The sequence below is a fragment of the Erinaceus europaeus genome, chromosome 4 (genome assembly GCF_950295315.1).
Source record: "Erinaceus europaeus chromosome 4, mEriEur2.1, whole genome shotgun sequence".
Classification (NCBI taxonomy): Eukaryota; Metazoa; Chordata; class Mammalia; order Eulipotyphla; family Erinaceidae; genus Erinaceus; species Erinaceus europaeus.
The window spans coordinates 91,569,751-92,723,183 of NC_080165.1; the positions used below are offsets into that span (position 1 = coordinate 91,569,751).

The 1,153,433-nt window shown below is 38.0% G+C and overlaps 4 protein-coding genes, 1 non-coding gene and 1 pseudogene across 14 annotated transcripts; 4 read left to right on the plus strand and 2 right to left on the minus strand.

The window, feature by feature from the left end:
* Window positions 1-18,421: 18,421 nt before the first annotated feature.
* MCM3 (minichromosome maintenance complex component 3) lies at window positions 18,422-46,315 on the plus strand. 2 transcript variants are annotated; one of them, XM_007516517.3, is made up of 17 exons: window positions 18,422-18,584; window positions 19,598-19,710; window positions 20,607-20,815; window positions 21,259-21,389; window positions 21,848-22,086; window positions 24,130-24,238; window positions 25,038-25,191; window positions 25,841-25,972; window positions 27,084-27,292; window positions 30,878-31,052; window positions 31,392-31,518; window positions 32,491-32,641; window positions 38,445-38,585; window positions 39,482-39,585; window positions 40,720-40,805; window positions 41,209-41,305; window positions 45,023-46,315. In XM_007516517.3, the coding sequence occupies exons 1-17, from the start codon at window positions 18,507-18,509 to the stop codon at window positions 45,219-45,221; spliced, it is 2,454 nt and encodes an 817-aa protein (XP_007516579.1). In that variant the 5' UTR covers window positions 18,422-18,506; the 3' UTR covers window positions 45,222-46,315. The 2 variants fall into 2 exon arrangements, with proteins under 2 accessions (XP_007516579.1, XP_007516580.1); XM_007516518.3 differs by lacking the exon at window positions 19,598-19,710 and having other exon boundaries at window positions 18,532-18,584.
* A 9,250-nt stretch (window positions 46,316-55,565) lies between these two features.
* LOC132538532 (small nucleolar RNA SNORA26) lies at window positions 55,566-55,693 on the minus strand. The gene has a single exon (XR_009549882.1). It is a non-coding gene; the product is annotated as a small nucleolar RNA SNORA26 (small nucleolar RNA).
* A 15,203-nt stretch (window positions 55,694-70,896) lies between these two features.
* On the plus strand, window positions 70,897-76,765 carry IL17F (interleukin 17F). Its single transcript, XM_007516525.2, has 3 exons — window positions 70,897-70,929; window positions 74,810-75,015; window positions 76,160-76,765. The coding sequence occupies exons 1-3, from the start codon at window positions 70,897-70,899 to the stop codon at window positions 76,422-76,424; spliced, it is 504 nt and encodes a 167-aa protein (XP_007516587.1). The 3' UTR covers window positions 76,425-76,765.
* Window positions 76,766-144,935: 68,170 nt separating this feature from the next.
* IL17A (interleukin 17A) lies at window positions 144,936-148,133 on the minus strand. Of its 2 annotated transcripts, none has more exons than XM_007516519.1 (3): window positions 148,107-148,133; window positions 146,654-146,850; window positions 144,936-145,173 (listed from the first exon to the last, which is right to left on the minus strand). In XM_007516519.1, the coding sequence occupies exons 1-3, from the start codon at window positions 148,131-148,133 to the stop codon at window positions 144,936-144,938; spliced, it is 462 nt and encodes a 153-aa protein (XP_007516581.1). The 2 variants fall into 2 exon arrangements, with proteins under 2 accessions (XP_007516581.1, XP_016040798.1); XM_016185312.1 differs by having other exon boundaries at window positions 148,092-148,118.
* A 150,331-nt stretch (window positions 148,134-298,464) lies between these two features.
* On the plus strand, window positions 298,465-915,865 carry PKHD1 (PKHD1 ciliary IPT domain containing fibrocystin/polyductin). Of its 8 annotated transcripts, XM_007516520.3 has the most exons (68): window positions 298,465-298,634; window positions 301,692-301,734; window positions 303,153-303,279; window positions 305,939-306,016; window positions 307,167-307,311; window positions 310,728-310,836; window positions 317,932-317,989; window positions 321,932-322,010; window positions 323,269-323,343; window positions 324,866-324,930; window positions 325,580-325,619; window positions 326,825-326,895; window positions 331,017-331,118; window positions 332,217-332,312; window positions 336,367-336,508; window positions 343,098-343,212; window positions 344,481-344,759; window positions 345,642-345,731; window positions 345,828-345,918; window positions 347,929-348,071; window positions 349,667-349,797; window positions 351,369-351,544; window positions 367,945-368,083; window positions 373,378-373,505; window positions 378,923-379,107; window positions 379,960-380,082; window positions 382,556-382,661; window positions 383,363-383,638; window positions 386,857-386,987; window positions 389,219-389,354; window positions 400,693-400,888; window positions 402,793-402,860; window positions 404,231-405,838; window positions 409,437-409,580; window positions 424,671-424,890; window positions 433,095-433,245; window positions 494,952-495,108; window positions 519,656-519,868; window positions 556,844-557,054; window positions 558,944-559,101; window positions 562,848-563,039; window positions 570,417-570,542; window positions 573,888-573,944; window positions 575,005-575,135; window positions 584,054-584,166; window positions 585,272-585,377; window positions 590,161-590,295; window positions 600,355-600,490; window positions 605,333-605,579; window positions 618,466-618,643; window positions 620,258-620,453; window positions 646,852-646,917; window positions 652,648-652,776; window positions 707,314-707,451; window positions 729,902-730,015; window positions 734,386-734,473; window positions 747,326-747,480; window positions 748,819-748,971; window positions 750,069-750,947; window positions 752,852-753,020; window positions 754,514-754,671; window positions 859,171-860,185; window positions 878,506-878,641; window positions 880,085-880,172; window positions 886,904-887,011; window positions 891,089-891,247; window positions 893,247-893,369; window positions 915,023-915,865. In XM_007516520.3, exons 3-68 carry the CDS (start codon window positions 303,228-303,230, stop codon window positions 915,475-915,477), a joined length of 12,237 nt encoding a protein of 4,078 aa, XP_007516582.1. In that variant the 5' UTR covers window positions 298,465-298,634; window positions 301,692-301,734; window positions 303,153-303,227; the 3' UTR covers window positions 915,478-915,865. The 8 variants fall into 8 exon arrangements, with proteins under 8 accessions (XP_007516582.1, XP_060046031.1, XP_060046032.1 ...); XM_060190048.1 differs by lacking the exon at window positions 301,692-301,734; XM_060190049.1 differs by lacking the exon at window positions 301,692-301,734 and having other exon boundaries at window positions 605,411-605,579.
* LOC132538183 (zinc phosphodiesterase ELAC protein 2-like) lies at window positions 411,689-420,477 on the plus strand (annotated as a pseudogene).
* Window positions 915,866-1,153,433: the final 237,568 nt, after the last annotated feature.

Below are 1,153,433 nucleotides of genomic sequence, written 5' to 3' on the forward strand. Positions count from 1 at the left end.
CTTTCTGTTGCTCTCTATCTCCCCCTTTCTCTCAATTTCTGGCTGTCTCTATTAAATAAATAAAGATACTAAAATTTTTTTTAAAAAAACATTGAGACACATGCTAGGTAGAGGCTTTTAGTTAAAAGAACAAAATTTAAAATAGCTTATTTAATCTTGTATAGCAACTCTCTACACAAGGAACCCTAAACCCCAAACATGGAGTTAAAGTATATTGATTTTAATTTAGCTTTTTACTTAAGATTAGAGTTGGAATTTATAAAATTAATTAACTACACAGGATTATTTGTTAAACTTATTATTTAGTAAACATGTCAGACTTATAAACTTTCAATACACTTGTTACCCTTAGAGAATTAAGACATCTAATATGGCAATGATTCTCAGAAATTTTACAGTGCCAAACAAAAGTCAAATTTGCTGTGCATTAATATTCCACAAAGAGGGTTCACAAAATGTTCTGTGAACATATCTTATCGAAATATATATAATTTGGATGTCAGAGTTTTAAGACAAAAGATTTGTCATGTTTAAAAAATTTAAGGAATTTGACTTACGAAGAACCTGACATCTATTTTAAATATTGCTCTTATCTACAATAATACATTTTTTACCTTGATATTACCACAAAGTTGCAGTGCTGGAACTGTTCTTTGTTTGTTTGTACATTCCTTTCATTGTAGCTGGCAGAAAACTCATAACCAGCCCAACCCTCTGCCATAGAGAAAAAGGTTAGGAGCTGTTAGCTAAAAGTTTACTTAAGAATGCTCTTAAGGATAACAGACAACCATTTTATGTTATCCCTAAAACTGTTAAGTTTAAAAGTGAAGCCTAGTCATATTTTATGTAGAGTGTCTTAAGACACTAGGACATTTTACCAAAATGGTTTAATTAGTCTTATCATAAAACAAAAGGGAAAGAAAGAAACTTTAAACATTCTTCACAAATTCAAAATTTTAGATGGTGAGCAAATGTGGTGACCAGTCACATGTCTATCAGCGATGGCACTCCCATATGTTGTAAACAAGGGCAGTGAGAGAGACAGAGAAGAGTGAGAAAATCATTTACTCCATTTACTCACATAACCCCCCCCACACACAAACACACCAGAAGATAAACATTTCCCTTTTAAATTCCTGACTGAGCTATCATTCCTGGGCCATAAGCCACTGCCCTCTTTCTGGCAGGATTCTCTTGCCTGGTTAGCCAATCAGGCTACCAGGTTGATCAGTTACCAGTCGACTATAATGGCCTAGGATCTAATTTTCCTGAGGGGGATTTCCTTCTGCATGAGGATCTTTGTACTTACATAGGCCATTTGCTTTCTCACTCGGAACACAGGACTTTTGTCCTTAGAGGGGTTAGGTCCCATGGAAGGAGACCTTGGTATTCTCAAGGGTATGCACTTCTCTGTTCCTGTGAAAAGCCTTTGCTCTCCAATTCTGAAGCCCTGGTCTGGCCCAAATGGGGTATGGCAAGTGAGATCTCCCTGGACCTCCAAAATGTTACAGAAAAACCAGTGTTTTAGCTCTCCAGTGGTACAGCTCAAATGTAGCCAAAGAACAAGACAAAGGCTGAGTGGAGAGCAGGGAGTTAAGTTTATTTCTTGTGAATGGGTTTCAGGTCAATTCTTTTTTTTAAAAAATTAATTTTTAAAAAATTTCTTTATTGGGGAATTACTGGTTTACAGTCAACAGCAAAATACAACAGTTTGTACATGCATAACATCTCCACAGAACAATACAACCACCACTAGGTCCTCCTTTGCTATCATGTTTCAGGACCCGAACCTCCCTCCTCCACCAGAATCTTTTACTTTGGTTCAATACATGAGCTCCAGTCCAAGTTCTGTTTAGAGTTTTCCCTTCTGATCTTGTTTTTCAATGTCTATGAATGAGATCATCCCATTTTCATCCTTTTGTTTCTGACTTATCTCACTTAACATGGTATCTTCGAGCTCCATCCAAGATGGGGTAAAGAAGGTGAATTCACCAAGAATCTGAGACATTAGAGCATCAGGAATAAGAGCCTTTTTGCATAACCACTATGCCATCTATCCATGTTCACATTTCTCAGTTTTCCACATAACAATTCAATTCGCCTTTTGGTCCTCCTCTGTCATCATATTACAGTACCTGAACTCCTCTTACCCCAGAGTCCTTTACTTTGGCGCTATACACCAAAGACCTAGTCCAAGTTCTGCTTTGTGTTTATTGTTCAACTATTTTTTTTTGTAGTTAGATTTGTTTCATTGAAGGTACCTATAAAATTTAGATGGAAAAGAGTTCTGATAATATTTTCCTCTAACTATTTGATAGTTTCTGGCCTAACACCCAAGAGGTATTGAAATCCCCTACTATTACTGTGTTGCTGTTAATAAATTACTGTAGTTCTTTCAGTAGTTGCTTGATTTAGATGGCCTTTCCTTAGGTGTACAGATGTTAATAATTGTTAATTCCTCTTGACTGACTGATCCACTGAGCATTAAGTAATACCCATCTCTATTTTTTAAATTTTATTTACTTTAAGGTCTATCATGTCAGATTGAGAATAGCTGGTTCTGCCCTTTTTTGTGGTCCCTTGGGTTGTATGGTAGTTTTCCATCCTTTCACTTTAGGTCTGTGTTTGTCTTGTGGAATTAGGTGGAATTCCTGCAGACAACATATAGTTGGGTTGTGTTTTCTGATCCATCTTCCTACTCTGTGCCTTCCAATAGGTGAATTCAGGCCATTGACATTTATTGATATTATAAATGAAGATATTTTAACTTCATTATAGAAGATTTTTTAGGGTGTTCTGATATGACATGTTTATGAAGATGTGATTGTTTATAAAAGACCTTTCAGAACTTCTTGAAGGGCAGACTTATTGATTCCTTCAACTGTTGCTTGTCTGAGGTTTTTATGCCTCCATCTAGTCTGAATGTCAGTCTAGTACGATACAATCATCTTGGTTGAAAGCCTTTCTCATTGAGAGCTCAAGATTTATCTTGCCATTCTCTTCTGGCCTTTAGTGTTTGTGTGGAGAGATCTGCTGCTAATCTTATGGGGTTTCCTCTGTAGGTGACTCTATTTTTTCCTTTTGCAGCATTCAAGATCCTTTCCCTAACCCTATTACTCTTCATTCTAAATATGATATATCTTGGTGTCTTTAAGTCTGGGTTAATTCTGTTTAGGACCCTCTGAGCTCCTTGAATGTTTATTTCTTTCATCTTGTCTAGAGTAGGGAAGTTCTTAGCTATTATGTCCTGTAGAATGCTTTCTTCCCTTCCCTCTTTCCTCAATAATATGTATATCACTTTTTAAAAGTCATCCCATATGTCTCTGTTGCTGTTCTCAGTATCTCTTAATCTTTTTGAGATCTCTTACTTCTTTCTTAATTTTCTCTAATTTGTCCTCGATCTTACTAATTCTGTTTGCAGTCTCATTTATGTTCTTAGCTCAGCTATTTCAGCTTTCAGCTCTCTAATTGCCTCAAGATAGTGTTTTCTTCCAGAGTCTCACTTTCCCCATTTCTGATATTACTTTCAAACTCCTCACTTATGTGACTAATGTCTCAATTAATTTCTGGGTTTTGTCTTATTACTGTGTTGCTGTTAATATATTGCTGTAGTTCTTTCAGTAGATGCTTGATTTAGATGGCCTTTCCTTGGGTGTACAAATGTTAATAATTGTTGAGTCCTCTTGATTGATCCGCTGAGCTTCTACCTTTAGGGGGGAGTTATCTGGGATTTTGTCTTGGTTTATTTCTCCAATGTTTCTTCTTAGTTTAACCATTGTCTATGGTGTGTTATGAGGTCCCTCCCTCAGTACTGTTCAACCCACTAATAAGACTTGCCTGGACTGACTTGTGTCTAAGTAAGGTATTTAAACAGTTCAGTTAAGGAAATTAACAGTTGTTTCAATGTTGTCTCAATCCTTGGGGTAAAGCATGGTGGCTGTTAAACCCTCTTTTGTTCTTTATTTTCACTGTAGGCTACGGGAGCCTGTGGGCTTTTTAACTATAAGATTTTTTTTAGCTTAATTACTCACTCCTAACCTAGAGATGGTGGGGGAGAAATACCACAGTGTTTATGCAGAGTCTCACATGCCCCAAGAGTCCAAATTCCCAGGCCCAATTCAGCTTCTCTGACAGCAGTCAGAGCCAAGAAGGGCAGCAGTCCTTGGGCCTGTAAGTTTTTAAACAAATCCTGTTTGTACTCTGTGGGTTCTGAGGCAATTATTCAACATGTCTCTGAATTCCTTAGAACAATGTGGAAAGGCTGCCACTATACAGCCCCACTTCAGACCACTGGGAGTATATGCCTTCTCCTGAGTTGCCCAATCATGTCTCTGTCCCTATGTCAGCACAGAGCTTCCCTCCCTGCTGCTGCTCCAGCCTCCAGGGACAGTAGCAATGGAGACTCACAGTTGCATTTGATGAGCCTTTGGGGATCCTCTCCTCCCATCAGTTTATTTGTTAATAAAACTCAGACCAGAGGTGGTGCCTTAACTAGCAAACTGCAGAACTATTACCAGTTGCTACCGAGTAGGTATGGGTTTTCAGCCCCAGTCTCTCCTTAGGCCCCTCTCTGTCCACAAGCCACACGTGTTTGCACTCACCCATGATTTAGTGGGTTCCCAAAGTATTCCAAGTCTTGTCTTGTTGTGTTCTCAGGTGATCTTCTTTGTCATTCTTAGTTGACCAGGAAAGGAGATGCAGCTGCTCCTAGTCTGTAGAGACTGTCCTCTGGAAGTCAGTTCCTTCAGCTCAATTCCTACTAGGCCTGAACAGCTTTCTACCTCAGCACCCAGTCTTTTATCTTTTTCAAGTTGGGTGAGGCACAGCTGATTGGTTATACACAAAGTCTGCAAAGGTTTTCACTCAGGATACTGGAATGTGAAAGTGAGAGTCTACCACTTGCAGTGGTTTTCTCTCCTCCTTCATTTTTTTGCCTGTGGATATTTTGTTTCAATTATAGCACTTAAAATATAAGATTGGAGTGCTTTGCTACAACAGACTACTAAAAAAGAAGGGTAATGAAAATTTTTGCTTTTTTTATCTAGAGATTCCTACAGTTTTGCAAGAAGGTTGTAAGAAAGTATTGGACATAAATTTGAAGATGTGGGGAGCAGCTGGGGGGGGGATGAGTTGATAAGTGGTAGAGCATCAGACTTGTATACCTGAGGTTCTCAGATTCTCCAGGACCACATATACCAGACTGGTGACCTAGTCACTCTCTCTTTGCCTCATGTGAAACTCTCCTTCATAAATAATAAAATAAATATATATGTTTTTAAAAAGTGGGGGGTGGCAGGCAGTCATACCTGGTTGAGTGCACACATCACTGTGTGCAAGGACCTGAGTTCAAGCCCCTGGTCCCCACCCGCAGGGGGAAGTTTCATGAGTGGTGAAGCAGGGCTGAAGGTGTCTTTCTCTCTCCTTCTCTACCTTCCATTCCCCTCTCAATTTCTCTGTCTCTATCTAATAAATGAATAAATATATTTTAACAAAAAAGAAGTGGGTGGTGATGGGAGAGTTGCTCTTTTGTTATTGTTACAAAGGGCAAATGAGTGACTGACAGAATCATTTCTGCAACTTGTATTTCATTGTATGTCACAAACATCTTTCTAATTCTGGTCCTATATTGTTAAAGGTCCAGTGAGCAGAAGATGCAGTGAGATTCAGTTTCCAAATCTTGTCTTCTAGTCTGTCATACTATGCTATATATAGGAATTGTAACTTCTGAGGCAAATGGGGTGGAGCCCATGGCAATTAATATGCAGCTGACTTTAAAAGCATAGTCTCTCTTCCTTTTCCTTTTTCTACCTCCTTCAGCTGACAAGATTCGATCACAGTAGTTTATTTTCTCCTCTTAGATATTCAAATATAGCCAAAATTTACAAATAATTCTTTGTTAAGACATAATTTATATATAGTTTACTTCAAAATAAAAATTTCCTTTTTCCATACTTACCAGAAAAAAATTACTAAACATCAATCTTGTATTCTTTATCTGACTATTGGTATTCTGAGAGATTTGGTCATCTTTTAAATTTATCTTCCTCCAGGTTATAACAACTGTCTAAGTAAAGATCATCATCATCTACATGCCTGTTGTGGTACTGTGTACAAGGCACAGGTGTTTATTCTATATACAGGTAATTTTTATTCTTCTTTCTCCCAGTTTCTGCCTTCATTTAAATAGTTTTTAGATTTTTTTTTTCTTCTGAAATATTTTATTCTCATCCTTTTTCTTCCTGTCCCTTCTTGAACACCTACACAGGTTTCATTTCTAGTCATCTGACTTAATGAATCATAAAACATCCTCTGGCCAGCTTAATTTTCCTAAAACATAACTCTGATACAGTCTTGCCTTTGTGCAAAACTCACCAATGTCTACCAATTACCTTCTGAGTTAAGAACTGCCTTTTTACTCTGTAGGCCAATGTCCTCCACCAAAAGGTTTCATGCACCTCATTGCTTCTAGTTCTACCCTGGACCTACTTCTCTCCTGCTGACCATCATTCCAGTCATGTTGGTCTCTCACAAAAACTCAGTCCCTGCTGCCTTTATTCTTGCTTAGAATGTCATTGCTGACTATATATATATATATATATATATATATATATATATATATATATATATATATATGTGTGTGTGTGTGTGTGTGTGTGTGTGTGTGTGTGTGTGTGTGTGTGTGTTTGTGTGTTTGTGTGTGTGTGTGTGTTTTTAAAAAAATATTTATTTGTTCATTTTCCCTTTTTGTTGCCCTTGTTGTTTTATTGTTGTAGTCATTATTGTTGTTGTTATTGATGTCGTCGTTGTTGGATAGGACAGAGAGAAATGGAGAGAGGAGGGGAAGACAGAGAGAGGGAGAGAAAGACACCTACAGACCTACTTCACCACTTGTGAAGCGACACCCCTGCAGGTGAGGAGTGGGGGGCTTGAAACAGGATCCTTATGCCAGCCCTTGTGCTTTGTGCCACGTGCGCTTAACCTGCTGTGCTACTGCCCGACTCCCGATAATATATTTAATAAGGAAAATATTGTCCATCTTTGATACTCAAATAAAATAGTATTAGGTTATGGGAAAAGTCATGATATATTTTTTGTGTTTTTTTCTATGCAAAAACTCTTCAGACAACCCAATGTCATTCTTCTTTATAGTTTCCTTGTCTTTCCCATGGAAATTTATATCTTATACATATTAATGTATGTGGTACTTAGTATAGTTCCTAAAACAGAAGTTGTCTTTTCTCATGACTGTTTGTGCCTTATTTTTCACACTGTATTGTAAGCTTTTCATCCCACTCCTCTCTCTACCCTGATATAATGAAATACAAGTAGTATTATTTATAGTGTGAGTAAATATCAACATCCTTAAGCCCTGCTATTTGAATAAAGATAAGCATTTTCATTACTTTGAAGCTGTAGAATAATAAGATACAGTATGCTTCAAAGATAAAACAAAATGTTGTTATAAAATATATAATTTACCTTCTCATATATAATTCACCCACAATTGATTAAATGAATGAATGACCATGTTTATTCAAATGTAGATAGTATACAAATGTTAAACTTTTGTTGATTTTTATATCTTACATAGTGAAACAAAGAAAAAATGCAATGCAATATCCTTTTTTAAAAATTATCTTTATTTATTTATTGCATAGAGACAGCTAGAAATCAAGAGGAGGAAGGAGATAGAGAGGGAGATAGACACCTGTAACACTGTTTCACTACTTGTGAAGTTTTCCCCCTGAAGGTGGGGGCTGGGGCTTGAACCCTGGTCCTTACACATTGTAACATGTATGCTTAAGCAGGTGCACCACCACCTGGCCCCACAATATTATTTTAAAATAAAAAAATTTAAAATACCTATTCACTATTTAAAATATGTTTTAATATTTAAACATTGGTCTCATTTGTCATAATCTGTGGTTACTTATTAGTAGTATGCCATCTGTTATTTTTAATTTTTATCCATTTATTTATTTTAATGAGGGAGAAACAGAGAAAAAGATATAAAATGAAAGAGGGGGAAAAAAAGACCAGAGCACTACTACTCATCTCTGGCTTATAGTGGTGCTGGGGATTGAACTGGGACTGCAGAGCCTAAGGCATGAAAGTCATTTGCAAAACCATTATGATGTTTCCCTAACCCATATCTGTTCTTTTTAAAAACAATTAAAAATTTTTTTTTTAATGAGAGATACAGAAAGATGCAGATAGAGAGAGAGGGAGAAAGAGACCAGAGTATTATCAGCTCTGATTTACAGTGGTGATGGTTATTGAACCTGGGAACTTAGAGACCCAGGCATGAAGTCTTGCAAAATTTTTTTGCTATCTCCCCAACCTTATATCATCTATTCTTAATTTTTAACATTTGATATGCCCATATATGTTTTGCTATGTGATCAAATCCTTGGATTTTTTAAATTATTTTTTTATCTATCTTTATTTATTGGATAGAGACAGCCAGAAATCAAGCAGGAAGGGGGAGATAGGGAGGGATAATGACAGAAAGACACCTGCAACATTGCTTCACCACTTGCAAAGCTTTCCCCTTGCAGATGGGGACCCAGGGCAGGAGCCTTGGTCCTTGTGCATTGTAACATGTGTGCTCAACCAGGTGCACCACCACCCGGCCCCATTTTCTCACATATAATAACAGGGTTAAAAATAGCTACATCTCAGGAGTCAGGCGGTAGTGCAGCGGGTTAAACGCAAAGCGCAAGGACTGGCATAAGGATCTGGGTTCGAGCCCCCAGCTCCCCACCTAGGGGAGTTGCTTCACAAGTAGTGAAGCAGGTCTGTAGGTGTCACTCTTTCTCTCCCCCTCTCTGTCTTCCCCTCCTTTCTCCAGTTCTCTCTGTCCTACCCAACAACGATGACATCAATAACAACAATAATAATAACTACAACAATAAAACAAGGGCAACAAAAGGGAATAAATAAATATAAAAAATAGCTACATCTCAAGGTATTGTAAAGATGAAATGAGATTATATGGTAAAGTGCTCATCATGGTATCTGGCATAAAGTACATGCTCAATAAGTGGTTGCTATTATTGAAATAAGTAAAAAAGATGGAAGACAATTACTGGGTAGACTCACTCATATGTGGAATCTAGAGCACGGATACATGTGAACTTAAAAAACAAAAGCAAGCTGTTTCTAAGACTCTGTAAGAACTGGAAGGTAGAGGTTAAGGACAGGGAAGTTTGGTGGTGGGTGCAGTGTGGAGCTAAATCTTGTGATCTTACAATCCTGTAATCCACTGTCAATCACAAATGAATAATGAAAGGGTCGCTATTACTTAAGTTAAATCATAAGACACTTCTTGAGAGATAATTTTATACTCTAAAGCTATATTTTTAAGTATGGTGGCCACTGGCCTCATGTAGTAACTGAGCACTTGAAACATGGCTAGTCTGCTTTGAAATGAAGTGAAGGCAGGCCTGTTGAAAAGATGAGACAAAAACCTATATATAGATACAAATTTAGATAGACAGCTATAGAATCAGCCCATATTGGTGACCTTGAGAGAACTACTGCAGTTTCCAGTGGAGGGGGTGGGAGTACAGAACTCTGGGGGTGGAAACCATCTGGAAATATACTCCTATTATCTTAAAGTTTTATAGATCAATATTAAATCAATAATAAAAAGCAAAAAAAATAAATAAAACGATTTGAGAAAGTTAGCAGGCTATGAGTTTGGTATACAATGTCCATGAGGTGACATAGCTCTTATGTGGGGTCCTGGATTTGAACCCCAACATTGCATATGTCCGAGTGATGTCCTGGTTATCTCTCTCTCTCTCTCTCTAACAAATAAATAATCTTTTAAATGGCCATTGAAATTAGTGTACAAAAACACAATATGGCCATTTGAATTGAGACACAACATCTGAATTGAGAGTAGGCAAGTGTGAGAAATCGCACTGGATTTTTGAGACTCAGTGTTGAAAAGAGTAAATATTTCATCAATAATTCTTTTTAAAAATTTTTATATTTATTTATTTATTTTCCCTTTTATTGCCCTTGTTTTTTTATTGTTGTTGTAGTTATTATTGCTGTTATTATTAATGTCATCATTGTTGGGTAGGACAGAGACAAATGGAGAGAGGAGGGAAATACAGAGGGGGGAGAGAAAGAGAGACACCTGCAGACCTGCTTCACTGCCTGTGAAGCGACTCCCCCACAGGTGGGGAGCCAGGGGCTTGAACTGGGATCCTTATGCTGGTCCTTGCTCTTTGCGCCATGTGAGCTTAACCCACTGCACTACCGCCCGACTCCCTCATCAATAATTCTTTTATGTGAATGCATGCTAAAGTAACACTTTAGATATATTGGGTTAATAAGGAAATTATCAGCTTAATTTTACTTATTAAAATGTAGGTCTATACTAATAACATTTGAATTATATATGCATCTTACATTATATTTCATTGGAAGGAGGAGATCTAAAGGAGTGAACTAGGTATATAGACACTTATATACTTATATTTAAATGTATAATTAATATAAGTAACTCTTTTCATTTCATTATTTTGTTTGGTGCAATTTAAAGCATAAGGGACAATATATTTCTTAATTATTACTAAATTTACAGGCATCCAAGTTTGACATCCTTGAGGAAACACTCATGAAAGACATGTCTCTGATATCTGATTACTGTAAAAAAATGGCGACTAATCCCTAGCACTGCAAAAACGGTATCATCTGTTTTCCATCTACACCATGCCTCGGCCTCGCGTGAGCTTAATGTGCAGCTTGGCGATACAAGAATCCGGCATGAAGCCCAGCCAGTCTATCTTGGCGTTACTCTCGATCGCACTCTGTCATTTCACGAACATCTCATAAAAACTGCAGCAAAGGTGGGCGCGAGGAATAACATCATTGCAAGACTGGCCAGCTCCTCATGGGGCGCGAGCACTTCCACACTACGATCATCATCTCTGGCATTATGCTATTCCACTGCAGAATACTGTGCCCCAGTATGGTTCCGTAGCCCCCATGTCCACTTGGTCGATTCCAAATTATATTCCTCCATGAGGATAATTTCTGGAACCATCCGTTCCACCTCGGTTTCATGGCTGCCAGTTCTTAGCAACATCGCCCCGCCAGATATTCGTCGGGATGCGGCATCATCTAAGTTCATTTCCCACGTCTACGCTCGACCGGACCTGCCAATATACGCGGATATCTTCGCCCACCCTGTCCAACGCTTGACGTCTCATCACCCAATCTGGTCCCCTACGCCTACACTGAACTTCTCTGTTCCAGACTCTTGGAAACAGAGTTGGCAGTCAGCTGAGGTAAAGAACAAACACCTCATCACAGACCCCTGCAAGCGTCAACCCGGCTTTGATCTAGCACGTTATGATTGGGCCCTCCTCAATCGCTATCGAACAGGCCATGGCCGGTGCACCGCTATGTTCCATCGCTGGGGAGCCAGAGACGACCCGAACTGCCCCTGCGGCTACAGACAGACTATGACCCACATAGTCAACGACTGCCACCTCTCCAGATTCAAAGGAGGTCTCGAAACTTTACATCAGGCTCAACCTGACGCTGTTGACTGGCTACGGAAGAAGGGCAAACGCTAGAAGAAGAAACTAAATTTACACACACTTTCAGTGTGGAGTTACTATTAAAGAATCACATATGCCATATTCATATTCACTCTATAAATGGTTGGTAACTTCCTCTTGTTAATATGTACCTCTAATCACTGAAGCAGAGCTTTTCAAAAAGTGTCTTAGTGAAATCTGTGCAACTAAAAATGGGGATGACTTTTCAGAAATTAGAAACCTGACTGGAGGAAGACTGGCAAATAATAATGAATCACAAATTGTCAACATGCCCAACTACGTTGTTATATTTAATGGGCAAATCATCTTATTAACTCTAGCTCCTTGATTTTTCTGTTCTTTGTAGTGTATCCAAACCAAAGGATTTTAAGAGGCTAAAAATGAAGGCAGAAGCTATGGGACTATCCTGTTGTTTTTTTAAAATATTTATTTATTTCCTTTTTGTTATCCTTGCTTTTATTGTTGTTATAGCTATTGTTTTTGATGCCGTTGGATATGACAGAGAGAAATGGAGAGGGGGAGAGAAAGACAGACACCTGCAGACCTGCTTCACCACCTGTGAAGTGGCTCCCCTGCAGGTGGGGAGCTGGGGGCTCGAACTGGGGTCCTTACGGCGGTCCTTGGGCTTTACGCCACATGTGCTTAACCCGCTGCACTACCGCCTAGCTCCCCAGACTATCCTGTTTTAACAAGACATAGTAGTGGCTAACTTCCCAGCAAGGGGTAGAAGGAGGCTTTGAACTTGGGACTATATAGCTGTATTGAAATTCTGTATGTGCTTGTTAAGCAAAGGACAAATGACTCTGATGGTGTTCAATACTGGTAGAATCAGATTCAACTAATAATTCTGTATAGACATATTTATTAGTCCTTCAACTGGAATAAGGTTTCACTCAAAAAACAGTGTCTGGGCCCAAATAAGGCAGACTCCATAAATCTAATGCTGGTTTGGATTAAAAAAAAAAATGACACTCAATGTTTTAACAACTAGGAGAAAGTCTAAGCTGATAATATAAAGAAAGGACTATAAAAAAATTGGACTGGCTCACTTAATGATGACCTTTTTGGTCAGTAACAGGCCACCCCATCACCTGGGGCCCAGGCAGGGAATCCATAGATTTGCACACAGATTATGAAGAGCTTAGAACTCTCTCCATCATTGGTCACTTTCATCGGGAATGTCATCAGAAGCCCTCTTATGGGCCTCTCTAGGATTTTGTCCTCACTGTTAGAGCAGCAATAGTATACACTGCCCCACTCTTTGAAGGGAGTCTGGGTCAACCTACACTGCCATTCAAGGAAGACTGGTCCTGAAATGAGTGCAGCCTAGAATGTTCCCAGCTGTGACCATGAACTGCAGGGTCAGACCAACAGGGACTCAGAAGTTTCATGGGCTATTGTGTTAAACAAGAATATACATGGGCCCTGGGTCAGATTGATAGCAATAAACAGTTAATTTTATTGACAGTTTTTTTTTTTCAAGTTTGAGAGCTACTCTCTCCCCTAATCCAACTTTTTAGCCCTATTCTCAACTCTGACTACATTTTCCCAGACAATATTTTAGTCCACATGCATGTTAGCTATTAAACTCAAGCAAAAACTATGAAAGTCATAGTTCCCTAGGAACATACCTAAAATAGAGTCCTGCCTCTTTCCACCCTATGATCCCTATTTTCATAGGGATCTATGTTGCTGCTACATTTTGGTTCCTGTTTATTTTTCAGTCTTATTGTTTGTCTTGCTTTGTATCTTGCCACTTTTAAATCACCAAGTTACAGATGCTACTCTGATTTCATCCTGACTTCTGTGGACAGACACCCTCACCAATATGTCCCAGAACCTTATCTCTCCAGAGCTCTACCCCACTATGGAAAGATAGAAACAGGCTGGGGGTATGGATCAACCTGTGAACACCCATGTCCAGCACAGATGCAATTACAGAAGCCAGAACTTCCACCTTCTGCAACCCACAAAGAATTTTGGTCCATACTCTCAGAGGGGAGAAATGATAGGGGATGATGACTAGAGGACTCTGAACTTCACCAGGATCCAGAAAGAAAAAAGGGAAAAAAGGAAGGGTATTCTGAAAGAGTAGAAAGTGTAGGTATGACTTAGAAAGGAAGGGAAGGTTATGCCATAGGGAAAAATGGGCAAATATATACAGGTGGTTATAGAAATAATAGTCAACCCATAGCTACAACCTTGGGAGAACTACTGTAGCTTCCAATGGAGGGAGTGGGCATACAGAACTCTGGTGATGAGAATGGTGCTGAATTATATCCCTGTTATCTTATAATTTTGTAAATCGGTATTAAGTCACTAATAAAAACAGAAAAAATAATGTCTGCATTGGTTCAGTTTGGTAGGAGTGGGGGGGGGGCTTGAATGGGTTTACATTGTTTCCAAATGTGAGAGTGTATCTCTCCTTTTGTCCCCAACATCTCCTGACCCACTCAAATCAGCACTATCACTATCACCAATACCATAACTACCTCACACCCCACCATGGCTAACACTTATTTAATGCTTAGTAACACTGGGTACTTTTCTCAGCATTTTATTTTATTAATTCACTGAATACTCAAACCACTATCTAAACTAGATGATACTTCTGTAATTTTAGTATCCTAAAATTAGGATGTCCTAGCTTTAAAGGTAGGAAACTGAGAACCAGAGTTAAGTTGCCTATAGTTATCTAGCTACTAAGCAAGCAGCCAAAAAGAAAAATGAAATAAACTTTTGTTAATGTTCATGATTCTGGAATACAGCACTAGAGAAGATTCTGACTAGTTCAGAGCATAGAAGAGAACTTACCTGCTTGGCCACGGCAGGCCTACATCTATAACTTATTATTTAATTGCTCTGGCAGTTGGAGGAATTAAGTTTTTGAGAATTTATGACCCTTAAGAGAGTGTCAATCTGCTATAGCATGTTATGGCCCTTTCCTGAGTGTCTAAAGCTAGTTACTGGTTACAGTATTTTATCTGAAATGTCTATAATAATATCATTTACTACTTTGAATAAAGATACTATATTACTTAATATGTACAGATAATACTTATTATATATTTGCATTGTTTTTTGGAACTTTTTTTTTGGTTCCTGAAGTTGTGGAAAAACAGAAACACTACATATATTTTGCAATCTCAAATGTTTCTACCTGTGCTTCTTTAGCCCCCTAGTGTTTGTTTAGCCTTGAAAGTGAACTTGACTCCATTAAGGCCTAGGGCCTGGATGAACAGAAGGAAGGCAAGGACATGAGCAGAAATGATCACACAGACATATGTGATTCATCAAATTACATGTATTTCTTGGTTTTGAATAAGTAGAGGAATGCTAAGCTCAGCTATACTTCATGGGATATGTACAAATGTGCTTGACTTTGATAAAGTAACAATCTGATGAACTGATTTGGCAGTTGGAAGGAGCAGCGGGTAACAAAAGTAAACATACTTTCTCTGCTCTAAGATCTCACTCATTATTAATGAAAGAAGGGAGAAACACCAACTGCGTGTCCTTTATGGCAAATGATGATGAGGTTAAAGTATATTACATCTTTTCTTTCTTCTTCTTCTTCTTCTTCTTTTTTTTTAATTAGGGAGATTAATGGTTTACAGTCAACAATAAAACACAGTAACCAAAAACAAAATACAGCAGTTTGTATATGTATAACATTTTTCAGTTTTCCATGTAACAATTAAATCCCCTCTAAGTCCTCTGACATTATGTTCCAGGACCTGAACTCTCTCCTCTACCTTAGAATATTGCACTTTGGTGCAATATTCCAAAATTATGTCTTTTTTTTAAATCTTTTTTTAAATTTATTTCTTTATTGGGGAATTAATGTTTTACATTCAACAGTAAATACAATAGTTTGTACATGCATCCAAAATTATGTCTTTTCAAGACCCATAGCATGATTAATTTTAAATGGAATTGTTTTCACTTACCAAATTTGTCATTAGTTCAAGGAAAGTAGAGTGGGGGAGAGTATTAGAGATTTTCTAATTTCATTATTATTATTATTATTTTTATCAGAGCACTGTTCAGCTCTGGCTTTTGGTGGTACAAGGGCTTGAACCTGGGACTTTGGATCCTCAGGCATGAGCAGCTCTTTGTATAACCATTATGCTATCTACACTCCGCCCTCATTATTTTTTTATGTGAGGAAACTGATGCCTGTAGAAAAGTGTGCCAGAGACAAAGATTATTTATATTCCCACTCTTTTGGAGTTTCTTGTACAAATGACTTAATTTCTTTGCTTGTTTGAATTAAGCTTACTAGTTCTTGAAATGTTGAGGTTATTTCTAGCAGACGGTATTGACAGTACTCATAAATATATTACTCATAAATTGGTACATAAGATCAAATGAGAGAGGGTGGTGCACCTGGTTAAGTGCTCACATTACATTGTGCAAGGACCCAGGTTCAAGACTCTGGTCCCCACCTATAGAGGGAAAGCTTCACGAGTGGTGACGCAAGGCTACAAGTGTCTCTCTGTCTCTCTCCCTCCCTCATCTCTCTCAATTTCTCTATCTCTATCCAATAATAAATAAATAAATAAAATATTAAAAAGATCAAATGATAGAAATATTCTTAAGCAACTATCTCTTTCTATATAGTTATAAATGGATCCTTATTCTAGCATTTTGTTGCCTGTTAATAGAAACAAAAGCAAGCATTAAAGATTAAAAAAAAAAACTCACCAAAAACAAGTAGTAAGAAGACAGTCTTGGGGTGGTCCGGAGAGTCGTGCAGTGAATAAAGCATTGGATTCTCAAGCATGAGGTTCTGAGTTCAATCCCTGGCAGCACATGTACCAGAGTGATGTCTGGTTCTTTCTCTCTCTCTCCTTCTATCTTCATGAATAAATAAATAAAATCTTTTAAAAAAAAAAGAAGAATGTGTCAGCTTTTTCAGATAGAGACAGAGGGAGAGAGGGCAAGACACCAAGCCTTCCCTTAGTATACATAGATAAACATTCATAGAGCCATACACTTAAAATTTGAGCAGTTTACCATATATGATACTTCAAAAAAAAAGCACAGAAAGAGAGAATAAAAACCTGAACAATGTTCTTTTTTACTTAATTTTTTTTTTTTTTTAATTTTAGAAAGGACAGAGAGAAATTTAAAGAGGACTTAGGAGAGGAATAGACAAAACAGACCTGCTTTACTACAGCTAAGAGTTCCCCCTGCAGGTGGGGAGCTGGGCTCCAACTCGGGTCCTTGGCTTGGTGCTTAACCAGGTGCGCCACCTCCTGGCCCCCATCTTTACTTACTTTTAAAGCTATTATCTTTAAGTTAGTTATAATTTCGTATTTGCTACATAATTACTGGGTGACACTTGGGCAGTGGCTTGCAGCACCTTTTTTTGTTTCTTCATGTGTTATTTTCAATAAACTATTATTTAAAAATACATTTTCTAAGAACCAGCAAACTAGTGTACAGCTCTGTTGTTTAGTGTACTGCTTTACTGTATGCACCACCCAGGTTCCAGCTCACCCCCACCTCAGGGAAGAAAGCTTATTGTCGTTTCTCTTTCTCTCTCATCTTTTTTTTTTTTTTTTTTTTTAACCAGGAATAAGTATATATCTATATTTAAACCGATTATCTATCTATCTATCTATCTATCTATCTATCCATCTACTGCTGGACTCACAAGCTGAGATCCTGAGTCCTAGTCCAGGCATGCAATGTGACAAAATAATGCTTTAGTTCTCCCTCTCTCATTAATAAGTAAATATTTTTCAAGAAATAATATGGCGATCTTCTTATAAAGTAAGAATGTCATTAATTTACTCTTTGTAAGTAAGATGGTGCAGTACGTCCAGAATTTTGTATGAGGTTATGTTTTTTTTTTGTTTATTTGTTTTTTTACCGGAGCACGGATCAGCTCTGGTGGTGTGGGGGATTTGAACCTGGGATTTTAAGAACCTCAGGAATGAGTCTTTTTGCATAAACATTATACTACCTACCCAGGCCGAGCTTATGTTTTTGTGTGAGGTCATGGGAGGAGGGGGCTGTACTATCCTCAGCGCAGCGGTATTTTTATGAGGTAATTCATACAACAGTATTTTTTTCTTTTCTTTTCTTTTTTTTTTTTTTTACCAGAGCACTGCTCAGCTCTGGCTTATGGCGGTTTGGGGGACTGAACCTAGGACTTGCGAGCCTCAGGCATGAAAGTCTCTTTGCATAACCATTATGCTATACCCCCACCCCATACAACAGTATTCTGACCGCAAGTGGATCTCTTCATAAATAAATAAGCGATCCCTCCAATACTATTTTCCCAATCTCAAAATTCACCTTTTTTTTTGTCTTCTGGATGCCACTGGAGGGCATGCACTTGAGAAACATACCCGCTTTGAATATACATATTTTTAATGCGATTAGGTTTGTATCTCTGCGTTACAAACCACCATTCTTTGGAATGCAGTCTACTTTCCAACCAACTCATGGCGTTATTTTGCGGCAGTTTCAAAGAACCCAGCAAAACATCCGGAAAAGGGGGGAAGACTACGTCTCCCAGGATGCAGCGCTTCCCGAATCTCTTGCGCCTCCCAGATGCTAAAGCCCAGGCACCGCGAACCTACTCTCTGTACCATTGGTCATCTTTCCTGTCTGTGAGGGTGGAGCGGGGAAGAGAGAAACAGAGGCCCCGGAAGGCACATTTCCCGCCAGAGCGAGACGTCGCAGAGAAAACCCCCCCTCCACCCTCGCAGAAGCATCACTTCTGATTGGGTACTCATTATTTGGCGTAAGAGGTATTAACCAATCAGAATGTGTATATGCTTTCAGAGACCACCCCCCCCCCCGCCCTTTCCTCCAGGGTGTCTCTGCTGGCGGGAAAAGTTCGGAAGTTTTCGCGCCGGGGCGGGGTCATTCTGGGCCGCTGCCCGCGATTCTGAAGGCGGCGAAAGCATGGCAGGGACCGTGGTGCTGGACGATGTGGAGCTGCGGGAAGCTCAAAGAGATTACCTGGATTTCTTGGATGACGAGGTGAGGGAGGGGCTGGGCCTCGAGGTTCTGGCGCTCGGAACCGGGACGCAGAGGCCAAACGGGTCGCCCTCCACGCGTCTGCTTCGGACCCAGAGCCTGGGGCCCACCGCGCTTGCAAGTTGTGTTGTAGCGGATCCCTACGGCGCTGGAGCCTTTCTTCTGGGTCTTGTAGCTTCCACTTGCGGGAGTCAGTCCTTAGGTTTTCTGTCCGGGCATCTTTAGAGCAAGTGATTTTGTAGTTGCCTTGTAAATACAAGTCATAGCCGGGTCGCCCAGAAAACTTCAGGTTTCTCTCAAATGCCAAGAGAATGGCGAGATAGATTCTGACCTTTTCTGAAATCACTCCCCGCTCTCAATTCTGGGGGAGAGTGGAGGACCGACTTGCTGCTAGAAAATTGTCCGCGTTCTTTTTTTTTTTTTTTTTCGGTATCAAATGAAATTCAGAGAACAGGGGTATGGTGCGCAGATATACGGGGCTTTGAATGCAGTTGAAGATAGAAAACCACAGAGTGGTCGTCAAGTGTCACGACTAGTTGATAATGGTGTCTGTTAACAAATAGCTCAGACTCCCAAGTCTTTTAGGCCCGGATATTAAAACTCTTGTATTTTACAGCACGGGAAGTTAAACATTTTCTCTCTGTACAGTGAAAAGTAATTTAATGTATTTAAAAGTCTGTTTAGTTTACATTTTAACAAGGTGTTTTTTTTTTTTTTTTTTTACTAATTTTCCGTTTAGACATCATGGGACTTCATTTACGTTCCCATCAAGGGTTGAGAAATACCGGATTACATAAAAATTGCTCCTGGTAATAGGAATTGTATGAACCTTGAACAAGTCCTCAGAATTCCTATGGGTGTGTGTGAAATCTGAGGCTAATGAGTGAAAATAAATTAAAAAGTTAGAACCGCTTCTGCTGCAGAGATTGACTTGCTGTGAGAGTTAACCTCTTTTTAAAACCATTTTATTTTGGAACTTGTTCACTGTAATATGTGCACGATATGCTATTTTGCAGGAAGATCAAGGAATTTATCAGAGCAAAGTTCGGGAACTGATAAGTGACAACCAATACCGACTGATTGTCAATGTGAATGACCTGCGCAGAAAAAACGAGAAGAGAGCCAACCGGTGAGTGGAAAGGGTGGAGGGGGTTGGGATGTATTGACAGAGATTGCCCCCCACCCCCATTGAGGGCTTCCTAGGAGATATTAAGATGAAAAAAAAATTTTTTTTGATAGGACAGAAAGAAATTGAGAAGAGGGGGGGAGATAGGAAGAGAGAAAGACACCTGCAGACTTGCTTCACAGCTTGTGAAGAGAGATACCCCCCGCCCCAAGTGGGGCAGCCAGAAGGCTGGAACCTGAATCCTTGCACAGGTGCTTTGTACAATGTGCGCACAACCTGGTGTGCCACTGCTCAGCCCGGGTAATTTTTATTTATTTATTTATTTATTTTTTACTTGTAGACTCTTGCCTTACCTGCTCCTATATGGTAAGACATTTCCTTTCAAGAGCACTGTTTTCTATGTATTGCTAAGTATCATTTTTTTCTTGTATTTCTGATAAGTTAGATTAAAGTTGTCCGTCAGTTCTGGTGTGTATTACGGATGTTAGGACAAAGTGGTACTTTCTTGGTTTTATTTCTTGGTCTTATTCATGTAAGGATGTCCATTTTTGTATTGAGGTATATTTTAAAGTTCTGTTCTTTCTGTCTAATTTTTTTTCTTAAATATTTATTTTATTTATTTACTCCCTTTTGTTGCACTTGTTGTTTTATTGTTGTAGTTATGATTGTTGTCATTGTCATTGGATAGGACAGAGAGAAATGGAGAGAGGAGGAGGAAGACAGAGAGGGGGAGAGAAAGATAGACACCTGCAGACCTGCTTTGTGAAGCGACTCCCCTGCAGGTGGGGAATCAGGGCTCGAACCGGGATCCTTATGCTTTGCACTACCTACGCTTAAACTGCTGCGCTACAGCCCGATTCCCCTTTCTGTCTAATTTTTATTGTCTTACCTATAAACAGCCTCCTGAACAATGCCTTTGAGGAACTGGTTGCCTTCCAGAGGGCCTTAAAGGATTTTGTGGCCTCCATTGATGCCACTTATGCCAAGCAGTATGAAGAGTTCTACATAGGATTGGAGGGAAGCTTTGGCTCCAAGCACGTCTCTCCACGAACTCTTACCTCATGCTTCCTCAGTTGTGTGGTGTGTTTGGAAGGCATTGTCACTAAATGTAAGTAGACATCTAGGAATGGATATGGAATAGACCTAAAGGGTTGGAAAAAAGAAGAAAAGTAGAGTAGAGCTATGTAGTTAATAACTTCTAGGACACTGAAATTGTGAGGTGAGCCTTGGAAGAGCTGAGTGTTTATAATGACTAGGGGGCCTTGAGTGACTTCCTGTGCAAGCAGATTGGTAAATTATGCTGAAAATGGGGGAGTCTTGGTTCTTGATATTCTACCCTTTCCAACCCTGTTTCTCATTCAAGATCAAGTTGTAAAGTTGTACAAGATAGGGTGATGTTTTGTTTATAGGTATGGGACTGAGTAAATAATAATTAGCTTTGAATTAGTTCGAAGCTAACACAGTATTTGGAATTTAGCAGATGTTTGCCTCAGTATCCCACCTCAGTATTGTCTAGCTGGATGACTTTGTATGCATGCTTTTTATTCCTAGGCTCTCTAGTTCGTCCCAAAGTTGTCCGCAGTGTCCACTACTGTCCTGCTACCAAGAAGACCATAGAGCGACGTTACTCTGATCTTACCACCCTTGTACCTTTTCCATCCAGCTCTGTCTATCCCACCAAGGTGAGGGGAATAACTTGATTGAGTAATTGGAGATTGGAGTTAAAAATGTCTTCTACTAAAGTCCCGGGTTAATGCCTATTATTGCTCTTCTAGAAATAGGGTGAAAAGTAAGGATCACTCTAATAGCAAGACTGATTTGTTAGCCAGTGTTGAAGCCCATGGTTCTTATTTAAAATAATAATATATTGGGCCAACAAAATAATTCACATAGATGAAGAAAGTGCTGCTTTGCCTTGCATGTAGTGCAAGTTTGAGCCCAACCCCCCACTACACTGGAGAAAGCTACGGTATTGTGATTTCTTTGTGTATTATGTATCTGTGTGTCTGTCTAGTTGTCTATCTCACCGTTTCTATCTGGAATTACTGAAATCCTAACAAAGACCTATGAAGGCCTCTAAATTTGTGTTTGTTTCCCCACAATAATTGAGATACTCTCTTCTTCTCTGTGCCTTTTCCAGGATGAAGAAAACAACCCTCTTGAAACAGAATATGGCCTTTCTGTCTACAAGGACCACCAAACCATCACCATCCAGGAGATGCCAGAAAAGGCCCCAGCTGGTCAGCTTCCCCGCTCTGTGGATGTCATTCTGGATGATGACTTGGTGGATAAAGTGAAGCCTGGTGACCGAGTCCAGGTGGTGGGAACATACCGTTGTCTTCCTGGGAAGAAGGGAGGTTACACCTCAGGGACCTTCAGGTAATGGGCCATCCTGAAGTCTTTGAAAAGCTACTGGCAGTATTCTTTCTCCAGTTTGCATGTCTAGGAGAGCGAGATCTAATAGATAGAGCATTCCACATGCCTGGAGAAGGGTTGCCTCTACCATCAGATAAAACTAGTAATGTCCTGGGGCCAGGTTCTCCACCTGCAGGGGGGGTCGCTTCATAATCGGTGAAGCAGGTCTGTAGGTGTCTGTCTTTCTCTCCCCCTCTCTGTCTTCCCCTCCTCTCTCTCTGTCCTATCCAACAACGACAACAATAACAACAACAAAAATAATTACCACAACAACGATAGACAACAAGAGCAACAAAAGGAGAAAAATGGCCTCCAGGAACAGTGGATTCATAGTGCAGGCACTGAGCCCCAGCAATAACCCTAGAGGCGCAAAAAAAAAAAAAAAACTAGTAATGTCCTAAACTAAAGGTAGATAAGAGTTATTGGTAATGAATATATATAAAGCCTCATGGCCTACCTCAGTTTCACAACTATTCTCATATATGCTTCTGTCAGAAGCTCTGTGGATTAGCAGGAGAGAAATACATTTCTTTAAATTTATAAAATAAAAAATATTGACAAGACCATAGGATAAGAGGGGTACAATTCCATACAGTCCCCATTACCAGATTTCCATATCCTACCCCCTCCCTTGAAATCTAGAAATACATTTCTTTTTTTTAAAATTTATTTATTTTCCTTTTTGTTGCCCTTGTTTTTTGTTGTTGTTGTAGTTATTGTTGTTGATATCATTGTTGTTGGATAGGACAGAGAGAAATGGAGAGAGGAGGGGAAGATGGAAGAGAGAAAGATAGACACCTGCAGACCTGCTTTACCACCTGTGAAGCGACTTCCGTGCAGGTGGGGGAGCAGGGGGCTCGAACTGGGATCCTTACACTGGTCCTTGTGCTTAGTGCCACGTGTGCTTAACCTGCTGCACTACCACCCAACCCCCGAAATACATTTCTTTTTATTTATTTACTTTTTAAATATTTATTTATTCCCTTTTGTTGCCCTTGTTGTTTTATTGTTGTAATTATTATTGATGTTGTTGGATAGGACAGAGAGAGATGGGGGAGGGGAAGACAGATAGGGGGAGTGAAAGATAGACACCTGCAGACCTGATTCACCGATTATGAAGAGACTCCCCTGCAGGTGGGGAGCTGGGGGCTTGAACCAGGATCCTTACACCAGCCCTTGCACTTTGCACCACCTGCGCTTAACCCGCTGTGCTACTGCCTGACTCCCTTTTATTTATTTATTTCTGTTTATTTATTTATTTTTATTTATAAAAAGGAAACATTGACAAAACCATAGGATAAGAGGGCAGTGGTGACTCTCCACACAATTCCCACCATCAGAACTTCACATCTCATCCCCTCCCATGATAGCTTTTCTGTTCTTTATCCCTCTGGGAGTATGGACCCAGGGCTGAAATACATTTCTTTTCTTTTTCTTTTTTTTTTTTGATGTAATTTATATTTTCTGTACAGAGTTTGTTTTTTTTTTTAAGATTTTATTTATTCATGAGAAATGATAGAAGAGAGAGAAAGAACCAGACATCACTCTGGTACATGTGCTGCGGGGATTGAACTCAGGACCTCATGCTTGAGAATCCAAAGCCTTATCCACTGTGCCACCTCCCGAACCACCCAAAATACATTTCTAACATGAGGCCTCACTGGCATATTTAGGTCATAGGCCAAGAACTAGCTTTTCTTTGCTTTGTCTTCTAATTTGCTATTTTAGATTAGTAGCCTAAGATGATTCTGATGTTAGGAATTGAAAATAGCAAACTTGGGATAAGGTGGTGAATGTTACAACAGTGTAAAGACCAAGGTTCAAGCCCCACCTGCAGGGATGAAAGTTTCACATCTGGTAAAGCAGTGTTGCAGTTGCTTCTTTCCCTCTCTCCATCAGTCTCTTCTTCAATTTTTCTCTGTCCCTATAAAATTAAATAAATAAAGTAAATAGTATTAAAGCCCTCTTTAAAGAAAAATGCAAACTTCCTCTTCCTCTCTGTTCCAGGACTGTCCTGATTGCCTGTAATGTGAAGCAAATGAGCAAAGACATTCAGCCTTCATTCTCTGCTGAGGATATTGCCAAGATCAAGAAGTTTAGTAAAACTCGTTCTAAGGTCTGGTTGTCCTTTAGTGATTTTGAGATGATGAATTTGAAAGGGTTGTGTTTGGCATGGCCTTTCCTAGACTGTATCAGGAGGAAAGTCAGTTTTTTTCTTTGAAGGCATTTGCTGTTAACTTCTAGTTTTGACCTGTTCAGCAAATGAAAGGATGTTTTTGCTACTCTGTATTATTCTGTTTTGCTACTTGCTGGTCTATTAAATGAACCCTATACATATTAGAAAGGGCTGAGGTAGATAGTGTAATGGCTATGTTAAAAGACTTTCATGCCTGTGACACTAAGGGCCCCAGGTTCAATCCCCAGCACCACCATAAGCCAGAGCTGAGTGGTGCTCTGATTTAAAAAAAAAAAAAAAAAAGATGGATTTGTAGTACCAATATTCTGGTGATTCTATAGTAAGTACATTAGTAATATAATACTAACTTAATTTTTAAGATACTTTTTTTTTCTTTTTAAAGACAAGCTGTCCACCTTTAGAAGTGAACAACAAACATATTGTTACGTTTTACTATTAAAAGTTTCTACTGAAGCACAACATAAATATTTATCACACTTAACATGTTTTTTTTTTTTTTAATGTGGGAAGATTAAAAGCTCTAAGCAACTTTTGAGATCCAGATGTCCTCTATGTGTTTTTACAATGGCCTCTTAAACTTATATATATCTTAGAGAAGACATTTTTATAATTGGAAATAGTGCCATTACTCTTTAATCATTTTTTAAATAAAGGATCAAGTGAAGCTCAGCAAAGTATCTAATCTCTAGGCTTTCTCTCTCTTTTATCCTATCTGTAGGATATCTTTGATCAGTTGGCCAGGTCATTGGCCCCCAGTATCCATGGGAATGACTATGTCAAAAAAGCCATTCTCTGCTTGCTTTTGGGAGGGGTGGAACGAGACCTGGAGAATGGCAGCCACATCCGTGGGGATATCAATATTCTTCTAATAGGTATGATGTTGGGGATTTATTTCAGGTTCTTTTATTTCAGGTTCTTTTGTGGTGTGTGGTCGTGGAAAGATACGAGTTGTAAGATTGTGCATTATGATTGTATATTTCAGTTTCATCAGATGGCAAAAGGATAAAGATGCAGTTATTTCTGGTTTTTTTTTTTTTCCCTCCCTGTGATTGCTAAAGGGAAGAAAGTATTTTTTTTTTAATTTTTTTAATGTGTTTCAGTGTGCTTTTTTAAAAAATTTTTTTCAAAGCATTTATTTCCTTTTGTTGCCTTTGTTTTTATTATTGTAGTTATTATTGTTATTCATGTCATTGTTGGATAAGAGAGAGAAATGGAGAGAGGAGGGGAAGACAGAGAGGGGGAGAGAAAGATAGACACCTGCAGACTTGCCTCACTGCTTGTGAAGCGACTCCCCTGCAGGTGGGGAGTCGGGGGCTCGAACCGGGATCCTTCTGCCAGTCTTTGCACTTTGTGCCATGTGTGCTTAACCTGCTGTGCTACTGCCCGACTCCCAGAAAGTAATATTTTTCCAGGCAATTACTTTATGTCTTTTGTGCTGGGAGTTGTTTTAGAATACAAGGAACTTCTTGGGGGTTAGGGTGGATTTCTTGGAGAGTCACCATTGCCTTCATGTAATTATAGGAGATCCATCTGTTGCCAAGTCTCAGCTTCTACGGTATGTGCTGTGCACTGCACCCCGGGCTATCCCCACTACTGGCCGGGGCTCCTCTGGAGTGGGTCTTACAGCTGCCGTCACCACAGACCAGGAAACAGGTAAGGATTTAAGGATGCATGACAAATACCTAGCAGTGAGGCCAAGCATAACTTGCTGAGTTTACTTTAGTCACTGTGTTGAGTTAGGGAGATAGAATTGAGAGGTCATTTGGGGGCAAATCATAGGAGACTTAGTATCTGGCAATCGTGAACTGTGTAAGTCTTTGGGTGGCCTTTTGCTGACAAAAATGTTTCCTTGGAGGTGATTGGGAAGAGAGTGGAAGGAGAAAGCATAGCAAATTGGAAGGGAAATGAAAATTAAAGGAAGAGACTTAAAGGCTACTATAGAAGGGCCAGGCGGTAGCACTCTTGGGTGGCACAAGGTTGAGTGTACGCATTATAGTGTACAAAGATCAGAGTTCAAGCCCCCTAGTCCCCACCTGTAGGAGAGAGGCTTCAGGAGTGGTGAAGCAGTGCTGTGGGAATCTCACTTGAGCGCTCCTTCTCTGTCTCCCTCTTCCCTTTCAACTGCTCTATATCCCTATTCAAAGTGAGGAAATACAATATTTTAAAAGAGCAGATTTAGTTGGGAAGTCACTTGATGATGTCGGCAAGATAAAAATCCTAAGTGAGGGGGTCGGGCGGTAGCACAGCCGGTTAAGTGCACATGGCGCGAAGAGTAGGGACCAGCATAAAGATCCCGGTTCGAGCCCCCAGCTCCCCCACCTGCAGGGGGGTCGCCTCACTAGCGGTGAAGCAAGTCTGCAGGTGTCTATTTTTCTCTCCCTCTTCTCTGTCTCCTCTTCTCTCAGTTTCTCTCTGTCCTATCCAACAACAACATCAATGGCGACAATAAAAATAATGACAACAACAGGGCAAAAAAAAAAAATGGGGGAAAAATAGCCTCTAGGAGCAATGGAATCATGGTGCAGGCTCCAAACCCCAGCAATAACCCTGGAGGCAAAAAAAAAAGTCTCAAGTGATCAATGTGGGTCAAAGAGATATAGGGAAAAACTGCCCACATGGGTAGTACCTTTCAGCTTTGGGTGCTGTTCTCACTGTATTCTCATGTGTGTTAGTTCAAGATGCCTAGAAGGAGATTGCAACCCCTCTCTTAATTTCCTTACAACTTGGACCATAGCGTTTATTTCCATACTTTCCCATTTCCTAGGGGAGCGCCGTCTGGAAGCAGGGGCCATGGTCTTGGCTGATCGAGGTGTGGTTTGCATCGATGAGTTTGACAAAATGTCTGACATGGACCGCACAGCCATCCACGAAGTGATGGAGCAGGGCCGAGTTACCATTGCTAAAGCTGGTATCCATGCTCGACTGAATGCCCGCTGCAGTGTTTTGGCAGCTGCCAACCCTGTCTACGGCAGGGTAAGTGAAATCAACTACCTGTTACCCTCATCATTTGGTTTACTGGAAATCTATGCCAATAAGTTTATTTTAGGTATCTTGGAGAGTAATAGATCAGAGATCAAAATAAAGTCAGCACCTTTTTTTTTTTTTTTTTTTTTTGCCTCCAGGGTTATCGTTGGGACTTCATGCTTGCACTACCAATCCACCAATCCATTGCTCCTGGAAGCCACTTTTGCCATTTTCCCCATTTTGTTACCCTTGTTGCCATTGCTGTTATTGTTGCTGGATAGGACAGAGAGAAATCAAGATAGATGGGGAAGACAGAGAGAGGGAGAGAAAGATAGACACCTGCAGACCTGCTTCACCACTTGTGCAGCGACCCCCCCCTTCAGGTGGGGAGCCAGGGGCTCAAACCGGGATCCTTCTGCCGGTCCCTGCTCTTGGAGCCATGTGTACATAACCTGCTGCGCTGCTGTGTGGCCCCAGTCAGCATCTTCTTATTGTCAGCTTAGAGTAGTGGTCTCTCCCCCATTCATACATACTAGAACCCCCTAGAAAACTCTTTAACATAAATAGGCATAAAAGTACACTGAACAAAACCAAAAGTAATCTGTAGTCTTACAATCTTGGTAATTTGTAACAATATTAAAGTAAAAGTACTGTATGAACATGACAGAAATTTATAAACAGAACAGAGGGATGTGTTAAATTTAAAGCCTTCCTGCTATTCCTTTCTTAAGACATAGGCACTAACAGATAAAATGTGTTTCAGGAAATAAAACTTTTAAGTATGTGCCAGGAATTATACAGTCTTTTTATTAAGAATTATTGTAACAGGGCCTCTTGGTGGTTTATCTGGTAGAGCACATGTGTTCCCATGCTTAAAGATTCAGGTTCAAGGTCTGTGCGCGCGTGTGTGTGTGTGTGTGTGTGTGTGTGTGTGTGTGTTGGGAAGCGTTACAAATGGTGAACAGGCTGCAAGTTTTTTTTTTTAATCAGAGCACTGCTCAGTTCTGGCTTACTGCATTGCTGGCGATTGAGCCTGGGAGCGGAGTCTCAGGCATGAAAATCTTCACATAACCATTATGCTATCTCCTCAGCTTTCGTTAATTACCTCTCTCATTATCTTTTCTTATCTCTCATCCTCTATGAAGTCAGGAGAGTGAGTGATGATCTGGGAAGCAAGTGAGAGATCCTGGAAATGAAGTCGTGCATGCACTGAGCTCCAGGGATAACCCTGGTGACTAATCAACCAACCAAAAATGAGTTAACATAATTTTGTTTTTTAGTGTGACAGTCCTGGGTGTTATATTCTTTTTTTTTTTTTAAATATTTATTTATTCCCTTTTGTTGCCCTTGTTGTTTTATTGTTGTAGTTATTATTGTTGTCGTCATTGTTGGATAGGACACGGAAATGGAGAGAGGAGGGGAAGACGGCGGGGGGGGGGGGGGGAGGGAAAGATAGACACCCGAAGACCTGCTTCACCACCTGTGAAGCAACTCCCCTGCAGGTGGGGAGCCAGGGCTTGAATCAGGATCCTGACACCAGTCCTTGTGCTTTGCGCCACCTGCGCTTAACTCGCTGTGCTACAACAGCCTGACTCCCCTAGGTTATATTCTATCTGATTTGGAATTTGCTTATTTTTATTTATTTTCTTAGCAGCTGTCTAGTATTCTATTGTACGTTTATAGTAATCTGTTTAGTCTTCATTTGATGGGAATTTGGTGTTTTCCCATTTCCTACCTGATGTTTGAAGTTGCAACTAAGATCCTTTTAGTTATATTATTTTGTTATGTATTTGGGAATATATCTCTTATGATAAATACATAGCAATAGAGTAACTAGCTTAAGTGATTTTTATTTTGATAGAGATGAGCAAATTGCCTTCTTTAAGTATTGCACTCTAATAAGACTATTAGTGCTCATAAATGCCTTACGTCTATCCACTTTTATTCTCAAAATAATCCTGTGAGGCAGGTATAAGTAATTATGACCTACTTAGAAATGAGGAGATGGAAGCATACAAGGTAAATCAAATTCTTAAAGAATCATAAGCTAGAAAGTGCAGAACCAGGATTTGAAATGAGAGCTCAAGCTATGCTCTGGCAGTTTATGAGGCCAGAGTCTTCTTTCCCCCCTTGGTATATTACATTATGTAGGTTCCAGATGTACAGATTTCCTTATTAAGATCTGTATATACTATATTGTGCTGATCACCAAAAGTCTGGCTTTCCATCTGTAACCATAGCCATACAATTGATTTCACTGTGTGTGGTCATCCCTGGCTTGGTGGCTATTTTTTTGTTTGTTTTGTTTTAATGAAACACACAGATGACTCATCTCCAGTCCAGTTTTTGTATCTATGGTTCTGGGTTGGGACCCTTTGTAGTTGTGGTTTGGATAGATTCTGTGTTGATTCTAAAGCACAGAATAGTACAGAACCATTTATCTCATCCTGAAGAAATTACACTGGAACATATAGTGAGAAAAATGTCATATCCTGCTGAGTGCAATGAGAATCACTACTGTTGCCCCCTGACTGTGGAAAGCATCAGCCAGAAGGCCCAAGATTGAAATGCCACTATGGGTTCTTGAATCCAAGACAAAATTTGTTTCCTTGATCCTTAAGGTAGCATGTTTTATAGATTACTACTCATTTCCATTGAGATTTTTACTTACTACTTTTTGAATTAGGAGCTTCAATATATACTTTTTTTCTTCTTTCTCCAGAGCCCTGCTCAGCTCTGGTTTATGGTGGTGTGGGAGATTGAACCTGGAATCTTGGAGCCTCAGACATGAGAATCTCTTTGTATAACCATTATACTATCTCCCCCTGCCCAGGGGCTTCAAAGTTTCTAAATGCTTCTGGTTTAGCCATCTTGTCTATAAGTAGGCAGGGAAGAGGTAATTATCTTTCTTTCTCTTCATATTTTTACTTGCCACCAGGGTTGTTATCCTTGAGGCTTTTGCAGGTTATCCTTGAGCTGCTCCCTGTGGCTATCCCCCACCCTTTTTTAATTCTTTTTATTTTTTCTTTCTATTTTATTTTCTTTGATAGTACAGAGAGAAATTGAGCAAGAAGGGGGAAGGGAGAGAGAAAGATTGACAACCTGCAGACCTGCTTCACTGCTAGTGACTCGCCACCACCCCCTCCAGCTTGAGCCCAGGTCCTTCTCGTACATGGTAATGTGTGTACACAACTGGTGTGCCACTGCCTGTCTTCTGCAATTATCTTTCAAGGTTGATTCTGTCTTGGTAATGGGAGCAACAGATTAAAGTGTGAGACATAAAAGGATAATTTTGAGACTTCATATCAGCCTTCTAAAGTCACCTAAGATGGGCAATAGCGCTGTATTTGCTTGGAAGGAAGGACATGGGGTTTTGAATTCACTCATCACCATAGCTTCAGCTAGGGAAGGGCTGCAGATACAAGAGATGAATTCAATATTTTAATAGCTTCAAATCACTTCTTCACTGCAGTGTTTTTTTTTTTAAATATGGTTTTCTATTCTTACATGATTTATTTGGCCTCCATTTGCTGTTAATGTTGCCTCTACTGTTTGTTTATTAATTTATCTATTTATCTTTGTTATGTTCCCCAGTATGACCAATACAAGACGCCTATGGAGAACATTGGGCTGCAGGACTCACTACTGTCCCGATTTGACTTACTCTTCATCATGTTGGACCAGATGGATCCTGAACAGGATCGGGAGATCTCAGACCATGTCCTTAGGATGCACCGTTATAGGGCACCTGGGGAGCAGGATGGCGATGGTGAGGCCATCTTGAGAATACGATGCACTAAAGGATGGGAACCTGTATAAGTGTGATATATCTCTGGTCTGACCTGGTTGATGACAGCTGTTCTAGTGTCTGTGTTGGTACTGATGATACCCTTACCTCCCTGACCACCCTGCTGTTCTTTTTTTGTTTTCCTCATTTATGGAAATGGGAACATTTTTGAGTATCTTCTCAGGGCCAGGTGGTTCTAATCTGCCTTATTTTGGTGGGTCATCATGTCTGCTTCTTTCTGGGTTCTTGCTTTGTCATTGTTACAGAAGAAGTAGTTTTGCACACGTTAAGCACTTTCTTACTCTTCTCTCTCTTTTCTAGCTATGCCCTTGGGTAGTGCTGTGGATATCCTGGCCACAGATGATCCCAACTTTGACCAGGAAGAGCAGCAGGACACTCAGATTTATGAGAAGCACGATAACCTTCTACATGGAACCAAGAAGAAAAAGTGAGCATTCTTCATACCTTTCCATTGAGGGAACCTGATATTTGTTTCATATTAGAGTTCATGTTTATCTGGACTCGTAGTATGTTCACGGAGAGTTCATGTGTATCTGGCATCATGTTTCCTGGCTCAGGATCCAGCTTAGGATCATAGCCAATTGGCATCTTTCCTTTTCTGAATGCTCAGACTCCTTTCCCAGACTATTATAGCTTCGTAAATATAATACTGTCAGTGATCAGATTTTGGATTTGATCTTTTCTTAGAATTTGACAATATTCCTATCTGATAGTGGGTATGTCATCAGGTAGCCATTTGTGAAGAGGTGATAGCAAAAGGTTTGAAGATTGCAGACAGAGAATTTTCAGGTAGATTTAGATAAAGGAGACAGGTCTAGATGCTTAAAACTTAAAATGTGGGTCATATACCTCTGTTTTTGGCCATGGTTCAGTAGAAAGCATAGAATAATCTTCACACCTTGGGGCTGGGTGGTGGCACATTGGCACATCTGGTTAAGTGCACACATTACAATGTGCAAGGACCTGGGTTCAAGTCGCTAGTCCCCACCTGCCAGGGGGAAACCTTCTCCCCCCCCCCCCCCCCCACCTCTCCTCTCAACTTCTGGCTGTCTTTATTCAATAAATGAAGATTAAAAAAAGAATATTCTTCACACCTATTGGTAAGAAGAGAGGATTAATTTAAGTTCATTTCAACTTACCTGAGCTATAGCTTTTCTATGTATAAAATAGAGGGGGCGGGGGGAAGCCCTAAACTTTCTACCTCACCAACAATATCTAATTAATACCTAAGGAAATGGTGGAAAAGTGTTGTGCACACATTATGTAAGTGGGGTTAGAACTGGGCTCTAGGCTGAATCTTCTCTCTGCCATTTGACTTCTTTGAGGAGGGGCAAAGTCACCACTCCCAGCAGGATCTAAGGTGTGACAGGAATTTAGACTTCCCTGTATGTTGTTACAGAGAGAAGATGGTGAGTGCAGCTTTCATGAGGAAGTATATCCATGTGGCCAAAATCATCAAACCCATCCTAACACAGGAGTCAGCAGCCTACATTGCGGAAGAATATTCACGCCTACGTAGCCAAGACAGCATGAGCTCAGACACTGCCAGGGTGAGTCTGCAAAGGGAATATGTACCTGAGAGTTCCTGCTCTCAGAGCTCCGGAGGTATTTTAAGTAATTGCGTAGCTTTTCCTTTCTGATCTAAAAGTCTGCTTGTTAGGCAGTTTTAGTCATCTCCTTTTGGAATGGGAAATGGAATGAGAACCCCAGAGATAGCATGTGTCTCATTTGTTTAAATAACTTCTAGCCTTTAGGAGCTGGATTCAGGCAGAGCTATAGAGCAGTTTCTGGGAACTGATCTTTGTCTGTGTTCTAATATTTAGTTTAAAAATACTAAGAACTGCCTTCAAAGATCTCAGACTCCAAGATCAGGAGGCAGAATAGTGGATAAATAGAAAGATCATGTGTATATTTAAAAAGCAGTGAATGTGAAAGACTGTTGGAATATGGATGAAGAAGCTATTTTTTTTTCTTTAGAAAGGATATAAATGTCCGATAACTATTTCCAGAGCATGATAATTTGAGCAAGAGTTTGACAAATGATTAGGAGCTTCACAAACTGTGATGATTATCCACAGATATCTCTGAAAACCAAATATACATGTCCATGAATTTATCTAAATATTTTGGGAAAGCATAGTTCATAATACAGTTTCACTGCTGAAAGGCCCAAGCTCAAAATCCTCATCCCTTGATAAAGAAATCGACTCTTGATCAACTCCAGCCTCATACCCAGGACAGGAATTCTGTCTTTTGAACATCTTACTATCAATTCTTCAACACTTCCAATGACAATATCCCTACTATATCACTGCTTTTTTTATTATTATTATTACTGTCTTTATTTATTTATTGGATAGAGACAGCCAGATATCGGGAGGGAAGGGAATGATAGAGAGGGAGAGAGACAGAGAGACACCTGCAGCTCTGCTTTACCACTCATGAAGCTTTCCCCTACAGATGGGGACTGGGAGCTCGAACCCGGGTCCTTGTGCATTGTAACATGCACTCAACCAGGTGCCACCACTATATCACTGCTTTAAATATAGAATCTTCTATTTATTGAAGTTAAAAAACTTGTTTCACTATGACTTGAGTCGGATTCTTAATTTTGCTTTATAGAGGTTGTGTTTTTTTCTTCAGATTAATTACTTCCTTTTCTTAGTTGTTCTCTTACCAATTGCACATGTTCCATTGTACCTGTGGTCCTCTGATGCACATTACACTATTTCAGTTGTGGTTCAGTGGATTAAAATACATCCCCTGCACTGTAAAACATTGGGATTGTGGGTCACAGGAAGAAGTGGGTTTTTTAGTTGAGTTTTTTTTTAACATTCCTCATAAATGTAAATTTGTACTATTTAACTGACTATTCTTGGTGTAAAATCTTGTCATGTGTATAAAAATAAAAAAAAAAGATCCCCCCCCCAAAAAAAATAAAATAAAATAAAATACATTCTTCAGCTTGGATTTTGTAGTTCTGATGTAGGCTAATGTTTCATTAGCTTTCTAGTTGATTCCTCCTAACTGGAGTGCTTAAACATTCAAACTCTTGATAGTCTCTTAAATCATTAAAACCTTAAATCATCAGGGAAATGTACTTCTTTGTGAATATGCTTACTTTTGAATGTTAAATCATTCAGTGATTAGGGAAATGTCCTTTTTTTTTTTTAAGATTTTATTTATGAGAAAGATAGGAGGAGAAAGAACCAGACATCACTCTGGCACATGTGCTGCCACAGATCAAACTCAGGACCTCATGCTTGGGAGGCCAAAGCTTTACCACTGCGCTTTTCCCGGACCACAGGAAAATGTACTTCTATGTGTACTTTAATGCTTGTTTTTGAATGTTAGATTGAGTGATGGTTAAGAAAACTTGAAAGTAGCATTGACCAGATTTATTACTCACTGCCTTATAGACTGGGGGTGGGGTGGGGTGGGGTGGGAAGTATGCTAGAAAGAATGAGCTCTTGGGCTGGGTGGTGGTGCATCTAGTTGGCCGCACGTGTTACAATGTGCAAGGACCCAGGTTCAATCCCCCAGCCCCCACTTGTAGGGGGAATGCTTTGCAAGTGGCAAAGCAATGCTGCAGATGTCTCTCTGTCTCTCTCCCTCTCTATCATTCCCTTCCCTCTCAATTTCTGGCTGTCTCTATCCAATAAATAAAGATAATTAAAAAAACAATTTTTAAAAAAGAGAGAGAATGCGCTCTTTGTTCTTCTCAGAGGTTTTCAGCTTACTTTTGAACCTTGTGTACATCCTTTCACCCGTCCTGTCAGTTTCTTTATCTTTGACATATTTTTCCATGCAAAAATGTGTTTCAGCTTTTCCAACAACCCAGTATAAAGTGGGAAGGTTGGATAAAGGATACTTTATTTAAAAAAATTTTTTTTCAATGATACATCTTTAGTTTTTGATGCTTTTTCCCCATCTAGAGTGAAACTACTTCAGAAGTAGAGGGACTATTTTGCCACTAGTCAGATATCTCAGTAGTTTTGTGGGAGGGAAAAAGATTTTGTTGAGGAGATTAATGATTTACAAACAACTGTAGACATTTTGTGAAAACTCAGAGGGACGTTTTAAATTTAAGGTCTTTGGAGCTTCAAATAGTTTTTATAATTTTTACATGCTATACACTATATTAAAATTTAAGATTTAAAAAAAATATGTATTCCCTTTTGTTGCCCTTGTTTTATTGTTGTTGTTATTGATGTTGTTATTGTTAGGACAGAGAAAGATGGAGAGAGGAGGGGAAGACAGAGGGGGGGAGAGAAAGACAGACACCTGCAGACCTGCTTCACTGCCTGTGAAGTGATTCCCCTGCAGGTGGGGAACCAGGGCCTCGAACCGGGATCATAAAGGATGCTTTTTTTTAGGAATACACACTGCAGTTCTTAGAACTTTAAGCATACATGCCTGGTTTTATTTTATTTTTAAAAAATATTTATTTATTTACTCCCTTTTGTTGTCCTTGTTGTTTTATTGTTGTTGTTATTGATGTCGTTGTTGGATAGGACAGAGAGAAATGGAGAGAGAAGGGAAAGACAGGGGGAAAAAAAGATAGGCACTTGCAGACCTGCTTCACCGCCTGTGAAGCGCCTCCTCTGCAGGAGCTTGAACCAGGATCCTTAAGCCAGTCCTTGCACTTTGTGCCACTTGCTTAACTTAACCCACTGCACTACCACCCAAATCCCACATGCCTGGTTTTAAAGGCACAGACGTTCTGACTCATTAGGCCAGGGATGCCATTTCTTCAATCATTATTAGCATTTGAAAAAGACTGAGGGCCCCTACTTTGGTATATTTTCATCCAAAGGAGAAAGACCGTAACACCATATCAGACTTCTGCTCTGCATTTTGTTTTAAACAAGTTTACCCACATTTTCAAAATTGATTCATGGATAACCTCTTTCATGCCCTTCTCTAAACGTGACCTGGAACAGGCTATGTGATCTTTTGAGTCTCATTAAATTCATCTATAAAACTCCAAGTTAAGAGTGTTAAATGACACGAGAATTTTTTTTCCTTCTTTTTTTATACCTGAGCACTGTTTAGCTCTGGCATATGGTGGTGTCAGGGATTGAACCTGGGGCCTCAGGTGCCTCAGGCATGAAAATCTGTTGTGTAAACCACTCTTGTTTTCCAGGCCGCTGCGTTGATTTTTTTTTTTCCCGTAAGTAAAGTTTCTGGTGCTCAGTAGGCCTACAGTAAAGGATTATTTTTCTGTCTTTACTATTTATACTCAATTCTAACCATTTGTCTTTCCAGCTGTAAGATGCCTAGTGATCTACTTTATGATCCCTCTCTACCTGAATACTCTCACACACTTTTTTCCCTGATCATTTTTATCTTTTTGCCCTTAATAAGAAATTTACTTGTTGGAGCCGAGTGGTGGTGGTACATTACAATGTGTAGGAACGTGGGTTCGAGGCCCTAGTACTCACTTGCAGGGGGAAAGTTTTGTGAGTAGTAAAACAGTGTTGCAGGTCTCCCTCTCTTTCTCTGTCTCTGACCCTCTTCTCTTGATTTCTGCCTATCTCTACCCAATGAATAAATAAAGATAATGGAAAAAAAAGAAAGAAATTTACTTGTTTAAAAAATTGTTCTAAATTTTTTAACAGGTTTACTTAAAATTGTTATAGAATTAAACTGCTGAGACTTACTATTTTCTCTACCCAATAAATAAAGATAATGAAAAAAAATGAAAGAAATTTACCTGTTTAAAAAATTGTCCTAAAATTTTTGACAGGTTTACTTAAAATTGTTATAAAGTTGAACTGCTGAGACTTACTATTTTGACTTGCAATAATGCCTTACATGTTTCCTCCTTTATATTAAAAATTCACAAACAAATGAAAATGGAAAAACTGCCAATACTTGATTTCTGTCTGTTTCCCACTTGCAGTTAGATACCTTTGACCCTCATGGAAAAAATATGTAAACATTCAGAACTACCAGTAACAGGAAGAATTTGAAAATGAAATGTTTCTCATTGTAGTTGGATGCCTTTTAACATAATTGTTCCACATTTGGCATTTCTAGCACACAGATTGGTATCTTCAAAAAGGCTAACCAGATAAGGCCTCATATACCTCCAGCAACGCACTAGTAGCTACACTCTGGAAGTACAGATCTGCACAGTCCAGATGTTGAAAGGGGGAAGTTTACAAATCAGAAATTCAATGGACTTCGGATTACATCTGATTTCTCCCTCTGGTGCTCTTGTGTTCTCTCTCTCTTTCCCTTCTCTCTCTCTCTCTGCCTGCAGAAAGAGGGTCATCACAGTGCCTGCACCACAAATCTACGACTCCTGGTGGCCATTTCCCCCTTTCTTCCTATTATTATTAGTGTCAGAAGGAGGGCGGGAGAGAAAGGAAGAGAGACACCTGCAGCACTGCTCTATCATTTATAAAGCAACAATACAGGTGGAAACCCTGGATGGGTCCTTGCACATGGTGTAATGCGTTCTCCTGTGTGCACCTACTGTGTGCACCACTGCCCAGCTTCTGATAGTCTCTAATTTCACTAAATGCTACTGTATCAGTTCTATGATGGTAAAGTTTCTTCACCCCTACAGTTGAGGGTTTATTCTTGTGAGTGACTTTTGTGGCCAGTTGCTTTCGCAGTGCTTTACCATTGGCTGATCTGTGGCTGGTCTGCTTTGTATGATCCATAGTAGAGAGACCTCCTCATTTAGGTCTCTTCCTCCTTTAGCTGAAACTACGTCAGTGAAAGGTAGCTCTGATGTTTGAGAGCAATGGCCAGACCATTTCTGTCTTTCCAGATTTTATATGGTAGTTACAGAAATGCAGATTTCTTAGTCCTTTGCTTGGAGTTCTTACAGCTTTGCTGGCAATGTCCTTATCCTGTCCTGTGTAGTGGAGACATTGGACAAGCTGTTCTCCTTTGTCTTACTTATTTAATTTTAAAATTTTTTATTTATAAAAAGGAAACATTGACTAAACCATAGGATAAGAGGGGTACAACTCCACACAGTTCCCACCGCCAGAACTCCGTATCCCATCCCCTCTCTTAATAGCTTTCCTATTCTTTAACCCTCTGGGAGTATGGACCCAAGGTCATTGTGGGATGCGGAAGGTTGAAGGTCTGGCTTCTATAATTGCTTCCCTGCTGAACATGGGTGTTGACAGGTCGAGCCATACTCCCAGCCTGTCTCTCTCTTTTCCTAGTGGGGAAGGGCTCTGGGGAAATGGAGCTCCAGGACACATTGGTGGGGTTGTCTGTCCAGGGAAGTCTGGTCAGCATCATGCTAGCATCTGGAACCTGGTGGTTGAAAAGACAGGTAACATACAAATCCAAACAAATTGTTGATATTTATTTATTTTTTTACAGACATCTCCAGTTACAGCCCGGACACTGGAAACTCTGATTCGATTATCCACTGCCCATGCCAAGGCCCGCATGAGCAAGACTGTGGACCTGCAGGATGCAGAGGCAGCAGTAGAGTTAGTCCAGTATGCTTATTTCAAGAAGGTGAGAATGGAGGTGCTTGGGCTTCATAGTCCTGTGTGGCTGTTCTGTACATAGGAGTCATCAGTCCAAAATAGCATCTGTCCTTGCTCGGAGACCTCCAGCACCAATGGTTCTCAAACTTAGCTGCATGTGAAAATGAGATGGGAAGCTTTGAAATAGAGGTGTGGAATCCTGGGCCTGGGTGGTGATGCATCTGGGTGAGTGCACATGTTACAGTGTGCAAGGACTGGGTTTGAGCTCCTTGACTTCACCTTGGGGAAAGCTTTGCAAGTGATGAAACAGTGTTGCAGGTATCCCTCTGACTCTTTCCCTGTCACCCCCTTTCCTCTTGATTTATGGCTGTCTCTAGCCAATAAATAAATTAAGGATATCTATGTGATGCAGTACCCTTAAAGGCCCCAGAGATTCTGGTTTAGTTGATGTGTTTAGTCAAGTACATCTCTGACTAACCCTGCTCTTCCTCTGTCTTTAAAAAAAATGTAGGTGGGGCAGGTATAGGTAGCATAATGGTTATACAAAGAAACTCATGCCTGAGGCTCCAAAGTTCCAGGTTCAATCACCCAAACCACCATAAGCCAGAGCTGAACAGTGCTCTGGTAAAAAGAAAAAAAAAAATTTTTAAGTAGGTGTTTCCGACGGATTGACTTTGATAAGCTTCTTGAATTTTTTTTTTCCTCCTTTGTCAATTTTTATTTATTTATTAATGAGAAAGATAGGTAGCAACCCATTTATTCCCTGAGTCCTAGGACTTGGGGTTAGTAAGCTAGATGACTCATCAGACACGTGGAAAAGTCATTTTCTGCAGAAGGTACTCTAGTTGTGAGTTCGCTATTCAGCTCCCTGGCATCAGTGACCCTTCCCACCCACTTGTACCTGGCTACCTGGCTTTGTTTTAGGTTCTGGAAAAGGAGAAAAAACGTAAGAAGAGAGATGAAGATGAATCAGAGACAGAAGATGAAGAAGAGAAAAGCCAGGAGGACCAAGAGCATATGAGGAAGAGGTAAGGTGGGACAAAAAGAAATGAGGTAAAAAATGATTACAGTTAGATGTGAGGAGAGTGCTGGCATGTGGACCAAGTGCAGTCTGTTGACATCAGGTTCTTCAGGGAAGAGGTAGAGTGCTTAGCTTAGACTTGCAAATAGGAGACTGGAGATAATCTGCACAAAGGAGAGAGAGTGAAGCCCCTCCCTCCCTGTCTTTAGATTGATGTTCTTGACCTCTATTGCAAAAAAAAAGAAGAAGGGGGCAGAGGCAGGTGAACAGTAGTAAAACTGGTTAAGTGCACATGTTACCATACACAAGGACCCTAGTCCCCTCCTGCAGGGAGGAAGCTTCACAAACAGTGGAGCAGTGTGGCAGTCATCTGTCTCTCTTCTTTCTGTCTTCCTATTCCCTCTTGATCTCTGTCTGTATCCAATAAAATATTTTTAAAAAGTTAATTAGGAGTAGTTGCCCTCTTAGAGCTTTTTTAAATAAGCACTTGAAAATTCTTTTCCTTGGGATTATTATTTTTTTCCCTTTCATATGGTTGAGTTTCAAAAGGGTGAATGATAGGAGAAAATTATTGGGAAGCAGGACTTGTGTTCTAGTCTAGAGACTTTCATTAAAAAGTAAAATCTCAGACAACCCCACTAATGTGTCCTGGAACCCCTCTCTCCAGACCCCTGCCCTACTTGGGAAAGATAGAAACAGGCTGGGAGTATTGATCAACCTGCCAATACCCATGTTCAGCGGAAAAGCAATTACAGAAGCCAGCCCTTCCACCTTCTGCACCCCATAATGATCCTGGGTCCATACTTCCAGAGGGATAAAGAATAGGAAAGCTTTCAATGGAGGGGATGAAATCCAGAACTCTGCTAGTGGGAAATGTAACCCTCTAATCCAGCAGACTTATTGATCATAATTAAATCAATTAAAAAATAAAATGACCACACTATGGAATTGTATCCCTCTTATCCCATAGTCTCGTCAGTCATTATCAAATCACTAAAAAAATAATTTTTTTTAAAAAAGTGAAGTCTCTGCAAGCCTAACCATTTCACTTTAACTGCATAGATCTACTTTTTTTTGTGTGGACAGAGGCACAGGATGGGGTTCCCCCGGAAATCCTATTAATTTCCATGGGTATTTTCAGAAGGAAGACTCGACGTTCACATGCCAAGGATGGGGAATCTTATGATCCCTATGACTTTAGTGACACAGAAGAGGAAATGCCTCAAGGTGAGTTCCTTTGATTCCTGAGTTTTTTAGTTGCTCTTTGTACTATTTTTCTGGTGGCCTTTTACTTGGCTTCTTGACTAAGGTGCTGTGGCTGAGAGCTTTGTCCCAAGAGAACTTTGGGAAACCCACAGTAAAATTTTTGAAAAGTAAACTTTGCTGAGTTGTTTACTTCCTGCTTGATGTATTGTGTGCTCTTTGTCAGGCCCAGTATTGGCATCCCAGATAGCATATTTGTTAAGGGTCCCTCCCACCCGACTCAGTTATGGCCCCTAAGATAACAGTCATATGAAACAGGTTAGTTGGCTCAGTGAGGAGCATAGAGCAGAGAAGATAATTTCTCTGGTGTTTGTGGAAATGGCTTCACATTGTCCTTTCACTCTTTTCAACCATTTATCTTCGTAAGTGCACACTCCAAAGACTGCTGAATCCCAAGAGACTAAAGAGTCCCAGGAATCCCAGGAGACGGTGGAGTCGCAGAAGGTGGAGTTGAGTGAAGCCAGGTGAGTAAGGAAATGAATTCTTTTTTTTTTTAATTTTTTTATTTAAGAAAGGATTAATTAACAAAACCATAGGGTAGGAGGGGTACAACTCCACACAATTCCCACCACCCAATCTCCATAACCCACCCCCTCCCCTTCCCATTCTCTATCCCTCTGGGAGCATAGACCCAGGGTCATTGAGGGTTGCAGAAGGTAGAAGGTCTGGCTTCTGTAATTGCTTCCCCACTGAACATGGGCATTGACTGGTCAGTCCATACTCCCAGTCTGCCTCTCTCTTTCCCTAGTAGGGTGGGTCTCTGGGGAAGCTGAGCTCCAGGACACATTGGTGGGGTCTTCAATCCAGGGAAGCCTGGCCAGCATCCTGGTGGCATCTGGAACCTGGTGATTGAAAAGAGAGTTAACATATGAAGCTAAACAAATTGTTGAGCAATCATGGACCCAAAGCTTGGAATAGTGGAGAGGAAGTGTTAGGGGGGTACTCACTGCAAACTCTAGTTTACTTCTGCTTTCAGGTATATATTTTGTAGTAGTTTATGGATACGTGTGAACATAAGCTCTCTCTCACAGAAACTGGTGTATATCTAGGTTATGGGACTTTGTTAGAAAGTGAACCACCTGGGATGGAATTAGAGTATACTATAAAAGGAAAGGTCTCACCCGAGTAATGAAGCTGAAGGGTTGTCATTCCACTCGTGAAGTCTCTGGACGCAGTCTGAACTGAAGCATGTTGAGGTGGCAATCGTTGTGTTGGTTAGGTTGTGATCGGCAGATGCAATATTATTTGGTATGGATTGGGAGATGCATACGGGAAAGTGGGCCCTATCCAAGGGTTCCAGGACTGGGGGAAGTAGGGGCTCTATAGTGGAGATGTGAGGTTCCTGCTGTCTTAGGGTTCAAAAAGACAATGGATAGTTAATGTTATCATCACATTATTTGGTAATTGGGTTAACTTTGAAAAGTCCTTTAGTTATGGTTTGCTGTACAGTATCCAGGAAATGAATTCTAAGTGCTGCTGGGGTTAAGGACTTCTTCCTAGGGAGGGAATATGAAATGAGCTGGATTTATCGTCCAGAGGTCCAAGTATTTGAAAACAAATTAATACTTTGATTATAATATCAAACTTAAAAACCAGTTACAAAAATAACAAAGAACGCTTGTATACCCTCTACTCAGGATTTCGCAGTTGTTTTGATTTTTATTATTTACTTTGTAAATAATTTTGGGAATTTCAAAATATACCCTTGTGAGAGCAGGAAGAAGAGTCTTGTAACAAGAGCAAATTTGTGTCTTACTAACATATATTGTATCTTACTATATATGTGTGTAGATAGTATCACATAAGTAGGGGATATACATACTTACTTTTCACTGAATTGTTACTATTTTTTTAAGGTGAAGACTTTGTTTTAGATGTAGGGAGTACAGAAAGAGACCAGAGCACCAAAGCATTCTCAAATGTAGTGGGGGCTGGGCTTGAACCGGGGTCAAGTGCATGGCAAAGCAGCATACCATCCAAGTGAGCTATTTTGCCAGCCTGAAGTTTTTTTTTAATATTATTTCAGAAACAACTTTATCTTTAAATTTATATTTAGTTTTAATTAAACATAAATATATTGAAGTAGCTCCATGGCTGCAGTTTTTTTTCCTTTTAATAATACCTTAAATGCACATGCAATATATATATATATATATATATTGGAAAACACTGAAAAATATTTAGAAAAATAGCATTAAGGTCAGTTGTAATTCTATCACCTAGGGATAACAGTCGAACTTGTGGAGTTCACTTGTTTAATAACCACAAGATTTCCATGTGGATATGTAGCTTTTTTTTTTTTTTTTTTTGGTGCTTCCCAATAATGGATGTTTAGGTTTCAGAAAACTGTTTACTGTAAAGCATTCTTTCATTTATTTTAAGTGTAGCTAATGGCATTAATTTCTAGAAATGGATTTCCTGGGTCTGTTCTTAGTATTTGCTGCTAAATTGTCTCCAGATGATGCAATCCCAGTTTATATTTTTAACAGTTATGTATGGGAACAAAAATTTCCAACATCCTTGGAGGCTTTTGATTTGTGAAATACCATTCTCGATGTCTAAGAGGTTCTATATTACAGTAGTTTAATTTTAAAAGAAGGAAAATCCAGATGTGGGGCAACTGCCAAAGAGCAGGAGTATGTATAATAATACTGTGGACACATAGATTTTACAAAAATGTTTATTATAAAAAGACAAGCATTATACACATACAACATATGCCAGTTTTTCGTGAGTCTCATTTTATTTAATGTGTGAGGTCACTAGGTCATTTCTTATAGTGTAAATCTTTAATCTTTTTTTTAAGTTAATTTATTCCCTTTGTTGTCCTTGTTGTATTATTGTTGTAGCTATTATTGTTGATGTCGTCGTTGTTGAATAGGACAGAGAGAGATGGAGGAGGGGAGACGGGGGGGGGGAGAGAAAATAGACACCTGCAGACCTGCTTCACCACTTGTGAAGCTACTCCTCCTGCAGGTGGGGAGCCGGGGGCTTGAACTGGGGTCCTTATGCCTGTCATTGTGCTTTATACCACGTGCGCTTAACCCACTGTGCTACCGCCTGACTCCCAATAGTTTTGTTTTTTTTAATAGTGGCCCTCAAGAGGGAGCCAACAGATTATTTTTTTTAATTTTTTAATATTTATTTATTTCCTTTTGTTGTCTTTATTGTTGTAGTTACTACTGATGTTGTTATTGTTGTATAGGACAGAGACAAATGGAGAGAGGAGGAGAAGACAGAGAGGGGGAGAGAAAGACACCTGCAGACCTGCTTCACCGCTTGTGAAGCGACTCCCCTGCAAGTGGGGAGCCAGGGTCTCGAACCGGGATCCTTATGCCGGTCCTTGCGCTTTGTGCCACCTGTGCTTAACCTACTGCGCTACCGCCAGACTCCCCCTTTTTTTTTTTTAAGTATTTTATTTATTAATTAATGAGAAAGGAGGAGACAGAGAGAAAGAATCAGACATCACTCTGGTACATGTGCTGCTGGGGATTGAACTAAGGACCTCATGCTTTATCCATTGTGTTACCTCCCAGACCACTTTTTTTTTTGTGTGTGTGTATTTATTTATTGGATAGAGATAGCCAGAAATTGAGAGGGAAGAGAGAGAGACAGACACCTGCAACACTGCTTCACCATTTGCAAAGCTTTCCCCCTGCAGGTGGGGACCGGGGCCTTCAACCCAGGTCCTTGTGCTTTGTAACGTGCAGTCAACCAGGTGCACCACCACATGGTCCCCTTAAATCATATTTTAATAAAAAGTTAAAATATGATATAAGACTCCGGAAGCATCACATCAAATTTTGAGTTAAACTTATATTAAAGAAAATCTGTAATGATGACCGCACCAATGAGTCCTGGAACCCCACCTCCCTAGAGCCCTACCCCACTAGGGAAAGATAGAAACAGGCTGGGAGTATGGGTCAAATGTCCAGGGGAGAGCTCCCGTTCGACGCCCCAGCACCACAATATGCCAGAGCAATGCTTTAATTTCTTCTTTCTCTTGAATGCGTAGATTAAAAAAATTTTTTTTTTTGATTAAGAAAAGACTTTCATGCCTGAGGCTCTGAAAGCAGGAGACATTAGCATGTTGGGTTTTCCTAATGTAGATGTTGTCAGAGAGCACTTGGATGTGTTTATTCCTCCTCACTCACCCTTACTTTCCTTTCTGTCCTTGGCAGGTTGAAGGCATTCAAGGCGGCCCTTTTGGAGGTGTTCCGGGAAGCTCACGCGCAGTCTGTGGGTATGAATCGTGTCACAGAAACCATCAACAAGGATAAAGAAGAGCCCTTTTCTTCAGAGGAGATCCAGGCTGCACTGAGCAAGATGCAGGATGATAACCAGGTTATGGTGTCTGAGGGCATCATCTTTCTCATCTGAGGAAACCTCATCTCTGAACTTTGGGTTCTGCCAAGAACATTTCTCCCATGTTTCCTTCCCCTTGCTTCACCCCCATCCAAGCCTTTGTCTTCATTTCCTGAATAGCAGTGTTTGATTGAACTGAAGTATTGAGACATGTGAAACAGTGGAATCAGGACTTTGTGAAAGTTTGGGGATGGGTAACAAAAAGTATCTTGAGATAAAAAAGAAGAAAGTGGGGAAGGACCAAGATTGCTGCACGTATACTCATTGCAAGAAGCTGCTCATCCCAGAACAAACCAAGCCATTTCTTGACACAGCTGACTTTTGTTTATCTTTTCTGTATTTGTTGGCAGTTTCTTTTCTCCCAAGCACTTTGTTTTAGGACAGATTTGGGGTGGATGCAGGAGGAGGTTTTCTGTGCTAGTGGAGAGAAGCTTTGAATCCAAGAAAGCTTTCTTTGCAGTGATGTCAGTTCAGACGAATATATCATTTAGACCCAAATATCCAAGCTATTGAATAATCCTAGCCTGTCTGTATACTCTACACATGACCTTCATACTGTGTGCTTGTAGACACACTTAATTTTGCTTTCCTTGAAAGCTCTGACCTGCAGAATTTGCTGCTCTCAGATTTTACATCTAACCACCACGAGGTGGCAGCAGACTGCCATGATCGCTGGAGTTTTGGTCTTTGGTCATTCTTCCTCAGTAACACCAGCATTTATCAGGTAAAATTGTGTAAGCCCATAAAATAGTGCAACCATGCTAAATGTAAATGACTAAATGAGTGTAGGATAGGACTTAATGCAAGTCTGAGAGAAGAATGGACCTCCTACTTGAATTTTCTGTGTCCCTTTTCTAAGTCCATTCATGGACTGTAGAAATACCTAACATGGCAGACACCACAAACTTGTGTGTGAATTTTGCCCATCAAGACATCGTCCACCTCCATAGGAATCTTAAGAAATCACTTACAGTTGGAGTCTAGTTCTTAGGATTTGATAGTTCACAAAGAAGTTTGTAGAGGACACAGAAAATATTTCTCTTGTATTATATGCTTTGAATTGCTTCTGAAGAATATTTAGGATTACTTCAATAAAAGAAGAAACTAAAGATGTGTGATTTTTTTTTATGGGAGGCTTGAGTCACATGATGCATGTTCTCAGCAGTAAGATTGATGAAGTAAACAGATTCATCTTTTTAAGTATTTTTTTTTTTATCCTTGTTGAATTTTATACATTAACTGCAGTTTCACACTTAAAAAACAAAGTCTGTTTGCATTGGGTTTGCCAGAGGAGACGATTTGGTTAAGTACTGCTGAAACTGAGTGTCAGTTACCAGGTAACTTCAGGTAAGTGCTGAGATACTTTAAAATATTTTTACTGAGGGTGAGGTGTGTTAATGAATTATAGTACATGTGTTTATACACATGTATGGTTTCTCTGTTCTGTATAACGTGTCTGCTGTACACTTTTATTTCCCACCCCTCCTCAGTCAGGCTCAAATCTTCTTCCTCCAGGTCCCCTATTCCTTTTCCTACCCAGAGACCCTTGCTTTGTTGCAGTACCCTTATTCTGGTCCAAGTTTCATGCGGTGTTCCCCTCTTCCTAGTCTCCCAAGTTCCACTTACATGCAGTTATCCCATATTCATCCTTCTTTTCTTGACTTATGCCATCCAACAATTTCTCTTCTGTTTTCAGCAAAACGAAGGCAAAGATTGGGATTTAATAGTTTCTGTTCAGGGGGACCGGGTGTTAGCATAACGCAAGAACTGGTGTAAGGATCCTGGTTCGAGCCCCTGGCTCCCCACCTGCAGGCAGGGGGGTCGCTTCACAAGTGGTAAAGCAGGTCTGCAAATGTCTTTATCTTTCTCTCCCCCTCTCCGTCTCCCTTCCTCTCTCAATTTCTCTCTGTCCTATCCAACAGCAACAACAATAACAATAAGAGCTACAAAAAGGACAAAAAAAAAGGCCACCAGGAGCAGTGGATTTGTAATGCAGGCACAAAAAATTTTCTGTTGTGCTGTCTAGGCCTTTGGTGGTTGGCCTTGTTCTACTCAACATTGGTCACATCACCTTATCTTTTCTGCCCTCCCTTTTCCAATATGGCTGATCCTTTTTGTTGCTTTTGTTTAAGTTTCCATTTATATTCTATCACAGATCACCTCATTTGGAGTTAAGAGTTCCTTTACTACTTGTAGTATTCCTTTCAATAGTTCTTGCAGGACAGGGTTGGCGGTAAAATTCCTTCAGTTTCTGTATGTTTGGGAAGCTTTTGATTTCATACTTGAAGGACAATTTGGCAGGATACATACAGTGTACGTGGTTAATAATTATTATCTCTTGATATTGTAAAAATGTCTTTCCATTCCTATATTACTTCTTAGGTTTATGTTGAGAAACCTCATGATGATAGCCTGACGTTTCTACCTTTGTCACCTCCCTTCCCCTATGCCCTACAATCTTTCTTCCTTGTCTTTACTTTTGGACAATATTATCCTATGATATTTTTGGGTATTTGTTTAGGGCTCAGTAGCTTTGGCTTCCTTTCAGCTTCTACTAGATCTGGTTTTTGACCATAGTCTAGATGTGGGGAGTTTTCTTCAATGATTTCTCGGGATATGCTCTCTGATCCCCTTTCTCTTCATCTTCAAGGGCCCCTGAAACTTTCACATTCTTCCTTTTGTTGGAGTCTGCTAAGTCACAGAGGATCACTTCATTTTTTTTTTTTTTTTTGGTAAACCTTTTTTCTTCAGTTGCTTTGCTGACAGTGTGGAGGTTTTGTCTTCTAGTTTTGCTATTTTATCCTTAAGTTGTTTTTTTCTAGATGCAAGACCTCTTAGGTAGCTTCTTGTGCTGTTAAGGCTATCTTTTTTTTTTTTTGCCTCCAGGATTATCGTGGAGGCTCGGTGCCTGCACTACAAATCCACTGTTCCTGGAGACTATTTTTACCCTTTTCTTGCTCTTGTTTAGCATTGTTATTATTATTGTTGCTATCGTTGTTGGATAGGACAGAGAAATCAAGAGAGGATAGGAAGACAAATGGGGGAGAGAAGGCTAGACACCTGCAGACCTGCTTCACCACTTGTGAAGCGACCCCCCCCACACCAGAAGCAGTGGAACCTCATAAATGTCACATGATCCTCTGGCAATTTCCTCTATGTTGAGTTCCCTATTCCCTGACTTCACTTCTGGAGGGTTTTTGTTCTCTGCTCAGTGGGGTGACTGAAGTGTTTCTCCTAGGGAGAACTCTTGCCTCAAGCTTGTGATAATATATATTTTTTATTTTCAGAGATGGACTAAGTTTGTCCAAGGTGGGTAGGGTTAACTCAAGTCTTGTGACAGTCCTATGAGATGAGATCTTTAGGGGAACATGGAGGAGGAAGATTAAAGTAGAGAGATTCAAAAACCAGTCAGTGGGCTATTCTCACTTTTCTAGAGTTTCTTGAGGATTCTAGTTCTCATAATGCCAGACTTTCTGAGATGCCATCTACCTAGTGTCTGCTCAATGGAATAAGGCAGGTGTGAGTCACCTGTGTGTTGGTTGGTTCAGCTTCTTGGTTCTCATGTTCTAACAACTTTGTGTGAGTTCTCCCCCTTCTCTTCTATCTTCTCCCCTCCCCAGCTTAGGAGCCAGCTCTCAGCACTTTTGTTTTACAGTAGGCAAATGAAGAGGAATGGTTTGCATCGGATGTACTTGAAACTTTTCCAGAGAAACAAAAGTTGGCAAGAGAAATAAATCTTGTTCCTTTTCTAATAGTTTGTGGTTGAGTTAATGTCAGACTGAACACGCTACATCCCAATAGGGAAGTCTTCCCTTCCTTTTTTCCTCCTATCCTTCCTCCTTTTCTTCCCTCTCTCCCTCCTTTTCTTTCTGCCTCTCCCTTCCTCCCTCCATCCCTCCCACCCTTCCTCCCTCCCTTCCTTCTTTCCTTCCTTCCTTCCTTCCTTCCTTCCTTCCTTCCTTCCTTCCTTCCTTCCAGTAATGGTTGAATTAGATAATCTGTGAGGTGTTTTCTAGTAGTGTATATGACTCCTATCAGTCTATCCACATGATTCTTTTTTTCCTGGCACCACTTGGGGGCAGCCCAGACTTGAATTTTCTCTCATGTATTTAAATAGACATTTTGATAGATCCAAGTTGATGCCTGTACTTGTCTATTTTGTGAGTAGAAGTCTTGATAATTCCACCTATCTCAGGGGATTTTTAATTCCTAGAAAACTTTTGGAACAGCACAAACTTTGTTTTATTCCATTTTATTTTGCTTAAATATATACCTAAGCTCACTTTTTAAAAAAAATTTTTATTTATAAAATGGAAACACTGACAAGACCATAGGATAAGAGGGGTATAATTCCACACAATTCCTGCCAGGGGGACTCCATATCCCATTCCCTCCCCTGATAGCTTTCCTATTCTTTAACCCCCTGGGAGCATAGACCCAGGGTCATTATGGCGTGCAGAAGGTGGAAGGTCTGGCTCACTTTATTTTTCAGGTGTGATCCCCCCAGTGAAGAGAGCTGGTTTCTGCCTGGTTCATTATTAACCAGCATGCAATCTTAGTTCATTCTCTTCAGTCTCTCCCCAAGGGAGAGAATAAGATCTTACATTCTTTTGCTGAACACACACACACACACACACACACACACACACACTATTAAATCCCAAGCATTTTAAACCAAGGATATTAAACCTCTGCTGAGATTTACCATTCTGATAATAATTTTCCCAGCAGGTTCTTTTTGTATCAAGATAAGCCTCCCTACATTTAAGGATCAGTGCTTAAGTCTATAGTGAAAAGATTAGCTCATGTCACCTTGTATGTATGTGTTGTCTATTGATTTCGGTAGATGGCCAGCAAAACAGCTCATTTAGACACTGCACCTGCTTTTGCCATACAAGTGACCTAGATTCGACCCTGATGACCCCCACCACCTACCTCACACTGGAGGAAGCATCAGTGCTTTGCTGTTTTTCATTCTCTTGTTCTCTCTGCTGTGTCTCTCTGAGAAAGCCAGCTGAGAGTGGTGAACCCCCTTTGAAGATATGCTGTCTCCTGAAGCATAGCCTCCATGAGAACTACATGTGTAGTTCTGTTTTTAAAGTGTTAAAAATATATGGACTATTTAGGAAAGCAACACAAATTATGTGACTATTATAATTTACTTTTTATTTGCTTTAGAACAATTTTATAAGTGGCATTTCATAGTAATACCAGAGAAGTATAGATTAGGCACTTAAGAGAGATTGCTCAATAGTTTGTAGGACTTCAGGGACTAAGAGTATTTTTGAATTTTTTTTAGTTTGAAGCCAGTCTTCGGAGGATCCTACTACAGGAGAAATCCAGGTCTTCTCATGCAACATCTTTAATGAGAGATTAAAAAAAAAAAAGAAAGAAAAATTCTAGGCCAATTGGAGTTAACAGGGATATGATACAGATTTGAAGATCCCAGTCAAGCTTAAATTTCCAGAAACATCTTCATGAATTAGTGACTGGTGCACTGAGTAAAAAGTAAATCCTACCAGCAGTTATCATTTGCTAAGTGCTTACTGTATACTGTACACCACATAAATTATTTCACTAAATCTTCCTTACAATCCTATGAAGTAATTTTATTACTTACAATCCTATGAAGTAATTTTATTACTTTTTTTTTATATAGAAGAGGAAATATGTTTAGTGAGATTAGAGACTTAGCTAGGGCTTCATAGCTATAGAAAAATATGATTTAAAAAAAAAAGAAAAATATCCTATGGACATCTAATCTTTGACAAAGGGGCCCAGACTATTAAATGGGGAAAACAAAGTCTCTTCAACAAATGGTGTTGGAAAAAATGGGTTGAAACATGCAGAAGAATGAAACTGAACCACTATATTTCACCAAATACAAAAGTAAATTGCAAGTGGATCAAGGACTTGGATGTTAGACCACAAACTATCAGATACTTAGAGGAAAATATTGGCAGAACTCTTTTCCGCATAAATTTTAAAGACATCTTCAATGAAATGAATCCAATTACAAAGAAGACTAAGGCAAGTATAAACCTATGGGACTACATCAAATTAAAAAGCTTCTTCACAGCAAAAGAAACCACTACCCAAGCCAAGAGACCCCTCACAGAATGGGAGAAGATTTTTACATGCCGTACATCAGACAAGAGTTTAATAACCAGCATATATAAAGAGCTTGCCAAACTCAACAACAAGACAACCCCATGCAAAAATGGGGAGAGGACATGGACAGAATATTCACCACAGAAGAGATCCAAAAGGCCGAGAAACACATGAAAAAATGCTCCAAGTCTCTATCAGAGAAATGCAAATAAAGACAACAAAGATATACCACTTCACTCCTGTGAGAATGTCATACATCAGAAAAGGTAAATGCTGGAGAGATTGTGGGGTCAAAGGAACCCTCCTACATTGCTGGTGGGAATGTCAATTGGTCCAACCTCTGTGGAGAACACTCTGGAGAACTCTCAGAAGGCTAGAAATGGACCTACCCTATGATCCTGCAATTCCTCTCCTGAGGATATATCCTAAGGAACCCAACACATCCATCCAAAAAGATCTGTGTACACATATGTTCTTGGCAGCACAATTTGTAATAGCCAAAACCTGGAAGCAACCCAGGTGTGCAACAACAGATGAGTGGCTGAGCAAGTTGTGGTATATATATGAATACTACTCAGCTGTAAAAAATGGTCACTTGACCATTTTCAGCCGATCTTGGAATGGACCTTGAAAAATTTCATGTTAAGTGAAATAAGTCAGAAACAGAAGGATGAATATGGGATGATCTTACTCTCAGGCAGAAGTTGAAAGACAAGATCAGAAAAAAAAACACAAGTAGAACCTGAAATGGAATTGGCGTATCTCACTAAAGTAAAAGACTCTGGGATGGGTGGGTGGGGAGAATACAGGTCCAAGAAGGATGACAGAGGACCTAATGGGAGATATATATGATTTAAAAAGACAATTTACTTGGTGCAAACAAACTGGCATTTAAAAAAAAAAAAACACGATGGTAGGGCATCAAAGTAAAAACCCTGTGGTGAGGGGTAGACATGCAGCTTCCTGGGACACTGGGGGGTGGGAGTGGGTGGGAGGGATGGTTCACAGTCTTTTGGTGGTGGGAATGGTGTTTATGTACACTCCTAGTAAAATGTAGTCATATAAATCACTAGTTAATTAATATGAGGGGGAAATTAGTTGTATGTCTCGAAGTTTTTCAAAACACAAACTGAATCTTTTCAATATATAGGCTGTGTAATTGATAGGCAGACTCTCAAAAGCCTAGACCAAGTAGATCAGAGGCAACCAGTGGCACAGCTATTTACAAGATACTGGGTACTATACAGCAAACCCTAACAAAAGGACTTTTCAAAGTTAACCCAATTACCAAATAATATGATGATAACATTAACTATCGATTGTCTTTTTGAACCCTAAGACAGCAGGAACCTCACATCTCCACTATAGAGCCTCTACTTCTCCCAGTCCTGGAACCTTTGGATAGGGCCCACTTTCCCGTATGCCTCTCCCAATCCATATCAAATAATATTGCATTCGTCGATCACAACCTAAGCAACACAACGATTGCCACCTCAACATGCTTCACTTCAGACTGTGTCCAGAGACTGTGTCCAGACGTGTGGAATGACAATCCTTCAGCTTCATTACTCGGGTGAGACCTTTCCTTTCATAGTATACTCTAATTCCGTCTCAGGTGGCTCACTTTCTAACAAAGTCCCAAAACCTAGATATACACCAGTTTCTGTGACAGAGAGCATATGTTCACACGTATCCGTAAACTACTGCAAAATATATACCTGAAAGCAGAAGTACACTAGAGTTTGCAGTGAGTACCCCCCTGACACTTCCTCTCCACTATTCCAAGCTTTGGGTCCATGATTGCTCAACAATTTGTTTGGCTTCGTATGTTAACTCTCTTTTCAGTCAACAGGTTCCAGATGTCATCAGGATGCTGGCCAGGCTTCCCTAGACTGAAGACCCCACCAGTGTGTCCTGGAGCTCCGCTTCCCCAGAGACCCACCCTACTAGGGAAAGAGAGAGGCAGACTGGGAGTATGTACCGACCAGTCAACGCCCATGTTCAGTGGGGAAGCAATTACAGAAACCAGACCTTCTACCTTCTGCAACCCACAAAGACCCTGGGTCCATGCTCCCAGAGGGATAGAGAATGGGAAAGCTATCAGGGGAGGGGGTGGGATATGGAGATTGAGTGGTGGGAATTGTATGGAATTGTACCCCTCCTACCCTATGGTTTTGTTAATTAATCCTTTCTTAAATAAAAAAAAAAAAGAAAAGAAAAACAGTAAAATTGGTACTGAACTGATTTATCTATTTTTGTTATTGAATAAATCTCTGTAATTTATTAATATTAAAAAAAAAAGATGGCCATAGAAATAGCTCAACTGGTTGAACACAGAAATTCTATGCCTGAAGATCTTGTTTTGATCCCTGTTGTCATATATGTCAAGATGGTGATCTGGATTTTCTCTTATGTAAAATTCTCTCTACCTCATATCCAATAAGTAAAATAAATTTAAAATAAATCTTAAGGCAGTCTATTTGAAGAACTGCAAAATAAACATGAGATAAGATAGAGGAAAATAGAATGCATCTGATTGACTAGGATTAAAAAGTCAACTTTATTTTGTTTAGATTTGGCCCAGTATTTGGGCATTGACTAACTAGCCTATTCATTCATAGCCTATTCAAGCAGAACATTTACACAAGGATTTGAAAGTTCTCTAATTCCATTCTGCTGGCATGTCAGGACAAGTTTTATTTGAGCCTGGAAATATTTTTTTTCATCTACTTCTAGGTGTGGCTCCTAGATTCAGACTCAGGTCTGTCTCTATTTTAACCACCAGGCTGTGTGCTCTCTTAAAAGTTCTTCAAAAAATTGTTATGCTCTAGGAAGCTAGAGTTGGTCAGAGCTCCATGTCTCAGGGAAAATGTTGTTCTAGGTCTGTCGGCACCAGTGTGCAGAGATAAACCCAAAACTTTCTGTAGCAAGCAATAATCTCCATGTAATCTCAGCAATTCACTGGCATTTGCTATCTCAATTCCTTTCAAAATGTGTTTGAGTTAAGTCAGGAAATTCTATTCCTGGAACCTGTTCACTTAAATGATTGTTTAAAAAGTAAGTATAGGAATTCTCTTATAAAACTTCTTAGAGAAATGCTAAACAACAACAAAAAATTACAAATAAAAGCTCTTATTATCCATTCACCCAGAGAAAACACACCTTATTTTTTCCTTCTACTAAATCTATTGACATACCCTGTAGTCAGTCAGGCATTTTGTTATCAGTTTCTCATGCTTATCAATGCTGAATTCAAGAACCATGTCAATTTTGTGTATTTCACTAAGTTACTGATTTATATTACTACTGATGTATTTGAGGAAGGTCTTTGTTGACACTGGCTATCGCCTCCACCCTTCCCTTATCTGCACCTTACCGAATTGAGTCTGATAAAGATTTGAAGTTAAAATTTCTGATTTCATGCTGTGCACTTTTTTCTTTTATTTTTAAAAATTATTTATTTATTTTTTTGCCTCCAGGATTATCACTGGGGCTCGGTGCCTGCACTACGAATCCACTGCTTCTGGAGGTTATTTTTTCCCTTTTGTTGCCATTGTTGTTGTTATTATTGTTGTTTTTGTTATTGATGTTGTTGTTGGATAGGACAGAGAGAAATAAAGAGAGGAGGGAAAGACGGGGGAGAGAAAGAAAGACACCGGCAGACCTGCTTCACCGCTTGTGAAGCAACCCCCCTGCAAGTGGGGAACCGGGGGCTTGAACCGGGATCCTTAAGTTGGTCCTGTGCTTGGCGCCATGTGCGCTGTGCTACCATCTGGCCCCCGCTGTGCACTTTTTAACAGCACCTTCAGAAGTATTTGTGATTCAGAATTAATGGGGATAGTTTAAAAACTCTTATCATTACATTTAACAAGTGAAAAAGAGACCTTCAACCACTATGTTATCTCTAAGAACTAGAAGTGAAAAGTTGATAGAGTGGGACATCTTTTTCCCTTCTTATACGTATATAATTTACTTTTTTTTTTCTGGGGGGAAAAAAAGTTGATCTGGATCAGTGAAGCCCTGATGACTAAGTCATTCTACATAGATTTTTTTTTCTTTTGTCATCACTGCAGTTTCACCATTACAGACCAACTTTTTCAGATAGAAAGACAGAGAGAAAGACAGTACCAGAGCCTTCTTCTGTGTGGTGGAGGCCAGGTTTGAACCTGAGTTGCGCCAGTAACAATGTACTAGTCAACTGACCTATCTGGCTGACCTCTACAAGTGTCTTTTTGTTGTTGTTTGTTTTACTGTGACTCCAGACAGGATCCAAAGAGGAGTTTTACAATCTCTTCTCTGGGTTTCATGAAGACTTAACTTTACCCTTCTATGTTAACGTCTTAAAGCACTTAAAGCATCAACCCTAAGAAGGGCACAGGAGTGAGACATCTTAAATGCTGTCATCTAACCTGATCTGGTTTCTGTTTACCTAACTAATGTTCAGACAAATGTATATAAGACAATCTCTTCTCATTGTCTTCAGACAATGACACCCATCCAGATATCACCTAGCAGATGTTCACATCGGAGGTCTAGGCCTCTGATGACCCTCACCTTTTCAACATACTCAGGACATCATTGTTTCAGAGTTTCTCTTGACAACATCTGGGGACAAATACTGGGTGTGAATTTCAATACTACTACCTGAAGAATTCTGTGACTTTGATGGATTTCTGTGGATTTACATCTCAGGGTTTTTTTTTTTGTTTGTTTGATATATATATATATATATATATATATATATATATATATATATATATATATATATATATATATACACACACATTTTATTTATCATGAGAAAGATAGGAAGAGAGAAAGAACCAGACACCACTCTGGTACATGTGCTGCCAGGGATTGAACTCAGGTCTTTATGCTTGAAAGTCAATGCTTTATCCACTGTGCCACCTCCTGGACCACACATCTCAGGTTTTCAATCTGTAAAACAGATTTAACATTTTTTTCCCCTCAGAATTGTGAGAACCAAATACACTAAAGCTCATTCATTGTCTTTCTTTACAATGAAAAACTACTAATATCTCTCTCTCTTTTTCCTTACATTTTTTTTTCTTTTTCTTTTGATGGGACAGAGAGAAACTGAGAGGAGAGGGAACAATAGAAAAGGAGAGAGAAAGATACCTGCAGCACTGTCTCACCACTCTCCAAGCACCCCCACACATGTGGAGGCTAGGAGCTTGAATCTGGGTCCTTGTGCATGGTAACTTGTCTCTCAACTCTGTATGCCACTGCCCAGCCCCCTTCATTTCTCTCTCTTGGCAGTGCTTTGTTAGGAATATGGTCCTGACAGTATGGGAGAGGGACTTCAGTTGCAGGAGACTGGAAGGAGTCAAGAGGTCTGGTTCCAGGTTAAGCTCCTCTGCAGGGGTTGTCAGTAGGGAAGTCACTCAGCTTTTACTATCAGTTGAATAGGTTGTACTGGATTATTTCTGAAGATCTGAGAGGCCTATAAAACAAGGATGGAGGTAGACAGCAAAGGTAAAGGGATGCTACCTTACCTTCTGAATAACTTGATTGCTTAGTAAAGGGGTGCTCTGAACACATACACTTGTATGGAAGGGTATATATAATAGGTGTCATGGTTATCTTCTCCCCAGACAGTAATTAGGATCCACCTGCATATCAGATTTCAGGCTCAGGCAAAAACCAAAACAAATAAAAACAAACAAACAAAACCCCCCACTAGTATAGCTACAGGCCTTTTGAAATATAAGTAAAACATGCCTACTAGCTAGCTAGTTATAAAGTGGAGGACCCCCCCTAACACTTCATCTGCACTATTCCAGCCTTTAGGTCCATGATTGTACAACAATTTGTTTGGCTTTGTATGTTAACTCTCTTTTCAGCCACCAGGTTCTAGATACTAGCAGGATGTGACCAGACTTCCCTGGACAGACAACCCCACCAATGTGTCCTGGAGCCCCACTTCCCCAGAGCCCTTCCCCACTAGGGAAAGAGAGAGACAGGCTGGGAGTATGGGTCGACCTGTCAATGCCCATGTTCAACGGGGAAGCAATTACAGAAGCCAGACCTTCAACCTTCTGCATCCCACAATGATCTTGGGTTCATACTCCCAGAGGGTTAAAGAATAGGAAAGCTGTCAGGGGAGAGGATGGGATACAGAGTTCTGGTGGTGGGAATTGTGCGAAGTTGTACATACATCTCTTATCCTATGGTTTTGTCAATGTTTCCTTTTTATAAATAAATAAATAAAAATAGGTGTCATGGTATAAGGAAGTCAACCTGGGGCCAGACAGTGGTGCACCTGGTAGAGTGCACATGTTACAATGCACAAGGGCTGGGGCTCAAGCTGGCTGGCGGTGGAAGGGGGGAAGCTTCACGAATGGTGAAGCAGTGCTGTAGGTGTCTCTCCTCCCTATCTATCTCCCCCTTTCCTATCAATTTCTGTGTCTATACAATAAATGAAGAAGCAAAACAAAAAAGTCAAGCATGGTGTTCTCTGGGTTGTTTCACATAAAATCTGTAAAATAGACATAAAGGTATATAATCTATAGGAAACTTCCTTCCCAACTTTAAATAAGTACCGTAGTCTGCACCGCAAGGAATCTTCTGAGATTCTTTAACATTTCCTTTCTCATCACCTCCCCCTGTTCCATCATCCTCTCCTTGCAGTGCAGCAGGGAGAGAAAAGAGAGCAGGTAAGGGAGCAGTGGGAGGGGAGTCTGCTAAATTGGGAGCACTTCCTGCTCAGCACTTTTCCTTTCTTTCTCCTTTCTGAGACCACCAACTTATAAGTCCTTTCAATCCCTTATCTCTGCAAAGATAAAGAACTGGCCTTCACCGGAAACCTGTTTTGTACCGTCATCCTGTAGTGTTTTTACGAAGATTAGGAGAACCTAAGATTCATCATTCTGAGTCACTCCTCAGCAGGAGTGAAAGTGACACATTTCTGAGAAGTGTGGTTGCTTTAGTGCTCTTTCTGGTTCTTCCCTGCATTTGATTTTCTCCCTAACCTGGATTCCATTGGGAAGTATATAGTTATGGTACTTTGAATGCTTAGCACTTAGAATCATGCTATTGTTTTCTACAGAAAGAGAAAATGGAGAAGAAGGTAGAAGCTATATTAACAACACCCTGCATGTACGGCCACACAAACATAGGCACACATATGCATCCCCCCTCCCCAAACAGAAATTGTAGGTATTTTTAATTCAAATATAAATACTTATTGGGGGGTGGGTAATTTGAATTGGCTTTCAAAGTTCTAGGTGGCATAATTCAACAAATTTGATAGGACAGACAAATCGAGGAAGAGAGGCATATAAAGAAGGGGAGAGAAAGAATACACCTCCAGGAGCAAGGCCTAAAACAGGTTTTGCACTTGGTAATGAGCAAGCTCAAGCCAGTGTACCATTACCTGGCCCCACAGTTGTTTCTTTAAATAGTTTAGGACTCAGTGTTTTAAGCAGATTAGAAATAAACACTTGCAATTTTAAGTAATCAGAGCTCATACAAACAGATGTTCAAGTGGACATTAGAAAAAAGTTATCTCAGGAGCCGGGCAGGCGGTAGCTCTGTGGGTTAAGTGTACATGGCGCAAAGTGCAAGCACAGGCAGTGAAGCAGGTCTGCAGGTGTCTTTCTCTCCCTCACTCTGTTTTCCCCTCCTCTCTCCATTTCTCTCTGTCCTAACCAACAATGACATCAGTAACGACAACAATAACAATAACTACAACAATAAAACAAGGAAAACAAAAGGGAAAATAAATAAATAAATAAAATATTAAAAAATCTTAAAAAAAAAAAGAAAAAGTTATCTCCAAGTAACTGTTACATATAGTGCCATGGAAGTAAATCAGTAGTTCAGATTATTAAAACATTTAAGTGCATTATAAGTCAGAGGAGGTAAGTTTTTTTTTCATTTTTACTTGTGATTAATAGATTACAAGATTGTAAGATTACAATTACAATAGTTCCATACCACACCCATCATCAAAGTTCTGTAACCCTACTCTCCTACCTCCCAAAGATAACCATCATAGTAAGAAGAGATAGTCTTTGAGGATGAGGATGGATTACAGGGAGAATCTGAATGAGGATAAAGCATTGTAGGGCTGAGGAGAAAGCATAATGTTTATGCAAAAGACTTTTGTGCTTAAAACTCTGAGGTCTTAGGTTCAATCCCCAGTATCTTAAACCAGAGATGAGCTCCCCCCCCCATGCTTCTTTCTATATGAATTTTGTCTTGCACTAAAATAAAAGACTTTGGGTTGGGGAGGAGTGTTCAGGTCGAGGAATATGATGACAGAGGAGGACCTAGGGATGGTTAGAGTGTTATGTGGAAAACTGAGAAATGTTACACATTAGTATATAAAATATAGTAGTAAAACCTATTATATTTTATATACTGTCAGCTGTAACTGCTCATCCCCCCCAATAAAGAAAAAAATTAATTGTAACAGTCATTTCAAAAATTAGGACTTGGCCTAAAAAGGATGAAAACTAAGAAATCTACATTGTTTTATGGAGCAGAAGCTAAAAAAAAAAAAAGAGTCTAGCTCATGTGAAAGGTTTGAGATGGTTGGAACCATCCATTAGATTTGGATCAGTGTCTAAGGAATTGATAATCTAGAGATAAGAGTGAAGTGAACCCACTTTTTTGAGACTAGGCTCAATGTGTCATCTGTCACCAGTACCTTTTCTTTGTCAGTATGATGTCAGTATGGTAGGGGAAGTTCAGAAGCAATCAGTGTTAGTTTCTGATTCTTACGTGACTATAATAGAAGCCAGCTGAGGATAAATTTTATCTTATTTTCAAATGTGCTTATTCTATTTGACTAAATAATTTAATCAGAGAGAAGGAAAGAGAACCAGAACACTACTCATATATGCTACTGAACCTGGAGGCTTACACCTGCAAGTCCTGTGCTCTATTGCTGAGTCACCTACCCAGTCACCAAGGATAACTTTTAGTGAGAGGACACCAGGAAAATTCGACACTATTTGACAAACACTCACACGGGCTTTCCCCAGACTTGGGTGCTTTGGTAGTATGTTGACTAATTCCATCCACGTCAATGCAGGAAATCAATTTGACTGCTGAGTAAGTGAAAGTCTGCACGGAACCTTGAGTTGTCTGGAGCTCATCTGTGGTGTGCTGAGACCACACTCAAAGTAACTGTTACTGAATTTTCATATGGAACAACCTTGCATTGCTATTTTCTTTAATAATCTCCAGATCCAGGGACCCTCCAGTGTAGGAGAACAGTATGGCCATTAGCTACCAGTGTGTGGAGCTCTAAAGTTTAAGGCTCCTATATGCTTATCCCAATCCTGAAGAATATTAACTCTCAGTTTCCTGGTTCCAGAAAATTTAATGCACCTTGTGAACCTCACTGTAATTTTATGAGAATTGTTGAATTTTGTTTAAGCTCTAAAATGGTACACTCTTGGTACTGGAACTAAAATAGACACAGACTAATAGAGTAGAATTGAGAGCCCTGAAATCAGCTCCCAAACCTATGGTCAACTAATTTTTGACAAGGGAACTCAAAACATCAAATGGAAAAAAGGAGAACCTATTCAACAAACAATGTTGGGAAAATTGGATTGAAACCTGCAGAAGAACAAAATTGGATCACCAAATTTCATCATATACAAAAGTTAGCTCAAAATGTATCAAAGATTTAGAAGTTAGACTAGCAACTACTTAAAAGAAAACATAGGCAGAAATCTTTTCCATGTAAGTTTTTGCAATATCTTCACTGATTTGAATTCAATTTCAAGAAAAAAAAAGAGCAAAATAGATCAATGGGACAAGATCAAACTGAAAAGTTTCTGCACAGCAAAGCAAATCACAAAGAGACCCCTCACAGAATGGGAGAAAATCTCTGTGACATATGTCATACAGAGAACTGATATCCAAAACACACAGTGAACACAACAAATTCAACAATAAAAAGACGAACAACCCCACTGAAAAATAGGGACGAATATAGGCAGAATCTTATCCTTTCAAGAGATCCAAAGGCCATTTAACATAAAAAAAATGCTCAAAGTCACTGGTGACCAGGGAAATGCAAATAAAAAAATAAGATATCACTTTACACCTGTGACAATGTCTATTACACATTAGAAAAGACAGAAACACCAACTATTGGAAAGGCTGTAACAGGAAAGAGATTCTCCTATATTGCTGGTGGGAATGCAAGTTGGTTCAATCCCTATGTAAAATAGTCTGGAGATTCATCAGAACTCTAGAAATGAATAGACCTGCCCTATAACCCAGCAATCCCTCTCCTAGGGATTTACCCAGGGAAAACAAAAAATACCTATACAAAAAGACCTATGCATATCAATGTCCATAGCAGCACAGTTTATAATAACTCAAACTTGGAACCCAGATGTACAACAACTGATGAATGGCTAAAGACATACTCATACACAATGAAGATGTATGCAATGGTTAAAAAAGGGGAAAAATATATACCTGAAAGTATACAAGATCATGCAGGGAATACCCCCAACACTTCATCTGCACTATTACAGTTTTTAGGTCCATGATTGTTCAACAATTTGTTTGGCTTTGTATGTTAACTCTCTTTTCAGCCACCAGGTTCCAGATGCTGATCAGACTTCCCTGAACAGACGACCCCATCCATGTGTACTGGAGCGCCACTTCCTCAGAGCCCCACCCTACTAGGGAAAGATTAGAGAGAGACAGACTGGGAGTATGGATCGACCAGTCAATGCCCATGTTCAGCGGGGAAGCAATTACAGAAGCCAGAGCTTCCACCCTCTGCAACCCACAACGACCCTGGATCCATACTCCCAGAGAGATAGAGAATGGGAAGGCTATCAGGAGAGGCGGTGGGATGTGGAGATCGGGTTATGGGAATTGTGCGGAATTGTACCCCTCTCATTCTATGGTTTTGTTAATGTCTCCTTTCTTAAGTAAATAAAAAAAATGATAAGCAAGTAGAAATACCTAAAGAAGACACTATAAAGTACTTAGCCAAGTATTTTCTACTTAGACCTAGATACCCTCCTCACATATTTCTATTTCACTTCCCCTAATCACTCTAAACCTAACCTTGTCACATAAAGGACTGCAAAAGCTGGATAAGGACAAGAGGCCAGTACACTTTATTGAAGGCCCTTCTGGTCACTACCAGGCCACCCCATCATCTGCGGCCCCAGTCAGGGAATCTGGATTCCCACACAGATATGATGGCCATATACCTATAACAGACCCCTTTCTCCACCACCACTGGTCATCTCTATCAGGAACAACATCATAAAATCTCTTGTGGGCCTCTACAGGACATTGCCTTCAATGTAGAATGACTGTGGTAGAAATTTTTCCACTTTCCTAAGGAAGGCTGGGTCAACATACTCTGCCACTCAAGGAAGACTGGTCCTGAAATGAGTGTGCAGCCTGGAATGTTCCTAGCTCTGACCATGGAATGTGAGCTCAGAATAACAGGGATGCAGAGGTTACACAGGCTCCTGTGCTAAATATGAATAGACATGGGCCCTAGGTCAGATTGATGGTGTTTACAATTAACGCTATTTATATACTTTTCCTATATTTGGGAGCTTCTCTCTGTGCTGATCTAGTTTTCTAGTCCTATTCCCAACTCTGACACCATCTTCTCATACAATATGTTTAGCCTACCTGCATGTTATCTGTGAGGCTCAGGCAAAAATTAGTCAAGTCTTGGGCACCTTGGAATATAAGTAACATAGACTTCCTGGCTTCTTCCAACATGATGACCCCAAATCTCATGTGCTCTATTCTTACATTTAGGTTCCTGATTATTAAACAATTTGTTCTGCTTTGTACCTTTCCCTTCCTTCCTTCTGTCCTTCCTTCCTTCCTTCCTTCCTTCTTTCTCTCTTTCTTTCCTTTTTATTGATTTAAAAATCATCAGCAAGACTAGGATAAGAGGGGTACAATTCCTACCACCAGAGTTCCATATGCCAACCTGTCCATTGGAAACCTTCCTATTCTTTATCCCTTTGGGAGTATGGGCCCAGGATTATTATGCAGTGCAGAAGGTAGAAGGTCTGGCTTCTATAATTGCTTCTCCTCTGGACATGGGCAGTGGCAGATTGATTTGCTTTGTATCTTAATACTTTTCAGCCACCAAGTTGCAGATGCTACAATGAAGCCATTCTGAGTTCCCTGGGCAGATGATCTCACCAATGTGTTCTGGAACCTCACCTCTCCAAAGCCCTGCCCCACTAGAGAAAGATAGAAACAGGCTGGGAGTACAGATAGACCTGCCAATGTGCCATGTCCAGTGGAGAAACGCTACTGCCCGACTCCCCAGACTCTGTTTTAACCATTCTCCCTGAGGCCGACAATGCTGCTAGTCCTAGAATCCAACTCTGAAAAGTAAGGCCCTCCTAAATAGTGGACTGAGGGTAAAATGCTACTTTCTCATTTTAATTTGTTGCTGGGCCCATTATTGCTGCCTCTCCTGCTGAGGCTATTCTCTCTCTTCATCACTTTGATGCTATATAGACATCTCAAAACTGCATAAGAATTTTGCCACAGATAAAGAAATTGTAAGAAAATTAAATCATAATGTATAAATGGAAAATATTTGAATACTAGGCTCACAAATCACAAAATTTCCTAGGCATGTTAGTTATTAGAAATTATTACTGGTGGGGATCAGGGGGTAGCATAGTGGGTTAAGCACATGTGGCATAAAGCACAAGGACCAACGTAAGGACCGGTTCGAGCCCTGGCTCTCCACCTGCAGGGGAGTCACTTCACAGGCAGTGAAGCAGGTCTGCAGGTGTTTATCTTTCTCTCCCCCTCTTTGTCTTCCCCTCCTCTCTCGATTTCTCTCTGTCCTATCCAACAACGTACGACATCAACAACAATAATAACCACAACAAGGCTACAACAACAAGGGCAACAAAAGGGGGAAAAATGGCCTCCAAGAGCGGTGGATTCATGGTGCAGGCACTGAGCCCCAGCAATAACTCTGGAGGCAGAAAAAAAAAGAAAGAAAGAAAGAAAGAAAGAAAGAAAGAAAGAAAGAAAGAAAAGAAACAAAAAGGAATTCTTACTGGCATCTTTCTCCATTTTGCTTTTCTCCAGGGGAAATTCAAATTCATAATTTTTGTTAATCTCTCTCTGTTTCTAACTGGTAATATGCTTTATCTATGCACTTCTAAAATGACCCTGAGTTCTCTCCAAAGCAAAGGTGCCATGTGCTTTGACAAAAAGTTCGTATCACTTTTGGATGGATGGAGGAAACTGTTGTGGTGATTTTTTTTTAAAACTTTTATAAAGATAATACTTTCATTCTTCTTTCTTCTTCCAATGTTAAATACCCAGTACAGTGGCTAGTACAGAATGGGTGTACAATAAATTGTGTTTTGTTAACAAGGAGATAATACTCTGGTATGAAGCCCATCATGGTCCTGTAGACTAGATCCAGAATTGGGGAGTCACTCTTTCAGCCTGAAACTTTCTCCACTGACTTCAAATTTATTTTACTCAGATTCTCACATGGCACTTTGGGGAAAACTTTTTTTTTAAACTTATTTTATTTATTATTGGATAGAGACAGAGAGAAATTGAGAGGAGAGGGAGGATCAAGAGGGAAAGAGACAGAGAGATATCTGAAGACCTATTTCAATATTCTTGAAGCTTTCCCCTACAGATGGGGACCAGGGACTTGAACCTGGGCTCTTGTGCACTGTAATGTGTGCACTTAACCAGGTGCGCCACTGCCTGGCTCCAGGAAAACTTCTTTGTACATCTTTTTTTCTCTCCTATTTTTTCTGCTTTTTTGGTTTTTGTTCCCTTCTCCTTCTTTATCCCATTCTCCTATAACTCTTTAATAGAGTCTTTTTTTTTATCCCTGTCTTTTCCCTCTCTGGTTCATGGTGATACTGAGGTTTGAACATAGGAAACCTCAGGCATGTAAGTCTTTTGCATAGATATTACGGTACTGGGCGTCTGGTGGTAGTGCAGCAGGTTAAGCGCACGTGGCGCAAAGTGCAAGGCACAAGAACCTGCCTGAGGATCTGGGTTCTAGCCACCAGCTCCCCACCTTCAGGGGAGCCACTCACCACAACTGGTGAAGCAGGTCTGCAGGTATCTCTTTCTTTCCCCCTCTCTGTCTTCCCCTCCTCTCTCCATTTCTCTCTGTCCTATCCAACAACGACAACATCAATAATAACTACAATAAAACAACAAGGGCAACAAAAGGGAATAAGTAAATAAATATTAAAAAGAAGATATTACATTATCTCCCCCACTAAGCTCCTTATTTTTTTTCAAGCTTATGATTTCAGAAATAAAGGATTATATTCTTTGTTGTATGCTTTACATTGGGTTGTTCTAGCTCTCCCCCTGCCAAGAAAATTGGTTCAGTCCTGTTAGTGTCGCAGGCCCGCTTGTCCCCACCCCAAAGGAACCCCGAGAGAGTTCCAGAGTTGGAGAGTTCCAGAGTTAGAGAGAGTTCTTGGTGCCGCCATGGGGAAAGAGGCAGCAGAGTTCTGTTTGGTGATTAGTTTGGTTTAGTTTATGAATCGTTGTTCCTGAATAAAGAAATACAGCTTCCCTGCCCAGCCGTATGTCTCTGGTCGTCTCTGTTACCCACCCGTGAAGCTAGCCTGGCCAGCTAGAGCCTCCGAATTTTAACAACAAATGGCGCCCACGTGGACCTGACCTGCACATTTCTCAGATAAGTGAAGACAATTTGGCTACCTATGTACTATGGCCTTCTCTTCTGCTTGTGAAGAGATCTCCAAAGGCCTCTGCTCTTTCTTCACAAGACTGTTTTGCTGTTTCTGGAACATTTATGTCTTGACCACTCTGTGGTTTCCACTCGCTTGGGCGAACTCAAAACAGCCAGAGGAGTCGGGAAGAGCCAGCGGGCAAGAGGCGAGGTGCGGAGCTGCCTTTTCCACCTGGTGGAACAGCCAGCCAGCCGGCTGCGCCCAGACAACCCCGCACACCACGCCCGCAGCCCCGCAGCCCCGCAGCCTGCAGGAGGCTGACGCCAGCACGCAGGAGCCCGATGCCAACACACAGGAGCCCGATGCCAACACGCTGGAGCCCGGTGCCAACACACAGGAGCCCGATGCCACCACACAGGAGCCCAATGCCAGCACGCAGGCCAGCCCACAGGAGCCAGCTCACCACTGCGTGGCGCAGGGCACTGGACGCGTGATCCCTCCACGCTGCTCGGCCACTGCAAACAGGGCAGCAGACATGGCAGGGCCATGGGGCAGGGCCGCAGCAGCCTATCATGGCCGCCAACCCTGGGCACCTTGGCCTGCGCCTTCTACAAGGCTGGCCCGCCCTCCCTCGTGCTATGAATTCTGGAACGATCTCGGACCTCCCGGATATCCTGGGCCCCTTGCCAAAACTGGACACGCTGGCCGAGATCCTCAGCTCCGGTCTGAAGACAGACAAGCTGGAGTATGCAGAGATTCGTGCAGAGATCGCAACCTGCAATTCCTAGAATTGAAGCTGCCCAAGAGACCACCACTGGACAACGCACCCCCCCAACAACTAAGACAGTACAGATTTAAATTCATGTTTAAAATGACATGTCTTCGTAGCAAAGGTTTCTCTCCTTGTGTATTAATGACCATGTTTATGTGTGTGTTTAAAGTTTGGTAAGCAGTAACTTTAAGGCTAAATTCTTACTAGACAAAGTTAAATGAAAAAGGTTTTCAACGTAATTCTCATAAAGATAAAATTAACTTACATTTAAAGTCTGAGGTAAATATTAGTTAACAATATATTTTAACTAAGTTGGTTTAAAGACCTGCGCACACCTAGGGTGTGTCTCCATCTTGAATGGGTATAACAAAAGGTTAAATAGACTTGTTGATATGTAAAACTCTCCATTATCTTCTCTATTTGAAATGGTAGATTACACAATGGCTATGCTAATTATTCTCATGCCTGAGGTTTCCTTTCCTGCGCACACCTAGGGTGTGTCTCCATCTTGAATGGGTGTAACAAAAGGTTAAAAAGACATTGTTGATATGTAAAAGTCTCAAATTCCTTCTCTATTAGAAATTTTAGATTGTGCTGTGGTTATGCTAATAACAAGTTTTGTTTCATAGTAAGTAAATTGCAGCCAGCTGCCTTTGGGACTCTAGGCCGTTCCCCACCCCCATGCAAATGCCTGTCGAGGCAAGTATGCCCCCCAGAGGCAAGAAATGTTTTTTTTTAAGATGATAAAGTTTTGCCCACAGAGGCAAAAAAATGGCCCCCTCAGGCCTTCCCTTGGCAGCACACTGGTTCTTGTTACTTGCTTACATGTTTCTCCATGTTTGTGCCAGTTTTTTTTTTTAAATGCCTGTATGATAGAGGTTTCTGTTCATCCCACACCCTTGATACTGTAGTCATTTAGTTAAAAAGAAAAGGGGGAATTGTTGTATGCTTTACATTGGGTTGTTCTAGCTCTCCCCCTGCCAAGAAAATTGGTTCAGTCCTGTTAGTTTCGCAGGCCCGCTTGTCCCCGCCCCAAAGGAACCCTGAGAGAGTTCCAGAGTTGGAGAGTTCCAGAGTTAGAGAGAGTTCTTGGTGCCGCCATGGGGAAAGAGGCAGCAGAGTTCTGTTTGGTGATTAGTTTGGTTTAGTTTATGAATCGTTGTTCCTGAATAAAGAAATACAGCTTCCCTGCCCAGCCGTATGTCTCTGGTCGTCTCTGTTACCCACCCGTGAAGCTAGCCCGGCCAGCTAGAGCCTCCAAATTTTAACAACAATTATTATATACAAACATACACAGAGAAAGAGAGGGATGTGGGGAGATAGCTATAGTGAGAGAAGGAAAGGAAGGTTTCTGTGTTTTACTTATTATTTAAACACTAAGTAATTCCTATGACCACAAACATGAACATGAACATATGAAAGCCCTGGCACAGTATATTCATCTGGTAAGCTCATTATAATGAAGTCTCTGCAGATTTTAAACTAAATGTAAATTGTTTTGTCTATTGAAATCTATTCAGAGTTTAAAAAATATTACCCTAAAAGATTAGTTACTATGGAGTATAATTTTTTTCTAGGTTTTTTTTTTTTTTAATCAGAACACTGCTCAGCTCTGGCTTTTGGAGGTGTGGGGGATTGAACCTGGGACTGTGAAACCTCAGACATGACAGTATCTTTGCATAACCATTATGCTATCTATTCCCACCCTAGAGTATAATTTTATTTAGATTCCAGCAAATACATGATGGATTTGAATATTTGACTCAAAAAATAAATAATAAAGCTGAACTATATATGCATATATCATATATATAATTTTTATTTATTTATTGGAGGATTAATATTTTACAGTCAACAGTAAATACAATAGTTCGTACATGCATAAAATTTCTCAGTTTTCCACATAACAATACAACTCCCACTAGGTCCTCTGCCATCCTGTTCCAGGACCTGAACTCTCCCCTGCACCTACCCCAGAGTCTTTTACTTTGGTGCAGTATATCAACTCCAGTTCTGCTTAGTGTTTTCTCTTCTGATCTTGTTTTTCAACTTCTGCCTATGAGTAAGATTATCCCATATTCATCCTTCTGTTTCTGACTTGTTTCACTTAACATGATTTCTTCAAGCTCCATCCAAGATGGGCTGAAAACATTGAAATCACCATTTTTAATACCTGAGTAGTTTTCCATTATGTATATATACCACAGGTTGCTCAGCCACTCATTTGTTGTTGGACATATGGGTTGCTTCTAGGTTTTGGCTATTACAAATTGTGTTGCTATGAACATAGGTATACACAAATCTTTTTGGATGGATGTGTTTTGTTATTTATATTATACTATTTATTATATATAAATACACAATACTCCCCTGCTCATGAAGCTTTCCTCCTTCATGAGCTGGGAGGTTGAACTCAGTTCTTTTTCCATGGTAATGTGTGAACTTTATAAGGTGAGCCACCTCCTAGACCCCTCAAGGGGGCCTTTTTTTTTCTTTAAAGAATTTATTTATTTATTTATGAGAAAGATAGGAGGAGAGAGAGAGAAAGAACCAGACATCACTCTGGTACATGTGCTGCTGGGGATTGAACTCAGGACCTCATGCTTGAGAGTCCAATGCTTTATCCACTGCGACACCCCTCCACACCACAAGGGGGCCTTCTTATGGAAAATAAACTTAAGATGACTCAATAGGACAGTTATTAATAAGAATGAACACATATAGAGAATTAGAAGAAAGCGGATGGAAAGTTCATGATCACTGAAAATCTATCTTGGAGATGCTTTACCATGAGGCCCAAATATAGCTTCAGTTAAAGAAAATTAAGGAAAGTTATTCAAACACATTGTGAAAAACAAAATCAATATTTCCCTGCTAGAATTGCCTTGACTTTCAAAAAGAGAGTGTGTAAATTTAGCTCTTCTGTAGCAGAGATAAAAAAAAATTAATAGATGACCTGGAAGGTGACACAGTAAATAAAGTGTTGAATTCTCAAACATGAGGTCCCAAATTTGATCACTGGCATCACATGTTCCAGTGATACTCTATTATTTCCTCTCTCTCTCTTTAATTAATAAATACATTTTAAAAAATATTATTTGAAAATGTCTATATTTCTAGAGTATAATGACTAGCATATACATGTGCTAAATAAACATTTAAACTGAGATGAATTAAATTAACTTTACAATTACAGGTCAGAGCAGTAGAAGACTAGTCCACTTTTTGTTTTTTAAAAAAATCATAAGCAGAGATGGCCAGAATAAGGGTCATTTATATATTATGTTGATGATGATTAGTCATTAAGATTAGTATGACTCTATTTCTTTGTCTTAGATATAGAAACAGAGAGAGAGAGAGAGAGAGAGAGAGAAAGAGAGATCACAGTATTGAAGCTTCCTTTAATGTGGTGAAGGCTAGACTCAAACCTGGTATGTGCAGATGGCAAAGCAGCACACTATCCAAGTGAGCTATTTCACTGGCCTGACAAAATCAGTAGAAGTATAACCATAGGGGTTAAGAAAGAATTATTACAGGGAGACCTTGAAACTAACTGAGGATACAACATCTGAATCTTTTATGATGTATTTAATTTCTCTGGTTTTCCCATTTGCAAGATGGAGTTAAGGACAGCTGATTCACTTAATACAAAGGCTGCTCTAAGGATGACTTAGCTCCTCTTTAAATTGTGGTTCACATTCGTGATGGGAAATTAGAAAACGTGGTAAATGATGAAGGTTTTTAGCTGCGTGTGGAAGAACATAGAAGATCATGACAGTAATGTGTGATTTGGTAAACCTCTACAGCCAACTAGTTAAGAATTTTGCTATAATTTTAGGGCAATGGGGGTGGAAATGGGGTAAAAGTAAAGGAAGATCTGATTCTTTTTCTGTCATCCCTTCTTAGGGTCCCCCTTTATTTCCCCTTCAGGAAGTGGAATAGAAAAAAAAAACCAAAAAACTATGTTCGTCAGTAATTCTGGTTCAACCACAACATAGACAGTAAGCAGGTCAATTGAAACAAGGGCAGTGATTACTATAAAAACAACAGATACTCTCAGTGACAAAGCATAGGCATATGCAGAAAGAAGTGATTGCATACAGCAGACAACAGGAGCAAAATGACAATGACCATCCTACGTGCAACATCCTTGGTGAGTAGCCTAAGTAGATATAACCAACTCTGAGATTTTAGAACGACAAATTTCTAAGGAATTAACCTGAATTGGATACTTTATTGAGGGTCATTTTTTAAAGAATAATAATAAAATGTGATCTTAATTATGATCCTTATCTTGTAGAGGGAAAAGAAATTAGCAATGACGATATCCAATGGTATAATGCTTTGTGCTTAGTTCTTGTTGTATCAAGACAATTAGACATGCTATTTGCTGTGGCCATCATTATAGAATGAGATTGCTCTCATACTTTTATCTCATGTGGGAGTTCAGTTTACCTTAAATAAGTGTATATAACTTCTCCAAGACTACAGGTAGAGAAAGACAACATATTTTGTATGGTCTCCTTCCTCTTGAGATTGTGACAACAACCAGCATGGCTGGCGAAAATATTCAGTAAATGCTAGCTATTAGTAGCACAATTATTTTTTTTTTGCTACTGAAACTATCAATTCAGTGAGATAGGTTGGAATTACTTTCCCCATTATACAGATAAGCAATAGTTGAATTAAGTTAAAGATTGGATACCTCTGGGTACTGAATACATAAAACAGGGGCATGAGCGTAGGTTTATAGGATATCAGTAAAGTGTGCTTTTCTTTGAATGGCCCAGAGGCCAGTTTTCTGAATTTAAGGCCACCATAACCCCTCAAAATTTGTTGGGCAGTACTATTCTTGAAACCATTTCTATATCTGATTGCTTTGAGGAAATCTGTTGAATCATCTGCAAGAAACATGACAGCAAGGGGCAGTGGGGCAGGATTAGATATTGGGAGGTATAGATAAGACATCCTCAGTAAATAGTGTAATTTTTTTTTTTGAGGCCAAGAGCTAGTCAACTTCTGGATGCCATTTTTACATAGGAGTGAGCATAAGCCACAGATAAGCTTAGAGAGAAATGTGCAGATGGTCTCTTATTAGAGTGAAATGTCAAGCTGAAAAGAGAATGTTGGTGTCCTGATACTGCAAACTTTTAGCTGGTGCTTTCTCTTGCCCTCTTTATAATTCCACAGCCTGGAAGGGATATCTATTTACTTGTTTTGCAGGTGTAATGTTAGAATTCAAGTCTAATTCACCTGTGAATCTCTCAGAGAAGAAGTGGGTATACACTTTTTAAGAGCCAGCGAAGGTTTCATATTACATAACTATAGACTCTATAGTTTCAGATCAAAAATTTCATGAAACAAAATAACATTTACAGCCATCATCTGGTTTCTTGGTAAGAGGCCATGTGACCTGCAATATTCATACAATTCTGACATACCTGTCACATTGCTTAGAATATTTGACTCTTATTGAAACAAAGCTAAGTTATACACTGTGAGTGACTCTATGTTGCTAATAACACTAATGAACTTTAATAGAAACATCACTAACCACAGACACCTAGGTTTGGGTCTCTGGATTGACTTTATCAGGCTGGTGTACACAACTAAATTATTTTTTGTCTTCAGGTAACACCTACACCTGACTAATTGATATAATATTAATTTTTACTTACCCCACTAAGTAGTTATAGGAATCAATGTCTATTAGCGCCATGCTCTAACCAACTGAGCTAACTGGCCCATTGGTAGGAATCAATGTTTAAAGAGGGACATGAAAGTATTTTTCTAAAAATCTTTAGGAATATGGATGAATATATTATATATACTTAGTATATTTTAGCTATATCTGTATCATATATACTTAGAAGTACAAGTGACTATAGAGATAATTTTCACTATATCATATAACGCCAAGGTACAGTTAGTTACTTTAAACCTTTAATACTAAAAAATAGAAGCAGTTCAGTCAAAATATTACAGAAGAGGAAAGAAAAAACACAAAGTTATCAGGGGAGGGGGTGGGATATGGAGATTGGGTGGTGGGAATTGTGTGGAATTGTACCCCTCCTACCCTATGGTTTTGTTAATTAATCCTTTCTTAAAAAAAAAAAAAGAAAAAAAAGAAACCTAACACCTAAAAAAAAAAAAAAAAAGAAAATCACCAGGTCTAATTAATTGTTTATTTTTGAGAGAGATTCAGAAGAGTCACTGAGAGAAACACCAGAGCACTGCTCATCTTTGGTTTATAGTGGTATGGGTGATTAAACCTAGGACTTTGAAGCCTCAGGCAAGAAAGACTGTTTGCATAACCATTATGCTATCTACCTTGCCCTAATTAACTCATAGAAGGTGTCGGCTTTAATAACATTGCACTTAGAGAATTAAGTAACTTGTTGTCTGGGAAGTGGCACAGTGGATAAAGTGTTGCACTCTCAAACATGAGGTCCTGCGTTCAATCCCTGACAGCACAGGTACCAGAGTGATGTCTGCTTCTCTCTCTCTCTCTCTCTCTCTCTCTCTCTTGCCTCCAGGGTTATCGCTGGGACTTAGTGCCAGCACTATGAATTCACTGCTCTTGGAGGCCATTTTTTCCATTTTATTGGATAGGACAGAGAGAAATTGAGAGGAGGGGAGATAGAGAGGGAGGGAGAAAGATAGACATAGGGAGATCTGCTTCACTGCTTGTGAAGTGTTCCCCCTGCAGACGGGGAGCCAGGGACTTGAACCTGGATCCTTGTGCTTAGTACTATGTGAGCTTAACCAGATGTGCCACCATCCAGGTCCCTGTTTTTTTCCCTTTCTTTCCTCCTTTCCCTCTCATTAATAGATAAATAAATACATGCATAAATAAAATATTTTTTTTAAAAAAAGAAAATAAAGTAACTCAGCTTCGACACTTGTTCTGCATTATATTGAATTAGTGATGGGCCTAGTTCATCCCTAGAAAAGGTTGGTGGTGATGGGGGCTGAGCAGGAGACAGAAGGAAGGAAGCTGGAGAGAGTTATAGCACTTCTTGGCTTTAGTTGAGTTTTCACAGAGCACTTTCATTGTGCATGCTGTAACACCAGATAAGCCAGTGTTTTAATGTAAGTATAAAAACAATCTATGTTCCAGAGCTAAAGAGAAATAGTTCCATATTCTTTGTTGTTGTGCATCATTAATGCCCCTGCTTCTTTCAATTAACATGGATAATTGAAACTTTGCTAAACTTGATTTTGCATAATGTTTTTCCTAATGTGGTGAGCTTAGCTATATTGTTAACTGAACTGCATTGTTTTGTTCATTCGATCACCTACTCATTCTTTCACTCACCCAAAAAGCATATTTTCCTGTGGAAACATACAATCTTATCAGTGCATCTCTGACTTGAGCACAAACACTATATTCCCAGACAGTAAAGAAATGCTGTTTGAGTGCTAGCCGATTACAAACTTCTGGTTTAATGATGATTGACATACCTCTACTTGAACTATTGACACTTTAGGGGAAGTTCTTGGAGAGGCCACATCTGAATTTGCCATTGATGGAAAGTTCGAATATGATGAGTACGATTAGGGCAGTATGTTCTAGAAAGAGGAGTGGTAGGGAAGAAGAATTTTATGGAGGATTTAGGGAATACAAAGTTATAAAGGCAAAGGCTTCATTTACTAGTCCTACATTTTTGCTAGACTTACAGGTGCTTCACAGAGAACATTTCATTTAATCTTGTGAATGTTATTGTTAAATGAGTATTAAAATAGGAAAGAAGAGAAACCAGAGTCTCAGTGAGGAGATCAAATCAAAATCAAGCTATCCAGATCCTGATAGCTTTCTGAACCACTGTTCAGTTGCTCTCAGACTGATAGAGGGCTCAGTCAACTAATGAGTTTAGTTTTCAGTTTGGTAACCAGATATCTTCATTTCCAAGTGAAAACAAAAAGTTCAGAATGAAGACCTGAATGTCAAACTAGGCATGGAGTACAGCTCACCAGTAGACAGTGCTAGATTCTGTTAGCCAACTGCAACCTCTATTTTTTTTTTTTTTCAGATCAAGTGCCTTTTGCTGCTTACGTTGGGGCTCACCCACTTGGATGAGGTGACAGCTCGAAAAATCCCCAAAGCAGGGAATACTGCTGTCTGCCCTCCTCTGAAGGACAATAATGTGAGAGTTGACATTCGCATCCTCAATCAAAAGCAGGGTGTTTCCATCTCATCTGACATCCAGAACCGCTCCATTTCCCCTTGGAATTACAAGTAAGTGCCAAGGAGACTGATGCTCATATTCCTTTAAAAATATGTTCATGTATACTAATCATAAAATAGACAACTTAGAGAAAATTATAATTCCCCTCAATTTCACTTTTACAAACAGAAATCTTGCTCGAAAACAACCCACAGAAATAACTTGCATGGGGATGAATGGGAAGCAGGGGACAGGCCGTGGCACACCTGGATGAGTGCACATGTTACAATGTGCAAGGATCCAGGTTCAAATCCCCATCCCTACCTGTAGAGGGAAAGCTTCACAGGGCTGCAGGTGTCTCTCTCTTCCTCTCTACCTCCCCTACCCTTTGAATTTCTCTCTGTCTCTATCCAATAAATGATTAAAAAGAGGGAAGCATAAAGTTCACTTTAGAGAGATGTATCCAGATTCAACATCAGTTTTCAAGTAGTGGGGAACAGGGTAGAGAGGAGAAAAGGTCAGGTGTGGAGTAGAATTCTAGATGGTGAAGTTTTAATATAGTTTGCAGTTTTGTCTTAGTGTTCTTTTTAGGATACTAAAGATTATCTGTATGTTCCAAATATAAATACGAAAATGTAATCCAGGAACAACTAGAAGTGCTTCAACAACTGCCTTCAACACTCATGTTTAGAAGTGTGGGGTGGTGTGTTGTCTAGAACTCCTTCGTGGCCTTTATGAACGCCATTAGAGGGGAAAACTGAGGGAGAAATTGAGAAGGGGTTGGATTCACAGATTTTGAATTTGAGAAATTGAGAAGGGGACATTGCTTTTGCTTTCCAAACAGAGGCACTGTAGACTATGTGCCAGAAGATCCACTAACAGTGTTTAATCTCTAGGCAAGGGATGAATGACAACAACAGTGGTGGTGATAGTGGTAGTGGTTGGTAGTGGTAGTAGTAGTAGTAACAGCAGCAACAGCAACAACAGTAAAGAATCTCACTTTTGAAGTTGTGGAAACTGAGGCTTATGCAGTTAAATACCCTTCAAAGGGGAGTGTGTGAAGCCAGGCCTTCTGGTTGCAGCCCCAGAAGCACTGAAATGTCAGAAATTAGATGGAAAAGCCTCCTGCAGGCAAGCACTCTTTGCCCTGGGGCCCTCATCCTTCCTCAGTCCTCTTTCTTGTTTCATCAATCACTTTACCTTCTCCTCCTACAGCATCACCCAGGACCCTAACCGGTTCCCCTCTGAGATTGCAAATGCTGAGTGCAGATACTTGAACTGCCTCAATGCTGAGGGGCAGGAAGACAGCTCCTTGAACTCTGTCCCCATCCAGCAAGAGATCCTGGTCCTGCGGAGGGATCCTCAGGACTGCCCTCATGCCTTCCGACTGGAGAAGGTGCTGGTGAAAGTTGGTTGCACCTGCGTCACCCCTGTCATCAGTCACATTCGAGGGCAGAGAGCTGCCCATCAGCTCAGCTGAGGAAACCATCTCAATGCCACTCCTTACACAGTACTCTGCAACAAGTCCTGAATGGTCCCCAGTTTTTTTTCATAGATGTCTTAGTAAAACCTGCTTAATAAAACATTAGCTTCTAGGGGTGCTTTTGAATGGTTCCACACTTCTGAGATGTTCCAATGTCCTCACCTCCTGAAAATGGATGGAGGTGATTAAAGGAGCCTTGAGACCACTCAAAGTTTATGAATTTTGGTAACTCCCAAGCCATGAACTGTGATAAAATGCTATTCTCCAGCAACTCTGGATGAAATTGGCCTCTGTTCTACCTGAACAAAACCATAAGAAATCACACCACAGTGAAAGAGTGGGTGAGAGGGATCATGACAGGCAGTGTGGGAAGGATGTGGAGAAGAACCTAGTACACAGTTATAATATAGATGAAGTAGGTTTGATATTTATACTTGAGAAACTGTTCATTTATTTATGATGTATTGGTTATGTAAAATTATAAGATAAAATAAATATATTAAATATTAATATAATAAAATGCTAATAATTGAAAAATACTTTTGGTGTTTGTTTTCTTTTTTATTTATGAAAAGGAAACATGACAAAACCATAGGATAAGAGGGGTACAACTTCACACAATTCCCACTACCAGAACTCTGTATCCCATCCCCTCCCATGATAGTTTTCCTATTCTTTCTGGGAGTATGGACCCAAGGTCAGTGTGAGATGCAGAAGGCGGAAGGTCTGGCTTCTGTAATTGCTTCCCCACTGAACATGGGCATTGACAGGTTGATCCATACTCCCAGCCTGTCTCTGTTTTTCCCTAGTGGGGAAGGGCTCTGGGGAAGCAGAGCTCCAAGACACATTGGTGGGTTTGTCTGTCCAGGGAAGTCTGGTTGGCATCATGCTAGCATCTGGAACCTGGTGGTTGAAAAGAGAGTTAACATACAAAGCCAAACAAATTGTTGACCAGTCATGGACCTAAGGGCTGGAATAGTGCAGATGAAGAGTTTGAGGGTCCTCCATTTTGTAGATAGCTAGTAGGCATATTTTAGTTAAATTGCAAAGGGCCTGTGGCTATACTAGTTTTTTCTTTTATTCCTTTTTTCTTCTTGCCTCTAAGCCTGAAATCTGATGTGCAGGTGGATCCTAATTATTGTCTGGGGAGATGATGTCATGGCTGGGAAAAGGACCAGAAAGCTGCATCAGGGAAGAAACAAATATGGGAAAGGTGTATAGATATTGTTGACTATAAACCCCAATGATTTGACATGATCTGGGGCCCATAGTCAGCTTAGAAGCCTATGTGACCTCTGCATCCCTCTAGATCTGAGGTCACATTCTGTGGTCATGAGTAGGAACATTCCATGCTGCCCCAATATTGACCCATCTTCCTCAGGTGTAGCATAGAGTATGTTGTCCATCATCAAGATGGAACATTCTCTACCACTGTTGATCCAAGTTGAGGGCAAGGTTCTATGGGGGCCCACAAAGGGGTCTATTTTGTTGTTCCTGATAGAGATGACTGGTAACAATGGATAGAGGGATTTATTCAAGGTCTATGCCCATCAGGTCTGTCTGGGAATCTCAGGACTCCTCGATTAGGGCCACAGCTGATAGAATGGCCTGATAGTGACTAAAGAGTCATTGTTAAGGTATGCCAGTCTCTTTCCCTTATTCAGCTTTTGCAGTCCTTGCTTTGATAAGGTTAGCTTTGGAGTGAGTGAGAGAACTGTAATAGGAAGTAGGTGAGGAGGGTATCTAAGTCTAAGTAGACACTATTTCATTATGAACTTGATACTGACTCACTACAGACTGTTGTGTATTTTTGCTTTCAGGTATGTATTTTGCCCTAACTTATGGATACATGTGAACATATGCTCTATCTGATGGGACCTGGTCTATATCTAGGTTTTGGGACTTTGTTAGGAAGTGAACCTCCTGAAATTGAATTAGAGACTACCATGAAAGGAAAGGTCTCACCCGAATAATGAGGGTGAAGGGTGGCATTCCATGCCTGATGTCTCTGGACACAGTCTGAAGTGAAGCATGTTGAGGTGGTACTCGTTGTGTTGATTAGGTTGGCATTGGTGGATGCAATATCATTTGGTATGACTTGAGAGAAGCATGCAGGAAAGTGAGCCCCACCTCAGAGGTTCCAGGATTATGGGAAATATAGGCTCTATAGAGGAAGTGGGAGGATCCTGTTGTCTTAGGGTTTAAGAAGACAATAGATATTTATTGCTATAATCATATTGTTTGGCATTTGGGTTAACTTTGGAAAAACCCCTTTGTTAGGATTTGCTGTATCATACACAACATCACCATATTTTATGTGCTTTGATATTATTTGTATATAGCTGTGCCACCAGTTGCTTCTGTTCTCCTTGGACTATGCTTTTAAGAGAGTCAACATTTCAAAAACTCAGCCTATGTATTAAAAAGACTCAGTCTGTGCTTTAAAAAGTTTGAGACATTCAATCAGTTTTTTCCCTCTCATATTACTTAAATAGTGATTTATATGACTACAACTTAATAGGAGTGTACATAAACACCATTCCCACCACCAAAAGACTGTGTGTCCCATCCAATATCCCCCCCCCCCCCTTCATGAGGCTGAATATCCACCCTCACCCTCAACCCAGGGTTTTTGCTTTGGTGCCCTACTACAAATTTAGTCAGATCCTGCTTTGAGTTTCCTTTTCTTTTTTTTTATTTTATTTTTTTATTTTTTATTTAAGAAAGGATTAGTGAACAAAAGCATAAGGTAGGAGGGGTACAACTCCACACAATTCCCAACACCCAATCCCCATAACCCACCCCCTCCCCTGATAGCTTTCCCATTCTCTATCCCTCTGGGAGCATGGACCCAGGGTCGTTGAGGGATGCAGAAGGTAGAAGGTCTGGCTTCTGTAATTGCTTCCCCGCTGAACATGGGCGTTGACTGGTCGGTCCATACCCCCAGTCTGCCTCTCTCTTTCCCTAGTAGGGTGTGACTCTGGGGAAGCTGAGCTCCAGGACACATTGGTGGGGTCTTCAATCCAGGGAAGCCTAGCCAGCATCCTGGTGGCATCTGGAACCTGGTGATTGAAAACAGAGTTAACATATGAAGCCAAACAATTTGTTGAGCAATCATGGATCCCAAGCTTGGAATAGTGGAGAGGAAGTGTTAGGGAGGTACTCATTGCAAACTCTAGTGTAGTTCTGCTTTCAGGTATATATTTTGCAGTAGTTTATGGATACGTGTGCACATAAGCTCTCTCTCACAGAAACTGGTGTATATCTAGGTTATGGGACTTTGTTAGAAAGTGAACTACCTGAGATGAAATTAGAGTGTACTATTAAAGGAAAGGTCTCACCCGAGTAATGAAGCTGAAGGGTTGTCATTCCACACGTGAAGTCTCTGGATACATTCTGAGGTGAAGCATGTTGAGGTAGCAATCGTTGCTTTGGTTAGGTTGTGATCGGCAGATGCAATGTTATTTGGTTTGGATTGGGAGATGCATACGGGAAAGTGGGCCCTATCCAAGGGTTCCAGGACTGGGGGAAGTAGGAGCTCTATAGTGAAGATGTGAGGTTCCTGCTGTCTTAGGGTTCAAAAAGACACTCAATAGTTAATATTATCATCACATTATTTGTTAATTGGGTTAACTTTGAAAAGTCCCTTTGTTATGGTTTGCTGGACAGTACCCAGTATCTTGTATATAGCTGTGCTATTGGAAGCTTCTAATCTACTTGGTCTAGGCTTTTGAGAGAGTTCGCATATCAAATACATAGCCTATATATTAAAAAGATTCAGTTTGTCTTTTGAGAAACTTTGAGACATACAATTGATTTCCCCCTCTCATATTAATTAGCTACTGATTTATATGTCTACATTTTGCTAGGAGTGTACATAAACACCATTCCCACCACCAAAGGACTGTGACCCATCCCTCCCGCCCACTCCCACCCCCCACTGGCCCAGGAAGCTACATGCCTACCCCTCACCACTGGGTTTTTACTTTGGTGCCCTACTTACAATTTGATCAGGTCCTGCTTTTAGTTTCCCTTTCAGATCTTCTTAGTCAGCTTCTGTTGATGAGTGGGATCATCCCATACTCATCTTTATCTTTCTGACTTAGTTCACTTAACATAATTCCTTCTAGCTCTGTCCAAGATGGGTCAGAGAAGGTGGGTTCATTGTTCTTGATAGCTGCATAGTATTCCATTGTGTATATATACCACAGCTTTCTCAGCCACTCATCTGTTGTTGGGCACCTGGGTTGCTTCCAGGTTTTAGCTATTATGAATTGTGCTGCTATGAACATAGGAGTACACACCTCTTTTTGGTTGGGTGTTATGGAGTCCTTGGGGTATAACCCCAGGAGAGGAATTATTGGGTCGTATGGAAGGTCCATGTCTAGCCTTCTGAGAGTTTTCCAGACTGCTCTCCACAGAGGCTGTACCAATTTACATTCCCACCAGCAATGTAAAAGGGTTCCTCTGTCCCCACATCCTCTCCAGCATTTGTTGCTGCTGTCCTTTTTGATGTATGCCATTCTTACAGGAGTGAGGTGGTATCTTAGTGTTGTCTTGATTTGCATTTCTCTGATAATCAGTGACCTAGAGCAGTTTTTCATATGTTTGTTAGCCTTTTGGATCTCCTCTGTAGTGAATGTTTTGTTCATTTCCTCTGCCCATTTTTGGATGGGGTCATTTGCTTTTTTGTGGCTAAGTTTGCTGAGCTCTTTATATATTTTGGTGATTAGTTTCTTGTCTTATCAGGCTACAAAATCAATGTACAAAAATCAGTGGCATTTCTTTATGCAAACACTAAATCTGAAGAAGAAGACATCCAGAAATCACTCCCATTTACTGTTTCAGCAAAATCAATCAAATACCTAGGAATAAAGTTGACCAAAGAAGTGAAAGACTTGTATACTGAAAACTATGAGTCGCTACTCAAGGAGATAGAAACTGATACCAAGAAATGGAAAGATATCCCATGCTCATGGATTGGAAGAATAAATATCATCAAAATGAATATTCTCCCCAGAGCCATATACAAATTTAATGCAATACCCATCAAAGTTCCACCAGGCTTCTTTAAGAGAATAGAACAAACGCTACAATCATTTATCTGGAACCTGAAAACACCTAGAATTGCCAAAACCATCTTAAGGAAAAGAAACAGAAATGGAGGCATCACACTCCCAGACCTTAAACTATATTATAAAGCCATCATCATCAAAACAGCATGGTACTGGAACAAAAATAGGCATACAGACCAGTGGAACAGAATTGAAAGCCCAGAAGTAAATCCCAACAACTATGGGCATCTAATCTTTGATAAGGGGGCCCAAAGGATTAAATGGAAAAAGGAGGCTCTCTTCAATAAATGGTGCTGGAAAAACTGGGTTGAAACATGCAGAAGAATGAAATTGAACCACTTTATCTCACCAGAAACAAAAATCAACTCCAAATGGATCAAAGACCTAGATGTCAGACCAGAAACAATCAAATACTTAGAGGAAAACATTGGTAAAACACTTGCCCACATACACCTCAAGGACATCTTTGATGAATCAAACCCAATTGCAAGGAAGACCAAAGCAGAAACAAACCAATGGGACTACATCAAATTGAAAAGCTTCTGCACATCCAAAGAAACTATTAAACAAACAGAGAGACCCCTCACAGAATGGGAGAAGATCTTCACATGAGTTTCCTTTTCTGTTCTTCTTTCTCAGCTTCTGTTTATGAGTGGGATCATCCTGTATTCCTCTTTGTCTTTCTGACTTAGCTCACTTAACATAATTCCTTCTAGCTCCATCCAAGATGGGTCAGAGAAAGTGGGCTCATTGTTCTTAACAGCTGCATAGTATTCCATTGTGTATATATACCACAGTTTTCTCAGACACTCATCTGTTGTTGGGCACCTGTGTTGCTTCCAGGTTTTAGCTATTAAGAATTGTGCTGCTATGAACATAGGTGTACACATATCTTTTTGGTTGGATGTTATGGAGTCCTTGGGGTATATCCCTAGGAGAAGAATTACTGGGTCATATAGAAGGTCCATGTCTAGCCTTGTGAGAGTTCTCCAGACTGCTTTCCACAGAGGTTGAACCAATTTACATTTGCACCAGCAGTGCAGAAGGGTTCCTCTGTCCACACAGCCTCTCCATCATTTGTTGCTGCTGTCCTTTTTGATGTATGCCATTCTCCCTTGGATGAGGTGGTATCTCAGTGTTGTCTTTATTTGCATTTTTCTGACAATCAGTGGTCTGGAGAAATTTTTCATGTTTGTTAGCCTTTTGGATCTCCTCTGATGTGAGTGTTTTGTTCATATCCTTTGCCCATTTTTGGATGGGGTCATTTGCTTTTTTGGTGCTAAGTTTGCTGAGCTCTTGTACATTTTGGTGATTAGTTTCTTGTCTGATGTATGGCATATGAAGATCTTCTCCCATTCTGTGAGGGGTCTCTTTGTGTGATGGTTTCTTTGGCTGTGCAGAAGCTTTTCAATTTGGTGTAATCCCATTGGTTTGTTTTTGTTTTAGTGTTCCTTGCAATTGGGTTTGTTTCATCAAAGATGTCCTTGAGGTTGAGGTGGGAAAGTGTTCCGCCAATGTTTTCCTTTAAGAATTTGATAGTTTCTTGTCTAACATCCAAGTGCTTGATCCATTTGGAGTTGATTTTTGTTTCTAATAAGATAAGGTTGTTCAGTTTCATTCTTCTGCATGTTTTAAGCCAGTTTTCCAAGCACCATTTATTGAAGAGTGCTTCCTTTCTCCATTTAATACTTTGGGCCCATTTATCAAAAATTAGATGTCCATAGGTGTGGGGGTGTAGTTCTGGGCTTTCAATTTTGTTCCACTGGTCTGTGTGCCTATTTTTGTTATAGTACCAGGCTGTACTGATGATGATGGCCTTATAATGTAGTTAGAGATCTGGGAGTGTGATGCCTCCATTTCTGTTTCTTTTCCTCAATATTGTTTTGGTAATTCTAGGTGTTTTATGGTTCCAGATATATGACTGTAGTTTTTGTTATATTCTGTTAAAGAAGATTGGTGGAACTTTAATGGGTATCGCATCAAATCTGTACATGGCTCTGGGGAGACTATTCATTTGGATGATATTAATTCTTCCAATCCATGAGCATGGGATGCCTTTCCATTTCTTGGTATTATTTTCTATTTCCTTGAATAGTGCCTCATAGTTTTCAATTTACAATTCTTTCACTACTTTGGTCAGATTTCTTCCTAGGTATTTTATGGATTTTGCTGCAACAGGGAATGGGAGTGATTTCTGGATGTCTTCTTCAGGTTTAGTGTTTGCATAAAGAAATGCCACTGATTTTTGTACACTGATTTTGTATTCTGACACCTTGCTATATTGTCTAATAACTTCCAGTAGTTTTCTGCTGGATTCTTTAGGTTTTTCTATGTATACTAGCATCTATATATACTATCATTCTATGTATATCATCTTCAGATAGTGAGAGCTTGACTTCTTCCCTTCCAATCTGTATTCCTTTTATTTCTTTCTCTATCCTGATTGCTATGGCAAGAACTTCCAATACTATGTTGAAGAGTAATGGTGATAGTGGACAGCCCTGTCTAGTCCCTAATCTGATGGGAAATGCTTTTAGCTTCTGTTGGTTGAGTATGATGTAGGCTGTAGGTTTGCTATATATGGACTCCACTATCTTGAGGAATTTCCCATCAATTCCCAGTTTTTTGTAGTGTTTTGAGCATGAATGGGTGTTGGATTTTGTCAAAGGTTTTCTCTGCATCTATTGAGATAATCATGTGGTTTTTGGTTTTGCTTTTATTGATGTGGTGAATGACATTGATTGACTTAGGTATGTTGAATCAGCGTTGGTTGTGATAAACAATTTTTTTAAATATCTGGTTGGCCAGGATCTTGTTTAATATTTTGGCATCTATGTTCATCATAGATATTGGTCTGTAGTTTTCCTTTTTTGTTGTGCCTTTATATGTTTTTGGTATCAGGGTGATGTTGGTTTCATAGAAGGTGGAAGGGAGTGTTCCTGTTTTTTTTGATCTTGTGAAAAGCTTTAGAAGTATAGGTATTAACTGTTTCCTGAAGGTTTTGTAGAATTCATTTGTGAAGCCATCTGTTCCAGGACTTTTGTTATTGGGAAGATTCTTAATAACTGTTTCTTTTTTTTTCTTCTGTGTTTGGTGTATTTAGGTGTTGTAGTTCTTCTTGGTTCAGTTTTGGAAGGGCTTATATTTCTAGGAATTCTTCCATTTCTTCCAGATTCTCTAGCTTGGTGGCGTATAGTTCTTCATTAAAGTTTTGCATGATTTTCTGTATTTCTGTGGTATCTGTAGTGATATCTTCTCTATCGTTTACAATTATATTTATTTGAATCTTCTCTCCACCCCCCTTTTTTTAGTGAGTCTGTCTAGGGGTTTGTCAATCTTGTTTAATTTTTCAAAGAACCATTTTTTGGCTTTATTGATCTTTTGTATGGTTCTCTTATTTTCGATGTTGTTCATTTCTGCTTTAATTTTAGTTATTTCTGTCCTTCTGGTTGCTTTAGGGTTCCTTTGTTCCTCTTCTTCTAAGTCCTTAAGGTGTGCAGTAAGGTAGTTTATTTGAGCTTTTTCTTGTTCTTTAATATGTGATTGTATGGCTATGAGTTTCCCTCACAGTACTGCGTTAGCTGTGTCCAAATATTTTGATAGCTTGTGTCTTCATTTTCATTTGTTTCCAGGAACATTTGAATTTCTTTCTTGAGTGTCTCTCTGACCCAGCAGTTCTTAAGCAGTATCTTGTCTAGTTTCTAAATTCTGTGACTTTTAGTAATTTTCTGTTTGTTGTTAAATGTTAGCTTTACTCCATTTTGGTCTGAGAAGATACTTGGAATAATTTCAATGCTACTGAATTTGTTGATGCTGTCTTTGTGGCCTAACATATGATCTATCCTTGAAGGTCTGCTGGGTGGATTTGAAAAGAATGTATATTCCAGTTTTTGGGGGTGAATAACTCTGAAAATATCCAGTAGGTCTAGTCTGTCCATCTCTGTTGGTCATCATTTCTCCTTTGGCTAATTCTGCTTCTAAGACCTCTTCTGTTTCTATCTGTATTGGTCATTACACCAGGTTCCCCTGCATTGCTTAACGCTGTGGTCTATTTACATAATCATTGTTTTGTCTGAGACCCACCCTGCCTGCAGGGCATTGGTTTAATCCCCACTGGTTAGATAGAATTCGTGCTCTTTTCCTTCTCTACACCCACTCTCCTAGCCACTTCCTTTTCTGGCTGATCACTTCTCTCTCGGAAGATATAAAGGCAGATTCTTTTCTGATCAATAAACACATTGCATTGCATTCCCGCTCAGCCACGAGAGTTCCTGATTCCTCTCCCACATCGCTGAGTAAGTAGCAGCCTAGGTTGGCTCTAGCTGAGTTGTCTCCAACCCAGAGAGCACGTGCCAGGGAAGAAACACCCTCAGGGTAGCCTGGCACATCTCTTCATTTAATTCTCTTGTTTCTTTGTTGATTGCTTCATTGATCTGTCTAAGTTTGAGAGTGGGGTGTTAAAGTATCCTACTATTATTGCATTAGTATTGATGTATTTTTGTAGTTCTTTCAGTAGGTGTTTGATGTATGTAGATGGTCCCTCACTGGGTGCATAGATGTTAATAATTGTTGAATCTTCTTAGTTTATTGATCCTCTAGTCATTATGTAATGGCCTTGCCTATCTTTTACTACTTAATTTAATTTAAATATATGGTGTCAGAGATGAGAATGGCTGTTTCTGCCTTTTTTGTGGTCCATTAGCCTGTAGGATAGTTTCCCATCCTTTCACTTTAAGTCTGTGTTTGTCATGTTGGGTCAGGTGGGATTCTTACAAACAGCATATGGTTGGGTTCTGTTTTCTGATCCATCCTCCTTCTCTGTGACTTTTGATGGGTGAGTTTAAGCCATTGACATTTATTGATATTATGGATTTAGTGTATTGTAGTGCCATTATTCAATAATTTTTTAATTTGTATTATGGTGATGTTCTTGTTTATAAGAGGTCTTTTAGAACCTCTTTCAGGGCAGGCTTAGTGATGGTTGTTGCCTCCTTTAACTGTTGTCTGTCTGAGAAGGTTTTGATGCCTTCATCTAGTTTGAATGAAATTCTAACAGGATATATTATCCTTGGTTGAAACCCTTTTTCATTCAGGTCTTGATAGATATCTTGCCATTCTCTTCTGGCTTTTAGAGTTTGAGTGGAGAGGTCTGCTGATAATCTTATGGGTTTTCCCCTGTATGTGACTTTTTGTTTTTCTCTTGTAGCTTTTAGGATCCCTTCTTTATCCTTACTTCTTTTCATTGTAACTACAGGTCTTGGATGATTCTGTTTGGGACTCTCTGGGCCTCTTGAATTTTAATGTCCTTTCTATTGTTTAGGTCTGGGAAGTTTTCTTTTATTATTTCCTCTAGAATATTTACTTCCCCTTCCTCTCTTTCTTCTTCTGGCAGGCCAATTATACAAATGTTACTTCTTTTGAGATCATCCCATATGTCTCTGTTGTTGTTTTCAGTGTCTCTCAATCTCTTTTTGAACTCTTTTACCTCTTTCTTAGTTTTCTGTAGCTCATCCTCTGTCTGGCTAATTGTTTTCTTCTTCGGTTAGCCTATTTTCCCTTCCCTTAGCTTCTTTCTTCAGTTCTGTTATAGTATTAGCTTGTTCTGCTAATTGAACTTTTATTCAGCTATTTCAGCTTTCAGTTCTCTAATTACCTCGAGGTATCTAGTATTTTCTTTGAGGTTCTCCTCTCTTGTTTCCCTAATTCTGGTAACCCTTTCCTCAATAGTTGTCTTCATTTCTGTGATTATTAGGTTTACTATTGCTTGCATATTTTTCTTATCTATGGTCACTTCTGACTGATTTGGAGTTTCTTCTGGGCTTCTGTGTTGATTCATTGTGGTTGCAGTTTTATTTGCTCTTAATTTAACCATTTTTTAATTGATGTGTTTTTATTTTTCTGTTCTGTCATTCTTCAGCTGTTGTGTTTTCAGTACAAGCCACACTATACTAAATACCTTTATGACAAATGTAGTCACCAACCTCAGAAATTACAATAGTAACTGAAGCAAGGATTGATGCAGTTTAACCAATACCAGTTAGCCAAGTAACACCTCCCATCCAAGAAGAAATAGCAACCAAATCCAAATGAAAAAGAAAGAGAAAGGAAAAAAGGGATAGCAAGAATAGACAATTATGCAAATCTACTGTCCACTGTAAATTCTAGGGATAGCAAGAAGACAAAGGGAAGTAGAGAAGAGACACATACACATAGAGTCCACTCTGAGTCAGATTTCTTTCCCCAAAATAATTTATAAACATATATAAGTGAATTCAGAAAGCAAAAGAAGGAGAAAGGAAGAAAAGAAGACAGGAACAAAAAAAAAAGTCAGTGAAAGGAAAGACTTTTTTTAATTAGTTAGGAAGAGGGAAAAAGGAGAGGAGAGTGGAGGGAAGAGGTAGAGTAAAACAAATTCTTCTCACAATGAATAGGACACCCAGTCACCTAGCAATGGAAAAAACATTAACAGTTAATTTTGGTCAACCTGAAGAAGGAGGGGGGAAAAGGGAAATGCATATACATAATAGTAATAATAAAATAGAATAGAGTAAAACACCATAGTAGTCAGTCTGCAGCTTGGATGGCTCTAGATCAGGCAGCCTGAGCAAAGACAGCCAATTGTAAGATGTATTAAAAAAAAAAAAAAAAAGCAAACTTCCAGAACTTCCAGGTAGTCTTTCCAGGCAGGGGTGAGGTTCTGATTGGTCAGATATTTTGTTGCTCAAATAGAGCTCCAGTCACTTAGAGAAAAAAAAGAGAAGGAAACAAAAAAGGAAAAGGGTTCGAATGATACCCCTGGTGAGCCAGGAATCTTGGTAAAGAAAATAGCACAGTGGGAGGCCTGCAAGGAGCAATTTTCCAGCCCCTAGTGTCTGGTTCTGTGGTGGGGGAGGGGTGAAATAATCAAAAGATTTCCTTTCTTTTTCCTCCATTTTCTAACCCAAAAGTGAGCTATAGAACCCCTCCTTGGTGTCACACTTAGGACCCCTTATTCACACTCCTGATAACCTCCCAGTATCCTACCCTATCCAGCGAATCCAAGGTCACAGGCTGCTGCTTGTTGGAGCTCATGTCAGCAGCTGCCTCCAGGTTGTCATCTTGGCTCTGCCCCTGGTGTTTGTTTTCTGTCACAGCTTATATTCATACAACTTGTAGCTCTAAAGGTTTTGAAATTCCACATTTCTGCCATTGGTCTCTCTGTCTCTCTCTCTCTCTCCATCCCTTCCTTCCTTTTTCCCCCCTTCTTTCCCCTCCCTCCCTCTCTTTCTTCCATCTTTTCTTCCTTCTCTCTTTTTCCTTTTTGCTACGAGGATTATCACTGGGGCTCATTGCCTGCATCACAAATTCATCTCTTCTGGTAGCTGCTCCTTGTTTTTCTTTTATTTGATAAGACAGATACAAATTGAGAGGGGATGCAGAAATAGGGAGAAAGAGAGACACCTATAACATTTATTATAGCATTGGTGAAGTTTTTCTCTTGGTGGGAAACAGGGACTTGAACTTGAACCTTTGAGCATGATAATGTGTGTGCTCAACTATGTGTACCACTGCCTAATCCCTGGATTTTCACCTTTCCTCATTAACACACTAATATTTAAGTCATTATTTGTGTGTATGATGCTTTGGGGACTATCTAAACAAGCTTTATAGTGATCTAAATGACAAGTCATACTGTGTAACTTAAAGGTGTATAGTGTGATGGCTTGTTATATGCAAATATGAAATGATGACCTTAGTAAGATAACTAGCAGCTTCAGGCAGTTACCTCTCCTTTGTGGTAAGAACATTTAATGTGTACTCTTAGCAAGTTTTAGTATATAATTTTTATTGCTAATGTACATTTGATCCCTAGAATTTATTCATCTTATAACAAATCTTTGACCAACATCTCACTTTCCCCACCTCTTAGTTCTATCACAAACAGAATTCAAGTGTCTCTTTATTGCCTGGCTATGTTATTTTGCAAAGTGAGTATTTATTGTCACTGTGTGGAGCTACAAAAAAAAATTATTAAAAGTACAAGAAATGTGTGAAAGGGCTGCAGTGTTAGAAGTGGTCATTCAAAGAGTTCCTGCTTTCTAGGGTCTTTCAATTATTTTGCATCTTCTTCTCTTTTTAAAAACATTTTAAAAATTATCTTTATTTGTTGGATGGAGACAGCCAGAAATCAAGAGGGAAGGGGGTGATAGAGAGGGAGAGAGACAAAGAACACCTGCAACACTGCTTCACCATTTGCAAAACTTTCCCGCTTTAGGTGGGAACCAGGGGATTAAACTCAGGTTCTTGCGCATTGTTACAGGTGCACACAACCAGGTGTGCCACCACTTGGCCCCTTACTTTGCACCTTCCTCTGGCTTTGGAAACTTTTGGGGCTACTGGTTGTCCATCATCTTCATGCTTTCTGGGGTGCAGGAGAGGCCACATTTTCCTGTGCTACCGTGAGAACTATTTGTTGTAGTTCTCCATGCCACCATGAGAGAAAACTTTGAGGTTTTCTACTTCCTCTTTTACTGACATGGTACCCCTTGCTGTTCCCTAAACACATCAGGTTGCCTATTTTTTCCCTGGTTGATGGGTTCTTCCTTCCTCCCTTGCTCTCTCCTTTCCTTCCTTTCTCTTTTCTTTTAAATGCCTCCATTCTTTTGCTTACAACATTCCCTTTACTTGGGATAGCCTTCCTCCTCTAAACCAACTCATATTTGTATCAGTGCAGAAGCTGCCTCCCTTTTGAAATTATACTTTGTGGTTCCTTAACATTGCATACCTTGATCATCTTACTTTTAGCATATTGTCCTGAAATTACATGCATGACATGGTAATATCTTGATATACTATACTCAGAAGAGTAACTTTTTCACCTCCAATTATTTTTTAATTTGTTTTCCTCTGCAATTTTAGAGTCAACATGGGAACAAGTTGTAAAATATTTAACAATTATGTCTTTAAAATATTTTAATTTTATTTTAATAAGAGAGATACAGAGATAAAGATACAGAGATCCACTGAGCACCTGGACCTCAAAACCTTAGGCATGAAAGTTGTTTGCATAACCATTAGGATATTTCTCAACAATTCCTCTAATATCCACAACTATTTTTTGAAAGACTGGCTGAATTAACATGATAGTAGGCAAAGAGCAGTAGATAAATAACTCGCATACTGGTCATTTTGTGTCCTATTGCAGATATTATAAGAGAATGGTTGAATTTACAAGAAAATCTGGGAGCCAGAGAGAGCTCAGTCTGTTGTAATACTTTTAAGTTTGAGGCCCCAGAGAACAAAGGTTTAAGTCCTGGAACTGTCTTTTGCCAAGAACTGAACAGTGCTCTGGTACTTTTATCCTCTTGTCTTCTTTCTTTCTCTCTATCACAATAAACAAATCTTAAAAAATAATTTTAATGCTGGTGTGTCAAAGGAATTGGGAACCTGAAGCTTTTTATGACACTTGAGAAGGAAATTTCTCTCCTATGGTGAATTCAAACTAATTTTGCTGAATGACCCCTGATGACCTCCTCGTCAATTTTTTTCCTTTTCAGATGAGACCCGAAGGAAATGGATGTCTTAATATCTGTCACTTGAGTAGGTGGCAAAAACAGCTTTGCTAAACTCAAGATCATCATACTTCACATTGATTTCACAGTCTTCTACAGAATTTCCAGTAAATACTTTAGTGCATTTACATTTCAGTAGTTTGACTACTTGATTCAAATGGGCCTTGGGGGAGGGTACAAAATGTGTCCTAATAAATTGCACATGGTGTCCCCCTGAAATCTGGTTCCTTGAAGTATCCTTGTCATTGCAGATGCCACTTACAAAATAACACCACCTCTTTTGCTCACAAGGTGGCACACTGTACACATTGGTTTCTAGATTCCTTAGCGCAGGTCCAAAGGAAATAACATGACTATTATGGGGGGAGTGGGTCCTAGGCTGCAGAGGCAGAATGAGCAGGCTGTGTTTTACTGCTCTTCATTCAGCTTTAAGGGACTTTGGGACCCTTAGTTTGTCTATAAGAGAAATGTTCTTAAGACGAATAGTGCAGTTGCTGAAATACAATCTTAGCATCATAAAGAGGATTTTCTTTCCGTATGGAAACTTGAAAGTATATTGCCTTTACTTTTGCTATGTTTCTTAATTATGAAGGCTTGTCTAAGAGGAAAAATACAGTGTAATTTTATAACTTTCCCACTCTCTCAAGTTGGGATAAAAGACATGTTTGTAAATCTCCATGCTGTGGAGAAAATAACACAATGGGTCAGGCGAAAACATCTTCGTGCCTGAGACAACTACCAGATGGTTTCACTCATATGTGGAATCTAGAGATCTAGAGATACACATGAACTTGAAAAACAAAACAAAACAGGGAGTCGGTTATGAGATTGATAATGTATATATATATTTGTTTCTAATAGAAAAATCCATTTAATATTTTTTAACTTTTTTATTATCTTTATTTATTTATTGGATAGAGACAGCCAGAAGTTGAGAGGGAAGGAGAGAGGGGGCCAAGCAGTGGTGCACTTGGTTAAGCATGTACATTACAGTGCACAAGGATCCAGGTTCTTGACCCTGGTCCCCACCTGCAGGGGGAAAGCTTCATGAGTGGTGAAGCAGGGCTGAAGGTGTCTCTTTGTCTCTCTTCCTCTCTATCTTCTCCTATCAATTACTCTCTGTCTCTATACAATAATACTAATAATAACTAAATAAAACATCAAAAAATTTAAAAAATACCATAAAAAAAGGAGAAAGAGAGACACTTGCAGACCTGCTTCACTACTTGTAATACTTTCCCCCTGCAGATGGGGTCCAGGGGCTCGAATTAGGGCTCTTGCACATTGTATCATGTGCGCTCAACCAGGTGTGCCACCACCTGGCCCCCCAAAATGCATTTAATATTTAGACACCTTTTGGCATGGAATCAACCCTAGTTCTGCCATTTTCTGATTGTATAAATTTTAGTATCAGGCTCAGTTTCATCTTCTGTTAAATGGATGACAATAACTACTTTTAGGAGTTGTGTGTTAAAAGAAATGAAAATGTCGAAGACGTAATGCAAGTCAGGAAATAGCAGACACCCAGTAATGGGTAATCATTATCCCAAAGGACAGAGAATCTGTATTTCTTGTTTTGCTTAATTTCAGGAAACCCAATACAAACCTTTATGCTTAAGTATCATAGTGGTGGGGATAGTGACGCACCTGGTTGAATGCACATGTTACAGTATGCAAGGACTCGGGTTCGAGCCCCTAGTCTCCACCTGCAGGGGGAAAGCATTGTGAATGGTGAAGCAGGACTGCAGATGTCTATCTTTCTCCCTCGTTATCACCCTCTTCCCTCTCAATTTCTGGCTGTCTGTATTCAATAAATAAATAAAAATATTAAAAAAATCACAGCAGTGTTATTTTTCATGCTTATTTTGCACTATCCATTTAATCTATATCTGTACACATGTAATTTTGATGGTTAAATATACTTTAATATATATTTATTTTATTATTAAATAGAGACAGTGGGAATTGAGAGGGGAGGGGAAGACAGACAACGAAAGAGACAGAGAGACATCTGCAGCCCCGCTTCGTCACTCATGAAGCTTTCTCCCTGCAGGTGGTGACCAGGAGTTTGAACCTGGGTCCTTGTGCATTGTAATGTGTGTGCTCAACCAGGTGCACCACCACCCGATCCCTTTAGGTGATTTAATCAGAAAATTTATATAGCTAACATACTACACTATGATTGCATCACTGCTTTACTTACATTACTTCAATTTGAAAAGTCTAGAGGAAGCTATACACTTAGTACAGAAAAACACATTTCATTTTGGCCCAGACATTCATTACAGCCTAAATAGGGAGAAAAATGGGAAGAAAAGCATTTAAATCATACAGGTGATACATATTTAGGAGTATTGCCTTCAGGGCATAAAGGAACACATGTGTTTTCAACTTTAAAACTATTTTTTTTGAGAGGACAGGCACATCTGATAGAGCACACATAATAGAATGAGTAAGGATCCTGGTTTAACTCCCTGGTGCCCACCTGCAGTGGGGGGACTTCATAAGCCGTGAAGCAATGCTGCAGGCGTGTCTCTAGTTCCCCATTTTCTCTCTCTCTCTCTCTCTCTTTCCTTTTCGTTTACTGTCACTGGGGTTTTACCACTTAGGACAACTTTTTTCAGGAAAAAACAGAGAGACACTATTGTACTGAAGCTTTCCCTAGCACAGTATTGACCTAGATGAAACCTGGCATATATACAAAGTAGGCACCCTCCTAGGGTGCTTTTAATGCCCTTCATTTCTTCCTTTCATTCATTCTTTTCTTTCTTTCTTTTTCTCTTTCACTCATTTCTTTCCTTCCTTCTTTCTTTCTTCCTTTCTAACTTTCATTTCTTTCTTTCTTTCTCTTTCTTTCTTTCTTTCTTTCTTTCTTTCTTTCTTTCTTTCTTTCTTTCTTTTCAGTCTCTTACATGAGCAATTTCACTAGTCCCAGGCTGCTGTTTCATTCAGAGAGACATAGAGGATCAAAGTTTCCCAAAATTCCATGGGATTTCCCAAGTAATATTGGGGCTTGAATCTGGACATCAAGCATAACACAGCATACACCCTAACTGGCCCTCAATCACAACCCTTTCAAAATATTACTATATATAATATTTATTTCAACCAGAGCATTGTTCAGCTCTAGATTATAAAGGTCTTGGGGACTGAACTTGTGCTATTAGAGCCTCAGGCATGGAACTAGTTTTTGCATAATCACTATGCTATCACCCAGTCCCCAGTGACAACTTCCAGAGAGTTCTGAATAGTCAAAATGCTTTTCAGACATGAAGTTACAGATGCTACTATGATTCCATCCTGAAGTCCTTGGGCAGATGACCTCATCAATGTGTCCTGGAACCTCACCTCTCAGAGCCCTACCCCACTAGGGAAAGATAGAAACAGGGTGAGGATATGGATTGACCTGCCAATGCCCATGTCCATGGAGAAGCAATTACAGAAGCCAGACCTTCCACTTTCTGCACATAAAGACCTTTGGTCCATACTCCCAGATGGAGAGAAATCCTATTTCATCAGGACCCAGAGAAAGAAGAGGAAAAAAGGAAAGGTATTTGGAAGCAGTGATAAGTGTAGGTGTAACTTAGAAAGGATGAGAAAGCAAGACCAAGGGTAAAAAGGGCAAATATATACAAATATAGATAGTTATAGAAATAATAGTCAACCGATATCTGTGATCTTGGGTTGAGCTCAGCAGATGCAGTGTAAATGGTATGGAGGGAGAGAAGCATGAGGAAAAGAAGCCAAGCCCCAGAGTTGCCAGGACTGAGAGAATATAGGTATTATAGAGAATGAGGAAGGTTCTTGCTGTCTTGAGTTTTTAAAAATTTTTTTAATTTCATGGACCTGTATTCTCCCCACCCACCCACCCACCCCAGAGTCTTTTACTTTGGTGTAATACTCCAATTCCATTTCAGGTTCGACTTGTGTTTTCTTTTCTAATCTTGTTTTTCAACTTCGGCCTGAGAGTGAGATCATCCCATATTCATCCTTCTGTTTCTGACTTATTTCACTCAACATGATTTTTTCAAGGTCCATCCAAGATCGGCTGAAAACGGTGAAGTCACCATTTTTTACAGCTGAGTAGTATTCCATTGTGTATATAGACCACAACTTGCTCAGCCACTCATCTGTTGTTGGACACCTGGGTTGCTTCCAGGTTTTGGCTATTACAAATTGTGCTGCCAAGAACATATGTGTACACAGATCTTTTTGGATGGATGTGTTGGGTTCCTTAGGATATATCCCCAGGAGGGGAATTGCAGGGTCATAGCTAGGTAGGTCCATTTCTAGCCTTCTGAGAGTTCTCCAGACTGTTCTCCACAGAGGTTGGACCAATTGACATTCCCACCAGCAGTGCAGGAGGGTTCCTTTGACCCCACACCCTCTCCAGCATTTGCTGCTGTTACCTTTTCTGATGTATGACATTCTCACAGGAGTGAAGTGATATCTCATTGTTGTCTTGATTTGCATTTCTCTGACAATCAGAGACTTGGAGCATTTTTTCATGTGTTTCTCGGCCTTTTGGATCTCTTCTGTGGTGAATATTCTGTCCAAGTCCTCCCCCCATTTTTGGATGGGGTTATTTGTTGTCTTGTTGTTGAGTCTGGCAAGCTCTTTATATATGTTGGTTATTAAACTCTTGTCTGATGTATGGCATGTAAAGATCTTCTCCCATTCTGTGAGGGGTCTCTTGATTTGGGTAGTGGTTTCTTTTGCTGTGAAGAAGCTTTTTAATTGGATGTAGTCCCATAGGTTTATACTTGCCTTAGTCTTCCTTGTAATTGGATTCGTTTCATTGAAAATGTCTTTAAAATTTATGCGGAAAAAAGTTCTTCCAATATTTTCCTCTAAGTATCTGATAGTTTCTGGTCTAACATCCAAGTCTTTGATCCACTTGGAATTTACTTTTGTATTTGGTGAAATACAGTGATTCAGTTTCATTCTTCTGCATGTTTCAACCCATTGTTTCCAACACCATTTGTTGAAGAGACTCTGCTTCCCCCATATAATAGTCTGGGCCCCTTTGACAAAGATTAGATGTCCATACGTGTGGGGCCTCATTTCTGGGCTCTCAATTCTATTCCACTGGTCAGTGTGTCTGTTCATGTTCCAGTACCAAGCAGTTTTGATGACAATGGCCCTATAATATAGTTTGAGATCTGGCAGTGTGATGCCTCCGGTTCTGTTCTTTTTTCTCAGGATTGTTTTGGCAATTCTAGGTCTTTTCTGGTTCCAGATAAACATTTGTAGCATTTTTTCTATTCTCCTAAAAAATGTGCTTGGGATGTTGATGGGGATAGCATTAAATTTGTAGATGGCTCTGGGTAATATATTCATTTTGATGATGTTAATTCTTCCAACCCATGAACATGGAATATCTTTCCACTTCTTTGTGTCTTTTTCAATTTCTTTGAGTAGTGACTCATAATTTTCAGTATACAAGTCTTTCACTTCTTTGGTTAGGTTTATTCCTAGATATTTTATTGTTTTTGTTGCTATAGAAAAAGGAACTGATTTCTGGATTTCAATTTCTTCTAACTTAGTGTTTGCATAGAGGAATGCCACTGACTTTTGAATGTTAATTTTATAGCCTGACACATTACTGTATTGCCTGATGATTTCCAAAAGCTTCTTGCTGGATTCCTTAGGTTTTTCCATGTATACTATCATGTCATCTGCAAATAAGGAGAGTTTGACTTCTTCTCTTCCAATCTGTATGCCTTTAATTCCTTGCTCCTGCCTGATTGCTATGGCAAGAACTTCCAACACTATGTTGAATAGTAATGGTGATAGTGGGCAGCCCTGTCTAGTACCTGATCTGAGGGGAAATGCTTCCAGTTTTTCACCATTGAGTATGATGTTGGCTGTAGGTTTGCTATATATAGACTCCACTATCTTCAGGAATTTTCCATCTATTCCTATTTTTTGTAGTGTTTTGATCATAAAGGGATGTTGTATTTTGTCAAAGGCTTTCTCTGCATCTATTGATATGACCATGTGGTTTTTGGTCTTGCTTTTGTTGATGTGGTGGATCACATTGATTGATTTACATATATTAAACCAACCTTGCATGCCTGGGATAAACCCCACTTGGTCATGATGAACAATTTTTTTGATATACTGCTGTATCCGGTTGGCTAGAATTTTGTTCAATATTTTCGCATCTATGTTCATCAGAGATATTGGTCTGTAGTTTTCTTTTTTGGTTGTGTCCCTGTCTGCTTTTGTTAACAGGGTGATGTTGGCTTCATAGAAGCTGGCAGGGAGTATTCCAGTGTCTTCAATCTTCTGGAAGACTTTTAAAAGTAGAGGTATTAGTTCTTCTTTGAAAGTTTTGTAGAATTCATTTGTAAAACCATCTGGTCCAGGACTTTTAGGGGAATGTTATGCATGTAAAAAAAAAAAAAGAAAGAAGTAGAAACGCAAAGCAGAAATTGACTGAGTTTGGAGTATGGCACCAAAGTAAGAAAGCAGAAGTACACTAGAGTTTGCAGTGAGTACCTCCCTAATACTTCCTCTCCACTTTTCCAAGCTTTGGGTCCATGATTGCTCAACAATTTGTTTGGCTTTGTATGTTAACTCTCTTTTCAGTCATCAGGTTCCAGGTGTCATCAGGATGCCGGCCAGACTTCCCTGGATTGAAGACCCCACCAATATGTCCTGGAGCTCAGCTTTCCCAGAGACCCACCCTACTAGGGAAAGAGAGAGGCAGACTGGGAGTATGGACCGACCAGTCAACGCCTATGTTCAGCGGGGAAGCAATTACAGAAGCCAGACCTTCTACCTTCTGCAACCCACAATGACCCTGGGTCCATGCTCCCAGAGGGATAGAGAATGGGAAAGCTATCGGGGGAGGGGGTGGGATATGGAGATTGGGCGGTGGGAATTGTGTGGAGTTGTACCCCTCCTACCCTATGGTTTTGTTAATTAATCCTTTCTTAAATAAAAAAATAAAAAAAATTAAAAAAATTTTTAATTTTTTTATTAGGGAATTAATGTTTTACATTCAACAGTAAATACAATAGTTTGTACATGCATAAAATTCCCCAGTTTCCCATATAACAATATAACCCCCACTAGGTTTAAATTTTTTATTTATAAAAAGGAAACATTGACAAAAATTATAGGATAAGAGGGGTACAACTCCACACAATTCCCACCCCCAGAACTCGTATCCCATTCCCCTCCCCTGATAGCTTTCTTATTCTTTATCCCTCTGGGAGTATGGACCCAGGGTCATTATGAGGTGCAGAAGGTGGAAGGTCTGGCTCCTATAATTGCTTCCCTGCTGAACATGGGTGTTGGCAGGTTGATCCAACCTGGGAAGCAGCCTGTCTCCCTCTTTCCCTAGTGGGGCAGGGCTCCAGGGAAGAGGAGCTCCAGGACACATTGGTGGAGCTGTCTTCCCAGGGAAGTCTGGTTGACATTTGGAACCTGGTGGCTGAAAAGAAAGTTAACATATAGAGCCAAACAAATAGTTGAGTAATCACGAACCTAAAGGCTGGAATAGTTCAGATGAAGAGTTGGGAGGAGGGTGTCTCCATTTTGTAGATAGTTAGTAGTCCTATTTTAGTTATATTCCAAAGAGCCCATGATTACACTAGTGTTTTTTTTTTTTTTTTTTTCCCTGAGCCTGAAATCTGATATGCACGTGGATCCAAGTTATTGTCTGGGGAGAGGAAGTCATGGCTGGAGAAAGGACCAGAAAGCTAGATCAGGGAAGAGAGTAGCTTTCTAATATGGGGAAGGTGTATAAATGTAGTTGACTGTAAACCCCATTGATTTGATGTGATCTGGGGCCCATATTCAGCTTAGGAGCCTATGTGACCTCTGCATCCCTGTAGACCCGAGCTCTCATTCTGTGGTCATGAGTAGAAACGTTCCAAGCTACCCCCATTTCAGGACCCATCTTCCTCAGGTGGAACATAGAGTATGTCGTCCAGCCTCCCTTCGGAGGATGGAACATTCTCTACCATTGTTGATCCAAGTTGAAGGCAAGGTCCTATGGGGGCCCACAAAGGAGTCTATTGTGTTGTTCCTGATAGAGATGACTGGTAATATTGGGGAAAGGGATTTATTCAAGGTCTAGGCTCATCATGTCTGTGTGGGAATCTCAGGACTCCCCGATTAGGGCCCCAGCTGATGGGGTGGCCTGATAGTAACTAAAGAGTCATTGTTAAAGTATGCCAGTTTCTTGCCCTTATTCACCTTTTGCAGTGCTTGTTTTGATAAAGTTAGCTTTGGAGTGAATGAGGGAAGTGTAATAGGAAGTAGGTGAGGAGGGTATCTAAGTCTAAGTAGGCACTGTTTCATTATAAACTTTATGGTATCTTTTTAGGTCTGTCTACTTGCTTGCTGCATATACTGACTCATTGCAGAATATTGTGCACTTTTGCTTTCAGGTATATATTTTGCCCTAATTTATGGATACATGTGAACATATGCCCTATCTTACGGGACCTGGTCTATCTCTAGGTTTTGGGACTTTGTTAGGAAGTGAACCACCTGAAATGGAATTAGAGAATCTTATGAAAGGAAAGGTGTCACCTGAGTAATATGGTTGAAGGGCTGGCATTCCATGCCTGATCTCTCCGGATACAGTCTTAAGTGAAGCATACCGAGGTGGTACTCATGTTGATTAGGGTGGGATCGGCAGATGCAATATCATTTGGTATGAATTGACAGAAGCATGCAGGAGAGTGAGCCCCATCCTAGAGGTTCCTGGACTGGGGGAAATATAGCCTCTATAAGAGGAAGTGGGAGGTTCCTGCTGTCTTAGGGTTTAAGAAGGCACTAGATAGTTATTGCTGTAATTAGATTATTTGACAATTGGGTTAACTCTTTTGGATTTGCTGCGTCAGACACAACATCACCTTAATTTATGTCCTTTGAGATTATTTGTATATAGCTATGTCTTATAGAGTAATGCTACTGGTTGCTCCTGTTCTCCCTGGTCTAAGCTTTTAAGAGAGTCAGCATTTCAAAGACTCAGCCTATGGTCTGTGCATTAACAAGTTTGAGGCAGTCAATCAGTTTTTCCCTTCTCATGTTAATTAGTGATTTATATAACTACACTTTAATAGGAATGTACATAAACACCATTCCCACCACGAGAAGACTGTGTCCCATCCCATCCCAGCCCCCCCAGTGAAACTGAACATCTACTCTCACCCTCCACCCAGAGATTTTTACTTTGGTGCCCTACTCCAAACTCAGTCAAATACTGCTTTGAGTTTCCCTTTCTGTTCTTCTTTCAGTTTATGAGTGGGATCATCCGTACTTCTCTTTGTCTTTCTGACTTAGCTCACTTAACATAATTCCTTCTAGCTCTATTCAAGAGGGTCAGAGAAGGTGGGTTCATTGTTCTTAATAGCTGCATAGTATTCCATTGTGTAAATATACCATTGCTTTCTCAGCCACTCATCTGTTGTTGGGCACCTGTGTTGCTTCTAGGTTTTAGCTATTAAGAATTGTGCTGCTATGAATGTAGGTGTACACGTATCTTTTTGGTTGGATGTTATAGAGTCCTTGGGATATATCCCTAGGAGAGAATTACTGGGTCATATGGAAGGTCCATGTCTAGCCTTGTGAGAGTTCTCCAGACTGCTTTCCACAGAGGTTGGACCAATTTACATTTGCACCAGCAGTGGAGAAGGGTTCCTCTGTCCCCACAGCTTCTCCAGCATTTGTTTCTGCTGTTCCTTTTGATGTATGCCATTTTCACAGGGGTGAGGTGGTATCTCAAAGTTGTCTTTATTTGCATTTTTATGGCAATCAGTGACCTGCAGCAATTTTTCATGTGTTTCTTAGTCTTTTGCTCTTTTCTATAGTGAAAGTTTTGTTCATATCTTCTGCACATTTTTGGATGGGGTCATTTGCTTTTTTGGTGCTAAATTTGTTGAGCTCTTTGTATATTTTGTTTATTAATGTCTTGTCTGATGTATAGCATGTGAAGATCTTCTCCCATTCTGTGAGGGGTCTCTTTGTTTGTGTGATGGTTTCTTTGGCTGTGCAGAAGCCTTTCAATTTGATGTAGTCCCATTGGTTTGTTTCTGTTTTAGTGTTCCTTGCAATTGGGTTTGTTTCATCAAAGATGTCCTTGAGGTTGAGGTGGGAAAGTGTTACATTAATGTTTTCCTCTAAGAATTTGATAGTTTCTGGTCTGACATCCAGGTCTTTGATCCATTTGTAGTTGATTTTTGTTTTTGGTGAGATAAAGTGGTTCAGTTTAATTCTTCTGCATGTTTCAACCCAGTATTCCCAGCACCATTTATTGAAGAGAACCTCCTTTCTACATTTAATATTTTGGACCCCCTTATCAAAGATTAGATGTCCATAGGTGTGGAGATTTAGTTCTGGGCTTTCAATTTTGTTCCACTGGTCTGTGTACCTATTTTTGTTTCAGTACCAGGCTGTTTTCATGATAATGGCCTCATAATATAGTTTGAGATCTGGGAGTGTGATGCCTCCATTTCTGTTTCTTTTCCTCAATATTGTTTTGGCAATTCTAGGTGTTTTCTGGTTCCAGATAAATGATTGTAGTTTTTGTTCTGTTGTCTTAAACGAAGCTTGGTGGAAATTTGATGGGTATCACATTAAATTTATATATGACTCTGAGAGAATATTCATTATTCATGTCCAATATCTATGGACATGGGATGTCTTTCCATTTATTGTTATCATTTTCTATTTCATTGAGTAGTATTTCCTTTTGTTTATTGTTATCATTTTCTATTTCTTTGACTCATAGTTTTCAATATACAAGTTTTTCACTTCATTGGTCAGTTTTAGTCCTAGGTTTTTTTTTTTGTTTGTTTGTTTTTTTTAGGATTTTATTTATTTTATTAATGAGAAAGGTAGGAGGAGAGAGAGAAAGAGCCAGACACCACTCTGGTACATGTGCTTCCAGGGATTGAACTCAGGACTTCATTCTTGAGAGTCTAGTTCTTTAACCTTCCTGGACCACTATTCATAGGTATTTTATTGGTTTTGCTGGAGCAGTGAATGGAAGTGACTTCTGGATATTCTCTTCTTCAGATTTAGTGTTTGCATAAAGAATTGCCACTGATTTTTGTACATTGATTTTGTAGCCTGACACCTTGCTATATTGCCTAATAACTTCCAGTAGCTTTCTGTTGGATTCTTTAGGTTTTTCTATGTATACTATCGTATCATCTGCAAATAGTGAGAGCTTGACTTCTTCCTTCCTAATATGTATTCCTTTGATTTCTTTCTCTTGCCTGATTGCTATGGCAAAACTTCCAATACTATGTTGAAGCATAATGGTGAAAATGGGCAGCTCTGTGTAGTTCCCGATCTGATGGGGAATGCTTTCAGCTTCTGTCTGTTGAGTATGATGTTGGCTGTAGGTTTGCTGTATATCTACTACATTATCTTGAGGAATTTCCCATGTATTCCCATTTTTTGTAGAGTTTTGAGCATGAATGGGTGTTGGATTGTGTCAAAGGCTTTCTCTGCATCTATTGACATGATTATGTTTTTGGTTTTGCTTTTATTGATGTGGTGAATAACATTGATTGACTTACTTATGCTGAACCAGCCTTGCATTTCTGGGATAAATCCCACTTGGGAGTGATGAAAAATCTTTTTGATATACTGCTGTATCCAGTTGGCCAGGATCTTGTTCAGTATTTGGTATTTATGTTCAATACAGATATTGGTCTGCAGTTTTCCTTTTTTGTTGTGTCTGTATCTGCTTTTAGTATCAGGGTGATGTTGGTTTCATAGAAGGTAGAAGGGAGTGTTCCTATATCTTTGAACTTTTGGAAGAGCTTTAGAAGTATAGGTATTAACTGTTTCCTGAAAGTTTTGTAGAATTTGTTTGTAAAGCCATCTGGTCCAGATCTTTTGTTGTTGGGCTCTCTTAGAGTTTAAGAAGGCTATAGATACTTATCATTGTAACCAAGCTATTTGGGAATTTGGTTTAATTTGAAAATCTTATGGTTAGGATTTGGTGTATCATACAAGATCTTACCATGATTTATGCCATTTAACGCTATTTACATATAGCTTTATCTTATATAGTGACCCATTAAGTTGTTTCTGGTCGCCCTTGTATAAGACTATAGGTAATTTAATATTTTAAAGAAACAGTCATTTTCAGAAATGTATTTACAATTTAAGCCCACTGTTGAAATTCAATCAGGTTACCAATTTGAAACCTTAAGTTCTTAGATTGAAGGAATATATACTAAGAACTGGGGTCTACATATCAAAAAGTTTGAGACATTCAATCTATTTTTTCCCTCTCATATTTATTAAATAGGAGTGTATATTAACACCATTCCCACCACCAAAGGTCTGTGTCCCTACCCCCACCTCCTCTAGTGAAGCTGAAAGTCTATCCTCACCTTCCACCCAGAGTTTTTACTTTGGTGAATACTCCAAACTCAGTCAAATTCTATGATTTTCACTGTCCTTCTTTCTCAAATCTTATTTTTAATGTCAGGTAAATCAATGCCACAAAAGTGGATTTATGAGTTGATTGAGGGTTGTGGCTGCCACAAGACTCAGTGACTTCCTATTTCCCTTGCTTACCTCTGTGGTTTTTCTTACATGTTTTCTGTAGGTGACACACTGTAGCATGGCCCGAAGGCAAAGACCAGATTTTTATAGTAATGACAGCATCAGAAGCCATGTGATCATTTTCCTAACCACATTCTCTCATGACTTTTGACAGAAACCAGTTCTAGGAGGCAACACTTTGGATGGCAGCTGAACGCAGGAGTGGGGACTGAGTATGAGTGGTTTCTCAGAAGAAATACCATGTTGGGAAAAATGCTTGAAATGCTAATCATGCTGCAAGAATTTCCTGGAGTTCAAGGCTTCTATGGATTCTAGACTCCTGGTACTTTCAATGAGAGAGAGAGAGAGAGAGAGAAATGCTAATCATGCTGCAAGAATTTCCTGGGGTTCAAGGCTTCTATGGATTCTAGACTCCTGGTATTTTCAATGAGAGAGAGAGAGAGAGAGAGAGAGAGAGAGAAATGCTAATCCATGCTGCAATAATTTCCTGGGGTTCAAGGCTTCTATGGATTCTAGACTCCTGGTATTTTCAATGAGAGAGAGAGAGAGAGAGAGAGAGAGAGAAATGCTAATCCATGCTGCAAGAATTTCCTGGGGTTCAAGGCTTCTATGGATTCTAGACTCCTGGTATTTTCAATGAGAGAGAGAGAGAGAGAGAGAGAGAGAGAGAGAGAGAAATGCTAATCCATGCTGCAAGAATTTCCTGGGGTTCAAGGCTTCTATGGATTCTAGACTCCTGGTATTTTCAATAAGAGAGAGAGAGAGAGAGAGAGAGAGAGAGAAATGCTAATCCATGCTGCAAGAATTTCCTGGGGTTCAAGGCTTCTATGGATTCTAGACTCCTGGTATTTTCAATGAGAGAGAGAGAGAGAAATGCTAACCCATGCTGCAAGAATTTCCTGGGGTTCAAGGCTTCAATGGATTCTAGACTCCTGGTATTTTCAATGAGAGAGAGAGAGAGAGACAGAATAGGAGAGAGAGAATAGGAGAGAGAACCCAGATTTCCCACAGACCACTTGTTAGGTGCTTGATTGTCTTCTGTGGTTGACTCAAACCCCAAGTGGGGTCCATTAAGAAAGCAAGGTTTGTTTCTGCCACTCATTTTCTGACGATGTATGCATGTGGGATACCAAACTTCTGGTTACTGTAGTAGCAGACACAGAGAAGACAGAATTAAGTGTAAAAGAAAACAAGTCTTTTATCTTGGGTCTATGTTGGTTAGCTTTGAGAGATTTACTACTTGTCATGATTTGTATTTAGGAATTTGAATGAGACTGGGGGATAGCATTACTTGTATTACAATAGATTGTCATTCCTGAGGCACCAGAGGTCCCAGGTTAAATCCCCTGAACCATCATAAACCAGAGCAAAAACTGGGTGAGTTGAAGTTACCTTATGAAGATGTGTTTTACTGGGTGAAGAGATATTCCAATTATTTCTACTGTACAGAGCATGCATATTATTATCTCTATTATTATAATTACTAATATTCAATATGTCATAATATTTTTTCCTTAATATGTCATAGTGTTGGAACCCTTTTAACAAACTAACTCTTGTTGAAGGGTATAATAGAATAGATGTTCTTCTTACTAGTGGGAGAGACAGAGAAAGGGAGAGATACAAAAGTATAACTTTATCATCCATGTTGCCCCCGACTGCAGTACATATTGCTTCCATGTGGTTCCAGAGTTCAAATGCATGGCTTGCACATGGTAGGGCACATATGCCAATAAAGTAGCTTTCATCCAGTCCTAGCAATCTTCATCTTCAAACTAGAGTTTAGCTCCTTGACATTAATTTTAATTAAATATGTATTTTAACTAAAAAAAAGGAAATACTCTTCTTACTGCTTCACTCATTCAATTATCATAACTTTGTTGCAAGTTAACTTTGTGAACTAAGCATTTAGTGTCGTTACATAGACAAGGAGACTGAAGCACAGTCTGAATTAGAGGTTATTTTGAGATTATAATAATCATCTGGTGGTAGATTCTGGTCTTTCGTCAGTAAAATATATATTTTTTGTAAACCTACCAATCACTTGCATGTATTGGAGTATCAGTATGCAAATAGAGTGACTGAGAAGGGGGATATAGCATAATGGTTATGCCAAAGACTTTCATCCCTGAGGATCCATGGTTCCAGGTACAATGTCTTGCACCACATACATCAGAGCTAAGCAGTGCTCTTGTAAAGCAAGTAAACAAACAAAAAAGCCCCAAACAAAGAATAGAGGGAGGGAGATAAAACACAGCATTAGAGCTTTCCTTGATGTCATGGTGCTGTCATATGGTGCAAGGTTTGTTTGTTTGTTTTTGTTGCCACTAGGGCTATTGAGGTTCAGTGCTGGAACTACAAATCCACTGCTCCTAGTGGCCATTTCTCCCCTTTTTAATTTCTATTTTTTCAAAAAATTATTTTTTTATTTTTTTATTACTGGGTAGAGACAGAGAGAAACTGAGAGGGGAGGGGAAAGTAAAGAGGGAAAGAGACAGAGTAACACCTGCAGCCCTGCTTCAACACTCGTGAAGCTTCCCCCCTGTAGATGGGGTGTTGGTATGCTTCTGGATTCTGCTTGTGAAGCCTTCTGTTTTTATCATCACATTCGGTTCGCTTGTGTTGCTTGCTATGTGTTCTGTTTGCATGTCCACTGTTGGCTGGGCACCCCCCTGCCTCCGGGATATTGGTTTGGTCCCCCCCCACCTCTGCGACATTTGGTTTAGTCATCGCTGGTTCACGCTTCTTCCTTCTCCCCGCCCCCTATCGTATGTATTTCCTTTGTTCTTGACTCTTCGCTGGAGGAGAGAGATGCAGGACAGAATTGGGTTGTGATTGGATTAGATTAGTTTGTTGAACCGCATCCCCACTCGTGAATAAAGATTGAACTGCGTTCTCAGCTCAGCCATGAGTCTCTGGTCATCTCTGTCTCCCCCCCCCCCCCCCCCCCCCGCAAAGCCAGCCTGGCCAAAAATGACAGTGGGAACCAGGGGGTTTGAACCTGGGTCCTTGTGCTCTGTAATTGGAGCCCTTAGCCAGGTGTGTCACCACCTGGCCCATTTTCTTTCTATTTTTATTGGACAAAACAGAGATAAATTGAGAGAGGAGGGAGAGGTAGAGAGGGACAGAGAAAGACAGACTACCTGCAGACCTGCTTTATGGTAATGTGTATACTTAAACCAGGTGTGCCACCACCTAGCCCCTTGTGCCAGGGTTTTTTAAGAAAAATTAAAAAAAAATTTATTTATTTATTCCCTTTTGTCGCCCTTCTTGTTTTACTGTGTAGTTACTATTGTTGTTGTCATTGTTGGATAGGACAGAGTTACATGGAGAGAGAAGGGGAAGACAGAGAGGAGGAGAGAAAGTAAGACACCTGCAGACCTGTTTCACTGCTTGTGAAGTCACTCCCCTGCAGGTGGGGAGCCAGGGCCTGGAACTGGGATCCTTAAGCCGGTCCTTGCACTTTGCACCACATGTGCTTAACCGGCTACACTACAACTCGCTAATGCCAGGGTTTTAACCTAGGCTGTACACATGGTAAAGCACACAACCTACCAGTGAGCTATCTCTCTGACTCTAATATTACTTGAAATAAGAAAGTGATGCGCCTCCACTCCAGGTTGGTTCTTTTCCTGGATTGCCTCAGTTATTTGGAGTATTTTGTGATTCCAAAATATTTCTTAAATAGTCATAAAACATACCATTCTACTCTTGTTAGGAATTGCACTGAGCCTATAAATCATTTTGGATAGTATAGACACTGTATATTCATTCTTTTGATCCAGAGCATTACCTATCTACTTGCTTGTGTCTTCTCCGAGTTCTTTCATTACTGTTTTGTAGTTTATGATATTTAACTCTTTTGCTTGCTTGGCTAAATTTATTCTTAAGTTTTTTTTTTTTTACTAATTAATTTTATCTGATAGGGCAGAGAAAATTGAGAAGGGAAGAAGAGATAGAGTGGGGGAGAGAAATAGAGACATCTGCAGCACTGCTTTACCACTTGTGAAGCTTTCCCCCTTGCAAGTAGGGTTGGGGCTTGAACCCAGGTCTTTGCATATGATAATCTGTGTGCTTAAATGAGTGCAAAACCATCCAGTCCCAGATCTGACAATTTTTATTGGTGGAGTTTTTAGGACTTTTTATATATAACATCAAGTCATGTACAAAAAAAAGACATTTTTACTTACTTTCTTTTTTTCCCCTAGTTATCCTGTCACATCATCAAGAGAGCCAAAATACAGTCAAGACCTAAAAGCGCAACTTTCAACTCTTTCTGGAGAATAGAACAAAAGATAGCATTGGCAGCCAAGGAGGTGGCACAGTAGATAGGGAGGGAGGGAGGGAGGGAAGGATGAAGGGAGGGAGGGAAGGAGGAAGAAACTAAGTAGTGCTCAGGGCACTTCAGCTCACATACTAAAACTGAGCTATAGCAGTTCTGGGTTACCATAATCTGAAATCATTATTCTTAGAGTCTGATGTGATTTCTATGGCTGTGTATTAAATCAACCCAAAATTTTCTGTCAAAAACTATCAAGTCCATAGCTAATGTCTAATTGTAAAAATTTTAAAACTTTTCTTTTAAGATCAGGAAGAAGATATAAGTGATTTGTCCATTGTTGTTGAACATGGACTTGAAAATTCTAACCAGAGAATAAGGCAAGTAAAGATAATGAAAAACGTTTAAATAAGAAAGTAAAACTGTCACAGAGGTAGATACTATAATGTTTATGCAATGAGTCTATAATGCCTGAGGCTCCAGAATCCCAGGTTCAATACCCCGCACCATCATAAGCCAGAGCTGAACAATGTTCTGGTAAAAAAGAAAAAGAAAAAAAGAAAAACCAGAACATCACTCTGTCAACATGCAATGCTGGGGACTGAACTCAAGACCTCATGCTTGAGAGTTCAACACCTTATCTACTGTGCCACCTCCTGGGTGGCCAGTGCTCTTTTTGTTCTATTCTCCAGCAAGAGTTGAAAGTTGTGCTTTTAAGTCTTTACTGTATTTTGGCTCTCTTGAAAATGTGACATGATGACTGGGAGCAGAAATTGAAATTATGTATTTTGAGAAGGAGAAAGAGGACACTTATCAGGAATTTAGCTAACCAAAAACTCACAACCACACTGTATGCTTACATGCAACAGTGCACAACAGCACAGTGCACTGATAGACATTTTTCTACAAAGGACATGATCTGTGAAGGCCACATGGGCTGACATACAAAGGACCTTAAAATCACCTTTTAGGGGGGGGCCTGGCGGTTGCGCAGCAGATTAAGTGCACATGACTCTAAGCGCAGGGACCTGAGCAGGGACCGGCTTAAGAAACCCTGTTGGAGCCCCGGGTTTGAACCCCCACTCCCCACCTGCAGGGGCGGGGGGTGCTTCATAAGCGGTGAAGCAGGTCTGCAGGTGTCTATCTTTCTCTCTCCCTCTCTGTCTCCTCTCCTCTTTCAACTTCTCTCTGTCTTATCCAACAACAACAGCAATGACAACAACAATAATAATGATAACAACAAGCGTAACAACAAGGGCAACAGAATGGGGAAAATGGCCTTCAGGAGCAGTGGATTTGTAGTGCAGGCACCTAGCAAGAACCCTGGAGGCAAAAAAAAAATTACCTTTTAGGGACAAAGAGATAGCTCACTGGTTTGGGTGCATGCTGTCATATGTGTAGCTCAGGTTTGAGCCTCAACTTTATATGGGAGTGCCATGGAGCCTAGGAGAAGCTCTCCCCTTTGCGTGTCTTTTTATCTCAGTGAAATGTTAGTCTAGGAGTGGTGAAATCACAGATGTGTGAGGCCCCCGTTCTACAAATATAAATAAATTCATGAATAAAATAACTTTTTACAAAGAACAGTTTAATCCTCAGATGCTGCAGCTTCCCAAGTTGCTTCATTTTGTTTAAGTAAAGGGCTCAGCTGTATGTATACCTCAGAAAAAATAATGTAGTAGGATACATCTTTGTGCTAGGCAAAACAAATGCTTATTTCCTAGAAAAGTAGATTTTTTACATTCCATTACTTGCACTTAAGTTTCAAAGATTTTGGATCAAAACTGAATGAAAACAGTCACATATCTTGTGATTTATTCCGAGATAAAGTAGAGTAAAATTCTATTTGCACTTATTTTCCAGAATTCTTCCATAGCTGTGCCTGAGCTCTATATTAACAAGTACTTCTGTGTTCCTAAACCATGGCAATGAATTGATATTCATAAAGAGAATAGTCTTAGATGTTCTTTCTAAATTCTCATACTATTATTGTTCAACAGTGTAAGAGTGCTACAGAATATCTCATTGTTCTCTTATTCTTCAAAAATATTTCTCATGCTCCAAAGTCCAGTGCTTATCCAGCGCACCACTTGTAGGTAAATAGTGGTCCCCAAATATATTCACGTCCCAATAGTAGAAACCTGTGACTGTTACCTTACATAGCAAAAGTAACTTTGATGATGTGATTTAAAAAATTATAGAGGTGATTTGTTCTGGTGGCCCTAAATGTAGTCACAAATGACCTTTTAAGAGGGAGGCAGAGGGAGATTTGAGGACAAAGAAGGATAATGTGGCATGATGATTGGAAGTAGAATTTGGAGTGATGTGCTTTGAAGATAAAAGAGGGCGCTGGTCCAGGAATGCAGCTTTAGAAGTTGCAAATGACTAAGAAATGGCTTTCTTATAATCTCTGTAGGGAATACAGTCTTGCTGACAACTAGACTTCAGCTCAGTGACCTGTAAAAGAATAAAAAGTATGCTGTTTTAACTATCAAGTTTTGGCAGTTTGTAACAGTAGTGATAGAAAACTAATAGATTGCTGTGTGTATGTGACTTTTTTTCTTCTTTGCAAACCCTCCCTATGTGGATAAGTCTTCATAAGCTTGGGTTCCTCTTTTTCTTTCCTTTTTGCTACCTAAGCTATTGCTGCGTTCAGTATTTGAACAAGGAACATATGTATTTTTTTCTTTTAGAGACATAGAGAAGGAAGAGTAAGAGAGAGAGAGGGCTCACTTGCAGGATAGTGTGTGCACTCTATCAAGGGCACCACCGCCTGACTCCCAGTTTGGATGTTTGTTTAGCAAAAGTATTGTCTTCCCAGTTTGGAAGAGTATTCACTGTAGGAATTACTAGGAGTGATCTACTTATATTTTTATCTCTAGGCTGCTGTCACTGCCATAGGGTGGTAGTCAAAATCCATTGTGTATAATTTCTCATTTTCTCTTTTTTTCAAGCCTTTTTTGGACAATTTTCATTATTTGGTGACCCGTTGAACAATTTCTTTGGTGATAGGAGGAAATTCTGGCTGGGAAATCTCTGACTCACCCATATACTGGGTCTGAAAGGGTGCAATGCTGTTTCAGTTTGACTGCTGAATGCCCTCTGTGGGAGCCATGCGAAGAGCGTTCTGGGACCTGAAGCCGAATTCTCACATCTGACAGAAGCAGGCATCTTCTTACAGTAACCTCAGAGGAAGGAAGTCAGTGTTTGTGGGATGGTCCTTCCACGAACTTAAACCCAGATGCTTGACCTACATTTTCAGACTCCAAAGTGACTTTCATTCTGCTCATAGCTGTTCAAGGTTAATACATAGAAGAAAATAGTGCAGGACAATCATATTTGATAGAATGATTATCTGAAATCCATTTATTTTATCAGACTCTTTGAATTTGCCATATTGAAGGACAGCAGGCAAAATGGGTCTCTCACTCTTTGTTCTCATCCTCAGCTGGGTATCCTTCAGGAATATCAGCTCCAGTTGGGTTTCACACTGAGCAAGACCAGACTGTTTTCTGTGCTGTGATTTTTATGGGGTTCTGCTGAAATTGGCTCTTTTTTTGGGGGGGGGATAAATGAGCATGAATGCTGTAGGTTCATCTGAAGGCTGTTATAAAGTTGTGGATGGCACATGTGATCACAAAGAAATTCTCTCTTTGAAACATCACCTTTGAGTGCTTTTTAGAAAAATTTATACCTCTAGAAGGTTAATATATTGGGTTGGTAAGGTAGATTTCATTTTCTAGTGTCCCTCTGGAAAGTATCCTCGTGAGGGTCCATCACTGTGCCAGCTACTTGGGGATCAATGGTACCATTATTTCCATTGTATCTCTCTTGTTCTAAAAGAAGAGATAGAAAAAAAAAGTCTGAAAATATAATCTTAGTCAGCTGAAGTCATCATGTCATTGTCATGTCTATTGAAATTGAGACAATGATGTTTAGTCACCTTAGAAATTCTTCTCTTATCCTTGTAGAGATTGTTAGATTTCTTCTATTCTCAGTCCCCCACTTAAATTTTTTTTTAAATTTCTTTATTGGGGGATTAATGTTTTACATTTGACAGTAAATACAATAGTTTGTACACACATAACATTCTTCAATTTTCCACATAACAATACAACCCCCACTAGGTCCTCTGTCATACTTTTTGGACCTGTACTCTCCCCCACCCCAGAGTCTTTTACTTTTGTTCAATACACCAACTCCAGTTCAGGTTCTACTTGTGTTTTCTCTTCTGATCTTGTTTTTCAACCTCACCCCCCACTTTTTAAAAAACATTTTTATTGTTTTACTAGATGAATAATGATTTATAAGATAGTTGTCTCATGAGTATACTTTCTCATCCTCCAGGAGAGTTGTCTACATACCAATCTCACCACTAACTTGTGTCCTCCTCCTTCATTGTGTATTAGGTTCCCAATACCCACTCCCCTTATCCTGATTTATTCTTTTTTTAAGATTTATTTTTTCTTTTCTTTTTTAAGTCATTTCATTTATTTACTATTGGATAGAGACAGAGAGAAATTGGGGGGGGGAGGTAGAGAGGGAAAGACACAGAGAGAAACCTGCAGCCCTGCCTCCCTATTTGTTAAGCTTTGCCCCGCCAAGTAGGGATCAGGGGCTTGAACGTTGGTCCTTGTGCATTGTGATGTGTGTGCTTAGTTGGTGTGCCACCACCTGGCCTCTTCCTGATATATTCTTATTCATGTTTTATCTCCTGCTAGATCTGTTTTGAGGTGACTTGAAAGATTTGTTTTATGAGAAAACACACTAACTATTTATGTGCTTGGCATCTATCCCCAAAGATATGGAATAATGGATGGATATACTTTAGCAACACTATAATACAGTGAACTCAACACCCAATAGTAGGTATTCTTGTTCTGCAGCATGTAGCAGCTACTTGTGGTATTGAGAAATTCTCAGCAACAAATATTTCTCCACAGGTTCCTCATCTTGTTCTTAGTAGTTCTGACAAAGCTAGTCTATGTCTCCTTTCTTCTCAGATCCCACATTACCTCCATTATCTCTTACTTTCTGTTACTACATCATTTTTTTGTAAGATAGTTTAAGTAAGATTTTTTTTTTGTAAGATAGTATTTAGTCATTATGCTCTAAAATATATTCTGGTGGACTTACTTTTTGCACCAAAATGTTGTCTTTCCAAAGTTACTTTGCAACTGTTTCTCTGGGGGAGGAATTATGCCATTCTTTTAGGACAAAGATAATTGGATACACTGTGGTATGAACTATAATTTTCTTGGGGGAAGCGTTGTGGTATACCCGATTAAGCGCACCTATTAACAAGTATAAGGATCTAAGTTTGAGTCCCATTCCCCTACTGCAGGGGGGCTGCTTCATGAGCAGTAAAGCAAATCTGCAGGTATTTATCTATCTCTCCCTCTCTCTATCTTCACAACCTCTCTCAGTTTTTCTCTATCTTATCTAATAAACATTAGAAAGAAAAAAATGAAAAAAATGGTTGCTAGGAGTGTTGTATGTACTGGCACTGAGCCTCAGCAATAACCCTGGAGGCAATTTAAAAACAAAGAGACAGATAGGGGAAGAAAAAAATATATAATTCATTTTTATTGGGGGGGTTTAATGGCTTACAATGTAGCTGTTGGCACAGTGTACAGTTTCTTTTTTATTTATAAAAAGGAAAACATTGACAAATGCTGGGTGTAAAAGCCAGCCCCCCCCACTCTACTCCATTGCTGACACTATGGTCTATTTACATAATCATTGTTTTGCCTGAAAGATCCCCACCACGTTATCCCCTCAGGGTATTGCTAATTCAGTTAAAACCATTGCAACAGTTGCTAAGGACACTTCTACCTTTCTAGCATGCCTTTTGCCTCTCTCCACTCCCTTTCCTAGCCATTTCCATTTCCGACTTGCCACTTCCAGTTTTTACCCTATAAAGCCCGATGCTGTTCCAGTTTCTCTCTCTTATTCTTCTGTGTCCCTACCTGGAGAAGACCTGAAGAAGGGTTGGCATGCATAGAGGGAGGTGGCCATTTTGCTAGTTCCATGTGGCCTAAACCTGCTGTGCTCACACCTGACTCTGGGACATCTGCATCAATAAAGAATTGTATTACCACGCTGCCACGAGTTCCTCCTCTCTCTCTGGCAAAGCTGGCCTGGCAGACAAAACCAAAGGATAAGAGGGGTACGACATCACACAATTCCCACCACCAGAACTCTGTATCCCATCCCCTCCCTAAATAGCTTTATCTCTCTGGGAGTATCGACCCAAGGTCATTGTGAGGTGCAAAAGGTGGAAGGTCTGGCTTCTATAACTGCTTCCCTGCTGAACATGGTCATTGACAGGTCGACCCATACTCCCAGCCTGTCTCTCTCTTTCCCTAGTGGGGAAGAGCTCCGGGGAAGTGGAGCTCCAAGACACATTGGTGGGGTTGTCTGTCCAGGGAAGTCTGGTTGGCATCATGGTAGCTTCTGGAACCTGGTGGTTGAAAAGAGAGTTAACATACAAAGCCAAACAAATTGTTGACCAGTCATGGACCTAAGGGCTGGCATAGTTCATATGAAGAGTTGAGGGGGTTGTCTCCCTTTTCTAGATAGCTCGTAGGCATATTTTAGTTATATTCCAAAGGGCCTGTAGCTATACTAGTTTTTTTCCCCTTGAGCCTGCAATCTGATATGCAGGTGGATCCAAGTTATTCTCTGGGGAGAGGATCTCATGGCTGGAGAAAGGACCAGAAAGCTGGATCAGGGACGAGAGTAGCTCCCTAATATGGGGAAGGTGTATAGATATTGTTGACTATAAACCCCATCGATTTGATATGATCTGGGGCCCATATTCAGCTTAGGAGCCTATGTGACCTCTGCATCCCTGTAGATCCGAGCTCCCATTCTGTGGTCATGAGTAGGAACATTCCAAGCTACTCCCATTTCAGGACCCATCTTCCTCAGGTGAATCATAGAGTATGTTGTCCAGCATCCCTTCAGAGGATGGAATATTCTCTACCATTGTTGATCCAAGTTGAGGGCAAGGTCCTATGGGGGCCCACAAAGGAGTCTATTGTATTGTTCCTGATAGAGATGACTGGTAACATTGGGGAGAGGGATTTATTCAAGGTCTAGGCCCATCATGTCTGTGTGGGAATATTAGGACTCCCTGATTAGGGCCCTAGCTGATGGGTGGCCTGATAGTGACCAAAGAGTCATTGCTAAAGTATGCCAGTCTTTTGCCTTTATTCAGCTTTTGCAGTCCTTGCTTTGATAAGGTTAGCTTTGGAGTGAGTGAGAGAACTGTAATAGGAAGTAGGTGAAGAGGGTATCTAAGTCTAATTAGACACTATTTTATTATGGATTTTTATACTGACTCACTGCAGACTACTGTGTATTTTTGCTTTCAGGTATGTATTTTGCCCTAATTTATGGATACATGTGAACATATGCTCTATCTGATGGGACCTGGTCTATATCTAGGTTTTGGGACTTTGTTAGGAAGTGAAACACCTGAAATGGAATTAGAGAATCCTATGAAAGGAAAGGTCTCACCCGAGTAATGAAGTTGAAGGGTTGGCATTCCATGCCTGATGTCTCTGGATACAGTCTGAAGTGAAGCATGCTGAGGTGCTACTCGTAGCATTGATTAGGTTGGAATCAGTAGATGCAATATCATTTGGTATGAATTGAGAGAAGCATGCAGGAAAGTGAGTCTCACCCTAGAGGTTCCTGGGCTGGAGGAAATATAGGCTCTATAGAGCAGGTGAGAGGTTCCTGCTGTCTTATGGTTTAAGAAGACAAATAGATATTGCTATAATCATATTGTTTGGCAATTGGGTTAACTTTGAAAAATCCCTTTGTTAGGATTTGCTGTGTCACACACAACATCACCTTAGTTTATGTCCTTTGACATTATTTGTATATAGCTGTGCCACCATTTTTATTGGAAGTGGTTAATGGCTTACAGAATAGCTGTTGGCACATGTGTACAGTTTCTTACTTCCCCATGACAGGTATCTGTAAAATATTCTCATTTTTTTTCTTTTCTTTTTTTTCTCCATGGTTATCGTTGGGGCTCGGTGCCTGCACTACAAATCCACTGCTCTTGGAGGCCATCCCCTCACCCCTTGCTGCTGTTGTTGTTGTTGTTATGGTTGTTGGATAGGACAGAGAGAAATGGAGATAAGAGGGGAAGATAGAGAGGGGGAAAGAAAAATAGACATCTGCAGATCTGCTTCACCACTTGTGAGGGAACCCCCCCTGTAGGTTGGGAGTGGGGGCATGGAGGCTTGAACTGGGATTCTTGTGCCTCTCCTTGCATTTCGTACTATGTGTGCTACTGCCCAGTTCTGTCTCATTTCTAACTGAGGTTCACTTCACCATCGTGCACCAGGACCCCAATACCGTTTCCACACTCTTCATTCCCCTTCTTCTCCAGAGTCCTACCTAAGTTTCTTTGCGTTTTCCTTTTCTGTACTTCTTTCTTATGCTTTACCAATAAGTGAGATCATTTGGTGTTTGTCTTTTTTTTTTTTTTTTTTTTTTGCTTAACTCATTTAAAATAACTTTTAAATTCCATTCAAGATGAGGCAAAGGAGATGACTTGAACATTTTAAACAACTAAGTAGTATTCCATTGTGTATACATATCACAACTTTCTTAGCCATTCAGTTGTTGTTGGCTATCTGGGTTGTTCCCAAGTTTGGGCTATTACAAATTATGCTTCCCCTGGCCCTCATATGTAGGGGAAAGCTTAGTGAATGGTAAAGCAATGTTGAAGGTGTTTCTCTTACCCCCTCTCTACCACTTAATATATAAAAATAAATAAATAAATAAATACAATCTTTAAAAAATTATGCTGCTGTGAACATAGGTGCACACAGATGTCTTTGGATAGGTGTTTTTGTTTCTTTTGGATAAATCACCGAGAGGAATTGCTGAATCATAGGATAGGCCTGTTTTTAGTGACCTGGGAAATCTCCAGACTCTGCTACAAATGTTGTACTAATTTGTATTCCCACCAGCAATGTAGCAGGGTTCCTCTTCCCCCACATTCTCATCCACATTTGTTATTTCTATCCTTTCTAATGTATGACATTCTCACAGGTGTAATGTGGTATTTCAATGTTGCTTTTACTTGCATTCTCTGATAATGAGAGACTTTGAGTACTTTCTCATATGCTTGTTGACTCTCTGGATTTTTTTTTGTGTGTGTGTGTGAAGATTCTGTCCATGTCCACTCCTAAATTTTGAATGTTTTTTTTCTGTTGAGTTTTTAAAAAATTTTTATTTTGATCTTTATTTATTTATTTATTTATTATTTCATAGAGATAGAGAAATTGAGAAGGGTAGAGGGACATAAAAAGGCAGAGAGAGAAAGAGGGGGGGGGAGAGAAGCCTTCAGCCTTGTTTTACCACTGGTGAAACTTCACCCTGCAGTTGGGGACCATTGACTTGAACCCAGGTCCTTGCACACTGTAGTGTGTATGCTTAACCAGTTATGCCACTGCCTGGCCCCAGAGTTCTTTATGTAACTCTATTATTAGTTCTTTATTTGATGTCTTTGTAGGGTGTTTTTTTTTTTCTGCCTTGGTTATGGTTCTTTTTGATGTGCAGGAGCACATCAGTTTGATGTGGTACCACTGGTTTATTTTTATTTTCCTTGTTTTTGAATATATTCTGAAGCATTGATCCTGAGGTGATCTACCAATATTTTTTTCTATATATTTGATAATTTCTGGTTCAATGCCCATGCCTTTAATCTGTTTAGAATTGATTTTTGTACATAGTTGATATGTGGTGTTTCAGTTTCATTTTTTTTGCATATTTCAACCCAATTTTTCCGACATAATTTTAAAGAATGTTTTGGGCCCCCTTGTCAAAAACTAGTTGTCCTTAGGTCATAAAGACAATTTTCTCTTTTAGGGCTAGAGAGACAACTTACCTGACAGGGTACATCCCTTGCCAAGAAGTTAGGACCTCTTTGTGATTCACTGAGTAATACTGATAAATTTAATACATGCCTAGCTAATAATATTTGCTAGAACTTTTTTGTTTAGTTTAATTTTAGATTGTTCAAGCATGCTATGTTTGGTTAAAATTTAATGGAAGAAAACAATGAAAATTATATACTTATCCATTAAAAATCTCTCTGTTGAAAACACAAGTAGAATCTGGAGGTGGTGTATTGCACCAAAGTAAAAGGCTCTGGGGTGAGTGGGGGGGGGGGGGAGAATACAGGTCCTGGAAAAGGATGACAGAGGACCTAGTGGGGGTTGTAATGTTATGTGGAAAACTGAGAAATATTATGTATGTACAAACTATTTTTATTTACTGTCAATAGTAAAACATTAACCCCCCAATAAAGAAATAAAAAAGTACCTCTGCAAGATGAGGCATGACAAAGATTTTTGAAATTTGTCATATTTTTTATTGCTACTGACTTGGAAAAAGGATGAGCAAGGAAGACTATTGTGGTACAGCATGCTTATAAAATGTGCAGCCAACAGAAACATGAGTGATAAATTCTAGTGACTCTTTTGGTCACAACATGCATGTTGAGCAGCAGTTTATCCTTGGAATTTCTTTATCCTCTCTTCTCCTTTCTTTTTTCCTCTTACCTCCCATATCCCAGTATTAGAGATATAGAAAAGTTACAAACACAGTGACATCTCAAGTGTATTTCAGATTGAGCCATGAATGATTGTAGAATAATTTACCTTTTTTTTCCAGTGTAGAGATAGGTTTGTTCTGTTTAATTATTATTATTTTTTTAATTACTGTGGTTCTAGGAACAAAGCTGGGGCCAAGTGCTTGTGTGTTAACACTGACTAGGTTCTGTAACCCAACTTTCCATTATCACTTTTTCAGATAGATGGAGAGAGAGAGAAGGACGGGGAAACACCAAGACAGGTGAGACAAATAGCATTGCTCTACCACTCATGGAAATAATGTGGTATCATCCATGGTGCTCCTATGTGGTGCAGGGGCTCATACATAGTATCTCATGTATGGTGAAGCATGTGTTCTACCCAGTGAGTTACCTCCCAGCTCTCCTGTTTAGTTTTTGTTAAACATTGTGCTTCGAAGGCTGATGATTAAGGCAGGCAAAGGGTTTTAAAAAGAAGATGAGAGAAGCTGGGTGATGGTGCACCTGTTTGAGCGTACACAGTGTACAAGGACCCTGGTTCAAACCTCCGGTCCTTGGAGGAAGCTTCATGATTGATGAGGCAGAGCTGCAGGTATCTTTCTCTTCTTTTCTCCCTCCTACTTCCCCCTTGATTTCTCTCAGTCCTATCAAAAATAAGTAACTAACTAATTAAAAACATATTTTAAAATTTTTATTTAAAAATAGAAATATTAACAAGACCATAGGATAAAAGGGGTACAATTGCACACAATTCCCACTACCAGAACTCTGTATCAAATCCCTCCCCACTTGAAAGCTTCCCTATTCTTTATCCCTCTGGGAGTATGGACCCAGGATCATTATGGGGTGCAGAAGATGGGAGGTCTGGCTTCAGTTATTGTTTCCCCGCTGGGCACTGCAGGTCAATCCATACTCCCAACCTGTTTCTTTCCTTCCCTAGTGGGGCAGGGGTCTGGGAAGGCAGGGCTGCAGGACACATTGGTGGGGTCATCTGCCCAGGGAAGTCCGATTAGCATCATGGTAGCATCTGGAACCGGGTGGCTGAAAAAGAGTTAAGATATAAAGCAGAACAGATTGTTGACTAATCATGAACCCAAAGGTAAGAATATTGCAGATGAAGATTTGGGATATTCGTTTTGGAAAAAGCTAGTAGGTCTATTTTAAATATATTCCAAGGGGCCCATGACTTTACTACTATTTGCCTGAGCCTGACATCTAATATGCAGGTGGACCCAAGTTGTTGTCTGGGGAGATGGTGTCATAGTTGTAAAAAGGACTAGAAAGCTGGATCAGGGAAGAGAATAGCTCCCAAATATGGGGAAAGTATATAGATACTATTAACTGTAAACCCCATCCATTTGATCTGGGGCCCATATTCAGCACAGAAGCCTGTGTAACCTCTGCATCCCTGTAGGTCTGAGCTCGCATTCTGTGGTCACAGCTAAGACTATTCCAGGCTGCAGTAATTTCAGGACCCATCTTCCTCGGGTAGTAGGTACCAGTATGTCATCCAACCTCCCTTTGGAAAATGGAACAGTTCCTACCATTGTTGATCCACATTGAGGGCAAGGTCCTATAGGGGCCCACAAAGGAGTCCATTATGTTGTTCCTGATGGAGATGATCAGTGACAGTGGCTAGAGGGATCTGTTAGAGGTCTAGGCCCATCATGTCTATGTGGGAATCCCAGGACTCTCTGACTAGGACCCCAGCTGATGAGGTGGCCTGATAGTGACTAAAGAGTCATCATTAAAGTATGCCAGTCTCTTGCCCTTTTTCAGCCTTTGTAGTCCTTACTTTGTCTGAAAGGGTTAGCTTTGGAGTGATTGAGGGATGTGTAATAGGAGGAAGCTATCTAGGTCTAAGTAGAAACTATTTCATTAGGTACTTTATGGTGTCGTTTTGGGTCTTTCTACTTGCTTGATCATTTATTGAGTCACTGTAGACTATCATACATTTTACTTTAAGTATATATTTTAGGCAGCTTATGGATATATGTGCACATGGGCCTATCAAGGTGAGTGAATCTTAAAAGCATTGTGTAAAGTGAAAGAAGCCAATTTTTGAAAAATAAAAGCTCAAATTATCTTATGTTCAAATTTTATCAAAGGCTATTCTTTTTTAAATTTATTTTTTATTTAAGAAAGGATAAATTAACAAAACCATAGGGTAGAAGGGGTATAACTCCTAACAATTCTCACCACCCAATCTCCATATCCCATCCCCTCCCCTGATAGCTTTCCCATTCTCTATCCCTCTGGGAGCATGGACCCAGGGTCATTGTGGGTTGCAGAAGGTGGAAGGTCTGGCTTCTGTAATTGCTTCCCTGCTGAACATGGACGTTGACTGGTCAGTCCATACTCCCAGTCTGCCTCTTTCTTTCCCTAGTAGGGTGGGTCTCTGGGGAAGCAGAGCTCCAGGACACATTGGTGGGGTCTTCAGTCCAGGGAAGCCTGGCCGGCATCCTGATGGCATCTGGAACCTGGTGGCTGAAAAGAGAGTTAGCATATAAAGCCTAGGTTTTGGGACTTTGTTAGAAAGTGAGCCACCTGAGATGGAATTAGAGAATGCTAGGAAAAGAAACGTCTCACCCGGGTAATGAAGCTGAAGGGTTGTCATTCCACACGTGAAGTCTCTGGACACAGTCTGAACTGAAGCATGTTGAGGTGGCAGTCGTTGCGTTGATTAGGTTGTGATCGGCTGATGCAATCTTATTTGATATGGATTGGGAGAGGCATGCAGGAAAGTGGGCCCTATCCAAGGGTTCCAGGACTGGGGGAAATATAGGCTCTATAGTGGAGATGTGAGGTTCCTGCTGTCTTAGGGTTCAAAAAGACAATGGATAGTTATTGTTATCATCACATTATTTGGTAATTGGGTTAACTTTGAAAAGTCCTTTTGTTATGGTTTGCTGTACAGTATCCAGTATCTTGTAAATAGCTGTGCTACTGGTTGCCTCTGATCTACTTGGTTTAGGCTTTTGAGAGAGTCTGCATATCAAATACACAGCCTATATATTAAGAAGACTCAGTCTGTGTTTTTAAAACTTCGAGACATACAATTAATTTTCTCCCTCTCATATTAATTAACTAGTGATTTATATGACTACACTTTACTAGGAGTGTACATAAACACCATTCCCACCACCAAAAGACTGTATCCCATCCCACCCAACCACCCCCAACCCCCACCGGTCTAGGAAGCCGCATGTCTACCCACTCACCACAGGGTTTTTACTTTGGTGCCCTACTTTCAATTTAGTCAGATCCTGATTTTAGTTTCCCTTTCAGATCTTCTTTCTCAACTTCTGTTGATGAATGGGATCATTCCATACTCATCTTTATCTTTCTGACTTAGCTCATTTAACATAATTCCTTCTAGCTCTGTCCAAGATGGGTCAGAGAAGGTGGGTTCATTGTTCTTGACAGCTGTATAGTATTCCATTGTGTATATATACCACAGCTTTCTCAGCCACTCATCTGTTGTTGGGCATCAAAGGCTATTCTTAAGAAATTTATGTTTACCAGTGGCATAGCTATATGTAAATAATGTCAAAGGACACAAAATATGGTGATGGTGTGTATGATACAGCATATCCTAACAAAGGGATTTTTCAAAGTAAACTCAATTGACAAACAATATCTTTATTGCAATAACTATCTATTGTTTTCTTAAACCCTAATACAACAGGAATCTCCCACTTCCTCTATAGAGGCTATGTTTCTCCCAATCTTGGAAACTCTAGGGTGGGGCTCACTTCCCTGAACGATTCTCTCAATTTATATCAAATAATATTGCATCCACTGATTCCAACTTAATCAACACAACGAGTACCATCTCAGCATGCTTTACTTCAGACTGTGTACAGAAATGTCAGGCATGGAATGCCAACCCTTCACCCTCATCACTCGGGTGAGACCTTTCCTTTCATGGTATTCTCTAATTCAATTCCAGGAGGTTCACTTCCTAACAAAGTCTCAAAACCTAGATATAGGCCAGGTTCCATAAGATAGAGCATATGTTCACATGTATCCATAAATTAGGGCAAAATATATACCTGAAAACAAATATACACAATACTCTGTAATGAGTCAGTATACAGTTCATAATGAAATAGTGTCCACTTAGACTTAGATACCCTCCTCACCTACTTCCTTTTATAGTTCTCTCACTCACTCCAAAGCTAACCTTATCAAAGCAAGGACTGAGAAAGCTGAATAAGGGCAAGAGACTGGCATACTTAATGATGACTCTTTAATCACTATCAGGCCATTCCATAAGCTGGGGCCCTAATTGGGGAGTCCTGAGATTCCCAAACAGACGTGATGGGCCTAGACCTGAAATAAGTCCCTCTCTCAATTGTTACTGGTCATTTCTATCAGGAACAACAAAATAGACCCCTTTGTGGTCCCCACATAGGACCTTGCCCTCAACTTGGATCAACAATGGTAGAGAATGTTCCATCTTGATGATGGACAACATACTCTATGCTACACCTGAGGAAGATGGGTCTATACTGGGGCAAGGAATGTTCCTACTGATGACCACAGAATGTGAGCTCAGATCTACAGGGATGCAGAGGTCACACAGGCTCAAAAGTTAATTATGGGACCCAGATCATATCAAATCGATGGGGTTTACAGTCAACAATATCTATATACCTTTCCCATATTAGGGAGCTACTCTCTTCCCTGATCCAGCTTTCTCGTCCTTTTCCCAGCCATGACATCATCTCCTCAGACAATAATTAGGATCCACCTGCATATCAAATTTCAGGCCTAGGCAAAAAAACAAAACAAACAAAAAAAGACACTAGTATAGCTACAGGCCCTTTGCAATTTAACTAAAATATGCCTACTAGCTATCTACAAAATGGAGGACCACCCAACTGTTCATCTGCATTATTCCAGCCTTTAGGTCCATGATTGGTCAACAATTTGTTTGGTTTTATATGTTAACTCTCTTTTCAGCCACCAGGTTCCAGAAGCTAGCATGATGCCACCAGACTTCCCTGGACAGGCAACCCCACCAATGTGTCTTGGAGCTCTGCTTCCCCAGAGCCCTTCCCCACTAGGGAAAGAGAGAGACAGGCTAGGAGTATGGATTGACCTGTCAATGCCCATGTTCAGCAGGGATGCAATTACAAAAGCCAGACCTTCCACCTTCTGCATCCCACAATGACCTTGGTGGGTCCATACTCTCAGAGGGCTAAAGAATAGGAAAGCTATCAGGGGAGGGGATGGGATACAGAGGTCTGGTGGTGGGAATTGTGCAAAGTTGTCCCTGTCTTATCCTGTGGTTTTGTCAATGTTTCCTTTTTATAAATAAAAAATTTAAAAAATAAAAATAAAAAATAAAATAAATTTATGTTTAAAAACCATATCTGTATAGTAATTCAGTATGAACATAGTAAGCATGTAGTTTTTCCTGAGGGCAAGTTTCAGAAAAAGAAGATCAAAAAATATTTCCATGCCAAAGTGTATTGTACAATAGTTTTTCTGTCTTGAAGTAAAGCATCTACAAAGACTTACAGATGTATTTAATTGTTCTTTTTTTTTTTGTTCTCTGTTCTATTATCATCACAGCTTCCCTGGTCTTTTTTTTTTTTTTATTTAAGAAAGTATTAATTAACAAAACCATAGGGTAGGAGGGGTACAATTCCACACAATTCCCACCACCCATTCTCCACATCCCACCCCCTCCCCTGATCGCTTTCCCATTCTCTATCCCTCTGGGAGCATGGACCCAGGGTCATTGTGGGTTGCAGAAGGTAGAAGGTCTGGCTTCTGTAATTGCTTCCCCGCTGAACATGGGCGTTGACTGGTCGGTCCGTACTCCCAGTCTGCCTCTCTCTTTCCCTAGTAGGGTGGGTCTCTGGGGAAGCGGAGCTCCAGGACATATTGGTGGGGTCTTCAGTCCAAGCTTCCCTGGTTTTTACTGACCTTTTTCAGCTATAGAAAGACAGAAACAGAAAGACGCTACACCACAGCACCAAATCTTCCTCTAAGGCAATGTGAGTCTGTCTTGAACAGTTATGTCTAGAAAAATAAGTGAGCTATTTTGTTGGCCCTAATTTTTTTTTTTTTACCACAGCACTGATCATCTCTGGCTTATGGTGGTGCAGGGGATTGAACCTGTGACTTTGGAGCCTCAGGCATGACAGTCTGTTTGCATAACCATTATCCTATCTATCCCCACCCCTAATTTTTCTTTAATAAAGTGCTTTAGAATATTTACAAATTAATAATTTGTTTGGCATTGTATGTTAACTCTTTTTTCAGCCACCAGGTTCTAAATGCTACCATGAGGCCAACCTGACTTCTGTGGGCAGACGACTCCAGCAATATGTCCTGGACCCCTGCTTCCCTAAAGCCCCACCTCACTAGGGAAAGAGAGAGACAGGCTGGGAGTATGGATCAACCTGTCAACACCCATGTTCAACAGTGAAGCAATTATAGAAGCCAGACCTTCTGCACCCCATAATGACCCTGGGTCAATCCTCCCAGAGGGTTAAAAAATAGGAAAGCTATCAGGGGAGGGGATGGGATATGGAGTTCTGGTGGTGGGAATTGTGTGGAGCTGTACCCCTCTTATCCTATGGTTTTGTCAGTGTTTCCTTTCTATAAATAAATTTTTTTTTAAAAAGAATATTTACCAAAGTTTCTGAAATGACAAAGGAGAACATGGTATAGTATTTGGTTTAAGCTATTGCCCTTGCCTGAGGTTCCAAGGGCCCTGGTTCAGTCCTTAGCCATCAGCACCACCATATGCCAGAGCTAAGCTGTGCACTGGCAAAAACTGAAATCAAATAAAAGAAATCTTCATCACTGTTCTAAATCACCTCAGGTTTATCTCTATATCACATCCCATTCAACCCTCACCAGCCCCCACCTCTCTAGCCTTGTCTGCCTTACAGTTCAGCAAAGCATGTGGTTAACCAAACCACCTACATACTTCAGACTAGTTGATGCCTCACCATAGTGTTGCTTACAAGATGCAATAACCCTGTTGCTAGTGTCAAAATTAAGAAAAGAGTGGAGGCATGTGTCTGCTTTCTTCACTGCAATGTAGTAGAAATTCTTATCTTGAAAAATATGAGTGAATTTAGCACAACCAGAAAGAAAACTAGTCCATTGCCACTCTCTTTGGAAATTTTTACTTTCCATAAGTTAGGGGAAAACATATATCTTTTTTTTTTTTTTTTCCTCCTCCAGGGTTATTGCTGGGCTCGGTGCCTGCACCATGAATCCACCGCTCCTGGAGGCCATTTTTTCCCCCTTTTGTTGCCCTTGTTTAGCTTCGTTGTGGTTATTATTATTGCCCTTGTTGACGCAATTCGTTGTTGGATAGGACAGAGAGAAATGGAGAGAGGAGGGGAAGACAGAGAAGGGGAGAGAAAGATAGACACCTGCAGACCTTCACCGCCTGTGAAGCGACTCCCCTGCAGGTAGGGAGCCGGGGGCTCGAACCGGGATCCTTACGCCGGTCCCTGCGCTTTGCGCCACATGCGCTTAACCCACTGCGCCACCGCCCGACCCCCGAAAACATATATCTTAAAGCAAAAGTGCACAGTAGTTTGCAGTGACTCAATAAATGATCAAGCAAGTAGAAAGACCCAAAACGACACCATAAAGTACCTAATGAAATAGTTTCTACTTAGACCTAGATAGCTTCCTCCTATTACACATCCCTCAATCACTCCAAAGCTAACCCTTTCAGACAAAGTAAGGACTACAAAGGCTGAATAAGGGCAAGAGACTGGCATACTTTAATGATGACTCTTTAGTCACTATCAGGCCACCTCATCAGCTGGGGTCCTAGTCAGAGAGTCCTGGGATTCCCACATAGACATGATGGGCCTAGACCTCTAACAGATCCCTCTAGCCACTGTCACTGATCATCTCCATCAGGAACAACATAATGGACTCCTTTGTGGGCCCCTATAGGACCTTGCCCTCAATGTGGATCAACAATGGTAGGAACTGTTCCATTTTCCAAAGGGAGGTTGGATGACATACTGGTACCTACTACCCGAGGAAGATGGGTCCTGAAATTACTGCAGCCTGGAATAGTCTTAGCTGTGACCACAGAATGCGAGCTCAGACCTACAGGGATGCAGAGGTTACACAGGCTTCTGTGCTGAATATGGGCCCCAGATCAAATGGATGGGGTTTACAGTTAATAGTATCTATATACTTTCCCCATATTTGGGAGCTATTCTCTTCCCTGATCCAGCTTTCTAGTCCTTTTTACAACTATGACACCATCTCCCCAGACAACAACTTGGGTCCACCTGCATATTAGATGTCAGGCTCAGGCAAATAGTAGTAAAGTCATGGGCCCCTTGGAATATATTTAAAATAGACCTACTAGCTTTTTCCAAAACGAAGATCCCAAATCTTCATCTGCAATATTCTTACCTTTGGGTTCATGATTAGTCAACAATCTGTTCTGCTTTATATCTTAACTCTTTTTCAGCCACCCGGTTCCAGATGCTACCATGATGCTAATCGGACTTCCCTGGGCAGTTGACCCCACCAATGTGTCCTGCAGCCCTGCCTTCCCAGACCCCTGCCCCACTAGGGAAGGAAAGAAACAGGTTGGGAGTATGGATTGACCTGCAGTGCCCAGCGGGGAAGCAATAACTGAAGCCAGACCTCCCATCTTCTGCACCCCATAATGATCCTAGATCCATACTCCCAGGGGGATAAAGAAAAGCTTTTTTTTTTTTTTTTAGGAAAAATTTCAAGGGGGGGCAAGGAGAGAAGTTTCTTTCACTGTACAGATTTTTAGTTATTTATAGTCCCATGTGTTTACTTTTGCTTTTATTTTTCTTGTTTGAGTTGAATACCAAAGACACTTACCACCTGTGTTTTATTTTATGTAGTTTGTGGTCTTATGTTCAAATCTTTAACCCACTTTCAATTAATTTTCATGTATGGTGTGAGATAGTGGTCTAGTTCCATTATAATTTTGGATTTCAATTGATCATATACTCTTTCTAAATAAGGGTGTTTCTTTGAGTTAAAAGATTTGCTTGTTTTAAAAATATTATTCAGTACTTAGGATGTGTCATTTCTATTCTTAATATAATAAATAGTACAAATTGTGGAAAATATGAAAATAGTTCAACTTTTGAAACCTGAAACTTCAGACCCCTCTGAAAAAGGAAATACTGGCCACTATGGTAATGGCCCACTGCACCCCCTTGTGGTAGCATGCCTAAGAGTAGATTGAGTAGCAAAAAACTGTAAAGAATGCTACCTACTAAGGGAGGAAAGAAGCTTTCTCCCTGCAACTGGTGACCACTTCTCTCTGTCTCTATTCAATAATAACTATGAAAAAGTTAAGAGTTGGGAGTAGTTTATGAGCCTATCAGTAAATGAATAGATAGAGAAGATGTGTGTGTGTGTGTGTGTGTGTGTGTATATATATATATATATATATATATAGAGAGAGAGAGAGAGAGAGAGAGAAAGAGAGAGAGAGAGAGAGAGAGAGAGAGACTTCTCAGTTATGGGGCTGGATGGTGGCTTACCCGGTTGAGAGCACATGTTAGAATACACAAGGATTTAGGTTTGAACCACTGGTCCCCACCTGTAGTGGGAAAGCTTTGCAAGTGGTGAAGCAGGGCTTCAGGTGTCTCTCTGACTCTCTTCCTCTCTGTCATCCCTACCCTCTCCATTTCTGGCTGTCTCTATCCAATAAATACAGATAAAAAATTTTAAAAATTCAGTTATAAAATAGATGAGATCCTATAATTTGTAATGTCAGAGTTGGAACTAGAAGGTATTATACCAAGTGAAATGTTAGTGGAAACTAAACAATGCATGATTTCACTCATCTGTGGAAGCTGAGAGAAATAAAACAAATGGATAAGTAAGACAAACCAATAACAAACTTGGACTATAAAAATAAATTAAAGGTTACTAGAAGAGAAAAAGAAAAAGAAAAATTGAGTAAAAGGTATTAATTATATGGTGGAGGATGAAACCTAGAGTTTTGGTGTAGAATGCCATATAGTATGTATACATACTGAAACTTATATGTTATACACCAATATTATTCAATAAAAATCAGTTTAAAGAAAATACAATTCTCTGTACTAGTATTATAATAAAATTAGTTTGTTTTTTAACTTTTTAAAAAGTATTTATTTATTTGTTTATTCCCTTTTGTTGCCTTTGTTTTATTGTTGTAGTTATTATTTTGTTATTGATGTTGGCGTTCTTGGATAGGATAGAGAGAAGTGGAGAGAGGAGGGGGGAAGACAGAGAGGGTGAGAGAAAGACACTTGCAGACCTGCTTCACTGAGACTGCCCCAGCAGGTGGGTAGTCGGGGGCTTGAACCGGGATCCTTGAGCTGATTCTGTGCTTCACACTATGTGCGCTTAACCTGGTGCGCCACTGTCTGGTCCCCATAAAAATCAATATTTTATATTTATCCTTCTCATTTTAGTATCTTATTTCAAATAGCTGAACTGTTTTCATAGTCTTATCCTGATTAGGACCCAAATATTTGCACTGCATTTAAAAAAGAGTCTTGTTATATTTTTGAGTAATAATTTTATAGAGAAAAATTTAGTTTATAGATTTTAAAATTATAATATTATAGAAATGTTGTTACTTAGATTAAATAGCACGAACCTTTTTAAAGTTTTTGAAATAGTTCAGATGATTGCTTTTCAGAATGTTGTAGCTATTTCCACTTACTAGCATAGAGAAATTGATCAAGTTGTTACATCCTTTAAGTGCTGCCTATTATGTTTTTTAATTTTTATTTATAAAAATATTGACAAGACTATAGAATAAAAGCGGTACATTTCCACACAATTCCCACCACCAGAACTTCATATCCAATCCCCTCCCTGATGGTTTCCTGCTCTTTATCCCTCTGGGAGTATGGACCCAGGATCATTATGGGGTGAAGAAGGTGGGAAGTCTGGCTTCTGTAATTGCTTCCTCACTGAACATGGGTGTTGGCAGGTTGATCCAAACTCCCATCCTGTCTGTTTTTCCCTAGTGGGGCAAGGATCTAGGGCAGAGGGGCTACAGGACACATTGGTGGGGTCCTCTGCCCATGGAAGTCAGGTTGGCATCATGGTAGCATCTGGAACCTGGTGGCTGAAAAAAGAGTTAACATATGAAACAGAACAAATTGTGGGCTAATCATGAATCTATTGCTGATGAAGATTTGGGGTCTCTGTTTTGTAAAAAGCTAGTAGGTCTATTTTAGGTATATTCCAAGTGGCCCATGACTTTACTAGTTTTTGCCTGAGCTTAACATCTAATAGGTAGGTGGACCCAGGTTATTGTCTGGGGAGATGGTGTCATAATTGGAAAAAGGACTAGAAAGTGGGACCAGGAAAGAAAGTAGCTCCCAAATATGGGAAAAGTGTATAGTATTGTTAACTGTAAACCCCATCGATTTGATCTGGGGCCCATATTCAGCATAGGAGCCAATGTAAAAACTTTATTAAGGGGGGTTGGGTGGTGGCTCATTTGGGGTTAAGTGATCACCATGAGCAAGGCATTATCCCTGCTCTCCACCTGCAGTGGGGATGCTTCACTGTTGGTGAAGCAGGCTTTCTCTTCTTCTCTATTCCCTCCTCCTCCCTTCTCATTTTCTCTGTCTTGTCAAATATAATAGAAAAGATGGAAAGAAAAGGGGTGGGGGAGTGGCTGCTGAGAGTAGTAGTTTCATAGTATTGGCACTGAGCCCCAGTGATAACACTGGTGACAATAAAACAACTGCAAAAAACCAAAACAAAACAAAACAAGAAATACTTTTTAAAATTAGGTTACATGATTGCAAGATTATAGCATATGGTTCCACATCACACCCACCACCAAAGTTTTGTAGCCCCACGCTCCCAGCTCCCAGATATAGCCACCATCATTCTCACAAGTTTTAGAAACAGTTTGCTTGTTTTTGCTTTTTGTTTTCCTTTTCACATTTGTATGTATCAGATTCCCTAGATTACACAATGAGTGAAACATTCTGGTAGTTGTCTTTCATTTCTTTACTTATTTCACTAAGAATAGTCACCTCCAATTCCATGCATTTTGTCCCAAAGGACACAATATAGTCTTCTTAGTTGCAGAATGGTATTCCATGAATATATATCCCATAATTTCTTTAGCCAGTCATTTGTTGATGTAAATTTAGGCTACTTGAGCATATTAAAAATTGCCTAGCATGAGCTGTTAAATTTTTTAAATTATCCTTATTTATTAGAGACAGTCAGAAATCAAGAGGGAAGGGGGAGACAGAGAGAAAGAAAGCTAGGTAGACAAACACTTGAAGCACTACTTCACCACTAGTAAAGCTTTCCCCCTGCAGGTGGGGGCCAGGGGATTAAACCTGGTTCCTTGTGCATTGTAACATGTGTGATCAACCTGGTGCACTACCGCCTGGCCCCTGAACTTTTCTTATTCATTCAGTCAACAAATGTCTATTGAACATCTACTGCCTGGTAGCCATCCTGTTATTCAGGATACATTTCTGAACAAAGCAAATGTGAGTACTTGCCTTCAAGGATCTTTCCTTCCAGTGGAGATAAAGAGCTAGTCACTAAGTGAAAAATTCCATTAGAAGATGGTGAATTCCATGCAGAAAAGAATAAGTCAGGGAAGCTGAAAGGAAATTACTGAGATAGTCAGAGAGTTGCTCATTGGGAAGCTGAAGTATGCACAAGAAATCTAATGAGGGAGAAAAAAATCCCTGGTTGTCCCTGGGAGAATATAGCTGGTGGAGAGAACAGCAAAGTTTGGAGGTGGGATGGTATCTAGTACTCAAGTTAATAGTACCAAGACTCACTACTTGCAGTACTTCTACAAGTAGCTTCTCACTTAGTTTGCTTTTCAGCTTAATAATTTTAACATACTGTATAGTTTTTTTCTTAATGTTTCTTTATATTTTAAAATATTATTTATTTCATTTTAATCAGAGGGCTACAGAGAAAAAGGACACATAGAGAAAGATCAGAGCATTTCTCAGCTCTGGCTATGGTAGAGCTGGTCATTGAACCTGGGACCTTGGAACTCCAGGCACGAAAGTCTTTCGCAGAACTATTGTTATTGTGTTGTCTTCCCAGCTCCAGTTTTGTTTTTTTTAATTTCAAAATGTTCTATCCTTTATTAATGAATACTTAATTAAATCTTTATTTACAGTTGCTATTATTTTGTCATGTGAACATCTAGCACATTTTTCCTAGGATACATTATCTTTTTTTTCATTTATTTATTTACTTTATTTATTTAATTTTTTAAATTTCTTTATTGGGGAATTAATGTTTTATATTACACAGTAAATATAATAGTTTGTACAAGCATAGCATTTCCCAGTTTTCCATATAACAATACAACCCCCGCTAGGTCCTCTGTCATCCTTTTTAGACCTGTGTTCTCACCCTCACCCACCCCAGAGTCTTTTACTTTGGGGCAATATGCCAATTCCAGTTCAGGTTCTACTTGTGTTTTCTCTTCTGATCTTGTTTTCAACTTCTGCCTGAGAGTGAGATCATCCCAAGGCCATCCTTCTGTTTCTGACTTATTTCACTTAACATGAATTTTTCAAGGTCCATCCAAGATTGGCTGAAAACGGCGAAGTCACCAGTTTTAATAGTTGAGTAGTATTGCATTGTGTATATATACCACAACTTGCTCAGCCACTCATTTGTTGTTGGACACCTGGGTTGCTTCCAGGTTTTGGGTATTACAAATTATGCTGCTAAGAACATATGTGTACACAGATCTTTTTTGGATGGGTGTGTTGGGTTCCTTAGGATATATCCCCAGGAGAGGAATTGCAGGATCATAGGGTAGGTCATTTCTTTTTTTTTTTTTTTTTTTTCATTTTTTTTCTTTCTTATATTTATTTAAGAAAGGAGACATTAACAAAACTGTAGGATAGGAGGGGTACAACTCCACACAATTCCCACCACCCAATCTCCACATCCCATCCCCTCACCTGAGAGCTTTCCCATTCTCCATCCCTCTGGGAGTATGGACCCAGGGTCATTGTGGGTTGCAGAAGGTGGAAGGTCTGGCTTCTGTAATTGCTTCCCCACTGAACATGGGTGTTGACTGGTTGATCCATACTCCCAGCCTGCCTCTCTCTTTCCCTAGTAGGGTAGGTATCTGGGGAAGTAGAGCTCCAGGACACATTGGTGGGGTTGTCAGTCCAGGGAAGTATGGTCAGTATAATGCTGGCATCCGGAACCTGGTGGCTGAAAAGAGAGTTAACATACAAAGCCAAACAAATTGTTGAATAATCATGGACCTAAAGGCTGGAATAGTGCAGATGAAGTGTTGGGGAGGTACTCTCTGAAGACTCTTGTGTACTTCTGCTTTCAGGTATATATTTTTTCCTGGTTTATGGACACGTGTGAACATATGCTCTATCTCAGGGGACCTGGTCTATATCTAGGTTTGGGGACTTTATTGGGGAGTGGACCACCTGGAATGGAACTAGAGAATACTGTGAAAGGAAAGGTCTCACCCGAGTGATGAAACTGAAGGGTTGTCATTCAACACCTGGAGTATTTGGACACAGTCTGAAGTGAAGCATGCTGGGGTGGCACTCATTGTGTTGATTAGGTTGTGATCAGCAGATGCAATATTATTTGATATGAATTGAGAGAAGCATGCAGGAAAGTGGGCCCCACCCTAAGGTTCCAGGACTGGGGGAAATATAGGCTTTATAGTGGAAATGTGAGGTTCCTGCTGTCTTAGGGTTCAAAAAGACAATGGATAGTTATTGTTATCATCACATTATTTGGTAATTGGGTTAGCTTTGAAAAGTCCTTTTGTTAGGGTTTGCTGTATAGTACTCAGTATCTTGTATATAGCGGTGCCACCGGTTGCTTCTGTTCTCCCTGTTCTAGGCTTTTGAGAGAGTCAACATATCAGAGTCAGCCTATGTATTAAAAAGACTCAGTCTGTGTTTTAAAAAGTTCTATACTGGTAGGTCTGTTCCTAGCCTTTTGAGAGTTCTCCAGACTGTTCTCCACAGAGGATGGACCAATTGACATTCCCACCAGCAGTGCAGGAGGGTTCCTTTGACCCCACAACCTCTCCAGCATTTGCTGCTGTTACCTTTTCTGATGTATGACATTCTCATAGGAGTGAAGTGCTATCTCATTGTTGACTTTATTTGTATTTCTCTGACAATCAAAGACTTGTAGTATTTTTTCATGTGTTTCTCTACCTTTTGGATCTCTTCTTCTTCTTCTTTTTTTTAATTTAAGAAAGGAGACATTAACAAAACCATAGAATAAGAGGGGTACAGTTCCGCACAATTCCCATAACCCGATCTCCATATCCCATCCCCTCCCCTGATAGCCTTCTCATTCTCTATCTCTCTGGGAGTATGGATCCAGGGTCGTTTGGATCTCTTCTGTGGTGAATATTTTGTCCATGTCCTCTCCCCATTTTTGAATGGGGTTATTTGTTTTCTTGTGGTTGAGTTTGGCAAGCTCTTTATATATTATGGTTATTAGCCTCTTGTCTGATGTTTGGCATGTAAAGCTCTTCTCCCATTCTGTGAGGGGTCTCTTCGTTTGGGTTTCTTTTGTTGTACAGAAGCTCTTTAATTTGATGTAGTCCCACAGGTTTATGCTTGCCTTTGTCTTCTTTGTAATTGGATTTGTTTCATTGAAGATGTCTTTAAAATTTATGCGGAAAAGAGTTCTGCCAATATTTTCCTCTAAGTATCTGATAATTTCTGGTCTAACATTCAAGTCCTTGATCCACTTGGAATTTACTTTTGTATTTGGTGAAATATAGAGGTTCAGTTTTATTCTTCTGCATGTTTCAACCCATTTTTTCCCAACACCATTTGTTGAAGAGACTCTGCTTTCCCCATTTAATAGTCTGGGCACCTTTGTCAAAGATTAGATGTCCATAGGTGTGGGGGCTTACTTCTGGGCACTCAATTCTATTCCACTGGTGAGTGTGTCTATTCATGTTCCAGTACCAAGCAGTTTTGATGACAAAAGCCCTATAATACAATTTGAGATCTGGGAGTGTGATGCCTCCAGTTTTGTTCTTTCTTCTCAGATTGTTTTTCTCAAGATTGGTCTTTTCTGGTTCCATATAAACATTTGTAGCTTTTGTACTGTTCTAAAAAATGTGGTTGGGATCATGTTGGTGATACCATTAAATTTGTATATGGCTCTGGGTAGTATATTCCTTTTGAGGATGCTAGTTCTTCCAACCCATGAACATGGAATATCTTTCCACTTCTTTGTGTCTTTTTCAAGTTCCTTGAGTAGTGACTCATAATTTTCAGTATACAAGTCATTTACTTGTTTGGTTAGGTGTATTCCTAGATTTTTTTTTTTTTTGGTTGCTATAGTAAAAGGGATTGATTTCTGGATTTCAACTTCTTCTAACTTAGTGTTTGCATAAAGGAATGCCACTGACGTTTCAATGTTAATTTTGTAGCCTGACACCTTACTGTATTACCTGATGATTTCCAAAAGTTTCTTGCTGGATTCCTTAGGTTTTTCTCTGTATACTATCATGTCATCTGCAAATAGGGAGAGTTTGACTTCTCTTCCTATCTGTGTGCCTTTAATTCCTTGCTCCAGCCTGATTGCTGGCAGGAACTTCCAACATTATGTTGAATAATAACAGTGATAGTGGGCATCCCTGTCTAGTACCTGATCTGAGGGGAAATGCTTCCAGTTTTTCACCATTGAGTATGATGTTGGCTGTAGGTTTGCTATATATAGACTCCACTATCTTGAGGAATTTTCCATCTATTCCTATTTTTTGTAGTGTTTTGATCATAAAGGGATGTTGTATTTTGTCAAAGGCTTTTTCTGCATCTATTTATATGACTATGTGGTTTTTGGTCTTGCTTTTATTGATGTGGTGGATCACGTTGATTGATTTAGGTATATTAACCCAACCTTGCATCCCTGGGATAAACCCCACTTGGTCATGATGAACAATCTTCTTAATATACTGCTGTATTTGGTTGGCTAGAATTTTATTCAGTATTTTAGCATCTATGTTCATCAGAGATATTGGTCTGTGGTTTTCTTTTTTGGTTGTGTCCCTATCTGCTTTTGGTATTAGAGTGATGTTGGCTTCATAGAAGCTGGAAGGGGTATTCCAGTGTCTTCAATCTTCTGGAAGACTTTTAAAAGTAGAGGTATTAGTTCTTTGAAGGTTTTGTAGAATTAATTTGAAAAATCATCTTGTCCAGGACTTTTATTTTTGGGAAGATTTTGATAACTGTTTCAGTTTCATTAGCTGTGATGGGCCTGTTCATGTTATCTAGTTACTCTTTACTTAATATTGGAAGTTGGTAGGTATCTAGGAAATTGTCCATTTCTTCCAGGTTCTCTAGCTTGGTGGCATATAGTTGTTCATAGAAGTCTCACATGATATGTTGAATTTCTGTGGTGTCTGTTGTGATATCTCCTCTTTCATTTGCCATTCAATTTATTTGAGTCTTCTCCCTTTCTTGTTTTGTGAGTCTGGCTAATGGTTTGTCGATTTTGTCCACTCTTTTGAAGAACCAACATTTACTTTCATTTATCTTTTGTATGGTTTTCTTATTTTCAATGTTATTTATTTCTGCCCTAACTTTAGTGATTTCTGTTCTTCTGGTTGCTCTAGGGTTCCTTTGTTCTTCTTCTTCTAGGTCTTTAAGATGTGAAATCAGGCTGTTTATTTGTGCTTTTTCTTGTTTCCTAATGTGTGGTTGTATGGCTATAAACTTCCCTCAGTACTGCTTTAGCTGTGTCCCAAATATTTTGATGGCTTGTATCTTCATTTTCATTGAATTCTGGAAGCATTTTTATTTATTTATTTATTTAAAAATTTTTTTTAGCATTTTGATTTCTTTCTTGATTTTCTCTTGAATTTGCTGATGCTGTCTTTGTGCCCTAACATATTGTCTATCCTTGAGAATGACCCATGTAGACATGACTAAAATGTGTATTCCAGTTTCTTGGGATGAATGATTCTGAAAATGTCTAATAGTTCTAGTTTATCTATCTCCTCATTGATTTTCTGCCTGGAGGATCTGTCAAGTTGATAGAGTGGGGTTTTGAAGTCCCTTACTATAACTATGTTGCTGTTACTATATTGCTGTAGCTTTTTCAGTAGATGTTTGATGTATTTAGATGGCTTCTCATTGGGTCCATAGATGTTAATAATTGTTAAGTCCTCTTGATTGACTGATCCTCTGAGCATTAAGTAGTGTCCATCCTTATCTTTTAAAATTTTACTTATTTTAAAGTCTATCGTGTCAGATATGTGAATAGTTATTCCTGTCCTTTTTTGTGGCAATTGGCTTGTATGATAGTTGTCCATCCTTTCACTTTGAGTCTGTGTTTATCTTGTTGAGTTAGGTGGGTTTCCTGTAGACAGCCTACTGTTGGGTTGTGTTTTCTAATCCATTTTCCTATTCTGCGCCTTTTAATAGGTGAATTCAGGGCATTGACATTTATTGATACTACAGATTGAAGATAGTTTAATGCCATTCTTGTAGATTTTTAGAGTGTTCTGATGGATGGCATATTTATGGTGGTCTGACTTTTTATAGGAGACCTTTCAGAACTTCTTTCAGGGCAGGCTTGGTGATAGCTGATTATTTCAACTATTGCTTGTCTGAGAAGGTTTTTATGCCTCCATCTACTCTGAATGACACTTTATCAGGATATAGTAGTCTTGGCTGAAAGCCTTTCTCATTGAGCACTTGGTAGATACCTTGCCATTCTCTTCTGGCCTGTAGTGTTTGTGTGGAGAAGTCTGCTGCCAATTTTATGGGTTTTCCTCTGTAGTTGACTCTTTTTCTCTTGCAGCCTTCAGGATCCTTTCTTTATCCTTATTCATTTCCATTCTAAATATGATGTGTCTTAGTGTCTTTAATTCTGGGTTAGTTCTGTTTAAGACTCTCTGGGATTCTTTAACCTTTATGTCTTTTATGTTGTCTAGACTAGAGAAGTTTTCAGATATTATGTCCTGAAGAATGCTTTCTTCCCCTCCCTCTCTTCCTCTGGTAAGCCAAAATGCATATATTATTTCTTTTGAAGTCATCCCATAGGTATCTGTTGCTGTTTTCAGTATCTCTTAATCTCTTTTTGAGATCTCTTACTTCTTTTTTAGTTGTCTCTAAATCATCCTTGATCTTGCTAATTCTGTCTTCAGCCTCATTTATTCTATTCTTTCTCCACTCTACTGTTTTCTGGAGTTTATCTGTTTTGTTAACCTGTTCTGGTACTGTTTTAGCTTGTTCAACTAGTTGTGTTCTTAGCTCAGCTATTTCTGCTTTCAGCTCTCTAATAACCTTGAGATAATTAGTGTTGTTTTCTGCATTTCTGATGACAATTCTTTCAAACTCTTAACTCACTGCTGTTATTATTTCCTTAATTAGTGTCTGGATATTGACCTCATTGTTTTGTGCTTCAGCGTTTGGGTGGCTTTTAGCTGGACTCTTTTCCTGGTTCATTTCTTTAATATTTCTTCTTGTTGGTTTAACCATTTTATGAGGTCCCTGTTAACTTTAACTTTTCAAATTCCTGATCACTCTTGCCTGGATTGACTTATGTCTAAGTAAGGCAATCAAAGGGCTTACAGTTGTGGAAACTGACAGTTGTTTCAATATTATTTTAATCTCTCAGTTGGAGCACAGTGCCTTAAAAGCCTCTTTTGTTCTTTTTCTTCCCTGTAGGCTATGAGAGTCTGAGGGCTTTTAAACTATATGTAGGCTTCTTAGCTTAACCTCTGACTCCTGCCCAAGAGATAAAGCAGGGTGGGGCAGAGATAATCCAGTGGTTATGCAAAGAAACTCTCACATACCCACTGCTAGGCCACTGAAGCATAGATGATCTCCTGAGTTTCCTGGTTAGTTCTCTGTCCCCTGGTGTCAGCATAGGGCCTCCCCCTGGCTCCTCCAGATTCTGAGGGAAGTAGCAATGGAGACTCACAGATGCATTTGGTGAGTCTGAGAGGAGTCTTCTCCATGCAGCCATCTTTTTGTTGGTGCAACAGACTAGAGGTGGTGTCTCAACTGGTAAACTGCTGGACTGTTACCAGCCACTTTATCTCTCCCTAGGCTCCTCTCTGTCCACGAGCCACACATGTTTGCACTCACTGGTGATTTGGTGGGTTCCTGAAGTCATTCTAGTCCTGCTTTGGTGCGGTCCCAGGTGGTCTCCTTTGGTATTTCTAGTTGACCCAGGAGAGGAGATTAGGATACATTATCTTTATGAACTCTCAGAAATCACCTAGATCATTGTATTTATTTAATTTGTTTAAGGGTAAGAAAGGGAATGTAAATATAGCTTGGGTTTCAAACTTTGCGCTAGGATTCCTGATACTCATTCCATCAACTTCATCCTAAAGCTGCTGTCAAATTCTTCATGATATGTCTCATTATTTCCAAGGTCATTCATGCCTATCTAACAGATAAGCTGCTCAGTAACAGACTAATCATGTATATGAAAATAACTCTATTAACAGATGCTGTAGAATACAATGCATTGATCCTAAGTGTAAAATATTATTTTTTCCCTTTCCCTTTATTGGGGATTAATGGCTTAAAGTCAACAGTAAAATATAGTAGTTTGTACATGTGTAACATTTCTCAGTTTTCCACATAACAATTCAAACCCTTCTAGGTCCTCCTCTGTTGTCATGTTCCAGGACCCAAACCCTCCCCCTGTCTACCCCAGAGTCTTATTCTGCTGCAAGACACCAAACTCAGTCCAAGTTCTGCTTTGTGTTTTTTTATTTTTTAATTTCTTTTTTTAAATTAATGATTTAATAATGATCGACATGATTGTGGGATAAGAGGGGCACAATTTCATACAATTCCTATGTACAGTTTTATGTAGCTGATTATATTACCCTTTTCTTTCACATAGTTTTCATATCCTTTAAAATTAAATTAAATTAATTAATTAATTATTGATTTAATAATGATTGACAAGACCATAGGATAAGAGTGGCACAATTCCACACAATTCTCACCACTAGAGTTCTACACTCCATCCCTTCCACTGGATTCTTTCCTATTCTTTATTCCTCTGGGAATATGGACCCAGGATCATTATCAGGTGCAGGGGGTGGAAGGTCTGGCTTCTGTAATTGCTTCTCTACTGGACATGGGTGTTGCCATGTCAATCCATACTCCCAGCCTGTTTATGCCTTTTCCTATTGGGGCAGAGCTCTGGAGAAGTGGGGTTCCAGGATACACTGGTGAGGTCATCTGCCCAGGAACTCAGATTGGTGTCATGGTAGTATCTATAACTTGGTGTTGAAAAAGTATTAAGATATAAAGCAGAAAAAATTGCTTTATAATCAGGAACCTAAAGACAAGAATATAACAGATGACATTTTTCATATCTTTTAAGACATTTTGAGAAGTGCATTATGTATATGAAATGCATAAAATGTGTATGTACAGCTCAAGGAATTGAAGAAAAAGCTCAAGCACCCTTCAGTTTTTTGCTAGAAGGTAAAGATCTTGCTTCTGGAAACTAAGAGGTAACAGAGTATGAGGGTAGGATTTCTCTTAGCATTTAGAACATATGTCATCAATTCATCCTTCTGTTTTATATGGTACCATATAGTCACCTATGATTAGAACAGGTCAACCCTGTTCTAAGGATATAGTATTGTGTCTTTTCCAGAGATAAATCTCCAATTTCCTGTTGAAAGAAGGAGGAGCACTTGCAAAGCTGCTGGGCATGGGAGAGAAAAAGTCATTGGTTACATGATCAATGAACCAGCTTTCAATGCAGGCTTGAGTCCACTTCTCCTCCTTTAGTCTTTGTTCTTGGGGACCCTGCACACCTAGAACTGATGCCTTCTGAAGATTCTGGAGATACAAATCATGTAAGTTTGCTACTTCCTTTCTTCCACTTTAGAAGTTTTTCCTTCCTGGGCCCTTTAAAATTAGCTATCTGCTAAAATTTATTCTCTGCTCCTCTTTTATAAAATTATCATTTATATAATGTCTGTTGGGTTAAAGATAAACTAATAATATAATAATAATAAGAGTTCCTCTGAACAAAAATCAATTTGAGTGAGCAGTGCCAGAGTGGAAGTGGTTAAGAAAGCTTTGCTGACAGGAGCCAGGCAAAAGACATAGAAAAGGTGCAGATGCTATGAAAATAAGTTATTGACTGCTACAGCTTAAAGTTTAGATAGATGTTTGTGACTGGAATTTCTTAGTTTTTGGATTTTGGACTTTATAATTCGGAGGCATTCACAGGTTAGATTTACCACTATGGCATTAAAGTCACATTATTCTAATGATGTCCTTGTTCAATTACTTAAATAGGGAGATCTACACTTATTATTTTATTTTATTAGGTTAACAATCAGTTACAAGACAATTATTGATGTACGGGTATAAGCTCTTATCTTTCTATAATAAGTGTCTACACCATTCCCACTACCAACTGAAGTCCTTCTTCACTATTGTGCACTGGTTTCTCTTTACTGGCTCCTTTTTATTTACATATTTATATGCTATAATTAATTAAGTTGGTGTCTTCTTCAACTTTTGATTCATTGCTGGACAGAATTTTCAGCAATATTAAAAAAACAATAGTGTTACTGAATTTATAAAACTATTGGGCTAACACATTTGGATGTTATCACAATAAATCAGTAATTTGTCTTCTCCATTGTGACAATCAAGTCTATCATATGCAATGGTATTTCCTCCATAGAATTCTCCTCTGTATTTATTGTATTTTTCTGATATTACCCCGATTTTAAAAGATAATATTCATTTCTTATGAAATAAATATATATATATATACATATATATATATATATATATATATATATAGAGAGAGAGAGAGAGAGAGAGAGAGAGAGAAATATAATGAGACCAGAATACTCCTCAGCCTTAGAATACAGGACTTGCATGCCTGAGGGCTCCTGATGATCAATCTTCTGATGATCAATCATCTTCTGATGATCAATCTCTTGATGATCAATCTCCTGATGATCAATCATCTCCTGATGATCAATCTCCTAAATTAGTTGTCTCCTGATGGTCAATCTTCTATACACCAGAGATGAACACTGCTCTGATCTTTTTCATTCTATTGCTCTCGTAAAACATAAATTTAAAAAATTAAAACGAGCAAACCAACACTTACAGACATAATTTAAGCTTAGTTCAGTGTGTATATAGCTTTGACTGCTCATTCTTGAATTCTTAGATTCACTTTATTTCTTAGTCAACTAGAATATCTCTGACTATTGCTTTTTACAAAAAAATGCACATGTAGCATTTTCCAGTTCTGTACATGTTTGAGAATGTCTTTCTGTTGACTTCACAGAAAGTTACTTGAAAAGAGAATTTTTGATTGACTCATTTATTCAACTAATCTTTATTGAGAATTCACATAAATTAAGCACTGTACCCTTTTTCTTAAAATTGTTATTGAGGTATTACATGCATATTGAGAAATGGTAACCAATAAATGCACGACATTGTAGATTTTCACAAATTTATCATCTAGATGTCAAAAAAGACTTGCCTGAACACTGTTGTGCCACCTATACTTTCTATTCCTCAGTGTTTGGAAAAGTTTGCCCATTTCTTCTTACTGTTTGATACTGAAAAGTCTGACATCGACATAGTTTTCATTCCTGATTTGGTATTTTATATTTTCCTTATGGACCTTAGTTTCATAGTCTTTAATTTTAACATTGTTTAAATAACTCAATGTATTTTAGTGTGGTCTTTCTTTTATCTAAACATAATTTGCAGACTTTTCCACCTCAGAATATTATTAACTTTCCTTCCTTCCTTCCTTCCCTCCTTCCTTTCTTTCTTTCTTTCTTTCTTTCTTTCTTTCTTTCTTTCTTTCTTTCTTATTTCCTCCCTCCCTTCCTTCCTTTTATCCTTCTTTCCTCATTTCCTCCCTCCCTTCCTTCCTTCCTTTTTTCCTTCCTTCTTTCCTTCCTTCCTTCCTCCCCCCCTCCCATTTTTTTTTTTTTTTTTGCCAACAGGATTATCTCTAGGGCTTGGTGCCTGCATGGTGTTCTTGGCAGCCATTTTCTTCTTCTTTTTTCCCTTTTATTTGATAGAACAAAAAGAAATTGATAGGGGGAGATGGAGGGAGGGAAGGGAGGAGGGAGGGAGAGAAAGAAAAAGAGAGAGAGAGAGAAGAGAGAGAGAGCCTTTTTTTTTTGCCTCCAGGGTTATTGCTGGGGTTTGGTGCCTACACTATGAATCCACTGCTCCTGTGGCCATATTTTTCAAATTTTGGGGGGATAGGACAGAAAGAAATTGAGAGGGGAAGGAAGATAGCGAGGGAGAGAGAGAGACCTGCTTCATTGCTTGTGAAGAGACCCCCCCTACAGGTGGGGAGTCCCAGGCTCAACATGGGATCCTTGCACAGGTCTTATATGTGCTTAACCCTGTATGCCACTGTCTGGCCCCTGATCCTTGATCCTTTAGCAAGGTACTGTGTAAGCTTTACTGAGCATGCCACCACCTGGCCTCCTGTTAATACTTTCCTACATTATCTCTTTAATTTATTCAGGTCCTTTATTTGACATTTCTATTGTCCACATGTATAATGCATCTTTATTAATTATCTTTAACATTTTCATTTAAGTTATACTTACCATTCACTTACTATTTTGTCTATTTTCATTTGCATTCTAAGAAAGTACCTTCTGTTGTCCCTCTTCAACAATGGTTCTGAAAGCTGTTCTATAGATGTTTGCCAGAAAGGATGAATCAAAATGACTTGGAGAGATTATTAAGAATAATGTCTCAAACTCCACATTCAGAGATAGTAGATCTATTTGCTGGTCATAAAAAATCTAGAGACCAAGAAAGAAAATCCTGGTAAGCAAGATGCAGAGGCAGTGATCCAGATGTGGTAAATCATATAGGTATCACTGAATGTGAGTGGTGGGTAGACATAAAGTAATTCAGAACTATGAGAGGTGGGCTGACCAGCTCATGAAGTACATTTCATGTCTTATGGAGTGTCAAAAAAAAAAAGTAGGTCCTATCTGAAAAATTTCAGAGGTTTCCTGAAGTAGAATAAGAGAGTATGCTGAACCATGGTGAGGGAAAATGGTTATGACTCGAAACTTGAAACTACTCTGGAATTGAATGTGAACAGTTTTTATTTTACTTGGCTGGACTTTTCTCATATTTCAAGTTTGTTTTGCCCCATTGGTTCTTTTCTGTTTTCTGGGGGTGTAAGAGTGAGGTTCCTCTGCTTATGTCTGGTTGTCACTGCTCTTCCAAGGAAGGCTGAGTTGGGGGAGAGACTGGACATTCTACACTAAAAATGTGTCCCTCAGGACTGCTTCCTTCCCATCAAATTCGCGGTCATTTGCTTGGGAGAATCTTTGCCCTCTATGATTTTTATGAATGACATACCATTTTCCCAGGATCATTCTCTGGATTTGCTCAATTCATTTTGAATTGTCTGCATTAAGAACATTGGCCAAGGGCATAAGGGCTGTGTCCACTATTGAGATGAAGGTAAGTAAAATTATGAATTTGGATTTGGGATATATTTAGGGTGCAAGTAAGCAAAAGCAGACATTGTTTTGCTTACTAGGCAAATTTCACATTCCTTCAGATAGAGATGAGCTGCTTTTGCTGAATTGCTTTTAATAAAAAAAGAATAGATATTGCATCAAAGCAAAGGACTCTTGGGAAGGAGGGGTGAAAAGTACCTTGGGGTCCTGTTACATTATGATGTAAACAGACCTAAGTTGTAGGTGAGTGTTCTGCAAAAAATGTTCAGGGGGAGATGAGAAACTGCACGCGTGTGTCACTAAATACACTGTGAACCATTAACTCCCAAATTGTTAAACTACAAAGAAAACACACTTTCTTTCCAGACTTTATAATCCCAAATAATTTTTATTAGTAAAGGATTAACAGAACAAAGAGTCAGACTTGCCATCTCTCTTATGAACTCACAACAATTTATAGAAATAGATTAATAAATATGAAGCTCTGTCATACAATCCTAAGAGATGAAGAGGAGAAAATTCCGTGTCTATATATAATACAAACTTAAAAATTTTCAACCACTACTTAATCCTATCTAGGATTTCTCTAGGCAGAACAGATAATCACACAATTTCATTTTTCTCTAGAGTTTTAAGACATATAAATAGACTCATAAACAATTATATAGAGGTTCTGAGTTTTAAATAATAAAAATCCTTAAATGTAGAATCTTCTTAAAAATGCAAAAATAAGTCAGATAATTTATTAAATTAGAATCTTATGCCCCAAAGTTACAAGGACATATTAAATACATAAATAACTTAAGGCCCTTAGAACTGCAAACAAGACATAAATTACTACTCAGTTTAAACTTTCCTTCTTGAGGAGAGGAAAGATGACTCAGGCTTCATTTCTGGAATACTAACTCTGTGGGGGAGCTTCAGGTCAGGCCTGAAAACTCTTAAGCTGCATAGTGGACAATGGGGGTGACACACGTGCAACCAACATCCACCAGCATTTTCTCCAGCCTGAAGGAGTGGAGGCAGTGTCGAGGCTCTCTTCGAAGGACCAGGATCTCTTGTTTAATGGGGACGGAGTTCATATGATGGTCTACCTTCCCTTCAGCATTGACACAGCCCATGTGGCGGCAAGTGGCTTGCAAGATCACTGGGGGATATCTCTCGGGGTCCTCATCCACACTGCAGAGGAGACAAAAGCCAAATTTTTTTAAATTCCTTGAAGGTAGGAAGGAAATCAAGCAGGAATAAATAATGGGAGGCAAATTTGCAGAGTGATACATTGCAGACATTGCAAATTCTCTAAGTGCTGCTCGCTAGCCTGAAGAAAGAGTCATCTGGGACAAACTTGGATTTTTAAACACATGGAATGCTACAGAAGAGAATACCAATACCAAAAAGACGAGGGATGAGGAGATAATATAGTGGTTACACAAAAGACTTTCATGCCTGAGCTTCCAAAGTCCCAGGCTCTATCTCCCAGCACCATACAAGCTGGAGCTGAGACAGTGCACTGGTTTAAAAAAAAATGTAAATAACCAAAGAACTAGCTGTAAGAGAGCTGTATATCTGACTTAATGAAGTCTCTTGAAATAGGGATATAGGGATAGACTATTTCATTTTTATCTGGTAGCACATTAATGTAGCAATTAAGAAACGGATTGATGCCTACATGAGAAACTTCTTGGCCATACAGTAAGTTGATTTTTAATGCTTTCAGGCATCTTCAAACCATTTTATATAAGGACTGCACTAATTCGCATTGCCATCAGAGGGTGAAATGTACTAATACTTATTTTGGAGAAATGTGAAATTCTAACCTTGTACCAACAAGTGTCCTGTAAATAAACATTTACTCAATAAAGTGATACTGAATTTGAGAAAAAATATAGTAGTGATCTAAGAAATGAAGAAAAAACTTAAAACCCTCTGTAGTTTGTCTCCTTCAGCTGAATGGATGGTTTATTTTGACAATTTTCTGTTGCTTTAATTGAATGATTTCTAATAATGGAAAAAGTCCTACATGTAGATGGTTCTGCAGTTCCACATCACTGGAACTTAGTTCCAAAAATCAAATTATCAAAAAAAAATCTTGCATTTAATGCCTCATGCAATCTAAGCACCAGATGCACTAAGGACATAGTAAAATATGATCTGTTGGGGAATGTAGATTAATACTAAGTTTAAAAAAGGTGAAAATAATCAGCATGACACCTTGTCTTCTCATATCCAAGATATATTTTTTCCCTGTGATAATGTGACTAAAAGATAAAAAAATGCACAAAAAGTGCAGTTAATTACTGGTTTATTTCAATAGCTCTTCTCAATGGTAGCTCTCTAAAGGGAATTCAAGCATTAATTCCCTATGTGAATATATACTTTTGGAATAAGTGAACAATTGACTTCAGGTACTCATAGGTATTAAAATGATGACCATATTAATTTGGTTGACTTTTGGTGTCAGTGACAATAAGAACTAATAGGGTAGATGTTATGGGTGTGTGCATGTCCTGCACTCTACCAGAGAAGTCTGTGGAATAAAGGTTTGAGAACCATTATTATTCACAGTGGCCCTTCCAGGTTTGCCTGATGATTTTGGATGAGTAGAATCATACTAAAAGTGGCTTAACTGGCATTCTAAATTGGCATAAAAAGTATGTACCGGTAATTCCAAGGAGAAGTTGATCGATTGTGATAATCTGAAGCCCTTCTGAAATTTGTTTTCCGGTCAAGGGTCTTTAGGTTAACCATCACATGCTGAGGGGAGTTCTTGTTCTCAGAAGTTGGACATCCTGGATTTCGTGGTATTGCAACTCCTGCTTTCACTACTGCCACCAGACACAGGAACAGCAGCAGTGACTGACATTGAATAGGGAAAGAGAGAGAGAGAAGTAGGGGAGAGAAAGAAGACTGGATTATTATAAGGTTTTGATGAACAAACTGTGATGCCACTGCATTGCTAACTATACTAGACATCCTAGGACAGTCTATGCTAACTTCAATTCAGTCACATGAAAAATACAATTAGATGACTAAAATGTTAAGACCATAGTAATATTTTTTAAAAACTATTCTTGGACATCTTTTTTTCTTTTTTCTTAGAAATGCCACATTATTCATGAATTGACAGTCATTTTCTTAAAAGTGTCAAGTTTTCATCATTGTCAAGATATTAGAATAGTGACCTTGTAGTGCAAATAACCAGCTGTACTCCTGTTTTCTATCCTAGTAACTGGTGAAACCCCATGTAAGTACATCTGATGTGCACTTTAGAAGAAAGGACTGTAGGAAAATTCATAACATGAATTAGTCTTCTTTTAGAAATGTTGTTTTTACCAATGTCAACTGAAAACTGAATCTCGCTTTTGTTTTCTTAGGTATATATCCAAGTTTTTCTAAATTCACATATATTTATTCTTATATAATAATAATAATAATTATTATTATTATTATTGCCTCCAGGGTTATTGCTGGGGCTTGGTGCCTGCACTACGAATCCTCTGCCCGTGGCAGCCATCTTTTCCATTTTGTTGTTGTTATTGCTGTTGTTGTTGGATAGGACAGAGAGAAATCAAGAGAGGAAGGCAAGACAGAGAGGGAGAGAAAAAGAAAGACACTCTCGGACCTGTTTCACCGCTTGTGAAGCAACTCCCCTGCAGGTAGGAAGCCGGATCCTTGCTCCCATCTTTGTGTTTAGTGCCATGTGTGCTTAACCCAGTGCACTACTGCCCAGCCCCCTATTTTGATAAACTTCAGTTGTACAAATACCAAATTAGACTAGAAATTTTGGTATACTAAGGGCATGGTATACTAATACAATAATAGAGAGAAAAGTTATTGCTACAATTTAGTAGTTAGTGACCCTATTTTTAATTTAAGAGAAAAATGCTATTATAACTCCATTATACTCAGGAAGACTTTCAATTAAGCATTCTTTCACAGCATCATATGACATTTCTTCTGTAGTCTATTTTCATAGAGCTATTTTTCTGTTTTAATCTCATCTTTCAACTTTACACATATCAGTTTTCTTGGATCTCTATTTTTATGCCTGTAGTTCAGAAATAGTATCTGTCCAAGTTAACAAAAACATCATATACTATTGAAGAACTCACCATAGATGACATTCTCACACAAGCCATTGTAGTTTCTCCAGATAAACTGGTGATGGATGAGCTTGAGCCTGCTTTGAGATGGATGGCATATAACTCTGTCGTCTCTCTTTTTATAGGACTTTGTTTCTTCTGTGGTTACTACGATGATGCTGGTTGAAGAGGTTTCCACCTAAAAGGAGGTCAGAGGAGGGCTGAGCATTTGTGACTATACATTTTTAGAGAAAGGAAATAGTAAAACAAATAGGAAAAGCAAATCAGGCGTAATTTCCCTGAAGTGTATCACTATTCCCTCCTCCCTTTTTTTAAAATCACTTTATGAGGGAGAGTTAATGTTTTGCTATACAGTTGTTGACACATGAGTACGATTTCTCACCTGTCCTTGATAGATGTCTGCAAAACACTCTCATCCCCAAATTGGGCTCTTTTCAAACATAATGCTTCAGGACTCCCAAGTCCTTTACATCTATCCCCTTCCCTTCTTTCCCCACAGTCCTTTACTTTGGTATAATACACTACACCAAGTTCGAGTTTTTCCTTCTTTCTTTGTCTCTTTCCTCTTTCTTTTTAACTTTATTACTTTAATATAATTATTTAATTGGATAGAGATAGAGGAATTGAGAGGGAAGGAGGAGATAGAGATGGAGAAAGAGATACCTGCAGCACTGCTTCACTGCTCATGAAATCTCTCCTCTGCAGGTGGGGACTGTGGGCTTGAAGCTGGGTTCTTATAACATGTGTGCTCTCCCAGGTGTGGAGCTGCCTGGCCCTTCTGTCTTTGTTTCCTAAGTTCCAGTTATGAGTGAGATCATCTGGTATTTGTTTTTGGAACTTGAAGAAATCATGTTAACTTGGTCACTTTTGGTTTGTTGATAGTTTGGGAGACAGATGTCCTCAATTCATGAGAAGTTGTAAATAGGGAGTTGGGAACTGAGTGAGTTAGGGAGAAGGTGAACAATTCTGGAGTGAGAACTCTGACTAGGAGCCAGATATGAACTTGGAGGATTCATGCTTGTGAGATATATTTGTGGCTTCTTGATAAAGAGAATTGATTTCCAAGATTTAAAAAAATATATTATTAGGGGGGCTGGGCAGTAGCACAGTGGGTTAAGCACACATGATGCAGAGCGCAAGGACAGGCATAAGGATCCTGGTTCAAGCCCCCAGCTCCCCTCCTGCAGGGGGTCACTTCACAGGCGGTGAAGCAGGTCTGCAGGTGTCTTTCTCTCCTCCTCTCTGTCTTCCCTTCCTCTTTCAATTTCTCTCTGTCCTACCACTACCACCACCAACAGCTATAACAACAGTAACAATAACTACCACAACAAGGGCAACAAAATGGGAAAAGTAGCCTCCAGGAGTAGAGGAGTTGTAGTGCTGGTACCAAGCCCAAGTGATAACCCTCGAGACAAATATATATATATATATCATTAGGTATTTTAAATAGAAACTTCACCTCTCCAGAACCCTACTCCACTAGAGAAAGATAGAAACAGGCTGGGGAGTATGGATTAACCTGCCAATGTTCATGTGCAATGGAGAAGCAATTACAGAAACCAGACTTTCCACCTTCTGAACCCCATAAAGAATTTTGGTCCATACTTCCAGAGTGGGATAAAGAACAGGGAAACTTGTAATGTAGGGGTTGGGATACGGAACTCTGGTGTTGGGAACTGTATGGAATTGTACCTCTGTTATCTTATACTCTTGTTAATCATTATTAAATTACTGGTAAACATTTAAAAATAAATTACAAAGAATATTTTCTTTTTTTATCTATGAAAGTATACTGTGGAACTTTGTGCCTTGATGTGCTGCAAAATTTATACTGTTGGTAAAAATGAAATAAGAAAAGTAGTTTTTGCTTTGGTGGTGAATTACTACAGAGATACTATTGTCCTTTTGAATTTTATTTGACTCCATTAATTTTTTTATATTTATATATTTATTTTCTCTTCTGTTGCCCTTTTTTATTTATTGTTGTTGTAGTCATTATTTTTGTTGTTATTGATGTCGTCGTTGTTAGATAGGGCAGAGAAATGGAGAGAGAAGGGGAAGACAGAGAGGGGGAGAGAAAGACACCTGCAGACCCGCTTCACCGCTTGTGAAGTGACTCTCCAGCAGGTGGGGAGCTGGTGGCTGCAACCCGGATGCTTACGCGGGTCTTGCGCTTTGCGCCACTTGCGCTTAACCCGCTGTGCTACCTCCTTTGACTCCATTTTTAATAGAAAATGTTAATGATCTCAGCATAGGAGGCCACAATGTCCCATCATTAGTACTTAACCTGTATTGTACTTTATCACGAACATATAATATATTGTGTAATATAAAGACAACGAATATCCAAAGAAGTAGGTATTGTTTTGCTTAGTGTGGTCCATACCACCAGGTAAGACTCCTCTCTTATCCTGAATTAATTTAAAGAGGGTGAAAGATTTTTTTGTGTGTGTGCCTCCAGGGTTATTGCTGGGGCCCAGTGCCTGCACCATGAATCCACTGCTCCTGGAGGCCATTCCCCACCCCCTTTTTTGCCCTTGTTGCTGTAGCCTTGTTGTGGTTATTATTGTTGTTATTGATGTCGTTCGTTGTTGGATAGGACAAAGAGAAATAGAGGAGGAGAAGACAGAGAGAGGGAGAGAAAGATAGACACCTGTAGACCTGCTTCACCGCTTGTGAAGCGACTCCCCTGCAGGTGGGGAGCCGGGGGGCTCCAACCGGGATCCTTGTGCCACATGCACATCCTATGCGGGTCCCTGCGCTTTGCGCCACATGCACTTAACCGCTGCACTGCCGCCCGACCCCCGAGGGTGAAAGATTTAATACAGAGAGGGTAGGGGCCTGAAAAGAATCCTCTCAGATTTTAAATCTAGGATCAGTATGTTGAAAATAGGCCAACTGAGGGGGCTGGGTGGTGGTGCACCAGGTTGAGCACACATGTGCAACAACCCAGTTTGAGCCTCCAGTCTTCATCTGCAGCAGGGAAACTTGATGAGCAGTAAAGCAGTGTTGCAGATCTCTTTTCTGTCCCTCTCTACATTCTCTCCCTTCTTGATAACTCTCTGTCCTATCAAATAAATTAAGAAAGGAAAATTGGGCCACTGCAATAGATTTTTTTAAAAAAGGATAAAATTTATTTGTAAAACTATGTTAAAAAGGCCAGAAAAATGCTCACTTGGATACTATTTTGCCATGTGCAAGACCCATTTTTTATTAGGGGAATTAATGATTTACAGTAACTACAGTTGTTAATACATGGCTTAATTTATCAATTTTATTTTATTATTTTTATTGGGGTGATTAATGGCTTACAGTAAATACAGTTGTTGGTATCTGTGTAAAATTTCTCAGTTTTCTGGGTTTTGGGTGGCAGTGTGCATGGTTTAGTGCACATATCACCAAGTACAAGGACCCAGGTTTGAGCCTATACTCCCCACCTGCAGGGGGAATGTTTCATGAAGCAGGTCTGCAAGTGTTTGTCTTTCTCTTCCCCTTTCTATATCCCCTGTCCTCTCCATTTCTCTCTGTCCTGTCAAATAGAAAAATGGAAAGAAAACAAAAGGAAAACAATGGCTATTGGGAGCTGTGGATTCATGGTGCAGGCATCAAGGCCAAGCGATAACCCTTGTGGCACAAACAAACAAATGAATATAATTTTCCAGTTTTCTGTAAAACACTCTGACTCCTCATCTAGGTCCTCCTCCACCATCACGCACTAGGATCTGAAAAAAACCCCTCCCCACCAGAATTCTTTGCTTTGGTACAATATACCAAACCCAGTTCAATTTCTACTTTGTATTTCTCTTTCTGTTCTTATTTCTTAACTTTTGTGTATGAGTGGTATCTATCCTTCTTTTCCTGGCTGAACTGAGAAATGTTATGCATGTACAAACTATTGTATTTACTGTTAAATGTAAAACATTAATTCCCCAATAAAGAAATTAAAAAAAGAATAAAGATAACAAAAAATTAAAAAAAAATTCATATGGGCCACAGCACAGACTGGAGAAAGCACTAAAAACCTTGTGGTCACATGCTGTCATGTTTTGCTGCCATGGGCTTGCTTCAACAAATAAAACCAGATAATGAGCCTCCTCTTCCCCCCTCCCAAAAAAAAGAGAAGGCATGCTATTAAATAGAGTATTTTCAATAAAGAGATCTAATTTATCAAGATCTCAATCACCCATACACAACTTCAAGGTTTTAATGGAATTTATGTACCAGAGGCTTGGCTCTAAGATCAAAGTTCTTGCCTTGTAAGAATTTGGACTTTTATATATACAATTAACACAATATATTAAATAGAAAATATCAATGTTAATATCAGCCTAATAGCATCATGGCTCCTCTTCAGTAGAACATTGTTAGTTAAGTATTTACTATGATTGTGACCCCTTCTAAACAATGAATCATTTAAGTGGTATCTTCCAGGTAGTAGATTGACTCCAGAATCCCTTGTGGAGGAATTTTCCTTTCTCATATTGATATAATGGAATGAAGGAATGATTTAACAATGAAAATATTTTAACATTTCTTGCTAATGTGTTGGTGGAGGACTGAGAAACAGGTAGCAGAATCCTTTTTCAACATTTGTATCCTGTTTCTTTTCATTAGTTGTTTGGACTCTTGGTAGGTTACTCATGCCAGGTGAGAGCATTCTATGAATAATTTTCTTTATTTTGCTATTGTCAATGTGTGTTTTAGACCATAACATTTTTATTTGATAGACTTGGGTCACTATACTGGACAGCTTTAAAAATAAATCTAGGGGGTCAGGTGGTGGCTTTAAGTGCTCACATTATAGTGCTCAAGGATCCAGGTTCAAGCCCCTAGTCTCTATCTGCAGGGGTAAAACTTCATGAGTGGTGGAGCAGGGCTGCGGTGTCTCTGTGAATCTCTCCCTCTGTATCTCTCCCTTCATTCTCAATTTATCTCTGTCTTTATCCAATAAAAATTAAACTATATTTAAAAATAAATCTAATTTATATGGATAAAGAAACAATGAATTGTCATTATACTATCCACAGGAGATATACGAATGAAAAGCATTTTAGACATCTTTCAAAGAGTGCAAAAATTCTTTTATCATTTGGATAAATGGAGTTTGCTCTTACATATCTTTTCTAGCCACAAAAACAAAACAAAATAAATAAATAAACAAACAACCCAAAACACGGAGATACTGCCTAGAAGCTATGTTAATAGACCATATCATAGAAGAAGGAAGACATATCACGTAGCAGAAGTAAAAGTAACCACAATCCATCAGTGTTTCCACAATCCTTATGTTAAAATTCGCAGTCAAACAGAGCTTGTAAGCATGTAAATTTCTCCTTTGAGTAATGACTTCTAACATCATGGAAACTTCTCTTACTCTTAGGTGGGTTTCTCACTTCTCTTTTACTGAAACACTGATTTAAAGTAGGTCAGGAAACTTTCCATTTTTTTTAAATAATTAAATTTAGAGTTCTATCCCAATATGTTGGTGGGCAAATGCAAATTTGCTTTATGGTGGCCTTCCCTTGGTAATGCTGACTTCATCTTATGAATCAAGGTCAGAAAATGATTAAAGTTCAAGTCTGAGCGGATGTCACTGAAAATGTAAGGTAAAAAACTAAAGAAGTAAACCAAACCACACAGTGAGGTTGGACCACTAAGTTAGCAGCTGAATTTTGTTTCAGCAAATTTGAATTTGGTATGCTTTAGAGACAACCATGAACTATATTTAAAAATAACAGATATATATATATATATATATATACAGTGTTATATATATACAGTGTTATATACAGTGTTACATATATATACACAGTGTTATATATACAGTGTGTTATATATATACAGTGTTATATATATATACACAGTGTTATATATACAGTGTTATATATATATATACAGTGTTATATATATACAGTGTTATATATATATACAGTGTTATATATATATATACAGTGTTATATATATATATATACAGTGTTATATATATATATATATATATATATATATATATATATATATATACAGTGTTATATATATAGTGTTGCGTATTTCTCTGGTTGGTGTGATCTGTTCACCCAAGAATGGTTGATAGTCACATAAGTCGACAAAGAGAAAGAGAGAGAGCAAGGCTTAGAGGTATTGCAGTGCAAATTTATTAGGGGCAGAGTATCCCTTCCTGGAGGGAAGGGATCGAAGGGAAGAAGAGAAGCTACTGCAAAGAAATGGGGGGGGGGTCCTCAAATGAGGTGCCCACATTGAGAAAAAACTGGGGCCCTTATAAAGAGCTCCATTATCTCTTCAGTCTGGGTGGAGGCTTTACAGGCTGAGCCCATTTTCAGTCAGCTCTTCATAGGATGCCTCTAACGGTTGCATAGGAATCTTGTCCTCTGCACAACTGGGCCTGTGGCATTTTCTGAAGCTGCATGAATTTTATCTGCTTGACTCATTGGAACATCTCAAGCATGGTGTCTTCTGATGACATAGGACCAAAGAGTTCTTGTTCTTCTGCCTACTGTTTCTGTCTCAACAGCATATGGTCCTAAAACAAATTGTGAATTAGTTTCTTTTCTGTAGATATTATAGAGGGTGTTATAATGATTGCTCTGCAAGTTGGACATGTAAAATTAATGCATCATGATGTTAATTTTCCACATTCCAAAATATTTTGAAGGATTTTTAGTAAAAATTAAGGTAATGAAATGGACATAAAATATGAAACATATCCATGCGACATAGGAAAAGCTTCAAAAATCAGGAAATGGGCTTAGAAAATCCAAAGTCACTTATTTGAGAAAATTGGATGTTGGCTAATTATAACATCTGAGTTCTGATTCCAATCCACCAAGATCCTCTTGATGATGTTAAGTGACTAAAATTGTATTAAAAAATAATTGACTGACTAAGTAATCTCCTGATACTCATATCTTCCCTCACTGTTAAGTCCCCAGTGGCTCAGCCTTAGTGAGCAATACGAGTACAGGAAGGCTCAATGGCACAGGTTGAGAAAAAAAGAAAAGAAAAGAAAAATCTAAAGTCATGACCAACGTTGGCCTTCTAGTTAAAGTGTACATTTGTCTCTGAGCTTTCTGGCAGACAAAGGGAAAAAAACTGAAGAAAAATTCAATGACATATTTTAGTGTCCTTAGAGAAAGTAGAGTTTTTCTTAGCATACATTTTGAAATACATATTTTTATTATCTTTATTTATTTTTTATTGGATATTAGACAGCCAGAAATTGAGAGGGAAGGGGGAGATAGAGAAAGAGAGACAGAATGACACCTGCAGTCCTGCTTCACCACTTGTGAAGCTTTCTCAATGCATGTAGATGGGGACTGTGGGCTCAAACCCTAGTCCATGTGCACTGTAACATGTAGGCTCAACCATGTACATCATCACCCAATCCCCTGAAATATATTTTATGTGTTTGTTGGTCTGGGATTTGCAGAGAGCTCCTGTTTAGTTTTTCGGTGAAGACCAAATTTTTCTTTCTTTTCTTTTCTCTTCTTTTCCTTTCTTTTCTTTCCTTTCCTCTTCTTCTTCTCCTTTCTTTTCTTTTCTTTCCCCTTTTGTTGCCCTTGTTCTCTTATTATTGCTGTAATTATTATTGTTGTTGTTATTGATGTCGTCGTTGTTGGAAGACAGAGAGAAATGGAGAGAGGAGGGGAAAGCAGAGAGGGGGAGAGAAAGATAGACACCTGCAGACGGGCTTCACCACCTGTGAAATGGCACAAATTGGGATCCTTACCAGTCCTTGCTTCACGCCACGTGCACTTAACCCACTGCGCTACCACCCAGCCCCTCCAAGACGAAATTTTTGGTATCAAACATTCCTGTAATCAGATCCAAGATCCACCTTAGTAGCTGTATATCCTTGAGAAAATTATTCCATTTGCATATCAGTTTCCATCTACAAAATGGAAATAACAACAAACACACCACAGTACAAGGAATTAATCAAATCATATATGTGACTTAAGTATTGAGGGATCATTCAATGTAATCAATTTTTCTTTGCCATTTATTTTTTTTAATTAGTGATTTAATAATGATTGAGAAGATTGTGGGATAAGAGGGGTACAATTCCATACAATTCCCACCACTAGAGTTTCATATCCTGTCCTCTCCATTGGAAGTTTCCCTATTCTTTATCCCTCTGAGAGAATAGACCAAAGATCTCTATGGGGTGCAGAAGGTGGAAGGTCTGGCTTCTCTAATTGCTTCTCTGCTGGATATGGGCAATGACAAGTTGATCCGTACCCCCAGCCCATATCTATCTTTCCCTAGTGGGGTAGGGCTCTGGGGAGGTGGGGTTCTAGTACATATTTAAGGCCAGGACATGAGAGTTTGTGATTTTTTTTTCTTGAGAAAAGGAAACATTGAATCTGAGAGATACTTGTTATCTAGCCATTAAACTTTTTATTTTATAAGGATGTGTGCATGGAGTGGTGGTGGTGGGGAAAGGTTCTTCAGGTTTCTATATAACCTCTATGAAATAGCCATTCAATCAACAAGTGCTTCTTGAGCATATATTATATGGCAGGCACTGTGCTAAACTCTATGGATGCAGCAGATTACAAGCAGATAAGGCTCTGCTTTCAAGGAGCTAACATTCAGGGTAATCCAGACCCTTTCATAACTATTCAATGTTTATTACACTGTTTGCTAATAATAAACTAAGATTTTTAGGTATTTAGTATTTAACTTTTTAGGTATTAAACTGGAAACCAGTGTTCTGAATATGGCATACTTACTACTGGAAAGGAATATTACCGGTTTTCCTTCAAGTATTTGATTGTTTCTGGTTTAACATCCAGGTCTTTGATCCATTTGGAGTTGATTTTTGTTTCTGGTGAGGTAAAGTGGTTCAATTTCATTCTTCTGCATGTTACAACCCAGTTTTCCCAGCACCATTTATTGAAGAGAGCCTCCTCCTTCCATTTAATCCTTTGGGCCCCCTTATCAAAGATTAGATGTCCATAGGTGTGGGGATTTATTTCTGGGCTTTCAATTCTGTTCCACTGGTCTGTGTGCCTATTTTTGTTCCAGTACCATGCTGCTTTGATGATGATGGCTTTATAATATAGTTTAAGGTCTGGGAGTGTGATGCCTCCATTTCTGTTTCTTTTCCTCAAGATGGTTTTGGCAATTCTAGGTGTTTTCAGTTTCCAGATAAATGATCGTAGTGTTTGTTCTATTCTCTTAAAGAAGCTTGGTGGAACTTTGATGGGTATTGCATTAAATTTGTATATGGCTCTGGGGAGAATATTCATTTTGATGATATTTATTCTTCCAATCCATGAGCATTGGATATCTTTCCATTTCTTGGTATCAGTTTCTATTTCCTTGAATAGCGACTCATAGTTTTCAGTATACAAGTCTTTCACTTCTTTGGTCAACTTTATTCCTAGGTATTTGATTGATTTTGCTGAAACACTAAATGGGAGTGATTTCTGGATGTCTTCTTCTTCAGATTTAATGTTTGCATAAAGAAATGCCACTGATTTTTGTACATTGATTTTGTACCCTGATACCTTGCTATATTGCCTAATAACTTCCAGTGGTTTTCTGCTGGATTCTTAAGGTTTTTCTATGTATACTATCATATCATCTGCAAATAGTGAGAGCTTGACTTCTTCCTTTCAAATCTATATTCCTTTGATTTCTTTCTCTTGCCTGATTGCTATGGCAAGAACTTCCAATACTATGTTGAGGAGTAACGATGACAGTGGACAGCCCTGTCTAGTCCCTGATCTGAAGGGGAATACTTTCAGCTTCTGTCCATTGAGTATGGTGTTGGCTGTAGGTTTGCTATATATAGACTCCACTATCTTGAGGAAGTTCCCATCTATTCCCATTTTTTGTAGAGTTTTAAGCATAAATGGGTGTTGGATTTTGTCAAAGGCTTTCTCTGCATCTATTGAGATAATCATGTGGTTTTTGGCTTTGCTTTTATTGATGTGGTGAATGACATTGATTGACTTATGGATGTTGAACCAGCCTTGCATTCCTGGGATGAATCCCACTTGGTCGTGATGAACAATCTTTTTGATATGTCGCTGTATCGATTGGCCAAGATCTTGTTTAATATTTTGGCATCTATGTTCATCAGAGATATTGGTCTGTAGTTTTCCTTTTTTGTTCTGTCCCTATCAGCTTTTGGTATCAAAGTGATGTTGGCTTCATAGAAGCTGGAAGGGAGTATTCCTGTTTCTTCAATCTTATAGAAAAGCTTAAGAAGTATGGGTACTAACTGTTTCCTGAAAGTTTTGTAGAATTCGTTTGTGAAGCCATCTGGTCCAGGACTTTTGTTGTTGGGGAGATTCATAATAACGGTTTCAATTTCTTTGTCTGTGATTGGTGCATTTAGATTTTGTAGTTCATCTTGGTTCAGTTTTGGAAGGGCATATGCTTCTAGGAATTGCTCCATTTCCTCCAGATTCTCTAGCTTGGTGGCGTATAGTTCTTTATAGAAGTTTCACAGGATTCTCTGGATTTCTGTGGTGTCAGTTGTGATAGCTCCTCCATCATTTACAATTCTATTAATTTGAGTCTTCTTTCTTTTTTGTTTGGTGAGCCTGGCTAGGGGTTTGTCAATTTTGTTTAATCTTTCGAAGAACCAACATTTGGCTTTATTGATCTTTTGTATGGTTCTTTTATTTTCAATGTTGTTTATTTCTGCTCTAATTTTAGTAATTTCTGTCCTTCTGGTTGCTTTAGGGTTCCTTTGTTCCTCTTCCTCTAAGTTCTTGAGGTGTGCAGTAAGGTCGTTCATTTGAGCTTTTTCTTGGTGTTTAATATGTGATTGTATGGCTATAAGTTTCCCTCTCAGTACTGCTTTAGCTGTGTCCCAAATATTTTGATAGGTTGTGTCTTCATTTTTATTTGTTTCCAGAAACATTTGAATTTCCTGCTTGAGTGAGTCTCTGACCCAGTGATTCTTAAGGAGCATGTTGTTTAGTTTCCAAATTCTGTGACTTTAATAATTTTCTGTTTGTTGGTAAATGTTAGTTTTACTCCACTGTGTTCTGAGAAAATACTTGGGATGATTTCAATGCTCTTGAATTTATTAATGCTATCTTTGTGGCCTAACATGTGGTCTATCCTTGAGTATGTGTTATGTGGATTTGAAAAGAAGGTGTATTCCAGTTTTTTGGGGTGAAGGACTCTGAAAATGTTCAAGAGGTCTAGTCTGTCAATCTCTTCATTCAGTTCTCTTGTATCTTTATTGGTTCTCTGCTTTGTTGATCTGTCCAAGTGTGAGAGTGGGGTATTGAAGTCTCCCACTATTATTGTATTACTATTGATGTATTTTTGAAATTCTTTCAGTAAGTGCTTGACGTATTTAGATGGTCCCTCATTGGGTGCATAGATATTAATAATTGTTAAGTCTTCTTGGCTGATTGATCCTCTAACCATTATGTAATGTCCTTGCCTATCTTTTATTACTTTATTTAATTTAAAATCTATCGTGCTTGAGATGAGAATGGCTGTTCCTGCCCTTTTTTGTGGTCTGTTAGCCTGTATGATAGTTTTCCATCCTTTCACTTTAAGTCTGTGTTTATCTTGTTGTGACAGATGGGATTCTTGCAAGCAGCATATGGTTGGGTTATGTTTTCAGATCCATCCCCCCACTCTGTCCCTTTTGATGGGTGAGTTTAAGCCACTGACATTTATTGATATTATGGATTTAATGTATTGTAGTGCCATTGTTCAAAAAAATTTTGTTTGCTCTGATATATTGCAAGTATTATAGTGATGTTCTTGTTTATAAGAGGTCTTTCAGAACCTCTTTCAGGGCCGGCTTGGTGATGGTTGCCTCCTTTAACTGTTGTTTGTCTAAGAAGGTTTTGATCCCTCCATCTAGTTTGAATGAAAGTCTAGCAGGATATATTATCCTTGGTTGAAACCCTTTTTCATTCAGGGCTCAATAGATATCTTGCCATTCCCTTCTGGCTTTTAGAGTTTGAGTGGAGAAGTCTGCAGATAATCTTATGGGTTTTTCCCCTGTATGTGACTTTTTGTTTCTCTCTTGTAGCATTTAGGATCCTTTATTTATCCTTACTCCTTCTCATTGTGACTTGGTGTCTTCAGGTCTGGGTTGATTCTGTTTGGAACTCTCTGGGCCTCTTGAATCTTAATGTCCTTTCTGTTATTCAGGTCTAGGAAGTTTTCTTCTATTATTTCCTCTAGAATGTTTCCTTCCCCTTACTCTCTTTCTTCCTCTGGCAGGCCAATTATACGAATGTTACTTCTTTTGAGATCATCCCATATGTCTCTGTTGTTGTTTTCAGTGTCTCTCAATCTCTTTTTGAGCTCTTTCACCTCTTTCTTAGTTTTCTCTAACTCATCCTCTGTCTGACTAATTCTGTTTTCTGCTTCTGTTAGTCTGATTTCCCTTCCCTCTGCTTCTCTCTTCATTACAGCTATTTCAGCTTTCAGTTCTCTTACTGCTTCAAGATAATCAGTATTTCCCTTGGGGGTCTCATCTGTTGTTTCCCTAATACTGCCATTCCTTTCCTCCAATGTTGTTTTCATTTCTGTGATTAATAAGTTTATTATTGCTTGCATATTTTTCTTATCTATTGTTACTTCTGGCTGATTTGTAGTTTCTTCTGGGCTCTTGTTTTCATTCATTGGAGTAGCAGTTTTATTTGTTTTTGATCTACCCATTTTTTTGATTTATGTGTTTTTTTTTATATGCTCTGTTGTCCCTCAGTTGTTGTGTCTTGAGTACAAGCAACACTGTACTAAATACCTTTATGACAATTGCACTCACCAACCTCAGGAATTACAATAGCAACTGAAGCAAGTATTGAAGCAGTTTAATCGTTACCAGTTAGCCAAACAATGTCTCTAGTCCATGAAAAAATAGTAACCAAATCCCAGTGAAGAAGAAAGAGAAAAGAAAGAAGGGATAGCAAGAATAGACAGTTATGCAAATCTACTATCCACTGTATATTCTAGGGGTAACAAGAGGGGAAAGGGAAGTAGAGCAGAGATACACACATAGAAAGTCCACTCTGAGTCAGATTTATTCCCCAAAATAATTCACAAATTCAGAAAGACACAGAAGAAGGAAGGAAGAAGTGTATGACAAGATAAAAAAAAAAACAAGACAAAGAAAAAAGAAACAAGAGAGAGAAAAGATAAAAGATAAGAAAAAGAGCTGTTAATTAAACAGCAGTGAAAGGAAAGTTTTTTTTTTGATTACTTTATTTTTATTTTCATTTCATTTCATTTTATTTTTTTAATTAACTAGGATGAGAAGGAAGGGGAGGGTCTCTAGAGGAGGTAGGAGTAATGAGACAAGTTCCTCCCACAATAGATAAGATGCCCACTACCCTAGCAATGAAAGATACACTAAGAGTCAATTCTGATCAACCTAAAGGGGGGGAAGATATATGCCTTTATATAATATTAATAATAAAATAGAGCAGGGTAAAAAAAAAAACCCTGTCCAAGATTACCTCAAATCAGAGGTAGCTGATTGCTAAGAAAGAAAAAATAATAATTAAAAAAAATAAAAAAACACACCCTCAGGACTAGACAATGATAGCTGAAATATACAGTTATGCAAATCTACTATCCACTGTACACTCTAGGGGTAGCTAAAGGAGGAACGGAAGTTGAGCAGAGATACTTGCAGTGAGAGTCCACTCTGAGTCAGAATTCTTCCCCATAATAATTCCCAAACATGTATCAATGAATTCAGTGAAAGCACACTGTTTGGTGGTGTAGGGGATGGGTCCTGTGGCTTTGGAAGCTGTAGGATTAAGGAAGAAAGGGTGACAAGAATGAGAAAAAGAAAAAAAGAAGAAAGAGAGAGAGAAAAAAGAAAAAGATAAGAAAAAGAACAGTAATAAAAGAGCAGTGAAAGGAAAGAGTTTTTTATTTATTTATTTTTAATTATTTAATTAGCTATGCTGGGTGGGGTGGGGGGTTGCCTATTTAGAAAGAAAAAAGGCCAGAGTTTTCAGAAGGGAATAGACTTAGAATGAATGATACTCCCTGGTGGGTCAGGAATCTTGGTAAAGAAAGTAGCTCAGCAGGGGCGCCTGCTAGGAGCTGGTCCCTAGGGACTGGTTATGGGGAGGGGGGTAAGGGGGAGGAAGTGCACTTTGGGATTAATAATTTAAAAGAAAAAATAATTTCCTTTTTTTTTTTTTTACTCTATTTTTTAACACAAATTAAGTTATAGTCACCTCCTTGGTGTCACCACTAGGACCCCTTATTGACTGGCCTACTAAAGGCAGAAAATCCTACCGTTTCCAGAAGATGTGGTAAGAGCTCAAGCCACTAGCAGCTTCTCAGTCCGCTATCTTCCGGGAACCCCCAGGAATATTACCTGTTATGAATTTGTTCTGGCTTTTATAATGTTGCACTGAAAAAGGAATTTAAAGTTTTGCTATATATTGTATTGAATTTAAGTTAGAACTACCATCGTTTGTGCGTATTAGATCTATATTAACTATCTTCGATATTTTTATCTATGTCATCTATTTATCTATTTACTATATACCTAACAATTACACACACATACAGGCATATACATACTCATACATAGTATTACTTTTTTCTCTCTCCTCTTTTTTTATTTATTTAAGAAAGGAGACATTAACAAAATCATAGGATAGGGGGGTACAACTCCACACAATTTCCGCCAGCCAATCTCCATATCCCATCCCCTTCCCTGATAGCTTTCCCATTCTCTATCCCTCTGGGAGCATGGACCCAAGGTCATTGTGGGTTGCAGAAGGTTGGAGGTCTGGCTTCTGTAATTGCTTCCCCACTGAACATGGGCATTGACTGGTCGATTCATACTCCCAGTCTGCCTCTCTCTTTCCTTAGTAGGGTGAATCTCTGGGGAAGGGGAGCTCCAGCACACATTGGTGGGGTCTTCAGTCCAGGGAGGCCTGGCCGGCATCCTGATGACTGGTGGCTGAAAAGAGAGTTGACATACAAAGCCAAACAAATTGTTGAGCAATCATGGACCCAAAGGTTGGAATAGTGGCGATGAAGTGTTGGGGGGTACTCACTGCAAACTCTATTGTACTACTGCTTTCAGGTATATGTTTGCCCTAGTTTATGGATACGTGTGAACATATGCTCTATCTCCTGGAACCTGGTCTATACCTAGGTTTTGGGACTTTGTTGGGAAGTGATCCACCTGGGATGGAATTAGAGAATACTATGAAAGGAAAGTTCTCACCTGAGTGATGAAGCTGAAGGGTTGTCATTCCACACGTGAAGTCTCTGGACACAGTCTGAATTGAAGCATGCTGGGGTGGCACTTCTTGAGTTGTATCCTCTATTTTTTTTTTTTTTTCATCAAAGCACTACTTAATTCTACTGGGGACTGAACTTGAGACCTCAGAGTCTCAGAGATGAAAGTCTGTTGTGTAACTACTGTGCTATCTCCTAGACCCTCACATGTAGCATTTTTACTGACCATAAGTGCAATATATTCTCATTTCATTACAAAATAATTCAAGAGAGGGAGACAAAAAGAAGAAAGTGAAATTAACTATAATTAGTTTTTTTTTCACATAAACTTTTGGTACAGGATTCTGTTATTCTATGAAACAGGTATGCATTTTACATGTATTGTTCTATTTTTTATTTTTATTTTTTTTAATTGAGGGATTGATGTTTTACACTTGATAGTAAATGCAATAGTTTGCACATGCATAACATATCCCACTTTTCCATATAATAATACAACCTCCACTGGGTCCTCTGCCATCATGTTCTAGGACCTGAATCCTCCTCATCTCCACCCCAGAGGTATTGCTCTATTTTTAGAAATACATTCAAACTATGTTATTATATAAAATTGGATCATAGAATAATACTTTTTATTTATTTAATTAATTTATTTAAAAAGAAGACATTAACAATACTGTAGGATAGGAGGTGTACAACTCCACACAATACCCACTACCAGATCTCCATATACCATCACCTCCCCTGATAGTTTTCCCATTCTTTTTTTTTTTTTTTTTTTTTTAATTTTTTATTTAAGAAAGGATTAGTGAACAAAAGCATAAGGTAGGAGGGGTACAACTCCACACAATTCCCAACACCCAATCCCCATAACCCACCCCCTCCCCTGATAGCTTTCCCATTCTCTATCCCTCTGGGAGCATGGACCCAGGGTCGTTGAGGGATGCAGAAGGTAGAAGGTCTGGCTTCTGTAATTGCTTCCCCGCTGAACATGGGCGTTGACTGGTCGGTCCATACCCCCAGTCTGCCTCTCTCTTTCCCTAGTAGGGTGTGACTCTGGGGAAGCTGAGCTCCAGGACATATTGGTGGGGTCTTCAATCCAGGGAAGCCTGGCCAGCATCCTGGTGGCATCTGGAACCTGGTGATTGAAAACAGAGTTAACATATGAAGCCAAACAATTTGTTGAGCAATCATGGATCCCAAGCTTGGAATAGTGGAGAGGAAGTGTTAGGGAGGTACTCACTGCAAACTCTAGTGTAGTCCTGCTTTCAGGTATATATTTTGCAGTAGTTTATGGATACGTGTGCACATAAGCTCTCTCTCACAGAAACTGGTGTATATCTAGGTTATGGGACTTTGTTAGAAAGTGAACTACCTGAGATGAAATTAGAGTGTACTATTAAAGGAAAGGTCTCACCCGAGTAATGAAGCTGAAGGGTTGTCATTCCACACGTGAAGTCTCTGGATACATTCTGAGGTGAAGCATGTTGAGGTAGCAATCGTTGCTTTGGTTAGGTTGTGATCGGCAGATGCAATGTTATTTGGTTTGGATTGGGAGATGCATACGGGAAAGTGGGCCCTATCCAAGGGTTCCAGGACTGGGGGAAGTAGGGGTTCTATAGTGAAGATGTGAGGTTCCTGCTGTCTTAGGGTTCAAAAAGACACTCAATAGTTAATATTATCATCACATTATTTGTTAATTGGGTTAACTTTGAAAAGTCCCTTTGTTATGGTTTGCTGGACAGTACCCAGTATCTTGTATATAGCTGTGCTATTGGAAGCTTCTAATCTACTTGGTCTAGGCTTTTGAGAGAGTCCGCATATCAAATACATAGCCTATATATTAAAAAGATTCAGTTTGTCTTTTGAGAAACTTTGAGACATACAATTGATTTCCCCCTCATATTAATTAGCTACTGATTTATATGTCTACATTTTGCTAGGAGTGTACATAAACACCATTCCCACCACCAAAAGACTGTGACCCATCCCTCCCGCCCACTCCCACCCCCCACTGGCCCAGGAAGCTACATGCCTACCCCTCACCACTGGGTTTTTACTTTGGTGCCCTACTTACAATTTGATCAGGTCCTGCTTTTAGTTTCCCTTTCAGATCTTCTTAGTCAGCTTCTGTTGATGAGTGGGATCATCCCATACTCATCTTTATCTTTCTGACTTAGTTCACTTAACATAATTCCTTCTAGCTCTGTCCAAGATGGGTCAGAGAAGGTGGGTTCATTGTTCTTGATAGCTGCATAGTATTCCATTGTGTATATATACCACAGCTTTCTCAGCCACTCATCTGTTGTTGGGCACCTGGGTTGCTTCCAGGTTTTAGCTATTATGAATTGTGCTGCTATGAACATAGGAGTACACACCTCTTTTTGGTTGGGTGTTATGGAGTCCTTGGGGTATAACCCCAGGAGAGGAATTATTGGGTCGTATGGAAGGTCCATGTCTAGCCTTCTGAGAGTTTTCCAGACTGCTCTCCACAGAGGCTGTACCAATTTACATTCCCACCAGCAATGTAAAAGGGTTCCTCTGTCCCCACATCCTCTCCAGCATTTGTTGCTGCTGTCCTTTTTGATGTATGCCATTCTTACAGGAGTGAGGTGGTATCTTAGTGTTGTCTTGATTTGCATTTCTCTGATAATCAGTGACCTAGAGCAGTTTTTCATATGTTTGTTAGTCTTTTGGATCTCCTCTGTGGTGAATGTTTTGTTCATTTCCTCTGCCCATTTTTGGATGGGGTCATTTGCTTTTTTGCGGCTAAGTTTGCTGAGCTCTTTATATATTTTGGTGATTAGTTTCTTGTCTGATGTCTGGCATGTGAAGATCTTCTCCCATTCTGTGAGGGGTCTCTCTGTTTGTTTAATAGTTTCTTTGGATGTGCAGAAGCTTTTCAATTTGATGTAGTCCCATTGGTTTGTTTCTGCTTTGGTCTTCCTTGCAATTGGGTTTGATTCATCAAAGATGTCCTTGAGGTGTATGTGCGAAAGTGTTTTACCAATGTTTTCCTCTAAGTATTTGATTGTTTCTGGTCTGACATCTAGGTCTTTGATCCATTTGGAGTTGATTTTTGTTTCTGGTGAGATAAAGTGGTTCAATTTCATTCTTCTGCATGTTTCAACCCAGTTTTTCCAGCACCATTTATTGAAGAGAGCCTCCTTTTTCCATTTAATCCTTTGGGCCCCCTTATCAAAGATTAGATGCCCATAGGTGTTGGTTTTTTAAAATTTTTTATTTAAGAAAGGATTAATGAACAAAAACATAAGGTAGGAGGGGTGTAACTCCACACAATTCCCACCACCCAATCTCCATAACCCACCCCCTCCCATGATAGCTTTCCCATTCTCTATCCCTCTGGGAGCATGGACCCAGGGTCGTTGAGGGTTGCAGAAGGTAGAAGGTCTGGCTTCTGTAATTGCTTCCCCGCTGAATATGGGCGTTGACCAGTTTTCCCATTCTTATGCCAGTCCTTGTGCTTCACGCCAGGTGCGCTTAACCCGCTGCACTACTGCCCAACTCCCAGCTTTCCCATTCTTTAACCCTCTTGGAGTATGGAACCAAGGTCATTGTGGAATGCAGAAGGTGGAAGGTCTGGCTTCTGTAATTGCTTCCCCACTGAACATGGGTGTTGACAGGTCAGTCCATACTCCCAGCCTGCCTCTCTCTTTCCCTAGTAGGGTGGGTCTCTGGGGAAGCAGAGCTCCAGGACACATTTGTGGGGTCATCTGTCCAGGGAAGTCTGGCCGGCATCATGCTGACATCTGTAATCTGGTGGCTGAAAAGAGAGTTAACATACAAAGCCAAACAAATTGTTGACCAATCATGGACCTAAAGGCTGGGATAGTGCAGATGAAGTTTTGATGGGTACTCACTGCAGACTATTGTGTACTTTTGCTTTCAGGTATATATTTAGCTATCTCAGGGGACCTGGTCTATATCTAGGTTTGGGGACTTTGTTAGGAAGTGAACCACCTAGAATGGAATTAGAGAATCCTATGAAAGGAAAGGTCTCACCCGAGTAATGAAGCTGAAGGGTTGTCATTCCACACCTGAAGTCTCTGGACATAGTCTGAAGTGAAGCATGCTGAGGTGGAACTCGTTGCGTTGACTAGGTTGTGATCGGTGGATATGAATTGAGAGAAACATGCAGGAAAGTGTGCCCCACCCTAAGGTTCCAGGACTGGGGAAAATAAAGGCTCTATAGTGGAAATGTGAGGTTCCTGCTGTCTTAGGGTTCAAGAAGACAATAGATAGTTATTGTTATCATAACATTATTTGGTAATTGGGTTAATACTTTTTAAACCTGTTTTTTTAACCTCACAATATATTCTAAACATTATTATTTTTATTTTTGTTTAGCTTTTTTTAAATCTTTGCTTTCTCTATCTCATCTCATAGTTGTAATAATACTGACATCTTGGTGCTTGGTCAAAATTATTGTATATAGTCATAGCATTGCAAACTGACTGAATTTGTATGAAAAATATTTTCTTTTTAAAAAAAAATATTTTATTTGGAAGCAACCCAGGTGTCCAACAAGAGATGAGTGGCTGAGTAAGTTGTGGTATATATACACAATGGAGTACTACTCAGCTATCAAAAATGGTGAATTCACCTTCTTTACCCCATCTTGAAAAAACCATGTTAAGTGAAATAAGTCAGAAACAGAAGGATGAATATGGGATGATCTCACACTCTGGCAGAAGTTGAAAAACAAGATTAAAAGAGAAAACACAAGTAGAACCTGAGCTGGAATTGGTATATTGCACCCCAGTAAAAGACTCTGGGGTGGATTGGTGGGGGGAGAATACAGTTCCAAAAAGGATAACAGAGGATCTAGTGTGGGTTGTATTGTTATATGGAAAAATGGGAAATTTTATGCATGTACAAACTATTGTATTTACTGTTGAATGTAAAACATTAATTCCCCAATAAAGAAAATAAAAAAAACCAAAATTATCCTATATAGTCATAACATTGCAAAATGACTGAATTTGTATGAAAAATATTTTCTTTTTTTAAAAAATATTTTATTTGGAAGCAACCCAGGTGTCCAACGAGATGAGTGGTTGAGTAAGTTGTATATATACACAATGGAATACTACTTAGCTATTAAAAATTGTGAATTCACCTTCTTTACCCTATCTTGGATGGAGCTTGAAAAAAATCATGTTAAGTGAGATAAGTCAGAAAGAGAAGAATGAATATGGGATGATCTCACTCATAGATAGAAAGTTGAAAGACAAGATCAGAAGGGAAAACACTAGCAGAACTTGGACTAGATTTGGTGTCAATACAATACCAAAGTAAAATACTCTGGGGTGGGGGGGACATGATGACAGAGAAGGACCTAGTGGGGTCTGTATTGTTATGTGGAAATGTTATGAATGTACAAACTATTGTATTTCATGGTCAAATGTAAACCATTAATTCCCCAATAAAGAAATAAAAATATTTTATTTATTTTAATGAGGGAGAGATACAGAAAAACATACACTCAGAGACCAGAGCACTGCTTAGCTCTGGCTTATGGTAATACTGGGGATTGAACCTGGGGCCTCAGAGCCTCAGGCATGAAAATCTTTAGCAGAGCAATTATGCTGTCTCCCTAGCCTGAAAAATATTTTCACTTTTGCATAAAAGTAGAAGAAAGACCAACAGGGAAATATATGGGGATGGAGAGGGCACTGAGGTCCTGGCACATAATGGTGGAAAAGGATATATGTTGGGGGTGTGGTTATTTTGCAGACACCTGGAAGATGAGATATTTACCCATGTGCCAAAAGCTGTACTGTATATTCATTAATACCTCCCAAATAAAATGGTTAAGAACAGAAAAGATAAAGGAAGACAAATACCAGAAGACCTCATTCATGGCATGTGGAATTTAGGAAATAAAGAAAGAAGGGGGAAAACACAGGTTGAAACTTGGGCTAATTCTGGTCTATTGAAGCAAAGCCCAGGACTCTAAAGGGGCTGAGGCAGGGGCTGTAAAGACATGGAGGGACCTCGTGCACAATGCTGGAGGAAGTCTTTAGCTGGTGGTAGGAATAGTGTGTGGACACCTACCTTATGGCAATAAGAAAATTTACTTGTAGTATAACTCTTGTAAATAATTATTTAATCTAATAAAGTAATATAGAAAAGCAAAAAATTAATTTGCAACTGACTTCCCCAGTTACTGAAGGAGAATTTCTGATGGTTTTGAAGTTTCACAGATTTGAAGTCTTAAAAGTTTGACTTTTGACTATGAAGTATCACTTTGTTCACTTTGCATTGGCCTTTATCTTTGTCTTGTTGACAATACTGTTTCTAGTGTGATGACTCTGTCTAGGCTAGGATAGTCTCAGTTTACATTTGTTTTGTGTTCCCCTTACAGTGGAGATTTTCTTTTCTTTTTAAGAAAGAAAATATTTTTTTTTTAGAAATTTTTAAAATTTTCTTTATTTATTGGATAGAAACAGCCAGAAATCAAGAGGGTGGTAGAGGGAGAGAGACAGAGAGACACCTGCAGCTCTGCTTCACCACTTGCAAAGCTTTCCCTATGCAGGTGGGGACCGGGGGCTCAAACCCAGGTCCTTGCACACTGTAATACATGCACTCAACCAGTTGCAGCACCACCCGGCCCCAAGTAGAGATTTTCTTTTATTTTTTTATTTATAAAAAGGAAACATTGACTAAACCATAGGATAAGAGGGGTACAACTTCACACAATTCCCACCACCATAACTCTGTATTCCATGCCCTCCCCTGATAGCTTTCCTATTCTTTATCCCTCTGGTAGTATGGAACCAAGGTCATTGTGGGATACAGAAGATGAAAGGTCTGGCTTCTGTAATAGCTTTACCCACTGAACATAGGCATGACAGGTCAATCCATACTCCCAGCCTGCCTCTCTCCCTAGTGGGAAAGGGCTTTGGGGAAGTGGAGCTCCAGAACACATTGTTGAGGTTGTCTGTCCAGGGAAGTCTGGCTGGCATCATGGTAGCATCTGGAACCTGGTGGCTGAAAAGAGAGTTAACATACAAAGCCAAACAAATTGTTGACCAGTCATGGACCTAAAGGCTAGAATAATGCAGATAAAGAATTGGGGGAGGGGGAGGGGAATCCTCCATTTTGTAGATAGCTAGCAGGCATCTTTTAGTTATATTCCAAAGGGTCAGTGGCTATACTAGTGTTTTTTTTTTTTTTTTTTTTCGCCTGAGCTTGAAATCTGATATGCAGGAGGATCCTAATTATTGTCTGGGGAGATGATGTCATGGCTGGAAAAAGGACCAGAAAGCTGGATTAGGGAAGAGAATAGCTCCCAAATATGGGAAAGGTGTATAAATATTGTTGACTGTAAACCTCATCGATTTGATATGATCTGGGGCCCATATTCAGCTTAGGAGCCTATGTGACCTCTGCATCCCTGTAGATCTGAACTCACATTCTGTGGTCATAAGTAGGAACATTCCAAGCTGCCCCAACATCAAGACCCATCTTCCTCAGGTGTAGCATAGAGTATGTTGCTCAGAAAAATCCAGAGGTTTTCTTAAAAATAAATAAGCGATAGGGTATCACTGAGAATTGAGGTAAGAAAATTTGTACTCAATTTTCTGACTAGATTAGGTGAGCAGTAGTTTTCTCTTTTTCTTTTTTATATTGATGTTATTGATAGTAAAGTAACTGCATCCAAAGTAGTTTTTAAGAATATTTTATTTATTTATTTGTTTGAATAAATAAATAAAATAGAGAGATACAGAGAAAAAGCTACAAAGAGAAGGAGAGAGAAAGAACTGAGCACTGCTCAGATCTGATTTATGATGGTCCTGAAGATTGTAACTGGAATTTTGGAGCCTCAGGCATTAAAGTCTCCTTGCATAATTATTATGCTATCTCCCCAGCCCTCAGTGTAGTTTTGAATAATATTGTAACAGAGAAATTTAGTTAAGTGAGAACATTTGTACCAGGGAAGTTCATCAAGCCATTTAATCAAAATAGCACTTTGGGTGCTATTTGAGCTATAAGCTCACTGTGTTTGAAAGACTTTAAAATGTGTATGGTAAAAGTAGTTTTTTATTATTTTATTTTATTTTTTAAGTTTCTTTGTTTGAAATAGAAACAGCCAGAAATCAAGAAAGAAGAAGGTGATAGGGAGAGAGAAAGAGAGACATCTACAGCACTGCTTCACCACTTACAGAGCTTTCCCCCTGCGGGTGGGGGTGGGGGCTCAAACTCTAGTCCTTGCACATTGTAATTTGTGCGCTCAACCAGGTGCGTCACCACCTGGGCCCAGAAGTAGTTTTTTTTATAATTGTCAACAATACTTGTTTTTAATATTTTCTTGTCAAACTTAAAAATAAAGGTATGAAATTAAAACTTGCTGTTTTCCTTGCCAGGAGAATTGTTTATTTTGTTCTAAACCTTTGGATATCAAACAGATTTTTTAATTTCATTATTTATAATGAAAAAAAGTACAGACTATTTGTGACCAATCTGTAACATGCTCCATCACCAAGCTTTAGTGACAGATTTCTTAGAAGGGTGCTAAAAAGACGATGCAAAGCCTTAAGAGCAACTTATTTCTTTTCCCTTCAAGGATGATCGTGTATAAATATTTCCTGACACCATGAAGATAATCAATATATTTTATTAAGCTTCAGATGATTTTTTTTTCTTAGGCAGACATATATTAAAAACTGCTGGGAAATTGTGCCAATGCAGTCACATCTGCCATGTTGTCCCCTCAGGCTACTGCTAGTTCCCGCGAGAATTGGGACATTCTCCGAGTGCCTGTTCAGCCATGTTGTGCCCTCAGGGCATTGTCTATATCCCTGCAATATTTGGAGTGCTTTGGTTACTCCTCCCCTCTCCCATTCTCACGAGAGTTATTATCCTATCCTGGAGTGCTATGGTTACTCCTCCCCCTTCCCATTCTCGCGAAAGCTACTCCTATAAAAGCCCTTCTTCTGCACCTCGCTCTCTTGCCAGCACTTCACTCCGGTGTTCAGACGCAGGAAAGGTTACTGCGTGAGGCGGCCATTTTCGCTACCTCCATGTGGGCCAACCTGACTCTCTAGCACCCAACTCTGAGGTGCCAGCGCAAATAAAGATTTGTGTTTCCTCTTAGCTCCGGACCCCCTCTCTCTCTTCTCCGCGGCCCATGCACAACAACAAAAAACAATAAGGAGAGAAAGAAAGAGAGAAAGAAAGAGAGAGATACATACCGAGAGGGGGAGACACCACAGCAACAAAGCTTCCTCCCAATGCCATACCACTCGTGTTATCCCAGGGCCTGGGATCTGGCTCACACCCCTAGCAAAGCATTCTCCCAGCTGAGTATTCTTACCTGCCCTTAAATACTTGAATGAAATTCAAGATCTAAGATGATTAAGGTAAAACTAGCCAAACAGTACACTCTTGTTATAGTGATACATGTGACAATAGTTTTCTTTTTTTCTAAAATAAAAGGGTTGGAAAAAAATAGAATTTAAATATGCAACCCACATAAGAAAGTATTATGGTGACTATCGGATAGATTTTCTGTTTGATCTGAAGAGTTAGGACATGAAAGCCATAAGGTATCTTAGCTATGGAGAAAAATCTTACAAGAATCAGCATTACAAACATTAGCTCAGCCTTCAGTTAGATCTTTCATGGACCAGATATCAAGGTAATGACTGTAGGTGGAGAGAAATTAATTTTGAAAAATCTTTGATGTACATATAAATTGAGAATATTTGGCTCTAATTTAATTATATATTTTTTTCCTTTCCTTTCCTTTCTTTTCTTTTCTTTTTTTTTTTTTTTGCCTCCAGGGATCCTTGGTGCCTGCACCATGAATCCACTGCTCCTAGAGGCTATTTTTTCCATTTTGTTGCCCTTGTTGTTTTATTGTTGTTGTGATTATTATTATTGTTGTTGGATAGGATAGAGAGAAATGGAGAAATGAGGGGAAGACAGAGAGGGGGAGAGAAAGATAGACACCTGCAGACCTGCTTCACTGCTTGTAAAACACCCCCCCCCCCGCAGTTGGGGAGCCGGGGGCTAGAACCAGGATCCTTATGCCGGTCCTTGCACTTCGTGTCATGTGCACTTAACCTGTTGTGCTACCGCCTGACCCTCCTAATTTAATTTCATATTAGCTTAGTCTATTAAACAACATATTAATATATTTATTTATTTAAAGCTATTTAAATTTTTTTGGTATTATCTTTATTTATTGGATAGAGACAGCTAGAAATCTAGAGGGAAGGGGGAGATAGGGATGGAGACACAGAGAGCCACCTGCAACACTGCTTCACCACTTGCAAAGCATTCCTCTTACAGATAGGGACAGGGACTGGAACCTGGGTCCTTGTACATTGCAACATGTGTGCTCAATCAGGTGTACCACCACCTGGCCCCATATATTTTATGTTAATTTCTAATGTTTTATTAATATACATATTAATATATATTATTACTGAAGATGTAAATATTTTTTCCTGAGCAAGAGGGAGTGACAAAACACCATCCTGTCTTATGCCATGCTGGGGAGGGGGTGGTAAACCTATGGTCTCATGCTTCCAAAGCAAACACTCTACCCAATCAGTTGCCCCTACCAGCCCCAGTACATATTAATAGTTTAGGATTAATGATATTTTGTATATTTTATGCTTTATTCAGATATTGTGAAGATTGAATGACTTCTTTCTTGCCTAATAGAAACCCATTTAAGCTAGTATATGCAAATTGTAGAAGTAATTATAAAGATATAAGGATGTTTCAAGAAACCAAGGACAAACATCCAGGAAAGTTCTGAAACAATAGCAAAAAACAAACAAAAACCCTAACTAGGATCAGGCATTTACTTTCTCAATCTAACTTTGGTTTCACTTGAATTATGTCACACCTCTCTGTAGATTTCTTTCAAGTTTCTCTGTGCTTCTGGTTCCCTCAAACTCCTATAGCCATGAACTCAGGAGAGCTTGACTAGCTTGAGCCATAATTCTAATTAACTATTGTTGGATAGGTAGGGGGTTAGGCTTTACAGGTAAGTAACCTTGTATTCAAGGAGTCTGAACTGAGATGATATTATTATTTTTTTTTTCTTTTCCTCCAGGGTTATTGCTGGGCTCGGTGCCTGCACCATGAATCCACCGCTCCTGGAGGCCATTTTCCCCCCCTTTTTTGTTGCCCTAGTTGTTGCAGCCTCGTTGCGGTAATTATTGTCATTGTTGACGTTGCTTTGTTGTTGGATAGGACAGAGAGAAATGGAGAGAGGAGGGGAAGACAGAGAGAGAGGGGAGAGAAAGATAGACACCTGCAGACCTGCTTCACCGCCTGTGAAGCGACTCCCCTGCAGGTGGGGAGCCGGGGGCTCGAACGGGAATTCTTACGCCGGTCCCTGTGCTTTGCGCCACGTGCGCTTAACCCACTGCGCCACCGCCCGACTCCCCTGAGATGATATTCTAATTGCTGTGTAGCCTCTTTTTCTTTCTTTCTTTCTTTTTCAATTCTTTGTTCTCAGAGCATCTCTCAACTCTGGCTTATGGTGGTTCTAGGGATTGAATCTGGAACCTTTGGTGACTCAGGCATGAAAGTCATTTTGTATAATCATTATGCTATCTTCCCAACTTAGTATATAGCCACTAAGTGAATGTTCTACTGTGCTAAAGAAAAAAATATATAGAGGGATGGCCAAATAGTTTCTTCTATACCATCAAATATTGGCAAAGATGCCTCCAGTTTTTATTTTTTGAACATATAATTGAAGTAACATAGCATTATAGCATTATGTAAGCTTTGGGTATGTGCCATTATAAGTCAACCTCTAGGTACACTATAGTAAGTTCACCACTTAAAGTCATTACAACCTGGACTGGGCAGTGTACACACTACCATGTGCAAGGATCTGGATTTGAATACTCACTCTCTACCTGTGGGGGGGGGGACTTCACAAGCAGTGAAATAAGTCTGTTGGTATCTATTTTACTCTATTTTTTCTCTGTCCTTCCCTCGCCTCTCAGTTTCTCTCTGTCCTATCAAATAAAATAGAGAGAAAGGAAAAAAATGAAAAATGGTCCCTGGGAGTGGTGGTTTCATGGTGATAATACTGGTAGCAATTAAAAAAACAAAAACAAAAACCCCAAAAAACAGTCACCACAACTTCCATTTCTTTGGATTCTATTGTTCCTCTTCAACCTGAGTTATTTGATTGCTTTCATTTTATTTGTGTCATTATATTTTAATGATTAGATAGTTAGTAAAAGCATACACATATGCATTATGTAATTTATAAATGCATATGTATATATTGACCTATGCATTTTTTTACCTGTTATTATTAGAATTCTTAGCATTTTACAAAGTATATATGGTATATGTCTACTATATTTCTGTTATCTTTTCTTTTTCTTTAGTGATTTACAAAATTAAAAAATAACAGGGATATAATTTCATACTGTTCCCACCACTAGAATTACATGTCCCCTCCATGTGAAACTGCAGTAGTTCTCCCAAGGTCACAGATAGGGGTTGACTATTATTTCTATTTCTATATCTATCTATCTATCTATCTATCTATCTATCTATCTATCTATCTATCATCTATCTATCTATCTATTTATCTATCTTAAATTTTTGCCCATTTCTTCTATGGTCTTGCCTTCGTTTCCTTTCAAAGTCACACCTACACCTATTACTACTATCATCTGCCATTCCATTCCTATAGTCCTCTTCTCTCTTTGAGTCCTGATGGAACTGGGTTTCAGAGCCCTCTAGTCATCTTCCCCTACATTTCTCCCCCTCTGGGAGTATGAATCAAACACTTTTTGGGAGGTGTAGAAGGTAGGCGTTCTGGCTTCTGTAATTCTTTGCTGGACATGGGTGTTGGCAAGTCAGTCCATACCCCCAGCCTGTTTCTATCTGTTATTTCTGTGTCTGTTATCTTTTCATGATGATCTTCCTGTCTGAAAGGCTGGCTATATATCCATTGTCACTTCTAAAAATAGTTATGTTTTTATTTTATTTATTTTATTTTTTATTGGGGGATTAATGGTTTGAAGTTAACAGCAAAATACAATAATTTATACATACATAACATTTCCCAGTTTTCCACATAACAATTCAATCTCCATTATGTCCTCTGCCATCATGTTCCAGGACCTGAACCCTCCTCCCACCCCAGAGTCTTTTACTTTGGTGCAATACACCAGGTCCAGTTCAAGTTCTGATTAGTGTTTTCCCTTCTGATCTTGTCTTTCAACTTCTATGAGTGAGATCATCCCATATTCACCCTTTTGTTTCTGATTTAGCTCACTTAACATGATTTCTTCAAGCTCCATGCAAGACAGGGTTAAGAAGGTGAATCACCATTTTTAATAGCTATATGTTTTAAATACACCTATGTGGATCCTCCTGAACTTACATAGCTTTTAGCTTTTGTTTTTCTTGAAAAAATCTGCTGCACAAAGCCTGGAGACAAAATGTGGTAAACTTAACACATGAAAGTGAGAGATGAGAAGGCAGAGTCTTATGTGGGCTAAACACATTATCTTCTAAACATCATGAACAAACAGTTATCAGGGAAGTGGTTGACAAACCATTTGGCCGAGGTGAGAAACTCTCATCTGCCTTTATGGTTATTGCCAGACGAGATCTTGCAGCTGTCTGTTGTGTACTTAAATTCTAGAAAACTTTTTAATTTTTTTCTTAGTCTGAGTGTCACCAGAAATATATTTTCCACTGGTTGTCATATTCATCAAACATCCTCATCTATCTATACAACCACCTACCCCTCCACTCATCCATGCCATCACCTCTATCTAGCCAGTAAATACTGAAAATTACTACATAAAATGTAGCAAGAATTACATTTTTAGAAGGAGTGCCAGTTGAAATGCAGTCCACAAATTAGTAGAAAAACTTTAAGTTATGCACATATGAATTCACTCTATTGCCTACTGCCTATGTTACCTAAGTTGAGTTATTTAGTAGTGTCTAAGCCTCAAGTATCTCATCTTTAAAATGTCCATAATAGTAATAATAATTATCACAATAGTATTTATATCACTAAGTTATAAATACTGGAAAGGAAAATGTATGTAATATTTTTGGACAGAGGTAGGTATAAATATTACGTATTACAATGTTTGATCAATACAATCATAAATCAACAATGAATTTATATGAGCTCAAAAATTTTATGCAGTGAGGAGTATACAGAAGAAGATAGTTTTTGCTTGCCACAAGCTGTCAATCAGTTGAGAGGCACTATCTCAGTTGGACAATGGAAAGATGTAGTTGTTAAGTGAAAAGAGTCTCTTATTTGCAGCTCTTGATTGATATTTGCTATAGTGCTGCTTCATTCATAGAACTTCTACCTTCAGACATCCAGAGTTTAGCTATCCTTTGACCATTTTCAAATCTCTGAGTCTGTGTATTTATTTATACTGAGCCTGTGACGCATCTCTCAATCTCTATTCCTAGAACAGTGGTTCAGAGCTTTCAGAAATAACCCCCACTATATAGTCTAGTCAAAAACAGTGTGTACAACAAGTTTCAAACAAAGATTTTTGATATGTGCATTAGTCTTCTGATACTCTATTTTTAACATATAATTTAAATATAATACTCTTTTTTTTTTTTTTTGGTTGCTGAAGCCTACAATACGGGTTCATGTTCTGGATCGTCTTCAGTCTATTCTGTTTAATAGAAACTGCACAAGTTTCCTCAGCTCTGATTACTTGCTAGTAGATGGTAATGTCGAATTCACTGCAGACATTTATAGATTTGTGTGTGTGTGTGTTACTGGGACATCACACAGGTGCAATATCACTGTTCCCCCATTTTTCTTTCTTCAGATCAAGAGATACAGACAGAGAAAGAGAAACATCACAGTGCTTCCCCCCAGTGCCATAGTAACTTCCATGTGGTGCCAGGGTTTAAGCCTGGACTATGTGCATGACAAGAAACACACCCTACTAGGTGAGCTATCTTTTGGCTCTGAGATTAATCAAGGCCCTGAACCCCAGCGGTAACCCAGTAACCCTGGTGACAAGAAAAAAGAAAGAAAGAAAGAAAGAGAGATTACATGTAAAACTTAAGTACCTGAAACAATGTACTTTGAAATTCCCCATCTACTAACTATAAAAAACAAGGGACTTGAGAATTTTAACTAAATGAAATTCTTTTAAAAAATATTTATTTATTCATTTATTTCCCTTTTGTTGCCCTTGTTTTATTGTTGTAGTTATTATTTTTGTTGTCATTGATACCGTTGTTGTTGGATAGGACAGAGAGAAAGAGGGGAGGGGAAGATGAAAGGGGGAGAGAAAGACACCTGCAGACCTGCTTCATGGCTTGTGAAGCGACTCCCCTGCAGGTGGGGAGCCGGGGGCTGGAACTGGGATCCTTAAGCCGGTCCTTGCGCTTTAGGCCACGCTATCGCTTGACTCCCAACTAAATAAAATTCTTTTGGGGCCAGACAGTGGTACACATGGTTAAGCACACACATCACAGTGTGCAAGGACCCAGGTTCAAACCCTTGGTTGCTACCTACAGGGGGAAATCTTCACAAGTGGTGAAGCAGGACTGCAGATATCTCTCTGTCTCTCTCCCTCTCTATCTTCCCTCTCCACTTAATTTCTGTCTATGCCCAATAATAAATAAATGAAAGATAAAGAAAGAAAAAATGTGAAAAATCTTTAAAAAATAACAAAAAATTCTTTTATAAACTTGATACCATAGTATAATTATTGATATAAACTATGAGAAGAATGTCTAATAGAGATCAGACAAATCCGGAAACATGAGGGATTATACGCAGTTTCTTTATCAAGAGTCAATATTAAATAATTAAGAGGAGAAAAGTGTATGCTTTCTATCCCATGGCAGGCTATCAGATGTTGCTAACTTATCAAAATAAGGTGATATTTTATTTTAAACAGCTGATTACAACATGTTGGTCTTTGAATGTTAGTAAAATAGATTCAATGAAGATCTTTACAACCTGTTTTCTTTTTTTCTAAATTTCTTACATACTATTTACTTTAGACAGAAACAGAAGTTGAGAGGAGAGGAGGAGATGGAAATGAAAAGAGAGACACCTGGGGGGTCAAGCGGTAGCCGCGGGTTAAGTGCACATGGCACAAAGCGCAAGGACCAGCGTAATAATCTCGGTTGGCGCCCCGGCTCCCCAGCTGCAGGGGGGTCGCTTCACAAGTGGTGAAGCAGGTCTGCAGATGTCTATCTTTCCCCCACTGTGTTTCCCCTCCTCTTTCGATTTCTCTCTGTTCTTTGCAGGTAATGACTAGGGGCTTGAATTTCGGTCCTTGTGCACTACAATCAACCAGGTACACCATCACCCGACCACCTCTGACCTCATTTCTAAAAATAAATAAAGTTTCAGATAAAAATAAAGTTTCATATGAAAATAAAGTTTCATATTTACTTACAAAAGCTATGCAAATGAAAGTGATCATAAGTTAATAATGACAGACTGACGTGATGAGAGGCAGAGTTATAATTTCCCTACACAAAAGATTTTCTGATTCAAGAAAAAGGTATATTTATACATACAAAATTTGTATATATGTTTCAGAGATATTTGAAAAAATATCTGATTGAAAACCTTCATAGACTTGTGAATATAAGAAAAACAATATGTAATGGGAAAGAGATATTGAATAATAATAATCTAACAATTCTGAATATATATCCCCAACAAATTGGCAACTGGAAAATACATTAAAGATAAATGTTGGAAATACAAGACAGAATACAATTATGACTAGAATAGAATTTTTATTATTAGAACACTAAGAATTTTATAATTACTTAAATAAAAAGAAACTTTTAATGTCAGTGAATACAAGTGGAAATAAATATGACCAGAAAGTACAATATACATACATATATATTTCCAAAATTTAAGGGCTTTTTATAGCAATGGATATAATTAATGAGTTTTGTTTTGCAGATGCCTTTGATGTATAGTTTTGCAAAGCACCAGTATACTATTACACAATTATTATACAGTAATTTTTATATTAACAGGCAATTAAATTATACATGAAATTGTTTTACTTCTGTTTTCCTCTACCTATTCTTACTAAAACATTCTCCCACATAGTCAACCAAACGATTTACATTTACCTGTTAGAATTCTAGTATTTCTCTAGTTATTAATTGAACTAAAAATGATAGCAGCTTAAATAAAAAGGCAAGTATAATAAAATAAACAAACACAGGGCCAGGCGCTGGTGGATCTGGTAAAGCATTCACATGAAAGTGCAAAAAAGTGCACAAGGACCCAGGTTCAAACCAGTGGTCCCTGCCTTCAGGGGAAAAGCTTCAGGAGTGGTGAAGCAGGGCTGCAAGTCTCTTCTCTATCTCCTCCTTCCCTCTCGATTTCTCTCTGTCTCTACCCAATAATAAATAAATGAAAATATTAAAAAACATAATAAAAAACAACTATGTTCTAGGCATTGTTGGGATGGGTAAAAATAAAATATGATCAAGAGTGATTCAGGTTCCCAAAACCTTGTACTCTAATGGAGGAGAAAGTTTAAAAAATAAGCATTGAAGAAAGGAGCAAAACTTTGTCAAACTTTAATGTTAAAATTAAAATGAAAAAAATTAATATGGGTGAGGAAAACAACATAAAGGTTATGCAAAAAAAACTATCATGCCTCAGGCTCCAAAGTCCAAGGCTCAGTTCCTCACACTACCACCAGACAGAGCCTAGCAATGTTAAGGCCCTCCTCTCCATATCTCTCTTTCTGTATCTCTTGCTCATTAATATAAAACAAATATGTTTTTAAAAAGTTAGTGTAGATATAAAGAATGAACTAATTTTGATAGTGTTATAGAAACTGTTTTTTAAATTTAAATTCTGTTTTTATTTTAATGAGGGAGAAAAGGAGAGAGAGAGAGAGAGACAGAGAGAGACCAAAGCACTGTCCAGTTCCTGCCCATTGTTTTAAGGATTGAACCTAGGCCTTTGGAGCCCTGGGCATGAAAGTATTTTTTGCATAAGCATATGGTTTCTCTCTTTCTCTAAGAAAAAATTTAAATGAGTTTGTTTTATAGTTATAAATGCACACATAACCAATATCCAGAACAAACTTAAGAAAATCACAATTCTCTTAGAAATTCCTTGTGAGCTAATTCCAGTTTCTTCTCACAGTAACCACTAAGACCACATTCAATCCTGGTTCAATTTTGTTGGTAATTACAAGTGTTGCTTGTGGCAAACGCTAGAAGAAGAAGAAGTGTTGCTTGTATTTAGACTTTGATTAAACAAAACAATGTGTACATTGCATTATTTAATTTTAGAACATCACACTTGATGTATGCATGAAATTTCTTTTTTACTTGTTTATCAATGATTTACAAGATTATAAGTCTACAGGGTTATAGTTTCACATTATACACATCATCAAAATTTTGTGACCCTTTCTCCATTCCACAACCACAATAATTGTCACAAAGTTTGAGGCATTTTGGCTACTTTTCTTTTCTTTCTTGATTCTTTATTTATAAAAAGGAAACGACTAAACCATAGGATAAGGGGGGTACAACTTCACACAATTCCCACCACCAGAACTCTGCATCCCATCCCCTCCCCTGATAGCTTTCCTATTCTTTAACGCTCTGGGAGTATGGACCCAAGGTCATTGTGGGATGCAGAAGGTGGAAGGTCTGACTTCTGTAATTGCTTCCCCGCTGAACATGGACATTGACAGGTCAATCCACACTCCAAGCCTGTCTGTCTCTTTCCCTAGTGGAGAAGGGCTCTGGGGAATCAGAGCTCAAGGACACATTTGTGGGGTTCTCTGTCCAGGGAAGTCTGGTGGCATCATGCTAGCATCTGGAACCTGGTGGTTGAAAAGAGAGTTAACATACAAAGCCAAACAAATTGTTGACCAGTCATAGCCCTAAGGGCTGGAATAGTGCATATGAAGAGTTGGAGGGTCCTCCATTTTGTAGATAGCTAGTAGGTATATTTTAGTTAAATTGCAAAGGGCCTGTGGCTATACTAGTTTTTTTTTTATTTCATTTTTCTTTTTGCCCCTGAGCCTGAAATCTGATATGCAGGTGGATCCAAGTTATTGTCTGGGGAGATGATGTCATGGCTGGAAAAAGGACAGAAAGCTGCATCAGGGAAGAGAGTAGCTCCTTAATATGGGAAATTGGTATAAATATTGTTGGCTGTAAATCCCATTGATTTGATGTGATCTGGGGCCCATAGTCAGCTTACGAGCCCATGTAACCTCTGCATCCCTGTAGATCTGAACTCACATTCTGTGATCATGAGTAGGAGCATTCCAGGCTGCCCCCAAATCGACCCATCTTCCTCAGGTGTAGCATAGAGTATGTTGTCCATCCTCCCTTCGGAGGATGGAACATTCTCTACTATTGTTGATCCAAATTGAGGGCAAGGTCCTATGTGGGGACCACAAAGGGGTCTATTGTGTTGTTCCTGATAGAAATGACCAGTAACAATGGAGAGAGGGATTTGTTTGAGGTCTAGGCCCATCAAGTCTGTTCGGAAATCTTAGGACTCCCTGAATAGGGCCCCAGCTGATGGAATGGCCTGATACTGACTAAAAAGTCATCATTAAGGTGTGCCAGTCTCTTGCCCTTATTCAGCTTTTACAGTCCTTGCTTTGATAAGGTTAGCTTTGGAGTGAGTGAGAGAAATGTAATAGGAAGTAGGTGAGGAGGGTACCTAAGTCTAAGTAGACATAATTTCATTATAAATTTGATACTGGCTCACTACAGACTATTGTGTACTTTTGCTTTCAGGTATATATTTTGCCCTAATTTATGGACACATGTGAACATATGCTCTATCTTATGGTACCTGTTCTATATCTAGGTTTTGGGACTTAGGAAGTGAACCGCCTGGAATGGAATTAGAGAATACTATGAAAGGAAAGGTGTCACCTGAGTAATGAAGCTGAAGGGTTAACATTCCATGCATGATGTCTCTAGACATAGTCTAAAGTGAAGCATGCTGAGGTGTAGGTACTTGTTGCATTGATTAAGTTGGGAGCAGTGGATACAATATTATTTGGTAAGACTTGAGAGAAGCATACAGGAAAGTGAGTCCCACTCTAGAGGTTCCAGGACTGGGGGAAATATAGGCTCTATAGTAGAAATATAAGGTTCCTGCTCTCTTAGGGTTTAAGAAGAAAATAGAAAGCTATTGCTGTAATCATATTATTTGGCAATTGGGTTAACTTTGAAAAATCCCTTTGTTAGGATTTGCTGTATCATACACAAAATCATTATATTTTATATCCTTTGACATTATTTGTATATAGCTATGCCACTGGTTGCTTCTGTTCTCCTTGGACTACGCTTTTAAGAGAGTCAACATATCAAAGATATAGCCTATGTATTAAAAAGATTCAGTCTGTGCTTTAAAAAGTTTGAGACATTCAATCAGTTTTTCCCCTCTCATATTACTTAAACAGTGATTTATATGACTACAAATTAATAGGAGTGCACAAAAACACCATTCCCACCACCAAAAGACTGTGTACCATCCCTTCCCCCCACTACCCAACCCCCATGAAGCTGAACATCCACCCTCACCCCCAACCCAGGGTTTTTACTTTGATGCCCTACTACAAATCCAGTCAGATTCTGCTTTGGGTTTCTGCTGGTACTTGCGTGGGGGGCCTCACAGCAGAGGTAAGCCTTGGTACTGGTCCCTCATGTTAACTCTAGTGGCTAACAGCTGAAAAGGACCAGGAGACCATTTTAATCACAAATTATCTACTTTATTGTACAGAAGGTAGGGTTTAAGTAGCAGAAGGGAATAAAGGACATTTTTCACATGTGGCAATAGTGGTGGGCTTTGAAGGTCAGAACCTTCATGGCAAAAATTCTAAGGAATGAAGAGAATTGATAGTGGTAAAGGGGAGTTCAGGAGTGATTAATGTCAAGAGAGAAGCAGACAGAACAGAGCCTTGAAGGCAGAGAGATAAGATAGAGGAGTTAGACCAAAGTGGAGGAGGTGAAGAGAATAGAAAGAAAAGGCCTTTTTAGTCGAGGCAGAATGGAGTATGTGTGATCAAAAGCAGATGAACTATAGTGAACTTTCAAGCAGGCAGCCATTTGGTCTGCAGCAGGGGAATGAGTTAACTGTGAGAGGTTGCAGGTCTTTGTGAAGCTTGGGAGACTAACAAGAGGAAACTGAGTCAGGAAAACGTTTCCCTCCTAGCTCTATCCCTGAAAGGGAAAGACTGACAAGTGGGGTGTCTTTCCAGACCTCAATCTCAAGGATGGGAGAGTTCCTCTAAGCTCTATCATGCCTTCACAGTTAACCCTACAGGTTTCCCTTTCTGTTATTCTTTCTCAACTTCTGTTGATGAGTGGGATCATCCCATACTCATCTTTATCTTTCTGACTTAGTTCACTTAACATAATTCCTTCTAGCTCTGTCCAAGATGGGTCAGAGAAGGTGGATTCATTGTTCTTGATAGCTGCATAGTATTCCATTGTGTATATATACCACAGCTTTCTCAGCCACTCATCTGTTGTTGGGCACCTGGGTTGCTTCCAGGTTTTAGCTATTATGAATTGTGCTGCTATGAACATAGGAGTACACACCTCTTTTTGGTTGGGTGTTATGGAGTCCTTGGGGTATATCCTCAGGAGAGGAATTACTGGGTCATATAGAAGGCCCATGTCTAGCCTTGTGAGAGTTCTCCAGACTGCTCACCACATAGATTGGACCAATTTACATTCCCACCTGCCGGGCTAGCTTCACTGGAGAGAGAAACTCTGGAACTCATGGCTGAGCGGGAACACAATGCAATGCCTTTATTGATCAGAGAAAACACCTTTATATCTTTTGAAATGGAAGTGGCTGGTCAGAAAAGGAAATGGCTAGGAGAGGGGTTGGAGAGAAGAAAAGAGTGCGAAGGTAGCAAGCTTCCATAGCAATTGTTGCGAAGGTTCTAATCAGTGAGGATTAAACCAATACCCTGCAGGCAGGGCAGGTCTCAGGCAAAACAATGATTATGTAAATAGACCACAGCACCAAGCAATGCAGGGGACTTGGTGTAAAGACCAACAGCCACCAGCAGTGCAGAAGGGTTCCTCTGATTCCACAGCCGCTCCAGCATTTGTTGCCGCTGTCCTTTTGGATGTATGCCATTCTCCCTTGGGTGAGGTGGTATCTCAATGTTGTCTTTATTGCATTTCTCTGACAATCATCTACATGGAGCAATTTTTCATGTTTGTTAGCCTTTTGGCTCTCTACTGTAGTAAATGTTTTGTTCATATCCTCTGCCCATTTTTGGATGGGGTCATTTGCTTTTTTGTTGCTAAATTTGCTTAGCACTTTGTATATTTTGGTTATTAGTCTCTTGTCTGATATATGGCATGTGAAGTTTTTTTATTGAGGTGATTATGGTTTACAGTAGATAGAGTTGTCTTTGTACATCTATTATAAGATGTGGTTGAAACTAGGTTGGATATACAATATTATTCCTAAAATTTATTTTAGTTAACATTTAACTGTATTTCCTACTAAAGGATAAATGAAGCATATTAAAATACTTTTTGTTTATTAGAGAAAAAACAGATTCTATAATTTGGGAAATGCAATTCTATATTTTCAGTGCTTAGCTTTAAATTTTTAGCTTTTTTGCTTTTGCTGATTTTTGTTTTTATGATTTCCTCTGCCTTTCTTTGAGCTTATTGCTTCAACCTTTGGCTTCTCTCTTCTGGTAGTTGCTACTACTATATATTTCTTTTAAAAACATAGCTTCTATATTCCTTTTTAAAATTTATTTTCATTAGTGATTTAATAATAATTTATAAGCTCATAAAATTGCAGGGATATAGTTCCACACAGCTTCCGTCACCATAGTTCTGTGACCTCCCTCACCACTCACCATAACTCTCTCCTAACCCCCAAGATAACCATCAAAGTTTTCAAAAGGTCTTAGTGACAAATTGACTACTTTCTTCCTTCATAGATCCATGTGTTTCAATTCTTTATGTTGAACATATGAACAAAACCATCCCATAACAGCTACTGTATTCTTACCTCTCTTATTCAGACTTATCTCATGTTTTCTCTGAGTTCATTGAAATTTTGTTTCACTGACCTGATTTCAGTACATATTCTTCAAAACATTCTTTTGAAGTTTATTCATTTGTTTGAGAAACACAGAGTGGGGGAGGGAGAACACCAGATCATCATCTGGCACATGTGATGCTGGGGACAGAAGTTGTGGCTTCATACTTTGGGATCAATGCTTTAGCCATTGTATTACCTCCTGGGCAACTACTTTGAGGTCTTCTACTGGCAGTTAATTTCAATCAGTTGAATTTGGGAAGTTATTCTTTTGTTTTCTTTCAGATTGTCTTACTACATCATTGTGAGCAATTTCCTTTCTCCCTTCTTTCTTTCCTCCCTTCCTTCCTTTCTCCCTCCCTTCCTTTCTTACTCCCTCCCTCCCTACTTCCTCTCTCCCTTCCTTCCTTTGCTACTAGAGTTATCTCTGGGGCTTGGTGCCAGCATCATGCATCTACCACTCCCAATGACCATTCTCTCCTTCATCCTTTCCTTTTTTCTATTTAATTTCTTTCTATTTTTATTTGGTAAGACACAAAAAAATTGAGAGGGGAGGAAAAGCTAGAATGGGAAAGAGAAAAATAGATATCTGCACACCTGCTTCATTGCTTGTGAAGTGTTCTTCCTGCAGGTGGGGAATAGGGGTTTGACCCAAGGTCCTTGTGCATGGTAATGGTGCTCAACCAGGTGTGTTACTACTGAACCCCACAATTTCCTTTATATTTTCATTGTGTTTAATGTTCGATCAGCATTTGCTTCAGGGGTTGTGTTTGAGTGACTTTGGACAGTGACTGGAGTTCTTGGTCACATATGCCTGGACGAGACTGTCAGTCTGTGCAGTGACCAGGGGTTCAGGGTTGCAAATACTGATCATTTATTAGATTGCTATGGACAAAGGTTCAGCCCTGAGAGTAGGCTGAGGTCTTCACTCCAGGAAGTAACATTGCAAACTCTGGAACTTACAGGGAACAGAAGGGCGTCAGCAGAGGAGTGGGGCAGGTAAAGGGACCTTTTTGCTAGTTGATTATACTCTTTAATTCTGCAGAGAGACTGCTGACTGTACAAGTGTGAATTGTTTGTTAGCAGTCAGGTGTAAACTGGGTAGGACTGGTTCTGCTTGCCAGGAGTTAGCTTTTTTGATAAATGTCATTCAGACCCCAGTTAACTCTGCTACAATTGGGCTGTCAGAAAAACCATGATGTATGTTTCTATATTTTTCTATTCAAAAAGCATCATGACTTTTCTGAAAACACAATAGCTAGGGTTAAGAACTCTATTTCCACTGGAGTAGGGCACCAAGTAAAAATCCTGGGGTGAGGGTGAGGGTGGGTATTCGGCTTCCCGGGGCGGTGGTGGTGGGGGAGGGTGGGCGGGATGGGACACAGTCTTTTGGTAGTGGGAATGGTGCTTATGTACACTCCTATTAATTTGTAGTCATATAAATCACTATTTAATTAATATCAGGGGGGAAAATTTATTGTATGTCTCAAACTTTTTAAGGCACAGTCTATTTATTTATTTATTTATTCATTTATTTATTTAAAAAAAGGAGACATTAACAAAACCATAGGATAAGAGGGGTACAACTCTACACAATTCCCACCACCAGATCTCCATATACCATCCCCATCCCCTGATAGCTTTCCTATTATTTATCTCTCTGGAAGTATGGACCCAGGGTCATTGTGGGATGAAGAACGTGGAAGGTCTGGCTTCTATAATTGCTTCCCTGCTAAATACGGGCATTGACTGGTTGATCCATACTCCCAGCTTGCCTCTCTCTTTCCCTAGTAGGGTGGGGCTCTGGGGAATCAGAACTCTAGGACACATTGGTGGGGTTGTCTGTCCAGGGAAGTCTGGTTGGCATCATGCTGGCATCTGGAACCTGGTGGCTGAAAAAAGAGTTAACATACAAAGCCAAACAAATTGTTGAACAATCATGTACCTAAAGGCTGGAATAGTGCAGATGAAGTTTTGAGACTGAGTCCCAAAACCTAGATATAGACCAGGTCCTGTGAGATAGAGCATATGTTCACATGTATCCATAAACTAGGGCAATATATATATTTGAAAGCAAAAGTACACCATAGTCTGCAGTGAGTCAGTATAAAGTTCCTAATGAAATAGTATCTAATTAGACTTAGATACCCTTCTCACCTACTTTCTATTACAGTTCTCTCACTCACTCCAAAGCTAACTTTATTAAAGCAAGGACTGCAAATACTGAATAAGGGCAAGAGACTGGCATACTTTAATGATGACTCTTTAGTCACTATCAGGCCATTCCATCAACTTGGGCCCTATTTGGGGAGTCCTAAAATTCCCAAACAGACCTGATGGGCCTAGACCTCAAATAAATCCCTCTCTCCATTGTTACCGGTCATCTATATCAGGAACAACACAATAGACCCCTTCGTGGGCCTTACATAGGACCTTGCCCTCAACCTGGATCAACAATGGTAGAGAATGTTCCATCCTCCAAAGGGAGGATGGATAACATACTCTATGCTACACTTAAGGAAGAGGGGTCCATATTGGGGCAGCTTGGAATGTTCCTACTCATGACCACAGAATGTGAGCTCAGATCTACAGGGATGCAAAGGTCACATAGGCTCCTAAGCTGAATATGGGCCCCAGACCAAATCAAATTGACGGGGTTTACAGTCAACAATAATTATACACCTGTCCCATACTAGGGAACTACTCTCTTCCCTGATGCAGCTTTCTGTCCTTTTACCAGGCATGATATCACCTCCCCCAACAATAACTTGGATCCACCTGCATATCAGAAAAAATTTTTAGAAAAACTAGTATAGCCACAGGCCCTTTGAAATATAACTAAAATATGCCTACTAGCTATCTACAAAATGGAGGACCCCCCCCCCCACACACACACACACATACTTTATTTGCACCATTCCAGCCTTTAGGTCCATGACTGTTCAACAATTTGTTTGGCTTTGTATGTTAACTCTATTCAGATACCAGGTTCCAGATGCTAGTAGGATGCGACCAGACTTCCCTGGACAGACAACCCCCCCAATGTGTCCTGGAGCGCCACTTCCACAGAGCCCCACCCTGCTAGGGAAAGAAAGACGCAGGCTGGGAATATGTATCGACCAGTCAACACCCATGTTCAACGAGGAAGCAATTATAGAAGCCAGACCTTCCACCTTCTGCATCCCACAATGATGTTGGGTCCATACTCCCAGAGGGTTAAAGAACAGGAAAGCTATCAGGGGAGGGGATGGGATACAGAGATCTGGTGGTGGGAATTGTGTGGAGTGGAGTTGTACCCCTCTTATCCTACGGTTTTGTTAATGTCTCTTTTTTAAATAAATAAAAAAATAACTCTATTTCCAGAATCACCCCCAGTGTATGCAATTATGAAGACTGATCAATGTTTTGTTCATTAGTCCTGCTCTTACAAGGTTGTAGAGGTTTTTTTTTTTTTTTTAAGATAGCTGCTGCTATAGCAAAGAATTTCTTACCTCCCACTGTAATATTGTAAGTGAATGATCGTACTTCAGTTGATATGCACAGAGTTCAGTACAACCTGCCCCTTGCTCCCCGTATTCAAGTACTACACTTTTGAAATCTCTTCTCAATTATAGCTGTGTGGTGTCCCCTCCCCACTCTCCAACGTACCCATCTTAGGTAAGGAGACTTTTCTATTTCCTTAGTGCTTAGATGGACGTACACCTTTGTTCTTTGATGGAAGGTTGTTTGTCTTGAGTTTCAGGTCTCTTTCTGAACAGATTGTTCCATGTTTTGGTGTATCTTTGCTCTTGCTACAGAAGGAGGAAAGCATAGATCCTTTCTGCTTGACCATCCTGCTCTCCATTTTGTTACTATAGCCTCATAGTTAATTTTGCTTGTTCATATAAAAAATATTTGTATACCACATGTGAGTGAATTCATGGTGTTTGCATTAGTTAACTATAACATGTAATTCCCTCATGTTGTTGCAAATAACAAGATTTTATTACTTTTATAATTGAGTAGTCCATCATGTATATAAACCACATCACTTTACAGTCATATACCAATGATCAGTTAGGTCATTTCCAACTCTTGATCACTGTAAGTAGTGCTGCTGTGAGGAAGATGGGGGTGCTTGTATCTCTTTGAAAATGTATTTTTGTCCAGAAGTGGGATAGCTGGATGTTATGGTAGTTATATGTGTAATTATATGAAAAGTGTGCATACTGATTTCCATAATGCTAGAATGTTATATTTAAAAGATGTTTTTATTTATTGGCTAGAGAAGGGGAAATTTATTGGGAAGGGAGAGGTAAAGAGCAAGAGGTAGAGAGAGGACCCTATATAGTACTTTAAAAAAAATTTTATTTATAAAAAGGAAACACTGACAAAAACCATAGGACAAGGGAGTAGTAGTTTTTTTAAAGACATTTAAAAAATATATCTTTATTTACTTATTGGATAGAGACAGCCATAAATCGAGAAGGAAGGGGGTGATAGGGAGGAGAGAGACAGAGAGACACCTGCAGCACTGCTTCACCACTTGCAAAGCTTTCCCTTTGTAGGTGGGGACATGGGCTTGAACCCAGCTCCTTGAGAGCTATAACATGTGCACTTAGCCAGGTGCGCCACCGCCCAGCCCCAGGAGTTTTTTTTTTTAAAGATTTAATTTATTTATTAATGAGAAAGATAGGAAGAGAGAGAGAAAGAATCAGACATCACTCTGGTACACGTGCTGCTGGGGATTGAACTCAGGACCTCACACTTGAGAGTCCAATGCTTTATCCACTGTGCCACCTCCCAGACCATGGTAATTTTTTTTTTAAGTAAAGTTTCAATTGTCAGGTATGGGTGAGGCAGGTAGAGCTCCAGATTTGCACATACAAGTTCCTAAATTTAGTCCCTAGCTTTGCAAATCCAGAATGGTGTTCTCGTTCACTCTTTTTCTAAATAAACAAAAAAAATAAATAAATGTATCTTTACAAATATCGGATTACAATCATCAGGCATTTACACTTTTGATAAATGTGTTTTATGGCTATGCCATTTACTGGATGTGTGACCCGTCTTCATATCTCATTTATCTCATCTGTAAAATGAAGATAACAACAGTGTTTTTTTTTTTTTTTTACTTTTTTATTTGTAAAAAGGAAACATTGACAAAAACCATAGGATTAGAGGGGTACAACTCCACGACAATTCCCACCACCAGAAACCGTATCCTATCCCCTCCCCTGATAGCTTTCTTATTCTTTATCCCTCTGGGAGTATGGACCCAAGGTCATTGTGGGGTGCAGAAGGTGGAAGGTCTGACTTCTGTAATTGCTTTCCCAATGAACATGGTCATTGGCAGGTTGATCCATACCCCAGCCTGTCTCTTTCTTCTACTAATGCGGTGGGGGGCTCTGGGGAAGTGGGGCTCCAGGACATACTGGTAGGGCTTTCTGCCCAGGAAAGTCAGGTTGGCATCATGGTAGCATCTGGAACCTGGTGGCTGAAAGAAGAGTTAACATACAAAGCCAAACAAATTGTTGACTAATCATGAACTTGGCTGGAATAGTTCAGCTGAAGTTGGGAGGTCTCTGTTCTGTAGATAGTAAGCCTATTTTAGTTATATTCCAAAGGGCCCCTGACTATATAGGAAGGCTGGACAACATACTCTGTGTTCCAACTGATAACAGCTGTGTTTTATGGGGCATGTTTGAAAAATAAAGAACTGGCTCTTTCTGTGTGAAGGTGGAGAGGTGAACCCTCTCGCTCCTTCTCTCTTTCTCTTTCCTTTCCTTCTCTCTTTCTCTTTCACTGCCCAAATGTACTCCAACATGTGGGTGTTCTCAGTTTTCCTGAATAAAGCTGAAAGTTCCTAGGGGAAAAACAAGAAAAATAACTTATTAGTGTATTTGTCACATCCCCAACTCTCCGAAGGTGTTAGCTATTGTTATGACTAGCCACAAGGAAAATTTATCTCTGATCACCAGGGTTTAGCAGATACTACTTTATCAGCTGTAGATTCTCTGCCTGAACAAAACTTAACATCTTAAAGTTTTCAGTTCATGTTTCACTTCCAAGGGAAGACTTTCATTACTTTTCAAACTAGTTTGGGTTCCTATAGCAACCACCCTGCTCACTTTCATGCTCATCATTCAGCATGTTGATTTGCTTGTTTATGTCTCATCTGTGAAAGCTTATCTCTACTTTTTTAATCCTCTCTAAAGGATATGGCATACAATTTTGTGCAATGAGTAAAAAATAACATTGATAGTTGCAAACATTTATTTAATATTTAAAAATTTTTTTTTTTTTGGATAGTACAGAGAGAAATTGAGAGGGGAGGGGGACATAGGGAGAGAGAAAGATACCTGAAGACCTGCTTCACTGTTTGTGAAGTGACCTCCCTGCAGGTGGGGATCCTGGGAATTCAAACTGGGATCATTGTGCCCATCCTTGTGCTTCCAGGATCCTTACACGTGTCCTTATGCTTCGTACTATGTACACTTAACCTGGTGCGCCACCTCCTGGCCCCTATTTATTTATTTATAAAAACTTAGATCCCATCATCAAAGTTTGATCATATTGTAAATCTAAGATATTAAATGTTTAAGCAAAAGATAATATTTGTGCTTAGGGATATGGTCTAGGCAGTTAGGGAACTTGAGATATAAAATCTACTCCCTCCCCACATGTCATATTACTAGTAATCAGACTAAAATTTTACATCTTTTCCACTACTGAAAGTCTGTGCCCACCCCCTCCCCCCAGGTAACCACTATAGTTTTCCAGTTGAAACATGGGATGTGTTGTGTCTGGTTGTTTATTTTATATATGTGTGTTCAGTTTTCTAAATTCCACATATGAGACCACCCTGTAGCTTTCCCTTACCTCCTTGCTTATTTCACTAAGCACAATGTTCTTGAGTTCCATCCATTTTATCCCAAAAGATGTAAAATCATCTTTTTTATTGCTGAGTAGTTTGCCATTGAGTATATGTCCAATAACTTTTTAATCCAGTCATCTATTGAGGGACATTTTGGTTGCTTCCAAATTTTGGCTATTGTAGATAATGCAGCTATGAACATAGAGGTACATATATCATTTCAAATTAGTGATATTATCTCTTTTGGATAAATGCCTAGGACTGGAGATGCTGGATTGTTAGGTAATTCCATCTGTATTTACTTAAGGAGTCTCCATACTGTTTGTTTTTGTTGATGAAGGACATTCTTACAGGTGTGAGGTGGTATCTCAATGTGGTATTAATTTGCATTTCTCTGGTGATGAGTGAATTAGAGCATCTCTGCATATGGGCCATGTGTATCTCTTCTTTGGAGAACTGTCTGCATGTCCTCTGCCCTCTTTTTTATTGGGTTGTTCTTTTTCGTTTTGTTGAACTTTATGAGTTCTTTATAGATGTTCAATAGCAACTAACATTGTCTGGAGTATGATGTACAAATATGTTCTCCCATTTGTTGGGTTTCCTGTCTATCTTTATGGAGTTTTCTTTTGATGTATGGAAACTTTTTAATTTGAGATAGTCCCTTTTGTTCAATCTTGGTTTTGTTTCCCTTGCCCATGGGTGAAGTCTACAAATTCATCTTTAGTGTTAATGCCATGAAATGTTTCACCAATATGTTACTCTGTGTATTTTTATACTTTCAGGTCTGATATCCAGGTCTTTGATCCATTTTGAGTTAATTTTGGTGTATGGTGTTAATTAGTGGTCTGGTTTCATTTTTCTACATGTGGCTGTCCAATTCTGCCAAAACCATTTGTTAAAGAGATTTTCTTTTCGCCAGTGGGCAGATTTGGCTCCTTTGTATGTATCTTTTTTAAAATAAGTTTTTGATGAAGATATTATTACTTTAATTTCATAACTCATGAGACTATGCACATAAAGGCAAAATAAGTTCTACCAAGAACAAGGTAGCAAATGACAGATCCAGAATGCAATCGAATCAGGTTGTCTGACCTGGATTTGATAATTTTAGCAGATTATCTGTGTACTACATGAATGTTACCCTTCAGAGGAACCTGTGACTTTATTGGAATAGAATTCCTCATTTCTGGCCTGAGGACTCATGAGGCTATTTTTTCCACAGAATCTTATCAACTGTAATTATAGTTCTTTTTTGTATATCAAATCAAAAAATTATTTATTGGATAGAAACAGAGAAATTGAGAGGTATGGGAGAGGGAGAGAGAGAGATAAAGAAAGACACTTACAGCACAGCTTCACCGTTCATGAAGCTTTCCCTTTTGCAGATGGAGACTTGGGTTTAACCTGAGTCCCTGCAGGTATGCCATTGACCCACCCTTGTAGTAACACCTTTCTCTTTTAAACTCACAGGTCTATTGGTATTGGTATTGTCTACTTGATGTAGGTTGGAAGGATTGAGAAAGATCCAGATTTAATCATTTTCAGGGCTTACTCAGATTCACAAAACCCTTTGTTTTGCATAAGCCCTTTCAGTGATCTTTATCTAATTAAAAGTTATATAGGATGAAAATCTATGGTTTCCTCCTTTCAGATGCTTGAGATTTTCTTTTCTTAACAACTGCTGCAGTTGGCCTGGATATAGCTTACTAACTATGGAAATCCATGCTAATACAGAGGCTGAAATTTCTAAAATGTTATTGTCATTATTCTCTTAAAATATACAGCAACCACACGTATTATTAGAGTATGTTATTCTTTGTTTAATGTTTTGTTGTTAACATACACTTTACAGTAGCAACTCAAGAGAATGGAGGAAATTATCCCCTCTCACAGGGATTTGTGAAGGTATTTGCTTTAAAAAAGGCTATAAGGGACATTCTTGCTGTTATTTCTAGTGGAAGAATCATTAATCAACTTATTGCCTGAAGTATCTTTGCTTTTATCACCTGCTGTCACCTGGTGGCAAATTTGAGGAATAGCAGAACTCTTCACTACTTGTGCTTTTTTTTCCATGTTTGGCAATGTGGATAGAATATTTTCCCAAGATCACATCAAATTGATAGAGTTTATGGTCAACAATATTTATACCAGTTTCCCATATTTGGGAGCTATTCTCTTCCCTGATCCAGCCTTCTGGTCCTTTTTCCAGCCATGACATCATCTCCCCAGACAGTAACTTGGATCCACCTGCATATCAGACTTCAGGCTCATGGGAAAAAACAAACAAACAAACAAAAAACTAGTATAGCCACAGGCCCTTTGGAATGTAACTAAAATATACCTACTAGCTATCTACAAAATGGAGGACCCCCCCCCCCCGCAACTCTTCATTTGCACTACTCCAGCCTTTAGGTTCATGATTAATCAACAATTTGTTTGGCTTTGCATGTTAACTCTCTTTTTAGCCACCAGGTTCCAGATGCTACCATGATGCCAGTCAGACTTCCCTGGACAGACAACCCCATCAATGTGTCCTAGAGCCCTGCTTCCCCATAACCATGCCCCACTAGGGAAAGGGAGAGAGACGCTGGGAGTATGGATTGACTTTACTAAATGCAATGTCATTTTTAGTAACACTGCATTGAAGCTCACTAATATCTTTATTCATCACCACACATGTGTGCAAGGAGTATTGGTGTGTGAGGATGCAAGGATATAAAAGGAGGTGCAAAAGAGTGCAGAAAGGAAGATGGAGAAGCACGGATGAACAAGAAAGAGAAATAATTTTTTAATACTTAAATAAAATTCCTGAATTGCATACTTTGCAAATAAGCCATTGCATTTGAGAAGTATCTAACCAGGAAGTAACAACTCCTTCCCAAACTCCAATTCTCAGAACTCTGGCAAAGTAGCATATTTGTATCTTGACTTTGTGTTTATTTTTAAGAAGTTAAAGATTAAATATATTGAGGTGGGAATAATCAGAAAAGCTGAAGTCTGTGTCAGGACCTGGCTCAGTTCCTGCCACCCAGTCAAGGATCAATAACTGTTGAATGAACTTAATCTCTGTTGCCAAGGTGACAGATACAATGTTATCTTTTGGGTTATATAATGTTTATAAAGTGTGTTGAAGGTCCAATATATGTGATATGTATAAATGTTTCTTAGTCATGTACTGCTTAACATTAAAAGGCTAGTCCTAATTATGTAATTATTTTAAATGTTCTCTTAGATCTTTCTTAAAAAAAACACAACTTTCACTGTTTCAAATGACAGAGGGAAAATACATTAATCCATAAGACTGGACACAGAAGATAGCAACACTGCCTATAAATGTTGAATTATGATGTGCATTTAGAAGTGTGTAAATCACACAGATGTCTTTAAATGGCGTGTTACTTTTATTACAAAAGACGACCTGAGCGGGGATAGACTGTTATGTGGAAAACTGAGAAATGTTATACATTTACCAACTACTATATTTTACTGTCAACTGTAAGCCATTAATTCCACCAATAATCTTTTTATGATATAAACATATATATAATAAAAAGTAGCATATTTGTAACTAATTCAAATAGTTCTTGATGAAGAAGGATTCCAAAAAGATCTCTAGGAAAACTTATCTGGATTAGTATGGAGAGGTAGAACTTTAGAAACCAAGAAAATCCAACAAATGAGGTAAATAGGGGGAAAAATTTCTTGTTCTAGAAGTTTCATATTTATTTTTTATTTACTTTATTTCAGCTCTCATTTCTATTTGTCTTTCTTTGTTCCCTTATATTTCCCAGGTTCTGTGGGAGGCCCCCACCTTAATTCTGCATAGCCTCACAGGTTACAATCTTAACAAACAAGACTACATTTATATCTGTCATCCTTGGGCATCCTATCTAGTCCTCAACCCTTCAGTAAATTTTAGGAATGTCATTGTGTACCCCAGTCAGAGATGCCATGTTTCCAATTGGTTGAAATAGTGGAACAAGCTAGCAAATCTTTCTTTTACAACAGCATAAAGGGTCAAAGGTAAATAATTAGATGAGAATGCCACCCCAGCATGCTTCACCTCAGACTGTGTCCAGAGACTTCAGGTGTGGAACGACAACCCTTCAGCTTCATCACTTGGGTGAGACCTTTCCTTTCTCTAATTCCATTCCAGGTGGCCCACTCCCCAATAAAGTCCCCAAACCTAGATATAGACCAGGTCCCCTGAGATACAGCCTATGTTCACACGTGTTCATAAACCAGGGAAAAATATATACCTGAAAGCAGAAGTACAAAAGAGTCTGCAGGGAGCACCCCCCCCCCAACACTTCATCTGCACTATTCCAGCCTTTAGGTTCATGATTGTTCAACAATTTGCTTGTCTTTGTATGTTAACTCTCTTTCCAGCCACCAGGTTCCAGATGTCAGCATGATGCCAACCAGACTTCCCTGGACTAATGACCTCATCAATGTGTCCTGGAGCCCCACTTCCCCAGAGACCCACCCTACTAGGGAAAAAGAGACGCAGACTGGGAGTATGGATGGACCAGTCAACGCCCATGTTCAGTGGGGAAGCAATTACAGAAGCCAGACCTTCCACCTTCTGAAACCCACAATGACCCTGGGTCCATACTCCCAGAGGGATAAAGAATGGGAAAGCCATCAGGGGATGGGATGGGATATGGAGATCTGGTGGTGGTAACTGTATGGAGTTGTACCCCTCCTATCCTACAGTTTTGTTAATGTCTCCTTTCTTAAATAACAATAATAATAATAATTAGATGAGAAATTTCCTTTTTTTTTTTTTTACTTGATAAGACAGAGAAATTAGATAGAAGAGAGAAAGAGAGATACCTGCATCCCTGCTTCACTACTAACAAAGCTTCCTCCAAATAAGTAGGAACCAAGGGCTTAAACCCTGGTTCTTGTGCATGGTAATATGTACACTCAATTAGGCACACAACAGCCTGACTCTCAAATGAGGAAATTTCAAGAGTATCCTAGGTTGATAATTGAGATAAGCATTATTTGAGGACTGACAGTCATCCTTATGTTCCTGATTCTCGACAATGACACATAGGTTTACCACTTCTACTTTCCCAAGAAACACACTTATCTTCAGCATTTGCAGTTTTGACTCTTCATAAATGACTCTAGAAAGCCTATGACATAGTCATTTGTCATTTTGAGAAGACTTAAGAGGCTGGTATGTGACAGTCAGTCATTTAAGAAGTAGGTGAGCCCCAGTGGGCTGCCTCAAATCTGCCCCTTTCTTTTGGGGGTTCTTATTCTGTTTATGGTCTAATGTAATCCTCAAGAAAACTTATCAAGTGAGTATCTTTTTAAAATAATTATTTCATTAGAATGACTTTTTTAATTTAATTTTTTGACTCCAGGGTTATTGCTGAGACTCGTTGCCAGCACTGTAAGTCCACTGCTCCTGTTGTTCATTTTGTTTTCCATTTTCAATGATAGGGCAGAGAGAAACTGAGAGGGGAATGGAAGATAGAGAAGGAAAGAGAGAGATAGACACCAGTAGGCCTGCTTTAACACTTGTGAAGCATCCCTACTGCAGGTGGGGAATGGGAGCTCAATCCCTGGTCCTTGTATATAGTCAGTATCCTCATTTTCATTTTAAAAATGATAAAAATGCAAAATCAGATCCATAATCAGGTTCTTGAGATCTAGGTAGAGGCTTCAAAGGTTCAAGAACTCTAAAGATGGACTCCAATAACATGAGTTGAAATGTGTATGCCAGAGGAGCTAAAACTTGGGCAAAGACATTCTTTGAACTCTAAAGTCAACAGAAAAAATTTATACAAAAAATTTTATGATACCTACGTATGGGGAAACTGGTTTTTATTATTTTTATTAGTAATTTAATAATGATTGACAAGATTGTGGGATAAGAGGGATACAACTCCCATCACCAGAGTTCCATATCCCATCCTCTCCCTGGAAAACTTTCCTATTCTTACTCTCTCTGGGAGTATGAAACCAAGATCTTTATGGAGTACAGCAGGTGGAAGTGTGACTTCTGTAATTGCTTCTCCACTGGACATGGATGTTGACAGGTCGATCCATAAACCCAATCTATTTTTATCTTTCCCTAGTGGGGTAGGGCTCTAGGGAGGCGGGGTCCAGGACTCATTAATAAGGTCATCTGCCCAGGGAAGTCAGGTTATTGTCATTGTGGCATCTGCAACTTGGTGGCTGAGAAGAATTTATATTAAGACATAAGACAAAACAAATCGTTTAATAATCAGGAACCTAAAGGTAAGAGTATATCAGGTGAAATTTGGGGTCTTTGTGTTGAAAGAAGCTAAGAAGTCTATTTTAGGTATATTCCAAGGGCCCCATGACTTTACTAATTTTTGCCTGAGTTCAACAGCTAACTTGCAGGTGGTCTAAAAGTACTGTATGAGATGATGGTGTCAGAGTTGGATATAGGTCTAGGGCAGAGTAAGACCCAAATATAGGAAAAGTATATACTATCGTTAACTTTAAACTTCATCAATCTGACCTAGGGCCCAAGTCTATTCATATTTAGCACAGGAACCTGTGTAGCTTCTGTATCCTTGTCAGTCTGAGCTTGTATTCCATGCCACAGCTAGGAACATTTTAGGCTGCATTCATTGCTCAAGTGGCAGAGTGTGTTGAACCAGCCTCCCTTTGGAAAGTAAAGCAATTTCTACCATTGTTGTTCTACATTGAGGACAAAGTCCTGTAGAGAACCACAAGGGGGTTTATGATATTGTTCCTGATGCAGACGACCAGTGATAGTGGAGAGAGAAATATGTTAAAGGTTTAGGCCCATCATATCTATGTGAAAATCCAAGGATTCTTTGCTTAGATCTTTTATAATGTGTCTTTTTGTTTCCTCTGGGTAAGTCCCCAGAACATAAATTGCGAAGTGATAGGGTAGATCTATTTATAGTATTGTAAGTACTCTCCAGACTTTTCCACAATGGTTGGACCAATTTACATTCCTACCAGCAGTGCAAAAATGTTCCTTTCCCCCCACATCTTCTTTAACATTTGTTATTATTGTCCTTTCCAATATATGACATTCTTCTTTTTTTTTTTTTTTCTATTTTAAATGATTTTATTGGGGGAAATAGTGGTTTAGAGAACAGTTGTTAAAACATGGGTACATTTTTTTTCTTTATTGGAGGGATTAAAGATTTATAGTTGACAGTAAAATACAGTAGTTGGTACATGTGTAACATCTCTCAGTTTTCCACATAACACTCTAACACCCCCCCAACTAGGTCCTCCTCTGCCATCATGATCCAGGACCTGAATGCTTTCCCCCTACCCCTCAACCCTGCCCCAGAGTCCTTTACTTTGGTGGAATAAACTAAATACAGTCCAGGTTCTGCTTTGTGTTTTCCCTTCTGTTCTTATATTTCAACTTCTGACTATGAATGGGATCATCCCATATTCATCCTTCTCTTTGTGGCTTATTCCGCTTAACACAATTCCTTAAAGCTCCATTCAAGATAAAGTGAAGAAGGTGAATTCACCATTTTTATAACTAAGAAGTATTCCATTATTGGTATACACACTAAAACTTACTCAGCCATTCATCTGTTATTGGACACTGTGGTGACCCCAGCAGGAGTTTGAGACTATTAGCATACAAATGGCATCACCCTGAGGAGGTGCTTCAGAGAAGGGAATGTATAAAAGCAAGGGACTCTGAGTACATGAGTCTCTGGCTGGTGCTTCTCCTCCTGATCAGAAGCATCTTGGCGGAGGTGCTCCAGGTATCCCATCATAGCTACTTCTCATGGGAACTGAACACATGTGACTCTGTTAGACGGTAAACTTTTAGACCCCTTTACAGCCATGAGAAACTGAAGGAATGTCTGTAATACAACATGAGAATAATAGTGACAATTATTATTATTATTTATTATATGGTTCATTTACAAGAGAAAAGATATTCAGAGTACCATTCTGGTTCATGCAATGCTGAAATTTAAGCTCGGCCACCTCCCAGGCTGCTTATTATTTTATTAAAATTCCTTTCTTTTTCCTTCTCTAAAATTTGTTTCTCGTGTGTGTGTGTGTGTTTGTGTGTGTGTGTGTGTGTCCACTGCCACAGACGAGAGAGAGAGGTTTTCCTTTTATAAAAATGTAAATGCTGTATTTTAGCTTGTGCCCCTTGCCACTGGGAAACATTCCAGTTGAGAAAAGTCAAGCAGAACAATAGATTTCTGTGATTAGCAGGAAAAAACAATGCACAGGTGGATATCTTTCTTTGAGTAATTTTCAGACTGTAAGGTGCCTGCAGCTGCTGTCTGGAGAAGAAGGCGATGGTGGAGGTTGGAAGGGGAGATAGAGGCCATGCAAAATGGCCATGTCAGGCAGTAATATGAGCACTGTTATGAGCTCAGACCACTAGTCTCAGTTTTTATGACTAGTAGTTCTTTGCAAAACCTAAAAAAGACAGGAAAAGCTGTGTAAATTCTTTAAAACAATGGTATATGTTTTATATACTTGTTTTTCTTTGCCTAGGCCATTGCTGGGATTGAGAACCTAAAAAACTTCCCTGCTCCTTTTTAGACTTGTTAAGTCTCCCCCCCCCAAGAGATAGAGAGGGAGAAAGAAAAAGAGAAAAAGAGAAAGAAAGACAAATAAAAGGAGAGGTGTCACAGCACAGCTTAACTGCATGTAAAGGTTTCCCTGTATGGGAGCTCCCATATAATGTCTGGGGTCTTTAACACATGGTTAAGTGTTAAACTATCTATTATACTACCAAAATGGATACCACTTCTCACTTCAATTGTTTTCTAAGGGCTGTCAAACAACACTGGGACCTCCGCTTTCAGGTACCTCCTAAGGCTCTGGGTCTCCACCTAAGCTTTTGGGTGAGTGTGCCTAAACAGATGACTTGGTAATTAGGAAAACTGAACATTTAAGGTTTTTTTTTTTTTTTTTTTTTTTTTTTTTAAGGAATCCTGAAATAGGAGCTAGGGTGGTTCTGGGTCTGGTCTCTGGCACTCTAGGAAAACAACAGAGAGAACTCCATGGAGTTGCCTTTGCTCTCCCTTTTTTCCATCTTCTGTCTCTATCTCTTTGTCTCTCTTGTTCTTAAACAAAAGTTGTTGTAAGAAGTAGCTTAGTGTTAATAAGCTTGAATTAGAGCCCAGGTTATATCTCATATACCACATTAAAAAAAATTAGGCCAACTATGGGGAAAAGGTCTTTTTAACAAATGATGCTGGGAGAACAGGACAGCTATATATAGAAAAATGAAAGTAGACCACCAATTATCACCATACACCAAAATTAGCTCCAAATAGATCAAAGATCTGGCTATTAGACCTAAAAGTGTAAATATATAGAAGAATATTTTGGAGAAACATTTCATAACATTAACATTAGAGACATATTTGGAGATTCTACTCCATGGGCCAGGGAAACAAATACAAGATTGTACAAATGAGACTATAAAAAATTGAAAAACTTCTATACATCAAAGGAAAAATCTATCAGGATGAACAGGAAACTTAGCAATTGGGAAAATATATTTGCACTCCATACTTGAGACAATCAGTTGATACAGAACATTGATAAAGAACTCATACAGCTCAACAAAAAGAAAAAGAACAACACAATTAAAAAGTAGGGAGAAGATAGGAATAGACAGTTTTCTGAAGAAGAGATACACATGGTCTATAAACATATGTGGAAATACCTGAGAAGGGCCTAAAAAAGGTGTCATAAATTCTCTCATGTATCAGACTTAGACCAAATAAGCTTAGCAATCTAGTAGGAAGGTGAAAAGAAGGCAGATACTATAAAACCAATACCAGTTTGAGTACAACAAATGACACTCAGAGCTTTAACAACTGAAAGAAAGTCTAAGCTTGTCACATATAGGAAGGATTACAAAAGCTGGCTCACTTAATGATGTTTTTTTTTCGTTAATACCAGGCTACTACTCCATCATCTGGTGCCCTAGTTAGGGAATCCTTGGATTCCCACATGGATATGATGGGCCTGGACCTCTAGTAGATCCCTCTCTGCACCGTTTTATCAGGAACATCAATGTGGGTCCTCTCATGGGCCATTCCAGGAACCTGTCCTCCCTATGAGGTGGCAATGATGGGGACTGCTCTACTCTCTTAAAGGGGGCTGAATCATCCTACCCTGATTGAGGAGGATTGGTCCTAAAATGAGTGCAGGCTAGACCATGAACTTCGAGCTCAGACCAATAGTGACTTGGAGGTTGCACAGGCTCCTGTGCTAGATATGAAAATATATAGGTCAGGTTGTTGGGGGCAAACAGTTAATTTTATTTATAGATTTTCTTCAATTTTGGGAGCTTTTTCTTCTTCTAGCATTTGCCCTTCTTCCGTAGCCAGTCAACAGCGTCAGGTTGAGCCTGATGTAAAGTTTCGAGACCTCCTTTGAATCTGGAGAGGTGGCAGTCGTTGACTGTGTGAGTCATAGTCTGTCTGTAGCCGCAGGGGCAGTTTTGGGAGCTACTCTCTGCCCTCACCCAACTTTCTCACCCTATTCTCAACTCTGATTACATCTTCCCAGACAGTGCTTGTGTTCAACTATATGGTAGCTATCAAACTAAAGAAAAAGCTACAAAAGTCTTAGGCCCCTAGGAACATACCTAAAATAGACTTCCTTACTTCTTTCCACCATAAGATCCCTGTTCTCATCTGCTCTAGTCCTAGTTTTGGTTCCTGTTCATTGATCATTTTGACCTGCTTTATATCTTACCACCTATCAACCACCAAGTTTCAGACGCTATCATGATTCCATCCTGACTTCCTTGGGCAGATGACCTCACCAATGGGTCCCAGAATCTCACCTTTACAGGGTTCTGTTCCCCTCAGGAGAGATAGAAACAGGCTGGGGTTATGGATTCAACTGCCAATGCCCATGTTCAGCAGAGAAGCAATTACAGAAGTAGAGCTTCCCACCCCTGCACATTTTTTGGTTAATATTCCCAGCAGGGGAGAAATGATGGGGGGAGATGATCAGAGTTACTCTAAACTCCAACTTCATTAGGACTTTGAGAGAGAAGAAGAAAAAAAGGACATTTGGAAGTAGTAATAGGTGTAGGTGTGACTTAGGAATATAAGGTAGGGCCATGGGGGGAAAAATGGGAAGATATATATAAATATATACAGATAGCTATAGAAATAATAGTCAACCCATATCTTCAAATAAATATTATCACTAATAAAATTAAAAAAATATATGCTAGTGAGATTTCACACTTGGATAATGCATTGCTTTCCCATGTGCTGCAGCCAGGCACAAGCCCAGCCTCTGCCACTCTGATGAAAGCATCTGTGCTGTGGTCTCTTTGACTCTCTCACTGCCTCTATGTCTCTATCTTTAAAAAAAAGTTGAAAAGAGCCCTGGAATGGACATAAATGTCCAAACACCACTGGGATCAAAATAGTTGCCCCCAAATGGCCACACTTGACAAAATGTTAGTCAAGCTAATGTGGGCAAAGGGAGAAGTAAGGGGAATTTTAAAGAGCAGCAGTGGATGAAATAACAAAGTTTTTTTCTCTTATGTTTTTTCTTCTGAGAATTGTGAGAAAACAGATCATACTGAGTCTTTACTAACTGAAAGAAAAACCTGTGGAAAAATTCAAGTTACATCTGGGGGGAAAGACACTGGTTGGGTATGGTTCTGAGTCAAATAGTGGAATATTGGAAAATTTGAAGTGTGCTTCTATACTTTATAAGTTTAGCTCCCTAAGTGCATGTTTTATTTATAACCTTTCTATTCAGAGAATAAAAACACTGATACTTAAGTTGAAAAAATGTAAGTACATGAAAGTCCTTATGTGAAGAAAGAACTAAAAATTGGGGTGGGGGTGGGGGTGGGGGGCATTTGTAAATGCAATTCTTGGTTTCCCTAGAGAAGAACTCCAGAGGAAATGGGTTTAGGAAGCAGTAGGGGGATTTATGTGGGGTAGAGAATCTTTTGCAACAAGGTCTTTTCAAGGATTTACATGGAACTTATTTTTTGGCAGGTAGGATGATTCAAGCAGTGTCCTGATTGGACCTTTAGATGAACTGAGTTCTATTGTAACCCTTTTCCTCTTTCCTCAGACTTTATTGATTTAGGGTGGGAATGGACCTTGTGTTTATATCTGTGTTTCAATAATAGTGACTCTTTTGGGAGTCGGGCAGTAGCGCAGCAGGTTAAACACAGGTGGCTCAAAGCGCAAGGACTGGCATAAGGATCCTGGTTTGAGCCCCGGCTCCCCACCTGCAGGGGAGTCACTTCACAGGTGGTGAAGCAGGTCTGCAGGTGTCTATCTTTCTCTCCTCCTCTCTGTCTTCCCCTCCTCTCTCCATTTCTCTCTGTCCTATCCAACAACGATGACAACAACAATAATAACTACAACAATAAAACAACAAGGGCAACAAAAGGGAATAAATAACATTAAAAAATTATAAAAAAAAAAAAAGCTCAAGGACTGGTGTAAAGATCCTGGTTCAAGCCCCAGCTCCCCACCTGCAGGGGAGTCACTTCACAGGTGGTGAAGCAGGTCTGCAGGTGTCTGTCTTTCTCTCCCCCTCTCTGTCTTCCCTTCCTCTCTCCATTTCTGTCTTCCCGTCCTCTCCATTTCTCTCCCCTTCCTCTCTCCATTTCTCTCTGTCCTATCCAATAACGACGACATCAATAACAACAATAATAACTACAACAATAAAAACAACAAGGGTAACAAAAAGGGAATAAATAAATAAATATTTCTAAAAAAATAATAGTGACTCTTTTAAAGAGCCACCAAGCTCTATTATTATTATTAGCTTTTAAAAGCTTTTTTATTATTAAGTAATAGAGTATCATTATTATTATTAAAGTCTTTTCTTATTATTTTATTGAGGAAATGTTGATTTACAGGATTGTTATTATCATAGTTTCACATATCTTCAAGATAGGTGTCATCATATCTCATCTTCCACCAAATTATCATCTTCCTTCATGATAGAGGACTAGCTTCTTTACCCCACCCCTAAGTTTCCCATGCCTCCCTGCTTTGACTCTACATATGCCACTGTTAACCACAGTCTGTTGAGTTTTCATCTTGTATTCTCTGTTTCATTTCTCTGGTCCCACTTTTGAGGGAGATTATCCAATATTCCCCCTCCTCCTTCTGAGCCATTAAGCTTTTTATCCTAATTTACTCTCATCTTTAGGGCAGAGATACCACATAGTAAGCCATAGATATTTGAGTCTTATTTCTAATAATGATCTGTGCTTCACCACTCGCAAAGCTTTCCCCCTGCAAGTGGGGACTGGGGGCTTGAACCTAGTTCCTTGCACATTGTAACATGCGCTCAACCAGATGCGTCACCACCTGGCCCCATGATGTATGTTCTCTCCCAAATATTTTTATTGTTTACAATGTACTTACTACAGGAAAATCAAAATGAGGGTTGGGGCTCAGACCATTAAGCAACAGCTAAATAGCTTACTGCTAGTTCCACCTTTGTATCCAGCTTGCTTGCTGAGATACCTGCACTTGTTTTGCAAAATGTGTAAGTATGTAACTTCCCGATGCCTTTTGAGTATAAAAGACTATAACTGCCTCAACCTCGGGATAGACCCTTCTGGAGTGATCCGGGTCTACACCCACTAGTGCAATAAACCTCTTTGCTTTGCAGACAAAAAATAAAATAAAGAAATTTATATCTTGTATGCTTATAGCTTTGAGAAAAATAAACACACACGATCCAGTATCACAGTAGACTATTATTCACATCTTTTATTGTGAGAGAGGGAGAGAGAGACTCTATAGTATCATTCTCCCTCTTCATGAGATTCTAAAGATCAAAATCAGAGACTGAAGTATACAAGGCCTATACCCTACAGCTGAAATACCTCCTTAAACTCCACAGCTGCATTATTAAAAAAACCAAATAAATCATATAAATTTAGAAACTTAAATGAAATCAGAGCCTGTTTATGGTCCTAGATGGAGACAAAATAAAATCCTATTATTTGCTTTTGTGACTGAACAATATATCTTAAGATAAACTTCTAAGTCAAAGGGTGTAGACTTGGTACTATTGGAGTTAGAGCACTTTTGTTATCAAATGATCAAATTTGAGTGTTAAAAACCTTATATAAAAAGAGACAGGATATAGAAACTGGGTCTTCGGACCAACTGGGTTTATATTAAGTACGTTGAGGTCTCTGAATCTACGCTCTTTTTTTGTTTATTCAATTCTCTCTCTAACCCTGGGGCTCAGTGCCTTTATGATAAATCCACCACTCCTAGGAGGCATTTTTCCTTTTAGAGGAGAGAGAGAGAGAGAGAGAGGGAGAGAGAGGGAGAGGGAGAGGGAGAGAGAGAGAGAGACGCACTTGCAGACCTGCTTCACTATTCGTGAAACTTACCCTCCAGCAGGTGGACAGCTGGGGCTCAAATGCAGGTCCTCTCACATTGAAGCTTGTGCACTGAACCAAGTGCACCATTTCCCAGCCTCCAAAAACCCACTGGTATGAAATATTAGAGGTAAAGATAATGCCACTTCTTATTTTAGTTCTCCAAGAAAATTTATCTCTGATTTTTACAGACTGCAAGTTCAAATTTCCACAGAACTCACTACACTCACTAGGATTGCTTAGCTTAGGTAATAGTCTGTGATTATTGAATATCTTCATGGAAACCCAGTGAATGGAGTGAAAAGGAGAGTTTAAGAGAATTATTTTTTATTATTGTCATTGTTATTGTTATACTATTGTTGTTGTTACTAGAGTTTCATTGCTCTAGGCTGACTTTTTTCAGGTAGAAGGAAAGAGATACAGAGAGAAGAAAGGACACCACAGCACTGAAGCTTTTCCCAATATATTAAGTTCCTGGTTTGAACCTGTGTTGTGCATATGGCAAAGCAGACACACGACGAAGTGCGCAATCTCACTGGTCCTGGACCTAAGGATTTTCAGAGGAGGAAGAAGTTTAATAAAAACAACCAGGGAAAGGAGACTACACTATTAATAGAGAAAGGGAGTATTCAAGACAAAGAAGATAATAGCACTTTCAGTAGGCTCATGTTGGTAGATTATTTTCAAGAGAGACTACACCAATACTCATTCCCTGAATGAGCTATTACCCAATAGGTGCTGACAGTTAAGATTCTTTTCAAGCCCATATTTGGGAGCTAATCTCTTCCCTGCTTGATCCAGCTTTCTGGTCCTATTTAAAACTCTGACACAATCTTCCCAGATTATACCTTTAGCCCATCTGCATATTAGCTGTCAGGCTCAAGCAAAATTTGGTAAAGTCATGGGATCCTTGGAATATACCAAAAATAGACTTCCTATTTTCTTCCAACATGAAGACCCCAAATCTCTTTTGTTCTATTCTTACCTTTAGGTTCATGATTATTAAACAATTTGTTCTGCTGTGTATCTTAATGCATTTCAGTCACCAAACTGCAGATTCTACTATGAAGCCAACCTGACTTCCCTGGGCAGACAACCTCACCAATGTGTGCTAGAACCCCACCTTTCCAGGGCCCTGCCCCACTAGGAAAAGATAACAATAGGCTGGGAGTATGGATCAACCTGCTAACGCCCATGTTCAGTGGAGAAGCAATTATAGAAGCCAGAATTCCCACCTTCTGAACCCCAAAATGATCCTGGGTCCATGCTCCTAGAGAGATTAAGAATAGGAAAGATTCCAATGGAGGGGACGGGATACAGAACTCTGGAGGTGAGAACCGTGTGGAATTGTACCCCTCTTATTCTACAGTCTTGTCAGTCATTATTAAATCAATTTAAAAATCATTTCAAGAAGAAAAATCTTTGATTAATTATGTCTATTGAGACTTTTCTGTTTGTTCTGAATTCCTGCAAGATAGATAGCCTAGCACTATTTTCCACCAACTCCTCCAGGGGAAGAGTCTCTTCACCACATGCACGTTACTATTTTCTCCCATTTAGAGAGAACACCTCACAATGTGGGGGTGGAATCTATTTTGAAGGTGACCCAGGTCTGTGAGCTTGGCCACTGTGATGTCATATGCTGCTTCTTCCTGGCACAGCAGTGATGATTATACAGGAACGCAGACCAAGGGACGCAACAGAATTAAAAAAGAAAAAACAAAACAAAACAAAACAAAAAAAACCCCACAGGCTCCGCTGGGTGGCCTAACCTAGATTTCTGCCCTGAAAAGAGTCTGTGGCAGGATGAGTAAGAGCAGATTTTGGGCAAGACGCCCTCCTCTTTGAAGTTTAACTCTGAACTACTCAAATGAAAGATTTGGTTTTGCATCTTCTTTTTTTAAAAAATAGTTTATTAATTTTATTCTAGTGAGAGATAAATATCCAGAGAGAGACCAGAACACTGCTAATCTCTGGCTTATTTTGGTACTGGGAATTGAACCTGGGACCTGAGAGTCTCAGACATGAAAGTCTTTTGAAGAACCATTTTGCTATCTCCCCAGCCTCTTCCTCCTCCTCCTCTCCTTCTTTTAAGATTGTTTTATTTAATACATACAAAATAGTTTCATATGAGAGAGAGAGGATGAGAAAGAGGATGAGAGAGAGAGAGAGAGAGAGAGAGAGAAAACCATACTAGAACATGTGGTATAGGCAATTGAACTGGGGTCCTCCAGTTCCATCAGGCACTTTTGCCTTGAAATCCTATATTTGAAGATAACATTCATACTATCAATACTTGGCATTGCTCGTCTAATCATTACCTAATGCTTCTGCTTTCCCTGCTGGAAAAGATTTCTCCTTGTTATGTAGGTCTAGACTTTCACCAGGTCATATTTCTTTTTATTCCATGTATTCCTACTATTCTCCTAGGTATCTGAGGTCTCCATTACTACTTCAAGATTCAGCTGCCTCTGTGCTCAGAAGTTTCTGTGTGATTTTCAGGGAAATACTGTGGAACTGGGAGAACTGAGACTGACTGGCACCCCATCCCTGATACGGATTTCTGTCAGTGTTGTGTATCAAGAGATAAACAGAAATAGTTGAACCAGAAATTACATAATCCTGTATTTGTGTCTGGAGTGAAAACAAATAAAGAGGATGATTGCTTATTAAATAAGTTTTACTGAATAGCAGCTTAGTGTCAAAACATTTCAAATATACTGTCACAGGTAAACACTTTAAAAAGCTTATTCTGTGTCTGACACATTTTTAAAAACATAACTTGACATATTTCTTAATGATAATCTCGTGATGCAGAATGCATCAGTTCTATGTAGAAGAAACCCAGAAACAGAGAAGTCAAACAACATGCCTAAAATGTCATATCTGGTGGGGAGTGGAGTGGGGGGGGGCAGTATTTTAGTTTAGGCAGTGTGGGTCTAATACACTCCATGTGAACTCTGCACTACTGGAATACATAGCCCGTGGGACTTATATACTCACAACAACACATTTGTAGATAATGTCCCAGTAGCATTTGCAAATAAAGGCTTCATAGATTAAAAAAAATATTTATTTTCCCTTTTGTTGCCCTTTTTTTATTGTTGTTGTAGTTATTGTTACTGATGTCATTGTTGTTGGATAGGACAGAGAGAAATGGAGAGAGGAGGGGAAGACAGAGAGGGAGAAAGATAGACCTGTGACCGCCTGTGAAGCGACTACCCTGCAGGTGGGGAGCCAGGGGCTCGAACTGGGATGATGCACTTTGCATCATTTTTTCTTGTTTGTTTTTTATTGCCACCAGGGCTATTGCTGGTTTAGTTAAGGTTCTGGCACTATGAATCCATTGCTTCTGGTAACCTTTCTTTTTTCTTTCTACTTTATTTGACAGAACAGAGAAATTGAGATGGGAGGGAAGATAAAGAGTGAGAGAGAAAGATACCTGCAAACCTGTTTCACCACTGTTGAAGCATCTGTCCCATATACAGGTGGAGAGAGGAGGCTCGAACCTGGGTCCTTGCTCATGGTGATGAGCTTAACTTAACTAGGTGTGTTGCTGCCAGACCCCCAAGACAGATTAGTTTTTTTAAAAAATAATAACTATAGGGGAGTCGGGCTGTAACACAGCGGGTTAAGCGCAGGTGGCGCAAAGCACAAGGACCAGCATAAGGATCCCAGTTTGAACCCCGGCTCCCCACCTGCAGGGGAGTCGCTTCACAGGCGGTGAAGCAGGTCTGCAGGTGTCTATCTTTTTCTCCTCCTCTCTGTCTCCCCTCCTCTCTCCATTTCTCTCTGTCCTATCCAACAACGACAACAACAATAATAACTACAACAATAAAACAACAACAAAACAAGGGCAACAAAAAACAAGGGCAACAAAAGGTAATAAATAAATAAAAGAAATAAAAAAAATAATAATAACTATTAGTCTCATGTATAAATAATTTAATTTTTTAGTAAAATTTACATAGCATACCAAATACATATTATGATTGATCCTAGAATTAATAACAGTCGGAATGTAAAAATACCTTATAATGAGGCTTTATTTTTCTGAATATGTATGTATTTATTGATTGATTATGGCGTCTTCTTTCACTTCCATTTATAGACAAGCTCATAGGGATGCAGCATTATCCCTATGCTGTTGCCACTTATAGCAGCAAAACAGTTAACAGCTGCCACAGTTTGAGGACTTATATTTGGTTCTTTATAAGTATATCCTACTTACGCTCTTAAATCAACTTTGAGCATCATTGTCCCCACTTCAGAAGTTGAAGAAATAAGGTTTGTAGAATATTAACTGAGGCTCAAAATGGATATATCATAGTCAATAAATGAGTGGTACAGGATTTGAACTTAGATCTCCCTGACTGTAAGGCACATGTGAGTAAGTCCTATGGTCACTGATATGGAGACTGTAAATGGCATTAGGCACTTGTATGATCACACTGGTGTCAGAATATGACATGGAAACACACGTTTCTAGAATTTAAGCAACAGATGCTATTTTGCACAAGCTAAGTTCCAAGTACACTGATACGGATCTTAGACGTCAGGCCAGGACTCTCTCTTAACAACTGGTAACAATTAGCATTTTCTAATTATTTTACTTTTATTTTCATCTCATCCCACATAAAATCATGGGAGGATAGCACTATGTTGTTTACCCCCATGCTACAGGTCAGAAGACTGAGTCATATGTATATTGCTTAATGAATAGATATCTTAGGCTCAGAGAGTCAGTAGAAACTTGATGAAATACAAGATATCTTAGGCTCAGAGAGTCAGTAGAAACTTGATGAAACACAATATGTCTTACATATTTAGTGGGAAATATAATAATTGTTATATCTTGGAACTAGTCATGCTCTGACTTAAAATTCTATTGAATTATGCCATATTTACATACTCAACATTGTTATACTGCTATCCCATGCGAGCAGGAGCCTTGTTTTATATGCTGCATAATCATTCTCTAGCCCACCCTCAAGATCATTCCTCACCATTTGTGTCCAAAGCATATAAATATGCATACAGAGGCACAGAGCTATTTGTTGAGCAGGAGAATTTTCTTCATTTTTGAACACAAGACTTTCCTTTTTTTCCTTTCTTGGAGAGCATGAAAATATATGATAAAGACCAGAATCATTTACTTGGGGGAAACACTAGTAAGTCATTTCAACCACCGCTGAATCTTTTCTGTTTCTTCAAGAACTGGGCATTGCCAGCCCTGCTGTAGCTGGTTGAAGGGGACCAAACCTCTCAGGAAGACGGACTTGGTTCCGTTTGACCAGCCAGAGCAAGGGGCGGCTTCCTTGGAAGGTTACTACAGTCTCTAGTCCTTGTTACTGCAGTGTGAATTCCTTGATGCAACTTGAACATCAGTGTCCTGAGTCTGCAACACAGAAAGAACAAGCATGAATTTAATTTCAGTATCTCATTTTGCCTAGATTATTCTTTTATATTAGTTGTGAAAGTTATGTAGAATTTATATTTTTCAATACATGACTGATTTTTTAAATATTTATTTTATTTATTTATTCCCTTTTGTTGCCCTTATTGTTTTATTGTTGTAGTTATTATTGTTGTTGTCATTGTTGGATAGGACAGAGAGAAATGGAGAGAGGAGGGGAAGACAGAGAGGAGGAGAGAAAGATAGACACCTGCAGACCTGCTTCACCGCCTGTGAAGCGACTCCCCTGCAGGTGGGGAGCCGGGGTTCAAACCAGGATCCTTATGCCGGTCCTTGTGCTTTGCGCCACCTGCGCTTAACCCGCTGTGCTACAGCCCGACTCCCTGTTTGATTTTTTTGATCCTTACTCTGTTTAACTAGAAACTCTATATGGAACTAAAGTGATAAAGAATTAAAGAACATAGAAAATAAAAAAAACCTTCCATATTTCTCTCTCCTCTCATTTTCCAAAATAAACCTAATACTTTGATGTCTAGTTTTAAAAATCTTAGGTCTGAAATTAAAAAAAATTAAACTTTACAATGTTTTATCCAAATATGATACAATTACAGAAATATAGCACCTGCATAAGTTATGACATATTATAAAAGCAATACTCAAGAATATTGTTGAAGCTTCCGAAATGTTTTTCTCAATTTATCTGTTTAGTGTCTCCTCAGGCAACTATTACTATGAGTTTCTCCTTTTTTCTTATGATTTAACTGTTTTTCTTTATAGTTTTACCATCTATGCATATATTTCTAGATAATATTGACATATTGCTTGTTTTCAATACAATGACATCATGAAATAGGTGGTCTTTAGTGACTTGATATTTTTAATTAAAATATCTGTAAGATTCATCTACACTTATGTGGCAGGCATAGTTATTAACTTTCAATACTCTCAATATTTTTTAATGTGAGTACACTAAGATTAATTTATTCTCTCAGAGATATCAAAGATGCTTAGTTTGACCAACGAATAAAACTGAATAGCTTCTGAAGGGTGGTGATGGATTCACTGATTCTTAAAAGAGAAATTTGTATTCCTGTATATGGAGACTTATAGATTAATTTTCAAAGAAAAAGAAATATTTTCTAGTCCAAAATGCCTAGAGGTGGAGCCAGACATCTATTCTGTAATCTGCCTTTCAGTTGCTTCTGATGCAGCTAAAATTTGAAAGTCATGATATGCAACAGGTAGGGAGCAGGCACTCAAACCTAGGTCCTTGCATATGGTAATGTGTATGCTTAACCAGGTGTGCCACAGCTCGGCCCCCAAAACTAACTTTTTAGGCCAGATAAATCTTACACTGGTTCTGGGGGTATTGGGTAGGGCTCAGACTTCTCAATAGGGACTTCAGAAATGTCTTTGGCCTGCACCCTGGGTTTTTCTGACTGAAACCCACTGACATGAAGTGGGAAGTTTCCATGCTCAGTCCCACAGCTGTCTAACTCTAAAAAAAAATAAATTCTTAATGTTCTTCTAAATTTCCCTGCAAATGACTAAAGGCATGCTCTCAATGGCTGTTAGTCAACTTTCTTGTGTCTAGAAACATAGGTGGGTGTTGTGACCCTTTGAGAACTCAGCACTTCTTAAAAAATATTTTTAATTTTTTATTATCTTTAGTTATTTATTGGATAGAGACAGCCAGAAATTGAGAGGGAAGGGGGATAGAGAGGAATAGAGACAGAGAAACATCTGCAGCACAGCTTCACCACTTGTGAAGTTTTCCCCTGCAGGTGGGGACCGGGGACTCGAACCTGTGTCTTTGCGCATTGTAACATGAGCGCTCAACCAGGTGTGCCATCACCCAGCCCTGACTCAGCACTTTTCATTCTTCATTTCCAGCCATCTGGTATTCATTTGCCATATGCCTTATAAACACATCTTTTCTTCCTTTCTTCCTCTCCCTTCCCCATCCTAGTCCTGCTTCTCAGGTCCACATTACACCTCTTTCTGCTGCACTTCGGTGTGTACCTAAAATGTGGTACCTCCTTTTTTGGTTATACTTAAGAAATTGTAGTGTTATAAATTTGATCTGGCCCTAGACCTCATCTTACTTACGTAACCTAACAACAAGGAAGCTGAGGGATGCAGGAAATTACCTTGGGGTTGCATTTCAGGAAGGGAGTGAGACCCTTTCAATCTCCCTGCTCATTCTGAAGTGCTGGGTTAGGTGAGGGCATGAGCTTTGGGAGACTAATCTTTCCTCATGGTCAGGATGTCTCTCTATAAACCTAATTCCTTGGTATAGGTTAGGTCCTTCAGAGTCTGGTCCAGGAAAAAAAGGAAATTTAAAGAAGAGGGGATGGAGGAATACAGGCAATTAGCACCCCAGAGGAAGTATTACTTTGTGAAGGGGTTATGATGTGAGTGATAAAACATAGTTGAACAGGGTAAGTACTAACTATCTGACTCTAGGCTGTGGTCTCCTGAGCTTTGCAGCCTCTGCCCTGCTTTCTGGAAAGAAAACTCTTTGAAGTGCTCACACTGCCATGGACACAGATGATTATAAAGGAAAGGACAGAATGATATGAAGACACTACAATTCAGTTTAGTTAATAGAATCATCTTGTGTCAGGAGCAAAATGATGGGAAGAAGGAGTTCAGAGGGCTAGGGCTGATTGTGTGAACATGCTTTAGGTGATGTGGTCATTGTGGTTTGAGAAATTGACTACAAGGGTCTCTGGGACAATAGTTGTTGTGTCTGAACCCTGGGAATGAAGTAGAAATCTCAAGAGGGAGAGAAGGCTGTGTGCAAGGGGAGCTCAGATGAGATTTGGAGGCTTTTTATTAGTGATGAAGGTACCTGTTGGGACAAAGCACAGATGAAGAAGAGGGTCAAACCTATGCCTTGAGTTGGACCAGGGTCCTGAAGAGATGCTTGACAAAACCACACACTTCCTTACATTCCATAGCAAAGTAATCCATATGGGGATATAAAGAAGCATGTGGCTTTGGGAAGCGTTGTTGGCCATGGCCTGGCTTCTTCCATTCTCTAGATACAGTCCAGCATCTCAAATAGGGACTATCTAAGTCTTTTAACCTCTTCTGTGCTGGAAATTCTTAGAGGACAGGACCACTGGAACTTCATCTCAGCCCTTCTATTATTATCCACCTCCCTCCTCTCCCACTTCAGTATCCTGGAGCACATTTTTGGTGAGGAGTGGGAATGCTTTGGACACAATAACTTTCTTCTTTTACTGTATTCAGAAATCAATGGTTACCCAGCTTCACTGGCTTATTTTGGTGCAATTATAATCAAGCCTTTTGTTATTACTCTTAATTTCATAGCTGTTGCTTTATAAATTTCGAGATGACTCCTTAGTTTAGATGAGAAGTCCATAAAGAAAGTTTTTTAAAAGTGAAAATGCAACAAAAAAATATTCTGTGTGTTCACAGAGAACAGCTCATACTTAGAAGAACACCCAGACCCTTTTGCATATCCGTACTGTACATTGTCCTGCGTAGCAGCAGCTGCCAGCAACAATCCAAACACAGCTGTTTATTGTGTGTATGTGTGTGTGTGTGTGTGTGTGTTTGGGGGGGGGGTTCATTCAGTTTCTTCTGCCTCAGTCTATCTCCTGCCTCACAATCTGTGAGGCCTGAGTTCGAAGGAGTGAGGGATGAGGCAGCAGCTGTCAAGCCATTCACAGTCTGGACAGGCCAACTGCTAGAACAAAGCAAGTTTTTAAAGAACAGCGGGAGGATTCAGGTCTTGGAACATGATAGCAGAGGAGGACCTAGTGGGGTTGAACTGTTATGTGGAAAACTAGGAAATATTATGCATGTACAAACTATTGTATTTTACTATCTACTGTAAACCATTAATTCCCCAATAATGGTATTTGAGGCCAGGAAATGGGAAGTTTGTCAAGAGAATTGCAGCAGAAATTAGTGAAAACTGGATGCTTTTTTCAGGCATGTTCTTGATGACAGGAAATATTTTTGCTATTTTTCACATATGATTGTCTTGATTTTGCAGTACTCCAGGAAGTCGTAATTTTCATCTGGTTTTACAAATCAAGGCCACAGAAAGTTATTTATGTATATATGCTAATGGTGGTCTTTAAGAACAATGACTGAGGTTGGAGGAAGAGGCTTGAAATAATACAGGAAAATAGGTTTAGAAGGTAAGAGGAGTTGAGAAGTAAGAGAAGAAAATTCTTTGGGCTTTCAGTCATATAATATTGGGCTTAACTACAACAATAAAACAACAAGGGCAACAAAAGGGAAAATAAAAAAAGAAAAATAATAATAATATTGGGCTTTCCAGAGACAAATACAACTGACAACCAAATGCTGTGGACCACTTTATGGGCACTTGTTAATACTCTCTTGGTTATTTTTCATAATTTCTCTAAGAATAAAAAAAAGAAGCAAATTTCCAATGAAATTATGTAAATTATCCAAGACAGTACTAAGATCATATAACTAAAATATAATAGTTTATTCAAGAGATGCAGAAAAAAATCCCACTTTTAGTTACCAATTGCTTGATCGCTTTTGAAACTGTTACAAACTTAGAATGCACAATAATATTAAACTCACAGAGGAAGTTTAAGATGATAATACTTCTTTAAATTATCATTATTTAGAGATGACTTGATATTATACCTAGAGGACCCCAAGAACTCAACCAAAAATACTGGAGGTCATCAATTAGTTCAGTAAAGTGGCAAGGCACAAAATCTGTGACATTATTTTATTTTATTCTGTTTATTGTTTTATTGCCACAAGGGTTATCATTGGGTCTTGGTGCCAGCACTATGAATATACCACTCCTAGAGGTCATTACCCCCCCTTTTATATTTTATTTGATAGGATAAGGATAGAGAGAAATTGAGAGGAGAGGGGAAGGTAAAGAAGAAGAAAGATAGACACCGGTAGACCTGCTTCTCTGCTAATTAAGTGTCCCCTCTACAGGTGGGGAGCTGAGCGCAAACCTGGGTCCTTGCACAAGGTAGTATGTATGCTCAGCTGGGTGAGTGTGGCATTTCTATACACAAATAATGAGTCAAAAGAAAGGGAATTAAGGGGGTCCGGCGGTAGCAGAGTAGGTTAACCGCACATGACGCAAAGTACAAAGACCAGCCTAAGGATCACAGTTCGAGCCCCTGGCTCCCCACCAGCAGGGGGGGGTTCTTTCCCAAGCTGTGAAGTAGGTCTGCAGGTGTCTGTCTTTCTCTCCTATTTTTCTTCACCTCCTCTCTTCATTTCTCTCTGTCCTATTCAACAACAATGACAATAACAACAATAATAATAACCACCACAACAATAAAACAAGGTCAATAAAAAAGGGGAAAAAAAGTCCTTCAGGAGCAGTGGATCTGTGGTGTGCACTGAGCCCCAGCAATAAACCTGGAGGCCAAAAAAAGGGGGGGGGGAATTAAAGGAAGAAATCCCATTTACAATTGAAACAAAAAATACACAATTCCTGGGAATAAATCTAACAAAGAAATTGAAAGACCTTTTCAATGAAAACTACAACACATGGTTAAAAGAAATTGAGGACAACACAAAGAAATGAAAGACCATTCTTTGTTCATGGATTGGAAAAGTGCATATGTTAAAATAACCATATAGGGGGTCGGAAGGTGGCGCAGTGGGTTGAGCGCAGGTGGCGCAAAGCGCAAGGACCAGCGTAAGGATCCCCGTTGGAGCCCCCGGCTCCCCAACTGCAGGGGAGTCGCTTCACAGGCGGTGAAGCAGGTCCGCAGGTGTCTATCTTTCTCTCCCCCTCTCTGTCTTCCCCTCCTCTCGCCATTTCTCTCTGTCCTATCCAACAACGAACAACATCAACAATGGTAATAATGGCCACAACGAGGCTACAACAAGGGCAACAAAAAAAAAGGGAGAGGGGAAATGGCCTCCAGGAGCGGTGGATTCATGGTGCAGATACCGAGCCCAGCAATAACCATAGAGGAAAAAAAAAATTCAAAAAATTAAAAAATGACCATATTGCCAAAAGCAATCTATAGATTTAATGTAATCCTTATTAAAATCCCAATGACCTATTTCAAGAAAACTAAAGAACTTACCCAAAAATTTGTGTGGACTCTCCTGAGGAAAAAGAAGAAAAATGGAGGGAAGCATCATAATCTCTGACTTCAGTTTGTACTGCAAAATAGTAGTAATTAAACTAGTGTGGTACTGGAACAAAAATGGACACTTGGACGAATGAAATAGAGAGCCCAGAAGCAAACCTGCAGATGTATAGACACCTAATATATGACAAAGGAACAAAACTATCCAATGGGAAAGAGAAGTTCTCTTCAACAAATGGTGCTGGGAGAAATGAATAACCCCATGTAGAAAGTGAAACTAGATCATCACTTAATACCACACACCACGCACCAAAATTAGCTCAAAATGGATCAAAGATCTGGGTATTGACCTGAAATTATAAAATACGTAGAAGAACATATTAGTGTAACACTCCAGGATCTTAACATCAAAGATGTGTTTGGAAATTCAACCTTATGGGCAAGGGAAACCAAAACAGGATTAAATAAATGGAACTACCACCAAATTACAGTTTCTAAACATCAAAAGAAATCTCTACTCACATTGAGGGACAGGCATTATAATACTTCAGATCACTTGGATAGTGTGCTGACCCAGATTCAAGCCCAGCCCCTACTGCACTGAAAGAAGCTAGAGTGCTGTTTTTTTTTTTTTTTCTCTCTCCCCTCTCCCTCTTTGTTTAAACAGAAAAAGGTCCTTTTGAGAATCAATTTATCTTGAAATTCAATATCTTTTAAATTTTATGAGCAATATAGCAACATATATATTATGTACAATAACGTACACTCAGCAAGATCTATGTAATATTCTATTATAAAATACAATAATATTTTTGTAATAAAGTACATGAAAATTTACACTATGGCTGATAAAAAAAGACTATAAAACATTATACATGAGTTTGGTAGTATCCAAGGCTAAATGAGTCAGGTAAGGTTTTGATTTCTTGAAGAATTCCTCTTTTCATAGTTATCTTTTTTTTTTTGCATTTTGTAATTGTAAATAGGAAACATTAACCTATACTATGGTCTGTCTCACCAAGTGAGAAAAATAGTAATGATAAATTGACTGATTCAACAGAACCGAATTTCCACTAACAGAATAAAGACACAGTATGTGCCAAGTTTGTCCCATATAAATGGCACCAGTTTGTTTCCTGTTTTGTGGTTCAATTACAGTACGTTGTGTAACTCAGTTGAATGAAAAAGGCCATGGAAATGAAATATAGGTTAGACTACTAGAATCCAGGTAATCTATTAAGTGATTCATTTGGGGTAGTTGTAAATCATTTTTAACTATAGATAACTTCCAAATTTTAAAAATTTATTTACTTATTTTATAGCACAGAGAAATACCACTCTAGCATCTGTACTGTTGGAAATTGAACCAGGGACTCAAGGATGCAAGGCCTGCACTTTAGCCAGTGAGCAACCTCCCTGACCACAAAAATTTCCAACTTGTACACTCAGTTTCTCAATTTGTAAATAAACTGTTGAGGGAGAAGAGATAGTATAATGGTTATGTTAAAAAAAAAAATCTCAGGGAGTCGGGCGGTAACGCAGCAGGTTAAGCGCAGGTGGTGCAAAGCGCAAGGACCGGCATCAGGATCTCGACCCCCTTGGCTCCCCACCTGCAGGGGGGTCACTTCACAAGTGGTGCAGCAGGTCTGCAGGTGTCTATCTTTCTCTCCCTCTGTCTGTCTTCCCCTTCTCTTTCCATTTCTCTCTGTCCTATCCAACAATGATGACATCAACAACAACAACAATAATAACTACAACAATAAAAAACAACAAAGGCAACAAAAGAGAATAGATAAATAAATATTAAAAAATATTTTAAAACAAATCTCATGCCAAGGATCTGAGGTCCCAAGTTTAATCTCAAATTCCCTGCACCACCTTAAGCCAGGGCTGAGCAATGCTCTAGTAAAATAAACAAACAAACAAACAAGCCACCTCCACAAGGATAAACAGGCAGCCCAGAAAATGGGTGAAGATATTTGCACACCACACATCTGACAGTTGGTTGACATCAAAGATATATAAAGAACTCATACAGCTCAAGAAAAAGAACAACTTACATTGTTTTGTGCAGAGGATATGAATAGGCAGGTATCTAAAGAAGAGAAACACATGGTCCACAAATATATGCTGAAATGCTCTACTTCACTTAGAATGAGGGAAATGCAAATTAAAACCACAATGAGATTACACCTCACACCTGTGAAAATGGCCTTCATCAACAAAACAGGAAAGGTAGGTGTTGGAGAGGATATGCACAAAGAGGAATTCTATTGCATTGCTGGTAGGAATGCAAACTGGTGCAGCCATTATGGAGAACAAATAGTATGTTACCTGGTATTTTGTGTGATGTTATTGAGATCATCCTCTTTTTATCCCTCCTCTCATTGATCTCATTGCACTTAATCTGTAAATACCGATGTGTAACCCATCTTCCCACTCCAGGGTGAACTAAAGATTAATGAGGTATCATGTGGGAGGAGTTTGAATTTCTTCGTAGAACAGGATGATGGGAATATAAAATGTCACTCAATATGTTGTTGAAGATATTTATTTCCTCATTCTCTCTTCCCTTGTAATAAAATAATCAAGGCCTTAAGTTAATAGACTATTCTTTCCCTTGTTCCTGAGAAGAAAATATCACTTTAAAGCATTCAGAATGCTGAAAAACAAGATCAGAAGAGAAAACACAAGTAGAACCTGAACTGAAGTTGGTGTATTGCACCAAAGTAAAAGACTGTGGGGTGGGTAGGGGGGGACAATTCAGGTCCAAAAAGGATGACAGAGGACCTAGTGGGGGTTGTATTGTTATATGGAAAACTGGGAAATGTAATGCATGCACAAACTATTGTATTTACTGTCAAATATAAAACATTAATCCCCCAATAAAGAAAATAAAAAAATAAAGCATTCAGAATGTAATAATAAAGGTGACATTAAGTGTGCCAATAGCAATTTTTTTTACCAAATAGTGCTGTACTTTAATATTAATATAGACAAAATAGAAAAATGAGAATGAGGATATCAGTATTCAATTAATGATCTTTAGAAACCTCTTTGATTTTGGAAAATAATATATAAAACTAAAAAAATTAAAGATGAATTGAAATAGCAGAAGTCTGAATTACAGACTAACACAATATAATCTTCAGAGTCATTAGTGACAGAGGGGTCTAAGGAGAAAGAGCATGATCAGTATATTTGGGAACTCTACTCTTTGATCTGGGTACTCTCTGGGCCTCAGTATCCTCATATCTGATGTCATAATAATAACATCTGCTCTAAAGAGGCATTAGAATATTTGATCAATTTTTCTAGACAGAGATACAGAGAGAAAGAAAGAGGGAAAAAAGCCAAAGCTGCTTCCAGTACAGTAAAGGCTCGACTCAAATCTGGGACATGCCCATGGCAAAGCAGTGTACTATCCAAGTGAGTTTGTTTTGCCAGCTCAATGCACTGGATTTTTTAAAAAAATTTTTTTAGTGATTTAATAATGATTGATAAGATTGTGGGATAAGAGGCATATAAATCCATACAATTCCCACCATGCACGGGATTTTTATGTAAAGTACTGTGAATATAGTATTAGAAATCTAACAGATGATCTCTATTATTGCTATTTAATATAAAAATAAATGTCATTTAATATTGGTGTTAATAGAGCAATGAAACTACGCACTGTAAAGGCATCATGTTTGATCTACATCAAAGAGTGTCATTAACACGACAATACTTATGTAAAAGGTGATTCAAAGATATTTGGAAAAACTTAAATATTACCTAATATATTTTCCCTCAGTTTTGGCTTGCATTGAATTTATTTTGAATTTTATTTTCCTTTTCTCATTTGATAGGACAGAGAGAAATTGAAAAGGGAGGGACATATAGGAAGGGAGAGAAAAAGAGACACCTGCAGCACTGTTTCACTGTCTGTGAAGCTTCCCCCTGCAGGTGGAAACTCAGGGCTTGGACCTGGATTATTGTAGATGGTAATATTTGCACTCAACTAGGTGAACCACTGTCTGCCCCCTAATTCTGGTTTGCTTTAAAAAGACAATTAATTTTTTATGCTTGAAAAGAAGATATTTATCAGTAACCCTTTAGACAAGAATCATAATAGGTTTTGAATGTTCAGGGCTCCAATTACATTTTTAGATCTTTCAGGAAAAAAGATATATGTGGTGATACTCATACTCATACCCATCCTTTATTGATCTCAAGTTCCTTGGCTCTGGTGACAAATCTATTCTCAGTTATCTGGCTCTCTGCTGGATGAGGAGACCAGACTCTATAGGAAAATGACTTGTATATCACTTTGAATTTCTGGCTTAGACAGCTTAATCCATCCTCTGCTCCATAGTTAAGCCTGGTTAAGTGACCAAAGCGGTTTTTTTTTTTTTTTTTTTTTTTTTTTTTACAATTTGGAGATGGAGATGATGGAGATAAAGATAGATAAAGGATTATTGCTTAGCTCTGTCATGTGGCGATGCTGGGAAACTGAAACTTGGATCTTTAGGCTCTTAAGCTTGCATAAGATCCTACCACTGCACACACCCCCCCCCCCCCAGTAACAGATTCTTTCTTCCTAAAAAGTATGATTTATTTACAGAGAATAAGAAGGAGGAGGAAGAGGAGGAGAAGAAAGATGAGGAGAAAAAGCCAGCATATCACTCTGGCATATGCTATACCAGAAATTAAAATCGAGATTTCACACTTTTAAATCTAACACTCTAGTCACTGAGCCCTATAATAGTTTCTTAAATCACAACCAGAATTATATTCTTTTATGGGTATTAGGATACTTAGTGCCTGAAAGAGTGTTCTACACACTTGTACCCACCCAAAAGTCTGAGTACTTGTGAGCTTATTTACTGGCATCACTGGTGCTCATGCTGGCTGCTGATGAAACAGAGGCTATTATGGAGGTCACCATTAACACAAGCCAAATTATTTGGGCCTTACTGTCTTCTGACTGTAGAAGTAGGGAATAGAGAGTCACCATTTTAAGGCAAACATGGGTAGTAAGTCAGAATAGGACTTAATGTTTCCTAAGACTTAGCCAGAATACCTGGCTATTTTTAAAGGATTGGACAGTTCCAAATGTAGATTCAGTCATGGACATGAATCCCATTTCACATTCTAGGGGCAGCCAAGAGTAGAGTCAATTCCAAGAGTTCCCTTTTCTCCTTGTACTGACACCTTTCCCAGAGGAGTTACCTATTAGTGGCATTTACCATTGCAGTTTTCCTTGTCCTGCTTCTCATCAGACATCTCATCAGAGTCCTCAGGGGGTGGGGCTGGTGTGGGAATGGGAAATGGGAGAAGAAAAAGCCATCTTCTTACCTAAACTTCCAGAAACTCTGTAAAGTGTGAGACTATTGCCAGCAGATTAAGTAATCTAGAGCCATAGAGTGGTTAAACAATCTGAACCAAATCACACAGTTGATAAATGGCTGACCTATAATTTGAAGTACCTCTGTAACACAAGCATTCATTTTAATATGCTGTATTCTCCAGATTTCCCGAATTTTTAGTGCCACAGAGATACTTGTAAAAAATAATGTTCCATACCTTTCATTCCAGAGCTATGGAATTGGATCAACACAGATGGTGAGATAATCATAATTTTAATAAGAACACCCAAGTCTTTTCTATGATCAGAATATCTGGAAAAAAACAAATTTCTGGAGGAGCTGCCTTCATATTTGAGTGAACATGTGAATCAACAGGGGGCTTCTTGAATGCAAAGTCTCCTGACTTGTCCTCAAAGAGCTGGAAATGAGTGATTTGGGCAAGGGCCTTGGAATGTGCTTATTTCAATCACTCCTAATTTATTCTGTTGAAAATGCTCAGAGAATTTAGAAAAATAGTGACATAGTAATAAATAGGGCAAAATGTATACTAAAACAACAAAAGTCAAGGAGACGATAAAGGTTATTTATTTTTTAATAATAGAGGATATTAAGTTTGGGCTTAGGAAACATTTCTGCAAACATGGTGACAAACCCAGAAATGGGACAATCCCTCTCTACAATATGATCAGTTAATATATTAGTAACAGAAAATCAGGCAGACACTGCTATTCACATCTAACATTTTATCTTTTCTGTGTTTCTGATAATCAACTTCAATGTGTAATGCTCTTTCTCCTGTGCCCATCTTTAGTATTTGAAATTACTCTTTTTTTTAAGGCTGTAATTCAGAATATATTGTCTTCAGTGTTTTCTCCTATTTGGGTTCCTTCTCCTTAATTCCTTAATTGGCACCTGTACTTGGACACACAATACATCTTACCTTCCAGTTTGTATCCTTGTGTACCTGTAATTCATGCCTCTCCGTATATAGAGGGCAGGAGTCCTGATTCTTTCATTTCTAACTTCCCACTTCACCTAGTGGAGCCCTCCACAGATTTAGGATTAATAGATAAAATCAGCATGGCCCCACACTCAGACGATAATTCCTATGTGCAGATATTGTTAGCAGCACTATAGTAAGAAATGCATACTATAAATATTCCTGTTTTACAGATGAAGGACACAAGGCATTGACCAGAGGTTTTTTAAAAAATTTTTTTATTTTTATTTAGGGATCTAATTTAGAAGTTACAGCCCTATGGGTGATGAAATTATAGCTTTAAAGAAATCTATGCAAAGAGATGAAATTCCATCACTTGCAGCAAATACTAAGGGAAAGGATAGTATTCTTAGTGAAATAAACCAGAGAAAGACAAAAATAATGTAATTTGTGCACATATAATGCACAAAGAAAATAAGTAAACAGATGATCTAAATAAAAATAAAATCTTGGACTATAAGATCAACTAGTGATTACACATAGATAAGAGGGTAGGGAGTGGATAAATCAAGATAATGGGGACAATTGCATGGTGCAGGATAGAATTCAACTTTCAGTGGTGAGTTTAAATTAATATCTATCTATCTATCTATCTATCCATCTACCTGTCTAATTATATATCCTACTGGTGCATGAACTAAATTTATGTTATAATACAATCAGGATAATCAGTAGAAAGTACATAAGAAAAACAAAAATTAAAAAGGTGTAACCTATTTTTAGATATGGGTGTTACCTGAAGGGTTTTCTAAAGAAAAACAAAAAACAATAGATAAGTAGGTCCCACCTCTGGAATTTCTGATTCAGCAGGTCTGGAGTGGGTAGTTGCATGTCTAACACCTGGGTGATTCTGATAACTTCTTGTCTGTGGAGCACACATTGAGAACCACTGCTCTAGTTCCATACTTCTGATTCCCAAGAGTCCGAGGGCAAAAAACTGGCCCTGGCACTCGAAGCTTTGTAAAACTAAGGAGGCAAAAAAGAGGAGTGAAGCCACACAGAAGTTGGTATAGAGGGGCTCTCCTCTAGGGTGTGATTGTAGGGGCTGTCATCCAAGAAGGTGCAGATAATAGTCCTATGAAGTGGGAAGCAATTACAGAAGCCAGACCTTCTACCTTCTGCAACCCACAATGACCCTGGGTCCATGCTCCCAGAGGGATAGAGAATGGGAAAGCTATCAGGGGAGGGGGTGGGAATTGTGTGGAATTGTACCCCTCCTACCCTATGGTTTTGTTAATTAATACTTTCTTAAAAAAAAACATATTAAGTGACAAAGGAATCTCAAAAGTGTGGCCATTTAGTAGCTCAGGAGGCGACTGAGTGGTAGAGCTTAGTACTTGTACTCATGAGACCCAGGTTTCAAACTCTGGACTGCAAGTATCAGAGCTATGCTCCAACCTCTCCCTTTTGAAATAAATAAATGCATCTTTGATGTAAGTTGACAAATTAAAAAAAAAAAGAAGCTAAAACCGTACCTGCCTGCCTAGTTACTAAGTGTTTCAGTTTGAGAAGCTATATGTTAGTGGTAATGAATTGTTCCTTTGGCTTCTAAGACTTACCAGTAAACCTTAAGTGAGATTTTTTGAATAATTCATATAAAGTGAAGTATTTTTCTCGAGAAAATAGTCTGACAGACCGTTTTTACTCACATGACCTTATATCATGTATGCAGAGGGGTCACACTGATGATATAATATTATCTAATAAAACAGAATGATGATGGTATAAGCTTTAGCTCTTAAATATCTTATTTATTTATTTATAAAATGAAAACACTGACAAGACTATACCTTTTTTTTTTTTTTTTTAAATTGTGCCTATTGAGTTGAGTGAGGAATAAGAATTGCTTAAGGTCCAAGAAATAAGTCAGAGAATCTGGTTCTTGTCCTATCTTTTTTTTTTTTTTTTTTTTTTTTTTTTAAGAAATTCACTGTTACGGGACTTAGTATTTTGATTTTTAAGAAAGGAAGTATTACATATTATCTTGGGGGGTGTCTGAGGGTTTATTTGAAACTCACATCAAAGGGTTGATATTAGAGATAAATTATCTAGTAGGAATAAGTTCCATTGAGTTACTTTAGAGAAAAAAAATCACTGTGCAAAATATTTTACCAAGTGCAAGCTGTAAATTCAAGGTCAAATTATTATCAATTGTTCCTAAAGCCCTTGCTCTTCTTTCAGTGATTAATTGGCTAGCCCGTCCAGTGATTACTAAGATCTCTTCCCTTAAACTGCCTTTCATTGTCCCTCTGTCTTTCACACCCACTCTCCTACCCTCTTTTTGCCTTGCTTCAGGCTGCAGAACACAGAAGCACAACCAGTGTCAGTATTAGCCAGCATACAATTGCCAGGCACCAGCCAGTCAGGCAGGGTGATTTCTCATTCATTTCGTCTAGCCTAGTTCTGCCTGATGAACCTGGATTTCAGCAGTCCTCCCCCATCTGTGTGAAATGCAGAACATGGGGCTTCACCTGCTCCTATAAGACTGTGCCTTGCTGGCTTCAGATAACAGAAGCAGATCGCCTGCAGGGCTTCCCAAAAATTCACAAAGAAAGAAAGACAGATGGGCCAGGCAGGAATGGCCAGAGGACAATTAGAGGAGAAAGCAGCATGCAGGAACAGCTCTGTACATACCTGGGGAAAAGTTGCAGCCAGGTCCCTCCTCCCTTGCGTGCCTTCCTCCCTGGCAGGCTTCGGCCTCATTGAGGTGTTTAGAGCATGGATTGTTATTTATTTATTTATTTATTTATTTATTTTTTCAGAGCTGGCAGTGTTGGTTTGCATTTCTATGCCTTCCTGTCAGAATTCTCTCAAGGAAACAGCAGCTGGTGAGCTCTGAAATGTCAGTCAGAATCTTGGCCTAGTTTGGGCCCTTGAAGATTCTTACAGAAAGTTAAAAAGGTTTCTGGGCCAGTGTCTCCTTTGGGTTTTCCCTCTTCTACTTCTCACCTTTTCCATCTTCCATATTTTTATTTTCAATTTTATCTTAGTAGCTAGCTATTTAAATTACCTACCTCTATCTGATAGTCAGTCCCCTCTTGGGTAAGGCTATAGCTTTTTCCTCTATTTAGTCAATCTGGTGATTTTCTAAGCATTTGACTGACTATTACTTAAGCACTTGCTACTGGTACTTTCTAAGTACTTACTCCTGTCTCCTCCACTTCCTTTCATTCCTTTTGATCTCCCCTTCCAGTCACATATAGAAAAAAATTATCTTTGCTTAGTTTTATACATACTCACTATGTTGGTACTCGTATCAATTCTCCTATCATGACAGTTTATCATTTCTCCCCATTTTAACTTAATCAACTATCTTTCATTCTTTTAGTTCTAGCTGTTGTGACCTGGTTTAAGACCTGTCCTGTCTTATCCTGTACTCTCCTCTCCTTTCCTCTCTCCTCTCTTCTTTATTTCTCTCATCTCTGCCCTCCTTCTCTCCCCTTCTCTCCCTTCCCCTCTCCTCCTCTCCTCTCCTCTCCTCTCCTCTCCTCTCCTCTCCTCTCCTCTCCTCTCCTCTCCTCTCCTCTCCTCTCCTCTCCTCTCCTCTCCTCTCCTCTCCTCTCCTCTCCTCAGCAGTCTTTTGCTCTATCTTCTTGTCTCTGCACTGCAAAGGCAGATCTCTTCCTTTTTGTACTCTCCAGTCCCCTGTCCCCCCTCCTGCACATGTTTCCACCTGTCAGTGTCTTTTAAGGGCCTCGGTCATGTCCATGCCTTCTGTCCACCTCAATCACCCCAGTGACAGGCCTCTGAAAGTTGTTAAATTACACCTCTTCAGCTGTCCAATTGCAAGGGTAAATGTCCTCTGCTAAATCCTTTTACAGATAGGCAAATCTATATTAGTGCTTCTGTTTGGGGGATATGCTAGAACAACAAATTTATTAATTTTAAAGGGAATTATTTCTTTTTCAAATGAACAAAGTTCCATATCTTGAAACTAGATTTCTTTTAGTTTATACCAGCTCAGATATAGTCCTCTTAAGCTGGTCTTTAGCTTATTTTAGCCATTTTTCAAGTGAGAGTGTGGAGTTATAAAAACCATGGCTGTTTTGAACCTGAGGGTTAGATACTCGATAAATTATATTTAGTTGGTGTCTGACAGTTTGTAGTGTATAGGGGGCCAGGTGGAGGCACACCTGGTTGAACGCACACATTACAAATTGCAGTTTACTATATTGCAATAGAATTATATATGTATAGTCTATATTCCTCACCTTGAGAGACTAATACAAGTTCTTTTGGGAATATAATTTGAATTCAAATAAATATTTAAAAGAAATAATTGTGATACTTATAAATTGAAAGTTAGCCTATTGGCATTCAGAAGGAGATATTGATAAGTGGTGGGTGAGGTAGAGACTGCTTCATCAAGGAAGTTTACCTTCAGCTGGGTTTTGAAAGTTGAGAGGGCTTATGTACTTATAAAGATGAGAGAAGGGCTTTCCTAGATGAGGGCAATCAGGAAATAACTAACCTGTGACTGGATTCCCTCCTATGTAAAAGAGTTGGCTCTAGGGAAGGCTTTGGGCATAAAGGCTGTAGATATAAATTTTGTTTTTAAGTGACTTCCTTTAGATCTCATATTTACAGGTACACTTCTTTAAAAAAAAAAAGGCATAATGCTTTTTTAGCAGTCATTTTATTTCTGTAACAAATGGATATGAATATAGATTATTTAATAATTGTCATTTGCAGAATCATTCTGTTGTTATTGTCCATAGGAAGAAATAAGCATTCTTTTAATTCCAAATGGCAGACTTTCTTTTCTTTTCTTTTTAAAATATTTTATTTATTTATTAATGAGAATGATAGGAGGACAGAGAGAAAGAACCAGACATCACACTGGTACATGTGCTGCCAGCAGTTCAACTCAGGACCTCATGCTTGAGAGTCCAGTGCTTTAATCCATTGCGCCAACTCCCAAATCACAACTTTCTTTCTTTTTATTTTTTTTTAATATTTATTATTTATTCTCTTTTGTTGCCCTTGTAGTTTTATTGTTGTTATTGATGTTGTTGTTGTTGGATAGGACAGAGAAAGGTGGAGAGAGAAGGGGAAGACAGAGAGGGGGAGAGAAAAATAGACACCTGCAGACGTACTTCACCGCCTGTGAAGTGACTCCCCTGCAGGTGGGGATGGGGGGGTGCTCGAACTGGGATCCTTATGCCAGTCCTTGCACTTTGCACCACCTGCGCTTAACCTACTGCCCTACTGCCCAACTCCCCCAACTTTCTTTCCTTTTTAAAGGTTGATATTTGTTAACAAAGGCCTGCCACTGTAGTTGTAGAAAATTACCAGGCCCACTCATTAATTTATACAGTCTGTCTGTAATTGTGTTTCCATGCAGCCTATCCCAAACTCTCGTCATCACCAATTTCCTTGCTATATACACAGATCCCCACAAATATGCATCCATTTTGGGTCTGCATATATTTTAACACTGTCATTATGCAGTTTAAAATATTTTCTTTAATGTGTAAGCCTAGAATTCCCAAGTCTATAAACTCCTAGATGTCATTCATACTTGCCTTGGTTTCTTCTCTTGTCTCTAGAATAGTAAAACTATATAATGTGATCCCACTTACTGGCTGAAAAATATAACCAGGTACATTTGTTTATTAAAACTCTACAGCAAAATATAAATCCACCAACTGTCTTAACAGGAGAATAAGCATCATTTGTATGTTGCAGCTCTAACTTCCTCTGAGATTTATGTAGGCTCAGGAGAAAATGGTTTATTTATATAGGGTTATACTTGCCATTTTCTTGTAATATTCAATCTATACTTGGGTGTAGGTAAGTGAATTAGGGTGGTGCTAAAACCACAATTTGGAAAACGAGCAATCAGGGATATAGAGCAATGGGTGAGGGGGCCTTGCTGAGGCCTATATGTCTCATTACTGGAAAAACTGGGAAGAAATCCAAGTTCTAGGACTCCTCATCAACTCTTTTCCTTTCTTTTTAGTACATAAGTACCTTTTAAAAAATTATTTATTCCCTTTTGTTGCCCTTGTTGTTTTATTGTTGTTGAACAGGACAGAAAGAAATGGAGAGAGGAGGGGAAGACAGAGAAGGGGAGAGAAACATAGACACCTGCCGACCTGCTTCACCGCTTGTGAAGCGACTCTCCTGCGGGTGGGGAGCTGGTGGCTCGAACCGGGATTCTTATGCTGGTCCTTGTGCTTTGCGCCACCGCCCGACTCCCAAGTACCTTTTTTTTTTTGACAATAATGCTGATTTTCTGATTTATTTAATAAAGGATACCTTTAATTTTTCATAAAGACTGTTGTAGTCTAGGTTAGTTCTTAAAGAAGTCATATAGTAAGTGAAGTTGAAGTGAAAGTGAGGAGTGAGATCTTTCCTAATGAGGTCTTCTTCCCTGTGATTGTCTCCAGAAGTCAAATTAAAAGATAACATTTAGCATTGGCCTGAGCAAGATTATCTTCAGGATTATCTCATTTGGTTATTTTACTTAAGGTATGACTAAAACAATATCCAGTTTGACAATGGACTTTCTCTTGGTTATACAAAGTGGCATCTCCTAGTGTTTAGGTCTATGCCGTTTGTATCATATTCTAATTGCCTCTTTTTGGGTCAGAAGCCCCTTGAAAAATATGCCCTTACATGAAGCTTGATGAGGCAGGATGGTGCTGTTGTAGGGAATAATTATACTTACTTATTCAAGGTTGAAAATCACTTCTGAGAACACTCCAAGAACTCACAACTGCAGGAGGAATGCAGAGGACATACTGTTCCATGGTAAATATGATCTTGATACTTTAGGCTCAGTTAACAAATGTTATCAGGGCAATAATAGTAATAATGATATCACAGAATAATAATAAATCCTTTGAGATGCTGCCAAAACTGCACAGTACAGGCTTTAGACACCAGTGGGCAGCTGCATGGCTAAATGTGGTCCCCAGTTGTCAAGGAGAGGCCTGCCCTGTTTTGGGAGAAACAAATCAACAAAGAGGTGTAGGACACACACAGGCCACAGTCACTTGGAATGAAGGTTTGAATTTTGGAACCTAGCCGTTAAGAGTCAGCAGTTTGAGTATGTGCTCAGCATCTCAAGTTCGACATAAAGGCATTTATGGTCCCATGGACTGAACAACAGGAATTGTTGTTAACATGGAACAGAGCTCAAATAAAATATCATGTGCCTTACTTTATTATCCTGTATTCAACCAAATGGTTAACAGTTGTCAGACTTTTGGAGTCTGGTGCCCATGCAGATACTGTAAGCCATTAACTGTTAACTCTTTCATTTCCAAGATACTTTCGTTTCTGTATAGATAGAAGGTCTAGGTGATTGCAACAAATAATTGATACTCTCCTTGTTGTCTTCAAACATCTAAAAGCTCATTTGAACTGACTCGTATCCTATATTAGACTTGTTGGGAGGATTAAATGAAGTAGTTTATGTGCTACGAAAAATCCCAGGGTGACTTAATAAATAAGGACAGGGAAGGAGAACACAAAGTGAAATGTGGACTGGGAATGGTGTATTGCACCAAAACAAAGGACTCTGGGAGAGGAAAGGGAAGGGTGGAAAAGATCTTTGGGTTCCTGGTGCATAATAGAAATTGTACCAATGTGTCAATGACTGCACTATAAATCATTAACACTCTCAATAAAAAAAAAGAAAAAGAAAAAAGAAACTAAATAGAGGAACTGTTGTTAACAGTTGAAACCAAGTGAAGAAGATTCCTATATGCTTTCAGACTTGTATTGATTTATATATCAAATGCTATGTAAGCCATGCAATAATCAGTTCTTTAATTAAAATAATATCAACAGAACTACATTAAATGTTGATGTCTTCAAAAACCTGTAAAAAACCAAAGATCCTAGGGTGGCTCTTGGTTTATTTCAGTTATTATTTAAGGGGATAAACAGTAAACTATGTGATAAAGTTATGGAACCTCTTTGAAATTCTTTCAGCAATAGATGGAGCTGACTAGAGGAACATTGCTTTGAGGCATTTGCCCATAACTTCATTTAAGTGTGTGTGTGGGGGAGATTGCAAGATCCAATCTTCTCATATTGCAATAAGAAAATGGGGTTCTGGGAATTAAAGTGATCCTCTTCCCCCTTTTAGTTTATAGAATAAATGTCAGAGATGGGATATGAAACCAAGTCCATGGCTTTTACTTTAGGACCAAGATGTTACTGAGTCTGCCATGTTTGTTCTGGAGACCAAATGAGATCAAATAAGATATTGTGAAAATGTTTCATCAATGTAGCAATACTACACAAGTGAAAAGTGTTATTTTAATGAAGTATGTATCCCAAATACAATTAATTATAAAAAAAAAAAACCTGTTTACCCTGGGTGATGGCAGAAAAATGAGGCCTAGAACATCAGCTGTCCTAGAAGGTTTTTCAGCTGCTGCAAATGACAACTCTGTGGTGGAGGAGACTAGGGATGGCATCCCAACAGTGCAACGTTTATGTAGGAATAAGTCAAAGCAGGTCAAAGGCAGAACAGTTGATGTTCTTTGAGAAACAGGTGGGAACAATGGAAAATTCATTTGGTAAAATGCATGTTTGAATCAGTGCAAAAGTTATTCCAGTTGCTTGAATTAAGAAGACAGTGCATGCAGTGTTCGAACTTTCTCCTTCTTCCTTCCTGCTTTTCTTGCTTCCCTTTCTACTCTCTCTTCCCTTCTCTCCTCCTCCCTTTCTTCTTCCTTTTCTCTCATCTCTTTTATCCTTCCTTATTTCTTTTTTTTTTTAAATTAACATTAGTCTGAGAGGACTAGATGTTGGTATAGATTCCACATTACCATGTGCAAAGAGCAGTGTTCAAGTCTCTGCTTCCCATCCGCAGGGGGAAAGCTTCACATGTGTAATGCGGTTCTACAGGTGTGTTTCTCTTTCTCTCCCCTTCACTTTCAATTTCTCTTTGTATTTATAAAAAATAGGGGGAAAGAGGGAAAGGAAAGAAGAAAAGAAGGAAGGAAGGAAAGAGAGAGAGAGAGAGAGAAAGAAAGAAAGAAAGAAAGAAAGAAAGAAAGAAAGAAAGAAAGGAATAGTGGGGGGAAGGAGAAAGAAAATGAGGAGTCATGAATTTACTGTGCAGGCACAGAGCCCCAGAAATAACTGGTGACAAAGGAAAAGAAATAAGGAAAGGAAAAAGTAAAGAAAGTGAACATTTGAGATAGAACTTCAAAGAGATTAGGAAGGTTTTAATTTTCTTTAATTTATGAAATTGATTAGCCCGCTACTCCTTTTGTATGACAAGAGCAGGTGTAATTCAAATTCAGTAGTCAAATTAAATAAAACAAGACAAAACTTAGAAAAGTATAGGGAAACCAAGTTTTATCAGGCCCTTGACCTGGGACAGTTCTGTGCTCTAACCCACTTTTACTCATTGAACTTCACAAACCTGCTGCCTCCTCAATTATGAAACTAGCTGTTGGGTGGCAGTGGTCTCGGCAGACCCTTGGGCCTTTCCCTGAGGGAGCACTGAATCTCTTCCACTGCTTTGTCCTGTCATTTCAGGTGATTCAGGTGTGTCATTTCATACTCCTTTTCCAGTTTGATGTCTGAAAAAGAAGACAAGAGCAGGCCATCCTGCTAATATGGGTGCACCAGGTTTAACAAAAGGCCTCTCCTGTGTCAAGGTTCACATGCTGTAGCACTGAACAAGGTGACATGGGTAGGAGTGGGCATTAAAAAAAAGATAACAGAAGTATAATTTCACACTTTTCCTATTACTAGGATTGCATGTTCCTATTTCCTCCACTGGAAATTGCATTAGTTCTTCCAAGATCACAGACATAGGTTGACTACTATTTCTGTGATGGTAGAGAGAGGAGTCTATTAGAGGTCTAGACCCATTGAATCTATGGGGAAATCCAAGGATTTCCTAACTAGGTCATGAGATGGCCTGGCAGTGACCAAAAAGGCCACCATTAAGTCAGACACTCTCTTAACTTTTTCCAGCTTTCATAGACCCTTCTTTACCTGACAATTTTGGGCTTTTCCCCAATAAAGTGTTGAGCATCATTTGTTGTATCCAAACCAGTGTTAAGTTTATGGGGTCTGTACTCAAGTTAGGGTGGAAATACACCTAGGATCTTAGTGGGGGTCTAAGTTAGCCTTGAATTGTACTTCATTTATTTATTTGATGACTTGAATAAAAGTTGTCCTAGAGATAATACTTGTCCTTTAGTTGACAAATATTTTTTTTCCAGTTTATCTCTTGGCCAATTGTGTACAGTGTTACTTCTAAATATTATCAAGGGGTGACAGTAATGCTGATGTCATCAGATGAGACTAAGTGGTGTCTCTCACTTACTTTGTTTTGTGTAATTAGTTGAGTAGAAAGAGTGATTGAGTGGTCCGGGAGGTGGCGCGGTGATAAAGCTTTGGACTCTCAAGCATGAGGTCCTGAGTTCGATCCCCGGCAGCACATGTGCCAGAGTGATGTCTGGTTCTCTCTCTCTCCTCGTATCTTTCTCATTAATAAATAAATAAAATCTTTTAAAAAAAAAAAAGAGTGATTGAGAGAAGTGAATTAAAGGTTAGGAGAGGAAAGTACCTAAGCCTAAGTAATAAATGTTTGATTAGAAAATTTATGGTGCCTTCTTTAGGCCTTTCTACTAGATTGATGAGCTAAATAGTTCTCAATCTAATCACAAAGTTCTATTAAGCACTTCTACTTTGAGGTAAATAGTTGCCCCTAACTTAGGGATACATGTATACATGCACCCAGTTCCCTAGGTTCCAGCCTGTATCTAGGATCCATAACATTGATAGAGAAAGTTCAATCTGAACTGGAACTAGGTAGTCTCATGTGTTAGGAAAATAATCTCACCAGATTATTGGGTTTGGAAAGTTGACATCTCCAGCTTGGTGTCTCTGGATGCAATCAGAAGCAAAAAGGCAATTGATTTAGTTGAGGTCAGCAGAAGCAATATAACAGTATAAGGGATTGGCAGGAGAGGCATCATTATCTTAATATTTTATACTGTTTGAAAATACTTCTGCTACTGTATCAGATTTTTGTTACAACAAATGCAATCACGGGATTGAAATCATATTTAAGATGAACACTTTCTAAGTAAAAATTAAAATAGTTACAATTTCTATTACTACAAATATGAATTAATTTTTTCAAATTAAATTGTCATTAAAATTGTTAGCAGTAATATTCAAAGTAGCACAAGAATGTTGCAAAATTAATTACTAAATATAAAAGTTAATATTTACTAGAAACATAGAACCTATGAAACTGATAGGGCTTTCACATTTTTCCAAATGCTCATACATCTAGAGATGGATATTATTAATTGTTAGGGTGGAGTTCGGCATAACCTTTCTTCTTTTTTAATCCATTTATAGATAGGAACACTGAGAGCACTTGTTCACATAAGTAAGAAGGGAATGGAAGGAATCTTATGATGGTCATTCCACAAAATTGTTTGATCTTCATCCAGCTTTTAAGCCAAAAATTGTATTCTATTTTCAAAATTATTGTTAATATGTTGCTACTCAGAATTTAATGAGATTTCCCTTCATATTTGCTACAAACCATGACATGGGAACTATAGGGCTTGTATAAGAACTTATTAAAAAGTTATGAGAATATTTTGTTGGGAGAGGGAATATGCCACTGACTTTGAGTATCCCTGCATAAGACTTGCTACTTACTGCCAAGAATGCAAGGCTCTGGCTTCTCTTGATCCAGAGTCTTTTTCAGGTTTCAAGATCTTTACCGTCAGATGTTTGCAACCTACATAATCTTGTTCCTTTGGGGTGGCTTGATCCTGACAGAATGTGGCAAACTTGAGGAGCTGTCACTCTTGTTATTATATTATGTAGGATTTAACTTCCCTTGTGTCAGAAAACTCTGTCTCTCTCTGTCTTTCTCTGTCTCTGTCTCTCTCTCTCTCTTTCCTTTCTCACCACCAGGGTCTGGAACTCAGTGCCTTCATGTCTCCACAGTTGCCAGTGCCCATTTATTTATTTTTCCCCTCTAAAGAGAGGATATATATGGGGGGAAGAGATAATGCAATACCATTTCACTACTCATGAAGCTCCCCTCTTGCTGATTTTCTCATGTGGTGGTTGGGGCTTGAACCTGGGTCCTCACACATGGTAATCTGTGCACTTTAAAGGATGAACCATTTGCAAACCTCCTCTAGCAGGTTTTCTTAATTTCCCATCTCCACTTGCTCACTTTGATGAAATAAACTGTCATGTATGTGAAGACTGTGTTTCAAGGAACTGAGGAGTCTCTGCTCAGTATATGAGTTCCCAATCCAAGGGAAGAATGCTGCCAACAACCACATCGGGAAATCAGAATTGGATCCATTCCTAGTTTAGTCTATCCATTCCTAAACATTCATATGTGTGAGACTTTAATGATAGTCTCACACTATGAAGTAGAGGATCCTTATTTCCTAACTCACAGAACTGTGGAATTAAAAGCATATCTGTTCTTTGAAGTCACTAATTTTTGTGGGTAATTTGTTACATTCTGATAGGCAGATAACTAATATACTTTCATACTCCTCCCTTCTAGAACATAAACTCCCTGTAAGTAGAAATCTTTGTTTAGTTGCTAGTATTGTCCAGCTGCTTTTAATAAAAGTTTTAATAAAACTTGTTGGAAGAAGGAATGAATAAATTGTTAATAAATGGTGATCTTGGCATCTGGCAAGAGTGCTATCAACTTTGTAGTAATTGACAGTGCACTAGAAATTAGCACTTTTCTACAACCCCAGGTCAAACATGGTGAACTATAAAAAATATTAGTTACTGGGTCATATGGAAAGTCCATTTCTGGCCTTGTGAGGGTTATCCACACTGCTATCTACAGAGGCTGGACCAATTTATATTCCTACCAGCAGTGCAGAAGGGTTTCTTTGTCCCCACAACCTCTCTAGCATTTATTGCTGCTGTCATTCTTGATGGATGACATTCTCACAAGGGTGAGGTGGTATCTCATTGTTGTCTTTGTTTGCATTTCTCTGACAATCAGTAACCTGGAAAATTTTTCATATGTTTGTTGGCCTTTTGGATCTCTTCTGTGGTGAATATTCTATTAATATCCTCTTCCCATTTTTGGATGGGGTCAATAGTGTTCTTGTTGCTGACTTTGGTGAGCTCCTTATATATTTTGGTTATTAGCCTTTTGTTTGATGTATGACATGTAAGAATCTTCTCCCATTCTGTGAGGGGTCAGTTTCTTTATTTGGATGATGGTTTCTTTTGCCATGCAGAAGCTTTTCATTTTGTGTAGTCCCATTGAAGTGTTTTTGATTTAATCTTCCTTGCAGCTGAGTTTGTGTCATCAAAGATGCCATTGAGGTTTAAATAGGAAAGTATTCCACCAATATTTTCCTCTAAATATTTGGTGGCTTCTGGTCTAACATCAGGTCCTTGATTTGGAGCTGATTTTTGTTTCTGGTGAGGTAAAGTGGTTCAGTTTCATTCTTCTACATGTTTCAACCCAGTTTTCCCAATACCATTTGTTGAAGAAAGACTCCTTCCTCCATTTAATAATTGGGCCCCTTTATAAAAAACTATATGTCTGTAGGTGTGGAGGTTTAGTTCTGGGCTTTCAATTGTGCTTCACTTGTCTTTGTATGATGGTCTTATAATATAGTTTGAGATCTGGGAGTGTGATGCTTCCATTTTTGTTTCTTTCCCTCAAGACTGTTTGGGTGATTCTAGGTGTTTTCTGGTCCCAGATAAATTATTATAATTTTCTTTTTTAAATTTTTAAATTTTATTTATTTATTTAAGAAAGGAGATATTAACAAAACCATAGAATAAGAGGGGTATAGTTCCACAATTCCCATAACCTGATCTCCATATCCCACTCCCTCCCCTGATAGCCTTCCCATTCTCTATCTCTCTGGGAGCATGGACCCAGGGTCGTTGTGGGTTGCAGAAGGTGGAAGGTCTGGCTTTTGCAAATGCTTCCCCACTGAACATGGGTGTTGACTGGTCAATCCATACTCCCAGTCTGCCTCTCTCTTTCCCTAGTAGAGGGGCTGTGGGGAAGCGGAGCTCCAGTACACATTGATGGGCTCGTCTGTCCAGGGTAGTCTGGTCAGCATCTTGTTGGCATCCAGAACCTGGTGGCTGAAGAGAGTTAACATACAAAGCCAAACAAACTGTTGAACAATCATGGACCTAAAGACTGGAATAGTGCAGATGAGGTGTTGGGGGGTATTCCCTGCATGCTCTTATGTACTTTTGCTTTCAGGTATATATTTTTCTCCTAGTTTATGGGCACATGTGAACCTATGCTCTATCTCAGGGGACCTGGACTATATCTAGGTTTGGGGACTTTATTGGGAAGTGGACCACCTGGAATGGAATTAGAGAATACTATTAAAGAAAAGGTCTCACCCAAGTGATGAAGCTGAAGGGTTGTCATTCCACACCTGAAGTTTCTGGACACAGTCTGAAGTGAAGCATGTTGTGGTGGCACTCGTGTTGATTAGGTTGCGATTCGCGGATGCAATATTATTTTATTTGAATTGAGAGCAGCATGTAGGAAAGTGGGCCCCACCCTAAGGTTCCAGGACTGGGGGAAATATAGGCTCTGTAGTGGAAATGTGAGGTTCCTGTTGTCTTAGGGTTCAAGAAGACAATGGATAGTTATTGTTATCATCACATTATTTGGTGATTGGGTTAACTTTGGAAAGTCCCTTTGTTAGGGTTTGGGGTATAATACCCAGCATCTTGTATATAGCTGTGCTACCGGTTGCTTCTGTTCTCCCTGGTCTAAGCTTTTGATAGAGTCCACATATCAAAGACTCAGCCTATGTATAAAAAAGACTCAGTCTGTGTTTTAAGAAGTTCTAGACATATGATCAATTTTTCCCCTCTCATATTAATTAAATAGTGGTTTATATGCTTACACTTTAATAGGAATGTACATAAACACCATTCCCACCACCAAAAGACTGTGTCCCATCCCCCCCACCCTGCCTCCCACACCACCCCACCCCCATCTCACCAGGAAGCCCAATGGCCACCCTCCCCTTCACCACAGGGTTTTTACATTGGTGTCCTGCTCTTGATTTAATCAGATCTTGCTTTTAGTTTCCCTTTCTGTTCTTCTTTCTCAACTTCTGTTGATGAGTGGGGACATCCCATACTCATCTTTATCTTTCTGACTTAGCTCACTTAACATAATTTCTTCTACCTCTGTCCAAGATGGGTCAGATAAGGTGGGCTCATTGTTCTTAATAGCTGCATAGTATTCCATTGTGTATATGTACCACAGCTTTCTCAGCCACTCATTTGCTATTGGGCATCTGGGTTCCTTCCAGGTTTTAGCTACTATGAATTGTGCTGCTATGAACATAGATGTACACATATCTTTTTGGTTGGGCGTTATGGAATCCTTGGGGTATATATCCCCAGGAGAGGAATTACTGGGTCATATGGAAGGTCTATGTCTAGCCTTGTGAGAGTTCTCCAGACTGCTCTCCAGAGAGGCTTGACCAATTTCCACTCCCACCAGCAGTGCAAAAGGGTTCCTCTGTCCCCACAGCCTCTTTAGCATTTGTTGCTGCTGTCCTTTTTGATGTATGCCATTCTCACAGGAGTAAGATGGTATCTCAATGTTGTCTTTATTTGCATTTGTCTTTATTTGATTCTCTGAGAATCAGCAACCTGGAGCAGTTTTTCATATGTTTGTTAGCCTTTTGGATCTCCTCTAAAGTGAAAGTCTTGTTCATATACTCTGCCCATTTTTGGATGGGGTCATTTGCTTTTTTGGTGCTAAGTTTGCTGAGTTCTTTATATATTTTGGTGATTAGTCTCTTGTCTGATGTTTGGCATGTGAAGATCTTCTCCCATTCTGTGAGGGGTCTCTTTGTTTGTGTGATAGTTTCTTTGGCTGTGCAGAAACTTTTCAATTTGATGTAGCCTGATTATGGGGAAAGAGGGGCTGAGAGAAATAATCAAGAAATTTCCTTTCTTTTTGCTCTAATTTTTAACCCAAATTGAATTATGATCACCTCCTTGGACTCATGTTTAGGATGGCTCATTTGTCCCGCTGAAGGCCAGGATTTCTAAGGCTTTCTAGCAGTTGTTGTTAGAGCTCATACTGGTGCAGTCGCCATCTTGGCTCTGCCTCCCCAATTTTCTGTTTTCTTAAAGAAACTTGGTGGGACTTTGATGTAAATTGGTCCAACCCCTGTGGAGAGCAGTCTAGAAAACCCTCACAAGGCTAGACATGAACCTTCCATATGAACCAGTAGTTCCTCTCCTAGGGATTTATCCTAAGGACTCCATAACACCTAGCTGAAAAGGTATGTGCGCACCTATGTTCATAGTAATGCAATTCGTAATAGCCAAAACCTGGAAGCAAACTAGGTGTCCAACAATAGATGAATGACTGAGAAAGCTATGGTATATATACACAATGGAATACTATTTAGCTATTAAGAATAATGAACTCACCTTCTCCAATCCATCTTGGATGGAGTAGAAGGAATTATGTTAAGTGAGAAAAGTCAGAAAGACAAAAGACTAGTATGAGATGATACCACTCATAAAACAGAAGTTGAGAAAGAACAGAATGGAAACCTCAAAGCAGAATCTGACTGAGTTTGGAGAGTAGTGCACCAAAGTAAAAATTTCTGGGTGGAGGGTGAGGGTGGATTTTCAGCTTCACTGTGTGTGTGGGGGGGGGGCATAGGGACACATACCTTTGGTGGAGAGAATGGTGTTAATATACACTCCTATTAACTTATACTCTTACAAATCACTATTTAATCTATATGAGAGAGGAAAATGGATTAAATGTTTCAAACTTTTTGATGAATAAAACACAGTTCTGAGTATATATTCCTTCAATCTAAGTACTTAAGGTTTTAAATTGGTAAACTTGTTGGATTTTAATTTTTTTATTGTTGTAGTTATTATTTGTTGTTGTTATTGATGTCATTGTTGTTGGATAGGACAGAGAGAAATGGAGAGAGGAGGGGAAGACAGAAAGGAGGAGAGAAAGGTAGACAACTGCAGTCCTGCTTCACCGCCTGTGAAGCAACTCCCCTGCAGGTGGAGAGCCAGGGGCTCGAACTGGGATCCTTATGACAGTACAGGCGCTTTGAGCCACCTACGCTTAACCTGCTGCACTACTGCCCAACTCCCAACTGTTTGGAATTTAGCAGTCTACTTAAACTGTTAGTACATTTTTTTTTTCAGTTTCTAAATTTGTCCTTTATTACAGTCTGAGACAAGTTACATGCAAAAGTGTAGTTATAGTTAAAGCTAGAGTTAAAGCTCAAGGGACAGTTTCCCAAGGGTCTTTGGGTCTGGTCTAAGAAACAAAAGACACTTCTATGTCTAAAGTCTCTCTCTTTTATACCCTTTTTTTTTTTTAAATTGTTTATTGGGGGTTAATGTTTTATAGTTAAAAGTAAATACAATAGTTTGTACATGCCTAACATTTCTCAGTTTTCCACACACCAATATAACTGTTAATACATTTCTAGTAATGACTTTTTCTTCTTTTTAAAAAAATTTCTGTATTAGGGAATTCGTGTTTTACATTCGACAGTAAATACAATAGTTTCTACATGCATAACATAAGCCAGTTTTCCATATAGCAATACAACCCCCACTAGGTCCTTTATCATCCTTTTTGGACACGTGTTCTCTCCCCCCTCACCCCACAAAACCCAGTCTTTTACTTTAGTGCAATACTCCAATTCCAGTTCAGGTTCTGCTTGTGATTTCTTTTCTGATCTTGTTTTTCAACTTCTGCCTGAGAGTGAGATCATCCCATAGTCATCCTTATGTTTTTGACTTATTTCACTTAACATGAATTTTGCAAGGTCCATCCAAGATCAGCTGAAAACAGTAAAGTCACCATTTTTATAGTTGAGTAGTTTTCCATTGTGTATATATACCACAGCTTTCTCAGCCACTCATCTGTTGTTGGGCACCTGGGTTGCTTCCAGGTTTTAGCTATTATGAATTGTGCTGCTACGAACATAGGAGTACACACCTCTTTTTGGTTGGGTGTTATGGAGTCCTTGGGGTATAACCCCAGGAGAGGAATTACTGGAACATATGGAAGGTCCATGTCTAGCCTTGTGAGAGTTTTCCGGACTGCTCTCCACAGAGGCTGGACCAATTTACATTCCCACCAGCAATGTAAAAGGGTTCCTCTGTCCCCAACCCCTCCAGCATTTGTTGCTGCTATGCCATTCTTACAGGAGTGAGGTGGTATCTTAGTGTTGTCTTAATTTCCTGACAATCAGTGACCTAGAGCAGTTTTTCATATTTGTTAGCCTTTTGGATCTCCTCTGTAGTGAATGTTTTTTTCATATCCTCTGCCCATTTTTGGAGGGGGTCATTTGCTGTTTTGATGCTAAGTTTGCTGAGCTCTTTATATTTTGGTGATTAGTTTCTTGTCTGATGTATGGCATGTGAAGATCTTCTCCCATTCTGTGAGGGGTCTCTTTGTTTGATTAATAGTTTCTTTGGATGTGCAGAAGCTTTTCAATTTGATGTAGTCCCATTTGTTTGTTTCTGCTTTAGTCTTCCTTGCAATTGGGTTTGATTCATCAAAGATGTCCTTGAGGTGTAGGTGGGAAAGTGTTTTACCAATGTTTTCCTCTAAGTATTTGATTGTTTCTGGTCTGACATCTAGGTCTTTGATCCATTTGGAGTTGATTTTTGTTTCTGGTGGTTCAATTTCATTCTTCTGCATGTTACAACCCAGTTTTACCAGCACGATTTATTGAAGAGAGCCTCCTTCTAGATCCATTTAATCCTTTTGGGCCCCCTTATCAATGCCCATAGGTGTGGGGATTTAATTCTGGGCTTTCAATTCTGTTCCCCTGGTCTTTGTGCCTATTTTTGTTCCAGTACCATGCTGTTTTGATGATAATGGCTTTATAATATAGTTTAAGGTCTGGGAGTGTGATGCCTCCATTTCTGTTTCTTTTTCTCAAGATGGTTTTGGCAATTCTAGGTGTTTTCAGGTTCCAGATAAATGATCGTAGTGTTATTTCTATTCTCTTAAAGAAGCTTGGTGGAACTTTGATGGGTATTACAATAAACTTGTATATGGCTCTGGGGAGAATATTTATTTTGATGATATTTATTCTTCCAATCCATGAGCATGGGATATCTTTCCATTTCTTGGTATCAGTTTCTATTTCCTTGAGTAGTGACTCATAGTTTTCAGTATACAAGTCTTTCACTTCTTTGGTCAACTTTATTCCTAGGTATTTGATTGATTTTGCTGAGACAGTGAATGGGAGTGATTTCTAGATGTCTTCTTCTTCAGATTTAGTGTTTGCATAAAGAAATGCCACTGATTTTTGTACACTGATTTTGTAGCCTGACACCTTGCTATATTGCCTAATAACTTCCAGTAATTTTCTGCTGGATTCTTTAGGTTTTTCTATGTATACTATCATGTCATCTGCAAATAGTGAGAGCTTGACTTCTTCCCTTCCAATCTGTATTCCTTTGAAATCTTTCTCTTGCCTGATTGCTATGGCAAGAACTTCCAGTATTATGTTGAAGAGTAATGGTGACAGTGGACAGTCCTGTCTAGTCCCTGATCTGAGGGTGAATGCTTTCAGCTTCTGTCCATTAAGCATGATGTTGGCTGTATGTTTGCTACATATAGACTCCACTATCTTGAGTAATTTCCCATATATTCCCATTTTTTGTAGAGTTTTGAGCATAAATGGGTGTTGGATTTTGTCAAAGGCTTTCTCTGCATCTATTGAGATAATCATGTGGTTTTTGGCTTTGCTTTTATTGATGTGGTGAATGACATTGATTGACTTATGGATGTTGAACCAGTCTTACATTCCTGGGATGAATCCCACTTGGTCATGATGAACAATCTTTTTGATATGTTGCTGTATCCGGTTGGCCAAGATCTTGTTTAATATTTTGGCATCTATGTTCATCAGAGATATTGGTCTGTAGTTTTCCTTTTTTATTGTGTCCCTATCAGCTTTTGGTATCAGAGTGATGTTGGCTTCATAGAGGCTGGAAGGGAGTATTCCTGCTTCTTCAATCTTATAGAAAAGCTTTAGAAGTATGGGTACTAACTGTTTCCTGAAAGTTTTGTAGAATTCGTTTGTGAAGCCATCTGGTCCAGGACTTTTGTTGTTGGGGAGATTCTTAATAACGGTTTCAATTTCTTTGTCTGTGATGGGTGCATTTAGATTTTGTAGTTCTTCTTGGTTCTGTTTTGGAAGGGCATATGCTTCTAGGAATTGTTCCATTTCTTCCAGATTCTCTAGCTTGGTGGTGTATAATTCTTTATAGAAGTTTCGCAGGATTCTCTGGATTTCTGTGGTGTCAGTTGTGATATCTCCTCCATCGTTTACAATTCTATTAATTTGAGTCTTCTCTCTTTTTTGTTTGGTGAGTCTGGCTAGGGATTTGTCAATTTTGTTTAATCTTTCAAAGAACCAACATTTGGCTTTATTGATCTTTTGTATGGTTCTTTAATTTTCAATGTTGTTTATTTCTGCTCTAATTTTAGTAATTTCTGTCCTTCTGGTTGCTTTAGGGTTCCTTTGTTCCTCTTCCTCTAAGTCCTTGAGGTGTGGAATAAGGTCGTTCATTTGAGCTTTTTCTTGGTGTTTAATATGTGATTGTATGGCTATAAGTTTTCCTCTCAGTACTGTTTTAGCTTTGTCCCAAATATTTTTAAAGGTTGTGTCTTCATTTTCATTTGTTTCCAGGAACATTTGAATTTCCTGCTTCAGTGAATCTCTTACCCAGTGGTTCTTGAGTATGTTTTTTAGTTTCCAAATTCTGTGACTTTAATAATTTTCTGTTTGTTGTTAAATGTTAATTTTAGTCCATTGTGGTCTGAGAAGATACTTGGGATGATTTCGATGTTCTTGAATTTATTGATGCTGTCTTTGTGGCCTAACATGTGGTCTATTGAGTATGTGTTATGTGGATTTGAAAAGAAGGTGTATTCCTGTTTTTTGGGGTGATGGACTCTGAAAATGTCCAAGAGGTCTAGTCTGTCAATCTCTTCATTCAATTCTCTTGTATCTTTATTGGTTCTCTGCTTTGTTGATCTGTGTAAGTGTGATAGTTGGGTATTGAAGTCTCCCACTATTATTGTATTATTATTGATGTATTTTTGAAATTCTTTCAGTAGGTGCTTAATGTATTTAGATGGTCCCTCATTGGGTGCATAGATGTTAATAATTGTTAAGTATTCTTGCTGATTGATCCTCTAATCATTATGTAATGTCCTTGCCTATCTTTTATTACTTTATTTAATTTAAAATCTATCGTGTCTGAGATGAGAATGGCTGTTCCTGCCCTTTTTTGTGGTCCGTTAACCTGTATGATAGTTTTCCATCCTTTCACTTTAAGTCTGTGTTTATCTTGTTGTGACAGATGGGATTCCTGCAAGCAGCATATGGTTGGGTTATGTTTTCTGATCCATGCCCCCACCCTGTGCCTTTTGATGGGTGATTTTAAGCCATTGACGTTTATTGATATTATGGATTTAATGTATTGTAGTGCCATTGTTCAAAAACAAATTTTTATTTGCTCTGATATATATGCCAGTATTATAGTGATGTTCTTGTTTATAAGAGGTCTTTCAGAACCTCTTTCAGGGCCGGCTTGGTGATGGTTGCCTCCTTTAACTGTTGTTTGTCTAAGAAGATTTTGATCCCTCCATCTAGTTTGAATGAAAGTCTAGCAGGATATATTATCCTTGGTTGAAACCCTTTTTCATTCAGGGCTCGATAGATATCTTGCCATTCCCTTCTGGCTTTTAGAGTTTGAGTGGAGAAGTATTCAGATAATCTTATGGGTTTTCCCTTGTATGTGACTTTTTGTTTCTCTCTTGCAGCCTTTAGGATCCTTTCTTTATCCTTACTTCTTCTCATTGTGACTGTGATGTGTCTTGGTGTCTTCAGGTCTGGGTTGATTCTGTTTGGTACTTTCAGGGCCTCTTGAACCTTGATGTCCTTTCTGTTATTCAGGTCTGGAAGTTTTCTTCTATTATTTCCTCTAGAATGTTTGCTTCCCCTTCCTCTCTTTCTTCCTCTGGCAGGCCAATTATAAGACTGTTACTTCTTTTGAGATCATCCCATATGTCTCTGTTGTTGTTTTCAGTGTCTCTCAATCTCTTTTTGAGCTCTTTCACCTCTTTCTTAGTTTTCTCTAACTCATCCTCTGTCTGACTAATTCTGTTTTCTGCTTCTGTTAGTCTGCTTTCCCTTGCCTCAGCTTCTTTCTTCATTACAGCTATTTCAGCTTTCAGTTCTTTAACTGCCTCAAGATAATCAGTATTTTCCTTGGGGGTCTCAACTGTTGTTTCCCTAATACTGCCATTCCTTTCCTCCAATGTTGTTTTCATTTCTGTAATTAATAAGTTTATTATTGCTTGCATACTTTTCTTATCTATGGTTATTTCTGGCTGATTTGTAGTTTCTTCTGGGCTCTTGTCTTCATTCATTGGAGTAGCAGTTTTATTTGTTTTTGATCTACCCATTTTTTTGATTTATGTGTTTTTTTATATGCTCTGTTGTTCCTCAGTTGTTGTGTCTTGAGTACAAGCAACACTGTACTAAATACCTTTATGACAATTGCACTCACCAACCTCAGGAATTACAGTAGCAGCTGAAGCAAGTATTGAAGCAGTTTAATCGTTACCAGTTAGCCAAACAATTTCTCCAGTCCGTGAAAAAATAGTAACCAAATCCCAGTGAATAAGAAAGAGTAAAGAAAGTAGGGATAGCAAGGATAGACAGTTATGCCAATCTACTATCCACTGTATATTCTAGGTGTAACAAGAGGGGAAAGGGAACTAGAGCAGAGATACACACATAGAGAGTCCACTCTGAGTCAGATTTCTTCCCCAAAATAATTCACAAATTCAGAAAGGCAAAGAAGAAGGAAGGAGGAAGTGTATGACAAGATAAAAAAAAAAAAAGAAAAAGAAAGAAGGCACAAGAGAGAGACAAGGGAAAAGATAAGAAAAAGAGCTGTAATTAAAGAGCAGTGAAAGGAAAGAATTTTTTTTACTTTATTTTTAATTTAATTTAATTTAATTTTTTTTATTAACTAGGAGGTGGAGGGGGGGAGAGTCTGTAGAGGAGGTAGGATTAATGAGACAAGTTCCTCCCACAATAGATAAGATGCCCACTACCCTAGCACTGAAATATATGCTAAGAGTTAATTCTGATCAACCTAAAGAGGGGGAAGATATATGCCTTTATATAATATTAATAGTAAAATAGAGCAGGGTAAAAAAAAAATAAAATAAAAACCCTGTCCCAGATTACCTCAAACCTTGTGATCAGAGGCAGCTGATTGTCAAGAATGAGAAAAAAAAAAACACCTCAGGACTAGACAAGGATAGCTGAAATAGACACTTATGCAAATCTACTATCCACTGTAATAGCTAATTAAATAATCTTTAATTATTTAATTAGCTATGTGGGGTTAGGTGGGGGGTTTTGGCTCCTTAGAAAGAAAAAAGGCCAGAGGTTTCAGAAGTGTATATACTTAGAATGAATGATACTCCCTGGTGGGATAGGAATTTAGTAAAGACAGAAGCTCAGCAGGGGAGCCTGCTAGGAGCTGGTCCCCAGGGATTGGTTATGGGGGGGTAAGGGGGAGGAGGTGTGCTTAATAATTAAAAGGAAAAAAAATATTTTCCCTTTTTTTTTAACTCTAATTCTTAACCCAAATTAAGTTATAGTCACCTCCTTGGTGTCACTGCTAGGACCCCTTATTGACTGGCCTACTAAAGGCAGAAAATCCTACCATTTCCAGGAGATGTGGTCAGAGCTCAAGCCACTAGCATCTTCTCAGTCCGCCATCTTCTGCGAACCCCCCTAAGAGTTAATTCTGATCAACCTAAAGGAGGAGGAAGATATATGCCTTTATATAATATTAATAATAAAATAGTGGAGGGTAAAAAAAAAAACCCTGTCCCAGATTACCTCAAACCTCATGATCAGAGGTAGCTGATTGTTAAGAAAGAGAAAAAAAATTTAAAAAATTAAAAAAAAAACTCTCAGGAGTAGACAAGGATAGCTGAAATAGACAGTTATGCAAATCTACTATCCGCTGTATATTCTAGGGGTAACTAAAGGAGGAAGGGAAGTTGAGCAGAGATACTCGCAGTGAGAGTCCACTCTGAGTCAGAATTCTTCCCCAAAATAATTCCCAAACGTGTATCAGTGATTCAGTGAAAGCACAATGTTTGGTGGTGTGGGGGATGGGGCCTGTGGCTTTGGAAGCTGTAGGATTAAGGAAGAAAGGATGACAAGAATGACAAAACGAAAAAACAAAGAAAGAGAGAGAGAAAAAAAAGAAAAAATAAGAGAAAGAACAGTAATAAAAGAATGGTGAAAGGAAAGAGTTATTTATTTATTTATTTTTAATTATTTAATTATCTATGTGGGGTGGGGTGGGGGGGTTGGCTACTTAGAGAGAAAAAAAGGCCAGAGGTTTCAGAAAAGAATAGACTTAGAATGAATGATACTCCCTGTTGGGACAGGAATCTTGGTAAAGAAAGAAGCTCAGCAGGGGAGCCTGCTAGGAGCTGGTCCCCAGGGACTGGTTATGGGGGGGGGTTAAGGGGAAGGAGGTGCACTTTGGGATTAATAATTTAAAAGAAAAAAAAATTCCCTTTTTTTTCTACTCTATTTTTTAACACAAATTAAGTTATAGTCACCTCCTTGGTGTTACCGCTAGGACCCCTTATTGACTGGCCTACTAAAGGCAGAAAATCCTACTGTTTCCATAAGATGTGGTCAGAGCTCAAGCCACTAGAAGCTTCTCTGTCCACCATCTTCTTTAGTTATATTCTAAAGGGCCTTCGGCTACTAGTTTTTTGTTTTCCCTCAGCCTGAAATATGACATGCAGGTAGATTCAAGTTATTGTCTGAGGAGAGACTGTCATGGCTGGAAAAAGGACCAGAAAGCTGGATCAGGGAAGAGAGTAGATCCCAAATATTGGAAAGGTGTATAAATATTGTTGACTGTAAACCCCATCAATTTGATCTGATCTGGAGCCCATATTCAGCTTAGGAGCCTGTGTGACCTCAGCATCCCTGTAGATCTGAACTTACTGAGTAAGAACATTTCAAGCTGCCCCAATTTCAGGACCCATCTTCCTTAGGTGGAGTATAGAGTATGTTATACAGCCTCCCTTTGGAGGATGCAACATTCTCTACCCTTGTTGATCCAAGTTGAGGGCAAGGTCCTATGGGGGCCCACAAAGGGGTCTATTTTTTTTGTTCTTAATATAGATGACCGGTAACAATGGAGAGAGGGATTTATTTGAGGTCTAGGCCTATCATGTCTGTTTGGGAATTTCAGGACTCCCCAGCTGGGGTCCCAGCTGATTGCATGGCCTGATAGTGACTAAAGAGTCATTGTTAAAGTATTCCAGTCTCTTGCCCTTATTCAGCTTTTGCAGTCCTTGCTTTGATAAGGATAGCTTGGGAGTGAGTGAGGAAAGTATTATAGGAAATAGGTGAGGAGGGTACCTAAGTCTAAGCAGACACTATTTCATTATGAACTTTATGCTGACTCACTGAAAACTATTGTGTACTTTTGCTTTCAGGTATATATTTTGCCCTAATTTATGGGTACATGTGAACATATGCTCTGTCTAATGGGACCTTGTCTATATCTAGGTTTTGGGACTTTGTTAGGAAGTGAACCACCTGGAATGGAATACGGGAATTAAAGAATCCTATGAAAGGAAAGGTCTCACCGAGTAATGAGGCTGAAGTGTTGACATTCCACATCTGACACCTCTTGATACAGTCTGAAGTGTAGCATACTGAGGTGGTACTCATTGTGTTGATTAGGTTGGGATCAGCAGATGTGATATCATTTGGTATGAACTGAGAGAAGCATGCAGGAAAGTGAGCCCTACTCTAGAGGTTCCAGGACTGGGGGAAACATAGGCTCTATAGAGGAGGCAGGAGGTTCCTGCTGTCTTAGGGCTTAAGAAGACAATAGATAGTTATTGCTATAATCACATTATTTGGCAATTGGGTTAACTTTGAAAAATCCCTTTGTTAGGATTTGTTGTATCATACACAATATCACCATATTTTATGCCACAGTATCAACAAACCCAAGAGCATTGAATTCATCCTAACTAAGTATCTTCTCAGACCACAGTGGAGTAAAGCTAACATTCGACAACAAATAGAAAATTACTAAAAGTCACAAAATTTGGAAAGTCAACAACATGCTGCTTAAGAACCACTGGGCCAGAGAGCACTCAAGCAAGAAATTAAAATGTCCCTGGAAACAAATGAAAATGAAGACACAACCTATCAAAATTTTCGGGACACAGCTAAAGCAGTACTGAGAGGGAAACTCATAGCCATACAATCACATATTAAACAAGAAAAAATCCAAATAAACAATCTTACTGCACACCTTAAGGACTTAGAGGAAGAGGAACAAAGGAACCCTAAAGCAACCAGAAGGACAGAAATCACTAAAATTAGAGCAGAAATAAACAACATAGAAAATAAGAGAACCATACAAAAGATCAATGAAGCCAAAACTTGGTTCTTTGAAAAATTAAACAAGATTGACAAACCCCTACCCAGACTCACTAAAGAAAAAAAAAGAGGACACCTCAAATAGAATTGCAAACAATAGAGAGGATATCACAACTGACACCATAGAAATCCAGAAAATCATGTGAAACTTCTATGAAGAGCTATATGCCACCAAGCTAGAGAATCTGGAAGAAATGGAGGAATTCCTAGAAACATATGCCTTTCCAAAACTGGACCAAGAAGAACTACAAAACTTAAATGCACCAATCATGGAGAAAGAAATTGAAACAGTTTTTAAGAATCTTCTCAACCACAAAAGTCCTGGACCAGATGGCTTCACAAATAAATTCTACAAAACCTCCAGGAAACAGTTAATACCTATAGTTCTATAGCTCTTCTACAAGGTCATAGTCATTTCTTTTGTCACCAGGATTATTGTGGGCTATGGTATCAGTACATCTTTACCACTCACAATGGCCATCTTTCCCATCCTTTCCCCTTTCTTTTTGACAGAAAATGAAAGATAGAATAGAGGAGAGAGCAAGAGAGAGTGAGAGAGAGAGAGAGAGAGAGACAAGGAGAGGAGAGGAGAGGAGAAGAGAAGAGAAGAGAAGAGAAGAGAAGAGAAGAGAAGAGAAGAGAAGAGAAGAGGAGAGGAGAGAAGAGAAAGAGGAGACACCTACAGCACTGGTCTACCACTCCTGAAGTGTCTTCTACAGGTGGGACTTAAACCCAGGTCTTCAAGCCTAGTAATGTGTGTGTTTTATCAAGTGTGCTATCATACAGCTCCCAAATTCCTAGTTTTGTTTTTCAAATCTAGATGTTTTAAAATAAAAGATATTGCAAGACTGCTCCATACTATTGTTAGTCTCAGATTTCCCTAATAAGAGCAATGCTTTTTATATTAGTAGGTCACATAGGCAAAGTCATTAAGATGGATCATATCATGTGTGTGTGTGTATACATATATATATATATATATATATACATATATATCCATTGTCAATTTCTAATATTTATATTAGAATAAATATACCAAAAGACATAAGTGCACATGGAACAAAGTGCAAGGACTGGCATTAGGATCCTGGTTTGAGCCCCAGGCTCCCCAACTACAGGGGAGTCACTTCACATGTGTTGAAGCCGGTCTACAGGTGTCTTTCTCTCCCCCTCTCTGTCTTCTCCTCCTCTCTCCACTTCTCTATGTCCTATCCAACCATGACAACATCAAGAACAACGATAATAATGACAACAATAAAAAAACCCAAGGGCAAAAGAATGGAATAAATAAATAAATAAATATTAAAAAAAGAGAACTGTACTGCAGTCATGGGATGTGACTGTAATAGATTTTTCAGATTTTATTATTTCACATTATCCATTTATTTGTCACTCCATAAATTTTTACACCTAAGAAATATGCATTTGAGTTCAAGTGGCAATAATTTAGACTTTCCCTTTATGCAAAGTCTGGTGTGATAATATTTGATTTCTTATGACACTGGGAAGCAAGCCCATCTTCAGCTTTAGTTTTGAGTTAGACTTTGTCCTTTAGCAATGTAATGATAGTTTCCCACATCACTACTGCCATCTGGGAGACTTATTTCAGTAGTATAAAAAGACACATTTATATATACTTATATGTATGCAGGAATTTCATCAAGATTTAATACACGTAAATGGCCAAAAATTAAATTTGGAAAACAGTTTAAGCAGAGTGGGTGTTAAATAGTACTGTACACATATAGTGTGGCATCTAATTTTTTTTATCTATAATACCCAAGAAATAATCAGTAATACTTAGCAGAGGTCTTTAGTAGCTGGTACTTATTTGTGAATAAATCACAGTCCTCCCTGAAAGGGTCTCAGAGATGTGGACACACTGGGGAGTGGGGAATAATTGTAGGAAGCTGAAGTACTTTTGAGCAGGTTGGTAAAAGGTTGCCATGACATCCGTGTTATTGACATTTGCCACGACATTCCAGAGTGTGAAGAGGTTCAGTGGAAACCTCAGGTTACATGTAAGAACTTTAGCTCTTTCAGAGCAATGACTGAATGACCACCACCAATGCTCTCTCCCTTTCCACAAAAGTCTAGAGTGGCTGTGTGTTACTAGATTCTCAGTAGGGGGCCGGGCGGTAGCACACTTGGTTAAGCGCGCTCATTACTAGATTCTCAGTGATTCCCTCTCTCTCTCTCTCTCTCTCTCTTTCTCTCTCTCTCCCTTCCTTCCTTCCTTCCTTCCTTCCTTCCTTCCTTCCTTCCTTCCTTCCTTCCTTCCTTCCTTCCTCCCTCCCTCCCTCCCTCCCTTCCTTCCTTCCTTCCTTCCTTCCTTCCTTTTCTTTTGCTTTCTCTCTCTTTCTTTCTCAAAAGCAAAATGGGCCTCGCCATGGTGGCAGGAGAATGATGCATACAGACTGCCTGGCCTCTCTCCATTCACAGAAGCCAACACTCCCACCTGTTGTCGCAGCTTAGCTCTGCTTGTAAAGCTCACGACGGGCAAGTTGCCTAGTTAATGTTTAAAGCCAAAACCTGTTGAATGTGAACAAGTTTCCCCAAAGCACAAAAGGCTATGACACTGAAACCTCTTCCAAAATTTCTCCTGAATATAGAACACTAGCCCTGCTTGTTATCTCAAATAACACATGGTGGCATGACAGTTAAATATCTCAGGGAAGACTATTACTAGCATTTAGGTTAGGAAATATAAAGTCTTAAGGAAGAGCTCAGAATTTTAGAGTAAGATGTGGGAGCCCTGAGATATGCATCCTAGGTACCAAAATATTCAGAAGAACGTCTTTTGCTCTTTTAAATGTAAATCAGTCACAAGATTGGCCATGAGGTGAATTCTTAAGTAGCTGGATAGTCCATGGAAGAGTTGGAGTAATTTTGTGAGAAGGGTCATCCTGTTAGCAATTTATGAGAAGCCAATTATTAACTACACTGGCAAGTGTTTTGGAATTCTCATTAAATGTGGTTAATGTGGCAAGGAGGGAAAAGAACAAAGTAAATGTTTGACATTTAGCCTGTGGTCTGAAGGAGAGATGGTAATGAAGGATTCTACTAAAGTAAAGTATACTGTGTTTCTAATTGTTTGTTAAGGATATAAGGGGGGTCAGGTCGTAGCACACCTGGTTGAGGTCACATGCTACAGTGCACAAGGACTCAGGTTCAAGCCTCTGGTCCCCACCTGTAAGGGCGAAGCTTTGCGAGTGGTGAAACAGTGCTACAAGTGTCTCTCTGTCACTCTTCCTTTCTATTTCTCCCTTCTCTCTCAGTTTCTGACTATATCTACCCAATAAGTAAATAAAGATAATAAAGATTTTAAGAAAGGATACAAGCACATTCCACAGGTTATTAATAAACAGTGCATACTTTCAGCAGATTCAAATACTTAGAAGGGGAGAGGTAAGGGGTATACCTAAAGAGTAGATGGTAATATCTAAAGAGTGGAGGCTTCTTGGCACAGAAAGAATGATAGATAAAATATAAATTTGATGTTAGCTGTCAGACTTAGGAAAAAATTAGTAAAGTCATGGGCCCCTTGGAATATGCCTAAAATAGACCTACTAGCTTTTTCTACAATGGATACCCCAAGTCTCATCTGCTATATTATTTAGGTTCCTGATTATTTAACAATCTGTTCTGCATCATATCTTAATGCTTTTCAGACACCAGGTTCCACTTGCTACCATGATGCCAGTCTGACTTCCCTGGGCAGATGACCCCACCAATATATGCTGGAACCCTACCTCCCCAGAGCCCTACCCCACTAAGGAAAGAGGGAGACAGGGTGGAAGTATGGATCAACCTGCCACCGGGAAAGCAATTACAGAAGCTAGGCCTCCCACTTTCTGCACCCCATAATGATCCTGGGTCCATGCTCCCAGAGGGATAAAGAATAGGGAAGTTTTTTTTTGGGGGGGGATGGGATACAGAACTCTGGTAGTGGGAATTGCATTTAACTGTAACCCTCTTATCCTATGGTCTTGTTGATATTTTTTATTTTATAAATAAACTAAAAAAAAAAAGATGCCACTACTTCATAGTATATCAGACTCCAGAAGTGTATCTTATAGAACTTTTCTTAAATGTGAAATAGTAAATATTTCATTTTCCAAACAATTGTATGTATCTCTATCAAATTATGTTTTTTTATTAAAGTGTCCATAAAATTTCAAAAATATTTAAATTTGATGATTTTTTTTCACAGAGTTATCTAAAATGATTCAAACACTACACTGTGAAGTGGATGACTCTACTTACGTGATAACCCAGCACAGCTTCTGAAAACCTGGGTGCTTCACACAGTGTTTACTTTCCTTGTGCACTTCTGTAGCTTACAGGCTCTGATAAACTTGGTCATGAATCAGGGATATGATCCAGGTGCTCAAACACTTCTTTAGCTTCAGTGCACTCTCCTCCTGCTTTCCTTCCTACACACTCTGCCTCTTTTGCCCTTATTCTACCCTTCCCATACTAACAATAAGATAAAAGATACTTCTAGCCCTTTTCCACTTTATAGCACGCTTTGTTCTTGTCTTTGGGTAACTGTACTAATTTCAACTTATCCCACCCCCCAAAGAATTAACTCTATGCTCTTAGAATAAAAAAGAAGACAAAATTATAGTTTTTATAGTTAACCAGGATGTTTGCTATAGAGCAAATAAATGTGTGTGGAATCTGATTGTCCTTCTTTACACTCTGCACTGTATTTACAAATAATTTTAGAGAATGCCATACTTTATGAAATGAAGCATTTATGAAACATCTTCATAAACATTTTTATAGGGTATAAGGAGTGATAAAGTTTCACTTCATAAGGAATCATGATAGTTGGTCCAGAAACAGCCAAGTTGGTGTGCCAAAGATTCTGTTGTGTCATAAAACTAAGAACTTTTAGAGCAGAGGGAAATGTTATTCCTTTTCCTTTACCATTTATTCATTAATTCAACATGTATTTAGCGTGCACAGACTATTGCCAGAAACTGGGAATGTAGTGAAAATAGAGAAAAGATATCTGCCTTTCCTGGAATTTACAGTCTTTCAGGGGAGTTAGATCACACCTACTCATGCCAACTAAGTGAAGAGAGGAGAATTAAAGATAGCTAGAAGGTCTGTGGTAATTTGTGAATTCTTCCAAAGAATAGAAGATTAGGAGTGCTTTGGGATTAAATTAGCAACATTTAATAAAAATTATACTAACTCCAGGAGATATCTACATTGACCACAGTGAAAAAATTAGGATTGGCTTATGAAAAAGTTCACCAATAAAAATTTTGAAGGGGCTGGGCACTGTCATACCTGGTTAAATGCATATGCTACCATGTGCAAAGACTTGGGTTCATGTCCCTGCTCCCCACTTAAAAGGGGAAAGCTTCATGTGTGATGAAACAGGGTTGCAAGTCTCTCTCTCTCACCCTCTATCTCCCTTCCCTCTCAATTTCTCTGTTTTGTCAAATAATAAATAATTAAAAATTAAAAAAATATATAAGCAATTAAAAATTTGGAGGAAGTGGTGGTGTGTTTTTAGCTCAGATTTAGTGTGAAAACTATTAAACTAAATATAGGGAAATTATTTTAAAGATTATGACAGCGAAATACAAAAAGACAAATTATATTTTGTATGAAATTTATAGCATATGTATCACTAAAAATAAAATATTCATAATATATATATCAAGCTCCTATATATCAATAATATAGTGATTGTTGCAGTGTCAAAACAAGCAAAAAGTATTCTCTCAGTCAGATTTTTAAAAATATTTATTTATTCCCTCTTGTTGCCCTTGTTTTATTGTAGTTATTATTGTTGTTCTTACTGATGTCGTTGTTGAATAGGACAGAAAGAAATGGAGAGAGGAGGGGAAGACAGAGAGGGGGAGAGAAAGATAGACACCTGCAAACCTTCTTCACTGCTTGTGAAGCAACTCCCCTGCAGGTGGGGAGCCAAGGCTTGAACTGGGATCCTTATGCTGGTCCTTGCACTTTGTCATCTGTACTTAATCCACTGCACTACCACCCAACTCCCCTCTCAGTCAGATTTTAATAGTAAGCAATGTCTTATTCAACAATTTCAGTGAAAAAAGAGTTTTTAGCAAAGGGTTTATTTACAACAAACAATGAGCAAGTGTTGAGAATAAACATGAAGGTGCTAGAAAAAGTAGGAATTCTTTACTTTTCCTCTAGGTGTCTTAATGTCTTCTTAGAGCTTCGAGAGGGCTGAATTTCTGAATGAGGGGGCGTCTTTCCTGGATCTGGGTCTCAATTATGCCACCTTGGTGCAGAGCAGGGCACAGATGATTAGAAAATGGATTTGTGATGGAGACGAGCGAGACAAAAACCTTAATAAGGATTGCTATACATATGAATTTATAGTTTAAAGATAAAAGTCTGATATGCATTTATTTTTATTTTTTATTATCTTTATTTATTTATTGGATATAAACAGCCAGAAATTGAAAGGAAGGGGAGATAGAGAGGGAGAGAGTCAGAGAGACACCTGCAGCTCTACTTCACCACTTGTGAAGTTTTCTCCCTGTAGGTGGGGACCAGAGGCTTGAACATAGGTCCTTGCACTGTAATATGTTCATTCAACCAGATGTACCACCACCTGACACCTGCATTGATTTATTTAAAAGTTCTGAGTTGTGAAATGGAATTGGTATGTTAGACACTATATTCTATCATACTTGACAAAACTGAAGGAAAGCACATTATTTAGTAGTGTTGATGAAAAGCAGAATTGGAAACACTCTTAATTTTTTATTGTATAAAATGACTTTTTTTCTAGAACATTTTGACCTTTATTGTCAATTTTACAAACATCCTTTGACCCAGCAATTCATCATCTAGATGCATCTTACACTACAGAGTAATTAAATTAGCTGGTTAGTGAGTTAACTACTAAATAGTGAGTTATATTGACTCTTATTTTCAGAAGATCTATCCCTAGACTCTAGGATTTCATAGTCTATATGGAAAGATGTCCATTTATTACTAATAGTTTGTAACTTATATTTCAAAGATACAGTTCAACAAGTGTTTATGGAGTACTTTCTATATGCAGATCATTATCAGTTATTGAGGTTAGAAAATGCATTCTTCTTTTTGAGGCCTTTTGATCAAGAAGGTGAGATAGTTGCAAAAATAGGCAATTTGAATATAATGTGGTTAAAAGAGAGTCAAATATATTCACAGAAGAATATGGGAGCAAAGAAAGAGGAGGGAGAGTGCCACTCAGTTTTGGGGCACATGGGATATAGTCTTAACATCTAAATTAAGTATTACTAAGATAAGTAAGGGGAAAACAGCCCTCCTAGTAGAGAGAATAACATGAACAAAGAAAGCATGAAAACATGAAATGGTACGATATGGTAATTTTAGTAGACTATCCTTTCTGCTAAAAATGGAGTAGTGGGACAAAGTTTTATTTTCCTTGCCTGATACAAATAAAACACTAGACAAAAAACAACACAGATTCATTCATTCATTCATTCATTAATTCATTCATTCATTTATTACTAAAGTATTGTTCAGTTGTGGCTTATGGTGGTACTGGAGACTGTATCTAAGATCTTAGGCATTAAAGTATTTTTGCATACCTATTGTGCTATCTCCCCGGCCCACAAGACAATTTTCATTAAAAAGGTCATCTATCAGGCAAGGAATGTAATACCTAAAACTGAAAAATCTTCAAGAAATGTAAATAAATTAGGTCAGTTTTAAGATTTCCCCAGTTTATTGCACTGAGACAATCATCAGGTTGTGTTTCACAGAGGCAAATTCCAAGTGGAACCACAAGACTCACCAAGATGAAGATACAAGGAAAGATTTCACTGAGAATTACAGAGTACTACTGAGAGAAACTAATATAGAGTGAATAAATATACAGATATACTCTGTGGATTGGAAGGCTCAGTGTTGCTAAGATACCCCCCCCCCCAGTTGGTCTTCAGATTCAATGTATTCCCAAACAGAATATCAGCACATAGAACTCCCAGAGGAAAAGAGAAAGCTAGTTTTAAAATTAGGAGGAACCAAGATATATCAGCTTTGAAAACGAACACAGTTGGAGAGCAAATACTTTTCAACACTACCTATAATGAACCTGAAACACCAGTTATAATATTTATAATGCCACAGTAATGAAGATAGTGTACTATTTGCTTTAAGGTGAACAAAGCAGAATAGAGAGTCTAGAAAGAAATCTATACATATGGACAATTGACTTTTGGCAAACATTAAAGAAAATTTAGTGAAGAAAAATGATTTTTCTTACTTAATAAAAAGTCGACAAGACTGTAGGATAAGAGAGGTACAATTCCACTCAGTTCCTACCACCAGAGTTCTGCATCCCATCCCTTCCATTGGAAGCTTTCCTATTCTTTATCCTCTCTGGGAGCATGGACCCAGGGTCATTATGGGGTACAGAAGGTGAAAGGTCGGACTTCTTTAATTGTTTCCCCACTGAACATGGGCATTGTCAGATTGATCTATACTACTAGCCCTTTTTTTGAACAAGTAATGCTGAAACAAAAATATATATTTATACATATATATATACTCATATACACACTCACTATATATATGTATATATATCATATATAGAAAAAGGAGAAGGAGAAGAGGAGGAGGAGGAAAGAGGAGAAGAGGAAGAAATGTAGAAACCCACTAATGTTAGAGGAAAGGATGCAGAGAAGTTATAAATGTATTGGAAAAAACAGTCAGACAAATTCCTAATGGAGAATGCAAACCTACCACTTGAGGGAAATTGGACTCCAACCTGATGGTCTTGGGGAACTGTTTAGATGGTTCCAGAGGAGCCAATATTTTATTTGTGTTTTAAAGAGACAACATTGTCCACAAGGTGAGAGGTGTAAGAGACAAGACTTGAAGAAAGAGGGTGAGTTAGGAGACAGCAAGAATAATCCAGACACAAGCTGATGATGCTTGAGGGAAAGCAATGACTATGAAGGAGTTGAGGGGGTGACTATCTGTGAGAGACAGTGATGACTACACAAACTTGTTCACTGTAGGGAATTGGAGGAGGAGAGATACATTTAAAAAGATTCTTATTCCAGACTTCCCTGGACAGACAATCCCACCAACGTGTCCTGGAGCTCCAGTTCCCTAGAACCCCACACCAGTAGGGAAAGAAAGAGGCAGGCTGGGAGTATGGATCTACCTGTCCACGCCCATGTTTAGCGGGGAAACAATTACAGAAGCCAGACCTCCCACCTTCTGCACCCCATAATGACCATAGATCCATACTCCCAGAGGGATAAAGAACAGGAAAGCTATCAGGGGAGGGGATGGGATAAGGAGTTCTGGTTGTGGGAACTGTGTGGAGTTCTACCCCTCTTATTCTATGGTTTTGTCAGTGTTTCCTTTTTATAAATAAATAATAAAAGAAGACAAAAAGAAAATATACCTCAAAAAATGCTCTTCAAATGTTAAAAGAATTCTTATTTTTTTTATTTTTTATTTAAGAAAGGATTAATTAACAAAACCATAGGGTAGGAGGGGTACAATTCCATACAATTCCCACCACCCAATCTCCATTTCCCACCCCCTCCCCTGATAGCTTTCCCATTCTCTATCCCTCTGTGAGCATGGACCCAGGGTCATTGTAGGTTGCAGAAGGTAGAAGGTCTGGCTTCTGTAATTGCCTCCCGCTGAACATGGGCATTGACTGGTCGGTCCATACTCCCAGTCTGCCTCTCTCTTTCCCTAGTAGGGTGGGTCTCTGGGGAAGCTGAGCTCCAGGACACATTGGTGGGGTCTTCAGTCTAGGGAAGCCTGGCCGGCATCCTGATGACATCTGGAACCTGGTGACTGAAAAGAGAGTTAACATACAAAGCCAAACAAATTGGTGAGCAATCATGGACCCAAAGCTTGGAATAGTGGAGAGGAAATGTTAGGGGGGTACTCACTGCAAACTCTAGTGCACTTCTGCTTTCAGGCATGTATTTTGCAGTAGTTTACAGACACGTGTGAACATATGCTCTCTCTCACAGAAACTGGTGTATATCTAGGTTTTGGGACTTTGTTAGAAGGTGAACCACCTGAGATGAAATTAGAGTCTACTATGAAAGGAAAGGTCTCACCTGAGTAATGAGGTTGAAGGGTTGTCATTCCACACGTGAAGTCTCTGGACACAGTCTGAAGTGAAGCATGTTGAGGTGGCAATCGTGTTGGTTAGGTTGTGATCGGCAGATGCAATATTATTTGATATGGATTGGGAGAGGCATACGGGAAAGTGGGCTCTATCCAAGGGTTCCAGGACTGGGGGAAGTAGAGGCTCTATAGTGGAGATGTGAGGTTCCTGCTGTCTTAGGGTTCAAAAAGACAATTGATAGTTAATGTTATCATCACACTGTTTGGTAATTGGGTTAACTTTGAAAAGTCCTTTTGTTAGGGTTTGCTGTACAGTACCCAGTATTTTGTATATAGCTGTGCTATTGGTTGCTTCTGATCTACTTGGTCTAGGCTTCTGAGAGAGTCTGCATATCAATTACACAACCTATATATTTAAAAGATTCAGTTTGTGTTTTGAAGAACTTTGAGACATACAATTAATTTCCCCCCTCTCATATTAATTAACTAGTGATTTATATGACTACATTTTACTAGGAGTGTACATAAACACCATTCCCACCACCAAAAGACTGTGACCCATCCCTCCCACCCACTCCCACCCCCCACTGGCCCAGGAAGCTGCATGCCTACTCCTCACCACAGGGTTTTTACTTTGGTGCCCTACTTACAATTTGGTCAGGTCCTGCTTTTAGTTTCCCTTTCAGATCTTCTTACTCAACTTCTGTTGATGAGTGGGAGCATCCCCTACTCATCTTTATCTTTCTGACTTAGCTCACTTAACATAATTCTTTCTAGCTCTGTCCAAGATGGGTCAGCGAAGGTGGGTTCATTGTTCTTGATAGCTGCATAGTATTCCATTGTGTATATATACCACAGCTTTCTCAGCCACTCATCTGTTGTTGGGCACCTGGGTTGCTTCCAGGTTTTAGCTATTATGAATTGTGCTGCTACGAACATAGGAGTACACACCTCTTTTTGGTTGGGTGTTATGGAGTAGAATTCTTATTTTTTATCCAAAGGAATTAAAAACACTAATTTGAAGGGTTATATATTCTCCATGTGTTTGTAACTATACTATTCACAGTAGCCAAAGAGGGGAAATAGCCTAAATGCCCATAGGTACATAACTAGATAAAAAGATATATATATATATATATATATATATATATATATATATATATATATATATTATATGGAATATTACTCTATAGTAAAAATATAATGTTGTGTCCTTTGGAACAAAATGGATGGAACAGTAGATTTTTACACTTAGCATACTTGATGGTTTCTACTTGATGGTTTCACCACTCAAGTATAGAATCTAGAGAAGTGAAACACATGAGCTAAACAAACAAACAAACAAATTAAAAAACAGCATAGCAAAAGAAACCACCACCCAAACAGATTCCTTACAGAATGGGAGATCTTTACATGTCATACATCAGACAAAAGGCTAATAAAAAAATATATAAAGAGCTCACCAAGTTCAACAATAAAAAAAAGCAAATAACCCCATCCAAAAAAGGGAGAGAGGAAATGAACAGAATATTCTAGACACTACCATGATGCCAACTGGACTTCCCTGGGCAGACAACCCCACCAATGTGTCCTGGATCTCTGATTACTCAGAGCTCTGCCCCACTAGGGGAAGAGAGAGACAGGATGGGAGTATGGATTGACCTGTCAATGCCCATGTTCAGTGGGGAAGCAACTACAGAAGCCAGACCTTCCACCTTCTGTACCAAATAATGACCCTGGGTCCATACTCCCAGAGGGTTAAAGAACAGGAATGCTATCAGGGGAGAGGATGAGAGTTCTGATGGTGGGAATTGTGTGGAATTATACCCCTCTTATCCTATGGTCTTGTTAGTATTTTCATTTTATAAATAATAAAAAAAGATATCCAAAAGGCCAACAAACATATGAAAAATGCTCCAAGTCACTGATTGTCAGATAAATGCAAATAAAGAAAATAATGAAATACCACTTTGCTCCTGTGAGAATGGCATATATCAGAAAAAGTAGCAGCAACAAATGCCAGAGAGGTTGTGGAGACAAAGAAACCTTCCTGCACTGCTGGCAGGAGTGTAAATTGATCTAACCCCTGTGGAGAACAGTTTGGAGAACTCTCACAAGGCTAGGAGTGAACCTGCCCTATGACCCTGCAATTCCTCTCCTGGGTATATATCCTAAGAAACCAAATACAGCCATCCAAAAAGATCTGTGTATACTTATGTTCATAGCAGCACAATTTGTAATAGCCAAAGCCTGGATTCAATCCAGGTGTCCAATAAAAAATGAATGGCTGAGTATGTTGTAGTGTATATATACACAATGGAATACTACTCAGCTATTAAAATAGTGAATTACCTTCTTCACCTTAACTTGGATGGAGCTTGAAGGAATCATGTTAAGTGAGATAAGCAAAAAGAGAAGAATGAATATGGACTGATTCCACTCATAGATAGATGTTGAAAAATAAGACAGAAGGGAAAACACAAAGCAGAACTTGGACTGGGTTTGGTGTATTGCACCAAAGTAAAGGACTCTGGGGCAGGGGTTTGGGGTGGGGGAGAGTGTTTTGGTCTTGGAACATGATGGCAGAGGAGGACTTAGGTGGGGGTTAGAGTGTTTTGTGGAAAACTGAGAAGTGTGGGTGGGGATAGATAGCAAAATGGTTATGCAAAGAGACTCTCCTGCCTGAGACTCCAAAGTTCCACCATAAGCCAGAGCTGGTTAAAAAAAAAATATATATATATATATATATATGGAGGCCAGAGAAAAAGTTAACAAAAAGTTCCACCTGAACCCAACCAATCAGAGATGAGCAGGAAAGTCCCCGACTATTGAGAAAGGAGAACAGCTGTTGACCCCAAACCAACTGTTCTTGTTCCGTGTAAATATTCCCACCTGTACCATAACTATAAAAAGGTGGGATGAAAAATTATCGGGGTCGCAGACTCTCTCCTCTCCCCTTGCATAGAAGGGTGTCGGTGGCCCAATTAAGCTTGCTAATAAAGGCTCTTGCTATTGCATGTGATTCTGGTCTTCTTTGCGTGAGATGGGGACTCAAACTTCTGGGCATAACTATATATATATATAAAATAAAACTGCAAAATGTAACACATGTACCAGCTACTGTATTTTACTGTTGACTGTAAACCATTAATCCCCCCAGTGAATTAGAAAAAAAAATCCAGAAACAAACAGTCTCTTAAGAGTTTGCAAGAACTATGGTCACCAAGACTGTCATCAGGAAGGTGATGGGTTGCACAGAACTTTAGCGAATTATACCCTATAATCTTGCAATCTTATAAACCACTATTAATTTAAAAAAAGATGCCGACTTGATGTGTGTAGATTTTGAGAGTGACTTATGGATTTAGCTTTTAGCCTGTTTTGATAATTTCTAATAGAACATATGTTAAAATGTCTAAATTGTAAGAGAAAGAAAGTGGGGGCTTGGCGGGGTGGTGCATCTGGTAGAGTGCACATGTTACCATGAACAAAAACCCAAATTCACTCCCTGGGCCCCACCTGCAGGGGGAAATGTCACAAGCAGTGAAACAATGCTTCAGTTGTCTCTCTTTCTTCCTTACTGTCTCTTCAGTTTATCTCTCTTTATCAAGTAATACGTAAAGAAAGGAAGCTTGGTGAAGTTGAGTACTTAGGAATCTGTGACACCCTTCCTTTACTATAATGCATGGAAGTTGGTTGATGCTAGTTTCTACCTCCTTGCATCTGTTTTACAGAATTAGCATGTATATGAGGCATACCACCCATAAAACTGAATGGTGTAAGCTCACCTTCTTAAATTATTTTTTATTATCTTTATTTATTTATTGGATAGAGACAGCCAGAAATTGAGGGGAAGGAGGAATAGAGAGGGTGAGAGAAAGAGAAATACCTGCAGCACTGCTTCACCACTTGAGTAGATATCCCTGTTGCAGGTAATGACCTAGGACTTGAACCCAGGCCCTTGTGCATGGTGACATATACACTCAACCAGGTGTGCCACCACTTGGACTCCTTGACTTATTTATTTTATCATATATGCAGTAAGTCAAAGTTGTTCCTTCAAGATGCCTGAATAACAAATGTGAAGAGTCACCCTTGAATCTTCTCCAACAGCTAATGTCACTGTGAAGAAGGTATGAGGAGCTGGACCGTTACCTCAGCCAGCTGCGTTAATCTCAGCCTCCCAATTCCCCCCAAGTCCAGAACACTTGCTGCTGCTATGACAGGGGTGGCTCATGGCACATATTATACATCCTTACCTGCTCCCCACGCTAGCTAGGTGAGGGTGGCCTGAAGCTTACCTGATGACTGAAACCAAAGAAGCCCCAAACCTTTTATCCAGGCAGCTGCATGAGCCATAAAGTGCTTGTTGAAGCAGACCCAGTTGCTGCCTAAGGGAAAGGAATGAAATAGCAGATACAGTTGGGATAGATTTCCCTTTGTTTTCTTCATTTATCTCAAGGTTATATGACCCCAGGTCTTTCTTGGAGATAAAACCCTATGGACTATATTTTCCTTGGTATTCTCTCTTTAAAAATTTTTTTTGATCTTTATTTATTGGATAGAGATAGCCAGAAATTGAGAGGAAGGGGGAAATAGAGAAGGAGAGTGATAGACACCTACAGCATTGCTTCACCACCACTTATGAAGCTTTTCCCCTTGCAAGTGGGGGACCAGGGGCTTGATTCTGGGTCCTTCTGCATTGTAACATGTAAGCTCAACCAGGTGTGCCACCACCCAGACTGGTATTTTCTTAGACCAGTATATTCTATCACCTTCATGACTGGCTTTACCACTGTGAAGATCCTACCCCTAAGATAGTATTGATGAGCTTTTTCTTGGCAAGAGCAATAAAAAACATCCATTCTCTAGACCTTTCAGGGACATTTTTTTCCCTTTTTATTGTGTGTGTGTGTGGGGGTGGTTTATAGTAAGTACAACTGTTGATACAAGGGTAAAATTTCTCACCAGGATAGGTAACTTTTTAAAAAATTTTCTTTATTGGGGAATTAATGCTTTACATTCAACAATAAATACAATAGTTTGTACATGTGTAACATTTCTCAGTTTTCCATATAACAGTACAACTCCCACTAGGTCCTCTATCATCCTTTTTGGACCTGTATTCTGCCCCTCACCCACCCCAGTATTTTACTTTGGTGCAATATGCCAATTCCAGTTCAGGTTCTGCTTGTGTTTTTTCTTCTGATCTTGTTTTTCAACTTCTGCCTGAGAATGAGATCATCCAATATTCATCCTTTTGTTTCTGACTTGTTTCACTTAACATGAATTTTTCAAGGTCCATCCAAGATTGGCTGAAAATAGTAAAGTCATCATTTTTTAATAGCTGAGTAGTATTCCATTGTGTATATATACCACAACTTGCTCAGCCACTCATCTGTTGTTGGACACCTGGGTTGTTTCCAGGTTTTGGCTATTACAAGTTGTGCTGCTAAGAATGTATGTGTACACAGATCTTTTTGGATGGGTGTGTTGGCTTTCTTACGATATATCCCCAAGAGAGGAATTTCAGGATCATAGGGTAGGTCCATTTCTAGCCTTCTGAGAGTTCTCCAGACTGTTCTCCACAGAGGTTGGACCAATTGACATACCCACCAGCAGTGCAGGAGGGTTCCTTTGACCCCACAACCTCTCCAGCATTTGTTGCTGTTACCTTTTCTGATGTATGACATTCTCACAGGAATGAAGTGGTATCTCATTGTTTTCTTCTTGCATTTCTCTGAGAATCAAAGACTTGGAGCATTTTTTCATGTGTTTCTCGGCCTTTCATCTGTGATGAATTTTCTGTTCATGTCGTATCCCCATTTTTGGATGGGTTTATTTGTTTTCTTGTGGTTGATTTTGGCAAGCTCTTTATATATTTTGGTTATTAAACTCTTGTCTGATGTATGACATATAAAGATCTTCCCCCATTCTATGAGGGGTCTCTTGATTTGGGTAGTGGTTTCTTTTGCTGTGCAGAATTTTTTAATTTGATGTAGTCCCATAGGTTTATACTTGCCTTAGATAGGTAACTTTTTATCATGATGATCTTTATGTCTTTTTAAAGATGACAGACAACAATCATGTAAATGTATGCCTGCTTCCCTTCCTTTGTAGGCTACATATAAAAATTATGGTCACTGGTGGGGGTAGATAGCATAATGGTTATGCAAAAAGACTCTCATGCCTGAGGCTCTAAAGTCCTAGGTTCAATCCCCCATACCACCATAAGCCAGAGCTGAGCAGTAAAAAAAAAATAAAATAAAAAAATAAAAATAAATATATATATATATATATATATAGTCACTGCAAAGACTGGCGTAAAGACCTGGTTCAAGCCTCCAGCTTCCCATCTGCAGGGGAGTTGCTTTATAGGCAGTGAAGCAGGTCTACAGGTGTCTATCTTGCTCTTCCCCTCTCTGTCTTCCCCTTCTCTCTCCACTTCTCTCTGTCCTATCCAACAATGACGACATCAATAAACAACAATAATAAATACAACAATAAAACAAGGGCAACAAAAGGGAATAAATAAATAAATATTTAGAAAAAAGAGTTAAAAATTATGGTCAATAAACTGGGCTTCTTTGCTTTTCTCCAAGAGTGCATCAAGCATCATAGATAAATTGTGTTTTTTGTGCAGGAAGTACATATATAAAGTATTAGTAAATTTGAATTTCAGTCACATTCTAATTTAGTTTATGTTACTGTGGAGCTTCAAAGATAGCTGACACAGAGAACCTCAAACTAGTCATAATTAGGCATGAAAAAGACAGTAATCTTATCTTAACATTAACTTCTTGCTCTCTCTCTTTCCTCCCCTTCTCCTTTCCTTTTTTCCCCCCTTCATCATCCATCCAATAAATCCTTACTGAGTATTTTCTATGTACCTATGATTTTACTAGGTGCTCTGAATATTGAAATAAATTACTGTATGTTTTGCATTTGACAAGTTAGCCATCTAACTTTGTTTTGTATTGTAAGCATTCCCTAGGTCAAGTAACAGACATCTACTTCTTGCCAGTCATCAACAGTCACTGCCGACATATTTCTGTCATGGCCTCCATTGAGAATTCTTTCTCATTTGTGCTAATTAATTTCAGCTGACCCATTCACACTACATTCCAGTTCTCTGGTGACTAAGGGTGGCCTTTCCCCTAAAGACTGACTGTAACTGGAGGCACCATCTGTTATTCTGAAAGGTAGAAAAATGAATTGGAACGGACCTAGGGCACGTAGACTATGGACAAGTAGAGTAGTGGGGTCACATTTCATATAGTGAATTGATTTATCTTTTTCAATATTTTTTTGTTTGCCATATATTTGGGAGAGAAAGGAGAAAAGGGAGAGATAGTCAGATAGAAGAAAGATGCCTCAACTACCATCTATGGAGATTCTCAGTGTTATCCATGGTGTTTCTGTGTAGTGCTGGCGCTGAAACCCAGGATCTCAGGCCTAAATGGCAAGGGCTCTCTATTCAGTGAGTTATCTCCTGGCACTCAAATTGCGATTTTTTTCATTCTTACCTTCACTTTATAATCATTCTCATCCTCATCTCAGAACAATGATATTCAATAGTTTAAACCTCTAATCCAGACTGCTGTCATTTTAAATTGTCTCTCTTTCTTTTCCCTTCACATTTAGCAATTTCTTCCAAATATGTTATATATTGGGCTCCAATTCATAACTACCTTATCTTACAATAACAGAACTTATTGTCTGGCCATGATTTTTATATCATGTTTTTTTTTTTTGTCACTCGTTTTTAAAATATCTTTGTGTCTAATTAGCCATACAATGAAAAAACGTAAATCAGGTTATCTATCTATCTATCTATCTATCTACCTATTTATTCTACTGCCACTGGGACTCAGTGCTGGCACTAGTTAATCCACTGCTCCTGATGACATCCCCTTTTTATTTCTATTTTATTTTATAGAAGAAAGAGAAATTGAGAGGGGAGAAGGAGAGAGAGAGAGAGAGAGAGAGAGAGAGAGAGAGAGGAAGTGAGAGAGACACCTGTAGACCTGCTCCCACTGCTTGTGAAGTGACCCCTCTGCAGGTGAGGTGCAAAGGCTCACCTGTGTCCTCATGCACACTCAGCCAAGTGTGTTATCGCCCACCACCGCCCCCCCCAGGTTATTTTATTTTACGGTTTTAAATCCTGTATAGAGTTTTATTTTGTTTAGACTAAAACCTAAAATCCTTAAAGGACCTCCTTCACAAATCGTATTAACCCTGTATGTTTTGTCATGTTAGCCTCTGTCATCCCCACCTATGCAGGGCTTGTCAGCCACACTAGTTTTCATCCCATTCCTTAGACATCATGGGCCTACTTTTTGGCCCTTTGTACTTGTGGGCTCTTCATTTATATACTTCTGTCCCTAGATACCCAGGTGGCTGTCTTCTGGACACTTTGGATATAACTGATACATCAGTGTCTCAAGATTGTATTCCATAGACATCTAAAGATGTTAGGCAACTTTCATACATGACCTTATTTTATTACTAGAGTTTCTCACCATTTGAAATTATCTTGCTCCTTTGCCATCTACCTGTGTAGTGCCTGTCTTTAATGTAGCCTCCAAGGAATTACAGGCTTTAGCCATCTAACTTAATATAGATTCCCAGTGCTACGTTGGGACCTCGCATATAGTGGGTGTTTATATCACTTTTTTGCTCATAACCCTTCTCTTCATCCCATTATAGGTTGAACCAAGTTGTAATTTTTATGACCTACAAGGAAGACTCTGTACAATCTACTACTGGCTCCTCCACCCTCTACTTCTGTGAGTTGATCATCTCACTACATGTTGAAGCTGCTCCTTTTTTTTTAAAATTAGTGATTTAATAATGACTGACAAGATGTGGCATAAGAGATGTACAATTCTGTACAATTCCCACCACCAGAGTTCTGTATCCCACCCCTTCCATTGGAAGGTTCCCTATTTTTTATCCCTCTGCGAGTATACACCAAGTATAGACTTGGTGACTGATTAGAAGTGGGAAGTTATACTTGAAAAACTATGCAAAGAAATACTTAAATATTAAAAGGTGAATGAAAGAAGACTACTCTATTTGGAACCAAACAATGACTATCATACAAAGTAATGACATCTAGTATGAATCTAATATTCAAAGATGGATGAACATCTTTCACTTTAACTTCAAGGACTCTTGGTTATGAGAAGGAGCCACATAAAGTCTTATTTAACTGAAGGCCCCAGCTTTTTTTTTGGCAAAATGTCATAGGGCATGAGCTCTGAAATCATGAATCTTTTTTTTTTTTTTTTGAGAAAGATGAATCTTAACTTTGTCATTATTTTGTAAGAAAAAGAGTTAAACTTTTTGGCCCTCATATCCCTGTTTCTTTTCTCTTCTTTCTCTCTCTCTTTCTTTCCTATTTTCTTCCTTCCTTCCTTCCTTCCTTCCTTCCTTCCTTCCTTCCTTCCTTCCTTCCTTCCTTCCTTTCTTGTTTACCAGAGCACTGATCAGCTCTGGTTGATGGTAGTGTGTGTGTGTGTGTGTGTGTATGTATGTGTGTGTGTGTGTCGGGGGGGATGTGAACATGGGACTTTGGCACCTCAGGCATGAGAGTCTCTTTGTATAACCATTATCATATTTACCCCACCCTGGTCCTCACAGTCCTTATCTATAAAGACATTAATAATACTGGGTACCTATGAATTATTTACTATGTTTATTGTTTGTTTAAATTACTATGTACAGTATTAATGAACTTATTTTATACCAATGTTTTTTCCATGATTAATTGATACCTTTATGAATAGTATCTATAGCTACTTAAAAAATAAATTTGGTATTTATCTTTTAATTTTGCTTATGATTATTTTACTTAATGAAAATTTTCTTTTATATAGTTAAACACAATGTTTTCCATACAAGATTTTGTAATTATGTCATTGTTCACTTAAAAATAAATAGTATTTTACTCAAAAAAAAAAAAGGAAGAAGAAGTGGGAAGGTAAGCAGTGTCAGGAACAAATCTAAGACTTCTAGACTGAGCACATGTATGAATACGTGTTCTATTCCTGTAGACAGAAAACACTGGAGGAGGAAGAGATTTTAGTGAGAAGATCAAGGGCTCAAAGTCTTAGGACTTGCTGGGTTTCAAGTGTCTGAGAGGGGTCAGTGGAAATACTGTGCAGGCAGTTGGATATTCAGGTCAAGAGCTCAGGAGATTCCAGTTATTATCACACAAATAGATACATGAAGCCATGGAAGTAGAAGATAAACAAAAAACAGGATCAGATTGCATCTGTGTGAAACCTTTTATGGTTCGAACATGGTTGTTTCTCTCTGAGAAGACTCCCTTTGCTAGATCACTTCTATATTGAGTATCAGAGTGGTTACAACCTCCAAATGAAACCTTAAACTTGTTGATTCCTACCTAAGGTCCTGCCATTAGAATTATTTGGGATGTTATTACAGCTCTGTTCGGGGCAGGCAGCAGGGAGGTGGGGGGGGGGGGAAATTCCTTTCTACATCATCTCTGACTCTTCCCCAACAGTTAATCTCTATGATGAAAGTGTGAGGGGTCAGTTACTTCACCCAACTGCATGAGGAAACAGCTTTTTCCTCCAGATTTTAGACGTGTGCTCAGATGATTGTCATTCAGTGTTACATGTAAGCAAAAGGGCAAATAGCTCAGCAATTAATGGAAATAATTCCAATGAAAAAAGTACTACAAACATTTCAATATCTTTGTTTTATTCTAACAGTAGTTGTAGGAAACCAAATGTTTATTTTTTTTAACTTGCTCATCTTTCTCTATCTAAAATATACCTTACTACACATTTATTGAAAAATTTCAGTGGTTACTGTTGAATGTAAAACATTAGTTCCCCAATAAAGAAATAAAAAAATTTTTTAAAAATCTAGCAAATAAATAAACACCTTCACACATCTTGAATATAATAAAAGAGATAAAAAGCCTTAAAAAAAAGAGAGAAAAATTTCAGTGGAAAAGGACCTATGTGAAAAATAAAAGCCCCTTTTCCTCTTCTCTACATGAAAGAAAAAAAATGGTTAATTTACTTATCCTGTGAATAAATTCTAATTTGGTTGGGTTCAGCAATTTAGCATGATTCACTCTGGGTCCACTCAGCTTTCTTAGTAGCAGCTGTTTGCAGGGAATGAATATTTTGCTTGTGCTGGGGTTTTCCATGTGGCCTCTCCAGGCAGCTTTCAACTGTTCAGCACCTGGGAGTAAAGTCATATCTTTTAATTCCTGCGCAGGAGATGGTGTACTCTGAGGACAGGCAGCTGCCTTCCTAGGGAGGAGAAGGAGCAGGTGGAATAAGAGAGCCACATGCCACTAAATTCCTTGCAATTTTTCCTCCTTCCTCAGAAAGACTGCCAATCAGTCTAAATACCACAGGGAAATTTTTTCCACTGTGAACAACTGTCCCCGGGCAGTGAGCTGAGATCACATTTCAGGAATCTCCTGTTACTTTTGAGGAGTTGTGCAGATGGCTGTCAAGTGTGTAAAGGGGATAAGAAGACACTGAGGAGAGGTGATGAGTCAGCAACACTGGGGTAAAAGGAGTACTTCTGCCAGGGTGGAAATGGAGAACTCCAAATACCTTCAACTTTTCACAAAAGTGAATTGTTGAAATTTGAAAAAAAAAAAGTAGATTTTTTTTTGTTGCTTTATTTAATCTTATTTTTCCTTTCCCTTAAATGTTTTGCTTCATTTCCATTTGATTTCTAATCCAATGTGAAGAATGGAATTATGAAATGTATTTGAATTTCATTTTATTAAAATAGAGTATATGATAATATCACATATGTGTATACTGTCAAACATTTTTATAATTTGTGATTAGTAATGGCTTAAATGATTATAAAATTATAGGGTATAATTTGACACCATATCCACCACCAAAGTTTTGTGTTCACAACTTCCCAGTGATAACCACTATAGTCCTCACAAACTCTAAGATACTGTTTGCTTCTCCCAGTTACTGGGTTGCCTGTTTATCCTTAGGTAGTTTGCTTTTGATGTGTAGAAGCATTCTAGTTTGATGCAGTTCCACTTATTTACTCTTGTCACTCTACATGTTTATGTGGTTGAATCTTTCAAATACATCTTTAATATTAAGGTGCTGCAGTGATTCACCAATGTTTTCTCCTATGAATTTTATAATTTCAGGCCTAATATCCAGGTCTTTGATTCATTTTAGTGAATTTTGGTGCCTGGTGTTGAGTGGTGGTCCATTTTCATTTTTCTACATGTCATGCCAGCACCATTTGTTGAAGAGATCTTGTCTTCCCCACTGAATAGTTTTGACCTATTTGTAATGTATTAGGTGACTGACTGTTTATGTGTGAGTTTATTTCTGTGCTCTTGGTTCTGTTCCATTGACCCAATCGTCCATTTTAGAAAATCAGAAATTTCCTACAACCTGCTCTTCCAAATTAATTAATTTGCTGGAGTGGCTCACCAAAATCAAGAAAACATTTTACTTCCTAGATTACCAGTTTATTTCAAAAAGGGTATAACTCAAGACATATTCAAGGCAAAGTACATAGGAGGGGATGAGGAGATTCCTGCCTCTTCAAACACACTAATCTTCCCAACATGTCTACCTGCCAGGAATTCTATGGACACTATGAGTATTCTGCATTAAGGTTCATTACACTACTCACTCATCCATAATTGATTAAATCATTGGCTAGTGGTAATTGAACTCAAGCTCCATTTCTTCTCTTTTCCTGGAAGGTAGAGGAGAATGAGGTTGAGAGTTCCAACTGAATCACCTGGTTGGTTTTTGCCTGGCAACTAGTTCTCAACACGAGACACAATTCAATAGTTACCTCACTATCATAAACTCAGGTGTAGTTGGAGGAGGTTTGTTATGAAAGTCAAGATTTTATTGCTTATAGCACTTACGAAGGTTGAAAGATTTTAAGATCTGTATGCAAAAAATGGGATGAATATCACACATTTACTTCTTCTTCTTCTAGCATTTGCCCTTCTTCTGTAGCCAGTCAACAGCGTCAGGTTGAGCCTGATGTAAAGTTTCGAGACCTCCTTTGAATCTGGAGAGGTGGCAGTCATTGACTATGTGGGTCATAGTCTGTCTGTAGCCGCAGGGGCAGTTCGGGTCGTCTCTGGCTCCCCAGCGATGGAACATAGCGGCGCACCGGCCATGGCCTGTTCGATAGCGATTGAGGAGGGCCCAATCATAATGTGCTAGGTCAAAGCCGGGTTGATGCCTGCAGGGGTCTGTGAGGAGGTGTTTGTTCTTTACCTCAGCTGACTGCCAACTCTGTTTCCAAGAGTCTGGAACAGAGAAGTTCAGTGTAGGCGTAGGGGACCAGATTGGGTGACAAGACGTCAAGCGTTGGGCAGGGTGGGCGAAGATATCCGCGTATATTGGCAGGTCCGGTCGAGCATAGACGTGGGAAATGAACTTAGATGATGCCGCATCCCGACAAATATCTGGCGGGGCGATGTTGCTAAGAACTGGCAGCCATGGAACCGGGGTGGAACGGATGGTTCCAGAAACTATCCACATGGAGGAATATAATTTGGAATCGACTAAGTGGACATGGGGGCTACGGAACCATACTGGGGCACAGTATTCTGCAATGGAATAGCATAATGCCAGAGATGATGATCACAGTGTGGAAGCGCTCGCGCCCCATGAGGAGCTGGCCAGTCTTGCAATGATGTTATTCCTCGCGCTCACCTTTGCTGCAGTTTTTATGAGATGTTCGTGAAATGACAGAGTGCGATCGAGAGTAACGCCAAGATAGACTTAAAAAATTTACTTAAAAAAATCACAATACATTAAAAATTACCAAGAATATTCAGAAACAGTAGTCAGACAAAGTGATTCATCTGTGATGAAGTTAGTATCTGTAAAATACTGAAACAAATAAATGGGATTTCTCTCACTCTTCCCCCCCACCCAACATTAGTATCACAGATAATGCTGATTTGTAGGATTGTTGTCATAAGAATACATTTACGGGGGCGGGGCGGTGGTGCCATGGATTAAGCGCACATGGCGCAAAGCTTAAGGAACCCAGTTTGAGCCTCCAGCTCCCCACCTGCAGGTGTGTCGCTTCACAAGCGGTGAAGCAGGTCTGCAGGTGTCTATCTTTCTTTCTCTCATCCTCTCTGTCTTCCCCTCCTCTCTTGATTTCTCTCTGTCCTATCCAACAAAAACAATAGATATAACAATAATAACAGTCACAACAATGGCAACAAAATGAGAGAAATAGCCTCCAGGAGCAGTGTATTTGTGGTGTTGGCACAAAGCCGGAGTGATAACCCTGGAGGGGAAGAAAAAAAAACATTTACACATTTCTCTAAGGCATGTGTCAGTGTTATCTCATCCTCTATTTAAACCATCATCCCATCCTACAATAGGGATTTAAATCCCTAACCTCTCCTTAGTGCTCCTCCCTTCTCTCTTCTGAGTCCCTGAATCTGTTGCAACAGATTACAGTTCAGGTGTATAAGTTGAATCCAGTTTTCTAAGGTTCTGTTTGGTATTTTAGCATCTATTTTCATCAGAGATATTGGTCTGTAGCTTCTTTTCCCACTTTTTTCTTTTTTGTCATTGCTATTGTTGTGTCTCTGACAGTAGAAAGATTGATGTTAGCTCCATAGAAAGTGTTAGGGAGTATTGCCATGTCATCAAACAAACAAACAAACAAACAAAAGTTCTTTTTTGTAGTGGTTGAAAAGTACACATAAAATTACCTCCTTTGAATGTTTGGCAAAATTCATAAGTAAAACCATCAGGTTCTGAATTTTTGTCTTTGACTACTGTTTTAATTTCCTTGATTGTAATTGGCCTATTTCCCTGATTCTTCCTGATTCTGTCTTGGGAGGTTGTATAACTATAAGTATCTATCCATTTCTTTTAGATTATTGAGTTTAATAGGATATAGTTGTTCGAAGAAACTTCTCATGGTCTTTTTCTTATGTAATCATTTTCATTTTGCTCCTTTTTCATTTACAATCTTATTTATTATGGTCTTTTTTTCCCTTGTGAATCTGGTTATGAGCTTATCAAATTATATATATATTTGGGTAGAGACAGAGAAAAATCAAAAGGGGAGTGGGAAGATAGAGAGGGAGAGAGACAGAGAGATACCTGCAGCCTTGCTTCACCACTTGTGAAGCCTTCCTCCTCCAGGTGGGGAACCCAGGGCTTGAACCTGGGACCTTGCCCACTGTAATATGTACACTTAACCAGGTGCACTACCGCCTGGCCCCTGAGTTTGTCAATTTTTAAAAATCTTTTGAAGAATCAATTCTTAGTTTTGTTGATCCTTGTTTTTGCTTTTTTTCTTTAAAAATATTTAATTGTATTAATTTTATTTGATGAGATAGAGAGAAATTGAGAGGGGAAGGGGCTGGGCACACAGGGTTAAGTGCACATGATGCAAAGTGCAAGAATCATCATTAAGGATCTCTGCTCTTGAGCCCCTGGCTCTCTAGCCCAGGGCTTCCCACCTGCAAAGGGATCACCTCACAAGTGGTGAAGCAGGTCTGCAGGTGTCTACCCTTCTCTCCCTGTCTCTGTCTTCCCCTCCTCTCTTGATCAACAACAAAATGGAAAAAAGAAAGAAAAGAAAAAGGCTGCCAGGAACAGTAGATTTGTAATGCAGGAATCAAGCCCCAGTGAAAACCCAGGCCCTAATGTTGTTTCCAGTGTTGTACATTTCTGTTCTACTTTTAATTATTTCTCTCCTTCAACCTTGCATTTCTTTTTCTGTTTCAGGGTCCTTCTGATGTTAGTTTAAATAATCTGAGCTTCTTCTTTTTTATTTCTTGATATGGGTCTTTATTGCTACAAATTTCCCTCTTAATATTATGTTTGCTGTGTCCCATAGATTCTGATAACCATATATTTATTTTCATTCATTTCTGGAAAACGTTTCATTCCTTATTCACCTAGAAGTTGTTTAGAAGCATATTGCTGAGTCCCCATATTTTCAGGTTTTTTTTTTTCTGACTTCTTACCCTTGATTACTAGTTTAATCCTATTACAACCTGAGAAGATATTTGGAATGATTTCTGTGCTCCTGAATTATTGATACTGTCTTCGTGGCCAAGAATATCATCTTTTCTCTCCTTGTGGGCTTGATTAGAACACATATTCTTTTTAATTATCATTATTATTTTTTAGTGAAAGGTCTATAGATGTCTGATAGGCTCAATCCATTCATCTCCTCACTAATGGGCAAGGTTCTTGTTAGTGCATTCATTTTCTTTTTCTTCTTTTTTAAAAAATATTTATTTATTCCATTCTGTTGCCCTTGTTGTTTTATTGTTGTAGTTATTATTGTTGTTATTGATGTTGTTGTTGTTGAATAGAACAGAGAGAAATGGAGAGAGGAGGGGACGACAGATAGTGGGAGAGAAACATAAACACCTGCGGACCTGTTTCACTGCTTGTGAAGCGACTCCCCTGCAGGAGATGACACAAGTCAGATTTCTTATACTGTAATATATGCTGGTCAACAACTGAGGAAAGACAAAACAGTAAGAGGCATTACAGAAATAACAACTGTGTTCTTTGCTCTTTGAGCAAACTCTAAAGCCCTAACCCAGGTAGTAGCCACTGGGTTAAGCGCACATAACGCGAAGCGCAAGGACCTGCATAAGGATCTGGGTTTGATCCCCTGGCTCCCCACCTGCAATGGGGTCGCTTCACAGGCAGTGAAGCTGGTCTGCAGGTTTCTTTCACTCCCCCTCTTTGTCTTCCCCTCCTCTCTCGATTTCTCTGCCCTATCCAACAATAACAACAAAACCCAATTAACAATAACGACAAAATTGAAAAAAAAAAAAAAAAGCCCTCCAGAAGCAGTGGATTCCTAGTGCAGGCACTGACCTCCTGCAATAACCCTGGATGCAAAAAAGAAAGAAAGAAAAGATCTTTAGAAGTTTGGGTTGTGGGGGCCAGGAGGTAGCATAGCGGGTTAAGTGCACACGGTGGCAAAGCGCGAGGACCCGTATGTAAGGAACCCGGTTCCAGCCTCTGGCTCCCCAACTGCAGGGGATCCGGTGAAGTAGGTGTGCAGGTGTTTATCTTTCTGTCTTCCCCTCCTCTCTCATTTTCTCTCTGTCCTATCCAACAACAATAACAACAATGCCAACAATGCCAAACAATAAGGGCAACAAAAGGGAAAACGTGGCCTCCAGGAGCAGGAGCAGTGGATTCATAGTGCAGACACCAAGCCCCAGCAATAACCCTGGATGCAAAAAAGAAAAAAAAAAGTTTGGGTTGTTTTTCAGTCTGGCAGCTGACTGTTAGATTTCTCTTCCACCTCTTCCTCCTCATCCTCATCCTCTATCTGATCTACTTCAGAGGTTTTCAGGGAACTCACTAAGCAGAACATATTCTCTGACACCGTTTCCCTTCAATTCATAGTATTTCTGTAGCTCAATCTACTAGTCTTTCAAGAATGTTCCATTTCCTGAACCAAGGCCAATGATGTAAAGTCTCACCCTGCAACCAACGAACGGTTCCTTCAGCATGGGTATATTCCATAAGTGAGCACTGAAACACTGCATGCTTCTGAGAAAAGGATGATCAGCTGGGAAGTCTACAGTTTTGATTAGGAAATAGACACATTTCATGGAAGTATATTATATATATTTGTCAAATAGCCCCAACATTTCCTTTCAATAATATTTGTTTGTTTATTTTTAATGATTTATAGGGGTAGAGATGACATGTTTTCTTCAGTATCCATGCTTCTCTATTTAGTGATTATATCCCAGAAAGTGTTGCTGTAGCCGTGGAAGTTGTTGGTGGACTTAATGGGAGCCAGTCACCCCCTTCTGCTGTTGATTCCTATGGTTGGTCAACAGCAATTAATCATCAGGAGGCTTATTTTCATAGGGGTCTATCTTGGTCACTGTTTCTAGTTTGCTTTTTTTCTAATTCTGATGGTTTACAGTGTTGCCTGTCCTCCTGTCTTCTCTGAGCATCATCCTCTTATTCCTGCTTCACTTTGATGATTGAGTGGTGAACATCCTTCTCTGAGGATGCTTGCTATTTTTGCCTGAGAACTTATTTTTCTTTTTGGCTGGGCACTGGCTAGCTCCTCAAGCTTGGTTTTCACAGGGGCCAGGTTTGCTTGGCTCACCAGCCATTAGTGACAGATCAGCTCCAGAGGAGTCAGGCTAGTGCTGGATAGGAGGCATAATTTTTGGACTGAGGTGCTCTGACTTCACTACCACTATTGCCATCACCAAGTCCCCACATTAGTACCTCCATTAGCTACCCTTCCAAGTTTCTGCCCAGTTTTCCAGCCCTTCCATGCTGTGACTTTGGTGGAGTCAAGGAAATAGAGGTTTATTGAGGCCCATACCTTTCCCTTCTAAGGACACTTGTGATTGCATTGAACCCACCTGAATAACTCAAGATTATGGTATCACCTGAAAATCATTAGTTAATGACATCTGCAAGATTCCTTTTACCATATAAGGTCACATATTCACAGGTTCTGGGGGTTAGTGTGTGGTAATTAGATAAATGGTCCTTCAGTTCTCAACACTGAATTTTTATTTCCCTTTTTTGAAAATAATTTAATGTACCTTGGGAGAACTACTCCAGTTTCTAATGGAGGGGATGAGGACACAGAACTCTGGTAGTGGGAACATTATGGAATTACACCCCTAGTATAATTTTGTAAATCAATATTAAATCACTAAAAAGAGAATAAAAAAGAAAATAATTTTTTTTTTCCTCCAGGGTTATCGCTAGGCTCAGTGCCTGCACCATGAATCCACCGCTCCTGGAGGCCATTTTTCCCCTTTTGTTGGCCTAGTTGTTGTAGCCTCGTTGCGGTTATTATTGCCATTGTTGACGTTGCTTTGTTGTTGGATAGGACTGAGAGAAATGGAGAGAGGAGGGGAAGACAGAGAGAGGGGGAGAGAAAGATAGATACCTGCAGACCCGCTTCACCGCCTGTGAAGCGACTCCCCTGCAGGTGGGGAGCCGGGGGCTCGAACCGGGATCCTTACACCGGTCCCTGCGCATTGCGCCACGTGCGCTTAACCCACTGCGCCACCGCCCGACCCCCCCCAAAAGAAAATAATTTGATGTGAGAATCATGTACTACTTTCTTTAAGTAGTGGTCTTCAAAGTCAAAGGATTAATTTTTTTCATGGGAGTTAATGGTTTATGTTGTTGCAATATGGGTAAAATTTCACATCTTATCATGATAGATGTCTGCAGAACACTCTCACCCCCAGCCTATGTCCCTTTCTACCATTATGTACCAAAGCCCCAAAGCCTCCCTCAACCCCTTCTCTGTCCTCCCTCCCCAGAGTCCTTTGCTTTGCAAAAGGTTAATTTTGTAAAACTGAGGGCTTGTCAAATGATGGAAGAAAGTGAAAAAAAATCTACTTGCATTGCCTGCTGAAGCTGAAAGCACTACTCAGGAGATTGATGTTAAAAAAAAAAAAAAAAAAAAAAACAAACTTTGGGCAGCTACTTACCGGAGGACAATTGGGCATTCTTGGCATGGTTCATCGCTAGATCCCAGAAGCTATTTTGTATCTTCCTTTCCATTCTGCATTTCAGAGTGTTCCCTCCACGTCTTTGGCTTGGCTATGTGCCCCTTTTGAAGTTCTGTAGCAGTTGTTGTCTATAAATAAGGCATGCCCAGTGTCATCAAAGTTCTGAGATGAAGGGCATGGCTCACTTACAAGAACACTGAAAGAGCAAGACAGCTAGAGAGAGAGATTCTAGTTTCATACCTCCCCAACCTTCCTCAATCTCCCACCTCTAAGTCCTTGTAAAAAATGCATGAAGATTCCAGAGAGAATAATCAAAGCTTGCTGCATTTGGCAGTCTTTGTTGCTTCCCTTTAAGAAGAAGGAAGAAGAAAGAAATGAGTATTTGGATAAGAGCCCACATCAGTTGAGTAATTCCCTGAGAAGCAGTGCCTCCTGGATACTCTCTTAGGTAGCATCCTAAACTTTTCTTATTGGGGCTTGCTCTTGAATTTATTATGCTGTGTTATTTCTTCTCACCCCATGATTGTCCACTGGAGTTGAGGAACAGATGTGCTACCCCTTTATCATGTAAGGTAACAAATTCACAGGTTCTGGGGGTTGAGATGAGATGATTGGATAAGCTGTCATTCAGTCTACCACACTGATTTTTACTTTTCTTTTTTGAAAAGAGCTTTAAGCAAGACTGAGAATGAGCTTACATAAACAATACTTTGTATTTAAGATTGTATAAAAGAGATACACAATCAGCAGAAACCATATTAAACTTCCAACTTAATTTTCCTATGGGAATGACATACTGCACTACTCCTGGGGATGTTATACTGAAGTAGTGAGTCACAGCTTCTGGTCAGTCACACAATCACAAGGGTAAATAATTGATATTCTATGACTGGAAAGGTCACTGTGTCAAGCATATTATACCTTGCATGTAAGAGATTCTGAGTTTGATCCTTAACATCTTATATGATGGAATGGTGCTCTGGTCTCCATCACCCCTCATAGAATTAAAAAAATTAAAATAATAAACCAGTACTCTATAGTGTTTACAGCTTTTCTTTCTTTCTTTCTTTCTTACTTTCTTTTTTTTTTGGAGGGGGAATTTGCCTAGTGACTCACATGTGGGTACTTCCACCAATCTGGGCCACTTTTTCATTTAGCTAGAGAGAAAGAGAAAGAATTACCAGAGCCTGAGTTTCCTCCAGTGCCGTAGAGCCTCCCATCAGGTGTTGGGCTGGAACCTGGGGTGTGTGCTTGGTAAGGCATGTGCTGTATGTATCTCTCTGGCCCTGTGTTGCCAGCATTTAAACTGTGGTAGTGAGGATGGTGTGGAATTATACTCCTGTTACCTCGTAATTTTGTAAATCAATATTAAATCACTAATGAAAATTTAAAAAATTGTGTTTTCTCATCCACTGAAATCTTCAGTCCTTTATTATAAAATAGGCATGGTATGAGATAATTTTCCTCTAATTTAGGCTAATGTCAATGATCTGAACATGTCTAGGCAGACCAAGGTATATACACAAGATTTGGTATATTAGATGTTTTTTTATATTTATTTATTTATTTCCCCTTTTGTTGCCCTTGTTTTTTATTGTTGTTGTAGTTCTTATTGTTGTTGGTGGTGATGTCATCATTGTTAGGACAGAGAGAAATAGAGAGGAAGGGATGACAGAGAGGGGGAAAGAAAGATAGACACCTGCAGACCTGCTTCACCGTCTGTGAAGTGACTGCCCTACAGATGGGGAGCCAGGGGCTCGAACCGGGATCCTTACACCAGTCCTTGCACTACGCGCCACATGCGTTTAATACATTAGATGTTTTAAATGCATTTTTAACTTGTAATATTATGATGGAGTTATCAGTACACAGCTCTGTGAGCAGTAGAAAAAGTTCTGTGCAGGAATTTCCATTTTATAGACGAGGAACTGTAGCTGCATAGAGACTAAGTAGTTCTTTCCTCAAAAATTCACTTCTTAGCACTTAGAGAAATAATATTTAAATTTCATCCTGAGTGATCAAAGTAGGAATGATGGACTTTGATCTCTAGCTGCCCCTGCCACAACCTAGCTGTGTGCTGAAGAATGGGGGAGCTCAGTATACAAAGACTTGTCCAAGAAATCAGAAAGCCATAGATTTGAATTCATTTGCCTGATTCTTCATTCCAGCTGCTTCCATCCACCTTCCCCTTTTAACTTCTATCTTCTGGAAACTGAAGTCATCACTTTGCCTCTAAACCATATTCTCTTGTTAGTTATCTTTATGTGTGTCTTGGGTTAGGTTCCCCCCAAAGCAGAACCTATAACATGCATTATTTGGCAATCACTTATGTGTTTTAGAAGATAATTTATAAAGGAATGGATCTAGGAGGAAATCAACTGAAGATGTGGTTGAACTAATGTCTGGCCTTAGTCTGATTCCTTGGGGAGCTCTGGAGAGTGAATGGGACACTATAACTTTCTTTTTTTTTTCTTTTTCTTTTATAAATATTTATTTTATTTATTTATTCCCTTTTGTTGCCCTTTTTGTTTTATTGTTGTAGTTATTGTTGTTGTCATTGTTGGATAGGACAGAGAGAAATGGAGAGAGGAGGGGAAGACAGAGAGGAGGAGAAAAAGATAGACACCTGCAGACCTGCTTCACGGCCTGTGAAGCGACTCCCCTGCAGGTGGGGAGCCCGGGTTCGAACCGGGATCCTTATGCCGGTCCTTGTGCTTTGCGCCACCTGCGCTTAACCCGCTGCGCTACAGCCTGACTCCCCTATAACTTTCTTATCTGAGGCCAGAAAAGGGATGGTCTTTTATATCCCGTATCACTTGTTCAGTTGCTTTGAGCTGTTTTGAGGAAAAGATATTTTCTCCCATGCATTCCTGCCCATGCGGCTCCCAGGTTTGCAGGTAACTAAGCCATCTCACTCTACCAATCTGGGAAGGGAATTTCACATGGGCATCAATTGGTTGGTATTTGGAGGCAATAACAACACAAAGAGTTGAACTATTTCTTGGCAGCTTTGGTCAGGAGTGAGAGACATGGGAATGAGGGATGGTGAGAAAAAGTGGGAGATACTATCCAAAGGTGAAAGTATGGAACCACAGCAGTAAATGAGCCATCCAGATGAGCCAATATCATTGGGACAGAGTGTGAAAATGATATCTAAGCTAATGAGTCTGCAGAGATAGATGGATAAGCAAGACAGGGTTGTTCTACAGAGTGAAATATGGAAAGCTTTAATTGAGAGATCTGTAGCCTTAACTTTGGGTTTAGAGGAAATTACTAAAAGCCAGATAAAATTAAATGTCTTTCTCCTCTTCCTCCTCCTTCACTGCTTCTCTCCCCCCACCCCAACCAGAGCTCTACTCAGCTCTGGCTTATGGCAGTGCTAAAAATTGAACCTGGGGCCTTTGGTGCCTCAGGCATGATAATATTTTTGTGTAACCATTATATTATCTCCCCAGCTTTGTACTTCTTTTAAAAATTTATTTATTTATTTATTTTATTTATAAAATTGAAATATTGACAAGACTACAGGGTAAGAGGGGTACATTTCCACACAATGCCTACTCCCAGAGCTCCATATCCAATCCTCATCCTTGATATCTTCCCTATTCTTTATCCCTCTGGGAGTATAGAGCCAGGATCATTGTGGGGTGCAGAAGGTAGAAGGTCTGGCTTCTGTAATTGCTTCTCCACTGAACATGGGCATTGACAAGTCGATCTATACTTTCATCCTGTCTCTCTCTTTGCCTAGTGGGTCAGGGATCTGGGGAGGCATTGCTCCAAGACACATGATGGGGTCCTCTGCCCAAGGAAGTTGGGTTGGCATCATGGTATTAGCTGGAACCTGGTGGCTTAAAAAGAGTTAAGATATGATGCAGAACAAATTGTTGACTAATCATGAACCTAAAAGCAAGAGACGTTTTTCTTTACATTTATCAACATTCATGTAAATTGGTTGTCTTGATTATAAAGTTTTTTTTTTTTTTTTACGAATCCACTGCTCCTAGAGGCCATTTTTTCCATTTTTGTTGTCCTTGTTATTTTGTTGTTATTATTACTGTTGTTATTGTATGGGACAGAGAAATCAAGAGAGCAGGGGGAGCCAGAGAGGAGAGAAAGATAGACACCTGCAGACCTGCTTCATCACTTGTGAAATGACCTCCCTCCCAGGTGGGGAGCCAGGGGCTCGAACCGGTATCCTTACACTGGTTCTTGCACTTTGTGCCATTTGTGCTTAACCCTCTGTGCTACCAACCTGGCCATCCTTTCTTCTCTTTTATTGCACATAGAGTTGTAAGGTTCATGATAGGTCAGTTACTGGGTTTGACCACAAGAGGTTTCTGATAAAATGTAGGGTTGTGACCTCAAGACCACATCAATGAACTTTTTTTTTCAATATTTATTTATTTACTTTTTGTTGCCCTTGTTTTATTGTTGCTGTAGTTATTATTATTGTTGTTGTTGATGATGTCATCATTGTTGGATAGAACAGAGAGAAATGGAGAGAGGAGGGGAAGACACAGAGGGGGAGAGAAAGACAGACACCTGCAGACCTGCTTCACCACCTGTGAAGCTACTACCCTGCAGGTGGGGAGCCAGGGCTCGAACCAGGATCATCACGCCAGTCCTTGCGCTTGGCGCCACGTACGCTTAACCCACTGCACTGCCGCCGGACTCCCAACCAATAAACTTTCATGTCCACACTTTGCACTACAACTTTTCCTCAAGTCCGGCCTACTGTACCCTAATTATACAACTATATTTTATTTTATGCCTCAGTATGGAGCTGTCAAATTTACTTTTGCATTTCCATTTATTTTACTAATCTTGTCTCTCCTTTTGTACAAATTTCACCATGTCCTTACACATACAACTCATGTGTCAACCTTCTCCCTCCAGCCAATATCCCTATTTACTTTATTTCTGAATGTATCGTGTATCCCTCTTCTGTAGTGTTTCCTACATGAGGCCTTATGCTGTTTTGTTTACAAATGCTTTAGTTTTTTCCAACTATATTGCAGAATTTCAAATACATAATAAGGGAGTTGGGCGGTAGCCCAGCAGGTTAAGCGCAGGGGGAACAAAGCACAAGGTTCGAGTCCCCAGCTCCCCACCTGCAAGAGAGTTGCTTCACAAGCAGTGAAGTCTTTCTCTCCCCCTCTCTGTCTTCCCCTCCTTTCTCCATTTCTATCTGTCATATCCAACAATGATGACATCAATAACAACAACAATAATACAACAAAGGCAACAAAAGGGAATAAGTAAATAAATATTAAAAAATTAAAAACCCCAAATACATAATAAATATTTATATCATTAACTTCCCCAAATAAAAACAAAAGAAAAACCTGGAAAATTGACAGGGACACAATACTGTTAACCTCACATGTCATTCACATTTCATCTATACTTAATTTGTCTTAAAGTAAGCTGTTAACTATGAGATTTACCCAAGGTGTGTCTTTTCTTTATTGGGGGTGGGGCTAATGGTTTATAGCTGACAGTAAAATACAGTATTTGACCATCAGTGACATTTATCAGTTTTCCACATAACACCCAATCCTTTACCTAGGTCCTCCTCTGCCATCTGTGTGTGTTTATAAGGTTTGATGAATATGATTAAAGGAGACAGTAATTGGAGGAATGTAAATCAATCTCACCTTTCAGCAATGATTTAAACACAATTTAAATTTTCAAGGAAGAAAGGAATTACTGAGTATTTGTAATGGTGGAACCTCATCTGGTCTAAGAGGGAAATTTCATTGCAGGGGATCTCAGGGCAAACAGAAATTGACAGTTAAATTAGAAGAACGTAGAGCTGTCTTTAGTTTAGAGATTAGAGATGTGCCAAATATTAGTCACTAGTTACTATTGAATCTGATTACTACTGTTTTTATAACAAACTACCCTAACATTCATGGTATTCTTCAGAAATTATTATTTTTTGTAATTTATTTTTTATTTAAGAAATGATAAATTAACAAAACCATAGGGTAGGAGGGGTACAACTCCACACAATTCTCCATATCCATCCCCAATCTCCATATCCATCCAATCTCCATATCCATCCCCTCCCCTGATAGCTTTCCCATTCTCTATCCCTCTGGGAGCATGGACCCAGGGTCTCGTGGGTTGCAGAAGGTGGAAGGTCTGATTTCTGTAATTGCTTCCCCTGCTGAACATGGTGAACATGGACGTTGACTGGTCGGTCCATACTCCCAGTCTGCCTCTCTCTTTCCCTAGTAGGGTGGGTCTCTGGGGATCGGAGTTCCAGGACACATTGGTGGGGTCTTCAGTCTAGGGAAGCCTGGCCGGCATCCTGATGACATCTGGAACCTGGTGACTGAAAAGAGAGTTAACATACAAAGCCAAACAAATTGTTGAGCAATCATGGACCCAAAGCTTGGAAAAGTGGAGAGGAAGTATTAGGGGGTACTCACTGCAAACTCTAGTGTATTTCTGCTTTCAGGTATATATTTTGCATTTGTTTATGGATACGTGTGAACAGATGCTCTCTCTCACAGAACCTGGTCTATATCTAGGTTTTGGGACTTTATTAGAAAGTGATCCACCTGGGATGGAATTAGTGCTATGAAAGGAAAGGTCTCACCTGGGTAATGAAGCTGAAGGGTTGTCATTTAACACCTGAAGTCTCTGGACACAGTCTGATCTGAAGCATGTAGAGGTGGCAATCTTTGTGTTGATTAGGTTGCGATCAGTTGATGCAATATTATTTGATATGGATTGGGAGAGGCATTCGGGAAAGTGGGCCCTATCCTAAGGTTCCAGGACTGGGGGAAATATAGGCTCTTTAGTGGAGATGTGAGGTTCCTGCTGTCTTAGGGTTCAAAAAGACAATGGATAGTTATTGTTATCATCACATTATTTGGTAATTGGGTTAAGTTTGAAAAGTCCTTTTGGGAGAGTTTGCTGTATAGTACCCAGTATCTTGTATATAGCTGTGACATTGGTTGCTTCTGATCTAGTTGGTCTAGGCTTTTGAGAGAGTCCGCAAATACACAGCGTATATATTAAAAAGACTCAGTCTGTGTTTTAAAAACTTCGAGACATACAATTAATTTTCCCCCTCTCATATTAATTAACTAGTGATTTATATGACTACATTTTACTAGGAGTGTACATAAACACCATTCCCACCACCAAAAGACTGTGTCTGATCCTACCCACACACCCCCATGCCCCACCGGCCCAGGAAGCTGCATGTCTACCCCTCACCACAGGGTTTTCACTTTGGTGCCCTACTTTCAATTTAGTCAGATCCTGATTTTAGTTTCCCTTTCAGATCTTCTTTCTTAACTTCTGTTGATGAGTGGGATCATCCTATACTCATTCTATACTCATCTTTACCTTTCTGACTTAGGTCACTTAACATAATTGCTTCTAGCTCTGTCCAAGATGGGTCAGAGAAGGTGGGTTCATTGTTCTTGATAGCTGTATAGTATTCCATTGTGTATATATACCACAGTTTTCTCAGCCACTCATCTGTTGTTGGGCACTTGGGTTGCTTCCAGGTTTTAGCTATTATGAATTGTGCTGCTATGAACATAGGAGTACACACCTCTTTTTGGTTGGGTGTTATGGAGTCCTTGGGGTATAACCCCAGGAGAGGAATTACTGGATCATATGGAAGGTCCATGTCTAGCCTTGTGAGAGTTTTCCAGACTGCTCTTCACAGAGGCTGGACCAAGTTACATTCCCACCAGCAACGCAAAAGGGTTCTTCTGTCCCCACATACTCTCCAGAATTTGTTGCTGCTGTACTTTTTGATGTATGCCATTCTTACAGGAGTGAGGTGCTATCTCAATGTTGTCTTAATTTGCATTTCTCTGACAATCAGTGACCTAGAGCAGTTTTTCATATGTTTGTTAGCCTTTTGGATTTCCTTTGAGGTGAATGTTTTATATCCTCTGCCCATTTTTGGATGGGGTCATTTGCTTTCTTGGTGCTAAGTTTGCTGAGCTCTTTATATATTTTGGTGATTAGTTTCTTGTCTGATGTATGGCATGTGAAGATCTTCTCCCATTCTGTGAGGGGTCTCTTTGTTTAATAGTTTCTTTGGCTGTGCAGAAGCTTTTCAATTTGATGTAGTCCCATTGGTTTGTTTCTGCTGTAGTCTTCCTTGCAATTGGGTTTATTTCATCAAATATGTCCTTGAGGTGTAGGTGGGAAAGTGTTTTACCAATGTTTTCCTCTAAGTATTTTATTTTTTCTGGTCTGACATCTAGGTCTTTTATCCATTTGGAGTTGATTTTTGTTTCTGGTGAGATAAGGTGGTTCAATTTCATTCTTCTGCATGTTACAACCCAGTTTTCCCAGCACCATTTATTGAAGAGAGCCTCCTTCTTCCATTTAATACTTTGGGCCCCCTTATCAAAGAGTAGATGTCCATAGGTGTGGGGATTTATCTCTGGGCTTTCAATTCTGTTCCACTGGTCTCTGTGCCTATTTTTGTTCCAGTACCATGCTGTTTTGATGATAATGGCTTTATAATATAGTTTAAGGTCTGTGAGTGTGATGCCTCCATTTCTGTTTCTTTTCCTCAAGATGTTTTTGGCAATTCTAGGTGTTTTCAGGTTCCAGATAAATGATTGCAGTGTTTGTTCTATTCTCTTAAAGAAGCTTGGTGGAACTTTGATGGGTATTGCATTAAATTTGTATATGGCTCTGGGGAGAATATTCATTTTGATGATATTTATTCTTCCAATCCATGAGCATGGGATATCTTTCCATTTCTTGGTATCAGTTTCTATTTCCTTGAGTAGCGACTCATCGTTTTCACTTCTTTGGTCAACTTTATTCCTAGGTATCTTATTGATTTTGCTGAGACAGTAAATGGGAGTGATTTCTTCTTCAGATTTAGTCTTTGCATAAAGAAATGCCACTGATTTTTGTACATTGATTTTGTAGCCTGACACCTTGCTATATTGCCTAATAACTTCCAGTAGTTTTCTGCCGGATTCTTAAGGTTTTTCTATGTATACTATCATATCATCTGCAAATAGTGAGAGCTTGACTTCTTCCCTTCCAATCTATATTCCTTTGATTTCTTTCTCTTGCCTGATGGCTATGGCAAGAACTTCCAATACTATGTTGAAGAGTAATGGTGACAGTGAACAGACCTGTCTAGTCCTCTATCTGAGGGGGAATGCTTTCAGCCTCTGTCCATTGAGTATGATGTTGGCTATAGGTTTGCTATATATAGACTCCACCATCTTGAGGAATTTCCCATCTATTCCCATTTTTTGTAGAGTTTTCAGCATGAATGGGTGTTGGGTTTTGTCAAAGGCTTTCTCTGCATCTATTGAGATAATCATGTGGTTTTTGGCTTTTATTGATGTGGTGAATGACATTGATTGAACCAGCCTTACATTCCTGGGATGAATCCCACTTGGTCGTGATGAACAATCTTTTTGATGTGCTGTTTTATCCGGTTGGCCAAGATCTTGTTTAATATTTTGGCATCTATGTTCATCAGAGATATTGGTCTGTAGTTTTCCTTTTTTGTTGTGTCCCTATCAGCTTTTGGTTTCAAGGTGATGTTGGCTTCATAAAAGGTGGAAGGGAGTATTCCTGTTTCTTCAATCTTATGGAAAAGCTTAAGAAGTATGGGTATTAACTGTTTCCTGAAAGTTTTGTAGAATTAGTTTGTGAAACCATCTGGTCCAGGACTTTTGTTGTTGGGGAGATTCTTAATAACAGTTTCAATTTCTTTGTCTGTTATTGGTGCATTTAGGTTTTTTAGTTCATCTTGGTTCAGTTTTGAAGGGCATATGCTTCTAGGAATTGTTCCATTTCTTCCAGATTCTCTAGCTTGGTGGCGTATAGTTCTTCATAGAAGTTTCGCATGATTCTCTGGATTTCTGTGGTGTCAGTTGTGATATCTCCTCCATCGTTTACAATTTTATTAATTTGAGTCTTCTCTCTTTTTTGTTTGGTGAGCCTGGCTAGGGGTTTGTCAATTTTGTTTAATCTTTCAAAGAACCAACATTTGTCTTCTTTGATCTTTTGTATGGTTCTCTTATTTTGGATGTTGTTTATTTCTGCTCTAATTTTAGTGATTTCTGTCCTTCTGGGTGCCTTAGGGTTCCTTTCTTCCTCTTCCTCTAAGTCCTTGAGGTGTGCAATAAGGTACTTCATTTGAGCTTTTTCTTGTTGTTTAATATGTGATTGTATGGCTATAAGTTTCCCTCTCAATATTGCTTTAGCTGTGTCTCAAATATTTTGATCGCTTGTGTCTTCATTTTCATTTGTTCCCAGGAACTTTTGAATTTCCTGCTTGAGTGACCCTCTGACCCAGTGGTTCTTAAGGAGTATGTTGTTTAGTTTCCAAATTCTGTGACTTTTAATAATTCTCTGTTTGTTGTTAAATGTTAGTTTTACTCTGCTGTGGTCTGAGAAGATATTTGGGATCATTTCAGTGCTCTTGAATTTATTGATGCTGTCTTTATGGCCTAACATGTGGTCTATCCTTGAGTATGTGTTATGTGGATTTGATAAAGAATATCAATGGATATCTTGCCATTTTCTTCTGGCTTTTAGAGTTTGAGTGGAGAAGTCTGCTGGTAGTCTTATGGGTTTTCCCCTGTATGTGACTTTTTGTTTCTCTCTTGCAGCCTTTAGGATCCTTTCTTTATCCTTACTTCTCATTGTGACTATGATGTGTCTTGGTGTCTTCAGGTCTGGGTTTATTCTGTTTGGAACTCTCTGTGCCTTGAATCTTAATGTCCTTTTTGTTATTCAGGTCTGGGAAGTTTTTTTCTATTATTTCCTCTAGAATGTTTGCTTCCCCTTCCTCTCTTTCTTCCTCTGGCAGGCCAATTATACAACTGTTACTTCTTTTGAGATCATCCCATATGTTTCTGTTGTTGTTTTCAGTGTACTAAATACCTTTATGACAAATGCAATCACCAAACTCAAGAATTACAGTAGCAACTGAAGCAAGGATTGAAGACATTTTATCACTACCAGTTAGCCAAACAATGTCTCCAGTCCATGATGGATTCTGGCCTGGGAGGTCAAAGCTAAGCAGCGCCACCAACGTGCTCACAGGAGGCTTGACCACATGAGTTTTTTTCCCAATATGGCAATTCTAAAGTAGTTGGACTCTTCACAGAATTGTTCAAAGTCCCAGGCATAAATATTTCAAAAACTCATTCTCCTAAAGCAAATATTCAACCTTGGAAGTCAGACTGTCTATCTCTAATACCCTGTTTGTTTTTAGCAAGTGACAATACCATCTAGCTTAAATTGGAAGGAGACATAGAATGAGAAAATATTTCTTCCATTTCAAAAAATAATTATCTGTAAGTTATGGAACTTGACAGTATGATCCCATGTCGTTTGCACCGGGCTGGCTTCATGGGCGGTAACAGATGACCAGAAATACATGGCTGAGCTGATAATGCAGTTTTATCTTTATTCACGAGCAGGCAAACAGTCCAACACCTAATCACCACACAGATCTGTCCTGCATCTTTCTCCTCCTGTGGCAGCAGCAGGAACTCAGGAAGTACGTAGGATGGGGGGCGGGTAGAAGGGAGAAGCACGAAATTAGCAAGGGCTAAACCAAATCTCCCGGAGGCGGAGGGGAGTGAGACCAAACCATTGTAACAGAAAAGACCATGTAAATAGACCACAATGTCAAGCAATGTAACAGAAGCAGAACTAGATCCCAGAAGCAGAACTAGAAGCATACCAACAACCTCATTTTGCTGTTAAAGTGAACATTCTACTGGGTTGCAGAAATGTATGTCTTAAATGCCACTCAAAATTTTAAAACTAAGATACACTTTAGAAATCTCAGTCATCCTGGCCTTAGATAGTAACATGGTATCAAGATAGAAAAAAAAATAAGTGCTTTGGTGTTGTTGTTTCCTGCTGGTTTGATTTCTTTTTAAATTTTGTTCAACCTAGGAACAAGGAGTTGCACCATAATTCAGAAAATGACATATGTTTTTTTTCTCCCTACATCTCTGAGATGCTCTTGGTTCACATAAAAGGATGTTTCTGTGGTTTGAAAAGCAATAGATATTGCAATACTTATTTATCTAACATATCAGGAATTGAGTTACTACAAATAAATAATTTTTTAAAACATTTTTTTTGCTTCTAGGGTTATCACTGGGGCTCAGTGCCTGCACTATGAATCCACTGTTCCTGGAGGCCATTTTTTCCATTTTGTTGCTCTTGTTGTCACCATTGCTATTGTTGGATAGGACAGAGAGAAATCAAGAGAGATTAGGAAGACAGAGGAAGAGAAAGATACCTCCAGGCCTGCTTCACCACTTGTGAAGCTACCTCCTGCAGGTGGGGAGCTCTGGGCTGGAACCAGGGTCCTTGCTCTCTGGTCCTTGTGCTATGCACCATGTATGCTTAACCTGCTGTGCTACCGCCTGGCCACACATTAAAACTATTATGAACAATTGAAAACTTCCTCCTTTGAGACAGAACTTTGAAGACCAAACTGTTTCAGAAAAAATGTTTAATTTTTCTCAAAAAATATATCTAAATCTATGGCATTCATTTAGACTGTTTTCTTAGATGTAGGGTGATCAGCCATTTTGGTCTGACTTGAAATTCCCCGAGTTCTGGTAGCTGCAAGTGAGAACCAGTCACTCCACAGTTAGATATAAAGTTGGCTTCACTGATTTTCTTTTTGTTTACTTTGTGTCATAGTTATACAGTACTGTAACTCAATCATCCACTCGGGATGACTGAAGCACAGAACAACACATGCCTCAGACCATACAAAGGTATAATATAGTCAGAAGTATTTCTGTAAGTGAAGAACTACCTGGAGTTCAATGTTACCTTCAATTGCATGGACTCTATGAACTATTTTCACCTGTGCCACTCATTGCTTTTGTTGGCTTTCAAGACTTTTCTCAGGTTGATAGATAGTTTAGCCTCAGAATAAGTGGGTTCATTGTTAACAAAATAAGTTCATGAGTAAAATTCATTCAGGACAGAGACAATAATGACATTCCTCCCCCTGCCCCCTTACCAGAACGCTCTTCAACTCTGGTTTATGGGGGTATGGGGGATTGAACTTGGGTCCCTTAATGCCTTGGGCATGATAGGTGTTTTACTTTCTTTCTTTCTTTATCTTTTTTTTTGCATAACCATTTAAGCTATCTCCTCAACCCCTGAAAAATTACATTTTAGTAATTTTGCACAGTGAAAAAAGTATTCCAAAGGAAATATGAAGCAAATATTTCATCCAGCATAGATTCTAGTAGAAAAGATAAATTGTCCTTCAAATGTGGGTACATAAAATCTTTTTATTAAGATATCAATTTAATTGAGACTGTGGTATTAAACTAAAGAGGCTACAGGTGTGGCTGGTTCATTGTGACAGCTCAGGGAGTCGAGGGTCTTGTTCTGACAGGGGCCAGAGCAGCGCTGGGCGGGGGGCCTAGGTCTGTGCGGGCCCAGTTTGTCACCTGCCATGTCCTTGGCTCCGATGGCGAGCTTGTTGAAGGGCTCAGACTATATATATAGTCTCCAGGGTTATTGATGTGACTTCCTGCCAGCACTATGAATCTTGGAAGCCATTATTTCCTTTTAAAAAAAACTGGATAAAGACAGCGAAAAATTGAGAGAGAAGGTGAAGATAGAGAGGGGGAGGGAAAGCTAGATACCTGAAGACTTGCTTCCTGCTTGTAAAATGATCCCTGTAGGTGGAGATCCAAGGGCTTGAACTGGAATCCTTGTGTGGGTCCTTGCACTTTGAACTATGTGTGCTTAACCAGGTGCACCACCGCCTGACCCCTCAGTTTTCATTTCTTTAATGATAAGTGAGGTGGAGTATTTCTTCATGTGTCTGTGGGTCATGCGTATCCCTTCTTTAGAAAACTGTTCTTTAGCCTACTTTTTATTGGGGTATGTTTGTTTCTTTTGTAGATTTATACCAATTCTGTATAGATGTTTGATGTCAGTCGCTTGTCTGATGTGTGATGTGCAAATGTCTTCTATTTCCTGGGTTCCCTGGTTATCCTTGTGTAGTTTACTTTTGATGTGTAGAGCTTTTTAGTTACATATAATCCTATTTATTTTCTCTTATTTTCACTTCCCATGCCCAGAGGTTTGAGTCTCCAAATGCATCCTTGATGTGAAAGTGCTGCAAAAATTTCACCGACATTTTCTTCTGTAAATTTTAGTTTTTGGTCTAATATCTAGATCTTTAATCCATTTTATTTGATTTTGGTATGTGATGTTAGGTGTTGGTCTAGTTTCACTTTTCTACATGTGGATGTCTAATTTCCCCAGCACCATCTGTTGAAGAGACCTCCTTTACCCCATTGAATGGTTTTGGCTCCTTTGTCATCTATTCGGTGGTTGTGTATGTGAGGGCTCATTTCTGGGTTTTTGATTTTGCTCCATTGATGTAAATGTCTTTTGTATCCCAGTACCATACTGCTTTGATGATAGTGCTTTGTAGTATAAGCTGAAGTTGGGGAGCGTGATACCTCCATATTTTCTTTTCTTCTTCTTTTTCTTTTTTCTTTCTCAGAAGTGATTTGGCAATTCATGGCCTTTTATGGTTCCACACAATTTTTTGAACAAGCTGTTCAATTTGCTTAAAAAATTCCATTAAAACTTTGATAGGGATTGCATTGAAACTGTAGATTGGTAGGCAATCATTCTTCTGGGATGATTCTGACACAGAAAATATGAATACGTAGTTGAGCCCCATAACTCCATGATTGATCATAGAGGAGATGCGCAGAGAGAATGAAAGCAAAGCTTGCTTTAGAACTTCACTTGTGTAATACAGCATTTATTTAAATAAATGGATCATAATAATGTCCTGCTCCAGGTCTTTCTTCTATCAGAAACATATTATGAGTTTATAAAAAATAAATTTTGGGGGGAAGTGGGTACACCCGGTTAAGTGCACATAGTACTAAGTGCAAGGACCTGCACAATGACCTGTGGAAGGCTCTGGGTTTGAGTCCCAGTTCCCCACATATAGGAGGGATACTTCACAAGCAGGGAATCAGGTCTGCAGGTGTCTATTGTTCTCTCTCCCTTCTACGTCCTCCTCCTCCTCTCTCAACTTCTGTGTCTTATCCAACAAAATAGAAACAATGGCCACCAGGTGCAGTGGATTCATAGTGCTAGCACTGAGCTCTAGTGATAATCCTGGAGACAAAAAAAGATAAAAAGATAACTTTTGATGAAGACAAAAGGAAAGAAAGCATAAAGAAAAATGCAGCGAGTATTCTAAGTTTCCACTTAAAGTCTTGTTTTGGTTTATATTTCCTTCATTTAGAGTATATTTTCTTAAATGAATTCACAAAACATTTCTACCCACTTTACTATGTATTTAAAGTACATAGTAAAGCATAAAGTATAGTGCAGAAATGTTTTGGGAATACAGGAATAAATATAATTCTTTTCTTAAAGAAATGCAGCATCTATTTTGGAAAAAGCTTGTGTAACCCAAATGCTTCCAGATATCACTTATATGTGCATACTCATGAGATCACATTTACAGCACTACTCAAATTTTGATGACTTAGAACTACATTTGCCCATATGGGGACCTGACAATCTCTTAGTGTTTGTATATAATTAGAACTCCAGTAGGAAACAAATGGTACATTAAAGCTAAAGTCTTAGTAAAGTGATCATTTATAAAATGTGTGTCCAGAGCTAAGGAACAGCAATAAGGGATGGTGCAGCATGTTCAAACTAGAGACAATAGCAGTTGTATTATTGAGTTTGAAGGGGAAGAGAGAGAGAAAAAAATCACCAGAACTTGCAAAGAATTTCAAAACATAGCACCTAGCACACTAATTAGTGGTGTTGGCTTCCAGGCTGTGTTATTTAACAGATTCAGTGTAAACTTAAACATTTTATAGATGGTAGTTCCACTACCTTGTATTTACATGGAGTAAATCTGATCTTGTTTGGCAAATCTTCCATTTCTACTCATGATCATTTGAGATAGAGACTCAAGGCTACTGAATTCTACTTGTCAGCCTAATTTCCCAAAGAGGAGAATGTGTAAAAAGATGAACATTTATCCTTGCTAAGGACCATGGAGCATGCACGGACATGATGAAGAAGCTGTGATGTAGTTTGAAGTTGCTGGAGGAGCAGAAATATGGAAGTCAGGTATGGACCCAGGAAGAAGATGATGGTGACCTCCTAGACCTGCTGGTTCTCTGACATTTTTAATTTTATTTATTTACTTGTTTTTATCTTTGACATTTTTTAAACCAAAAAGTATTAAATCAGTGATTGAGATCTACATTTTGGGTCCTAATAGAAAGTGATGAGTACAAGTCAGAGATTCTGTTCTGGTTAAGAAATCATGACCCAGAGGGAGGAGAAAAAGTGAAAATCAAAAAAGATTGTTGACCTCCTCACTTTTCTCTCTTTTTTTAAAACAAGACTGTGCATGTCTCATTCTCTGCTTCTTTAGATTTTCATCCCTGCCATGGGACTATAAACCCACACAGTTCAGGAGTTATTCTGACATGATCAGAGACTCTTCACAAATTTGAATTGGCCCTCTCATGGCCTTTCTTCTGGGTCTTGTTCTGTGTTACTGACTTACTGGCAAATTCTTTCAATAGTTTAATATCCATTTGTCTCAGTGAGTGGACTCTTACCTAGAATTCTTGTCTGGGTCACATGTAGTAAGTGGAGAAAAATGTAAGACATTCTTTCCTTCATCATTAATAAAAGACCCCGAGGAAGTTTAAGTTAATCATTAAACCTGCCCTATGGTCAGCTCTGAACTTTTACTTTGGCACATATTTGGCTGGGACATAAACGAGTTAGGTGAGTTAGAGTCCAACGTGAATGAGTGGGGTACCTGCTCGGTAACTGCAGGCTGGACTCTAAGTAGATAATAACACCATCAGTTCTTGGCAGAGAGAAACAAGACCATTTAGAAAACAAAGGAAATTTCTCCCTTGAGACACAACAAGATGGAACCAGAAAAAGGTACTGTTAGATTCAGAATTGCCTCTGTACTCTCTCTCTCTTTTTCTATTGTACCTCTTCCCAAAAGTAGTGGTGAACCAAAAGAAATAGAGGCTTTGTTGTAGCAAGTATAGTCCTGTCTTTAATGTTCCAAAGAAGAGGAGGCTGGTGAGGGAGGTAGGAAAAAAAAATAAGAGGAAAGAGAGAAGAGAGAGAAAGAAAAGAGAGAGAAGATTGCCACCTCTTGAAAAAATTTCTGGTTGAAAGAATTAAGTAGAGGCTGAGTTTATCCTTAGGAAGGATTAGTGAATTAATTGTATCTAGAAAAGTTATCTTTATTTGATTGTTTGATGTTGAAGGAATAAATGCACAGAACTTTAAGAAAACCAATCTGTAAATATTTACTTTCATTGTCCTTATCTTGAGTGAAGTGCTGAAATGAAATGTTAAAATTATCCAGACAGTTTGAAAAATAATTGTTCAGTGCTTAGGATATTATGTTGGGTGTTGCAAGCAAGTCATATTGTTAACAAAATAGTTGGTTTTAAATGAAATAGGAAATTCTCCTGGGTACCTTCCTCTATGCAAGTAGATATATTTCTGAAAATTGAATGCTTTGAAATTGTATTCCAGATAGATGTAAAAATGTAGGATAAATTTAAACTTAGAAGGGCATTAGCTAAAACTGCTTGAAAATGATCTAATTCCCTTCATAAATACAAATAACTGTCATCACTTCTCCCTCTGCTGGGACTTAAGGGCAGGTATACAGGTTTTTGTCTCTTTTTTACTAATTCCTAATGCAGTCATTAGCACATACTAGATTGTTATAAAGTTTGTAGAAGTAAATTACATATAAATAGTTTAATGTATTATACTATCTTAACAGCACATACTTCAAAATATATATCATGTAAGTTTTTTTTTGCAGATATTCTTTTTTAAAATTTATTTATTTATTCCCTTTTTTGTTGCCCTTGTTTTATTGTTGTAGTTATTATTGTTGTCTGTCTTCGTTGTTGGATAGGACAGACAGCAATGGAGAGAGGAGGGGAAGACAGAGAGGGGGAGAGAAACATAGACAGCTGTAGACCTGCTTCACTGCTTGTGAAGCGACTCCCCTTTAGGTGGGGAGCCAGGAGCTCAAACCGGGATCCTTATGCTGGTCCTTGCGCTTTGAGCCAAGTGTGCTTAACCCGCTGTGCTACTGCCCACCTCCCTGCAGATATTCTTAGTTAAGGTTTTTTTTTGTTTTTGTGGCTTTTATATTTTCTGAAGTGGTATAAGTATTTTTTGCAAGTTTTAGTGTTTTCTTAAAATTATAAATACATTTTTAGTTATATTTAAGTATCTATGTATCTAAGTATCTAATCCAAAACCTTTTTTTTTTTTTTAACTAGAGCACTGCTCAGCTCTGGTTTATAGTGGTGTGAGGGACTGAACCTGGGACTTTGGAGCCTCAGGCATGAGACTCTTTGCATAACCATTATGCTATCTACCCCTGCCTGAGCCAGTACTTTTTCAAAAGAACTTTGTGTTCTATTTGGGGGTGTCAGAAAGCAGATCAAAAGTCTTTCTTGAGCAGGCATCAGAGATAACTTTTCAGTGAGATTGCTGTGAATTTTGTTCTAGGTGATAAAGCCATGTCTTTCAGACTAGCTAAACCCAGGCTAATTGTGTATTTGCTCATAAATTAGAATTTACTGGGTACCCTGTGACAACTTTGCACTAAGATTGCTTTAGAAGTAGAAGACAAATCCCTGAATCTTTTTGAGGAATGGGGAATCTTAAAGAACAGACAGGCATAGGTGGCACTGTGTTAGTGCTTCTAGACCACACAGGACACAATCTGGAGGTTCATGGAAGGCAGGGAAAATTAGAGTGGCTGGGTGTCTGAGGAGGTCATGGAAAGGGTGTGACCTTTGGTTGACCCCAGCCATTGGAAACTACTCATCTCTCCCCTTTCTTGAAATGTATATTCAGGTAGCTGTTCCCACAGTGGGAGAGCTGCTTTCAAGGATGCAAACTTGAGGGAACAATGGGTTTTTAAAACTAGGTTGTTACTGTGACTGAACCCAGTTTTGCTGGCTAAATAAATTTAAGATTTGGGAGGATGGGTGCAGAAGTCCACTCAATTTACCACCGCCTAAGGGAAGCCTCCATATACATTTCTTTGCTAATTAAACTTGCCACCTGCCAATCTACAGTCCTTAGCCTTTTTTTTTCTTCTTTGACCTCTGTGTATGTGTGTGGGTGGAGGAGAGGGCAGTTTCTGAACCAACAATGGAGACAAATACTGTGGAGAGGCTTATGACTAGGCCGTTCAGGAAAGCCAAGATTTCATTAGTAGCTAGAAGACTCTGGAAAACAAAGTTAACACAGGTTTTTGGAAGAGCAGCCTAACTGAAAGTGCAGGTTTCACTGTGGAGAGCAATATGGAAAAGGTGTGTAGAGGTGGGGGTGGGTGAATGAATCTTGAAAAGTTAAAAAGAATGTGGGCTATTCATTGGGAAGACCCTGTGAAACTAAGGCTAACATTTGTGAAATGTCTCCTTCTTGCCGGACTCAGTGTTCCTTTCTTAATTTTTTAAAACTTCTTTCCTTCTTTTCTTTCTTTCTTTTCTCTCTCTCTTTCTTTCTTTTTTTTCTTTCTTTCTTTTACCAGAGCACTGTCCAACTCTGGCTTATGGTGGTGTGGGGGGATTGAACCTGGGACGTTGGTGCCTCAGGCATGAAAGTCTGTTTGCATATGTTATCTATCCGCTGCCCTTAAACTTTTAAAAAATTTATTTATTTATTTTTGGATAGATACTGAGAGAAATTGAGAGGGGAGGGGAAGATAGAAAGGGAGAGAGGCAGAGAGACAACTGTAGCACTGCTTCACCACTTGTGAAGCTTTCCCTTTGCAGGTGGGGACCAGGGGCTTGAACCCAGGTGTGGCTTAATTAGGTGTGCCACAGCCTGCCCTCCACCCAGTGTTTTTTTTTTTCTTAATATGCTATCATCTCAGTTCTTGATAAAAATGTTAACAAGGACTCTCAACATAAAAATGATGTAACTTCTACATTGAATTAAAAGCATTACACAGAAGCTGGCACAGCAAAGGCACTGCTTAAGGAAGGTAAGTCTGACAAAATGTGTTTAATTTAAATCTCTATTCTCATGGAGATTATTATTATTATTTGCCTTCAGGGTTATTGCAGGGGTTCGATGCCTGCACTACAAATCCACTGCTCCTGGAGGCTGTTTTTACCTTTTGTTGCTCTTGTTTTTTTGTTGTTATTGTTATTACTGTTATTGTTGTTGGATAGGACAGATAGAGATCCAGAGAACAGGGGAAGACAGAGAGGAAAGAGAAAAGATAGACACCTGCAGACCTGCTTCACCGCTTATGAAGCGACCCCTCTGCTGGTGGGGTATTACTATTATTTTTTAAAAAAATTATTATCTTTATTTATTGGATAGAGACAACCAGAAATCAAAAGGGAAGATGATGATAGAGAGGGAAAGAAACAGAGAGATACCTGCAGCACTGCTTCAACACTCACAAAGCTTTTTCCCTGTAGGTGGGGACCAGGGGCTTGAACCCTGGTCCTAGTGCACTGTGACATGTGCACCCAACCACATATGCCACCACCTGGCCCCAAGTTTATTAGTTTTTTAATTTACCTATTTATTTTAGGGGTAGACAGACTTGGGGAGGAGGGGTGGAGAGACCACAGAACAGAAGCTTCGCTTAATGAAGTGAAGGAACTTGGGTCCTTCACATAGCAAAAACAGCGCGATATCCAAGTGAGCTATTTTACCAGCCCCCAAAGTGTACATTGTTGAGTCCCAAAGTTATGAGCTCTCTTTTGGAGAGTCTGGCCTAAACAATTTCACCCAATTCCCATTCATATCATTTTTCACTCCACTACTATACTCAGAATTTGCATTGTTAAGATCTTTAATGTTTTCTTTTCTTTTTTATTTATTTATTAATGAGAAAGATAGGAGGAGAGAGAAAGAACCAGACATCACTCTGGTACATGTGCCGCCAGGGACTGAACTCGGGACCTAATGCTTTACCACTGCCCCACCTCCTGGACCACAAGATCTTTATTTTTTTTCTAATTGATTGCTGAGCCACTTCCAGAAAAACAAAGTAAAACAAAGCGTATACCCTCTTATCCTTCACTGCCTGCAAACGGCATTAATTAGAATTTTAGTATCTGGAATTTAGTTACTTAAAAAAATCTCAGCTTTTACTCAATAATGACTCAATGATAGGGGTTATTAATATTTAACTAACATATAGATGTATAAAATAAATTGTTCTTAGTGGGATAGAAGTAAGCTAGAGATACATTTCAAATGTATGTATAGTTAAAATGATTAGATTATCTTTTCTCTCCAGTTTAGGAAGATGATAATGTATCTTTGAAAACTCTAGGACCATACTGATGCCACTTCCTTAATTTTCCAAGTTTTAACATAGCAAAACAGCAATATATAAATTTAAAAAATATAATAAATCTTCATTTTATTTTTTTTATAAAGTACAATAGCTATGCTGCTTCAATCAAAAATGAAAATGCTTTTTAATGTGTGAGAAATTTTGAGAGGATTGACAAGATGTCTGTCTGGCTAATCTCTCAAACAAGTATTGAAATACTACTTTTGGCAGGTGAGTAGGATGTATTTTGAGGGGATTACAGATAGAACACAACAGATTACCTTATGAGCTAGTTTACTGATTTTTAAAATTTTATTTTTGTGGAAAGTGTTAAAGTGTTTGTTCTGGTTAATGTTTTTCCTGCCTAGTGATTTTTTTCTGTCTAGTCATTGAAGATATAGATACTTAATTGTCACTGAAAACATGCCATCATTTTCCCTGGCTAGTGAAGCTTGCTGTTATAGACTAGAGCTTTTTTTTTTCTTTTAAGTTCTTTATTGGAAGATTAATGGTTTATAGTTGACAATAAAATACAGGAGTTTGTCCATGTGTAACATTTTTCAGTTTTCCATGTAACGATTTACAGTTCAGCCTGCGCTAGGTCCTCCTCTGCCATCATGCTACAGGATGTAACCCTCCCTCCCCACCCCAGAGTCTTTTACTTGACTAGAGCTTTTAAGAATAACAATATATAACTTTTCTTTTCTAATTCCTTTTTGAGTAATGTGATGTACTTCTTTGGTCATTTTAGCTTTATCTTCCCAAAGGGAGTGTCTTATTTTGTCTTAGCAATTAGTGATTATTTATATTAATAATTTTTGGCTCAAATCATAACTCTAATTTTCTTTGTGTATTTATCTGTATCTTTTTTTTTCTTGGTGCACCAAGGCTTTGTGCCTGCACAGCTCACTGTTTCTGGCAGGTTTTTTTTTTTTTTAATTTAAGATAGAGATAAAGACAGAAGGACAGTCAAAGAAAGGCTGAGAGAAGGAGAGACAAAGCAGTACCTGCTAGCTTGGTTCTCTCATGTGGTGCTGGGGACTTGAATCCAGATTTTCTTGCATGGTAAATTGTGCCCTCTACTGGGTAAGATATATTCTGGCCCTATTTTTGGTCTTTATGTAAAATTATCTAAGATACCTTTGAGGGTTAAGTATGGACTGGTCTGGTCGGTGCTACCATGAGTGACTGAATTGATGTAACTGATTCCACACCCTCCTTGATCGTACAGTGTTCCACCTGCAAAATTGTATGCAGAAGCTATTGGATAGCCACAGTTAGCATGGCCTGTATGCTCTTTAACCTTTCTTATTCCTTTCTTTCTTTTTCTTTTTCTCCCCTCTTTCCTTCCTTCCTTCCTTCCTTCCTTCCTTCCTTCCTTCCTTCCTTTCTCCCTCTCTCCCTCTTTCTTCCTTTCTTTTCCTTTCCTTTCCTTTCCTTTCCTTTCCTTTCCTTTCCTTTCCTTTCCTTTCCTTTCCTTTCCTTTCCTTTCCTTTCCTTTCCTTTCCTTTCTTTTCTTTCTTTCCTTTTTTTTCCTCATAGAAAGTGGAAAAGTCTTTTTAAGGTAACATTTTTATGCTAATGGCCTCACCAAATTTGTTGAATTTCACGATGTAAATCATGTCTAAGAGCATCTTCAAAGATGGAGGGATTAAGGTCATGCTTAGGTGATGGCGTCTATGGGAGAACCCAGTCTAATCTAGTGTGTGAAGTCATACTGTTTTTTTTTTTAGTGAGTTAATTTAGTTTTTTTTTTTTATAAATAGTTTATTTATTACTACTGAATAGAGACTGAGAGAAATGGAGAGGGCAAAGGAAGATAAAGAGGGAGAGAGAAACATCTGCAGGACTACTTCACCACTTGTGAAGCTTTCCCCCTGCACATGGGGACTGGGGGCCTGAACCCAGGTCCTTGCATAATGAACATATGCACTCAACCAGATGTACCACCACCCAGCCCTCATCCTTTTTTTTTTTTGTGTTGTTGTTTGGTTTTGTTTTTTAAAGGAGATTCTAAGCACTTCTCTGCTTTTATTCTTTGTCCTTCTCTAAGCAAGCAAAGCCGAAGTCTAGAGAATTTTTCATTCATTTGGGGAATCATTCTGATTGTGTATTAAAAGGGGAGGCATTTAAGGAAGGGATATTGAGTTGGAGGATTGAAATAGGATTCTAGAAATTTGTGATCCACTCTGTGATGTAGAAATATATATATATATATATAGTGGTGATTTTTAAAATAATTATTTATTTTCCCTTTTGTTGCCCTTGTTGTCTTTTTATTGTTGTTGCAGTTATTATTGTTGTTGTTATTTATGTCATCATTGTTAGATAGGACAGAGAGATGTAGAAAGGAGGGGAAGACAGAGAGGGGGAGAGAAAGATAGACACCTGCAGACCTGTCTTCACTACCTGTGAAGCGACTCCCTGCAGGTGGGGATCCTTAGACAGGTCCTTGCACTTTGCTTTAGGTGCATTTAACCTGCTGCACTACCGCCCGACTCCCATGATTTTTTTTTTTTTTTTTACAATTAATTATAGCTATCTGGTTTAAGCCTGGGAGAGAAGAGATTATGGGTTGTTAAGAATGAAATGTAGATAGTCATGATTGTTCTAATGAACACTGGATGTCTAAATTAGAACATTAGTTAAAACTTCTTAAAAATGACAATTTTGAAGGGGTGGGTCCCAGACTGCATGAGAAATGTAAATTGTTAGCTCCCACTCTTAAGTTTACTAGAATCAGATACTCTTGAGAATGGGATCAGGAGACCTATGCTTACTATCTTCTTTTGATGATTCTGATTAGCGCTGCATTTTGCTTGATAATGTTGGAGAAGCTGATGGACTGAAACTACTCTTTATAACCAGCATTTTTGTCACTTACTTACAGTAACATGCTTGAGCTTCCACATTGAACCTAAAGAAGGTAGCCTGGCTGGGGGAACATGGATCACAGTCATTTTTGATGGTAGGTTTGGATCTTACCAATACAAGTTTCTTATTTGTTAATTTAAGGAATTCCAAAGAGTATGTGTCTTTGGTCTTATGGCATGTTTAAGAATTGGTGTAAAAGAATCTTAAGGAAGATGGGTCAGAAGGACCTGTCACCATTCTGTTTTTCCAGAGGCTCATTTGCAAACATCACAAAATCAGAGCATGTGATAATACTAATTATACCATTTTATGTCTGTACCCATTTATTTATTTCAAGCTGTGGGATGGAGCTCTGAGAAACATAAATGGGATTATATATAAGTTAGTAGCATAGTATTTATTATACATTCTCCTGCAATCTTGGTTATCATTTTAAAAATAATTATGTATGTGGGGACATTGATACCATAGACGTTATGTTCAACTCTACCATGGGAGAGAGTAAATTTAAGTGTAGAGGTTTTTTTTTCTTTTTTTTTTCCCTTTTTTATTTTCCCCTTTGTTGCCCTAATTGTTTTATTATTGTTGTAGTTATTATTGTTATTATCAATGTCATCATTATTGGATAGGACAGAGAGAAAAATGGAGAGAGGAAGGGAAGACAGAGAGGGGGAGAGAAAGAGAGACACTTACAGACCTGCTTCGCCTGTGAAGCGACTCCCCTGCAGGTGGGGAGCCAGGGGCTTGAACCGGGATCCTTATGCCAGTCCTTGCACTTCATGCCACAAGTGTAGAGTTTTTATCCCTAGATTTAGGTCAATGAATGGATCTGGATAGAAAATAATTTCTTATAAATTCATAAATGAGAATGTTCAGATATATATAGCAGTTATAAATACCTGGGAGTATTGAGGCTGGGTGGTAGTGCATCTGTTTGAGTGCATATGTTACGGTGCTTAAGGACCTGGGTTCAAGCATGTAGGGGGAAAGCTTTGTGAGTGGTGAAGCAGTGCATCAGGTGTCTCTCTGTCTCCCTTTATCTCCCCCTTCCCTCTCAATTTCTGGCTTTCTCTATCCAATAAGTAAAGATAATAAAAAATAAAAAAAAAAATAAAGGAAATGGGGAGTAGTGATCTTTAAATCACCTCAGTGTCTCACACTGCCACCGTGTGGCCATGATATGTACTCTGTTGTGTGAATGACACAATTCTTAGCCTGAGAATCTCCTTTCCTCTTGTGTTTAGATTTGGAATCTGGTCTCCTATATCCCATCAATGGCTCTCAGCTGGAGATACACCTGGTGAATGTGATTGGGCCTGCATTGCCGAATATCCCCTGTGACATCTCTCCTGTCTTCTTGGATTTACCACTGGTGATGTGTAGAACCAGGTACAATTAGCAGGAACTGAGAAGAACAGAGAAAACAAGTGTTTTGCTTATCTCAGGAGTTTATGGTGGCAAATCAGAGCAATTTCTACTGTGACTGCAGTTACCAGTTGTAGTTTTAAAATGTTCTATAAAGACATTTTTCTTAAAAGGTGCATATCTTCAGGAAAAAAAGAAACTATAAAGAGAATTAATTCTGAGATATTTATTTTTAATTTATTTTTTTAGATAGTTGATTTTTTTTAACTTTTTATTTATTTGTTGGATAGAAACAGCCAGAAATCAAGAAAGAAGGGGGTGGTAGAGAAGGAAGAGAGACAGAGAGACACCTGCCACACTGCTTCACCTCACAACGGTTTCCCCTAGGAGGTGGGGACTGGGGGCTTGAACCCAGGTGCTTTCACATTGCAACATGTGCGCTTAACCAGGTGCCACCACCACCCAGCCCCCTGAGATATTTATAAAGAGGAACTGGATTGTATTTTCAGTTACCTTATGCAATGAAATTTATCCTTACTAGAATTCAACAAAAGATACCCTTTTGTTACCTAAAGAACTCATCTTTTAGAATAAGCATAAATGCAGTAATTGTGAATAAATCCAAAACCAGTTAGCAAGGATATTTGTTTCACTCCTCAGATTTGTTACTAAGCTTTTATAGTTGTGTGGTTCTAGGTAATCAATCTATTGAACTAGTCATATTTCTGTTGACTTTTTAACTCGTTCTTAAACTCACATTTTAAAGATGCTGTGTGAAAGTAGTTCCCTGGCTAAGCACAATATAATTGTATTTTTTTCCTATTCCCTTCATTCAGCAAGACTTTCCTTCTTATATCTTTGCCTGTTGTAATCCTAACCAATCATGTTGTTAATGCTACGTTTCTTGTGAACTGAGTATAATCTTTCTCTTCTTCAGACAAGCAACAACTGTGGAATTAAATCCAGTTTATGACTGCAATATCTTTTGAGGAAGAACTGCCTCATCTATTAGGCATGTATGTGTGTACACAGGCAGACACCGCTACTTTACACATAAACACTTTTTTTGTTGTAACTTGTCTTTCTAAAGGATGACCCTTTTGACTGACATAAAATTGTAACACATGTAGCCTTATTTATCCTGTCCACTTAGCCCTTTGTTTCTTATGACAATACTATTAGTTTTTTTCTCTTTTCAGATTCATCCTGCTACACTTAGGTACTTTGAGGGCAGAGGAATACTTTTTTTCCCCTTCCAGGGTTATTGTTGGTGCTCAGTGCCTGCACTACGAATCCACTGCTCTGGAGGCTATTTTTCCCCTTTTGTTGCTCTTGTTGTTTATCGTTGTTGTTATTATTATTGTTGTTGTTATTGCTGTTGTTGTTGGATAGGACAGAGAAAAATTGAAAGAGGAGGGGAAGACACAGAGGGGAAGAAAAAGACACCTGCAGACCTGCTTCACTGCTTGTGAAGTGACCCCTGCTACAGGTGGGGAGCCAGGGCCTCTAACTACAATCCTCACAACCATCCTTTCGCTTTGCGCCATGTGCGCTTAACCCGCTGGCTACCACCCGGCCCTTGGAGGGAATACTTTTTTAATATAAGCATTTAAAAAAAATATTTTATTGATTTATTCCCTTTTGTTGTTCCCTTGTTGTAGTTATTATTGTTGTTGTTATTGTCATTGTTGGATAGGACAGAGAGAAATGGAGAGAGGAGGGGAAGACAGAGGGGGAAAGAAATATACCTGCAGACCTGTTTCACTGCCTGTGAAGTGACTCCCCTGCAGGTGGGGAGCCAGGGGCTCGAACCAATTCTTACTCCAGTCCTTGTGCTTCACCCCACCTGTGCTTAACCCCCTGCGCTAATACCCGTCTCACTCAGGGGATACTTTTAACCTGTCTTTGATAATCTTTTGGTGCTTAGAACAATGCCTCACAAGAAGATGCTCAATAGGTGCCCACTGAACTAACCTTCTTTATAATACTTCCTCTGAGTTTCAAACTGGGTTTTTTCGCCCCCTTAAATTCTGTGGTATATAACGGCATATTGTTCCTGCAGCGACTCACCATAAAATAAGTCAAAGCACTGAAGATTTAATGTCTGTTCTCCTTACTCCTGACATTTTAATGATTTTAATATGTAGTATTGATTTGATAGCATCTGTTTAAAGAAAAATAAATACTACCCTCATAAATACACTCACTCACTGGGAGATGGATATCAAATTCAATTAATATTCACATATGAAAAATGTACATTTATCATCAATTAAATACTATCTTCTTCACTATCATAAAAAGAGATCTGCTTTTGCCAATAAAAAGTCAATCCAGGATATAAATCAACACTGTTCAAATGAAATACAGTGCAAGTCATACCTGTAATTTTAATTTTCTCATAGTCATACTAAAAAGTCATAGGAAATAAGTGAAATTCATTTTAATAATGTCTTATTTAATTCTGTATATCAAAATTATAGCATTTAATGTTTAATCAACATGCAAATTATTAATGAGATATCTTATAAACTTTTATCATATTAAGTCTTCATAACACAATGTGTAAGTTGTACACACATTTTAATTGGTATTAGTCACATTTTAGGCCAATAACCACATATGGCTAATGATTAACACATGAAACAGTGAAAATTTAAACACTTAAGGTCATAGTAAAGAGCTTGGTGACAAAAGTTTGGGGGGAGGCAATCTTAGATCAAGCCTTTTATTATAGTCCTTTTTTAAATTTATTTTTTATTTAAGAAAGGATAAATTAACAAAACCATAGGGTAGAAGGGGTACAACTCCACACAATTCCCACCACCCAATCTCCATATCCCATCCCCTCCCCTGATAGCTTTCCCACTCTCTATCCCTCTGGGAGCATGGACCCAGGGTCGTTGTGGGTTGTAGAAGGTGGAAGGTCTGGTTTCTGTAATTGCTTCCCGGCTGAACATGGTGAACATGGACGTTGACTGGTCGGTCCATACTCCCAGTCTGCCTCTCTCTTTCCCTAGTAGGGTGGGTCTCTGGGGAAGCGGAGCTCCAGGACACATTGGTGGGGTCTTCAGTCTAGGGAAGCCTGGCCGGCATCCTGATGGCATGTGGATCCTGGTGGCTGAAAAGAGAGTTAACGTACAAAGCCAAACAAATCGAGAGCTGAGAGGAACTGAGAGATGAATGTGAAATATAGGAATTCCTTGGTCAGCTTTGTTTCACAAGTACCAGGAAGGGATCTGAACCAGTCAGTGACAATTGCTGCTTTGGCAACTGATGGTTTTTGATGTACATGAATGTGATATTCTATCTTGGAGACACCAACAGCCTTGCAAAACAACATTACCTCAAAAAAAATCAATTAAATATATATATATATATATATATATATATATATATATATATATATATATATATATATATCTGTGTTCTGTCCTCAGATCACTGTTTTCTGAAGCTCACGACGGTCTGTACTACCTAGCAGTGCGCTCTAGGGGGCAGGTGGTCCACAGTCCATATCCAGGGCCACCCAACAGCAGTACTTTCCAGGTGAGTTCTTAGGGTGCAGATACACGTGCATCTCTAGTCAGAAAGTATTCTGCGCAGTGGAAAATTAAGTTGTAAATCAATCACAGTCTGCTTTGCAAGGATAAGAAAATGGTGGTGGATAGTTCTGGCATTTCTGAGATGATTCTAATGAAAGGTAAATATTGAGCAATTATATTAGGCTCTAACTAAGTGCTTTTTATACATTAACTTAATGTTTATATTTTTTAGAATAATGATTAAAAAATTTTTATTATTTCTTTTTTATTTATAAAATGGAAATATTGACAAGACCATAGGATATGAGGGGTACAGTTCCACACAGTTCCCACTACAGGAACTCTGTACCCCATCCCCTTCCTTGAAAGCTTTCCTATTCTTTATCCCTCTGGGAGCATGGACCCAGGGTCATTATGGAGTCTGGCTTCTGTAACTGCTTCTCTACTGAACATGGATGTTGGCAGGTAGATCCATACTCTCAGTCTGTCTCTCTCTTTCACTAGTGGGGCAGGGCTTTGGGGAAGCAAGGCTTCAGGACACATTGGTGGGGTTGTCTGTCCATTGAAGTCAGGTTGGCATCATGATAGCATCTGGAACCTGGTGACTGAAAAAGAACTAAGATATAAAACAGAACAAATTGTTGACTAATCATGAACTTAAAAGCAAGTATAATGCAGATGAGATTTGGGGTTTCCATTGTGGAAAAAGCTAGTAGGTTTATTCCTAAACTTTACTATGACTTTACTAGTTTTTGTCTGAGCCTGACAGCTAACATGCAGGTGGACCCAAGGTATTGCCGGGGGAGATGGTGTTATAGTTAGAAAAAGTGCTAGAAAGCTGGATCAGGGAAGAGAATAACCCAAATATGTGAAATGTATGTAAATATTGTTAACTGTAAATCCCATCGATCTGATATGAGGTCCATATTTAGCACAGGAACTTGTGTGACCTCTGTAACCCTGTAGGTCTGAGCTTGCATTCTGTGTTCATGGCTAAGAACATTCTGGGCTGCATTAATTTCAGGACCCATCTTCCTTGAGTGGTAGAGTATGTTATCCAACCTCCCTTTGGAGAATGGAACAGTACCTATCATTGTTGATCCACATTGAGGGCAAAGTCCTATAGGGTCCCACAAAGGGCTCCATTACTTGTTCCTGGTGAAGATGACCAGTGACAGTGGCTAGAGGGATCTGTTAGAGGTCTAGGCCCATCATGTCTGTGTGGGAATCCCTGACTAAGGCCCCAGGTGATGGGGTAGCTTGGTAGTGACCAAAAAGCCATCATTAAAGTATGCCAGTCTCTTGCCCTTATCCAGATTTTGTAGTCCTTACTTTGTCCAACAAGGTTAGCTTTGGAGTGACTGAGGGAAGTGAAATAGGAAGTAGGTGAGGAGGGTATCTAGGTCTAAGTAAAAAAACTATTTGAATAGGTATTTTATTGTTTCTTTTTAAGGTTTTTCTACTTTCTTGCTTCATTTATTGACTCACTGCAAACTATAATGTACTTTTGCTTTAAGGTATATATTTTCTCCTAACTTATGGATACATGTGTGCATATGCCCTGTTTCATGGGCTCTGGTCTATATCTAGGTTCTGAGGCTTTATTAGGAAGTGCACCACCCGAAATGGAATTAAGGAGTCCTATGAATATGTTTATTATTTTTTTAATTTGATGGGATAGAGAAAAATAGGGATGGGGAAATAGAGAAACACCTGTAGCACTATTTCATCACTTGTGAAGCTTCCCTCCTGTAGGTGGGGACAAGATGTTTGAATCTGGGATCTTGCACATTGTAACATGTGCACCAACACTCAATTGCTCCTTTTATGACATTTTTATGGGGTAAATTTCCTTTTTTTAAACTTATGATTAATAATAAGTTAGAAGATTGTAAAATGACAGTGTATATAGTTCCACACCATACCCATCACCAGAATTCTGTATTTCTACCTTCCTACTTCCCAAAGATAACCACTATAGTACTTACAAATCTTTGAAATAGTTTGCTAACCTCTGTTTCACACCTCCCCCCAAGTTCATGTGTCTCATTTCTCTAGATTCCACGTATGACTGAAACTATCTGGTAGTTGTCTTTCATCTTTTTACTTATTTTTCCAAACATAATCACCTCCAGTTCCATCCATTTTGTCCCAGAGGACACAATATTATCTTTTTTATTGCAGAGTAATATTCCATAAAATATATATCCTATAATTTTTTTTAGCTGTCATCTATTGATTAGGTTGCCTTCACTTTTGGCTAATGTAAATAGTGCCGCTATGGACATAGGGATGCATATGTCCTTTCAAATTACTGTTTAAGTGTCTTTTGGATAAATACGTAAGAGTAGTATTTTGTCACGTATGCTTAACCCACTGTGCTACCACGTGCCCCCCAGGAAGAGGAAGAGTAGTATATTGTATGGGGTATATTTTCATGATCTTGTTTTTGTATATGAGCAACATGAGGCTTGAAGAAATTAAATAACTTTCAATGTCATCCAGATGGTAAGGGTGCAGAACCAAGATTTGAACCTTGAGTCTGACTCTTGAGTCCTGAGACCCCCCAGAGGGGTTACAAAGATGGGCAGTATATGGCAGAGTTACATTTTTATAGCTGAGATGATCTCAGCTTGGTGACTCCCTAAATCACAGTTGAAATTTACTACTGTTTGCAACCACAGATTGAAAGGACATTTGCTGATGAAATTCTCCTTCAAGCTCAGATAGAGTGAAAAGAAAGCAAAGAGAGAGTTTATGAACCAATGCCTGATTTATTTTAGAGTCTCAACATACATATCGGTACTTAATTTTATGGTTGGCTCAGTCTAGTGTCTATTTCAGATTAGTTTTCTTTCTATTTTTTTTCTTAGTGATTTAATAATGGTTTACAAGATTATGCGACTACAGCAGTATAGATCCATGCTACACTATCACCTTAGTTATTTCAGGTTAGCTTTTTAACTAAATTATTTTTGAGAGGCTAGATTCTAGACTTTTCATAAAAGACAGATTTGATAGTGATCTGTCCACATGGTTGTATTTCTGACTGAATGCCTCATGTTAAAGCTTTTTTTTTTTTTAAATTATTTATAAAAAGGAAAACTGACAAAAGCCATAAGATAAGAGGGGTACAACTCCACACAGTTCCCACCACCAGAACTCCGTATCCCATCCCCTCCCCTGATAGCTTTTATTCTTTATACCTCTGGGAGTATGGATCCAGGGTCATTATGGGGTGCAGAAGGTGGAAGCTCTGGCTTCTGTAATTGCTTCTCTGCTGAACATGGGCATTGGCAAGTCGATCCATATTCCCAGCTTGTCTCTCTCTTTCCCTAGTGGGGTGGGGCTTTGGGGAATCAGGGCTCCAGGACACATTGATAGAGTCAGTCATTAATGCTTCTTTAGAATAACATGTTTCCTTCAAATTAATTTCTAGCACAATTCACATTTTATATAGGCAAATATATATATATATATATATATATATTTTTTTTTTTTTTCAAGTTTGGAATTTGCTGTCAGTTTCCATTTCAAAAGCTGTTTCTAAGTTTAGGAGAATCTTGGTTTCTGGGATTTTGTTTCTGCTCATATGAAAGAGAGAAAAAAAGAAAAAAACCTTATTTCTTTTTAGGACCTCTACCCCCACCTCTACATTGTCCCAATAAATGTAACAGAAAAAAGATATCTAAGCATACTCCTTACTCAACAAGCTGTTTTTGGTTTTGATGTTCCTTTCACTCCAGAGAGCAGTTTTCCTACTTATTAGAAGGGGAGAAGGAGAGAGAGAGAGAGAGAGGAAGAAGTGAAATGTTTCCTAAAATTGAACATTAAAGATAAATCCTTCAGTAGTTCAACTTGCTTGATGAGCTGGTGAAAAATCACCAGGGGTTGCTGATAATGAGAGGCATTCCAAGATAAATAAAACACATGTGTCTTTGTTTTGGGACTGGGGCTGGGAGAACCAGGAGCATTAAAATTTAATTCCCTCTCACCAGTCCACTCCAAAGAGCCTGCTGCTGGCACTGACAAGTTGGAGCAACTCATGGGTTTATCAAACAGCTGGTGGCTGTGACTTTTTCACTCTGATCTGTGCCTACTTCTCTCTCCCATCTTGCTGCTGCTGACCTCACTTGAGCTCAAGGAGCAGCATGTGGGAAGTTTGATTTAGGAGCTCATTAAATTTTCACTTTGACATATTTCTAGCTTGGTGGGTGACCAGGGACCAGGTTCTCTTAGAAATGTACTTTTTTATGTTGTGTTGGCTCAGAGAAAATTCGCAAGTGAAACCCCTTTTGAGGTTTAGCTCTGTACTCAGTGACGATTTGAGAGGGAGTGATCAAGGAGTTGCCCTAATCCTTCTCTATTTTCACCTGGCAGCTTTACAGACTCATGACAGATATAATATTTCAAGTCACAAATTGAGAGAGCCATCATCTTACTTGGTTTGGACTGGTTGTTTCATTTCTCTCAGTTTCTAAACATCTGTGAGATGGGACAATAACCACTAGTTGTTGAGTTTCCTTAGGTAAAGTTCCAGTGGAAATGAGAGGGAGGTGAAAAGCTGGTACTGTAAGAAGCTGTGAGGCTGGATGGTTGGATGGGTAGTGTAAGTTTGGCAGGTGTGTGAAATCACATTAATTTTTAATCTTTTGCTAAAATTAGAGCTAACTTCCAGCTGGTGAGGTCACAAGATTATCACTGTGACCTCTTGACTGCACGTATTTTCTGTGAACTATTTTTTAACCCACTACTTAGAGAGAGAGGAAACTAGTTTTGATGGCAGACTGCACAACACCTATTGATTTTCCTTGTCTGGTTAGTGCTGTTTATTAACTAGGAGAGTTATTTTATCAGGGATGCTGGAAGCAGACCAAGTGAAACAAAACAGTTTTTTGCTATTTGTTTTGCAAATGCTAAGCCTCTGATGGTGGGAAATAAAGGGGGGGGGGGCTAGAAACTTAAAGGAGGTTGGGGTGTGGGTAGGGAGCAGGAAGGGAGACTATGCCTCTCCCTGGGAAAATCATGAGCTCACAGGCCAAATTTTGGCCCAGCTAGCTACCCTGAAGTTTCTCTTTCTTTGCACTGGCTCTGACTGTATAATACACTATTCTTGGACCAACCAAGATACCTGTAGGTGAGATCAAATTCCTGAACTAGTCTTATTGTCCCTTTTACTTCCAGGAAGTATATAAATCATCTCAGATAAGGTCATTCTGTTTATTCACAAATATTTAAAAGTCTTCCAAATCTCAGGCTCTCATAGGGATTAGACAGTGATACAGGGGCATTGCTCAAGTCCTTCTGGAGTTTATGATTAAAGGAAGCTGAAAATTCTGGGGGAAGGGAGTCTTGCAAGATGTTTTGGAGTGCACAATCAGGCTTCCATAGGTTCCCACCACCCCATCAATGTATACCTCCTTGAAGAGCAGTGTTTCTTAGTCCTAGAATCCCTTGACATTTCCCCCACAAGTCACTTAATTTTCCCCAACCAATATCCATAACATTAAAGCTTTGCAGTTAGTTAATACAAAGTGTTAACTGATAATAATTTAAATTATATTTCCTTCAATTTACACAAGCAAGTTCTTGAGGGGGGGATGGTGTTGGGGGACACCTTCAAGACCCTCAGGATACCAAGTTATAATAATGAAACAAAAATATTGGTATTGTAAAGCACCGCCTGATACTTTTACTTCTGGTAAAATTTGTTTCTGGGGGGCCCAGGCGGTAGTGCAGTGGGTTAAGTGCACATCGCACAAAGCGCAAGGACTGGCCAAGGATCACGGTTCAAGTGTGAAACAGGTCTGCAGGTGACTGTCTCTCCTCCCCTCTGTCTTCCCGTCTTCTCTTGATTTCTCTCTGTACTATCCAACAGTAGTGACAGTAATAACAACAACAACGATAAACAAGGGCAACAACAACAACAAAAAAATAGTTCCTGAGTATCATAGTTGGGTAGAAATTGCCAAGTTTTGGGCAATATTGTGCAGCACAGAGAGCCATGTAATCTTGATTAACAGTTATATATGCTTCATAGAAATATTATGGAAATGAAAAGAAATATATGTGAAGGTGATTTGAGGAAACACAGTTTCTTTTTCTTATCATTTCTATTGGGTGGTTAATGTTGGGTGGGGTTAATGGCTTACAGTGCAGTCATTGACACATGAGTACAATTTCTCATTTCCTTGTGAAACTTCTCTGCAGAACATTCTCACCAACAATTTAAGTCCTCTTACATCATTGTGAACCAGAATCCTGATGTTCTCTTCAGCCTCTTTTTTCCTCCCTCTCCTGTCCAGAGTCTTTTTCTTTGATACAATATATCATGGCCAGTTCAAGTTTTACCTTGTGTTCTCTTCCCTGTTCCTATGTATTGAGTCCCACCTATAGGTGAGATCATTTGGTGTTTCTCTTCTTTTTTGCTGATCTCACTTAACATGATGCCTTCAATTTCCATTTAAGATGACACAAAGGAGATGACTTCATCATTTTGAAAGCTAAGTAGTATTCCATCCTGTATATATACCACAACTTTTTAGCCACTCATTCGTTGTTAGACATCTGTGCTTCTTCTAGGTTTGGGCTATTATGTTGCTATCAACATAGGTATATGTAGATCTCTTCTGATAGATGTTTCTTATTTTTTTTGGGTACATCCCCAGCAGAGAAATTACTGGGTCATAGGGTAGGTTCATATCTAGTGTTCTGAATAATCTCTAGACTGTTTTCCACAAGAGGCGGACCAATACACACTTCTACTAGCAGTGCAAAAATGCCGCCCCCCCCATCCTCTCTAATGTTTCTTTTTGTCCTTTCTAATGTATGATTTTCTCATGGGTGTAAAGTGGTATCTTATTGTTGTCTTTATTTACATTTCTCTGATAATCAGTGACTTTGAGCACTTTCTCATGTGTCTTTTGCCCTTCAGATTCTCTTTCTTAGTGAGGTTTCTGTCCATGTCTTTACCCCTAATGGGGTTGAAATATAGCATCATACTATTTTAAACTAATGCTCTCTGATGAATAATTTGTATGCCTTGTGTTTGTGTGATAGTATAATGAAATGCTTATGAGTTATGACACTTTTTAAACAGTTTTCCAGGACACAGACACCTATGGTTTACCAAGTTGATCCACCCAGTGGAGTTCCAGGTAAGAAGACTCTCATTAAAACGGGAGTAACTAAAAATGCCTTCATCAAAGTTTACTGTTAAAAAAAAGTAAAAGAAAGTTTATTGTTAAATATTATTTGCAGGTAAGTGGTCTCTAAAAATGGACTCCCCCCCCTTTGTCTCTGGTGCTGTTTTTTGAAAATAAATGTCAACCTCTGGCTCATTTCTAGCCTGGTTTGGTTTCACCTCTGCGCACTTTTGTTATATTATTTCACTTATAAAAAAGGAATTCAAACATGAAAATAGGCTACCAAAGCCAAACCGGGCACTGCCAGAGAAAAAAAATAGAAATCACAGATTTCTTCTAACGTTATAATCATTTACATGGTGACAAATCTTTATTGAACTTTATCAGATTCTGTTGTAAGATTTTGGTAGATATTATTTTATTAGATTCTCACCGTAGCCTGATAATACAGGAAATGTTATCATCCTCATTTTGTAAATGAGGAGATGAGATTCCGAAAGGTTAAGTAATTCCCTTGCCTTGTCATATTGCTAATAAATGCTTACAGCTGAGATTTGAATTTAGTAATATTCCAGAGTAGACCCATAATTCTACCTTTTTTCCCCCTAGTACTAAGTAGTACTGGGTCTCACTTAGGAAGTCATTAACTAACTTTTCTTTTAGGAAGATGTTTATAAGTTAGAGAGCACACAGATAGGGAGAGACCAAAGGATAGAAGGCAATAAGAGAAAGATAGCTGTAGGATTTATATAAAAGGAGAAAGAACTGCAACTAAGAAATAAATTCAGCAACGACTTTAAGCCTGCCTTCAAAGCAAGTAGTACACACAACTAGGATTATTACTTTCTTATTCTCTGCATTTCTATAACTCTTCCAGGCTTTTATTTGCTCAGGATTTCCAGAATGGTGTTAATGTGGAAGCACAAATTACATTACTTATGGTTGTGCCTAATTGCAAAACAAACAAACAAACAAACAACAACAAAACTGACCACTCTGTTTAAAGAGACTAGACTATTCAAGAACAGCACAATGAATATCTGAGATGATGCAAAGTGCTTGTTAATTTTTGTGTGTATTTATATCCTGAAGAACATGAATTTATTAGCAGCTTATTCATAGACATGTGCCTCCCTGTTTGAATAATCGAGATATGATAATGTTTTATTAAAAGAAAAAACATGGTCTATGAAAAATCATATTCAGATGGTTAGGTTGCTGCTGCTCTGTTGTTAAAAAGTCCCAGTTTAGATGGCAGAAGTCTTGTTAGGGTGAGGAATGAGGAAGGAGGCAGCCACTAGAGGTGTGAAATGGGACATCAGCTGGCACCCAGATCTGTCGAGCCTATTTCTCCATCAAGGTTGAATTTTGTACACTGTCTCTTCTACCTTCTGGGGAAACCACTGGTGGCTGGTCTGATTGGAGTGGTCCCTCCAGGCAGGATCCACACAGCTGCATCTTTGAATCACTTTCCAGATGATTACTCTCATCTCATTTGGGAACTGTGCCCAGAGTATCAGCCAAAGAGATACAGGAGGGTATCAGGACAAGAGAACCAGTGTTTTAGAAGGAGTTGAATATCTGCCTGTGCTTAGGAGTCTTTGCTGTGACGCAAGATTCTCTGGTACCTTGGTTTGGCTTAGTCGTTCTTCAGTCTCTTCTGGACTTCATTGCTTAGAAACAGAACAAAAACTCATAGGAATTTCAGATTTTGTTTTTAAAATAAATATTTAAAAATATTTATTTACTAATTACATATGGTGTAGAGACAGAGAGAAATTGAGAGAGAAGGGGGAGACAGAAAAGGAGACAGGCATCTGCAGTACTGCTTCACCACTTGTGAAGCTTCCCCTTGGAGGTGGGAGCTGGTGACTTGAACCTGGGTCCTTGTGTATCATAATGTGATCTGATTTCTACGACCTGTTAATAGTTTTGAAAGTTGTGCCCACAACTGTGAGGACTTATGCCTTCTAAAGTCAAGAAATTGGCAATTTGGAAGAAAAAATTTCAGTTGTTAGTAGTAGAAGAGAACTTTAGACTTTTACCAATGCCATGACCACTGTCCAAATTGAGTTACCTTGTTTTCTACCTGTAAATTTGTAGAGTGGAAGTGATACTTACGAAGTTTCCTATTTGATGCTAGATGAAAATCACTTGGGCAATTGCACAAATAAAACCCAAGCACACAGTGAAGGGAAACCCTTGCTAGCGTTCTTTCTGGACCTGAAGTATGGTCATGGAGACATTTCCTCTGAATTCAGTGACATTGTGAGGCTTATCCTTTACTTTTCCATTTTGGAAATTTTGTCTCATTGGCACATCTCTCAACATCTGTGATGCTAGAAGCTTGCAGTATAGATGGTTAAATTCTCTCTGGCAGGCACATGCTTGTCAGTTATTGGGCTGGTTGTATGTTCAACTTTAATTACATCACCTTTTTATAGTGTGCTTGATTAAAATGCAGCTCCACAAAAACCGAGCTTAGATGTTTTTGAGCCATGAAAGAAATAATTGATGTGTCAAAATTATTTCTTCTCGGGCTACGTTAGATTTATTTTTCAACTCCTAGAGCAGAGGGGATATAGATAATACTGAGAGTGTGCCTTGATGAAAGTCAAGGCCCTTACACACCTGTTCTTATCAACTCAAAAGAAGGGACAATTAAGGAAAAACTTCCTAGTCATTGGGAATCTCTGCAAGTTGCATAGAAGAAACTTAGCAGTAGGAGTCATATATTTATATGTGGATAAGCAGCTCTGTTGGATGATTCTGAATATTTCCCATCTTTGACATCTATTGAACTTTAGAAAAATTATTTATTTACTAGTATGAGAGAGGAGAGACATCTGTAGCACTGCTCCACCACTCATGAAACATCCCCCTTGCATGTAGGGACCTAGGGCGTGAACCTTGGTCCTTGATCACGGTAATGTGTGCACTTTACTGAGTGTGCCACCACTCATCCCTCGCCCCCTACCCTCATCCATCTTCCATATTTTTAAGCCATAGCTCTGTTATTGTGTTGCCTCCTTCCTTCCTTCCTTCCTTCCTTCCTTCCTTCCTTCCTTCCTTCCTTCCTTCCTTCCTGTTCTTTCTTTTTTTGTTTCCCATTATTTCTCCTTTTTTTTCTTTTTCCCCCAGAGCAGGTCTGGCTCGTGGCATTGGGGGAATTAGACCTGGTATTTTGTAGCCTCAGGCATTCATGTCTTTTTGCATAACCATTATGCTATCTTCCTAACCCTTTGTGTCCTTCTTTCTAATTTTCTGTCTATTTGGAAAACCTAAAACCCTCTTAACCTCTCTCTTCTATTCTTCTGAATCCTTTTAATATGCTACATTTTAGAACAGCTACTGGAAATCATGCAAAATACAAGTTTTGAATTTTTAAAAATAGCTTTTTCAACACTTACTTTTTTAAAAAATTATTTTCGATACAGAGATAAATGAAGAGGGGGTGGGGAGCTCGAGAGGGAGAGAAATACCTACAGCACTGTTTCACCACTTGTGAAACATCTCCCCCTTCATGTGGGGACCAGACGCTTGAACCCAGGTTCTTGCACTCAACCGCATGTGCCCCTACACTTTTCTTGTTAAAGTGAAAAATATTGCCAGTCAAGAATCTCAGGCACCTGCTTTGTCATACTTGTGACCCAAATTTGAACCTCCAGTACACTATATGGAAATACTATGGCACTGAGAGAAGTGATGTGGTATCTCTCTTTCTTTCCATCTCTCACTATTTAAAAGTTGGCCAGGAATGGGTGTGTTGAAGCTCTGCTTATTATGAGAGAGAGAGAGGGAGAGAGGGAGAAAGGGAGAGAGAGTGAGAGGAGAGAAATCCTCTCATTGGAGTACTGATAGCAGGTAAAAATGCAAATCTTTCATAAAATGAAGTAGATGTTGAAAACAAGGGGAGAGCTATATAGTAATCTGTTTTTAAATTTTCTAAAATAGGAAAACTAATACATGTCTATGGCTGGATTATGACTGGAAGATTGGAAACCTTTGACTTTGATGCTGAGTACATTGATAGGTAAGTGTGTGTTTGTTTCTACATTGGACTAGCTACACATTTCTTGGATTACTTCCTGGGACCAGCTTCCCCAACAGCAGTAAATTGTAAGCAGTTGGCATCCAACAGCCATTTTTCTCTTTGCAGTTTATAGTCCCTGGTGAGCTGGGTTATAGCAAATTTTGCTAATGTAATTGCTCCTGGTCCATTAAGTCAGCCCATTTATTTTCTGACAAGTAGTCACTCTGGGCTCAGTATGAATTGTACAGTAATTGCTTATGTAGTTTTTCTTTTTTTCCTTTCTTACTCTTCTCTTTCTTGTTTCTCTGGCTAAAATAAATTATTTAAAAACTATGTGCAAATTCCAAAGACCATCATAATATCCTTGTTTAGTTGCTATTCATTTGTGCATTTAGAAAGTCTGTTGGTGTGACCAGAGAGGATTGTGAGAGAAGGTACTTACTGAAAACCATTGAGTTTTTAATGCTCCCTGGAAATGACTTACTTCACTGGAGATATCTTCAATGAAAAGTGGTAGTATTTAGTCATCAAAGCTAGGGAGAGGGAAGAATGAAATGGTAAATATTAAAGTTATGGTGCTTTCTAGGAGGCTGAGCAACTGTGATTGTCAATGCAAATCATTTAGATTAAGTGAGAATTTATAGAGCCCTATTAACATAATCTTATTAAGCGCTTGACAAGTAGATTTTTTTTTTTGTACTGTATTTTTTCCCTTCATCTGTGGACAGGGTCAGGGTATCCGCCTCTGTCTTTTTTTTTCCCACTTTATTGTTGCAGAGAATGAAAATTTTACTATTCTGAAATCTACTTTTCTGTCTTTAAGTAAGGATCAACTTACCTCAAAAGAAATTGTTCTTCTTGTGGGGAACAGAAGTTACAACTGCATCATTGGCAATGTGTTGTATTCGCCTTGTGGTCCCATCATAGTCCTTGACTGGGATGAAAAGGGGGAGGGGGGCACAAAGGTATAGACTCCATAGTAGCTCTATGTGAACCCAATAGCCAATGTGGACATTATTTTTTGAGGGGTGGGGGGAGAACAAATGGTTTCCTCTGTAGTATGAGATGTGGGACATGAAACTTGGTGTATACCCTAACCTTCAGACTGAAAATTTGATTCAATATTTCCTTAGGGGACAGCTTTCAGTCATCTGAAGTAATGCCCTATAAATTATAATGAAATTTCTATGAATTTTGCCAGGAATATTTTCTGGAAGTATTATACTATTATCTCCTCTCTTTTCTGTCTTTTATGTAGCCCATTACTCTTAGAAGCTCAAGGAGAAAAATGGGTTACTCCTTGCTCTCTTGTAAACAGGAAAACAGGACATTGGTAAGTGTTTTTCTTGTCAGCATAGTCATTTTTAGTCATTTTTAGGTTACACTACAAGTGTAACATATACATACACATACTTTTTAGTAGAAACCATTTATAACTTTTGACTTACTTCTCTCTAGACTCACTGAAAGGCACAGTAATTGGTTCAAAATACAAATAATAATAGATTCTGAAAGTTTTCATGAAAATGAGTACTCATTTACTAAATGTTGACAAGCCATGCTCAAAACATTTATTGCTGTTAACTTCATAGATGAGGAGACTGAGGCACAGAGGGTCTAAGTAACTTGGCCACAGTCTCACAAAGAATGTTTGGTAGACCCAGAATCTGAAACCTGGAAGACCATTCAGCTACCAGAGTTCATGAGCTTAATCACTATATTATAATGACAAGTCAAATCAACACCAAAGTAAGATTATATATTCATTTATTGTAGCTATTTTTTAAAATAATTGTGAACAACTGTCTGTTCACAGTTAAAGTAGCTAATGATTTGTTAAATTTTCACTTTACTCTGGACTGAGGGAATCAATTTTTTTGTTGAGGTCATCACTTTGGCTCCAGTTCTTGGCACTGCTAATTTTTAGTTGAGCCAAATTCTATAATGCACATTCAGTTTCATCCTGATGTCTTTAGTTTTTTTCTCTTAGGATTGCTTCACTCTTGATAACAGATTTTTTTTTTAAATTAAGGATATTTCTATTCTTCTCATAAGAATGATTTTGGAAAGAAAAAAGTGAATGGGGGTTAGGAGTAAGCATAAAACAATAGTGTGTGTTTATATGCGAAAGAGAAATAAGGGAGAGAGGAGAAAGGAAAAAAGAGAAGAGAGAAGAGAGAAATAAAAGGCTGGGTTGATTAAATGCACAGATAGCCATGAACAAAGACCTGGGTTCAAGCCTATTTCTTGCATCTCCCTCTCCTCTCCTCCCCCCACACATCTGCAGGGAAAACTTCACAAGTGGTAAAGCAGTGCTGCAGGTATCTGTCTGTCTGTGTATCTGTCTATCTTCCTTTCTTCTTAATTTATCTGTTTATTTCTGTCCTATCAAAAATAAATAAAGTTTAAAAAAGGAGTTTAAGAGAGAGAGAGAGAGAGAGGGAGAGAGAGAGAGAGAAAGAGAAACAGAGCACTGCTCTGTTATCTGTGTTGCTTACTGTTGTTATTGTTATGCACTTCCTGGGACCACCCCAGGACTTCATGCAAGCAACCTATGGACTTCACTGCAATGCTATCTACCTGAGGTCAAGTTACTTTTGTGTTTTACAATGTGTATTTGACTGGTAACATGTCCTGAAGATAATCTAGTTAGTGCACCCTTAAATATTTGCTCCATTTATACTTCCAGTATTTACCAATTTTCTCTGGCTGACCAGCATTTCAGTTTTCATATATGTTTAATACACATACACACACACACATACAGATTTTTTCTCTTTCTTGAATAAAGAATCAGAGCCTCTGAACTGATTTGTCTGATAATTCTCATTTTTGATTTCTGTTTCTTTCCATAGCTATCCTATTCAGGAAGATCATGGTCTTGGAACACTGCAGTGTCGTGTGGAAGGCAACTATATTGGTCTCTTGGAGAAGTCACATAAATTTAAAATTTTATTTAAATTTAATTTTTATTTATTTTAATAAGATAGAGAAAAAAATATATAGAGAGAAGACCAGAGCACTGTTCTACTCTGGCTTCTGGTGGTGCTGGGGATTGAACATAGATAGTCATTTGTATAACCATTATGCTGTCTCCCCAGTCAAATTTAAAATCTTATCCATGTCTTACTCTATGTCTAGAAAAAAAATATTGCACATGTTAGTTCTCATAAGGATGATAATAAATACCATTTGTTGAGAACTACCTGAAAACAACTATAAAAAAAAGCTTAGTTAGAAAGTAGTTTTGTCCTCACAATAAACCTATGAGGTTTATGGAATTATTTTGTTCTTGGTTAGAAAATTGAAGTTGGTATCTAGTGGAAGAAGACTTTTTAATACTTCATCTAGCTCTTAGCTTCCACTATGTGCTACTGCATTTATCCTCTTACTGTTAAAAAGTTGACATTACTATTGGTGCAATGAAGATAAATATTTTGAGCATCATTAAGGAAAGTACAAGTTTGGGTGGTAATGGAAATATTTAAAATCCTTGAGTTTATAGTATCAAACCTGATCAAAAGATTCACTCAGATTCCTATATTAATATTGTTTTCTTTTTGTTTCAGGTTCCCAGAATGTTAGCTTTTCAGTATTTAACAAAGGAAAGTAAGTTACTGAGATGATGAAGTTTTACCTTTACCTTATATTAAATTTCTCTTTCTTTTGTTAACCTTTTATAGTGAGCTAGAACAATGAAGCCCCATGGGGGCTGGGTGGTGGCATACCTGGTTGAGTGCACATATTGCAATACATGAGGACCAGAGTTCAAGGCACCAGTTCCCACTTGTAGGGAAAGCTTCTCATGCAGTGATAGAAGCCCCATGTACTCACTTGACTTATCGTACTTAGGTGCATACAGTTGAGTCTTCAGCAATCATCCTGAAGCAGTGTAAATGTTTCAGTATGATGATGACATAGAACTTTGGGAATTGGCAGTTGAGTGGTAGCGCAGCGAGTTAAGTGCACATGGCGCGAAGCGCAAGGACTGGCATAAGGATCCTGGTTCAAGCCCCCAGCTTCCCACCTGCAGGGGAGTTGATTCACAGGCGGTGAAGCAGGTCTGCAGGTGTCTATCTTTCTCTCCCCATCTTTGTCTTCCCCTCCTCTCTCCATTTCTCTCTGTCCTATCCAACAACAATGACATCAATAATAACAACAACATTAATAACTACAACAATAAAAAAAACAAGGGCAACAAAAGGAAAACTAACTAAATAACTAAATATAAAAAATATCTTTAAAAACTTTGGGAATTTTTTTTTGAGAATATTTATTTATTTATTTAGAAAAGGTCCAAAGAGACCAGAATACCATGTGGTCACATACCATGCTGAGGAAGGAACATGGGGCCTCATGTATGCCAGATCATGTACTCTACCACTGAGCCATCAGCCAGCCACACAGATCATCACTACTTCTTCTACTCTATCCCCTTAATCTTTCATTTTACTCTTTCTCTTCTTTTTCTTCTTCCTCCTCCTTCTTATCAGTCAGCAGGGTTACTGCTGTGGCTTAGTGTCTGCACCACTCTACCATTTCCATTTTTTTGATAGATTATGAGAAAGAGAGAGAGAGATATGGTAAAAGGGCTTACCAAGTAATGTGCCTGTTTTGTCTTATATGTGACTCAGGTTTAAGACTAGTCCCTGCTGCACTTAGAAAGTGTTATGGTCTCTCTCTCTTTCTCTCTCTCTGAAAAAATGCTGATTTTTTTTCACAGAGGCAAGAAATAAATAAAATATGTATATTTAAAAAGAAAAATTTAAGTACAGAGTTGTTTTCATCTAAAACCAACTTTGTCTTTTTTGAAGGTCAATGGTACACAAAAGTGCGTGGCTGGTCAGTGCTAAACAGGAACTGTTCCTTTACCAGACATATCCAGGTACTATTTCCCTCCACCTTTCATTGCTAACTCCTCTTGTCTTACTGTAATATTGAGCCTCCTATCCCTTCATTACTATTTATACTTTAAGTCGTCTTAAAATTGTGAATGGTGGTAGTCGGGCGGTAGTGCAGCTGGTTAAATGCAAGTGGCACAAAGCGCAAGGACCGGCTTAAGGATCCTGGTTCAAACCCCCGGCTCCCCACCTGCAGGGGAGTCGATTCACATGTGGTGAGGCAGGTCTGCAGGTGTCTATTTTTCTCTCCCCCTCTCTGTCTTCCCCTCCTCTCTCCATTTCTCCCTGTCCTATCTAACAACATGCCGACATCAATAACAACAAGGATAACAACTACAACAACAATAATAAAAAAAAAAAACAAGGGCAACGAAAGGGAAAATTAAAAAAAAATGTGAATGGTCCTTTGGTTTTAGATGAGAATTGTCTGCTTGATTGTCAACTTTTTAGTTACTTTATTAAAAGGAGCTTGGTCAGAGGCCAGGTGGTGTTGTACGTGGTTGAATGCATATGCTACAGTGCGCAAGGACCCAAGTTTGAGCCCCTGGTCTACCCCCTGCAGGGGAAAAGCTTCACAAGTGGTGAAGCAGAGCTGCAGGTGTCTCTCTCCCCGCTCCCTCTCCTTTCTGGCTGTCTCTGTCTAACAAATAAAATATTTTAAAAAATTAAAAAAAATAAAAGGAGTTTGGTCATAGAGTTCTCTACAAAGTTAATGGCTAGTGAGCAAATAAAAGATGATATTTGTGCTAAGATTTGAAAGATAATAAGAAAGATGTGGCACTGAAAAATCTTGACACTTTTTTTTTTTACTTTAGCTTTTCACCTCCAAGCATTTATTTGATGTGTTATTTGTTGATATTGATGTTAAATTATTGTGCTATTCTCTGATGTATAAAACTTATTTATTTTACTTAAAATGATTTTATTAGTGATTTAATAGTGGTTTTCAGGATTACAAAATTACAAGGGTGGAGTTCCATACCAAGCTCACCACCTAAGTTCTATACCCCCCACGTAAATTTTTATTTTGAAAATGAATGCAAACATAATAGGAACTTGAATAAAACTATGAAATAAATTAAGTAGCAAAATTTGGCTACTACAGAAAGACTTATGTTCTATATGATAGAATCACAAAGCTACTGAAGAAATGTCTGTGAGGCAAGTTCAGAATTCCAGAGGTGGGAGAATTCAACTTTGCCCAAGGTGCAAGAAGTTGCATATGTTTGAGGACAAATGTCCACTTACTCTAGGCAGCCTGATTCTGCAAAAGCTGAATTTCTACCCTTGACTTTAATTAAAAAATATTATATTTATTTGATAGAGACAGAGAGAAATCAAGAAGAAAGAGGAGACAGAGTGGGAGAGAGGAAGAGAGACATCTGCAGCACTGTTTCACCCCTTATGAAGTTCCCCACTGCAAGTGAGAGCTTGGTTCTTGAACCCAGGTCCTTGAACATGGTAATATGTGCATTAAACTAGGTGTGGTATCACTTGTCCCTGTCGTTTAATTTCTTCCTTTCTTTTTCCTTCTTCTTTCTTTCTTTCTTTCTTTCTTTCTTTCTTTCTTTCTTTCTTTCGTTCTTTTTTTTGCCTCCAGGGTTATTGCTGGGGTTCAGTGCCTGCACCACAAATCCACTGCTCCTGGAGGCTATTTTTTCCCCCTTTTTGTTGGATTTTTTTTTTATTGTGGTTATTGGATAGGACAGAGAGAAATGGAGAGAGGAGGGGAAGACAGAGGGGGAGAGAAAGATAGACACTTGCAGACCTGCTTCACCATCTGTGAATTAACCCCCTGCTAGTGGGGAGCCAGAGGCGTGAACCGGGGTCCTTATGCTGGTCCTTGTACTTTGCGCCATGTATTCTTAGCCTGCTATGCTACCATCCAGCAACCCTCCCCATCATTTAATTTCTTTAGACAGTATATTTAGTCTCTTTTAGAGTAAGTCTAAAGGCGCATCTCGGTGATAACAACATTAGCAACAAGAAGAATGGAAGGTTCTTGAGTCTTTTACATACAATGTCAGTTTTTATTCCACTTGACTATTATAACAGACTTGGAGATACGAAATAAATTATCCAAAGGTTTTAGCGCAGTAAGATACAGAGCTAATTCCAAATTTTATCCTCATAACTAATGTTTATGGGAAGTATATTTTCTTTGTCATCCACCCAAGCTTCTGTTCTAAGTCTTCTATTAACAATGAACCTGAATGCCAGGGAGGTTGACAGGGCTGATCACATGGATATTTCATAGTTTCAAGTCTATAAATATCATCCTGTGATGAGGGCTTTCAGTTAAGAGCTTTTTCATAGCAGAACAGACAATGGGGAGAGGACATGTGAAAACTCCAATGAACCTTGTTTTGAGGTCCTGGAAGGCCGATATTCAACTTCTAGTTGAATTTTTTGAGCTCCAATTAAGCATCTATAAAGAAGAGTTGCAGTTGCAGTTACTCCCTTAATTCAGTACCCCTTAATCTCTTAACTGGCCTACTGCAATGATTACTAGTGGTTCCCTGATTTGCCATATAGCCTCTGATGATCCTTCCTCTATGTAGCCACCAACATTCTCTATATGAGCAAACATCTGATACCTCTCTTGTGATAATCACCTTCTAAAGGCTTCCAGTTGCTCACAGCCAAATAGTTCAAGCTTCTCATCTCCTCTCTTCCTGCTACTCTGGCTCCATCTCTTGCTTTTGTAGTCTAGCACCACTTAACTGAGTTGTGAAATTTCCTGCTTCCATCCTTATTATCACCTGCTTTCAATGTTCATCCTGTCTCTTCTCTGCTTGTTGGGGTTTATTAGTAGTTCATCCTTTAAGATTTTGTCAATATGTAATTTCAAGAATTGTCTTTATGATAGAAACAGGCTGGGGGTATGGATCGACCTGTCAACTCCCATGTTCAGTGGAGAAGCCATTATAGAAGCTAAAACTCCCACCTTCTGCTCCCCATGGATCCCAGAGGGATAAAGAATGAGTAGCCTCCTAATGGAGGGGTGGGATATGGAACTCTTATCCTACAATCTTTTCAATCATTATTAAATCACTAATTAAAAAAAGGAAAGGAAAAAGAAAGAAAAAGAATTGTCTTTCTATTCCACAATATCCATCTGACTCCTAATCCTCTTCTCTGTGTTGCCAAATTATCGAATTTCATTAGTTCAAGATAAATTATCAAATTTCATTAGTTCATGATAAATCATACTTTTTCTTGGTGCCTGCTCACTCTTACCATTTTAATCTCCCTGGGGACAAGAACTATTTTGAAAAGATTTATTTTGCTTATTACATATGAGGCAGAGTTTTACATGGGGTAAAGAATGAGAGAGAGGGAGAAACCAGAGCAACACTCTGGTACTTTCATTTTATTAGAGAGGACATCTTCTCTTATCCCATGAGAAAATGAAAATTAGAACTACCTATGTTTGCTCACAGAAGAGCAGAAGATCAGAAAAAATTAAATTATTGTGGGATATTTGGTATATTACAATACAACATCTTATTGTAGGGCATTAAAGTAATCAGGAAGCAGTATAAACAAACTGGCTATGAAGCAATAAGAACACACTGAGTTAAAGACACTCTAATTCATTCTTTACTCTAGAGCAAACTGCAATCATTTGGGCAGATTGAGGTCTTGCCTGTTTCACCCAAATCTGACTCCTTATTAAGCTGTAAATTGTTCTTCTCTGATTTGCAGATACAAAGCTTGAGGTCAACACATCATGGCATATAAGGCTTTTTGCTGATAAAATGAGTAACTGCCACACATGTATGAAAAGGCTCTAGCAGGACTATGTTTTTCTAGGTCACAGTTAATAAACACTGAAAATTGGAAAAAAAATGAGTAACTGCATTTTCTTTTCTTTTTAAATATTAATCCAGTATAAGACATATTAACGTGAATCTTTTTCTTATAATATGCATTTTAAATGACTAGTACATTTATATTACTACTGCAGAAAAACTCTAGTTGTTGTTGGTCTTAGACTGTTAAAGTAAGAGATAAATTATTGATAGCTTCTATTATTATATTATTATCTGGGTCATATCTTGTCTAAATTCAGAGGCTTACATTTTTTTTTCTTCTCTTGTAGAAGTGCTATCTGTATTTCCAGAAACTGGGAGCCTTGGGGGGAAAACAGACATCACAATTAAAGGAGACTTCTTTGACAATCCTGCCCAGGTTATGATTGCAGGTAACCAAATTGAAACGGTTGAAAAGAATTCATGGTTTAAAATGCTGTGTGAAATATTATATCTCCTATGATCTGGAGAGAGAGAGAGAGACAGGGAGAGGGAGAGGGAGTTTCTTGGGGGGCAATCTTTGCTACTTACAACTCCTCATGATACTCTCAATCTGTGGTTTTGCACTCTGGTTGAGACTAGATGATGCTTTGGCCACACGTGTCCTACAGTAAGAGAATGTCCTGTAGACATGCTCATGGTTCATGGGCAATTACTTAAGGGCTTCCAATCTTGGAAGTAGAGAAGGAAAATGTCCAATTACTTATTTAAAATGGTTTGCTTCTAGAAAAGACAGTCTTTCCTTTCTTCTTCCCCCTTCTCCCTCTCTATATGCAAAGGCTGATGTGAACAGCCATTTGCTTTGTGGATTCTTCTGGAATGCCCTCTTGGCACAATCTTTAGTCATAGATATCCAGAATCTTTTACTCTGCCAGGTGGCATGCTCCTTTACTGTGTGAAGCTAAATATTCAGCAAAACATTCTTACACTTTCATATCCACCGTGAATAACATTGCGGATATGAAAAACATTCTTACACTTTCACATCCGCAGTAAATAACATTGCTTTCTTTCTGACTACTATAAACTGCTCTGTACTCTCATTTTCCTGGCTTTCCTTATTTGGGATGACATTTTTTTTTCTAATATGGCCTCTGAGATCAAATTCAGAGTCTCAGATAATGTGTTTTATCACTGCATCACTTCCGTGCTTATTTTTCTAAGTTTAATTTTTATAAGCGGTGGAAAGTGCACAAAGCAACACCATACCATCCATAGAGTTTAACTTGTGCTGTCTTTGTCACTCTTGATGTGGGGTTGAATTTAGGACCTCACATAGGCAAGACAGGGTCTCTGCCCACTGAAGCACTCATCACTTCCTTCCCCCTTGGTTGACAACTTTTGATGTTGACTAGTCATAACTCTCCCACCCTTTGCCTTACAATAGAAGCCTGTTTAGTGCGGTTCTGTGAAGGTTCCATTGTGTTTATAAGTCTATGTCTTCATGTCTGTCTCATCAGTATTTGCCTAATTTAGAAATATTTCCCCAGGCATTCCATGTGACATTAGAAATGTGTCTCCTAGGAGGATTGAGTGTACCACTAGGGCACCCGGAAAAGGTATAAGGCTGACTGCTCCTCAGGCAGGTAAGGATTTCACCACTGCTCTTCATAGATTTCTGAATATATATGTCTGTGTTTGTTTGTTTGTTTGTTTATGAGAGAGTGGAAAGAATCAGAGCATCAGTCTGACACATGCAATGCCAGAGATCAGACTTGGGATCTCACACTGAGAGTCCCAACAACTTATCCAATAAACCCTTCCCTTTCCATAGCCACCTGATTATGTTTTCAGCTGTGAGGGATTGGGGTACAGAGATGGAAGTGTTAGAAATCTGTCTTAGTTATGTGACTGGCTAACTTAGTGAGTCCAGGTCACAGTTTTCTTTTTGCAGAGGCTGTTAGCTGTGTTAATATGATTAGTGTTGCTCTGCACTCCTAGTCCCAGTCAGATGAATGACCCGTGGAGTTCAGCTGAGACGCTGATCCAGGAAACACAGCTTCTATCAATACCTTGTTATGGCTACTGGAGAAAACCCTTAAGCTGTCTCTTTCCACACTCTGGGTCAGTGCATGCCCATTGTCTAAGAAGACAGAAGCATTTGAGTGTGTTCTTCTATGCTCGTAAGGACAGCATTAGACAAGGCCAGAGGGTGGCATGCAATGGGGTGTATTTAAATGTTTCTTGTCCCTGCCTGTGGGCAGCTGACTGCTATTTTGAAAAACATTATGTATTATGACATTATTACCAGTTTGCACTTGAAATAGGCAGAAATGGAGGAGGCAGGATGGTACATTCAACCTGTCCACTGTTGAAAACGTGCAACTCACTGCTATAAATGAAAAGTACAACACTGGAGCACTTTATTTGTGAGCATTCCAATTCAAAGCTCAATTTTAGTTAGGAACTAAGGACAACAGGCATGATGTACATCCTGGAACTGTACACTGCTGGAATCTTACTCCTCCTTCTCCTCCTCCTCCTCCTCCTTCTTCTTTTCCTGATAGAGGAAGAAGTAGAGAGGGAGAGAATGGAAGAGAGAGAGAGAGAGAGAGAAAGACGTGCTTTATTGCTTCACCACTTGTGAAGCATACCCTCTGCAGGTGGGGCTCAGCGACTTGCACCTGGGTCCTTGGCTTAGTAATGTTTGTGTTCTAGTGGGTATCCTCTGCTAGTTCCCAAGGGTTTATTTTGTGGTTAAGATACAGACAGTGTTGTCTGGAAGAATAGATATCTTTAACATGCAGAGGATCCTGGTTTGAGCCTGGCCCCATGACACAGGTAGAAACTTTTGTGCAGTGTTTATTTGCCCTCTATCTTTCTCTGTTTCTCACTTTCTATTGAAAAAGTCATCCTAGAGTAGTAAACCCCTGAAAACGACAAAAAAAAAAAAATCACAAGCAGTGAATTCAAAGACTCAGCACTTACAAATTTACAAGGGCTATTGTCCAGAAATGGAGAAATTTTTATAAATGTATAAAAATCCATGTAAAGCTTTGGATTGAATATCCTCAACACCCAAACATACTGTTTTTCCTCAGAGAGAGCTTTATTCCAAGGAAATAGTCACTAAAGCAAGTGATGTGGAACATGCAGAATTTATGTCTAATAAGTAGTAAATAAAACACTTTAAGAAATGGAAAAAAAGAGTTAATGATGGGGCTGGGCTGTAGTACAGCAGGTTAAGTGCACATGGCACAAAGCACAAGGACGGGAGTAAGGATCCCAGTTTGAGCCCAGGCTCCCCACCTGCAGGGGAGTTGCTTCATAAGCCGTGAAGCAGGTCTGCAGGTGTCTATCCTTCTCTCCTCCTCTCTGTCTTCCCCTCCTCTCTTGATTTTCCTCTGTCCTATTCAACAAGAACAACAATAATAACATCAACAATGATAAACAACAAGGGCAACAAAAGGGAAAAAAATAGCCTCCAGGAGCAGTAGATCGTAGTGCAGGCATCGAGCCCCAGCGATAACCCTGGAGGAAAAAAAAAAGAAAAAAAAAGAGTTAATTATGCCTGGGGCCAGGTGGTAATGCAGGTGGTTAAGTGCACATAGTCCATTGTACAAGAACCCAGGTTCAAGGTGCCTGGTCCTGCAAGGGGTGGGAGGCTTTACAAGTAGTGAAGCATGGCTGCAGGTGTCTTCCTGTCTCTTTCCCTCTCAACCTTCTCCTCCCTTTTCAATTTCTCTCTGTCTTTATCAAATAATAGAAATGTTTAAAAAGAGTGAATGATGTCTTTTATGAAGAGCTTCTGCAATTTTGTTTCTTGAGAGGAGGGTAAACTATAAGGGAATGCAGTGGTTCTCATGGTCCTCATTGGCCATGTGGTAATATCTCCTTTCACTTGGATGGTGGCAGTGTTGCTACTTGCCTCTGTTGGGTAGAGGGCAGGGCTGCTGCTAAACATCCTTCAATGAGTGTTTGCTCTCACTACAGACTTATCTAGCCTCAATAGTCAAAAGTGCTGAGATTCATAAACTCTGACTTAAAGAATTATCCTGAAAAGTATCTCCTCTATTTACTATTTATCTTCTTCTCCATCTTAAGATTTAATGAGGAGGTTCTGGTAAAATATCCCAGTCATTTCAGCATCAGTATCTCAGTATCTCATGCCTGAGATATAGATGTTTTGTGTTCAATTCCCAGTGCTTCTATAAGTCAGAGTGGAACAGCAAAAAAATAATGATGTACTAGAAATTTATTATTTGGTGAGTACTTATTTCAGGATCCTTGCATCTATATTTCAAGCATCTTTAGTCTTTTTTTTTTCTCTAGAACTGTCAAATTGACTTTTTTTCCTCCAGCTTTATTGAGATATAATTGATACACTACTCAAGCTCCATTAGTCTTTAGTACATTAGCTTTGTTTGTTACTGGTTTCATTTTATTACATTGGAAAATGAAGGCATTATGCAGTTTACTCAAAAGTACACATCTAGAAAGCGGCAGAGCTGGAATCTTAATTCACAACTGTGTGAATTCAGAGCTTTGTGTCTCAACCCAAGGAAGTGTTCAGTGTTGATGTTTTGTCTCTGAGTTTAAAATAAAACACAAATGTGGGGTTAGGGAGCTAGTCCCAGTGGCTGAGCAATGGAGCTGCATGTCCGAGACCCTACAGGCCCCAGGTTCATTCCCTAGTACCATCAGATGCTAGAGCCAAGTGTTACTGTTTTCTTTCTCTCTCCGCCTCTTTCTAATACGAATAAGTAAATGAAAAATCAAATCCGACGCATCAGTAAGTATAATGTCATAGAAAGTATTGCATGGTAACAGCTGTCATGTGGTGTATATGCAGGTCTATAAAGTACAGCCATGGCATGAGAAAAATGTAAGGATTGGTGATTTCTTTCAAGGGTGAAGAGGAGGGTTTTAAAATAAACTTTAAAATCCCCAGGCTAAACTGGACCTTAAAATATACTGAAATCCACTTCTGGCATTGAGAAGCACAAAGATAAGTCAACCCACAAGCATGCTATGTCACTTTCTTCCATTCAACTCTAGATAGCATGTATTTGATCCTGCACATTTTCTAAAGGTCTTGGACCTCTTCTCCAGACACTCCCATTTAAAAGGGCTCCTTAAGCCCCGCCCTACTAGGGAAAGAGAGATAGAGGCTAGGAGTATCTATCAACCTATCAACGCCCATGTTCAGTGGGGAAGCAATTACAGAAGCCAGACCGTCCACCTTCTGCACCCTATAATGACTCTGGGTCCACACTCCCAGAGGGGGAGGGGATGGGATACGGAGTTCTGGTAGTAGGAATTGTGTGGAGTGGTACCCCTCTTAACCTATGTTTTTTTGTCAGTGTTTCCTTTGTAGAAATAAAAATTAAAAATATTAAAAAAATAAAAGGGCTCTTTACTCTTCTCTGGTTCTCTGAGAATATTTCCCCTTATAGTTCCTTTTCATGTCTTTTCCCAAGAGGCTCAACCTACATACCAGTCAGTAGTCTCTGTTTTCTAGAACCTGTTTCTCATATAATGAACCTCTCATGTGACCACTTCATCTGGGTCTCAGTTGACACATCCTCCATATAGTGCCTGGGGCATCTTGTACTATAAACCTGAAATTAAGGAACACCCCCCCCCCGCCTGTATAGGGAAGAGTACTTTTGAGGTTTATGAAGTATGCATATTTTACAGGTAACCGAGGGCTTCTTTTTGAAGTTGGTGATGCTGAAGAAGGATTGAACTTGACCAGAGCCACCCCTGGGTACAGATGGGAGATTGTTCCTAATGCCAGTTCTCCATTTGGATTTTGGTCAAAAGAAGGACAACTTTTCAGGTGTGTTGTAGAAAAAGTAGTAATTCATATCAGAAGCCTCTTTGTTGCTGTTGTTTTGGCTTGCTGGGGATTCACTACTCTGAGGTGATTTTTTTTTCAGCTAGAAAGACGTAGACCGAGACAAGAAGATAGAAGACACAGTGGTCTACCATAGCATCAAAGCTTCCTCCAGTGCACTAGGGGCCATAGTTGAACCTGGGTCATGCACTTGGCAGAGTAGGCACACTATTTAGGTGAGCTATTTCGCCACCCCTCTTTTTATTGGCATAGGTGAGAATAAGGAGACAGACACATATAGCAGTGAGATTTCTAGGGGAAAGTTTATAACACTCATCAATACAGCCACAACAGGGTTTGACTACTGTTTTCAAACTCAAATACCACAGTTTTTTTTTTTGTGCAGATTTTGATCAATATATAAAATTTAATGCTTTTACAACTCAGTTTATAATCTGCTTCAGATTATATTCAGATTATTATTGGGGTGATGAGCTAAATCAGGAGATTTGATATTGAGCAGGGTGTAACTTGCTACAAGTTCATGGTGGAGAGCTAACAACTGACACCTAGCTGATATAAAAGAAAGATACAAGGATTTGTTCATACACATATGAGGACTCAAAGGCTTGTCAGCAATCAATTCTGTTGGAGCAACCACCCACCATAGAAATATAGACCCCAGCTCTTTTTGGAAGAAGACAGGTGGAGTAGCTAGAGCGGTAGAGTTCTAGCTCCATGCTTCTGACTCACCAGGAAGCCATACCCACAACCATGCCATTTACAGATTCCAGAAAGACCCTTGTGGAGCCAGGCTTCAGCAACCTGAAGTCTCTGGAGAAAGTGTGTGTAGACTTCCCCAGGGGTACAAAGGAGAAGAATTTGAAAGTGAAGGCACCAATTCACTTGCCTACTAAGACTCACTACAAGGAAAGCCCCCTGTGGTGAAGGCTATAAGACTTGGGGTCCTATCCAAATGAGGACCTACAAGTAACTCATTGATTTACACAGTCCTGAGATTGTTAAGCAGAATCACTTCCATCAGTATTGAGCCAGGAGCTGAGGTTAAAGTCCCATTGCAGATGCTTAAATAAGCCTTTATAGAATAAACTGGTAACTTCTTAGAAAATAAAAAAGAAAAGAAAAAAGAGATATAGACCCCAATGGCCTATGATGGCTGTGGAGGCTCCTATGGGCTTTGTGAGACCTTGTTACCTATAATAGTGACAAAGGTGTGATGCTAAATTTCCTCTTTGGTGTTCTGTGAGTATTTTTAATCCTCTCAGGGAAAATGCTTAATTTTCTACTATTCTAAAGTGGGCTTAAAACCGACAAAGCTACAGAACTGCTCAGAGATATTGTCTGTGTGTGCTCTCAGTATCCATGTAGATGATAGATAGAGCCTTTACTGTGTGATTGGTATCTTCTCCCTTTGAAATGCTTTTTAAAGAAATTGGTCATGGGGACAGAAGAGATAGCATAATGCTTATGCAAACAAAGGCTCATGCCTGAGGCTCTGAAGTCCTAGGTTCAACCTCCCTACACCACCATAAGGCATAGCTGAGCAGTGCTCTGGGGAAAAATAAATAAATAAAAATACTAGCTGAGGTCCCAGAGGTAAAGGGTCTAAACAAACAAGGTTTTAAAAAAATTGTTATTTTTATTATTACTACTGTTATTATCTCTGGAAAGGAAGGAAACACTGACAAAAACCATAGGATAAGAGGGGTACAACTCCACACAATTCTCACCACCAGAACTCTGTATCTTATCCCCTTCCTTGATAGCTTTCCTATTCCTTAACCCTTGGGAGTATAGACCCAATGTCATTGTGGGATGCAGAAGGTGGAAGGTCCAGCTTCTGTAATGAGCTTCTCTGCTAAACATGGGTGTTGATTCATACTTTCAGCCTGCCTCTCTCTTTCCCTAGTGGGGTGGGGTTCTGGGGAATCGGAGCTCCAGGACACATTGGTGGGGTTGTCTGTCCAGGGAAGTCTGGTTGGCATCATGCTAGCATCTGGAACCTGGTGGTTGAAAAGAGTTAACATAAAGCCAAGCAAGTTGTTGACTAATCATAAACCTAAAGGCTGGAGTAGTGCAGATGAAGAGTTGGGGTGGGGGGCATCTCCATTCTGTAGATAGTAGGAACATTTTAGTTATATTCCAAAGGGCCTGTGGGTATACTAGTTTTTTCCCCCCTAAGCCTGAAATTTGGTATGCAGGTGGATCCTAGTTATTGTCTGGGGAGATGATGTCATGGCTGGAAAAAGGACCAAAAAGCTGGATCAGGGAAGAGAGTAGCTCTCAAATATGGGAAAGGTGTAAAAATATTGTTGACTGTAAAACCTATCTATTTGATGTGATCTGGGGCTCATATTCAGTTTAGGAGCTTATGTGATCTCTGCATCCCTGTAGAGCTGAGCTCACATTCTGTGGTCATCAGTAGGAACATTCCAAGCTGCCCCAATATCAGGACCCATTTTCCTCAGGTGTAGTATAGAGTATGTTGTCTGTCCATCCTCCCTTCAGAGGTTGGAACATTCCATACCTTTGTTGATCCAAGTTGAGGGTAAGGTCCTATGGAGGCCCACAAAGGGGTCTGTTTTGTTGTTCCTGATAGAGATGACAGGTAATAATGGAGAGAGGGATTTATTTGAGGTCTAGGCCTATCCTGTCTGTTTGGGAATCTCAGGACTTTCCAAATAAGGTCCCAGCTGATGGGGTGGCCTGATAGTGACTAAAGAGTCATCATTAAAGAATGCCAGTCTCTTGTCCTTATTCAGCTTTTGCAGTCCTTGCTTTGATATGGATAGCTTGGGAGTGAGTGAGGGAAGTATAATAGGAAATAGGTGAGGAGAGTATCTAAGTCTAAGTAGAAACTATTTCATTATGAACTCCATACTGACTCACTGTAGACTATTGTGTACTTTTGCTTTCAGGTATATATTTTGCCTTAATTTATGAATACATGTGAATATATGCCTTATCTCATGGGACCTGGTCTATATCTAAGTTTTGGGACTTTGTTGGGTAGTGAACCACCTGGAATGGAATTAGAGAATCCTATGAAAGGGAGGGTCTCACCCGAGTAATTAGGGTGAAAGGTTGACATTCCATGCCTGACATCTCTGGACACAGTCTGAAGTGAAGCATACCGAGGTGGTACTTTTTGCGTTGATTAGATTGGGATCAGCAGATGAGATATCATTTGGTATGGATTGAGAGAAGTAAGCAGGAAAGTGAACCCCACTCTATAGGTTCCAGGACTGGGGAAATACAGGCTCTATAGAGGAAGTGGGAGGTTCCTGCTGTCTTAAGGTTGTTATAATCACATTATTTGGCAATTGGGTTAACTTTGCAAAATCCCTTTTTTGTTGTATTATACTTAACATTCACCATAATTTATGTCCTTTGATATTATTTGTATATAGTTGTGCCACTGATTGCTTCTGTTCTCCCTGGTCTAAGCTTTTAAGAGAGTCAACATATCAAAGGCTTAGCCTATGATCTGTGCATTAAAAAGTTTGAGACATTCAATCAATTTTCCCCTCTCATATTAATTAGTTATTTATATGAATGCAGATTAATAGGAATGTACATAAACACCATTCCCATCACCAAAAGACTGTCCCATCCCACCCCCCACCCCTGCCTATCCCATGAAGCCAAACATACACCCTCACCCTTAACACAGGGTTTTTACTTTGGTGCCCTACCCCAAATTCAGTCAAATCCTGCTTTGAGTTTCCCTCTCTGTTCTTCTTTCTCAACTTCTGTTTATGAGTGGGATCATCCCATACTTGTCTTTATCCTTCTGACTTAGCTCACTTAACATAATTCCTTCTAGCTCCATCCAAGATGGGTCAGAGAAAGTGGGTTCATTGTTTTTAGTAGCTGCATAGTATGCCATTGTGTATATATATACCACAGCTTTCTCAGCCACTCATCTGTTGTTGGGCACCTGGGTTGCATCCAGGTTTTAGCTATTACAAATTAGGCTGTTATGAACATAGGGGTACACATATCTTTTTGGTTGGTTGGTATGGAGTCCTTGGAGTATATCCCTAGGAGAGAAATTACTGGGTCATATGGAAGGTCCATGTCTAGCCTTGTGAGAGTTCTCCAGATTGCTCTCCACAGAGGTTGGACCAATTTACATTCCTACCAGCAGTGCAAAAGGGTTTCTTTGTCTCCACAGCCTCTCCAGCATTTGTTGCTGCTGTCCTTTTTGATGTATGCCATTCTCACAGGGGTGAGGTAGTATCTCAATGTTGTTTTTATTTGCATTTCTCTGACAATCGGTGACCTGTAGCAATTTTTCATGTGTTTGTTATCCTTTTGGATCTCTTCTGTAGTGAATATTTTATTTTTGACCATTTCTGTCTCTAATGCTGGCTTGTTAAAATTTATCTTAAGCATTTAAAGACATATGGACTCATTTTTTAAAAATGTGTTTATTAATTACTTATTGGAGAGAGAAAAGTCGAGAGGTAAAGGAGAGACAGGGAGATAAGGAGTGAGAGAGTACTGCTTCACCCCTTGTGAAGCTTCCTCCCTACAAATGGGGACCAGGGGCTTGAACCTGGGAACTTGTGAATGGTAACATTTGTGCTCCATCAGGTGTACCACTGCCTCGTTCTATGTGGGCTTCTTTTTCATTTAATTGCCTGTAGTATGTTTTGAAATAGCTAGCTACAAATTTTAGTTTGAAATTATTGATGGTTTGATTGACTTTCTCAGTGGACCATAGTTCTTTTTAGTTAAAAAGTTTTTGTGGGAGAAACAGAAAGATCAGTGTGCCATTCAGTCATCTTATACAGAGCTAAGGATAGAAACCTGGGGCTGATCCATGTAAGACTTGCACTTTACCACTCTGTAAAAACTGTGGTAATTGTCAAGAGAAAATGGAGGCTAAGTAGAGGTACCAAAACTCTGGTGGCATGTAGTAAATATTATACATAGGTGGTGTACCTTACTATAGGTGGATATTTCGAAACTATACTAAAATCTTATAGTGATTAAAACCAATATAAAGTTGAATAAAATATTACTTGGGGGTCGTTTCATTTATGTCATTTTACCCCCATCTGAAGCATGACAAAAATGTTCAGGAGTTGAGTGTTTGGGAGGATAAAATAATATTTTTTTTAGTATTTATTTATTTATTTATTCCCTTTTGTTGCCCTTATTATTTTTTTTTATTAATGTAACTACTATTGATGCCGTTGTTGCTGGATAAGACAGAGAGAAATGGAGAGAGGAGGAGAAACAGAGAGGGGGAGAGAAAGACAGATACCTGCAGACCAGCTTCACTGCTTGTGAAGCGACGCCCCCTGCAGTTGGGGAGCCTGGAGCTTGAACCAGGATCCTTATGCTGGTCCTTGCACTTTGCTCCACATGCGCTTAACCCGCTTTGCTACAGCCCAACTCCCAAACCAATTTCTTATTGCATATACAAATCTGATTTGTGATTTGTGCACACTTACAACTATATGACAAATTAAAAATGGCTAGTCCTTAACACAAATTGGTGATCTAATTTCTCATGAAGTATAAATGTATTTCTATAGGTGACAAAGAACAAAAGTTTTATGAGGGGTGGAGGGGGCAGGTGGTGGCTGGTGGTGATGCACCTGCTTAAGTGCTCACATTAGAGTGTACAAGGACCCAGATTCAAGCTCCTGGTCACCACCTGCAGGGATAAAGCTCCATGAGTGGTGAAGCAGGGCTGCAATATCTCTCTTTCTTTCTTTTTTATTTTTATTTTTATTTTTTATATTTATTTATTGATTCCCTTTTGTTGCCCTTATTTTATTGTTGTAGTTGTTGTTGGATAGGACAGAGAGAAATAGAGAGAGGAGGGCAAGACAGAGAGGGGGAGAGAAAGATAGACACCTGCAGACCTGCTTCACTGCTTGTGAAGCGACTCCCCTGCAGGTGGGGAGCTGGGGGCTTGAACCAGGATCTGTATGTAGGTCCTTGCACTTTGCAACACGTGCACTTAACCCACTGCACTACTGCTCGACTCCCTTATCTCTCTCTGTCTTTCTTCCTCTTTATCTTCTCTTCTCCTCTCAATTTCTCTTTGTCTCTATCCAGTAATAAATGAATAAATAAAGTATTAAAAATATAGCAAAATAAAGCAAACTTTGGTTGTTGATCTCTATTTCCAAAAATATTATTTACAATTGATTGAGTTCCTACTGTGGGACAGGTTTTGTACTTGTTAGCTATGTTATGTTATGCATATTTATTTATTTATTTTTACCAGAGCACTGCTCTGGCTGGTGGTGTTAGGGAGTGAACTTGGGACCTTTGGTGCCTCAGGTATGAAATTTTCTTTATATAACTATTATGCTATCTCCCCAGCTCTAGGTATATGTTCTTAAACAAGCTTTCAAGCATCCTTATGCTATGACTACAGCCTACTGCAAGGAATATTGTAGCCAGTATAAAGGCATGAAGGAAGGCACCATAGGAACAACTATTTCTAGAGTATTGCAGCCAATCCCAAAATACAAGGCAACCATTTGTTGAGCTAATGTTTCTGTACTTGGCTGCTCTCTCACTGTTGTGCTCCTCTGATTTCTAGAGCACGACTCAGTGGGTTCTTTGTGGCCCCAGAGACAAATAATTATACTTTCTGGATCCAGGCAGACAGTCAAGCCACTCTGCACTTAAGTCAATCAGAGGACCCAAGGACCAAGGTACTCACTTTCTCATTTTTCCTTTATCATACCTCCAGTCCTCTACTTGTGGAGGGGGGGAAGAGTAAAGAAGACCTCATGTTCTACAGCTCATACCATTAGCTACCCAGAGATTTGAATTGTCTTTTTAGAGGGGCAGTTAAAAATTTAATTTAAAATAACTTTTGATTGGGATATAATTGCCATGGTTTTAACTGTTGATATGTATTTTGCAGAATATGTTGGTGACTATTGTTTATTGAACATTCACTCTAAATTGCACACTATGTTACATCTTTTACAAACCTTGTCTTTAAACTTCACAATATCTCTACAAATTATGTTTGTCACTTCTTCTATGGAAGAAATTAAGACTTTGACAAGTTTGTGTGGTGAATCCATACAGAGTATTAAAATAACATTTAAGGGGATGGGTGGTAGCACACCTAGTTGAACATACATTTTACAGTGGGCAAGGACCTGGCTTGAGCTCCTGGTCTCCACCTGCAGGGGGGAAACTTTGTGAGTGGTGAAGCAGTGTTACAGGTGTCTCTCTCCCACCCCTTTCCCTCTCAATTTCTGGCTGTCTCTATTCAATAAATAAATAGAGATAATAATAAAAATTTTAAGGAAAAACATTTAAAATCCAAACCAAAAATTTTCTCACTTCAAAACTTGTGCCTTTTGCACTGATTTCAGATGGGGTATAACCAATTTCATGTAGGGGTGTAACCCTACATGAAATTTCAGATGGGGTATAACCAATTTCATCAGCTTTGAATGGTAAGGAAAGGCACTTTTATCAAATTGGCAAATTTCATTATTGTTATGGACAACCATATTTTTTATTAAATTATTTTTCTTTTTATGAAATTTTCTAGTTGATCATATAAGGTCAAGATTTAGTACTTTACATTATTATTATTTTAAATTTTCTTAGGATAGAGAAAAGTTGAGAATGATGGGGGTGGTAGAGAAGGAGAAAGACACTTGCAGACTTGCTTTGCTGTTTATAAAGCTCTCCCCTGCAGGTGGAGAGTAGAGGTTCCAACCTGGGTCCTTGCCCATGGTAACGTGTACTCAACCAAAATGTGTAACTGTCTGGCCCCCAATTCATCCCATCTCATATGACTGTCATTTAGTCGACAAAGAAAAAGTGGGTAAGAATATGGATTGGGGGAGAAAAAAATAATTGGATTCTAGAGTGACTAGTCTAATTTGTTGGAAAAGGAAAACCAGCATGCTAATCTTAACCTAATTTTGATAATGAAATGCTTATTTGGACACAGGTGAAAGTGGCCTCCACCAAGGTGGGCACTGCTGACTGGTTTGACTCTTGGGAGCAGAATGGCAACGAAGGGAATTGGCAACAGAAAACTTCCAAGTTGGAACTGTTTGGAGGAGCCAGATACTACCTGGAAGCAGAGCAATATGGCAGGGCTCCTAGCAGGGGGATGAGAATTGGTGTCCAGATCCACAACACATGGCTGACTCCTGATGTGGTCAGCACTTACCTTCGGGAGAAGCATCAGATCAAAATTCATGCTCAGAAAACTCCAGAAATTCAGGTCTGTGTCTCTTCCTAGCCACATGTGGTAGGGTTCAGAGACTGAACACCAAGATTCATTATCTTGTCTAGTAGATCACTGACTAGGAGCCAGGGGAAGCTGATTTGTAATAACTTTGCTGTCAAGCAAACAAACAAGAGGACATCTATTCAATAGGGTTGTGAGGATGTTTAAAAAGGTGGAAATCTTTGGTACATGCAACAATGGGGCTTGAACTTGGGGCCTCATGCTCCCAAGTCTAATACTTCAGCACTGTGCCTCCATTGCTAAGTTTCTGACATGTTTTCCTTGCTGTATTTTTGGGCGTAGGGGAGTGTATAAAGATGAATCAATATGGACACCACTCTCTAAAGTTAATATGGTAAAATTGGTATACAGATAACCACAGAATAAAGGAGAAAGTAAGTAATATAAGATATTAAAAGTCACCTAGGCCTTACTTCATACTAGAAATACAAATGTGGACAACAAGAAATGTGTTGGAAGCAAAGCAGAGACTTTAAATAAGTCTCTGAGTAAGTGATTGTGCTTCTGTCTTCCACTCCTCTCTTGGGAAGGAGTATTTATTAAAAAGGACTAAACATGGACCAGTCAATGGCAACATGCAGGTCTCACACTCAGAAAAAAAAAGGATAATGGATAAATGGATAAATGGATAGTACATATGGGGATATGTACTATCTCAAGATGACACCTGTGAGGCCATCTAGTGTGATGGCTGTGATGACACCTGTGTTCCACAGAAGTTTCTAGATGACAGCAAGTTAGGAATAATTGAAACTTTAATATAAAGGGGACAGCAAGCAGTGGAAGCCTGGCATGAGAACCCAGATGGTTCTGTGGTTTCATGAGCACATTTCTGAGTCCTGTAACTCTTTATAGATGTTGACTGTGTCTGGTGGAGGCAGCTTTTCCCTAACTTGGGACAATGTTTCCAGCCAGTCAATTCCTGCAAATGCCACAGCCCATGAGGTGAGGACTTTCTTCAAATAATGGAAGGGGGAGGGGGAACGAGTGGTCTTTATGCCCACAGTATGGACTTTTTATAATTTTTTTTTAAAATAACAGATTCAAAAAGCCCTTGAGGAGTTACTTGCAGTCAAATGTCAACTGGAACCCCTTTCTGCTAACATTCTGCTTCGGCTTGGATTTGAACAAGGTGCTGTCACTGGGTTGACCATTCACTCTGTCTTTTTTGTGTTCTTACTGTGTTTTTAAATATTTATTTATTTCCTTTTTGTTGCCCTTGTTGTAGTTATTGATATTGTTGTTGTTGGATAGGACAGAGAGAAATGGATAGAGTAGGGGAAGACAGAGAAGGGGAAAGAAAGATAAACACCTGCAGATCTGCTTCACCATCTGTGAAGCAACTCCCCTGCAGGTGGGGAGCCAGGGGCTTGAATTGGGATACTCACGCAGGTCCTTGCTCTTTGTGCCATGTGCACTTAACCCGCTGCACTACCACCTGATCTTATTGTAAAATGAAAACAACCTTCACATTCTCTCCAAATCTCCAGACAGAGTCAAATAAAGATAAGAGAATTGGTCTGGAATAATAGTTCACCCTATAGGGTGTGTGCCTTGCCAATGCATAAGACCTGAATTTGAGTCCTGGAACCACCTGGTTGTTGGAAAAGCTGCAGTGCTGTGGTATCTCTCCCCTGTCCTCTCTTTGTATTTCTCTTTAGAGAAGTACAAAGAGGAATGAAGCCTGGGAAAATGGAATTGCTTATGATAACTGGTGCTTTTGCATTTGGACAGTGAGTGGCCAGAGTAGGCACATGTTTGGGAAGAAGCTGCTTGGAGTGGTTATTAGAGAAGGAATAGGTGTTGCTGCCAAGCTACTGGGTGGGGCAAAGTGTTAGCCAAATGTGCCTTATGCCACAGAGTAGGAGGAAAGAGAGTATACTTTGGGAAATAACCAAAGTATATGAATCTTGTTTAATTCATATTGCATTTTTTATTTATGCAGTAGTGGATATTGAACCCAGGGTCTTGCATGTGTATTCTGTTGCTCTCTAGCCAGTTTTTATGTAAAAATGTCTGTGAGAGTATGAGATGGCATAGACAGATAGGTAGGTAGGTAGATAGATAGATAGATAGATAGATAGACAGACAGACAGATAGACAGGGCAAAGTACTGTGGGATCATTAGACTTGTCCAGACTTTTTGTAGCTGTTGCGATGGACTAAGGGAGGGGAGAATGCAGGGCTTCATATATTCAAGACAGGTGTTCAACTACTTAGGCACTACCCCAGTCCCTTAAATTATGACAAAGGTTGATGAAATTATGGCTGACATTTCTTTACTTTGATTCTCAATAGTTTTTCTTATTTGATGTACAAATAAAATGTTAATAGAGGGGCCAGGTGGTAGCTTACCTGGTTGAGTGCACATGTTACAATGTTCAAGGACCCAGGTTCAAGCCCCTGTTTCCCACCTGCAGGGGGAAAGCTTTGTGAATGGTGAAGCAGTGCTGCAGATGTCTCACTGTCTCTTTCCCTGTTTGTCTCTCCATTCCCTCTCGATTTCTGATTGTCTCTATCCAATAAATAAAGATAATAAAAATTAAAAAAAAAGAAAAAATAGTTATAAATTTTCTTGTTCTTGGTCAGACAGAATGAGTTTCTCTTAGCTGGAGCCTTTAACTGGCAGATACCACCCCATACACAAAAATCCAAGCCCGACCCAACTTACCTAGAATGATTTATCGCCATCAGAAAAGTCATGACACATTTTTGCATAGAAAAATTCATCATGACTTTTCTGACAGCTTAGTCCATCACAATGAACCCATAGCCCATCCCCTTCAATGTATTAAGATGTTTTGTGGGAGTCGGGCGATAGCGCAGCGGGTTAAGCGCATGTGGTGCAAAGCGCAAGGACCAGCGCAAGGATCCCAGTTAGAGCCTCTGGCTTCCCACCTGCAGGGGAGTCGCTTCACAGGTGGCGAAGCAGGTCTGCAGGTGTCTGTCTTTCTCTCCCCCTCTCTGTCTTCCCCTCCTCTCTCCATTTCTCTGTGTCCTATCCAACAATGACAACATCAACAACAGCAATAAAGCAACAAGGGTAACAAAATGAAATAAATAAATATTTTTTTAAAAAAAAGATGTTTTGTGTTACTTAACATTTATATCTGCCTTCCTATTCTATCCAAACTGCATCCAGGCCTAGAAGGTTTCAGCTCTGATGGGGATCTCACCAATAGGATTGAACCCTTCTGTGGTAGATTTAGTCTCCAACAGCCTCGATACCTTGTCCTAAAACCCCTGGCTGGCCAAAAGGGCTACCAGCTTGAGCAGTATGCATATGTAAGTAAAAGCATTTCTGCTTTCACAAAACGTGGATGGGGAGGGATTGATAGAGGGAGGGGTTGGTTTTATTCCCTGATTTGAGAATGAAGAACCAGGAGCATCAAATAGCTATTTCTATAATCTACCCAACATGCTTTAGTCTGAGGTGCTGTGTTTCTTAACTGCTGTTTCAGATGTAAATTTACATTCTGGTCCTCCATTGGCTCATTGGTGCATGGAAACAAATGTCTTCATAGTGGCTGAGAGACTGTGGCAGCTTTTCTGTGCACTATTGTTTCATTTGCTCTCTAGGGATAAGAGTGCAGATTCTACTGTCAAACTATCTGGTTTTGACTTCTGACACTCTCACCAAGGTACCTCCACTGTTGTTGTTTAGTTTACTTGTCTATAATAATGGGTGCTAATGTGACTTGCCACTTGGGATTGTAAAGTGCTTGTGCAGCAATTAGGGCTGAGTTATTATTCCCTGTAACCATTATTATTGATGAATCGATTGCACGTTTTTGGAACACCTCTTAGATCCTTTTTCTGTTCATAGTACTATCATCCTTCTTAACAATGTGCAACAAGATTTGCCCCATGGGAGCCAGGGTGACTGGGCTGGTTGAGTCCATGATAGGAGTTTCAAGTCCTTTCTGAGTCAAGTTGTACTGGAAGCCAGAACTAAATGTTCTTTAAGTTTTTTTTTCCTTCTCTGTAGCATATACTCCAGGTAGGGGTGATTTTGCCTTCCTGGGGAAGACATACAATAACTTTGAATTATTACAGCTGTCATCTGCTTCTGGAGCCCAGTGTGTAGGTATCAGGAATGGTGTTAAACTTTCTACAAAACAGGCTTGTTGGTGGTGCACCTGGTTGAGCACACATGTTACAATGTGCAGGGACCCAGGTTCAAGCCCCCAGTCTCCACCTGTAGGAGGAAAGCTTTGTGAGTGGTGAAGCAGTGTTGTAGGTATCTCTCTGTCTCTCTCCCTCTCTGTCTCCCTCTTCCCTCTCAATTTCTGGATGTCTCTATCCAATAAATAAAAGTAATAAAAATTTAAAAAATCTTAATTTTTCTTTTCTTTTTCTTTCTTTCTTTTTTTTTTTACAAAATACAGAACAACCTCCCCTGTCCCAGTTGAGACTTATCCAGTTCAAAAATGTCAATAGTGCCAAGACTGATAAAACCAGTTCTACCATATTGTCATGCCAAACATTTTTATCCTTAACTCAGTGTTAGAAACCAAAGATGCAGGATAGTTGGAGTTAAGGAACTGAGCCTCGGAGAGACTAAATGACTTTCTTGAAGTCACATGGTTCATTGGGTCAAAAATGGGTATTTTAACTGAGATACTCTTAAGTAAAACTTTTACTGTAAAGCACAGTACTAGGCATTTAACAACTCTTAGTTGGATAAAGAACAATTTAAAATTTTTGTCTTTATGGTTAGACTGGTAAGTTCCAGAGGGCAGAATCTGGGTGCTTTTCTTCCTTGAGGAATGAGGGAGGGTTATGGGTAGGTAGACTCTCTTCGTTCAACACTGTATGAATGGTTGGCTGCTTCTTGCTCAGATACAGCTGAAACACTTTTTTTTTTTTTGTATCTGTAGCTGTGCCTTGCATATAAAAGTCACACGAATAAGATCCTGAAGGTGACTGTGTACTTCACGACTGCTCTTCAAAATGATGTTATGAAGAACATCACCTGTGACTGGAGTCTCATGGGAACTGGATCTGGCAGGTAGTGATTGTGTAGAAGCTATGGTGGGTATGTGCTGGTGGTGATGATTAGCTTTCTTGGGAACAGCTACTTTGTTGAAGGGATTACTGGTGTCTTGTATTTGAGTATTGGCTACTATAATAAGTAGGGTCATTGAGCTTTTTAAAATATTTCATTTATTTGTTGAGAATGGAAACAGAATTTGAGGGGAAAGGGAGATAGAGATACCTGCAGCACTGGTTCACCACTTGGGAAAAACGTCCTCTGCAGGTGAAGACTGGGGTTTAAACTCCGGTCCTCCTGTATTGGGATGCTTATGTTCCAGAGGTGTGCCACCATGAAGGGCTCCCTTCACTTTTTTTTTTTTCTAGTAAGTTTGTTGCTGGGGCCCTGTGCCTGTGTGATGATCCTACAGCTCATGGTTGCCATTACTTTTCTCTCTCTCTCTCTTGCTCTCTCTTTTTTTCCTTTCTTTCCTTCTTTCTTCTTCTTTTTTAAATGACATAGATGGAGAGAAATATGGGGAGACAAGAGATATATGTAGTTGGCTTCACTGCCTGTGAAGATTCCTTCCCTGAAGATGGAGACCATGGTCTTGAACCCCTGTCCATGGTAACTCATGTGCTTTACTTGGAGTGCCACCAAGTTAGTCTTTTTATTTTTGAGAATATTTTATTTGAAAAAGTAGCTTTATTTAAGACCAAGTAGTTGTTAATATATTTCTTTTCTTTTTTTTTTTTTTCTTTTTTTATTTTTTGCCTCCAGGGTTATCGCTGGGGCTCGGTGCCAGTACTACAAATCCACTGCTCCTGGTGGCCATTTTTTCCCCATTTTTTATTTGGATAGGACAGAGAGAAATTGAGAGGGGAGGGGAAGATAGAGAGGGAGAAAGAAAGCTAGACATCTGGCAGACCTGCTTTAGGACTTGTGAAGCGACCTCTCTGCAGGTATGGGCCCTTGCTATTCGGACTATGTGTGCTTAACCTGCTGTGCCACTGCCCAAATCCCCTTTAATATATTTCATAGAAACTCTTCAACATTTCTAATAGGAATCATAGATGATCATATTTTGAAGAGCTTTAGGGAATATTCCTTGATGTGATAGGAGAGAAAAATTGAGACATGGAGTTTGTGAATCAATCAGGTGTTTTTGTTTTTTTTTTAAGATAGAAATAGAAAGGGAGAAAAGAGTGTGAAACAGACCACATCACTGAAACTCCCTTCAATGCAGTGAGATATGGACTTGCTACTGGATCACACAGAGTACAAAATAGCACACTACCCAAGTGAGCTATTTTGCTGCCCTTGAATCACCAGAATTTAACCAGTAGGAGAATAAAGTCTCTGGAATAAAATTTAGGCATCTTGAGCCTTTAATTCAGTCCTTCTTCCATATATCACTTTTAGGCTTTATCAGTGCTTTTAAGCTTAAACAAGACCAGTGATACCAACACTACTTGAGTGTAGAGGGTCAGAGGGTCTCTTTCCCACATGGTCAGTCCTCAGGCAAGTCTGAAGAGAAGGACTCTAATTGGTGAAGATTGCAGGTGTCCATGAGGAAAGACCAGTTACCTCTCTGCATTTATTTCCAGCTGGCAGTTCATGTGTACTGACCTCTGGAGGACTTGTGTGCATGGCTCTGTGCATCTCCTGACGCCCTTGGTAAACGCCCCCATGCTGGTTCATCAAATAGACCTCCTTCCTCTGGCCCAGAAACCAGATGTGTTCTATGTGGATGAAGTTATTATTGCAGACAGAAACCTAACAGGTAATTGTTGAATCCATACTCTCCTATGGGCCTGTTTGTCAAATGTCAACATCCAGTTTGACTGCTAGGGGTTTATTGATCTTTTAATTGGGGGAGGGGAGGGGATGTAGTGTTTCACCATCTTACATGCCTTGGCTCTAGAAAGAAGATGAGATTGAGATTATGCTCTCTCTAGACCTCTATGCTTATGTCTCTTTAGCTATTAATAATGGTCTTTTTTTCTTCTTCTCCCACTGCTTGCTTTTTATTTCTAGTGTCTGTGATCTCACTCTAGGTTTCTCTTATTCTTATTGAGAAACCTTAGTTTTCTCATCTACAACATGGGCACAATGAGTCCCTTCCCCTTACTGTGAAAATTAACTGAAGAAGAATATGAAGCACTCTTTAAGACCCTGACCATAGTACTTAGCCAATCAATACAAAAGTTAGCAACAATAATAAATATTATTGTTCAATCAGCAGGGTTTCTCTACTTGTCCATGAATTACACTCTATGTTGGAAGGTACACAGCTTTATCTGAACATGGATATGGGCCAAGGGTCTGGCTTACAATTAGGAGAGACAGTGAGTTAGAGAGTAAACAAGACTTTCTTCTCCCTCCACAGTATTCATGTGGCTATAACACCTTCCATGTGGTGCTGGGGCTTAAATCTGCATCCTGATTGTGGTATCTGCTACCATTTAGGAATAAGGTATAGAAGGATGCAGGAAGGGAGAGAGCAGAAAGGCTACTTGAGTAATGAGCTGAGTGAGTGGGAGCTGTGGTGCCGTGGTGCATGATGGTGGAAAAGGACCCAAGTTTGAGCTAAAAGTGTTCTGCAGACATTTATGGTGAGATGAGAAATTTTACCCATGTGTCAACAGTTGTACTGTAAACCAGTAAGAACCCCAATAAAATGAATAAAAATGAATTTGTTTCCCACTTTATTTAGTCACATCGTGACAATGGATTTAAGATTTTTTTATTTCTTATAATTTTTATTTATAAAAAGGAAACACTGCCAAAAAAAACATAGGATAAGAGGGGTACAACTCTACACAATTCCCACCACCAGGATTCTGTATCCCATCCCATCCTCTGATAGTTTTCCTATTTTTTATCCCTGTGGGGTTATGGACTCGGGGTCATTGGGGGATGCAGAAGGTGGAAGGTCTGGCTTCTGTAGTTGCTTCCCCACTGAACATGGGCGTTGACAGGTCAATCCATACTCCCAGCCTGTCTCTCTCTTTCCCTAGTAGGGGAGGGCTCTGGGGAAGCAGAGCTCCAGGACACATTGGTGGGATTGTCTGCCCAGGGAAGTCCGATCAGCATTATGCTAGCATCTGAAACCTGGTGGCTGAAAGAAGAGTTAATATATAAAACCAAACATTGTTGACTAATCATGAACATAAAGGCTGGCTTAGTGCAGATGAAGATTTGGGGGTCTCTGTTTTGTAGATAGTTAATAGGCCTATTTTAGGTATATTCCAAAGGGCCCATGATTATACTATTATTATTATTTATGCAGGTGGACTCAAGTTATTGTCTTGGGAGATGATGTCATGGCTGGAAAAAGGACTAGAAAACTGGATCAGGGAAGAGAGTACCTCCCAAATATGGGAAAGGTGTACAGATATTGTTGACTGTAAATCCCATCGATTTGATCTGATCTGGGGCTCATATTCAGCTTAGGAGCCTATGTGACTGATCTCTGCATCCCTGTAGATCTGAGCTCCACAGGGTCATGAGTAGGAATATTCCAAGCTGCCCCAGTTTTATAACCCATCTTCCTCAGGTGGAACATAGAGTATATTGTCCAGCCTCCTTCGGAGGATGGAACATTCTCTACAGTGGTTGATCCATGTTAAGGGCAAGGTCCTATGGGAGCCCACAGAGGGGTCTATTGTGTTCTTCCTGATAGAGATGACCAGTAATAATGGAGAGAGGGATTTATTTGACGTCTTGGCCCATCATGTCTGTTTAGTAATCTCAGGACTCCCTGACTAGTCCCCCAGCTGATGGGGTGGCCTGATAGTGACTAAAGAGTCATTGTTAAAGTATGACATTCTCTTGTCCTTATTCAGCTTTTGCACTCTTTACTTTGATAAGGTTAGCTTTGGAGTGAGTGAGGGAAGTGTAATAGGAGGTAGGTGAGGAGGTTATCTATTTCTAAGTAGACACTATTTCATTAGGAACTTTATGGTGTTTTTTTTAGGTCTTTCTACTTGCTTGCTGCATATATTGACTCAGTATAGACTATTGTGCATTTTTGCTTTCAGGTATATATTTTGCCATAAATTATAGATACATGTGAACATATGCCCTATATCATGGGACCTGGTCTATGTCTATCTAGGGTTTGGAACTTTGTTAGGAAGTGAACCACCTGAAACAGAATTAGAGAATTCTATGAAAGGAAATATCTTACACGAGGCTGAAGGGATGACATTCCATGCCTGATGTCTCTAAACAGTCTGAAGTGAAGCATGCTGAGATGATACTCATGGCACTGATGAGCTTGAGATTAGCAGATGCAATATTATTTGGTATGAATTGAGTGAAGCATGCAGGAAAGTAAGCCCCACCCTAGAGGTTCCAGGACTGGGGAAAATATATGCTCTATAGAGGAGGGTCCTGCTGTCTCAGGGTTTAAGAAGGCAATAGATAGTTATTGCTGTAATCAAATTATTTGGCAATTGGGTTAACTTTGAAAATCCCTTTGTTAGGATTTGCTGTAGCATACACATCACCGTAATTTATGTCTTTTGACACTATTTGTATATAGCTGTGTTTTTTAGAGTAATGTCACTAGTTGCTTCGGTTCTCCCTGGTCTAAGCTTTTTACAGATTCAACATTTAAAAGACTCAGGCTATGGTCTGTGAATTAAAAAGTGTGAGACATTCAATCAATTTTCCCCTCCCATATTAATTAAATAGTGATTTATATGACTACAAGTTAATAGGAGTGTACATAAACACCATTCCCTCCACCAAAAGACTGTGTCCCATCCCATCACCCCTCCCCTAGTGAAGTCAAACATCCACCCTCACCCTCCACCCAGAGATTTTTACTTTGGTGTCCTACTCTACACTCAAGTCAAATTCTGCTTTATTTCCCTTTCTGTTCTTCTTTCTCAACTTCTGTTTATGAGTGGGATCATCCTATACTCATCTTTGTCTTTCTGACTTAGCTCACTTAACATAATTCCTTCTAACTCCATACAAGATGGGTCAGAGAAGGTGGGTTCATTGTTCTTCACAGCTGCATAGTATTCCATAGTGTATATATATCACAGCTTTCTCAGCCACTCATCTGTTGTTGGGAACCTTTGTTGTTTCCAGGTTTTAGCCATTATGAATTGTGCTGTTACGAACATAGGTGTACACATACCTTTTTGGTAGGTTGTTATGGAGTCTTTAGGATATATCCCTAGGAGAGAAATTACTGGGTCATATGAAAGGTCTGTATCTAGCTTTGTTAAAGTTCTCCAGACTGCTCTCCACAGAGGTTGGACCAATTTATATTCCCAGCAGCAGTGCAGAAGGGTTCTTCTGTCCCCACAGCCTTTGTTGCTTCCAGCATTTGTTGCAGGTGTCCTTTTTGATGTATGCCATTCTCACAGAAGTGAGGTGGTATCTCCATGTTGTCTTTATTTGCATTTCTCTGACAATCAGTGACCTGGAGCAATTTTTCATGTGTTTGTTATCCTTTTGGATCTCGTCTGTAGTTAATGTTCTTTTCATATCCTCTGCCCATTTTTGGATGGGGTCATTTGCTTTTTTGTTGCTAAGTTATTGAGCTCTTTGTATATTATGGTGATTATTCTCTTGTCTGATGTATGGCATTTGAAGAACTTCTACCATTCCATGATGGGTCTCTTTGTGTGATGGTTTCTTTGGCTGTGCAGAAGCTTTTCTATTTGATATAGTCCCATTGATTTATTTTTGTTTTAATCTTCTTGCAGTTGGGTTTAGATGGGCAAGTGTTCCACCAATATTTTCCTCTAAGTATTTGATAGTTTCTGGTCTAACATTCAGGTCCTTGATCTATTTGTAGTTGACTTTTATTTCTGGTGAGATAAAATGATTGAGTTTCATTCTTCTTCATGTTTCAACCCAGTTTTCCCAGAGAAGAGAGCCTCCTTCCTCCAATTAATACTTTGTGCCCCATCATCAAAGATTAGATGTCTGTAGATGTGGAGGTTTAGTTCTGAGCTTTCAATTCCACTGGTCTGTGTGCCTATTTTTTGTTCCAGGCTGTTTTGATGATGATGGCCTTATAATATAGTTTGAGATCTGGGAGTGTGATGTCTCCATTTCTGTTTCTTTTCCTCAAGACTGTTTTGACAATTCTAGGTGTTTTCTGGTTCCAGATAAATGATTGTAGTGTTTGTTCTATTCTCTTAAAGAAGCTTGGTGGAACTTTGATGGGTATTGCATTAAATTTGTATATGGCTCTGGGGAGAATATTCATTTTGATGATATTAATTCTTCCACTCCATGAGCATGGAATGGCTTTCTATTTATTGTTATAATTTTCTATTTCCTTGAGTAGTGACCATAGCTTTCAGTATATAAGTCTTTTACTTCTTTGGTCAGGTTTATTCCTAGATATTTTATTGATTTTGGTGCAACAGTGAATGGGAGTGATTTATGGATATCCTCTTCTTTGGATTTAGTGTTTGCATAAAGAAATGCCACTGAATTTTGTACACTGATTTTCTAGCCTGACACCTTGCTATATTGCCTAATAACTTCCAGTAGTTTTCTGCTGGATTCTTTAGGTTTTTCTATGTATTCTATTATATCATCTGCATACCGTGACATCTTGACTTCTTCCCTTCAATCTGTATTCCTTTGATTTCTTTCTCTTGCCTGATTGCTATGGAAAGAACTTCCAATACTATGTTGAAGAGTAATGGTGATAGTGGATAACCCTGTCCAGTCCCTGATCTGAGGGGGAATGCTTTCAGCTCCTGTTCATTGAATATATTGTTGGCTGTAGGTGATATATATATATATTCCACTATCTTGAGGAATTTCCCATCTATTCCCATTTTTTATAGAGTTTTGAGCATGAATGGGTGTTGGATTTTGTCAAAGGCTTTCTCTGCATCTATTGAAATAATCATGTGGTTTTTGGCTTTGTTTTTATTGATGTGGTGAATGACATTGATTGACGTACATTTGTTGAACCAGCCTTGCATTCCTGGGATAAATCCCACTTGGTTGTGATGAACAATCTTTTTGATATACTGCTGTATCCTGTTGGCCAGGATTTTGTTTAATATTTTGGCATCTATGTTCATCAGAGCTTTTGGTGTGTAGTTTTCCTTTTTTGTTTTTTCCCTATCTGCTTTTGGTTAGGGTAATGTTGGCTTCATAGAAGATAGAAGGGAGTGTTCCTGTTTCTTCGATCTTTTGGAAGAGTTTAGAAGTATAGGTATTAACTGTTTCCTGAAGGTTTTATAGAATTCGCTTGTAAAGCTATCTGGTCCAGGGCTTTTGTTTTTTGGGAAGAAAGATGATTTTTCTTTAATAGTAATGTAAAGACACAATTAGGCTCATTATTCATAGTTGTCTGACATTTATCCGATCAGTTTAACATTTGATCATATTCTGCAATCTAATGTCCTCTATGAAAATTCTTTTTTAAAAAATATTTATTTTATTTATTCCCTTTTGTTGCCCTTGCTGTTTTATTGTTGTAGTTATTATTGTTGTCATTGTTGTTGGATTGGATAGAGAGAAATGGAGAGAGGAGGGGAAAACAGAAGGGGAGAGAAAGGCAGACACCTGCAGACCTGCTTCACCATGTGTGAAGCGACCCCCCTGCAGGAGGGGAGCTGGGGACTAGAACTGGGATCCTTACACTGGTCCTTGTGCTTCACACCACCTGCGCTTAACCTGCTGCACTACCCCTAGACTCCCTAGAAAATTCATTTTATCTAAGTGGTAGCTATTGTTTATTTGTCATTTAGTTCCCAGAACCCAAAGGAATGTTCTTTGTAGTCCCACTTTATAGGTGAGGAGACTAAAGCTGAGAGGCACAGGTTATCTTGCTCCAAATCACATACCTAGGACACAAGTGAGATCAGACCCCAAAGATTATTGTCATTAGAACCAGAGCTTCAAAGACTCTGTAGCCATTGGGTGAATAACAGTCTTACAGTGAGGATTTAAAGATTCTGATTTTAAACAGTTTGCCATCTTGGCTGTACAGTCTTAGGAAGAATCTATCTTTTACATAGTGTTTTATAGGAGGGGAAAAAGATATTAAAATATATTGTGCTAGTGGTTTTGAATCTGCTGTGTGACTAACTTTTCCTGCCATGCCAGTTGACATGCCATGATCCCCACTTTATAAAGAAGGGAATATATTAGAGATGCTGTGTTGTGACTAGCGAAATGGTTATGCAATAGAAGAAGACAATCTAGATTTAAACTGTGATCTGCTGTAAAGCTATCATTGTTTATGTACAAGTACCAACTCCACATTGTGAATAAGCAGTGAAATGTCTTGTGTGCTTAGTATTCCTACAGAGTCAGTTGTACAATCTTGGAGTTTTCAGGGAGCTTGGGAAGGAATGGAAAAAAAGGTGGTGGCTCATATTGAAATAGATGATGCTTATATATTGTCTCTCTTTATTAAGTGTTTTAATTTTTTAATTATTATCTTTATATATTGGATAGAGACAGCCAAAAATTGAGAGGGTAGAGTAAGATAGAGAGGGAGATACCCGTAGCACTGCTTCACCAAGTGCAATGCTTTCCCTCTGCAGGTAGGGACTAGAGTCTGAACCCAGGTCCTTGTGCATTGTAACCAGGTCCACAACCAGGTCCACAACCTGGTCCCTGCTTATATATTCTCCAAGGACATGCAGAGTGATACTTGACTGCTTGGGATTAATTCTTTGCTATAGAGTTAGTTCTTATCTGTTTAACTCATGGCCTTGCATTTTCCTTTTTGTATGACACCAGATATGCGTATTCCTGGCCCTCTTCCTTTGTTCTTTGTGGGAGTAGGCAGGAATCTTTGATATGAATTTGTGATGAGAACTAAGTGACTTAACATCTCTAGTTGGGAGTTTCTTTTTTTAAAAAATTTCTTTATTGGGGTATTAATGTTTTACATTTGACAGTAGATACAATAGTTTGTACATTCATAACATTTCCCAGTTTCTCACATAACAATAAACCCCCCACTAGGTCTTCTGGTATCCTTTTTGGACCTGTATTCTGTCCCCCCCCACCTGCCCCAGAGTCCTTTACTTTGGTGCAGTATGCCAATTCCAGTTCAGGTTCACCTTATGTTTTCTCATCTGATCTTGTTTTTCAACTTCTGCCTGAGAGTGAGATCATCCCATATACATCCTTCTGTTTCTGACTTATTTCACTTAACATGAATTTTTCAAGGTCCATCCAAGATTGGCTGAAAACAGTGAAGTCACCATTTTTAATAGCTGAGTAGTATTCCATTGTGTATATATACCACAATTTGCTCAGCCACTCATCTGTTGTTGGACACCTGGGTTGCTTCCAGGTTTTGGCTATTACAAATTGTGCTGCTAAGAACAGATCTTTTTGGATGGGTGTGTTGGGTTCCTTAGGATATATCCCCAGGAGAGGAATTGCAGGATCATAGGGTAGGTCCACTTCTAGCCTTCTGAGAGTTCTCCAGACTGTTCTCCACAGAGGTTGGACCAATTGACATTCCCACCAGCAGTGCAGGAGGGTTCCTTTGACCCCACAACCTCTCCAGCATTTGGTGCTGCTACCTTTTCTGTTGTATGACATTCTTACAGGAGTGAAGTGGTATCTCTTTGCTGTCTTTATTTGCATTTCTCTGAGAATCAAAGACTTGGAGCATTTTTTCATGTGTTTCTTGGCCTTTTGGATCTCTTCTGTGGTGAATATTCTGTCCATGCCCTCCCCTCATATTTGGATGGGGTTATTTGTTTTCTTGTTATTGAGTTTGGCAAGCTCTTTTTATATTTTGGTTATTAGCCTCTTGTCAGGTGTATGGCATGTAAAGATCTTCTCCCATTCTGTGGGGTCTCTTGGTTCGGGTAGTGGTTTCTTTCACTGTGCAGAAGCTAATGTAGTCCCATAGGTTCATACTTGCCTTAGTCTTCTTTGTAATTGAATTCATTTCACTGAAGATGTCTTTAAAATTTATGCAGAAAAGAGTTCTGCCAATATTTTCCTCTAAGTATCTGATAATTTCTGGTCTAACATTCAAGTCCTTGATCCACTTGGAATTTACTTTTGTATTTTGTGAAATATAGTGGTTAAGTTACATTCTTCTGCATGTTTCAACCCATTTAATCCAACACCATTTGTTGAAGAGACTCTGCTTTCCCCATTTAATAGTCTGGGCACCTTTGTCAAAGATTAGATATCCATAGGTATGGGGGCTTACTTCCAGGATCTTAATTCTATTCCACTGGTGAGTGTGTCTGTTCATTTTCCAGTACCAAGCAGTTTTGATGACAATGGCCCTATAGTACAATTTGAGATCTGGGAGTGTGATTCCTTCAGTTCTGTTCTTTCTTCTCAAGATTGCTTTGGCAATTCTAGATCTTTTCTGGTTCTAGATAAACATTTCTAGCTTTTGTTCTATTCTCCTAAAAAATGTGGTTGGGATCTTGATGGGGATAGCATTAAATTTGTATATGGCTCTGGGTAGTATATTCATTTTGGTGATGTTAATTCTTCCAGTCCATGAACATGGGATATCTTTCTACTTCTTTGTGTCTTTTTCAATTTCCTTGAGTTGTGACTCATAATTTTCAGTATACAAGTCTTTCACTTCTTTTAAAAAATTTTTATTTATAAAAAGGAAACATTGACAAAATCATAGGATAAGAGGGATACAGCTTCACACAATTCCCACCGCCAGACCTCCGTATACCAACCCCTCCCCTGGTAGCTTTCCTACTCTTTAACCCTCTGGGAGTATGATCATTATGGGATGCAGAAAGTTGAAAGTCTGGCTTCTGTAATTTCTTCCCTGCTGGACATAGATGTTGACAGGTTGATTCATACTCCCATCCTGTCTCTCTCTATCCCTAGTGGGGAAGGGCACTGGGGAAGCAGAGCTCCAAGGCACATTGGTGGGGTTGTCTGTCTAGGGAAGTCTGGTCGCATCCTGCTAGCATCTGGAACCTGGTGGCTGAAAAGAGAGTTAATATACAAAGCCAAACAAACTGTTGGACAATGATGGACCTAAAGGCTGGAATAGTGCAGGTAAAGCATTGGGGAGGGGGGTCCTCCTTTTTGTAGATAGCTAGTAGGCATGTTTTAGTTATATTTCAAAGGACCTGTAGCTATGCTAGTGTTATTTTGTGTGTTTGTTTGTTTTTGCCTGAGCCTGAAATCTGACATGCAGGTGAATCCTAATTATTATCTGGGGAGATGATGTCATGGCTGGGAAAAGGACCAGAAAGCTGGATCAGGGAATAGAATAGCTCCCTAATATGGGAAAAGGATATAAATATTACTATAAACCCCATCAATTTGATGTGATCTAGGGCCCATAATTAGCTTAGGAGCCTATGTTACTTATACATCCCTCTAGATCTGAGCTCACATTCTGTGGTTCTTCTTCTAGCGTTTGCCCTTCTTCCATAGCCAGTCAACAGGTCAGGTTGAAAGCTGTCAGGAGCTGCTTGTTGCTGGCTTTGAAAGTGACTGGGATCCATGTGGATTCAGTCGGCTAGGAAGGATCGTCAGTTTCCCCAATGAATGGGTACTCACGGGATGCACCACGAGAAGGTCGATCCAATGCATCCCAACATTCTGTGGTGATGAGTAGGAACATTCCATGCTGCCCCAGTATCGACCCATCTTCCTCAGGTGTATCACAGAGTATGTTGTCTGTCCATCCTCCCTTCAGGGGATAGAACATTCTGTACCTTTATTGATCCAAGTTTAGGGAAAGGTCCTATGGAGGCCCACAAAGGGGTCTTTTTTGTTGTTCCTAATAGAGATGACCAGAGACAATGGAGGAGGGATTTATTTGAGGTCTAGGCCCATCAAGTCTGTTTGGGATACTCAGGACTCCCCTATTAGGGCCCCAGCTGGTAGTATGGCATGATAGTGACTAAAGAGTCATCGTTAAAGTATACCAGTCTCTTGCCTTTATTCAGCTTTTGCAGTCCTTTCTTTGCTAAGGTTACCTTTGGAGTGAATGACAGAACTGTAATAGGAAGTAGGTGAAGAGGGTATCTAAGTCTAAGTGGACACTGTTTCATTATGAACTTGATACTGACTCACTAAAGACTATTGTGTATTTTTGCTTTCAGGTATATATTTTGCCCTAACTTATGGATACATGTGGGCATATGCTCTATCTGATGGGACCTGGCCTATATCTAGGTTTTGGGACTTTGTTAAAAAGTGAACCTCCTGGAATGTAATTAGAGAATACCATGAAAGGAAAGGTCTCGCCAAAGTGATGAGGGTGAAGGCTTGGCAATCCATGCCTGATGTCTCTGTACACAGTCTGAGGTGAAGCATGCTGAGATGGTATTTGTTGCATTGATTAGGTTGGAATCGGAGGATGCAATATCATTTGGCCTGACTTGAGAGAAGCATGCAGGAAAGTGAGCCCCACTCCAGAGGTTCCAGTATTGGAAGAAACATAGGCTCTATATACGAAGCAGGAGATTCCTGTTGTCTTAGGGTTTAAGAAGACAATAGATAATTATTGCAATAATCACATTGTTTGGCAATTGGGTTAACTTTGAAGATACCTTTGTTAGGATTTGCTGTATCATACACACCCTCACCATATTTTATGTCCTTTGACATTATTTGCATATAGCTATGCCACCAGTTGCTTTTATTCTCCCTGGACTAAGCTTTTAAGAGAGTCAGCATATCAAAGACTCAGCCTACGTATTAAAAAGACTCAGTCTGTGCTTTAAAAAGTTTGAGATATTCAATCAATTTTTCCCTCATATTAATTAAATAGTTATTTATATGACTACAAATTGATAGGAGTGTACATAAACACCATTAGCACCACCAAAAGACTGTGTCCCATCCCTTCCCCCAGGCCCCCCCCCCCCATGAAGCAGAAAATTCACCCTCACCCTCCACCCAGGGTTTTTTCTTTGGTGCCCTGCTCCAAATTTAGTCAACTCTTGCTTTGAATTTTCCTTTCTGTTCTACTTTCTCAACTTCTGTTTATGAGTGGGATCATCCTATACTCGTCTTTATCTTTCTGACTTAGCTCACTTAACATAATTCCTTCTAGCTCCATCCAAGAAGGGTCAGAGAAAATGGGTTCATTGTTTTTAGTTGCTGCATAGTATGCCATTGTGTATATATATCACAGCTTTCTCAGCCACTCATCTGTTCTTGGACACCTGGGTTTCTTCCAAGTTTTAGCTATTATGAACTGTGCTGCTATGAACATAGGTGTGCACATATCTTTTTGGTTGGGTGTTAGGGAGTGCTTGGGGTATATCCCCAGTAGTGTAATTACTGAGTCATATGGAAGGTCCATGTCTAGCCTTGTGAAAGTTCTCCAGACTGCTCTTCACAGAGGCTGGACCAGAATATATTCCCAGCAGCAGTGCAGAAGTGTTCTTCTGTTCCCACAGCCTCTCCAGCATTTGTTGCTGCTGTCCTTTTTGATGTATGCGATTCTCACAAGAGTGAGGTGGTATCTCCATGTTGTCTTTATTTGCATTTCTCTGACAATCAGCAATCTGGAGCAATTTTTCATATGTTTGTTAGCCTTTTGCATCTCCTCTGTAGAGAATGTTTTGTTCATATCCTCTGCCCATTTTTGAATGGGGTCATTTGCTTTTTTGTTGCTATGTTTGCTGAACTCTTTGTATATTTTGGTGATTAATCTCTTGTCTGATATATGGCATGTGAAGATCTTCTCCCATTCTGTGAGGGGTCTCTTTGTTTGTGTGATAGTTTCTTTGGCTGTGCAGAAGCTTTACAATTTGATGTATTCCCACTGGTTTGTTTCTGCTTTAGTTTTCCTTTCAGTTGGGTTTGTTTCATCAAAATGTCCTTGAGGTTTAGGTGGGAAAGTGTTCCACCAATGTTTTCTTCTAACTATTTGATAGTTTCTGGTCTTAACATCCAGGTCCTTGATCCATTTGGAGTTATCTTTTGTTTCTGGTGAGATAAGGTGGTTCAGTTTCATTCTTCTTCATGTTTCAATCCAGTTTTACCAGCACCATTTATTGAAGAGAGCCTCCTTCCTCCATTTAATACTTTGGGCCCCCTTATCCAAGATTAGATGTCCATAGGTGTGGGAAGTCTTTCACTTCTTTGGTTAGGTTTATTCCTAGATACTTTATTGTTTTTGTTGCTGTAGTAAAAGGAACTAGTTTCTGGTTTCATGTTCTTCTAACTTAGTGTTTGCATAGAGAAATGCCACTGACTTTTGAATGTTAATTTTGTAGTCTGATATCTTACAGTATTTCCTGATGATTTACAAAAGCTTCTTGCTGGATTCCTTAGGTTTTTCTATGTGTACTATTATGTCATCTGCAAATAGGGAGAGTTTAACTTCTTCTCTTCCAATCTGTGTGCCTTTAATTCCTTGCTCCTGCCTAATTGCTATGGCAAGAACTTCCAACACTATGTTGAATAGTAATGGTGATAGTGGGCAGCCCTGTCTAGTACCTGATCTGAGGGGAAATGCTTCCAGTTTTTCACCATTGAGTATGATGTTGGCTGTACATTTGCTATATATAGACTCTACTTTCTTGAGGAATTTTCCATCTATTCCCATTGTTTGTAGTCCTTTGATCATAAAGGGATATTGTATTTTGTCAAACACTTTCTCTGCATCTATTGACATGACCATGTGGTTTTTGGTCTTGCTTTTATTGATGTGGTGGATCAGGTTGATTGATTTATGTATGTTAAACTAACCTTGCATGCCTGGGATAAACCTCACTTGGTCATAATGTACAGTCTTTTTAATATACTGTTGTATCCAGTTGACTAGAATTTTGTTCAATATTTTAGCATCTATGTTCATCAGAGATATTGGTTTGTAGTTTTATTTTTTGTTGTGTCCCTATTTGCTTTTGGTATCAGCGTGATGTTGGCTTCATAGAAGCTGGAAGGGAGTATTCCAATGTCTTCAATCTTCTGGAAGACTTTTAAAAGTAGAGGTATTAGTTCTTCTTTGAAGGTTTTGTAAAATTCATTTGTAAAACCATCTGGTCCAGGAATTTTATTTTTGGGAAGGTTTTTGATAACTGTTTCAATTTCATTAGCTGTGATGGGCCTGTTCATGTTATCTAGTTCCTCTTTATTTAATTTTGGAAGTTGGTAGGTATCTAGGAAATCGTCCATTTCTTCCAGGTTCTCTAGCTTGGTGGCATATAGTTGTTCATAAAAGCCTCGCATGGTATGTTGAATTTCTGAGATGTCTGTTGTGATATCTCCTCTTTCATTTAGTATCCAATTTATTTGAGTCTTCTCCCTTTTTTGTTTTGTGAGTCTGGCTAACGGTTTGTTGATTTTGTTCACTCTTTTGAAGAACTAACATTTACTTTCATTGATCTTTTGTATGGTTTTCTTATTTTCAATATTATTTATTTCTACCCTAACTTTAGTTTTTTCTGTCCTTCAGGTTGCTTTAGGGTTCCTTTGCTCTTCTTCTAAGTCATTTAGATGTGTAATCAGGCTGTTTAGTTGTGCATTTTCTTGTTTCCTAATGTGTGCTTGTATGGTTATGAACTTCCCTCTCAGTACTGCCTTAGTTGTGTCCCTAATATTTTGATAGCTTGTGTCCTCATTTTCATTGTACTCTTGAACCATTTTGATTTCTTCCTTGATTTCCTCTGTGACCCAGTAGTTGTTAAGTAGTGTACTGTTTAGCTTCCACAGTTTGGGACTATTACTAATCTATTATGGGTTGTTAAGTGTTAGTTTAATTCTACTGTGGTTTAAGAAGATGCTTGGTATGATTTAAATGCTCTTGAATTTGCTGATGCTGTCTTTGTGTCCAAACATATGGTCTATCCTTGAGAATGACCCATGTGGACTTGAGTAAAATGTATATTCCAGTTTCCTGAGATGAATAATTCTGAAAATGTCCAATAGTTCTAGTTTATCTATCTCCTCATTTAGCTCCCTAAGTTCTTTGTTGATTTGCTGTCTGGATGATCTGTCAAGTTGAGAGAGTGGGGTGTTGAAGTCCCTTACTTTGACTGTGTTGCTGTTAATATATTGCTGTAGCTCTTTCAGTAGATGTTTGATGTATTTTGATGGCTTCTCATTGGGTGCATAGATGTTAATAATTATTAAGTCCTCTTGATTGACTGATCCTCTGAGTATTTAGTAATGTTCATCCCTATATTTTTTAATTTTATTTATTTTAAAGTATATCATGCCAGATATGATCATAGCTGTTCCTGCCCCCTTTTTGTGGGCCATTGCCTTGTATGATAATTTTCCATCCTTTCACTTTGAGTCTATGTTTGTTTTGTTGAGTTAGGTGGGTTTCCTGTAGACAGCATATTGTTTGTTGGTTTATGTTTTCTGATTCATCTTTCTACTTTGTGCCTTTTAATAGGTGAATCCAGGCCATTGACATTTATTGATATCAAAGATTGAAGATATTTTAACGCCATTCTTGTAGATTTTTAGGGTGTTCTGATAGATGGCATATTTATGGTGGTCTGACTTTTTATAGGAGACCTTTCAGAACTTCTTTCAGGGCAGGCTTAGTGGTAGTTGATTCTTTCAACTGTTGCTTGTCTGAGAAGGTTTTTTTATGCCTCCGTCTAGTCTGAAGGACAGTCTAGCAGGATACAGTAGTCTTGGCTGCAATCCTTTCTCATTGAGCACTCGATAGGTATCTTGCCATTCTCTTCTGGCCTGTAGTGTTTGTGTGGAGAAATCTGCTGCTAATATTATAGGTTTTCCTCTCTAGGTGACACTTTGTTTTTCTCTTGTAGACTTCAGGATCCTTTCTTTATCCTTATCCTTTTCCATTCTAAATATGATGTGTTTTGGTGTTTTTAAGTCTGGGTTAATTCCATTTGGGACCCTTTGGGCTTCTTGAATCTTTATGTCTTTGATATTATCTTGACTAGAGAAGTTCTCATCCATTATGTCCTGAAGTATGCTTTTTTCCCCTCCCTCCTTTCTTCCTCTGGTAAGCCAATAATCTGTATATTATTTCTTTTGAAGTCAACCCATAGCTCTCTGTTGTTGTATTCAGTATCTCTTAATCTCTTTTTGAGATCTCTTACTTCTTTTTAAGTTTTCACTAATACGTCCTCGACCTTCCTAATTCTGTCTTCTGCCTCATTTATTTTATTCTCTCTCCCTTCTACTGTTTTCTGGAGCTCATCTATTTTGTTACCCTGTTCTGATACTGTTTTAGCTAGTTTTGTTCTTAGCTCAGGTATTTCAGCTTTCAACTCTCTAATAACCTTGAGATAACTAGTGTTTTCTCCCAGGGTCTCATTGGTTGTTTCTGCATTTCTGATGAAATTTCTTTCAAACTCTTTACTCACTCCTGTGATTATTTCCTTAACTAGTGTTTGGATATTGACCTCATTATTTTGTGCTTCACCCTTTGGGGGGCTTTTAGCTGGACTCTTCTCCTGGTTCATTTCTCCAATATTTCTTCTTCTTGGTTTAACCATTTTATATAGTATGTTATGAGGTCCCTCTTAATTTTAACTTTTCAAATTACTGATCACTCTTGCCTGGATTGACTTGTGTCTAAGTAGAGTAATTAAAGGATTCACCATTGTGGAAATTGACAGTTGTTTCAATTTATTTTAATCCCTGAGCTGGAGACTCTCACATCCCCACTGCTATGCCACAGAGGTATAGATCTCCTCCTGAGTTTCCTGGTTAGTTCTCTGTCCCTTAGTGTCAGCACAGGGCCTCCCCTCCACTTCTTCAGCTTCTGAGGGCAGTAGCTATGGAGACTTAGAGTTGCATTCGGTGAGTCTTAGGGGAGTCTTCTCCTCTCTTCAGTCTTTTTGTTTGTGAAAGAGACTGGAGGTGGTGTCTCAACTGGTAAACTGCCAGACTGTCACCAGCCACTTAATCTCTCCCTAGGCTCCTCTTTGTCTGTAAACCACATGTGTTTGCACTCACAGGTGATTTGGTGAGTTTCTGAAGTCCTTCCTTGCTGAGTTCCCAGATGATCTCCTTTGGTATTCCTAGTTGACCCAGGAGAGGAGAGGAGAGAAACACAGCTGCTGCTGCTCTGTAGCCCCCACCTCCCTATCTACTCCTGTTCACTTAACTGTACTACTTTTACTCTTGGGTATCTGTTTCTCTTATCTGCTACAGTGCAGAAAATCAGACCAACCATTCAAATGCAGCTTCAGATCTCCAGTTGGGATTTTCAAAATAGCCTGTCTTCTGCATTAATTACTTAATAGAAATTGGATTATTGGTTTTTAGTTTCTCAGGCTGATTCTGGAACAGCTCGCCCAGGTGGGAATCTGGTGGAATTGCTCTCTGTGGTGGGATCCCCTCCAATCTACAACATGACTGCCTGGTTTTCAGGGTGTGGCCAGGAGCTTCCACTTATCACCATAAGGTAAGGAGCCATCTTTTTCCACTTATTCCTCCTTAGGATTGTTATGTGGCTATAGAGGATACAGAAGTAGGTTTTTTTTTTTTATCTTGAGAAGCTTGATTTGCTTCTTTTTTTTTTTTTAAATATGTTTTTTTATTATTGGATAGAGACAAAGAGAAATAGGAGGGGAGAGAGAAATAGTCAGAGAGACAACTGCAGCACTGCTGCACCACTCATGAAGCTTTCCTCCTATTGGTTGGGGCCAGAGGCTTGACCTGGGCCTTTATGCACTGTAATGTGTGCACTTAACCAGGTGCATCACTGCCTGACCCCACTTATTTGCTTTGTAAACAGTGGTTCCCAATCTGACTCATTAGAAGGTCTTGTTAAAATGCAAATTACTCTAACCTCAGTCTCTACTTCAATAGGTTTAGGAGGGGCAGGACCTGAGAGTCTGCATTACTAATGAATTCTTAGGTATTCTGAGATTCATCTAGTCTGGGGACTTTATTTTGATAACTAATTTCTAGAAAATGAGAAAAAAAACATCTATTGGTCTGGGGAGATAGCCTAATGGTTATGCAAGAGACTTTCATGCCTGAGTCTTTGAGGCTCCTAATCTCAGTTCCTTACAGTGCTGTAAGCCAGAGCTGAGTAATGTTTTGGAAATGAAAAAAAAAAAGTTAAAAAGAGCAGTTTTATTTCTATACTGTCCAGAAGATTAAATTACCACACTGCCCCCCACACCTTTTATTTATTAATTTTTTCCCCTGAAATTACTTTATTGGGGTCAAATATTGATTTAGAAGATAGTTCATGAGTACAGCTTCTTATCTCATTATGGAAGGTGCCTATAAACCATTCCCACAAACAACCAGAATCTTCCTCTGTCACTGTATACTGGGTCCCCACAATTTGTCCGATAGTAATTGTATTGCAGTCCTTTGAGGTAAAAAGAAATATTTTCAAGAACAAACAAAAAAGCTATTTTAAGATATGACCACTAGATGGTGCTAGCACCATAGTCATTGCTTCTTAACCTTGCTAGTCACAATTTACAAAGTAGGCTGGTCCAGGGGAGGGGATGGGATACAGAGTTCTGGTGGTGGGGTTGTGTGGAGTTGTACTCCTCTTATCTTTGTTTTTTTTTTTTGTTGTTGTTGTTAGTCTTTCCTTTTAATAAAAAAAGAATTCGGCTAGTTCAAGCTCCTGGAACACTTGTGTACTCTAACCTGTTCTCATTTTATACTAGGAGCTCTGATAGGATGTAGACTAATTAAGATTCTTTGCCTTGACTTTTATTCCCTTTCTCCCCCATTTTTTTTCCTAGCATGTCTTAAGATGAGTCCTCAGTATCTGTGATAATTTATTATAGGCAGGCATAGAAAGTAGAATCTGTGCTCTGCTTCTTTTGATTTTGATCTATGGTCCTATGAGCACAAAAGATTTAAAAAAAATCTGTAGACTGAAGGAATGAAAGAGTTTTGTGGGCCAGGCAATAACTCACTTGTTAGAGTATGTACTACTGTGTCTGAGGCCTTGGTTGTGGGCTCCAGCATTACAAGGGAACTCCATGCATACCAGCTCCAAGGCCAGTGTAGTGGTACTATGTCATTTTTCTTCTTTCTCCCTTTCTCTTTCTAAAATAGAAGAATAAAAACGTTGGCCTGGGGAAGACTGCAGAGTGGTGGCACCACACAGGCATAAGGCTCTGGTCTTGCATTAAAACAAACTAAACCTGGAATGGCGGAGAGCAAGCCTTAGCTAGTCTGAGCCCTGTGATCCAAATGCTGCCTTAGAAATGATAGATGTGGGAGTCGGGCGGTAGCACAGCGGGTTAAATGCACGTGGTGCAAAGCCCAAGGACCAGCAGAAGGATCCCAGTTGGAGCCTCTGGCTCCCCACCTGCAGTGGAGTCCCTTCACAGGCTGTGAAGCAGGTCTGCAGGTGTCTGTCTTTCTCGCCCCCTCTGTCTTCCCCTCCTATCTCCATTTCTCTCTGTCCTATATAACAATGATGACATCAATAACAACAACTACAACAATAAAAAACGGGCAACAAAAGGGAAAATAAATAAAATATATATATATATATTAAAAAATATATTAAAAAAAAGAAATGATAGATGCATGGGGCCAGGTGGTGGCACACCTAGTTGAGTGCACATATTACAGTGCACAAGGGCCCAGGTTCAAGACCAAAGCCCCTGTAAGTTTCCCTGTAAAGGGGAAACTTCACAAGCAGTGAAGCTGTGTTTCAGGTCTCTCCCTCTCTCTGTGTGTGTGCCTCACCTTGCTCCTCCTCTCTCTCTCTTTCTCTCTTCCTTTTCCCTCTCAATTTTTCCTCAATCTGCCTTAAAATAATTAGGAAAATAAAAAGGAAAAGAAAGAAAAATAAAATGGTAGATGCTAATTTAAGATCTGAACAGGTCCACACTTCAGGTACTTCTGACAACATTCCTTTCTGAGTCTTTCGCAAGCCCCTCGCATTTTCTGGTCCAAGACAGAACAGCCTTCATATTGGCATCTCCTAGAATATTCATGCCTGTGTCTGACCATAAATATGCACATTGATATATATTTATTAAATATCACTGACAGGAATAATTTATGTTCATTGTTAAAACTCTGGAAAATACAAAAAACATGGAAGATTAAAAATCACTTATAAACCATCTACACAGAGATCTACTAAGAGATCGGTTCATATTCTTTTTTTAAAGTTTAAAAAAATCTTTATTTATTTATTGGATAGAGACAGTCAGAAATCAAGAGGGAAGGGGAGATAGAGATATACCTGCAGCCCTGCTTTACTACTTGTGAAGCTTTCGCCATGCAGGTGGGAACTGGGGGCTCGAACCTGGGTCCTTGTACACTAGAACATGTGTGTATTCAATCTGGTGTGCCACCACCTGGGGCAATCAGTTCATATTCTGGCAGCCTCTTTTTCCTAGGCAATACATACATACACACATGCTTTTAAAAAATTATATTATTTTGTTCTTTTGATGTCAGACCTTTGTTGAGGTTTACATATTTAGGATTCCATTGCTTCTCACTGATCCTGTTAATTTTTTCCAAGATAGAGGGTGACAGATATCAAGAGAGATACATAGAGAGAAAGAGAGAGAGAGAGAGAGAGAGAGATCATAGCAGTTCTCTATCACTTGTGAAGCTTCTCTTTTTCATGGTGTTCACATATGGTGAGCAGGGACTAGAACTCATGTCCTTATACATGAGAGAGTGTTTGCTTCACCAGGTGAGTTATCTTCTGCCCCCCTTTAATACTGATATTTATATTCAAAGTTAATTTATTAAATAGAATATTATATTTGTAATCTGCCCTTTTCATTTCTTAAAGTATGATTTTTGGGTGGATGGACAATGTTACCATTTATTCGCTCAATTTGTTTTTCTATTCAAAGTAAAATTATCCAGGCAGTGTGTTTGTACACAGGGTCCAGAATTCAGCTAGTTGAAGTCGCCTGTGTCTCAGTTGGAAAAGCTAAGTGGAGACCATCTATTGAGTAAGGCACTGACTCAGTCTCAGATGGGGGTAGGAAATACAAAAATTTTAGATTTTTTTACCTTTATTGGGAGATTAATAGTTTATTGGGGGATTAATAGTTTACAGTCAACAGTAAAATATAGTAGTTTGTACATGTGTAACATTTCTCAGTTTTCCATACAACAATTCAACCTCCACTAGGTTCTCCTCTGCCATCATGTTCCAGGACCTGAACTCTCCCCACCACCCCAGAGTCATTTACTTTGGTGCAATACATCAATTCCAGTCCAAGCACCCATCCAGAAAGAACGGTGTATACCTATGTTCATGGCAGCACAATTTATAATAGCCAAAACCTGGACACAAACCAGTGTCCAACAACAGATAAGTGGCTGAGTAAGTTGTGGTATATATATGCAATGGAATACTACTCAGCTATTAAAAATGTTGAATTGACCTTCTTCACCTCATTTTGGGTGGAGCTGGAAAGCATCATTTTAAGTGAGATAAGTCAGAAAGAGAAGGATGAATATAGGATGATCTCACTTATACACAGTAGAAAAGAAGGGAAAACAAAAAAGAACTTGGACTGGAGTCTTTTTTATTTTTAATGTAAAATCTGATTTTCATAGTTTTAAAAATTCTTTGTTAAAGTATCCAATCTTTTCCTTTTAGATAAATTCCTTTTAGATAAATTTAGATAAATTTCCTTCTAGGTAAATTGTATGATTTAATTCTAAGCTTTTATAATTTCTATGCATATCCTTGTTAAATAATTGTATGCCAATATATTTTTTTCTCTCCCTCCCTCAAAAAGCAAACAAACAAACAAACAGAATACCAAGTTTTCTACTCTGTGCTTCAGGCCACAGCAATGGAGGTCAAGGTCATATCTACTCACTGTGGACCCCTGTGTCCCTAGAATCAGGAACTGCCCTACAAGAATTCTAATATTTATACTAATTTTTTATTCTTTTCATATATATATATTGCCTCCAGGGTTATCACTGGGACTCAGTGCCTGCACTACAAATCCACTGCTCCTAGAGGCTATGTTTCCTTTTTTGTTGTCCTTGTTATTTATTGTTGTTGTTGTTGTTATTTTTGTCGTTGTTGGATGGGACAGAAAGAAATGGAGAGAGGAGGGGAAGATAGAGGGAGAGAAAGATAGACACTTGCAGACTTGCTTCACCACCTGTGAAGCATCCCCGCCCCCAGCAGGTGGGGAGCCAGGGGCTCAAACGGGGATCCTTATGCCTGGATCCTTGTGCTTTGCGCCATGTGTGCTTCACCTGCTGCACCACCACCCAGACCACCTACATATTTTACCCTATGATAAGGAGAAGTTCCCTTTATTTGGGAGCCAGAGCTCATATGCTAGAAACATGGGGTTGAGTTTTAAGGTTGAGTTCTGTTCTGTCTGGAGTGATACTTTCTCTTTTTCTCTTTATCTCTCACTTTAAGGAGAGAGAAAAAGAAAAAAAAAAAGAGAAACTGGTACACCACACTGCCATTTCTGGGAGAAAAGTCTATCAGTCGGTCTATTATCTATCTATCTATCTATCTATCTATCTATCTATCTATCTATCTATCTATCTATCTATCTATCTATCTACCTACCTACCTACCTACCTACCATATCTATCACCCATTATTGTTGTTGTTTAGCTCCTGGGATTAAACTCAGTGCCCCCATGTTGAAGACATGCACTCCTACTGCTATGTCCCTGCTTCCCTGCCTTCCCCTCTCCCCCCAAGTCCTGTAGATGAGCTACTGTGAGTCATGTTATGGTTTTGACATACTGCAGGTATATGTCCACTGAAGGAGAAGAAGAAGGATCTGGGTTGGACCAGGTGACAACACAGAGATTACAGAAGACAAGTCCACCGTTAGGAGGACATTTTTATATTCACCTTCCTAACAGGGTGATTCCTGGTAAGGGATGGCTGGGGTGCAATGCTTTATTTTAAATTAGTAAGTTAATATTGGTTTACAAAATTACAAGATAGGGATATGGTCCTGCCTTCTCTTCCATTTAAAGTTACAGTTAAACCCATTCCTATTTCTAAATGTCTTTCTCTTTTCCTCTTCTCCCTCTGGGTGCTGATGGAATTGGAGTTCAGATCCCTCTTTGGAATTGGAGTTCAGATCTTCCCCTAACATTTCTCCCCCTCTGGGAGCATGGATAAGATTGTTTTCAGGGTGCAGAAGGGGGAGTTCTGGCTTCTGTAATTGTTTCTCCACTGGACATGGATGTTGGCAGGTCAATCTATACCTCCAGCCTCTATCTTTCCATAGTGGGGTGGGGCTCTGGAGAGGTAAGGTTTCAGGATGCGTTGGTGAGGTCGTCTGCCCAGGGAGTTCAGGATGGAATCAGAGTAGCATCTACAACTTGGTGTAAGAATATTTTGTTTCTTTTCCAGTATGAGGAAATGACCTTGTTAAAATTAAAGATATGGACATTAACAATAACATATTATTAATGTGATACCAACTTTTAACCTTTCTTTTTAATATTTATTTATTTATTCCCTTTTGTTGCCCTTGCTGCTTTTATTGTTGTAGTTATTATTATTGTTACTGCTGTCATTATTGTTGGATAGGACAGAGAGAAATGGAGAGAGGAGGAAGACGAAGAGGGGGAGAGAAAGATAGACACCTGCAGACCTGCTTCACCGCCTGTGAAGCGACTCCCCTGCAGGTGGGGAGTCAGGGGCTCGAACCAGGGTCCTTATGCCGGCCCTTGCACTTCGCTCCATGTACATTTAACCCGCTGCAATACCGCCCAACTCCCTTAACCTTTCTTTTTAGATGTGGAAACTAAGTAGATTTGATTCCTGGGTGTGTCATAACAGACTACCACAAACTTTCTGGCTTAAAATAGTAGAAATTCACTCTCTTCTAGTTCTGGAGGCTGGAGGTCCAAAATCAGGTTGCAGGTGGATCATGTTCTTCCATGGACTGTGTAGCCTCCTCACTCTGCCTCCTGCCTCCATAGTCACTTTGTGTATCTTCCTCTTCTGACTCAAAACTTTCAATACCTTTCTTATCAGAATAGGTAGGGATGCATTAAATGCTCAACTAGATAATTCAGCAGAAACTTCTTTTTAAAGTTAAAGATGTGCTCCGTAACTCACATACTTCTTTTACCTTAGAAGAAACTCATTAGGATGGGTCAATAGAATAGTGGTTATGCAAAAACACTTTTCATGCTTCAGGCTCTCAGGTCCCCATTCAATTCCCAGCACCACCATAAGCCAGAGGTGAGCTGTCTCTAATCATCTCTATCTCTCTGTATACCCTCATTAATATAAACAAATGGAACATGATTTGGAGCAGTCTCCAATTCTTCAGTAATATGCACATTATACAAAGAAAATGGTTAGAAGTGATCATTGTTTATCTGGCAATAGCATGGGGCAATCAGTAGGCTCAGGAGTGCTCCAGAGAAATTAGAAAACAATTAAATGCATGAAAAAATGCTCCATGTCATTGATTGTCAGAGAAATGAAAATAAAGACAACAATAAGATAGCATTTCACTCTTGTGAGAATACCATACGTCAAAAAAGGTAACAGCAACAAATGCTGGAGAGATTGTGGGGTCAAAGGAACCCTCCCACTACATGTCAATTGGTCCAACCTCTGTGGAGAAAAGTCTGGAGAACACTCAGAAGGCTAGAAATGGACCCACCCTATGACAGTGCAGTTACTCTCCTGGGGATATATCCTAAGGAACCAAACACACCAATCCAAAAAGATTTGTGTACACATATGTTCATAGCAGCACATAGCCAAAACCTGGAAGCAACCCAGGTGTCCAACAACAGATGAGTGGCTGAGCAAGTTGTGGTATATATACACAATGGAATACTACTCAGCTATTAAAAATGGCGATTTCAGCCCATCTTGGATGGAGCTTGAAGAAATATCATGTTAAGTGAAATAAGTCAGAAACAGAAGGATGAATATGGGATGATCTCACTCACAGGCAGAATTTAAAAAAACAAGATTAGAAAACACAAGTAGAACCTGTGTATTGCACCAAAGTAAAAGACTCTAGTGTGTGGGGGGGGGGAGATTACAGGTCCTGGAAAAGGATGACAGAGGACCTAGTGTGGGTTTTATTGTTATGTGGAAAACTGAGAAATGTTATACATGTAGAAACTATTGTATCATATGTCTACTGTGAAACATTAATCCTCCAGTAAAGAAATAAAAAAAGAAAAAAATTAAATGTGCTCTGAAAATTTTCTGTTCTCTCAGTAGAAATTTGAAAGCCCAAAAGATTGCAAAATATTTTCCTAGGTGTGAGGGGAGGAGTGATGCAATGCTATTACTCCTTTTTTTTTTTTTTTTTAAGATAGAGACACAGAGAGAGGCAGAGAAAGAATGAAAGAGACCACAGCACTGAAGTTTCCTTTAGTGTAGCAGAGACCAGCCTCAAACCTGGGGTGTTGTACCCTTATAAGGCAGTATACTATCCAGTGAGCTATTTCATTTTGTCTTTATAGGGCAGCACTGGTAAAGCTGAGGATTTCTGGGCTAGTGGAGTTTGATGAATGGGGGAGAACATGTTCCCAGTACCCCCTCTGCCACCCATGGCATCCACTCCTTCTCTTGACAGAGAATTGCGGCTTGTCCGCAGAGACTGCCACCACATCTATTGTTGATGCATTTCACGTAACTTCCTCCAGAACTCCTGGGCATAGTCAGCCTTTGCCTGGCCTTTTGAAATGATGACAGGCCTCAAATTATGGCTTAGTGTAGAATAATCTTTTTTATGGTATGAGAATTTTGTTTAATTTTTAGAAGTATGTGATATTTAAAAAAATATTACAGAGCAGTGTGGAATTCAAGAGGAAGAAGCTTTTGAGTAGGCAGAAGGCAACGAAGGTCTCTTGGTTGGTAAACGTCTGAGTCTTGTTATGTTTTATTTTCTTCATTTTAAAGTAGGTATTAGGGTATCCGTGTGACCTCCACCCAGGACTGCTAGGAGTAGCTAATGAAATGGAAACTTTTGGTAAAGCTAGAAACATGGTTCAGATACAAGCAGGGCTTAAGCAGAGAATGTTGTTATTTCTCCATGGAATGGGGAAGCAGGTGGTTGGGCTTAAAGAAAATTCAAATAGAGAGGTTGAAGTTAAATGCCAACATTCCTGAGCTTGGTTGACTAAATTTTTATGGGTGTCAGCTGTTGTGTACTCTCCCCCCACACACTCCCTCTGAGAGGTGGCCAACTTTTCTTTCTTTACAGGACCAGTTAAATTTTTCCAGGGAAAATTTTAGTATTTCATTACAGTTTCAGATACTAATAGAGTGTCTAGATTGGCATTTTGAGTTGACAGTTGAGATAGTTTGGTCTGATGTGACTGGGTAATCTGGGTACTATGCTATATTGATTAAGTAAGTTATGATATAGAAAGTGTGTGTCTATGTATAACTTCCACAGGACCAAATAGTTTCCCATGTCTCTTTTAAAAAATAATTCATTATTTACTTTCCATTATTGGTTATTGCTGTGGTCTGCATAATGAGTTCATTCTTCCCAGAGTCTTTTAGTTCCTTCCTCTCTTTCCTTTTTTCTTTCTTCCTCTCTGTCTCTTTCTTTCTACCTTCCTTTCTTCCTTCCTTCCTCCCTCCCTCTCTCTCTCTCTCTCTCTCTCTTTCTTTCTTTCTTTCTTTCTTTCTTTCTTTCTTTCTTTCTTTCTCTATTCCTTCCTCTCTTTCCTTTTTTCTTTCTTTCTCTCTGTCTCTTTCTTTCTTCCTCCCTCCCTTCCTTCCTTCCCTCCCTCCCTCCCTCCTTTCCTTCCTTCCCTCCCTCCCTCCCTCCTTTCCTTCCTTCCCTCCCTCCCTCCCTCCTTTCCTTCCTTCCTCCTTCCCTCCCTCCCTCCCTCCTTTCCTTCCTTCCTCCCTCCCTCCCTTCCTTCCTTCCTTCCTTCCTTCCTTCCTTCCTTCCTTCCTTCCTTACGTCCTTCCTTCCTTTCTCTCTTTCTTTCTTTCCTTATAGAGACAGGGAGAAAAGGGTAGGGAGTGGGAAGGATAGAGAAAGAGAGACAGACACCTGATGCTCTGACCCACTGCTCATGAAGCTAACTTCTGGCAAGTGGGGACCTGGGCCATGAACCTGGCTCTCAGTATGTGTGCACTCTATTAGGAGCACCACCACCTGGGGCTGTGTGTGGGCTTCCCTCTTTATTTATTGTGCTTTATTAAATAATTTTGTATTTGTTATTAATAGTATGTTGCATGATTGTAAGATACAGTATATAGTTCCACACCATACCCACCACCAAAGTCCCCATATTCCCACCCTTCCATCTACCACTTCCCAAAGATAACCACTATAGTACTCAGAAGTCTTACAAAAAGTTTGCTTGCTTTTGTTTTGTTTGTCCTTTTTTTTTTTTTTGGCAAGGTCATGTAAATCAAATCTCTAGATTCCTTGTATATGTGAAACCGTCTGGAATTGTCTTTCATCTCTTTACTTATTTTGCTCAGCATAATCACCTCCAGGTCCATCCATTTTGTCCCAGAGGACATAATTTCTTTTTTGATTGCACAGTAGTATTTCATGCAATATATAACCCATAATGTCTTTCCCCCCCAAAATACATTTTATTTATTTATTGGATATAGAGAGAAATCAAGGTGGAAGGGGGAGACAGAGAGGGAGAGAAGAGAGACACAGGTAGCACTGCTTCATCACCCCAGAAGCGTCTCTCCTATAGATAGGGACTGGGGGCTTAAACCTTGTGCATTGTAACACGTTTACACTACAAGGTGTGCTACTATCAGGCCCCTCCCATAACTTCTTTAGCCAGTCATCTGATGATAGGCATATATGCTGCTTCCACTCTTTGGCTATTTTCTCAGGTGTGCTTTTAATTTGCAGTTTTCTAATCATAAGTAATGTGGAACATTTCTTCATGTCTGCGAACCATGTGTATCTCTTCTTTAGAAAACTGTTTGTTTAGTTCTTTGACCTGCTTTTTCATTGGGATATTTTTGCTTCTGTTTTGGATCTGTACTAATCCTGTATAGATGTTTGATCTTGGTCACTTGTCTGATGTATGATGTGCAAAGATCTTCTCCCATTTACCCTGTTGTCTGTTTACCCTTGGATAGTTTGCTTTTGATGTGTAGAAGCTTTTAGTCTCATGTAGCCCCATTTATTTACTCTTGTTTTCATTTCTCATGCCCAGGGGGTTGAGTCTCCAGGGGATTCTCTCTTTAAACTTGAGGGTCTTCTGCAAAGTTAGTAGGTATCTGATAATTTATATTCATTGTGATGTTCTTTGAATTAGAGAAATTTGTATATTGCTTTTTCTGAACCTAATCCTTATCCCATAGATATCCCTGTACACATCTCTGCTGGTCATCTTCACCAGCTCTTACGGAACAATTCTGATAACTTCACATCCAGATACCTTGATGCCAGTGACTTTATGGTGATAGAAAATCAAAAGTCTTGTTATGAACATGTCTGGACCCTTTCCTGGTCCACCCAGGTTGGGGACTTGCCCAATTTCATGCAGGTATGTTTATCTTTTAGTGGTATTGATTTAGTGCCCTGGAATACTTTGATTTCAAACAATCAGAATTATATGAATGAAAAGTATGATGATTTACTGATTTTGCCAGACTACTCAAGTAAGGTGTTATATGAGCTTTCTTTCTAGGAGTTTCTAAGATGTTATTTTGTATCTCATATCCCTGATAAAATAATTTAAGCCCAATATATCCTTTCCTAACTCAGTTTGTGTAGAGTAGTTATTGGTCAGTGTCCACCATATGATACTTCTACATCTGTTATTGGATAATTTAAGCAGATGTGATTGACTTAGATGATCATCAGGGCAGATGGTACAGCAGAAGGAGGGTTAGAAAAGGATTTGCTGTCTTTGGATAATGACAAAACCAGATGCTCTTGCATTTTTAGAATTTAAAAAATAATCTAATGATCATCTAGCATTTGGTTATTATAAAATGAAACCAAAGATGGAATTTTATCTCCAGTCTATGGTGGGTCTTCTGATTTTCAAACAAAAAAAAATTGGGTGGGGGATGAAGCATGATAGTTAACTCATAGTACTTGATTTTCTACATTTTTTTGGAATATTTTAAATTGCAAACATGTAAGTTAGAGAGACCCATAGAAGCAAACGTTGTCAAAGTCTAAGGAAAAGATTGACTGACTAAGTTTTTTTTTTTTCAACACTACTTGCAAATAAATGTTCCTCTAGTCTAGTGGTACTTTCATTAGTCATTCCATTACTTCCTCATAGATCATTAGATTCCTGTTTGCTGTCACCCCATTTTTATTTTCTGTCTATCTAATTAACTTAAACAAAATGTGCTGAAATTCACTAGAAATGTGACTATCTCAGGTCTCTGCTGAAAATATGACTGGAGTGAACCCTATTGCAACCACTCGGGTGGTATATGATGGTGGAGTTTTTCTGGGACCCATATTTGGAGACATGTTGGTTACTCCCAACCAGTATACTCAGGTAAGAGGAGATGCATCACTTCCAATGCAATGACAAATTTCAAGTCTAACTTGGTTTGTGCCTGATTTGCAATGTGGACTAATGTCACTAGTTAAGTTTTTTTTTTTTTTTTAATTTGTAAAAATAGTTTTTATTTATTGGCTAGAGACAGACTGCAAAAATTAACAGGGAAGGGAGAGACAGAAAGGTAGAAAGAGAGATACTTGCAGCCCTGCTTCACTGCTCTTGAAGCTTTCCCCCTGTGGGTGGGACTGCGGGCTTGAACCTGGGTTCTTTCACATAGTAAAATGTGCAGGCTCAACCAGGTGTGCCACTGCCTGGGTCCAAATGTGCTCTACTGGGTGACATGGCTTTGGATGTCTGGAGGTTTTCTTTTCTTTTACAGCACTGCAAACTCTGTTTTGTGGTTATGGAGGGGATTGAACCTGGGACTTCGGAGCCTTAGCCATGAGATTTTCTTTGCATAACCATAATATTAGCTCCCCCCACCTTGCCCCTTAATTGTATTATTATGTTTTTTCTTTGAAAGGTCAGAGAGGAATTGAGAGTGGAAAGGGAGAAAGAGAGAAAGAGAAACACCTGCAGTTCTGTTTCACCATTTGTAAAGCTTTCCCCTTTGCAGGTGCAAACTGGGGGCTTGAACCCAGGTCCTTGCACTTGGTAATATGTGTTATCAACCAGGTGTGCCATCACCTGGATGCAAGGCTTAGTTTTTCCAATCATATACAGAGAAACAGATGATGACTGTTCTTTTATACTCTGAAAGTACTCTGAAAATACAAGTGCTTTGTAAAATAGAATTATATTATTCTTTTATTAATTTTAATATTATAGTATGATAGTAGAGAACCTCTATAGCTACATATGATTCACATCTTTGAACAAAAGCACTGGAGAATAAGTGAACTAACTCATCTTTTCTCTTTAACATCTTTTTTTTTTCACTCTGTTCCATCTGCACATATTCATCTTAAAAGTCATCTGCTCTTAATTTGAGAAAATAAAAAAAAACTGTACAGAATATAATCTATACCTGGGTGCCCAAAGTGAGAATTAGTAATTCTAAACATTTCTGTGTATTCATTTTTTTGTCTTTATGAATAAAATCAAACATTGTAGCTCAAGCAGAGGTATATATTTGAAATTTCTTTACTGGGCAATTAATGTTTTACAGTCGACAGTAAACTCAATAGTTTGTGCATGAATAAGATTTCTCAGTTTTCCACACAACAATACAACTCTCACTAGGTCCTCTGCCATCCTGTTCCAGGACCTGAACAGAGTTATATTTTTATCACCCATCCCTTCATGCCACCTCAACACACCTGCCTGGCACAAGCAAACATTGTCATGTAATGTCTTCTTTTAATCCATATTTTAAATATAGGGAATCAGTTGAGTCACATATTTTTCACTTTCCTCACATCCAAGTGTTCTAGAACTATATTTGATCAATCACTGAAATATGAGTGATAAAAATCCTTAGGCAATTTGAATTTTATTAACTTTACTCCTAGAAATGAAATTAACTCTAGATTTAGCATAAATGCACTGATACAGTAGGCTTAAACATACCTACCTTCATTAAAAGAAAGCCTACCAACTCTGAATCGTTCATGCCAATTTAGATGTTTTTTTTTTTTAATTGGGAAACAGAAGAAAGAGTAAGTGAATGCTTAATACACTTCCATTTGAGCAAACTTCTCATACTTCATGGATAATTTTCAGTATATAATTGGTATGGGGTATGGGGGGGGAAGTTATCCTCTGCTCTTTAAAATCGGGCAAATAATCCAACAAGCATGAATTAAATTATAAATTAATTTATAATAGTAAATTAGTAAGACATAAGTAGTGAGTCGGGTGGTAACGCAGTAGGTTAAGCACATGTGGTGTAAAACGCAAGGACTAGCATAAGGGTCCTGGTTCAAGACCCTGGCTCCCCACCAGCAGGGGAGTCACATCACAGGCGGTGAAGACTTCACAGGCAGTGAAACAGGTCTGCAGGTATATATAAAAGAAATAAGTAAAGAGAAAAGAATTAGCAATGTGTGTCCTTTCTATACCTGGGAATATCTCCTGGATTCTGAGGAAGCTGGCTGCCCACATGGCCTCAGTTACTAACCTACAATCTTTTAGTGCAGAGGCCTTTGGGAAGAGGAAAGGATATTCAGGAAGGCAAAATGATGCAAGTTATGTCTTTTCCAGGAAGAATTAAAGGAGGGTTCTAGTAGATTAGTACATCACTAAATCCTTGCTCCACTCTAGTTTGGCTCCTATCTATCTTGGGTGCTCTGGGTCACGGTATCTGGATGGTAGTCATACTTTGACATCTCCACCGTTCAAATTCACCCAGGAAATTGTACTTCAAAGCTAGTCTACATTTTTGCCTTTAGGGGTCCTTCTAATGAAAGCAATCCTTCTGCCAAAAGCATACTTTATATTTGCTTTGAATTTTGTTGGTATTTCTCAGGTGGTTGTGCAAGTGAATGACATACCAGCTCACTGCTCAGGTTCCTGTACTTTCCAGTATCTTGAAGGGTCAACGCCCCAGGTCCATTTGGTGCAGTATTCTCAAGGTATGAATACTTGGCACTGAGATGGGCTTGAAATTTGAACTGAAGACAATTTGTTAGAGGATATATACCTGGTAAGGGGTCAGTAGCAGTTGTATCATTTCATGGGCTGGATATTAAATCATGCAACAGATGCTGTAATATTAGCCAGTCTAAATGAAGCCAAGTGGATTTTTGATAGCTTCAAATATTTTATTTTATTTTATTTGTCCTTTATTTTGAAATTTTCTTTATTTTGATGTTATTTAATTTTTTAATTTTTTATTGGGGGGATTAATGGATTACAGTCAACAGTAAACACAGTTGTTGGTACTTGTGTAAAAACTGTTTTCTGCAAAATACTCTTATCTCTCCCCATACCTATGCTTTCTTCCACCATCATGCACCAAGACCTAAAGCCCCCACTCCCACCTTCTAGTCTTTTACTTTGGTGTAATCAAACCCAATCTAAGTTCTGCTTCTTTGTGTTTCACCTTCTGTTCTTATTTCTCAATTTCTGTCTATGATAACTAATGGTCTTTAATTCCTACTTTGAGAGAATTCAAGATGCTACAATAATAAATGCAGATGTACAGTAATATTTGAGTCAATATTTAACTTTCTGAATTTTGGCTGAGGGAGTTGAGGCATTTGATGTCACAGAGAGCTCTCTTAAATGGAGTGTTAGTGGTAATTCTGCTCTAATTTCTTTTTTTCCCTTTAAGATGGTGACACCAACCTACTGGTTAATTTCATTGGAACTAGTTTCTCTGGTGATTCCCAATTTTTGCAGATAATAGTGAATAAAACAAACTGCAAAATTATTTTCTCAAACCACACCTATGTGGTCTGTCAGACGACTCTGCTGCCCATGGGGGTGCATCAGATCTCCATGTTGGTCAGACCCTTTGGCCTTGCCGTCGGTACTAATGGAGAAGATCTCTTCTTAAATGTGGAACCCAAATTGGATGCTGTGGATCCTTCTAAAGCTGCAGAGATTGGTAATGCTGGGAGAACCCTACTTTGCTTCTGATCTTCTGAAGTTAACAATCTTGCAGATAGACAGAAATCTAGTCCCATCATGTGGTAAATGCTGTATCAACTGTGATTCACCTTTTTTTTTTTTTTTTTTTTTTTTTTTTTTACCACCAGCTTTTCTTCTAGTGAGCAATAGACCTTTGAGCCCTGAAGTGAACTCACTTGCCACACATCATAGCTTGACTGATAGTGTCAGGCATAACTGGGCCAGTCACTGAGTTACTGGGATAGTTTAGCCTTGTGGAAGCAGCACTAGATTGAGAGTAAGGACATGTGCCTGAGTTTCACCCTACCAAAATCAAATGTGTGACTGTAGAAGTTTCAGTTACTCATATGCAACTTAGTTTCCTCAGAAACATGACATAGGCACAGTGTTTATGAGCACCTCTTTGAAGCAATCACATAGTTTAAATACTTACAGCTGTTTGGAAGATGGAATAACTATTTACATTTCTGGGTGAGATGATTGAGGGTGCCATGTACCTTTACTTGCTCAGAGATTCCCAATGGAAAGTGGAGCTAGGATGCAAACCGGGTGATACCCATGCTCCTGCCGCCTCTGCTGTGCATTGCTACCTGATCTTTGTAATGGACCCAATACTGCTTGACTTGCAGATGTTTTACGTTTATCCTTACTCTTACTTCTCAGTAGAGTAAGGATGATATGTGGTGCTTAGAGAGGAAGATCTTATTATAAAAGAAGTGATTCCTGGTTTGAATTTAGGGTAGTAATTCTTTAAAAAAAAATTTATTCCCTTTTGTTGCCCTTGTTGTTTTATTGTTGTAGTCATTGTTGGATAGGACAGAGAGAAATGGAGAGAGGAGGGGAAGACAGAGAGGAGGAGTGAAAGATAGACACCTGCAGACCTGCCTCACTGCTTGTGAAGCTACTCTCCTGCAGGTGGGGAGCTGGGGGCTCGAACCGGGATCCTTACACCGGTCCTTGTGCTTTGCGTCATGTGCGCTTAACCTGCTGCGCTACCGCCTGACTCCTGGCAGTAATTCTTTTATCTGATAAGGTTACCTTTGCAGGTCCTACCTTACAAACCTTTAGCTCCTTCTACTAGACTGAAGATACCCCGTTGCCACACCAATGACTTTTGTCACCTCTGTTTCCCATCTAGAGTACCTTACATAGTCAGAGTGGCCAATTGTACCAGTGTTTCTGAGACTGCCAATCTATTTATAAAATGGCTGCCATGAGTTTTATTATTTTATTTTAAGCATGAACACATTTTATTTATTTATTTATTTATGAATAGAGACAGAGAGAAATTGAGAGGATAGAGGGAGATAGAAAGGAAGAGAGACAGAGAGACACCTAGATACCTACAGCACTGCTTCACCACTTAGGAAGCTTTGCTCCTGTAGGTGGATAACAGACTTGAACCTGAGTCCTTGAGCATTACAATGTGTGTGCTTAACCGCCTGGCACACCATAAGTTTTACATTCCCACCAATAATATGCTAAGAATTCACTTTCTCCACATCCTTGCTAACCTTGACTCCTCTTATTTGACAATACCATTTTAAGAGGTATGGGGGTCATATCTCACTGTGGTTTTTAATTTGAATTTTCCTAATTGGAAATTACGGTGAATATCTTTTCATATATTCACTGGATTTTTAAAATTTCTTCTTTGGAGAAGTGACTAGCCAGTTCCTTTCTCCATCGAACTTTTGGGTTTTCTTGTCATGCTATTGTTAGTCATTTCTGTATTCTGAATATTAGAACCTGACAAGATTTATAATTTGCAAATATGTCTTCTAATTTTCTTCAAAGTGTTCTTTGAAGCACCACTGTTTTGAATTTTCATAAAATATATTGTAGTCTTGCCCTGACTTCTTCAGGGTAAATTTATACAGTACCTAAATTTATAGTTTTATTATACCCAGTCTCATTCTCCTGAAAGATTTTCACCAGATTATATAAATTCCCTTTCCCCACCCTGACATGCTTGAGGAAAATACATTTCTGAACCCTTCCCCACTTACAGGGTGACTATCTTTATTTTGTGACTTCACTTCTTTCTCTATATTCCCTTTTGGGAAAATGGCAGCCCATCATAATTGCTGTCATTGATAATAAGCAGGGTTTCTGTTCATTGGCTAGGTCAAGGACTGCTCCTGTAAATGAGGGGGGAGGTTGTGGCAGGGGGAGAAGTATCCCATACAATGCATGACATCGACAGTGAGGAGACAGGGGTTTCTATGGTTGCTTTTCCAGTGGCCAGGAGAAAATTTCTTATAGTTTGTTAGTGGTCAGTATCAGCTACTTCTGTACCACCACGACATGTAGACTCTAATTTGCAACAAGTCCTGAAACTTGGAGTGCTAAGTTGTCACTTAAAGATGCAGAAAGTGAGGACTCCGTGACTGAACTTCAAATGATCTGTATTAAGTGTCAGAACAGTCCGTGGCACTAACTCTGGGGTCACTGTCCTTCCTACTACCCCTCTTGCACTTGGCTTCTCAGGAAAATAATGAATTTTGTAAAATTGGCAGGGATAATATGAGAAACATCTGGGAAGGTAGAGTTTTTAGAGGTCATCTACTTTACTTCTCTGACTTGTGGTGGAAGTATTGTTGTCTTTATATTCTGTTCTTAAATATTTCCAGAATGTCTTACTGCTTTTCTTCACCCTCTAGTTATCATTCTATTTCTATATAGAAATTTATGTATTTAACTTAAGTAATTTCTGAAATTTGGACAAATATTTTATTAATTTTTAAATATATCTATATATTTATTGGATAGAGACAGAGAAATCTAGAGGGAAGGAGAGAGAGAGAAACATACAGTCCGGCTTCACCACTTGTGATGTTTCCCCCTTGTAGGTGGCGACCAGGGACTTGAATCTCGGTCCTTGCTCATGGCTGTATGTCCCATCACCTGACCCCTTCATATCATTTATTTATTTATTTATTTATTTATTTATATTCCCACCCCCATATTTTTAATTTTTTACTCGGTCCTTGCTCATGGCTGTGTGTCCCATCACCTGACCCCTTCATATCATTTATTTATTTATTTATTTATATTCCCACCCCCATATTTTTAATTTTTTACTAGAACCTTCATATTTTAACATTTTATTTAATTCTTCTTCTGCATAATTAATTTTTATCTACCTGTATAACTAACTATGAGCCTTATTTGAAAGTGCTGTTTTCATTGTAGGAGGACTTTGGGCCACGATTCAAGGCTCTAGTTTGGAAAATATTAGCGAGGTGTTGTTTGGATCTCAGTCTTGTGCCATGAATGTCATGATAAGTAATTCAAGAAGAATTCATTGCAGAGTTCCACCCATGGTAAGTGGAATCTTTTAGCATCTCCTCTCTGAGTGAGAGACCAATACTAACATGTTGCATACTATTTTAAGTGAATCATTTCTTAGAAGTAAACTGATATGAACTTTTGATTAGGAAAGTATACTGACATTGTGTATATTGTCTGTTCTATGAAGTGAGAAGCTGACTCCATAAGTTGGACTTGTACTTAACATCATTTAAGTTTACTTAATTTTTATTAGCGATTTAATAATGGTTTAAAATATCATAAGATTATAGTTCCACACTATGCCCATCCTGCAATGACACTTTTGGGCATATATCCAAAGGACCTGAAAGCACTAGTACAAAAGAACATATATACCCATATGGTTCATTGCTGCTTCATTCAGAATTGCTAAGGTGTGGTGACAACCTAAAAATTCACTGACAGGTGACTGACTATATGAAAAAATTATAGGGCCTATATTCAATGGAGTACTATACAGTTAAGTTTACTTTTAAATACGTCAGCTAGGCAGTCCCAGTTCATACTCTCAGTGAGTTTCAGTGCTAAGAATAAATAAATGTGTGTACATAAGTAGATAAGTACATACTCTGGGTAGATGTTGGTTTATAAAACTTACCTTTCTTGCAATCTTAAGCAAATAACAAATAATTCACTATTCACCAATACTTTTATGTTCTGGCATAGATGTGAAAGGTTTGAATTAGGAAGTTCTAGACTGTTTGGTTCCTATCTTTTTAGTTATTTCCCATTACTTCTCTTTTCCATTAAAAATAAAAAGTCACCCCAATTGAAAAATTCAGACCTTAAACTCTCCTTTTCCTTTTCTGAGAGTGGCTTCTCAGCCTATTATAACATATGAGTCTAGGTCCTTCTCTAGCACTGTTAGTAAGAGGCTACTCATAGCTGCAGTTAAACTTTCTTCTCACAGTTGACTGCAGAGTTATCAACATTCCTAGCAGGTCCATGACCTTGAAAAAGGGCTGTAATCTTTAATCTCTGAACATATAATTCTTATCTAGCTACTCAAATATCATGAAATATTAACATTTATCTGCAAGGTTTATGAAATTCTAATATATAGTTGGATTTTAATTTGTTTAACTCCCCCTATCTTACTGGATATGTAGGTAATTATTTTAAATAGCACCACTTTCATTATTCTAATAACCATTTTGGAACCTATTTATCTCTGTTGGGATAAATTAAATTCTCAACTTACTGATATGGAATGTTCAGTTATCTAAGTTCTGTTTGAATTTATACTCCTACCGTCACCATGTGAATATCTGATTTCTAGCATTTTTGCATAACACTGGATATTCTGGCTTTAAAATATGCACATACTACTTTGGCAGAGAAATGTATAGCTTGGATTTCTTTAACTAGAGAAACTAAACGTTGAAAAAAATTTTCAACACAAGATTGAAAGGAAAACAATGAAACAGCCATGTGTTGGTACTCTTCTGGCACCTTCTTTATCCTCCCCCCTTTCTGAAGCAACTACTTTAACTTCTTCTGAATATAGCTGCAGTAGCAATGTCTTACTAAATCAATAAATCATGAGTATTTTATTGTAGTTAAACGATGCTGGTAGAGCTACTCTTTGTTTATAGCTTGTTTTTTTTTCTTAGAGTTTCTGATATTATTCTTAAAATGTCTTCCTTAGAATAGAAATTTTGTATTAATAAAAACTTTCATTATATCAGTTACCCTTCCTCCTTTGAAACTCTGTTCTCCTGCTATAACCTAATGGTGTTTTCTAAGTTCATTTTATTGATTTTATTCTTCCTTTCCAGAATAGATTTATTGTCTCTTGGGATATATATATTCTTCTTCTTCTTTTTTTGTTATTTAGCATTCATTTTGTGAAATTACAAATCTAGGAAACATCCTAAGAAATAATATGAGAGGAGAGTTTTCTGAGTGCTTACATGTCTGAAAGTTTTCAGACTTAATGGGTAGTTTATCTTAGTTTAATTGAAATTGCCATTGTTTTGTAAGAGCATGCTGTTGTGTTAATTACTAGTCATACTTATTTACTCTTGAGAGCAGGTCAAATTTTTGTTGTATTTGCCCAACCTAAACACTTGTTACTGTCTGTGTATATAAGGGAAATTTGAAAATTGCAATTATGCCTTTAAAGACAACTTTCTTGAAATTAATCCTTTGAAGTAATTCTACATTATTTTCTCTGCAAACAATATTATTTCCAAAGGTTTGATTTTAATAATTGACTTTTTAGGAGAAAGATGAACCTATTGTGAATATAACTGTGATCAGCAGGGACTATACTGCACTTCTTCCCATGGCATTTACATATGTCTCCCTCTTAAATCCAGTGATCAATTCTCTAAGCAGAAACAGAAGCAACATAGCAGGTAAAGTGCATGATACCACAGAGTTTGTTTGGTTTTTTCCATTTTTGCTTATATAATTTTATTTTATTTTTAATTTTATTTATAAAAAGGAAACACTGACAAAAACCAGAGGTGAGAGGGGTATAACTCAACACAGTTCCCACCACCAGAACTCTGTATCCCCTCCCCTCCCCTGAAAGCTTTCCTATTCTTTATCCCTCTGGGATTATGCACCCAGGGTCATTATGGGGTACAGAAGGTGCAAGATCTGGCTTCTCTAATTGCTTCCCCGCTGAACATGGGCATTGAATGGCCCATCTATACTCCCAGCCTGCCTCTCTCTTTCCCTAGTGGGGCGGGGCTCTGGGGAAGCTGGGCTCCAGGACATATTGGTGGGGTCTTCTGCCCAGGGAAGTCTGGTTGGCATTATGTTAACATCTGGAACCTGGTGGCTGGAAAAAGAGTTAACATATAGAGCCATAAAATTGTTGACTAATCATGAATCTAAAGGCTGGGATAGTGTAGATGAAGAGTTGGGGGAGCGGGTCTCCGTTTTGTAGATAATTAGTAGTCCTATTTTAATTATATTTTAAAGGGCCCATGACTACACTAGTTTTTTTTAAATTTTTTTTATGAACCTGACTTCTGATATGCAGGTGGATCTAAGTTATTATCTGGAGAGATGTCATGGCTGGTAAAAGGACCAGAAAGCTGGATCAGGGAAGAGAGTAGCTCCCAAATATTGGAAAAAAGTGTATAGATATTGTTGATATCTGTAATACTGCAGGATCTTTTTAGTTTTAGATTATTGAGCTAACATTGGTGTATGGATGAAGATTAGTGGTAGAGTGCTTGTTCTGAATGTGTGAGGCCCTAGGTTTGATATCTGGCATCACATAAAATAATGATTCATCTCTCTCTCTTTTTTCCACTCTCTCTGAAAAACAATAAAGGCAAACAATGGATTATTAGTTCTATTAAAGGTAGTATTGTATTTTGAACAGAAGATTTATTTATTTTTTTCTATTTATTTATTTATTGCTACTGAGTTTATTATTGGAACTTGGTGTCAACACAATTCCATTCATCCCACTGGGATGAATCTTTCTTTATGCTTTGATAGAAGGTTAGAGATGGTGGGAGGAGGAAAAGACATGGAGAGAGAGGCAGAGGGTAGATGAGAAATCTGTATCACTGCTCCACTACTATTGAGGTATACTTAGTGATCAACTGCCAAACCCTTCCAAAGTTTTTTTTTTCCTGAAAACAAGGAGACAGTTTTCTCATCTTAATCATCACTGAATAAGCTTCCTTATATCTGTGTTTTCCTTTGTACAACCGGGACAATTTCCTCCTGAAATATTATGTACAGGCTTAAAGATAGCTATTCAATATATATTTACAGGCACTTGCTATGTATTAGTAATAACACACATAGAATAGACTTTAATCCTTGTAAATTTATAGAACTATTACTCTTCTAGTAAGCTACGGAATTAGAGAACAGAGAAAGCAAATATATATTTTTAAAGATGTTACCTTTGGTAGATTGTATAGTTGGTATTTGAACCCAAGTAGCCTGTTTGCATATACCAAGTACTGATCCACTTATAGTTTATTGTAAAATAACTTTTTTTGGTATTATCCTTTATTATTGCAACTATTTGATATTCTTAGAGAACTAGCCAAATTTCTTTTTTAAAATTTACTTATTTGGGGATTAATGGTTTACAATCAATAGCAAAATACAATAGTTTGTACATGCATAAAATTTCCATATAACAATACACCCCCCACTAGGTCCTCCTCTACCATCATGTTTCAGGACTTAAACCCTCCCCTACTCCCACCAGAATCTTTTACTTTGGTTCAGTACACCAATTCCAGTCCAGGTTCTGCTTAGTGTTTTCTGATCTTGTTTTTCAAATTCTGCCTGTGAGTGAGAGCATCTCATATTCATTCTTCTGTTTCTGTCATAACTCACTTAACATGATTCCTTCAAGATCCATCCACTTTTAATAGCTGGGTAGTATTCCATTATGTATATATATCACAATTTACTCAGCCACTTATCTGCTGTTGGACACCTGGGTTGCTTCCAGATAGCAAGATTTCTTATTCCTTGAGATCCACTATAAATAAAGAGAATGAATTCTTTTGTGCCTAACTACATGAGACAATTTAATCTTTTTGTGATATTCCAGGTAATGTGACAGGATAGATTTACCACAAATTGTCATCATGCCATTTCATGTAGATTTGGAAGGGTACCAAGTAAGACACCTTTTTGATTAATTGAATGCCATGCAACAGAAAGTTTTTGGCAGCCATGTTTAAGGTCTTGCTATATAAGACCACCAAATTTCCCCAGAATAGCCTGGACTTATTTTTTCTATTACTTTTACTTTCTATTTCCCAAGAGTACATAAATAAATTGAAGTGTCCTTTAGCTTCTCAATATTATTCATCTTAGATAATGCAGAAGAATTTATAGCCTCAGGCAATCAAAGTATGTAAAATTCCTCAGTGGTATAGATTCTTACCAACGAAGTAAAAAAGTGTGCAGGGAGCTCTGTATTCTATTCAGATTCCAGTGATTTGGGCTTTTAATGAGATCTTCTACCTATAGTTGAAAAAGAATAAATACATTGCACCAGTGCCTTAAAGACATCCAGAATTAGCCTGACAATTGACCACAAGTCTAAGGATTTCATGTTATTGATATATACAACATGATACACTCTTTTCAGAATTTATACTTGCATTTAAATCTTTCTACTGGCAGAATCAAGGGGAACATGCTGTAAAATCCACAAAGTTTATTAGAACACTAGAAAAGTCTCTTTTGAATGGAGTCTTACACATCTCCGTCCAGGATGATGATGGTGGTGGTGGTGATGGCAATGAAGTTAATGAATCAAAAAGTGAAGGAAGGACAGACTAAGGGGAGGTAGAATTTGGTGTTCAGGATAGAACCATTAGTGTGATTTTAGCAGTCAGTCAGAATTTGATCTGAATTAATTCCAGCTCAGCAGTGCCTAGGGCAAGATATTCAACATCTTTTATTTTTAGTTTTTCTAGTTGCTAGGTGGGACAAATTTAAGGATATTGTAAACATTGGAGGTAGCACTTTCCAAAGGGATTCTGGGTTATCCTACTCTGCCATTCAAGGAAAGTTGGCCCTAAAAAGAGTGCAACCTAGACTGTTCAGAGTTGTGATCACACACTGTGAGCTCAGACTGACAGGGACTCAGAAGTTTATTCAGGCTCCAGTGCTAAATATGAATATACATGGACCCTAGGCCAGACTGATGCGGTAAACAGCTAATTGTATATATCTTTTTCAAGTTTGGGAGCTACTCTCTGCCTTAATCCAGCATTCTAGCCAATTCTCAACTCTGATATTATCTTCCCAGACAATATATATTTTTATCCACCTGCATATTAACTATCAAGCTCAAGCAAAAATTACTAAAGTCATGGATCCCTAGGATCATACCTAAAATAGACTTCCTAGCTTCTTACCATCCTAAAGCCCCCAGTCTCATCTGTTCTGTTCCTACTGCTAAGTTCTTGTTTAATTACACATTTTGTCCCACCTCATATCTTACTGCTTTTAGACACCTAGTTGTAGAAGCTACTATGATTCTATCCTGAACTCCCTGGGTAGACAACCTCGCCAATGTGTCCTGGAACCCTGTCGGATTCTTAGGGGGACCTATCTCAGGTCTAGATTCCTCAGCGTGACCATTCCGTTGGCCACTGGAGTCGGGTGCCAGCGACAGTCAGACCCGAGGCATCAGGAGTGAGTAATCTGGGATCTCTCCCTGCAAGACGAGGCAAGAGACGAGATCAGAGATCACCCAGGACACTATGGCGGCAGATAGTGCATTTATTGTGTGTCAGAGCAGAGTTTTTAAAGGGTGGTAGGGGGAAGCAGCTTGTTTATACCTTATATGGCCAAGATAGCTGGGGACAGAGAAATGGTGAGGGTCTTTCCAGTAACCCTTGGGTAGGTGGTCCAACCAGTTCAGGGGATAAGGAAGTGAAACTGCCAGCTAGCACAGACGGGGGAGGTGGGTCTTTCTGTAGGTGAGAACTGACAGGGGAATTGGAACCTGTTAGGCAGGTTCCTTCTTGCTCAACTCATAGAGGCAAAAAGCCCCCTGAGGAGACTGACAGAAGGCCTATGCCTCCCAGGCATCCAGGGGTACCCCCCTATGGTCTGCACCATGCTCAACCTTGGCTTCACAATTTCCCACAGAATCCCTCCTCCCCAGAGCCCTTCCCCACTAGGGAAAGATAGAAAAAGCTGGCGGTATGGATTGACCTTCCAGTACCCATGCCCAGCAGAGAAAAATTACAGAAGCCAGACTTCCCACCTTCTGCACCCCCAAAAAAGAATTCTTCTGGTCCATACCACTAGAAGGGGAGCAATGTTAGGGGAAGATGATCAGAGGGCTTTGGAACCCAATCAGCACCCAGAGAAAGAAGAGGTAAAATGGAAAGACTTTCAGAAGTAGTAATCGGTATATAGATATGACTTAGAAAGGAAGAGAAGGTTGGAACTATAGAGAAAAATATATATACACAGATAGTTGTAGAAATCATAGTCAAACCCGTATCTGTGACCTTGGGAGAACTACTGAAGTTGCCAATGACAGGGACACAGAACTCTGTTAGATGGAACAATGTGGAATTGTACCCCTGTTATCTCATAATTTTGTAAATCAATATTAAATCACTAAACAACAACAACAACAACAACAACAACAAAGACCTAAAACAAAACCATTCTAAATAGATAATGTTTGGATATCAGGGCGATCTGGCTGTGACATGTCACCCCATTGATCGCCAGGGTTGATTTGGCTGCTCTGGCTGGCTAGGCGGGTGTCCCCTTTCTCCCTCACCGCTCCATGTGCGTCCCTCCCGAAGCTGCCTAACAAAAAATAAGTAGCTGAGAAAGTTGTGTACACACAACGGAATACTTACTCAGCTATTAAGAATGATGAATTCACCTTCTTCACCTTATCTTGGATGGAGTTTGAAGAAATGATGTTAAGTGAGATAAGCCAGACAGAGAAGAATGACTATTGGATTATCTTCACCACAGACAGATATTGAGAGGTGATAACACAATTAAACGCAAAGCAGAACTTGCACTGGATTTCGTATATTGTACCAATGTAAAGGTCTCGGGGGATCCAGGGCAGGGGGGCGGAGGGTGTTCAGGTCCTGGTGTGTGATAGTGGAGGAAGATCTAGGCTGAATGGTAAGAATGTTGTGCAGAAAACTGGGAAATTTTAAACATATACCAACAACTGTATTTACTGTAAGCCATTAATACCCCAAATAAAACAAAAAAGAATAAAAAGTCTATGCCTCTCATATCCCCCTTGACTGGTGTAAATAGACTTCTTTTTGTTTATATATATATATATATATATATATATTATTTATTTGTTATTAATAGTAAGTTACATGATTGTAAGATTACAATGTATAGTTCCATACCATACCCACCACCAAAGTTCTGTATCCCTACCCTCCCACCTCCCAGCTATAACCACCATATTTCTCACAAGTCTTGAGAGCTCATTTGGAGGTTCTAGCAGGGGAGCGCAGCTTGTATGCCTCCCCCCGCCCCCGAAGACCAGTCAGTCTCTATTGGGGAAGGCCATCTGTCCTCTTCCACCAACAGCACAGCTTCAGGAAGGAAGGTGAGGGAGGATGGGGACACCTGCCTAGCCAGCCAGAGCAGCTGAATCAACCCTGGTGATCAGTGGGGTGACAGATGTCACAGCCAGATCGCCCTCACATCAAGTTCTTACAAGTGTTACTTTTTTTTTTTTCATTTTTGGCAAGTTGATATGAATCCGATCTCTAGATCCCACATATGAATGAAATCATCTAGTAGTTGCCTTTCATCTGTTTACTTATTTCACTAAGCACAATCACCTCCAGTTCCATCCATTTTGTCTGAAAGGACACATTATCATCTTTTTTTTATTGCAGAGTATTATTCCATGGGATATATATGCCATAACTTCTTTAGCTGGTTATCTGATGGGCATTTAGGCTGTTTCCACTCTCTGGGTATTGTGAGTAGTGCAGCTATGAATATAGAAGAGCACACATCCCTTCTAATTAGTGCTTTCATGTCCACTGGATCAATGATTAAGTGTGGTTGTTGCTGGATTATAAAATTCTGTTTTTATTTAGTTAAAGTCTGTCCATGCAGACCTCCGAAGGGGCTGTACCAGTTTTAATTCCCACCAATATTGAAACAAAGTTCCCTTTCCTTCACAACCTCTCCAACAGTTGTTGTTTGTTGTGTAAGCCTTTCTCTCAGGTGTGAGGTGGTATCTCAGGGTAGTCTTAATTTGCATTTCTCTAATGATAAGTGAAGTGGAGAATTTCTTCATGTGTTTATAGGTCATGTGTCTATCTTCTTTAGAAAAAAAAATGTAGAAAGTAGCTATCTATTGCCTTTAACTCTAATATAGCGATAACCTTCCACATTCTCTCTAAAACCCATATTTCTCCCAGTCTTGGAACCTCTGGGCCATGGCTCATTTTCTTTCATGCTTCTCTCAGCCCATGCCACTTATATTGCATCTGCTGATCTCAACCAAATCAATGCAGCCAGTACCACCTCTACACGTTTCACTTGGATTGTGTGGAATGTCAATTTATTCCTTCAGTTCCATTACTTTGCCACCAAGTTGCAGATGCTACCATGACGTCAACCTGACTTTCCTGGGCAGACAAACTCACCAGTGTGTCCTGGAACCCCACCTCTCCAGAGCCTGCCGTACTAGGGAAAGATAGAAACAGGCTGAGATTATCGACTGACCTGTTCCATGTCCAGCGGAGAAGCAATTACAGAAACCAGACCTTCCACCTTCTGTGCAGAAGCACCCCATGATTCTGGGTCCATGCTCCCAGAGGGACAAAGAATAGGAAAGCTTACAATGAAAAGAGTGGGATACAAAACTGTTGGTGGGAATTGAGTGGAATTGTGCCTCTCTTATCCTATGGTCTTGTAGATCATTATTAATTCAATTTAAAGAAAAAAGAAAAGTGACAAGACCCAAACTTCACAAAATAAAGATAAAAAATAAAATACCTAAAAACTGTAGATTATAAAACTTAGAAGAACACATTAGAGTATTTCTAAGAGAAAAATAAAATTTTGACTAAAGTTTTATGACATGAGTACAAAAAAAAAAAAAAAGAAAGAAAATTGTCAGGAGTCAGGCAGCAGCGCAGCAGGTTAAGCACACATGGCACAAAGCACAAGGACCGGTATAAGGATTCCTGTTCGAGCCCTGCTCCCCACTTGCAGGGAAGCTGTTTCATAGGTGGTGACGCAGGTCTGCAGGTGTCTATCTTTCTCTCCCCCTCTCTGTCTTCCTCTCCTCTCTCCATTTCTCTCTATCCTATCCAACAACAACGACATCAACAACAACAATAAGAACTACAAAAATAAAACAACAATGGCAACAAAAGAAAATAAATAAATATTTTAAAAAAGAAAATAGTCTTTTTAGCTCTTTGGCCTACTTGTAAATAGACTTATTTTAATTTTTATAGTTTTTATTAGTGATTTAATAATGATTAATAAGATTGTAATATAATAGGGGTACAATTCCCAGTGCCAGAATTCTGTGTCCCATCCCCCTCATTGGAAGCTTCCCTGTTCTTTATCGCTTTCTGGGAGTATGGACCAACATTCTTTATGGGGTACAGAAGATGGGACGTCTGGATTCTGTAGCTGCTTCTCCACTGAACATGGACATTGGCAGGTCGATCCATACCCCCAGCCTTTTTTTAGCTTTCCCTAGAGGGTAAGGCTCTGGAGAGGTGTATTTCTGGGACACACTGGTGAGGTCCTCTGTCCAGGGAGATCAGGTTGGTGGGTGGCATCTACAACTTGGTGGCTGAAAGGCAAACAGATATAAAGCAAACTGTTCAATAAACAGGTATCCAAAGGTGGGAATAGAGCAAATGAAACCAGGCTATTGTTAAAGTGTGCCCCATCCAGCTTTTGTAGTCCTTACTTTATCTGATGAGGTTAGACTTAAAATGATTGAGGGACGTGAAGTAGGGGCTAGGAGAGGAGAGTTTCTGGGCTTAAGTAGTAAATTTTTGATTAGGTACTTTATGGTGTCTTCTTTAGGTCTTTCTACTTGCTGAATTTACTAAGTCTAAGTTTACATACAGCAGACTATTGAACACTTTAACTTTGAGTTACATATTTTCCCCTAACTTATGGTTACATATGCACATGTCCACCTGTTCCTTAGGCCCTGGTCTATATCTGAAGTCTGTAACTTTGTTAGGGAATGCACTATTTGAAATGGAACTAGGGTGTCCCATGTGTTAGAAAAGGTCTCAACAGATTACTGGAGTTGGAGGGTTGACATCTCAGGCTCTGCATCTCTGGATACAATCTGAAGTAAAACATGTTGTGGAGGCACTGGAGACACTGATTTAGTTGAGGTCAACAGATACAGTATTACAGGGGAGGAGATAAAGTAGAGAAGCATGAAGAAATACAAGCAAAGTCCCAGAGGTTCCAGAACTGAAAGAAATACAGATTTTAAAAAAGAATGAATAAGGTTCTTAGAGTTTAATGCAGCAATCGATAACTATTATTATAACCAAGTTGTTTGGGTGCTTGGTTTACTTTGAAAACCCCATGGTTAGGATTTACTGTACCATACAAGACCTCAGCATGATTTATGTCATTCAGTGCTGTAAATAGACTTTTTAAGATTGACTTCACTGAGCTCCAGTCACAGACCATGATCATTTTGTCCTGTCCATATAGGAACACCAAACTATAAACACATGAACCTGGTCTTCTAGAAATTCACTGAACTGTCTTGTCTTCTGTCCAGATTCCTGGATTATTGAGGAAGTTATCTATTTTCTATTAGTTTGCCTTGGAAATTATCTTTCAAATTGAATCTCAGGTATTATCATAGCATGAAGTCATTCTTGATATTCAGAATGTTGCTGTAAATTAAGCAACACTATTGTGTCATTTTCGTCTCATTATATGTCTTATATTGAAGCTATTTGGACTTATTTTTTGCTAGCATTGAGATTATTTTAAGGGCATGGTGAATGTTTCAGTGATTTTTGTGCACTTGTGGCATCTTCTTCAGTACTCAATAAATATTTGACACAAATGGAATAGAATTAGGGTGTTGGGAATATAGAGAGACTTTTCATAAAATTTCTGATTAATGTAAAATGTATTGAAATATAATCCAGAAGACTGTGCTCAGGTCTCTATTTCCATTAATTAGCTACGAGATCTTGACTACTGAATTTTAGTGTTCTAATAGGAAAATGATCGTCTTGGTAACTGCCCTATATGTGTTATCAGAATACTGTAAGTCAAGGAGAGAACAACCATGGAAGTGCTCATTAAATGTGGGACACAATACTCACACTCTTTTAGGGTTTAGTGCACACTGAGATAGCTCTTCATACTTGTATTAGTAGAAAAGTAGAGGTCAAAAAAGGGACTGGAGCTTCTATTTGCTGGTAATGAAGAGCATCAGCCTTTCAAATCGGTATTTTTTTTTCCTGTGGACTATGTCTTTTTATTTATTTTAAAAAAGGAGACATTAACAAAACCATAGGACAAGAGGGATACAACTCCACACACTTCCCACCACCAGATCTCCTTATCCCATCCCCTCCCCGGATAGCTTTCCTATTCTTTATCCCTCTGGGAGTATGGACCCAAGGTCATTGTGGGATGCAGAAGGTGGAACGTCTGGCTTCTGTAATTGCTTCCCCGCTGAACATGGGCATTGACTGGTCGATCCATACTTCCAGTCTGCGTCTCTCTTTCCCTAGTAGGGTGGGGCTCTGGGGAAGCAGAGCTCCAGGACACATTGGTGGGGTTGTTTGTCCAGGGAAGTCTGGTCGATGTCATGCTGGAATCTGGAACCTACCTGGTGGCTGAAAAGAGTTAACATACGAAGCCAAATTGTTGACCAATCATGGACCTAAGGGCTGGAGTGGTGCAGATGAAGAGTTGAGGGATCCTCCATTTTGTAGATAGCTAGAAGGCATATTTTAGTTATATTTCAAAGGGCCTGTAGATATACTAGTTGTTTTTTTTTTCCTCTGAGCCTGAAATCTGATATGCAGGTGGATCCAAGTTATTGTCTGGGGAGGTGATGTCATGGCTGGAAAAGGGACAGAAAGCTGGATCAGGGAAGAGAGTAGCTCCTTAATATGGGAAAGGGGTATAAATATCGTTGACTGTAAACCCCATTGATTTTCAAATCAGTATTTCTTAATATTTTCCCATATTTTTACTTGATAGGATAGAGAGAAATTGAGAATGGAGTTGGAGAGGGAGGGAGGGAAAGAGATAGAGAGAGAGGAAGTGAAGGAGGGAGAGAAAGAGGGAGAGAAAGACCTGCAGACCTGCTTCACTGCTTGTGAGGCATCTCTGCTGCATGTCGGTCCTTGGTGTGGGTCCTTCCTCCTAGTACTATGAACGTTGAACCAGGTGCACCATCATCAGACCCCCCATTCTTAATAATTTTTAAAGATTTATTTATTTATTTATTTATTTATTTATTTATATCAAGAAGAGGGAGGTGGAGGAGGCAAGGGGAGGGAGGAAGAGGAAACACCAGAGTACTGCTTGGCTCTGGCATAAAGTAGTTTCAGGGATTGAGCCTCTGGGATCTCAGGAATCCAAGTTAGTGCCCTAATAGGCAGAAGAGTTCTCTCCTGGGCCTCCTACTGCTACTTCTTGATTTGCCTTTCTATGGAGATAATTTGAGTACACTTAGCCCCAATTTTACTTTTTAAGTCCTAGGTATTATAGACTGTAAATTTCTTTTTTTCTTTCTTTTTTTCTGTTTTTTTTTTCTTTATTTATTTCCTTTTGTTGCCCTTGTTGTCTTATTGTTGTAGTTATTATTGATGTTGTTGTTGTTGTTGGATAGGACAGAGAGAAATGGAGAGAAGAAGGGAAGACAGAGAAGGGGAGAGAAAGACACCTGCAGACCTGCTTCACCACTTGTGAAGTGACTCTCCTGCAGGTGGGGAGCCGGGGGCTTGAACCGGGATCCTTATGCCGGTCCTTGCGTTTAGTGTCACGTGCGCTTAACCCGCTGCGCTACCGCCTGACTCCCAGACTGTAAATTTCTTAAAGAGTTGTTAGAAGATTTATGAAAATTAAAATAGGTCAGCATTAAAACTCTTTATTTTATGTCAGATGTACAGGGTTGACCATGTTAACAATTTTAGAGTTGGAGAGGTAGTTGAATTATAAATCCACATCACAGAGACTAATGGAGTCTTTTCAACACAGGTGGTGAGATTCTCTTCATTGGAATGACATTTCAACCGAGCTACACAGATCTGAATGTGGAAGTTCGCATCCAGGATACACCAGCTCAGGTTCATTCACAGACAGCTCTAGGTCTGGAGGTGGTGTTGCCTCCGCTACCAGCAGGCCTCCATGAAATCTCAGTCTCCATCAATGGTATCAACATCCTTGCAGAGGGGTGAGTGAGTGCTGGCCAATAATTTTAGGTCTGTTTGATAGTCTACTGATTTTTTTTTTTAAATCACTGGGGCTCAGTGCCTGCACGGTGAATCCACTGCTCCTGGAGGACATCTTTTTTTTTTTTCCCCACTTTTGCTGTTGTTGGAGAGGACAGAGAGAAAGTGAGAGAGTAGAGATAAACAGAGAGAGGAGGGAAAGGCATACAGCTTCAGACCTACTTCACCATTTGCGAAGCAACCTCCCTACAGGTAGGGAACTGGGGGATTGAACTGGGTTTCTTGTGCCTATCCTTATGCTTGGTACTATGTGCTCTTAACCCGCTGTGCTACCCTAGTCTAATTATTTAGTTGACGAATTTCATCTTTGAGTTAAGTCTCTACCACTTTTTTTCTCCTTTGATGTTGGAGCATAAAAGAAAAATCATAAAATTTGAATCCATCACAGAGATCCTACAGGAATAGTTCAACACCATGATTAATCCAGAGGACACTTTGGGGTTATGAGTTGGGAAAAGGATAACTTACTGGAACTAAGATGTCATGGTTCTTGATTTGAGTGTAGATGGGCTGGGCATCTATATAAAAAGGGGAAAGAGACTGTGCTTTTAATAAGAGACTGTTATTAAATAAGGCCTTTAATAAAATTGTGTCTTGGGCTTTGAATAAATGACTTAAAATTGTTGCATTAGTCTTACTCATTTCCTTTTTGCCCTGGAGTCATTCTTCCCAGAATTTCTCCAGAAGTCCCTTTTACTTATTCCAGAAACTAGCTACACTATATAGGACTGATGTCACCACATTATATCAATTCAGGAAAATGTCTGACATAACATTGTTTTTTCTTCTTCTCTGCTAGACCATGTCATTCACACCTGTTCTCTCTTTCTTTTTAAAATCTTTTTAATTTATTTGTTACTGAAGAGAGACAGTGAGAAACTGAGAGATGAGGGGGGTAGAGAGACAGAGAGGCATTTGCAGCCCTGCTTCACCACTTGTGAAGCTTTCCCCCTGCAAGTGGGGACCAGGGGTTTGAACCTGAGTTCTTGTGCGCTGTAATATGTGCACTTAACCAGATGTGCCACCACTGTCCCCCCCTTTTTTTCTTTTCACACTTGTTCATCACTGCTCGCTTTACCATATTTCCCCAAATTATCGTTTGAATAATGTGGGGCTAGGAACACAGACCACCCCCCTTTCAGTGCAGTTAAAAATTTATAAATTTTTAACTCTCCCCAAATTTAATGTTTAAATTTGAGCTTCAATTTAAAGTAAAACTGAAAATTTTACTAATAATGGAAGCAGTTGGTTAGCACTTATTTGGTATCTTGCATTTACTGCTTTACATTTTAAAATATTTATTAATTATTTTCCCTTTTGTTGCCCTTGTTTTTATTTTATTGTTGTTGTAGTTATTATTGTTGTTATTGATATTGCAGTTGTTAGATAGGACAGAGAGAAATGGAGAGAGGAGGGGAAGACAGAGAGGGGGAGAGAAAGATAGACATCTGCACACCTGTTTCACCACCTGATTCCCCTGTGGGTGGTGAGCTGGGAGCTCGAAACAGGATCCTTATGCTGGTCCTTGTGCTTCATGCCACCTGTACTTAACCCACTGCACTACCACCTGATTCCTGCATTTACTTATTATATATGATATTCTTACTATTAAGTAAGCTAGCTAAAACAAAATGTTTTATAAAAATCATAACAGGAAATAATTTTATCAATGTTGTCTAAAATAAGTTCTATTACCTGTTACCAAATAATCTATGTTTAAATGGACCAGAAAAATATACAAACCTGTGTTGTTAAGAAAAAACGCCAACTTATACAAATCTTTTCTGTCTTACTTTTTCTCTTTTTCTAACTCTTTGCTATCTGACACTTTCTCCATTCTCTGTAGGGTTGACCTTCATATCCAGTACATCACAGAGGTTTTTAGCATTGAGCCATGCTGTGGGTCCTTTCTGGGTGAGTGGCTTTGATGTGACTGTATCATTTATCTTACAAGACTTTTCATTGGATATTCAGATTTTGTTCTTGGATTAATTAACTGGTGATCCAGAGACAGGGCAGCAGGAGACTTCTTTCTCAGAAGGAAACTTCAGTGCTTGGGGAACTGAGTGGTGGACTTTGAAGGGGTGAAAACTTGGTGATTTCTTAATCTCATAAATTTAGGAAGTTGAATAATTTTTATGAAAAGAAGGCATGCTTGTTAATTAATTAATTTTTTTAAAATTTTCTAATGTAAAGAGGCTAGCTCATCTTATGGAGAGTCCAGTGGATATTATCAAAGCAAACTTCCCTGCGTTAGCTTTTTTTTGTTATTGTCTGCACAGGGAGAACAGAAATGATTTTTTTTGATACCTTAACTTTTCTCTAGGGATATAGATGAAGGACTCAGGGTAGTTAGAAAATGAATAACAATATGGGAGATATAAGTACAAAACTGTAGAGGAATCTAGAAATTTATTCATTTTCAGAAAAGTTGAAATCAATATGTTTGCATGTGAATAATCATTGTGATAATTTACACAGTACCCTTCCTGAATATGTTAAAATTCTTGCTAAAATCATTTGGTTATACCACAAATTTAATAGTTATTTGGAATGTCTAGCTTAAATCTCTCTTAAAAGTGGAGTTTGATTGTCCCTGCACTAGAGAATAAGTCAGAGTCTGTGAATAGAACAGCAATCACATATGCATTTTGCAATGTTCAAAGGCTCTTGATAAACTTTATATACTCATATTATATATATGAATATATAATGTATGAAATAGAATATTGTATCAAATACTACAGGTGGTATAAAGCTTCAATAAATTGTATACATTCACTGTATATAACAATGTATCTATACTTTATATAATCACATATAACATTATATAAATATTATGTCAGATAACAAGAAGACTAGGACTTTGATTTCTTAAATGTACACATTAAAATACACATACCTCATATAATATCTAGAATAATCTACACTATCATGTAAGGAAATATGGCAGATCATACTTGACAGAATTTAATTTTTTATTAGTGTATAAGGTGATATGAGTGGTGGCTTGTAAATTCTATCAATCTATTTGAACATTTTGTGTAAGTACTATATACATCCTTCCTATGTGTTACCTTAAATTGTTTACTAGTTATGGATTTAAATTTATCTGAACTTCACTGAAATTAGCACATTTAAAATTGATGGGGAGAGGGTGACATAACTGAGATTTCATTAACATCCTACTACTCACTTAATTGAATTCGGGCTTACACAAATGCTGTGATTTACAGGTTCTGAAAATGAGCATTTAAATTTTGTTTTTGATATGTGTGCTCTAGGTGGGACCATTCTCAGCATCTCTGGAATAGGGTTCAGCAGGTCCCCAGCTTTGTTTTGGGTGCTTGTGGGCAATCAGTCCTGTGACATCTTGAATTCAACAGAGACAAGCATCTGGTGTGAGACCTCACCAGCGCCTAATCTGCCTGGAGAGGGCGCTCTAACTGTTCCAGCCCCTATAGAGGTCTGGACTGGCAACATGCCATTCACCAAGGGGCCTTCACCAAGCCTGGTAGGGGAGGGCTTCACCTTCATCTATGAAGCGGCATCAACACCAGTGGTCACTTCCACTAGAGAAGAGATTGTGAATAACACCCTCAGGATCTATGTGGGAGGAGAAAACCTCTCCAACTCAAAGATCCTTCTGGAAGACTTAGCCTGTGATCTTGAGACACAAACTTTCAAGAGCAACACGAGCCTGTCTGTATGTTCCTTTCCTCTCCACAGCTTGGAGGCTGGCATCTACCTTCTCCGGGTATGGCAGAAGAAAATGGGGTTTGCTGACATGTCTGCGGTATTCCAACAGTTTGTGATGATGCCCCAGATAATGTCCATCTTCCCAGCACAGGGATCAGCTTGTGGTGGGATGATACTCACGGTGAAGGGTTTGGCACTGAGTTCTAGAAGGAGTTTAGTTCAGGTTGACCTGTCAGACCCTTTTATTTGTACAATTTTGAGTTTGGGGTACCATACAATTGTTTGCCAGATCAACCTCATGAGTAACCCCTTGCCTGGAACCTCCTACACCCTGAATGTTACAGTCTCGGCTAATGGACTAACCAGTGAGTGCCTGGGGAATTGCACTCTTTCCTTGCGAGAAGACTCATCTCCAATTGTGGTTGATCTGACCACAAACATCAATGAACGTATGACCACCTTGCAAATTGTGGGTCAGCAGCTAGGCACCACAGCTGATGAGCCAATAGTTTTTGTGGATGATTATCTTCCTTGCATGGTGACTTTCTTTAATGCGAGTCATGTAACATGTTGTATAAATGATTTGACCCCAGGAGTTCACTACCTCTCAGTTTTTCATCCGAGAAACGGGTATGCTTGTTTTGGCAATGTTTCCAGACGCTTCTACATTTTACCTCAAGTGCTTCATTATTTTCCCAAGAACTTCAGCGTGCATGGTGGGAGCCTCTTGACCATGGAGGGCACAGCCCTGAGAGGGCAGAACACCACAGTTGTCTATGTTGGTCAGCAGGCTTGCCTGATAGTAAACATCAGCTCTGAGCTCATCCAGTGTTCTGTTCCTGCAGGGAACGGCTCCGTTGCCTTGGCCATAGAAATAGATGGACTTTCATACCATTGGGGAGTCATTGTTTACAGCTGTGATTTCACCCCTAAGCTTCTCTCTTTTTCTCAGACTGATAATGTCCTAAACTTTGCTGTGGTTCAGATCTCAGGAGCTGCAAATATTGACATTTTTATTGGGACGTCACCTTGTGCTGGTGTCACTGGCAACCAGTCCATGCTTTGGTGTGTGCTGCCATCCCTGCCTGCTGGCGAGTACCAAGTTAGGGCTTATGACTGCTGGAGAGGGTGGGCCTCATCTGCCCTGGTGTTCACATCAAGAGTCATTATTACTGCAGTCACTGAGAATTTTGGTAAGTAAGAAAGTGAAGCATAGCATTTCTTTTCTCTCTCTCTCTCTCTTTCTTTCTTTCTTTCTATTTTTCCCTCCCTCCCTCCCTTCCTTCCTTCCTTCTTTCATTCCTTCCTTTTTTTTTTTTTTTATACCTCCAGGTTTCTTGCTGGAGTTTGGTGCCAACACTACAAATCCACTGCTCCTGTAGGCTATTTTTTTCTTTTTTCTTTTTTTTATTGGACAGAGAGAAATTGAGAGGGGAGGGCAAGATAGACAAATAGATACCTGCAGAGCTGCTTCACAGATTATGAACCTAATCTGCAGATGGGGAGCCAGAGGCTTGAACTGGGATCCTTGGGTGTGTCTTTGCGTTTTCTAATATGTGTGTTTATCTCAGTGTGTTATTGCTGCCCCCCCCCCCGCATAGCCTTTCTTTTTTTTAAAAAAAATTTTTATTTATAAAAAGGAAACATTGACAAAACCACAGGATAAGATGGGTACAACTTCGCACAATTCCCACCACCAGACCTCCGTATCCCATCCCTTCCCCTGATAGTTTTCCTATTCTTTATCTCTCTGGGAGTATGGACCTAGGCTATTATTGTCATGTTTCATTTATGAGTTTATTTTTATATAGGATAAATTATTTCTATTCTCTGGGTATTGATTTTATTTTGATGTACTAACCTCATTTCATTAGATTTAAATTAAAGAATACCATTGGGAGCTGGGCAGTAGCGTAGGGGGTTAAACGCAGGTGGTGCCAAGTGCAAGGACTGTAAGGATCTCGGTTCGAGCCTCCAGCTCCCCACCTGCAGGGGAGTTGCTTTACAGGCGGTGAAGCAGGTCTGCAGTTGTCTATCCTTCTCTCCCTCTCTGTCTTCCCCTCCTCTCTCCATTTCTCTCTGTCCTATCCAACAATGATGACAACAATATCTACAACAATAAAACAATAAGGGCAACAAAAGGGAAAATAAATAGATATAAAGAAAAGAATACCATCATAAAAACTCTTGGCTTTTAAATAATTTTATTGAGGAATTAATGACTTACAGTACAGTTGTTGACACATGGGTAAAATTTCTCATCTCATTATGATATGTGTCTACAGTCTACACCATCATGTGCCAGGACCCCACAATTCCCCCCACAGTCCCTTTTTTGCTCTCATTTCCCAGAGTCCTTTGCATTGATAAAATACATCAAGCCCAATTCAAGTTTGATTTTGTGTTTTTTCTTTCTGTTATTATTTTTAAGTTCTGCCTATGGGTGAGGCCATCCCATGTTACACTTCTATTGGTATTATTTATCTCAATTAATATGATTTTCTTAAGTTCCATCCAAGAGGAAGTGAAGAAAATGATTCGTAACTTTTAATAGCTGAGTAAATATTCCATTGTATATATACCACAGCTGTCTTAGGTATTATGAACCTAGGCATACTTAGATCTCTTTGGGTGGTTGTATTGGTTCCACTTATTATTTATTTATTTATTTATTTATTTATTTATTTATTTATTTATTTATGTACTTTTGCCTCCAGGGTTATTTCTGGGGCTCAGTGCCAGCACTATGAATCCACTGCTCCTGGAGGCTATTTTTCTCATTTTGTTGCCTTTGTTATTGTTGTTATAACTGTTGTTGGAGGATAGGACAGGGAGAAATCGAGAGAGGAGGAAAGACAGAGAGGAGGAGAGAAAGACACCTGCAGACCTGCTTCACCACTTGTGAAGCGACCCCCCTGCAGATGGGGGCTGAGCCCTCGAACCGGAATTCTTATGCTGGTCTGTGTGATTTGTGCCATGTGTGCTTAACCCGCTGCACTACTGCCCACCGCCCTATTACTATTATTTTTAACAGAGCACTTCTCAGCTCTGGCTAATGGTGGTGTCAGGGACTTTCACATATCTGAAAGTCCTGGTGATACTTTATATTGATTCTCAAACTGTAGCAACAAGTATTGTCTGTTAAGAATTGCTAACGTAAGCCTTTTTACATCATTATGCTTAGGTTGGGGGGAGAGAGTGTCTTGTAGACATTCCTAATGGTAAGATGAGAGGTTGTACTTATGTGTCAGTAATTATATTGTAAACTGTTAACCTCTCAGTAAGGTGGGATAAAAAATAGAATTGTTAATTTTTTTCCTTTTGTACCATCTCTGGAGATTCACTGATCTTGGCTGGCTTTTTCCAAAGAGGAAGAGTGAGAGAGATACTGAGAAAAAGAGACAGAAGCTATAGCACCAAGACTAGTTCAGAGGGAACCAGGCTTTCACCCAGGTGATGCACATGGGAAAGCAGTGTACTATTCAAGTGAGCTATTTTGGCAGCTTAATAATTGTCAGTTTTTATCCATTTTTACATAGGCACTCTCATACAATGCTGGTAGAACTGTAACCTAATCTACCTTTAGTTTGGAGATACATTTGCAGTAGCCATCCAAATTACAGGTTTACTCTTATTTGGACCTAGCAAGCTAACTTCTAGCAATTTGCAACAGATTTACTAATCAAAATACACAGGAAGTTCATTGATGATCCATGAGTTATAGAGAAGAAATAATGACCTAACAGCCAACAGGAACATTTCTGAATGTATTATAGCATAATCAAGTGGCAGAGTGTGATGCAGTGCTAAGTTTTCTTTTAGAACATTAAGAGCGATGCCACTTTGCTTTTGTGAAAGGTCTATACTAGTGGCTGTCTTCACTAACCAAGGAATCCTAGGAAGATTTTGTTTTCACAACTAAAGATACAATGTAAGAAGAGTTTATTTGAAACAACTGTTTTATAGGCAGCAAAATGGCACTACCAGACTCCCTCCCTGGAAATACTTTATGCAAGTTGTGTACTTAGCACTTTGTTTCTGCTCTTACTACTTGTTTGCTCAGATTTAACTGCTATTTGGTGTGATTTAGTAGTTTTCTTTTGGGGGAAGGGGAGGTAGGGGTCAGGGATCACTAAAACATTTTCAATATAGCTGAACTAACTCTTCACTTTATACCATTTTGATTTATAGAAGTTTTCATAAGAGTACTTAGCTTTCATATAGCAGGGGAAACCTGTAGTTCTTAATATAATATACTGAGTCTACATATATATTTAGCAAATGTCTATGTATATCTTTACTTAAGAAAACAAGTTATATTATTATAATGATCTGTGTAAAAATAAGCAGACACCCTTGCCACAGGAAGATAAGGAACTAAATACATGACAATTGTCTTGCAATATTTCCACCAGTGAAGTGATTTATAAAAAAAAAAATGCACTTACAAAATTCTGAAAGGATTTATAAGAAACTCTATAGTTACTCCTGGAGAGAAGAATAGGTGATTTGGAACAAATTTTCACTTTCATTTTAATGTTTTTGCATACAGAGATTAAGAACTACAAGTCAACATTACTTGTCTATATAAAAGCCTTTCCTTTGAAAGTAATGGTTGAATATGATTGGGATCTGACAGGACAAATCCTAGGCCCTGATACTGAGAATCTACATGGACTTTAAAGGGTATACGAAGAATGATGGGAAAGAAGAAAGCATTGGATGTGCATTTTAATTTAAGAAAGGGTTTACTTTCTCCTATGGTCATGAATGTGTAACTCTGTTTTAAAGGCAGCCTGGGTGGAAAGCTTGTGCATGTGTTTGGAGCAGGATTTTCTCCAGGGAACATCTCAGCTGCTGTGTGTGGTGCTCCTTGTCACGTCCTGGCTAATGCTTCAGTATCAGCTTTCAGTTGCTTGGTTCTGCCCTTGGATGGTAAGTCAAAATACTGTGTATTTCTTCAAGTCTAAATATGACAGAGGCAGGTTTTGATGAACTTATTTTTTTTGTAATTGATGTTCTGCTGGCCCCTAATTTTTTTACATGCTCTGTGAGAAAGAAAATACTACTCCCCATCTAACATGGTAATAGAGTCAGGGACATTCTATTAAAATCATTCCTAATGACTTTTGTCATATGAATTTGATTCAAGTGAAATGAACAACAAAATTAACCAGTTTTTTTTTGTTTATTTTTTTTGTTTTTGCCTCCAGGGTTATCACTGGGGCTTCGAATCCACTACTCCTGGAGGCCATTTTTTCCCATTTTAAAAAAGTTAATCTTTATCTGTTGGATAGAGACAGTCAGAAATTGAGAGGGAAGGGGATGATAGAGAGGGAGAGAGACAAAGAGACACCTGCAGTACTGCTTCACCACTTGTGAAGCTTTCCCCCTGCAGGTGAGGATCAGGGGCTCGAATCTGGGTTCTTGCACACTGTAACATGTGCGCTCAACCAGGTAGCCACCACCTGGTCCCTTTTTTCCATTTTTTGTTGCCCTTGTTGTCATTATTGTTATTGTTGCCATTGCTGCTGTTGTTGGATAGGACAGAGAGAAATTGAGAGAGGAGAGGAAACAAAAAGGGGGGAGAGAAAGATAGACCTGCTTCACCATCTGTGAAGTGACCCCCTTGCAGGTGGGGAGCCCGGGGCCCAAATCCCTGCGCTGGTCCTTGCACTTCGTGCCTCGTGCACTTAACCTGCTGGGCTACCACCAGGCCCCCACTAACTGTGTTCTTGACTGCAGCCATATAATGGAGAAAGTAGTTCTTAGTTCTGAATAGTTGTTTTCAGTGACAGCCTAGTCACTGTGGAGAAATCAGTCTTTTGTTGTTATTCTGAAGTGAGGCTGTTGAAGACATCTACTTGCTGGAGGTACTGGTTCAGGAATTCTTAGAACATCAAGCTAGAATCTCTTGCATATTGACCAAGTGTGCTCAGTTCTAGAATTCTTATTACAGGTAAAATAGCCATCTATTAGTATTTTTCTCTTATTCTATGATAATAAGACAATTGCCTACTTTCTTACTGGAATACTCTGGTCTTTCATTGGTTTAAGCCTTGTAGCCATTCTGTAAGTATGGTTTAGAGAACCCATTTCTTTATGGAGTAAAAAAGCTAGAGAACAAGGAACTTTTGATATTACCACAATGGGGGATTACTCACTGAGTTTCAGGGGTGAAAAAGTGTTAAGGAAGAAATTACTGTTACTATAGGGTCAGTTCAGCTAGATGATTCTCCTATTTACCTTATTTGCATAATCAGAGATCTTTTATTTGTATACTTACAAATCATTTATTGCCTGGGGGACCAGGTGCTGGCATACCTGGTTAAGCACACACATTACAATGCACAAAGACTCAGACATGGACTATTGTTCCCCTTGCAGAGAGAAAGTTCAGGAGTGGTGAAGCAGGGTTGCATCTCTCTCTATCCCCCTTTTCTCTAAATTTCTCTTTGTCTCTATTCAATAATAAATAAAATATTAGAAATTAAAGACTTTCTAAAATATTTATAAAAGGGAAACTATTGCCTATATTTATCCTCCTTTTCCATTTCTTTTTTTTCTTCCTTCCTTCCTTCCTTCCTTCCTTCCTTCCTTCCTTCCTTCCTTCCTTCTTTCCTTCCTTCCTTCCTTCCTTCCTTCCTTCCTTCCTTCCTCCCTCCCTTCCTTCCTTCCTTCCTTCCTTCCTTCCTTCCTTCCTTCCTTGGAATACTCTTATACTGCTTTGCTTTGTCTTATGGTGGTAGCTGGGGATTGAAGCTGGAGCCTCTGAGTAAAAGAAGAAGCTATTTTTGTTTTTAAATACTAGAGACTGACTATCCTATTGTCATCATTATAGAAGACTCATGATAGGAAATAAAGTACAGTAGAAGATTTGAGTTTATTTATTTATTCAACCAGCCCACCACTCAGTTCTGGTATATGGGGGTATAGGGAATCAAATCTGTGGCATTTTGTATGCAAACCTCATGCACTGTTCCATGGCCCTAAATTTAAATCTTTATTTCATTTTCCATTCTACTTCTGTGTATAGTGCAATGATGGCAGAGAGTAATGTAAAATTAACACTTGGAGATAAAGCACATAGAAATGAAGAAGAACTGTGGATACAGTTCAGCTGTAAAGCACAAGACTTACAAGCCTGAAGGCCCAGGTTCAATCCCTGGCATCACAAGTAATATTCCCCTCTTATTACACACACACACACACACACACACACACACACACACACACACACACAATTTCTCTTTCTCACTCATTAAAAGAAAAAAGTAAAACCTTAAAAGAAATAGTGATGAAACTGGAAATAGAAAACCAAGACTTACATTTCCTGGCTAGGTATAACTACTGAATAATACTGCTATCTATTTTTAAAAAGATTTTAATACACATATGAATACTATAATTAAATTAGTTGCTTTTAAAAGCTCCTTGGTATTTTATTAAAGACACATAATTCTAAATATTTTTTTAAAAATTCTATAAATTTTTTTAAAGACACATAATTCAAAATAAAAACCAGTGAGCTTTCATTATTCAGGTAAATTATAATATTGGAAATTTAATTACTCATATGAGGCTAATAATAAACATTTTATATTTTAATAGAATTTGATTAAGCTTTAGAAAAAGGACTTACCAAAAAAAAAAAAATTCCTTTAGAGGAAAATTTGAGTTGGATGCTGTAACTCTGACTTTTGCCATTAGGTGTCACCAAACACTCATTGATTGTGTGTAAGCCATTCATTTACTCTGGTGGAGTGGATGATTTGACTAATTTCCCTATTTCATAAAAACATTTTAGTTTAATTGAAGTTTAAAATTGAATTTAAAATTGAATTTCTCTTACACCACAGCACCTAAACTTCCCCAAAGGTCATAGTACTCCCAACAGTTGTGTCCAGAGCTCAAACCTGAGCCACCCGCCCCAAAATATTATCACCCCCCCTTTTTTGCCACCAGGGTTATCACTGGGGCTCAGTTTTCACCAACTTTTAATTATAGTGTCTGAATATGGAGGGAAAAAAACAAAAATGAACTTCATTTTTCATTTGTTCAGTACTTAGTATCCAGAATAGGAAAGATTCTAGCAATCCCTGAAGCTGATATAATTATTTCAGATAAATAATTATAGGTTTTCCCCATAGGAAGTAGGTCTTTATAGAGGACATGAAAGGGTCAAAGGAGTTGGCCTTACAGATTATTGGAAACCACTGATCATTTCCCTAGTTTCTGATAGGATTACATGTGAGTGAGAATTTACTGAAAAAGCCCCCTATATTTTAAAAGATCTTTTGGGGGTTCCAGAAGATTGCTCACCTGTTAGGGTATATATCTTGCTTTGTATCTGCCCAGGTTCATGTCTTGCATGAGACAGGAGGTGCTATCTCACATAGGGTGAGGGGTTGCAGTACTGTGGTGTCTTACTTCTCTCTGTATCAATCTGTCTGTCTGTCTGCCTCCCTTCTTGCCTGCCTGACTGCCTACTTGCCTGCCTGCCTGCCTACCTATCTACATCTAAAATAAAGAATGCAAATTCTCTCCAGGGAGTGAGAGATTCATGCATGTGATAGATCCTGGAATCACAAAAAAGTTAATTAAATTACTTAATGAGAGACAGGGTGGTGGGGGGAGGATTCCACAGTGTGGTGGGGGACTAGCCTCAAACCTGGGTCCTGGACATGGCAAAGCAGCATATTATGTAAGTGAGATATTTGATTCACTCCCCAAAAGTTTTTATTTATTTATTTATTTTAGAGGATAAACTTTATGGCACTTATCAGTATTTTCCAGTTGCCATTTTCAGAGAAATCCATCCTCTTAATTAACTGACACTCTCCCATGCTGTTTCTTTCAACCATAATTATTTGATAATTCTTCAGTAAGCTGAATAATTTCAATCCTTTCAACCCAGTTCTCAATGACTTTTTTACAGAGAATTATCCTTTAACTAAGGTTTACTGAGAATATAATGCCATTGTTATTATTGCTACTAGAGCAGTAAAACTAGCATCACTGGACTGTTGTTGAGAAACACAAATTCTTGGGTCATGTTCAGTCAGAAACTTTCTTATAGGCTGGGCACTGCTGCACCCAAATGAATACTCAAGGACCAGATTCAAACCTCAGGACCCCACCTGTAGAAGGGAAGGTTAACAAGTGGTGAATCAATGCTTCAGATATCACTCTCTCCTTTTAAAATTTTTTTGTATTATATTAATTTATTTATTGTATAGAGACAGCCAGAAATCAAGAGGGAAGGGGGAGATAGAGAGGGAGAATGACAGAGAGACACCAGCAGCACTGCTTCACCATTTGAAAATCTTTCCCTCTGCAGGTTGGGACTAGGGACTCAAACCTGGGTCCTTGCATATTGTAACATGTATGCTCAAATAGGTGTGCCACCACCTGGCCCCAGTATCTCTCTCTCTCTCTCTACTACTCTATCCAACTCCATTCCTCTGTGTCTCTTATTTAAAAAAAAAAGGAGAAAAGAAAGAAAAGAAAAAGAAACTTTTCTACAACTTAACATTTTGATATCCTCTTCTGAGCCCTCTGATTTAGTTTGAAGGTGCAGTCTATGCAGTTCCTCTGTACAAGCAAATTCTGCTTATATTGGGTAATATCATGAGAGGCCTGCAGATATTCTGGTCCTGTTTTTGTTTTTAAAATTGCCCTACTTGCCTGCTGGTTTATAATCTTTCTACATTTACTATTTTTCCAAGGTGTTTTTATTTTCTTGCTAGCATTACTGTGCACAGCCGGCTTTTCCTCATCTTATATTTATGTAATCTATTTTATTTTTTTCATCTGTGGTTTACTGCCCTGCTATTTTAATTTGGTCTTTTGTTTGTTTCTGTTAACTTTTCTAATTTACCAAGGTCACTTTGATTCTGACTCTTATTTTGCATTTTAATTTTTACTTTGACTTTGCACAATAAAGAGAGTAGTGTTTCACATTCTAGGCAATGGGTGATGGTTGAGAACTCAAACTTCGCTAATTATTGTTTTGCTTGTTTCAAAGTCATAGTGCTGAGGTGTTTTATTTCTGTTGTATGTGTGTAATTAAAAAAACCTGTTATCTTTATTTATGTATTATATAGAGACAGCCAGAAATCAAGTGAGAACAAGGTGATAGAGAGGGAGAGAGACACCTGCAGCACTGCTTCACAACTTGTAAAGCTTTCCCCTTGGGGGGCTGGGGGCTTGAACCTGGCTTGAGCATTGTAACATGTGCTCTCAACCAGGTGTGCCTCCCCCTGTATAACTTTTTATTAGTGATTTAATATTGCTTCACAAGATGATGAGATAACAGGGGTATACTTCCACACTGTTCCCACCACCAGAGTTCTGTGTCCCCACTCTCTCCATTGGAAACTGTAGCAATTCTCCCAAGGTCTCAGATATGGATTGACTATTATTTCTATATCTATCTGTCTATCTATCTATCTATCTATCTATCTATCTATCTATCTATATTTGCCTATATATTTTATGGTCTTTTCTTCTCTTCCTGTCACATTCTGAATGTCTTACTTTTTTTCCTTTTCTCTCTTTTGGTCTTCAGAGTCCTCTAGTCATCTTCCCCTAACATTGCTCCCCCTCAGGGAGTATAGAATTATTTTGGGGTGCAGAAGGTGGGAGTTCTAGCTTCTGTAATTTCTTCTCTGCTAGACATGGGCATTGGCAAGTGGATCTATAACCCCAGCCTGTTTCTGTCTTTCCCTAGTGGGGTAGGGCTCTGGGGAGGTGAGCTTCCCGAATACACTGGTGAGGTTGAGTGCTCAGGGGAGTCGGAATGGAATCATAGTACCATCTGCAACTTGGTGTCTGAAAGGTGGTGAGATATAAAGCAATACAAAACAATAAAATTAAACAGACTACAGGAACCAAAAAATAAGAATAGAACAAATGAGAATAGGGATCTTAGGGTGGAGAGAGGCTAGGAAGTCATTATAGGTAAATTCCTAGGGGCCCATGACTTTAATAAGTTTTGCTTGAGCTTGTTAGCTAACATTCAAGTGGACTAAGAATATTGTCTGGGGTTAGAGTCAGAATTGAGAACAGGGCTAGAAAGGTGGATTAGGGCAAAGGATAGCTCCCAGATGTGAAGAAAGTATATAAACACACTTAACTATTTACCCCGTTGATAGACCCAGGTCTCGTATATATTCACATTGAGTACAGAAGTCTGTGTAACCTTTGAGTCCCTGTCAGTCTAAGTTCACCTTCCATGGTCACAGCTAGGAACATTCTAGGCTGTACTCATTCCAGGACCCGTCTTCCTCGAGTGGCAGAGTAGAGTGACACAACCTCCTTTCGGAGAGTGGAGAAATCCTACCATTGCTGCTTTATATTGAGGGCAAGGTCCTGGAGAGGCCCACAAGAGGATTTATATTGAGGTTCCTGATTGAAGTGACCAGTGCTGGTGAAGAGAGTGATCTACTAGAGGTTTAGGCCCATCATATTTATGTAAGAATCCAAGGATTCCTTGATTAGGTCCCATAAGATGGGCTCACCTGGTATTGACCAGAAAGGCCATCATTTATTGAGCCAGTCTCTTGCCCCTTTTACCTTTTATATTCCTTTTTCTTCCTTCCTCCCTTCCTCCCTCCCTCCCTCCCTCCCTTCCTTCCTTCCTTCCTTCCTTCTTTCCTTCCTTCCTTCCTTCTTCTTTTTAAAATTTTTTATCTGAGATGTTTACACCTTCTCCCAATTGTTAAAGCATTGAGTGTCTTTTGTTGTATCCAAACTGGTATGAGGTTTGTGGGGTATGGCCTCAAATTAGTGGGGGGAGGATAACTATCTATTGCCTTCTTAAACTCTAACACTGCAAAGATCCTACCCCATCCTCCTTGAAATCTTTGTTTCTCCCAGTCCTGGAACCTCTGGGACTTTATTTTCTTTTCTTGATGCCTCTCCTCTTGATCCCTTTCCCTGTTATACTGCCTCTGCTGACCTCAACTAAATCAATGTGGCCAGTGCCACCATGCTGTATTATGCTATACTTCCACAGCCGTTTTGCTTTGGATCATACCCAGAGACACCAATTCTGAGACGTCAACCTTCCAACTCTAGTAATCTGGTGTTAATATGTTTTCTTTTCATCAGAGGGGCAGGGACAGTCAAAGGTTGAATTCTAAAACAATTATTTTACTGATTTTGGTGTCATCTGTGGTTATTTTTCCTTGGACATGCACTCCTCCTCCTCCTCCTCCTCCTCCTCCTCCTCCTCCACCTTCTTCTTCTCCTTCTCCTTCTCCTTCTCCTTCTCCTTCTCCTTCTCCTTCTCCTTCTCCTTCTCCTTCTCCTTCTCCTTCTTCTTCTTCTTCTTCTTCTTCTTCTTCTTCTTCTTCTTTCTTGTGCTGGGTTGCTAAAACATCTCAATAGGTAAAAACAATTCTCTGCATTTATAAAACCAGTTAAGATTTTTGATCTTCCAGATTTTTTTTTTGTGCTTATGCTTTGAGTTACTCCAAATGACTTAAAAAATGGGAAACTCAACTTTTTCATGAATGTTGCAGTGTTTAAGGTTAGATAGCTATCTGGTGACAGAGAATTGGATAAAATTAGTGGATTCTGATCCCCAGGCCCCAACACTGTTCATAACTTACATTGTTAATTTGCATCTACCTAATAACCCACAATGTATATATTACTTGAAATGTATTGGCTCTATATTTGCCATACAATTTATTGTTGGGCAAGGTCTTGCGTTTGTCATGCTGTTTAATTGTGATAATTAATTGGAACACATTCACAGGGAACCTACAGTTGTCATTGCTTTGGAATTTATTTATGTATTTATTTAATATTTATTTATTATTGGATAGAGACAAAGAGAAATTGAGAGAGGAGGGGGAGATAGAAAGGGAGAAAGAAAGACAGATACCTCCAGCCCTGCTTCACCACTTGCAAAGCTTTCTCCCTGCAGGTGGGAACCAGGGGCTTGAATCCAGGTCCTTGTTCACTATAATGTGAGCACGTAACCAGGTGTGCCACTACCTGGCCCCAGCAGTAGCATTTATATGTGACTGAATGACCACTGTGTTAAGCTGTACTTCTCTCATGTACTGCATGCACATTGTGCTGCAGGCAGGTCAGCTTACAGCCACATCCACAGATCTTGGCTACATTGCTAGCTTATTTACATGGAGAGGGTAGTTACAAAAGTAAAAGTTTTGAGAATTTTCACTGAGGTTTTTTTTTATTATTATTATTGCTTTTTGCAATATAAAGGGACTCCTATTTGTTGTTGTTATTATTATTGTTATTTTTTAACCAGAGCACTGCTCAACTCTGGCTTATGGTGGTACAGGGGATTGAATCTGGGACTTTGGAGCCTCAGGTATGAGAGTCTCTGTATAACCAATATGCGATCTATCTCCACTCTTACTTATTATTATTGTTTTTAAAAAAATTATTGAGGGGGTTAATGCAGTGCAATCATAGACACATGTATACAATTTCATTATGTACCAGACCCACAAAGTTTTATTCCTTTCCTCCTTCCCCCTCCTTCCCCCTCCTTCCCCAAAGTCCTTTGCTTTGGTGCAATATACCATTTCCAGTCCGTGTTTTACTTTGTGCTCTCCCTCCTTGTTCCCTACTTTATTAAGTCTTGATAATAAGTGAGATGATTTGATATTCATTCTTGTCTTTTTGGCTTATCTCACTCAACATGATGTTCTCAAGTTTTATCCAGGAGGAAACAAAGGAGACAACTTCATTATTTTTAATGGCTGAGTAGTATTCCATCTTGTATATACATCACAAATTTTTTTAGCCACTCATCTGATGTTGTACATTTGGATTGCTTCAAAGTTCTGGCAGTTACAAACTATGCTTCCATGAATATAGGTATACATAGATCTCTTCTGATAGATGTTTCTGTTTTCTTTGGATAAATCTCCAGTAGAAGAATTGCTGGGTTATAGGGTAGGTCTATGTCTAGTGTCCTGATACATTTCCAGATTACTTTCCACAATGGTTGGACCATTTTTTGCTCTCACCAGCAGTGCAGAAGTATCTCTTTTTCTCCACATCTTCTCCAGCATTTGTTATCTCTATCCTTTTTGGCATAGGGCATTCTTACCAGTGTAAAGTGGTATCTCATTATTGTCTTATGTTTTTTTAAAAAATATTTTAATGAAAGAGATACTAAAAGAGATAGTCAGAAAAACAGAGATAGGAGCCACAGCACTACTCAACTCTGGCTTATGGTGGTACTGGGGATTGAACCTGAGAGTTTAGAGTCCCATACATGAAAATCTTTTGTTCTAAACATTATGATATCTTTTCAAACCTTCATTAAAGGTTTTCCTGCTGAGCTGGTCCAAAAATCGTCTCAGCAGGGTTGTATTCATCTTGTTAAAGAGTATTTTCAGTGTGCCTTATGGGACTTTTTTTATTCAGTGTATTAGGGCCAAAAGGCTTCTAATGATTGCTTTTTAGGGTTGGGTGTTGGCCTCATAACGGAGGCACTGGAGTGCCCCGGATTCAAAGAGAGCATCCAAGAATACAGGCAGACTGTGCAGCACAGTTCCACCCCTGCAGAGAAAAGAAGCCAGTACCCAGAAGTGATCTTCCTTGGAACAGGGTCTGCCATCCCAATGAAGATTCGAAACATCAGCGCCATGCTTGTCAGCATAAGCCCTGTCAAGTCCCTGCTCCTGTACTGTGGCGAGGGCTCCTTTGGGCAGCTGTGCCATCACTACGGGGATGAAGTGGACAGGGTCCTGGGCAGCCTTGCAGCTGTGTTTGTGTCCCACATTATGCAGACCACCACACAGGCTTGATACATATCCTGCTGGAGAGAGCGAGCTTTGGCAACTCTAGAAAAGCCATTCCACCCTTTGCTAATGGTGGCTCCCAAGCAGTTCAGAGCCTGGATTCACCAGTACCACAACCAGTGCCAGCAGATTCGGCATCACATGAGTATGATTCCTGCCAGATGCCTTCAGAAGGGAGCTGAGGGCGCCAGTCCTGAAGATGAAAGGTTGATACGTTTGTTGTTGGGAAGTTGTGATTTGGAGGAGTTTCAGACCTGCCTGGTCCGGCATTGTAAGCATGCTTTTGGCTGTGCGCTAGTCCACACCTCCGGCTGAAAAGTAGTTTACTCTGGGGACACCATACCCTGTGAAGCTCTGGTCCAGATGGGGAAAGATGCCACCCTCCTGATATAGGAAGCTACATTGGAAGACAGCCTGGAAAGGGAGGCTTTGGAAAAGACACACAGCACGACCTCACAGGCGATTGGTGTGGGGATGCAGATGAATGCCGAGTTCATTATGCTGAACCACTTCAGCCAGCGCTATGCCAAGATCCTCCTCTTCAGCCCTGACTTCAATGATAAAGTTGGAATCGTCTTCGATCACATAAAGGTCTGCTTTGGAGACTTCCCAACTGTGCCCAAGCTGAAAGCCCCACTCCAAGCCCTGTTTGCTAAGGATATCAAGGAGATGGAGGAGTGCAGGGGGAAGCGAGAGATGCGGCTGGTGCGGGAGGCCTTCCACGCCATCGAACAGGCTGGGACACCTGAGGACAGCAAGCCCTAGCAGAAATGAGACCCCAGGGCAGAGTATCACAGCCCACAGAGCAAGAAGGTCAGGGCATAGTGACGATCCCAGAGTGACCTTGCCCTGTGCAGGCTTGTGGCTCCTGTCCCAACTCACAGGTACCCTGTCTGTCTGTTCTCCTTGCTTGTAGATTATCAGAAGTATGTGTGTGCATGTGTGGATTTGGGCCTTGGCTCAGGCTTCCTGTTAAGGACTGACCTTCTAGACTGGTGGTTGGCACGATCGTGAGACAGGACACTGCCAAACAGAAGATGACACACCGCCACAGGTTAAATTTATTTTAGGAAGTCATGGAAAAACAAGGTGTACCCGCACTTGTTCTAGCCAAGTTATTCCCTATGGATACCAGCGGGAGGTCAAATCAGGGAACGTTGGGTTGTACACACAGAAGTCTAAGGCTACAAGGCTGAAGGAATAGTATTTCCAGGAACACAGATTGCAATAAAGGTTCCGTTTGGGATGTGAGTGCTTTGCTTCGTCACATTGTCACCCCCAAACAGCTATTTTTAACTGTGGGTGACATCAGCTGCTTGGTGTGCCCTGGAGGCCAGCTCAGAGCGGCAAGGACCTTTGGAGTCCGACGCCCCCACCCCCACTAACCACAGCAACTTAGTTTTCTGCCAGAAGCCAACTTGTGCAGGTTCACGACAGTGATGTAGCCTCACACACTAGAGAATCCGGCTGGTCTGCCACAGGGCTGCCAGGAAACTTCACAAGTCTTCCCAGTCTTCTGCTTGGCCAGTAGATACTGCTCTTCATTGCCCACAGTGAGAACCAGAATTAGTCACTGCCCTTAAAGGCAATGGAGAAAAGACCACATCTGACTGGTTCCCTCACTAACACCACAGAGGCTAGTGCTTGGAAACCGAGTTATCAAAGAATGAATCTAGTATTAACAGGGTGTTCTTCCTCTCCCCAGACAGTCACAGAGACTTAAAGATACACAGACAAGGAACTTGGCCCCGCCCCCCCAGGGATCCTGTCTTCCTCCCAGGGAAACAGAGATTAACTCCCTTATTTCCATAGGTTCATTGTTAAAAGAAGAAAGTAGACCATGCTCAGGGATAATAAATCTATTTTAATAACATGAAAAAAAAATGGTGAATTTACCTTCTTTACCCCATCGTGGATGGAGCTTGAAGAAATTATGTTAACTGAGATAGTCAGAAACAAAATGATGAATATGGGATGATCTCACTCATAAAGAGAAGTTGAAAAACAAGATCAGAAGGGAGAACACTAAACAGAACTTGGACTGGAGTTGGGGTATTGCACCAAAGTAAAAGACTCTGGGGCGATGGGGGGCAGGGTTCAGGTCCTGGAGCATGATGGCAGAAGTGACCTAGTGGTTGTATTGTTATATGGAAATGTTATGCATGTACAAACTATTGCATTTCACTGTTGACTGTAAACCATTAATCTCCCAATAAAGAAATATAAATAAAGACAAAAAGGAAACTTTTTCTTTAAAAAAATAATAATCATACATTAATAGCATTAGTATTTAAAACACATAAAGTAATAGATCAATAAGTAAAAAGATGAATGTTCCAACTGAAAATGGGAAAATGACAGAAACTTTGATTTTATATAAGAGGAAACTCAAGTTTTTTTAAATAAACATACAAAATCACTTTACCTAAAAAGTGTAATGAAAATAGAAAATTAAAGCCACAGTGAGGTATCAGTACATAAACACTACCATGTCCAAAATTAAGAATTAGATAATTTTAAGTGTTGACAGTTATATAGTTCACTGGGGATTCACAGCAAGGAAGGTAAAAAGGTATAACCAACATGAAAAAAAATATGTCACTACTTTGTAAATTTGAACTTGTATCTGTTCAATGAATAGGCAATTTTCATTAAGTCATATCCCCTAGAGAAAATTCTTGTTGTAGCTTAAGTAGCAAAAATTAGGAAATACCAATGTACTTTGTTAGCCCTGTATTTTCACATAATATGGTCTTGAATAGCAAAATATATAAAGAACTATTAAAGTGTGGTAGAGTGAACACGTCTTGCAAGCACAACACTGAGGAGAAAAAGAAGATCCAAGAGTATTGTGTCATGCATCCTGCTTTGGAAAGTTCAAAAGGAAATGCAACTCAACAGTCTAATGTTCTGGAAAACAAACCAACATGGGAAAATTGTTAAGAATTGGGAATGGTTCTTTTCTGAGAATGAAGAGAAAGGAGATGGATGTGATGAGGGGAACACAGATATGAGAGTACCACCACTGTTTTAGTTCTTTTATTGACTGATAGATCCTCATGAGATTTTCTTATTTATTTTATTTTATGTATTTTTGTAAATTTTTATTTATAAAAAGGAAACACTGATAAAAACCATAGGATAAGGGGGGGTACAACTCCACACAGTTCCCACCACCAGACCTCTGTATTCCATCCCCTCACCTGATAGCTTTCCTATACTTTATCCCTTTGGAAGTATGGACCCAGGGTCATTATGGTACAGAAGGTGGAAGATCTGGCTTCTTTAATTGCTTCCTTGCTGAATGAGATTTTATTTTATTTACTTAATATATATATATATATTTAAAAATATTTATTCCCTTTTGTTGCCCTTGTTTTATTGTTGCTGTTACTGATGTCGTTGCTGGATAGGGTAGAAAGAAACGGACAGAGAGAAACGGACAGAGGAGGGGAAGACAGAGAGGGGGAGAGAAAGATAGACACCTGCAGACCTGCTTCACCGTCTGTGAAGTGACTCCCCTGCAGGTGAGGAGCTGGGGGCTTGAACCGGGATCCTTGAGCTTTGTGCCACCTGTGCTTAACCCGTTGCCTGACTCCCAAGATTTTCTTATTATGATGATCATCCTCCCATATTTTCTTTTGCTTGGAGTTTTTTTTTTTTTTTTTTAACAAAGCACTGATAAACATTGGTTTGTGGTATTGTGGGGACTGAACTTGGGACTTTGGAGTTTCAGGCATGAGAGTCTGTGTGCATAACCATTATGGTACCTACCCTCACCCACTCTCCCATACTTTACCAAGATGTTACTTCTATTCTTTTAGATTCATTATGTCTACTTAATGTTTTTATTTATATTATTTTTTAATATGAATACTGAAGTCTTTTGTAAAGATTTATTGATTTATTGATTTACTATGAGGGTAGGAGAAGAGAGAGTAAGAGAAAGAGAGAGTCAAAGCACTGCTCAAATCTGTGTGAGGTGGTAATCAGGAACTGAACCTGTATCCTCTGGTTCCTCAGACAAGCAAGTTCTTTTTCTGACAGTTCTTCTTCTTCTAGCGTTTGCCCTTCTTCCGTAGCCAGTCAACAGCGTCAGGCTGAGCCTGATGTAAAGTTTCGAGACCTCCTTTGAATCTGGAGAGGTGGCAGTCGTTGACTATGTGGGTCATAGTCTGTCTGTAGCCACAGGGGCAGTTCGGGTCATCTCTGGCTCCCCAGCGATGGAACATAGCGGCACACCGGCCATGGCCTGTTCGATAGCGATTGAGGAGGGCCCAATCATAACGTGCTAGGTCAAAGCCGGGTTGATGCTTGCAGGGGTCTGTGATGAGGTGTTTGTTCTTTACCTCAGCTGACTGTCAACTCTGTTTCCAAGAGACTGGAACAGAGAAATTCAGTGTATGCATAGGGGACCAGATTGGGTGACGAGACATCAAGCGTTGAACAGGGTGGGCGAAGATATCCATGTATATTGGCAGGACCGTCGAGCGTAGACGTGGGAAATGAACTTAGATGATGCCGCATCCCGATGAATATCTGGCGGGGCGATGTTGCTAAGAACTGGCAGCCATGGAACCGGGGTGGAACGGATGGTTCCAGAAATTATCCTCATGGAGGAATATAATTTGGAATCGACCAAGTGGACATGGGGGCTACGGAACCATACTGGGGCACAGTATTCTGCAGTGGAATAGCATAATGCCAGAGATGATGATCGTAGTGTGGAAGCACTCGCGCCCCATGAGGAGCTGGCCAGTCTTGCAATGATGTTATTTTCTTATTTATTTTATTTTATGTATTTTTGTAAATTTTTATTTATAAAAAGGAAACACTGATAAAAACCATAGGTAAGAGGGGTACAACTCCACACAGTTCCCACCACCAGAACTCTGTATTCCATCCCCTCACCTGATAGCTTTCCTATACTTTATCCCTTTGGAAGTATGGACCCAGGGTCATTATGGTACAGAAGGTGGAAGATCTGGCTTCTGTAATTGCTTCCTTGCTGAATGAGATTTTATTTTATTTAATATATATGTATTTCTGACAGTGTGGCCTATCAATATAGGACATATCTCTTAGGTCCAATTTATATCTTTTTAAAAAGTCAAATCATAACTTAATTTTCTTGCTCAAGGGACAGGATATGACGTTTACTCATAAAATAATAAGACCTTCATCACTTTTTGTGCTTGACATGCAACCTAATAGTAGCCATTTCCTGCAGTGTCCTTGGCTTTCCTTTGTGACATGAAGCCTGAAGAGGAGAGCTGTGAAGCCACCACTTGCACCTACATACAGTGTGATCTGACAGTTGCTGTGGGAATGAACAGATTGCTTGAACCCTGGCCTTACCTCTTTATTTGTGAGGAAATTCCCCAATATGTCTCTATACCATCTCATTGGCCAGAGTCAGTCTTCTCAACAATCACAGGCCTCTTCATCAGGTAACCTCCCTTCTCTCTTTTAGGCCCTCTCTGTGAATATATCATCAAGGGATTGAAGGAGCTATCAGGGGCTGCAGCCTGTGTGGATGTGTCTCTGCGGGTGGGGGGTGGGGAGAGTCTCACAACTCATGATGCAGGGACTATTCAGTTGTGGATTCCAGCCAGCCTGCATATCAAAGCATCTCTTGTCTTTTCAAGTGTTCAAGAGAACATCTGAAAAATCTGCCCAGTAAACAGCTCACTTTGTTCTTGCTTAGATTTTAATATTTATCTTCCGATCCAAAGCAACATCTGGTGAATGCCAATGGGGAAAAAGATTAGACATTATGAAAAACAGAAGGCTCTTTTCCCCTCTTCTTTTGCTTTTCTTTCCACACAGATTCACAAGTATGAAAAAAGTCATAGAGAAATCCAGCAGATTGTACACTGTTTATTCAAAAGAAGGGAGGGATGCATGGGGGGGGGATTACTGTAGATCTAGGATTTAGAAACTAGATGCTTATAAGAATTTTTGAACTTTGAAAGAAAACAAATACCATACATTTCCAGGTAAAACCTCGTTTTATAAACAAATAAAATTAAAAAAGCATGACCACATTGGTAACTTGAATGGCTTTAATAGCTACTAGCAGTCATTTTTGATGCTGTGTGATATTTCAGTGCAGAATATTTGTTATTTTTTCATTCATTATTTCTTATCTGTAGAGTAGTTATGGCTGATTATTTAATGTAGGGCTATTTTTCCCATTAAAAATAAACAAGACTAATTACTTAGAAGGAAAAAAGCTAAGCAACTTTCCCCCCCCCCATACCTTTCTGCCTTTTTGATGTCCTGAGACAATATATGTTTTAGTATGTGCTTACCACCAGAAATTGTGTTTAATCAGAGGAAGAGAGGGACCCTTCTTGCTTTGTTGCTTTGTAGAAGGTCATGAAGATGTCTGTTTAGTTCACATAGGAGCTGGAATGCTAGAAGCTCTACTGACTAACAGCTGGACACAAGAAGGACATGTTAGTAGTTCCTGGCTCAATGGAAATACAGGGGTTAGGGGCCTGGCGGTAGTGCAGTGGGTTAACTGCACATGGCACAAAGCGCACAGGGATCAGCTTAAGGATCGTGATTCGAGTCCCCAGCTCCCCACCTGCAGGGAGGTCGCTTCATGGGCAGTGAAGCAGGTTTGCAGGTATCCATCCTTCCCTTCCCTCCTTTCTTGATTTCTCTCTGACCTATGCAACAACAGTAGTAGCAATGACAACAATAACAATAACAGCAACAACAAGGGCAACAAAATGGGAAAAATGGCATCCTGGAGCAGCAGATTGGTAGTTCAAGGATCCAGTCCCAGCGATAACCCTGGAGGCAAAAAGGATAAGAAAAAGAAATACAGGGGTTTATTGATATTTAGATTTCCAGAACTGTACGTTCAGACTTTCTATATTCCTTTCTTCTTTTCTCCCAGAGGTAGGTGGTTGAGGCAAGGTAGTCTTATACACTATTAAAAGTTTTACCTGGAGGGTGTCAGGAGGTAGCCAGCGGGTTAAGCCCACGTGGCACGAAGCACAAGGACCTGTGTAAAGATGCTGGTTTGAGCCCTGGGCTTTCCATCTGCAGGGGATTTGCTTCACAGGCAGTAAAGCAGGTCTGCAGGTGTCTTTCTCTTCCCTTCTCTGTCTTCCTGTCCTCTCTCCATTTCTTTCTGTCCTATCCAACAATGAAGACATCAATAACAACAACAACAATAAACAAAAGGGAAAATAATAAATATAAAAAAAATCTTTAAAAAAAGTTATATCTGGGTTGGAAGAAAAGAGCTCACTTGGATAGCCTGTTGCTTTGTCATATGCTCAATCCAGGTTGCAGCCTGGACCTCACCACTGCATTGAGTGAAGCTTTGGTGCTGTGGCTTCTTTTCCCTGCCCTCCCCCCCCACCTTGTCCGGCTCTTTCTATTTGAAAAAGTCAGCCTGGTAGTGAAGGCCTAGAGGTGACTGGGTTACTTCCTTATCTATTAAGATTTCAAAAGTGCTACTCCATATTCTGGTTATTACAGTAAAAAAACAAAACAAAACAAAACTTACGGATGAAAAAACTGCCCTGTGATTTAAACAAGTCTTACTGTTGTTAGATTGGGGGACCAGATCTCCTCTTTGTGGTAAGGAAAATTAATACATGTCTTTAAGGGACAATTGGCAGTGTGCACTCATATCACTATACTTTGTCATACTACAAGGTCCAGCAATTTCAAGTCTACAATTTTAAAACAGTGGCTATAATTTTATTTTATTTTTATTTTGCCTCCAGGGTTATCGTAGGGGCTCAGTCCTGTCACTACAAATCCACTGCTGCTGATAGCCATTTTTTCCATTTGATTGGATAAGACAGAGAAAAATTGAGAAGGGGAGCGGAAGATAGATATGGGGAAGGAAAGAGAAACACCTGTAGACTTGTTTCACCACTTATGAAGCAACTCCCCTGCAGGCGGTGAGCTGAGGGCTAAGACCTGATACTTGTGCTTTATACTATGTGTGCTTAACTCAGTGCACCACCGCCCCCACACTATAATTTTATATGTTATAATTTTATGACTAACCCATTTTTTGAAGTTTAAAAATAAATTTTCTGAAATTAAATGTAATTAGTAATAATGCATATCTATAACATATTGGGAATTAAAAGATGCAGGTCACAAAATAGTGTATTAACTTAAGCCTAAAATTATGTATAATGGAGATGAGAAAAACACAAGAATAATGTATTTTAAAATGTTAGTGTTTGATACTTATGTTTTTCAGTGAGCTTTTAATGAATTTTTTAGCAAACATGTATTAAGTTATTAACTAGAAAGTATGTATAAATTAAGCAAGGGAAATTATGACAATTATACACTGAATGGTCTACTTTGTGTACTGTGGACATCGTGCTTATGATATTAGAGAACCACTTTACAAGGCTTTTGCAAAAAACTCATTTCCATTAAATCCTTATTCCATGCCATAGCCACTGGGGCTTGATATCATTTTGCAAAGGCCAACATTTGTCTGTGGGGGAAAAATATGCCCACTTTGCCCATCTGTTCACCATCCATTCATCCAACCCTTCACCCATTATTTATTTATTTATTTTTGCCTTCAGGGTTATTGCTGGCACTCAGTACCCGCACTATGAATGTACTGCTCCTGGAGGCCATTTTTCTCATTTTGTTGCCCTTGTTACCCTTGTTATTATTATGGTTGTCATTGCTGTTGTTGTTGTTGGATAGGACAGAGAAAATCGAGAGAGGAGGGGATACAGACAGGGGGAGAGAAAGAGAGACATCTGCTGATCTGCTTTACTGCTCATGAAGTGACCCCCCTGTAGGTGGGGAGCCAGGAGTTTGAACTGGGTTCCCAATGTTGGTCCTTGTGCTTCGCACCATGTGCGCTTAACCCACTGTGCTACTGCCACCTCCATTATTTTTATCTGCTGTGTCAGGAGTTGTTGCCATCATGGTGAGTAAAACATCAAAATGCCTATCCTTCAGGGTAGAGGAAGAAGTCAGACAATAAGCAAAAACTATCAGATTCTGTGATAAGGGCTATAAAATTAAGGAAAAATAATGGAGGCCCATGTTCTTCCAAAGGGACTTTTATTTAGAATTTAGTGGAAGAGGTGTCCTTATGGGGAGTTGGGCAATGTGGGCAGTGAATGTGAAGGATCTATCAAGTTTTATGAGATGCCCATGGGGTATGCAAGGTAGAGATAGAGGAACAAGAGAGTAAAGTGGCTTTGGATGAGTGTGGGGAGGGAAGTAGTGCCTTGAGATATAGGAAGAAATTTGTATTCCATTCTAAGTGCAGCTTAAGTGAATTTCCAAAGTCACAGAGTTAAGCTTTGGCAAGGATTCTGACTCACAGTGTACTTCGCACAATGTTCTCCTTGGCAATGAGAGCCTTGGTTGAACTGTATGGATTCAGTGGGATTTCAAAGCTATACAAACCAATTACAGGCTAAATCAGGGACATAGATAAAAGTATTTTAAAAATTACTTGGCCTGTAAGTATTTTTACTATATATTCTAGGGAGTCGGTATAAGACGATAATTACTTACTTTTGGATCTGATCAGAGCAGCTGAAAGAACAGTAGATTGGGAGTCAGGATCTTAAATTCTGGGTATATCTCTCTGCACATTTGTTGGCCTTTAATTTTGACCAATTGCAGTACTTAATTCATCTTTATTGTGAAGGTGGAGCTTTTAAGAAGCTTTAAAATGTTAGTTTCTTTTGGTATCCTAATATCTCTACAATTGATGAATGCTTATAAAATCATAATTATTTACTAAGAGTGCAAGAAAGCCATAGTACTTGTTCAGCACATTGCTCCTGCATAGGATCCAGGCAGTGCCAGTGATAAAACTTGAAATCTTTTTTTTTTATTTATGAAAATGAAACATTGACAAAACCATAGGATAAGAGGGACACAGCTCCACACAGTCCCGACCACCAGAACTCCATATCCCATCTACTCCCTTGATGGCTTTCCTATTTTTTAACCCTCTGGGAGTATGGATCCAACGTCATTGTGGGATGCATAAGGTGGAAGTTCTGGCTTCTGTAATTGCTTCCTTGATGAACATGGGCATTGACAGGCCGATCCATGCTCCCAGCCTGCTTCTCTCTTTCCCTAGTAGGGTGAGGCTCTGAGGAAGCAGAGCTCCAGGACACATTGGTGGGGTTGTCTGTCCAGGGAAGTCTGTTTGGCATCATGCTAGCATCTGGAACCTGGTGGCTGAAAAGTGAGTTAACATACAAAGTCAAACAAATCGTTGAACAATCATGAACCTAAAGGCTGGAATAGTGCAGATGAAGAGTTGGAGGATACTCCATTTCCCGCACTCTGCCACTAAGTTACCTTCTAGTTTCCTGGTTCTAGCTTTTCAATGAGAAGAATTTCTAGTAGTATAATTAAAGAGAAATTTTAAAATAATATGTGTATTGAACAAAGTTTGGAAAAAAAACGTAGATAATGGAAAAACATTATAACCTTTCTTAAACAAGAATAAAGTTATTCAGTTGGGTTGCTACAGGATATTGAAAAGAGGGCAAAAAAGCCCCTCAAGTTTGCTCTGTTTTAAATCATTTCATTGGGGAGAGGGTAATGGTTTACAATACAGTTATTGACACATGGTGCTGTAATAGGTGTTTTTGGAAAACACTCACTACCAATATAGGTCCTTTTCTACTATCGCGCAGCAGGTTACCTTTGCTGGTAGGAAGCATAGAAAAGACCAAAGATTTGCTAGGAGGGTGGATTTCTCAATGTTCTGAAAGGTAGTAAAGGAAGTTGTGCACTTATTTCCTTGAGCCCCTATTAGGTTATTCATTCACTCAGTGCAAAAGTCTTGTTTATGGGAATGAGAAAACAGTTAAGGTGATAAACCAGAGAAATTGACACAGGACTGAAAGACAGGGTGGGAAAATACTCCCTCACTTCCCCAAAAAGAAAAGAAAAATAAGGGGGTGGTGCTAGATATTTAGGTGACTTATGTGAGAAATTTATACAACTGTACAATTGATCTTGACAAACTTCTAGCATGAGATATTTGTCTAATGGTTTGAAACCTTCAAAAATGGAAGCATCTATCTGGGCTCTAATTGACAATGGATGTGATAGAATGGTGAACCAACATCATCTTCTTTCTGATGGATTTGCAGGTGATTTATGAGGGAAATCTGCTCCAACTGTTTTGGTTCCCCCACTTCCTGCTTCCCCTGCCCCAACCTTCAGTAGCAAATGATAGGTTTTAGCTGAAAAACCCAGTGTGACTGTATACAAGTGGCTTTGAAGTTACACATCCTAAATAAAAATGTTCTTGTGGATTTTGTATTCAATTCCATGATTTCCATATTTACCTAAATATTACATTACATTTTCATTTAAAAGTTAAATTACTTTGCTTTTTTCTTTCTGAATTTTTAAGTACCACTGACATTCTAAAAGCAAATGCAGTATTTATCCTGTGGCTTTGTCAATCCCCTGAATGGATTTTTAACTCCACTACAACTTCCAGATGCCCCACTCATTTAAACATTGGGTCAATATCAGTGAACTAACATATAAGGATAATTAATGTAGATTCTCATATTTATATTCAACAGTACTACCACCCACATCACTGCCTTTAAAAACTATAACAAGAGCTGCCTTTATCTGATAGTGTATACTAGATTCTGTGCAGATTATTTCTTGAGCTTCATTTCCTTTAATTCATTAAACAGCTTTATATAAAATAGGTACTTAGTGATTAGTATCTTGTAAGTATGGGAATTAAAGTTTACAATGTCATACCTTTTTTTGGAAAGAATTTTATTGGGGGATTAATGATTTGCAGTCAATAGTAAATACAGTTGTTGGTGCATGTGTAACATTTCTCAGTTTTCTGCATAGTACTCTGACCCCCATCTAAGTCCTCCTCCACCATCATACTCCAGAACCTGAACTCCCCACCCAGCAGAATGCTTTACTTTAGTGCAATACACCAAGAGAGTCATATATATATGCCTCCAAGGTTATCACTGGAGCTTGGTGCCTGTACTAAGAATCCATTGTTCTTGGAGACTATTTTTTTCATTTTGTTGCCCTTGTTGTTTATCGTTATTGTTGTTGTTATTGCTGTTGTTGTTGTTAGGACCGAGAGAAATTGAGAGAGGAGAGGAAGACAGAGGGGGGAGAGAAAGATAGACACCTGCAGATCTGCTGGGAGAGCATATGTGGTCAACCCAAACTGTGCATTCAGTTCTGGGAGAATTATGTTAAGAAAAGAAAAGAAAAGAAAAGAAAACAAAAGAAAAGAAAAGAGAAGAAAAGAAGAGAAACTGATAGGCTGTGGACAGTAGTGCGAGGAGAAAGTAAGTGTAGGGGTTTTGTTTTGAATAGATGAGATCTGGGAATGCTTTAGCATGAAGGCAAAGATGAGTTGTGAGATGTGGTTATCGTGGTCGTTATTTGTAGCACATCATATCACATTGATTTGAAAAAGGATGCTCAAGTTCTACATGATTTATAGTTTTAGAAGCAGTGGCCTCTTGCCCTTTGAGCTCCTCTTCCTGTTCTTCTTCTCGGATCTTCTGTTTTCATGGGTGATGTCCAGTCATTGTATCAAAGCCTGAGGGCTCTGCTGTAGAGACAGTGCAACTGATTTCCAAAGAGATGCCACGACACTTTGTTGCTTGATTTTATGCAAATCTCCTGATCTCCTTAGATTATATATATATATATATTTGGTCTGAGTGCCTTTACCTAATTTACTGGCCAGAATGAGATCATTCATATGAAACTGTTGAAACAGAAAATATAATGCATTATTATTGCTACTAATCTTTGAGTTAGTTGCCACAATGCATAAAGCTAAGATTATTCTTGAATAAATATCACACCTGTTGGGGACAGTTGCCTGCAGTATCCTCTCTCTCTTCCACACCACATATTTTTAGACTTTCTGTAGTGCTATACTGCTGTTTTTCATTTTAAATCCAGTCTGGTTTCTCCCCTTAAAGCAAGCGGACTTTGAAAATGAGTGGCTGGTAGTATAACTGGCACATATATCGAATCTCCTTAGTCTGGGCTGTTAAGTAAGTTTAATTAATTTACTAAGTTAATGTTCCACTGCTAGCAACAGAGCCTCATTGCCATCAGCGGGGAGAAGGAATTGAAAGCCTAAATGAGCTCATTTTTTCACAGTTGGAATTAGGGACCAGTTAGCCAATTGTGTGGGTTTTCCAATTTCTCCATCTGCCCTGGGGGGATCCAGGCAATCCACTCCCCCAACACTCAAGTGTGAGTAAGATCAGGAAGAAGGGAAGGTAAAGAAAAAAATACACTCTCCCCAGTATTTGCTTCCATCTTTGGAGCTGGAAATATTGTCTGTGTATTGCTTGTTAAGTTGGGTTTGGACATGCGTTTGCTAATGTTTCTAATAGATTTGGAAAAGAGAAAGGCCTCTGTGGAAGATATTTACCATGTACATTTTCATTGCAGGGTGTGCAGATAAAGGGAAAACAAATAAACAATAAAAGAATGGAAACAGAATTACAGAAATTTGCAAAATTTGACAAATGGTGGCCTGTAGTTGCCACAAGCTAATGGCTTGCAATGATTAATAAGAGTAAAAATAATTGCATTTCATTAAGATTGATGACACCCCATTTAACCTCCCCTCTCGTTTCAGCCCTAAAGTGGAAAGAGATGAAGTTCTCATCTATAATAGCTCCTGTAACATTACCATGGAAACTGAGGCAAAGATAGAGTGTGAGACGCCTAATCAGCCAATTACCGCCAAGATTACTGAGATACGAAAAAGCTGGGGCCAGAACACTCAGGTATAATCAAATTTTTTTTTCAGACTGATTCAAACAGCTCAAATTAAATTTGTAATATTGTGTACATTAAAAAAACAATTTAGTCCAAATGGCAGCGATATATAATATTAAATGCTCTCAAACTTTGAGGAGCTGGTCTAATGCACAACATCTGAAATCATAGTTAACTATGGTTAATCATATATTTTTTTCAAAAATTAATGAGTGCTGCCTAGGCTCTTTTAAAGCAAATTCTAAACAGATAATCTCTGCAAAATTCTAAACAGATAATCTCTGCATTTTGTGTTGTTTTCTGCGCACATGTTTGAATGGGGACTCTCTGTCATTTATTCTTTTCTAATGAAGTAAATTGCCTACAATTTAGCCAGACCCTTCTGGAAGGTTTCCAAGTCATTCAGCCCTTTGGAGCTGGTGAGATGGCAATGTCTGCTGGTTCACTGCTTCATATCCATTTTGTGGGGAGTGTAGTGGAGCTTCTGCTTTTGAGAGGTTTCTGTGGAAATTAGAACCGAAAGAGACTTCAGGTCATTTGGCCCAGTCTTGCTACCTCAGTTAATCTATTTTAAAATAGCCTAAGCCACTCCCTCCACGTGGTTCTTCTAAGAACATGTTCTTCTAAGTCCCTTGAGAGAGATTCCACAGTCTCCCCAGGGAATCTTTGAGAATTGAAACCAGAGGCTAGGGGCTTTTGGGAAAAAATATCAGATAATCTTTTACAACTCACCAGGCTTCTCATGGTACACAGATAAAAAATAATATTTATTGAGCACCTACTCCCTTAGGTGCCTTTCTCTTTATGAAAGCAATTCTCAGATTTTTCTCTTTGTTGTCTCTTTTATTTGGAACAAACATTTATTGAGTGGCTATTATGTGCCACATGCTATACTAAATTCTCTTGTGAGTGCAACTTCAGTTCAGCTTTCTCAATCCAAAACTGGACACCCCGGGTTCATAATGCATGTCTTTCTGTAACTAGTGTGGAACACGTATGCAATTGATCCTTCCCTAACTCCTCTGGTTCTGCCTTCTTACTCTGTTAAGAAGGCAGGGTACCATTTCCTTATTAGGCTTATCGTCTCTCCAGGCTTCTCTGGTTCTTTTGACTTCTTTTCAGTTTCTCAAACCTGTCATTTCTTGCTTCACCGTGTCCCCCCAAATACAGCTCTTCTTTTTAATTAATTGCCAATTTTAATTCTTCATTTCCAACATGATTACCCTCTAAATTAGATTCCGCATGGCTTCTATGCTCTTTTCTAAGCAGTCTGCTGTCAGTGGTGACTTGAAGATTTTTGATAGTGAAGTGGGGCTGCTAAAGCAGTGTTGTGCTGTGGAGGGACCTGTTGTCTGATGAGGAGCTGTGCGGCTCTGCATGCTTCTTAAGCCATTCTGGATCTCAGCTTCTACCAGGGTTATAACCTGGGGTTGTTGGATTGTTCATATGGGGACATGCTGATAAAAGGGAGGGAGGAGGCAGATTGTAGATATTGGAGGTAGACAGCTGGCATTTGCACACAACATTTGCTACCTGAGGGCTAGTATTTATTGATTTATTTCTGTATTTGTTTTTGAATAGAGACAAAGAGAAATGGAGAGGAGAGGGGGAAGAAGAGAGGGAGAGAGAGAGAAATAGAGACACCCGCAGTACTTCTTCACCGCTCATGAAGCTTCCTACTTGCAGGTGGAAATCTGGGGCTTGAACATATGCCATTGAGCATGGTAATGTGTGTGCTCAACCAAGGGATTACTACCTGATACCCTCAGGTTTGTTTCTTAATTCTTCTGTGCTTCAGATTTCTCATCTGTCAAGTGAGGATAGTAATATCATCTACCTACTAGGGCTGGCGTGAGGATTTGAACATAAGAGGCAGTATGAGATGTAACTCACACAGAGTAAACATTTAATGTTGCCTTATGTTGGCCAAACTGGTTTGCTGGTAGTAGTGATAGAAAACAGTAGGTAGTACTTGTCTACTTTCACTAGATCATTTTAATTCTTAGATTTAATTTTGCACTGTTTCAGACTAATTTTGAATTTTGGTAGGTTTAAATGATTCAGTCATCTTTGAATATTTTTAGAACATGCATTTATGGAGTTTCAGCCATGTACAAGACTATCTGCCATTCACTGAAAGAGATTAAAAATAACATGGAAAGAACCTCCCCCCCCCCCAATACACAAGGATAGTAAGGAAGAGAGGTCATGTGTGGAAGCAGGTGAGGCTCAAAGAAGGATAAGTAGATTCAGTCTAGTAATTCATCATCATGACTGGTTAGAATGTTGAACACTAGATAAATCCACTCATGTGAGAAATAAATCAACTGAGTCAAGCATTGATCCATTAATTTAGGTTACTTAAATTGGGAAATGGAGAGGAAGGAACATATATAGCTATGAACTTTTGGTAATTTATGCTAAAATTGAATTAGACAAAATTAAATATGGTAGAGAAGTTTATGTACTGACTTCTGATCTTTTCATTCACCAAAGCTCTGAAGGTGTCATCTTTCTCCCTCTCTTCTCTCAATTTCTCTCTATCCTATCAAAAAAAAAAAGGAAAGAAAGGAAGAAAGGAGGAAAATGGCCACCAGGAACAGTAGATTCCTAGCACTGGCACTGAGCCTCAGTGGTAACCCTGGGGACAAATTATATTATATTAATTATATTAATAAAATATTATATATCCCAATGCTCTTGATTTGCAATTTGTAATATCCAGCTGAGAATTAACTATCTCTGAATTTTAGATTTTTCAAACCTCAGTGCCCAATGATATCTCCAAGTGAATATTGACATGGCATCTCAACTTTAACAGATTTAAAATTTAAAACCCTGATTTGCAACATTTCCTCAGGCTTGCCTTTACTGTAGTCCTGAAAGGCCATTCTTTGCATCAGTTTCTTTCCATAGTTGTTCTCTGATTTCATCTTTCATTTCTCTCACATTTTAGCTTCTTGATCCCAAGCTGCCTGGTCTACTGGCTTTTCACTATTTCTGGAACTTGCCAGGCTTGCTCCTACATGAGAACCTTTACATTTTCTCTTCTTTCCAGTTAGAATACTCTTTCCCATCTGTTACCCAGTAGAATCATTCACTTACTAACTACCCTATTTAAGATTGTAAGCCAGGGCTGCCTTTTCCAAATATCATATTGATAATTTCTCTGTTTTATTTTCTGTACTCATCATTCTCCTCCTTCTCTCTTTTCTCATTCTCTCTCATCTTTTGTACTCTGAGAGATTGTATCTATTACTCTCAAGATAAAGTTTTAACACCAAAGCGAAATTATTTGCCTGGAGATGAAAAATTGGTTTGGCTCTTCATGGATTTTAGGACAAAGGTCAAACTTGACCACACCCACTGCAACTCTGAAACTCCAGGACAAGACTTGGGAAAGGAAAAAAGAGCAGGGAAGGTAGATTGCCCCCACATTGATTCTCACAAGGATTTCTTTAGCTTTCATGTCAACCATCCAGATATTTTACTTAGCAATTTCAATTGTGATAACTTGAAGAAGTTTCTCTAACCGTCTGGTTTGCTAGAATCTGAAACAGTGTTATTGAAGTTATTGGGGAAATGATTTTAAGATTCCATACCCCATCAAATAATATTTAGAATAAGGACATATTTATACATATACATATATATGACTATGTTATTTATATATATTAGAACATGTTACCTTTGTGCACTATATGGAAAAATGACACACATTGGCAAACTCTAAGATGAATCGAAGAAGGAAGATAGGATATATCAGAAACACTAATGAGCAACCCCCATAGCCTTCACCCCCTAAATAATAAGAACAATAACAAGTAGAAATTGTAGGATATGTAGCTCTAAAACTTAATATAGTTAAGAATATATTCTTAATTGAATAGATCCAGGAAGTTCCTCTTTCAAGTTGGTATAATAAACAAAGAATAAGGCATAGAGATATTAAACTCCCTCTTTGATAATATAAGGAAGCATTTGTTTCATAAACTACATTATATGAAGATGGACAGTAAAATGGGCAAATGGTAAATGAGTTACTGGCATGGAGGAAATTCAAAATTGCATTCTTGAAAAATGGAAACTTAGATATAAATCAAGGCACTTTGCTCCAAAAAAATCCCTTAAACAAACATTGGATTTTTAGAAATTTAGGTAACAAGAAATGGATAGATTAGGTGAGGATGATAAAAAGAGGGGCTGCCTGAAATCCCTTATAAACTGTCACTAGACTCCTAGGTTGCTATCACTATCTAACCCAACCAGACAGCTATTCTAATCCCTACTACCAGGAAGCTGAGACATCTTTTCTGGACAAATTAAATGAATGAGTTATTAATTAGTGCTAGATTAAAAACATTTTATTGGGGAGTGCTAGATGTTAAACACAAGAAAGGTGGAGATAGAGAATTAAATTAAAGTCAAGAGGATGAGTGGGAAATTTGTCTATTCTTTGGAGAGAAGTCAATATATTCCTTCCCCTCAGATTTTTTTTTTCCTGTTTCAGTATCATACTGTTAGGATAGTGGGACACTAAAGGCCCAGAGGAAGAGGTTAGATCCATAGACTCTTTCAGTTTTTAGCACCAAAATGTTAAAATTGTGGGATGCTGAAAATGAGGCAAATAGAGTACAGAGTACAGACAAAGGTAAGTTTAATATAGTAGCCAAGGGGTTAAGGGGAGAAGCCACAGTTAGGATGGTATCAATGGTTGATCCTTATGTAGATTCCTGGCATGGGAATGGTCGTGGCATGGGTCATAGGATTTATGGTCCATTTTTGGTTGGAGATGTCCGGGGGTGCAAGCTGGGGTAAATCTTCCTGTCTGGGTGAGAGGTCTGCTTATTCTCAGCATGTCCCATTCAGTCTGTTTCAGCAAGAGAAGTTCTTCTTGTGAGAGTAGGGGATCAGACTTTAGCATGTTTCCTTCAATAGCAACAGGAATCCTACTCCTTCCAGAAAGGATATGGGAAGAAACTTTTCTAGAGAAATTAATCTGAATTAAAGCTGTATAGATTTTTGGCATTTGGAAGTCTTATGAAATCCCACATAAACTTTTGCATTTTTACTCTTTAATGCAATTTGACAGAATTTTGGTTAAGGGTGTGGTAACTTATATGTGCTATAGAAGGGTATGAAAATATTCCTGAAATCTTAATCATTTTTGCATATCATTGTTAAATAATTAATAAAACATATACATTATAAAAAGAACTTTGGTTTTAGTTATGAGAGGATACTAAGTTTCAGACTTACCCTCATAGCATACATGCCTATAAAACCATTCAAAATATATAAAAAATGTTGGATACCAGTCAGAACAAGACTAACATTTGAAATAAGGAAAAGACACATGGAGGGTGACTTTATGTCGGAGACAGTATTTCAGATATTTCACCTGGAATTGGACTTCAGAGAGAAACAGTCTTATTGGGTGGAGCTGTGACGAGTTTCTTATATAGCAAGGAGGGATAGATAAGAAAGCAAAGGTCAGAGACTAGAGGGATATTTGGTGCAATAATAGACAAAACTTTGCAAGATCTGATGTCGAATACAAGCCAGCAGATCTAAGGAACATATTGAATCCATGTCATAGGGAATGTAGAGAGAACTATTATTGAGTTTCTCAGTAGAGTTATGATTAAGTCTTTGTTTTTGTTTTCACAATGACCAGGGCTTCACTTCTCCAGGCTAACTTTCTCAGATGGTAAAGTAGGAACAAAGATTATGAGATAAAAGGGGAGAGGGTAAGATGACATAGTATGAAAACTTGTTCTCTCTCTGTAGTGTGGTGGGGGCTGAAACTTGAATTATTCACATGACAAAGCAGATACACTGTCCAGGTGAACTAGCTTGCCTGCCTGTTAATACTAATTTTTTAATTGATTTAATGATTGACAAGATTATAGGATAAGAGGGGTACAATTCCATACAATTCCCACCACCAGAGTTCCATACCCCATCCCTCCATTGGAAGCTTTCCTATTCTTTTTTTAAAAATTTTACGAGAGAGAGAGAGAGAGAGAGAGAGAGAGAGAGAGAGAGAGAGAGAGAGAAGGGCACTGCTCAGCTCTGGCTGATAGTGGTGCTAGGGATTGATCCTGGTACTTCAGAGCCTTAGGCATGAAAGGTTCTTATAGAACCATTATTCTGTCTCCCCAGCCCAAATTTCATGTTCTTTATCCCTCTGGGAGTATGGGCTTAGGATCATTATAGGATGAGATGCCAATTCTTTCAGTTGTGATATCAGATATATTTTTAAAATTTAAAAAAAAATTTATTTATATAATGGAAACACTGACAAAAAACATAGGATAAGAGGGGTAAAACTCCACACAATTCCTACCACCAGAACTCTATAAAGCCCCACTTTCCCAGAGCTCTGCCCCACTAGGGAAAGACAGAGACAGACAGGGAGTATGGATCGACCTGCCAATGCCCATGTTCAGTGGGGAAGCAATTACAGAAGCCAGGCCTACCACATTTTGCACCTCATAATGACCCTAGGTCATACTTCCTGAGGATTAAATAATAGGAAAGCTACCAGGGGAGGGGTTGGGATCCAGAGTTCTGGTGGTTGGAATTGTGTGGAGTTGTACCCCTCTTATCCTATGGTTTTTGTCAGTGTTTCCATTTTATAAATAAAAATGTTAAAAAAAATTTAAAAAATATATCTGCCATAAATAAATATGAAACATTAAAGACATTCCAATGAAACATCTAAACAAGTTGTTTTTTGGTAGAGTTTTTTAGATTGATTCAAATGCTTTATGGAAATGAACTGAACAGCCAAAAGCGCTTTTGAAAAAGTATACACCTTGGTGACTTACTGCAAGCTTTCTAGTCTTTACTGCATGCTTTCAAGTCTAACTATAAAACCCTGACAACCAATAGGAAATCTAGGCAATATTCTACTTTAAAGAAATGGGTCCTAGTACTAAAAGGATGTTTAAAAATCTTTGCTATATAGTATACTGAAAACCGGGGAATGAGAGATTGAAGGAAGATTTGATCAGATGTCTTTTCTCCTCCCCCTCCCCTCCCCCTCCCCTCCCCTTCCCTCTCCTCCCTTCCCATTCCCTTCCCTCCCCCTTCCCTTCCCTCCCCCTTCCCTCCTCCTCCCCCTTCCCTCCCCTCCCCTCCCCCTTCCCTCCCCTCCCCTCCTCCTCCCCTCCCCTCCCCTCCCCTTCCCTTCCCTTCCCTTTCCTCTCTCCCCTTCCCCTCCCCTCCCCTCCCTTCCCTTCCCTTCTTCCCTTCCTTTCCCTTCCCTCTCCTTTCCCTTCCCTCCCCTCCCTCCCCTTCCCCTCCCCTTCCCCTCCCCTTTCCCTTCCCTTCCCTCCCCTCCCTCCCCTTCCCTTTTCCTCCCCTCCCTCCCCTCCCCTCCTTCCCCTTCCCCTCCCCTCCCCTGCCCTCCCCTCCCTTACCCTCACCTCTACTCCTTCCCCTCCTCTCCCCTCCCCCTTCCCTTCCCTTCTTCCCTTCCCTTCCCCTCCCCTCCCCCCTCTCCTTCTCTTCTCATCTCTTCTCTTCTCTCACTTCTCTTCCTTTCTTTTTTCTTTTTTTTTCAGATATTTTCATAGTGTGGTCAGGAGGGCCTTAGTGATACTTTGAAGTTGCCAGAGTCCTAGTGGGGAGAAAAAAAAATCAGAATTTGTAGGATTTATGATTAAGTTAGAGGCAAGTAAATGCAAACAGCTGGTACAGATCACAAGGAAAAGGAAGGATGTATTAACTTTTGTGGTTGGACAGCACCTACACTCACTGTTCTCAATGCTAAGGATGGTTTCTGAAGTTAAAGGTGAGTAGATTAAAGTTAACATCTTCAAGGGTGTCACTAGATTTGACAAGATCAAGACACTATAGACCTTTCATCTAATTCTTTCTTCTGTTGACTACAAAGTAGCCCGAAGGCAACCCTGATGCTTGGCTGGATAAACTACCACCATTTAATTTTTTAAAACTCTATATTTTAAAGGTCAGTTGGACTCTTCAATGCCCAGATTGCAAAACCTCAGTACTCAACTTAATCCCTCCTTTTTTGTTTCAGAATTTTCATCTAGAATATTGGTGCAGAGTAGTGATGTGACAAATTTTGCCTTCTTTAAATGAGTTAGAGGCTAATCAGAAATTCCTTTCCATTCCATAACTAATTTTGTTCTTGCTCTGACTGAAATCTAAAGTCACTTTTCACTTTAGTTTTCTTTTTTTCTCCCATTGACTTCCTTTCTTCTCCCCTCCACTTCTCACTTTCCATTTTTAGTCTTCCTTTCACTTTCAAATCTCTTGCTTTATCCCGCTTATGTCTTCTGGGTTGTGAAACCTGTGGAGAAAGGTGCTACAGAATGCAGGGTGAGGAAATTCACTATCCCCCACCCCCATCAAGCTTATTGATTCTACTTGTGCCATTATTTTCCCTGGAAAAATAAAGAGGATTCTCAGGCATAATAGTTACCTAGTAAGAGGACTGGGGGTAGTAGGGAGTCAGATTGTTTTATAGATAAGACCCAAGGTTAACAGGACTTCTGATCTGCTTCTGGTTCTAGTAATATCTCTGTCTCACTTGAACCTTTTAGGTGATTAAGGTTAGTGCTTCTTGACATTTAGATTTCAGAGAGAGTAAGATAGAACTAATAGTAGTAGGAACCCCAAAGTTTTACAAAGTCATTATTGTAATGAATAATGATTATATAATAATCATGAGTTTGACCTCTGGAAGAAACTAGATTTGAGGCTTGCCCTTCTATCAACACTTTATTGTTATTTGAAAAAGCATTTTGTTTATTTTCTCCTTCCTTCCTTCCTTCCTCCCTCCCTCCCTCCCTCCCTTCCTTCCTTCCTTCCTTCCTTCCTTCCTTCCTTCCTTCCTTCCCTCACTTTCTGACCTCCAGCCTTCTTGCCTTGATAGAAACAGATATTGAAAGAGAAGGAGTAGACAGAGAGGGGCAAAAAGAGACACCTGTAGCACTGCTTCAGCTTTTTTCCCGCTACAGTTATGTACCAGAGGCTTGAACCTGGATCCTTGTGCATGTAACATGTGTGCTCTGCTAGACTCCTGGGATTTTTTTTCTCTTTTGGTTCCAGAGTTATTGCTGGGGCTCAATTCCAGCACTATGAATTCACTGTTCCTGTTGCACCCCCCTATTTTTTCCCATTTTATCAGACAGGACAAGAGAGAAATTGAGAGAGGAGCAGAGATAGAGAGGGAGAAAGATCTATGCCTTCAGACCTGCTTCACCACTTGTGAAGGGAGGGATCTGTTGCAGGTGGGGAGGGGGGGCTTGAAACTTGCCCTTGCACTTAGTACTATGTGCTCTTAGCTGGGTGTGCCAATGTCTACCACTCTGGGAAAATTTTCTTAACCCTCCTGAGTCTATTCATTCTTGTCTTATTGGGTTGTGAGAATTAAATTAAATTATCTATATATCTTGCACTTAGCATAGTGTCTCTTTCATAGAAAACTGTCATACTATACTAGACTATAACTAGTAAGGTTAAATACATAGTGGAGAAATACAATTGAGAAAGATAATACATATTCCAGGAGTGCAAAAACATCCTCTGCAAAATTAAGGTGCAACTTTTACAATACTGTTTATTGAGCTGTTACCATAATCAGAACTTACTATGTAAAGGACTGGTTCAGGAGCGATAGCTCATGGTGTAGTGAACCTGCATTGCTGGTGTGTGTGACCTGGGGTCAAGTCCTGGCACCACGTGGGAGACATGGCAATGATAGAAGCTTTGGTTTTCTTGCCTGTCTGTCTGTGTGTGAATGAAAATAGTGGTAAAATTGAATATGCTGAGTTCAAGGTTACACACACAGTAAACAAACAAACAAACAAACACATAAGTAAATAAACAAACAGGAGGCTTTGTCATGTTCTTGGACTTAAAACTGTGCACACTTTTTCCCTTGTCCTATCTTTTAAAAAAGGGGAATTTTGGAAATAATTGGCCTCAATAAAGGGTTAAATTCATTTGAACATATTAATTCCATCCCCATCTCAGAAATCTTGGTACTGACTTTATGACATCAGCCTGTTTCTCTCACACCAAGCTATGTGAACAGCAAATGGTAGGCTATGATTTTAAAGACTCTGTGTATTATTTTGCCCTGTCTTTTCCCCAAGACCATGTCATTTCTAATTTTTATAGTATCACCAAACTTCTATATTACACAGGGAGTTTGAATTATTTCTGGTAAACTGCTCTAAACTTTTTCTTTAAAGCAGATTTTAACTGGTTTATAGTATATATGACCTTTACATTTCAGCATTATAGTGTGACACATGGATATACTATATCATTATCACCACCAAAAGTCTAGTTCCTATATAACACTCTACAATGGACCCTTTCACTTGTGTCAACCACTCTTTCCTTTTTAGTAGTTCTCAATCTTTATCTAACAACTTTCAGCTGATTACTTTATTTCTTTATACTACACATACATGAAATTATACAATATTTGTCTCTATGCATCTGAGCCTTTTCACTTAGCATACTGTTCTGAAGGTTCCATTATGTTGTAGTGAGTGATAAGATTTCATCATTTTATAGTTGAGTAGTATTTCATTGAATCTATCAATCATCATTCAGCTATTGTTTATCTAATTTTCTATATCAATCATATCTTTACTCATTCTTCTGTAGATGGACACTTAGGAAAGTGTGCCTAACATTTTTACTTTCATTTATTATTATTATTTTTAGACTTAACATTAATCACTTAATGAGTTAAACATAGAGAGGCCCAGCAGCACTCTTGTACAGTCAGTGCTGGGAATCAAACCAGGACCTCATGCTTCTAAGTTCAAAGCTCTTAAGTACCACCTATAGGGTTACAATGGGCTTAACTTTTATCTTCAAATAATAGTTTCTGCTATTAGTGAAACAGCAAACTTGATTAACTATATTAATGGCAGGCAGAGGTCAGTCCCTTTGGGATATGAAATGGTTATTTCCTTCTAAAGTAGAGCTTCACACACTGAAATTATTGTGGTACAATAAATACTTCATGGAATTTTCTCAGAGAAACTTAATATTATACAGAAATATGTGGGTTCATTTTGCCACTGACTGAGGGAATATAGTGACTGGACTGGATTTCCTTCCTCCCTCCCTCGCTCCCTCCCTCCCTTCCTTCCTCCCTCCCTCCCTCCCTCCCTTCCTTCCTTCCTTCCTTCCTTCCTTCCTTCCTTCCTTCATTCCTTCCTTTTTCTTTCTTTCTTTCTTTCTTTCTTTCTTTCTTTCTTTCTTTCTTTCTTTCTTTCTTTCTTTCTTTCTTTCTTTCTTTCTTCCTTTCTTTTCCTAAAGTATAGTTTACTTCTTTCTTTCCCCCTCCTCCTTCCCTTCCTTCCTTCTTCCACCCCTTCTTCCCTTCCTCCTTTCTTCTCCCTCCTCCTCCCTCTCTCCCCACCTCCCTTCTTCCATTTCCAGAGGACTGCTCTTCAATGAGGACTGAACCTGGGACTTTGGAGATTCAGGCATGACATTTTTTTTTCATAATCATATACTATCTCCCCAGCCTAATGATCATATTTCTTCTTAGTCTAAGTATGAGATACTAACTTACCCATGGGCAGGGATGGCAAGAAATTGCTTTGGATGGTAGAATGATTCTATATTAGAGATTTAAAAGTTCTAGAGGGACAATGAGACTTAGTGAATGGAGAACCTAAAATGTCCAAGTTATTTTATTAATTCATGATTATTGGTACTGTACACTGATATTTATGGGTTTCTTTGACCATTGGTGAGATGGCATGACAGAACCAAAAAGGTCCTTTGTTGTCCTTGGATAACTTTAGCTAATAATGGTAGATTTCTGGCCAGAGTATTGATAGTGGAACATCTGACTGCTTTTCTTTGTAGAACCAACATAAACGCAAATCAAGGGAAGGATGTGTGGATTTATGTATTTATTTATTCATTCCATAAATATATTCTAAGGTATCATCTAAGCTACTCAGAATGAAAGAAATGAACTGAATCATTTAAAATATTTATTTACTTATTCTAAGAGCAACAGAGAAAATAAATGGAAGAGGGGCTGAGTGGTGGTGCAGCTGGTTTCGCTCACGTGTTATCATGCATAAGGGCCAGAGTTCGAGTCCTTAGTCCCCACTATGGGGGAAGGTTTGTGAGTGATGAAGCAGTACTACAGGTGTCTCTCTGATTTTATTTCTATCTACCTCTTGCATATCAACTTCTGACTACTTCTATCTAATAAATAAATTTTAAAAAATTGAAAAAGAGTAAATGGAAGAGAGAGAGAGAGAGAGAGAGAGAGAGAGAGAGAGAACGAGAGAGAACGAGAGAGAGAACACCAGAGTACTTCTTAGCTCTGGTTTAAGGTGATGCCAGGGATTGAATCTGGGACCAGGCATAGAAATTGGTACTCTAATAGGCTTAACTATTTTCCTGAAGGCTGGAAATGCATTCTTTATCAAGGAGGAAGGAAATATTTAACCAAAGCCATTTAATTAGAGAATAAATTATGTAGAATGAGCTTCTACATTAAAAACATAACAAAAACACAACAAAATGAGGCATTTGAATATATGCCTTGCCATGTACATAGCCAAGATTAGAGCTGTAATACTGCATGGGATTATTATGACACCAGTGGGGCCAGCTTGGGTGCTGTGTATTTTATCTCTTTGACCCTCCTTCTGTCTACTAAATGAAAAAACGTCAGGAAGTGTTGAAACTACACATTCTTGAGTCCCTGACTAAACACACACACACACACACACACACACACACACACACACACACACACACACACACACACACAGAGAGAGAGAGAGAAGAGAGAGAGAGAGGGAGGGAGGGAGAGAGAGAGAGAAGGAACAGAAGAAACAAAAAGACATATCTTGATTTTGTTAATATGCCAAAGGAACCGCTGGTCTTTCAAAAATATGTGTGTCAGATATTTTTTTCAGATTCTTCTCTTGATGGGAGATGCAGATATGACAAATATTTTCTTATTTCCAAATGAATGCTTATAGCCTCTTATTAATGATTCTCTAACTGAAATGTTTTTCTGTTCTGAGATAATAATACACAATTTCTGCTCTTAGTTCTTTTGTGATAGCCATCTCTAGTATCTAGTTCTCACTGAGCTTTGCACTTCTTTGCCCATTTGAAATTGAGTAAACCCTATGACTTGTTTAGAATTAGCACTATAATCTAAAGCTCCGTTCTCCAGCCTACTTATTTTCTTGGCCATGATGATTAAGTGACCCAGTGCATGGGATCAATTTATAGAATGTAATTATTTTATTCTAGAGAATCACCAACATTTATATCAATTTTCATGTAAGCAAAAAATACTTATTGTGTTGTGACTATAAAGATTTGAGGTTTTTTTTCTGCATATACTCTTTCTACTCATAATCAGTGACTAATGACACCATATTTAACCTTTAGCCTGTGACTCCCTCACTGCATTTTACATGACAACTTTGATTCTTCTCTGAATCCACATGAATCATGATCTAGTTTGTGGCCTTGGTTACCAGTATGACAAACTGGACTATGAAATGGGGTCAGTAGGCAGCAATTATGAACTGATGAACTTAGTGGTATAAAATCAGTCTCTTTCTTTACTCTGAATTCCCATGTTTCTCTCCTTTCATTGTTCACCATCCCTATACCCTGAATGCCTTCTGTGGAATTTTCTACATTTTGATTCTAGGGTTGTTGTTGTAAAGTGGCAATTTTTTTTTTTTTTAGGGAGATCATGGTTATATGTGGTATTTCTGCTTGTTCAAAGTCCCTGTTCAGTTCTGCTTAAGAGTAGGCCACTAGATGGCTCAGCAAGTAGAATGCACACTTCATTGTGCGCCAGAACCTATGTATCATCCTTCTGGCCATTTCGTTGGAGCACCTGCACCTGCATAAGCAGGCTTCATGAGCGCTGGAGGAGTCCTGCAGTTTCTTTCCTTTTCTCTTCTTTTCTTTTTCTATCACTTTCTATCTGGAAATAAAAAGATGATCCCAGTAGGGATAGAGGAAATAATGTAGGGACTCAGCTCCAGAGCTAACCTTGGTGGAAAAACGTCTATCTGGAATATTATGTATAAAGAAAATCTGTTCAAATGGATCATCTACTTAGAGTTTACACACATATCCTTAACTTTATATAGTCTATTCGTAAGTTACTTTCTTTATACTCATGGTTTCTTGTTTTTCTCTTAACTTTTACTTAAAAAGTGCTGCTAACAGAGATGCAGCTACAAAGTAAAGGATTCAAATCAAGTGGATTTAAATGACAATGAAGATCACAGAATGGGAAGGCTGGGATTACTAAACTATCCTTGATTCAGCAGCTCAGTGCTCACTAACAAGATGGGTCTTTCAGTGTCTCTGTCTGCCTTCCTCAGGAGTGGGTTCAGCCTAATGCTGTTTACTCTTTGGCTGTAGGATGACTGCTAGTACCTCCAGGGCCGCTCGCTCTCCTATTCACCTTATTAGAAAATGAGTATCTTTTATGAGCAGTGTCTCAGAAGGAAGATGTTTCTGTCTCAGAGTCCACACATACTTCATATGACCCATTCATTTAAGTTGAGTTATTTGATCACATTGTGCTGTGTTCAGAGTGATAGACTTTGCTGGTTGGCCTTGGTTGATTAGTATCAAGTTTGTAGTCCATTTAGAGTACTAATTGAAACTAATCCCACCCCTAACACCTGGGTAAGAATATAAAACTAGTAATACCTGGATGGAAAATCCTAGACTATTGATGATGAGAAACTAGAAACTAGAGTTTGGGGCTTTGGGGTCAGTTCATACTGACCACAATGGTATTACCTTATTCTTCACTTTTTGGTAACTGGAAGTATTGTGGTTGCATGGAATTTGAATGGAGGGGACGGGGAAATGTACCTTTTCTGTATAAAGGGGTTGACTATGTAAAAAAGAAACAAAGCATTTTATAATCCCCTAGTTCAGTAAGAGTGTTTTTAACAGAAACAAGTAAATGAGAAAGCATAGTAATTACATAATATACCTTCATTAAACTACAGGCCCTTAAAATAAATATATTTTTTTTGTGTGTGTATCTTCCTGATTCAAAATGATGGTAGTTTTTATAATGTACCAGATCTCAATGGGAATGTCTCACCATTCAGTTGGATGAGACAGCCTTCCTCTAATTATAAAGGAAAGAGAAAACTAGAGAAATAAATGTTTGTTGTCAATAGTGAGACTTCCCAAACACTTTACAAATATGAATTAAACCTTCCAGTGTGTTGTGTAATGAATATGCATTTATATGGTGAGACAGAGATAACCTGGTCAAGGCCCTTCCATCAATTAATGTCAAAATGAAGGACCTTGACTGTTGGGGCTTATAGTTTCAGTCACTAGTCACTTGAAAGCATTGCTATTTAACTTCTTTCCTTCCCAGAGGGGGAGAGTATGCACAGGCAAGCAGAAGCAAATATATATTTTTTTCTGTTTCTGTCTGGCATAGATTAATATGCGTTTGAAGGACACTACCTGATGTCTTTACAAAGATACTGAATGAGGGAGTCGGGCTGTAGCGCAGCGGGTTAAGCGCAGGTGGCGCAAAGCACAAGGACTGGCATAAGGATCCTGGTTCGAACCCCGGCTCCCCACCTGTAGGGGAGTTGCTTCACAGGCGGTGAAGCAGGTCTGCAGGTGTCTATCTTTCTCTCCTCCTCTCTGTCTTCCCCTCCTCTCTCCATTTCTCTCTGTCCTATCCAACAATGACAACAACAATAATAACTACAACAATAAAACAACAAGGACAACAAAAGGAAATAAATAAATTAAATAAATATTTAAAAAAATTAAAAAAAAAAACAAAGATACTGGATGAATGTAACAACATGACCAGCAAAGAAGGTATGGCACTTCTATACCAGGAAAATGAAATTTCCATCCTTCCCAAAGATTACTTACATATCACTCAGGGGTGTATCATTGTGCATTCTGTGAGATTTTCCGATGGTCGCTTTGAGAATGAGAGATTATAAAACTATGAATAAAATTATGTGTTTAACACTGAGTATTGTTAACTCTACAGGTAAATAAGTTAAAACTGCTACCATGTGAAATGTATGATTTGATAGAGGAATATAAAGTATAAAAGTTCAATATTATAATTGTACAAACATAACAACTATACTTTAAATAAAATACTGATCTATGTGTTAATGAAATAACTGGTGTTTCATTATGAAAAACCAGTGATGTTCAGAAAGTTTGGATAGAATAATAATCACCTGGAAATATCCTGTGCTTAAAATGATCAGGATTATTTGGATAAGGATGAAATAAGGAACAAAGGTATAGTAGTAAAGAGACAAATATTACAGTCTTAAGGTGGAGAAACATGGCTTATATATGGGTAATTACATTTGGCTGGAGTGTAAGGTTTGGAAAGATTTAATCAGGAAGGAAATACCTGAAAACAAGAATTGGGAAACACAAACAGTCTTGAATGTCAAACTGAGGTGTGTGAATTTAATCCAGAAGAAAATGTAGAGCTGTTCAAGTCTTAACAAATTTTATAGCTCCCAGTTTGTTTCATGAAATCTCTCTTGGTGCTCATATCAGTGTCAGAATTCTATTCTGGATGAAATGACCTGATGCCAAGTTAGTCCTAACATGTAGTATTGGTCTCAGGGAGCATGGCTACAAGAAGATGAAGGATGTTGGTACTTTTTGAGGTAAAAGCAGAAGGAAATGAGGATCCCATTAGGTGCAGCTGAAAGAGAATTGAGGATCAATAATTTTCCTGTGTGTTAGTCTTAGTTACTTACACAGAGAGATGTGGTATGACATAGTAGTCTGAGAATGACTGAGTTGGATTTTACCTCCCTGACTTGGATATTACCTTAGAGTTAAAGGAAAATTCTTAGCAAATGCATAGTTTCTTTATCTGATGAGGAATTGGACTACTTTAATTTTTTTCCAGTCTGATTTGGAACTATTAGTGATAATGGGCCACTAAAAAAAAGCTTGTATTGTTAAATACTGCAGACTTAATTCTGTTCTGTCCAGCCATGACTTCCTGTTACTTGTTGAAAGCTTAGTGAGGCCTGTAGAAAGAAAAGCACTTTTATTTTGCTGAACTCAGTTTTTTCCAAAACTTCTTCAGTCATAAGAGTCTTAATTATTGTTTTTTCTTCACAAAAATCTTACTGTGGAATTCTTTAGGAGTGTCTGGATTATTTCACTTTTAAAAGTCTTTTTCATTTCAAACAAGTTTTAAAAAAATATTTATTTATTCTCTTTTGTTGCCCCCCTTTTTTGTTGTAGTTATTATTGATGTCATCGTTGTTGGGTAGGACAGAGAGAAATGGAGAGAGAGAGGGGAAGACAGAGAGGGGGAGAGAAAGATAGACACGTTCAGACCTGCTTCACCACTTTTGAAGCGACTCCCCTGCAGTTGGGGAGCCGGGGGCTTGAACCTGGATCCTTACGCTGGCCCTTGTGCTTTGCTCCACTTGTGCTTAACCCACTGTGCTACCGCCTGACTCCCTCAAACAGTTTTTTAAGATAGAGACAGAAAGGCAGAGAGAGTGAAGGGGACTACAGCACCAAAGTTTCCTTCAAAAAAGTGGAAGCTAAGCTTGAAGTTGGGTTGTTCAAATGGCAAAACAACTCATTATTCAAGTGAGCTATTCTGCTGACCTAGGACCAATTCAACTTCAGGGGAAGATCCCAGTCCTACCATTTGCCATTCTCTGTTCCTTTTTTGGAGGTTTCACCTCAGTTTAAGATTTTACTAATCCAAATGAAGTTTGCTGAACCAGTCTGGTTGTAATATAGAGTTGATATTACTCTCTCCCCCTCATCCATGCGTGTGCGTGCATGTGCACACACACATATACACACACACACACACACACACACACACACACACACACACACACTCAACTTTCAGAGTTGAGGCCAAAGTTCCTTAAAAGTATTTAAGAAAGTGCTTTGATACCCTCCAAGGACACAGCTCCCTGGTGGGTTCATCATATGAATTCATTAGACAGCTTGCATGCTAAGGAGCCTTCAATTTCAGCTTCCAGTTTGTAATCATCATATTTCTAATGTACTCTTATTAAGCGGGAAAGAATTGAAGGATTTTTTTCTCTATTTTCTATTTTGCATCTGTATATAATGTAATTTAACCTAGCAAAAAAGACACTGATTGTCTGTCCCACAGGACTTAATTAACTCCCAGCTTTATGGTGTGCCACAGAAATAATAAGAAAAGGAAAAGTTCGAGTGTTCTGTACCTGTCCAGTTCCACCTCTGGTGCATAATGAGATGTCAGGAGTGGTGACACTGATGAGGTGTGTAAAACATGCTGATTGCAGGAGGCGGCAGGCTGCCTGCTCAGCACCTGGGAACTCTGGCTAGGATAGAAGAACTGTAGACCCAGTGAGTGAACAGCAGCCTTTTCCTTCAGATTGCAATTTTCACCATTCTCCCCACTTATCTCCATGCCACCTGAGTGGTGATTTTGTTAACCTTTAGCTCTGCCTTCTGCACCATAGTCGGATGTTATGACAATTGTCACGGGGCAGATGCCATGTTTATTAAGCTGCCTGTAGCAAATCCGGACTGGTAGTACAGGATTCTACCAGCCAGCCCTCAGGGGAGCCCATTAAGAAATTGCAAGGCTAATAAAAATCACGATGGATGAAATTGCAATCCTCTGGTGCCACTTCATGATGGGTTGAATCTGGTTTTAAATTTTAATGGGGGCAGGGGCTGAAGGTGTGAACTGGGACCTTTATACCAAGCAGCACACTGAAAGTTGTACCTTCTTAACCTGGAACAGTGCAGCTAGAGGACAAGCTTACCACTTTGTGTGAGGTTTCTGCATATTTGAGATAGGAATTTATTCATGTTTCATATGTCCTAACAATTGCTCCTGGGAATAAAGCCTCACTCTGCTTGTAGCATGAAATTTGGACTATAGTTTCAGTCTTCTGGCTTTCTACTGATGGAAGGCTTTAGTACTCAAGCCTGAGAGGATCCTTGAGAACACATATGGAATAGTTTCAGTAAAATTGTTGTGGTGCTTTCCTGCACTGGTGGTTTCTGGAAAAGGAGAATGGGTGAGATCTTATGAAAAGTTTTTCTAGTATTTAATCTCATTTTCATATTCAACTACATTCCATCCCAAATCTGCTGCACCAGACAGGGATTCTTCATTTCTTTGCTACGTACTTTTTAAGTATTAACCAGGAGGACCCTGCTCAACTTCATTTGAGATCAGCTGAGATCAGGCATGTTCAGGGTGGTATGGCCATAGACCCCATTTAATCCTTAAAATGAAATTTTAAAACAGTTCCTATTATTGTCTCTGGTTTGCAGGTTAAATAGCTCAAGCAGGGTTAGTAATTGTATAGAACCCACAGCTGGGAATTGGCAGAAGAAGGAGTCATCGAAGAATTAGTCTTTCACTAGTAATTTTTTAAAAAAAAAGTAAACCAAAAAAAAAGAAAAGGAAGAAGGAGGAGGAGAAGGAGGTGAAAAAAAAAGAAAGGAAAGAAGGAAGGGAGTAAGGAAAGAAAGAAAAAAATCTATTCTTTCTTAATAAACATTTCCAAGACAAATATATAAAATTGCAATACAAATTTGTGGGAGTAGATAGTGGAGAAAGTAGAAATATATAAAATCCTTATCTCCCTTAGCATTAATCTCATTATGAACATGGTCTAGTTCTACTTCCCTCACCTGCCATAGCTCCTCTCAGCTTCTACTTTGTGAGCTTTGGGCTACCACTTGTGATCTAGATCTTTCCAGTGAGTTTTTCTACGTTCCTTACTCTTGTGCTCTGACAATGATGAATGGAAGAATAACTCTGTATAAATCTGCACACTTAGGTTGCTAGGGTAGTGACATGCCACTTGGGAACTGATATTTATACCTTTTCTGTAACTAGTACTAAATTTTCATTGAATGAATGCATGGATTAGAATAATAAATTTAATGGCCCTTTATTTAGATCAGTACATTTGGAAACTTTTAGAAGCTGTTGTTTGAGACTGTAGACACCTTGTAAAGTTGGGATAAGGCATGCTGATGTGGGAGACACAGAAACTTCACAATTTTTAGATATTTTCCAGAATTACATTAACCCACCCACCCCCGTTCACATTTCTTTCTTTCTACCATTTTAATCTCCCCAGAAAAGCAATTAAGTGCATCCTTTTCAATAGGTGTTTTTGTTTTCTTTGGATAACATATGTCTATCATAAGAAGATAAGAAATTGTATACTTGTGACAACTCTGTCCTAAATCATTATTTCCCTAGTAAGACAATAAAAAGTAACATTTAAGTGCTTAACTATAAAAACAAATAAACTTTTGCCTCATGAAAATGATGTATGCTCTGAGTATAAAATTTATAGGGTGATATTAGAAAAAAGAAAAATGAAAGATCTTGTATAATTTTAACATACAACTGATTGGATCCTAGTCAAGGAAATGCTGATCAATGATTTCCTGAACCATTGAAGACTTTCATGTCCTCACCACCCTGTAACAACAGGCAGGGGAGTTTAGCAATGACAACTTCTGATTTCAGTATGTACAAGCATTAGATATAGAATAGAGTATTTTGGTGATGCAGTAAAATATGGTCTCTGTATGTTGGATGAATACTTTTGAAAGCTTCCTTCAATGCGTGGGAACCAGGCTTCAACCCGAGTCATACACATACCAAGGCAGCGGACAAATCAACTGAGCAATTTTGTCAGCCATTTATAAAGTTTAAAATTTTCTAGGTGTTTTTGCATTTTATAGGAGAATTCTTATAGACCCAAATAAGTTATAATAGCAGGAAAAAAGATCATTTTTGTATATGGAGTAGACCATATTTGTCATCCTATCAAATTCTATTTTTGGAGTGACTGACCACTCATTCATTTAAAAAAAAAATTCTTTATTGAAGGATTAATGGTTTACAGCTAACAGTAAAATACAATAGTTTGTGCATGCATAACATTTCCACATAATAGTACAACCCCCACTCGGTCCCCCTCTGTCATCATGTTCCAGTACCTGACCTCCCCCCCCCCATTCATTTTAAGGAAATAAATAAGTGATAAAAATGAATAAATAGTATCTCAAGTATCTTGACTTTTTAGATATGGCAGGTACATTGTTTATAATAACTGCATTTGTCATTTTAACAAAACTATGGGGTAGACATTCTTATTTCATAGGTAGAGAAATAGAGAATTCTGAAGTTTGAGTGATTTGCCCACACCTTTATGGCTAATAATCATGGAGCTAGATTTCTGAAATTGCAGCCTGTTTTACACTTTTAAGTCACTTTAGTACTACCTACTGAATAAATCTCTAACAATGAGAGTGAATGAAATCAGTGTTGCAATGAAGATGGGAAAAAAAAAAGGGAGGGTGAGAATGGTATGGAAAACAAATTGAAGTAAATCAAAAGATATTTTTTTTCAATAAAATCTCATATCTAGTAAATTAAGGTAATACTATGTGAATTTTGCTTAACTTCATGGACATGGTTTTATTTACAATGGAACAAACATATTTTGATTTTATTTAGAAAGTTTACTCTGCCACCCCCCAAGTGAAGAAAAAAAGCAAAATTATTTTATGGTTTTTTTTCTGGTTCTGGAATGTGTAAGAACTGGAAGAAGGGAGGGACATTCCTCATTTCTGCATTGATTTTGTAGGAGAAAGTGTCCACTGAAATAAAACAAAGAAATATGCTCAATAAGGAGACACAGAAATTCCTGGATCAGATATTATCAGTGCTGGGAGAGGCAACATCTGCACAAGGTTGTTAAGATGTAGCAAGTCAAGATGGCCGCTGCCGTAACCACAGGCTATATAAAGAGATAAATGGTTGACCCTAGCCCGTGTCAGGCTACGATTGATGCCACTATCAGTCCTAGTGCTTTCCCAATGATTTTTTTTTTTTTAAATCTTTGATAGAGTGTGTTATCTAGTTACTGGCATGAGGGCAATAGCCTGAAGGGGTGAAGGAAAAGGAAAGAATAAAAGGTCACTCCAGAAGGACAATCTCTGCCCAGCTAAATGAGAAAAAAGGTTCTAGTGTGAAAGGGGAGGAAGTAAATAAGTAACAATAAAAGCAGCTGCTGGGTGCATGCATGGGATAGCAGAAATTACTTTTCCGTTTTTTTAAATTTCCTTAAACTCTTCTCTTTTTCTTCTAAGTTTCTTTGTTCTGTCACTTTCCTTATTCTTTTTTCAGATATTTATTTATTTATTTATTTATTTATTCCATTTGTTGCCCTTGTTGCACTTTCCTTATTCTTGTTTTCTCTCATCCTTCCTTCTCTTCTTCCTTCCAGCCTTTTTGCTTTCTTCTTTTCTTTCTTCCTTTCCCGCCCATTATTATTTTTTCCTTCCTTCTCTCTCCCATTTATTTGTTTTCCTCTTTCTTTTAAACCCAGGTATCCCTTAAGTTATTTTGGCAAATTTAGCATATAGGTCTGTTTTTTACTTGAGTTTTGAGGGTTTTTTTTAAGTAGGCTGATTGTAAAACCTTTCTCTTTAACCTCTAGAAGAGGTGTCATTAAAAACCTTAATTTGTTCTCCATTCTGTCTGCAAAATAATAATATTAAAGATTAAAAAAATGTAAAACAAACAAAATGAAATTCATCTAGGTGATGGAAAAAGATACCTGTAGAATATGCTGGTGCTGATTTTTAGATGGACATGTGAATTCGGTTCTTTAATAACTTTCTTATCTTCCTACCCCATGAGAGTGCAGGTGAACATTGCTATGCTATCTCTCTCTCTCTTTCTTTTTCTCTCTCTCTCTCTCTCTCTGTGTATTTGTTTTGGTCTAAAAGTATAACTTTAATTTGTATACATTATTTTTCTTCTTTTTATTTGTCCTGGAAAAACCTAGTTCTCTCATGTCTTTGTATCAAGTAAAGTGTTGATCCAGGGGCAAAACAGATATCCAAAGTGGAAGTAAGGTGGGCCTTAGTTTTCTCATCTGTAAATAATACTAGTAAGGGAAAGCTTTTGCAAGATTGTTGTTGCAAAATTCAGATAGGACAGTGGAAATGATGATTTTAGACTTTAGAGTAGCACTTGGTGCCTAACAAATATTCATTCAGTGTTTGCCATTGTTAATAATTACTATTCCATAGCTTCCATCCATAGTATTTTAATTGCTTTGGTTTCTATCTTAATTATTTTTCAAAACACCTGTAGCCCACTGATGTACTAAATACCCTGTACTTGTTTCTTGCAAGCTAGGTGCCACTAGGGAGTAGTCTGAACATCTAGCTCTAAGCCTAATATTTAACAGATACACAATTATTTGTTGAATAAATGACACTGCCACATTTCATTTTTGAATCAGACTCTTCACTCTTAACATTTGCTGTGGGAGAGCCAAAATTTTCTCTTCAAATACTAAGTTATATTTATTTTGAATATCTTCTAAATCAGAAAAGTTTTTGGGTCTTTTTGACTAAGTGTAGGCAATAAAGACAAATATTTTTTTTCTCCTGTCCTTTGCTATTTTTTCATGTTTAGTAACAGTTTACACTACTATAAAATTTCAGGGATACAGCTTTATATCTTTGTATATGTATAGCACTGGTTATATCTACCACCAAGTTTCCAGTGGCATGTAACCCAAGTAATCCTCTATTTTTTCCCTCCCACCCCCATTCTGTATTCCCTCCAACACCCCCATTCTGTATTCCCTTCAATAATCACTGTAGTTTTCACTAATTCTATGGGTTATTTTTGCTTTTACTGTTTTAGTTATTTTTTATTCCATATATGACTAGTACCATCTAAAATTGGCTTTCAGTTCTTATTTCTTTTCCATAATCACTTCAAAATCAATCCTTATTACCTCCAAAGGCATGCTTTTCATTTTTTAATGACAGCATAGTATTCTCCTGAGTTTATAATCAGTTTCTTTAGTCTGTCATCTGCTGATAGGAATTTAGGTTGATTTCATGTTTTGGCTATTTTAAATAATGTTGCTATGAATATATAAATTCAGATATTGTTTTGATGTTTCTGGTCATTAGCATAAATGATTTATTTCACTTAATTTTCTTTTTTAATTTATTCAGAGATAGAGAGAGGGAACATAATAATACCATTCTGTTATATGTGCTGCTCTGGATTTTAAGTAGGGTCTCACACCTGCAGGGAATATCCCACACCTTCTGTGCCAGATTCTTTAATACTAATTATAATTATTACACTTCTTCAAAATAATCATACTTCTACACTAGGTGGTATTTAGAATGTTGGGAAGTATGTGCATCTGCTTAGTGTTCCATACATGAAATGTTCTGTATCTGTTCTCTAGATTCCACATATGAGTACAACCATCCAGTAATTATCTTTTACTTCTTTACTTATTTCACTAGAAAACAAAACATATAAACTTGCCAAAAAAAAAAAAGAAAAAAAAAAAGAAAAAGAAAAAATGCCCTAATGTAGACAAACTGTCTCTAAGACTTTATGAGAACTATGGTGGCTATTGTTTTGAGGGAGGAAGGCACAGAACTTTGGAGGTGGGTGTGGTATGCAACTGTTCTGTTCAATCTTACAATCTTGTTAACCACAATTAATCACAGATAGACATTGCTTAGAAAAAAAAAAGTTCTCAGCACTAGGTGGTGGTGCACCTGGTTAAGCTCACACATCACAGTGTGCAAAGACCTGAATTCAAATCCCTGGTCCCCACCTGCAGGGGAAAAGTTTCATGAGTGGTGATGCACAGCTGTAGGTGGCTCTCTGTCTCTGTCTTCTCCTCCCCTCTCATTTTCTCTCTCTCTCTCTCTCTCTCCAATAATAAATAAATAAAAATATTTTTTGAAAGTTCTGTCTTAACTTTTGTTGTGAGATCATAGTTTGCACACCTTATTGCTATCAGTATCCTCCACTTCAGCCTTGGCTGTCTACCAATAGTATAATCTCTCTCTCTCTCTGTCTCTCTCTCACACACACACTTTCTTTCTCTTTCTCTATATCCTTTATATATTATATATAAAATGAGTCAGTGTGAAACCTTAAAAATTACTTCTTTTGAGAGTCAGATGGTAGAACAGTGGGTTAAGCGCACTTGGCGCAAAGTGCAAGGACCAGCGTGAGGATTATGGTTCGAGGCCCTGGCTCCCCACCTGCAGGGAAATTGCTTCACAGATGGTGAAGTAGGTCTGCAGGTGTCTATCTTTCTCTCCTCCTCTTTGTCTTCCCTTCCTCTCTCCATTTCTCTCTGTCCTATCCAACGATGACAACAATAATACTATAACAATAAAACAAAAAGGGCAACAAAAAGGAAATAAATAAATATTTTTAAAAATTACTTCTTTCAGTACTGCATGTGGTTTAGTGCATGACTGTTATGACACATTCCCTTCCATGTGCCACTATTTACCATTAGTTTTCTTTATTACTAATTGTGAGAATTAGTATTGTGAGCATAATTAGTCCACCATCAAGACCTAATATAATGTTTCTCCTTTTTACACCATTTGTGGACAAGTGATTTGGTCTAGCCCTTATGGAAAACAGTCTGGAGGTTCCTTAAGGCATAAAAAATGGACCTACCAGCTGATTCAACAATTCCTTTCCTAGATGTTTATCCAAAGAACAAATAAACACATATTTAAAGAAATCCGTGCACACTTATGTTTATAGAAATGCTAAATATAGGAGAAGAGCAAATTGGTAAACTGATTTATCATATTTGCCAAAACATTACTAATTTATAGTAATAATTTTTGAAACCCTGCTCATTGAATAACTTATAATTATAAATTGAATAATTATAAATTGAATAACTTATAATTATGTAATATATGAGGATAAGAGGGCATATAAAGATTCTATTTAACCTGGAAGGTGGCACAGCAGATAAAACATTTGATTCACAAGGATTTTATTTCATATTTAAAATTACGATTTAACATTCTTTGCTGTTCATGAAAAAAATAATATCAGCAAAAATATCTTTAGACATAGAGCCCAATTTTCCTGCTTTCCCTTTATTCCTCCAGTTATAATTTTGGATTATTTTTTTGATTTGGTGTCATCCTCAAATATTGACTCTTTTTTTTTCTCGTCTCCCGTAGAAGCAACAAAACCTTGGTTTGGTGAATGAAAACCTTGGAATTAGATATGATTTCTAGTTCACAGATTCTAAACTTCCTTTTCTTTGTAACTGAGATTTCCTGTGAATTCCTCAGAGGCATTCCGGATTAGCTTATAATTTGTGCTTTTATTTTTACTTGGTCCAGGAATGCCTCAAGCAATGGACACCCCTGAACTCTCTAGCATAACACTGGCTTTAGGGGAAGGGTGGGGGTTCTGAATTTCATGCTGGTGTTGGCAGGTAGGCATGTTCAAGGTCAAGAATCTGTATAGGACCTCCAAACATGAGTATCATTCATGGGATTGTGGCAAGAGATTCAGAGTAATGCTGTCATTTTTTTTTTTTAATTTTATTTTTATGTCAATAGGGAGGTGGAGACTGATGACATTCAAACTTTGTGTAGAGCAGGGTTTGTGTGTGTGAGAATCCTTTGATTTCAAGCTCATTTTTCTTTGTCATTGCACTCCATTTCCTAAACAAGTCAGTGTGCTATTCTTTAGTAAAGAATAGCATAAATAACTTCTTTGTAGGCCTTTATCTTAGGGAAAGTACTCTGTTAATGGTAGATTCACTTTCACTCAATAAATAGAATTTTATCTAAGAAAAATCCATGCCATCTTCTCAGCTTCACTGATCTGTTCACTGTGCTATTTTTTTTTTTTAAAAGAACCATTGTAGTAGCATTGCAAGAATAATAGTATTTTTATATTGCTTTCTAACGGGCTTAACTCTTTATCGTAGCCCACTCTTTTGTCACAACTTGGTTGCCAAATCTGTCCTTACAACCCAGGTTGCTGTAGAGCAAAACACTTCATTAATGTTTTCCTGCTAGGCTTGAAAACAATTAAAACAGTGACTAGAAGGAGTTAAAGAGGACCCCCCAAACCCTGAAACCAAACAGACATCACAGGCAGGGATAACAGGTAAAGTGGTTGCTATAAACACTTTCTCTTGAAAGCTGTGTCTTTTCAATAAACACACTGTTAGGTCCTAGCAAAATATTTCCAGTTGCCTTCATGGGTGGTGCAGTGCTGGAAGCTGTTAGCTCGTGCTCAGTTAAATTTCAAATGTCAAAGCTCATTAATAGTGATTTTAGCCAAAGACAGCTTGTAAGGAGCTGTGCAAACTTAACTTCCTCAAATAAAAGGAGAAGAAAGATGACCATTTAACATTGCTTTTCCTCCCCCTGCTTTCTTCACCTCCGCCTCCTCCAGTTTGCTTTTGGTTTTATTGACAGTAGGTTTCAAGTTTATATTCTGCATTTCCCTTAATTTGCCTTGTCCTTTTATCCCCCCCCCCCCCTTGGGAAATAGGCCTATTACAAAGGTGTTGTGATGTTTCTTTGAATTTTAGGAGGAGTGCTTTGTCTGTTTGAAGTGGGCCTGTGGAGTCTGTGAAAGTGTTAAAGCAGAAGGTTCAGCTTTTGAGGGAGAAACACACAGTGATATGACTAAGCGTTCAGATGCAGTTTCCATCATCCTCTGAATATCAGTATAAAAGATTCCATTGACACAATAATGTTGCCTCAAATTGAAATATGAAATTCCAAGCAAGCACCCCAACTATTGGCATTCTGGTCAAGTCTCATCATTTTGATTATGTGGACAAGTAAATTGTTTTCCACCTGTTTTGGGTTAACCTGTGCAGTTTTGACTGTGCACTGGCCTACTGTGTTAAACTGATTGATCATCGAGCTACCAAGTGCAAAATGAATATGAACTTAATCTCCTTTCTGATCTTGTATTTTGCTAGTAGCATGCATACAGGAACTTGCTTCCTGAATCTTGTAAAGGTTTTCTGGATACTGAGTAAGCAATGCCCATGGTACAGAAGACCTATGAAACCAAGACAGTTTGGATATGTTGGCAGGAGGGCTTCAATTCTACACTTTCTTACTAGTTATCTTGAAGAATTTGAGCTTGAGTGACCCTAGGAATTCTGTGTGACTTAAATCGAGGAGGACTAAAAGTAGTGGAAAAATAAAATGTTTGGTGAGTGTGGATCAGGCACTTATTTCTCTGGATTTGTGGTCATTTTTTCTTGGAGACAAGCATGAGTTCTAAACACAAAATTATAAGCCCTTTGATTTTTTTTCATTTTCCACCAAAAGAAAAAAAATATATATGTGTGTAATTTTACCTCTGTGATTTTTAAAAACAGTAAAAAGTTTGTTTTCATGAGAGAGAACAGAGAGAGAAATAAGTAGATAGAGATAGAGATAAGATAGAGATAGATATAGAGGGGGGCTGGGAGTGGATAAAGCACTGGACTCTGAAACATGAAAGAGAGAGAAAGGGAGATGGGGGGGGAGAAAGAGAGATCAGAGTACTGCTCAGCTCTTTTTATGGTGGTGCCAGGATTGAATCTGGGAACTTCATAGTCTCAGGCACACTAACACTGTGTTTTAACATATTAATCACTGACCCTAACACCTTTTTCTCCCCCCCTAGAGTTTTTAAGGAAGCTGATTTTGATAAAATTTTCTCTGTTACCAAGGGCCATTAATTATAACTATCCACCATTTTGAAATTATAGAGAATCTATCAATACTTCTTTAACTTAATGTATGTTAGTTATTGTCTTGGCATTGGTGATACATGGTTCAGAGATAAAGGTTTTAATAATATGGGATCTTGTTGAATAGTTATATTACTTTGAGTATTATAAGTTGTTTGCACAGGTTATTTGTAAAATCCAGGTGGTTGTATGTTTCTGCAAGTATTTAATAGAATCGCAATCTGAGAAACATGTCTAAGAACATTATATTTTAGCTTTTCTACCTCCTCTCCTAAGCATCTACCTTTTGCCTTTCCAAGAAAAGAAGTAAACATATGTGAATTCTTCTTTTTTTAAATCAGAACACTGCTTGTCTCTGGCTTATGATGCTGTGAGGGGCTGGACCTGAGAGTCTCTTTCCATAACCATTGTGCTGCCCCTGCCCCCCCATGCCTAGCCCTCCTCTGTGGATTCTGAAGACTGACTTCATGTGGGCTGATTCTAGACAGTGAGCTCCCTCAGAGCAAGGAATTGTTATTTATCACTCAAGGCCTACCACAGTACCTGTTCAATAGATGTTTATTGGACAAATATAGTAAAACTTCATTAATTGATGCACTAACAAGATTGTAGGTAAAATATTTAACTTAAGAGAAAAATCAATTTTATGGACTCTAGCACATTAATTATTTGCATGCAAATAGGGACTGAAAATTACAAACAAGTGCTATCAATTTATTGAAGGAGGGCTGGAGGCATTCTGTTGACAGAAACTGTGTGAGCAGTTTGAGTTAATACTTTAATAAATATATATTCTGCAGTATTAAAAAAACTATAATTAATTTTAACAGAGGACAGACACTGTAAAATTTTAGGGATTGAAATACAGATCTAATTGTTGTTGTAAGATGGATGATAATTGAAGACTGGGAAAGCTAACAATATCCAGGAAAAAAAAAGTGGAGATAAAAGAGCAGGGGGCAAAGGGTGGGGTGAAGGTGTTGCACATAGTTGAGAGGGAGATAGACAGCATTTTTCCAATGCTGTCAAGTCCTTCCCTTCCCTTAGAAGACAGGTAAAGGTGACAGAGAGGGAGAGACACCTGCAGCACTGCTTCACCACTTATGAAGCTTTTCTCCTACAGGTGAGGACCAGGGCCTTGAACACAGGTCCTTGTACATTGTAACATGTGCGCGCAATCAAATGTGCCACCCCCCAGCCTCGGGATATTTTCTACTGATTGATTTTCTTCAAATATGACCTTGTGAAGGACGCAGATCTAAGTCTTTAATTCTCACACACAGGGGAAAAGATTCCTAAGCAGTGCCACAGACATCCCTATCTCTGTCTCTCTGTCCCATCAAATAAAAGAAAGGAAAAGATGAAAAAAAAATGGCCACCAAAATAGTGGACTTGTTCTGCAGACACGTAGCCTCAGTGATAAACCTGGCAGAAAAAAAAGAAAAAGCCAGATTAGCCCTCTAAGTAAATTAGAGACTGCCAGTATTTGTGGGAGGAGCAGGTAAAGAGGCTGAGCCCTCCCTATGTGTTATAGCTTACCTTCTTCCCCTCTTAGGAATCAATGGTTGTTTCTCTATTTTGCATTTTGGATGTTTGCTTTAAATTGTTTAAATTATCTTTATTTATCTATTGGGTAGAAACAGCCAGAAATTGAGAGGGGGGGAGATAGAGAAGGAGAGAGGCAAAAAGACACCTGCAGAACTGCTTCACCACTTATTTTTTTTAATTTATTTTTTATTTAAGAAAAGATAAATTAACAAAACCGTAGGATAGGAGGGGTACAACTCCACACAGTTACCACCACCCAATCTCCATATCACATCCCCTCCACTGATAGCTTTCCCATTCTCTGTCCCTCTGGGAGCATGGACCCAGGGTCATTGTGGGTTGCAGAAGGTAGAAGGTCTGGCTTCTGTAATTGCTTCCCCGCTGAACATGGGCGTTGACTGGTCGGTCCATATTCCCAGTCTGCCTCTCTCTTTCCCTAGTAGGGTGGGTCTCTGGGGAAGCGGAGATCCAGGACTCATTGGTGGGGTCTTCAGTCCAGGGAAGCCTGGCCGGCATCCTGATGGCATCTGGAACCTGGTGACTGAAAAGAGAGTTAACATACAAAGCCAAACAAATTGTTGAGCAATCATGGACCCGAAGGTTGGAATAGTGGAGAGGAAGTGTTGGGGGGGGGGTACTTACTGCAAACTCTAGTGTACTTCTGCTTTCAGGTTATTTTGCATTAGTTTAGGGATACATGTGAACATATGCTCTCTCTCACAGAACCTGGTCTATATCTAGGTTTTGGGACTTTGTTAGAAAGTGAACCACCTGGGATGGAATTAGAGAATACTATGAAAGGAAAGGTCTCACCCGAGTAATGAAGCTGAAGGGTTGTCATTCCACACGTGAAGTCTCTGAAAACAGTCTGAGCTGAAGCATGGTGAGGTGGCAATTGTTGCATTGATTAGGTTGCGATCAGTAGATGCAATATTATTTGATATGGATTGGGAGAGGCATGCAGGAAAGTGGGCCCTATCCTAAGGTTCCAGGGCTGGGGGAAATATAGGCTCTATAGTGGAGATGTGAGGTTCTTGCTGTCTGAGGGTTCAAAAAGACAATGTATAGTTATTATTATCATCACATTATTTGGTAATTGGGTTAACTTTGAAAAGTCCTTTTGTTAGAGTTTGCTGTACAGTACCCAGTACCTTGTATATAGCTGTGCCACCGGTTGCTTCTGATCTAGTTGGTCTAGGCTTTTGAGAGAGTCCACATATCAAATACACAGCCTATATATTAAAAAGACTCAGTCTGTGTTTTAAAAACTTCGAGACATACAATTAATTTTCCCCCTCTCATATTAATTAACTAGTGATTTACATGACTACAATTTACTCTAGGAGTGTACATAAACACCATTCCCACCACTAAAAGACTGTGTCTGATCCTACCCCCCCCCCCAATGGCCCTGGAAGCCGCATGTCTACCCCTCACCACTGGGTTTTTACTTTGGTGCCCTACTTTCAATTTAGTCAGATCCTGCTTTTAGTTTCCCTTTCAGATCTTCTTTCTCAAATTCTTTTGATGAGTGGGATCATCCCATATTCATCTTTATCTTTCTGACTTAGCTCACTTAACATAATTCCTTCTAGCTCTGTCCAAGATGGGTCAGAGAAGATGTGTTCATTGTTCTTGACAGCTGCATAGTATTCCATTGTGTATATATATCACAGCTTTCAAAGCCACTCATCTGTTGTTGGGCACCTGGGTTGCTTCCATGTTTTAGCTATTATGAATTATGCTTCTATGAACATAGGAGTACACACCTATTTTTGGTTGGGTGTTATGAATCCTTGGGGTATAACCCCAGGAGAGGAATTACTAGATCATATGGAAGGTCCATGTCCAGCCTTCTGAGAGTTTTCCAGATTGCTCTCCAGATAGGCTATTCCCATTTTTTGTAGAGTTTTGAGCATGAATAGGTGTTGGATTTTGTCAAAGGCTTTCTCTGCATCTATTGAGATAATCATGTGGTTTTTGGCTTTGCTTTTATTGATGTGGTGAATGACATTGATTGACTTACGGATGTTGAACCAGCCTTGCATTCCTGGGATGAATCCCACTTGGTCATGATGAACAATCTTTTTGATGTGTTGCTGTATCCGGTTGGGCAAGATCTTGTTTAATATTTTGGCATCTATGTTCATCAGAGATATTGGTCTGCAGTTTTCCTTTTTTGTTCTGTCCCTATCAGCTTTTGGTATCAGGGTGATGTTGGCTTCATAGAAGGTGGAAGGGAGTATTCCTGTTTCTTCAATCTTATGGAAAAGCTTAAGAAGTATGTGTACTATTTCCTGAAAGTTTTGTAGAATTCATTTATGAAGCCATCTGGTCCAGGACTTTTGTTGTTGGGGAGATTCTTAATAACGGTTTCAATTTCTTGTCTGTGATTGGTGCATTTAGATTTTGTAGTTCTTCTTGGTTCAGTTTTGGAAGGGCATATGTTTCTAGGAATTGTTCCATTTCTTCCAGATTCTCTAGCTTGGTGGCATATAGTTCTTTATAGAAGTTTTGCAGGATTCTCTGGATTTCTGTGGTGTCAGTTGTGATATCACCTCCATCGTTTACAATTCTATTAATTTGAGGTCTTCTCTCTTTTTTGTTTGGTGAGTCTGGCTAGGGGTTTGTCAATTTTGTTTAATCTTTCAAAGAACCAACATTTGGCTTCATTGATCTTTTGTATGGTTCTTTTTATTTTCGATGTTGTTTATTTCTGCTCTAACTTTAGTGATTTCTGTCCTTCTGGATGCTTTAGGGTTCCATTGTTCCTCTTCCTCTAAGTCCTTGAGGTGTGCAGTAAGGTCGTTCATTTGAGCTTCTTCTTGTTGTTTAATATGTGATTGTATGGCTATAAGTTTCCCTCTCAGTACTGCTTTAGCTGTGTCCCAAATATTTTGATAGGTTATGTCTTCATTTTCATTTGTTTCCAGGAACATTTGAATTTCTTGCTTGAGTGACTCTCTGACCCAGTGGTTGTTAATGAGTATGTTGTTTAGTTTCCAAATTCTGTGACTTTTTTTTTTTCTCTAGGGTTATTGCTGCACTCGGTGCCTGTACCATGAATCCACCACTCCTGGAGGCCCTATCTTTTCCCCGCTTTGTTGCCCCTGTTGTTGTAGTCTCGTTGTAGTTACTATTATTGCCATAGTTGGTGTTGTTCATTGCTGGATAAGACAGAGAGAAATGGTGAGAGGAAGGGAAGACAGAGAGGGGGAGAGAAAGATAGACACCTGCAGACCTGCTTCATCGCCTGTGAAGCTACTCCCCTGCAGGTGGGGAGCTGGGGGCTCGAACTGGGATCCTTATGCCGGTCCTTGCGCTCTGTGCCACATGCGCTTAACCCACTGCACCACCACCTGACCCAGAATTCTGTGACTTTTAATAATTTTCTCTTTGTTGTTAAATATTAGTTTTACTCCACTGTGGTCTGAGAAGATACTTGGGATGATTTCAATGCTCTTGAATTTATTGATGCTTGTCTTTGTGGCCTAACATATGGTCTATCCTTGAGTATGTGTTATGTGGATTTGAAAAGAATGTCTATTCCAGTTTTTTGGGGTAAAGGACTCTGAAAATGTCCAAGAGGTCTAGTCTGTCAATCTCTTCATTTAATTCTCTTGTATCTTTGTTGATTCTCTGCTTTGTTGATCTTTCTAAGTGTGAGAATGGGGTGTTAAAGTCTCCTATTGTTATTATATTACTACTGATGTATTTTTGAAGTTCTTTCAGTAAGTGCTTGACGTATTTAGATGGTCCCTAATTGGGTGCATAGATGTTAATAATTGTTAAGTCTTCTTGGCTGATTGATCCTCTAATCATTATGTAATGTCTTGCCTATCTTTTATTACTTTTTTTAATTTAAAATCTATTTTGTCTGAGATGAGAATGGCTGTTCCTGCCTTTTTTTGTGATCCGTTAGCCTGTATGATAGTTTTCCATTCTTTCACTTTAATTCTGTGTTTATCTTGTTGTGTCAGTTGGGATTCTTGCAAGAAGCTTATTGTTGGGTTATGTTTTCTGATCCATCCCCCAACTCTGTGCCTTTTGATGAGTGAGTTTAAGCCATTGAAATTTATTGATATTATGGATTTAATGTATTTTAGTGCCATTGTTCAACAAATTTTTATTTGATCTGATATATTGCAAGTATTACAGTGATGTTCTTGTTTATAAGAGGTCTTTTAGAACCTCTTTCAGGGCTGGTTTGGTGATGGTTTTACTGTTGTTTGTCTAAGAAGGCTTTTATCCCTCCATCTAGTTTGAATGAAAGTCTAGCAGGATATATTATCCTTGGTTGAGACCCTTTTTCAGGGCTCGATAGATATATTGCCATTCTTTTCTGGTTTTTAGAGTTTGAGTGGAGAAGTCCGCTGATAGTCTTATGTGTTTTCCCATGTATGTGACTTTTGGTTTCTCTCTTGCAGCCTTTAGGATCCTTTCTTTATCCTTCTTTTCATTGTGACTATGGTGTGTCTTGATGTCTTCAGGTCTGGGTTGATTCTGTTTGGAACCCTTTGGGCCTCTTGAGTCTTGCTGTCCTTTCTCTTTTTTTCAGGTCTGGGAAGTTTTCATCTATAATTTCCTCTAGAATGTTTCCTTCCCCTTCCTCTCTTTCTTCCTCTGGCAGGCCAATTATATGAATGTTACTTCTTTTGAGATCATCCCATATGTCTCTGTTGTTGTTTTCAGTGTCTCTCAATCAATCTTTTTTTGAGCTCTTTTACCTCTTTCTTAGTTTTTTCTCTAACTCATCCTATGTCTGACTAATTCTGTTTTATGATTCTGTTAGTCTGCTTTCCCTTCCCTCAGCTTCTTTCCTCAGTTCAGCTATTTCAGCTTTCAGTTCTCTAATTGTCTCAAGATAATCAGTATTATCCTTGAGGGTCTCAACCGTTGTTTCCCTAATACTGCTATTCATTTCCTCCAAAGTTGTTTTCATTTCTGTGATTAATAAGTTTATTATTGATTGTATACTTTTCTTATCTGTGGTTACTTCTTACTGATTCGTAGTTTCTTCTGGGCTCTTGTCTTCATTCATTGTATTAGCAGTTTAATTTGCTCTTGATCTACCCATTTTTTTTTTTATTAATGTGTTTCTTATTTTTATGTTCTGTTGTTCCTCAGTTGTCGTGTTTTATGTACAAGCCACACTGTACTAAATACCTTTATGCCAAATGCAGTCACCAACCTCAGAAATTACAATAGAAACTGAAGCAAGGATTAAAGCAGTTTAACCACTACCTATAGCCAAACAATGTCTCCAGTCTGTGAAAAAATAGCAACCAAGTCTGAGTGAAGAAGAAAGAGAAAGAAAAAAAAGGGATAGCAAGAATAGACAATTTTGAAAATCTACTATCCACTGTATATTCTAGGGGTAGCAAGAAGAGAAAGGGAAGTAGAGCAGAGATACACATATAAGGAGTCCACTCTGAGTCAGATTTCTTCCCCAAAATAATTCACAAATGAGTACCAGTGAATTCAGAAAGTCAAAGGAGGAAGGAAGAAAGGAAGACAAGAAAAAAAAGGAATAAAAACAAGAGAGAGTAAAGAAAAAAAAAGAGAGAAGAAAGAGAACTGTAATAAAGGAGTAGTGAAGGAAAGTTTTTTTAATTAATTAATTAATTTTTATTTTATTTTTTCATTAGCTAGGAGGAGGGAGAAGGGGAGAGTGGGTAGAGGAGGTAGGAGTAGTGAAACAGTTCCTCTAGTAATGTATAAGACTTCCAGTCCCCTAGCAATGGAAGATACCCTAAGAGTTAGTTCTGGTCAACCTTAAGGAGGGGAAAGAGATACACCTATATAATATTAATAATAAAATATAGCAGTGTAAAAAACCTGTTCCAGTTTGCTCAAACCTCCTGAGCAGAGGCAGCTGATTGTTAAGAAATTAAAACAAACAAACAAACAAACAAAGAAAAAAACACCTCAGGCATAGACAAGAATAGTAAGAACAGACAAGAATAGCAAGAATAGACAGTTATGCAAATCTACTATCCACTGTATATTCTAGGAGTAGGTAGAGGAGAAAGGGAAGTAGAGCAGAGATACACGCAGAGAGAGTCCACTCTGAGTCAGATTTCTTCCCCAAAGTAATTCCCAAACATGTATCAGTGAATTCAGAAAGCCAAAGGAAGAAGAAAGAAAGGATGACAAGAATGAGAAAAAGAAGAAAAAAAAGAGAAAGAAAACAAAAAATATAAGAAAAAGAACAGTAATAAAGAGTAGTGAAAGGAAAGATTTATTTATTTATTGTTATTTAATTACCTAGGCAGGGGGAGGCGAGAGTGGGTAGGGGAGGTTGGAGGATTGAAACAACTTATTTTAGCAGTGGATAAGACACCCAATCCTCTAGGAATGGAAAATACAGTAAGAGTTAATTCTCGTCAACCTGAAGGAGAGGGGGAATGGGATACGTGTTTATCTAGTACTGATAATAAAATAGAACAGAGTAAAAAAACCTGTCTTGTCTTCAGCTTGGATGGCTCCAGGTTGCCTCAGGCCCCCTCAGGAGAGGCAACTGATTGTTAAGAAAATAATGCAAAAAAAAAAAAAAACCTTTGGTGGTCTGAGTAAGGCTTTGCTTGGTGGAATATTTATAGCTGGAATTGGCCACTTAGAAAGAAGAAAGGCCAAGGGTTTCAAAAAGGAATAGAGTTGGAGTTGGATACCCCCTGGTGGGACAGGAATTTTGGTAAAGAAAGAAGCTCAGCAGGGGAGCCTGCTAGGAGCAGATCTCTAGCCCTCAGGGACTGGTTATGGGGGGCAGGATGTCAGGGGTGTGCTTCGGGAATAATAATTAAAAAATTGTTTTTCCTTTCTTTTTACTCTATTTTCTAACCCAAATTGAGTTATAGTACCTCCTTGGTGTCACCGCTAGGACCCCTTATTGACTGTCCTGCTAAAAGCAAAAAACCCTACCATTTCCAGTAGATGTTGTCAGAGCTCACACCACTAGCAGCTTCTCAGTCTGCCATCTTCCGGAATCCCCTGCTTCACCACTTGTGAGGTTTCCCCCCTGCTGGTGAGGACTAGGGGCTTGAACCCAGGTCCTCGTACATTGTAACATGTGCGCTCAACCAGTTGTGCCACCACCTAGCCTTGGAATGTTTCCTACTGATTCATTTTCTTCAGCTCTAAACTATTTCATTTGAGTGATAATTTTATTTCACCATTTTTCCAATGCTTTCAAGTCCTTCCCTTCCCTTAGAAGACAGGGAAAGGTGACAGTATCTGGGTTAAAAAATGTAGAGATAAAAAGGAGGCAGAGGCCAGGTTGTGGCACACCTGGTTAAGTGCACATGACCATGTGCAGGAACCCTGGTTCAAGCCTCTGGTTCCTACCTGCACTGAGAAAGCTTTACAAGTGGTAAAGTCGTATTGCAGGCATCCCTGTCTTTATTTTTCCCTCCCTTTTAATTTTCTCTGCCCTATAAAATTAAATAAAGTTAAAAAAAATCAAAAAAAAGAAGAAAGAAAAAGAGGTGGAGGAGGCGGCACAGGTTGTGGTGCACCTGGATGAGCATTACCATTTGTGAGAACCCAGTTCAAGCCACTTATTCGTATTTGTTGAAACGGTAACACAATTGACTGTTTCCACTTCCTCTTCTCTGATTCAACCTTCCCCTGGGGCTGCTTAGCTTGCACAACCTCTCAGTACTGAAAAACTCATGGTCAAGGTCTTCTTAATCTTCTTCTTAGTAGGGGCTATGTTAAAGTTCTTACCTTATAGCCTGCTTTAACTGCAACCCAGGAGTCTCCATGAACTGTAATGATGTTCATGCCAATTTCTTTCAGTGTCATTTCAAAACCTTAGGTTTGATTAATTTTGAAAGACTCTTCTATTCCCAGATAGTTTGGAAGCCTGAAGGGGGGATACATGTGTTTTTTTTTCCTCTCTATCATCTTCTCCATTCCCCCTAAAAATTAGCTTGAGGGGAGAGAAAATTAGGAGTAAAGGGATATGCCACTTGTGGGAGGTGACTCAGTGAACAAAACATTGGACTGTCAAGCATATATGGTATGCAGCAGGACAATAAAGACCCCCCTGGGAATGAGTTATATTATTTTAAAAAATATTTTTATGGGGGGAAGCAATGGTTTACAGTAAATGGGGTAAAGGAACCCTCCTATATTGCTGATGGGAATGTAAATTGGTCCAACCCCTATGAAGAGCAGGCTGGGGAACTCTCAGAAGGTTAGAAATGGACCTACCCTATGACCATGCAATTTCTCTTCTGGGTACATATCCTAAGGAATAAAGCATACCCCTCCAGAAAGATGTGTGTATACCTATGTTCATAGCAACACAGTTTGTAGTAGCCAAAACCTGTAAGCACCCATGAGATGTATGACTCCTAGCTATCTCTTCTACATTTGTGTTTATCAGAAATCCTCCTGAATTTGACCCCCAGTTTTCTCTGACAGGCTGGTACATTGCTTTTTTATGGAGGTGAGAAGGCTGTGTTTCTTCTGATAGTCTAGTCTTTCTCTGGAAAAACCTTCCCTTAAATCATCCATCTCCATATTTCATCTTCCCAAACTGAAACTTCACATCCATGAAACACTGACTCCCCATTTCCCATGTTCCAGCTCTTCTATGAATTTGTTGGTAAGATAACAAATCTTTGTAGACTCATTGCAGTATTTGCCTTTTCATGACTGAACTATTTCTCCAAGTTTTCTTTATTTTTTAATCAGTGATTTCATAATGATTAACAAGATTGTAAGACAAGAGGGGTACAATTCCATACACTTCCCACAACCAGAGTTCTGTGTTCCATCCCCTGCATTTGAAGGTTTCCTGTTCTTTATCCCTCTCTGGGAGTAATGGACCAAAATTATTTATAGGGTGCAGAAGGTGGGAGGTCTGACTTCTGTAATTGTGTCTCCACTGGAAATGGATGTTGGAGGGTTTGTCCATAACCCCAGTCTGTTTATATCTTTCCCTAGTGGGTTAGGGCTCTGGAGAGGTGAGGTTCAGGTATACACTGGTGAGGCTGTCTACCCAGAGAAGTCATGATGGCATCATAGTAGAAGCTGCAACTTGGTGGCTGAAAGGCAGTAAGATATAAAGCAAGACAAATTGTTTAATAATCAGGAACCCAAAAGTAAGAATGGAACAGATGAAACTATGGATCTTCATGTGATAATAAGCTAGGAAGCCTCTATAAGTTATGTTCTTAGGGTCCCATGACTTTAGTTACTTTTACTAGAGACCGATAGATAGCTAGCATTCAGGTGGATAAAAGTATTGTCTGGGAAGATGGTGTCAGAGTTGAGAATGGGCCTAGAAAGCTGGATTATGACAGAGTGTAGCTTCCAAACATGAGGAAAATATATAAATACCATTGACTATTTACTCCACTGATCTGACCCAGGGCATATGCATATATATATATATATATATATATATATATATATATATATATATATATATTCTTATTTAACACAGGAGCCTGTGTGACCTGTGTGACCTCCCTGTGAGTCTGTGTGGCTTCCCTGCCAGTCTGAACTTGCAGTCTATGGTCACAGCAGGGAATGTTCTAGGCTGCACTCATTTCAGGACTAGTCTTTTTGAATGTCAGAGTAGGCTGACCCAGATTCTGTTCAGAGAGTGAGGCAGTCCCAACCATTTATACTTTACAGTGAAGGCAAAGTCTTGAAGAAGCCCACAAGAAATCTTATGATGATGTTCCTGGTGGAAGTGACCGGTGATGGTGGAAAGAGGGATCTACTAGAGGACTGGATCCATCTATATGTGGATATCTATGAAGGGAACCAAGGATTCTCTCTCTAGAACCTCAGATCATGGAGTGGCTTGGTATTGACCACAAAGGTCATTATTATAGTGAGTCAGTCTCTTGCCCTTATCCAACTTTTATAGTCTTTTCTTTATCTGATAAGCTTAAGCTTAGACTTTCTTCTTGTTAAAGCATTGAGTGTACCATCCAGAATTAGGCTAATGGGGTCTGTCTTCTTTGGGCCTTTCTGTTAGCTAATTTGGTCTAAATCTTATTAATTAGATAATTTGTGATATCTTCTTTAGGTTCTTCTACTAGAATCCCAGGCATATTAGTTCTAAGTCTAATCACAGAGGGCTATAAGGCACTTTTATTTTAAGTTATATAATTGCCCCTTGCTCATGGATATATGTACACCTGTACCCAGTATCCTAGACCCTAGCCTGTATCTAGTATCTATAACTTTGTCAGATAATGTGCCATCTGAAGTGGAACTAGGTTGTCCCACGTGTTAGGACAGATCTCACCAGTTCAGATGAGTTGGGAAATTGACATCTCAGGCTTGGCAACTTTCCACAGTAAGAATTCAGGAGCAGCTGAGTGTGGCATAGCAGCACTAGTAGCGTGGATTTAGTTGAGGTCAACAGAGGCAGTATGATGAAGAAATATCAAGAAATATGGGAATACTCCGAGAGGTCCCAGGACTAGGAGAAATGGAGATCTTGAAGAGAATGGGAAGGGTTCCTTGTAGTCTTAGAAAGAATTTAAAATAGCAATAGTTAATTATTACTGTAATCAAGTTAGTTGGTATTTAATGTGTCTCTGATTTCGATTTATTTGGCCCAAGTTTGTAGGTAACTTAGATAGTTGAAATCTATATATATAGATATATGTCTTTAATTTTTTAATCATTACCTTTATTTATTTATTTATTTATTGGGTAGAGGTAGCCAGAAATTGAGAAGGAAGGGGAAAAAGTGACAGAGACTCAGCTACAGCACTGCTTTTCTACTCGTAAAGCTTTCCCCCTACAGGTGGGGACCAAGGACTTGAACCTGAGTCCTTGTGCATTATAGCATATGCACTTAATCAAGTGTTCCATCAACTAGTATAGCTCCTTGAGCAATTTAAGCCCAGTGTTAGAATTTGGCCATCTTACAAATCTGAAACATTAAATACCTATACTAAAGAAAATATTTATACTCAGAACTATTGTTGTTAAAATTCGGAGGCTCCAGCTGGTCAGGCTAGCTTCACGGGCGGGTAACAGAGATGACCAGAGACATACGGCTGGGCCGGGAAGCTGTATTGTTTTATTCAAGAACAACTATTTATAAACTAAGACAAACTAATCACCAAACAGAACTCTCCTGCCTCCTTCCCCCGCAGCGGCGCCAAGAACTCTCAAACTATGGGACTCTGGAACTCTGTTGGGGTTCCTTGGGGCGGGGACAAGCGGGCCCGCGAAAACTAGCAGGACTGAACCAATTTTCTTGGCAGGGGGAGAGCATACAACAATTGCAGAGCATGAGACTCTTAATCTCAGGGTCGTGGGTTTGTGCCCCACGTTGGGCGCCATTTGTTGTTAAAATTCGGAGGCTCCAGCTGGCCGGGCTAGCTTCATGGGCGGGTAACAGAGACGACCAGAGACATACGGCTGGGCTGGGAAGCTCTATTTCTTTATTCAAGAACAACAATTTATAAACTAAGACAAACTAATCACCAAACAGAACTCTGCTGCCTGTTTCCCCCGCAGCAGCGCCAAGCACTCTCTAACTCTGCAACTCTCCAACTCTGCAACTCTGGAACCCTCTCAGGGTTCCTTGGGGCGGGGCCAAGCGGGCCCACAAAATTAGCAGGACTGATCCAATTTACTTGGCGGGGGAGAGCTAGAACAACCCAATGTAAAGCATACAACAGCACTATGTGCTCTTAACCTGTTGCGTGCTGCTGCCTATCCTCCTGCTTCTCTTTTGATTATCACAAAATAATACTGCTGTGAACATGAATATAATATACCTGAGTTCTTGCTTTCAGCTATTTTGAGTAAGTATCTAGAAGTGGGATGGTCATATCATATGTTAATTTTACACTTAATTCTGTGAGTTTCCAAAGTGAATGTATCATTTAACATCTTTCCCAACAATGCATGAATGAATGTTCTATTTCTCCACTTATGCAAGTACTATTATTAAAAATTTACATTTTAATAGCAGCCATTCTAGTGGATACGTAATGATAACATTTTGTGGATTTGAATACATTTTTCCCATGATTAGTAATGCTGTACATATTTTCATATGCTTACTAGCTACTTTTGTATCTTCTTAGAAGGGTTTATTTAAGTTCTTTACTCATTTTTAATGGGATTGTTGGATTTCTTGTTGAGTTGAGTTGTATATTTTGGATATTAATATAATATGGTTTGCAAATAATTGCTTCCATTCCTTGAGTTAGTTTTTTTTTCCTCTTAGTGTCTTGATATATAAAATCTTAGCTTGAATAGCTCCATTTTTTAATTTTTTTCCTTTTTTCGATGTAAAGTATTAATATTAAGTTTCATGCCATGAATATTTCTCCTGTGTATGAACTAAGTAATGTCTCCTTTGTAAAATATATTTCCCTAAATTTTGCTTTTAAAATCAAATTCTGTTTAGTCTGAAGCACATAATTAAGCTCACTTATTTTCACCTTTTGTCTCTCATCTTTTAAACAAGCTTTGGTTATCTTCTTATCAAATGAATTGCCAATTGTCTATGCTCATACAATGCCTTTAAAAGTTGTCAATATATTTAAAAGTTTCAAAGTGCTTTAAATTAAGTTTTATGTTTGCTAAGACTAAAGATTTGCAGGTTAAAAATCACCTTTTTCCTACAGTGAGTTAAGTATAAAGGAGGAAGTAAGGGAGCTATAAGAAAACTTTCATCTGAAGAGGTATGTCAAATAACTGTCAAGTAACAGGAAATAGAACACCATAGATAATTGTACCACATGCGTGCTTGCCAAGTATTTCATAGAATCTATTGATGTAGCTTTTACTTACTGGAATGTACATTGATAACTCCATCAAACTCCTCACACTATGTTAATTAAAAAGTGATGCCTTTATTTTGGGGTAGGACAAAAATCACTCTGAGTTGACTTTTGCCCAGTTACTTAATTTCACATTTTTCCATTTATTTATTTATTTATTTATAAAAAGGAGACATTAACAAAACCATAGGATAAGAGGGGTACAACTCCACACAGTTCCCACCACCAGCTCTCCATATCCCATCCCCTCCCCTGATAGTTTTCCTATTCTTTTCTTTTTTTTTTTAAATTTCTTTATTGGGGAATTAATGTTTTACATTCTACAGTAAATACAATAGTTTGAACATGCATAACATTTGCCAGTTTTCCATATAACAATACATGACCCAGTAGGTCCTTTATCATCCTTTTTGGACCTGTATCCCCCGCCCCCCCCCCCCCCACACACACACAAACCCCAGAGTCTTTTACTTTGGTGCAATATGGATATTCCAATTCAGGTTCTACTTGTAATTTCACATTTTAAATGAGTTATTGAAACAAATATCTAGCTTATTTAAAATATGTTTACATGTTTTCATTTTATTTATTTAAATACACTTGTTCCCAAGAGCAAGAGAGGAGGCATAACTCTTCCTGACTTCAAATTATATTACAGGTCTATTGTAATCAGAACTACCTGCTACAGGAATAAAAATAGATACATAGACCAGTGGAATAGAATTGAGAGACCAGTAATAAGTCCCCATAACTATGGACATCTAAATTTTGGAAAGGGGCACCCAAAATATTAAATGAGAAAAGATAGTATTTTCTTCAAATGGTGCTGAGAACATTTTTAGCTGAAACACGCAGAAGAATAATGAAACAGGGGGCCAGGTATTGGCACATTACCATGCATGAAGACCTGAGTTCAAGCCCTTGTTCCTCATTGTAGGGAGAATTCTCAAGAGTGGTGAAGCAGTGCTGCAGGCATCTCTTTTTCTTCCTCTCAATCCCTTTTATCTCTCAGTTTCTCTGCCTAAATTACTAAATAAATGTTAAACTAAGAATGAAACCGGACTACCACATATCACCATGCACCAAATTAACTCTAAAGAAATCGAAGTTTGCACACTAAGCTAGAATCTACCTAGAAGAAAACATTGGCAGAACTTTTTTTTTTTAAATGTAAGCTTTAAAAATATTCTGTGACAAGTTCAACTGCAAGAGTAACAAAAATAAAAAATAAACCAATGGGACTACATCAGGCTGAAAAGATTTTGCACAGCAAGAGGAACCACCACTAAACCAGAGACTCCCTCTGGAATGAGAGATATTTACATGATACATATCAGGCAAATATCTAATAACTCACCAAACTCAGCATTAAAAAGCAAATATCGCCCCCCCCCCCCCGAAAAATGGGTATGGACAGAATCTTCAAAGGGCCAACAGACATATGGAGAAATGCTAATGGTTACTGTTGGCCAGAGAAATGTAAATAAAAACAACAATGAGGTACTACCTCACACCTGTGAGAAAATCATACATTAAAAAAGACAGAGACATCAAGTGATGGAGAGACTGCGGGGGGAAGTAACTCTACTGCATTGTTGGTGAAAATGCAAACTAGTCCAACCTCTATGGAAAACAATCTGGAGAGTCACCAGAATGATAGAAATAGACCTACTCTGTGACTCTTATTTTTCTTCTCTTAGAGATGTATGCAAAGAAAATAAAGACACCTATCTAAAGAGACCTATGTATACTTATGTTTATAGCATCGCAATATGCAATAGCCCATGCTTGGAAGCAACCCAGATCCTCAATGACAGATGAGTGACTTTGAAAGTTGTATATATACACAACAAAATACTATTCAGTTGTTAAAAATGGTGAAGTTACATCCTTTGCTTCATCATGAATGAAATTTGAAATAATCATGTTAAGTGGAGTAAGTGAAAAAGAGAAGGGCAAATACAGTATGATCTTAGCTATAGGTGGAACTTAAGAAACAAGAACAGGGGTTGGGTGGTGGTACATCAAGTTGAATGCACGTTACAATGTGCAAGGACCCAGGTTCAAGCCCCTTGTCCTCTGTTGCATGAGGAAAAGCTTTACAAGTAGTGAAGCAGTGCCACAGGTGTCTATCTCTGTCACTCTTCTTCTCTGTATCCCCACTTCCTCTTGATTTCTGGATGTCTCTATCAAATAAATATAATAAAGCATAAATAATAATAATAATAGAAACAAGGACAGAATGGGAAAGCATAAAATAAAACTTGGACTAAGTGTGGCATATTTCAGCAAAGAACTCAGGAAGGAGGGGCAAAAAAGGATGAACAGAATTTGAGGGTTCTAGTGTATGATGATGAAAAAAGACTTAAGTTGTGGATGAGAGTGTTTTTCAGATAGCTTTCACATTGAGATGAGAAATTGTACTTGTGTGTCGACAACTATTCCATAAACCACTAGCACCCCTGCCAAATGAAGTGATAAAGTAAAACCTGTGAAAACAATCCTATAAATAACATTCCCTAAATCAAGTGATAAAAATGTACATCTATATAGAAAAATAGTTATTTTTTCTTTAAAATATATTTATATTTTTCATATTTATTAAAATACATTAAGTATGAGAAGAAAATCAAACATGTATCTGAAGATATATATATATATATATATATATACCTATGACATATATATATATATATATATATATATATATATATATATATATATATATATGGGAGAGAGAGAAAGAAAGAGAGAGAAAAGAAGGGAACTACAGTATCACTTTGGCACTTGGGATGCAAGGGTTGAACTCAGGACCTCTTACTTTCTAGTAAATTACTCACTGTGCCACCTCTTGGGTCCCAGATAGACATGTTTTTATTAATTCTAAAGCAATAGAGGGACTTTGAGGGAGTTATTGTGTTTCTATCTGGGAAATGGGAGAACTAAGAACTTTCTATTTTCTTATGGCAAAAGTTTATCATGTTTAGGAATTGATTTTCAGCAAGGGGTACGTACTACTCTAAAATTGGAAGAGTTTTGATATTATTAATATTATTTAGAGAGACAGAAAATGAGAAAATAGAGAGATTGAGAGGTAGTACAGTACTGCTCCCCTATCCATGGAGCTGCCTCTGTGTTGGAATTGGAACCCAGGGCTTCACACACCCAGGTCTGCTGGGTGAGCTATCTTCTCACCTCAAATGAGAATTATGTCAAAGGCATTTGCATTTGCTGTGAGAGGTGGTGTAGCCTTTGATCAATTTCCAGTGCTACTGAATTAGTTCAGTCTTGAGTTCCTATAGGTTTACTGCCACTTTAAGGATTGTTTCATGTAGGTCTTTGCGGATTTTAAACATTCAAACTTTGAGGAGCTTCTTGGGTGATAACTATGCCTGCAGATTGTTTAGTGTTTGCCAAGGGTTCTGAGTTTTCTGCCTTTGGAGACACATAATAAGGAAATTTTTTCAAGTGCTTGTATAAACTTTTGTGTATATGTTATATACCCATGTTTATATGTTATGTGCATTATATGCAATGAATTCCAGGTGACCAACCATAAAGCAAATGATTAAAGTACAATTTGGTATCTGGAAGTCATATTGAGCTTTATGATTTTTTGAAAGGGTTTTGGAAAAAATTGCTTTGATTTTCTCTGAAGAATTTACTAGAAAGCAAAATGCATATATTTTATTTATCAGCAGTCAAAGCAATAAATGAGACATGTATTTAAAACAATTTAATGCAGATTAAATACATATTTATATAAATATATATTTATATATATTCACACATATAGGGATATATATATATATATTCTCATATACATATTGGGTATATATTCCCATATAACTTAATCTTATAAATATCCATATAACTTAATATATATATATATATATATATATATATATATATATATATATATATATACACACCCACAAGTAGGGATGTATATAGGGGTATATATTCTCATATAGGGTATATATTCCCATATAACTTAATCTACATTAAGTCATATATATATGTATATTACACATATATGTAAATATATATGTGGTGGTAGTTGAATTTCCTGTGTTTTTTTATTATTTTTATCATGGGGACACTTAAATAAAATTACATGCTTGCCATCCCTGCTTACTCTATGAAAATTAGGGGAAAAAATGCAGGTACTTTTCCCATATTGTCAAAATGGCATGTGGTTTTGATCCTAAGAGTGGAGGGTTTCCATCAGACTGTCCTATCTGAAATCTCTGGGTCTATTTCCTCCTTTGCCTGGACTGCTGTTACTGGTAGTTGGTGTTATTCAATTATCTCTACATTTAAAACTTGGTGTTTACCTCTAATGTCGCTCAAGTCAGTAGATGATTCATTGCATCTGGAACCCATAAGTAGGGCTTGGCAGAAAAGGGACAATGTGTGGCGGATGTGTTTGAACTAAAGGGGACAATGCATTTAAAACAAGGTTTCAAGAGCTTAAAAATTCAATTAGGCATTTGTAAGGACAGGGGTAGGCAACACAAAGCCAATTCTTAGTAAGCACTCAGTAGTGAATGTTCACAAAGATGAAAGTGATGACTTTAATCAACACAATGTATATACATAAGAAAGACACCTGCACTTTGGAAAGCTGCACTTTGAATTTTCAGAAGAAATTTCCCTAAATTCTAGATTCTTTAGATTTCATCCTAGTTCAGAAACACATTGTCTAATCTTTCTGTTTCCTTATTCCTTAAGTAGGACTGATATTTTTGTGGCATTAACCTTAAAATGAATAACCTCTGCATCATCAAATACCAGACAATGCATGCATGAATGCTTAATGATAAAATATGATGGTGCTTTGATATAAAAAGATCTGAAAATCTAAATTAACATTCACTTCCTTTGTTCTCTCCAAAAAAAGTATATTAATCTCTGCTCTGAAGCTTAAAGGATAAGAACAATGTTTTTCAATGAAAACTAATGAAGATACCAGGTACAGGATGAGTTTCTCTGGTTTCTATGCTTGATTTGCACTTGAAAAACATGCTTTATTTTATTTTATTTAGTGCAAAAATGTCAGATCCTTCTCTCTCCTCAGGAAGCAATGTGAGTCAGAGTAGAGCTATTAATAATAATTACTTTCAAATGCCATTCTCAGAAGTTGAGTCAGAATATAGGCTCTTAATACTTTATAGTATTTCCCCAAGGACATATGTCTTGGCTGTGTTCAGGATCAGTAAGAATTTGCATTTCTTCAACTTAAGTTGAGTCTAAAGAATACATAGCAGTCCTTTAGACCATTTTCTGTTTAATTCTAATAGTCTTAGCTTTACTGAATATGTGAAAGTTATGGCTATTTGGGAGGAGGTGTCGTGGATGCAGTGCTCAGTTCTCAGTCATGAGGTCCTAAGTTCAGTCCTTGTTAGTCCATGTATCAGAGTGATACCTGACTCGCTCTCTTTCTCTTTTTATTTAAATTTTTTATTATCTTTATTTATTTATTGGATAGAGACAGTCAGAAATTGAGAGGGAGGCGGGGAGGGAGAGTGAGAGAGAGAGAGAGAGAGAGAGAGAGAGCAAGCTACAGCCCTACTTCACTGCTTGTGGAGCTTTCCCCCTGCAGGTGGGGACTGGGGGCCTAAACCTGGGTCCTTGCTCACTATAACATGTGTGCTCAACCAGGCATACCACCACCAGGCCGCGTGCCTGGCTTTTTCCTCATACTTTAAATATGTCGACATCGTAAATCAAAATATTCTATGTTGTACTACCTGTGTTTATGGAGTCACTTTTATTTTTATTTTTTTGGAAATTGAGTCTCACACATCTATGATTTCACAGCTCCAAGCTACTTTTACAGTGAGAGATAGATAGATACATAGAGACACCACAGGACCAGAACTTCCTTTGTTTCCATAGCACCTCTCATGTGATGATGGGGCTGTAACCAGGCCGCAACTCATGAAGTGTTTGATATAGTGAGAAGTATCTGACCTTCTTTGTTTGACCCTGTTATTTTACTCTTTTGAGCAATAATTTCAATGATAGGAGGGAAACCTAGCTACAAACATGGTTTATGGGAAAAATTACCTCCAAGGAAGTCATTATAGTAGCTTGTTCATTTTCTATTACTGCATAACACAATTATTCGGCAGTAGATGGAAACTGGACTTTTGGTGGTAATCATTGGGTACATATAAATGGGGCTTAGGCAACTTGGATGAAGGGGAATGTGTTGTATGGTGGTAGAAGGAAGCTAGACTTTTGATAGAGATCATAATGCAGTGTATATAGGTGCCAAATTATATTGCTGTAAACCTGAAACCTTTATCTAGCTGTAAACTAATGTTACTTTAATACAGTTTTTGTATGCAAATAGTCACAACCTTAGTGAATTAGAACAATGCCTATTTCTTATCTGATAGTTTCTGAGAATCATTAAGTCTGGACAAAGAATAATTATGTTCTATGCTCAAAGTCTTTATTTATTTATTTATTTATTTATTTACAGAACACTGTTCCATTCTAGGTTATGGTGGTGCGGGGGATTGGACCTGGGACATTGGAGCCTCAGGCATGAGAGTCTGTTTGCTTAACCATTATGCTATCTATCCTTCACCTTCTGCTCAAAGTCTTATAAGCCTAAACTTGACTGCATTCTCATTTGGATTTGGAGATCTTCCAAGATCATGTGGACGTTAGTTCCTTTCACCTTCAGAATGAGATACCTGTCTTCTTATTGACTGTTGACTGGGGACTATTTTTAATAAACAGTGATTCCTCTGTGCCTTAGTCACATGGGACTCATGATAACGGGAAATCTGCTACTCTCGGTTAAATGGCACTTACTTGCTTTCAAGGGATTATTAAGTAGGTTAATATTACCTACATCTTGATTAATACTAAATCAGATGGCTTTTGAACTGAATTATACCTCATAATTTCTTGATTATTGCCAAATGATTTAACCTAATCTGGGAGTGATAGTTCCATCATATCTACTGACTCTGATAACTAAAGAGGATTGGGTGTAGGGCATATACATTAGAAAGCAGGAATCTTGGGGATATCTCAGAATCATATTTTATATAGTAGCCTGACTGAATTAGCAGATATGAGATGGGGTCTAGGCACACCCTTTGTGAAAAACAAGATTGTAATAATCATTGTGGTGAACTGGTCCATGTCTACCTGGATTCTGTTTCATTTAGTTTTTGGTTCTGGAAAACCAAAGGATGGGCCATGTCTGTCTCACTTAAGTTCCTGAATGCTTTAATTGAGACCATAAGCTTCAGCTTCCTATGGAGGTTTATTTCTGAGCTGGCTTCTCAGGAACTCATGCAATGAGGGCATCTTTACTTTTTGTAGGCCAATTGTCTCTATACTAAGTATTTCTTAAAGCAGAGGCATATCTGAAGCCTTAAGAAGATTGAGAGGAAACTTAGCTGTGTCTGGTTCTGTTCCAAACACAGGGAGTTGGTATAGAGTAACCTTAGACTCAGAAACATGCTTAGTTCCTTGTCTGCTATGAACTATGGGTAAGACACCTCAGGAGAAGTGGGTAAAGGAGAATGGAGGAGCGAAACACTAAGGATCCCTGTTTGTTAATTGGAGACTTACCCTCTTCCCTAATAGATTGTTCACTGCAAAGTAATTTGATGCTTTTTTTTTTTTTTTTTTTTTAGCCTGGGAGCAAAGTCTAATCAACTTTTGTTTGTTTCTGTAAAACAACAAAAAAATTTTTTTTTGCCCTTAAGGAGATCATTATTTCTATTGTATGAAGATGGTAGCCCAAACATTAAATGTAATTAGAGCAGATGGCAGTGAATACTTCTATTGTAAAATATACTGATACTTGTAAGCTGGCTTTCATTCTCTTAGCTTCTTCTTTTTCACACTGCCACCACATATTCATTTTGCTTCCCTTCAGGTGTAAAATGGGAAAAAAAAGGTTCCCCTGGTGAATGAAACTGAGGAGCTGTCAAAGGTTCATAGCTAGGAAAGTGTGCTCCCGTGTATTCAATCACTGAAATTAAGTGTTTTCTAAAGCATTGCAGTCACGGGTCCATTGCATGGGGAAATAACACGCTGTAGTCCATCACTTAAAATGTTAACCTTGTCTCTTACTACTGACTGGGAACAGAAACATGTGCTCTGGGCTCTCTGGCTAAATGGCAGGGTGTCAGTTCTGTGGAAAAGGCTTGCATGTATCTGTCAGTCTTCTGATTTGGCTGTATGTGTGAATGTGTACATGTGTATATGTGTTACCCACACACTCCTCACAGATAGACTTACCTATATTTTAAATTCCCTGTAGCTTCAGTGGCATAGCTTGTTGCTGGAAAATGAGAAGAATTGAACCAGTTTCCAGTCTCTCATTGTATATATATCTATTCTTTACTAAAATATTTTGCATGTTAGATTTCAATTTATAGTGCTATACATTTTATTCCATACTATTAATTTATTAGATTTATTCATATATTATTTACTTTTTTATAGAAAATCCATTTGGAATATACTTTTATATTGGTGGGAAATAGATCTATTGTACTGAACATGTGATAGTACTTGGAAATATCAGTCTATACTGATATGCATTGGAAAATTTCTCCCCACCTCTTTTTAATTTTGTTGTCAAGTTTATAGCTAGGGGCTCAGTGCCTGCATTTAGGATGAATCCACTGCTCTTGTGTTCATTTTTTTCCATTTTAAAACCAATTATGGTAAAGACAGAAATAGAGGGAGAGAGGAGAGAGAGAGAGAGAGAGTCAGAAAGAGAGAGAGAGAGAGAGAGAAAGAGATAGATATTCCCACAGCACTGCTTCACCCCTTGTGAAGCTTCCTTCATGCAGGTGGGGGCCAAGGGCTATAATCCAGTTCCTGCTGCATGGTAACTCATACCCATTACCAGTTGTACCACTGCCTAACCTCTCAGTAATTTTTTTTTCTACAAAGATAAAATAGTTTATATTTTAGATTTTGTGGGTCCTAAAGTCTCTATAACACATTGAAAACAACTATAAACAACATATAAATGAATGATTAATGCCATGTCATAAGATAAATTTGGGCTGTAATTTGTTGACCTTATTATAGACCACTGATTATTTTACTTGGTTCTTTGTCTTTGGCACATGATGTAACTGAGATCTTCACATAGTGGGAAAAACAAATATCACACTGTATGAGCTGGGTAGCTATGAAACATTCCTTCTCCAGGACTAACCTCCTTGTCAGAGCTCTCTCAGCTCAACTCTCTGCCCCAACAAGCCTCACAATCACACTCCACTTCTCTGCTCCAATTAGTTAGCATATGTACAGCTTTTAATCATTCCATATAAAAGAGTTCTTTTCACTCTGGCTTTGTTGGTCCACTTTATCCTACTTTTACTTTTTAGCAATCATCATATGCTTTCTATGATTAACTGTCATCTGCCTAAAATATAGGCTCCATGAAGTTACTAACTTGTTTTATGAGTGGACTAGTGTCTAGTGGATACTCAGTAGATTTTACTGAATTTAGTTCTCCATCTGATTCGCAGCTTCAGAAAAGATAAATGTTGAAAAAACAACTGTGATTATTAAATAAGATAATACCTGAGTATACTCAATAAGGGTTAACTATTTCCATTCATTTTTTAAAAATATTTATTTTATTTATTTATTCCCTTTTGTTGCCCTTGTTGTTTTATTGTTGTAGTTATTATTGTTGTTGTCATTGTTGGATAGGACAGAGAGAAATGGAGAGAGGGAGGGGAAGACAGAGAGGAGGAGAGAAAGATAGACACCTGCAGACCTGCTTCACAGCCTGTGAAGCAACTCCCCTGCACGTGGGGAGCCGGGGTTCGAACCTCCATTCATTTTTTAAAAGAAAAATGAGTTTTAAGTGGATTGAGTAGTATGTGCTTTTTTAAGTAATGAAGACTTTACTTTGTAAATAAAATGCCTATCACTGTCTCTAAAACATTAGAGACAATCAGTAATCCTCAACTATCATGATAATGATTTTCTCCACCAAGTAGAATGATCTTCAGGCTTAAAATTCAGAAGAAAGGTGGTTAGAGAAGATTTGAAGAGTGATCCAGGAGGTGGCGCAGTGATAAAGCTTTGTACTCTTTAGTATGGAGTCCCAAGTTTGATCCCCGGCAGCACATGTGCCAGAGTGATGTCTGGTTCTTTCTCTCTCCTCCTGTCTTTCTCATAAATAAATAAAATCTTAAAAAAAAAAGATTTGAAGATCCAGCTGAAGAGACTACATTAATCTTCTGATATTTGATAGTTTAAAATTATTTGTATGAAGCATTGAGTTAACATCATTACTCTTTAAGAAATTATGGAATATAGCACTAAAAAATTAGTTAGTAAGCTTTCCAGTTTTCTAACAAGTAAAGAAAGGTGAATTTGAATTGGGAACAAATTTTTGGCAAAAGGTATTATTGACATTTCTTTGAGCAGCCAATATGCTGGCCAGTATGCAAGGACTTTCTCATGTTATCTCATAATCATGAGGGTTTTAAGCACCAAGAAAGAAAGTGATCACTTAGAACCAACATGAGCTCAGTAAGAACAAATTATGCCAAACTAATTTAATTTCCTTTTTGTTCCCTAAAGAGTTATTAGATTATAGGTCAGGGGCCCTACTCATAATCCTGGGTTTGTAGATGACTGACTTTTTTTATTTTAACACAATAATATTTTTCTTCTGTTTCATAATCAGTTGGATTATCTGCTTTTTTTTTCTAACTATCTATAGTGTCCAGATTAAAGAAGAAAAGGTGATTCAGTCTGCTAGACTTCACTTGGAAAACAGCCTTTACCAAAGTTAGTTATGTAATCTATTGAATTACAATACTAACTTGGTTATGCCATAAGTTATTAAACTGATAGCACTTTATATTAATCATGTATTTGGTTTTTATTTTTCTCAGTGATAGTATGAGCACATTAAGAACAAAGATATGTCCATATGTATCTGAGAGCGATAACTCTGTCTCAGTTCATAATGAGAGACTTGGGATATTTTTTAATCAGATAACAAGTTTAATATCACCCAACAGTGGAATGCAGTTATTACCATAGCTATACTATTAGTTGAGACATCAAATACTATTTCATAAATTGTGTGAAGGTGGGGGGTACTGAGAGAAAACAAACATTCCAAACTTCCCAGTAGCAAATTCCAAATTGGTTAAAGTTTAGCATGCAATGAATGTAAAACACTACAAGTAAGTACATGTAAAAATGTCTTCATCAGAATGAAAAGGTATGCATAAAATAATGAAGGCAGTCACAAAAGGGAACATAAATAAATTTTGTGTTTTTAAAAAATACCTCTATGTAAAAGGCCACCCCTCAAAAAATGTAAAAAATGAAGCTTCACATCAAGTTCTTTTAGTAATTAAAATTACATGTTGCTTTGATTTGATGAGTGTGGGAAACTAGGATGCCATTCTGGTCATGTGTGGTGTGAAGGGTACCAAATATTTGACCTAATATTTATAAAGCAGGTGCTTTATATGCTGAATCATTTCCATACTAAAAGTAATACTTAAAATGATAGCATAGTGACTATGTACCCAAGTAAGAAATAGTCACTCATTTATTTAAAGACATTTTAGCAGGTACTTGATTAAAGGCTAGGCATTGTTATAGGGAGTGGGGAAGCAGATGATAACTAACCAAGAATATAACCAGCGACGCTTACATTCTGTTGGGAGTGGACTGGTGATGAACAAAAGACTCAGTGTTTTTGTCATGATGAATGCCTTGATGAAAATAAAGCAGAGTAGGGATGGAGAGTGTTCTTTACAGAGAAGAACTGTCTTTTCCTATTTCTGGGGTTTGCTTGCTGAAGAAGGCATTCTGGTGGGAGGTAAAAAAAGTTCTTCCTTGCCTTTGTCATCCAGGTGAGAATGTGAGTAGAGAGATTCTCTTACTCTATATCCTCAACTACCAGAACTCAGAACATACTAGCTTGTAAATAGATCTTTTCTTTGCCTGGTGTTCCTGCTTGCTGATCAATGGCTTCTTTCAAGATAACTCTAGTGGTGTCGCAAGTACATTTAAGGTGACATGTAAGATTTGCAGACACTGCACATTCACTGAAGTTCACAGAAGTACTGACATGGGATAAGGAGAAATCAAATTGCATAAGTTTCTGAGCTCAGGCAGAAAAGTTTCACTTTTTTTTGTGGTGGTTGGTGGCTGATTTGAGGTTATGTGTACTGAGGTAGAGATGGGGATGTAATTGTTCTGAAGAGTTTTTATGTCTCTATTTCCATATCTACCCTTATGTTCCCATAGGGAAATGGTTTCTTCAGCTGAAAAATGTACCTGAGTGATTTGTTTATCACAAAGGAGAAAATTAAATTTAAAGTTGAGTACCCTGGGAGCTATAGTGAAAAGAGCTTGTATTCATTGGGAGTGAAATCTACATTGACCTTCAGGATGTACTAATGGCCCAGAGTTTACTTTACCAGAAGTATTGCATTCAGTTGAGAGGTCTTTGAATATTTTGCTAAGTCTTTTCATCAATGCTATCAAAGTTTTCCTTTTTTGCTTGATTGAATCAAAGTGATAAGGATTGGATGATAAGGATATTGTATAGTGACCCATTCCCACTGTTTCAGAAGTATTACCTTGGAAAGACTATCAGTGTGTAAACTATGAAAACACAGGAGAACTGAAATTGGTATGGCAGACTGCATGTGATGTAACATTTAAAGTCTTTTTAAATGGATGATTTCACCAACAGCATTAGATCATGGAGAGATATTGTTCTACTTCCTTTGTTAGTTGTTAGATAATTATACTTTATTAAAAGTTTTTATGGAGCCTTGTTTTTGCATTGAAGCACAAAGTCTCAACAAAATATTATATATCTCAATATACCTTTCTTTTGCTAGAGAGAAGGGTGGGCACAGGAGAAGTTGATTAGCTTTTTTTGATAATAATTTTTTAAATTATCTATATTTATTGGATAGAGACAGCCATAAATGGAGAGGGAAGGGGTGATATAGAGGGAGAGAGACAGAGAGTCACCTGCAACACTGCTTCACCACTTGCAAAGCTTTCACCCTGCAGGTGGGGACCTGTGACTCGAACCTGGGTCCTTACACATTACAATATGTGCACTCAACCAGGTGTGCCACCACCTGACCCCATAACCTTTTTTTTTTTCCCCTTTCTTCCTTCCTTCCTTTCTTTCTTTCTTTCTTTCTTCCTTTTCTTTTCTTCTTCTTCTTCTTCTTCTTCTTTTTTTTTTTTTTTTACTACCAGGCTTAGTGCTTGGGTAGTGCTTGGGCTTGGTGCTTGCACCAAGTTCACACTTCCTTGGCCTTCCTCCCTCCCTCCCTCCTTCTTCTTTCTTTCCTTCCTTCCTTCCTTCTTTCTTCCTCTCTTTCTGTTTTTATTTGATAAGAGAGAGAGAAGTTGAGAGGAAAGGAGATAGAGAATCATCCCCCTTGTAGGTGGGGAGCTGGGGCCTTACACATAACAATGTGTATGCTCAACTAGGTTCACTACTGCCTACCTCCTATGTGTTCTTTTTAAAATCTGAAACATTGGCTGGAAAAGTAGCTGACCTGAATAGAGCACCTGCTTTGCCATGCCTGGGACTTGGGTTTAAATCTGGCCCTACCAGATTGGATGAAGCTTTGATGTTGTGGTATTAAAGCTAAAGAAAAAAATTGGTAGAAAATTTCACAGGGATACTGAATCTGAGCCACAGGTCATAATTTGGATACAATTAGCATTGCTCAGTAGAGTGTAAAAACTCAGAAGGTATGTGAAGTCTTCTGGGAAACCCAATGGCTTGTGAAACCTACAGGCTATGCATTTTTTAAGTATTATAGATTTTTGTTACTGATTTGCTCAGGTATTGCTTTAAGAAGGTATGTGTGTGTGTGTGTGTGTGTGTGTGTGTGTGTGTGCACTTATCTATAGATGGCAGGCATACTATTAACAGGTTAATGATTTATTTAAGAAATGATGACAACAAGAACAACAAAAAGGGATAAATAAATATTAAAAAAAAGGAAATGATATAATGGTCTGGGAGGTGGACCAGAGGATTAAGTGCTGGACTATCAAGCATGAGATCCTAAGTTTGATCCCTGACATTGCATATAAGAGCAATGCTCTGATTCATATATATACATATATATATATGGGCTTTTTTTTTTTTTTTTACCTACAGGGTTATTGCTGGGGCTTGGTGCCTGCACTATGAATCCACTACGAATGCTCCTGGAGGCTATTTTTTTTTTCCCTTTTGTTGCTCTTGTTGTTTATTGCTGTTGTTATTGGATAGGACAGAGAGAAATCAAGAGAGGGGAAAACAGAGGGGGAGAGAAAGATAGGCATCTGCAGACCTGCTTCACCACTTGTGAAGTGACCCCCCCTGCAAGTAGGGAGCTAGGGCGGGAACTGGGATCCTTATGCTGGTCCTTGCTCTTTGCACCATAACAAAAACAAAAGAAGAATTATTTATCCTGCAGGAGAAAGGAAGAGATTAGAAGTGCTACTTTAATGAGGCATGGGATGGGTGTTGTTTGAGCATAGACTTGAATGAAATATGAAGTAAGTCATACATATATTTTTGGGTTACAATGAGTAAATGTCCTGAGGTAGGAAGTCCCACCTGACTCCACCACTACACAATTTGACACATGATTTATTATTTTTTTTGAATTTTTTCTTTGTTGGGGGATTAATGGTTTATAGTCAACAGTAAAATACAGAAGTTTATACATGTGTAACATTTCTCAGTTTTCCACATAACAATTCAACCCCCTCTAATTACTACCACCATAGTTCTGTATCCCATCCCTTCCATTAAAGATTTCCTATTTCTTTTTAATTTTTATTTGTGATTTAATAATGATTGACAAGATTGTAAGATACCAGGGGTATAATTCTTTTTTTTCTTTTTTAAAAAATTATTTATTGGGAGCTTAATGGTTTACAGTCAGTAGTAAAATACAATAGTTTGCACATGTGTAACATTTCTTCATTTCTAAGTCACACCTAGACCAATTTCTGAGTGTCCTTTCTTCTTTCTCTTCCCTCTCAGATAAGTGAAAGAGTGCCTGACTTCCTCTGGTGTTTTCCAGATTTAATTTATTTTCAGTGATGGTATAAAATCAAAGATTTCAGGGGCCAGGTGGTGGCACACCTGGTTAAGTGCACACATTACAGGTTCAAGCTCCTGGTCCCTACCTGGAGGGGGAAAGCTTCACAAGAGGTGAAGGAGGTCTGCTCGTGTGTCTCTTGTCTCTTTCCCACTCTGCCTCCTCCTCTCTTCTCAATTTCTTTCTGTCTCTATCCAATAGTAAATAAATATAAAATAAAATCAAAGACTTCTGTTGACAAATATTTTGGGTTCTGGTGGAACTAAGGCCCAGAACCATCTGATTATCTTCCCTGTCCCTCTGGAGGTATCACTAAATTCTTTTTGGGGTGCAGCAGGCAGGAGTTCTGGCTTCTGTAATTGCTTCTTCATTGGACATGGATGTTGACAGGCCAGTTTATACATCAACCTATTTTTATCTTTCCCTAGTGGGAAGGGCTCTGGAGAAGTGACACAATGGTGAAGTTCAGGACACACTGGTGAAGTTAGTTGACTGCCCAGAGGAGTCAGGATGGAATTGTAGTAGCATCTACAAATTGGTGGCTTACTGTTTTCCATAGAGTATGCCAGCTTACATTCCCAACAGTGTGACTGGATTCCTTTCTCTATATATCTTCATCAATACTTGGCAGTGTGACTGGATTCCAACAGTGTGACTGGATTCCTTTCTCTCTATATCTTCATCAATACTTGGCATTTTCTGTTTTGTTAATGTAGCTCATCTTCACAATATGGGATGGATTAGGACAAAATGGATGGAATAATAATGGAGCTGATTATGCTTGGTAAAGTAAGCAAGGAGGTAAAAGGCATTGTGGCTTCAGTCATTTGTTGAGTATAGGACTTGAGATACATGAACTTGAAAAGAAGAAGGTGGAGGAGGAAGAAGTTGAGCAGAGTTTGAGGATGAAGGTAAAGAGGAGGTGGAAGAGAAGAAGAGGAACAAAAAGGAAAAGGAGAAGAAAGAGAGCACCTAGTAGGATGCCCTGCAATCTTTTTTGCCCCCTCCAATCTAGTTTCAGTCCAGAATTCCACATGATCTTGTTAAATATGTTATTTCCTAGCACTCTGCCCAATGGCTTAGTCATTCAGACTCAGTTCTATTAGTACTTCTTGCTCTTGCTTCCTCTGACTTCTTCTCCTTGTCTTTTTCTGTTCATGCCCACTTTTTTTTTTTTTTTAACATTTTCTAGGTAATTGCAGGAAAGCTTCTCCTCAGTACCTGCATCCCACACAAATGCCTCTCTTCTGGCCTCCATGCAGTTCAAAACACATGCAAATCCGCTTCCCATGGTTAGCAGGAGGTCTGGCCCCTTCCAAAGGCCATCTAAGGGGTCCATCCATCTGACCTGTATAGCAGGGATGGAGTGGGGAGCTTGCCAATGGCTAACTATAGGGTTTATTTCAGAATTTTTATAAATATTAAATGTAGCAAGAGCCATGGCCAGCTGAACATTCAAGGGGTGTATTCCCCCTTTTTGTTTTATTAATTAATTTTTTAGGGTTTGGTGAGCTCTCGAGGATACCTTGGCCTTGTGGATTGTAAGGAATACCTGTGGTATGAATAATACCCCAAAGTGAGTGAAAGGCTTTGAATTGTAGGACCATTATCAGTTTTGATCTGAAAGGGAAGCCCATAATGGTAAAACAAGGTACACCAGTTTGGGCTGTAGCCCAGATGATCTTGGAGTATGTATCTGTAGTTACAAAGACATACTTTTGCCTGCCGAACTGTGGGATGTGGGTGACGCCAATTTGCCACACAGGCTTGTAAGCCTTTAAGATTGGTATGGGTATAGCAGTAGGAATGGGTCTTTGGAGAGAGGCACACATTAAACAATGAGACAAATATTGTTGTTAAGTCACATAAGCTGAAATTGGACTACATATAGGGGAACTTTTTATAAATTAAGATCTTACCATATGAGCAGTTGCTTCTTCATGTGAAGGTTTGTACTTGTACCAAGTTAGAAGTTCACTAGAATTGATAACTCAATGATTAGAATTGGCTTATATATCTTTATATAATTTTGGAAGGCCTTTTAACAATAAAATGATTATCATCTCTTTAGTACGATTTAAAGCTCTTTAAACAATTTAAGCACAATATTAGAAATTAGTTTACTGCTAGCATCTTAGTAATTTATTTATTATAGGTTTATCACAAGTTTGTTTAATTACTTCTTCATACTCTTATATTTTAGCTGTATTTTATTTCTTATATAACGCCCTTTGAGTGGTTACGACTAAGGGTGTATATAAAACTTTACTAGATTTTACATCTTAAAATTCTGATATGGACATTATTGATGGGGAAGTAGAGGCCAGCAGCAAGCCAAATTGCCTCTACTTTGCCCTAGTGAGGTAGGGATCTGGGGTGGTAGAGTTCCAGGACACATAGTTTAGGTCATCTGCCCAGGGAAGTCAGGCTCGTTGACACACCATTTAAACTCCTTAGTACTGTTGAGCTTGCAGCAGTTAGCATGTTCTGATAACTCTTTTTAGTCTTCAAGAAACACACATTTCAGTTTTTCCTCTCAAAAATACATCAGGCACCATTCTTTATGTAGGTTAATTGTTGGCATTATAAACATATCTTCTTTTCTTAATGATGTTCTCCCATCTGCCTCCATTACTTCATAGAGAATCTTCTAGGCAGCCATTTTTATAGGACCTAGACTTTACATATATTTAGAATCTGGGTGGGAAAAAGAACTCTGTGGATGTAGGCATACATATGTTGAATGATTACTTTGAGGGACTCACCTTTGCTAATCCAATTTACTTATATTTATCATAATTATAATTCTATCACTATATAGTCTGTTCAGATGTATTATCAGTTTTTGTATAAACCAAATACTACTTTTTGTTATTTTCACATCCTTTGAAAAAACACATTTCTAGTGTGACCATGAATGAAGAAGAAAGCTGAAATTTCTGAAAGGGAGACCAGAGGTGGGAATGAAGACTAGCTATTTACTTCTTTGGGATCTTTTCAATTTTGTTCCCTTACCTTTCTCATTTAAGGCCTGTCATCAAAAGTCAGTTGGCCTATTGCCCGTATTTTCTTTTCTTTCTTTCTTTTTACAAGTACAGAGGGCAAGGCACCAATAATATGAAAAAGGCAGTATAGGAGAATCAAATTGAGCACTTGGAAAGAGGAATGCTCCTATAAAGCAGAGATACTTGGCAGTAGAGCCAGTGAAAAATGATACCAATTACATAAAGCAAAATGCCACCCATCAAGCAGAACATTTTAATTCTCTCTATTCCAGGCTATTTATGACTTTTTGTACAAGACTCAATACATGCCTATGAAAATAAAAAATGGAATTGACCCCATCTGTTAGGTGGAAGGAAGCCTGTGCTAGAAAAAAAGATAAAAAAACATTACCAGCATACTGTTGCAGAATTCCAAAAGTGAAGTGCAGAGGCAATTCAAGTATTATTCTGCTTTTGTATCTTTTCTGTTTGAGTTAGCTCTATGAGGAAGAATTGATGACTAATTTTATTGAAATATTCTTAAAAAGTATATTAAATAAGTTTTAGTTCAGGAATTTTCTGTTTTGATCACTCATGCTATTCTGCTTTAAAACAGAACAAATATCAAAACTGTTTTCCAGGGCAACTTTTCCTTTCAGTTCTGCCGGAGATGGTCCCAGACTCACAGCTGGTTTCCTCAAAGAGTGCCACAAGATGGCGACAATGTCACAGTAGAGAGTGGTCAACTGCTACTCCTTGACACCAATACCAGCATCCTCAACTTGGTGCATGTGAAAGGTTTGTGGAAATTGAAAATGGGTGGTGACATTATTACATATAATTTTTCTACTTTATTGGAGAGTTAATGGTTCATAGTATTGTTCACACATAGGTACAACCTCTCATTTCCCCATGATAGGTGTCTGCAAGACACTTTCTTCCCCAACTTAGGTCCTAATTCTGTTGATGTGAAGCAAGAAAGGAAGAACTTTTGAGGTGAGTTCAGCACTTGGTTTAGAGTTAATTCTGAGAAAACTGATATTTGTGTTATGAAAAAGAAGTAGCGGTCAGAAGGCTCAAAGTGGAAGTCCTTTCTTTTGACTCATAAGTACAAAGCTTGGTTATTTTAATTTTTTTCCAAGTAAAAACTTAATAGTGTTCTCAAAGAATATACTTATTTATTCAAGCACTTTGTAGTCATGCTTGTGCAGGGCAACCCCCACAATATAGCAAAATGCTCTGAAATCGGTTAATGCTGCTGCCTTTGAAATCCCCTGCCAAGAAAGCAATGTCTTCCTGCTTTTACCCTGTTGTGGTTTTTGACTTCCTGGTCCCATGGAAAGTCAAATAAATAGGCTTCCTTATTGCAAAACTGGCCACATAGCTCTAGGGTATAGAAAGCTGGAAGAGCCTGAAAAATTCAAATTTTAAGTCTTCCACCATATCACCAAGTAACTAAGTCAGTTACTTCAGCTCTTTATGTGCTTGTTTTCTTATCAGCTAAATTAGAATAAAAGTCATTGCCTACTTCTGTAGCCTGTAATGAAGGATGGTTACCAACATGACTCTATTCACTGGCAAATGAAAGTTGCTTTGAAATGTGATTAGTTATGGGCATCTATAAAATTCTACACCAAATTCTGTTACTTATATTAAATGCTTACAGGGTTATTTGTTCTTGTTAAAGTAAGAGGACAGCTATAAGAGGGAAACTAAACTATATTCAGGAGACTAAACTAATGTCTTTTTCTTAAAGATAGAATCAGTTTAATGAACAGGAGTTTATCATTCTATATTCTGGGAGCAGTTTTTTTTTCTACACCCTATAGCAAGACATTTTCAAGCAAATCAGTTAAGTAGTTGGTAACCTTTAGGAATAAAACATATCAGCATGGACTAGACCTGTCTTTGTAGAATGTATGTTTGTATGTATGTTCATATGTATTTACCTCTGTGCATGTGTCTGTGTAGCCTATAGTGATGGAAATGGCTAATTTGTTGATAACTATTACTTATGAGATAATATGACAGGAGAAAACTACATACTTAAAACCTCTGCTCAGACAAAAATGTTCTTTGTAGACTTCTAAGCAGGATTTTCTACACAGGAGTTAAATTTTGCTGGAGGATGAGCTACCCTTAAGGCACCCCAAAATATTTATCTACATTGATACTATCTGGAAGAAGTTTCTTAGCAAAGAGTTTTGCTTAACTGAGTTTCTGGATATCCCAGTGTGTTCTATGAAATATGTTCCATCAAGAAATAGTGTGGATAGAGCCAGAGATTGAAGATGAAGAGGGTTTGTGGTTTTTGATTTTTCAACTTATTATTATTATTAATAGTTGACAAGATTGTGGGATAATAGTGGTATATTTCATACAGTTCCCACCATCAGAGTGCCATGTTCCATCTCCTCCACTGGAAGCTTCCCTATTCCTTATGCATCTGGGAGTATGAACCAAAGTCACTATAGGGCACAGAAGGTGGAAGGTCTGAGTGATGTAATTTCTTATCCATTGGATCTGGTCATTGACAGGTCGATCCATACCCCCAACCTGTCTCTACCTTTCCCTAGTGAGGTAGGGCTCTGGGGAGGTTGGGTTCCAGGATACATTGGTAAGGTCTTCTGCCCAGTCAAGGCAGGTTGGCACCATGGTGATATGATATTTTTCAACTTCTGTCTATGAGTGAGATCATCCTATATTCATCTTTCTCTTTCTTTTTTAAAATAATTCTTTTTAAAAATATTTATTTTATTTATTTTTATTATTGGATAGAGACAGAGAGAAATTGAGAGGGGAGTGGGAGACAGGAAAGGAAAGAGACAGATAGACTCCTGCAGACTTGCCTCACCACTTGTGAAGTTTTCTCCCTGCAAGTGGGAACTAGGGGCTTGAACCTGGGTCCTTGTACACTGTAATGCATCTTTCTCTTTCTTCTTACCAAGGATTACACCAAATTAAAAAACTTCTGTACAGCAAATAAAAAAGAGTGAAGCTTCCAATAGAGGGGATGGGATATGGCACTATGGTGGTGGGAATTATATGAATTGTACCCCTTATACCACAGTCTTGTTGACCATTACTAAATCACTAATAATAATTTTTAAAATATCTTATTTATTGCCTTTTGTTGCCCTTGTTGTTTTATTGTTGTAGTTATTGTTGTTGTTGTTGATGTCGTCATTGTTGGATAGGATAGAGAGAAATGGAGAGACGAGGGGAAGACAGGGAAGAGAAAGACAGACACCTGAAGACCTGCTTCACCGCCTGTGAAGTGACTTCTGTGCAGGTGGGGAGCCAGGGCCTGAACCGGTATCCTTACACTGGTCCTTGTGCCTTGTGCTACCTGCGCTTAATCCGCTTCACTATTGCCTGACTCCCCACTAATAATACTTTTTAAAAGTTGAAAAATAAGAAAAAACATAAAGCAGAACTTGGACTGTGTTTGATATATTACACTAAAATAAAAAACTCTGAGGTGAGGGACAGGGTTCAAATCCTGCAACAGGATGGCAGAGTAGGACCTAGAGGGGGTTGAATTGTTATGTGGAAAACTGATAAATGTTACACATGTACAAACTACTGAATTTTACTGTTGACTGTAAACTATTAATCCATCCAATAAAGGAAAATAAAAAAGAAAGGGAAAGAGAAGAGTAGAAAAACCTCAGGAACCTATAATTGCTGTGAACTATTAATCCCCCAATAGAGAAAAAAATGAAAAGAAAGAAAGGGAAAGAGAAGTGTAGAAAAAAGTCAGGAACCTTATGACTTTGTAATTGCTATAGTAATATGCCACTGAAATGTATAAAGATGTATTAGTTGTTAGAAATAAAAAAAATGGTAAGTTATTTATTTATTTATTTAATGACATTTAAAGAATACCTTTACTGATGAAGAACTTTAAACTTCACACATTAGTTAGCTACAATATAACTCTAATCTTCTAATGGATTTTTGTGGTCTGTAATATGTATGGAAGTACCTGAAAGATAATAAGACTATTCAGAACGGAGATTGAATCATTATTATTATTACTATCATCACCAACAATAGCAATTCAATTTCTAAAGATCTGTTATTGTCTACCTTTTTCATATATATTCATGGTATCTGAAAAATAGTCCACTAGGGAAAGATAGAAATAGGCTAGGGATATGGATTGACCTGTCAATGCCTATGCTCAGCAGAAAAGCAATTACAGAATCCAGAACTCCTGTCTTCTGCTCCCAAAACAACCTTGATGTATACTCCCAGTGCGGGAGAAATGATAGGGTAAAGCTAAGAGGCCTCTGAACTCCAGACTCCAGCTCCATCAGCACCGAGAGAGAGAAGGAAAAAGAGCAGAACATATGGAGGTAGTTATGTTGTCATGAGTGGCTTGGAGGGGAAGAGAGGACTGAATCAGAAAAAAAAAAAAGGGGCAACTATGTATAAATGTAGACAGATAGTTGTAGAGATGATGGTTGGCTCATGTCTACAACCTTAGGGGAACTGTAGTGGATTGCAGTGGGGAGAGTGAAGATCTGGTGGTGGTAATGGAGTGGATTTAAACCTCTGTTGACATGTAATTCTGTAATATAAAATTAATTAAAGAAGAAAAAAGTCAGGTGAAAGTTTTTTCACACTGAATCTTTATTGATTTAACAGTTTACATCAATATATGATTTTAGGAGTAGAAGTTGGCACCCATATACATGTGTCTATAACTCATCACAGCCAGCAACAGAGTTCCTGTGCCATCATATCAAATGGAACCCTTCACTAATCCCCAGCCTCTCTTCCTTCTGATAACCATAACAATTTTCACAGAATTCCAGAGTTAATTTTATTATAATTACAGGATTAAACATTTAAATTTTTTTAAAATAATACTATGGGCTGAGATAAAACAAAAAATATTCAAGCTCCCTAAAATGATTTATTTATTTCAATGTTCAAATATTATTTATTTATTTACTTATTATTGGATAAGACAGAGAAACATTGAGAGGGAAGCAGGAGACAGAGAAGGAGAGAGAGATGGAAAGACACCTGTAGCACTGCTTCATAACTCAAGAAACTTTTCCCCCTTCGGGGGGGGGGCTAGGAACTTGAACTTGAATCTTTGCACACTATAATGTGTGTGCTCAATCATGTGCACCACCACCTGCCCTCCCACTGATTTATTAAAAAAAAAACTTTAACAAGTACAGCATTGTGTAATATAGCAAGAGTATTTTCCCAACAATTTCCGAATATTGCTGAGTTAATTATGTACATACTTTGAAAGGATTATTGCGAAACAAAAGTGAAACTAGGTCCCCTAAGAACTGCATTTGGAACAACTGTATGGAAATAATACTTCCTGTATATTATTTTTCTACTAATGGAAGCCAATATTCTAATATATCGACTGGAATTTTATATAAGGAAAACTAAAACTTCTATAAATGGTTCTGTGAAGTCTTTGAGTTCTCTGTGCCACACTTATATTTCTAACTATAAAATAGATTTGGCTTTTTATTTCCTGATAAGTATAACATATACATCAGAAGGGAGTTACAAAACATTTTTGAGTCAATAGCAAAATTGCACCAGAGAGAATGTTTTTGCCGTTACTTATAATGATATATATACTGAGTTCTGAGCTCTATTAAGACAACAAATTCATTAAGATAAAATTCATCTAGAATGATTGATATCTCACATTAATTAGAAGAACATTTACAATTTTGGTCTTTTACTTTTTTTTAATTCCTTCATTCTTTCTCCTTTTTTCAAAAAATATTTTTTAGGGAGTACTGTTAAATACAAAAGAAATTAACCCAATCAATTAATACTAATGAGCAGGGATGGAAATAGGCATATTGCTTGATTTTGTTCATTATATCATTTTCCTCTTTTATGTTAAGATGCCCAAGGGCCATAGACATTGCTGAATTAAAATTTATTATTTTACTCCAAATAATTATGATGAGCCATAATAATAAAGAAGGAATGTTACCCTCTTGTCAGAGCCATTATGCATTTTGGGCAAGGATGTTGGGCTTGTGTGTGTGTAGTTGGGGAAGCATTCATATTTTCTGAATGGAGTGATGAATCTCTCTCTGTGTTGGTGGTCAAGCAACTTGACATGAAGTGACCTGGAGATAATGATTAGTGAGGGGTCAATTAAGGCAGGATGAACTCAAGAAACCCTTTTCTCTCGGTATGGGTTTTTCAAAAAAAGAAGACTTTTTCTTTGTCTCTTATTACTTACAATGCCATCGCTTTAAAGTGCTTTAGCAGAAACTTGTTTCCAGTTTCTATTGCTGCTTAATAGTGCACTGGTTTCATTTAATGTGATCTTCTATTTCTTGGTCTACTGGTGTATATGAATGCAGTTAAATACTTGGCAGGCTTTTGAGGCAGAAAGAATGGAGTCTAAATTTGTACTGTTTCTTCCTAGCTCTGTGACCTTGACAAATTTCACAGTCTCTATATAGCCCTGGAGTTCTCCTGGTTAGGATAATAATGCCTGTTATAGTGGTAGCAACAGCAACAGTGATGGGTAACATTTGACTGCATGTTGTTATATGGTGTTATTACAGTGTACCACCAAATACGTGGATAATTTGAGTATTAAATCTGCACATGTTTGTAAAGTTCCTAGTACAAGATCTGCATGAGAATAATCACTCAGTTAACATTACTTGTTTCTTTTAGATGAAAGAGGTTGAGAAAGAGATGGTTGAACAACAGAATAAAGATGCAATTATATTTTTACAGAGAGTAGCTGCTTCTACATACAAAACAAGCTAGATCAGTAGATAATTGAACTACCTGTGGACCAAACACCTTGACTGACTTTTTCCACTGTTGTCTGTTGATAGTCAAGTACCTGGGAAGAGTTTGAAGATTTTAAAGAGATGTATTAACTTATTAATGTATCTTTTGTATTCCAGGGGTTGTGGAGTTAGTTCATTTCAGTTAGGCAAACCAAAACTAGCCTTGATGTCAATAGAACCATGTTTTAGGAAGTGAACCTCCTGGAATGGAATTAGAGAATACTATGAAAGAAAAGGTCTCACCTGAGTAATTAGGGTGAAGGGTTGACATTCCATGCCTGATGTCTCTGGACACAGTCTGAAGTGAAGCATGCTGAGGTTCACTTCCTAACAAAGTCTCAAAACCTAGATATAAACCAGGTTCCATCAGATAGAGCATATGTTCACATGTATCCATAAATTAGGGCAAAATATATACCTGAAAGCAAAAGCACACAATCCTCTGTAGTGAGTCAGTATAAAGTTCATAATGAAATAGTATCCACTTAGACACCCTTTTCACCTACTTCCAATTACAGTTCTCTTACTCCAAAGCTAACCTTATCAAAGCAAGGACTGCAAAAGCTGTATAAGGGCAAGAGACTGGCATACTTTAATGATGACTCTTTAGTCACTAGAAGGCCACCCCATCTTCTGGGGCCCTATTCGGGGAGTCCTGAGATTCCCAAACAGACATGAAGGGCCTAGACCTCGAGTAAATCCCTCTTTCTTTTGTTACTGGTCATCTCTATCAGGAACAACACAATAGACCCCTCTGTGGGCCCCCATAAGACCTTGCCCTCAACATGGATCAAAAATGGTAGAGAATGTTCCATCCTCTGAAGTGAGGATGGAAAAAATACTCTGTGCTACATCTGAGGAATTAAAATTTATTGATATAAATATATATAAATCCTGATATTAGGGCAGCTTGGAACATTCCTACTGACAACCACAGAATGTGAGCTCAGATCTACAGGGATGCAGAGGTTGCATAGGCTCCTAAGCTGAATATGGGCCCCAGATCACATCAGATCAATGGGTTTTGCAGTCAACAATATTTATATCCCTTTACCATATTAGGGAGCTATTCTCTTTCCTCGTCCCAACTTTCTGGTCCCTTTTCTAGCCATGACATCATCTCCCCAGACAATAGCTAGGATCCACCTGCATATCAGATTACAGGCTCAGGGGAAAAAATAAAAATAAAAAAAGAAAAACAAAACAAAACTAGTATAGCCAAAGGCCCTTTGGAATATAACTAAAATATGTCTACCAGCTGTCTACAAAATAGATGACCCCCCCCCCCCCGACTCTTCATCTGCACTATTCCAGCCTTTAGGTTCATTATTGGTCAACAATTTGTTTGGCTTTGTATGTTAACTCTCTTTTCAGCCACCAGGTTCCAGATGCCACTATGATGCTGACCAGACTTCCCTGGACAGACAACCCCACCAATGTGTCCTGGAGCTCTGCTTCCCTAGAACCCTTCCCCACTAGGGATAGAGAGAGACAGGTGTGGAGTATGGATCGACCTGTCAATGCCCATGTTCAGCAGGGAAGCAATTACAGAAGCCAGACCTTCTATGTTCTGCATCCCACAGTGACCTTGGGTCCATACTCCCAGAGGGTTAAAGAATAGGAAAGCTATCAGGGGAGGGGATGGGATACAGAGTTCTGGTGGTGGGAATTGTGTGGAGTTGTACCTCTCTTATTCTATGGTTTAGTCAGTGTTTCCTTTTTATAAAAACAAAATAAAAAAGAAACATGTTTTAACTATTTACCTTGTAATTCTCTGAGGATGTTATGCAATAAAGCATTTCTGTACTTTTAGGATGATTCTATGTTCTGTTTTTTATGGGTAGTGCAGCTATAAACACATTTGTGTACATATCCTTTTGAATTAGTTTTACTTTGATGAGATAAAAAAGGGAGAGAAAAACAGAGAGGAGAGACACCTGCATAATTATTTTTACACTTGTGAAGCTTCCACATTGTAGCTGGTGACTAGGGGCTTAAACCCAGGTCCTTATGCATGGTAACGTGTGCTATTGGGTGTACAACCACCCATCCCCTAATTATTGTATTCACCCTTCCTTCCTTCCTTCCTTCCTTCCTTCCTTCCTTCCTTCCTTCCTTCCTTCCTTCCTTCCTCCTTTTGTTCTTTCTTTCTTTTACCTTTCATTATAAAATACAAAACATAATAGGGTACTACTCAATTCTGGCTAATGGTGATACTAAGGATCATCTGGAACATGGAAGCCTCAGGCTTGACAATTTATTGTTGTCTTTCTGAATCAGTGTTTCCATTATCTTCAGTTATAAGCCTAGGCATGTTATTGCAGGAATATAAGGGATTTCTCTTTTTACTTTTTAAGGGATACCCAGAGCGTCAGCCACTGAGACTGGATATTCTATATTTCTACCAACAGTGTAGAACAGTGTAGAGTTTCTTTTCCTCCATATCCATGCCAACACTTGATGTTTCCAGAATTTTTGATATGGGATATTTTCTCCAGTGTGGCTTTAAAGTGCATTTCTCTAATAATAATTGATGTTGAGGAAATTTTCAAATCTGTGGGATTGTTGTATATTTCACTGGAGATATGTCTATTCACATTTTTTGCTCCCTTTTTATTGGGTTGTGTTTGTTGTTATTGAATTGTATTGTTTCTTTATGTATCACTTTAAGTTTTATTTATTTATTTTAAATAGAGACATACAAAAATTGGGAAGGAAGGATTGGAGATAGAGTGGAAAAGAGAGGTAACTAAAGCACTGCTTCACCATTCATGAAGCTCTGCCCCTGCAGGGAACTGGGGGCGTGAACCCAAGTCTTTGCGTGGTGTATACTCAACTAGTTGTGCCAGCTACTGTCTCCTCTTCATGTTCTTTGTTTTTGTTTTTGCCACAAGGGTTATCTTTGGGGCTTGGTGCCTGGCTATGTACCCATTGCTCCTAGTGGCCATATTTTTCCTTTTTTTTTTTTTAATTTCCATCCTTCCTACCTTGCTCCCTCCCTTCCACCCCCCCCTTCCTCCCTTCTTTTCTTCCTTCCTTTCTATTTCTATTTGACAGTACAGAGAGAAATTGAGAGGAGAAGGGGAATAGAGAGAGAGAGAGAAGAGAGCCACCTAAAAACCTGTTTCATAGGTGAAGCAGATCCCCTGCAGGTGGGGAGTAGGGGATGTCAACCTGGGTTCTAGTAATTGGTGATATGTGAGCTTAACTGGGTGTACAATCACCCAGACCACTCTTTATGTATTTTTATATCAGTGTGACTTGCAAATATATTTCCCCTATTGCTAGTTTGACTTTTTGTTTTTGTGGTATATATTTTATATGAAAACTTGTTAATTTGATATAAAATCCTTATTTTTTCATTTAAATTTTTATTAAGATTTGGGAGACAACAAAAGCTTCATAAGCAATGTGGAAAATGTTACTGAAAGCAACGACCAATCTCACAGTACATTGTAATAATTCTATTTTTTAATTTTTATTTGTAAAAATGAAACACTGGCAAAATCCATAGGATAAGAGGGGTACAGCTCCACACAATTCCCACCACCAGAACTCCGTATCCCACCCCCTCCCCTGATAGCTTTCTCATTCTTTATCCCTCTGGTAGTATGGACCGGTGTCCATACAGACTGTGGAATGTCTGGCTTCTGTAATTGATTCCCTGCTGAACATGGGTGTTGACTAGGGCCCTGGATGATGGCATAGACTGGTAGTGACCAAAAGGGCCATTGTAAAAGTGTGCCAGTCTCTTGCCCTTATCCAGCTTTTGTAGTTCTTACTTTATCTGAAAGGATTAGACTTTAAATGGTTGAGCAAAGTGAAGTAGTAAATAGGTGAGGAAGATATCTAGAACTAAGTAGAAAATATTTTATTACTTTATGGTATCTTTTTTAGGTCTCTCTGCTTGCTTGCTGCACTTATTGAGTCACTGTGGACTATTGTGCACTTTTACTTTAAGGTATATATTTTCCCCTCACTTAAAGATACATGTTCACATGTTCTCTACCTCATGGGCCCTGGTTTGTATTTAGGGTCTGTATCTTTGCTGGGAATTGCACCACCTGAAATGGAACTGAGGAGTCCTTTGAGCTAAGAAAGGTCTCAGCAGAGTAATGAAGATGAAAGGCTGACATCCCATGCCTTGGCAACTGTGGGCACAGTCTGAAGTGAAACATGTCAAGGTGGTACTGGTTGCATTGATTTGGTTGAGATTCAGTGTCAAATGGTATGGATCAATAGAAGCATGATGGGAAAGGAGCAAAACTGCAGAGGTTCTAGGACTTGGAGAAACGTGGGTTTTACAGAAAATAATGTAGGTTCCTTTCTGTCTTAGAGTTTAATAAGGCAGTATGTAATTATTATTATAACCAAGTTATTTGGGAACTTGGTTTACTTTGAAACTCCCATGGTTAGGAGTTTACTGTACCATACAAAAACCTTACCATAATTTAACTCATTTAATGCTATTTACAAATAACTATATCTTATATGTTGACAAGACTGGGTGATTCTTCTCTTCCTGATCTTAGATTATAGGTTGATTTAATATCTAAAAAAGTCATTATTAGAAATACTAATTTAAGCCCAGTGTTAAAATTCAATCCGTTTACTAATTTGAAATGTTAAGTGCTTAGATTGAAGTAATATAAAAATCTTTAGATTTTTTGAGACTGAGAGAGAAAGAAAAAGACAGAGAGGAGGTAGGGAGTGAAGGTGAGAGAATGAGAGAGAAAGAGAGAGAGAGAGAGAGAGAGAGAGAAGAAGAAGAAGAAGAAGAAGAAGAGGAGGAGGAGGAGGAGGAGGAGGAGGAGGAGGAGAGGAGAGGAGAGGAGAAGAGAGGAGAGGAGGAGAGAGACGAGAGAAGAGAGAGAAAGAGAAAGAGGAAGAGGGAGAAAGAGACCAGAACACCACACAGCTCTGACCTATGGCAGTGCTAGGGAGGCAACATTATAGTTTTGCAAATGGTTTTTATGCCTGAGGCTCTGAGCTCCCAGGTTCAGTACTCAGCATCACCATAAGCCAGAGCCAAGCAGTGTTCAGTGCTCTAGTCTCTCTCTCCTTAAAATTAAAGAAAATGTTAAAACATTTTAATAAAATAAAATAAAACAAATTCTTCATTTCCCTCATAACTGTAGCATGTCTTGTTTAACATGAGAAGATTTTTGTGGGCTTGTCACATTTAGTGCAGATTGGTTATGTTTAAAACATTGTACCTGTAGGTTGACTGTAAATGGCAATTGCCTTCTCTCTTGGAAATGTATCTACCCTCCAAGTCAGAAGATGGGATGAGTAGGTGCAGAGAATAAAATCAAGTTGACTCTGCATCATATTCAGGGAAACCTGATTAAGACATTCACCTGGAGAAGAATTAGGCTGAGTCTTTGTATTTTTTTAAACTCTACCCTTAATTCCCTTTATATGGTGTATTTCCTGTGCTCTAGCTTTGATGAAAAGTTGTTGTTACTTATTTTTTGAGAAAGGACTTTGACTGCAATATACAAATCTAAGAGCACTGATGGAAGTTTTAACCATATAAGACCTTTAATTATTCTATATTTTAAAACTTCTGTTTTTAAAATCTTCATTTATTTAGTGGATAGAGGCAGCCAGAAATCAAGAGGTAAAGGCCAGATAGAGAAGGAGAGAGAAACAGAACCACTTGCAGCATTGCTTCACCACTTGCAGACTTTTGCCCTGCTGGTGAAAACTAGGGGCTCGAACCCAGGTCTTTGCATATTGTAACATGTGCACTCAGCCAGGTGCACCACCATCCAGTCCCAGATCCAACCTTTAATTATTTCTAGATTTATTATTTACAATTTTTTACATTAGGGTGTGTGTATTTCTCCTTTCCACCTTCAGAGAAAATGCAATATAGACTAGAAGTAGAAGAAAGTTAAGACAGGTCTGTTTTTACTCACCATTTATATTGCCAGAACCGTTATATATTGAGGAACACAGTAGGAACCCAAATATGTGTTTATTTTCTAATTAAAAACATTTGTAGGATAGAAAGAAATTGAGAAGGGGAGATAGAGATGGGAGAGAGGCAGTGTGAAACTGTAGCAGTGCTTCACCACTTGTGATTCTTTCCCCCTGCAAGTGGGGACCAGATGCTTAGACCTGGGTCCTTGAAAATGGTAATGTATGTGCTCAACCATGTGCACCGCCACCCATTCCCGGAATTCAAATACTTGTTAAATGAACTACTGAGTAAATTTCTGATCTGAAAAAGGAGATTGATGATAGCTCTGATTTTTCTGTAATCGGTGTCTTTCCTGGTAGACTCAAATGTCATTGGATTAGTCCAGACTCTAGCCAGTTCCATTTACTATTTGTGTATCATGAAATCAGAGACAAAGCTATTTAAATGTGGGGGACACTTGGATCTGGACCCCATTATTTTTCCCAATCAGACAATTACTTACATTATTTACCTCCAGAGAGCGGTCCCAGACACACTTGATTAGCCTTAAATGAAAGATAAGCCATTGCTGTGAGAAAGGACATGCTTTCAATAGGTGGGCAGACAGACAGATAGATAGATATTAAATAATTTACAGTTTTGTGTCTTGACAACTTGGATATTGTGACATGAAAAATGCTACTGAAATGAACCAGTCATTGACTAGCAGAGGAACTACATAATATTTTCAAGTAACATGAGACAGATGTTTCAAACTTCCTTTTATTGGCTTCCCACTAACCTTTAAGATTAAGTCTAAACACCTTAATCTGGATTGCAGGAACCATCAGGTCTTTAGACTTTCAGGACTTGGTCTTCTTTAGCTCTGTACTTTATTTGTTGATTAACAATTCCCAAATCCATTTACCCAACCTGGGAGTAGAGGCAGAAATACAGAGTGCTTATCTATATCAGATTCTTGTATATCTAAAATATATTGGATTTAGTTACTATTTTTTATATAAAATAGCATTTCTGGGGGGGTAAGGTAAATATAGGAGATATTTTCACTAGAATGTAAAGAGAAAGTAACTGTTATCTTTTAATTTCTAAAATTATTATGTGATAGCATGTTACCACCTTCAGTGGATAATTTGTATTTGGGAAATTTTCAAATGGACATCACTGTTCAAAAATATGATTTGGTGATCAAAAATGTGGTTCTGTCAATCTAGGTGAAATCTGATACAGATAAAGAAGGAAATTGTTTAGATATATGAATAATTGGTAGCTAGAGATTTTATTCTGCTTGGTGCTGATTTTAGGGAAAAATCATATTTTGTTATTTCAGCTCTTAGAAATAGTTTTCTTTTTTAGAGTACTTTCAGTGGTTTTGTAGAAGTCCACCAAACAACCGAAGCGCTTGAACACTACATGCCAGCTCTGTTGGTAAAGGGTTTACAGGTTTTCTGAAGGTAGAAAGAAAATCCACTTTATTTAATTAGTAATTGATAATAGTAGCTATAAAAGCATCGGAAAAATAGTTCACTTGGACAATGTGCTGCTTTGCCATGTTCATGACCCAGGTCCAAACCTTGCTTCTGCCACATTGAAGAAAGCTTTGCTGCTGTGGTCTCTATCACAGTTTTGGCCTCTCTATATCTATCAGTCAAACAGACAAACAAATATACCTAGCTATAATGACAGACATTTACTTCTATCTCAGTGTTAGAGTTCCTTCAAATAGTTCTAGAAAATTTCTCTTCCACAAATATGTATTTTGTAATTAGTATAGAATTGAGTTATTTATAAGATTAATTAATAATCTTTATTAAAAAAAGTAAACAGCAGATTTGTAGCCTGTATCTTCCTTCTTAAGCATCTCCAAAACCAGCCAGTTCCCTAAATCAGGCCATTTCCACTTACCTGGAACAGTTCTCTGTGGCCGTATGGAAATGCGATGGCAGTTTTTGCATTTTTATTTTAGCACTAGAAGGGATTGAAAATAACAGCAAGTGCTGAATAAAAGATGAAGTAAATTAGTCTGCAATCCTGCTCTTTTAGTTTTCAATCTGCTAAATGAGAGCAGAATTCATGAAAATACAGGTACCTAGAACAGTTGATCTATTTATTTAGATCAGTGATTCTGCAAGTGTGGACTCCTCGAGCACTATCATTACCTGTGAAATACTAGAAATGCAAATTTTGGAGTCTGGCAGCAGATTTACTCTAGGGCTAAGACCTACCAATTTGTGTTTTAGGATCTTCAGGTAACTTGGATACATATTCAAGTTTGAGAACTACTGGTCCAGAATAATAAAATAAATCATATAGAACTGCCAGGAGTGGAAGTTAATGTAACCCAGCTATTCTTTTTCTCAAAAGCTGTAAGATCATTTTCAAAGAACTATAATATCCTTTGCTTGTAATAGTGGGAACTTGTCCGTCTGCAATCAGTGGACCTATTCTGACTATGACATTTTAGTCAGATGCAGTTCTTTACCCTGCAAGGAAAATATAAGCTGACAAAAATATTGTTTGTAGCTTTGAGTGAGTGAGTTTATTTCGGGTATTTTTTCTTCCTTTCTACATTGCTCATTTGACTGAAGTACCAGGCTAAATAAGGAATTAGTAGAATCCATTTGGAGGAGGTGTGTGGTTCTTTTCCTGCATCCTGAGAACATTTTTGCAACCACTTTCTTGTTCATATTTTCTTTTTTTAATCAGGCAGAGACATTACAATTAAAATACCGTTAAAGTGATTCTGGCAAGTATTGCAATAAGCATGTTTTTTAATTAAAGGAAGAACAGGGAGATGCACAAGCAGCATCAGCTAAAGGGGAAAATTTTATTCGATATCTATTTTAATTGAAATAAAAAAATCAGGAAAAGCAGCTGAAGCAGCAGAGTCTATGTCTCTCTCTCTCTCTGTGTGTGTGTGTGTGTGTGTGTGTGTGTGTGTGTGTGTGTCTCAGATTGCTAGGTTTAGGTGTTCTGTGCTTGATTAATTAGTAGCCAGCCAGAGAGTCCATTCCCTTTGCCCCCAATCCTTAAAGCCTGATTTATGCCTCACATCCCCCATGAATATGTGAGGGCTCAGGCATCTATTTCCTGAGCTGCTAGTGGATAGGATTATGGAGCATGCACTGAGCTCTTGGGGGCTCTCGTTTGCCAGCCAAATTGATTTTCCGCCTCTCTGGCCAGGGACAAGCCCACCTCCAAGGCTTCCAGGCTCTGCTCCAGTAGATCAGGCATGAGTCTAATCTGGATCTTGCCAACAAAGGAAGTTGTGTGCATCCCTATCACACCACAAGCTTCAGGCTGTGGCTGCCTTCCCTAAATGTTACTCTTCTTCCCACCTTCCACATTTTCTCCTGTCTCTCACCTCCACGGTAACACATCATGGTAAGACCTAGCAGCATAGACCAACAATGTTATGCAACCAACCCTTCTCATCCAGTCAGAGCAGGTTGTGTCCATCCTGAATGAGTGACCATCTGTAATTCTCCAGGAAATGGGAGTTGTACAGACTTGCCTGACTTTTTTCCTGTGAGGGTTATCCCTGGGTCTTAGTGCCTACACAGTGACTATAGTGGGGAATCATGACCAATACTTTTTTTTTAAATAGAGGCATATAGTTAGATAGATAGATAGACAGACAGATAGATAAGAAGAAGAGGAGGAGGACAGGTGATAGGGAGAGAATCAAGAGGAGAAAGATAGAGATAAAGACCAAAACACACCAAGGCTTCCCTCAATGTAGTAGGACCCAGGCTCAAAACTAGCCTATGTATGGGTGGCGTACATAGCAAAGCAGCACACTATTTAAGTAAACTATTTCACTAGACCAAAGAAATACATATGCAAACACTGCTCCACCACTTTTGAAGCCTCCCCCTCCCTGCCCCTAACTGGTGTGAACCATTGAGGGTTTGATCTATCCTTGAGTTCTCCCTCTTTCTCTCAATCTCTCAGTATCTCTGTTTATCTCTCTCTCCCTCTAAGACAGAGAAAAATAAGATAGAGATAGATAGATAGATAGATAGATAGATAGATAGATAGTTAGATAGATAGATAGATAGAGACTTGCAGCTCAACTATATCACTTGTAAAGCTTCATTCCATACAGGTGAGGACCAGGGTCTCTGAGCATGGTAACGGGTGTAATTTATCAGCTTGCTGCATCACCTGCCCACCTGACTGTTTGACCATGTAACATCTGAGAGATAGTGAGCAAAAGGTTGCAGAACTTTTAAAGAAATTATTCCACATCTCTCTCTCTCTCTCTCTCTCTCACACACACACACACACACACACACACATGCTGAACGGAGATTAACCAAGGTAGAAAAGTAAGTTGGACAATTTTCTAAAAATTCAAGTAGCTCAAATTCTTCGATTCACTCTAGAGAATCCTACTACTTTATTTCTTTATTATCTTATATAAATATTTTATGGAGACAGAGTGAGATAGGGATAGAGAGAGAGAGAGAGAGAGAGGGAATAGAATAATCCTCCGTCGCTTTACGTAGTTCAGACATTGAACCCAAGACTTCACTCATGCAAGGCATGTACTCTACTCCTGAGCCACTTCTTGGGACCCTAATCTATAAATATTTGACAGCTTCCCCCACCATATCACTGTTACTTTACCTGTCTCCTCAGAAGACCCCATTCATTTTCCTAATTTCAGTCATCAATTTTTAAACAATTTCTTTTAAAAATGTTACAAAATATTTATTGGTGGATAGAAGTGGAGAGAAACTGAAAAGGGAGGGGGAGGTAGAGAGGGAAAGAGATAGAGATACCTGCAATCCTATTTTACCAGTCATGAAGCTCTCCCACTGTAGGTGGGGATCAGGGTCTTGAACCCAGGTCTTTGCATTTTATAATGTGTATGTTTAATCAAGTGCACCACTGACTGCCCCCCATCATTATTTATTAATCAAGTATTTCCTGAGCAGTTATAACATTCCCCATGTGCTACAGGAGCTATGGCTGTGAACAAGTAAACTAAAATTGTAACTTTAATGGAGGTAGTTTCTATAAGAGAATAATAAGCAAAATAAGTATTTTTTATTTTATTATTTATTTATTTGGCGGGGGGAATGCCAAAGAAGATCACTGTTCAGCTCTTGTTTATGGTAGTGATGGGTGTGGAAACTGGGACCTCAGCCTCAGAGCCTCAGTCATAGAAGTCTTTTGTGTTCCCATTATGCTGTGTTCCAGTCCAAACACATTTCTTTTCATTTGATTTGCTTAGCAGTTTGGTGAAAATGACAGTAGGAAATGAATCAAAAGAGTGGTGGTGGTTAAGGTGATTTGCCTATTGAGAGGGCAAACAAAGGCTGTGAGACATAAGGAGCAAGAGGACCAGTACTGGGGTAAATGGATCCCGAGCACAGAGGAGAGTAGAGGGAGACTGAATCGGTGAGGACCAGTTCTGTGATGGTTGGTGACACTGACTTTCAGTATGGTGAGTTTAAGCTGAGATATAACCTGATCAAGTTGGCATTAAAAAAATCACAGTGGGTTCTGTTTTGAGAATATATGAGGGGGTGCTGGGCGGTGACACACTGGGTTAATAATATGAAGTGTAAGGACCCGCTCAAGGATCTTGGTTCAAGCCCCCAGTTCCCCAGCTGCAGAGGGGTCGCTTCACAAGTGGCAAAGTCTACAGGTATCTTTCTTTCTCTGTCCCTTTCTATCTTCCCCTCCTCTCTCAACTTCTCTCTGTCCTATCCCAAAAATTGAAAAGATAGTTACAGGAGCAGTGGATTGATTCATAGTGCAGGCAACAAGCCCCAGAAATAACCCCGGAGGGGGGAAAAAAAGAATATGCCATAGCATAGAGGAAAATACAGAAGCACTGGGAAGCTTTTATAGTACTATAGGCATGATATGATGGCTTGAATCCCAGAAGTAGTGGAAGAAGTAGTGAGAAGTGTTGGATCATGGGAATGTTTTGAGGGAACAATGCAAATGGTCCCTGAAGGAGTGTTTCTGGTATGACAGTGAGTGATTTTCAAGGTGAACAACTGGAAGGATGAAGTTGCCAGTTATATGTATGGGAATAACTGGGTATTACATATGGAGTGAGAGAAAGAGTTAATTGCTTCGATTACTGAGCTAAGAAATCTGTGAGATTCCCAAACAGAGATGTTTGGCTGGCAGTTAGGTATGTGAATCTTGAGCTGAAGACAGATATGGATGTTGGAGATATAAATTTGAGAGTCCTCAGCAATTAGCACATGATGGCATTTAGAAGCTTCAGACAAGATGAGACTACCATGGTGGTATTCATGGAAATGATGAGGGGCCAGGTAGTGGCTCACCTTGAAGAGCACACTTGCTATGCATGAGGTCCTGAATTCAAGTTCCAGTTTTCCACCTGTGGTGAGAAGCCTCATGAGTGCCAGAGCAGTGCTATAGATGTTTCACCTTCTCTCTTTCTCTCTACCTCTCAGTCTCTATCAAACAAAACAAAGAAAAAAAAGCTATGAGGTATGCTGGATCATTGCAAGCACCAAGGTCCAATGGTAACTGAGTTGACACAAAGTAAAGAAAGAAAAAGAAAAGTAGTTAAAAGACTGAGTCTTGGAGCATTTAAAGTATCGATACAATCAAGAGGAATCAGAAGATTGGGAGGGAAGGTTCAGCAATAGGAGAAAACACAAGAGGTACTGGGCAAAAAAGAGGAAGAGTTTAAAAAATATATGTAAGAGCGTCAGATGTTGCTGCCCCTCACAAAAGGTGTGAAGCATCAAGACTTTCTTTGTTTCAGTAATTTGGTTGCCATTGTGACCTTGACAAGAAAAGTTTTGTAGTAGTGAACAGGCAAAGACCTAACTGGGGTGGTACCAGTAAAAACTGGAAGAAATGAGTGGAAGATAGCTACCAGATAGTTTCACTCATGTATGGTATCTATAGATCAGATATACATGAACTTGAAACACACACATACATGCACATGCACACACACAGAGAAGCAAGCAAATTGTTTCTAAGATTCATGAGAACTATGGCACTTATATTTGGGAAGTGGAAGCATGTGGATACAGAACTTTGGTGGTGGGTGTAATGTGGAACGTTACATTATAATTTTACTATCTTGTAAACTACTCAATCACAAGTAAAAATTAAATAAAATAAATACAGAACAGAAGGTAAAACACAGACCTAGCTCTCCTGAGGAGTATTATTTATAATAAAGTATTTACTCACAAAATCTTTTATGCAGAGTATAATAACTAGAACTGTATATTTGTTTCCTTTTGTTTTTATTTTCCCTTTTGTTGCCTTTGTTTTTTTTTACTGTTGTTGTAGTTATTGATGTCATCATTATTAGGTATGACAGAGAGAAATGGAGAGAGGAGGGGAAGACAGGGGGAGAGAAAGATAGACACCTGCAGACCTGCCTCTCTGCCTGTGAAGGTGGGGAGCCGGGGGCTCATATTTGTTTTCTTAACACACACAGACAAACACACACTCACTCACTCACACACACACACCAAATTGTTCTGTGGTTATTACAGAGGCTGGCTAATTGTAGGATTAGCCAAAAGCAAGTTTTGTTGTATTTTGCAAATGTTAGCTAGCTGCTAAAAGCCTTTTTTTTTTTTTACTTCCCTTTAAAAGAAATAAGAGTTGTTTAATTGGGAAAAGTGATTACATGTGAAGAGTTGTGTTCATTTATTTATTTTAGAAGCAAAGTAACAGTAATGATGGTTGGATGATTTTTATAAAATTACCCAAGGTCAGTTGTAGGACACACTCAGCTTTCATGAACAATCATAACAAGCAATTTAAGGGTCACAGCTAAAGGCTGATTTCAACCCTTCTCTTTATTTCAGCTTTTAGAAATAAAATAAAGTCTTCCCACTTCTCTCTCATACTCAACTAACTATCCTAAAAAACAAACAAACAAAAACCACCTTCTGTATGCTTGTGCTAAACTAAGATAGTAAAGTGTGAGATTAAACCACTTCTTCTTCTTCTAGCGTTTGCCCTTCTTTCGTAGCCAGTCAACAGCGTCAGGTTGAGCCTGATGTAAAGTTTCAAGACCTCCTTTGAGTATGGAGAGGTGGCAGTCGTTGACTATGTGGGTCATAATCTGTCTTTAGCCGCAGGGGCAGTTCGGGTCATCTCTGGCTCCCCAGAGATGGAGCATAGCGGCGCACCGGCCATGGCCTGTTCGATAGTGATTGAGGAGGGCCCAATCATAATGAGCTAGGTCAAAGCCGGGTTGACGCTTGCAGGGGTCTGTGATGAGGTGTTTGTTCTTTACCTCAGCTGACTGTCAACTCTGTTTCCAAGAGTCTGGAACAGAGAAGTTCAGTGTAGGCGTAGGAGACCAGATTGGATGACGAGACATCAAGCGTTGGACAGGGTGGGCGAAGGTATCCGTGTATATTGGCAGGTCCGGTCGAGTGTAGACGTGGGAAATGAACTTAGATGATGCCGCATCCCGACGAATATCTGGCAGGGCGATGTTGCTAAGAACTGGCAGCCATGGAACCAGGGTGGAACGGATGGTTCCAGAAATTATCCTCATGGAGGAGTATAATTTGGAATCGACCAAGTGGACATGGGGGCTACGGAACCATACTGGGGCACAGTATTCTGCAGTGGAATAGCATAATGCCAGAGATGATGATCGTAGTGTGGAAGTGCTCGCGCCCCATGAGGAGCTGGCCAGTCTAGCAATGATGTTATTCCTCGCGCCCACCTTTGCTGCAGTTTTTATGAGATGTTTGTGAAATGACAGAGTGCGATCGAGAGTAACGCCAAGATAGACTGGCTGGGCTTCATGCCGGATTCTCGTATCGTCAAGCTGCACATTAAGCTCACGCGAGGCCGAGGCATGGTGTAGATGGAAAACAGATGATACTGTTTTTGCAGTGCTAGGGATTAGTTGCCATTTTTTACGATAATCAGATATCAGAGACATGTCTTTTGTGAGTGTTTCCTCGAGGATGTCGAACTTGGATGCCTGAGTTGCACAGCAGATGTCATCGGTGTAGATGAACTTCCTTGAAGAAGTTTCTGGGAGGTCATTGATGTAAATATTAAATAGCGTAGGAGCCAGAACAGAGATCTGGGGGAGGCCACTTGAAACAAGTCTCCATCTGCTAGACTTGTCACCCGGAATCTTCTGTTTTGGAGAAGAAACGATATAGTGTTGGCCACCCATGGAGGCAGGCATCTTGAGATCTTGACTAGGAGACCATGGTGCCAGACCGTGTCATAGGCTGCTGTGAGATCAACAAAGACAGCACCCGTCTTTAATTTCTTCTGGAAACCATTTTCAATGTAAGTTGAGAGGGCCAGGACTTGTTCACAGGTAGATCTTCCTGGGTGGAAACCAGCTTGGGCGGGTGATAGGAATTTCTCTGTAAGAGGAGAAATTTGTGACAGAAGTAGCCTCTCAAGGAGTTCGTAACACACGGAGAGGAGAGAAATTGGTCTATAGCTGGCGGCCAATGTTGGGTCTTTCTTTGGTTTCAAAACTGCTATTATCTTGTCACAACGCCAAATTTAGGGCATAGATTCGTATTCCAAGATGTGGGACAGGAATGTAGTGAGCCACTTCTTTGCCGCAGGGCCCAAGTTAAGAATGAGTTCTGGGGTGATGTTATCATAGCCAGCAGCCGTTCCCGGTTTAACCCTCTTCAAAGCGTCTTCCAGTTCAGACAGTGTAAAGGGAGAGAGTTTTGGAGATGGACAAGATAAACGGAAGTGGGATGGCCACTCATGGGAAATTTCTCTTTTCCAGACTGGGTCAATGTTAGCACGTCCAACTTGAGTTAGGTGACTGGCCACTGAGTTTGGAGATACGGGAGGATGGGAGACGGGAGAGGGTTGGCTACCAGCACCCAGACTATGAAGAAGCTCCCAGGCCTTCCTACTTGAGTGGGTGGAGTTCAGACTTTCCGTGAGTTGTTGCCAGCGGGCTTGGCGTGCTGCATCCAGGGAGGCAATGAGATGGTCGGCCACATCTGGTTCGCTCGACTCATCATACTGCTTTAGAAGTTGCTCGCATTCAGCATCAAGACAATGCGTATAGTTAGCACATCTTCCACAAGGAATGGCTTGGGAAGCTGCTTTGAAGATGGCTTGGCGGAAGCGCCTGTAGGAATCTTCAGAGGGGATAGAGTTAATTGGAATTGCAGGAATAGATTTAAACCACTTGGGGCCTTGGTGTAGATCTAAATTTGATAAAACTTAACATTTCACACCAAACAAGCTTTCACTTTTAATTATTTCAATCAAAATATCTAAAGACTTTATCAAACTTTCTTCTTAATTTACTTAGACTTCTTTCTACTTGCCACTTACAAGGTGGAGAAAGAATGCTTTTTAGGAGGCAAAAACAATTATCATATTAATTAATTTAGTCCTGTTTATGGTACTCTTGCCAACACAAATGATTCATTTTCTTTGGGCTAAGTTTTTCCTCCCTTCAACAGCATCATTATTAATTCCTGCCAGTAAATGACACTTTAAATTTTCTGTCAATCTGTCTCAGTGTATTTAATATTTTACTTTATGGTAAAAGTGATGAAGCTCAAATTTTTAAAATTACTCATCTTGCTTAAAACCTATCTCAAATAATTTTTGAAGTGGAGCAATATATAATATCACTAACAAAATCAAAATTATATATATATATATACAAAAGCAAAATTATATATATACACATATATATGTATATATTTGCATGTCATAGGTAAATGTAAGTCAACACATGCATTTACTTAAACACAACTGTTATTAGGAACCTAATCAATGAAAAAAGTCACTTGGGAGTTTATAGAAGAGGGTAAAGTGGAAGATTTCTGTTGAGAGGGCCTAGGTTCTAATGTTCCCTCTTCCTATTCTGGACTGAAGAAATGACCTTTCTTAACCCACTTTCTACTTTATGAAATCTGGTGCATAGGCTTTGTCTCATAGGCTTCTTTGGAATGCTATTTTAGATAGACACCATAAAGATCATGACATTCAGTAAATAGGTAATTGGTTTTAGCTTGCTGAACTCTGCAATCTTTATACCAGATATAATCATATTTGATTTCCTGACCAAGGTGACATTCTAAATTAACTGTAGCTTATATGGTATTAGAAGATTATAAACTATATGCCTATGTCAATATTCAGTGATTACCTGAATTCACCTTTTATGATAGATACAGATGTCAAATGTTCTAGAGTTGAAAGGAATCTTACTGTATGTATGATTCTACTCTCCACTTCATCGGTGAGCAAACAGGCCATTCCTGGGTACTGTGTAAAACAGATTTAGGAACGATTTTATGGGAGTTTCATTTAAAGGCCAATAACAGAGTCAAGACAGGAGTCTCAGTCCTACTCCCTACCCCTGCACTTGTTCATTAAAGTCAGTTCAGATTTCCTGACTACTTATAATGGAGGAGTCCTGCCATGCAAATACATAATCCACCACTTGATGATAATTAGTTGGGACATTAATGATACATAGCTCTGAGTGAAAAAGATTTAGTAAACATAAGAGTATGACTGGGGGGCTAGATTGTGCTACACTCAGTTAAGCGCTCACAGTACAAAGCACAGTTACTGGGAGTCGGGCTGTAGCGCAGCGGGTTAAGCGCAGGTGGCACAAAGCACAAGGACTGGCATAAGGATCCTGGTTCGAACCCCGGCTCCCCACCTGCAAGGGAGTCGCTTCACAGGCGGTGAAGCAGGTCTGCAGGTGTCTATCTTTCTCTCCTCTCTGTCTTCCCATCCTCTCTCCATTTCTCCCTGTCCTATCCAACAATGACAACAACAATAATAACTACAATAATAAAACAACAAGGGCAACAAAAGGAATAAATCAATAAATAAAAACAAAAAACAAACAAACAAACAAAAAAACCCAAAGCACAGTTACCTATCATTGTTCTGATTCACTAGGGATATAAAAGGGAACAGAACAGATCAGTGTCTTCATGAAGCATGCATTCTAGTGAAGGAAGGGCAGACACAATAAACATATAAAAGTACATGATTTAAATATATTTTCTTCATAAAGTTCAAAAATGAAGAAAATACATTTGTTTAAGACACTGGGGCATATTATTTTATATATGCTGGGGAGGGAAGATCTCAGTGAGAAAATGACATGGACAGATAGACACAAAGGGAGTATGAGTCACATGGGTATCTGACCGAAGGACATGACAGGATAAGAACAAAGAAATACCTAATAGTATCAATGCTGCTGCCCCTCACAATAGATGAGGTACATTGAGTCTTATTTGAGGACAATAAACACAATAAGGTATTTGGAGCAGATGAGCAGATGAAAGGATGAGATTCAGAAGATGTGATATTGGAGGATACTGGAGATGGATTATCAAGTCATGAGGTTTTTGTTTGTTTGTTTGTTTGCTTGCTTTCTTGTAACCAAACATAAAAACTGACTTTTATTAGAAGTGAGAGTGGGAACTGTTGTTGAGTTCTTGTATTATAACATAATGACCACTTTGATACAGGATAGGAGGTTCTAATTCAATGCCTTTTCACTCACTTATGAGAAACATTATAGCTGTGAAGAAAAGGTGAGCATTTTCTTCTAGGGACTGATGATCTTCTTTTTGGTTATTAGGAGGCAAATTGATTTTCCTGGATCCAGGACCTGTTGAGCTCAAGGCACACTCCATTCTTGTTTCTGATGGTGGTGAGCTTCGGATTGGATCAAAGGACAAACCCTTCCAAGGCAGAGCTCAGATCAAACTCTATGGAAGTTCCTATTCTACCTCTTTTTTTCCATATGGAGTTAAGTTTCTGGCTGTGAAGAATGGAACTCTTTCTGTGCATGGTGAGTGAGTCAGTTGGCCAGAGGAAAGAGAGAGAAATGTGTCTAATATTCAGCCAATGGGGAAAATGAAAAAAAAAAAAACTGCTTACAAAATCTTTGGCTATTCATTGTTTATGTGACAAAATCTGATAGAACAGAGTCCCTACTAGTTCCTTCACTAAGAGATATTATTATAATTCTTGTTGTATATTTTGCTATAGTTCCCAATCATCCATTCTTTCCTAGAAGAGGGTCACATAACTCATCTCCTTCCCGTATCAAGTGATTTTTTAGAACTTCCCTGTTGGTGGACCACACTTCTTTTCCCTGATGAGTGTGGGCTCAACTGTTGATTTCCTTTGGCCAACAGAGTATGAGCAGAAAGTAAGCAATGCACCATCAAGTAGAATTTGTAAAGAGCTGGTGCGACAGACACACTGCCTATTTTTCTCTTTTCCCTGTTTGAGAGTATCCCGTCCCTGATTGCGGCACTTCATTTCCTTCAGAATCTGGAAAATGGAAGAGCTGATGGAGCTACATACAGCTCATTGCTTCTTTTTTCTTTCTTTTTAAAATTATTTATTCTTTCTTTATTTATTATTGGATAGCAAATCAATAAAAGAAATACAGTGTTATTGAAAATGTCACTTATTTTTCAATAAAACCTTAGAAATGTGTACTCTAGAGAGCCAGACAACTCATAGAAAATATGACATTGTTTCCATTGAAATTTCTATATTGGCATACTAAAATATCCTACTATTGATGACCATAGAATTATTCTTTTAGACGTAGGTGTATATCTGTGCTGAAAAGTCTGCCATTTTGCTCTATCGAAGCTCTTTTTGTTATTAATTATGGGTCTCAAAATCATTGTCTACTAATAAAAAGCACCCTTTTGGCTTTTCTGGATTACTCTAAGAGGAAGGGAAATCATTGTGTTTAGCATTTAATTGTTACTATAGAAGAGCCAGAATACTAGATGCTTGGGGATAAATTTTGTAAGGTTTAAAAAACTAGTAAGAACTATTCATACAGTAAATCAAATTGTCTATAGTGTTTGTATGTTCTAAGAAGGAATTTTTCCCCCTATCTTCACCAGCACATGCTTATATTGATCTTGGTTATCCACTTATGTTTTATTTCTTTTATTTATTTATTTATTATTTATGAAAAGGAAACACTGACAAAACCATAAGATAGGAGGGTACAATTCCACACAATTCCCCCCACCAGAACTTCGTATCCCACCCCCCTCCCTTGATAGCTTTCCTATTCTTTATCCTTCTGGGAGTATGGAGGATTCTTTTGTCTAGCTTCATCAGTACTTACATTAATCTCATGCTTGTGAATCTCTGAAGGTTTTCTGTCTCTTTACACACCAATCATGGTCTTCAAATGTTTGCTTTGGTTATCACCTCACGGTGTTGCTGTTTACCACTTGGATGCGGGGAACACAATGAGAGGATACAATGGTACAGGTTTGTATTGCAACTGACCTATACACCAGCTGAGTAATTCAAGTTTGAGAATTACAAGGCCATATTGATGGCCTTTTTTTTTTTTTTTTTTTGCTGTTAGAAAGGGAAACTCAAATGAAGAAAAGTGAACCTCCCCCCAATTATTTTACTTCACTCTTTTATTCTAGCCCCAATCTCTTCCTCACGTTATGTTGTGAAAAATGAGCAAAATCTTATAAGTAAATATATCTCTATGTGTCTTTATTTTATGATTTTATTAGTTATTTAATATCGATTTATAAAATCATGCAGTAACACTCTTTCCACTACTGTGTTTTTATTTTAATGTGTCCTGTGTTCTCATGCCTTTGTGTTTAAAGAACTTCTACTATTGTTACTTGTGGTCAAAGCAGGAGGATAATGAAAGGAGAATAAGTACTTTTACAAAGTTTTAGGAATTTAAAACCAAATGTAGCTACATAAACTCTGTGATGGTACTGGTTATTAAAAGTGCAGTCATTTTTTTTACCTTTCTTCCACTCATATTCCTCTCCCCGCCCCCCTCCATCTTATGTTTTCCTTCCTCTTCTTCCCTGCACTGTTAGGATTAGGTCATCATCAACACTTTTTACTGATTTCCCTGAAACCCTGCCAAGATAAGTGGGACTAGGAATTACAGAGCATATGCTACAAACACAGGCAAATGCAAGTTGCTTTTCTCTCTGAAGTGAGGCTGAGGCATCTCATTCATTTGAAAGAAATGTTATGTAGAAAAGAGTTTAGCCAGTGGGTAAAAAGGATACTCTTCCAGTGATTTCTGAGAATCCCGCTCAGTCTGTGGCTCATCAATCCTTTCCCTTCACCTCTCTTCCTCACCACCTGAGGCCTAAACAGATTTTCCCTCTGGCTTGGTGCTGTATCATGCTTAAAGTCATTATGGAATTTTGCTGGTTTTTTTCCCCAGGACCAGAGGTAGGTATAGTGACACTGGGGCTTTAGGGAAAGACTAATTTTCTTTTAATGTCAAATATGCAAAACATCCAGCAAGTTGATTCACTGCCTTGCACCCAGGAAGTCTCTGATGATCCAGTTTTCACTCAGCTTTTCAGATGATATAGTGAGGAGTTTTCAAAAACTTGCATGCACAGAAAAGTCTATCCTCTAGGAGATTTAAAAAAAAAATCCAGGTTTTTGCATCTAGGTTTCTGGTCAGTCCAGGACTATGTATTTTAGTGAGACCTCCGAGTGACCACTGACCACACTTGGAGAAGTACTTACTGCTTTTAAGTGGTTAATAATTTGAGAATTAGAAATCAAACCAGGTATATAGTTTATTAGCTATGACCTTGAGAAAATTCATCTCCATTAGACCAAGAAACCACTATTCTTACTTTATAGACATGCTTCCAATGAAGTAGCTTGCACATAGTAGCCTTTAGCAGTATTAGTTAGGGTTATTTTGATTATAGTATTTTTGTTTGTTTTCTTTCAAAACAGTGCATACAAAGTGTCGATGTTGTCCTACTTTCTTTTCGAGGATGACAGGGGAGGAGTATTATGTTTCAAAATTTGGCATAGGACCAATTCTGCCTAGAAAATTTTCTTTTTATTAAATTTCCTGTCTACTTCTTTCTATAGAAGCAAAAGAGAGATGAGATCACAAGGCAGCAGCATTCCCAATCATCTTATTGCTGTTTCCTCCATTTAGTGGATACCTTTTGATTTGAATTCCTCAGAGAAGCTACTTCTCAACAGTGAATAACCACCATTCCTAATTATCTTTATAATAAAAACATTTTCAATGAATGAACCTCAGTATACCCAGAAGCTGCGCACTGCCCAGAAAACACAGGTATTTAATTTCTAACATCCAGTAATAGAAGAACTGACTGATAAGTGGCAATTTAACATCAGCTCAGAACAGAAAGAATCGCACAATGGTGCTATATGTTAGTAACATAATTTTGCCCACCTTCTCCCAACCATCTCATTCTTCATCACTGCACCTCGTCGCCCTTCTGCTCTAGCTAATTTTTATCATAGATTAAACTTCTAAGCAAAAGGGCTTTTCTGTTTAGCTGTCATGAAGAAAGATGGATATACATTTCATGTTTTTCTCTTACACGCACACACACACTTGGGAGTATATTGGAGCGTGTTCTAGCTCTCCAGTGGAGTTCAAATTGCTTAGTATGTCTTCTCAGTTGGTCATTTTCCTATTTAACATGACTAAAATGTTTCAGAATTTCCCTTGCACGGCAGTCTGCATTTTGGGTGATTGTGGTCAATAAAGAAATTTCATTCTTTTACTTCCCCTGCTTTGCTAATCTGGCTTCAGCACCCCAACCCGAATGCCAATCACATGTCACTTTGCAAAGGGGCCCCTGTCAGTTTGGGCAGCTTGAATTTTTGACAATGTAATTATGGCCCTTGCTTCCTCAGTGGGAGTCTGAATAGGATGGTGGGGCTTTTATTGATTGTGCAGCAGGCAAATTTATCAATGTCTCTCTCTTCATTTCCAGTTCCTCCCTGAGAAATTTGGCTGACAGTTTCTTAGGAGAGAAAAAAAGCACTCTTATGGCCTTGAATGGACTTCTCTCTTTGTCCTTTTCAAGAAACTACAAGTTATAGGCATTAAATATAAATAGAAGTCTCTGAAATAAGCTAGCATGTGGGGACTTTGTGGTAAAATTGTTATCAATATAAGAATTTGGTGGGAATAAATGAGAAGATAGTAGTCTAAATTATTGAATTTTGATATAATTTGTTTTCTCTTTCAAAAGAACTATATTTCTGTATTGAAATCCTGTCATTTTTCTAAGTACAATGGTTGTATTGATAAAGGCTACTGTGCCTGGAGTAGGGTGTGTATGGAAAGGTTTGCCTTTTAAATACTATACCCCACAAAGTTCTATGGCTAATCTAAAACAATTTTTGACAAGTTAATTTTCTAATTTTTTAATTCCTCCAAATTAATTAGTGTCAGGATATTTATGTACTTTTCAAGATTTATTTTTTTTATTTCATGAGATAAAGAAGGGAGAGAACCAGAACATTACTTTGGCATATACAGTGTAGACTATTGAATTCAGTAGCTCACGCATACAAGTCCAGAGTTCTACCCACACAGTTTCTAAAATATTATTATAGTATTATTCTTTGTTGTAAGGTAAACTTTTCTGAGCCCATTTCATCCTCTATATCTACTATTCTCAGATTTCTTTTGTTAACTGATCACTCACTTTCAGTCCTGTCTTTTTTTATATCCACATACCACATATACCCTTCCTCTACTGTGGGTCTTCTCTTGGTCTCTCACCTCTGGGTCTCTTTGAATATAATGGCTTTCCTTTTTCTTGGTAGTTACTGTCTTCATTGTCTCAGTTCAAGTCACTAGTTTTGTTCTTCCACCAATCATTGAAGCCAGTGAGACAAAGGTTATGTAAAAAGATAAAATTTGATCAGGAAGGCCAGGCAGGCGTTTTGGTGTGGTGAATGTATAAGTGTGCTTGTCTATATATGTTTGGGAAAGTCTTGTAAAGACAGGATGGTAACCAGGTCTAGTGAAGTGTTGATGTATAGATAAAGCCATAGATATTTTTTTAAGTTAAATGAACTAAATTCTTAAATTTTTGATTTGTACTTCAATTTCTGAGAACTCAAAGCAGAAATTCTCAGATATAGTATATCTGAGAGTAGATCAAATGGGAAAGTCAAATTAACTTTCTTTTAATCATTACCAAGAAAATATATTCTTCCCAAAATCATTCATTGCTTACTTACAGTGCTAGAAGCAGGATGGTGTGGGGGATTGAACCTGGGACTTTGGAGCTTCAGGCATGAGAGTCTCTTTGCATAACTATTATGCTATCAACCCCCACCCTAGACTAGTTATTTAAAGATGAAGTGACTTGTCATTTAGGACCCATATAGCTAAGTAGAATGTAAGTGTTAGATCAGGTAAATAAAAATGCCCATTTCACTAAGCTTTTAGTGCAAATCTTAGTACATTGAAAGGTCATCTCAATAATAGAACAGTTAAAAATGATTGCAAGTGTTTGGTTTGACTGGATATTGCTCTTCCAGTGGTACTTCAAATTTAAAAACTTTATTTATCCTAACATGAAGTATAATTTTCTAGTGATTTATTCATCCTCTTTGCAAGAGATCTTTGGTATCATCTAAATCAAAGTGGCATTTTATTTATCTTCCCCCAGAACCTTTTACCAAAAATATCACATTTCTGTAGGAACACTGAGCTGAAAACAAACAAACAAACAAAATTACCCCATTCAAAAATGGGGAGAGGATATGAACAAAATATTCACCACAGAAAAGATCCAGAAGTCCAACAGACATATTTAAAAAAACACTCCAAGTCACTGATTGTTAGAGAAATGCAAATAAAGACAACAATGAGTTACCACTTTATTCCTGTGAGAACGTCATACATCAGAAATGATGACAATAACAAATGCTGGAGAGTTGTGGGGACAGAAGAAGCCCCCTGAACTGATGGTGGGAATGTAAATTGGTCCAACCCCTGTGGACAGCAGTCTGGAGAACCTATCTTATAACTTTTTAAAATTCTAGTCTTTACATTCTTTTGGTGCTTAGGCAGGTAGAAGAGACAAAGTGGCCATCTCTCTGGCTGCTGCTGCTTATCTGGATAATACCAATTGACTGTTCTCTTTCCAAAGAAATCTGTGTGTGATCATTGGAATCTCGTGGAAAGTCTTTTCTATTGCACATTTCCTCACTCTGGAAGCTATGCCTACATTTGCGATTTCCTAAGTTATCATTTTAGGACTGTTTTGTGTGGAGTATCAGAAAGTTGGCCAAATTACTTTTCCCAGAATCCACTTGATCTAGAAACTGATACATTTTTCTATGCTAAAGACGCTTCTCATCAACCTTTTCTCTTCTTTGCTATTTCTGAATCTCCTTTCTGCTCAGTTAAGCATGGATTGTTAGAAGATATGTTATATATCCTGCCATCTAATCCAAGAAAAAAAGAAGGAGGGCACTCTGATGGATACTTCTGAAGTTTTTTGTTTGGTTTTGTTTTTAGATTAGTTCTATTAATTTTCATGGGTGGGGGGAAATGCAATGAATTATAGTGAGATATAGAGACCAGAGTACCACTTAGTTCTGATATGTAGAGGTACCAAGTATTAAACTTGAAGCTTCAGTGATCTTGACTTTTGAATTCAGTGCTCTAGTCTTAACTCTCTGGTCCCTTCTCTTTGCTTATATGGAAAAAAGGACCTTCCAGCTATACCCCTGAAGGAAGGATAGAAAAGGTCCAGGCTGGACTGATGACTCACCACACATTTGAGAACTCCTTTGAAACTGTTGTCTTTATTGCTCAGATAGCCTGCAGTGGGCTTTGTCTAGGGATAGCTCAGATAAGAGAGTTAATTTCCTTTTAATCATCCCTAAAAAAGGTCTCCTCCCTAACTTTTTCATGGTTTACTTATAATGTGGGATACTTACTCTCTCTTTGTCTTATATGAATTTTCTTACCTGGTTTGGGGAGTAAGAGGCATCTACATTTTCTACATGTGTGACATAGAGCTGCAAAGAGACTTTGCCCTGGAGAAACTTTTGACCATTTTATTTTATTATTATGTGTTTTACCACTTTTTTTTTTTTTTAGTGGTAGGAAGAATGTAAAACTAAATTGATGCAAATAATGGAAGAGAGTGGAGAAACTACATTCTGTATGTGGAATTCACAAAAACTTCAAAATAGTATTGGAGTTCTGGTCAGCTGGTATATCATAGCAGGTTGTCAAAATGGTGCTACTGACTGTATATTAATGTACTTTAAGTCTTTAGCATGGCCATTTTACTATGCTAGATGATCAGTTTTTTTTTGCTTCAGAGTTAAAAGGGATTTCTTCAGAGTTAATAGCTTTATTTCTTTCGAAGTATAATCAATATCATTTACCATAAGTCAGGGGGGATTTCTCTGTTATGTCTGAGTCTAAAAAGCCCAACATAGTCCTATTCTATGTAAAAAGGCATGAATGAAGTCATTAGAACTCTGTTGTTTTGCAAGTCTTAATTCTGCTTTCCCCCAAGTTAACTTCATTTTCAATCAAATGTATCCATCCTGGAAGCAGGGATACATTTATATCTGATAAGATCCCAATGATTTTAGCTGAGAGAATTTGGAACATGAAATTGCTTTATCTGAAGAGCAGTGACCTTGGAAATCTGTATGGAAGGGTTTCTTAAATAGTGGTATAAGCCACAATTTAAAGAACTTGTTTAAACACGTTTAAATGAACATGCTGTTTTCAAGGTCTTTAGAATTTTAAGTGTTTACATGTAAGTGTATAGTGTTAATTAGAAATGAGTTCTAGCTATTTACTATTCCAAGTACAGCAGGAACTCCACTTAGAAACACATTGTAAGATACTTTAAGTTCCTATCTCTACCTGAAAGTGTTGACATTAGGTCTTTTTTTTTTAGTTACAGGTGACAGAAAACCCAATTTGAACAAAAAATAAGGGCATTTATTGCCTTATGCAACTGTAAAAAAAAAAAAAAAAAACTTCAGGCACAGCTGAGTCCAGGTGCATGAATGAAGTCATTAGAACTCTGATGTTCAACTCTTAATTCTGCTTCCCCTCAAGTTAACTTCATTTTCAATCAAATGTATATCTCCTGGCAGCAGAAATGAATGAGTCCCTGAGTTTCTGGAAGAAAGAGAGAGAGTATCTTTTCCTATACCTATTTTAAAAAACATTTTATTAGTGATTTAACAGTGTCTTATGAAATTTTAAGATTTCAGGAGTATATTCACACTCATATATGGTACATGAAATCAACACACTCTTCACCAAAATTCTGTGTTCCCTTCCCCAATAACCACCATAGGCCTCTACCACCATTTCTTCGCCTTTCTCCTGTTTTTTTAACTCTAGCTCCTTTTAAAATATTTTTCTTCTATGTTTTTTAATTGTATTTATTACTAGTTACAGAGAGAAGTCAAGGGGTAAAGAGAGAGTGGGAGAGAGAGAGAGAGAGAGAGAGAGAGAGAGATCTGCAACATTGCTTCACCACCCATGAAGCTTCCTCTTGTAGGTGGGGAGGTGGGGACTGGAGCCTTGAACTCGGGTCCTTGTGCATTTAACATGTGTACTTTACTAGGTGCACCACCAGCTGACCCCTCTGGCTTTTTTTTTTTTTTGCCTCCTGTTGGGGCTCTGAGCAAGTACTAAGAATCCACTGCTCCTGGTGGCCTGTTTTCACATTTTATTGGAAGGATAGAGAGAAATTGAGAGAGGAGGAGTATATAGAGGGGAAGAAAAAGATAGACATCTGCAGACCTGCTTCAACACTGCTAGTGAAGTGGACCTGTTGCAAGTGGGAAGCAGGGGGCTCAAACTCGGTTCCATGAACGGGCCCTTGTGCTTAGTACTATGTGTGCTTAACCAGGTGCACTGCTGCCCCACACCCTCCTTTTCTTTTTTTTTCTTTTTTTTTTATTTAAGAAAGGATTAATGAACAAAACCATAAGGTAGGAGGGGTACAACTCCACACAATTCCCACCACCCAATCTCCATAATCCACCCCCTCCCCTGATAGCTTTCCCATTCTCTATGCCTCTGGGAGCATGGACCCAGGGTCATTGAGGGTTGCAGAAGGTAGAAGGTCTGGCTTCTGTAATTGCTTCCCCGCTGAACATGGGCATTGACTGGTCAGTCCATACTCCCAGTCTGTCTCTCTCTTTCCCTAGTAGGGTAGGTCTCTGGGGAAGCTGAGCTCCAGGACACATTGGTGGGGTCTTCAATCCAGGGAAGCCTGGCCAGCATCCTGGTGGCATCTGGAACCTGGTGATTGAAAAGAGAGTTAACATACGAAGCCAAACAAATTGTTGAGCAATCATGGACCCAAAGCTTGGAATAGTGGAGAGGAAGTGTTAGGGGGGTACTCACTGCAAACTCTAGTGTACTTCTGCTTTCAGGTATATATTTTACAGTAGTTTATGGATACGTGTGAACATAAGCTCTCTCTCACAGAAACTGGTGTATATCTAGGTTATGGGACTTTGTTAGAAAGTGAACCACCTGAGATGAAATTAGAGTGTACTATAAAAGGAAAGGTCTCACCTGAGTAATGAAGCTGAAGGGTTGTCATTCCACTTGTGAAGTCTCTGGACACAGTCTGAGGTGAAGCATGTTGAGGTGGCAATCGTTGCATTGGTTAGGTTGTGACCCGCAGATGCAATATTATTTGGTATGGATTGGGAGACACATACAGGAAAGTGGGCCCTATCCAAGGGTTCCAGGACTGGGGGAAGTAGGGGCTCTATAGTGGAGATGTGAGGTTCCTGCTGTCTTAGGGTTCAAAAAGACAATGGATAGTTAATGTTATCATCACATTATTTGGCAATTGGGTTAACTTTGAAAAGTCCTTTTGTTATGGTTTGCTGTACAGTATCCAGTATCTTGTATATAGCTGTGCTATTGGATGCTTCTAATCTACTTGGTCTAGGCTTTTGAGAGAGCCTGCATATCAAATACACAGCCTATATATTAAAAAGATTCAGTTTGTGTTTTGAAAAACTTTGAGACATACAATTGATTTTCCCCCTCTCATATTAATCAACTACTGATTTATATGTCTACATTTAGCTAGGAGTGTACATAAACACCATTCCCACCACCAAAAGACTGTGACCCATCCCTCCCACCCACTTCCACCCCCTACTGGCCCAGGAAGCTGCATGTCTACCCCTCACCACAGGGCTTTTAATTTGGTGCCCTACTTATAATTTGGTCAGGTCCTGCTTATAGTTTCCCTTTCAGATCTTCTTAGTCAACTTTTGTTGATGAGTGGGATCATCCCATACTCATCTTTATCTTTCTGACTTAGCTCACTTAACATAATTCCTTCTAGCTCTGTCCAAGATGGGTCAGAGAAGGTGGGTTCATTGTTCTTGATAGCTGTATAGTATTCCATTGTGTATATATACCCCAGCTTTCTCAACCACTCATCTGTTGTTGGGCACCTGGGTTGCTTCCAGGTTTTAGCTATTATGAATTGTGCTGCTATGAACATAGGAGTACATACCTCTTTTTGGTTGGGTGTTATGGAGTCCTTGGGGTATAACCCCAGGAGAGGATTTACTGGGTCATATGAAAGGTCCATCTCTAGCCTTCTGAGAGTTTTCCAGACTGCTCTCCACAGAGGCTGTACCAATTTACATTCCCACCAGCAATGTAAAAGGGTTCCTCTGTCCCCACATGCTCTCCAGCATTTGTTGCTGCTGTCCTTTTTGATGTATGCCATTCTTACAGGAGTGAGGTGATATCTTAGTGTTGTCTTCATTTGAATTTCTTTGACAATCAGTGACCTAGAGCAGTTTTTCATATGTTTGTTAGCCTTTTGGATCTCCTCTGTAGTGAATGTTTTGTTCATATCCTCTGCCCATTTTTGGATGGGGTCATTTGCTTTTTTGGTGCTAAGTTTGCTGAGCTCTTTATATATTTTGGTGATTAGTTTCTTGTCTGATGTCTGGCATGTGAAGATCTTCTCCCATTCTGTGAGGGGTCTCTCTGTTTGTTTAATAGTTTCTTTGGATGTGCAGAAGCTTTTCAATTTGATATAGTCCCATTGGTTTGTTTCTGCTTTAGTCTTCCTTGCAATTGGGTTTGATTCATCAAAGATGTCCTTGAGGTGTAGGTGGGAATGTGTTTACCAATGTTTTCCTCTAAGTATTTTATTGTTTCTGGTCTGACATCTAGGTCTTTGATCGATTTGGAGTTGATTTTTGTTTCTGGTGATATAAAGTGGTTCAATTTCATTCTTCTGCATGTTATAACCCAGTTTTCCCAGCACCATTTATTGAAGAGAGCCTCTTTTTTCCATTTAATCCTTTGGGCCCCCTTATCAAAGATTAGATGTCCATAGGTGTGGGGATTTATTTCTGGGCTTTCAATTCTGTTCCACTGGTCTGTGTGCCTATTTTTGTTATAGTACCAGGCTGTTTTGATGATGATGGATTTATAATATAGTTTAAGGTCTGGGAGTGTGATGCCTCCATTTCTGTTTCTTTTCCTCAAGATAGTTTTGGCAATTCTAGGTGTTTTCAGGTTCCAGATAAATGAATGTAGTGTTTGTTCTATTTGCTTAAAGAAGCTTGGTGGAAGTTTGATGGGTATTGCATTAAATTTGTATATGGCTCTGTGGAGAATATTCATTTTGATGATATTTATTCTTCCAATCCATGAACATGGGATATCTTTCCATTTCTTGGTATCAGTTTCTATTTCCTTGAGTAGCGACTCATAGTTTTCAGCATACAAGTCTGTCACTTTTTTGGTCAACTTTGTTCCTAGGTATTTGATTGATTTTGCTGAAACAGTAAATGGGAGTGATTTCTGGATGTCTTCTTCTTCTTCAGATTTAGTGTTTGCATAAAGAAATGCCACTGATTTTTGTACATTGATTTTGTACCCTGATACCTTGCTATATTGCCTAATAACTTCCAGTGGTTTTCTGCTGGATTTTCTATGTATACTATCATATCATCTGCAAATAGTGAGAGCTTGACTTCTTTCCTTCAAATCTGTATTCCTTTGATTTCTTTCTCTTGCCTGATTGCTATGGCAAGAACTTCCAATACTATGTTGAGGAATAACGGTGACAGTGGACAGCCCTGTCTAGTCCCTGATCTGAAGGGGAATACTTTCAGCTTCTGTCCATTGAGTATGGTGTTGGCTGTAGGTTTGCTATATATAGACTCCACTATCTTGAGGAATTTCCCATCTATTCCCATTTTTTGTAGAGTTTTGAGCATGAATGGGTGTTGGATTTTGTCAAAGGCTTTCTCTGCATCTATTGAGATAATCATGTGGTTTTTGGCTTTGCTTTTATTGATGTGGTGAATGACATTGATTGACTTATGGATGTTGAACCAGCCTTGCATTCCTGGGATGAATCCCACTTGGTCGTGATGAACAATCTTTTTGATATGTCGCTGTATCCGGTTGGCCAAGATCTTGTTTAATATTTTGGCATCTATGTTCATCAGAGATATTGGTCTGTAGTTTTCCTTTTTTGTTCTGTCCCTATCAGCTTTTGGTATCCGAGTGATGTTGGCTTCATAGAAGCTGGAAGGGAGTATTCCTGTTTCTTCAATCTTATAGAAAAGCTTAAGAAGTATGGGTACTAACTGTTTCCTGAAAGTTTTGTAGAATTCGTTTGTGAAGCCATCTGGTCCAGGACTTTTGTTGTTGGGGAGATTCTTAATAACGGTTTCAATTTCTTTGTCTGTGATTGATGCATTTAGATTTTGTAGTTCTTCTTGGTTCAGTATTGGAAGGGCATATGTTTCTAGTAATTATTGCATTTCTTCCAGATTCTCTAGCTTGGTGGCATATAGTTCTTTATAGAAGTTTTGCAGGATTCTCTGGATTTCTGTGGTGTCAGTTGTGATATCTCCTCCATCGTTTACAATTCTATTAATTTGAGTCTTCTCTCTTTTTTGTTTGGTGAGTCTGGCTAGGGGTTTGTCAATTTTGTTTAATCTTTCAAAGAACCCACATTTGGCTTCATTGATCTTTTGTATGGTTCTTTTATTTTCGATGTTGTTTATTTCTGCTCTAACTTTAGTAATTTCTGTCCTTTTGGTTGCTTTAGTGCTGTTCCTTTGTTCCTCTTCCTCCAAGTCCTTGAGGTGAGCAGTAAGGTCGTAGATTTGAGCTTCTTCTTGGTGTTTAATATGTGATTGTATGGCTATAAGTTTCCCTCTCAGTACTGCTTTATCTGTGTCCCAAATATTTTGATAGGTTGTGTCTTCATTTTCATTTGTTTCCATGAACATTTGAATTTCCTGCTTGAGTGAGTCTCTGACCCAGTGGTTCTTAAGGAGCATGTTGTTTAGTTTCCAAATTCTGTGTCTTTTAATAATTTTCTGTTTGTTGGTAAATGTTAGTTTTACTCCACTGTGGTCTGAGAAGATACTTGGGATGATTTCAATGTTCTTGAATTTATTAATGCTGTCTTTGTGGCCTAACATGTGGTCTATCCTTGAGTATGTGTTATGTGGATTTGAAAAGAAGGTGTATTCCAGTTTTTTGGGGTGGAGGAGTCTCAAAATGTACAAGAGGTCTAGTCTGTCGATCTCTCAATTCAATTCTCTTGTATCTTTATAGGTTCTCTGCTTTGTTGATCTGTCTAAGTGTGAGAGTGGGGTATTGAAGTCTCCCACTATTATTGTATTACTATTGATGTATTTTTGAAATTCTTTCAGTATGTGCTTAATGTATTTAGATGGTCCCTCATTGGGTCCACAGATGTTAATAATTGTTAAGTCTTCTTGGCTGATTGATCCTCTAATCATTTTGTAATGTCCTTGCCTATCTTTTAGTACTTTATTTAATTTAAAATCTATTGTATCTGAGATGAGAATGGCTGTTCCTGCCCTTTTTTGTGGTCCATTAGCCTGTATGATAGTTTTCCATCCTTTCACTTTAAGTATGTGTTTATCTTGTTGTGACAGATGGGATTCTTGCAAGCAGCATATGGTTGGGTTATGTTTTCTCATCCATCCCCCCACCCTGTTACTTTTGATGGGTGAGTTTAAGTCATCGACATTTATTGATATTATGGATTTAATGTATTGTAGTGCCATTGTTCTAAAAAAAATTGTTTGCTCTGATATATTGCAAGTATTATAGTGATGTTCTTGTTTATAAGAGGTCTTTCAGAACCTCTTTAATGGCCGGCTTGGTGATGGTTGCCTCCTTTGTTGTTTATCTAAGAAGGTTTTGATCCCTCCATCTAGTTTGAATGAAAGTCTAGCAGGATATATTATCCTTTGTTGAAACCTTTTTTCATTCAGGGCTCGATAGATATCTTGCCATTCCCTTCTGGCTTTTAGAGTTTGAGTGGAGAAGTCTGCAGATAATCTTATGTGTTTTCTCTTGTATGTGACTTTTTGTTTCTCTCTTGCAGCTTTTAGGATCCTTTCTTTATCCTTACTTCTTCTCATTGTGACTATGATATGTCTTGGTGTCTTCAGTTCTGGGTTGATTCTGTTTGGTACTCTCTGGGCCTGTTGAATCTTGATGTCCTTTCTGTTATTCAGGTCTGGGAAGTTTTCTTCTATTATTTCCTCTAGAATGTTTGCTTCCCCTTCCTCTCTTTCTTCCTCTGGCAGGCCAATTATACGAATGTTACTTCTTTTGAGATCATCCCATATGTCTCTTTTGTTGTTTTCAGTGTCTCTCAATCTCTTTTTAAGCTATTGCACCTCTTTCTTCGTTTTCTCTATCTCATCCTCTGTCTGACTAATTCTGTTTTCTGCTTCTGTTAGTCTGCTTTCCCTTGCCTCAGCTTCTTTCTTCATTACAGCTATTTCAGCTTTCAGTTCTCTAATTGCCTCAAGATAATCAGTATTTTCCTTGGGGGTCTCAACTGTTGTTTCCCTAATACTGCCATTCCTTTCCTCCAATGTTGTTTTCATTTCTGTGATTAATAAGTTGTTTATTGCTTGCATACTTTTCTTATCTATGGTTACTTCTGGCTGATTTGTAGTTTCTTCTGGGCTCTTGTCTTCATTCACTGGAGTAGCAGTTTTATTTGTTTTTGATCTACCCATTTTTTTTTATTTATGTGTTTCCTTTTTTTTTTTATACTCTCTTGTTCCTAAGTTGTTGTGTCTTGAGTACATGTAACACTGTACTAAATACCTTTATGACAATTACACTCACCAACCTCAGGAATTACAGTAGCAACTGAAGCAACTATTGAAGTAGTTTAATCATTACCAGTTAGCCAATTCCTCCAATCCGTGAAGAAATAGTAACCAAATCCCAGTGAAGAAAGAGAAAAGAAAGAAAGGATAGTTAGAATAGACAGTTATGCAAATCTACTATCCACTGTATATTCTAGTGGTAACAAGAGGGGAAAGGGAACTAGAGCAGAGATACACACATAGAGAGTCCACTCTGAGTCAGATTTCTTCCCCCAAATAATTCACAAATTCAGAAAGGCAAAGAAGAAGGAAGAAGTGTATGACAAGATTAAAAAAGAGAGAGAGAGAGAGAGAGACAAGAAAGAAAAGGGAATAGATAAGAAAAAGAGCTGTAATTAAAGAGCAGTGAAAGGAAATTCCCAAATGTGTATCAGTGAATTCAAAAAAGCACACTGTGGTGTGGGGGCTGGGGGCTGTGACTTTGGAAGCTGTAGGATTAAGGAAGAAGGGATGACAAGAATGAGAAAAAGAAAAAAAAGAGAGAGAGAGAGAAAAGAAAAAGATAAGAAAAAGAATAGTCATAAAAGGGCAGTGAAAGGAAAGTTTTTTTGTATTTATTTTTAATTATTTAATTAGCTATGCAGGGTGAGGTGGGGGGGGTTGGCCACTTAGAAAGAGAAAAACGGCGAGAGGTTTCAGAAGGGTATAGACTTAGAATTAATTCTACTCCCTGGTGGGGCAGGAATTTGCTAAAGAAAAGGAGCTCCCCTCTCCTGCTAGGAGCTGGTCCCCAGGGACTGGTTATGGGGGTGGGGTGGGAAGGAGGTATGCTTGAAAATTAAAAGGAAGAAAAAAAAATTTTTTTCCCCTTTTTTCCCCCACTCTAATTCTTAACCCAAATTAAGTTATAGTCACCTCCTTGGTGTCACTGCTAGGACCCCTTATTGACTGGCCTGCTAAAGGCAGAAAATCCTACCGTTTCCAGGAGATGTGGTCAGAGCTCAGCCACTAGCAGCTTCTCAGTCCACCATCTTCCGGGAAACCCCCCCTCCTTTTATTTTTAACACTAACATATCATATATTTTATTAATTATATTTTTTGTATCCTAGTGTTTCACAAATACCATGTAAACATCACAAGGGAAGGGATTTTCCTGTACTATCATTTATAGCACCTTATTGTGTACAACTGTACCTGGGCTCATAGAAAATTTTCAAGAAATATTTATTGCGTGAATAACTAAGTGGAAATTTTAAGCACAAGTCTAAGCACAAGCTCTAATATTAACCCTTCTTGGGCTGCCATCATTGGATCTGATACTATGACTAGATAAGCAGTTTTTTTTAAATTATTTTTTATATTTATTTATTTTCCCTTTTGTTGCCCTTGTTTTTTTATTGTTGTTGTAGTTACTATTGTTGTTGTTATTGATATCATTGTTGTTAGACAGGACAGAGAGAAATTGAGAGAGGAGGAGAGCAAGATAGACACATGCAGACCTGCTTAACAGCCTGTGAAGTGACACACCTGCAGGTGGGGATCCAGAAGCTAAAACCAGGATCTTTATGCAGGTCCTTGCACTTCATGCCATGTGCGCTTAACTCACTTCGCTGCTGCCCGACTATCCAGAAAAGCAGTTCTTTTGCTGACCAGATGGTCCAGTCATGTGGGTCATGCTTGAGGAATGGTGTGGCCAGCCACTCAGGATACAACATATCTGGAGAGGATGAAGCCTTAAAATTTGAGATGTGTTATTAATCAGAATAAAATAACGGGCAGATGAGCTTTCCAACTTTAAAAATCTTTGACAATGTACCATTATAGTGACTTACTACTTTGGAATACCAAATTAATAGGATTTTTACTGGATAGTCTATATGAGTTCATTTCAAACTTGAATAGTTTTACAAGGAAAAATCCTTTCCATCACTAAGCATAAACAAAACCTCTATAATAGCTGTAAATATATAATAGCTTTATAATATTTTTCAAATTTGATTTAAAATTTTATTTTAAAAATGCAGTTGTTACCAAGGTAGATTCAAAATAAGAATGTGGGACTATGTGGGTCTTGATAGGAACTGGGCATTATTTTACGAAAATATGTACATATGGCACAATGACCAGGTAACTCACCAGTATTGAATATTAGAATTTGTACCTTTAACAAAGAGAAAATCTTTAGTAATCAATGATGTATTATACAACTAATTATTTTGAGTGAGCTATAAAAGGAATGAATAAACAATTAACAACTTGATGCCTTCTTTTACCTCAAAGGTCACCTGAGGCATTTAGGAGTTCGCCATTTAAGAGAAGGTTAAGTTCAGCATAAATAGTTCAAGAAAAGTAGAGAGCACACTTAATTGAGTCCTCCTGGATGAACTGGTTAGGTTCACTTTTGTGCCTTTCACAGAGCTACTGCCTGGACGTTTCCCCCTATGCTGACATAGAGAGAGAATAAAAAGAGAGACCTCTTTTTAGATTGGTGGAACATATTTCCATTGCTGGGATTATGCCAAGTTTATCCAAATGACCAACTGATAGTGGCATGTCTGTTTTGTGTCACTGAGCAGTTAGGTTCAGGAGAAGGACCATGAGTGTCTCTTAGTTAATAAGAAAATTATTATTTCCTACCTAAAGCATAGTAATTTCCATATTATAAATACTAGTAGTACAGTATTTAGCCTGTACAAAAGATGAGTTAGATAGTTATCTCTCAAACTAGAGCAACATTATTTTTATGATATTTATTTATCATTATTGGATAATGACAGAGAGACATTGAGAGGGGTTGGGCAAATAGAAGAGAGAGAAAGAGAGACACCTGCATCCCTGTTTCTCAACTCATGAAGCTTTCCCCCTTCAGGTGGAGACCAGGGGCTTGAACTTGGATCTTTGTGCACTGTACTGTATGCACTTAACCAGGTGCACCATCACCTGGCCCATCAGATTCTTTTTTTAATATTGTAAATTGATACCTTCTAAAATCTCAATTGTTAATAGAATGAAGAACTGAAAATAGAACTTGAGACTTTAAATTTCCTGTTTAAGTTTTTACACTTTCAAACTTATTTCTGAGTTATGTAGTATTTATTGTGATTAAATTACAGTATTGGTTAGGATATATACATATGTGCCTATCTATAGATACATGTATACATGTGGGTGAATATACATGATAATATATGTTATAAGCATATAAATATTTGATATAGAATATTAGTGCTATAAATTTCATGTATATATATATTTTGTTACTTGTGTTTATTTGGAGAATCCTAACCTGAAAAATGCAGTGATTTTTCATTTACTCATGCACTTATTTACAGATACATCTCTCTACATGTATTATTATATAGAAATATATGAGATTCCTCATGAAATTATAGAGATTAAAATGTCTTGAGAACTGTAGTCATCAGACTAAAATATTGACATATAGTCCAAAGGACTTACAGGGCTTGGTAAGTAGCTCACCTGGTAGAGCTCACAACTTTACCAATGTGTGATGACCCAGGCTCAAGCTCCAGGTGACCATATATTATCAGAGGGGAAGACTCAAGAGCAGTGAAGCAATACTGTGGTCACTTCTTCTCAAAAACCTAAGAACCAGGAGGCCTGAGAGTATCTGCTGTAATTCAAAATTTAAAAAAGTTTAGTTTGAAACCTAAATCAGCCAATGTTTATGAGATGGAGAAGCCCAGTGTCTCAACTGAAGAAGTCAGTTAGAAATTCTCTTTCTTAGACTTTTATATTATTTTAGTTTTTAGTGGATTAGATGAAATCCATCCACATTAGGAAGGGCGATCTACTTTGCTAATGATTTTATTCACAGACACCTTCTGAATGTTTGGTCATCTGTAATCCACTCAAATTGGCACATAAAATTAATCACCATAGTCACTAAGATCCTATCTTCCGTAATACATTCTGTGTTACTTCCCAGATACATAACCCAGGAGATAAAAATCTGCTTGTCTTGACACATAAACTCCCCAGTGGGAATAACATACTCCAATATACATCTCTTTTTCACATTTTCTGTAGTTTCCTTTCTCCTGCTAAAGCTTGAGGAATTTTGCTGATATTATGTATCTTTACCAGAGAAGCTGGACCTTGCTTAGTCATGGCACTAGCATTTCCTCATCTTTTTGTGTTAGAAGTATGGGCTCTGGAAGTAGAATGCTAGATTGAAATATCATTTCTACTACTATGTAGCTACTGGACTTTATTGAGAGGTGTTCTTTGATATTATTAATTGGATAGAGACAAAGAAAAACCAAGAGAAAAGGAAGTAGGGAGCAAGAGAAAGCAAGACACCTGTAACACTGCTTTTCTGCTTTACCTCCAAGTTAGGGCCTTTTCCATCATCATGTACAGATCCTGAAATTCCCCACATCCCCACCTTTTTTTCCTCCTTCCCAAGAGTGCTTTGTTTAGGTGCAATACACCAAATCCAAGTTTTAGTTTTTGTTCTTCCTTTATGCTCTTGTTTCTTAAGTTCTGCTCATGACTGAGATCATTCCCTATTCATCCTTCTCTTTATTGCTTATTTCACTTAACATGATTTCTTTCAAGTTCCACCCAAGATGAGGTAAAGAAAGTGACTTCATCATTTTAAAGAGCTGAGTAGTATTCCATTGTGTATGTATACCACAACTTTCTTAGTTACTTCTCTAATGTTGGACACCTAGGTTGCTTCTGTGTTTGGGCTACTTGTAGATTGTGATGCTATAAACATAGGTGTACTTAGATTTTTTTTTTGGATGGGTGTGTTTTTCTTTAGGATATATCCCCAGGAGATACCAGTATTTTAAAAAATATTTTATTGGGAGGATTAATGGATTATGGTAAATATGGCTGTTGGTACATGAGTAAAATTTCCCAGTTTTCTACAAAACACTCTCACCTGCAGCCTAGGTTCTCCTCCACCATCATGCACCATGACCTGAAAGGTCCCCAACATTTCTAGTGTGAATATAATGCTTTTTGATATAAATCTTTGCCTCCACCTTCAGCTTTGTTTTCCAACCCTCTTCTGGCTCTTATTCCCACCCAAGCACTCTAGACATAGCAGTCAGTTTTCATTTTATTCATAGGCTAATATTGTCTAGCTTTTACATATTGAGTACCAAGAGGAACTCAACTTGGTTAAATAAATGGAATGCTACTAGGCAGGAAATTATTGCCCTTCAAAGAAAATTCTTTCTTATGTATCATAAAATCAAATCATTAATAGTATTGCAGTGTTGTCTTCAGTCTATTCATGGAGAAAGTATCATTGAATTGGGTATTATATTTAATATTTCTTAAAATTGGATACTGACAGAGATCATGTCACTTTATAATTTTTAAAGATGCCTCCCATTCTTTCCTCTCCTTAATACTCACAATGGTTCTATGAAGTAGAGAAGACTAGTATTATTACTTTCATTTTATTAGATGGCAAAATAGACTCAGAAGAGAAAGTAGCTTAGAATAACTTCATTTTCTTCATAGGCTCCAAATGCACAGGAGTTTCCTTTTGTTCTGTGTGCTAATAACTGATGTTAACCTGTAGTGTAAAAACACAAGTTGCTTCCAGGTTTCTGAAAAATTCTCAATTTTTTTTCCAGTTTACTTTGGCATCCCAAATGGAATTTTCTTGGTTGGAGTACAAAATCCTGTTTGTTTGTTTTCCAGTTTTGATATTTTATGATTTCTTTAATGGCAAATATAAAGATATTTTCCTTTATGGTTTTTACCTTTGATTTCATAGTTATAAAGGTCTGTTCTATTAAAAAAGACTATTTATTTACCTGTTTCCTTGTGTGTTAGTCTTATTTCACATTATTATTTTTAACCCTGCTATGACTCTTGGAGCAAATCTCTTGCATAACTTGTTTTTGTAAATAGAATTTAATTGAAGCACAGTCATGGCCATTCGTTTCATTATTATGACAGAGTTGAATAGTTGCAACAGGTATAGACTAGCCTACAAACCTGAAATGATTAAAAAAATTTTGTCAAGTCCTACTTGAACTCATGTTGAATATACTGTGAAATATTATATAAATAGGTTTTATAGATTTTTCTCAATGATTATTTTCTCCACATGACTCATACAAAGATGCAGCTATCGGGGTTGCTTGGTGGTACACCTGGTTGATTGCACATTGCAATGTGCAAGGACCTGGGGTTAAGCCCCCGGAGTCCAGGGGGAAAGCTTTGCAAGTGCTGCAGTGCTCTGTCTCTCTTCCTCCTTACCTTCCCCTTCCCTCTGGATTTCTGACTTTCTATCAAATAAATAAAGATGATAATAATAATAATTAGTATGGACCAACTTGCCAGTGGCCATGTTCAACAGGGAAGCAATTACAGAAGACAGACCTTCCACCTTCTGCACCCCATAATGACCCTGGGTTCATACTCCCAGATGAATTCTTCTTCTAGTGTTTGCCCTTCTTCCGTAGCCAGTCAACAGCATCAGGTTGAGCCTGATGTAAAGTTTCGAGACCTCCTTTGAATCTGGAGAGGTGGCAATCGTTGACTGTGTGGGTCATAGTCTGTCTGTAGCCGCAGGGGCAGATTGGGTCGTCTCTGGCTCCCCAGCGATGGAACATAGCGGCGCACCGGCCATGGCCTGTTCGATAGCGATTGAGGAGGGCCCAATCATAAGGTGCTAGGTCAAAGCTGGGTTGACGCTTGCAGGGGTCTGTGATGAGGTGTTTGTTCTTTACCTCAGCTGACTGCCAACTCTGTTTCCAAGAGTCTGGAACAGAGAAGTTCAGTGTAGGCGTAGGGGACCAGATTGGGTGACGAGACGTCAAGCGTTGGACAGGGTGGGTGAAGATATCCGCGTATATTGGCAGGTCCGGTCAAGCGTAGACGTGGGAAATGAACTTAGATGATGCCGCATCCCGACAAATATCTGGTGGGGCGATGTTGCTAAGAACTGGCAGCCATGGAACCGGGGTGGAATGGATGGTTCCAGAAATTATCCTCATGGAGGAATATCATTTGGAATCGACCAAGTGGACATGGGGGCTACAGAACCATACTGGGGCACAGTATTCTGCAGTTGAATAGCATAATGCCAGAGATGATGATCGTAGTGTGGAAGCACTCACGCCCCATGAGGAGCTGGCCAGTCTTGCAATGATGTTATGCCTCGCGCCCACCTTTGCTGCAGTTTTTATGAGATGTTCGTGAAATGACAGAGTACGATCAAGAGTAACGCCAAGATAGACTGGCTGGGCTTCATGCCGGATTCTCGTATCGCCAAGCTGCACATTAAGCTCATGCGAGGCCGAGGCATGGTGTAGATGGAAAACAGATGATACCGTTTTTGCAGTGCTAGGGATTAGTCGCCATTTTTTACAGTAATCAGATATCAGAGACATGTCTTTCGTGAGTGTTTCCTCAAGGATGTCGAACCTTGATGCCTGAGTTGCACAGCAGATGTCATCGGCGTAGATGAACTTCCTTGAGGAAGTTTCTGGGAGGTCATTGATGTAAATATTAAATAGCGTAGGAGCCAGAACAGAGCCCTGGGGGAGGACACTTGAGACAAGTCTCCATCTGCTAGACTTGTCACCCAGATGCACCCGGAATCTTCTGTTTTGGAGAAGAAACGATATAGTGTTGGCCACCCATGGAGGCAGGCATCTTGAGATCTTGACTAGGAGACCACGGTGCCAGACCATGTCATAGGCTGCTGTGAGATCAACAAAGACAGCACCCGTCTTTAAATTCTTCTGAAAAGCATTTTCAGTGTAAGTTGAGAGGGCCAGGGCTTGTTCGCAGGTAGATCTTCCTGGGTGGAAACCAGCTTGGGCGGGTGATAGGAATTTCTCTGTAAGATGAGAAATACGTGACAGAAGCAGCCTCTCAAGGAGTTTGTAACACACGGAGAGGAGAGAAATTGGTCTATAGCTGGCGGCCAATGTTGGGTCTTTCTTTGGTTTCAAAACTGCTATTATCTTCACACGACGCCAAACTTTGGGCATAGACTCAGATTCCAGATGAATAAAGAATAGGAAATCTCTCAGGGGAGAGGATGGGATACGGAGTTCTGGTGGTGGGAATTGTGTGGAGTTGTACCCCTCTTATCCTATGGTTTTGTCAATGTTTCCTTTTTATAAATACATAAAAATAATCACTTGATTACTATCAATATTTTTATCCAGTTGTTTTGCTTTAATTATTTTTATCACATGCTAAAATCTTAATTGTTATCTTTTAAAATAATTTTTAGACCAAATTTAAAATTTGGCTGAAGATAAGACTAGTCATGTCAGTATAATTAGTGCAAATGGATAGTCCCTGGAAATATAGAAGCACTATGCTAGGGTTTATCCAGAGTAAATAGTGAAGGCTTCATTTTCTTCTTTAATTTGATAATTTTTACTAATTAAAGAAATGTAAATTAAAACAAAAGTGCTATTTTTTAAATAATCATATTGACAAAGAAAGAAAAACTTGGAAATCTGGAGGACTTGGCACTGAAATATTCTACTATTAGATGACTAAATACTTCTACTTCTACTATAAGACAATTTGATTATATTTAAAGGTGGGAATAAAAAAACCTATTGAAAGTGGGGCATGTGATTGCACACCTGGTTATGCACACATATTACAATATGCAAGGACCTAGGTTAGCCTCTGGTCCCTACATGCAAGAGGAAAGCTTTGCGAACAGTGAAGTAGGGCTACAGGTGTCTCTATCTCTCTCCCTATCACTCCCTTTCTCCTAAATTCTGGCTGTCTCTATCCAATAAATAAAGATAAAAAAATTTAAAGCTACTGAAATAAAAACAATTTTTTTGTATAGTCATACCATTTTTGGAATTTATTCTAAGGAGGTTATTATATATGCATAAAATTATGAGTGGGGATATTCATAATTATATTGTTCATGAAAGTTTAATACTGTTTAATACTGAATATGGAGAAATAAGGGACTAGTATATAAAACACGCTTTAAGAGTGAAAAACTATGGTATAATCATGATGTCAATTATTATGTTACAGAACTATATGATGTTCTTTGAGTATTAGAATTTTATAAATATGGTATATCAAGTATTATAGTAATATTTTATTAATGTATAACATGACTATATTTGGACATAGGGAAAGGATAGACAATGAATGTCTTAATCTATTAAGATTATGGATACTTTGATTACCCTTTTCCCTCATATTTTAATTTTACTTACATACTTTTTATTAGAGGTTTAACATGGTTTTATAGAATCGTCATATTTGGGGGGTATATTCATTACAACACTTGGTACATACAAGTTACCAAATTCCCTACCAGGATTGTGTGCCCCCTCCAACCTATTCCTCACCAATTATCTTTTGTTAATTGGTGAATTGTTTACAGTGTAGTCTAACACATAGGCACAACCTTTCATCTCCCCTTAATAAATATCTAGGAGACATACCAGGAACAGAGCCCCTTCATCCCATTCTTTCCTTCCTTCTCCAGAATACAGTCTGAATTTCACCTTATGTTTTCTCTTACTGCCCTTTATTCTTAAGTTCTACCTATAAGAGAGATCATTTGGTATTGACCATTCTCTTTCTGCCTTGTCTCATTCGACATACTATCTTCAAGTTCTGGACAAAAGGAGATAACATCATCATTGTAAACATCTGCATATTAATTCTATTGTGCATATGTAGCATGACATTCTTAGCCATTCATCTGTCCTTGGCCATCTGGGTTGATTCCATGTTTTGGGCTATTATAAACTGTGCTGCTAGAACATAGCAACTTATGTGCACAAGGTCTTTTTAGGTAGGTAGACCCCCCCCCCCGTACATTCCCAGGAGAGAGATTACTGAATCATAAGGTAGTTCTGTTTCTATAGTTGTGATGAATCTTCATACTGTTTTCCATAGAGGTTGGCCTAATTTACATTTCCACCAGTGATATAAAAGTGTCCCTATCGGGGAGTTGGGCGGTAGCGCAGCGGGTTAAGCGCAGGTGGCGCAAAGCTCAAGGACCCGCATAAGGATCCCAGTTCGAGCCCCCGGCTCCCCACCTGCAGGGTGGTTGCTTCACAGGCGGTGAAGCAGATCTGCAGGTGTCTGTCTTTCTCTCCCCCTCTCTGTCTTCCCCTCCTCTCTCCATTTCTCTCTGTCCTATCTAACAACAACAACAATAATAACTACAACAATAAAAGCAACAACAATAAAAACAACAAGGGCAACAAAAGGGAAAATAGATAAATAAAATTATAAAAAAAATAAGAAGCTTTGAGTTTACAGGTTTAATCCGCAGCACCACCATAAAAGCAGAACTCAGCAGTGCTCTGGAAAAACAAACAAACAAACAAAAAGTGTCCCTATCCCCCTACACACTCTCCAACGGTTAGTCCTCCAACAGTTAGTACTTCTGTCCTTTCTAAAGCATGGCATTCTCACAGGTGTGAAGTGGCTTATCATTGTTTTATTTGCATTTCCCTAGTCATCAATTATTTTAAGCATTTTTCTCATTGGATCTTTTCTTTGGAGAAGATTATGCTTATATCTTCCCCCATTTTTAAATGGGATTGTCTATTGTTTTACTGTTGAGTTTGATGAGTTACGTTATAAGAATTTGGAGAGAAAAAAACTTCACTACAGTGTTGGTGGCAATGCAAATCAGGAAAATTTGGAGAACGCTTAAGCTAATAAATAAGGAATTCCTTATTTATTATTATTCCTCTATGGTCATGCAATATCACTCCTAGGCACTTATATTCAAAGGACATGGGAGCACATGTTCCAAGAGACATATGCAATACTGCTGTATTCACAATAGCCAAAGTATGGAAACAACCTAAATGCTCAATGATAGATGGCTGGATAAAGAAGTTATGGGATGTATATCCCATGGACATACATTCCGTGGGATGGATGGATATATATATCCATATATGTAATATATATATATATATATATATATATATATATATATATATATATATACATTACTCTGAAATTAGACTGCATCTTGTATATTTTATTTGAAACACTGTACAAATAAAGTGTGTTTCTAGAAAGAAATCGCTATTGCATTTTTTTGCTCAAGATATCTTTACTCATTTTATGATGTATTATTTCCTGGGTATTTTGAAATTTGTCTTTTGATTCTTGTTACCTATCTTTCTCCCTTCCTTCTTCCCTCCCTCTTTCTTTCTTTCTTTCTTTCTTTCTCTCTTTCTTTCTTCTTTACTTTCTTTCTTTCCTCCTCCTCCTCCTTCTCCTCCCTCTCCTCTTCCTCCTATTTCTTCTTTTTAATGGTAGTATCACCAGAAAAGGTCAGTCTTGGTGGAAACAAAAGTTAACCTTTCCTTGATAGCTCTTGAAATAGTGTCCAATCAAAGTATGAATCATGCACTACCCACGTAACCTTGGTTAGACATTGGTCTAAAGTGGCATGTGAAAAGAATGGTAGGGTGAGCACTGAGGAAAGAGTTTGTGCTTGATTCTCTTTCATCACAGTGTAGAAATGTTTGTGATCAGTGGCAGATGCAGCTAGCTGATCTGCACATTTAGTGCCTGCTCTGCTGTGCCTTCTCCTTCCTGCTTAGTCAAGACCATCGGAGATTAAACAGTAATGATGCAGAAGGCTCACAGTGTACACACAGAGTTGAGCTTACACAGGATTCCCCTGCCAGGTTTTGTCTTCATTCTAGGGAAATAGCACAGCAAGTGAGTCTCAAAGGCAAAGAGAAAGGATATGTGAAAAATGCCCCCATTCCATCACTTTCGTCTGCCAGATAGTTTTATGTTCATGCTAATGTCACACAGTCTTGTCTTCTGAAGTATAGTAAATTGGATTGCCTCCAATTCACAGATAGTTTGGGTTCAAAGAGTTCCCTTGTAAGCTGGTTTTCAGAATCTGGAATACATTTTCCTCATAGAAATTCTAATAAAACTTGTGCTTAAGGATCCAGGTGAACCTTCAAAAGTATGTTTCATTTAAATCTTGTTACTTAATAAGAGTGTGATAGTTGATTATGGAGTGGGAACGTTAATGCTAGTTGTATGAAGGGATGTATCTTCCTTCCTTCCTTCCTTTTCTTTCTTTCTTTGTATTTTACTTATTACTGGATAGAGACAGAAATTGAGAGGAGATAGAGAAATAGACAGAGAGATACCTGCTGCCCTGCCTCACCACTTGTGAAGCTTTCCTCCTTCCTGCAGGTGGGGACCAGGGACTTGAACCCAGGTCCTTGTACACTACAATGTGTTTGCTTAACCAAGTGCACCACCACCTGACCCCAAGATACACGTTTCTTTATTTAGCCTCTGCTATCTTAATTATTATCTTACTTAGTACTAAAATTCAGGTGTGTTCTTAGACCTTCTCTGCTGTGTGGTATTTGTGACCCAGAGGCAGCTTCCTGGCATAATTGTGGGTTCTGGGAGTAGCCAGATGCAAAGTATAATAATCAACATTTTTCAAATTTGTCCTAGTTATTTATCACTTCATACTACTGCTTCGGTACAATAACCACAGGTTCTGGATTAAGTGCTGCTGTCAAGCAGGGGGCCGTGAGAACCAGTAGAATGAATGGCAAGAGTCTTCACCCCTTTCCTTTCAAAGTGCATGTTTTTGTTACTTTCCTTTCCTTTCCTTCCCTTTCCTTTCCTTTCCTTTCCTTTCCTTTCCTTCTCTTTTCTCTTACATTCTTTTTTTAAAAAAATATTTATTTATTATTTATTCCCTTTTGTTGCCCTTGTTGTTGTAGTTATGATTGGTGTTCTTGTTGTTGGGTAGGACAGAGAGAAATGGAGAGAGGAGGGGAAGACCGAGAGGGGGAGAGAAAGATAGACACCTGCAGACCTGCTTCACCGCTTGTGAAGTGACTCCCCTGCAGGTGGGGAGCCGGGGGCCTGAACCGGGATCCTCACGCCAGTCATTGTGCTCTGCGCCACGTGCGCTTAACCCGCTGCGCTACCGCCCGACTCCCACTTTCTTACTTTCTTCTCCTTTCCTTTTCTTTTCTCTTTCTTCTCCTTTCCCTCCCTTCCTCTTTCTTTCTTTCTTTCTTTCTTTCTTTCTTTCTTTCTTTCTTTCTTTCTTTCTTTCTTTCTTTCTTTCTTTCTTTCTTCCTTCCTTCCTTCCTTCCTTCCTCCCTCCCTCCCTCCCTCCCTCCCTCCTTCCTTCCTTCCTTTCTTTCTTCCTTTCTTTCTATTGTTCTTTTCTGCCACCAGAGTTATTGCTTGGCTTGGTTTTGGCACTACACATCCACCACTGGCAACTTGTTTTCCTTTTTCTTCTTCTTCTTCTTCTTTATTAGATAGTATATAAACATTAGGAGGGATAGATAGTTGGAGAAGTAGAGACAAAGAGAGTCAACTGCAGATCTGTTCCACTGCTCATGAAGCTTCCCCTTTGGAAGTAGATGCTCAAATTCAAGTCCTTGCACATGGTAACATGTACACTGAACTGAGTGCTTCACTTCCTGGCCCTAAAGATTATATCGTTTTGATTGTATCTCGTATTATACTGGTAGGACAAAATAAAGTTCAGAGGAGCCCAAGTATGAAGTATGGGAGATGCTAAATAGATCTTAAAAATAGCAAACCAGAACAAGGAGATGAGGAGAAATAAGTTCTAGAGCAGATGCCTGAAAGGAGAGAAGGTGATAAATACCAGAAAGGGGAAACACAAAGTAGAAACTTAGACTATATTGCACCAAATAAAGAACTCTGGGTGGGGGAAGGGGTTGTTCAGCTTTTGGTAAATGTTGGTGGAAGAGGACTTTGGCTGGGAGTGGGGGTAAGAGTGTTTTGCAGAAAACTGGGACATATTACACATGTGTCAACAACTGTATTTATTGTAAACAATTAATACCCCCCCAAATAAAAAAAAGACTTTCCACTGCACTACTTTGCTTAGTTATGAGCAAATGTGCATCTTCATCTTTTAGCCTTTTTCTGTTACTTTAAATTTGTGCCTATGCATTCAATCTTCAAGTGACAATATTCCAATTTTTTCATTCATTGTTCCTCAATATATTCTTTATGTAACTCCCGGGGTGAACAGGGTGGTACTTTGCCTAGGTATGGTCTGGCCAAAGCCAAGCACTCTGGGAGTGGGAGGGTGAAGGACTATGGGTACTTAATGAACATTACTGGAGGAAAACTTAAGTTGGTGGCAGGAGTAGTATATAGACACCTATTACAGGAAGATGAGAATTTGTTCCCATATGAAAATGTTTGCACAGATCCTTATTTTTATAATAATGTGATTTATAAAATACAAATCGATAATTTAAATATTTTTACTAATATGCACATCTTTTAAAACAGGTCAGAAAAGTTCTAAATTTTGCCACATTACACAGCATCATCTAATTTATCTTGATCCAGAAACTTCCACCTCTATTTAATTCCTAGAACAAGCCACACTGCCCTCTCTTCCCTCTGGCTAACTTGTTTTTCTCTGCACTCAATTCATATTTTTTGTTTTTCTTTCCAATATTCAGTGAATACATTTTCTCATGACAAGGACTCATTTAGGGATATGTATACTCAGGGAATTAAAATAGTGCTAGTTCATTGCAGTATGCATTCCTAGATATTGTCTTATATATTCCTCTGGAAGTTTCTGAATCACTTTCAGGGTAAACACTACATTCCTTGGTAATGTAGATGTATGCAGTCATTTCTGTGTGGATTCTTTTCAGGTGTATCTTCTCTGACTATATGAAAGAATGTTCTAAGTCATTGATCATTAGAAAAATGCAAATAAAGACAACAATGAGATACCACTTCACTCCTGTGAGAATGTCATACATCAGAAAGGATAGCAACAAGAAATGCTGGGGAGGTTGTAGAGAAAAAGGAAGCCTTCTGCACTGCTGCTGGGAATTTAAATTCATCCAAACCCTGTGGAGAGTAGTCTAGAGAAATCTCAGAAAGTTAGAAATGGACCTATCCTATGATCCTGAAATTTCTTTCCTGGAGATATATCCTAAGCAATCAATCACACCCATCCAAAAAGATTTGTGTATACCTATGCTCATAGAAGCACAATTTGTAACTGACAAAATCTGGAAGCAACCTGGGTGTGTCCAACAACAGATGAGGGCCTAAGAATGTTGTGGTATATACACAGTAGAATACTACTCAGCTATTAAAAATGGTGAACTCACCTTCTTCCCCTCATCTTAGATGGAGCCTGAAGGAATGATATTAAGTAAGATAAGCCAGAAAGAGCAGGATGAATATGGGATGCTTTCAAAGAATCTGAGAAATAAGAATAGAAGGAGAAACACAAAGCAGAACTTGCACTGGGTTCAGTATATTGCACACCAAAGTAAAGGGTTCTGGGGGGATGGGGGTAGGGGAGCAGAGTGGTTCAGGTCCTGGTGCATGATGTTGAAGGAGAACATAGGTGAGGGGTTAGAGTGTTTTGAATAAGAAATTGTACACATGTACTACCCACTATATTTACTGTTGACTGTAAATCATTAATCCCCCCCAGTAAGAAAAAGATTGCTACTCTGGTGCTGTTATGTTCTGGCCCTGCAACATATACATATATGGCAGTCATTTGAATGCTTCCTGTTGTCCCATACCACTGAATATATTGGTGAGATTGCCTAGAATTCTCTATTCATTTTGCCATCTGAACCTCTTTGTCTTAATCTTGAGTTCAGCTCTCTTGTCACCTCTGTTAAGAAGTAGTACTGGAAATAGGTACTCCCTTATGTGCAAATGAAATGGTCAGTGCTTGTTCTCAGGTAGATGCTGGTTTCTCCTCTATCTTAATACTTAACAGGGTGTATTGATAATTCCCATAGTTTCCTATTCTGATCATTAATGATAAGAGATAGGCACTCTATTACCTTTTTGTCTATTCGGTGCTTAACAAACGTTCATCTACAAAAAAGAAAAAAATGTAATGTTCACTACACAAAAGACAAAGATATTATGCTTTGCTTTGCTATGATAAAGTTACATATGCACAAATATGGGCAAAATAATCTGCATACATTTAAGATAATGTATTTCTAATACTTTTGTGGGCATCTTTACATTTACAATATGATGTAAATATTTTTAGTTAAATGATATTTCTATGTGATTTAGAAAGATCTTGACAATTAGTTATTTGGAATAAAACTTCAAGCCCTACAAAATACACAGCGATTTTAAAAGTGTGTTAACCCACAAAGATTATTTTCTTTTTCTCCATGGCTATTTGGCAAGATGATTTTATGAGACTGTGTAATTATGGATGAATGACATTGAAATGCTTGAACAATAATTCCTAGGAAATATAGTTATGAGTAGAAGTCATTAGTGGCAGAAAATGAGTAGTTTGTTGGCTAACAGGCCAACGTTGAAAGCCCTCAGTGGTTAAATGTTGTATTAAATTACAAGTTAAGAGTCTAACTATTTTTCATTTAATCTTATTTATAAATTATTGAGCTTTGAAAACTGTATTTTTCATGCTTTTTGATTTGTGGTAAAGAAAGGAAGAGAGCTGCCCAGTCTGGGTTTCTTCAGAGTCCTATGAAAGAAATGACTCATGTTTGAAATGTATGTCTTTCTTCATCTGAGAAGTGGGTTAGTTCACTTTGTGCAATATTTAAACATTTAGAAGAATGTAATTTTACCAATATCAAACCTAATTGGTCATAGCTTGTTTATGGTTATTTCCAGAGGCTAGGCTTCCACTGTACATCTGGTTTTGGTTCTGTATTCAGAAGACCTACTTTTAGAACATGGTGTTAACATCACATTGTTGTGTAATCTTGTTCCTAAAACATTTAGCTTAATGATCAGCACAGTCCTTTCAAAGAAAAGCAACAAATACAAAGAGAAAACACTAGAAAACTCTTCAAGCATCTCTTAAAACTAATTAGCATGATTTTATTTATTCACATTTCTTTTTTAAAAATTTACTTATTAAATGGAAATGTTAACAAGACCATAGGGTAAGAGGGGTACAATTCCACACAATTCCCACCACCAAAGCTCCATATCCCATCCCCTCACCTGATAGCTTTCCTATTCTTCATCTCTCTGGCAGTATGGGCCCAGGATCATCATGGGGTGCAGAAAGTGGAAGGTCTGGCCTCTGTAATTGCTTCCCCACTGAACATGGGCATTGACAGATCGATCCATACTCCCAGCCTTTCTCTCTCTTTCCCTAGTGGAGGAATGTTCATATAATGTTCTCATTTCGGCACATATATAATTTGCAAATGTTAGCCCAGAGGCAATACTAAAAATAATTTGTTGAAATATTTAGAACTCTAGTGATGAACTCGGATATATAATGGAAAGAGAAGATGGCAGTCCTGAAGTTAAAGTACTTGTTGAAGTAGTGGGATAAAGCATAAGCATTGTGAAACTATATCAAACTGAAAAGTACTGCAAAGGCTACTACCATCACACTTAGAGAAAAATATCTTACAGTGTGGGAGAATATCTTTATACAACATACTCAGATAAAGGAATAATAACCAATAAAGAGCTCAGAAAACTTAGCACCAAAACAAACAAACAAACAACCCTATTATGAAATGGAATGAGGGCATGGACAACAATTTCACCAAGGAAGAGACCAGAAGGCTAACAGACAAATGAGAAGGTGCTTAAAATCACTGATTATCAGAGAAATACAAATAAACAGATTAATAAGATACCACTTTACACCTGTGAAAATGTCATACATTAGAAGGAATGGTAACAATAAATGTTGAAGAGGATGTGGGGAAAAGAGGAGTCTTCTATATTTTTGCTGGGAGTGTAAATTGGTCCAACCCTTCTGGAAATAACATGGAGATTTCTCAGAACACTTGAAATGGACCTACCCTGTGACCCAGCAATTTCTCTCCTGGGGATTTATCCAAAGGAAACAAAAGTACTATCAGAAGATATTTATGTATACTTATGCTCATAGCAATTCATACCTATGTTTGTAATAGCTTAAACAGAGAAGCAATCCAGATATCCAAGGACAGACAATTGTCTAAAATACTGTGGTATATATACAAAATGTATTACTACTCAGCTGTTAAAAATGATGAAGTCATCTCTATCATATTAGATGGAATTTGAAGACTTGTTAACTGAGATAAGCCAAAAAATGAAAGGTCAATAACTAATGACCTCACTTATTTTTTTCCTTTTCTTTTTTTTAATTTAATCTTATTTGCAAAAAGGAAACACTGACAAAACCATAGGATAATAGAGGTACAACTCCACACAGTTCCCACCACCAGAACTCCATATCCTACCCCCTCCCTTGATAGCTTTCCTATTCTTTAACCCTCTTGGACCCAAGGGAATGACCTCACTTATAAATGGGACTTGATAGATATGGATGGGAGTGAATCATGAACTGAACATGGTGTATTGCATTAAAGCAAAGGACTCTGGGGAAGGATGGGGAGGGAAAGGTGCAAGCGTACCTTGGGGTCTTGGTGTATAATGAAATTGTACCCATTGTCAGTTACTGTACTGAAAACCATTACCTCCCCTCAATAAAAGTGATTTTAAAATATTTTTTTCTAGATTCCACACAAGAGTAAAACCATCTGGTAGTTTTTCTTTAATCTATTTATTGATTTCTCTAAGCATAATCACCTTCAATTCCATCTATTTTGTCCCAAAGGGCACAATATCATCCTTTTTTGACTGCAGAGTAATTTCCCATGGAATATATATCCCATAACTTATTTATCCAGTCCTCTGTCCTTGAGAATTTAGGTTTCTTCTATGTTGGCCATATGGCTAGAAATTACCCTTCTTTACTGAATCAGCATGCTTGGGGCTTGTCATTGTCTTATCTGTTTTCTCCATTAAACTTTTAGAGATACGTGCTCCTCAGATTATACTTTAAGTCACTGGACATAGAATGATGACACAGTTTTACTTAATGGGTGATTAAATGTGTTGGTGATCATGCAATGATCTAGGCATACCCTATACTCTAGATAAGGAAACCGACAGAAGCAGGCTAAGTGTCTCTCCTAAGAGTTCAAAAAGGTAGAGTAAGATGCAGACAATATGCACAATATGCAAAAGCGCACCTATTAGCTTTGTCATACTGCTTCTTAATGCTAGTGAGGCATTCTTTAAGTTAGACATCAACTCTCAGAATAGGCACTGGCTTCTGACATTCTCACCCATCTGAACTCCTCTAAGTAGATTTTTCTCTGGGTGTGGATGAGTGTACAAAAGTCATAGAGAGACATGTTTACAACTGAGGGCATTGAGTTTTGAAATTGGACCAGGGACTGATCCCCTCCCCCCAGTTACTCATCAACTCATCACTCCTCATCTATGGCAGGGTCAAAGTGATAACCTTAAGGTTATAAACATTTTCCAAAGTGAATCCAAAACCTCATAGGTGGTAATTGTTCTTTACATCATTCTAAGCTCTTTACATCATTCTAAGCTCTATAGGAGCAGTGGAAAGTGGTTTCTGAAATTCAATGGGAGTCGTGTGCACTGTGTTTTAGAAGCACACGTAATGGTGGGGGTAGGAGTTGAGCACACAGAGACAGAATATTTAATGGCGAAGATGCAGAAATTATAATGCTTAATGAAATGAAATAAAGAAATTAGGCTTTATGAAACAGATTTTACTAAGGAGTCAGATAAAACAAAGCAATATTAGGTTATACAGAATTTTGAAAGTCAGGAAGGGTAATAGGGATTTGTCACTTAGTACCATAGGGAGATTTCTGCATGTAACTAACAAAGAAGAGATTTGACTTAACTTAGCAAAGTTAAAAAAACACTTCAGAATAGCAAGATAAATAAAATTTATTTGCAGAGACTCTTGCTTAGGGGATTATTATGAGTTAGGGCTGATGGTAGCAGTAAAATGTCAGCATTCACTGTATGGCTATAAATATGAGAATGACATGGTTGAAACACCCTGACTTGTTTCTTTAGTCATATATGATCATCTGTTAAAATTTACAATGTATATGATATAAAAATGACTCTTATTTGTCTATGTTTGAATGAGCATATATTTATGCAAATAGTTAAAATTCACTTAAAAGATTATTTGTGACTTAAAATACTCTGACTTTATTTTTGTTTATAAGGGTTATTAGTTTAGAATTATATGGTTCTACTTTGTGTAGCTTGTATGCTAGTAAGTACATAGTAGGTGTTTGCTGTATACTGACTATTGTGAACAATTGCTCACAGAGTATAATAAAATTTTGGCTTTGAAAAACATTTTTCTTTGCTTGGTAGAAAGTATATGCTTGTACAGACATTCATGAAAGCATCATAGAAATTCACATATAATATGCACATACATTTAAATAAACTTTATTTCATTTTATTCTTCCCAAAGGTTAAGTACAGAAACAAGAAATAAAATTAAAATTATTTTCTTTGGGGATGATTTATGTCTTAATTTCCACCTGCCCTATAATTAGAAATTTTGAACTCTGTAAATTTTTTTAAAGATAAAATCGTTACCCAAGTAAACTTCAGAAATTATGTCATTAACCCAGAGACCTTTCTAAGCTTAGCACAACATTATTGGTAGAACAGTGCCCGCACATGCAGAGACAGATAAATAAAGAGGAGAATTTAAAATAATTTGAAAATGATTTATTGTTGGTCACTTCTATAGTTAGAGATTCAAGTATTATTACTTTACTTTAGTGCAACAAGGGAGGACAGTAAGTTGCTGTGGGCTAAGGTAAATTATGATCTATTGCAGAGGAGAAAGGAAATGTGCTGAGGAAAGAAGAAGGACTTGGGAGTGAGTCATGTGTTTTCTGAAGTCTTGCTTGAGATAATTCTTTTTGGTTTGCCTTGACCCTTGCTGCAAAAGGCCAGAGTAAACCATGAGATAGATTGCCTTCTTCTTGAGTCTTTAATAGCTAAGGAGCCACATGTCTATATAAGGATGTGCTGGAACCTGACACAAAACAAGATCTCCAGAGTCACTGCATCCCTCTTTTTCAGCTTTTTTTTTTTTTTTTTTTAACAAATCTATCATATCTGCATTGGGTTTTAAGGTTTTAGGGGCTTATTTAATACATCGACTTAGGAGAACCATCTGAGATAATTTTGTTAGTTTCCTCTACTCATAAAATGAACCGAAATCTACCAGTAGGAGGAGAGGTCACACCTATGTGTCAAGGACTGTTCTGTAAACCATTAAATTATATGATTTGGTAGAAAAGGAAAACGAACTTTGTTGTTAACTTCTTTATGGGGCAATCTTAAATATTTTTCTTTTACTTTGCAAAGTTAAGTCACATCTCTTCTTTGTTAATTACATGTAGAAATCTCCCCATGGTACTAAGTTACATATATATATATATATATATAATGCAATGATATGGTAAAATACCATCCTTTAAATACTGTGAAAGAAATACAGATGAAGTTATGATATATTGTATATAAGGTGTGTTATGTGGCAAGTTCAAAGCTACCTGTTTCACAGACATATCTCATTTAATCCTCTTAAAACCATTTCCTAGACCTTGATACTTTTGCTTTATAACTGAGGAAACTGAAGCCCACTCTTAAGTGTATTACCCAAAGGAACATGGTTAGACTGTGATTAAGACTGATTTAATTGTTAGTTTAGTATGACTGAAATTTATATATATAATATAATAGCACTCTCTACCCTGGATTCCTTGCATTGTTTTCAAAAGAGAGATAAGAAAACTAATATCCCTCAAATGAAAGTCTTCAAGACTATAGAGGCTGGAACTTATATTCTCAGGTTTTCCTTCACAGGAATCTTTTACTAATGGTACTAACATCACCTTAGTTATTACAATGTCTAAAAGTGATTTTTTTCTTGGGCTTCTTTAGGTTCACTACCAGAAATAACTGTCACCCATCTCCGTACTGCTGCCTATGCTGGTGACTCAGTGTTAGCTCTGAAGGATGCTGTGGACTGGCACCCGGGAGATGCAGCTGTCATCATTAGTGGAACAGGTGTCCAAGGTGCTAAACCCGTGGAAGAGATTGTCACTGTGGAAACTGTACACAATGCAGACCTTCACTTAGGGTCACCTTTAAGGTACTGAGTGTCAGCTTGGCTTCCTTTAAATGGAAGATAAGTCTTGACAGTGTTTACATCTGGACATATTTTGGTCTTTTAATAATGTATTTGTACAATAAAAATGATGGGCACTAGATAGTCTAAATTTATTTAAATGTATACAACTAGGAGGCTTATTCCTATAGTATCTTAAATATTTTATTTATTTATAGGATAGAGACAGAAATTGAGGAGAGGAGATAGGGGAGCTGTAGAGAGACACTTGCAGCACTATTCACCACTCCTGAAACTTCCTGGGAGCTTGAATCCAGGTCCTTGTACATTGTTATGTGTGTGCTCAATTGGGTTAACCATTGCCCAGACTCTGAATTTATTTATTCTTTAATGTACAAGATTTATTTTATACACCACCAAAGCTCCCCAAAAGACCCCTCTGTCTATTCCTCCTGTTCTTCCCTACGATAGCTATCATAATTTTCACTTAGCGGAAACACCTTAAGTTCCATACGTTTTACTCCAAAAGGCACAGTTTCATCTTAAGAAAAGGCTTTTTAGATTAGTAATATAATTCATCTGGAGGGTGCCTATTTTTTCAAGTCTGTCTTCTGCTGCACTCGGGAGATCTTTGGTGTTGTGTTATTTTACCTTCTTTATTTCTATCTCTCTATCTAAAAAAGCCTGTCTGAGCTGTGAATCCCCAATAACAACAACATCATCAACAAAAACTTAGCATCTTATTTTCTGAAAAAGAAAGAAACTAGATCAATTCTCTGCTCTATATATGTAGTGGCAGAGATCAGCCTTGAGGTCCATGCATGTAAGTTCTATTTTCTACTCATTGAGCAATTTCCCAGGTTACATGATTTCACCTTTTTGATGATAGAGTAGTATTTCAGTGATTATATTCCCTATAACATTCAGTCATTTGACAGTGGGTTGATTCCATATTTAAACTGTTTGAATAGGGCTATTATGCACATAGGTTAATGCTAGACATTTGATAAGAAAATCATGAAGTATAATAGTTCTGAATATGTAGACTTCTTAAAATATTTCTCTTGTAAGATTCTAAAATATCTCTCACAAAATATGGACAAATGAGACAGTCAACATAGCTCTTAATTTTCACATATTTATTATAGGTAATGCACAGGTGAAGTTGCCAAGGCCCTGAGATTAGACACATCCCAGGGTGAAGAGAAAGTAACCACAGCTAGTTGTCTTACAGTTTATCGAAGAGGTCAGGTGGGAGTGCACACATATGACATCTCTAGCTAGAACAGTATCAAGCCTATGTCCCCATCTATCCCAAGCTTCAAGGAGTACTTATTTATAGAACTTGTGCATTACATGACAAAACTACGTAATTATATATTACAAAGATCAGAATAAATAAGAGAGGAACATCAGGGTATGGGTGCTTGAAACTGTCATTATCCAGCTGTTATAATGTGAGGTCATTCTTTTGATACTTTAAGATATTTTATTACATTTATCCCATGCACAATCTCCAGACCCTTAGGGCTGCAGCTAGACATTCAGATTTATGGGTGATTGCTATGGCAATCCAATCCTTCACTGCCTGTGGGCAGAGATTTCTGAAATATCTAGATTTTGCCCTAGAGAAGGATTTTGTGATAACAGGACAGAGCCTGAAATACAGGCCTTATAGCTTACTAGCCAAAAGAAAAAAAATTACCTTGTAGGATTTCTAATAATAAGTATCAGGAAGTCTGGGATCAGAAAACTTCTACAATAATTTATGCTCATAGTTCACTCTTCTGTATTTGGGTTTCTAAAGGAACAGATCTCCTAAATAAATAATGATGATAGTCTAGTCACTTGACTATTCCAAATAAAATTCAGAATGCTATCTTTAAAGAGGTATTTTTCTTCTTTTTTTTCAGATATTCTCACAACTTCACTGAGTATTGGGTGGACAGAGACCACCACATTTTTGGAACCACAGTGGCCTTGCTGAGCAGAAGTGTTACCATAAGAGGCAATCTCACTAATGAGCGGAAAAAGCTGCTTGATTCATGCCAGGAGACCATTGCTTCAGAAGGTACAGCAACACTTTGTTGGGATACCTCATGAGTGAAGAACATTTTTACTGTCAAATGATATATGGCATTGCTGACCTCTTTCAAAATAAATAACCCTTGACTTTATGGTTTTGATAAATTATTATTTCATCTTCTGCTCTCATCCAATATAAATATAAATATGTATATATATATATTGGAAAAATTCATTTCTCTTAAGAGATGACACTTTCCTATTAAAAAGCTAAACTGGAGAATGGGGGGGGAGCTTACCTGGTAGTACTTGGACCTTACTGAGTATGAGGCCCTGAGTGGGAGCCCTAGCACTATGTAAGAGCAACGTGTATATGTACTAAGTTGTGCTGTGGTTTCTCTTCTCTCTTTTTGTCTAACTTGCCTGCTCTCAAAGGAGTCAACAGTACAAAATTCAGCCAGAGAGGCCACTGAACAATATTACACATGCACAAGGCTGTGGATTTGTGTCCCAGCATTGGCACTGAATTAACAGTAAGAGAGAAAGAGAGAGAGAGAAAGAGAGAGAGAGAACTCATGGCCACACAATTATAGTTCTTCACATGAGCTCTTTTAATTTAAAATACAGATAGAGAGAGAAGGTGAACTATCTTAGCACCTGCGTTGTATGATACTCCCATATGATTCAGGAAATTGAATCCAGGTCCTTGAACAAAGTAAAGTTTGTGCTCTCCTGGGTGAGATTTATGGTTCCCAGGGGAAAAAATTCTTTTAATCTATGACATTGAATTACATATTCAGGTGTAAGGATATAATAAAGCCTTGATTCTGACTTCTGAACTTTTCTAAAAATTTTAGGAAAATTCTTTAATGTCAGTCATGAACAGAGATAATATATTTCTACTGACTAGACTTGTAGCACTTCTCTCTCTTGAACAATTTTTTTTCCTGAGTGAACCACCACAAAAGTGAATGGAAAAGTCCATTTGTCTTCTAGTAGAATAACAGGTACTGAATCACACTGATGTACCTATTAAACATCTATTTCAGGGATGGTTAGTTTAGTAGGTTATGCTTTGGTTTCCCAGGTTGTAGATTATGAGGTTTTCACACCTTGTGAGGAATATCATTTGTCAACTTTGGTCCAGGGTGTTCTGGGTGTCGCAGATGACTCCCAGGCATGAACTATGGATGGGTAATGAGGCTATTTAGTGAAAAGGAAAGTGGAGCAAGTTTTGGGTGAGATGATGAGTTTAATTTTGTACATTTTGAATCTGAGAGGCTAGGTCAGAAGCTATGTGGTAGTGACTGGAGTCTGGAAGAAATGTCAAGGTTGGATTTAAAGGCTTGAGTCATGTCTATATATGTGGGTATAATGTTGTAATTTGGTTGGGTGACAGAAACTTTGACTTTACTTACCATCTTCCCAGTTTTCTAATTCACAAATGTCATTCTGAAAAAAAAATGGATACAGGTAGAATTCAGTGTTAAAGTTCAATGATTATAACATTTAATGATTCTTCTAAATTTAGGTCTGCAATATATATTGTACTATATATTATATCTGATCATATTGGACATGAGAACTTGTTTTTGGGTTTGGACCATTATAAATCTTTTAACTTTTAATGGGGGGGTAGGAATCTGGTTTCACCATGTCCTTAAACATTATTATATAATTCTCAAAGCAAAACAAAATTAATAGATTTTTCACTTTAAAAAAAGTGATATGCCACTCATCATGTCTTTTCATAAAAGTCATTTTTGTTGGTGTAATAATAGTGATTTGTAAGACTATAAGACACAGGGATATAACTCTATACTATACCTGCCACCAAAACTGTGTGCCCTCTATCCCTTAGTGGTAACCACCATAGTTCTTCCAAGTTCTCAGAGACAGATTGGTTACTTCTTTCCTCTTTTTTTTTTTTTGCAAGTTCATATGTTTACATTTTCTACATTTCATATATGAGTGAATCCATCTAGTTGTTGTTTTTCATTTCCTTGGTCACTTCCCTAAGCATAATCATCTCTAGTTTTATATATTTTGCCCCAAAGGACACAATATAATCTTTCTTCTTTATTGAGTTAATAACGATTGACAACATTGTAGGTTAAGAGGGGTAAAATTCCATATAATTCCTACCACCAGAGCTTTGTATCCCATCTCCTCCATTGGAAGCTTTCCTATTCTTTAACCCTCTGAAAGTATGGACCCAGGGTCATTATGGGTTGCAGAAGGTGGAAGGTCTGGCTTCTGTAATTGCTTCCCCATAGGACATGGGCATTGGCAGGTCGATCCATGCTCCCCACCTGTTTCTCTTTCCCTACATGGTGAGCAGTATTCCAGTGAATATATACTCCATGACTTCTGTATTTAGTCATCTGTTTGGGGGCATTTGCCCCCTAGCAGTGTAAATGAGCTTGTCTTTCTTCACATCCTCAACACTTACCATTTCCTGTTTTGTTGTCACTCACCTCTTCATTTGAAGCTGTACAGGGAAAAGGAAGCTAAATAAATAACACAAGGTTTAAGTCCTCAAAAATTTTATAGATTGGGCCAGAAAGCTAGTTCACACAGACAGCACGTCTGCACTTCTGCTTCACTTTTGTCATTTCTGTGACTCAGGTTTGATCCTGGCTCCATTACACTGGAGGGTGCTTTAGGGCTGTGAAGCTGCTCTTTTTCTCCATCTGCCTTTCTATCCATCTCTATATATCTGATGGGGAAAAAACTGGCTCAGAGTAGTGATATTTAAATCATGACCAAAAATTATTATGGGTTCTGGCATAAACAATAAAAACTCTGGTCATGTGGGCCAAGGAGATAGAAAAAAGACTTGCTCAAATAGAGGTTATACAAGACTTACTCAAATAAAGGTCCATATTCAGCTTTCAGTGCCACCATAACCCAGAAATGAGAAATTCTCTGCTGGAAAGAAATATATACACACATGAATAGTTATTTGGTAGGTAGCACAGTGGATTAAGGTGTACTGGACTTTAAAGTATGAGATGAAGTCCCATGTTTGGTCCCCAGCATTACATGTGCCAGAGTGGTGCTCCTGTGTTCTCTCTCTCTCTATCTATCTATCTCTCTCTCTCTCCTTCTGTCCCTCCCTCCCTCTTTCCCTTTCTCTCTCCTACTCTCTCATAAGTGTATAATACTTTCAAACAAACAAAACATTATAGTCATGGTAGTTACATAGACTATGCTCTTGAAGTTTGCTATTTTTGCTAGGTTCCTGGCTGAAAGAAAGCATTGGTGTAGGGACCTTTCATTTCCTTCTCTGGATCTCTTTGCTATCTCTCCAAGGGGTTCTTGCTAAATTTACAAACTCTAAAACAGCAAAGGAAAGGGGAAGCCCCATGGGACAGCTAAAGTCTGAAAAGAAGCATGATTATATTCAGCACCACTCTGTCCCCTGCAATTATCAACCATGAGAAGGTCTTTTTATTGCACACTCCCTCCAGGGGATCTTTTGGATTGGGATAAGTATATATTTATGTTGGGTTTGTGGGTTATACTCAGTCTCTTTGTGACGGTAATTAAAATGATTGATTTGGGGGCTTCTGGAAATAACAGAGTAAAGGCAACCTCATGTCCTAGTTATAGGATGTTTTAATTAATAATTAAAAAAAAGGAATCAAAGTAAAAGGAGGAAGTAAGATTACTGAAATAAATAAACAATAGTGGTTTTTGTACAGTATGAGGTCAGTTTCTTTCAAAGTGAGTTTTCTCTAAAAGCATATCGTGCATGGTTTAGGTCCCCAACATATTTCCATATTTCAGGTACTTTGCAGGACTGTTTCTACTCTAAGAGTGAGAAGGTTCTTGGATCCAGAGACCTGGGGGCCAAAGTCATCATTCAGTCCTTTCCAGAGGAGCCCAGCCAACTCCAGTTGAATGGAGTGGAGTTCCGGGACTTAGGCCAAGCCTTCCAGAAGCATCTGAGCTCAGTAACTCTAGTGGGAGTTATGAGAGGTAAGGGAGCCTAGGCCTATGACTTCCCATTCTCCTTTCTTCTGCTCGAGATACAACATTCAGGTTACTATATTACTTATATATAGGGGACATGAGAAGTTCAAAAATAGATAATTTCACTCTTGTCTGTTATCCTTAAATTTTATTTTATTTTATTTTTTCCTGCTGGGTTATCACTGGGGGTCATTGCCAGCACTATGAATCTACTGATCCTGGCAGCCATTTTTTTTGTTTTTGTTTTTTGTATAGGAGAGAAGATAGGAGAGGGGAGAAGGAGACAGAGAGGGAGAGAGAAAGATGGACACTCACAGGCCTGCTTCACCCCTTATGAATCACCACCTCACCCCCACAGTTAGGAAGCTGGGGAGCTGGGGAGCTAGGGAGTTAGGGGCTTGAACCTGGATTATTGTGCATGTCCTTTTGCTTAGTACTATGTCTGCTTAAAATGGGTGCGACACTGCCCAGCTCCTCTCTTAAAACTTTACATCTCTAAAATATTAGCTGAGGAGCTTGTTAAAATATAGTGTTATAGACCCCACACATACAAATACTGGTATAAGGTAAGTCAAGAGATTTGAAGTTTTTTTTTCTTATATTGCCACCAAGGTGAGACTCTGCCTGCATGTGAATCCACTGTTCCCTGTAGCTATTTTTCCCCCTTCTTCCTCCCTTATTTGATGGGATAGAAATTGGGAGGGGTGGGGGAAGTAGAGAGGGAGAGAAAGACAACTACAGGGAGTCAGGCGGTAGCGCAGTGGGTTAACTGCACATGGCGCCAAGCGCAAGGATGGCGTAAGGTTCCCGGTTCAAGCCTCTAACTCCCCACCTGCCCGGCAGTCGCTTCAAAGCCGATGAAGTAGGTCTGCAGGTGTCTATCTTTCTCTCCCCCTTTTTCTTCCCCTCCTATCTCCATTTCTCTCTGTTCTATCTAACAACGACAACATCAATAGCAACAATAATAACCACAACAACAATACACAAGGACAACAAAAGGGGAAATAAATAAATAAATAAATAAATAAGAAGACACCTGTAATACTAGATTCACCACTCATTAAATTTCCTCCCTGCAGATGTAGATGGGCTTGAACACAGGCCTTTGCACTTGGTAACATGTGCAACCAACCTGGTACACCACCACCTGGCCCCAAAGGATCTGAGCTTTTAAAAGTCAAGCTCTAGGGACCAGGTGGTGGTGCACCTGGTTAAGCCCACACATTACAGTACACAAGGTCTCAGGTTCAAGTCCTTTGTTCCCACCTACAGAGGGAAGATTCACCATTGGTGGAGTAGAGTGGCATGTGTCTCTGTCTCCATATCTTTCTTCCCCTACCTTCTCAATTTCTCTCTGTCTCTATCCAATAACAATTTTTAAAAAATCAAGCTCTATTGAATCTAAAACAAATTTTCTGAGTAACGTACTTTAAGAAAACATTAATAGATATGAGGTGAATGACACAAATCCAGGTTGAATTTGATCTATACCATTTAATTTTCTTTTCTGTCACTAGGTTAGAGTTCTATGTCTGTACAGTATGTATATACAGTGCCATCATTCTGGTGGTTATTTTCTTTCTTTTTGTTAGAAAGTGAGAGATATAGACAGACATTTTGGGAGAGAGAAAAGGAGGAAGAGTCAGACAGGGAGGGACATCTAAGATACTTCTCTACCTTTTATTAAGTTTCCCCCTAATTCCCTGCAAATGGGGACGGGGACTTTGATCCAGGTCTAAGTGTGCCAGTGTCTGCATTCTACCATATGCACTGCTATAGCTAAAAAAAACAGAACAAAACAAAACCTCTGCCAGTTGTAGCTGGGCTTTAACAAAAGGGAAGATTACTACATCACAGTTATGTAGGTACAGAAAAAAAGGGCAAAGATTGGCTAATCATGATAATGAGCATCATGAGTCCACAAACTAGTTCCCAGCATTTGGCTACAGGTGTTTAGGTCTCAGGGGAAGTGCATGGTGGATCCCAGGTCTGAGGAGAAGGAGAGCAGGCTAGGCAACAGGAACAGAAAGTGATGCCTGGCAGACACTCACTTAAATAACTTTCTACATAGCCACACTACTACAAGTATGTAGTATGCTTGTCAGGGTGACACTAGTCTGTGGGACTCTAGGAATTACAGATAACATTTTCTTTCTTTCTTTCTTTCTTTCTTTCTTTCTTTCTTTCTTTCTTTCTTTCTTTCTTTCTTTTTTATTTAAGAAATAAGACATTAACAAAACCATAGAATGAGAGGGGTAGAATTCCGCACAATTCCCATAACCCGATCTCCACATCCCATCCCATCCCCTGATAGCCTTCCCATTCTCTATCTCTCTGGGAATATGGATCCAGGGTCGTTGTGGGTTGCAGAGGGTGGAAGGTCTGGCTTCTGTAATTGCTTCTCCGCTGAACATGGGCGTTGACTGGTCGATCCATACTCCCAGTCTGTCTCTTTCCCTACTAGGGTGGGGCTCTGAGGAAGTGACGCTCCAGTACACATTGATGGGGTCATCTGTCCAGGGAAGTCTGGTCAGCATCTGGAACCTGGTGGCTGAAAAGAGAGTTAACATACAAAGCCAAACAAATTGTTGAACAATCATGGACCTAAAAACTGTAATAGTGCAGATGAAGTGTTGGGGGGTATTCCCTGCATGCTCTTGTGTACTGCTTTCAGGTATATATTTTCCCCTAGTTTATGGGCACGGGTGAACTTATGCTCTATCTCAGGGAACCTGGACTGTATCTAGGTTTGGGGACTTTATTGGGGAGTGGAACACCTGTAATGGAATTAGAGAATACTATGAAAGGAAAGGTCTCACCCAAGTGATGAGGCTGAAAGGGTTGTCATTCCACATCTGAAGTCTCTGGTCACAGTCTGAAATGAAGCATGCTGGGGTGGCACTCGTTGTGTTGATTAGGTTGCAATCTGCGGATGTAATATTATTTGATTTGAATTGAGAGCAGCATGCAGAAAAGTGGGCCCCACCCTAAGGTTCCAGGACTGGGGGAAATATAGGCTCTATAGTGGAAATGTGAGGTTCCTGTTGTCTTAGGGTTCAAGAAGACAATGGATAGTTATTGTTATCATCACATTATTTGGTGATAGGGTTAACTTTGGAAAGTCCCTTTGATAGGGTTTGGGGTATAGTACCCAGCATCTTGTATATAGCTGTGCTGTCGGTTGCTTCTGTTCTCCCTGGTCTAGGCTTTTGGGAGAGACAACCTATCAAAGACAGCCTATGTATTAAAAAGACTCAGTCTCCCATCTGCAGGGGAGTCGCTTCACAGGCAGTGAAGCAGGTCTGCAGGTGTCTATCTTTCTCTCCTCCTCTCTGTCTTCCCCTCCCTCTCTCCATTTCTCTCTGTCCTATCCAACAACAACAACAACAATAATAACTATAACAATAAAACAACAAGGGCAACAAAAGGGAAAAAATAAATAAAATAAATTTAAAAAAAGACTCAGTCTGTGTTTTAAGAAGTTCTAGACATCTCATCAGTTTTTTGCCTCTCATATTAATTAAATAGTGGTTTATATAATGTTTACATTTTCTATGTGAAGCTTTCCTAATCTTCTACAAGGGAGAATGAGGTGAGAACTGTGTACTTTTTCTAGGACGTGAAATGGGCAGTGTGTAGCTATCAGACAAGGTTGAAGAGAAGATACTTGAAAAGAAAGCAGGAAATATCCAATGCAGGTGTGACCAACTGTGTGAAGTAAAAAAATAAGAATTAGAAGAGTATTTACGGTGGACTGTAAGTCATTAATCCCCCAGTAAAAAAATTAAAAATAAATAAATACATCTTTAAAAATAGAAGATAAGAATATAACCCCATATAGTAACACAGGTTCAAGAGTCAAAGTTAGAAAGACATAAGAGCATCCAGGGAAAAAAGGCCCAATGCCAGAAGCTTGCATGTAGAGTGTTAAGGACTTGGAGTTCATATTCTAATAAATGAAAACTGCAGCTCCATTTCCAGGTCGTCATCCCATTTCTTGGTTTTTCAGCACCCTCATATTCAAGTTTTTAAAAATATTTTATTTATTTTATTTTTGAGAGAGATGCAGAGAGAGAAAGAAACAGAGAGAGAAACCCATATTCAAGTTTTGCCATCCTTAAAAGGAATAGTACAAAGGATGCCTGGGCATACTTGGTGATCCAGCTGTCTTGGGAGATACTGAAATTTATTTATTTTTCTTAGTGTAATGGTTAATTTTATTTATTTTTTTAAAGCTCAGTTTTTAATTGAAGAGATACAAAGAAGAAAGTACAGAGAGAGATTAGAGTACTGCTCAGTCCTGTTATTAGGATTTCAACAAATCAATGACAGTTATTCCTGAGATCATTGGAAACAGAGTCTTAGCTATCCAATTGCAGATTTTTATTCTCATTTTCAAGTCATCTGCATACCAAAGTTGCCTATTTGTACTAAGTTTCCAGATCTCTTGTACTTTGTTTACATTTGACGTTCATTTTGAAAAATGGATCTTAGCATGGTCTCTAGAACATTGGGACATCAGTATCTCTGTGCCCTTCTTTCTGGTTCTTTGGCTATATGGCATATATAGTGCTGCGGAATGCTTGACATGGAGATCAACATTAGTATATAGGAGGGTAACAGTCACATATGAGTCACCAATTAGTGTCTTAATTATCAATTAATAATAAGAAAACCCTGGGGTTTAACAAATGAGTGAATCACTATACCGTTGTTATTTAGGTACAGAAAAATAGGCAAAGAGGCAAAGATTGGCTAGTCATGATAGCAGGAGCTATGTGTCCATAAGTTAGTTATTTCCATAAGCTAGAAAATTGACTTAACCTACTTACCCCAACCTCTGTTTCAGAATACCTTCACTGTACTCTATTTTTATATAGTAGATCATTGGGTTAAAACTTCAGTGTTTTATTTAAAAAAAATTAAAACCACTAAGGTAGCATATTATCCTCTGTAGGTCTCTGGTAAAATGTAAATGTGGTTAATAAACTAACACAAAAGTTAAAAACAAGTGACAGATAGATAGCATAATGATTATGGAAAAGACCCACATGACTCAAGCTCCAAAGTCCCAGGCTCAATCCCCAATACACCATAAGCCAGAGATGAACAATGCTCTGGTAAACAATAAAAACAAAAAAACATGTGGTATAGTTGCAAAAGATTTTTTCCTGACTTCAATTAGACTGTGTGTTTGTTCTCAGTAACTAGAGTTAGAGGGTGTTGGAATTCTGCACCCTATTCTTAGGCATGCAGCCAGTCTTGAATCTTCCTTATAAACACATTGGGATTTATTTATTACTCAGATGACAAAAATCTTTTGATGGAGATCTGGAGTCAGGTATAGGCTGCTACAAAATGTGTTTCCTCGGAAGTGTCTAGTGATATAATTTATTTGGGTGTGTCCTTGGTGAGTAATAGGAGGGCTGATATCTGAGACCTAGAGGATACCCTGGTATCTTGAGGAGTTGAGGTTAAGAGTAGGCTTAGGGGGCCAGGTGGTGACACACCTGGTTGGGCGCACATGTTACAGTGCACAAGGACCCAGGTTCGAGCCCCTGGCTCCCACCTGCGGGGGGGGGGGCAGCTTTAAGACTGGTGAGGCAGGGCTGCAGGTGTCTCTCTCCCTCTCCCTCTCCCTCTCCCTCTCCCTCTCCCTCTCCCTCTCCCTCTCCCTCTCCCTCTCCCTCTCCCTCTCCCTCTCCCTCTCCCTCTCCCTCTTCCTTTCCCTGTCCCTCTCCCTTTCCCTCTCCCTGTCCCTCTCCCTCTCCCTCTCTCTCTCCCTGTCTGTCTCTCTCTCACTCTCTCTCTCCTCCTTCCCTCTCGATTTCTGGCTGCCTCTATTCAATAAATAAAGATAATAAAATTTTAAAAAAATGTTGTTAAAAAAGAGTAGGCTTAGCATTTATAGCTACATTATAGTTGAGAATTTTCTTGATAGCTCTAATTTAAAAGTGAAATCATTCCACATACCAAAGCAATTTTTCAGTATTCCAAATATTTCACATACATATAACATCTCCTAATAACTAGGAATAATGCAATTCCTCCTTTCCCAAGATTCATACTGTATTTATTCAAATAATTTTTAATCATTTCTATGTGTTTGTTTCCATCAGACAGAAGTTGCAAAGTATAGAATTTACTTAGGTTTACTTAGGTACCTTTTGTATTTGCACAACAGTTCACAATTCCCGTGAAATATAGTTCATATTTTGGATCACTGACTGACCCAGATAACACATTTTGATTTGGGGGGATAAAAATTTCAATGAAAGATAATGATGTTCCTAATTATTAATTCCTTGTAGCATACAAGAGGCTGTTTCCTTATTTAGATTTAGAAAAACATCACATGTAAGAGTGAGAGTCATATTCCTTAGAAACTCTAGCTTGACTTACAGTTTTAAGATTTTTCTAGCTATCTTGTCTGCTCAAGAAATATAACTACATCTCCTCATGAAAAACAGAAAAATTAAAAAAATATTTATTCCCTTTTGTTGCCCTTGTTTTATTGTTGTAGTTATTATTGTTGTTGTTATTGACATCCTCATTGTTGGATAGAACATAGAGAAATGGAGGGGGGAAGACTAAGAGGGGGAGAGAAAGATAGACACCTGCAGACCTGCCTCACCACTCGTGAAGCGACTCCTGGGCATGTGAGGAGCTGGGACTTGAACGGGATCCTTACGCTGGTCCTTGTGCTTTGCGCTACCTGTACTTAACCCACTGCTCTACTGCCCAACTTCCAGAATTTTATTATTATTGTTATTTATTGATTGAGTACAAACAGTGAGAAGTTGAGAAGGAAGAAAGAGACAGAAAAGAAAGAGAGACACCTGCAGCACTGCTTCACCACTTGTAAAGCTCCCCCCCCCCTGCAGGTAGGGACCAGAGACTTGAACTGAGGTCCTTGCACACAGTAATGTGTGCGCTTAACCAGAACACCACTGTCTGGTCTCCCCAAAATAAAATTTTTAAATATAAGGTTTGGTCCATAAACCATACTCTTCTTATGGTCCTTAACATTTTTGTGGCCTTTGCCATATTGTAATGCTACAACAGATTACTACTAAGTGGATATTTTGATAGCTATTTACTCTTTTTTGGTTTGGTTATCTTGCTTCTTTCTTAGGTGTTTTTCTTTTCTAACACTTGACACTTATATTCAACCCTGTTTATCTTTGTTATCTTTGAGACACATTAGTCTGAGTTGCTAGTTTTTCTTATTTTGTTAATTGCTTTTTTATTATTTCCAGAATGTATTATTTTATGAGAGAATGCTTTTGCTGTGTTATATAATTAGTTTCATTAATTATCAATAGACTCTAAGAAACCTTAGATATTCCTAGCAAACATTTTTGCCTTACTTTTTTCTTTCAGATTCCTACATACGGGGTTGCACTGTGTGGGGCTCCTTCAGTCGAGGTTTCAGCATGTCCAGTACCTTTGGCTTGAAGGTGGATAATAACACTTTCTACAGCATCTTGGGTCATGCTCTACTGCTGGGTAAGTGATGAACTTGTTTAAGTTTGGTATTCTTGAAGTAGAGCATTATTCTTCTAAAGGAATCACCCCCAAATCTGAATCCTCAGTTTATTAAATCTTTAGTTTCTGATGTCAGAAAGAGGTTGTATTTAAAATTCTAAATATTATAAATTAAGTTGGCACTATTTACCAAATAGGATAATGATCTTTTAGTTTTTTTTTTTTTTTTTTTTTTTGTCTTGTAGAGATAGAAATTGAGAGGGAGAAAGAGAGACAGCAAGATACCTGTAGCCTTACTTCACTGTTCACAAGGTTTCCCCTTGCAGGTGGGAAGCTGGAGGCTTGAATTCAGGTCTTCCTGAATAGTGGCAAGTGTGCGCTACCATGTTCACCACTTCTAGGCCCTAGGAAATTAATCTTGTAAAGAAGATATTTCATTTTCTGTCAAGTTGGATGTTGATAAAGGAGTTAAAAAAAAAAACTTGAGAGAAGGGAAATGGTTTAGCAAATGAGTGTGCTGCTCCAGTCTTTCTTCTATAAAAGGCCCGTCATTGTGAAAAAAGGGCCTGCATTTAAGGTGAACATTTTCTGTGACACTTATCCTGAGGATATGAGGTTTGTTTGTTTGTTTGTTTTTGTCTCCAGGTTTATCTCTGGGGCTGGATGCCTTCACTACAAATCCACTGCTCCCTGTTGCCACCGATTGTTGTTGTTGCTATTGTTGTTGTTGCTGCTGGACAGGACAGAGAGAAATCTAAAGAGGAGAAGAAGACAGAGAGGGGGAGAAAGACACCTGCAGACCTGTTTCATCATCTTTGAAGCAACCCTGTGCAGGGGTTTGAACCCAGGTCCTTATGCACTGTAGTGTGTGCACTTTACCAGGTGCACCACCTGGCCCCAGAAATGAATGAATTAATGAACATAAAGATCTTTAGTTATATTAGAGTAAAAAATGAAACCATAAATTTTCACTGGAAGACTATAACATTTTTTAGTATTTCATATTTTAATTAATTCTGTGGTATCATCGGTGAAAAAATATATGCATTTAATTCAAGAATTACCTATTAAAGCCTAGAAACATTATAATCCTGAGAGCAAAGTATCTGAGTAAGTACATAGTGGTTTAATAGTGATTTATAAGATTATAATGTTTCACACTACACCTACCACCAAAGTTCTATGTTAGCCCCTCAACAATAACCATTATCGCTTTCCCCAAATCTTAGAGACAGTTTGGCTACTTTTTTCTGCAAGGCTATGTGTTTCCTTTATCTTTCTTTTTTTAAAAGGCTTAATATTTTTTTTATCCTTATTCGATAGAGATAGCCAGAAATTGAGAGGGAAGGGAGTGTTAGGAAGAGAGAGAAACAGAGAGAGATACCCACAGCCCTGCTTCACCATTCACAAAGCTTTCCCCTTGCAGGTGGGGACCAGGGGCTCGAACCTCGGGACTTGTGCACTGTAACAAGTACGCTCAACTGGGTGCACTACCACCTGGTCCCAAGTCTATATGTTTCAGTTCTATATTTTCCAAATATAATTGAAATCATCTGGTAGTTGTCTTTCCTTTCCTTCTTTACTTCACTAAGCATAATTACCTCCACTTTCATCCATTTTGTCCCAAAGGATACAGTATTATATATTTTTTTAATAATTATTTATTTATTTTCCCTTTTGTTGCTCTTGTTGTTGTATTGTTGTTATTGATGTCATCGTTGTTGGATAGGACATAGAGAAATGGAGAGTGGAGGGGAAGAGAGAGAGGGTAAGAGAAAGATAGACATCTGCAGACCTGCTTCACCTCTTGTGAAGCAACTCCCCTGCAGTTGGGGAGCAGAGGGCTCGAATCGGGATCCTTATGCTGGTCCTTGCACTTTGTGCCACATGTGCTTAATCCACTGTGCTCCTGACTCCCACAATATTATCATTTTCAGTTGCATGATACTACTCCATAAAAAGAAATATATATCACATAGCTTCTTTATCCAGTTTTATGTCATTGGGAATTTAGGTTACTTCCATATTTTGGCTATTATGGATACTGCAGCTATGAACATGGGGGGATGCATATAGCCCTTTCAATTAGTGTTTTCATATCTTTTGGACAAATGCCTAAGAGTGGTATTGCTGAATCATAAGGTAGTCCTATTTTTATTTGTTTAAGGCTTCTCCATATTGTTTTCCATTTTGCTTGTACCATAAATTTACATCCCCACCAGCTGTGTAACAAAGCTTCTCTTTTTCCTAAGTTCTCGCCAATGACAAGCACTGTTTTGTTGATACAGGCCATTCTTACAGGTGTGAGATAGAATCTCAATGTGGTTTTAGTTTGCACATATCAAATAGCTTTAAAGAAAACCCAGGTATCAGTGACTGAAACCTCAGGATAAGGAAGTATAGGTGTGAAGTCAGATTTTTGCACACCCATTAGAGTATTTTTCTGGAGACTATAGATGCACACCGCAAGAAGCTGCCTTAATTGGGCAGTTAGATCAAGAAAGTATTATACTATTATATTAACAGAAAAAAATCTATGCAATTGTTATTTACTAGGCAAAGAATAAATCCTATAGGAGACATTAAGCCCTTAATAGATAACTAAAGAATAGTGGCATTTACTGAATTGAGGTGAGGGGACTAGAATAAGTATTTATGAGTGTATCATAGATAAGATATTTAATTCATGCATGAAAGTCTTTCAAGCGTAGATTCTAGGAATGAAATGTGAAATCCAGATATCAAAGCCTTGCTCAATTAACAACCTTGTTCTCTCTTCCTATAGAAAGATATAATTAAGTGTCCATTCTAGATTGCTTGGAATATAATTGAGCAAGGCTTTTCATTGTAATCTGTATAGACTACTCATGACATAAATAAAAGAAATAATGTCTGGAAAAAAGAAAGAAAGATCACAGTCCTTTTTATTTTCTTCTCTTTTAAATCTCAGTGATATAGATGTGATTGCCAGTAGGGTACTGACCAAATTGTTCATTCAGGTTATTCCAGATCTTCAGGTGGGATAGGGTGAAGAGCTTTTAAATAGCTGGTCAACAATGTAAGTAGCTGTGGAGGAGATGAAACTGACTTAAGGTGTGGCATTTGACTGTGGGGAATCACATAGGGTCGTCCCAAGAAATCAGACAACTGATATATTTATTTTTCTCTATTTATTTAAAACAAGCTTCTGATTTATGCTATTCTAGAGTGAAAAGATCATTAGAATCTATCTGTATGTGTTTTCCTGCTATATTGACTTAAAAAAATGCACAAAATCAAAATAGGCCACTTCCAAAAGAAATGTGAGTATATCAGTGTTCACCCCCCCCAAGTATCATGTAAGCTAAAACAACTGTTCATCTTCAGGTACACACTTGGAAATGAAATATCTCTCTTGGGAGGATTTTCCTGGAACTAAAAATGGTAAATATGTAAATTGATTTTAGACCTATTACAATCTGTTAATTTGTCATTCTTTTATAAACATGTCTGATGGCAACATTTAACTCTTGAATTTTTAAAACACACTCAACATTATGCAAACAGCCCACACAATAAATGTTTTTACATGGACACCTACAGTTGCCCTTACTGTCTATAGGAAGTTTGTTCTAGGATACCAAAAATCTGTATGTTCTCTAATTCTTTATAGTATAACCTTTTTTTTTTTTTTTTTTTTTTTTTACCAGAGCACTGCTCAGCTCTGGATTATGGTGTTGTGGGGGATTGAACCTGGGACTTTGGAGACTCAGGCATGAGAGCGTCTCTTTGCATAATCATTATGCTATCTACCCCTGCCTAGTAGTGTAGCTTTTGCATTTAATCTACAAGGGAGGCAGGCGGTAGTACAGCTGGTTAAGTGCAGGTGGCGCAAAGCACAAGGATCCGGGTTTGAGCCCCCAGCTCCCCACCTACAGGGGAGCCACTTCACAAGCGGTGAAGCAGGTCTGCAGGTGTCTATCTTTTTCTCCCCCTCTATCTTCCCCTCCTCTCTCCATTTCTCTCTGTCCTATCCAACAATGATGACATCAATAATAACTACAACAATAAAACAGCAGAGGCAAAAAAGGGAATAAATAAATAAATATTTTTAAAAAAGATTTTAAAAACTCTACATGCTTTTTCCTATAAACTTTAAATAATGTTTATGTAAACTTGAAATGTTTTCTAGATTACTTGCAATAGCTAATGCAATGTAAATGCTATGTAAATAGTTGTATTGTTTATGAAATCGTAATAAGAAAAAAACAGCAATAGATGCTTAGTATAGACACAGTGATCATGAGTAGAAAATACACATTTTCCCATTTAGTTTGCTGAATCTTCAAAAGGAGAACTCTCAGACACATCTGGAGTGACTTCTGTATGTTTGCTTGCATTATATACACTACAATATATATTAATAGAATCAAGATTGTGGAGTTATGTAAAGTTTAAGTATAGTTGTAAATCCTTGGAATTGATTTCTTTTTTCTAAAACTAGACTGGTCAGAACAGGGAAACATAATAAGAAATAATGTGATTATGCGTGTTTCTGGTGCCGAGGGACTTTCCAGTTCTGAAATGCTGACACCAGCTGGAATCTATATCCTCAGTCCCACCAATGTGGTAGAGGTAAGACTTTCTGCTCCACCAGAAATAATGACATGGAAGGGCATAAAATTCACTGTGAAAGCTATTGACAGTGGCAGTATTGGTGATTTCACTGAGTGTTTATTTGCTGTACATTTCTGTGAATATGTGGAAGGTACATCTTCTAGAGATAAACAAGGTTGATGTTAACTACGTTCTTATTATTTAGTTTAATGCCAATTCCATTGCCTTCCTGCGTTATGCACTGTGGTTGCTATTTTTTGTTTTGTTTTGTTTTCATTGTAATATTACTTACAAGATGTTCACTATCTTACTTAATTATTCCAGTTATATTGTTGACTGTCCAAAACTGAGAGTCAACAAAGTCATGAGATGTGGGAGATCCTGTCAGATTCCAAGATGAATGATACTCACTCCGATGGTCTTGATTTTGTTATATTTATTTATTCCATTTTTGTTGCCCTTTTTTATTGTTGTAGTTATTGTTGTCTGTCTTCATTGTTGGATAGGACAGAGAGAAACAGAAAGAGGAGGGGAAGACAGAGAGGGGGAGAGAAAGATAGACACCTACAGACCTGCTTCACCACTTGTGAAGTGATTCCTCTTCAGGTGGGGAGCTGAGGGCTCAACTGGGATCCTTATGCCAGTCCTTGTGCTTTGCGCCACGTGAGCTTAACCCGCTGCGCTACCATCGAACTCCCTGATTTTTTTTTTAAACCAAAGCACTGCTCGGTTCTGCTTTATAGTGGTACAGGGGATTGAACCTGGGACTTCAAGAGACTGAGGCATGAGACCCTCTTTGCATAACCATTATGTGTCTGGCTAGAGTGGCGGCAGGAGGGAGAGATAACCCAGGAACCAAGTTCATGGCAGTAGCAATACAAATCTTTATTCATGTGGGCGCCCCAGAGTCAGGCATGTAGGCACCTGGTTAAAACCATGTGGAGCCAAAAACCGCAATGGCTGGCATCTGCCTCCCCCTGCACACTCCCCTTTCCCTCTCCTGTGACCAGAAGAGCCAAGCCTGCTCTGGAAGTGGTTTCATAATTCATACATAGTTAGGAGAGGGGTGGAGAAAAATGGGAGGGGCTGGAAAGGTGGGACCTCCCTAGCAACCATTGCTAGGGATTCAACTGGCAGGTATTAGCAATACCCTGCTGGGATATAGGGTGGGGCAAGGTTAATGCTGCTGGAAGAAACATTTTGTGTGTGTGTGTGTGTGTGTGTGTGTGTGTGGGACACATGGCTGCCAACCTTGTGAGATTTTATGTGTTTCTCCTATTTTGCTCTGGAGAGGGAGAGACTTACCAGGAGAATTCATCTCATAGGTTAAGCTCTGCCAGGCTTCACCACTTTCCTGCAGCTTCCCTGCAATTATGGTATCTATCCACTGCAGGGTCTTGATTTTTTTTTTTTAATATTTTATTTTATTTATTTATTCCCTTTTGTTGCCCTTGTTGACTTTTTTATTGTTGTAGTTATTATTGTTGTTGTTGTCGTTGTTGGATAGGACAGAGAGAAATGGAGAGAGGAGGGGAAGATAGAGAGGAGGAGAGAAAGATAGACACCTGCAGACCTGCTTCACCGCCTGTGAAGCGAGTCCCCTGCAGGTGGGGAGCCGGGGTTCGAACCGGGATCCTTATGCCGGTCCTTGTGCTTTGCGCCACCTGTGCTTAACCCGCTGCGCTACAGCCCGACTCCCGGGTCTTGATTTTTTTATACCTTTATTTAGTACACCTTCACATTACCTTTTCTTGGTAAATTACTTTCTAAATACTTTCACGAATCACTTTTTTCTGAGTAAAGTGTAACTATATATCCTTGAATAAGAAATTACATCAATGAAAAAAAAGAAAAAACATTTAGTTTCTTCTCTTCCCTTCTCTATCTCCCAAGTTACATAAGCATCAGCTGTGAAAAGATTAAGAACACCATTCTTCCATAATATTTCTCTGAGAATCTACTGTGCCATGACAATTATGCCAAGTTTCTGAGGAACTGAGAGGATGCACTTCTCTTTCTCTTTGATCATCTGCTTTTAATTACCTCCAGTTGAATACTCCTTAGTAAAAGTCATGGTTATATCCTCAGCCCTTCTTTAGACTCTTAATTACTTTTATTCCAAGCACAGCATTTACACACCATTTTAGATGCCTAATGGGAACAGCTAATATGCCAAATAGGAAAGGAGGCAGAACTGCATGAATTGAAAGAAAACAAACTCTAGACCCAGAACAGTGAGAGCTCCTTTAACTTGTTGGTGATTACAGGGTTTGTTGCACAACTATGCCAGCAAGTTTGGGGACTAAAGAACCATGGGTTTGCATACTTTCTTTGATAGCATAGCCTTGAATATATTGAAATACTTAGAGACAAGTAAGTTCTGTGGATTTCCTAGACCATTTTCCTGTGCAAGTGGGTGTATATCTAAATCTTGTATTGAATTTCAGGGTTTTTCTTGCTTCTGTGGGCAATGCATCATATCCTGGGCAGGTATCTTGGCCTCTAGTTAACCAGAAAAAAAAAGAATGATTTAGCTATAGGTACAGATATTCACTTCTAGGATACATATCCTTGACAGTGCTAGCCTCTGAATCTCTAAATTCTTTTTTTTTTTTTTTAATTTTTTATATTTATTTATTTATTCCCTTTTTTTGCCCTTGTTGTTTTAATTGTTGTTGGATAGGACAGAGAGAAATGGAGAGAGGAGGGGAAGACAGAGAAGAGGAGAGAAAGATAGACACCTGCAGACCTGCTTCACCGCCTGTGAAGCGGCTCCCCTGCAGGTGGGGAGCCGGGGGCTCAAACCAGGATCCTTTCGCTGGTCCTTGCGTTTGGTGCCACCTGCACTTAACCCGCTGTGCTACCGCCCGACTCCCTCTAAATTCTTTTATAGACTTTTTGTTGACGTTGTTATCTGTCTAGAGACTTCATCTTTCAACCAGATATAACCAATGTCAACCAGAGTGCTAGTTGAAAAGCTAATAGTTCGTGTGTTATCCAGCAGAGTGACTTGCAGGATACCCCCTAGTCAGTGATGTAAATATTATGTTTAAAATGAGTTGTTTATTCCCCATTAGATGCTTTCAATTTCCACTAATTAACTATATTTCTCTTATGATAACTTTAAATAACTGAAAAAATACCATGCATGTATTTGCATGGATTTTAATTTAATTTGTTCATGTAGATCAATTAACTATATTTGTTAGGGGACTGGCAAGTGACTCAACCAGCAGAATGCATATTATTATGCATGAATACCTGGGTTGTAGCCACATGGGAGTACCTTCAGGGTGAAAATTCACAAGTGGTGGAGTCTGTCTTTCTCTCTCTGTCTCTTACCTTTTGTCTAGAGTAAAGAACAAAATGGCCATAAGGAGAAATGGAATCATAAAGGTACCAAGTCACACTATAACTATGATTCTGATTTATATATATATATATATATATATATATATATATATATATATATACATACATACATATAGTTTATGTGGATAGTGTGGGCATTGTTTTGCCATGTGTGTGACCTAGGTTTAAGCCCAAACTTGACCACATTAAAGGAAACTTTAATTCTGTATTTTCTTTCCCTCTCCTCCTCTCTCTGTCTCTGTCTGTATCTAGATAAGTCAGCCTGAAGCAGAATAAAAGATACAGAAAGAAAGAAAGACACAGCCATATCACATCAAAGTTTCCCCAATGTGGTGGATATTGAGCTTGAACGTGGGTTACCCTTTTGGTGAGCTGTATTCCTGACCCAATAATTGTGTGTGTGTGTGTGTGTGTGTGTGTGTGTGTGTGTGTGTGTGTGTGTGTGTGTGTGTGTGTGTACTGTTTAACATTGGCATATGATTGCTCTGGGAATTGAATCTAGGTCTCTGGAATCTCAGGTATGATTCCTTATGCATTAACACTGAGATGTCTCCCAATCCTTATTTAATTTTGAAGAGGTAACATAATCCTGGTGACTGGACAACCCTGGAAACCTAGACCCTCTCTCTCACAAATTCTATCTTGAAATTTCTCATCTGGCAAGTAGGCAGGCAGGAAAGAAATGAAGTGGATCCCCAAGTCTTGTTACAAGTTATCTCAAAATTGCATTGATCTGTATAGTCAAGTTACAATATCTGAGTTCATGTGAATTTCCAGTACATCATCTATGCAGTTCACCTTTAACCCTGGATGGTACATGAGAATTTTAAATGTATATTCCTTTTTAGTTTTCACAGTTGCAAGTGGTCTGTCTGCCTCTTTGCTCAAACTGCAGCTTAGTCAACTCTAGGGAAATTTCTCTAAAAAGGAAAACCTAACCTTAGTGCCTTTTTGCTAGTGAGGACTAAAGTGTGATCATCCTGTTTGTGTCCACAGGAAATTTCTGGTATTCCTTTATATACTCCTTGGTGTCCACAGGGAATTTCTGGTATTCATTTATATACTTCTTGGATAGGTATTTTACCATGCTTTCTATCCATCATTATCTGCAGCTTTTTAAAATTTTTATTTATTAAAAGGAAACACTGACAAAAACCATAGGATAAGAGGGGTACAACTCCATACAATTCCTACCACCAGAACTCTGTATTCCACCCCCTCCCCTGTTAGCTTTCCTATCCTTTTTTTAAAAATAGTTTTTTAAATATTTATTTATTATTCCCTATGCTGCTCTTGTTGTCTTATGGTTGTAGTTATTATTGTTGTTGTTATTGATGCCCTTGTTTTATTGTTATGTCGGTCCTTGTGCTTTGCTCCACCTGTGCTTAACCTGCTGTGCCTTCCTATTCTTTAACCCTCTGGGAGTATGAACCCAGGGTCATTATGGGGTGCAGAAGGTGGAAGGTCTGGCTTCTGTAATTGTTTCTTCACTGAACATTGGCTTTGATAGGTCCATTCATACTCCCAGCCTGTCTCTCTTTCCCTAGTGGGGCGGGGTTCTGGGGAAGTGGGGCTTCAGAACACATTGGTGAGGTCATCTGCCCAGGGAAGTCCAGTTGACATCATTGTAGCGTCTGGAACCTGGTGGCTGAAAAAAGTCACTCCACTTCTAGGATATTTATCCTTGACAATGCCAGCCTCCGAGTCTTTATTTTATGGATTTTTTGTTGCCACTGTTTTCTGTCTAGAGACTTCATCTTTCAAGTGGATATAACCAATGTCAACCTCAGGGAAATAAATAAATAAATAAATATGTTTTTTAAAAAAGCCCTTACTATTGAACAGTTAGGGACTATTTACTTTCAGAGCTCCGGAGTCTTCTATATTTATAGAAGTGTTGGAAATGTCCTCTGACCAGTCTTTTACTGGTGGAAAACCCCTGAAGACAAGCTCTTTGGAAACATCCATTTCATTTGAGGGGAATTTGTTCTGGTTTGTGAATCAATTTTGTAAGGAATTCTGTGTTTAAAGGTCCAATTTCAGTGCTTAGCTGTCCCCACTCAATAGCTAATGTATATTTAAGAGCTGCCTGAAGGGTTAACTCACTTTATTTTTCTGGTGACTATAGATGCACACCTCAAGAAACTGGCTTACTTGGGCAGTTAATTTCTTCCTGGAATTTCTCTTGCTTGAATGTCCATAATGCATTGACTTCTGCAAAGAATTGATTTCCACACAAAATTCCCTGTTTGCCTTAAACCTTTCCCTACAAGCCGCTGGCTGCCTGAATAAATATGTGGGTTTTCCTTATGAATCATTTGTAGAATATTCAATTAGAATGTAGAGTAAAAAGGGATGGGAAAAAATGTGATCTGACTGTTCAAGTCTTTTTTTTTTTTTTCATAAGAAAATTGAGCTTTATCAGCTAACAGAAGACCAAAGCTTCACTATCCTGCCAAGTAAATGTACTTGAGAAGTGTTTAGATGTGATCACCCAGATGCCGAGTAAATACTAATGGCACTAGGGCAGATGATTCAACAAATTTATTCATTTGTGCAAAATGTATCTTCGTTGAGCTCCTGTTTGGCAAAGGGGATTGGTAGGGATGTAGCCCTTGGAATGTTTTCTTGAAATGTTTGAATCTTTCACCTCCTGGTGGAGTCTTGCTAATGAACTAGCATTGCATTGGTAATAAAATAGAGATATATGAACAAGTGATCCCTTCTGTTTCCAATGACACTTCCTTATTGTCTGTATACTTGGAGACAATGTAGCTGTTTAATAAATTCCCATTTATAAACTCTTATAACACATGTACTTATGATTTTTGTTATGGCACATGAGTGTAGTAGAATTGTAATCACTAAATGAAGACGATATGGAAAGCAAAGCTTCATATGTGTTTCACTGAGGAATGTCCCAGTTGGATAAATGTGAATGGAAAGCTATGTGACTTTCTTGCGTGTCTATGGGAACTAAAGAAAGATATTGGGCAACTGTGTTTGTCAACCCAGCAGCAGTGATAATTCTTGAAGCCAAGATTCATGGGCAATGTAGTACTTTCTACCTAGAAGATAGGACTAACATCACTTATCCAATGCTAATAACTATTCATTTGGGGGGATTCCAGATCTGATTGTATTCTCATTGTAAACAAACTCTGTTTTATATTTTTATCAATATTTTGAGCTTATATTTCAGAAAGTACACATAAGTTATTTCAAGATCATGTGGCACCCATCTAGAACATGGAGCCAGATTTCTTTTTCTTTTTTGCCTCTAAGGTTATTGCTGAGGCTCAGTGCTGGCACTGTAAATCCACTGCTCCTGGCAGCCATGTTTTTTCCCTTTTTTTTTTTTTTACTGGATAGGACAGAGAGAAATTGAGAGGGGTAAATAGAGAGGAAGAGGGGGAAATATAGAGGAAGAGAGAAAGACAGACACCTGCTTAAGGGCAGACCTGCTTAAGGGTCCCCACTGCAGATGGAAAGAGGAAAAACAATGATATATATATATATTCTGCTAGCAAATTCCCACTTTGATTCCTAGGACACTGTCCTCCTTTAGTTTTCAATTGGTTTCCATGTTCAGTGTGTTTCCAAAGCAGCTATAGCTATCTCTCTAATAAATGGATTTTTTCCAGTGTCTATCTCTTTATTTTTAAAGCATTTTACTTATTTTAATGATTGATATACAGAGAGGAGATAGACACATACAGAGATAGATATAGATAGATATATATAGAGAGAGAGATGGGGGAGAGGGAGAGGTAGAGGGAGGGGAGAGAGAGGGATTAGGGGAGAGGGAGAGGGAGGAGGGAGGGAGGGAGAGAGAGAGGGATTGGGGGAGAGGGAGAGGGAGGAGGGAGGGAGGGAGAGAGAGAGGGGTTGGGGGAGAGGGAGGAGGGAGGGAGGGAGAGAGAGGTAGAGAGAGGGATTGGGGGAGAGGGAGGAGGGAGGGAGGGAGAGAGAGGGAGAGGAGAGGAGAGGAGAGGAGAAGAGAAGAGAAGAGAAGAGAAGAGAAGAGAAGAGAAGAGAAGAGAAGAGAAGAGAAGAGAAGAGAAGAGAAGAGAAGAGAAGAGAAGAGAAGAGAAGGGAAGAGAGAAGATCAGGGCACTACTTAGCCATTATGATGGTACTGGGGATTGAAACTGGGACTCAGCCATGAAAGTATTTTTCAGAACCATTATGCTGTTTCTCCATCACATTTATCTCCTTATGGAATATCACTTAAGAACCTTAAGGACTAGACATCTCAGTGTTATGATTTCAGTCACCTTTGGAGAAATTGTTCTCCATATGGGATATAAAGATTAGCTTTATCTTCTGATACAACTATGATACTGAATATGTAAAATATTGTCTTCCATCCTGTCAGCATCACTTTTAGCACCTAATAAATCAATATTTATAGTTTTGGAGCCTAGAAACATATATTTTGTATCTCAACTGTCAGACAATACTGAATAATCAAAAAATGAGAGAGATAAGGGAGTCAAGTGGCTAAACTGTGATAAATCAGTCAATTTATTAGTGAAGGACAGAATTGGACTTTCAGTGCTGAGATGTTTTTCATGTATATAGACATGCTTATTTTCAATAATGCATATCTTAAATGTATGTAATGTTAAAATGCAAGTTCCTTTAGTTAAATGTATTTTCAAATATTATTTAATAAATAAACTAATAAAAAACAAAAGGAAAATACAGGGTGAGACTTAGACTATTTATAGTCAATTGCAATAGAGATAAAGACACTAAAAGGGAGAAGTGGGTGGGGTCTGGGAGGGTGTTGCTGATTTAAATTGGTGGAGGGTGTGGTGTGCAAATACCTATCATGAAGAGATAAGGGCCTGTACTCATGTGATTGCACCTGTCTTGTAAATCATTATTTCCCTGGTAAGGGGCTTTGGAAAGTAAAAAACAAAAATAAAATAAAACAAACAAACAAAAACTACCTAATAATTCACTAATGAAAATAAAATAAATAATTCATATATCCACAATTTTCATGTTTTGTATAAGTATGCCCCATAATTTATTTGGAACATCCTCATACTATATATATTTAATTTGACTAGCTTCCTGTGCTCTCACTTGCTAAATCTAGCAACAATACTCTGAGTGCACACTAGAGTATAAGAATCTGATCCAGCCAGATGCTCACATATTGTCCCTGTGAGCCTTATGTGGAGGCATCTCTTCCACTGAAATGCTGTTTTATCAGGAAGATATGCCTGATTGGGTGGCGGTGCCATTTCCTCTCTGCTGTGCATGGTCCTCATGGTGCCCTGATGTCGGTGTTCAGGCTAAGCTACTTCATAGTGTACTTCTGAGAAATTAGGTTACTTTCAAAGAGTATATTTAAGTGATCTTTTTCATACACCAATCAGGTGATCATAGATGAACCACACATCATGTACAAAATTCTGGGGCATCCTTATCCCTCTAGTACAAATCTGAGGCTTGAGGTAGACTGAGCAGTCTCTTCCTTGAGTTCTGTTCTATGGGTCCAGCACACCTGATTGTAAAGATTAACTATTATTTATCTGTTATTTCTGTAGGGGAACAAAGTTTGTGCTGCTGGTTATGGCTACTTTTTTCATCTTGTGACCAGTAAAACATCACAAGCTCCTCTTTTGTCCTTTGCTCAAAATGTTGCATATTCCTGTGCAAGGTAATGTTGGGGGAAGCCATCTACATTTTGTGCACAAGTCTAGAGTTGTCATATTTGTGCAGAACACTTAAAAGGATGGTACAACTTTTAGTGTTGGGATAAGACTTGATGATGTTTTTGTGTGAGCAGTTTGGATCATAAACACTTTATAATGAAAGAAAAGGAAAGGGCCAGGGCAGTCACTTGAGAAGGCAGCAGGACAGAATATTTCTTTTGTGACTAGTGGAAAATACAACAGACAAAGCAATAAAGCTAACAAGGGATTGGGAGCAATTGGTAGTGCAGAGCCTTTGAGAAGCAGATGGACCTGAACTAAGGAGTAGCAAAAGGAGATGAGCTTCAGAGAAGCAGATCTTTGCCAGTGACTTGAACTCTTCAAGATGAACAAGGTCTTGGGGACACAAAGTGGAATAGGGGATTTGAGGAACATTAAAAAAAAAGAGTTTTAGAGTCAGACCCTGAATCAAATTCAGACTTTGCTCCAGGTAAATTACCCCCCCCCCCTTTTTCGGTCAGATCCCTTATTTGTAATACGGGGAACATATTTACATGAAATTTAATATGGAAATTAGAGGTGGCTTATATGAAGTATCTATGAGAACATGTAGAATCTAGGGAGTCTAATTGATAGTTATAAATAATTATGGTTACTGTATAGCAAAACTGCTGTAATAAAAACATAAGGATCATAGAATAAGGATTAACACATTTTCTAGGTAGGGCTAAAATGCCAGGGAATTAGCACTTGTGTTGAGAACTTGTCACCATGAGTAAGAGGTGCTATTTCTGGTCTTTGCCACTGTGGTCTACTTTTATTTGCAGATATATAGAGAGTGAAAGAGACTAAAGCATCAAAGCTTCCTCCAGTGTATTGGGGGCTGTACATGTTTCTGGGTTGCATACATGGTGAAGCAAAGTGTCATACCCAAGTGTGCTATTTTGCCAGGCCTGTGAAGTTATTTTTAATGTTTTTTGTTTTTGTTTTTTTTTATCTACAGCTTTCCCTTGTTCATTAGGTTTATTTTGTCCTTTTTCCAATGTGAATATGTAGGATGCCTATAGCACAGAAGCTATCTAAACTTCATTAATTTGTATTGCTTTTTAGGTATGGGCTTTTTGTGTTCCCTAAGTATCAGCCACCTTGGGACGATGTCACTGGTCCAACTCTGTTCCAGAACTTCATGGTTTGGGGAAGTGCAGGAGGTGCTCGGGTAAGTTTGTTTAATCATTATTGTTTTTTTATGGTGATTAATAATAAGTCTCTATTTGAAAAGGGGTTATATAAGGTTGAATGAAATATTTCAATGGTATCAGAAGTTTGCAGAGTTGATTGCACATAGAGGTATGTGCTAAATAGTTGCTGAATAAACAAATCACTTGTTAGCAACCTAGGGTCAGTTCATTTCTTATATGATGACTTTTCAGCAATTTTAATATAAGTCCACAGAATCACAGAGATGTACAGCCTGGAGGAATCATAGAGGTCATCCATCCCTTCTCTCCAATGATTTAGAGAAAAAAATATTAAGGATCAGAAAGTAAAGAGACTTGCGAAAAGATCACACAGCTGATTAAAAGCAAAATCAGGTGCAGACACAAATAATTCTCCCTTAAGAGAAAGTTCATATTCAGTCATTTACTTCTCATTACACAGTGATTTTCTTATTAGGGAGCTCTATTTTTGAGAGCATAGCTATTATACAGGGTCATTATTTGGTGATACATAAAGAAGATGTACACTTGACCTCTACCACTTGCACATCTGGAGCTTAGGGTACATAGGTGAACTGTTTACAAGAAATAGAATAAAACCATACTATCAAGTCACAATAAGAAAGTCAGCTATTTATGTTATATATTCAGTAAAGAAAATATATGGATGGTGAAAAGCCCAATATAAAAAACTAGTGGAATATAGGACAAATTTTAATTGCGTTTGTTTAGTATTTAATTTTATAAAGTAATTTTCCCCATAGATTCTGTAATTTTAGGTGTGACACATTCAGCTGAAAAAATTGTTGAATGCTCTCTTATTTTGAAAAGCTATTTATGCCTTGAATATGATTATATCTGTGTCTCTGCTCTTGAATGACTTTGCTCTAGAGGAACACAACCTAATAAAACAAATATATGGTATATGACCACTAAAGGTAATTTTTTTCAAGCTCTGCAACCAGAAAGGTTAAAATCAAGACCAAAATCAGGACCAAAAATCATATGAAATAATGTTCAGCACAATTAGTTCTTTCAGATATACAAATCAAAATTACAATGAGATTCTACTTCACATCCACTTAGATGACACAAATTAAAATTAAAATGTGTAACAAGGATGTGAAGAAACCAAACCTTATCATATGCTGACTGGTGCACTTTTGAAATGGTCTAGATGTTTGGAAAATGGTGTGACACTACTGAAATGATCAAGAATAACACCATATGATCCATCAGTTCTACTCCTATGACTGTCAATGACAAATTAAGACATATGTCTACACAAATTTTTCAAAGTGTTTACTGCAGAATTATTCATAATAGCTAAGGGTGGAATAATTCTAATTGCTCAATAATGAATACAATATGTTATATCAATGCAATGGAATATTTTTTGACCATAAAATGGAACAAAGTGCTGATATATACTTCAAAAAGGATGAATCTGGAAAATGTCGTGCTCAGTTCTTTAAGGCTGTCATAAAAGTCAACATACATGATGCCACTCATACTGAAATCCAGTGGCCCAAGAGATGACACAGTGAATAAAGCACTGGACTCTCAAGCATGAGATCCCAAGTTCAATCCCCAGCAGCATATATACCACAGTGATGCCTGGTTCTTTCTCTCTCATCTTATGTTTCTCATTAATAAATAAAATAATAATAATAATAATAATAGTAAAAGGAAATCCAGAGATACTTATGCACATCTATGTTCACAGAAGCACAGTTTGTAGTATCTAAAACTTGGGAGCAACCCAGATGTCCAACTGATGAGTGGCTAAGAAATTTGTGTACTAGGGGCCAGGAGAACAGTGCACAAAGATGCAGGTTCAAGCTCCTAGCCTCTGCCTACATTTCTATAGAAGCATTTCTGTGTATTATAACCCTGTTGTTGATGTAGGAAGAGGAAGTTTCTGGTGCTCTCTGTTTGGCCATCTTGGTTCTACATTCTGCCCATGTACCTTAATTTTATTTATCTAAGTAATGCTATGCAGTTAACCCAAGGCCTCACACAGGTATACAAAATCACTGAATCATCTCCCTGGATCAATTTTTATTCTATAATTTGAGAGAGAAAGAGAATGAAAGTGAGGCCAAAATAACACCTGATCTGCCTGATGCTGCCCATGGTGCTCCTATATTGTATCAGGATTGAATCTAGGGTCTCACGTTGCCGGACTAGCTAGCTTCGTGGGTGGGAGACAGACGACCAGGGACTCATGGCTGAGTGGTACGCACATCAGTCTTTATTCATGCAGAATGCAGCACAATCTAAGCCATCTAAGCTAAACTAACTATAATCACAATCCTGTCCTTATATATATACTAGCCAAGTAGGGTGGAAACAGAATGTGATGTAGAGAGGGTGGAGCGAAAAGTGACTGGTGCAAATCAGGGTGTACTGCGAGAGGGGGCAGAGCAAAAAGACATCATGAACCAGTGGGGATTAAACCAATGCCCTGCAGGCAGGGTAGTGCTTAGTTAACAGTGGTTATGTAAATAGAATACAGTGTTAAGCAGGGGGGATTAAACCAATGAAACAGAAGGGGTTTTTAGAGGCAGAATTAGAAGCATACCAACATCACATATGGTAAGTCGTGTGCTTTCTACACTAGTTCCTCTCCAGGGCACCTACCATCCTCCTTTTGTACATAAATCCTGAGGAAGATTACATGATAATATATCACACCTGACAACTGATGAATTTCAGTTCAGGTGATATGATGACCCTTCTATTTATAAGTTAATGAGATTTGAAAAAAAAACTCCTTTTCACCATGTCTTATAAATACAGGCAGTTCTTTTAGAATAGGGCAGCTAGATGAGAGCATACTATGAAAACTATATTTGCAACACAGGCACATTTTACTAAGGCATATGGCTTATTTTTAAAAATCAACTGGTTTCTTAACTAATGTTAGTTATTAGTTGGTCTTGAATATAGGTCTATTTGGCCTAGACAGACACCTGTCATTTGTTAACAGCCACTGTCAAGCTACCAGTTCATACCACAGCAGTCTTGTTTAAATAAACTTCAGCAATCTATCATTTCATAAAATCTTTTATTAAAAATAAAATTCATAAAACTCCACATACATACTTGAACACATAACATCTTGAAACTTCACACATGAAGACCGACAGGTTGAAGCACTATACTATTAGATGAGATATCTTGACCTTAATTAGTAAGAAATTGAAACTTAAAATTATATATGTAATTGTGACTCTAATTATTATATTAATTGTGACCCTTGAATTCCACTTTGACAGTAAGGACAATTAAACTGAGACCTATAAGAAGTTAAATGTCTTTCCTAAGATGACACTGCTTCATAATATAAAGGGTAGATGAAAATCAAGGCCTCTAGTTTCCAGGCTAATGGTATTGTTTTAGTTATAACTAGTTGATTTGTTAATATTTAGCTTCTGTTTTGATCAAATAACCCAAGTTGAGGTAACTATATGTAATATAACATTTTGAACTAATACCCCCAAAATTATGTCAATTATTTCATAACTACTATTTTCTGAAAATGTTAGTTTCCTATACTAAACTGAGGAAAATGTTGAGTTCTTGATATTCGTGTTCCATTTATTTATTTATTTATTTTAGTGATTGACAGTGTGTTTATTTTACAAGTTTTACAGCTTGTGAGGTGACTGCCCCTGTAGGTGGAAAGCCAGGAGCTCGAACTGGTATCCTTATGCCGGTCTATGTGCTTAGTGCCATGTGTGTTTAACCCACTGTGCTACCGCCCAACCCCCAGTACATTTCTATAGAAATATTTCCATGTATTATAACCCTGCTATTGCTGTAGGAAGAATTCACACTGCCCTCTTCTCAAAAATATTTGTTTATTTATTTATTGGACAGAGAAAGAGAAATTAAGAATCAAGGAGGAGATAGAGAGGGAGGGAGGGAGAAAGAAAGACGATTGTAGCACTGCTCCACCACTCCTGAAGCTTTCCTTTTGCACTTGGGGACCAGGGACTTGAATCTGGGTCCTTGTGCATTGTAACATGTCTGATTCCTGCACTGACCCCTTTTTCTCATTGTATTGGCTTCACCAATTTGAGCTGACTTTACTTTTCAGCTAGAAAGAGAGAATAAGGGAGACAGAAACAGAAGGAGAGAGGGAAAGATACCACCACAGCACTAAAGCTTCCTGGGAAGTGGTGAGGGTCAGTTCAAGTCTGGGTCACTTGCATAACAAAGTCTTGCTATCTTGCTGGCACTACATCAATCTTTTTTTAAAAAGTATTTATGCATTTATTTATTTCCCCTTTTGTTGCCCTTGTTTTATTGTCGTAATTATTGTTGTTATTGATGTTATCGTTGTTGGATAGGACAGCGAGAAATGGAGAGAGAAGGGGGAGACAGAGAAGGGGAGAGAAAGACACCTGCAGACCTGCTTCACAGCTTGTGAAGCAACTCCTCCGCAGGTGGTGAGCCAGGGGCTGGACCGGGATTCTTACGCCAGTCCTTGCACTTTGCGCCACGTGCGCTTAACCCGCTATGCTACAGTCTGACCCCCAACATCAATCTTTTAAGTTTGTCAGTTATTATGAGGAAAAAAAAACATGAGGAAGGTGGGGAATTATCAAAAGGAATTTGTACTCATGCCACTCGGAATGTCTCTACAGAAATTGTGGACAAAATCTAAAATGTAGTGCACTGCATTCATCTATACACAATTAGGAAAAGCTACTACAGAATTGCAAGAAAATCAAGAATCAGATCTTTGCCATAACACATTCTTTTATTTAATAGATTTTCAGAAGTCGCAATCTTCACCTGAAAAACTTCCAAGTTTATTCATGCAGAGATTTTGGAATTGACATCTTGGAAAGTGATGCAAATACTACAGTCACAGACAGTTTCCTACTTGGTCATTTTGCCCACAAGGTAAGAGCTTAACAGTGATTGCCTTAGGCTGGCCATCAAAATAGAATCATTTATGTTTGGTTCCATTGTGATTTAGGATATGCAATTTTTCACAACATTGATGAAATCTTGAATTTTCTTAAGTAATTTTTATTAAATTATTAATAAATTTTCATAAATGTCATTAATAATTTTCATAAATTATTTTGTGGCATGATCAAAATTATGACGCCCATCTAATTACAGGGTGAATATTGAGTCGACATAATAGTGTATCACAATTTCCAAAAGAAGAAGTACTTTTAAAATTTTATTATTTTTTTATTTGTTATTGGATAGAGACAGAGAGAAATTGAGAGAGAAGGGGTAGACAGAGAGGAAGAGAGACAGAGAGACACCTGCAGACCTGCTTTACTGCCTGTGAAGCGACTCCCCTGCAGGTGGGGAGCCAGGGCTCGAACCAGGATCCTTAAGCCAGTCCTTGTGCTTTGCGCCACATGCGCTTAACCCACTGCACTACAGCCCGACTCCCAAGAAGAAGTACTTTTATTCAAGTGAACATTTTTATGAGAATTATTTAATTTTTCTAATAACATTACTGGTATTGAACAGTGGTAATATTTATATAAAGTGATGGTTATCGCAAGTTTTTTCACTCATTCCCTTGATAGGTGTCAGCACACCACACCTGCCACACCTACCATCAACTTACCCTTTTTCTTCATCAGAGAGCACCCTACCTTATAGAGTTAGGGTGTTAAGACACTGTTGGGTGTGGGGTGGGTCTGATACTGTGGTATCCCTCCTTCTTTCTATCTTTCTCTCTATCTTTACTTAATTTTTTTTTAATTACAGGAATAGTAAAATCTCTCCGTGAGACACTAACTCACTGAGTTCTCAAAAATAAACAAACAAAAAATGCATGCATCTTTGGGTAATTTCATACTCAATATTAACATTATGTTTTGATGGGAAGAGCCATTTGTTGCTGTTTTGTTGTCATCACTGCTCTGGATCTAAGCTTACCTTTTCAGATAAATAGATGATAGATAGATAGATAGGCAGACCACAGCAACAAAGCTCCTCCCCCTCCAATACCATACTAGTCCTATTTGGTTTACCAAGGGCTCAGACCTGGGTTGCTCTTGTAGCAAGGCAGACATCCTTTCAGTTGAACTATTTCACCCTGGGTGAATAAATATTCAGTATGTGACTTTAATATACTAAAAAGGAAGTGCACTATGTCACACTATGAATTCTAATTTGGTTTTTAGTTTGTTATACCTTTTGTCCTAGCATTTTGCTACACTAGCATCCGTTTTCACACTCCCCAAAATGTCAAGATTTGGATATAAATTATGATCAGTCTACTTTTAGAAATATATGCAGACATACTTATAAATATATTCAGATACTGATTTTTTAATTGTGTGACCCAGCCTCGAGCCAGGTCCCCACTGTATTGAAGGAATCTTTGGTTTTTTCTCTCTCTCTTCTTTGTCTTTTTTGCCTTCTCTGTCTCTATTACAAAAGTATATATATGTGTGTGTGTGTGTGTGTGTGTGTGTGTGTGTGTGTATAGTAGAATGTTTTTTATAAGTCTTATTTTGTAATTGATTAGAGCAGATGACACCACTTTAAAAACTATCAGATTCAGACAGATGCTAATGGGGTTGTTTTACTCTTTCTCTTATTTCTCTAAGGGCTACTTCTCATTTTCACTTGTGGATTTGTCTTCTTCAATTTAGACCTTTCATCTTTTTTGTTTCCCTAAATTCAATTGTAGGGCCCCTTCTCTTCTCAATATACTTGCTCTCCCTGGGAGAAATCTCATTTTCTCTAGTGGTTTCAATTATCATCCACATGTTGATGCCTCCCATATATTTGCATTTATTTCTACCATCTTACTTCTATGCTTCTCAACTTGCAATCAGTTTCTTCATTTTTTTTCTTGCTTACTTTCCAAACTTGATTTGTCTTATATTGAGTAAGCCTTTCATTTCTGTACTTACTCATTTGAAAGTTATCTATTCTACTGTGATTCTTTTTGTGACTGGATTTAAATTTTTAACATTCCTACCTGTCTGAATAAAGGCTAAATTATATTGACACTGTTAAACTTTACCTGTGCAGTTCAAAAAATTAAACTCTCTTAATTTCTTTCTTCAATCTCTCCATCTTGTATGTAATTTTTCTGTACTGTTTATTCTTTTAAGCAAGTAAACCCTTCATGGAAATATGAATTCATGGAGAAATGTGAACAACTGACAGGAGATAATTCATTAAATACTATTTTTCTTTCCTTCCTTTTTCTCCTTTGGCATGGGGGGGCTCACACTAGTACAATTGCATTGCTCCAGGAAGACACCCCTCCACCCCTGTTTTCAGAGGGAGAGAGGAAGAGGTACCACAGCACCACTCTACAATTTGTGAAGGTAATTTGTGCTGTGCATGGGTCTTCCATGTTGTGTGAGGGGCTCAGTTTGGGGCTTAAATGTATGGCAAAATGTGTGCTTTACCATATGAACCATCTTTGGTGACTCAGCAGATTTGGAAACCTTTTTATACCACTTATATTTAAAAAAATAAATATTCCAACTTCTCTGAAGTTCCTTCATTCCTTCTTGCTTTTCAATCTCAACCTCCAGACCTATCCCCAGCCAAAAAGAAACCATTATTCAGACTTTTAACAACAAAGATTACCTTCAATTTTGTTTTTTGAAATTTATATAAATGAAACTGTAGAGTGTGTCATTCATTTGTATCTCACTTCTTTGGTATAGAATTATATTTATGCTATTCATCTATTTTTTACAACAATTTATTTTACTCATTGTTATGTGGTATTCTTTGGATAATTTTAGCATCTTGCTTTTTAATTTAATTCAATTTAATTTCTTATTGCCACCAGGGTTATTACTGGGGATTGGTGCTTGCATGACAAATCTACATCTCTCAGCAGCCAGCTCTCTCTCTCTCTTCCTCTATCTCTGTCTCTCTCTTTTGCCTGCTCACACCCTTCCTTCTTTCTTTCTATTGTCAACAGGGTTATCACTGAGGCATGGTGTAGGTACTACCAATCTACTGATGGTATGCATGAGACCCCTTCTGTTTCATTTGGTTTAAATCCCCCCTGCTTAACACTATTCTATTTACATAACCACTTCATTCTATTTACATAACCGCTGTTAACAGGCACCTCCCTCCAGGGCATTGGTTCAATCCCCACTGTTTCATGATATGTTTTTGCTCCACCCCCCCTCCTTGTCACACCCTGATCCTCTCCTTGTCACACTCTGATTGTCACCAGTCACTTTTCTCTCCACCCTCTCTATGTCACACCCTGTTTCCACCCTACTTGGCAAGTATATATAAAGACAGCATTGTGAGTTTTAGAGTAGTTTACCTTGAGTTTAGCTTAGCTCGTCTTAGATTGTGCTGCGTCCTGCATGAATAAAGAGATACTGCCTATAACCCAGCCATGAGTTCCTGGTCGTCTGTTACCCGCCCATGAAGCTAGCCCGGCGAAAACAACCTAATCCGTCAAAAACAACATATGGCGCCCGAACAGGGACTGAAATAAGCCCTGAAACATGGACCGGCATCAACGTGGGACCCTACCCCCCCCATCGTCCAGATAAGTAAACTTGGCTACCCATCCACCATGGGTTGCCTTTCTACTTACGAAGAGGTTTGCCAAAGCCTCTACTGTTTCATCATGAGACAGTTACTCTGTCTCTGGAACATTTTGCTCTGGGCCAAACTTTGTTTCCCTGACTGGGAACTTTGGTTTCTTATGACCGGGATCATAGAGCTTGGGAGATGCACGGAGATTTCTCCTTGGACTTTCTGGATTCCCTCTCCCATGTTTCCTGAGGAAAAGGACTACATTTTGCTCCAGGCCACAGTTTGGTTCTTTATGACCGTGATCGTAGACCTTGGGATATGCATGGGGATTTCCCCTGGAACTTTCTGGACTTCTTCTCGAATGTTTCCCATGGAGAAGGACTACTCTAATTTGAAGAACATTCTCGAGTACCCTGGCAGTTCCCAAGTATGGAGACACGTGGTTAGTTCTACTCTCCTGATTGGATTCTTTCTTCGATGGGAAGACGCTTTTAAAAATGGGTGCCTGAAGCAATCCAGCAGGAACAGTCAGAAACACCCTAAATGGAATTTCGAGGAGCTTTTTGGACTAGGTCGCCCTCCGGGGATTCTTAATCCTACATGGTGAGATCTTGATAATCTGGTTCAAGTTGCGTTTCATAAGAGAATGATTTGAATGACTGAATTTTTGTTTGACATTGACTTAAAAAAAAAAAATGCTGGACGCAGCCATGATTTCTAGAGACATCCAGAAACAATCCAAAAAGTTGTATTTTCCCTCCTTTGATTTCTCTTTTACGTCTTGACATGAATCTGAAACGTTTAATCCTGAAAACTGTATGAGTTATGGGTGGGGCAGATAGTGCAATGATTATGTTAATTATTCTCATGCCTAAGGCTTTTAACCATGGTTCTTCTGTTTACCTTTCCACATTTTATTGAGTTTAAACTGTTTTAACAACCTTAAAATCATACTAGAAAGGACTTCCAATTATAATGGAGTTATCAATTATAGTAAACTTCTAATCTGCTACAAGTTTTGTTTGACAAGTAAGTGAATTTCAGCTGTCAAAGTCTTCACATGAAAAAGCATCTACTCAAATGAAAATTTCTGGAAATCCATTTGGACCCCTGTTCTCTGACATCGCCCCCGGAAACCAATGAGGAGACCTGGCACGACCTGAAGAAACAGATTCACAGACTCCAAAGCTCGCTCTCTACAGAAAAGCAGAATTCTGGTGGCCGACATTCCCCATCGAGACAAACGTGCAGCATTTCATCCTCTGGCATTTTCTTCCGTGGTCATCTACTTTGAACTGACACTTCCATGGGACTTACTGGTACACACTGCTGTGTTTCTCAAAGACTAACTTCAGCCAATTGCCTTGAGACTTTATAGACCATGTCCCCTCGCCTGCAGGCTCTGTCCCAGAGGCAGAAAACTCCCCCTCCTTATTAGGTTATGCCCACAGAGGCATGAAGTGCCCCAAGAGGCAAGAGATGCTCACAGAGGCAGGAAACGCCCTTTGAGGCAAGAGATGCCCCCAGAGGCATGAAGCGTTCCCAGAGGCAAGAAATGCCCTTTCGCCTGCTAGGCCTTGCCCTTTGAGGCAAGAAAAGCTCCCCTTGGCATCACGCTGGTTATTGCTGCTCACCTATTTTGTTTTCCATGTCTTATGCCAGTTCTTTTGAAAATGCCTGTACGATATAGGTTTCTGTTCACCCCACAATGGCCATTAGTTAAAAAGAAAGGGGGAATTGATGGTATGCATGAGACCCCTTCTGTTTCATTTGGTTTAAATCCCCCCTGCTTAACACTATTCTATTTACATAACCACTTCATTCTATTTATATAACCGCTGTTAACAAGCACCTCCCTCCAGGGCATTGGTTCAATCCCCACTGTTTCATGATATGTTTTTGCTCCACCCCCCCTCCTTGTCACACCCTGATCCTCTCCTTGTCACACTCTGATTGTCACCAGTCACTTTTCTCTCCACCCTCTCTATGTCACACCCTGTTTCCACCCTACTTGGCAAGTATATATAAAGACAGCATTGTGAGTTTTAGAGTAGTTTACCTTGAGTTTAGCTTAGCTCGTCTTAGATTGTGCTGCGTCCTGCATGAATAAAGAGATACTGCCTATAACCCAGCCATGAGTTCCTGGTCGTCTGTTACCCGCCCATGAAGCTAGCCCGGCGAAAACAACCTAATCCGTCAAAAACAACAATCTACCACTTCCCATAGCATTCCCCCCCTTTTTTCTTTTCTTTTCTTTTTTTTTTTTTTTTTTTTGCCTTATGGTTATTGCTGGGGCTTGGTGCCTGCACTATGAATCCACTGCTCCTGGAGGCTACTTTTTTCCCTTTTGTTGCCCTGGTTGTTGTTTTTTTTTTTTTTTAAATCATTGTTGGGGTTATTATTGTTGTTGTTATTGATGTCGTCATTGTTGGATAGGACAAAGAGAAACTGAGAGAGCAGGGAAGACAGAGATGAGGAGAAAAAGACAGACACCTGCAGACCTACTTCACCACTTGTTAAGCGACTCCCCTGCAGGTGGGGATCCAGGGGCTCGAACTGGGATCCTTATGCTGGTCCTTGTGCTTTTTGCCACCTGCACTTAACCTGCTGCACTACCGCCCAACTGATCCCCACCCCCCGCATTCTATTTTATTTCCTACGACAGAGAGAAATTGAGAGGGGAGAGTGAGAGAGAGGAAGATAGAAAGATAGAGACCTGCTTTACTGTTTCTCTGCAAGTGGAGAGCAGGGACTTGAACTAGTACTTTAGCAGGGAAATGTGTGCACTCAGTTGGTATGCCACCACCCCTTCTTTTTTTTATATTTAACAGGACATAGAGGTGAAGGGAAGACACAGTGGTAGAGAGACAGAGACACCAGCAATATTGCTTCACATCTCATAAAGCTTCACCCCTACAAGTGGGGACTGGGACTTTGAACCAGGTCCTTGAGCATGGTAATGTGTGAACTCAACAGGCTGTGCTACCACTCCCATGGGATTTTTGTCATTTCAATATGAATGCCTTAGTGTGGCTTTTTGTTATGCTTTAGGTGAGACTTTTTAGTCTGGAAAATTATATCTTTCTTTCTGGAAGTTTTCTCCAGTTATTTCTTTGAGAATTCTTTTTTTCCTTTTTAAAAACTATTGCTACTTGGATATTGGGTATCCTAATGTACTTTTTAAAAATAATTATTAGTGCTTTACTATTGATTTACATTTGGAGTCTAATTTTCTCTTTGTTTTTATGTTCTACTTTCAGGGTACTTCCAATTTTTCTATTCAACTTCTTAATTTTGCTTTCCTGTTTTTTTTTTCTTCTGGCACTTCACTCTTTAGGTTATTCTTGTTACATGAATGTTTTGTAAGTTTATTTCTCTGCTGTCATTGATTATCATTTTTAAGTTTTCTTTTGACTGTTATTCAGGTTTAGTTTTCACTAGACTTCCTTGTTCATTGAATATTACTGTCTTTCGTATTGGAAACTGCTGGCAAGTCACTAAATTATTTTGTATCTATAATTTTATCTTCAGCAATTGTATAGATGGAACTATATGCACCAGAGCACCAAACTGATAAAACAGGCACATTTTTCTCCATATCTGTGAGTTTTCTTACAGCATTCTGGCTTCTTCCCATATTACAACATTATGCATGTTAGAATTATTGGTATGTCTATATTGCCCCAGCCTCAGTGAGTATAGGTGTATGTGTATACCATGTGATGGAAGGGTGTCTGGTGTAAGGTTGGCTCCTATATCATGTGCTGAACTGTTAGGATATTCTCTGGACACTCATAACCCTAAACAAAAGAAATGTATTTAAAAATAAATATATGAATACAAATGATTTTTTAATATTATAAGTGTTTAAATCTTTATCTAGAAATTTGGTGAATTTCTTTTGCCTTTTTAAAAATTTACTTATAAAATGGAAATATTGACAAGACCATAGGATAAGAGGGGTACAATTCCACAAAATTCCCACTGCCAGAACTTCATATTCCATCCCCTCCCTTGAAAGCTTTCCTATCCTTTGTCCCTCTGGAAGCATGGACCTAGGATCATTATGAGGTGCAGAAGGTGGAAGGTATGGCTTTTGTAACTGCTTCTCCACCGAACATGGGTGTTGACAGGTCGATCCATACTCCCAGCCTGTCTCTCTCTTTCACTAGTGGGGCAGGGCTCTGGGGAAGCAAGGCTTCAGGACACATTGGTGGGGTTGTCTACCCAGTGAAGTCAGGTTGACATCATGATAGCATCTGGAACCTGGTGGCTGAAAAAGAATTAAGATATAAAACAGAAAAAATGTTAAATAATCAGGAACCTAAAAGGAAGAATACTGCAGATGAGATTTGGCATCTCCATTGTGGAAAAAGCTTGTGGGTCTATTTTAGATATATTCCAAGGGGCCTATGACTTTTACTAATTTTTGCCTGAGCCCAACAGCTAACATGCAGGTAGACCCAAGGTATTGTCTGGGGAGATGGTGTAAGAGTTAGAAGAAGGGATGGAAAGCTGGGTCAGGAAGCAGAGTTGCTCTCAAATGGGAAAGGTATATATAGTTAACTGTAAACCCCATCCAATTGATCTGAGGCCCATATCTGTTGCAGGAGCCTGTGTAACCTCTCCATCCCTATAGGTATAAGTTCGCATTCTGTAATCATGGCTAGGAACATTCTAGGCTTCACTCATTCAGGACCCATCTTCTTTGAGTGGTAGAGTATGTTGTCCAGGCTCCCTTCGGAGAGTGGAGCTGTTCCTACCATTGTTGATCTACATTGAGGACAAGGTCATATAGGGGCCCACAAAGGATATATATATCCTTTGTGGATATATATATACTGTTACTGATGGAGATGACCAGTGACAGTGGAGGGTAGGAACTGTTAGAGAGATGTCTAGGCCCATCAAGTCTGTGTGGGAATCCCAGGATTACCTGAATAGGGCCCCAGGTTATTGGGGTGGCCTGGTAATGACCCAAAAAAGTCTTCATTAAAACATGCCAATCTCGAAAAAAGGGGAAGATGGCGGACTGAGAAGCTGCACGTGGCGTGAGCTCTGATCACATCTTCTGGAAACGGTTCCAGATGCCACCAGGATGCTGGCTAGGCTTCCCTGGATTGAAGACCCCACCAATGTGTCCTGGAGCTCAGCTTCCCCAGAGACACACCTTACTAGGGAAAGAGAGAGGCAGACTGGGAGTATGGACCGACCAGTCAACGCCCATGTTCAGCGGGGAAGCAATTACAGAAGCCAGACCTTCTACCTTCTGCAACCCTCAATGATCCTGGGTCCATGCTCCCAGAGGGATAGAGAATGGGAAAGCTATCATGGGAGGGGGGGGGGTTATGGAGATTGGGTGGTGGGAATTGTGTGGAGTTGTACCCCTCCTACCTTATGGTTTTGTTCATTAATCCTTTCTTAAATAAAAAATTTAAAAAAAAACATGCCAATCTCTTGCCCTTATCCAGATTTTCCTTACTTTGTCTGACAAGGTTAGCCTTGGAATGATTGAGGGAAGTCAAATAGGTGGTAGTATATAGGTCTAAGTAGAAACTATTTGATTAGGTACTTTATGGTGTCTTTGTAAGGTCTTTCTATTTGTTTGCTGCATTTATTGACTCACTGCAAACTATTGTACAAATTTGGTGATTTTTATGTGATCATAAAAATATTGTAGGGACATAACTCTTGTTTATTTCAACTAACTTGGATTTCAACTAACCCTGGATTCCTTATATGTTGTTTTTCTTAAAATCATAGTCTCTAAGAACCTGTTACCAACAATAACATTAAGTGAGGATTTAGTATATGTTACCTTTGTAATTGACTTTAATAAATCTCAAATATCTTCTTAACCATTTGTGTAAAAATTTTTTTATGAAAATAAGTTTTCACTTCTCTTAGAAAATACGTGATAATTAATGAGATTGGAAGATAAAATATGTTTAGTTTTATAAGGAACTGTCAATTTCCCAGTGTTTACACCATGTTTAATTCTCACCAGAAGTATTATGAATGCTTCAGTTGATTCTTTCATCAACACTTAGTTATTCTCTCTCTCTGTATACATACACACACACACACACACACACACATACTATTAATTTTTTTTTTTTTTTACCAGAGTGTTTCTCAGTTCAGACTTATGGTGGTATTGGGAATTGAACCTTGGACCTTTGGTACCTCACGCATGAAATTCTTTTTTCCATAATCACTATACTATCTCTCCAGTACTTATTGACATTTTTCTTAATTTAATCATTAAAACATGCTTAGTATATATTAGTGTGACCTTTTGCCATACGTGTTACCTATAAATGTTTCATTTTCACAATCTATAGCTTGTCTTTTTATTCTATTAGTTGGTTTTATTTATGCATTATAAATTGAATTTCATGTGGTCATTTTTCTTACTTCTCTTCATTTTTTCTCTTCTAAATCAAATCACAGAGAAGCTTATGTATGTCAGCTGGGATCAAAACTCCCAAACGATGGGAACTGACAGTATCTAATACAACCTTTCTTAATTTTGATTTCACTGATTGTGTGGCCATCAAGACCTGTTCAGGCTGTTCTCAAGGGCAGGGTAAGTTCCTCAATTACATAAGACAAACCTTGATAAGGTCAGTCAGTTATAGAGTAAGTTTGGTAAATAAAATTGATTTATGAACAATAGAGATTTTTGAACTATGTGTGTAAGTACACTTATACATGATGCTTTAAATAAATATTATTAAGGCGTGAATGTATACACCTGTAAATAAATCTTTTCCATATTGTCTTTTCATATTTGATGTCTAGTGTTAGTAACATGTACAACATGGTCATGTTTCATATCATATAAGACAATATTGATGGCACATATGGCAGATGATTCATCTTCTTTTTTAAATTTTTATTATCTTTATTTATTTATTGGGTAGAAATAGTCAGAAATTGAGAGGGAAAAGGGTGCTAGGGAGAGAGACAGAGAGACACTTGCCACACTGCTTCACCCTTGCAAAGCTGTGGGAATGGGGCTCGAACTTGGGTCCTTCACATTGTAATGTGCGCTCAACCAGGTGTGCCACCAATCAGCCCCAGATGATTCATCTTCTAACCAATGAATAAACATAGTATCTATAAATACTGTACAGAACTATAAATATCATTTTTCTTCTCTGTGACTTATTAATTTTATTTTTAACATTTTATTTATTTATTTTTTGATAGAGAAAAATTGAAAAGGAAGGGAGGATAGAGAGGTAAAGAGAAAGAGAGATACCTATAGCACTACTTCTTCATTCATGACGCATCCCTACTGGAGGTGGAACCGGGGTTTGAACATGGGATCTTGTGCATGGTAACATTCGTACTCCACAGGGTGTTCCATAATCTTATAATGTTGTAAGTCAATATTAAACCACAGATACAATGACTTATACATGGATTTTCTTTTGCCCAAATTTGGTTCTCTATTCCCATTGGCCAGTGAATACTATAGTGGTAAAATATTTTGAACCTTTCTTTCATTCAGTTATAAGTTTATATATGATAGTTCTCTTGAAATTTCCTTAAAAAGAGTAGGTGCTCCCACACTGACTCTTGCAGCTTCCTGATTGTCTGTGGAGACATGATGCTTTTGTGTCTGCTACAGACTTAGTTTTAAGAAGGTCAAGGTCATGTCTCAAAAATGCAGTAGGACCTAACAGCCTGGTGCATATAGATTCACTGATTGAATTAATGGTTTTGGAGATATATAAGCTAATATATATATATATATATATATATATATATATATATATATATAGAGAGAGAGAGAGAGAGAGAGAGAGAGAGAGAGAGAGAGAGGAATCTTCCCTGAAAGATCCAGAATTCAGGTTTCTCATGTTTTCAACAGCCTGAGGATGAATGTATACATAAAGAAAACCATAGGTATTCTTGTTAACTTGTTAGTCAACTCTCAGTGGTGCTGAGAAATATCTTGGCAGACTCATGGGGCAAGGTGAAAAGAAGTAGAAAGCAATTTAGTTGATTTGATCATTGTAAACAACCAAACCAAGTAATTCACATAAATATGCTCTTGTGGTTTGAATCACCAATTTAGGTAATTGTTTGTTTTTTTTTAATTAAATGAAAAATCAGTAAGTCTACTTTTTTCTGTATAGAAACAGTCAAAGTTTGTTTTTATTGGGTGGCATATGAGTTTGACATTGTAGAAATAAGACAGAAATAAAAATTGCTTATGGCAGTAACATTAAATGACAGTTCCCTAGTTCTCCACTGTTGTATCACTCACAACTCTCTCTCTCTCTCTCTCTCTCTCTCTCTCTCACACACACACACACACACACACACACACACACTATACACACACTACTCCTGTGCTCTTACTGTGTCATTTGATAGTCTTGGCTAAATCATCTCTTTCATTTGGTTTAAAGCTGTTTATTTCAGATTCTGTTGAAGGAATTTGGGAACATAAATATGGAAAACACATAGTTTTTTGCCCTCTGGGAACTCTTAATCTATATGCAAAGAAAAATATCTAAGCTGTCACTATAATGGAGTGTGATGAGTATAATATTGGAGGAGTGAATGGACTTGTGAAGAAAATACACAATGGGGGTGTGAGAGATTTCAGGAAGATAACTCTTAGGTTTTGAAAGGTGACCTGAACTCTTTAAAGAGGACTAGGCAAGAAAACATTTCTAGACATAAAGAGAAGCATATATGGTAACTAGAAATACCTAAGAGTAATTTGAGGAGTTGTATAAGAGTCCAATATGACTGATTTGTAGAGAAGCTGGTGGTTGTAGCATTAAATGAACTACAGAGATAGAATTGTAGTCTTGAATGATCATTTAATTCACTGAATGAACTATGGGATGCTGAATGAAACACTTATGGCTTCCACTTATTTGTATCTTAATGTTTATTTTCTTTTTCATCTATTTTACAGTGTACATATTAGTATAGTAGCATATATACTGAGATATGGGATCCGGCTTTTAAAATTTTAGTGATAAGTGTCTGAAAGTTGGAAGACCACCATCATGTTTTCTTCTTTGGCAACTGGACTAGTAACAGTATAGATGAATCACATGGAGGTTATGTGAGAGGGAAATGCTGCTAAGATATATAGCCCTAGAACTAATATTGAGCTATCAGGAACAAAAAGTCATACTGCATAGAAAAAGGGAAAATATGTCATGACTTTTTTGACAGCCCAATACTTAAAAGTATTTGTCCACATAATTGATTGCATGTTGCTTTTGGGAATAAATGCTCAAAGCACAGACCATAGAGGAACTGAAGCAGAAAAATTAAGTCATAGGACCTTTATACCTCAGAGCACAGGGTAAAATCCTCTGAGTTCTTACTAGACTTGCCAAGAAAGCATGTCAGCATCAAATGGAGGTTGCAATGAAAAAAATAAGTTTGATACTTATTTTGGTACTTAAGCATACATACTGAGAATTTACATGGCTGTAAATTCAAAAGAAAATTACATATTTCTACCCTGTACTGGGAATCCTAGAATAAAGGGGGGGGGGAGAGTTCACATGACAGACAAAGAGAAGTTGTTTTTTTTTTTTTTTTTTTGGTTATTGCTAGGGCTTTACCACGCCAGGCTGACGTTTGTAGTAGGAAGACAGATAGACAGTACATTCTATACACATGAGTAGGTGGAACTGTGATTACTTCTTTGGTTAAGAGAATGGTAAACTGAGTTAAGACAAAGACCTTTTTCTTAGCCTCTAGAGTCTTTATTATTTTTACCTTACAATAATGTGCTTTATTTATTTATTTAAGAATTTTAATTTTTATTATCTTTATTTATTCAATAGAGATAACCAGATGTTGAGAGGAGAGGGTTAGACAGAGAGGAAGAGATAGTGTAAGACACCTGCAGACCTTATTCACCACACCACGTGAAGTTTCCCCCCGCAGGTGGTGACTGGGGGCTTGAACCCGGGTTGTTGCAAATTGTAACATGTGCATTCAACCAGGTTTGTCACCACCCAGCCCCATGTGCATTATTTAAATAATGGTAATATATTTTCTTAAACATTAATTTCCAATTACTAGAGGTCTCAATTTGACATGCAAGCAACCCAACTCTGGGCAGAGTGAGAGAAGATTTTTATGTGGTGACATATGTAAATGAGCATTGCAAGCATCTGCCCTTATACTGTGCTACCTCTCCAGTTTTTAAATGAGTGAAGCAGAATATAGATAAATAGATGACAGGCAGATGAATAGAGCCCAGAGGACTACTCTACTATCTGTGGAGTTTTCCTTGATTTTTTTCTTTGTTAATCTCATGTGGTGTCAGGGGATCAAACCTAGGGTCTCACATATGCCTAGCAAGTTCTATACCACAGAGACACTGCCCCCGTCCTGGGAAAATCCTATATGACTCCGGGAAAACACATACCACGTGTGTTTAGCAACTGGCAAATTAATGTTTCAAGGGGCCTGACAGTGGCACACCCAGTAAAGTGCACATGTTACTATGCGTGAGGACTTGGGTACAAGCCTCTGGCTGCTACCTGTGGGGGAGTGGAGGTTCATGACTTGTGCAGCAGAGCTGTAAATGTCTTTCTTTTTCAATCCTTATTTCTCCCTCTATATTTCTTTCTGTCTCTATAAAAAATAATAAAAATAAAAAGGAAAAGGGAATCACCAACAGGAAAGTTGAAATCATCATGTAGTCACTAAGCTCCAGTGATGATTCTGCTATCAAAACAAACAAAAAATGTTTTGTAATTCTACTTCCCACTGGAACACAATTCCTCACTGTTGGAAATACTGGCATCTTGTGCTGGATATCTTTTGTTGTATTTCTTCCACATGTATTGAGGATGCTTGGGATCATCCTTGCCTCTATCACTGCCGTCAACCCAGTTTTGACAGCCAATAGTGATCCCAAATCGTGTCAAATATCTTGTGGAAATAAAAAGTGTTCCTTGTTGAGGTACCCCAGTATACAGGCTAGAAACTGGCACAGAGTAACCCAAATCAGTGACATTTCAGTGCAGTACCTGGGAATGAACTCAGGGCCTCATATGTATGTGATACTAATGAGCTGTCTTCCAGGTCCAGTGTTCTATGATTTGATTTATTGTTTTAGAGATTGAAAAAAATGAAAGATAAACAGGCAGAGGGATATCACTGCACTGTTCCACCATCCATAAAGCTACCCCCCTGCCGTCCATGGTACTCCATGTGGTGCCAGGGCTCCAACCCTAAGCCTCATGCATAGTAAGGCACCAACTGTATTGGGTGAGGTACTATTTTATTTTTATTAAGTAACTAAGTGAATGAATTATAAACTGTATATCATTTAAAGTTTCCCGAAACACCCCTGTTAGTTTTACTGCCACTTGGCAAAGTATTCCATGCAATTGTATAACAGTGGTTTTGTTTGTTTGTCAATTTATAGGTGGATTTACAGTGAGAACCAGCCAGTTGAAGTTTACAAACTCTTCGAACTTAGTAGCATTTCCATTTCCTCATGCAGCAATTTTAGAAGACTTGGATGGGTCTCTGTCTGGAAAATATAGAAGTCATATCCTTGCTTCTATGGAAACCCTTTCAGCTTCTTGTTTGATCAATGCAAGCTTCAGTCAGATTGTCCATGGCAGTGTTTGTGGAGAAGATACTCTCTTTCATCGAATGTCTATTGGTTTGTAAGTTGAATTAACAATACTTTTTTAAAGCTTGCTAATGAGAATGCACATGTCATCCAGGCTGTTGATGTTTAAATAAGGGACATTGTTTTCTAAATTATATTTGAAGTATTTAGTACTGAACAAGTGATGTGGGCATTCTTTTGACAGCTGTCAAATCATAGTTATGGTGATTTTAAGTTGATTTAAATGGCAGCTGGCTTTCACTATCACTAGGCCAGATCTTAGTCTGTGATCGCTTATTGGTATTTTGAACTAATAGCTTCCTCTTGAAAGGACTTAACAACCAATAGAGAATTAGAAATGTTTTTAAATTAAAAGGATTATTAAAACTTCCAATAATGTCTTTCTCATTTATATACATGTACTCTCCCCAAGCTCTTTTTAAGTGTTCAGTATGCTCTAGGGAAGCAATTGCTGATGCCTTCCTATTACTTGCAAAGTTGCTTCACTTCAGTTCATTTTCCTTGTTAATTTCATGAACTATTGGATTCGTACAATACATTTCCTATTAATATTGGAGCAAGGACTTCTTGGTTATGCTACTCAGACTACCATTAAGTCAGCAGCTGGGCTGTTTATAATGTGTAATAGGATTGCTTCTGCCCTCTTTAATTTCCAGGTAATGATTGCTGAGTGTCTAGGGTTCTGTCTTTTACCTATTTCAAATGCATTGTATATATTTAGCCACATTTCTTTCCTTCCTTTGTTTTAAGTATCTTCACTTCATGAATATTAAGTCAACTGATTCAGCCAGACCACTTAGGAACTTATTTAAACAAGCTAACTCAAGAAAGTGAGTTAGTGTGGTTAGGAATATAAGAAGTCTGCATTTTGAATGCATTTGAAATCACTGTCTTGCCATTCTTATTTGGTTTACCTTAGTAATATACTATTAGTTTTGAACTGTTTGAAAAATTTCCCCTTTTTCTTTTAAACCATGTACTATCCAGTCTACATTTAATGGACCCAAACTCAGCGAGTGAAACAGCAATTGAAGGGATAGATGGGGTATATTTCCATTCCTAATCATTTTGGCTCTATCAAAAATGACCCTTTTAAAAATTAGGGATACCTCTTGTTTTGTAGTATTATTTTGATGACTTAATGAAGGTGTCTTTAATGAGCATTTTGAGAATTATAAATGTCAGTGATTTATTTCTTATGTGTATTTTTCAAATGAGAAACATTAAAATAGCTGTGTGTAATTTAAAATGTGCTTTCATGAATTCTAAGACTTTATGTCTTTATGGCATTCTTCAAGTTATTCTTTATGGGCTATGTCTAGGAGAAGCACTCAGTGATGTGGTAATAAAAGGCTTTACAGAGATCATCTTTTCTGAGCATTGGGAATCTTCAGGCTAGAACACTTAGGGTCTTACCTTGACAACTGGTTATCCTTGCAGCACTCAGGGACTGAAAAGGTCAAAAAGATAATAATCCTGATAGAATATTGTCAGTTGATTGAATAGAGTCCTATCCTAATAGGGTGAAAAAGTCTCCCTGTTTTGTTTGGGATTTACCTAGTTTTTAAAAAGTGAACTTCAGGCCTAGGAATATGGTGCAGTGAGTAGAATGGAAGTGTGAGGTCTTCAGTTTGATACCTGCTGTCTCATGGGCCAGAATGATGCTCTGCTTCTCTCTCTTTTTTTAAATTTATTTATTCCCTTTTGTTGCCCTTGTTGTTTTATTGTTGTAGTTATTGATGCCGTCGTTGTTGGATAGGACAGAGAGAAATGGAGAGAGGAGGGGAAGACAGAGAGAGGGGGAGAGAAAGATAGACACCTGCAGTCCTGCTTCACAGCTTGTGAATCGACTCCCCTGCAGTTGGGGAGCTGGTGGCTCTAACCTGAATCTTTACTTGGGCTCTTGCGCTTTGCGTCATGTGCACTTAACCTGCTGCTCTACTGCCCGACTCTCTCTCTCTATCTCTATCTTTCTAGCTCTATCTTATATTAATAAATAAGTAAAATCATTTCTTAAAAGAGGGAATCTCATATCCAGAAACTTCTTCAGTTATGAGAATACTAAGTTTGTTGAGGAACTTGCTTACTCCCAGTGTTTTTGCTTAGAAATTTTCAGATTGATCCACAGGTATATGGACAAATGCCTGACTACCTCAAGATTCATTTCAGGCAAGTCTTAGCATGCTCCCAACTAAGTCTCTTGGCCCTAGTGTCCTTACGTTTAGGATAAAACAGTTGGGTTATATGATGTCCAAATGCTTGCTACTCAAAGTATATGTGTATCACCTGGGAATTTGTGAACCATGTAGAAGCTCAGATTTTACTCTAGGTGATTATCTTAAAGTTGGAGAAGTACTTCAGGAAGGTCCTTCTAACATTATCTTTCTATGATTCTGTTCCTTGCTATTTTTTTCTCAGTGACTTGATCTTTGTCCCAGAGCATTATAACCTCATTAGGAACATGTCAGAGCTAATGAGCAATTTGAAGTCAGTGTAGATACAAACTTTGTCGCATTTCATGGAGAAAGGATTAATTTGTTGTGCTATTTGCCCTGAAGCAAGCACCCTAAGAGTTGATTTGCAAAGCTCTCACAGTCCATCTTTTGGGGTTGCATGTTGATGGAGATCTGATGTGGCACAAGCACCCTGATGTCTTCACTTCCAACTCTTACCACTTTACTTAGAGAGCAGGGTGTGGGGGCCTACAGAGCTGCATGAACAAGGAAACCCCAACACCCTTTGCTAAGAGCCAAGGGCTTGGAGTATAATTTGTTCCTTGAAAGGTCCCTCTAGTCCAGTTTAACTATGAATTCTTTACTTGGTATTAGTGAACTTCTGTCTCTGTATTTCTTTATTACCAGAGCACTGCTCAGCTCTGGCTTATGTTGGTGTGGAGGACTGAACCTGGGACCTTGGAGTTCAGGAATGAATCTCTTTGTATAAACATTTTGTTCCCCCCCACCACCTCTCATTACCTTATTGATGTTTGGTGTTCTGATAAAATTTTATCCACATGAGTACTGTGTATGTTATTTTCTCTCTCTCTCTCTCAAGTTCTAAAAATATATGCTAGTGTTAGGATCCAGAGATATTCTGGAGAATGTTTCCCTCTAGCTTCTGTTCCTTATAGCCTATTTCTACCCATCTATCCTTCTTGATAAATGTCTTCTGCCAGTATATCAGGACCTCATTCAACACACACACACACACGCAAAGAAAAAAAATCTGACCATTTTCTCTGGAGATATCATAATGATGACATGCTTCACATGTCTCATAATTTAGATTAAAGTTTTCTTGGTCACTCACAGGAAAAACAGCACACTATCCAAGTGAGCTATTTTGCTGCCTCCCTCCCTCCCTCCCCACCCCAGGCACATTTATTCAACATCTCTTAGGATCAAGGTAGACAGCGGATAAAAGAGATTGCTGGTTAACTGAAATGTAAGAAGTACAAATTAAGACATAAGTACAAATTAAGACATAAGTACAAATTAAGACATAAATTAAGTGTAAATGATTTGTTGGGACTTCACCACTCTAGGTAACTTTTTCTGCTAGAAGTAAGCAGAAATATGGAGGTAGAAAAGTAGAGAGAGAGAGAGAGAGAGAGAGAGAGAGAGGGAGATGCAGAGATAGAGAGAGAATGACCACAGCACCAAAGTTTCCCCTGGTGTGGTGCCGTAGTGCACCTATGTTCTCTACCTGGTTTACACTTGTAGCAAAGCAGATGCTCTCCCTGGTGAACTAGCTTTTCAGCCTTGTAAGTATAAATTATGCATCACATTTCAAAGACTTCCTATAAAAATAATTTAAAGTACTCCATACCATGTCAATATTGATTCTATATCCACCATAATTTTTGAATATGTTGGATTAAATAGAGTATTAAATTTAATTTCAGTTATTTCTGTCTTTAATCTAGCTAGTAGAGAACTTGAAATTAATGTCAAATTCATCGTAGCATGCATTTGACATAAATCAAATACCAAGTTCAGTTTGTTTAATCTCCTAAAATATTATTCTTTTTTAAATATTTCTTTTTAAATTTTTTTATTATTTATTTTCCCTTTTGTTGCCCTGGTAGTTGTTGTTGTTGATGTCATCGTTGTTGGGTAGGACAGAGAGAAATGGAGAGAGGAGGGGAAGACAGAGAGGGGGAGAGAAAGATAGACACCAGCAGACCTGCTTCACCACTCATGAAGTGACTCTCCTGCAGGTGGGGAGCCAGGGCTCAAACAAAGATCCTTATGTCTTGTCAAAACAAACAAACAACAGATGGAAAAGGGGAAAATGACAAAAAATGGAGCCATGGATTCACTGAGCTTCAGCCACAATCCTAGTGGCAATTAAAAAAAAGGGGGGGGGGTTAAAGGTTATCTCACAAGATTATTGTATGTCATGTAGTAAGTTCTAAAAAAATATTGCATTCCAAGTCTCACTTTAACTTTTGTGCTTTATAAAACAACATATAATCATACTACTAATTTAATGCAACACATAAAGATTGTTATGTTTTTAGGAAATAAATACCTGCTAACTAAATTAAGTCTGTACAAATGTAACTTAATCTACTTTTTTTTTTGGAAATCATTTTATTACAGAAAGAATGGTCTACAAGATAGATGCCACATGTATATAATTTCTTATCTCCCATGCTAGGTCTCCATATCACTCCCACCACTCACTTAAGTGCTCCTTTACCATAGTGTTCTTGGTCCCCAACTGCCTCTGCACTTTCTCAGTTCTTGAAATATAGGGAACACATTCTAATACTCATGTAACATCATAACTATTGTCAAGCCTCACCAGTAGTCATAGATTCTGGAGTTACTCAGGATATATAGTTTTGACTCATTGTGCCCAAACATCTATTTTTTTTTTTTTTGCCCTCTTAATTATCCTGGAATAGAAGAGGTGAACATCTTGTTGAGCACCTTGACTCTTAGATATTGCTTAATATCCTTTCCTGTAGTGCTTGCATTCACTTTTTACCTATGTAATTGCTCTTAATGTGTCAGTGTTCAAACTATAAGCCACCCCCTACCTTGGTGAATGCAAAAGTAAAGAAGAGTTCAAATGGAAATTTTGGCCTACCTTTTCCTTTAATAATTGCCTTAGTCTCCTTCCTAGGGATAAATAGGCATAGCATCACTAATGGTATCCTTTTAGTCCTTAGAAATAACAAGTGTGGGAGACATAAAAATTCCAAAAAGTGTTATATTATGTTCTCTTGGCATCAGAGATTAGAGAAGTAAAAAAAGAAAAATCAAGAACATAAAAACTATAAAGGTTCCTAAATTTAGGAATGTCATCAAAGCTGTTACATGGTTATTAAGTCTGATGACTAATAAAGGGATTCAGTGATATGGCAGCAGTGTCTAAATATGAAATATTTCTCTAGAATAAAAAGCTTTGATTTGCAACGCCTACTTAATTCATGGCAAAATTTTTTTTCTCCTATTACCACTATTATGTGGCTGAACACAGAGTTGAGAAGAAGGCTTGTCAAAGACTTTGTGTGCCAGTATCATTAAGCTCCACAATGGTTCAGGTGGTTAAATACAAAAGGAAAGACAGATTTCTTAGTCTGACTCCTTATCTGATATGTAAAGCCCCCCCCCCACAACCATATGTCTTTCTTTTGGTTATATACCTTCAATTGTGTTTTTTTTTTCATGTTTTGAGGCAGCTATTCCAGTAGTATTTATTTTATTTTATTAGGATTTTGTTTTATTTATTTATTTTAATATTTATTTATTCCCTTTTGTTGCCCTTGTTGTTTTATTGTTGTAGTTATTATTGTTGTCATCGTTGTTGGATAGGAAAGAGAGAAATGGAGAGAGGAGAGGAAGATAGACACCTGCAGACCTGCTTCACTGCCTGTGAAGCGACTCCCCTGCAGGTGGGGAGCCGGGGCTCGAACCGGGATCCTTACGCCAGTCATTGTGCATTGTTCCACCCGCGCTCAACCCGCTGCACTACAGCCCGACTCCCTATTATTTTATTTTAATAAGAGTTATACAGAGGAGGGGAGGAAAGGGAGAGAGAGGGGGGAGAGGGATGGGGAGGAGAAGGAGGAGGAAGTGGGAGGGAGGGGGGGCAAGCACTAGTCAACTCCAGCTTATGGTGGTACTGCAGATTGAATTTGGGATTTCAGAGCCTCAGACATGAGAATCTTTTGCATAACCATTAAGCTATCTCCCCAGTCTCCAGTAGGATTTAAAGACCAAGATAATGGGTGGTATAAGAAGTAGTACTGTGAGAAGGGTATTCTTAGGTTAGAAGATATGCAACTGACTCTTTATGGACTAGGAAAAAACAAACAAAACCACTATTGTAAGTGTGCTAAAAAAAAAAAAAAAACGGAGACTCTACCTTGAAGAGGTGCTAGGTTGATTCTTGACATTTCTATAATAAATCGTTATTGGTCTAGACAATTCTTAAAGGATAGACATAAATATATTAGATAATATAGAGTGGTAACCATCAGGAATACAAAGATTACTAAATCAAATGACTTTCCTACCTACCTACCAGTACTACTTTGGATATGAATTTAAGTATTATTAAATATGTGGGAGAAAGCCTTAGTGGGAGATATCTCTCCTTGTTTCGGGTCACTCGGAAAGAGAAATATTCAAGTGCTTCTTAATCAATAAGGTTATATGTATAAGATTTATTTTACACAGAACATATTGCAGGATGAGGGTGGTAACAGGTCAGCTGGTACAATTGTTCCAAACTAAGGTTTGTTATTTTAAAGAAAGATCAAACAAAACTGTGCCACAGACATTTGTTGCCTGTACTCAAAATTCCAGTTGTGTTGCCTTTGTGTTGTAGGAGATGACAGCAACAGCAGTAAGTACTAATATCCAGGAGATGCTTAGAGCACCATTTGAGGCTAGTTATTATGATTTGTCTGGCTCAGAAGATATGTAATTATAAAGGGTTTCACAAGTGTTCTAAATTGAGAGCATTTGGAGCTCAATGCCGTGTTTGTCTTAATATACAGAGATATGGACCCTCAGGAAAAGTAAGCTAATGGTAAACACAAACCAGGGAGTTAATATTTGTTCTCATTGGTATTGTTGATTGCCTAACAAATCCTTTGTGGGCAGTATACATTCAACAGTTCCTTACAGTTTATGGGCACTGAATTATGCAACTGTTTATGTAACTAGTATTGTAAATTAGTACTTAGGGTATGGAGTTTTATCAAGTGATAGTGCTATATTTCTAAAAGGAACATTTTCCTTAATTAAAAACAGACTTGGTGATTAAACATACAAACAAATAGAAGAGACTAAAAATTAAGGGACCCCTACAGAACAGGAAAAGAAAAGGAGACTTCTAATCCTTTTGTCTTTTTTATTGCAAACAGGAGCTTCTGCAAACACAGTACTAAGGGTTAAAATTTAAAATGGACTGGTTGCCTCCTGATTTCTTGCACATAAAGCCACGAGAAGTTCAGGGAAAGACTTCTTCCCCTAGTAATGAAGCTCTCTGCTGGTAATGGCCCATGCAGACTCCCTTGGCTCCTTCAAATTAGAAATACTTTTGTGCTCCTTTGCTTCATTAACAGTAAAGAGAGAGAGATTGGTGGCTATTTAGGGCACAGGGAAATTGGTGGCTATTTAGGGCAAGTGAAAATTGTAGTAATTATGGTTGGTAAATTCTCTTCGTGGTGTTCTTCAACTCTAGATGTTCTGTTGGTGTTTTTCAGAAGAGCCCATTACTTTTCCTACTAGTATTTGCCTAAGAGGATAGGAGCTGATTTGACTTTGAATTTGTGGCCTCTGGTGATGGTCAGCATAAAGCATCTTGCTTAATGGGGAATAAGTCTTTTGCATTTTGACTTGCCTTTCAAAATGTACCACAAGACTCCATTACAAGCAGTGATAAAGGCATATTTGATAACCTTGTCTATTTGTTTTGCACCACAGAAAGCTAAAGTTGTACATGAGTGCCAATGAAATTGCATCCCACTTAAACATTGAGGAGTGGGTGGGATGGCTTGATAGGTATAAAGAAGGAAAAGGAAAGACTAATTTAGGATCATAATGTACATAACAAATTTCTGGTAGATTAGGGTTTTGCATCAGCTACTAAATATTTACTGTAGGTAGAGGGCATTAAAAGAATACAAAAGTTCCTCAAACATATAGAATGGAAATAAAATTAGCATGTAGCAGTTTTTATAATATTTAAAAAGGGATCATGCTTAAAGGAGCCTTCAGATACTGCAGAGTATGGTTTGAAAGAGTTCCTTCAATAACTGAAATTACAGCCTATAGGAAGTTAACCAGGAAAAAATATACTCAGACTGATTTATAAATGCGATAATGAAAATATGAGAAATAAGTAAATCTAATCAAAGTAGCCAGGGGGATTTCAAAGGTCATAATTCCTGGAGTTTAAAAACCAGTTCTGGAAATATTTATTCAATTGATTGTATTCTAACACACTGAGGCTATAGTTTCATAATTTTCTTTCTTTTTTTTTTTATTAAGGGTGTCAATGCATTACAGTGCATATGCATACAATGCATTACATATGCATACAATTCCAAGGCCCCCAAAGTTTTCTCCCTCTCCTCCTTCCCCCTCCCTCCCCAGAGTCCTTTGCTTTGATTCAGTACACCATGTTGAGTCCATGTTTTACACTGTTCCCTCCCTCCTAGCCTCTACTTTATTAAATCCCACTAATAAGTGGGATTATTTGATCTCCATCTTTATCTTTTTGACTTATCTCACTCAGAATGATAGCCTCAAATTCCATCCAAGAGAATGCAAAAGAGATAAATTCATCATTTTTAACAGCTGAGTAGTATTTCATCATGTATATATATCATGTATATATAAATGTATATACACCACAGTTTATTTGTTTTTTAGCCACTCATCTAGTGTTGGATGTTTGGGTGGCTTTCAGATTCTGACAATTAAAAACTGTGCTGCTATAAAGATAGATCTCTTCCGATAGGTATTTCTGTTTCCTTTGGGTAAATCCCCAGGAGAGGAATTGCTGGGTCATAGGGTAAGTCTATTTCTAGCATCCTGATAAGTCTCCAGATGGATTTCTATGAGGATTAGACCATTTTGCACTCTCACTAGCAGGGAAAGTGTTCATTTTTCTCCTCATCCTCTCCATTTGTCATTTCTGTTCTTTCATATTATTGACATTCTCACATGTGTGAAGTGGTATCTCATTATTGTCTTTATTTTCATTTCTCTGATGATCAGTGCCTTTCAGTATCTTCTCATATATCTGTTGGTCCTCTGGATCTCTTCTTCAATGAGATTTCTTTCTGTATCCTGGCCCCATTTTCTGCTAGGTGTGTGTGTGTGTGTGTGTGTGTGTGTGTGTGTGTGTGTGTGTGTTTAGTTTACTGAGTTCTTTATGTATTTTGATTATTAGTTAATCTGATGTGTAAATATCTCCCATGCCCTAGAGCATCTTTTTGTTTAGGTGGTGATACCTTTACTATGTAGAAGCTCTTCAGTTTGATGTAGTCCCATTTATTTGTTTTTGCTTTTATTTTCTTTGCTGCTGGGTTTGAATCCTTGAATGCTTTTATGAAGCATAGGATGTGAAATGTCTTGCCATTTCCCCCCTGTGTATTTGATAGTTTCTGGTCTGACGTCCATGAACCTCATCTACTGAGAGTTAACTTCTGTACATGGTGATAAATGATGGTTCACTCTCATCCATTTACATGTTTCAATCCAATTTCCCTGGCACCATTTGGGGGCCAGGTGACATTTTCTTAAACCAGGGTCTACTAATAGTGTAAATTGCTTGTATTTGCCCATGAATACTTTTATCAATCTTAAATTCAGGTCTTTGAGTCTATCTATCTGGCAAATATCTATGTGCTGACTGTTTCAAGCTCTGATAACCTATGATCTACGACGGCTTATGTCTTTCAATTAAGGAGACGTGCATTATCTATTCTGACACTCATGGTTTTGTTGTTGTATGTGTGTTTTTGTTAAGATCTCCTGTTGTGGAGAAACATCACTGTAAGTAACCAGTTGCAGTGTCTTGTTTCATTTAGCTTTTACTTGTTGAGTCAACAATTATTTATTAAATATCCATGATGTGAAATACATTTTTATTTCTTACTGTGAGTTATGAGATGAAGTTCTTATTTATCAGTTAATCTTTCCTGCATTTCAGCTTATGATTCTAGAGTAAAGTTGAAAGGACATATGTGAAAATACTTGGAATGTGTGAAATAATAAGAATCATTCTCTGGGCTGTGGGAGTTCTGCTTTATTACTGACTACTGCAGCCAACTTAAATAATTCTCTGTTATCTTCTGGTTCTGTCTTATCTTTTTCACATTTGTTTTACATTTATTTCCCAGAAGCCAATCTTTATTAGTTAAATATATTAATTGAATGAAATTGTGCTTATTTATTTCCTAGGCCTCTGAGAATCATGGTTACAGTCAAGGGGAAAGAGACTTGTAATGACTGATGCAAAACGCAATGAAGAAAATTTAATTTCAAAAGTAAAATTTAATTTCATAAGTAAAAATTCCAAAAAAAATTCCATAGATGCAGTGGTCTTCTGTCTGAAGATGAGATTGTCTCCTAACTAGAAGAGAATACCCGTATTAAATATTATGGAAGGGATTCTTTTTATTCCCTTTTGTTTAACCAGATTACTGTTCAGCTCTGGTGTATGCTGGTACCTGGGGATGAAGCTGAGACTTAGGAGTCTCTGGTTTGAAAGTTTGTAGTCTAAATAACTATACTATATCCCCAGTTCTACAGAGAATTTTTTCAGAAGAATGGATAATAGAACAGATGACTCTCATATCAATTCTAATTAAAGGAGTTTGAGTTAAGAATTATTCTTTAGTTCCAATTTAAATTATGATATAAATATAAAAACAACTCAAAAGTAAATCGTAAATCACTCAAGTACTAAAGTACAAAGAGAGGAAGAAATTTATCCTGACCCATAATTTCTAGTTGTTCTGTCTCTCAAATTAACATAGCATAGGAAAATAATTTTTTCATTCTTTTTTTTAATTTTTTTAAATTTAATTTTATATTTATTTATTTATTCCCTTTTGTTGCCCTTGTTTTATTGTTGTAGTTATTGATGTCGTCATTGTTGGATAGGACAGAGAGAAATGGAGAGAGGAGGGGAAGACAGAGAGGGGGAGAGAAAGATAGACACCTGCAGACCTGCTTCACCGCCTGTGAAGCGACTCCCCTGCAGGTGGGTAGCCAGGGCTCGAACCAGGATCCTTATGCCAGTCCTTGTGCTTTGTGCCACCTGCACTTAACCCTCTGAGCTACAGCCCGACTCCCTAATTTTTTCATTCTAAAGACAGTTTCATCACTCTCACTGCATTAACTAACAAAAGAAACAAGGATCTTTAGTCTTACAAGTAATATGTATCAAATGCTATATTGATAAGGTGACTTTTCTGTGCCACAGAAAGTTTTGAATGTGCCTCCAATGACCAAATGTCCTCTCTAGACATTAAAATAAGTCATAAAAGATAACACATATGAATTTTTATTTCCTAAAGCAGCTGTGGGGAAATTTATGAAAGTTTGTTTTCTCCATTCTAAAAAAAAAGAAAATTGAAACTTAGAGTCAATATTTTATTCAGGTTCATAATGTAATGCTTACAGATATTCTAATTACATACACTTGACAACATTGCCCAATTTAAAACTAAAAATAGTTTAACTTTTATAATATGCCTCTGGATTGTAAATTGACTTTGGGTATGCTCACACCACACCTTACTTTGAAAGTACATCCTCTTCCTTCATCTCATTTTCCTCCACTTTGAGAATTTAATTATCTGCCTGCAGCGAAATGCCACAGTTAAAGATTCTCATCAAAACTAAACCAAACAGGGAAGGACAGTATTAATGTGTATTGATTTTAAAAAAAAAACTTTCTTTCTCTGTCCATTTTTCCTTTCTATTAGGGTGTTAGCATGTGGTGAAATCTATATTCTAGTTAAGTCTTTCAAATAATTTTTTTGGAGATTGACTATGTAGAATAATTTGTAGAAATTAGTGTCTAGTACTACCTTGTAAGCAGTCACATAATACTGGGTTATATCCTATATGCTTCCTTACACTTTTCCTGTATAAGGCCTTTATAAAAACTAAGAAATCTGTAGTAACTGCTTTTGGAAGTGCTCTTCCATATATTTTTGCCTTTCTCAAACAAACAAAACTTGGGTGCCTATGCTATGTGTGCAGGATCCGGGGCTAGTGAGCAGTGTGTGTGTGTGTGTGTGTGTGTGTGTGTGTGTGTATGTGTGTGTCCAAGTTAAGGATTGGATCTGATAGTCTTATGTTAAAAATCAGCAAAACAAGCACAACACTGGGATGCTGTAGTCAGAATACGTGCTGGGGATTATGTGAGCCCACAGGACAAAAGCCAACTCACCTTTTCTTTCTAGGGAATGGTGTTCATGTCAATCCTGCTGGGAAGTGGGAGGTAGACACTGAGATAAGCACAATAGGTTCTGAGGCTCAGTCACTGCTTCCCATTACTTGTCAATGTATTATTATCTACTGCTAACAAAGCTTGTCTACAGCAAAAAAATTGTCTATGGACATTTCTTTGTTAAAACAATAATGTATAGTTCTTGTCTATATAAATTCATTGAGATGACATTTATTAATGATCTAGGATGTGAGCATTACTATCTCCCAACTTAACAGGCCAGAGTTAAGCACAAATGGTCCCATAAGACCTTTGCACAGGACTGTCTTAGTCCGCACAATGATTGCTAAAAACTTCTCATAGTCACACAGACCAAGAAGAACTAAGACATACCAAGAGACAAGACACATTATAACTGCTGGCATATTAGTGTATTATCCAGAATGGACACAACATAACTTTTTTTTCTCTTTTATCTTCCACAGAAGGAATGCTCCCAGTGTTTCTTATGACCTAATTATAACTGATAGCAGGAATAAGACAACCACTGTCAATTATGTTCATGACACATTGTCAAACTGTTATGGCTGGATGGCTCTGCTCTTAGATCAAGAGAGCTATTCACTATATCCTCAGACCCCTTGGATCAATGAATCTCTGCAGGTAACCCTAGGAATTTATTCATTGGTTTGTTCCAGTCTTCAAGAGTTTTTACCTTTCCTTCAGTGTTTCTTATATGTTGCCATATTCTGGTATTAATAAAGAAAACTACACAATTATTTTGCCAGATGAATGTGACATAAAGTAGGATACTTTTTTAACATAAAATTTTACAATTTGTTTAAATTTTTCCTTGAATGAAGAATGGTTCTGTATAAAGATTTAACTTTATTAACACAAAGAAAAGCAGTTCAGAGAAAATTCAGAACTGAATACTTCTGTTATGGGGCAAGAACTAACACCCCAGAGAGACATGTTTGTAGTCTGAAAAACGTCTTAGCCAAGTATTTTTACATTGGACACTGCCACCTTGTGGGCAGAGATTAATTTGCAAAATGAAGATTCATTAGAAGGATTGAAGGAGTAAAGTGGACAAAGATAGGGATATTTAAAGTGCGTTTCTGGAGTGTGGGGGGATGGGGGTGAACAATTGAATGGATTCCCTCAAGCTTCTTTTCCAATTTACACATCTTTTATGTCTCATCATACATAACATTTCTAGTGATTATAAGAGCAGGTATTAGAGGTTGCTTTAAGTAATGTCATATTCCTGAAGAATTCAAGTAACTTCTTTCAATATTCTCACTATGCCTCTCAGAAAGGATATACATCTCTCATTCCTTCCTTTGTTGTACCCATGGAAATATTCTAGGGAATGTTTTGATGATAAAAGCAATAGGAAGTAGACCCTCTGGATTTCTATCCTGACACAAATTACTGACCTTCATCTTACTCTAGCTTACTCATCTATGCAGTGGAGGAAGTAACAGTAGCCATCTGTGGGAATCTATAAAGGGTTAAAATGCCTTGATGTGATTAGCATCTGAGCATTGTAGCACATGCTTCAGCAATGCCAGGTACTACTCTTATACATAGATGAATATCCTATCATTACCTGGCTACTTAAGTCTTCACAAAAAATGATAAAGAATTTTAGGCATGACTCTCCCAGTTGCTGGACTTTAGACAAGTCAATCTACTTATATAGAGATTGTTATACAAGAAGAAACTTTTGACTTCTTTCAGCCTTTACACTTTGAACTTTTTAAAAAAATTTTAATTAATTAATTAATTAATTTTATTTATTTATTCCCTTTTGTTGCCCTTGTTGTTTTATTGTTGTAGTTATTATTGTTGTTGTTGTTGTTGGATAGGACAGAGAGAAATGGAGAGAGGGAGGGGAAGACAGAGAGGAGGAGAGAAAGATAGACACCTGCAGACCTGCTTCACCACCTGTGAAGCGACTCCCCTACAGGTGGGGAGCCGGGGTTCGAACTGGGATCCTTATGCCAGTCCTTGTGCTTTGCGCCACCTGCGCTTAACCCGCTGTGCTACAGCCCGACTCCCCACTTTGAACATTTTATAGCACTTCTTCCACATGTATCGTGGAATGGATTTAAGTAATTGCAATTCTCATAAGAAAAGTAATTTTAGATATAAATGGATATATTTCTAATCTTATCTGTCTGCCTTCCTTGTATCTTTTTCACATTTAGTGTGTTCATATGTGTTAGTCTTTACTACTAAATGTATATTATTATACATTTTTATTTCAAGTACTCAGCGATATTTGACAATTTTTCTTCTGAGAATTACCTCCTGATGGTGCACACAATCCTGTGGTCTTATCCTGAGATCCTCATCAAATGTGGAAGTCAAGTGGGAAGGTCCCTTCCATCACTTCCAGCTCATGGTCAGAATCAAGGCTGTGACTGGTTCTTCAGTTCCCAGTTGAAGAAACTCACCTATCTGGGTAAGCACAATTGGATGAGCATTTCAAGAGCACATGGTTAGAATCACCATTCACAGATGAATTGCAAACATGTACTCTATGAAATGAGAAAATACTCAAGGGGGCAACTGTGTGTTACGTTTAAGAAAGTGAGCTCTGGGGAGTTGGGTGGTAGTGCAGCAGGTTAAGCAGGTGGCACTAAGCACAAGAACCGACTAAGGATACAGGTTCGAGCCCACAGCTCCCCACCTGTAGGGAAGTCACTTCACAGGAGGTGAAGCAGGTCTGCAGGTGTCTATCTTTCTCTCACCCTCTCTGTCTTCCTCTCCTCTCTCCATTTCTGTCTGTCCTATCCAACAATGATGCCATCAATTACAACAATAATTATAAACAAGGGCAACAAAAGAGAAAATAAATAAATATTTTTAAGTGGGCTCTGAAATAAGATTTCCTGGCTTACATACCTACTAGCTATGGGACACTGAACAAGTACTGGTTCTTTCTAAGCCTCAGTCACCTCATTTGTAAAATAGCATCTACCACAAAGTGCAGGAAATTAAATAAAGGATAACATGTAGAGATCTATAGTAGTGTGCTTATCCCACAGAAATTGTTTAATAAATAAGTTATTATTTAAAATTCACCTTCAGTGTTGTATTTGTAAACAAATCAATTGTACATGTAAAGACAATATGGCTCCCTAAGACAGTAAGTACTGCATATGCAGGCAAAGAAATACAGATACAAAGAACATCAGAAAACTACAATGTAACAGATATAAAGATTATCTGAATGAAGAGTTAATGTGGAGTGTGGGAAGGAAAGCCTTGGCAAGCAATTAGAGGCCAGGAAGGGCTGATTTGACAACTAGAGTGAGAGGGTGGGATAGAGGGGTTGAACTGACTTATCTCAGAATGCTACATCAGGGTAAAGATTCTGAGAGTCTCACTCATTTCATAGGATTAGGAACTATATTGTGACTGTAATATAATAGAGGACAATGAATGCCCTGATTACTTTTTGTGTACATTTTATGAGACCAGTGTGGGTCAGGGCTAAAGATTTCTTTTGACTTCCTGAAATTTATATCATAGTTTTTCATATCACATCAGCACTGAACTCAGTGTCCTTTTACACAACCTCAGCTCACTATGGTAACTATGGCAAAATGGTTTGTGATTTTGTTATAAATTTATCTTAACAGACCCCAGTCATATTAAAGGGATCTCATCAGCCTCTGCCACAGACCAGACTTAGCTGTAATGATTTAGAGTCCTGGGCATTTGTCCTGAGTCCCTTTCCATCTCATTTGTGATTATCCATATGTCAAGTGAGTCTAATATACACATGAGCCCTTGCAGTATTAAATTTTAATAGCAACAAAGAGGAGGGTATGAGGCTTTAGTCGCTTTTAGGTTTTTACCAAATGGATTGTTGTATATTTTATTTGCTCTGAATTGTGTCATTCAAATTTTATTTCAGATTTGATCTATCCATAAATGTAACCTTAAACTATAAAAACTCAGGGTGGACAGAGATTCCTGAGATTGTTTTACCCACTAGAGTCAAATACAGTCATTAAATAAAACCAAATAGTTGCCATTAACTTTAACTATGACTATTAACTTGATATATCTTTGGCAACAAAGATGCAGTTTCAAGTGGTTCTCATTCTATTAAGTAGCATGCTTCTGAAGAACCTAACTTCTCCATTGGTCAGAGTTTGCTCATGAACTGAAAATTGATATGAAAATTTACGTGAGCCAAACATGATCAACAACAACAACAAAAACATTTGGCATAAAGGACAAAATATCATATTATGTAATTGCAGTCTTTCTTTCCATTTGATCACATTACTTTTAACTAGTAGCAAGTTACCAGTATACTATGTATGAAGATACATTGTAAAATAAAGATCTGTGTAAGTGTGTAAACATACATCTGGGTATGCATTTATATGATTTAGAATGATACTTCAGAATAAAGTGCTTTATTGGGTAAAAAGTCTTTATCTAATTTTTCAAAATTCTTTTTTCAAACAAATGTTAAATTATTGAGAAAATGTTCATTTACAGAATTGTTATTATCAAATGGTTCATTTCATCAAAAATTAGAACCTCAGCAACTCTTTAAAACTTATTCATTTCTACTCTAGGACCCCAGCTCTGTAAACCACACTCCACTGAGTTTTAGCCTGTATTTCTTTCTTAGCTTCTACTATGACTCAATTTATTCAGTATTCATTCTTCTCTTTCTGGCTTGTTTCACAGAACTTGATTCTAGTTCCATGCGTGTTGTCACAAATTATATTTCATAAAGCTCTTGTTGTGCCAAATTATCATTTAAATAATATGCGTTAGAAAAGGAACATAAAATCACAGAAGTCTGATTGAGTATTTAATAAGTATAGAGACCCTTATTTATTTGTTTATTTATTCATTCAGTCATTTATTTATTTCCTTTTGTTCCTTTTTAAAATTGTTGTTGTTGTTGATGTTGTTGCTGGATAGGACAGAGAGAAATGGAGAAAGGACAGGAAGACAGAGAGGGGGAGAGAAAGATAGATACCTGCAGACCTGCTTCACTGCTTGTGACGTGACCCCCCCCTGCAGGTGGGGAGCCGGGGGCTTGAACCGGGATCCTTACGCAGGTCCTTGCACTTTGTGCCACCTGTGCTTAACCTGCTGCACTACAACTCAACTCCCAACATAGGGACCCTTTTACTTGAAAGAGGATTTGAATTCCTATTGTTCCAAGTATTACCTTTTATGGTCATTTGTGATTCATCTATTCTCTAGTGAATGAGGTAGACAGGTGGCTATACCACTTTTTCCATCATTTCTGTTCTTGCACAGTGAAGAGACAGGGAATCTGAAGGTACCAAGTTTAGTCCCCACTCTTCCATAGTCATATCCCATCCAATGATAGTGAGTTCTCTAGATTTGGTTATAATTTTATTTCTCTCTATGTACAAAAGTATGTAATCTCATGACAGCCCAATGATGCCATAGCAGCGGTGAGAATCAGAAGTAAATAATAAATAAATAAATCATGCAGGCAATGGAGTTCCAGTTCTCTGACATGGGTTTAATAGGTTGATTAATTTGTTACTTTCTCTTAAATGTTTCTTTCAGACCTTGTGACTTTGTAGATTTGTGACTGATAATTTAGATAAAATTCATTGGCACAGGTTGAGAGCCTAAATCAAGACCCCATAGACTATGTGGGTATATTCCTGGAATGAAAAATAAATGGGGAGAGTTGTGTCTATTGTTGAAACTTTATTTGACTGTAGGGAAACTGCTTGACCTACTTCATGTCCACTGAGTTTCCTGTCAGAGTTTTATAGGAGGAGGGGTGGAGAAACTTCTTTCATCCTTTTTGGCTGGTGGCTCATCCAAAGTGCTGCTTCACTGACAATTGGCTGTGTTTCATTCATTTGTTGACCACTTCTAAGTGGTCCATCTTTTGTATTATTTGCTTGCAACCTTACCACATCCCTCAGGATAGGAAGTCTTTCAAAAATCACAAATTATCTTTATTTCCTCTGTTTGGCTGCTTAGATACCTGATTAATCTTAAACCCATGGCAGAAAAGAAAATATCAGAACCCAGGCAATCTAGCTCCTGGCTATTGGTCTCTCCACTAGAGTGTGCTGCCCACTAAGTAATCATTGATCACTGACAGAAAGGGGTTGGGGGCATAAGACACAGAAGTGAAAGAAAACTTCACTGATCCCCCATGACAAAGATAAAAAAAAAAACAACTGTGCATATTATGTGTTGGTCTTCATATTTCTCTTATCCATCAAGGCAAGTTTTATCTTTGTTCAGCAAACATCTTTATGGAATGCAAGTTCTTTGGAAAGCTTATGGCCAGAGATTAGGCTTAGAGTTTTAACCAGGGTCTAACTGACTGTTTTACCTGGGGCATGGAATTACAAATGGTCCATGTCTCAGTGGCTTCATTTCTGCAATGAGGTTAAGAATATTTACTCATCTCTTGGAATTATGGTACAGGCATCAGAACATCTTCAAGTATGATTAGCACGGCATATTATCTTATTATACATTTTCTCCATAGAGTATTGATCTAGAATTTTTCTCACCCCCTCCAAGAAGATTAACAGTGTCATGTGACTTGAACTTGTAACATATACATGTTACAAACCTTGACTAGATTTTTCTATTTTCTTTGATGAGATTTTCCTCAGAAAATTGAAATCCATAACAATATACGTATCATTTATTTGTCCCATGATTGAAATTAAATACCAGTTAAGCAATTGCTAACACTGAATAGGGTAACCTCACTTATTTAGCAATATTTTTTAAGAAGATTGGTTCAGGTTGCCTTTCTAAGGCCCCTGAGAGTCTACCAAGAGCTCTTCATAAAACAGACTACAAGTAGGATATTTGTGTGCTATAGTTTGTGTTAGAACTCAGGAAAGTCAATATTTGATGTCATAAGAGTATTGTGAATCACATTTCTGAACTGTAAATTTTATTTCGTGCTTGGGAATGGGTATAACTACACAACAGTTGCTCTTTTATATATTCAAAGCTTGAGTCAAATACAGGAAGTCTGTGATTCTTTTTACAAGATTTGATTCACTTGAAGCTCTGCCTCACAGAGTCAGTTTCCCACTGCCTCTTTCCCTACTGTTTTTCTCCTTTCTCTTCTTCTTCTTTTTTTCTCCCAAGGATGTTTCAGTTCATGGTGAACTATTTTTATTTTTTAGTTACATTAATGCTATGAAATAATTAGTCAGCTAATTAATCTGGTTTACAAGCTTTGTAGGATTCTTCAGCTGTCAGTCAGGTCCAGGCCTGAGGCCTACATCTAGTCTCAGCTCTCCTGCCCATGTGATTCCTGTTACCATAGCTACTGGCTACATCTGCTGACACCCCACTCTCTATTTATTGCTTAATTAAGAATTTCACGCTCAGCCCTTATCTGCCTCTAAGAACAAGCGCATACTGTTAAGAAATTCCAAATTTAAGCCCAGGCACAAGGAAAGCCTTTCTTGCAGGCTTGGCTGGATGGAGCCTCTCTAACGATCTTCTCGGCATCCCAGCCACCACCCTTCAATCAAAAATCATTAAATGGGGCAGAGATAATGAGCATGTAGCATATCAAAAGAAGGATGTTTGCTTGGTCTAAAGGAGGAAAAGCTGCTAGGCCCCATGCTCCTTCTACTTCAAAGGGAGATGAGACCTCTCATCACTGGGGCTTGATAAAGCCTCATTTGTTCTGGGCTTGACTTATGCAAAAGGTCTGGTATGCTGGAGCTCCATCTCCCAGACATGGGCTCTCCTCCAACCTCTTGCCTCCATCTCCACCAGCCCCCACACTGCCCTTCCACACACTCGTGTGTCAGCACTTAGGCAGCTGGGTCCCTCAAAGCATCAGGCGGAGCGTGTAATCACTGACTCTTCACTCACAATGGACACTTGTAGGGGGGTGGCCAGGAGGAGGTCTCTATCACAATAGAAATACAATTATTGCAGCTGCTGGGGAGGGCTATGCTTCTTCCTGTAGCAATATAATAGAACTTGCCCAGAACAGGAGGAGAGGGTTGGGGGTGTTGGTGGTGGGGATTGAGAGGGGTGGAGAAAACAATCTTGAGTTGATTATTCATATTCCAACTCTTGGAAGCCTGATGCGGAACCAGTGGGGTTCCAGCAGCTGCTCGTGCACAGCCCTCTTCTAATAATTGTACATTCTGTCAAGGGTCAACTTACTTTTGACCCTGTCCTTTTATATTGGAAAAAGGCAAACTGTTGGGCTGTGGCAGGGTGCATTGAATACTCAAGGCCCCTTCCCATTGCTTTACCCCCCACCCAACCAGCAGCCGGTGATAAATTTATATCAGATGCTGAACCATTCACAGTCACCCTCCTGTGTTCACACAGCACCCCCTCCAGCCCCACATGAGACAGAGATGCAGTTGAACTGGGATATTGTGTAGGGTAGCAGCTGAGAATGTCTGCCTGTTAAGCTCAGAGTCTCTTGGGTCCTACCTTCATCTGCCTAGACTGAAAAAAGACATGTCTAGCCAGACTGACCAATACTTGTTGTTGCCTTTGCCAGTGAAAAAAAGCAGGCTGCTTGGCAAGAGATCATTAGGGATGTGGTCCATGAGGGCAATAGGACAGTAGATAAAAAGACAGATGGACATTATTGTCTGCTCCAGCTGCTAGAGATCTCACTCAAGTCACATCACATAGATAATGCAGAAAAGATGCTTGAACTTGGTAGATACAGTAAATTAGGGAAGTTTTCCTGAGTTTGAAGCTGAGAGATCTTAGATATTGTCTCCTTTTGCTAAAGCAACGAAGAAACTGGGAGGAAGCAGACTATTGCCTAAGATCCCCATTTCTTCAACTAGACTAGAAGACCCCATGCAAATTCTTGAGTAGTTCTCTTAGGAACTGAGCAGGAGAGAAGAATCAGTGATTCCTCAGAGGTCTGGGGAGGATTTTATAAGCAGAGTAGAATCATAATCCTTAGAAGCTCTAGCAATCCATCCCCACGCTGAGACCCTCTAAGGCAATCGATAGCATTCTAGTTAATAAATTAATTTACATTCGTATAGAAAACTCATTCCTTCAGGATCCCCAAGGATTTTTACTGGTAATATATAGCATTGACTTTGGGGAAATACACTAACCTTCTTGGCTATAATGCATAGAATAGAATAGGAGTAGAGGATGTGAAAAGGAATTTTGCCTCTTGATTTCAACTTAGCTTTCCCAAAAAGTAAAAGAAGGAAGGAAGGAAAGAATGGAAAGAAGCAAGAAATAGAGGAAGAAAAAAATGTAAGAAAAAGAGAATATACTTATCACTCAGGTTGAGGAGCTAATTTTAGTAAGCTTGAACAGTTGGCCTTAGTTACCACAGAACATAAGCCATATAATGAATATTCAAAAGATTTTTCAGATTGTAGCTTCAGTACTTTTTCTAGGATACTGGATGTTCTCTTTAACATCCAGTTATATATGCTTACCTTTGTGTACTGACTGCTTTTTCCTTATACTTACAGGGCAAAAAGTCTATTCTCATATTTCTCTTTTATTGATATAATATTGGTTTGCTAGATGATAGGGTTTTAGAATATATTTTCAAATATACACCATGTGTGCCCATGTTTACACACAGCTCACCTCATCAAAATTCTTGTGCTCCTACCAATCCCCACATTCCTTTCAATAGCCACTAGAACTGTCATGGAGTTTATGTTAGTCCAAGTTTTAATTAATTGATTAATTAATTGATTAATTTTTGGTTGGCTCCTTTGTTTTATAAGCATAATTCATGTATTTACTTGTTGTACCATGTGCAGTTACCTCAAGTTCCATCCATTTTTCTTGAACAATACCATGTGCTTTTAACTCTATATATCTACACACACACACACACACACGCACACACACACACAAACACACACACCGTTTTATACTTAACATTATGTTGCCTGTAAAGTCCCAATAGTACAAATTTCAAGGCTGTGGTTTCACACATAGTTTTGTGAATCAGACAAAAAAATCTACCAAAGTTCTATACCTACAGCCCCGTAACCCATCACAACTCTCACAAAGTCCTTGACCTGCTGGCTGTTTTGTTTGTGAAACATAACCTCTTTTTTTTTCTCTCCTATTTTATTGAGGGCTTAATAGTTTACAGCATAGTTGTTGACACATGGATACAATCTCTTAGCTCCCTGTGATGTGTGTCTGCAAAATATCCTCATTGCCCGATTTAGGACCCCACCCCTCCCTCACCTCTTCCCCACACCCAGGTTTCTTCCATCCATTTTCTTCCAAGGGTCCTTTAGATGAGGTGCAGTAAATCATTCCTAGTTCAAGTTCTACATTGTATTTTCCCTTTCCTTCCTTTCTTCCAAGTTCCACCTATAAGTAAAGTTGTTTGCTATTCATCCCTGTCTTCCTTACTTATTTGACTTACACTATTCCTTCAAATTCCAACCAAGGTGAGTCAAAGATTGGTAAATTAGAGTTCCTGGTCTATTATCTAGGTCTTTGACACATTTTGATCTGATTTGGGTACATAGTATTAAGTGGTTGCCTGGTTTCACTTTCTGACATGTGGCAATACAGCTTTCCAAGCACTGTTTGTTGAGGAAAGCTTCTCTTTCCCATTGAGTGGTTTTGACCTCTTTGTCAAAAGTGGTTGTACATGTGTGGGTTCATATCTGAGCTCTCTGTTAAGTAGCTATCTTTATTTCTATACCATGCTATTTTAATTATTATTGCTTTGTCTTTTAAACTGAAATTGGGGACCTTGATACCTTCATTTACTCCTTTTTTTCCCTCTGAAATACTTTGGGAGTGTATGGTTCTTTTGTGGCTTCACACAATTTTTTTTGGACAAGTTTTACAATTTCTTGAAGAATGTCATTGGGTTGCCGTGAGCATTGTGTCTAACTTAGAATATCTATGATAATTATTATTTTTTTCTTTCTATTTTTAATTATTATTAGATAGGACATCGAGATATTGAGAAAGGGTGGGGGCATAGAGAGGAAGAGAAAGATAGACACCTGTAGACCTACTTTACCTCTTATGAAGCAGACTTCCTGTAGGTAGGGAGCCAAGTACTCAAACCTGGGTCCTTGTGCTTTGTAATATTTGTGAATAACCAGGTATGCTATAGACTAGCCCCCTGATAATCATTTTTAAATTGGCCTTACTTCGTCAACATTAATTGTATCTCTCTGTACATTTGTCCCTGCCCCACCCCTTTACTGTGTCATTGTTTTCTCTTGTTATTGTTTATGCTCCTTCCTGGCTCTATTGTTTTGCTGATCATCTCATTTAGAGTTGGAATTCCTTTGCTTCTTTTCATGTGGGCTCATTTCAGTAATTCTTGCAATGTAGCATTGATGGTGAATTCCTTCAGTCTCTGTATGTTTGAGAAGAATTTTATTTTTTTAGGAGTTGGGCAGTAGCATAGCAGGTTAAGTGCACATGATGCGAAGCACAAGGACTAGAGTAAGGATCCTGGTTCGAGCCCCAGCTCCCAGCAGGGGGGTCACTTCACAAGTGGTGAAGAAGGTCTGCAGGTGTCTGTCTTTCTCTCCCCCTCTCTGACTTCCCCTTCTCTCTCCATTTCTCTATGTCCTGTCCAAAAACAATGACATCAATAACAACAACAATATTAACTACAACAATAGAAAAAAGAACAAGGGAAACAAAAGGGATTAAAGAAATATTTAACAAATTAAAGAAAAGAATTTTATTTCCTCCTCATACATGAAGGATAATTTTGCAAGTTAGAATATTTATTGTTGGTGATTCATATCTTTTAATAAATTTAAAATGCCTCTTTGTGCCTCTAAGGTTTATTGTATGATGAGAAATCTGATGGTTATAACTGTGCATGTCAGATTCTTCCTTTCCCTAGCAGCCTGTAATATGTTTTTCCTGGTACTTGCTTTTAAACAGTTATTCTATGGGGTGTCATGTCTGGGCCATTTTGGATTCAGGATTTTGGGTGTTCATTCAGTTTCTGGGATGTCTGTATTTTAATTATTGCACAGCTGTTGAAAATTTTCTGTCATGATTTCTTTGAATATGTTCTCTGCTCTTTTTTCCTCTTCTCAAATATCTCAATAACTTTCATGTTCATTTTTCTGATGGATTTGCTATTTTTCAAATAACTATGTCATTTTTCATAAACCTTTCTCTCCAACAGATTTTAACTCACAGAGTGTATTGTTTTTATCTTCTATCCCTCATATTCTTCCTTCAACCTGATTTATTCTACTTACTAGGCCTCTTAGGTAAGCCTTAACTCTATCCAAAATTCCTTCATGTCACATAGGTCTGTCTAGAATTTTTTGTACAATATGTAACTCTGGTGAAATTAATTTTTGAGTTCTTACATTTGTGTCTGTATATTATGGTTAGATTCTTGAATTGCTTTTCATAATGAGTTCTGATTTCTAGCTCAGAATTAAAAAAATATTTTATTTACTTATCAATGAGAGGGATAGGAATAGAGAGAGAAAGAACCAGACATCACTCTGGTACATGTGCTGCCAGGGATTGAACTCAGAACCTCATGCTTAAGAGTTCAATACTTTATTCACTGCGCCACCTCTTGGGCAACTCTAGCTCAGAAATTTTTTCCAAGTCTTTCTAAGAAATGTGTGTAAATTTTTTTTCTCATTGTTTGAATAAGCATGGCTTCTGTTGTTCAGCCAGCACAGTGACATTACCTGTATGTTGCAGTGTGTGTGTGTGTGTGTATGTGGGAGTAGGGGGTTCTATGCATGACTCTGGGAAAGTTCAGTGACTGTGGTTAAAAGTAGGATCTTTCTGCCTTGTTTCAGTCTGTATTCTATCTTCTGGAATTCTGTTGCAAAGGCCCAGGCCTACCACAGAGCTTTAGCTTTCTACCAGCATTTACCTTGGTAATTTCCCCACCTTCCTGGGGCTGATCCTGATACCTGTTTCCTTCTCCTGCACTCTATAGTCTGGGATGGGATGCTTCATGATTTTCCTCAGGCGTGCCTCAGTCTTAAAGATGAGCACCCTGAAAGATGGATTGTGGCAACTCAACAGATGTCTTCTAAAACCCACCAAGCTTTAGCCATGGCAGAAGCCATTGCCGCAGCTTTAGAGAAGAAAAAGGAGGACTGCTTTAGGTGCGGCACTTCTGGCCATTGGCAGAGTGAGGGCCTCAATCCTAGGCATGACTTCTGACCCCAGCTGAATTCCCAGAAGCCCCGAACGCTTTGTCCTAGATGCCAGAAAGTTTTTCACTGGAGGAGGATTGTTAGGCTACGTTTCATAAGAAAAGTACACGCCTGCCACTTTTACTTGAAGAGGAACAGCCCTCAGCCCCACGCCCAAAAACAAAACCTCCCTACCACTTCTCTCTCCCCTCTAGTTCTCTCTGAATATCTTAAGCCTGCTGTCTGCCCCCCTCTGTTTTACCCGTCACCCTTTTAAAGTATCAGGTTAGGTAAACAGTCTGCTGTCACTATTCTGGTAAAAATTCTACAACTGTAAACCCGTGCTCCATGTTATGATTGGCCAGTTGTGTTATTGTAAGTGAGTGTTATGAATGACTGAAAATCTTACATATGACCCATTTTGCTCAGAGTACTCTGAAACTTAATTAACCTTATATAGAAATGCCGGACGCAGCCATGGTTTCTAGAGATGTCCAGAAACAGTCCGAAAAATTTTGTTTTTTCCTCTTTTGATTTTTTTTTTGTCTTGCTATAAATGTGAAACGTTTAGTCTTAAACTGTATGAATAAAAATGGTTCAACTAAGACAGTACAGATCTAAATTTGTGTTTGACATATGTCTTAGTAACAGAAGTTTTTCGCCTCTTGCATGTTATATACTACATGTTTATGTGTGTGTTTGAAGTTTGGTAAACATTAATTTTAACGTTAAAAGTGGAACTTTGAAGCTACATTCTTACCAGGCAAAGTTAAATCAAGGAGTTTTCAACTTATAAAGGTAAAATTAATTTGCTAAAGTAACTGAGTATTTAAGGTAAAAGTCTAAATATTTAACATGACAATTCATCATCTCCAAAATCAAAATACAAATTCTCTATACAGGACATTTTTGGAGGGCACCTAAAAATGCCCTGTGAACTGATCTTGTGGAAATTAATCCACAACAAATCTGGCATCTGTCTGGCATTGTAAATGTTCTAAGAAACATTGTCACTAATGTGTGTTAACTCTAAGTAACCTGAGTTTGTTTAAAGTCTAAGGTAAAAATTAGTTAAAATCAATATATTTTAACTAAATTTGGTCTGAAGATCCTGCTGTACAGAGACTGCTACATGAGGCTAAATAGGTTAACCTTTAACTTTATTTTCTTTAAAATTCAAACAGAGTCTTTCAAAATAGGTATTGTACACCTAGGGTGTGTCTCCATCTTAACTGGGTGCAGCAAAAGGTTGAAAAGACATTATTGATATGTAAAGCTCTCAAATGCCTTCTCAATCAAAGAGGTAGAACCAGCTTGGGTAAATGATAGATCACACAATGGCTATGCTAATGATTCTCATGCCTGAGGCTTCTAACAATGGTTTTTCTCTTTACCTCTCCACATTTTATTGCACTTAAATTGTTTAAACAGCCTTAAAATCATACTAAACAGGCCTTCTAAAATTATAAAGATACTTAAACCAATTCTAATCATTGAGTTATCAATTATAGTAAACTAATTTGATACAAGTTTTTTCTTCACAAGTAAATGATTACAACTGTGTCAAGCCTTCACATGAAGAACCAACTGTCCATACGGTAAGATATGAAACTATCAGGAGTTGGGCGGTAGTGCAGCGGGTTAAGTGCACGTGGCGCAAAGCGCAAGGACCTGCATAAGGATCCCGGTTCGAGCCCCCAGCTCCCCACCTGCAGGGAGTTGCTTCACAGGCAGTGAAGCAGGTCTGCAGGTGTCTTTCTCTCCCTGTCAGTCTCTGTCTTCCCCTCCTCTCTCCATTTCTCTTTGTCCTGTCCAACAATGACAATAGCAATAACTACAATAATAAAACAACAAGGGTAACAAAAGGGAATAAATAAATATTTAAAAAAAGAAAGATATTAAACTATATAAAAAGTTCCCCCATATACAATTTATGTAAATTAACAACATTCACTTATTTTTCTACACTTAACTGGTGTATCTCGTTTTGCCACTATAGGCCTGCCTTTGTCAGCCAACAATTTAAAGACTTGTTCCCTTCAAAGCATAACCCATACCACAGGCATCCCTTACAACCCCCAAGGACAAAGTGTTGTTGAGAAGGCCCACCAAACACCTAAGGCCCAATTAAATAAAGAAAAAGGAAGGATACATCCCCCCAATATTCAGATGGCTAAGGTACTAACTACATTAAACCTCTTTTAAGATTTATAAAAATTCGAACCAGACCCCCGGCTAACCATGGGAAGCGGAATTTGTATGTGTTGCTTTCACAGGAATCCAAGGAAATACATTTGGACCCTTGAACTCTGACATTTCCCACAAGATGGCACAACTACAACACCCCCCCGAAACCCATGATGTCCTGGCACAATCTGAAGAAACTGATTCACAGAGACCAAAGACAAACTTTCCTGCTGCCCTTCCCTCACCCATCACTGTCTTCCCTTCTTGCTTCTGCTTCATCTGTCACCTTTTGGTGGTTTCAGCTCACTCTCTACAGAAAAGCAAAATTCCAGTGGCTGTCCTCCACCATCAAGATAAGATGTGCAATGTTCTTCCCCTGATCATTGGCATTGGACTGACACTTCTATCAGACTTGGTGGAGCTCTTGGACACTCCCTTTATGCTGCTGGACTTCTCAAAGACTGACTGCAGCAGTCCATGGACTTCACAGCCAGCTGTCTCAGGACTGCAGCGCCGGATTGCCCCTCCTGCCCCTTAGGCCCCCGTCCCTCTGCCCATCAGGCAGCCCCCTCAGCCCATTGGGTCTCCCTTCTGCCTCACACTGGCTCTTGCTGTTCTCCTACTTGTCATTCCTTGCTTGTTCCAGTTCTTTTGAAAATGCCTACACAACATCATTCAGGTTTCTGCCCAAAAGATTTTTGTTTACCCCTACACTGCTATTCCTCTGTCAGAAATGGAGTCTTTTGCAGACATTGAACCATTTAAATATGGCCATTAGATAAAAGGAAAGGGCGAGCTGTAGGGAGGTTGCGGGGATGTGGGGGAGCTCCGCAGTGCTTGACCTGAGGGGTGAGTCCATCCTGGTAAGTCTCTCTCTATGGAGGGGTTGAGCAAAAGGGGGGACACATGAACCTCAAAAGGTTGGCGGCTATATAAGTCTTCCCTGCCTCACAAAAACGTCCTCCATCTTCCCGCCTCCAGGAGCCGGCATTCCTTAAAACATTAAGCCTGGGAACATGGCAGTAGCGCAGAGGGTTAAGCACACGTGGCGTAAAGCACAGGGACTAGCAGAAGTATCCCGGTTTGAGCCCGTTGCTCCCCAGCAGCAGGGGTGTCACTTCACATGCGGTGAAGCAGGTCTGCAGGTGTCTATCTTTCTCTCCCCCTCTCTGACTTCCCCTCCTCTCTCCATATCTCTCTGTCCTATCCAACAATGACGACAACCATAATAACTACAACAATAAAAAAAAACAAGGGCAGCAAAAGGGAATAAATAAATAAAATAAATATAAAAAAAAACATTAAGCCTGCTCCACCCTGATTCCCTTTTATTATCTACATATCAATCTTCTGTTTTGTCTTACAAATGACTAAAGGTTTCCTTCCTAATTCCCTGCAGGGTATTGCTAATCCTAACAATTGAACCCCTAGCAATAGTTGCTGGAGAGGTCCATACCATTCCTGGACCCTTTTGCCCTTCTCTGTCCCTTTCCTAACCTTGCATGATATTGTCAAGCCACTTCCATTTCTGTCTTGTCTCTTCTGTGTCTGAGCAGGAGGAAGGAGGGCTTGCAAAGCAGGAGGCTGATGGTGGCCATTGCGGTTTGTGCCACATGGCTTAAACAGGTGTGCTACTGCCCAACTCTGGGGTGCTCGAATGAATAAAGATTTGTACTGCCATGCCGCCACAAGCTTAGTTCCTGGGTCATCTCTCTTGCGTGACTAGTCCGACATATCTAGATGAGTAATTCTCTTCTTTATTTCTTTTTTTTATTTATATAAGAAAGGAGACGTTAACAAAGCCATAGGATAGGAGGGGTACAACCCCATACAATTCCCACCACCCGATCTCCATATCCCATCCCCTCCCCTGAACTGTGCCACCAGTTCCTTCTGTTCTACCTGGTCTAGATTTTTCAGAGAGTCAGCATATAAAGACTCAGCCTATGTATTAAAAATACTCAGTCTATATTTTAAAAAGTTCGAGACACATGATCAATTTTTTCCCTTCCATATTTTAAATAGTGGTTTATATGACTACTCTTTAAGAGGAGTGTACATAAACACCATTCCCACCACCAAAAGACTGTGTCCCATCCCACCCACACACTGCCACCTCCATCTGCCACCCTGGGAAGCTGAATGTCCACCCTCCCCCACACCACAATGTTTTTACTTTGGTGCCCTACTCTAGATTTAATCAGATCCTGCTTTTAGTTTCCCTTTCTGTTCTTTCTCAACTTCTGATGATGGGTGGGATAATACCATACTAATTTTTATCTTTCTGACTTAGCTCACTTAACATAATTCCTTCTAGAAGGGTTCCTCTGTCCTCACAGCCTCTCCAACATTTGTTGCTGCTGTCCTTTTTGATTTATGCCATTCTCACAGGAGTGAGGTGGTATCTCAATGTTGTCTTTATTTGCATCTCTCTGACAATCTGTGACCTGGAGCAGTTTTTCATATATTTGTTAGCCTTTTGGATCTCCTCTGAAGTGAATGTCTTGTTCATATCCTCTGCCCATTTATATGGATGGGATCATTTGCTTTTTTGGTGATAAGTTTGTTGAGCTCTTTGTATATTTTGGTTATTAGTCTCTTGTCTGATGTATGGCATGTGAGGATCTTCTCCCATTCTGTGAGGGGTCTCTTTTTGTGATAGTTTCTTTGGCTGTGCAGAAGCTTTTCAATTTGATGTAATCCCATTGGTTTGTTTCTCCTTTAGTCTTCCTTGCAATTGGGTTTGTTTCATCAAAGATGCCCTTGAGGTTTAGGTGGGAAAGTGTTCCACCAATGTTTTCCTCTAAATATTTGTTAGTTTCTGGTCTAACATCCAGGTCCTTGATCCATTTGGAGTTGATTTTTGTTTCTGGTGAGATAAGCTGATTCAATTTCAGTTTGTTCTTCTGATCCATGGGCATGGGATGTCTTTCCATTTCTTGGTTTCAGTTTAAATTTCCTTGAATAGTAACTCATAGATTTCAGTATACAGGTCTTCACCTCTTTGGTTAGCTTTATTCCTAGGTATTTTATTGATTTGCTCCAGCAGTGAATGGGGGTGATTTCTGGATGTCTTCTTCAGTTTTAGTGTTTGCATATAGAAATGCCACTGATTTTTGTACATTGATTTTGTAGTCAGAAACCTTCCCTAATAACTTCCAGTAGTTTTCTGCTGGATTCTTTAGGATTTTCTATGTATACTATCATATCTGCAAAGATTGAGAGCTTGCCATCTTCCTTCCAATCTGTATTTCTTTAATTTCTTTCTCTTGCCTAATTGCTATGTCAAGAACTTCCTATACTATGTTGAAGAGTAATGGTGACAGTGGACAGCCCTGTCTAGTCCCTGATCTGTGGGGGAATGCTTTCAGCTTCTGTCCATTGAGTATGATGTTGGCTGCAGATTTGCTATATATGGATTCCAATATCTTGATAAATTTCCAGTCTATTCCCATTTTTTGTAGAGTTTTGTGCAAGAATGGGTGTTGGATTTTGTCTAAGGCTTTCTCTGCATCTATTGAGATAATCATGTGGTTTTTGGCTTTGCTTTTTATTGAGGTAGTGAATGACATTTATTGACTTACGTATGTTGAACCAGCCCTGAATTCCTGGGATAAATCCCACTTGGTAGTGATGAACAATCTTTTTGATATACTGTTGTATCCAGTTGGCCAATATCTTGTTTAATATTTTGGCATCTATGTTCATCAGAGATAGTGGTCTGTAATTTTCTTTATTTGTTGTGTTTCTATCTGCTTTTTGTATCAGGGTGATGCTAGCTTCATGTAAGGTAGAAGGGAGTGTTCCTGTTTCTTTGATCTTATGGAATAGCTTAAGAAGTATGGGTACTATTTCCTGAAGGTTTTGTAGAATTCGTGTGTGAAGCTATCTGGTCCAGGACTTTTGTTGTTGGGGAGATTCTTAATAACTGTTTAGATTTCTTTGTTTGTGATTGGTATATTTAGGTTTTGTAGTTTTTTTTGATTCAGTTTTGGAAGGGCATATGTTTCTGGGAATTCTCCATTTATTCCAGATTCTCTAGCTTGTTGGCATATATTTTTTCATAGAAGTTTCACATGATTTTCTGGATTTCTGTGGTGTCAGTTGTGATATCTCCTCTATCATTTACAATTCTGTTTGAGTCTTCTCCTTTTTTGTTTAGTGAATCTGGCTAGGGGTTTGTCTTGTTTAATTTTTTCAAAGAACCAACATTTAGCTTCATTGATCTTTTTTATGGTTCTCTTATTTTTGATGTTTATTTCTGCTCTAATTTTAGTGATTTCTGTCCTTCTGGTTGCTTTAGGGTTCCTTTGTTCCTCTTTCTCTACATCTTTAATGTGTGCAGTATGGTCATTCATTTGAGCCTTTTCTTGTTGTTTCATGTGTGATTGTATGGCTATGAGTTTCCCTCTCAATAATGTTTTAGTTGTGCCCCAAATATTTTGATAGGCTGTGTCTTCATTTTCATTTGTTTCCAGAATATTTGAATTCCTTGCTTGAGTGTCGCTCTGACGCAGTGGTTCTTAAAGAATATGTTGTTTAATATCCAAATTCTGTGTCTTTTAATATTTTTCTGTTTGTTGTTAAATGTTAACTTTACTCCACTGTGGTCTGAGAAGATACTTGGGATGATTTCAATTCTCTTGAATTTGTTAATGCTATCTTTTTGGCCTAACATGTGGTCTATCCTAGAGTATGTGTTGTGTAGATTTGAAAAGAATGTGTATTCCAGTTTTGGGGGGTGAAGAACTCTGAAAATGTCCATGAGGTCTAGTCTCTCCATCTCTTCATTTAATCCTCTTGTTTCTTTGTTGATTCTCTGCTTTGTTGATCTAAGTGTGGGAGTGGGGTGTTAAAGTCTCCCACTATTACTGTATTACTATTGATGTATTTTTGAAGTTCTTTGAGTAGGTGCTTGATGTATTTAGATGGTCCCTCACTGGGTGCATAGATGTTAATAATTGTTAAGTCTTCTTGGCTGATTGATTCTCTAACCATTATGTAATGACCTTGACTATCTTTTATTACTTTATTTAATTTAAAATCTATTGTTTTTGAGATTAGAATGGCTGTTCCAGCTTTTTTTTTTGTTTGTTATCCCTTAGCCTGTATGATAGTTTTCCATCCTTTCACTTTAATTCTGTGTTTATCTTGTTGTGTCAGATGGGATTCTTGCAAGCAGCATATGGTTGGGTTATGTTTTCTGATCCATCCTCCCACTCTGTGCCTTTTGATGGGTGATTTTAAGCCATTGACATTTATTGATATTATGGATTGAATGTATTGTAGTGCCATTATTCAATGAATTTTTATTTGCTCTGACATATGGCAAGTATTATAGTGAAGTTCTTGTTCATAAGAGGTCTTTTAGAACCTTTTTCAGGGCCAGTTTGGTGATGGTTGCTTCCTTTAACTGTTGTTTGTCTAAGAACGTTTTGATCCCTCCATCTAGTTTGAATGAAAGTCTAGCAGGATATATTATCCTTGGTTGATACCCTTTTTCATTCAGGGCTCGATATATATCTTGCCATTCTCTTCTGGCTTTTAGAGTTTGAGTGGAGAAGTTTTCTGATAGTCTTATGGGTTTTCCCATGCATATGACTTTTTGTTTCTTTCTTACAGCCTTTAGGATCCTTTTTTTATCCTTATTTTTTTCATTGTAACTATGATGTGTCTTGGTGTCTTCAAATCTGGGATGATTCTGTTTAGGAGTCTCTGGGCCTCTTGAATCTTAATGTCCTTTCTCTTGTTAAAGTCTGGGAAGTTTTCTTCTATAATTTCCTCTAGAATGTTTACTTCCCTTTCCTCTCTTTCTTCCTCTGGTAGGCCAATTACACAAATGTTACTTCTTTTGAGATCATCTCATATGTCTCTGTTGTTGTTTTCAGTGTCTCTCAATTTCTTTTTGAGCTCTTTCACCTCTTTCTTAGTTTTCTCTAGCTCATCCTCTCTCTGTCTAATTCTGTTTTCTGCTTCTGTTAGTCTTCTTTCTCTTCCCTCAGCTTCTTTCTTCAGTTCAGCTATTTCAGCTTTCAGTTCTCTAATTACCTCAAGGTAGTATTTTCCTTGAGGGTTTCATCTGTTGTTTCCCTAATACTGCTAGCCCTTTCCTACAAAGTTGTTAGTGGATAGAGGAGGTATGAAAAGTGAAACAAGTTCTTCTCACAATGGATAAGACAACCAGTCACCTAGCAATGGAAAATACACTAAGAGTTAATTTTTGTCAACCTGAGGGAGGTGTGGCAAAGGGATCCGCATATATATAATAGTAATAATAAAATATAACAGAGTCAAAAGCCCTAACAGTGGTTCTCCATCTTGGATGGCTCTCAATTTGCTCAGGTACCCTGAGCTGAGACAACTGATTAAAAAAAAAAAAAAACAACTTCCAGGCAGTCTTTCCTAGGTGGGGTGAGGCTTTTCTTGGTCAGATATTTGTCACTCCAATTGGACCTAAGTCCCTTAAGCAGAAAAAAAAAAAAAAGAAAAAAGAACCAAGGGATTCAGAAATGAAGAGGATTGGAATGACAACCCTGGTGAGCTAGGAATCTTGGTAAAGAATAAAGGTCAGCAGGAAGTCTGCTAGTAGGGGCTCCCCACCCCCGGGGTCTGGTTATGGGGGGAGGGAGGGGTGAGGTTCAGAAATAATAAAAAAAAAAATTCCTTTCTTTTTTCTCTATTTTCTAACCCAAATTGAGCTATAGTCTCTTCCTTGATGTCATGCTTAGAACTCCTTGTTCCCTGTCCTGCTGAAGGCCAGGATCCTACTCTTTCCAGCAATTGTTGTCAGAGCTCATGCTAGCAGCTGCTTCTGAGTTGTCATCTTGGCTCTGTCCCCTCTTTCTTCTTTCTAAGAGCTATATTCTTAGCACATTTTTCTCCTCTTGTTAGATGTCTGTGTTTATAGCAAACCTATATCATATAGCACACTCTTCAGAACAATTTGGCAATAATTGATGCAAAGACTTCTTTTCTTTTTGAGGATGAACCAGATATTCTTACGATCTGGGAAGGATCAACTACAATGAGACTACATTTATAAACACAGTGGATTAACCATACTCATATTACAAATACAAAATCAGAAATCATAAGCACTGAGAAAGCATATGTACAATATCACAGCTTGTGTAAGGCTTTTAAACTCTTCTTGAGTCAGCAACTATATTCTCAAATGATTTTCATTCCTCTTTATATGTATCCAAATTAGAAATGGAGCTTAATACTTACACTGTCTTTTATGGAGCCAAAGAACTTAGCAAACCTTAGTAGATAAGTTGCTTAAAGTTCAATAATATGACTCATCATGACTAGGGAAAGATATAAAAAGAGTGAAAGAATAAAAACATTTGTATTTTGTTAATTGGTTCCTAGAATAATCACCAGATCATAAATGGCTAATATTTGTTATTCCATGTATGCAAGGCACTATGGAAATCATGTCACCCAGATTATTTCACCTTTTCTTTCCAATAACATTAAGGTTGATAATACAACCTTAATAATAATTCACTTCCACTTTCAGATAAAGTGAGGAAGGTGAAGAAATGGTGAATAACTTGTCAGTTGTCCACATCTAGAAAGTGAAACAAACAAGGTTCAGATCCAGGCAGTTAAAGTCCAGCATTCACATTCTCTCTCCCCCTTTGTTCATGGACTTCCATGGCCTAGGAATGGTTTTGGGGAGTAAATAGATCTCTGGAACTCACTGGCACTTTTACATGTTCTAATATACTTGGCAGTAGGTCATATTGCCTTATGTATAAGTGTTGGAGGAGTAATTCAGACTTCTTTAACCTTTTCCACTTTTTTTCTTCATTTTCTCTTATATTGGAATTGCTTCTCTAAGATTGAATCACACACTCACTTTCAAAATGAACAATAACTTTTCAATGTACACTTTAATTTCAATGTTTAGTTTTAGGAATAGGGTTTTCAGAGATGGGTGTGCAGAGACTGAACAAAATCAGTGGTCATTTAGTTCAGAATCCATTGTTGCAGAGGACAGAGGAGCACACTGAGCCTAGAAACCTTAGGTTAACTAAAACAGGGCCTTGACCCCATCCAAGAGTGGCGTCAGGCTATGAATAAAATATTCACCAAAGAAGAGATCCAAAAGGCAAAAAGACATATGAAAAATGCTTCAAGTCATTTATTGTCAGAGAATTGCAAATTGTTGTCAACAACAATGAGATATCACTTCACCCCTGTGAGAATGTCATATATCAGAAACAATAACAACAACAAATGCTGAAGAGGTTGTAGGGACAAAGGGACCTTTTGCACAGCTGATGGGTATGTAAATTGTTCCAACTACTGTGGAGAACAGTCTGGAGAACTCTCACAAGACCAGAAATGGACCTAGTGTATGATTTTGTAATCTTCTTCTGGGAATATATCCTAAGGAAACAAACACACCCATCCAAAAATATCTGTGTATACCTATGTTCATAGCAGCATAGTTTTAATAGCCAAAACATGGAAGCAACCTAGGTGTCCAGCAAATTAGTGGCTGAGAAAGTTGTGATAAATATTCACCATTGAATACTACTCAGCTATTTAAAATAATTAATGTTTCTTCTTCAATTTGGATAGAGATTGAAGGAAACATGTTAAGTGAGATGAGCCAGAAAGAGAAAGATGAATATAACTATCCCACTCATAGACAGAGGGTGAAAAACAATAACAGAAATGGAAACATAAAGCAGAACTTGGACTGGGTTTGGTGTATTTCACAAAAGTTTGAGACTCTGGGGGTTAGGATGGGGGATTCAGATCTACTTTGGAGGTGGAATTGATGAGAGCAGTGTGAAACTACACTCATTATTTCATAATCTTATAATCCACTATTAAACAGGGGGAAATGGAATATTTCAAGTTCTTTAACTGCCTAGATTTTAGTTCTGAGTATATGTTCTTTTGTCTAAATATTTAATGTTTCTGATTTGTGAAAATATTAAACTCTGACAATGGGCTTACATTATTAAAGCATTTCCAAAAATAAAAAGAACTCTTTTTAAGTACTAAATCATGTATAACCTTAGACCAGATGGACCAGAATCATTTGCTCCTGTCAATATCTAAACTATAAGTTGATGTCATTAAAGGACATAAAACATGATGAAGTTGGGAGTTGGGTGGTAATGCAGCAGGTTAAGCGCACCTGACACAAAGTGCAAGTACCTGCATAAGGATCCTGGTTCAAGACCCCGGCTCCCCACCTGGAGGGTAGTCTCTTTCTGCAGGTCTGTAGGTGTTGATCTTTCTCTCCCCCTCTCTGTCTTCCCTCCTCTTTCCACTTCTCTCTGTCCTATCCAACAATGATGACATCAATAACAACAACAATAATAACTACAACAATAAAACAACAACGGCAAAAAAGGGGAAAATAAATAAATATAAAAAAAAATGGTGAAGTCAAGTACAATATAATAAATCCTAACCTAGGATGTTCAAATATAAATAAGATTCAAACTAACTTGATTATAACAGTAATTACCTATTGGCTTTTAAAACTCTAAGACCATAAGAAACCTTTCCAATTATCTTTTAAAAATTCATATCTTTCAGAGTCCTGAACCATCTAGGACTTTGCTTATATATTTTTTATTATTTTTTTTATTTTTTAGTATTTTATTTATTTATTCCCTTTTGTTGCCCTTGTTTTTTTTTTATTGTTGTAGTTATTATTGTTGTTGTTGTTGGATAGGACAGAGAGAAATGGAGAGAGGGAGGGGAAGACAGAGAGGAGGAGAGAAAGATAGACACCTGCAGACCTGCTTCACCGCCTGTGAAGCAACTCCCCTGCAGGTGGGGAGCCGGGGCTCGAACCGGGATCCTTATGCCGGTCTTTGTGCTTTGCGCCGCCTGCGCTTAGCCCGCTGTACTACAGCCCGACTCCCGCTTATATATTTTTAAAATTTTTGTTTATAAAAAGGAAACTGACTAAACCACATGATAAGAGGAGTACAACTACACAATTCCCACCACCAGAACTTTGTATCCCATCCCTTCCCCTGATAGCTTTCTTATTCTTTAACCTCCTGAGAGTATGGACCCAAGGTCATTGTGGGATGCAGAAGGTTGACGGTCCGGCTTCTGTAATTGCTTCCCTGCTGAACCTGGGCATTGACAGGTCGATCCATACTCCCAGCCTATCTCTTTTTTCCAATAATGGGGCAGGGCTCTTTGATGCTTCTTCTCTCAGTCCCTTACCCTGTTAAACTGCCTCTAATGACCTCAATTAACTCAACACAACCAATATCACCATGCCACATTATGCTGCCACTGCCTTTTTGCTTTAGATTTTCTCCAGAGACAGCAAGCCTGAGAAGTCAACCGTCCAACTCCAATAATCCAGTGAGGCCTTTCCTCACACGTGGGACTACCCAGATCCATTTCAAATGGCACATTTTCCAGTAAAGTTATAGATCCTAGATATAGGCTATGGCCTAGGAAACTGAGTATATGTATACATATATCCATCAGTTAGGGGAAACTATTATACCTCAATGTAAAAGTGTCTAATAGTCACTCAATGATTTAATAGTTGAGAGAATAACAAGCTTGTCAGATAAAGAAGGAACTGCGAAAACTCAAAATGGGCAAGAGACTAATTCTCTTAGAAGTGGCCTCTTTGATCACTACCGGGTAATTCCATCACCTGAGACCCAAGTCAGGATATCCTAGGAGTCTCTGGTAGATATGATAATCTTAGACCTCTAACAGACCCCTCTCTCCATCAATACTGCTCACTTCCATTAGGAATGCCAATATATATCTTTTCAAAGGCCTCTCTTGGACCTTACCTTCACTATAAAATAGCATTGGTAAGGACTGCCCATTTTTCTAAGGGAGGGTTGGGTCATCCTACTCCGCCAATGCATTATGGGTACATTTAGGTACATTTACCTCTGTTTTAAAGTTCCTTGTTTACCTAGTTGGGAAATAGAGTTTTTTTAATCCCCCAGCCATTTATTTTATAAATATATAGTTTTTTGGGTTAAAATATGCATTATAAAATTACTAGAATGTCTTTGAAATTTAAATTTTACTTCCATTACCTTTGTTTCTGTGTTTTAAGGAGAAAGAGCCAATGTACAGAAATTTACAACTGCTTGAAACTAATATCTTGGATGACTTTTATAACAGCTTTAGATAAACTGATTTCCTTCCTAAATAGTTGCCAGATTCTTAATCATTTATAGTCCTTAGAATTTTATTCTTTTACAACATATAGTTCATTCTTAAAGACATTTTATAGCCTACTGTTATGAAGAAGGGCAAACGCTAGAAGAAGAATAACCCTTCGCATAGTTTTAGATATTGCCTTTTTCACCCCCTCTCTCCTTATTTTTCCTGATGGAATCTAAATTTTTTCTACTATTTTGTTTTTCTGATCCTGTAAGAAAGTTATCCCCAGTCTCTGTTAGTCTAATTTGTTTAACTTGTCAATAAATACTGGTTAACTAGAGTATTTTTAATTTATGATTTCTAAATTTTTCCATGAAAATTAAATGTGTACATGTCCAGCAATGCCTAGTATCATAAAGTAAATTATAATTGTCCTTGACTTAAAGTTTTAGAGACTATCTAATGATGCTGTCACAATTTTATCAAAGTTGATACATTACTAATACTTTCTAACTGTGTGTGAGTTTGGGATGAATAGTTCAGTTTAGTTATAGCAGTGCTTTTCAACTTTAGAAAATGTGAAGATCGGGGCCAGGAGGTGATGCACCTGGTTAAGCTCACATATTACAGTGCACAGGACCAGGGTTAGAGCTCCCAGTCCTCACTTGCAAGAGGAAAGCTTCACGAGTAGTGAAGCTGTGTTGTAGGTGCCTCTCTGTCTCTTCCTTCACTCTCAATTTCTGGCTGTCTGTATCTAATAAATAAAGATAATTTAAAAAAACTTTAAAAGGAAAAAAAAAGAAAATGTGAAGATCAGTGTGAGCAGAAGTAGGTGGGTTCCCTACTAGGGAAAGAGAGAGACAGACTGGGAGTATGGATCGACCAGTCAATGCCCATGTTCAGCGGGGAAGCAATTAGAGAAGCCAGACCTTCCATCCTCTGCAACCCACAACAACCCTGGATCCATACTCCCAGAGAGATAGAGAATGGGAAGGCTATCAGGGGAGGGGGTGGGATGTGGAGATGGGGTTATGGGAATTGTGCGGAATTGTACCCCTCTTATTCTATGGTTTTGTTAATGTCTCCTTTCTTAAATAAAAAAAAAAAGAAGTAGGTGGGTTATATATTGTCAAAAGCAATGAATGAATGGATTCTTGCCTGGTAGTTTTCTTTTTATTTGTTACCAAGTCGGTGAAATATGTAATGGGATAAAGAAATAATATAAGGGAAGTATTGGGAATGGTTGCATAAGTAAAATGTGTACAGAACAATTTGGCTATTTGGCAATTTGGCTCCATAATTTCAAAATGTGTACAGTATAAAGACAAATTTTCAGATTCATGCTTTTAATAATGAGAACAAATTTAGTAAGAAAGCAATGATTAAAATAACATGGATTAATGATTGTGGCCTCTTACTGAAGCCCCTATAATTTTTTTTTCTAGTTATTTTCTTTGAAATTTTCTGAAACTTCCGCTGTATACTTAGAAAGGATGTTACTGGGTCTTGCCTCTCTGTGACAGAGGGAAAAGGCAAATGGAGAACATGGGCCTGACCAAAACTCTAAAGCTGTAGCCTTGTTAATATTGGTCCTCTGGTAATGGGTGGCAGTGACTCCAAGACATTTGGTAAGGCAAAACGTAATTAACTAATAATGGACAAGGTGTAACTGGAAAGTGGAGTTTCTGCACCTGATTACTAATTAATCAGGCATGAGAGCACCTTGTAGATACATTCCCTATTTAATTATAGCAGCTTCTCTTGGTAAAGGAGCATATGTTTCCAGCTTAATCTACTGGTTTATACTGACATCAAATTGTCATTATCAGAAAGTATCAAGCCTTTTGATTATTTCCACTAATTTATTGAACACTTAAAATTAATGAACCCCAGGCCTTTAAAATGTGCTCAGTTGGCTTAGAAGATGGGAGGAGAGAGGGGTTAGAAAAAATCCTTTATTAAAAGGACAATTTGTTTGGATAAAGGTAAAGCAAATACATTTCATGGGTGATCTGAACTCTATTGCTAAAAAGGACATGAATTCTAAAAGCTTAGCCTACAAAATGACAAAAGAAAAAATAAACTATGCTTTCTCACTAACAATGGCCTCCAAAGAAAATACAGCTAAAGTGATTATTATTGTTGTTATTATTAATTATTACTGTGCCTATTCTCTTAGAGACCTTACAGAAATTTAGTTAAGTAAAATAAAAGAAATCAAAAGCAAATGTTGGGAATCAGTTATTAGAATCACTAACAATAGCTTTGTTTTTCATTAATCTTGAAAGTCTCATTAGATTGGGAAGAATTTAGGATAAAGGTGCACTTCTAACATTTTGTATTAAGACAATCTTCTTTCAAAATTAGATCCATGTTGTAACTGTTTATACTTAGTTTCAGGTGAAGGCCAAATTCAAGTGGTGCTCCAGGTGAGAGAAGGTACACCTCCAACTATTTCAGGTGAGTAAAAAACACATGGAAGGTAACTGGTATAGGTAAATATCTTGCAAATAGTTCTCTAAATTCCAACATCCTGTTGTTTAAAAACAGTCATCTGTCATGTTGTTTTGTGCTAACAATTGTATTATGTATAACTGATGTCTGTATGTCCAAAAGTTATTTTAAAATGGCTCATTGATTTAAAAAAAAACATTTAAAGATGTCAGTTAGGGTCATATTATAAATCATGAACCATGCGTGTACACAGGAATACAGATATGCAGATAGGCCATTAAGCCTCTGCCAGTGGAAAGAAAAAGTCAGATGGTCTCAAAATTCAGGTTGTCTCAAATTTCAGATTGTCTCAAAATTTTAATTGCTCTGTTTAATTTCAGGATATTAGTGTAAAACAAAAACAAACACCTCTCCCCAAGAGGCAGATGATTCTGTGAAATTTCTCTAACTCCTAAAAAACAAATACTTAGAGATTGACTTATTGTAAGCAACTTCTTCTAATGCATTTCACAGTTTTTATTTGTCCTGTGCTATCTGCATATTTGCAGCAGGGATAAGTATCCTAAAACTCTGAGTTTTCCTTTGTTTCCTGTGTCATTTTTGTATTACGTGTGGAGCAGAGCACACAAGAATCAGAAAATGGCCCAATTTCTCCATTTAAGTTAGCAAATAAATGAGGTAATATTACTATTAACTATGAACTTGAAGTTCTGGTGGTGGTTATTCCTTGCTGATGGGATAAGAAGAATATGATTCTTTGTTTTCATAATGCTCCTGAACTGCTATAACAGTTTGCTGTTTTATGTTTGTTATCCTTAACCCTGTTTCATTTTGTTGGTTCAAAACCCTTATACTATGTAGTGCTTATTACACAAGGTGTAGGAAGTTAAGCCATCAGTCATAGTTTTTCTTTTTCTATCACAAGGCCTTATGACCCAGATGTGTCAATAAAATGACTCACCACACAATCAGTGAGTGCATGTCTTGAAAAATAAGTATTCCTAAAGAAAAGTGCCTTATAATTTTTTTCTTTCTTGAGATCCTGCTTTCAAATTCCCCAAGGAAATATTTATTTGACTAGGTTAGTTCTAATTTTATGGAGAACATACCTGCTGGAGGAACATTCATATCAGGCTCATTCACAGGATGTCAGGGCATCTGTGGGTGGCCATTCCTACCTCAATCATTTATAGTCAATGTGCCATCCCTCTTAAGTACTTAGTCTAAATATTTCTATATTAGGTCTTTTTAGAAGGACACCATGGGTGGCCAGTGCTCAGATTTTTTTAAGCGCGGTTCAGTTTAACTGGGGGATGTCTCACTTGACCTGTCAATTACAAGATACTAAATAAATAGAAAGCCAATGCTTTATTGTGTTGTAGAATTTTAATAAGGGAAGGAACTTTACTGGCAATCCTGTTCAACTGCCTCATTTTATAAATAAAAGCATTAGCTGAAATTAAAGAGTTCACTTGGGCATATCAGTAGCCAGTGGTTGAACTTAAATTAAAACTCTTAGATTCAAAACTCATTCAGTGCTATTTCAGCTATGCTATTTTCAGTCTATTGGTTAGACTAAAATACAATTATATGTGGAATATAGATAGCTAAAACAAATTAATTTGACAAAAAGTACTAGCCAAACTGTATCCTGGACTTTGGTTATTACTAGAGGAACATCAGGTTGGGGGTAGGCAAAAGACACATAACTTAGAACTTTAGTGGTGGGTGTGATGACTTACATACATACATACACACACACACAAGTGTGAAATTATAACACGGCCCAACTCTGGTTTATGGTGGTTCTGGGGATTGAGTGTAAGACCTTCGGTGCCTCAGGCATGAAAGTCTTTTGCATAACCATTATACTATTTCCTCAGCTGATAATGAAAATATTTGGGGAGTCGGCCTGTAGCGCAGCTGGTTAAGCGCAGGTGGTGCAAAGCACAAGGACCGGCATAAGGATCCCGGTTCGAACCCCGGCTCCCCACCTGCAGGGGAGTCGCTTCACAGGCAGTGAAGCAGGTCTGCAGGTGTCTATCTTTCTCTCCTCCTCTCTGTCTTCCCCTCCTCTCTCCATTTCTCTCTGTCCTATCCAACAACGACAACAACTATAATAACTACAACAATAAAACAACAAGGGCAACAAAAGGGAATAAATAAATAAAATTTAAAAAAATTTTAAAAAAAGAAAATATTTGGAAATAAACTTACAGTCAGTTTTTCTTAGTTAGGACAGGAATGCATCATAAAATACAGGGAGTTAAAGATAGAGCACATTTCCATTGATCAGGAAACTTCAAATACTAATATGATTTCAAGTCATTGCTAGACCTCTTGGTGTGGGGTCATTGTACGAATGTTAAAGTTTTTCTTAAAAGCTTATTTTGCTGATTAAATAAAACAGTAAAAGTTACAACAATATCAACAATTCTTTGATGAAGCAAGAATGTTATGATTAATGGAGATCAATTGATATACTAATCTACCAGGTATCATCAAGGTGAATAATACAATACAGATTAAATATTTGGGATATGGTCTTTTGCTCAGTCAGCCTCAAGTAACTGAGGGCATATCTGTCTATAAGATTATGCTTATTATTTTGGAAACATAGGGACAAGGAACTAGTGGCAGCAGAGAATAAGGTATGTAGGGGCCTGTGTTGGAGCAAAACTGAGGCAGTGTAGTGGTTACATACATTGTTTTATGGGGCCTAGTAGGTTTGAGGTAATGCTTTATGCTAATTTGGATTAATTGGTACCCACATTTCTGTAAACTCTACTCCAACTTTTATGCTCCTTTAACATTGATTTTATTGTTTTTTTCTGTCAGTGTTCATGATGCTTTTAAAATACTATCAGAGGAGAACATGAGTAAAATAGACCAACAGGAATGCATGGGGGAAACTAAATGCATTTCTGAGGAGACATTACTTTAACCATGCTGTCTTTCACTGAGTGTAATCACAAATACCTTACATAATTATCTGAGAATATCCAGATGGTCAGTTGTTCTTTTTCTAAAGTTCCAGTGCTTTTCATCAGTTTATTTCCTTTCTGGTGATCTCCAAGAATATGCCAAACTCCCCTTTTTAAATTACCTTTATTTATTGGATATAGACATCCAGAAATTGAATGGAAGGGGGTGAAAGAGAAGAATAAAAATGGACACCTGAAGCACTGCTTCGCCACTTGTGAAACTTTTCTTCTGCAGGTGGGGACTGGGGTTTGAACCCGAGTCCTTACACATTGTAACACGTGTGCTGAATCAGTTGTGCTACCACCCAGCCCCATACCCCTTCCCTGTTTTAAAATCTACCCATCACTTTCAGTAACACCTGAACTTTTTTCCAGTAAGAGAAATGCTTTTGGTATAATTCACTCCTTCTTCATGTCAGTTTTTCTTTACTAAACCAAGACAAAAAAATTCACAGATGTTGAATCATTCTCTCGTAGCTATTCCTCCTCTATACTTTTAGAGGAGCAACTTCCTATTTGGGCAGTCATGAAAAAAATAAAAAAGAGAAAAGAAAGAAGAAAGAAAAAGGAAAAAAGAATGAAAACAAAATTAATTCCTGCACAGGGGAGTGAGCATAATGATCGTGTAAAAAGACTCTCATAGCTCAGGCTCCAAAGTCCTAGGTTCAATTCCCCCTCTCAAAATAAATAAATAAATTAGAGTGGGTGAAGGACCGAGACAGACACAGTACTCACTGTTCGGCTCAAATGTCAAGTTTGAAACCAGTACAAACTTTAGCTGTTGTTCAGTTACAAATTTGAAAACTAAAATCAAAGTGAAGCCTTATCATAAATTCTTTTTTTTTTTCCTCAAGGGAGACTAGACCTTTACTACACAGCATACATTATGGGTGGGTATAAAAATGCCCCTAAAATCTTATAACTTTTTAAACAATGTTAAATCACTAATAAAAACATAAAAAGTTATAACAATGTTGATATCATTCAAAAATAATTTTACAAAATCATACTGCAGGTGTGCAATCATATATAGTCATCCCATATAGCAGCTATTGCAAAACACTACTAAAAGGTGGTAACTTTCACTAGAAAATATGCTATTACTTAATGACTTTCTCATCTCTGGCTTAAAATGGTGCCAGGGACTGAAACTGGTTATTTCAGAGCAGTGTTATTTATTTATTTACTTTGAGAGAGGGAGAGAGAGAGAGAGAGAGAGAGAGAGAGAGAAAGAGAGAGAACTGTTTATGTCTGGCATATGATGGTGCCTTACTCATACCATTTTACTAACCTTTGAATCGTCTCTCATGTTCTCCATCTCTTGGAAGCCTTCCTTATCTAGGTCTCACATCTTCCTCAAGTTGTATATCATTAATGAGAACTTTCTTCATAACTCTGTGCTTTCAATAAGAACTATACAGTTTTGTTTTCCTTGGAGGACAGGCATGCGCTTTTATTCTTTTTCTGTTCTTACCATTTATGGATAAGTCTGATACAGAAAGCACTCATTATTTAAGCTTGCAGAGTTAGCAGGCGATTCATGAGGTCCCCCCACTTGTAATATGTGAAATCTCTTGTGTGATTTCTTGAAACAAGAATTTTCTCTAGCTTAAAACAAAAACATTTTTCACTGGAAAAAATATCCCAAAAGATGTGCTTCTGTTTATGCTTTAGTGAGAACTCCTTAATGTGATACTGAATAGAGGGAAGGATGTACTGGAAGAACAATTCCAGGTAGCTGTGAATATTTTTGTCCTGATCTTTAAGACAGTTCCTCTGTCCTCTAACTGTACTAGCACTAGATCACATTCCAGAAATGAACATGTAGCTATAGTTCAGATGGTGATGTGCATTGTGTTATACTGGGTTGTTCTCATTAGGAATTATTATAGTCATGGTTCAGTTCTCTGATGGAGAGGTCAGTGGGATAGCTGAAAACAAAATATAGTTTGATCATTGAGACTGAATCAGTAAAAATCACTTGGAATATGTGGGTGAACTGTGCTAAATTATTACAATATGAGGTACCCGGATTGTTACCTCACATTTAATATGCACTTAGAGCAGTGAGATCATACCCTTTAATTTATTATTTTAAGAAGAAAGCAAGATTATTGAAAGATTTGAGCTCTTTTATTTGCAATTTAAAATAAAAGTGGAAGGACCCTAAAATGACAAACATTAGGGATTAAGTAAATCATGGATTTCTAATGATAGAATATTAAATAGCCATTAAAATAAAGAGTTTAGTGATGTCAGAAATTCATTAAACTAAGTAAGATAGAGCCAGATATAAAATTGCACGTGTGATTTAATCTCTCTTATGTAAAATGTTGAGAAATTCTAGAAGGAAATGCAAATAGAAGGTTAATGGCAATTGTCTCTAGGAGGTAAGATTGGTGGCAGTTATCATTACTATTTTTCTTTTATATACACATTTTCTAGATTTTGAACAATAGAGATGAGTAAGACTTTTCATCAAGCGATATATAAATGTCTAGCAATAAAAGTAAAATAGAAGTAGAGACTTGTAAGTAGTCTTTATGTCCATAGAAGTAGAGACAATAGAAATACTGAATAATTACTTGCCACATGCCCAAGAAATGTTTCTGAAAGGTTATAAAATATCAAAAGAAAACCATTTTGGGAGGTGAAAGTATCATCTAGCATGTTAAAATGATAGATTTTTCAAATTATCATAGTGAATTGATTTTCACAATTACTATTCTTAATATTTTCTTTTGTTTCCTAGCTTCTACCTCTGAACCTGAGTCAATTTTAAGATGGTCTCTCCCTGAAGCATGGGCAGGTGTTGAAAAGGGCTGGGGAGGTTACAACTACACGATTCCTGTCCCTGGTGATGATGTACTGATTCTACCCAGTGAGTACATGTTGTTAAAATTCGGTGGCTCTAGCTGGCCGGGCTAGCTTCACGGGCGGGTAACAGAGATGACCAGAGACATACGGCTGGGCAGGGAAGCTGTATTTCTTTATTCAGGAACAATGATTCATAAACTAACCCAACCTAATCACCAAACAGAACTCTGGTGCCTCTTTCCCCCGCGACGGCGCCAAGCACTCTGGAACTCTGGAACTCTCTCGGGGTTCCTTGGGGCGGGGCCAAGTGGGCCCGCGAAACTAGCAGGACTGATCCAATTTTCTTTGCAGGGGGAGAGCTAGAACAACCCAATGTAAAGCATAGAACAAGTACACTCACCAATGATCTAAATAATCACAGGAAGACTTAATAAAATCAATCAATATGACATTATCTGCTATTTCAGATCTCATAAAAAAATAAATGCCAAAGACTGTAGAATAAGAATTCAATGTGCCACCATGAACAGGAGTACCCATCCCTAATTAACGTGGAGGGTTTTATTTAAAGATGTCCTTCACCGGGGGTCAGGTGGTGGCACACCTGGTTGACCACACACATTACCATACATAAGGGCCAGGGTACTAACCCCTGCTCCCAACTTGCAGGAAGGACTCTTCAAGAACGGTGAAGCAAGTCTGCAGTGCAGGTGTCTCTTTCTTTCTCTCCCACTCTATCTCCCTCTTCCTCTCAATTTCTCTCTGTCCTATTGAATAAAATTGAAAAAAGAAAAAGGAAAGAATTATCTCCAAACTTTTTTTTTAAGATTCATTCATTTATTTTATGAGATAGAGGTCAGAGCCACACTTGATCATATATGATATGAGATGCAGGCCTCACTTCTAAGAAACACTCTACTTACTCACTTAACCACCTCTCCAGCTGTTACAACCTCTTTTGATTTTGTTAAAATTTCTGTATTTGGGGGATTAATGGTTTACAGTAGCTTGTACATGTGTAACATTTCTCAGTTTTCCACATAACAATTCAAACACTACTAGGTCCTCTCTGCCATCATGTTCCAATTTTATTTAACATAATGAGGGCAGGTGTTAGTGCATCTAGTTGAGTGCACATTACCATGCTCAAAGACCTGGGTCCAAGCCGCTGTCTGAACCTGCATAGGATGGAAGAATCAGGAGTGCTAAAGCAGCATTGCATGCATTTCCCTCTCCCTCTCCCTCTCCCTCTCCCTCTCCCTCTCTCTCTCTATCTATCTCTCTGTCTCTTTCTCTCTCTTCCTCTTCTCTCAATTTCTTTCTGTCCTATTAGAAAGAAAGAAAAAAAGTGAAACATAGCCAAATAATTGCATACTTCTATAGAATATAAAGTACTCAGCTGACCTTCACTGAAAGTGGGACAAGTAGCTTCTAAGTCTAAAAGTCTTACAATACCACCAAGTAGATCTATTTATCAGTTAGAGACAACCAGAAATTGAGAGGGCAGGAGGAGATAGAGAAATACAGAGACAGAGAGACACCTGCAATACTGCTTTACCACTGGCAAAGCTTTCTCCCTGCAGGTGGGGACTGGGAGCTCAAACCTGGGTCCTTGTGCTTTGTAAAACACATGCACTCAACCAGGTGTGCCACCTCCCAGGCCCTAGTTGTTTTTTTTTTTTTTATGTCAGAAAAATGACAACACAAATTCTAGGACCTTTGTGTTCTTGAAAGACAGAATATGAGGAAAGCCAGAGAATGTAGGCAGAAGCAATTTTCAGAGGCCATAGGGGCCTCTTACCTTATGACATTTTATGAAAACTACTGAGCAAACATGCTCTCATTTTGCCTTGGCATTTCAAAGATGCTGGAATAGGAAAAGATAGAACAGAGATATACAACTATGTCCTTATTTACTCATATATCCATTTATCTAGAAAGATGACTCATCACATAGGACATAGACTCATACTTCTTTTTTAAAGAGTTCTTAAGAATTCCCCTTGTTATTTCACCAAAGTAAAGTGCTCTGGTGTGTGTGTGGGGGTGTTCTGGTCATGTAACATGACAGAGGAGGACCTAGGTCAGGGTTAGAGCGTTACATGGAAAACTGAGAAATGTAGGAGCCAGGGGGTAGAGCAGTAAGTTAAGCGCACATGGCACAAAGCACAAGGAATGCTTTAAGAATCCCTGTTAGAGCCCCGGCTCCACATCTGGGCAGGGGTGGGTGGGTGGGTGGATGGGGAGTGGGGGGGTGTCGCTTCACAGGTGGTGAAGAAAGTCTGCAGGTGTCTTCTCCTCTCTTGATTCCTCTCTGCCCTATCCAACAACAACAGCAATGGCAACAATAACATTAATTACAATAAGAACAAGGGCAAAATAGGGAAAATGGCTTCCAGGAGCAGTGGATTCATAGTGCAGGCACCGAGCCCCAGCAATAACCTTGGAGGCAAAAAAGAAAGAAAAAAGAAAGAAAGAAAGAAAGAAAGAAAGGAAGAAAGGAAGAAAGAGAAAAAGAAAACTGAGAAATGTGACACTTGTACCAGCTACTGTATTTTACTGCTGACTATAAACCATTAATCCCCCCAATAAAAGAAAAAAAAAAAGAATCTCACTTCTCTGAATAGAAAGTATTTTGATAATACAAATTTATTTCTCCTATAATATTTTATTTCATTGTTCAACTTGAATTTCTTAGGATAATACCAAATATAATAATTGCAATAAATAAAATAATAATTACAGTAACTGTGTCACAAAAATATCATTACTATAATTTTTTAATTTTATAAATTTATTAAAATATTTATTTATTAATGAGAGAAACAGGAGGAGGAAGAGAAAGGGAACCAGAGCATCATTCTAGTACATATACTGCTGGAGACCAAACTCAGGAACTCATGCTTGAAAGTCCAATGCTTTATCCACTGCACCACCTCCTGGACCTCCATTATTATTATTATCATCCTCATCATCACCATAATTATTATTATTTTATTGACAGAGAAACAGGGACCTAAGGCAATTAAGTAACTTCCCCAGGGTTATTAAATTCTGCATTTGGCAGAATTAGGACTTTAATCCAGACAAATGTTTCTAGGTCTATATTCTAAATCTATAAAGTACACTTCCTTTCTAATAAAACTAAGCATATACTTAAAGAGAATATCTGTGTTATCTGCTTTATTCATAATAAAAATGAGACACAGGGGGCATTGGTGATATATCTGTGCATCTTAACACAGAGAGATGAGGCTAGGAAGCAGTGTAGACTTGAGTGAATTACTATTCTCATCCAATTTCCTTATCATTTACCTTTCTCAATGGAGGGTGTAGCTTTTTGGATAAAAAAGCTCATGAGTCATTCCTGCAAAAAAAAAAAAAAATGTCTATTATCTTTCAGCTACGACATTTCTTTGATGAATCCAGTCAGCAGATTGGCCCTGGGCTGGTGCTATTTCCCAGTAAACAAGCTGTGTCCCCAACTCCATGTAGATGAATGCATACTGTGTGTCCTGATTTTGAGAAGTCCCTGGTATCCTCTATTCTTCCTCCTCATTCTTTTGTTCATGATGAGTTTATAAAACAGACCTGAATTCTCCATGAAGCTGCTCTTAAGTATCAAAAATTAGTACTTTATGGGGGAAAAGATATGCAGCAGACCAGATGCATTTTATTTATAAAGAATCCCTTTGGGAGGCCAGGTGGTGGCACACCAAGTTAAGCACACATGGTAAGAAGCACAAAGACCCACTCAAGGATCCCAGTTTGAGCCCCAGCTCCCTATCTGTAAGCGATGGGGTCGCTTCACAAGCAGTGAAACACATCTGCAGGTATTTCTCTCTCTCTCCTTCTCTACCTTCCTGTCCCCTCCCAATTTCTCTCTGTCATATCCAATAAAAATGGAAGAAAAAAAAAGAAAATAAGAATCTTTTGGGGGCTGGGTGAGAGCTCACTCAAAAGAACACACATTTTGTCATGTGTGAAGAAAGACCTGGGTTCAAGTTTCAGGCACCACATAGTAGTACCATATGCCAGTGGGGTAGTTCTTCTCTGAAATTGAAAAAAAAAAAAAAAAGAATCTGCTAGTAGCAGTGGAATCATGAGCAGATTCAAGGTCCTTAGTGGGGAAAAAATATGATTAGTTGTTTTATACTATTGTGATTATGAAAAAAGTGTTTTGAATAAGTATGCTATCTTGATTTTTTTTCTACTTATAACTCTAGAAATAAACCTTCCCACTTGACAGGTTTTACTCTATACAGCGAGAAGACCTTAGAAAATTTGTAAAATAAATAAATTAATTAAATAATGTATTTTTCTTTTGAATAAACTTTTAAGAATTAAGGGTTTTTTGGTTTTGTGTGTGTGTGTGTGTGTGTGTCTGTGATGAGGATGATAATGGTGTTGATAAAATCAGCCATAATTTGTGTTCTTGGAATGTGCTATATACAGTGCTGAGTGTTCACTGTGGATAGTCATGATTCCTGCAATTGCTTTATGTGTAGAGCCTGATAGATGAGTAACCTGAGACATAAAAGATTTCAGATAATTTGTCCAGATTTCATTGAGATGGTAACTAAATATGCTGGGACAGAAAAGCAGACAGTTTGAGACCAGAACCCTAGCTCTTTATCATATCATTTTTAAGAAAGTCTGTTCCTGTGTTCACTAATTTATCAAAATCACTTCTTACTATGTGCACTTAACCTGGTGCGCTACTACCCGACCCCCTTTTTTTCAGAATCAAAAGACTGCACATTACACTGAATTTATACTTCTCTGCCTACTACATTGTTAGTTTCACGTGGAATTAAAAAGAAAAAAAAAAGAAAAGAAAGAAACCTGTGCTGTTTATTGAGTACCTAGCATATGTCAGATAGTCTACTTGAGGAATTCAGTTTTACCACATCCCCATTAGGTACATACACATAAACAAACTGATGAAACTTCTGAAAGAGCTATCTGATGCAATGAGCCATTGGTAAAAGCATTTATTTTGCATCTGGTAACAAATGTAGTTATGGTTCAAGTTAACACTCTTTTTCAATTCAGTTAAACCAATCTTTACAGAACATTCACTGTGTTTAAAGCACTGTACCCAAGTGCTCACAACCTGGAATTCAAAAGACAAGTTGCATACTTCCATACCCTCACACAGTTAGTGATTCAGTGGGTTAATAATGTATATACAACAATACAAGACATATCAGCAATAATAATAATAGTATAGTTATAATAAGCCACAGAAATACTTAGAATCGAAGAGTTTCAGGTCAGTAGAAGAGATGGATTTGTGAAGAAGGAGGCATGAGAAGTAGCCACTGAAAAACAGTATAAAAATTTAAGGGTTAACTGTGAGATACAAAGGTTTTCTGAGCATATATGTTTGGATTTTGGAATTGTAAGGATTGATAAGCTATGGATAATATTCTGATTTTCTCAGTTACCAACTATGCAACAATGGACAAATTTTAAACCTCTCTGATTTTCATCTACAATGTGAGGGTAATAATTAATATATTGTAATGTTGAGAGGATTAAATGAGATAACATCAGTGCATGTGATCACTGCATAGAGTATTGGCAGTAATGGAATTACAGATGAAAATCATCTTTTTTTTTTTTTAATGTATCAGGTGCTTCTTTCCTTCATTTTTCCATCTGGCTGCCTCTGTTGGCCTCTGGTATTAGCAACACTTTGTATTTGCTTTCCAATGGCTTATTATTTAATTCTCACAACATCCTTGGGAGTTAAATAGGTAATAACTATTATTACAGTAAAAACCCATTTTTACATAATACGATTTTAATGGAACTGCTGATTTTACAAAATGAAAGTGACTGGTAAAGAAGATTTAAGTGATACTTTTGAACCTCTAATATAATTTTATGGTGTTTTGTGTATTTTAATTCATTAATAAAGGAAACATGTAGAACATTCCCATCATTATTCAAATAGAATAGCATAATTTTTCAATAAAATTCTTAAGGTAAATTGCCTATTTCCATTTTCTGGGAAATCAATTTTATGGAATGACCTCAGACCTATCCTATTCCATAAAAATAGGATTTTACTGTACTAATAAAAGATATCACTAACTTAAGTACGGTATCATTTTCCTTTAAGACATTTTGTATTTATAGACATTGGATTTTGAAAGAGCTTTAAATTCTTTTCAGTGATACTGAATATATAGAGTAAGCTAAATATAATCTTGAAAAATTTGTGTAATTTAGTTTATGGTTCCTTTGCTTTGCAGAAACAAGTATACCTTTTTTTCCTCAGCTTTATCTAGATATTGGAAGACTTGGTATAAATCTAGGTGTCCTATGGAGTGAAAGATGCTATCTAACATACTATGCAAACCTCACACTTTCACAAGCATAGCTGTTCAATGGGTGAAATGACCTTACTAACTTATATTTCATACTTTGTTCTGAACTAACCTGAAAGGATTTGAGTAAGATACTTCTAGTGCTTTCTCTGAGGGGATTGCAACCATGCTAGGATGACATCCTTTTACACAGGGCAAGCTTAATAAAAGGAAATGTGTTATAATTTCAAATGATAGGATATTTCTTTGAAGGGTACAGATATAATATCACATAGCCTCCAGCATAGTTTTGTGTGCATGTGTGTGCACGCACACTAAAATTCACTGTATTCCATTTTATGTGTTACTTTGAACTGTCTTTATTTGAAGAGATGAATGGAAGAATACTATTTTTATTCTACAATAGTTCTGTTTGTTCTGATTTTCATTACTAGAGTGCTTTGAATGGCAGAAAGGCTCACCAAAGTCATGTGTTTATGAAAGATGTCAATATATAACAAATTCTCTTGTTATGCCACAAGGCATTATGATTAGTTATATGAACTAAGATGACCACAAATCAATAATTTTGCATAGAAATTTCTACAAGATTTTATGTTATAACATTATTAGGTTGGTTTACCCTCTTATTACCTGTAGCTTATGTAGTTTATTTTATTTATTTATTAATGAGAACGATAGGAGAGAAAGAAAACCAAACAGCAGTCTGGTATATGTACTACTAGGGATTGAACTCAGGAATTCATATTTTAAAGTTCAATACTTTATCCACTGTGCCATATCCCAGGCCATTTAAGTAGTATTTTAAAACCATAGTCATGTCTTATTTGAATGGGATAGAAAAAAAAATCTTACAAGCTATTATTACCATTTATCCTAGGTTAGTTACAAATGGAAAGAATAAGACATTTACATTTGAACTACATAAATTCTCTTTATGTGTCACAGATAGCATCAGAAGGGAGAGAAAAAAATGCTTTGAAGATATACTTAACAACTTCAGACATATTTTCCCTTTTTTCATTTTATTGGTGGATAAATAGCTTTTTGAACTTTATTTTGGATTGAGACAGAGAAACTGGGGAAGGTAGGAAGGAGAGGGAGAAACAACTGCAGCACTGCTTCATCACTTATGAAGCGTCTCCTCTAAGGTAGGGACTGGGGGCTTGAACATGTAATATGTGTGCTTTCTTAGATGCAACATCTAATAAAGTTGTTAACACATGGCTACAGTGCAGCTTTTCATCTCCCCAGGATAGACGTCTGCAGAACACTCTCTGCCCTAACTTTCTTTTCCATAATCATACATCAAGATGCTAAAACATTCCTCACTCCCTTTCAACTCCTCCCTCTTCAGAGTCTTTTATGTAGTATGATATACCACACCTAGTCTTGTTCAGACACATTTTTTTAGCTCATAAATTGTGGGAAAATTATGTTTTTTTTGTTTGTAGTGCTAGGGTGCTAGGACCTCATGAGACACATGCATGCAGGATTTCACTGACCTCAGGCTGATGTTTTCATTATTTTATTTATTTATTTTTATTTATTTATTTATTTATTCTTGCCTCCAGGGTTATTGCCTGGGGCTCAGTGCCTGCACCATGACTCCACTGCTCCTGGAGGCCATTTCCCCTCCCCCTTTTGTTGCTCTTGTTGTTGTAGCATTGTTGTGGTTATTATTGTTATTGTTGGTGTCATTTGTTGTTGGACAGGACAGAGAGAAATGGAGAGAGGAGGGGAAGAAAGAGAGAGGGAGAGAAAGACAGACACCTGAAGACCTGCTTCACCACCTCTGAAGCGGCTCCCCTGCAGGTGGGGAGCTGGGGGCTCAAACTGGAATCCTTACACTGGTCCTTGTGCTTTGTGCCACGTGCACTTAATCCGCTGCACCACTGCCCAACCCCGTGATCTTTTCATTCTTAAAAATAAATAAATAGGGAGTTGGGAAGTAGCATAATGGGTTCTTTTTTTTTTAAATTTTTTATTTAAGAAAGGATTAACGAACAAAACCATAAGGTAGGAGGGGTACAAGTACACACAATTCCCACCACCCAATCTCCTTAACCCACCCCCTCCCATGATAGCTTTCCCATTCTCTATCCCTCTGGGAGCATGGACCCAGGGTCATTGAGGGTTGCAGAAGGTAGAAAGTCTGGCTTCTGTAATTATTCCCTGCTGAACATGGGCGTTGACTGGTCAGTCCATACTCCCAGTCTGCCTCTCTCTTTCCCTAGTAAGGTGTGTCTCTGGGGAAGCTGAGCTCCAGGACACATTGGTGGGGTCTTCAATCCAGGGAAGCCTGGCCTGGAAGAAATGGAACAATTCCTAGAAACCTATGCACTTCCAAAACTGAACCAAGAAGAACTACAAAATCTAAATGCGCCAATCACAGACAAAGAAATTGAAACCGTTATTAAGACTCTCCCCAACAACAAAAGTCCTGGACCAGATGACTTCCCAAACGAATTCTACAAAACTTTCAGGAAACAGTTAATACCCATACTTCTTAAGCTATTCCATAAGATTGAAGAAACAGGAATACTCCCTTCTACCTTCTATGAAGCCAACATCACCCTGATACCAAAAGCTGATAGGGACAGAACAAAAAAGGAAAACTACAGACCAATATCTCTGATGAACATAGATGCCAAAATATAAAACAAGATCTTGGCCAACCGGATACAGCAACATATCAAAAAGATTGTTCATCATGACCAAGTGGGATTCATCCCAGGAATGCAAGGCTGGTTCAACATCCGTAAGTCAATCAATGTCATTCACCACATCAATAAAAGCAAAGCCAAAAACCACATGATTATCTCAATAGATGCAGAGAAAGCCTTTGACAAAATCCAACACCCATTCATGCTCTAAACTCTACAAAAAATGGGAATAGATGGGAAATTCCTCAAGATAGTAGAGTCTATATATAGCAAACCTACTGCCAACATCATACTCAATGGACAGAAGCTGAAAGCATTCCCCCTCAGATCGGGGACTAGACAGGGCTGTCCATTGTCACTGTTACTCTTCAACATAGTATTGGAAGTTCTTGCCATAGCAATCAGGCAATAGAAAGAAATCAAAGGAATACAGATTGGAAGGGAAGAAGTCAAGCTCTCACTATTTGCAGATGATATGATAGTATACATAGAAAGACCTAAAGAATCTAGTAGAAAATTACTGGAAGTTATTAGGCAATATAGCAAGGTATCAGGCTACAAAATCAATGTACAAAAATCAGTGGCATTTCTTTATGCAAACACTAAATCTGAAGAAATCCAGAAATCAGAAATCACTCCAGAAATCACTCCCATTTACTGTTTCAGCAAAATCAATCAAATACCTAGGAATAAAGTTGGCCAAAGAAGTGAAAGACTTGTATGCTGAAAACTATGAGTCGCTACTCAAGGAAATAGAAACTGATACCAAGAAATGGAAAGATATCCCATGCTCATGGATTGAAAGAATAAATATCATCAAAATGAATATTCTCCCCAGAGCCATATACAAATTTAATGCAATACCCATCAAAGTTCCACCAAGCTTCTTTAAGAGAATAGAACAAACACTACAGTCATTTATCTGGAAACTGAAAACACCTAGAATTGCCAAAACCATCTTGAGGAAAAGAAACAGAAATGGAGGCATAGTGGGTTCTTAAGCGCAGGTGACCCAAAGCGCGAGGACTGGTGTTAGGATCCCGGTTGAGCCCCAACCTGCAGGGGAGTAGCTTCACAAGTGGTGAAGCAAGTCTGCAAGTGTCTATCTTTCTCTCCCCCTCTTTGTCTTCCCCTCCTCTCTCCATTTCTCTCTGTCCTAATGAACTACGACGACATCAATAACAACAACAGTAATAACTACAATAAAAACGAGGGCAACAAAAGGAAATAAATAAGTATATTAAATAATAATAATGATAAATAAATATAGAAAGGGAGAAAGAGGAGAAGAGAGAGAAAATACTACTGCTCCACCATCAGTGGACCTTGCTAGGCAAGAGTATTTTTGTTTGAAGTTCTTCCATGCAGTGTGGCTGGACTGCAGTCACTTAAAGGCAGGTGTGAGGAACAGTTAATTGGTCTGAGGGTCATGTTAGACCCCCATCATTTGGTCAGGTCCTACCAAGGCAATCACAGGCACAACTTGAAATTCAGTGAATCTAAGAGCTTTTTTTTCATAGCAACATTAAGTGCTAATTTTTAAGTTGCTAATTTTGTATGACTCACAAATGATATTCTAAATATCCAAATTACCTTTGACTAAGGAAAGGTTTCCACCCCTTGATTTAAAGGTTTAGCTGGGAGTGGGGCGGCAGCGCAGGAGTTTAAGTGGTGGAAAGTGCAAGGACTGGCATAAGGATCCGGGTTCAAGCCCCAAACTCCCCACCTACAGGGGAGTCACTTCACAAGTGGTGAAGCAGGTCTGTAGGTATCTATCTTTCTCTCCCCCTCTCTGTCTTCCTCTCCTCTCTCCATTTCTCTCTGTCCTAACAATGACAACAATGATAACTACAACAGCAATAAAAAACAAGGGTAACAAAAGGGAAAATAAATGAATAAAAAGATAAAAATTTTTAATAAAAGTTTAGCTTGGCTACATTGTTTAAGGTGACTCATTCTTGTAACTGACAGTAAAAACTGGTTACTGACTTGGAGGTGGTCAGAAATATTAACTAAGTGGCCTCAGTTTCTCTCCAGGCTTTCTCACAATGTGGTAGCTAGATTCCATGAAAGAACAGTCCTAAGAAGAAGTGCTCCAAGAGTGAGCAGTTTAAGAGAGTGGAAGTCACCCTTTAGGCCAGGTTAGCAACTTCAGATTATTATAATGGCTATGTTTCTTGGTCATACAGGACCAAAAAGCCAGTCCAGACTCAAGGGAGGAGAATTAGACCCAAGCCCTTAATGGGAGGCATTGCAGTAAACTCCCAGTTGTCTTTAATCCACAATTGTATGTGTACACGCACGCACATGCGCGCACACACGCACACCCAGACACACACACACACACACACACACACACACACACACACACACAGACAGACACACACACACACTTAAGAGCAGATGTACCTGACTTCAGAAGATTTGAATATTTTCAGCTCTGCTAAATTTATACCATCTTCCCTTTCTTAGATAACTTTATTTAGATTCTGTTAACTTACGTGGGTCAGAAAGTGAAGAACGCCAAGTGGAAGACTGGTCTGAGGATTTCAGTCTTTTTTTATATTTTTTTATTTCTTACCATCTACAGTTCTGGTGTTTCTTTGCCTTTTTATAACCTGAAAGTGGGATTCTTTGATCTTCTAAACATAATTGAACCCCTTCTATAGGACTGTTCACATGGAAGTAAAAATGGATGGCAAAGTTCTCATCGAAGTCTTTAGCCAAATATTGACACAAGTAACTAGTGGCCTTTTCTTGGGGCAGAGGTGGAGACACATGTTAAGCATATGTTTCCTTCAAGGTAGAAATTAAAGGTATATGATCAGGATAGCTGTCAAGTTTTTCTTTTGCCTTATTCAGAAAATGTATCTGAAGAGTGGGCAGACCTGATTTTTAAGAGACACTTTTGACCTAGAAGTTTAAAAAAATTGTTATTAGTGATTTATTATTGATTTATAAAATTATGAGGTAACAGGGGTTACCTCATACATACATCTTTCCCACCACCAGATTTCTGTGTCTCTATTCCCTCCATTAGAAGTAACATAAGTTCTCCCAAGATCATAGATATGGATTGACTATTATTTCTATAACTATATATATGTATATATATATATATTATAATTTAACCATTTTCTCTTTAGTCCTGCTTTATCTTCCTTTTTTTTTAAAATTTTTTATTTAAGAAAGGATTAGTGAACAAAAACATAAGGTAGGAGGGGTACAACTCCACACAATTCCCACCACCCAATCCCCATAACCCACCCCCTCCCATGATAGCTTTCCCATTCTCTAGCCCTCTGGGAGCATGGACCCAGGGTCGTTGAGGATTGCAGAAGGTAGAAGGTCTGGCTTCTGTAATAGCTTCCCCGCTGAACATGGGCGTTGACTGGTCGGTCCATACTCCCAGTCTGCCTCTCTCTTTCCCTAGTAAGGTGTGTCTCTGGGGAAGCTGAGCTCCAGGACACATTGGTGGGGTCTTCAATCCAGGGAAGCCTAGCCAGCATCCTGGTGGCATCTGGAACCTGGTGATTGAAAAGAGAGTTAACATATGAAGCCAAACAATTTGTTGAGCAATCATGGATCCCAAGCTTGGAATAGTGGAGAGGAAGTGTTAGGGAGGTACTCACTGCAAACTCTAGTGTACTTCTGCTTTCAGGTATATATTTTGCAGTAGTTTATGGATACGTGTGCACATAAGCTCTCTCACAGAAACTGGTGTATATCTAGATTATGGGACTTTGTTAGAAAGTGAACTACCTGAGATGAAATTAGAGTGTACTATAAAAGGAAAGGTCTCACCCGAGTAATGAAGTTGAAGGGTTGTCATTCCACACGTGAAGTCTCTGGATACAGTCTGAGGTAAAGCATGTTGAGGTGGCAATCGTTGCTTTGGTTAGGTTGTGATCGGCGGATGCAATATTATTTGGTTTGGATTGGGAGATGCATACGGGAAAGTGGGCCCTATCCAAGGGTTCCAGGACTGGGGGAAGTAGGGGCTCTATAGTGAAGATGTGAGGTTCCTGCTGTCTTAGGGTTCAAAAAGACAATCGATAGTTAATATTATCATCACATTATTTGTTAATTGGGTTAACTTTGAAAAGTCCCTTTGTTATGGTTTGCTGTACAGTACCCAGTATCTTGTATATAGCTGTGTTATTGGATGCTTCTAATCTACTTGGTCTAGGCTTTTGAGAGAGTCCGCATATCAAATACATAGCCTATATATTAAAAAGATTCAGTTCGTCTTTTGAGAAACTTTGAGACATACAATTGATTTCCCCCTCTCATATTAATTAACTACTGATTTATATGTCTACATTTTGCTAGGAGTGTACATAAACACCATTCCCACCACCAAAGGACTGTGACCCATCCCTCCCGCCCACTCCCACCCCCCACTGGCCCAGGAAGCTACATGTCTACCCCTCACCATTGGGTTTTTACTTTGGTGCCCTACTTACAATTTGATCAGGTCCTGCTTTTAGTTTCCCTTTCAGATCTTCTTAGTCAGCTTCTGTTGATGAGTGGGATCATCCCATACTCATCTTTATCTTTCTGACTTAGTTCACTTAACATAATTCCTTCTAGCTCTGTCCAAGATGGGTCAGAGAAGGTGGGTTCATTATTCTTGATAGCTGCATAGTATTCCATTGTGTATATATACTACAGCTTTCTCAGCCACTCATCTGTTGTTGGGCACCTGGGTTGCTTCCAGGTTTTAGCTATTATGAATTGTGCTGCTATGAACATAGGAGTACACACCTCTTTTTTGTTGGGTGTTATGGAGTCCTTGGGGTATAACCCCAGGAGAGGATTTACTGGGTCATATGAAAGGTCCATCTCTAGCCTTCTGAGAGTTTTCCAGACTGCTCTCCACAGAGGCTGTACCAATTTACATTCCCACCAGCAATGTAAAAGGGTTCCTCTGTCCCCACATCCTCTCCAGCATTTGTTGCTGCTGTCCTTTTTGATGTATGCCATTCTTACAGGAGTGAGGTGGTATCTTAGTATTGTCTTAATTTGCATTTCTCTGACAATCAGTGGCCTAGAGCAGTTTTTCATATGTTTGTTAGCCTTTTGGATCTCCTCTGTGGTGAATGTTTTGTTCATTTCCTCTGCCCATTTTTGGATGGGGTCATTTGCTTTCTTGCGGCTAAGTTTGCTGAGCTCTTTATATATTTTGGTGATTAGTTTCTTGTCTGATGTATGGCATGTGAAGATCTTCTCCCATTCTGTGAGGGGTCTCTCTGTTTAATAGTTTCTTTGGATATGCAGAAGCTTTTCAACTTGATGTAGTCCCATTGGTTTGTTTCTGCTTTAGTCTTCCTTGCAATTGGGTTTGATTCATCAAAGATGTCCTTGAGGTGTATGTGGGAAAGTGTTTTACCAATGTTTTCCTCTAAGTATTTGATTGTTTCTGGTCTGACATCTAGGTCTTTGATGATTTGGAGTTGATTTTTGTTTCTGGTGAGATAAAGTAGTTCAATTTCATTCTTGTGCATGTTTCAAACCAGTTTTCCCAGCACCATTTATTGAAGAGAGCCTCCTTTTTCCATTTAATCCTTTGGGCCCCCTTATCAAAGATAGATGCCCATAGGTGTTGGGATTTACTTCTGGGCTTTCAATTCTGTTCCACTGGTCTGTGTGCCAATTTTTGTTCCAGGACCATGCTGTTTTGATGATGATGGCTTTATAATATTGTTTAAGGTCTGGGAGTGTGATGCCTCCATTTCTGTTTCTTTTCCTTAAGATGGTTTTGGCAATTCTAGGTGTTTTCAGGTTCCAGATAAATTATTGTAGTGTTTGTTCTATTCTCTTAAAGAAGCTTGGTGGAACTTTGATGGGTATTGCATTAAATTTGTATATGGCTCTGGGGAGAATATTCATTTTGATGATATTTATTCTTCCAATCCATGAGCATGGGATATCTTTCCATTTCTTGGTATCAGTTTCTATCTCCTTGAGTAGCGACTCAAAGTTTTCAGTTTACAAGTCTTTCACTTCTTTGGTCAACTTTATTCCTAGGTATTTGATTGATTTTGCTGAAACAGTAAATGGGAGTGATTTCTGGATGTCTTCTTCTTCAGATTTAGTGTTTGCATAAAGAAATGCCACTGATTTTTGTACATTGATTTTGTAGCCTGATACCTTGCTATATTGCCTAATAACTTCCAGTAATTTTCTACTAGATTCTTTAGGTCTTTCTATGTATACTATCATATCATCTCAAATAGTGAGAGCTTGACTTCTTCCCTTCCAATCTGTATTCCTTTGATTTCTTTCTCTTGCCTGATTGCTATGACAAGAACTTCCAATACTATGTTGAAGAGTAATGTTGACAGTGGACAGCCCTGTCTAGTCCCCGATCTGAGGGGGAATGCTTTCAGCTTCTGTCCATTGAGTATGATGTTGGCAGTAGGTTTGCTATATATAGACTCCACTATCTTGAGGAATTTCCCATCTATTCCCATTTTTTGTAGAGTTTTGAGCATGAATGGGTGTTGGATTTTGTCAAAGGCTTTCTCTGCATCTATTGAGATAATCATGTGGTTTTTGGCTTTGCTTTTATTGATGTGGTGAATGACATTGATTGACTTACGGATGTTGAACCAGCCTTGCATTCCTGGGATGAATCCCACTTGGTCATGATGAACAATCTTTTTGATGTGTTGCTGTATCCGGTTGGGCAAGATCTTGTTTAATATTTTGGCATCTATGTTCATCAGAGATATTGGTCTGTAGTTTTCCTTTTTTGTTCTGTCCCTATCAGCTTTTGGTATCAGGGTGATGTTGGCTTCATAGAAGGTAGAAGGGAGTATTCCTGTTTCTTCAATCTTATGGAATAGCTTACGAAGTATGGGTATTAACTGTTTCCTGAAAGTTTTGTCGAATTCGTTTGGGAAGCCATCTGGTCCAGGGCTTTTGTTGTTGGGGAGATTCTTAATAACGGTTTCAATTTCTTTGTCTGTGATTGGTGCATTTAGATTTTGTAGTTCTTCTTGGTTCAGTTTTGGAAGTGCATAGGTTTCTAGGAATTGTTCCATTTCTTCCAGATTCTCTAGCTTGGTGGCATATAGTTCTTTATAGAAGTTTCGCAGGATTCTCTGGATTTCTGTGGTGTCAGTTGTGATATCTCCTGCATCGTTTACAATTCTATTAATTTGAGTCTTCTCTCTTTTTTGTTTGGTGAGTCTGGCTAGGGGTTTGTCAATTTTGTTTAATCTTTCGAAGAACCAACATTTGGGTCATTGATCTTTTGTATGGTTCTTTTATTTTCGATGTTGTTTATTTCTGCTCTAACTTTAGTGATTTCTGTCCTTCTGGTTGCTTTAGGGTTCCTTTGTTCCTCTTCCTCTAAGTCCTTGAGGTGTGCAGTAAGGTCGTTCATTTGGGCTTCTTCTTGGTGTTTTTATCTTCCTTTTTAAGTCACACCTACTGCTTCTGAGTGTCCTTACATTTTTTTTTTCCCTGTTCTCTCGAGTTCAGAGCCCTCTGATTATTTTTCACTAACTTTTCTCCCTGCTCTCTGGGAGTATGAACAGAAATTCTTTAGGGGTGCAGAAGGTGGGATTTTTGGCTTCTGTAATTGCTTCTCTGCTGGACATGGAGGTTGGCAGGTTGAGCCATACCTCCTGCCTCTTTCTTTCTTTCTTTCTTTCTTTCTTTCTTTCTTTCTTTCTTTCTTTCTTTCTTTCTTTCTTTCTTTCTTTCTTTCTTTTTTTTGCCTCCATGGTTATTACTGGGGATGGGGTGCCAGCACTACAATCCACGGCTCCTGGAGGCCATTTTTTCCCACCTTGTTTCCCTTGTTGTTACCCTTATTGTTGTCATTATTATTGTTGTTGTCGTCATTGCTGTTGTTGTTAGATAAGACAGAGAGAAACTGAGTGAGTAGGGGAGATAGCGGGGGGGAGAGAAAGATAGACACCTGCAGATCTGCTTCACTGCCCATGAAGCGACCCCCCTGCAGGTGGGAAGCCAGGCTCAAACCAGGATCCCTCTGCTGGTCCTTGGGCTTTGTGCCATGTGTGCTTAACATGGTGAGGTTCTGGGACACATATGTGAGGTCATCCAGTCGTCCACCCAGGGAGTTCAGGATGGAATCCTACTAGTGCTTGCAACTTGGTGCTGAAAGGTGGTAAAATATAAAAAAGAACAAAATGTTTAATAAACAGAAACAAAAATTAGGAGCAGGACAAATGGGAATAGGGGTTTTAGAATGAAAAGAAGTCAGGAAGTTTATTTTACATATGTTATTAGGGGATATTATCATGACTTGGATAATTTTTGCTGGAACTTGATAGCTAATATGGAGGTGGTCTAAATATATAGTCTGGAAAGATGGTGTCAGAGTTTAGAATAGGACTAGAAAGCTGATCAGGATATAGAGTAGCTTCCAAACATGAATAAAATATATAAATATAATTAACTGTTTACCATGTTGAACTGACTCAGGGCCCATATATATATATATAGCCCAGGAGCCTGTGTAGCCTCTAAGTAATCAGTATCATTGTCAAATAAAAAATATAAAGATCTTCAGTCAAACATCAAACCTTGCCTATGATTAAAGGAGTTAAGGTCATGTCATTCTATAAAAATGAAAAATAAGGATCTCAGGTTCCATGGAATGAGTGTTTCCACAGATCTCCCCAACTGCTTAGAAATCTGAATTTAAGTTGACATTTTACATGTCAATTATTTAAAAATACATAATGGCAAAACCTACTTATGGTAACCTAAAAAAATAAGTGAACTATATGCAAAATTATTTGCAATTCACAGTATGTTACGGAGTTTAATTATTTTCTTATAATTTATTTGTTTTGTTATGGGGTGTTCATGCATGGATTTACTTTTGCTATGTATATAGTATTACATATTTTAAAATATATGTAAATATCAGCTTATTGAGCTGGTACATAACTTAGTGTTTATTTTTTAATGCAACTAAAGTAAGTTAAAGCAACTGAAATGCTTATATGAAAAATGTTATAAAATGCAGTAATATCATTTCCTCAGCCTTACATAGGCAGCATTATTTTCTTTTAAAATATTTTTTGTTTATTTAGTGAGAGAAAGAAACTAAAGCACTGCTCAGCTCTAGTTTATGGTGGTGCTAGGAATTAAACCTGGGACTTCAGAGACTCAGGCAAGAAAATATTTTGTATAACCAGTATGCTATTTCCCCAGTTCATAATGTTACTTTTTCTCAATCTTCTAGCGTTTGCCCTTCTTCCGTAGCCAGTCAACAGCGTCAGGTTGAGCCTGATGTAAAGTTTCGAGACCGCCTTTGAATCTGGAGAGGTGGCAGTCGTTGACTATGTGGGTCACAGTCTGTAGCCGCAGGGGCAGTTCGGGTCGTCTCTGGCTCCCCAGCGATGGAACATAGCTGCGCACCGGCCATGGCCTGTTCGATAGCGATTGAGGAGGGCCCAATCATAACATGCTGGGTCAAAGCCGGGTTGACGCTTGCAGGGGTCTGTGATGAGGTGTTTGTTCTTTACCTCAGCTGACTGTCAACTCTGTTTCCAAGAGTCTGGAACAGAGAAGTTCAGTGTAGGCGTAGGGGACCAGATTGGGTGACAAGATGTCAAGCGTTGGACAGGGTGGGCGAAGATGATGAGAGTAGAGTTTCAGTCTCTTTGTTTTCATCTCATTAGACTCAATGACGGCAAATGCTAGAAGAAGAAGACTCAATGACCTGTTAAAATTGATAAGAAAGAATTTATTGCTTCATCTTTTTCATTTTATTTATTTTTTCTTTATTGAGGGATTAGTGGTTCACAATAGACAGTAAAATATAATAGTTTGTACATATGTAACATTTCTCAGTTGTCCTTGTAACAATTCAATATTTTTCACTTTAGATTTGTCTCCTTACCATAGAACTACATCTGAAGAAAAAAAAATGACGAAAAACTATTTTTTTCCCCTAGCTATGGTGAATAGATGAATGTGATCAGAATGACTTTTTATTTTATTACAAATGAACAGCAGCAGCAACCTTATTACTGATACGACCTGTGGCACCTTGCCTTTTTCCCTAGAGATGGAATTGTTTTTTATGAATTTTTTTACAACTGCATATGTTTTATTTAAAAAATTAAGTTGAGTTTAACTAATAGCAGATGTATTTTACCTCAGAGTGGCAAAATAGGTATAATAGGTTGATATACTTTCTCTAGTATCAATTTGTCAGTCTCTTTTGTAATTAGTCCTAACGTTTGTTTCTGGGCTAGTTAGAACTCACTTGGGACCCCAAGTCTTGTAGGCCCTGACACTCTTTATGACTTGCTAACTTGCTGGAACTAATTAGAGTTTTCTTCTGATTGAGTGAATTTTTAGATTATATCAGTCCTTACTCTCCTGAGAAACATATCTGTGTTGCCATAGCCCTTTCTTATTAGTGTCACAGCATTTTCCTATAAGAGGACATACTCTCTTAAGGCTTACAGATATTTTGGATAAAGATGATACTGACAAGTGTTAAGTATGTAGGAGATCCAGGACTTACTATGATATTTATTTCCACTGTTTTTATTTATTTTATTATTATTATTTTTTTACCAGTTAGAAACTCTTCACTCAAGTTTCCTAAAAATGGGGTCCTCTGCAATCCTTGTAATCCATTCTGAGAAATGTTTAACATTATACGTGATGGATGCTGAATAAGCTTAGTAGGCTTGTTTTGTCATAGGCATGCCTGAAGTTCAAGCCTGGGCCCCACCACGCTAAATGAAGTCTCAGAGCTATGATGTCTTTTCCCTCAGTCTCTGCTGCTGTCTTTCTCTTTCTGTCTGAAAAAATCAGCTTGCAGTGGCAAAGTCCCAGTGATGATAAAATTAATAAATAATACAAAAAACACAATGTCTATAACAATTATGGTGCTTTCCTTCATATACATTTTATTTTTTGTAAATTTAACTTCTTCCTACAAAATCTCTGCCTATTTCTACAAGAGTTTTAAAATTGCCTCTTAGGGTGGGGGTATAGCATAATGGTTATGCAAAGAGACTTTCATGCCTAAGGCTATCAAGTCCCAGGTTCAATTCCCCATACCGCCATAAGCCAGATCTGAGCAGTGTTCTGGTAAAAAATAAATAAAATAACATTGCCTCTTAAAGGAAGTAGGAAATATCCTCCTTAGGATTTTTAAGTGCACTTTCACTTTAATAGTGCAAATTATCAACTTCAACAATGCATTGTTGGTTGCTATAGAAAGTCCGAGAATTTGAGAACGTATATGAAGTTGATAAGAGAATAAAGAACAGAATTTGGTACTTTTTGATTTTGAAAGGAAGAGAATTTCCTCAGAGCCTTTGCAGAATGGTAATGGTTGGTATACTCATCTATAGAAATAGAGGATTCAAGGAGTAGAGTAAGATTTAGTAGGGAGGATAATAAATTTAATTATTGTCATATGCTAAATTTCCTGTGGACACACCTTAGTAGGAACAAAAAAAGATGAACCAAAAGTTTTGGAGAGAAATTAGAAGGGAATTTGAATCCATATTTGGTGATCTTCTTCTTTTTTTTTTTCAGTGATCCCAATTTTTATTATTTTTAGTTTTTATATTTTTAGTGACTTACAAAATTACAAAATAACAGGAGTACAATTAATTGCACACCATTCCTGCCACCAGATTTGTATGTCCTTATGCTCTACAATGGAAGCTGCAGTAGTTCTCCCAAGGTCACAGATATGGATTGACTATTATTTGTATAACTGTTTGTCTATCTATAATTATTTTTGCTTATTTTTTCCTATCGTCCTGCCTTCTCTCTCTCTCTTTTTTAAAATGTGTTATTTATAAAAAGGAAACATTGACTAAACCATAGGATAAGAGGGGTACAACTCCACACAATTCTCACCACCAGAACCCCTTATCCCATCCTCTCCCCTGATAGCTTTCCTATTCTTTAACCCTTTGGGAGTATGGACCCAAGGTCATTGTGGGATGCAGAAGGTTGACCGTCCAGCTTCTGTAATTGCTTCCCTGCTGCACATGGGCATTGACAGGTCCATCCATACTCCCAGCCTGTCTCTCTCTTTCTTAACAGTTGACTAAGGAAACAATTTAGGGGTTTAAGTAGGGAGTGAACATGGTAGACGATGCAGAAAGACATTGGGAAGAAAATCCAATTTATGTGACCAGAAGAGAAACCAGAAATAGAGTAATCATGAAACCAGTAGGATAACCAGGATAACAGAAGGCAAATGAAAGAGAAAGATCATCATGTTGGAAACATTTAAAAATAAACCTCCTGGGGGCCAGACGGTGGCACACCTGGTTAAGCACACACATTATACTGTGCAAGGACCCAGGTTCGAGCCCCTGGTCCCCACCTGCAGGGGGAAAGCTTCACAAAGTGGTGAAGCAGGGCTGCAGGTGTCTCTCTGTCTCTCTCCCTATCACCCCCCTTTCCTTCTCGATTTCTGGCTGTCTTTATCAAATAAATAAAAGATAATTTATAAAAATAAACCTCCCAAGGAGGATTAGTAGAATGGTACTCTGGAATTTACCTGGAGGTTCCTATAACTAAATGTTTTACAGCTTTTATATAATTGCATTAGATCTTCAGAAAACTCTTTAAGAGACATGCATGTCTTCTAGGATCTCTATATCTTGTTTTAGAGTCAAAAGCAATTACTCCCTGATGAGACAGCTACAATTTTATGGTGGCAGCTTGGTTGTATTGGTTACTCTGGTTAAAATACTGCTAAGAGTTCTTAATTAATAGGCTTATAAAATAAATTTGGTCCAAAAGAATGGGTTGTTTTGCATGATTCCATTTGATAAAGTTGAGTAGATTGTTTCCTAATGTGCGACTGTCATTTCCTAAATTATAAAATAATACAAAACTATAAGACATCACAAACATAAACCATTAAGAGGGTTACATATTATTATTACAATGATTTTATTTCTGAATTGAAAATCATATTTAAAAACAGGCACCAGCAGTTAGAGATAAGATATCCTAGTTATGAGTCAGGAGGTATCGCAGTGGCTTAAGCGCACGTGCTACAAAGCGCAAGGACCAGCATAAGGATCCCGGTTTGAGCCCCAGGCTCCCCACTAGCAGGGGAGTCACTTCACAAGCGGTGAAGTAGGTCTGCAGGTGTCTTTCTTTCTCTCTTCTTATCTGTCTTCCCCTCCTGTCTCCATTTCTCTCTGTCCTATCCAACAACAACAATAATAAAAATTACAACAATAAAGCAACAAGGGCAACAAAAGGGAATAAATAAATTAATTTTAAAAAATAAAAAAGCTATACTAGTTAATATCTTTCAACTTTAGAATACTTAAAGTAGCAGCTAGATAATTTGATATTTATTCTGGGATATTGATACTAGGAACAGATCTCTGTAAAGACATTAGCAAATAGATGACCAGATTAACTATTTTGTTTCACCCAGGACTGTGAGATTTCCTAAGACCCAGGACTTTTAGTGATAAAATCTGGATAGTTCATGGCTAACTGGAATGAGTTAGCCTAAGAAGTCGCCTTTAAGGTTTAATGTTCTTCAAAGTTCTTAACAATCCTATTTTTTTTTTATGATCTACACTACAACTAGTTTGCTGAAAATAGTGAGCATATTCCTTGACTGAAATTTATACACTTATATTTTACCTAGTTTCATTCCCCCAAGAAATTCATCTCATGGAATTAATATTCTCTGAGGAGACAGACATTTCTTACAAGAGAAGGGGACCTGAGTGATTGCATATGTATTTTACTCTCCTGCTTAGGTTGGGGAAGTTTGAGCCAACTGAGGAATGGCTGCCCATGGGGTCCTTAATGTAGAGCAGGGATTTTCAATGGAATCTAATTGAATTACTTATTTTTCTCTTTATGTTATGGTCTGCTTTCCATGCAGATATTCTTGGAATGTAGAATTAAATAATTCATGATTTCCCAATTATTGGTTTAGGTATAGTTTGCCATTTCTTGAGTTGATTATACTCTTTTGAAGGAGCTTTTGGAATCTCCTCAGATGCAGAGCTTTAAAGATAAGGAGGTCTCCCAGTGACAAGGCATTGACGGTAGTGCAGTTGGACTAATAAGGGCAGAAATAACATAGTTGCTGCATTGTCATCCATTGGCTCTTACACTTTCCTGTAGCCTAGGGTTTCTTAAACCTTTTGTATATGTATGAGCTGGAAGATGACAGATAGACTTAGGTAGATAGACTAGATGAATAGACTAGACAGACAGATAGATAGACAGACAGAAAGACAAACAGACCAACCACAATACAAAAGCTTCCTCTGGTGCCATAGCACTGGCCATATGGTATTAAGGCTCATACCCAGATGTTAGGTATTCAAGTCATTACTTTTTCTGGAGAACTGTCTCTCTGGAGAATTGTCTCTCTGGACAATCAGAGCATATTTTATATATTAAAATAAGGTTATAAAATAAATCAGTTGTATTGATTCAAATGTCAAAATATCAAAATTAAATTTGTTATATAAAGTATATAGTTCTTTACTCAAGCATCAAATTGTACATAGAGTTAGTGATAGCATGACAACTGCTATTATAAATGCTGTTGGGTATATTCCTTAAAGAATGCTGTCAGGGGGAGTTGGGCAGTAGCGCAGTGTGTTAAGTGCACATGGCATAAAGCTCAAGGACCAGTGTAGGGATCCTGGTTCGAGCCCCCGGCTCCCCACCTGTAGGGGGGGTCACTTCACAGGTGGTGAAGCAGGTCTGCAGGTCCCCTCCTCTTTCCATTTCTCTCTATCCTACCCAAAAACGACGACATCAATAACTACAACAATAAAACAAGGGCAACAAAAGGGAATAAATAAATAAATAAATAAATAAGAATGCTGCCAGAAGTTCTGTCCCTCCCTATCTGCAAGCAGAATGTGACTACCTATTTTTTTTTTTTGATATGTATTGCTAAACCAGGATTGTGTCACATTTCTATGCATCCAGAGCTTCTCTGTGTCTAAATGACATGTTCTTGCTTTTTCTCATCTGAAACATCAGTGATGTTCTACAAGTCCTGGATGCCACCTCACTCCTGTTTCCTCTCATTAGTTACATGATAGCTTCACCTGATAGCAATTTAGTGTCTGGAGAAAAGAAATCTTTTTTTTTTCTATTGAGATGGAGTTTTGTATAATTTTGTTTGTTTTTTTCCCCAAGGTTACCACTGGGACTCAGTGCCTACAAGACTCCATCACTCTTGGCATCCATCTTTTTATAGTTATTTTTTAAAATAAATATTTTATTAATTTTTTTGGATAGAGACAGAGAGTAATTAAGAGCAGGAGGGGAGAAGTGGGAGAGAAAGAGATTGAGAGACCTACAGCTCTGCTTCACTACTCATGAAGCTTTCCCCTACCTGGAGATGATGGGAGGGCTTGAACTGAGGTCCTTCATTAGGTGTGTCACCTCCTTTTTAAATAAAGATAAGAAACATAGATAGATAAATAGATAGATAGATAGATAGATAGACAGAAAAGAAAGCAAAGCAAAGCCCCCGCCCCAGTCCCACCCCGGGCATGTGGGCATCAGGAGATTGATCCAGACCCTTATACATACATAGGATGTATGCTCTACTGAGTGAGCCATAACCTGGCCCCTCTTTTATTTTTAAAATAGGCCAACCTTTATGAGAATTTGAGGAATCAAATGGTTAAAAGCAGTGAACTTTGCTTTTCTGTGGCCTTGGTCTTGTGCATTAATGCACATTTCAAGAGTTCTGAAGTCCTTCATGAAGTCAGATTCATTTGTGTGGATGGCAGTGCCTTTGTGATCAGCTCTCATTATTCAGCTCTTCCCTGTATACCTCATTCTCTAATCACAACCATCTGATTGTTTCTTGGATAAAGTTAACTATTTTTCTTTTCCCCAGTATTTGTACTTGATATATTCTCTGTCTCTCTCACTTCCCACCTCCCTACCCCCTTCATGCTCTCTTTTACCACCTTAACTCTATTACTATATATATATATATATATATATATATATATATATATATTTAAGAAAGGGGACATTAACAAAACCATAGAATAAGAGGGGTACAATTCCACACAATGCCCATAACCCGATCTCCATATCCCACCCCCTCCCCAGATAGCCTTCCCATTCTCTATCTCTCTGGGAGTATGGATCCAGGGTCGTTGTGGGTTGCAGAGGGTGGAAGGTCTGGCTTCTGTAATTGCTTCCCCGCTGAACATGGGTGTTGACTGGTCGATCCATACTCTCAGTCTGCCTCTCTCTTTCCCTAGTAGGGTGGGGCTCTGAGAAAGTGGAGCTCCAGTACACATTGATGGGGTCATCTGTCCAGGGAAGTCTGGTCAGCATCTTGCTGGCATCCGGAACCTGGTGGCTGAAAAGAGAGTTAACATACAAAGCTAAACAAATTGTTGAACAATCATGGACCTAAAGACTGGAATAGTGCAGATGAAGTGTTGGGGGCTATTCCCTGCATGCTCTTGTGTACTTCTGCTTTCAGGTATATATTTTTCCCCTAGTTATACCCTAACCCTAACCCTAACTCTCTTACTTTTAAGACATTTTATAACACTGGATATTGTGCTTCTTTCAGAAAATGTTTCTTGTTGTTAAAATTTCGGAAGGCCCTTGCTGGCCGGCTAGCTTCACGGGCGGGTAACAGAGACGCGGAGACAATGGCTGGGCAGGGCAGCTGTAATTCTTTATTCAGGAACAACGATTCATAAACTAAGACAAACTAATCACCAAACAGAACTCTGCTGTCTCTTTGCGGCGGCGCAAGCACTCTCCCCAACTCTGCCACTCTCGAACTCACGAACCCAGGAACTCAGGAACCCTCTCTTGGGGTTCCTTGGGGTGGGGCCAAGCGGGCCTGTGAAATTAACTGGACTGATCCAATTCTCTTGGCGGGGAGGGCTAGAACAAACCAATGTAAAGCATACGACAGTTTCTGAGTTTCATTTCACTTAATTCTGTTCCCCCTGTTTATAAAAGCACTTCAAGAACATTTTTTTTTATAAAATGGAAGTATTGACAAGACCATAGGATAAAAGGGGTGCAATTCCACACATTTCCCACCACCAGAACTCTGTGTCCCATCCCCTCCCCTGATAACTTTCCTATTCTTTATCCCTCTGGGTATATGGATCCAGGGTCATTATGGGGTGCAGAAGGTGGGAGGTCTGGCTTCTGTAATTGCTTCCCTGCTAAACATGGACACTGACAGGTTGATCCATACTCCCAGCCTATCTCTCTCTTTCCCTAGTGGGGCAGGGCTCTAGGGAAGCGGGACTCCAGGACACATGGTAGGATCCTCTGCCCAGGGAAGTCCAGTTGTCATCATGATAGCGTCTGGAACCTGGTGGCTGAAAAAAAGTTAAGATATAAGGTGGAACAGGTTGTTGATTCATCATGAGCCTAAAGGCTTAAATATTGCTGGTGAAGATTTGGGGACTCTGTTTTGGAAAAAGCTAGTTGGTCTAATTTTAGGTATATTCCAAGGGGCCTATGACTCTACTGGTTTTTGCCTGAGCTTGACATCTAACATGCAGGTGACCTGAGCACAATTCTATTAATGTAACTTGCATTTATTTTCCTTTGAGGACAGAAGTAATCCTTTTTGTCTTTTTGTTTTGTTTTGACTTTAAAAAAAATCAACTATAGATAGCACAGTATACTCAATAAATGCTAGAATCAGTAAATGAAGGTGTGAAGTGCAAGTACTGCCCTATGAGTCTTTCTAAGTTGTTTCTAGAGACTTCAGTAGCTGAAGAGAGCTTGTCATTGTCATGCTGACAATGGCAAAGGAAGGATAAGTGTAGAGTGTTGAGACCTTATCAGCCTTTGCAGTTAACTGAAGCTCACACTTGCAGGCCTAATGGCATGCCACAGAATAGGATCTAGAAATCATTCAGCACCAGCATTTACACAGATTCCCTGGGCCAGAACCTACACTGTGAGATGTATTTCTCACAGGTAAGAAGAGACTCTGCAAGAGAGACAGGTGCTTCCTTTTTCTTAATGGAGTTCTTTGAACTCTCATATTCCCAGTAGGTGTCTCTCATTTCCCTTCCTCCCTGGTGAGCTAGTGGCCTTTCATTCAAGCTTCTCCTCTACACAGCTTGCTTCCTAGCTCCTCCCAGCACCTTCCACCTGAGCAGTTGATGGGCCTCCTGTGGCTCAGCACCTGAGGAACCTCTGGTCCCCGTGTGGCTTGCCAATCAGAAGTTTACAACTCTCTGGGGATTTAGTGCCATCCTAGCCTGCAGGCCTCCTGTGGCTTAGCATCTAGGCAGTTGACATACCTCCTGTGGTTTTAGCTACTGAGCAGCTTGAGGATCTTCTGTTTGCTGTGAAATAGTTTCAGAGGTTAACTTTCTTGATTTGCATATTGTGGATGCACCTGCTTGTTTTCATGCTTTCTTCTTTTTCTTTTTCTTTTTTCTTTTTCCTGAGAAGCTATGAAAGGGAATATGTACATGAGAATGCATTGCTGCCTGCTAGAGTTGTGTCATTTCCTATTGCATCTGTGTTCTGTTTTTTGGAAAATATATAAGAACTAAGTCAAAGTAGTGGTGAAAAATTATCTGTAGCTGAGGAAATTGTCTTTTGGGCTCTTACTGTATGTCCTTTGTCTATGTTTAATAATGCTCCAGGTCTTTGAAATGATCTAACAGGCTTCTGGTACTATTTAAATTATCTAATTCATCTGGAAATGCTATAGGGAAGACTTTAGGTAAAAGCAGCTGGCCTGGCAGTTCAAGTGGAACAGGAAGGAAACAGTTAAAGGATTTTAAGCTGCAAAATGGCTTTTATAATACTTTTATTTTTTCTTCCTGGAAACCAGCAATTTGCATGGAAATCACAACTTTTAAACATTAAATATGATTATGAGTCTCCTCCTCAAAGCTATGTGTGCAATGCTGACTCCCTTGCCACTACTACCAGGAGAAAAAAGGGAAAATAGTATAAAGGGGCATGTAGTTTTGTGTCAAGGGTTTTCAGGTAATTAAAACAAGGGGAGTCTGTGGCCAGGTTCCAGATGCTAACACGATGCCATCCAGACTTCCCTGAACAGACAGCCCCACCAATGTGTCCTGGAGCTCTGATTTCCCAAGAACCCCACCCCACTAGGGAAAGAGAGGCAGGCTGAGAGTGTGGATCAATCTGTCAACGTCCATGTTCAGCAGGGAAGCAATTACAGAAGCCAGACCTTCCACCTCTGCATCCCACAATGACCTTGGGTCTATACTCCCAGAGAGTCAAAGAATAGGAAAGCTATCAAGGGAGAGGATGGAATAAGGAGTTTCAGGGGTGGGAATTGTGTGGTGTTGTACCCCTCTTATCCTATGGTTTTGTCAGTGTTTCCTTTTTATAAATAAATTTAAATAAATTGAAAAGGGGGGGGAGTCTGGATAGCACTAAGAAAATAAAGGACTTTATTGATAGCATAGTTTTGTCACTTCACACATAGTCTAGACTTCACTCCAAGAGGAAAACTATGGTTTTCTAAATAGAATAGTAATTACACTATCTTCTGCGCTAATAAGGACCATCTCAGAATTTCAATATGCACTAATAAAGACCATCTCAGAATTTCAGTCAAGTGATAGTCTCTTTTTCTCCTCCTCCTCCTTCTAAATTTCACATTTATTTAATATGTTTCTTTTAATTTTATATTTTAGAAAGAGACACAGAGAAAGGAGAGACACTACTCATTTTTCAACCATCCACTGAAATGTTCTGGTGCTCTACTCAGGGTTCTCATGTGGTTCCAGCACTAGAACCCAGAGGGTCATGCATAATAAGGAATTAATTTGTCATCAGGTCTTTAAGTTGCTTTTTTTCTTTTTGTCATTTCTGGGACTTTACCACACAAGGCTGACTTCTTGAGATAGAAACAGAGAAAAAGAGTTAGAGATAAGGAGAGAGAGAGAGGAAGAGAAAGAGAAAGGGAGAGGGAGAAGAAAAGGGAAAGGGAGAGAGAGAGAAAAAACAGCACAGCACAGCACTGAAACGTCCTCCTGAGATTGGAGTCAGACTATCTAACCTGTGTCTCGTGCATGACAAAGCAGGTCCACTATACAGGTGAGCAATTTTCTGACACTAATGTTGTTTTTTATGTCCCCAGCTTCTTTGAGTAATAATTATCAGAGAGGTTGGATTAAAATCATAACATTAGGGCTGGAGAGACAGCATAATATTTATGGAAAAGATATTCATGAAGAAGGCTCTGAGGTCCCTGGTTCAATTCCCAGCACTACCATAAGCCAGAGATAAACAGTACTCTGGTCTTGCTCTTTGTGTATCTTTATTTCTTTTCATTAAAATATATATTTTAATAATAATAATAAAATAAAAGCAGAAGACTGTAATTTATCAAAAACTGTGGAGCAGAAACCTGAATCTTCAAATTACTATTTTGTGATGAAAAAAATATACTATGGAAGAGGGAGATAACATAATGACTATGCAAACAGCTTTCATGTCTGAGGTTCCTGGTTTAATTGTTGGCACCATCATTAGCAAGAGTTGAACTGTGCACTGGCTAAAAATGTTTTTTAAAAGAATATTTTATGTAAATATAAGACTATCAAAATATGATACACATAGAGTATTTATTTAACAGTAGTACTCATTGTATGGCATGAGTAGTAGTACCATTAGTAATAGCATGTACATTATTTTAAGGAGTTCAAATTTTATGTGACAAATATTGTGTCAATATTCATTTTATCTCACTGAAACACATAAAGATACCATGATATTGGCATCACATTTTACATACAAAGAAACCAAAACACAGAAGAAAAATTATCTTTTTAAAATAAATATTTTATTTTATTTTTATTTAGAGAGAGAGAAAGACCAGAGCACTCTTTACCTCTGACTTATGGTGGTGCTGGGATTTGAACCTGGGAACTTGAAGCCTCAGGCATGACAATTTCTTTTGCAGAGCTATTATGCTCTCTCCTGAGCCTGAGTAATTCTTATAATTTAATAGAATTAAGAGTCAGCTGGAATGATTTTAGAACTTTGGTGATTTACATTTTGAACCATCTCAGAAGTTAGTACCATCCATGAACCACATCTGAAAATCTCTGCTTTAATGCTCTTCTTTAATGAAGTCGATAAAAACAGCAAGAATTTGAATTCAGACATGTATCATATAATATTTTTTCTTTTTTTTTTAATATGAAAGGTGTCCTTTATTGTTGTCACTAGCATGGCACATTTGAAGAATGTCCAGAGATAAAGCTGGAGAGATGACTCAGTGTTGTGTCTCAAAGAATTCTTTTTTAAAAATTTATTTATTTAAAAAGGAGACATTAACAAAACCATAGGATAGGAGGGGTACAACTTATAGCTAAATTAAGGATCAATACTTACTTCATTTGACTGTATCTTTTAATTTTTATTTATAAAAAGGAAACACTGACAAAAAACATAGGATAAGAGGGGTACAACTCCACACAATTCCCACCACCAGAACTCCATATCCTATCCCCTCCCCTGATAGCTTTCCTATTCTTTATCCCTCTGGGACTATAGACCCAAGGTCATTGTGGGATGCAGAAGGTGCAAGGTCTGGCTTCTGTAATTGCTTCCCCGCTGAACATAGGCATTGACAGTTCAATCCATACTCCCAGCCTGCCTCTCTCTTTCCCTAGTGGGGTGGGGCTCTGGGAAAGCCGGGTTCCAGGACACATTGGTGGGGTCATCTGTCCAGGAAGTCTGGATGGCATCATGTTAGCATCTGGAACCTGGTGGCTGAAAAAAGAGTTAACATATAAAGCCAAACAAATTGTTGACTAATCATGAACCTAAAGGCTGGAATGGTTCAGATGAAGAGTTGGGGGGGCGGTCTCCATTTTGTAGTTAGTAGTCCTATTTTAGTTATATTCCAAAGGGCCCAGGATTATACTAGTTTTTTTTTTTTTTTTTTCTGAGCATGATATCTGATATGCAGGTGGATCTAAGTTATTGTCTGGGGAGATAATGTCATGGTTGGAAAAAAGATCAGAAAGCTGAGTCAGGGAAGAGAGTAGCTCCAAAATATGGGAAAGGTGTGTAAATATTGCTGGCTGTAAACACCACTGATTTGATCTGATCTCTGGCCCATATTCAGCTTAGGAGCCTATGTGACCTCTTCATCCCTACAGGATCTTAGCTCACATTCTGTAGTCATAAGTAGGAACATTCAAAGCTGCCCTGATTTCAGGACCCATCTTCCTCAGGTAGAACATAGAATATGTTGTCCAGCCTTCCTTCAGAGGATGGAGCATTCTTTACTGTTGTTGATCCAACTTGAGGACAAGGTCCTATGGGGACCCACAAAGGGGTCTGTTGTGTTGTTCCTGATAGAGATGACTGGTTACATTGGAGGGAGGTATTTATTTGAGGTCTAGGCCCATCATGTCTGGGAATCTCAGGACTACCAGACTGGGGCCCTAGCTGATGGGGTGGCCTGATAGTGACTAAAGAGTCATTGATAAAGTATGCCAGTCTCTTGCCCTTATTCAGTTCTTACTTTGATAAGGTTAGCTTCAGAGTGAGTGAGGGAAGTGTAATAGGAAGTGGGTGAGGAGGTTATTTAAGTCTAAGTAGACACTATTTCATTATGAACTTTATGGTGTCTTTTTAGGTCTTTCCTTGCTTGCTGCATATGCTGACTCATGGCAGAATATTGTACACTTTTTCTTTCAGGTATATATTTTGCCCTAATTTATGGATACATATGAACATATGCCCTATCTCATGGGACCTTGTCTATATCTAGGTTTTGGGACTTTGTTAGGAAGTGAACCACCAAAATACAATTAGAGAATTCTGTGAAAGGTGAGGTCTCACCCAAGTAATGAGGCTGAAGGGTTGACATTCCATGCCTGACATCTCTGGACACAGTCTGAAGTAAAGCATGCTGAGATGGTACTAGTTGCATTGATTGGGTAGGGATCAGCAGATGCAATGTCATCTGGTATTAATTGAGAGAGGCATTGAGGAAACTGAGCTCCACCCTAGAGGTTCCAGGACTGTGGGAAATATAGGCTTTATAGAGGAAGCAGGAGGTTCCTGCTGTCTTAGGGTTTAAGAAGGCTATAGATAGTTATTGCTGTAATCAGATTATTTGGCAATTGGGTTAACTTTGAAAATCCCTTTGTTAGGATTTGATATATCATATACAACATCACCATAATTTATGTATTTGGCATTATTTGAATATATCTGTGTCTTTTAGAGTATTGTCACCACTGGTTGATTCTGTTCTCCCTGGTCTAGGCTTTTAAGAGAGTCAGCATTTCAAAGACTCAGCCTATGTTCTTTGCCTTAAAAACTTTCAGAAATACAATCAATTTTCCTTATTAATTAAATAGTGATTTATATGACTACAAGTTAATAGGAATGTACAGAAACACCTTTCCAACCACCAAAAGACTATGTCCATCCCCCCCCCCCCCCCCCCGCCCATTGAAGCAGAATATCTACCCTCATCTTCCACCCAGAGATTTTTACTTTGGTGCCCTACTCCAAACTCAGTCAAATCCTGCTTGAGTTTCCCTTTGTATTCTTCTTTCTCAACTTCTGTGTATAAGTGGGACCATCCCATATTTGCCATATTTGTCTTTGTCTTTCTGATTTAGCTCACTTAACATTCCTTCTAGCTCCATCCAAATTGAGTCAGAGAAGGTGGGTTCATTAATAGCTGTGTAGTATTCCATTGTGTGTGTATGTGTGTGTGTGTGTGTGTGTGTATATATATATATATATCACATCTTTCTCAGCCATTCATCTGTTGTTGGGCACCTGGGTTGCTTCCAGGTTTTTGTTATTACAAATGTGCTGCTATGAATAAAGGTGTACACATATCTTTTTGGTTGAGTTTTTTTTTTTCACTTTGACACTTTTATTCTTTATCTTTTTTTTTTTTTTTTTTTTTTACCTGGGAGAGGAGAGGAGAGAAACACAGCTGCTGCTGCTCTGTAGCCCCACCTCTGGACACACTATACTTTTTTTTTTAATTTAAAAAAGCAGACATTAACAAAACCATGGATAAGAGGGGTACAGCTCCACAAAATTCCCACCTCCATATCTCCATATCCCATCCTCTCGCCTGATAGCTTTCCTATTCTTTATCCAACTAGGAGTATGGGCCCAAGGTCATTGTGGGGTGAGTTTTCTGTTTAGTTTTAGGTTTCCTTGGGGTATATCCCTAGGAGAGGAGTTACTGGGTCATATAGAAGGTCCATGTCTAGCCTTGTGAGAGTGCTCCAGACTGCTCTCCACAGAGGCTGGATCAATTTACCCTCGTACAGCAGTGCAGAAGGGTTCCTTTGTCCCCAGAGCCTATCTAGCATTTTTGCTATTGTGCTTTTTGATGTATGCCATTCTCCCAGGGGTGAAGTGCTATCTGAATGTTGTCTTTATTTGTATTTCTCTGACAATCAGCAACCTGGAGCAACTTTTCATGTGTTTCTTAGCCTTTTGAATCTCTTCTGTAGTGAATATCTGTCCATATTCTCTGCTCATTTTTGAATGGGGTCATTTGCTTTTTTTGTTACTAAGTTTGCTGAGCTCTTTGTATATTTTGGTGATTAGTCTCTTGCTGATGTATGGCATGTGAAGATTTCTCCCATTCTGTGAGGGGTCTCTTTGTTTGTGTGATGTTTTCTTTGGCTGTGCAGAAGCTTTTTGATTTGATGTAGTTCCATTTGTTTCTGTTTTAATTTTCCTTGCAATTGGGTTTCTATCATCAAAGATGTCCTTGAGGTTTAGGTGGGAAAGTGTTCGACCATTGTTATTCTCTAAGTATTTGATAGTTTCTGTTCTAACATTACTAAATGTTACTGAAACCAGGTCCTTGATCCATTTGGAGTTGACTTTTGTTTCTGGTGAGATAAAGTGGTTCAGTTTCAGTCTTCTGCATGTTTCAACCCAGTTTTCCCAGCACCGTTTATTGAAGTGAGCCTCCTTCCTCCATTTAATACCTTGGGCCCTCTTCAAAGATTAGATGTCCATAGATGCTGGGGCTTAGTTCTGGGCTTTCAGTTCTGTTCCATTGATCTGTGTTCCTATTTTTGTTCCAGTATCAGGCTGTTTTGATCATGATAGCCTTATAGTATAGTTTGAGATCTGGGAGTGTGATGCCTCCATTTCTGTTTCTTTTCCTCAAGATTGTTTTTGGCAACTCGAGGTATTTTCTGGTTCCAGTTAAATGATTGTAATTTTTGTCTTTATTCTCTTAAAGAAGCTTGGTGGAACTTTGATGGGTATCACATTAAATTTGTATATGGCCTGTGGAGAATAATCATTTTGATGATGTTGACTCTTCCAATCCATGAGCATGGGATGTCTTTCCATTTCTTAGTATCATTTTCTATTTCCTTGTGTACTGACTCATAATTTTCAGTATACAAGTCTTTCACTTCTTTGGTAAGATTTATTCCTAGGTATTTTAATGATTTTTCTGCAACAGTGAACGGGAGTGATTTCTAGATATCCTTTTCTTCAGTTTTAGTGTTTGTATAAAGAAATACCACTGATTTTTGTACATTGATTTTGTAGCCTGACACCTTCCTATATTGCCTAATAACTTCCAGTAGCTCTCTGCTGGATTCTTTAGGTTTTTCTATGTGTACTATCATATCATCTGCAAATAGTGAGAGCTTGACTTCTTCCCTTCCAGTCTGTATTCCTTTAATTTCTTTTCTTTCTTTCCTTTTTTTTTTGCCTCATTGCTATGGCAAGAAATTCCAATACTATGTTGAAGAGTAATGGTGACAGCCCTGTCAAGTCTCTGATATAAGGGGGAATGCTTTCACTTTCTGTCTGTTTAGTATGATGTTGGCTGTAGGTCTGCTATATATGGACTCCACTACCTAGAGGAATTTCCCATATATTCTAATTTTTGTAGTGTTTTAAGCCAGAATGGATGTTGGATTTTGTCAAAGGCTTTCTCTGCATCTATTGAGATAATCACGCGGTTTTTGGTGTTGTTTATATTTATATGGTGAATGACATTGATTGACATATACATTGAACCAGCCTTGCATTTCTGGGATAAATCCTATTTCATAGTGATGAACAATCTTTTTGATCCTGGTTGGCTAGGATCTTGTTCAATATTTTGGCATCTATGTTCATAAGAGATACTGGCCTTTAGTTTTCCTTTTTTGTTGTGTCCCTATCTACTTCTGTTATCAGAATGATGTTGGCTTCATAGAAGGTGGAAGGGAGTGTTCCTGTTTCTTCAGTCTTTTGGAAGAGCTTTGAAAGCAAAGGTATTAACTGTCTCCTGAAGTTTTTGTAGAATTAGTTTGGAAAACCATCTGTCCAGGATTTTTTTGTTGGGAAGATTCTTAATAACTATTTTGATTTCTTTGTCTGTGATTGGTGCATTTAGGTTTTGTAGTTCTTCTTGGTACAATTTTGGAAGAGTATATGTTTCTAGGAATTACTCTAGTTCTTCCAAATTCTCTAGCTTGGTAGAATATAGTTCTTTGTAAAAGTTTCACATGATTTTCTAGTTTTCTGTGTGGTCAGTTGTGTTATCTCCTCTATTGTTTGCAATTTTATTTATTTGAGAATTCTCCCCTTTTTTGTTTAGTGAGTCTGGCTAGAGGTTTTTCAATCTTGTTTAATTTTCAAAGAACCAACATTTGGTTTCATTGATCTTTTGTATGGTTCTCTTATTTTCAATGTTGTTTATTTCTGCTCTAGTTTTAGTGATTTCCATCTATCAGGTTACTTTAGGGTTTCTTTGTTCCTCTTCTTCTATGTCATTAAGCTGCGCAATAAGGTAGTTTATTTGAGCTTTTTCTTATTCTCTAATGTATGCTTGTATGGCTATGAGTTTCCCTCTCAATAATGCTTTTGCTGTGTACCAAATATTTTGATAACTTGTGTCTTCACTTTCATTTGTTTCCAGGAACATTTGAATTTCTTGCTTGGGTGACTCTCTGACCCAGCAGTTATTAAGCAGCATGTTGTTGAGTTTCAAAATTTTGTGACTTTTAGTAATTTTCTGTTGTTGAATATTAGCTTCACTCCACTGTGGTTGGAGAAGATACTTGGGATGATTTCAATGCTTTTGTTGATACTGTCTTTCTGGCATAATATGTGGTCTATCCTTGAGGATGTGCGGTTTGGATTTGAGAAGAATGTGTATTATAGTTTTTTGGGGTGAAGGGCTCTGAAAATATCCTGTAGGTCTAGTCTGACCATTTATTCACTTAATCCTCTTGTTTTTTTGTTTATTCTCTGCTTTGTTGATCCGTCTAAGTGTGAGAGTGGGGTGTTAAAATCTCCCACTATTATTGTATTACTATTGATGCATTTTTGAAGTTCTTTCAGTAGGTGCTTGATGTATTTAGATGGTCCCTCATTGGGTGCATAGATATTACTAATTTTTAAGTTTTCTTGATTGATTGGTTCTCTAATCATTATGTAATGGCCTATCTTTTATTACTTTATTTAATTTAAAGTCTATGTTTCAGAGTTGATAATGGCTTTTCATGCCTTCTTTTGTGGTCCATTAGCCCTTATAAAACTTTTTCCATCCTTTCACTTTAAGTCTTTGTTTGTCTCGTTGGGTGATATGGAATTATTGCGAGCAAGCATATGGTTGTGTTGTGTTTTGTGATCCATCCTCCCACTCTGTGCCTTTTAATGGGTGGATTTAGCCATTGATATTTATTGATATTATGGATTTATCATATTGAAGTTCCATTATTCAACAATTTTTATTTGCTCTGATATATGGCAAGTATAATGGTGATGTTCTTGTTTATAGGAGGTCTTTTAGAACCTCTTTCAGGGAAGGCTTGGTGATAGTTGCCTCCTTTAACTATCGCCTGTCTAAGAAGGTTTTTGATCCTTCCATGTAGTCTTAATGAATGTCTAGCAGGATGTATTATCCTTGGTTGAAACCCTTTTTCATTCAAGGCTCGATAGATATCTTGCCATTCTCTTCTGGCTTTTAGAGTTTGAGTGGAGAAGTCTGCTGATAGTCTTATGGGTTTTCCCCTGTATGTGACTTTTTTTTTTTCTTGCAGCCTTTAGGATTCTCTCATTATTCTTGCTTCATTTCATTGTAGCTATGATGTGTCTTGTTGTCTTTAGGTCTGGGTTGATTCTGTTTGGGACTCCCTGGGCCTCTTGAATCTTAATGTCCTTTCTGTTGTTTAGGTCTGGAAATGTTTCTTCTACTATTTCCTCTAGGATGTTTACTTCCTCTTTCTCTCTTCTTCCTCTGTTAGGCCAGTTATAGGAATGTTACTTCTTTTGAGATAATCCCATATGTCTCTGTTTTTTTCAGTGTCTCTCAATTTCTTTTTGAGCTCTTTTACCTCTTTCTTAGTTTTGTCTAGCTCATCCTCTGTTGGGATAATTCTGTTTTCTGGCTCTATTCATCTGCTTCCCTTCCCTCAGCCTCCTACTTCAGTTCAGTTATAGTACCAGCTAGTTGTGTTAATTAGCCTTTTAGCTCAGCTATTACAGCTTTCAGTTCTCTAATTACCTCGAGGTAGCTAGTATTTTCCTTGAGAGTATCATCTGTTGTTTCTTTATTTCTGATAGCTCTTTTCTCCATAGTAGTTTTAATTTCTGTGATTATTTGGCTTCTTATTGCTTGCATACTTTTCTTATCTATGGTTACTTCTGACTGATTTGGAGTTACTTCTGGGCTCCTGTTGTGGCTCATTGTGGTAGCAGTTTTATTTGCTCTTGATTTAACCATTTTTTATTGATATGGTTTTTATTTTTCTGTTCTGTTGTTCTTCAGTTGTTGTGTTTTGAGTACAAGGCACACTAATACTAAAGTTTTTTCACAAATGCAGTCACAAACCTCAGAAATTACAACAATAGCAAATGAAGCAAGGATTGATGTGGTTCAACCAATACCAATTGGCCAAACAACACCTCCAGTCCAAGAAAAAACAACAACAACAACAACAAACAAAACCAAAAGAAAGAGAAAGGATAAAAGGCAAAGCAAGAATAGACGATTATGCTAATTTACTGTCCACTATAAATTCTAGGGATAGCAAGAGGAGAAAGGCAAGTAGAAAAGACACACACACACACACACACACAGAGAGAGAGAGAGAGAGAGAGAGAGAGAGAGAGAGACTACTCTGAGTTAGATTTCTTCCAGAAAATAATTCCCAAACAAATGCCAGTGAATTCAGATAGCAAAAGAAGGAGGAAAAAAAAAAGAACAGTGAAAGGAAAGAGATTTAAAAAAAAAAATTAGCTAGGAGGAGAGAAAAAGGAGGGTGGAGGGGAGAGGGATAGAGAAACAAGTTCTTTCCACAATGCATAGGATACCCGGTCACCCTCTTTTTGGGGCTCACACCAGGTTTTGTCTCCGAGTCACCATCTTGGTTCTGCCTTCTTCTCTTTTTCTTTAGTTTAAATAATACATTGGCTTTTCTTATTGAAAACAACTATGCAAAATATAAAAGATCCCTTTAGCTTTTTCTTTTTGCTTTCCCGTGAATAATAACTACTATTCTCTGTTAGGATTATGTTGTTTCTTTCTGATGTGTATATTTATTAATATGATGGAAAAATTTTCAAAGTATTAATTGAGTAGTTTATATAAGGATTTCATCAACCATGAAAACAGACTTAGTGATTATAAAGTTTATTGAGAGGTCAAAATTCCTACTCAGTAGGCTCACTGTAGAGCTCTTATATACTGTGATAATATTTCTCAACTAAACATGAAAATATGTTCTAAATATTCATATGTCCTTAAAAAGTTTCTGATATATCTTGGATATATAAGAGTTAAAAGAATTCTGCATCCTTTTTTTTTTTACTGGGTGTATTCATGGTTTACAGTACATACAGTTGTACATTTATACAATTTCTGTTTATTTATTTTTTATTTTTTGTTATTGGATAGAGACAGAGAGAATTTGAGAGAGAAGGGGGAGATAGAAAGGAAGATAGACAGAGAGACACCTGCCGACCTGTGTCGCCATCTGTGAAATGACTCCCCTACAGGTGTGGAGCCGGGGCCTGAACCAGGATCCTAACCAGTCCTTGCACTTTGCGCCACATGTGCTTAACCCACTGTGCTATTGCCCTACTCCCTCTGGTTTTTTTGTTTGTTTGTTTTTATTTTTTTGCAAAACACTCTTACTAGGTCCTACTTCACCGTCATGCACCAGGACCTGAAAACCGTCTTCCATTCCACCCCAAGTCCTTTATTTTGGTGTAATACACCAAACCCAGTCTAAGTTCTGCTTTGTATTTACATTTATGTTCTTATTTCAACATTTTTCCGTGACTGAGATCATGGCTTATCTCACTTTAAGCTTCCTTCAAGCTTCATCCCAGATGATGTGATCTTTTTCACAGTTAAGCAGTATTTGTGTATGTATATCACAACTTTCTTAGCCACTCAGCTGTTGTTAAACACCTAGGTTGCTTTCAGGTTTTGACTATTACAAATTCTGCTGCTATGAACATAGGTATACAAAGATATTTTGGATGGGTGTGTTTGGTTCCTTAGGATATATCCCCAAAGCAAGAATTGCAGGGTCAAAGGGTAGGTCTATTTCTGGCCATCTGAGAACTCTCTAGACTGCTCTCCACAGGGGTTGGGCCAAATTGCATCCTTACCACCTGCATCCATTTTAAGTACTATGTAGTATTCTAGTATATAATATTCTATTATTGAGTTTACTGATGAAAACTTAAGTTTTATCTCTTTCACCCAGTTGCTATTTTCTCAAACAATACGATGGCACAGTTGTTATCTACTCCTTAAATAGGAGAATTTCTCCAGGTCAATTAATGACCAAAGTGGGGTCCATACCCTACCTACTTCTGAAATTTCCCAGTTGCTTCTCAAAATCTGAATTCTTTCCCTTCAAGGAACATGATATCACTATTTTTTCCTTTTTTTTTCTTTTTCATTTTATTTGGAACTTAATGGTTTACAGCACAATTGTCAAGACAGTGACTCCATTTCTCCACTCTGCATCAGAAGTGTTTGCAATACACTCACATTCTCAACCATTTCATTTTCTTAAAAATATTTATTTAGTTAATGTGAGAATGTTGAACTATATACTCAGGCATATATAGTTCTGGGGCTTAAATAATGACCTCACACATGCAGTCCTATAATCTTCAGTAGCTGTTACCATTTTACACATTCTTAGGGAGTCTGGGAAGTTAGTGAAAGCTTGAGTAAATTCACAAGACCATGTATTTGATTCTAAATTTGCTAAAGATAGCACCAACAAAGGAAAGTATAAGTTAATTTAATAGACACTGATGAGAAGTCTTATCAAATCAAACTTAATTCTTGTGCTTTAGAAAACACACAATGCAAGCCACACTGTGGCACATCTTGGTAAAACACACATTCCCATGCACAAGGACCCAGGTTCAAGCTGCTGGTCCCCACCTGCAGGGGGGAAATGTCAATAGTGATGAAGCAATGCTGCAAGTATCTCTCTTTCTCTTTCTTACATTTATTTATTTATGGATATAGATTGAGAGAGGAGGGGGGATAGTGAGGGAGAGAGACAGAGAGACACCTGCAGCCCTGCTTCACCACTTATGAAGCCTTTCCCCTGCAGGTGGGGTCCAGGGCCTTGAACTTGGATCCTTGTGCACTGCAATGTATGCACTCAACCAGGTGCACCACTGCCTGGCCCCTTTCTCTCTGCTTCTCTATCTCTCCCTTCCTTCTTGATTTCTCTCAGTCTCTATCCAAAAAAATACATAAATAAATAAGAGAAATTTTGAAAACCAAAGTATTAAGTAAAAACAAATCATGAAATTTAAGAATATCCCTAGTTAAGGAAACAAAATCAGTGCCATAACTTATTAATACAAAACTAAAACTTGTACTTTGAGTCTGAATGAACCATGCTATTAAATGTATAAAAACAAGTGCATTGCCACTACAAGTGTGAGTTCTTCCTCTCTCCATTATTAAAGGCAGTTCCAGTTTGATATATGCCACTCTGCTCTCTACCAAATGATGAACTCCTAGAATGCCCAGGCTGTCCAAGGCTTCCAAGACCATCAGGTCACAGGGGTGAATGATAGAAGCACTATCCATTTTATAGGGTTAATGTCACAGAGCAGAGCATACATTTCCAGGACAGCAGAGCAATGAATGAGATAGGAAGGTATAAGGGAGGAATAGATAAATTAAACACAGAAATTATGGAGTCAGTGTTACACAATCACAAGTCTCTATGCACATTTGAGGGATTGAGGCGGGGGGAACTTTCAACAAATTGTTTCATAGAAACACTTAAAGTAAAATAAAGCAGGTCTTTAAAACAAGATTTTTGAAGATGTTTTCCTATGCCCTGGTTTTATTTTTTTTTAAGTGTGAAAATTATGCAGTCTCCCTCTGAATGGGACACGGAGCTATTTATATGCCTTGCTTAAGGGCAAAGCTAATAATCACAGTGTGTCAAATTCATTTGCTTTCCACCAGAAGGGAAAATGTTTACATGGCAGTATCAAGAGGATTCTGCAAGAATATCAAGAGGATTTATTCCAAAGGCTCTTCAGTCTCTAAAGCAAAAAAGCATTTAGTCAATGTTAGTTCCTCTAGAAGAACAAAAAAAGTTAATCTAGATATAGAAATCAGTCATCTTATGTTGATAGAATTTTTTTTAATTTGATAGGAAATTCACAGGAAACATGGTAGAAATGTGAAAGAGTATCTGTAAACTATTATGAGTCCAGAATAAAACATGAATGCCTGCACTATTCTTATTTTGGGGGGCAGCTGGTAATTCAGTGAACAAGAAAAAATATAATAAAGGATACAACTGATAGAAAGGGAAAGCTATTATTGACAAATCTATATTTCCAAATGAAATATTATTAACCAAGAGAGATTAGCAATGAAAGTGGTATGGTATTGTCATAGCAATATTATTTAGAAATAAATAAGATATATGTGAATGAATAAAAACAAGAGTCTAGAAAAAAATAATAACTTATAAATGTGAGAATGCACCTGGTGGTTCAGATGACATTTCCAAACAGGGGAAAAAAACTAAACTTTAGTAAGTAAAATTAGGAACAGCTGTCTACTCATATGTAAAAAGTCCCTGCTATAAACTCAAACCATGCCAGATATGTTAAGCTCATATGCATAGAAAAAAACTAAAGAACAATTTTGGGAATCTATTTTTGTGTTTTTTTTCTTATCTATAAAAGATCCACGATAAAAGAGATAATATCTACTGTTCATTAAGGAAAATTGTGTTTACATAAAGATTTTTACATAAAAACCAGCTAGAGGCATTGGTATACCTAGTACATGTCACCATATACAAGGACCCGTGTTAAAGCCACTGGTCCCCATCTGCAACAGGGAACCTTCATAAATGGAGAGGCAGTGCTGAAGGTGTCTCTTTTTCTTCTCCCTCTCCCATCCTATCGATTTCTCTCTGTTTTTATCAAAAATAAAGAAAACAGTGAGATTCAGAATCAGTGGAATTGTGCAGGTGCTGCACCCCATGTGTAACCCTGATCCCAATAAAAAAGAAGAATATTAAAAACCATTTTAACAAAACTGTGAAATATATAGTAGAATACTACTCAGCTATTGAAAATGAAACCATCTGCTTTTTCCATCTTGGATGGAATGTGAAGGAGTCATGTAAAGGGGGAAGATGAATACCATCTGATCTTACTAACAGTTGGAACTCAAGAAACAAGGTGGGAAAGGCAAAGCATGGGGTAAAACTTGGACTAGACACTGCCCCCTGTAGCAAGTTTAGGACATGTAGGGGTAGGGAGTGGAGCTGAGAAGTCATTGAAGACTCAGTGCATAATGGTATTGGAGGAACTAAGCTGGTGGTTGGATCGGTGTGTAGACATAAATCATGGAGGGATGAGAAATTGTGCCCATGTGGCGAAAAATGGTCTGTAAATCATTATTTCTATAATAATGCATGCAAAGTGAACAAAAACTTCTATTATCAAAGACATCCTAAGGCAAGAATACATGAAAGTATTCTAGGTCTCACTCACTATTAATCAGAAAACGATATTGATTTAAAAATACCCCTTTTGGACACATACTAAAGATATATGTGTTATATGTTCTTTATGCCTTAGTATCTCTTTTTCTATTTTTCTTTTCTTTATTTTTCTTTCTTTCTCTGCTAGTGCTTTCTCTGCTAGTCTCTGTGCCTGCACTATTCTACTACATGTGGTGGACTCATTTTTCTTTTTCTTTTATCCACATAGAGGGTGAGAAACAAGAAGGGGTTGAGATAAAGAGAGGCATCACTGAACCATTCCACAACTTTTGGAGGTTCCTCTTACAAGGTATTCCTGTGTGGAGTCAGTGATTCAAACCCATGTCCTCATGAATGGTAAAGTAAGTACTTCACAGGGTGAGCCATCTCCTAGCCCCACTATTTTTTTTTGATTGATTTAATAATTATTGGAAAACCATAGAATAAGAGTGGTACAATTTCACACATAACCACCACTAGCATGCCATATCCCATCCCCTCCTTTAGAAACTTTCTTATTCTTCATTCCTTTAGGAGTATAGAACCAAGGTCATTATGGGATGCAGACGGTGGAAGGTCTGGCTTCTGTAATGGCTTCCCCACTGAACACAGGCATTGACAGGTCAATCTATACTCCCAGCCTGTCTCTCTCTTTTCCTAGTGGGGTGGGGCTCTGGAAAGGTAGGGTTCCAGGACACATTGGTGATGTTTTCTGCCCAAAGACAGTTTGTTAGTTATCATGGTAGTAACTGCAACTTGAGGACTGAAAAGCATTAAGATCTAAAGCAGAACAAATAGTTTACTAATCAGGAACCTAAAGGTAAGAATATAGCAGATGAGATTTGGCATCTCCATTTTTGAAAACGCTAGAAGTCTATTTTAGGTATATTCCAAGGGGCCTATGACTACCAATTTTTTCCTGAGCCTAACAGCTAACATGCAAATGTGCTACAGGTATTGTCTGGGAAGATGGTGCCAGAGTAGGAAGTAGGACTAGAATGCTGGATCAGGAGAGAGAGTATCTCCCAAATATGGAGAAAAGTATATAAATACTGTCACTGTAAACCCCATCAATTTGATCTGGTGCCCATAGTCAGCACAGGAGCCTGTGTAACCTCTGCATTCCTATTTGTCTGAGCCCACATTCTGTGGTGATAGCTAGGAACATTCTAGACTGTACTCATTTCAGGACTCGTATTCCTGGAGTGGCAGAGTATATTGACCCATATAACCCATATTTAACTCACAAGTATTTAGTTAAATTGTTATAATTTCATCAGTATACATAAACAGTGCTTTAGACACCTGTACATTTTCTGCAGGTGTGTATATAGTTATGGGTCTTGTACATATTCATTCACTTCCATCTCTTTGGGGATATATATATCAGTATAAGGCATTCAATGTGGGGCCTATAGATACCTTGGATAAAAATAATAAATAATTAAATTTCATCTGGGGCCCTTGTCAGGGAATCATGGGATTCCCACACAGACATGATGGGCCTAGACCTCTAGCAGATCGCTCTCACCACTGTCACTGATCATCTCCATCAGGAACAACATAATAGACCCCTCTGTGGGCCCGTATCAGACCTGGCCCTCAATGTGAATCAACAATGGTAGGGACTGTTCCATTCTCTGAAGGGAGGTGGGATAGCATAATCTGCCTATCACCTGAGGAAGATGGTTCTGAAATTGGTGCATCCTGGAATGTCACTAGCCATGACCATATATTTGAATTCAAGAAGAAAATATATTATTTTGATACCTCTAATAAAAACCTCTGCACATTGAACATATGTAAATTATTATAATTTACAAAATCTCTTTTAGAAGTTGTGAAAGTTTCTGAAGTATATTAGCATGGAAAATTATGGAAATGATGACAATATGACAAAAATCTTTGCAGAAAAATATTTTATATTTGTATAGACTAAAAAGCATTTTATGAATTTAACTGCATATAACATAAATAGGTTTGCTCAGAAATTAAAATTTTTAATATAACATTAAAGTGTAGTAGAGATAATTTACTCAGTATTTATTAGCCAGGCACTCTATCCTAAACAATTATTCATTTTTGAAGATATGTACTAATCTACATAATTTTCTCCTTGTTTATTTATTTTTCTCACTGGGACTTCACTGCTCTTGGCCAGTGTTTTCAGGTAGAAAAAGACACAAAGAAGGAGAGAGATAGGGAGGAGAGAGAGAAAGAGAGAGAGATAAGGAGGCACTAGAGCACTGAAGTTTCCCTTACTGCAGTGAAAGTTTAAACCTGCGCTTCTTATATGGCAAAGTAGGCATCCTCCTTAGTGAACTATCTTCTGGCCCTTAAATTTACAAAATGCAGGCATCTCATTTCTGTGAAATGTAATAAAGTTTCGACATTTCTTCCCCAGATAAAATGAGCAATTGAAAGCTCAAGAAAAACAAGTGACTTTTAAGAAAAGTAGCCTCATATTTTGGGGGATGTATTGAATTTTTTATTTTGAAATAGAGATAAGATAATATATTTTCAAAAAAGAAATATGAGGATAAAAACTTACTTAATACAATATTTCCTTTATGTATCTGTGACTAAGTAATCTTAGGGATGAATCATGTATTCCATACTTCTTTAAACTTGGGATCAAAGTATCAGAGTATATTTTTCTGTTCTGTGATTTTCCTTAAACCAAAATAGTAATCCATATAATAAATTTTGTGTCTAATAAGGCCTCAACACTGTCTGAAATATATAAAATAATTAATTACACCACCTCATAGTTACCAGTTTATTCATTTTTACATATCTACTATTGATTGTTGATATTTAAGAGGAATTTTATCTCCAAGTATCAAGTTCATAAAGATGTATTAGTGATGTACAGAAATAATAGAATTAAATGTATAAATCCCACCTGTAGTTTGACATCTGTCCTCAAATTTTTCAAAGTTATGACCCTTCATTTTCATTTCTTCTGGTTGCTGGAAAGTCTTGGATTATCTTTGACACTCCAACCATCTATGCAAAGAAAACACTATGGATTTTGTTTTAAATGGCAACACTGATGACGATGGGAGTGCTGCTATCTCTCCAAGATCCTTGTTTTACTTCCTTTTGGGTGTATGCCTAGAAGTGGGATTATTGGATCATATTTAAGTCTATTTTTAATATTTTCAGAAACCTCCATACTGTTTCCCATAGTGGCTGCACAAATTTACATTGATATTAACAGTTTTCTAGGGATTTCTTTCTTTCTTTCTTTCTTTCTTTCTTTCTTTCTTTCTTTCTTTAATTTTTTTATTTATAAAAAGGAAACATTGAGTAAACCATAGGATAAGAGGGGTACAACTTCACACAATTCCCACCACCAGAACTTTGTATCCCATCCCGTCCCCTGATAGCTTTCCTATTCTTTAATCCTCTGGGAGTATGGGCCTAAGATCACTGTGGTATGTAGAAGGTTGAAGGTCTGGCTTCTGTAATTGCTTCTCTCTGAACATGGGTGTTGGCAGGTCAATCCATACTCCCAGCCTGCCTTTTTCTTTCCCTAGTGGGGAAGGGCTCTGGGGAAGCAGAGCTCCAGGACACATTGGTGGGGTTGTCTGTCCAAGGAATTCTGGTTGTCATCATGCTAGCATCTGGCTGAAAAGAGAGTTAACATACAAAGCCAAACAAATTGTTGACCAGTCATGTGCCTAAAGGCTGGGATAGTGCAGATGAAGAGTTGGGTGGGTCCTCCATTTTGTAGATAGCTAGTAGACATATTTTAGTTATATTACAAAGGGCATGTGGCTGTAGTAGTGTTTTTTTTTTCCCCCCTGAGCCTGAAATCTGTTAAGCAGGTGAATTATTTTCTGAGGAAATGATATCATGGCTGTCAGAAGGACCAGAAAGCTGTCACAGGGAAGAGAGTAGCTCCCAAATATGGGAAAGGGGTGTAAATATTGTTGATTGTAAACCCCATTGATTTGATGTGATCTGGGGCCCATATTCAGCTTAGGAGCTTATGTGACCTCTGCATCCCTGTAGATCTGAGCTCACACTCTGTGGTCATAAGTAGGAATGTTCCAAGCTGCCCCAATATCAGGACCCAACTTCCTCAGATGCAGCATAGAGCACATTGTCCAGCCTCCCTTTGGAGAACAAAACATTGTTGATCTAACTGAAGGGCAAGATCACATGGGGGCCCACAGTGGGGTCTACTGTGTTGTCCTTTAAAGAAATGACTGGTAACAATGGAGAGAGGGATTTATTTGAGGTCTAGGCCCATCATGTCTGCCCAAGAATCCCAGGACTCCCCGACCAGTGCCCCAGCTGATGGGGTGGCTTGACAGTGACCAAAAAGTCATTGATAGAGTATGCCAGTCTCTTGCCCTTACTCAGTCCCTGCAGTCCCTGCTTTGATGAGGTTAGCTTTGGTGTGAATGAGAGAACTGTAATAGGAAGTAGGTGATGAAGGTATCTAGTCTAAGTAGACACTATTTCATTATGAACTTTATACTGACTCACTACATACTATTGTGTATTTTTGCTTTCAGGTATATATTTTGCCCTAATTTATGGATACAGGTGAACATATGCTCTATCTTATGGGACCTGGTCTATATCTAGGTTTTGGAACTTTGTTAGGAAGTAAACCTTCTGGAATGGAATTAGAGAATACTATAAAAGTAAAGGTCTCACCCGAGTAATGAGGGTGAAGGGTTGACATTCCATTCCTGATGTCTCTGGATGTAGTCTGAAGTGAAGCATGCTGAGGTGATACTCCTTGGGTTGTTGATTATGTTGGAATTGGTGGATGCAATATCCTAACAAAGGAATATTTCAAAGTTAATCTAATTGCCAAATAATGTGGTTATAGCAATAACTATCTATTGTCTTCTTAAACCCTAAGACAGCAGGAACCTCCCACTTCCTCTTTAGAGGCCATATTTCCCCCAATCCTGGAACCTCTAAGGTGGGGTTCATTTTCCCAGATTTCTTTTTTCAATTCTTGCCAACACTTGTTACATCAAACATAAACTGCTTTTGTCAAAAGTCATCCAAAATGGGCCAAGTTGTTAAATTATTGTGATTTTGATATGGCTTTCCCTAATGATTAGTGATAATAAGCACCTTTTAATTAGTGATAATAAGCACCCATTGACCATTTTTGAATGTCTTTGTAGAAATGTCAGTTGTTGCTAGAACTGGTGACAGGTATCTGGTGGGGTGGGGAACAGTGTGATAGTAATCAAAGAGAACACTAGTCAACAAAGTGTTGGACATAGGTTATACTCTATTATATATACTTAAGAGTTCACTAACAGAGTAGACCTTATGTTAGCTATTTTTATCACAAAATAATAAATAACTAGGGCTGGAAAAATCTTTTCAAGGAGATAAATAGATTTACAGCACAGATTATGCTGATGGTTTCACAGGTAAATAGCCCCAAATTCAGATAGCTTTATATATTAAATATGCATTTTTACTTGTAAATTATACATCAATATTATTTTAATATTAAATATACTTAAGTATAAATATGTGGAATTATTACATTATATCATTTACTAAATATGAGATTATTTCTGTGTGGTCTATGCATAAACCTACTCTTATTTTGTCCAAGTCAGTTGTCATAAATGTCACTTTTCTAATATCTTGTTTTCATTGCTACAAAATAAATCTTCATGAAATTCTAAGCTTCATATAGAAAAAGATCTATATGCATGTATAAATATAGGTATACAGAATTATTTTTATTTATTTATTGGATAGAGACAGCCAGAAATTGAGAGGGAAGGGGGTGATAGGGAGAGAGACAGAGAGACACCTACAATACTGCTTTACCACTAGAAAATATTTCCCTTTGCAGGTGGGGACTGAGGGCTTTTACCCAGGTCCTTGTGCACTATAACATGTGTGTTCAGCCAGGTGTGCCACCACCTGGCTCCATACAGAATTTTTTATTTGGTTGCATTTATTAGGTTTTCCATATTTGACCATTACCTAGTTGATTTCATTAATATATACTTAATAACTAATTAATTTTTTGTCTTCTCCAGGACTTCACTTTTCAAGACTGAGTTTTTCAGTTAGAAAGATTAAAAAGAGAGGAAGATAACATAGCATAGAAACTTTCCCTAGTATGCTGGGGCCAAGCTCTAACCTGGGCCATATATGTGATAAGATAGGCATCCTATCAAAGTGAGCTCTCTTGCTGGCCTCATAGCTTAATTCCAATTTAGAAGGAGGAGAAAGGAGGAGGAAGAGGTGGAGGAGGAGGAAGAGAAGTAGAAGAAGGAGAAGAAGGAGACTATGACCTTGTTGATCATACTGAATTTATTTCACTAGTAGGGCCACAACAACAAAATAACATCATTTCAAGATTAAACAAATAAAATAAAGAATGTCTGGAATGAGAAAGGCAGGGATTCATTTCCATTTTTATTGAAAACAGCAGCACCTTCTGGTATTTTCCTTTCAGAATTTGGGATTCAGTGGATTCATGTGATACACTTGGTAATTTTACTTAAAGACTTCCCTATTAAATAGATTCAAAATATTTTTCAAGAACAGATGGTATAGACTTGAGGAAGAGATAAACACTGTATGTTAAATATTTTATTGATCAATTAAAATATCATAATTTAAAATGTTGATTCTACTACAGAAATTATGTATGTCATATATGACTGGGAAAGACACGGAGAATATATATGGGAATAGAATGAGAATATATTATTTATTCTAGAAGTCCAATGCACTATTTAAGGACAAAATTGGATTGTTCACAGAAATGTTTTCCTTATTCCTGTACCTTCATCCTTTCCTATTCATTTGCCTACTCATTTTGTTTTCTGTTCAAGGAGTTAGGAATTTGACTTTCATTATTGCATCATATGCCCTTGGGTACTTTGAAAGCTGCCTCTTTTAAGACCAGTTGGGAAAAAGAAAAATGACAAGGCAGTATAAAGACACCACCTGTGTGGATCATGTAAAAGTTGAGCTATAAAGTTAGTAGCTCTTGGAAAAGAATGAAATTGTGTACAAAATATAGCCTTATCTTTTAACATTTCCTTGCTCTGCTTTTTGTATGATAGTGCACTCTGAATACTTTCATCTTCTTGACACTAATTTTTTCTTTTTTCTTTCTTCTTTATTTTTATTTAACAGGACAGAGAGAAACTGAGAAGGAAGGGGAGATAGAGAGGGAGAGAGAAAGATAGACACCTGCAGACCTACTTCACAGCTCATAAAGTGTCTTCTCTGCAGGCAGGGAATAGGGACTCAAACTCAAATCCTTATGCATGGTCACATGATGTTATATGCACTTAACCCAGTGTGCCAATTCCTGGCATCCAGTCTTTTTTTTTTTTTTCTGAGAGAGAGAGAGAGAGAGAGAGAGAGAGAGAGAGAGAGAGAGGGAGAGAGAGAGAGAGAAAGAGTGGATGAAACAGACTATGGCGTAGAAGCCTCCTTCTGTGACATGGGGGCCAGATTGAAATCTGGGTTATACACATGGCAAAACAGCATATTACCCACTGTTTTGTGAGCCCATTTTTCAGTCGTTTTAACTTTTCATCTATGCAAATGTTCGTATATACTATTTATGTATGAGAATCTCACTATTTAGGAAGTGATTTTTTAAATGTACTAGTCTTCCTGATAAATTGTGATAGAATATTTTTAAAAACATTCTAAGATTTATCAGAAGTTAAACAATACTACAAAGGAAAGAAGCCACACCAGTCACTGTTTTAGCAACTTAGTCACTTTAGAGCTAAAACTATTCATTTTTTCTTTTGAAAGAAGAAAGATAGATCATTGATGATGATTCAAGTAACTTTAAAACTACTTTTTCTGATACTTTTCATATTCATGAGAAAGTATTGAAGTCCAGACTGAATGTCAAAAAAAAAAAAAAACCACACCATTAATTATGGAAGATATAGGAAAATAACAAGCCTACAAATAGTACAAATAGTTCTTGTATGTCCTGCTTTGCCTTCACATGCAATCACTCTCTCTCAGAATTCTGAATTATATCCAGAGTTAATGTAGACTATGTTTTTGACAATAGCACGGTTGTAATGGAAGCTGTCTTTACCACCTAAGTTATGGGATAAATACCACATAGCAGTTTTCTACTTGCCCTAAATTATGTGTGTTCATGTGACCCCCATCATTATTCCCAGGAACTGTGCCCTTTGCCCTTGATCTCATTTCTATAGGCTTTAAACAAGTGTCAGACTCTTGGAATGCTACACAATAGTGACCTTGACTCCCTGAAATTATGGATAAAAAATGAATTTAAATTTAGTGTTGAAATTATGTAGAAAGCTTTATAACTATATTGTCTGATTATTCCTGACACAAAAGAGACATAGCCCTTTGTCAGAACCATCTGCCTTTTGGCTTGGTTCATTTCTTTCTGATCTTGAGGGTGGATAATGCATTTATAGAATACTTAAGTCTTTTTGTTGTGATTATTTTGCTTCTGCATTGGTGTATGGGGCATTTGAGATGATTTATCCTTGCTGTTAATTCTACAGATATTACTTCTAAGACTTCAGTCTTGTAATTATCAAACTACAACCATTTTAGGAAAGACAAATAACAAAAACACTGCCAAATATGTTATAATAAAGATGCTAGAATGTTACTGTTTGATGAATGTACATGTGGAAAGAGGGTATAATTCGGAACCAAAAGGCACCACCCCATGGCTGGTCCTAAGTTCCTTTGGGGGGGGGGAACAGTCTTTAATTACATCTGGCACTCATTAATTCTTTTTGGAGTATCTTTCCAGATCTGTTCTCCCATCAGCCTCCCATTGAGCAACAGAAATTCCAGATGGTTCCCTCCATATGCCAGTGTTCATTCTCACAAGTAGGATAGATTGGTCACTGACAGAGTAAGATGATCCAATAACCTTAGTCAAGTCAAGGCAATATGAAAAATATTATAACACAGATAATTTAGAAGTTATTTATCACAAATGGTTTTTAATGGGTTGTGTAAGTGTTTCTGAGTGATTAGTCTACAATAGCTTGGGTGATTCATGGGGGAAAATGTTACTTCCAGGAGTATTTGGCATACTGATATTAAGTGTCCGTGCTGGACCAGAGAGAAATCCTTAATAAACTATTATTATAACTGTGTGTCAGTTTGGATCTGAGGCAACTTTAGTGTCATTTTTTTTACTTGTTTCACTTCTAGTGATAACTTTAATATCCATTATGTGATGCAAGGAGAATTCATTTCTAACAATCTTTATTGGGTATGTGACTGTTTCATTTTAGCAGAGTTTTATTGTAATAGACTCAGTGGTATACATTCCAAAATGAAAATGGGAAAAAAGGTAGGGTCAGCCATATACAATAAAGAAAGTATATTAACCATATCACACTGAAATCCTCATTTATCATCTTAACCTGATGCTAGAAGTATGTCTTACCTTTGAATTCACACTACACAATTAGATTTAAGACATCTTGAAGAATAACAGGAATACAGAAGAGAAGCTAGGTAGACACATTCAAGGAATTTGAAAGTAAACAAACGTTGAAAATAATGAGTAGTGGTTCTATTCTTGTCTCCATCTCATGTACATTGTCTGACAGTGGTTACCTTTTGCATGTTAGTTGTGCATATGTACATGTGCATATGTGTGTATTCACTGTTTTGTTATTAATTTTGGAGTACTAGTTATTACTAGATTGTGTTAGGTGCTCATCAAGTAAAAGTGAGGATTTCAACTGTGGTCTCTGTTTTCACACAAAATATTAGCTTGTCAGAAAAGTCATGATGCATTGCTTGTATATTTTTCTGTGCAAAGATGCATTGTGACCCTTTCAACAGCCCAGTGTAATACTTGTGTAATAGCTAGGAACTATATTACTAGATTTAGAGTGTATAAGTCAATTAAAAGAAATATAAGAGAAATACACGATGCAGACAAATTGCATGCCTACAACCATACGTGGAGAACTGCTGTTCTATCATCCAATTCAGAGAAGGAGTGAATACATGCAGGATAATTTATGGAATAGGTGTAGAGACATCATATATTAATTGTAATCAGATTTCACTGACCACAACTAGTCGCTTCAGTGGGATCTGGCAGTTGTAGTCAGGCTATGAGTACAGGGGGAAAAGGAATATGGTTGTTTTAAACTCTCCTAGTCTCTGTCACAAGAGAGGTAGCTATCTTATAGTTCAGAAAATAGGCAGAACCTAAAAATGCCAACTTATGAGAAGTTAATTTAGGGGAAGGTCCTTAAAAACAACAGGATGCATTGTTTTCTAGAAGAAGAGATGAAATTATGTTAATAACACAATTCCTAAAAATCTTTACATGTATCAGTGATTATGGTACTTAGTCTTTAAGTAAAAGTATTTATTTATTTGATTTGTGTTGAATTATGATTAAGCTCCAGAAAGTAACATTTAATATATTTTTGCATTTATGAAATATTTACTGTTTTAAATAAGAATTTCATTTATGTATAATCTTATTGCTGTTTTCACAAGAAATCTATAAATATTTCATCTGAAGTTGTATGAAATCTGATTCTTATATGAGATGAATAACAATTATTTCTCATTTCTCATCAAAGTTCTCATAATCTCTATAAGCATTACAAACTACTTAACAACAGTGAATATTTTGGTTATATCTAGAATTTATATTGAGATACAGTTCTTTCCATGGTGAGGATTGATAATAACTTGCAATATTACAGAAGCAATTTAGACCCATTAACTCATTGCAATGAACTTTCACTAAAATCCTATGGATTAAGTAAGTATAATTATTTCACATGTGAGATGATCAGAATATAGAAGTTATTGGCTTACATTGCTAGTAAGTAGCAGAGCTAGGATTCATTTCCAAATAGTTTGACTTCAAAAGCTAAATTCATATCTTTGGTACTCCACATTTCCCAGAAACTAGAATCATAGTAAAGGAATAAGAACAAAAGGTGAAGAGTTCACTAGTCTATTAGTATTGAAGTAGACTTAAGGTTCCTGTTTTGGCTATTAACCTTACCTTCTGACCATAAGATACCTTTAGGGTGTATTAGACAATTGCAGTATTTTTTTAAATTTTCTAATTTTTAATATTTATTTATCCCTCTTGTTGTCCTTGTTGCTTTATCGTTGTAGTTATTATTGATGCCATCGTTGTTGGATAGGTCAGAGAGAAATACAGACAGGAGGGGAAGACAGAAAGGGGGAGAGAAAGATAGACACCTGCAGACCTGCTTCACTGCCTGTGAAGCAACTCCCCTGCAGGTGGAGATCCGGGGGCTCGAACCAGGATCCTTATACAGGTCCTTGCGCTTTGCGCCATCTGCGCTTAATCCAATGTGCTACCGCCCAACTCCCCCGAAAATTATAGTTTTGATTAATCATATATTCCCACACTCCCAGTCACACACCTCTTTTAAGGCCTAGCCTTTGGCAAACTATTTCTCATTTTTCTGGTATATATTTTGCCACAGGTAGTAATGTAAGCAATTCCCTAATTGCCTAATAAGATCCAACATAAATTAGTAGAGTAGAAGAGACATTACTTGGTTATATGTTTGAACTTTTTTTTTTTCTTTTGTAGATAGGACTGTCCTTGTGGATACAACTCTTCCATTCCTCAAAGGCCTTTATGTGATGGGAACCTTAGAATTTCCTGTGGACCAAAGCAACGTTCTGAGTGTGGCTTGCATGGTCATTGCTGGTGGGGAGCTTAGAGTTGGTAAGTAAAGGATATAGAGTTGGCAGCTTATGGAGGAATTAAACTCTTTAACAAACACCTGGAAAAACAGTGGTATCATCATGCAGGTTAATTACTGGTACTAGGTATGGAAAAGACTAGAAGTGAGTTTATTAATAAAATTTCTCCTGGGAAAGTTTAGGGTGCAAAGGTAATGTGTACTAGCCAGTTGCTCATGTCTACCCACTGTCATTAAACCAGTTTGTGTTTAATGTCCTTATACTATTGGTTTCAGGGTCACAGATGAATTTTACCTAGTTAATTTTCTCAGAATTTACCTCTTTAAAATGTGGCTTTCTCTTTCAAAAAAGTTTACAGGATTTTATATCCCTTTATGAAGTAGCTGACGTAAATAAAATGTCAACCACTGTCTTAAGGTAATTCTATGGGGAAACAGACCTGAAAGCAAACCTGATAATAGGGCAGATAACTGATATGAACAGATAATGAAGGGGAAAAGGAGTGAAGGAGAGAAAGAGGAAAAGTAAATGCAATGGGGTTATAACTTCTCATAGGCAGTTTACCCTGTCCACTCCCAAATCCATGAGCTCTTTCGTATTTCCATGCTATATTTATTATATTGTTAATGCTATCATTATAAAGTAGCAGAGGAAGCAGGGAATCAACAGTTGCTAGGAGATTTAAGTTTCTCTAGATGAGAATTAAGACATGTTATTAAGGTCCAGAAGTCTAAATATAAACTAGGTCTGACATATTGGCTTATTTTGATTAAAATGAAACATTTTTATTTATTTATTTATTTATTTTTTAAGGTAGATTTATTTATTTATTTATTTATTTATTTAAATTTTTTGTTTAAGAAAGGATTAATTAACAAAACCATAGGGTAGGAGGGGTACAATTCCATACAATTCCCACCACTCAATCTCCATTTCCCATCCCCTCCCCTGATAGCTTTCCCGTTCTCTATCCCTCTGGGAGCATGGACCCAGGGTCATTGAGGGTTGCAGAAGGTAGAAGGTCTGGCTTCTGTAATTGCTTCCCCGCTGGACATGGGCGTTGACTGGTCGTCCCATACTCCCAGTCTGCCTCTCTCTTTCCCTAGTAGGGTGGGTCTCTGGGGAAGCTGAGCTCCAGGACACCTTGGTGGGGTCTTCAGTCTAGGGAAGCCTGGCCAGCATCCTGATGACATCTGGAACCTGGTGACTGAAAAGAGAGTTAACATACGAAGCCAAACAAATTGTTGAGCAATCATGGACCCAAAACTTGGCATACTGGAGAGGAAATGTTAGGCGGGTACTCACTGCAAACTCTAGTGCACTTCTGCTTTCAGGCATGTATTTTGCAGTAGTTTATGGATACATGTGAACATATGCTCTGTCTCACAGAAACTGGTGTATATCTAGGTTTTGGGACTTTGTTAGAAAGTGAACCACCTGAGATGAAATTAGAGTATACTATGAAAGGAAAGGTCTCACACGAGTAATGAAGTTGAAGGGTTGTCATTCCACACATGAAGTCTCTGGACACAGTCTGAAGTGAAACATGTTGAGGTGGCAATCCTTGTGTTGGTTAGGTTGTGATCGGCAGATGCAATATTATTTGATATGGAATGGGATAGGCATACAGGAAAGTGGGCCCTATCCAAGGGTTCCAGGACTGGGGGAAGTAGAGGCTCTATAGTGGAGATGTGAGGTTCCTGCTGTCTTAGGGTTCAAAAAGACAATCGATATTTAATGTTATCATCACATTGTTTGGTAATTGGGTTAACTTTGAAAGTCCTTTTGTTAGGGTTTGCTGTACAGTACCCAGTATCTTGTATATAGCTGTGCTCTTGGTTGCTTCTGATCTACTTGGTCTAGGCTTTTGAGAGAGTCTGCATATCAATTACACAGCCTATATATTGAAAAGATTCAGTTTGTGTTTTGAAGAACTTTGAGACGTACAATTAATTTTCCCCCTCTCATATTAATTAACTAGTGATTTATATGACTACATTTTACTAGGAGTGTACATAAACACCATTCCCACCACCAAAAGACTGTGACCCATCCCTCCCACCCACTCCCACCCCCCACTGGCCCAGGAAGCTGCATGCCTACTCCTCACCACAGAGTTTTTACTTTGGTGCCCTACTTACAATTTGGTCAGGTCCTGCTTTTAGTTTCCCTTTCAGATCTTCTTAGTCAACTTCTGTTGATGAGTGGGATCATCCCCTACTCATCTTTATCTTTCTGACTTAGCTCACTTAGCATAATTCCTTCTAGCTCTGTCCAAGATGGGTCAGCGAAGGTGGGTTCATTGTTCTTGAAAGCTGCATAGTATTCCATTGCGTATATATACCACAGCTTTCTCAGCCACTCATCTGTTGTTGGGCACCTGGGTTGCTTCCAGATTTTAGCTATTATGAATTGTGCTACTATGAACATAGGAGTACATACCTCTTTTTGGTTGGGTGTTATGGAGTCCTTGGGGTATAACCCCAGGAGAGGAATTACTGGATCATATGGAAGGTGCATGTCTAGCCTTCTGAGAGTTTTCCAGACTGCTCTCCACAGAGGCTGGACCAATTTACATTCCCACCAGCAATGTAAAAGGGTTCCTCTGTCCCCACAACCACTCCAGCATTTGTTGCTACTGTCCTTTTTGATGTATGCCATTCTTACAGGAGTGAGGTGGTATCTTAGTGTTGTCTAAGAAATTTGCATTTCTCTGACAATCAGTGACCTAGAGCAGTTTTTCATATGTTTGTTAGCCTTTTGGATCTCCTCTGTAGTGAATGTGTTGTTCATATCCTCTGCCCATTTTTGGATGGGGTCATTTGCTTTTTTGTTGCTAAGTTTGCTGAGCTCTTTATATATTTTGGTGATTAGTTTCTTGTCTGATGTATGGCATGTGAAGATCTTCTTCCATTCTGTGAGGGGTCTCTTTGTTTGTTTAATAGTTTCTTTGGATGTGCAGAAGCTTTTCAATTTGATGTAGTCCCATTGGTTTGTTTCTGCTTTAGTCTTCCTTGCAATTGGGTTTGATTTATCAAAGATGTCCTTGAGGTGTATGTGGGAAAGTGTTTTACCAATGTTTTCCTCTAAGTATTTGATTATTTCTGGTCTGACATCTAGGTCTTTGATCCATTTGGAGTTGATTTTTGTTTCTGGTGAGATAAAGTGGTTCAATTTCATTCTTCTGCATGTTACAACCCAGTTTTCCCAGCACCATTTATTGAAGAGAGCCTCCTTCTTCCATTTAATCCTTTGGGCCCCCTTATCAAAGATTAGATGTCCATATGTGTGGGGATTTATTTATGGGCTTTCAAATCTGTTCCACTTTTTTGTGTGCCTATTTTTGTTCCAGGACCATGCTGTTTTGATGATGATGGCTTTATAATATAGTTTAAGGTCTGGGAGTGTGATGCCTCCATTTCTGTTTCTTTTCCTTAAGATGGTTTTGGCAATTCTAGGTGTTTTCAGGTTCCAGATAAATGATCATAGTGTTTGTTCTATTCTCTTAAAGAAGCTTGGTGGAACTTTGATGGGTATTGCATTAAATTTGTATATGGCTCTGGGGAGAATATTCATTTTGATGATATTTATTCTTCCAATCCATGAGCATAGGATATCTTTCCATTTCTTGGTATCAGTTTCTATTTCCTTGAGTAGCGACTCATAGTTTTCAGCATACAAGTCTTTCACTTCTTTGGTCAACTTTATTCCTAGGTATTTGATTGATTTTGCTGAAACAGTAAATGGGAGTGATTTCTGGATGTCTTCTTCTTCTTCTTCAGATTTAGTGTTTGCATAAATAAATGCCACTGATTTTTGTACATTGATTTTGTAGCCTGATACCTTGCTCTATTTCTAATAACTTCCACTAGTTTTCTGCTGGATTCTTTAGGTTTTTCTATGTATACTGTCATATCATCTGCAAATAGTGAGAGCTTGACTTCTTCTCTTCCAATCTGTATTCCTTTGATTTCTTTCTCTTGCCTGATTGCTATGTCAAGAACTTCCAATACTATGTTGAAGAGTAATGGTGATAGTGGACAGCCCTGTCTAGTCCCTGATCTGAAGGGGATTGCTTTCAGCTTCTGTCCATTTAGTGTGATGTTGGCTGTAGGTTTGGTATATATAGACTCCACTATCTTGAGGAATTTCCCATCTATTCCCATTTTTTGTAGAGTTTTGAGCATGAATTGGTGTTGGATTTTGTCAAAGGCTTTCTCTGCATCTATTGAAATAATCATGTGGTTTTTGGCTTTGCTTTTATTGATGTGGTGAATGACATTGATTGACTTACGGATGTTGAACCAGCCTTGCATTCCTGGGATGAATCCCACTTGGTTGTTGTGAACAATCTTTTTGATATGTTGCTGTATCCGGTTGGCCAAGATCTTGTTTAATATTTTGGCATTTATGTTCATCAGAGATATTGGTCTGTAGTTTTCCTTTTTTGTTCTGTCCTTATCAGCTTTTGGTATCAGGGTGATGTTGGCTTCATAGAAGGTGGAAGGTAGTATTCCTGCTTCTTCAATCTTATGGAAAAGCTTAAGAAGTATGGGTACTAACTGTTTCCTGAAAGTTTTGTAGAATTCATTTGTGAAGCTATCTGTTCCAGGACTTTTGTTGTTGGGGTGGTTTTTAATAACAGTTTCAATTTTTTTGTCTGTGATTGGTGCATTTAAATTTTGTAGTTCTTCTTGGTTCGGTTTTGGAAGGGCATATGCTTCTAGGAATTGTTCCATTTCTTCCAGATTCTCTAGCTTGGTGGCATATAGATTTGAAAAGAAGGTGTATTCCAGTTTTTGGGGTGAAGGACTCTGAAAATATCCAAGAGGTCTAGTCTGTCAATCTCTTCATTCAGTTCTCTTGTATCTTTGTTGGTTCTCTGCTTTGTTGATCTGTCTATGTGTGAGAGTGGGGTATTGAAGTCTCCCACTATTATTGTATTACTATTGATGTATTTTTGAAATTCTTTCAGTAAGTGCTTGACGTATTTAGATGGTCCCGTATTGGGTGGATAGATGTTAATGATTGTTAAGTCTTCTTGGATGATTGATCCTCTAATCATTATGTAGTGTACTTGCCTATCTTTTATTACTTTATTTAATTTAAAATCTATCATGTCTGAGATGAGAATTGCTGTTCCTGCCCTTTTTTTGTTGTCCGTTAGCCTGTATGATAGTTTTCCATCCTTTCACTTTAAGTCTGTGTTTATCTTGTTGTGACAGATGGGATTCTTTCAAGCAGCATATGATTGGATTATGTTTTCTGATCCATCCCCCGATTCTGTGCCTTTTGATGAGTGAGTTTTAGCCATTGACATTTATTGATATTATTGATTTAATGTATTGTAGTGCCATTGTTCAAAAAAAATTTTTTTTGTTTGCTCTGATATATTGCCAGTATTATAGTGATGTTCTTGTTTATAATTGGTCTTTTAGAACCTCTTTCAGGCCAGTTTGGTGATGGTTGCCTCCTTTAACTGTTGTTTGTCTAAGAAGGTTTTGATCCCTCCATCTAGTTTGAATGAAAGTCTAGCAGGATATATTATCTTTGGTTGAAACCCTTTTAAAATGAAACATTTTTAAAGCCATTAGTTGGGACTGGCGATATAACTCTGCTGGGAAGGCACCTAGCCTGCTACATGGGTGACCCACATTTGAACCCAGTCCTCTTCACAATGGGGATGCCCCCAAACTGTGGTTTCTTTCCCTTTCATACTATCTCTATTATTTATTTTTTGGTTATTTATTTATTTTTTATTTTTATGAATCCACTGCTTCTAGTGGTCTTTTTTCTCCCCCTTTCATTCAATAGGACAGAGAGTAGTTGAGAGGGGAGGACAGAGAATGGGAAAGAAAGATAGACACCTACAGACCTGATTCACCACTTATGAAGCAGACTCCCTACATGTGGGGAGCAGGGGCTTGAAGCCACACCCTTGTGCATGTCCTTGCTTACTACTATGTGTGCTTAGAATTCACCACTGCCTGCCTCCCCCCTTTTCATATCCTTATTTCTCTCTCTTTCTCTCTTTAAAATATTTTATTTATTCATTTTTATAGAGAATCAGAGAAATTGGAGAGTATAGGGGACATAAAGAGGGAAAAAGAAAAACACCTACACATTCCTTCATCACTTGTGAAACTTTCTCCCTGCAGGTGGAGACTAGGGGCTTAAATCTGGGTCCTTGTGCATTGTAGCATGTGCACTCAGCTAGGTGCACCACCAGTTAGCCATTCAATCCCCCTATATATATATATATATATATATATATATATATATATATCTGAAAATGTCAAAGTGGAATAATGAACTCCTAGTGATTGGATTGAATGAATGAATGAATGAATAAATAAATAAATTAATTAAATGGACTGCTAATGACATATTTTGTACTTGAAACATGTATGCCACTAGAATGCAATTGTGAGAAGACATACAGTGTGCCCTGCTCCAAAAGAAGTTATTATTGAACTAACTACACCACTCTACTGAATAATTTAAAAGAATATTTAAAGAGAATTTCTTCACACAAAAATCCATCTAAAATTTAAATATTTTTGTTTGGTATTATTTAAATTTTAGATGAAGGGCATCTCTGGTAGAATTAAAATTTAGATCTAACTTTCTGAGCAAAATAAAACCAATATAATTTTTTTCCAAAAAATTATGGGAAGTCACTTTAAAATACTTTCAGTGATGGAAACATCAAAATACTTGAGATGATCTTTCCCTGTTTTAAAATGTTTTTATTAGGAGTTTGGCAAAATAACGTATTTCAGTGTTGTGTTGCTTTGTCATGTGCATGACTCAGGTTCAAGACCCATCCCCACTGCACTGAAAGAAGTGTTGATGATATGTCTTCTTTTACACTCTCTGTTTCTCTACAAAATCAATCAACCAGTAAATTATATTAGAATCCCTTTCCTTTTAAGCCAAAAGTCTTTCTCTAATTTCTGTTGTTTCAGATTCTTCTACTTACTTTTTACATCTTGAGTACCAAACTTTTACGTTTCATAGTCTTTCATGTACATTTTCTTGAATCTTCTTTTTAATCCCAGATTATGTAATTCCTTTTATTTGAATAATGAAGACATATATTGTTAATTCATTGTCATTATGATAATCTTATTAGTTTCAATGTTAAAGTAATTTTTGCTTGTCCCATCTATTGTCCAAAAGTATAAAAAGTAAATAGATAATTATATATAGAATCAACTTACTTATATACCTAAATGTAAAGATAAAATAATTAGTTTTTTCTTAATTTGTGTCTTAATTAAAATTTCTTATCTTAAAAAAAGAGAGGAACTCAGGGAGAAATATGCAGATAAAGAGGGGATAAATAAATAAATAAATAAATAAATATTTTAAAAAAAAGAAAAGATAAAGCCCTATCTTTTGGAGAGGGTAGGAATAGGGGTGAGGAAGAACCCTTCTACGCTGCTGGTGGGAATATAATTTGGTTCAACTCCTGTAGCAAATTGGTGTAGAGACTCATCAGAATGTTAGTAATTGACCTTTTTTATGACCTGGAAATTCTTCTTCTGGGGACATATTCCAAGAACACAAAGACACTTATCCAAAGAGATTTATGTAATCCTATGTTCATAGCAGCAGCACATCTTTAATTTTTTAAAAATTTCTTTGTTGGGGGATTAATGGTTTACAGTTAATAGTAAAATACAATAGTTTGTACATGCATAACATTTCTTAGTTCTCCACATAACAATTCAACATCTACTATGTCCTCCTCTGCCATTATTAATGATCCAGGACCTGAACCCTCACCTCACCCCAAAGTCTTAGTTTGGTGTAATATATCTACTCCAATTCAAGCTCTTTTGAGTGTTTTACCTTTTGTTCTTGTTTTTCAATTTCTGTCTATGAGCGAGATCATTTAGTATTAATCCTTCTCTTTCTGACTTTTCTCACTTAACATGATATCTTCAATCTCCATCCAAGATGGGCTGAAAACGGTGAACTCACCATTTTTAATAACTGAGTAGTATTCCACTGTGTTTATAGACTACAACTTGCTCAGCCACTCATCTGTTGCTGGATACATGGGTTGCTTCCAGGTTTCGGCTATTACCAACTGTGCTGCTGTTATCATAGGTACACACAAATTTTTTGGATGAGTGTGTTTGGTTCCTTGGGCTATATTCACAGGAGAGGAATTGCAGGGTTATAGGGTAAGTCCACTTCTAGACTTTTGATAGTTCTCCATACTGCTCTTTACAGCGGTTGGATTAATTTATATTCCCACCAGCAGTGCAGGAGTGTTCCTTTGTCCCCACAACCTCTCCAGCATTTGTTGCTGCTATCTTTTCTGGTGTATGAAATTCTCATAGGATTGAAATGATATCTTGTTGTTTTTATTTTCATTTCTCTGAGAATTAATGATTTGGTGCATTTTTTCATATGTTTGTTGGATTTTGTATCTCTTCTGTGGTGAATATTCTGTTCATATCTTCTCCCCACTTTTGAATTGGATAATTTTTTTATTTTTTGCTGAGTTTGGTGAGCTCTTTATAAATTTTGTTTATTAGCCTCTTGTCTAATATACGGCATGTAAAGATCTCCAGTTCTGTAAGGGGTCTCTTTGTTTAGATGGTTTTTTTTTTTTTTTTGCTATGCAGAAGCTTTTTAATTTGATGTAGTCCCATTGGTTTATTTTTTTATTTAGTCTTCTTTGTAAATGTATTCATATCATTGAGATGCCTTTAAAATTTAAGCAGAAAAGAGTTCATAGCACAATTTTAATAGCCCAAATTTAGAACCAATCCAGGTGTTTACTGCTTTACTCCTTTGTTTACTGTTTTTAAAAAATCCATACTCAGTTAAATTTTAGGAATATTAAATAAAACCAAGCCTTTTTCATGTTACAATAAACATCTTCTATTATTATGATTATTCATTTTTGTGTTTGAGTTGTTTTTAAATTTTCAATAATTAATTTTTATAATAAAATTGCATTGCCTGAAAATCAGTACCTTTGAAGTGAGTGACACTTTAGTTTCTAGTTCTATCATACATTTCACATTATTTTTTTATTTGTCCATTAGCTACTGTACTTTTACCTGCTACCAGACAATTGTCTTTTCCTTTCACTTTTTCCAAGTAATCCAGATCCAAAGATTGATTATTGGAACCCATCTCCCTGGTCCTATTTGCCTGAAGGAAGCCATTCAATCAATCTGTCCTATTTTTACCATGCCCTGAAGAAACCCCAACATGAAATAAATAATAAGACTAGTAATAAACAAACTTAGTAGATGTGGACATTGGCATAACTTACTGTCAGATTATGTCTGCTATCTGACGTCATTTGATCTAGTCTCAAATATTATGGAATTATGTCTCTTGGTGGTCCCACTTTTAAGGCAAAAGTACTGGCAAAATGTATAAACTGAATTTTGTTGGGATAGAATCATAATGCTGAAATCAGAAGGGCAGTTTGAAATCAAAGTTTTGCTTTGAGAGCTATAGCTGCATGACAAATGTCAAACTCAATTTCACTCTTTGTTTTGTGGGTGGCTTCATAATCTGGTAAAATGTTTGAGATAAAGAATTTCACGTGTATGCTCAGCTAAGTGTTTCATCTAAGTGTTTACTATTGCTTACTAAGTGCCTCGTCGCATGGGAGAAGTTGAATGTTCAGAAGTAGAATCCTGAGTCCTATCATTTTGAAAGGATATTAGTAATATACCAGAGAAAAGAAAGTAAAATTATAGTTGGAAGAGTCACCTCTTTCTATGAGGAAACCTAAGCACTGATTTGTGTACACATACTTGTGCAATACCTTATGGGAATTATAAGTAATGGACTTATTTAGATTATAGAATTTGTATGGAATGAGATTAGCAAATTTAGTGACTTTACACATTGTGGAGATGAGTTTGGATTTTAGGATAAAAACAATGAGTTGTTTCTGGATACTTTTAAGCATGGGGTGACATAGTTAGATTTGATATTAGGAATATTAATGTTGGCAGTGTGTGAGGGCCACTGAAAAAAATTAGGGTTACTGAACCATTTCAGAAAATAATTTTTAAAGCCCAGCTAAGGTACTGGAACTAAAGAGAAATAATAATTTGAAAAATATTGAAAAGGCAAAGGTCACAAGAATCTAGTGGCAAGTATAATGAGTTGAGTTTTTGTTGTCTAAGATGCCTCCCAGGCTACAGATTAGGGGATCTGAGTCTAATTAGTTCGCCTTAGCCACTAATTAGTTAAATGGTTCTGGGTAAATTATATGAATGGTCAAAGATTCACCTTTCTCACCTTCAAAATTGGAATAATAATAGTGCTGCTTATTTTATAGAGTTTTATGAAAATTAAATGAGAATATTTAGTAAAGTGCTTGAACAATCTAAACACTTATGATGTGTTGAATCTATACATTCATAATTCTCAAGCCTTTATTTCAATGTAATGTGGAAATTCTACTGTATAAAGGACAAATGAATTATAAATAATCACAGGAGAGAGGTAGATAAAGAAGAAAAAAATGACTAAAGTTGAAATTACCTTACAATAAGAGAATTTATTTTACTTGCACAGATAATTATCTTTCCTCTTGATTTAAAATTAAGATATTTTTATGAAGCCAAAAAGAGAAAAATTATTAAAAAGATATTTCTCTGATGTAATGATTCCAAAAAATTTATACAGCTTGACCACTTGCCTCTGTCCTCTCTATCCCTCTCCCTCTTTACTTCTATCCCATTTTCTTTCATTGAATGCCTAGTTAGTTCTAAGCATTCTTCCTAAGGTGTGAATATTTAATAGTGAGCTTAAGATTTCTGTTTACATTTATTTTTTGTTGTAGAATCAATGTAACAGTAAAATTTATGGGAAAGGTAATTTTAGGTAGCAACACATTGATAGTTTAAAAAAATAAGACAGGAGAATGAGTTGGAAAGAAGCCTAGTGCAGATATTGGCACCATATACTAAATTGTTAGCAGAAATATGTTTCTGTTTGTCCAAGAGCAATAGCTCTACTTGTGGAGCATAGGACTTGCATATCTGAGGCTCTAGACTCTATTCTCAGTGCAGTATGTATTGGCATGGAGTTTTGACTTCTCTCTCAAGTGGAACTCTCTCTCCCTCTCTTTCTAGCTCATAAAAAATAAAATGAACATATGGCTCTAGACAAATTTTTGGAAATTGTTCAGTTTACTTAAATAATGACATTGGTATTTACTTTAAATTTACTTAATATTGGACAGAGACAGAGAAATTGAGAGGGGAGGAGGGGATAGGGAGAGAGAGACACCTGCATCCCTGCTTCACCACTTATGAAGCTTTTCCTTTGCTGGGGCTTGAACCAGGTCTTTGAGCATTGTAATGTGTGCTCTCAACCAGGTGTACCACCACCTGGCCCCTCATTGGGTTTTTTATAAAGATTGAATTGAGTCTGTAGATTGCTTTTGGTAGGATGGTCATTTTAATAATACTTATTTTTCCAATCCAGGAACAAGGAATGATATTGCATTTCTTAGTGTCACTCTCTATGTATATTTAAAACAATGTTCTATAGTTTTTACTACAAAGACCCTTTACTTCCTTTGTGATATTCACTCCATGGTATTTTCTCTATTGGAGTTTTATTGTAAATGGGATTGAGTCCTTTAATTCCCTTTCCTCTGACGCATCACTTGTATATAACATGACACAGATGTATGTGTATTGATTTTGTAACCTGCTGCTTTATTGAATCTATTAATTATTTGGTAGAGTCTTTGGGGTTCTCTAGGTATATTATCATGTTATCAACAAATTGTGTTTTTCTCCTTTCTGGTATATATTCCTTTAATATCTCATTATTTCCTGGTTGCAATTTTGAATGTCTCCATTACTATGCTGAAAAATAGTGGTGATAATGGACACCCATGTCTAATTCCAGAATTTTGGGTGAAAATGTTAAGTTTGTCCTTACTGAGAATGATGCTGTCTTAGATTCAGTGTAGCTTCTAACCACAGGAAGTAGAAGAGATGTGCAAAAGAGAATTTCAGAGAGAACAAAGTAATGTTAAGGTCTAGAGACAGAGGCAAGAATGTGCTATGACACATTTATATGGCAGAAAGGCAGTCACAGGAGCTGGAAAATAGTGAATTTTGTGACCTGCATTTCATAAAGTAATCTAGAAGATAAGCTATGCACTATTGCATCTTAAGGTACTAAAGTATACAAATGAGTCTAGATTGTGTTTCAATTTGTTACTTATTAGTAGTTTCACTAGTATGGTTTTTAACAAAACAAATTAGTGTAGGACTTTTATAAACAGAATTTCTAGCGACTTAGATTAAAATTCTGATTTTAAATGGATTATTTTGATACTGTCATGCTGAAAAAATAGTTAGCAGTATATTTATGATTTTTGTTGACTTTGTTAATTGAGTGAGTACTAACTATATTGTGTAATAAAAGTAACATGCTAAAATAATGTAATAGTCTATTTTAGCAGTACAACTTCAGGAAGATTCTTCAATAGTAAATTTATAACTGACATTATAGACCTTGCAAATTATATGATTCATCCATCTCATTCAACTCAATATCTTTCTCTTGTGACATGGGAAATGCTTTATTTTTTTTATTTTTTGCCACCAGATTATAACTGAATGCCAGTATTATGAGGCTACTACTCCCTTTGGCCATTTTTTCTGTCTCCCCCCCCCCCCTAGTTTTTATTAGATAAGACAGAGAGAAACTGACAGAGGATAGGGGAATAGAGAGAGGTGGAGAAAGAGACACCTACAGGCCTGCTTCACTGCTCATGAAGAGGACCCCCTGCAGGTGGGGAGCCAGGACCTCAAAGGGAACTTGGGTCCTAGCACTTGGTCACGTGCAATTACTCAGGTGTGTCACTACTCAGCCTCCTGAACAATGCTCTTCATACTTAAATGTCAGCATCATTGAGGAAGGAAACATTCTATGAATGTGTAAATGACTACGGTGATTTACCTCTACATGGAAGTAAAAAAAAAAAGGGGAGGGGGAAACACATAGGAAATAGTTGATGACCTTCTTCAAATTTAAAGTTATTTACTTTATTTATTTATTTATTTATTTATTTTTTCCTTTTTGGTCTGTTTGGGGAGGAAAAGTAATAAAAAGAATGCCTCACTGAAAGCCTGTTCAATTAATGTTGATTTGTTTACTGATTAATTTTCTTGATTACTTTGCTCATGAAAAGTTGTGTGAACTTACCATTTTCTCCATTATTTCTTCCTTTTAACATGTACTTGTTATCATTTATATCAGCAATAGTACAGAATATTGATTCTAATGCTACTATTTTATGCTTTATACATTTCAAATAAGAAATTATTATAATAATTTTAAAGTATTGCATCTATTTATTTACTGAATATAGACAAAGTGAAATTGTGATGGAAAGGGAAAATGAATTGGGAGAGTAGTAACCTGCAACACTGTTCTACAGCTTGTGAAGCTTTTGTCCTGCATGAGGGTACCAGGGTTTTAAATCTGGCTCATTGTGCACTTAAATGTGTGTACTCAACCAGGTGAAACACCACCCAGCCCCTTATAATGATTTTAAAGAAGATTTCAGAAAATAACCAGTAATTTGTCTTTAAGGAAGGATAAGTGTGAATGGATCAAATGCCCATTTCATCTGGGGAGATGATTTTTTTTTTCAGTATGTTAACATGATAGGTTATCTTAACACATTTGAGTGTGTTACTTTTTAATGTGTTACTAAATTCCATGTAACAATGACTTAATTATTGAATAGACACATATAATAAAATCCACTTGTAGTGTCCTTGTATGCAAAATATGTGGGATTTGTTAAATAAAAGATGAAAAAGTAAAGACAAACAAACAAAAAGTCTTCATAGATCCTTTCTTGATTCCTAAGTAAACTATGATATGATATACACACCCATGTCCTTGAGGACACAGCGGCACCTTATTCCTTTGGCCTGTCACAACCAGGTCATGTGATGCACTGTCTAGTCATACAGTGATTATGCTGGGAACTAGATTTTTGTTCTAAAGCTTGTCACGTATTGTTTTACAGAGATGGTAGTGGGTATTTGTCAATCCTGTCTCACATTGGTAGCTAGAAGCCTAAGGTCATCATTAGTACATGGCTTTGATTGTCAGGAAATGAAGTACTGGGTGTATGGAAATTTGTTTCATTGCTTCCAAGATTGGGACTTTCTCAATCCTAAAGAAGAGAAAAAATCCATACACAGTTTATTGCCTGCTAAACTGACAGTTCAGAAAGACTCATTGGATGATTAAGTAATAAGAAGAAGACAAACCAAAGGAAAGTGTGGATTAAAACATATCCTCCAGCCTAAAGCCACAATACCCAGTAGTCAAGTGCATTGAATAACTAGACAGGAGCTTGTGGAAATGTTGTTAAGGAATATATATATATATATATTGTTAAGGAATATATATATTATTTAAATTTAGCTTTAAATTATTTAACTTATGATTAGAAAATCATACAAATAACCATACATTTTATGTATAGATATGTGTAAATATTAGAAAAAAAATAAATTAGCTAATTTAGATCATCAACAAATCAGTTTTTGTTTATGACAATAGTTCTCAATACAATTTCTTGTTAGTCAACTTAAAAAGTACCACCAGAGCTAGTTGACTTTTTAAATATTGTAATTACATACCATAAGAGCAAAGACACTAAGCTTTATTTCTGTGAGTGCCAAAAAATGCTGGCAGTGAACAATTAAATAATACATTATTTCAAGTAAATTAAGCAAATAAATATATATGTTTATTACTTTTTCAACACATATTATCCATACTTACAGACATGTTTACATATCCAAATTATATACATTTATCTATGTATGTTAGAACAATGATACAAGGAATGATTTTTCCATCTTAGTAGGCTATTCAGTCTCGACTAAATGCATTTGTAGTTGCATTTAACATTTTTAACATTTTCTAAATCAGTGTTTCCAAACTTATATTATGAACTCTTGAACAGGAACATATTTCCTAGAAATTTATTATTCTAAAGCTATAAAATAGGGCCAGGTGGTGGCACACCTGGTTGAGCAGCAGGTTAAAATGTGGTTCAAGACCCCAGGCCCCACCTACAGAGGGAAAACTTTGCAAGTGGTGAAGCAGTGCTGTATGTGTCCCTCTTCCTCTCTCCCTCTCTATGTCCCCACCTCTCAATTTATGGCTGTCTCTATTCAATAAATAACATAATAAAAATTAAAAGCTATAAAATAGATACATGATGAATAAATTGTTAAATATTATTTGTTTTTCCAGAAATAATTTAAACAAATCAATCAACAAATAAATTAATACATTTTCTTCTTCAAAAAAGTCATTTAAGTTTTTTTTAATTTGAGAATTTCATTTTAATGTTTTATTTTTATTAATGACTTAATAGTGATTTGCAAGGTTGTAAGGTGTATAATTGTAAAAGAGGTGCAATTCCAAACAGTTGCTACCACCAGAGTTCTGTGTCCCATTGCCTTCATTGGAAGCATCCCTATTACTTATCCCTCTGGAAATATGGACCAGAATTCTTTTTGGAGTGCAGAAGGTGGGAGCCCTGACTTCTTTTATTGCCTTGTCTCTTGACATGGGCATTGGCAAGATGATCTAGACATCCCGCTTTTCTCCATCTTTCCCTAATGGAGTAGTGATCTAGAGAGGTGATGTTTTGCTGGTCTAGCATTGCAGGCGGGAGAGATAGATGATCCAGGAACCAAGATCGTGGCCTTAGCAATACAAATCTTTATTCATGCAGGAGCCCCAGATTCGGGTGTGAGTGCAGCAGGTTAGGCCACGTGGAGCCAAAAACCACAGTGGCTGGTGTCCACCTCCCCCTGCATGCCTGCCCCCCTCTAGGTTGGGAAGTGGAAGAGAGAAGAAACCAGAAACAGAAGTGGCTTTTATAGGATAAACCGGAAGTGGCGAGTCGGAAATGGAAATGGCTAGGAAAGGGAGTGGAGAAAGGTAAAAGATTTACTGGGAAGGTGGAAACTTCCTTAGCAACTGTTGCAATGGTTTTAGCTGGTGGGATTAATATTACCCTGCAGGTAAGGCAGGTCTCCAGGTAGAAAGAAGACAGATCAATGGGTGGGGATCTTTCAGGCAAAACAATGATTATGTAAATAGGCCATACTATCAGCAATGCAGAATGGAGGGGGGGCTGGCTTAATCCCAACAATGTTTCAGGAAGCATTGGTGGGGTCATCTGCCCGGGGAAGTCAGGATGGAGCCATAATAGCATCTGATACTTGGTGGCTGGAATGCAGCAAAATGAAGAGCAGGACAAAAATTTTCAATAAACAAGAACCACAAAGTAGGAATAGAGTAAGTGAAAGTAGGCTTACGAGGGTAGATGGAAGCTAAGAAGTCTATTATAGAAATGTTCCTAGGAGCCCATGTCTTAATAATCTTTGCTTGATCTTGATAGCTAACGTGGGAATGAACCAGAGATATTGTCTGGGAAGATGATGTCAGAGCTGAGAATAGAACTAGAAACAGGATTAGGGCAGATAGTCAGCAAACTTGAAGAAAATGTGTAAATGCAATTAACTGCTTACCACAATGATCTAACCTGGGGCCCATATTCATTTATAATTAGCACAATAGCCTGTCCAACCTCTGAGTCCCTGTCAGCCTGAGCTCATAGTCCATAGTCATAGCTGGAAACATTCTAGGCTGCACTCATTTCAGAACTAGTCATCCTTGAGTGGCAGAGTATGATGATACCACTGGTATTTCATAGTGAGGATAATGGTTCTGAAGAAACCTACAAAAGGTCTTATAGTGACATTCCCAGTGGGTATAACCAGTGATGGTAGAGAGAAGGATTTATCAGAGGTATAGAACCCTGCCTGATGAGGTGGCCTGATAGTGGCCAGAGAGGGCATTATTAAGTAAGCCAGTCACTTGCCCTTATCCAGCTTTTGTAGTCACTCCTTTATCTTACACATTTATCCTTTGTTGTATCGAAACCAGTATTACGTCTATGGGATCTGGAGGAATTTAATTGTTTATGCTGACCTTTCTTGGGCTAAAAAAGAAAACACTGAATTGCATATTTTTTAATACTTTTGGAAGAAGCATTATTTAAGAACTTGTTTTTATTTTCTTAATTTCCAAATTAAGCATTAATCATGAAATATTTCATTACTTTACTGCAACAGCTTATTTATTTTACTTATTTTATCAGAGCACTGCTCAGTTCTAGCTTAGGGTGGTACAAGGAATTGATCCTGGGACTTTGGAGCCTCAGCCATGAGAGTCTCTTTGCATAGCCCCTTCTTTGACTATTATTACAAAGAACTATTTTTTTCTTTCTTTCTATCTCTTCCTTCCTTCCTTCCTTCCTTCCTTTTTTCCTTCCTTCCTTCCTTCCTTCCTTCCTCCCCCCTCTTTCTTTCTTTCTTTCTTTCTTTCTTTCTTTCTTTCTTTCTTTCTTTCTTTCTTTCTTTCTTTCTTTCTTTCTTTTTGCCTCCAGGGTTATTGCTGGGTCTCAGTACCTGCACTACAATGCCACTGCTCCTGGTGGCTATTTTTTCCATCTTCTTGCCCTTATTGTTTATTATTGTTGTTGTTATTATTGCTCTCCTTGTTACTGGATAGGACAGAGAGAAATTGAGAGAGGATAGGAAGACAGATAGGGAAAGAGAAAGGTAGACACCTGCAGACCTGCTTCAAGATTGTGAGCGAACCCCTGCATGTGGGGAGCTGGTAAGAAGAATTTTTTAAGCCACATATTATATTCAAATACTGCACTCACTATGTATCGTTAATTGCATCAAGTCATCTCACCGTCACCAAATAATAATAATAATAATGATTATTTGTTATTGTGCCTTTTTCATAGTTGGAGAAACTGAGTTTTACAGGAGTGACTACTTACCTTTGTGACATTTTAAGGCCTTTTAAACATTTTGCAAATATGTGAGCAGAAAGATTTTATATTAACTTTTATTTTACAATATATAAAGTTAAAGACCTCTTTGATGGTGAATCACTAAAGATAGCTCTCTAGGTAGGGCATGTGTATGATCATACAAATGTCCCAGATTTGAGACCTGATACCATATGGGCAGTGCCGAGGCATCACGGAAAATACTAATGCTGTGGTGTCAAAAATAAAACTTCTGAAAAAAAACCTATACTTATATTTACTTTATATTTATTAATATTGTTTTATTAGCACTGGGGCTTGGTGCCGGCACTATAAATTGACCACTCCTGGTGGCCATTTTCTCTATTTTATTAGATAGAACAGAGAGAGGTTGAGAGGAGCAGGAAGGGGTTCTGAATGAACAAAGTTGTTTTCATGTGTTTGTTATAAAGAGAAAAAGCTGGGGTGAAGGATTTGGGGCATTAATCTTTGTGTGTCACATTTTGTTTAGAACAAAGTCCTTGAAAGAGAGTTACTGCACAAGGGGCATGGACAATTCTTGTACACACACAAAATGTGTCTAGTTCATGATCGTAGAGAGTTTTAGTTATAATATACGATGGAGTTAAGTTTTGACATAATTAGGAGTTAGGAAGACAGTGCATAACATGACAGCCTGAAATGCACAGAGGAGATATTATATAGGGATCATTAAATAATTCATTGTGGGCTGGCCCAATTATAGGGTGTGGAAAGTCATGATGAGAGAATGCACTTAAGTGTAAACTCTACTTATACTGAATTCTATCAAAGAGGTTTAGATAATAAAATAATTTGAGGTCTTTTCCCCTTTTTCTTACCTTTGAGGTTCATGGAATTGATTTGTACCATATTTCTCAAATCATTATAATGGTTATCTTTCATACACCAGAACTTATTTTCTTCCATCTCCTTAGGTGATTTTAGCATCTGGAACATATTCTATTTCCCCTACATTGTCCACCATCATTCTAAATAATAGCAACTCCCTTTTACTTCTTTCTTATTGCCCTGTGTCCACGTGCCCTAGTATGGTACTTATTAAGTCTAAGCCCAGATTCAGCACGTATTAGCTGTGTAATTCCTGACAGGTTAGTTAACTTTTCTTTGTCTCAGTTTCCGCATGAGAACTTCAGTGATAATCCACCATAGGGTTGTGAGAATTATGTTAAATCACGTTTGTGAAAACACCTGGCATCTCTTTGCAGCACAACAGATGATTTCCTTACCATTTTGAGTATCCGAATTCAGTCAGGTTGAAAATGTCATTTGTGACAGTTTAAAACACCTTGAATCAGCTTTAAAAAGGAAACCCAGAGAGAAACTGCACTATTTCAGAGCCTTCTCTGAAGAGACCACTCATATGTAAGGGTACAACAGAAGCTGGTGACAACACTTAAGTTTTTTGTTTGTTTTTTTTTTGCTTGATTTGGGAATAAAATGAGGAACTCAGATTAAAGTATGCATTCATTTCACCAGACTTCATAAGACCAACAGAAACTACATCTTAAAGTTAAAATCACAGATATTTTCTCCTCTTATGTTGCTCTTTCCTGGTTTTCTACTCATTTCCCAACCTCTACCATTCCCTTCCCCCATCTAAAAAATGAACTCAAACTCTGGTCATTGTAGATACTAAAAGATCACGGGAGGCTGACTAATTTCACCCAGACTTTCTATGAAAGTCCCACATGTGCTGCAGTTTTTGAGTTGTATAATTGATTTAATCTCTGATTTTAGAGGAACGCTGAACTCTTTTTGTGGGGCTCTGCATACATTTCTTTAGGGCAAAAACTGTCCTACTTTTTTCTCTCTGGTATCTGTTTTGTGCTAGGCCATTTTCCCCTGAAGAATCTAAACTACCCTCCGTGAAATAAATGAAATCACAGTTGGAAAACAGCTTAGTGGACAGACTTATAACCGTAAGATAAAAACTACACCACACACAATTTCTTAACGTTCCCCTCAAACCCTGTTTCCCTTCTTTCTGCTGTAGCACATCTTTGTTTTGACTATGAGGATGCATCCCTGACTCAGCTGAGGCTGATATAACCCACAGGATATGTCAGCATCCCTTAGCACTTTGTCAGGAATGTGCAGGCTGTAGGTTCTAACCCTTGCTTGCCCATTTGCCTGCTTTTCATTTTGCATAGACTTTGCTTTCCTTTATTAAAGCACATCCTATCCCAGATACATTCTATTTACCCATTTAGCTTTCCACATATTCTTATTTTCTTTTATCTCTAAAAGCCCCTTTCTGAGCCTGATGGTTGAACCTATGGAGTTAAAGCATCTAGAAAAATAACCAATTGCCTACTTAGTACAACTTGTAGCCTAATCAGAGCATTCTTCAATCCTGACTCTGTTAGCTACATTGCAAATAAATTTGGACAAATCCCTGAACTACTAAGCCCTTTTTATGTATGATTATGTTAAGCTGAGATAAGAATTATACTTCCTATTCAGATTTGTTGGAAGGATTAAATGGTAAAGTGCATGTAATTTGGGAATCCAGCCATAGACAATTTATCAGTCAGTTTCTGCATATAATACCCAAATCTCGATGGTTTATACAAGCTTACATTTATACTAAACTTGGTTGGACTTTTTCGGGGTATCTCTCTCCCTCTCCGGCGGGGTGGTCTCCAGGGGAAAGGTAATGGGCTGGTTCTTTCTCGCTCACGACAGGGGTGACACGAAGTAAAAGACACCAGGGGACTCTTAGTGTGCCTAGAGTCTGATTCCTAGAATCCCAGAATCCTAGAGTCCATTTATAGCAAAATGGACATGAGTTAAATAGAAAAGCAATGGAGGTAATTATTGTTGAAAGATGTCAGAAATTACAGGTTTCTTTTTTAATTATATTTTTATTTATTTAAGAAAGGATTAATTAACAAAACCATAAGGTAGGAGGGGTACAACTCCACACAATTCCCACCACCCAATCTCCATATCCCACCCCCTCCCCTGATAGCTTTCCCATTCTCTATCCCTCTGGGAGCATGGACCCAGGGTCATTGAGGATTGCAGAAGGTAGAAGGTCTGGCTTCTGTAATTGCTTCCCCGCTGAACATGGGCGTTGACTGGTCAGTCCATACTCCCAGTCTGCCTCTCTCTTTCCCTAGTAGGGTGGGTCTCTGGGGAAGCTGAGCTCCAGGACACCTTGGTGGGGTCTTCAATCCAGGGAAGCCTGGCCAGCATCCTGGTGGCATCTGGAACCTGGTGATTGAAAAGAGAGTTAACATACGAAGCCAGACAAATTGCTGAGCAATCATGGACCCAAAGCTTGGAATAGTGGAGAGGAAGTGTTAGGGGGGGTACTCACTGCAAACTCTAGTGTACTACTGCTTTCAGGTATATATTTTGCAGTAGTTTATGGATACGTGTGAACATAAGCTCTCTCTCACAGAAACTGGTATATATCTAGGTTATGGGACTTTGTTAGAAAGTGAACCACCTGAGATGAAATTAGAGTGTACTATAAAAGGAAAGGTCTCACCCGAGTAATGAAGCTGAAGGGTTGTCATTCCACTCGTGAAGTCTCTGGACACAGTCTGAGGTGAAGCATGTTGAGGTGGCAATCATTGCGTTGGTTAGGTTGTGATCGGCAGATGCAATATTATTTGGTATGGATTGGGAGAGAAATTACAAGTTTCTTAACAGTCAGCCTGCCCCTAAGGTAGGGGGCTGGTATGACAGGAATTGACAAGACAGTTATTCTCCATGACACAAGCAACTTAATTATCCAAAGGTATTTGAGAGAAGCATAGGGGTTAAACCTGTAGGGTGAGACAGAAAGAAGATAGATATCAAAAACCATATAGTTTGGAATTTCTCTTGTCTGGGGTCTGAGGTGTGTGATGAAGTGTGTGATAAGGTGTGTTCTTCTGTGATCAGAAGGTGACTTTGAATAAGTGAATCTGTGGCCATGTGGCCTGCAGTTAATGGAGGGAAGTACTGGGGTATCTGTCTGAGTTTCCCCCCTTACGCTCACCTCAGTTGAGAGAGACTTACCAAGAGGTTATCTTCTCAGACCTCCATCCAAAGATGGGGGTGGTTCTCCCTAAGCTCTATCAGGCTTATACATGTTCCCAACAGGACTTAGTTCTATTCAGGTCTTCTGCAAATGATTCTTTATTCAGACATTGGAGGCTAGTTAGAGAATTCTCATTTTATAGCCAAGAATATCATTACAGATACTCTGTTGAAAACTTTTCAAGCATCTTTAAAGCATCAAGTCAGAACTGGTATTAATGTCATATCTACTCAAATTGTATTGGCACGTGAACAAGTTATGTATTACCACCTCAGGAAATTATATTTTAAAATAAAGAAATATGAGTGAATATTTGTTAAAGAATGACATAATTTTTCTTAGAGACGTTTACTGAACTTTTTTTATGCCCCCCCATTTCATTTAATCTATGGACTATAGTGTCTTAATTCATGTTTTTAAATGTATATCACAATTTCCCCCTGTATTTTAGTTTAAAATTGTCTTAAATTATATGATTTTTTTTGTAAACAGGTACTTTAGAAAGTCCCTTAGAAAAAGAACAAAAGCTCTTAATTCTTGTCAGAGCCTCAGAAGGAGTCTCTTGTAACCGTTTCAATGGAATTCTTATTGATCCAGGAACAATTGGTAAGTGTGTAATGTATTTTTATTACCAATTACATATGTGATAGATAAGTGCCTTAGAACATCTATTAAATTGTATGCACTTATTTTATCTAAAATTCACACTTATTATCTAGCTGTCATATACATACTGATGTTAAAACTAAGATAAGAGATAATGACATTCAAATAATACAATTTATTATTATAGAACATAGAAATACTGTATATATAGATTTATTGGAAGTCTATAATTACTCTATGTTATCAACTATAAATTATTTGTATTTATATGATTTTATGAGGTTACTAAAACATATTCACTATTGATAATTTCATCATTTGCTTATAGCCACAAGACCATGCCATATTTTAAAAATGATTTATAAATAATTACACTGAAATTGAAGTTTGGGTAGTTGGGCGGTAGCTCAGCAGGTTAAGCGCAGGTGGCACAAAGTTCAAGGACCCCCATAAGGATCCCGATTTGAGCCCCCGGCTCCCCACCTGCAGGGAGGTAGCTTCACAAACGGTGAAGCAGTTCTGCAGGTGTCTATCTTTCTCTCCCCTCTGTGTCTTCCCCTCCTCTCTCCATTTCTCTCTGTCCTATCCAACAACAATAGCAATAATAACCAAAACAATAAAACAAGGGCAACAAAAGGGAATACATAAATTAATATTTTTTTAAAAAAGAAATTGAAGCTTGCCTTGTATAACCTTATATGACAGAGATTCATCATAAATCCTTCTTTTACCTCCATCTCATCTTGGATGGAGCTTGAAGGAATCATGCTAAGTGATAAGCCAAAAAAGAGAAGGATAAATATGGGATGATCTCACTCATAGGCAGAAGTTGAGAAAGAAGAACACAAGGGGAAACACAAAGTAGAATTTGGACTGGCTTTGGTGTGTGACATCAAAGTAAAGGACCTTGGGGGTTGGGGGGTGGCTTTCAGGTCCTAGTGCATGATGTTGGAGGAAGACCTAGGCAGAGGGTGAGAGTGTTTTGTAGAAAACTGAGAAATTTTACACATGTACCAAAAACTGTATTTACTGTGACTGTAAACCATTAATCCCCTAATAAAAAAAGAAGCAGGGAGAGGCTGATGGTGATGTACCAGATTAAACACACATAGTTCAGAGTTCAAGGACCTGTGCAAGCATCCCAATTAGAGCAAACGCTAGAAGAAGAAGAGCCCTAGGCTCCTCACCTGCAAAGAGTGTCACTTCACAAGCAGTGAAGCCTGTCTTCGGGTGTTTATCTTCCTTTTCCACTCTCTATCTTCCCGTCCCCTCTTTATTTCTCTTTGTCCTATCCAATAAAATGGAAAAAATGGCAGCCAGGAGCAGTGAATTTGTAGTGCTGGCACTGAGCCCTAGCGATAACCCTGAAAGCAAAATATATAAGTAAACAAATAAGACAAATTTTTAAATGAATAATTATTATAGAACAGATATAAATTATTATATTTGTATCATTATATTAATTTTTATGCATAACATTACTAATTTTATAAAACCTCAATATCTCAGTAAAAATGAAAACAGGAATACACCATAACAAGAGCATTCAATTTCTTTTTATCTGATATGTCCATTTTGTCTCTTGGAATGTCATATTTGAATCAGCTTTGCCTGATTCGCAACTCCTGCAATATGGTAAAAACCAATGCTTTTGAAATTTTTTTCTAGTAATCTATTAAAAAAAAATGAAAGGTGGTAATCTTTTAGAATAGTATGATCTTTTGTAAACAAGTAAAAATGGTGTCATTTTTCTAGTAAAGCTTTTATGATTAATAAAGACCAAGAAATATGATTTTCTGCAATGGTTAAGGTCTTTTAAAAATATTTTAATTTCCTTATTATTGGCTAGATACAGAGAGTAATTAAGCGGGGTTGTGGGAGAGAAAAAGGGATAGATACCTGCAGTCTTGCTTCATTATTTGTGAAGCTTTCCCCCTGCAAGTGGGAACTAGAGGCTTGAACCTGAGCCCTTGTGCACTGTAATATGTGTGTTTAACCAGGTGCACCAATGCCTGATTAAATAAAAATCTGATTTTCTATTCAACTGAATTTTCAACATAACTCAAATTTAAGTGAAAAAACTGCTTTTTGGTTAAAATCCTTGTTGAAAATTTCATATTTTCCCATTTCCTATTTCACTTCATTAATATTAAAATCTATGAGTATTTTATATTATTAAAATGATAATACATGCAAATTTTGCAGAAATTATTTTATTTATAAACTTATGAGAGTGTTGTTTTCGCCGGGCTGGCTTCACGGGCAGGTAACAGACGACCGGGGACTCATGGCTGGGTTGTACGCAGTTATCTCTTTATTCATGCCGGACACAGCACAATCTAAGCGGAGCTAAGCTAAACTAAAACTACAAACAATCTTGTCCTTATATACTAGCCCAGTAGGGTGGGAACAGGATGCGATGCAGAGAGGGTGGAGAGAAAAGTGACTGGTGAAAATCAGGGTATGACAAGGAGAGGGGTGGAGCAGGCAAAAATTCTACCACTGAACCACCAATGCCCTGGAGGGAGGGTGGTGCTTGTTAACAGCGGTTATGTAAATAGAATGAAGTGGTTATGTAAATAGAATAGTGTTAAGCAGGGGGGATTAAACTAATGAAACAGAAGGGGTTTTTAGAAGCATACCAACATGAGAGAGTTGTATGTGAGACAGAGTGGATGATAGAGGGAAGCCAGATTACCACTCAGCAGTGCTAGGTTTAAAACAGGAACTTTGTCATATAAGTCCAAAATGACCAGTGAAGTGATTTCCTCAGCTACATATGCAACTCTTATTGTTGTTTTAATTTTTTTTTTTTTTTTAGTTAGAGAAAGAGAGAGAGAGAGAGAGAGAGAGAGAGAGAGAGAGAGAATGAATCACTACACCAAAGCTTCCTTCAGTGTGTGGTGATGGGGCTTGAACCTAGGTTGGGCACATGTCCAAGAAGCATAGTGATCTATTTTACTAGCCTTATATCCATTATTACAACAAACTAATACTAGGGTATATTCTAAATGTGAGAATGTTTTTTATATTAAATCCACATTAAGCTTTTTTAAAATCTTCTAAATTTGTCTATATTTGTTATGGATAAAATTATTAATGTTTATGTATAGATTTCATGGGTTTATAATTAATTAATATTTTGTGGTGTGGGAGGTGGTGCAGTGTATAAAGTGTTGAACTTTAGTTAATTGAGATTTTTAAAAAGCACATGTTGGATGATAATAACATGCATATTGTTTGTTCCAACTGATACTTGAGTCATTCATCATTCTTTTATTTTTTGAGATAAAATTTCAGGGGGTCAGCCGGTGGTCCACCTAGTTGAGTGCACATGATACAATGTCCAAGGACCTGGGTTCAAACCCCCGTTCCCCACCTGTAGGGGGAAAGCTTGGTAGGTGAAGTAGGTCTGCAGGTATATCTATCTCTCTCCTCTATTTCCCCACTCCTCTCTCAATATTTGTCACTCCTTAAATAAATAAACATTTAAAAAATAAATAAAATGATAAAATATTAACTTACACTCAAATTAATGACCTCTAAGCAGGTACACCAATCCAGCTGTAGGCAGAGAACTCATTTAGATGCTGGAAGAATATAGTAGAACTTCTATTCAAACATACATGAATACATGTCAATAAATGTTAATTTATCTAAACAATAAATATAGGTGCACTAGGAGTTCATGGTCATATTTTTTTACTAGTTGATTTCATACTCAGGACATTTTTAGGCTACTAGAATATAAGGAATTTTACCTCATATGATAAAGTGGCAGTAATACATGTGAGAGGAAATACCTGAAGGAATAAAACTGGACTGCTTTGGCATGTCTCTGGTATGACTTCAATTTATGAGTCTGAAATAAATTATATTTTGAGACAAAGGAACTAGAGATCTATTTTTTGATATCTATAATACAACAAAATATGAGGCCCAGGCACTGAGCACAAAGCTAGTAGAACCAAATCTCTTCCCTTAGGAAATAAAATTATCATTGCCTCTTGGCTAGAAAACCTGGTATATAACATAAAATATTAAAAGCAGTTACTCTCCAACAGAATTTCAAATTGAAGTCACCTAATGATGAAAACTAACTAGTCAGTCATTAGGGTGGTCTTTTTCCCCACTGCTGGATTACTGTATATTGTGTAACATTCATTTCTCTGTTGCTTTTCCAAGAACAAAATTTTAGTTATTTGAGATTCAGCTAATTTGTGATAGTACAGCATATACATAGTCTTTTCATGGTAAGGTGAACATCTTCGTATGCACGTTGAACGCAATGACCTCTGTGATTACTTTTACTCGTGTGATCCTTCTCTAAAGGATTTTTTTTTTTTTTCTGTTACTGCTTCTGCTTTCAGGGGTTTATGGAAAAGTTCAGCTACATAGCACTTATCCTAAGAAATTCTGGACATATCTTGGAGCTGACATTGCCGCAGGAAATGAGAGGTAAGGAGCAAGTGTAAGTCAGGGACACATTCTGTTTACTTTGCTTCTGCTTAAGGTTCTGTTATGATATGAAATTTTAGATTAATAATCATAACTCAAGGATAAACCATAAATTATAGGAGCTTATTAAACGTCACTATAACATGATAAGCATAGAATAAAATAAGTCAAAAACTGGAGAATAAGGGGTCGGGCGGTGGCGCAGTGGGTTAAGCGCATGTGGCGCAAAGCGCAGGGACCAGCGTAAGGATCTCGGTTCGAGCCCCCGGCTTCCCACCTGCAGGGGAGTCTCTTCACAGGCGGTGAAGCAGGTCTGCAGGTGTCTATCTTTCTCTCCCCTTCTCTGTCTTCCCCTCCTCTCTCCATTTCTCTCTGTCCTATCCAACAACGAATTGCATCAACAAGGGCAATAATAATAACCACAACGAAGCTACAAGAGCAACAAAAGGGGAAAAAAAAAACAAAACAAAACTGGAGAATATAGACTTTAATGAATGAATAGGTGCTTTTGTTTTTGTTTTCTTTTTAGCTAGAGTATCCAGAAAAGCATATGCCTTGCCAGCAGTATAACTCCTGACAAGTTTTAATATAATGTGAGGATAGCATACCATAGAGGGATGCTTTGGTGCTATGATCTTTACCTTTCTCTCTCTAATTGATTTAAAGAGTTGTCTTGGGAGTGGTGAACTTGAGAATATGCATAATTCAAGCTACACACACAGATACACGCAAGCACACAGAAAATTTCAGGCCATTTATTTATTTAATATTTCATTTATTTATTTTTATTTGTGATTTAATATATCGTTATAAAATTATGAGATGCTAGGGGCATGATTCCATATCATTCCCATTGCCAGAGTTCCGAGTTCCTATTCCCTCCACTGGAAACTGCAAATATAGAACTAATAGTTGACCTACATCTGCGACCTTGTCTGTCCATACTGATATGTATTTGCCTATTTATCTACTTATTTTTAATGACAGAGAGATACAGATAAAAAGATACACAAAGAGAACTACCAGAGCACTGCTCAGCTCCAGCTAATGGTGATACTGGAATTGAATCTGGGACTTTGGAGCCTCAGGCATGGAAGTCTTTTGCATAACTATTATGCTGTTTCCCTAGCTTTAAGTTTTATTTAATTTAATTATTTAATTAATTAATGAATTTATTTTTTCATTTATTTATTGGGTAATTAAGGTTTTACATTTGACAGTAAATACAATAGTTTGTACATGCATAACATTTCCCACTTTCCCATATAACAATACAACCCCCACTAGATCTTCTGTCATCCTTTTTGGATCTGTATTCTCTCCAACACCCCAGTCTTTTACTTTCATGAAATACATTTACCAGAGCACTGCTAAGCTCTGGTTTATGGTGGTGTGAGGGATTGAACCTGGGACTTTGGAGTCTCAGGCATGAGAGCCTGTTTGCATAACCATTATGCTATCTACCCCAGCCCTAAGTTTTATTTTTAAGCTTTATTTTTATGAGTAGATAATGCGAGATAGATAAATAGATGAAAAATAGAGACTGACTGGAGCCCAGATCAATTTTGCTATATGATGATGCCAGTGATTAAATCTAGGGTCTCTGAGATTTCAGACTTGTAAATCTCATGCTTTAATTCTAACTTATTTTCATGACCATAAGAATAATATATGCTTACTAATGTCTAAAAATAAGTTTAAGTGAGGTTGCAATAATATGAGCTGAGTTGTTAATTGGTCAAGAAATAGAAACAGAAATAAAATAAGAAATAGACAAAGCACATAAAGAATCTTGTGTGTTTTCAGGCTAGTGATGAGCTCAAGGGAATGTGTGATGTATGCTTCATATATATGAAGCCCTGGGTTAAATTCCAGAGACTATTCCCAAAATTAATCTTATATAATTTAAGCTATAACAATGAGATTCATTATAGGTATTGAAGACCAAAATCTTCACTATGTGAAAGGCAATCTACCTTGCTGGTGCTCACGTGGAGTGGCTCCAACCGGGGGGATAAGCCTCCGACCCTCCCTCACCAGTTCTAGTGACTGTGTGATATAGAAAGAGGCATCAGGACATAATCTGGTAGGAACATCCGTTTATTTGGAGATGGGTACAGGATTTTATATTGAGCTAAACAAAGAACATTTTTTCACATGTGTCGGAAATTACATGTTTCTTAAAGATCAGCTTGCCCCCATGGTAGGGGCTTGGTATGACAAGAATTGATGAGATACATAATGGTCAAGACAACTAGTTTCCAAGTGAAATCTACAAAACCTATAAAGAATAGCAACTAACAATACTCCTCAAGCTCTTTCAAAATATCCAAGACACAGGAATTCTCCCTAACACCTCTGAGGAACTCAATATCACACTAATACCAAAAGCAGACAGAGGCACAAAAACAAAAAGAATACCGGCCAATATCCTTAATGAACATATATGCTAAGATATTCAACAAAATTTTAGCTAGTCACTTAGAGAAGTACATTAAGAAGATCATGATCGAGTAGTTTTTATCCTGGGAGTACAAGGCTAGTTCAATATATGTAAATCAGTAAATGAGATCCACCACATAAACCAATGTAAAAAGAAATTACATGATTACTTAATAGATGTAGAGAAAGATTTTGACAAGTTCCAACATTCTTTCATGAGCAAAACATTAAATAAATAATGGTGTTAGATGGGAACTTCCTCAAACAAGTTGAATTGATTCACAGCAAACCAACAGCCAATGTCATACTTGATAGTGAGAAATTGAAATCTTGCCCTTTTGAGTCAGATGCAAGGCAGGGATGCTCATTATTAATTACTATGCAACATTGCCTTGGATTCCTAGCTATAATAGGCAAAATAATAGAATCAGAAGGGTGTAGACTGGAAGAAAAGAAGTTAAACTGTCCCTACTTTCTGATTGTATTTATGTATATATGTGTATATACACATATGTGTGTACATATATGTACATTTATGTACACATGTATATGGCTGTGTATATGTATGCATATATATGTATATATAATGAAAAAATCATATGTGAGTCCAGTAGAAAATTTCTGAATAATATTAAACAATATGGTAAAGTGGCAGGCTTTAAAATCAATATACCAAAAACAATGGCATTCCTCTATGCAAACACTTAGATAAAGATAATTTACAAAAATCAATGCCATTGACTATAGCAGCAAAAATAATAAAATGTTTGGGACTAAATTTAACAAAAAAGTGAAGGATTTAAACACTGAAAATTATGAATCACTCTCCAAGGAAATAGAGACAAAAAGAAATGGAAAGACATCCCATGCTCATGGGTCCAGAGGGCCAACAGATATATGAAAAAGTGCTCAAAATTGCTCATATAGATCACATTAAAATTAAAATAAAGTGATGAAAATATCTTAGCCAACATTTTAATCTCTTAAAATAAAAAATGCAAAAATACACTCTTACATACTTTTATGGAAAAGAACAAAAATAAATTAAATTGTTGATAAAATAACTGAGGAACAAAATAACCAGTAAGTTTAATGAAATCAGTTGGAATAAAAGAAATGGAAAATTTGGGAGTTGAAAAGTAAGGACTTAGTAGGCAAACTTTTTTAGAGGTATGCATTAATCTTTGATTACTTTAAATATAGAAGGAAAATAATATGTAAAATCAGAAATGAAAATTCAAATATAAAATACTGAATAATTTAGAAGTATAGTGTACAAGTTTCTATGTAATGTCCTTTTGACTTTCTTTAAAAATAATCATATATAAATATAAATTATCATAATTGACTAAAGGATAAAGCTGAAAGAAATACAATTGAAAGAATTACCAGTGATTATCACCCAAAGTAAATGTGTATGTTCTTTCAATTTTTCATCAGACAACATTCATGTTGTATAATATATTTGATAACACAGGAAAGTATTTGAAACTTTTCAACTAATTTTATGAAGCAAGGATGAGATATCTTTTAAAACATTTCCAGAAGGTAACTCAAAAATAAAGCAGGGGTAGTGCCAACACATATATAAAATATAAAAATATTAAATAATGAAAGAAAGTAATTTAATCAAAGAAAAATATAACTGAATGTAATGTATTCAAGTAAAGTAGGATAGTACAAGAAAAAATAACTATCTAAGCAGAGGTTGAGTGGTATCTTACCTGGTAGCACATGTTACAATACCCAAGAAGCTGAGTCAAGCCCCTGGTACCCACATGTTGTGGAGAAGCCTCACAAGTTATGAAGCAGTGACAGATGTCTCTCTCCCTCACTGTCACCTCTTCCCTCTCAAATTCTCTCTCTCTCTCTCACTCTCACACACTCTCTCTCTCTCTCTCAAATAAATTAAAAATAAGAATATTAAAAATTATCTAAACAACAGACATAAACATTTGAGAGTGAGACCTATTTGGAACACAACAGACACTCAATACAATTAAGATGGTATTCTTGGAATAAACATTAAATTAAAACTACATGGATATTTTTTTCTCTCTCTCTCTTTTTTTTATTTTTTAATTTTTAAAAAAAAATTTTATGTAAGAAAGGATTAATGAACAAAAACATAAGGTAGGAGGGGTACAACTCCACACAATTCCCACCACCCAATCTCCATAACCCACCCCCTCCCCTGATAGCTTTCCCATTCTCTATCCTTCTGGGAGCATGGACCCAGGGTCATTGAGGGTTGCAGAAGGTAGAAGGTCTGGCTTCTGTAATTGCTTCCCTGCTGAACATGGGCGTTGACTGGTCAGTCCATACTCCCAGTCTGCCTCTCTCTTTCACTAGTAAGGTGTGTCTCTGGGGAAGCTGAGCTCCAGGACACATTGGTGGGGTCTTCCATCCAGGGAAGCCTGGCCAGCATCCTGGTGGCATCTGGAACCTGGTGATTGAAAAGAGAGTTAACATACAAAGCCAAACAATTTGTTGAGCAATCATGGATCCCAAGCTTGGAATAGTGGAGAGGAAGTGTTAGGGAGGTACTCACTGCAAACTCTAGTGTACTACTGCTTTCAGGTATATATTTTGCAGTAGTTTATGGATACGTGTGCACATAAGCTCTCTCTCACAGAACAAGGATATTTTAAATAAATGTTTCTGAAAAGTCTGCTTAGCCCTTAGTTGAAAAGAACTACTTTAAATAATAAACAAATTGAATAATTTAAAATTCATTTCAACCAGCTTTCCATTTTATGGAAAACTTGACATTAAAAATCACTATTAAGTGCAGGTGGTGTAAAAGCATAAGGACCGGCATAAGGATCCTGGTTCAAGCCCCACCTCCCCACCTGCAGGGGAGTCACTTCACAGGCGGTGAAGCAGGTCTGTAGGTGTCTATATTTCTCTCCCCATCTCTGTCTTCCACTCCTCTCTCCATTTCTCTCTGTCCTATCCAACACCAATGACAACAATAATAACTACAACAATAAAACATGGGCAACAAAAGGGAATAAATTGATAGATGAATAAATAAAAATAATCACTATGTATTACAGCTATCAGTAGTTTCTATTATTAAATATTTTAGCTAGGGAGAGAGCAGATGGCTATGCTAACAACTTGAATGCCTAAGGCCCTAAAGTCCCAGGTTCAACCCCCAGTACCATTATAAACCAGAACTGAGCAGAACTCTGATCTTCCAGACTCTCTGTTTATCTTTCTCTATGTATCTCTCTTTCATTAAAAATAAACAGATAAACTATTTTAAAAGATTTTAGCCAATGCACTAAGTCAAGAATCAGTTGTAACTACTATAAGAAGAAAAGGAATCCAGGCTATTTTTACGACATATTCATTTTGTTCTATATAATGCGAACATCACTTAAAAACTGTTTTTCAAATGTAAAAACACAAATCAATGTCTTTTTAGTATATGAGTAACTAAGATGTATAGTATAAAATTCTGTTTAAAATTTTAATTTAAAGATAACTAGAAATGCACTTGAGAAATTATCAGAGGTATTAAAGCAAAACTGTAAAACTTGAGTAAAAATATATATTATAAATAATAACTTTGCAAAGTTCTTTTTCCTTTCTATAATTGAACTATACATTAATTAAAATAATAATAGATTCTATTTCAGTTGTTTTTAATTTTGAAGAGTTGGTTTTATGTTGATACAGAGAAAGACGTGGACATTTACTAATTTTATAAGTAAAATGAAATATATTTGTGTATGCATGTATAGAGAAATATCTAGTAAATTAAATATACAATTTTAATTTAAATTAATATTTCAGGCAGTAGCATAGTAACTGACTTTCATGCCTGAGGCTTTGAGCTCCCAAGTTCAGTCGCTAGCACTACGATAAGCCATAGCCAGAGCTGGAGCTCTGGTAAAAAATAAAAATAAATCAATGTTTGTAATAAAGGTATTTAGCCATTTGTTGAGAAGCACTGATTTAAATAATAGTAATAATTTGCAACATAACATATTACAATCCCTGTTATTGATAGGACATATAGCTACTTCTTTAATATGCTTTTCTGTATGTAAAGGATTATTCCCCCATAGAGTTGTTACTATTTTGTAACTATTTTAACTTTCTTCATCATTTTTCCCACATGATTGTTGTGAATTTTTACACTTTTTAAGACAGAGTTGACATATATGCAACAACCAGTGACAGTAAGACATGTTCTCTTTATTCAGACATTAATTAAATTAATTTAGAAGTGGGAGTCGGGCAGCAAGCACACGTTGCAGGTAACAGCGTTAAGAATCTGGTTCGAGCCCCTGGATCGCCACCTGCAGGGGAGTCGCTTCACAGGCGGTGAAGCAGGTCTTCAGGTGTCTCTTTCCCTGTCTCTGTCTTCCTCTCCTCTCTCCATTTCTCTCTTTTCTATCTAATAACAACATCAATAACATCAATAATGATGACTACAACAATAAAAAACAAGGACAACAAAATGAAAAATAGATAAATAAAAATTTATAAAAAATAATTTAAAAGCATATGTAAAAGTAATGTGATAAATGCTACAAAATGTTGTATAGGACTCTGACAATGTAATAATATGAGAACTTGAAGTCAGTTATAGGTGTTAGAAGAAATTTCTCTGAATAGAAATTTCAAGTATGGGAATGAAAGATTAATGGAGACAAGAGTATGTGGAAAATTCTCCTCTAGCCTGAGTAAATGTCATTTAATTATATAATAAATATATGATTAGTACCTTCCATGTGGCAGGTGTGACTGTGAGCATTTGCAATAGAGGCAGATTTGAAGAGACCAATGCTCTGTAAGGGCTATCTTAATGGGAAGAGGTTAACAGTAAAAATGCAAAGATAAAAATATCTACATGGCATACTTGCAAAAATATATGCCAGCAAGAAAATAAATAAGGTAGCATGATCCATTTGAAATATAAAGAATTTTAGTCTTTATCCTAAGAGAATTATGCAACTTCAATTGCTATCAGAAAGGGATAGAATAAGTGGAAAGTAGAACATATAATTACATTTCTGTCAAAATTAGATTATTCTAGATGCATATTAAGTATTAGGACAGGTTAAAATGCATCGAGATTACCACTTGGGAGATGTGAGCAAGGGACAATGTAATTTATACTGAACTAATGTAGAGGTGAAAAGAAATGGGCAGATTTATTTAGAGACAGGCAATGAACTATATAATATTGTTGATGTGAGGTGCTTTCTTCATTTCTGAATTGCTTAGGGAGGGAGAATAGCAGTTCTACTTACTATCACGGGTCTACATTTTTTGGGAAATCACGGTTTCTTATTTAGATAGATTGAGTATGAAATGCTTTTCTGATGCTTGATAGTATTTGTGAATTAATAAATTCAAACATGGATCAATAAGAAGCTGACTCATTATCTTAGTAAGCTGGAATTTGACAGGAATTATGTGAATGGATTTTTCTTATTAGAATGTGTTAAAGGACTCAGTCAGTCTGAGCTACAAGCCATATTGAGAGAAACTCAATTTTATTAATTAAAACTAGTCATTGTAATTAAATAGCTGACTTTTTAAAAACCATGGTGTGTTTGATTCCTTTACTTATATTCTATGTATGAAAATTTATAAAACAGAATCCCTTACTATCATTTTCAAAGAGGTTTAATGGGTTAATATAAGTTGTGTGAAATTAGCATAGAATATTAATTTTATAGCTGACATTTTTTATTTAACTTTTTTAAAAGTGTAAAATTGGGTGGGAGAGATAGTACAATGATTGTGCAAAGAGACTTTTCTGTCTGAGGCTCCATGGTCTCAGGTTCAATCCCCCAACACCATCATAAGCCAGAGCTGAATAGTGCCCTGGTAAATATTAAAAAAAAAATCAGAAGTGTAAAATGATTTAAGACAATATGTTGTAAAAATTAAAAGTCCCCACAGACCCTTCAGTGAGCATTCCCTAGTGATAACATCTTACATAATGACAGATCATTAGCAAATCTGACAAGCTCATTTTGCTGCAGTATTAAATAACCTATAAATCTTATTCAAACCATTTTTCTAAACATTGCTATACAATCTTTCTTATTAAAAGTTAAAAATCATATTAGTAATCCCCCTATTATAGTAATGAATAAGGCAGATTTCATTTCACATTTTATTAATTTTCACAAATAGAATTAGACCTCTAAATTTATTTGCATATAGTAAATTTGATTTATGAACATTAGGAAAAACATTTAGAAGAAAAGTTTTATATTGACTTTATCAACTTTGACTTATTTCTAGAATATGAAGTAAATTAAACAGGATATTTGAGGGAAAATGTGTTGTTTTGTTCTCTGTAATATCACTTCATTTCTAAATTAAATTACTCCTTACTCTTGTATGCTTCAGTTGATTTTGAAGACAATAATAAACAAAAATGTTATTTTTTTAGATTTTAAATCAGCTAAAAGAAATTACACTCAAATAAAAAAATGCTTCTTTCCTACAATTATATTATTTGTAAATAATCCATTATTTATTAGATAGATACAGATAAAATTGAGATGGAATGGGGAAAATAGGAAAAGAAAGAGATACCTGCAGCATGGGGATCAGGTGTTAGAAACAAAGGTCTTTGCTCATTGTAGCACATACAGTCCAACTAGGTATGCCTCAGCCTGGCCCCAACTATTGTTCAACAGTACAGTTGACTTTAGTTGATGACACTGAGTTGTACTTAAAATTTTTTTAATATTTATTAGTGGACAGAGACAGAGAGAAATTGAAAAGGGAGGGGGATAGAGTGGGAAGAGACAGAGAGACACCTGTTGCCCTACTTGATGAGCACTCATGAAGTTTTATCCCTGCAGGTGGGGACCAGGAGCTTAAACCTGCCTGGATTCTTGCACACTTTAATATGTGTGCTTAACCAGGTGTGCCACTGCCTGGCCCTGAATTGTATAATTGAAAAATGCTAAAAGAGTAGACTTCAAATATAGACACATATATGTGAATTTGTGAAGTGATTATTTTATTAATTAATCTGATGAAGGTATTTTTCATATTAGGACACTGACTCTGTGGTCAAATGCAGCTATTATTTTAAGACCTCTCCAAAGTTCAGTTAATAAACTCATTTAAGTTTTATGTGTTTATATATGGATATCATATAGATGGCTGTACACATTTTTAAATCAAATTTGGAAACAAAGATTTTTTTTTTATTCTTTCCAATTATCTTATTTTGACCCAAGTATGGTATGTTTCTTCTAAACTAGGTAAGATGTTAGTGCCAAAATAAAAGAAACTATGCTGATATTTTGTTTATGTTTTTGTAAAATAACCTTTCAGAAGAATTTTGAAGTGGACTATTCATAGTTTCCTTTTTTTTATCATATGGTTTTCATCTATGCCCAATTGTATTGCTAATAATTCTTTTCAGTTTTGTGTATTTATTAGTTTAGGTTTGTTTTACTTGAACAATAAATATCTCTTTTCTTCTTTGAAGCTACAGAACTCTTATTAGTATTTATTGGACACAAACCAGAACTAGAATTTAAGTAATACTTACACTAAGAATTCTTGAAATGGTTGTAGAATAACCATATAGTGGAAATATATTAGTGGAAAACATGAATGCTGGAATTTAATGGAACTGATACTTAAGTAGCAGGATCACAAAGAAGTTGTTGATACTGAGACTATAATATTCTCTGACGTTATCGCTGTTACTATACAGACATCAAAGCAGAAGAGACCACGCCCCCTTGTAATCTATACTTAGCCTTTATGTTGTAATTAGAATTCTAAGTCTTGAAGGTTTTGGAACTTGTAAGGTTTTGGAAGCATTCCTAAAAAAAAATCTTAAATTCACTTGTTTTTAATATAAAGTTTAGATTAATAGTTTCATAATATTTTTCTCTTTTTATTTTTAGAACACTATAAAAGCCTATGGGGCTTACATAGGCACTCATATTTAAGCATAACAGTATCAGATTTGAATAGTCCTACACATTATGCTCTGTAGTTATTTAATCTTGAGTTTTGTTTTTTAATCTTTCTGAATTTTTATTTCTTTACCTTAAAAAATGACTAGTTGCTTTATAATAACATAACTCTGTTTCTTAGAATGTGATAACAAATTAGGAAACATTGTAACACTTTACACTTCATATAAAGTACTCTTTTTTGCTTTATTATTTCACTCTCTAACATAAGTTTATAGATTTGAATTAATTACGAGTTTTTGTTCCTAGCAAATTCTCACAATTGTTTCAAAAGTATGTGTTTGTGGTGTTAGTGCTATGTGTTATAGATCTGTAGATCTCCCACTGAAATGGAAAATCCAAAGAATTAAGGGGAGGAGAGAAAACCCCTGCAAGTGGTGGACTATCATGTCTGCATTCTAGCACCCCAGTGGAAAGTTTGGTGGATTCTGTTTGTAGCCAATCCACACACTTTGGTGAATTCTGTTTGTAACATAACACACACCTTGGTGGACTCTGTAAAAAAAATCAGCTTGAGCCACACCCAGTTTGAAAAGGATAAAAACTAGTTGCTGAATATGGGCCCCAGATCACATCAAATCAATGGGTTTTACAGTCAACAATGTTTATATACCTTTCCCATATTATGGAGCTAACTCTCTTCCCTGATCCAGCTTTCTGGTCCTTTTTCCAGCCATGACATCATCTCCCCAGCCAATAACCTGCATATCAGATTTCAGGCTCAGGGGAAAAAAAGAAAAAAAAAAAAAAACAACTGGTATAGCCACAGGCCCTTTGGCATATAACTAAAATATGCCTACTAGCTATCTACAAAATGGAGGACCCCCCCAACTCTTCATCTGCCCTATTCCAGCCTTTAGGTCCATGATTGGTCAACAATTTGTCTGACTTTGTATGTTAACTCTTTTCAACCACCGGGTTCCAGATAGCATGATGCCTACCAGACTACTCTGGACAGACAACCCCACCAATGTGTCCTGGAGCTCAGCTTCCCCAGAGCCCTTCCCCACTAGGGAAAGAGAGAGGCAGGCTGGGAGTATGGATAGACCTGTCAACACTCATATTCAGCAGGAAAGCAGTTACAGAAGCCACACCTTCCACCTTCTGCATTTCACAATGACCTTGTGTACATACTCTTAGAGGGTTAAAGAATAGGAAAGCTATCAGGGGAGGGGATGGGATAGGGAGTTTTGATGGTGGAAACTGTGTGGAGTTGTAGCCCTTTTATCATATGGTTTAGTCAGTGATTCTTTTTTATAAATAAAAAATAAAAAACAAACAAACAAACAAAAAACTAGTTGCTGAGGTTATTCAGCCTGATAGGAAATAATCTCTCCCTGTCCTCCATTCGATCTCAGTCTCTTTCTTCACTTGCACTGGAGCTGTAATGCTCAAAGCTGTAACATCACAAGCATAGTACTATTTGTTTGTTTGTTTGCTTTTGGTAGAGCTAGGAAAGGAGGGGCTGAAGCAGAGGCAGAGAGAAAGTGAAAGAGACCACAGCACCAAGGCTACCTTCAGTCATGCTTGCCTGCCTCACACACTAGTCAAAACAACACACTATCCAAGTCAGCTATTTCACCAACCTCATAGTAGACTTTTAAGGATCTTGTCTAGTGAAAATCTAATTTCTTACTTTTTAAAATATTAATTAACTACATCTGCTTCATATATCGCTATGTCTCTAGAATCTATTACAGCTCTTGTGCATTCCAATTGCTCAGTTAATATACGTTACATGACTTAATGTCCTTCATGTGAACCTTTTACCTGCATGAGCATTCATTGGCACAGAAGAATATTATAAATGCTTACTGAAATTGGGACATTAAACAAGACCTAAGTAAATCAACAATATTAAAGTTTATATTGTATTTATACATAATAAAGTAGATGTATTCACTAAGAAAAGCTATGCAGAAGTGAGAGAATGAACATTTTATTAAATGTGAAATTTGAAAAAGCAAAAGACTGGCAAGGTATCACATATGAATAGTGCATTGCTTTGTCATGTACATGACCTGGGTTTGAGTCCAAATGCCACTTTACCAAAGAAAGTAATGTCCTTGCTCTGGTGTTTTTCCCTGCTCATTTTTCTGGTCTCAGCCTAGTAGAGACCATTTAATAAATTCTGAAACGTTCACTCTTTCTTGTTCCTTTGTTTTAAACATCATAGAGACATAATACCTTTGCTGCAATATATATATATATATATATATATATATATATATATATATATATATATATATATATATATTTCTGATTAAGAAATCAACTCCCCTCCTCTAGCCTGTTTTTGGCTTTGACTTGTTATGTCCACTTCATTCTCCCAGGTGAACTAGTTACTTGTAATGCATCTTTCTTGACTTTTGAGAAGATCCGTGCTATACTTCCAGTATACTAGACCCCATCTTTATGTGTTTTTCAGAATTATTGTAGAGGATACAGTTGATTGGCGACCCCATGATAAGATTGTCCTTAGCCCCTCTTCATATGAGCCTCATGAAGCAGAGGTACTGACTGTGAAAGAAGTCAAGAGCCACTATGTTCAAGTCTATGAACGGCTCAAACACCGGCACATTGGTAAGGCTGTGATTTGTTGGGTCAGAGAAATGAATGAGACAGGAAGGATATGTTTAACAGTTTGTCTGTGCACCTCAGAGATTATCACCATTTACTATTGTCTTAAACTTGACTAGGAGGTGTTATCTCTGTCTTTTTCTCTTTTTTCATTTGCTTTATTGACTAATCTTTAAAGAATTCCTATATGTAATGGGGTCGTTCTTTTTATTTAATAATGACAAGTCTAAAGGCAAGCATAAGGGTTAATAATCATGCTCAAGGCCAATGGACATTTTCATGGTTAAATCAGAATAAACCTTATGGGAGCTGAATTTCTCGTTTATTTCCTGATATATCGAATTATACAATCACTTGAAATGGTAACCACTATTAATAATGACTTTTTTTCATACTTAGGAATGTGTCCCTCCTGACATGAAGTTCATTTTAACTATCAAAAAAGTGGGGAGAGGGAGAGAGAAAGAAAGAAATTAAACGCTTTATCTTATATATATAATTTACACACAGTTAAATTATATTGCACATAAATAACCATTAGTTTCCTGGTTCTTTCAAAAGTGGGCAATTAACCCTGAAAAAAATATAATAATAAATAAATAGTAATAAACATAAGAAGAATGTGTGAAAGTAGGTGAGTTGGGGAATTTTTTTTTTCCATTGGCCGATGAGAAATACCTTTTTTCAGTGGACAAGTCTAAAATTATTAACAATTAATAGTCTCATAAATTATTTATTTGTTATGAAGAAGAAAAAATTCTAAGATAGCCACTGTCAGTAAGATGGAAACGGGTGGCAATGAAGCAAACCAGTAAGTTGTTCCTTTGAGAAAGCTGATTCAGACCAGGACAAGCCTAAATCCAGGATGAGAGTACACTTTGTCCTTTATAAATACACACTGCTGCTTTAGTTCTGCCAGTACCTCAGCTTATCTGGGATTTCTTATTCTTTTATGAAAAAGATCAGTGGAGAACATACAACCAAATGTCAAAATCTCAGGCTGATGAATTTAAGGAAGGAAGTTGGGGACACTACTAATTGGACAAGTCTGCCTGCTGCCCCTGTACCAGTAAGCTGTCCCAGTATCCACAGTTGTCAAGAAGAAATGAATTCTTGCTTAGAGACACTCACTCTGATCCCAGAGAGAGATATGTGAACAGACTTTTCATTTCTCTGCTGACATCAGTGGAGAATGCCCGAGGAAAAGTAGACCTTAATGTTAGTAGGACTTCCGAGGGGAAAGAAGTATTTTCATTTGTCAAGTTTGCTGGGTCCCTAGCTAGCTATATAAAAAATAAGCTTTTATAGTTTTGCTTTTCCCCCAAACTCCTGTTGCCCTAGGAAGTGCCCATGTCTTGGAGGATGGCAGAAAAATTCGTTTAGCTGCTGAAGTTGGACTTTTGACCCGAAATATACAAATCCAATCTGACATATCATGTTCAGGGAAACTACTTGTGGGATCTGTCAGGAAGTCCAGCAGTGAAGAATTTTCAGGTAAATGAAAATTTAAGTTATTAAGCATTGCCAATTGGAGCTTGTTCATTCAGGGCACTCAAAAAATATCCAGCTGTGAGCATTTTTACTTATAAAACAGTGTTTGAATGAGACGACTCCTTTGTGCTACGAGGAGCTCTGAATTCTTAGTTCTAACCTGTGCTTAATCATCAGTGTGATGTTAAAATAACACACTAACAACTGGCTCACATGTACATTTTAACCTCAGAGAAAACATTTTTAGCATATGTGAAATATCCCTTGCTTTGAAACTATAGATGATTTAATGACCACTTGAATTTCATCTCTTTCTTGAATTTCTATTTCTCTTTTCCAGTAGTGTGCCGTATCTGAGGACAGGTCTCAACTCATGATAAAAATTAATAGTGTGAGTTTAAATAAAAATGATTTCCGTATTTTAAACTGCTTTAAGGATCAGTTCAATTGCTTTCAAAATTTAGTCCCTTTGGAACTATGCAAAATTATTTGATTAGTAACTTATTTCTTAAACTTGCAATCCTTAACTATTATTCTGATGATGTTCCTTGGTGAAATAAACTTAGGAAATGCTATCACTGTAGCTTTACCTTAGAAAGTCACAAGGAGAAACTTACAGTGCCCCTTTCTCTCCTTTATTCTCTTACTATCCTATCCTCAGAATCTTCAGTCTGCACATAAGACCATTTGTTTTTTCCTCATAAATACCACTATGGATAATACTGAGCAATATTCTCAAATTATGTATATTATTTATTGGATAGAGACAGAGAGAAATAGGGGGAGGAGGAGATTGATAGGGAAAGTATGAGTGAGGTACCTACAACAGTTTCACCATTCATGAAGCTTCCCTCCTGCAGGTTAGGACCAGGGACAAGCACCTAAGTCCTTGAGCATGATAACATGTGCACTCAGTTGGGAAGGCCATTTCTAATTGTTCATGTTTTGTTATTGAAGCATAATAATATAGCCACAGTGCTGAGAATAAGCTATATAATATTAATGAAAATATATGCATAGCCTTATACTATAGATGCATCATCCATCTGTCTTGTAGGGGGAAAGAAGAAAATGTCTGATTATGTGCATTCTGCTTACAGGTGTCCTTCAACTATTCAATGTGGAAATTCAGAACTTCGGGTCAATATTGTCTTCTTCTATTGAATTTACTAATGTATCAACAGGATCCTGGATAATATCTTCTACTCTTCACCAGAATTGCGGTGGGGGCATTCATGCAGTTGCCAGTTTGGGGATTATTTTAAAGGACAACATTGTGTTTGACACAGCTGGTCATGGCATAGATTTGGAGGGCCAGGAATATTCTCTCTCTAATAATCTTGTGATTCTGATAAGGCAGTCAGCATGGTCCACCGTATGGGTTGCAGGAATCAAAGTGAACCAGGCAAGGACTATCACCCTTCATGGAAATGTAGTATCAGGATCTGAGAGATTTGGCTTTCACATAAAGGGCCACCCATGTTCTTCTCCTGAAGCTCATTGGTCTGACAATGTGGCTCACTCAAGTCTTCATGGTCTTCATCTCTACAAAGAAAATGGACTTGACAACTGCACTAGAATTTCTGGCTTTTTGGCATTCAAAAACTTTGACTATGGTGCCATGCTACATGTGGAGAATGACTTGGTGGTAGAGAATATCACTCTGGCCGACAATGCTATTGGTCTTTTGGCAATTGTATATGTGTCTTCTGTTTCACAGAGGTCCATCAAAAATGTACAGATTCTACTCAAGAATTCAGTCATTGTGGCCACTAGCTCCTCTTTTGACTGCATTCAGGATAAAATGAAGCCTTACTCTGCCAACTTGACATCAGCTGATAGAGCTCCATCCAATCCAAGAGGGGGTCGAGTTGGGATCCTGTGGCCCATGTTCACCTCAGAACCAAATCAGTGGCCTCAAGAGCCATGGCACAAAGTGAAGAATGGTTATTCAATTCCAGGCATTATGAAACTTGAAGGTAGGGTCCCTCTGGAGTATGAAACCAGGGGTCATTATTGTGCAGAAAATTTTAATAGCATGAATTTACTTTAACAAAAAATGTGGTTTAGAACTTGCGGTATCATTGAAAACCTGATGATGGATTATAGTGTATTCTTTAAAAAGTCATTGCTTTATACTCTGGTTTCTCTTCAGATTGCACAAACCTTTTGCCTTTTACTAAAAAAACACTGCTTTATACAGGGTGAAGATCATTCACAGCACTTTCCTTCCATTATTGGGGGGTTAATGGTTTATAGTACAACTTTTGACACATGGGTAAAATTTCAATAGAAAAAGGCTAGGAGTATGGATCGACCTATCAATGCCCATGTCCAGTGGAAAAGCAATTACAGAAGCCAGACATTGCACCTTTTGCACCCCGTAATGATGCTGGGTCCATACTCTCAGAGGAATAAAGAATAGGAAAGCTTTCAATGGGGGGATGGGATACAGAACTCTGGTGGTGGGAATTGTATGAATTGTATCCTTCCCATCCTATGGTCTTGTTGATCATTATTAAATTAGTGAAAAAAAATTCTCACCACTGTGATAGTTGTCTGCAAAACATTCTTTCCTCCAACTTAGATCCTTTTTCCCATCATGTACCAGGGTTTCAAAATCCCCTGCCCTCAACTACCTATTTACCTTCTTTCCCCAGAGTCCTCCGCTTTAGTGCAATACATCAAACTCTGTCCTTGTTTTACTTTGTGTTTCTCCTTCCTGGTCTTGTTTCTTAAATTCTGCCTATGGGTGAAATCATTCCATATTCATCCTTTTTCTTTTTGGCTTATCTCACTCCATTCAAAGTGTGGTACAAAAGGTAATTTTATCATTCTTAACAGCTTTGTTCAAAGGTGAATTCTTCATTTTTAACAATCAATTGTGTATATGCCACAATTTTTAGCTACTCATCTGTTATTGGACATGTTGGTTGTTTTCAATTTGGGGCTATAACAAATTAGTAAAGTTGATTTTGCTATTCTTTGTTTTAAAGATTTATTTATTCATTTTAGAGATAGAGAGAAAATTGAGATAGAAGATAGAGATAGGGAACAAGAGAAAAAGAGAGACACATGAAGCACTGCTTGTGATATTTCCTGCTTCCAGGTGGGGGTTGAACCTGGATTCTTATATACATGGTAATAAGCACATTCTCCAAGTGTGTCACTTCTCACACCCCCTGCAACAGTCATTTAATTTGATTGCATGGTATTCCACATATATGCAATTTTCTGTCATGCAAATGAGAAAACTAAACTCAGAAACTGCCATGGATCATACTGTTTAGTAGTTGATAGGGCATCTAAGATAAAAATCATATTTCAGTTAATATGCTGTCATATACCTTTGATACGACTGTAACCGCTTCCTGTTCACTTAATTCTTCTATGTATTACTTCATCTCTTCTAGAAGGTGAGTTTTCATCAAGTTTTTGATGTAAATTATTGCTTCTAAGACTAATAGGAGAGTACTTTTAAAAATATATTTTTGTTTTTTAGTATTATTTACTTATTATTGGATAGAGACAGAGAGAAACTGGGTGGGGAAGGGCAGAAAGAGGAGAGAGAAAGATACCTGCAACACTGCTTCACCAATTGTGAAGCTTTCTTCTGTGGGTGGGGACCAAGGGTTTGAACCTGCATCCTTGCACTGTAGTGTGTGTGCTTAAGCAGGTCTACCACTGCCTGGCCCCTAGAAAGGTACTTTCTAAACATCATCCAAAAATTTATGTCACTATCTATACAAAGTCTTGTTAACTATCTTGGGTTACACCTGAACATACATTGTTATAAATATGTGTAGTTTAATAGCCCATATTTTCATTATATATCTCATGATATAATACTGCACACTTTTCTTTCTTTCCTGTTTTTTTCCAGATGTCACATTTTCTAGTTTTGTGAGAAGTTGCTATGATGATGACCTGGATGTCTGCATTCTTCCCAGTGCAGAGTATACTGGAATCATGTATCCAATAATAGCAGAAAGGACAAATATGATGAAAATTAATGATAGAAACAAGTTCTACTTTCCCCAATTACAATCCAGGTACTAGTTCCAGTCACTATAATAAGTTATATTTGTTAAATATTTACTAATTCTCCAAATTCCTGACCATGGCTTAAACAAAGAATATAATTGTCAACAGGAATAAAATAAATCCCTTTAAAAGGATATGTTAAGTTGATTAAGTGTTGATTAATGTGCAGCTTGGCGGTACAAGAATCCAGCATGAAGCCCAGCCAGTCTATCAAGGCGTTACTCTCGATCGCACTCTGTCATTTCACGAACATCTCATAAAAACTGCAGCAAAGGTGGGCGCGAGGAATAACATCATTGCTAGACTGGCCAGCTCCTCATGGGGCGCGAGCGCTTCCACACTACGATCATCATCTCTGGCATTATGCTATTCCACTGCAGAATACTGTGCCCCAGTATGGTTCAGTAGCCCCCATGTCCACTTGGTCGATTCCAAATTATATTCCTCCATGAGGATAATTTCTGGAACCATCCGTTCCACCCCGGTTCCATGGCTGCCAGTTCTTAGCAACATCGCCCCGCCAGATATTCGTCGCGATGCGGCATCATCTAAGTTCATTTCCCACGTCTACGCTTGACCGGACCTGCCAATATACGCGGATATCTTCGCCCACCCTGTCCAACGCTTGACGTCTCGTCATCCAATCTGGTCCCCTACGCCTACACTGAACTTCTCTGTTCCAGACTCTTAGAAACAGAGTTGGCAGTCAGCTGAGGTAAAGAACAAACACCTCATCACAGACCCCTGCAAGCGTCAACCCAGCTTTGACCTAGCACGTTATGATTGGGCCCTCCTCAATCGCTATCGAACAGGCCATGGCTGGTGTGCGCTATGTTCCATCGCTGGGGAGCCAGAGACGACCCGAATTGCCCCTGCGGCTACAGACAGACTATGACCCACATAGTCAATGACTGCCACCTCTCCAGATTCAAAGGAGGTCTCGAAACCTTACATCAGGCTCAACCTGAAGCTGTTGACTGGCTACGGAAGAAGGGCAAATGCTAGAAGAAGAAGAAGTGTTGCCAATTCTTTGTCTCTCCTATATTCTTCTTCTTTGAAATATGATTATCATTTTTTGTAGAAGTACAGAGATAAGAGAGACACCTGCAGGACTACTTCACTGCTTGTGAAGTTTCCACTGTGCAAGGAGGGGTTGGGAGCTTAAATCAGGTTATTGTGTGTCTAATGTGTGTGCTTTACTAGGTGCACTACTCCCTGCCCTCTCATAATGGTAATCTTAAACTACTATAAGACATCAACAATCCATAAAGAAATTATTATATATGTACAGCATATAATAGAGTTAGGAGTATTGCATTGTATACTGCTTCTTAAAATCAATAAACTACGTAAAGATTAGATGTCTAGGTATCCAGAATATTTGATTAATAATTATATCTTTCTTCTTGGCAAAATACATTTGTAGAGCATTATCAAGATTCCCCATGCATGTTTGTTGGTGCTTCTGTAATGAGATATTTGTTTCTCCTTGTCTTTACAGGAAAGATTTAGGGATATTGGCCTGCTCTGAATCAGATTATGAGAATCCAAGAAAATATCTATATAAGGATTTGGATGGACAGTCTCTAGGTCTACCTCCACCAGTATCTGTATTTCCTAAAACAGAGGCAGAATGGACCAAGTCCTTCTTCAACACAGGTCAGTGACCCCTGAAATAGTGATGTCCATCTTCACTTTAGCAAATCACTGGGATTGAGCCAGCCTATAAATATATAAATTGGCCAGTCACAGATTATGAGGATGGGGCAAAAATCAGTATATCCACTCTGAACTTTAGGGCTTATCCCCTTTAGCTCTTTGGCTCTTGGTCCATGAATCTTTTGAGCTCTCTCTGGTTCAAGCTACTCTTAAGTAGCATACCTCTGGGGCATGGGATTTGTGATGACCTGTTATTTCTTTCTTATTTACTTTAAGGTGTTTGTATTTGAGAACAATATGTTAGGGAGATAGGAGAAAGAGATGGATGTTTTGCTTGCTTAGTTAAATATTGTTGGAAATATTGAACCTTAGATATTTTGGTTTTCTTGGATACTACACATGCACTTTTTTCTCTTTTTCTCTCTATTTCACTTGGATATATTTTTATTTTTAATAAATGATTTTCTTTAAGTTTATCACTCTTCCCTGCATCCTGGAATCTTCACTAACCTGGTACAAGAGCCAAAGTATCTAGTGTCTTTGGAGGTCTTCTTTCACTCCCCAACCCCAGTAACATAAAGACTGAAGATAGTAACTTAGTTATGTTTCCCGAAAAGCACATGATGCACAGAACTTAGAATCCAAATAGCTTGTCAGGGTGGAGCTGAATTCAGGGTAGTAGAAAAGTGGTAGAAGGGAGAGAGAGAAAGGAAGCTAACAATAGAAGTCTTAGTAGCTTCCAGTGTTATCAAACTAGTTTTTACTATGACAGTTATTGCTGAGTAAAATCTAATGGAAACTATGGGAATATGATTCAACTAAGCTGTAAAACTAAAGCATTTCTACCTCAAATTCTTGCTTATTACTTACTGAGGGGATACATCCGGGACCACTAACTCTCCAGTGATTTTAATCCTCCCCTGTCACAAACACACACAGAGTCCAAATGTACTCTTACCTGTGGCCAGGAATAACATTTTTCAGAATGGAGTCATAGGTTTTTGTGTATGAACATGAGTGCCAGAAATATGGCTGTGACACTATAAACATCTACTACAAAGAGAAGTTGTAAAGTTTTGATCAATTACTTTTTGTTTACATAATCACATTTCCTGATGAACTCTTAATTAGCTGCTTATTAAGTAGTGCAAATACACTGAGTATGTGAAATTATGCACTTGCTACTGGTTGTTATGATATAAGCTTTATTTTTCTTTTACCACTCTGTCTTGGTTATGAGACATGATTCAGAGTGAAACTCTGGTATACATTACTATACTTGCTATCATTGTGTGGACAAGCATGATAATGTAAGAGTGGCTGTACTCCTGATGTCTTAAAGCTTAACATTTGGAATAAAGTTTCTAGATTTACCAAAGATTTCTTGTACTAGAATTTTCTGTTTATAATGTTAGCAGTACAATCTGTGGGAGTCAGGCGGTAGTGCAGTGGGTTAAGTGCACGTGGCACAAAGCACAAAGACCAGCAGAAGAATGGAGAGTGGAGGAGAAGACATGGAAGGGGAGAGAAAGATAGACACCTGCAGACCTCCTTCACCACTTGTGAAGCGACTCTCCTGCAGGTGGGGAGCCAGGGGCTTGAACCGGGATCCTTATGCTGGTCCTTGTGCTATGCTACCACCCGACTCCTGAAAAACACAAATTTACTCTTAAGAAATGGGTGTCTATTTTGTTTTCCTTCTTTAAAAATCTATGATTCTTTTATACTGGGGAAATAGCATAACAATTAATATAAAGATGTTCCCGCCTGATACACCAGAGGACCTAGGTTCAGTCCCCTGTACCAAACCATAATTGAGTAGGACTCTGGAAAAAAAAATGCAGCTATAATCTTATGTAAAGTAAGAGAACATTTTAACAAAGATGAAAATGGAGGTCTGTGGAACAACTCTCATCTGTATTCCACATGCATTATATTTGATGTACCTTTATGTCCTCTCTTGATTTTATTAACAACTACTTTGGAGTTCATTGCCTTAGAGGTTTGTTTTTAATTTGAAAAATACAGAATTTATTTGCACACAGAAGTTCACACGCAAAACTCCCTAATCAGACAGCTATCCACAGGCTCAAGCATTTTGCCATATACTTCTGCATTAGGTGCAAAAATTATCCATGTGCATCAGCAATGTGGAATACTGTGCTAGTGGGTTTCACTATCTGTGTAATGCAGGGTCTGTAGCCTGGGGAAAAGTGAGGTGTTAATTTTGTTTTATACTTATCGCTAAGTTTGCATTTGCAGCCAACCTTGAAATGTATGAGAATAGAATGCAAGGTAGCTTATTCCTAAGTAGGAGATCCTCTAAGAACCAGATATGTTTTATTCTGTAAAGGATTTCTATGATTATTGAAGCATCTGTTGACTTGAATATCCAAAATTATTTAGAATGTCAAGATATTGAATTAATGTCATATTTGCAAAGGACTAGACAGGTATGAGCTTTTCATTCTTACTTTTTACGTACTTTCTATCTGTTTCAGACTATTAATGAGTAAATCACATCTCAGACAATTTCATACATGTGCATGGCAGTGTTGCTAGAAAAGAATTTAGACAAATCAGAGTTTGGGGGCAAAAGTTATATTGCATTTAAAATATATTTTCTTCATTTATTTTGGTTAGTGACAAAGAGAAGCTGAGAGGAGAATGGAGAATAGAGATGGAGAGGTAGGCACCTAAAACACTGATTCACCACTTATAAAGCTTCCCCACTGCAAGAGGGGCTGGGGACCTGATCCCAGGTTATTGTGCAGCATAATGTGTATGCTCAACTGGGTGTACCACCACCTGGACTCCTATCTGCAATTTTTTAAAATAATTTTTTAAACTTATTTTATTTTATTTATTTATTCAAAAAGGAGGTATTAACAAAACCATAGGATAAAAGGGTACAACTCCACAAAATTCCCACCATCAGATATCCTTATCCAATCCCTTCTGATAGCTTTCCTGTTCTTTATCCCTCTGGGAGTATGGATCCAAGGTCATTGTGCAGAAGGTGGAAGGTCTGGCTTTTGTAGTTGCTTCCCTGCTGAACATGGGCGTTGACAGGTTGATCCATACTCCCAGTCTGCCTCTCTCTTTCCCTAGTATGGTGGGTCTCTCTGGAAGCGGAGCTCCGGGACACATTGGTGGGGTTGTCTGTCCAGGGAAGACTGGTTGGCATGCTGCCATCTGGAAATAGAGTTAACATACAAAGCCAAACAAATTGTTGACCAATCATGGACCTAAAGGCTGAAATAGTGCAGATGAAGTGTTGGGGGGTACGCACTGCAGACTGTTGCGTACTTTTGCTTTCAGGTATATATTTTGCCCTAGTTTATGGATACGTGTGAACATATGCTCTATCTCATGGGACCTGGTCTATATCTAGGTTTTGGGACTTTGTTAGGAAGTGAACTGCCTTGAATGGAATTAGAGAATACTATGAAAGGAAAGGCCTCACCTGAGTAATGAAGCTGAAGGGTTGTCATTCCACACCTGAAGTCTCTGGACACAGTCTGAAGTGAAGCATGCTGAGGTGGTCCTCCTTTTGTTGATTAGATTGGGATTGGCGGATGCAATATTATTTGGTATGAATTGAGAGAAGCATGCAGGAAAGTGTGCCCCACCCTAAGGTTCTAGGACTAGGGGAAATATAGACTATAGTGGAAATGTGAGGTTCCTGCTGACTTGGGGTTCAAGAAAACAATGGATAGTTATTGTTATAATCACATTATTTGGCAATTGGGTTAACTCTGAAAAATCCCTTGGTTAGGATCTGTTGTATAATACCCAACATCAACATAATTTATGTCTTTTGACATTATTTGTGTATAGCTGTGCCACTGGTTGCATCTGTTCTCCCTAGTCTAGGCTTTTGAGAGTGTCAACATATCAAAGACTCAGCCTATGTATTAAAAAAGACTCTGTGCTTTAAAAAGTTTGAGACATACAATCAATTTTTCCTCTCTCATATTAATTAATAGTGATTTATATGACTACAAATTAATAGGAGTGTACATAAACATCATTCCCACCACCAAAAGACTGTCCCATCTCACCACCCCACCCCACCCTGCCACCTGGGAAGCCAAATATTCACTCTCCCCTTCACCCCAGGGTTTTTACTTTGGTGCCCTATTCCAGATTTAGTCAAATCCTGCTTTTAGTTTCCCTTTCTGTTCTTCTTTCTCAACTTCTGTTAATGAGTGGGATCATCCCATACTCATCTTTATCTTTCTGACTTAGCTCACTTAAAGTAATTCCTTCTAGCTCTGTCCAAGATGGGTCATCAAAGGTGGCTTCATTGTTCTTAATAGCTGCATAGTATTCCACTGTGTATATATATCACAGCTTTCTCAGTCACTCATCTGTTGTTGGGCACCTGGGTTGCTTCCAGGTTTTAGCTATTATGAATTGTGCTGCTATGAACATAGGTGTACACATTAATTTTTAGTTGAGTGTTATGGGGTCCTTGGGGTATATCCCCAAGAGAGGAATTATTGGGTCATATGGAAAGTTCATTTCTAGCCTTGTGAGAGTTCTCTAGACTGCTCTCTACAGAGGCTGGACCAGTTTACATTCCCACAAGCAGTGTAGAAGGGTTCCTCTGTCCCCACAGCCTCTCCAGCATTTGTTGCTGCTGTCCTTTTTGTTGTATGCCATTCTCACAGGGGTGAGGTGGTATCTCAATGTTGTCTTTATTTGCATTTCTCTGACAATCAGCAACCTGGAGCAGTTTTTCATGTGTTTGTTAGCTTTTTGGATCTTTTCTGTAGTGAATGTTCTTTTCATACCCTCTGCCCATTTTTCCCATTTTTGCATGGGGTCATTTGTTTTTTTGTTGCTAAATTTGCTGAGCTCTTTGTATATTTTGGTGGTTAGTCTCTTGTCTGATGTATGGCATATGAAGATCATCTCCCATTCTGTGAGAGGTCTCTTTGTTTGTATGATAGTTTCTTTGGCTTTGCAGAAGCTTTTCAGTTTGATGTAGTCCCATTGATTTGTTTCTGCTTTAGTCTTCCCTGCAATTGGGTTTGTATCATCAAAGATGTCCTTGAGATTTAGATGGGAAAGTGTTCCACCAATGTTTTCCTCTAAGTATTTGATAGTTTCTGATCTAACATCCAGGTCCTTGATCCATTTGGAGTTAATTGTTGTTTCTGTTGCCCTTGTTGTTCTATTGTTGTAGTTATTGTTGTTGTCATTGTTGTTGGATAGGAAAGAGAGAAATAGAGAGAGGAGGGGAAGACAGAGAGGGGGAGATAAAGAGGGACACCTGCAGACCTGCCTCACCCCCTGTGAAGCAACTCCCCTGAAAATGGGAAGCTGGGGGCTTGAACCAGGATCCTTATGCTGGTCTTGCACTTTGTGCCATATTCGCTTAACTGGCTGCACTGGCGCCCAACTCTCCTATTTGCAATTTTTAACCAGATGGAGAAAGTAGACATGGGGTAAAATAGAAACTAGAATCCCTTGACTATCTTCTGCATGCTAAGTGTTGAAGTTGATGCTTCATTCATTCAGAAGATTCACCGTGATGGAAAGGAGACAGTTATAGATGATAAGACCTGGGAAGGTGGTGCTGGAGGTGAAAAGGAGCCAATTCTCTTATGGCCCAGGATAAGAAGTATGGGTTTTATTCATATTTAATATTCATGTTGGGGGCGTATAAAAATTGCCAATGGGATGTTATTTACTCTCTGAAAATATACTATTAGTTGTTATGAAATTAATGAATAATGGGTGAAACAAGTCTGGAAGCAAGCAGTGCAGTTAGAAAAAAGAAAAGGTAGCTGTGAAATGTAGCTCTGTGAAAGGTAACTCTAACATAAATGTTTAACAGATCTCTGTAGGCCCCCACATTCTTGCACTGGTCTACAATAAGATAAAGATGGAAAATTGTTATTTGGAAACATAGCAACTTTATGTGGTGAATATAGTGAAGATCTCTTAATTTTATATTTTTAATTTATCTGATTCTATATCATTGCTCCATTGCTGATTGGAAAAAGTTAGACAAGGAAAAAAAAAAAAAACAATAGTCCCCATGCTCTTCCTACTGTTTCTTTAGGTTAGAGGAAATTTGATGTACTTTGGACAATTGTTTTCAACTTGACATTGTCAGAGTTATCTAGGACATTAACTCTCATTTGCTTTTGGAATTTATGAGTCTTGATGTTTTTATCTGAGACTGGGGTTAGTGTTTAAGCACATACCACACTCTCTCAGTGATTCTACTGTACCTACTTTTGGAAAAATATTATAGAGCTAGGTGCTCCCTTAGAAGTAAATGAGAAGTTGAGAACATTATTTATTGGTTATAGCTTTTGTTTTTTCTGGGACCTAATGCTCTGGGTCTACTTTTTTCATACAGAAAGAGAGAGACAAAGACCGAGGGAAAGAGGGAAAGAAACCATAGCACCCAAGCTTCCTCCCGCTTGGTGTGGCCCAGGCTCAAATCTGGGACATATTCATGACAAATCACACACCTTGCCAGGTAATCTATATTCTCAGTCTGATAATGGGGATGGAGATGGAGATAGAGACATGATGGGAAGCTTCAAATTCTCATGAATAATCAGTAAAGAATTTAGATCTCTGTGGCAAATGCCAACAGATAAACACATTGTATATATTTCTAAAGGGTAGAGAAATTTAATAAGATTCAGGGTTATTTGTAATGAAGATAAGTTCCTAGAATAATATATTTTACAAATACAGATTGAATTATTTGTTTTGAATGACCTGAAAAATGACACTTTTTTAAGATAGTACTAGATAAAATGGATTTAATGCTAAGTTTATTTTTGATTTTCACATTGAATCATTATATTCCAAACCTGAAGTCACGATAAGCTTTTCCCATGGTTTTCCTTGACATTATTTCAAGGAAAATACAATGAAATGATCTTGAGTTCCGACCAAATTCACCTTCAGGGCAGGTGAGCACTTCTCATTCTTTCCCAGCAGTTGGTTAGACACATTTTTCAAAGTGTGTTACTTCTTGAGATAGAAAGTTATAAACCATTGTGGAGACATTAAAAGTGTCTTGCCTCAAATAAAAATATAAAAAATTAGGTTGATCAAAAAGAAAATAAAGCTGGCATTTGACAGTCAGCCAGTTGAGTGATGAAGTGGTTTCTTTCTGACTGAATAATGGGAAAGCTCAAGTAATGTGGAGACTGTGTTCAGCTGCTTAACAGACAGTGGCCAGCTTTTTCTACGTTCTTTGTTGCTAGATCTTGAAATGTGTCTTTTCTTTAAGCTTTCCAGACTTCTCTTTCTTCCCATTTGTCCTGGGAATGACATCAAGATGGTATTATAAAATTGGAGAGAGGAAAGAGAAGGGAAAAAATGAGAGGATTAAAGAGAGAGATAAAATGGTTGTTAGAAAATTTGTCTGCCAATATCTGTGCTTGCTGAGGTTTTTTCCTTCTAGCTAGAGGGAGAAATACCATTCTCTTTTCCCAAGTAATTATGGGTCTCAAAGATTGAAACTTAGTATATGGCTCTTTAATCTCGGCAGATATTTATAGTTAAACATTAGATTTTTAGGATTCCAGATGTCAGTGTATTAAAATAAAAAGGCACAGTGGCGTTTCAGGAAATATTAGAATCTTTGGGACATGTGGATGCAGAGATTTTTATCTTACAATAGAAAAAGATAAAGCTTTCAGTAATACTTTGTAAGAAGCATAGAACACTTTTCCCTCACCTTGTTCTCTCAGTCCTCACAACATACTTGATGTCCAAATAACAATATTTAATTGCATTTTAAAATAGTACATACTGTGAGTTAGAATGAATAGCAGGAGTGATTTGTAAAGGATGATGTGAACAAAATGTGTGACACATGGGATAATTTTCTTTTCTCTAATCTGGACATTTTATTCTTAAGATTGCCTTGCTCCTTAAATATTCCTTTAAGACATAATACTTGTTAATACCTACCATGTATCTGATTCTGTTCTAACAACTTCCAATACATTATCTCATTTAAGGTCATTGGCAGGTTCTACCTATTATTATGCCTTTCATATTGGAAACATAAATCAATGTATAGGCATTAGGTCACTTGTCTAGGTTATACTACCAGGTAATAAGAAATTTAGACCTGATGAGCTGTGCACATGGCAAAGCAGTACACTATCCATGTGAGCTATTTTGCTTACCATCCTTCTAAATGTTTTTTCTTCTTTTTAAATACTTTCTAGCTCTCTTAGATTGGTCAGCATTTCTCACATACAAAGCACTATTTATATACAGACCAAAGCGAACAGAGATGGTGCCATCATTCCAGTAATTACCCACTCCAACCAGCAAAAAATGTTACTATTTATCTAGCTATATTTAATGTGTCAAGCAATAGGTTATGTGGCCTAACAACATTCCCATTTAGCCTTACAACAGCCTTAGTCTGTAGGGATTTTTATCCCCTTTCAGCATTTGAAGAAACAAGGGTTTAGGTAAGTTAACTAATTTTTCATGGTCCCATAGCTAGAATGTGCAGAACCAAGATTTAAATCTATAGTTGTCTGGCTCCAATGTTACAGCTTATAACCACTTCTAGACATCATCCTCCTGTGGTATTAATTATTTGGTGGGGTTCTGTACAGATATAATTCATTAATTATCTGGTGGGATTCTATACAGAATAATTCACTTATTTCCACTTTACATGGTAGCAAATAGGTCTTAAAAAGTCAGTTACTATAATATGTTGAAATGCCGTGTAATAACAACCACAACACCTTATTTAGATATGGATTTATATATTTAACTTTCCATATTTTCCATGTATAAATATAATTAATGGACTCTGTCACTTCCAAGAAAAGTATTTTGCTAGTGTTAACCACTGGAGATTGTGTGATTACATTAGAGTAGTAGGAGATAGACAAATTGGTCTTAAAGAACATCAGTTTAATATGGTAATTTTTTGTAGTTTCCTTCTTTTCCACAATAAATTGTTTCAACTTAGATGTTTCTTGACTTCTTGTGAGAGCAAGGAACTATGCAGAACTAGAGTATTCTGGAAGGAATGCCAAAATAGATAAGAAACTACTCCTGCCCTCTGTTGTTGGAGTAGGAGGATCATGCTGTGAGATGAAGAAAACAGTTGGTGTAAAATCATCATAAAGTGCTCTAGAAAGATAAAAAATAACATAGGATGCAGACAAAACCTGTAGGATGCAAATGATATTTGCCACTAATGTATATGATTGAGTAAAGCTTTAAAAATTGTATGTGAAACAAGCAGGTAATTGAGTTGTTTAAAAGCAACATACATGACTGTTCTCTGTTGCAATGTTACTAGTTGCCCTGTGGATGCAGTTGGATGTCTTTTTTTTAACTATTTATTTATTTATTTATTTGATAGAGACAGCCAGAAATCAAGAGGAAAGGGGGTGATAGAGAAGGAGAGAGACTGAGAGACACCTGCAGTCCTCCTGCTTCACCACTTGTGAAGCTTTCCCCCTGCAGGTAGGAACTGGGAACTTGTGGCTTGAACCTGGGTCTTTGCACATTGTGACGTGTGCGCTCAACAAGTTGCGCCAGAACCAGCATCAGTGTCTATTATTTATACTGTTGCTCCACCTACCACTCAATTTCATCATATCATATTTTATGTTTTATTTACATTTTGTGACTGAAGCTTCACACATATAGAGGTTTCACCACTCCTGACTGACTTTTCTATACAGATAGTGAAAGAGACACAGAGAGAGGGAAAAATAAAACAGCATCAGAACTTTCCTGGTGCCATGGTACTCCCATATGATACTGGGATTCAAGTATTGGATACCTAAATGTCAAACTATACACTCTAGTTTAAGAACTGTCTCTCAGCCACACATTTCATACTCTCCATCATTTTGTGATTCTACTATATCACCATACTGTAGTTATATAAATATATAGCTTTTATTGCCTTGTTTCAAAAGTAGAGTGGCTTATTGTGCTTCAGTTGATTTCTTTTTTAATGACTTATTTTTTTAGTGATTTAATAATGATTAACAAGATTATAAGATAACAAGGGTATAATTCCTTACAGTTTCCACCACCAGTTTCCTAGCCCATCTCCTCCATTGGAAGTTTCCCTATTTTTCATCCCTGTGGGATTATGGACCAAAGATCTTTATGTGATGCAGAAGGTGGGAGTTCTGGCTTCTGTAATTGCTTCTTTGCTGAACATCAATGTTGGTAGGACAATCCATAATCACAGCCTATTTCTGTCTTTCTGGAGAGGTGTCTGGAGAGGTGAGGTTCTAGGACACATTGGTGAGGTTATCTTCCCAGGAAAGTCAGGATGGCATCATGGTAGTGTCTTCAACTTGTTGGCTAAAAGGTGGTAAGATATAAAGTAGGACGATTTATTTAATAAACAGTAACAAAGGTAAGAATATAGCATATTAAACTAGGGATCTTTATGTGGGAAGAAGCTAAGAGGCCTATTTTAGGTATATTCCAAGAGGGCTATGACTTTAGTAATTCTTGCCTGAACCCAATAGCTAACATTTAGGTGGACTAAAAGTATTGTCTGGGAAGATGGTGTCAGAGTTGAGGATAGGTCTACAAAGCTGGATTAAGGCAGAGAGTAGCTCCCAAATATGAGGAAAGTATGAGTAGAGAGACCAAAGATTTGATACAATAGCTGGAAAGTGATGTATAATTGATAAACCTTTTCCTGATTAAGGAATAAGTGAGTAAAGAAAGTCAAGAATGCAACTTTAGTTTGCCAGTGAAGTAGTCCATAAACAATATTTCATAGTTCTACATAGATTACACTGATATGGAATTCATGTTAGCATTTTCAAAAAAGTTTTCCATTCACTAATTCACTAATACTGTGAAAAATATGAAATTCAGGCTAGGTGTTGGTGTATTGTACTAAAACAAAAGACTCTGGGGAAGAAGAGGAAGGGAGAGGATAGAGAGGGCTTTGGAGTTCTAGTGCATAAATGGTGAAAAAGGACCTCAGTGGAGGGTGAGAGCATTCTGTAGGCATAATTGTACCCACATGATAACAACTGCACTGTAAGCCATTAACCCCAGTAAAATGACAAAAGGAGGGCTGTAAGATATCTCACCCTGTAGTGATCACACGTTATCATATGCAGGACCCTGGTCTGAGTCCCTTGTATTACATGAAAGCATCACACAGGATAGCAGAGAAGCTTTATGAGTAGTGAAGTGGTACTATTGTGTCCTTCTCTCTATCTTTGTCTTATATTAAAAGGGGGTGGGGGGAGAGTCCTTTTGGACCAGTGGAACTGTGCAAGCATGAAATCCCAACAAACAAAAAAAGCAAATATAACTATCAGAAAACCTTGGTGACATTATATACTTTAAGAGTTGTGAGAAGTATTTTAGCATGCATCTATATCTAGGGAATGTATGAAAATTTTTAAAACTTTGAGTATGCAGAATAAGAAACTTCAGGGCCTACCAGTAGCACACCTAGTTCTTCTTCTTCTAGCGTTTGCCCTTCTTCCGTAGCCAGTCAACAGGTCAGGTTGAAAGCTGTCAGGAGCTGCTTGTTGCTGGCTTTGAAAGTGACTGGGATCCATGTGGATTCAGGAAGGATCGTCAGTTTCCCCAATGAATGGGTACTCACGGGATGCACCACGAGAAGGTCGATCCAATGCATCCCAGCACACCTAGTAAAGTACACAAGTTATCAGGCATATGGAGCAGAGTTCAAGTCTCCAGTCCCTATCTACAGAAGCCAAGTTTCTTAAGTGGTAAAGTGGATGGTACCAGTATCTCTCTTTCTCCCCTCATCTGTCTTTTTCTCTTTGTAACTATCATGAGAGATGTTAGAGTTGTCATAAAGGCATAGAGTCCCTCTGATAAACTTAGTGGGTAGGAATCAAACAATGTTGAAAAATTAATCCAAATAAAACTGTAAAAATCCTTCAATCCATAGGAAAAATATAATTTCCTTAACAAACAATAATTTTTTATTAGTGTTTTAATAATGATTAGCAATATTGTAGGTTCATAGGGGTACAGTTACATGTAATTCCCTCCACCAGAGTTCCAGATACAATCCCCTCCATTGGGAGGTTCCTTATTTTATTTTACTTGTGATTCAATAATTATTGACAAGATTATGGAATAAGAAGGGGTACAGTTCCATACAATTCCCCGAAGTTTCCCTATTCTTTATCTGTCTGGGAGTATGGGCCAAAGATCTTCATGGGGTGCAGAAAGTGGGTGGTCTGGCTACTATAATAGCTTCTCCACTGGACATGGTGTTGTTGACCAGTCAATCCATACTCCCTGCCTGTTTCTATCTTTCCTTAGTGGGGTAGGGCTCTGGGGAGGTGAGGTTCCAGGACACATTTGTTAGGACACAGATGTTAGGACATCTGCTCAGGGAAGTCATGTTCACTTCATGGTAGCATCTGCAAGTTGGTGGCTGAAAAGGATTAAGATGTAGAACTGTGAATTTTTTTTTAATAATAAAGAACATAAAGAATATAGCAGATAAGATTTGGGGTCTTCATGTTGGAAGAAGCCTGTAAATTATTTTAGCTATATCCTGATGGGCCCGTGAGTTAACTAATTTTTGCTAACATGCAGGTGAGCTAAAAGTACTGTCTAGGAGGATTGTGTCAGGGTTGGTAATAGGACCAGAAAACTGGATCAGGACAGAGAGGAGCTCCCAAATATGGGAAAAGTATATACATATCCTTAATTATAAACCCCATTGATCTGACCCAAGGTCCATGTCTATTTGTAACTGCATCCCTATCGATCTGAGCTCAAATTCCGTGGTCATAACTAGAAAGATTCTAAGCTGCACTCATTTTAGGACCAGTCTTCCTAGAGTGGCAGAGTATGTTGACCCAACCTCCCTTTGGAGAATGAGGAAATTTCTTTCTTTTTTTCCCTCAGTCTTTTCGGACTGTCGGAAGAGCTGCTTCCTGTTCTAAACCTAATGTTGTAGACCCAACTGCAGCTCCAGTCAGACTCACCAACAGAGGGATAAGAATGGGGATCCTTTTCTTTCTGACTCTCTGGGAGAGATAATAGGGGACCTGACCTCCAGGTATGAGGTCTAAGTTTGGAACTAGTAGGGCTATAGTACAATGACCTATCTCTGGTAAGTCGGGCTGTTGATAGACACCTGATTAGCAAACTATCACTGTTTCACTGGGCCCTCTAACTATCACTCCACTAACACTCCAACACTGGTGATGTGGACACAAGCTGTTATATTGTCTGCTGAATTGTTTCGTCCTGTCATGTATGAAGCATCTCCATTTACTGTTACAGGTGCTGTGAGTTGTTCTTCTGCAGGTCTGGGTGATGAGTAGTCTTGGGAAATGTTGAATCTGACTCCCATACTTTCTCATGGATGCACATATCCAACAGTCATTTGGAACTTTAAGAACATTAAGAACTTCTTAGGTAGAATTTACTAGCGTCAAAATTTGTAATGGGTCCCCTATTCTTTATCCCTCTGGGAATATGGACCAAGATTCTTTATGGGGTACAGAAGATGAAAGTTCTGCCTTCTATAATTGCTTCTCTGCTGAGCAAGGACATTGACAGTTAGATCCATACTCCCTGCCTGCTTCTATCTTCCCCTAGTGGGAGAGGGCTCTGGGGGATAAAGCTCCAGGACACATTTAGTGAGGTCATCTTCCCATGGAAGTCAGGTTGGCTTCATGGTAACAATTGCAACTTGGTGGCTGAAAAGCAGTAAGATAGTCTTAGTATTCTTATTATTCTTACTATTATTAAGGGAAAAGGAATATATTAATTTTCAAGTGATTATAAGAAATATTTCATAGGAAAACCAATGTAAGTGCCAAGAAACATAATACTCCAAGTTTTTTTTTCTCATAATCAATGCACAACTTAGAGCTCTTATACTAAAACAAGTTACCTGACTTGTGTCTTTGTATTCTTCCAGTACTTGCTCCAAGAAAGTTTCTTATCCTCTCTGTACCTCAATTTCCTCATCTAAGAAGTAGATATTTTGATATTATATATTCATATTGTTATAAAAATCTGTAATATTATCTCTAGTGTTATAGCTCAAAAGTAACCAAAGAAAGAGGCCTAGGGTCAGAAGGAGGGCAGGGAGTTACCTTTATTTTATGTTAAGGGGGTACAGATGGATTCCTACCAGACCTGCATACCCTTGTACCACAGCACCCAGCTTTTAACTGTTTCAGGCTGGGTATGGCACAAGCTGATTAGTTACAAACAAGAGTCCATCAGGGTGCTGACAATAAAGGTGAAAGCAGGTTGGCTGTAATCAGAGCCTGAGACTCAGGATACTGGAATGCAGAAGTGAGAGTCCAGCAGCAGTTATTTCTCTCATTCTCTTGTCTATGGATTTTTCATCTCAATACGATTACTGTAAAAATGAAGAGATAAACTTAGCCAAATTGTCCATCATTACTACTAAGGCAGAAATGATGGCTGCCACTATAATTATTATTTTCAAACTTTACCAGTTATAGTGGGAGTGGTTAAAAAGTGTAATAATCCAAGCATTTAGGAAAAGGCGACCCATTTCTAAAATATTATTCTCAATATTATCTGATGTAGCCTCTTAATATTTGCCAAATTTTCAGGACAGACAAGTATCTAAGTTGCTTCTAACTCAGCAACTCCATTTTTAAGGGATATTCTGGAGATTTTTGTCAAATAAGTAAATGAAACACTATACAATGAAAAAGAGAGGATTACTTCTTGCCCCTCTACTATCCTGGTTATTTGCATTATGACTCAGCAAGAAGAACTAGCCAGCTGCTTTTGTTTAAAATTATGTGCATGAGCATATATTACTTATTATTTTACTAAGAAGACTGACAGTAAAAATCATTTACATAACAAATGGGGAACCAAATAAAAGTGAGTCAATTATGTAAAACATGTGTCCATGAGAAAGGACACACACACAAAAAAGAAAGAAATGCCTACACCTAGAAGCCAATCTTCCCACTATAGAGTTAGGGGCTCCCTGTATGACCCAATCAATTTGCTTAGCTCTCTCATAGGAGAGATATTAAAACAATTTAAATATGTCTTTGAAAGTAATTGCTGAAGAGAAAATGAGTTGAAGCTTATTTTTAAATGTGACTGTGGACAGTATCTTCTATTTTAGGTAATGTTGAACTTGTCTTAAGTACTGCCCATATGGAAACCAGGCTATCTCTAAATCTGGGCTTTATTTTCTCTCTCGTCTTGAACACTTTAGCTGATAGAGCAGTTTCTAGAACTAGAAAAGGTGCAATGCATGCTAAACGTTTAGCTTCACAACTAGCTTGGGATAAGCCCCACCTCAGTTCTAGTGACCATTATTTGATTGCCATTACTGTCACCATTTATCAATACTCTGGCTAGGGTGATAACTTGAACATTTAAGTAGGATAGTTTTCTTTGCTGGTTTTAGTACTCACTGGCTAATGTTACTATAACAGTCACTACATGTTTAAACAATTAAAATACCCTGTTTGTCTCACAATTCTGCAGGTTGCAGGTCTGGTTGGTTAATGTGCCTGGCTCCTTTGTATCCATTCCCCAAAAGATAAACTAGGGATGAAAGAATGACCCTGTATTTCTTTCTGGAGTCTCAGTGGATGAAAATACTTCCAATCCTTCTCAGGAGTTTTTTAAAAATTCAGTTTCATGTGCTAGTTGGACTGAAGTTCCCATTTCCTTACCTTTTTTTGTTTTTCTTTTTTGAGATTCAAAGTAGTATTTCTTTATCATTAATTTAGTAATAATTTACAAGACTGTAGGATAAGAGGGGTATAATTCCACACAATTCCCATAACCTGAGTTCTGCCTTCCCCTCCATTGGAAGCTTTCCTATTTATTATTATTATTAATTAAAATTATTTTTTGAGGGATTATTGGTATTTGTTTTTTTTTAATTTTTATTTATTTAAAATGGAAATATTGACAAGACCATAGGGTAAGAGGGGTACAATTCTCACCACCAGAACTCCGTATCCCATCCCCTCCCTTGAAAGCTTTCCTATTCTTTATCCCTCTGGGATCATGGACCCAGGATTATTATGGAGTTCAAAAGGTAGAAGGCCTGGTTTCTGTAATTGCTTCCCTGCTGAACATGGGCATTGACGGATCCCTCCATACTCCCAGCCTGCCTCTCTCTTTCCCTAGTGGGGCAGGGCTCTGGGGAAGTGGTGTTCCAGGACACATTGGTGAGGTCATCGGTCCAGAGATGTCTTTTTTCTTTTCTTTTTTGCTAACCTGGTGGCTTTGCTCAGCTTCTAGGGTTACTTGCATATTCTAAGATTTGGTCCTGTTATCTATAAAGCAAGAACTTGAGTTTTTTTTTTTTTTCCTGCCACGGGTCATTTGGATATTTATTTATTTATTGTATTATTAGTGATCTAATAATGATCAATAAAACTGTGGGAGAAGAGGGATACATTTCCACCACCAGAGTTCCATATCCTATCCCCTTCATTGGAAGTTATTTTTTGTTGTTGTTGTTCTTTTTTTATATATTTTTTATATTTATTTAGGAAAGGAGACATTAACAAAACCATAGGATAAGAGGGGTACAGTTCCACACAATTCCCACCAACCGATCTCCATATTCCATCCCCTCCCCTGATAGATTTCCCATTCTCTATCCCTCTGGGAGCATGGATCCAGGGTCATTGTGGGTTGCAGAAGGTGGAAGGTCTGGCTTCTGTAATTGCTTCTCTGCTGAACTGGGCAATCCATACTCCCGGCCTGCCTCTCTCTTTCTCTAGTAGGGTGGGTCTCTGGGGAAGCAGAGCTCCAGGACACATTGGTGGGGCCGTCTGTCCAGGGAAGTCAGGTTAGCATCGTGCTGACATCCGGAATCTGGTGGCTGAAAAGAGAGTTAACATACAAAGCCAGACAAACTGTTGAACAACCATGGACCTAAAGACTGGAATAGTACAGATGAAGTGTTGGGGGGATATTCCCTGCAGGCTTTTGTGTATTTCAGCTTTCAGGTATATATTTTTCCCTGGTTTATGGGCACATGTGAACATATGCTCTATCTCAGGGGACCTAGACTATATCTAGGTTTGGGGACTTTATTGGGGAGTGGACCACCTGGAATGGAATTAGGGAATACTATGAAAGGAAATGTCTTACCCGAGTGATGAAGCTGAGGGGTTGTCATTCCATACCAGAAGTCTCTGGACACTGTCTGAAGTGAAGCATGCTGGGGTGGCACTCGTTGCATTGACTAGGTTGTGATCCTTGGAGTTTTTTTTTAATTTATTTATTGTTTTCTGAAAGTGTTCAGATCACTCTTCCATTAGATCTTTGATTCCAGAGAATATTTTGTATTGCATTTAAGGGTTTATAGTATTAGATAGGACTATAGCTCCCCTACTCTATCATTGTTTTAGATTAAGGTCTGAATATATTTTGAAGGCTATTATAACGGTCAATCATGGTTCTTTGTAAAAAAATAGTTATAGCTGTGAAAGAGGAAAGACAAAGAAATAATAAGTGTGGGGTCAGATATATATCTCACCTTACATGGCTCCTGTCTTTCCATGTGTCCAGTCCAATTCAAGCTACTGGTGCACCACATAGGAGCATCTCAGTACCTGGAAAAACTTTGGTGCTGTGACCTATCTCTTTTTGTTTCTGTCTGAGAAGCACAATTAAGAGTGCTGAAGTCATGAATGTATTATCCCCCAGCAATGACAAAAACAAACAAACAAAAATGCATTAAGTTGGAAGTTAGAATACTAATGCTGTCTTTGAACAGTCTTCTCTCTAGGAAGAAATTAGATCTTGTTTCATAGGTCTCATAGGTATATGGAGAATGTATTGTCAAATCTGCACTGTGATCAGGTTTTGGTGGGAAATGCTGACTGTTATATGGTTGATTTGATGGGATTAAGTGACCTGTTTCTTTGCCTCCTTTTGTTACAAATTAAAGCAAGAAAATACTTTGTTCTGATATACATTTGATTATGTATTTTATTAAGGCATATTTAAAATTGTAGTCTACTATATAAAAACCATCTTTGGCATATTTACTTATTATGTTTTCACTTCTGAATACAGTAAGCATTTGCTTCATCCACCAGTTCCTTCTGCGTTAAAGGAACTAGAATTTAAACATTAGAGATACTCGTGTATGTCCAGTGCCTGATGAAGCTTGGTGACACAAAGGTGAATTTCTATAATAAAGTAAAGCTACTCATTTTGCCTGACTCTCTCAAACGTATCTGTGGTCCACCCAAATAGCTGAGTATGAGCTTGCAAAAAGCTTAGATGAGGGAGCAGTGCATTTCGCAGCAATTAATTTTGCAGAGGAAGCAGTCTGCTTAAAGATGCCTGCAGCACTCACTAAAATGGGGGTTGTTTTTCAAGGCTACCAGAACTACAGTGGGCTCAGGCTGGCTCATCAACAAAACAACAATGCTAAAATATGGCCTCCTAGGTTTTGCAAAAAAAAAGGGACTAGAAGGGCAATGAATTATTCTTACCTGCTAGAGCAGGGTGAAGACTGTAATTGTTTAGCCCCCTGGCACAACCCTGCAAGGGTTAAAATGACAACGATATTAGTTGGTGATGGCTAAAATTGTTGGTTTGAAGCTCTCGGCAATACGCAGACTGTTATTTACCGGACTTGGTCGATTTACTTCTTAATGCAATAATGACCTGTGAAATGAAACGTGAGCTAGACAATTGTTCCTCATTGTTTCCAGTAAAACATCCTTTCATACCCCATTAAACCACCATTAATTCCATATGAAAGAGAGTAAAGCACAAACACCAATGGTCTCTTTCTCTCTTCCTTGGACTTTCTTGCCCCCATATTCTTGCGTTCTTTTTGATTTTTTCCTTTATATTTCTTCTTCTCTTTATTTTTATGTCCATTTCTCCAAACAAAGCATAGATGTTTGGAGTATATGCCACATGTTTCCTATGAAGGACACAATGATTTAGACTTCTACTACAGAGGTGAGGTTGCTCTACACACACACTTAGCTCTTCATTCGCCTCTGACATAAAAACAGCTACAGAAACAGAAAAGTTTTTCAAGACCAGGGACAACTATTTAGTCTTGTTTTAAGAAGACCCAGATGTCTGTTTCAGATGAGTCAGCATGCTTCCTCCTGTTGTAGTGCTGACTAGTAAGAGAAACTTCTTCCAGGAAGCCCCTCTGTTTTCCAAGAGCTTAACTAGTTTTGAGGCACTATTCTTTCTCCCTAACCTGCTCAGATATCTCTGTAATTAAAAGGTCAACCAAGAACTGTTGAGACACATGGCCCAAGGCATGCTTCTGGAACAATTTTTCTTGTCAAAACTTTATTCTACAGAGTCATAGCTGGAGTTTACGCCAATTTCCTTCACTGTATGATCAGAATGTTCTACTGTCTAGTTTTCCTCTAATTTACAATGCCACTCATCACATTTTCTGTCTGTATGAACGCACTGTGTTTTTTTTTTTTTTCATCTCTAGTCAAATATCCTCAACTTGTTCATATGGCAGAACTTATGCTTATATTTAGAGCCTATCGGGATAATTCATTATCTGCCACCATCTAAAGATCTTTAAATCATGTCAGCAAAATCCCTTTTTTCTACATAAGGTAATAATAACTCAAAGTAACATACTTATTGATTCTCTGAATCTCCAATATGGATATATTTTTACACACACACACACACACACACACACACACACACACACACACCACACACAACACACACACACACACACACACCACACACACAACACACACACACACACACACACACACACACACACACTTGGGCATTTGAGAGGAATGAAGAAGGAAAAAATATCCTGAATCATCTAGATTCTTATTGAATATGTACTCACCAGATTCAAAATGTTATCCCCTTTGAATTTTTTAGGTTTATTTTTTTATTTACTGATCTGATATATGTGGATGGAGGGAGGGTGAGATAGAGAAAGAGGCCAGAGCTTTACTCTGGCTCATGGGATGTATTAGGGATTGAATTTAGCATCAAATGCTCTCATGTTTTCCAGGCTCTAGCTACTACACAACTTCCCAGGTACATCTCACCATATAGTTTTTAAATATCCCTTCTTATTTTTGTTTTGGAGTTAATTTTATTATCACAATTTAAAATCCTCTAAAAATGGTTTCCTTACCTCTCAAGTTCTTCCACTTGAAATTGAATAATCTGTCATAATTATTCTCTTTCTCTCTCTATATATGTGTGTGTGTGTATATATATATATATATATATATGCATATATATATGTGTATATATATATATACTTCTAAACAAGTTCAGTCATTCTGGGGTGTTGGTTTTGAATGATGTAGGAATTTGAATACTAATAAGTTTTCTCTGCTCATGACAAGAAGAAATTTTGTTTAAAACAATCACTTTGGTTCACTTTTGAATGTCTTGTAAAGTGGAATCTACCACTTCTCTCTTTTCTAGAAGTTTCCTACTGAAAAAAATATCCAGGACTTGTCATTTACAGCTGATACCACAGTGATTCCATGAACACAATCACTCCTTTATGATGATACAGTCTACCAAATCAGATTTCCAGTCTCTTTTTAAGCCAGTATTTTCCCCTATTTATTAAAATGTCTTTTAATAAAAAGTTCATTAAAAAGGAAATCATAAAATTAATTAATGAAGTAAATAAATGATTAATGACTCATTTAAAACAAGCTTAATTTTTAAAGAAAAAGTAAATGAGGTTAACCATTTAATATTCAAGAAGGCTTCTTGCTCCAAGTGCTTAATGTTACATGAGTTGACCTTCAAAGCTATGCCCTCTCAACTCTAAAAGGTGAAGTCTGTCTTCTTACAAAACCTTGAGACTGCTGGGTCATGTCATTACTCCTGCTGGCTTTTGCTCACAGTGGTTAATTACCTTAACATGTGGTGGTGCCTTCTTTCCCCAATTTGGCAATAACTTCCTGAGTGATATGTATATTTTAATATAGTAATTTTAGTTTAGTCACTATATTTCAATTCTCTATTACAGTACAGTGATTGTTGATACTGGTATTGCAGTTTATTCAATTTACTGATACCTCTCACGTGCTAGATGCTAGGTATTTTGTCATTTACCTTATGTATTCTATTTTACGGGAGTTTGAAAAGTAGACCTCAAGCTCATCACTATAGGAATGGCAAATCTGAAGTTCAGCATTTTGTGACTTTGTTTTTGAGAATGTAGCAATCCAGAACCTGTGCCCAACTCGATCTGATTTCAGTTCTCATGTTTCTGTTTGAATTCAAGTTCTGTGTTTTTGTATTAGTGTCCATGAGCCTTTCTGTATATAGAGCATCAGATATAAGTGAGATTGATATTTAACCTATAAAGGCATAAGAATTTAGCAAAACAATCCAAATACATGATTAATGGAGAAATATAAGATAGGTACCTACAAATATATAAACAGCATTCTGAGAAAATTATGGACAGGTGATTTTGACAGAAAGAGAAAATAAATTTTCATTATTTTATTTTATTTTTTAAATATTTATTTTATTTATTTATTCCTTTTTGTTGCCCTTGAGAGAGAAATGGAGAGAGGAGGGGAAGACAGAGAGGAGGAGAGAAAGATAGACACCTGCAGACCTGCTTCACCGCCTGTGAAGCGACTCCCCTGCAGGTGGGGAGCCAGAGTTCGAACCGGGATCCTTATGCTGGTCCTTGTGCTTTGCACCACCTGCACTTAACCCGCTGCGCTACAGCCCGACTCCCATAAATTTTCATTCTTAATCATGAATTTAAAAAAGACAGATGTCACAAGATTGTGAGGTACTTTCCTTTAGCTGTGCCATATTAGAAATGGAGGTAGTCAAGGAGGACTGACCATTACCTGGGAGAATGATGCAGGTGGTCCAGGTTTGAGCCAGCCTCCCACTGACCTGGGGAATGCCTAAGTGCTGTGATATCTTTCTTCTGTCTCTGTCCCATCTGAAAGAGGTAACTAGAGCAATAAATTCTCAGTGGTGGCCCCCCAAAAAAGTCAAGGGGGGGAATAAAGAAAGAAAAGGAGAGTGAAACCATATTTTTGGAAAACCTTGAATGCCTGACTAGTATATTTACATTTACTTTTGTAATTACTGAACAGTCTTTGAAAATTTTAGGCTAGCAGAAGAACATTTACTTAATTTATTTTAATTTCTTTATTGTGAGATTAATGCTTTTCAACTGACAGTAAAATACAGTAGTTTGTACATGTGCAACTTTTCTCTGTTTTTCATATAACAATTCAACCTCCACTCGGTCCTCTTCTGCCATCATGTTCCTGAGTCAGCCACCCTACCCCAGAGTCTTTTAGTTTGGTACAATACAGCAACTCCAGTCCAACTTCTGCTTTGTGTTTTCCTTTCTGTTCTTGTTTTTCAACATCTGTCTAAGAGTAGGATCATCCCATATTTATCCTTCTCCTTCTGACTCAGTTAATATGATTTCTTCAAGTTCCATCCAAGATGAATTCACCATTTTTAACAGCTGAGTAATATGCCACAACTTTCTCAGCTGTTCGTCTGTTGTTGGACACCTGGGTTGCTTCCAGGTTTTGATTATTACAAATTGTACTGCTATGAAGATAGGTATACACAAATCTTTTTGGATGGGTCTGTTTGGTTCCTTAGGATATATCTCCAGGAGAGGAATTGCAGAGTCATAAGGTAGGTCCACTTCTAGCCTTTTAAGAGTTCTCCAGACTGCTTTCCACAAGAGTTGGACTAATTATCATTCACACCAGCAGGGCAGGAGAGTTCCTTTGTCCCCACAACCTCACCAACATTTGTTGCTGCTACCTTTTCTGATATATGAAATTTTTACAGGGGTGAAGTGGATTCTCATTGTTGTCTTTATTTGCATTTCAGAAAGAGCCTTTATAGCAAGATTACTCAGGCAACATAAATTAGTGTGAATAGTTGGAGTACAGTCCAAAATTAAAGACTTACTTGGATATTGTTTGAATTGTTTACATTTTGATAAAATGTCTGAGGATATGAAGATTGGTGACAATAAGTATGGAAATGATGGTAAAGATCAAAGAAGTAAAAAAACATGAAACATGACCAGTGGGAGCATATGAGTCACAGGTGGAAACCAGAAAATAGATGAACTGGTTGGTTACAATTCTTACCAAGTACACAGCCGAGGCCCCAGCACTATATGGCAGTGCTACAGCACCTTCATATTACTCTTTGACAGTTTTAAAACTCTGAAAGAATAAGTGGAAATTTGAAAGACTGGGTATGGGAGAGGGAAAAAAAAGGCAGCAGTTATTGTAGTTACCAAGTAAGAAACAGCACTGACTTCCATTGACTTATAGAAATAGAGATCTGGGGAGCTGGGCAGTAGTGATGCAGGTGAAACGCACATGGAGCAAAGCGCAAGGAACTAGCTTAAGGATCTCAATTCGAGCCCCTGGCTTCCCACCTGCAAGGGAGTCACTTCACAAGCAGTGAAGCAGGTCTGCAGGTGTCTGTCTTTCTCTCCCCTCTCTGTCTTCCCCTCTTCTCTCCATTGATCTCTGTCCTATCCAATAACGACAACATCAATAACAACAACAAAAACAACAAGGGCAACAAAAGGGAATAAATAAATAGAGATCTGATTATATTCTAATATTTTTGAAAAGGTCTATAGAATTAAACATGGATTTAGCAATGAGAAACACACGCTAAGAATTTTTACTGAAAATCAAAGTAATTAAAATACTTTGACTTTTGGCAATGCCCACATGCTCTGACTTTGTGTACATATATCTGGAAGCTGTTATAATATTTAGAATGCTAAATACATGTAATTAATATCCATATCAAAATATTAAGGTACTTTAATGTTGTGTGTGTGTATATATATATATAGAGAGAGAGGTGGGTGGATCTTTTTCATGTTCATTCACAAAAGATTTCTAGAGACATGACATATGTTGGGAACTATATAAAATATCAGGAGTAAAAATATGAACAAAGTATAATCTCTGGTGATGACACACCTGTTTGAATGCACAAGTTACAATGCCCAAAGACCCAGGTTTGAGCCCCTAGTCCCTACCTGCAGGGGAAAACATTCACGAATGTTAAAGCAGTGCTGCAGGTTTCTTTCTCTCTCTTGATTTCCCTCTTCCCTCTCAATTTCTTACTGTCTCTATCCAAGAAATAAATAAAAATAATAAAATATTTCAAAAGGACAATCCTGCTCTTAAAGAGAGCCTCGTTCATGAATTTTGTTAAGGTATAGCTATTTTTTTATTTTATTTTACAAAATTACATGTCAACAGGGGTTTGAATCCGCACCACTCCCACTATCAGTTCTGACTCTTCACTCTCCCCACGGCAATCCACCACAGTTCCCCTAAGGTTGTAAACTTAGGCCAACCATCATCTCTACAACTATCTGTCCACATTTATACATAATTTTCCCCTTTTTTTCCTGATCCAGTCCTCTCTTCCCCTCCAAGCTACTCATGACAACATAACTACTTCTGTATCTCCCTTTACTTTTCCTTTTTTCTCTCTCTCTGGGTGCTGATGGAACTGGAACTTAGAGCCCTCTTATCTTTATCCTATCACTTTTCCCCCACTAGGAGTATGGATCAAGGTTGTTTTGGGGGTGTAGAAGGTAAAAGTTCTGACTTCTGTAATTGCTTCTCTACTGAACATGGGCATTTACAGGTCAATCCAGACGCCCAGCCTGTTTTTGTCTTTCTCTAGTGGACCAGAGCTCGGGAGGTGCAAGGATCCAGGACACATTGGTGAAGTCCTTTGCCCAAAGAAGCTGGGATAGAGTCATGGTCTGTAACTTGGTGTCTGGAAGGAAGGTGGCATGAGCTAAGTTGAGACAAAATGGTTAATGAACAGGAACCAAAAAGTAGGATTAGAGTAGATGAGATTAGGGATTTTAGGTTAGAAGAAAGCTAGGAAATCCAATTTGGGCATGTTCCTAGAGGCACATAACTATGGTTGTTTTGCTTAAGTTTGATAGCTAGCCTGAAGTTGGATAAGAATAATGTCTGAGAGAATGGTGTCAGAGTAGAGAGAAGGGTCAGAAAGTTGGATTATGTACTTATGTACTTTTTAAAAAATTTTATTTATAAAAAGGAAATATTGACAAAAACCATAGGATAAGAGGGGTACAACTCCACACAATTCCCACCACCAGAATTCCATATCCCGTACCCTTCCCTGATAGCTTTTCTATTCTTTATCTCTCTGGGAGCATGGACCCAGGCTATTATGGGGTGCAGAAGGTGGAAGGTCTGTCTTCTGTAATTGCTTCCCCGCTGAACATGGACATTGACAGGTTGATCCTTACTCCCAGCTTTTCTCTTTCTCTAGTGAGGCATGGCATTGGGGAAGCAGGGCTCCAGAACACATTGGTGGGTCATCTGCCCAGGGATGTCAGGTTGGCATCTTAGAAATAACTTATAGGGAGTTGGGCTGTAGCGCAGCGGGTTAAGCGCAGGTGGCACAAAGCACAAGACAAGGACCGGCATAAGGATCCCCGTTCGAACCCCGTCTCCCCACCTGCAGGGGACTCGCTTCACAGGTGGTGAAGCAGGTGTGCAGGTGTCTATCTTTCTCTCCTCCTCTCTGTCTTCCCCTCCTCTCTCCATTTCTCTCTGTCCTATCCAACAACGACAACAACAATAATAACTACAACAATAAAACAACAAGGGCAACAAAAGGGAATAAATAAATAAAATAAATATTAAAAAAAGAAATAACTTATAATATCAATAATTATTATAACCAGGTTAGTTAGGGGGTGTTAACTATGATAATCCAATTGTTAGTATCTATATTAATATACTTGACTTCACTATGTTCTGAATCCTTCAGTGGTATCTGAACCACTTTCTAATTTAGATACTTACAGGGCCAAATAGTCTTGATCTGTCTGACCAAAAGTTGTAGTTAATTTAGATGTTTATAGAGATATCTTTGCAGATACATTTTTAGGGCTCCTTGAACAGTTTAATCCCGTTATTAGAGTTGGGTCATCTTGCAGATCTAAGATATTAAATGTTTAGGACTATGGTCTAGACAGTTAGGGAACTTGAGATATTAAATCTACTCCCTCCTGACTTGTCATATTAATGGTGATAGGACTAAAATTTCACATCTTTCCTGCCACGGGAAGTCTGTGTCCTCCCCACCTCCCAACCCCCACTCCCCCCTAAGTAACTACTGTGGTTTTCAAATTTAAATATTGGTTGTATTGTGTCTAGTTGTCTGTTTTAAGTATGTATGTTCAGTTCTCTAAATTCCATATATGAGTGAAACTATCCTGTGACTTTATTTCTTTGCTTACTTCACTAAGCATAATGTTCTTGAGTTCCATCCATTTTATCCTAAAAGATGTAAAATCATCTTTCTTTTACTGTTGAGTAGCACTTCATTGAGTATATGTTCCATACCATTTTTATGCAGTCATCTCTGTCTAGGGACATTTTGGTTGCTTCTAAATTTTGTCTATTGTGGATAATGCAACTATGAACATGGGGGTACATATATCCCTTTGAATTAGTGATATTATCTCTTTTAGATAAGCTAATTTTTTTCTTATATTTTATTTGTGTATTTTGGATAAAGGCAGAGAAATTGAGGGGAAAGGAAGAGAGAGAGAGAGAGACTTTTAGCACTTGTGAAGCTTCTTCCCCCTGCAGGTGGGGATCTGAGCCTTGAATCTAGGTCCTTATGCACTGTAATGTACATGCTCTACCAGTTTTGCCACAACCTGGCCCCGATTTAACAAAGTTTTTGTTGCAAGAGAAAAATATCATTTAATATTATGAGTCTAATTAAAAGATTAGCAAAATAATTCTTATACATAGGGATAATATATTTATAAACTAATTTCTCCTTTATAAAAATGATACTAGATATCATTATCTCTTTTGAGTCTCAAGACAAACTTTCCAATTTATGACCTTCAATGAAGCGACTGAAATTTTGTTTCCAGGGGATATTTGGCAATATTTAAAGTTGGAAATTTTTCATTGTCACAGTAGGAAGGGGTATTACTGAAATTTATAGGTAGAAACTAGAGAAACTGCTCTGCATTCTACAGTGCACAAGGCCCAAAGAATTATCCCGTCCCAAAAGCTAGTAGTGCGAGTGGGAAGAAATCCTGCGGAACGTTATGTTCTTTGTTATCTTACAAAAAAAAAAAAAAATCCAACTCTTAGTTTGGTATTATTTCTACTATAATGCTTTCCTTCTGTTTTATTCAAGTTAAATTTTTTTTTCCTATTTTGTTGCTCGTGCTGGTGTTCTTATTGTTATTTTTGCCATTGATGTTGTTGTTGTTGGATGGGACAGAGACAAATTGAGAGAGAAGGGGAGACAGAAGGGGGAGAGAAAGATAGACACCTGCAGACCTGCTTCACTGCTTGTGAAGAGATGCCCCTACAGATGGGGATCCGAGGTCTTGAACCTGAATCCTTACTGCTTGTTTTTGCGCTTTGTGACACGTGCGCTTAACCCACTGCGCTACAGCCTGACCCCTAGATATTTTTCCATGTATACTGTTGAAATTGAATGGTGTTCCCTTCACATTTCCACAGGGCATCCACACCAGTCTATTAAGACCTGCTCAGTCCAGTTGCTTAGAATTTTTTTTAATATTTATTTTATTTATTTATTCCTTTTTGTTGCCCTTGTTGTTTTATTGTTGTAGTTATTATTGTTGTTGTTGTCGTTGTTGGATAGGATAGAGAGAAGTGGACAGAGGAGGGGAAGACAGAGAGGAGGAGAGAAAGATAGACACCTGCAGACCTGTTTCACCGCCTGTGAAACTCCCCTGCAGGTGGGGAACCGGGGTTCGAACCGGGATCCTTATGCCGGTCCTTGTCTTGTGCTTTGTGCCACCTGCGCTTAACCCGCTGCGCTACAGCCTGACTCTCCAGTTAGAATGTTTGTGAGCCTGTGTTGGTTGTAGACTGAATTAAATAAAGTGATGAAGGATGAACAGTCTAAGTACAAAAAAATTTATAACTACTAGGCCATGTTGCCAAATACTTAAGTGATAATTCCCCATAACATAAATATGAAGTAAACTGCAAACACATGAGCACAGCATTCTATTTCCATTTGTCCAGTATATCTGCATGCTTTATCATATTGAACTGCATTATCAACTTGAAAGCTGTCTCGATATGTTTTTATTTGATTATATTTCCATTTATAGTTGTTTTCATTTTATGTGAAAGAAACTGGAATGCCATAAATCACTTTCATTGAGACCATCTTTTTTTAAATATGTAGATCAAATGGCAGATAATACATGATAATTAATGATTCTGTTATACTGTAGTCTTCTATGCTCAACTTCAAATCCTTCAAGTAATACCTTTATTTATTAATTCAAATAGATAATTTCCTTTAGAAATGTTACTTTGGGTGGGGGTATAGCATAATGGTTATGCAAAAATAATTTCATGCCTGAGGCTCCCAAGTCCCAGGTTCAATCCCCCACACTGCCATAAGCCAGAGTTGAGCAGTGCTCTGGAAAAAAAAAAAAAAAGTTACTTCATAGGGGTTGGGCAATGGCATCCTTGGTAGAGGTACATGTTACTATGTGCAGATCCAAGCCCCCAGAGGGGAAGCTTCACAAGTGGTGAAGCCTACATGCAGGTGTCTCTCTCTGTCTCTTCCCTCTCAGTTTCTCTCTGTCTCTATCCAAAATAAATAAATAGAAATGTTACCCCACTAATAATAGCAACTAGGCCTACATTTATAGATTATAGATATTAGTGATACTATTTTATGATTCAACTTTATAAATATATATTTTTTACCATTTTTAGAGCAGATAAATAATCATAAAATAAGTGTTTTTTGTGATACTAAAATACAAAAAAATTCCCCCCATGCAAACAGATGGAAGCAGCAATTTACAGTGGAAGAACTCAGTAATAGAGAATAAAACTTGTTTACAGATGAGTAGGCAATGGTCCATATTGCATGATTTTAAGGAACCTGGGATTTGATTCCCTCTCACTGTTTTCTACAATGTTCACTTGTTGTTTTTATTTGTTTTACCAAAGCACTGTTCAATTCTGGTTTATGGTGATGCTGTGGCTTGAACCTGGGATCTATGGCGCCTCAGGCAAGAAAGTCTTTTGCATAACGACTGTGCTATCACTTATCCTATCTCTCAAATCTTAAATTATAATGAAATTCTATTGAAGATAATAAACACTTTTTTATTTTTTGTTTTTTAGTTATCTATTATTAAAAATATTAGCATTATGATTTAAGGGAGAGAAATTTTAAACAGTGGGGGGAAAAACTACTTAGCACATATAATCCAGTTCTTTCCCGTGCCTTATTGAGGTATTTTGTTCTTCAGAAATGAAACACACATCTTAGGTACTTGTAGAGAAGATCAAAGCAAAGAAAGTTTTTTTGCTGCCTTGGTGTGGAATCCACAGGAAGTTCTCTGTGGAATCCACAGGAAGTTCTGACTTAAACAAGAACCAGTTTTAGACACAATACTCAGAATGCAAGATTATAAATGTTCTCAAAGAAGAACTCTTCTGTTCTATGTTGCTCTTACCTCTTTCAGCTTCAAATCTCAAGCTCAACCCTAATGAACCATTAGAAGTGAGGAAAGTGGAATCAAAGTGGAGAAATGCTACAAAGACAACCAAACCTTTTGTCTTCACAATGGATTTCTCGGTATAAGACAGAACCAGATTGAAAGAAGGGAGAAAAGACTTGAATTTACTTTGGATTTTTTTTTTATCTGAAAATAGTCAGAAGACTTATATTATCTACATCATATCAGAAAAGGAAGTCTTTGGAAAGCTTGACATTAAAATGAGAATTGGCATTAGTACTAAATTTCCTATCATGCTTATTGAGTTCAGTCCATTCGGTAAACTGTCTACAATAACAGAGATAAGTATGTCTTACTAAGAATTCATTAATAAAAATGATGATGACTGGGGGGGGATTTATCACATGTTCACAAACTGCTAGATACTTTTCTAAGGATTTTATCAATTTTAACCCGTCAACTGGAGAAGCATATAGAAATGTTTCCTCTCTATTTGAGATTGTTCGGATAAATTAATTCTTGGGGTCAGATGGTGGAGCACCTGGTTTAGCACTTACACTACAGATAAATTAATTATTGATCAATCAGGTTCATACTGAAAGATAAAACTATACCTACTGTAAAATCATAATAATCTAATTAATCATGGGACAGGTACTCTGAATTTACTACTTTAATAATAGTATGAAATGCTACATATCCCACCCATTTTATTTTTATCTTTTGTACACCCCCAGGGTTATTTTCTTTTTCTTTTTTCTTTTATTTATAAAAAGGAAACACTGACAAAACCACAGGATAAGAGGGGTACAACTCCACACAATTCCCACCACCAAAACTCCCTATCCCATCCCCTCCCCTGATAGCTTTCCTATTCTTTTTTTTTAAATTTTTTTTATTTTAATTTTTTTTATTTAAGAAAGGATTAATTAACAAAACCATAGGGTAGGAGGGGTACAACTCCACACAATTCCCACCTTTCCTATTCTTTATCCCTCTGGGAGTATGGACCCAAGGTCATTGTGGGATGCAGAAGGTGCAAGGTCTGGCTTCTGTAATTGCTTCCCCACTGAACATGGGCATTACAGGTCAATCCATACTCCCAGCCTGCCTCTCTCTTTCCTTAGTGGAGCAGGGTTCTGGGGAATCGGAGCTCCAGGACACATTGGTGGGATTGTCTGTCCAGGGAAGTCTGGTTGGCATCATGCTAGCGTCTGGAACCTGGTGGCTGAAAAGAGAGTTAACATACAAAGCCAAACAAATTGTTTACCAATCATGAACCTAAAGGCTAGAATAGTGCAGATGAAGAGTTGGGGGGGGGGGTCCTCTGTTTTGTAGATAGCTAATAGGCATATTTTAGTTATATTTCAAAGGGCCTGTGGCTATACTAGTGTTTTTTTTTTGTTGTTGTTGTTTGTTTGTTTTTCCCTGATCCTGAAATCTGAAATGCAGGTAGATCCAAGTTATTGTCTGGAGAGATGATGTCATGGCTGGAAAAAGGACCAGAAAGTTGGATCAGGGAAGAGAGTAGCTCCTAAATATGGGGAAGGGGTGTAAATATTGTTGACTGTATACCCCATCGATTTGATGTGATCTGGGGCCCATATTCAGCTTAGGAGCCTATGTGACCTCTGCATCTGTAGATCAGATGCATCTGCATCTCAGATCTGTAGATCTGAGCTCACATTCTGTGTTCATGGGTAGGAATGTTCCATTCCATCAATTTTAAAGATAAGTGTATCTAGATTCAGAGGACTGTGTTCAGTTTATCTAGTGACAGTTCTAAATTAAGAATTTAAGGCATCAGCCCTTAGTACTTTGTTCTTTACAATAAATATTATATGCTGGAGAAAAGTTCTAATGCTTATCTATCTTCTCTTTCTGAAGAGAAGCACATTAACTATGAGGAGCAAAGAGCCCCTTGCTCAAATTAAAAGTTGATATGCTTGAATATTTAAGGATTTAGGGTTACAGAATAAAATAATAATAAAATAAGTTAAAAATAATTTCCCCCCTGCCCCAAATGTTTCACTTTAAGGTGAAAAATAAAAAATAAAAAGAATACAGAAAAGAGTCTTTGATGCATAATTAGCACACATTACTCTAAATTGAGGAAAGAGCAAATGAAGGGTTAGATGTTCATTTCTTACTCCTAAAGTACTCCAAATCTTCTTAAATCTTCTTTTTTCCTCAATTTATTTCACTGTTGTTCTTAAAATGAGTTCCAAAAACCCAAAAGAGGGATAACACTCTTACCAAGAAGAAAAGGAAGAAGCTATGCTGTTACGGTTCAGTGTATTCTGAACTCTTGAAATTTGGGGACTATTTATACATCAAGACAAACAGAGATCATGTTAACAATAGCAGATGTTGCAAGGAAAGGGTAAAGTTTATTATAGGCAGATCTATGTGGGGTCAGAAGCAATAGGGTCTTCCTGTGGAGGAAGTTGAATGGGCAGCTGCAACTTGCTTGGAAAGGGCTTGTTATTCCATTACAGCCCAGGGTGAGAGCACAGCATGTGCCCCAACTCTGTTGGCTAGATGCACGTGTAACTTTGCTACTCTTCACACAAGTTTCTGATTTCTATCAAGCATTACTTCAAAAACTGAGTAGGTGTCTAGAATTCAAGGAAAATGCCTTACTATTGTGTAGGTGCTAGGAGATACTTATATTTGCAAATGTAATTGGAAGTGTTTATCTTCCTTCCCCTCACCACATCTTCTAAATATTAGCATTTAATAAAATACACATTTCTTTCATTTATTTTGAACTCTCTCCAAAGCCAGCAAATACCAGAACCTCAAATGTTATGATAGGATAGGATCTTTATTGGTTTGTTTTCTTTTCATTCTTTCTGTTTTTACTGTGTGATTCCTTTTCATTATGAATTCTTATGTTTCCAACTCAAGAAGCCTGACTAATCAGAAGGGCTTCCATCAGAGGTAGACAAATATTCTCAATGTGGTCCTGAGACTCTACAGATGCAGATAGCTTTGCTATTCACAGGAAATGAAGAAGTCAGATCCACCAGAGACAGGGGATTTCCTCTTCAGATAAAATATGTTAGCTGTTACATATTAGTGATATAAAATTCACAAGATGGTTTGAGATGGTGAGGGAGAAGGACACTAGAAGTGGAGTCTGAGTCAAATATTGCACATAGCTTATTTATTTGGAAAGTTATCCCCAGGAACTTAAGTGAGGACAACAATGATAAGGTAAAGGAGAGAAAGCAATTAAGATGTCAGGGAGAGATGCTTGGTAAGACCTTTTGAGGATTTTAAACTCAATATACTCCAATCTCAGTATTGCCAATAGGTTTAAAAAGAAACAATAGGTTCATGCTTCTGATTGATCAAAAGCACCTCCAAACCCTACTTTTGCTGGTTGCACATATATGGATACTAACTAGTTCAGCTCATGTGGTAGCATCAAGCAATCCCAGAGGAATTGTCAACTTTATCCTGCATGAAATTGGGAGCTACTTCAGTGCATGGAGTAAAAGATGAGGGGATTTGAAATGACATACAGAGGTGTCCAACATAATCTCCTAAAGAAATGGTGATTATAATGCAATAGCTCATAGTATACTCAGAAAGGTATGGATTATGGTACTATCAATATTACTTACTAGCTGAGAAAGTTATTCTGGGAAAGTTATACTCTCCTATTAGTTTTTTTTTTAAAAGAATGATGCATAACTGTGTCATATAATTTTGCTCAAATTAAAATTAATTAGTGGCAATTATCTGATGTTTTATTTGTTTACTTATTTTTTGAGCAAATGGATCACTTAAGTTTAGTGACTTTTATATTGTACACGTTCAATATCCTGGGGCAAGGTGGTGGCACACCTGGTTAAGCAGACACATGTCAGTGCACAAGAGCCCGGCTTCAAGCCCCTTGTCCCCACCTGCAGGGGGAAAGCTTTGCAAATGATGAATCAGGGATGTAGGTGTCTCTTTGTCTCTATCTATCATCTATCTATCTATCTGTCTATCTACCTATCATCTATCTCCTCCTCCCCTCTTAATTTATCTGTCTCTAACCCAATAATTAATTTTTAAATTAAAAAATAAACTACTACATTCAATATCCTCCTTGTAACTGTTGCTATTAGACCTAGTAATAGCTACATATTTGATGAGATTTGCCTATAGCTCAGGTCAGTGGTGGCAAAGCACTATTGAGGGAAGAAGTTAAAAGGAAAAATTTTTTTAAATGTAGGATTCTTACCTTTCACTAGAGAAGTAAAATTTATGTATATATAAAGTACAAAATAGACTTTTTTTTCATATATTTTATTTGTTTTACTTTAATGAGAGTGATACAGAGAGAAAGATCAGAACACTGCTCAACTCTCTTGCATATGGTGATATGGAAGGTTTAACCTGGGATTTTGGAGCTCAAGGCATGAAAGTCCATTTGAATAATAATTGTGCTGCCTCCCTACCCCCCACCACACACACACCCTAGACTTTCATTCTTTTTTTAAAACAATTTTTATTTATAAAAAGGAAACATTGACAAAACCATAGGATAAGAGGGGTACACTTCACACAATTCCCAACACCAGAAGTCTGTATCCCACCCCCTCCCCTGATAGCTTTCCTATTCTTTATCCCTCTGGGAGTATGGACCCAAGGTCATTGTGGGATGCAGAAGGTGCAAGGTCTGGCTTCTATAATAGCTTTACCCACTGAACATAGGCATGACAGGTCAATCCATACACCCAGCCTGCCTCTCTCTTTCCCCAGTGGGAAAGGGCTCTGGGGAAGTAGAGCTCCAGAACACATTGTTGAGGTTGTCTGTCCAGGGAAGTCTGTTGGCATCATGCTAGCATCTGGAACCTACTTGTTGAAAAGAGTTAACATACAAAGTCAAACAAATTATTGACCAATCATGAACCTAAAGGCTGGAGTAGTGCAGATGAAGAGTTGGGGTGTCTCCATTTTGTAGATAGCAAGTAGGCATATTTTAGTTATATTCCAAAGGGCCTGTGGGTATACTAGTGTCTTTTTGTTTGTTTGTTTTTTTGCCTGAACCTGAACTCTGATATGCAGGTGGATCCTGTTTATTGTGTGCAGAGATGATGTCATGTCTGGCAGAAGGACCAGAAAGATGGATCAGGGAAAAGAGTAGCTCCCAAATATGGGAAAGGTGTATAAATATTGTTGACTCTAAACCCCATCGATTTGATGTGATCTGGGGCCCATATTCAGCTTAGGAGCCTATGTTACCTCTCCATCCCTGTAGATCTGAGCTCATATTCTGTGGTCATAAGTAGGAACATTCCAAGCTGCCTCAATATCAGGAAGTTCAGATGTAGCATAGAGTTTGTTGTCCATCCTCCCTTCAGAGGATGGAACATTCTCTAAGATTGTTGATCCAAGTTGAGGGCAAGGTCCTATGGGGGCCAACAGAGGGGTCTATTGTGTTGTTCCTGATAGAAATGGTGGGTAACAATGGAGAGAGGGATTTATTGGCGGTCTAGGCCCATCATGTCTGGGAATCTCAGGATTTCCTGATTAGGGCCCCAGCTGATGGGGTGGCCTGATAGTGACTAAAGAGTCATCCTTAAAGTATGCCAGTCTGTTGCCTTTATTCAGCTTTGGCAGTCCTTGCTTTTATGAGGTTAGCTTTGGAGTGAATGAGAAAACTGTAATAGTAAGTAAGTGAGGAGGGTATCTAAGTCTAAGTAGACACTATTTCCTTATGAATTTGATAATGACGCACTACAGACTATTCTGTATTTTTGTTTCGGTTATATATTTTGCCCTTTAAGATTAACTTCACAAAAACACAGATTCCAAGGTAATTTGTCAGTGTTTCCTTTTTATAAATAAATATTTAAAAATAAATAAATTAAAAAATATTATATTTGCTTATTTTGAATGTTTAATATTTATTCAAAATTATAGAAAAATTAAACTGTCTTCCAAGGAGCCATGTTCAGTGCAAGAATGTTTACTCCCATCACTTTCCATATAAATATCCATAAAATAAGGGTGTTTAACAAGATAATTTATGAAATTAATTACAATTCTTTCTTTCTTGTATCCCACTCACCTGGGAGGGTACCATCTTTTCCATGAGTATGGCAAGGGTTCAAGCTTGTCACTTACCACACTAGGAAGAAATTTTAGTGCTGTGGTGTCTCTCTATCTCTCCCTCAGTCTCTCTTGTTGGTAAAGCTCAGAGTGGTGAAGCTCTGCTAAAAACAATAAACAAGCAAACAAATAATTGTTGGAGCCAAATATAATTATTTTTATTACACGTTATTGAGTAACTTGAATTTCTGATTTCCAAATCATGTGGAAGGAGAATAACTCATATGCATAAATGTATTCACAAAATGTAATTGTGCTGTTTTTTCAAACCCTACATGGGTTACTTTCTAAAACTGAATTATTTAGAATGTGGGATGTTTTTTCATATAGTTACTATGCCAAAAATAATTGGCACATTCCTAGATCAATCATTGAACAAAATTTTCTTTTAATTTTGGTGGTGATAAGCCATGAGACTGTTAATGCCAGGGTCATGGGTTCAAGCCCCACGTTGGGCACCAGGTGTTGGGCGACGATGCAAAGGAGAGAGAGAGAAGAGATCCGAAGTGGAGAGGGAACACAGCTCTTTATTTTTACAGGCACCTCAGAGTTGGGTGAGAGCGCAGCAGTTCGGGCCACGTGGAGCTAGCCAAAATGGCCGCCTTGCGCAGCACCCTTTTCTGCATCTAATCACCAAGGTGAAAAGTGGGCAAGAGAACGAGGTGCGGAAGAAGAAGGGCTTTATAGGGCAAAAACCGGGAGTGAGCAGCCGGGACAGGATCGGTTGGGAAAGGCACTCCAAGAATGTCCCAACTCTCTTGGGAAATAGCAATAGCCTGAGGGGAAAACATGGCAGATGTGACTGCATCTTCAGAATTTCCCAGCAATAAGCATTTTTTGGTTTCATAATTTTATGTGGTATAATAATTCTTTTCCCATAGGAAGTGACTTTCAGATATAAGAGCCATTATTCATTGTGTCTTAAGCAGTATCTTTCTTGTGTGATAAAGCTCAGATGAGCACATGACCTACCTTTGTGAAGTTTGTATCTGTGACATGGAGATAAGAACTCATTGTGATGAAGCAAAATTGTAATAACCAAGGAAGTCCAAGTTGTTAGGGAACACACAGTTGTGGAGTCCTAAAGGCAGGAGTTAGCAAGTTTTTATATTAAAAGACCAGCATTTAAGTAAGCTTACATTATCTTAGGCTAAAAGCTCTTACAAATATGATCACTGGTTCTCCTGTTACTTATCTTTATTTTCTATCTTCTCTTTTCCTTAAAAAAAAAACATTTAACACATTATTAGATGGAGAATTATACCAAAATTGGTCATAGGCAGATCTGAGCCACAGTTTGTTATCTGCTGGTCTGGAAGATTAGGAAATATTTGATATAGGGTCCAGGTGGTGGCACACCTGGTTGAGCGCACATATTATAATGTGGTAGGACCCAGATTCAAGCTGCCAGCCCTCACCTGCAGGGAGGAAGCTTTTTGAGTGGTAAAGCAGGATTGCAGGTATCTCTCTGTCTCTCCTTGTCTGTCAACCTGTTATTCTCAATTTCTGGATGTCTCTACCATATAAATAAAGGTAATAAAAAACTTATTACAAATAAGAACTTAAAATAGCTCAGAAAAACAAACAAAAAAAAGAAATATTTGTTATGTAAACTTAATTTTGACAAATCAGTGAATTAGTTAAAGAAATATGAAGGAAAATCATACAATACAGAGAGATACAATATGGAAAAGTACAGAGACTGTATTATATATTTTAAAGATGAAAGAGAGTGGTGGTGTAGTACCAGCTTGAGCACACACATTACTGTCATCAGAGACCAAGACTCATGTCTCTGCTTCCACCTGTTGAGGGGGAAAATTCACAAAAGATGAAGCAAGTCTACAGGTATTTCTTTTTGTCTCTCCTCTGTGTCTCATTCCTCTCTCAATTTCTATCTGTTATATTTAGTAAAAAAAAATAAAGGAAAAGAAAAGGATAGAAAAGTGAAAAATAATTCAGTGTGGGGTTAACAATGACCCAAGTTGATGCTAAGATGTGAGGTAATTGATCCTAGAATGTCTCATAATCCATGTTATGAATTTTGAATTTACTGGAAGAGTCAAGAATCATTTACAATTATTTCATATCTTTTTTTTCATGACACTATCACATGATGATAGTGAACATATGAACACATCTGATTTTTTAAAATATTTATTTATCTATTCCCTTATGTTGCCCTTGTTTTGTTGTTGTAGTCATTATTATTATTATTGATGTTGTTGTTGTTGTATAGGACAGAGAGAAGTAGAGAGAGGAGGGGAAGACAGAGAGGGGGAGAGAAAGATAGACACCTACAGACCTGTTTCACCACTTGTGAAGCAACTCCCCTCCAGGTGAGGAGTCAAGGGCTCAAACCGGATCCTTACACCAACCCTTGTGCTTTGTGCCACGTGTGCTTAACCTGCTGCGCTACTGCCGGACTCCCAATTTTTTTTTTACCTGAATATAATTCAATCCTGGCTATCAAAGGGATCAAACCTGGTATATTGCACTTGCAAATCCTGTGCACTGCTCTTTTTTTTTTTATTTAAGAAAGGAGGCAATAACAAAATTATAGGATGGAGTGATACAACTCCACACAATTCTGGCCGCCCAATCTCCATATCCCATACCATCCCCAATAGATTTCCCATTCTTTATCCCTCTGGGAGCATGGACCCAGGGTCGTTGTGGGTTTCAGAAGGTGGAAGGTCTGGCCTCTGTAATTGCTTCCCCGCTGAACATGGGCATTGACTGGACAATCCATCCTCCCAGTCTGCCTCTCTCTTTCCCTAGTATGGTGAGTCTCTGGGGAAGCGGAGCTCCAGGATGCATTGGTGGGGTCTTTAGTCCAGGGAAGCCTGGCCAGCATCCTGAAGGCATCTGGAACCTGGTGGCTGAAAAGAGTGTTAACATACAAGCCAAACAAATTGTTGAAGAATCATAGACCCAAAGGTTGGAATAGTGGAGATGAAGTATTGGGGGGTATTCACTGCAAACTAGTGTACTACTGCTTTCAGGTATATATTTGCCCTAGTTTATGGTACGTGTAAACATATGCTCTATCTCATGGAACCTGGTTTATATCTAGGTTTTGGGACTTTGTTAGGAAATGAACCACCTGGAATGGAATTAGAGAATACTATGAAAGGTAAGGTCTCATCCAAGTGATGAAGCTGAAGGGTTGTCATTCCACACCTGAAGTTTCTGGACACAGTCTGAAGTGAAGCATGCTGTGTGGCACTCCTTGCATTGATTAGGTTGCGATCAGTGGATGCAATATTATTTGATAAGAATTGGGAGAAGCATACGGGAAAGTGGGCCCTACCATAGACTCATGTCCACCCACGCCCTCACCACAGGGTTTTTACTTTGGTGACCTACTTTCAATTTAGTCAGATCCTGCTTTTAGTTTCCCTTTCAGATCTTCTTTTTCAACTTCTGTTGATGAGTGGGATCATCCCATACTCATCTTTATCTTTCTGACTTAGCTCACTTAACATAATTCCTTTTAGCTATGTCCAAGATGGGTCAGAGAAGTTGAGTTCATTGTTCTTAGTACTTGCATAGTATTCCATTGTGTATATATACCACAGCTTTCTCAGCCACTCATCTGTTGTTGGGCACCTGGGTTGCTTCCAGGATTTAGCTATTATGAATTGTGCTGCTATGAACATAGGAGTACACACCTCTTTTTGGTTGGGTGTTATGGAGTCCTTGGGGTATATTCCCAGGACAGGAATTATTGGGTCATATGGAAGGTCCAAGTCTAGCCTTGTGAGAGTTTTCCAGACTGCTCTCCACAGAGGCTGGACCAATTTACATTCCCACCAGCGATGCTAAAGGGTTCCTCTGTCCCCACAGCCTCTCCAGCATTTGTTGCTGCTTTCTTTTTTGATGTATCCCATTCTTACAGGAGTGAGGTGGTATCTCAATGTTGTCTTAATTTGCTTTTCTCTTACAATCAGCGACCTGGAGTACTTTTTCATATGTTTGGTAGCCTTTTGGATCTCTTCTGGAGTGAATGTTCTGTTCATATCCTCTGCCCATTTATGTATGGGGTTATTTGCTTTTTTGGTGCTAAGTTTGCTGAGCTCTTTGTATATTTGGTGATTAGTTTCTTGTCTGATGTATGGCATGTAAAGATCTTCTCCCATTCTGTGACGTGTCTCTTTGTTTAATATTTTTTTGACTGTGCAGAAGCTTTTCAATTTGATATAGTCCCATTTGTTTGTTTCTGCTTTAGTCTTCCTTGCAATTGGGTTTGTTTCATCAAAGATGTCCTTGAGGTGTAGGTGGGAAAGTGATTTACCAATGTTTTCCTTAATGTGTTTGACTGTTTCTGGTCTAACATCAGGTCTTTAATCCATTTGGAGTGAGTTTTGTTTCTGGTGAGATAAAGTGGTTCAGTTCCATTCTTCTGCATGTTTCAACCCAGTTTTCCCAGCACCATTTATTGAAGAGAGCCCTCTTCTTCCATTTAATACTTTGGGCCCCCTTATCAAAGATTAGATGTCCATAGGTGTGGGGGTTATTTCTGGGCTTTCAATTCTGTTCCACTGATCTGTGTGCTTAGTTTTGTTCCAGGACCATGCTGTTTTGATGATGATGGCTTTATAATAAAGTGCGAGGTCTGGGAGTGTGATGCCTCCATTTCTCTTTATGTTCCTCAAGATGGTTTTGGCAATTCTAGGTGTTTTCTGGTTCGAGACAAATGATTGTAATTTTTGTTCTATTCTCTTAAAGAAGCTTGGTGGAACTTTGATGGGTATCACATTAAATTTGTATATTGCTCTGGGGAGAATATTCATTTTAATGATATTTATTCTTCTGATCCATGAGCATGGGATGTCTTTCCATTTGTTGGTATCACTTTCTATTTCCTTGAAGAGTGACTCATAGTTTTCAATATACAAGTCTTTCACTTCTTTGGTCAGTTTTATTTTATTTATTTATTTATTTGCTGCAACAGTGAACGGAGTGATTTCTGGATGTCTTCTTCTTCAGATTTAGTGATTGCATAAAGAAATGCCACTGATTTTTGTATATTGATTTTGTAGCCTGACACCTTGCTATATTGCCTAATAACTTCCAGTAGTTTTCTGTTGGATTCTTTAGGGTTTTCTATGTATATACTCATATCATCTGCAAATAGTGAGAGCTTTACTTCTTCCCTTCCAATCTGTATTTCTTTGCTTTCTTACTCTTGCCTGATTGCTATGGCAAGAACTACCAATACTATGTTGAAGAGTAATTGTGATAGTGGACAGCCCTCTCTAGTCCGCGATCTGAGGGGGAATGCTTTCAGTTTCTGTCCATTGAGTGTGATGTTGGCTGTAGGTTTGCTATATATGGATTCTACTATCTTGAGGAATTTCCCATCTATTCCCATTTTTTGTAGAGTTTTGAGCATGCATGGGTGTTGGATTTTGTCAAAGGCTTTCTCTGCAGCTATTGAGATAATCATGTGGTTTGTAACTTTGCTTTTATTGATGTGGTGAATGAAATTGATTGACTTACGTATGTTGAACCAGCCTTGCATTCCTGGGATAAATTCCACTTGGTCATGATAAACAGTCTTTTTGATATGCTATTGTATCCAGTTGGCCAAGATCCTGTTTAATATTTTGGCATCTATGTTCATTAGAGATATTGGTTTGTAGTTTTCTTTTTTTGTTGTGTCCCTATCTGCTTTTGGTATCAGGGTGATGTTGGCTTCATAGATGATGTAAGGGAGTGTTCTTGTTTCTTCGATCTTATGCAAAAGCTTTAGAAGTATGGGTACTAACTGTTCCTGAAGGTTTTGTAGAATTTGTTTGTAAAGCCATCTGACCAAGGACTTTTGTTGTTGGGGAGATTCTTAATAACAATTTTGATTTCTTTGTCTGTGATTGGTGCATTTAGGTTTTGTAGTTCTTCTTGGTTCAGTTTTGGAAGGGCATATGTTTCTAGGAATTGTTCCATTTCTTCCAGAGTCTCTAGTTGGTGGCATATAGTGCCTTTTTGATGGGTGAGTTTAAGCCATTGACATTTATTGATATTATGGATTTAATGTATTGTAGTGCCATTGTTCAATGAATTTTTACTTGCTCTGATATATGCCAAGTTTTATAGTGAAGTTCTTGTTTATAAGAAGTCTTTTAGAACCTCTTTCAGGGTCAGTTTGATAATGGTTGCTTCCTTTAACTGTTGGTTGTCTAAGAGGTTTTGATCCCTCCATCTAGTTTGAATGAAAGTCTACCAGGATATATTATCCTTGGTTGAAACCTTTTTTGATTCAGGGCTCGATAGATATGTTGCCATTCTCTTCTTTCTCTTCTGGCGTTTAGAGTTTGAGTGGAGAAGTCTGCTGATAGTCTTATGGGTTTTCCCCTGTATGTGACTTTTTGTTTTTCTCTTGAAGCATTTAGGATCCTTTCTTAATCCTTACTTCTTCTCATTGTGAATATGATGTGTCTTGGTGTCTTCAGGTCTGGGTTGATTCTGTTTGGAACTCTGTGGGCCTCTTGAATCTTGATGTCCTTTCTGTTGTTCAGGTCTGGGAAGTTTTCTTCTATAACTTCCTTTAGAATGTTTCCTTCCCGTTCCTCTCTTTCTTCCTCTGGCAGGCCAATTATACGAATGTTACTTCTTTTGAGATCATCCTATATGTCTCTGTTGTTGTTTTGAGTGTTTCTCAATCACTTTTTGAGCTCTTTCACCTCTTTCTTAGTTTTCTCCAGCTCATCTTTTGTCTGACTAATTCTGTTTTCTGCTTCTGTTAGTCTGCTTTCCTTTCCCTCAGCTGCTTTCTTCAGTTCAGCTATTTCAACTTTCAGTTCTCTAATTGCCTCAAGGTAATCAGTATTTTCCTTGAGGGTCTCAACTGTTGTTTCCCTAATACTACCATTCCTTTCCTCCAAAGTTGTTTTCATTTCTGTGATAAATAAGTTTATTATTCTTGCATACTGTTCTTATCTATGGTTACTTCTCGCTGATTTGTAGTTTCTTCTGGGCTCTTGTCTTCATTCATTGTAGTAGCAGTTTTATTTGCTCTTTATATACCCATTTTTTTTATTAATGTGTTTCTTATTTTTATGTTCTGTTGTTCCTCAGTTGTTGTGTTTTGAGTACAAGCAACACTGTACTAAATACCTTTATGACAAATGCAATCACCAAACTCAGAAATTACAATAGCAACTGAAGCAAGTTTTGAAGCAGTTTAACCACTACCAGTTATCCAAAGAATGTCTCCAGTCCATGAAAAAATATCAACCATTTCCAAGTGAAGAAGAAAAAGGATAAAAGGGATAGTAATAATAGACAACTATACAAATATACTATCCACTGTATATTCTAGGGGTAGCAAGAGGAGAGAGGGAAGTAGAGCAGAGACACACACATAGAGAGTCCACTCTGAGTCATATTTCTTCCTCAAAATAATTTACAAATGACTATCAGTGAATTCAGATAGCCTAAGAAGGAGGAAGGAAGAAAGGAAGATGAGAAAAAAAAGAAGAAAAAAAAGAGAGAGAAAATCAAAAAGATAAGACAAGGCCTCCAGGACTGGTGCATTCTTAGTACTGGCACAGAGACCCAGCAATAAACCTTGTTGTAATAAAAAAAAAGGGGGGCGTAGAAAGAAAGAAAGAAATTAGATATGTAGGAGAACAATTGGGATTTTCCGGAGACTCAAAATTCAAGGAATAAAAGGATGTCCACAGGTATGGGAAGACAACAGTATCAAATGTGGTAAGTAGTAGGGAAAGAACAGATTTTTTTTTTTTTCTCCAAGGTTATTACTGGAGCTCGGTGCCTGCACAAAGAATTCAATGTTCCTGGAGTCCATTTTTTCACTTTTGTTTTAGCTGTTGTTGTTGGATTTGACAGAGAGAAATCAAAAGAGACAGGAGGGGAAAATAGAGAGGGGGATAGAAAGATAGATGCCTGCAGACCTGCTTAACTCCTTGTGAAGTGACTCCCTGCAGGTAGGGAGCCTAATAGAGTAGCTCCTTAATATGGGAAAGAGGTTAAAAAGAATATTTCTCTATAAAGGAGTTTTTGAACATGTTGTAATGCTCATGAGATGAAGTCACTAGATGTAATATACAGGAGTGAGGTTACTGGAAAACTTAGGGTAATATAGGATTCAGAGTACATGTGAAAGTGTATAAGGTTGCCAAGTGAGACTGCAACCCCCTTACTCTGCTAAGATCTGCTTTCTGACATCAGCCTGCATCAAACTGGAGTTATTTATGGATTTCAAATAGAGAAATAGATTCCTTTTTTTCTCATTTTTAGAAAGGCACCTTCTGGATACTTGGAGGTTTTAATCTGGAAAAAGAGTATCTCAAATGAGGGCAAATAAGCAGAGAGGATGGTTCTATGTCACTTAAGACACCACATTCAGTTCAGCATTATCTTTAGAGTCACTCCCAACTTTTTAATTGAGAGACTCTTCTTTCCTTAATGTCAACAATGTATCAAATTGACACCACAATAATCATTTATTAATTTGCCAACACTGGCAAAAATACATGTTGATATAAAATATTACATATTTAGAAACTTACATTAATGGGTATGTTTTAATAATCACTATACGTCTATATATATTAAAATATTCTATTTATCAAAATATTAATTGTATAATATATACAATACTTGGTTAACATAAAATTTCACATTACTTGTGATAATTTTGGGTTCAGTTTAGCAGTTCAGTTCTGTACAGCCCTATAAGTAGGTTTCTAAGTTTAATTAAGGAAAGGCAATGTCACATATAAAAACAAATATATATGTATATATACATAAATATATGCATAGATATGTGTGTGTGTATTTGTGTGAATTGAATTGAAGGATATTATGTTTTATTCAGAGAAGAAGCATATTCATAATTTTTTAGGTATTCCATTATAAGTGTTTGATACCTGATGTGATCAAATATGAATAGTATCGATGAAGTGAGACACACTTTGAGAACTGAAGAGGAGTGTCAGTGATTTAGTAGAAGATCATTTACAGTGTTTTAATGACTTCTCATATTCACTTTTTCCTCTTCTATCTTCTTACTCTATTGTTTCTTCTCTATCTTTAACTTGTCATGCTGCCTATTTTCACTATATATCTTTGGATCCTGGAATAAGATAAGATTTAGAGATGTATGAAGATGTTCTTGATAGAGTTAGGAACTGGAGTAGAAAGGAGGATCCTTCATGTACTATTACACATGTTAGATAGGTTAAGAAATTTCTTTTTCCAAACAATTTGAAGGGGCATATGCACCCCTATTTTCACAGCTGCATTTTTCACAATAACTAAGGTATGGCACCCAGATGACCATCGACAGATGACTAGATTATGAAATTATAGAATATAAATTTAACAGAATTCTATTCTACAATAAAAAAGATGATAATGTATTATTTGGCACAAAATTAATAGAACTAAAGGGGATAAGACAAAAGGTAAATCCTCTGAAATTTTGGGGGCAGGAAATTATGGGAGGGAAAATATATAAATAAGCTAAAGAGGAGGCACCAATTAAGTGTAATATTACCAAGTACAAGGACCCAAGTTGGAGCCCTGCTCCCCACCTGCAGGGCATCCATTTCATGAGAGGCTAAGCTAGTCTGCAGGTGTCTGTCATTCTCCCCCTCTTTCTATGTCCCCATCCTCTCTCAGTTTCTCTGTCATACCTGATAAAAAAGAAACAGAAAGGAAAATAGGAGAAAAATGGCCTCTGGGAGCGTGGATTTGTAGTGCATTGGAGACAATTAAAAATTAAATGTAGAGTATGATAAGGCAGAATTTTCTATTAAAGTTAAAATACCCAAATAACAAGTGGAAATGAGGACAAGATAGATAAATGTGAGGAATCTTGATAACTACCCTTAGGGTTTTTTTAAAAAAATTTTTTATATATTTATTTATTTATTTTAATGTGAGAAATGCAGGGTGGGGAGAGAGGAGAGGAGGGAGGGAGGGGGAGAACGAGAGAGAGACATCATAACATTTCTTAGCTCTGGCTGATAATGGTACTGGGAATTGAATCTGGGTGCCTCACAGCCTCAAGCAAGAGAGGTTTTTCTCAGAACCATTCTGCTGTCTCACCAGCCCACTAGCTTTAGTTTTAGTATTACAGTGGATATTAAAGTAGGAGCAAACAAAGAAAAAAATATGAAGTAACTGAAGTAATTCCATTTAAGTTTGACCTGGAAGGACTCCAAATGATGCCAATTTGAAGAATGCAAAATGAAGGTACAAAACATGGAAAGTTTTAATTACCAAAGGAAGGACAAACTAAGTGGAGTAAATCAATTAAAAATCATCCAACAGGCCTGTTGAAGATCACATGAGCAGACTTGGCCTATGGCAGCTCACAGTGGTTGGGGAAGTCACTAAAAATAATTCAGAGACAGTGTTTTCTCAGTCTACTTGTTCTGCATCAGAGCAATAACTCACCTGGTTGAATATACACTTTATCATGCATGAACATCTGAGTTCAAATCATATCAACACATGGTAGCCCCACAAAAGTGGAAGCTTTCTAAGTGATAAAGTTGTTAGGGGAAAGTATGGACCAAAGGAAGTCCAGCATTCCAGTTCCACCAGGACTTTTAATTTTTTTGAAAAAGTTGTTTATTATTGGTATACAAAGTTACAAAATAACAAAGGTACAATCCCACACTATTCCCACCACCAGAGTTCTGTGTCCCCATTCCCTCCATTGGAAACAGAAGTGGTTCTCCCAAGGTCACAGATATGGGTTGACAATTATTTCTTATTTCTTTTTTATTTTATTTATAAAAAGGAAACATTGACAAAACCATAGGATAAGAGGGGTACAACTACACACAATTACCACCAACAGGACTCCCTATCTCATCCCTTCTCCTGATAGCTTTCCCATACTTTAACCTGCTGGGAATTTTATTTCTATAACTGTCTGTCTATCTATATGTCCATCTATCTATATTTTTGCCCAATTTTCTATATATCTGGAATTTTTGTGACCACAAACTTTTGTTTTTACCCATCACTCAGAAGGAAGAGAATTTGGGAACACCCAAAGACATCATGCCTTGTTTGCCTTACTTGAGAGGGAAGAGGGAAAAGCAAGGACACCTGGAAGTTGTAATAGTTCTGGGTGTGGCTTAGAAAGGTAGTGAAAGTGGAGCCTTAGAAGTGCATAAAAGATCAGCTTCACAAAAATTTTTGGCCATCTTTACCCATGTGTTATCTTAAAAATGCCTTGAAAAAAACATGCTCTTCTCCCCAAAATTTTTTATTGAGTTTAAACATGATGATTCCTAAACCTTGAGAGAGAGCCATTTTGCTCTCTTTCCCCCTCAACAGTATTGCTGTATTGCTCCTCCTTGTCTCTTTCTCTTCCCCTTTCCCTCTCTGTATTTGTCTAATACTTAAAGGAGAGGGAAAAAAAAGCCATCAGGAGCAATTCACACAGGCACAAAAAAGAAAAAAGCATTTTCAAACTTTCTGAATAAACTTCTGCCTAACGTGTTCATGTTAGGTTGCTCATGGTGCTTGTATTCTGTAACTTTTCCATAACACACACAAGAACCTAAAAGGTCTGTGACACCCATAACACATTCAGATAAAGGTGAGGTGGAACTTTTCAAACTTATCTGTCGGGGTCTCTCTGGTGGGGTGATCTCCAGGGGAAAGGTAACGGACTGGTTCTTTCTCGCTCACAACAGGGGTGACACGAAGTAAAAGACACCAGGGAGCTCTCCAGCGTGTTCAGAATTCAGAACTTGTTTATTAGCAAGGTGGACATGAGTTAAATAGAAAAACAAATGAAGGGAATATTACTGAAATATGTCAGAAATTACAGGTTTCTTAACGGTCGGCATGCCCCTAAGGTAGGGGGCTGGTATGACAGGAATTGATGAGATACAAGACAGTTATTCTCCATGACACAAGCAACTTAATTATCCAAAGGTACTTGAGAGAAGCATAGGGGTTAAACCCGTAGGGTGAGACAGAGAGAAGATGGATATCAAAAAGCCATATAGTTTGGAATTTCTCTTGTCTGGGGTCTGAGGTGTGTGATGAAGTGTGTGATAAGGTGTGTTCTTCTGTGACCAGAAGGTGACTTTGAATAAGTGAATCTGTGGCCATGTGGCCTGCAGTTAATGGAGGGAAGTATTGGGGTTTCTGTGGGCCTGAGAGTCAAGAAGGAAAGAACCAAGTCTGATTTTCCCCCCTTTTGCTCACCTCGATTGAGAGAGACTTACCAAGATGTTATCTTCTCAGACCTCCATCCAAGGACAGGGGTGGTTCTCCCTAAGCTCTATCAGGCTTATACATAGTCCCAATACTTATCTGTTAGTTATCTGTAGAATTCAGAGAACTCTGCTAAGATCTGGTGCTTCTCAGCTGGAAATAATGTGTCAAAATGGCATTCTTTTGAGAGAGGCATACTATACTACCCTTCAAAAGACATATGTTTACTACTGTCAAACTAGGGTTCTCCTATATCCGTATTTCACTTCTCTGATTGTAATTAGGGACAATTCCAACTGATCCTTGTATGTTTTCTCCTAGGGCATTTAACATTTTAACTATCCTCTATTAAATATTTAATTTTAATTCAAATGAGTATTAATTTTAAGTTGAATTATTATTCTTAGAAATTGATAATATATGTAATATCTCTTCTGTATGTAGGGTATAAAGGGTATAATTTTTGCTAAATAGCACCAGTGATCAATCAGAATTGTCTTTCTCTATCCATTATAGAACACATGTAATTTTGTTACTACTAGTGATTGAATTCAGGGCCAAAATGGGAAAACCTATGAGGTAGCTAGAGACTTTTATTGGAATTTGCTTCCTCAAGTTCCTTTTCTTCTTTAAGCATCTATACTGGCCTCATTTCTATTTATTACTTGGGTGTTTGCACTTTAATAGAAAATAGCTGCCAGTAAAAAGCCCTTAAGGCCTAACTAAATTAATCTTTCATAGCAGACTTCTACATGGAAATGGGGCCCTATGGGAGAGACATTTTTCTGGAGAAGAGCAGCCATCAATTTGTGCTGTAGGCATTACAGATCTATAGTTTGGACACCTGAGAAATAGTTCAGAGACATGGTCTCAACTAGTAGCTTCAAGCTCTTCTTGCAGGCCTTTGACCCTGCATTCCTCCCCCTGTGGCTGCTGCCACATTCTTCATCATCTCTTCATAGTCAAACTTCTTTAAAAAAAAGTCTGCCCTCATTGACTTCTTCCTTACATCTGATTCAGTCCCTCTTTACCCATTGCTGTTTCTTCCCCCAAAACCTTATTGAAATTACACTGTCAGGGTAAGCAATTGCAAATTGACAGGAAATTTCCTCACATATATGATCTTTGGAGGATTTTACTGGGATCCTGTCCCTATTCTGAAAATTCTGTTCTCCTTTTCCCTTCAGGGCAATGCCTGCTCTTAATTTTCTCACTTCTCAGTGACTTAGAGTAATTGGTAAGCTAGAGACATTGTTTTCAGTAGTATTATACTCTTGAATATAAATAATTAATTTTTCTCTATTTTGTAGAAAAAGTATAACTAGAATGAAACACTAGTCTTGCTCTGACCTGATTGCTGGTCTGAGTGTTTTCAAAATAATGATTTTTAGCATTACTTTGTTATTTATTTTTTCTCACATTTTCTTTTTGCATTCTCATCTATCCATACCTGCAATGTTAGTGTGAAGGTCAAAATAAAAATCGTCTTGTCTCCTGCTTGGTTTTTCTGAAGTTGGACAAATAATCAAGTATGGGAAGTTGGTAAGCACATAACTGAAAAAAAAATTGAGATGCATGGGACAACTACGAGGACTATGTTAGTCCTACCACCAACATGAAAGAGTAGAAGGACAATGAGCATGCTAGTTCTGTTTGTCGCCAACTTCCTACTATTAAAAATATATCTCACTCAGGAAGTTGGGTGGTAGCTCAGTGGCATAAGTGCATATGGCACAAAGCACAAGGACCGGCATAGGGATCTCGGTTCGAGCCCCTGGATCCCCACCTGCAGGGGTGTTGTTTCACAAGTGGTGAAGCAGGTCTGCAGGTGTCTATCTTTCTCTCTCCCTCTCTGTCTTACCCTCCTCTCTACATTTCTCAGTCCTATCCAACAACGACTACATCAGTAACAACTAAAACAAGGGCAACAAAAGGGAATAAAAAAAAAACAGAAAAAAATCTCATTCATGGGCTGATCTTGAGAAATAAGAACAGAAAAGGGAAACATTAAGTAGAACTTGGACTGAATTTGGTGTGTTGAACCAAAATAAAGGACTTGAGGGGTGGTGGTGGTGGGTTTTTTATGTCCTTGTGCATGATGAGAGAGGAAGATTTAGGCTAGAGGTGAGAGTGTTTTTCAGGAAAATGAGAAATTTTACACATGTACTAATAACTGCATTTACTGTAAGCCATTAATCCCTCAAAACAAATATATAGGAGACATTCAGAGGTGTAGCTATAGAGTAACAAGAGACAAACAGTCACTCCCCAAAACAACAGAGACAGACAGCAAATGAGTTTACCAAGCCTTGTTAAACTACAGCTGAGACCTGACGGTGCATATTTAGCTTCAGTGGTTGTTTGTATATGTGATCTGTGGGCAAGATGTAGAACAGAAATCAGGCACAAAAGAAGTTGAAATGCTTGTTTTTTTCTTTAAGATTTTTTGTTTTTATTTACTCTCTTTTGTTGCCTTTGTTGTATTATTGTTGTAGTTATTACTTTTGTCCTCATTGATGGATAGGATAGAGAGGAGGGAAAGACAAAGAAGGGGAGAGAAAGATAGACACCTGCAGACCTGCTTCAATGCTTGTGAATCGACTCCCCTACAGGTGGGGAGCCAGGGGCTCCAACCGGGATCCTTATGCAGGTCCTTGTGCTTAGCGCCAAGTGTGCTTAACTCGCTGCGCTCCAGACCGACTCCCTGAGAATGCTTATAACTGTATCATAGTGCTGGCTGCAAGAGCATGGGGAACCCTAAGCTCTTATCCCATAACTTTAGGACCATGAAGACACTGAAACACTTGTAAGGATCCACTACAATGGCAGGGAAATCATCTAGTGGAGCATTATGATTGATGTCTGTATGTGCAAAGGTAAATTGTTGGGAGGGTAAGCAGATCACCATTTACTGACTGCAATAAGGTCCTCTTTGAATACACAGAATAAGTTGTTGCACAGCTAGCCTCCTGAGTTTTTGGGTACAGGTTGAATGTTGACAGTAAACCCCAAGACCACAGAACCAAAACTTCCTACAGTGTGGTAGAGGCCTGAGCACATGACAAGGCAGCACACTCTCCAAATGAGTTACTTCACCAGCTCAATGTTCTCTTGACAACGACTTAGAAAAAGCTTTCTCTGAGTCTTTGGTTGTGATCAATAAAGGCGAATACCACCTATTCAGTTTTTCTTTCATCTATTAGCATTAGGAAAGGGAAAGAAGCACTTGACCAGCAGAGGGTAATAGCAAATGTTAATAGCACAGTAGTAGACCATTGGACTGGCAAGCTAAGACTTTAGAATCAAATTCCACCCTACTCAGTGTGGTCTGGTTCAAGCCTGGGACCTGAACTGCCAAACCAAATAGGAGTAGAAAGAGAGTAGAGGGTCCTGGTTCAGTGCACATACTTCAACACACAAGGACCCAGGTTATAACCCTCACTGCCCACCTGTAGGGGGAAAACTTTGCAAGTGGTTTTACATTCCCTGCTGGTGGAGAGCAGTCTGGAGGACCCTCACAAGGCTAGACATGGACCTTCCATATGACCCAGTAACTTCAGCAGCACAATTCATAATAGCTAAAATCTGGAAACAACCCAGGTGCCCAACAACAGATGAATGGCTGAGGAAGCTGTGGTATATTTACACAGTGGAAGATTCCATGTTTTAAAATACTGTGATATGAACTCCTTTACTTTCTTTTTAAAATGTTTTTATTTATTTTTATTTTTTTCTGGAGGAAGAGGGAGAAAGAGAGGAAGAGAGACAGAGAGACAGTTGCAGCATGATTTCATCACTCACAAAACTTTCCTCCTGCAGGTGGGGACTGAGGACTTGAACCTGGGTCCTTGTGCATCTTAACATGTGCACTCAACAAGGTGCACTACCACCAGCCCCCTTGAACTTCTTTTCTGTAGATATTGGTTGAATTAAGTGAAAGCAGGGCAGATTAAGAAATATAGAGGACATATTATTGTCTTCTCAGGTGACTTGTCTCCTATTAATGCCAGCATGACTGAAATGATTCTGAGATAGAAATGAGTTTTTGTAAATGTACCTGGAACACTTTACACTGTGATTAAAATGTGTTTATTGTCAGGTAAGCTTTCTGGGAATGAAAATCAAAGGCATATTATCTTCCTTCTTTGGTATAACACAGGGAAATGCATTAAGTTATGATATGATTACCATTTAAAAAACAATAGCTTATATGATCACCAGTTCATCAGTCAAACATGTTAGGTCTTAGTTTACCATATGCCAGTTCAGGAAAGAAGACACTTAAACTTCAGACTTTCTTTTGAATTTATATGAAAACTGTAATTTTAGTGACTTATCTCTTGGCTTTGAGTTATATTGAATAATCTGGGTTTTTATTGTTTATTTGTTTTGATCAACCTGTACTTTAATTCTTGAGATGACTAGAGGGAAAGAGTCCACTATCTAGAACCCTCAAATACTAATAAAATGAATTTATACTTGTCTAAAATAAAATCATAATTAAAATGATGTCAGGAAAATGAAAAGCAACTTATTATGAGGGATATAGTAAAATAGTAATTAAATATATCTTAACTATGTCTGCCTAGTATTCTAATTTAAATAAACTTCTTGTAATGCCCACCTCTATAAAAAATGATATTGATACATGAGTGGATGTAAGAAAATGAAGATATAACCAAAAGGATCTCTGAATTCATAAGAACTCTCAGTCAAATATTGTGAAGATCCACTGAGAAATATACACTTTTTAGAAAAGGTTTATAAACAGCATTTTCATTAAGTCCTGCATCCTTGTTTACATAACACTTTATAAGCTATTTATGTGGTACTCTATGCTTTCATTGGAGCACACATTATGTGCCAGTATAACAATTTGCTGCCTATATCCTCTAGAATTTTAGTATTTTGAAGCTAGGGAGCAGTTTCTCATCACCTACTTCAAATTCCAGTAGATGCACGGTCCTATGGGGGCCCACAAAGGGGTCCATTGTGTTGTTCCTGATAGAAATAATACCTTCTTATTTGAAAGCAACTGTAAGTAAAAATTATAGATTCCTGATAATTTTAGGTTTTATGGAAAATTTAGATAATTTGAATTGTTTAATCTTTATTGAACTCATAGAATAAAATGTATATCATTACTAGTACCAATTATGCTGTCTATGGAAAAACAGATTTTTAAATAAGTTTTGAATTTAATTAATAAGAAATAAGTATGGGGAGCTAGGCAGTTGTATCCCGGGTAAAGTGCACATATTAGGAAGCACAAGAACCTGCATAAGAATCCTGGTTTGAACCCCTAGCTCCCCACCTGCAGGAGGTTGCTTCACAAATGGTGAAGCAGGCCTACAGGTGTCTGTCTTTCACTCTTTCTCTCAATCTCCCTCTCCTCTATCAAATTCTCTCTGTCCTACCCAATAAAAAAAGATGGCCACAGGAATAGTGGATTCATAGTGTTGGCACTGAGCATGAAAAATAACCCTGGAGGCAAAAATAAATGTGCATCAGAATGTTAATTTTGCTTCTGACCTGCACATATAAAACATTATCTGTTTCTTTACAGAACAATTTTGCTGAGCTTTGCTCCTTAGAATGTTATAGATATTGGGGAAAAAACTATTCATGCAAAATTCTAATCCAACACATTGAAATTTTGAATTCTGCACCATACCTTTATTTATGTCTAGCCATTCTTCTGCATCTCATTGGACTCAGCATAAGGGATGGATATTTAATAAGGACTTAGTACTACAGCAAAGTAAAGGGCTCTGGGGAAGGAGGGAAAGGGAAAGGGTGGAAACAGGGTTGGAATCCTGGTATGTGATGATTGGGGTGAGAGTGTTCTGCAGACAGCTATCATGGGCAGATGAGAAATTGTATTCATGGATCAGCAATCATACTGTAAACAATTAAATACTAGTAAAATTAATAATAATACAACTATATTATTAGTATTATCATAATTATGAGGACTTAATAAAAAGTGTTATATTAGGGCAGACAATTTAGCTAGTTGTAGTTTTTCATAGGAGCTCCTGCTATGTCTGGTCAATATAATTTCAGCCTTAATCTGTTTCACAGCAAATTGTAAATTTTCGTAATATAAGCTCCTGGAATTTTGCTAACTGTAAGGAGAGAAAAATGGAAATTGTAATGCTCATTATGAACATTTTTCTGTTTGTTTGCATCCTATATCTGCTTTTTCGATAATCTTGGATTCAAAGTTTTTGTTAAGCTCTCCGAATGTGTATACTATATTTTAATTAGCCTCTAGTTTGCTGTAATTTCTCAGAAACTTTTGGTAATGTTATTGTGTTGATAATTAATTTGTGTTTTATTAAGTAATAAATACTCTAAAATATTAGAATTAAGCACAGTGGATGTTTTGTATTTATACTTCCTACTAGTGACTACCTGTTGCTCAAAATGGATTAAATCAACTTCTTTAAAATATTCCTGATGAACTAATACAACATATTAAAATATAACCTTAAAATTGAGTAATCATTCATACAATTGATTGTTCCTGGTTTTCTATATATTTGGCTCACAAAGATAGAAGTGAAATCTGTCCTATTCCCAACTATTCCAGTCATAAAATTCCCCCACTAAATGCTTACTGGATTAATGAATATGGTTCTGGTTAGTCTCACAACAGAAAAAAATGGGAATTTTTATAGATACCATTGATACAAAAACAATTAAACAGATAGTTCAGGAACATTATAGCCCACCTAATTCTGTAGCACAAGTTCATAGGAAATTATAGTGTTGAATAAAACACTTTGTTATGGTTTCCAATACTGAATATTGAGGTTCTTTTTGGTAATATTTTACAGTACACTTGTTGGCACATGGATACAGTTTCCCATATTGTTGTAGGTGTCTGCAAAGCACTTTCATCCCCATCTTAGGATATTTTCCATTACCATATGACCATCATCATATGATGATGCACCCTGTTCTCCTTACCTAGAGTCTTTTGCCTTGATACAATACGCCAAAATCAGTCCAAGATTTACTTTGTGTTTCCTTGCTCTTGTTTCTTAATTCTACCCAGGAGTGAGATTATGCCATATTCATCCTTCTCACTCTGGCTTATCTGAGGTAACAAAATACACATTAGAAAATAAAATAATACTATCTGAATGCTAACTACTTGATGTTAAGCATGCTCTATCTTAATACAGATCTCCATATTGAAAAATCACTTATATTTGTCAGAGAGAAAATGAAAGCACTGTTTTTTGTTCAGAACAAACCTAGGGGCACATACATGCATGTCCTGCATTCTGCCAACTGCAATATATTTTTTAAACATTGCTTTCCTTTCTTGGGGGATTAATGTTTTACAGTCACCAGTAAATACAATAGTTTATAAGTTTATACATTCATAACATTTATCAGTTTTCTATATAACAATACAACCCCCAGTAAGTCCTGTCATCCTTTTCTAGGACCTGTACTCTCTGCCCCCAGACCCCCCACCCACACACCCCAGAGTCTTTTACTTTGGTGCAATACACCAACTGCAATATATTTTTAATAGAATCATTTTGGAATTCTTAGAATTTAAATGTCACTTTAAACTACAAAGTATCGATGATTATGTGGAGCAACTGGACTTCTCATATATTGCTGGTGAAAGTACAGAATTATCTAACACCAGGGAAATAATACAGGTATAGAATCCAGACTTCATGCCTGAAGTCCCAGCACTAACACATGTGATATGCCGGAGCTGAACAGTGCTCTGGTCTCTCTCTTTCATGAAAATAATAAAATGTGTGCTTTTTTTTTTAAGTACAGATACTCCTGAAAACAGTTTGTCAGTTTCTTATAAAATTACACACAGAGTTGTGACTCACTCATGGAAAGAAGTTGAGAAATAAGAATAGAAAGTGGAAACACAAAGTAGGACTTGGATTGGGTTTGGTGTATTGTGCCAGAGTTAAGGACTCAGGTTGGTGGGGGTGGGCATGGGGGTGAAGATGGACTTTCCAATCCTGGTGCATGATGGTAGAGGAGGACCTAGACTTGGGGTGAAAGTGTTTTGCAGAAATTTGATAAATTTTTACTTACACATGTATCAAAAACTGTATTTACTGTAAGCCATTAATCCTCCCCAATAAAAAATTAATCAGAAAAAAAATCACACAGAGTTAAGGAGCTAGATTAATGGTTATGCAAAAATACTTTTATTTTTTAATATTTTTTTGGTTTTTCTTTTTTCCCATTTGTTGCCCTTGTTGTTTTTCATTATTGTTGTTGTTATTGCTGTTGTTGTTGTTAGATAGGACACAGAGAAATCGAGAGAGGAGTGGAAGACAGAGAGGAGAGAGAAAAACACCTGCAGACCTGCTTCACCACCTGTGAAGGGAACCCCCTGCAGTTGGGGAGCCAAGGGCTTGAGCAGGGATCCTTACACTGGTCCTTGCATTTTGCACCATGTGCACTTAACCCACTGCACCACTGCCTGGCTCCCTTGCAAATATACTTTTATACCTGAGGTTCTGAAGTCCCAGGGTTGAGCAGTTCTCTGTTATCTTTCCCGCTTTTCTCAAAATAAATAAAATATTTTTTAATTTCACATATATTTAAAATACCTTAACAATCCTACTCCTGATATTCTTTACATATAAGGAGTTGAATATTCAGATAAATTTGTAATAGTCAAAAATGGGAAACTGTATAGATTCTCCTTCCAGGCAAATGAATAAACCAAGAGGTGCACCCATCCAGTGGTATACTACTCAGAAATGAAGAAGAATGAAGTATTAATACATGTTGATATTGATACATTAGTGGGTATCTTAGATGTGAAGGTTTAAGGAAGTTGGGAAAATCTAGAAGTACATATATTGACTTAATGGTGGCAGTTGTGCAGATTTTTACATTATTTAGCTCCACAGATCCTTTTACAAGGTATAAAATCACCTCCACATGTGTGGCAGGGCATACGCCCTACTATATGAACTATCTATCAAACCCATAGCCTCTAAGATTTAAGTAGTTTTTTTGTTTGTTTCTTAACATTGAGTCTTAATGGTATCTTATCAAACATAGCACAACTGGAGGTTATTGGTTTTGAAAGCCATGATACACTTATCTGAGAGGTAAAAGATAGCTATGTCAGTTATTATGAAATTTTAAACATAAAATACAATTGATATGATAAGAAAAAGGAAAATTGCTTGTAACTTTCAAAAAACAGAGTTGTGGAATCTTCTTTGGAATAATTACTTTATTGTCCAGTTAGATCCCTCCCACATTTCTTAATCTGGCATTAATTAATAAAACAGCATTTGAAGGAAATGTTAAAAATGGGTTACTTAGAAATAGACTTGCTTTAAGCGACATGTATATTGATATGCCAGGAAAATGTGGACAATTTTCTGACTGCTAAGTTTTTTGGTTGTTTTTTTTTTAACCCGGTCTGTAATGCAATGGAACTCACATTAAATGATTAATGCTTGTGCTGCTAAGGAATCATGAGAACTGCCATCCTAGATAAGATCATTAGTCTGCCTGGTCCAGCATCTTTCAACTGGCTTTAGAAATTATTCGATGCCTTTGAAAAATCTTTAAATACCCCTTATAAAATACTGACTGTTGTTACAACAAGTGTTGATGCTCAGGGTTTAGATGTTGGTGAGAAGCCCTGGTTGAAATGAAAGATTATTGTGTAATTAAACTCATAATTTAAAAATGTAACTGTGTTTTAACATTTTATGATGCCAATTAGGTTTCAAATCATAAAAAAATGTTGTGCTAGATCTAATTCTTAAGAATTTTTTAATCTATCATAATGTTGAAAGAACAATAATCCTTCCTCATATTTTTAATATAACTGTTCAGCGAATTATGTACTCTTAACTGAGAGTTAGTGATTTTTAAGTAATTGATCATTCTAGGTAATTTCTAGCTATTTTCTTATAATATTTCATTTTCAATTCTTAAAAATAAGGCAGATTAATTATCTAATACAGTCTGACTCTACCTTTTTATCTTTTTGATAGATGTAAAATGCACTAGGCATTCATTGCTTTAGGGTTATCTATTCAGTATTTGCAGTTTCTTAGTGATACATTTTTAAATAAATTCCACTGAGAGACAACCCCTTTTGAAACTATCCCAGTGTTGGAATTTGGCATTAAACTTTTTGATTTCTGTGTCATTGCTGTAGGTTATTTTTTATTTTTAAAATATTTTCTTAATTTGTATTCATTTATTTATTATTGGATAGAGATAGAGAGAAATTGAGAGTAGAGGGGAGATAGAGAGGGAAAGAGACAGAGATATCCTACAGCCCTGCTTTACCACTTGTGTAGCTTTCCCTCTGAAGGTGGGGAGCAGGGGCTTGAACCCAGGACTGTGCACACTGCAATGTGTGTGCTGAACCCAGGTGCGTCACTTCCTGGTTCCCTCATAGCTGTATTTTATAAAGAAACCTGATAAAAGTTGATAAAAGGCAACCATGCCATATCACCAGTGAGTAATCTAACATCAAGGCGTTAGAGAATCCTTCTACAGCAGTGGTTTCTCAACATGGATTTTTTTCCCCTGTGGGGAAACTTTCCAATATCTAGAAATACTTTTGGTTATCAGAAGTAGGGTGTGAACTTGCTGATATTTAGTGGGTAGAAGCCTTGCTGATATTTAGTGGGTAGAAGGCAAGAATTCTTATAAATATTCTATAATACACAAGAAAAGCCCTATAAAAATAATTATACAGTTGAATATGTAAATGATACCAATATTAAGAAAGAATCACTGTATAAAATTAAAAAATGTGTTTTTTATAAGTAATCACAGTGCCTTATACATGATAAATGTAGAATATGTATTGATGAAATTTTCACAAGGGACATCTAGAATCAAACTCTGGCTTGGAGGGGGGTATTTATGATTGTAATCAAGCAAATTGCAAAGCAATGTTAATCTAACACAACTTTGATGATATGCATTATAATTATTTAATAGTATGTTTGATTAGACATACATGCAAAACAGCTTATTAAGATAATTATTACTGGTATTTTTTTTTCAAACCTGTGAGACTAAGCATTGTGTTCCTCTCTTTGCTCCTATATTCTCAAAAAAAATACTTTTATTTTAAAAGAAGATATTTATTGAAAAAATAAGATTATTTCACATAAATTTCACATATGTAGCATTGCAATTCTGCATTTGTAAAAGCTTCATCATGACCACAGCCTAAAGGCTAGTGCAAGGTAATGGATGGAAACTAGTCACTCATTCCATATTAACAATGGTACATGAAGCTTTATAACTGTTTTCTCATCAGCTGAGTACTCATGTTCCCATAATGGTTTTCCAGGTCTACAATTCAATGTCACCTCTAATTTTCTAGTTTGTTAATCCTTTCTTTAGCCATTTGATCTTTAAACAAATTGATTTACTTTACCACCTCTGGATTGTGAGCTTTCTTTCTCTCTTTCTTTCTTTCTTTCTTTCTTTCTTTCTTTCTTTCTTTCTTTCTTTCTTTCTTTTTTTTTTTTTTTTCTTTTTGGTGGAGTTGGCACTTTGCACATGTGCAATTGCAATACTTGGAGGTTGCTTTACATTGAGAGGAGTGGGGGGAGAAAGAGAGAGAGAGAGATGGTACTGGAGTTAGGACCAGTGTCATAGCACCTTCCATGTGACACTGCAGCTGGGACCTGGGCCTCTTGTACAACAAGATATGTGTCAAACCTGGGTGCTGTCTCTGTGATCCTAACCTCTAATTTTGAAACAAACTCTTTAGCATGAGATAAATGAAAATACTAGCATAGTATTTCTGTGCTGGAAGATGATAATGTAGTTGTACGAATAAGTAAGAATAAAGTAGATTCAAGTGATTTGACACCAATGAGTTCCTCCTGGACATTTGGATAGATTTGGGCATGATGAGAGTTGCTCTCAGAAATTTTGATGTACTTCTCCTTTATCTCTGGAAAATATCAGCCCTATATATCCCTTTGCAGGAGGTCAGTGATGCATCTGTGAGTTTTAGATCAGTTAATAGAGTTTGATGATTTAGTTTCTGTCTGTTGTCAAATATTTTAAGCAGAGTCATCTTCAGACTAGTGTTTGAATGGCTATGGGTTTTCAGACACAGAGAAGACCCCTTTCTACAAATCACAGCAATTCTTGAAATTCAGTGTGTATGACTCCTTTATGTGGTGTAATTTATAACTTTTAATTTATAACTGGTGAGGGGATTGAAAGTTTCAAATTGTAAATACATATGGGGAGTAAATATATTATGGTATATGTAGATTTATATGCTATCTACATTATACATATGGTGTATTATGTATTATATATGATGCAATATATGTGCTATTTTTATATATTTATTGCTATATTTATTCAACATTCAAATAAGAATAGTAGAATACTTTTTTTTATTTTGAAGGAATTAAAGAATGATTTGGAGAACCCACAATTTGAGAGAATTTTTTTTCCAAGAACTAAAAAGATAATCAAAGGGAATTTTTCCAACTTCAAATTTCACTTTGTACTTGTGCCATGTTTTCTCTGCTCCTCAAATCCAGATGTCAGTAGATAGAGATGGCAAGGCAGGCAGGATTCACGTATTTTCTTTTCCATTCTAGAACATATTATTATATACTAGAACATTTTAACTTATAGATTCGATCAAACCTAAAGATTTTAAATTAATATGCTTTTGAGATAGTCACATATACATTGCTAATCAGTAATAATGGAAAGTCATCAATTTCACAATCTAAGGGAAAAATTTTCACATATCAATTTCCTTGACTCTAGTAAATGTGACATTATTTCAAACTGGAAAATTACAAAGATAAACCCTAAAGATAGGCTGACTGTGTAAAACGATATCTTGCACATCACCAATTTACCATTCTATATATATTTAAGGATATCATTTTATGTATATTTTATTTCTTTTTTTGCAAAGTGGTCTTTATGTTTCAAAAATAATAGTGTTAAATTCTATGGAAGAGGGTTAAAGGTTGAGACTGAAATTGCATTATACAGACAAGTTAAAAGCTTTAATTTATACTTGAGAATAACAAGATATGAAAGGATTTTGTGAAAATCCTTTGTTCATTAGATAATGTTTATTTAGCAAGACATGAATGTTTTCAATGAGATTACATTGAGGATTTTATTGGAAAGACTTTAAGAAGTAATGTCTCTGTTCTTTAAACCCTGTTGATTTAAAGAAATATTACTAAATACTATTTAAGCCCATTTTTATTCAGTTCTGTCTACTTGTCATTGATTATAATAGGCTTGGAACTTTAAATCGTTTTCTTTATTTTCTGTTTTAAAATTTTGGCAAGATTGTTTTCTTTGTGCTTGTTGCTATTCTAAGATTCCAGAAGAATTCAATTTTTCCATAGTCAGTGTTATTAGAAGCCATGATGTCATTACAAATTTGGAAACTGTTAACTAAGAAATGCCTTCTGCCAACACTGTGGCTGTGCAGAGGGAGCATCCTTTGTAAGATTGTACCCTATGATTTTTCCCAGGACAACCCAAGTTCAGACCTGCAGCCCAGCATAGTCATAATATACTTGCTTTCAAAAGGACTTGGTTGAAGCAATAAATTAAATGGTCATGCTAAGCTTACAAGACTAGAAAAGAGAGTGGTAATAGTATGAAGTCACCCTTTTTACAGAAAGATGTTTTTATGAATTCCATATGGCAAAGATAGTTTCACTTAGGAGAGAAAATAATGAGAGAGGCAGGGGGAGAAAGAAGCCAGATCACCACTCTAGAATGTGGGGCACTAGATATAAAATCAGGAGCATATAAGTTTGTGCTCTACCAGTTGAGATATTTCCTTCATCCTTAAGTGTTTTTTTTTCTATTGTTTTAAATTCATTGGGCCTGTGTGCCTTGTGAAAAAGGATTTTAAAAAAAATCAGGTTATCCAATATGAGACAGACCTGTGAGAAAATTGATAAGGCAATCATATTAAAATATTAACAAATTAACAAGCTGAAAAGAGCAAATAAAACAAAATAAAAAGTATAGATAAAATAGCTCAGCTGGGTAGTGTGCCTGCTTTGCCATGCATAAGATCCAGGTTTGATCCAAACTCCCACTGCATTGGAAGATGCTTCAGTGCTGTGGTGTCTTCTTCCTTTTAACAAGTACGCTCCACTCCCAGCCCCACCCTGTCTTCTTGTAGCTACCTATTTCTATTTGAAAAAGTAAGCCCAGAACAGTGAAGCTTGAATGACAACACCACCAAAAAGTCTAGCAAATAAATAAATCAAAGGGAGGTGAGAGTGAAAAAAAACCCACTGTAACAGCAAGGTTATTAGTGATAAAAACAAATTTAAGTACTGTGTAGTGGTGCTGGTAAGGAAGACTCTACACAGGACCTAGGGCTCAATGGTATTTTCCAAAATAGAACAAAGTGACTAGAATATACTATAGAGACTAAAAAACATGGGTAAGCTTGGGAGAAATATTTACTGGTGTATACTTTCCTCAGACTATTTAAAATGAAGAAAAAGCTTAAACATGATATGAATAGGAACCTTTCCCTCATCTGTAAAATGGGAATGAAAGTAATATCTATATCACAGAGTTACTGTGCAGATTAAATGAGCTGATTCTTATAATGCACTGGCAAATGTGACAGTCTGCTTTTATGATTGTTGTTACTGTATTTCAAACATCAGAGGAAGTAATGGCTATATTACTGTTGTCCAGTGTTTTAAATGAAGCTAAATGTGTTTCTACTGGAGGCAATATAATACACTAAACACTTTTACAACCACTTGGACTGTTATGTTTCCTATTGTCATAGGTTATTTTTTTCAACGAACTTCTGAATTTCTTTTTATTCTGTCTCTTCACTTTTACACAAAGAAAAAGACGAGAATAGACATTATAGTATTACTGTGGTTATCAGATTTGCTACAATCCCCATAAAAATCATCCCACATAATCCAAAAAAAACATCCCACATGTTCACAGAGTTGCTGAATAAATGTTCAAATTTCTTCTGTAGGAACTTCTTCCTATACATTTGCATATGTAATAAGGGATAAATACAATATTGATTTTTCTAACTTTCTTGAATCTAAGGATTGCTTGGTAATAGGTAATGAGCATGTAGTTTATATTGAAGTGTGAAAGGGCTAAGGACAATTTGGCATGTTTGGGGTGTGAAACATTGAGAATGGTAGTAGTTGACAGCAATGCTCTATCATTCAAGAGATTATAAGTTAACTTCCAGAGATGTGGCTATAGAGTAGCAGCAATTGCATTTTGCCATCTCTGATCAACTAGGAATAGCAAGGAAGATCACCTGCAACAAAATAGGACTAGGATTATATCCAGAATCTACCAAGCCATGGGTGAGTGCAAACCCATGTGATGCAGAGACAGAGAGGGGCTTACAGAGAGATTCCTGGAGCTGGAAAGCTCTTATATACTCAGGGTCCGCTGGTACCAGTCAAGCAGTTTGCCTGTTGATGTACCACCTCCTTCTGAGTTTTATCAACAAAAAGTCTTCTGAATGGAGATGACCTAAATCTCACCAATTTACAACTGTGGATCTCCATTGCTATTGCTCCTCAGAGACTATAAGAAAAGCCAAGAAGCCCTATACTGAAATGAGATGGGGGGAGAGAACTGACCAGGTGACTCAGAACACTCCCAGTGGTCCAGAGGTATGGGTATATAGTAGGAAGCTTTTCACATTGTTTTTCTAACAAATTGTGACAAAAGGTGAATAATTCCCACAGAAATCAGGGTGTATCCAGAAACACAGGGCCACAGCATACTGTTTGGCTTGGCTCTGGCTGGCAGTGGAGCAAAGAATTGAACCTAGCATTTTGGACACTTGGTGCATAAGAGTCTTTTTGCATAACCAATGTGCTATTTAACCCCTATCCTGTTTTATCTCTTGGTCATGAGTGAGTGAATAAGCTAAGAAATATAATTAAAAAGCCTTCAGACTGCCATAGCCTGCAGGGAAGGTAAATAACATAAAAAGGTTGAACAGCTGGGGGCAGAGCCAAGATGGCAACTTGGAAACAACACCAGGTGTGAGCTCCAAAAAGAAGCTGCTTACAACCTGGGGTTCTCTGGGGAGGGTAGGATATCTAGAGAGTCCATGAAAGGGTGAATAAGTGTGGGTCAGGGTGACACCAAAAAAGAGTCGTATAACCCACTCTTGGGCTGGCAAACAGCGGCCAAAAGGACAAAGAAAGGAAAATCTTTGGTTTGACTATTTCTGAACTCACTCTACTCCACCACCCCAGAACCAGCCCCAACAGGCTGGCCAGACTCTCCTAGAAGGCTACCTGTGAGGCTGTTTTCTTTACCAAGATTCCTGGCTCAGCAGGGGGTCACTCCAAGCCTTTTTCTTTTTCTTTTTTATTTTATTTCTTTGTATTTAAGAAAGGATTAATTAACTAATTAATTAACAAAACCATAAGGTAGGAGGGGTACAACTCCACACAATTCCTACCACCCAATCTCCATAACCCACCCCCTCCCCTGATAGCTTTCCCATTCTCTATCCCTCTGGGAGCATGGACCCAGGGTCATTGAGGGTTGCAGAAGGTAGAAGGTCTGGCTTCTGTAATTGCTTCCCCGCTGAACATGGGCGTCGACTGGTTGGTCTATACTCCCAGTCTGCCTCTCTCTTTCCCTAGTAGGGTGTGTCTCTGGGGAAGCTGAGCTCCAGGACACATTGGTGGGGTCTTCAATCCAGGGAAGCCTGGCCAGCATCCTGGTGGCATCTGGAACCCGGTGATTGAAAAGAGAGTTAACATACGAAGCCAAACAAATTGTTGAGCAGTCATGGACCCAAAGCTTGGAATAGTGGAGAGGAAGTGTTAGGGAGGTACTCACTGCAAACTCTAGTGTACTTCTGCTTTCAGGTATATATTTTGCAGTAGTTTATGGATACATGTGAACATAAGCTCTCTCTCACAGAAACTGGTGTATATCTAGGTTATGGGACTTTGTTAGAAAGTGAACCACCTGAGACGAAATTAGAGTGTACTATAAAAGGAAAGGTCTCACCCGAGTAATGAAGCTGAAGGGTTGTCATTCCACTCGTGAAGTCTCTGGACACAGTCTGAGGTGAAGCATGTTCAGGTGGCAATCGTTGCGTTGGTTAGGTTGTGATCGGCGGATGCAATATTATTTGGTATGGATTGGGAGATGCATATGGGAAAGTAGGCCCTATCCAAGGGTTCCAGGACTGGGGGAAGTTGGGGCTCTATAGTGGAGATGTGAGGTTCCTGCTTTCTTAGGGTTCAAAAGAACAATTGATAGTTAATATTATCATCACATTATTTGGTAATTGGGTTAACTTTGAAAAGTCCTTTTGTTATGGTTTGCTGTACAGTGTCCAGTATCTTGTATATAGCTGTGCTATTGGATGCTTCTAATCTACCTGGTCTAGGCTTTTGAGAGAGTCCACATATCAAATACACAGCCTATATATTAAAAAGATTCAGTTTGTGTTTTGAGAAACTTTGAGACATACAATTGATTTTTCCCCTCTCATATTAATTAACTACTGATTTATATGTCTACATTTTGCTAGGAGTGTACATAAACACCATTCCCACCACCAAAAGACTGTCACCCATCTCTCCCACCCACTCCCACCCCCCACTGGCCCAGGAAGCTGCATGTCTACCCCTCACCACAGGGTTTTTACTTTGGTGCCCTACTTACAAGTTGAGTAAGAAGATCTGAAAGGGAAACTAAAAGCAGGACCTCATTAAATTGTAAGTAGGGCCTTTTTCTTTTTCTTTTCCTTTTGTTTTCGAAGGCGGCTGGAACTCTATTTGAGTGGCAGAATACCTGACCAATCAGAGCCTCAGCCCTGCCTGGAAAACACTAGCTGGAGGTTTTTTTTTTTTTTTAATACTTATTATGATTGAATGTCTTTGCTTGGGTTAGGAAGGGGTCCAGCTGTGTGCAGCCATGCTGGAGACGTCCCAGCTACAGACTAACTGTTAGGGTTTTATTTTTTTTTACTCTATTTTATTTTATTATTACTATTATTATATAGATGTATCCCTTTTCCCTCCTCTTCAGGTTGACCAAAATTAACTGTTGTTGCTTTTTCCATTGATAGGTGACTGGGTGTCCTATCAGTTGTGGGAGGAACTTGTTTCTCTCTTTTTTTCTCCCTCCATCCTCCTTTTTCTCTCCTCCAAGCTAATTAAAAAAATATATATATCTTTCCTTTCACTGTTTTTGCTTTTTGAATTCACTGACACTCCTTTGTGAATTATTTTGTGGGAGAAATCTGACTTGGAGTGGAGTGTGTGTGTGTGTGTGTGTGTGTGTGTGTGTGTGTTATAATGAAAAGGAATAGGATAAAAAAAAAAGCATCCTGAAGGCTGCAAGAAAAATACAAAAAGTCACATACAGGGGAAAACCCATAAGACTATCAGCAGACTTCTTGACTCAAACTCTAAAAGCCAGAAGAGAATGGCAAGATATCTATTGATCCCTGAATGAAAAAGGGTTTCAACCAAGGATAATAAATCCTGCTAGACGTTCATTCAGATTAGATGGAGGGACAAAAACCTTCACAAACAGGCAACAGTTGAAGGAGGCGACAATCACCAAGCTTGCCCTGAAAGAGGTTATAAAAGACCTCTTATAAACAAGAGCATCACCACAATACTTGCCATATAGCAGAACAAATTTTAAAATTGTTGAATAATGGCACTGCAATACATTAAATCCATTAAATTTGAAATGAATGTGTATTCTAGTTTTGGGGGTGAAAAACTCTGAAAATGTCCAGGAGGTCTAGTCTGTCCATCTCTGTTTAATTATCTTGTTTCTTTGTTGATTCTCTGCTTTGTTGATCTGTCTAAGTGTGAGAGTGTGGTGTTGAAGTCTCCCATTATTATTGTATCACTATTAAAGTATTTAAAAATTTTTTGAATAATGGCACTGTAATACATTAAATCCGTAATATCAATAAATGTCAATGGCTTAAATTCACCCATTAAAGATACAGAGTAGGATGATGGATCAGAAAACACAACCCAACCATGTTCCTGCTGCTTAAAAATCCCACATGACCCAACAAGACAAACACATGTTTAAAGTGAAATAAACAACACTGAAAATAAGAGAACCATACAAAGGATCAATGAAGCCAAATGTTGGTTATCTGAAAAATTAAACAAAATTGGCACACCCCTAGCCAGATTAACTAAAAAAAAATGGATAAGGCTCAAATAAATAGAATTGCAAACAATAGGGGAGATATCACAACTGACACCACAGAAATCCAGAAAATCATGCAAAACTTTTATGAAGAAATAAGTACCACCAAGCAAGAGAATCTGGAAGAAATGGAGGAATTCCTAGAAATGTATACCCTTCCAAAACTTAACCAGGATGAACTACAGAAACTAAACACACCTATCACAGACAACGAAATTGAAACAGATATTAAAAAATCTTCCCAACAACAAAAGTCCTGGATCAGATGGCTTTACAGATGAATTCTACAAAACTTCCAGGAAAAAAAAAAGGTTGAACAGGACATTGTACTTCATCTCAGGGATTGAGATAACATTGAATCAACTGTTAAGATTTGCAACTATGAAAAATTAAGTATCTTACTTAGACACAAGTCAATCTAGGAAATTGTGACTAGTGGATTGAAAGTAGTGAGAGAGGAATCTTATAACACACCAGATATAATGGTTAAACCCAGAAGAAACCTTGCAGAAATGAGTCGTGACAAAAGCCCAGAGAAAATTACCTAAAAGGTAGAAATACATGAGAATGAGGACAGCATCCAAACACTAATCAATGCAATATTTACAGGAGTGAGGAAATTTTTTGAAAGTAATATTATCAGAAATTTGGAAACAGTAAATGAGATTCTGAAAGAAAACACTAATTATCTCATAATTACAGAGCTGAAAGCTGACATAGCTGAGTTAAGAGCACAACTAACTGAACAAGCTGATATAGTATAGGAAGGAAGAGGGTAACAGAATAGTTGAGCTACGGAAAACAACAGAGGGGATAGAGAACTGGATAAGAGGCAGAAGACCAAATAATTAGGGAATGAATTAGAGAAAACAAAGAAAGAATTAAGAGAACTAAAAAAGAGATTAAGAGATACTTAAAATAACAACAGAAACATAACTTCAAAAGAAGTAGTATACACATTATTGGCTTACCAGAGGAAAAGAAGGGGAAGAAAGCGTTTTACGGGACATACTAGCTGATTCCCTAGATCAGGTACTACACAGGGATTCCCACTATCACCATTACTATTCAGCATTGTGTTAGAAGTTCTTGCCATAGCAATTAGGCAGGAGCAAGGAATTAAAAGGATACAGATTAAAGAGAAGTTGTTCAAGTTTCACTATTTGTAGCTGATATGATTGTAAAGACTTGTATATGGGAAACTGTGAGTCACTATTCGAGGAACTAGAAAAAGACACAAAGAAATGGAAAGATACTTCGTGTTCATAGGTTGTGAGAATGAACATCATAAAAATGAATATACTGCCCAGAGCCATATACAAATTTAATATAATCACCATCAAGGTTCCAGCCAATGTCTTTAGGAGAATAGAGCAAAAGCTACAGATATTTATCTGGAACCAGAAAATCCCTAGAATTGCCAAAAACATCTTGAAAAGAAAGAACAGAACTAGGGGCATCACACTCCTAGATCTCAAATTGTATTTTAGGGCTATTATAATCAAAACTGCTTGGTACTGACACATAAAAAGAAATACTGACTAGCAGAATAGAATTGAGAGCCCAGAAATAAGCCTCCACACCTACACATATCTAGTCATTGACAGGTGGAGCCACAATAGTAAATGAGGAAAGGAGAGTCTCTTCAACAAGTGGTGTTAGAAAAATTGGGTTGAAACATGCAGAAGATTGAAACTGAACCACGATATTTCAATAAACATAAAAGTAAATTCCAAATGGATGAAGAACTAGGAAGTTAGAACAGAAACTATCAAATACTTGGAGAAAAATATTGGCAGAACTCTATTCCACATATATATATATTTTTTCCTCCAGGGTTATTCCCGGACTCGGTGCCTGCACCACGAATCCACTGCTCCTGGACGCCATTTTTTTCTCTTTTGTTATCCTGGTTGTTTTGACCATTGTTGTGGTTATTATTATTGTTATTGATGTCATTGTTGTTGGATAGGACAGAGAGAAATGGATAGAGGAGGGGAAGACAGAGGGGGAGAGAAAGATAGACACTTGCACACCTGCTTTACCACCTGTGAAGCGACTCCCCTGTAGGTGGGGAGTCTGAGGCTCAAACTGGGATCCTTCCACTGGTCCTTGCGCTTTGCGCCACGTGTGCTTAACCCATTGTGCTACCGCCCAACCCCCAATTCCACATAAATTTTAAAGGGCTCTTTAAAGATATAAATCTAATTACAAGAAGACTAAAACAAAAATTGTACTATACCAAATAAAAAATATTATGCACAGCAAAAGAAACCACCACCCAAACAAAGAGACCCCTTACAGAGTGGGAAATCTTTATCGGGCATACATCAGACAAGAGGCTAAAATCAAAAATATATAAAGAACTCCAAACTCAGCAATAGAAAACAAATGACCTCATCAAAAAATGGGGAGAAGCTATGAACAGAATATTCATCACAAAATAAACCTGAAAGGCCAACAAGCATATGAAAAAATGCTCCAGTCATTGATTGTCAGAGAAATGCAAATAAAGACAATAATGAGATACAATTTCAGTCCTCTGAAAATGTTATACATCAGAAAAGATAGCAGCAACAAATGCTGGAGAGGTTGTGGAGAAAAAAGGAAGTCTCCTGCACTGCCACTGGGAATGTGGAGAGCAGTGTGGAGAACTCTCAGAAGGCTAGAAGTGGACCTACCTTATGACTCAGCAATTCCTCTCCTGGGGATATATCCTAAGGAACAAAAAAGACCCATCCAAAAAGATTTGTGTGTACCTATGTTCACAGCAGCACAATTAATAATGAACAAAACCTAGAAGCAACTGAAGTGTCCCACAACAGATGAGAGGCGGAGTGTATATAATGAAATACTACTCAGTTATTAAAAATGGTGACTTCACCTTCTTTACCCCATCTTGGATGCAGCTTGAAGGAATCTTGTTAAGTGGCATAAGTCAGAAGGAGAAGGATGAATATGGGATGACCTCACTCATAGACTGAAGTCGGAAAATACTACCATGACATCAATTTGCCTTCCCTGGGCAGATAACCTCACAAATATGTCCTGGAACCCCACCTCCCTAGAGCCCTATCCCACTAGGGAATGGTAAAGATAGGCTGGGGGTCTGGATTCATCTGTCAGCAACCATGTTGGGTAGAGAAGTAATTACAGAAGCCAGATCATGACCTTCTTCACCCCATAGAGATCTCCAGTCCATACTACTGGAGGAATAAAGAATAGGGAAGCTTCTAGTGGAGAGGATTGATATAGCAGTCTAGTGGTGGGAGTTGTGTGAACTGTGTGTCTCTTATCACACAATCTTGTCTATCTATATTAACTCACTATTAATAATAATAATGATAATAAAAATAATAAAAGATACGCCGAAAAATAAAACAGAACTTGGACTGGAGTTGGTATATTGCACAAAGTAAAAGACTCTGGCTTAGTGGGGAGGGTTTAGGTCCTGGAACATGATGGCAAGGAGGAGCTAAAGAAGGTTGAATTGTTATGTGGAAAACTGAGAAATGTTACACATGTACAAACTACTGTATTTTTGTTGTTGCCTATAAACCATTAATCTACCCCCACTAAAGAAAATTTAAAAAGAAAGATGATGAGTTTTGAGCCTATTAGTACACAAATATCTCATCTTATTTTAATTTTATTTCCATTCCCTTTCCTTTTCTTTTTCTCTTCATTTATTTTCTTTTCTGTTCTCCCTTTCCCTTTTGTTTTTATTATCTCTTTCCCTTTCTTTTCTTGCCCCATCTTTCTTGTATTTGCGAGCAATAGAGCACAGGTGAGAAAGATGGATCTTTTACAAGAAAAAGACTGTGAGCTTAACCTTAATGGATACCTTTCACTAAAGGATTGGATGAATTCCCCCCAAGAAAAATAACAACAACAACAATAATAATAATTGGTTAAATAGAAGAAAAGGCAAGAGAGAAAGCAGAAGATAATAATATCCCAGGAATTGAGGCAAGAGAATATTTTAAGAACAACAGTAATAAATTGTATAATTTAGGAAACGTGATCAAATCAAGGGAAAGAAAAGCAACCATGTTGTAAAAGTGGAACTCACATTTAGCCTTCTAATAGCTTAACTAATCATAGCACTGGTAGAAAGAGTAGGGCAGAATTTAGATTTGAGTAAATGGAAACTAGTCTAAGGCATGAGGAAAATTAATAAGTACCATAAAACAAAATAAGTTTAAAAAACTATCTACTCAGGCTATTTGGGATTAAATTGAAAGAGATGATTGTAATGTTTATCTTAAGGAAAATTTATACCTTCTTCTCGATGATGAGAAAATGTTTTAAGTTCCAAAAAGTTAGAAAATATTGATGAGGTTTATTTCTGGCATTTAATAATTACACTGTGGTAAGTTTACCTCTGTAGAGTTACACAGAGAAATAGGAAACATCAATAATGGTAGATAATGTTACATCCTCCAAAGGGGGGTTGGAAAACATACTCTGTCTACCACCTGAAAAAGATGGGTCCTGAAATTGGTGCAACTCGGAATGTTTCTACTGATGACCACAGAATGCAAATTCAGACCTATAGGGATGTAGACGTTACATAGGCTCCTATGCTGAATGTGGCTCCAGATCAAATCAATGGGGTTTACAGTTAACAGTATTTACACACTTTCCCCATTTTTGGGAGCTACTCACTTCCATGATCCAGCTTTCTAGCCCTTGTTTTCCAACCTTGACAACATCTCTCCAGACAATAATTTGGGTCCACCTGCATATCAGATATCAGGTTCAGAAAAAAACCAATAAAGTCACGGGCCCTTTGGAATATAACTAAAATAGACCTACTAGCTTTTTCCAAAATGGACACCCAAAATCTTCATCTGAAATACTCCAGCCTTTAGGTTTATGATTAATCAACAATTTGTATGGCTTTATATGTTAACTTTTTTTCAGCCACCACGTTCCAGATGCTAACATGATGCCAACCAGACTTCCCTGGACAGAGAACCCCACCAATATGTACTAGAGCTCCGCTTCCTCAGAGTTCTGCCCCACTAGGGAAAGAGAGAGACAGGCTGGGAGTATGTATCGAGCTGTCAATGCCCATGTTCAGTGGAGAAGCAATTACAGAATCCAGACCTTACACCTTCTGCACCCCATAATGACCCTGGGTCCATACTCCCACAGGGTTAAAGAATAGGAAAACTATCAGGGGATGGGATGGGATACTGAGCTCTGGTGGTGAGAATTGTACCCCTCTTATGCTACGATCTTGTCAGTTTTTCCATTTTATAATAAATAGTTTTTTATTTTTATTTATTTATTATTTTATTTTTATTTAACAAAGTATTAATTAATAAAACCATAGGGTAGGAGGGGTACAATTCCACACAATTCCCACCACCCATTCTCCATATCCCACCTCCTCCCCTGATAGCTTTCCCATTCTGTATCACTCTGGGAGCATGGACCCAGGGTCATTGTGGGTTGCAGAAGGTAGAAGGTCTGGCTTCTGTAATTGCTTCTCCGCTAAACATGGGTGTTGACTGGTCGGTCCATACTCCCAGTCTGCCTCTCAATTTCCCTAGTCTCTGGGGAAGCTGAGCTCCAGGACACACTGATGGGATATTCAGTCCAGGGAAGCCTGGCCTGGTGACTGAAAAGAGAGTTAACATACGAAGCCAAACAAGTTGTTGAGCAATCATGGACCCAAAGCTTGGAATAGTGGAGGGGAAGTATTAGGGGGATATTCACTGCAAACTCTAGTGTACTTCTGCTTTCAGGTATATATTTTGCAGTAGTTTATGGATACATGTGAACATATGCTCTCTCTCACAGAAACTGGTGTATATCTAGGTTTTGGGGCTTTGTTAGAAAGTGAACCACCTGAGATGGAATTAGAGTATACTATAAAAGGAAAGGTCACACCCGAGTAATGAAGCTGAAGGGTTGTCATTCCACACGTGTAGTCTCTGGACACAGTCTGACGTGAAGCATGTTGAGGTGGCAATCCTTGTGTTGGTTAGGTTGTGATCAGCAGATGCAATATTATTTGATATGGAATGGGAGAGGCATACAGGAAAGTGGGCCCTATCCAAGGGTTCCAGGACTGGGGGAAGTAGAGGCTCTATAGTGGAGATGTGAGGTTCCTGCTGTCTTAGGGTTCCAAAAGACAATCGATAGTTAATGTTATCATCACATTATTTGGTAATTGGGTTAACTTTGAAAAGTCCTTTTGTTAGGGTTTGCTGTACAGTACCCAGTATCTTGTATATAGCTGTGCTATTGGTTGATTCTGATCTACTTGGTCTAGCCTTTTGAGAGAGTCTGCATATCAATTACACTGCAGATATTGAGAAAAGATTCAGTTTGTGTTTTGAAAAACTTCAAGACGTACAATTAGTTTTCCCCCTCTCGTATTAATTAACTAGTGATATTTATGACTACATTATACTAGGAGTGTATATAAACACCATTCCCACCACCAAAAGACTGTGACCCATCCCTCCCACCCACATCCACCCCCCACTGTCCCAGGAAGCTGCATTTCTACCCCTCACCTCAGGGTTATTACTTTGGTGCCCTACTTACAATTTGGTCAGGTCCTACTTTTAGTTTCCCTTTCAGATCTTCTTACTCAACTTCTGTTGATGAGTGGGATCATCCCATACTCATCTTTATCTTTCTGACTTAGTTCACTTACCATAATTCCTTCTAGCTCTGTCCAAGATGGGTCAGAGAAGGTGGGTTCATTGTTCTTGATAGCTGCATAGTATTCCATTGTGTATATATACCCCAGCTTTCTCAGCCACTCATCTGTTGTTGGGCACCTGGGTTGCTTCCAGGTTTTAGCTATTATGAATTGTGCTGCTATGAACATAGGAGTACACACCTCTTTTTGGTTGGGTGTTATGGAGTCCTTGGGGTATAACCCCAGGAGAGGAATTACTGAATCATATGGAAGGTCCATGCCTAGCCTTCTGAGAGTTTTCCAGACTGCTCTCCACAGAGGCTGGACCAATTTACATTCCAACCAGCAATGCAAAAGGGTTCCTCTGTCCCCACAACCTCTCCAGCATTTGTTGCTGCTGTCCTTTTTGATGTATGCCATTCTTACAGGAGTGAGGTGATATCTTAGTGTTGTCTTAATTTACATTTCTCTGACAATCAGTGACCTAGAGCAGTTTTTCATATGTTTGTTAGCCTTTTGGATCTCTTTGTAGTGAATGTTTTGTTCATATCCTCTGCCCATTTTTGGATGGGGTCATTTGCTTTTTTGGTGCTAAGTTTGCTGAGCTCTTTATATATTTTGGTGATTAGTTTCTTGTCTGATGTATGGCATGTGAAGATCTTCTCCCATTCTGTGAGGGGTCTCTTTGTTTGTTTAATAGTTTCTTTGGATGTGCAGAAGCTTTTCAATTTGATGTAGTCCCATTGGTTTGTTTCTGCTTTAGTCTTTCTTGCAATTGGGTTTGATTCATCAAAGATGTCCTTGAGGTGTATGTGGGAAAGTGTTTTACCAATGTTTTCCTCTAAGTATTTGATTGTTTCTGGTCTGACATCTAGGTCTTTGATGCATTTGGACTTGATTTTTGTTTCTGGTGAGATAAAGTGGTTCAATTTCATACTTCTGCATGTTACAACCCAGTTTTGCCAGCACCATTTATTGAAGAGAGCCTCCTTCTTCCATTTAATACTGTGGGCCCACTTATCAATGATTAGATGTCTGTAGGTGTGGGGATTTATTTCTGGGCTTTCAATTCTGTTCCACTGGTCTGTGTGCCTATTTTTGTTCCAGTACCATGCTGTTTTGATGATGATGGCTTTATAATATAGTTTAAGGTCTGGTAGTGTGATGCCTCCATTTCTGTTTCTTTTCCTTAAGATGGTTTTGGCAATTCTAGGTGTTTTCAGGTTCTAGATAAATGATTGTAGTGTTTGTTCTATTTTCTTAAAGAAGCTTGGTGGAACTTTGATGGGTATTGCATTAAATTTGTATATGGCTCTGGGGAGAATATTCATTTTGATGATATTTATTCTTCCAATCCATGAGCATGGGATGTCTTTCCATTTCTTGGTATCAGTTTCTATTTCCTTGAGTAGTGACTCAAAGTTTTCAGCATACAAGTCCTTCACTTCTTTGGTCAACTTTATTCCTAGGTATTTGATTGATTTTGCTGAAACAGTAAATGGGAGTGATTTCTGGATGTCTTCTTCTTCAGATTTAGTGTTTGCATAAAGAAATGCCAATGATTTTTGTACATTGATTTTGTAGCCTGACACCTTGCTATATTGCCTAATAACTTCCAGTAGATTTCTGATGGATTCTTTAGGTTTGTCTATGTATACTACCATATCATCTGCAAATAGTGAGAGCTTGACTTCTTCCCTTCCAATCTGTATCCCTTTGATTTCTCTCTCTTGCCTGATTGCTATGGCAAGAACTTCCAATACTATGTTGAAGAGCAACGGTGACAGTGGACAGCCCTGTCTAGTCCCTGATCTGAAGGGGAATGCTTTCAGGTTCTTTCCATAAAGTATGATGTTTGCTGTAGGTTTGCTATATATAGACTCCACTATCTTGAGGAATTTCCCATCTATTCCCATTTTTTGTAGAGTTTTGAGCATGAATGGGTGTTGGATCTTGTCAAAGGCTTTCTCTGCATCTATTGAAATAATCATGTGGTTTTTGGCTTTGCTTTTATTGATGTGGTGAATGACATTGATTGACTTATGGATGCTGAACCAGCCTTGCATTCCTGGGATGAATCCCACTTGGTCGTGATGAACAATCTTTTTGATATGTTGCTGTATCCGGTTGGCCAAGATCTTGTTTAATATTTTGGCATCTATGTTCATCAGAGATATTGGTCTGTAGTTTTCCTTTTTTGTTCTGTCCCTATCAGCTTTTGGTATCAGGATGATGTTGGCTTCATAGAAGGTGGAAGGGAGTATTCCTGTTTCTTCAATCTTATGGAAAAGCTTCAGAAGTATGGGTACTAACTGTTTCCTTAAAGTTTTGTAGAATTCGTTTGTGAAGCCATCTGGTCCAGGACTTGTGTTGTTGGGGAGGTTCTTAATAATGGTTTCAATTTCTTTGTCTGTGATTGGTTCATTTAGATTTTGTAGTTCTTCTTGATTCAGTATTGGAAGGGCATAATGCTTCTAGGAATTGTTCCATTTCTTCCAGATTCTCTAGCTTGGTGGCATATAGTTCTTTATAGAAGTTTTGCAGGATTCTCTGGATTTCTGTGGTGTCCATTGTGATATCTCCTCCATCATTTACAATTCTATTAATTTGAGTCTTCTCTCTTTTTTGTTTGTTGAGTCTGGCTAGGGGGTTGTCAATTTTGTTTAATCTTTCAAAGAACCAACATTTGGCTTCATTGATCTTTTGTATGGTTCTTTTATTTTCGATGTTGTTTATTTCTGCTCTACCTTTAGTGATTTCTGTCCTGGATGCTTTAGGGTTCCTTTGTTCCTCTTCCTCTAAGTCCTTGAGGTGTGCAGTAAGGTCGTTCATTTGAGCTTCTTCTTGGTCTTTAATATGTGATTGTATGGCTATAAGTTTCCCTCTCAGTACTGCTTTAGCTGTGTCCCAAGTATTTTGATAGGTCGTGTCTTCTACATTTTCATTTGTTTCCAGGAACATTTGAATTTCCTGCTTGAGTGAATCTCTGACCCAGTGGTTCTTAAGGAGTATGTTGTTTAGTTTCCAAATTCTGTGACTTTTAATAATTGTCTGTCTGTTGTTACATATTAGTTTTACTCCTCTGTGGTCTGAGAAGATACTTGGGATGATTTCAATGCTATTGAATTTATTGATGCTGTCTTTGTGGCCTAACATGTGGTCTATCCTTGAGTGTGTGTTATGTGGATTTGAAAAGAAGGTGTATTCCAGTTTTTTGGGGTGAAGGAATCTGAAAATGTCCAAGAGGTCTAGTCTGTCAATCTCTTCATTCAATTCTCTTGTGTCTTTTTTGGTTATCTGCTTTGTTGATCTAAGTGTGAGAGTGGGGTATTGAAGTCTCCCACTATTATTGTATTACTATTGATGTATTTTTGAAATTCTTTCAGTAAGTGCTTGACTTATTTGAATCGTCCCTCATTGGGTGCATAGATGTTAATGATTGTTAAGTCTTTTTGGCTGATTGTTCCTCTAATCATTATGTAATGTCCTTGCCTATCTTTTATTACTTTATTTAATTTAAAATCTATCGTGTCTGAGATGAGAATGGCTGTTCCTGCTCTTTTTTGGGTCCGTTAGCCTGTATGATAGTTTTACATCCTTTCACTTTAAGTCTGTGTTTATCTTGTTGGGACAGATGGGATTCCTGCAAGCAGCATATGGTTGGGTTATGTTTTCTGATCCATCCCCCAACTCTGTTCCTTTTGATGGGTGAGTTTACGCCATTGACATTTATTGATATTATGGATTTAATGTATTGTAGTGCCATTGTTCAAAATAATTTTTTTTTGTTTGCTGTGTTATATTGCCAGTATTGTAGTGATGTTCTTGTTAATAAGAGGTTTTTTAGAACCTCTTTCAGGGCCGGTTTGGTGATGGTTGCTTCCTTTAACTGTTGTTTGCCTAAGAAGGTTTTGACCCCTCCAACTAGTTTGAGTGAAAGTCTAGCAGGATATATTATCCTTAATTGAAACCCTTTTTCTTTCAGGGCTCGATAGATATCTTGCCATTCTCTTCTGGCTTTTAGAATTTGAGTGGAGAAGTCTGCAGATAATCTTATGAGTTTTCCCTTGTATATGACTTTTTGTTTCTCTCTTGCAGCCTTTAGGATTCTTTCTTTATCCTTACTTCTTCTCATTATGAATATGATATGTCTTGGTGTCTTCAGGTCTGGGTTGATTCTGTTTGGTACTCTCTGGGCCTCTTGAATCTTGATGTCCTTTCTGTTATTCAGGTCTGGGAAGTTTTCTTCTATTATTTCCTCTAGAATGTTTGCTTCCCCTTCCTCTATTTCTTCCTCTGGAAGGCCAATTTCACGAATGTTACTTCTTTTGAGATCATCCCATATGTCTCTGTTGTTGTTTTCAGTGTCTCTCAATCTCTTTTTAAGCTCTTTCACTTCTTTCTTAGTTTTCTCTAACTCATCCTCTGTCTGACTAATTCTGTTTTCTGCTTCTGTTAGTCTGCTTTCCCTTGCCTCAGCTTCTTTCTTCATTACAGCTATTTCAGCTTTCAGTTCTCTAATTGCCTCAAGATAATCAGGATTTTCCTTGGGGGTCTCCACTGTTGTTTCCCTAATACTGCCATTCCTTTCCCCCAATGTTGTTTTCATTTCTGTGATTAATAAGTTGTTTATTGCTTGCATACTTTTCTTATCTATGGTTACTTCTGACTGATTTGTAGTTTCTTCTGGGCTCTTGTCTTCATTCACTGGAGTAGCAGTTTTATTTGTTTTTGATCTACCCATTTTTTGATTTATGTGTTTATTTTTTTATGCTCTGTTGTTCCTCAGTTGTTGTGTCTTGAGTACAAGCAATACTGTACTAAATACCTTTATGACAATTACACTCACCAACCTCTGGAATTACAGTAGCAACTGAAGCAAGTATTGAAGCAGTTTAATCACTACCAGTTAGCCAAACAATTTCTCCAGTCCGTGAAAGAATAGTAACCAAATCCCAGTGAAGAAGATAGAGAGGGAGAGAGAAAAAAGAAGGGATAGCAAGAATAGACAATTATGCAAGTCTACTATCCACTGTATATTCTAGGAGTAACAAGAGGGAAAAGGGAACTAGAGAAGAGATACACACATAGAGAGACCACTCTGAGTCAGAATTCTTCCCAAAAATAATTCCCAAATGTGTATCAGTGAATTCAAAAAAGCACACTGTTTGGTGGTGTGTGGGCTGGGGCCTGTGGTTTTGGGAGATGTAGGATTAAGGAAGAAAGGATGACAAGAATGAGGAAAAGAATTAAAAAAGAGAGTGAGAAAAAAGAAAAAGATAAGAAAAAGAACACTCATAAAAAAGCGGTGAAAGGAAAGAGTTTTTTTAATTAACTTATTTATTTTTAATTATTTAATTAGCTATGCTTGGTGAGGTGGCAGGGGGGTTTTGGGTACTTAGAAAGAAAAAAGGCCAGAGGTTTCAGAAGCGTATAGACTTAGAAAGAATGATACTCCCTGGTCGGACAGGAATTTGGTAAAGACAGAAGCTCAGCAGGGGATTCTGCTAAGAGCTGGTCCCCAGGGACTGGTTGAGGGGGCGCCGGCGGTGTGCTTAATAATTAAAAGGAAAAAAAAATTGTTCCTTTTTCTACTCTAATTCTTAAACCAAATTAAGTTATAGTCACCTCCTTGGTGTTACCGCTAGGACCCCTCATTGACTGGCCTACTAAAGGCAGAAAATCCTACCGTTTCCAGAAGATGTGATCAGAGCTCAAGCAACTAGCAGCTTCTCAGTCCGCCATCTTTCGGGAACCCCCAATAAATAGTTTTTTAAAAGAAAGAAATAGGAGACATAGTCTCTTCTATGAGTAGACAAAGAAATAATATAAAGAAAAGTGAATATTTGATCTGGGTGTACAAGTAAAGAAGTTAATTGTCCATGTCCCCAAATGTTTTTCTAAAGTTAGTGACTATAAAGTAGAGGCAGAAGTATTTGAAAGCTAAGCTTATAATGAAACAGAACTTTAACTAGAGATGAATAGGTGAAGGGCTGAAATTCAGTAAAGCTTCAATTCAGTATGGATAAAGTTTTATTTATTTCAAATAACACTTTTACTAGTTATAGCTTTTTAATTGTATGATTTTCTACAGAATTCCTAAATTTTCCAGTAGGAAAAGTAAATGGAATGGATGGATAATTTTGTCAAGAATGTGAATTTTATACATGGACATGAGAAGAGGGTTACAGATAAGAGATTAAGAAGGCCAAGTATGATATGGGAGAGTCAAGGAAGAAATAAAGAAGAAAATAGCCACAGAATTGGAAATGGACAAATGTCAAGAAAGAGGTTATGAGTCACAGATTAAAATGTCAGTAAATTAAGGAAGAGGTAGAACAGGAGTATAAATGCAAATAATATTGAAAACCAAAAACATGCTTTCATGCTTTGTTGTAGAGATGAGCCTCATTTTCTTATAATTTTCTTTTTAAAAATTTTTTATTTATATGTGATCTGTTTGGTAGTGCAGTAGGTTAAGTACATATGGTGCAGAGTGCAAGGACCGGTGTAAGGATCCCAGTTCGAGCACCCTGCTCTCCACCTGCAGGGGGTTTGCTTCACATGCAGTGAAGCAGGTCTGCAGGTATCTATCTTTCTCTCCCCTTCTCTGTTTTCCCCTCCTCTCTCCATTTCTCTCTGTCCTATCCAACAACAACAACAATAATAACAACGACAATAAACAACAAGGGCAACAAAAGGGGAAAAATAAAAATAAATAAAAGTAAATTTTATTTATAAAATGGAAACTCTCAAAAGACTATAGGATAAGAGGGGTACAATTCCACACAATCCCAACCACTAGAGCTCCATATCTCAGTCTCTCTCTTGATAGCTTTCCTATTCTTTATCCATCTGGAAAAATGGACCCCGGATCATTATAGGGTACAGAAGTTAGAAGGTCTGACTTCTGTAATTTCTTCCCCACTGAACAATGGTATTGACAGGTCAATCCATACCCCCAGCCTGCCTCTCTCTTTCCCTAGTGGGGAGAAGCTTTGGGGAAGTGGGACTCCAGAACACATTTGTGGGGTCCTATGCCCAGGGAAGTCCAGTTGGCTTCATGGTAGCATCTGGAACTTGGTGGCTGAAAAGAGTGAAGATATAAAGCCAAATATATTGTTGACTAATCATGAACCTAAAGGATGGAATATTGCAGATGAAGATTTGGGGTATCCATTTTGGAAAAAGCTAGTAGGTCTAATTTTATTTCAAGGGGGCTATGACTTTACTAGTTTTGCCTCAGCCTGACATCTGATATGGGGAGATGATGTCATGGCTGGAAAAAAGGGATGGAAAGCTGGATCAGGGAAGAGAATAGCTCTCAAATATGGGAAAAGTGTATAAATATTGTTGATTGTAAATCCAATCAATTTGATCTGGGGCCCATATTCAGCATAGGAGCATATGTGACCACTCACTGCATCTCTGCAGATCTGAGCTCACATTCTGTGGTCATGAGTAGGAACATTATAGGTTGCACCAATTTCAGGACCCATCCTCCTCAGGTGGTAGGTAGAGTATGTTATCCAATCTCCCTTCAGAGAATGGAACATTCTATATCACTGTTGATCCACATTGAGGGCTAAGTCCTATTTGGCCCCACAAAGGGGTCTGTTATGTTTTTCCTGATGGAGAGCCCAGTGATAGTGAAGAGTGTCATCTATTCAAGGTCTAGGCCCATCATGTCTGTGTGGGAATCCCAGGACCCTCCGACTAGGGCCCCAGGCGACAGGGTGGTCTAGTAGTGACTAAAGAATCATCATTAAAGTTTGCAGGTCTCTTGCCCTTATTCAGTTTTTGTAGTTCTTACTTTGTGTCTGACAAAGTTAGCTTTGGAGTAATTGAGGGAAGTTTAATAGGAAGTAGGTGAGGAAGGTATCTAAGTCTAAGTAGAAACTATTTCCTTAGCTACTTAATTGTGTCTTTTTAGGCATTTCTACTTGCTTGCTGCATTTAAGAAGTCACCTATAGAGGGATCTTGGGAATGAAAATAACATGGCCATTAGGAAGGTCACTAATGCTCACACTCTAAGTGGTAACATCCTCTTCAAAGTGAATGTTTAAAAGAATCTCTGTTATAATTTAGTCTAATCTCATTTTTGTTGATTGTGGTCATATATTTTTATTAGTGATTTGATAATTATTGACAATATTGTGGCTTCCACCAGAGTTTCATATCCCATCCCATCCATGGGAAGGTTTCCTGTTCTTTATCTATCTAGAAGTATGAAGCAAAGATATTCATGGGATGCAGAAGGTGGGAGGTCTGGCTTTTGTAATTGCTTCTCCACCTGACATTGACATTGAAAGGTTGATCCATACTCCCAGCCTGTTTCTATCTTTCATTAGTGGCTTAGGGCTCTGTTTAGGTTGGGTTCCAGGACTCATTGGTGAGGTTATCTGCACAGGGAAGTCAGGTTGTTGTCATGGTAGCTTCTGCAACTTGGTGGCTGAAAAACATTAATATATAAAGTATAAAAAAGTGTTTAATTATCAGCAACCTAAAGATAAGCATATAGCAGATGAGATTTGAGGTCTTCATGTTGTAACAAGCTAGGGAGTCTATTTTAGGTATATAGCAAGGGGCCCATGACTTTACTAATTTTTACCTGAGCCTGATAGCTTGCAGTTGGGCTAAAATTATAATTTGGGAGGATTGTGCCAGAGTTGGCAATAAGACCAGAATGCTGGATCAGGGCAGAGAGGAGTTCTCAAATAATGGGAAAGTATGTAAATACTGTTAACTGTAAACCCCTTATATCTTACCTAGGGCCCATTTCTATTCATATTTAGCACAGTTGCCTGTGTAACCTCTGCACCCTTGTCAGTCTGAGTTCACATTCCATGGTCATAACTAGGAACATTCTAAGCTACACCAGTTTCAGGACCAGTCTTCTTCAAGTGGTAGAGTATGCTGACCCAGCCTCCCTTTTGAGAGTGGGCAATTTCTACCACAGTTATTCTGCATTGAGGACAAGGACCTGTAGAGGCCCAAAAGAAGGTTTATTATGTTGTTCCTGTTGGAGACAATCAGTGGTGGGTGTAGAGAGGGATATGTTATAAGTTTAGGCCCATCATATCTGTGTGGGTATCCCAGAATTCTCTGACTAGTGCCCTGGACAATGGGGAGGCCTGGTAGAGACCAAAAGGGCCATCAGTAGAGTGTACTGGTCTCTTGCCTTTATCCAGCTTTTGTAGTCCTTTATCTGACAGGGGTAGGCTTAGAGTAATTGGAAGTGAAACAGGAAGTAGGTGATGGGGGTAATTAGGTCTAAGTAGAAAATATTTGATTAAGTACTTTATGTTGTCTTTTTGGTCTTCCTACTTGCTTTCTGCACTTATTGAGTCACTGTAGACTGTTGCACACTTTTACTTTAAGGTATATATATATTTCCCCTAACTTATGGATACATGTGTACATGTGCCCTATCTCATGGGTCCTGGTCTATATCAAGATTCTATAACTTTATTAGGAGGTATGCCAGCTGAAATGGAACTTAGAAGTCCTATGAGCAAGGAAAGATTTCACCAGAGTATTGGACCTGGAGGGTTGATATCCCAGGCCAGGCATCTCTGGATACAGTCCAAAATGAATATGTCTAGGTGGTACTGGTTGAATTGATTTGGTTGAGATCAGCAGATGTAGTATCAAATAGTAGGGATCAAGAGAAGTATGAAGGAAAACAAGTAAAGCCCCAGAGGTTTCATACAAGACTTTACCATTGTTTATGTTGTTTAATACTATTTACAAGTAACTATAACTTATATACTGACAAGACCAGTTACTTTTGATCTTCCTGGTCTAAGATTGTAGGTATTTAATATTTCAAAAAAAAGTTATTATTAGAAATGCTTTAACAACTTAAGCCAGTGTTGAAATTCAATGGTGTGTGTGTGTGTGTGTGTGTGTGTGTGTGTGTGTGTGTGTAGCTTTATATCCAAGTATATTTGGAGTTCTGAGAGTTAGGACTACTTAACAGCTATGAAAAAATGGTAAAAATGATAGCAGAACTTTCTTTTTCCAATGTATGTTGTACTTATTTATGCTTTTTAAAACTATTGTATTTTATCTTAATGATAGTAAGGACAAGTGATCAAAGCTCTGCTTTGCTCTGGTTTATGGGGTTCTTGTGATTAAATGTGGTACTTCAAGATCTCAGGCATGAATTTCTGAGTGTGCAAGAACTGTGCAATCTTCCTAGTCCTTAGGGTTGTGTTTAATAAGTCACATAGCACACTTGAAACGTCTAAGCATTGATTTGCTTAGTGAATATAGAAATACAGTTTCATAAAATAAGCAAACAAATCTCTACACATTTCATCAAATAAGTTCATGGAATCAAATTCCGGCAGCTTACTAAGACCATTGACATGCATATCAGAAATAAAATATAATCCAGGTGACATAAAAAGGTCACATTGCCTAGTACCAGTACTTGCTTAAGTCTAGCTAATTAGTGGTAGTTTTTGGTTAATTCATGTGGATGTACCTCAAGGCATTGCTGTTGTAGAACTCAGTCTAATGTTAGATACCTTCCTTCTAACAAAAAATGCTTTGAGTATTTACATGGTTTGAAAATAATTTTAGTATCACTTTAGAGTCAAGTCAAGACTTGACTGGCATATTAGCTCTTAAGTCCAACCATTTGAGAACACTGCTTCTTTATTCAGTACAAAGAAACTCATGTTTTTGCAAGACCATTGAACTAAGATGTCAGGAAAAGAGGGATTTTTTTTTTATCAATTCAATTACCTTTGAGCAAGAACTGAACTATATGAAACTTACTTTTCTTATCAGGGAACTGAAAATGTGAGCTATTATCATCCTCTCATAGTTGCTGTGAAGAGCAAATTATAGCAGGTAAACTGAAGCAAATTACATGGAATGGTGACTTCAGATGGTGAATCTTCCATTTGAATGTGTGTATGTTTGTCTGTGATATTTATTCTCATAATAAAAGCAAATTTTATTGGAAGGAAAGAATTTATTTATCTATGCTACCAAATATCTCTGGCATTTGGTGCCTGCATGCATGTACCATTTCAGGCATTCAATTTTTCCCTCTATTTATTTCTTTATTCTTTATTTATTTATAAAAAGAAAACATTGGCAAAACCATAGGATGAGGGGTACAACTCCACACAATTCCCACCACCAGAACTCTGTATCCCATCCCCTCCTCTGATAGCTTTCCTATTCTTTATCTCTCTGGGAGTGTGGACCCAAGGTCATTGTGGGATGCAGAAGGTGGAAGGTTTGACTTCTGTAATTGCCTCCCTGCTGAACATGGGTGTTGACAGATCGATTCATACTCCCAGGCTGCCTCTCTTTTTCCCTAGTAGGGTGGGGCTATGGGGAAGTGGAGCTCTAGGACACATTGGTGGGGTTGTCTGTCCAGGGAAGTCTGGTCGGCATCCTGCTAGCATCTGGAACCTGGTGGCTGAAAAGAGAATTAACATACAAAGCCAAACAAATTGATGACCAGTCATGGACCTAAAGACTGTAACAGTGCAAATGAAGACTTGGTGGGGGGGGGGGGGTCCTCCATTGTGTAGATAGCTAGTAGGCATATTTTAGTTATATTTCAAAGGGTCAAAGGGTCTGTGGCTATACAAGTTTTTTTTTTCTTTTCTTTTTTTTTCCCCTGAGCCTGAAGAGGTGAGCATAGCTGCCTTCCTCTATTTAGTTTTAGTAGAGGGTGAGGAAGGTAAAAAAGAAAAGTGAGAGTAGAGACATCTCTACACCACTTGTGAATCTTTCCCCCTAACAGATGAGGAATGGTAACCTGAACCTGGGTCCCCACTTATGATAATGGGTGTACTATACTGGGTGAACCAAAATCCTGCTCCAAGATATTAACTTTTAAATAAAGTGATATATGTATACAGTGTGTCAGCTACATAAAATATATATTAACACTATTGTGAAAGTAATGGTTACCCGGGTATTGAAAGGTGTCAACCTTTAATGTCTGAATGTAAATTTACATATTAAGTTGTAAATATAAACTTAACCTTTTTAATTTTTGTTCAAATGTTATTGAAATCCAGACAATCTAATGGAATTCATACAACTTATTTAGTAACTTTGTTCATTGAGTAATTCTTCCTTCTCTTAGAAGAAGTGCTGGGAAAAAACAACTCTTTTGTTTTCCCTGCTTCATTTTGTCTCTCTCCTCATACATTTTTTTCAAGTGAGATACATTATGTCTTCATTTGTCCTATGAGAATTTCAAGAGACCAAGATTATAAATCATTTTGAAAACCAAGGAAGATGAGAGTGTCTGAGAATATAAAGTTTATATGTGGCAGCTGAATGACATGTGGTGATGAACCTTGATATATACTCCTTGAAAGCATTCTTACAATGATCCCCCTGTATATTCCAAATATACACATTCATGTATAAAGTGAATTTAGCTACAAATTAATGCAGCATGAATTCTTAATTTGAATGTTAGTGAGTCAGAGTTCATAACTGAAAGAAGTTGATGAGATAATTTTTCATATATATATATATATATATATATATATATTCTAAGTTTAGTAGATTTCCTCTAGTTAATTGGGAGAACCTTAGGGGAAAAAAAGACAAACCCAGACCAAAAAAAAAAAAACACCTAGCCTTTGTCGAGCAATATTGAATAATGAATTATTTAAAAAATTCTGTCCTTATATCCTTAATCTTTAGTGTCTTTAAAATTCCAAGTAAAACAAATGTTTCAATAAAGTGTTTTTCCTGGCAGTGTGTATTGTTGAGTATCTACTAATATACCACCCCTTCCCACAATGACTGCTAACCTACAGTTAACACCTTTCCTTTTTTCAATATTTTCTTATTTTAACTTTTAAATACTTAATTTACATATTATTTACTGGATAGATACAGAGAAATTGAGTTGGAAGGGGGAATTAAAGGTAGGAGAGAGAGAAAGAGAGAGAGAGAGAGAGAGACCCACCTGCAGCACTGCTCATGAAGCTTTCCCCCTACGGGGGGGGGGGCTGAGGCTTAAACCCAGATTCTTGCACATGGGAGGCTCAAACCTGGATCCTTACACATGGTACTTAACCAGGTGTGTCACCACCTGTTCCTGCACCTTTTATACTGAGACTGCATCACTTTATAATTCTTTCTTCTTTTTCTTTTATTTTGATTTTTCTTTTTTAATTTTTTATGACTACAAATTAATAGGAGTGTACATAAACACCATTCCCACCACCAAAGAAAGTGTCCCATCCCCCCACCCCCACCCCCGCCGCCCCAGGAAGCCTAATGTCCACCCTCACCCTCACCACAGGGTTTTTACTTTGGTGCCCTACTCTAGATTTAGTCAAATCCTGCTTTTAGTTTCCTTTTCTGTTCTTCTTTCTAATTCTATAATTCTTTCTAAAGCAATACTTAAACAAAGACAGCCAGTGCTATAAATGGGCACAAATTCTCAAAGTGATTTGAATTATCACTGGGTCTCTGCACCTAAATGATTCCACTATTCCAGGTGGACACTTTTATTTTCTACATAATGGATGAGAGAGAGAGAGAGAGAGAGGGAAAGGAAGTTAGAGATACAGAGAGAAGGAGAGAAACTTTACCTGAGCAGGTGCTCCCATGTTGGAGGTCTTCATACAAATGTGCTCTCTACCTAGTGAGGTATCTCTTGACACTTCCAAAATTGAAGCATTGTTTTCCTTTTGGACTAGTTAGGGGGGGAAAGTTGCTTTGGAATGTAGTAAGGTGAAGTTTGCACAGAGTACTTAAGTGGACTTAGCATCTTGGTACATAACCGTTACCTAGAATTTGTTATTAGTGTAGAGTGAAACCTCTGAGTAGTGAGGTAACAAAAGTGAATGCTCTTGGGAATAGAGACAGAGGTAGTGAATTTTTTTTTTTACATTTCCTAGGACTTATAAAACTGTTTCTTATTTTTTTCTTTACCACTTTTCATATTATGAGAACATAACATGATTTCAATGGAATTAGCAATGGGAAAATTCTGAATAAATAGAAGGAAATTCTTCTACACTTAGCGTATAATTAGTCCTTAGACTTTTCTGTTGAGAAAGGTCAGGGAGTCAAACACTGAGCAGGAAAAGAAAAGAGAGAAAAATCTGGTTAATTTTATGACCAATAATATTGTAATTATGCCCTATGATAAGAATAATGAGGTTGAAGCTTTGGGGCATAAAATGATCCTCTCAAAGGAAAGGAGGGAATTCTACCACTCTTACCCCCCCCCCCAACAATTTGAGTGGCACCAAATAATTGGCCAGATGCATTATGGGATGATTATTTTCCCAGGATACAGCTCCTATTAAGCCACAAAACCATGCTATAAAGACCAGTGGCTTGTTTTATCTGGAAAATTCTTTATTTGGGGGGGAAATCAGCCTTGAATCCAAGCAAAAATAATTTTGCAGTTGGTGGAATTATAAAACTCCCAATGGTAGATATGGTCTAACTTTGCTTTTGACCCAGTGTGTGAATTTCTCTAAACATAATATTAGTATAATTAACTTAGTTTTTCGCAATGAATAGAAGTTGGCCTTCGACACAGAACAGGCCCAATGGAAAGAACATGAACTATCTCTTGGGATTATAAATATACCCTGACCTTTTTGCCAAACTTTTCTCCAAGTTCAAACCAACTGTTTGGAGCTTCATTCTTTCTTGACATAAAGTATGATACTTGGGCTCCTGTACTCTGGACTTCCTAACCTTCTAAATTCTTATCTAGCTTTAAAGGATTCCAGATTTGAATTTGGTCACCAAGTGGAGATGATCTAGGATTATAAAGCTCATCTTTAGTCAGTTTTCAGAGAATTTCAAAGAAGATTAAGTGAGAAGAACATTGTGCTATTCGACTACTGAAAGTTTTCTCAAATGGTAGATGTAATATAAGTGAGCAAGAGCATTTAATCCATTCTTCTAGTATTGTTTATAAACCAACATGGAGCTCAGTTTCATCTATTTTTACCTCTGTGTACTTAGTCATTGTTTTAAACGTACTGATACAAAATATATATGTTATGTGAGGCAGAATTCACAAAAAAAATCTGAGATCATAGTATCCAGATAAATCAAAAGAAATACATTTTCAAATGTATTTTTCAGCTAAAATGAACACTTGGAGCCTATTGTGTAGAAAGTAGACTATAACTGAACTATCTGTTCATACTGATTATAAACTATTCGCTCTAAAATTTTAAGGTATTTTCTTGAATATTACCATATAAGAAAAACATTATAGCACATTTATTTGTATAATTAATTTAAATTATGTATAATAAAACAAAACATACACATAAATGAAAATTTATTTATTTATATTTGTAAAGATCTTATTTATTAATGAGAAAGAAAGAAAGAGAAAGAACCAGATATCACTCTGGTAATGAAAATTTATTAATTGGTAAAAACTGTCAAATTCCATTCTCCTACTTAGTGATACTGATAATGAATATGAGAACATTCTAATATTATTATTCAGTTCTTCAAAGATTAAGATAACCTACATTTCAAAAAATATTTTTGGACCACATCAGTTTTGAGAAAACTCGGCATAAGACCACAGGATTTTTTTTTTTTAATTTCCTTTTGTTACCCTTGTTATTTTGTTATAGTTATTGATGTTGTTGTTGTTGGATAGGACAGAGAGAAATGGAGAGAGGAGGGGAAGACAGAGGGAGAGAAAAAGATAGACACCTGCAGACCTGCTTCACTGCTTGTGGGGAGCAGGGGGCTCGAACTGTCATCCTTACGCCTGTCCTTGTGCTTGGTGCCACATGTGCTTAACCAGCTGGCTACCACCCGACTCCCAAGTGCACAGGATTTTTAACCATGAAGCCCCAATTTAAATTTTTAGTGCCACCATATATACCACATTTGAATGATGTTCTGACATCTCTTTCATAAAATGTGTATAAGTGTATGTATTGAGGTACTTCTTTAAAATATCTATATTTCAAGTAGTGTTATATTACATCTTGAAATTAATTGTAAGTTGTTGGGATATTGAACAAATGAGGTTGAGTTAGTCAGGTCCCTCAAACCACTATATTTTCATGCAAGTATTATTTACAGATCCCTACCACGTTATCCCCTCAGGGTATTCTAATTCAATTAAAACCATTGCAACAGTTGCTAAGGATGCTCCCACTTTCCCAGCATACCTTTTGCCTCTCTCCACCCCCTTTCCTAGCCAATTCCATCCTGACTTGCCACTTCCAGAATTCTCCTATAAAAGTCACTCCTGTTTCCGCTCTCCTCTCTCTCTTTCTCTTCTGCGTCCCGACCAGGAGAACACCTGGAGAATGGCTGGCATGCATAGCGGGAGGTGGCCATTTTGTTAGCTCCATGTGGCCTAAACTTGCTGTGCTCACAACCAACTCTGGGGCTACTGCATCAATAAAGAATTGTATTACACCGCGATGAATTCCTGGTCTGTTCTCTCTCCCGCGACACACACCCGACAGTAAGTGGCAAAAACGTTGGTGCTATTTTTTTCTTTTGAAAATTTAAATTTGCATTTCCCCAATTAACTGTGAATGTAAAATTCTCATAGAGATAATCTATGGTATTTTTGAAGAGATTAATATCCATGTTTCTAATTGAAATGATGATAATACTATTATTGATTTTCCCAGGAACTATTTTAGGTCTTTAAAATACATTTAATTGCCATAATCACTTGATATATCATTTTCCTTTTAACTTTGCAGAAGAGTAAACTGACAGACAGTGGAGTTATTTGGCTATGATCATGGATTCAGGATCTGATTCTAGGTAATATATGCCAGTGTCTACATAAATAATCATAAAAATAACCACTGTTCTATAACTTTTTTCACATCTAGGGGAATAGGCTATGAATTGAGGAAATAATGATGGTTTAGGGAAAATTAAGTACTAATAAGTATCAGTCTATATAATTGAGAAAAAACTCTTTTTTTTGTCTAATTTTACCACAAATTCATTAAGTATAGGCAACTTTTTAATGTAACTATATAAAAAGATCTTTTTTTTTTTTGTAAAATTGTCTGGTGTAGATTTTTTTTTAATTCTTGAATAAAAGAAATGTAAAAGGAAAGGAAGCACGTCCTCAGTTGGGGCAATATTGCCACCTTCCTCCCTCACATCTAAATTTTCTTGCTTGACTTGTCTGCTGCAAGCATTCTTAGAAATTCCTTGCTGTACCTGAGTGCCAGTACATGAGTCTTGCCTTGGAAAGAAGATTAATATAAAATATAACTCATAGGTTTTTTTTTATTCCCAGCCAGGTCTTTATCCCAAAATAAAAAGGAAAAATTTATTTCCAGTGAGTCTTGGGTACTGAGGAGCTAGATACATTTCAATGGCAGGGAGAGTTAGCAAAAATAGTCCTAGTGGATTTCAAGTTTATTTGACTAATTCTTTCACCACTTGTCAAACAAAACTACTTTTGTTTAGGTAACAAAACAAGCTGTTTCCTCTGCCATTTCTCCAGTGAGTAGTACAGGCACTTGTGGCGAACACACATTACTGCTAACTGTTATGATGTTTGCTGTCAAATTCATTTATTTATACAACTGCTGTAAAAGGCCTGGGGCCTATAAGCAGCCATGAAAGATTTCAGAGTCATGGTGTGGGGTCATGAGAGGGAAAAAAAAAGTCTCCACTGGTTATGAGAAAGGAACTGACACAGGAAATGGTCACATATGGCGCAGATTTATTGTGTCCGGGCTTCCTATTCAAATCTCATTTCAGCCACAGTTCAGAGCTGGCATGGTATACAGTCACATTCATTTTAGTTTTGGCATTCAACAGAATTACGGCTGCAGCTCAAACTGAGGCATTGAGAGACTATACATTTATCATCCTGTGGAAGAAGTACACCCAGATTGTATTTGTAAAGAATACTATTGGATGCTTCTTCTTTGAATCTAAGCCATAAACACTACTTTATTAAAGGTTGGTAGGCAAGACTTAATAGCAAGAGAACAGGAGGGTTGAGAGGAAAAGTGAGGTGGACATAGGGACATGGGTAAAATTGAGCTGAAGTAATAAGAAATAATTTCTAACTTTGCAAATTTTTATTAATTTTTGATTAATGGCAAAATTGATGTGCTGCCTAAGAAGCCCATCCATCCACACATGCACCCCCATACACTTTTAATTGATTAATGTTGTTATCACTTTATTGAGGGGGTAATACTTTACAATAAAGTTGTTGTCATATATGTAAAATTTCTCATCTCAGTATGATTCATGTCTGCAAATGTTTATATATTTTAGCACACAAATGTATATTTGTGTGTGTGTAAGTCTTTCCTTCCCATATTTTCTAAAAGCATAGTCTTTTATGTTCACATTTCAACATTTTCTTTCCCTGAAACTTGTTTTAGGGGCTCATTTTCCTGCAAGCTTCTCTCAATTCATACTAAATGATATTGCATCTACTGATCTCTACCTAATCAATGCAACAAGTACCATCTCAGCATGCTTTACTTCAGACAGTCAGAGACCTCAGGCGTGGAATGTCAACCCTTCAGCCTCATTACTCGGGTGGGACCTTCATTTCATAGGATTCTCTAATTCCATTCCAGGTGGTTCACTTCCTAACAAAGTCCCAAAACCTAGATATAGACCAGATCTCATGAGATGGGGCATATGTTCACATGTATCCATAAATTAGGGCAAAATATATACCTGAAAGCAAAAGTGCACAATAGTGATTTAATAAACTTTTATTTTCTCAAATTGCATCTTAAAATACTATCTATGGGTGCAATAAATGTACAAAAGTGTGTACTTTTTTATTTTTTATTTTTAAATGATTTGAAAATTTTGGTCCTTCATCAGATTTAAAAAAACATTTAATTCTAAACTGCTAATCTGCAAAGTTGTATTTTCTATCACTTATATTGTGTCAATATTCAGTAAGTATCACTCTCAGTCTATCTTTACCTTATCGGTATAAGACATGCCCGTAATTTTTGATGTCTTAAAAATAATGTAGCTGGAATTCTTCATTGTAAAAACAGACAGTTTTTCTATATTATTTCTAGTATGCTCAATGTATGTTTTCTTTAATATATTTCCAAGGCTTCAGATACCCTCTTTGTATATTTAGTTTAGAAGTTTTGGAGATATACTCCTTATTTCCTGAAGGTCTTTGACAACATATCTAAATAAGGATAAATTCAACCTGTCTTCACTTTATTTGACTTGTGGTCATTTTTATTTGTTAAATTAGAAATGAGGTATAAATATTGTTTGATAGAAAAGAATTGTAATAATTTCTTTTCATTTCTTAAAAATAAGAGAATGTTTATATATTTTGTTTTTGTCAAAATATCCTATATCTTACTGTGCCATAAACTGTGAAATCTATTACAAAATGGCTAACAAAAATAATTGAGGGAAAGGATGGTGTTAACCTCGAGGAAAAAAATCATTAATGTTGATGTATTCCATTCAATTTTAAGCATGAACTTTTTTGTTGAAAAGGGAAGATGGAAGGATTTTATGTGCCTTTGAGTCAAAACATTTATTTTAAAAATGCTTTTTTTTTCTTTTCTTTCTGATCCATTTTTCTAAATAAAGGATAGAAGTTGTTTCATTTTTTTCTTTTCTTTTAATTTTTTTTTCCTAGCAAAGACAGCCCCTTTGGCATATTTTCTTTTCAAACGTGAAATGAGGTGGAAAATCCTCATTTCACGACAGGAAGGACAAATATTGACACAAAGTTAATATTTGTTAGAACCCTGGAAGCAACCTGAGTATATGTAGACATTCTCTCACACATACACATTTTTCCTCTTCCTCCTCCTTTACCAGACACATCTAAACTGCTTCTTTTTTAGTTTTGTAGTTTAATTTCCACTCTTTGAAATGACAGAGAATGTTGTACATTAAGGATAGTTGGGGAAGTTAAAGTATACACAATAAAAGGGCTGTATGCACACATGCACACACAGGTACAACCTGCTTAATATAATTTCCCCCAGTTAGCAGTGAGCTTCTGGACTTTATCATACTTCTTGTCTACATAGAATGAAAGAGCATATGTCAAGTCAGTAGTTACTGGCCACTCAGTATTTATTAAGTCCTGTCCACTCATGCTTTTTCTTAAAAAAAAAAAAAAGAAATTAAGTACAAGAAAGAGAGAAAGAGTGAAAAAAAGAAAGAAAGAATGCCCTCAGGTGAGAGGGACTCTGCCCCTAGCAGGCTGTGTCACTTATCTATTCACATTGGTTATGAAAGTCAGCTGTGGCCAGATCTTGCTTTTTCCCCTTCTTCTTTCAGTCCCTCTTACAAGCACCCCTGCCTGGATTTTCATGAGGAAATAATCAGATTAGACCTTTCACGGTGAGTTCATATGGAGTTCTCTTTCTCCAGTGAGCTACTAACTGAATAAATGTGTTTAGTGGTAAATTGTAAATGGCATTATGATTACCAAAGCCAGCATGGATTTCATTTAAAAGTGATCAGAATTGCAGACCACAAAAATTGTGACTGGTAGATAAGACCATTTAGAGAAGTGGGAAAAGACAAAAAAAAAAAGTGCAAAAGATAATCATTACTCAAAACTAAATCTTCCCCAATTGGGAGAAGCAAGAGGGAAAGAAACCCAGAGGAAGAAAGAAGGACCTGTACTTAGGGAGGAAGTTAGTCTGCCACTGTGGGCTCCTGACAGCTGTGTCTGAGATGTTGCACATGGGATCTGGCTGCCTGTGTGGGTAACTCTCAATATTGAAAGTGTATTCTCAGCAACAATGAAGAGATAGACCCTTGCAGAATTTAGCAGCTCTAGAATGATTACACAAACTTAATTTTTGTCTCACACCAACATTCAACTGAAATATTCAAAATATATTAAACCGGAAAATAACATAGGAAAAAAGTGGAGGGTGAGCTATTTGTACATCAACATGCTTTCTTATTTTATTTATTAACAATTTAGAGTATTATAAGATAACAGGGGTGTAATTCCACACCACTGCCACCACCAAAGTTCTGTACTCTCTCTCACTACTTCCAAATGATAACCATTATAGTTCACCCAAGATTTTAGAGGTGGGTTGACTATTCTTTATCCTTTTTTTTTCAAGTTTATGTATTTCAATTCTCCAAATTGTTTCTCTATAAATAAATAAATAAATTTACAAATTATTGTTTATGCTTGACAATATATCAATTTGACTAAGAAACAGATTAATTACAATTATTTGCTATTAGTTCTTGCTTTATGTGTAGTTATACATTTATATGTCTGAGGTAATAGAATAAGAAATTAAAAAGTTAAAATACATATAAAAAATAAAACAGCCTCTTATAAAATAATTTGATAAATAACCCTCTTTTCAGTGGGTCTGGGATGGTAACTGTTTTTAAATTAGGACATTGTCAACGTGTTAAATGAGTCTGAGGAGGATTATTACCAGCTTGGCAACTCTTTCTTCCCTGTGTGTACTGATTGGAGCTGGTGGCTCAGTAGGTGATTATTCTTTGGTGGCCACATTTCTGTAGCTAAATTTTTTGATATTCCAGAAAATGAACTTGACAAAGTGTTTCTTGAGGGCAATGCCATCCTCAAGTTCAAAGGTGAAGGAATAAAGTCAGTTATAATTGTAGGATACAATCTATTCCTCAGTGTAGCCCAGGATGCCTTTGGGGAGACCCTAAGGATACTGTTTAACTACACTCTTGATTTCATTACATATGACAGCTTTTTTTAAATTTCTATTTTATTTATTTATTGAATAGAGACATAGAAAATTAAGAGGGATGGAGAAAATAGTGAGGAAAAGAGACACTTGCAGCCCTGCTTCACCATTTGCAAAGCTTTCTCTTGCAAGTGGAGATTGGGGGCTTAAACCCAGGTCCTTGAACATTGTAACACATGCACTCAACTAGGTGTACCACCACCCAGCCCCTATGGCAGCCTTCTTTAGGTGGTATTTCAGATACCTGATTAATATTCCAAGGTAAGAACATGAAGGTCATGCCTGTGAGATTTATTTAGGATCAGGAGTTACCTTCCCCACAGTCTTGGCAGGAATGGTGTTCTGGAAATGCATTGACCTATATCATGCCATAGCTTCCCAAATTAACTACCCACAGTCTTCTGGGTAGTTTTAATTGCATTGATCGTGGTCATGAGTCTTTCCATAATGTCATAATGTCCTTGGTGGGGTCAAGTAGTTAGTGGTGATGAAGACATTGCTGACAATCTTGAAGAAGTTGTGATACTTCTCATAGTTTACAGCAATTGTAGACATGAGAGGGGGTTCAGTGAAAGGGATGGAGATGATAGTTTTAGCCCTACCCTTTGATTGTAGCCTTCTCTGAGGTAGTAGACAACAGTCAACTGTACAATTTATTCAGTGCCAGAATTCCCCTCGTTGATGTTGGATAATTGCCATCCCTGAAAAACGGAAATAACCTTTCCATTTTTTTAAGATTTTATTTATTTATTAATGAGAAATATAGGAGAAGAGAGAGAGAGAGAGAGAACCAGACATCACTCTGGTACATATGCTGCCAGGGATTGAACTAAGGACCTCATGCTTGAGAGTCAAATGCTTTATCCACTGCGCTGCCTCCTGGGCCACAGAAATAATAAAAATCTTGAGAGAAAATCTAACATTTAACCAGAAAGAGAAAAGGAAATGGCAATGTGAGGAAATACTAACAAGAACAGAAATCTGCAAAACTAAGAGAAAACAGTAACTTACAGATTCAAAAGTCCAACAGATACTAAACGATATGTAAAAGGAAAGTGAAACTGTAGCAAAACAAAAGTAAAATATTAAAGATTATTATACTCAAAGCAGCAGTACTTGGACTGATAGCTCACTTCTTGACAGTTACAATGAAAGCCAGAGTCTATGTACTTTAAGTTCCTTTTCTCCTTTTTTTTTTTTCTTCCAAAACGCTGCCCAGCTCTGCTAGGTTCTACTTGTGTTTTCTTTTCTGATCTTGTTTTTCAACTTCAGCTTGAGAGTGAGATCATCCCATATTCATCCTTCTGTTTCTGACTTATTTCACTTGTTCCTAACCTTGCTTGTACCACTAGACTTCTCATGGGTGTATTCACACTAAACTGTGTAAATTCTGTAGTTTAAGGCAATGAAGGGAGTCACTGGCAGCAACAATATGTTTTTACAGAGCTAAAAGCAATCCTGTGACCATGTTACCAATATGTACAAGCCTGGCCTTCACCTTTTTGTCTCCAAGATGTGACTAGCTCTGCATGAGAAGAGTCAGCTATTTGCTGAATGGAGAGGAGTAGAGATACTAGAGTATGATTTTCATGGTTCACTAAAATAAAACTTTGTGAAGCTCTTAGCCACCTGTGGCAATATGTACAAACAACAACACATAGAATCATACTTTAGGTCATATGATGTGAATGCATGCTAAGGCATGAAAAGAAAGTGAGAGGTAGAGAAGTATGATTTCAAGTGAATGCCATAAATCTTAACTTTGTAAACACTTATTTAAATACTATAGTTTATATATGAAGGGAAAAGTTTAGGAAAGTTTTAATATTGGACCATAAGTCTAAACACATATATATTACTGGTAATAAATTTTGAAGTTGCAAAGGAACATGTCTAGATTTCTAGTTACAGAAAACAAATGTCAATCACTCATGCTAGAGAAAAGACTAAATCATCTTTTTGCACTTCTACACAAAATATTATGTGCTATTTTCTAGTAAACATGAATTGTACAACAAAAATTAAGAGAACTACAATGTAGAATAGTATTGGATAACATACTTTTTTCTAGATTTTATCATGTGTATGGTAAATAAATAAAAAGCTTTGACTTTTATAAATAAATAAATAAAAAGGTCAAAGTTTATTTACTTATTTCCCCTTTTGTTGCCCTTGTTGTTTTTTATTGTTGTTGTAGTTATTATTGTTTTTGTTATTGATGTCATCACTGTTGGATAGGACAGACAGAAATGGAGAGAGATGGGGAAGACAGAGAGGAGGAAAGACACCTTCAGGCTTGCTTCACTGCTTGTGAAGTTCGACCCCCTGCAGGTGGGGAGCTGGGAGCTTGAACTGGGATCCTCACGCTGGCCCTTGCGCTTTGTGCCATATGTGTTTAACCCGCTGCACTACCACCCAGCTTCCAGCTTTGACTTTTAATTATATGGTGATTTTTTTTCTTATTTTAACCAGAAGCCAATCACACTTTAAAGTTCAAACCTATTACTTTATTTATTCTTGTAGAAGATGGTTACCTTTGACTTTTGACTTATTTTAGGATCTTAAGTTCTTTTAAAGTAAGGCTTTGACTTACAGGTCTTTTCCCAGGATGTAGGGCTACCTTTAAACTCCCTCTCACTTCTGCTTTCTGCCCTTCTTCCTGCTCAATAGAAGAGAGAGTCTTTCAGATTATCAAATATCAAGAGTTTTCAGAAGTCTCTGGATTCTGTTCTCCCATAGCCTTTTAAGGAAGTTAATCTTTCATGTACTTATTTCCTCTAATATTTATGTCTCCTTTATATGGATTCTTAATTATTTATAGTGGTTCAGCTGTTTTTGTTTTGTTTGTTACAAAATTCTTATTTTTAATTAACAATTTAACTACTATACACTTTCATTTAGCTTAGCTTTAGAATAATAATTTTGTATGGAACTCTCAAAGCTTCCTGAATCTAAAGGATTTTCTTCCACCTTCAGTTTGGCGATATCCTCAGCTAATAATTCTTTAAGTATGCAATCTGGCCCTGGAGCCAGGTGGTGGCTCAATTGGTAGGTAGACTCCAAATGTTACCATATAACCCCACATGTAAGAATATCAAGCCCCTCATCTGCCAGGGGTGGGGAGATAGAGGAGTTGCTCTTCACAAGTGACTAAACAATACAGCAGGTGTCTTTCCTCTTTCTCTTACCTTTCTATTTTTGCATTACATTCTAACAATAAATAAAAAGGGGGCATTAGGCCACTAGGAACAATGTTATACAGGCACCAAATCCTAACAATATCCCCTTTGATGTGGATATTATTCCTCCTGATTTTTGTCTCATAACTGTCTTGTATTTTCTTCATTTGTTCTAGATTGTTATCCCCGTCCTAGTTTCTTGATAATTTTTTCTACCCTGCCCTTCGATTTACTGCTTTTGACCAGGACTTCTGTATTTCTGCTAATGAATCTTCTGATATATTTTATTTAACTTAACTACTGTGTGTCTGCTTATAATATTATATTATGTCTTCTTTCAGACTTTCTTTTCTACAATAATAAATTAAATAGTAAGTTTGAACTTTAAAGTGAGATTGGCGATTGATTAAAATAAGAAAAAAATCACCATACCATTAAAAGTTAAAGTTTTGTGAATACTATACACATGACAACTTGAGAAGTTACTTTAAAAGATTTAGTTTTTGATACAGACAGAGAAGCAGAGAGATAAAGATATATAGATAGGTGGAGAGAGAGAGAGAGAGAGAGAGTGAGAGGTGATAGATAATAGATGGATCATAGCACCAAAGTTTTCTTCAGTATGATAGAGACCAGTCTAGAATTTAGGTCAGGCACATGGCAGAACAGTGAGATAATTCTCTAGCCCTACTTTGAAAGAACTTAACTCCCTTAACTTACCAAATCAGGAAAGACAAATTCAGAGATCTATATCCCTGGATGGAATGAGCAAGATTAACCAATGACATATACCTGGAAAACATATATCTGGAAAAGAAGAGTAAATGTGTTTAAAAAAAAAAGAGGGAAAGTGTATGTGCAATTCAAGAATTTTTCTGTGAGGGAAGGCCTTCTACTTATATCATTTGAAAAAAAAATGACTGTAGAATTGATCGATACATCATGGGATCAGTCAATGCACAATTTATATGGGTAGCAAGATTATGCATTTAACTTCATGCTGGCTCATGCATTTGGGGACGATTCTTGATGTAATAGTAGGCTTTCTATATTTTATAATCATAGAGGAAAACACACAGGAAACTTGGCAATTATTTTTATATTTGACTGTTCAACCATTATTTTAAATAATTTGCTATGCAGTTTACTGAATTCAGTTTCTTCAAGAAACAAAGATCAATTCAAATTGTCTGTTTTATCTTGTGTTGTTCTTCAAGTAATTGGTCTAGTTCATTTAAGTTGCTGAATTTGTCCTCATAAAGTTTACTTACAACAGTTTTTAAACTTTACCTACGTAACTTCTATAGTAATAATTCTTTTTTCATCCCAGAAGTTGGTAATTCAGTTTTTATTTGTCTTATCACAGTCAGCTTAATGAGGAGTCAATTTGTTGATAAAATAGAATCATAGTTTATATTACTTCATTTTTGTGTTTTACTGTATTTTCTACCTCATTATTTCCAGTGTTATATTACTTTCTTTGGGCTGGTTCTTCTTATAAAAAAAGTATCATATTGCTCTCAGTTATTATTATTATTATTTTCCCTTTTGTTGTCCTTGTTGTTTATTGTTGTTGTTATTATTATTGTTGCTGTCATTGTTGTTGGATATGGCAGAGAGAAATTGAGAGAGAAGGGGAAGACAAAGAGGGGGAGAGAAAGATAAACACTTGCAGACCTGCTTCACTGCTTGTGAAGTGACCCCCCTGCAGGTAGGGACCAGGGTACTCGAACTGGGATCCTTATGCCACAGGTCTGTGCACTTTGCACCATGTGTGCTTCACCCACTGTGCTACTGACCAGTCCCCAGACAGTTGTCATTTAAAAATATTAGGCCTTAACATTATAATTTCCTTTAAAGACATGTTTTCACAACGATATGCCATATACAAATTTTGCTATGCTAAAATTTTAATTATCATTTAGTTTGAAATCTTTCATAATTCGCCCTACAGATTTGGATATTTCTATTCTTACTCTTATTACTGAGACAACAGTAAACTCTGAATTAACATTTTGGTAACTTAATTGATGCTACTGGAAACTTTGCTACAGATGATTTGCTAACCACATGATTAACGAAGGATGTAGAGATATTCAAGACCTGACTTTACTCAAATGTCATATATCTTTTATTAGTTATAACATTCTTTATTTGTTCCAATTTTAGGTTTATACAATGAATTTGAATTGAGACAAGTTCAAACAGTACAGTACATGTTTGGAAACATCAGTTTTATTTTTTAAAATTCCTTTTGTTGTTGGAAGATAAAAAATGTTCTGGTAGATGCAGAACAGAAATAATGCCGTTTATAGGTAGGACATTTTGGATTGGTGGAATTAATACATTTTTTAAAATGTGTCTATTAAAACTTTAAAAAGTATCAAAATACAGATGAAGTTAAGAGCTAGTTCTGGGGCTGGGTGGTGGCGCACCTGGTTGAGCGCACATGTTAAAATGTGAAGGGACCCAGGTTCAAGCCCTGGTCCCCACCTGCAGGGGGAAAGCTTTGCGAATGCTGAAGCAGGGCTAAAGGTGTCTCTCTGCCTCTCTCCTTCTCTATTGCCGCCTTCCCTCTCAATTTCTGACTATCTCTATCCAATAAATAAAGAAAATTAAAAAAAATAATAACAAAGAGCTAGTTATTTAAAGGGAAAACAAAATTGACAAACTCTAAACCAGACTCATTTAGAAGCATGCAGAGACTATAAGTGGAATCATAAATCAAAGAGGAGAGATTATAATATCACAGAAATATAAAGGATCATTAGAGACTACTGTGAATAATTTTATATCACTAATCTGGAAAGCCTAGGAGAATCAATGTAAGAATTCTTAGAATCGAGGACAGAGCAGTAGCACACCTGTTAAGCACACATGGCTCAAAGCGCAAGTCCTGAATTAAGGATCCCAGTTTGAGCCCCTAGCACCCCACCTGCAGGGGGATCACTTTACAAACAGTAAAGCAGGTCTGCAGGTGCCTTTCTCTCCCCATCTCTAACTCCCAGTTCTTTCTGTATTTCTCTCTGTCCTATCCAACAACAATAACAAGGGCAACTAAATGGAGAAAAATAGCCTCCAGGAACAATGGATTCCTAGTGCAGGCACCAAGCCCCAGTCATAACCCTGGAGGCAAAAAAAAAAAAAAAAAAGGTGGGGGTTTTCCCAGAAGATGGCAGAATGAGAAGCTGCTAGTGGCTGAGCTCTGACCACATCTCCTAGGATTTTCTGCCTTTAGCAGGCCAGCCAATAAGGGGTCCTAGTGGTGACACCAAGGAGGTGACTATAACTTAATTTAGAATTAAGTTATAAGAATTAGAGTAGGGAAAAAAGGGAAAAAAAAAAAAGGAAAAAAAAAATTTTTTCTTTCTTTTAATTTTCAAGCATACCTCCTTCACACCCCCCCCCCATAACCAGTCCTTTTCTTTACCAAATTCCTGTCCCACCAGGGAGTATCATTAATTCTAAGTCTACACCCTTCTGAAACCTCTGGCCTTTTTTCTTTCTAAGTAGCCAACCCCCCCCACCTCACCCCGCATAGCTAATTAAATAATTAAAAATAAATACATTAAAAAAAACCCTTTCCTTTCACTGCCCTTTTATGACTGTTCTTTTTCTTATCTTTTTCTTTCTCTCTCTCTCTCTCTCTCTCTCTTTCTTTTTTTTTTTCTTTTTCTCATTCTTGTCATCCCTTCTTCCTTAATCCTACAGGTTCTAAAGTCACAGCCCCCAGCCCCACACCACCAAACAGTGTGCTTTTTTGAATTCACTGATACACATTTGGGAATTTCCTTTCACTGATCTTTAATTACAGCACTTTTTCTTATCTTTTCCCTTTTCTCTCTCTTGTCTCTCTCTCTCTCTCTTTTTTTTTTAATCTTGTCATACACTTGTTCCTTCTTCTTTGCCTTTCTGAATTTGTGAATTATTTTGGGGAAGAAATCTGACTCAGAGTGAACTCTCTATGTGTGTATCTCTGCTCTAACTCCCTTTCCCCTCTTGTTACCCCTAGAATATACAGTGGATAGTAGATTTGCATAACTGTCTATTCTTGCTATCCTTTCTTTCTTTTCTCTTTCTTCACTGGAATTTGGTTACTATTTTTTCATGGATTGGAAAAATTGTTTGGCTAACTGGTAACGATTAAAGTACTTCAATACTTGCTTCAGTTGCTACTGTAATTCTTGAGGTTGGTGAGTGCACTAGTTAATTAATACAAGGGGGAAAATTGATTGTATGTCTCGAAGTTTTTCAAGACACAAACTGAATCTTTTCAATATATAGGCTGTGTAATTGATATACAGACTCTCTCAAAAGCCTAGACCAAGTAGATCAGAAGCATCCAATAGCACAGCTATATACAAGATACTGGATACTGTACAGCAAACCATAACAAAAGGACTTTTCAAAGTTAACCCAATTACCAAATAATGTGATGATAACATTAACTATTGATTGTCTTTTTGAATCCTAAGACAGCAGGAAACTCACATCTCCATATAGAGCCCTTACTTCCCCCAGTCCTGGAACCCTTGGATAGGGCCCACTTTCCCATATGCCTCTCCCAATCCATATCAAGTAATATTGCATCCGCTGATCACAACCTGACGATTGCCACCTCAACATGCTTCACCTCAGACTGTGTCCAGAGACTTCACGTGTGGAATGACAACCCTTCAGCTTCATTACTCAGGTGAGACCTTTCCTTTTATAGTACACTCTAATTTCATCTCAGGTGGTTCACTTTCTAACAAAGTCCCATAACCTAGACATACACCAGTTTCTGTGAGAGAGAGCCTATGTTCACACGTATCCATAAACTACTGCAAAATATATACCTGAAAGCAGAAGTACACTAGAGTTTGCAGTGAGTACCTCCCTAACACTTCCTCTCCACTATTCCAAGCTTTGGGTCCATGATTGCTCAACAATTTGTTTGGCTTCGCATGTTAACTCTCTTTTCAATCACCAGGTTCCAGATGCCACCAGGATGCTGGCCAGGCTTCCCTGGATTGAAGGCCCCACCAATATGTCCTGGAGCTCAGCTTCCCCAGAGACACACCCTACTAGGGAAAGAGAGAGGCAGACTGGGAGTATGGACTGACCAGTCAACGCCCATGTTCAGCAGGGAAGCAATTACAGAAGCCAGACCTTCTACCTTCTGCAACCCACAATGACCCTGGGTCCATGCTCCCAGAGAGATAGAGAACGGGAAAGCTATCAGGGGAAGGGGTGGATTATGGAGATTGGGTGGTGGGAATTGTGTGGAGTTGTACCCCTCCTACCCTATGGTTTTGTTAATTAATCCTTTCTTAAATAAAAAAAAAAAAAGAAAGAAAGAAAAAAGAAAAATTCTTAGAATCATATAATATCCCAGGGAGGAAATAGGAAACTTGAGCAGACCAGTACAAGCAAGGATATTGAAACAATAACCAAAGCCTTCTCAGGACCAGACGGCTTTATTTTTAAGATGATCCACTATTTTAACATTTTTCAGGAAGAGTTTAAAAAATGAAGAAAAAAAATTCTATCACTTTTATGAGGTTTAGATTATTCTTACATCTAATGAGAGATTATATAAAATTGGAAATGACTTTTACATTATTATTAACATTAATTAGTGATTATTATATAGTATATTCCTTTAAATTGCTGTTCATTATTGTATTATTAAATAACTATATTTTCATGTTTGAATCTTTTCAAATTTTGCCCATTATTTCTTTAAACTCACATGAGGATACAGATGATGATGAAATTGAAGAATTGTAAGTACTTTTAGAAATTGTATTTCAAATGTCATTAGTTTCTTAACTTTTATTTTACAGGCACATTTAGAGAAGAGCAGAAATGCACATACCAATCTGTGATGCAAGGTTACATCTGCAAACAAACTGACCAAGTAATCTTAATTCTTGACAATATTGATTCATCATGGGCAATGCAGAAATTATATCCAGTAGTATCTGTGACTGGTGGCTTTGTTGACACTTTTATTAGTATAAATGCCAACAATCTCTGTTCTACTTCAGAATCTATATCTATGTTTTATTCCATCATACCAACTGGGAAAATCACTAAAGTCTGCTTTATGCATCAGACTCCTCAATTTTTGAGATTTTTTCTACTAGGGAACAAAAATACCTCAAAACTTCTCTTGTCTGTGTTCTACCATGAGCTCCAGAGTCCCCGTGTCTTTTTAGGGGGTAATTTTATTTTACCTACTACAGTTCAGTCAGCTCCTTCATTGTTGGATGAATCTGTTGGTGCCAACCATTTTGATATCATGGACAACCTTCTCTATGTTGTCCTACAAGGAGAAGAACCCATTGAAATACATTCCAGCATGTCTGTTCATTTGGCTCTCACTGTAAAGTATTCCATTTTAGATAAACCCTGGGAAATTATGATCCTTGAAAGACTGACTACTTTCCTGCAGATCAGCCAATACCAAATTAGATTTATTCATGAAATGTCTGGCAAAAAAACTACATTAAAGGCCATTGCTGATAATGCAGCAAAGAGAACTCGAAATTGTCCGACTATGACTTGCACTAGTTATTACAGAGTTGGCCATCGTAGAACTCTTATGATGGAGAAGAACTCATATAAGATACCACGAACAACCACTACAGAAATTATTTCAAAAGTGATTGCTATCGAAATTAGCGATCATCCAACAGTAAGGAATGCTGAACTAATCCCGCCTTTATCAAGAAACAAATTACAGAGTATAGCTCAACAGGTTGTCACTGCTCAACAGACTGGAGTTCTGGAAAATGTTCTGAATATTACTATTGAAGCTTTACTGATGACTCGATCAAATGGAGTTTTTACTGATGGGTAAGTACTCATTATAATAGCATCCAGATAAGCAGTGCATACCTCAAATGTCAATCTACTTATATTGATTCACATGCACTATCTAAAATAAACGTGAAAACTTGGGGGCCAGGAGGTGGGGCACCTGGTTTAGAGCACAGGAGCACACATTAGCATGTGCAAGGGCATGGATTCAAAGCTCTGTTACTTACCTGCACATGGGAAGCTTCACCAGCAGGGAAGCATATATTGCAGGCGTCTCTCTGCCTTCCTAACTCCCCTCCCTCTCAATTTCTCTGTGTTTTATAAAATTTAAAAAGAAGGAAAAATGACTGCCGGGTTTGTCAGGTATACACTAAGCCCTAGTAGTAATACCATAGTAGTAACAACAATAACAACAAAAATTAAAAAAAAATAGCTCAATAAATAAAATGAAAACTTAAAGATCTGCTTATAGACTTAAAATTTTTGATGTTTAGATACTGGGCTACGTTCTTATTCTTCATGATTATTCCATTTTCCAGGTGTTTTAACATGTACTTTAGTTCCTTAATATAAAAAAGTGGTTAGAAAATAAAATAAGTGGCCAGGCAGTGGCACACCTGATTAAGCACACAATTTACGGTGCACAAGGTCCCAGGTTTAAGCCCCTGGTCCCCGCCTTTAGGGGGAAAGCTTCACAAGTGGTGAAGTAGGGCTGCAGGTGTCTCTCTGTCCTCCTCTCCCTCTCTATCTTCCCCACTCTTCTCAATTCCTTTCTGTCTCTACCCAATAATAAATAAATAAATACAAATATATAAAAAAATAAAATAAAATATTTTTTCTAAGGTAGCTTGCTTTCAGTTTATCTGTCCTTTCATTTATTTATGTAATGAATTTAAGTAGTAAGGTAGATTTGGTGTTGCTAAAGTTAAATAGCTATGATCTTGTGTCATAATTCTGCAAAACTATGAGCTGAGTGTGGTGATTATAGTTATGCTGATGTGAACATGGTGAGTGACTTATAGTTAGGAAAAATTAGAGTTGACCATATGTCCATAAACTGTGTTTTATATACCTTGGAATATAAAATCTTGAGAGAAAACTATTGTCAAATTGTGTGAGGCAGGAAATGTATGTGTGTGTGTGTGTGTGTGTGTGTGTGTGTGTGTATTCACTTATATTTGGTGTAATAACCTATTAGGAAAGCTGAAGACTGTGCAATCTAAATAAAATTGAGGAGTCAAATGCCTCCTTTTTTATCCCTCTATTCACTTACTCTTATAATAAACTTAAAAGATTACAGTACAATCAAAATAAAATTAGATGAAGACAAAATTCAAATATAATCCAAGATGTATTGACATCCTCTTTTCTGAGTAATTCTCACATTATCATGAATAATAATAACAAAAATAAAATGGTGGAGGTTGATATTTTCTCAAAAATATCCAAGATTTAGTAGATTCTGGTTAACCATAAAATTAGAAGTATTTTTAGTTCTAAGTTACAATTTTCTAAATCCCTTTAAATTGAAAAGGACTCCCCATACTTAAATATTCATATATGTAATAAATATTGATATACTAAAAGAAGCACCTATTTCTATTGAAGATACAAGTAAGATGTAATATAAAATCACTAAGGAAGCCTTCATTTAGACATGTTAATCTGTGTATAAAAAGACACCTAATTAACTGAATATTTCTCAAAATATGACAGTGTATTTTTTGCTTCTGTTCTATATTTTACAGTAAATTTCATTTCCATTAAAACATGTAGAACTATCATCCACTAAATGTGAATGCATATTTATTAGCACTACCACAAATAAGAAAAAAATCATTAATAGAACAATTAAAAAAATATGAATGGTCTATCATTTTATTGAGTAATATTGCTTACAACCTAACTAGTTTTACTTGTTTCAAGAATGTCAAACCAAATAAAACTGTGCATGAGTTTAAGCTTATTTTTCCAGTGGTTGTGACAACTTTATGTAATATATTCTTTCTCTATTTGTAAAATATATTGCACTTTTCTTTTATTTTAATGAAAGGGTTACAAATAGAAAAACATAGAGAAAGAGACAGAGACGAAGGCAGTGATAATTGTATTTTACTGTTGGCTATATACCATATTTATTTATTTATTTATTTTTATTTATTTTCTCTTGTTACCCTTTTTTATTGTTGTTGTTATCAATGTCATCATTGTTAGATAGTATATAGAGAAATGGAGAGAGGAGAAGACAGATAGGAGGAGAGAAAGAGAGACACCTGCAGACCTGCTTCACCACCTGTGAAGTGAGGGGCTCCAACTGCGATCCTTGTGCTGGCCCTTGCACTTCGTGCCATGTGCACTTAACCTGCTGTGCTACTGCCTGACTCCCAACTATATACCATTAATCCCCCAATTAAGAAAAAAAAAAGACAAAAACAAAAGACTGGAGCACTGCTCAGCTGTGGCATATGGTGGTATTGGGCATTGAACTTAGGATTTTAGAGCCTCAGTCATGAAAGTGTCTTTGCATAGCCATTATGCTATAATCCTTGCCTGCTTGTCCATCTTTCTTTAACTGTATAATCAAGCAGTATTCTTTTACACTGTAGTGGATTTTATATGTGTTTGCCAAGCATTATGAGAAGTTCATATATCTTTTAGTCATGATTAGCTCTTTTGTATCTGCTAGAAATTGGGGTTTGGGACACTAACAGTCTTGTCTTTGCATCAGATGCTTTAGAGATGAAGTTATGTTGGTCAATTCATTTCTTGGCTAATGCAATCTATGAAATTGAGGATAGTTTGCACTTGTCTTCCATTGTGTGCTTCATATACTTCTTAACTTATTAAGTTCAGGGTAAATGTATTTGTCTTTATATATGTGTATATATAATGTATATTATAAATGTATATGTATATATGGAAATATCACACACACATATGTCAATGACAACACATCCTTTAACTAGGAGGATAAAACCAATGAGTAGAAGCAATACAGATATAGCAGAGGAAGAGGCAGTGAGAGTAAAATGGGTGAAAGCTTAGGTACATACATATGTGGGTGTCAGATTAGTCTCTTGTGTGGAAATGAAAGAGTATCTGATTAATGACATCCTTTCAATATCACCTACCATTCATAATTGGCATTGTCTTTTCATTTTTTTCTTAGATATTTCTTATTTAATGATAAACTTCTAAATGTATATATTATGACACCTATTTTCTCTTTGGATGTGATATAGTCCTTAATCTCTATTACTCTAGAGATATTTTCTAGACATCTGGCAATTCTGACTAAAAAAAATGCTTCTTACATATATCTGAATGCATATTCTGAGTGAGAAACTCCATGTCCTCAGGGACTGAATGAAAATTAGTAAGATTTCCCATGTTCCTAGGAGTTTCTCAATATGGTAAAGAACCCTACAGCACAGTGCTGGCCCAGAGACTAGCCCTGTTTCTTTCAACTTAGATCAGTGTCAGTTGAGTCTTACAGTCAACTCACAGAGAAGCCTTTGCCAAGATAATGAATTGAACTTGAGGCAGAAGAAATGAATCTACCAAGACAGAACTTTTAGTGAAAACACCAAGGATGTTGTTAGAGGCTCTTTATTATTAATTATTAATTTAATGGAATTCTATGTATTTACACAGATTAAGGTCATATCAGGTATATTATTATTATTTTATTTTTCCTCCAGGGTTATCACTCAGGCTTAGTGCCTACAAATCCACTGCTCCTGGAGGCTATTTTTCCCATTGTGCTGCCCTTGTTGTTGCTATTATTATTATTGTTGTTGTTGAACAGGACAGAGAAAAATTGTGAGAGAAGAGAGATGGGGGAGAGAAAGATAGACCACCCGTGAAGCAACCCCCCTGCAGGTGGGATCAGGTGTATTCTTATTTATTTATTTTTATATTAGAGAATTATATGTCAACAGGGGTATAAATCCACACCATTCCCACCACCAGAGTTCTGAATCTTCAATCTCCCCACTGCAATCCACCACAGTTCTCCTAAGGTTGTAGCCTGTTGGATAGTATGCCAGCTCCCCCCGGCTTAAACACCAGTATGTCTCTATGAGATTAGTTTGATCCCACTCAAAGCTGCGGTCTGTTTACATAAATCACTTTTACATTTACATAAAGCACCACCTTCCCTCCAGGGCATTGGTGGTTCAGTGGTAGAATTCTCACCTGCTCCGCCCCCTCTCCTTGTCACACCCTGATCTTCCACCAGTCACTTTTTGCTCCACCCTCTCTATGTCACATCCTGTTTCCACCCTACTTGGAGAGTATAAATACAGCTGCTCTTCTGATTAAAGACACTTGGAAATTGCTTTCCGGCTCCTAGAGTTCCAGAGTGTATCTCCTGCAAAGTTAGTGCAGCACGAGTTCCTGATCCCTCTCCCACGCAGCAGCCTAGATCGGCTCCAGTTGAGTTCTCTCCAACCCAGAGAGCACTAGCTCGGGAAGAAGCACCCTCAGGCTATCCTGGCAGTAGCCATGTGACAACCATCTTCTCTAGAACTATCTGTCCATATTTATAAATAGTTTCACCTTCTTTTTCTGATTCAATCCTCTCTTCCCCTCTGAGCCACTCATGACATCATAGCTGCCTCCATATGTCCCTCTCCTTTTCCTTCTCTCTCTGGGTGCTGATGGAGCTGGAGTGCAGAGCCCTCTTATCTTCATCCTATCACTTCTCCCTCTCTGGGAGTATGAATCAAGGTTGTTTATGAGGAGCAAAAGGTAGGAGTTCTGGCTTCTATAGCTGCTTCTCTACTGAGCATGGATGTTGACAGGTTGATCCATAGCCCTAGCCTTTTTCTATCTTTCCCTAGTGGACCAGAGCTCTGGAGATTGGTGAGGTCGTCTACCCAGAGACGTTCGTGTGGAGTCATGGTAGCATCTGTAGCCTAGTGTCTGGAAGGTGGCATGAGCTAAGTTGAGACAAAATGGTTAATGAACAGGAACCAAAGTAGATGAGATTAAGGGTTTTAGGGTAAGAGAAAGCTAGGAAAACCATTTTAGGCATGTTTCTGGAGGCACACAACTATGGTAGTTTTACTTGAGTTTGGTAGCTAGCCTGAGGTTGGATAAGAATATTGTTTGAGAGCATGATGTCAGAATAAAGGGCTAAAAAGTTGAATTAGTGCAGGGAGTAGCTCTCATTCTTGTAAAAAAAAAAAAACTGTGGCTAACATTAACTATTAACCTCCATCCACCTGCTGCAGGGCCCATATGTAAATACGTATTTATATTTAGCACCAGAGCCTGTGTAACCTCTAAGTCCTTATTGGTCTGAGATTATAGGTCATGGTCACATCTGAGGAGCCTTTCAGGCTGCACTCACTTCAGTATCAGCCTTTTTCAAGTGGCAGGGCAGGATACCCTCTGCCTCCCTTTGGAGACTGGGGCTATCCCTGCTGTCATTGCTTTATGGTAAAGCAAAGGTGCTGGGAGGGCCCATAAGATGCTGTTCCTTATGGAAGTGATCAGTAGTAGTGGAGAGAGGGAGCCTTTAGAGGTCTAGGCTCATTATATGTTTATGGAAATCCAAAGATTCCCTAACTAGGGCCCTGGATGCTGACCAAATAGGCCATCATTAAGTGGGCCAGTCTCTTAGTCTTATCCAACTTTTGTAGTCCTCTCTTTATCTGGTAATAGATTTTCTTGCGGTTGTTTAGGCACTGAGTATCATTTGTTGAGCCCAGCCAGAGTTAAGTTTTTGGGATCTGTCTTCTTTGGGCCTTTCTGCTAGGCTGCCCTGGTAATTTGGTCTAAGTCCAATCAATTACAGAATTTATGATGCCTTCTTTAGAGACTTCAACCATTATTGAGTACTTTGACTTTTGGTTATATAATTGCTCCTTGTTTATGGATACCTGTAAACATGTATAGGGTACCCTAAACCCTAACTAGCCCATCTAACTTGGATGTGTTAGGAAAGGTCTCATCAAATTAGAAGAGTTGTGAGGTTAACTTCTCAGGTTGGTATCTCTGGTTACAGTCCACAGTAGGATTTCATTAGCAGCATAATTTTAGGTGGCAGCACCAGTAGCGATTTGATTGAAGTAGACAAAGTTTGTATGGTGGTAAAGAATCATAGAGAAGGAATTTCAAGAAGTATGGGTATGTACTAGAGGTATTAGGACTAGGAGAAATGAGGGTCTTAAAGAAAATGCAAGTGGTTTCTTATAATCTTAGAGAGAGTTAAAATATCAATAATTAATTATTATAACAAGGTTAGTTGTGAGGTTTAGTATCTATACTAATATATCTGACTTCAATATGCTTTGAACTCTTTTAGTGGTGTCTGAACCTCTTTGTATTTTAGATACTTACAAGGTCAAAAGGTCTTGACCTGTCTGGCGTAAAGTTATAGTTGATTTAGATGTTGGCAGAGCTATATTTCAGATACATTGTTAGAGCTCCATGAACAATTTAATCCCATTATCAGAGTTTGATCATTTTGCAAATCTAAGACATAAAATGTTTAGGCAAAAGTTAGTATTTTTCTTTAGGGCTATAGTCTAGGCAGTTAGAAAACTTGAGATATTGAATCTACCCCCACCAGTACTTTCTTGACAGAGTTTCCAAGATCATCTACATATCATCTGCAAATAATAAGAATTTAACTTCATCCTTTCCAATTTCCTTTGATATCTTTTTTCTTGTTTGATTGGGATGGCAAGGACTTCTAGGACTATGTTGAATAGAAGTGGTGAGAGTGAGTATCCCTGTCTAGTTCCCAATTTTAGGAAAAAGCTTTCAATTTTTACCCACTATGATGTAAGTCATGGGTTTATTATATATAGCCTTTATTATGTTGAGGAATTTTCCTTCCACTCTGAGTTTCTCAAGGTCTTTATCAAAAATGGGTGTTTCACCTTGTTGAATGCTTTTTCTGCATCAGTTGATAGAATTATGTGATTTTTATCTTTCGTTTTGCTGATATAGTAGATAATATTTATTAGCTGATTCATCCCAGGGATGAATCTCCCTTGATCTTGGTGGATTATTTTATTAATATGTTGTTGTATTTGATTAGACAAGATTTTGTTGAGGATCTTTGCATCAATTCTCACCAGGGATATAGGTCCATATTTTTCTTTAGATCAGGTATATTCTTTTCAAGAAGATTACCAGATTATTTCAACTGATTCAGTTTAAATTTGGGGCAGAGATGCAGGGTGTCACTTACTTTAAAATTTTAATCTATTTACAATTTTTTGTTTTCTTTCATTTTATTTGATTAAACAGAGAGAAATTGAGAGGAGAATGGAGATAAAGAGGGAAAGAGAAAGTGATACAGGAACTTGAATCCAGGTCCTTGCACATGGTAAAATGTGTTCTCACTCAGGTGTGCTACCACCCAGTTCTCCAACTTAATTTTAAAATAAACAATATGCAGTAGATTAGTCCCCCTTTTTTTCTGTAATAGAGCGTGGCTCTCACACATACTCAACTTCTCTACTCCCAGGAAGACTGTTTGATCCAGAAAGCAACAAAGAGAGACACCACTGCACAGGGTCTTCCCACAGTGTCATGGCACTCTCATTATAGTGCCTGGATTCAAAACTGAAGTGAACACAATGAAAGTCTGCACTTTACCTCTTGAGCTCTATCTAACCATCTTTAATTTTATTTGTATGTATTCTTTCTCTGCTTAGTTAAATCAGCTACTCTAATACCAGAACTGCTGTGGTTATCAAGATTTTTACAGTTATGTAAAATAAAAAAGTTATGGAGTACTACTCTGCATTCAAACACAAAGATGTGTTGCCTTAATCCCAGGAAACTAAGAAAATGCTTAGATAATATTTGATGAGTTCATTGTGTTATATAACATAATTAACCTTTGTATGATGAGTATACCCAGGATTGTCAAGATGGATATAATCAAACACAAATTGTTAAAAGAGGAACACTTTCTCTTTTGGTGGCAGAAGAAAACAGAAGAGGAAGACAGGGATAGTTTCACTGTGAGAAAACCTTGATGTGTCACTATATCTAAAGGGGCAGGGGACAAGTAAGAAGTACATACAAGTAGACTCTATGAGTAGCAAGGAAACAGGGACTTCATTTGCACTGTCACAAAAAAAAAAAAAAGGAATTATACCAACAATCTGAATGAGTTAGGAAGCTGATTTATCTTGAAAGTCTCCACACAAGCAGTAAATACAACCAAGCCATTTGGACATATGGTTCACAACCAGTAGATAATAAACTTCTATTATTTGAAATCACTAACTTTGTGCTGATTTTGTTTTACAGCAATAGAAAACTAATATATTTTTCTATTTTTAATTTATTATTTATTGGATAGAATAAAGGGGAGAGAGACACAGAGAGGGAGAGGGAGAGAGAGAGAGAGAGATCCTGCAGTATTGTTTCAGTGCTTGTAAAGCTTCCCTCTGCAGGTGGGAACCAGGAGCTTGAATATGAGTCCTTGTACATTGTAACATGTGCTCAAACAGGTGTGCGACAACCCAGCCCTTAAAACAAGTATCCTTTATTAATGACATTGTTATGACCCTTGCCCCTGAATATGGTCATAGGGGGGTTAGGCATGACACTATGAAGAATAGACTATATTTGTGTGTCTACCCATGATAAGAATAGTTTTATAGAGTTAATTATGTGCAAGTATCACCCTCTTTAGCTAACTTCTAGTAAAATATTAATAGAGATGATTGGTGAGTCTCACCTAGCATCTTCTCTCACTTATTCACCTATTTTCTAGGAAAGAGCTGTTTGGAGTGCTCAAATACAGAATATTTCCATCACCATGGAAAGGTATTCTAGTCAGGAAACTCATCCTGGAAGAAATTAGTGTCTATTAGTGTCTGCTTCATGTATGAAACACCCCTTTTAGGGGAAAAAATCTACTCATTTTAATTTATTTATAAAATGAAACATTGACAAAACCATAGGATAAGAGAACAATTTCACACAATTCCCACAACCAGAACTCTGTATCCCTGATAGCTTTCCTATTCTTTATCTCTCTGGGAGTATGAGCCCAAGGTCATTGTGGGATGCAGAAGGTGGAAGGTCTGGCTTCTGTAATTGCTTCTCCGCTGAACATGGGTGTTGGCAGGTCAATCCATACTCCCAGCCTGCCTCTCTCTTTCCCTAGTGGGGAAGGCGTCTGAGGAAGCAGAACTCCAAGGCACATTGGTGGGGTTGTCTGTCTAGGGAAGTCTGCTTGGCATCATGGTAGCATCTGGAACCTGGTGGTTGAAAAGAGAGTTAATATACAAAGCCAAACAAATTGTTGACCAATCATGGACATTTAGGGCTAGAATAGAGCAGATGAAGAGTTGGTGGGCCAACCACAACAGACAGTTTTCTAAAGAAGAGATGCACATGGCCCACAGAAATGTTCCCTTCACTTAGAGAAATATAAGTTAAAACTATACTGAGATACCATCTCACACCTGAGAGAGTGGCTTACATCAACAAATCAGGAAATGACAGATGTTGGATAAGTTGTGCAGAAAAGGGAACTCTGCTTTATTGCTGGTAGAAATGCAAACTGGTACAGCCACTTTAGAAGACTATACGGATAGTGGGTATAGAACTACCTTATGATCAGGGGCTGGACAGTTGCACAGCTGGTTAAGTGCACATGGCAAAAAATGCAATGACCAGCTTAAGGCTCCTAGTTCAAGCCCCTGGCTCCCCACCTGCAGTGGGGTAGCTTCACAAGCTGTGAAGCAGGTCTGCAGGTGTCTACCTTTCTCTCTCCTCTCTCTCTGTCTTCCCCTTCTCTCTCAATTTCTTTCTGTCCTATCCAACAACAACAATAGCAATAACAACAAAAAGGGCAACAAAATGGGGAAAACAGCCTCCAGGAGCAGTGGATTTGTAGTGTAGGCACCGAGTCCCAACAATACCACTCATGGGCATTTACCCAGTGGACATTCAAACACTAATTAGAAGGAACATATGCGCCCCTATCTTCATAGCTGAATCATTCACAGTATGCAAAAGTGTAAGAAGCCTAAGTGTCCATCATCAGATGACTGGCTAAAGAATTTATAGAACATATATTCCATAGAATATTACCCTGCAATCAAAAAAGATGATGTTGTGTTCTGTGGGACAAAATGGATGGAAATGGAGATGATTATACTTAATGAAATATGTAAAGTGATGAGAGAAAACTACCAGATAGTTTCACTTATATATAGAATCTATAGATCTGATATACATGAATTTGCCAAAAAAATGCAAATAAAACAAGCACGAATATTTTAAGACTTAGAACTATGATGTTTATCTTTGGGAGGTGGGAGGGTGAGAACTTTGGTGTTGTCTGTGATGTGGAACTATACATTGCCATCTTATACTCTTGTTAGAAAATATTAATAAATTTAAAAAAAGATGTTTTTGGAAACTCAGCCCAATTAATAAGAAAAATTAAAATAAGATTAAATGAATGAGGCCATATCAAATCTTCTACATTTCAAAATAAAACTCTGTAAGTATAAACAGGCAACCTACTTAGCAACAAGGAGAAGACATTTGCAAACCGCAGAGCCAACAAGTGGTTGATATAAAATATCAGTAGCTTTGCACCATGTGAGCTTAACCTGCTGCACTACCACCCCCCCCACACACACACATTTTTTTTTTTTGTTAGGACAAAGAAATTGAGAGTACAGGGAGATAGAGGAAGAGAAAGACACCAGAAGGCCTGCTTCATCGCTAGTGAAGCAGACGCCCTGTAGGTGGGGAGCAGGGCCTTAAACATGGGTCCTTGAGCTTGGTCATATTTGCGCTTAGCTGGGTGCACCATGCCCAGTCAGGGAAGTGAACTCTTCTGAAAGGCTTTGGAAAGAATAGTAAAAGGACATAGGGACATGCTGGCCAGCACCAACTTGGTTTTGGGGACAGAGCTTTAAAAAATAGGGGAGTCCAGCAAGCTCCCCAGTTGGAGCTCCAGGCTCCCCAACTGTAGGGCGGTCACTTCACAGGCAGTGAAGCAGGTCTACAGGTGTCTGTCTTTCTCTTCCCCTCTCTGTCTTTCCCTCCTCTCTCCATTTCTTTCTGTCCTATCCAACAATGACATCAATAACAACAACAATAATAATAACCACAACAAGGATAAAACAAGGGCAACAAAAGGGAGGAAAAATGGCTAACAGGAGCAGTAGATTCTTGGTGCAGGCATGCCCCAGCAATAACCCTGAAGGCAAAAAATAAAAATAAAAAAATAAAAAAGGGAGTCAGAGGGTAGTGCAGCAGGTTAAATGAATGTGGCATAAGGATCCCGATTTGAACCCCAACTCCCTTCCTGTAGGGGAGTTGCTTCACAAGCTGTGAAGCAGGTCTGCAGGTCTCTATCTTTCTCTCCCCCTCCTCTCTCCATTTCTCTCTGTCCTATCTAACAAAGACGACATCAATAGCAGCAACAACAATAACTACAACAACAATAAGAAATACAACAAGGGCAACAACAAAAAAAGGAATTAAATAGAGGGCAAAATATATGAATTGCCAGTTCTCTAAAGAAAAGACACACGTGACCCATAAACATAAATGTAAATGCTCCACTTCACTTATCATTAGAAAAATGCAAAATTAAACCACACTGAGATTCCACCTGTGAGAATGGCCTTCATCAACAGAACAGGAAACAATATGTGTTGGAGAAGATGTGGAGAAAGAAAAAGTCTACTATACTCCTGGAAGAAATGCAAACTGATGCAGTCATTATGGAGTATACTTAAATAAATACAAATGGAAATGCCTTATGATCCAGCATTTGGATAAATCCTAGACATTTATTCAAAAGAAAGGAAAACGTTAACTTGAAGGGACATATTCACCCACCCCCATGTCATAACTATATTATTCACAATAGCTATAATATGGAAATAGCCTAAATGTTCATTTTCAGATAAATTACCTACTGTCTGTAGCCTGGTCAGAATCATTTGGTCTTGTCAGTGTCTAAGTTATTGCTACTACTAGATATCCTGAATTTGCATAAAGCTTGATAAACTCAAGCATTTTTAATTTTAACATTGTCTTGTTAAAGATAAATAAACTCCTAACTAACTTTGTTATAATAATGCTTTTTTTTTCTTTTTCAAAAGAATATATCTCCACTATTTCTGTTTGGTATAATACAAATTCACTTCTTTGTTAGGTTAGCTAGGTAGCAAGATTGTCATAAAAGTAATTAATGTACATGAATTTCAAGGAAAATGAGATAGTTTATGTCAGAAAACTCCCTGATTCATTTGTAATTGTTCCTATAAAATTTAAGAGCTTTCTTATAGATAAAGTGCATGGCTAAATTTGAATGAGACCAGAGTTTGATTCCTAACACTACATGGAAGCATACTGAACCAAGGGAGTTCCAAGGAAGATACAATGGTATTTTTTGTATCTATTCCTTCCTCCCTTCCTTCCTTCCTTCCTTCCTTCCTTCCTTCCTTCCTTCCTTCCTTCCTTCCTTCTTTTCTTTCTTCCTTTCTTTCTCATACTTTACTTTCTCTGTTTTTTCCCTTTCTCTCTCTCTCTCTGGCTCTCAAAATTTAGAATAACAATTGAACTGGAGAAGACATGTCAGCCATTTCACACATTCTTTAGGCTCTGGCTTCATTTCATTTCATGGCACTGCACTAAAAAAATAGTTCCTTTAAATCTTTAAATATATATGAATCTTAAACTTAAAAATCACATATTAATAAATAATATTGTGTGAAATCTTATTAAGTGGGAAATAATGTAGACTATTTACATTTTATTAAAAATTCATGGTCATTATTAAAACTATCATTTATTTCAGTCTATTAAAAATATTTATTTATTCCCTTTTGGTGCCCTTGCTGTTTTATTGTTGCAGTTATTATTGATGTCGTCGTTGTTGGATAAGACAGAGAGAAATGGAGAGAGGAGGGGAAGACAGAGAGGGGGGAGAGAAAGGTAGACACCTTAAAACCTGCTTTACAACTTGTGAAGCTACTCCCCTGCAGGTGGGGAGCTGGGAGCTGGAACTGTGATCCTTAGGCCAGTCCTTGCACTTTGCACCACGTTTGCTTAACTCACTGCGCTACCACCCAACTCCCTTATTTCAGTCTGTAGTGGTGCTCCTTGAGAACACTTTTTTTTTTTTGCAAGTTCATATGTTTCAGTTCTCTCTCTCTTTTTTTTTAATTTTATTTTTACAAAATTTCATGTCAACAGGGGTTTGAATTCACACCATACCCACCACCAGAGTTGTGAATCTTCAGTCTCTCCACTGCAATCCAACATAGTTCCCCTAAGGTTGTAGATGCTGGGCCAGTCATCATCTCTACAACTATCTGTCCACATTTATATGTAATTTCCCCCTTTTTCTCCTGATTCAATTTTCTCTTTCTTTCCAAGCCTCTCATGGCAACATAATTACCTCCATATGTCCCTCGCCTTTTCCTTCTCTCTCTCTCTCTCTCTCTCTCTCTCTCTCTCTCTCTCTCTCGGTGCTGATGGAGCTGGAGATAACATCGTCATTACACTAAATGATCCTAGACTACTACAGTTTTGATCATATTGCTATACTTTATATATTCTTACTATTTTCCTTAGCAGTAACATAATAATTATAATTATATTTTTGGCATAGCTATATCATAAGTTTCTCACATACATATTTTATGTGTAGTTAATTACAGAATGAAATCACTCTAAAGTATAATCAAGTAATATATTTTTGCAAATGGTAAATTTGTAGGTAAGTACAATACAGTCTCATGAAAGCTTACAATTCAATATTTTGTTATTTCTGAAGAAGTTATTTCTGAACAGTTAATTTTATCACAAAACTGCAAAGCTTGAATGAAAGTCTGGAAATTTTAAACATAATGGAAAGATAAAACATAAGCAGTGTATCTAATAAGACATGTTATATAGTAAGTCTCATTGTTCTGTAATATTCCAAGTTAATCGTTAATCAACTAGAAATATATAAATACCATGGTATTTATAAAATTGAGTATATTTTTATCTGTTTTATTTACTAAAGTGTGAATATTTCAATTTACTATTATATTTACCATAGTAAGCAAAATGAAATGAAAGTTATTATTAAATATTTGCTGCAAGAAGTTAAATATAGCTTTCTAGCACTCCCTGTGTGTTTATACTCTTATCTAATTGATATAATATGATAAATATCTTCTATCACTAATGATTTATCTTCTCCTGGCCAGATGATGATTAGTACAGAACCCACATACAAATGGATATTTGAAAAATTATCCCATGTTTGCATGCTCAATTTACCAACTAAAATACTTAACATTTTTACTGCTGAGTTGACATTGTTTGAATATGTACCATATTTGTTTTAATCTTTATATATTCTTGGAACACTGAAACCTGGAGTTCCTCAACTTTTAATTTGGAATGAAAAATTTCAAAGCAGTATTAAAGTGACCATTGTCATTTGATGTTGTACTAGAACTTGCTGTTGGTCAGATCAAAAAGTAGTGGTGACTTTCTAATTATGGATTTGGGTAATGATTTGCAATAGTTTTAGTATTGTAAATTTGTGTCAGATTTAGTATTACCGTGATATAGTGCCAGGAGGGAACCATCATATCATATATAAGACATCTCTTCCCTTTAAAAAGCTGACACCTGCTAAGGGTATCTAGTTAGGTTTAACAAGGAGCGTAAGGACCATGAGATAGAAGTAAAGTGGTATGTGTAATTCCAGAAGATAGTCAAGAATGTCATTGTTGCCTTATAAATAGTATAGAAGGGTATTCCTTAGGGACAAAGCTCATGGTGTTTTATTAATCTTTGCTTATCTCATACTGCCTTCAACAATTTTTATCTAAAGTAGGAGGGCTGGCATATGTTTGTGAAACTGGACTAAATAAATCATTTTCTTCTTCCAGGGTGTAGAATCTTGCAAATTTCATGCTGATTCTTATTTCTTAATGGCACATGTAGATTCTGCTTTATCTAACTTAAAACTCAAGGATTGAAAAATGTACGGGACATCCTGGAAAATTTATTTGAAACATGAAACTATTTTATAGAAATCTTACTTAGTAGTGCTGAGGAGATGAATGCTTAAGAAAGAGAATGTATCATTAAATCCACTACATAGGACCACAGATATAGCCCCAAACCAGCTTTCATAGATAAGATTTATTTATTTATTCATTTGCTAGGTTTGCCCCACAAAATGAAATAAGCTCCTTCTCTATAGCCTACGAATTCTGGATCTAGCATACTAAAAAAAAAAAAAAGCAAGAGTTAGAGTGAGCATTGGTGACCTCTGAATTGGAAATTGCCTACATTCTCTTGATCTCTCTTAAACTGCATGTAAGCACTGAAGGGGGGTGGGAGTGGGAAATTCTCTCACATATCTGACTGGGCAATAGAAACGGCTAAATAGTGTTTGAAATGGGAGGATTGGAAGGAACTTTCCTCCCCCATTTTTTAAAGTTTGGCTGTAGGACCTTCTGCCTGCAGGCTACAGTCACATTAGCGGGTGAAAATTGGATAACGACAGCACAATGACAAATCCAGGTTGCTTGCAATAAGTTGCTAATCCCTTTGCTTTAATATCGGAGCAGCATATAATGATGTTTGGACATCACTCCAGTTTACTGACGACCCCACTGGGGCCAGCAATAGAACCTTACAACTGTCTAACAAGGCATCAGGTGACTCCCGTCGTCACAGCAACGGACACTGGAATCTAATCTTCCCTCCATCCCTTCTAGCACCCAATAACGCCTAGATTATATAAGTGGCCCATCATTGCTTGGTAACTTGAATCAATTAACGTTAATTCGCACAATGCTATGATGTATTGTGATCACTTTCATTTCAGGGAAGGGGGAGAAATTGCCATAAGTCACCTAAAATGAGGTTGTCTGTGGTGCTGAGGTATTAATTGGGTGTCCATATTAAATGCAAAAGGAGCCCCATCATGAAAGGAAAGTGGATGAGTGACTCTCTTGGCTGCTATTGACCTATCAGAAGAAGACAGTGCCCTTTTCCTTTGCTTTTATCTATTACAGTTTTCCCTATTGCGTGTCAAGTTGATGTATTATAAAAAATTCATTTGGTGACCTTTCACCCCCTTAGCAGATTAAACAATTTCACTTCGATGGCATCATTAACAGGACCCTGCATTTAATGATGATTTCTCTAAAAGGCCACAGAGATTCGATTTTAAGCTAACAGATTTATTGCACTATTATAACATATCGTAAAAAACTGTACCACCTACGGTCAGGTTTTAGGATAGAAACTGCTTAAGAGTTTATGTGGAGCTTAAAGTGGTATTACCTTGGGATATGCTGTAGCAGCAAGTCTCTGACCTCCAGTGAGATGCTGTTTACATTTAATAAGAGATGTTTGCTCACAATAAACTTTAAAGTGTGTCAGGGATGGGCCTTTCAGTGGGTGTTCAGGCAGTTGGTTCTCATTCCTTTTTTGCTAGGCATCAGTGTACTAATGTCAGTATCTTTGATGGAGACTTGCAGTTTCTTTGCCCCACATTGCTAGACTGCTTCCTGTCCAGCATCAGTAGGAATTAGGGACTTGATTAGAGGAAATATAGGGCTAGATAGCAATTTTAGACATTTTTGAAACCTGGGGCCCAAAAAGGATAGAATTAATAATGAAATTAAAAATCAGGTTGAAACTATTTCCTTAGAGAAAAAGGCTTACTCACTCAGGCTCAACAAACTAATGAATTATTATTGACTGATATATGTTGAATTTTGTGAATGATTATAATACAGAAACCATCACCTTAACTTAGATGGCTAAAGTGCTACTGGGACTATACATTTTCATTCTGTACATATTTCTCAGAAATTTCAGGTCAGAAAGAAATTGATTCCAATAGAAACTTCTTAGCTCATATTTGTTTTTTGTTAAAACCCCTACCTTAGTACAATTATGATTCCTATCAGTTTATATAAATACATATTTTTTCTGTTCATCTCATATAAGGAAAAAAAAGATTAGGGGATAAACTGTATAAAGCATTTAGTTGATTAAGATAGCAAATTAAGTTATGTGTTTTTTTGTTTGTTTTTGTTTTTGTTGTTGTTGTTGTTTTTGCCTCCAAGGTTATCACTGGGGCTTGGTGCCTGCACTATGAAGCCATTGCTCCTGGAGGCTATTTTTTCCCATTTTTGTTGCCCTTGTTGTTACCCTTGTTGTTGTCGTTATTATTGTTGTCTTCATTGTTGCTGTTGGATAGGACAGAGAGAAATGGAAAGTGGAGGGGAAGACAGAAAGGGGGAGAGAAAGACAGACACCTGCAGACCTGCTTTACCTCTTGTGAGGAGATCCCCCTGCAGGTGGGGAGCCAGGGGCTGGAACCAAGATCCTTACACCAATTCTTGTGCTTTGTGCTTCGTGCCATGTACGCTTAACCCTCTGTGCTACTGCCCAACTCCCTAGAATGAACTTCTATGTGGAAACTTAGAACAGCACCTGGTACAAAGTAAGCTCTCAACATATATTAATTATTAGCATTATTCTCCCTAGTAGCTTTGTTCAATTAAAATATTTCAATCAATTGATTCTATAGTTTTGAACCTGATTAGTGTGAACATACCACAGAGACTATCAGCAGGTGGGGTGGGTGGTGACACTTCTGGAACCTAGTGGTGGTGAGCCTGGTTAAGAGCATGTATTAACGTGCACAAGGACCTGGGTTCAAGCCCCTAATCCTCACCTGCAGGGAGAAGGCTTCAAAAGTGGTGAAACAGCGCTGCTGGTGTCTCTCTGTTACTTTCTTCCTATCCCCCTGCACCTCAATTTCTCTGTTCTAGCTAAAAAAAATAAATTTTAAAGTTAAAAAAAGAAGGTTAATATGAAAGAGTTATTGTGAGAATACAGTGAGCTAGTTCTAGTATAACAAAGATGTAGTGGGTCTGTACTTGGGCATCTCTTCTAATTTTATTTAATATTGTCATCTTCATACAGTGGAATAACCCATAGAGTGTTTATACTGTGGCATTTGGGAAATATTACAAGGTTATTTCTTAGAAGAGTTATTTCTTTAGATTACTTTAGTAAAATATATATTATATATATCAATGTGTTTTAGTCTTGCAAGTTGCATTTTTGGACAAAGAATAATCATAATAAAAATTTAGTTCATAATTCATGTTACTTCTTATTGAACATAGCTAATACATTCTTTATTATAGCTAAGAAAATACATGAAATGAATGTATAATTATTCTTTTTGGTTATAAGAATGTATTATTTTTATAGTTTATTACTGTTTCTAGAAAGAAAGACATTTAAGTATTTAACTGCATGAGTTATGATGGAAAACATTCATTCTTTTTTTTTCCTTGTGTCAGAAATACAAGCAATTTTAAAACTGGGAATTTGATATATGTTCGGCCTTATGCTCTTTCAATCTTAGTCCAGCCATCAGATGGAGATGTAGGAAAAGAGCTTCCAGTTCAACCACATCTTGTTTTTCTGGATAAGCAGGTAACTTGTCAACCAGTAGCATTTTTTCTTTAGCACAGTGTTCAACACCTGGTTTTGATTTTGCTATCATGATATGCATTTACAGAGTGTTCTGCTCTGTTATATTTGCTACTCTTACAGCTTGTAACTACTTTTATCATTTCCTTCTACTTCTCTACCTGCCTCATTTCTATTTTATATGAATATCCAGAATTTGATTAATGGTGAAATAAAATTTTGAGACATTTTCTCTCCAAGAAAATTCTTTAAAGAAGGTTTTTCTATCTTTTCTGAAATCTAATCCTCTCAAAGAAGCATATCTATACCTGGATGCATGTTTTTGTATACTAATGTAGAAGTTTATAGCAGTATATATGCATTATAGTATTTATTTATTTATTTATTTATTTAATTCAGAGCTTTGTGCATATGGTACTAAAAATCCACTTCTTCAGCACAATTTTTATTTTACTTTGAAAGGCAGACAGTGGGAGAGATAATTACTCTAAAATGTTTCTCTACCATATAGAGTTCCATCCATTTTGTTGTTGTTGTTTTAATTTTTTTATCTTTATTTATTTGCTGGATAGAGACAGTCCGAAATTGAGGAAGGGGGTGATAGAGAGGGAGAGAGACAGAGAGACACCTGCAGCACTGCTTCACCACTTGTGAAGCTTTCCCCTTGCAGGTGAGGGCCAGGGGCTAGAACCTGGGTCCTTGCGTACTGTAACATGTGCGCTCAACAGGTGAGCCACCACCTGGCCCCGTTGTTGTTGTTTTTATACTGTGCTGGGGATTGAACCCAGGGTTTCATGTGTATAGGGCATATTCTTTATCAGCTAAATCACTTCCAAGACCTCACCTTATGTCTTTTATATGAGTTAAGTAAATCATCAATAAGAGATTTAAATGCCTATTTTTAATTTCAGTACATGCCTTCTGATTTTATCTTTTTTTATTTACTAAGCTTATTAAGGGGTAGGGTTATATAATCATTAAGCCATTGTTTATTCTTTAGTAGCACATCCCCTGGCATGTTTGCAAAAGGAAAGTCATAGGAATGAGGTTCACACTTAAAAATCCATATGTTTTTAAATGTATTCTGAAACTCCATCAAGTCTGTCCTGTGTTCTTTTCTTAACATTTCCACTGACATTAACCTTCAGAAAATAATGCCGCTTTTCTTTTTTAAAAAATTATTTATTTACTATGCTACTTTCCTTTTTATAAACCCGGCTTTCCTATATCTCTCCCTCTTACCTCATTTTTTTTTGCTTTAATATTTGCCATTTTCCTCTCTCAAGAGCTAATTTTGATATAATTAAATATAAGAAAGAAAACACTTCATTTTCTACTATTTAATTATGACTATAAACATTATTTTATAAAAGATTCTCTTTGGATCTGCTTATGCAACTATCTTCTGAATCAAACTTTTTCTTGTTTTTAAAAATGTGTTTCCAGAATCAGAGAGTGGAATCCTTGGGGCTTCCCTCAGAACCTTGGACTGTTTCTGTTTCACTGGAAGGGAGACCGGGTTCTATGCTGAAAGGTTGAGTATCTACGACATTTCTGATAACTATTACTTCATTTGTACAGAACAATTTTTAACTATCTGTCATTCACAGTAAGGTTAACAATACTTGATATATTCAGTAATTTGGAATAAATCTCCTTCATTATCATTGTACTTTGCCAGTGTCTGTGAAAAGGGACATCAGGCAGGTAGCAAACATTTAAGGAGTCACCTCCACCTCTCTGTTGCCTAACAAAGAAGTATTTCCATCTGGCAATAGCCTATGTTTTGTCTAAGGGGAAGAACATGGGCATTTTTACTTGGTTTCAAATCTCAGTTTTACTACAGATAGCTCAGTTCCCCTGAGACTAAAGATTATCTCATTCAGAATAGCAAGGTGAAATTCACAAGTATAATGAGGTTACTATAAGGAAAAAGGAACTCCCTTTCCGTGTTCAGAAGTACAAATATGACCACCAATGCAGAGTGCCTGGCCTGGAACTGGACCTCTGAGTTCATTTTCCTTTCTCTGCTTTAATCCTTGTTTACCTTCTTCTTTAACCCGCATGCTATAGCTAACTGCATTTGCTTTCCCTGGAGCATGTGCATTTTTAAAAAATGAAATAATTTTAAAATTCATATTTTTTAATCCTTATCCCAAGACAGTTTAAAAGAGTCTCAAGACTACTATCTTTTCTACAGAGAAATAAGCAGAAATAATATATTTTTAATGGGAAAATATCTTTTAGTTCTAAATTTCTGATTGTCTTATAATAGAAAACCATTAGAATTGCAACATACTGAAAAATATGTGATGATCCCCATATGGGCCGTTATAGATTTGAATGCCCAAGTAGTATCCCTGCCATTAAAACTATGTCATTTTGAAGTTTAAAAGAGTTCATACTTTCTATTATAAAGTGGTTTTATCTTTATGTTTTTACATCTCAAAATAGCATAATGTGTAAGTGAATAATGTGTTCAGGAAACAAAGGCAGCAAAGAAGTTTGGTGACTGAGTGAGATAGGGAGAGAATGAATCAGAAAGCCAGGCAACAGGGGCAGTGACTTTTAGTGGCATAAGTATAAGCTCTCTTTTTTTTTAACAACTGTTATAAATAAGGAAGTTGTCTTCTTTGCATCCTCTTGAATGAAACTCGAAGACATTATATTGAGTGAGATAAGCCAAAAAAGAGAAGTGTGAGTACCAAATAATCTTACTTATTAGCGAACTTAATAAAATAAGGAATAAGGAGGAAAGAGTACAAAGAGAAACATGGACTGGACATGGCGTATTGCATCAAAGCAAAGGACTCTGGAAAAGGATGAGGAGGGAGGAAAGGAAGAAAATGTTGGGGGCCTGGAACATAATGAAATCATATGCATAATTCAGTGACTTCACTGTAAAGTGTTAACAGCATCAATAAAAAAATAATAAAAGCCCTTCCTTAGTTATGGCTTTTAGGAACACATGCCTCCTCTGTGGGAAGAGAAGTAAGATTTTCTTATATCTTTTCTTCTATCTCTACAGTATTTGTACTTGAGGGAAAGAGCTACAGAGATGGGAGAATGAGGCAGGGATGTTTTTCTTGCCTAGTGTAACATTGGAGGTTAAGGATTTTAATATAGCTAGGGTGTTTCACTCTTGTAGATCACCTACTCACATTCTTTCTTTGTCCCTCTCTCACTGTACTTACTTCTGAAAGTTTCTTCCTTCTGGTAACACTTGACAGAACTCTAATTAACTTAGCTTTATCCCTTTAAAAATAATGATGATAACTGAAATAAAAAGTATAACTTCATAAACTTCCCATATTTCCCATACTTTCATTAATATGTGTCTTTTGCACACTTAGGAGAAAGTAACGCTCATATGGCTTATATTTATGTTCTTTTTTAAAAATCAAATACTGAAGTCTAAAACTTCTTGGGTTAAATTTCCAAGGAAAGAGGTCATCTCAAAAATGCTCCTTGTAAAATGATGGGCAAAAATAAGCACATGATAAGAAAGTAAAGTAATAAAGCAAAATTATTCAAGAAGGTAAGCAAAGTTATGCAGGGTTGGCCAATGTGAAAATATTCAAAATATGCATTATGAGTAGACCTTGTCATTCTAGTCATTCTTTTAAAAATATTTATTTATTTATTTACCCCTTTGTTGACCTAGTTGTTTTATTGTTGTAGTTATTATTATTGTTATTGATGTCATCATTGTTTGATAGGACATTAAGAAATGGACAGGAGGGGGGGAAGACAGAGAGGAGGAAAGAAAGACACACACCTGCAGACTTGATTCACTGCCTGTGAAGTGACTCCCTTGCAGGTAGGGAGCTGAGGGCTCGAACCGGGATCCTTAAGCTGTTCCTTGCACTTTGGGTCATGTGTGCTTAACCTGCTGCGCTACCGCCAAACCCCCTCTGGTCATTCTTTAATGCCATTTAGCCACAGCTGGCATCTCCACATGGAAAGTGCATAATATTTTTTTTTTATTTTCTTATGTCAAACAATAGTGCAGCATAAAAAATAATGTCACTTTTTTATGTTCTAGAAATATGTACAACTGTTGTACTCACCTGACTAATGAAACTCATCTACCTTTGTATACAACTACAGATACCTCTGATACTGCATCTCTCTTTTTATTTTTTGGGGAGGCAGATTAGATTCTTGAACATGTACAGTTTCACTGGCAGACTGTCTCTTTCAGATAGACAGATAGATAGACAGACAGAAACTACAGTGCCGAAGCTTCCTCCTATGACTTAGTGATCCTATGAGGTATGCTGTGGACTCATTTCTGCTTTTCACCCTATCCAGTGAGCTCTCTCACTAATCTCACTGTTCTACAACTTGTCCACACTCTAAGCCTTACACACACTGCATACCTTACTTCATACCCATCTTTGTTCTTTCAAGCTCCTGAAAATATTATCCTCTGGATGGTAGTTCATAGCCACAAAACTTTACCTCTCATATTTCTTACATCTGGGAAGTCTAGGATGGCATTTGGGGTTGGGGAAGTCTCAAATTAATTCAGTTATTTATCAAGTACCTTCTTCCTGTCTTAGATACAATCACTTTTCTATTGTGTCTTTACAAGGTGAAATGGGGAGCATGCTCTCCAAGATCTATTTTATTAGAGCATTAATTGCTTTCATGAGAGCATTTATCTCATTATCTAGTTACCTCAAAATGCATCACATTTGGAAATTAAGTTTTAGCACTTGGATTTTGTTTGGGTACAGTCTATAGCAAAGCTTACCTGTACCCAGTATCTTATTTCTACTCTATCCTATATCCATGTATTTTTTCAAAAAAAGCTATCATGGTGGCCGAATGCACATAATATAAAACTTAATAGTTTAACCCTTTTATGTGTATAGTTCAGGTACCCATATTCCTAACCTTACTCAGACTCCATACCTTCCTCTGCTCCACTGCTGACATACATAGACCACCTCCAAAATCCTTCATTATTTTTCTTTTGGTTACCCCAAGGATATCATCTCACTAGCTATGAATAAATCATATTGTGATCATGCACATGAATGATTTATAAAACCATTTGTTATTTTAATCTATTATTATTATCACCAAGCTACTTTCATACTATAGATGGCCACTCTGGATGATTATGGTCACCCTTGGGAAACTCAATGGGTGACCATATCATATGAGTACTAGATTTATATTACTTCCACTCACATACTGCTTTTGGTATGAAATGGGAAACATTTCTGTGTGGATTTGTTTTAGAATACGTTTGTCGCACACACACTCACACGCGCATGCACACACACAGAGGGAGAAAGAGAGAGAGAGAAAGAGAGATACCGTTTTATATGATTGAATGTATCATGAAATGATCTTGAACCACTTCTTAAATTCAGAAAGAATGGAACTTAAACAGTTTATGATGAGTTGCTTAACTTATTCCAAGTATTTCCTGGAGAAAAAGAAAAAAGAAATACCAAAAACATATAAATAAGTCTAGTTTAAATTTTTCATCATGCTCTTTACCTTCACATTATTTTTTTCAATGTCTCTCTCAGTAAAGAAGAGATTATAATCTGTCAACAAATATCTGATTTATACACTCAAAATGACCATTGAAAGGTCATCCAGATATTTAATTATAGAAATTATAGGAAAAGTATGTTTTATTGTCATAATCAAAGATTCATCATTTCAGGATGATTTGTGGAAAGAGACAGAGAGAGAGAGAGAGAGAGAGATTTCAGTTTTTTTGAATACTCATGTGCTGCCAGCCTGAATCCTTTACCTGAATCATGTTCAAGTTCAAGTTCAATCAAGTTCAAGACTGAATCATGTGCATAATAAAGTAGGTTCCCTCTGGACTGGAGTTGGTGTATTACACCAAAGTAAAAGATTCTGGGGGTGAGTGGTGGAGAGAATGCAGGTCTTGGAAAAGGATGACAGAGGACCTAGTGGGAGTTGTATTGTTATGTGGAAAACTGGGAAATGTTAGGCATTCACAGACTATTGTATTTACTATTGAATGTAAAACACTAATCCCCCAATAAAGGAAAAAAAGCTAAAAAAAAAAAAAAATAAATAAAGCAGGTTCCCTGCCAGGTAGACTATGTCACTGAATTCAGGAAAAATACATTTTCAACATTAAAAATAATCTCAACATTTATGTTATAACAGTTTGTAAGTGTTTAAAGCTAGAGGTGTGAAAGAGAGTTGTTAGGGTATTTGGGGTGAAAAGTAGATTCATCAACTATATACCCTGAAGAACTACATTCAAGTGGCATCCACGGTAATCAATTACAATCTTCCTTCAAGCTCAACATGTCATCTCATCCCAAGCTCCTGCAGTCAGTATATTGTTTATACTGGCTTGATCAAAGAGCCTGTCAATAACATTTATATATTTTACAATTCCCATTCTAGGGATATGATGAACCCTGGAGTAATGTACTGTACTTGGCAACAACTGCCTCAGCTTTGGGGCACATATGCTTCAAATTTGAGGATATCATAGATATATATGGGAATCTTTGTAGAGATCTCTGAGGCAAGCTGGTATTTAAAGCAAAAAGCAAACCCATTTGGAGCTAAAGCACTTTCTATTAGGCAGTTTGGCGGCTGTTGAATGAGGCAGACTCACTGTGCTCGACGGACACATTTCGATTAAATGCTGTTTTGTGTTCTTCCAAAAATGAGAACAATAAGGACATTTGTCAAAGGAAAAACTGCAGCAAACAGTTTCATGTTGAACATCTGTACTCTGCAGTTCATTGTTTGCAAGAGTTTATTGACCATAATTTTGATGCATATAGGTTTTAAAGAGTATAAACTACATTTATCTTGGGTGCCTATCATTTATTTGAGTCCTGGCTTATTTATTTCCATCTTTCCTGGGAATTTTATTTATTTTGAGACTCTGAAGAGATGAACAAAAAGATTTTTTCAAAAACTGAAGTTTTTGTTAGCTCTGCAAAATTGATGCGGGAAGGCAATGTTTTCACAAAAATAATTGAATTGAAAAATGTTTGACACTAAGCACATCATATTTTTATGGTATCTTTCAGCCTTTAAGATCTCTAAACAATTTATAAACTTGAAGTTCTATCTTCTAACTCACTGTCCATCATAGCAACCATTATGACATTTCCAGAGTAAAATGTAGCACTTTTTAATTAGCAAAGAAATTTGAGAATAGTAGAGTCAGATGACTAACAAATATTATTGTGAATGTTATCTTGAATTAACTTCTTTTAGTTCATTTTATAAATAGATGCCAGCCTTTTCTCTTTTCTTCATTTTATATAAGTTAAATATAACCCAGGCCATCAATATTTTAAAATCAGGATAGTTTATAGCAACCACAAATTGATGCATTGCTATGGTCCTAATCTATAGGCATGACTCTGCTACCCATTAAACTAAACAGAAACATAAAAAGAAACTCACTACTTAAAAAAGTTATTGACTTGGGAGTTGGGCGGTAGCACAGCGGGTTAAGCGCACGTGGCACGAAGCACAAGGACAAGAGTAAGGATCCTGGTTCAAGCCCTGACTCCCCACCTACAGCAGAGTCACTTCACAAGGGGTGAAACAGGTCTGCAGGAGTCTTTCTCTCCCTCTCTCTGTCTTCCCTTCCTGTCTCCATTTCTTTCTGTCCTATTGAACAACTTCATCAATAATAATTACAACACTAAAACAACAAGGGCAACAAAAAAAGGGAATAAATAAAGAAAGAAAAGAAAAAGATGTTTTAAAAAAGTTATTGACTTTCTGATTTGAAATATTTAATAGTCAAATTGTCAGTATTTAGTAATGGAGAATAATTGAAATTGAAATCTGGATGATTTGAGCTCTAACCCCAGTATCAATTAATCTATCCTTTCATAAGCCTGTTTTGTGTTCATGTATATATATTGTGTGTATGTGTATGTATATATATACATATATATATGTATGTATATATATATACACATACACACAAGCTTTTGTTGTTTACTTTATTTTCACTTATGTATATACTGCAATCCCTGGTATAGTAAATGTCAGTATATGCTAGACAATGATATTGTTATTTAATCATTATATCTTGGGCTGTTTACCACCAAGACTTGTCTAAGAAAACTCTGATAATTTCAATTACCTCTTTTTTCTATAATTTAAATTTTATCTCTACAGAGAAAATGAAAGAATGGTTCTTATGTAGGTAACTAACATCTAGTGTGTGTGTGTGCACACACACGCGTGTTTTTTTTTTTTGTATTTTTTTTCTTTTAGGGTGTACTCAGGCAGAAACTCAAGATGGTTATGTGAGCTTCTCCAACTTGGCAGTTCTGATCTCTGGGTCAAATTGGCACTTTATTTTTACTGTCACTTCCCCTCCAGGTAACTTCATCACAGTGTTCTTTTATTACCTATTCTTTTGGAATAAAAGTAGATCCTCTCCTTTATAATGGGAATGGCTTCTACCATGAATAAGAAAGAAACTATGCTAGTTTAGTGAAAAAAAATTTATTTGTTATGTCATTAAGTGTGAGAAACAAGATCCCACATAGAAATTAGTCTCAACATATTCTGAAAAGTAAGAGTAGAAATGTACGTTACTTTTGTTAAAATTTGCTTTTTTCTTTTTAAAAATGATTACATTTGTTGATATCTTGTTTTATATCAATTTAAAAATAAAGTTTATAACAGAGTCCTGGGAATTTGAATATTATGAAATCTTATCTTTTAGTCCTTCCATCCTTAGCCAATGCCTCTTCCATAAGTAGTATGGAAATCGTTGATGTCTTGACTCAGTTACAGAGAGATACATTCAGTACACATAATCCTTGGTGCTCTGATCTCTTTTTTCTCTCTCTCATTCTTGCATACATACATTAACATTGTAGGCATAAGATTTATATAAACTGCTTATCTGATTCAGTTCTTGACAAAGCACTAGGATTAACTCTTGGGGCAGGTAAGTAAGTACCCTTGAAGAAGAGTATCTCCATACAGTTAACCAAGGTCTGAGTACTACAGTAACCACAGAAGAGTGCTATTAGAAAGAGGGAAAGAGACAGAGAGACACCTGCAGAGTGCTATTAGAAAGTGCTATTAGAAAGAGGGAAAGAGACAGAGAGACACCTGCAGCCCTACTTCACCCCTCATGAAGCTTTCCTCCTATAGGTGGGGACTAGGGCTTGAATCCAGGTCCTGGTGCACTGTGCACTTAACCAGGTGCACCACAATCTGGTCCCTCTCCTGTATTATTTCTATGGGGTATAAAGTCATGTCTCCTACTGAAAAAGAAGTAAGAATACAATTTATTTTTATTTCTCTATAAGGGAAACAATGACTTACAAGTCAAAGAATGCAAATTAAACTTACCATTTTTAGTAACTGAAATATGATACTTTTTTCCACTTAGAAAAATGCTTTAAACATGTTATGCACAGATGTAGTTTACTAGAAATAAAATCTTGGGTGGTGGAACACCTGGTTGAGCACACATGTTACAATGTGCAAGGACCTGAGTTTGAGCCCCCCAGTCTCCATCTGCAAGGGTTGGGGGGTGAAGTAGGGCTGCAGGTGTCTCTGTCTCTCTATCTCTCCTTCCCCTCTCAATTTCTGCCTGTCCAATAAAATAAATACAAAAGAAATAAAATTTTATCTAAGTGTAACTGTGAAAATTCTAAAATTACTAACACCTCACTGGAACTGAAAATTATCAAATTTGCATATTAGAAATCATTAACTTTTGTTAGAGAATTAGTCTAGTATTTAAGACATACAACCATGAACAATTAATGCGCAGGTATAATAAGGAGAAGTTTTAGAAAGTATGTTGTGATGATTATTACTGAACTTAAACATCTTAAGTTTGTAAATGGCAAAAGAAAATTTTTATGTAAGGTATCATAAGTCTAAGAACAAATCTTTAGTTAGGACAAGATGCTATTTTTCTCTCATGAAAGTTAGACTCAAATATGATAGTGTGCTTTTCAAAAAGTTAGCTTATTTTCAAGAGAATATATAGTTTTTTTTCAAATAGTTCCTTAACTCACTAATAAATGAATCTAAACAATAAAACTTTTGACATAAGGGAACTTTTGCTATATGTCATCTATTCAAGCAAGACTTTCTGTGATAAATTTGATAAACTAGATAGAGGGTAGCATGATTATTATCTTTGAGGTTATATTTCTATCAGACAAATAACATTTGCAATTTACCAATCATATACAAATTAGCAAAACTAAGGCTTTATAAAATATTAAGTCAAACAAAAGCCTTTATCCAGAAATCTTGATAAAGTTTTGGATGATTTTTTTTCACATAGAAAATATTTAAAGTTCAGGTAATATGAATATAAATATTAATTTAATGTAATTAGAAGGCAGATAGCCTTCTAATACCTATGAAGACATCTTTTATTTTTATTTTAATTTTTTTACCAGAGCACTGCTCAGCTCTGGCTTATGGCAGTGTGGGGTATTGAACCTGAGACTTGAGAGCCTCAGGAATGAAAGTTTCATCTTTGCATAACCATTATGCTATACCCCTACCCTATAAAAAGACATTCTAATGTAAGAATAGGTCCATAAACATGTTGGTATCCTTAGCCATGAACTTTCCAAGGATTATGCCGTGGCTTGAGTTTTTAAGTGGATATGTTTTTGAATAACACCTGCAGAGATAGATATTTTGCCCTGTACTCATCAGGTACTTAAAAGAACTTTGTCTTCTAATTTCCACAGTAGTTAAGGCAAACCAAATAAACCATAATGAGGATATTAAACATTTACTAAAAATCTCCTTTATACTTTTCCTCTCTTCACATTGTGCAAGCTCACTACTGCAAAGGCCTACAACCACTGATTATTCTCCACTTTTATTGTTTTGTATCTTTATTTATTTATTGGATAGTGACAGCCAGAAATTGAGAGGGAAAGGGGTGATAGGAAGGAAAAGAGACTGAGAGAGAGACCGGCAGCCCTGCTTCACCACTCACAAAGCTTTCCCTTTGCAGGTGGGGACCAGGGCCTCAAACCCAGGTCCTTGAGCACTATAATGTGTGCTCAACTAGGTGTGCCACCACCCAGCCCCCACAATATACATACTCTTTAGAGATGGGCTTTTCTCATTTAGCATGTTGCTTTGATGTTCATTTTAGTTGTAAAATGTTTCTCTCCCTCTTTCTTCTCTCAATATTATTCTCGCCCTCCCTCTTTCATCTTTCGTTTACTTTATTAGCTTATCTTTATTATTCTGTCTTTGACTAAGTTGTATTTTACTATGTGGATAAACCACAGTTAATTCATTCATTTCCCTGTTGAAGAATATTTGTCTCAAGGTTTTGGTGATTATGACTTTGAGATGCTATAAACATTTGTATGTAGGATTTTTTGTGTCTGAAGAATCTTCTTTTATAGATTATTTGCTCTAGAAATAGTGGAGTGAAAACAAATTTCTTCAGTCTATGAGAAAGTCAATGATTTATATAAATTCTTAGAAGTTATCCAATTTGGCCCATCACCCTTAGCTAGTGTAGCTCTATCTACTCCCCACTATTCAATCAGCAGTTTACCAAATACCAGATTCTCGTGATCAGTGGTGATTATTTTGATTATTGGGTAATATTCTCCATGTACCTGCTTCTGTGTACTGCTTTTTACACCATAATTATGACCAAAGTTTTAAAATATACTGAATTTGTCATCAGAATAGCTCACTTGGATAGTGCACTATACTGTTATGTGCAAAACCCAGATTGGAGCCTTCCTTCATTGAATTGAATGAAGCGTTGGTACTGTGTTGTTCTGCATTGCTTCCTGTCTCTGTCAAATAAATAAATAAATAAATAAATAAAATGTATTGTATTTTAAATAGGATTCACATCAAAAAAAAGTAGTTTTATATATTATAGAAAATTGTTCCTTTTCTTTTTAAAAACTTTTTAAACTTTATTTATTTGTTATTGGGTAGAGACAGAGAGAAATTGAGAGAGAAAGGGGGGATAGAGAGCAAGAGAGACAGAGACACCTGCAGACCTGCTTCACCACCTGTGAAGCGACTCCCTGACAGGTGGGGAGCCAGGGGCTTGAACCGGGATCTGACTGGACCTTGCACTTTGTGCCATGTTCACTTAACCCACTGCTCTACCGCCCGACTCCCCAAATTGTTCTTTTTCTAATTAGTAGAATGTAAGAATGAAATTTTTACATAAGTAGAGAAGGAAGTTCTGAAAATAAGAAAATTCACATACATTAGTAATTAATAAAATTGGAAAGAACAATTCTATGTTTTGCTGGAATCTTGTAGTTCTCTAGAAATAAATATCTTGGGTTTGTCACTGATTCACTTATTTAATTTCATAAATACTTATTGAACCCAGTACACACCACATATATTCTTGTAGGTATATCATTTTCATAAAACCGTAATTTATTACTATATTATTATTGTAATTTTTTACAGGGGTCAATTTTACAGCTCGATCTCGGTCATTTACTGTCTTGCCTGTAACAAGGAAAGAGAAGTCAGCCGTCATTTTGGCTGCTTTGCTGTGTTCACTGGTTTCTTGGCTGGCTCTCTGCTGTTTGGTATGCTGCTGGTTAAAGAGAAACAAAAGCAGAAGTATGTAGATTTTTGCTGGAATGAAAAAATCTAGGAAAAATGCCATTGTATAAAGTATATTAATGATTTTCTGTCTTCCCCCTAAGAGATATTTTTATGAGTCTCTACAGCTTATTAAACCAAATGGAGCCAATATGTTCAATTCATACAATAGAGACAAGAATTGCCTAATCTTAAATGATGATAGCAATAATTATGATAGCTCATATTTATTAAATATTATGTACCAGGTTCTAAGTACTTCAGATACATGGATTTATTTAACACTCACAACAACCTTGTAAAATGAGTACTTCTTAGTATGTCTATGTTAGAGAGGTGGAGTGTGAAAGCTAAGTAACTTTCCCCAAATCACCCACAAGGAAGAAATCAAGAACTTAACCTCTTCTACATTCCACTCTGAAACATTTTGCTCCATTGCTAATCAACCTCCCATAAGATGAGGTTAAAAAAAAAATAGACACCACTCCCTATTCTTCAGAAAAGTGAAGAGAATGGTGTCTTTATCTCTAGCAGCATATTTACCCAGAAGCACATCATCTATTTACACTCGAAGCATAGAGAAATCACTGGAGGAAGGAGACTCTGTGGAAAAAAAAAGTTTCTTGTTAGTATTTTCTCAGAGTGAGAGAAAGGAAGTAAATAAAATACTAACTAATTATTAAACTCACATTATACTTCTCATACTATCAAATGAATGGAAGAAACGTTTGAGAGAGGCCAATGGACTAAAAATGCAACAGTGAGTCAAGATGAGGAAAGGCAAAAGAAAGATCAGAAGTAGGTTGATGCTGGAAAATCAATTTACTATTTGGGCTTCTTACAGATGATAGGAAAAGTAAAATTCCACCAGATCCACTCTTTGTCTTGAACCAAGCTTGAATCTGATACCATAGATGTATGTATTTCTGGTTTAAAATGAAAGGACCTTACATAATTTTTAATTTCTTGATTCTGTGAGGTAGTTTATTTAATTCCCATTTCTCTTTTTATAGCCAATAATATCAACAGGCACACAGAGCCCTCCCACTCATCTTTGCACACTCCATCTCTTCACATCTTTTTCCCCCAGTTCTTTTGTGCATTTAGTAATATGTCAGTTCTCTCATTTTCCTCTTTCTTTAACATTCAATTCTGTGAATTTATTTTCTAGCTTCAAATTCCCACCGGAAACACAGCCTTTTCTTTAAAAACACTGAGTCAGAACATAATTCACTGTGTAGAGTACATGCCTTGCCTTGTGATTGACTTGGCACCAAGAGATTCTCTAGAACTATGGTGTCTCTCCTTTTATTTCTGTCTTTCTATATGAGGTAAAAATATGAAAATGTTGTTTCTGAATCACAAAAATTGTGAGTATGTGAAAATTTGACTACACAGAGAAAGAGACAGAGAGAGTTAGAACTGTTTAAAAACAATTTTATAGTAGTCACCACTGTATGACTAATTATATTTACCCTTTTATATCTTAATGAGGTTTTTCAAATTTCTAAAATCAGTAATAATTACTTTATAGTCATAAAATATACTTCCCCATCAACTTTGTAAAACATGATTCTCAGATTTAGTTATAAATCTGCGTCAGACCATGTTACCATTTCCATAATTGTTAAACAATGTTACGTATATGTATCATTGTGTGTTTAATGTATCAGTATTTCCAAATTAGAAATTAAAGTATTAAATTTGTTTATTGACATATTTAAAATAACAGTAATGCATTTGTTAGATGTATGGTTAATATATTATTTACTTTTATTTATATATATATATTTTTAATTTTTTATAATTTTTAACATATAGAGCCAAAAAATGTTGAGTAATCATGAACCTAAAGGCTGGAATAGTTCAGATGAAGTGTTGGGGGGAGTCTCCGTTTTGTAGATAGTAGTCCCACCTTAGTTATATTCCAAAGAGCCCATATGAATCTAAACTTATTTAAAGATAAAATGTCAATAACAGAACAACAAAGCACTTACTACTTCCTTCATTAATATAGAAATTAAAAATGAAGAAATCACTGAACCCCAGATTAATGATCAAAAGAGTCATCTCCATATCTCATCAAAACAGCAAGTCTCACAAGTAGATATTATGAAAGAAGATACCATCATGAGAGAAGGTAAGCTTTGACAGTTGGCATGATTCCTCTCAGAGAACCAGGATAGGTGAACTTTAACATCGCTGTCTACTGGGTTATCAGTTTCTGAGTTAATTTAGTGTGTACTTCCTCTTTGTTATTTGTTATTATCAAGGGAATTATACCCTAACATGATAATATATAAAACCAGATGATGCACTTTGCTATTAGCCAGTTATTCTACTTGACAGTTATGTGTATTTTTTTCTATGTAGAAATTTACTAGTTTCGCATTTGAATTTGTATATAAAGGAAGGGAAAACCAGCATATAGGCATAAAATCTTTCCTTTGGCTATTACAAAGCTGCCATTTTGGCAACATTATTCAGTTGGGAAAGAAGATAATGTAGTTGTCAAATACCAACTATATGAATTAGATTGACTATAGAACCCTCAAGAAATGAGTCAGCTTAGTCAAGCTCTGCTTTGTTGTTTACTTAGACTTTTAACACATTGTATTATTTGCATATGTTGTATATTATGCTAGACAATTTTGTTTGCTATATTGTTAAATTGCCTTTAGTACTGGTGCCAGGAAAATAAAATACAAGCTTTTGCCTCAGATTAATGCTTTGCCCTTGTCAAAACAAGACTCCTAGCCTACCATTTCTCTGAATTTGTGTTTCTGTGAACTAGACAAGCAAAATCCTTAGCAAACAGGATTTGAAACAGTGTGATATGACTTAGGAGCTAGAGAGACTAAACATGTCACTAAGGATAATGATATGCTTTCCCTCCTTTAGCATTCACCCCATCTTTAAATTTTTTCTGTACATATATTTTGTTTTTGTTGCCTTAATATCAATTTTCTGCATGGACATGCTCTTTTATTTTCACTAAATATATTGATTTCTGTTTCTTTACTGCATTGGAAATTTATATAGGATATAATGTTAATATAACTTCTTAGTAACTATAGAGAAATCACTTGGTAAGATACAAAATGAATAGAAGATAAATATTTATTCAGTATTTGTTAAGAGGAAAAAAACCTAATCTCATTCATTGTCAGATAAATGCTATAAAGATGAGTAGTAACTTGTATCAGAGTATAAGCTTGGTGTTAATGACATGTTAAGTCATATAATCATTGTTATAGGCATGGTCTTATGAATTGTAAGACGTTTGCTTTATCCACTACTTACTTAGAGGCTAATGGTATAACCTTTCTTTCCACCTCCTACCACAATCCTCTACCATCCATATTAGATACTCACAGGCTTTTTCGTAAAAGTCATAACGTGATCAGTTTATAATGTCAATTTACTGGATAGTGAAAATGCTCAGTCTCACTAGATCAATATGCTTTGTCCTTTGGTAGTGGTTAGAGGATGCAAAGCGCTTATGAGAAACAGAAAAATCACTTGATCACAGCAAATGCCAAAAGTTATAAAGGAATTGAAGAGGGATATTGAATGTCAAGGAAATAATGAAATAAATTCTATTTATTTAAAACTTAGCAATAACTAGGTGTTTTGTAACTGGCAATAATGTCCAAACCAAAGCAAGAAATGCCTCATTACTTGACTTGGAAGTGCTGCACTTAAGATCTGGATGAAGGTTAGTAGATAAGGAGATAAATCTGCTATGATCCCTAGCAGAGGATTCTGATAACACATGTTTCTATTTTTAAGTTGGATGTCCTGATAAAATGATCTGTTTGATACTTCCATCTTTTTAATCTAAAATCTTCTGGAGAAGCTCTGTCCCTTGTCTCATTCTTGATAATTTATTAATAAGGCACTATGTAAAAAAATGTTCCTTAATAAAACACCCAGGCATTGTGAACTGACTAATGCAGTTAATTTCCGTGGGCAACATGTAGACACCCATATTAAGTTAGGGGAAAAGGTAGCATCATTTTTGCCCCTTGCTGAAGAATACAGCTCTATATGCTATTTTACCAGATTATCTAGTTAGGTTATGGATACATACCAGTATGATCTGATAAGATAGCTTACCTAGAGTACCTAATTAGCCATATGATCCAGCTATCAGCCAAACCCCTACCATAGGTCTATGATATCTTTCCTCTCTGTCTCTTTGTATCTCACTATCTAAAAAAAAAAAAAAAAAAAAAAAAAAAAGTCAGCTTGGAAGCCCCTGTGATAACAAAAACAACATATATGCTACTAGGAGTATTTCAAAAATATCAAAATAAAGATTACATAAAATTCAGTGTGAATTTAGAGACATTTTTCTTTTAAAATATATTAGCTTTCCATTTGTCAGTCACTAAAAATAAATACTTTGTTAAATGAATGTATCAACAAAGAACATAGTCAGCAGCATTTATTGATTAGTGCATATACTTTCTTTAATACATGGATAGAACCACTGTCCTTATTGATAAGTGAGAAGCACTGAGGGAGCATATCCTTTATGTTAGCCCGTCTTTCTGTTTTACATCCCATTTTGACTTGAAAGTTCAGAAAATTTTATTGGGGTTTCCATCCCAAATCTAAGTCTTCCTGCACTGAGTACAACACAAATATGAGTACCTAGGAAAAAATGAATAATGAGTGTGAAGTAAAGGGTAAAGGAAAAATTCATTGTGAAAGAATGCAATGACTAGTGCACACCCAAACTGAAAAATCACAAACACTGCATATATTGATTGTTCCAGGAAATTTTGGGTGTCTAGATATGTTAAGGATAGTGAGCTAGGGGAAATTACACCTGATTGGGTTCAATCTGAACCCTAATAAACTAAATACACTTTTTCATACAAAAGGGATATGAATCCCCATATTTTATCTAATTATCCTAAAACTTTATCAAACCTACCAGTGGGTCTCTATATTGAGCTTGGTGGGGCAATTTGAAATTCCATCTCTTCATTTTAATGGGAATTTACAAACAAGGTGGTGGTGGGAAGGAGGCATGCAGTTCATATTTTATGATGCTATTCTTCCTTCTCTAAAACCCAAACATTCTACTGACTGCCTTAGGAAACATATCTGCTATAAATTCATTTTTATCTAATTTCTCTGAGATCTAAGCTTCCTGTGGAGGTCTAAGATCAAAGGAACTGATTCCTTCTGATGTTTGTGCTGACAAACAATGTGTGCTGACTTAGTTCTGTCTATAACCTCACAGTGGGAGTTGGCCAACTTCCCTGGGTACCATTACACAGTACACTTTCATTTTGACTAGGAACTCTGTCAGGTATGTTGCTGATTGGAGCTGCTGTGTAAATAATTCATCGGAGATTTTTAAATGTTTGGGGCTCTGCAAATGTAACTATGTTGTTAGTCTTTTATAAATAGATGCACATTTGAAGAACAAGGAGAAATAGATTTCTAATCACAGTCTCTCAAAAGCAAGATAGCAAAATCTTCAATGAATTGAAAATAGATGACTTGATAGATTTGATTCTTCTTATGTGAATTTGTATTGGTTTTTTGGAGTAAGAAAATTCAAATACCCTATTCCTTTCAAAAATTTGCATCTGCTTGATAATTTATTATTCGTATTCATTAGTTATTTGCTGAAATTGATAAACTATGCCTTTCTATTCTGGTGGGAGAACTAATGATTGATGGCCCCAAGGTAAGAACTTAGCATAAAACTAAGCATAATAGCATGGCAAGGTTAATAACATAGGAAGTTTCTCCCTGAAGAAACTAAAATGCCCTAATAGTCATAAAAGGAAAAGTGGTCAATAATAAAAGTAGTTTTACTAGTCAGACATACTAAGATGTAAATTTGTGTTTGAGCTGTCAGGAAATAGTTCTGGAAAGAGTTGAAAATTTCAAAGGAAAAATAGAATAGCATGAGAGTTGGATGGGCAATGGTGCACCAGGTTAAGCGCACATAATGCTAAGCGCAGGGACCAACTCAAGGATCCTGATTTGAGCCCCCGGCTCCCCATCTGCAATGATATAGATCTGCAGGTGTCTTTCTTTCTCCCTCTCTCTGTCTCCCCCTCCTTTCTCAATTTCTCTGTCCTATGCAATAATAATAATCATCATAATAATAATAATAGGAAAAAATGGCCACCAGGAGCAGCAGTGGATTTGTAGTGCAGGCACTGAGCCCCAGCAATAACCCCGAAAGCAATATAATTACAACCCTCAGTTTGGTAGCCATGGCAGGTGTATGATAGGTATATGAAGGTTGCATTGCACACAAACAAATAATTAATATATAGTACTCTTTATTCTAGACAAATACTAGTAGCCTTTTTCACTTCAAAGAAGATGTATAGGAATACAAATGAATAAAAATATTAATATAGGATAATCTTGAGTTTCTTTTAATTCAAAGAACCTAAACCTGATCGGGACATAGTCTTTTGGTGGTGGAAATGGAGTTGATGATGATGTAGTTTTTTTTTTTTAATCCTATAATTGTGTGGATCCATTTTGAAACTTGCACTATGACACTTTATATAGGAAATACGTTTATGTAACTACCAATGTATTGTCAAAATGAAAGCCTCTGTTACAGAATATTTTATGAACACAGTGAGATATTTTGGATAAATAAGAACAACTGCAGTGGAAAAGGATATGGTTGGTTTGAAGGTAAGGTATGGTGATACCCATCTTGGGAACAGTGAAGCTATACCCCTGCCATAGCAATGACCTAAATCAGCTTTTTAAAATAAAATGATTAAAATAGTAAAAGAAGGAAAAAAGATTCAATATATATTGATATAATGGAAAAATTACTTCAGGTTTCATTTACATTTTTAAATTTTTTAAATTATCTTTATTTACTTTTTTGGATAGAGACAGTCAGAAATCAAGAGGGGCAAGGGAGATAGAGAGGGAGAGAGACAGAGAGACACATGCAGCACTGCTTCACTGCTCGTGAAATTTTCCCTGTGCAGGTGGGGACTAGGGGCTCGAACCCGGGTCCTTGTGCACTATAACATGTGTACTCAACTAGGTGCGCCACCACCCAGCCCCTTTGTTTACATTTTAAGATAATTTTTGTAAGTTGAAGATAATGGTAATCAGGAAAGATGAAATAAAATATTTAGACTCAAAGTGGGATACAAACAGAGATTTAAACTTTTAATATATAAAATGTTTTATAAGAAAATATGTGTTCGTTATTACAAATAAGAGAATGACTTAGGTTGAACATGAGAGTGTTTTGCAGACACTTTTCATGGGGAGATGAGGAACTGTACCCATGTGTTAACACGTATACTGTAAACCATTAACCCCACTTAAAAAATCTGAGAGAAAAGAACAGAACACCACTCCAAGGGGCCTGGTGGTGGCACACCTGGTTGAGTTCACATGTTACACAACACCACTCCATTTTGTGTGTTAAGATGAAGACTGAACCTGAAGCCTTGAGGTTGCAAGAAATGCACTCTTCTAGCAAAGTCACCTATAGGGCCACCATATATGAAATACTTTAAAGTATTTGGGCACTCGGAAAAATATAAAATATTGAGATTATAAAAGAATAACTTTTATATTTTTATTAGTGACTTAATGATGAGTAACAAGATCTTAAGATAACAGGGATACAATTCCATATAGTTCCCATCACCAGAGCTCCATATCCCATCCTCTCCATTGGAAGCTTCCCTATTTTTTATTCCTCTGCGAGTATGGACCAAAATTAAAAGAATGACAATGTTATCAAGCTTAAGTCAGTATTTGCACTAAACTTTCGCAAAATTCAAAGAGCAATATAAAATACATATTATTAATAATCCTTACGCTAATGGATACTTAGTTTCTCCTTCTTGTGATTATGATTATCATCACAGTAATAACAGAACTACAAAAAAAGAATAATATTTTTTAGAGTTCTTCATAGATAGTTTATACCATATTAATCATTTTGCAGTTTTCTGCTTCCATGGCAAAAGTATGAAATTACTCCATTTTAGTAATAAGTAAAACTGAAATTCTAAGGCTTAATTATTTTTTCTAGTAAACCTAGATACATATCATAATTTTGTTGCATTTAAAAACTTTAGCTCATATCATTATTATTTTTTAATTTACTTTTTATTTAAGAAAGGATAAATTAACAAAACCATAGGGTAGGAGGGGTACAACTCCACACAATTCCCACCACCCAATCTCCATATCCCATCCCCTCCCGATAGCTTTCCCATTCTCTATCCCTCTGGGAGCATGGACCCAGGGTCCTTGTGGGTTACTGAAGGTGGAAGGTCTGGCTTCTGAAATTGCTTACTCGCTGAACATGGACATTGACTGGTCAGTCCATACTCCCAGTCTGCCTCTCTCTTTCCCTAGTAGGGTGGGTCTCTGGGGAAGTGGAGCTCCAGGGCACGTCGGTGGGGTCTTCAGTCCAGGGAAGCCTGGCCAGCATCCTGATGGCATCAGGAACCTGGTGGTTGAAAGGAGAGTTAACGTACAAAGCCAAACAAATTGTTGAGCAATGCCTTGGACACAAAGGTCGGAATAGTAGAGAGGAAGTGTTGGGGGGTACTCACTGCAAACTCTAGTGTACTTCTGCTTTCAGGTATATATTTTTCACTAGTTTATGGGTACGTGTGAACATATGCTCTCTCTCACAGAACCTGGTCTATATTTAGTTTTTGGGACTTTGTTAGAAAGTGAACCACCTGGGATGGAATTAGAGAATACTATGAAAGGAAAGGTCTCACCTGAGTAATGAAGCTGAAGGGTTTTCATTCCACACCTGAAGTCTCTGTACATGGTCTGAAGTGAAGCATGTTGAGGTGGCAATAATTGTGTTGATTAGATTGCGATAAGCAGATGCAATATTATTTGATATGGATTGGGAGAGGCATGTGGGAAAGTGGGCCCTATCCTAAGGTTCCAGGACTGGGGGAAATATAGGCTCTATAGTGGAGATGTGAGGTTCCTGTTGTCTTAGCATTCAAAAAGACAATGGATAGTTAATGTTATTATCACATTAATTGGTAATTGGGTTAACTTTGAAAAGTCCTTTTGTTAGGGTTTGCTGTATAGTGCCCAGTATCTTGTATGTAGCTGTGCCAATTGGCTGCTTCTGATCTACTTGGTCTAGGCTTTTGAGAGGGTCCGCATATCAAATACACAGCCTATATATTAAAAAGACTCAGTCTGTGTTTTAAAAACTTCGAGACATACAATTAATTTTCCCCCTCATATTAATTAACTAGTGGTTTATATGACTACACTTTACTAGGACTGTAAATAAACACCATTCCCACCACCAAAAGACTATGTCCCATCCCACCCACCTACCCCCCCACTCCCACCCCCCACCAGCCCAGGAAGCTGCATGTCTGCCCCTCACCACAGGGTTTTTACTTTGGTGCCCTACTTTCAATTTAGTCAGATCCTGCTTTTAGTTTCCATTTTAGATCTTCTTTCTCAACTTCTGTTGATGAGTGGGATCATCCCATACTCATCTTTATTTTTCTGACTTAGCTCACAACATAATTCCGTCTAGCTATGTCCAAGATGGGACAGAGAAGGTGGCTTCATTGTTCTTGATAGCTGTATAGTATTCCGTTGTGTATATATACCACAGCTTTCTCAGCCACTCATCTGTTGTTGGGCACCTGGGTTGCTTCCAGGTTTTAGCTATTATGAATTGCGCTGCTATGAACATAGAAATACACACCTCTTTTTGATTGTGTGTTATGGAGTACTTGGACTATAACCCCAGGAGAGGAATTACTGGATCATATGGAAGGTCCATGTCTAGCCTTCTGAGAGTTTTCTGGACTGCTTTCCACAGAGGCTTGACCAATTTACATTCCAACCAGCAATGCAAAAGGGTTCCTCTGTCCCCATAGCCTCTCCAGCATTTGTTGCTGCTGTCCCTTTTGATGTATGCCATTCTTACAGGAGTGAGGTGGTATCTCAGTGTTGCCTTAATTTGCATTTCTCTGACAATCAGTGACCTAGAGTAGTTTTTCATGTTTGTTAGCCTTTTGGATCTCCTCTGAGGTGAATGTTTTGTTCATATCCTCTGCCCATTTTTGGATTGGGTCATTTACTTTTTTGGTGCTAAGTTTGCTGAGCCCTTTATATATTTTGGTGATTAGTTTCTTGTCTGATGTATGGCATGTGAAGATCATCTCCCATTCTGTGAGGGGTCTCTTTGTTTGTGTAATAGTTTATTTGGATGTGCAGAAGCTTTTCAATTTGATGTAGTCCCATTGGTTTGTTTCTGCTTTAGTCTTCCTTGCAATTGGGTTTGATTCATCAAAGATGTCCTTGAGGTGTAGGTAGGAAAGTGTTTTACCAATGTTTCCTCTAAGTATTTGATTGTTTCTAGTCTAACATCCAGGTCTTAGATCCATTTGGAGTTGATTTTTGTTTCTGGCGAGATAAAGTGATTCAATTTCATTCTTCTGCATGTTTCAACCCAGTTTTCCCAGCACCATTTATTGAAGAGAGATTCCTTCTTCCATTTAATGCTTTGGTCCCCCTTATCAAAGATAAGATGTCCATAGGTGTGTGGATTTATTTCTGGGCTTTCAATTCTGTTCCACTGATCTGTGTGCCTATTTTTGTTCCAGGACCATGCTGTTTTGATGATGATGGCTTTATCATAAAGTGTGAGGTCTGGGAGTGTGATGCCTCCATTTCTGTTTCTTTTCCTTAAGATGGTTTTGGCATTCTAGGTGTTTTCTGGTTCCAGATAAATGATCGTAGTGTTTGTTCTATTCTCTTAAAGAAGCTTGGTGGAACTTTGATGGGTATTTCATTAAATCTGTATATGGCTCTGGGGAGACTATTCATTTTGATGATATTTATTCTTCCAATCCATGAGCATGGGATGTCTTTCCATTTCTTGGTATCAGTTTCTATATCCTTGAGTAGCGACTCATAGTTTTCAGTATACAAGTCTTCCACTTCTTTAGTCAACTTTATTCCTAGGTATTTGATTGATTTTGCTGAAACAGTAAATGGGAATGATTTTTGGATGTCTTCTTCTTCAGATTTAGTGTTTGCATAAAGAAATGCCACTGATTTTTGTACATTGATTTTGTAGCTTGATACCTTGCTATGTTGCCTAATAACTTCCAGCAGTTTTCTGCTGGATTCTTTAGGTTTTTCTATATATACTATCATATCATCTGCAAATAGTGAGAGCTTGACTTCTTCCCTTCCAATCTGTATTGCTTTGATTTCTTTCTCTTGCATGATTGCTATGGCAAGAACTCCCAATACTATGTTGAAGAGTGGACAGCCCTGTCTAGTCCCATATCTGAGGGGGAATGCTTTCAGCTTCTGTCCATTGAGTATGATGTTGGCTGTAGGTCTGCTATATATAGATTTGCCGGGATAGCCTGAGGGTACTTCTTCACGAGCTAGTGCTCTCTGGGTTGGAGAGAACTCAACTGGAGCTGATCTAGGCTGCTGCGTGGGAGAGGGATCAGGAACTCGTGCCACACTAACTTTGCAAGAGATACACTCTGGAACTCTCGGAGCCAGAAAGCAATTTCCAAGTGTCTTTAATCAGAAGAGCAGCTGTTTTTATACTCTCCAAGTAGGGTGGAAACAGGATGTGATATAGAGAGGGTGGAGCAAAAAGTGACTGGTGAAAATCAGAGTGTGACAAGGATAAGATCAAGGTGTGACAAGGAGAGGGGGTGGAGCAGGTGAGAATTCTACCACTAAACCACCAATGCCCTGGAGGTAGTGTGGTGCTTTATGTAAATGTAAAAGTGATTTATGTAAATAGACCAAAGCTTTGAATGGGATTAAATCTATCCCTATATAGGCATATGGTTAAGCAGAAGCCAGGGGGAGCTGGCATACTATCCAACATCTCCCCGTTTCTTTTTAACTATTTGCCATAGTATCAGGTGTGTGGGGCACTTTGTGAGCAGGGAGACTGATAAGAGGCACACCTTTTTGGGGTTCTACTGTCCCTCCTTGCTCAACCTCTCCATGGAGAGAGAGACTAACAGGATTGACACACCCCTCAGGCTCAAGCCCTTCCAAGCTCAACCATATCCTCACAATTACCCAACATCTCCCTCTTACTTAATGGCCATATATAACTGGGTCAATATCTGTAAAAGGCTTCATCTCTGTCAGGGGATGAACAGAAACCTGTTGGGAAGAAAGCAGAATGATAGTGTGTAAGTGTCTTCAAAAAGAACTAGCACAAGACAGGGAGGGATAAGTAAAAGTAGCAAGAGACAGAGTGAACCTGATAGGTGGAGGAGTGGGGGCCTGATAAGCCGAGGGGCTAGAGGGGTGATCTGGCATTGCAAAATCCTGAGTCAGCTGGCGGAAAGTTCTATGAACTGCTACAGTCATTCTTCAAGAAGTCCAGCAGTATAAAGGGAGTGTCCAGCAAGTTCTATAGAAGCATCAGTCCAATGTCAGTGGCCAGGAAATAAATGCCACACGTCTAACTTGATGGAGGAGGACAGCCACTGGAACTTTTCTTCTCTGTAGAGAGTGACCTGGAACCGCCAAAACATGATGGGCGAAACAGAAGCAGGAAGAGCAGACACCGATGGTTGACAGAAAGGCAGTAGGAAAGTCTTGTTCTTTGGAGTCTGTGAATCAGGTTCTCCAGATCATTTCAGGTCACATCATGGATTTCGGGGGATGGCTGTAATTGTGGGTGATGTCAGAGGTCAGGGGTCCAAGATGGATTTCTGGGGATTCTATATGAGCAGATGCTTCTTTATGCAAAGGCTTGTCATAGCTGTAGTCAATTACTTATGAAAAAAACTTTGTAACAAATTAGAAGTTTACTACAATTGATAACTCAATGATTATAATTGGTTTAGGTATCTTTATAATTTCGTGTAAAGGCCATCTTATGTGACCTCATGTACCAGTCTCTATATAGAAAAATTTTCATACCGAATTTAAGTCACATATATTGATTCTTAACTATTTTTACATTGGGTTTTTAAGCAAACTCAGGTTACTAGAGTTAAAACATTTTAGTGACATTTTTTTGGTACATTTACAATATCAGATTGATGCCAAATTTGTTGTGGATTAATTTCCACAAGATAGCTTACAGGACATTTTTGGGGGCCCTCCAAAAATGTCCTGTATAGAGGATTTGTATTTTAACTTAAGAGATGATGAATTGTCACATTGAATATTTAAAGTTTTACCTTAAACATTCAGTTACTTTAATGAATTGATTTTACCTCTTCTCGTAAGAATGTAGCTTCGAAGTTACAATGTAACCGTTAAGTTAATGTTTACCAAACTTGAAACACGCATATTAAACATATATTTTATAACACACAGGAGGAGAAAACCTTGTAAATAAGACATATCATTTCAAATGCGAATTTAGATCTACTGTCATAGTTGAACCATCTTTACTCACACAGTTTAAGACTAAACATTTCATATTTATATCAAGACTTAAAAAAGAAATCAAAAAGGGGAATGAACAATTTTTGAACTGTTTCTGGATGTCTCAAGAAACCATGTCTGCGTCCAGCTGTTTTATATAAAGTCAGTTAACATTCAGAGTACTATGAGCACAATGGGTCGTACAAAAATTTTGGTTACTCAACTCACTCAATTTTTTTTTTTCACTCACTCACTCACAAAACACAACTGGCCAGTCATAACATAAGACATTCGGGGGGGGGGGAGTTCTGTGAATCAGATTTCTTTTATTTTGCCATGCTGTACTATGGATCCTGGGGTGCATCCTGCAGCCAGTCCTCTTGCAGCCAGTCTTCTTGCAGTGTTTCTTATCCTTCAGGGATATCAGCGCCATCATGTGGGTATTGCCAGACATGGCGGGCAGGAACCCAAACAGGCTTGGAGTAATTTTGTGGAAAAATGCATGCGAAACCCCTCCCCATAGTCAACAGGGGGTCAGGTCCTTTCCAGATTTTATCAAGTGGGTCTTTCCATTTGACTTTAATAGCTGGGAGGGTGGGTGGTGTTTGCCAATGAAGAATAATAGGAGGTTGGTCTGAATTTTTGTAAATATTAAAGAAATTCAATGTAGTTAAGGCTTTTGCCAACTGGATATTGGGGGGTACATTTCCCCTTTTTCTTTATTTAATTGAGCCTTAAGAGTTTGATGGGCCCTCTCAACAATGCCTTGTCCCTGTGGATTATACGGAATGTCTGTAGTATGAGTAATGTTCCAGAGGGAACAAAAATCTTTAAATTGTTTGCTGGTAAAAGCATGTCCATTATCCATTTTAAGTTGAAGATGTAAGCTCATTACAACAAAACAGGAGAGCATATGGCTTATAAGCTTTTTTGAGTTTTCTCCAGTCTGAGCTGTAGCCCACATGAACTTAGAGAAGGTATCAATTGAGACGAACACATATTTTTGTTTGCCAAAGTTGGGTATGTGGGTAACATCAATTTGCCAAAGAGCATTGGCTTTTAAACCTCGAGGATTAACCCCCAGAGTCTGAATAGCAGGTGTTTTGATTAGACCTGCACAGGAGGAACATGTAGCAAGAATACATTTTAACTGTGGCAGAGGAATATCAGGAAATTGAGCTCGAAGACCTTAAGATTAACATGGGTTAGGGAATAAAAGTCAGCAGGACTAGAGACTGAGGCTAGGAGAATTCCTGTGGAGGCAATGTGGTCGGCTGCAGCATTCCCTTTGGACAGGGGACCAGGAAGAGGGCTGTGGGAACGTAGGTGCTGATCATACAGTGGATGGGTTCGAGAACAGAGCATAGAGGCAATTTGAATTAAAAGAGGAGAAAGTGGGTTGTCATCAATTCTTACATAAGATCGAGCAAGCCATGGAAGTAAGTTAACAGTATACACACTGACAGAAAAAAGGTTGAAAGATTCCGGTAAAACTTTTAATGCAAGGAAAACAGCATAAAGTTCTTTGTACTGAGGGGAATTATCAGGAAGTTCAGTAAAGAGAGGTTTGGGGTATTGCTGGTCTGGATAATATATAAGGGTAGCAGCTCCCTTTTGTCCACCATCAGTGAACACTGTAGGAGCAGAGGGGATGGGATCTCAAGAGAAAAGTTTAGGTACTAGTAGAGGCAACAGAGGTAAAGAAGCTATCAAATTATTAGAGGGAAAATGATTATCTAATTGTCCTGGAAAACCCATTAAACTTATGGTAAAACGAGAATGGTGGTGTATGAGCCATTCTGTATCTGTGAGAGAAAAGGGAAGAATGATTGAATCTGGATCCCTTCCTAAGACCTGAACCGATCTGTTTCTTCCTTGGCAAACCATAAATGCTAAGGCATCAATCTTGGTAAGGAGTCTTGGAGCTCCGCCTACTGGCGTATGAAGCCATTCGAGAACACCATGTTTCTGCCACAATGCCCCCACTACCGTGGGAGTGGAGTTAAAGATTAGAAGATTTACTGGAGAGGAGGGGGAGAACCAAATGAGGTGCATGTCCTGGAGAGCCTGGTTAACTTTTTCCAGTGCCAAGGAGGCTTCGGGGTTTAACATACGCCTTGAGGAAGGCTGTTTGTTTCCTTTTAACAAATCGAACAGTGGTTGCAGGCAGCTCGTAGGCAGATAAAGATACTGCCTAAGCCAATTCAAATTTCCAAAAAAATTTGTAAAGAAGCAAGAGTGAGATAAGAAGGAAAAGTAACACAAGGTTTTAAAGGATGAATCTGCGTTAGGGAAATCTCTGAGCCTAAGAAAGATATTGGAGGAATTAGCTGTATTTTCTCAGGAGCTACATTAAGTCCACTTCTCTTTAAGGCAGGGATTAGAAAATCACGTAGGGCGGAGAGATCTGTATCTAATTCTCCCCATATTAACACGTCATCCATATAATGAAAAACCTTAATGCCCTTATGAATATATGGAAAAAGGGCAGATTTAACAGCCTCCTGACAAATAGTAGGGCTATTAGCCATGCCCTGGGGTAGTACCACCCATTCAAATCTATCAGCAGGGCTGGCATTATTAATAGAAGGAACAGAGAAAGCAAAATGTTTATAATCTTGTGGGTGTAAGAGAATAGAGAAAAAACAATCCTGTATATCAATAGTTATGATTGGAATTCCTGTGGAAATTGCGGAAGCAAGAGGCAAACCCCTTTGGGGGAAGCCCCAAACCTGCATGGTTTTATTAACTGCATGAAGATCTTGGAGGAGGCGCCATTTTCCTGAGTGCTTTTTAATCACAAAGACTGGAGTATTCCATGGGCTTGGAGAATGACAAATGTGTCCCAAAGATAACTGCTCTTGGACGAGTTCTTTTAAAATTTCTAGCTTCTCCCTAGGCAAAGACCACTGTTCCACCCTGTCAAAATTCAGAAGCATTCCATCCCAGACTATGGATTGCAGGAGGAGAAAACAAGCATCAGGATTATAAATCTTCCTTTCCAAACTCGACTGGACCCTGGCAATGAATTTAGTGAGGGATTCATCAGGTTCTTGTTGAAGGGAGAGAATGTGGGCTGAGGCCGCTCCCATGGGTGGTGGTAATCGCTCCCATGCTTTTAATGCACACAGGCGTACCTGATCAAAATACCCCGGTGGAAACTTGGTTTCCGCCTGTTGAATCCCTGTTTCTAATTGGCCTGTTCCTAACAATGCATCAAAATTCCCCTCTGGCTGATTTTGAATATTTTTCTGCGATTGTTGTAAACATTCATCTTGAAAGAATGCCTCCCATTGCAGGAAGAGGGGGCCTGGGAGCGTAGCGCGAGTTACATCCCTCCAATCTTGGGAGTATAAGGTTCTGAAGCAGGCCTTGTTAAATGGACCTGGTCCATGGGGCATGAACACAGTCATCCTTGATAGCCTGGCATAGTTCCTTCAGGTCTGTGGTGGAATATGGATACCAGGCCTGAGGTTTTGTCTATTGAGGGCAACATTGACTGGAAATGTGTGGACTTGCTCTGATAAGTGTGTAGCGGTAGGAGGAGTCACCGAAGTGGAAGCTTCTGGACAAGCGGCCGAAGAAGTGGTTTTGGAGGCTACAAGAGAATTTGGACATGTGTCTGTCAAAATGGGGGTGGGCGAAGAAGCAGCCGTGGAGGCAGCAGGAGGTTCCGGAAATGTGGACACGTGTCTGCCAAAATGGGGGTGGCCAAAGAAGTGGCTGTGGAGTCCAAAGGGGAATTCAGACACGTGTCTGCCAAAATAGGGGCCTCAGGGCAAGATGCCAAAATAGGGGCCTCAGGGCAAGATGCAGAGGAATTAGGGTGGGTCAGGATCACGACAGGCCTTTGCTTCTTCTTGTTTTTAAGGTGCTGGTTAAGTTCTATGATCACTTCTTTTATCTCTTGGACCTCAGCCTCTAGGTCCTTAAGCCTTTTGAGAGGTTCCCCTATATATCCCTTAAAAGCTGTTATGATGATCAACAGGATATAAGGTGCAGCCCCGAGAAAAATGTCCCAGATATATAAAAATTGTATACTGGAAAAAGAATGCAGAATTTGGAAAAGATTTTCCATGGTGGAGAGATCTCAGGAAGACAATAAGAAAGAAAAAAATCACAGCGCCTTAACACAATATTGCAGATACCCACAAGGTGTGTACTTATCTAGGATGTCTTCTTGTAAATCTGCTGCTTACATGTCCCTGTTCTGGGTGCCAGATGCTGGGATAGCCTGAGGGTGCTTCTTCCCGAGCTAGTGCTCTCTGGGTTGGAGAGAACTCAACTGGAGCCGATCTAGGCTGCTGCGTGGGAGAGGGATCAGGAACTCGTGCCGCACTAACTTTGCAGGAGATACACTCTGGAATTCTCAGAGCCGGAAAGCAATTTCCAAGTGTCTTTAATCAGAAGAACAGCTATTTTTATACTCTCCAAGTAGGGTGGAAACAGGATGTGATATAGAGAGGGTGGAGCAAAAAGTGACTGGTGAAAATCAGAGTGTGACAAGGAGAGGGGGTGGTGCAGGTGAGAATTCTACCACTAAACCACCAATGTCCTGGAGGGAGTGTGGTGCTTTATGTAAATGTAAAAGTGATTTATGTAAATAAACCAAAGCTTTGAATGGGATTAAATCTATCCCTATATAGGCATATGGTTAAGCAGAAGCCAGGGGGAGCTGGCATACTATCCAACATAAATTCCACTATCTTTAGCAATTTCCATCTATTCCTATTTTTTGTGGAGTTTTGAGCATGAATGGGTGTTGGATTTTGTCAAAGGCTTTCTCTGCATCTATTGAGATAATCATGTGGTTTTTGGCTTTGCTTTTACTGATGTGGTGAATGACATTGATTGACTTACGGATGTTGAACTAGCCCTGCATTCCTGGGATGAATCCCACTTGGACATGGTGAACAATCTTTTTGATGTGCTGCTGTATCCGGTTGGCCAAGATCTTGTTTAATATTTTGGCATCTATGTTCATCAGAGATATTGGTCTGTAGTTTTCCTTTTTTGTTGTATCCCTATCAGCTTTTGGTATTAGGGTGATGTTGGCTTCATAGAAGATGGGAGGGAGTATTCCTGTTTCTTCAATCTTATGGAAAAGTTTAAGAAGTATGGGTACTATTTCCTGAAAGTTTTGTAGAATTCGTTTGTGAAGCCATCTAGTCGAGGACTTTTGTTATTGGGGAGATTCTTAATAACAGTTTCAATTTCTTTGTCTGTAGTTGGTACATTTAGGTTTTGTAACTCATATCATTATTTAAGACATATATAACAATGCATTCTCTCTCCTCTCTTTTATACACACACACACACACTCACACACACACACACACACACACACACACACACACACACACACCAGAATATGAATTAGTGTCTTAATTTCTATTAAATGATTTTTCAAATACCTAGTCTAAACAAGTTTTCTACTCTCTTAACAGAAAATTAGATAATGTCAATATTCTGTTAACACTGAGATAAAAACAGAATAAAATCAAGCTCCCACTTTCAAGAAACTTATAATTATTTGGAGGGAAGGTCAATTACATTCAAATGCTTACATTAATTTACAATAATTCATTTAACAAAAATTCATTAGCCTTTTTGATCAGCAGGAAGTTGTATAACTTTTGGCCATAAAGTCTAAGAGGAACTTTTAAAAAAAAATTATTAATGATTAATTAATTTTTTATTTATTAAAATTATAAAATAACAATTCCACACCATTCCTACTAGCAGAGTTCTGTGCCCCCACTCCATCCATTGGAAACTTCAGTGATTCTCCCAGGGTCACAGATATGGGTTGACTATCATTTATTTAACTGCCTATCTGTCATGCATCTATCATCTATCTACCTATTTATCTATCTATCTATCTATCTATCTATCTATCTATCTATCTATCTATCTATATGACAACTACATCTGTTCCTGCTTATGAATGTCTTTACTTTATCCCTCTTTTCTCTCTGTGTCCTAATAGAATTGAGCTTCAGAGCTTCTATTATCTTCCCTTAACATTTCTTCTCCTCGAGGGAATTTGAACCAAACTCTTTTGGGGGTGCAGAAGGTAGGAGGTCTGGCTTCTGTAATTACCGCTCTGTTGGACATGAATGTTGGCAGGTCGATCCATACAACCAGCTTTTTTCTATCTTTCCCTAGTCAGGTAGTGATTTGGAGAGGTGAGATTCTGGGGCACATTGGTGAAGTCTATCTGCCAATGGAGTTCAGGATAGAATCCAACTAGCATCTGTAATTTGGTGTCTGAAAGGAAGTAAGTTATGAGGCAGGAAAAAAGTTTAATAAATAAGAACCAGAAAGTAGGAATAGAGAAAGTGAGAATAGTAATTTTAGGGTGATAAGAAAATAAGAAGTTCTTTGTGGCCCATGATTTTAGTGATTTTTGCCAGAGAATGTTAATTAACGTGAAAATGACCCCAAAATATTGGGAAGACAGTGATGGTGTAAGTGTTGAGAACAGGGCTAGAAAGGTGGATGAGGGCAGAGAGTAGTTCCCAAACTTGAATAAATTATATAAGTACAATTAACTGTTTACCCCATTGATCTGACACAGGGTTCATTTATATTCATATTTAGCACAGGACCCTGTATGACCTCCAAGTTCCTGTCAATCTGAGCTCACAGTCCATGGTCACAGCTAGGAACATTATAGGCTACACTCATTTTAGGACCAGTCTCCCTAAGAGGAAATTTTTTTATTTTCAATTGGTTTATCTTCTTGTGTACCAAAAAATATTTTGCTCTGAGTTGAAATACAGTTTGGTTTCTCTAAATTAGTATCTATTCTGCTTCCTCATCTATTGATATAAATATAGAATAAAAGCCCATAGCCTGTGCCTAGTCATTCAATAACTACTGGCCTGCTTCCCTTCTCCACCCATGTTTTAATAAAATATTTTTTAGAACATTTCTATTCATCTCTTACATTCCATTGACTCTGGTCCACTGCTGTCTATTTTACCTTTCTCAGTTTCATTTTATTTTATTTTTTATTTTTTTTTTTACTTTATGGGGGGTAATGTATTATAGTACAGTTGTTGACACAAGGATAATTTTTTATCTCCCCTTGGTAGATGTCTATAAAATATATTTCCTCAAATTTAGATCATTTTACACCATCATGAATCAGGACCACAAAGCCTCCTGCCCCAGCTCCTTCCTTACTCAATCTTCCCCAGAGTTCTTTGGTTTGGTGCAATTCCACCAAACCTAGTCCAGACTTAGTTGTATCTTTCACATTTTGGCTTATCTCACTTAAGGGTATCTTAACAGTCTTCTTTTTTTATTTTTATTTTATTTATTTATTTTTTGGCTCCAGGGTTAGTGCTAGAGCTCAGTGCCTGAACCACTAATCCACTGCTCCTGGGGACTATTTTTCTCCCTTTTTGTTTCCCTTGTTGTTTTATAGTTGTTGTGGTTATTAAAACTTAATGTTATTATTAACAACCCTCACCACACATATATATCAACACACACACACACACACACACACACATCTGAGTCTAAAAGCTATTTTCAGGATCCTTAGTATTTCTTGCTCATTCTTGTCTGTGACATATTCTATAACTTATTTTGAAATTCCATCCCACCATAATGTTCTTCAAAACTCAAATAGCATCTCTTCTTTTGCTTTCAGGTTTATCTGGGGCTGAGTGACAGCACTATGAATCCACAACTCCTAGTGGCCATTTTTTTTCCCCATTTTATCAGATAGGACAGAAAGAGAAATTGAGAGAGGAGAGGGAGATAGAGAGTGAGAGAGAAAGAGAGACACCTGCAGATCTGCTTGTGAAGCATCCCCCTGCAGGTGAGGAGCTGGGACTCAAACCTGGGTCCTTGCACAGGTCCTTGTGCTTCATACTATGTACTGAATAAGGTGCACCACTGCCTGGCACCCTCTAAAATATTATCTCCTTTGTGAAGTACTTCTCAACTTATAGGAAAGGTTAAGCACTTCCTTTTCTGCCTTCCCCAGCATGCTGCTTGTAGATCTATCTACTTACTTACTATAAGGTCATAAATTTTCTTTTTTTTTTTTTTTTTATCACTGAGACTCTGTGCCTGTACAACCATTGCACTACTTTAGTTGGCCAAGTTTTTCTTGTTTTATTTAATAGGGCAAAGAGAAATTGAGAAAGAAGAAGGAGATGGATAGGCAAGAGAAAGAGAGGCATCTGCAATACTACTTACCCACTCCTGAAGCTTCCTCTATGAAAGTGGTGGTAGGGGGGTGTCTTTGCTCACAGTAACATTAGCAAACAAAAAAGTTTGGACTAGGATGGTGGAATTGCACCAAATCAAGAAACTCTGGGGAAGGCTGAGTAAGGAAGGATCTGGATAGCAAATTATCCCTATGTATCTCTGCTTCTCCTTCTAAAAATAAGGACAATAATAGAACCAGCCTTGTGGATGACTATGAAGATTATATGAGTGAATGCTTGTAATGCTTATAAAACATTAAGAACATTATCTGGCAGGGTTTTGTGCTATCTTAACCCCAGTGATTTCAGTTCTGGTGGATGCTGTTTTATGAAATCCTACCATATAGCAGGTTCTGGGTAGTGTTTTGCATGACTCATCTGCAGCCCTGCTTCATCACTTGTGAAGCTTTCCACCTGCAGGTTAGGACTAGGGGCTTGTAGGTCCTTCCACTCTGTAAGATGTATGCTTAGCCAGGTGTGTTACCAACCAGCCCCATGAGGGGACTCAAAATGTATCAGTGAGGTTCTAAATGGTTCTAGTCCATTAACACTTACTAATATAGCAGAATAATAGGTTATTTTCATATGGAGCGATCACTTAAAATAATTTTATTGTAAAGAATTCATTATTAACATGAAAGCTAGACACATATAAACACACACAGCATGAGAGAGAAAGAGAGAGAGAGAGAGAGAGAGAGACTGACTGAGAGTATCATTCTGACACATTCAATATGTTATGCTATACCTGATTTCTTCAGTTCTTGAGATTCTTGCACCCAAGAATGGGTGGCTGTCACTGAGCTTGACAAAGGGAAAAGCAAAGGGAGGCACTGAGGCCATATAGGGAAAGTTTACTAAAGCAGAGTAATCCTGCTGGGATGTAAGGTGAAATGGTCCTTGAGCAAAGAAATGAAAAAAGTTCTTGAATTAGGTGTCAGTACTGGGCAAGAACTGGGGGATTTTTATGAAGAGTTCCATTATCTCTTTGGTCTAGGTAGAAATTTCACAGGCTGTATTCCTAGTCACCTAGCCAAATCCTGAAACGGTCCTTCTGACAGTTGAATGGAAATCTTACCCTCTACACAACTGTGTGTATGGCAACTTTTGCATCTTCATAAGTATTATCTGTTTCACTCATGGGAGCATCTCATATATAGTGTCATCTGATGACATGGGAGCTGATGATATCTTGATCTTTTGCTTGGAGCTCCTCTCCTGGCCTGTCTCCAACCACTGCCCCGTTCTATCTCAATACCAGCGATTAAATTTGTGATCTCATATTAAATACATATCTGTATAAATTTTATTTGCCATCAGGACTATTGTTATGGCCTGGTGCTTTCACAATGAATCCACCATTACAAGCAGTAATTTTATCCTTTTAATTTTTTTATTTAGAGGAACAGAGAAATTGAAAGGAAAAGAGGAAAGAGAGGAAGAGACAGAGTTATCTGTAGCACTGCCTCACTTCCTGTGAAACTACCCCCCACAGTAGATGTCATGTTATTAAGCCCAATAGTTTAACTACTAATAATATCTCCTGGATATGATAACTTTTTCAAACTTGGAGATGTTATAATTTTCTCATATATCCCTCATTAAATTATTTAGAACAGACCAGGAAAAAATTCTTCAGAGTCTGTTTACCTTAACCAATGCTAATGTTGTACTCTTCTGAGTTGACTACTACAAGACAAGATTTCCTCTCCTACTTTTACATTCACATATGCTTATTTATGTTATCTTTATATGTGTTTGTTTTCACATATTCACAAAATGACTAATTGGGCATGGAATCCAAAGTATTTGAAAATTACTTTTGAGAACACATTCATTTTAATACCAATGTGTGTTAACCCCACACCAGCAATTCTTGACTATCCTATTTGTTATTGTGTTTATTATAAAAAATTCTTATTGACTTGTGGATATCATGAAAGTGTTTATCTAAGAAGCCATATTATCCAGTTATTATTGGATAACTAATATTAATTTGAACATGAGAACAGAAAGAGTGTCTTTAGCAAAAACATATTTCCAAAGATGATTGGAACTTGGCAAACTGATATTCAGTTGTTAATCATTTAGCAGTATCTTTCAGTCACACTACTGATGAAAGTTAGCAGCTGATTAATCCATTTCTACTCCTTTTCACTCACAGATATGAGGAAGAAAGTCATGCTGAGCAGGCTAAACCAGCTTCCCCAGCAGTCACTGAACGGTGTGTCCAGGAGAAAGGTTAGCAGCCTTGCAATCCGAGAAGAGGAGAGCAGCCAAGAGGAAGTTACTGTGCCTGCTCCTAGAACAACTACTGTCACATTTGGCAAACATACCTCAGCTCCAGGATCTCCTGCTCAGCAGGTGTATCTACAGGAGTCTGGGAACTGCAAGGAGGTCCAAGAGCAGCTGCTTAGATACCAGCTGGCAGGCCAAGATCAACTGATGCAGCTTTGCCCAGATATCAGACAAAACATGCATCAGCTGCAGGATCAGAATCGATTGGGCAAAAAACGTGGCAGCTCGGTAGTTTCCCAAGAGAAGAAAACCTCTTATGATGACACTGAGGCATTCTGTCTTCATTCAGTGCATCCAGAAGCTATACAGGAACAACTATAATTAAGGAGCAGTGTGTGTATTTGTACTAAAAATCAGAATGTTCAGAATATATCTGGATAATGAGGAGAGTCGATGAGACATCATGATCTATGAGGGTAACAGAAAGAAGAATATAGACTCTATATTCCTTTCAACTTTAAAATAAAAGATTTTTATACAAATGCTTGTAAATTAAAACAGATTAAAGGACCTTTTGTATTTAATGGAGATCCAATATTGGTCAAATAGTAGCTTCACAAATAACTGTTTTTTTTTTCTTTTTTTACTTGTGTTTAGCATAGACAATTCTTTTCCTGATTTTGCCATCTTAATAATTGTGTGATACAGGAGTTGTTTTTAAGCCTCCTTTGTAATGTTCAACCCCAAAAGAATGGATTATTTTATAGGAGGCATTCTTTTTGTTGTTGTTGTTAGTGATTTAATAATGACTGACAAGATTGTAGGATAAGAAGGTTATAATTCCTCATAGTTCCTACCTACAAAGATATTCCTATATCCTATTCCCTCCACTGGAAAATACCCTATTCTTTATCCCTCTGGGAGTATGGGCATACATTCTTTATGGAGTACAGAAGGTGGAAAGTTAGGCTTCTGTAATTGCTTCTTCTCTGAGCATGGACTTTGGCACGACGAATACCCACAGCCCATTTCAGATTTCCCTAGTGGGATAGGGTCATGGGGAAGTGAGGTTCCAGGACACATCAATGAGGTCTTTGCCCAGGAAAGTCAGGATGGCATCGTGGTAGTGTCTGCAACTTGCAAGGCTGAAAAGCAGTAAGATATATATCAGGACTTTTTTTTTTTTCAAAATAATTATGAACCTAAAAGAAAAAAATAGAGCAGATGGATCTTCCTCTGAGAGGAGCTAAGAAGTCTACTTTAGGTATATATAAAGGAGCCTATGACTTTAGTAGTGTTTTCCTGAGCCCAATAGCTAACATAGATGTGGACTAAAAGCATTATAAGGCTAAAAGCATTGTAACATGTACACTCAACCAGGTGCACCACCACCTAGTCTCTCTCTCTCTCCCTCTCCCTCTCCCTCTCCCTCCCCCCCCTCTCCTTTCCCTTCCTTTCCCTTCCCTTCCCTTCCCTTCCCTTCCCTTCCCTTCCCTTCCCTTCCCTTCCCTTCCCTTCCCTTCCCTTCCCTTCCCTTCCCTTCCCTTTCTTTTCCTTTCTTTTTACAGAGAGTACAGCTCTGCTTTATGGTGATACAGGGGATTCAATCTGGGACTTTAAAACCTCAAGCATGAAAGTCTCTTTGCATAGCCATTATGGTATTTTGGTGCAAGATATGCAAGATCGTGTCAGAGTTGAGAATAGAGACCTGTATCGGGGCAGAGAGTAGGAGGAATTCTTAAATTGTCTGTTGAACTACAATTATTTCTGCTACATTACAGAAAAAACAAAAACAAACAAACAAACAAACAAAACTCTTATTAGCCTATAAAAGCACATTTGAAGGGCAAGAGAAGACCTTGCTCTCTGACCTAGCTTACGTTCCAACCACATGGAAACTTTCTAATTTTTTATAAACTGTTTTAATGTATGTTTTAAATTTGATTTCGATTTGGATCAAGCATATCACAACAGAACAAATACATTAAGCTTGTGTCTTCTGAGTACTGTAATATGAAAACTGATAATCATGAGTTTAGTAGGATTTTCAAATAGAAAATATAAAACTGGAAAGTTTTTGGAAGGAAGTTTTCCATGTACCAAAATTTCATTTTCTGTATATATTTCATGTCAGTTACTAGTGGGGGAAAAAGAGATTTTCTCCTAACTTGTTTATCAGAAAACTGTTTTTTTTTAAAAGATTGTACACAAACTTGACTAATGAAACGGGAGAAGATTATATCATTTGTTCCTCCTCTATTAGTGCTAGTGGTCTAATAAAGATCAGAGTAGAGTGTCAACTGGATCTTAGTAAGTTGGGTGAGAGTGCTAAGGAAACGTTACAGGTTTACAGAGGATTCACCTGAGTTCAGAATAAATAATGCTTTTAGACATCTGATTATTCCTTTGTGTTCTTTTGATTCTGGATCTAGAATATCTTATTCTCTGAGAGAGTAAAGCAGTGTCAGCTAAGAAGCCAGCAAAATTTATGGAAATAATATATTCTCAGATTTTTCCCTAAATATAAACCAATGTTCAATTCTGAAAGAAGAAAAGACAGTACATTATTTGAATTAGAATAGAGAAAGGAAACACATTCTGCCATTGTATAATAATAAATAATGTTACCTTTTAGTTAGACTCATGGGAGGTTCTGGCGGGAGGTCATTTCTGTAGGAAATCAATGGGGAAATATGTCTCTACCTTCTGCAACCCTCAATGACCCTGGGTCCATGCTCCCAGAGGGATAGAGAATGGGAAAGCTATCAGGGGAGGGGGTGGGTTATGGAGATTGGGTGGTGGGAATTGTGTGGAGTTATACCCCTCCTACCTTATGGTTTTGTTAATTAATCCTTTCTTAAATAAAATAAATAAAAAACAATAAAAAAAAGAAATATGTCTCACCCTACCTCCTGTTGGTGGGAATGTTCTCAGTCTCTTTGACCTTTTTTTTTTTTTCCTTACTAGTTATCACTGGGTCTCAGTATCTGCATTACAAATAAACCACTTCATGCACCTTTTTTCATGTTTTCTTTTCTTTTTTCTTTTTTTTTTTTGCTACTAGAAACAGACATAAACTGTGGAGGAGGGTGGCAATGGAAGATAAAGAGAAATACCTCCAGCACTATTCCTTCATACATGAAGTCTTTCCTCCCCCTCCTTTCTCAATTTTCTTGTCTCTATCAAATAAATAAATAAATTAATTAATTAATTAATAAAATTAATTCTGGAGATACAAAACATCTGCTTACAGAGTAAATTCTATTTGTACATGTTTTAGTTTTGTTCCTAACAATATTTAAAAACATAACAGAAGGTGGGAGGAGCCAAAATGGCTACTTGGAAACAAAAGTTGTTGTGAGCTCCAAAAAGAAGCATCTTACACCCTGGTTTTCTCTGGATAGGGTATGATACTGGGCCATCATTAGAGGGTGAACAAGGGGTGGTCAAGGTGACACTAAAAAAGAGTCCTATAGGGAGTCAGGCTGTCGTACAGCTGGTTAAGCGCACATGACGGGAAGTGTAAGGGCCAGCTTACAGATCCCTGTTCAAGTCCCTTGCTCCCCACCTGCAGGGGAATCACAAGCAGTGAAGCAGGTCTGCAGGTATCTTTCTCTCCCCCTCTCTATCTTCCCCTCCTCTAACCATTTCTCTCTGTCCTATCCAACAGCAACAACATCAATAATCACAACAATGTTAAACAACACGGGCAACAAAAGGGAAAATAAATAAATAAATTTTTTTAAAAAAGAATCCTATAACCCACAGTTGGGCAGGCAAACAGAGGCCAAAAGAACAAACAAAAGAAAATCTTTGGCTTAGTTATCTCTGAACTCACAACCCCAGAACCAGCTCCTAGGGCTGGACAGCCACTCTTAGCAGGCTTCCTGCTGAGCTATTATCTTTACCAAGATTCCTGGCTTACCAGGAGTGTCATCCCAAGCCTTTTTCTTTTTGTTTTACTTCTGTTTTTTTAGGTGGCTGGAGCTCTATTTGAATGAAAAAATACCTGACCAATCAGAGCCTCAGCCCTACCTGGTAAAGACTACCTGGAGGTTTTTTGTTTGTTTGTTTTTCTTCTTTACTTCTTATAACTGGCTGTCTTTGCTTAGGCTGCTTGCAGTGAATCCAGAGTGTTGCAAGCATCAGACTGATTGTTAGGGTTTTTTACTCTATTTTATTTTATTATTACTATTATTATATATATGTGTGTGTCCCTTTTTCCTGCTCCTTCCTCAAGCTGACCAAAATTATATGTTCCTTTTTCCATTGATAGGTGACTGGGTGCCCTATCCATTGTGAGAGGAACTTATTTTTCTCTTGCTCTCCCCTCCACTCTCATTTTTCTCTCCTACTAGCTAATTAAAAAAAAAATCTTTCACTCCACTTTTTGTTTTCTTTTCTTCCTTCTTTTCCTTTCTGAATACACTGATACTCGTTTGTGAATTATTTTGGGGAAGAAATCTGACTCAGAGTGGACTCTGTGTGTATGTCTCTTTTCTACTTCCCTTTCTCCTCTTGTTATCCCTAGAATTTATAGTAGACAGTAGATTTCCATAATTGTCTATTCTTGCTTCCCCCAAACTGGGATTCTCTGGGAAGGGTATAATATCTAGCATGTCCCTGTAAGGGTGAATAAGTGGGGATCAGGGTGACACAAAAAAAAGAGTCCTAAAGCCCACCCTAATCCCAGAACCAGAACCAGAACCCACAGGCTGGCCAGACTCTCCTAGCAGGCTTCCTGTAGAGCTCTTTTCTTTACCAAGATTCCTGCCTCAGAAGGAGTGTCATTCCAAGCATTTTCTTTTTGAAGGGGGCTGTGGCTCTATTTGAGTGACAGAATACCTGACCAATCAGCGCCTCAGGCCTGCCTGGGAAAACAAGCTGGAGTATTTTTTTTTTAGTTTTTTTTTTTTTTTGTATTTCTTATAATTGGATTTCTTTCTTTTTATTTTTTTTGGCTTTATTTATTTTATTTTTTATTTGAGAAAGGATAAATTAACAAAACCATAGGGTAGAAGGGGTACAACTCCACACAATTCCTACCACCCAATCTCCATATCCCATCCTTTCCCCTGATAGCTTTCCCATTCTCTATCCCTCTGGGAGCATGGACCCAGGGTCCTTGTGGGTTGCCAAAGGTGGAAGGTCTGGCTTCTGTAATTGCTTCCCCACTGAACATGGACATTGACTGGTCAGTCCATACTCCTAGTCTGCCTCTCTCTTTCCCTAGTAGGATGGGTCTCTGAGGAAGTGGAGCTTCAGGCCACATTGGTGGGGTCTTCAGTCCAGGGAAGCCTGGCCGGCAGCCTGATGGCATCTGGAACCTGGTGGCTGAAAAGAGAGTTAACATACAAAGCCAAACAAATCGTTGAGCAATGCCGTGGACACAAAGGTTGGAATAGTAGAGAGGAAGTGTTGGGGGGGTACTCTAGTGTACTTCTGCTTTCAGGTATATATTTTTCACTAGTTTATGGGTACGTGTGAACATATGCTCTCTCTCACAGAACCTGGTCTATATCTAGATTTTGGGACTTTGTTAGAAAGTGAACCACTTGGGATGGAATTAGAGAATACTATGAAAGGAAAGGTCTCACCTGAGTAATGAAGCTGAAGGGTTGTCATTCCACACCTGAAGTCTCTGGGCACAGTCTGAGCTGAAGCATGTTGAGGTGGCAATCGTTGCGTTGATTAGGTTGCGATCAGCAGATGCAATATTATTTGATATGGATTGGGAGAGGCATATGGGAAAGTGGGCCCTATCCTAAGGTTCCAGGACTGGGGGAAATATAGGCTCTATAGTGGAGATGTGAGGTTCCTGCTGTCTTAGGGTTCAAAAAGACAATGGATAGTTAATGTTATCATCACATTAATTGGTAATTGGGTTAACTTTGAAAAGTCCTTTTGTTAGGGTTTGCTATATAGTACCCAGTATCTTGTATGTAGCTGTGCCATTGGTTGCTTCTGATCTACTTGGTCTAGGCTTTTGAGAGAGTCCGCATATCAAATACACAGCCTATATATTAAAAAGACTCAGTCTGTGTTTTGAAAAACTTCGAGACATACAATTAATTTTCCCCCTCTCATATTAACTAACTAGTGATTTATATGACTACACTTTATTAGGAATGTACATAAACACCATTCCTACCACCAAAAGACTATGTCCCATCCCACCCACCCACCACCACCCCCCACTGGCCCAGGAAGCTGCATGTCTACCCCTCACCACAGGGTTTTTACTTTAGTGCCCTACTTCCAATTTAGTCAGATCCTGCTTTTAGTTTCCCTTTCAGATCTTCTTTCTCAAATTCTTTTGATGAGTGGGATCATCCCATATTCATCTTTATCTTTCTGACTTAGCTCACAACATAATTCCTTCTAGCTCTGTCCTAGATGGGTCAGAGAATGTAGGTTCATTATTCTTGATAGCTGTATAGTATTCCATTGTGTATATATACCACAGTTTTCTCAGCCACTCATCTGTTGTTGGGCACCTGGGTTGCTTCCAGGTTTTAGCTATTATGAATTGTGCTGCTATGAACATGGGAGTACACACCTCTTTTTGGTTGGGTGTTATGGAGTCCTTGGTGTATAACCCCAGGAGAGGAATTACTGGATCATATGGAAGGTCCATGTCTAGGCTTGTGAGAGTTTTCCAGACTGCTTTCCACAGAGGCTAGACCAATTTACACTCCGACCAGCAATGCAAAAGGGTTCCTCTGTCACCACAGCCTCTCCAGCATTTGTTACTACTGTCCCTTTTGATGTATGCCATTCTTACAGCAGTGAGGTGGTATCTCAATGTTGTCTTAATTTGCTTTTCTCTGACAATCAGTGACCTGAAACAGTTTTTCATATGTTTGTTAGCCTTTTGGATTTCCTCTGAGGTGATTGTTTTGTTCATATCCTCTGCCCATTTATGGATGCGTTCATTTGCTTTTTTGGTGCTAAGTTTGCTGAGCTCTTTGTATATTTTGGTGATTAGTTTCCTGTCTGATGTATGGCATGTGAAGATCATCTCCCATTCTGTGAGGGGTCTCTTTGTTTGTGTAATAGTTTCTTTGGATGTGCAGAAGCTTTTCATTTTGATGTAGTCCCATTGGTTTGCTTTTGCTTTAGTCTTTCTTGCAATTGGGTTTATTTCATCAAAGATGTCCTTGAGGCGTAGGTAGGAAAGTGTTTTACCAATGTTTTCCTCTAAGTATTTGATTGTTTCTGGTCTAACATCCAGGTCTTAGATCCATTTGGAGTTGATTTTTGTTTCTGGCGAGATAAAGTGGTTCAATTTCATTCTTCTGCATGTTTCAACCCAGTTTTCCCAGTACCATTTATTGAAGAGAGCCTCCTTCTTCCATTTAATACTCTGGGCCCCCCTTATCAAAGATTAGATGTCCATAGGTGTGGGGATTTATTTCTGGGCTTTCAATTCTGTTCCACTGATCTGTGTGCCTATGTTTGTTCCAGGGCCATGCTGTTTTGATGATGATGGCTTTATCATAAAGTGTGAGGTCTGGGAGTGTGATGCCTCCATTTCTGTTTCTTTTCCTCAAGATGGTTTTGGCAATTCTAGGTGTTTTAGGTTCCAGATAAATGAATGTAGTGTTTGTTCTATTCTCTTAAAGAAGCTTGGTGGAACTTTGATGGGTATTGCATTAAATTTGTATATGGCTCTGGGGAGAATATTCATTTTGATGATATTTATTCTTCCGATCCATGAGCATGGGATGTCTTTCTATTTCTTGGTATCAGTTCCTATTTCCTTGAGTAGTGGCTCATAGTTTTCAGTATACAAGTCTTTCACTTCTTTGGTCAACTTTATTCCTAGGTATTTTATTGATTTTGCTGCAACAGTAAATGGGAGTGATTTCTGGATGTCTTCTTCTTCAGATTTAGTGTTTGCATAAAGAAATGCCACTGATTTTTGTACATTGATTTTGTAGCCTGACAACTTGCTATATTGCCTAATAACTTCCAGCAGTTTTCTGCTGGATTCTTTAGGTTTTTCTATGTATAGTATCATATCATCTGCAAATAGTGAGAGCTTGACTTCTTCCCTTCCAATCTGTATTGCTTTGATTTCTTTCTCTTGCATGATTGCTATGGCAAGAACTCCCAATACTATGTTGAAGAGTAATGGTGACAGTGGACCAGCAGCATACAGTCAATATGGAGCAGTCCAAGCTTCAGACTGACTTTTCGGGTTTTTTACTCTATTTTAATTTATTATTACTATTATTATATAGATGTGTCACACACAAACACACACACACACACAGAAAACTGCAGACCAATATAATATCTCTGATGAACATAGATGCCAAAATATTAAACAAGATCCTGGCCAACTGGATACAGCAGTATATATAAAAAAATGTTCATTACGACCAAGTGGAATTTATCCTAGGAATGCAAGGCTGGTTCAATATACTTAAGTCAATCAATGTCATTTACCACATCAATAAAAGCAAAATTAAAACCACATGATTATCTCAATAGATTTAGAGAAAACCTTTAACAAAATTCAACACACATTCATGCTCAAAAACTCTACAAAAAATGGGAATAGAATCAAAATTCCTCAATATGGTGGATTCCATATATAGCAAACTTACAGACAACATCATACTCAATGGACAGAAGCATTCCCCATAAGATCGGGGACTAGACAGGGCTGTCCATTATAACCATTACTCTTCAACATATTATTGGAAGTTCTTGCCATAGCAATCAGACAAGAGAATGAAATCAAAGGAATACAGATTGGAAGGGAAGAAGTAAAAATCTCAATAATTGCAGATGATATGGCAGTATACATAGAAAAACCTAAAGAATCAGCAGAAAACTACTGAAGTTATTAGGCACTATAGCTAGGTGTCAGGCCACAAAAATCAGTGGCATTTTTTAATGCAAACACTAAATCCAATGAGGGTATCCAGAAATCACTCCAATTCATTATTGCAATAAAATCAGTAAAATACCTAGTAGTAAAGCTGACCAAAAAGTGAAAGACTTTTATACTGATAACTATGAGTCACTATTCAAGGAAATGGAAAAATGATACTAAGAAATGTAAAGACATCCCATGTTCATGGATTGGAAGAATTAATACCACCAAAATTAATATTTTCCCAGAGCTATATACAAATTTAATGTGATATCCATCAAAGTTCCACCAAACTTCTTTAAGAGAATAGAACAAACACTACATTCATTTATTTGGAACCTGAAAACACCTAGAATTGCCAAAACCATCCTGAGGAAAAGAAACATAAATGGAGGCATCACACTCCCAAATCCCAAACTATATTATAAGGCCATCATCATCAAAACAGCCTGTTACTGGAACAAAAATAGGCACACAGACCAGTGGAACAGAATTGAAAGCCCAGAACTAAACCCCCACACCTATGGACATCTAATCTTTGATAGGGGGGTACAAAGTATTAAATGGAGAAGTGAACCTTTCTTTAATAAATGGTGCTTGGAAAACTGGGTTGAAATATGCAGAAGAAAGTGTTCCACTTTATCTCGCCAGAAACAAAAATCAACTCCAAATGGATCAAGGACCTGGATGTTAGACCAGAAACTATCAAATACTTAGAGCAAAACATTGGTGGAATACTTTCTCACTGAAACCTCAATGGAATCTTTGATGATATAAACCCAATTGCAAGGAAGACTAAAGCAGAAACAAATAAATGGGACCACATCCAATTGAAAAGCTTCTGCACAGCCTAAGAAATTATCACTCAAAGAGACACCTCATAGAATGGGAGAAGACTTTTAGATGCCATACATCAGACAAGAGACTAATAACCAAAATATACAAAGAGCTCAGCAAACTTAGCAAAAAAAAAAAAAGCATCCAAAAATGGGCAGAGTATATAAACAGAACTTCACTACAGAAGAGGTCTAAAAGGCTAAAGAAACACATGAAAAATTGCTCCAGGTCACTAATTGTCAGAGAAATGCAAATAAAGACAATACTGGGATACCACCTCACTCCTGTGAGAAATGCATACATCAAAAAGGACAGAAGAACCAAATGCTAGAGAAACCCTTCTGCACTGCTGGTGGGAATGTAAATTGGCCCAGCCTCTATGGCGAGCAGTCTGGAGAACTCTGACAAAACTAGACATAGAGAGTAAATCCTTTCCTAGGTATATACCCCAAGGACTTCATAACACCCAACCAAAAAGAGGTGCGTACTCCTATGTTCATAGCAGCACAATTCCTAATAGCTAAAACTTGGAAACAACCCAGGTGTCCAACAACAGATGAGTGGCTGAGAAAGCTGTGGTATGTATATACAATGAAATACTATGCAGCTATTAAGAGCAATGAACTCACCTTCTCTAACCCATATTGGATGGAGCTAGAAAGGATTATTTTATATGAGCCAAGTCAAAAAAGATAAAGAGAAATATGGGATGATCCCATTCATAAACAGAAGTTGAGAAACAAGAACAGAAAGGGAAACTAAAAGCAGTATTTGACTGAATTTGTAGTAGGGCAACAAAGTAAAAATTTCTAGGTAGAGGGTGAGGGTGGATGTTCCACTTCACTGGGGGAGGGGGAGAAGATGGTATGGGACACAGTCTTTTGGTGGTATGAATGGATATTATATACAATTCTATTTATTTCTTGTCACATAAATCACTAGTTAATTTATATGAATGGGGAAAATTGATTGACTGTCTCAAACTTTTTAATGCACAGACCATAGGCTGAGTCTTTGATATATTGACTTTCTTAAAAGATTAGACCAGGGAGGACAGAAGCAACCGGTGGCACAGCTATATACAAATTATACTAAAGGACATTAATTATGGTGATGCTGTGTATGATACAGTAAATCCAAACAAAGGGATATTTCAAAGTTAACCCATCTGCCAAATAATGTGATAATAGCAATAACTATCTATTGCCTTCTTAAACCCTAAAACAGCAGGAAGATCCTTCTTCCTTTATAAAGCCTATATTCCCTCAAGTCCTGGAACCTCTAAGTGTGGGGCTCACTTTCCTGCTCAGTTCATACCAAATAATATTGCATCCATGGATCTGAACCCAATCAATGCAAGGAGTACCACCTCAGCATGCTTCACTTCAGACTGTGTCCAGGGATGTCAGATATGGAATGTCAACCCTTCACCCTCACTACTCAATTGAGACCTTTCATTTCACAGGCTTCTCTAATTCCAATCCAGGTGGTTAACTTCCTAACAAAGTTCCAAAACCTAGATATAGACCAGGTCCCATGAGATAGAGCATATGTTCACATGTATCTAGTTAGGGAAAAATATATACCTGAAAGCAAAAGTACACAATAGTCTGCAGTGAGTCAGTATAAAGTTCATAATGAAATAGTCTCTACTTAGACTTAGACACCCTCCCCACCTATTTCCTATTATATTTCCCTCACTCACTCCCAAGCTATCTTTATCAAAGCAAGGACTGCAAAAGCTGAATTAGGGCAAGAGAATGGCATACTTTAAGGATGACTCTTTAATCACTATCAGGCCATTCCATCAGCTGGGGCCCTATTCAGGGAGTGCTGAGATTTCTAAACATACCTGATAGGTTGAGACCTATAATAAATCCCTATCTCCATTGTTACCAGTCATCTATATCAGAAACAACAAAACAGACCCCATTGTGGACCCCCATAGGACCTTGTGGACCCCCATAGGACCTTGCCCTCAACTTGGATTAACAAAGGCAGAGAATGTTCCATCCTCTGAATGGGAGGACAACATATTCTATGCTACACCTGAGGAAGATGGGTCCTGATATTGAGGCAGCTTATAATGTTCCTACTGATGACCACAGAATGTGAGGTCAGATCTACAATAAGAGGTCACATAGAATCCTAAGCTGAATATGGGCTCCAGATCAGATCAAATGGATGGAGTTTACAGTCAACAATATTTATACACCTTTCCCATATTTGGGAGCTACTCTCTTCCCTGATCCAGCTTTCTGGTCCTTTTTGCAGCCAAGACATCTTCTCCCCAGACAATAACTAGGATCCACCTCCATATCAGATTTCAGGCTCAGGGAAAAAAAAAAAAACTAGTATAGCCATAGGTCCTTTGGAATATAACTAAAATATGCTTACTTCTCTGTTCCAGACTCTTGGAAACAGTTAGCAGTCAGCTGAGGTAAAGAACAAACACCTCATCACAGACCCCTGCAAGCGTCAACCCAGCTTTGACCTAGCACGTTATGATTGGGCCCTCCTCAGTCGCTATCTAACAGGCCACAGCCGGTGTGCCACTATGTTCCATCGCTGGGGAGCCAGAAACGACCCGAACTGCCCCTGTGGCTACAGACAGACTATGACCCACATAGTCAACGACTGCCACCTCTCCAGATTCAAAGGAGGTCTTGAAACTTTACATCAGGCTCAACCTGATGCTGTTGACTGGCTACAGAAGAAGGGCAAGCACTAGAAGAAGAAGAAGAAGACTAGCTATCTACAGAATGGAGACCACTTCCCCAACTCTTCACTACTCTAGGCTTTAGGTTCATGATTAGTCAACAACTTATTTGTCTTTATATGTTAACTCTCTTTTCAGCCACCAGGTTCCAGATGCTACCATGATGCCAACCAGACTTCTCTGGGCAGACAAGCAGAAAAACCCACCAGTGTGTTCTTCAGCACCACTTCCCCAGAGCCCTGCCCCACTAGGGAAAGAGAGAGACAGGCTAGGAGTATGGATGGACCTTCAGTGCCCATGTTCAGTGGGGAAATAATTACAGAAGTCAGACCTTCAACCTTCTGCATCCCACAATGACCTTGGGTTCATATTCCCAAAGCTGTAAAGAATAGGAAAGCTATCAAGGGAAGGGATGAGAAATGGAGTCCTGGTGGTGGGAATTGTGTGGAGTTGTACTCCTCCTTTCTTATGGTTTTTGTCAGTGTTTCCTGTTTATAAATAAAATAAAATAAAAATAAAAACCACAGAAAAAAACAACTTGGGGATGGGCAGAATTCTCATTCTCTCACTTAATGTGTCCCTATTATCTCATTTTTTTTCTGATTTCCTGGTTGGTGATGTCATTTGTGTATCTGTCTCAGTGCATTAACTGAACCGAGATAACTATAATCTTTTTTAGTCAAAATGATTTCAGTGATGATGGTCTTCATTTCATCCACACATTCTCTTTCATGCCACTAATCTTTAACCACCTCATATTCTCGCCCAGATAGTTTGCCTGAATATTATTTCATATATTTAGCTGTTCATTAGAATTTCTACTAATTTGTCCGACAGTCATTATGAAGTTGATGTACTCTCACCCCTGCTTCTTGTCACATTAAAAATTGTTTTACTTTACTTTATTTTATTTTAATGACAGAGGCATAAGGAGTGGAGATGGGGTAAGGGAGAGATTTAAAGAGAAATACATAGGAAGAGCAGAGCACTGCTGTATTGGTGCTGGAGATTGAACCTGGGACCTCAGAGCCTCAGCCATGTAAGCCTTGTTGCATAGCAATTATGCTATTTCCCCAGCCAGTAATGATAGGGAGTTCTGGGAGTTGGAATTATGTAGAATTGTACCCCTCTTATACTAGGGTCTTGGCAATGTCTCCATTTTATAAATTAAAAAAATAAATAAATAAAAATGCACTCACACAAATCAGTAAGTTAGTCATGTCTCCTCATCCTCTTTAACCATCTCAGTTCCCAACTTTGCTAATTCTAGTCCTCCCATACCTTTCACCCAGTCTACACTGTATTTAGCTGTATTTGTGTACCAAAATACTGATCTTTCTAAGATACAAATTTGACCCTATTACCAGGTTTAAGAACAAACATAATTAACCTATTAAATCACCTCCAGCAAAATGCAGTATTACTGAGGTCAGAATGGATTCTTTGGTTATCAGAAACAGAAATATTCAGGACTATTTTCAATACTCTCATTTATGGAATTAAATTTCAAGGTCTAGCTAGAATTTTACAACCTTTGTTAGAAATACTGAAGCGAATGTGAGAAGTTCTTAGTTCTTTCATGTCAGGAAATAATATGGTTACTTAAAGTGCCACTATAGGTCATCTCTAACCTTATCCAGATTTTTACATAGATAACCCAGTAAACTAAAAGATACAGGTCTTTATTTGATCCAAACAGATTCTTGTGCTTTTTAAAAGAATTTCTTTTGCCTGCCATTTCTGATGTTCTCTATACTATAGACTCATTTATCCAACAATTTTGAACAAGTTGAAGTCTCCAAATTTCAAAACTTTGTAAAATTATATAAATGTCAAAATTGAGGGGGGGGGAAAGGATGAAGGGATCTAGGGTAATCTTGACAGTTTTAGGAATTATGTTTAGAAGAGGTACCAGACTTTGATAGAACTTTCTACCTTCCTCCCAAAGACTAAACTAATTGAGTTATAATTCTGTCCTATAGTAGACTAAAGCATATATTTATCCAAAGAGATTGTTGAGTATCAAGAGGATTTTAAATCTGTAAAGACTCAGTGTTTTCAAATATTATTTAGCTGAATGATTTTCTTCCATGAAGCAGTATCATTCCCAGTGTATAAAGTTACTATAGATTTACATGTGTACAATCTCTGTGTAACTATAAGCATGAGTAAATTTAATGTGAATTTCATGCCAATATTCCTCTCTAAGTTAGCTATCTTTGTGCCAATGACAGTAAAATATTTTAATTAATTCTTTTATCTAAAATTCATTAATTTATTCTATATTTTCAAGAGCTTATATTAAATGTCAAATTTAATATATTTATTAATCATAACACATATGGGTAATCATCAGAAAGGTATAAAATAGTAAGTTCAAAGAGTTATTGCACTCTCATTTTATTGCAGAGATTTTACAATAGTCAAGAACTGGAAACAAGTTCATTATCAATCAACTGATAAATGTATAAAGATGACGTGGTATATGTACATAATAAAATACTATTCTGCTATGAAGATAAAACTCAAGTCATTTGCAACAATATAAATACCCCTAGAGGGTATTATGGTAGGTAAAATAGACCAGACCCAAGAAACAATCATATGGTTTCACTCATACTTGATAGAGAATAATAGATGAACTAAGTAAAATAATATAAAATTAATTATAATACAGTTTACTGATTGGCAGAGGGAAAATACACACAATTTGCTCATTTCCATTGATGAACTCTGAAACCTCTACAATGTAAGAATGCAAGGTTTCTTGAATAAAAATTATTTTTTTTGTTTTTAAACTTTATTGAGGGGTTAATGACTTACAGTACAGTTGTTGACACATAAGTAAAACCTCCCATCTCCCCATGGTAGTTGTCTGCAACACCATCATACATTAATTACTAGCATATACCAGGACTCCAGAGCCCCTCCATCACATCATATACCTTCCTCCCCCAGAGTCTGTTGCTTACGTGCAATACACTATATCCAGTTCAAAATTCACCATATCAAGCAAATTTAATGAAGTTTCAGATAGGAAAATATATAGGCACATTGTTTAAAGAGTGTATAATATTTCATTATGCTTTAATCATTATATGGTAATTTCTTAAGAAATAAAGGAAAACTACAATCATGCATTGCTTGATCACAGAGATAAGCTCTGAAATGTTCTTTCAGGTTATTATAGTCATTATTTGAATAGATAGAAAAGTCTATCTACTGAGGCTGCTTCATATAGCATATTGTAAGCATGATTATATATGTGGTTCATGATTGACTGGGATGTTAAACTGTTAAAATATACTGTTAAATATGTTAAATAATAAATAATAATAAAATGATAAACAATGTAATATAATATAATATAATAATAATAAAATAATAATGAAATGTTAAACTGTTAAATATACTCCACTAAAGAAAAATTTTCAGTTGATTTCTTTGTCTTTGCTCCTGTTTTTTGGATATCTCCTGATCACCTTTTCAACAGGTATAAGTCACTTCTGGTCCCAAAAATCCTTAACTCTTCATTCATTCATAGGTTTTCCAACCCACCCATTTGCCCCACAGAAAGATGTTTTTGTAGGCAGTTGCATTAGTTCAGTTTCCAGCTGCTTTCCCAGGCTTCCCTAGGGCACTCCTGATCCTACTAGATTAGAGTCATCCAGCTCACAGGTGCCCCAGCCACAATGGATTTGTTTGCATCACTAGAACCACCACAAAAGGAATCTAAGACTGATTGTATTCTCCTCCCCTGTCTTTTCATTTCCAAGTCTATTTCCCCAACTACATTCTGACAGAAGTTATTTGTAGCATCCCCATCAGTTCCATGAGTGACAGCAGACTGGTGTCAAGTGAGAAAATGAAATGTAAATTTTATTAAACACCCTCTCTCATCTCTGTGTATCAATCCAGATTCCAGCTGAACATAGCAAATCAAATCCTGTCTATGCCAGGCCTCGGGGTACACAGAAAATCATTCCTCCTTAATACCATTCCCTTCTAGTAAAATATTTTTCTGTTTGGTAAATGAAAATTTTAAATGCAAGCCCTGTTTTAATCCCAGGGAAACTATCTTTGAAATTAACAAGCAAAAAAGGGAACAGTGGAGAGAAGAGGGAAGATTTTAGGGGCAAAGGGGATGGATAAGGGAATTGGGAAATGGAATTATATTTAACTGAGTTTTCTGTTTGGTGACTGTGCAGGGATGCATAGCTATAGAATAAATGGCCATATTCTTTGAAAGATTGGACCATTGGAACATTTATCTACATGGTTCTCTGTCTCAAAGATAATAGAGATCTTGAACTGATACACAGCATTGAAATAATGTCAGAAATGATGCTTCCCTCATGGTGTGAAGATGTGCATAATGACTGACTTGTCTGTGCTTTTGACAGGTGATGTCTGTGTGTGGAGAGAATCTTGACTGGGCTCTTAAAATAATGATTAAATTAAAACACCCCATTTATTTGTACATTGAAGTAAAAAAATAAATTTAAAGTAAATTATGAGCCAGCGATGCATATTGAAAATACCACCACCACATAAAATACACACTATTTTATCCATATTCCACATTATAGAATTAAATTAAAATTGCAAATACTGTGCTTTGGTTGAAAAAATAATTTATTTAACTCTTTGCTTGTATTTTTCTCATTTTAATAGGAAAATATCAGTTTAAAGGCGTTTTGGCAATAATATATTTTTTATTTGAAATTTCTCTCCCAAATTTTCCTGAGTCTGTGGTGGTGTTTCCCCAGCTATGACCCTGTCCATGTCAAAACCAAGAAGTTCCAAAATATACTATGTAAACCAGAATAAGTTGGCTGGTTACCTAAATATAGCATCATTATAAATAACACATAAATATAGCATCACTATAAATAAATAGGGGCTGGGTGTTGGCACACCTGGTTGAGTGCACATGCTACAATGCACAAGGACCCAGGTTTGAGCCCCTGGTCCCCACCTGCAAGGGGAAAGCTTTGTGAGTGGTAAAGCAGGGCTTCAGGTGTCTCTCTGCCTCTCTCCATCTCTGTTACCCCCTTTGTGGGGAAAGGGCCTACTGTCTTGGAAGTCCAAGGCATTATTTCCATAAGAGTCTGAGTAGGTAGACCCCGAGTTGCCCCCTTTCTAGGGGGGATGATAGGCAGGTCCTCCTGACCTCATGAACTTATATGGATGGGCTTTTCCAGACAGAGTACCTTCCTGTACATGCTCCCCCATCCCTTTTGAACAAAGGCCATGAATTACTATGTATGGCCAATCTGAAACTCACCACAAATATCCTGGCTTTGCCCAAACTGCTCCCTTACTCCCTGCCCTGAGGTGCTTGTAATTTGCCCTTAGAGCAAAAAAGCCTACCTAGGCATTGTGAGCACATGACCAGACCTTATATGGTTAACTTTCCAGTTGTGATCAAATACTTGCTAGGTCAAGATGTAGCTATGCATTGTGTGTAGATTAATGATTACCTTAACCTTCTTTCTGAACCTTGGGTATATCTACTTGCTTGTATTCTTTAATAAACAAGTTGCCCATGAGGCTTCTCCCAGAGCTGGTTGTGTGTTTCCTCTCTGTGCATGTCACCCTCGTCACCAGCCCCCCCATCCCCCGGACTCTCAGGGGCTGCCCTGGTCTCCTGGGACGAACCACATCCCTTCCCTCTCAATTTCTGGCTGTTTCTAGCCAATACATGCATACATACATACATACATACATACATACATACATACATACATACATACATACATTAAAAGAAATAACACAGAGTAATTGTTTGGCATACCCAGTGTACAGGTTACCATGCACAAGTTGCCAGGTTCAAACCCCCAATCCCTACCAAAGCAGGGGGGAAACTGCACAAATTGTAAATCAATGCTGCAGGTGTTTCCCACCCCCAACTAGATTGCTCTACCTCTCAGCTACCTCCCAGACTTGTACTAATTTTTAAATCCCAAATATGATACTTTTTCTCTTTTATTAAAAATTAAATTATTGACTTATTATTTATTTACAAAGTTATGAGATAATGGAGGTATAATTCCACACCATTCCCACCACCAGAAATTTGTAACCTCATTCCCTCCATGGTAACTGAAGTAGGTCTCCTAAAGTCACAGATATGAGTTGACTATTTGTTCTATAACTTTTTATACTTGCATATATACTACCCATTTTTTCTATGGACCTGCCTTCTTTTCCTTTCTAAGTCACAACTACACCTATTGCTACTTCTGAATGTCCTTTCTTTTTTCCTCTTTATCCCTCTGGATCTTGATGGACTTGGAGGTCAGTGCCCTCTGGTCATCTTCCCCTATCACCCCCCCCCCCCCCCATTAGGATATGGACCAACGTTCTTTGTGGGTTGCAGAAGATGGATATTCTGGCTTCTGTAATTGCTTCTCTGTTGGACATGGGAATTAGCAGGTAAATTCATAATCCTAGCCTTTCCCTCCCTCCATTTCTTCCTCCTTTCTCCTTTCTTTCTTTCTTTCTTTCTTTCTTTCTTTCTTTCTTTCTTTCTTTCTTTCTTTCTTTCTTTATGTCTGTCTTTCTTTCTTCTCTTTCTTTTTTCCTCCTTCTTCTCCTCCCCCTCCTCCCCTACCCCTCCTCCTCCTCCTCCTCCTCCACCTCCTCCTCCTCCTCCTCCTCCTCCTCCTCCACCTCCTCCTCCTCCTCCTCCTCCTCCTCCTTCTTTTGACACTAGTTTTATTTCTGGGGCCTGGTGCTTATACTATGAATCCACTGCTACCAGCAGCCATTTTTCCCTTTCTTTTTCTTTTTTCTTTTTTTCTTTCTATTTGATGGTACGTGAGAAATTGAGAGAGGATGCAGAAATAGAAAGGGAGATAGAAAAAGAGACACTTGCAAACCTGTAGATGTGCCAATTTGCTTCACCATTCATTAAATGAACCTCCTTCAGATGGGGAGCTAGGGCTCAAACCCTGGTGCTTGCACTTGGTAATATGTGCCCTTCATTGAGTGTACTACTGCCTAGCGCCTGCCCCAGCCTGTTTATATCTTTCCCTAGTGGGGTTAGGCTATGGAGAGGTGATGTTCCAGGACAATGTGATACTTTCTATCTGATGAATCAGATCTCTGCTATATGAGAAATGTTATTAAAGCCCTTTTGGAAAAAGAATGCACTCTAGTATAAAGTTTGTGTTACCATTGTCAGTCAAATACAAAGGCACATCTGAACTGAGTTCTATGTCTTAGCTAGATGTGTTTGTTTCTACAGCATTATTGGTGTTATTCTAGTATATTTCTAAATATTGAAAAATAAAAGATTCTTTTTTGGGGTTTTATTATTTTTTTTAATTATTTATGAAAAAGGAAACACTGACAAAAAACATAGGATAAGAAAGGAACAACTCCACACAATTCCCACCACCAGAATGCCATATCCCATCGTTTCCCCTGATAGCTTTTCTATTCTTTACCCCTCAGGAATATGGACCCAGGGTCATTATGAGGTGCTGAAGGTGGAAATTCTGGCTTCTGTAATTGCTTCCCCGATGAACATGGGGCAGGTCGCTCCATACTCCCAGCCTGTCTCTCTCTTTCCCTAGTGGGGCAGGGCTCTGGGGAAGCAGGGCTTCAGGACACATTGGTGGGGTTGTCTGCCCAGGGAAATCTGGTTGGCGTCATGGTGGCATCTGGAAACTGGTGGCTGCAAAAAGAGTTAACATATAAAGCCGAACAAATTATTGACTAATCATGAACCTAAAGTCTGGAATAGTTCAGATGATGAGTTGGGGGGGTCTACGTTTTGTAGATAGCTATCTACTAGCTAGTAGGCATACGTTAGTTATATTCCAAAGGGCCCATGACTATACTAGTTTTGTTGTTGTTGTTTTCCTGAGCCTGAAATCTGATATGCAGGTGGATTCAACTTATTGTCTAGGGAGACGATGTCATGGCTTAAAAAAGGGCCAGAAATCTAGGTCAGGGAAGAGAGTAGCTCCCCAAATATGGGAAAAGTGTATAAATATTGTTAACTGTAAACCCCATCAATTTGATCTGATCTGAGGCCCATATTCATTGACTGCTCATAGTCATATTACAATAATGCATTTTAAGCTTAACTCCAAGTCAAGGGAAGAAGAGAATAATATATACATAAGTTTTAGTTGTTTCCTAGCATATTTTGGAGATTCATTGATTCATATGTCAAAATGTCAAAACTGATCAATTCTCTTATCTATCTCTGGAATTTCTTGCAATCTTAATAAAAATGTTCATGATTTAAACTTTAACCTGACCATATCTATTTTTTTTAACTTTACCTTTTGGTATCTGCTTATAGGAGAGAGGGACTACTGACACTAGTCACCTTCATGAGGAACATCATTATAAGACCCCTTGTTGGCTTTTAAGGACCTTACCCTCACTATGAAACAGCAATGGTAAGGACTGCCCAATTCTCTGAAGGGAGACCAGGTTATCTTACCCTGCCACTCCAGGAATACTGGTTCTGAAATGGGTGTACCTAGAATGCCTCAACCTGTGATCATGAACTGGGATCTCAGACTGACAGGGACTCAAAGGTTGCAGAGGCTCTTGTGCAAAATGTGAATATATATGGGCCCCTTGTCAGATTGATAGGGTAAACAGTTAATTGTATTTATATACTTTCTTCATGTTTGGGAGATACTCCTTGCCTTAATCCAGCTTTCTAGCCCTCTTAACTCTGTCTATATCTTCCTAGACAATATTTTTAGTCCACTTGCATGTTAGCTATCAAGCTCAAGCAAAAATTACTAAATTAATGGGCCCCTAAGAACATACCTAAAATAGACTTTCTTTTTAAAATTATATTTATTTTATTTATTGGATAGAAACATCCAGAAATCAAGATAAAGGGGGTGATAGAGAGGCAGAGACAGAGAGACACCTGACACACTATTTTACCACTCGCAAAGCTTTCACCCTGCAGGTGGGGACTGGGGGTTCTATCCTGGGTCCTTGTTTATTGCCGCATGTGCACTCAACCAGGTGCGCCACCACCTGGCCCCTAAAATAGACTTTCTAGCTCCTTTCCACCTTAAGATACCTAATCTCATCTAATCTATTCCTAGTTTTTTGGTTATTGGTTATTGTTTATTGTTTAATTTTATTTCTTTGTCTTGATTTATATAGTATTGTCTTTCAGCCATCAGGTTGCAGATGCCACTAGGATTCCATCCTGCCTTCCCTGGGCAGATGACCTCAACAATGTTTCCTGGAACGTGAGCTCACCTATCCAAAGCCCTACCCCAATAAGGAAATAAAGAAATAGGCTGGAGTTCGGAGGGTATGGATTGACCTGTCAATGCCCATGTCCAGTGGAGAAGCAATTATAGAAACCAAAACTACCACTTTCTGTACCCACCCAAAATTCTGATCCATACCTCTAGAGAGGGGGAAAGAATGTTAGGAGGAGATGACCAGAGAGCTCTAACTCCAGCTCCACCAAAACCCAGACAGAAAGAAAAGACAAAAGGAGATTTAGAAGTATCAATAGTTATGAGTGCAACTTTGAAAGGAAGATAAGGCAGAACCACAGGGGGGAAATGTGCAAATATATAAAATATAGATTGTTATAGAAATAATAGTCAACTCATATCTGTCACCTTCAGTTTCCATGGGAGAGACTGGGGACACAGAAGTCTGGTGGTGGGACGGGTGTAGTATTATACCCCTGTTATTTCAAACTTTTGTAAATTACTAATAATAAGAAAGAAAGAAGGAAAAAAGAGAGAGAGAGAGAAAGACACTATTACCAAATTTACTCCCAGTAAAGTGCCTGTCAGGTTGTATACATTGCAAAGAAAACAACTTCCCAGGTAAACTACCTTGCTGACCTTATGCACTTCCATTAGCAATATAATATAATATTTTCATTTTCATAGATCTTTTGAGTGGTCACTACTCAACCGGCAAGAAATAACATCTTCTCTGGCTATGAATGTCTATGGAGTGAGGTTGGTTCTATAAGAGGGAAAATCTATAGCAATGACACACCCAAGAACTAAATGAAGTTGAAATTATTTGGCACATGAAATTATTTGGAAACTAAGAATAGAGTCCTTTGTTATAACTAATACCATCACGAGTATTTATCATCTTCTTTGTAGAGACAATAGAGAGGGCATAGAGTGAAGTCATCAGTCCAGTCCAGTAAGTGATGCCTTCTATAAAGTTTAAGAAGAACAAGAGAGAAACTGTTGTATTTTTCTTTTAAAAATTTATGTATTAGTTTTTGAGGTGGTCTTGCACTATAATGACTATAAATGTTTTATAACTACATTTTAACATCTTTTAATAATATACTACTGCAACAATTCCACTCTCTATCAAATCCCTCTATCGAAGTCCATAGTTGTTGCTGCATAAGTTTAATAGGACATGGATCCTACAAGTTCAGTACTATCTGCCCCCTTGATTGTCAGATTAAATTTTTGTAATCTTACTTGTGTGTGTGTGTGTGTGTGTGTGTGTGTGTGTGTGTTTCCAAGGAGAGGGTCTCTTTATTCTAGCTGCCTAGATACTTATGCCTAGATACTTTTCCCTTTTTCCCTTTTTACAGAAGTTTATTTGGGTTTCAGAGCCATTTGTGAGTGTTTTCGTATGTATTGTAGAATCACAGGTTTTCTTTGCAACTGGAAGAAAATGGAGGCACTCCCAGGCAGGAAAAATAGTTGAATAATGTGTTGCTTTGTCGTGTTTGTGACTAAGGTTAGAACAGGAATCCCACTGCATTGAAAGAAGATTTGATGCTATGATCTCCTCTCTTCTCTTCTCTTCTCTTCTCTTCTCTTCTCTTCTCTTCTCTTCTCTTCTCTTCTCTTCTCTTCTCTTCTCTTCTCTTCTCTTCTTTCTCTCCTCTCCTCTCCTCTCCTGTTCTTCTCTCTCTCTCTCTCCATCCCTCCTTCCCTCCCTCCCTCCTCCCTTTGAAGACACTATCTTAAAAAGAATGATAGCGAGAAAGAAAGAGAGGAAACACAGGTCCTGCCTATATTCTGCTGTTGACCCCATCTCCTTTATCTTTTACTTTATGAAATGTTTCCCCTTTTCTCTCCATAATCAATGCTCTATATATTCTTTGATCTAGTTTCGGTTAACTTCTAAAGTCAAATGGAAATCTGCTACTCAGTAACACAGAAACTTAACCTCTGTCATAACAGCTTTTGCAGAGAGGGGAATTGACTTTAATGATGCTCAAACCCACAGTCAGAGGTCAATGTATACTAATTCAGATTAACCACCTGCTTTCCAAGGAGTATCAGCCTTTTATAGCCACAGAAGGCAGACTCAGCAGTTGTACTGGGAAGTAATCAGTGACTGGGTTAAAGCTTCAAATTTTCTGACTTACAGAACCATCGTTCTTTAAATATCATACTAGAATAAAGCTCCAAGTGGGTCCTAACTATATGACAAGTTTTGACAAGTTTGACAGGATTTGAGTCCCTGAATATGTCTTATTTCCAGACTTGGCTTTAACATACTAACTGCTAGAGTTAAATTCAACCTAAGTTTTCAAACTCTGGTCATCCCTGTCCCACACAGTTATATAAGTTTTAAAAAGTTCAGTTATTTGGAAACTCAGTTTCACTGTACTTTCATTCCCACTGAATTTTCTCATACCATAGATTATCTACACTACTCTCATTACAGTTTAAGGTACTGAGTTGCTCCTGATAGTTTATTGTATATATTTATATCCCCAGCCAGGTTTTAAACTTACTGACAGCAAAAGTTTTGTCTCCTATATTGTTGAGCTTTTCATGATGTTTCCAATACAGTGACTGAGTAAGAAAGTATGTGTGAGAACACTGATTAAGTTAACACTACTTGTTAACTTAAGGATACCTTATGTCCTAGAGAATGAAGCTAGTTCATGCTTCATTTTAATGATATCAACTAGGTTTCTGTTTATTTTTTCAGAATAATCTGTAGCACATTGTTTGAGTATTCAGTGTGAAACAGATTTAGGAATGCACCTCAATAATACTTTTTTTCCTTTGAGTGACACTAACAAAAACAAGTGCTTTATGCATATACCATGCACAAATCATTTCAAAACTTGAAGTTTGTATAATCACATGATGCTTCATAAACTTTTGATAGAGAAATAGAATACAGTTAATAATTCATCCATTTCATCAATATACATATTTTGTATTTTAATTAAATAATATATTGAATTTCTGATCACTCGATAAAATATTAATGGCAAAAATATATAATTGTACTTAATAGTTTAAAATATTTTAAGATACTTAGGAAGGGATAACTATGGCAACCTTATAAAAATCTGACAAACATTATACTTCAATGGAAGTCACACAAATATATATATATATATATATATATATATATATATATATATATATATATATTGCCACCAGTACCACTTGGACATGTTTCACTTCAAACTGCCCAGAGACGCCAGGCATGGGATGCCAACCCTTCAGCTCCATAACTCTGGTGAGACCTCTCCTAGCTCATGGGACTCCTTAATTTCATTTTGGATGGTACATTTCCTAAAAAAGCTACAGAATCTAGATATAGACCAGGACCTACGAGATAAGGCACTTGTGCACATGTATCCTAAGTTAGAGGAAAATATATACTTTAAAGTGAAACTGTACAATAGTTTGCAGTGACTTAGTAAGTACAGCAAGCAAGTAGAAAGACCTTAAAAAGACACTATAAAGTACTTAATCAAATATTTTCTACTTAGACCTTGATACCCTCCCCACCTACTTTCCATTTCACTTCCCTCAATAACTCTAAGTCCAACTGTCTCAGATAAAGTAAAGACAATAGAAGATAGATAAGAGCAAGAGACCAACACAATTTCATGATGCCCCTTTTGGTAGTGACCCTAGTCAGGGAATCCTGGGATTCCCACATAGGTATGATGGGCCTAGTCCTCTAACAGAGCCCTTTCTCCACCATCACTGGTCACTTCCATCAAGAACAACATCATAAACCCTCTTGAGGGCCTCTATAGGACCTTGCCCTTAATGTGGAACAATGGTAGGAACTGTTCCACTCTCCTAAGGAAGGCTGGGAAATATACCCTGCCACTCGAGGATGAAGGGTCCTGAATTGAGTGCAGCTTAGAATGTTGCTAGCTATGACCATGAAATGCAAGCTTAGACTGGCTGGGATGCAGAGGTTACACAGGCTCCTGTGCTGAATATGAATAGACAAGGTCTCCAGATCAGGTTGATGGTGTCTATAGTTAATGCTATTTATATACTTTACCCATATTTGGGAGCTACTCCCTGCCCTGATGCAGCTTTCTAGTCATATTTCCAACTTTGACACAATCTCCTCACTGACACCATCTCCCATTAGCCCACCTGCATATTAGCTGTATGGCTCAGGCAAAAAATAATGTCATGGGCTGATTGGAATATAGCTAAAATAGACTTCCTACCTTTTTCCGAACTTAAAACTCCAAATCTCATCTGTTATATTCTTACCTTTAGGTTCCTAATTATTAAACAATTTGTTCTGCTTTCTATGTTAATGCTTTTTGGCCACCAAGTTGCAGTTGTTACCATGACTCCAACTTGATTTCTCTGGACAGAGGACCCAACAACTGTGTCCTGAAACTGTACCTCTCCAGAGCCTTTCCCCACTAAGGAAATAGAAACAGGATGGAAATATGGGCCGACCTGCCAATGCCCATGTCCAGCATAAAAACAATTACAGAAGCCAGACCTTCCACCTCTGCATGCCATAATGATTCTGGGTCCATACTACCAGAGGGATAAAAAATAAGAAAGCTTGGGGAGTCAGGCTGTAGAGCAGTGGGTTAAGCGCAGGTGGCACAAAGCACAAGGACCGGCATAAGGATCCCGGTTCAAACCCCGGCTCCCCACCTACAGGGGAGTCGCTTCACAGGCGGTGAAGCAGGTCTGCAGGTGTCTTTCCTCCTCTCTGTCTTCCCCTCCTCTCTCCATTTCTCTCTGCCCTATCCAACAACAACAACAACAATAATAACTACAACAATAAAAAAACAACAAGGGCAACAAAAGGGAATAATAAATAAAATAAATATAAAAAATTTTAAAAAAAATAAGAAAGCTTTTAGTGGAGGGGATGGGATAAGGAACTCTGGTGGTGGGAATTGTGTGGAATCTTATCCCTCTTATCCTACAATTTTTGTCAATCATTATTAAATCAATAATATATATATATATGCACACACATATACACATATATAGAGGTTCACGTAAATATAGTCTAGTGATGCTAATTAAAATAAGTTGATGCTATGTAAACCTTATCAGCTTAAACTATTTACATATATTATAATCCACAATATAAGAAGCTACTCTTTATGATGACAAACTATCACTTCGGATGAGTCCCCGTGCATTATTGGTGTGACTATAAGTTCCTGGGAGCTGGATGGTGGTGCACCTGATTGAGTGCACATGTTACAGTGAGCAAGAATGTGGGTTCAAGTCCCCTGTCCCCACCTGAAGGGGAAAGCTTTGCAAGTGGTCCAGCGCTTTTGCAGGTGTCTCTTTGTTTCTCTCCATCTCTATCATATCCTTCCTTCTTGATTTCTGAGTGTCTTTATGCTATAAATAAATTTTAAAAAAGCAAGTGACTACCAATTCCTTTAACTTTATTGATAGTAATTTGCTTACTATCAAAATGTCTTAATATGTACATATATTCACGATTCAAAATTAAATGTTTTACTTAAATAATTTATTAAAAAACATGGAAAACATATTCAGCACTTATGTACAAAAACAGCAATAAATTTTCTAAGTTAATTAAATAATATAGACAATGTTAGCACATTCATACATTAAAGTTTTGATTCATTAAAAATTAAGTTTTCAAATAATAATTGTATAAGAAAACTTTTTAGTATTAAGTCAAATATAAATGTACAGAGTATCCCTTTACATAAATTCTATTTATATTCAAGTTCACATTTATATGTGAGTGTATTTAAATATAGTGTGCATATTAATTAGAATTGTTTCTGAAAGATGATTTCATGTTTTTTTCTTCTTTGTCCTATTTTGAGTTATCACTGTCATCATATTACTTTTTGATAGGGCAGTAGTTCAGTACATTTTATTTTAAAAGGAGAACCAGAGGCCCCAACCTCTGTACAAATAAATCTCTCCCATATTAATATTGGAAAAATTCTGCCTAGGTGATTTCAGTTTGCAATGACATCCTTCTCTCTTTTCCCACTGTGGAAGGTGGAACTGTAGGTTGTTGAAATAGTTGAGTATAGTCCCCAGAGAATTAATTCTTGGGGAAGATATTCACTAGAAAAAAAGTAACTTTGAAAAATATATCTTATTTTTTTAAATATATATTCTACTTGATAGGACAAAGAGAAATTGAGAGGGGATGGAGAAATAGAGAGTGAAAGAGACAGAGAGACACCTGCAACCCTATTTCACCACTCATGAAGCTTTCCCCCTGCAGGTGGGGACCAGGGGCTTGATCGTGAATCCTTATGCACTTTAATGTGTGCACGTAACCAAGAAGGTCACTGCCTGACCCAATTTTCTTTTATAACCTTCACCATCATCAGTCTTGCCCAAAATTAAGGTGAACATGTTCTGCTCATTTCAGTGGAACATGTGTTTTCTACCAGCCCCAGGTAGAGAAATTTTATCGCTCTTTCCTACAGTGGGCTGGCTAGTGGGAAATGGAAAAATTATGTATTAGCATGCCACTGGTAGAGGATGGAAGTGGTAATAAATAGGAACACTGACTAGACTCAGTATTAGTGATGGAGCTGGGGAGCCATCCTGGCTTTGGGCTGCCTGAAGGCAGCAGTGATCCCCTGCATGTCCTATCTGTCAGTCTATTTGATCTCCAAATGAATTGCTTTTGATAACAGCTATATAAATGCAGAACCAATCTGCCGGGCCTTCTTAAATGAGACACCTCTCTTTCATCTCTAGTCATTTCAAAAAGCAGATAGACTTGTTAGGGTTTTTAATGCAATGATTTAACGTTTTATCTTGCCTAGTCTGAGGCAGCATTTATTTAGCACTAAATTCCTCCCGCCTCTATATAAAGGGATGGGTATTTGATCACATAATGTTTGCGGTTTCTTTTTAAAAATAAATTCAATAATATATATTATTGAAGATATATAATACATGTATTTTTTCTTCATTTTATGGTTATTACAGGCACTAAGCTTTATTTTAAGAAAAGAGTAAGAGAACAGCAAAATTCAGCATAAAATATATTCATCATTATTGATAAAGTCATTGGTATATCAGAGTGGAACAATATACATTTTAAATTATATGAGGAAATAATTGACTTTCCCCCAATTTACCATAAATTACAATGACAAAACAAAACTAAGTTTCTTATAGTTTTCCACTCGTTGTATGTTATGTGGAAGCTTATTATGTCTGTCTCATATGTTTCTCTCTTTATTAATCAGTTTCTAACCCTTTGTGCTTTCATTCTTTCTCTGTCATACAAAAGAGGAAAAATATATTATAGAGAGTGAAGATTCATTAATAATGTAAAGATATTGTTGTAAGATGTTGTACTAATCCACCAGTTGCATTCTGTAAGTGAACATAAGAGGATATCCTTGGGCAGTAGACACAAACTATTGTAATTGAAAAAATGAACTAGAATCTAAGTAATTCTTCTCTACTAGAGGACTATCTTATTTGTTAAAATTATTTTGGGAGCACAGTGAAACTTATATATGTTCCCATAAATCAAACTACCTTACCTAGTAGGGACCAGTTGCTTTCAAAATCATTTTCTAAATAAAAACTGATTTTCAAATGAAACACATGACTGGTATCAAGGGAATTTTTTATTGCCTATATTTAGATAAAATTATATTACTCTGTCTCATGGAACACCCTGCCAATTTATTTCAGTATTATTGTAGTATAAGACAATAATATCTGAAGAGTAGTAGGTAGTTGAGCAAGGGAAACCATGTTATTAGACATGCTTGACATTTGAATGTTTTATTTATGTTTTGATTTTTAATTTATTTCTAAATTATTTTGTCTATTTTTAATTTGATAATACAAAATTGAGAAATTGAGTGAGATTAACTTAGACTCAGTGGAAATGATGATGATTGTCAAAGGTGTAGAGGAGAAATGGGGTCTGACAGGAGGGTTTCTTTGGTGTGTGGCACTAGAACTTTGGTAGTGGGTGTGGTGAGCCTATACACAGAGATCTGAAACTAAACTCTCTAAGTTTTACATATTATAAATCAATGCTAAATTAATGAAATAACAAAATCATATCTTTTAGAAACAAAATTATGACTACATGGTGCTTAATAATGCTATATACATAATTTTGGAAAAGTGAACTTTTAAGATACATTGCATTATTTCACATTATACAAAAAGTAAGAGTAATTACTTACTTTTATAATCTTTGCAAATCCCATGATCTAATCTGATTCACTATGAAAACGAAGTCCATTTAATATAGTGCTTATGGTATTCCTACACTACATTATCTGACCTTTTTATTGCTATTATTGTAATTACTTACTTTTATAATCTTTGCAAATCACATGATCTAATCTGATTCACTATGAAAACGAAGTCCATTTAATATAGTGCTTATGGTATTCCTACACTACATTATCTGACCTTTTTATTGCTATTATTGTTAATATAACAAAATATTTAATATAAAAAGTTACTTGTTAGACACCTATAAGACATAATTTGATTTTTGAATGAATGTGGCTTTCTTCACTTTAAGAAAATTAACCTCCCCAGAACCCAGTGATTTTAATTTTTTAATTTTTTTATTGGATAGAGACTGTCAGAAATCAAGAGGGAAAGGGGTGATAGAGAGGGAGAAAGACAGAGAGACACCTGCAGCCCTGCTTCACCACTCATGAAGGTTTCCCCCTGTAGTTGGGGATTGGGGACTCGAACCTGGGTCCTTGTGTGTTGTAATATGTGCAGTCAACCAAGTGTGCTACCACCTGTCCCCCAAAACCCAAATTCTCAAAAAAAGGTCATGTGCAATGAAAGCTTTGAAGATGGGTCTTTTTCTTTCAATCTGATGTCAGGCTGAGGATGTTTTAATGGCTTCCTCAATGCTGCAGAACAGGGATATGGAGCATTAGGTAACCATGAAAACCTGGACACTTGAGAGGTAAAAGAGAATCCTAGAAAATACATTGCAGGGAGTCGGGCAATAGCGCACAGGTTAAGCATTATAAAATCGACATATCTGATAAAACTGATAACACAGTACATTAAAGAAAATAACATAAGCCTAATAAAAAGAATTCAAACATTTACAAGTAAGCTTACAGTGACAATGAGTCTTTCTCCCCCCTCTTTATTTTCTTTCCTGCTTGACCCATTTTTTGGTTTCTTTCCTCTATACTAGTCATTTTTTCATTTCTCCTACGGCCTTCCAGAGGCACTCTACATTTTTCCTTCTAAGGGTCATTTCTGCGGCTCAGTGCCAATCTAATATATTTTATTTCTAATATCAGTGTATTTTCCTTTTTTTTTTCTTCAGGCTTACCGTGGGGGCTCAGTGCCTACACTCTGAACTCACTGACAAACCCACTACCAAGTACTCTTAAACTTAAAACAACATTCTCCATCAAGTTTATATAAGACCCATAATCTTATATTGTTAAAATATCTATCATTGATAGCTCATGATATACAAAATATATCCTTGAACAACAAAAAACAAATCAGAATAGGATGGAGGGAAATATATTCAATAGATACAGCCATGAGATGAAACATATGTGAGAATTACCTGATAGAAAATTTAAAACAATTCATAAAATATACAAAGAAGCAGTTTAAAGTAGCTACAACTATAAGTTTCAGCAAATAAATAGACATAAAAGCACAATAACATTTTAAGTTTAGTACTGAATATAATAATTTAGAAAAAAATCGGGTTTACATCATAGAAGAGAGAGAGCAAAAGTTTATCTTTTTATTTCTTTATTGGGGGATTGATGTTTTATAGTCAACAGTAAATACAATGTGTACATGCATAACATTTCTCAGTTTTCCACATAACAATACAACCCCCATTAGAGAGCAAAAGTTTAAATGAACTTCAGGATAGAACAAGAAAAATTATCTAATCTGATATTGAAAAATTAGTGTGAAAGTGAACAGAATAAGACTAGAACAAAGCTTACTTCAAATATAGAGCTATAGACACAGTTAAATAATAAAAACATAAAAAATATACAGTGCAATTATTAATTAAAAGAAATCTAGAATGACTATCTGAATATCTTACAAAATTGATTTCAAAGAAAACAAAATTGTTCAAAGAGAAACATCATACATTTATAATGGGTTAGTTCACCAAGAATATATAATAATCCTAAATCTTCATGTGCTTCCAAGAGAGTTGTAAAATGGAAAAAAAAAACCCCAAATTGAGAAAATGAGAACTATACAAATCCACAAACTTATCTAGAAATATCAGTACACTTTTCTAATTAGTATACACAATTTATAGACAGAAAGTTGGACAGAATATAGAATGCTATATACCACCAACTAAAGAAATCTAGTTGACATGTATGGAATACCACATCGAACAATAACAGGATAAACATTTTTCTGTAAATATGTAACATTATCAAGATAGAACATAAAAATAAATTTTGATCAATTTTCAGTTATAGAAACTAAACAAATTATCATTTCTAATCATAAAGGAATAAAACTGGTAGTGAAATATATAAAAATAACCACAAAAATATCAAAACATATTGACATTAATCAAAACCCATAGTTTGAGAGGCAAACTTCAAAAAGAAATAATGAAATATCTTGAAATGCAGAAGCTATAATATAAAACCTATTGTTATTCCTGAGATACAGTTAAAGTATTCTTATAAGGACACTTATGAAGTTATATTTATATTATAATAGAAAAGGACTACAAATCAATAATCTAAATTTTCATTTTAAGAACTTAGAAAAGGAAGAAAATAAACAAAATTCAGATAGGAAGGAATAACAGAGAATAGACAGAATAAGGGGCCAGGCAGTGGTACATCTGATTTTGTGCTCATGTTACAGGGTAGAAGAATCTGAAATGAAGAAGTACAAGGCATACAGGCTGAAAAAGTAGAAATAAAAATGTTTCTATGCCTACAATAGACTGCTGAAGTAGCAAATTCCCAAGAATAAATAATAAAAGCAAAAACTACTGCAATTAAAAACTCATTTTAACAAAATCACAAGACCCAAGTCTGCACATAAGACCAATCTCTATTTTTACATATCAGCAAAATATGGTTTAAAATCAGTTACTAATAGAACCAATAACATTTATAATTAACAATCATTAAATATTTAGGTATAATTGTGATACTTTTATGAATTAGCAAAAGTTATTTTGTGGTAACCTTGGTTTATAATACTTTAATTGATTTAGATGTATAATGTTTCACCTATCCATATGTGTTATATTACCATTGTCCCAACCAATACACCAAAGTCCATTTGATCCTACTCTGCCCATCACGTGCCTCCCCCCAAAAAAACCCGTTTATTGATCTTAGTCCATAGTCTTTATTGAGTTATAATTTACAAGCTTTGTTATCACCCTATGGGTGAGAACTTTCTACATGTTTATAGGTCTCTTTAATACATAAATATTTATATATTTTTTAGTTTCTAAGGTATATCAAAAGGGTGGAGAGAGAAAATTTTTTCTTGAAAAATATCATTAGGATCTTGATAGGGATTGTATTGAAACTGTAGATTGTGTTTAGCATAATAACTATTTTAATAATGTTTATTCTTTTTATACAGGGAAAAGGAGTGTGTTTCCATTTATCTGTATCATTCTATATTTCTTTTAACAATGATAATGCTACATGAGCACTTGAAAAAAAGTATATTATTTTCTTTGGAAATGGAAGTTCTGAATATATATGCTAAACTAAGTTTCTTTCATGGATGACTTCCTTTAAGACCTCTATTTCCTGGTTGATTTTTTTTTTTTTGTCACAATAATAGATCTATTGCTGTGAGTGGTGTGTTAAAGTCTCCAACTATTATTGTGTTGCTGTTGATGTTTCCCTGGAGGTCAGTAAGTACTTTTTTTTATAAATGTAGCTTCACTCATATTGACAGTAATTATTTCTTCCTATTGGATTAATATTTTGAAAAATCGGTTGTGCCTATCTCTGTCTTTTACCACTTTCTCTGTCTGAAAGGTTATTTTATTTGATTACAGAACAACTGTTACAGCCCTTTTGTCTGCATTATCAACTTGGAATACCTTGTCCCAACCTGTCACTTGGAGTTTGTTGTTTTGGATGTGTTTACTGGAGGCATAGAGTAGGTGGATCTTGTTTTTAATCCATAGAATCACTCTGAATCTTTTGATTATTGAATTTAAGCCATTCACATTTAGTGTATTTATTGATATGGTTTACTTATAGGCATTCTGATTTCTGTTTTGAGATTGTTTTATAGTCTTATTGATTCCTTTCCTGTAGGCTTCTGCTTGTTATGTTATATGGATATTTTTCCATGATACTTTCCCTACTAATTATGTATTTATTATCTATACATATACTTGCACACACACACACACACACACACACACACCTGTCTCCTACTTTTATCTGTGCTATGCTTTGTTTTATGGTTACCATATCTATAATATATACAAAAGTCTTTTTTAAAGATGCCCTTGGGTCATCAGCATTTGATTCTCTGTCCATTTTGCTCTGCCTTTTCTTACTTCTATGTTTTTCCCTGTTATTGCTGTGTTCCAGGTCATGTTCTACTATTAATCATCTCATTAAAATTTGAAATTCCTTTGTTTTTTCTTTTCATGTGGGACCCCTTTCAGTAATTCTTGCAAGGCAGGATTGATTGATGAAAATTTCTTTAGTTTCTCAATGTTTGAAAAGATCTTTACTTCGTCTTCATAGCTGAGGGATAGAGCAAAATGGAGTAGTTATAGGCAGTAGGTTTTTTTTTTTTTTAATCTAGATATGTCTGTCTGGTTGTTCATAATTTCAGAAACTGTTGTGTTTCTGAACTTATGCATTTAGCATGGCTTCTGTTGTTGAAACAGCAAGTGACATTGTAGCTATGGTGTTGGATTTCTTTGTTTATATATCATGGTGTGGGAGGGGAGATAATGTCATGTGTCACATGTCAGTTTAAGCTTGTGATGTCAATATAAGGTCTCTCTGCTATTGTTCCATTTTCTGGGAAATAAAGGTATGGGACAATTCTTTTCTCCTGAATTTTCAAAGAACAAGCAGAATTTATTTGACTAGCCAGGCACTGGGGCCTGAGAATTCCATGTGGTTTTAGTTCTCACCCAAGTTTTTTGCTTAAAGATTGGAAAATACTTATGGGCAGCTCAATATCTTGATGTACCTGAATTTATAGGTTAAGCATCCAGAAATTCCTGGCCTTCCTACCACTGAAAATGTGCTGTACTATGTAACTACAAAACTGTATCAGATGACACTGAGCATGACTTCTCAAGTTCTAAGAGTTTCTCTTTTCTATTCATTGACCATGTGTATCTACACCCACTTGTGGCTAAGTGAATTTCTTAAAAATCTCAGTTGTTGGGAGTCGGGCTGTAGCACAGCATGTTAAGCGCAGGTGGCGCAAAGCACAAGGACCGGCAGAAGGATCCCGGTTCGAACCCCGGCTCCCCACCTGCAGGGGAGTTGCTTCACAGGCAGTGAAGCAGGTGTGCAGGTGTCTATCTTTCTCTCCTCCTCTCTGTCTTCCCCTCCTCTCTCCATTTCTCTCTGTCCTATCCAACAACGACAACAACAATAATAACTACAACAATAAAACAACAAGGACCGGCAGAAGGATCCCGGTTCGAACCCCGGCTCCCCACCTGCAGGGGAGTTGCTTCACAGGCAGTGAAGCAGGTGTGCAGGTGTCTATCTTTCTCTCCTCCTCTCTGTCTTCCCCTCCTCTCTCCATTTCTCTCTGTCCTATCCAACAACGACAACAACAATAATAACTACAACAATAAAACAACAAGGGCAACAAAAGGGAATAAATAAATAAAATAAATATTTAAAATATATATATATATTAAAAAAAATCTCAGTTGTTATGTAGAAAACTGAAAAATGTTATCCATGTACATACTATTGTATTTACTGGTGACTGTAAAATATTAAACCCCCAATAAAGGGGGAAAAGTATTTAAAAACTGATAAATAAAAAATAAAATATGGCATTGTAAAGAAGAAAAAAATTCTCAGTTGTCATTATCTAGGGCCCTATTCAGGGAATCCTGGGATTCCCACATAGATATTATAATGCCTAGATTTATTTTATTTTATTTTATTTTATTTAAGAAAGGAGACATTAACAAAACCATAGAATAAGAGGGGTATAATTCCGCACTATTCCCATAACCCGATCTCCATATCCCATCCCCTCCCCTGATAGCCTTCCCATTCTCTGTCTCTCTGGGAATATGGATCCAGGGTCGTTGTGGGTTACAGAGGGTGGAAGGTTTGGCTTCTGTAATTGCTTCCCCGCTGAACATGGGTGTTGACTGGTAGATCCGTACTCCCAGTCTGCCTCTCTCTTTCCCTAGTAGGGTGGGGGCTCTGAGGAAGTGGAGCTCAAGTACACATTGATGGGGTCATCTGTCCAGGGAAGTCTGGTCAGCATCTTGCTGGCATCCAGAACCTGGTGGCTGAAAAGAGAGTTAACATACAAAGCCAAACAAATTGTTGAACAATCATGGACCTAAAGACTGGAATAGTGCAGATGAAGTGTTGGGGGGTATTCCCTGCATGCTCTTGTGAAGTGCACAAATGCCTAGATTTCTAACATATCCCTCTCTCTGCCATTATTAGTCATCTTCATCAAGAACAACATCATAAGCCTTCTTGTGGGTCTCTACAGGACCTTGCCTTCAATGTAGAACAACAATGGTAGGGACTGCCCCACTCTCCAAAGGGTGGCTGGGTCAACATACTCTGCTATTCAAGGAAGACTAGTCCTGAAATGAAATGTGGCCTAGAATGTTCCTAGTGAGGACCACAGAATGTGTGCTCAGACCTACAGAGATGCAGAAGTTACACAGGATTCTGTGTTAAATATGAATAGACATAAGCTCTTGGTCAGATCAATGGAGTTTACACTTAATGGTATATACTTCTCCCATATTTGAGAGCTACTCTCTGCCCTGATCCAGCCTTCTAGTCTTCTTTCCAACTCTGACACCATCTTCCCAGATAATACCTTTAGCCCACTTGTATGTTAGCTGTTGGGCTTGGGCAAAAATTAGTATAGCCGTGGGCACTTTGAAATAAACCTAAAATAGACTTCCTAGCTTTTTCCAAACTGGAGACCCCAAATCTCATCTGCTATACTCTTACCCTTAGATTAATGATTATTAAACATTTTTTTGTGCCTTATACCTTAATGCTTTTCAGCCATCAAGTTACAGATGCTACCATGAAGCCAACCTGACTTCCCTTGGCAGACAACTTCACCAATGTGCCTTGGAACTCTACCTCACCAGAGCCCTACCCTACTAGGGAAAGATAGAAACAGGCTAGGCTTATGGATCGACCTGTCAATGCCCATGTCTAGCAGAGAAGCAAATACAGAAGTCAGACCTCCCAACTTCTGCATCCCATAAAGATCTTTGGTTCATACTCCCAGATGGATAAAGAATAGAGAAACTTCCAATGAAGGGGATGGGATATGGAACTCTGGTGATGAAAACTGTATGGAATTGTACTCCTATTATCACACAGTATTGTTGATCATTATTAAATCACTAATGAAAAAAAGAAAAATAAGAAGTTTCCATTGTAATTGGGTGAGTTTTCAGGTGATTTTTTTTGTTTGCTTGTTTGTTTTTGTTTTTACTTTAACTCACCAGGGAGTGAAGTTGAGTCAGCTGCTACAACATGGCTACTCCCCTGGAAGTCTGATAATTTTTTGAAGTTGATCTGGTGACTTCTAGCTTTCATTGTTAAATTTATAAGTTGATCCTCTTAAGGAGGTTTTTAAAAATTTTCTTCAAAAATATTAGTCTGAAATGCATTAGCATGCATTTTTACCCTTTGTTATACTAGACACTTTGTAGGTCCTACAAATCTATAGCTCATGAACTTTGAGTCTGTTATTTCAAGTCCAATTTTCATTAGATATATCTTTAAGAATTACTTTCCCTCTATTTTCTCTGTTCTCCTTATACGTACTTTTATTATTTAGATGTCGGATCTGCAAAATGTTACAGAATTTAATTTTATTTTTCTATTTTTACTTTTTCTGTTTGCCATTCAACATCCTTATTTTTAATTTTGTCATGTTTTACTTTAATCTTACATTACAAAAGTTATTACTTATAGTACTTATTCTTATTTCTTTTTTACAATATACTTAATTTACATTATTATAGATATATTTGCATACATATATATATATAGAGAGAGAGACAGAGATATTACAGTAGACTAGGGTACTGCTCAGTTCTGGGTTATGGTGGTGCTGGGGATTGAAGTTGGGACCAGCATGGAACCTGATGCATAAGAGTCCTTTACATAGCTGTATGCTAACTTCTCAGCCCATTTTGTTCTTATTTCATGAAGGAATAAAATTTATCTCTTCACTATATATTTATAAAGATAATTAAAATATTTTATTCATATATATATATATATATATATATATACATAAATTCACACATCACTCATATACACAGTTCTCCAGTTCTCACTCTTTCATACTTTCTTTTTATTTATTTTATTTCATGCTGAAGTGTTGGAGATCTACCTTGAAAATAGTGTAATTTTTTTAAACTTACATTTAAAATGAAATACTAAAAAGTAGACTGGATACTCTGTGGATCATCTCAGTAGAGTTCAAAACAAGTTAATTAGCATGTAACTTGCTCTTGCACAACTGACCTTATGGAGACATGTTACATGTAGGTATTTTTTTAATCTATCCTATTCAACTGGGTCAGTTTCTCTGAAAAGAAATACCATGTGTTTTTACCTGGAAAGAAAAGATATCGGTGTTTTTGTTCTAAATGCTGAACAGGAAAAAAATATATTTATAAAACTGTTATTTAATACTAAATATAAAAATTCTCTTAATTTAACCTCTCTGGGTAGAAATCCATTAAAATTAAGAAAATGATATGAATCTAAATATTCTTTTACATATAATCAACTAAATATTTTCAATTTAAGCTACAGACTACACTTCATCTTTAGAAATATTTATGTTCCCAACTTCTAGACCTTTCTCAGTTTATGCAGTGAGTAACAAATTAGCAGACTTACCATACAAGTTAGTTTTAGCCTTCTTTGCTGTTAATTCAATTACATAAAAATGTATTACCATTTCATAACACTTTTCCTATGTTATCATTTCCTTTTCTTTTATATTTTGTTTATGTGATGGCTTAAATACTTTTTGGCTTACCTGTTACTTAAATAATATTTCTGGAGAGAGAAGAAATAGAATCATGTGTTCCATATGCCATGTGGAGTTAGACACCTTGACTACAGATATCAATCTGTAGCTTCCATTCCTTTTATTTTCCTTAATTTGACTTTTCCATTGCAATTTATTTCTATTTACAATAGTTTGTATGTTTTATATTAGTGTGGGAGAGGGTATACAGAGAAAAGAGGTTAGCTCTGAATTCCAGAGGTGTAGGGTTGACAAACTTTTGCATAACCGTTATACTTTCTTCCCAGCACCTCCCATCTTTATTTTTCTTATTTAGGTGTTGAATTTTAGCCTTTTCTTTTTATTTTCCATCAGCTTGTTTCCCACTTGAACCTCTGTTTTCCTGTTGTCCATACTGTTTCAAAAGTGATACCGTAATAAAACCAAATTCTGAACTTGTCACTGCTCTATGCAAAACCCAACAATGGGAAGTTCACAACTGATCTACCAGCTTTTTTATGAATCTAGTTTCCAAATATGAATTTGATTTTTAATTTCTTAAATATATATCTTATTTATTTATTTATTTATTTGATAGAGACAGAGAAATTGAAAAGGAAGCGGGAGATAGAGAAGGGAGAAAAAAAGAGTCAATGGTAGCACTACTTCATTAATAGCAATACTCCCTCTACAAGTGAGGAGTAAGGCTTGAACTTAGGTCCTTGTGAATTTTCTTTTAATTTCTTTATTGGGAAATTAATGCTTTACATTCAATAGTAAATACAATAGTTTGTAATGCATAACATTCCCCAGTTTCCCATATAACAATACAACCCCCACTAGGTCCTCTGTCATCCTTCTTGGACCTGTATTCTCCCCAGCCACCCACCCCAGAGTCTTTTACTTTGGTGAGATATGCCAATTCCATTTCAGGTTCTACTTGGAACCAGAAAAGTCCTTGTGAATTTTAACACATGTATTCAACTGCCTGTGTAGCCATTCAGCACCTAGATTTTTTTTTTTTAATTTCCCAATAGCCTTAAAATTTGTTAAATGAACTCACCTCAGAAATTAATTTCCCCTTTCTTCCCAGACTTGTAAATGTCTCCTAATTTGTAAAAGCCCTCTAACAATATCAGGTCAATGAGCACAACTCCATCTGCCAGTTCTCGTTGTCTTTCTTGGAGGATTTTATGTGACTCATTCATAGCAGTTAGGCCAATGAACTGAGTAACAATACTCTAAAATTATTTCCATGCTGGAAGCTGCATCTATATCCCTCGATCACATCTAGTCCCTCACAAAGTGGGCAGATATCTGTCAAATGAATGTATGGATTGTGTTATTTATTGGACAGAAGTAGGGCAGGTCAATACAATTTAAATCAATTGTCATTATGTCAGCATGACACTCGATTCATATTACTTTCTAAAATTTTGTCAGAGTGCTTCAGATTTTTTCCTTTTTTAATTTAAAAATGTTAAAGTATTATCATTTTATAATATTGTAAAGTTTTTTGTTGTTAAACTGGTAAGAATAGATACTACATTTCATCTTAGATAGAGTGTGCTTTGCCATGTTGAAGGACTAGATTTGGAGATCCCAGTCAGCACATTGGAGCACTATGCAAAGGTAATTTTATTAGTGGTGAAGCCTTTCCGTGGAGTCTTTTCTTCCCTCTCTGTCTCTGTCTTCCTCTCTGTTTTCTGCCCTCTATTTTAAAAAAGAGTCTTTTTGGAAGTGGTGGAATTGTGCTGGTACAACAACCCCCCCCCACCCTCACCCCCCACCCCCCCCACCACCACTCACCAGAGTCCTGTGGCACATGATAATGGAATTTTATACCAGTACTTAGCAAAGACACCATCAAATTAAAATGCAGTATATACCAAAGAGATCCTTCTACTTATGCCATTTCCTCCACAATAGTTTTCACGTAGTCGTAATGTTAGCTTTGTTGTCAATTTTTTTCAGTTCATCTAGTTATTTATATTTACCACATTTATAATCATTTAATTATTTATATATACCACAGCTGAGTGAAAGCATCAGGTACCTGGCTTTCACTTCCTTACTTATTTCACTTAACATAATGACATCACGTTCTAACCATTTTTCTCTAATGACTGTGTATTATGCATGTCATATTGTTTATTGTTGTTATTGTTTACAGAAAATGAGTAAAATCATTGATGGGGTGGGATGGAGGCAACAAATAAGGAAGCTGCTTTTTATGAGCAAAATTCAAAAGTAAAAACATGAAAAAATAAAAAGGTGCCAAAAATGAATCAGTCTTTGATGAGGTAAAGAAACTTTGCTCACAGTTCTTGCTACATCAGAACTCTGGTGTTACCAGAGGATAAATGTCTTTAAGGACTGATTAACTTTGTTTCTGTTTTGTTGAGATTTCAAAAAGGCTTTTAGTTTTTATGGATGACTAGAATGGACAAGTCTATATGTCTTTGTGAGTCTTTTGTTTATATATTCTGAGCTACCCTTCAATTGCAAGTGATGCACATTTTTAGTGTTGTTCCTTGAATTTCAGATAAGAGAATGTACACATAGACATTAATGCTTTTTCTACTTCCTTTTTACTCCATTTCTTAATGCTAGATAAAAGCAACCTTATTCCTTTCAATATTGTGGAGGTTAGGAAGTTTGTTTTAAAATAAGAGGTAGAGGAACAGCAATAGTGCTTTTATATTTCCCCCTATGTATCACTTATTAAACTCCTGTTGCCCTGGCCATTGTTGCTTCCCACTGAAGTCTGGTTTATTTACTTGAAAATCTGATTTGTTTCATTTTATTACTGTGTTTGCGAAGTAACTGATATCAGATTCAGAGAGAAAGAACTGCCATTTACCAGCAGGCTGTTATGGCTTTGCCTCGGTCTGCAGGCCTGATTTTGAGGCCTCGCCTGCCCTGGGGCTCCCACAGAAATAAGATTACTGGCAATAACTGCTTCAACTGCTTTGAATAACAGACACAACTCAGAGAGCATAAAATTAGCATAAACACAGCACTAGTGTGTTCCTTCAGTGGATATGAGACAGGCAGACTATGGAAAATTGACTGAAATGGGGTCAGACAACGTAGAAATCTGAAACATAGGAAATACTGCCTAAGAGATATGAGGTATTACCACCTCTCTCATTTTTTTATCTCTCTCCACATACATTCATGAAGTCTTAATGATAAAATGTTAGGACTGATGAAAATTAAAGATGCAAAATCACTACCCCCCAAAAAGCCAGCATTATCTTTCTAGAAAATTATTATTAATCATTTCCCAGCTTTTTAATCCTGAGGGTAGAAAAACAAACACATTTTCACAATCATTTAAAATTGATTTTTCTTTTTTGGGGGGATGTTAGTTTGAGGATAGAGAGTTTGCTTTAGAAAGAAGGTGAACAGCTGAAGCAGCACAGGATTGTAGCTTCAAACAACTCTTGCAGTATCTATTTATCAAATATTAAAATGGAATATGCTGCCGACAAATGCAATAAAGTCCAACATTACAGGGAAGAGAATGTCGCTGTGCATTTCAACAGGCAGATGGAAGCTACAATTTTGCTGTTTTAATAATATGTTGTCACATATGGAATACCATTTTCAATACAGCTGCATATTGATTTCTCTTCAACCCTTTGCTTATATATTTACTTTTGATTTGAGGTTGGCAAAAGTCCAAGTTATTATCTCCCCCTACCACCACCATCCCCTCCTCAAGAAAAAAAGAAAATTGTTTTTAAACTAGCATCTTATGATTTTATTGTGGTCAGGGATAGTCTGAAAGGTTGATAAACTAGCACTTCAAATTTAGATTATGGGAGAAAGTGCACATATTTTAATTCTATTACCTGCCATAAGACTAACTTTATATTCTTTCAAAGCCTACATTCTTTTTCATGATTTTTCCCCTTCATTTGGGACTATTTAGTTAAAAAGTCAGTCTTCTTATTGATCTGCAACTGCCATAATATGAGGGATACTTGTTTGCTTTATACTGCACTATATTCCTATTGACTCATACTATGCCTAATATTTATAAAGCATTAAATAAACACTGCTGAGTGTATGAACTGAATTGACTGAGTAACCCAGGACATCACCCTGGGAAGAAGATTATACATATTAACTTGATAGTTTGTCAAATTTTTGATTAAAGAAAGATGATGATAGTGTAACCATTGTCTTTGAATTCTAAAAAATAAATATAAATTTAAATTTATAAAATTATTGTATTGAGTATTACCACTATAACATTTCTTTTTTTTTAATTTTTTTATGTTTATTTTATTTATTTATTCCCTTTTGTTGCCCTTGTTGTAGTTATTATTGTTGTTGTCGTTGTTGGATAGGACAGAGAGAAATGGAGAGAGGAGGGGAAGACAGAGAGGAGGAGATAAAGATAGACACCTGCAGACCTGCTTCACTGCCTGTGAAGTGACTTCTCTGCAGGTGGGGAGCCGGGGTTCGAACCGGGATCCTTATGCCGGTCCTTGTGCTTTGCGCCACCTGTGCTTAGCCTGCTGCACTACAGCCCAACTCCCAACATTTCTTAAAACACAAGTAACAAAACATATGTTACAGAATAAATCCAAGAAACCTTGTTGTTATGAAGTAGGGCTCACAAGTGATGTTATTTAACATATTCATAGTAAGTTTAGGCTGTCAGGTTTATGCCAAGGTACTAACTATAGTGATCTCAAATAGTTGAAGAGTACCACGTAACTTTTTTTAATGCCCTCCTTCAAATTATTTTTATGGCTATGGTTGCATTGGTGGTTCAGTGGTAGAAATCTCACCTGCCTAATTATTTTATTGGTGACAAAATGTTTAGAATGCAGTTGTTGGCACATAGGTACAATTTCTCATCTCCTCATGAGAAATGACTTCAAAACACTCCCACCCCCCAGCTAAAGTCCTTTCCCACCATTATATGCATCAGCATGCCTACACCTTCTATACAATCACCCTTACCCAGAATTCTTTGTTTTGATGCAATACACCACATCCTGCAACCAGGCTACCCCAAACTCACCTGAATTCAAGATCAAGAAGCATATTAATCTATAGTGTAAAAGGTTTTGGTTGGGGCCAGGTGGTGCCATACCTGATCAAGAGATCACATTACAGTGTTCAACGACCCAGGTTCAAGCCCTTGGTCCCTGCCTGTAGGGGGAAATCTTCACAAGTGGTGAAGTAGGGCTGCTGGTGTCTCTCTATCTCCTTCCTCCTCTCTCAATTTCTCTCTGTCTCTACCCAATAATAAGTAAATAAATAAATAGTAAAATAAGTAAATTAAAAGTTTGGGTTAATTCTCCCTTTTACAACAATAAATGTTTACATGTATCCTGTTAGATTCTCATTCTGTGATTGGATGGCAAAATCATGTAGGGTTTTGGTTTTTGACTTTATCTTTTTTTTTTTTTTAAGCTTCCTCTTCAGAGACTTGAATGTGAGTCCTCATACCTGGTACTATTCTTTGTCAGGTGTGTCTCCACTGAGCTCCTCCCACCATTATAATTTAAACACAATACTTTCACTGCTTTAAAGATCTCTGCTAGGTGCAGCAAAATAACTTACCTGTATAGTGTATCTGCTTAACCAGACATACAATCAGGATTGAAACTCAGTTCTCACTTCACTGGAGGTCATGTCTGCTCAACCTCGCTGTATCTGACAAAGTCTTCTCAGAGTGCTAAAGGCCCAGTAACGATTTTTAAAAAAATTCCTTTTGCTCTTCATATTCACACTACTTGTCACCCCATATCCCTTCCAACAGCAGTTCTTCTTTTGTTGCCTGTCTCCATTGTTTTTCTTTTTCTGAGAATTCCATGTAGTTAGAATTCTTTGGTCTTTTTCAGATTGGTTTCTTTTCTCAGTAATGTTAATTTAAGGTTCCTTCATTTATTTTTAGAATAAATATTATTTTATAGTGTGGATGTACCAAATTTTTATCTATTGAGTTACTGAAAAGTACAACTTGGCTGCATGTACATTTTGCTTATTATGAACACTATCACTATAAACATCTGCATGTAGTTTTTCATGTAGATGTTTCCAACACATTTGGGCAAGTAAAATGGGATATGATAGCTGAATTGTAGTCCAATATTTACATGGAAATTTTAAACAAGTTTTTGAAGGGCTAAATTTCCATATATGTATATATGTGTGTATGTGTGTATACATATAGATATATACACATATATACTAATATTATCCATATTCCAACCTATAAATAGAATGGGAGCTATCACACACATTTGACACAAAGGAAACAATCTAAGGATAACTATGTGAATTTCATCAACTCTTTTCTGTGTGTGACGAAGGACATTTTATTTTTATTGCCACCATGGTTTTCATTATCATTCTGGCTAGGTGCCTGCATGACATTGACTCCACTACCCCAGGTGGCTAGTTATTTCTTTCTTTTTTTTTTTTTTTATATAATAGAGATAAATGGAGAGTGAAGGGAGAGAAGGAGGGGAGAGACAGAGACAGAGAGAAAGAGAAAGAGAGAGATTTGCAACATTGTTTTACCGCTTGTGAAGCTTCACCCCTGCAGATGAGGACCCAGGTCCTTGTACATTGTGTCGTGTACACTTTATTAGGTGCACCACTTCCCAGCCCTCTGGAAATTGTTATTACATGCTTATTTTTCATTGCAGCATGATTGAGTTAGAACATTCTGTAGGTTTCCTGTGTGTGTACAATATGTGTATCCCATCTGTCCAGATTCATTGTCCTCTCCCCCACACTTTCAAAATCCTTTCTCCAATTCCTTCTTCTAGGAACCACTAATTAGGTAGCTATAATTTTTTCTCATTTTAAAAATATGAGCTCCCTGTTGGTTCCACAGAGAGATAGACTCGGTGTTTTGATTTATGTACTGACACTTCTCAGTAAGTTTATCTGAGCTCGTATCCAGAGTGTCCAACATCCTTTCATCAACCGTAGAATCCTCTAGTTGCATACTACTGGCATATTACCCTTGATAGTCCTTTGCTGTGCAGCCTGTCCTATACACTGCAGGATGTTCATTGCCTCTTTTCTCTAGATACCAAAAGCACCTTAATACCCCTTGGTAACATCAAAAAGACCTCTCCAGATGTTGCCATATGTCATTTAGGTGGAAAAAAGTCCTTACCCCTAACCTTTCTGATTGGGACATTTATCATACTTCAGATGAGTCTATAATTTTAAAACTTGTAATTTTGTTTTCTTACATATTCTTCTAACAGTGAGTTTCTGGAAGTAGATTCTTATTAAGCACTTAAGAGTTCACATGAAAACTGTTTGAAGTCAGTACCTATTAACATCGAAAGTAGCCAGGGAGTTAGTGAAACAGTAGTATACACGACCTGCGTGTTAGAGACCCAAGTTTCAGTTCCTAATATCACCAATGGCCAGAGCTGAGCAGTGCTCTGTGGATAGAATAGATAAATGATAGATAGATAGTAGATAGGTAGGTAGGTAGGTAGGTAGATAGATAGATAGATAGATAGATAGATAGATAGATAGATAGATAGATAGATAGATAGATGATAGATAGTAGAGCAGATACACATAAAGACATATCTGGACAGATATGATTATATGTATGGGAAAAATACCAATTACATCATTTTTAGACTCTGAGATATAGACTTTTTTCATATTTAATTCCTACCTCAACTATTTACAATCAAATATAAATTAGTTAAAATAATAGTGAATTGTATGAAGTCCGACACCTGAGAAATAAAAGTAATAGATGGGAGCGCAGCGCTTAAGTGCACATGGCGTGACCCGCTAAGGATTCGGGTTCGTCAGTGAAGCAGGTCTGCAAGTGTCCCTCTCTATGTGTCCCCCTCCTCTCTCGATTTCTTTCTGTCCTATCCAACAACGGTAACAGTAACAGCAAAAAAAAAAAAAAATGGCCTCCGGGAGCAGTGGTTTTGTAGTGCAGGCATGGAGCTCCAGCAATAACCCTGAAGGAAAAAAAAAATAAAGTGATACCTGATGTATTCATTTAACAAATCAATAACTTCTATTTTTCCTAACTGATTTATAAGAGGAATTATTTTTATATTAATCTGTAATTTATACTCTTATATTATGCCCTTGTACTTTTTATCTTTGGTGCAATATTGACTGTCTAAGTATTTGTATTTTATTTTATTTTTTTTGAGAGAGAGAGAGAGAGAGATGAGACCACAACAAATAAGTTTCCTTCAGTGCATTGTGGACTGGACTCAAAACTGCATTGTACAAATGGTAAAGCAGCACTTTATCTAAGTGAACTAGTTTTCCAGCTCAAGATTTATTTTATTAACTTGTTAATAAAAGAAAGGATGAGACTGCAGAATGAGATAAGCCTGAGCAGCACTTTGTCATAATGTAATGGTGGCTGTTGTATTTGGGGACACAGGCTTGCAAATTCAAAGCTTTACTAATGTTCTACCTCCCAGGCCAGTTTTGCATTTTTCTAAATTACAACTTTGTAAATATATACCTTCTAAGGTCTTATGGAAGGAGGCAATCTGGAGAATTTATCTGGAAATTAAGAAGGTAGTCTTTTATTTTTTAATTAGTACCAGGAACTATGCCAGACATGTAATGAAGATATTTCAAAACTATTTCAAAGGTACTTATGAAACATTATTCAGTCCACAAATAGTATAAAATTTAGAGTACTTTAGCTGTTTTTGTTATAAAGCAAAAAAGCTGTCTTTTTAAGGAATTATAGTATCTTGCATGTGCTTTGAAACTAGAGGAAAAGACTTTGAAATCTGTTCATGATCTCCTTATACACTGTGCTTAATTATGACATCAGTACTGTCATGAAAACCAGAGGAAATATTATTCTTTTATGTAGTCTCTACACCAGACAGCCTTCATAGCACCAAAAGAAAAAAACAGAAATGTATTGAACATATTGACAATGCTTTAGTCCAGTGGCTTCTCTTTATCTGACATATCTTCAATATCCATCATTTATATTTCTACTTGATTAGTGAGCATGTACTAGCATGTACACAGACACAGATTTTTTAAGAGGCAGAAAGAAAAAGTAAGCCTCTTTTCTGAGACTTTTATATGATATAAAAAATTATCTTTGTTTCTAGCAAGAATGTAATCTTCGCATCTAATTCATGGATGTGTGACTATGTACCTAAATGTTTGTGAACAGGTATTATCTTCTGACAGACTGATGGCCTGTTGCATGAATTTATTATCATGAATACACTTGTCTTCATTAAAAAAAAAAGATCCAGCTCTTACCCCATTGATACTGCATTGGTAAAATCATTAGATTTGCATGCATGAGGTACTAAATTTGATCACTAGAATGGCCTATTTTTAAGTCCCCATTTTCTGTATTCTACCAATCTCTCTAATGAAATAAATAATTTTTTTCAAAAATCTCAGCACTTAGAGAAAGTAGGTTCCCCACTTCCCTACTGCCCCAATTTTCTAGAGATTTAAGACCCAATATTAGTGATATAAATTACTATGGGTGCTTATATTCACAGTAATTATATTTGAATTACATCCATGATTGGAAACACATAATTTTTAAAATTATAAATCTATGAGTGAAATGATGATTTAAATAAATTTACATTTTACTTATCATTACATCTACATACACATGAGCAGGAGTAACTGTATATGTAAGATATAGTTTAATTCACAGAAAACACCTGGATTTCAGAATGATTTCTCAAATATCTGAATAATCTTCAACTACTTAGAGAGTTGCAAACAAAAAACGAGAAACAGAAAAATAGAAGACACACAAGAAATTTTTCTTTTTTATATCTTTATTTACTTATTGGGTAGAGATAGCCAGAAATTGAGAGGGAAGAGAGAGGTAGAGAGGCAGAGAGACAGAGAGACACCTGCAGCCCTGCTTCACCACTCAGAAAGCTTTCCCCCTGTAGGTGGGGGTCGGGCGATTGAACCTGGGTCCTTGTGCATTATGGTATGTGAGCTCAAACAGCTGTACCACTACCCAGCCCCACACAAGAATTTTTTCTTCATGATCTCAGGGAAGACTGGACAAATCAGAGAAAATTCAGTAGGAACCTATGGTGTCAGTTACTTTGCCCATAAACTAGAGATAATATTTGTCTTCAGGAAAGATTATGTATGGCACAAAGTAAGTAACTTTAGAGAAAGAGGTTTCTTAAGTGAAAAAATGTATCGCATAACAAAGGAAATCCTATTATGAAGTAGTTTAACATATCACTCATAAGATATTTTGATAGAATTCTTAAAAGTACTGTTTTTTCAATAGTATGTGATTAATAACTAGAGTTAGATACACAATTTATATGAGGCCTTCAAGCTTCTCCACAGTCTTTTATTTTAATGGTTTTATAACATGATGTTTATAACCCAGATATCTGTATGTCTAATTGCCTCTGAAATTAAGGTGTATTTGACTCATACCTTATTCTTTTTATTATTATTATTAGTGATTTAATAATGATAAACAAGATGGTGGGATAAGAAGAGTACAGAGTTCTGTATGCCATCCTCTCCACTGAAAAGTTCCCTATTCTTTATTCCTCTGGGAGTATGGACCCAAGATCATTATGGGGTGCAGAAAGTGGGAGGTTTGGCTTCTGTAATTGCTTCTCTGCTGGACATGGGCACTGACAGGTTGATCCATACACCCAGCCTGTCTCTGCCTTTCCCTGGTAGGGTAGGGCTCTGGCGAGGTGTTGTTCCAGAGCACATTGGTAAGGTTATCTGCCCTGGAACATCAGGTTGGTGCCAAGGATGCATCTGAACTTAGTGGCTGAAAAGCATAAAGATCTAAAGCACGCAAAGCACAAGAACCTGCATAAGGATCCCGGTTGCATCCACTGGCTCCCCACCCACAGGGGAGTCGCTTCACAGGTGATGAAGCAGGTTTGCAGGCATCTGTCTTTCTCTCACCCTCTTTGTCTTCCCCATTTCTCTCTGTCCTATCTAACAATGATGACATCAATAACATCAACAATAACTACAACAATAATAAAAAAATAAGGGCAACAAAAGGGAAAATAATTTTTAAAAAGCAGAACAAAATGTTTAATAATCAGAAACCTAAAGGTAAGAGTATAGCAGGTGAAATTTGGTGTCTTCATGTTATAAGAAGCTAGGACTTCTATTTTAGGTTACACTTTAGTCTTTTTGTTTAGTTAATTAATTTATTTATTCTTATTGTTGTCCTTATTGTTTTATTGTTGTAGTGCCTTTTTTTTCTTGCCTTCAGGGTTATTGCCGGGGCTCGTTGCCTGCACCATGAATCCACTGGAGGACATTTTTTCCCTTTTGTTATCCTGGTTGTTTTATCATTGTTGTGGTTATTATTATCATTGTTATTGATGTCACTGTTGTTGGATAGGACAGAGAGAAATGGAGAGAGGAGGGAAAGACAGAGAGGGGGAGAGAAAGACAGACACCTGCAGACCTGCCTCACCGCCTGTGAAAGGGACTCCCCTGCAGATGGGGGGGCTCGAACCGGGATCCTTCTGTTGGTCCCTGTACTTTGCGCCACATGCACTTAACCCACTGCGCTACCGTCTGACCCCCTGTTGTAGTCACTTTAGTCTTTTAATCTTGTCATAAGTCTAAAAGACTGAAAGATCCTTTCAAGTTATATGGGAACCTAATTGCTTTTGTCTCGGTGTTAATTTGTCTGTTTATGGGTGCACACATACTTATTCTTCTGCATTTAAGTCCTGGTCTGTAAAACACGAACCATTTACATAACATACTCATCAATATAATAGATTTTACAAGAGGGACCAGTAGTAGTTGTAGCATAGCCATAAGTAATTGTAGGTGGGATGTTAGGAATCATTGTTCTTATAATAATAGCCCACTAGTCATTAGTAAATTTCACTGTTTCTGCAACAGTCTTTTTTTTTTAATGTAAAAGTTCTCTTCTTTTTCCTCCCCACTCCTCAGCCCCTCTAGCCCTCCCCACTTCGATTTTCCTTCAGACAGAATTCTGTCTTCCTCAGTAAACCTACATTTTTAAGAAAAGCAAGCTGTATTCAGTGCAGACATTCACCTGAACAAGCTAGTGGATCTGTGTGAGCCAAGAGTTTCAGGAAAGCCAATCAATTGAATGTGAAAAGATGCCTGAAGGAGGGCTGCTCTTTCTTTTGCTTGTTTGAAATGAAGAAACACTTGAACTGGGTTTGATGTATTGCACCAAAGCAAAGGACTCTGGAGGAAGAGGGAAAGGAAGGGGCTTGGGGACAGGGGAGTTGGGTGAAAATGGTGAAAAGACACCTCAGTTGGGAGTGAGAGTATTTTGCATATACCTTATCACAGGGAGACAATGGAGTGAATGCATGAGTCAACAACTGTAATAAAACCATCAAATAAAATGAAAAAATAAAAGATGAGAAAAAGAAAAGAAAGAAAGAAGCTCTGATAATCACTACCAGTTAGTTGATCACATTGAAAAAGAAGAAACTGCATTTGGAAGAGCAAGTAAATATGCCTTTGCCACCAACTCTAAATTTCCAAGAACCTTTGCCAACTCTAAATTTTTAGGAATGGAATATATTTCTATTTATCAGGGATAGCAAAAATAGCTCACCTGGATAGTGTGCTCACCTTTGCCATATTTGCAACCCAGCTTCAAACCTGACTCTACCACAATGGATACAGTTTCTGTGTTGTGGCATCTTTCCTAGGATGATGTAGAGGTTGACATCATATTTTAGAGCCAGTTCACCTACCAGTCAGTGAATTCTCCATCAATGGTAGAAGATGGGACATGCATATGTTGACATGGGTAACAGTGTGGTTGTTAAAACTTACACTGGGAGCAAATACTTATGATACATTTGTGGAAGGAAATACACCTGTATGTGTAAAATATCAGATCGCTGAGAAGTATAGAGAAAATAGTCATTAGAGGAGCAATGAAATTGAGTAGGTTTTGCTGAGGATATTTGATTCTGCAGAAGACAAATAATAGAAGGCTGCGATTGATTAATCAGAAATTAAAGGCTGGTCATGGGAGTGTGGAGATCCTCTAGGCTACATATAGAGATTTGTTGATCTCTTGTCAGGGTCTCTGGTGGGGTGATCTCCAGGGGAAAGGTAACAAACCGTTTCTTTTCTCACTCACGCAAGGGATGACACGAATTAAAGACACCGGGGAGACCTGCAGCATGCTCAGATCTCAGATCTCAAGTCTCAGGTCTCAGGTCTCAGGTCTTGTTTATTAGCAGGTGGGCAAGGTTTAAGTAGAAAACCAAACAAAGATCATTATTCAAATTTGTCAGAAATTACAGGTTTCTTAAAGGTCAGCATGCCCCTATGGTAGGGGGCTGGTATGACAAGAATTGATGCAGATACATAAAGGTCAAGATAATTATTCTCCTGATGCAGGCATTTAATTACCCACAGGCATTTGAGGGGAGGAGAGGGGTTGAACCAGTTAAGGCAAGATAGAGAGAAGATAAGCAAGGTTTGATGCAAATTGAGAACATCAAAGGGCACTGCTAGGAGTGTGTGATAAGGTGTGTTCTCCTCTGTGAACTTTGAGTAAGTGAATCTTAAAGTAGGCATCCATGTGGCCTGCAGTTAATGGGGAGAAGTATTGGGGTTTCTGTGGGCCTGAGAGTCAGGAAGGAAAGAACTAAGTCTGAGTTTCTCCCCTTTTGCTCACCTCGGTTGAGAAAGACTAACAAAGAGGGTATCTTCTCAGACCTCCATCCAAGAATGGGGGGGGTTCTCCCTAAGCTCTATCAAGTTTACACATAGTCCCAACAATCTCTTATAGTCTGATGACTGATTCAGAATTAATTGTAAGAATAGAAGATAGAGAATGGAGAACTCCAGCAATTCTGTGTTGCCAAGGTCAGGGACCTGATTAGGAAGAGATGGGATAAGAAAGATAAGGGATAGGGACATTTGATATGTTTATTTATAAATCATGAGTCTACAAATTCCTAGTCAGGATTTCTCAACGTTGGAATTATTGGTATTTGAGACTGGACATTTATTATGTTGAATTGTCCTGGACATTGAAAAGTGTTGTCCCTGGCCTTGAACCACAAAATACTAGTGGCTGATTGTTACACCACTGCATTTGTGTCAATCAAAAAGTATATGTCCACTGACAATACCAATGCCAATACCAATGTTCTCTGGCAGGTGTGTGTGTGGGGGGGATAGTGACTTCCTCAAACAGAGATCTACTTCTGGATTCTCTCTGTACTGGCAAGAGTGACTTTTTTTTACCCTGCTAAACCCCAGTTCTTAACTTTGATTTTAAAAAAAGGGCTCAAAAACCTTACTTTTTAAATCAATAAGTATCCTGCTCAGTTTGTACCATCACCTCTACTCCAAACTAATGGCCCAGTATAAATTATACTATAACCCAGGTGGTGTATTCTGTTCAGGAGAGTAAAGAGCTACCCTACAAAGTAGCTACAAGATATAGTTTCAAAGGATGTGCTGCACTCTTGTGAGATTTGGCTCTAAAACTGCTCAGTTATAAAAGGAAGGAACAGATATGGTTCACACATTAAAGTGCACAAATTACCATACAGAAAGACGTTAGTTTGATCTTCTAGAAATACCTGGGAGAAGCATGCATGACAGGTACTATAGTGTCTCTCTACTCTCTCATTCTCTCAAATTTAAAAGGTAAAAGGGTCTATCATGTTAGTGGAGTTCTGTGAATTGCACCCCTCTTATCCCACAGTCTTGTTGACTATTATTAGATCACTAATAATAGAAAAATAGAAGCTGATAACAAAAATTCTAAAGCTTGGACTGGGTTTTGTGTATTAAACCAAAGTAAAAGACTCTGGAGTAGGGGAGGGTTCAGGTTCTGGAACATGATGGTAGAGGAGGTTGAATTGTTATGCGGCACACTGAGAAATATTAAACATGTACAAGGTACTGTAGTTTACTGTTAAAATATAAAAAAAGAAGGAATTATGTTAAGTGAGCTAAGTCAGAAAGATAAAGATGAGTATGGGATGATCCCACTCATCAACAGAAGTTGACTAAGAAGATCTGAAAGGGAAACTAAAAGCAGGACCTGATCAAATTGTAAGTAGGGCACCAAAGTAATAACCCTGAGGTGAGGGGTAGACATGCAGCTTCCTGGGACAGTGGGGGGTGGAAGTGGGTGGGAGGGATGGGTTACAGTCTTTTGGTGGTGGGAATGGTGTTTATGTACACTCCTAGTAAAATGTAGTCATATAAATCACTAGTTAATTAATGTGAGAGGAGGAAAATTAATTGTATGTTAACTCTCTTTTCAGTCACCAGGTTCTAGATGCCATCAGGATGCCGGCCAGGCTTCCCTGGACTGAAGACCCCACCAATGTGTCCTGGAGCTCAGCTTCCCCAGAGACCCACCCTACTAGGGAAAGAGGGAGGCAGTCTGGGAGTATGGACCAACCAGTCAACGCCCATGTTCAGCGGGGAAGCAATTACAGAAGCCAGACCTTCCACCATCTGCAACCCACAAGGACCCTGGGTCCATGCTCCCAGAGGGATAGAGAATGGGAAAGCTATCAGGGGAGGGGGTGGGATATAGAGATTGGGTGGTGGGAATTGTGTGGAGTTGTACCCCTCCTACCCTATGGTTTTGTTAATTTATCCATTCTTAAATTAAAAAAAATATACATATATATAAATTAAAAAATAAATTATTATTTTTTGTTTTTCTTTATTGAGGTATTAGTAATTTATTTTTTAACTTTTTATATTTCATAATATAAAATATGTCAACAGGGGTTTGAATCCACACCATAGTTCTGAATCTTCACTCTCCCCACTGCAATCCACCACGGTTCCCCTGAAGTTTTAGACATGGGCCAACCATCTTCTCTACAACTATCTGCCCACGTTTATACATACTTGCCTCTTCTGTTTATGTTTCAACCCTTTCTTTCCATCTAATCCACTCATAACATCATAACTACCTCCATATGTGCCTCTCCTTTTCTTTCTCGCTCTCTGGGTGCTGATGGGGCTAGAGTGCAGAGTCCTCTTTTCTTCATCCAATCACTTCTCCCCCACTGGGGATATGGGTTAAGGTTGTTTATGGGGAACACAAGGTAGGAGTTCTGGTTTCTGTAGCTGCTTCTCCACTGAGCATGTGTGTTGAAAGGTCAATCCATAGTCCCAGCCTTTTTCTATCTTTCCCTAGTGGACCAGAACTCTGGAGAGGTGAGGGTCCAGGACAGATTGGTGAGGTCATCTGCCCAGAGAAGTAGGGATGAAGTCATGGTAGCATCTGCAGCCTAGTGTCCAGAGGTAGCATGGCCTAAGTTGAGACAAAATGGTTAGTGAACAGGAACAAGAAAGTAGGATCAGAACAAATGAGCTTAGGGATTTTAGGGTAGAAGAAAGCTAGGAGAACCATTTTAGGCATGTTCCTTGGAGCATACAACAATAGTAGTTTTGCTTGAGTTTGGTAGCTAGTGTGAGGTAGATGAGAATATTGTCTGAGAGAATGGTGTCAGAGTGTAGAAAGGGGTTAGAAAGTTGGATTAGGTCAGGGAGCAGTTCCCATTCTTATATAAAAAAATGTGGCTAACATTAACTATTAACCTCTATCCACCTTCTCCAGGGCCCATATGTAAATACATATTTATATTTAGCACCAGAGCCTGTGTAACCTCTATGTCCCTATTGGTCTGAGCTTATAGTTCATGGTCACATCTGAGGAACATTGCAGGCTGCATTCTTTTCAGGATGAGTTTTCTTTTCAAGTGGAAAGGTAGGCTACCCCTGACTTCCCTTCAGAGACTAGGGTTAACCCTACTGTTATTGCTTTATGGTAGAACCAAGGTCCTGAGAGGGCCCACAGGATGCTGTTCCTTATGGAAGCTGTTTTTTATGGAAGGTTGAATTGTTATGTGACACACTGAGAATTATTAAACATGTACAAAGTTGGGGTGAGAAAGGATGTGAGACCAAAGTCAAACAAAAATTATGCATATTGGCACAGTGCCTTAATCATTCTACATGCAGCAGTAGTCAACACAGAGCTGTCTATGAGAGAAGAGATCCTATGAGCTTTGAATCCATGAACTCTGGGGTGTACTGACTACAGGCAAGGACACACCAAAAAGTATGGAACATTGGTTACCAAAAGAAATCAGGTCTGTCATCAAAATATAAAAGTAGTTTGTGGCAGCTGGTAGCAGCTAAATAAAGTAAGCCCTCCTTCTATGAGCACACTTTCATCCCAGCAGTAAACCCCAGAGGCTTTGTTCCAGGCTGATATCATACAGAGGAAAAATATATATATATATAGTGATATATATATATCACAAGGAGCACAAAATAGCTACTGGAAATAACAAGAAACCTAACCCCAGCTTGAATTGCATTCAAGAGTTGAAAGAATATTTCACTAAGAAGTTAGGAAAAACAAAAGGAGAGCTACAAATAGAGTTTTCTGAGAAATTAGAAATCATGAAAGAATAATTTTAATCAGAGCTCATTAAACAGGTAGGAAACATGAAAGAAAAACTTCAAACATAATTCCAGGGTGTGAGAGACACTATGAGATCAGTTCAAGTTCAGTTAGAAGGTTCAGAAGTAGACTCATTCATGCACAAGAAATAATAAGCTAGAAGAAACAATTAGCCAACATTTTCAATAAAAGATGAGAGAGGGAAAAAAAGTTTAGAACGAATGAAGTACCTCTCTGTGAATTTGCAGACCACACAAAAAGGTTGAAGGTAAGACTGATAGGAATTTTTGAGGAAGAGGACAGGATAAAGGGATCAGAGATCATATTCCAAGAAATTATAGCTGGGAATTTACCTTTCTTAGGCAATCCTTAGAACATTTGCATCCAGGAAGAAGACTATATACCCAGGTACATAGATGCAAAACTACCAACACTAAGGCACATAACTGTATAACTATCCAAACTTAATAATACTTTTTTTTTTTTTTGCAGGCTGCTATGGAAAGAAAGAAGTGACATGCAAATGTAGAGTTATCAGACTTTCATTAATCTTCTCTTCACAAACCCTAGAGGCAAGGAAAGAGTAGAATGATGTATTCAAAGTACTAAAAGATAAGAAACTCCAGCCACAGGTCTTGTATCCTGAAAAAGATATGAGAGGGAAATAAAGGTCTTTTCAAATATAGGTCTTTTCAAATATCCAAAAACTAAAAGAATTTTTCATAATCAATAGAGGTTTGCAAAAAATTACTGCAAGGAGTCCTACATGAGATGAGGAAGCAAAGGAATACATATTCTAACAAGGTAAATAGAACTAGATTAGAACAAAGAACACAATAAGAAAAGTAAAGAACAATAAAGCAATAAAGGGGAGGGAATTAATGGACAAAGCAGTTATTTCAAGTGTTAATCAAGACCAACTTTAAAAATGACTTTTTAAGATATACTTTGTTGGGAGTTGGGCAGTAGTGCAGTGGGTTAAGTATACTTGGCATGAAGCACAAGGACCAGTGTAACTATCCCTGTTTGAGCCCCCTGGCTCTCCACCTGCAGAAGAGTTGCTTCGCAGGACACAAGCAGTGAAGCAGGTCTGTAGGTGTCTATCTTTCTCTCCCCTCTCTGTCTTCCCCTTCTCTCTCCATTTCTCTCTGTCCTATCTAACAATGACAACATCAATAACAACAACAATAATAACTACAACAACAATAAAAAGGGGGGCAACCAAAGGGAAAATAAATACATATACTTTGTTAGTTATTACACTTATGGTAACCAAAATACAAAACAAGGAATAGAGATTTACAAAAAGGACCAGAGAAATCAGTGAGGAATTTATCACAGAAACCCATCCACACAAAATGACAGATAAGAACAAATGGCTAAATAATCAACAATTAAAAAAAATCTCAAAATAAAAACCAGTGTTCACATAAGTAAATCACAAATATCAATAATAACCTTAAATGTTAATGGCCTAAATTCACCTGTCAAAAGAGTCAGAGTAGCTAGCTAAATGGATTGAAGAATAGGATCCATCTATCATATACCTTCAGGAAACACACTACCAAAAAAATGAAAAATAGAAACAGTGTAAAAGTTGGAGAAAGGTGTTCCAAGCTAATAATTCTGAACAAAGGGCAGGGAAAGCTATTCTATTTTCAGATAAAATATACTTTCTGGTAAATAAATTAAGCAGAGACAGAGAGGGACTGTACATAATAGTCAAAGTATCAATCCAACAAGAAGACATAACCATTATAAATATATATTATCCAAACTCAGGTGCACCCAAATGCATAAAGCAACTACTTATTGAACTTAGGGGAGATATTGGCAGCATAATAATAGTAGGAGATCTTAATACACCAATCAAAGCAAGACATGGATCATTTAGACAAAAAAAAAGTCAAAAGAGAAATAGGAGTCTTAAATGAAGCCATAGGTGACCTAATAGACAATTACAGAACTTTCCAGCCCAAAAGAAATTAATATACATTATTTTCAAGTAAACATGGAACATTCAAAAGCATGACCACATACTGGGTTTAAAAAGACAGCCTAGACAATTATATAAATATTAAAATCATAAAAATACATCTCAGATCATAATGGTATGAAGCTAGAAATCAACCACAAAGAGAAAAGAAACTTCCCCAAAATCTAGAGACTAAACAACATGCTTCTGAACAATACATGGGTCATTGAAGAGATAAAAAAAAAATTAAGAATTATCTCAAGATCAACAAAAATGAGGAAACCGACTATTAGATACTATGGAATGTAGTAAAAGCAGTCCTGAGAGGAAATTTCGTAACAGTACAGACCCACATTAATAAAGAAGAGAAATCACTAGTAAAACATCTAATAACCCAACCTAACCAACTAGAACTGCAACAACAAAAAGACCCAACAGTCAACAAGAGAAAGGAAATAAAGTCCAAGCAGAAATAAATGAATGGGGGGGGGGGAAGATAGGAAGAGCTGGTTCTTTAAAAGGATTAATAAAATAGATAAGCCAATATCTACACTCACTAAGAAAAAGAGAGAAAGCCATGGAAAAATCACTCAGATATGAGAGAAGAAATTTAACAGACAAGGCAGAGATATACAAGGTTTTAAAAGGTTACTATGGACATCTACATAGAAATAAATGTGACAACTAAAAAGAAATGGACGCATTCTGAGAGTGATAGTAACTACCAACCTTGACACAAGAAGAAATAGATAAACTTAACAGACTAGTCTCTAGTAAATAAATTGAAACGAAAATCAAAAGCCTCCCACAGGAACAAAATCTCAAGTATAGATGGTTATACTAATGAGCTTTATAAAACATTCAAAGAATAACTAATACCTATCCTCTTCAAACTCTTCCAGACAGTAGAAGTAGGAACACTCCCAAACACATTCTATCACTCTCGTCCCCAGAGCAGGAAAGGACTCCACCAAAAAGAACACTATAGACCTATATCCTTTATGAACATTTATGCAGATATCCTCAACATAATCTTGGCTAATTGAACCCAACAATATATTAAGAGAATAATACACCAAGAATAAATGGGTTTCATTCCTGGGAAATAGGGATGGTTCAACATCCACAAGTCATTTAATGTAATCCATCATATCAACAAAAAGAAAAATAAAAATCACAAGATTTTATCAATCAATGCAGAAGAAGCATTTGACAGGGTCTTCCACCAGGGATTACCACATTAATCACTCTCAGCCTATCATTATTTGTGTTATTTTCTCATATGTCAAATATTTCCATATATATATATATATATATATATGTGTGTGTGTGTGTGTGTGTGTGTGTGTGTGTGTGTGTGTGTGTGTGTGTTGTGACTTAACTGCTCAACCCTTGATCTCTTTTTTAAATTATTTATTTATTTATTTATTCCCCTTTTATTGCCCTTGTTGTTTTATTGTTGTAGTTATTATCGATGTCATTGTTGTTGGATAGGACAGAGAGAAATGGAGAAAGGAGGGGAAGACAGAGAAGAGGAGGGGAAGTCAGACACCTGCAGACCTGCTTCACCGCCTGTGAATCGACTCCCCTGCAGGTGGGCCTAGATCTCTTTTTTAGCTATTCCAGGGTCAATACTATAATGGGTTTATAATGTCTCTCATTGGTAGTTTGACATTATCTATCATGTCATTTGCATGTTCTGTTTTTCTTAAAGAATAGGTTGTTTAGAGAAGCTTTTCTCATAGCAGCACAAGTTATAATAGTCAAAACCTGGAAGCAACTCAAATGTCCAACAATGGATGAGTGATAAAAAAACATATATATATATATATATATATATATATATATATATATATATATATATGAATACTACTCAGCTATTAAAAGTAATGAAGTAATCTTCTATGCATCATATTGGATGGAACTTGAAAGCCTGATGTTAGGTGATATAAGCCAAAAAGAGAAAGACAAATTCCAAATTATCTCAATTGTAGGCAAGACTTAATAAATAGGGAGATATAGGGAGAACACATGGTGTATTTCATCAAAGCAAAAAACTCTAGGAAAAAAGGGGGTAGGTATTGAAGAGAAATTTGGAGTCCCGGGGTGCAACGCAAGCTCTGGACATCCTGTATTGACCACACCATGCCCACCAGTCTGTTGGTCATCAGAGAAATGTCATAAGGTAGGAGAACAGGCTGCAGTGTGAGTGAGTATGCAGAGAGACTTCTCTGGACACTATGGCAGAGGACGGTGCCTTTATTTGGTTACATGAAAATATTCTTATACTCGAACAAACAGGCAGGAAAAAGGAAGTATGGTCAGACCAATCATTGTAAAGGTCAATATCATGATGCGAGAACAAGCTGGGGACAGGGAAGTTGCAGTCTTATCAGGACTGGGCTGGGGCAAAGGCTGTTGAAATATCAATGGTTAAGGTATTTGTGTCAATACCCTTTTGCCTGCTGGAAATGGAAATTCAACTATAATCTGTGCAGCAGTTTCAATAAGCAGGCTCCTGCTCTCGGGCCAGGTGCAGAATGTTGGCAACAAGGCCAGCTGAGGAGAGGGAGGAGGGGCGGGGAGGTTTTTTTGAGTGAACTCCTACTGGTCTCTGAGAGATGATCAGAGTGTCAGCCCTGCTCAACCTGCCATATCTCCACAGTGGGACTTAATGATGCAAAAGATTGCAGATGAGAATGTTCTGCAGTGAACTTTCACAAGTAGATAAGAAATTTTATTCATGTGTCAATGACTGTATTGTAAACCATTAAATTCCTCCATAAAATATTTTTAGAATAAAATAAAGAAAAACATAAAGAATGTACTTGTTCCTTAACCCTATTTCAACACCTTCCTGTTCTCATTCCCCACCACCAATTTCTAGGTTCTGCTGTGATATTTCATAGCTAAAAGGAAGGTTAGTGGGTCTGACAGTGGTGCACCTGGTTAAGCTCACATATTACCAAATGCAAAGACCCAGGTTCAAGCCCAGGCTCCCCACCTGCAGGAAGTCCACTTCACCAGCTGTTAAGCAGCTCTGCAGATGTATATCTTTCTCTCCCTCTCTCTATCTCCCTGTCCTCTCTCAGTTTCTCTCTGTCTTATCCAGTAATAAAAGGGGGAGGAGAGCTGAAGAATGAGTATATTGTGGAGAAGATGAACAGTTTATGGAAGGTGTGGTTATCTGGTCAATGGGAAATAGAAAATGTATAACACTAACAATAATCTTGTAAATCATGATTTCAACAAAATTAAAGTATTCAGTGGCACCAGGTAGTGGTCCAATCAGTTGAGTACACAAGCTATCATGCTTGTGGACCTGGGTTCAAGACCCAGTCCCATACATAAAGGGAAAGCTCCACAAGCAGTAAGACCATGCTACAAATGTCTCTTTTTCTGTCTCCCTACCTCTCCCTTTCATCTCAGTTTCTTTCTGTCTCTATCTAGCAAGTGAGTAAATAAGTAATAAGTTAAAAAAATTAAAAAGAAAAAATTTAGTAAAATGAAAGAGAAGGAAACATTTATAGTAAAGAAGATTTTTCTGGTATGAAATTTTCTTGTAGAAAACAAGACTGTTTTCTACGATCACTTATTTAAAATGTATTCCTTAATCTAGAGTGTACTGTTCTTCATAAGAAGATGTTTTAAAAGGTCCAGTCATTATAGAAGCCAGACCTCCCATCTCCTGCTCCCCATAATTATCTTTGGTCCATATTCTCAGAGGAATAAAGAATAGGGAAACTTCCAGTGTAGGGGATGGGATACAGAACTCTGGTGGTGGGCACTGTATGAAATTGTACCTCTCTAATCTTATACAGTCTTGTCAATCATTATTAAGTCACTAATAAAACAAAATTTTAAAAAATTGTGGTAAAAAAAATCCAGTCAGGGGCCGGGTGGTGGTGCACCTGGTTGAGCACACATATTACAACGCTCAAGGACCTGGGTTTGAGCCCCCGGTCCCCACTTGCAGGGGGAAAGCTTTGTGAGTGGTGAAGCAGTGCTGCAGGTGTCTCTCTGTCTCTCTCCCTCTCTATCACCTCCTTCCCTCTTGATTTCTGGCTGTCTCTATCCAATAAATAAAGACAATGAAAACATTTTAAAAAAAAATCCAGTCAGAAAATTTGCTAGATTATCAGACATTCCCTCATAATTTACCACTTCCACTCTGACTTCCTGCCATTCTAATTGCTAACTGGCAAAGGTAGCTGGATAATCTAGAATATCAGGGGGAAGTCTGATAGTTTAAAGTCAAATAAGGTACCTAAGTATCTTCTAGTATTTATAGGTAGGCAGTAACATAACAGCAAAACAATAAAATAGCAGTATATTACCTTTGTTTTCCTAAATCTTCAAGCATTTGATTTGTATTTGCCTCTGGAATCTTTCACTTAAATGATTCTGCTTTATTGGCCAGTTCTTCTTTGATTATATTTGTGTAAACTAATCAAAGTAAGCCATGGTCTAGACAGCAAAACTGACAGGATCCCTTCTATGCTTTTCTATATCAGACATCCTTGGGATACTTTCTATGCATTCCTAAAGGAGACATAATAAAATGTTCTGTTACAACTATTTAAAACAAGAGTAAGAATTAATTAAATAGTATATAGTTTCTGCCTTTGCATACCATAGTTATTTGCATCTGTTACTATTCATAGTCATTATTTTTATTTCCTGTTTCAAGTCTCCTTCATGTAGCCTTTAAAATATAGTTATAACCTAAGGGGATAACATAGTTGCACAGTGGCATATAATCAATATTTCCTAATCCATCATAAGAAGTAAAAGTGTATCTAGCACCAGGGAGGTGACTCAGAACTAGAGAACATTCCTTTCATGCGTGAGGTCCTAAGTGTGATTCCCAGCACTTCATAGGATGGAACAGACCTCTGATTTCTCTCTTTCCTTTTAATACAAAATAAATCAAAATTTTATTTGAAAGACAAAATATACTGGCTTGATTAAAACATAGCATATCAGGGGCCAGGCAGTGGCGCAACTGCTTAAGTGCACACATTACAGTGCACAAGGATGCAGGTTCAAGCCCCTCATTCCCCACCTGCAGGAGGAAAGGTTCATGAGTGGTGAAGCAGGGTTGCAGGCGTCTCTCTACCTCCCCCTCCCATCTCAACTTCTCTCTGTCTCTATCCAATAATATAAATAAATATTATAATATAAATAAATATTATAATATAAATAAATATTATAAAACATAGCATACCTTATTATATTCTTTTCTCTACCATTTCACAGAATCTCTTTCATCTTCCAAGTTCCAATCCGTTAGAGGTAGAGGAAATCCAATTAGTTTCCCTCTTTACGCTCTGTTTAAAAATTCTACTATTATTATTTGTTTTTATTATGTTAGAGACAAAAATTATCAAGAGAAAGACACCTGCAGCACTTGGCCACTGCTTGTGAAGCTTTCCCCTGTAGGTGAGGACTAGGGGGGTTGAGCCTCAGCCTTGGCATGGTAACTTGGCTGTTTCACTGATGCACCACTGCCCAGCCCCCATCATTTTTGTATTATATGTCCTACTTGATCAGGCAGAGCAGAAGAGAGGTAAAATGTTAGGTTATTTCTCCCAGGCTAGATGAAATGAACTTGGCAGGACCAGATGTTAAATTGAAGCCTACGAAAAGTTAACACTAGCTTCTATAATTGAAACCTTGGGGAAGAAGGTTTGAGACAAATTTCAATGGACATAAAATATCAATGAAGGTGCTTATTCACGGGGACATGTCTCATAAACTTCTGTTATGAAAGCAAAGTAACCAACAGTTGGAGTGGCCAGTGAAAGATAGAGCTCAACTAACAGATGGTTTCAAAAGATACCCCAGTGTCAGTTCCAGTTTCATACAATCACACAACCAACATTTCTCAATGGGTGATTCCAGGCCTTCCAGGCAAAATGACACCTGCCTGTTTGCATCACCTTTATCAGGTGGAATCACTCCCAGTCTCCCTGGATTTTTCAGAGTATGTCCTTTATTCCAACAGTTGCCTAAATAATGAGTGCCCAGCAGTTTATCTAGATCACAGCTTTTGAATGAATCATTTTTTTTGAAGGAAGAGTTAATTCTTTAATAGTCCTAATGTCACTCTTCTATCACTCCAAACTCTTTATTATTGAGCCACTCTTGATTATGTAAGGTAGGCTTGTTTTCAGCAATTCTTTTATTTAGTCATACAAAGAATACTTGCCACACATAAATAAAATTTCTATAGGCTCATAACTTGTGAGTTTGGAGTTAAGGTACATATATTCATCACAGTTATGATGGTTTAAAAGTATAAACAATTTTTAAGTTATTACGTATTAAGGATTGTGATCTCAAGGATTAGAAATGTTTCTTTATGTATTTCTGATTATGTAATCTATGCAAGCTATTTAACTTTTTTCTTATTCACTTCTGACATCTATAAAATGAAGTTAATCTATCACATATACCTCTTTATTTTGATGATTCAATGAATTAATAGATGAAAATCACCTAAAACAGTGGTTGGCTCATAGTAACATCCAAGTACCACTGCCCATTATTTCAACTGACTTTCATAATATCTACATATTTAATAATGATTCTAGGATTTAAGGTTCAGGATATACTAGATCTCTAATAAGTCTTTCATCTCCTTTGTACCAGGCAATATAAATGAAGTGTAAATTGAATAACATATTTTTATACAGAAAAACAGTCTTTGTTGTATGAAAAGTAGGAAAAATTACAGCACAAGATGCCACATGTTTGACAATGTCACTACTTTAAATAATTATAATATGTAAGATAACAAAGTTGTTTAGTTACCATTACCATGGTCTCTGTGCTCTATTGCATAAATACATCAAATTAACATGTTGTGCAGCTTGATTTACAAAATGTGATATGTAAAATACATTAAAAAAAACCTTTTTGCATAATGATTATGCAAAAAGGTTCTCATGCCTGAGGCACCAAAGTCTCAGGTTCAATCCCACACACCACCATAAGCCAGAGCTATGTTTTTTTGATAGAGTGTCTTTCAATAATATTTTATTTATTTAGAATAGTGACAGAGAGAGATGTAAAGGGAAAACAGAGCTAGAGAGACAGAGAGATACATGCAGTACTTCTTCATTACTCATGAAATTTCCCCCATGCAAGTGGGGATTGGGGGCTGGAACACCAGGTCCTTATACATTGTAACTTGTACATTCTACCTGGTATAGCACTATCCAGCCCTCATTTTAAGTCTTAATAGTAAGTGAAGAAGGTAGGGTAGGAGTTGTGCATTAGGACCTAGGGCTTGGGTATGCAAATTCCTGTCCCTACCTTTGGGGAAAACTTCAGAAGAACTCTTAACTCTCTCTCCCCCACTCTTTCCCTATTTATATTCTATAAAGGAAAAAAGAGAAAGAAAAAGAAAAAAGGAGAGAGAGAGAAAGAAAGAAAGAAAGAAAGAAAGAAAGAAAGAAAGGAAGGAAGGAAGGAAGAAAGAAAGAAAGAAAGAAAGAAAGGCAAAAGGAAAGAGGTCAGTGAGAGCCATTAAGGAAGCACTCAACACCCTCACTCCCTAGTGATAACCCTGGTGAAAAACAAACACAAAAAGTTTGGAATGAAAGAAAGAAAGAGAGAGAGAGAGAGAGAGAGAGAATAGCAGATGGTAAAAACTGATCTACACTGAGTTGTGGCAGGGGAAAATGTTGCTGTGAGGATGTCCATAAATTTTGGGTAGGAAAAGTGGCATAAACGTCATAAGAGTGAGGAGAATTCAAGCAGCTATTTCTTCTGTTGTTCATTTTCTTCAAGTGTGTTTCAACAGTTACCAATCTCATAATATATTTGTACCTTCAGCTCCTACCCATGAGTATTTATTTCATCTTTATTTTATTATTTTTTATTGTTTATTAGTGACTTAACAGTGTTTTACAATATTATACAATTTCCAAGGTACAATTGCACACCCACACCCGGTATGTATGAATTACTGTATCCTCCAACAAAATGTCTTCATCTTACTTAAACTTCAATTTTGAACTTCAAGTTTTATACCAGGTCCTTTTAGTTCTGTGTCCTCAGCTTCATGTTGCCAGAAGAAAGTTGTGTAGAAATAATCTCAAATGTGTAAAGTACATGCTACTCTTATTACATTTTTGTCCTCTTAAATCATCAATGGTACTACAACATAACTATGCAATGCCTTGTCGTATGCTTTACATTGGCTTGTTCTAGCCCTCCCCCTCCAAGAGAATTGGATGAGTCCTGTTAATTTCGCGGGCCTGCTTGGCCCCGCCCCAAGGGACCCTGGGAGAGGGTTCCGGAGTCCGAGAGTTCCTGAGTTCCCGAGTGACAGAGTTCCTGAGTTCCGGAGTTCGAGAGTGCGAGGGTGCGAGAGTTTCTGAGTTGGAGAGTAAGGGAGAGGGTTCCTGAGTTCCAGAGTAAGAAAGAGTGCTTGCGCCGCCGCAAAGAGACAGCAGAGTTCTGTTTGGTGATTAGTTTGTCTTAGTTTATGAATAGTTCCTCCTGAATAAAGAAATACAGCTTCCCTGCCCAGCCGTTGTCTCCGCGTCTCTGTTACCCGCCGTGAAGCAAGCCAGCCCGACCAGAGCCTTCCGAATTTTAACAACAATGCCTGTATTTAATTGTTACATTAGAGCTTAGAACATTCTCCTGGTTCAAATATTGCTTTCTGATCTCTTCTTCCAGCATCTACTGCCATATTTCCCCCCTTCTCTTTCCATATCTGAAATCTTGGTAGAACTACTGTAGTTTCCAATAGAAAGAATAGGCATACAGAATTCTGATGGTGTGAATGATGCAGAATTATTCCCCTGTAGCTTATAATTTTGTACATCAATATTAAGTCTCTCTTTCTTCTTCCTTTGTCCCCTTACTCAGGTCTTGCTTTTACCCCTGAGGAAATAGCATTTAGGAGCTAGTGAGGCATCCTCAGCCAAAGGTCAAATTTTTCAAATTGTACCTTTACAGAGTCTGACAGCACTATCCTTCTGCCTGGCGAATAACTGAGAATTAAGTGTACGGCTATCACCAGCAAGGCAGGAGAAGTAATGGAGTATTGTCCAGGTCAGCTTTCTTTCTTCTTAATTTTTATTGTTAAAAGCTTACATTGTATTTTAAGATCATCTCTAGAATACTACAGGGAATAAAACAAAATAAACTCATATGTATCTATATAGTAATTTTAAAATTAGTTTTACGATTGATAGAGCTATGAAAACACTATCCGACCATGTGTGATCCTCAATCTGTTTTAATTTGCTCTTGTCTTTCTACTTTGTAACACTGGGGATTGAATCCAGGACCACTTGCTTACATGCAAGATGTGTGCAATATCCAAGCCACCTCCCTGATTCTTTCCTTAGTTGAGAATGTTATATTTATGTACATTTAAATTTATATTTAAAAATGAAATGCAACATATGAGGACTATACCGTATAAGTACCTTCCTGAAAAAGAAAAATTCTTGAATGCATACTTCAGTTTCCTGTTGTGCAAATTAATACTAAGAACTCAGAAATGAAGGAACTACTTCATAAAATAAAAGCATGGAGTGCTTATACTAGTAAGCCATATATATTTTTTTTTGCCTCCAGGGTTATCACTGGGGTTTGGTGCTTGCACAAGGAATCCATTGCAACTGTGGCCATTTTTTTTCTTTCTTTTTTCAGGTGATTGCTAGCTAGATATCCATCTCTTCTGAAAAAAATATTGAAACTTATTTAGATATTTCTATTTACAATAGTAAGTTAAATATGAATTGTGTAAAGCACTGGCTGTTTGTAGACCATTTCATCTCTTTATGCCACACTGAGTAAATATCCAGTAACTTATTGAATATGTTGAGTTTCTTTTTTTAAAATAATATTTATTTATTGGGGAAATTAATGTTTTAGAGTATATACAATAGTTGTACATGTACAACGTTTCCCAGTTTTCCACATAAGCATTCAACCCCCACTAGGTCCTCTGCCACCCTATTCCAGGGCCTACCCAGAGTCTTTTGGTTTGGTGCAATACACCAACTCCAGTTCAAGTTCTGCTTAGTGCTGTCTGTTCTGATCTTGTTTTTCAACTTCTTGAGTGAGATCATCCCATATTCATCCTTCTGTTTCTTACTTATCTCACTTAGCATGATATCGTCAAACTCCATCCAAGATGAAGTAAAGAAAGTGGATTCACCATTTTTAATAGCTGAGTAGTATTCCCTTGTGTATATATACAACAAATTGCTCAGCCATGCATCTGTTGGACACCTGGGTTGTTTCCAGGTTTCGGCTATTACAAATTGTGCTGCTATGAACATAGGTATACACAAATCTTTTTGGATGATTGTGTTTGGTTCCTTCGGATATACTCCCAGGAGAAAAATTGCAGGGTTATAGGGTAGGTCCATTTCTAGCCTTCTGAGACTTCTCTAGACTGCTCGTCACAGGGGTTGGACTAATTTACATTCTCACCTGCAAGGCAGGAGGGTTCCTTTGCCTCTACAACCTCTTCAGTCATTTGTTGCTGCTGCCTTTTCTGATGTATGACATTCTCACAGAAGTGAAGTGGCATCTCATTGTTGTCTTTATTAGCATTTATCTTATAGTCAATGAAATGGAGCATTTTTTCATATGTTTGATGGCCTTTTAGATCTCTTGTTTGATGAATATTCTGTTCATATTTCTCTCCCTAGTTTTGGATGGGGTCATTTATTTTCTTGTTGAGTTTGATGAACTCTTTATATATTTTGGTTATTAACCTTTTGTCTGATACATGACATGTAAAGATCTTCTCCCATTCTGTGGGAGGTCTCTTTGGGTGGTGGTTTCTTTTGCCCAACAGCTATTTTTAAATATTGCAATTTTATCTTTTTATCTTTTGTTTTGTTTTCCCACAACCTACAAAGTACTGCTAATTATTTAAAGTCAAATTTAAATCCCCCATATATTTCACTTTCCAAGTCATCTTACCTAGTTAGAACTTCTTCAATCCACTATTTTCTTGAAAAACTTCTAGTCTTTAATAATTTCTAATAGTTTCATAGGATGCAAACATTTGCAAACTTTGAGTATGTTTAATATGTTTTTTTTGAAATATTATTACAAAATATTTCTGATTTAGTAAATTTAGACAGAGAACTAAGCACACTCCTTTATCTATTTTATTTTATTTTATTTTATTTTATTTGTGATTTAATAATGATTGACAAGACTGTGGTACAAAAGGGGTACAATTCCCACCATCCATATCCCCTCCCCTCCATTGGAAGTTTCCCTATTCTTTATCCCTCTGGAAGTATGGACCAAAAATCTTTATGCGGTACAGAAGGTGGAAGGTTTGATTTTTGTAATTTATTCTCCATTGGACTTAGTCAATCCATATCCCCAGACTGTTTCTATCTTCTCCTAGTGGAGTAGGATTCTGGGGAGGGTCCAGGACAAATTGATCAGGTCGTCTTCCCAGGGAAATCAAGTTGGCTTCATGGTAGCATCTGAAACTTGGTGGCTGAAAAGCATTAAGATATAAAGCAGAACATTTGTTTATTAATCAGGAACCTAAAGGTAAAAGACTAGCAGATTAGATTTGGTGTCTTCATGTTGGAAGGTACTAGGAAATCTATTTTAGGTATATTCCAAGGGACCCATGACTACTAATCTTTTCCTGAGCCCAAAAGCTAACATGCTGGTAGGCTGGAAAGATGGTGTCAGAGTTGAGAATAGGACTAGAAAGCTGGATCAGGGTAGAGAGTAGCTCCCAAATATTTGAAAAGTGTATAAATACCATTAACTGTAAACTCTATCGATTTGACCTAGGGCCCATGTCTATTCATATTTAGCACAGAATCCTGTGTAATCGCTACATCTCTATCAAGCTGAGCTGGAAATCTATGGTCATGGCTAGGAACATTCTAGACTACATGCATTTTAGGACCACTCTTCCTGGAGTGGCAGAGTACACTGACACAGCCTCCTTTCAGAGAGTAGGACAATTTCTACCACTGTTGTTCTATGTTGAGGGCAAGGTCCTGTAGAAGCCCACAAAGCATACTTTTTAAAAACACATTATCTTACATTGATAATGTGTAAATCATATTTTGAAAAGTACGAAATACTTTCATACACTTGATACTTCTATAAATGTTTTATTTTTATTTTCCCTACTTAATTACATGTTAGAAAATGATAGGGATTTATTGTATACTGCTAATCATTTTATAGAATGCCTTGAATTTTTTTTTAATTATAGTTTTATTAAGTCCAGCATTAGAAAGAAACTTGTTCTGTAAGCTTATTCAAAAGGGAAAAACAAAGATAACAGCAATATATGTTTTTTTAATAACAGAAAGAGGTCAAGAAGAAGGTTCAAACCAATAGTTATAATTAAATATTGATTTACTTGAGGTCATATGCACTCCTAATATTTTTGGAACACTTCTTTTTAGGGGTCACCTAAGATTCTTTATTTTCTAAATGTCATCCCTTGTGGTAAGAGTGAGTACTGAAAACGAAAACCTAAAAATTATAAGGATGCCGTAGGACATCTTGTTTAACGGAAACCAATTTTCTGGTGAGAAACTTGGTTTCATTTTTTATTTTATAAATGTTGGCTTAATACTGATTATATGTCATGGAAAAGCCCCACAATAATCACTACATCAAATGCTGTGAAAATTATCCTGCTCATATTATACCTCTAAGCACTTCACTAAAATGTAATAATTTTCTGAAACATAAAAGAAAAGTTTCCTCAGCTTTATTTTATTATTTTTTTTCTTTTTGGTCAAATTAGGGTACTGTATTTGTACTTCAGTGCTCACATTCAAAACTAAAAGCAGCAAATCTTTTCCATTTCCTTTCACTAGCAGTGAATTGGGCATCCTTGCCTAAGAATACTGGTTTCAACTTCATGGGCTGAAATGAAAACAAACATCTATGATAAATATATAAGTTGAGAATCCAAATCACTGACTTAATTGACGAACCAAGAAATCCAAGTTCTGGAATTGCCACTGAATATATTTCCCTGATATGGAAAGAATTGTGCAATAACTTCATAATACAATTGAAAGCTCTTTTTTTTTTTCTTCAGAAAAAAAGTGGAGTTACTACCATTCAGAAGCCAAGTGAGAAGTATATTGATACTTTTTCAACCTCTTCCTGGACCTAGACTTTCTTGCTGTGATAATTTAAGTTTAGTGCTTTACCACATGAGTGTATTAGAACACCCTTCAGAGATGTTGTCTAATAGAACAGTTTTGAAATGAATCATCAACATATCTACATTTTACAAACATGTCTGTCTACTCAGATCTCTGGAGGTTGGTTACTTTGACTTTGAATTCTTTGGGAACTTTTTTTTTCCCCTCTAAAATGAAGATACTCTGTTAAGCTGTCTGGCTAACTCCTATAATGTCCTAATATCCTGTCTTTTGCCATAACTTAGCTCAAGTTATACTTTATATTGCCTTCTTTAGAGAGAACCTTCTAATAGATTTGTCATGCTTTGTAGACTTCATAAGGAACTTCAAAACCTTTCAGCCTTTTACATTCCTAGAAAAGTACTCAAGGTACTCTTTATATCATCTGTAAGTTGAAAGTATGATGGTAAAGGCTTTGTCTTACGTGAAAAGGTGTTAGAGAGTCAGTAAAATAGCTTAGTTGAATAGTGTACTGCTTTGCCACATGTGCAACAAATGTTCTAGCCTTTTCCCCACCACATTAAAGGAAGTGTTGATAGTGTGGCTTCTTTAACTCTCTTTCTTTGCCTCTTTGTCTATGTACAAAAAAAACAAAACAAAACTGAGCTTCATTTTAAAAAACTGGAATAATTTCACCTAATACTCAAAAATTCCAATTGCATGTAATTCCTAGTTATAATTTCTGTGCTATATCCCTCTTCTCCTACCTGGACATGGCAAGAATTTGTTTTCCCCTGACAGTATTGTGGGAAACAAAATTCACAAGAACAACTGTATTGGGGGAGGGATGAAAGGTTTACTGATCTGAAAACAGTTTGATTTTACTTTTACAAGCACCAGAGTCCTCTTAAATTTGGTTAAAAAAAGAGGTGGTGGTATGCAGAGTTGCAAAAAGTTTTGTTACTTTACTACAGTATCATTTAGCAATATTATGCCCTTAGTCTCTTTGATATTTCCCAGTATCATTCTCCCAAACTGGTTTCTCTAAATTTACTGTGGTTTTCTCACTCTTCTTGCCAATAATTGTTTTAGAAATACACAAGTGGTCTAAAACTCACTTGTGATTTGAACTATTCTCAGTTGGGCATGGTAAGAGAGCATTCTTTGGCCACCCCCAACCCCTCAACACAACAGTCTATCATATGATTTCGCATTATTAAAAGCCTTTAAGACAAAAAAAATGTTCAAGAAGTAGGAGTAGCCAATTTGTTTAATTATTTAAATATTGAGCAAATAAGTAAGTGTATTTGAACTTTTTCTACTTTTTTTTTTCATTATTGTACAGGTTTTTAGAGACACAGTCACTTCATCTTTCAAAATATTGTTGATGCTTCATTCCCAAAGTGGGAATAGTAGGTCAAAATTGATAACTTTTATATACCTTGGTTTCTGAAATATTTATACTAGTCAGCCATCGTTGCAATTTAGAAATTTTCATGAATAATACCAGATAGTGCCAATTTTGGTCACTTGTTTGAGTTTACTTTCATTTTATTCTTGGCAAGTTTAAGCATGTTTTCCTTTACATATTTCTGAATTTTATCATTTAAAAAAATATTTCCTTTTGTTGCCCTTATTGTTTTATTATTGTAGTAGTTATTATTGTTGTTGATGTCGTTGTTGTGTGGGACAGACAGAAATGGAAAGAGGAGGGGAAGACAGAGAGGGAAGAGAAAGATAAGCACCTTGCAGACATTCTTCACCACTTATGAAGGGGCTCCCCTGCAGGTGGGGAACTGTGGCTCCAACAGGGATCCTTCTGCTGGTCCTTGTGCTTTGCGCCATGTGCGCTTAACCCACTGCACTACTGCTGGACTCCCAAGTTGTATACATTTTTTATCAGTTTTCATCTATTTTTTTATGGAAAGTAATTATAGGTCTGATTCTTCTTAAATATTTAGTCTTTTTTCCCCCTATTTTTATTGGATAGGACAGATAGAAATTAAGAGGGGGAGGGTAAGCTAGAGAGAGAAAGAGAAAGATCTACACCTGCAGATGTGCTTTACAGCTTGTGAAGTGTTCTCTCTGCATGTGGGGAGAAAGGATTTGGACATGGGTCCCTGGAAATGGTAATATATGCACTTTACTAGGTTTGCCACTGCTCAGTCCCTAATATTTAGTGTCTTTACATATCATATAGTTTATTGGGTGTTGTATTAAATGAAAATATTTTTAGTTTGCTTTTCCATTTGGACTACCTTAATTTGACTACAAACGTTTAAATCTTTAATGTCATAAAATTTGTTTATTCTTTCTTCAGGATTTCTTCTAATGATTTTTTTTCAGTGTAAAGATTTTTCAAATCCCCCAAATCCAGTGAAAATTAAATTCCTCATATGGTTTTCCTAATATTTGATTTTCATATTTAATTCTCTTGTCCATCAGGAGTTACTTTAAACCCGTATTGAGTGACAAATCTTAATTTATTTTCCTTTCTAAAATGCTAACCAGTCATTCAACTACCACTTACCGGGTAATCCTTTGCTTCCCTGGTGCTTTGATAAAATAAATCTTGTATATAATAAAGTCTGTTTCTGAGAACTCTCTTCTGCTCCATTTAGCATTGTTTTGTAGCTCACAAGACACTTTAACATACATTATCTCACTTCATTCTTCCCACCCCACACTAATGGCCTAGTTCACCCCCTGCTGCTCCTCCTACAGTGTGAACATCAAACAATCTGACTTGTCCTAGCTCAGTGTTAAGGATGGAAAACAAAACCCTGAAAGGTGAAGTCACTTGTTAACAGTTCCCCCAGCCATTTTATACTGGGGAGAAATGCTCTGGGGCTTTGGACACCACAACCTCACACTGGGGAGAACAGGAGTTACCATTTTTATTTGGCTTTGGAGTCATCTGTCAATTGTCTCTTAGGTTAACTGAAACTACGAAATATTCCATGCATGTACATCCACTTTTCAAGAAACATGGTAGCTTCTGTTCCTAGAGCAGAGAGAAATAACTGGCTACGGAAGAAGGGCAAACGCTAGAAGAAGAAAAAGAAGAGAAATAAACAGAAGGTGCAGAAACAGCCTCAGCATCTGTGCTTTCCAGCCTCTGTATATTTGGCAATGACTGAGAACTCTGCTTTCCATCAGTGCATTTGTGCGGTGACACATATTCTCCGGTGATTAGATTAACGCTGGCAAAGCCAATATGAAAAACCCACACAGATTACCACTGTCACCCGCAGTAATTACATTTATTCATTTCCATTTAGCCAAGTTTTTACAAGCCGAGCAAGGGGCCAAATAAGCAATAAACACAGAGGCAAGAAATTAAAATGCTGATCTGTTTGCTGTGAAAACAATCAAACTATCATCTTTCTTTAGGCACCTCATTCATCATCGGAGAGGGCCATACTGGTGAAATGGAGGTGGGGAGCCTAATGTTATTACATGTAAATTCACTAACATGAAATTACTGCCCCTGATGTGATTTTACTAATAAATTAGTTCATTTCTACCTTTTCGCTAGAGACTTTAGGGACCGTGGAGAATTGTACATGTGTCTCCTAATCTTGCCTGCTTTATTTCAGGCTAGCTAGATGTTAAATTTCTATTTCTTTTTACTCCCTCCCATCTGATTCTTTAGTTTTCTCGCTATGCCTTATTGGATAAACATGCCATACAATTTGTTGTCTTCACATGTAGTTTGAAAATAAGCAGCTTAAGGACAAATTCTCTTTTGCAGGCAATGGGAACAGTATCAAGAAGCATTATGAAAATAATGGTTCTCTCAGCTAGTTGGCAGCTATTATTAATTCATTGTTGGGTGTGGTGGTTTTTCTCATTTCTGTATAAATTTTCAATTTGAAAACAGAATGGAGCCAAACTTTTCCATGTCAAGTAGCTATTGAAGCACAGAAATCAATCTGCAAGAAGCTCCCTCCACTTGCTCACGCCTTTGCTGTGTCTTCAAAGTAGCAAAAAAAATACAGTGGAAGAGCAGCCAATGGCTCACAGAAGACAGATGCACATTCTCTCCAGATCTGCTGTCTCCCTTGGCCTTGCATAGTGCTTCCCTTGCTTATTGTTAATGGTCCATGGCTGGATATAGAATATTTCACTTATTCTTTGAGATTTCATCTGCTCTGCTGTTTATTTCCAACCCAATATGAGAGTCCATTTTTGCAAGATTATGGTTTCTCTGAAAATGATTTTGTTGCTGCCAATACAGAGATGGAAATGCAAAGAGAACTATAGAGGGAAGGACAATGCCTTTGGTGGGAATATCCTACTCTTCTTAGTATTTCTTTTGCCCCTAAAAGAAAGTTCTATAAAATATGACATATTTAAACCTTAGAGACATATGACATGCACAATTTATGCTTTGAACAGAAAGAAAATATTTAAAGTGATTTATTTGATGAAGTGGTTTAGGGAATATCCAAGAAAAATTAAGTAAGCATTATACTTTATACCCATTTCATACATGGTCATTGAGTAGAGTTTCCTTATCCCTCTACAGAATATAATTTGGCACACCGAGGGATAGTCAAATGTGAATAACAAGTAAATTTCATGCTACTTTATTTGTACTTAAATTTAAACATTACAAAGATACTTTGAAGAAAAAGATTTAATATAATTTTTATTTTTTTTAAATAAATAAATGAGTGTAAGCATTTGTTCACCAAAATTAATTGGTAATAGAACATTCAGGCTAATTGACCATTTTCATTAATGAGAGAAAAATTTAAACTATCGATTTTATAATATCTTTATTCAATGAATAATTATCATTTAATTGCTGTATACAAAGTCCTAAACTGCAGGCTGTATCACGAGATTAAAGTAAATCAGTTGTCTTTTAATTTTTTATACTGTTATTTTAGGTAGAGACAGTGAAGTAGAGAGGCAATGAGAGAATATAAGAGACCATAGGATTGAACCTTCCTTTATTGTGATGCAGGCCAGGCTCAAATCTGGATCACATACATGGTAGAATAGCAAGCTATAAAAGTGAACTATTTTACTGGCCCAATTTGAATTTTTTAAATGTATTGGGGTCACTGTCCTGAGCCATATTATGACTATGTATGCACATAGGCCTATGATTCCATACTTCTTCTCATATGGTTTCCACATAGCTTGAACATATATGTATTTGTTATGACTATTTTTTGATCACCAGAGTTGCTGGCTAGAGTTTTTTTTTCTTATTTGCTTGCTTATTTTAATAGAGAATGAAAGTGAGAGAGAGAGAAGAGAGGCGAGGCGAGGCGAGGCGAGATACCTATGGCATTTATCCATCACTCCAAATATTCTTCCTACCATAATCAGGGGCCAGGACTTTGAACCTGGGTTCTTGCACAAGGTAAACTATTTATTCTACTGAGTGAGACACCACTCAACCCCTTGCCTTTGTAAATTACTTGTTTCCTTGTTTCTCTAGCATGATTTTTCCAAACCAAAGAACTTTGGGGAAGGAGGAAGGAGAATTCTTTGGTTTGATGAAATATACTACATCCAGTCCAGGTTTCACTTTGTGTTCTCCCTCACTGTTGCTATTTCTTGAACTGTATTCTTCTTCTTCTTCTTCTTCTTCTACTTCTTCTTCTTCTTCTTCTTCTTCTTCTTCTTCTTCTTCTTCTTCTTCTTCTTCTTCTTCTTCCTCTTCCTCCTCTTCCTCCTCTACCTCCTCTTCCTCTTCCTCTTCCTCTTCCTCTTCTTCTTCTTCTTCTTCTTCTAGCGTTTGCCCTTCTTCCGTAGCCAGTCAACAGCATCAGGTTGAGCCTGATGTAAAGTTTTGAGACCTCCTTTGAATCTGGAGAGGTGGCAGTCGTTGACTATGTAGGTCATAGTCTGTCTGTAGCCGCAGGGGCAGTTCGGGTCGTCTCTGGCTCCCCAGCGATGGAACATAGCAGCGCACCGGCCATGGCCTGTTCGATAGCGATTGAGGAGGGCCCAATCATAACGTGCTAGGTCAAAGCCGGGTTGACGCTTGCAGGGGTCTGTGATGAGGTGTTTGTTCTTTACCTCAGCTGACTGTCAACTCTGTTTCCAAGAGTCTGGAACAGAGAAGTTCAGTGTAGGCGTAGGGGACCAGATTGGGTGACGATATGTCAAGCGTTGGACAGGGTGGGCGAAGATATCCGCGTATATTGGCAGGTCCAGTCGAGCATAGACGTGGGAAATGAACTTAGATGATGCCGCATCCCAACGAATATCTGGCGGGGCGATGTTGCTAAGAACTGGCAGCCATGGAACTGGGGTGGAACGGATGGTTCCAGAAATTATCCTCATGGAGGAATATAATTTGGAATCGACCAAGTGGACATGGGGGCTATGGAACCATACTGGGGCACAGTATTCTGCAGTGGAATAGCATAATGCCAGAGATGATGATCTTAGTGAGGAAGTGCTCGCGCCCCATGAGGAGCTGGCCAGTCTTGCAATAATGTTATTCCTCGCGCCTACCTTTGCTGCAGTTTTTATGAGATGTTCATGAAATGACAGAGTGCGATTGAGTGTAACGCCAAGATAGACTGGCTGGGCTTCATGCCGGATTCTCGTATCTCCAAGCTGCACATTAAGCTCACGCGAGGCCAAGGCATGGTGTAGATGGAAAACAGATGATACCGTTTTTGCAGTGCTAGGGATTAGTCGCCATTTTTTACAGTAATCAGATATCAGAGACATGTCTTTCGTGAGTGTTTCCTCGAGGATGTCGAACTGCCATCAATTTACCTTTGTCCATTTTCCTCCTTCCCTGTTGCCATGTTATCTCTAAAGTTAGTTGCATGGCCACATGCACTTTATATTACCAGACTGATCTTTTGATAAAGGTGATTTTATTTTGAGCATCAAATAAATTTTCATTGCTCTAAATTTGTAATTCATCCAGTGAATAAGATAATATTTTTCTTTTAAAAACCCTGTAGTCAAGGGAGTTGGGCGGTAGCGCAGAGGGTTAAGCACAGATGGCGCAAAGCACAAGGACCAGCTTAAGGATCCTGGATCCTGGTTCGAGCCCCCTGGCTCCCCACCTGCAGGGGAGTTGCTTCACAGGTTGTGAAGCAGGTCTGTAGGTGTCTGTCTTTCTCTCCCCCTCTCTATCTTCCCCTCTTCTCTCCATTTCTCTCTGTCCTAACAACAATGACATAAATAACAACAACAATAATAACTACAACAACAATAAAAAATAATGGACAACAAAAGGGAAAATAAATAATTAATTTAAAAAAACCTGTTGTCACATATAACCAACTGGATTTTTCTCATACTTCCCTTTCTTTTTAAATTTTTATTATTTTATTTATTGGATAGAGAGGGATCCAGAGGGAAGGGAAGATAGAGAGGGAGAGAGGAAAGGAGAGAGGAAGGGAGAGAGGAAGAGAGAGAGAGGGAGAGAGAACTGCAACCCTGCTTCACCACTGGTGAAACTTTCCCCTTGCAGGTGGGGGCCAGGGGTTTGAATCTGGACCCTTATGCATTGTAACATGTGCACTCTGCCAAGTGTAACTCCATCTGGCTCCTGTATTTTCTATCTTCAATAATTCAAAATAATAATTACCTGGCATATCAGACTATATATATATATATATATATATATATATATGTTGTTGTTGTTTATACATCATGTTGACTCTAGTATGATATTCATGATATCCAGGTCCAAAGCTTTTGTCTTAAGAATTAAGTCTTTAGAGCTAGGCAGTGGCATACTTGTTTGAGCACATACTACCATGCCCAAAGACCTGGGTTCAAAGCCCTGGCCACTGGACCTGAAGGGGAGAAGCTTGATGAGTGGTGAATCAGTGCTATAGATCTCTCATTCCCTCCCACTTTGTTTCTTCTCTCTCTGTGTTTCTCTGTACTATCAACCATAAGAAAAATAAAGCATTCAAAAAAGGACCAAGTCTTTAAAAATAATTGGAAAATAAAGCATGTGTTTCAAAAAATAGTCTGTTGATTATTTAATTCTTTCTTGGGGTCACTGTGACTGTGTCACTGTGTATGGTAATGAAGAGACACATATATTCCATCAGGAAAAATTGTAGAATGTATAGCTAGAAGATCTGGTATTTATTACTCCATTACTCAGATGAGAAGTTGAAGAAGATAAATCACTCCCTGTACAAACAAGACACAAAAAAATAAAATAAAGACTATGAGGGGTGAGGTGGTGGTGCACATTAGTGTTCAAGGACCCAGGTTCAAGCCCATGGTCCCCACCTGCAGGGGGAAAGCTTCACAAGTGGTGAAGCAGTGCTGCTGGTGTTTCTCTGTTTCTCTCTCTCTCTACCTCCCCCTCCCTTCTCAATTTCTCTCTGACTCTATCCAATAATAAGTAAATAAAATTATATCAAAATAAAAGATTTAAAAAAAATTAAAAAATAGACTATGCCAATGTTTAGCTTTTACATCAGTGAAAATTCTGAGCATTCTTAGCCTCTGAAACTTGGTAAGGAGACTTGACCACCAAGCCAATATAGACAGAGATAAAAGGTGCTGTTTTGAATCAATTATGGATTGGCAGTTAATCTATTTTGTATCTGGGGCATTAAGAGTTCTACATCTGATTAGGGAAGAAACTGAGTGTGTGTGTGTGTGTGTGTGCATTTATGTATATATATTTGTTTATATTGTATAAATTCAGTGACGTTATCTGGAGATCCTAGGAGTTAGTCAATTAAAAATCTGTTTTCTTAAATCAAAAATATTATTGTTGCTAAGTTATGATTGGTGATAAAGTGTGATAGGGTCAGACAAAATACATGGGGAGATAGCTGCATTCACATTTGAACTTGTGAGTTTACCTCCTGATTCCCTTCATTATCAAAGAGTACAATTACTCTATCCTTCTGAAATGTGTGTTTGTAAGTCTGAGTACTGTACTTCCCACAATTTCCCTCCTGATTCAAGGCTTTGAGTGTTAATCATAAAGATAATTAAATTAATTCATAAAAACTCCACACATATAGTAAGCATAGGTGCAGTTCATTGTTGGTTTAATAATATAGTGTTATCTTGCTCAACAACTGTAATTTCCATGTTCTTATTGATTGTAATTTATAACATCATTAGCTTTCTAAACTGCCATTAACTAATGATGGACTCTGTGGGCTAAACAGCTCTTTGAAATCAGTTACTGACAAGTTGGCCCCAGAAGCATTTATCAAGAGGGTAATGGATCCCTATTGGAGTTACAATAAATTAGGTTATGTTCTTATTGAATTAAACAATGGATGAAGGAAAATTAGCTATCAATAAACATCTATAAAGCTTTCCCGATTATTCCCAGTCAATTATATCAATTAGAGATCAAACAGGGAACCCCTGCAGTATGTTAAATAGGTCTAATCAGAGTCCAAACAGGCCAAATTGTGTTACAAAATGCAACACCAGGGGCAGCTGCAAAAGAGGTAATCATTACCTCCATTGACTAAAGGGTTGCTTTATTAGAACATGGGGTGTTGCCTGGAGGCTTGCTTCTAGCTAGAGAACAAAGACTATATTAAAAGCAATAAGAAGATGGGGAGGCAATTTTGGGGAAAGGGAACAGGAGAGAGACAAGGAAGAGTGTTGTGAAACAGATTACACAGTAGGAAAAGCAAGAGGGGCTGCTGAAAAAAAAGGTGTATGACCATTCTGATGCAATTTAATTAAATCTTTTGACTTGTAAGGATGTTGCCTTAGTTCTCTCTACAAAATAACAATGGTAGTGGATGATGATGATAGTAATAATATTATAATAATAATATGAGCGTTATTGATAAATCAATATAAATGCATATATGTGTGCATATAGAGATAGATAAGGTGGAAAGATATACGCATACTCATATATTTATAAGGAGAGAAGGGGAGTGGGGAGAGGAGTGGGCAGGTCTAAAACAGAGTCATTCATGTTAATTTTCAGTAAGCTTTAATTGCTCCTAGGGGTAGAAATTTAAACTGATCAATGTGGAGTTTTGAGGTCAGCAACAGTAAAGTAATCTGCATAAAAGGACTCCTACCATCCATTACTGAAAGGTGGCTTTGCCTGAAGCAATTGTCTTCTTCTTTTGCTAATGACCTAGTCAGTCTCACCCTCTTTTTGACTATGAAAACCTTTCCTTTTGTATACCTAATTGTAATGCCTTTCTATCAGCTAAACAGGATGTTGTCCCAAAGACCCTTGAGTTATACTTTAGCTTTAAAATTAAGTTAACTGTCTGGGAGGTTGCCACCTGGTTGAGCCCATAAATTACAATGCACAGAGAACCAGGTTCAGTCCCCCAGTCCCTACCAGCTGGAGGAAAATTTTGTGAGTGGTGAAGCAGTGCTTCAGGTGTCTTGCTTTCTCTCTCCTTCTCTGTCTCCCCCTACCCTCTGTCTCTAGCTGTTTCTACCCAATAAATAAAGATAATTTAAAAAGTAAAATTAACTTAGCTAGTAATTGTTATTTGACATTACTTATATGTTATATAGGTAGGCATTCATACTCAGCATCATGAAAGAATGGTTTTTAAAAGTTTGTGGGGAGCTGGGTGGTGGTGCACCTGGCTAAGCACATATATTATCATGCACAAGGACACAGGTTTTTGAGCCTTATTTCCCACCTGCAGGGGAGATGCTTCACAAGTGTTGAAGCCAGTCTGCAGGAACCTTTCTCTCTCCCTGTCTATCTCCTTTTTCAGTTTTTCTGACCTATAAAAATCAATAAATAACAAGGGAAAAAATGGCTCCGGGGAGGATTGAATTTCTATTGTTAGTGCACAGCCACAGTGATAACCCTGGTAGCAATTAAAAAAAAAAAAGAAGTTAAAGATAAAAATAAAAAAAAAAACTTAAAATCTTTGTGTTGGAGAGGGCCAGGTGGTGGCACAACCAGCTGAATACACAGGTGCAAGGACAGACTTTAAACCCATGGTTCCCCACCTACATGGGAGAAGCTTCATGAGTGATGAAGCAGAGCTGCAGGTGTCTCTCGCTCTTGCTCTCTATCTCTCCTTTTCCTTCTCAACTTCTCTACACCCTATCAAAAAATTAAAAATATATTAATAAATACAGTATTTTTTAAATGTGCAAGCAACTCTGTAGTCACTTATTTGGTTGAGTGCACATGATTCCATGTGCAAAGACCAGGGTTCAAGCCCTTGATGTCCACATGTAGGGATGTGAGACTGATATAGAGAGAGAGCTTCATGATCAGTGGAACAGTGCTGCAGGCTCTAATTTTCTCTACATCTGTCTTTTGAATTCTATTGAGAGGGAATTAAAACGCTGTATAGAGTGGAATCATGCAAGCACTGATCCCAAGAGATCACGCTGGGAAAAAAAAAATCTTATGCTGAATTTTATTTGATTTCTTCACTAAAAGTTAGGGGAAAAAAAAGAATCAATTAAAATACCATTGCAGGTTATTTGGGATCTTTGGAAAATTTAAAGGGAGCAGGTAAAGTGTTGAGTTTCCCTATTGGTCATGCTTTAATTTCCATGTATCTCTTACTCAGTAGACTTTCAGTGAACATCTGTAGCTTGGTTTTATGTTAAGGGTAAGGTGAAATCACAAAGCATAGAACACTGACATATGTGCCTTTTGGTCTGCAGGCATTATTTTTTTTTACAAGAGATGTATATCTTCTTGTCCCATGCCTTTGAATTTTGTGAACATTTATCATGTATTTCAGACAGATTCCACTTTATTGTTCTCTACGAGAAATTGCTCACCAGGAGCTGCTAGTGACTCTTTGTCTCTGCGCATTTTTCAACCCCACCACACATTTTCAACCACACTTGATAACCAGCTAGGGCCCTTAAATTATCTATTTCCATTTATGGTCCTATGAGCTCTGTTGGGGTTGGCTTAACATCCACTGAAGCTAAATAGACCCTAAAGAAAGTAAGGAAAGGCCAAGGCAGGTGGCATGTCATGATGCAGTAGCCTTAGAGCTACATAGCTCAAGAGTTCAGATTCCATGCCAATCACTTGTTAGTCCCATTTTCTGTTGGTTTGCATAAATTCTCTGTCACAGTAAAATAAAGAATCATAAATTCATCTTTATAAAGGGTCTGTCCATAATGATTGAGAGTGATGTTTGAGTAATACTAACAAGCAGGATTAACTTTCATATAGGTTCACTTAATTAATTTTCATTCTCCTCATTTGTAAAGTGGAATGATTATCCTTAGTATTTTACAGGAGTTTTTTTTTTTGATACCCAAAAATTATAATTAATTAGAAAAATTACTATGCTGAGTTTAAAGCCACTAAGCTACTGCTAATTGCTATGAAAAATACGATGCCCAGTATTGCTATCTTTCTTTGGTTACAAATAAGAAGCATATTGATTCTATAGTAAAGTCTTTCAGAGAGAAAAAAATCAGTTTACAGAGAACCGAGGTTTCTGCAAATTGACCAATTACAGTTACTACTACTATTCCTTTCAATCTCCTGCTGGTAACATGAACATACATGCTGCAATTTGGGCTTTGTATTGAGTTCTGGATGATTCAAATTCACCAAAATAAAAGTTGTCTCATCTTGTTTTGAAAGCATAGAAAAATAGAGAATTTACCTCAAGAAAAGTGGAAAGATGACTCTTGAAATTGCCCTTTGCAATGTAAAGGAAATTGAAGGGTTAACATTAGATGGGGATTACAAAATTAGGAGTCTTAAATATTTTTATTTGATTTTATTCTTTTCTCATAGATACAGAGAGGCAGAAAGAAAGGATGAGAGAGAAAGGAAGGAAGGAAGGAAGGAAGGAAATAAGAAAGGAAGGAAGGAAGGAAGGAAGGAAGAAAGGAAGAGAGAAAGAAAGAAAGAAAGAAAGAAAGAAAGAAAGAAAGAAAAAAAGAAAGAAAGAAAGAAAGATCACTAAAGTTTCTTTCAGTGCAGTGGGGGCTGGACTCAAACCTGTGTCACATAGCAAGCAGCACACTATTCAAGTGATCCTAAATCTTCATCTTGATATTGTAACAGACTCTTTTGCAAATGTTCAGCTACTGTGCCCTTTCCTTGGGAAAATATTAGTTTTTGTATGTTTGTATTAGATTTTTACCCTTTGGCTTCCCTTCCAGCAAAAAGGTATTGTAATTGTAATAGTTATATGAGGCAACATAGTAAAAGCATTTTGATATTGTGCTGGGAAGGAAAGACTTCATATATGCAAATATGATTTTGTTGCTAACTTTTTTTTTAGGGAGTTAACATTGGTCAAGCTTCTGCTATGTATTAAGCATTTTAATGAAATATTTTTCATTTGCGAATATTTTGGGCTTTTGTTCCTTCATATATAAAGTAACTAGGTAATACTCATTAAAAAAATATTGCTTCACCTCAGACTGTATCCAGAGACTTCATGTGTGGAATGACAACCCTTCAGCTTCATTACTCGGGTGAGACCTTTCCTTTAATAGTACACTCTAATTTCATCTCAGGTAGTTCACTTTCTAACAAAGTCCCATAAGCTAGATATACACCAGTTTCTGTGAGAGAGAGCTTATGTGCACACGTATCCATAAACTACTGCAAAATATATACCTGAAAGCAGGATTACACTAGAGTTTGCAGTGAGTACCTCCCTAACACTTCCTCTCCACTATTCCAAGCTTGGGATCCATGATTGCTCAACAAATTGTTTGGCTTCATATGTTAACTCTCTTTTCAATCACCAGGTTCCAGATGCCACCAGGATGCTGGCTAGGCTTCCCTGGATTGAAGACCCCACCAATGTGTCCTGGAGCTCAGCTTCCCCAGAGACACACCCTACTAGGGAAAGAGAGAGGCAGACTGGGGGTATAGACCGACCAGTCAACGCCCATGTTCAGCGGGGAAGCAATTACAGAAGCCAGACCTTCTACCTTCTGCAACCCTCAACGACCCTGGGTCCATGCTCCCAGAGGGATAGAGAATGGGAAAGCTACCATGGGAGGGGGTGGGTTATGGGGATTGGGTGGTGGGAATTGTGTGCAGTTGTACCCCTCCTACCTTATGCTTTTGTTCACTAATCCTTTCTTAAATAAAAAATTTAAAAAAAAAATATTGCTGACTTACTGAAAACAACACAAAGTTTGTAAGTAGAAGACCTCAGATTCAAACTCATACTTGGCTTAGTAAATTCTGTGTTCTTTCTACCACTGCTTGCTTTATTCCAGAAAAATCTACTGTGAATTCTACCTTTTTTATAATTGATTTATCTTTCATATGTATGATACACACATATTCAATACATTCACTAAAACGTAAACTAAATCCTTAAATGTACTTTATTGATTTTAACTCAAAAGAAATGCCTGCTATACTTCAGAGAAAAGTAAAGGATGATATGGTCCCTCATCCTTCTTTGTTTCTTTAATGTCAGTGGGGACTGAAAGTTTGAACCCAGGTAATGTGAGCACTCTACTGCCCAGCCATCCTTTTTTTTATTATTATTATTTATTTATAAAAAGGAAACATCGACAAAACCATAGGATGAGAGAGGTACAACTTCGCACAATTCCTACCACCAGAACTCTGTTTCCCAACCCCTCTCCTGATAGCTTTCCTATTCTTTATCCCTCAGGGAGTATGGACCCAAATAGATGCCTCTATTTGTGTTTCTTTTCCTCAAGATTGTTTTGGCAATTCTAGGTGTTTTCTGGTTCCAGATAAGTGATTGTATTTTTTAATTCTATTCTCTTAAAGAAGCTTGGTGGAACTTTACTGGGTATGAAGTTAAATTCATACATGGCTGTGAGGAGAATATTCACTTTGATGATTTTTTAAAATTATTATTATTCCAAGCCATGAGCATGGGACGTCTTTCCATTTCTGTAGTGTCAGTTGTGATACCTCTTCTATCATTTTCAGTTCTACTAATTTGAGTTGTCTCCCTTATTTTTAGTGAGTCTGGCTAGGGGGTTGTCAATCTTATTTAATTTTTCAAAGAACCAACATTTGTCTTCATTGATCTTTTGTATGGTTCTCTTATTTTTGATGTTGTTTATTTCTGCTCTAATTTTAGTGATTTCTGTCCTTCTGGTTGCTTTAGGGTTCTTTTGTTCCTCTTCCTCTAAGTCCTAAAGGTTTGTAGTAAGGTCGTTTATTTGAGATTTTCTTTTCTTTAATATGTGATTGTAGGGCTATGAATTTCCCTCTCAGTACTGCATTAGCTGTGTCCCAAATATTTTGATAGCTTGTGTCTTCATTTTCATTTGTTTCCAGGAACATTTGAATTTCTTGCTTGAGTGTGTCTTTGACCCAGCGGTTCTTCAGCAGTATGTTGTCTAGTTTCCAAATGTATTTAGATGGTCCCTCATTGGGTGCATAGATGTTAATAATTGTTACATATTCTTGGTTGATTGATCTTCTAATCATTATGTAATGTCCTAGCCTATCTTTTATTACTTTATTTAGCTTGAAGTCTATTGTGTCAGAGATGAGAATGGAAGTTTCTGCCTTTTTTTGTGGTCCATTAGCCTGTATGATCATTTTCCATCCTTTCACTTTAAGCCTGTGTTTGTCTTGTTGGGTCAGATGGTATTCTTTCAAGCAGCATATGGCTGGGTTGTGTTTTCTAATCCATCCTCCCACTCTGTGCCTTCTAATTGGTGAGTTTAAGCCATTGACATTTATTGATATTACGGATTTAATGTATTGTAATGCCATTATTAAACAATTTTTTATTTGCTCTGATATATGGCAAGTATTATGGTGATGTTCTTGTTTATAAGAGATCTTTTAGAACCTCTTTCAAGGCAGGCTTGGTGATGATTGCCTCTTTAATTGTTGTCTGTCTAAGAAGGTTTTGATTCCTCCATCCTGTCTGAATGAACCTCTATCAGGACATATTATTCTTCATTGAAACCCTTTTTCATTCAGGGTTCGATAGATATCTTGCTATTCTCTTCTGGCTTTTAGAGTTTGCGTGGAGAAGTTTGCTGATAATCTTATGGGTTTTCTCCTGTATGTGACATTTTGTTTTTCTCTTGCAGCCTTTAGAATTCTTTCTTTCAATTTTTTTAAAAATTAATTTATTTTTCCTTTTGTTGCTCTTGTTGGTTTTTATCGTTGTAGTTATTATTGTTGTTTTTATTGATGTCCTTGTTGTTGGATAGGACAGAAAGAAATGAAGAGAGGAGGGGAAACCAGAGAGGGGAGAGAAAGACACTTGCAGACCTGATTCACAGCTTGTGAAGTGACTGCCTTGCAGGTGGAGAGCCCAGGGCAGGATCCTTTCTTTATCCTTACTGCATTTTATTTTAACTGTGATGTGTCTTGGTGTCTTCAGGTCTGGGTTGATTCTGTTTGGGACCCTCTGGGTCTCTTGAATCTTAATGTCTTTTCTGTTGTTTAGGTCTGGAAAGTTTTCTTTGATTATTTCCTCTAGAATGTTTACTTCTCCTTCCTCTCTTTCTTCCTCTGGCAGGCCAATTATATAAATGTTACTTCTTTTGAGATCATTCCATATGTCTTTGTTGTTGTTTTCAGTGTCTCTCAGTCTCTTTTTGCACTCTTTTACCTCTTTCTTAGTTTTCTCTAGCTCATCCTCTGTCTGGATAATTCTGTTCTCTGCTTCTGTTAGCCTGCTTTCCATTCCCTCAGCTTCTTTCTTCAGTTCAATTATAGCATTAGCTTGTTCTGGTAATTGACCTTTTAGTTCAGCTATTTCAGCTTTCAGTTCTCTAATTACCTTGAGGTAGCTAGTATTTTCCTTGAGGGTGTCACCTGTTGGTTCCATAATTCTGATAGCCCTTTCCTCCATAGTTATCTTCATTTCTGTGATTATTAGGTTTATTATTGCTTGCATACTTTTCTTATTTATGGTTACTTCTGACTTATTTGGAGTTTCTTCTGGGATCCTGTCCTGGTTTATTATGGTAGAAGTTTTATTTGCTCTTGATTTAACCATTTTTTAAAATTAATGTGTTTTTTTTTCTGTTCTGTCATTCTTCATTTATTGTGTTTTGTGTACAAGTCATGCTATACTGAATACCTTTATGACAAATGCAGTCACCAACCTCAGAAATTACAACAGTGGTAACTAAATCAAGGATTGATGCAGTTTAACCAATACCAGTTAGCCAAACAACACCATCAGTTAGCCAAAGAACACCTCCAGTCCAAGAAAAGGTAGCAACCAAATCCAAAACAAAAAGAAAGATAAAGGAGAAAAGGGAAAGCAAGTATAGACAATTATGTAAATATACTTTCCACTGTCAATTCTAGGGATAGCAAGAGGAGAAAGGAAAGTAGAGAAGAGAGACACAGAGAGAGTCCACTCTGAGTCAGATTTCTTCCCCAAAATAATTCACAAACAAGTATCAGTGAATTCAGAAAGCAAAAGAAGGAGGAGTGTAGAAAAGAAGACAAGAACAAAACAAAACAAAAAGAGCAGTGAAAGGAAAGAGTTTTTTTGTTTGTTTGTTTGTTTGTTTGTTTTTTAATTAGGTAGGATTAGGGAGAAAGGAGAGTGGAGGGAAGAGAAATAAGTTCCTTTCACAATGGATAGGATTCCCAGTCACCTAGCATTGGTAAAAACAATAACAGTTAATTTGGTCAACCTGAAGAAGGAGGGGGGGAAAGGGACACACACACACACACACACACACACACACACATATATATTAGTAATAATAAAAAAGAGTAGAGTAAAAAACCCTAACAATCAGTCTGCAGCTTAGATGGCTCCAGATTGGTTCAGGCAGCCTGGTTAAAGACAGCCAAAGTATCCTACAGGTAGTCTTTTCCAGGCAGGGGTGAGGCTCTGATTGGTCAGGTATTTTGTCCCTATAAAAGAGCCCCAGCCACTTAGAAAAAATAAAAGAGGACAGCAAAAAGTAAAAGGATTGGAATGACACCCCTGGTAGCCAGGAATCTTGGTAAGGAAATAGCTCAGCCGGAAGCCTACTAGGAGTGGCTGTCCTGCCCCTGGGGGCTGGTTCTGGGGTGGGTGGGATGGATGAGTTTCAGAATTAATCAAATATTTTTTTTCTTGTTCCTCCTGGCCTCTGTTTTCTAATGGAAGAGTGAGCTTAGGACCCCTCCTTGGTGTTACACTTAGGACCCCTTATTCACCCTCTTGTTAATGGCCCAGTAGGTCACAACCCACTGCTTGTTGGAGCTGACGTCAGCAGCTGCCTCCAAGTTGCCATCTTGGCTTCACCTTCTTGTGTTTTAAATGAGAGGTACTACTCTCCCTTGCAAATAATACAATCACTTTTTTCATATGTTCATTCCAAGATTCTCTGCTGTTTAAAAATAGGATAACACAAACCCTTCTATTAAAAAGTATTGGGCTTATTAAAATTATTATTTTTATTGATTTAATAATAATAGACCTTAGGATAAGAGGGGTACAGCTCCACACAATTTCTATCACAAAGAGTTTCATATCCCATCCCCTCCATTGGAAACCTTCCTATTCTTTATCCTTCTGAGAGCATGGACCCAGGAACTGGAACAAACAACACTAAGCAAAATGAATACAGTACTGAGATAATCCAATGGGGATTTTATCCACACATAGTCAAACTAGTTCATCACCTTGTTAATATTGAAATAATATTTTGGATGTATTTTATTAAATAAAATATGTATTGTTAGGCTGTGGAGATATGCAAAAGCCTTATGCCTAAGGCTCTGAATTCCAGTGCCACCATTAGTCAGAGCTGAACAATGTTTCCTGGTCTATTTCATAAATAAATAAAATAGTTCCAAAAGTGTCAGATACAGATGTGAACTCTCACAATTAGATAAATCAAGTTGTGATCATATGCTTGTGTCCATATTCATTGATGTAATACTTATAGAAGCAGCCTGAAAAATAATAGTCAACTTTCTCTCTGAGGTTACAGTAATCTGACAGTGACATTAAATAGTTATATATATATATATATATATATATATATATATATATATGTAATGATCAAACATAGTTATTTTTGTATTCACATGCATAAAACTAAGGTTTTTTTTGTCATAAAAATGACTTATTGAGATTTTTTTCCTTTTACATAAATCTATGCCATGAAATGTAGCAAGATGGAAATGTGTTATATGTCTGCAGGGTAGTAGAAGAAAGCAAGAATGATAGATAAAGGTCCAGCATTAATTTTAGAAGTTTGGAAGGAGCATGAATGACCATGCAATGAACAGATGTAGAAATTCGAAAAAAAAAAATCAGCATAGATAGTATTGCAAGATATTGATGTTTTTAAAGGAGTAGAGAAAATGATTATAGTACAAATTAATACCAGCTAAGACACATTAATATGAGTCCATTTGCCAAGTACATCATCTAACTAATTAATTAGTTAGTTAACTAGGCAACACAGCTTCTTTAGTGCACTCATACCATTAGTCTGAAGCATCCCCTATATATGATGCTTGCTTATCTTCGCAACATTCATCAAATCACATTTGCTTTCTGTTTCAGTAAAGAGGGAGAAATATAAGAAGTTCTTCATTGAGTTACTAGATCTTCAAATCTAGTATTCTTCTTGACTGGTATTATGTAATCTTTAAGGATATAAACATTTGTATGGTGGATGTGCTACTACCAGATATGCTAGCTTCTAAAATGTTCCAAAGGAAAAGAGCACTTAACACAAATGTTTCTAAAAACATATATATGTATTTAACGCAACTGTAGTTCCACATTACAAAATGGATATTAATGTCAGCAGTAGACAAAATGATGCACAATAAGATGGAGATTTTTAATTGAGCACAATGTCTAAAATTAGGGAGTTAAATCAGCTACAGTAGTTAAGGTTTATAAATTAGCTTAACTGATTCTACATGAGATTTCAGAAGAAAAAAATAGCAGCTGAATATGCGTTTATCACTCTGAAATAGACACACTACCACATTGCTTTTGAAATCATCTGAGCAGCCTTGAGTGAACTTATGGCACTTTCATTAAAGGCTTGATTGCATAATTTGGCCTGTGATTTTAATTTGTTCAACTGGCCACTTTAAAGAAAGTTAATTTCTCTGTATACTTAAACTTACTGCCTGGAGATCCCACAGTTACATATCCAATTTTTATGAACAATTTCTAGTCACCAGGATTATCAAAGAATTATTTAACACACACACACACACACACACACACACACACACACACACACACACACACACGTGAAGCATCTACTAAGTGTTAAGATAGGGTTATAGGTCCTGAAGCTATGGGAGTGAACAGAGCAACATTCCTGACTGGCTATATACTTTTCTTTATTTGAGTGCTACCAATTATTGATAAGATAAAAAGGTAAACATGAAAAGTATCAGGCTTTCAATGTGCCAGATAGGAAGATATGACAGTGTTAACTGATGGGAAACTTGTGGGATTTGGAAAATGATAGTAGTGTCAAAAATGGGAACGAGGCCAGAGAAGGTCTCTCTGAGAATAACACTTAAATCAAGATCACCAGGAAAGTAAGCGAGACAGTCATGTAGATGTAGAGGAAACGAGTAAAGAAAACCAAGGGGAGGTGAAAAATGTACCCATGTGTCATCAACTATACTGTAAACTCTTGAGCCCCCAATAAAATGGTAAAAACAAACAAACAAAAACCAGCAAAAGAAATGGCAAGAGAAGAGAAAGAAATATTTATTTTTAAAAATTATTTATTTATATTATTTTATGGAGTTGGGTAGGGGGAGAAAGAAAGAGAAAGACAGAGAGACACCTGCAGCACTGCTTCATCACTTGTGAAACTTTCTCCTGCAGGAAAGGACTGGGGACTTGAACCTGGGTCCTTGAACACTGTAACTTGTGTGCTCAACCAGGTGCACCACCACCTTGCCCTGAAAGGAGTATTTCTGATTGAGGAAGGAAGCTTGCATGGAGTGAATGAGTAGGAGTGTAGAAGTGAACTCTAAGTGATAATAAAGCCAACTTGTCAGGTGAAGTAAGGACTTTGGTTTTTACTCTGAGAGAGATAGGAAGTCATTAGAGGGTTTTGGACAAAGAAGAAAGAATTAAAAAAAAATTATCTTTAATTATTTATTGGATAGAGATAGCCAGAAATAGAGAAAATAAGGGGGAGATAGAGAGGGACAGATACAGAGAGATACCTGCAGCCCTGCTTCACCACTTGCAAAGCTTTCCCCCTGCTTGTTGGGGCAAGGGGCTTGAACTCAGGTTCTTGTGCATGTGCGCTTAACCAGATGCACCACCACCTGGTCCCCCAGAAGAAAAACTGTTTATTAATCATATCCTTTAATCATTTAAGCAAATCAGTGTACAATCAGGGTTAGATGAATGCACCAACTGGTTCCTGATGTGATCCTGGTTTCAAAGTGAAGTGACTAAGTATTTCAAAAGCAATACTGAGGGGGGAATTTTGCTGATATCTACATTCAATACGAATGCATATAAATAACCAGTAACAATTCTTCATTCCAAATGACCTAAGTCACTCCAGAACTATAAATGATTTTAAGAGTAGAAAAGTTATCTTACAGTCCAGGGATGGGTGGATGGGAGCTTCACCTGGTAGAATGCACAGGTTGCCTTGCAAGATGACTCAAGTTCAAGTCCACAGTTCCCACCTGCAGAAGGAAATCTTCTGGAGAGGTGGAGCTGTTGGTGTCTCTGTTTCTCTCCCTCCTTCTCTCTCCCTCATCTGTATAAAAATGCAAAAAAAGGGGGGGGAGGATAATGGCTGCTTAGAGCAATGAAATTTGTGCATGCACTGAGCCCCAACTATCAGCCTGGTAGCTAAAATAATAAAAATAAATTAAAAGGCTTAAATCTTTTAAACTTACATTCACTAATATCATTAAACCCAAGTGTTTCATTGGAATGAAATTTACTTCTCACTTAGATAATATGCTGCTTAGCCATGTGCATGAGCTGTGCATGACTGAGCCTCCATCTCAGCCCCCACTGCAGTAAAGGACGCTTTAATGCTGTGGTCTCTCTCAGTCTTAGGTCTCTATCTAAAACAATAAATAAATAAATAATGTTTTAAATGACAGGAAACAGAAAATGATACTGGGGTCAGTAGTGGAATACTTGGTTGAGTCTACACATTATAATACGCAAGCACCTGGATTCTAGGCCCCAGTCCCAACTTGCAGGGGGAAGTTTCATGAGCAGTGAACAGTATGCAGATCTCTCTCTTTCTCTCCTTCTCTCTCTTTCTTGACTTTTAGGGTCGATATATGACACGTACAAACATACACATACAAATATTTGCTTTGCAAATGGTACATATAGTGAGTGTGTGATAATGTTATCTAGTTTTCTATCAGGACAGGAGACATACAATCATTAAAAAGAGTGAGATGTACATCTGTTAATATTTAGTTGCTTTATTAGGGAAATGATTGCAAACTTGTAGGAAGAAGCATACAGAAAACATTAGCATACAAAATTTTGATAGTGAATTCTCTTAAATATTGGGATGCATAAATTAACAATAATGACGAACTGAACAAAGTAGTAAAACTAAATAAAAACTAATGTTATATTAATTCTTAACTTTGTACATTTAGGATTAGCTCTTCTAATAAACCCCATTTTTCTCAGAATTTTATCTTTCTCTAATGTTGCCAGTAGAGTCAAGTTTTACTTTTTCATAGAGAGAAAGTGGATTTGGAAATGTTTGTGGTGGCAAACGTGGATTCTGATGTTCTGTGAACATGGGAAAAGCAGACAAGAAAGCAAGGTGGTCGTTTATAATTTTGGTGTCAACTACAGAAGATAAACATTCCCCTAGCCTAAGAGCTGTTTGTGTTCACTAATGAAAACTTTGTTTTGTTACATATTCTATCAAACTTGAGTACAAGAGTTTCAGCAAAATAAGTTGTTTTTTATTGTTATTCTCATAAAAAGCAAAGCATTACAATAATTTATATGAAGAAAAGCATTTCATGAATTTTCTATCGTATCTTGATGTCTTCAAGCTATTGATTTTATGACACTTTCTAAGAAGAATGCTACCTTTCAGTTTAGAAATGAGTAGTAAGCCCAGGACATTTTAGAGTCATGAAAATAAATAAGAATTATGCCAAAAATAGGAACCTAGAGTAGTTGTCATTAAAAAAATAGCAAATGAGCCACTACCATAAATAAAATCTAGAATAATTCCATTGGCTGGCTAATGTATAATGTGTATAGCTTTATTTATTGGTATAGTTTATTTTTTATTTTTATATTGTATTTATTTTTGATAGAGACAGATAGAGGTTAAGAAGAGAAAAGAGAGAGAGAGAGGGAGAGACTTTCAACACTGATTCACCATTTATGAAACTTCCCCCTGCAGGTGGGGGATTGGGGTTTGAACCCAGGTCATTGCACACTGTAATGTATGCTTTCAATCAGATGTTCCACTTCCTGACTCCAGCAGTATGGTTTAAATTTCCTCCAAACATTTTTTTTTTTCATAGAAAGTTCCTTTAGTTTGACTGCATCCCCTCCCCTTCTTTTCTATATACCTTGCCCCATCTTTCAACCTCACAGTAAGTGAACAAAATGTCTCCATCCTAACTTGAAAGATCATCCTACTATCACAACCCCTTCAAAATAGCCCTGAATGTCCAGGCTAGAAATACCCATAGTACTGAAAGTTGCCAGTGAGTTTAAAATAAAAGAGCACTTGGCAATTTCATTGATGACATTTTTCTTCTCCAGTTTCCTATGTGCTTTCCACAAGTTGCTACAACTAGTTAACTACATTAATTAACGTTCAAACCCTTGAAATTTGAAAATCAATCATTCCTTTCTCTGGAGCACGGGGGGGGGGGGTAATTGTTAGTTTTGTTTTCTTTTACATTCACTGTTTCTATTTATTTATTTATTTATTTACTTCCTTAATTCATGCACCTATGGTTTTCCCCTCTGTGCCTCCGCTATATATTGCTTGCAAAAATCAATAAAACCTTTGTACATAATAATGCTTACTTACTCTACCTCACTGGGGTACTGTGATGAGTAATTAATTAATGTGTGTAAAGAGCTGGGGGATCATTCCACTCAAGACATCCTGTAAGTGTGCAGAATCATTATTAATATGTGGTATTACACAAATGCCTCTAGATGTCAGCAAAACATCTTTTAAAAAATATAATTAGGCAGCCAATTTTGAACATCCCAAACTCATTCTTTCTCCCATGGAAGAAAGACACACCGAGAATGATATCAACAACAAAGCCATGGAGTCTTTTCTTTTAGCTGAGGTAGGATCATTTAATCTCATCATTGCAACTTTGAAAAGAAGAGAGCACTGAAACAGAGAAGCTCTTGAATGCTGTGCATACTGAATGGGTGGCAGAATGTTTTTGGACAGTCTGTCCTCCAAAGATAGCACTTTTATTTCCTCAATCTAGAGTAACTGGTGTTGTCAGTGAGTGGGCAGGAGATATATATATATATACATATATACATATACACATACACATACATATACATATGCATACAAATATCTGATATCCGCATATTCAAATATATGCATATTTCTCTCCCCAAGCATAAAGTCAACAAAGAAAAATAATTGTGGGTCATTTTAAATTCACTGAACACAGTGATGTGTGCTGTATTTACTCCATGGTTTAATGGACACATGAAATGAAAATTATAGCAATTTCCCCACAAAGTACATAGATGACATCTAAGATTGATTTTCAACAGAGAGCGTAGAGTAACCTGAGCCCAGTTGTTGATTCTTATCTTAGTAAACAATTAGTCACTTCTCTTCATTCTTCTTATTCATCATTTAACCTAGGGAGAGGGAACTGTGAGCCATAGGAGAGGATAGTTGTAACACGTTAAAGAGATATCTTAGGTATAGGTGTTGAGCGATGGTGAGATACGATCTAAGACAATAAATTCAACTGGGAAAAAGCATTCCCTTAAACTTATTTGAGTTAAATTCAGCACACTTTGGTTTCTATGTTTGAGTGAAAAGCTATGGAAATATATTTTAGTGGCTTAATGAATAATTTTATGGAGGTAAATATTTTATTTCAAAAATGCGCTCAATATTACCTTTAAATATAGTTCCAAAAGATAAAGAAAAAGGAGTTCCTATGTGATATGTATGAATCAAATTGATAAGCTTCTATTTCTTTTTCTTTTTTTTTTAAATTAATTTATTTATTTTCCCTTTTGTTGCCCTTATTCTTTTTCATTGTTGTTGTTGTTGTTGGATAGGATAGAGAAAAATGGAGGGGAAGACAGAGGGGGGGGGAGAAAGACAGACACCTGCAGACCTGCTTCACCACCTGTAAAGTGACTCCCCTGCAGGTGGGGAGCCGGGGGCTCGAACTGGGATCCTTATGCCAATCCTTGAGCTTTGTGCCACGTGCACTTAACCCACTGCGCTACCGCCCAACTCCCTCAATTTATTTTTCTTTCGTTGTTTGGTGTCATGCAAGTTTTATTGATCAATGGAGTTTCACAGAAAAAAAAAAGAGCTTGAACTCCTTATTTACTGTTTGCTTTTCCTGCTTAAAGAAGTCTTGTTTAAAGGAGTCCTAGTTCCCTAGAGCAGAGTAGACACCAGCTAGTATCCAGTCGGGACACCTGGACATATACAAACACCTTTCGGGTAAGAAAAAAATTTACTCAAATACCATCTTTTCTAGAGCAATGCTTGTGACTTCCAGACACTGAGAAGTGAAGGCAAATGTTCTGGGCTTAGCATTGATGATTAACATAGTTAGTTACTTTTCTTGATTGTATATTGGTCAATTTTATAGCTGACAAATTTAAGTTGGAGAGAGGTGATGAACGAGAAAGGGGGCATCAAGAGCCTGGGGAATAAAACACAAATGATGATTTTCTCTGTTAAACTTAATATCCTACCTAATATATCGAATCAGGTAGAACATTGTTATTATTCCATAGTTACAAACAAAAAATTCCTTGGGAATAATTCAAAATGACCAGATGTAAGAATTTCTTCCATGTACATGTACATGCTAATAGCTAGTTAGAAAGATTTCAGTGCACATCTATCATTCATCCCCTTTCTCTGTTTAACCTCCTAGCCTCTGTCCTTCTACACAATTATTCTGCTCTTACTGAGAGGTCTTCTTACCTATGTGGAGATTAATCTTTCAGCTACCCAGTTTTTCTCATGGGATTGTCATAGGACTTAATTAAATAATGCTTATAGAGCATTTCACTGCTCATGTGTCCTTGGATAAATTGCACAGCACAATTATTGTGTTTATTATTTATTATGATGATTCTGTCTAAGGCAAGGAATGTTTCCTGTCAATTTTGGTGAGGTCTGTCCTGACCTGTACCTCTGCAGAGAGCATTTGCAGTTGAGATAGCTAGCCTAGCTTTAATCCTTGACATATGAGGAATCTTGAGTCAGTAAGAAGAATGTCAGAAGAATTGATAACCTAGAATTTCTAAGATGATGTTTTAAGAGTAATTTAAAAAATATATTTTTCTAACAACCTAAAAATACCTTTAATGCTAATGCTCCCCCACCATATCCCTAAATAACAGCTTGTTTTAATTTAAAAATCTTTGAAGAATGACCGTTAAAATCCAACATGGGGGTCTCCAAAAATCAACTTTTTTTTTTTTTAGTTTTCAGTTTTTCCTTTGATAGAATACTTAGGTTAATCATTAGAACAATAAATAAAACATAGAAGAAAAGCTCCAGGAAGACATTGAGAAGGCTTCTCATGAGATCCTTGTTAACAAGTTTGAGGACCATTGATTATATATGCATAGTTAATACGTAAACAATAGAAGTCATAATCTCCAAACAGGAGTAGGGCTGGATTTTAGGGTTCCATTCTGCACTCTGCCTTGTTCAACATTTTTAATTTTTTGGAATGCCAGGATCTTATGCATGTAAGATTCCACTGTCACACACACACACACACACACACACACACACACACACACACACACACACATATATATACTCTGTCATATGAGCTCTCTCTTGAACCACTAGTCCAACATTTCTAATTGATGACTTAAAATATTGTATTATTTGGAATGACTGTAAATATACTAAATGTTGATTGAGTGGGGCATAATAGGTTTTTTGATATTAAGTATTTATTAATTCATTTAATTTTTATGAGCGAGAAAGAAACAGAAAGACCAGAGCACTGCTTAGCTGTGGCATATTATGATGCTGGGGATTTTAATAAGGTGCCTCAGGTATACAATTCCTGTGTTCTGTCAGTGAACAGTTTCTCTGATCCTAGACTAAATCTTATCAGATAAAATCAACAGGGAAAATGAAAGTTTTACAAACAAAGCGGTAAAGCACAATCAGAGAGAGGCATGGAATATTTGAGCATGGGCACTCAGCAAACTTGGAGTTAGGCTGTGGCCTTCCAAATTCTAGATGCAATTCAGACTAGATTAACCTAGTATATTTTTTAGTTCCAGGCAAAAGGAACACAAGTATAAACAGACAGGAACACGGAATATATAGTTTTTGAGAGCAGAGGCTGTACCTTATTTTGTATGTTATTACCAAAGCTTATAATGCTATCTGACATATACTAGAGCTTTAGTAAATGTTGAATGAATAAATTTAAGACTTAGAAATATGTCACATGTTGCAGGATTGAAATGTACAATGTTTACCTTGGAAAAAAGAAGACTTAAAATAATGTGATCACTATTTCCAAGTATTTGAGGGAGAATTGTGTGATAAAAGGACAATGTGGTCCCTAGTGGCTCGTTATTATACAGGGAATGTATATTTAAGGCTAATTAGTGCATGGTGGTAGTGACAACACTGACATAGGTAACATTGCAGGGGATGTGCAGTATGCAGCCTACAGAGCTGTGTAGAGAAACTTTGAGAGTGTAAGTTTGAAAGGAGTGGAAACCTGCCTGCTATAGTGAGCTAAAGTCAAATGTAGCTTTATAAAACTTCTCTGATCTATATTCTGCTATGGCAATACTGCTGCCCGCTGCTCTTTTTTTCCTATGTCATGGGGTATGTAAATATGTTCCATGAATTCGTTTTTAAAAGGTGATAATCATAGGGCACCAAAGTAAAAACCCTGAGGTGAGGGGTAGACATGCAGCTTCCTGGGCCAGTGGGGGGTGGGAGTGGGTGGGAGGAATGGGTCACAGTCTTTTGGTGGTGTTTATGTACACTCCTAGTAAAATGTAGTCATATAAATCACTAGTTAATTAATATGAGGGGGAAAATTAATTGTATGTCCCAAAGTTTTTTAAAACACAGACTGAATCTTTTTAATATATAGGCTGTGTAATTGATATGCAGACTCTCTCAAAAGCCTAGACCAAGTAGATCAGAAGCAACCAATAGCACAGCTATATACAAGATACTGGGTACTGTACAGCAAACCCTAACAAAAGGACTTTTCAAAGTTAACCCAATTACCAAATAATGTGATGATAACATTAACTATCGATTGTCTTTTTGAACCCTAAGACAGCAGGAGCCTCACATCTCCACTGTAGAGCCCCTACTTCCTCCAGTCCTGGAACCCTTGGATAGGGCCCACTTTCCCGTATGCCTCTCCCAATCCATATCAAATAATATTGCACCTGCCGATCACAACCTAATCAACACGACTGCCACCTCAACATGCTTCACTTCAGACTGTGTCCAGAGAATTCATGTGTGGAATGACAACCCTTCAGCTTCATTACTTGGGTGAGACCTTTCCTTTCATAGTATACTCTAATTCCATCCCAGGTGGTTCACTTTCTAACAAAGTCCCAAAACCTAGATATACACCAGTCTATGTGAGAGAGAGCCTATGTTCACACGTATCCACAAACTACTGCAAAATATATACCTGAAAGCAGAAGTACACTAGAGTTTGCAGTGAGTATCCCCCTAGCACTTCCTCTCCACTATTCCAAGTTTTGGGTCCATGATTGCTCAACAATTTGTTTGGCTTTGTATGTCAACTCTCTTTTCAGCCACCAGGTTCCAGATGCCATCAGGATGCTGGCCAGGCTTCCCTGGACTGAAGACCCCACCAATGTGTCCTGGAGCTCAGCTTCCCCAGAGCCCCACCCTACTAGGGAAAGAGAGAGGCAGACTGGGAGTATGGACTGACCAGTCAACGCTCATGTTCAGCAGGGAAGCAATTACAGAAGCCAGACCTTCCACCTTCTGCAATCCACAATGACCCTGGGTCCATGCTCCCAGAGGGATAGAGAGTGGGGAAGCTATCAGGGGAGGGAGTGGGATATGGAGATTGGGTGGTGGGAATTGTGTGGAGTTGTACCCCTCCTACCCTATGGTTTTGTTAATTAATCCTTTCTTAAATAAAAGAAAAAAAAAGGAAAAAGGTGATAATCATATCTGCTCCAATCCAGCTGAATAATAACTTGCTAAATCTCTTACTATAAAGGAAGAGGAACTTGAATATAAGCAGATAAAGATGAAGTTTTCATGCTGATTTATAGATCCTATGAGTATGCATTTGATTCAGCCACTGGTGGCTAACTATGAAATAGAGGGGAAAAAAAAGAAGAAATTTTAAGGGGCCAGGTGGTGGTGCATTGGTTGACCTGCCCATATTACAATGCACAAGGACTCAGGTTCAAGCCCCCAGTCCATACTTGCATGGGGGAAGCTTAATGAGTGGTGAAGCAGTGCTCTCTCTCTCTCTTCCTCTCAATTTCTGGCTGTCTCTATTCAATAAATAAATAAATATAACTAATGAAAATGGAAATGGCTTACTGAAATAAAAAGAAATAATTGTAATTATAACTACTATACATGTAAATATCATTTCTACTCTTAGACACCAGGATATGTAAATTTATTCAAATGATAAGAAAGCACTAGTTTTCATTTTAACACAATTTACTGAGGAAAATATAAATGAATAATTTTGACATAGTATGCACCATGTGGTAGGCAATACTACAATTCTTTGTTAATCTTAGTTCCTTCTATTCTCCTAACAATCTCATGGAGTAGGCATTATTATTATTCTCCCAGTTCTACAGATTTGGAAATTAAGATTTAGAGAAGGTAAGTCATTTATCCAAGTCACATAGCTAAAAAGTGAGGAAGGTAAGCTTGAATTTAGGTCCAAGTTTCTAGTGCCTTCCTATTTTACACTGCTATCAGCCTTTTCAGAATACACAGGATACACTTGCCTGATAAAAGTTTTTTTATTACTTAGTGCATATTCCTTTAAAACAAATATTAAATGCACAATTCTGACTTAAATGGGAAAAAGTAAAACACTTTTATATGTCATAAATATCAAATATTATATTGGAAAATAATTTATCAAACATTTTAAGATGTTATATTTTCTGAAAATGAGGCATTTCATTCAAAAATTTTTCTTACTCCATACAGTATAATATTAATTAAATTATTTATAAACTACTCAGCAGATTCTCAATATTCTCTGTAAAGAATTCACAATTTTTAAAACGGTTTTTTAAAAAATCATCTTTATTTATTTATTTATTGGATAGAGACAGGTAGAAATTGAGAGGGAAGGGGTTGATAGGGAGAGAGACAGAGAGATACCTGCAACCCTTCTTCACCACTTATGAAGCCTTCCCCCTGCAGGTGGAGACAGGGGGATCGAACCTGGATCCTTGTCCACTATAGCATATGCACTCAGCCAGTTGCGCCACCACCTGGCCCCCAAGAATTCACAATTTTAAAGTGTTGTAAAATCACATTACAGAGTATTCAAGAGTAAAAATGAGATAAAGTCACAGAACATCAAAAGCCTGTCTCTTGTTGGTGTTCTGGGTATACTATTGCCCCATCTTTTAACTCTGTTTACTCATTGGATGAGCTCAGGATTAATGGAGTCCACTGTGTTTATTGAAATTAGAGAACATTCAGTACTTTCTGAGTTTTCTAGAAAATAGAACCTTGTTTAGCACATAAGTTTGAGGTTTTTGGAGGGAGATACTTTAAAATGTCTTCTACCTATAATACTTATCCAAATCCTACTCATGTTTTAATTCCCAAGGATAATATCACCACGCCCAGCCCAGCCTCCTTGATCTTCTTTAGAAATTACTGTGGGCTCTTAGTCATCTGGTGACTTGTATTGTTATTTTAAGAGAAAGTTTCCAGTCTTTCTGCTATTATCTCCTTACAGGAGTTTCCCATCTTTTGTTAAGCTTTAAAATTCAATTACATAGTTGTAGCATATCTCACCTTTTTAAAATTAAAAAGGACATTCCTTTTAGGTAGCATGCTTTTTATTGTTAAGCACACAATGAATGTGCAAGATGGTCTTGGTCTTCACTTGGTCTAAGTAATTGGTTTGTCTTCACTTAGAGCAAGTGAAGACTGGGATTCCTTACTCTTCTATTTCTGTACCTTGCTTTTATTGTCATTGACATATTTGACTCTGCTCAGTTGACTAATAGGAGCCCAAAAAGCAATAAAAAATTATTAAAGGGCACAACAGTGGAGGGCAGGAACCTTCTCACTATGACCAGGATTCTTTGGGGTCTCTTCTTAATTTGTAGTGCTAACTTGTTGCTTTAAAAATTAGGAGTAAAAAAAAAATCACCAAAGTCATAGAATCTGTTTAATTTCACAAAGATTCACTTCCTCACTTTCCATAAATCTCCTCATCCTAAACTTTATGCCAAGCATGACACTCTATGACTGTACTAACTAAAAGAGTAATGGAAAATTAGAAAGTAACAAATGACCCAAAGTTTCCTGGGAGAACCTAAAAAATAGCCCCAGGATTGAATCTCTGATCCATCCTCTCTTGCTCTACTACAAAAACTATGCTCCATTGAAATGTTTTCTCCACTTTAATATTTTTGCTATAATTTTGTTAAAGTTATTTCCTATTATTGAAGATTAGCAGCAAAACTCAGAATAGTTTTGAAGAAAAATTATGAAAGGTAGGTTGAAAATAATCAAAGCAAAGAAAAATTAATTATCTACAAAAGTAATGCATACAGAAACTAGAAGGTGAAACTTATTCAGTGAGCTCACACCTCACACTTAGCCTTTTATTTTTTTTATAATCAGTCTCTATCTCAACAGAAGACTAAACAGTTAAAAATAGAGACACTCTCTGTCACTTAATAGCATTTCTGTTGATCTTTCTTCAGTAGGTGTAAGTATTGAGAGCAACAGCACCTCTTGTCACCAGCTGCAGATGGGGAGTGGCTGCCTCAAGGGGATCTAAGCCTAAAAAATCCACCACTGAGAAAAGGCAATAACAGAAGTCTGTTGCTGTCTAACCTGCCATATAAATGAAACAATCAAACAAGACAACAAAGGAAACTCCACAACCACCAGAGGCAAAAACTGTTGGTGTAATATATCCTGACTTCAGTGACTATTTTTAGTTTCTTCCCATCCCCCTAAAACACACACACACACACACACACACACACATGCACACACACACACACACACATACACACACACACACATACACACACACACACACACACACACGACTGTAATTTAGATTAAGTGAGGGAAAATATTAAATAATTCAAGAGAACCAGAGATGGAGTGATGAGTAACAGAGAGGCAGGGAAGATAGGCATCTGAATGAAATAAAGAAAACATTGGATATCCTGTAATGAAAAGTTTGTAACCAATGGTTAGTGTTTTAAGAAACAAAGGAAAGGCCACTCCTGAGAATAATGTTCATTCTTGCTCATGAATCTATACTCTAAAAAGACTGGGTGCATGCTGGAAAGATACTCGTAAACTGGAGACAGAGAAATAATTATTTATCCTAATTACTTGGAGCATTTAACTACCTTAAGTTCCCTCTGGGCATAGTTGGACATGCAGATACAAAATTGTCTCCCAGGACTTCTGTGGGAGAGGTGTCTGCAAATGATACTAAACTATCCCTTACCAAAGGACACTTTTCATTTTTAATTAGTAATGATTTAACAGTGGTTAATGAAATAATAATATTTCAGGGCTAGAGTTTCACATATATATGTTAAAAGTCTCTGCTTCTACTACCAAAGTTTTGTTTCCTGCTGTCTTTCACAGCTTCCATAGTTTTCACAAAGTCCAAGAGACATTTTTTTTTTCTTCAAGTATGTTTACTTTAGTGAACTGGGCTCAGCATCTTCATAAACTGAATTCTCAGTAGAGATTTATCTAATACGTAAACACTTCAAACACAGACCCATCAAGTTTTACCTGGATAATTATTTCTTTTTTTTTAATATTTATTTTATTTATTTATTTATTCCCTTTTTGTTGCCTTTGTTGTTTTATTGTTGTAGTTATTATTGTTGTTGTCCTTGTTGGATAGGACAGAGAGAAATGGAGAGAGGAGGGGAAGACAGAGAGGAGGAGAGAAAGACAGACACCTGCAGACCTGCTTCAACCGCCTGTGAAGCGACTCCCCTGCAGGTGGGGAGTCGTGGTTCGAGCCAGGATCCTTATGCCGATCCTTGTGCTTTGCGCCACCTGTGCTTAACCCGCTGAGCTACAGCCCGACTCCCACCTGGATAATTATTTCAAAGGGACCAGGTGGTGATTTACCTGGTAGAACAACATGCTACCATACACAAGGACCCAGGTTCAAGCCCTCAGTGCCCACCTGCAGTGGGAGATGCTTCAGAGCCGAAGTGCAACACTGCAGGTGTCTCTCCTCTCTATTGCTTTCCCTTTATCAAAAAATGAAAAAAATATATATATGGCTTTTTGGAAAAGTGGAGCTATGCAGGCACAGACTATAAGTGATAACTTTGGTGACAATAAAAACTATTATTATTATTTAAAAGAACTTTGGAAATGGCCTTGATGATATTAACATACAAAAATTAACTATGTCACAATTTAGCTTTCTCATCCACTCTCATTTACATTGTTTTTGCAATATGTTTAGAGTTTCATTCTGACTAAATTGTCACATGATAAAGTAACATGTATTCTGACAACTTCTTTACATTATAGAATTCTATCCCATCTAGTCAAATTATTAAACATTGATGTCTTTAGTTGTCTTTCCTTAATTTAAGCCCATATGTCCATTAATGACACTATTACCTATATTCCTTTGGAAAGCATTCACATTAAGAAATGGAAACATAATGGTAGAATTTTGGCATCAAGGGAAATCAGTAGTGGGCAAAAATAAACACCATGGCTGAATGTTGTGTTCAAGACAAGATAGAATGAGGAAAACATAAGAACTTCAAAAGTGAAGGAAAGGGAGTCAGGCGATAGCATAGCAGGTTAAGCGCCCATGGCGCAAAGCGCAAGGACTGGCCTGGTCAAAAAAGAAAAATAACAAAAACAACAACAACAAGCCCTATCTTTGAATCTCCATCAATCTGTCTTTTTCTCCCTCATTCTCTTTTCTTTACCCTCAAACTCCTCTGAATTTGTGCCCCAGTTTATATCATACCAGTGTTTCCCGACAAGATTTAAAGTAGCTATAATGTGATCTGTTAACAATGATCATAGCTGATGTTTGCAGATAGTGAGAGCATTTACTTATAAGTGATAATCACAGCTGACATTTATTAAGTGTGTTTAGTCACATCATTTTAATTTTTTCATCTTATTTTAATTGTGCTGATAAGATGTGGTGCATGTATGATACCACCACCCACAATCACATTTCTTTTAGAGAAAGAAGAGAAAACAAAACAAAACAAAACAAAACAAACAACAACAACAAACAGCATTACTCCATTGTCATCCTCTTTGAAGCTTCTTCTGATGCCATGGTGCTCCATGTAGTGTCAGACTCAATTCCAAAGTCTTATGCATAGTAAGATATTTGCTCTACAGAAAGAGAGATTGAGAGAGAGGGAGAGAGACAGAGAGGGAAAAAGAGAGAGAGAGAGATCCTAGACTTAACTACTTCATTCTCATAACAGCTTTATCATAAGAGAATATACACAATATTACAGATAAACAAACCAAGGCAAGTATGATGAAATCAGGAAGTAAGAGCTCGAGGATTTGAACCTCAATAGTCTTAACTGAGCCTAAATTCTTAATTCTTATCCAACACTGATTCCTTTGGTAATAGCATGTGTTCAGAATAGGTTGCTGGAGAACATGTTAGGTGAATTATTAATGCATTACAAGTTCATAAGGTACATATTCTATTTCATCTAACCTTAGCAACCAAGAAAATGGATTAATACCATTTTCATTCAGAGAAATGAAAAGGCTTACACAGAATGCTGTGAGACAAGATTTAGATTCAATTCTTTTAATCTGAGTGAGTGCTTATCTCATTTTACCTGTTTTAACCACAGAATGGGCGTTCTCCTGTCAGTAGTCAGATAGCCTTGTGGCATATAACAGGAGGGAGATCAAAGGAGTGGTAAAAAGGGAAATGAGGAAGTATGAGATGATATTTGGTGAAGGGCTGACAGTCCAATGGAAGAGCTTTTAGTACAGAAATTCATTTACTTTTCATTGCTTATTCTTGCCACCAGCATTATTGCTGGGACTTGGTGCCTGCACAATGAATCCACTGATGCTGGAGGCCATTTCTGCCTCCTTATTTTAAATTTTGACTTGATAATTACAGAGAGAAATTAAAGATAAGAAGGAGAGATAGAGACAGAGAGAAAGGGAGATACCCACAGCACTGCTTCTATGCTTTTAAGGCTTTACTTTTGCACGTGGGAATTGGGAACTTGAACCTGGTTTCTTGCTCATGGTAATATGTGCACACAAGTGAATATACCACCACTCAGCCACCCATGAAGTTTTTTTTTGTTTGTTTGTTTTTTAAAGCAAATGCAAATAAATCCTCTTCTCACTTAAAAATTATTTGTGTATTTAAAAATGTGGACAAACCACACTAATACTTTTTAAATACTGATGTGCACAGGAATTACTGTAAGATCTATTACTACATAGAATAATAGAGTGGATCTGGGATTCTGAATTTCTTTTTCTTATTTTATTTATAAATAAATAAAATGTTTTATTTATTTAAAATAAATAAAAGGAAACACTGACAAAACCATAGGATAAGAGGGGCACAACTCCACACAATTCCCATCACCAGAACTCTGTATCCCAATCCCCTCTCTTGATAGCTTTCCTATTCTTTAACCCTCTGGGAGTATGGACCCAAGGGATTCTGAATTTCTAACATAACCGCCTCTCCAAACTCTTGAGCCCTGTATACCCAGACTTTTCTTTTATGGATATACTTCTCTTTTTTTTTTTTTTTTTTTTTACCTCTAGGGTTATCACTGGGGCTTAGTGCCTACACTACAGATCCACTGCTCCTGGAGGCTATCTTTTTCCCTTTTGTTGCCCTTATTGTTTATCATTGTTATTGTTATTGATGTTGTTGTTGTTAGATAAGACAGAGAAAAATCGAGAGAGGAGGGGAAGAGAGAAAGGGGGAGAGAAAGATAGACACCTGCAGACTTGATTTACCTCTTGTGAAGCAACCACCCTGCAGGTGGGGAGCTGGGGGCTTGAACCGGGATCCTTACTCCAGTCCTTGCACTTCGGGTCACGTGCGCTTAACTGCTGCGTTACTCACCCCCTCTTTTTTATTTTTGATAACAGGGTTATCACTGAAATTCAGGGCCCACATATTTCCACTACTCTCAGGAGCCATTCTCCACATTTTTATTCTTTATTTTTTATATAGAGGATGAGAGAGATAGAAGAGAGGGAGAGAAGAGAGAAGTCGAAGAGAGAGAGATAAAAGAGAGAAGAGAGAGGTAGAAGAGAGAGAGATAGAAGAGAGAGTGAGAGAGAGAAAGAGGGAGAGATAGAAGAGAGAGATAGAAGAGAGATAGAAGAGAGAGACAGAGAGAGAGAGAGAGAGAACCCTGTTCCATTGCTTGTGATGCTTCCTGCTTGAGGTATGTACTGGGGACTCAGATCTGCATCCTGGCACATAATAACATTTACATTACACTCCATGACTCTTCATCTGACCTCACCCACCCCTCCCCAGGATGGACCTACTCTGAATAATAAATTATCCTGCCCTAGTTCTCCATATTCCACAACTGCTTTTTGAGTTTCACACCAGTCTGGTTAGCTCCTTTAGTTTATGGAGTCAACCTGCCCACCTCCCTCTGTTAGAAGCCTGCAAGGCTAAAGTATCCTTTTCTGAAACTCCAGTTACAAAATTAAGCTACAACTTTTGCCAGGCAACTTCTGGATTACATGACTGCTCATCCCAGCATGGAGGGCATGGAGGAAGAGCTTAGATCTGTCTATAAGTTAATGAGGTAAGGGCATTTTCTGATAAGACTCACCCACCCCTACCTGTTCCAATAGAAATTTATAGTAGATTTTTACATGCCTCAGGACACAAACTGCCCTGAGTGACCTACATAGAGGGAGTGAACTTTGTTCAGAATGGACCCCCAACCTTCATGCCAGCTCTTCCACTCCACTGGGAGCCCAGATATCTCACTCACATATCACAGAGAGCTGAGTCTGCTCCTAGGGTGCTCTCCCTACTTTGGCATGAGCCCTATGAAATGATATTAGTGCTGGCTAATGATCTGTGAATGTGTCAGAATGATGCCACCCAGTGCCACCACTGCCATCTTCCCTTGTGAAGTCACACTGTCTGCACCACAGCAAGCCAGAAGATAATTACTGTTAATTTGGTTTTTCACTGAATGACTAGTGCTTAGCATTCATGGTCTTCACTTTGTGCTTATTTCGGAAGTTTTTGTTTTCTTACCTTCACATTGAAAGGTTGAGGCAAAAATTTTAGGATGGGAACACTGAATATTTAGTTTCTGTTTTGACTTAAATTACTCTTAGAGGTATTAGCATTAGTATGAATGCATACAACTTAATGTTTTCTTTTTTCATCTTTGAATTTTATGCCTTCATATAGGTCTGAAAGGAATCCCAGCTGAACATAGATTTTATTGGAAACTCTTTATGCCCTTGAGCTCCCAGGATTTTCCAGCTCCACTACTAACTACTGTGTTTAAAAACATGTTCAAGAGGCCTTTCAGTGATAAACCTGGTTGAACACATATGTCACCAAGTGTGAAGATCCCTGTCTAAGTCCCTGGTCCCCACATATATGCCAGAAGCTTTACAAGCAGTGAAGCAGTGCTACAGGTACCTCTATTTCTCCCTCTCTATTCCCCCCCTCTTCTCTCAGTCTTTCTCTATCTTCATGAATAAAAGTTAAAAAAAAAAAAAGGAAAATTTAAAAAAAGAAGCAAATGTGGTGCCTTGGAGTAGTGGATTCCTTGTGCAAGCACGACTCCCTAGCATTAAATCTGGTTGGTAAAATAAATAAATAAATAAATAAATAAAGTTAAAAGAAATAAACTTCATAGCAGTAAACTTACCAATAAATTAGTACCATGCACCCAATAGTGCCTTAACTTATAGTTCTAGTAAACTAAGGCCTATGTCAAATCTTTATAATAATTAACATTTAAGGGATTCAAGAGTTAGCAAACCTGCTTATGCAACAGACTTTCATGCCTGAGGCTCTGAGATTTCAGGTTCAATTCCAACCACCACCATAAGAGTAGGAAGTGCACAGATAACAAAATAATGGTACCCTGTGCCATTTTGATCAAAATCTTTTGTATTTATTTTTCAGATCTCAGCTTCAAAAGTCTTTCTGAAACCCTCCCCTTCCACCAACATCATCATTACTACCAGCACTTAGCGTATTTGACAACTGTACTAGTGATGTCCTTATGTGTAACCACTCAAATAGCAATAAATGCACACTGACACAATTGTGTGCTTATCTGTGGTCTCCTTGAAGGGAAACCTCTGAAAAATAAGAATTTTTAAAAGTTTTTATGTCTTTTTTGGTATTATCTTTGTTTATTTATTGGAGACAGCTAGAAATTGAGAGGGGTGGGAATAATAGAAGGAGAGAGGCAGAAAGACACCTGCAGCACTGCTTCAGCATTTGCAAAGCTTTCCCCCAGTCGGTGGGGACTGAGGGGCTCAAACCCAGGTCCTTGTGCATGATAACATGTGCACTCAACTTGGTGCACCACCATCTGGCCCCAAAAGAAGTTTATAATTTCTACTTGCCCTGTGTCTAAAGAGTCCCAGATCTACCTGATACATGTTTGTTGAGATAAGTGTTCTTCTTATTACTAAACTGAATTTATCTTCTCTTGACACTCAGCTGAGCTGCTTTTATTTACGTATTCTTATTGGATCTAAGTACATGATAGAACTGCTTCAGGAAAGAGCAGGGTGTAGCAGCTGGTGGGGACTCAGGCATTAGACTATATCCACTCAAAATAATCTTTTTGTGTGTTTATTTTGTTCTGTTCAGTTTAGTTTTCACTTGTTTTTTGGTGGTATAGACTGGATCTTTCACCCTATGTAAAATATAGTCAGAGCATATGTAATATATAGTCAGAGCATCCAGGGATGCTGTGACCAATTAGAACCCTGGAATGCTTTTTTCAGTCAGTCATCAACCTTTAGCAGAACACACTGGGTTGCAGGGTGCTGTGCGCGACATGTATCAGCAGTTACAATGGAGTTAGCCTGAATTAGTTACATTTTCACAAACATATAAAGTCCCTAAGAATCCTCATAGACTTTTAATTTGACTCTTGTTTTGTGGGTAGATTCGTGGGCCACACAGATATAAAGTACACTGGACTCTAAAAGAAAAATAAATAAATAAATAAATAAATAAATAAATAGATTGTGAATTTAGTACAAATACTTCTGCCTGTGGTCATGAAGTGTTCTTGTAAACTCACTCTCAGAAGACAGCCTTCAAACACCACCAACCTAACAAATATTAACCAGGATAGTTCAAAAACAGAACTCTGTAACAACTTTAGCTAATGTTATATTGGGATTACCACTTGCCCAGTGCTGTGATAAGAGTCTAGAATCTCAGGAGAACAATAAAAAACATTGGAATAAAATAACCTCCTATTCCTATCCAAGGCACAATTTGTTGGACTGTTTGCAGTCCTGATGTATCATATATTCAGACAACTTCATTTGTTTTGCCCCAGTCAATCTACTTTTCTGAATGAAGTATGAAAGATGAGAGAGTCTAATCCATGTGTTCAGATGCTAAAATTTGTATTTTCCCATTTATTTCAATCAGTTATCTTCCACAGAAAAAGGGGAAGAGGAAATATCACCCTACAGAAATTGTTGAGTCCATGATTTTCATAAGAGAATTCCTTATCCAGACTTTTTCTTTCTTCCTTAGTCTTTTATTTTAGAACTCCAACGCAATTATTATTTGAAACATAGCCTATACCTTTTCTTTTCTTTTTTTTAAAGTCTGTTTTATTTATTTATTCTCTTTTGTTGCCCTTGTTGTTGTTATTATTGTTGTTATTGTTGTTGTTATTGATGTCATCGTTGTTGGATAGGAACAGAGATAAATGGAGAGAGAAGGGGAAGACAGAGAGGAGGGGAGAAAAATAGACACCTGCAGACCTGCTTCACTTTTTGTGAAGTGACTCCCCTGCAGGGGCAGAACCGGGGGCTGGTCCTTGAGCTTCACGCCATGTGTGCTTAACCCGCTGCACTACCACCAGACTCCCATCCTATCCCTTTTCTTCCACATTTTTTTTTCTTCCACATGCCTAATTTGGTGGATCTAAATAGAAACAGTTTTGGATGGGGTCTTCGAGGTGATGCCCCTGGATAAGCGCACATATTACCAAGTCCAAGGATTAGGGTTTGAAGCCCCACACCCCACCTGCAGTGGGTATGCTTCACTGGTAGTGAAGTAGCTCTGCAGATATCTTTCTTTCTCTCCCTCTTTCTATCCCCTTCCTTCTCAATCTCTCTCTGTCCCATCCAATTAAATAAATAAATAAATAAATGGCCTCTGGGAGTGATGGCACTGAGCTCCAATGACAACCCTGGTAGCAACAAAAAGAAAAAAAAAAAGAATTTTGGACCATGTTTTTTACAGTAGTTCTAGGAACTCAGAGGGAGGAACATGTTGTGGGAGGTAGAGGATTTAAGTTCCAGTGGTAAAACAAGATGATAGCATGGTAGAGGTTGAAGTGTTGAGTCCTATCTTGGGGAAATGTGGAAATTAATCCTTATAATATGAATTCTATATATCAACATTTATGAAAAAAGTGGTAATGAAATCAAAAGTAAAGAATTATGTGTGGGGGGATGTTGTTGAGGTGGTCTGGTGTCGGGCTGCACCGCGGAGAAGAGAGCGGACGTCCAGAGCAAAGGGGTACACAGATCTTTATTATAGGATGGGGGGGGAGGTTTGGTTCAGACCACGTGGAGCCAGCCAGCAATGGCCGACCACGGGGGGAGAGCAGGGAGCGAGACCTCAGAGAGGGAGAGCCGAGAGCCCAGAGAGAGCGAGGGGAGGGGTGAGGGGGCTTTTTATTGGGCGACAACCAGGGGTGACGTGTAGGGCCAGGATTGGTTGAAAGGGGGCACTCTAGGATTTAGCGAGGCATAGGAAAACCTGGGGGCGGAGCCAGGATTGGTTGAAAGGGGGCACTCTAGGATTTAGCGGGGCATAGAAAAACCTGGGGGCGGAGACTGCATCAGAATAAGTCCTCAGCAACATCTCCTCCTATCCCTTTATATCTAAATGGACACAGTAAAGAAAAATGGAGCATGCTTAAATGTTTTAGAGGAATGCCATGCTCAGGTGGGAAGATGTAGGACTTTCTGTGGAGGAGGGAAGGCTTAAATGGCTGCCAACCTTGTGAGATTTAAATGTCCTCCTGTGCTCAACCCCTCTTCAGAGAGAGAGACTTACCTGGAGAGACTCATCTCATAGGTTTAAGCGCAGCCTGCTCAACCATCTCTTCACAGTATCTCTACATCTTTTCTATCTTTCTATCTAGTAATTGCATAAGATGTACAAAGTCTATAAAAGACTATCATGGGGCAGAAACCTTTTGGACATAAGCCTAAATGACATAACAAAATAGGAAGGGACACGAAGGGGAGAAGTAAAAGTCAGTGGGGTGTGAAGGGAAGGATTGGTGTGTAAAGGAACATTCCCTGCTTGAGTGGGGAAAAGGGCAAGGGTACATAATGAGGGGGCGGCAGGAGGCATGACCCACCAAACAGAGGGGCTATTTGGCATTGTATAGTCCTCAAGGCAACAGTCTGTAAAGTCTATGAATTACTCAGGATTAGTCTATGAAAAACCAGCAGCGTGAAGGGAAATAAGCTGCTTCAAAATTGTGTAAAATGTATATAGGATATGTCAGAAAGTCCGATACAAGTCTCAGTCCGAAGTAGATGGCTAGGGGAGGAATTGGCAGGGGATGCAACGCTGCATGAGGGAGGTCAGCCGCTGGAATGTTGCTCTTTTGTAGATAGCTAGCTGGAACTGCCAACACGTAACAAGCAGGTCAGAAGCAGGAACGGTAACCAGGCATGAAGAAAGTTCTGTCCTTGGAATTCGTGTATCAGGTTCTTCAGATCACGTTGAGTGACATCTAGGGTTTCGGGGGGTGTGCCACGGTAGTCGTGCCATCTAGTGAGTGACGTCAGGGTGTGCAGGGGTTCAGATGGTTTTTCCGGGATTCCTGTGAAAGAAACACAAACAATCTGCTTCTCGTGGTTAATTTGAACTGGTAACAAGTTATAGGTTTGTTATAGTTGGTACCTCGATGATTATAATTGGTTTAGAATCTCTTTATGATTTATTAAAAGGTCATCTAATGTGACCTCCTGTAGCAGCCTCTACCGCAGGATCTTGACACCAATTTTAGCTAAAATATGTATTTTAAACAGACTCAAATTGCTTAGAGAGTTAACGCATATTCGTGACAATGATTTTAACGTTTACAGTGCCAGATTGATGCCAGATCCGTTGTGGATTAATTTCCACAAGATAGTTTACAGGGCACCTTTGGGGGCCCTTCAAAGGTGTCCTGTATATAAAATTTATATAGTTTAGTTTTGGGAATGAATAGTCACGTTGAACATTTAGACTTTTACCTAAATAGTAAGTTACCTTAACAATTAATATTTACCTTGTCTGGTAAAAGTGTAGCTGTATGGTTACACTTCTGACCGTTAAGTTAGTGTTACCAAACTTGAGACATACCCATAAACATTTAGTTATAACAAACTGGAGGGAAAAGAACTTTTGTTATAAAAACACATTATTTAAAAACAATTTTAAATCTGTCATTAGTCACACAGTTTAAGACTAAACACTTACATATATACCAATACTATATATAAAATTCAAAAGAGGGAGAAAGAAAAAAAAATTTTTTTGGAATGTTTCTGGACGTCTCCAGAAACTTTGGCTGCGTCCAGCATTTTTATATAAGGCCAATAACCTTTTAGAGTACTCCAAGCAGATGGGTCATGCAAAAAAAAAGAAAAAAAATTTTGTCATTTAACACACTCATTCACAAAAACAACTGGCCAGTTATAACATAAGACATACAGGGAAAGGGTAGGAGAGAGGTCTCTGTGAGCCAGATTTGCAGGTTCTGCCATGTCGTATTACGGGTCCTGGGATGTATCCTGCATCTGGTCCTCTTGTAGTATTTCTTGTTCTTCAGGAATAACAGCGCCATCCTGCGGGTATTGTCGGACATGGCGGGCAGGAACCCAGACAGGTTTAGAGAAATTTTGAGGGAAAATGCATGCGAAACCCCTTCCCATGGTCAATAATGGGTCAGGCCCTTTCCAAACTTTATCGAGTGGGTCTCTCCATTTCACCTTAATAGATGGGAGGGTAGATGGTGTTTGCCAGTGAAGAATAATAGGGGGTAAGGCTGAGTTATTGTAAATATTAAAGAGATTTAACGTAGTTAAGGCTTTTGCTAGCTGGATATTGGGGGGATATGTTCCTCCTTTATCTTTATTTAGTTGAGCCTTCAGTGTTTGATGGGCCCTTTCGACAATGCCTTGTCCCTGTGGATTGTAGGGAATGCCCGTGGTATGAGTAATATTCCAGAGGGAACAAAAATCTTTAAATTGTTTGCTTGAAAACATAGGTGCATTGTCTGTTTTCAAAAGTAATGGGACCCCCATAATGGCAAAACAAGAGAGCATATGGCTTACAAGCTTTTTAGCACTTTCTCCTGTCTGAGCTGTAGCCCACATAAATTTAGAAAAGGTATCAATTGAGACAAACACATATTTTTGTTTGCCAAAGTTTGGTATGTGGGTGACATCAATTTGCCAAATAGCATTAGCTTTTAAACCTCGGGGGTTAACCCCAAGGGTCTGGATAGCAGGTGTCTTTATGAGATTTGCACAAGAAGAGCATGTAGCAAGGATATGTTTTAACTGTGGTACAGGAACATCAGGGAATCGAGCTTGAAGGCCTTTAAGATTAACATGGGTTAGAGAGTGAAAATTAGCAGGATCAGAGACAGAGACTGGGAAAGTTCCTGTGGAGGCAAGGTGGTCAACTGCGGCATTCCCTTCGGACAGGGAACCAGGAAGAGGGCTGTGGGAACGAAGGTGTTGAATATACAGTGGTTGGGTTCGAGAACAGAGCATAGAGGCGATTTGAATCAAGAGAGGGGAAAGTGGGTTGTCATCAATTTTCACATACGAACGAGCAAGCCATGGAAGTAAGTTAACAGTATACACACTGTCAGAAAAAAGGTTGAAGGATTCTGGTACAGCTTTTAGTGCAAGAAAAACAGCATAAAGTTCTTTGTACTGAGGGGAATTATCAGGAAGCTCAGTAAAGAGAGGTTTAGGAGATTGTTTGTCTGGGTAATATATAAGGGCAGAAGCTCCCCTTTTTCCGCCATCAGTAAAGATTGTAGGAGCAGAGGGAATGGGATCCCGAGAGAAAAGTTTAGGTGCTAGTAGAGGCAGAAGAGGTAAAGAAGCTATCAATTTATTAGAAGGAAAATGGTTATCTATTTGTCCTGGAAACCCCACGAAGCTTATGGCAAAGCGGGAATGATGGCGTATAAGCCACTCTGTATCTGTGAGAGAAAAGGGCAGAATGATTAAATCCGGTTCTTTCCCTAAGACCTGCACAGACCTATTTCTCCCTTGGCGAACCATGAATGCTAACGCATCTATCTCAGTGAGGAGTCTTGGAGCTCCTCCTACTGGCGTGTGAAGCCATTCGAGAACCCCATGGTCTTGCCACAGTGCCCCTACTACTGTGGGGGTGGAGTTGAAGATTAGAAGGTTTACTGGAGAGGAGGGGGAGAATCGAACAAGGTGCATGTCCTGGAGGGCCTGGTTAACCCTTTCCAGTGCCAAGGAGGCCTCGGGAGTTAACTTAGGTTTTGAAGAGGGCTGTTTGTTTCCTTTCAACAGGTCAAACAGTGGTTGGAGGCAGCTTGTGGGCAGATAGAGATACTGCCTAAGCCAATTCAAATTTCCTAGAAAACTTTGTAAAGAAGCAAGAGTAAGGTTAGAAGGGAAGGTAACATTAGGTTTTAAGGGACGAATTTGCGTTAGAGAAATCTCTGAACCTAGGAAGGATATTGGAGGGATTAGCTGTATCTTCTCAGGGGCTACATTAAGGCCGCTTTTCTTTAATGCAGGAATGAGAAAATCACGTAAGGCATAGAGATCTGTATCTGATTTTCCCCATATTAAAATATCATCTGTATAATGAAAAATATTAAGGCCCTTATGAATATATGGGACAAGGGCAGATTTAACAGCCTCCTGACAAATCGTAGGACTATTGGCCATACCCTGGGGCAGCACCACCCATTCAAATCTATCAGCGGGGCTGGCATTATTAATAGACGGAACAGAGAAGGCAAAACGTTTACAATCTCGCGGATGCAAGGGGATAGAGAAAAAACAATCTTGTATATCAATAGCTATGATTGGAATTCCCGTGGGAATTGCAGAAGCAAGAGGCAAACCCCTTTGGGGGGAGCCCCAGACCTGCATGGTTTTATTTACTGCACGGAGATCTTGAAGGAGGCGCCATTTTCCCGAGCGCTTTTTAATCACAAAGACAGGAGTATTCCATGGGCTTCGAGAATGACGAATGTGTCCCAAGGACAACTGCTCTCGGACGAGCTCTTTTAAAATTTTTAGCTTATCCCTAGGTAAAGGCCACTGTTCCACCCAGACAGGCTCATTAGAAAGCCAGCTTAAGCGGGGTGTTTGGCTACGAACAGTGGCATTTAGTATTGGGGGTGCTGAATAGACCTGGTATCGCGGGAATGAGTTTTACGCTCTGCAGAGGCGTCTGTGGATATCCTAACATTAAGACATTCCAGAAGATCCCTGTCCAGTAAGTTGGTGCTAATATTAGCTACCAAAGGGCGGAAGTGTCCAGTAGAACCTTCTGGGTCTTCCCACATAAGCGAGTCTCGTGTGCAAAATGCTCTTGTCATCCCTCCTATTCCATGTAAACTGGGTCCAGGGATGAGTTCCCAATCTTGGGGAACCTCTTCTTGCCTTAAAATCATCTTTGCTGCCCCCGTGTCAATCAAAAATTTAAAAGGAATATTGCCAATCTTTACTGTCATAGAAGGGTGACCTTGTTCTAAAACAGGAGTGGTCCACAAAATCTCAGGCCCCGAATTTGTACCATTCAGGGGCGAACCATCTTTATGAAATTGGGACCAACAATCTCTCTTCCAATGAAACCCCTTACGACATTTTGGACAAACAGTACGTGGTCTCTGGCTCCCTGACTGAAAGCGGGGTTGCTCTGGCTGGAGGCGTGGTTTCCCTGACTGGAGGCGTGGTCGCAACTTATCAGGACATTGGTTACGCCAATGTCCTTGGCGACCGCACTGAAAGCAGGCCCCGTTTTGCTTACGTGGGGCAACTGCATAGACCTGCGTCGTAGCGGGTGTCCCATAATTGCCTGATGTAAGCTCCTGTGTCGCTAGAATCCAATTATCTGGGTGTAGGTGTTTAAGATTAAGGCATACCTGACGGAATTGTGGTGTCATGCCTTCCCAGACAATAGAGCGCAGGAGTAGTGTGCGGACGTCAGGATTATAAACCTTTCTCTCTAAGCTTCTCTTCACCCTTGAGATGAAGCTCGCCAATGACTCATCAGAGCCTTGGTGAAAAGAGTTAATGGGAGCTGATGGATCTACATCAGGTGTGGTCACCCTTTCCCATGCTTGTGTTGCACAGATGCGTACCTGTTCAAAATAACCAGTTGGAAACCTGGCTTCTGCCTGCTGAGCTCCAGATTCATAAGCTCCTGCTCCAAACAAAGCATAAGAATTCCATTCTATCTGTTTGTTACTATTTTCCTGCGATTGCCTAGAGCACTCATCGCGGAAACATGCCTGCCACTGAAGATAGAGAGGGTCTGGGAGTGCAGCACGAGCCAGTTCTTTCCAGTCTTGTGGTGTATTTAAATGCTGGTAAAAGCTTCTCAAAACGGACTTGGTCCATGGAGAGTGCATACCGTCCTCCCTGACTGCTTGCCTGAGCGTTCCAAGTTCTTTCGAGGAATATGGCTGCCACGGCTGAGGGTTTTGTTTAGAAGGGGCCAAGTTTACCGGGAATGTGTGGATTTGGTCCGGTGGTGCGGGAGAGGGAGCTACAGAAGTGGAAAGTTCAGTAGAAACTGCTGTAGTGGCTGCAGGGGAGACTAAACGCATATCTACGGGGACGGAGCTCCCGGGGTGGACTGCACATGGTTTAAAATCCTTAAATGCTGAAAAAATATCCTTTAGCTCTCGTATCTCAGCCACTAGATCTCTTAATGGTGGGCGGGGGTCAGGGACGAGGAAGCCTCAGGTGGAGCTGAAACCGCGGCAGCAGGGGCTGGGGGCGGGGTCAGGAAAATGGAAGCTGCAGGCGGAGCTGAAACTGGGACAGCAGGGGCAGGGGCGGGGTTCAGGAACGCAGAAGCTGCAGGCAGAGTTGAAACCGCGGAGGCAGGGGCCGTGGGTGAAGCTGAAACCGGGACAGAAGGGGCAGGGTTCAGGAACGCAGGCGCCTCAGGCGGAGCTGAAACGGAAGCTGAAACCGGGACGGAAGGGGCAGGGTTCAGGAACGCAGGCGGAGCTGAAACCAGGATGGAAGGGGCGGGGTTCAGGAACGCAGGCGGAGCTGAAACCTGAAAGGTGGAAGGGGGTGGGGTCAGAGGAGGAGCGTCCGAACACGTGTGCGTGTCTGTGGGAACGGAATTCTTGGGTTTAGCCGCTGATCGCTTAGGATGTCTAAGTCTTAAGCACATGTGATTTAACTCTCGTACCTCAGCCTCAAGGTCACTTATCCTTATGGCATACCACGTTTTACATATCTTGAAAGTGGCGACCACAGTTAAAAAAATCCAAGGGGTAGCGAAAATTAAACCTTTTATGACAGCAGGAATCTGTCCCAGGTCAAGAGATAATGACTGGGACACCTCCTCATAAAACGAGAAATTTCCCATAGTGGAGGGAAACGCGGGGCCACAGAAATGGGCGGATGCCACTTACCTGTGTCTGGGCGGTTTCGGAGACCTCAGGCTGGGCGTGGTGTGGGTACGGAACACGATGGGCGCCAGATGTTGTTGAGGTGGTCTGGTGTCGGGCTGCACCGCGGAGAAGAGAGCGGACGTCCAGAGCAAAGGGGTACACAGATCTTTATTATAGGATGGGGGGGGAGGTTTGGTTCAGACCACGTGGAGCCAGCCAGCAATGGCCGACCACGGGGGGAGAGCAGGGAGCGAGACCTCAGAGAGGGAGAGCCGAGAGCCCAGAGAGAGCGAGGGGAGGGGTGAGGGGGCTTTTTATTGGGCGACAACCAGGGGTGACGTGTAGGGCCAGGATTGGTTGAAAGGGGGCACTCTAGGATTTAGCGAGGCATAGGAAAACCTGGGGGCGGAGCCAGGATTGGTTGAAAGGGGGCACTCTAGGATTTAGCGGGGCATAGAAAAACCTGGGGGCGGAGACTGCATCAGAATAAGTCCTCAGCAACAGGGGGAAGGCATTTTGGACTCATGCATGCAAGTCCCTTTTTATTTCAACTTCTTGTCATCGATCCCTCAGAGTGTCATGGATGAAATGCTCCAAGAAGAAACTCTGAATTCTAGAAGTTGCAGGAAACACTAGCATGAGATTATGGAATGTTACTGGACAAAAGATGAAAGAAAATCTTACTTATCACTACAAAAATCAGTAATAGGCTATTTTTTAAAATGCAGCATAGAATGCTAATGACTGATACGCACAATAACCATCGGAGTGTCCTATGGAAATTGTACTCTACATACATTGGCCACATACTGAGTAGGTGTTGGATTGTGGGTTTACAAGTGTGATTTAAGACATTGGTCCTGTCTTTGGGAAGTTGAAGTCCACCAAGTATAAACAAGCCCATATTAGCAAACATTGACTTTAAAGAGTCTGTCCTAATACTGGTCTTCTTTATGACCTCAGTGTCCTCTTAAACACATTTGTATGCCAAAGACAAACTAAAAGTCACTGAAAGATCTTGACACAAGGTCTATATCTTAGAAGTTTCTCAAACTTTGGAAACTGTGACATCATAAATTAAGTGACAGACTTACTTTTCTGTAAGTGAATGTATCTATATATATAAGGTGAATGTATCTATATATCTTCTAGAAACAGGACAACTGTCTGGAAAAAATAACTCTCCTGGATAGGTTGCCAGCTTTGCTATGCCTGTGACCCAGCCTCAACCCCAGTTGCCATTGCACTGATGGAAGAACTTGGTGCTGTGGTATCTTTCTCTCTTTCCTTCTCTCTAAGTCTTTATCTTTCTATCTGAATAAATCAAAAAGGCAGCCCAGAGAAGTAAAGTCCTAGCAATAACAATAAATAAAAAAATCAGAAATAATGAAGTTGATATTTTTTCTGCATCATATATAAATGATAAGGAGAGATCTAAAATTGTTATTGCACCATTTTAAAAAATCTATTATTTTTTAAAGATTTAAAAAATATATATATATATATATTTATTGATTTTCACTTTTGTTGCCATTATTGTTTTATTGTTGTTGTAGTTATTATTGTTGTTGTTACTTATGTCATTGTTAGATAGGACAGAGAGAAATGGAGAAAGGAAGAGAAGACGGAGAGGGGGAGAGAGAGAGAGACAGAAACCTGCAAACCTGGTTCACCACCTGTGAAGCGACACCCCAGCAGGTGGGGAGCCAGGGGCTTGAACCTGGATCATTATGGTCCTTTTGTTTTGCATTAACCCACTGTGCTACTGCCTGGCTCCCCTTTAATTTATTTATAAAAAGGAAATACTGACAAAACCATAGAATAGGAGGGGTACAACTCCACACAATTCCCACAACCAGAACTCCGTATCCCACTCCCTCCCTTGATAGCTTCCTATTCTTTAACCCTCTGCGAGTATGGAACCAAGGTAACTGTGGGATGCAGAAGGTGGAAGGTATGGCTTCTGTAATTGCTTCCCCACTGAACATGGGCATTGACAGGTTGATCCATACTCCCAGACTGCCTCTTTCTTTCCCTAATGGGGTGAAGTTCTGGGGAATCTGAGCTCCAGGACACATTGGTGGGGTGACCCGTCTGTCCAGGGAAGTGCGGTTGGCCTCATGATAGCATCTGGAACCTGGTGGCTGAAAAAAAGAGTTAACATATAAAGCCAAACAAAGTGTTGACTAATCTTGAACCTAAAAGCCGGAGTAATGCATATGAAGTTGGGTGTGTGGGAGGATCTTTGTTCTGTAGATAGCTAGTAGGCTTATTTTAGTTACATTTCAAAGGGCCTATGGCTATACTAATTGCTGGTTTTTTTTCCCTGAGCCTGAAATCTGATATGGAGGTGGATCCAAGTTATTGTCTGGGGAGATGACGTCATGGCTGGAAAAAGGACCAGAAAGCTGGATCAGAAAGAGAGTAGCTCCCAAATATATGAAAGGTGTATAAAAATTGTTGACTATATTCTCCATCAATTTAATGCAATCTGGGGCCCATATTCAGCTTAGGAGCCTATGTGACCTCTGCATCTCTGAAGATCCTCCATTACATTCTGGGTCATAAGTAGGAACATTCCAACCTGCCCCAATATCAGGAACCATCTTCCTCAGGTGTAGCATAGAGTATGCTGTCCAGCCTTCCTTTAAAGGATGGTATATTCTCTACCATTGTTGATCTAAGTTGAGGACAAGGTCCTATGGGAGTCCACAAAGGGTTCTGTTTTGTTGTTACTGGTATAGATGACCAGTAACAATGTAGAGAGGGATTTATTGGAGGGCTAGGCCCATAATGTCTGTTTGGGAATCTCAGGACTCTTGAATAGGGGCCCGAGCCAATGGGATGGCCTGATAGCAACTAAAGGTCATCATTAAAGCATGTGAGTCTCTTGCCCTTATTCAGCTTTTTCAGTCCTTGCTTTGATAAGGATAGCTTGGGAGTGAGTGAGGGAAGTATAATAGGAAAGAGGTGTGGAGGATATCTAAATCTAAGTAGACACTATTTCATTATGAACTACTAACTAATATCATACTAACTCACTGCAGACTATTGTGTACCTTTCCTTTCAGGTATACATTTTGCCCTAATTATGGTTACATGTGAAAATATGCTCATGGGACCTAGTCTATATCTAGGTTTTACGACTTTGTTAGGAAGTGAACCACCTGGAATGGAACCCTGTGAAAGGGAAGGTCTCATCCGAGTAATGAGGCCAAAGGGTTGATATTCTATGCCTGATGTCTCTGGACACAGTCTGAAGTGAAGTATACCAAAGTAGTACTCATTGGCATAATTTATGTCCTTTGACATTATCTGTATATAGCTGTGCCACCGGTTGCTTCTTTTCCCCCTGTCTAAGCTTTTAAGACAATCAACATATTATAGACTAAGCCTGTGGTCTGTGCATTAAAAAGTTTGAGTCATTCAATTAGTTTTCCCCTCTCATATTAATTAAATAGTCATTTATATTTAAATATTAAATATATATTAATATATTTATATTAATTAAATAGTCATTTATATTTATAAACACTATTCCCACCACCAGAAGACTGCCCCCTCCACCCTTGAACCCAAAAATCCACCCCTACCCTCACCCTCAACCCAGGGTTTTTACTTTGGTGTCCTACTACAAATTCAATCATATCCTGCTTTGAGTTTCCCTTTCTGTTCTTTTTTCTCAACTTCTGTTTATGAGTGGGATCACCCCATACTCATCTTTATTTTTCTGACTTAGCTCACTTAACATAATTCCTTTTTAAAATTTTTTTTATATTTATTCCCTTTTTGCTGCCCTTATTGTTATTGTTGTAGTTATTATTGTTATTGATGTCACTGTTGTTGGATAGGACAGAGAGAGGAGGGGGAGACAGAGAAGGTGAGAGAAAGACACCTGAAGACCTGCTTCACCACCTGTGAAAAGACTTCCATGCAGGTGGGGAGCTGGGGCCTCAAACTGAGATTCTTATGCCGTTCCTTGCATTTAACCTACTGCCCGACTACCGGGATAATTCCTTCTAGCTTCAGCCATGAAGAGTCAGAGAAAGTGGGTTCATTGTTTTAATAGCTCCATAGTATTCCATTGTGTATATATACCACAGCTTTGTCAGCCACTCATCTGTTGTTGTCACCTAGGTTGCTTCCAGGTTTTAGCATTGGATCGACTTTCTCGTGGTGCATCCCGTGAGTACCCATTCATTGGGGAAACTGACAATCCTTCCTAGCCGACTGAATCCACATGGATCCCAGTCACTTTCAAAGCCAGAAACAAGCAGCTCCTGACAGTTTTCAACCTGACGCTGTTGACTGGCTACGGAAGAAGGGCAAACGCTAGAAGAAGAAGCTATTACAAATTATGTTGCTATGAACATAGATGTACACATATCTTTTTGGTTGGGTGTTATAGAGTCCTTAGAATATATCACTAGGAGAGGAATTACTGGGTCATATGGAAGGTCCATGTCTAACCTTGTGAGAGTTCTCCAGACTGCTCTTCACAGATGTTTGACCAATTTACATTCCTACCAGCAGTGCAGAAGGGTTCCTCTGTCCTCACAGCCTCTCTAGCATTTGTTGCTGTTGTCCTTTTTGATGTATGAAATTCTCACAGGGGAGAGTGGTATCTCAGTGTTGTCTTTACTTGCATTTCTCTGCCAATTAGTGACCTGGAGCAATTTTATTTATTGGAAATATAGGAGGAGAGAGAGAATGAACCAGACATCATTCTGGTACATGTGCTGCTGGGGATTGAACTTAAGACCTCATGCTTGAAAGCCCAGTGATTTAACCACTGTGCCACCTCCCAGACCATAAACAAGTGTATAAATATTGTTAACTGTAAACCAACTAGATTTGATTTGGGGCCCATATTCATCACAGGAACCTATGTAAGCTCTGCATCCCTGTAGGTATGAGCTCACATTCTGTGGTTATGGCTAGGAACATTCTAGGCTGCCCTAATTTCAGGACCCATCTTCCTCAGGTAGTAGGTAGAGTATGTTGTCTAACCTCCTTTTGGAATGTGGAACATTCTCTACCATTATTAATCCACATAGAGGGCAAGATCCTATTGGAGCTCACAAAGGGGTCCATTATGTTGTTTCTGATGGAGATGACCAGTGACAGAGGCTAGAGAGATCTGCTGGCAGTCTAGACCCATCATGTCTGTGTGGGAATCCCTGGGCTCCCTGAATACGGCCCCTGGTGATGGGGTGTTCTTGTTGTGATTAAAGAGTCATTGTTAAAGTATGCCAGTCTCTTGCCCCTGTTTAGCTTTTGTAGTCTTTACTTTGACACAGTTAACTTTGGAATAATTAAGGGATATGTAATAGGAGGTAGGTGAGGAGGGTATTCAGGTATAAATAGAAACTATTTCATTAGGTACTTTAAGGTGTCTTTTTAGTTCTTTCTACTTGCCTCATTTTTTGACTCACTGAAAGTTATTGTGCACTTTTTTTAAAGGTATATATTTTCCCCTAGCTTATGGATATTTGTACACATACCCTATCTCATAGGCCATGGTCTATATCTAGGTTTTGAGGTTTTGTTAAGAAATGTGTCACTCAAAATGGAGTTAAGGGGTCCTATGAGCTAGAAACGGTCTCACCAAAGTAATGAAATTGAAGAGTTGACATTCCATACCTGATGTCTCTGGACAGTCTAAAGTGAAGCATTTCTTTCTTTTTAAAATTTTATTTATTGATTCATGATAAATGATAGGAGACAGAGAGAGACAGAAAGAACCAGACATCACCCTGGTACATGTGCTGATGGGGACTGAACTCAGGACCTCATGCTTGAGAGTCCAATGCTTTATCCACTGTGCCACCTCCTGAACCACCACCAAAGTGAAGCATTGTCTCCAAAAGGCAGACCAGAAAGAACAGAAGCAACTAGTGGAGTTACTTTATAAGATACAGCTATGTATAAATAACATAAAATGTCTTAAACTATGCTGAGGTCTTGCATGAGTCAACAAATCCTAACAAAGGGATTTTCAAAGTTAACCCAATTGCCACATGATTTGGTTATAGCTAGAACTATCTATTGCCTTCTTAAACCCTAAGACAACATGAGCATTCCCCTTTCTCTATAAAGGCCATGTTTCTACCAGTCTTGAAACCTTTAGAGTGGGCCCAATTCATACCAACTGATACTGCACCTGCTGATTCCAATCTATTCAATGCAACTATTACCACCTCAGCATGTTTCTCTTCTGATGAATTCTGAAGACATATTTTGTGAATGAATGGATGAGTAAAGTATAAAATGTTTGAGTCTTAAAAACTGAAAGTTTAGAAATTGAGAAGTAAGAACAGAAAGGTGAAATACAAAGTAGAACTTGGACTGGGCTTGATTCTGGGAAGGGGCGGCCAGTAGGCTTTCATATCCTGGTTCATGAAGGTGAAGGAGGACCAGGTTGAACTTGAGTGTTTTTCAGAAAATTAAGAAATTTTGTATGTGTAGAAACAAACTGTATTTACTGTAAACCATTAATACCCAGAATAAAAACAAAATAACTCCTGAAAAGTTAGAGAAAGAATAAATCCATCTGATAATAGCAAGGACTTGATTTATTATTATTGATTTACACTTTAAGATGTTGCAAAAAAAAAAAAAAAAGAAAAAACGAAAGAAAGAAAAAACTACCTTGTTAGAAATGGTATGTCATGCTGAGAAATTACTATCCCTCCACAGTAATCCACAAAGGGGATAAATAAGAAGGTAAGAGCCTCTAAATGATGAGTATTTGGGGTCTCTGGTCTGATAGATTAATGTTTAAGATATGCAAAACTGCATTCATCAAATAAAGAAATTTTATGCATCAATCTGACTTATGCCAAGAGACAAATAGTGACATATCTGCTAAAATCATTTATTATTTTTTTTCTCCCTTTGAAAGATTTTTTTTTTTTCTGTGACCATCCTGCAGAGAAAGCTACTGAGATCCTGGCAGATCTGCTTACACCTGAAGTCATACAATAGGTTAGCGATGATCTGGCCAGCAAAGTCTTAGGAAGAATACCAAATGTGTACAAATTCCAAATTTTTAGAATTATTAATATTTAGGCATTTAAATATATGTGAGACATTATAGTGATTATTCAATGCACTTCAAATTTACAGGACACATTAAAAAGTTATCAAGTACAATGATTAATATGTTAAATGAAAAGTTAAACTTTTCAAATATGCCATGTACTACCTATGTGAAGTTGGACTGTACTGTTAAGTCTTTCATATTTGAATTCCTGTAGTTAAACCAGTGTAATATAGGTACTAGTCTGTTATTATTGGTTTGACCAAAAAAAAAAAGCTTAAAACATGGGAAGTATGTCTTGTAAAGATCATCAATTACCACATATTCCAAAATGTATTATTTTCTACTCTCCACTAGTTCCATAGAATAGTAACCTGTGTTAGAGGTAAAGACATTCAAAATAATTTTGTCACTTCCAGAGGTAAGTTCATGGCAAATAGTCACTTGCAAATAACACTGCCTTAAAGAGCTATATAAGAACAATAAATAAGAGAGAGAAAACAAAAACAAAAACAGAATAAAGCAGGGGTCTACCGTGTGAAAATAAACCAGTCTCTGGAATAAGCAGGCAATTTAGTGCAGTGTTTGCCAGCCACCACTTTGTAGCTACAGTGCAAAGTGCTTTGTCTTGGGAATACAGGAAAGACCACAAGAAACTCAACAAAAGGAAAAGGTGCTGAGTTACTCACAAAGACTCACTTTCTGGGGGCAGAAAAGGAAACCACCAGAAACTGGCAACTGAGCCTAGCAGAGTTAGTCTTGCCAAGTCCTCCTCACCCAATGGGGCATTATTTATGTAAAATTAGCTGTAAGTGGAATTGAATGGTTGTTGATCATGTAGGTTGGAAAACTTGACACTGTTCCATTAAGTGGATAGGGATAAGAACAATGCACCATTGACTGCAGTGGGGACCTGGAGAAGTCTGATGCAGTGAGTAGTCCTCCCTCCCACTTGGCTGCACACCCTTTAACTGACTCATGTAACACCAGGTGCTATTGTGGTTTCTTTTCTCCAATGCTGTCTTCCTCCCTCCACCAAATAAACCAAGAATCTTATTAGTATATCTTCAGCGCTTACTAAAGGTAGTCAAAAAAGCTATCCTAGGCACTTAGAGAAAAGCAGCAAGAAACCTATATAAAAAATGGGAAATAACATGGAATCCCCCAAATAAAGTGATTCATTGTAGAATTCTATGATAGGCGACTGAGAAGGAGCTCCTGGCCTGAGTACTGACAAAAACTGCTGGAAACGGTAGGGTTTTTTGCCTTCAACAGAACAGTGAATTTGTGGTTCTCGCTATGACACCAAGGGGGTGAAAATAGCCCAGTTTGGATTAGAATATAGAGGGAAAAAAGAAAGGAAAACTTTTTTTATTATTCCCGAAGCACACCCCTCCCTTTCCATAACCAGACCCTGGGTGCCAGAGAGCTGCTCCTAGCAGGCTCCCCTGGTGAGCTTCTTTCTTTACCAAGATTCCTGGTCCAATAGGGGTTTCATTCCAATCCCATTTCTTTCTGTAACCCTTGGCCCTTTTTCTTTCTGTCTAAGTGGCCAATTGGATCTACAAAAGGGAAAGACTTATTATATAAAGGTGTCTTCCTCCCCCCCCCCCTTTAGGTTGAACAGAATGACTTCTTAGTGTATTTTTCATTGCTAGGGGACTGAGCGTCTTATCCATTACAAGAGGAACTTGTTTCACTATTTCTACCTCTTCTACCCACTTTCACCTTCTCCCTCCTCCTAGCTAATTAAAAAATAAAATAAAAATAAATTAATTAATTAAAATTTTCCTTTCCCTGCTCTTTTATTACAGTTCTTTTTCTTATCTTTTTGATTTTCTCTCTCTTCTTTTTCTTCTTTTTTTTTTGTCTTCAGTTCTTCTTCCTCCTTCTTCAGCTTTTGGAATTCACTGATATTCATTTGTGATTTATTTTGGGGATGAAATCTGACTCAGAGTAGACTCTCTATATGTATATCTCTGCTCTACTTCCCTTTCTCCTCTTGCTACCCCTAGAATATACAATGGATAGTAGATTTGAATAACTGTCTATTCTTGCTATCTCTTTTTTCTTTTCTCTTTCTTCTTCACTTGGACTTGGTTGCCATTTTTTCACGTATTGGAGATGTTGTTTGGCTAACTGGTAGTGGTAAAACTGCTTCAATCCTTGCTTCATTTGCTACTGTAATATCTGAAGTTGGTGATTGTATTTGTCATAAAGGTATTTAATACAGGGTTGCTTGTACTCAAAACACAACAACTGAGGAACAACAGAACATAACAATAAGAAACACATTAATAAAAAAATGGGTAGATCAAGAGCAAATAAAACTGCTACTCCAATGAATGAAGACAAGAGCCGAGAAGAAACTACAAATCAGCCAGAAGTAAACATAGATAAGAAAAGTATGCAAGCAATAATAAACTTATTAATAACAGAAATAAAAACGACTTTGGAGGAAAGGAATGGCAGTATTAGGGAAACAACAGATGAGACCCTCAAGGAAAATATTGATTACCTTGAGGCAATTAGAGAACTGAAAGCTGAAATAGCTGAACTGAAGAAAGCAGCTGAGGGAAGGGAAAGCAGACTAACATAAGAAGAAAACAGAATAAGTCAGACAGAGTATGAGCTAGAGAAAACTAAGAAAGAGGTAAAAGAGCTCAAAAAGAGATTGAGAGACACTGAATACAACAACAGAGACATATGGGATGATCTCAAAAGAAGTAACATTTGTGCAGTTGGCCTGCCAGAGGAAGAAAAAGAGGAAGGGGGGGAAACGTTCTAGAGGAAATAATAGAAGAAAACTTCCCAGACCTGAATAACAGAACGGACATTAAGATTCAAGAGGCCCAGAGAGTTCCAAACAGAATAAACCCTAACCTGAAGACACTGAAACACATCATAGTCACAAGGAGAAGAGGTAAGGATAAAGAAAGGAACCTAAAGGCTGCAAGAGAAAAACAAAAAGTCACATACAGGGGAAAACCCATAAGACTATCAGCAGACTTCTCCACTCAAACTCTAAAAGCCAGAAGAGAATGGCAAGATATCTATCGAGCCCTGAATGAAAAAGGGTTTCAACCAAGGATAATATATCCAGCTAGACTTTCATTCAAACTAGATGGAGACATCAAAACCTTCTTAGACAAACAACAGTTAAAGGAAGCAACCATTACCAAACCGGCCCTAAAAGAGGTTCTAAAAGACCTCTTATAAACAAAAACTTCACTATAATACTTGCCATATATCAGAGCAAGTAAAAATTTGTTGAACAATGGCACTACAATACATTAAATCCATAATATCAATAAATGTCTGTTGGGGTCTCTGGTGGGGTGATCTCCAGGGGAAACATAAGGGACTGGTTCTTTCTCGCTTGAGCAAGGGACGACATGAATTACAGACACAGGGGAGACCTGCAGCGTGCTCAGACCTCAGATCTCAAGTTCAGGTCTCAGGTCTCAGGTCTCATTTATTAGCAGGTGGGCAAGGTTTAAGTAGAAAACCAAACAAAGAACATTATTCAAATTTGTCAGAAATTACAGGTTTCTTAAAAGTTGGCTTGCCCCTATAGTAGGGGGCTGGTAAGATAAGAACTGATGCAGATACATAAAGGTCAAGATAATTAGTCTCCTGATGCAGGCATTTAATTACCCAAAGGTGTTTGAGGGGAGGAGAGGGGTTGAACCAGTTAAGGCAAGATAGAGAGAAAATAAGCAAGGTTTGATACAAATTGAGGACATCAAAGGGCACTGCTAGGAGTGTGTGATAAGGTGTGTTCTTCTGTGATCAGAAGATAAGGTGACTTTGAGTAAGTGAATCTTAAAGTAGGCGGCCATGTGGCCTGCAGTTAATGGGGAGAAGTACTGGGGTTTCTGTGGGCCTGAGAGTCAAGAAGGAAAGAATTAAGTCTGAGTTTCTCCCCTTTTGCTCACCTCAATTGAGGGAGACTAACAAAGATAGTATCTTCTCAGACCTCCATCTATTTTTATCAAGGTGTTTTTTTGTTTGTTTTGTTTACTTCCTCAACTCTTGTGGGGACTGAACCTAGACCTCTTTCTTGCACGCAAGTCATCTATGAAAATTCTATGCAACCTACCCATTCTATGCTCTTAAGTTATAAAAGGAATATACTTTCTACTGTAATTCTGTGGACAGTAGAGAGATTCTATTCTTTCCCTCAAATTAATCTTCATTCAAAAGTTGAATCAAGCCTACATTACTTTTAATATGATAATCATATTTTTGCCTGTATTGGTTAAAAGACAGTTGGGATATAGAGCTTTGGTGATGGACTTGTGGAATTATACACTGCAATCTTACAATCTTGTAACATACTACTAAGAACAAATAAAAAAGTATAAAAAAGAAAAAAGTGTATTTTTCAGGTGAATTATTTTACTAGCCCTATTTATTTTACAAATTCTGTGGACTGAATTAAGTGCCTGGGTTATATACTCTTCTACAGAATAACCTCCTCAGGCAATTTTTTCAATTTTTTAAAAATTTTTATTTATTTTGTATTTGCTTCTAGGGTTATTGCTGAGGCTCAGTGCCTGCATTACCATTACAAATCCACTACTCCTGGAGGCTATTTTTGTTTATCATTGCTGTTGTTATTATTGTTGTTGTTATTGCTGTTGTTGATGTTGGATAAAACAGAGAGAAATGGAGAGAGGAGGGGAAGACAGAGAAGGGGAGAGAAAGATAGACACCTGCAGACCTGCTTCACCTCTTATGAAGCAACTCCCCTGCAGGTGGTGAGCTGGGGTTCAAACTGGGATTCTTGAGCCAGTCCTTGGGCTTCCTGCCATGTGCACTTAACTCCCTGAGCTATAGCCCTGACTCCCCACAAATGTTTTGTTTTGTATTTTATGAGTGAAATCTGGAGGAAAGGATAGGGAGAAAAAGAAGGATGGAGGAGAGGAAGAGACACCAAAGCATAACCCCACCAATATCTGTACTTAAAGATTTTAGCAGAATTACATACAGAACCTCAGTCATGAAATGCATGCATTCTTATTATTTATATATTTATATATTTATATATATATATATATTTATTTATTTTATCTCTCTCTTTTTTTAAAATTTATTTCTTTATTGGGGAATTAATGTTTTACATTCAACAGTAAATATAATAGTTTGTACATGCATAACATCCCCCACTATGTCATTTATCATCCTTCATGGACCTGTATTCTCCCCACCCACCCACCCCAGAGTCTTTTACTTGGGGGCAATACGCCAATACCAATTCAGGTTCTACTTGTGTTTTCTTTTCTGATCTTGTTTTTCAACTTCTGCCTGAGAGTGAGATCATCCCATATTCATCCTTCTGTTTCTGACTTATTTCACTCAACATGATTTTTTCAAGGTCCATCCAAGATCGGCTGAAAACGGTGAAGTCACCATTTTTTACAGCTGAGTAGTATTCTATTGTGTTTTATTATTTATATATTTATTTATTATTGGGTAGAAACAGAGCATTTGAGAAGGGAGAGGGAAATAGAAAAAGGGAAAGAGGCAGAGACAACTGCAGCTCTGCTTCACCACTCATGAAGCTTATCCCCTGCATGTGGGCATCAGGGACTTGAACCTGAGTTCTTGCACAGTGTAAAGTGTGCACTTAATTAAGTTCACTACTGCCTGACCCCCAGCATGTTTATTTTTTTGTACCGCTATTTCAGCACCTCAATTTTTATTTTTTAGAGAAATCTCTTAATCATTTTGAGAGAGGCTGCTTCAAACTACTTTCTAATCAACAGTGTATCAATATTCCTTTTGTTCTACAATCCTTGTTTCCACACTTTTGGATATAAATCTCTCTCATCAACATGAAGTGATATTTCATTGTTGCTTTTATTTACATTTTCCTAATGCTAAATATCATTAATTATTATTATTATTATTATTATCTTTATTTATTTATTGGATAAAGACAGCTAGCAATGGATAGGGAAGGGGGTGGCAGAGAGGGAAAGCGGCAGAGAGAGACCTGCAACACTGCTTCACCACTCGCAAAGCCATCCCCTGGCAGATAGGGACTGTAGCTCGGAACCTGGGTCCTTGTGTATTGTGACATGTGTGCTCAACCAGGTGCACCACCACTCAGCCTCATATTTAATCATGTGTCTGTATGACATCCATATATCTTATTTAGAAAAGTATCTGTTTAGGCATTTTGCCTTTTTCTGTCATTGACCTGTATTCACAATAACTGAAATATGAAGTCAACCTAAATGTCCATCAATAGGTGGGTGCATAAGTTCAATTTAGGAATGTGAAAAGAGAATGCAGGGGTAGATAGCATAATGGTTATACAAACACACTCTCATGCCTGATGCTCCAAAGTCCCAGGTTCAGTCCCCTGCACTACTATAAGACAGAGTTTAGCAGTGCTCTGGACAAAAAAAAAAAAAAAAGAATGTGAAAAGAGGGGAGTACAATGTATGAAAGATTGGTGTGAGGAATAATGGGGTTGTCTGAAAAGTAATAAAACAGTTTTGCACTGAAAAACATATAAAGATATGTCATGACTTTTCTGACAACCCAGTATTTATTCTAAGCAATAAATGGATGAGAAAATTTTAAACTTATGAAATACAGAGTGATATACTGTTACAAAGTGATTATTTGTGTTAACTTTTTAAATCTGTGTTCAAGTCTTGGCTTTCTCCTTGTTATGTCAATAGTTTATTTGTGTATAGTGTCAATTTAAACAATGCTCTTAGTATTAATATGTTAGCCCCTTCACATGAAAAATGAGAAAAATTAAAGACTACCCCAGATTGACTTTGAGCATCAAGTTAGTTTAATAGTAGTAAGAGTGTTATATAACCTATGATGTCTTCATTTATTAGAATAACATATATTTCAAATTAACGAAGCAAATGGCAATACCTTACTATCTAGACAGGATGCTGGATGATCAAATATATTAGACAACATATGTTTTAATCTGCTTCAGTCTTGAATCAAAGTAGAAGTCAAAATAATCCGCAAGCAAAACTCATCAAAGCTTTTTTTCTCCTTAAGAACTGAGTAGTCCACTATCTTTTCTGTGTTCTGATTTTCAACAGAACAGCAGTGCTTCTAGATCTAATTCCGGTGCTGGTAAGTTCAAAAGTCCCAACATTTCTAAAAATCAGGATGCACTTTCCATTTTATAAGTATCATTGTGCCACAAGGGGGTAGGGATGCTCTGTGTAAGTCTGCCATGTGCTCTCTCTAAGCAAACCTTTTGACTAAATACGAGATTAAAGAAACATTGAACTTTAACAAATATCTTCTCTATCAGATATATTTCTGCTACCATTTTTTCTTATAATTAACATCTGTGCAGAGACTTCAGGGGAGATGTCAAAGTCCACATATTTAAGATCTTTCTTTCTATCTAATGTTCAACAGGACAGCTTTAGAGGGCCAGAGAGGGTGATCCTAGAGTGGAAGATTTGGTTACAAAGGCCACCTTTCATTAATCTGAACAGATAGCCACAGGGCAGCGTGAATCCACTGCAACCGGATTTTATCACAGCAAATTCCCTTCTGTGTGCACACATTAAAAAGAAAGCAATAAAAAAAAAACTTGTTTTTTTCTTCTTTTCACTATGTATTTCTTGAATGAAGAATAAAAGTGATTAGATGAAAGAATGATCAACTAAACCCTTAAAATATGCATTAAAAGGGTTCACTCTCTCTCCTCTCTCTCTCTCTCTCTCTCTCTCTCTCTCTCTCTCTCTCTCTCTGTGTGTGTGTGTGAAGCAGCAATATTTGGGAAAAAATGAGTTGAAGCATGCAGTAAGTTAAAAGGTTATGACATCATTTCTGGGTAAGGTGTCCTTCCTCAGTGCTGAGGTTGTCCAGGGCATACATCCACAGAGGTGCTCTGTGTGGGACACAAAAACACAGCTGGGATACTGCGAATTCCTCCCAGGATTCACAGAGCAAGCCCGATTATTTACCTACAGTATTACAGAGCTAATAGATTCCACCTGCAGTGTGCTAACTCCGACTCCTCTTTTAAGACCCCTGAACCTCTGAACCCCTAGTTCCCCCCCCTTTTTTTGTATTTTCCATCTTCTTAGTTCAGAGTAGTAACCCATCCCAGCCAGTTCAGATGGCTTATTGGACTTCTACATTATGCCATTGGGTTTTGGCATCATTATTGATTGAGAGCTAAGAGAAGAAAAACAAGAGCTCTGTGTGCACTACAGCTTGGTTAGGTATTCAGGCAGCTTGGTTAGGTATTCAGGCAGTCCTAGTGTTCCTCCTCCTTCAGTGGCACACAGACATTCTGGACTCATGAGCAATCTGTCTGTAATAAGTGACAGATTCCACCTCATATAATGGAAAGGGCTGGAGGAGAGGAGCCCAGACCCAGTACAATAGTGAGGCAGGTGCTCCGGTCAGACTCGGCTCTACCAGGAAACGCTTCAGGAATGCATGACCAATTTGGTTTCAGAACAGAATACTCTCTTTAATAGACAGAAAACACTAACCTTTTATTTTTCCTTTTTCCTTCCTTCATCCCCCACCCTATCAACTCCCCAGTTTCAACCAACCCTTTTTTTTCTCTTTAACCCTTTCAAAGAAAAAAAGGGCTAGGCTCCAATACACATGCACCCACCCATATATATGTTGTCCAGACTACAATTCAGGAAGATGGGTAAAATTCATTAATCAGGAAAACAAATATATACACAGCTAAGGCACACTGTGGAATAGTAGAGGAGAGGGTATTATTTAGTAACCTGGAAAATCCAAACTTAAAAGAATCTGCAAGTTTTGTAGAGTTTCTCATTTGTTAGTAGCATTTAAAGTAAAAAGAATGTAAAATTTCTAGAAATAAAAATAAATTTACTGTAAAATCCCAAATACTTGAAATACATGTCCATTTTAGAAATCATGTAACATTTGAGTGAAATAATAATATCTTGAAACGTTTTTGAGGTTGGCCAAATCTGTATGATTTTGATTGAATGAACAGTAAACAATACTGTTGTTATGTTTGGATTTTGCTCATACATAATGTATTGTCATTAGGTTGTATGTTACTCAATACATCTATTTTCCTATACAAAAATAAAGTATCTATAACTTGGGGAAATGGTTATCCAATATTTCAATTAAATTCTACATGTGTGCACCCTGATTATTGACAAGGGGAGATGTAAGAGTCTTATATGTTTTATTTTTTGTGCAGCAGTACTTGAAATGCAGTGGTAGAGAGTAACGTATATTAACAGCAATAAGGGTTTCCCCTTTGAGAGCGGTTGTAACTTATCTTTGAAGTTCAGCTCATTTATCATGGGGAGAATAGACCCCAAAAAGTACAGCAGCCATGGCATCCTGCCCGAGGCAAAGTTAGAGATTTCCAATAGCTGCTGTAAAGAAACATTTTGAAAATGCTTTCACTACTGCACCAATAAATCGTAAGACAGAAGAGTTTTAATTACAGAGGATGGCAAAACCAAGATTTTTCAAATGAACCCAAAAGTATGACTTGAGAGTGCTCTACCTCCCCCTGCCCTCCATGCCACCCAGCTTTTGATATTTTTTTGTTTGTTTGTTTTCTTCATCTGGGAACAATAAGCTGCTCTTAAAGCAGGACTTCTGGAGGATATCTTTATTTGTAATGTAGTAGCATGAGAAACAATGGAAATGAGATAAAGTCAGACAATCCATATGCGTGCTTGAAGAGTGAAGAATATGATAGGTGTATATGATAGGTGAATTCTTTGGGGGCATATTGCAGATTGTATACACTGGAGAACGTGTTATGCATGTGTATGCAGCTTCATTGTATGTATGTATGGCCGTATACCCCTATATGACTTGATCCTCAGTAACCTGTTCCTTTAAGGAAAGAAGGAAAGAAAAAAAGAATATTAGTGTCATTTGTGTCCTAGTACCAAGAATGAACTATTTTATTTCTTGGAGAAAAAAAAATTAAGGCTAATGAAATTAGGGGTTGTTTAAATCAAAGGCAATTAAAATGCACACATTTCTTTTCCTAGAATCTGCAATTGTAGTCAATGTTTGCAGTACAAACGCCTGCCTGTAGGATAAATAATTTAATGGGTTTTGTGATTTGGTACTAAAAGCATAACAAAATCCTACAGCTGTAGCTTCATTTTTCTCCATACTCAAACTGTTTCCTTCTTAAATTGCATATTTTGTACATTTTTTTAAAAAGAACACAAAGTAGGTTCTACGTCTTTGAGAACCAATTTCCTACATAATAGGTAATTGAATATAATTACAGAAGCTTCAGAAACTGAAGCAAGAAACAAAAACCAAAATCTCTCCTTACTGAAACCTTTCTCCCTTCTTAAAGATCTGAATTAAATTACCATTGAATTCTATTCAACCTTTTCTGTCCTATATCACAATAAGCGATATAGGCTAAGAACCCAAAGTGGAAACTATCTTTATGCATCAGTTTTCTAGTCACTCAGTATTAACCTATTATTTTGAATATATGAACACAAGAACATGCTTTTATTTTAAATATAAATCTCCTTTATTTTTGCATTTTATCAAATGTGTCATACTACAAGGGATTATGTTGTCAGTATAAAGCTTTGCAATGATGTCCTCTGCACTTTGAATTACCTAGTTATTTTCTCTTTCTTTTTATTATAGTGTCTTAGAACTGAAATGGGTGTGCAACTGGTGTGTGGACAGTTATCACAGAGGATGAAAGATTATCTAGGTAATTTCTGCATTCATAGTCTTTATAGCATTCCTGCTATCCACTAACCGTTGCATACTCTGAGTGAAACTATGGACTAATAATAATAATAATAATAATAGCAATAATAATATTCCATCATCCAATAAGGAAGAAATCAAACTTTCAAAGGCGGAAATGAGAAGTAGTTTAGTGGTGAGTGAGTGAGTGAGTGAATGAGTGAGTGAGTATACTATTTTCCCCAAGCCTTTTTGTTTCTTTGGAGCTTCTGTGACCTCAAGCAGGGGGGATGTCTTGCTCCAAGACCTTTATGAGAGTGAATTTAGAGCTGGAAATAATATATTTTAGATATCCTGCCTTTTTCTCCTGATCTATTCTGCTCCTGCTCCTTGGCAGGAATCAGAGGGCCAAAGAAGGATTTTATAACTTGCATCATTTTGTCCTGACTTTCCATTTTAGAAATAAACATATCTTTTTAATGCACAGGAAAATTCCATCATATTATCATTTTATAGCTACATCAAAATCTGATAAAATACACATAGATATACTCTATCTTGTGTTTTTTTAATAGTTACATGTGTCTATGAGTGTTGTACGACTTTTTAAGCTTGATTAGTCCTTGGTCTTGCATTTTCTTGACTTATACCATTGTACACCATTGGTTATTGTCTTATGCAGAGTAATAAAATGTTCTTTAAGTACATTGTGATAATGACTTATGATTTAACTTAGTGGTACATGTAGGAGGAACATCTTTTCCATATTCCTCTTACAACATGTTTTTTCATCAAATTTCTTTTTTTTTATTAATGATTTACACAGCTATGTGACAACACGGTTATAATACCACATCATTCCCACTACAACAGAGTTATGAGTCTCCATTTCCTCCATTGGAAACTGCAATAGCCTTCTCAAGGTCAAAGACATGGGTTGACTACTATTTCTATAAGTATATGTATGTGTATGTGTATGTGTACGTGTATGTGTATATATTTGTCCATTTCTTCCACAGTCCTTCCTTCTTCTCCTCAGTTCAGACCACTGCCAGTTTACAAATTGCTTAGATTTTGGAATGATGTAGAAAAGATGTTAGTCATACAAAAAAAGAGAAAAAAAATGGGCTGATTACTATTTACAGCATGCATATGTTATGCTTGACTCCAATTTATTTCTTATTCTCTGATTACACAAAAGTGTCATTCAGTAGCACTAAGGATGTATAATGTTCAAATTGCATATATATTTTTTCTTTTTAAGTTCCAATGAGCTTTTATTGAGATAAATCAATAAACAAACCTGATTTTACCAACATTTGCTGACACTTATAAACTCAGCAGACTAGTCCATATAGTTATACATACAACATAATACATACTAACAAAAATAGAGCTCTATCCAAACATTTGCCAATTAATGGAAAGCCAATTTCCCTTTCCATAAATGTTTTCAAAATTTTTAGTCCTCACTGTATATATGTATATATTTTGAGTCTCACTACATACACACACACACACACACACACACACACATATATATTGTTTTGTTTTGTTTTTTCTTTTGTTTTTTTTTTTAATCATCTTTATTTTAATTATTGGATAAAGACAGCCAGAAATCTAGAGGGAAAGGGGGTGACAGAGAAAGAGAAAGACAGAGAGACACCTGCAGCCCTTCTTCACCACTTGTGAAGATTTCCCCTGCAGGTGGGGATTGTTTTGTTTTTTCTTAAACTACAGGCTTAAAGTTAAAGTACAGTGGCAGGCAGATGGTACACAGACATTGTCATGAATGAAAATCTGGAATTGAGCTCCTGGAACTATGTGGAACTCTGGGTAAAAGGGTCTATAGTTCTGTAGCATGTTTCCATCTCTATCTGTCTCATGTACTCATTATCCATCTCAAATTAAAAAAAAAAAATGTCGGTGAGAGATAGTCTGAGGAAACGTTGTCTATTTCCTAAAGAATCTACAATAACGAGGTCAAGCAATGGAGCACTTGGTTCGATGCACATGTAACTATGTACAAGGACCTAGGTTGAAGCTCCCAGCCCGAATTTGCAAGGTGGGGGTGGGGGCTTCTCAAATAGTGAAACACTACATTATATCTCTTTCTCTTCCTATCTATGTTCCACTCCTTTCTCCATTCCCCCCTCCTCCTCCTCCTCCTCCTTCTCTCCCTCTCTCTCTCTCTCTCTCTCTCTCTCTCTCTCTATATATATATATATATATATATATATATATATACATACATATATATATATATATCCATATATATGGCTCCAATAAATAAAACGAAAGGTCTGATCTGAGTAAGAAGAACACTGGCCTTGAATATATATATATATATATATATATATATATATATATATATATATTCTACAATAACAGCCTTAACTCACTGTAAATTGTGCTCACTTTCTTCAGCTACAGAATGATTTATTTTTTTAAATGAGTTTATAGGAGTTACAGATGAGACAACATAATGTCTTTTAGAGTATTCTACATTGTGCTTTGATCACTGAATGTCCTGCTAAACTGTGAGATTTTCATCCATATTTCCCTTAATCTTTTATGGTTTTAAGTACACAGATATTCCATAGTGTTTGATAATCGACATGATGAACAAAGGGCTACCTTTCTTGACTTCATCAATCATTTATTTGATTTTTGATCTTGTGATGGTTCATTTAAAAAAGCATAAGCGTTGGGGACAAAGAGATGATTTAGGAGCAGAGTGCATGCCTTATATTCATGAAACATTTAATTTGATCCCCAGTAATACACAAAATAGCAGAGAAATGTTCTTCTCTCTGTCTCTCTCTCCTCATTAAAAAGGTGTGTGTGTGTGTGTGTGTGTGTTTATAAGATTACTTTTCAGATTTGGCTATTGGTGGTACTAGGAATCAAACCTGGAACCTCTTGCATGCCAGCCTTGTATGCTACTACTCTGCTATCTCCTTAGCCTAAAAATAAATATTTTAAAGATAAAATTATAAACAAGATAAATACTTTTTTTTCTCTATGGTTTTATAATTGCTTTAGGCTCAGTCCTTAGCCCAATGCATCATAGGTCATCTAAAAATTATAAAAAGTGTTCAATGTGGTAAAGATTTATATAGTTTCTCATATTCTACAAAACAGCTTACACATTTAAAAAACTTATTAAGCACATGTTAAAATAATTTGAATAATGTATCTATAATTTAAGGCAAGACCTGCAAAGTAGCCCAAAATGGCCTACCACTTAGTTTGGAAAAAGTGTTTTGTTAGAACCTAGACACACCCATTCACTCATGTATTGTTTATGACTGTTTTACACTATAATGACAGAATTTCCTAGAGACCATATGGTCTGCAAATAATAAAATATTTACTGTCTGTCCCTTTATGGAAAGCCCAATGCATCTTATGATCTTATTTTACTTACTACTTAAAGGGTTACCTGTTCTTTCTATTCATGTATTAACTTGCCAAATGTTGGTCATTCATCTCTAATTAGAGAATGAGGATCAAGCCTATTAGTAGTAATGTGACTAACAGGAGTTAACATTCTTGTTTAGATCCTTAACTAAAAGTGATGTAGTATTGTATTTTTTAAACTATTTTATTTAGTTATTCCCTTTTTGTTGCCTTTGTTTTTTTATTGTTGTAGTTATTATTGTTGTTATTGATGTCATCGTTATTGGATAGGACAGAAAGAAATGGAGAGAGGAGGGGAAGACAGAGAGGGAGAGAGAAAGATCGACATCTGCAGACCTGTTTCACAGCTTGTGAAGCGACTCCCCTGCAGGTGGGGAGCCTGGGGTTCGAACTACCATCCTTATGGTGGTTCTTGCGCTTTGAGTATTGTATTTTTTAAAAATTTTTTATTTAAGAAAGGATTAATGAACAAAAACATAAGGTAGGAGGGGTACAACTCCACACAATTCCCACCACCCAATCTCCATAACCCACCCCCTCCCATGATAGCTTTCCCATTCTCTAGCCCTCTGGGAGCATGGACCCAGGGTCGTTGAGGGTTGCAGAAGGTAGAAGGTCTGGCTTCTGTAATTGCTTCCCCGCTGATGGCTTCTTAAGTGACATTTTTTCCTATTCTCATCAATAAATTTTCACTGGTATAATACCTAGATGTCTCATATTTAATTCTATCACATAGTGGCACAAGTATTATAAAATTCCAGTTTGTGCAATTGACCCTATCTGGGCATTTCACATCCACATTTACATCTAAATGCAGATAAAAATAAATGTGATGTAGTGAGTTCTTGCATGATTTTGTCTATGCTGAGTAAATGCAGACATCTTTTCCTTGTAATTATTCTCTAAACAAAATATTATAATTATTTGCATAGTGTCTACATTTTTAGGTAGTATAAGTAACCTAAGGGACAAATTGACATATAAGGGAAATGTTGCAAGTTAAATACAAATACTATGTCATTTTTTAAATGTAGTAAAAACTCCTCTGATTTTGACTTCCATGGAGGTCCCTAAGTATACTGGTTGATTGCAATATATATGAAACACTGACACAAAACATAGGGTAAGAGGGGTACAACTTCACAGAATTCCCACCATCAGAACTCTGTATCACCTCCCCTCCCCTGATAGCTTTCCTATTCTTTATCTCTCTGGGAGTATGGAGCCAAGGACATTATGGGGTTCAGCAGGTGGAAGGTCTGGCTTCTGTGTTTGCTTCCCCGCTGAATATGGGCATTGGCAGGTTGATCCATACTCCCAACTTGTCTCTCTCTTTCCCTAGTGGTGCAAGGCTCTGGGGAAGCAGGGCTCCAGGACACATTGGTAGGTTGTCATCTGCCCAAGGAAATTTGGTTTTAACACCTGGAACCTGGTAGCTGAAAAAATATTAAACATATAAAGCCAAACACACTGTTAACTTATGAACCTAAGGGCTGGGATATTGGAGATGAAGATTTGGGGTCTCCGTTTTGGAGATAGCCAGTAGACCTATTTTAGTTATATTCAAAAGGACCTGTAATTATACTATTTTTTTTCCTGAGCCTGACCTCTGATATACAGGTGAACCCAAGTTTTTGTCTGGGGAGATGATGTCATGACTGAAAAAGGGCTAGAGAGCTGGGTCAGGGAAGAGAGTAGCTCCTAAATCTGGGAAAGGTATACAGATATTATTGACTGTAAACCCCATTGATTTGATCTGGGGCCCATATTCACCTTAGGAGCATATGTAACCTCTGCATCCCTGTAGATCTGAGCTCACATTCTGTGGTCATGAGTAGGAATGTTCCAAGCTGTCCCAATTTCAGAACCTATCTTCCTCAGGTGGTAGATAGAGTATGTTGTCCAGCCTTCCTTTGGAGGTTGGAATGTTCTCTTACTATTTTTGATCCACATTCAGGACAAGGTCTTATGGGAGCCCACAAAGGGGTCCGTTATGTTGTCCCTGATGGAGATGACCAGTGACAATGGAAAGAGAGAGAGAGAGATATCTATTTGAAGTCTAGGCCCATAATGTCTGTTTGAAAATTTCAAACAGGACTCCAAATAGGGCCCCAGATGATGGAGTGGCCTGATAGTAACTAAAGAGTCATCATTAAAGTATGCCAGTCTCTTGCCCTTATTCAGCTTTTGTAGTACTTACTTTAATAAGGTTAGCTTTGGAGTAAATGAGAGAACTGTAATAGGAAGTAGTTGAGGAGGGTATTTAGATCTAACTAGAGACTATTTCATCAGGAACTTTATAGTGTATTTTTCAGGTCTTTCTACTTGCTTGTTTCATTTATTGACTCACTGCAGACTATTGTGCACTTTTGCTTTCAGGTATGTATTTTGCTCCAATTTGTGGATACATGTGTACATATGGTGTATCTCATGGGACCTGGTCTACATCTAGGTTTTGGGGCTTTGTTAGGAAGTGAACCACCTGAGATGGAGTTAGATAATCCTATGAGAAAGGAAAGTTCTCATCCAAGTAATGAGGCTGAAGGGTTGACATTCCACCCCTGATGTCTCTGTACACATTCCAAAGTGAAGCATGCCAAGGTGGTTCTCATTGCATTGAAAAGGTTGGGATCAGCAAATGCAGAATCACTTGGTATGAATTGAGAGAAGCATATAGGAAATTGAGCTCCATCCTAGAGGTTCCAGGATGGGGGAAATATGGGTTCTAGAAAGGAGGCAGGAATTTCCTGCTGTTTTGGGGTTTAAGGAGGCAATAGATAGTTATTGCTATAATCATATTATTTGACAATGGGTTTTACTTTGAAAATCCCATGGTAAGGATTTGCCATATCATCCATGAAATCACCATAATTTATATCCTTTAACATTATTTGAATATAGATGTGTCTTTTATAGTAATGTTACCGGTTGCTTCTGTTCTCCCTGGTGTAAGCTTTTAAGAAAATCAACATTTCAAACAATAAGTCATTATTAGAAATGTATTAACAATTTGAGATCACTTTAAAATTCAGTCTGATTATAGGTTTGAAGTCTTAAGTGCTTAGACTGAAGGAACATATACTCAGCCTATGGTCGGTGCATTAAAAGTTTCAATCAGTTTTTTTCCCTCTCATATTAATAAAATAGTGAGTTATGAGACTACAAGTTAATAGGAGTGTACATCAACACCATTCCCACCACCAAAGGACTGTTGGGACCTCCACTACCCTTATGCCCAGTGAAGCTGAAAATCAACTCTCACCCTCGATCCAAAGATTTTTACTTTGTTGCCCTACTCCAAATTCAGTCAGATCTTGCTTTGAGTTTCCCTTTCTGTTCTTCTTTCTCAACTTCTGTTTATGAGTGGGATCATCTCATACTCATCTTTGTCTTTATGACTTAGCTCACTTAACATAATTCCTTCTAGCTCCATCAAGATGGATCAGAGAAGATGGCTTCATTGTTCTTCATAGCTGCATAGTATTCCACAATATACCACAGCTTTCTCAGCCATTCATCTGTTTTTGGGCACCTGGTTTGCTTCCAGGTTTCAGCTATTATGAATTGTGCTGCTACAAACATAGGTTTGATTGAAAAATAGTTTATATCATCAAATAACAAGTGCTTCTCCTTAGAACACCTCATCCTAAATCTCGATGACTTGGAAATATAAAGGAAGATTAGTTTGGTGAACAAAAATAATGGAGTTAAATGATATGTGTATATGTAGCATGTTAATAAAATGAAGTTACCATTTATCATTCCAAAATGTTTATTCTTCCAAGTAATATTTGTTATTTTTAGACTTTTGGAAAATACTGCACATTTATTTCAGAAAGGTGAGTTATATCACATATGATTGTGTTTGGGGCCAGGTGGTAGTTCACTGGGTTAAACCACATATGATTGTGTTTATTACTCTACAACGTCACTCATGTCATAATTTTAAATTTTGTGGGTTGTGGTTTAAGTATCATACAGTCTATCTAGATATGTATAGAGAGGTCAATATTATAAAAAATAAGGATTTATGATTTATTATAAAAAATAAGGATTTATGATTTCGAAATGGAGAAGTTACAATGTAGGATTAGTCACAATTTCAAAACCTGGCTTTTAACACTAGTTCCATCCCTTCGATTATGTCTGATATTTTACAAATTATTTATGTCTTTTGTTCTTCAATTTCTTCTTATACAAAATGGGGATGTTAATAGAGAACTATGATTGTCTCAATACATAAAAAATTGTTATTTATTTATTTATTTAGCTCCTGGTTCTTATTTTCATTGGGGAGGATTGATGGTTTATAGTGGATACAGTTGTTGGTTTATGTGTAAAATTTCTGTTTTCTGCAAAATATTCTTTTTTTTTTTCCTCCAGGGTTATTGCTGGGCTCGGTGCCTGCACCATGAATCCACCGCTCCTGGAGGTCATTTTTACCCCTTTTTTGTTGCCCTAGTTGTTGCAGCCTCGTTGAGGTTATTATTGCCATTGTTGATGTTGCTTTGTTGTTGGATAGGACAGAGAGAAATGGAGAGAGGAGGGGAAGACAGAGATGGGGAGAGAAAGACAGACACCTGCAGACCTGCTTCACCGCCTGTGAAGTGACTCCCCTGCAGGTGGGGAGCTGGGGGCTCGACCGGGATCCCTACTCCGGTCCCTGTGCTTTGCGCCATGTGCGCTTAACCCACTGCGCCACCGCCCAACCCCCTCTGCAAAATATTCTTACCCCTAACCTAGGTCCTCCACCACCACAATGCACCAGGATCTTAAAGCCCCCATTCCACTCCACCCCATGTCCTTTACTTGTTGCAATGCCCCAAACAAAATCCAAGTTTTACTATGTGTTTCCTTTTTCTGTTCTTATTTCTCAACTTCTGCCCAAGGATGATATCATCCCATATTCATTCTTCTCTTTCTGTCTTCTCTCATTAATGTGATTCCTACAAGCTCCATCCAGACGAGGTGAAGAAGATCAACTCATCAGTCTTAATAGCTGAGTAATATATATATATATATATATATATATATATATATATATATATATATATATATATATATATATATCACAACTTTCTCAGCCACACTTCTGTTGTTGGTCACCTATGCTGCTTCCAGGTTTGGCTTATTACCAATTGTGCTGCTATGAATGTTGCTATACAGAAATCTTTTGGATGGATGTGTTTGATTCCTTAGAATATATCCCCAGAAGAGGAATTGCAGGATTATAAGGTAGGTTCATTTCTAGCTTTCTGAGAGTTCTCCAGATTGTTCTCCACTACTCCAAGCTTTGGGTCCATGATTGCTCAACAATTTGTTTGGCTTCCTATGTTAACTCTCTTTTCAGTCACCAGGTTCCAGATGTCATCAGGATGCTGGCCAGGCTTCCCTAGACTGAAGACCCCACCAATGTGTCCTGGAGCTCTGCTTCCCCAGAGGCCCACCGTACTAGGGAAAGAGAGAGGCAGACTGGGAGTATAGACCAACCAGTCAACGCCCATGTTCAGCGGGGAAGCAATTACAGAAGCCAGACCTTCTACCTTCTGAAACCCACAATGACCCTGGGTCCATGCTCCCAGAGGGATAGAGAATGGGAAAGCTATCAGGGGAGGGGGTGGGAAATGGAGATTGGGTGGTGGGAATTCTGTGGAATTGTACCCCTCCTACCCTATGGTTTTGTTAATTTATCCTTTCTTAAATAAAAAATTTAAAAAAATAAAGTAAAATATATTGCTGTGGAGAACTCTATGGTAAAGTCCCAAGGAAAGCAATTAGAGATGACTTCTGAGCAACAGCTATGAATAACTACAGCCATTACTCCAACAATTCTGTGACACTATGTTAGCTTAGAAATAAATAAGTTCCCAGTTGATCTTTGAGATGATCACTCTTCCAAACAAAATCTTTATCGTCACATTTTGAGAGCTTCTAAATGACAAAAATATAGCTAAACCACATCTGGGTTTCAGATCTATAAATACTGAAGAGGAAAGTGTTATTTGTAGCCATGGAGCTTCAGGAAAGGGTTAAACTGTTTCAGGAAAACAAGGGTAGGACCAATTTACATTCCCACTACCAGTGCAATAGGGCTGTTTCCCCCCTGCAACCTCTCCAACATTTATTGCTACTATCCTTTCTAATGTATGACATTCTCCTGGGAATGAAGTGTTATCTCATTGCTCTCCTTATTTGCATTACTCTGACAATCAATGACTTCTAGCAATTTTGCATTTGTCTGTTGGTCTCTTCTTTAATGAATATTCTGTTTATATTCTCTCTCCATTTCTGGATGGGGTAAATTTATTATTTCTGGTCCCCAAACCCAGCACTACCCTCTTCTTTTTCTAAGCCTCTTTTTTTTTCTTTCCTCCTCCTCTTTCTTTGTAAAATAAATTCACGGGAAAATAATTTATATACTTTGAACTTGTAATTTCTTTCTTTCTTTCTTCCTTTCTTTTCTTTCTTTCTTTCTTTCTTTCTTTCTTTCTTTCTTTCTTTTGGAAAAGGTCTTAGCTAGGGTTCTTGTGAAATGACATCACTTCTCTGTGACTGGATCTTCCTACTTGTGACTGAATTTCTACATCTGTTCTTACAGAATGAATCCCTAAGCTAAAATAGTGGAATATGTCACATGATATTTAACAATAAAAAACAATGTAAATATAGGTGCTGTTATTCTTCCTAGTTTTCTTAAATTATTTACAGGGTACATAGACACACTAGAAAAAAATAAATTCCATATGTTAATTTTTCCAAATTCTGAAATAAATTGGACACATGCCTACTCTAAAGCCTACTCACAGCAAAAACAGGAGATTCCCAGTATGTTGAGTGAATGGGTAACATCAAAACTGCATCTCTAAATGCTTCACCTACATAATCTTAAACTCTAAAATTGTTCTTTCTGAATGTATCTGTTCCACTCTTTAGCTACTATTAGACAACACATATTCACTCTGTCTCTTACTTTTCCTCATTTTTTTTCTATTTTACAACTTAGAATTAGTTATTTAAAACCAGTTTAGGGTTGGAGAGATAGAAAAATGGTTATGTAAAGGACTCATACCTAAGGCTCTAAGGTTCTGGGTTCAAACCCTAGTACCACCATAACTCTGATCTGAGTAGTTTTCTGCTCTTTTTCTCTATGTCTTTCTTTTTGTATTCCTCTCTCTCCTTTCTCTTTCTTCTCTCTCTCTAAACTACAGCAAATGAAATATTTTTAAAGTAGTATAATATTTTAAAAAGAACAATTTAATCTCTAGGTCTGTTGATGGCCTCCTCAGTACTGCAAACTGGCTACCATGTGCAAGGACCCAAGTTTAAGACTGTGGTCTCCACAAGGAGGAAATTTCACTGTGGAGTGAAGTGCTATAAGTCCCTCTACCCATCTATCATCTATCTATCTATCTATCTATCTATCTATCTATCTATCTATCATCTATCTATCTATCATTTATCTACCTATCTGATAATGGTGGAGTTGTACAGGTACTGAGCTGAGCAATAATGCTAGTTGTCATGAAATATAGTTTCCTCTCTACAATTATATACTTCTAAACTTGTGTTATTTTCTGAGTCTAGCTAAATTCCCTGATTACTTCCTCTTCTTTAGCTTCTAGGCTACTAATAATTTTTTCAAGAGTTTCAGAAAACATCACTGCTATCTTCTTAGGGTTTTTTTTTTCTAACTTCAGCATGGTTTTCAGTTTTATTTAAAAATTTACATTTTATAGTCAAGTAGACCTGTCAATTCTCAACCCACAATTTTCTTAAAACATGAACCTAGAAAATTACCTAAACTCTTCATGTCTGTTTATTCATTTATAGGAGATCATTTAAAAATATTTAAAGATTAAAAAAAGTATAATACTTTCAGCCACAGGCTATTCTAATGAACTTTCATTTTCTGTTATTTTACAATATGCTAATTCTTCTCTTTCCTATGCTCTAAATATTTCACTTTCTCTTCTTTCTTTTTGTGGAATATGCACATTTGACAACATCATCTCTTACTCTCTTTCTTTCTTTCTTTCTTTCTTTCTTTCTTTTTTTTTTTTTTAACCAGAGCACTTCTCAGCTCTGGTTTATGGTGGTGAAGGGGATTGAACCTGGGACTTTGGAGCCTCAGGCATGAAAGTCTCTTTGCATAACCATTATGCTATCTACCCCTGCCCCCACTTACTATTTTTCTTATCTCCCTTTACATGTTGAATATTTGCTCATCTCATTGAATTTAATTGTCATGTCTAAATATGTACTCATCACATTTGAACTAGAATACTATTATGATCTTACATGAACTAGTCAGATTAATTGACTGGAGCAGTCCAGAAGGTAGACCACGGATTCAATACCAGTATTGTGGATAGAGAAGTAACTACAGATCCTGAGAGGCCATTTATCCCAAAATGTAGACCACAAAGTGGTAACCAAAAGTTTGCCAAATTGTGTGATAGTGTGTGCATGAGAGAGAGAGAGAGAGAGAGAGAGAGAGAGAGAGAGAAAATAGAGAAGGGAAGGGAAGGGAAGGGAAGGGAAGGGAAGGGAAGGGAAGGGAAGGGAAGGGAAGGGAAGGGAAGGGAAGGGAAGGGAAGGGATGGAGGAGGGAGAAAAACAGATTATGCTATTAGACCAAGAGAGTGCAGGGTTTGGTAGAGAATCACATGGAATGGTGAAGGAGGAAGGGGACAACAACCTAGCAACCAGATTAGTTGAATCAACACTGGTGGTCAGTAGGGTGACAGATGTCACAGTCAGATCACCCTGGCATTTTGAAATGTATACAAGACATACTTTCCTAACAACAGAATAATAACCTCCTTATGAAGGTCAGAATTTTTCCAAATATGATTCTGAACCATATTATTGCTTTCTACTCTTTCATATTTCCAGAATACTCCCGGCTTTGTCTGGATCATAATCATAATCAGTGTTTTGCATACCACAGATATTTAGTAAGTAGTACTGGACAGGGATGAATTTTATACTGAAAATCTTTACCTGCATTCTAGAAAATGAAGGACAATACTTTCCCTCAGTTTACTCATTGTTCTTCTTCAGCATCAAAAATCTAAAAAGCTGATGTTTACTTTGAGACACACTCTTGTTTGGTATTTAGTGTTTCATGTGTAAAGAATGTATCAAAGCCCTAACACCAGGAAATGAGCTTAATTTCCAAGTGCCTTATACCATATACTTGGTGACAATTTCAGGTTACATGATCATAAGAGACAAAAATGAGAAAGTGAAAAAATTAAAATAATAATAGTAATTTGTCCCCACACTATGAAATTAAAGTCACTTCCACTTAAAATTGGGGAATAAAACAACATTAGAACTAAGAAAAGTGACTAACATTATGTTATCTAATATCAAGATATTACAAGATATTTTCTTGTTTATCAATACATAAAACACTCCAGCAAGCAAACTAGATATCTCTTTTTGATATCTTACATTGCTGAAATTCCTTGTAGCTAGAGTTTAATAAAAACTAATATCTGATCATTTTAATTTTCAAATGCTCTGACACCCTTCCACACCTCTGGAGTCAGCTGTAAACTAATGAATCTAGAAATGATCAATTCACATTTCTTTCCTTAGTAACTTCTTATCAGAGACTGCCTGAAGCAATGTATCTTCCTTAATGCATGTCCAGGAAGTCTGAAGCTTTTTCTCCTTTGTGACCCAGATTCTCTGACCTGTGCATTTGTATCTCGTTTCCAATTATGTAGACCATCCCCTTGTACATGCTATATAATCCTTATTAGAAAAAGAAGGAACTAAAACATGGTAGGTGGTATTCTCCAAAGGACACTTGAAGGAAACATTTCAGTTAATATCTTTTTTAATAATTACATGTTAAATATGAGTAACCATTTTTTTTTCTGGTTGTTTCTTTTATCACTCTTCACAGAACATCAGACTGTCTTATAGTCTCAGTTTTAAAGTAAAGGTGGGAGTTGTCAGAGGATATTTTGCTATGCCCTTGAACAGTCAATTATAGCCAGCCTACCACTTCTACAAGATACTGCTATTGTTTCTTCTTGGTAACAATTTCTTGTTCACCATATATCATTGTCATTTCTCTGTGCACCACCACAGATTATTTTTTGGTGTATTGCTGCCTAAGAACAGGAACTTCAATGGTGCCAAAGTCGTTTGAACAGTTGAAGGGAAACACTTTGTATCGTACCCCTATTAATAGATGCCAAGGCATTGCTGTTTTTTATGTGTAGGGTTTTGGTCATACCCTTTTTTGGTTACTGCTTTTTTCTAGCTTTCTCCCACACCACTTTATCATCTTAGGCTTCAGGCAGGATATATTTTTGTTTGTTTGTTTGTTTTTTTGTCCAAAAGATCAGGCTGAAAGACAGTAACACTGTTTTTAGATAAGTAGAGCTTTGTTCCTTGGTCATGTTTGTCATGACAAGCTTCTTTCTATTGCAACTGTGTTCTTTCCCAGATGGTTTCTCAACCTTTAATGTAAATAAGTATCTGGTGGGTTAGACTCTTCACTTCACCTAGGCATATCAGAGCTTTTCATTTTGGCTTGCATGCAGCCAATGACATAGACAGAAGTCTAATGAAGCAACCTGGAACATATGAAAATGCTTATTACCAAGATGGTGCTTAGTTTGTGAAAACAATTCACTGGGAGTATTAAATATTAAAAAAAAAACGTAATAGGTGTGGATTGGTTTTATTTCTGCTTACAGATCATAGTAGGAGTGAGAAGACTTGATACTGACATGAGTTAGTGTGAATAAAATACATGTGATTAAGCAGTGCAGTCACTACAGTTAGTGGATAATAGGGTGCCATTTACTGAATAAATTCAGAGAGTACAAAATTGCACTCTGAGACCCAACAGAAGTGAATTGTTGAGCAAGGGACCTGTTTTTATTTTGTGATAACCTGGGAGAATTTTATTTACTTCAGAACTATGTCTTTCAAAAATTTCAGAGTAACACTTTTAGTAATCAACAGATTTTCAGTTCGGAGATAGCTTAATTGTAATCATAAAGATTTTTATGTTGTGGTCCGGGAGGTGGTACAGTGAACAAAGCATCGGACTCTCAAGCACGAGGTCCTCAGTTCAATCCCCGGCAGCACATGTACCAGAGTGATGTCTGGCTCTTTCTCTCTCCTTCTATTTTCTCATAAATAAATAAATAAATAGATAAAAACTTTAAAAAAAAAGTTGTATGTTTCAGGCTCCAAGGACCGAGGTTTAATTCCTCTATACTACTGTAAGCCAGCACTAAGCAGTACTTTGGAAAAACAAAAAAAGAAAAGAAAAGAAACAAACTAAGACATCAGAAACAGTACAATGGATTTCAAGGAATGATTCAGTATACCTATCTACCTTCTGCTGATATATAGGTTCACACACATACACACACACACATACACACACACAGTGTGTGTATGTGTGTGTGTGTGTGTGTGTGTGTGTGTGTGTGTGTGTATGTGTGTGTATATATGTAGAACTGAAGCCAGTTTCAGTAAACCACATCCACCTTCTTGTCAAATATTATGTTAGTATTCAGGGAAAGCACAGATATTGGACAGTGAAAACTGTGATCAGTGATAAATGTTACAAGACTTATTTTTTAATTTTATTGTTTATTTATTTTTATTAATAGTATGTTAGAAGACTGTAAGATTATAATGTGTAGTTCAACACCGCACCCACCACTAAAGTTCTATATTCTCACATTTCTACCTCCCAAGATAACCATGATAGTTTTCACAAGTCTTAGAAACAATTCGCTTGTTTCTATTTTGTTTTTGTTTTGGAAAGTTCATGTGAATCAGATCTCTAGATTCTACATATGAGTGAAACCATCTGGTAGTTGTATTTCTCCTCTCTATTTATTTTTCTAAGCACAATCACCTTCAGTTTCATCCATTTTGTCCGGAAGGGAACCATATTATCTTTTTTTTTTATTGCAGAGTAGTATTCCATAAACTATATATCCCATAACGTTTTTAGTCAGTCATGTGATGTTGGGTATTTAGGCTGTTTCCACACTTTGACTGTTGTGAATAATGCAGCTATGAATATAGTGGTGCATATGACCCTTCTAATTAGTGTTTGAGTGTCTGTTGAATAAATGCCTAGGAGTGGTATTGCTGCATCATATGGTGATTCGAGTTTAAGGACAGTCCTTACAGTTTTCAAAAGGGGCTACACCAGTTTGCATTTCCTCCAGCAGTTTAGCAGAGTTCCATTTTTCCCTTCAACTTCTCCAACAGTTGTCATTTCCTGACTTGATGGAAGCCATTCTGTCAGGTGTGAGATGGTATTTCAGTGTAGTTTTAATTTGCATTTCTCTAATGCTAAATGTAGTGGAGCATTTCTTCTTGTGTCTGTGGGTCACATGAACCTTTTCTTTAGAAAATTGTTTGTGTAGTTCTTTGGCCCACTTTTTTACTGTGTTATTTTCCATCTTTTGTAGATCTGTACCAATTTTGTACATGACCCCTTAACCTTACCTATTAATTGAACTTGTCCTTCAGCAGCACTGCTGTCTCTGCCTGAAAAAAATGAAGAGGCTTATTAATTTAATATTTCTCTGTCTTGTGGGTTAGTAGAAAGAAAGAATGAAAGGACAGAGAAGGCTGTTAAAGAAAAACTCTATATGGTTATTACATTCTTAACTTTCTGAAGTCCTACAATTCTCTTAACCTAAGCATGGGAATGATGGTAGGAAAGAGATTATCTTTATTTTCAAGTTTACATACCAAAAATATTTTCATTCTTTTTTTAAAAAATTTTTTATTTAAGAAAGGATTAATGAACAAAAACATAAGGTAGGAGGGGTACAACTCCACACAATTCCCACCACCCAATCTCCATAACCCACCCCCTCCCATGATAGCTTTCCCATTCTCTAGCCCTCTGGGAGCATGGACCCAGGGTCATTGTGGGGTGCAGAAGGTAGAAGGTCTGGCTTCTGTAATTGCTTCCCCGCTGAACATGGGCGTTGACTAGTCGGTCCATACTCCCAGTCTGCCTCTCTCTTTCCCTAGTAAGGTGTGTCTCTGGGGAAGCTGAGCTCCAGGAAACATTGGTGGGGTCTTCAATCCAGGGAAGCCTGGCCAGCATCCTGGTGGCATCTGGAACCTGGTGATTGAAAAGAGAGTTAACATAGGAAGCCAAACAATTTGTTGAGCAATCATGGATCCCAAGCTTGGAATAGTGGAGAGGAAGTGTTAGGGAGGTACTCACTGCAAACTCTAGTGTACTACTGCTTTCAGGTATATATTTTGCAGTAGTTCATGGATACGTGTGAACATAAGCTCTCTCTCACAGAACCTGGTCTATATCTAGGTTATGGGACTTTGTTAGAGAGTGAACTACCTGAGATGAAATTAGAGTGTACTATAAAAGGAAAGGTCTCACATGAGTAATGAAGCTGAAGGGTTGTCATTCCACACGTGAAGTCTCTGGACACAGTCTGAGGTGAAGCATGTTGAGGTGGCAATCGTTGCGTTGTTTAGGTTGTGATCAGCGGATGCGATATTATTTGGTTTGGATTGGGAGATGCATACGGGAAAGTGGGCCCTATCCAAGTTTTCCAGGACTGGGGGAAGTAGGGGCTCTATAGTGGAGATGTGAGGTTCCTGCTGTCTTAGGGTTCAAAAAAACAATCGATAGTTAATGTTATCATCACATTATTTGTTAATTGGGTTAACTTTGAAAAGTCCTTTTGTTATGGTTTGCTGTACAGTATCCAGTATCTTGTATATAGCTGTGCTATTGGATGCTTCTAATCTACTTGGTCTAGGCTTTTGAGAGAGTCCGCATATCAAATACACAGCCTATATATTAAAAGGATTCAGTTTGTGTTTTGAGAAACTTTGAGACATACAATTGATTTTCCCCCTCTCATATTAATTAACTACTGATTTATATGTCTACATTTTGCTAGGAGTGTACATAAACACCATTCCCACCACCAAAGGACTGTGACCCATCCCTCCTGCCCACTCCCACCCCCCACTGGCCCAGGAAGCTGCATATCTACCCCTCACCACTGGGTTTTTACTTTGGTGCCCTACTTACAGTTTGATCAGGTCCTGCTTTTAGTTTCCCTTTCAGATCTTCTTACTCAACTACTGTTGATGAGTGGGATCATCCCATACTCATCTTTATCTTTCTGACTTAGTTCACTTAACATAATTCCTTCTAGCTCTGTCCAAGATGGGTCAGAGAAGGTGGGATCACTGTTTTTGATAGCTGCATAGTATTCCATTGTGTATATATACCACAGCTTTCTCAACCACTCATCTGTTGTTGGGCACCTAGGTTGCTTCCAGGTTTTAGCTATTATGAATTGCGCTGCTATGAACATAGGAGTACACACCTCTTTTTGGTTGGGTGTTATGGAGTCCTTGGGGTATAACCCCAGGAGAGGAATTACTGGATCATATGGAAGGTCCATGTCTAGCCTTCTGAGAGTTTTCCAGACTGCTCTCCACAGAGGCTGTACCAATTTACATTCCCACCAGCAATGTAAAAGGGTTCCTCTGTCCCCACATCCTCTCCAGCATTTGTTGCTGCTGTCCTTTTTGATGTATGCCATTCTTACAGGAGTGAGGTGGTATCTTAGTGTTATCTTAATTTGCATTTCTCTGAAATTCAGTGACCTAGAGCAGTTTTTCATATGTTTGTTAGCCTCTTGGATCTCCTCTGAGGTGAATGTTTTGTTCATATCCTCTGCCCATTTTTGGATGGGGTCATTTGCTTTTTTGGTGCTAAGTTTGCTGAGCTCTTTATATATTTTAATGATTAGTTTCTTGTCTGATGTCTGGCATGTGAAAATCTTCTCCCATTCTGTGAGGGGTCTCTCTGTTTGTTTAACAGTTTCTTTGGATGTGCAGAAGCTTTTCAATTTGATGTAGTCCCATTGGTTTGTTTCTGCTTTAGTCTTCCTTGCAATTGGGTTTGATTCATCAAAGATGTCCTTGAGGTGTAGGTGGGAAAGTGTTTTACCAATGTTTTCCTCTAAGTATTTTATTGGTTCTGGTCTGACATCTAGGTCTTTGATCCATTTGGAGTTGATTTTTGTTTCTGGTGAGATAAAGTGGTTCAATTTCATTCTTCTGCATGTTACAACCCAGTTTTCCCAGCACCATTTATTGAAGAGAGCCTCCTTTTTCCATTTAATCCTTTGGGCCCCCTTATCAAAGATAGATGCCCATAGGTGTTGGGATTTATTTCTGGGCTTTCGATTCTGTTCCACTGATCTGTGTGCCTATTTTTGTTCCAGTACCATGCTGTTTTGATGATGATGGCTACATAATATAGTTTAAGGTCTGGGAGTGTGATGCCTCCATTTCTGTTCCTTTTCCTTAAGATGGTTTTGGCAATTCTAGGTGTTTTCAGGTTCCAGATAAATGATTGTAGTGTTTGTTCTATTCTCTTAAAGAAGCTTAGTGGAACTTTGATGGGTATTGCATTAAATTTGTATATGGCTCTGGGGAGAATTTTCATTTTGATGATATTTATTCTTCCAATCCATGAGCATGGGATATCTTTCCATTTCTTGGTATCAGTTTCTATTTCCTTGAGTAGCGAGCGACTCATAGTTTTCAGCATACAAGTCTTTCACTTCTTTGGTCAACTTTATTCCTAGGTATTTGATTGATTTTGCTGAAACAGTAAATGGGAGTGATTTCTGGATGTCTTCTTCTTCAGATTTAGTGTTTGCATAAAGAAATGCCTCTGATTTTTGTACATTGATTTTGTAGCCTGATACCTTGCTATATTGCCTAATAACTTCCAGTAATTTTCTAGTGGATTCTTTAGGTCTTTCTATGTATACTATCATATCATCTGCAAATAGTGAGAGCTTGACTTCTTCCCTTCCAATCTGTATCCCTTTGATTTCTTTCTCTTGCCTGATTGCTAATGGCAAGAACTTCCAATACTATGTTGAAGAGTAACGGTGACAGTGGACAGCCCTTTCTAGTCCCCGATCTGAGGGGGAGTGCTTTCAGCTTCTGTCCATTGAGTATGATGTTGGCTGTAGGTTTGCTGTATATATAGACTCCACTATCTTGAGGAATTTCCCATCTATTCCCATTTTTTGTAGAGTGTTGAGCATGAATGGGTGTTGGATTTTGTCTGCATCTATTGAGATAATCATGTGGTTTTTGGCTTTGCTTTTATTGATGTGGTGAATGACATTGATTGACTTACGGATGTTGAACCAGCCTTGCATTCCTGGGATGAATCCCACTTGGTCATGATGAACAATCTTTTTGATGTGTTGCTGTATCTGGTTGGCCAAGATCTTGTTTAATATTTTGGCATCTATGTTCATCAGAGATATTGGTCTGTAGTTTTCCTTTTTTATTCTGTTCCTATCAGCTTTTGGTATCAGAGTGATGTTGGCTTCATAAAAGGTGGAAGGGAGTATTTCTGTTTCTTCAATCTTATGGAATAGCTCAAGAAGTATGGGTATTAACTGTTTCCTGAATGTTTTGTAGAATTCGTTTGTGAAGCCATCTGGTCCAGGACTTGTGTTGTTGGGGAGATTCTTAATAACGGTTTCAATTTCTTTGTCTGTGATTGGTGCATTTAGATTTTGTAGTTCTTCTTGGTTCAGTTTTGGAAGTGCATAGGTTTCTAGGAATTGTTCCATTTCTTCCAGATTCTCTAGCTTGGTGGCATATAGTTCTTTATAGAAGTTTCGCAGGATTCTCTGGATTTCTGTGGTTTCAGTTGTGATATCTCCTGCATCGTTTACAATTCTAATAATTTGAGTCTTCTCTCTTTTTTGTTTGGTGAGTCTGGCTAGGGGGTTGTCAATTTTGTTTAATCTTTCGAAGAACCAACATTTGGCTTCATTGATCTTTTGTATGGTTCTTTTATTTTTGATGTTGTTTATTTCTGCTCGAACTTTAGTGATTTCTGTCCTTCTGGTTGCTTTAGGGTTCCTTTGTTCCTCTTCCTCTAAGTCCTTGAGGTGTGCAGTAAGGTCGTTCATTTGAGCTTCTTCTTGGTGTTTAATATGTGATTGTATGGCTATAAGTTTCCCTCTCAGTACTGCTTTAGCTGTGTCCAAATATTTTGATAGGTTGTGTCTTCATTTTCATTAGTTTCCAGGAACATTTGAATTTCCTGTCTGAGTGAGTCTCTGACCCAGTGGTTCTTAAGGAGCATGTTGTTTAGTTTCCAAATTCTGTGTCTTTTATTAATTTTCCATTTGTTGTTAAATGTTAGTTTTACTCCACTGTGGTCTGAGAAGATACTTGGGATGATTTCAATGCTCTTGAATTTATTGATGCTGTCTTTGTGGCCTAACATGTGGTCTATCCTTGAGTATGTGTTATGTGGATTTGAAAAGAAGGTGTATTCCAGTTTTTTGGGGTGGAGGAGTATGAAAATGTCCAAAAGGTCTAGTGTGTCGATCTCTTCATTCAATTCTCTTGTATCTTTATTGGTTCTCTGCTTTGTTGATCTGTCTAAGTGTGAGAGTGGGGTATTGAAGTCTCCCACTATTATTGTATTACTATTGATGTATGTTTGAAATTCTTTCAGTAGATACTTAATGTATTTAGATGGTCCCTCGTTGGGTACATAGATGTTAATAATTGTTAAGTCTTCTTGGCTGATGGATCCTCTAATCATTATGTAATGTCCTTGCCTATCTTTTATTACTTTATTTAATTTAAAATCTATAGTAGCTGAGATGAGAATGGCTGTTCCTGCCCTTTTTTGTGGTCTGTTAGCCTGTATGATAGTTTCCCATCGTTTCACTTTAAGTCTGTGTTTATCTGGTTGTGACAGATGGGATTCTTGCAAGCAGCATATGGTTGGGTTATGTTTTCTGATCCATCCCCCCACCCTGTGCCTTTTGATGGGTGAGTTTAAGCCATTGACATTTATTGATATTATGGATTTAATGTATTGTAGTGCCATTGTTCTAAAAAAAATTGTTTGCTCTGATATATTGCAAGTATTATAGTGATGTTCTTGTTTATAAGAGGTCTCTTAGTACCTTTTTCAGGGCCGGCTTGGTGATGGTTGCCTCCTTTAACTGTTGTTTATCTAAGAAGGTTTTGATCCCTCCATCTAGTTTGAATGAAAGTCTAGCAGGGCATATTATCCTTGGTTGAAACCCTTTTTCATTCAGGGCTCGATAGATATCTTGTCACTCCATTCTGGCTTTTAGAGTTTGAGTGGAGAAGTCTGCAGATCATCTTATGGGTTTTCCCTTGTATGTGACTTTTTGTTTCTCTCTTGTGGCCTTTAGGATCCTTTCTTTATCCTTACTTCTTCTCATTGTGACTATGATGTGTCTTGGTGTCTTCAGGTCTGGGTTGATTCTGTTTGGTACTCTCTGGGCCTCTTGAACCTTGATATTCTTTCTGTTATTCAGGTCAGGGAAGTTTTCTTCTATTATTTCCTCTAGAATGTTTGCTTCCCCTTCCTCTCTTTCTTCCTCTGGCAGGTCAATTATACGAATGTTACTTCTTTTGAGATCCTCCCATATGTCTCTGTTGTTGTTTTCAGTGTCTCTCAATCTCTTTTTGAGCTCTTTCACCTTTCTTAGTTTTCTCTAACTCATCCTCTGTCTGACTAATTCTGTTTTCTGCTTCTGTTAGTCTGCTTTCCCTTGCCCCAGTTTCTTTCTTCATTACAGCTATTTCATCTTTCAGTTCTCTAATTGCCTCAAGATAATCAGTATTTTCCTTGGGGGTCTCAACTCTTGTTTCCCTAATACTGCCATTCCTTTCCTCCAATGTTGTTTTCATTTCTGCAATTAATAAGTTTATTATTGCTTGCATACTTTTCTTATCTATTGTTACTTCTGGCTGATTTGTCGTTTCTTCTGGGCTCTTGTCTTCATTCATTGGAGTAGCAGTTTTATTTTTTTTTGATCTACCCATTTTTTTTTATTTATGTTTTTCTTCTTTTTATGCTCTGTTGTTCCTCAGTTGTTGTGTCTTGAGTACAAGTAACACTGTACTAAATACCTTTATGACAATTGCACTCACCAACCTCCGGAATTACAGTAGCAACTGAAGTAAGTATTGAAGTAGTTTAATCGTTACCAGTTAGCCAAACAATTTCTCCAGTCCGTGAAAAAATAGTAACCAAATCCCAGTGAAGAAAGAGAAAAGAAAGAGAGGATAGCAAGAATAGACAGTTATGCAAATCTACTATCCACCGTATATTCTAGGGTTAACAAGAGGGGAAAGGGAACTAGAGCAGAGATACACACATAGAGAGTCCACTCTGAGTCAGATTTCTTCCCCAAAGTAATTCACAAATTCAGAAAGGCAAAGAAGAGGGAAGAAGTGTATGACAAGATTAAAAAAAAAAAGAGAGAGAGAGAGACAAGAGAGAGAAAAGGTAGAAGATAAGAAAAAGAGTTGTAATTAAAGAGCAGTGCAAGGAACTTCCCAAATGTGTATCAGTGAATTCAAAAAAGCACCCTGTTTGGTGGTGTGGGGTATCCTGCTAGGAGCTGGTCCCCAGGGACTCCTTATGGTGGGGTGGGGGGAGGTATGCTTGAAAATTAAAAGGAAGAAAAAATAATTTTTTTCCCCTACTCTAATTCTTAACCCAAATTAAGTTATAGTCATCTCCTTTTCACTGCTATGACACCTTATTGGCTGGCCTGCTAAAGCCAGAAAATCCTCTTGTTTCCAGGGGATGTATTCAGAGCTCAGCGGCTATCAGCTTCTCAGTCCGCCATCTTCTGGTTAACACCCCCCTCCGGACTTTTTTAAAGGATTTCTCGAAAATGAAAACTAGCTCCAAGTCCTTTGATCCAATGAGAGCTATACTTAAGAAGTCTTTGTATCTGCCCTCAGGGTCGTGGTGGTCCCTGGAGACTCACAAGAGAAAGCCCCCGAGCTACAGTGCTCCCTCTGGGTCCTCTGCCGGCCGCCCAGCAGCGCTCTGCAACCGGCAGAGGAGCCGCCTTCCCGGGCGGAAGACAATGCCTGGCGCACCCGCCTTGCTGGTGCCGCGTGGGAAGTCTGGAGCAGCCCGCCCGCTAGTCCATGCCACCTTTACTCTAATTCTTAACCCAAATTAAATTATATTCACCTCTTTGGTGACTATAATTATTGACTGGCCTGCTAAAGGCAGAAAATCCTACCGTTTCCAGATGTGATCAGAGCACACGCTGCTAGCAGCTTCTCAGTCCGCCATCTTCCCCAATATTTTCATTCTTTACTTTCATTTTCCTCCCTGTAACCCAAACCAAGTTTCACACATTTTATGACTCATATATGTTAGGGGTAAGATTCTCATTCTTAGCTTACTAATTCTCTTGGGGTATCACAATGAGCCCTATTGCCTCCTGGATTCCTGGAGGCATGGAAAGGGTAGGATTCTGCTTGGGTGGTGCACAGAATCTGTGTTTTCCCTTCATGGACCACTGGTGGGAGAAATTGGGTTCAATTATTTGGCAGTTGCCTAATACATTTATTTAAAATGTTCTTTGTAGCTTACTACAGATGTCTTATTCCTTTATACAAATGTTCCTAAAGATAATATTCTTTATGGATTCATATTTCCAACATCTACAGGTAAAATAAGAAAGGTAGTTAGTGCATGTACATGTACTGGTGCAAAGAAACTCAGGAAAACTGCTAAAGAATTACATATACACAAGTCCATGAATCAAGAATGAAAACAGTTAACAGCTCCACTAAAGTCTAAGCTTGTTTCCTCTAGATTCACTAAACTGTGATGGTCCTGGAATAAGTTGGGATGCTAATATTGAAAAAATGACCTCAGAACACATCTCTCTCTCTCTCTCTCTTTCTCTCTCTGTCTCTCTTTTAATGATAAAAGCAAATGAGTATAACTGTACCTCACATTCAACACTAGCAATGTGGAATACATATACTGGAATTATGAAAGTGTATACAGAAAAATATACATCCAGTTAATACCTGTACCTCCTTTTCTGAAGTATGACACTACACTGACAATATGTTAAGAGAAGTCAAGGCAGATCTACATTTCACAGATCTGATGTACTAAGTGTTGAATGCACTGTCAATATATAATAAGGTTTTACTCTGTCAAAGAGATTCTCATCCTGATATCTCTGGACTTCTAGCAATGTGTCCCTTTTCATAAGCTTTTTCTCTGCCCAGGAAACTTAAAAGCACTGTATAAAGAAAAGAAAACATTGTGCTCTACTCAGCTATTTACACCTATGATGACTTGCTTAAAGCTGCTGATGCACTACTTTCCTTATGAGGCAACTGGGCATCTCATGGAGAATAGAACCTGGTCATGTCACTGGGGGATCATTTCAGAAGCTGCTGCTTCAGTGTGTTAAATGGCCGACTAGGGCCCTGGAGCGATTTCCTGCTGCTTCTTTCCCTAGGATCACCCAGGGAGCAGCTTAGGTGAGAAGGCTTCATTAAACAGAGAAGCCTTGGTTTAAAATAAAGAAATATAGATGCTTCTGAAATTTTTGAGTGGTCTACATATTTTTAAGTATTTTACAAGCAGCTTGCCTGCTACTCCCTCAACATCATTGTGAGAGACTAGATGGAAATGTTCCTCTCTCATCTTAGAAATAGCAAATAACCAGGAAATCACTATCTAATGGCAGACACAGAAGAACATAAATATCCTCTGAATTCTACTTTATCTCAGTTTCTAAATATGTCACTTCCCCAGCTCCCTGCATCAATACCCAGAACAATTACTGTCCAATAGATAACAACCTATGCTCTTTCACCTCCATGACTCTTTATTCAAATCTTTGTCTTTGTCTTTATATATATTTTAAGATAAAGACAAAGAAGGGAGAGAGAGAGAGAGAGAGAGAGAGAGAGAGAGAGAAGGAGAAGTAAAAGGAGAGAGAAAGGAGGAGGAGGAAGAGAGGGAGAGGAAGAGGGAGAAAGAGAGAGAGAGAAGAGAGAGAGAAGGAAAGGTAAAAGGAGAGAGAGAGGAGGAGGAAGAAGAGATGGAGAGGAAGAGGGAGAAAGAGGAGAGAGAGAGAGACCGACTCAGACCATAGCACTTAAATTTCCTCCAATTTGGTGGGAGTTGTACCTGAATCTGTGTCATATGCAAAGTACCACACTATCCAAGTGAGCCATTTCACCAGACCTCATTATCCTTTTCTTTAAAATATTTGTACAGACCTTGCTAATTCCTTAAGGCTCAAATCATATCCCACTTCCTCATTCAAGATATTTTCATGAGCTTTTCCCTTGGGGAAATTCAACTTCCCTTTTCTTGGGCTGTTGCATTCTGTTGAAATTCTTAATTTATTTCTTCTTCTTGTGGTCACATTTTATTTCTCCAGCCAGGATAGTTTTTTACAAGCAAGGGCAACCTGTGAAATACCTTCTTCTCATTACCATTGCTAGGTCCCTAGCAGAACTTTGTTCTTGGCAGCTTCTCAATGGACTTATATGTCCAAACCTTCTGAGTTACTATGTCATTCCAATTTGCATATGTCAGATATGGATAGGACCTTATATTAAGGGGTCTGACTTATCTAAAACACTCAGATAACATTAGATGTCTCTGAACCCATGAATTGTGCTTAATGCTTACAAGAAGTAGTTGTACTCTCAGAAGTATCTGCCTAGAGAGTGGGAGAAGAAAGGAGCAGTTCAACTACAAGGCAGAGGAATGTCAGAAGGGGCAAATTAATGAACAATCAGAGGGGAGGTTGGAGATACCCATTCAAGTTCTTGGAATGAGTCTGTCTATGGTGTGATGAAAAGCCCTGGATTTGGGGCCAGAGAGTGAGAGTAACCCCACATGTCTCCTACCTCCTGCTGATGGAGGTCTGAAGAACAATGGGGAGGCAGCAAGGCAGGGGCACATAGGAGGCAGCTGACTCAAGCTAATTGAAAATAGTCCATTTGTCCTGTTCAGTGCTAATGTGTTCAGGGGCCAGCTTGGTTGGGACTGCAAAGAGAGACAGAGAGGCAGTTGCATTCATGTATGCATGTGTGTGCGAGAGATGAAGCTTTCTTTTTTTCCTTTTTAATCAGCCTTTTCTACTCAATAAATTACCAATAAAAATAGCCCATGATCTCATTAGTTTTTTGGCTTTTTTTTTTTTTTTTTTTTTGGTTGGTAAAGACATAACTACTTTAGGGGGAGAAAATAAAATAAAAAGGGAGTCTGGCGGTGGTGCAGCAGGTTAAGCGCAGGTGGAGTGAAGCGCAAGGACAGGCGTAAGGACCCCTTTCGAGCTCCTTGCATCCCACCTGCAGGGGAGTCACTTTACAAATGGTGGAGCAGGTCTGCAGGTGTCTATCTTTCTCTCCTCCCCTCTGTCTTCCATTTCTCTCTCTATTTCTCCATTTCTCTCTGTCCTATCCAACAACCATGACATCAATAACAACAAAGAGCAACAATAATAACTACAACAATAAAACAAAAAAGAGCAATAAAAGGGAATAAATAAGTAAATATTAAAAAATAAAAAACTACAACTATTCAAATTCTGGAAATAAATGGGGCCACACAATATTTCTTTGAGTAAAAGGGGAAGGGGAGGAGAACACAGTTGATTAGAAGTAGTTGAAGTAGTTTACAATTCCACTATAGCTATATAATAATTGGATATTGTAGTTAACAAATGCTTATTAGATAGGAATCAATAGGGTTTGTAAATATCTGGAGACTATTTTGAGAGCTACTGAGGTAATATTTGCTGTTTGTGATGAAATTTAATGAGTAATATCAACCTTTTAGAGTCATTCATTCAAAACCCCTGTCACACACATCGTGGTATGGATGTGAAAATACACCTGGAATCTGATAATTTTTGTAAAACAGTGTAAATCTCCCAATTAAAAAATAACGCATTGAATGATGCACTACCATGCAATATGGATGATCCAATTTTGAACTTGGCCTTTACCACATTGATAGAAGCATTGGTGCCATGGTCTTTTTCATATTTATTTTTTTCTTTCTCTCATTCTCTGTCTCTAACTAAAAATACATTTAATTTTATTTTAAAAATCACCCATCCTGGGGAGATGCAGTATATGTCAATAGTTTACTGAGGTTCCTCATATCTACTGTATGAAATAGCGATTCCACTTCTGAGCATTTGTCTGAACACAAACTTCATATGCAGTGTATAGTATAATAAAATATGATTTAGTGAACTGGCATATGTATTTATTTATTGTTGGTCATTCTGAGAGTTTAACTGTTTTGAGCCTTTTATTGGTTGTCAGAGAAAAGTCACAACACATTTTTGAATAAAAAAATACATTATGGAGAATCATTAAGTAAATACAGATGGAAATACCTTAGGACCCAGCAATCCCACAGAGGCTGGACCAATTTACATTCCCACCAGCAGTTCAGAAGGGTTTCTCTGCCCCCACAACCTCTCCAGCATTTGTTGCTGCTGTCCTTTTTGGTGTATGCCATTCTCATAGGGGTGAGGTGGTATCTCAATGTTGTCTTTATTTGCATTTCTCTGACAATCAGCAAGGAGCACTTTTTCATGTCTTTGTTAGCCTTTTGGATCTCTTCTGTAGTGCATGTTCTGTTCATATCCTCTGCCCATTTATGGATGGGGTCACTTGCTTTTTTGTTGTTAAGTTTGCTGAGCCCTTTGTATATTTTGGTGATTAGTCTCTTGTCTGATGTACGGCATGTGAAGATCTTCTCCCATTCTGTGAGGGGTCTCTCTGTTTGTTTAATAGTTTCTTTGGCTGTGCAGAAGCTTTTTAATTTGATGTAGTCCCATTGGTTTGTTTCTGCTTTAGTCTTCCTTGCAATTGGATTTGTTTCATCAAAGATGTCCTTGAAGTTTAGGTGGGAAAGTGTTTTACTAATGTTTTCCTCTAAGTATTTGATAGTTTCTGGTCTAACATCCAGGTCCTTGATCCATTTGGAGTGGATTTTTGTTTCTGGTGAGATAAGTGTTTCAGTTTCATTCTTCTGCATGTTTCAACCCAGTTTTGCCAGCACCATTTATTGAAGAGAGCCTCCTTCTTCCATTTAATATTTTGGGCTCCCTAATCAAAGATTAGATGTCCATATGTCTGGGGGTTTAGTTCTGGGCTTTCAATTCTGTCGCCCTGGTCTGTGTGCCTATTTTTGTTCCAGTACCATGCTGTTTTGATAATGATGGCTTTATAATAAAGTGTGATGTCTGGGAGTGTGATGCCTCCATTTCTGTTTCTTTTCCTTAAGATGGTTTTGGAAATTCTAGGTGTTTTCTGGTTCCAGATAAATGATTGTATTTTTTTGTTCTATTCTCTTAAAGAAGTTTGGTGGAAATGAGTGCAGCCTGCAATGTTCCTCAGATGTGACCATGACCTATAAGCTCAGACCAATAGGGACTTTGAGGTTACACAGGCTATGGTGCTAAATATAAATATGTATATATATGGGCTCTGGAGCAGATGGATGGAGGTAAATAGTTAACATTAGCCACATAATTTTTTTTCATAAGAATGGGAGCTACTCTATTCCCTAATCTATCTTTCTAGCCATTTTCTCTACTCTGACACCATTCTCTCAGACAATAATCTCAACCAACCTCAGACAAGCTACCAAATTCAAGCAAAACTACTATAGTTGTATGCCCTTAGGAACATACCTAAAATGGTTTCCCTCCTTTCTTCTACCCTAAAATCCCTAATCACATCTGCTTTGATGCTACTTTTTGGTTCCTATTCATTAAGCGTCTTGTCTCAATTTAGGTCATACTGCCTTCCAGACACCAAGCTACAGATTCTACCATGAGAAGAGAATCTCACCTATGTGTCCTGGACCCTCACATCTCCAGAGCTCTGATCCACTAGGGAAAGATAGAAACAGACTGGGCGTATGGATTGACCTGTCAACACCCATATTCAACGGAGAAGCAGCTACAGAAGCCGAAAGTCCTACCTTCTGCTCTCCATAAACAACCTTGTTCCATGCTCCCAGTGGGGGAAAAGTGATAGGATGAAGATAAGAGGGCTTTGCACTCCAGCTCCATCAGCACCCAGAGAGAGAGAAGGAAAAGGAGAGGGACATATGGAGGTAGCTACAATGCTATGAGTGGCATAGAGGGACATATGAAGATTGTTGTTATGCCATGAATGGCTTAGAGGAGAAGAGAGGATTGAATCAGAAAAAGAAGGGGCAGCTATTTATAAATGTGAACAGATATTTATAGAGAAGGTGGTTGGCCCATGTCTACAATTTTAGGGGAACTGTGATAGATTGCAGTGGGGAGAGTGAAGATTCAGAACTCTGATGGTGAGAATGGTGTGGATTAAAACCCCTGTTGACATGTAATTCTGTAATATAAAAATATATAAAAAAAAAAAAAAACACAAAGCAGAACTTGGACTGGGTTTGGTGTATTGCACCAAAGTAAAAGACTCTGGGGTTGGGGGTAGGGTTCAGGTCCTAGAACATAATGGTAGAGGAGAGAACCTAGAGGGGGTTGAATTGCTTTGTGGAAAACTGAGAAATGTTACACATGTACAAACTACTCTATTTTACTGTTGACTGTAAACCATTAATCTACCAATAAAGAAAAATTATAAAAAAGAAAAATACATCATGACTTTTCTAAGAACTCAGTATTTTGCATAGAAAAAGAAAGGAGAGAAAGAAAAATAGAAATAAGAGGAGAGACACCACAACGGCAAAGTTCCTTCAGTTCTGTACTATCCCTATTTGGTGATCCAGGGCTTAAACTTGGGTTTCACATATGGAAAATCAGACACCTTCACAAATGAGCTACTTCCTGGCATTTTACTCATTTAATTTTTAAGAGTCTTTGTTCAAGGGGCCAGAGGCGGCACACCTGGATAAGTGCACATAGTACTATGCCCCAAGTATCTGTTCAAGGACCTAGAGTTCCAGGTCCCACTCCCCGTCTGTGGGGGTATGCTTCACAAGTCTTAAAGCAGGTTTTCAAATGTCTTTCTCTCCCATATCCCCCTCAGTCTTCCCCTCCCCTCTCAATTTCTCTCGGTCCTATTGAATAAAAAAATAGGAATAAATAAATAAATAAAAGGGAAAAATGAACTCTAGAAGTGGATTTGTACTGCTGGTACAGAGCCTTAGTGATAACCCTGGAGACAAAAAAAAAATCCTTTGTCCAAATTATGTCAGCAAGTGTGTGTGTGTGTGTGTGTGTGTGTGTGTGCATACATGTACATAGTTGCTTATAGAGAGGGGGTAATTCACCTTACTTCTCATCATTTATAGTGGAAATATATCCACTTTCATTGTGGTGCAAGATGCTCTGCTTGGTTAAGAGCAGAGTTCAGGTTTCCTGGCCTCCAGATTAAGATCTCGTTCTACTTTACCTCTTTCAGTGTCCATAAAACCTATCTGAGCAAGGCAGTTGAGAATTTGCTCAAGAGAATGCCTTTCTTCAGAGATAGGCATTCTGACATGTGAAATGAAACTGGTGAATTGGTGATTCTGACCCATATGGGTCAATTGTTTATTGTCCCAGTTGATTCCTGACACTTATCTGGAAGTTGAGAATCATTTATGTGCATTTAAGTGGGAAGCCACAGCTACCATAGAAGTGTACTGCAGACTAGGAATGGACAACTTTACATTACTTCTCAGAGCTTTGGGGCAGTCAGTACTACTTAAAGAGTTTCTACAGAGAAAAGAGAGAGGGGGGTCTTTAACTTTTCCTTTACATTTTTGTCATTTTCAAAATCACATAGAAGTTATTTATTTATTTATTTCCTTGTTCTGTCTCCAGGGTTATTGCTAGGGACTGGCGCCAGCACTATGAATTCTCTGCTCCTATGGCCCCTTTCTCCTTCTATTTTACTCTATAGGACAGAGAGACATTGAGAAGAGAGGGGTAGATACAGAGGGAGAGAAAAATAGATACTTGCAGACCTGCTTCACTGCTCATGATGTGATTCAGTCCTTGCACAGATTGTTCCGCACAGTACTGTGTGTGCTTAACCTGGTGCGCCAGTGTGGGGGGAGGGCATAGAAGTTACTCTGAAAACACTTCTATTATGCTCTGAGAATTATCCTTAACGATTCCCTTAAGTACTTCTTTAAATAATTTCCTTAAAATAAAGACATATCTTAAAGACTTGCTTTTGCAAAGAAGAAATAATTGATCAACAGGTAACAGAAGATTATGCAAAATGACTAGTCATCATTGTTGTTTAGAAGAAAATAACAGATATAGCACCCTTGACTCATTAAAATGACTATATATCAAAATAACCATACCACATTACATGAGGATATGAAGGATAAGAAAACATTTATTGTTAGTGGGAATATAAATTGGTAAAAAAGCAATAAAAATAAAAGTTGAAATTCAACCTCCAAATTAAAAAAATTGTCTACTATATAATAAAGCCATTCTGTTTGTATTTTTATGGTGAAAATAAAAGCACAAATTTGAAAGATAAATGAACCCCCCTAACATGGACATAACCTAAGTGTTATTGATAAAAGGATAAGTTGGGAAAGTCAGTCACACTAACACACACACTAACACACACACACATACACATACACACACAGACATAGAGAGAGAGGGGGGATGCTATTCAGTAAAACAAAAGAAAAAATGCTATTTGTGATAGCAGGAACAGACCTCTAGGATATTAGGCTAAATTAAATAAATCAGAAAGTGAGGGTGGTGGTGGTTATGGTAGGATCTCATTTAATAAGTTAAAACTGAAATAAATAAACAAAAAGAAGCATAAAACAGATCCAAAAGGCTAACAAACATATGAAAAACTGCTCTAGGTCACTGATTGTCAGAGAAATGCAAATTAAGACAACACTAAGATATCACCTTACTGCTGTAGAATGGCATACATCAAAAAGGACAGCAGCAACAAATGTTGGAGAGGTTGTGGGGACAGAGGAACCCTTTTACATTGCTGGGGGGAATGTAAATTGGTCTAGCCTCTGTGGAGAGCAGTCTGGAAAACTCTCAGAAGGCTAGACATGGACCTTCCATATGATCCAGTAATTCCTCTCCTGGGGTTATACCCCAAGGACTCCATAACACCCAACCAAAAAGAGGTCTGTACTCCTACGTTCATAGCAGCATAATTCATAATAGCTAAAACCTGGAAGCAACCCAGGTGCCCAACAACAGATGAGTGGCTGAGAAAGCTGTGGTATATATACACAATGGATACTATATAGCTATCAAGAACAATGAACCCACCTTCTCTCACCCATCTTGGACAGAGCTAGAAGGAATTATGTTAAGTGAGCTAGTCAGAAAGATAAATATGAGTATGGGATGGTCCCACTCATCAACAGAAGTTGAGTAAGAAGATCTGAAAGGGAAACTAAAAGCAGGACCTGACCAAATTGTAAGTAGGGCACCAAAGTAAAAACCCTGTAGTGAGGGGTAGACATGCAGCTTCCTGGGCCAGTGGGGGGTGGGAGTGGGTGGGAGGGATGGGTCACAGTCCTTTGGTGGTGGGAATGGTGTTTATGTACACTCCTAGCAAAATGTAAACATATAAATCACTAGTTAATTAATATGAGAGGGGGAAAATCAATTGTATTTCTCAAAGTTTTTCAAAACACAAACTGAATCTTTTTAATATGTAGGCTGTGTATTTGATATGCGGACTCTCTCAAAAGCCTAGACCAAGTAGATCAGAAGCATCCAATAGCACAGCTATATACAAGATACTGGGTACTGTACAGAAAACCCTAACAAAAGGTTAAAAAAAAAGTTAACCCAATTACCAAATAATGTGATAATAACATTAACTACCTATTGTCTTTTTGAACCATAAGACAGCAGGAACCTCACATCTCCACTATAGAGCCCCTACTTCCCCCAGTCCTGGAACCCTTGGATATGGCCCACTTTCCCGTATGCCTCTCCCAATCCATATCAAATAATATTGCATCCGCCGATCACAACCTAACCAACGCAACGATTGCCACCTCAACATGCTTCACCTCAGACTGTGTCCAGAGACTTCACGTGTGGAATGAAAACCCTTCAGCTTCATTACTCGGGTGAGACCTTTCCTTTTATAGTATACTCTAATTTCATCTCATGTGGTTCACTTTCTAACAAAGTCCCAAAACCTAGATATAGACCAGGTCGCCTGAGATAGAGCATATGTTCACATATATCCGTAAACTACTGCAAAATATATACTTGAAAGCAGAAGTACACTAGAGTTTGCAGTGAGTACCTCCCTAACACTTCCTCTCTACTATTCCAAGCTTTGGGTCCATAATTGCTCAACAATTCGTTTGGATTCGTATGTTAACTCTCTTTTCAGTCACCAGGTTCCAGATGCCATCAGGATGCTGGCCAGGCTTCCCTGGATTGAAGACCCCACCAATGTGTCCTGGAGCTCAGCTTTCCCAGAGACACACCCTACTAGGGAAAGAGAGAGGCAGACTGGGAGTATGGACCGACCAGTCAACACCCTGGTTCAGCAGGGAAGCAATTACAGAAGCCAGACCTTCTACCTTCTGCAACCCACAATGACCCTGGGTCCATGCTCCCAGAGGGATGGAGAATGGGAAAGCTATCAGGGGAGGGGGTGGGATATGGAGACTGGGTGGTGGGAATTGTGTGGAGTTGTACCCCGCCTACCCTATGGTTTTGTTAATTAATCCTTTCTTAAATAAAAAAAAAGAAACAGAGAGCTGAGCTTATGAATATGTAGAAAAGATAGGTGGTTATCAGAGGTGGTGGTTAGGGGATAAGTAAAATAGGAAAACTGATTCAAAAGTACAGACTCTGCAAAATAGTTCACTTAGACAATGTGCTGCTTTGCTATGTGTGATATCCAGGTTCAATACTAGCCCCACTGTACTGAAGACAGCTTTTTTCACTCTCTCTTTCTGCCTTTCTGTTTTTATCTAAAACAAACAAACAAACAAATAAATATCTGCACAGTGGCACACCTAGCAGGGCATCTACATTACCATGCACAGGAACACAGGTTCAAGCCCTCCAAGGGAAAAAGTTTCTGAAGTTGTTAAGCAGTGCTGCAGGTGTTTCTCTCCTTTTTTTATCTCTCCTTTTTTTTCCCCCCTCCAGGGTTATTGCTGGGTATTAGTGCCTGCACTGATACAGCATCAGGCAGATGTTATTTGACTATAAGAAGCACATATAGCAGTCAATGAAGCTGCTCGATTCACCATCAGTGTATTCGATTTAATATGCTATAATCTCCATCCTAAACACGGCCGAGCCATCTACGTTAAATCATATTTTGCGGACGTTTACCATACGGCCTCTTCGACCTTCCACGACTCCATTACTATTGGAACTATTCAGCTCGTCAACGTATATAAGCCTCCCAGTGCCTCATGGGATAATGAGGTCCTGCCTAGCCCAAATCATCCAGCCGTTTACGTTGGAGACTTTAATAGTCATCACCAAGACGGGATATTCCTCCACTCGTGCTGACGGCTCTATCTTAGCCGACTGGGCTTCAGCGAATGACCTCTCCCTTTTATACGATCCCAAACAGCCAGGCTCTTTTCACAGTGCTAGATGGAATAAAGACTCTTCACCCGACCTGTGCTGGATTAGCACAGTCAACGGCCAAGCCTTTCCCGCTACGAGACAAGTTCTCAAGATCTTCCCGCACAGTCATCACCGCCCAGCTATCATCCACATTGGTCTCCAGCTCCCACTGATTCTGTGCTCGAAGAAACTAAGATGGAACTTTCAGAAAGCAAACTGGCGTCTGTTCAGTGATCTTACCAACAAATCTATTCCTGCAATTCCAATTAACTCTATCCCCTCTGAAGATTCCTACAGGCACTTCCACCAAACCATCTTCAAAGCAGCTTCCCAAGCTATTCCTCATGGGAGACATGCTAACTATACATCTTGTCTTGATGCTGAATGCAAGCAACTACTAAAACAGTATGATGAGTCGGGCGACCCAGATGTGGCTGACCATCTCATTGCCTCCCTGGAGGCAGCACGCCAAGCCCGCTGGCAACAACTCACGGAAAGTCTGAACTTCACCCACTCAAGTAGGAAGGCCTGGAAGCTTCTTCATAGTCTAGGTGCCGGTAGCCAACCCTCTCCCATCTCCCATCCTCCCGTACCTCCAAACTCAGTGGCCAGTCACCTAACTCAAGTTGGACATGCTAAGATCGACCCAGTCTGGAAAAGAGAAATTTCCCATGAGTGGTCATCCCAATTCCGTTTATCTTGTCCATCTCCAAAACTCTCTCCCTTTACACTGTCTGAACTGGAAGACGCTTTGAAGAGGGTTAAACCGGGAACAGCTGCTGGCTATGATAACATCACCCCAGAACTCATTCTTAACTTGGGCCCCGCGGCAAAGAAGTGGCTCACTACATTCCTGTCCCACATCTTGGAATCCGAATCTATGCCCAAAATTTGGCGTTGTGACAAGATAATAGCAGTTTTGAAACCAAAGAAAGACCCAACACTGGCCGCCAGCTATAGACCAATTTCTCTCCTCTCCTTGTGTTACAAACTCCTTGAGAGGCTGCTTCTGTCACATATTTCTCCTCTTACAGAGAAATTCCTATCACCTGCCCAAGCTGAGTTCCGCCCAGGAAGATCTACCTGCGAACAAGTCCTGGCCCTCTCAACTTACATTGAAAATGGATTCCAGAAGAATTTAAAGACAGGTGCTGTCTTTGTTGATCTCACAGCAGCCTATGACACGGTCTGGCACCGTGGTCTCCTAGTCAAGATCTCAAGATGCCTGCCTCCATGGGTGGCCAACACTATAACATTTCTTCTCCAAAACAGAAGATTCCGGGTGCATCTGGGTGACAAGTCTCGCAGATGGAGACTTGTCTCAAGTGGCCTCCCCCAGGGCTCTGTTCTGGCTCCTATGTTATTTAATATTTACATCAATGACCTTCCAGAAACTTCTTCAAGGAAGTTCATCTATGCCGATGATATCTGCTGTGCTACTCAGGCATCCAAGTTTGACATCCTCAAGGAAACACTCACGAAAGACATGTCTCTGATATCTGATTACTGTAAAAAATGGTGACTAATCCCTAACACTGCAAAAACGGTATCATCTGTTTTCCATCTACACCATGCCTCGGCCTCGTGTGAGCTTAATGTGCAGCTTGACAATACAAGAATCCGGCATGAAGCCCAGCCAGTCTATCTTGGCGTTACTCTCAATCGCACTCTGTCATTTCACGAACATCTCATAAAAACTGAAGCAAAGGTGGGCACGAAGAATAACATCATTGCAAGACTGGCCAGCTCCTCATGGGGCTCGAGCACTTCCACACTACGATCATCATCTCTGGCATTATGCTATTCCACTGCAGAATACTATGCCCCAGTATGGTTCCGTAGCCCCCATGTCCACTTGGTCGATTCCAAATTATATTCCTCCATGAGGATAATTTCTGGAACCATCCGTTCCACCCCTGTTCCATGGCTGCCAGTTCTTAGCAACATCACCCCGCCAGATATTCGTCGGGATGCGGAATCATCTAAGTTCATTTCCCACGTCTACACTCGACTGGACCTGCCAATATACGCGGATATCTTCGCCCACCCTGTCCAACGCTTGACGTCTCATCATCCAATCTGGTCTCCTATGCCTACACTGAACTTCTCTGTTCCAGACTCTTGGAAATAGAGTTGGCAGTCAGCTGAGGTAAAGAACAAACACCTCATCACAGACCCCTGCAAGCGTCAACCCGGCTTTGACCTAGCACGTTATGATTGGGCCCTCCTCAGTCGCTATCGAACAGGCCATGGCCGGTGCGCTGCTATGTTCCATAGCTGGGGAGCCAGAGACGACCCGAACTGCCCCTGTGGCTACAGACAGACTATGACCCACATAGTTAATGACTGCACCTCTCCAGATTCAAAGGAGGTCTCGAAACTTTACATCAGGCTCAACCTGACGCTGTTGACTGGCTACAGAAGAAGGGCAAACACTAGAAGAAGAAGAAATGTAACAATTAAATACAGGCATTGCATAGTTATGTTGTAGTACCATTGATGATTTAAGAGGACAAAAATGTAATAAGAATAGCATGTACTTTACACATTTGAGATTATTTCTACACAACTTTCTTCTGGCAACATGGAGCTGAGGACACATAACTAAAAGGATCCTGTACAAAACTTGAAATTCAAAATTGAAGTATAAGTAAGAGGAAGACATTTTGATGGAGGATACAGTAATTCATACATACCAGGAGTGGGTGTGCAATTGTACCTTATAAATTGTATAATATTGTAAAACACTGTTAAGTCACTAATAAACAATGAAAAAAATAATAAAATAAAGGTGAAATAAATACTCATGGGTAGGAGCTGAAGGTACAAATATATTATGAGATTGGTAACTGTTGAAACACACTTGAAGAAAATGAACAACAGGAGAAATAGCTGCTTGAATTCTCCTCACTCTCTTATGACATTTATGCCACTTTTCCTACCCAAAATTTATGGACATCCTCACAGCAACATTTTCCCCTGCCACAACTCAGTGTAGATCAGTTTTTACCATCTGCTAATCTCTCTCTCTCTCTCTCCCTCTCTCTCTCTCTCTCTTTCTTTCTTTCTTTCTTTCATTCCCAACTTCTTTTTGTGTTTGTTTTTCACCAGGGTTATCACTAGGGAGTGAGGGTATTGAGTGCTTCCTTAATGGCTCTCACTGACCTCTTTCCTTTTGCCTTTCTTTCTTTCTTTCTTTCTTTCTTTCTTCCTTCCTTCCTTCCTTCCTTCCTTCCTTCCTTTCTTTCTTTCTCTCTCTTTTTTTCTTTTTCTTTCTCTTTTTTCCTTTATAGAATATAAATAGGGAAAGAGTGGGGGAGAGAGAGTTAAGAGTTATTCTGAAGTTTTCCCCAAAGGTAGAGACAGGAATTTGCATACCCAAGCCCTAGGTCCTAACGCACAACTCCTACCCTACCTTCTTCACTTACTATTAAGACTTAAAATGAGGGCTGGATAGTGCTATACCAGGTAGAATGTACAAGTTACAATGTATAAGGACCTGGTGTTCCAGCCCCCAATCCCCACTTGCATGGGGGGAAATTTCATGAGTAATGAAGAAGTACTGCATGTATCTCTCTGTCTCTCTAGCTCTGTTTTCCCTTTACATCTCTCTCTGTCACTATCCTAAATAAATAAAATATTATTGAAAGACACTCTATCAAAAAAACATAGCTCTGGTTTATGGTGGTGTGTTATTATTATGGTGGTATTGTTATTGGATAGGACTGAGAAAAATTGAGAGAGAAGGGACAGAAAGATAGGGGGAGAAAAAGACAGGTACCTGCAGGCCTGATTCATGGCTAGTGAAGCAACCCCCTGCAGATGGGGAGCCTGGGTTCCTGCTGGTATTTGCACTTCACACTATGTCCACTTCCCCCAGTATGCTGCTGCCTGGCCCCTATCTCTCCCTCTCTCTCTCTCTCTTATTTTTCCCTCTGAATTTCTTTCTGTGTCAATCAGAATCAAAAGAGAAACAAATTGAAATCTGTGAAACTGTCTGGGAGCAGTGGATTAATTGTTTAGGCTGGAGTTCCAGCAATAAACCTGACACAATAAAAATAAATAATTATTAATAAAATAAGTACTAGGTATATAATGTTCAACATGAGGACCATGCCGATTAATACAGCATTATGTACTTGAACTCTAATAAAATTGTCTTGTAAGTTTTCATCACATACAAAATATTGTAGCAGTGTATGCGGATGAATGTTAACTAGTCTTATTGTAGTGATAATCTTCGGATGTTTATAAATATAAAATTATCATGTTGGTTTTATTTATAACATTATATGTGTTGTTTTTTCTTACTTTTATTTACAAAATTATGTGTATTTTAGGAGTACAATACCCCACCTTTTCAAAGTTTACGGTCTCTACTTACCCATCATAAAACATCAATTTCCCTCCACTAAGGAACACTGGCTTCTCTTCACCCTGCAATCTCACTTCCTATGCCTCTGCTCTCATTTGATAAGCTTAGTTTGGTAATTCAAAGCAAAAATTTGTCTTCATTTGACTCTGCTTGTTCCCTTGCTTCTAATTTCACTTCCTCCATATAGAAGAATGCATTCAGTGTTTTCCTTTTATATGTCAATTTGTTAATTATAGTGAAGATTCATTAGTATTGCATTTAACTGTCGCTTACCTGAGAAACTCTATATGGATCCTTCAAACCTGATTAATAAGCAATATGGACAGGCTAATTTTAGATGGAGAATTTTCCATTAAAAACTTTCAATGTATCCTGGTAGTCCACTCTAGGCTTGAGAATTCCTGTTGAGAAACCTATTTCACAAATTTGTATCTAAACTTGGAGTAATTGTCTAAGTGATCTTGGTCTGAGTAGGAATGAATATATATGTAAAGATACCAGGTGGTGTCACACCTGGTTGAGCACACGTGTTATAATGTGTTAGGACCTGGATACAAGCTCCCAGTCCCACCTGCAAGGGGGAAAGCTTTGCAAGCCATGAAGTAGGGCGTCAGGTGTCTCGATCTCTTTCGCTTTTGTCTCCCCCTTCCATATTGAGTTCTGGCTATCTCTGTCCAATAAATACATAAAGGTGATCAGCATCTATATGTAAATAAAACAAATGCAATCATATATGTAATTTATTTTATGTAAAATTCAATGGGGGGATAATGCAAACTTTTTTAGTTTATGAATCTGAAGCATTCAATTAGTTTCTATTAGTCTCCTACTAATCAGTCTAGATAGGTAATAAGTGTTTATGATGCAAAGCCATCTGTAACTAAGGGACTGAAGGCAACTTTTTGTCTTAGGGGTATTCCATCACAAACTATTCTCATTAATTCTATCCCCATATATTTATTGTTTATTGCAGCTGGTAACTACCAACTTATACAATGGAAATAAAAGTTGTGACTTCACTCTCAAATAGATTTCCTCCATAAAAGCTTGCTTAGATGTTTTTCTCAAGATCAGAAACTCATCCTACTGCTATACCTTTTCTATGTGCTTCTGGAATGTTTTCTTTCACTACGTTTTGCATTCTAAGAGCTCCTGGATTTCGTGTGTTGCTCATGACCATCCTACCATCTTATCTCATTCCCAACATGCCTTCTACTATAATTAAAATAATTTTGGGAGTTGGGCTGTAGCGCAGCGGGTTAAGCGCAGGTGGCGCAAAGCACAAGGACCGGCATAAGGATCCCGGTTCGAACCCTGGCTCCCCACCTGCAGGGGAGTCGCTTCACAGGTGGTGAAGCAGGTCTACAGGTGTCTATCTTTTGCTCCTCCTCTCTATCTTCCCCTCCTCTCTCCATTTCTCTCTGTTCTATCCAACAACCACAACAACAATAATAACTACAACAATAAAACAACAAGGGCAACAAAAGGGAATAAATAAATAAAATAAATATTAAAATAAATAAATAAAATAATTTTATATGGTTATCATTCAGATAGAAATAATAAGAAAGAGCAAAAACATTAAAGTTCAAATTACTATAGTGAAATTAAGGATCTGGTGGACATTTTGTGTGTTCTCAGGTAAGGATTACTGGTAATGAGGTACCAGTTCAGCTACCAGTTCAGGAGGAAAGATTTTTTTAATGTGTTTAACTTATTTGGATGTAATGGATGAAATGTCTGGTTGAAGATAACTATCATTTAAAAGGAAGTTTTTTTTTTAATGATTTAATCCTAAATTAGTTACTATCAGGGGTCATGGTTAAAGACAAGAGGCTTCATTTTGTGGGCCTTAGATAAAGGTGAATCATCTGAATATTTAAAATCCTTCCAGTAAAAAATATCTAGCAAATTTGCTAATTATTTGATATCAGATTAAGTTCCTGTCATAAAGTAAATGTTCATAACCAGTAATAAATACATGATTGTTTATCTCTTCATTATTGGCACTGTCTAAAGCACTGTTGGGTAAACACTTAATGAATAGATTTTTGAGAGTATTACCTGTTCAGATATAAATCAAAGTTTTCATATGAAGAGGAATGAGGGAGAAGAAATAAGGAAATTAAAGTTAATTTGGGTAGTATCATACCAGATTAAGAGCACATAGTACAAAGTGCAAGAACAGAGCAAGGATCCCAGTTTTAGTCCCTGGCTCCCCACATGCAAGGGGCTTGTTTCATAAGCAATGAAGCAGATCTGCAGGTGTCTTCCTCTCTCCATCTCTATCTTCCCCTCCTCTCTCAATTTCTCTCTGTTCTCTCTGATTTATCCTATAAAAACAAAAATGCAAAAAAAAAAAAATGACCTCCAGGAGTAAAGGCTTCATAGTGCTTGCACCCAACAATGACCCTGGAGGCAATAAATAAATAAATAAATAAATAGAGTATAAGTGTTGTGCTGGAGTTTTAGTATTAAGGAAATCAGTGTTTTCTCAGGGTCCTCAGTAAAACAAGAATTTTTTTTTATAATTTGCTTTCTAAATTTCACCTATAAGATCAAATTTAGCTTTTAGGAAGATGAGTATAGCACTTTGTACTCAGGTCACCAAAAGTTACTTTAGATGTGGCTCTGATACTATCTAGATGTGAGGACATTATTAAGTCATTTAACCTATTTGAGCCTAAATTAACATCTGAAAGATGAGGATTTGAAATGAGATTAGTAAACTTAAACGAAAAAATGATTTGGTGTAGTGAATAAGATATGAAGGTTTCAGAGGATGTGATGTACTTTTTATTTCATTTTGATAACAGCATGCTCTTTAAAATGTTGTATCTTTACTTGCTCATGAGTCTTGCTTTTAGTGTCAAGTAGTCCAATTTTGGACTCCTGGAACTAGAAAATAAAAGTGATTTGCATCCCAACATTGCTCGTTTAGGACCCTAGTTTTGCCTTCTGTGATTATTTGAGAGGTGGTCTTCAGCATTATATCATCTCCAAAGTTCAGGAGTAGAAACCAGTAGAAAGAAAAATTACAGAATGAATCTGAAGACTGGTTACCAGATAAGAAAAATGATTGAACGAGGTGTATCATATATATTGCATTAGCCTTTATTTGTAACAAATTACTAAAGAATTAATGTCTTCATTAGTATAAGTTACTAATTTTATAGTTCTGGATATCAGGAGTTCAAAACAGCTTTCACTAGGATACAATCAAAGACATTAGGTTGCACTAATTCTCTGAAGGTTCTAGGATGGGTCTCTTTCATTTTTTAAATTAAAAAAAATTTTTCTCATCTTTATAGCCCGTCACATTGTATCTCTTTGACCCCATTCTCTTTCATTTTAAGGATTCTTGTAATTTTATTGAACTTTTACTGTGACTTTCAGTTAGATAATCAATAAAAAGTTACTTAAAGTCAGAAGATTAAACACTTTAACTCCATCTGCTGAATTCATATTTTGCTTGTGCTTTTCTCAGAAACATGATATATAAATATTCATGTAATAATGCAGCCCTTTCAAATTATATAGAACTCTAGGAGGCAAGTATATTTTATTATTTTTTCTATATATTTTTTTGTTATTGTTGATTAATATTGTTTTACTATGTCACATGATTTTAGAGAGCAGTCTGGAGAACTCTCATACCTACACTATGACCCAGAAATTCCTTTTCTGGGATAGATATATCCTAAGAAATCAAACATACACATATAAAAAGATCTGTGCAAAACTATGTTCATAGCAGTACAATCTGTTAGTAACTATCTGCAGTGTTAAGTCATATACCTTAAGATAGGTTATAGGTATTTCAGGAATGGGATGTTGTTTAAACTACTACATTGGATGAAGTTATCATGGATCTCTGATTGCCTTATAACTATTTCACATGCTCCAGGCTAATGATAAATCTCTATTACTATGTGTACAGGTTTAAGAATAAACTAAATTTGGATTTAGTTGTTTAAAATAATTTGAATCATTGTATACATTTCTAATATTTACATGTGGAATGGGGTTACTAAGTTTTAATAGTTGTTTCTAAGATTGATATGTCTGAAAAACTGAATCTAGTTTTTCAATATTTTATTTCCATAACAATTGTTATATAAATGAGGTAATTAAGTATGTATTTTTAATTTTTATTTTTTTGCTAACTTGTTCAGTTATTCAAGACCAAAACTTATAAAATTTCTCTAAGTCTGATAATTCCTATCATGATCGCTAGGAAGCCACATCTAGACATTTCTATGCACTTTGGGAAAAGCAAAAGCTTTTTTTTTTTAAATTTTTTATTTAAGAAAGGATTAGTGAACAAAAACATAAGGTAGGAGGGGTACAACTCCACACAAATCCCACCACCCAATCCCCATAACCCACCCCCTCCCATGGTAGCTTTCCCATTCTCTAGCCCTCTGGGAGCATGGACCCAGGGTCGTTGAGGGTTACAGAAGGTAGAAGGTCTGGCTTCTGTAATTGCTTTCCCGCTGAACATGGGCGTTGACTGGTCAGTCCATACTCCCAGTCTGCCTCTCTCTTTCCCTAGTAAGGTGTGTCTCTGGGGAAGCTGAGCTCCAGGACACATTGGTGGGGTCTTCAATCCAGGGAAGCCTAGCCAGCATCCTGGTGGCATCTGGAACCTGGTGATTGAAAAGAGAGTTAACATATGAAGCCAAACAATTTGTTGAGCAATCATGGATCCCAAGCTTGGAATAGTGGAGAGGAAGTGTTAGGGAGGTACTCACTACAAACTCTAGTGTACTTCTGCTTTCAGGTATATATTTTGCAGTAGTTTATGGAAGCAAAAGCTTTTAATTATCCTTCTGAAGAAGAGTGCACTCTCCAGGCATATAATCTATCACAATTTCCAAAGAGTATAAAGGCTTATTGGTTCAAGCAAGACCTAAACATTTATATATGAAGCTTGACTAAGACTAAACTAAATCATGCTCTTGGCAAGAAGCAATTGTGTTATACCTAAAATGAAACTTGCAACTCAAGATCTTAAAAGACTTCCATGACTGTGACTGATTCTATTATAGATGCAGAAGAAAGATGTGGATGGCTCAAAAGCTTTTACCTATTCACAGTCAACTATTCAGTAGCTCTTTATTGAGGAAAGCCAATGAATTCTATGATTCATTTAATCAATTTATGAGAAAATAGATTTAAAAAATTACAGAATTTAGCACAATAGACCACTACTGAAAAGTTTTCAAGCTCTTTCTCTGAACATTTTTGGCACTATCGATATATGAAACACTCTTATCAGACAGTTAATCAGATTTGGTTTTGTATTTTAAGAAACAAGCAATTTCTCTAATACCCTCAGCGACTTAATTAACTGTTGTATAATCTAATGGTTGACAATGTTACAATCGGTTAGGTATGCAAATTGTAACTGCCAGCTCACAACCACCAAATAAAATGAAAGCAGGTATATATTGGGTTAAATTCAAGAAAAGGTAGTGTGATGAGTAGAAACTAGGGCTAAGCTGCATGTTTCTGGAGAACATTATGGCTTTGACTATGATGAAATGTCTATGCTTTACTCCTTTGACTACATCAAAGGCTATAAATTTCTAGGAATTATTCATTTTCTTCCAGGTTCTCTAGCTTGGTGGTATATAGTTGCTCATAGAAGCTATGCATGATTTTTTTTGGATTTCTGTGGTGTCTGTTGTGATATCTCCCCTATCATTTACAATTCTATTTATTTGAGTTTTCTCCAATTTTTTAAAATATTTATTTAATTTATTTATTCCCTTTTGTTGCCCTTGTTGTTTTATTGTTGTAGTTATTATTGTTGTCACCATTGTTGGATAGGAGAGAAATGGAGAGAGGAGGGGAAGACAGAGAGGGGGAGAGAAAGATAGACACCTGCAGATCTGCTTCACCACTTGTGAAGCGACTCCCCTGCAGGTGAGGAGCCAGGTCCTTGTGCTTTGTGCCACCTGCACTTAACCCACTGGGCTACAGCCCAACTCCCTCTCCAATTTTTTTTTTCAGTGAGTCTGGCGAAAGGTTTGTTATTACTATTTTTTTTTTCAAAAAGCACCAAGCCCAGTGATAACCCTGGAGGCAAAATAAATAAATAAACAAATATTAAAAAAAAAAAGAAAAAGGAAAAGAAAGAAAGAAAAAATTACTGTGTTGAGATTTTTCTCCTTCTTATGCCTCTCCTCTAGCTAGTAACCTAACTAGTTTTAGAACAAATACAAGAGGTAATGAATAAAGTTTATTCTTTAGTCTTTCAGTCTCTTCTGACGGGCATCAGCATCACTGTCACCACTTACCAATCTTTAGAAAATACACTGTGTATAATTGGCCAAGAGATATTCTATCAAAATACATATATCAAATAAATGACAATGTCCCTATGACAACTTTTATTATAATTATTAAACAAGTAAATGCAAAAAAAAAAAAAACCTTGAGATTAACTTGGATCCCATTAAAAATCTATTTCCCTGCTAACTCAAGGCCACAGTCTATAAACCTAATACTGGCTCCTATATATAACAAATGACATTCAAGGATTAACAACTGGAAATCTTGTCAAAGAATAGATTATATAAACTGGAAAGCAGCAAGAGACTGGCTCATTTAATGAGCGCATTTTGGCCAATACCAGACCACATTATTACCTAGAATCCTAGTTAGGGAATCCTTGGATTCCTCCATAGGCACTATGGGTTTGGACCTCTAAGGAACCCCTCTTTTTACTAACTCTGCTCATATTCTTCAGGAATGTCATCATTAGCCTTTTTGTGGGTCTCTCGTGGATCTTACCCTCACTCTGATGTAGCAATGGGAAGGACTGCTCCACTGTCCAAGGGGATATTGGGTCATCCTACTCTGCCACTCAAGGAAGATACCATTATATATTCTTATGCATGAGTCTTTAAACATGAGCAAATATAGCAAGGTGAGTACATATTCTATTAAACCTGAGTTTTCAACTTGTGAACAAAGTACACTGTAAACTTTGGGGTCACAATGATGAGTGAGTAAGCCACATGATCCTCCAGAGAAAAATCAGGAAGTATATTTATTGAAATACTTTCATTCAGACCTTACATTTCAATGATCACTAGAAATTCAGTGACTTTTGTTTAGCTTTTGATAGCCCACCAGGTGATATAAACAGAAATACAAATAGGCAAGAAAAGACAGACAAGCAAGTACTGTTCATTAAGTATAAAGGAAAATACTAATCATTTTGCTTATAGTAACCAATCTGTATGATTCCTTGACTTCCTACTTCCTAAGTTTTGTAACTGTACTTTACAGGTAGAGTTGTGGTAGCAAAATAGGAATTGAAAGAAAATAGTTTGATCTCTTCCCCAAAATATTTAATTATGGAGGAACTACAAGACTTTTGCTACTTAGACCAATACAACTACAAGACTTTTGCTACTTTTGCTACTTAGACCAATACAACTACAAGACTTTTGCTACTTTTGCTACTTAGACCAATACAAGACTTTTGCTACTTTTGCTACTTAGACCAATACAACTACAAGACTTTTGCTACTTTTGCTACTTAGACCAATACAATCCCATACCTTTCTCAAAGTTCATTTTTGGTAATATGTGCTATCATAACTGATCTAGATCCAGTATGGATAAAGTCAAATAGATATTTTATTGGCATCAGTATACTCAAGATGACCACTTTATTGCTCCATTTTGTGTATATATATATATGTATATATATACATATATATATGTATACGTATATATATACACACACACACACACACACACACACACACACACAAGAAGCCATCTGTCATGCAGGATACTGTGTTTTCTGACAACTCAAAAATATTCCAAGCCAAAATTTTTCCTCTTACAGGACTTTAGTAGATTTTATTTTCAAGTGTTGGATTATTGTTTTGTGTGCTGCTAATACCAATTTTTTATTTGTTTTGTTTTCACTGAACAATAAAGGAAATGGTTAGAGCTTTAACAACCAAGACATAAATAAGAAAAACAGCTCAAAGCAGAACACTCTGTGGCTGTTAAACGATCAGCTCCTTTCAGGTTCTCCATAAGGATTAAGGACTAAATGAATCTTTTCACATATTGTTACTCGGACACAAGGCACAGAATCAACTTCATTCTTATCCTTTGAACCAAAACGACAATCACACTGGGAAGCCTCCCACCATCCCCTGAGTCAATTAAAGATCCTGTTACTGGAGTTATTTTAAATGGGTGTGTATAAAGCGCTAGGGGACAGATTGTAGGATATAATCCTCAACCGACAGAGGGGAATGTACTAAAAGTCCCCCAGGAGATCACCCATCTTGATGTTTGTGAGACACATGGTTGCAGAGATGGACAAACCAATTTGAATGAGATAAGAACAGCCAAGCATTTTCTACCCTTCCCCCAAATCCTCAGCCACCTCACAAGCTGAACCTTTCAAATACACTTAGTGCTGAGGCAATTTGACATGGGCAGTAGATTAACACACCCACACAATGCAAACAGGGAGGGCACCTCCCTTATTGACGCCAAGTTCGCAGAATCAGCTGCTGCACAGTAGGCCAAAAGCCAGCTTGGATACAACAAAATTGTATTCTAGAGTTTATATTTTAGGACCCAACTGAGATTCCACAAAAAAATAAAAAGTTCCTACGTTCTGGTAGAGTTCAGAGACTAGCTGGGGTTTTCACTTGTTTGCTTTTTGCTTTAAGAAGGGGAAAATTAATCTTCAAAGTATGTTTACTTTTTATGTACTGAATTACTAGGATATTCAGGGGTCACTGGTGGGAAGTAGTAGTAGGTGGGATTGTAAGATACTAGATGCATTCAAATTCATATCTAAAACTTAATTTTTTTCTAATATGTATATATATCCTTTTGAATATTGCTATTTATATAATTCACCATTTCTGTGCCTTCATTCTGTTACCTATATTATAAAATTTGCTGGAAGAAACAAAAAGAAACTTATGTTCACTGACACAGAATGTATTTCAGTTTCAGTTTGTGCAGTTTTACCTGTATTCTACAGGGAAAGAACATTCCCTATACTTTCTATAAAAAGAAGTGCACATGGGGGCTGAAGAGATAGCATAAAGGTTATACAAAAAGGCTTTTGTGCCTTAGGCACCAGAAGCCCCAGGTTCAATCAACAGCACCACCATAAGCCAGAGCTGAGCAGTGTGCTGATAAGAAAACACACACACACACACGTGCACACATGGAAAATAAGAGTTCGACATATCTGCATGAAACTCTTACATTCATCTGTTTAACTCTCTTTTAAGAGCAATGGGTTTGAAAACAAATTGCTTAGAGACCAATTTCTTTAGGAGTAATAGGTCCATTCGTTCCTTTGTTGCCAGATTTTGTGTACTCCAATACAAACACACTTTAAGTCCAAGGACACACTCTAAAATGTACTGGCTTACTAAACTTTATATTTTTTACTTACATCTCTTATTTTCTACATATCTCCTCCCTAGTTACATATCAATGTGTATTAATGGGCATAATTTCAATCAGATGCATGTATGTAATTACTATAGAGTGTGGAAAATAAAAAGTAAGTCTCTGTTCCTCAAACTTTATTATATTTTTTATTAATTTGAGCTCTACATATTTTTAAATCATCATGTAAAATGTTGTTCTAAATGTTTAGAAGACAGTTCACCAGGTAAAACAAATGTATTATCATGTGTGAAGTCCTAGATTCAAACTCCACTAATACATGAAAGCACTATGACATTGGTAGAAATTCTCTCTCTCTCTTTCCCTGTGAAATAAAAAGAATGAAAAACTCAGTTCAGGACCAATATAAATATAAACATATAAGGCCTGCAAGTTCATAAATACATTGTGCATATTTGTCACAGTAGATGTTGATTTTTATCTTGATAAAAATACCTTAAAAATATCTTGATACCATCAGGGTTTTTATCTTTTATTAAAAATACTGGGACCGATTGAGTCAAAATACTTGATGTATTTGGGAGAATTGAAAACATAAAATTGTCAAAATGGTAAATACACACAAGTTCATTTAGGAAGAGGGAGTAAAAAAAATATATCTATCAAGGAAGCATGCTCTGAGATCTTGAAATTCAGTTTTGGTGAGGGTATTGCTATATTCCCTTTGTGGAAAGCCTAGATTTTCTGAGAGCAGAGAATTTCCCAGGAATTCATGAACATTCTTTAAAGATGACAAAGGACAAATCCAGAAATAGAGCTGATAATCTGGAACCAATCTGCATACTAGAGTCACCAAAATCCTTTCAAAACATGGTACAAAGCTACCATAAAAATTTTTTCAGCCTTTGGTCAGGGAGCAGAAGGCTTATGCAATTCCCGTATGGAACTATTTTGTTCTGCCCATCTGCATTAGTTCATGCTATTGGAAAATACTTCTCTAAGTCCCCAAGTACTGCCTGATATCTTCTCAGATCCCACTTTAAATCAATAAAATCGGTTCATTGAAAGACTATTATTTAGCACAATATTTATTATTTTTTTAAACTTATCTTTACTTATTTGAGAGACAGCCAGAAATCAAGAGGAAGGGGGAGATAGAGAAACATTTGCAGCACTGCTTCACCACTAGCAGTGCTTTCCTCCTAATGGGGGCTTGGCCTAGGGTCCTATTGGGGGCTTGAACCAGGGTCCTCTCCCATTATAACATGTATGTTCAACCACATGCACCACCACCTGCCTGCACAATATTAATTCTCACATGTGTTCTTTAACTTTCCTTTTATTTTTCTTGTGCTGATATTATATATACACAAAAACTTCTAGTTAATAATCATATTCTTTCCCAATACTCTAGACAATTAACAAATGACTTTTAAAGTATGCAAGAGAGGACAGGGAAGATCTCTTTTTTTCATAAATTACTAGTAGACCACTATTAGTATACAAGTTCTTTAGTAGCAATACTAGAATTATTATTACAAAGTATGACTAAAAATGACTCTGACCATCAATTTTTCTTACTGAATGCATGAACATTAAGTGATTTGTAAACCATTCACACCCATGCATTTATTAGCTACACTCACAGCTCTAAATGCATATTAAAACCACATGGCTCTGTAAAAGACCATTTTTCTGCTTTTGAGGTAGTTACCTTATAGTCTTGTATAACAGACCAACAAAAATCTTTAAACACTTTAATTTTTCTTGTCATGTGCTTATGCTTACGAATGATATTTATCTCTTGTAGATTTATAAGATATCATGGTATTTTCCACCTTATGCCATGAAACTACCTGGTTTACAAAATTAGCCAAAATGCCTAGAAAAGTGCCTTGAGCAGAATTGATGCTAAATCAAGTTTGTTCAATTATGTCTCATTTCCTTCCCTCTTTTGTTTACTCTAGATGTGATCTTCAACCTATACTGAAGGTGTCTCTTTTTCCACACTTAACTTTTAAGTTTTATTTTTATTTACTATCAAATAGAGTATTACAGTACAACATATGAAAGAGAGAGAGAAAGGACAAGACTGAAGTCATAATATCACTCCAGTACTGTAACATTGGGGATTGGAGCCAGGATCCTCAGGCATAGAAAACCCTGAACTATCCAAGCTAAGTGATTTCCTAACCATTCTTTTTCACTTTTGGAAACTCTGGTTAAATAAATCTGATGTTCACGTTACAAAGTATGAGAGCACATATTGGTCCCAATCCTGAGTGCCTAATGTAGGAGTGAGGATTAGCATTTATAAACAAATGATCAAATGTTTGAAATGATAGCCTGCTGGGTGACTTGAGCAGCTACAAGTGCTTTTTTTTTTTTTTAACTGCTATATAAAAACAAAGCAAAACAAAACAAAACAAAAAACCCAGAACCTTAAAATTCTGCTTGTTTTGTCTTTTTCATCCTATTTCTATTTCCACTGACATTATTTCAGTGCATAGAACTTCCTCCACCTTGGCTAGTCAATCATACCACATGGAACAAGAGCCCTCAAGCTGGAGATATTGGATACAGTGAAGAAAATACTATAAAAATGTAAATCAAAGATGATTTCTAGTTTATGAGAATTTTGCCTGAAGACACATTTTTACTCCCCAAAGTCTCTTTGCAAGGCATTTATTACAGATCCTAACTCCTCTTGCAAACTTAGTTAATACTCATAGATATCTTCTGCATACAGAGTAGGGCACACGTCATTAGATATGGTTTGTCTGACAGAACTTAATGGAACAGAGTTGATTACTGGGAAGAAGACAGAGAGCTGAAGGTCAGTTGTCTTAACAAAATTCAGTACAAGTGTTCATTTTGTGAGTGATCTTTGATTCTCTGTGCCTTGGGGTCATATCTTTATGATCAACATTGGTAAGTTGTATTTTGTTTCCCCAAAACTTCCAACTTTCATGACAAGTCTTTGTGAAGTGGTTAAAAAACTTATTGTCTTCATATCAGCTCAGTTCTCTTCAAGTAAGTGCTTACTTAATTCATATTTCTAAAGTTTTCTGGCTTGGATTCACTTGAAAGTCCACATTCTTAGGCTTCTACGCTTGTCATAGCATGACTGAGTTAAGATGATGCTCTCCCTTGCTTTCTCAAAATCTATTGCCAACTCACAGGGTATATGTCTTTAGTTCATCTCTGGAAATGCTCAGTATATACGTGCCCTGAGTCTATCAACTAGTTAAAAAATAAAAGTGCTGCTTTTATATATTTAAGCTGAGTTTAGGAAGGTATCATATATTAGTTCTTTCCAAATAATTGAAAAATCAGACTCTGCAGACCCTTAAAAATGTTTTCTACCCTTCATAGCCCCCATTTCATGTCAAGATACAGTTAACTAATCTTTAAATCCATTGTTTCTATTTGTCCTCTTCTATCTTGTTATCAGAGTCTGCAGCAACATAATTTGGTACAGAAATCTTCACATCGCCTTTCAAGTTTTGACTCACTTATTTTAAGCAAAATCTTATACAACCGAATTCTAAACTGATGGAGACAATCAGGCAGATAGATTCTCCAGGTTGTATTGAAATAAATTGTGAAGTAGATAAAACTGTGTTTGCCTTTGAAATATGCAACGCTTTTCTAACTCTCAGAATATGGCTTTTTTTTTTTTTTGGTAGTATTGGGCTGCCACAATATTATAGGACTCAAACTTAGTAGTGTGCATGATACTGTAGTCATCCAAACGACTGAGTGATCTCTCTGGCACAAAAGGATGTATATTTGTTCCATTCATGGTATGCATTCACCAGGAAAGCAGTTCTATAATTCAAAGTGCTAGACTTCCCAGCCACAGTCCTCGTGCAAATTATTATTATTATTTTTAATCATTTAGTAGTCCCACATTGTGATTTTATCATTACTCTGTTCCCTTCTTTTTTAGGTGCTACTACCTAGGATAAGACCTTGGTGGAAGTAAGAGTTCCCTCTCCTTTTTGATCACTCCAAGAGTATCTAACATTAGATATCACTTACATAAAAGTGATTGTGTTGGTGATACACAGAACTGGCACAAATCTCTAACCTAAATTGGTGGAGGTCAGTGAGGAAACCAATCCCAGCTATAGGGAGAGTCTTCTGCTTTTCCCCAGTCTGTTTTCCTTGGGCTAAGATATCATAAGCCCCCCAAATCAGTGCTTTATGAAATCATGATTTTTAGGTTTCAAAATTCTGCACTTTCACTTTCCTCCATTCAGACTTTTCTTTCAATTTAATAGCTTAATTCTCTTAACTCCATGTATCCAATTATTCATTCCATTTAATGTTTTTTAGCTTCAAAAGTTTTCATTTAACTATAAGGTATTAATTGACATTAAAAAGCAATTAAAGATAACAATTGGGGGCTGGGCGGTGGCACAGCAGGTTAAGTGCAAAGCTCAAGGACCGCCCTGGCTCCCCACCTGCGGGGGGGGGGGGGGGGGGGCGCTTCACAAGCTGTGAAGCAGGTCTGCAAGTGTCTATTTTTCTCTCCTCTGTCTTCCCTACTCTCTCAAATTCTCTCTGTCCTATCCAACATCAATTGCAACAATAACAACAGTGGATTCGTAGTGCAGGCACTGAGCCCCAGGGACAACCCTGAAGGCAAAAAAAAAAAAAAAGGAAGAAAAGAGAGAGAAGAATTACTAAAAATATATAACAGTTGTCTTTGGAATGTTCAAATTGTATACATGCTGTTTAGGATTATGAGAAAAGACTGAAGATGGGAAAGAGCAGGCGGCTCAGCAGTAGAGTTTATGCTTTTTATTGGTAAAGATCTGGGCTTAATCTCAGGCTTCACATGTGACAGCAACAAAGACAAAACCGCGGAGTGCTGGTGTAGTGGCTCTGCACGTGGGCTCTGAGGCAGACAGAGCTTTGGGTTCAAACCTCGTACTCAGCAGAAGCCAGTGGTTTTGGGGGACAAAAAAAAAGACAAAACCGTTGGAGCTCCATAGATGGTAATGTGGTACATAGGTGTCTAGTTTTCTCTCTTGAGAAAATATAATGTAAAAATTGGGTTGGTGGGAGTCTGGCTGTAGCGCAGCGGGTTAAGCGCAGGTGGCGCAAAGCACAAGGAACGGCATAAGGATCCCGGTTTGAACCCGGACTCCCCACCTGCAGGGGAGTCGCTTCACAGGTGGTGAAGCAGGTCTGCAGGTGTCTATCTTTCTCTCCTCCTCTCTGTCTTCCCCTCCTCTCTCCATTTCTCTCTCTGTCCTATCCAACAATGACAACAACAATAATAACTACAACAATAAAACAAGGGCAACAAAAGGGAATAAATAAAATAAATATTAAAAAATAAAAATAAAAAATTGGGTTGGAGAAGTATCCTAGTAGTAGAATGTATGCATAAGACTTTAGGTTTAAATCCTGACAAAGCACATATTCAAAACAAACAAACAAAGAAAAACATTCTGTGAATTTCAGGAATTAACATGGGAGAGGGTTAACCAAAGACCCAACACTGCAAAGTTGTTGATACTCTGCCCCACTTCTATAGTCTCTGCATAATAATTTTATGGTAGTTAATTATGAAGGTATGCTTCGTGCTGCTCATCTTCCACTTTAACCTTAAGGAAATAATAATAAGGAAATTTATATACTTAAATGTCTGAGAACTAGAGATAGTCTATTGGAATGGTCTAATCCATAAAATCTTTTTGTGTCTTAATAACTCCATGTTCTAAGCTAGAGACAACGGGTGTCATCCTCCAAATTTTCCTTTTTTATTCAGAAATGAAATATGGCTGTTTAAAAACCACCTAAGATCCAATAAATTGCCGTGGAAATTACTTTTACTAGCTGAACAATTTGATGGGTCATAGAGCAGTATTTTTAAACTACAGTGTCCTCCCACACTGCAGTCTGTACTTGTTTATTCAGTAAACATCATGCAGGCACTATTCCAGTCACTCTGAACTGCAGTCAGGTTGGCATGATTGAGGCCATGTTTACATAGTGCAGCGTTTGTTTATTTCTTAACAATAAATTTTCAAAATCTTTTCATCACTAAAGAATTAAGAAAAAAAAAAAAGAATGTACCCTTGCTTATTTGCATTCCCATGTTATTTTTGCAGAGATGTTTGAGCTATGTTTTTTCATGAGAGTTCTATCTGTCATATATAAGAGTGTAGCTGTCATGAGAGTTGTAATAGAAAAGAGTTCAAGGATTCTGGTAAGAGAGACCCTAAGATAAACTACAGTTATCACCATCAAATAGTTCACTATTTAGTAATACAGATATTAAGCAAGCATTTTAAGTATGGTGTGTCAGTCAACATTAAATATATGATTAAGATACAAAATAGTTAACTGATACAGCATAAAACTTAAAATATATTATCTTTATTTATTGTACAGAGACAGAGACAGCCAGAAATTGAAAGGGTAGGGGAAGATAGAATAGGAGAGAGGCAGAGAGACACCTGCAGCACTGCTTCACCACTCACAAAGCTTTCCCCCGCAGGTGGGATTGGCGGGGGGGGGGGCTTGAACCCATCTCCTTAGGCATTGTAACGTGTGCTCAATCAGGTGCAACACCACCTGGCCTCCTAAAACTTTTCAAATAGTGGCATAGTGTCTCATTTTAACATAGAGAATTAAAAATATCAATTACGGGGCCGGATGGTGGCATACCTGGTTAAGTGTACATGTCACAATGCTCAAGGACCCGGGTTCGAGCCCCCAGTTTTCACCTGCAGGGGGAAGCTTTGCAAGTGGTTAAGCAGGGCTGCAGGTGTCTCTCTGTCTCTCTCCCTCTCTATCTCCCCCTTCCCTCTCAATTTCTGGCTGTCTTTATCTAATAAATAAAGATAAATTAAAAAATGAAAAAGATATCAATTAAACATTGCATGCTTAAGAATAGTAGGCATCACAGCAAGGAACTTGTTTTCATGTTTCAGAATCTTATAAAAGTGAAAATGCTCACTCCCTGGACAATTCATCATGAATCCAAGTTATGTAAAAAGAATGTGAACACCGGGCAGTACAACACTAATTAGAAAAATGTTCAGCATATCACTAATTAGAGCCATATTTATTTATTTTAACATCAAAAAATGATAACCAAAAGAGCAAAGGAATTCATAATTATTTTTTTTCCTGCAGAGCTCACTGTTCCACTGATATATATATTACACTGATAACTTTAAAGACCTTGGCAAATACAAAGTAGTGATTAAGAAGGGAGAAGTGTGAGATGAAACAATGCCAAAATGTCAAAGTAACATTTGGGGCTAACTTAATGATTCACAGATAAAAGCAGGTTTCTCAATGTTTCCAGGAATTAAATCTCATCTTTGGTACAAATTGTATGAATCTGATATAGTAACAACAAAAGGGGTTTAATAATAAATTTTAAAAGATCATACACTAAAACTATTAGTTATAAAAGTGATGAATTGAAGATTAATTTGAGGTGACTTTTCTAAAAATCTTGGCTTAATTACTTTCTATAATTTTTAACTTCATATATTCTCAGTTTCAATTCACAGAATCCCATATAATTCTGCCATAGCTTGTAAATCATGAGTTTGTTGTTAGATTTGTTTATATCTTACTTCTTTTATCATGTTTCCAATGACATGAGATTGTGTTTCTTCCTCCTCACTCTGTGCCTCTGGTTGCGTGGAGGGCTGGTGGGTGCATGGTGTGCAGTCAGAAATGCCTATTGAATGAACTTCTTGTCTATGTTGATCCTATTAACCAGATAATTGCCTAATCTCCACTTGGCTTTGTGCTCTATAGGCACAACATAACAGGTGAAGTGAATAAAAGCTCTCTTCAAGCAAATACACTCATGAATGGGGTCTTTTTCTGAGAGGGCATGGTCGCCTGTACCTCTGGAAGACAATGTTCATCTCACACCAATGAGCAGATTAGACCCAGAGCAAAGTTGACCCAAAAGATCAGATTTAATATCAACACAAACAAATCTTTATAGAGAAGAAGTCATGGGGAAGGCTGCATAACCAATAGGACTTCCATTTTCATGTCCACTTTTCTCTGAACAAACACATGAACTATAGACATTCCAGGCACTATCAACACTGTTTACTTGGGCTGAGGCAAAACTCAATAAGATTGATTCCAAGTTACAGAGCCAGATATACAGAGAGAGATGTGCTGTGAATGCAGAGAGAGCAGGAGTGAGAAGAAAAGAAAACAGAATCCATGTTAGTACAAATGAAAATCAGGTTGCTAAACATGTCATAAGTTTGTGGGGAATTATCTACCTTCCAAAAGATTCCTGGCATTTGAGAATTTGAGTTAATCTGATACAGTTACATTTCAGTGGGCATTTTACTATTACTGAAGGTTAAGAATACTCAAAGAAAGTTATTTCAGGCAGCTATCTGTATGTCTTCTATCCCCACACTTGAAACATAAAAGTAAAAGTATGTGACCCATCATAACATTTTCATATTGGGTAACTACAGAGAATATTTTGGCAAGGGTTCTTAATCTAAAGTGTTCAATTTTAATCAGTTTGAACTATGGTCTGTCTTTCTGTGAACTGAAAGCCACCAATCAATTTTCCTTTATCTTTTTTTTCTGTTTTTCTTACCCAAGGCAATGCCTTTTGTAAAAGGGTATTTATTTTTAATGGATTTTTTAATGAATTTTTCAGTCAAGCTATTAATAATGCCATTAATTATGGGAAGCTTGTATTAAAGTGCACGCTGGCCTCTTAATCCTGACCCCCAGCTATTGGCTTGCAGCTAATCCAGCCTGGTGCTTGGCAGAGAAGGGCAGGACTCAGCCAGCGGCTGCTAGGAAACCGGATGGGAAAGGCAGAACCATGGGATAAGAGGGAGGAGGGCTCAAATAGAATGTTCCCTCTTTTCTTTGCCAGAGGGCCTGAAGTTTAAAGCCAAATGATGTGAGTCGGGTGGGATAATCCCATGGATGCCATGCAAGCACTTAGGAAGAACTTCCCAGTGGAAGGGCTTTGCTCTGCCTTCAAGGCCTGGCCTGTTTGATAACCCCACAGGAACACTGTACTGCCTCACCTGAGGCGGTTATGTGTGACTGCTTCAGTTTCAATCTGCTTAAATCGACCAGACAGAGCCTCAGTAACATAATGGATTCCAATCCCTAGCTTTCTCTTCTTCTCCAGCTCAGCTTCCCTGTGTTAGGAAAAGTGTTTCATTACCATTTCCTTTCAAGACAGTTCAGTGTTCCAGGATTTCATCCACTAGTGAAATGCTGCAGTGGGTTTCTGATGCTGGGTATATTGTGTATTTTTAAGAATGTTGGCAGGTAACACACACAAACAACTAGGTTTCAGTGAGTAACAGGAAGCTCTTGGGCATCTTTTGTTGATTGTTATGGTTGACACGGAGTTTCATTTGATAGAAAGAAGTCAGTTTAATCTGAAATTGGTGGGAAAAAGACTTCAAGGAAATATAGAGCCCAAACTGGAGAGAGGTAATGTCAACAATAACAACTAGAAAATAGTGAAAGTAGACATACAACAGTGAAATCAGACAGATAACATTTTTATTATGACCATGAGATGAAAAGGCAGAAACATAGGAAGTCATGAGTCTTCCTGTTAGGAACTTATTTTTTCTCTCTGAGAAAATAAGCTGTAATTGGTATGAGAGAAAATATTGATTCTAATAACAAGCACCTTCTAATCAAACTAAGCAATTGTTCTAGTGGCATTAGTTTATGAAAGACAATGTTTCCATCTTCTGAGCAGTAATTTTAATATAAACCAAAGTGAAATCTTACTTTCAGTTACTACCTCAAAATAAGCCTGGGTTCTGTTGTTCAGAGATGTAAGAAATTTTACAAGGTTTATTGCACATTGGATTATGACACATTTACATTCTGTTGGAAGTAGAAGAATTTCATGGGGTGTTGATTTCAGATCCAACTGATTTATTAATGATACTCTAAGCTTTTTTTTCCCCCACCAAACTATAAACATCAATAGTTTCTCATCTTCCTAAAATACTTTTCCATTAAAAATGAAATAATATACTAATGAGTCATTTTTGCTATGAAAAAATGGAATGATATGGGAGACTGGTGAAAGCGCAGCATGTTAAGCGCATGTGGTGTGAAGCACAAGGACCAGCATAAGGAACGAGATTAGAGCCCCAGGCTCTACACCTGCAGGAGTGTCGCTTCACAGGAGGTGAAGCAGGTCTGCAAGTGTCTGTCTGTCTCTTCCCCTCTCTGTCTTCCCCTCCTCTCTCCATTTCTCTCTGACCTATCCAACAATGACGACATCAATAACAATACAAATACAAATACAACAATAAAAAAGGGCAACAAAAGGGAATAAATAAATATTAAAAATGTAATGATATAACATTCTAATAAATTATTTCTTACTGCAAGTAGGGAAAATTATATGATTTACATGACACAGGATTACACTATATTTTGAGAATGACATGAGGAACAAATACATCATATTTCTATGTTTACTGAGCTGAGAGTTAACAAAGGTGTCTCACTAATGCTGATATTTATAGCTATCTATCTCAGACTAGCTCTGAGAGCTGGGTTTGAGGCTCTGGCTGTTGTATTAGTTTTGGAGGTGAACTTTGCCCAGAAATATGAAGAAATTTCCTCTACAATTATATATCACTGTCTGAACTGTACCCCTGTTTTTTCAAGTTCTTTCTACTTAGCAGTCTAACCATTCCCTGAACTCTAAATTGAGTTAGGAGGATTTTTTTTTGTATGCCCCCAAATAGTTATTTGATATACCTTATTATTTTAATATATGGGAAAATTTGTCTTTTGATTTCAGAGGATAAGCAAAGTGCTTCTGTACATTACTGATAGTTCATGTTTGACTTATTTCCCACTAAACAGTGTTCTTGAGAGCCAAAGACCTGCTTCTCCCCCTGGTTAATCTTTTCAGCCTAGTTCACTGAATATCTAGAAGGCACTCAGAAAACCTGAGTAACTAAGAGAGTGAAAGGTCACAAGCTGAAGAGAAAACTGGCTTTTTTTTTAAGAAAGCTGAAGCCAATTAAATTATCATTAGCAAGTGAGCCTTTTTTCCTCCTTATTTTGACCCTTAACTTAATTATCTACAAGCTTGATAAACTTATACATGTCAAGATATAAAAGTTTCATCTTTAAAATTAAAATAATAATCTATCTTTCCTATCCCACTATAATTTAATACCAAGTTCTCACTAAAGAACTTGAGGAGTATGTCAATAAACAATAATTAGATTATTATTCCATTTATTTGTGTGTGTGTGTGTGTGTGTGTGTGTGTGTGTATGTATGTATGTGTGTGTGTCTGTTTTCCTCAGTTGGGAAGATAGCTGCAAGTTTTAGAGCACAGAATTTGCATGTCTGAGTCTCATTAGTAAGTACCCAGCACCACCGTAAGTCATAACTAAACAGTGATCTGATGTCTCTCTCTCTCTCTCTCTCTCTCTCTCTCTCTCTCTCTCTCTCTCTCATAAGAATAAATAGATCTTTAAAAGGGGGAGTTTCTTCCAGGCAAATAAGAATGACAATTTTTTGGCTTATCTTTTATGCCATTGTATTTGAGATAGTTGGAGATTAGACCTCATTGGTCATTGTATTATTACGGAAGACTATAAATTCTAAAGCCAACTTCATAAAATTAAAAACCTGCAAAACTGAACATATTTTGTAGTTAAATGTTATTAGGTCCTTTTGTATTAGTGTCTGAATTTCCAATACTTAAAAATATTTTATCCTAAATATACTCAGATTAAATTAAAAAAATAAAGTACTTAATGCTAATCATAGCTTTTTAAGAATTCACAAAGAAGACCAAACTCTGCTGCTATGCTGTACTTGACTACAAATGAGGAAGTATCTGTGCAGTTTTAATTTTATAACCAACTGACTTGAAATTTATTATTTCATTTATTCGTGTGTGTGTGTGTTTATCCTCTATTCACATTTATACACTAGGCATTCTTTACAATAGATCCCTGGTTTTCTACACTGTCTTAAAACAAACAGTAGAGAGAAATTAGACTGTGGTGAGAGAGTCACAATGATACTGAGTTTCTCAGATTATGAGAATGTGTTATTGACATCTCTCTTTAGAGATAGTATAGTTGAAGTATATTATCATTGTTAAAACAGTTGTACTCCAAGTGGTGTGGTTTTGTATGATATATATGTACTTTTTTAAATTAAAATGAAAAACATAGATATGCCTCCCTGGCTTCAAATGTGATAGTGGTTAAAACATGTAGGCATTTTTTAAATTTCATTATTGGGAGATTAATGGTTTACAGTCCACAGTGAAATACATAGTTTGTACATGCATAAGATTTCCAAATAACAATACAAGCCCCACTAGGTCCTCCTCTGCCATCATGTTGCGGAAACTGAACCCCCACTCCCCCACTCCAGAGTCTTTTACTTTGGTGCAGTACACCAACTCCAGTCCATGTTCTGCTTAGTGTTTTCTTTTCTGATCTGTGTTTTAACTTCTGCCACACAGGCAAATTTTTATCTGGTTTCTTTGATTGTTTTCTGGGTTGTGGGTTTCCTGGTGCAGGCAAATTCATAGTTATCTCAAAGTCTAACATTTGAAAATACTTTTATTATCTTATCAGTTAAGTCAAAATCATAAAAGGTCACTTTGTATGAAATATCAATTCTCTGAATAAAACAATATAAGTTAGGGCAGGATTTGTATGGGGATACATAGAAGAATTAGAAGTCCATTTTTCTTGATCATGAAAACTGCTTTTAGTTAATTGAGAAGTTAATTCATCTTGATTAATATATGTTAGCTCTTCAGTGTTAATTCTGATTATTTTGATACTTGTACTGGTTATGCATAAAAACATTTGTGATATATATATGGAATATTTACAAAATATTCTCTGATTTCAGCTTATTTTTATATGATTTAGTCATTGACTTTATAACCCTTCTTCTGTATGAGAGGTATTACAATTTTAATTTTTTTAATTTTTAATATTTTATTTATTTATTAATGAGAAAGATAGGAGGAGAGAGAGAGAGAAAGAACCAGACATCACTCTGGTACATGTGCTGCTAGGGACTGATTTCAGAACCTCATGCTTGAGAGTCCAATGCTCTATCCACTGCATCACCTTTTGGATCATGAGATATTGCAATTTTATACACTATAAGAGTTATTAAATAATATAAACACTATAATTAAGTATGTATTCTAATTTTCTTTCTGAATTACTATGGAATGATTAGGATATGTTGTAGTGAACTTAATTATACCAACTAGAATCATCTTTCCACCTCATTAAATACACTAGAAAGACTTCTTACAGGATTCCTGATTCCATGATAGAGAAGAGAGGAAGAAGATAGAGCAGTTATAATGGAAGACAATGAGAATTAAAACTAAATCTTTGAGTAAATCAGGCTCATTACAATAAAAAATTAGTCAGCTAAAGTGAGAGATAATTTCCCAAAGTATCTTAACAAAAATCAAATAGCTACTTTACTAGCAGGATAAGTCACCAGTATAGTAAATATACTTTATCACTCACACAACCCAGGTTTCAGCACAGTTCCCTTCAGGGAGGAAACTTTAGTGATGCAGCATTGTTCCTTCTCTCTGTGTATCTTTGAAAAATTAAAAACCACGAAGTCTTGGGAAAAAAATAAATAAACTCCTACCAAAAATTTTTGAAGAAATACAATGGACTATAATGAGTTCTCAATAGTTTAGCACTATTCAGCTTAGTCTCTCCACCAGATGATGGCGGGTGGAAGGGATGGGTTAAATCAAGTATATGAAAAAAATATGTGAAAGTCTCCCATTCTATGTAAATTATCTAAGAAGAAATTTCCTGTTCAAACATAACTAGGGGAAGGTAATTTGTTTGTTCTGGATTCCTCTTCCTTCCATCTTTCAGTTAATTTCTTGGCAAGGCAAGGTTGCCAAATTTATGCTGTTTGTACATGGTCAGCCAGGTCTCTACTTTACTGTCTTTTAGTAACCTTTAAAGAAATGTACATGACAGTGTTGTGAAAATTAATCTTCAATTAATAAATCTGTAATTGTTGCAAAACTTCAACCTGTTTTCTTGCTTAACTTGTTCATTCTTGTCCTTTCTTTCCCTGTCATCCGGATGTCATATATTTAACAAAACTAATTCTAAGGTTCTCCAGAAAATTATTTGATATTGTCCCCAACCCCACTACTTCCCTTTTCTAAAGGAAGTTTCAAATAGCTGATGCTTTATTGTTCTATGTCACTTGCTAGTTATTTTACTTTAACAGAGCTGGGTTGTGGATTCAAGGGAAGGAGAGAGTAAAAGAACAAAAGGAGTCCAGTTCATGCTTAAAAGTCTCTATCTTCCCAGTGGGACTGTGTTTTTGTTTGTTCTTCAGAAGAATGATGAATATTGATCAGACTAAATTGAAGATCCACAGGAAAGTTGTATGTATTATAAAATTCTTTGGGTCCCAAACAGGGTAACACACTTTATGTTCTCAAAAAGTACTGACGAATCCCAGTAAAGATCAGGGGGAAAGTTAAAGCAAAATAAACAGAATGCCCAAGGGATTGAACTCTCTCTCATTTCTAATTTCTCTCTTAATTCTTTAGAGCCCCCACCCTTCCAACATTTCCCCAGGGAGATATGCAATTCTAAAGGTTATAAATACAACACAAATGACAGTCAGTGAGTTTTCAGAATAAATAAAGGCTGTGCCTGTGTATTAAAAAATCTATTTTATTGGTCTAATTCAACAATCTTGTTTCATAGAAACTTGTGAATAGCAGGAATTTGAGCATGGCTCCTGGAATCTAAGACTGTTTTATGCAATTCTGACAACTGAAAGCCACTAAACTTTTAGTTCTACTTGAACTTAACACTTGCACAGAAAAGTGGTGAAATGTTAAACTATACAATAATTAATTGGTGGCAAAATACCAAATACATATAAATGTATACTGTTAGAGATTGTGAATTCCAAGAAATCATAACATCCTATACTCTGTATTCTTACAGTATATTTTTATAGAGATTGTATTTTAAAGGACAAATTAATAAACACTAATCTTAACTTACTAAATGAGTTATAGAAACATAAGATAAAATACGATCTCTAAACTGCTTCATTATTGTCTTTTTCCCTACCAGTGGAAACAAACTCCAGTATAGAATAATATAGTATATCTAGTCCAGTCTAGTTTTGTCTATTCTAGGGAACAGCAATGTTTTCTAATAAATAACTACATACCAAGTATTCTAGATTTTGAAGTGTAATGCTATATTTTTCTGAATTACTCAGTCCTGTGGCTATAATATAGAAACACTCATAAACAACACGTAAGAAAATTGACATTATTGTGTTCCAAAAAAGCTAATACTAGGGGATTAGGCGGTGGAGCACCTGTTTGAGTACACAAATTATAGTGCACAAGGGTCTACATTCAAGGCCCCACCAGTCCCCACCTACAGGAGGGAATGCTTCACAAATGCTGAAGCAGTGCTGCAGATGTCTCTCTGTCTCTTTTCCTGTATTTCCCCCCTTCCCTCTTAATTTTTCTTTGTCTCTCTGAAAATAAATACTAAACCTACAGCGAACATCTCAATGGACAGAAGCTGAAAGCATTCCCCCTCAGATCAGGGACTAGACAGGGCTGTCCACTGTCACCGTTGCTCTTCAACACAGTGTTGGAAGTTCTTGCAATAGCAATCAGGCAGGGGAAAGAAATCAAAGGAATACAGATTGGAAGGGAAGAAGTCAAGCTCTCACTATTTGCAGATGATATGATAGTATACATACAAAGACCTAAAGAATCCAGCAGAAAATTACTGGAAGTTATTAGGCAATATAGCAAGGTATCAGGCTACAAAATCAATGTACAAAAATCAGTAGCATTTCCTTATGCAAACACTAAATCTGAAGAAGACATCCAGAAATCACTCCCCTTTACTGTTTCAGCAAAATCAATAGAATACCTATGAATAAAGTTGGCCAAAGAAGTGAAAGACTTATATGCTGAAAACTATGAGTCGCTACTCAAGGAAATAGAAACTGATACCAAGAAATGGAAATATCCCATGCTCATGGATTGGAAGAATAAATATCATCAAAATGAAAATTCTCCACAGAGCCATATACAAATTTAATGCAATACCCATCAAAGTTCCACCAAGCTTCTTTAAGAGAATAGAACAAACACTACAATCATTTATCTGGAACCTGAAAACACCTAGAATTGCCAAAACCATCTTGAGGAAAAGAAACAGAAATGGAGGCATCACACTCCCAGACCTTAAACTATATTATAAAGCCATCATCATCAAAACAGCATGGCACTGGAACAAAAATAGGCACACAGATCAGTGGAACAGAATCGAAAGCCCAGAAATAAATCCCAACACCTATGGGCATCTATCTTTGATAAGAGGGCCCAAAGGATTAAATGGAAAAAGGAGGCTCTCTTCAATAAATGGTGCTGGGAAAACTGGGTTGTAACATGCAGAAGAATGAAATTGAACCACTTTATCTCACCAGAAACAAAAATCAACTCCAAATGGATCAAAGACCTAGATGTCAGACCAGAAACAATCAAATACTTAGAGGAAAACATTGGTAAAACACTTTCCTACCTACACCTCAAGGACATCTTTGATGAATCAAACCCAATTGCAAGGAAGACCAAAGCAGAAACAAAACAATGGGACTACATCAAATTGAAAAGCTTCTGCACATCCAAAGAAACTATTAAACAAACAGAGAGACCCCTCACAGAATGGGAGAAGATCTTCACATGCCAGACATCAGACAAGAAACTAATCACCAAAATATATAAAGAGCTCAGCAAACTTAGCACCAAAAAAGCAAATGACCCCATCCAAAAATGGGCAGAGGATATGAACAAAACATTCACTACAGAGGAGATCCAAAAGACTAACAAACATATGAAAAACTGCTCTAGGTCACTGATTGTCAGAGAAATGCAAATTAAGACAACACTAAAATACCACCTCACTCCTGTAAGAATGGCATACATCAAAAAGGACAGCAGCAACAAATGCTGGAGAGGATGTGGGGACAGAGGAACCCTTTTACATTGCTGGTGGGAATGTAAATTGGTACAGCCTCTGTGGAGAGCAGTCTGGAAAACTCTCACAAGGCTAGACATGGACCTTCCATATGATCCAGTAATTCCTCTCCTGGGGTTATACCCCAAGGACTCCATAACACCCAACCAAAAAGAGGTGTGTACTCCTATGTTCATAGCAGCACAATTCATAATAGCTAAAACCTGGAAGCAACCAAGGTGCCCAACAACAGATGAGTGGCTGAGAAAGCTGGGGTATATATACACAATGGAATACTATGCAGCTATCAAGAACAATGAACCCACCTTCTCTGACCCATCTTGGACAGAGCTAGAAGGCATTATGTTAAGTGAACTAAGTCAGAAAGATAAAGATGAGTATGGGATGATCCCACTCATCAACAGAAGTTGACTAAGAAGATCTGAAAGGGAAACTAAAATCAGGACCTGATCAAATTGTAAGTAGGGCACCAAAGTAAAAACCCTGTGGTGAGGGGTAGACATGCAGCTTCCTGGGACAGTGGGGGGTGGGAATGGGTGGGAGGGATGGGTCACAGTCCATTGGTGGTGGGAATGGTGTTTATGTATACTCCTAGCAAAATGTAGACATATAAATCAATAGTTAATCAATATGAGAGGGGGAAAATCAATTGTATGTCTCAAAGTTTTTCAAAACACAAACTGAATCTTTTTAATATATAGGCTGTGTATTTGATATGCGGACTCTCTCAAAAGCCTAGACCAAGTAGATCAGAAGCATCCAATAGCACAGCTATATACAAGATACTGGATACTGTACAGCAAACCCTAACAAAAGGACTTTCCAAAGTTAACCCAATTACCAAATAATGTGATAATAACATTAACTATCGATTGTCTTTTAGAACCCTAAGACAGCAGGAACCTCACATCTCTACTATAGAGCCCCTACTTCCCCCAGTCCTGGAACCCTTGGATCGGGCCCACTTTCCCGTATGCCTCTTCTAATCCATACCAAATAATATTGCATCCGCCAATCACAACCTAACCAACGCAACGATTGCCACCTCAACATGCTTCAACTCAGACTGTGTCCAGAGACTTCACGTGTGGAATGACAACCCTTCAGCTTCATTACTCATGTGAGACCTTTCCTTTTATAGTACACTCTAATTTCATCTCAGGTGGTTCACTTTCTAACAAAGTCCCAAAACCCAGATATACACCAGTTTCTGTGAGAGAGAGCATATGTTCACAAGAATCCATAAACTACTGCAAAATATATACCTGAAAGCAGAAGTACACTAGAGTTTGCAGTGAGTACCTCCCTAACACTTTCTCTCCACTATTCCAAGCTTTGGGCCCATGATTGCTCAACAATTTGTTTGGCCTCGTATGTTAACTCTTTTTTCAATCACCAGATTCCAGATGCCACCAGGATGCTGGCCAGGCTTCCCTGGATTGAAGATCCCACCAATGTGTCCTGGAGCTCAGCTTCCCCAGAGATACACCCTACTAGTGAAAGAGAGAGGCAGACTGGGAGTATGGACTGACCAGTCAACGCCCATGTTCAACGGGGAAGCAATTACAGAAGCCAGACCTTCTACCTTCTGCAACCCTCAATGACCCTGGGTCCATGTTCCCAGAGGGATAGAGAATGGGAAAGCTATCAGGGGAGGGGGTGGGTTATGGAGATTGGGTGGTGGGAATTGTGTGGAGTTATACCCCTCCTACCTTATGGTTTTGTTAATGAATCCTTTCTTAAATAAAATAAAATAAAATAAATACTATTTTAATAATTAATTATTATTGTTTTTTATTCTATAGTATTTGTTACAACAATATAGATGGTGTTAGGGGATGTACTGGGTGGGTTGCATGAAGAAACTCCCATTTTGGGGCAAGCCACAAAGGAACTGTGGAGTGAAGTTCCAGCCAACACTACAGTTGTCTTAGTTTGATATAGAATCCAAGTGGTTTTATTTGTTTTCAGTATTCCTGTGCACTTAATGCAAAGGCACCAAACCCTGAGGAGGGACAGATATAGGGGCAATAGGCAACGGTTCCTCAGCATGGCTGGGAACATTATGACCTGTCATCATGTCAACAACTTTGGCTTTATCTATTTCTCATCTGATTCTGAAATTTTGGTAATATTTGTATTTCTCTGATTAAAGAATTGACATTTAAAAGGATAGATTGAGTCAAAGTATTATTTAACTCTTCCTCTTTCTAAATAGTAACATCATAATGTAAGGGCTTTTTGCTCACTTATGGTCAACATGATTGATTCAGAGACATATAGAAAAGATTTTGCTTCCTGCCAGAAAGGAGAAACAAGGAAAGATCAAGTTTACTCTATTGTCACAGTAACTAAGTAACTATCAGAGACAGAGAAAAAGAAAGAGATAATAGAAAAAGAGGAAAAGAGATGTGTGACAACTTATTAACTATGTTTGAATGCATTGCTATGCATAAGTTCAAAATCTAAGTCATATTACAGTGGCAAAGCACATATTTTGAAACTTGGGTTTTGATTTTTAGATTCTGGGCCATTTGTATTTGTGCTATTGTGTAATGACACTTTTGAAAGTTCAGGAGAGATAAGGAGGTAGAGAGATTTAAAAAGAGAGAGAGAGCGAGAGAGAGAGAGAGACAGAAACAGCATCATGCCCACCATTCATGAAAATCCTCCTGGATGCCATGCATAGTTCCCTTATAAAGTAGTGGGAACTTGTGGATAATGAAATTTGTGTTCTCCTGGGTGAGCTATCAGGCAGCCAGCCCAACATAGAGTTATTTGGAGTATACCAGTAACTACAAGATGGGAGTGTAGACTTCTGAACACCAACATAAAATGAAACTACTGAAAACTTTGTTTGCCTAAACTGGGACCACAGGAATCTTGCAAGTAATGGGGATAATTATAACACATGTTAGTTTCTAGATCTTTAAAACAAACTGGTTACTTCATTAGTTCCTTGGGTGATAAATCATGTCAACTAATGGACCAAATATTTCTTATTTGTGGCAATAAAAAAGTGTGTCAATATTAATTAGGAAGTTTACTTAAACTAAATACAGCTGAGATTTTTGGGATTTCTATGACAGCAATCTTAAATTACATACAGGTGGCTTTTGGGGTACTGACCTGTCTAGCAATAATTAGCATAAAACACTAGGCAAAAAAATGAAAAAACAAAAAGAAATAAATTAAATCCAACATATACACTTTTTTTGCTTTCTTTTATTAAATGAGAGGTCTGTTTTCAGAAGGGAAAGCTCAGGTATGCACTTTCCTCCCAAGCTGTGCTTAGTAAATTAAAGCTCACAAGCAAAAGACCAGGTAATCAGGGACTAATAGTTTCACATCTTTCCCTATTAAAAAGAAGATTAAGGAGTGCCTTACTTATTTCCTGTCCCCTTTTCTTCCACTACAGACATTATATATCACAAGAAAACCCTGCCTCCACCAGCTAGCCACATTGTTGAACATCTCTGTATTTAGCACAGGCAGCTGATCAATTAGTCCATTTAATGGGAGCTCCCCAGCCAGTCTCCCTCTGGAAAATAGGTGAGAAATTCTTATATTCCTCTCAATATGCTAATCAGACAACTGGTATCACAGTTCTCTAACTGTGTAATACCAGTCCCCCTTGGCAGATATATTTTATTTGGATAATGATGTGAAATTTAAGATCTACGTTTCAATTGTGCAGAGCCATAGGCAGTTGTCAAATTTAGTGACAGACATAGACCTCGAGCTAAATTCCTGTGCACAAGCAAAAATTCCAACTAGTGTAGCACAGTTCTGGTCCCTTAATAGAAATATATTTTCTCCCATTGAGGGGCAGTATTTTTAAACTGTTCATCACATGTCTTGGTACAGCCAAATCATTAATGTTCTAGAATATTTCCTTTAACGTGGACAGTAGTGACCTGAGTCATCAACCAGCCTGATAGAAAATCAGATGGCTATAACCTGATATCCTACTTCTTCTCCAGGAGAATGGTGCTGAAAGTACACCATCCTTTATTCCCCATGCAGTTTCTCAAGCAATATCATTCCTTAATAGGTCCAAACTTCAAGGCAAAAGAAATTCTCAAATGCTGCATTTTTGAGACCTTAGGATCTCCAGCCTGGGGAGAATTCCCACAACTGACCTTGCCATTGGTAATTACATTAAAGAACCAGCCAGCAAGTAAAGTCTGTGGCCTGAGGCATTGGTAATGTGATGAGCAGTCTCTCACCTCGATGTCACTGGTTCAAATCCAGCCATGCCTAATGGGGTTGAACAGTGTTTGTTTTTCTAGGTAAAATTATTTGTTATATTTGTGAAACACACAGTGGATCCCGAGGCAAATGTACTAAAATAAATCTCACAATCCTTACCCATTGATATTATGATTTCACAACTGTTGAGTTTATAATTATCCAAGTTGAGGAGAAAGAAGAAGCAGAACAAATCTGTAAAGTGTGTGTTCCTCACACAAAACATACAGCTTCTGGGTGTCGGGCGGTAGCACAGTGGTGCATATGGTGCAAAGCTCAAGGATTCAGGTTCAAGCCCCGGCTCCCCACCTGAAGGGGGTCTCTATAGAAGCAGTGAAACAGGTCTGCAGGTGTTTATCTTTCTCTCCCCTTCTCTGTCTCCCCTCCTCTCTGTTTCTCTCTGTCCTATCTAACAACAACATAAATAACAACAATAGCAATAACCACAACAATGATTTAAAAAACTATACAGCTTCATAGTGTGTCCCTAAGATAAATAAACCTGGCTTTGTCTTAGAAGAGAATAAGAAAATTCCAGAGAGAATACTTCACTTCCCTGAAATGAAAATAAAGAGCAGAAACAAAGGGGGCCACTGGGTTTTCCCACTTTGCAGTGGACAAGGAGAGTGGTAGAGTTCCCAGTGACTTGGTTACATCTTCCAGGCACAAACCTTGGCACAAAGATAAACCATCTCAAGGTTGTATATAAACTTATTACATCTTCTGGACCTTATTTCCTCATTTTCTGTTTTAAATTATTATTATTATTATTATTATTATTATTATTATTATTGAAAACATATTTGAAGTTCTGTTTAGCAGTGTGAGTCTATGATTCTAAGTTCCCAGCTCCTGGTCTCTCCCACTCCCACACCCTGGCAGGGTGACATGACGCTTCACAAACGCTACTGCAGATCTCTCTCTCTGTCCTTCTCTATCTCCCCTTTCCCTCTCTATTTATCTCTGCTTCTATCTAATCAATTGATATATTTAATTAGATAAATAAACTGAATCTGAATATAGGCCCCAAACTGGATCATTTAAGAGAGAGATGAGAGAGACAGAGAGAGACGGGGGGGGGGGAAATAGAAAAAAATCAAGTTAAAGGGTATGACTAGGTATGATTTTATAAATCATATTTAGTTCTTTTTTGGACTTAGCTTATTTTTCTACTTCCATTTTGTCTTTTCAAGTTTCTCCCTAGCAGATATAGCTGCAAAATTCCAACTACTGACATTTTTGTGTGTAAAAGAGAAAATCTTAATGAAAGACAAATGGAGTTTCCTCTTGACTACTTAAATTCTTGTTTTCATACTAATAATTCTAGATAAGTTTTGAAAATGCCAATACCACTGACACATTTAGAATAATTCTTTGCTGTGCATTTTAGGATAGTAAGAAGCATCTGCAGTTTTTTACCACCAGATGCCAGTGGGATATCTCTGTTATGACAACCAAATGTCTATGGACATGGACAGATGTGCCTTAGGGTTACAAAATCATCCTGGTAAAGAGCCACTGCCCTAAAGGTTCCACTCTTGGCAGCTGGGAAGTTCATATCAATGGAAAGTAAATAGTTGGCATTTTTTTTCAGAGAGCAAGAGAACTGAAGATTTTAACCCTGTGAAGAACTATGCACACATGTGAATAACTGTGTGTGTGTGTGTGTGTGTGTGTTTAATAGCCTTTAGCATTACCCTGGGATTTGGACACAGAAACTAGATGATAGGTGTTTATTTTTATTTGAAAGTTTTTATTATCTGTTTATTGATATTTAATATCTTCCAGATGGAACATAACAACAAAATGCAACTAGCTTGTTGGTTTAAAAAATTAAAATCATATATCTATTTCCAAGAAAAATAAAGACAATTAATGGGTATAACTGATCCTTCCACAAAGAGGCATCACTGCATCAGGAAGATAGTAACCCAGAGTGATAGCTGGAAGGAGGAAGAAAACAAAGGTTGAAAAGCTTCTGCACAGCAAAGGAAAGCATCACCCAAAGAGACTCCTTACATAATTGGAGGAGATCTTAACATGCCATATAACAGGGGGCTGGGTGGTAGCACACCTAGTTGAGTGTACACATTACAGTGCACACGAACCCATGTTCAAGCCCCCAGTCCCCAGCTGCAAGAGGAAGGCTTCAAGGTGGTGAAGCAGTGTTGCAGGTGTCTCTCTGTCTCTCTCCCTCTCTATCACCCCATTTACCTCTCAATTTCTGGCTGTCTCTATCCAATAAATAAAGATAATAAAAAAAAATGTAAAAAAAGTGCCATGGGAGTCAGGCGGTAGCGCAGCGGGTTAAGCACAGGTGGCACAAAGGACCTGTGTAAGGATGTAGGTTCGAACACCCAGCTCTCCACCTGCAGGGAATCGCTTCACAGGTGGTGAAGCAGGTCTGCAGGTGTGTTTCTCTCCCCTTCTCTGTCTTCCCCTCCTCTCTCCATTTCTTTCTGTCCTATCTAACAATGACGAAATCAATAACAACAACAAAAATAACTACAACAATAATAACTACAACAACTATAAGAAAAACAAGGGCAGCAAAAGGGAAAATAATTAAAAAAATTTTTAAATGCCATATATCATACAAATTGATAATAACCAGCCTATATAAAGATATCACCAAACTCACAAACAACAACAAAACAAATTACCCCATCCAAAAGTGGGGAGACAATATGAACAGAACATTCACCTAAGAAGAAATTCAAGACCAACAGATATGAAAAAAAATGCTCCAAGTCACTGATTGCTAGAGTAATGCAAATAAAGACAAGATACAACTTCACATCTGTGAAAATGTCATACATTAGAAAGGATAGTAATAGCAAATGTTGGAAAGGTTTCAGGGGTAAAGGAACCATCTTGCACAGCTAGTGAGAATATAAATTGGTCCAACCCCTGTGGAGAGCAGCATGAAACGCTCTCAGAAAGCTAGAAATAGACATACACTATAATCCTGCAATTCCACTCCTAGGGGTATATTCTATGGAAGCAAGCACACCCATCCAAAAAGATCTCTGTATTCCTATGTTCATAGCAGCACAATTTGTAAAAGTCCAAACCTGGAAGCAACCTAGGTGACCAACCACAGAAAAGTAGCTAAGAAAGTTGTAGTATGTATACAGAATGGAAAACTACTTAGCTATTAATAAGGATAGATTCACCTTCTTCACCTCATTTTATGTGGAGCTTGAAGGAATCATGTTAAGTGAAATAGGTAAGAAAGAGTAGGATGAATGTATAAAAGTTGGGAAATAAGAACAGAAAGAGGAAACATGAAACAGGACTTAGACTGGGTTTAGTGTAATGCACCAAAGTAAAAGACTCTGAAGGGGAAGTGTGAGTGTGTGTGTGTGGGTGGGGGGGGGGGTGAGGTGGGCTTCCACATCCTGATACAAGATGGAGGAGGACCTAGGCTGGGGGGTGAGAATATTTTGTAGAAAATTGAGAATATTTTTACACACTTATCAAAAACTATATCTAATATAAACCATTAATTTCCCTAATTAAAATTTAAAAAAAGAATGAAAATCAGAGAAATGAAGAATGCCTGTCTCACAACTAAGGCCTTTAAGAACGCTAAAATAGGAGAGTCGGGAGGTAAGGCAGCTGGTTAAGCACACATGGCGCAAGACCCAAGGACCCGCATAATGATCAGATTGGAGGCCCTGGCTCCCCACCAGTACAGGAGTCCCTTCACAAGAGGTGAAGCTGGTCTACAGGTGTCTTTCTGTCCCCCTCTCTGTCTTCCCCTCCTCTCAGCATTTCTCTCTGTCCTAACAACAATGACATCAATTACAATAATAATAACTACAACAACAATAAAAAAACGCTAAGACAATAAATAAAATAAATGTTCTCCCCAAACTGACTTTCAAACTTTATTGTGAGTGAGTCTATCAAGATTATAATAGGAGTGTACACAGAGAAAAAGATTGTACAGCAGTGGGAAGAAAAGTATCAGAGCCTACCCATATCATCTGATCAAGAGTACAACACTATTGATAGTTTAATCAGACTCTAAGCGACCTAGCTTTCTGCACCTTCCAAAAACAGGCACTGATCTAGATTCAAAGATGAAAATGTAACAAGCATCTTACAAAGTTGCTTGATTGGGTGTTAATTTTGCCAAACCCTTTGACAGTTTTTCCATCTTTTCAGACGTTTTCTCTTACATGCTGATTCACATTTGTGTTGAAAATACAGTACTAATATTTTTTCTGCATATATACTATGCAATGAGATAGAACACAATTAGTTGTCCTCTCTGCTTTTTTTTTTTCTTTATGAAGCAAACTCAACTGAGACTGAGAAGCAACATATTTGCGATGCAGGCCTTGAGACTCTACCATTTGGATCATGTGGTCTGGGAAAATGGAAGTGGAAATAGATTAGTAGTTAAAGGATGTGGAGGAGATTAAGAAAAATAAAAAGCTAACCTCAAAATACTTTCTACTCTGTGCTGAAAGATCCTTGTAAGTTACCTTTCCCTTTCAATAATTTACTTCCTGGAAGAGAATAATGTGTGTTCATCATTTTAGCATCTACTGAATGGAAAACTGCTCGTTCCCATGGTAAACAAAGCTTCCCTTGTGTAGGAGTTTTTGTTTTTATTTATCTGGGATTTTGAACTAATCGATCAAGGATTTCTTTTCAATATTCTTTCTTCACTTCCTATAAAGAATTGGAAATAATTATTCCCAACCTTCCCTTAACCCCTCCATATTCCACTAGTGGTAGTATATGAATTTTCTGCTTACTGATAAAGAATAGCACAAGATAATTATTGTGAAATACATTGTAAATAGCACATACCATGTTGAGCCTGTAAAGGGATCCCTGTAGGAAGTTTTCCCCATGCAGAAGAGAGAAGTTTTCCCCATGCAGAAGAGAGAAGTTTTCCCCATGCAGAAGAGAGAAGATTGTATTGGTATTTTAGCCATAAATAGACTATAGCTACAACCAGACTCATGTCCTTCAAAAATAAAAGAATAGCAAAGCTTACATTGTAAACCCTTCAAGAATTTATAGAATACCTTTTTGAATATAAAAATAGTTTTTAGCAACTATTAAAAAGAAGTTTCTCTTAGGACTTAAATGAGTCAAGATGACTTATCCCAAACTTACTTTCAAAAAAAGCAGAGGATGAGCAATGTGCTTAGTTCCTATATCAGCTAGAGAAATTATGTGATTTTTGAGTGATCTGTAAAATGTGAATTATCATACAGAGTTCTATTGAAGACCAAATGTCATGGTGACTTACAATAACTCTTTGAAAATACAAAGTGGTATTTAATTATAAGAAGCCATTATCAAAAATAATAATTTGTTTAAAGAACAGCTCAGTACCTAGTGTATTATTTCAGCAGGTATATAAAATGAACAAAATGTATACAAGGCTTACAAAAGGAATGAAAGTTGGGTGATGTTTTGTTCTATACTTTTCTTCCCTGTCAGCCTTGCCTTTGTGTGGTGATATGCTAATTGCATTTTAAATATAAGGTAATGTCACCACTAGTATCATTAAATGTGTAAAATCACTTGCGACCCTGGGATGATTTTTGTCATACAAAGAAAGCATTTAAGATTGTGTATGGTATACTGAATCATGCCAAATGTTCAGTATTTATATCATAGTTAAACATTCTGCTTGTTTTGTGACATTATCCTGTTGACATTTTTAAGAACACTTCTCTGGTCCCTAAGGGACTTACTGAAGATAGTTATTACAAGGACACAGACAGGTCAAGTGCAAATATTAAAGGGACAAGTCAACAAATACTTCTGTGACGGAGATCACATACTTAAAATATCTTAGAGACAGGGTCAGGGATAGATCACCTAGCAGATTTAATACTTCACCTGGGTTTGAGCTCCTAGCTACCATGTGAAACATCTATATGGAGGAATCTTCATGGGTGATGAAGTAGAGATAGGGTGCCAGTGCCTCTAGTTCTCATTTTGCCAGTCTCGTCCTCTCTGTCTTTCACCCTTTGTTACTATTATTTTTAATAAGCTCCACTAGGATGAGTGGAATTGTGCAGGCAATGAAGCCCCAGTCATTACCTTAGTGGCAAAAAATAAATAAATCCTGGAGACCAGAGTAAGGTAATTGTATGGAAGGGGAAATGAGTAGAGACATAGGAAGATTTTTTTTTTTTTTTTAGATTTCAAGTGATTTAACTTTGGATACATTCTCAATTAGACACAGATATTTCTTTGACACCATATAAAATGGGGGAATTCCATTTTATTTCCAGTATCTCTTTTCCGAGAGACTGATTTCAACTTTTAAGTAAAATGTTAACCTTCAATATCTTTTTTAACTTTTTACGAGAAAGAGAAAGGGGCAGTGAGATAGCTCACTTGAATAGTGTGCTTGCTTTGTCATGCACAAGGCCCTACTCTACAGAAGGAAGCTTTGATGCCATGATCTCTGTCTTTCTATCTGGAAAAGCCAGTCTGGAGCTATGAAGCCCTAGGGGAGATAGTGAGAGAAAGGAAGGTGAGAGGAGATGCACAGCACAATCAAGCATAGTGATCACTCTTTTCTACTATTGTCTTGCGACTCAGAGCAAGAAGATATTGAAAGGGCATAAATATGTAAACTACTTTGTTAACTAAGAAATATATTTGAGTTACTACTTATCTCAGGCATGATTATCAATATAATATAACCCCTTAATTTTTAGTAGTGATGTATGATTTTAAAGCCACTAAAGCAACTATTCTAAATAGAGTCTTAGAGTAGAAACACTATTTTTACATGAAATCTGTTTCAGATGACACTTTTAACAATTTCCGTCCTAAAGGTTTTTTCTGCATACTTCAATAATCTCACATACTGAAAAGAAAAAAAAAGATGAATGGCCTTTGTAAATAATGACTTTTTTTTTTCTTCTGGGGTTTGGGTAGTTTACATGCTAGGATTTATATTTCTAGGCCATTTTTTCATATAGATAAGTAGATAGATGATGATAGATCAATAGATAGATGATAGATAAATAGATGATAGGTGGTAGATAGATAGATACATAGATACATAGATGGATACATAGATAGATAGATAGATAGATAGATAGATGATAGATAGATAGATAGATAGATAGATAGATAGATAGATAGATGTGGGTCTATTGCATGTTTGAGCATGAATGGTTGCGCCCCACCCCCCCAAGCTCATCTATCAGAATCCCCTTGGCATGCCAGCCTTGTGGTCGAGCAAGATGTGGCCAGAGTATTTGGCTCAAGCTGGACCCCATATAAAATGGGGGAATTCCAACTTTCCTATCAACCTCGCTGCATCACCCCACCCCTCCTCCCTCTGGTGGACTTTGCTTTCTTTAAATTTCTATTTCCCTGTTCCTGCATTACCATCTATACCTTCTCATTGCCTTGCTCTCTTTTCCCTTATAAGGAGATATTGGTCTCATTGGCCAGGTTGGCTACTTCCCCTGCATAGCTATCCCTTTATAAACTTGTAACTGAGACAATAAAAAGTTCCATCCCAGGGAGTTGGGCGGTAGCGCTGTGGGTTAAGTGCAGATGGAGCAAAGCGCAAGGACCAGCATAAGGATCCCAGTTAGAGTCCCCAGATCCTCACCTGCAGGGTCATTGTTTCACAAGCAGTGAAGCAGATCTGCAGGTGTCTATCTTTCTCTCCTCTCTCTGTCTTCCCCTCCTCTCTCCATTTTTCTCTGTCCTATGCAACATCCATGACATCAATAACCACAACAATAATAAAGGCAACAAAAGAGAATAAATAAATAAATATTTTTTTAAAAGCTTCCATGCTCTGCCATGATACTCTGTTGAGGTTTATCATATTGTCCACTGCCACAGTACACTGGGAGACTCCTCAGCGAGCTCACCCCAGTCTCTGCAGGCCCCAGATTCCCTGCTCTCCATCTGTCTCTTGGTGGCCAACAGGCCAGAATGGAGAAGTGGGAGCTGGGCTGACTCGTTTCCCCTAGGAACCTGACAGATAGATAGACAGATAGATGATAGATAGATAGATAGATGATAGATAGATAGATAGATAGATAGATAGATAGATAGATAGATAGGGTAAGTACAGATAAATGAAGAAAAACCACAGCACCAGCATTTCCATATGTGTTGCTAGGGCTCAAACCTAGGTCACATGCATGTCAAAGCTGGAGCACTATAAAGATCTTCTCCCATTCTGTAAGGGGGGTCATTGTTTGGGTGGTGGTATCTTTTGCTGTGCAGAATTCTTTAATTTGATGTAGTCCCATTGGTCTATTTCCGATTTAGTCTTCTTTGTAATTGAATTCATATCATTGGAGATGCCTTTAAAATTTAGATGAAAAAGAGTTCTGCCAATATTTTTTCCTCTAAGTATTTGATAGTATCTGGTCTAACATCCAAGTCCTTGATCCATTTGGAATTTACTTTTGTGTTTGGTGAAATATAGTGGTTCAGTTTCATTCTTCTGTATGCTTTAACCCAATTTTTCCAGTATCATTTGTTGAAGAGACTCTCCTTTCCCCATTTAATAGTCTGGGCAACTTTGTTAAACATTAGATGCCCGTAGGTGTGGGGGCATACTTCTGGGCTTTAAATACTTTTTTTAATTTTTAATTTTTATTTATAAAAAGGAAACACTGGGGCTGGGTGGACAGTTCAATGGCAGAGCACCAGACTCACGCCTGAGGCTCCAGGTTCAATCCCCAGTACTGCATCTACCAGTGTGGTGCTCTAGTTCTTCATTCTACCTTTCTCTCTGCCTCATGTAGAATTCTCATCAATAAAATAAATAAATATAATATTAAAAATAAATAAAAAGAAAACACTGACAAAAACCATAGGATAAGAAGGGTACAATTCAACACAATTCCCACCACCAGAACTCTGAATCTCCTCCCCTCCCCTGATATTCCATTGGTCAGTGTGTCTATTTATGTTCCAGTACTAAGAAGTCCCATGAGCTATCTCTTGGACTCCAAAAACAAATTACCCCCCCCAATTTAACTTATTTTAATTTATAGAAGGTTGCTATTTTTGTTAGGAATTTAGAACAACAATTTACAATAAATAATAGAAAACCATTTTACAAATTAAAATGGTAAATAATTCTAAATTATAGTTAATGAGCACAAAGCCTATATAGTAATAGAAAAGAAATGTGCTAACTAGTAGTTAATTTATTAGAAAGCTAAAAGTTAATACATTTTTGTTTTGCTCTCACATAGAGCTGGTTGAATCATGAGCTTCATAAAGGAACCATTAAGAGCTCAATTTAGACTCCATATAAAATGAACAATACAGACCTGTTTCCTACTCCCTTGAGGCTCAGAAACCAATTTATAAAATAACAATGTGGGCAAAAAATTTACAGACAAGGAAAAATGAAATCATCATATATTTAGTAAACATTTTCCATTATTTGCTTGCCCCATGTAGAAATGTTTTAGAGACAAAAAAAAGCACTGTATACACTTAGTACACATGTGATTAATGTTTTCTGATTGTAATTAGAAATTATATCATGATCCAAACTGTATACTTGACTCTCCAATATAAATGTACTACTGAATAGAAAATTATGAAAAGAATCTATAAGTGATCAGAAGTCATAGACTTCTCTAGTCAATCTTTCATGTTCCCTTAAAAATATTTCAGGGAGGGTTATATGCCTATAATTGCTCATTTCAAAAAAATTCAGAGAATACCACCACTGTTCTATAAAAAAAAAAGTGAAATGACAATAAGATTAAGAGCAGGGGGCTGCTGATCATTATAGCCTGAGAAAAAATTTAAACTCTCCCTCAAACAACCCCCCCTACTAAACCAAACAAATATCAGAAACTGATGGCACCTCCTTTGCTATTTGTTTCTGGATGCAGAATTCTTCATTAAAGTTGAGGGATTAAATATAACACTTCAGCTAGTTAATTATAGTTTGATCCTTTTGACACCTCCAAATGACTCAGCCACATACCTTGAAGCTTTGTCAACTCAATTGCATCTTTATTTTTGTTGCCTTTAACCAGCAATGAAGACTAATGCCACTCTTTCTAGTTTTCAATCACATCTACAGAAGTGTTCCCCTGGCAATGTGCAAGGACAGACCTAATTAATCGCTCATCTGCCCTCCATGGTGTCTATACATCACACTGGCAGTTGGAACTGCTGCTTGTTTTAAGGCTATTGCTGGAATGAAAAGCTCATCTGTTTTCAATAATTTTACCACAGGTGGTGATTTGTAATTAGAAAGGGCAGAATCCAAATTTTGGTGTGTGTGTTTGAGTGTGTGTGTGTGTGTGTGTGTGTGTGTGTGTGTGTGTGTGAGAGAGAGAGAGAGAGAGAGAGAGAGAGAGAGAGAGTTTTGTAACTTACAATGTACACTTATTATGGAGAGAGGAAACGGATGCAAAGAAATAGTGTGGTAAATAAAAAGCACTAACTTTGCATCAAACTGAACAGCAGAATTATAAAAACAATAATTTTGTTTTGATTTTGGGCTCCCCTCCCTCCTTAAAAAAGGCAATGTAGTTACATATATTAGAGAACAAACACTTCAAGAAAGTGGAGAGAATATAAGATCTAGGACAACTTTACCCTGATTAATGTTGAGGGAGTGTAGGCCAGTTACGAATACATGAAGGTAAACTAAGCAGAGACAAGATGAAAATCTGTCTCTCTGATTTCACTATCAGAGCAGGCATTGCATCTCATTTTCATCCCAAATAGAACTTACTATAACTTGAAAGATAATTTACATAAGGAGGCAGTCTGGCTAGATTTAATGAAGCAACTAATAGAGAAGACTTGCTTTCAAGTAGGTAGAAATTCTCTCAGGAAGGTAACTTGTTTTCAGGATTTATTCAACAGTTAGTTACTTTACCTTGTGAGTATCGTACCTTGATACTCACATTGATCAGTTTGACCTATTTGGATTCTTACACTTCAAGACACTGTTTTTTCTGTGTTGGGGAGTTAGAATAATGTATTTTTTTATTATTTCAATTGATAAAAAGGAAACACTGACAAAAAACATAGGATAAGAGGGGTAAAAATCCACACAATTCCCACCACAAGAACTCCTTATCACACCCCTCCCATGAAAACTTTCCTATTCTTTATCCCTCTGGGAATATGGACTTAGGATCATTATGGGGTGCAGAAGGTGGAAGGTCTTGCTTCTGTAATTGCTTCCTCACTGAACATGGACATTGGAAGGTCCATCCATACTCCCGGTTTCTCTCTTTCCATGGTGGGCAAAGCTCTGGGGAAGCAGGGCTCCAGGACACATTGGTGGGGTTATCTGCCCAGGGAAGACCAGTTGGCATCATGTTAGGATCTGAAACCTGGTGACTGAAAAAAAGAGTTAACATATAAAGCTAAACAAAGTGTTGACTAATCATGAACCTAAAGGATGGAATAGTGCAAGTGAAGCATTAGGGATTCTCTGTTTTGTAGATAGTTAGTAGTCCTATTTTAGCTATATTCCAAATGGCCCATGACTATATTTTTTTAATTTATTTTTTTCTGAGCTTGACATCTGATAAGCAAGTGGATCCAAGTTATTGTCTGAGGGGATGATTTCATGGCTGGAAAAATTACCAGAAAGCTATATCAGAGAAGAGAGTAGCTCCCAAATATAGGAAAGTTATATAAATATTGTTGACTGTATACCCCATCAATTTAATCTGATTTGGGGTCCATATTCATTTTAGGAGCCTATGTGATCTTTACATCCCTATAGATCTGAGCTCACATTCTGTGGTCATGAGTAGGAATGTGTCAAGCCGTCCCAATTTCAGGACCCATCTTCCTCAGGTGTAGTATAGAGTATGTTGTCCAGCCTCCCTTCAGAGGATGGGACATTCTCTACCAATGCTAATCCAAGTTGAGGGTAAGGTCCTATGGGGACCCAAAAAGGAGTCTATTGTGTTGTTCCTGATAGAGATGACCGGTAACAATGGGGAGAGGGATTAATTCGAGGTCTAGGCACATCAGATCTGTGTGGGAATCTCAGGACTCCCAGAATCCACACTATTCCAGCCTTTAGGTTCATGATTAATCAATAATTTGTTTGGCTTTGTATGTTAACTCTCTTTTCAGCCACCAGGTTCCAGATGCTAGCATGATGCCAATCAGACTTCCCTACACAGACAACCCCACCAATATGTCCTGGAGCTCTGATTCCCCAGAGCCCTGCCCCACTAGGGAAAGAGAGAGGCAGGCTGGGAGTACGGACTGACCTCTCAACACCTGTGTTCAGTGGAGAAGTAATTACAGAAGCCAGACCTTCTGCATCCCACAATGACCTCGGGTCCCTAATCCCAGAGGGTTAAAGCTATCAAGGGAGGGGATGGTACATGGAGTTCTGGTGGTGGGAATTGTGTGGAGTTGTTTCTCTCTTATCCTATGTTGTGTCAGTGTTTCTTTTTATAAATAAATAAAATATAATAAAGAAAAAAATTAAAGATAGGTTTCTTATAGTCTTAGGATTCTTTAATTATGGAGTTTTAGGGGGTAGGGATTATGGGGTAATGGTGGTGAAATGAAACATTGACTCGTTGATGGTTTTCATCAACTTTAGTCCATTTGTAGAGGAAGGGGTTATTTTATACTTTTAAGAATCATGGAAGGGTAATGGTATGTCATACTGTAGAAATATCATATCTATGTCAGAGATCAGTATTTTTATAAAGTTTTATCTTTATTATTTTATTGGATAGAGACAAATAGAAACTGAGAAGGGAAGGGGATGATAGAGAGAGAGAGAGACAGAGAGACACCTGCAGCCCTGCTTCACCACTTCTGCAACTTTCTCCCTGTAGGTGGGGATAGGAGCTTGAACCTGGTTCCTTGAACACTGTAACATGAGTGTTCAACCAGGTGCACTACCACTGGCCACCTTCAGAGATCAGTATTCTCTTTCATATTAAGATATTACTCCATTAACAAGAAGTCCTTGCTTAATTCTTCATAGTTGTCTATCTATTACTAAAAGTTGACAGTGGCACATAGATCACATTTCAAATCCCATTCTAAGATGCCTTTGTTTTCTTGCTTGTGTTGACTATAGGAAATAACTAATCCAAACAATTAGAAGACATTAGAAGTCTATAATATGATGTCTTCTCACTTAATTATTCATCTATACTCTGAATTTTCTTCAGATGTAATTACATTATTAATTTAAAAAATATGAAGTTCATTATCATCTATAGTCAACCTAAATGAAAGAAAGAGAGGAAGAAAGAAAGAAAGAAAAATGAAAGTACAAATTACTTTTTGCTGTCCTTCAATTCAGGAAATCCAATTCCATCTCTCTTAAATCAAAGTGATTTTTATTTAGTTATTAACATCTTCATTTAATTTATATGCAATGACTGTTTTCAGTCTGATTCTTCACTGTTTTCCTACATGGAATTTCTTCTGTAACTAGACTTCTATTATCACCTGTTCCAGGCATGTATTATGCATCTACTTTTCTGGAACTATACACAACACTCTTTTCACAAGCAATACCATTCCTGTCTCTTTTTATTTTTATTAGTGACTTAATGTTGATTTTCAAAATCATAAGATATATCATTCTTCACCATTTCCACCATGGAGTTCTGTATACCTAGTCCCTTCATTGGAAGCTACAGTAGTTCCCCCAAGGTCACAGATATTGACTGACTATTATTTATTTAATTATCTGCATATATGATTTGCCCATATTTTTCCATGGTCCCCTTTTCTCTTCCTTTTCAAGACACATCTATACCTATCATAACTTCTAGATGCCCTTCCTTTTTTCCTCTTCTTTCTTTGGCTCGTGATGGACTTGGAATTCAGAGCCCTCTGTTCATCTTCTCCCTATCATTTCTCTCCCTTTGGGACTCTGGACCAAAATTATTTTTGAGTTGCAGAAACTGGGAGTTTGGATTTCTGTAATGTTTCTCCACTGGACATGGATGTTGGTAGGTTGATTCATACCCTTAGCCTGTTACCATCATTCTCTAGTGGGGTAGGGCTCTGGGGAGATGAGGTTACAGGATACATCTTCTGCCCAGGAAAGCCAGGATAGAATCATAGTAGCATCTGCAACTTGGTGGCTAAAAGGTGATAAGATATAAAGCAGGAAAAAGTTATTAATGAATAGGAATAACAAAATAGGAATACAGCAGATATGAATATGGATGTTAGGGTGGAAAGAAGTGAAGCAGTCTATTTTAGGTATGTTCCTAGGGAACTATGACTTTCACAGCTCTTTCTTGAGTTTGATACTAACCTAGAATTGGATGAAAATATTTTCTGAGAAGATGGTGTCAGTGTTAAGAATAAGGTTAGAAAGCTGGATTACATCCTCTCCAGCATTTGTTGCTGCTGTCCTTTTTGATGTATGCCATTCTTACAGGAGTGAGGTGGTATCTTAGTGTTGTCTTAATTTGCATTTCTCTGACAATCAGTGACCTAGAGTAGTTTTTCATATGTTTGTTAGCCTTTTGGATCTCCTCTGTAGTGAATGTTTTGTTCATATCCTCTGCCCATTTTTGGATGGGGTCATTTGCTTTTTTGGTACTAAGTTTGCTGAGCTCTTTATATATTTTGGTTATTAGTTTCTTGTCTGATGTTTACATTGCTGGAGGGAATGTAAATTGGTACAGCCTCTGTGGAGAGCAGGCTAGACATGGACCTTCCATATGATCCAGTAATTCCTCTCCTGGGGTTATACCCCAAGGACTCCATAACACCCAACCAAAAAGAGGTGTGTACTCCTATGTTCATAGCAGCACAATTCATAATAGCTAAAACCTGGAAGCAACCCAGGTGCCCAACAACAGATGAGTGGCTGAGAAAGCTGGGGTATATATACACAATGGAATACTATGCAGCTATCAAGAACAATGAACCCACCTTCTCTGACCCATCTTGGACAGAGCTAAAAGGAATTATGTTAAGTGAGCTAAGTCAGAAAGATAAAGATGAGTATGGGATGATCCCACTCATCAACAGAAGTTGAGTAAAAAGATCTGAAAAGGAAACTAAAAGCAGGACCTGATCAAATTGTAAGTAGGGCACCAAAGTAAAAACCCTGTGGTGAGGGGTAGACATGCAGATTCCTGGGCCAGTGGGGGGTGGGAGTGGGTGGAAGGGATGGGTCACAGACTTTTGGTGGTGGGAATGGTGTTTATGTACACTCCTAGCAAAATGTAGACATATAAATCACTAGTTAATTAATATGAGAGGGGGAAAATCAATTGTATGTCTCAAAGTTTTTCAAAACACAAACTGAATCTTTTTAATATATAGGCTATGTATTTTATATGCGGACTCTCTCAAAAGCCTAGACCAAGTAGATTAGAAGCATCCAATAGCACAGCTATATACAAGATACTGGATATTGTACAGGAAACCATAACAAAAGGACTTTTCAAAGTTAACCCAATTGGGGGTTCCAGGAAGATGGCAGACTGAGAAGCTTCTAGCAGCGTGTGCTCTGATTACATCTTCTGGAAATGGTAGGATTTTCTGCCTTTAGCAGGACAGTCAAAGAGGGGTCCTAGTGGTGACACCAAAGAGATGACTATAATTTAATTTGGGTTAAGAATTAGAGTAAAGGTGGCACGGACTAGCGGGCGGGCCGCTCTGTTGTTTTTTGCGGGCTAAGTTGTTTTCGCCGGCTGGCTTCACGGGCGGGTAACAGACGACCAGGGATTCATGGTTGAGCTGTAGGCAGTATCTCTTTATTCATGCAGGACACAGCACAATCTAAGCCGAGCTAAGCTAAACTAAAGTACAGTACAGTAAAACTCACAATGCTGTCTTTATATATACTTGCCAAGTAAGGTGGAAACAGGATGTGACATAGAGAGGGTGGAGAGAAAAGTGACTGGTGAAAATCAGAGTGTGACAAAGAGGGGACAGATTAGGCGAGAATCCTATCACTGAACCACAAATGCGGCGTCGGGCAAGGCGGGTACACCAGGCATTGTCCTCCGCCCAGGAAGGCGGCTCCTCCACAGGTTGCAGAGCACTGCTGGGCGGCCGGCAGAGGACCTGGAGGGAGCACTGTAGCTCAGGGCTTTCTCTTGGGAGTCTCCAGGGACCACCACAACCCTGAGGGCGGATCCAAAGACTTCTTGAGTATAGCTCTCATTGGATCAAAGGACTTGGAGCTAGTTTTCATTTTCAAGAAATCCTTTTAAAAAGTCTGGAGAGGGGGTTTCCCAGAAGATGGCGGACTGAGAAGCTGCTAGCCGCTGAGCTCTGAACACATCCCCTGAAAACAGTAGGATTTTCTGCCTTTAGCAGGCCAGCCAATAAGGGGTCATAGCGGTGACAAGGAGATGACTATAACTTAATTTGGGTTAAGAATTAGAGTAGGGGAAAAATTATTTTTTCTTCCTTTTAATTTTCAAGGATACCTCCTACCCCCCATCCCCCATAAGCAGTCACTGGGGACCAGATCCTTGCAGGATACCCCACACCACCAAACAGGGTGCTTTTTTGAATTCACTGATACACATTTGGGAAGTTCCTTGCACTGCTCTTTGATTACAACTCTTTTTCTTATCTTCTCCATTTTCTCTCTCTTGTCTCTCTCTCTCTCTCTTTTTTATTTTTTCATACACTTCTACCTTCTTCTTTGCCTGCCTGAATTTGTGAATTATTTTGCGGAAGAAATCTGACTCAGAGTGGACTCTCTATGTGTGTATCTCTGCTCTATTTCCCATTCCCCTCTTGTTACCCCTAGAATATAGAGTGGATAGTAAATTTGCATAACTGTCTATTCTTGCTATCCTCTCTTTCTTTTCTCTTTCTTCACTGGGATTTGGTTACTATTTTTTCACGGAATGGAGAAATTGTTTGGTTAATTGGTAACGATTAAACTACTTCAATACTTACTTCAGTTGCTACTGTAATTCCAGAGGTTGGTGAGTGCAATTGTCATAAAGGTATTTAGTACAGTGTTACTGGTACTCAAGACACAACAACTGAGGAACAACAGAGCATAAAAAAATAGAGAAACACATAAATAAAAAAATGGGTAGATTAAAAACAAAGAAAGCTGCTACTCCAATGAATGAAGACAAGAGCCCAGAAGAAACTACAAATCAGCCAGAAGTAACCATAGATAAGAAAAGTATGCAAGCAATAATAAACTTATTAATCACAGAAATGAAAACAACATTGGAGGAAAGGAATGGCAGTATTAGGGAAACAACAGTTGAGACCCCCAAGGAAAATACTGATTATCTTGAGGCAATTAGAGAACTGAAAGCTGAAATAGCTGTAATGAAGAAACAAGCTGAGGCAAGGGAAAGCAGACTAACAGAAGCAGAAAACAGAATTAGTCAGACAGAGGATGAGTTAGAGAAAACTAAGAAAGAGGTGAAAGAGCTTAAAAAGAGATTGAGAGACACTGAAAACAACAACAGAGACATATGGGATGATCTCAAAAGAAGTAACATTTGTATAATTGGCCAGCCAGGGGAAGAAAGAGAGGAAGGGGAAGCAAACATTCTAGAGGAAATAATACAAGAAAATCTCCCAGACCTGAATAACAGAAAGGATATCAAGGTTCAAGAGGCCCAGAGATTACCAAACAGAATCAACCCACCCTGAAGACACCAAGACACATCATAGTCACAATGAGAAGAAGTAAGGACAAACAAAGGATCCTAAAGGATGCAAGAGAGAAACAAAAAGTCATATACAAGGGAAAACCCATAAGATTATCTGCAGACTTCTCCACTCAAACTCTAAAAGCCAGAAGGGAGTGGCAAGATATCTATCGAGCCCTGAATGAAAAAGGGTCTCAACCAAGGATAATATATCCTGCTAGACTTTCATTCAAAATAGATGGAGGGATCAAAACCTTCTTAGATAAACAACAGTTAAAGGAGGCAACCATCACCAAGCCGGCCCTGAAAGAGGTACTTAAAGACCTCGTATAAACAAGAACATCACTATAATACTTGCAATATATCAGAGCAAACAAAATTTTTTTTAGAACAATGGCACTACAATACATTAAATCCATAATATCAATAAATGTCAATGGCTTAAACCCACCCATCAAAAGGCAAAGGGTGGGGGGATGGATCAGAAAACATAACCCAACCATATACTGCTTGCAAGAATCCCCTCTGTCACAACAAGATAAACACAGACTTAAAGTGAAAGGATGGAAAACTATCATACAGGCTAACAGACCACAAAAAACGGCAGGAACAGCCATTCTTATCTCAGACACGATAGATTTTAAATTAAATAAAGTAATAAAAGATAGGCAAGGACATTACATAATGATTAGAGGATCCATCAGCCAAGAAAACTTAAAATTTATTAACATCTATGTACCCAACGAGGGACCATCTAAGTACATTAAGCATCTACTGAAAGAATTTCAAAAATGCATCAATAGTAATACAATAAAAGTGGGAGACTTCAATACCCCACTCTCACACTTAGACAGATCAACAAAGCAGAGAACTAATAAAGATACAAGAGAATTGAATGAAGAGATCGACAGACTAGACTTCTTGGACATTTTCAGACTCTTCCACCCCAAAAAAACTGGAATACACCTTCTTTTCAAATACACGTAACACATACTCAAGGATAGACCACATATTAGGCCACAAAGATAGCATCAATAAATTCAAGAGCATTGAAATCATCCCAAGTATCTTCTCAGACCTCAGAGGAGTAAAAATAACATTTAACAACAAATGGAAAATTAATAAAAGACACAGAATTTGGAAACTAAACAACATGCTCCTTAAGAACCACTGGGTCAGAGACTCACTCAAACAGGAAATTCAAATGTTCCTGGAAACTAATGAAAATGAAGACACAACCTATCAAAATATTTGGGACACAGCTAAAGCAGTAATGAGAGGGATACTTATAGCCATACAATCACATATTAAACACCAAGAAGAGGCTCAAATGAACGACCTTACTGCACACCTCAAGGACTTAGAGGAAGAGGAACAAAGGAACCCTAAAGCAACCTGAAGGTCAGAAATCACTGAAGTTCGAGCAGAAATAAACAACATCGAAAATAAAGAACCATACAAAAGATCAATGAAACCAAATGTTGGTTGTTTGGAAGATTAAACAAAATTGACAACCCCCTAGCCAGACTCACCAAACAAAAAAGAGAGAAGACTCAAATTAATATAATTGTAAACGATGCAGGAGATATCACAACTGACACCACAGAAATCCAGAGAATCCTGCAAAACTTCTGTAAAGAACTATATGCCACCAAGCTAGAGAATCTGGAAGATAAGGAACAATTTCTAGAAACCTATGCACTTCCAAAACTGAACCAAGAAGAAGTACAAAATCTAAATGCACCAATCACAGACAAAGAAATTGAAACCGTTATTAAGAATCTCCCCAACAACAAAAGTCCTGGACCAGATGGCTTCACAAAAGAATTCTACAAAACATTAAGGAAACAGTTAATACCCATACTTCTTAAGCAATTCCATAAGATTGAAGAAACAGGAAAACTCCCTTCCACCTTTTATGAAGCCAACATCACCCTGATACCAAAAGCTGATAGGGACAGAACAAAAAAGGAAAACTACAGAACAATATCTCTGATGAACATAGATTCCAAAATATTTAACAAGATCTTGGCCAACTGGATACAGCAACAAATCAAAAAGATTTTTCATAATGACCAAGTGGGATTCATCCCAGGAATGCAAGGCTGGTTCAACATCCATAAGTCAATCAATGTCATTCACCACATCAATAAAAGCAAAGCCAAAAACCACATGATTATCTCAATAGATGCAGAGAAAGCCTTTGACAAAATCCAACACCCATTCAAGCTCAAAACTCTACAAAAAATGGGAATAGATGGGAAATTCCTCAAGATAGTGGAGTCTATATATAGCAAACCTAAAGCCAACATCATACTTAATGGACAGAAGCTGAAAGCATTCCCCCTCAGATCGGGGACTAGAAAGGGCTGTCCACTGTCACCATTACTCTTCAGCATAGAATTGGAACTTCTTGCCATAGCAATCAGGCAGGAGAAAGAAATCAAAGGAATACAGATTGGAAGGGAAGAAGTCAAGCTCTCACTATTTGCAGATGATATGATAATATACATAGAAAGACCTAAAGAATCCAGTAGAAAATTACTGGAAGTTATTAGGCAATGTAGCAAGGTATCAGGCTACAAAATCAATGTACAAAAATTAGTAGCATTTCTTTATGCAAACACTAAATCTGAAGAAGAAGACATCCAGAAATCACTCCCATTTACTGTTTCAGCAAAATCAATCAAATACTTAGGAATAAAGTTGACCAAAGAAGTGAAAGACTTGTATGCTGAAAACTATGAGTCGCTACTCAAGGAAATAGAAACTGATATCAAGAAATGGAAAGATATCCCATGCTCATGGATTGGAAGAATAAATATCATCAAAATTAATATTCTCCCCAGAGCCATATACAAAATAAATGCAATAATCATCAAAGTTCCACCAAGCTTCTTTAAGAGAATACAACAAACACTACAATCATTTATCTGGAACCTGAAAACACCTATAATTGCCAAAACCATCTTGAGGAAAAGAAACAGAAATGGAGGCATCACACTCCCAGACCTTAAACTATATTATAAAGCCATCATCATCAAAACAGCATGGCACTGGAACAAAAATAGGCACACAGACCAGTGGAACAGAATTGAAAGACCAGAAGTAAATCCCAACACCTATGGGCATCTGATCTTTGATAAAGGGGCACAAAGGATTAAATGGAATAAGGAGGCTCTCTTCAATAAATGGTGCTGGAAAAATGGGTTGAAACATGCAGAAGAATGAAATTGAACCACTTTATCTCACCAGAAACAAAAATAAACTCCAAATGGATCAAAGACCTAGATGTCAGACCAGAAACAATCAAATACTTAGAGGAAAACATTGGTAAAACACTTTCCCACATACACCTCAAGGACATCTTTGATGAATCAAACCTAATTGCAAGGAAGACTAAAGCAGAAACAAACCAATGGGACTACATCAAATTGAAAAGCTTCTGCACATCCAAAGAAACTATTAAACAAACAGAGAGACCCCTCACATAATGGGAGAAGATCTTCACATGCCAGACATCAGACAAGAAACTAATCACCAAAATATATAAAGAGCTCAGCAAACTTAGCACCAAAAAAGCAAATAACCCCATCCAAAAATGGGCAGAGGATATGAACAAAACATTCACCTCAAAGGAGATCCAAAAGGCCAACAAACATATGAAAAACTGCTCTAGGTCTCTGTTTGTCAGAGAAATGCAAATTAAGACAACACTAAAATACCACCTCACTCCTGTAGGAATGGCATACATCAAAAAGGACAGCAGCAACAAATGCTGGAGAGGATGTGGGGACAGAGGAACCCTTTTACATTGCTGGTGGAAATGTAAATTAGTACAGCCTCTGTGGAGAGCAGTCTGGAAAATTCTCAGAAGGCTAGACATGGACCTTCCAATGATCCAGTAATTACTCTCATGGGGTTATACCCCAAGGACTCCATAACACACAACGAAAAAGAGGTGTGTACTCCTATGTTCATAGCAGCACAATTCATAATAGCTAAAACCTGGAAGCAACCCAGGTGCCCAACACCAGATGAGTGGCTGAGAAAGCTGTGGTATATATACACAATGGAATACTATGCAGCTATCAAGAACAATGAATCCACCTTCTCTGACCCATCTTGGACAGAGCTAGAAGGAATTATGTTAAGTGAACTAAGTCAGAAAGATAATGATGAGTATGGGATGATCCCACTCATCAACAGAAGTTTAGTAAGAAGATCTGAAAGGGAAACTAAAAGCAGGACCTGATCAAATTGTAAGTAGGACACCAAAGTAAAAACCCAGTGGTGAAGGGTAGACATGCAGTTGCCTGAGCCAGTGGGGGATGGGAGTGGGTGGGACGGATGGGTCACAGTCCTTTGGTGGTGGGAATGGTGTTTATGTACACTCCTAGCAAAATGTAGACATATAAATCACTAGTTAATTAATATGAGAGGGGGAAAATCAATTGTATGTCTCAAAGTTTTTCAAAACACAAACTGAATCTTTTTAATATATAGGTTGTGTATTTCATATGCGGACTCTCTCAAAAGCCTAGACCAAGTAGATTAGAAGCATCCAATAGCACAGCTATATACAAGATACTGGATACGGTACAGCAAACCATAACAAAAGGACTTTTCAAAGTTAACCCAATTAACAAATAATGTGATGATAACATTAACTATCGAGTGTCTTTTTGAACCCTAAGACAGCAGGAACCGCACATCTCCACTATAGAGCCCCTACTTCCCCCAGTCCTGGAACCCTTGGATAGGGCTCACTTTCCCGTTTGCATCTCCCAATCCAAACCAAATAATATTGCATCCGCCGATCACAACCTAACCAACGCAACGATTGCCACCTCAACATGCTTCACCTCAGACTGTGCCCAGAGACTACACGTGTGGAATGACAACCCTTCAGCTTCATTACTCGGGTTCCAGATGCCACCAGGATGCTGGCCAGGCTTCCCTGGATTGAAGACCCCACCAATGTTTCCTGGAGCTCAGCTTCCCCAGAGACACAACTTAATAGGGAAAAATAGAGGCAGACTGGGAGTATGGACTGACCAGTCAACGCCCATGTTCAACGGGGAAGCAATTACAGAAGCCAGACCTTCTACCTTCTGTAACCCTCAACGACCCTGGGTCCATGCTCCCAGAGGTCTAGAGAATGGGAAAGCTCTCATGGGAGGGAGTGCGTTATGGAGATTGCGTGGTGGAAATTGTGTGTAGTTGTTCCCTTCCTACCTTATGTTTTTGTTCATTAATCCTTTCTTAAATATAAAATTAAAAAAAACAAAGTTAACCCAATTACCAAATAATGTGATGATAACATTAACTATCGATTGTCTTTTTGAACCCTAAGACAGCAGGAACCTCACATCTCCACTATAGAGCCCCTACTTCCCCCAGTCCTGGAACCCTTGGATCGGGCCCACTTTCCCATATTCCTCTCCCAATCCATACCAAATAATATTGCATCCGCCGATCACAACCTAACCAACGCAACGATTGCCACCTCAACATGCTTCACCTCAGACTGTGTCCAGAGACTTCACATGTGGAATGACAACCCTTCAGCTTCATTACTCGGGTGAGACCTTTCCTTTTATAGTACACTCTAATTTCATCTCAGGTGACTCACTTTCTAACAAAGTCCCATAACCTAGATATACACCAGTTTCTGTGAGAGAGAGCTTATGTGCACACGTATCCATGAACTACTGCAAAATATATACCTGAAAACAAAAGTGTTGGTATGCATGAGACCCCTTCTGTTTAATTTGGTTTAAATCCCCCCTGCTTAACACTATTCTATTTACATAACCACTTCATTCTATTTACATAACCACTGTTAACAAGTTCCACCCTCCCTTCAGGGCATTTGTGGTTCAGTGATAGGATTCTCGCCTAATCTGCCCCCTCTTTGTCACACTCTGATTTTCACCAGTCACTTTTCTCTCCACCCTCTCTATGTCACATCCTGTTTCCACCTTACTTGGCAAGTATATATAAAGACAGCATTGTGAGTTTTAGAGTACTTTACCTTGAGTTTAGCTTAGCTTGGCTTAGATTGTGCTGAGTCCTGCATGAATAAAGAGATACTGCGTACAACCCAGCCATGAGTCCCTGGTCGTCTGTTACCCGCCCGTGAAGCCAGCCCGGCGAAAACAACATAACCCATCGAAAACAACACAGAAGTACACTAGAGTTTGCAGTGAGTACCTCCCTAACACTTCCTCTCCACTATTCCAAGCTTTGGGCCCATGATTGCTCAACAATTTGTTTGGCCTCATATGTTAACTCTCTTTTCAATCATCAGGTTCCAGATGCCACCAGGATGCTGGCCAGGATTCCCTGGATTGAAGACCCCACCAATGTGTCCTGGAGCTCAGCTTCCCCAGAGATACACCCTACTAGGGAAAGAGAGAGGCAGACTGGGAGTATGGACTGACCAGTCAACGCCCATGTTCAGCGGGGAAGCAATTACAGAAGCCAGACCTTCTACCTTCTGCAACCCTCTATGACCCTGGGTCCATGCTCCCAGAGGGATACAGAATGGGAAAGCTATCAGGGGAGGGGGTGGGTTATGGAGATTGGGTGGTGGGAATTGTGTGGAGTTGTACCCCTCCTACCTTATGGTTTTGTTAATTAATCCTTTCTTAAATAAAAAATAAATAAATAAATAAATAAAGCTGGATTACGCCAGAGAGTAGCTCCCAATCTTGAAATAAATATATGAATAAAATTAGCTGTTTACCCAGTCACTTGACCAAAGACCCGTACATATTCATATTTAGCATAGGGCCCTGTAATCTCTGAGTGCCAGTCAATTTGAACTGTCAGTTCATGGACAAAGATGTGAACACTCTAGGCTGCACTAATTTCCTGACCAGTTTTCTTCAAGTGACAGAGTAGGATGACTCAGCCTCCTTTTGGAGAGTGGGGCAGTCCCTACTTGTGTTGCAAGTTCCTGGACTGACCCATGAGACTGCTTATGATGACATTTCTAATGAAAGTAATCAGTAATGGTGGGAAGAGGAATCTATTAGAGGTCTTTATATATAGAGGTCATTATACCTATATATCTATTATAGGTCTTTATATTAGAGGTCATTATACCTTTGTAGTAATCTCTGGTGACAGTCCACACTAACAAGTCAGTAGCAGCATAACATGGTATGGCAGTGGAATTGCTAGATCATAAGGTATTTTAATTTGTGTTTCTTTAAGGATTTTCCAAACTATTCTCTATAGTAGTTGTACCAGGTGCATTCCCACAAGCAGTGTAATAGAGGTCCTCTCATTCTACATCCTTTCCAAAACTTATCTTCTCCTGCTGTATTGATGAAGGCCATTCTCACAGGTGTGAGATGGTATCTCAATGTAGTTTCAATTTGCATTTCTCTAGTGATAAGTGAATTGGAACATTTCCACATGTCTGTGGACCAGGTGTGTCTCTTCTTTAGAGAAATGTCTATTCAAATCTGCTTATTTTTATTGTTATTATTATTTTGTTGTTCTTTTTCTTTTTGTTGAGCTGTAAGAGCTCTTTATAGATATTTAATATCAACCCTTTGTCTGAAGTATGGTGTGCAACTATATTCTCCCAGTTGCTACAAAGTTGTTGTTTAACCTTATGGAGTTTTCTTTTGATATGTAGAAGCCTTTTGATTTGTCATAGTCCCATTTGTTCAGACTTGGTTTTGTTTCCCTTGCCCATTGAGTGGAGACTCCAAATACATCTTTAGTGTTACATCATGAAATGTTTCATTGATATGTTCTTCTATGTATTTTGTACTTTCATGTCTAATATCGAGATCTTTGATCCATTTTGAGCTAATTTTGGTATATGGTATTAATTGGTGTCCTAGTTTAGTTTGTCTACATGTGGCTGTCTATTTAGCCCAGCACTATTTGTTAGAGAACTCTTTTTTTTTCTTCTGGGAAGTTTTGACCACTTTGTTGAACATAAGGTGCCTCTACATGTACGAGTTTAGTTCTCAGCTCTATATCGTATTTTACTGGTTCATATGTCCATTTTTGTTCCAGTACCACACTATTTTTGAACTAATATTATTTCGTAGTATAACCGGTAGTCAAGTATTATGATGCCTCCATTTTTCTTTTTCTTCCCCCCTCAGCAGTGTTTTGATATTCATGCTTTTTTTATAGTTTCACACAAATGTTTGAATAAGATACTCACTTTCCTTGAAATTTGTTGTTAGAATTTTAATTGCAGGGAGGGGAATAAAAAAAAGAATTTTAATTGCATTTAATTCATAGATTGCTTTTGACAGTATTGCCACTTTAATGATATTTATTCTTCCAATCCATGCACAGGAGGTGTTCTTCCATTTCTTTGTGTCCTCCTCTATTTCTTTTAACAATGTCTTACAGTTTTCCTTGAAAAGTTCTTTTATGTCCTTTGTTAAATTCATTTCAAAGTATTTTATCTTTTGGTCCATTGTAAATGGGTTTGCTTCCTTCTTTTCCATTTTCTTTGGCCTATCTTTTATGTAGAGAAATGTCACAGATTCCTAGGTTTTGTAACCTGCAATTTACTGATGATTTCCAGTAGTTTATTGTCAGCATTTCTGGGGTCCCCTAAGTATATCAACATATCATCTGCAAATAATAACTTAAGTTTATCCTCTATTTGAATTTCTTTGATCTCTCTTTCTTGCCAGATTGTGATGATGAGGGTTTCTAGGACTACACTGAATAGAAGTGGTGAGAAATGTATTCTTTGTTTAGTTCCTGATTTTAGGTGAAAAGTTTTCAATTTTTCCCTGTTGAATATGATGTTAATCATGGATTTGTCAAATACAGCCTTTAATATATGTGTGTTCTGGGAGTTGGGCAGTAGCACAGATGGTAAAGCGTGCATGGCACAAAATGGATGGACCCTGGAAAGGATCCCGGTTTGAGTCCCCAGCTCCCCACCTGCAGGGGAGTCGCTTCACAAGCAGTCTGCAGGTGTCTTTCTCTCTCTCCCCTTCTCTATCTTCCTCTCCTCTGTCCATTTCTCTCTGTCCTATCCAACAATGATGACATCAATAACAACAACAATAATAACTACAACAATAAACAGCAACAACAAGGACAACAAAAGGGAATGAATAAATAAATATTTAAAATATATATGTGTGTGTTCAATTTCTTGAGGGCTTTTATAATGAATAAATGTTTGATTTTGCCTAATGCTTTTTCTGTGTCAATTAATAAAGTCATATGATTTTTATCTTTCTTTTTGTTGATATGATAGGATGTATTTATTGATTTGCAGATGTTGAACCATTCTTGTTCCCAGGAATAAATCCCACTTACTCTTGGTGGATTATCCTCTTAATATTTTGTTGGATTTGATTAGATAAGATTTTATTGAGGATATTTGCATCAATGTTCATCAGGGATATAGGTCTATAGTTTTCTTTTTTTGGTGGAGTCCTTTCCTGTTTTGGGGATCAGGGTGATGTTAGTCTAATAAAAAGTGTTTGGGAATGTTCCCTCTTCTCCATTTTCTGGAAGAATTTGAGGAGGATATGTGTTAGTTCTTAAATTTTTTATAGAATTCACTAGCATAGCTATCTGGACCCAAGATTTTGTTACTAATGAAGCTTTGTTTACTGTTTCAATTTATTTACTATTGTTTGGCCTGTTATTTCTTGTGCCAAGATGGCAGTTGGTATGACTGTAAGAATGTGTCCATTGCCAGAGCTAGAAAGAATTATGTTAAGTGAGCTAAGTCAGAAAGATAAAGATGAGTATGGGATGATCCCACTCATCAACAGAAGCTGAGTAAGAAGATCTGAAAGGGAAACTAAAAGCAGGATGATTACCTAGATGAGGATAATTCTCAGCTAAAATTTCTCTGAAAGTGGTCTACATTTCTTTCATAATGTCCTCTACTTCAGGAATTCCTACTACTCTTAAATTTAACCTTTTGAAGGAGTTTTTAATGTCACAGAGTCACGCCATTCTTTCTAAACCTTTCCTCTCTCTTATCTTTAAATTGAAAGAGTGGGATAATTATATATCTTACATTGAATATTCCTTTTTATGACAGAGTAGACTTCCTAAGCCTTCTAACTGAGATTTCACTGTGCTCAAAGTATCTTTTTCTCTCTGAAATTTGACTTGAAATTTTTCCTTCATGCTTCCTAACTGCTTGCTGAACTTACTGAAGTTCTTCTTTCATGTTTCCTAATTTCTTAGAGAATTCCAATTGAAGTTCTTCTCTCATATTTTCTAGTTTCTTAGAGAACTTTGTTCAGAGCTCTTTTCTGTTTCTTAACTGCTTATGAAATATTCTTTCTCTTTCCCTAGTAGGTTGGGTCTCTGGGAAAGCAGAGCTCCAGGACACATTGGTGGGGTCTTCAGTCCAGGGAAACCTGGCCAGTATCCTGATGGCATCTGGAACCTGGTGGCTGAAAAGAGAGTTAATATACAAAGCCAAACAAATTGTTGAGCAATCATGGACCCAAAGCTTGGAATAGTGGAGAGGAAGTGTTAGGGGGGTACTCACTGCAAACCATAGTATACTTCTGCTTTCAGGTATATATTTTGCAGTAGTTTATGGGTACATGTGAACATATGCTCTCTCTCACAGAACCTGGTCTATATCTAGGTTTGGGGACATTGTTAGAAAGTGATACACCTGGGATGGAATTAGAGAATACTATGAAAGGAAAGGTCTCACCTGAGTAATGAAGCTGAAGGGCTGTCATTCCACACATGAAGTCTCTGGACACAGTCTGAAGTGAAGCATGTTGAGGTGGCAATTGTTGCGTTGATTAGGTTGCAATTGGAAGATACAATATTATTTGATATGGATTGGGAGAGTCATGTGGGAAAGTGGGCCCTATCCTAAGTTTCCAGGACTGGGGTAAATTTAGGCTCTATAGTGGAGATGTGAGGTCCCTGCTGAATTAGGGTTAAAAAAGACAATGGATAGTTACTGTCATCATCACATTATTTGGTAATTGGGTTAACTTTGAAAAGTCCTTTTGTTAGGGTTTGCTGTATAGTACCCAGTATCTTGTATATAGCTGTGCCATTGGTTGCTTCTGATCTACTTGGTCTAGGCTTTTAAGAGAGTCCACATATCAAATACACAGCCTATATATTAAAAAGACTCAGTCTGTGTTTTAAAAACTTCAAGACATACAATTAATTCCCCCCCTCATATTAATTAACTAGTGATTTATATGACTACACTTTACTAGGAGTGTACATAAACACCATTCCCACCACCAAAAGACTGTGTCCCATCCCACCCACCCACCCCCACCCCCACCCCCCACTGGCCCAGGAAGCTGCATGTCTACCCCTCACCACAGGGTTTTTACTTTGGTGCTCTACTTTCAATTTAGTCAGATCCTGCTTTTAGTTTCCCTTTCAGATCTTCTTTCTCAAAAGAGAGAGGCAGACTGGGAGTATGGACCTACCAGTCAACGTCTATGTTCAGTGGGGAAACAACTACAGAAGCCAGACCTTCCACCTTCTGCAACCCACAATGCTCCCAGAAGGATGAAAAAGCTATCAGGGGAGGGGATGGGATATGGATATTGGGTGGTGGGAATTGTGTGGACTTGTACCCCTCCTACCCTATGGTTTTGCTAATTTATCCTTTCTTAAATAAAAAAATAAATTTTTAAAAAGAAATATTCTTTCAACTTTTGAATATGCCTCTTCTTACTAAGCTTAGATTATTGGAGAGTACTCATAGTGAGTTTTCTGTGTTTTTTTCTTTTCTAATTGTCTCTCTATATCTAAAATTTCTTGGATTCCTTCTCTTTCCTCTCTATCTGACTGATATGGCAATTTTGGTGCTTTGTTTCTGCTGTTTTCCTGTTTATACATTTTGTAGTGGTTATTGATGGCACTATTGTGATTGCTGGGCTTCTCTTGGTTTATATGGTTGGTGGTCGAGTGATGGAGTGTTGGATTTGCTTTCTTGTTGTTTCCTTGTGTTTTGTTGTACTCAGTGTGGTTTGTGTATTGGTTTCTTTGTATTATTTCAGTCTGAAACCAAGCCGCAGGAGTTTGCTACTGGGCTGCAGCTGTGTTCAGAAAAGCAGGTATCTTTATAACTTTTAGCCTCCAGCTGCTACAAATTACCTTTATGTTTTGGCAATAGACCAGACTACTTTTAGTTACAAATGTTGCCTAGTGTGTGTGTGTGTGTGTGTGTGTGTGTGTGTGTGTGTATCCTTGCCTGTAATTTACCAGGCTAATGTCACTGAAGTCAAAGATTGAAAGGTTCCCTTTTCTCACTACCAGTGAGTAGAGGGTAAATGGCCCTCTGCCCTGCTGGAGCTCTACTTTCTTTGTGTTTTGTTTTCTTTCCAGTGCCATTTCATACCCAACCACACATGTTTTTGGATAGTATGCCAGCTCCCCCTGGCTCCTGCTTAACCATATGCCTATATAGGGATAGATTTAATCCCATTCAAAGCTTTTGTCTATTTACATAAATCACTTTTACATTTACATAAAGCACCACACTCCCTCCAGGGCATTGGTTCAATCCCCACTGTTTCATGATATGTTTTTGCTCCACCCCCTCTCCTTGTCACACCCTGATCCTCTCTTTGTCACACTCTGATTGTCACCAGTCATTTTTCTCTCCACCCTCTCTATATCACATCCTGTTTTCACCCTACTTGGAGAGTATAAAAACAGCTGCTCTTCTGATTAAAGAGACTTGGAAATTGCTTTCCGGCTCTGAGAGTTCCAGAGTGTATCTTCTGCGAAGTTAGTGCGGCACGAGTTCCTGATCCCTCTCCCACGCAGCAGCCTAGATCGGCTCCAGTTGAGTTCTCTCCAACCCAGAGAGCACTAGCTCGGGAAGAAGTACCCTCAGGCTATCCTGGCATCTGGCGCCTGGAACAGGGACACATAAGCAGCAGATTTACAAGAAGACATCCTAGATAAGTACACACCTTGTGGGTATCTGCAATATTGTGTTAAGGCGCTGTGATTTTTTTCTTTCTTATTGTCTTCCTGAGATCTCTCCACCATGGAAAATCTTTTCCAAATTCTGCATTCTTTTTCCAGTATACAATTTTTATATATCTGGGACATTTTTCTCGGGGCTGCACCTTATATCCTGTTGATCATCATAGCAGCTTTTAAGGGATATATAGGGCAACCTCTCAAAAGGCTTAAGGACCTAGAGGCTGAGGTCCAAGAGATAAAGGAAGTGATCATAGAACTTAACCAGCACCTTAAAAACAGGAAGAAACAAAGGCCTGTCGTGATCTTGACCCACCCTAATTCCTCTGCATCTTGCCCTGAGGCCCCTATTTTGGCATCTTGCCCTGAGC

Bases quoted from the DNA above. Each gene is read 5' to 3' on its own strand.
- IL17A (XM_007516519.1), bottom strand. From the start codon at position 148,133: ATGGCTTGTGTGAGAATGTCATCTATG. The intron at 146,851-148,106 runs GTGAGTTCTTCA...ATTCAATGTCAG, and splicing joins GTGTGAGAATGTCATCTATG to TCACTGCTGCTGTTCCTGTG. The intron at 145,174-146,653 runs GTACATACTTTT...TCTCCTCTGCAG, and splicing joins ACTTCTCCTTGGAATTACCG to TGTGGATGAGGACCCCGAGA.
- MCM3 (XM_007516517.3), top strand. From the start codon at position 18,507: ATGGCAGGGACCGTGGTGCTGGACGATGTGGAGCTGCGGGAAGCTCAA. The intron at 20,816-21,258 runs GTAAGTAGACAT...TTTTATTCCTAG, and splicing joins GGAAGGCATTGTCACTAAAT to GCTCTCTAGTTCGTCCCAAA. The intron at 41,306-45,022 runs GTGAGTAAGGAA...TGTCCTTGGCAG, and splicing joins GTGGAGTTGAGTGAAGCCAG to GTTGAAGGCATTCAAGGCGG.
- PKHD1 (XM_007516520.3), top strand. From the start codon at position 303,228: ATGTCTGTCTGGCTAATCTCTCAAACAAGTATTGAAATACTACTTTTG. The intron at 386,988-389,218 runs GTAAGTGGAATC...TTGACTTTTTAG, and splicing joins ATTGCAGAGTTCCACCCATG to GAGAAAGATGAACCTATTGT. The intron at 433,246-494,951 runs GTATAATCAAAT...ACTGTTTTCCAG, and splicing joins GCTGGGGCCAGAACACTCAG to GGCAACTTTTCCTTTCAGTT.
- IL17F (XM_007516525.2), top strand. From the start codon at position 70,897: ATGACAATGACCATCCTACGTGCAACATCCTTG. The intron at 70,930-74,809 runs GTGAGTAGCCTA...TTTTTTTTTCAG, and splicing joins TCCTACGTGCAACATCCTTG to ATCAAGTGCCTTTTGCTGCT. The intron at 75,016-76,159 runs GTAAGTGCCAAG...CTCCTCCTACAG, and splicing joins ATTTCCCCTTGGAATTACAA to CATCACCCAGGACCCTAACC.